Genomic DNA, 1153433 nt, shown 5'->3' on the forward strand with positions numbered 1-1153433 from the left:
CAGCTAGGCTCTGGTCGGGATACTTCGCACTTCTCACCGCCTCGTCTGGGTTGATCGCAGCCTCAGTCGCCCCCGCTTGACCGGAGGGAGCTTACAGGAAATCCTGCTGGTACGCGTTTATGGTCCGTCCAGCTGTGGCAGGAGACCGGGCCTGCAACGCACCGCCGGCGCGTGAGATGAGAAAGTGTCCCTATTCGGGCGCCATTATGTGGTAAATAAAATAAATATTACCTGACTGAATTTCGTACGGAGTCTTAAAATAAAGTAAAATAGCTCAAAATAACAAGAGGCAGAATCCGTGGTATAAGAGGTTTTCTAATGGGCTTTATTCCATTCAAAATGGCCGACTCGAGTGGCGGCCTTCAGGTTCCGTCACCACGAGGGTTCAGGAAGTGAAGTACAATAACTTATTAACAGACATACATTTTTATAATAAGTGCATTACAATGAAACGAATGTAGAAGGCGTAACATTTGATAAGAAAAATGACGTAACAGTGACATAATCGAAACTAGGCGTAATAAGGAATAAAAGAAACATGATTGGTTAGAATTATCAGACATAGGTGGATCTATAAGATAATACTTGGCATAGATGCGCGCGCAGCAGCATGACGTGTAATTGACGTGTAACTAGGGGGTGAAGGGGACTTGACATTTAGCTCTACATGTGGAGACGAGAAGTCTGGGGTCAAGTCATCCTAATCCCAAATCATATCTAACATCCTATGTTTAAAGAACTATGTTATCCACAAGGAAGAGACTCTCGGACAGAATCTATTCTATACTGACTATGTGCGTGTACAAGCGTCTAAGTGTCTATATGAGATGCGAGGGGCAGAAAACTTTCCATAGCAACAGGGCTATGAATCACTTGCATGAAGACAGAGAAGCCTGGCCTTTTGCTTGGTAACTGGAGGAATGTTTACTTAAACTACTAGGCAAGAATGCATCGGCTGAAGAGCAAAATAGATAATTCGAAGGTGAAATACAACTTCTTGGCAGACAGGCGAAAACTGGCCGAGGCAGGCACCGTTAGCTGCACAGAGAGTAGGACAAAGTTCATGGATACAGATGCGAGCTCAAGCTGAAGCTGTCAGAGACAGAGAGCAGGGAAAGGCTTTGAGGACAGAATCGGGCCTACTCGCCTGAACTGTAAAAATGGAGTAACTTGGCCATATAAAGTCGGTGGCCTTTTATACTTAGGAATCGAATATCCAGCCCATTGATGGCGGATCTGACAGAGAACATGTTGACGGTAGACACACATATGTTTGCGTCTTAGAAACTGGAACTGGAGGGAACATACATGTACTTGTAACATGCATATAGAACCGTTGGGGTCCAAGATAGGGGACATAACTGACCAGGAAAATCCACATTTCCACATTCGTACCAAAGGTTTTGCGATCAGGGAGAAATTACTTATCCACTGACGACAATACCCAACCATTCCAAGAAACATTCTCACTTCTCTTTGTGTCATTGGAGCTCTCATTCCTTTTATGATTCTGATTCTGTCTATTGTTATTTTTCTCAGTCCCTTTTCGATATTATGGCCTAAGTAATGTACTTCTTTTTGACAAAATTGCAACTTCGATGGTGACACTTTAAGTCCTCCATCTCCAAATGATTCAGCAATGCTATGGTGTCCATCACACAAGCTTCACGGGTTTTTGACACCACAAGCAGGTCGTCGATATATTGAACTAATACTGCGTTTTCAGGCATCTCTAGACTTTCTAAGGACTTTTTCAATATCTGATTAAATATCGAGGGGCTCTCTGTATACCCCTGTGGGATTCGGCACCAAGCCAAAATACGCTCGCCAAAACGAAACGCAAATATTTGCTGGCTGTCGTGGTGCAATGGAATGGAAAAGAAAGCATGGCATAAGTCAATCACAGTATACCATTCTGCATCATGGGGAATCTGATACAAAATCACAGATGGATTTGGTACTATGGGACAACATGACACAACGATTTTGTTTGTTTTTCTCAAATCTTGCACTATCCTGAACTTCCCATTAGGCTTTTTTAGTCCCATAATCGGGGAATTACATGGACTACTCATTATTTCTCTCAAAATGCCTTGTTTTATCATTTTCTCAATTATAGGAGTAACTCCTTCAGTTATCTCAGGTGTCAATTTATATTGAGGGACATTTGGATAGCTTATTCCTTCCTTCACTGTTATTTTTACTGGGTCCACATTTCTCATTAGTCTTACATCTTCTCCCGTGAAATCCCAGACTTCTGCTTTTACAGTCTGTTTCAATTCTTTTGGTAATTCAACAGGGTTAAATATAGCATAGGCTTCAGTAACCTCAGTTTCCCTGTTTGCCATAGTAATTTTATACAGCACATCTTCAGCAGGGGTCTCAAATGCTATTCAATCAGGGGTACAGAAAATAGTGCAATTCATTTTGCACAGCAAATCCCTACCTAACAAATTCACAGGACTTGTATCGCACACAACAAAGCGGTGCATTTCAGAGAATTTCCCTATACTAACTTTCACTGGTTCTGTAAGATAAGTTTTAATCTGTCTGTTGGATACACCAACTACTTGGATTGTTTCATCCGAGAGAGGAAGATTCTTAACATCAGCTGACCTAACAGTTGATTGAGTAGCACCAGTATCGAATAGGAAAGTAATATTTTCACTATTTATTTTTCCATCCACAAATGGGCCTGTCTGGTCTATTTCTAGAGTTGCGCCAAGTACGCACTCCTCTTCTTCCCCTCGGCACTGTCAATAACCTTCTTCTTACTCTCATCGCGTTGTAGCCAATACTGCGAAACATCGCTAGCGCGCGGTAGCTTAATTACCTGTTCTTCGTTGTAGAATCCTGTATCATTACTGTATTTCTGTGAATTTTTGCTTTGTGGAAAAGGCGGTTTTGGCACCTGATTCTGTTGGGTAACAACCTGCTGCTGTCGCTGCGGTTGACCACTCACCTCACTCTGCACCTGTGGATTCAATGATGCATTTTCATTATTAGCACTTGGGGGAAACTTACACTCGGATTTCCAATGCCCTACTCTTCCGCAATTATGACATGGGAATTTCTTTTTAGCTTCTTGTATATTAAGATTTCCCTTACCTTTTCCAGGAATTCATTTTGGTTTAGGTCCTGTATTATTTGCTTGTTCCATTAACTGAGCTTCCTGTGTTTCTGACACTTTTACATGTGCCCACATAGCTTTCTCTTTTAATTTACGCTGTTTGGCTTCAATCTCATCACTAAAATATTTTGCATGTCTCAATACTTCATCTATTTTCTTGTTTTGACAATCTACAGTATGTTGCTTGATCATTTCACTAATTTCTGGACGTAAACCATATACAAATCTATATACAAAATGACTAAAATCCTTTTCACTCAAATTTTCATCACCTCTGAATTGTTTAAAAGCCAGTATTAATCTCTCGTAATAGGCATGTACTGACTCCTTACTTTCCTGATGAGTTCTGTCAATTTTCACCCAATCAGTTTCTTTGGGAGCCACTTTATTTTTCAGAAAGGCAATAACCTGTTCATACTTCTTCATAACCTCTGGATCAGGGGCTCCTGTCTTTGGATCGCTAGGGTATTCTTGTGTAGGCCAATTTCTCATAAATTTGCACTCTGTCCATAAGTCTGCTGGTACTATTATGTCAAATAGACTGTTTAGATCAATCCATAATACTTTAGATAATTTAACAAATCTGTCCACTTGCCTATACCACTCGACAGGCTTTTCGCGTAGTCGAGGGAAATCATAGGTAAATGACAAAATATCTTCCCTATTCCATGGAACAAGTACATATCCTCGTCCTGGAATTTCTCTCAAGGGACATTCTGTTACTACCTTTTATTTTTCTCTTACGGAAAACGCTGCAAAAGTTTTATCTGAGGCATCATCTCGTTTTCGGCACCACCTGCTTCTCCATTTATCCACATCTCCCCATTTTCTTAACAAGATAATTATTTCCTTAATCTGACTTATTCGTCCTGTGGTATTCAAATTTTCAATATCTTTTTCAGTAAAATCTATTTGATATGGTTTCTGTAGAGCCTTTACCTTTTCAATATCTATACCCATTTCATTTGCTACTTCTTCTAATCTTTCATGCAGATTTTTTGCTCTCCAAGTTATACTTTTACACAAAAATAGTAACTCTTCGTCCTGATAAGTTTTTAACTTTTCTGTGGAGATAGTTCCTACTATTAATTCTTCCAAAACCATTCGTAGCTTGGCCATATCTATTGATTGAGATTCTTTGTCTTTTCTCTGCAAACTTCTCGACCATTTGTTCACTTCTTCTGAAGTAGGACCCACTGGTTTCTCTACATTACTTAGTTCTAAGTCTTTTTGAATCTCTTATACTGATTCCATTGTCATTGTGTGTCTTTCTGCTATATTTGGACTTAATATCAGGTTTTTTGAAACATTTTGTTCGATCGTACCCATTGTTTGTCTCCATGGATTTTCATCTATGCTTTTCTTTGGCCTCTCAGTCTGTTTATTACTGTTATAAGGAACCGTTAAACAATGTTCACTATCTTTCTTTTTATCAAAAATAGGCATCACAGGGCCTATAGTCACTGGAACAGTTGCAGCTTCTAAATTTTTAGTCAATTCTCTTATCTTTTCAGTTAATTCTAAAGTTGTTTTCGCTAATTCTGCTGAATTTTCACCACTCATTTTATCATTTGACTTCCTCTCTATTTCTCTGACGGAATTATTTTTCCCTAATTCTTGGGGTACTGGTTCAGTGTTAATGATTCGCAAAGCCTCTCTCATTGGGGCACTTGGTGTTAACATTTCAGATTCTGGTTGATACGGGGGTGGATTTTTATAAAACATTTCATCAAGAACATCATCCTCCGATTCATGACCTCCATACCCTCCTGATTCTATATTATGTCTCTTTTCCATACATTTTCTACCTCCAACTTCTTCAGCATTTCTTACAGGAAATAAGCCTTCAGTCATACTTGCATTCCGCCACCTTCTCATTCTGTTATCACGATTTTCATGCCCATATCTACCAAACATGTATTTATATCTTCCGCAATTCCTCTGTCTTTCTATGTCATGCATCTTATCTTTCCATTCTGTCAGTGCTTCAAAATGTGTTGGTGTAGGCCTTGGCTCGAAGTTCATCATTTTCTCTCTCGAATTTCTCAAAACCGCTAAATTAAATGAACCATGCTATGGAAATGCCAAAACTCCGTCATTCTTCGTGTATTTTACCCAATTGTCCAACCAAATACAAGTATGATATCCGTATTTCTCAACCATGAATGATGCAGGAGTTTTCGGTGGGGGAAGTAACTGTCCTTTCCTAGTCACAATCGGTTTGTCTTTCTTAAATAATCTCTTTATTTTCCCAAACCAGGATTTCTTCTCGTTCTCTGGTGGATCATAATACATCATTTTGTCTTCCGTGTATCGCTAGACTTCTCCTATGACTATTCTGTTGTTTTAACCAATCGTAGCGCAACTCCACACTAACGCACCAATCTGGAGCGTCTACGTCACTTCTGCAATTCTCCACTCCTAGCGCGGCACACACACCAACGCACCAATCAGGAGCGTCTACGTTGTTCTACAGCTGGCCAATCCCAACGTGGTCTTTCTGACGTCAGCTGTCGCTGCCCTTACTCCTGCTTCTGCTGACCCCTCCTTTACAAAATTTCTCGGTAAGCTCTTTTCGCTTTTTCTAACTTACAAATCTGTTAGTAACGACATAAAAACGCTACCATTGTCTGTTCCGCTAACAAAGAATAGTTAACAACCTTTCTCACAAGAATTCCGTCTTCCCCGAGAGCAGCGCTTACCTCTGCCCTACTACGGAATCGTTACTAATGGTGATTTAGAACCAGCTACAACACATTTTAGGATTTGATCTTTCTCCCTGAATAAATGACAAAACGCATTTACTTGTTAATCAATATTCGTTTATCTATTTATCGCAAAATTTTAGTATACATCTAATAAGTATCAGATCTTATGTAAATCACAGAACACCATATTTACCTAATCTGGCTATCGGTCGTCCTCTAAGTCATCAGATTAGCTGTCAATCAGTCGAAATTCAAAAGTTCTTAATGCAGCCCGCTACAGTCCCAAAGAACGGGGCAAGGACCAGAGACGTGCAAGCATCTATCAGTGCCCATACATTTTGTAAAGTTCGCAGTTCATCAAGAAATTGGGCAGCATTCAGGCTGTCAAAGATTCAGGAATACAGCAGTCACGTCGCGTAGTGTCACCGTCGTCTTCGTCAGCATAAGGGAAGGAAAAATAGGAAAGGGTGTTTTTTTCTCTATTCTACCGTCGTTTTTATAATAAAAGTATAGTCAAGATGTATCTTTTTACAAGTTTTAGGCTTCTCTAATTGGACAGTTGGGATCATCCAGAGAGGTTATGTCATTTGTTCAGTATAAACCGGATTCTTTGCAAAAGTCCTTTGTGTGGTCTCTTGGCAGTCTTCCCACTGTGACCTTGCTTGGGAACACAGAGGCAAGGGTCACGACGAGGCCACAGGAACAAACGGTTGCGCAGTCGCACTTCGTTCGAAACCTCGTGGAATGGTGGCCATCACGTCGTGTCACGTTGGTGGCCATTTTATATTTAGGCCCAAAGGACAACTTAAGCGAAACAAACACAAAAAAGTTATTAATACATAGAAATAATGAATAAAATGTTAATCCCTTACTAATCCCTCTATGTGCTTGTAATTATCTAGCGTATAGCGACATTTAAAGCGTTCATATTCACCCATTTGATGTCATCTGGAGCAACATTACGAAAACATCACAAAAAGCCACATATATCATGCAATATTCTATTCAATACATATACTACGGTTAGTGTGCGTACATAATTTATTCATAAAAATTATTTAGCCATGCAAAATGCAAATCCCACGTATATTTCGTATATTTACGCTAAGTTAACACAGCAGTTAGAGTGCACTCTGACAATTGAATATCTATGCACACACCTTCAAATTAATACATGTATGAAATATTAAGTGGAATAAATCATGGTTACATAAAATTGTGTGTAAAATTTGTGTAATTATAAGAACTATATTTCTAAAAAATCTTCAACATTAATATACACTCATTAAATGATTCTGTTAAAGGTTTTCATGAAGCATTTCAGAAATACATCGGCAATACCCCTCCTAGTTTATTAAAAGTTAAAACACACAGAATAAAAGAAGTATTAATCTATATATATCAATGTAAAAGGTAACAAGTAAAGGAGGAGTCCAATTAAGCTGCTCCAATGTCAATGGGGAAAATACTCCTCCCAATAATTTTTTTAGACTCTCCTTCTAAAATTTTGGCACGCATGGTCTATTGGCATGGTTGCAATAGACCGCATTCAAACAGGAGAGGCCGAATTTTGAAACCAAACATAGCTTTATTTTGGTTGTCTCCTGCCTGAATAAAATTGCTTCTTCGTCAATAGAAGTCACTGGTAGATATATATTCCTGAGTGTTTTTTAAAATCCTCCCATTTTTCACTTCTTAAATGTTGGCATATATACTCTAGCTTGACAGTGCAAACTGTCTGTCCCCTGACCTTTTAACCTACACCAACATTATTCTACAATAATATGCTTCCACACAAAACATACTATTGACCTGCAATGCTTCACATTTACCATACAACTTTCCTTAAAGCTAGCCCCATTGACATTGTCAGTGCTTGTTGAGGAATTGTCACTTCCTAAGCGCAATAAAAGAAGGCGAGCTTTTGGAAGAGCGCATGCGCGGAAGTGGCGCACCCCCCTCGCGCAGCTTCGTAGCCCTCATCATCTAGGATGCGCAGATCCTGCCACGTCCCAACTGCCAGCCTTCCCTTTCCTCGCCAGTCCGTAGCCGTAAATGAAAGAGACTCGGACCAATGGTGGCACAGGCACGTCCCGCCTCCCTGACGCTAACTCTTTCTCGGTGACCAGCGAGAGGCGTGGTGGTTTGATAGTATGGGCGGGCCGTGATGACGTCACGGGTGTCAGGGATACTAAGTAGCTTTCAACGTGAGATCTACTGGAGAAGGCAAGAGCAGGAAGAGAAGGGATAACCGCAGCCACTGATTTGCCCGGTTATAGAAAGCCACATCAGCCAGCCACCTCTTTCGTGTCCAACAGAAACGCAGCCATGTGTGGTAAGTTAAAGAGAGATCTCTCGGTGAAGAGCATTGTGACAGAGGAGGTGGGAAAGTACTAATGAACCGCCGAATTCTTTAATGGCAAGGAAGGACGTGGCCCCGGCTGGTGCTTCTTTGCAGGCGCAAAGGATGAGGTGTAGTTCAGATTAACCTGGTAGTGGTAGGGGATGTATGACTTGTACATCGGAGGGTGGCAGGAGCCCTGGTAGCTTCACGGAGTGGCACGGATTGTGATGGTGGGTTCACAGTGGCCGTGTACAGCATTGGTACGTGGACGTTGTGGAGTTTCATTGAAGAACTTAGTTTTCGTGTGCGGTTATAACGAGTAACACTGCAAATCTTTACTGGGCTTTCGGACGTACACCAGGCTTATTACTGAAAGTTGTGGGGGTGTGATCACTGCCACGAGTGATCTAGTATGCTATGGTGTTGATTAATAGTGAACACTTCCGTTCTCTAGAGAGGTGTTGTAGTGAAGTAAATGAGGATCAGGTCCTACGTGGTCCTGTGATATTTAAAGACCCCTGAGATGGCACAGGGAAATGTGTCTGGTATCATGTGAGGCAAAGGCGGACTTACCCTCTGGGGGTCAGTTACGGTGCATATCTTGATGGCTAATATGGGGGCATGTATAAGGGGGACTCGTTTTGTTGTAATTAAGAGACACACATCTGATGCGGAGGTGTAAATTACATTACGATTGAGAAATATCGCTACATCTGAACGAGGAAAACCTACAGTCTAACTTTAAGATGGTCTAAGTTAACCAGATGTCTTCAGAGTAATCTTTCTTGGGTGCCACCTTGGGGATGCCATCCTGCTAAATACGAAGAAACTGGAGCAAGTGATTCTGAGGTTGAATAAGGGTTTTTTGAATAAAATAATTTAAAGTATCTGACTTTTCTTCAGAATTTGATAATTTAACAGAGGCAGATACTTGCGTCCCTTTTACTTTGGTGAGAAGTTGTTTCTATTTTAGTTGTAAGTTAAATAAAAAAATGAGTCGCAAATCAAGTGTATGTTGGTCATTCCTCTCCTGATCTCTGGCATTTGTAAAAGTGTGTGGTCAGCGCTTGCTGTTAGTGGTATGGAGTAGGGTTCCCATGTACACATGCTGATTTAAAAATGGTAATAAAAGACAGATGCTGATTGAACAAAGAGAGAACAGGGGTATTGCATTGCTGGAGGTATACTTTCCTCTTACTCTGACTGCCAGGATGATAGTTAATGTGGAGACTGTCTCCTATGTTGGTATTTGGGCAGTTGCTCCTATTGATTGCCAGTGCCCATCGTTAGAATTAATTGATGATTGTGATTAGGAAACATTCTTGAAGCTCATGCTTAAGGTTTGGAAATGGGTTGTAGGATCCACAACCAGTGATGATTCTGTCAATTGAAGGTCATTATGCCTGACATGGCCACCATCTTGGTGCAAGACCTTGCTGGTGGAAATAAATGCTGACTGCAAATATTTTTGAGGGATGGACACTGCGTGTTGCAGTTCATGAGGGAGTGATGTTACTGTATAGAAAGTAACTTGGAATAGAAGGGACACCCATCCCAGGAGGGAAGAAGGATTTTGCTAATGTTGAAAGAAGGTCCACTGTAAATAATAATTCTTCAAAAGTGGAGTAATGTTATGGGTGGGCTTCTTGTTCGAAAAGGAAACTGTATTAATCAGCTTTAAGGGAGTAACTGTGCTATTCCATGTAATAAACTAGACCTATAAATTGCAAAGTCCTTCTCTAAGGTTGATACGGTGGGTGGCCCTAAAAAGGTGGCGGAGTTCAGCCGGGTACTACTGAGATGGAGGATATCATGGCACATTGAGTTCCGTTCAGGTGGAGGCAGGGCATAGTTCATCTTGTCACACACTAAGGGTCCTTGCCAGAACTAGCAAACATGTGACAGACATTTCTAGAGGAAATAAAACAATTTGTAAAACAACATTTTGAATTTCTGCTTGGTGATGTCTTATTTACCTGTATAATTCCAGTGTTTAGTTTTAAATACCAGAATTTGACAAAAGTGAGCAGAACTGATAAGAAATAATCATAAGATCTGACAGTTGCCTATTTATTGACCATGGTTCACTAAACTGTATTTGTTAATTTGTGTTCCTGCTGGTGTCTCTTAAGAAGCCAGGACCTCTGAGGTGTTTTTTTTTAATGCTCTAATTTCAATTTTAATGCAACCATCAAGAGCATATGACCTCAGGTTCAATTGTTGCATACACAGTTGCCTAGATAAAGAGCAATTAAATGACCACAATCTGCATAATACAGTATTCAATACACAGTTCCAATACATGCAGCAGCTATGCTTCACAAGGCATGGCACCATCAGTCCTGCAATTCATTCTGCTGAAGAGGGGAGCATAAGCATAGACCGAGCTAAAGAAGAGTGCTTGCTAGTCTACCAATCCCAGCCTGCTCCGCAGCTGCTTCCTCCCATATGACTCTCTCAGTCTAAGGTCTAGAGCTGCCATCAAGATATCAGCTGCAAGTCACACCTCATCCCCAAATGTGCTCTACCCTCTGGGCTCTCCTCCACTGCATTCACACTTCTAGCCAAGTACGCCTGGTAGGGCTGACAGATATCACAGGGCCTACTTCTAACAGCATTGAATGCATCAGAAATGGTGTTGTAATACGTCCTATCCAAGCACCATTACTTTACCGGAGGAAGTGACCCCTTCGCCCTGTGCAGGACTATTCTTCACTTGGCCAGGAGGAGCCCTGTCACCACCAATCGCCTACGGACCTTGGGGAGCTCCTTTTCATAGCCTAACAGTGCCAGGAGAGGAGTAGCCTCTATCTTTTCCCCTGTTATCTTGGAAAGTTCACAGAAGCTTGCATCTCAATAGGACCGAACACCAGGAGAGTACTACCACGCCACATGTGCAAACTCTGCCTCCACCGTGGTACATTGACATCCCTGAGCATCCCACAAGCCGTAACGTAAAGATGGGCCGGAGTATAGTATACTCTGTTGAGGTATTTGAAGCACATCAAATAATGTCTGCTGTTCTGGGAGATAGTCTTAAAGATCGAGCAGCAATATTAACGTTACCTTTCTTTAATGACCACTCCGAAATCTTCCTTCCAAGCCAACTTTGTTTTACTGACATCAGTTTGTGGCACGCTCCACGAGTACGTGTAGAGTTTCGTGACAAGGTATTGTGAAGTGTCATTTTGAATCACAAATGCCAACGTAGGCAACCCAGGGGGTCCCTTAATTCCTCGCCCTGCAGCTCCCACATATTGTGGTGGACCCTGAAATACTGAAACATGTCTAGCGCAGTGTAACTGCCATCTGGCACTATCGCCTGTTCCCAAATACGCAGTGACCCATTCTCATAGCAGTCCCCTATGCACCGCAGCTGCAGGCCATGCAATGCCTCCACCGCTATCCGCTACTGCCCCATGGGAAACCACGTACAATAATCCAATGGTGGCAGCAGGAAGTACATTAGGGGCCCTTTTATGAGATTTGCGAGCCGTCTCCAGGAATATGCTGTAATATTTAACGTCTATAATCCCGCACCGGCTTGTCTAGCAATTACTAGGAAAGCAGCTGGGGAGAGGCAGTGTCCCTTTCCAGCCACAAATGCGCTCGGGCAGTCGGACATGCTGCCAGTAGTAAGCATACATGCATTGCGCAGCTATGTAGTATGCTTCGAGATCTGGGGTGTTCAGGCTTCCTTTCTTGTAAGGGAGTGTTACTGTGTCCCAGCTGATCCTCCGCTATTTGCCTGCCCAAGCTAGCCATGTTAAAAACTTCTGCCGTCTACGTAAAAAGACTCACTGGAGCAATATAGGCATAATATTCATGAAAAGAAAGCAGACACGCAGCAACACCTCCAACTTTATAGTGGGTAGGCGCCCACTCAGCTCCAACAGGAGTTTTATCCAGCCTTTGATAGCATCTGAGAGCCTATGAACTCCCTTGCCATAGTTATTCTGCAGCACCACTGAGAGGTCAGTGTGAACCTGTATGCCCAGGTACGTCACTGAGTCTGTAGTCCACTGCAAGGGGTAGTCTACCTGCACTAGTGAGGTAGCGGTCGTCAGAGGGAAAATTAGGGATTTTCCCCAGTTAATTCGCAGGCCTAAATGTCTGCCGAAAAGTACGATCTCCCGAAGTTGCACTCTGGATTACACACCTATAACTGCATATCATCTGCATATGCAGAGATGATCAGCTTTTAATGAAGGAAACCAATCCACAGGCATGAGTGGTATTCACACAACATGCAAGCCAAAGGCTCAGATACCAGGGCTTACAGCAAAGTGATAGGGGGCAGCCCTGTCGGGTGGCACTTGTGATGTTAATGGCATCAGTAATGATACCATTAACCATGAGCCGCTCCGTTGGCCTCATATACAAAACCTGGAGAAGCTGTAGGAAAACATCTCCCACCCCTATCCACTACAGTACTGCCATCATAGGGTCCCATTCCACGGAATCAAACACTTTCTGAGCGTCTAAAAATACCACAGCTGCAGGCAACTCTGGGTCAATTCTAGGATCTGAGTTTTACAATGTTTGCCAGGCTCATCAACATTCGTGTTCGTGCAAAAATCATGTTACTTCCTTATGGCTTGGTTGCTGGGTGAGAACAAACCAAGTGTAGTAAAAAGCACCTGGCTGGTAGTGTTGATTGTGCATGCCCTGGAAATTCTGGTGCTATTTATTGCACCAAGAAAGTCCAACTCCTGAGGTTCACGCTGGTGCAGTAAACTCCACATAACTTGAATTTTGGCCCCAGGGCAAATATGGGTTGGTGCGGGGGTTTTAAAACTCTGGTCCACCCTTAATACCACTGTGGGCTGTTTAAGCAGCACCTTCTTAAATGGTACACATGATTCATTGTGAAGTAGTTCAGTAAGAAGTATTTAAAATAATCTGCTGTGACTCCAGACAGGCATGCGTCTGGTGGGTGCGTTTACCTCTTCTTTGCTCAGAATTTATGTTGTAAAAGGCTGCAACATGGTTTTTTGTGGCTTTTAGGTCTACGTTGAGGAAGCTATTGCAGGCATTAAATTGACATGGGCATTTATCACAGTTTGGTATGTGGTCGTGTACTTGGGGCATGTGGAGACTTATCAAGATCAGTGGGTTCCAGGTTCCCCAAAACCCGTCTCTTACTACAGTGTAATGTTTGTAAAAGTTGAGTAAAGGAGCCATAAAGTCAAATATAGTGTTTTTATTTTGCCCTAAAATGGCCCATCCGTATCAAATAGGTCCAATTATTATTATTTGATATCCTAATTGTTTTCAGTTGTGTGATTCTTACACAGACCCCCTTCCAATATCGCGTAGGGCATGGAGTGCAACTTGTGTAACATTTGTTTCCTTAAATTTTTTCAAGTTAGGTTAAAAACAGACTGGGCACCAACCTAAACATCGTACTGTGCGCAGTTGGTGACAGCTAGCTGTGATAGCTTTGTGGTTTAATATTAACCTTCATTGTAAGCACTTACAATTTGAGCATAGTATCGTCTGACTGTCCATGCACTGTGCCCCTACATTATTCTACTTGATTATCTGGGCATTGTGCACTTACTAAAACAGTGAGATTACATGCATTTCGGAGCTGATGACGAGGGAGACTGGGTTTCACTTCTGCCGTTACAGTTGGACTATTCTGAATTACATTTTTTTTTCCCTCTTGCAAATGTTTAAACGGCGGGTAACGGAATTTCAGCTTCCATCTTTTCCTGAAAAGTATACACGTAGCCAATGTGAGCATCCATTTAGCTCTTACATCCTGGCATCTCCGTGAGAAAGGGAGCATTGTAGTTCGATTTTGAATTCTTGGTTCATATCAATTAGGTTTTGTGTGAAGAATCCGGAGTGGGTTGAGCCTGGAGTGTATAAGCTCGGGAACAAATCATGTCTTTTAACTAATTCCTAGACTGCGGTATTTATGCAGTCTGCCTCTGAACAGGAGTACTTGCCGGCAAACCTGTTTTTTTGTAAGTAGATGTTGCAGGATGCTTGTCCTATAATCTATACGGCCATTAAGAAAGGAATGCAGCTTTTCTGCACATGACAGAATGCATCTTGGCAAAGAGTGATTTTTTTTTTTCCCCCCACTGTGGGTTTGCTGATTTTTGTGCTCCTAAGAACTTTATATTTGATTTGTGCATTTCCTGATGTGGATTACTGCCCCCAAAGCGGTGGCCTTTTTGGATAATGCAGATTTAAATTGACTGACTAAAGTCTGCTTTACAAGACACCACATTGGGCAGTTGAACACAGAATTAATCCATTTAGGGATGAAATTGTCGAAAGACCATCCCTCCCTTAGCTAAGCACTAATCCACCCAGCCAGTGTTGATAAATAAGAGTGGCCCCGTCAGGAAATCCTCTTCATGTTGCACACAACAGTGACATGAACTTTTCTGCATCCTTAAAGCCAATATACTTCCAAGGAAATCTTTATTTGTTTGCAGATCACGTACATGTGTATTTCTGACTATAGGCTGTGGCCAGAACCGGTTGTGGTGTAAATTGCTATCAGGTAGACACTTCTATAGTACCAGCACTGTGGGTGTGCTAGATTCCCCTAACAGCAAGCAACAACTGTTGGAATGGGTGCACTGTGCTAAGCAGGGGTGATATTGTTTTCTTAGGTGAGAGTAAGGCAGTTAATTTCTACATGTCACCAAAAGAGATATTTCACATTCAAATGGTAGCATTTAACAGGAAAAAGCCAGGAAAGGCAACATAGAAAAACGTCCTCGTTTATCCGTTTAGAGCCTGCTTACTTATATTCTTGGTAAGACAAGTGGGACTGGTCAAATCAATAAGGTATTGTATTTTTTCATTTGTAAAGGTATGTTCTCCTGCATAATCTCTGTAAAAATAACAGACACAACATTATCTATTTATACTGGATAAACTGCTCTCAAATCCATATGAAAACAAATTTATTCAGAATTGTAAGTCGTATATGTGAATAAAAGTGCTTTGCCCCATTTATAATACATAGTTCCTATTTGTAAAGCTTAAGGTTTCAAGACGCTGGGGGGTCGTCGGGGAGATTAAGTGAGCTATTGCCCAGAGTCACAAGATGCTGAGCTGCCGCCCGTGCCGAGTCTTGAATCCTGAGCCCCGTGCTCCGGATTCAGCCGCTCTGGCTGCTGTGGCACACCTTTCCCACCATTTCAAATTCACCTCTAAATTCGAACACGTTTCAGATAAAGTTGCCATTTCCCTGATCCTTTGCCTTCTCTGGCGTAATCTCAGGAAGCCCCAGGTGTGGCTGGATGTGAAAGGTAGAAGGATTTGTTGGCAGTATGTGGATCTGAGAATATTTGCATTGATTTAAGCAGTCAACATGTTGCCCCTGTTGAAATAGGTAATGAAATGATATTCCAGAAATGGGTGATTGACGTTTATGGGCAGGGGTGTCAACAGGATGGAACATTATGAAAAAGTGTAGGGGGTCTATTTTTGGTGTGAGTAATGCAGATGAGCTTTACAGTAAACTAAATCAAGATATTAAACTGATTTGTTTGGTGATGTACAGGAAGGAAATCATCGACCCTGATCTATTTTGACCATAATAACGAGATGAGTACTGAATGTTGTGTTGACAGTGCTTGTATCAGACCATAACAGCTTAGAAAGTTCTTGTATTGACCACTTTAGGTATCTTGAGGTGTCCCGGTGGTCTTAAGATAAAAAGGTAGACATACAGTAGTTTGCAGTGTGGCGTGTGTTTGCAGTAGTGCGTACTAAGTGGGATCACCTTCTGAAAGCCAACAGAATGAGTGCGTTGGAGCTAAAGTTGCAATGTGAGTACCTGCTGCCCACATTGTAGTGCAATTGCCCCCAGTTTGTCTCTATTTCTTGATGTCCTCATGTCACCCGTCCTTGTACCTTGACAACAGCCCGCTGTCTTACTTTGTTTCTCGAGCTTCTCACTTTGTGCTCCTGTGTCCTATGGTTGTTGAGGTGGGTGAAAGAGCTAATCTGGGACTCCCCTAAAACCGAGCCATGGAAGCTTTTTATATGGTTTGATTTGTTCAACTAGTGATCTTCCGATATTTAAAGAATCCATAGTAGAACATGGGATAGCAATTTGAAATGAGGGTGGGCTGCAGTCTTTTCCAGCTTTAATGCAGAGCTGTACAGCTCACTAGGCACCATGATTCTGGGAGACACAGTGAGATAGTTGGATCTGGCTTGGTCTCTTTTTGAGAGCTGGTCAAGATGGCGGCACATGGCTGACACAGCTGCGGCCCCCAGTGCTAGAGAATTGGGATAACTACTCCTCTGCACACGAAGGGATATTCACAGGCACCACCACTACCACTGAAAATCATCTCCCAGCAACATCTCTACTAGTGCTTCCGTATGCAGTGATTGGAAAGCGGCGGCAGCAGCAGAAATTGTGCTTGCTCCTCCCTACGAGCTTGTGCACCTCGTATGGCCTAATTACCTGGCGACCGGTAGTTGTTGGTGGCAGAAGAGGAGATATCAGTGGCGCTCTTGGAGAGCCAACCCCCATATTTCTCCAGATGCACCTGGAGTTGGAGGAGAAGGCGGTGGAAGGGAGAGTGTTAGCTCAGTTGTAGAGGCACACTACTGGTATGCTGCCTCTCGGAGGAGGATATCATGGAGGAATCTGCCTGCGGTGTGCTCGGGAGCTTCGAGCAGAATCGGCTGGTGCGAGGGTGGGCAAAGTAATTACTGCAATGGCTCCCAAAAATGCTTTAAAGAAAGTCCAAACAACCCAATGGGACCAAGGAACGCAGGGCACTCAATATAGCCGATTAACAATTCATAAAGACTGATTCACTAAAAATAGATCTCCGAGATCAGGGAGGCTGCTGCTAGCTCAGATCATGACTTGCTGCCATTTCAGGCAAAAATGGATTTGTTAGTATTTAAATTTTCATTTGGGGGCGGGGGGGGGATGCTTGCTGTCAGTTGCGCTACCAACTATCCATCCCAATGGGATTTTTTGTGTGCGCCCACACCTTTTGGTCCATGGTTCTGCTTACGACAGTGATAGGTTTGGGTACCGTCGGGAGGGGGAGTTTTGGGGTGTCCTGAGCAGGGTGGGCAGGGATCTGGGGGAGGTAGATAGAAGAGGAGGAAAATATATAACATTGTATGAATTAACTATCATGCTGTGTTTAGGACAAAAATATATTTTTATCAATAGATCATATGCTTGGTAGTTGTAACCAGGATATGTACATTCTCTGTTGGAATGTCAGCAGCATGCACTCTACTGATAAGATACATCATGGAGGAACTATGTACTTTCAAGCCCCATCTTTTATGTATTCAGGAGACTCCTCTTACTATTCGGGAGGTACATAACTTGAACAGCCTAGGTTATTACACTCTTGCGGCAACTGGGTAGATTCTCCTCCGAGGGGGGTGGCACAACTATCTAAGGGAAAGGAATGGGTTTCTTACCGGGTCGAAGAGGGTAGTTAAGGTAGATGGCTGATGGCTTGTTTAGGGGCTGGGAGGTTTCAGGTAATGGTTTGTGTTATCTATGCCGCAAATATGGGTGACCCAGACATGTATAATCTCCTCTTGGTGGTCTGTGTGTCAGTCGACCATAGTTGTGTGTGGATTTGAATCTAACTTTTTACCCGTGGATAGACTCCTCTACTATGTGCATGCTATGGCAGTAGTGTATGAAGAAGTGCAGGGCGGCTCAAAGGAAAACCTTGCTAAACATGCTCTCGCTGATGTATGGCGTGCTCACTGGGTGAGTGTGCTTGGTATTACATTTCATACCTCATCACTCATCCTCTTGTAAAGATCTGGATCTTGCTAGTTACAGCATCTTATCATCCCTAGCAATTAAACTAAATCCTAGGATAGTTTTGGATCATAACTCCCTTTCAATATTTTTAAAACCAAGTGAATTGGGTAACACCAAAACATTGTGCTGGTGGAGCTTTGATCGTAAATTATTATTAGATGCAGAGTACATTAGTTATATGGTCTAAGGGACTTAATTTGTGCTAACACAGGGTCTTCTAATCCCATCATGGTCTGGGATGCCTTGAAAGCCTTTGTTAGAGGTTAGTCTACCACTTATATAATCTATAAAAGTAGGACCAAACGGACTGCCGAAACTAAGATGTGGGAGAAGTTTCTCCAACTAGAACTAGAGCATTTTCTTCTACTTAAGTCGTGTAACAATCCTAATATTGCACTTGGTAGATTCAGGCAATTAACTATGCTAAAGATGCTATTGAAAAAAAGATCTGGGATAGGGCTTGCTCAAAGTATTGGGTCAAATGTTTGTCGTATTTTGAGAATCGCGAGGAGATGGGTAGCCCAATGACTTCCAATTAAAGGACAAGAGTAATAAAAACCTAGTAACAAGCATAAGAGACGAGGGGTAATACTATTACTAGTTGTTCACCAATCCTCCTAGTTTCCCATCGGTTTTCTTCTAATTTATATAGGGATGATTGCAGGGCAACTCAGGGCTCGATCAATCGCTATATTCAGGCCAATGGGCTCAATCAAATTACAAATGCTCAGAGGGCTAATTTTAATGCTTCAATAACTAGGGAAGTGATTGGAACAGCTATCTACAGCTAGCAACAGGTAAAGCGGCTGGAACAGACGCTATTCCAACTAAATTTTATAAACTGTTCCAAAATATTATCGGCCCACTCTTCTTTGAGTTAGTCAACTCTTCGTCTTTTCTTGATTGTGTGCCACCCTTATGGGGTGATTCCTAATTTGCTATCTTTGCTTAATTTTTTCTTTTTCTTTTTAAAAGCACCTATTAAATAACAGCACTTACCACCCTATATCATTAACTAACTGCAATCCCAAAATCTACATGCATATATTGTCCAAACACCTAAGATACTACCTCTCATATCAGTCTTGCCTTATCTGCTCTCAGGTGGCTGCAGAATCTAAAAGCCAGCCAGGATGATCCTGTTAGATGCCAAAAAAGCATTCAGCAGCCTCTCCTGGCAATATCTTTGGGCAGTTCTGTCCGCAGTGGGATCTGGTGCCGAATTTATTATACGGAGGCAGATGTTATGCACCTCACTAAAGGGCAAGATATCTTGTTTGGGATTACTGTCTGATGCTGTCCAGATTAGCCTTGATACAAGATCGGAATGTGCCCTTTCCCCACTTCTGTTTGTCCTTCTTCCAGATTCATACATTCGGGCATTCAATTTTCTGTTCTAATTCCACCCCTGAGACTGCATAATTGGGAGGTTAAACTTCAGGAATATGCTGATGTTACAGCAACTTTAACATCATCGCCCAAGAAGGATCTTCCTGCCATTGAAGAGGCTGCTGTGGAATTTGGGCAAGTGTCCGTTTATAGGTTAAATGCAGACAAGACCGGAATTATCGCTAATAGGATCCCAGAAGGGAGCTATGCCCGTTTTGTCACATCAGCTATATATTTGGGCGTTCATGTTCCTGTTAGTTTGGATGCTATCATATCTATTAATTACGAAACTGTTTTGGGTTTCCCTTTCTAGACGGAGGAAATGGGATAGACAACACGTCTGTCTAATAGGTAGGAGAAATATCCTCAAAATGGGTATTCTCCCACAGTATCTCTATCTGTTCCGGTGTATTCCCTTGTCTCCATACAAGAGCTTTTTTAAAAAGGTTGAAAGCAGCTGGTAGCATTTTGTGTGGCAATGCAAAAAACCTTGAGGCTCTATAAGATGCCTTCAACTTCCTTGCAGCGATGGCGGGGTAGCACTACGTTCTCGCTAGTTTTATTTTTTGGCTGCATTTATTTAAAGACTGCAGTAGTGGAGACAGGACTCTGGGATCTGGCTGGCTTATATCCAGTATCAGATCTTCCCTTAGACGATTATCCCTGATAAGGGCCTAATTGACACAGGTTATTGTAAACACACTAAGTTCAAGACTCTTTCGGTGTATCACGTGGTTTGGTAGAGTATTCGATCCATCTACCATATTCCAGTGCTCCACCAGTTCATACCCCTCTGGAACAATCCCAATTCACCAATGTAATTTCATGGCAGTTATTCAATGTGCAGGCGCGACTATCGGATTACCAACTTGGGCTATCTTTATTATAAAGGGGTCATCTTGATATTCCAGGAGACAAGCAGTGAATATCGACTTTTCAAACTCGGTCCATTTTGCTTTTTGCAAGTGAGAAAATTTGTATCATATTTTTCCTCTAATGAAATTAGCTTAGGGTACAATGAGCTTTTAACTAAATTCATTAAGGCCCCCAAATGCAGTAACATTTGCATTTTCTACTCTGTAATGTCGAGCTTAAAGAAACAGACTAATACGTTTGAGAACCTTCCTGCTCGCAATTTGATGCTAACGTTTCCATCACGGACATAAAGCTCGCCCAAAGCATTTTAAATGGTTCTAGTCTAAAGATACATTCCTTCACAACACTTTATGATTTATACTTCACACCGATTAGGCTGTACGAGTGGGAATTGAGGGTTACATTAGATTGCTTTCGCTGTAGCCAGCCAGGATCTGACACTGCTCATATTTTCGCCTCATGTGAACAAATAGATACATATTAGAATTGGGAATTTGTAATGATGAGTCCACTCAATGGTAGAAGTAAAATGCGATCTAGGAACAGTATTACTGGGCCATGGGTCTAATGTTCCAAGGGGTCTTCTTCCTTGCTGTAACTGCAGCTAGACTGGCTATGGCCGGGCTTGTCTTTCGAAGGAGGCTCAGGAGAGTATGTTACTTTTGTGGCTGGACTTGGCGATTATTTGTTATCATCCCAGGCGAAATAGATAAAGGAAGATATGGCAGCCGGGTTGACAAGGCCTATCTGATCTCATTCCTGGTTACACACTGGATGTACGAAAGAGATATGATGGATCGGTTAAGTTAATATATTTATTGATTTTTTCCATATGGCTGATGTATTCTGTTTCTGAAAGTTACTGTGCACATGCATGTCAGCGAAAGAGTGGAAATTAACTCGGCCACGTGCATGTGTTGTACTTGCAGTATCAATATGCTATATTCTTTTTCCGATTAAAAAAAAAAAAAAAAGATGGTTCTGTGCACGTGAAGATTCTGTATACAGGAACTTGCATTTTTTTTTTTTTAATGATTATTTTTGTATTTTGTGGCTGACTGTTTCCTTCTGTAGTATCCTACTGTTGGGCTTCGGACAAATAGTGGCTATTTCTATTAATGTAAGATGTAAACAAAGAGTAAAGGAAGTGAAGGCGTGGAAGGCCAACAAAATATCAGACCTGTAAATGGAAAAATACAAAATAAACCTCACATGATCCATTATAAAGGCGATGTTGGCATTCCTGCCCCCCAAAAAGCATTCATTTTACTAATTGCAACAAGAGAAAGGTTGCAGCAGATTCCTCAAGTTCAGCAAATTCAGTGACCTCAGAAATGTTCATCCAGCCCATGTTCATGTGTGCGTGAGTAACTGTGGTGGAAATACTTTGCCGACCATCATTAAGCAAAGACAAACTGTGAATTAAGGTATCGATAGTTAAAACCATCCAGAGAAATGTGATTAACCAGGGTTCTACCACTTTGTGGAGTGCAGAGCAGCTCTAATCCGAATACGTTTTGTGAAGAACTGTGTCCGTTGATCGCTAATGTCAGTCTTATTTGTCGAAGTACAAACCGTGACATTCCTGCCAATGCTCTTTCGGAGTGGCCTCTGGATGCAAATAATACTAGTGCTTTCAAATTGGGACATGCTATGCTTTTAAGTTGGAGAAAAAAGTTGTTGTTATACTGAATATTTGTGTATCCACTGCTTATGTCTTAAATATTGGTGTGAACACCCAAGACAAGTCTTGGGGACTGTTTCTTCCTTGCTTTTCTAGCTTTTTTTGTATATTTACATTTGGTTGTACCATATGTTTTGTTCGTAGTCTTACAACGTAAGAAAATGGTATTACGGCACCACCTATCAAAATGCCACTTGACCCATATTTTGGTTAGGCGCCTGATACTAGCTTCAGGCTCCTGCTTCACGGTGTCCATGCACTGTCTGTATCCTCCTCTATTATAGAAGTGTGGCCATTCATCATTGCACATGTCAAATGCCAGGACCCTGTAAGAATGTTTCTCTTAGCTCTCTGTTTTTCTAGTGCTTCTTTAGGAAGGTGCTTCCCCCTGCTATGGGATGGAAAATAACCATTTCAGAATGTTTTCCTGCTCAGTTTCTCTAGACACCATTGTCTGTCATGAGCTCTTATGGGTATCATATCGTTTTTGAACTTCATAATATGTAAAGTTATGTCAGTAGGCCTGGATTTCTTGTATGGCAACATTCCTCTGAAGCCTTTTTTTTCTTGCTTTTTCTTTTGTTGCCACCATGATGGTGGTGGCAGTAGAACTACTTCCACTGAGGGACCCCAGCTCTTGAATTCTATATCCTGCCTTCATTCTTCTGGACACCAGAGCATAGCACCGGTTTTAAAATTTGTGATTTCGGTGGCGGCTGACATAACACAGGCTACTATGCCAGTGTATTACTATGTGGGCAAGTCATTTGCATGTCGATAAGTCAGTCACTTCAGACCGACTGGTTTCTGACATTCCACAAACTATTGCTCCCGCTGGTGAGTCAGCGAGGTAATATAACCTTCTTGCATCCTATCTCTCACTGATCCTTTCTCCATCATACTGCTAAGCACTGCCTCCAAAACACAGTACGAAAGCCACTGAGATTACTCATGCAGGACACCAAAACATTTCCCACATATGCTCACAGCAAGTGCAATACCCCTGTATTTATGCAATATTTATATAGCACAAACCTAGCTGAAAGAGAGCATAGTGCTGTACAAGGTCGCAGGTTAACAGTCAACGTGCCACAGGAGGTGTAGCTGGTTTGTGAACTGTTAACTTATCAAAATGTAGTATTCTTGAAAGTGGTGCGTTGTGGGCTCATGCTACAGGCTCCTGTTGTTGTTGTAGCTTGTATACTCTGTACCTTAGGAATAAAGTGCTTCTACTAGTGAAGTGCCTGGAGTGTTTACGTTATGCGTCTTGATTTATCCGACTTTGATACAGGGTTGGAGCAGTCCTGGTGGATACAGGGACATCATTCCAGATCGTAGGTCTGTGCCTGTATACTTGTTTCATCTTTTCTGAACTTTGTCTTCAGTGTGATGCAGTGTAAGACTTGCCTGTTTCATCACACCACCATAACTCTTATTTTCATAATTTATTTTGGTTGGGCCCAAAACTAAACGCTGAATTACAATTCATCCACCATCATGATTATCAAACTTTTGTCTGTGTGTGTCTGAGACTAACTGACTGACACACTGCAGCACAGCGTGCCACAGAAAGAGTCAGTAAACCCTTCAGCAGAAAGGTTATTTTCTGCTCAACTTTACCAGCCGCCAAAGTGCAGGTTCAGGAAAGTTCAGTTCAAGGGATTTGGCATTGAAGTGAAATCAAAGTTCAGTCCGACAGCATGCCATACAGGAAAATGAACAAGCATTGGCATAGCCAATAGGTCTCGTCTTTGGGACCTTATAAGTGTTTAGCCATGCAACAGTTGCATAACTAAACACTTATAAGGTCGCAAAAGCGAGACCTATTGGCTATGCAAAGCGGCTGCTAAAGTGAAAGTGATCGCGATGCGATCAAACATCAAAGCAGCCGTGAAAGTAATCGCGGTAAAAGCAGCGCGCGCGCCCGCGCACATGCACTGTAGGTCTAGGCTGGCCTGGTAGCACTTTTTGGAGCCCTCTCAATAAGTTTCGCCAGACCAGCGCATGCGCTGGGTCAGGCGAGACCTAAAAATGACATCCAGCCCCGACTCCTTCTCTAAGGGGCAATAATACTTCCAAAAGTTCACGGTTTACACCCAAAAAGTATCCTCTCCATCACCTCATATGATTTCCATTGGTTGCTCAAGATGGCCTGCTCATGATGTGATCAATACCTCACTAAAAAAATCCAGAAGCATTAAGTAATCCTTTGCAAAGTCATTAAGTTCCAAAGTTTCATCCTTTCCACGGAAGTAAGAAACTTCCTTTTACTCAGTCTATCCATTCCCAGGCGCTTTCTCCTGGGTTTGCAATCCTATTGATACATTTCTGTCAAGAATGTCGCGAAATCAAAAGTGAACCTATTGTATTTCAGTACAGAAAAAAAACTTCACGGAAAGTTCTCACAGCAGCTAAAGTGACTACTTTCAGCTTGATTTTGCCTTTTGAGCAAGAAAGAAAAGCATCTGAGGCCTATATGAAAATTTCATTGAAATACTACCACGTAATGATTTTTATAAATCGCACATTATTTGCATTACGACTTCTCTTAATTAATTCAATCGCTATTCTTGTTAAGCAGTTACATGTCAGTATTTGGCACTACTTAAAGACATTTTTACATTATCTTTTGCATATCCATCATTTTTCAAAGCAAACCTTAACGTGTCACTCTGAAATAAACGTTTTATCGTATAACGTCACAGAAAGCTGCCGTTGTTCATATTACCATTTATAATTGAAATTAGCATTTTCATCATTTCAGGAGCTTTATCCTGCAAACTCATTTCATTTTAACACATTTGTCACCACAATCTCTATATTAGCTAATGGTTCTTTCTTAACCCCTTGCGTGCGGAATGTAATTTTTTTTTCCCTGTATGATCCTCTCAGAAACGGTGTGCTGCCAATGAACTGCGATGCCTCAGCCTCACTCGTCATAAATTACCCTATATCATTTTGGGCCACGTGCAGTTAATAATTAACCCGGAAGCGGAACCTGTGGGAATATCAAACGGTTGCAATCTGCACAGGTGGGGCCGAGCCGTTGACGTATTGGAGCCACTCCTTGGGATCAGAGTTTCACTCAGTAAACACCTTGGTTCTAATGCATTTATGGCTGGATTACAGTAGTAGTACGCAAGTGTAAACTTCTCATTGTTAAGGAATGCATGGTGTTGCAACCTCACATTTCTTTAGTTCTTTATTTTAAAAATGTTTTTTTTTACTATGCTTCACCATCCTCATGTAGCACACTAACCATGCCAGTGAGACCTTCACTGACATTGGGAACCTTTATACACTGTCAGTGAGCAAGGTCTGTCTTGCTGACCACAACAGTCAATGCTTCGAGCAAGCGAGAGGGGCTGCTCATTTACTGTAGAAACAGGCACTTCTTGACCGCAAGAGATGCCGATCTGGCTATACAAAAAGTTAACTGGAGTCTCTGGAGAGCTAGAGAAAAATACACTCTCGTTCTTCAAGAGAGGCGACTTTTCATAGCAAGTAAATAACTTTTCACCCAGTTTAGAAATGTGGACGTAGTTCACCAAAGTGGGGCCTCTAAATGATCAAATAAACACAATTATTGTAGGAGAGGATCGTCTTGCAAACTCTACATTGACTTACAAGAGGTGGATCTGACTGTAAATGTGTATTACTTTTATGACCATAGATGGGTTGTCCACCAACAGCAAGAGAGGGTTTTTTTCTGTTTACTAATTCTCAACCAGTAGAATTTTAAAATTCGGCCTGGTGTTTGCTGGCTTGTAATATTCTCGTCTTTGCTATTGGGAGGCCACATAGATCGGAACATAGGTGTATTTTAAAAACCTGCTCTTTATATAAATCTTCAATAGCTATGGCCTGGAAAACTAGAACAATTTCATATATCTATTGGTATAAGTACCGTACCATTATAATATTCTTTGCTTTTTGATTTAAAACGACTAGATAAAAATACATTTTAGAAGCTTCTTTGCATATTTGAGATTGCGTGATCCATCTTCTTGGGGTTTATTGGGTGTCCTTTGGTTTCGGACAGTATTAACTCTGTGTCAAGACTGGGGTGGATACATCGCAACATTCAGAACGGATGTATCGGCTTTACGAATGCTTGTTAGAACCAAATCCCTAAATTTCTATTTTCTTTCTCTAGGCATCTTCGCTTACCTGAACTACTGTGTGCCCCGCACCAGACGTGAGATCTTGGAAACCCTAATTAAAGGCCTCCAGAGGCTTGAGTACCGAGGCTATGACTCTGCTGGTAAGTATTGCAAATATTTGTATTGCTTACTTCACATTCTTAGTGATGTTGTCCACTGCTGTGCTAGAACAGATTATGATTTCTCTGCTGAGGCCATTTTGCCTCTACTGTCTCCTATATTGAGCACTTTTTGGCCAGTAATCCGTTAGTACAAAAGACACTTTAAAAAAAAAAAAAAAGAGAGCGTAGCAAAAAACAATGAAACTGGAAAATGTACCGTTTTCTTGGGGCTGATACAGTAGAAGGAAGGGAACAATTTTTATTAAGGGTTTACGTTCAACTCTGATTATATGGGCTTTGTAATTTTGAGTGCTCAAGTCTAAGTGGGTACGGGAATGGCCCATTTAAATCATTTGTATTCACTCATGCGGTTCTTTAATTTAGGCCATTCGAATAACCTGTGGTTAGGTGCACTAGGTTACTCTTCTTATGTGCTTACACTAGCACTCCTTACCACATTAGATACACCTTAACCATCCTGAGAGCACAGATCTGTCCTGTTTAGATGAAATAATGTGCTATCAACTTTTGAACTGTCTTGAGATTGGACGTGTCAATGATTTGGGGGTACAGCAGGAACCTGAGTTCGTTAAAAATTCCCCATACCTTGACAGGGCCCATGGCGCGGATTTAGTGAAGTAGAGCGTGGATGCTTCCAGGCATTTCCGGGCGCCTTATGCCAGAAAATCTGCTTCAGCAGTTTCCTCCTGGGTGTATCTAACTTGGGGCAGCAGCACAGGGGTGCAACCGTGATTCATGCATGTACATGCACAGCCTGCAGTCGCCACCTCCTCCCTGGTGGACCCAAGCAAGTTTGAAATCTATTACTGGTAAGCCTAAAAGCTGCATGTACAGGATCGCTCAGTGAGTCTGTTTGTAGTTTGCAAAAGGTATGGTTGTTGCTTTCTCACCAGGTAGGAGTTATTTAGGGGGAGTAAAAAGGCAGAGTTATTTAATAAAGGTATGTCCTGGTCCCTTGATTACCCTCTAGTGCCTTTTTTTCTGGCTGTATAGGGTACAACCCCAGTCTTTAGAGCCTTTTCTTCAATTTGAAGGGACACAATGGCGTCCTGCAAGTACTGGTGCCATGTATTGCTCAGAGTCTCGAAGATCCCTTCCAAATGAGCCTTTAATGTATTACCAGGTGCCTTTAAGACCCTGATACAATATTTTAATGTGGTGGCTTTACAGTCTAAAGATTGTTTTACTAAACCAAATTCTAATCTTAGTCTTGCCCGTCAGATGTAGTGCGATTGTTAAAATATTCCCCTGTGTGCTGTGCAGTGGATGAGCTCCAAGACCGGGTCACAGGCCCCAAGGAAGGCTTGATGCCCGTACTGCAAAGCTGGTAGGAAGGTTACATTCATGACCCTGATTGTGGGAGCAGCTGAGGCACTACTTATTGTTTTGTTCAGTTGGTTGATGCCATACATGAGTGCTGCACCTTTCTTCTTCAATGTATTTACATGAGTGGTGTGTTTTGAGTTATCTGAGAACCAGACTCCCAGGTAGATAGATGCATTTCCTGCAGCTTTAATTGTCTTGTTGCCGAAGTGTCAAGTAAGATGTTTCTCATTTCTATAACCCCCAAAGATAAGAACCTATGTCTTGTCTTACCCTAAGATGGTTTTTCTCGTTATAGGCGTTTAAAGTATTCAGGGCCCGTTGTTTGCCTGCTTTAGTGTGATCCATTATCACAATATTGTCTGCATATTGGATGATGTGTAGTTTGGTAGGGCCAAGTTTGGGAGAAACTAGACAGCCGCGCTCCATGGCTTTCCCCAGGTCAGTTGTGTGTAGATTAAATCAGAGAGGAGCGAGGACGCATCCTTGCTTTAGGTCACAGTAGGTGTTAAATTTGGGGGTGACTGTCCAGGCTCCTGGTTTCACTCTGACCCAAGTTCCTGTGTACAATGAGATTATTGCCCTTAACAGTTTTGGGGAAACACCCCATATATCCAGTTTTCTACATAGGATAGCCCGGTTAACCCTGTCAGATGCTGCACTGTAGTTTATGAAGCGGCAGAAGAGTGATAACTGGTTTCTCAGTGCTACTCGATGACTCAAAAACTATAGCGCTGTGATGTTTACTGTTGAAGCAGCTGCCTGGAAACCTGTAGGAAAGAAAGGCAGCACTTCATGTTCTACTACCCAGGCCTCTAATTATTTGAGTAGGGTTCGGGCAAAGGCTTTTGCCTCTGGATCCAGGAGTGCTATTGGACAATAGTTTGAGGGTTTTATCTGGGCCTCTTTCTTGTACATGGAAACGAGAGAGACCCCCCCCTCCATGCATCTGGTAGGTCACCTTCTAAGAAGGCGTAATTAAAGAGAAAGGTCAGCAGCCTTAACCATGCTTCTTAGGCACATTTAAATAGGCGCTCTATTTTTTATTAGCCTGATCATTTTACAGATAGTCTGCAGAAGTGAATTCGAGGGTGGAGTCTTGGTTTGGGTTGCTGCCCCCAACGTAACTATATGGTTGGGAGCTAAATGCTGGTCTGTGTATAGCTCCTCCACATAACTTATACAGGCTCCCTCCAAGACACTATTTTCCCATGAGTATTTGGTGTTTTTAATTTGTTAACATATTCCCTGAAGTGAGCCTTCGAAGTTCAATGTCGCTGGCCTGTTGTGGTGCTAGGCATGATGCTCCCGTCCCCCTGTTAGAGATTGCGCAGCCACCTCCAATCATTGTTCTCCTTGCTAGTTCTGTCACAGCTTGCATTCCTCTGATTTTGTTAACCTGATTATTATTAGGGTGGTAGCAGTTTTAGTTACTCTTGAGGTCGTATCGTGGTAGCCTCTGGTCGGGCCCCTTAGTATACTCTTATTTGATCTAGATGACTCATTTTGTAATAACATGTATTGATATTTAGGTGGCTGAGGTTTTAGGAGCTCGATTTCCGCAATCTTCAAATATTTTAATTTCAGCCAGGACGGCTTCTCTGTGGTCCTCCCTCTTCCAGATTGTTAGGGTGTTTTCAGTGTTACTACTTAAGGGAAAGGATACAAACTTTACCCATGCTAAGCCTTCCGAAGTGAAGTCTTTCAGTGAAGGGATATGGTGGAATAACCGTAAGAGATTACCTCTGTTAAGTATGTCATTAGTGCCCTTAGGGCGATTGTGAGGAATCCAAGCCAGATCAGATCCCTCTTGGGAACCCTCATTGTTGGCTCAGCCCGGTACGGGTGGTGAGGACTCTGGGTCTCTCTGATATAGAGGCTCTGAGGGCCTGGTATTGGCTGGAACATGTTTTTGTTGCCTAAAGGGGACTCTGCAGTGGCTAGGTTCTATCAAGGGCCATTGCTCATTTGTCCATTTCGGTGTCTGCTGCTGCTGAAAAGACACTACAGTGGCTGGGTTCAGTGATGACCCCCTAATCTCTTGGCCATATTGGGGCTTACTTGTTAGGCCAAAATGCAAGAAATCTGACTGTATGGTCATGTCTGCTGTCCCTTTCCTAGGGACAAAAGAAGCTGTTGAGCCAACCCCTTTTGCCTCGAGATTGACTGTGTTTGGCTGTGGCCCCTTATTTCCATGTCATGTCAGATTGCTGTTTGACAGAGCTTTGACTGGTGTCCCCACAGTTTCCGCATCCTTATTCGTGGCAGCTGTGGTATTCTCTGCTCACTGTTTAGGATGTTAACAACAGACAGTTCTCATGTGAAGCAAAGTCGAGTAAGCATTTCTCAATTAATAACATGTGACTACAGTGTCGTGTGCAAAAGCAGCAAACGCGGCAAGATGGCTTTCTAACATTTAACGCGGTTATGCTAACTTAGCGTTGTACATAGATAGATAACGATCTTCACTACACCCCCCCCCCCATGATCGGACCACTAACCAGTAGGGGCGCACTTGCAAGAACGCAGAGTTCAAGTTTGATAGAACGGAACCAAGGGCATGAACTATAAGTCCATAGAAGGGAAGTGAAAAAAGTTCGAAAAAGAAGAAAAAAAAACAAAGTAAAAAGTCAAAACTGAGTAAAAAAAAAACAAGTAGATGTGGAATAAAAAAAATCATCGACGGACGTAGGACGAAGTGAAATTAAAAATTCAATCCATCAATGTATAGGCACAATAAGTTGCATCAGCTTCCAAGAGGAAATCATTGGAACGTTCCGCAAAATTATCTGCCATCCAGTTCAGAACGGGGAAGGAACATACATGCTCCTCAACCACCGGAGCCTCCAGCACCTGGCGAGGACAACTGGCGTGTACCTCAAGATAACTGTTCGCTAAGAAGTCAATCGCAGCCGTTCCGATGTCCCAATTCCCAAAAACTCCATGCGCTGCTGCACAGGCCATAATCCCGACACCAGAACAGTCCAACTCGTGAGCCACTAAGGGGCTCATAAGCCGATCATAATCCGGATCAGGAGACACCGAGTTTGACAGACACAAATCCAGAGCCCATTGGAACGGACAATCTAGGCAATGGCTAACGCGACACTCATTTTCATTTTAAACTTTTGGCATAGGCGTACCCGCCGACGCTACTTAATGGACCACAATTCTTTGGGGCAACACGCTGATAGGACTAGCAGAGTGCGGCCAATCGGATTTTTGTTTATATTCAGGCTCCCTTGAGCCGGTGGGGCTGACGAGCCCATGGCTACGCACCTGCGCGCCTTGAGTGGTACTTTACCTGAGAATATTTTTTGGCAGCCTACGCAGCAACCCCACACACATACCTACTCCCTGCTGACGAGAGGCAACTACCTCGAAACACGTGTCCAGGGATGGCTTACGCGACACTCATTTTCATTTTAAACTTTTGGCATAGGCGTACCCGCCGACGCTACTTAATGGACCACAATTCTTTGGGGCAACACGCTGATAGGACTAGCAGAGTGCGGCCAATCGGATTTTTATTTTTAATCTAGGCAATGAAAGACTGGCTGCACACAAGTAAAGTAGGCAAACCGGAAGGACAATCCATAGGCTACGCTCAAAGTCGCCAGTGGTAAAGCGCCATAGAATTCAAGCATCCGGTTACGAAGATGGAGCAGCCGGGACATGTTGTCGTGTGACGCAAGTTGTGCATCCATAGCGCATGGGCGCAGATCAACAACAGTATTCCAGCTATGAGGGCGAGAAGTAAAGGGAGACCTCCGAAGACACTGGAAAAAATAGAATGAAAAAAGGCCGGGATCACTCCAAAAAATAGTTTGAAAAGAGGTCACGAGGCCGGAGCCCACAATTTTAGAAAAATGAGCTATGCCACTTGTGGATGAGGCATTAAAGATAGTCTGTATTAAAGTCCCAAAATGAAACGGCAGATCAGTATCTTAAAGAGCTTGCACCTCAGTGCGCGTGTTTGCTACGTGAAGGACAAATGTTTCCCTGGACGAAGTCAACGCGACTTCTTTTTGAGACAATAGAGCCCTTATTCTGCTCATCTTGTTGAACTCTGCTTTCAAGGTTGGAATGGAAGGCCAGATGGATACATCCAGCAGGCCATGCGGGGGTGGGAACAGGACGTTTATTACAGCAAACTACTCTCTGTGATACAGTCACTATGTAGGGAATTCCCACTAACCTCCCACAGCAAGCTTAATTATTTAACTGCAAATAACTACCGTTAGCAAGCAGCGTAAAAGATGGAGTAATAACTGGTACAGGAATCCCTTTCAGGACGCAAGCTAAATTAGGGGCATGCACATTACATGCACCATGCAATTGAATGTGCCTACACACAACAGAGTGATCCAGAGTGGAAGTGCACTCTTCACCTTTCAAGTAAACCTCCTTGCCGTCCCTCACACATCTGTATGTGAAAGGGAGCGACCAGACTTCATGCAGGAAGGCAGTACCCAATTGTTCGTATCTGCTTAGAGCATAATGTTTCATGCACAAACTAAACTTAAACAGGGGAAACGGTAATGTGATCAACCCATGTACTAGCCGCACAGCAGAATTCAATTCGGCAACAGAGAAAGGCAAAGGTTCTAATTTTTCAATGTGTAGCAATGAATATGTAGCGTCTTTCATGGACTTGAATTGCTGTTTCACAGTTAAATTAAAAGGAAGGAACAAAGATGAAGTATTCATGTAATCCCAAGGGACTTTCCCTGCCTTTAAAGTTTGCAACGTCCATGCAAACTGCATAATAGAACGCAACTGATTTTGACCATGATACAATACAGACAAATCATCCTGCACAATGTCTACCACAGATGATACAATATTATCTAAGGTATAAATTCTAGAAGATAGGGTGTTAATACTATTCTCTATTACAGCCAACACTTTTTCCATATTGGCTTGATCAATAGCACGTAATCTGGATGCAGCCTCAATTTGTGATAACTTCCAAACTTCGTTATAAACAGCATACACCCATCGTTTGGGTCTGCCAACTGCAGGACCCTTAAGAAAATCATTCAAATCTATTTTGTCATTCAATCGTGCTAAATGGAGTTTAACAGACGCTAAAGTGGAATGTTGCAGCCAAGACTGGCATAACTTTCCTACTGAGTAGGTAGTTACAGTGTGAGAAGATTCAAAACGGGGGTCCACACGAACCTGTGTATACCCCTGCTTTAAATCCAGAAACCTATGTTGACAGGAGTCCGAACTCATTTGCCACACCAACCACCCTTCCGGATTCAATTCAGAAATATTGAAGGACGTGTTGGAAACCTGTGTCTGCAACATAGCAAGGGATAGATCCGTATGATTACCCCAATTGGGATAAGCACCCAGACCCGGCATGGAGGGAGAATTTAATTTTTTAGTCGTAGCCAATCCAAAACAGGTTGTCTGAAAAATAGAGGAATTTAAAAATAACATATGATTTCCGGATAAGACAGGCACGATGCAAAGCTTCTGTTCCCTGTACTTGCCATCGTTTGGAGCCCCAAACCGATTTAAGATCGACTGTAGCTTTCCACAGATCATACCCGCCAATTGCCAACTCATCCATAAAGGACTTGGAATACAATAATTTGGTGTGTGTCAGTCTAACTTTAGAAGCCGACTCAGGCGCAACTTTAAAATAAAAGGAGGCCGGATTGGACACACTAAAATCAGAAAAATAAGTGAACTTTTCCACTAACGTGGCAGGGCTGCCCATCCTAGGGGCGGGGCAGTGTTCCCATTGTGTATAATTTACAAAATTTCTAAACGTATTTGCTTTGTGTAGGAAATGCGTGCCATAATGATGATAACAAAATTGCTCATCATAATTAGCAGTGTCTAAATACAAATCCTCAGAAGCAGACTCAGGCGCAACTTTAAAATAAAAGGAGGCCGGATTGGACACACTAAAATCAGAAAAATAAGTCAACTTTTCCACTAACGTGGCAGGGCTGCCCATCCTAGGGGCGGGGCAGTGTTCCCATTGTGTATAATTTACAACATTTCTAAACGTATTTGCTTTGTGTAGGAAATGCGTGCCATAATGATGATAACAAAATTGCTCATCATAATTAGCAGTGTCTAAATACAAATCCTCAGCATCAAATGCAGCATAATATTTCAAATCAGAAAACAGTGCTTCTATGGCTTGAACATCCCAATCATCTGAGTGAATGTTCTGCTTAACGACATCACCCATAGAAACACAAAATACATTAGGCACATTAATCACTTCGGTTGGACCATGAATTTGAAATTTAAAGGCATCCCAAGCGATCCCATCACGTACAGGCCAGGCAGTAATGTTCACAAAAGTCTGGTCCCTCTTCATAATGTGTGATGAGGAGTGGGGGGCCAAAGTTCCATTAATTAGTCGAATCGTAGAACGTTTATTCAGGTAGTGTCCATTGATAAGTCTAAAAAACACTACCACAAAGCCAATGGACATAAACAAAAAAACACATATGAGCACCAGCCAAATGTAAGTCCAAGGGGGTATTAAAAAATGTCTTTTGAACCAAGCCACAAAAATCGAAACCTTGGACGGGGCAATGTAAGTCATTGAACGAGAATCAAAAGAGTCTTGTGAGAGGGCAACTGTGGTGGATTGTAAAACAAGCAAGGTAACATCCGCAGGATAAGCATACTCAACTTCTTCAAGCACACCACTAGGTGTTTGTGGCAACAAGGGACCAGTAACGGCATGCATCTCGATGGCAACATCAGGCACTGTGTCAGAAGCTCGGGCCGCAACAGAATTTCTCAGCATCGAAGGGCAGGAAACCGCCGGAGTCATACTAAGAAGAATCGGCCACTCGTTGTAGTTTGACATTGTCAATCGAAATGTACCTGTTATCCTTTTGACCAGGAAGTGGAGGTAAAATGACTGTTATAGTACCCTGCACTCCAAGCACTGGAACCGGTGCACGATAAGAGGGGCCAAACTCCTTCTTGTTCTCCACCTTCTCACGGACCAGATCACTAACACGAGGTAGCCTGCCGACTACCGGAATCTGAAGTTCAGCTTCAGACGAGGAGGGTACGTGTTCCTTCGCTAGACTGTTTCTGGCTTCTTGAAGAGTCTGCAATACAGCACAGTGTTCATCTACGTCAAAGGGTGCGGCCGACGCCGCCATGTCTAGACCATCAAGGTCTGGAACAAACATTCGAACACCAAAGAGCATCATGTATGGGGTCCGCCCACCCAGAGACCTTCTAGGGAGATTATTAAGTGCACGTTGCACGTCATACAAGTGGGCCAGCCAGTTCCGGCCAGTACCCAAAACTCTGGCTGTCAAAGATTGCTTTAAGTCACGGTTCATCCGCTCCACTACACTATTGCCCTCAGGCCGGTATGGAGACGAAAATTTGACTTGGACCCCCCAAATTTCTCATGGCCTCTTTGTACGCCTTCGAGGCGAACGCCGGGCCCTGATCAGAATGATAGGTACCACATGCAAAACTCCCAACAAAGACACGCAAATCTTTTATGACAGTGCGAGAATCAGCACTCCTTTGTGGCCATACCCACAGAAAACATGTGCACGCATCAACTGCAACCAAGATGTATTTGTACGCAGTATCGGAGGTAAAAGGACCGCAGTGATCTAAATAAACACAACCCAATGGTTTACTAGATATGTACAACTGAGTTTGCGGTGGGCGCGCCGCAGTTGAAGGTTTAATCTGCTGGCAAATGTCGCAATTAAGAACATAAGCTCTGGCCTGTTTGTACAAACCGCACCACCAGTAACGTTGTTGTAGCAGAGATACAGTAGCCGCAACGCCGGCATGCGCGGACGCCATGCCCTCGTGGGCCGCTAATATCAAAGAAGGTCTGCAGTCCGCGTTGGGAATCAATCTGTCACCAACGTCATTAATCCTCACTAATGGGACATTATCAGAACTTAAGCGATAATAGTAACGAGCAGGGAAACCTCTCGGTGGCTTTGTTCCCTGTTCTATAGCAGCAATAGCTGCCAAGATGTCATCATCGATCTTACTTTTGGATCTTGTAACTGCTGCTACTAAGTATGTTGCCACTGCTGTTTTTGCTGCCTCGTCAGCTAAGCTGTTGCCGACCGCATGGACACCAACGCGTTGGTGACCAAGAGTGTGAATTACATTCATGAGAGGCAGACGGTCTTTAAGATCTGCCACTCGAACCCAAAGCAGTTTATGCTTAATAGTGCTACCTTTGGAATCATGGTAGTCGTTCTGAGACCAAAAATGTAGATTGTCGTTGTAAGATTGAACACAATAAAATTAGTCACTCACTATAAGTGTAGTGACTCGGGGATCAGCAAACTCCAGCGCAAGCACCAGAGCACGAAGCTCCGCCAACTGAGCGGTACAGTCACCCAATGACTGCGTATGCACGACATCGGACTGGAATTCTCCATTTACGAAAGTACCGACTACAATGGCGCAAGCCGCTGAATAGGCGTGCTTTGATCCAGTTGCGGGTTGCGCAGACCCGTCAGTGTATATGACACAATGGTAATCCTCGAGCGGGCGCAAGGACAGAGGAGCTGGATGAACGAATTCATACTGCAAAAACTCCTGAGTCTGTAGTGCCGCGTCAAAGATAAAAGTGACGTCCGGCGAAGTCAAGGAAGTGGCCCATTGTATCCACCTTGGATGCAAAGCTTTAGAATTTGGTACACTCGCTTTTGTCACCGCCTCAAGGGCAGGATAGGGTGTCACCACCAACATGCGTTTTCCTTGCGACAGCGCTCATTCTTTCAGAATCGCCATCTGCACTGCTGTCAGAACCTTCTCGACAGCGGAAAAACACAGTTCAGCTGAAGTGTACAAGTGAGATTGGTAAGCAATGGGGACGGTGTCGCCCTCATTGAACGTTAAGTATGTGAAACCAACTGCGCCGGGCACTATTCTTATGACCAGGTTAGTGTGGTTATCACGTTTCAGTAAGTACTTAGAAGCAAGAAGATCAGCTTACAATAACTGCAAAATAGCTGAATGCTCAGGCAGCCAACAAGATTTGGAAAAAGTAGGTTGTACCAAGGCATAAAGCGGCTTGATACGCTGGGCATAATCCGGGATATAAGTTCGACCGAAATTCAGAAAACCCAGCAGGGATTGTAATTTCTTCAGTGAAATAGGAGCACGGAGGCATGCGCACTTCTCTAGAAAGTGCGGAGCCAATCCTCGACCTTCATTGTTGAGTTCGTACCCCAAGAACAACACTGTATATTCAGCAATGTGTGACTTCGCAAAATTGAATTTGTAACCGAAGTCTGCAAACAAAACAATAATGCGATCAACGCGACGGAGATGCGGGTCCAACTCGTCATCTGTGAGATAGATGTCATCTACATACGAGTATGCATCAGGGTCTATACCCTCCAAGAGGGAGACCACGCGAGCGGCAAAGACTCCTGTTCTTATAGCCCATTGGTAATCTCTTGAATTGTTTTTGTTTGCCACCAGAGGTGAACGCCGTCCACTTGCTACTAAGAGAGGACAGGTTATGGCTGTAAAAGCCATTGGAAATGTCAAGTGTGGTTTTAAACCTTTTTCTCACGAGACTATCGCCGAGAGCCGAACTGTGGGTGTTCTGTACTACACAGGTCCGGCAATGAGAGTTAAGGTGCCAGTAATCCAAAACTAGGCGGTACGACCCGTCAGGCTTCGTCACTGTAAACAAGGGATTATTCATAGGTGACACACATGTTTCGATTACTCCCTGATATTCCAATTGTTCAAGGATCGACGCGACGTGAGGTCTGGCTTCACGACGCATGGGGTATTGGGGTTGAGGTTGGGGCGTAGTCCGCAACGGACTCTCATGGCCGGGAGACTATTTATCCCAGCCAACTTGATTTCGATATAACGCAGGCGCTTGCACCTGAGCCCATTCCCCGGCGTACTTTTTAGCTAGGACCTTAGGTGCGCAAAGGACGGGAGGATTACTTCCTCCCCTCTAGGAGCATCTAAAACGAAAGCCGGGGGCCAATCTGCCTCCGCCAACAGAATATCATAGGTAGTGGTCAGATTATCCCCCAAAAAAACTTGAATTGTACGTTGTATGTCACCTTCAATTTGAATGACTATATTATACAGTCCATCAGGGGGAGACACCCGAGTGTCAGCAGTTTCAATATTCACAAATATATCAGTTGCTGTCCCCACCAGATATGGACGCAGTGCTTGTCGCACTACTGGAACTTCCGCCGCGCTGTTTAGCAGCGTTCGCGCCCATGTCAGGTTCTGAAGCTGCGTCCGTACCATCTGAGGCATACCTCGCTGTCAGTGCAGCAACTTTCTTCTTCTGAAACGGGGGTCTTTGACGTGCAGAGTCTTCTTGCTTGCCTTTGCCGTCAGTCTGTCGGGATTGCTCACGTGCTTGTGGGGCACCCCGACTTTTGCCACCGCCTCCTCCACCGGACTGCGAAGCCGATGTTTCCTGTGAAGAATGAGGAGAACGTTGGTCAGAAACCTGAAATCGATCAGGTGACTTAATAGTAGCACGATCACGCAGATCATAAGTGCGTTCACTACTTGACTGTACTGGAGAGGCAGGACGAGACCCCTGTGCCTGTTGCTGCTTCTCCTGTTTTTTCGCCCTCCAACTTTGTTTTGGAAAATTAGGGCGTTCGTCCTTACCAGACGAGTTTGCCTTCGTTTGCTGTATCAAATCAGGATTCTTCACAGTTGGTTTAACACCTAAGGCGCTACGACCAACTTGTCTATAGGCGTTCGCGATAATTTTCGCGAATTCCCTCGGCTTGTCGTCTTCGTTCACTGTCTCTAATTTATTAAGCACTTGGAATTGCATAGCATCTCCTTTTGAGGTTGCCCATAATCATGGTAGCAACCACATCGAACACACCGACAAGCCGCATTCCCAATTCAATAGCAGCCTCCGCACCATGATTCTCTTTAACACGTTTAATCACGGAGGGCATCGGCACTTACTACAAAAATTACAGCCATACCATCGTCCGGCACCCCATACTGCGCCAAATGACGTTTCAGGGGTGCCCGGCTATGAGCCGGAATATCGACCGCCATTAGGACACTAACAGTAAATCTACAGTATATCAGTAGCACTAGGGTTCAGATTAAATAACCTTTTTTAATGATCAAGCTTGAAAGAACCTATACAGTCAAAACACAGGTAGGTTAAACCGTCACGCCCGTTATCCGGAAACCAGAGTGAGGTTGTTGTGGACTAATAGAAGCACTACTAAGGCGTCTCAAATCAATAGACCAAACGTTAGGTGCGCCATGTTGCAGGGATTCTGCTTATGCGCAGAACTATGCGCAGGAACCCAGGCCCTCAGTGAATTGCGGTGTACCAAAAACTCACCTCACAACCCAGAACCCCTCATCCGGCCAGCATCAGTGTCCCATTCGTTATCCGAGGTTTAACTCGGCGGTCCCAATGTATAGACAACCCAGAACAAGCGACTTAGTATATTTCTCAGGAATGGTGGGAATCAGAAATACCTTTTCGTATTTATTCCCGTACCAGTCCACAACAGAGTAAACAGAGACACGGTAAAAGTTTATAAACCTCGTGTCCTAAGATGCAGCAGTTTGGCTAACATTAGCAGACAAACTATTAAAATCAAAACCATCAGCATAGTTGCAATTCCATAGAAAATGAAAGGAGTAATCATACTAAAATGACAGTGGCTCTAGGCCACCTTCCTTTCTCTAACACACTAATAGTATTATTAGACTAATAAAAGGTCTCTAGGCTTGAATGGGGAACCCCATACCGTAAAGATCAGCTCAGAGAGTTCACATCACAGGATCAGCTATGATCTGCTCCTAGGAACGCTCTTCTTCCGAATGTAATGAAAAACATGTAACACTGCAATATTAAAAGCACTCGACTTTCAGGTATTTGCAGCTGCGTGCGTGTTATGGCTAAACTAGTGGGCCGATCAACCTGAACTCAACAACATGCACCATCTAGCGACCCAGACTGTTTCTTTTACACTGTGTACAGACCAAGGTCGCTGCTCACTGTTTAGGCTGTTAACAACAGACAGTTCTCATGTGAAGCAAAGTCGAGTAAGTATTTCTCAATTAATAACATGTGACTACAGTGTTGTGTGCAAAAGCAGCAAACGCGGCAAGATGGCTTTCTAACATTTAACGCGGTTATGCTAACTTAGCGTTGTACATAGGTAGATAACGATCTTCACTACACCATCACTGGTGTACACCAGTCACCCAGTACACTAGAGGTTGGTAGGTTGTCAGGTGGCATCTCTAAGGTGCCCTGTGGGTGCATGTGTTAATAAATCAGTCACTTGAATCTGTGTGTGCTTATTAATACGAGATGTTTGATACCAAACATCTTTAGTTTCAGTGAAGCCATTGTGTAGCTGGGGAACTTGTAATCACCAGTGCCCAGTACATATACTCAAGATGGCTTCCCTGTTCACTGGCAATGCCCAATAATCAACATGGACATTACAGGGGCGTCCGCTCATGCAGGTATTTCCACACCAATTGGGGGAATAATTGTACAGTTTTAGAGAGAGAAATCTGACACTGGGGACCTGGATAGCAAGAAACCAGTGCACTTCTGTCAAAATTGCATTGAATACCAGGCAAAAAGTGGGGATGGCCATGTCAAAAAGGGGCACTTTCCTACAGATGTCTGTCAAGAACCTTTTCACCATTGGGAAGTTCCATAATACATATCTCTCGAGTGTAGTGCCACCTGTAGACTGTCTCTTCCTCTTGTGCATGTCTTGCATAATTGTTGACTCAGACCAAATATCTCCCAGTGATGGGTGTCTAGGATGATATTAAGGTATTTCCTATTGAAATTGGTAGAGATTTTTGGTCGATGCTGGCTGTGCATTTAGGACTGTGTATGTTTTAGAGACTATGCATTAGGTCAAGGAACGTGTCTGAAGGAATCATTAAATGGAAGCCATATTCCTCGTTCCCCTCATGACTTCCAGGTGTAAACCCAGTGTCTCGTCTGTACATAATGGAAGCTTTCTGTTTCTGGAAGTCCATATGCCTTAACCTCTACAAAAGACTTAATCATCCCTTTACTTAAGCAAACTTGCGCCTGAGAGAACAATTGATTCTACATCTTAAAACTATGTCCCTCCAACCCGGGCATGTTATCAGGATTGCCACTTAGTGGCCTAAGGAGATGTGAGTGATGTAATTTGTTAAACCTCTATGGATCGGTATTCCCTCGCTACAAGCATTGGTCTGGTGATTTGGGAGACATAGAATTCAACTGTTTTGGGTCATTGGCACCCAGTGGCCCTCCCCTGTTTGGCAGGTGGCTAGGCTTTGATTGATAAAAAGCCACACGTTATTTTGTTGCTGTATCTATAAGATGAAGTGTTTTTTTGGTTGTCACTAGCATTGTGCTCTTGTATAAAGCCTGCTTGGTCTTCGTATCTCAATTAGGCATTACATCATCTAGCTGATTGGCTAAGACTTTGCTGAAGATTTTTGTCTTGAATCCTAGTAATGATATTAAGTGGCATGTAGCGTAAAGTGTGGGGTATTTGCCTTTTTTTAAGGAGATCATTGATTCTGCCATGGAGCATGTTACTACCTTGGAGCAGTTTACTTTTGATTATGCACGAAACCCATTGAGTGGCAAAAGTCTAGGAGCAGAGACCACATCCAGGCTTGGAGAAATTGGCAGTCTTCATGCTTCCTGTCTCTGTCAACTTCCCCTCCTTTATTATTGGTTTGTTTAGCTGTTCTGCTCATGCTTGAGTCGAGGCAGTGACACTAAGCCTAAACAGTAGTATCTAGCCTGCGGGTTAGTGGCGTGTGGCTCATACACGTTTTAATAAAACGTTTGGAATGCCCAGAGTTTACTGTCATCCGATCCTTAGAGCTCTCCCTTCTTATCCCAGATCTCCGTGATTGGCAGGCATGTAGCATTCTTAGCTAGAAGTCTGCTGGCCTTATTGTCTCCATTACGGAAGAATGCCATCATTGTCTTTGACTTTCTCCATAGTACATTTATGTACCGGTACATTTGTCAGGTATCTGCAAATTCTCTTGTAGGGATTGGATTTATGTTTCTCTTCTAGTTCCTGGAGTTCTAGCTTTCACTTGGGAAGCAGTATGCTTGTCACCTTGAGGCAAGCAACTTCCCGCATCAGTAAGGCTGAGATCCCTGTTTTCATGTCATTCTGCACAACTCCCCTACTCGCGTTCCATATTTCGTTGAATATCATGTATTCTAGGATCTGATTCTTGACTGTGTCTACGACGGGTGGGTCTTTTGGGATGGAGTTGTTTATGTGCCAGGTCCGCCCTGTGTTTCATCCTCTCCAGGGCGTTCCAGGAGGATGATGCTGATAATAGGCTATTATCTGAAAGTTTCTCTGGTCCACCTACTTCAATAAATTCAATAGGCATTTATCTGTCAGCATATAGTTGATTCTCAAAACATCTGGTGGGCTGTAGAGAAATGGGAGTATTCAACATTCAGGAAATGGTGGTGCCAGGTCTTTAAGCCCTTCCTCCAGGATCTTTTATTTCCTCCTGTTTGAACATGCGGGCATCTGAAGCATGTTGATTACTAGGATGAAGGCTCCCACCTACAATTATGGTATTTGTGTAAAACGCCACAACCTATTGACTGTTTTGGTAACATCACATGACCCATGTTAGGGCAGGGAACAACAGGTGTTCCTCCCACATTCCATTATTTGCTATCCATTGTCCCTCTTTTAGTGGCTAATTTACCAAAAAGAGTTGCATGAGTGTGAGAAAATTCCCACCCCTGTTGTCTTAGTCAGGGATGCGGTGTAATATTGCTTGGCACATAGCTGGGTCTGCATTCTACTCTAGTCGGTACAGAGAACCTGTCTCTTGTAGGAAACTAATTTAATTCCTTAAGGCTGGCCAACTCCTGTTAGATTCCTAAGTGTTTCATTGTTCTATGTATGCTCCAGCATTACACATAGTGGCTGTCAAGCTCCCTTTCTCAAACTTTGTGTGGAGGTGTTTGAGTTATGATTGGTTGGTTGGTCCTGTCTCTTAATGTGATGGCAAAGAGGTGGGTATAGAGCCTCTACAGCCATGGGCATCTTCAACTCCTCTCCCCTTGCCTCCCACCTCCCCAATATCACTGTCTTCCCCAATGCAGTTCGAACTTGTAGTTTACTCCCATTAGGTCATCCGCAAAGAGCACCCCAAAGATCCAATCAAATCACTCTAACAGAAAGGCCTGTTATGGCCTTAAAGGTTTTGTCTAACCAAAAAAAAACTTAATCTGGGATAATTGGCCCTGCTGACCTTCTCTCAACCATCTCCTTACAAAGCTCTAGAGACCACCAGCCTCTATCGCATCAATTTAAGTCTCAATCTGTCACGGAAGACTCCTTTGTGTGTCACTATGCTTTTTCACTTGGTTAGATGCTCTTGTTGTTTGCTGCCTTAATTGCTGTTTACCCTATGTGGGAAGGGTATGCCCAGACGTGGGTCCTGTGCTCACTACGCCACTGGAGTCAAGCTATCCTGGCTGAAGAGGGGTGAAACTCCGAAACCGGTCCTAGGATGCTTGATTCCGGTCCCGGAAAGACATGGCTTGGCAGTTGAGCTGGACTGTTCCCATGAGGCACAGGGTCAAGACTGATTTGCATATGGCCATGTCTGAACTGGGGTGGCGTGGTGAGCAAAATAACGATGGATTAAACCCAGATCTGTGACTGGGGTGAATGTTCTGCCAATGTGCAATATTCCGTCCATCATCTTGTGTGTTTTGTTAATTGACTGGAGCATTGACATGTGAGTCAGCCTAGACTTTAAATAGATACTGGATCACTCGTTCTCTCTTCTTTACCAGGGCGGCCTTGTTTATATCTCCTGGAGACTTGGTGACATCTTTTTTTTTTATGTGGCTCCTGGCACCCGATTCCCCTAATGGATGGGTGTCCGCTTCTTCCTCATTGGTCATTCCCAGTGTGACTGGAGCTTTTTGCAGTGAGGAGAAGGAGCCCTTTTTGTATGTCCAAATGGAAGGACAGTCTAATAGACTGACCTCAGTCATAAGTAATGTCCTCAGAGTGTAGTAGAGCTTTGACTAGCTTGAAGGCTTTGTTTGGTTATTGAAGAGTGACCCTGGAAGAATGTAATCTAGGCTCCATTGTAGGAGATCACCTACTTGCCTTAGCCAGTATGACCTCTTTGCAAGAGAAGAAGTACACTCTCATTAGCACATCAGGGGGAAGGTTCTGGGTTAGAAGCCTGAGGGCAGCTCCATGTACTCTTGTCAGGATTGATTGGTTCTCCCTCAGATCTTTCCAGTATGGTGTTGACCAGGTCTAAATTATGTAGTCCTTTGCGTCTCCTCCAACTTCAAGTTGGACACTTCTAATGTAGATATTTTTATGGCTAGGGATATTCTCCAATAAGGTTGGGGGAACGTTTTTGATCAGTTGTCACAAAGTATTTTTTATGCCTTAAAATCACCCTCTCTAAGCCTTTGTGGCTTATTCCGAATGTTGTGGTTGAACATAAGTAATAAAGATACAAGATGATTTTGTTTGCCATGTGGTGCAGAAAATCCTGGTTCAGAAAGGCTAAGTATTATCCACATGGCCAAGATTACAACATTTTAGTGTTATGGGTCACTTGGTCACAGTGGCAACTATTTTCTTGCACCCTTTACTACCCTATACCCTATACTACGGGACCTTCCTGCATTTGTGCCTCCAGTCTTCATCAGAGAAATGAATGTAGTGATTTCAAGACTGACTTAACTTCTGTTTGACATCCTACATTCCTCCACATGAAATAACTAATTTGGAAAACTGCTTTTCTGATGGCTGTCATCCCATATAGGAGAGTATGTGAGAACCAAGCATTCTTGGTCGATTTTATTTGCAAAATATGTCTCATTGATAGTGTAACTCATATGACTAATCCTGATTCCTCCCTGGAAATAGCGTCCAAAGTTCACCGCCCTCATACTAGATCATCACCAATTTTCTTGAGAAACCAGTCCAATGACCTTTAAAGGGTATTTTGCTTGCTACAGATCCAGTTTCTTATTTGAAATGTTAAAAGGAGATTGAGTAACTCCACAGTAGCTCATGAGCTTTAAAATAGTCAAACACATTTGGCTGGCAAAAACCGCAGTAGTCCAAGACTATGAGATGGCATCAAATGAGTTATCCAGTTACAACACACTCTCAACAGAAAATGCAACCAGATTGGCATTTCGGGAGAGACTCCATTGACTAATATCTTTAAAGTATTAATATGGGAATCACTTGAAGTGCTTTGCCACCCTTACTATTTAGGATGCGAGTGTTCATTCTCCAAGGTTCGGCAGTTCTAAAAAATGTTTGAGTGATCGCGACCTCGTGTTCTACCTTAGTCCAGCTAGTTGCTTCTAAATGCATTTTTAAGTACATTTACCAACGATGCAACACTAAAGAAAATGAAATCTCACCTGTAAATTGAGTTCTTCTGCTTTGATATATTTGTACATACTTGCCTACTGTCCACTCAATACCTCTCAAAAGGTTTGTATGGATAAATGCATGTACATACTCTGGCCTGATTTGTTGTTCGGCGGATGGTTACTCCATAAACATGATGGACATCCTGTTCACCATATTAGACGTGCCATTGGATATAATGCATTTGTAATACGGCAGAGGGATATCTATCATGTTTGTGACAGAGTAACCAATCCACATAACTCTAGCTAAATTAGGTCTAAAGACTTTAAACTGAGATGTTGGGGACTAAGGGTCAAGCAGCTGATTCAGGAAGGCAGTGGCGTAAAAATAAGAATCCATTGGTTTTAGAAAAAAACACATTTTTTAATTTTTGAAAACTATATATGAACATCTACATCTTAAATAGTTTGTTTCAAGAATATCCAGTCTCATATCCAAATATGTTATTGTAATGCCACCAGTCTTGGAAAACTAGATTTACTGGAAAGTCATTTAATTTTACTCAACCGTGGTTGCTCTTGTAGACTTTGTCTGGGGAAGTACCGTAAACCTCTGGTTGGCACCTCACTTTTTTTTAGTAGAACTGATCGTTCTCTTGCCAAGGATTTGGGTTTGTAGACCTGGAATCCAGTGTGCTTATTTGGGGTTTGACCTTGGGCAGGTTTAGGTGAATGTTTGAACCCAGACCTCTTTTTTTTTATTTTATTTTTTTATATACCGTATTTATCTACTGATCACAAATGATTATGATTTTGGTACTGCAAAATGCTGCCCTCCGCATCGCATGCATCCTAAAGTAACGGCACATAAAACTACCAGTATACAAGTAATTACTGTGTAACTTACGCATTATCAGATGTTTTACTAAAAAGTAGACTCCAGGTTTAAAACTGATTTAGAAATGCTAATTTTGAGTGATCCTTTTCACATCAGGTGTTGGAGTGGATGGCGGAAATGAAAAGGATTGGGAGGAAAACTCCAGGAAGATCCATCTAATCAAGAAGAAAGGGAAAGTGAAGGCTCTGGATGAGGAAATCCACAGTGAGTGTTCACGGTTACTCTAATAATTTAATCTGTCTCTGACTGTACCATGCCTTGAGGAGGCAGTGTTTTTGGGGATGAGTGGATTCCTGCTGTGTGGTGCTAGTGACATAATGAATACCCATTGCACCTATTCCTTGAAAGTTTGATACACAACAGGAAAATAATGTGGCCAACATTTACATTGGGTACTCGTTTTTTCTGCTTCATGGCAAACCTAGCAAATTGGCTGAACTCTGCACAAGACTACAAAGGCTTACAAGTCTATGCAGATCACATTTAATCCCCAGTGGAGTATGCAGTAGAGAAAGTGTTAAATCCCTTTTTTCATATAAAATTCAAGCTCAGTGACATGCATCAGTTATTTTGCAGCCTTTGCCCTGATTCTTTTTGCTTTTGTTTTGGCCACCTCTCCTTCATTGCCTGCTGTGTAGGTTCTCATGCATTAGGACAGACACTTGGTCCTATAGTCAGTTTCTTTTTAGAATGGATCTGTATTGATGGGTTTAACAAGTACATAATGTGGTTGAACATTCACAAGGTTCCAGAGATTTGCTTCACATCGTCATCAGACTTTGGTGACATAGCTACAGCCCACTGACAGATGTTGGAAATCTACCACAGAAATCCTATGTTTACAATGGTCAAAGAAATGTTCCTATGTGCACTGCTCTGTGTTCTCCTTGATTTCTATTTTAAACCATCTTAATATGCAGCCCAGGTACACTCTGTTCATGCGTGCCTGGTAAAATCTAGAAACACGTCCTCTGAACATTCAGGTTGGTGCCACAGATACACTGCTTTCTTACAGCAGACCATTGATTCAAATTAAACTCCTGAGTCCATATAGTGTAGTGCTAAATAATGATTTATTCATTCTATCTTTCTGTCCGACTTGGTTATCCACCACAACTTTGCATTAAAATGTGAATGCATTATGGTGCCCTGGGGAGAAACTGGATTAAATAAGTATCCTACAAAGTGAATGCTAAAAATACGGCTATAAAAAAGTTAATTGTAGCTTAAAGCTTTATTAATAACTGTGTACCAGTCTGTATTTTGAATTTTAAACTACAGATCCTGAATTTTGGCTTCCTGAATGCTCCCTGTTATATTTAGCCCTTGCTCTTAAAATGTAAGCACAGTATTCTTATTCAGTATTCTTAATTTACCTGTCCAAAATAACATTTAAAACCTTGATAAAACTGAGGCCAAGAGAGAAACTAACTTGATTAGTTCATGCTCCAAGTTCGGTACTGGTTTTGCGCTAGCCACATGAAAATGACCACCAGAATTTCCACGTGTTTGCTGAGTGAGACAGTCCCAAAAAATTGATACCTAAGATGCGGGGGCTGAAAGTATCCAAAACCCAAAGGCTTTCCAATGAAGATATCAAGGTGAAAACAAATGCAGAAAAATTGAGTGTTCACAGCACCAATTTCAGCTTCTGATTATTCCCTCTCAGACATGTGTTTAAACCGGCTTTTTAAATCACCATCCTTTCACCCAGGAGCTGACTATTCTTAAAAGAGTTTTGCTGTTTCTTTCTTCAGCCTGTTCTAGAGACCAGAATCGAATGGTTCTGTTGTGGGCAGAAGTTCCTGTTGTGCATCTGAGTCCTTTGTCAGAGAGAGCTGGAATGAAAAGGTTTGCCAGTGTGATTGAGGTCCTTTCCCTGGGTCCCACATTTTGTGTGTTTTTAAAATCTCCTTTTTCATAGGACTCAGACACTTGATTTGGTTGGAGAGCTAACTTTCTGTTTATTTCCTTATTCGATTAGAAAAATTCTAAACCATAAAAGTGTGAATACATAACTGTTAAAAATACAACATAAGATACAATTCTGGGCTAAAAATTACGTCACAGCTAAAAGTGCATGATAGTTTTATTTGAAAAAAAAAATAATGAAAATTCAGAAAATGCTTTCACAGATCTTCTACTCGGTTATTTCCTTAATTTAACACTAGTTGCTAGAAAGCTGGCCACAGATATACAGACATGAACATCAGGTAACAATTGCAGATGCATCAAAGCGGGGTGTAACTGCTTGAAATTCAACCTTTGAAACGGGGACACTAAAAATTGTAGTCTAGGTTTCTAATGACTGCTGAACACAAAGTGCAATGCGTCTTGAGGAGAAAAGCCATCACAGTCACAAAGGCCAGGTTGACAATTGAGATCTGCTGGATTAGCCACCCGCAGAAGACCGTGCATCGTATGGAATCTAAAACGGGTCAGTAAAAACCGGGGATGCACATTTGGGACCACCTTAAGGTATGGTTCCATATTGAAATTAGTCTTTGGTATAACATAAGCTCTGACTGTTTTGGCAAGCTCTTTCTGCTTCCTTGATGTACAACCCCACCTGAAATAATTGGAGCGAATTCACAGAAGACCAACCTTCTCAATCTTCTCTGGATTCTTAAAAAGCTCACCTCTCTTTAAATCTGATAGGCAGTTACTCATAAACCTCAACCACAGTATTGAGTACCATCGATCGAGGGGGGAAAAGCAGTCTTTCAGGATCAGCTGATTCAACTTGAGCTCTGGTCTAGTCCAGATAGTAAACCACTTAATATGGGGATGTTAACCAATAACCTTACTCAAACAAGGGAGACCAAGTTCTTGGTGGACAATGTCTGAAGGTGTGGCCCCAACAATTTTCTACAAACGCTGTCTTTGATAGTCTGTACATGCCAACTGAGACCCACTTGGCCTGATACTATTTGAGCATTGTTTCCGGGGTCTTCTTGCTCAATCTGGAAGAAAATCCACTAATCGCCCCCATTATCTTCATCATGGAAAATTTCTTGTTCAACACTAGGTGATACCAAGAACATGCAAGAACATGCACGTTCAAAGATGGCCCCTAAGTATGGTAAGGAATGAAAACATTCACCAATACATGTTCATTGTCAGAGAACTTTCTAGTTTTCATAAGCGTGGGCCCCATAGTTCTCACATAAGATTTAGCATAATTGGCAGACATATCTAAACCTTCCATTAAAAAAAACAAATGAGTCGATCGTGGAAGCCGCAAGGTGGTGCAAAACAAAAGGACTGCATCATCAAGTAACATAAGTATAAAACGTGAACCCTTCCTTGGTCAATCAGAGTATGTCAATAGTAGAGAGCATTCCAGCCTATTAATGTAAAGCATGAAGAGTGGGGCGAGGATTCAACCCTGCCGCGCTCCACGCTTTACATTAAAAAGCTCAGTGGAGGTACCATCTCTACTATATCGGACCATTGGTGACATATCAGGGTGTAGGTCCCTTAAGAAATACACAATGTTGCGATCCACCTCCATGGATAACCTAGTAGACCAAAGCTTGTCCCATTTCACGCTATCAAAGGCAGATGTGAGGTCCATGAAATGCTAAGGCTTGGCCTAAAGTCGAATTACAAATCCGAGAGAATACTGTTCTCTTTAGCTCCGATCGAAATCTGATTCAGAATAACCCTCCCTGCTGCCTAATGTGTCTATTAATGAAATGGGGTGATAACAATGAGGGACTTCTCTTTCACCCTTTATGAAGACAGGAACAGTAACCGAAGTTGACTGACTTAGTTGGACCCTTCACAACCACTGTGTTAATACTATGGGTCAAAATAGGAGTCCAAAAATCAGGATTACTTTGGAACATGTCGGCAGGGAATGAAAAATCTTCTAGCAATCGTAACAGAAAGCTTCAAATCTATTAATGATAGAACTCCGCAACCGTGACCTCAAATATGCAATGCTATACCTGGCAAAGTTGAGAATTGAGGCGGAAGGTAAGACGTGGTTCTTTACCATGCCGGGAGAGGCCTCGGATTGGCTGGAAGGCTGGCAACCAGCGAAAGACGCAAAGCGACCGGGAATTAGGCCTGGATTCCACTCACCGACACCGCCAGGGGAAGACAGACTGGGAACGGCGGAGGGATCACAGCAGAACCCAACCTGATTCTGAGACGTCACACCCTGACACAGCCGTGGGCTCCGATCGCCGACATGGCGGGCATTCGAAGACTGGGCCGAAATACTGTACATTATAGGCTTTTCGCACTGAACTATGGGATATTCGGTGAGCGAGCTGAGGATGCTCTGTGCCACCCCCCCCCCGCCCCCCCACCCCCCTACGCAAGTATACAGTTATGGGGATTAAGCACTCTGCTGAGTTGGGGTGGCGGGTAGTTTTAAGTCTGCGATGCAGGGAGGCAGAGAGGGGGTGGGGGGGGTAAAGTTCATTAGAAGTTCAGTTTCAGGTTTGATCAGCATACACAGTATAGATGACAGATAAGGCATGGCTGTGATGGTAAATATACATGCTGCACAGCACCGCACTGACATAGATGACAGATAAGTCACAAGTATCTGCCCCCACTGACGTCCTTGGGCTCAAGACGACGACTCCTCGGACACCTGACCCCCCTCCCCCCTTTAAAGTGTTGTCCTGGAATGTAAATGGCTTGGAGGACAAAATAAAGCGCGGGCTGGTGCTGCAATATTTAAAGCGCAAAGGGCCGGCTGTGGCGCTTCTCCAAGAGTCCCACTTGACAGGGTCGGCTTGTAGAGCCCTAGACAGATGGGGCTTCAAAATGGTGGTACATTCCGACTTTACGTCAGGGTCACGGGGAGTGGGTATACTAATCAATAAACGCTTCCCACTGATAGTTACTGACTCTCGAAAAGACGAACAGGGGCGATTTGCTGCAATGACCTGCCAGTGGGAGTGACAGACCTACAACCTGGTATCCGTATATATCCCCCTGGCTCTACATCAGACGGCATTTCAGGACTTGGGGAAATTCCTCTTGTCACTTCCGCATTGTGAGTTAATAATGGGAGGTGATTTCAACGCGACGATGGATGCGTCGTTAAATAGATTGCCCCTAGAGATCCCAGTACTACTGATCCTAAGTTACACAAATTCATTGAGGCCTTGGGCCTAATCGATGTATGGAGAACTTTACACCCGACAGAGCAGCAATATACATTCCACTCTGGGGCACACAACAGCCTCTCCAGACTAGACTATATCTTTACATTGGCGACAGGGCTCATGGGGGTGACAGAGGTAAGACACTTGCCCAGGGGTATATCGGACCATTCTCCGGTGCTTGTTGCCTACGCTGCCTGCACACTGAAGAAACATAGGTTATTCCCACTCTATCCAGGATATTTAAAAAACCGTAAAATCAGTAAAGCCCTCCTGCCGACAACTAAGAATTATTTTGCAGAAAACGAACACACCGTGACATCCCCGACGACGTTGTGGGAAGCATATAAAACAGTCCTCAGGGGGCAGGCCATTTCGATAGTGACGAACTATAAACGGTCCCAGAAGAAGGAAATCGAGGGTCTTGAGCGGCAGGTTTCCCTGGCGGAAGCAGATTAGGTGTTACATACAGATGGAAATACGACGCATAGGGTACACATGGCGCAACAAGAATACAAGTCATATATGTGGGAGATGGCGAAAAATAGGCACCTCAAAACACAACATACTATTTATGAACTAGGCGACAAGGCGGGTAGGCTATTGGCTTGGCTGGAACAGAGGGAGCGGGCTACTAGATGGGTGGCGCAAATCCAATTAGAAGATGGCAACTTAACTGCGGAGCCCCAGCAGATTGCAGGGGCCCTTGCGGAGCACTATAGAAAGATATATACCCAAGAGGCCACGGCCACGGCCACAGTCGAGGACAAGCTAGAATTTCTCAAAGACCTAAAAATGCCCGTACTGGCCCCATCTGCAGTTGAGGCCCTCGAGAAAGACTTGGAGCCTGAAGAGTTAACGTTCGCGATAACCGCACTCCAAACCGGGAAGGCACTGGGACCGAACGGGATCCCGGTGGAATTCTATAAAAAAGCAGCAACGCAGCTTGTGCCTCACTTCTGCATATTTACAACGATACCCTAGAGAAGGGTATCCTCCCCAGAGATCCGAGCTTGGCCACAATAGTGGCTATTCACAAACCAATAAACCGCCACACGAATGCACTTCCTACAGACCGATTTCCTTGATTAATGCCGAAGCCAAGATCTTGGCTAAAGTATTGGCGACGAGACTTCAGGTGCACCTAGCTACAGTGGTACACCAGGATCAGTCTGGGTTTGTGCCTAATCGCAATACCACCCTTAATCTGCAACTGCTCCACAGGGTCATCGCACGCCAGTCCACTATAGAGGAGGATGCCATTGTTCTGTCTCTTGATGCCAGAATGGCGTTTGACTTGGTAGAATGGCCCTTCCTGTTTGCAGTTTTGCGGCACCTGGAATTTGGGCCCAAGATCTGTGCCTGGATCCATCTATTGTACACACGACCGCTGGCGCGGGTGGCAGTAAATGGCCATATATCAACAGACTTCCCATTGGGGAAGGGAAGAAGACAGGGCTGCCCCCTCTCGCCACTTCTGTTCGCGCTGGTTCTGGAACCATTGGCGGCCTGGATACAGCAGGACCCGGTGATCCGTGGCCTGAAATGGGCAATGGGATGGGAGGATCGCATCTCCCTATATGCGGATGACATATTACTGTACCTGGCATCCCCAGCGTGCTCAATTAATAGTCTCCTAGACATCTGTACGTCGTGTGGGTGGGTTTCTGGTTACACTATTAACTGGGCAAAGTCACACCTCTATGTGCTGCGGGGCTCCCCACCGCGGCTCCCGAGAGGATGTATAATACAGATAGCGGAAAAGGGATTCAAATACCTAGGGATGTACATAACACTCGACAGATCGGAATTCATTGCTGAAAATCTTACACAGCCCCTAATACGGTTCCGCAGAGATGTCAAGTACTGGCGTTCCTTACCGCTGACGCTACTGGGAAGGGCAAAAATAACAATTGATGGACAGAATGCAGAACAATGTCATACATTCACCCCAGTACAGAGATCTGGGCCTAAATCCATCGTTTTTTTGCTCACCATGCCATTCCAGTTTGAACCCAGCCATATGCAAAACAGTCTTGACCCTGTGCCCCATGGGAACAGTCCAGCCCGAACTGCCAAGCCAGGTCCTCCCTGGACTGGAAACAAGCATCCTAGGACCGGTTTCGGGCTTTCAGCCCTCATCAGCCAGGATAGCCTGATTCCAGTGGCATGGAGAGCAAGGGACTCACGTCTGAGCATACCCTTCCCACTCGGGGTGACAAATGCAAAAATAACAATTGATGGACAGAATGCAGAACAATGTCATACATTCACCCCAGTACAGAGATCTGGGCCTAAATCCATCGTTTTTTTGCTCACCATGCCATTCCAGTTTGAACCCAGCCATATGCAAATCAGTCTTGACCCTGTGCCCCATGGGAACAGTCCAGCCCGAACTGCCAAGCCAGGTCCTCCCTGGACTGGAAACTAGCATCCTAGGACCGGTTTCGGGCTTTCAGCCCTCATCAGCCAGGATAGCCTGATTCCAGTGGCATGGAGAGCAAGGGACTCGCGTCTGAGCATACCCTTCCCACTCTGGGTGACAACTGCAAAAATAACAATTGATGGACAGAATGCAGAACAATGTCATACATTCACCCCAGTACAGAGATCTGGGCCTAAATCCATCGTTTTTTTGCTCACCATGCCATTTCAGTTTGAACCCAGCCATATGCAAATCAGTTCGGGCTGGACTGTTCCCATGAGGCACAGGGTCAAGACTGATTTGGATATGGCCATGTCTGAACTGGGGTGGCGTAGTGGGCAAAAGAACGATGGATTTAACCCAGATCTCTTGACTGGGGGAGAATGTCTGCATTGTCAGCATTCCGTCCATCATTTGTTTGTTGTAACGCTACTGGGAAGGGCGGCTCTTTTTAAAATGATGGCGCTCCCCAGGTTCCTATATGCACTGCAGAACACACCCTTCCCGGTGTCCCCAGCGTAGTTCACGGCAATAAACACAGAAGTGACCAGTCTGCTGTGGGATGGGAAAGCGCCGAGAATAGCGCTCCATAAATTAACTCGAAGCTGGTACGATGGGGGTATTGCTCTCCCCAATATCAAGACGTACTACTGGGCCTTGCATCTCACGGTGGTGAACCAGTGGCTGCATGTTCCCGGCGACGACCCGGCCTATCGCATGGATAGACACTTGCTAGACACTGTTGGAATTATGGGTGCACTTTACAACAAGGTTAGAAGGCATAATCTTACGGGCCCAACGGCCCATACGGTAAAAATCTGGTTTGAGGTTCAACGTGCGTTAGGATGGGAAGAAAAGATTACACAGGCGACGCCACTATGGGACACAAAACTACTTGGTATGCTACTTAACACTAACGGGTTTCGCCATTGGGACTTGATAGGGATCTCGTGAGTCGGGGATCTGTGGAAGAAAAAAGAAGTAGTCACGTTCGCTCACTTGCAGGCTGAATATGGGCTAGCGACTACTGAAAAATATCGATACCTACAGATTAGACACGCTCTCATGGCCGCAATCCCACCAGGCACACAGCTAGCGGAAGCGTCACCGCTAGAGGATAGACTTCTCACAGAGTATCTAAACAAAAAAGCCATATCTCAAACATATCGTAAAATAATCAATAACCAGCCGGACCCCCTAAAAGCCCTCAAGTCCAAGTGGGTATCGGAGATAGGAGAACTAGACGACACAGACTGGCAGGACGCGCTCTCATCCCCGAAGACCGTAGCGATATCATCAAAACTACAGTTGATACAAATCAAAATCCTACACCGTACTTATTACACCCGAACACTCTTACATAAATTACATCGGACAGACTCCCCGCTCTGTCTCAGACAATGTGAAGAAGAGGGGACTCTCTTCCACACCCTCTGGCTATGTCCCGCAATTGTCCGTTACTGGAAGGCAGTCATGCGCACCCTCTCGCAGGTTACCAAAGTAACGATTCTCCCAGAACCAAGGAGATGCCTCCTTAATGTGTGGGAGCCTACGGACCTGAACCGCACAGCGCAAACTTGGGTAACAATGGGTATGATGTTGGCGAAGTGGAATATAGCTCAGCAATGTAGATCCCGACAGACTCCTACCCTTCCCCAGTGGATTGAAGCTATGGATAAGGCAATGATTGTTGAAAAGACAGTCTACATTCATAGAGGGTGCCCCCAAAAATGGTCTCTGATATGGGGAGGGTGGAATGAATACCGCGGGAATGTGTGCGAATCAGAATCAGATATAAGCGATCAAGGGGACCATTGGAGAGGAATGTATGATATTATACGATTTGATTATAGGTACTGGAACGCATGGCGGGGCTCAATATTAAAACATTGTCATCGAAATGGTACAACATATGTCAAATGACCATATACTTGTCAATGGCTTGGCTCTCATGATGTGTAATGCATATAATGTTTTGATTATGTCAGAAAATGTCAATAAAAATATTTAAAAAAATAATAATCTATTAATGACTCATATGCGAGGATTATGTGTCCCTCCTTCACTTTTTTCCAATACAGCAGCTATGTAAAATATAGCTGAACTACCCTTCCCATGAGACATTCGGAAAGACAAAAACAAATAAACAGCCAACCGAAACAGTGCATGTCCTATAGTAGTCCTTTCTTTATTCTTGGGCTCCCTCTTTCTTCTTGTGACTCTGATCTCCATTCCACTGGTTATTCTTGTTTTGGATGCTTCAGTCCCTAGGGAAAAGGACAACAGTAACTCAGAACTGTCCCAATAATTGTGTGCCAATCAACATATCATTAAGCACATCAGTTTTGACCATGGCAAACTTTATAGGAGCTAATTATAAAACCGGATATCAGTTACTAATTACTAAAACACAATAAGGATCCGTAGTTATACATTATTTACTTACTCCTAATCTCATTGTCCTTGTGTAAAAGGCATGGGACTTGACTCTCAGGCCTTAGGGAGGGATCATCCTTGCCTCAGAGTCCTTCACAGAATTGAAACTTTCTGTTACAATGTTTAGGAAAATTCTCCTTCTATGTCAAGACCGAAGGCTACTGTTTTGCAAGTTCAAAACTTATTGACCCCCAGTGTTGCCTAGTCAGTGATGGGTTTGAAATAAAAATGCTTAAATGTGGAATGATGAGAAGACAATCTGCCGCATTAAGTATGTCTTCCTGCCGCGCCCCCAGTGCAAAGACTTTTGAGGTCATGCACCTCTAACACAGATGTATCTGTACCGGCCTCCTGCATGACCCATCTCACACTTGTGCGGGAAGATGCCACATGAAAAGGTTTGCGGATTGAAATTAGGAGTTGTCGCTCACCTGGTGGATGGGGCGGGAGGGACAGAACTCAGAGGTCATATCCTCATAAGCCTTAATACATTTCACCATGCACAGTTTGGGATGCTCATCAAAAATGTGATGGGAGATCAACTTTGAGTGACATTTATTTCTTCTAGAGACATGGAATGAAACCCCATCTGGGTTGAAACCCCTATCTGCAACGTCAAGTGCTCTGACATCTGACACTTGTCTGCAGGATATAAGGCATAGTAGAATTGCCAACTCACCAGACAATTCTTTCCTAGAGAGGTATCTGTTACTCTTCCATGATAAAAAGAGGTTCAGGACATCATTTACGTTTCAAAGACCTGAATACCGATGTTCAGGAGGAAGAGACAAGCGTATCCTCGCCTCTGGTCGGGACCTAGAATCCCATCTGGGCCTGGGGCCTTGTTACTAGAAAGGGCCACAATGGAATTTTGTACTTCCTTTTGGCCCACAGATAAAGGGGATACACCTGTTAGAGATGAAGTTTCAGCAGGGCCAATCTCATGACATATGTTATATATTAAAAATGATTGATCCAGGCCTCTCAGGGATGTGGCGAGAGACTAAGGCGTTATCTGAATTATTGAGGGTTGAGCGATTGACGATATTCCAGAATTTAAAACTATTCTGTTATTTTAGTGCTAGAAACAAATCCTGCCATTCCTCCCCCCTTGATCTCTTCCCCTCCCCTGAGGATCTGGGCTTCATACTCTTTTCTACAGCTAATTATCATGTTTCTGTCCCTTTGACTCTTCAATGCCTTATGTAGGGCTCTGTGTGCCTTGGAACAATTTTTATCAAATCGCCTGCGTATGATAGGGGGACCACACGGGTATGGGTCTGAGCATAGGTTATAAAAAGACAATTGGGTACTAGATATTGTCCATAGTAAAAAAATGATTCAGTTCTTCAGCCAACATTCCAGGAAAGGTTTGCAGACATGTTTTCACAAACAGACTGGCACACCAAGTACATTTCCTCCTTCAAAAGTGCTCTCGATTGTATGACCAAACTCAAGGAGAACAGCTACTTCCTGGTCGGGAAAATAAGTCCAAGCCTGGAAAATCTTCCCATTTTAACTGCAAAATACACCAAAAATGGGGGTGAAAGGGGAAATTCATCACATTTTCAGCAAGAAAACTGAATGGTGTCCATAGGCTTAAAAGGTGCATACTTTGATATTCTGATAGCAGAGATCGCAGGAGGTTCATGAGGTTTCTTCCAGGGAGCTCTCAGTACAAGGGTCTTCCTTTCAGTCTCACAGATATTCACCACATTCATGGCAGCGAGAGCTGTTGCCCTGAGATGGAAGAACATATTAAATTAGCTGCATCTTGACAACCAATTAGTCAAAGACAGATTGACAGTAAAACTTTGACAAAGCCTTCAGGAAACCCTGGACCTACTTTTGTACTTTGACTTGCAGATTAACTCTTCCAACTCCATACTGGAATCTGTTCAAACTATGCAATATCTGAGGGTCGTACTGGACACAAACCTGGGGAAAGTGCTCCTTTGTAGTACAAACGGTCTTACTTGCGAATAAAGAATTGGATAAATGACTTCCTTCTCCAGAGTACTGTCAATGGGAACAGGCATTCTGGTACTGGTCTCTGGAACCAAACATCGTTCTGATGTTGGTGCACTGTGAAGTTGTCCAGGAATTAAATTGGCCTGATCTCAGCAGCTACCCCATAGAGTATGACTGTATGCTAACTGGCAACATTCTGTCCGATATATCCCAAGCTTGGGCAACTCAACATGCATCGACTTGTTCTCCACCTAAAAACGGTGAAATATTGCTACTACACATCCATATTGCCATATCCTCCGTCCATAGAGAATAACCTATTGGTAGACTGAGTAGGAATGATTACCTTGGCTTTTCCTCCCACCACCTGCTTCCCGAGGTCATTGATAAGCCGAAACAATCCAAGATTAATAACAAATTGCTCTGTAGTGGATGACACAGTTGTGGTCTCCAAACTTGCTTCATCATCTGATATTACAACCTCACAGGAGGCTCTGTACAGGCCAGACCTCTCCAAGGTGTCGGGCAGGATTATCCACCCCTCCCTGCCATCCAAGCTTGTCTGTCTAGTCCCTGAGCACCTGCAGTACTGGCACCTGAATCTCTAGATGACTAGGAGTCACCAAAAAGAGAGTACTTCCACTCTTCTATCTTATATCTTCAAGTGGAAGAGGTTATCCATTTGGCGCCTTCAAAAACGAGTGAACTTTGGAACATGCCAAGACGAGATGGTGTTGCCAAATGTATTTTTATCTATAAAAATACATTTGGCTGCCATCTATGCTTTAAGGAAAAGGCAGTCTTTGTTATATTCTTTTTCACTATCCCAGTTATAAAACATTCTAGAAAGTCTCTCAAAAAGCTTTTTCTGCATTTAGAAGGCAATCTCAGTATGAGCTAAATAATGTCTTCAAACTAATAGAGCATCTTAATAGAACCTCTTTTTTAAAGAAAGATCTGTTCATATATTACAGGTGAAAGGAGCTCTGGGGTATTGCTTAGATGAGACAAAAGCAATTGAAAATCATAAAAGACGTTGACATTTAAAACATAATTATCCAGTTCATTTTCGTAAGAAGTTACATAGTTATACATTAAAATAATGGTCACAAGGAGAATAGATCCACAATGATAAAGTGCTTAGATATATGATAAATAGATATTTTAAAATGAATAAAAACTTCTGATGGTTGTACCGCAAAAATATATAACAGTAGATTCAGCTTGTTAGTAAAATTGACCAGGTCGGTACACTTAAAACAAATTAAAATGACCTCATCTTTTTAGCTCGTATAGTCCACATCCAACTTAGAAACTTGGCAACTGCAATCACTATAGGTTCATCAGTTTCTGTTTTTAAGATCCTGAATGCTTCGTTGCCAGAGCAAATGCCCAAAGACAAACAAATAGGTTTTAGCCACTTGTGTCTAGGAAGTTTATAAACGGGGCAAATGAATAAAATATGTACTAGAGATTCGTTCTGAGTTGGACAAAAGAGGCATTTGCTGTGTATCGTGGCACGCCATTTACTAACAAATGAATTGATTGGGAGTGAACCCACTCTTAGCTGGTGATAAAGTTTCCTATCATTAAAAACAGTAATAAAATCCCAGTACCCTTCATACTCTATATCATGTTTAAGCTCTAAGAACTTCCCTGTTAGTGACGGCCTTGTTAAGGAGGAAAAGCGCTTCATTTTGACCATACTCCAATACATCGCCTTGAATTCCTTCTTTGAGGGAAGGGGCATTATCAACGGGGTTTTCCCACAGTCCTCTCATCCCCATCTCGCTCAATATGACTTTAACCTGTCTCAGCCAGGGGATTTTACGCATACGGTCTGCCTCCCTGACTTCAAGAAGGACCTGAGCATATGGGGACAATTCTGGTGTAACCCAGAGCCTTCTCCAGTAAGTCGCTGGTCTATATCGTGCCGTATCCTCAATAAGATGACAACCCATATCTAAATAGAGGGGCAGCAAAGGAGTTGATTGTGGAAGACCAGTCATGCCCCTCAGGAATTTATTTTGGGCTATCGCCAAAGGGGCTAGATTGTCAAATCCCCATAATTCTGCCCCGTATAAAACTGAGGCACTAATTTTGGAGTTGTACATTTTTAGGACTGGAGCTACAGGCTTAGTATGGGAAAGACGCTGTTCCTTTAAAAGGGCACCAGACAATTGGGTGTGTTTGAGGACCAATTGGTCAATGTGCGGTTTCCAATTGAGTTTTCTACCTAGAGTAATGCTCAAATATGTAAAAACATGAGTCTGCTCTAAAGTGACTTCATTCATGGCTACTCTACCATTTATGATCTTATGTTTATGTAAAATCATAAATTTGGTTTTCTCCACATTAACTATAAGGTCGTGGTCCTGACAAAACTCCTCAAATCTAACAATGGCCACCTGGATACCTTTTTGAGTCTTAGAAATTATCAGGGTGTGGTTTACAGAGATACTGCTTCCACAAAGTGGAATATAGGTTGATGGATAGTATTTTACATTGTCATGTGCTATCGTAAGGCGAATATTCCCTTGGCTGGTAAGGCTCATTGTAACAGAAAGAAAGCAGCCATTGCTGCTCTGAGGAACATCTCCATTCCAGACATTTACATAGCAGCTCTGTAGAATTTGATTAATACTTTTAGTAATCACAATTGTATTAGTTAGTTCTGACTGATGAACAGGTACTTTAGTGGTTCAGGCCTCCCTTCTTAAATTAGTTGCTTCATTTTAATACTCCCTTCCCTTCAACGCTTTTGAATCCCACTTCCGAGACAGTTTTTTTTTTACCTTTGTTACTGTGTTCTATGTTATACTGTTTATGGGAATCCGAGAGATTCCCATGACAGGGTAGGGGAAGTGTTACTTAGCAGTAATCCTGGTTTTCTGTCAAATGCGTTTTCTCTAAATCCATAAACCACACACTCTGCTTGCCCATATTCGAAAAGTATAGTCAGATCGTTGGGGGTTTCGAGACCCTTTCAAAACTGACTGCCTTGTTAGTCCTGTAGTTGTTGATGGGAATGTTGACAGATTCTGATGTTTAACTTCAGTTTCTTTCTAGTCCCTTTTGAAGATGTACCGGATGACTGACTAACTTAACTCTTTAGAACTATTTTAAAAAAAACTAAAAAAAAAACTTCTAGCTTCTAACAAAAATGTTGGCTCTTATAGGCCCATTTATTTTATGCATGCATTTGTTTTTATTTGAAATATATAAAAAGTGTTTCAGTGATCCTTAATGTGCATGGGAGAAGGTATGATTAGAAAGAATACCTGTGACAGAGAACTAGTGATACAAGTAAGTACAGTTTCCTTCTCTCTGCTCTGCCTCTCACTCTTGATATGAGCAACTTTGTACCAGGAGTTCTGTGTATTTTCTCGCTGTAGGGAGTGTCCACAGTGCCAAGATTATTGCTCTTTGGTTCATTTATTTTTCTTCCATTTCAGCCCAACTCAGGGAGGCTTTGGAAATCATTTTAGTTCTCTGCAAACAATGTTGTTTTATTTATTGATGTTTTGATAGTTATTGATGTTTTTATTTATTTATAGAGCAAAAAGATTTGGATATGGATATTGAGTTTGATGTGCACTTGGGAATTGCACACACACGCTGGGCCACCCATGGTGAACCAAATCCAGTCAATTGCCACCCTCAACGCTCTGATAAGAACAATGGTAAGGGGTGCCTTAAGATATAGGGAAAGAGAGAGGTGAGTGATAGGAAGCTCCTGTATAAGAGTAGGTAGGTGTATGAGATCTCTTTGCGTAGAACATAGCATTTGAGTTGGTATTGTTACACATTTATTTATGGACCTATTTTGCATGTTAGAGATGGCTTACATATTTCTGTTTGATATCTGCTGAAGAATGAATCCTATATGGTTTGAAGAATGAACTGGTATGGGCCAGTGTTTTAGACTTGTATGTTTTCACATTATTCCCTCTCATTTTCAAGATTGTGTAGTGGATCAAGATACTCCAGTTTGCAGCAATTGCCCTATCTACAGCCTGGACGTACTATTTGTGGTTTTCATTACCTTACTAGATGACTTTACATATCAATACTATTATTAGTTTTTGAAGGACTACATACTCTGTTAAACAAAATCTATTCCCTGCCCTCCCTCTATCTTAGACCCCTAAATATCCCCCACCACCCAGATATCTTCTCTCTTTCAGGAGGAGATGTAAACCCTTTGAGTCATCTTTCAGGGGTACTGTAGTACAGTCTGCAGCACTCTCTGAGTGCATCAGCATGTCATTGATCTGGTGTCCTGTGAGCAGGAGTGCTGTAAAACACCATTTTATGTCTCAACTTTTGCCTTCCACATCTTTTGCTGGCTGTTCCATTTTGTTCGCCATAGTTTTGTGGTACTTTACCAATCTAATCAATCAGGGTAAGGTGATAATGTGCCCCTCTTGGTCACAACCACTTGCTTTGCCTCTAAGAGCAGCTACCTGCTCAACCTTGGGACCTCCTCAGCCAACCTCTATATACAGTATAATTACATTGACTATATAGTACCATTAAATTGACTTACCTCTCGCTAACCCCATCACACTTGTATGTAGGAGGCACACAACAATCCCTCAGTCTTCCTGCATGGGTGATATTGCTCCATTCATTTCCTGTGCCTCTGGAAGCTTCACATTTTGGGATTTTTTGTTTCGGGTCAGATACAAAATGTTGTTATGTCAGTGGATTAGATGAGTTTCTCAAAAGGGGTTAGGTCCCTGGTAGCTAACACTTGTACTCTCTATGTATAACCCAATGTTTAGTTGTGTGTAATGGTAGTATTCCTACCCCCCTAACTTCTTAATTTGCTGGAAGGGTTTTATGTGGCCCTTGTTAAAGATTTTGCCTGGCTTCAATCACCTGCCGTCGTCCCATACAAAAATGTTTTTCTATCTAGCCCAAGTCGGAGCTAGCAAAGAGGGATTTAAAAGGGAGAGCGAGGGGTTGAGGGTTAGCTGGTGAGGTCCTTTTAGAATGTTCATGCTTCCCTGACCTTCGGAGTCTTCCCCAAGTACTTTGGAACCTGAGGCGAATACCCATCTGTCCTGTGTTCTTAGCCAGTGAAGTTACCAGAGTTAGTGCCCTTGGAGCAGGTGGCCCAAAAAGCACCTCTGATTACTTTGTCAACCAATCCTGTATATACTTGCTACAAGAGGGTTTCAAACAGATCTGCCCAAGAGTCATTAACTCATTTTCTACGACCAGTTCCTTTTTCGGGTTGTCTTGGGCAGTCCTGCCTTTCTTATTGTGCTTGTTCATAAGTGTGTGGTTAAACAATTCACAAAAAGATTTCTTTACACTCCAGATCAGTTGTCAAGGGCTTCACGGAGGATCGGTAAAGGCTATTCCCACTGTTTCTTCATTGCATTTCTGCTTGAAGCATACCTTCGTTTTTATGAGCTCTACAGAGGACGTGTAATGTAGTGGTCAAGCTGTTGACTATGGATCCAGAGGACCAATGTTCTAATGTTCACTTGCTGGCTTCACCTGTTTTGTGCCATTCTTAGCAATTGCTGTCCACATTGCACTTCATTCCCTTTATCTGCCCACTTAAAACAACTATTAGGTGCTATATCAACAATCCTTGTATTCCTATTTAACTATTTGTTTATCAAACCTTTTTGTATTGTGGGGAAAAACTTTGACAGCTGATCTGTTGCTTTACAATGAGGATGCAGCCGAGGAGATGTGTTGCTGTAGATGACGTAATGGGTCATATGGAAACAAATTTGAGCACTGTAGAGGTTGATGACAATTCTCTCAAACTTGCATCTTGCTTTCCGAAGCATAAACTGTATGAATTGTATTTTCATGAGGAAAGCATGTGTGGAAACAAATGTCACCACTAATATCTGATATGCACCTTTTATAATTGGCGACTAAAGAAAACTGTTCTTAATGACATTATGCGGCTTTCATTCAGTTTAGAAGTTACTTACTGCCTCTAATACTTCTTGAGCATTTAACAGTTACCTTGTTTCTAAACGTTTATTCCTTCCAGTGAGTAAAACAGATCTGTTTATTTTCTAGAATTTATTGTTATTCACAATGGGATCATCACAAACTACAAGGATTTAAAGAAATTTCTGGTAAGCCACACACTATTGGCATCTAATCTTAACATTACATTTTAACTTTACTTTGTTGTAAATGTCTTTTGGGTTACTAACTTTGCTGTTTGCCCTGAAAGTTTAATTCAGCAGAAGATATGTCCATGTTCATGAGTTATACAGAGTGAAGTAAGAAACATTGCTGTAGACTATTGTAACCAGACCTCAGTAAGATAAGGTAATAGACTGTAAAACATCCTGAATGAGATGATCCGAGCTAGCCTAGGGATTATTATACTGTGACTGTAATGTGCCAAACCTTGGTCATCCTAATCTGTGTCTGTGTCTAACAGTCTGCATAGTTCCAGTCTAATTTGCAAGACTTGCAGCATTTCATGGTAATAAAACCCTAGGATAAATCAGAGGACACTCCAGACTTCTAAATGAGTATGTGGTGGATGGAGGAATAGAAGATTGTTGGAGAAATCTCTTCAATTCAACAATACTGCCATTCTTTCAGAGCACATGCCATCTTGTATGCTGCCTAAGACAAAAGAGCAATGAGAGAGTAGGAGCATTAGAAAGTTATATTGAAAGTAGTAACATTTGGGAAACTTGTTTTGCTCCATTTCAGGTAGCTTGTGCAATTAACTTTTTGTTTCTGATTGATAAATCGAACTGCAGATTCCTCACTTTAACAATACCACTAGCCTTCAAACTGTAGAGGAAATCTGCCAGGTCCAGTTATCCGACACAGTGATAGGTAGTGCCATGAGGCTCTTCATTTACTTCGTACCACCCCAGAAGTGATAACGTGGAGCTGGATGGAAACGTTTACCCTGCATGCTGACATCCGTGCCTTTCTAACTTTCAGAGCCCTTTGACCTGGATCTGGAGCCCTGCTCTCAACTTTGTTGAATTTCTGACAACTTTCAGAATGTTACAGGGACTTTGTCTTGCCTGCAAACAAGAATCCAATTGTGCCAGGAATTCAGGTAGCACAAGTTGGTCAAGGACACACATGAAGTCTTTGGGTAGTCACAGCACAATTAACGGAAGAAGGGCAATCTGGACTTGACCCCATCCTGCTACTGTAAATTAGACGAGAAGATGCAGCACCACCAATCTAAAGGTGTTACCCCACAGACGTCTTCAGAATCCAATCTAGTCCTGACATTACCTGAATTCCGCAGCATGTTGTTTTCCCCCCCCGCACCAAATTGTAGCCTTCAAAAAAGCCGTACTGCAGCTTTTTGAGACACTTCTGGCTACTCTGGCCTGCCTTTGGGACCTACTGAATGGCGCTAGATCAAATTCATCAGCAGACTCGCCCTCCGTGCTAGCTGACCCGGAGGGAATCGTGCCTGTTTGGTGCCAGTTCGTTTTCCCTCTCTAGTCCCAAGCTCCATACCAGTCCATTCCGTGCTGTCGCCGATGCGGACTCTGCTGGCACGGCCTGGATCCTATCCTCACTCAAGTATCTGACCATGAGTTGACTGCTCGCACCAGACTTATGTTGCGCTAGAAGATAATTAAGGCATAACAGACTCTTATAATTGACCTCTGCCTCAATATCCGTACTATCAGAGACTGGAGGACTTATTTGGATCCCACTCTCCTGCTTTTCATGGAATGCAAAATATTCCTCACTGACACCGACCATGACGAGGAGATAGACCACTTACTGCCCCCTCAGTAGACTGATGATGGGCTCTACCTGGACATACAAAATGCCAGTGGGCTGGATACATCTCCTGTGATTGAACTAGACTAACAGCCTTGGTTACCAGAGGAAGAAAATGCCTTTATTGCACTAGTTGTTCGAAGGGCCACAGAAGTGCTTGATTCACAGTTGCCCACTGTTGAAAACAAGGCAAGCTTGTTAACTGATATCATTCAGCCAGGCCCAACTTCTTTTGAGCCACTATTTCCTTTGAGCACGGCTCTTACAGACACCGATATGGCCACTTGGTGCAAGCTGTGCTCGGGCCCTCTGGTCCGTCTACCAGCTATCAGGTGACATAGTCTGGCCCCCGTTTATCATGATTCTTCTTACGAAGCTCCCTACCCCTTAAAGTTGGTGGTACAAGTGTCAATTAATAAATTCACCCCAGTGCCCTTCTGACCATCCTCCAGATAGTTGAAATATATTGATGTGTTTGAAAATACATTGTTCTTTGAGGTCAATGAAGGCTATAGAGGCCCAGAAGGCACACTGCAATCTTTATGGGATATGACCAGTGAAATCTTGTTGACTGTCCTGGAATACCTCAGGGCCTCGCTGGCTCAAACAATACATGATTGCTGGGTTGTGGTAAAGTATGACTGTGTGCTGTTTTGGACACCATGGACTGTTTGGGTGGGCAGAGTCGTTTGCACCAGTGATGTACGCCTTGATATGGTCAACCAGATTTTAAGGGGATGTCCAGTTTAGGATTTGTTCCAGGGGACTAGCTTAGAGGCACAGCCTGCCTTCCTAAGTTTTTGCAAATGGGTTCCCATTCCACGTTAATGGTCGGTAACTTTTCAATGGTTTGTAATCGGAATTATGGTTCCTGACCATTGATACATTGTTTACTGATTCTGTATGGGAGGAACACGCACATCACGCCCCTTCCTAATATCAAATTGGTATCCATTGCCAATCATATTTTAGGAATCAGTAGAACTTCACTGACACCTAAAATGACATTTTTAAATAGCACAAAAATAACATTTACTGTGATTGCAAACTACTGATTTGGTGTTTGCGATGGTTAAAATGGTTGATTAATCTGGATGGCATAGGTCTAACTACCAGAAGTGCTGGTCATATTGAATGGAGAACTGTTTCATGTGACTGACTGTTCTCTCTAGTTCTAACAGTCTTTAAGGGACTCTGCTTGTTGAGGAATCTTCATATTTCTCAGTAGGCTTATCACCCATTAGACAGTTTGTCCCGGTCATTTGTCTCCTGATAGAAAAAATGATTGAATAAAGCAACAAGCCTCTCCATTCCATAAAAGCCGTTCAGCTAAAGCATGTGTAAACCCTCGGTATTTCGGTGCAAATTTAAATGAAACATTAGGGTCCTGCATATGGACGGTGATGTAGGTGGCACTGGATTGAACTTGGCCTGTGCATGCAAATTAAAGATAGACCTGTGCATTGGAAGTGTCTGCTCTCTAGAAAACTTGTACTAGGCTAACAAAGAGGTAAAACCTTACTCAGTGGCATGTGTATTTTAAGGACAACTTGATATGTGGCTTTCTAGGTGGAAAATGTATATATGTTAGAATTCGTTTTTATGGTACTGAAATTTGAGCTTTCATCTGCTTTTTCTCTTCTTGTGATATATATATAATATATATATATATATATAAACAAATATAACCTTCCTTTTTAAACCGTTTTACTTTTCTTCTCTTTTTCTACCCTAGGAAAGCCATGGGTATGAATTTGAGTCCGAAACCGACACTGAAACAATTGCGAAGCTGGCCAAGTACATGTATGACAACCGGGAAAATGACGAGATCAGTTTTACCACTGTTGTAGAGCGAGTTATCCAGCAACTGGTAATGCATTTTTTGTTGTTGTTATTTGTTTAAGCTTGTACTATGTATTTTTTTCTTTTTAGTAAGAGGGGCTCGATTTATCATTTTGCAGAAAGCCTTGTGTTGATCACAGATTAAATACAAGGTGTACCTTCTAATACACTAAGGTTACATCTGTCCTTGTGACCATTCTGGATTACCTTCATTGCCCTATGGAAATTGGCATGGTTGCAGCCCTGATACTTTCCACCTTACAAAGTTCAATCAATCAATCGGGGGGTTTATGAAGTGCGCTACTCACCCGTGAGGGTCTCAAGGCGCTGGGTGGGTGGCAGCTCCGAATCAGTCAAAGAGCCAGGTCTTGAGGTCCTTCCTGAACATGTGCAGGGTTGGGGAGCGTCTGATGTTCACAGGGAGCTCGTTCCAGGTCTTTGCTGCGATGTAGGAATAGGCTCTCCGGCCTGCTCTGTTCCTGCGGATGCGCAGGACCTCTGCCAGGGCGAGGTCAGCAGAGTGGAGGTTCCTCCTGAGTATGTGGAAGAAGACTCTCTTGTTGAGGTGTTTGGGTCCGATGTTGTTGAGGGATTTATAGGTGTGGGTGAGGAGCTTGTAGGTGACCCTCTTCTCGACGGGGAGCCAGTGGAGGTCTCGTAGGTGTTGGGTCATGTGTTCGTGGTGTGCTGTTCTGAGGACGAGTCTGGCTGCAGCGTTCTGGATGGTTTGGAGTTTGTGTAGAAGGATTCTATTAATTCCGGCGTATAGAGCGTTGCGGTAGTCTAGTGGACATTGTGGAGTATTCCATTCTTCTTTCATGACTGCAAATGGTAGGAATCCAGTGCATGACTCCTGGGATGATTTCCCCATTTCTTTCTGCCGGGTGTAGGTTGTGCCCCTTATTATATTATCCCTGATCTGACCTGATCCCTGACCTGATCCCTGACCTGATCCCTGACCTGATCCCTGACCTGATCACAACTCAAGGATTTTGTCTTAGTCTGACTTAGTGCAATTTTCTTGTGCCCACTTCCCTTGTGTTGCTTTATTCACACCTTGGAGTTTTTATTTTATATGCTTTCAGAATACATCCAGAATATGCTCTGGGTGAGTGATGACCTGGGTACAGTGGCAAAATATTTCTGCAATTGCATGTTAGTAGTTGTTACTGGATTCAACAGTGGTTTAAAATAAAACTCAGATAAAAACAGATGAGCATTCTCAGAGGCCTTCGTTCGATCTGGACCTTTGAGTTATGTTTTGGCCTCAGTCTGGCTGACTGCCGTCCCCTGTGTCGCCTCTACGTAAAGTGGGTTTCTCTTAGTATTGTTCTCTTGCCCCACAGGGCAGCCAGGTGCCGGCTCTGTTTTTTCACCCTTAAGTTCTGGAAGAGCCTGGCCCCTTCTCACATTTGACACCTGCATAGTAATGTAAAATACGGAAAACCGCGTTTACAACGCTGCCATTACATCGCGTTCCTTTTACAATGCGGTCGTTACAACAACCACATTGTTAGAACGCAATGCCTTTACATCGCAAGTCATTAGGTCGACTTGCTGTAGGGGGCGCTCTAACCTAAGGAATAGTATAATTTACTTTTCCAACACCTTCCCTACTGTTGCACAGGCTGGAGTTGGAATAGTAAATTATACTATTCCCAAGTCCAGCGCGCCCCCTACTGCAAGTTGATCGAATGACTTGCGATGAAAAGGTATCGCGTTCTAGCAATGCGGTCGTTGTAACGACCGCATTGTAATAGAACGCGATGTAATAGCATGCGATGTAACATGCTATATTAGTAAAATGCAGTGTTTTGATCCCATATGGATTGCAGGAATATTTTTATTGAATGTGTCTAGATAGTCAATCCAGAGGCTATATTTCGCCCTGAAGGCAACTGTTTGACTTACTTTGGGCTTGCACCATGGTGTCTAGTATGTCCCTTCAGGGCCTTTTGTATTACATTTTCAGTGTTCTGTTGTTTGACAGCTGTTCATTTAGCCAAGTTTTTTGAAGTATTGTGCTCTTTATTATAAGTGATCGTCATCCCTTGGTCTTTTTACAGTTCCCAGAACCAGACTACTGTTCGAGGATACTTCTTCTTCTACTTTACTGCAAAATAGGAAGTTCATACTTTGTCACTGAGGCCATGATTTTTCATTTAATAGTGATTTGAAATTATTGCTGTTCTTTTACTTCATCTCGCCTTGTTGTACAGTGAGCAAATTCTGCTGTCCCATGGTTTTGTAGTTTGAGCGTGCGCAGTGCCTTCTAGATATGTCGCAGGGATTCTGCTGGTAAAGCAGAACTGTGCCGTGGGATGACAGAACATCAGAATGTAGGAACTGAGTCTCTCTAAAACATCAATACCTGTCGGCCCAAATACTGGCTAGCTTACAGTGCCTCACCTGAACTCATTGTCTTCCCAGAGTGACAGGTGATTTTTGGCAACCTAGAACATGACCCTCTAATCTGCAACAGAACCATAGAAACAGACCATCTACTTTTGTTTCTCACTCACGCATGCCCCTAGCAAACAAAAGAAAGACCCGAAGAAAGTTTACAATATATTTATTGAAACCATCATAGTCTATTGTGAAGCAAACATGCTGCAATAAGTAGGCAAATGCAATTAAGCAATGTAATCAGCATTACTAGCAGAGTGTATACAATAAACAACCCCACCATGGCAAATGATGCTTATCTGTTTAGGCCGTTCCTTCACTATGTGAGCACAGGGATATATTGGTAACTTCTGGGACTGGCGACGGACTCCATACCTGGTATGTGTAGTTAGGCAGTCCTCATCATAGATATAAACTCAGTTTATGCACGGCTGCAGCCTTTGTTCCAGGACCCGTCTCTCTGCCGGAATTCTCCTCTCTGAGACACAGTTTTATATGATAAGAATCACTGTGTTGAAATGCCGCAGCTGTGCTACCGTATTATGTCTAGAACATTAGCAGCTGTTGCTGAACGAGAAGAAAACAGTACACAATGTTATGTATTCTAGACGACCTTGTATGAAATGTGCAGACTGAATCCCATGAAGAGTCCCTGAATAGCTAAACATGTACAGCGTATTTCTAAAATAATGTCACAAAAACAAGTGTTGTGTGGCTATACAAGAAAAGGCACCCTAACATCTAATAAACAAAACTAAGGGAGAACCAAAGTGGGCCCAGAAGGGAAATCACTACATGTCTGGTCCAATCTACTAGTTGTAGAACAAAACTGGCTTATGCGTTCGTTTTGGAACTATCACTCCTGGAGGGAGGGACAGGTTAACATCCAGTTGAAGTAGAAGACTAAATTCATGACATGGCTATTTCAGCCATTTTGTATAGTAGAGTTCCAGCAAGGAGCCCGAACTAATTGAACTAATCATCAGTGATATCTTCTTCTCACCCTGCAGTCCATATATTCAAGCATTTCTATTCAACATCTCCACGCATGGTACCTGCAGCCATTCATTTGTGCTAATATTTTATTTCTGTCCATGCGTTCTGCCTCCTGCTCATTTAAAAAAAACAAAAAAAATGTTTTAATAATGTAATAACCTTTCAGAGATAGTATATGTGGGATCAGCATGCAGAAGGAAGCAGGCAGTACAGCTTCAGATCAATAGTGCTATGCTTCTGCAGCAACAGCAATTGAACACAATCATGACATTACAATGCCGTCAAGCTAGAAATAACAGTACTAAAAGGATGCTATGCGTACAAATGGTCTTTTGTACTGTACTGTACCCCCGCTCCAAGAGCAAAACACTAAAAAAAAAAAGGTATATCTGTTAGTCTCATTTACTTGAGGGACTTTAAAGAACAGGTCATCCATTTTTTTATGAAATAGGCCGCTCATTTGATAGAATGCTGTTTTCCTATGATTTCCAGTCTTTCATAGTATCTGTCTTCTGTGGATTAGCAATGAGGATACCATATACTACTTTCAATATGAGTGCATTAAATCATCTGTGCAGTCTAACAGTGCATTATCAGATACTCTTGGAGAATGCACAGTAGTGTTTGGCATGCCTTCTTTCCAAAAGTGCCGTACACTAACTGGTGAGGGAGAGAGAAGGTGAGAGGTATAAGGGAAGAGGGAGTGTGGTAGGCTCTCCCCCATCTGCTGCCTCTATTGACACTTTAGTTACTTACATCCCCAACTGAACTATTTATTTATATCATTTATGCAGCATGACTGTCACCAAAACTAGTATCCTGGCGCTAATGAGTAAAGCAGTGCCGCAAACCATATTATTTATTCTCAAAACATGGAAGCCCTTATTAGGGGAACAGCCAGATCTTCAAGGTTTTCGGGAAATGCATCAATTCCTTAATCGAGCATAATGATGGTGGGAGGTTATTCCTGGTTTGAGCAGCTTTAACTGAAAAGGTTGACCACCTTGTTTTACCTTCCGGACCTTGCTAACACCGAATACGTGTGCTGTACTTGAGCGCAAGTATCGTCCAGGAATACTACTGTAAGCCACTGCATGGCACTTTATGCCACGCCACTCTACACTGCTCTACTCTGCCACTCCACACCATTGTATGTCACTCTACCTATGCCACTCAGACCATTCAGAACTGGGCAGTCAGACTCCTCCTCAACCCTTCACACAAACAGCCAATTACACCACACCTCAGGGATATGCACAGGCGTTCAATACACAAATGTGCTCAATTCAGGCACTCCTCACACACACATTGAAGGTACTCCACAACTTAGGCCCCACCTACCTGAACAGTAGTATCTCCTTCCACCGGCCATCCCAGACGGATACAAGATCCAGAGGAAAGACCGCCCCAACGACCCAGGAGGGGGTCTCTCCATCGCCCACAAGAGCACCCTCTGCCTCACCACCTCCAGCGAAGCCTTTCCCTCCGCTGAACACCAGCACATCCAGACCACTCCCAAAGCCACACTCCCAGGAACCCTAGTCTCCCGAACACCCTTCGCCACCACATCACTGACTTCATCGCACCCCACGACATAGCCTCAACAAACTACATACTCATTGGAGACCTGAACTTCCACCTTGACAACCCCAGCGACCCCAACTCCACTATCCTTCATGACAACCTCGCCAGCTTCGGACTTAAACAACTCGTCAACACACCGACCCACAGAGCAGGACACACCCTCGACCCCATCTTCGCGGCAGGAAACAGCATCCAATTCAGCCACACAACGCAGCCGCCATGAACCGACCACCACTGCGTACACTTCGCCATCAACAAACCCAAGGCACCCAAACCAGCCCCACGCCCACCACGAAGGAACTGGAGCAAGGTTACCGACGAGCAACTTAATTCCACCTTCACCCGAGACAACCACACGTGGGCACCCGACGCAAACGACGCAGCCAGAGAACTCCACACATGGCTCTCCGACTGTGCCTACTAGCTCGCCCCGACAGACAACGCCCCAGGATAGCTGCCTCCAAGAAGCCAGACCCACCTGCAGACGCCTGGAGAAGAACTGGAGAAACACCAAGAAAACCAAAAACCACACCACTTACAAGGACGCCATGACGGACTACCACAACCAGATCAGAGCCACCAAGAGGAACTTCATCTACAAAAAAGTCTTGGCCAACTTCACCAACTCCAAGGAACTTTTCAGTCTCATTCAAGAATTCACCAACCCACGCAGCGAAGCCACAGACATCACCCCATCCCAGGACCTCTGTGACAAGCTTGGAACCTATTTCCACCTCAAGATCAAAAATCTCTACGACAACGTCATCGACCATCCACCAGGTGCCACAGATGGCCACCCGCCCCCTAGAAACACCAGCCAGCCCACCATCTCCAACTGGAGACCGATCACGGCCGAAGACACCACCTCGACCATGAAAAGCATCCACTCGGGGGTGGGGGGGGGGCCCACCGACCCCTGCCCCCCTCACATCTAACACAGAGCCGCGGCTGCCATCTCACCCGAACTACAATGCACCATCAACACCACCTTCAAAACAGGCACCTTTCCAGACGACTGGAAGCGAGCAGAAGTTAGACAACTGCTCAAGCAGCCAACAGCTGACCCCACCGACCTCAGGAACTCTATCAGCCCATCACACTCCTCCCCTAAGCAGCCAAAGTTGCAGAGAAAACAGTCAACAGGAAACTGACACGATTCATTGAAGAGAACGCCACCCTCGACCCGTTCCAATCCAGATTCCGAAGCAACCACAGCACAGAGATCGCCCTATTCGCCACCACAGGTGACATCCGCACCCTCCTGGACCAAGGCCGCTCCGCAGCCCTCATACTACTCGACCTATCAGCGGCCTTCGACACCGTCTCCCAACGCACACTAGTCGCCAGACTACACGACGCAGGCATACAAGGAATAGCCCTGGCCCAGATCCGATCATTCCTCACCGGAAGAAGCCAAAGGCTCAGACTCCCACCCTTCCTCTCCGACCCCACGAAAATCACCTGCGGAGTCCCACAGGATTCATCCCTGAGCCCACCCTCTTCAACATCTACATGGCCCCCCTCACAGACAACACTGCCTCAGCATCGTATCCCACGCAGACGACACCCAGCTCATCCTCTCCCTCACTAAAGACCCCACCACTGCCAAACTCAACTTCCAGAAAGGAATGCAAGACGTCGCAGTCTGGATGACCAACAGCTGCCTGAAGCTTAGCGCCGAGAAGACAGAAGTCCTCGTCCTGGGTACCACCCCTTCTGCATTGGACAGCATCGTGTGGCCGACCGCCCTCGGAATCCCACCTACCCCCTCGGACCACGCCAAGAACATCGGCATGGTACTCGACCCATTACTCACCATGAACCGACAGGTCAACGCCGTCACCTCCAGCTGCTTCAACGCCCTCTGCATCCTCTGCAAGACCTTAAAGTGGATCCCCCCTCTGAGTCAAGGAAGACAGTCACCCACGCACTCATCACCAGCAGACTGGACTATGGAAACGCACTCTACGCCGCCATCAAGTCCCTACTCCACAAACACCAGAACACCGCTGCCAGACTCGTCCTCTGCATTCCGAAGTCTCCACTGGCTCCCCGTGGAGAAAAGAGTCACTTTCAAAATCCTCACTCATGCCTACACAACAATGGACCCAAATACCTCAACGACAGACTCAACTTCCATGTACCCAAAAGAAACCTCCGATCTTCCAACCTCGCACTGGCCGAAACCCCGCGCATCCACAGAGCCAGAGCAGGCGGAAGGTCCTTCTCTTACATTGCAGCCAAGACCTGGAACGAGCTACCGGCAGACATCAGATGCACCCCCTCCCTGAACACCTTCAGACCTGGCTCTTCGGCTAAACAGATCTGCGCCTTGAGACCCTCACGGGTGAGTAGCTCGCTTACAATTTCCTGATTGATTAATTGAAACAGATCAGGAGGACGAGCGTTTTCTTATATCGCTCCTAAAGTGTGGAACAACCTCCCCCTCCGCCTCTCGAATTCTGCAAGAAGCTGAAGACCTGACTTTTCAATTAACCAACCTAGCATAGGTAGGGCTGGGCACACACACCTGCTCAGCATGAGGATACCCTTGCTGCGATAGTACTCTTTACCAATACACATAACAAAGTGGAGGAGGAAAGTAAGAAAAAGAGATGGTTGGAGAGATCATCCTCTCATGTCCCTGCCAAGAAAAAGCCTTCTTCTGATAAGGACTCTAGCAAAGAGAGAACCAGAGAAAGGGTGTCAACAAGAACCTTGAAAAACCATTCTCAACGACAATCCAGATCGCTGTCAAAGGTATCGGTGTTGATGTCAAGAAGATAGGCTCCCACTTGCTATCCACTGAATGTGGGTTCAGCGTCTACTACAGAATGTAATGAACATTTTAATAAACACCTGCGTTGGAAGGATCACTGTAGACGACTACCCACCACTTGACATAGCAAACATGCTGGTGATATCGCCGTCTTAACCCAGTAAACCTAGGTCATTGTCGGTGTTGATATGGCTCCCATCTGAGATGTTGAAGCCAGATTCTTGCCTGACGTCAATCCTTTCGCCATCAAAGAAGAGTCCCCATAGGCTTTACTCAGTCTCTGTTGATGTTGAAAATAATATGTTTTGAACATATAGGAACATTTTAAATAACTCACCAGATTTACTACTCCAATTGCGGGAAGCGTGATAATCCGATGTGGGACTGCTAGAGGATGACGATTGGGCAGAGGCTGTGCAGAGTCCGAGAGAGGTGGCAATCCGGGCACGATTTAGAGTAGTCCAGCTGCTCCTACTGCATAGGTCCTATTACACCAGTACACTTATGTTTAAATTGGGGCGCATAACAAATGAGGAATTCCAGAGAGGGTGTACTATGACTGGTACGTTTTCCATATTGTGTGGGATTGCCCACTTATACAGATATTCTGGAAGAAGGTAGCTCACACTATTTCGGGGGTGTTGGAGCAAGAAATCCCCTTGGACGCTAGGAGGCATATATTTCTGGGAAACAGACATGGACTAAATACCAGAGAATCTGGCTGCAAGTTGCTGCAATGGTTGCTAAAAGGAACATTGCAGGGGCATTGGGGGCAACTGAAATGCCAAAAGCTTCTCAGTAGAAAAGAGACATGGATTGGTGCTGTGCGGCAGAAAAGACAATCTATGAAAGTCTGGGATGCCCCAAGAAATGGGAGAAAGTTTGGCAGCAATGGGAGGACCACAGTGGATTCGGGGGGGGGGCATGAATGTTTAGGGGGGGGGGGGCGGTCGCGGGGACTAACTGAATTCCACAGATGGACGCCAGGGGTACCATTATTATTGCACGGTGTCTCTAAATAGTAGTATGTGTATGCTGTTGTAAACGCTTGTACTTAATTTTATGATTATGGGACTACTGATGGATGCTGACAACTGTTTAATAAAAAGATTTTTGAAAAAAAAAAATATATATATATATTTGTCACAGTCCCATACGATGTCCATACCCATGATGGGCTCCCCATCCTTTTCGATTATACCCTTGGCCATTCTATCGCCAAGGTGGATCTTTGCCTTATTTTTCAACTTCATCCCTTACTTCAACTCCGCTTCAGGTTCCCTTGCAACCCTTAAAACTGTCTCCTCGCTAAATGGTGTTGAGACCAACTTCCATGACTGCACTACGAAAAAGAAAACCCTCTCTGACATCTTCTCATAGATAACCTGTCTGTTCCCATCATACTCCTGGGAAAACAAGAATGAATTGTATCTCCTTCAAGATACAGGTCCCCTTTTGCAGACTCTTATGAAACTAATGCTTCATACACCCCAACTTCATGAGCTGCACCTCTAGCTTACATCCCCTAATGATGCCATCACTGTTCGTAAGAATATAGTTACGGGATCATCTAAACTAAATGTCTCTCTGCACCACCAGCAGTTTATTAAAAAAAAAAACCAATATAACAAAGAGCAACTCCAAAGCCTCTTCTTGCTTTGGTCACTTGATATTGCAGAGGGAAAATTCTTAACTCCTGCTAAAATCAAAGCTCCCCCACAGCATTTACGGAATAAAATATAAGGCACCACCACAAGATCCTGACTTCTTAAAGACAGAACCTAAATTGAGAAAAAAAATGCTAATATTAGACTTGCAACATGTCTACTCCATTTAAGAGACCAAGAATGGATGTGTGCAATAGAGCTACAAGATGCATACTTCCACATCCCAGTACCAAAGCCCCACAGAAAATTCCTATGTTTTGTAGAAGGAAATAGCCCTTATCAATCCCTAATCCTACCATTCAGTCTTTAGTCTGCTCTGTGCACATTCGCAAAGTGCATGTACGTGATAGCATCCCACCTAAAATGTTTAGGAATTTTCACTGATCCTTACCAAGATGACTGGCTGCTGAAGGCTCACAGTCTAGGGAAAAGTAAAACAGATTTCCTGACAACATTTCACCTGCAAACTAGTCTAGGTCTTCAAATCAACCGTCAAAAATAAATCTGAACACCAGTGCAAACACTATATTGCATGTGATCATCTTTAAGCGTCATAAAAGAGAGGGTGTCATCTATCTGGGACACATGCTGCAATCTGAAGGCAACATATAATCCAACTAGGCGTCAACAAAATCTCCCTTTTAGGTTAAAGGCCTCCTGTGTATATACATAGGTCGAATGCAAAGTTGCACATTAGAGCTCTGTAACAACGTTTAGAGGACTAATGTTATCAGAAGAGGGGTTGGGAAGACAACTTGATCTTGAGAACTGCTGCAAGACAATCGCTAGCATGGTTGTGCAGGGGGCACAACTTTCTGAAGGGTGTACTTTTTAAAAAAACGCTTACGTTTCAGAGCCTACTGATGGATGCTTCTGCGACAGGATGAGTAGCTTATTTATAGGACTTGACAGTATATTAGCAATCGATATGGATGGAAAACTTGGACTATATAAACTTAGAGGGGCCCATCTAGCTGTCAAAGCTTTATTCCCATCCTTGGAAAAAACAGCAACTATACAGATTCAAACAGGCAACCCCACAACACCATGCATTATCTCAACAGGCAAGGTTGCACCAGTTCGAGACTGCTTTCCATAAAAGCACAGACGGCCTGGCACAGGAACTTGGCCATGGGGCTCCATCTAAGAACAGTACACCTTCCAGGGAGAATGAATCTTCAAGTGGACTTTCTCATTCAGTATTACAAACAGCCTTATGAAAGGGTCCTAGACAAGGAAGTCTTAGGTTACCTCTTCGAAGAGTGGAGAACACCTTCTGTAAACCTCTTTGCAATTGCAGAAACCAAAAAATGCAGAGACTGTGTCTAGGCTGCCTGAACTTGAGTTATATTCAGATAGAGAGGCAACTACAGTCCATTAGTGAATGTTGTAAGTACAAAAAACAAGTAAAACAGATGGTCGCAAATCCTGGTTGTTGAGTTCATTTCTTAGCTTTATTATTTTTCTAGTTTTTTCAAAATAAAGTAGCCAACGCGTTTCACCTTAATGCTTTATCAGGGCATTCAGTATTACACACTCCTCAAGGGCAAAATATCTCTACTTCGTGTAGTCAGACTGTGGTTGCCTCTCTATCTGTAAATAATTCATGTGTATGGTTTGGTCAATAAGCAGCTGATCATTGCGGTGGGCAACTTGTATTCGTAGTATACTATATGTGATGATCTCGGGTGGTGCGGCTTTCTAATCCCTGGCTGCTTCCTTGTTTTGTTTAGTGCCTGAACTTGAGTCTCTGGGGGATAATGGACTTTGTACAAGTTGGACAGGCCTTTTTATTTACGCCTGTCCACCGATTCCATCAGGAATTTTGAAGTTTAGAACATATCCTTAAAAAATGATACTAATATCGAAATATTGGCCAAGGCAGTGGTGGGACCCTGACCTGTTCCAAATGTCCATAGAACCACAGCTGGACCTGCTGACCAGAATTCAGGGGCAAGTTCAACACCCATTCGAACATCATTTAGTTTGGCTGCATGGATCCTGAAGTCGGACAGTATGGACATCTAAATGTCCCACTGGCCTGTATGAAGATATTGAAAGAAGCAAAACATCCTTCCACAAGTCTGTTTTTCCTCAAAATTGAAAAGATTCTGTATATTGTGTCATACTAAAGGATATAATCCATCACTTGTTAGGTGGAAATTATTTGGCCATACTTACTTTATTTAGCTCATGCACATGGTCAATTTATAGCAAGAAAAGTGCACCGGGCAATCATTACAACCTATAGAAAGTCTCTTAATCTTCAATCATTTTTTTAAATGTTCGGCAAACACGTCAACAAGGCACTACAGCCTGCAAAAACAGATACGGGCACGGCATGATCCTTACGCTTGTTTCAACAATGTCATACCTATCCCTTTTGAGGGGCTACAGGAAGGAGCTAGTACCCTTATAGAGTAGGATATAGATGCCAGCCACAACAACCTCAACAACAGTCCCATTGTCAACCGTTCCCTTACACTACAGACCACCACTTTCAGCTTTTTTTCAAAGATGCCCTCCTCCTCGAAGAGGCACTAGTCACTGGACAAATCAAGATACATCTAGGAGACTGTGACTTTTTTGCAGCTGCCATACCATGCTGGACAGCACCTGAAGGCAGAAAGGCCTCAATTTACAAGTCCGTGGCAAATTATAACAATGGATTAGTGGTTTCTAGACTTCAAACACCTGTGGCCTACATTGAAGTTCATACAAAAACCTCCTTCATTGTTACCATCCAAAGAAACACTTCAACACCTACAACTGTTGCAAGCAGAGACCTCAACAATGTTAAATAAAACTGCCTTCGAATTAGTCCCAGAATCACTAATAAATGTGGGCTTTTTCTTTCTTTTTTTAAATCGTTTTATTAACAATTAGAATCAACATTGCATGGCAAATCACAGTACAATCGCATAATTCTGCACGATATATTTTGGGCAAGCGAAAGTGCACGTTTTACAGCAATCAGTAACGTGTCCTATCTAAATTGTTTCATCGTGGGCTGGTTGTAGCGGTGGGGCGCAGATGCACCCTCTGTGTGCGTTCCAGTCAGACCATATGTGGGACCACTTTTTGGGGCAACCCCTAGCTACGTATACATATTTTTCTCGGTGCATACACCAATCCATATCCTTTTTCCATGCGGACACCGCTGGTGCTAGCACTGCCCCCCATTTATGTGCTATATTCCTTTTAGCTACCATGAACCCCACTGTGGCCCATGTGATATGTGAGTTGTTGAGATCTGTGGGTTCCCGCATGTTGAGGAGACATCTCTTGGCCTCCAGTGGAAGTGCGTTCGGCAATACCTCACACATCACCTCGTGAATCTTTTCCCAATACCTCTGTATATAAATGCATTCCCACAGTATGTGGAGGAATGTGCCCCTACTCCCGCATCCTGTCCTGCGCCGATCATCCATTGCTCTCCCCATCCGTACCAGGCCAGGTCCCGTGATGTGTAGATTCAGTGTAGTATTTTAAGTTGCACCAGCCTTAGCCTGGCAGCGATAGCAACCTCACGTGGGGAGGCTAGTTCTCTTGTCCAGTCCTCGTCATCTAGGATTATTCCGTCTCTTTCCCACTTTTCCCGCAGCTTCAAGAGTGGATCTCCAGTGTGATTTACAAACTTTTTGTAGGTGAGTGATATGGCTTTCATTGGTAAGTATCCATCAAGGAGTCTGTCCTCAAGGGGTAAAGAGTATGGGAGGCCATCTCCATTCCGCAAACAGGATTGCAACGCATGACGGATCTGTAAATATCTAAAATATTCTGTGGGGGCAAGATCGTATTCCTGCTGCAGGGCTGGGAATGATTTGATCTGACCCTTTGTCCATAGATCGCCTATTTTTGATATACCTATTAGGTCCCATTTGTCAAACCCTTTAGATGTCCATAGGCATCCCAGCTGGTCCGAGTCCCACAAAGGGATGGCCAGAGTCAACTTACGATCCCATCCCAAACTTTTGTTGGCTCCCGGCCAGACCAGCACCGGGTGTTTAGTTGGTCCAGTAAGGCGGTCCTTTCCTGTGCTTGAATGTAGCGCACGTTGGTAGTTCCCTCCTGGTAGTACCCAGTGATCCATCGCGTAGCCCGGATCATCCATCCGTCTGTAGGTGCCATGGTTGATGGCTGCCAGATGGGCTGCCCAATAATATTTTCTCAGATCTGGGAGGGCAATGCCCCGATCGTACCATGTGAGGTTTAATTGATTCAGATCTGGGAGGGCAATGCCCCCATCGTACCATGTGAGGTTTAATTTAGGGAGCGCTATCCGTGGCTTCCCGTTCCAGAGTAGGCGGCGTTGCAAACTCTCTATTTCTTTAAAATAGCTTGTAGGTACCATGTCTAGTGAATAGGGCATAAAGGAACCGGGGAAAGGACATCATTTTGAATAGCGATGCTCTTCCCAGCATCGAGAGTGGGAGCATCATCCACCTCTCCGAGACCCTCTTGAGTCTCTGTAGAGGAGGGAGCAAGTTTTTTTCGAATCTGGCTGCGGGATCAAGGGTAATGTATATACCCAGGTATCTGAAACCCTGTATGGAGAACTGTATAGGACAGTTCCTGGGCAGGCCCGCAAGGTGTCCCTTGAGGACGTACAGCACTGATTTGGCCCAGTTGATAGAATAGCCTTAATATCGTCCAAATATGGTGAGGATATCAAGCACTGCCGTAAGAGAGGCCTTTGGGGACGTTAAAAACAATAAAATATCATCCGCATAAAGGGAGATGCGGTCCTCTCGCGTTTCGGCCACGAATCACCAGGTCTCTACGCACCCAGGACGCCAGGGGTTCCAGGGCCAGAGCAAAAAAGAGGGGTAGAGCGGACATCCCTGTCTGGTCCCTCTATGGAGTCCAAACACTTCATACTTTTTGTTATTTACTACTATCTGGGCTAGAGGTTTCGTGGTGAGGAGTCTTACCCACTGGATGAAGTGGGGCCCAAAACCCATTTTCTCTAGGACAGCAAATAAGTATGTCCATTCCAGCATATCAAATGCCATGGTTGCGTCTAATGACACTAATACCGCCTCTTCCTGTATGGTTGCTGCCCTTCCAATCACCCTGTGTACCCTGCGGAGGTTTAACGCTGTATTACGCTGGGGTACAAAGCCAAATTGGTCAGGGTGTATTAAGTTACTTATGACTTTGATTGGCCTATTGGACAGGAGTTTGGCTAAAATGTTGGGTTCGGCATTAAGTAGGGAGATTGGTCTGTAGGAGGAACAGGTTGTTAGGGGTTTGCCTTCTTTGTGGATCATTACTAAAGTAGCTATCCTCTGGTCACAAGGCAGCTCCCCGAGTTCTTTACTCTCTGTAAACATTTTACACAGGTGGGGGGCAAGGATGTCCGTCCCGAGTTTGTATAGGTCGATCGGGAGACCGTTGGGCCCTGAGGCTTTCCCCGACCGAAGCCCCTGAATTGCCTGGGTCATCTCATCTGACGTGAATGCCCCTTCCAAATATTCAAATTCTGATGCTGAAAGTTTAGGTAAGGTGATGTCTCGTTGGAGATCTAGAGAATCTTGCTGTGTGCATCGGGTCTGTGAGGAATAGACCTGTTCGAAGTGGGCAGCGAATGTGTTAGCAATGTCTTGGGGGTCTGTAATCGTATGGCCAACCTCGTCAGTGAGTTCTGGTTCGAGCCTGCTAGCTAGCTTTTGCCTGTCTAGCCAAGCGATCAACTTCCTGGCCTTATCCCCTTGAACACATATACTTCCTAGAGTGTCCCTTCCCAGCGCTTTGGCTCTATCTGTCACCAGGGCCTTGTAGCTGTCTTTTTTGAGGTGGAGGGCGTGTAGGGAGTCTGGGTTAGATCCTTCTGCCAGTTCTTCCTCCAGTCGGAGGATCTCTGACTCTAGTGCTTCCACCTCCTTGACCTTTTCCTTCCTCACCCCCGCTATCGGGGAAAGGGCCTGGCCCCTGACCACTGTCTTAAATGCTTCCCATAGTGTCCGATGAGAGCTCACCGAGCCCGTATTTTCTAAAAAATATAGTTTGATTGCAGAATGTAGTGCCCCCGTACCACAGGGTTCCGAAGGTGCCATGGGTTGATGGAACAAACCCTCCCCACCCTCTGATCACCAACCACGATGTGTGCCCAAAGGGGGGAATGATCGGATATGCCTCTAGCCATGTGTCTGATCTCTCGTATATGTGCCAGATGATCTAAGGGGGCCAGCAAGTGATCGATACGTGACTGGCTGGCATGGGTGCCCGAATAGTAGGTAAATTGGGTGGTGGTCGGGTGAAACGAGTGCCATAGATCCTGTAATCCCATAGCCCCCAGAAAGTCCGGTAGCCAACTGTTGGGCGCATGGAGTACTCTTGGGGGACTCCTATCTTTGGTGCCATCAACTACTGCATTCAAATCCCCTCCCACCAGCAGAAGTCCCTCTGGTACTGTTAACAATATGGTGCCCAGGTCCTTAAAGGCAAGTTCCTGAAGGCCCGGCGGGACATAGACCGACATTAGAGTCAGTACCTTCCCCTCCCATTGCCCTGTGATGCCCACATATCTCCCCCCTGTGTCTACCCAGGTGGACTTGGCCGTCAGGGGAAAGGAGTTCCTGAGCAGTGTCCCCACCCCCCTCGATCCCGAGGTAAAGCCGGAGTTTGCCACAAGGCTGTATCCCCACCTGTTGAGAGCTTTACATGTGTTCGCCACCAAGTGTGTCTCTTGTAGCGGCACCACGTCGGGGGCATGTCTCTTGATGTGTTCTAGTACCACGGTTCTCTTTACTTTGTCCCCCAATCCATTTACGTTCCAGCTCAACATCTTAAACTCTTTATCCCATTGAGTACACATGTGTATTTACGTGTTATCATAGCTCCTCCGTTGTCGGATTGTGATGCCTTGACGATTCCCTAAAACCCCAAAACTATAACTAAACCCCTCCCCCCCCCCCCCCCCCCCCTCCCGCTCCCCTGCACTACGGGCTCCGAACTGCCCATGATCACAACTATGCAGATTGCCTATACTTGAACTAAGTGAAGAAACTAGGGGGATATACTCTCCTCCCCCCCCCCCCACCCCCCCTCTCCCTTGATGCCATGGAAATGTTCATCCTAAGTCGGTTGATCTAGAAATTATGATCAGTGTCTCACACTCCACCCAGTTCAGCACCGCGAGTCCAGCACCCCCTGGGATGCCACCCATACCCTCACACACTAATCAACAGGGGGCTAAGGCCCCGGTACCTCCTAAGCACCCCCTGGGATGCCACCCATACCCTCACACACTAATCAACAGGGGGCTAAGGCCCCGGTACCTCCTAGTCTCTCTGGGAGCTGCGTGCCGTTGAGTCTTTCAGGCCATCAAGCCATTCGGAAGCATCTTCAGGAGCATCAAAGAATCTGGTCCGTCCCCTGGCCTCCACCCGGAGGCGGGCCGGAAACAACATGGCATATTTAAGGCCCCTGTCTCTCAGTCGTTTTTTAACCCCCTAAAAGGATCTGCGCTGCCTCTGTACCACCTGCGTGAAGTCCGGGAAGAAGCTGATTTCCGAGTTCTCTAGTCGGATGGGTGGTGCAACCCTGGCCGTCTGCAATATCAGGTCTCTGTCTCGATAGTTTAAGAGTCTAGCCAGTATAGGACGAGGAGGGGATCCGGAGTCGGACGTCCCCCGGGGATCCGGTGGGCCCTTTCAACGACAAAGATATTAGATAGACCTTTTGGTTGAAGATGGTTGGTGATTAGGTTTTCCACAAATAGGTCTGTCGCTTGTCCTTCCGCTTTTTCCGGTACGCCAAGGATGCGTACGTTATTGCACCTACTGCGGCCTTCGTAGTCATCCAGTTTTCCTTCAGCAATTTTCCGAAATGCCTGCAGTTCCCGCACTTCAATTTGTAGCTGGTTGGTATCTTCCACAAGGCTTGCCGCTGTTTCCTCCAATTGTTTAACTTTCTCCCTGTTCGTGGCTAGGTCTGCCCTGATTAACATGACCCCGAGGAGATCGCATCAATTCTCTGCTCCAGAGATGTGCGGATCCCACCGATTGCATCAAGTACATCTTTTAGGGGGTGTTCGCAGCAGGTTCCGTCTCTGTCGCTACTTTGGGAGGGGGCTGTTCGGCCGGACCTGTTTTCGGGCAGGTGTATCTGTCCAATTTGTTATTCTGGACCGGCTTTGGTCCCCTTGTGTTCGACATCTCGACCGACTTGAAGCTGGCCGCTGTGGTGCCACACTTGGGGTTGTCTTCCGGTGCCAGGAGTGTGTTTACGGCGTCGCATACACTGGCGAGTTTTATCTATCCGGATCCTCTATCCCTCCAAGTCCCAAAGGTGCTGGTGCGGCAAGTCGCTGTGGGTGTGGTGTGACTCGGGGGAGGCGGGGGGGGACATCTGTCAGGCTCAACTAGGCAACATTATTCGACTTTGGGGCAAGCCAAAATTATTCCTCTTTCCAACAAATCAGAATAAAAAACAAAGTTATTATGCCAGCAGGCATATCCTACCAGAGTTATGGGGAAAATGTGTTTTTGATAGCTTGAATGCATGTATATGGTGTTTTCATAGTGCAAACCTAGTCAAAAGCCTGCAGAGCACTTTGCATAGTCAAAGGCAAGCCTAAAGTCAGAGAGTAACGGGAGAGGAAGCAGAGTTGTGAACATTTAATGCATTGTGTTATTTAAAGAGGTGAGCCTTCAAATCTTTCCTAAATTGGACCAGCATTGGGGTGGCACGATAAATGTGACAATGCTGTTCCATATCCTGGGTGCATAGATGGAAAAGGCCAGTTTCTTGTTTTTCCCTTTTTACACCTCTTAATTTAAGCTGGGGTGCTGGTTTTCATCGCTTTGTAAATGATGCAGATCGTTCAGAAGGTGGTGCGGACTGGCTGGCCTGGGTAGGACGTGCTGCGGTGTAGAATGCCCCTAAGGGGTGCCAGTGTGTAGTTTTGGAGGCCATGAAGTAGGGCATTACCCTCAACCATATCCAGCTTTCTAGAGACCGTATCTTCCAGAAAGCCATAAACAAGATGAAGAATGAATCATGGCGACCAATACTAACAGCCCCATGGTGGCCAAGACAGTTTTGTGGTTTGCAGAGCTTCTTCTCCTATTAGAGCAGCTGCACATACCATTGCCACCTCTACCAAACCTGCTTTCTCACAACAAGGTCCAAGTACTGAGCCCGAATACGGCATCTCTAAGTTTATCAGCATGGCTACTGAATACAAAGTTTTACCATTTACAATTCCAGATTATTGTAGACACATTTTGGCACAAGCAACAGTGTCAACAAATAAATACCATGAAGCGAAGTGGAAACTTCTTTGTATGTGCTGTACTCCACAGTATCGGCATATATTTTCATCTACTTCACATCATATTATTCTGTATCTTCTACAATTATCCTGCTCAGGTCAGAGTCATACTTCTGCTAACGTACACCTAGCTGCGCTCTCACATTGCGGAGGACCCCAAAATCAGCCTACTTTTTGGTCTGACAGAATTATTCAAGAAATCCTAAATGGAATATTTCAAGTTAAACTTAATTTATTTCTTAGGCGTGACGTATAAGAATGGATAAAATTGTGAATAAACCCGATGAATTTTGACAAACATTATCGAGTACGTGGATATTTGACTCACAAACGTGTATCGGGCTGTGCAACCCTTTCGTGACACGCAAATGGCGTGTCACTATTTTGTGATTAGTTCATTAGGCACACTTGGAACGGAGCGTAAAAAGGTGTATGCACGCCAAACTGGCAAAAATATGAAGACTCAACTTTTGGGACTTTTAAAGGGTGTGCTTCAGGTTTATTGCATATGTAACTTTATAAACCGTTCCAACTCTGTTAGCACCCCATCTACAAACCAATTGGCGTTTTGAAGAGCAATAATGTCATATCAAAGACTCTCTGAACTTTCATTAGTGGAAAAATATGGGTTCAGCTACACTCTTCATGGATGTTTTTTGAATAATTTTGTTACTGGTCTTTTATGCACATTGTGTCTTGTTTTAATTTTTGTCATCACATAACAAGGGAACTATGGGGCATTGAGTATCTGTTACGCTGCAAATGAGGGTGGGGCATCATCGCTGTTGAAACTCTTGAGGGGTGGGGTATAGGAGCTATGTGATATTAGTTGAGTATAGGTGAGGAAGGCGGCGCTCAATTTAAAAATGGTGACGCATAGAGATCGCGTTTAGTATGGCGCTTGAGTTCTGGGGCGAGTAGACTGCTCGGGAAGTTGCGAGTCACTGACAAACATCGGGGATTGTAATGTCTCATCACAGGAGTTTGGGGTCAGATCAGGAAGTCGTGAGTTGGGGGTTTAACGTCTGCTACATTGGGAGTTTAACCACAAGGGGTTTGAGAGAGTTAATTTGGTTTTTGTTACCATGAGGTTCATTTATATTTAAGTCAAGGGGGTTTGTGTGATTGTTCCGTAGGGAGAACGTGGATACGAGGGATTTTTGTTCAAATTATTTCCTTGTTTCAGAATGGAAGACTATGTATTATGTCATGGGTAAACAAGAGGGAGAAAATGAGTTCATTATTATAATAAAAAAATTACTCTGTATGTCGACTCTTTGGGCCAGATGCATATTTTTAAATCCTTGTAGATACCCCTGAAGAAGGTCGTTGACCGACCAAAATGCATTGGGTGAAGTAATGAAGTTTGTTCTACGTGCCTGTGAATAAGCCCGGATGGGCAATTCTTGTGCAAATTAAGATGCGTGAAAAGATGAAACTTTATTTATTACTTTGGCGTGACAGATAAGGATGATAACTGTAGTAAATGAAGTGACGAGACCAGTGGAAGTTCAACTGTCACTTTATTCAAGTCGTCTGCTCTCTGACATGAGCAGGTTGTCAACATTCTAAGGAGAGCTTCGGGAGATACCAAGGTAAGAGGGATGGAGGGGGTGGACGGAAGGTACCAAGGAGGGGAGGAAAAGGGGAAGATACAACACATCTCCTTACCCAACATAAACGATGAACATGGAGGGAGCAATTACCTAGCTACTCTATCTCCACTCCAAACTTGACCATCCTCCAATTCCACCACATTCTTCCCCCTCCCTTTGACATTCTGAGAAGGGAAAAATTTACTCTGTCCCACTTTAACCCTAGTGGGTTTCTTTATCATTACAGCATCATTGGCCAAAGGTTCCAACTCCTTCACCCCATGTTTCTTATCGTACCAGCCTTTGTAGCGGGATTGATGTTGCTGCACCTTAATCTGACTTTCAGACCTGTCATAGACAACCTTCTTACCCCCTTCTAGCCAGAGAGGGTTTAACTTGGTGCCTGGTTCTCTCCCTCTTAACATTACAAAGGGAGAGATTCCTGTTACAAGGTTGGGTGCAGTGTGGTAGGCCCACAAACAGTCTTTAAGCGAATCATTTACGTTGAATCCGTTAGACGTTGCCAGTTGTATATGTTCCTTAATCATACGGTTCATCCTTTCTACTAAGCCATTGGCCTTAGGGCAGTAGAGGGCCGTTTTCTCATGCTTGATGTTGTGTTCCTTTAGGAAGGTCACCATTTCATCTGATGTAAACTGCACCCCATTGTCAGTTACTAAAGTAGATGGAATACCTTCAAATGAGAATACAGATTCCAAAAATGCCACAAGGTTCTTGGTAGTGGTGGAAGGGGTGAACTTGACATTGACCCAGTGGGAGGTGTAGTCCACCAACACAAACATGAACCTCCTCAGTGGACCTAGTGCATCCATGGGGCCAATAATGTCCATGGCCAACTTGGTCCATGGAACAACAGGTACCTCCACCGGCGAAAGGGGAACCTTACGTAAGGACTTGGATTTATCACTCTTAGCACAGCTAAAACAGTCTTTTACCTTTAACTCCACCCTAGAGTCCATCTTTGGGAACCAAAAGTTGTTCCTTACTTTGCTTTTGGTGATACTTCTTCCCAAATGGCCTTCATGGGCAAGGTCTACTATTCTGTCTCTCAAAGTCTCGGGTGGCACAACCTTAGCATTGCGGTAGATTCTGTCCTCCTGAATGGTAAGCTCATTCCTGACTTCCCAGAATTCCTTCAACTCTTCTGCCACATCCCCACATTTATCTGGCCACCCCTTTATGATTAAATTCTTTAGTGCCTCCATTATAGGATCTTTGCTCATTTCGTCATTCCATTCTTCTTTTGAAAAGGAAGGCAGATGAATTGCGAGAATGGGGGAATCCAAAAGGTCTTCCACGGTGTTTGTTTCTACCGGGGACCTGGATAAATAGTCTGCTAGGACATTGTCCTTCCCCGGCAAGTATTCAATTCTGAAACTGAATTTCTCCAGCCCCAAGACCCATTTTGCTATCCTGGGTGATTCACAGAGGGATTTCTTGGCTGAAAAGATGTGTGTTAGGGGTTTGTGGTCCGTGCGGACTGTAAATTTACTGCCCCACAAAAAAAACTTGAAATGGTTGATGGCCCAGTAGCAGGCCAACGCCTCCCTCTCAATTACGGAGTAGTTCCGTTCAGGAGGACTCAAAGTACGGGAGGCGAAGGTCTCCTCACCTTCCCCTTTTTGAGATAGGGTGGCTCCAAGCCCTTTGTTGGATGCATCCGTGCATAGGATGGTTCTCTTCCTATGGTCAAACGGTCCCAAAGCACGTGAACCCACAATCTCCTTTTTTAGAGCATTTACAGAGTGAGAATGTATCTCTTCCCATATGAATTCACTCTTTTTCTTTAATAGTTCTCGTAGGGGCTCGCATTTCTCTGAAAACTTTGGTATGAACTTGGCCATATACTCCACCAACCCTAAAAAGGATTTGAGCTCCTCCTTGTTAGAGGGAAGAGGAGCGTTTTCCACTGCTTGAACTAAGCTCATCTTGGGTTTTATCCCTTCAAAGGAAAGATTGTGTCCCAGATAGTCTACCTCCATGACTTTGATCCTGCATTTTTCCTTTTTAACCGATAACCCTGCATTAGATAACCTGGAACATACTTTTCTGAAAATGAGGTCATGCTCCTCTCCATCGGCACCATAGACTAGAACATCGTCTTGAAAACACATGCAGTTAGGAATGTCCTCCAATACCTTTTGCATCATTTTTTGGAAGACGGCAGCCGCTGATGCCAGGCCAAAAGGCATCCTTAGGAACATATAGGTGCCAAATGGTGTTGCAAATGCAGTAAGAGGTCTAGACTCAGGGTGAAGATCTACTTGGTAATATGCCATTGAAAGGTCTATGACTGAAAAGAACTTAGCCTTCCCCATGGTACTCAACATTTCATTGATGTTGGGAAGCGGGAACCGTTCGACCCAGATGTTTTCGTTGAGACTGCGTAAGTCGATGCAAAGGCGAATGCCCTGACCATTGGCCTTAGATGCTATCACAATTGGGGATACCCACTCTGAAGCGTCGATGGGTATAATGACTCCAAGTTGGCAGAGTTTATCAAGTTCTTCTTTGAGAGGCTGTCTTAACAGTAAGGGAACTTGGCGAGTCTTGTGTACTACAGGTTTCGCCCCCTGTCTGATCTTTATTTTATGCTGAAAATGTTTCAAAATTCCCAGCTCGTTGGAGAATAGGTGGGGGAATTCGTCACATAGGGGTGATTCCCCCGTGGCGCCATTGACTACGTTGACTTGTTCCTTACCATTAGGATCTAGGATTACCCCCAGTTCTCTCTGGTGACGCCACCCAAGGAGGTTGGAACCCGAGCTGACTAGGTAGATCTTGCCTACCGTGGATCTCCCTTTGAAATTTATTTCAGTCACCACCATGCCTACCAATGGAATGGGGTCTTTGGTGTACCCCTGGGGTGTGATGTCAGGTTTAGAGATTTGCATGCCTGAATCCCCTTTGATTTTCCTGTAATCTTCCATGTTTAATAAGGTGAATGGAGAGCATGAGTCTGCGAACATTTCAATGCATGTATCGTTGATTGTAATGCTGCATTTTGGGTATTCGAAGGGAATACTGCCACACGTACTTTTTACTTGGAAAGTAAATCTTGGCTGCTCAATGTTGGTATCATTGACGGCTTTAACTTGGGTGCTGTCACTGTCCCTACACACTCTGGCTAAATGTCCTCTTCTATTACATTTCTTACAGTGGGCATTGCGAGCTGTGCAAATGGGATTGTTGGCCAGATGATTGCTGCTCCCACATCTGTAACATTTGAGGTCCAAGTGATCTTTTTGAGACTTACTGTATGACTCACCCTTACTCCTGACTTTGGAGATATTCTTATTGGAAGGTTCTGCCTGAACTGCCGCAACCACTTCTTCTGATACCTTTATTTCTTTCATGCACTTTGCCGTATGTTCAATAGACTGGGCAATAGACACCGCTTCCTCCAACGACGGGTTTTTGGATAACAACTTCTCTTGGATTTTACTGTTGCTTGTGCACCTGACTAACTGGTCACGTATCAAGGAGTCATTGAGCTCCCCAAAATCACACCTTTGGGTAAGACCTCTCAAATTGGCAATGTAGTTTTTTACCGATTCGTTCTTCCCTTGTAATCTACTGAAAAACTTATGGCGTTCCAGAACTACATTTATTTTGTCCCCAAAATGATTACCTAATTTTAGCATGGTAACCTCATACACATCAAGGTCCTCTTCTTCCTCCAACTCCGGTTCTGGGAGAGTCTCATATACCTTGCGACCATGTACCCCCATGTTGTGAAGGAGAATATGCTGTTTCCGTAATGCAGAAAATCTCTCCCCCCCCATAGCTATCAAATATGACTCGAACAGCTTTGTCCATTCCTTCCAATGGATGTCAGGGTCGCCACATTCATTGAGAAATGAGGGTGGTTGGCTTATTCCCGGGGTACCCATTGTGAGGAGAGTATTAACGCAAAGGGGAGAACTGAGGGAGAAAATCAGGTAAGGTGCCTGGGAGGTTGGTAGTCCCCAAAAGTTCAATTCAGCTTACTAGGACCAGGGACCTCTATAACGTAGAAAGGCTGTAACCTTGAAATCCTGGGTATGCAAGCACTCCGCCCCAAGTACAGTTCCCACGAAGCGCAGTAATGTCCTACAAAGCTGGAGTACCTACAGGCAGACGCAAAGTACTGTAAGATTGACGCCGAGTACAACACCAATTGGCCCAAAAGGAAGGAGTCACAGTATGCCCTAATTGAGCAGGGGCTAACGTGAGGTAAAAGTCAACCAGGTGGCCAAAGTCCCTAATAGCTGCCTCTACTTGGCAGGATTTAACCCCAAAAACGAACTCGCTGGAACCACCACTTGACGTACCTCAGTGATCCAGTCGTTTGATGTTGCTGTTGATCGTGCCTTCCCCAGAAACAAGCTCAGCGCCTGCGGCTTGTTGGAAACTGACGAAAACAGCCAGGAGCGACAGGACCCAGCGGAACCAACTGCTTCCCGCCCTCTTGTGGGCGTGAGGAGGCGCGTCACTTTCACCCCCCCCCCCCCCGTCAGCTGAGGGAGCGCAGGAGACTTCACGGCGCTGACGCGGAGGAATCTCCAAGAAACCTGACGAAATGGCAAGGGGCGGCAGGACCCAGCAGAGCGCTTCTGCTTCCCGCCTACTTGTGGGCGTGATGAGGCGCGTCGACCACCAGTTCCTCGTCAGCTGAGGGAGCGCTGGAATCCACCAAAACAGCTGCGTGATGAGGCCAAAAGGGTGCCCCACAGGAGGCTTGTGCCGCTGGAGTGCCGGGATCGCCTTCTGCCAGCACGAGGAACTTCACTTACATCACAAACCTCGCTGAGGATGACGTCCAACAACCGGCACTCGCGCCGAGCCCCCGGAACACCAGCGATGCGCCTCCGATGATCGTTAGAGACGAGGACACGCTGAGGGAAGCCCTTCACAGGCGCCAACAGCTGCAGCTGTCGTGGTACGAAGAGTACCTCCACAGAGAAGAGTCGTCAAGCAGCCACAGACCTCGCTGGAAAGTCCTGACAGCCAGGTCAACTTTGCGCAGAGCCCCCGGAACACCAGCGGTGCACCTCAGATTGCGGTAGAGGCGATGAGGCTCGCGTCACTGACGAGGGAACCCTTCACAGGCACCAACCGACTACAGTCATTAGGTACGAAGAGGCTTCTCACACAGATAGTCGGAACAGCCACAGCAACTCGCCCGAGCCGCTGACACAGCACGCCAGTCTGTCTTCCTTGACTCTTAGGATATGCGGAGTCCAGGAGGTCACACGCAGTTTGAGAGCGTAAACGTAAAAAGGGGAAATGACTTGTCCTGCCCCCCTCGCAGGATCGTCGCCAGTGTAGTAAATGAAGTGACGAGACCAGTGGAAGTTCAACTGTCACTTTATTCAAGTCATCTGCTCTCTGACATGAGCAGGTTGTCAACATTCTAAGGAGAGCTTCGGGAGATACCAAGGTAAGAGGGATGGAGGGGGTGGACGGAAGGTACCAAGGAGGGGAGGAAAAGGGGAAGATACAACAATAACCTTGTGAATAAACCGGATGAATTTTGACAAACATTATCGAGTACGTGGATATTTGACTCACAAACGTGTATCAGTCTGTGTAACCCTTTTGTGACACGCAAAGGGCGTGTCACTATTTCGTGATTCGGCACCTTGAGATGCCTGCCATGGAGTGCAGGGATGAACCGCACCTCCCATTTCACTATGGGAGCATGCATTACTGCCAGTTTACGGCCGTAATGCATGGTCCCTTAGTGAAATATAGGAATGCGACTTAACAGTGTTCGGTCGCATCCTAATGAGGCGGTTGGGACCGCCGACCAGGTATCAGTTGGTCCCAGTTCCGAGTCAGTGCTGGGCGGAAGGCATTCCTCCCGACATCGAAATCAGTCCCTAAGTGTTAGGCGAACTGCAGCATTTTGGTCTGAGTAGGTACTGCGGAAGAGCAGAGTAAAGAGCATTGGCATAGTCCAGTCTGGCCATGACCAAAGCCAAAACTACAAATTTTCTGGCCGGGATGGAAAGGAAGTGTAAACATTTTTTTGCAGTACTTAAAAGGACAAAGCACATTCCCACCACCATGCTTATTTGTTTATGGAAGGTCCGCTGATTGTCGACCTTGACTCCCAGATTTTTAACAACCTTGTCTTGCAAATTGGGAAGTGAGGCACCTTCTGGCCAATTAATTTGCCAATTCAGGTTAACATTTTGTCCAAAGCTGAGTACCCCGTCTTATCTGCATTGCACTGGACCGAATATGGACATATCATTTGAATTTAGCTAATCTATGTGTTGAATCATGGGTAGGGTCTGAATAGTAAATCATTAAATTCTTTATTCTTATTCCTATTTCTGTACCAATCTTGATTCACAAACCAGAAATCAAAATACGAAAATGGCAACAGCTTGACGGAGAGGCAATGCTCCTCAGACTCCAACAAACCCACCCTAGGGTCTGTGAAGAAATGGACATCACAGAAGCTGATTTTTCTGCCTGGCTAAGAAACGCCAGTGACTTACATGTGCCACTGACTAAACAGATCGTAATTCTTTCTCTTATTGATGATCTGAGATGGGAATGATGATTCTTTAATGGTATGATATCAGCCTTATTCCAATCGATCTGCCTGCGCAGTCAACTCTGTTGACCATAAAATACTAGTTGACCATGTAGAAGAGGTTGACCTTCAAGGCCTTGCTCTGGGCTGGATAAAATAATTCCTGATGAACTGCAGCCAGACAGTTCACATGGGACATTTCTTCATTAAGGCCTTTGCCATAGAGTGTTGTGTTCACCCATGTCCCCTCATCTCTTTAATGTCTGTTAGACTGTTGATTAAAAAGTCAGCCTTGAGAGGATGCAGGCTTTATAATTAGTCTCCCAATGACTAATTCGATTAGATAGATTATTGGCTTCCCAGTTACAATTTCAAAATATAATGCTATTTATCAGACCATGGATGAATGCTAACCACCTGAAGCGTAACACAGAAAAAAACGGGATTGTAGTTTAAAAAAAATTAAGTAAATATTAGGACTGAAAAATATTGGCTAAAAGAAATGGGACAGATCCTGAAGTCAAAACCTTTAGCTAGAGGCCTAGGAGTGATAAGTGATAGTAATGTACTTATGAACCCTCAAGTGGCTGCAGTTGCATCTAAAGTCACATCTTTGCTAAAGCTACTTAGTAAAATGACACGCTTTTTGCATGAAGCAATAAAAGCAATTGTCTTGGCAGTGATTATATCTGGATTGGAAAATGCCAAATCAGTCTGTCTTGGGCTACCTACTAGCACAATTCAAAGACTTCAGGTCATTCAGATGAAGCTGCCCATCTGATATACTAACTTCTCAAGACAGAAACATGCATCACCACTATTAAAGCATCTTAACTGGTTTCCTATTAAGCAGCATATCCAACTAAAGAGTTGCTGGACTACCTTTAGAGATCTAAATAGACTAACTCCCCAATTTATCTCCAGTAAGGTAGAAAAATATACAGCATCACCTACTCGGTGATTGACCAGTTCTGGTCTGCTTGACATCCCGAAATTCAAGAAGACTAGATCTGGAGGCCGCGGCTTCTCGGCTCAAGCTTTTCTGTCTGGAATTCTTTGCCAGTAGAGCTATGCCAAGAACCCAATTTCAGAATTTGTCGCAAAAAATCAAAACATGACTATTTAAGCAGGTATATTAATCTTCATCAATAAATTGTTCACTACTCTGTGTCTGTCATGTTAATGGCAGAGCTCTAAGAAACCTCTGGGTGAACATGCACTCTAAAAGTGTAATTGAGATCGCACAGCAAATCCCAGCTTAACAAGAGGGATGATTCAAGCATATGGATCTATGAAAGATACAAATTCTCGAGAATATGAATGACCTCTGTGCCACATTTCGGTGGAGGAGCATGTCTTCTGCTGGGATTGTCCTGGAACGCTGTGCACTCTGAGTTGCAGCCCTGCTGACTTTAACCTTCATCCTGCAAAGGCCGATAGCCTACGCTACACCAGATCGGCTTCCAGATACATCATATACAGAGATCTGGCAGAGGGTTCACCCTCTAAGCTCTCGCTAGAGTAGGTAGAATTCAGAAGGAGTACAAGTATAAATATAACTATAGAATCATGTAATCACACAATGTTATAATGGTTGAACTGTTAATCTTTTTCACCATTCTTGTGATGCTGGTTACAACGCTATGTTTGATCTACTAATAATGGCAGTTCACACTTTTTACACAAGAATACAATTGTTTCAATAAATGTTTAAAAAGTCAATTTGTATCTTTCTGGTATCTCCCTTTGGCATGCCTGAGTAACAACAAAAGGGTAGATCTGTTTCCACGATTTCCTTGGGGAATTAGTGGTCATGTTCTGAGCTTGGAGATACCATCTGGTACCCTGGTATGTTTATGGGTTCAGATGGGGTACTGTGAGCTAGCTATGAATTAGGCCAACATATTCGGATGGTGTGTGTGGACTGGATTCTGATGATTTTGTTGTCTGGATACACAGTACCACTTAATTCGTTGGAACCGTATGACACTGCAGTTACTGGTAAGTAACCTTTTTTTCTACATGTGTCTGCCATGTGGAGTGGTTTGTCGGCGGTCTTTCCTCACATAGATGTCAATCTTTGTTTTTAAAGGATTCAGTATGCTGCAATTCGTATCCTTTGCAGAAGAAAGTATTACTCCCTAGTAATGTAGAGCAAGACTTTAATGTGATACTCAATACTTAACTTTTTTTTAAGGTTTCTTAGGGGACAGAATAAACGTTTTAAACCAGGAATAGTTTGGTGTCAAATATGTTATGTGATATTCACCTTAGTTAATTTTGTTCTTTTTATATTTCCCACTCAGGAAGGAGCATTTGCCCTTGTGTTCAAGAGCGTTCATTTTCCTGGCCAGGCAGTTGGCACCAGGTATTAAAATTCTTGTTACCAATGTAATAGGTTGGCCCCGTTCGGGCTGAGGGTTGCAGGTGTTCCTTCATTGCTTTGGTCAAATACAACTTCTGGCAAAGCAAAAAACTTTAACTTCAGACACAATGATTTGTATTTTTGTCTATTCATTGCATGCATTTCCACCAGTTTAGGACTATTGTTGACAGAGGGGCCCAGCTAACTTTGCGCCATAATAGTATATGGGTATCAATGTGTATACTATGATTGTAAAATTTAATATTGAGACTATAATAACCTATACTGATTACCCTAGACATTTTGTCATTGATGAATACTAATGTGATTGGGCATCCATTAGAACAATTTGAAGTTCCAGAGGATGGCTGTTATGGAAGCATTACCAAGCCTTGGATCATGGACACACTTATTGCACCATGAAATATTGTGTATAATTTCCTGAACGGACTTGTTTTCCTGCTTCTTTCAGATGTGAGAAACCAATTGCAGCTGACCGTCAGCCCTTAGGATATTCAATGCCTAAAACTGCAGTTCGTGATTAGCTGTTTGGGCTGCCACTAAGATGTTTTATTAACATTTTTTTTACACAGTCTCACTTTGAAATATTTAATAATCCTTCAGACATATCATATCAGGGGCAACATTGAGGTCACAGGTTCCGGTGCCAATAAGCTTCATGAGCAGGTTTTGCACCTTCTGCTGAATGTAACCCGCATGTCAGAGAATAGTCTCTCTGGAGTCAACCAAGCTTTAGTTTTTCAGAGGGTGATGAAACCACTGCAATTCTTTTAAATATAACCTGTTATGAGTCCTTTTAATTTATGGTGTGGATTTTAAATCTTGATATACAGTAATTTCTTATTTTAAAAGTGCGCTTGCTGTGTTGTTGTAAAATGTTTAGTTAGTTTACCTTTCTTGTGTGCACTTCCATTTTGGGGGTGGATTGTCAAGACTTCAAAATGATGGTTGCTTGTTGACTTAGATTTTCTAATCTCTTGTCTAAGCAAAATTTGTGGATATCCCTTAATCTTCGCCAAAATGCTGAATCTCAAAGTCTCGAAGACATGTAGCTATCCTGCTGGTCACTGAAGGATAGACTTGGCTGTGCTTTAACTGAAATAAGACTCTCGGCACTTTATAAAACCCCTAATCAATCAAAATATTAATATTGTCTTAAAATGATAAAGCTCAAGATTGCATGGGGGAAAAGGGTCTTTATTGAGCTTCGGTTCGTGTGTCAAAAGGTGTTTGCAGTTCAGGAGGTAACTTCCTTATTTTCCAGCACCCTCGATGAAATGACATCAGTAGGATATCAGAAGGAGCTCTTTGTGGAGGCAGAGGTTTAATCATAGGTAGAAATTTACATTCATGAATTAACCTGCATGCATATGCAAAGAAGGTGCTGATGTGAAACAATATTTGAGCTGTGTCCTGCAATAAAAGACCCTTGCATTAACCAAACCCGTTATTTTCTTATGGGCTTGAACTTCTGCATATACTATTTATGAATTTCTAAATTGGACATTGGGTCTTATTACAGGAGAGGCAGCCCCCTACTCATGGGAGTTCGAAGTGTCCACAAATTGTCCACTGACCACATTCCTATTCTTTACAGAACAGGTAAACTTTGCACATTAAAGTATGAAAAAGGTTGCCTAATTTGCAGATCAAAGTGCTGTTGGGTTTGTGCATTGCTGAATTGTGTTTTGTGTGCAGGGTCATCTGCAAGAAGTGTGATATAGTATATTTAGTGTGACTGAGAACATTAAGCAGATGGATGTGAGCTGAGGCCGTTTAATAATTTAGTGTAACCCTTTCTCGCCTGTTTGCACTTTAGAACATTTTGTTTTTATCTAGACCACAGACTTCCGTTTAATTGACCTGTAAGCAATCTGCATTGTTTTAGGACTGTCTTTGTTACGTTGCATCTCTTATGTGTTTGATGACCTATTTCAGTGTATGTTAACGATAATAGATGCACACTTGAGTCAGTAAATACTTGTCCAATGAGAAGCAATAAAAGGACCTGTGAAATGACTGAGGCATGCCACACAAATTTTATTGAGAAACCACTAGACCATCATTAATGCACATTTGGATATTGTGTTCTTTTGTCTCCTGCCTCTTCTTACCTGAGGGAAACTTTATATCCTGTGTTGGCTGATTGAAAGCTGAGTATCAAGTGTTAGTTCAGAGCCTGAAGCGTGGAAGGGAGGAAAGAGTGTCACGCCAGGCTTGTTTTTGTCTAAACTCTGGTGCCCCTTTTCTGCCCAGCACAGAAGAGAATAAACATACACTATGGGAAAGTTTAAGTGAGTGTGCTTATGCCATTAAGATACATGATCACATCAGTCATGTGTTTGTAGCAGTTGCTGTATTAATTCTTCAGGAAGCCTACCTTTTGGTTCAAAGGTGAGAAGGAAATAGGTCCTGAAGTTTACAAGTGCTAGTGTTATCAGCGGGGAGGGCTCCACCTCTGTTTCTGATGTTAAACTTCAGGCATCTCATGTAAGGCCCTATTATGAAGACTGAAACATGTTTTTCTGATCAAGAATCTCTTCTTGAAACTGGGCACTGTATTGTTCTGCTTAGGGTAGATGTATCCTTTGACTGATTTACCTGGGACCAGTCTGGAGTTTACTGACGCTCCCTCGAAGGGTCAGGTTCTGGCCAAGCCTTTTGCCCCTTTTTAAATTAGAAGTTCAGGCTCACTTCCCAATGCATTCATGAAGCCCCTAATTGATCCATTGTTCGAGTTGCTCCAAAAGTCTTACTCCTATACCGAGTTGAGATAAACAAAGAACCACCAGGCACTGTTCCTGAATTCGAGTATCATCTGGTTACTCTTTCTCTCCCCCATAGATCAGCCACCATCCTCCCCAGCCTCCTTGATGCTTGCAAGAGCAGAACAGAATAATGTTATCTGTCTGCTAGCATACAATCTTCCAAAAGCCTGTAGATCCTCGATTCTATTTTATGAATTGGTACCATCCTGTTGGTCATTATAAGGATGACTCTCAAAGGACCTTGTTACCATGACTCCTGAAAATGAAGGGTCTTGTCTCTGTTTCCACTACCAATCTAAAACCCTGATGAATAGGATAATAGTTTACAAGTCATGGCATTCGTCCACAGTTTCTGCAGCTCCCCATCATTTCTGTGTATTTCCTTGACGAGGTGGTAGCCCAGAGTGGGCAAAATTTCTCTTATATTTCTAGCAGTCTTTATATCCCCTGTAAAACCAGCGGTACGAAGTCTTTTTGATTTTTGAGAAACAGACTTGTTCCTTTCGTTGGGGGCTTCTCCTGTGGTAAATCTATTGGTGGGCCTAACAAAACCTTAAACCTGGTGTGATTCCATCATTATATCTGTAGTCGAGGAGGCAAGAGTTGCTTTATGTGAAGTTGGATGACCTTGTGTCAACAAGATCTACTATTCTATCATTGTAAAGGCTGTTTTAGTCTGTAAAAGAGAGCATTGAATCACCACTATTAATCAAGTGACCCAGCCTGGGCTTTTGTTGGGATTGTGGTTCTGGTCTTCAACTCGGAGCACTCCACAGAGTGTTACCAAAGGTCTGGATAAGAAAATGTCAAGCAGCTAAAATAGACCGAGAAACCACTAAAGTTTACATCTCTTCAGCTGATTTTTTTTTTTTTTCTTTTTCGCAATCCTATGGACTGCAGCTGCACACTTGTGCTGATGGTGTCCAATCTTGTCCCACTAGAGTTAATGCAGTAATATATATCAGTTAAAGGGAAAATTCTTAAATTGAACAAGCTTTTTTCACTCGTAAGTAAAGGAAACCCAGTGTTTGTGTCAGATTTTCAAACTACTAACAAACGTTTTATTTTTTATTTTGGCCCATGACATAGCTATTAATGAAAGGGAGCTTTTTCGAGGGAATCACTGAAGCAGATTGCATTTCAGATATTAAAGAGTCATATAATTTGGGCACATTATCACCAGAAAATCTAATAGTTTCCTTTCTTTTATTTCTGAATCTCGCACCTCTATTTACCCATTTGTGCTGTTCTTGGACAGCAACATAAACTGCAATGAAAGAAATCATGTGGCCTTATTCTTAGTATGTTAATTGATTGCGAGGATAATTATGCTGTTGGTAAAAGAGGCACTGAGTAGAAGTAATCTTGCTGAGTTATTCTAAAATCTGACCTAGTGGGCACAACTGATCATCTTAATGAATCTCTCTTGCAGCAAACTGAATATAAAATCTTAAAAGGGTGGATGTGTCTGGCCTAGTTAGATCTTTCCTCTGTCTGTATGGGTCCAACATGCTGTCTTTACCCAAGGTCCTTGCAGCTTCTCAGAGAAAAGAGTGGGTGCAGAGGAATGATTGTCTATGTTCAGTGGATCTGCAGCATTCTTACTCCTTTAGTGTCCTGCATGTTCAACGAAATACCTCCACATCACGGTGGGAAACAACAGTACCAATGAAGGATGCTGATCTTTGGCCCTAACGCCACAAGTTTCACTGAAACTGCTTTCTTTGCCTAAACAAGGTCCACTTCTATTCTTACCTGGATGACCTTCAGCTCCCTCACTGAAGCCATGTATAGGCTGAATATGGATGATTCTTAAATGCTGGATGCTATTTAATCTGGGTCAGTAAACTACACCCAGAAGCAGTCCATGTTGTTAGGCCTGTTCTGGATTGGCATAGGCCTACTAATCACTCCAAACATGAACCACTTCTTGTAAAACAATGTCTTCTGACTGCCTGTTCCAGTGGCCTGAACGCACGCATCGAACTTTGAAGTGGTTCCTTGTGTCAACCTCAACAGGCATTCCTTGCAGCTACATCTGATCGAGTATTGACATCAGTTGCTAGCTAGTCAGTTCAAGGTTGGCTTATCTCTGGTGCCAAACTTGAGATGTGGGACCCTTAGTGCTAGCCTTCTCTTATGGTACCTTTTCCATAACTCTGAGTCCATTGTAAAAGAATTTAAAAGTTCAGGCAGTGGGTGTGAGGGGGCGGCTGCATACTGGGATCCCTTCATCATTATCATATGTAAGATTTGTGTCGCCCAACATCCGCTTCCTGGAGTTAAATTCAGACTTCTTTGTAGTGGTCAGGTCCAGAGTGTTGATTCACATATAACTGTTACATTTAAAAGCAACTTAGTTTCGGAAATCCCACCAGCTCGAAGAACAAATGTGGAAACTAACCGTCTTTAAGTGCCAGCTGCTGTTGATCTGCCACATTGCAACAGCCTGGGCAAGAGTTGCCACTCTCCTGGGAAGTCCACTGAGCGATCTGTGACTCACTTGTCAAGGCGTGGATGCACTAAGTCATCATTGTTTTCGTGATGCACCAAGGCTGTTGGTTCAAAAGGTTCAACTCCTTAATGGGCAGTTGGTCCAAGTCTGTGGGGTTGGCCTGATTTTCATTTGCAGAGGAAAGTTCCTGTGTGCCATTCCTTCTAACTGTAGATTCAAGGAATCCTTTAGGAAATTGGGGACAGACATGGATGCACGTTTTGATTTCGGTAGTTTCACAAAGTCTAATTCTCACATCTCCAACCACTTTTTCTGATGACCCTTATCTGCTTCCTCTTGGGCTATAGGGGTGGTATGGAAGCAGTCCTGCAATCCTCTGAACCATTGTTGATCTTGAGCACCAGGTGCTAGCCTTTGTCCTTCTCGACCTCTCTTGAGAGAGTTTGGCCTTCTGGCAACTGTGTAGAGTCATCCACCAGAACACAAGAAAGGTGCAAGTGACCAATGTTTGCTATTGGGCATTACCAAAGATTATCAACCTGTTCCCTTTCTAGAGTTCCCTTTCTACAGGGAAATATCATCCTTTCATCTTGCTAAATCGGTTATCCAGGTGTGGCCTACAGGAATAGGTTAGAGACATAGGTTGCAAACAAGGTCAGGAAATGTTGTCTGTTGAACCTAATGCATTTGTCTCCTGTCAAGTGCACTGTGGTCTCCTGGAATGGGAAGCTGCTTCATGGTCTGATTGATGCACAAGCCCTTTGAGTCGACTGCCTCAAGCGACTTGATACTTCTTCTGGAAGACTTCTTATTTGTGTCCATGTCTTGTTCCAGTGTGACAGTATGGCCTAAGGATTGATCTCTTTGAATTTGGCATAAGGAATTTAATTCTCGCTACAACTCCGAAAACGCCGTGCAATTTTGAGGTTCAATGTGTATTGTAGATTTAGATGGATGTAATGCGGACTCTGGATTCTACACAACTCTTGGAGTACAGTGGTGTCCATAATGCTAACTGACCCGCGGCTGAAGTCTCCACTGCCAATCTGCATCTCCTGCTGCTGTACTCTGGTGGAGCGTACTTTGATAGCAGAAGGAAAGTCTCTCCTGAGCTGAGTTAATGCAGCTGAAGTGGATTTCTCCAGACATGTGCCTATCTAGGGGGTATGTAGGTTTGCTACATCAGCTACCCCACACTCCATGTACAGTTTGGCCCTGAGCGTCTGCATAACCGCTTTGATTAGGCCTATGCTTCCTCATGCTGTCTTCTCTTCAATCTTTAGTCTGTATGATTCAGAATCTATCCACCTGTTGAGAATGGGAAAGAGCCCCAGAGTAAGTGTAGGATAAAGTTACCTTTATGGTGAGTCTGTTTATCGTGGTCCATAGGCTTTCCCTTATCAAACATGCATGCATCAACCATCGACAAAAAACATTAATATAATTAAACAGGATTGTTGGGATCACAACTGTCAAGGGAACACATCTGCTTGCTGTAGGAAAGTGTGTTTGCCTGCATATGACTTACTACTACATTTGTCATGCCAGGTTCTCACAGGTCTGTTGATTAGCCATAGAAGCAGTTCACAGTACCAGCAATAGGTAAAGCCACAGGTTTTGGAGCATGTAAGTTCACAGATTATTAGAAATGCAGTCATCACAAACGTAACACTAGCCTTCCTCTTACAATCACTAGGTTTTTTTTACCTCATTTACTGTCACTTTGCCTTTTCTGTCCGTACTGGTATTCCAGGAGTTGACATATCGATAAATGCCCTCAAATGGAGTCCTACCCTTATCAGCCAAACTTCAGAGGTTTACTGTAGTGTCCCTTGTGTGATTGGGAAGCACATTAAAGTGTCTCTTTCCATCTGCAGGTCAGCCGTTGCAGTACAAATACTCACTGCCCTGTCACGGTCTGTCTGCTGCCTCACCCTGTTACTCCATGTGTAGGGAATATCCGTTAACAAACATAGGGCCTCTTGCACCACTAGGAGAGGGGCATCTGTGAACAATTTCCCTTTCACACAAGGACTGGTTCTTGACTTCTTTAAAAACCTTCCACAGAAAAGTATTACCTCTAAGATAGCACACATTTAGGTAAACAGTGGTTTAACTGCTTGAACTTTTAAGATGTGTGTAGTTTGTCTGTGTAATCAATGTGCCCTGAAACAGTGAATATCGTTTTTTCTCATGTTTGGTTCATGCTTATTATAAACCACTGCAAACCGCTGTTAGTGTGTGGTGGGGCCAGATGCAGCTTCTCAAAACTGTTCAACAAAAACATAATGCTTATGTTTTCTCATCTGTCTGTTTACTATGTGATCCCCATCCATTTTGAGAAATCTAGGAAGATTGCCTTCGGTTTTCAAGTAATTTCTGGTATCCGGCCAAGCAATAAGGATTTTCAACTCGGTCTTCAAATCTGAACAAGAAATAAACATGTATTAATGTTTTCACCTTTATCCTGGTGGGCCAGGATCATTCTCTCTTGAGTAGGTGGTATATATCTAAATAATGAAAAGAAAGTCAACCCTACGCTCTACAGTAGACTCTTCCTACTCGGAGTTTGGGTCAGGGCCACATTGGGACTCTGATGATGCAATGACTCTCAACTTGTAGAAGTGTAAGTGTTTGTTCATCAGTCTTCTAGAGCGGAACGTTTTTTGTGTTGCTGAAAAATTCCTGAGAGCCCTCTTAGAGATGACAGTCCATATTTATGCTCAAAACACAATTGCCATGTTTGGCGAACAATAACCCTGAAAGCCAGCAGGTCGTCTTTATGGGTGGAGTGTGAACTAAGCAATCCTTTCTAAACAGGTCTTTTGACTTTGTACTAATTTCAAGCTTGTTGATCCTTATTGTTACAGCCTCGTCATACCAAGCTTGATTCCCTAGTCTAATGGAGCACATACAGAACAATGTTCATTATCACAACAAGCCAACTGTATTCTTTAACACTGACCAACTTAAAGGCCTTACTGGTCATCGTGACCTACCTTTTGCCAGTACATACTAGTCTCATGCAAGCATTGTCAAACAAGAATTCTACCAGGACCCAACATAAAAGCAAGTGGCTAGCATTTTGTTAATGGGCATTAGGAAATCAAAAGATGCATTGAATTTCATAGTTAATGCTGTCTTTTATATAATGTCCCATTATTGCTCTTTCTTCTTCTCAAATTGTTGGTAATGTCTACATGTCAGGCCAGCCTGGTAAAAGTATCTAAAATATGCAGTCATTTTAAATTCATACCTAGAAGATCTCCAAAGGCATCCCTTTTGTCCATTTGTCTTGTCATACCTGTGTATCAGTAGTCATTTCAGGCCAGTTTATTTTTATGCCCATCAGATGGACGCAGGTAAGGCCTTTTCCTCACCCTCCAAACATTTTGGGCCTTACTTTGTTTTTTGCTGATTGCACGTCCTAAAATGGGAAGCTTTTCGGGTTGCCATTATTATTTAATTATTAAATAAATGAAACAACTAATTTGGTCTGCCGAGGAAGACCAGCTTCAAGAAATGAGTGCAGCAGTTTATTCTCAGTAACAGGTCCTTGAAAGATCTGTCCTATGTGGGACAGTTTTCTTCCAGTTATTTCGTCTTTATTCAGTACAGAAATTCAGTGGACGTTGCTCAGGATGAGACTTCTGTTAATGTCCGAGTTGGAACTGTTTCTACAGGAGATCATCAAGCTTTTGGCAGCACCATAAAATAAAAGGGATTTGCAATGGAGTATGGTAGCTATTTGAACATCACCTATCCTTAATGCTTTGAGGGTCGCTTCCTCGTTTTGTGACCACCAACCTCTCTTTTATAATGTTAACTGTCATGGGACATGTGCTTGTGAGTATCTCTTGGTGGGCAAGCATTTTGTAGAACTTTGGGTACTGCAATATCAGATGACTTATTGAAACCTTGAAACCTCGTGCCTTGAAACACCTACTGACCATACTCTGAACCCTGTGGTGATGAGCCCCATTCCGAATACTGTCCCTCTGAGGTTGTCTGACTCCCTCATAGTAACTTGCGTAGCTATGTTTGCTTAGTCCAGCGTGACTGCAACAGGTACCTCAAAGACATTTAAGCCTCACCTGCACTTTAAAATTGCCTCTCGTTCTCGGTACATGATTCTGGACTATACCCTGCTTTGAATGTTTTCTGTATCACAAAAAGTACAAGATGAGTGAAAGATACTTACCTCATCCAATACCATAAGTTGATCGTTTACCGCTACAGTGAACTGCCATTATTGAATATTTGGTCCCTTCCTGGATACCTAAAAAGTTGTTTTAATTTTTTTTTTAAAGCAATCCTCAGACTATTTCTCCAGATTTTTCATTCACTGCCTTATTCCCCTTTTCCTCCTCCCTAGCTTTCTCCCTTGCCACTGATATATTTCACCTGTGAAGCTCAAAATGTATTACCACTTTGTGCACACTAATCTCTAATTCCATTGCCAGCAATAATTTCCCAATCACTGAGGAGGAGATTGTTCCAGACCATTTGGACTCTGGTATGAATGTATAAAAAATAAAAATAAATCTGTTCTGTGTAGTCCGTTTTCATACTTTTGTCAGTGTGTTCGCCAAAATAGTGTATTCTAAGGCTGAGACTTTCTTGATTCTGCGAGGAATCCCCTAACACAGTTTTCTGTAATAGAAGTGGTCCTTGCGAAGATGTATGACCAACATCTCCACCTTTCTCATTGTGGAGAAACTCAGCAGCCATAAGTTATCAAAGTGCAGCTCTATAACTCCGTTAACTCAATTTTTTCCAATGTATGGCCCTGCTGTGATTCATAAAGTGAAGACAACATAGAAATATTGGCTAAATGTCAACTTCAGAAAGTAACTGAAAGTTTTCCTCCTGTGGCTTCCGATTACTAAAGTAGTTTATGGCACACTGTGCATGCACAGGCGTGCCTTGCTCCAGTATCGTCTATTTATTCAATCTAATCTTCTGAGGGCAAAACTTTATTTGCTTCAGTGACTGAAGTCTCTGGAAAGGCATAAGAAGGGTAGAGATGGCCAAGTTTTTCATCTTTTAAATTTTGGCGTGCAGAAATGTAATTACTGGGCATTTTAGACTAATGTGATCTAAAAAATTAAGCAGTCCTTTTACAGTCCTTCCTCAAGGAAGCACAGGCTTTGGCCAACTTGGCAGTTTCCCAGGCACTATCAAAAGACCATCATGTCTCTCTTCTAGGACCACAGCTCATTTAATTCCACTAATCGATGAACATCTATTTCCCATCTGGGATAGCGGAAGAACACGGTCCTACAATAACAAAAAGTGGCCCAGGACCAAGGGGTTCCGAAAATATTAGACCATCTCTATTTGAACTTTTCTCCAATCTCCATCCTGCGCTTCCCATCTAAAATTCCAGAAATCTTCTGCCAAGCTTCTGTAGGAGATACAAAAGTGTATAAATCAAGAGCTCCTTTTTTAACAATGCTAGGCCTTGGCTATAATTCTCTATTGAGATAGGAGTTTTGTAGAAGCAAATAGAGACCTCTATTTCAATGGTCGGTACAATCAAAAGGGTTCAATACCTGTTCCTCCACTGATCCAAACACCGGCGGTAGGCAACGTGCTTACCATCTTCCATTACGGTAAAGTATAACAGTAGACCAGGAGTGAACAACCTAAGATGACATGCTAGATTTTCAGGATATCTGCATGATGTCGATTTACAGATGATGAGCAGAATCACCATTGAGGGTATTTGACCTTCCAACTAACATGCATCAGTGTTTGCAGTGAGACATGGTAGAGCATGCTCACTGCATAGACAACCTCCCCTATGTGATAATGGCTGAGTAGTGTACTTTTATTTAACAGTTTTAAGGAACAGTTTCTGGCCCTGGCATGTGGTGGTGACAGTTGACAGTGGCTGATAATAAGAGACAGTGTGTGTACGAAGTACTGGTGTTGTCATAAAGGTAAAAAACACACCTCGAGCTTTGTTTGTGTATTACTATGTTGCTAATGCCATTTTGTCTTGCATTTTATTTCGTTTGTTTTTTCCATGTCCCTTTCAGCTTCCATGTCCCTTTCAGCTGCACCGGTCAGGGGCCATTCTATCGATGATAGTCTGGAACAAGGTGCTTATTTCAGACCTGCCTGTATATTGCAACTTCTTTACATACTGCTTCTAATGACTAGTCTTTCTCTTGGCGGGAAACTCATCTTGTCTGCTGGCCATCTGGTATTGCTTTCCACTTCTTCCCTGCTGCTCCAAACAGATTATGTTTGTTGTTTGTGTCTTTGTTTTGACAAATGTTGATTGGGTTGACCTCGGGTGGCTAATTACCAGAACTTTTCAGGGGTGCATGTTTCAGGTTGATGCTCTGTGCTGGTGTTGTGGTAGTTATGTCAATCGGACTGCGAGCGGCATGGCGCAGCATAGGTAATATATGATCTAGACGGTGCTTGTATACCCCGTACTTAAATTCAATGTACGCACACAAGTATGCATTTATAATTGTTATGGAAGTACAGAAGTACATGTACGTAAATACTGTCTTAAGCATCAATGCTTCATAGATCTCTTGTTGTTATTCACATCGTACTTGGGCCAATTTCTTGCATTGTAATTGAATGGACTCTAAATGGGATGTGTCATGACAAGAGAAATATGTGCAGTTTTCTGCATATTGCATGGGTTTTTGTAGGTCACCCGGTGTTCAATTTTGCTGCCTAGGCCATTGTCCAGATCCACCAGGTTTATGAAAGGCCTTGAGCATAGAAGGATGACAACAGTGACAAACAGTTTAGGGATGCGGTGCTCCCACCATCAGTTATTGAATGGCTATGCTGCGTCAAAAAAAGGGGGAAGGGGGGGGGGGGGGTGGGGGACCTGGAGCTAATTAATGGTCCAGTACCTATGCTCCAAAAAATCAATGAGGTAATCACTATGGAGGTACTGTTCCGAGGTGGATGTGTTCAAAGATCGACCGGTGTCCACCCAAAGGTTAAGAGAGAAAAGAGAAGTGAGGTCTAGGATAAGGTACTAAGGGTGGGGGGGAGACATAAGGTGTCTCTTGTTGCCCTCACACACCCCGAGGGATGTCATGCTTCATCATCGGGCGTATGCTCCTCGTCGTGCCGGCGGTTCTCGAAAAGATCTCCGCTAAAGAGACCCCGAAGGGTCTCTTTAGCGGAGATCTTTTCGAGAACTGCCGATGGGTGCATGCGGGTATGTGGAGGGGAAGTACCAGGATCAGTGATAAGGGTTGTGTGTGCAAAGTGATATAAAAATACCTAAGGGTTACCAAAGGCTGGGGGTGTTTTAATAAAGAGGTACCCTTGGTACAGTAAAAAACCCGTAGGTTAATAGTTGCCTATCAAGACATAATGTGTCTAAGGTAGCTTACAAAATGGTCGACATGTTTCACGCCTTATGTGGTCAAAGCGATCCTTGGCGTTTCATCAGGACCGGAGAAGGTGAGTGATGTGAAAAAGGTGCACAGACTAAGTGTAGTGAGTGGGGTATTAATCACCCTCTCCCAGGGCAAAGGAGGAGGTAGTATCTCTTACACAAGTACTGTGTGGTTGGAGAGTGAGTTATGCCCGCTGGCGTCTGGATCGGGCAGGTTTCCAGTGCCATCACCTGAGTAACCCCCCTAGATGGTGTGGGCCTCCTACGCCGCATAGCTCATGGAGTAATCCCAACTCCCTTCTTAGGTCTAATGCAAAGGGGGCATAACTCACTCTCCAACCGCACCTTTTTCACATCACTCACCTTCTCCGGTCCTGATGAAACGCCAAGGATCGCTTTGACCACATAAGGCGTGAAACAGGTCGACCGTTTTGTAAGCTACCTTAGACACATTACGTCTTGATAGGTAACTATTAACCTACGGGTTTTTTACTGTACCAAGGGTACCTCTTTATTAAAACACCCCCAGCCTTTGGTAACCCTTAGGTATTTTTTTTTTTTTTTTTTTTGAAAAACCTTTATTAACATTTCAAGCAATAACAAGTATGGGCCTACAACCCCCCGGGGCCGGCCGCTAAGCAATCAGAGCAATAAGGATCAAATGTGAACACAGGCGGCACCTCGGAGAGCAGAATGTCCATGCTAATATAGTCCGGCCAGTGAGCAGCGCAGGTAGGACACCAGGAGAAAAAGGTTTTTCATTTTATAATGGAACAAGACAGTAGGATCAGGTGCCAAACAATTTCCCAACAGCGATAAGAGGCAGGCAGAATAATAGACGTAAGCAATAAACAGCAATCTATTGGATCAATGGCGCAGACACAGGAGATTCAGGATGGGGAAGAATATCATAAACAGTTGCGCCTGCAAGCCCCCGCCCTAACGCCCAAGAACACCCCGGAAACTGTGGCACACATGAAAAGGCAACGATTCACAACAAAGGAGGTGTACCACGCTGATCCCAGAAAAGAAAAAACAAGAAGAAGCGAAGAAGAAAAAGGAGGCCATGGAAAAAAAGATGAGAGACTAAAGAATCCCCTCCCCCAACCCCCCACCCTGCAACTCTGCAAATGAGTACGGCCCCCCCCCCCCCAGCAGTGTGCCTGTCGCCCTGGAACTAGACCCGAAATATAGAAGAAACAGGGAAAAAGGAGTAAGAAAAGAACCCCACCAGATGGGGGGGTAGAGAAAGTATAATAAACTGGAGGAGGGCCGTCAAAACATACCCCCGGCTTCTCCCTCCCGCACGGTGAGGTCTCCCCACAGCAAACAATAAGCAGCACAAAATCGACCATATCAAAAAAGAGTGGGGAGCATTATGCACCTAATACGCTAATAGCTATGTCATGAGAGTACGCAACCCCTGAGTCAGCCCGTCTACTAGATGACCACCCCCGAAGGATCAGCCTTATCCTTGACCACTCTTTGCAATTCTGCCCATGCCTACCCCTCGACCCAGCGCCATGTCCGATGTTCCAAGGTGAAGGAGTATCCAAAAACGACCGGGAAGCGACGCACACAAGTGGGGTGGAAGTCTCTGAATACCAACACAGTCCGCATCATGGAGGGACGTCTTTCCCAGTGCTGCCCCAGGATCTGCACTGCACACAAGGTCCAGGAAGGCGGAATCAGCCAAAGCAGACAACTGTTGCTGAAACTGTCCCTGGGTCGCCGGAGGCCGTGCACGGGACGAGGCCACCACCTTCCACTCAGGTCCAATACCTCCGGAACAGATCAAACCCTCAGCTAGCCGATCACACGGTAGCATACTGTCCGGAGTGTCCAGCTGTGCACTAATCGCAGGGGTGGCCGCGACATTGTCCTCCTGTGTGCAGTGTGGGAAGTCCCTGTGTACCTGTGGACAGGCAGGCCGCCACTGTCCCAACGCTGATGCCACACCATCGAGCTTACTCCCCAAGACCCCGACGCCCCGAGCCAAGGAGAAATGAAGGGCACCAAGGGCCTCTAGGAGGTCGCCGTACCCCAGCACAGCTCTCTGCGATCGCTCCGCCACACTCCCAAGAGTCACACACTCCCAATCCTGCAGCGACCCAGTGGACAGGATGGTAGGCTGCATCGCAACAAGATGGCCGCCGGGGAGGCCCGACCCGTATTGGGGCCGGGACCCAGGGACAAGCGCCTCGAGGTCCACGTCGCTGGAGACAGGGTTCCGGGGGCAGGCAAAAATGTATCCGTTGCGTGGTCACGGGCAACAGTCGTCCCCACCACGGACCAGCTCCCGCGAAAATCCGGGAGCAGCCCGCAAGGATCAGGGCGAGCCACGGGCGGCGTCCGGGCAGCTCACAGTCAAAGGCAGGGGCAAGCACCGGAGAATCTGAGAATTGCACCCCCGGGCATGCCCTCAGTCCGCTACGCTTAGCGGTGGGAGCGACCACGGCGAAATGCAGGCCGAGGTTAGCACCGCTCCGGTGGACCGACTCCACCCAGTCACCACAGGCCGCTGTTGTTGAACTGCCACCCGGCCAAGGCGTCCACTCGAGGTCCCGGCTCCAGGGCTGCACGGGCCGCAAAGTTCAAATACACATTTCTCTGGCGGTACCGCAGCCAGAAACCTCGGAGTCACACGTTCGGTTGCCACTCTCATTCACAAACACGATCGCATAGCGCAGACTGAGGATCTCGTGCAGGATATCCGTGCGGGATGCGGAGGTTCACGGAGCCGGGAGTCTACGCTGCCGTCCCGGTCGCCATCTTGGCTCCTCCCCCCACCCTTAGGTATTTTTATCTCACTTTGCACACACAACCCTTATCTCTGATCCTGGTACTTCCCCTCCACATACCCGCATGCACCCATTGGCAGTTCTCGAAAAGATCTCCGCTAAAGAGACCCTTCGGGAGACCCGTAGGGCATTGCACCGCCGGCACGACGAGGAGCATACGCCCGATGATGAAGCATGACATCCCTCGGGGTGTGTGAGGGCAACAAGAGACACCTTATGTCTCCCCCCACCCTTAGTACCTTATCCTAGACCTCACTTATCTTTTCTCTCTTAACCTTTGAGTGGACACCGGTAGATCTTTGACCACATCCACCTCGGAACAGTACCTCCATAGTGATTACCTCATTGAATGGCTATGACCTCTTATTAGGGCTGCCTGTTTCCTTATGCGTTCCTGTTTTGGTAATATTTACGTCAGCAGATTCAGTGAGTTTGGCTCTCTGTGATGACCTCGTCTTTCCCTGTCTGCCTCCTGACTTCCTATATTTTAGGAAAGTGGTCACTAGAGGAAAGGGGTATTGCGACAACTATGCCCGTTGTCTTGAGATACCTTTATGCAGAAGGATGACCTGCACTCTTACTAAATTGTTTGCCGATAGGCAATTACCTATGTCGCACCCAACAAACATAGGCTGGATTGCTCAGCAGTTTGGCACAGAAAGCGACTCCTCTCATCACTTGTTCCCTAGTTGAAATCACGCCCAGGGTCATGTGACTGCTATTTCGTGGCATATTTAGAGGCTTCTATGTTGATGACTTCAGTTTGCAGATCAAGTATTTATTTAATATGACTGTCCCCTTAAGAAAGTTAGACTTTTCCAGAAAGTGATCAGTGCCTTTGGTTTCCCAGTGCACTGAACATCTTTTCTAGGACCCTAATCTGCACATTTGCACACATCTCATTTGCAATTTAAAAATCAGACTGGTGCCAGATCTGTCTTGGGTCTAAAGTTTGCAGTGACCTGACCTTGGTGTATGCAGGCCTATGCTTTTCCTTCTGTTGTCACACACTTTGTTTGCCCATATAGGAAATTTCCATTGTGGTGGAAAGCAATACCAGCGCATAACAAAATAAACAGAATTGCGTCCATTTAAAAATTACTCGGAAAGAGAGGTCTGAAGAAATGTGCATGCATTTTACTAAATTGAACCTCCAGCATCCCTCCTGCCACTTTACTCTACCTTCTCATCAGTTGTTTCTTTCTCGTTCTCATTTCATTCATTTTCTATTACATTGTTTCCCAATGATTGGTGAGTAAAACGAATTGCAAACAGTCTGAAGATTCGTAAACTTTGCTTTATCTCCTGTATTTCCAACATAAAGAAATTCACTTCAAAACATATCCATTTTAAACAAAAGAGATGGCGTTTGTCTTAATTTCCAGCTTCTTTTAAAGGGTCGGTCACTTGAGGCCTCTGTACTTTGATTGGAAGCAAATTCCCAAATTAAATCTAAAGTTGTATCTTCCCCGTCTTCAGTTGCTGTAGGTCATTGTGCCTACACGTACAATTCTACGGTTCAGTCTCTGAAATATGAGTTACTTGGGTCCTCAGGGCATTTTAGGACACATCCATCTAGAGATTGCACTAATGCCATTTAATAATTTAAAGTCGATGCCTGTAGCTGGGCAAGCACAGTCTTGAGAAAACAAAAAAAGGCAAGAGGCCCACCATTTTAAAAGCCAGTCCTTTTCAGGCATGCATGGGGCAGTTGTCTTGAGGGTAAATGGGAGTCGAAGCAGGTGGTCCGTAGTCTAACCCCCCCCCCCCCCCCTCTTCTAGCTCCCACCCCCCATGTCTGTACACCATATTCACAGGCAGGTTTACATTAATAAACAGTAGATTATCTCCACCCGTGTGTGGAATCCTGGTACAGGGACACATTATATAGAAAAAATGTTATCATTTCTTTCACAGAAAATATGTTGTAAGAAACTTTCATAACAAATTAGATTTCGGGGAAAAAAATTCTCTTGGCAAGTAAAAAAAAAGAAAAAAAAAAAAAGTCAAAATGGTGCCATCAGCATTACTATTAAAAAGGAGATGAAAGCTGTCCCAGTTACTTGAAATTCTAGAAACTGCATTGTCCCATAATGCTCCATAGAGTTATGTAGTCAGTCTAGTTGTATCCTTCATACTGCTTTGACCTATAAACATGTTAATCCATTTTCAGACATTATTTAATGATTTAAAATGTATTATAGAAAGTAACTCGTGGGCGCAGACAAGATCTTTTAGTTTTTTCCTCACACTTTTTTTGTTGAAGGCAAGATTTTTCTCCTTGTGTTTAGTACTATGGCGAACTTCTTCCTCCTATCCTCTAACCACTGTGCCAGATCTTTCTATCACAGTAATGGCATTTGTAGAAAAGTATTTCTGGGAGGACAAAGGAAGGGTTTGTCTTCTGCATTTCCCAGTTAATTGAGGTTGTGATAATTGTTAAAAGCTGCAGTGGCTGACCGAGAAAGAGTTTAACTGTTCGCTAATTGAGCCTTCCAGGAAAACTTCTACAGGGTTCCAGCTTAGCTCAAGTACACCGCTATGGTTCCCTCTTCCTCAGAACTTGAGTAAATGTATGTGTCTTGTAAAGCGCACTGCAGCCCTGAGGCGTCCTGGCGCTGTAGACCGCTGGGGAACCCTTCCTGGCTATCCCTGTGAGATGGTCCCTCCTGGGTATCTCCAAGGTGAAACCAGGCATCCCCAGCGAATGTGGGGGGCCGTTGTGAAGATGAGGCAAGCTAATGCCCAGAGTTGCCGAGTGTGATCCCTGGTTAGCGTAGGCACCGAGGCGAGAATTATTGAGTCCGCTGGCCCTGGTCCACGACCCTGCCGCGTCGGGAATTGAACCCTGGTCCCGGGCCGTCCTCTGCTTCCGGGTCTGCTGCCTCTAACCAGTGAGCCACACCAGTCTTTGACACCTGCAAAGGTCACTCTTACAAGTGATTACATTGCTATCATTACCGTGAATACTACAGGATGCTAGGCACCATAGGCTGTCAAGATCTCCTTCATTGTTTGGATGCATGCACCCATGCTTAACTACAGGACGGTTGATAGTCTAGCCTTTTGGGTACTTCTGTGTCTAGAAAACCACAATCCAAAAGGTTTCAAGCAGTGGAAGAAAAGGAAAGCTCTGTTGATTACCATCACCAAATGATTTATCCTCCTGAGTTGCCTCAGGCTCCTGTGTGCTATGAAGAAGAAATTGTGCAGTCTCTTCCATGAAGTTCCTTGAAGGTAACTTTTGCCTTTTCTTCCACCATCAATGCTGGCCTTGCTCCGCCACTAAACTGGCCGAGTCTTGGAGGTAAATACCGATCAAAACATCTGTATTATCTCACGTGCCCTCAACATTCAAGGTGTAGGTCAAGAAGGAACCACCACTACCTGGATCAGAAGAAAGCGTTTGGGTGGGGACATCGTTTGCCACACACACCCAAGGCGTTCCACACCATAATCTCACTCATATATGATGATGTAACATTCCATGAAGAAATAAAAAGGTGACAAGCAATCTCAACATTATTACTGTTGTTCTGCAGGGCTAAACCTGAGCCATGTACAACTCTGCAATCTAAGGCTCAAGATAGACACCTGGTCTCTTTAGTCGCAGATTTTCTTAAACATATAGTGGAGCATTTTTTTTTTTTTGGTGCATCAATTTCTAATTGTGCCTGTTTAAGCAAAACAAGATTTCATGAGAAGAAGTTCAGATCACCGGACCAGGAGCCGTTTTAATGAGAGAGAATCCTCCACCTGATTCACTCCACTGCTCATCCCGACAAGGAAAGTCATCACCTTGATGCTAAGAGAAAAGAGACCCATCAAACATCTTCCACTACTCTTCAAGTTGCCAGCTATTCTGCCCTTTGAATAGATATTACTGAGCCTTATTGGGACAGGTTTCAGTCCTTCTTCATGATGGAAAGAAGAGTTTATTTTCTGGAGGTAGTTAAACAAACTGGCAGAGCAGAGCGGGAGGCCTGGCTACTCCTAGTTTGTACCATGGCGTGGTGATAAGGAGAGCTTTGTGGCTCTATCCTAAATGTGCACCAGAAATTGGATCTTCTGCTCATATAATTGTTAGTATTTGTTTCCGAGGCTGACCTCAAAAAATTAAAACTAATGGAAATGGTTAAATCGATTTGAATTTGTGATAAAGAAAGTTTTCAAAATCAAACCCTCAGTTTTATAGGCGAGACCAGCACTAAAGTTTTCAGACTGACTTTAGGGAAAGGCAACACGTGCATCATGTGCCCCCGCAAACTACAAACCTCTACTAAGCCGTGAAACTGAACTAATGTTGAAAGCCCTTCCCACTGCCTTCTACTGGTCCCTCAGTCTGTCTCCACCCCTGATCACCCAATGGCTAGAAGCATATGGTCTAATTATCTGCTGTGGCAGAGTATATCAAGAGACACTAACAATTCTGTGACATGTATAAAACCAGAGTTATGTTCAGCTCTTCCCAACGTCCCACCTATGGCCTCTAGGTGTCTGCCACTGCACTGAATTGCCGAGGAGAAGGCAACAGGAATGGTTCCACTGTGATAAGGAAACAGACATCTTTTCTTGTTGCTTTCTACCCACGAGTCCAACAAGGGGACAGGATGGTTGCCATATATCTTCTGGACTTTTTCTTTTATATTCCGGTGATAACCAAGCTCAGACAATTTTTCTGCTGCAAAGTGGAGACTGGACACTTCCATTCATGGTACTTTCATTTGGCTTGAATTTCGTTCTCAGGCCATTCTTCGGGTGTTTAGCAATAGTGCCAGCTTTTAAAAGACACCAAGGGGTTTCTTCTGTCGCTATATAGGCAGTTTGTAGATCAAGGTTTCCTTTCACCACAAAGTACTTCAGGATCTGCAATCAACTGCTGAGGTCCTTTACAATTTGTGTCTAAATGCAAGGATCTTGTATGATTCCTTCACAGGACATGCTATCGCTTGTCCTGAAACGTTGCAAGCTCTCGACAAGGCTCAAGCCAAAAGTTTAGTTTCTTTTCTGATGAGCTCCTTTGCTTCATCCATTTTCATAGTGTCTGGACGACCAGTGATGCCAGAACTTGTGACAATAAGATAACAGAATAACCCTGACCCAAACAGCAAATAAACTTTTCTCTTGCAGTGCAAAAGGTACAGGTTGCGAGGACTAACTTTCCAAAAGTCTCTTCCAATTTAGTCCATCATACTGATTCTTTAGGACATGGGTGGGGAGTCCACATCGGCTACATGACAGATCAAGGGTAGTGGACACCAAGAGAGCAGTCTTGCTACATGAACAAATGTGAACTCTGACCAGGCCACCTCTCGCTCAAATTGTTCCTACCTATCATTACATCAAGCTAGGGAAAATAAGATCAAGAGCCTGGTTCAGGAAGATGCAGTCGATCTAGAAGTGTTCTCTACCCCGGAACATTAGCATCACAACCTTTGGTCTGCATTTCTGTAAATGTCCCTTTGTCAGTGGTAGTTTCATATCATCAAAGTTCTTCTTAGGCATCTTTTTCACAGTGGCGTTGATCTAAGATCTCCTGGAGGAGGTGATAGGTTATCACTCTCAGTTGGTTTTCATTGCTCCCTTTGGAAACTGAATATAGTTTTGTCAAAACATACATGGGTTCAATGGAGGCCTTATACAAACATATGGCACATGTCCTGGAAAGCACCGTATCTAGAAGGTTGAGGGCGATCCAGGCACTTTTTATTATTGACCACATAGAGATTTCCCCCAGGATAAAGTTGTTCTGAGAATGCATCCGTCTTTAGTGCCAAAAGTTAGTTCTGAATTCTCGATTAATCAGTTGATCGTTTTAAAATATCTATTAGATCTGCATATGTACGTGTATGTGAGTATGTATAACCACAAAAGTTGTGCATCAAGCATAGTGGCTCTTACCTTCGGAACTATGAGTTAGGTCAGATGCAGCAGTGAGTCCGGTATTTTGATTACGTTGGATTGCTCGTTTCTATTAGTCTTTTTCTCTTTCTTTGGTCTTTTCCGCCAAATTGCTTTTCCTTGGCGATCTATTTATCTATACTGTTTATTAATATAAAAAATTACAGGGAAGGGAAAGCCACCTGGACATATTTTTCGAATTCATGAACATTCCACCCTTCACTTGGTGGAACCATGGATGCACCAGATTCTGTAGTCTGCCCATGTGTACTCCATTACATAACTTCCTAACTATACTTGAGAGCGTGATAAGACAGTTTAGCTTCTAGATTTATTTAAAGGCACCTGTTTCATTGCCTTCTTCTTGTTTAAAGTTTTCACATGGCACCAATTCTGCTTTGCTTTTATCTCGATGTGAGAAATTACAAAAAATGTTTTGATCTGCACGATATTTTTTTTGTTTGTTTTACCAAATTCTAATTGGGCATGTTAAAAGGAAGACTGACCTGTTGCTTCTTATAGGCATGTTTGGTTTACAAAAACGATTTTAGATCTGAACATTTCACTTTTTCAAATGTATCCTTGAATCTTGTACTTCGTAGAGAGTTTTTATTTTACATGGATGCAAATAAAATGCACATGATGGTAAACCAGATCTACAAGTAAATAACCTTTGCCCTATCACCTGAATACAATATCTAAACATAATAACTAAACCCACTATCCCACTAAGTTACTTTGACACTTTAATGGCCACCCCAACATCAATACTAATTCCAAAGAGGTGCATGCATCTTCCCAGATTACGAGCGAATAATTGTATCAAACATCCTGGATCATTTCTAATGTAAATTTTATTATAGAGTGCTGCACATGAACATGCTAATAATTAAGTGTCTCCCGTCAGTGTCATTCCAATCACCACTGTTAACCACAGCCAGTTCTATCGAATATTGTCTCTGAGATAAAAAGATGTACCTTTGATCAGACTGTCCATTGAAGTAAGAAGCTGGTATTAGACCTTAGTTCTTTTGAGTCCGCACCTGAAAGCTTTAACCACTAGGAAGCTCCACACCTCATATTGAAATTGGGACTGCAAAACGTGTGCGTCACTGCATTTCGAAAAAGGCAGGATGGAGAAGGACCATTAACATTGACTTTATGTTGGCATTGTAGATAAAGCATAGTTTTACTTTCCGTGCATTATGAATCATAACGGGGACTCCTGATGATCGCGGCCCATGTCAAGTTCTAAAGTAACCGTTGGGATGGGGAGGAGGTTGAACATTGTTTCCCATGTTTTGTACCCACCTGTTATGCAGTATGTTTTTAGGTGTGCTGAGGTTGTGTAGAAGCTGATGTAGACTGCTTGTAATCTCATTTATTTGGCAATACATTCTTTAAATTGGTTTCTTAGCATTGGAGCAGAATTTATGATTAATAGTTGAATCCTGCTTAGACTTCAATGCCTTAAATATTCTCAAGAAAATAAACACTCCTTGAGTGTCTGCTTGTTCCCCGAGGACTTCAATATGTGATGGGAATCTATGCCCTTGCCCTCGACAATCTGCACCAAAAGGGGTAATTTCTATGTTGCTATCGTAAAGTAGTTCAGTAAAATGATCAGTATGGAAGATAAATCAGTATTCTCAGTATATCTGCTTAGATAAGGAAAAGAAATAGCAAGATCTCATTTACACATTTTTTTTCTTCAGTGAGGAGGAAGTTCTTTTCCAACCTTAATGTTTAACACATTGCTATATTTTTATACAATTTAGAAAGTGAAACCCATTTTTGAGATAAGACTACATGTTATAACTAAATTGCCTTACTTATAACATCTAAATTAATCTTCATTAAAATCAATTCCACAATAGCACTTCTCTTTCAGAGAACGGCAGGACGGTTTAATCTTTTACATTTGTGATTGGTCACAGCACATCTCCTTGTTCTACTTTTATGAACCTAAGAGATTGCAGCCCTGGGAAAGGAGGGAATGGTTTGCAAAGGTGGGTGGAAGAGAAGTGATTTGTATACCTCTCACTCTCATCTGCCTCTGAGGCAGCCTCAGCACATCTGCACCCTCTGCCTGCTTCTAGCTACATGTGCTAACTTTACCATCACCCTCGCACACAGGGAAAGACAAGAAGGGTTCCTGCATCCTTCCCCGCGTAGACAGCACAACCTGCCTCTTCCCTGTGGAGGAGAGGGCCGTTGAGTACTACTTTGCCTCCGATGCCAGGTAAGCTTTGGAACCGGTTAAGCTCCAAACTTGTATTCAGTGCACATAAGTATTCTGTATTGCTTTGTATGAATTCTCCCATGACAATCGAATGGGGTGACCCAGTGAACCTCAAGACCTGGAAATCGTTTAGTATGGCAACAAAATAGTCCTGTCGGTAACAGAGTAAATTTGGAAATACCAGTATTTCTTAAGGTAAATCAGAAGCATTACTCAACATAGGAAGAACAGAAAAAAGAAAACACAAGCAGGGAAGAAATGACTGCTAACAGCATTCGTTATGGCAAAAGTACATGAAGCTGTCTATGTACATTTTACTGAAGGTGCTTCCAAATGGGCAAGACATGACAAAAGTGCTTGTGCAGAATAACATGCGAAAAGTAAGGTGACTAGAAACATAAAACCCTATTAAAAAGTCGAAAACCACTATGCTAAAGCCGCCTGCAAGCTCTTTGAGCTATGACCAAATCCATAATCCTCATCCAGTAGGGCAACTACAGGGTTTTCTTAGAAGTCCAATGGGGGCATTAGGCCTTAGTGCAGACCATTAGAAAGTGTAGACGTTTGGACCCAAATAATCGCGGTAGTTTAGAACCATCAGAGAGATTCTTCTTTGGGACGTGGGTAAGGGGCAACCTGTGTAACTTTAGCTTGGGAGCGGTTAAAAAGGGGCCAAACCTGGTGTGATTTCTAAAAAATGGTGCCTAATTCATGCAAAAACTCACCTTGAGGTGTAAGAAAAAGCTTTCCATGGAAGAATTCTCATGGAGTTAATTGGACGGCAAGCCTGCTTGTCGCAACTAAGTTCTAGATATAAAATAACTAAATCGGTAACAGGATGAAGGAGTGGATACCAAATTCACACTCACCTAGGAGCACACAGTGTCACTTGCTAGAAACGATGTGGGGGCCCTTCCAAACCGTTTTACAGGTGTGGGCTGGAAATGTAAAATAATCACAATAATTATTCAGAACAAAAGGAAAATTAAGTCATTTGTCCCAAAAGTAAATTAAAAGAAGTTTAAAGACACCTTGAAGTGGGCAGGGAAACGCATACGTATTTAATGTAAAAGATGTGGTACACCCTTCTGAGTGCGTTGGCAGAAATGTGCTGCAAAAGAATTAAATCAACATGAGCAAAAAAGACCTTTCAACTGCCTTTTAATTACTTTTGGTACAAATGATTTAATTTTCCTTTTGTCTTGAATAGTTATTAGAACATTGGAATGTTGGGAGCTCCATTGAAGACAATGGAGTTCTCCCTCCTTCTACGGGCCGGTAAAGGCCCGCAGAGCAACATTCCAATGTTTACAAAGGCCTCTCAGATCTCGAGGGGATTTAAATCCCCTCGAGCTTCTAGAGGCCTTTGTTTTATTTGTTAGAACATTCTGCCACTAGAGGGCAGAATGTTCTAATAGCCTTATATCCCTTAGTAGCAGGGCTATGCTGGCTATTAAAGTCCCGCTACCTTGTTAAAGTCCCTCGCCTTCGGCTCGGGCCTTTAACACGGTAGCGGGCTTTTAATATAGCCTTATAGCCCGCCGTAGCGGGCTATACCGGCTGTTAAAGGCCCGAGCCGAAGGCGAGGGACTTTAACAAAGCAAAGGGACTTTAAAAGCCGGTATAGCCCTGCTACGAAGGGCTATAAGGCTATTAGAACATTCTGCCACTAGAGGGAAGAATGTTCTAACAAAACAAAGCCTTTAGGGAGCGCGAGGGGATTGAAATCCCCTCGGGCTCCCTGAAGCCTTTGTTCACAGCCAGAGCTGTGAACAAAGACACTTTGGAATGTTGGTGCCCCGGGCTTATACCAGCCATTATAAGCCCGAGCACTCCATTGTTTTCAATGGAGCTCCCAACATTCCAATGTTCTAATAGCCGGTATAGCCCATTATGATTTTATTTCACATTTCCAGCTCACTCCTGTAAAATTGTTTGGAAGGGCCCCCACATCGTTTCTAGCAAGTGGAGCTTGGGTGCTCCTTGGTGAATGTGAATTTGATAGCCAAACCTTCTTCATCCATTTTATATCTGGTTAGCCTGCTACTTATTTAATATCTAGAACTTGGTTGTGACGAGCAGGCTTTCCTTGCAATTAACTCCATTAGAATTCTTTGCTGAAAAGTTTTTTTTCCATTCAACTCAAGGTGAGTTTTTCAATGAACTAGGCACAATTTTTTTAGAAATCGCACCAGGTTTGACCCCTTTTTAACCATCCCCTGCTATCGTTATACAGGTTGCCTCTTCCCCCTCTTTGATGGTTCTAAATAACCATCATTCTTTGGGTCGAAACGTCGGTGCTCACTAATTGTCTGTACTTAGGCCTAATTCCCCCCCCCCCCCACATTGGACTTCTAAGAAATCTACTAGTTGCCCTTCTGGCTGAAGATTGTGGATTCAGTCATGCCTGATTTACAGCTTGAAGGCTGCTTTAGCACTGCGATTTTTTGCCTTTTTATTGTGTTTTATGTATCTAGTCACCTTACGTTTCACGTCACTCTGGACGAGCACTTTCGTCACATCTTGCACATTTGGAACAACCTTCAGTAAAATGAACATAGACAGCTTCATTTACTTTTGCCATAATACATGCTGTTAACAGTAATCTCTTCCTTGGTTTGGTTTTGTTTTTTTCAATTTTTCTTCTTGTGTTGAGTAATGCTTCGGATTTAACTTTAATACTGGCATTTCCAAGTTTACTATTTTACCTACAGGCCTATTTTGTTGATTGTATTAATTCCCTGCAGGTTAGCCCTGGATAGGTTCCTTATGACCCAGCACAAGTGCACAAACCTATTTTTTCCTTCCTTAGGCCGAGCATTTGCTGTTCCACGCCACTGCTTACAGTAAAGGAAACCTAGTAATTTTGTATTCGGGCTGTTCGAATCAGGCAAGACCTGTATGTAGGAGGTGCCATAATTATTAATAGTGAACTGCATGTTTGAAATACTTTGCTTATTGTTTGGGTGTGAAGGAAAGGGGAGTAGACCGATGGTATGTTTATTGTGCCCACCTCCCATTCTTGTAATGAAAGGTATTTTTGTTATTGAATGTATTTCACTGGAACACAGACAGCATAGGGCTACAACAAACATAACGAGGAAACCCTGTTTGAAGCTTACATTCCCCAAATCCCTTTTTAACCCTGAGGATATCTAATTAATTCTAGTTTTCTCATTTATATGATGCTTTGAGCTTGGCTTATCCTTTGAATGGGGTGTTTGCATTTTGCTGTAGCCTATGCTTATGCTTTAATCTAAGAACCGGTCCATCTCTGGCTCTGCTCTCTTGGTAGGTATCTTGGGTGGTGAATTGGCAATATTAATAGTCTTAACTTTGTGGTCCATGCTCACGCAGCTCCTTTTTCTTTGCAGTGCAGTTATCGAGCACACAAATAGAGTGATCTTCCTAGAAGATGATGATGTTGCTGCTGCTGTGGATGGACGACTTTCCATCCACCGCGTCAAACGCAATGTTGGTGACCATCCAGCACGGGCCATCCAGACTTTGCAAATGGAGCTGCAGCAAATCATGAAAGGTATACAATCATCTTCCAATGGGAACTCCATTGCAATGAGATCATCCTTGGGAACAATTGAGGATACATTTCTTTTATCTGTCTATTTCACCTGTTAAAATTGTATAGCATAAGCATTTATCCATTAGCACTGTCCCCACCATGTCCAGTGTGTTCTCTCGCTCTCTCTCTCTCTTCCTCTTCTCTCTCTTCCTCTCCTCTCTCTTCCTCTCCTCTCTCTTCCTCTACTCTCTCATTCTCTCCTCTCTCATTCTCTCCCTCTCTCTTTCGCTCTTTCTTTTCTCTGCAGAAGATTCACTTCTCATGTAAAATGCCCATGTCTGGGTCTCAAAATTTAAAAGCAGTAGGCATCAGCTGTAGTGTTATCTTTCTTGCGAAATGTTCTCTTTGTTGATGAGTTGGTCATATTGGCCTACTGCTCACATGCAGATTTTAACCTTTGTGCAATTCACATCGTATTTTTAATTAAAATAAAATAATTGTGAACATGTTAAATGCTCGTTACATTTACAGTGTACATTTCTTCTTCGTCTTTTCTGAAGCTCCACTATTATTATTTTTGGCTCTTTGATGTATCGCTGTGTTGTCTCTGTGACTTCCAGTGACTTTGGACCTTCATTTTGTATGGATAATACCTATTGGTCAGGAGTGGTAAGTTTTCACCTTCATGTTATGCAGGAAGGGTAAATAGTGCATTTTGCAGTTTAGCCAAAAATCTGTAAAAGGCACTGGGTGGTGCGTAATTTGTGACTTCTAGGCCTTAGCTGTCCCTGTTGGTGTAGTTCATTGACTATTCTGCTGTATCGCTTCAACAATGATTCCTTTATCAAGATAACCTCCTGTACTTTTTTGTGGAAGTGTACATTTCCTTCATTCTTGAATTAAGTGATATTTTCATGTGTTTTTCTTACAGGCAATTTCAGCTCGTTTATGCAGAAGGAAATCTTTGAGCAGCCAGAGTCTGTTGTGAACACAATGCGAGGCCGTGTTAACTTTGAAGATAACACTGGTAAGTACATCCGTTTTGATGAGAAAATTACACTTTCCTATTCTGTTGAAAATGAACATGTTTTGCCGACAGACCTAGGCAAAACAAAACCGTTTTTTATTTTTGTAAATCAGCCTTATTGTTTTGATGCACTTGCCTGTTAAGTTTTCACCATAATACTTTTACCCGGCTAACGCACTTTTTTAAATGTTTTTTACCATTTATGTTTTTACGAAAGGTAATAGTGTTTGAAAAGGCTAAAAGAAATAACGAAAGAACAGCTTCCGAGAGAAAAAGCTTGACTGTCAAACTAGTCTTTGTGAGAGCAATGCAGTGCAGTAGACATTTTTAAAAAATCTGCTGCTTGTAGTAGGTGTGCAAATGGATTGTATGAATGGGTACTTGAAAAGTGCAAATCTGGCTGTAACGTAGTGGAAGGGTGTGCCTGCACTATGTATTCTTCATTGGGTCACTTTCAATGCCTCCAGAGTAAGGACCATCTCCAAACCCCTTCCTGTCCTCGCCCCTAAAAAATCTAAGCTGACCCTGTCATGGCCTCAGTGCAAAAGAAGTTAAGGAGAGCAAGGGGATTGATGCTTTGGTCGGTAAGAGGTCCAGTTTTAGCTACCCCCTCAAGGCTAAAGTCCCTATGCTGTGCAAGGGAGCGTCCCATGATCCCTGTTGAAAACCACCAGACCGCCATTTTCTTGGCCCAGTGATTAGGAACTTTGGAGCAGGCGTTGGGACCACCAGCCATCCCATCTGAAGAACCTTCAGTCTGAAAGTAGGTCAGCATTGTCCTTACAATACTAGTGTGTCCCCTTTTCAAACCCTTTCACAAAGTAAACCTTCTTCACCTATTTTAGAAGGTGGCTTTTGTAGTTGATATCTCTTCTGAGTTGGTGAGATACAGGCCTTCTGTTTTCATAAACCCTCTTCAGTTGCCCCGAAAAATAAGCTTGCCTTGAGAATGCGTCATTCCTGTCACCCCATGGTGATCCCCGATAACCACGTAGACCCGTGTTTATTTCTTCAGTCTTTTTTCCAAATCCATCAGATATTTTCTTCCACTCTCGACGTGAGCATAGCCCTCTTAAGAAGTTTGAGAAATATGGCAAAGCAACCAGCTGGGAATCATTTAATACCTGTGCATTATATCCTGGTCCCTGGTTCCAGGACAGATGTAATTTGCCCGAGCTTCTCATTGGCAGTATCTCTTTTTTCTTTCTCCATTTTGCCATGCTCTTAGTTTTCCCCACTTTTATGTGTTTGGTACAGGCTTTGCCATTGAAGAACCGTTGATGGAGAAGAAATTTTAACTTGCCCATCATGGGTATTTTTACTGAATTCACAAGAAAATTGTCTGCCTCCTTTTATAACAAATGACAGTGCCAACGACCCATGCTAAATACTATGTATGCTTAAGAATAAATAGTTTTTCAAGTTGGCACTTCATTACCTAGGGGATATAAGGTCAGCATGTGTTTCCTCTGTGGGAATTTGCTGCCTAGCTACCCTCTTTTTTTCCTTTCAGGAAAGTAGCTTAATGTTTTTAGAGGTTATGGGATCTCCTCACATATTGGAAGGTGTTCATTTAAAACCGGTGTCTGCCACAGTTTTGGTCCAACCCGTGTCTTAAATATTCGAAGAGCTCGATCAGCAGTACTTTCCCACCTTTGACAGAGGTAAATGTTTGTTACTACGGAGCATGACACAACACAAAGCAAAATAACACAATAAAACTGTAAAATGACACAACAAAACTGTCAAAAAGTTAAACCGCAACAGAACAATCGCAGTACAAAACACAATAGCTTAAAAACACACCACCACAGCAAAATTCAAGCTAACTCAGCAAATCTGCTTTAATAATACGGTGTTAAAATAAAAAGTTAAACCGCAACAGAACAATCACAGTACAAAACACAATAGCTTAAAAACACACCACCACAGCAAAATTCAAGCTAACTCAGCAAATCTGCTTTAATAATACGGTGTTAAAATAAAAAGTTAAACCGCAACAGAACAATCACAGTACAAAACACAATAGCTTAAAAACACACCACCACAGCAAAATTCAAGCTAACTCAGCAAATCTGCTTTAATAATACGGTGTTAAAATAAAAAGTTAAACCGCAACAGAACAATCACAGTACAAAACACAATAGCTTAAAAACACACCACCACAGCAAAATTCAAGCTAACTCAGCAAATCTGCTTTAATAATACGGTGTTAAAATAAAAAGTTAAACCGCAACAGAACAATCACAGTACAAAACACAATAGCTTAAAAACACACCACCACAGCAAAATTCAAGCTAACTCAGCAAATCTGCTTTAATAATACGGTGTTAAAATGAGTTTACACCAAGCACTGACATGCTTACCATGAAGAAATGTAATGGTGCTAGTCAGAAATGTATGCGAGGTGTAATTTGACTACAAAGCGAGAAAACGAAGATTAAGTGAGGCATTTAAACTAGTCCGTAAAGTGACAGGGGCACCACACATATGTAGAGATATTAATTCTTTATGAATTTGTAATGAAAAATGCAATGATGAACAACAGGTAATAATAACGGTGGCACGGAGAAAGACTGTCTGAAAAGTTTCCCGTACCACCGGTAACACAGTTCTTTTTCAATTTATGTAGAAAGGATCCAGGGTGCCGCAGGGACAAACCCTTTCGGGACCGGTAAAAATCAAAATATTGGCTCTCCATACGACACACAATATTTGTGTGTCGTAGTGGTTTAAATTGGTTTAAATTGCTGAAAGGAGACGAAAGCATTCCTTAACATTTTTTGGCACGCCACTTGTAGTTCATTCACTACTTCTAAAAGCTTAATTTCCTTGTATGACCGCTGGAGGGCAGAGTTACTCCAAATATAATGTAGTTCTCAATGACTGCTCGTACTTTACTAAGAGAAGCTCGTACCTTTTTGTGTTGAACGTTAGTCTTACAATTCCTATTACAGAAATTGCAAGTGTTTTTCCTGGACCTATGATTCGAACCAGGACATGGTATACCTTTTCTTGAAAACATTCTGTTTTCGTAGATAAGGTATTTCTTCATCATTAAGACATGTTCCCTGAATACTTTTTCGTGAGCCTGACTTTTAGTCATGCTGACTTATATTTCTGCCACTAAATTTGACAGAAGAGTCTCTTACTGGCCCGTTCATTGGTATGAAGAATCGGAGAATTCCAGGAAAGTTTCAGTGAATTGGAAACCAAACGTATGACGTCCACTCTGAAGCAAACAACACTGTGATACTCCAACATCAAGAAGTTGAGGACAGACTAAAGGGGAGTCTACCAAACTCCCAGACCTGCCCCTTCCAGTCAAATTGCTAAAACCTGCTCTCAGGACCGAAGACTGGCACCCTCGAGTACACATCCTTGTGGTCCAAGGTTGCGAGCCAGCCTCTCTAGTGCAGCACATGGCTGTGTTCAGGGCCGGACTGGGAACGAAAACCGGCCCTGGCAAAGTGCTCGGCCGCCCCCGCCCCCTCCCCCCCCCCCCCCTCCCTCTTTGCCAGGGCCGGTTTTCGGCCGATTTTGTTACAGGGCCGATTTTGCAAAAACGGCCCTGTAACAAAAACGGCCCCCAGGGGTCCAAAACCAGCCCCCACCCGTGCGGCGCACCGGGGGATGGCCCGGTGCCCGCTACGGCCAGTCCGGCCCTGGCTGTGTTAAAGGATCACTGTCCTCCATCCTAAAGTGGCAATAAAACAGTTACCTATATGAACATCCAAGATTTGTGATTGGTTGCAGACCTTGAACCTCCAGTTGTGAACCAAACAAATGATATTCGCAGGTATTGACTAGATCAGGATAGTTTGCACAATAGCCTCATATTTTGCTGGCCTACCCACTTCCTTTATAGCAAAGGTTCCTTTCCAACCCCAAAAAACGGGACCGAAGGCAGCCAGGGTGCTTCCTGGATAAACTGCTCTGCCCCAAGAACAAATTCCTATATATTTTTTTCCATTGCCTAGGTCACCTTTTTCTTCACACGTTTGTGCCTTTGTTTCTCTTCTATTGTTTATCTGGTGTGTCTCTATCTTGAAAAAGCTAAAGGCCAACTCGTGCATGGGTAGGTCTCCGTTTTCTCCTGCTCCTGTGGTAGACTTACTTGTGAGGACTTGATGAACACAACTTTTGGGGATTCTACTGCCATTTTGCAGAGAATCGGCCAGGGACCAGGGTTCAATTCCCGACGCGGCAGGGTCGTGGACCAGGGTCAAAACGGACTCGATAATTCTCGCCTCGGTACCTACTCTAACCAGGAACACACTCGGTAACTCTGGGCATTAAGCTTGCCTCATCTCTACAACGGCCCCCCACAGACGCCAGGGATGCCTGGTTTCACCTTGGAGATACCCAGAAAGGGACCATCTCACAGGGATAGCCAGGACGGGTTCCCCAGCGGTCTACAGCGCCGGGACGCCCCGTTGCTGGGGCAGCTGTGCGCTTTACAAGTCTACAACATTTACACATTTACATTTACATTTACATTTACATTTTGATAACCAGGGTCACCTAATAGATCTTGGTTATCTAGTGATAATATGGTATCCCACGCGTACAGTACATATGGGGCTTGTAGCCATTACTTATACATAAGAGATACTATGTTTTCTGATCTTCCAGATCCCTACTCTGGGATAGGGTACTTTTACCCTTCCACACTGGCTTTGTCAGGGGTTTGTATCACTTTACCTAAGAGTCTGAACGAATGCCATGTCAGAAACTGATGCGCAGCCCCTCTTGGTTCTTTTGTGAGCCCTCTAGAAAATAATCCATCACAAAAACTTGGAGACCTAGAGCACATGAAGGTCCAGCATACATACTCCACTGATAATTCTCAAAAGAAAAAGGTATGCTGTTCCTAAAGAGGACAGAGGGGAGTAGGTCAGAGGAAAGGAGCCACTACAAGGGGAGTAGTTCCTTTTTAGGTCTCGTGCGTTGCAGGGCAGAGCCCTGCTCTGCCTCCGCAAGAGATTTAGTAGGAGATGATTCTCAGAAGAGGGCTTTAAGCCCAGCCTCTCATTCCCATTGGCCGGCGTCACCGTTTATGTTAAATGGTGGCCTGCCATTGGGAATGAGGTGTTTTGGTTGCCTCCCTTTGGCTTGCGATCTGGACTCTGTGTCCTGCTTCACGGCTGTCGTGAAGCACTTTCTTATCTTTATGGGGCCATGTGTTTAAACACATGGCCCCATAAAGACAAGAGATCCCCATGCTCCGGCGCGATCCTCTTTCGCTTTCAGGACCGCGCTTGTTATAAACATAAGTTGAGTTTAAATGGGTGTTGTCTGTAGAGGTTACATGCCATCATTCTGCAGCCTCGCAGCGCTTTAAGGGTTTGTAACCCTCTACAGATAAATAAGTTGTGGAGTGCAGAAATAGTGAGATGTAGCGATATGAATGTCTGAATAGCACAAGACACTGGCTGGCGTGGCTGTAGCTCCTGAATCCTGGATGTGGTGAACGACGGAGCCAGGCCTGCTGGCGCTGCCAACTGTTACCAGGAGCTCACGGGGGACTTCTTATTGGCTGTGAAAAGTGTACGCCGTGCCTTGAAGGCCTGCAACGAGGCACAGAAATGACTGCCGGGCGCACTATCTGTCCTTCAAGGCACTGCACCACATGAAACCCCGCCTGGTCCCTGCCTTTACTGTGCCTGACCTGCCCCGCTGCTTGGTGCGAGGCAAGGCTCTTCGACATTTCTTTCACTTTTGTGTAAGATTTGCAGTTTACAAATGTAAATTAAGAGAATGGCTACTCAGCCTTTCTTCCTTCAGAGGTTGAAAAGCTGAGCACTCTTAAACTGGCCAATATTGTCGTGCTAATAAGTGCTCTGTAAATCGAGTTAACAATTTGATTGCTAAACATGTGTGTCCTCGCACTGGCATTAATTGGAGATTAGTGGTGACTGCCGTCACTGGGCGTGGCCGCCCCTGGTCCTACTAGCCCCTTCGAACCCCCCAGCGTCAAGGATGGGGGAAGCTGGGGGTGAGTACTTCAGATGGACTGTGTGTGAGGTGTGCGCACCCTTCGCCCTCGGGGCAGTCCACTGAGGTCACTGCAGGCTGCTCATTGGACCCGCTCCTGCCTCCCTTTGGTGTTTGTGGGGTGCAGTGTATTCATGCAGCCTGTGTCACATGCCCCCGAGACACCTGCTGAAGCCCCTTTCCTCGATGTGCCAGCGGTCTCTGGCCGTGCCCTAGGCGCAGGCTGACCCGTGCCGCCGGCATGTCGGGCCCTTAAGAAAGGACGAGAGGTGGGGCTTTCTGCAGGCTGAGGCTAACTACTAGTGACACCCCCCAGCCACCCCGCCACCACTTCCTCCACCACCCTCCGTGGCGATTAGTGTCACCCGTGTCCGCTTGTCAGCAGCTCAGTGCAGGCCTTGAGCATAGACTTGCATGAGAGCCTACTGCAATAATGTTCATGGGCCCCTGCAGGGCTGACTCCGCGCTTAATCCTTCTGAAGTTTGCGTCAAGCTGGGTAATCCCAACAGTTATTTACGCCCTCCGAGCTGCTTTCAGTTGTAAAGCGCACTTTATAAATTGTCATTGTTATTATGAACGGCGATGCACACTGTTCCCGCGTACACCGTTTCAGTACGGCTCTGAGGTCGTGTAGCAGCCGTGCGCACAAAGTCCGAATGAGCGCCTTCGAGACGTGTTATGCAATATTATTCTTTTGTGCTGCCGCGGCTCTCGCCAGGACCTGCCGGAAGCGGCGTTCAGAGTAGTTTCCTTTTATGCCTCCGTGTCTGGCTGAAGAGCTGGCGCAGCGCTTCGAGGCACCTGCCCCAAGGTGAGGAGCCTTCAGCGCACAGAGGACGGAGCCACGCCGAGACAGTCAAGGCCACTGCGTCCGCACTGCCTGTCCCGCAGGGGAGAAGGCTGGACTCCCAATCACTCCCTCCCCACTATGAGGATGGCCCACCGTCTCCTGCCTTTAGCATCATGGGAGACCGGGGAGCAGGCGCCGTACTGACCCCGCGAGGTGAGTGAACCTCTCTATTGTCACAGCCCCCTAGCACCAGCCCTTCAGTGTGCCTTCTCCCTGACTAGCCATCACTTCACTCCCAGAGCAGTGTGCCAGCTCGCCCACGCGCTACAGACTCCAGTGGGAGGGCACCCCGCCAGATGTAGTGCCTACTGCTGCAGGTTACTTGTGCTGAAAGCCCTCATAAACATCTTGCTTAGTGTTTGGCAGTAGTACACAATGGGGAGATGGCACAAAAAAAACGATGTCTGTATTAATAGGCTTTAAAGGGAATTATTTGTATCTGTTTTTGTGATTTGGGCACAGAGAGCGGTATTGGTTCTGCTTCGCTGCCTGGACAGGATAACATTTTGCCGAGAGGGGGGGGGGGGGGGGGGGGTAGTAGTGTTGCCTAAAAGGTGCTATTTTGGTTCATGCAGTTATTCTGGCTTTACACTCTTGACACTTCCTAAATCAATAAATGTCCTGTTGCTCCCATACTGACCTAGAATCTGTTTCTCATACAGTCTTTACCTTCGGCTTAACCAAGGCAGTCCAATAGGCTTTATCAATGATTGCTTTAGCTCTGGTTCGCCAACCTTATCTTTGTCACTGACCTGCATCCAGTCTGAGCCCTAAATCAATAAAGTGCTTTCGAGTTGACTCCTCGACAAATACCACAAAATTGGGGATGCGGCCTACATTACAACCCTTCCCTGGCTCCATAACATTCATAATAATGGAAGTGCCGGACACATTGGAGAAAATAAAACTTGATGCCAACGACCTTGTCTCCTAAAGTTGGATTAAGCATACCGCTTTCAGCCTGTCCATTTGAGCACTGATAGCGCCTATATATACCAATTTGTAACCAAATGCTGTAGAAGTGCTTTCTCCATGGGGAAAAAATATTTACCAGCACAGAAAAGAAGCATTTGCAATGCAATAGGGCTCGCATTTGTGTGAGTTTGAACTATTGGCTTTGTAAATGACAATGCCTTTTATTTATGTGTTTTGAAACCCTGCAAGCGGTGCATAAACACACACTTTGTACTTGTAGTCCTTGCTAACGAGAAGCAAGGGTGGCAGTAAAAGAGTCGTAGTTACTGCCAGCTTTCCTACTCGTAAGCAACAACTAAGTACAAAGTGTGTGTTTAGGCACCTTTTGCAGGTTTTTAAAACCGATAAATAAAAGGCATTGTCATTTACAATGCCAATACTTCAAACTCTTGCAAATGCGAGACCTATTGCATTGCAAATGCTTGTTGGAGATTGGGCCATCACACACCCTTACGGGTGTCCAGCTTAATCATCGGGTTTCCTCCTCATTGGACCAGCGCTGCAATGCCTGACGGACACCCTCAAGGGTATTCTTTTTTGGAGATCTTTTTCCAAAGCTGTGATGTGAAGTGCAAGTTAAGGGCCCTCTGTGTAGATTGAGGATTGTGCACAAGAGGGTGCCCGTCAGGCATGCAGCACCGACATCCCAGATCTCCTAATTGAGATACCCTCTCAAAGCAACCTCACCTTGCTCGACATCCAAGGCATGCGTGACCCCATACTTTTGGATTTTGAGCAAGGTCCCACCTATGCCTTCTGCGCTGTCGTCCACTTGCTGCCGTTTAGGACCTTGTCTGACAGTTCTGCATGGTTCCTCATCTCCAGCACTATCCTCCTCTTCCTCATCTCGAGCACCATCCTTGTCTTCCCCCCTCTCCAGCATTGTAATGCTTTTCAGAAATGTCATGCGGCCAGAGTGGCGCTGTTAAAAACTGTCTGCCTTCAGCTTAAGACCAGTCTTATACTGAATTGGCCTTCCCTGGTGACACTGGGAGTCTTGACCTTCATGCCTACAAGAAAGACTGAGCACCTCCAGTTAGATCCTCCACTCTCTAATGAGAGTGGGAGATATTAGTTGCATCTCAGTCCCTTAGGTCTGCTTCCTGACAGACCCTTGCTAAACCAAATCTAACATTAGGAATTAATCACGTCCACAGCTCCACCCCTAGGTGCTCTTCAAATCCGGTAGCTCTGTGAGCAGAGCTTTTTCTCCAGTTTTTTTTGGGGGGGATAACTGAGAACCTTCAACGACTCTGATGAAGAGTATTAGAACACTTCAAGTGCCCATTCAGAGCATTGCTATTAGAGAAATCATCCTTTCTCTTTTCGTTCTCTTTGTCCTTGTGAGGTGAAAATGAACAGCCAGTGATTATCTCCAGCTGCCTGCAGTCTGCCTCCTCTGTTATTTCATGTTTAAATAGCACTCGGTTTGTTGATCTGAGCCCATTGTTGGATGCAATTTCCCTGCTTTATAAGAAAGTATGTCTTGGTAGGAATGATGCAACGTTATGATCTGTGGGTTCGAAAAGTATTTGAAGGACTTCTGAGAGGCAACTGCATCCCATAGTCCACTTTTCCAGTAACTTCACCACTGCTTTGTAATGGGGGTCGCGGTCCATCAGTGTTGAGGTCCATCGGGGGTCGAGGTTCGTCAGGGGCGAGGCTTCGGTCAATAAAAGTCTAGAGAATAAAATGTACAAAAAATAAAGTAAACCAGGTTTACTTCCTTGCCTGAGCTTGCGGGGGTTTTGGACATCAGGCTCGCTTTCAAGTTCTACTCTGCAACATGCTACCCATCTGAAACAAGTGCAGCAGATGTTGCACCGAGCAAATTATCTGTGGGAAGCCTACAGTACCAACCTCTGCTGCAGCCCATGCTGCACCCGTTTTGTGTGTGTTTTTCAATACTGTTTTGACACTTGGAAAATACCAACATCTTGGCGAGGGAGCATTTAAAAAAAAGGCTCTAGATCAAATTCAATTAACTATCGACAAATCGCCCTTCTAGACGCCACTGGAAAGATTTCTGCAGTATGTGTATTGGATCACCTAAAAGATTGGGCATTCTCAAATGATGTGAGTCCTACGACACAGGCTGGCTTTCACCCAAAACATTCAGTCACAGACAATATTGCTATCCTCCAGACTGTCCTTGATAAGTACGTAGTGCTAAAATCTCAGATAGTTTATTGTGCTTTTATTGATTTCTCAACTGCTTTTGATAGCGTGGATAGGCCAAGGTTATGGAAAAAGCTAGCAAGTTTAGGGAGTCCCCATGACCTCCTTACAATAATAATTTCTTTGCATACAGCAACATGGTGTAGAGTTCAGATGGGGGAGAAAGGGGCCTAACTAGTCCAATTTCTACGATGAATGGTCTGAAACAAGGATGCCTCCTTGCCCCTTGCTATTCTCCATTTACATAAGCGATCTACCCGGGTATTTTTCTCAAACCAATAATTTTCCTCCAAAACGAGCGCAGAAAGATATCCATAGTCTACTGTATGCAGATAACATTGTTATATTCGATCGTACCCCAATTGGCCTACAAAGAAATTTAATCGAACTGAATAGATACGCAAAAGAACATTTCTTGTTCCCTAACATCTCTAAAACTAAAATTTTACTTTTTAGAGGAAGAAGGAAATTCAGCCTTTCACCTGGACACTGGGAGGTAAATCGATTGAGATAGTGAAAGAATACGCTTATTTAGGTCGCATATTTTCGTATAACCTTCAAAACACTTCCCACCTGCAGCATCTTGGGCAAAAAGCAGACGCCTATGCTGGGACATTGCATAGATTTTATTGCTCAACTGGGAATAGACACTTTAAATCCCTGCTGAAGGTCTACAGTATGTAAATTCCACCCATTTTATCTTATGTTTTGGAATATATACAGATCAAAACTAGGCATCCAATGAAAATGAAAGCAGGGATTATCCTACGGAAATTGTAAAAAGTCACCCAGTCAGACCCCGTACAGGCCTTGCGTCTCAAGCTCTCTCTAACGAGTACATACGCTCGAGCCGTTTCCAATATTATACGGTGGGCTTTTAATCTCTTACACGCTGCTCCTGGCACCCTAAGACACATATTAAAATTAGAGAATTTTAGAGAAGTATCGGCACTGCATACTTTTAATAGGAACCTTAAAGAAGCCCTTGAGGCATCACAATGCCCTGTAGCACTTTTGCAGGCCTGGTCTCCAGAGCATCTGAAGCTCTTTCCAAAACATATGACGCAGAGAATAAGCTGTGTATTAGATAAGGAGCACTGTACCCAATTTAAGTATTGCGAAAAAATTGCTGAAAATATAGTATATAAAACTCGTGAGCACTATATACAGTTTCAGCTAGAACATAGAGTAAGGCACTGTATTCTTCTTCTGCGGCTAGGAATTCTCCCTTTACCAGTTTATTCCTCCAGATGGAACTCCCTTAAACATACCTCAGGTATTTGTGACTTGAGTAACGGCAGAGTACAAGACCTTTTCCACGTATTTTTAACCTGTCCAAATCCGTCTTTGGTAGAGGCTCGGCAACGTTTTATAAAATCTAACCGTTTTAGATATGTCATCTTAACCCAAGATTTAATTACAGTATGTAAGTCTTCCCCAATTTAATTTGTCTGCTATAACTTGTTTATTTTATTAAAGAGTTTTTTTTAAGTTGTTTTAAAAGGGCATACATTTAACAGTTAAACTCATGTATTTTATTCGCCAACCTTAATTTACTATGCCTATAATGAGTTTTAAAGCACTTTTACAAGTATAAATACAAATCTTAATACAACTGTTTTATATTTTGGAATTTGTATTAGTTGAGTTCTGAATCAAATAAATAAAAAGTTGAAATTGTGTGTTAGAGAGAAGCATGCAGTGCTGCTGCTACCAGTGTGGTTCCTGTTCTGTGTCTCAGAGAACATTGCATTGATTCTGTCCATTCTGTACCTGTTTAGTAACATCATATTTTGCCTCTGCCAAAACTGTCAGCTTGAAAATGCTTGGATCAATTTTGTTTTCTAGAATCCTTGTTTCCCATCTTGACTGAAGTGTTTTGAATGAAAATATTGTAAGTTGTTGTTTAATTTTGTGCCGTGTTTTGTTATTGCTTGTATAGTAAATTTAGGTGGCTTGAAAGATCACATGAAAGAGATTCAGAGGTGCCGTCGTTTGATTCTCATCGCCTGTGGGACAAGTTATCATGCCGGTGTCGCTGTGAGTGACCTCTTCAGAATATCTTTGTTTTTTAAATTTTCTTTTCAAAATTTGCACCGTTTTATGTCAGAAAATAGTATTTATACGCTAGTGTTCAGTTGCGCTGAAGTGGTGAATTTGATGCGAAATTTCCCAAACTAATTGGTAGCCCTTTTGTTCTGCATTTTAAACTGGTGAGTTTATTTTTTCACCAGAAGGACCGAGTTCTCATGGTCTGGAGAGCGCTTACTCTCCAGTGAATGTGTGGGTTTGAGTGTTCTTGCCCGTTCCTGGTTTTACATTAAGACATGCAATTGCTGCCCTGGGAAAAATCTGGCTCACTCTGATCCCTCCGATTGTAGCAGATGTATGGTTACCCAGGCAACCTGTGCAATGTTTATACACTGACACACCTCCCAAAAGTATGATCTGCTTGATGGGGTTATAAACCATACTTAATTCACTTTGCATGTGTGGTTAGCCTGTATCCACTGGCTTGAATTTCTTTGAAATTGTATGTATGTTTTTAATTAAGATCTATTCTTCTTTGGTTCCAGTAAAGAGTAATCATCACTTGAAGTTTCACTGGGATTGACTTTCGACAGCGAAAGTAATCTTTTAGATCTTGTGTGAAAAGTAGAAGGTGGGCACTACAATTACGACTTAGCTTGCTTACTGCATCTGCCCGTTAGAATGAAAGCCTGGGAGGAAAGGCTTTTAGTGGCTTTTTGGTGCGTTAAATTTGAAATAGACGTTTTCTATCATACAGTTCATTTTTCGGTTTCTATTATTTTTTCTCCTGCTATAATTAAAGGACCAACTAAAACTGATTCTTTATTAGCAGTGCACTTCTACTTTTTAAAGGAGCAACTGAACATTGAGGTTTTAACCACAATGTACTTTGTTTAAAACATTTGCTTTTATTTTGCTGGTTTGGTTGGATGTTCCTGGGCATAGCACCAGCCATAGTTCAGACCCTATGCCTAAAGCCTCCTGCCAAAGACCGTGCACTGCTGGTCTGGTGGGATGAGGTGAAGGGCAGATACTGCCAGTGCTTTAAATGGGCCGGTACTAACCGGTACTGAGTACTGCCACTTCGTACTTTTAGCAAGCTGAGTACCGACCCTTCTCCACAATAAAGGAGAGTACCGGTACTTATGGTCAGATTATGGGTTGGGCACTGGACTGATGCCCGAGGGCCAGCTACGTGCTGTTATTTTTGCAGCATGTTTGGCCATTTGCCGTCTGTTGGTATTATTTAGCTGTGACATTGGCAAGCTGTCCCATGGGGACTGAACGGCCTATTGGAGGCATGCCCTAGGGTTAAGAGGGCCTCTGCTCAGTTCCTACCCAAATGGAAGCCCTCCTTATCCTCACCACCCCTCTGCCAGACATCGAAGCTGGGTCGTCTTGTTAATGTTTGGGTCATTGGCGAGGGCGTGTGCCGGAGTGGCCGTGGAGGAACCCAGGTAAACAGGGTCATTTTCACCCCTTGGCCTCCCACTGAGGTTTGACTGTCTTTCTCCTGACTCACTTACCCCTGCGAATACACCCCTACCCTGCCCACCTGCTGCAACATTGAGTCCGTGATGGGTGGGGATGAGGTGGTGAAGATGGCCTAAGCGGCCTCCCTGGTGCCTAGGTGAGGTGGGAGGAGGTCAACTGACCTTCCTATCGGAGGCCAGTATTGTTGTTACCCTGACCTCTACCCTGCTGGACTCTGCACGTGCTCGGGTCCCTGCAGTGTTCACTGCAAGCTCCCCGGTCGTGGGGCCTACTGTCGAGGGGAGAGGAGGGAGAATGGGGGTGAGTGAAGGTGAAGAGTGAGGGGGAAGGAGCAGTGAGTTTAAAGTAGGAAAAGATAGCGAGGCAGAAGGGGTAAACCAGATCGAGACAAGGAAGAAATCCAGACGGCTATGGAAAGCGGAAGAGAGGCTCAGAGTCGCAGATTAGAAATAGAAAGAGTGATGGTAGAGAGAGTGATAGGATACAGTTGGGGTAAAGAGACAGGGACAGAATTAGAGATGTGAAGCCAGATAGAGAGTGTATGTTTGTCTGAGAGCGAGAAACTAAATCTGAGAGGAACAGAATCAGCAGGTATTGGAAAAGAAATACGTGGAATGCTTTTCTGTGTGCACTCTTGAATATATAAGGATTGTGCCAAATGCAAGCAAGTAGGAACATTAGCATTATGATCTTACGAAGCTGCAAATATTACAAAACAAGGAAACGGGAACGTTTGGTGTTTGGCCTTCATTTTGTGTAACAAGTTAACACATTTTGTTTATATTGATACATTTCTCACATGTATTGTTCTGTCCTGCAACCAACAGAGGCTTTCCCGTCCTGGACATTGATTGTTAGCCTGAAAGTCCTAAAAGTACTGTTCATGGCTTGGCTCATTCAGGGTTTTAGCTGTTAATCTGCACATGTGGAAAGTTTGAGACCACAATCCAGGGCAATGCAAGGGCAAAATGAATATTCAATAGAAGTGTTTTGTATTATCATGTCTCAGAAAACATCCCTTCTTTCAAAGCTGGGACTCTCTGTGATTGTGAAAAATTAATTTTTTGCTTCAACAAACTCTTTGATCTTTCTGGGAGCAAAGATAGACACCTATGTCCTGTAAGTACATCCAGCATAAGAAAGAGTCTCAAAATTCAGCAAGTGGCGTTTCACATTCAGAATCAAAAGAAGATAACATTCAGAGGATTACATCGCAAAATAATACAATTCAAGATACAGAACCTCCATCGCCCCATTGTCCCATTGTAACTTGGGTGTGGAGAGTCCTACCCTGCATGTTCTCCCAGCCCCTCAACCAGGAGTTGATCTATTTCTCGAAAGATTCCCTGGGAGATTTCATATGTGGTGGCTTGTAGCACGTATAGGCAGTGGGGCAGCACCATCATTTTGTTCAGCACTATTTTCCCCATCAGGGAAATCTTCAGTGTGTTCCAAAACCTTTAAAGGGGTGGAAGTGGTTAATGACTAGGCCTGGGTGGTAAATTCCGTTCCGTTCGCGGAATTTGCGGAATTTGGGTAATTTCGCGTTCCGCGGAGAACGCGGAATTGCCCAAAAATCTGCGTTCCGCGACTTCGCGAAATTTTTTGCTTGTTCGCGTTCTCAATATGCGTGTTCGCGAGATGTTTCACCCCGAGCACGCAAACAGCGATCGCGAACAGGAAAAAAGTATCGCGAACAAGCAATTCCGCGTGTTCGCGGAATTTCTGCGTGTTCGCGGAGATTTTTTACCGTTTCGCGGAGATTTGCGTAACGCGATTACGCGAATTCCGCCCACCCCTATTAATGACCGTTCCCAGGTTAAGCATGGCAGCGTTGCATCCCGTGTGCAATATGCATCCCAAGGGATCGAATGCTGTCTGCTCTCCAGGGTAGTCTCCGGGAACAAATCTGCGGCCAGTCCTTCCAACAGGGCCCAGTGGGAACATAGCAGGCTTTGACTTGTTTATGTGCAACCCCAAGAGCTCCCGAGCTCCCTTATGACATTCAGAAGGATCTGAAATGGAGTGGCCATCTGCTGCAATTTGATCATCGCGTCATCATATAATTACACAGCATGGACCATCTGGCCCACCTAAATCCTCCCAACTGTTCTGTACCTGGCACAGTCTGCACATCACCGGCTCCATTGCCAGGGCAAAAAAACTGGGAAGACAATGGGCATCCTTGCCGAGTACCCCTCTTCAGTAGGAACTCATCAGACACAACTCTGTGTGTGTGTGTGTGTGTGTGTGTCAGGGTTTGTGTGTGTCTGTGTGTCAGGGTTTGTGTGTGTGTGTGTGTGTGTGTGTGTGTGTGTGTATGTGTGTGTCAGGGTTTGTGTGTGTGTGTGTCAGGGTTTGTGTGTCAGGGTTTGTGTGTGTGTGTGTGTGTATGTGTCAGGGTGTGTGTCAGTGTGTGTGTGTGTCAGTCAGTGTGTCAGTCAGCGTCCGCTTTATCCAGGCTACGAACTTCGGTCCCAGCTCTACTCCCACTAATAGTTGCTGTATATGCTCCCAGCACACCAAATCAAATGTGTGCTCTGTGTCCGCGAAGGCGTATTGATCTTGTTCAAGCAGGGAGCGTTAAGAATGCGCATCAATCTTCCCGAATTACAGTGCGTGTTCCTGTGTGGAATGAACCCCGATTGGTACGGGTGGACCATTTTCAGGATATATCGAAGAAGGTGAGTACTTTTAAATCTACATTTAACATAGATGGGGGTGATAGAACACTGTGTCCAGCAGGTCCTGCCCCAATTTTGGCACCAGTACGATAAAGGCCTCCCCCATAGAGTCAGGAAGCACCCCTGCTCGAAGGCCTCCAGATAGACCAGCAATAGCTTATTAGCCAGAGAATCGGGAGATGTCTCGTATAGTTCTGCAGGTAAACCATCCCCCCGGGGGGGTGGGGGGTGCTAGCTGTCTTAAGAGAGTCTATAGCCATGAGCATATTGTGTTTCATTGGTTGGCTCTCTAGGTCCAGCCATTTCTCCCCCCTCTAAGCGTGGCAGCGCATCCAAGTAGGCTGTGAGCAAAGGTCCTGGTGCACCGTGAGAAATATTCCTCAGAGATGCTGCGTGAATGTCTCGTTTATGATCTACTGTGTTGTGTTCCTCTCAGTCCGACGAGTCCCTAATAGCCAGTATGGGTTGCATCTACCTCGTCTGTTTAATCATCTTGGCCAGCATACATCCCGCTCTTTCTCTCGCCATAGGTAAGCTGCACCTGTAGGGGAGTCACACATACTTCTCAGGCCCACTTCTTGAGAAATAGACTTATCTCCTTACTTTGCCCCATGCCCTCCGCACCTCCTGATCATGTGGGAATGCTAATTCCAAAGCTGCCAATTTATCTTCCTATGTCATCAGCCCTTGCGGTTGTCGGATACTTGTGGAAGCAGCCATACCCACCCATCTGAGCACCACCTTCATCGCTCCCCATTCAACTGCCCTACTCCATCCGCCACAGCGGCACTGTGGATAGGTGCCTGGTCAAAGTGTAGGTCAGCAGCAGGGTCAAACGATCGGACAGATACCTAGCCTAGTATGCCGTATAAGTCACTCTCAGGGTCATGTTCGCCTGTACCATGAAACAATCTACTCTACTCTACATGTCAGCTGCTGGTGAATAACAAGAATGTGTGTGTCCGTGCTGTACCCTTCAATTATCCACCAATCCCACCAACATCTGTTTAAGGGCTTCAATCATGTTTGGCTTTAAGTCCTGTCATTGGGGGGATTTGACTTATTCTCCGTCTAGGACAAAGTTGGAGTCACCAGCCAGTACGATCTCAGTGGGCATGTCCCACTGTGTTACTGTTACACACTTTAGCAGCTCTGACACCCTCTCAGCGAGCGATGTCTTGCACGGTGTGCAGGATGCAGTAGGACTTTTAGCTCTACAGCAGGAGCAGCTGGAACTCATGTCTAAGCGGCCATCTTGGCATGCCATGCCCCTACATCCACATGCATGGTGGTACAAGTCTCTACTGTCTTGCGAAGCATAACCTCTGCGGTTCTGGGCCATATAACAAAGTGTGGAACATTCTGCAGCACATGTTCTGGGACTTCAAAATGTTTGTGCAGATACTCAACAAGACTCATGAATGGGAACTAGAAGACAGCTGGACGTCCTCTTTAGCTGATGGGGATCACTGACTTGGGACATGTTTGTGACACATCAGAATTGCAAGTGCCACCTTTTGTGAACTGATGGTCTGGCCCAGGATCGAGAGGGGAAGCGCTGACACTCAGCTGGCTTGGAAAGTTTCATTTTGCCTTTTTGCCATTTCCTCTTCTTTAAAATGTGCTTTGCAAAATGGAGAAAGAATCATGCTCATTCATTCTGATTGTACCAGCATGGTCTAGAGAGTACTGGTTTCCAGAGGTGTGGGATATCTCAGTTCAAACTCCAATACAGTTCAATTTGTACCATCTTCTGCACAGAACAGAGCGACAAGATAATTCTTCATGACCCACAATCCCTGTACTTAATAGCTTGGCTCCTCAGGACTTGGAATTTGGTGCACTAGACATTTGTGGGAATTGCAATAAAGTATTACAGGAGGCAAGAGCACTGCTCATGCTTAAATCATGCAGCATGAAATGTCAAAGATTGATTCTGTGGTTTCTGACTGAACTAAAGACACTTTAAAGATGTCCCCCACATCATTTTATTTTTTACTTGTTATACATAGCACAACAAGGAGTGAGTTATTCCTCTATCCGGATTCATCTAGCTGCAAACTCTAGGTATTTAACAACACCAGATCAATTCTTCTTAGTCTCTGAAAGAATAATTAGAGAGTTTATTATGTGACTCTTTCTGATATTTCCCCCAATGTCTAAAATTTCACCAACTTAAGAGCTAAACCCAGTGTTGGCCGCACTTATGAAGTATTCATTTGAACCTGTTTGTAAATCTTCTGACCAACACTTGTGCTGAAAGGCTGATTTTTTCCTAGCTGTAACATCTGCCAGATATGTTGGGAGAATTAAAGGTATTGTCTGTTCAAGAACCATACATCTGTTTCCTTAAGGATCGGATGATTCTTAAAACAAACTCTTACTTTATTCTGAATGTGCCTTTACTGTTACTAATCTAAAATTATACATGAAATTCATGGACTTTCACCAAAACTGATCAATTGTTTGTCTGCTTTGGGCATCTAAAGAGAAGCAAATCTATATGTAAACAAAGGTTTGCGATGTGGATTGTTTCATGTATAATTCTTGACCATGAACTCCTGGGCAGATCTATGAATGGACGAGTTTGCACACTAGGCAAGAGGAATGATATCCAGAGCAGCTCTATTGTATGCATAAGTCTGAAATACTTTTGAAATGCAGCAAATTGGAGATTTACCCATGTATTCTTTCAGCATTATTGTATCGATATTAGTGCCTTCCACTATTTCTATGTTCATATATATAATTGTATTGCAGTCTGAATGGAATCCTATCACTCTCTAAATGATTCAATACAGGAGAAGAAAATGGGAACTGTTAGACCTGGCATCTTTGGCATGGTTTCCCTCTAGCAGTTTGCCTTTAGACCTCATGTTTTGCTAACTTTTTTTGTGGCCCTAGGATTCTGCACACTTTACTATTGCTAACCAGTGCTAAAGTGCTTGTGCTTTCTGCTCAAAGATGTAAACATTGACTTGTACCCAATTGGCATATTTAATTTAATTAAACGTTCCTAGTAAAGTGCACTACGTGTGCCCAGAGCCTGTAAATCAAATGCTACTGGTGGACCTGCAGCACTGGTTGTGCCACCCACCTAAGTAGCACCTTAAACATGTCTCAGACCTGACATTGCAGATGTGCAGGCCCAAATCTTCCTTTTTAATACATGTAAGTGACCCCTAAGGTAGTCCCTGAACAGCCCTGGCAGGGTGTAGTGTATTTCAAAATTTGGGCATGTACTTTTAGGTTTTACATGTCCTGGTAGTAAAAAACTCTTACATTCGTTTTGCACTACTGTAAGGCCTATCCCTCCCATAGGATAACATTGAAGTTGCCTTATTACATTTTGTAAGTGTAATTTCCAAATGGGAGGAGATAACTGGTTCATGTTTTTTTTTTCTGGAAACCCAATTTAACCTAATCCTAACTCATAGTTAAATCTGATTTTAAATTACTATTCTGATAATGCCACTTTTAGAAAGTTGGCATTTTCGTGCCTTAGCCATTTGTTGCCTGCAGCCCGTCTCTGGTCACATGACTGGGTGTAGTTGGTGGTTGAACTGTATGTATTTCTTCAAGATAGCCACACACAACGGGAGCTTAGGTGCAGCAGGATGGGCCATCAGTGGCAGGATGGGAGAAGGGAGCTGGGCCTAGTCTCACTTACACCTGAACAGGCTGTGTCCTGTCTCCACACAAAGTGCGCAAACCTCCTGTAGTTGGTCTGGAGCCAGGACCAGGATGACAGGACATCTGGCGTGCCTCTAGAAGGTTCTCCCCACTTCAAAGGCACAACAGTGTATAAAAGAAAGACTCTGATACCACCACTTTAATACACTTCTGGACCTGTGGATACTCTGCCAGGAAGAAGGACTGCTGTCCTGCTACAAGTACTCTGCTGGGCTGCTTTTCTAAAGGAACTTCTGCCCTGCTATGCTGACCTGCTGCCCTCTCACCTCGGGATGAAGAACTGAACCTGTAACTCCATCTTTAACTCAGGACCTCAGAGTGAATCCAAGGGCTAATCTGTTGGCTGAGTCTCAGGGACATGAAAGACACGCCAACAACTCTTGGACCCATCTTCAGCGAGTTCCTGACCCCCAAGTGGTCCCTCTCAGGTCCTGGACCCTTGGTGTGGTACTTGAGCTCTTGAAATCAAACTTTTGGGTTATTCGCGACCGTGAACGGGTCTGTTCACTCCAGAACCGCGCCGCTCGCTCTAAAAGTCAGTGCGAGCTGCTGCCAGCCTTTCTCTGCGCACAGCGCATCTACAACCCATTGGGGACTGCCAACCTCACGCCATGCCAACTCCTGCCTGTTCCTGGTGATCCTCTCCAACGCAGATGGGAATCTTGGCTCAAAAATTGAGAAGGTAAAACTTCAGAGGGACTAATCTGGGAGCGTTTCTGACCCGCGATCCAACCCGGTGGCCTGTACTTTTGATGTTGACCCCGTCCAGCTCGATCAGATAGCTGTGGTTGGTACTTTTTGCTTTTAGGCGGTATATTGAAGTTTCTTTTAAAAATTCATAACTCTGGTTCTACTGATTGGATTTTTGTAATCTGGGCCTTGTTTAATTTATTAAATTCTGCTATGTTTCTAATCTGTTGTGTGATCTTTTTGTGTGGTGTTTTCACTGTTCTACTGTTTGAAGTGTTGCACAAATACTTTACACATTGGTTCTAAATTAAGAGTGACTGCTCTGTGCCAAGTTAACAGGGGGTGGGCACAGTTTAATTTGAGGTTTGATTGTGCCTTACCCTGACTAGGAATGTGGTTGCTGCTTGACCAGGGCTTACACCCCAGTCAACCAGTAACCCCATTTCTAACAGTTACTCACCTGTAACTGCAGTTCTTCAGCATTCATATCCTTCATAGATTCACAAGTCCAATCCTCCTTGTGAGAGGGATGGGCGAAAGAAAAACCGAGGAGGCCGAATTCGGGAATCAATGGTGATAGGATTTATTACATAAAAGAAAAACACAGGTATAGGTATTCCGTCTGTTGATTAACTGGATATCCTTGGAGACTTCCTTTCCTCTGTGGGGTTGTTCGCAGGGTTGCTTCTTACTGGCGGACAGGCTTGTAGTGGATACACACCCCAGCAGCCTCTGGAAAGACAAAGACAGAGGGGCGTTAAGTTATCTGGCTTCTTTTCTCTATGAAATGAGAACCCTTCACCGCAGTAGGATACACCCGTTGTGTCCGTTCTGAAGACCGACTAGTAACAGCCAGATCGTGCCAAGAGCACAGGGAGGCAGAGAATAATATGTAAGCGGCAAAGGTAAAAAGAAAATAAAACAAAAAAAAGGACTAACGAAGATTCAGAACGCTCGAGCAGAGTAATTTTAAGAAGGTTATTTGGGCTTGGTGGGAGTTCCCCACGAAGGTTGAGACATGCTCAAAGATAAGAAAGGAAACGCAGAATGGTGCTTGGTATTCATAGACACATAGGAGCTTTAACAGTGGACTGCAAAGAAAAAAAAAATGTTGTGCGTGCAAATACTATGTACAGTGCCCCTGTTACCCTGCCATCCGATAACCCGCCCTGTTCTTCCTTCCCCCCTCCCCTTCCCGTGTCACGTACAGTGGGAGCAGCAACCCTCTGGAGTTGCGGCGGCTTGTCAGCGTCTACTGGGGTGTCCACCACTCTTCGGACCAGAGCTCTGCTTCTTCCTCCTTCTCGTGAAAAGCGCCGGGGCTGGTATCCTCGCTCGTCTCTTCTGGTGGTCCTCTGTTGTCCTCGCTACTCTTGTTCTCCGTCTGTCTCTTCTCCTCGCTGTTCCGTTTTCCTCCTCCTTCTGGTTCAGGCGCGCAGAGTTGTTCTTCCGGGGTGCTTTCGTACTCCACTAGTCCCGCCTTCCTGTTGTCCCATTGGTTCCCGCATCCGTCCGACGGGACTCCTCCCTGTGAGCAAGAGGCAGTGGAAGGGATTAACTCTTTCTCTCCCTGCCTTTGAAAGACGGGTTGGTGTGGTGTCGGGTGCAATGGTAGGAGGGGAAGCGGGTCTACGGAGGTCGCTGCCTCACATTCCTCCTCCTTTTTTTGTACTAAGGCTCAATGTCTCTCATGTCAGTCTCCTGAGCTCAGATAAATCTGGCAGGAGACTGTGGGGAGATGGATGCCAGCCTTTAGGTCTTCAATTGAGACTGATAGGTTAAACGAAGTCTGAGGTTTTTGGTGCTGATGCACTGGTTTATAACATTGTGTACCTAGTATTCCCAGGCTTACGATCGAGAAGCATGTGAATCAATGGATGATATCAAAGTTTAAGAATACAATTAGAGGTAAGTGTTTTCCGATCACAATGTTATACCTGAATTGGTGGTTACATTTTGTAGGAAACCAATGGAAGTTGCCAAAGACCCTGAATTTATACAAATTGCGTGAGTGCAGTATCAATATGTTTTGATGTTTAATTGAGAAGGACAATGCTATGGTACCACTGTAGGTCCTCCTGGGCAAGATCATGTTACATTTTCAGGATATCTACTGACTGTAAATTAGTTCCATTAAGATTCATGGTATGTACATTTATCTTATGTGGCAATCCTGAAAAGTAAATCTAAATATTGCTACTACATTTGCATCTTTTTACTTGTTTTTATTTTAAAAATGTATTTCTCCATACTAAATGTGTTTTGGGATCCCACACATGGGCAGAGATATTCAGTGTTTATGAATTGAATTGAGATAATCTTCATGGTGTTATAGGTGTATAACCTTTCCCAATGTACACCTCCATATGTATAAAGTAATATTAAAAGACTCTGTCCTGTACGGCTCTACAATATTCCTGTTATCCAGGAGTATTATATATTTTTCATCCACATTTCTTAGATTTATATTTATGTTGCCACAGTAGTCTGTGTAACCTTGAGGAAAATTTCGATTCATAGAACATTTACTCCCCCTTTTGGTGAGTAAATTGTATATAGTGCACTATCCCACAAGCATAGTTATGTTACAAACATGCTGCTCATTTGCTCCTTTTTTAATCTCACTGCCAAGTTTAATTAATACTCTATAAACCACTGTCTTTTTGTTGTACTAGACCCGTCAAGTTCTGGAGGAGTTGACTGAGCTGCCTGTTATGGTTGAGCTGGCTAGTGACTTCCTGGACAGAAACACCCCTGTTTTCCGAGATGATGTCTGCTTTTATATAAGTCAGTCAGGTTCGTGACAGATTGCGTATAGTTTTTACAAAAATGCTTGTAAGCTGGAGGGTCTGGGTTCAAGCTTGGTCTAAAGGGGGTTAATGATGTCACTTTTTACATGGCACAGTGAATATGAATTACATATTATTGAAAATTCTCTGGATGGAAGTTTTGTGTCAGTTTCCCTTCACGTCTTTGCCTAATGTTGGTAGCTGTGAGTTCTGCTAGATTGAGCCTCTGCTCTTGCGCCTGTGATTTATTGTTAATGGGACTCTTTTCAGGTGAGACAGCGGACACTCTGCTAGCCCTGCGATACTGCAAAGAAAGGGGAGCCTTAACAGTTGGGATAACCAATACTGTTGGCAGCTCCATATCCAGAGAGACCGACTGCGGTGTACATATCAATGCTGGACCAGAGATTGGAGTTGCTAGCACAAAGGTAGGTGTTTCAAAGTGTGGGGTTCTGTCCTAATGCACAGGAGGTGCCTTAACACATGATTAGATGTTCTCATTGGGGGAATACAGCACCAGTGATACTGAATGCTGCATAGTTTGGCAGAGCAATGTAACCGATACCAGTTGACTACGTGGCTGTGATTAATTAGCATCTGGCAGCAAGTAGATCATCAATACAAATCCTCTCCGAGCACACAAAGTAATAGATAGTCAATAACAGTTTCAGAGTCTCAAATATTCTAGTCCACTTTTCATCTTTAGATATCCGTTCAGGGACATCATTCAGTCCATATTCGATTTTCATCAATACAGCTTTATCTGCAGTATGGCTTTAGTTCATCAACCGTGCAGCTTGATATTGTCTATTAGTAAACAATGCAGTTTTCTACAGTGTTGTGATCCAAGGTTATCCTTCTATGGCATCCAATAAAGTCCGTATGGACAAGAAATACAATTCTGAGACCCCACAGTAATGGACCCATGAAGTCAGTCCACTCGTAATGTCGGTCCAAATTAATACTTGCAGGGAAAGTGAGTGGAGATCAAATGCAGTGTGGTGTGTCTTGAGAGTAATCTGTGGAGTGCAGAATTTTATTTCTTGTTAATACGCACTTTATTGGATGCCACAGAAGGATAACTTTGGATTACAAAATTACCGTTTTTGGTCTCAGCCGTGAAGAAGTCGAAGTGTGAGAAAAACATACGACGAAACACGTGTTGGCTGTAGGAAACTGCATTGTTTACTAATCGACAATATCAAGCTGCACTGTTGATGAACTAAAGGTATACTGCAGATGAAGCTGTATTGATGAAAATCGAATATGGATTGAATTATGTCCCGGAACGGATGTCTAAAGATTAAAAGTGGACTAGAATATTTGAGACTCTGAAACTGTTATTGACTATTTATTACTTTGTGTGCTCGGAGAGGATTTGTATTGATTTCCTACTCTCTTCTTTGAAGGGATTATTGAGGTGAAATTTGCAGCCGAACCCTCCTCACCTTGTAGCACCATCATTACTACAGCATAATTACCGCCTGATACTGTTTGCTGAGCACCCTTTGTTTGTTTCTATGCCTGGGACCAATTGTTTGTTTTTTAGCAAGTAGATCATGATCAAAACTTCTATGGCTGCGTTATGGATGCAGAGAATTCAGCTATGGTCACAAACCCCAATGGAAGCAATCATAATTTGTGAACATTGTCTCAAATGGATAGTCTAGGGTAAATATTTTAGCAATTTTCATGCTTATTACAAAGCCACGTCCTTTACTTTAGTCTCCAGTATTATCTGGTCTTCCTTCAAAATATTATATTTCTATGTAAAAGGACTTTACCAGTTTTGAAGGTGAATCATTTCATTCAACACTGAGAGAAAGTGCCATGATCTTGCACTTTTAGACACTTATTTCTGTGACGTCTTACAGTCCCGAACTTCAGGTCACTCTAACTCACCTTTGCTTCTCTAAACCCTCAAACTGATTGTCTGTTTCCAGGCAACCCAATTTCTGGTTGTCTACCTTTCCCTCTAACAAGTGGGACATTTGCAAATTTTACACTGACTGTAGAGCCATGTATCTGGACATCTATTCTCAAAACACTGATGACTAGATTTTCCGTGATCTGCTTGAGACTAATTCTATTTCCAGAGCATATTCAAGAATATCTCAAAGAGTCAGGTGCTTTCTTTCATTGTTTGGTTGTATCAGCAGAGACTCCAGTGGAAGAAGTTCCTGTGCTTGACCTGTATTTGCAGATGAACAAGCATTTGCATAGGCATTGGGTCTCATCCTTTGGACATGCTGGTTTTGCTTATGATGTTTGGGAGTGGGATGTGGAATGTGTGAGAGAAAGTAAATGAGGGAGAGAGAACCACAGAGTGCTGGGGGTGTTTTTATGGTATGGGTAAGCACATGATGGAGAGAGCGACAAATATCATGGGGTGGTTCCAAGGGGGAAACGCATGAGGAAGAGAGCAAAATGGAGCATGGGACCTGGGTTGCACATGAGGGAGAGAAGAAAAGGGAGCACGGGCGGGTGTTTTAGGGACAGCAGCAGACTGAGGGATGAGGGAGTTTATAGGGCGAAGCATGTGGGAGAAAGGGACCTGTAGAGTGGGGTGTTGTCTGGAGAAAGCAGCACAAGAGGTTGAGCAGCATAGGGGATGGAGTCTTTGGCAGGGAGGGAGAAGCATATAAGGAAGAAAGCAACACAGAGCAGGGGACAGGGAGAGGCACATGAAGTTGAAAGCAACAATCAGTACGAAGAGTCAATCAATCAATCCATCTGAATGTCTTTCAAAGCAGGCGGAGCTTGTGGAAGCAAGGCCGTGGTTCAAATATTCTGGTCCTGCGTCGTGGAGGGCCTTGTAGGCATGTGTGAGGAGTTTGAAGGTGATTCTCTTGTTGATAGGGAGTCAGTGGAGTTGTCTGAGGTGTTGTCATGTGGCTGCGGCGGGGGATTTCGAGGACTAGTCTGGCTGCGGTGTTTTGGACGTTCTGTAGTTCCCTGAGCTTTTCTTTGGTGACGCCGGCGTAGAGTATGTTGCCGTAGTCGAGTTTCCTGATGATGAGTGCGTGTTTGACCATCTTTCTGGATTCTGTGGGGATCCATCTGACTGTCTTTCGAAGCAGGCGGAGTGTGTGGAAGCAGGATGTGGATACTGCGTTGATTTGGCAGTTCATTGAGAGCAAGGAGTCCAGTGTGATGCCAAGGTTGCGTGCGTTGTTCGTCGGGGTGGGAGGGGTTCCTAATGCGGTGGGCCACCAGGAGTCATCCGTGGCTGAGGGGGTGGGTTCCAGGATGAGTACTTCGGTTTTATTCAAGTTGAACTTGAGGCAGCTGTCTTGCATCCTGGTAGCAACTGCCTTCATTCCGTCGTGAAAGTTGATTCTGGCGGCTGTGGGTTCGTTGGTGAGGGAGTTGATCAGCTGGGTGTCGTTGGCGTAGGAGACTTTGTTGAGTCCATGGCTTCGGACGATGGCTGTGAGGGGAGCCAAGTAGATGTTGAAGCGGGTGGGGCTCAGGCAGGAGCTCTGGGGCACTCCGCAGCTGATCTGAGAGTGGGGTTTGCAGGGGTGGAAAAGCGCAAGAGGGATAGAGCAACATGGAGCATAGTGGTATTTTGGGGTGTAGAAGCACACAAACAAGAGAGCAACACTGGGACTGGTGGTGAGGGGGGGAGTACATGAGGGAGAGAGCAACAGGGGGTGGATGTTTGTAGTGGGGAAGCACACAAGGATGATCAACACTGATCACGTGTGGAGAAGCCTATCTGGTAGAGGTCAACATGGAGTATGGGGGCAGGGGTGTTTTTGATGACGCACACAATGGCAAGAGCAAAACCGAGCACAGTGGTTTTGCAGGGGAAAATGCGCACAGGAAAGATCAATGATTTGCAGGATAAAAAGCGCACGAGGGAGAGAGCAACATAGGTAGCTGGAGGTATGGTGCGGAAGAAATATGAGGGAGAGAGCTGGAAAACACATGCATTCTCATTGAGTGCTTTTAAAAACAAAACAAAAAACCTAGCATTGGCAAAGCCTATAGGTTCTGCCTACACGTGAGCTAATTTCCAATGTTTTTTAGCCATGTTGTACAGTGACGTAGAGTGGCATGCAGTGGAGTGGATTTGTATGGGAGGCAGTGGTGCATAGTGGATTGGCATAGAGTTGAGTGGAGTGTAATTCTGTATTCTATTGGCTTTGTTTGTAATTCGTATCAGAGTGTATTTAATTGATTGACCACCAACATACCAGACTTCTAGAAGTGCAGCAATTCCTAGAAGGTGGTGAACATGAAGAGGGATGACATTGAATTGAACCTTTTACTGAGAATGCATCTGAAGCAATGCTTTTCATCTGGCCTAGGGGACGTGAGGTTCTCTTCTTCTTCTGGAAGTTCTTCTTTCTTTGAAGTTGCTTACATGTAAGGGTACTCAAAGCAAACTCCCTTGAAATTTGCCTTTTCACTATCATTTAAGCAGTTTTTCAGATCTCTTTGGAGGGAATAAAATGCCTTGCAACCTCTTTTTTCCGTACGTTGTCATTTTATTTGTTTTTATTAAAGAAATCATCAGACATATCCCCAAACTTGTTTCTCTCCTCATGTTCCTCTTTAATATGCATCATTAGCAAATCTTGCTTTCCAAAGCACTTCAAATAAGTAGCCAACCTGTCCCAATTCAGTGAACAAGTGACGTTTTGGATTGCCCTTCTATCTGGTATCAAAAGTGTGTATTTGCTCTTGGCATTAACCAATAATTTTATGTTAGTTTTCAGCTACAAACTTTTCGTGGAGGCGGGATAGCACAATTGATGAGGTCTTCAGCAATGGTTTCACTTTAAGAGACTACAGGTTTTTTTCCAAGATTATCTGGAATTAATATTGATAACCAGATATGGATAGTGCTTGATGACTTTCAAGTTGGCACCGGTCACTAACCCCCCTAAAGCTTTCTTTCCTGTACCTGTGACTGAAATACATGCCTATCTGCACGGGCAATTGAGGGCAGTGTGCTTCTGGCTGCAGGTGCACATTTTACCCAACTAAATGAAATGCACTATTTACTTTGGCGGGTGCCTCATGCTGGGCGCAATGAGTGAGTCTCAACTTGCACACCCAGTCCACAAGGTACTTTCCTGGCGGAACGTGTGGGGACTGGCTGTTTGTTTTTGTGCTTGTCTCGTAAAAGGGTACCTCTAGTCTCTTTTGTTAGTGAGGAATCTTTCACAGAAGTACTTCAAGAGCAGGAGCCAGTTAATTCGCCCATTTAAAGTTATTGGCAATTTTATGAAGCACAGTAGGCTATTGGTATGGCCTCGAAGCTCTACAGCTGTCCCGGAGTTCTTCACAATATGCAAGATAGAAGTTGAGTTGTTCGGTGAATCACTTAGTTTATGGGTATTGATTGGTTGGCAGTGCCTTATGAATGTGAAGTATGTCTGTATGTGGGTTTATGTATGTGCTTTTTCAGAAAGGATTGCCAGAGAGCTATTAGCAATTGCTTATTCTTCTCTTAGGCCAATAACCTGCTATTTGCACTGCTGTTCAAGTTAGTCTGTGCATAGTGTTGCTGGCTATCTGGAGTCTTTGGGTTATATTGGCGTTTTGTGCAGAGCTCTGTCTAATGTGTTGCTTTGGATTTTTTAGTGTGGTGTATTTCGGTGGCAAACGGTTGAGCAAATATATGTGAGCTGTGTTGGATGTATGTGGGATGTTCTGTCCATGTGCTGTCGAATGTGTTCGTCATTTCATTAGATCGCTGTTCTGATTTGTAAATCCTTATCCCGGTCTTTTACATATGGAATGCACATTTGGTTTTCTGTGTATTAAGATTTGTGTCACAGAAGCAATTGTAGCTCACTCTAGAGCAGTCCAGTTGTGCAATTATTTTTTCATGGTCTTTCCCTTGGGGTTGCTCAGATTCCTCTCTCACATAGTCTCACCACAGGTACAGAGTGAAGCAATCACTCATTGGCTACCATTTCATTAGGCATCAGCAGTCAATGTTTTTAAGGATGCTATTTTTTTCCATCATTTGCTCATCCCTGAATGAGTATGTCAACATTCGGTCCTGATTGAAGCGTCTTGAAAGATGGTGATATTTTGACAGCACTATGAATACTGCCCCATGCATGTATGTTTTAAGAAAATGCTGGATCGTTTGGTTCTTCCCCTTTAATATTGTTAGGAGGCATCATTAGAATCTCTAAAGCTCTTAAATCCTGGTATTCGTTAGCCTTGTTTTTAAAGGCTGATTGGCCTTTTCACTCTACACAGTAGCTCTACTGATCGTCAGTATGTTGAGATAAAAGCCAAGGAAAAGCTATTTTCTATCAAAGTTCCCGGCAGTGCTGCTGGTGATCATAATTTCTAGTGAAACCAAAGGAGATCTGAAAAGTCTACAAAGATTGAGGGAGGTACGGACGGACGGACGGATGGTTGAAGGAGGGAGGGAGGGAGAGGGAGGGAGGGAGAGAGAGGGAGAGAGACAGGGGGAGAGAGAGGGGGAGAGAGAGGGGGAGAGAGAGAGAGAGAGAGGGAGAGAGAGGGAGATACACATATATATATATATATATATATATATATATATATTGTGTGTGTGTGTGTGTATATGTATATATATATATATATATATATATATATATATATATAGTGTGTGTATGTATATATATAGTGTGTGTATGTATATATATATGTGTGTTAAGGAGTCCAGAGAAATATCTCTACCTCACATCATCCTTGAGGAGAGAGGGGGGAGAGAGAGAGAGGGGGAGGGAGAGGGGGAGAGAGGGGGAGATATATATATATATATATATATAGTGTGTGTGTGTGTGTGTATATATATATATATATATATGTATGTGTTAAGGAGTCCAGAGAAATAACTCTACCTCACATCATCCTTCGATACCATAGATCATAAACAAATATTCACTCTGCTTGATCAACATTACGAAATCAAAGGATCTGATCTAAAGTGGGTTGAATCCTTTCTCTCTAACCGCTCGTATGTATGAAAGATTGATGGCAATATATCTAAGCTTACTCCCTTTATTTGTGGTGTCCTACAAGGTTCCATCCTGACACACACACTTCACTCTTTACATGGGACCCTTGTTCGACATTTTCAGGATACCACGGTCATCATCCTTCAATACGTGAATGACACCAAAATTGCCCACAAAACCACCTCAGTTCTAGACATCCTCACTCTTCATTGTCTTCTTCTCAATATTCCGTCCTGGTGTCTGAAAACTTCCAAACCCTAAATTCTAAATAAATAAAATCATGCTGTTGTGCCCCAAGTTCATAAAGTGGTACAAAAGGGGGTGGTGATGGACGGAGCATCAGAACCAATCAAACACTCACACCCAGTCAACAGATCTGGGTTTGATCCATCACCGTTCTTTAGCCCACTCTGCCACCCCAGTTCAGACATGGCCATATGCAAATCAGTCTGACCCTGTGCCTCATGGGAACAGTCCAGCCCGAACTGCCAAGCCATGCCTTCCCTGGACCGGAAACAAGCTTCCTAGGACCAATTCTGGCATTACCTTTGGTTTTTGCCAAGTTCATAAAGTGTTTTCACCTAGATCTGGTAAGCAGTGTGAGCAGTCCTTACTTCTCTCATCACGGTCTCCCACTGTTTCTTCCCTTGTGATCACACTGGACTCATCCTTGTCCATTATCCCACACATCAACAAATCTTTAATGCATCTAGTTTCTACCTCTGTGCCCTGAAGAAGTTGAAGCCATTTATATCGCCATGCCTTCTAAAAACAGTGGCCCATTTATTTGTTTCTTTCAAGATTGGACTTTGGCAACACTGTATATGCATGCATCTCTCAAACAGTTCTGGTACAGTTGAAAACTGCCCTGCACGATGTGACTAGGCTTGTATCATCAACTAATGAATTGGTTCATATTACTCCAATCATCGCTGAGCTACACTGTCTTACTATTGAGATAAGCATTTACCCTGCAAAAGCTATTAATGTCAAAGCCCTACCTATCCAGACTGCTGAAAAAGTGAGGTAATTCCAGAACTTTGAGAAGCAAAAAAAACATTCTGTAGTCTCTTTTTAAAAACTACTAATGCGCAACATCAGTCCTTCTCAGTAGCAGCCTCTTGTTTTTGGAACCCTCTGCTGGCAGAATTAAGAATGAAACCCATGTTGATGACTTTCTGAAAGCACCTAAAAACATCTATTTAGAATGTATGTCTCTGTGCCTTACTGTTTTGTTGATTTTCTTCAATCGAGAATGCTTACCACTTTCTCGCCTCCTTCTGTCCTTTCAATTCCTTCCTCCCCCTTCCCATATCACTCTTACTATTCCTTCCTTCTTCCTCTCTTCTATCTCACCTACACTGCAACTTCCTCATTCCCCCTCGCTGCTTCAGCGCACTTCTTCTCTCTCAATTTTCACTCGCTCACTTCTTTTGTCCCCTATCCCACTTTTTCTCCACTTCATCTCTCTCTTCTCTGTTCTTTCCATAACTCTAATTTTCTCCATGTCTCCACCTCTCTCCCTCCACTCTTGTTCTAACCACATCCCCTGCACTCTAGTTCACACCTTTTCCCCCTCAATTGTCATCCCTCTCCACCAGTCTCTGCCTATTATTCTCCTATCCACTCACTCCCATTTTGTACTTCTCTCTAGATCTAAATACTTCTTGCTGTGCTTCTCAAGCACCTAAACCACTTGTCTTCTGATTGTACCGGTCTCATTTAGCTTTATTGAACTTTTGAAATCCTACTTGCTGCTTACGATCTTGCTCCTCACCTTCCTCTCCCTAGTTGGCTCCCCCTTAATTAATTCTCTTTGCTTCAGTTAATCTTCATACCCTCTTCTTTTCTCTCTTCAATCCATTCTCCATACTATCCCCTACTCTTGTATCTGCCTCACCTCTCTGCTGTTCCCTCTTTCCTTCTCTGCTTTCTTCCCCTTCCAACCTCCCTTCCCTCCCTATCTTACTTTCACTTCACCTTCCTTGCCCTCTCACTCTTCAACCTGCTCAGCTGCCTCTATTCTATTTCCCTTCCCTCTCTTATTCTTTTCTGTCTACCTCCCACTTTCTCCCCTTTCTTCCTCTCTAGTTACCTCCCTTTCTCTTGCTGTCTAGCCCTCACTTCCCACTCCTTCTTCTTGTCTGTCTCACTCTTTCTCCACCCTCCTTCTAATCCCATTCTGCACTTCCCTTTAGTCCTCATGCCCTCTCCCCTCTTCTCCTTCACCTCATTATGATGTACTTAGTACCAGTTCTTGAATTGTTTCATTGACCTTCTGGTTTGTGTTTTCTTTTTGACCTCTATGGTTCAATGTAAACCCCTATCATACCTCTTGGTGCTTCGCGCTATATAAAACTGTTAAATAAAATAAAAGCAAACTGGTGATAAAGTGTAAGGAGGCAGAAATCTGAAGAAAGCAGGGGTGAATGAAAAGAGACCATAGAACAAGCCATTAAAAATTGGGTATTTAAAAGTGGATCCCCAAGAGAATTTGCAAGAATGGCCAAAGAGATAAGAGTCTTAGGGATGGAGCAAACCTGCAAATAAAGGGAAAGGAGGCTGGAATTAAATGGCCGACAGCAAAACAGCAAGTAACAGTATTAGGGAAAGAGAAACCTGAGAAGAAGGACCACCTAGGAAGATAACAAGATGGGAGCCAAAGACCATTCATTCTCTCAGATTCTCTATTGCTCAGTGGATGAGTGATCGGGTTCTCATTAGCGGATTTATTTGAAAAGTGTTCTCTGTTCCTTCCCTCTTTAATTAAATATAAATACACGCTTGGAAGCAATTTAATTTACACTCAATCCTACAGTTTTGTTCTTTTTGTCTTAAATGGTGTTCGTCTCAGTTTTGCCATGCTTACATTTCTATGTGAACTGGGGGACACGTCAAAACTAGCTTTATGAATTAAACAGGCAACACGAACAACTTTTTGTCGATGACCGTGATTCTCTGAACGACACCAACAGTAGAGCATCAATGGAGTAATTACAGAGGAGTAATAATTCCTTCCTTGTTCTTGCGTGAAAGAGCCATAACCAAGGGACTCTTTGGCTCCTGCTGCTGCCTGAATGTTCATGGGCTGCTCTTGAGTAGAACAGACATGCTTCAGCTTTATTTGCGTTTACCCAGTGAGGGAGGAGGGAGAGGGATGAGGTCAGGAAGCTCCTGGCCTTCCTCCATAACCACTCAGAGATTTTTACAGTTCATCTGGGAATTGGATCATGGAAAGTTTGAAAAAAAGATTCTTGGAAAAAGTGTGACCAAGCTCTTTTTTTCTTACTGGTTCCCTTCAATTTGCCAACTCTGCATATTTCTCCAAGAATACAATATTTTTACATTCTTGTCCTTTTGTTACCTCTTTGTCTCTGTCTCATATATGACATTTCCTCTGCTCCTTTAAAACCTGTGTCTGCAGCTTGATCTTTTCTTTGATAACGTTCCATCACTGAAGTAAGCCATGTTTTAATTAAGAAATAAAGTGCAGAAACCAAATGTTTGTGTCTGGGGAGATGGATTGCTGCTTTTGATTCTGTCTTCTGACTTGCTTCTGGTAGAGGCAGAAGTGGGCTCCTCGCTCACCCCTTTATGATGCCTTTTGTAATAGGAGATACACTGATTATGCAAAGTGAACTACTTCACTGTTTGATCTCCCACAGTCTCTTATGTTGTGTTGAGTAGTTCAGCCCACCACCATATGTCTGTGAAATATTACAGTGTTGGAGAAGAACTGTTACCGGTGCATGTTTTTTTTTCTTGTTTTCTTTTTTCTGATGGATACATCTGTCAGTGGATTCCTCACCTTGTGAATATCCCCTGCGCCAGCATTCCACGGAATTTTTTCTTCCCCAGCACTCCACGTCGACGTGGGCGACGTCATAATACATCAGCTCCGCTCGCGACTCCGTATGACGTCACCGGAGCCATAAGAGGCCCACGTCGGCGTGATGACGTCAGTTCCCTTTTTTTCGCGCCGTCGACGCGCAACGGTTTTTTCCAGTACTCCTGCTACTTTGTAGTGTTAAGGTGTTTCTGTTACAAAATTAGGTGATGTCTTCGACGAGGAAGTCGGGCTTTAAGCCCTGTAGGGAATGTGGCGGACATATGTCCATGACGGATCCACATGAGGACTGTTTGTGGTGTCTTTCTTCGGACCACGATGTCGAGGACTGCGAATGTTGTAGGAGGATGAATCCTAAAGCTTTAAAGGAAAGAAAGGCCAAATTGTTTATGGCGAAGATCGGTAAGGAGAAGAGAGGGAGAAAGAAAGAGAAGTCGAGGCCGAGGTCATCGACTTCGAGGTCGTCGAAGTCAAGAAGACATCATAAGAAGAGGAAACACTCTTCACGACGTCGGTCCTCGAAGAACAGGAAGTCTAGTTCGGCTTCACCTCGGCGTCATCTGAGTAAGAACATTTCACCTTCTCCTTCTCCCTCTAAGAATCCGGGAGGTTCTCCGTCGCCGAAGCGGGCTCCGGCGCATTCACCGGCGCAGTCCCCGCCATCTCCGGCGTCGTCTCCGGATCCGGTGCCTGTTTCGGATCAGGAACGAGAGGAGGAACAGACTCCGGCGCTGGAAGAATCTATGGCTCCGGTGGAGGACACTACGGCGCCGCAGCCAAGTACTCCGCAGAGGGATACAGGGTCAGTGCCTTATCCTCAGTTTCCTGCTCCAGGTACTGATTCTTCTCAGTTCTTGAATGCCATGTATGGTATTTTCAATAGGGCGGCCTTCCCATCCGGAGCACCAACTGGTCCCGTGGGTCCTATGGCGTTTTCATTGGGGGTGCCGCAGCATTATGCTCAGGCCCCCTTCATGCCCTTTCTGCTGATGGCGCCTTCGTGGCAGTTTCCGGCGCCGTCTGGGGATCTGACACGACTTCGGATGGACCATCAGACTTCAGAGCCTTCTTCAACGCCGCTGCCAACTCCATCGGCGCCGCGTCCAGCGCCGCCGACTCCATCTATGGTGCCGCCGACTCCAACACCTCTGGCTCCACTGACGCCGCGTACGACGTCGACGACGCCGGCTCCTCGGATTCGATCGAGAAGGGAGGCCCAGAGAGTATTAGAAGAAGGAAGGTATAGAGCAGAGGTAGAGGAAGGTGAGGTGGACACATCCTCTGATGATTTTGAGGGCATACAAGAGGCTAGTGGTCTGGACACTACCCCAGAATGGGAGCACACATCAGCAAGATCCTCTCCGCCTCAAGAATTGGCTCCATACCATACTGTGATCAAAAAGGCTGCAGAGCTGTTAGATTTACAATTGCCCACGGCAGAGTATAAATCGAACTTGTTGACGGAGGTTCTGCACTCTCCTACGTCCACTTCGGAGCCTTTACTGCCCTTTAATGAGGCCATCTTGGAGCCTGTTTTGGATGTATGGAGGAAACCGCTTTCTTCTCCGGCGGTTTCCAGACAGGTGGCAAGAAGGTATAGGGTGGCGCCTGGGGATCCGGATTTTCTATCGATACACCCGTCTCCAGAGAGCCTAGTTGTGCAGGCATCCTGCTCGAAGCATGCTTTGGGTGCTTTCCCTCAGTCTCCCGCAGATAGGGAGTCTAAGAAGGTGGACCAGGCTGCTAAAAAGACCTTCTCTTCAGGGAGTATGGCATTAAAGTCATCTAATGCCCCGTGCTTGCTGGGGCGTTACATACATGCATTGATGGACTCAATGAAGGCTTTGGCCCCTAAGCTGCCTGAGGGCGATAAGGCGTCCTTCTTGGAGGTGGTTACGGACACTCAGGCCGCTGCCAGACAGGTGATCCAGTCAGGATTGGATACGGCGGATTCGGTGGCGAGGATTATGGGTTCCTCCATAGCTGCAAGAAGGCAGGCATGGCTCCGTTCGTCGGGATTCTCCGCGGATGTTCAAGCCACATTAGTGGATTTGCCATTTGATGGGCAGAAGTTGTTTGGTGAGAAGGCAGACTCTGCACTGCAGAGATTTAAAGACAGCAGATTAACAGCAAAGTCTCTGGGTCTGCAGGCTCCTGCAAAGGGTTCTAGTTTTAGAAAATTTAGGGGCTTTGGAAGATCGTCTTTTCGCTCCTACCGACAGCCTCAGCAACAACAACAACAGCAGCAGCAGCAACAGCAGAATCCCCTCTATAAGTCCTATAGAGGGAGGCAAAGGGGTCGAAGAGGTTCTGGACGCAACCCCTCTTCTTCCTCCTCCTCCTCTGCTCCCAATGAGGCTTCAGGGAAGCAGCCCTAGATCCCCCATCCCGGATCATGTAAGACCTGTGGGGGGTCGGGTGTCCTACTTTCTACGGGGTTGGAAATCTGTTACGACAGACCTTTGGGTTTTGAACCTCGTAGAGACTGGGTACGCCCTTCCCTTTCGGAAGTTTCCTCCCCCTTACCCTCCTTGCCAAGGTTACTGCTCAGAGGACCATCTGCTTCTCCTGCAGAAGGAGGTTCTAGCTTTGCTCCAAAAGTTTGCAATAGAGGTGGTTCCGGAGCACGAAAGGGGTCAGGGATGCTACTCCCGTTATTTTCTGATTCCCAAGAAGGACGGCCGATTTCGTCCGATATTGGACCTCAGAATCTTGAACTTTTACCTGAAACAGGAGAAATTCAAGATGCTGACCCTTGCGCACGTTCTTCAAGCGTTGCAGCAAGGAGACTGGATGGTGTCGCTCGACTTGCAGGACGCATACTTCCATGTACCAATCCTGAAGTCACACAGGAAGTATCTCCATTTTACGGTTGGGTCGCAACACTTCCAATTTGCGGTCCTCCCGTTTGGTCTTACTACCGTACCTCGAGTCTTCACAAAGGTGATGGCAGTGGTGGCTGCTCATCTCAGGAGGTCGGGGATTCCAGTTTTCCCCTACCTGGACGACTGGCTTATGAAGGCAGGGTCCCCAGAGATGGTGCAGCGTCATCTGCAGGTAACATCTCAGCTGTTATTCGACTTGGGTTTTTCAATCAATGTGCCCAAATCTCACCTGGTGCCCTCTCAACGCAACCTGTTTATAGGGGCAGTACTGGACACCACTGTGTGTCGAGCATTCCCTCCTCCTCAAAGGATTCTCGACATTCAGGAGATTGTCCCTTTATTCCACAATGGAGCGGTTGTTCCAGTTCTGAAGGTCCTTCGCCTGCTCGGTCTGTTCGCTTCCTGCATTCTGTTGGTCAACCATGCACGCTGGCACATGAGGGGGCTCCAGTGGTGCCTCCGCAAGCAGTGGTATCAGCACAATGGGGATCTCAGGGAGTCGATCAAGGTCTCCAGAGAAGCTGCAGCGGATCTATCTTGGTGGAGCGTGGAGGGCAATCTGTCTCAAGGAAAGCCCTTCCATCTGACTCCGTCGGTGGCCACAGTGATAACGGATGCATCCACCTTAGGGTGGAGTGCTCATCTGGGGGATCTGGAGATCAAGGGTCTTTGGTCTCCAGAGGAAAGGTTGCTTCACATCAACCTTCTGGAGTTACGGGCGATACGTTTGGCGCTCAAGGCCTTCCTCCCTTCCCTTCGCGGTCGGTCGATTCAAGTCCTGACGGACAACACTACCGCGATGGGGGATGTCAACAAGCAGGGAGGAGTGGGTCTATGGTCCTGGGCTTAGGACCATCAGATTTGTCTGATGGCAAATCATCTGGCCGGGGTTCTAAATGTACGTGCGGACAGTCTCAGTCGGCAGTTCTCCACCGATCACGAGTGGAGGCTCCATCCGGAGGTGGTTTGTCATGTCTATCGGACGTGGGGGACTCCTCGGGTGGACCTGTTTGCAACCCGCGAGAAGGCGCACTGCCCGTCATTCTGCAGTCTCTGGTTTCCGATGCAGGGGGCATTGGGGGACGCGTTTCAGTTGAATTGGGGCTCACAACTCCTTTACGCGTTTCCTCCCATACCCTTGATTCCTCGGGTTCTGAGGAAGATTCGCCAAGACCGGGCCCAAGTCATATTGATCGCCCCGGATTGGCCAAGAAGGGTGTGGTATACAGATCTTCTCCACCTCTCCTTGTGCCCTCCGCTCCGTCTCCCTCTGAGGGCAGACCTCCTCTCGCAGTCGGAGGGGCAGGTTCTACACCCCCACCTCCAGAGCTTACACCTTCATGCCTGGAGATTGAACGGGGCAACCTGAGTTCGTTCTCTCTCCCGCCTGATGTGGTGGACGTTATTTTATCGGCCAGGCGACACTCCACCAAGTCCATTTACTCCTACAGGTGGTCTAAATTTGTAAAATGGTGTGGAGAGAGGTCCATTGACCCTTTAAAGGCCCATCTTTCTAATGTACTCCAGTTTGCTCTTTCCTTGGCTCAGCAGGGCTGTGCTGTGGCTACGGTCAAGGGCTATCTTTCGGCCTTATCGGCTTTGCTTTGCCTTCCGGATCAACCGTCACTGTTTAAATCTCCGGTTGTTCTGAGGTTTATCAAGGGCCTTACAAACATGTTTCCTCCCACTCCTTTTGTAATGCCACAGTGGGACCTTAATCTTGTTTTAACCTTTCTGATGGGGTCCCCATTTGAGCCTCTACATAGCTGTCCTTTGAGGCTGTTGTCCTTTAAGGTGGTCTTTCTGGTAGCCATAACCTCGGCAAGGAGGGTGAGTGAGCTCCAAGCTCTTTGTTCTAAACCCCCTTTTCTTACATTACATGCTGAAAGGATGGTTCTCAGGACCAGGGCTGGTTTCCTGCCAAAAGTTGTTACTCCGTTCCATTTGGGGCAGTCTATTACTCTCCCTGTTTTTTATCCTCCTCCACATCCTTCCAAAGAGGAGGAAAGACTCCATCGCCTGGACCCGAAGAGGGCTGTGAGTTTTTATCTGGACAGGACTAAAGACTTTCGTCTAGATGATCAACTCTTCGTTGGCTATGTTGATCATTCGAAGGGTAGAACGGTGCACAAGCACACGCTATTGAGATGGATCAGCCTTGCCATCAAGATCTGCTACGCCCTGGCTGGTAAGACTCCTCCTGAGGGCATTAGAGCTCATTCGACTAGAGCAAAATCATCTACATCTGCTTTGGCCCGGGGTGTTCCCGTGGCAGATATTTGTAAAGCCGCGACTTGGGCCTCCCTCCATACTTTCGCAAAGCATTATTGCTTGGACTCTGAGATGAGGAGGGAGGGCCACTTTGCGCGCTCTGTCTTGCAAGACTTTCTGGTATAGGAAGATGGACACCCTCCTCCGGGAGTGGGGACTGCTGTGGGAATCTATTCACAAGGTGAGGAATCCACTGGCAGATGTATCCATCAGAAGAACAGGTTACTTACCTTCGGTAGCGCTTTTTCTGGTGGATACAGTATCTGCCTGTGGATTCCTCACTGGCCCACCCGCCTCCCCGTTGTCCACCTTTGTATACCATGAAATAGGTCTTGTTTGAAATGCTTGTACATTTGTTGGAAATGCTTGTTTATTTAGCATCCTTTTCCTTTGTATACTGTGTATATGTGTTGGTATACTGTATACTTTGAGTTTGTCGTTGGTTCACCTGTTCGCCTCGAAGGCACGGAAAAAATGGGTGGAACTGACGTCATCACGCCGACGTGGGCCTCTTATGGCCCCGGTGACGTCATACGGAGTCGCAAGCGGAGCCGATGTATTATGATGTTGCCCACGTCGACGTGGAGTGCTGGGGAAGAAAAAATTCCGTGGAATGCTGGCGCAGGGGATATTCACAAGGTGAGGAATCCACAGGCAGATACTGTATTCACCAGAAAAAGCGCTACCGAAGGTAAGTAACTTGTTCTTCACAACTCCAAGTAGCAATTGAACTGCTGATCTGAAATACATGGCGAGGTGATTTCTTCTAAGATAAATAAAAGATGGAACAAATATGATCACTACATCCCCGTGAACCATAGATGAGCCCTACAAAGGAAGACCTAGGTTTATTGCTTGAGTCTGGAAACTATGCAACTTCCCTCCATTGGTAATGAGTTCAGAGACAAATCTTCAAATGAACATTAGTCTGAACCTACCTATCCACTATATGTGGACCATCCGAAGGCAAAGAAATATGTAAGCCCTGGAACTGTGGTGCTCCCTTCTCTCTCTCTCTCACGGCATTCATTCTTGAAACACCTTTTAAATCACCCTCTGTCCTGTTTAAATATTCATATGACTAACGAAAAGGTCCCATTCTATCTGCTTGAAATGGAGTCAGAGTGTTACTCCAGCTTCCATCAGTATGCAGTAAACCAGTAACTGCCCTGTGTTTTATTCTCTATCCGTTGCTTTTCTTAAAAAGAACCCAATGTGGGAGTCAAGTGGCCCTTCTCATCCACCTATGCTCCATATCCAATTTGTCATTGAAAATTTCGGAGAATTCCTCGCAAATATGGTTCCATGTAATAGACTGGCTAACTATCAAAACTTGCTCTGGATTGTTTGGATCCAATTTTATTCCCAACTCCTTCTGATGCTGCCTACCCAGCAAATTGGACCCCTCTTGAACAACGTACACCTTTCCCACCGTGGAGCGGTTCTTGAAGGTCATGAGAGACTTGAACATGCCTTTGAGGGTAATAGGATCTCTATTGTATCCACTGGAACAGTATCCGGAACCTGTAGGTCTCCCTCCCTTACCACTTTCATTTTGTTAAATTCAGAAAAATTATTGAAAGTATAAGGAGAGCATGAATCTGCAAACACTTTAACAGGGTTGCCATCTAAGTTAATATCACATTCCGGATAATTAACTGACTGAACTACGCTAGGATCCAATACTTGTAATAGAATTTTCTTGACTAATTGTGTGACCTCTTCATGTTGTTTGTTGTCTTGGCGCTTGTCTTTATTGTTAGGATCTCTACACACTCTACCAAAATAGCCTTTTCTATTGCACTTCCTGCATGTAGCAGTTCTGGCCTGACAAAATGGAGAGATGTCAAGATGGTTTTTACTGCCACAGCGAAAACATTTAAACTTATTGTTTTCCCCATCAAACTTGGACTTCGATACACTCTTACTTCTTTTTTTAACACGTCAACAGTTTTTTCCTCTTATTTATGAAACTAGATCTGCAGAGGAAGAAGCTCTGATTTCTATTAGGCATTCAGCTGTGTGTTCTATATGGACTTAGCAATTTCCACAGCTTCATGCAAATCAGGTTGTTTCTTAAATAACTTCTCCTGAATTCTGATGTTATTCTTACAGCGTATAATCTTATCTCTAATGAGTGAGTCTTTCAATTCCGCAAAATCACATACACTGCTCAACCCTCGGAGTGCGGCAACGTAGTTCAACAGACTTTCCTGCTTACCCTGCATGTGGAAGAAAAACTTATGACGTTCGAACACAAAGTTAATCTTATCACCAGACTGCTTCTCCAATTTGAGAAATGTAATTCTGTATACATCCAGCTCATCAACCACATCATCTTCTGCAAATACTGGATCAGGAAGAGAGTCATAAACTTTCCTCCCATGAGCACCTAAATTATGGAGGAGATTATGCTGTTTTCTAACTGGACTAAACTCACCCCCACCCCATTGGCTATTAAGTAAAACTTGAAAACGTTTGCCCACTCCTTCCACAGAATACTAGGTTCCCCAACCTTGTTTAAAAACGGGACTGGTTGAGACTTTCCAGCTGCCACTTTAAGAGCACAGCTGATAATAACAGGAGCCAAAAGATGGAAAAGAAATAAAAGAATCCCCGCAGGAGATGACCAGATAAGTGCAGAAGGAGAAGATAAATGTAGCGTTAAAAAATACCAACAAAATGCTTAATTACTATAGGATAAATACAGAGATGCATAAGTAGAACCCACCAGATTGAAAATACGAAGCAATCCATGCAAACGGGGTGTACAGGATACTGCATACAAAAGCTGTGTGAGTCTCCCTGAGAAAGAAGAGATCTGCTACGCTTGAGTCACTGAGAAGGGAGAACTTGAGGTGTGCGCCTCACCAAGGAGGAAGAAGGCAGCCACACACAACAAGTAATTCATTACAAATGAATCAAACACCTACACTTTCTTAACCACTGCCCATGAGAGTGACTAGAATGCAACCGGCAACATAAAACAGCTGTGCCTGTCAGCGTGAAGGGGACAACAATCTAGATATTCCTGAAGAATGTGGAAGACACGTCTAACTGAAATGCCCAACAGGCAACTCCAACAGCTGTGCCAATCAGCGTGAAGGGAACAGTAAACGGAAGGAGTCACCTGAAGAGCGTAGCTGACTTGGTGTACGACCCGTACAAAGGTGGACACCGTAGACTGCACGACAACCACCAAGCTGTGCCTGTTACCGCAACATAGAACCTGCGGGCCTCCAATCTGTCACGTGAGGAGATCCGAAGGAGACTAGGAGGGTTTTTGCAACCGCTGGGCTGTGCCTGTCCACGTAAAGCGAGATGCAGCAGGCGCCAAATCAGCTGTGTGCGCCCGTGTGAGGGAAGCTGAGAGTAACAAAGCTACCCTTTCGATCAGCTAGGCAGCAGCGTCAGACATCTCTACAAGCGGGCAACAAGAGTTTTTACCAAGCCCCCAACAAAACCGCTCCAGTCAGAGTGGAAGAGCAGGAATGCCTTCCAGTCTTGGATGGCAAGGGAAGGCTGTCGCCCGTAAAGACTGCTTCAGTACCCAGCAGGAGGGAGAGACAGTGAAGCAGCCGGTTAACCGTCTGGGAGGAGGCAGAGCATACGAACAAGTAACTCTCCAGCAGCAGAGTGTAGAACCCGGAGAAAAGGGCTCCCACAGAACTTCCGGACAGCTGTCCATCCAGGTAAGAAGAAGCAAAAGTTCACTTGACTTTCAAAATGTAATAAAAGCACAGTACCCTAGAGGGAAAGCTTCCTTACAATCCCGGAACCGTTCATACAAACAGCCAAAAAGTGGAGAACAGAATAGGGGAGGAGACGGAAAATGCCCCCTTTCACAAGCCAAATCGTCGCCAGTGTTACGAAGATGTACTGACGGTAGAGATACAAAAAGGCTACACTCGGGTATCCAAAAGATAGGCTTTAGTCGTCTCCACTGCTCCACATCACAAATGGCCTGTTTGCCTCAAAGGAATCAGCTCAACATTCTAAGTCAAGCTCCAGACCTAACTGCCGGAACATTCTAAGTCACAGAGGGGAGGAGGGGAGCGGGAAGGTACCAAGTGGGTAAAGAACCAGATTACAATACATGTCTCATCTTTAATATTTTTATGCAACAGTTGAAACAACGTTCTCATACCATCTTCCCCCTTATCCATTCAATTCCCTCATCCATACCCAATACCCTAGCTACACTCTTTACAGTTTGTTTTTTGTTTGGATTTTTTTGTAGCTCGGGGGGCAGTGGAGAGAGGAGCTAAATGTGTGATCATTGGCTATAGGGTACCAGTGGCGATATATTAGCACACTGTCAGAGCGCTACTCTAACCCCTAAATATGGTTGAAGTTGATTACAAGAGTTTGTTTGGCACAGATGTTGAGCTCTCCTTTCACTCCTAGTTGTTCTCTGATAAGAATCTGCTGAGTGGGAAAGTTAAATACTCCTTTTAATGTATAGTGTGATCAGTGCTGAGAGTGTGGGTCTGCTGTTGGGGATTGCAAGCTTTTGTCTCACTCACAGATTTGATCAATGTTGAGGCTGAAGAATAACTGTGGATTGAACCCATCGCTAGTCCCACCAAGTGGTCGATCTCTGGAGGACATGGAGCCCTTCCCACTATGAATATTAGATGTATTTGTACATCTTGACATTTTTTGATTTCTCTTGGGGTTAATGCTTTCATGCCTTCCCAACGGTGTAGTGTTTAACAAAAACAAATAAAAGATCATCTTTGTCAAACTAGAAATAATTGCCTTCAGTAGAATTATGTTTTATTTTAGTTGATAACTTGTCTATTTTGCAACTGTCTATTTAAACATCCTGTGCCAATGTGTTTTCTTGCACTCATTACTACTTGTTCTTGCTGTTTACTACATATTTCTCTGTATCTCTAGGCCTACACAAGCCAACTGGTGTCCCTAGTGATGTTCGCCCTCATGGTTTGTGATGACAGAATATCTATGCAGGAACGACGCCGACAGATCTTGCAGGGCCTGAAGGCGCTTCCAGGTATAATAGCTTGATTCCTCCTAAAAAATGGATTTTCGTCCAATGGTAATTATCCAGCATTGGTTCTTTCCTACGAAGAGCTACGTGATGCCCTGATGCGAGGGAACTATTCAAAACATGTAAATTTATACCCCATTACTGAGTATTTAATCATGGAGGTAAATATTTGGGTTTTTTTCTGCTTCTTTCCCCGTTTTGGTCACGTGTTTTCTGTTTTTAATATAAACAACTGGAATGATTGCCTCCGATCTTCTTTTGGGGCATTGACCAGGGAAGTGCGAGTACCTCTACCACTGAGAGTATGGTTATCACTGTTAATTTTGTTGTGCACTTTCATGCCTCAGCCATCAATGGGTAGTGCAGTTTTTTTCAGCTTTGCTTTGCATGATGAGTTTGAGTTTGACCTGTACTGTCTCCAGACAGCAGAAGTGCTGTGCCCCCTCTGGTTTCAGAACTCGGTTGCTGTATTACCCCTGACCCCGTTACCCATTCAAGCTAGATCATGTCCCACATTTTACTGCTAGATTAAGTGCTGGAGTTAAAATGTACTTTGTCATGTTTTACAAAATGTGATTTTCTCATGATATTTATTTTGAAATCACTTTTGCACGTGTCTTTCTAATAGACTTGATCAAGGAAGTACTTAGTCTTGATGACGATATTCAGAAGCTGGCCACTGAGCTTCACCATCAGAAGTCCATTTTGATCATGGGTCGTGGCTATCACTACGCTACTTGCCTTGAGGGAGCTTTGGTGAGTTTGTATTTGAAAATCAAAATCGAAAACAAAAACTGCATTTCTAAAAGGTGAAGTGCAAGCATTTCCTGTCTTCTTAATCTAATATTGAGAAAATATTAGAGCTAATGTACATAAAATTCATTTTAAATATTTTATAATCGAGTATAATGTTTTCCAGCCAGCAATCAGATCATTAATCTAAATTAATTGTTTTGTGTTAGTCAAATGTGAAAATATAATACGTTCCAAACAAATACCTCAGCAGTGGCATGCGTCACTTATTTCAGACCGTGAAATCAAGGCTTTAGCTGCACTGAGCGCAAATAAATGTACATTACATATCCTCACATGTGGGATCAAACAGGTACCACAGCATTGCATATGCAAGAAATAAATGACACTAAACTCTTTCCCAGGTCAAGACCCATGCATCTCCATTGTGGCCTCACCTGTTAACTGCTTTATGAAATCTCTATAAAAAATGATCATTTCAAAATGGGTGTCCTCTTAAAACATCAGTATTAGAATATAAACAGTTCATATCATGTTATAATGCCCAGCCTCTTATTTATTTTTATATTGTACCTTTTTGTTGTGGATGGGGCTAGACTCCAAGTGGTGTAAGAGTTTTATATAGCACAGAGCAGAGCATATAGAGCAAGAAAAAGAGGTATTTATTCTATAAAGTACAAGGTAGATGGATAAAACCGACAATGCAAGACTAAATCCAATAAATAAATAAAATAAAAAATAAAAAAGTTTGAAACCTTTATTTCAGCTCGAGGCCATAAAAGCGCACAAGTAGACAATGATTAAACATTAATAATCAGAGTTTTAATAGATACATATGATAAAAACGAACGCACCTAAAACAACCTTAAAACTGTTGTATGTACTGAGAAACAGGACTCCAAAAAACGTTAAGAATACACATTTTGTTGCATTTGCACACATTAACACAGTGGCACTAAATATTTAGCCATTAGAAACGCTGCATTTAGCCCTGGTTTTCCACTTAGCCAGCAGGTAACGGGAGAGTGCAAAAACCAATGGTTTACTAAGGTCAGTTTTGATATCCTTAGGGCAAACTTATGCTCTCTAATCATGACGAAGTGGTAAAATCCATCACTGCCTACTAGTTGCGTAGGCTGGGCAGAAAAATACGTGTTCTAAAATTTCCTTACAAATTCCACAGGCTGGGCACGGCTATTCATCCGCCGTAGAGGATTTGACCCATATGGTGGTAAATGAACAGAGGTGCAAGATCCCATAATGGAACAAGAACAAGCACCTCGCTTGAGGAGGTTCAATCTCATCCATGAAATCTTCTCTAATGAATGTGTATTTAACCAAGAGAAAGGCATCAGTCAAAAAAGCCGTGACTAGCTTTGGAGTATATTATGGACTTACGGTGCTGCCGATATGCTAGTTTGATGTTGCACCTTGAATTGACCTAGCCCCACTCGGGGTACTCCAAGGTGTGATTGTAGCCCAGTCTCTGCTACGGTGGCTTTAATTAACTTGATCCAGGGTATGTTACTAGAGCCCACCAGCCTGAGTATTTCTTCTAAACCATCTTGATATGGACGGAACTCCAGGGTAGCCCAGATCCTCCTCCAAAAGAGGATGAGACAAAGGCTAATTTGTATCTGAAAGGGTTGTCAACCCAAGACGCAAGAGGCAGCAAAGGCGTGCTTTAAGGATACCCACTAATGGTTGCATATATTGTTTTTTCACCCATTCTAGCGAAGAAACGTCCGGTGGCCCCACAGTTCCACACCATATGTGGCTGTCAGCAGGGCTTGATGGTAGTAAACTTATAGTGCCTACTGTGCCAGTTGGGACATAGAATTATGGGCCAATTTAGTAATACTTGCTGTAGTCTTAGTCTGCACTGCATAATGTGTGCCTGCCACCCTGCCTGCTCTGTCAGTGTAATACCCAGATAAGTAAATGTCTGCACTCTCTTAGGGCTTTCCCTGCCAATGGCGCATGTGCCCTTGATTAACGACCTAGGTTCAATACCATAAATTTGGTTTTGGCTAGACTTATTTAGAGACCCCAAGCTTTGCAAAAAATCTCAAAGTGGTCCAGTAATATTTGAAGGCCCATGGGCGACTTGGAAAAGAGGAGTGTGTCATCAGCAAACATGAGGGCAGGGATGCTCCCGTTTACCAATTTAGGAGCATCATTATCACCCTGTTCTAAATGCTTTATGAGGCCGTTGATGTAGAGTGAGAATAACGTGGGGGCCCCTGCCTAATCCCTTTACTGACAGAAAAGGGCTCTGTTAGCTCGCCCGCCTGCCCACACCTAACCTGTGCGTAGTTATTGTTGTGCAGTCTCACTATAATATATTGTAAATAGTTGGGCACCCCCAACTCCTGCAGGACCCGCCATAAATTTGGCCTTGGGCATAAATCAAAGGCGGAGCAGAGGCCCACGACACGATGTACAGGTGACCTCCCCCCAGAGTAACAACTTTCCAGATTAGCATCAGGAGTCGGAACACCTGGTCAATCATACTTGTGACCTCCCTAAATCCCGCCTGCAGGGGGGACAAGATGTTATTGTCTGTCATCCAATCCTGTAGTCTGCCAAGTATAATTCTGCTCAATAGCTTTTGAGAGCCATCGTGCAGATTAATATGTATGTAGTTTATAGGGAGTTCACAGGGGGCTCTTTTTATATGGGGACTATTTCAGCCCCCGCCTTGGTCAGGGTCAAAGGCCCCTTTTCAAAAAAGCTGTAAACAGCGGTGAAAAGTAGGCTACCCAAATGACAACCTCCCGCTGGAATAAGTCCCCAGGATTTTATCTAATACTGGTGCTTTATTACGAACAATGCCCATGATGGCTGCACAAATTTCCACTACAGATATTTCAGAAAAATTATAATCATACCTAATTGCGTGAATTGTGACCAAAGTCCCTCCAGTACCATCTTCTGCCTCGCCTAGGCTACCAGATGTCTGCCTTAAGGTTCCTGGGCTAATTGATTTACCCAGTTTGGTTGCTGTTACATACAACTGTACATGCAAATCAGCGAAATGTGCCACCCAGTCACTGGCTGTGATGTTAATTGCTATAATACAGTGCCCTTCCCTAGTGCCAGAGGGCATTAAGTTCCAAAAGGCGGATTATCTTTTTGCTTGGCCGTGGCTAAGAGGCTCTCCAACCTTCCCCTTTCCCACACAAATGAAAAAGGTAAAGGATGTGAATCAAACAAGGTTAAGGCCAAGATTGGGAAGGTCTTCCAGTTAGAGAAAAACGTGATCCCTTCTCTTCCCTCCCATTTTGGGATGTTATATAATGGGAGGGAAGAGAATGGATCAAATCCAGCAGGAGTGAAAAATAAGTAGTAAGATAGACGATGACCTATTTTTATACCAATCCGTAATGTTGAGATAGACCGGGAAAGTAACAGGGCCTTTGAGGAAAATTTGTTGAAAAAGTAGTGTTCTGATTGATGTGGTAATGGAGTTCCACTGCCTGGGAGCACATTCTTAAAAGGTTTGTTTGGGGTTCTTTTTGTCTGATAGTAAGGGACTTCAAGTAGGGGGGTGCCGCGAAAGAATCGTTGACTTCCAGAAATGATTAGTTTTTCTGAGAGCTATATCGGGGACTATGCAAGAAATGATTTGTTGATGATGAATGCCAATTTCAGAATATTTCTTCCTTCAAGTGAGTAGCCAGTTTAGTGAAATCAGGATGGGGTGATGTAATCGTACTTCTTTGTGCCTTGCACTTATATGGCAGCATTATGAAAAGCTGCAATTTGAGGATCCAGGTTGAGTTTTTGCATGTCTTTTAGTGGTGGTGACGACCGTCTAATCTTGATATAACTAGGGATTGAATCACATGATTGAACTCCTCAGGAGGATGGAAGTGTTCCATGCAAGAGTTTGATTTGAAGTTGAGCTTCTTTAGCTAAGCAATATATGTTGGATTAGAGTTACAGATTTGTGTACATAAGAAAGCCTAGAGATTTTACTCCATTAACAATGGGTGGTGGCTCATTGTAAGAACTGCTAGGCAGTCAAAGGGGTGGAGCAGCTTTGAAATATCGGCCACCATAGCTTGGATTTTCAACAGCACATGAATAAATCAAGCAAAAGGGACTTCTCTGCTCTTCAAATCATTTCTGGAATGTACAACGGCAACTTGGAAGTTCAATTCTACTTCTACAGCCTGTTTAAAGACTGATGTATCTTGGATGTTGACGTTTAAATACTTTGATCATTTCTGCCTGAGGTTTCCTAGGTGCTCTGCTAAGAGGAACATTTTTTTAGGTGTTTTGTGTGGGTGGACTGTCCATGGAAAAATACACCTTACTGCCACAATGGCGGAGACTTCTAGTAAGGCCAGAAAGACCCCATTGTTAAATGATTGTGATCTATCGATCTTCCCAGCATATGTACAGTTCTAAGCCTAGTTAAGCCACATGATTTTCTAGAAGACTATAGTTTTATGATTTTAAAATGTAGAGCTAATTTTTCTGTTGCTTATTCTCTCATTCTACAGAAAATAAAGGAAATCACATATATGCACTCCGAGGGAATCCTAGCTGGTGAGCTGAAGCACGGCCCACTGGCTCTGGTGGATAAACTCATGCCTGTTATCATGATTATCATGAGAGACCACACCTACAACAAGTGCCAAAATGCCTTTCAACAAGTTATAGCTCGCCAGGTAAGCGTGTGGATGGTTTGTGGGAGAGAATAAAACCTTCATCAGTGGCAGAAGCCTTCAATCAATCAGCAGATGGTCCAAGACCATCCCAGTCTCTGTCGTAGTGCATTCAACTTGGGAATAATAACAGTTCATTGTAGACTTCTTTTTAGGTCTCGCGCCTAGCGTTGCAGTGCGTAGCATTGCTCGCGCAGCAAGAGACCTCTTGTAGGGGTTTGTAAACGGCCCTAGGAACCGCACACGCTTGTGCGTGTGCTTTTCCTTTTGGCCCACGCTATTGACCTTTGCGTGCGTCTTTTTTATCAAAGACAGCACGCAATTGGCCAAAGGCGGGTGCATTGCTCTGCCCATGGCCTATTGGCGCTCACCGCCGCCATGTGGTTTCAATTATCGTGCCCAGACATGGGCGCGATAATTGAAACCATATGGCTTGCTGTGGCGCACGCGCGCACCACTCGCGGGCTTGTCATAGTCAGTTCCTGCTCTCCTGGTAGGATTTAAATCAAGATGTCTGCATGCTTTCGTTTATTCGCTAAACTCTGAACTGAATTTAAGTCTCAAGGATGCACCGCAGAGTGTGCTGGAGTGACGCTACGTGATTTTTGGTACTATTGCTAAACAAAATAAATGGCAGGTGTCTTGCTTTTTAAGACCCGAATTTTTTTTTTAAAAGTGTCGCAGAACACCAGGTCGACAACTGAATTGTCACTGGAATGTTGCCCCTGGTGACTCATGCTGGAATGTTCTGCCCCCAGCGCGTGCTGGGCCTGGCGCGTGCAGATGGCTGCGGGGGACCTTTCTGCCAAGGTCTCCGAGCACTGACTCACCGACGGCATTAGTGGGCTGCGTCCTTTGTAGCGAGATTACTTGTTAAAAGAGAACCACAGAAACATTGAATACTCTGTCGTAAGAGCTAATGAACTGGAGAAACCAACAGCGAATGCGTTTCACAGTCTTATAACACGCACCGTGTAAACCCATTCAGCTGTAGATAAACCCCAGGTTCTTTCCTCGTGGGAATACGTCACAGGAATGAGATGTCCTTTTTCAGTTTTAACGCATGCACACATAATTAGCCTTCGTTCTGTGGACGTAAAGTGTAGATTCTAAGCCAGTATTTGGTACCTGTGTAGTATCAGTGCTTAATTTGAGCCAGTGGTTTCCGGTGTTGTCACTGGCACCGAATTGTCAACATCGCACGTAAGACAGTTCACCAAAAGGTCACGCTGCTTTATCTAACACGACACGACCCGGCCCACTTAATGCCCTAAGCAGGGGGTAGTATTCAAGGCAGCGTCTAGCCGAGAAAAAACAATCAGATTTGTTTCAGGGGGTGTAGAATGCAGATCTGTACAATTGGCTACAAGGTGCAGAGGGAGTGATGTAGCGCGGGGGCCAAAGGCCTCCACCCCCTTACCTGCGGCCGTCGCAGGGCAGCAATCGCAGGAACTTTTTGAACCCCCTGAGCTAGAAAATAATTTTTTCGATACTTCCAGTGGCCCTGATTATAGCGTGGTTCCGAGTTGCAGCAATGTTTATTATATAGAAGGGTTGGGGGGGCATTATTACAGTGGCTGTAGCAGTGATGGCAGCTGTGTATTGGTGGGTGTAGGATTCGGCATGTGTGCAGGCTGGGCATAGTATCTCAAGGAGACGTGTTGTCATATGTGTAGCACGACGAATACCATGCAGAGACAAGTCGGCAGCGGTGTGTTTTGCAGTGCACAATGGGAGAAGTGAATATCCGGGTTCTCCCACCCCCTCCGTACTCTGTTGTGCTTATTAAAAGACAGACGGCAGTGAGATGAGGAATGAAGTTGACTTCCTGAAACATAGTGGATAATATGCTGAATTCCAATTTAAACCAGCTCTCCTGCAGTTCTTGGCTCTGCTTTATCCCCCCCCCCCCCCCCCCCCGCCCATCTTTGGATTCCAAATGCTTGTTTAAACAGCTAGGGACTATTTTTAACTTCGGTGGTAGACTGCTTCGCGCTCGCCCCCATTTAAGGAATCGGAGTTTCACACCCTGGCCTTCATACCGGGGTTTTCAGAGGACCCAGGGGCAGGTGAAAGGTTCGGGGTGATGTTCAGTGAATACTGGGACCTGCATCAGTTCAAATAATGCTCAATCCAAGGCCGAGCTGGTCCCATGTTCAGGGCGCCAACCTTCAGAGGAGAGCACCGAGCAGCCTCATTAAGGGCATGCAGTCAGCAGTCTCAATCTGGCTCCAGGGATTCAGCTTATTTTTTTTAAATCAGTTTTTTTTTATGTCCATTATAGCGCCTCCGTTTAACCCTCATCTAACTTCCTTCTTTCTGTCCCAGCTACCTGGAACCCTCTGCCCAGCTACCCCAACCTGCTCCTCACCAACAACTTGAAATTACGTTGAAACAGATGAGCTGTGTGTTATTTAGGGAGTCTGGGGTAGTGGTGGAGATGTAGAGCGCAACAAGCATTTGCAATGCAATAGGTCTCGCATGTACACGTGTTTCAGCTATTGGCATTGTAAATGGCAATGACTATTATTTATGTGTTGGTTTTTAAAACATTAATAAAGGGCATTGTCATTTACAATGCCAATAGGTTAAACTCTCGATCTTAGTAAGTTCTTGTTACTTGCAACATGTTTATAAGAGTGTCACAGCGCAATGATATGGCGTCTATGACTTCAGCAAAGCATTACTGAAAGTATGAGCTATTGCCGTTCCATTAATATTAGCAACGCCAATAGCTAAAACTTTCACTAATGCGAGACCTATTGCATTGCAAATGCTTGTTCTGGCTCTTGATGGCTCTTTTCCTTTTGATGACCCTTTTTTATGTGGTTTAATCCCTCCCTTCAGAGCTTCTAGCGAGGTGTAATACAGGTCATTTAACCCCTTGGCTGATCTAGTGAGAGGTGTGTGTGTGTGTGTGTCTGTCTGTCTGTCTGTCTGTCTGTCTGTCTGTCTGTCTGTCTGTCTGTCTCCTTGTGCTGTGGGAGCTGTTAAAGAGTTTGCAAGGGCCTGATACCTTGTGTGCACTGGCAAACACCAGAAAGAGGCGATACAGTTCTCACGTCAGGCTGCCATGCCATATCAAACACATATCGAATGGACAACGTAAAGATTCCCTAATCTCTTCAAGGTGCATCCAATGATTGAGCCTGTGGTTGGAGTTACAGGAGTGAGTAAGGCAACTAACCCGAACTTCTCCATATCAATGCCAACCAGGGGCCGTATTATGGAAAGTGATCCAAGGACGAAACTGTCATGTGAGCCCGCTTTGCGTGCCCCCGGTGCACTTTGGTATTACAGAAATGGCCACAGACACTTGTGCAGCCCTTTCTGTAATCCAGAGAGGGCTGGCGCACATAGTGTCAGCGCTGTCACCAGAGGGTGTTCCCTCAATTGCATGGGGGCCTGACCCCATGCAAATGAGTGAATCCCTTGCGTCATATTATAGGTGTGAGCGTAGAGGCAAAGAAGCTGTCAGGAGGCGCACTGTCAGAGTTCCCCCTGATAGCAGCCCTCTGCAGGGGGGAAAGAGGGTCCTATAGACCCCCAGACAACAGTTTGCAGGCGGGTGCAGTCACCCACCTGCAAAGAGATCTCTAATCCCCCTTAAAGGTGCAGGCGGGTTGCTGCCTGCACAGTGAAACACCGAGCGGCTGCTTCAAAACCATTTTGTACTTCACTTGAATGCACTGCCCACGACTTCGTGGCTGCCCTAGGGACAACAAGTTCAAAATAATACGACGCACTCTCCTTGTTTGCGCTGGGCGCATCTTTTTAAAGGTGCGCCCAGCTCAGCAAAAAGAGCACGCCATATTCTGTCATCTCATTTTTGTTTTCTGTTGGGGTGGGAAGGAGGTGGGAAAAATGCAAGAGGAGTACCCAACCATCTGAAAGAGACACGTTAGTGATAGATTCCTTACCTTAGAATATCCCCAGGCGTCCGATCCCGGAAAGTTTTCATCAGCAGTACCCCAGCGTGTCGGAAGGTGGCGTCTTGCAGCTCCGCGTCCGTCGCTGGCGTTGTAAGCGCTGAGGTGATGTCCCGGAGACTACATAGCCGCCACACATGCGCACTGATGTCAGTTCTTGCTTTTTCCGCGCCAGCAAGCTCGGATCCGGTTAGAGTACATACCCTAGTCACTTTTTGACTAAACGTTTGAGACTTTTTGTCTTCTATTTTTAAGTCTTTGACTCCTGGTGCCACCTAGGGATGCCTGGATTTAAATCCTGCGGGGCCTGTCGCCATACAATGGCGGTGGCTGACCCCCATGGCGTCTCTCTACTGTCTGGAGCGCGACCATGACTCTCGGTCATGGTCCGACTGTCTGGTCATGGCTCCGAAGGCCTTGCAGGAGCGTTCCCGTAAGCTACTGGAGGCCCGGTAGTCGTCCCCAGTACCGTCAGAGGTCCAGGGGTCGCTCGAGGAATCGCTCGCGGAGCCATCGTCCTCGCTCCCTGGGGTCGAAGTCTTCCCACTTGGATTCGGGTAAGAGACGTCATAAGAAGTTGAAAAAGCGATTCTGCTCTCTGATGTCCCCTCGTCGGTCTCTGGACGAGGGGGCCGGGAGTACCACCCCCGTGGCTCCTTTGGAGCCTGTGAGTCCCGCGGCCTACCCACCTTATCCGGGTCCGTCTGCGACTCCTGCCTAGGTCAAGATTTTCTTGCAGCCATGGACCGCCTCTTCAGGCCTCGGGCTCCCTCCGGCGTGCCTTCGGGCCCCGCGGTTCCAGTTGAGGGCCCTTCCTTGCCACTGGCTCCGGTCGCGGTTGGTTCAGTTCCACCCACCGCCCTTGCCCGAGTTCCCGGACAATTTTGCTCCTGGTTGGGACCCTAATTGGGACACAGAGCTGGACCGGCGTCGACTGTTGCCGGTCCCTGTGTCGTTCGACCATTTGTATTCCCCTGCCCCCCCCCATCCCCCACCACCACCACCACCACCACCACCATCACCACCACCACCACCGCAGCCTGTGGAGGAAGGGAACCATTTTGTGCTTCTCTTTGGCCAAGGGGGCCATCGACCGTGTTCCTGGGCCAGAAGTAGGACGTGGTTGTTATTCCGACTACTTTCTGGTCCCCAAGAAACAGAAAGGGGGCCTGTGTCCCATCTTGGACCTCAGGAACGTAAACTGCTTCCTCCGGAAGGAGAAGTTCAAGATGTTGACTCTAGCTCAGGTCTTGACTGCCCTCGACCCTGGAGACTGGTTGGTAGCGTTGGACTTGTAGGACGCTTATTTTCACATCCCCGTCCTTCCGGCCCACCGGCGTTACCTGTGGTTCACGGTGGGCCAAGTGCACTTTTAGTTTGCCGTGCTTCCCTTCGGCCTTACCAGTGCCCCTCTCGTGTTCACAAAGGTGATAGCGGTGTTCGCAGCTCATATGCACAGATCAGGGGTTTCAGTCTTCCCCTATCTCGACGACTGGTTGTTGACGGCGGGCTCGCCCCAGGCAGCGGTCTCCCACCTCCAGATTACGGCCGAACTCCTGCATTTGCTGGGGTTCTCCATCGACGTGCCGAAGTTGCACATGAGTCCCTCTCAGAAGCTCCCCTTCATTGGAGCAGTTCTGGATTTGACGCAGTTTCGGGTTTATGCTCCCGAGCAGCGAGTCCGGGATATTAAGGCATGATTCCGATCTTTTAGCCTCTATTCCGGGTTTCAGTCAGGATGACCCTCCGGCACCTGGGCCTCATGGCCTCCTGCATTCTCCTAGTGCAACATACCAGATGGCATATGCGGGCTCTGCAGTGGAACCTGAAGTTCCAGTGGGCGCAGCATCAGGGCAACCTGTCCGATCATGTCCAGATCTCGGAGGTCACTGCACACTACTTGCAGTGGTGGCTCACGAATCACGATTGGGCAGATCCCTCTTTCTTCCCCAACCGGAGCACACAGTGGTGACGGATGCGTCCCGCCTAGGATGGGGCTGCTGCATGGGAGAGGCAGAGCTCAGGGGCCCCTGGTCTCCGGCGGAGTCCCGGCTCCATATCAACCTTTTGGAGCTTCGGGCGATCCGACTTGCACTGAAAGCATTCCTTCCCTCTGTCCGGGGAAGTGTAGTGCAGGTGTTCACCACTGCCATGTGGTATTGCAAAAAACAGGGCGGGGTGGGGTCGGGGACCCTATGTCAGGAGGCTCTCCACCTCTGGGCATTACCTGGGTGGTTCAACACCTGGCAGGTTCTCTGAACGCCAGAGTGGACGAACTCCGCCGCCAGTGCATGATGGATCACGAATGGCGTCTTCACTCGGAGGCGGCGCAAGGTCTCTTTCTGCAGTGGGGAGAGCCTTGGTTAGATCTATTCGCCACAGAAGAGAACCCGCAATTTTATCAACTTTGGAATTTCTCTGCGGCGCTTTTCGGCACGAGTGGAGCTGCGGTCTGTTGTACGCCTTTTCGCCTATACCACTTCTGCCCAGAGTGCTGAAGAAGATTCGGTGCGACCGGGCCCAAATCATCCTTGTGGCTCCGGATTGGGCACGAAGATACTGGTATCCTGAGCTACTAAGCATGGCGATTGCTCCTCCGATCCGGCTGCCTCTTAGGGACAATCTTCTGTCACAGCAACAGGGGATGGTCCTCCACCCGACCCTGCCCAGCTCCACCTCCATGCGTGGAGATTGAGCGGCGACAGTTGACAGCTTTCGACCTTCCTTCCGAAGTCTGACATTATTCTGGCAGCCAGGCGTCCATCCACTAAGACGGTATACGCCTGCAGGCGGAACAAATTTGTGGCATGGTGCACAGCAAAGGCTGTGGATCCCCTTGCTGCCCCTCTTTCCGAGGTCCTTCTGTTCCTTCTCTCTTTGCCCCAGCAGGGCTCTGTTATGAGCACTATCAAAGGTTATCTCTCGGCCATTTCCGCCTTTCTACGGCTTCCAGATCAGCCTTCTCTTTTTAAGTCCCCAATTGTTAATCGCTTCCTGAAAGGCATTACACACACGTTTCCTCCCGTGCCCTTCATAATGCCCCAATGGGACTTTAAATCTTGTCTTGACTTATCTGATGTGTGCTCCCTTTGAGCCACTGCATAACTGTCCTTTACGTCTTCTTACTCTAAAGACGGCTTTCCTGGTAGCTATCACCTCTGTCAGTAGAGTGAGTGAGCTCCAGGCTCTTTCTTCTAAACCTCCTTTTCTCTCTGTTCATCCTGACAAAGTGGTTTTAAGGACTCGTCCTTCTTTCTTGCCAAAGCTTGTCATGCCCTTACACATCGGGCACACCATCACTTTGCCCACCTTCTTTCCGCATCCTTCAAAAGAAGGAGAGGCTCCATCGTCTGGACCCAAAACGTGCTCTCTCGTTCTATCTGAAGTGCACACAACAGTTCCGGGTGGATGACCAACTTTTTGTTGGCTACGTGGGTGCCAAAAATGGTCGGGCCGTGCACAAACGGACCATCTCTCGGTGGGTTGTTCTCTGCATCAAAGCTTGTTACTCGTTGGCTAAGAAGGAACCTCCTGTGGGGCTGTGTGCCCATTCTACCAGGGCAACGGCAGCCACTAGTGCTTTGGGACGCGGTGTTCCCTTGCAGGACATCTGTCAGGCAGCTACGTGGGCCTCGCTGCACCCTTTTACCAAGGACTACTACCTAGACAGCCAAGTCCGGAGGGACGGCTTATTTGGCTGTTCGGTTCTCTGGGACTTTCTGGTGTGATTTTGGTTCGTAGACCCTCCTCCGGGGTAGGTATTGCTGGGGTATCTTTTCTAAGGTAAGGAATCTATCACTAACGTGTCTCTTTCAGATGCACAAGTTACTACTTGTGTAACGATATATCTGTAAGAGAAATTGTTAGTGATAGATTCCTTACCGCCCCACCCATCCTCCCCGTTCTGCGAACTGATTTCTAGGGTTAAGGTCATCCTTTTCAGGGCCCTAGTTTCATGGCACCAGTGGTCATTTTCTTGCATGGCTCTGCGTTCCTGGCGCAGAAAGTCGTGTACAGAACTGCCATCAGCGCGCATGGGTGGCGCCTAAGTAGTCTCCATGACGTCATCTCGGCGCTTATGACGCCAGCGACGGACGCGGAGCCGCACAACGCCACCTTCCGACGCACTGGGGAACTGCTGATGAAATCTTTCCGGATCCAGTCTGACGCCTGGGGATATTCTAAGGTAAGGAATCTATCACTAACTAATGTCTCTTACAGATATATCGTGACACAAGTAGTAACTTGTACAACAGAAGAAAAGACCCAGTAGATTGAGATTTGAAGGGGGGAGACTAGCGTCGTTCTTGGTTCCTTACAGTCTCTTCTTCCTGGTTCATTTCAAACACTTTCTTTGTCTCAAAATGCTGATGAACCTGCTTTTTAGTCCTCTACATGGTATCTGGCACCTAAGCGTATTAACAAATAGTAGACAATGTCCGTTTCCTCTGTCCTGATCTGTTCCCTCGAGGGCAAGACTTTTCGCAAGCCCATTGTGTGAGAATGATTTTGTGCTTCGCTTCAACGGTTACTAATTCCTGCTGCTGCAGGAAATGGAAATAATCCCTTACAAGTGGATGTCGAAAGCACTACAGATCAGCTAGTCCCTTGTCTTCAGACCATCATTTACTCTCCCCAAAAAGCGCTACTAAACCCTCTCCATTTGTTTTGTGATCTGTCCATGGTAGAGGAAATTTCCATTTCTCGTTCCATTTGAAGGGGACCAGTGGATATGTATAACTTTCCCATACCTACCCTGAGGTATTGTTCTTTCCCTGTGTTAAGGACATTTATGGAAGCTAGAAAGAGATTTATCTCCTTAAGTGTACCATTAACCAAGACCAATTTGCCCTAATGATCTTAGTGGATGTCTGGCACTTTGTAGTCCAAGCTTTTGGACAAGAGTATACCATCAGAGCTACTTTCTGCTTTGCTATATATCTTGAAAATGTTTATACCTCGCTCTGCCGTGATCCACCAATCGAAGATAGCTTGCTTGTTGAAGGCAGATGTCTGTGGGGATGCATGCCAGTTCTTTTAGGGCAATCGTTTGTTTGACAGGGTTGTTAAGATTAGTGTACAGAGAGGCCCTATCCTTTTTCTCTCCACATAATTGCTTTTGCTCCTCTTCCAGTTCCTGGATTTCCCATCACTTGTTTTATAGATCTTCTTCTTTATGAAAATGGTTTTTAACGAGGACACCCATCAGTATATCAAATTTTGTGACTTCAGCAAGAATGTTACTGGTTGAAATTACCTTTTTGTAGAGTGAACTGTGGCATATCCTGAACGATCTCTGGGGTGATTCCATTAAAAGATATATCTTTGCCATCATCCATTTACTTTCCCTCAAAGGGGTGACCATGAGCCAGAATATCAGGATGCGTAGACCCCTTGTTAAAATATTTTTTGCTTCAAAAAAGGATGGAGGGAAACAGAGTCTGGCACAGACCTCAAAACAATATTTTACACGATTAAACCCTCCAATCCTGTAGAAGAATTAAGCAAAAACAGACTATTTTGAGGTCTTTCAGTTCACTTCTAAGAATGATACTCTCTAGTCAGATGGTGAAAGAATAATAAGACTTTTATTCTTTGTTAATGAATGTACCGCAAAAAGCTTGAAATCAAGTGCCATCCTCAAATTACAGACCCGCGAATACTTGATGTATGTGTCTATTATATACATTTCATGTTCAAGATTGATTGATTCATTCATTTTCTGACAAGTGTCACCGATTACTGCATTGTGAAGTATATCTTTTGGCCCAGATGAAGCAACATGTTGTGAAACACATGTTGGCCTATGATTCATGCACAAAGGATGAAAAGTCTTATTATTCTTTCACCATCTGACTACAGAGTACCGTTCTTGGAATTGGAAGACCTCAAAATACAATCTGTTTTTCACTTGTAATAATAGTTTGCCACTCAATGAGCTGTCCAACTCAAATTGGAGTATAATCTGCTGCTTACAAGGCAACCCTGAAGAGGCTCTGTACATGTTTCCTGACTACTTTTCCTTCTCCATCTCTCAATTCTATTGTACCTTGATATTGTTTTGCTCTTCCGGCTCTATTTGGGCCCTAAACTCCTCCTGATCTATGGTTGTTTCCCCCATTGGTTTTTCAGTTTGAGGTCAGTGACTTTTTTTAATTCATCTCCTTCAAGCTATGCTTAATCTCCACACCTATTGAAATTCAGCTCTGCATTGGGTTCAGAAAGAATTGTTGCATGAAGCTCTTGGTCAATGCATACTTCTCTGTTGCTACCAATTTCCCTTGACTCAGGTTCTCCTCCTCATTTTGCCTCTTTGTTTAGGTTCTCCATTCTTCCCTTGGCACCATCTTGGTCCAACATGTCCCTCATTTTGGACTCTTTTCTCTCCAGCACCTGCCATCGCGTCCACTCCCATTCAAGCTTTGGGATTATAGCTGATTTGGCTTTGGTTCTCAATAAGGCATTACTCAGTTTAGGGAGGAGCTTGTATGCAACCATTTTCTGCTGGTTCCTATTGATCTGGTTCTGGGGTGTACAAAGCCCTTCCGGGTATTGTTCTCACTCTCATGTGGCTCAGGCACTCCAAGATATCTGTCCCACATGGTTGTGGCTCCTAGGTGGAGTCCCTTACCATGGTATCTTATCAGGTGTATGTATTGTCGATGTTCCCACTCAAGGGATCTGTTCCGCCCTCCACCCAGATCGCTGTTCTCTCCCTGGGCCTCAGGGAGACCCCCTAAATCACCTGCCTGTGCTTTACTACCTTCACTTGTGTGATTAATGTCATTGAGACTGTAGGGACAAGGAAGCCCATAGGCTCTTCTTAGGTAAGTACATTTCTTATGAGTCTGTTGTCCTTGTACCTTTCATGGTCTAGTGCAGTCCCATCACCACTTGCTCTTTCTGTCTCTGAGCCTCCCTCCTCTCCCCCCCCGGGCATGAGTCCCCAAAACTGTTCTCCACCCCTGCTCTCTGGTACTTCATACAGGAGTCGACCACTGAGCGCCCTCCATCTGACCTCACCATCCATTTGGCTGACAGGGCCACTTCTGGGAACCACCTGTCCTGCTATGTGTCCACAGCATAGAATTGTTTTTGCCATGAGTGCTTCTTCGCTGCTCACTGCAATGGCCCACTACTGTGCCACCATCCTTCCTCGCAGTCCAGATTGTCATCCCTCAGATGTCTCGCTAAACAGCACATCTCTCACCTCTGAGCCATGTGCAAGGTTTTCCAGGCAGTCCAGGTTGTGCACAGCCAGCGAGATCACGAACCCTGTGGCAGGGTGGACACCAGTCTTGTACACACTGTGTGTGCAAGGACTCTGTCATCAGTGTTCTGCATCTTGATCCCACCATCCATTAAAACTTTTTTAATTCTGTTTTTGCATTCATCATTAACTGAATGTATTTTTCTTTTTAACAAGCTAATTATAATTTGATAGTAAACTAAACATGAAACTAAAGTGTCAACACATCGCTGATTCAGCCTTTTGTAATTCCTTTATACAGAAATCCGTAATGCAGGGTAATACACAGAAGCTTCAAATATCTGGAAAGAAAACTACTGCTTCTTTCTGAAACCCAGCTGTCCAGTCCAAAATGCTTAATTGTGTAGTGTAGACTACAGTCTTTTTTTCTGTTGGTTCTCTTCTTTGTCAACGTTTTTATTTCTAATTTGACATTGTATGATATCCAGATTTTTTTCCTGAAAAACTCCTGCCATGATTTGTTAACCTTTTTTTGTCTGTCTACATGTTATTCCTGTCCTGAAGAAAATATATGTGAAAAGGGCCCTCGCACCACATGCATTCGTTGTTTCTTCACTCGTACAGTGAAGGGCTGTTGGTGGTGCTGAAGAACATCCACAAGTACCTTGGTAGATTGTAATGGAGACAAACAACAATTTATATATACAGTGAATTGAAGGATGCATCAGGGTCACAGCCTTCATTGTTTCCATGGAGATGTACTCCTTCCAGTGTGCAGCGCTATAACCCATCTCAAGTTGAAAAGAATTTCGCCACGTGCAAGAACTTTGTGTGTAAATCTAGAGAAATCCTCCTAAAACAAAGAGAACAAGGCGAACTGTCATACTCGTATGCACATTAATTGTTCTCTTCCTTGTGTAAGTTCCAATATCGTTATTCAAAATAGTGGTAACTGTTAGTTTATCACAACTTCCATGTTGTCTTTGCTTACAATGTATATTTGTTTCAAATTCTGTGTCACCTTTGAAGTAGTGGACCTGTGTATTCCACCACCATCAAATGGACATTTTCTTTATGTATGAATAAGCCATATTTATTCCTGTTTCTCAATGCCTATAAATAATACAGTTTTGTTACTACTCATACATTTACTTTCTAAACCTATGCTCAAATAAGCTGAAGAGGGAATGTGATTCAGGCCATTTCATCCCCAAACTGTTGCTGTTTAGTCTTACTTTGTTTCTAAATGAAGCAATGAAATGACAAATCCATTACAGGTTTACCTGTTCTGATTTGACAACATCTAAATAGTAGATTGCAGTCATTGTGCACAAACTTACATGAAATGGCCCATTCCTGGAAGCTACTGCTTTTGCTCTCTTAAGAAATATCTTGATTAATTCGATCAACAAACCAGCCTTCTTCAGGTCCTTACATATTTGTAGTTGGCAGTATTATTTAAATTCAGAGTCCTTGGCAGATAACCTAATTGGATCTTTTTTTTAAAAACATTTTTTTCCAAGACTTAGTCTTACAGAGATAAATACAAAAAATGTGCATGTGAGAATCCTCTAGACCATTTTATATGTTAAAACATTTTCATTGAAGAAAATCACATTTCTTCAGACTGAATAAATAGATCGACAAAAACAGACCATAAGAGAAAAGTGCAAAATGCAGTTATATAGTGCATTAAATACAGTACTTCTTATCTCTATGAAGACCTTCAACTTAAAAAAAGGCAGCAGAAGCATTTGATAATATTAGTTAACAAATTCAGTGTTATTAAACATTTATAAGGTAAAAAGAACCACGATCTCTACAACAGCAACTACAGAGAGGAAATATTTATAACATGCATGGTGCCACGTTTAAACCTGTTTCAGTCGATGGACCGTTGTTTTTTTTAGGCAATGTAATTAACTAATGCTACTTCAATGTCAATCTGTTTCATTAACAATAAAGTTGCTACGGCCTCTGCCCTTTAAAGGAACAATACTTTACCAAGATATCACTCACCACTTTTTTCTCTCTACTAAAGACTCCACAAACAAGTAGAAAATGGATAATATAATTTACATCAAGATCACGTTGGCAGTGGCCAAAATTTGAGGCCAATTTTGCCATAAACCATTTGATTCTCTAAGAAGAATCTATCCCGGTGCTAATTCTTAAAATAAGCCCCCTTATGAATTTATTAAAAGTCTTGCATAGATAAGGGAAAATACCATCAACGCCAATCAATTTATAAGGGTCGCTTACTGAATTTTTAGTTGATCGATAGCTCCTGTCTTTGATCTTACTGATTTCAGGAACCTTTACATTAAACATTATATTAAGTTTGGACACTGACATAGAATCCTTCAAATCCAGAATGTTAAACTCAAACTCTGAATGAGTCATTAAGTTCTTTACCTCTCTAGTTAAATTATTGGATTTGTTTCCTGAAGCCATCCAGAAAACAAGTGATAGCTTATCTGAATTTGAAGAACAGTTTAATAAATGTAAAAGTGCAGGGATTGAGACTTGGCCGTTAAATTCCAAGCTGATAAATCTAATTCCAACGCTAATGGTCAGATCATAGCACGAGGGTTGTGGAAGGGAACTGCAAACAGCAAATCTCTTTAAACTGAACTTTCTAAACCCTCCCAGTGTACCCTAGGGTCCAATGATATAATTCCACACCATAAAGACCCTACGGGTCCTTTTTTAGAAAAAACAAGTTTTCTTAAGAATTCAGTGGAATATCTTGGTGCACCGAATATTGCTCCAGCTCTGAAGCTGATCCCACATACACTTCTTGGTGTGTTCAGTACTGCTCATCCATGGCCGCCACCTCTCCTCAGTTAACTCATCTTCTTCACAGCTTAGGTGGCATAATCCTGGTCTGTTTATGCAATCCTTGTATGTTCTTTGCCATCAAATTGTTTTCAGCCGCTACGTATTAAACCTGAAAATGTATTCAGTGCTACATTTAATTTCATTGAGGATCCTATGAAGAAAATGTTACGATCTCTTTCATGGGAACTGTAATTGAGGTCCTTCACATCTATGGGCCCGATAACTATTTCGGACAGATTGAGTCCGTCTGTCATCGTTTGAGAACTGGGACCGAACGACGACCTGTCGTCGGTTCTAGCCCAGCAAGTAGGATGCTATCGAACACTGTTCAGTCGCAATCCTATTCTTTACAATGGAATCATGCATTTCAAACGAAATGCCTGCTCTCATTGTAAAGAGTAGAGTTGCAGTTCATCCCTGCACCCTGTGGCAGGCACCTCAAGGGGCCTGCCACCGGGTGCAGGGATCAACATGAGGGCACCATAGTTGCCCCCTTGGCTGCCATCCTGAGGCCTTGCACCCATACTGGCCCTGCTTGGGGCCCCCAAAGTCGGATTCCCACAGCCTTTCTGTGCCGGAAAGGCCGGCACAGAAAGGCTGTGGGAATCTGCCATCGTAATCCCTCGGGCTGAAAGAGCCGCCTGAGGTATTGATGGAGGCTTTCTGAATGGCAGCCGGGCTCTCCGAGCCTGCCGGAGGCCATTCGGAAAACCGGTTCAGATTCCTTTCCTACCGACCCCATCAAAATGGGTCGGTCGGAAAGGAATCCGAATGGGACATTTCGATGCGGTCGGAGCCGTTTCCGACCCCATCGAAATCGGCCCCTATATCTTTTTTCCCCATGAAAATTTACTGAGGTCTTTACTCCTACAGCTGAGTGTTGCTCGGTAATGGAGCAGCTGTATTTCTTAAAGAGTCGTGTTCATTTCAGGATTTTGTAGCTTATGTTCATTTTTCTTTAAAATTTGTTCATTTGCTAACTAAAAAAAAAAAGCTCAGTTGTCTGTCTGTCACCTGACATTGTTCCACTCTCCCGGAAGAGACACTAGTATGTACTGACGCGGTATATTATCATCTAACTGCTGCCCTGTGAACAATAGCCAGGTTCTCCGCGTTTATCTTCATCTTTTATCAAATAATACCTGCATGCTGTTGCTGGCCCAGGCGATCAGAAATGGTGGTCTTCGGGGTCAGATGTATCTTGTTGTTTGACAAATCCTGGACAATGTCCACTTTGACTTGGATGTGATGGCCGGTGGCAGCCTGCCCGTTGGCAGTCAAAAAAAGCCATGATTCTCTGCTTCTAGAAAGGCTTGCTCTACTGGGTCAGCCATTGACCACAGTCGATTCTGGCTTGCTCTGCTGGGCCAGCCATAGAGCACAGTCAATACTTTCCTCAATGTTGAAGTAATTTAGCAATTTCCAATACCGTGCAAACTATCAAGACAACATGTTTCCATCTATTAGCTTTGTCTAAGATTCGTATAATTCTTAGCCTAGAACCCCTGAAGTTTTGGAGTCAGGCCATTATTCTATTCAGAACACTGTATTGCATGAAAATTTGAAAAACCTTTCTGAAATTCTTTGGATTGTTTGGTGTTCTTTCCACTTCTCTTTCCTTTGGAGGCCACAATTGAATAGCTTTCTCTTTGTTTACCTTGACAGGGCCGGCCCATTGTGATCTGTGACAAGGACGACACTGAGACCATCAAGAATTCAAAGAGAACGATAAAAGTCCCTCACACCGTTGACTGCCTGCAGGGTATCCTAAACGTCATCCCTTTGCAGCTCCTTGCTTTTCACTTGGCAGTGTTACGAGGCTATGACGTGAGTATTCTGTCTGCTCATATTAATGCTGGACAATCCATAACCATGATTTACAAAGTACTAAGTCCACCTCCTCTGCTGTCGAGTCGAACTAAGATTTAGGCTTCTGACCTAAAGCTCTGCTAAATGAAATCAGTCACTTTGCATCCTCTCTGAGTCATAGCCGTATGCGTTTGTATGCGACTTTCACATTTTATTTGAAAGCAAGTAATTTGATGTGTTATATAGAATTTGAGAACAGCCAACACGTGTTTCACCCCCTCATGCTGACATGCCTGGGGCTTTCTCAAGGCTTTGGGACAACAAAAGTAAATCTCTTCACGTCTTCATTCAAGTTGTGGTTTCAATTCTGTATACATCTGTAGATGCGGGTTAAATCCCTCTCCACGCCAATTATGCTGGAGAAGGATTTAACCAGCATATACAGTTGTATAAAGAATTGCAACCACAACTTGCCTGAAGACGTGATGAGATGTTAAACTATTGTTCAGTACCTCCAAGAAAGCCAATTAAAGAATCCAAGTCGTAGTTTAGTCATCATATCTTTGTGAATAGATTAGTGAATCCCTAATGCTGTGTTTAAGTGCTTTGTAATGCAGTACAATATAAAGCTTAGGAGAGAAACAAAATGATGTGACCTGTCACTAGATTTTACATTTTTTATTTCTAAAACTCGTTATTTTTCTTCTCAGGTGGATTTTCCCCGGAACCTCGCCAAGTCCGTCACTGTTGAGTAAAGCTCACTTCCAAACAGGGAATTACAAGAAAACTGGAAATGTGGGGGTTGACAAACCAAAACAGTTTTTTACCTTATTTTGATTTTGTATAGTGCTGCCAGATAATCTTTTTTTATTTTATTTTTGTATTGTGTGTTCGTTCCTGAGCGCCGTTGCACTTGGTTCTCCTGTTCTTGGTTCAGCCGAGCCCATTGGTGGGATTATGAAGTACGTTTGGCACATAAGGACATTTTAGCTGCTTCACTCTTCTCCTCTGTTATTAGGAACACTTGTCAAGAGCATCTTAGTCATTCGACATCTTCTCTTGCTCTCTACTTCTCTAAACAGGTCTCTGTAGCTGCCTTGTACTGCCCAGCAAGTCCTGCTGACTGGCAGATAGCTAGGCTGTTGCTCGCACATCTGTCTGGAGCAGGAAGGTTTGCAGGTTATGTCTAGATTTGGCTTTCCAGACTTATAACTAGGAGGCATGCTAGAAGAAGGAATAATATAGAATAGTTTTTGCAGGGCCTAAGCTAGAACTTTGGTGGAGGGAGAAAGTGGTACGAACCTGGAATGTGATTTTATTTTATATGTGAATCGTTAAATTATGCAAAATACAAACTTAAAGTAGGGTTTTGACCATAACAGTAAATTTAATTGGGCCAATTCAGTTTGGCTGATTCAGGTACTAAGCACCATTTCTTCACCTTCCTTTATTTACTACCGTGGTCAAGACACTTCCCATCGAGTAGGGGAACACTGACCTTTGTCTTCTTAATGGCACCTGTTCTTATTAATATCTGAAACACAGAAGCCATTACAAAGGCAAACAATCTACCACCTTCGATATTGGTATACATTCTTGATGCTGAGCTTCGCTTACATTGGAGGGCTCTGATGTGAGCTAAAATAGTCATTAAATGTATTTAAAGTGGGACTATCCTGCCCTAAAAAAACATTTTTGGAAGCAGTAAAGTTTACTGCCCTGATTCTCTGATTCATTTTGAAGCTGGACCCTTTAAATTGTTTTTAGAGTTTTGAAAAGCCAGGAAATTGCAAATGACTTTACCTTGTATCACACTGCTTAACTTCGGGGTGCATTCTCAGTATCGTGCAATAAGGTCTCTGGGACCTGCCTTACATTTTTGCGCTTGATGCACCTCAGAGTGGCAGCAGCAGCTGAAGCAGTAAGAACTTGCACAGTCCCAAATGAAGGAATGTTCACGGTTGTGAACAGATGATCTCATCCCAGTGAAGTGTAGTACTTCACCGTTGTGTTGCACTAGCATTACTGACTTTTGAGGCGGGCGGGTTTGTTATCAACATGCTTTTAAGATTTCCTTATTCAAAGGACATTTCTTGTAGCCATCTCCATAGCTTCTCTTCTGTCTCGCAGTAGTTGTATAGTTTTGTATGACTGCTTGTGATCAACAATTGAAACTACACACCTTCCACACATTTCCTGACCCTACAATCTGGAATACAATAATCTCTCATGTTCATATAATTATTCCTGATCACAGTTCTGAGCAGCAGTGGCCCACCCTCCACATCTGTCACTACTCACTCACAGTTTGCGACAAAGTAGGGTTGAGGCTGCAGGGTGTTTGGTTGTTCTCTGGCTGCAGATGTGTGCTTGAAGTTAAAAACGTTTTTTAAAAAAGTATTCTTTTCTGGGACCTAATTGCAAACTCTCTCAAAGATGTTGGCCAGAGAACAGCTCCAGAAGACCTGCAATTGACTTGAAAGTAATGGGTTCAAGGCTGTATTAGGTCTGGTACTGCTTTGCAGTATGAACTAAATCTCTCCTCAAACTGTATTAGAAGCTCTTGGCTTAGCGTAGAAACCCTAAGCAAATCTTCAGCACTCAAGCTTAAAACTGGTTTGGTACGTTTGAAGATGAAGGAGGTGTGGCAAGAAGCCGAAAAGAGGCAGGGCCTGTAGCCGGTTTTAAAAACATGAACCATTGAAAATATGAGCCTCACATTTCCTTGTGCCAAGTTTCCCGTTTGTGTCACTGTATCGCAGCATAGAAAAACAGTGCAATTCTATATCTTATTTTCAGTTGCGCAGAGAAAAAACATTATTGTAATGATACTCCATGGAATGAAAAAGAATTTCCATGCATATTGCCCAGTAAGCCTGTTTTTGGTGAGCTGAACCTACAGTTTGATGCCCAAGGTTGCAGAAGCCATAGTAACCTACCAAATGGCTTTACAGGGCTGGGCAAGTAAATCTAAGTCCAATCTAGTGGATTTGATTTACGCATGTTGAGGATGGACTTTTCCCATATAGGGACATTTTAAAACTAGGCCTGGGCAGCAAATTCCGTTCCGCTCACGGAATTTGCGGAATTTGCGTAATTTCGCGTTCCGCGGAGAACGCGAAATTGCTCAAAAGTCTGCTTTCCGCGATTTCGCGAAATTTTTGCTTGCTCGCGTTCTCAAAATGCATGTTCGCGAGATATTTCTCCTCGAGCACGCAAACAGCAATTGCGAACAGGGAAAAAGCATCGCGAACAAGCAATTCCGCGTGTTCGCGGAATTTCTGCGTGTTCGCGGAGATTTTTTACCGTTTCGCGGAGATTTGCGTAACGCAATTCCGCAAATTCCGCCCACCCCTATTTAAAACCTTAAGGACTCTAAGATAATAGTCCACACTGCAGGGTCTGCGGAGAAAAGCGCTAACTCAAACTGAAAGTAAAATGTTGGGGTTCTAATTTTAATAATGCCAATTTTATATAAAGTGAACGGTCTCAGAAGCTTTGTTCTTGTATGCCGTCCCCAGGCTCGCTTGTACAGTTCAAAGCTTTCTCGATGTCGAGACAGAGGTGTGAACGTCGGAGAGACTCCACAGGAATAAGACTGAAGGACACTGTTCCCATGAAAAAATATCAGTGCAAACATAGTCTCTCTCTTTGGAGTCAGGCACACTTCACTTGTGGTTTGTGTTTATTTGCTACATGCAAATAGCATTTTTAGACCACATGGACCATATGGGAGAATATTTATAATAATTTAAAGGAAAATTGCCTCCTTGAAATTAGTTAAATGTTTTGACTGTGCATGAAAGCTTTCAAATGGCTTTTCAAGTAACCTCAGTTATGCTTTTATTTTTTTAAAGAGATGTGGAACATGAATCCTCCTTTGGCCCAGTTAAGACATTTGTCCATAAGGCAATGATGTCCAGTGCAAAAAAGCTGCTGGGGTGACTGCCACCAGAGGGACATGTTTGGTGCACTTTAAATATTTTGGTGTCTGCACGTAGAAATGCTGGGTTGACCTCGTGTTTTAGAAAAGCTCCCGTAGATGTGTCCGCTTTTGGTCTAGGCTCACAGCTACACTAGATGGTCAAGAGCACTTGGGACACAATAGCTAATTTTTATAGCAGACAGTGCAATTGTAGTTCTAATGTTGCGTCTTAAATTTCCTAGAAGAAGTTATTTAACTGCTCACTAGACCTACACATGTTTTGTAATCGAGGGCAGGGAATAGTTGTGTGGAATGGTCCACCATCCAGTTGGCACGTCTCAATTTTATCTAATATTTATGCATAAAATAAGTGATCATGACTTCATTGGTGAGCCTTCATTTTCTCCAAACTGTGGCTTCAATCCAATGAATATAAATGTAAGGGAAAGTGAGATCTACTTTCTGTTGTTTGTGCAAGCATGGGCAACTCCATTATGATGGACATCTGATCTACTCTAGGTCTTGGCATTTTCCATCTAGGTATTTGCCATTATTAAACACCACAGCAATTTCTAGTTCAAACAATTGCCTTTGCATTCCAAAAATGATATTCCTTTCCAAAGTGTTTTTTTGAAAATGTTTTGCAGCCACTATTGACGTAAATATGTGTTACATTAGGATTGGATTTTTATAGTTTCCACTAGAAGCCCTTTCGGATTTCCTGCAACTGTGCAATTGGACTAATTGGGTACATGATTCTGACTGTTGTGTGGAAATGCCTATTCAGGCACTAATTGTGCACCTCAAGCTCTTCTCCCAGACTAATTTTTGTCAGGTAAAATCTGGTGCAAATGATGCAGACGAACTGAATGAAGTCAGAGTTTGGGCACCTCGGAGCGTAGGAAAATGCATGCAGTTATTCCCCTTTCTGAATTCTGCAACTCTAAATGGTACTCTTAACATACCCTGTGCTAATGGTATCTACTAGGTGCACAATTTGCATTTCAGAATGAGGCCTTAATTGTTTTATTTTACTGTATTTTCTTCAGACCAAATTTCCAAGCAGTATGATTAGAGGTAGGGTGTAGTTTTGTGATTTTGGATAAGCTCCAAATAGTTATTTATTGCCATACACAAGAACCTTGTTCTGTTAGGAGTCAATCTATTTTGTTCACCTTGAAACATTGTCATTAGCCTCTATGGGGCACCTGCTGTGCATGTTCCCACCTAGCAATTTTACCTTGGTAAGTGAGAGCTAGAGTATCTAACACGTCAGTCACTAGGTGCTTTCTCCCTAGGAGATAGAGATGGATTTCAATTTTGCTACATCTAGAGGTAGACTCCTAAGGACAGGACAATATAATATATTTGCTGCACTTCAGTGGTGTCCTTGTGCCATTTTTTGATCTTTCACCCCTGTAGGTAGTGTACTTTGAAGGAGTTCAATGATTTATGTGTCACTGGTCTTGTCTGAATGAGGAGGTTACCTGTTCAGAATTAATTGAAATCTTTGCAGTCAGTAATTCCATCATTGCTTATACCTCGTAGCTGGATCCATGCACACATAAATAAATATATTTCCAGAAGTATTAGGAGAAAAGAAGAATATATGTGATTAAAATAATGTTATTATACTTTTTAAAATGTTAATATTTTATTAGATGTTGAGAACATAATCCTGTAAGGTTGGAAAGGTGGCCAAATCGTGCTGTGCCTGAAGCACATAGAAATAGCTAGGATATATTCCAGCCCTATTCCAGTTCTGGGATAAGGCACGAAGGCTGACATTGTATTGATCCCCATGAATGTTCTGTCCAAAGAGTTAAATTGCTTTTAATCCAAAATGAATGTTCTTTTTACCACGCTGTGAAAGGTTTGGCGATTTGGTGAAATGGGGATGACGTCTGTATGAACAGAGCCGTCTGTTATTGGGGGTATAGTTTTACATGCTCTCTCTCTTTTCTGTTCATTAGAAGAAGGTTAAAGAGACAAAATAGTTATTGACATCACCTAACACTAAATATTTGCACAGACATTAAGCGTTTCCTCCAGTCTACTCTGTTGAATGTCGAAGTTTTCCCTGGCGCTTCCTTTTGAGGTTCGACGTTGCCAGTATCTGCTGTTAATAAGCGGGGAAATAAGACTGTGAAGAAAAAGGGAAGGACAAAATATATCTTGCCCTTTTAGACTTTACCCTTTTCCCTACGTTTATTCAACTTTTGCATTGTTATGTTGTCCTTTGTGCTGGTTTTTAGGGGGCCATCAAAGTTTTTTATCTGTTGTCTTTCTATATATATATGTTTGTACATCTTTCTGATTTACTTCTTTTTGCCCGTTTTTACTTTGCATCCTATTGTAATAAAAATGAAGTACATTGGGTGATGATGGGTCACTTTATTTCCAGTAGAATGTTACATTACAATGAACTGTTCTCAACTTATTAATATTTTACTGAAGCTGAAGTGGATGACATTTTTGGTACAAACCCTTGAATTTGTTTAAACGAATTACTTGATGCTACGAATTTCGACAAGCATCCTCACGTGCCATTAACTTTCAGATGAGATGAAATTTAAATTTATTCCGATTCTTGGGTATTTTATTTCTCTGATTCCTTCACTTCCTTCCTTACTAGCTTAACCACAGCAAATCAACTTAAGTTCTTCTGGCCTCTTACATCGCTAATTTAGAGAATATCCAACTACTGCCACTACACATGCATTTCCACTCGTGTTGAGCTCCTGGCTTTCTCTGTAATCAAATGTTTCTCGTGCTTTTTGTCACCATTATTCTACTGTGGCACATGCACAGTTTATGGGGTTTATTATCCTGCACAATCACTGGCCAAGATGTTTCCACTGAAGCTCGTAGCCATGGACCAGTGTATTGATTCTGAGGTACACCTATATTCCGGAGGGCTGGTTCGGCTGCTCATGCCTATAAGTCATCATGTTGCTTCTTTAACACTTGAATGATGTCCACATGTGAATGGGGTAGGTAAAGCATTGTGTGCCATCACGTTGGATCTGCACTTGATGCCCACATGTCGAGGAATGGTTGTGATGGATTTGAACAGGTTAGAGTCTTGGATCTGCACAGGTGAGGTGTTTGTCCTGCAGCACATGAATCATCTGAAGGAAGCAGGAGAATGGATCTGCAGCTTGTGGCCTCACCCCAGGAGGGAAGTTCTACTGGATACGCGCAGAGTACAATCTCAGTTCTGTGTCCCATTCACAGGATAGAGATGGCTGTGTACAGGGCCTTTGAATCTGGAGCACGTCCCGAGGCCAAGGAATTCTATTAAATATGCTGAACAGGTTTTTGGTTCTGTAACGCCTTACAGGTGAAGGGGTTTGCTTCTCTGTCTGTGAAGCATTTGCACAGGAGTCAGAGTGGGTAACTTTGCAGCTCTTGTCCAAAGGTCAGCAGGTCAGTTCTGTTGAATGTGCATCGATCAGAAGTTTGATTCCACAACACCTACATGTGTGAAGAGGTTCATCCTACGCCGCTTGCATTTACAGGAAGTATGTCCACTGCGTAAGGTGTTTGACCTGTAGCTTAAGCTTATGTCCACATAAAAGGTTCCTTCCGCCAAATACGCGAAGACCACGGTCTTGGTTTCGCAGCAGTTCTACATTTGAAGAGCTGCCTAGTGAATCATGGGCACGTGAAATCTGCTGTTCATGTTCCCAAACAAGGTCTCTCTTTCCCCCCCACTGCTCCTCCCCCCCACACACTCATGGTAGTATATGTTGCTCTCGTCCTCAGAGCATGTTTAGGTCGAGCATTCAAGACCTCTTGTATATACTTTAGTATAAACTTATGTGTGTATGTACTTTGTGGGCTCTGGAGATCAGCCCTAGGACGTGTATGCTTCCACTTAGGGACTTTCTTATTCTGTTCAACTGCCTCTATTTAACTGTCTTGATCGAAAACGACCAGTAGTGACAAGTAAAATACCTGAATTGCTTTCTGCTTGTTCAACTGCTTCTATGTAACTGTTTTGATAGAAAAAGACTAGTAGAGGTCAGCAAAATACCAGAATTGCTTTCTGCCGAGAGACTTACATTTTTTTTCTGGCAACTGCCTCTATTTAACTTTCTTGGTAGAAAACGACCAGCAGAGGTCAGTAAAATACCAGAATCATTTTAGCATTCTCTAGATTCCAGTCCATAGAAATTATCTGCCACAAGCACCTGTAGACAATAATATTTTTTGCAAATCTTGTATTTTCAATGATATGACCACCGAAGGCCCTGATTTGATATTAAAACAGAACTTTGGACTATACCATTTAATGCGGACAGGCAATATTTCCCTCCATGTGTTCCCATACCTGGCGCCTCACGCAGTTTGGTGCTTACTTTCCCTCCATGTTAAAGAACCGTAGATGTTTCAGCACCCAGGCTAATGTGATGCATTGCTAAATACATATAAGGTCCCAAAGGCGAGACTGATTGCATTGCAAATGCTTGTTTTTTCTTGCACACTCTGACACCTTTATTCTAAATGAGTCATATCCCCGATATCTGGAAAGTATCCTTGGGAATTTATACAAATTTAGAAAATGCTCAACCTTCCATTCATACTCACCTTGTAGATTGAAACCAATGCCCCACACAGTGCCCCCAGACATGAGTATCTGATGGCAGGAACTGTTCTTTAGCACACTAGGGAGGCCTTCACCCTCAAACTTAAATGTATTCGATCTCGCCCAAGGCTTGAGAGCAGGTAGTCCGTCCATTCCATCTAGAACATTCAGACGCAAGTTTATACCTGAACTTACGGGCTGACAGTGGTACAGACACATTGCAAAGGGCTAGATTTTCTTCTTCCACAATTCTGTGTTGCAGTTTTTGAAGCAATTAACAGTCTGTGAACCTCCTGCTTAGGAAACTAAAGTTTAAAACAACAGTTTCCAAGCACGCAGGAAAAAACATATCTGGGATGACCAACCCTGACTTTTTTTTTTTAAAAGGCTCTTGCTACTCTGAAGAGTTTAGTGGTATAGATGTTGCTTATCAGGTTTAAGCAGAAAATAATTCCCACAACTTCACCCGATATAGAAATAAAGCTACTTGAACCTTTAGGATGTAAAGTTTTCATGATTGGAAGTCCGACTCTGATACTTTATAACTCCGACTTTCTGTCTTGGCAAGGAAATGCATGCTTTCACGGAGATGGCCGCCTCTGTTGCTTCATGATTGACTGTGGTCTGCATCACGAATAACAAGTACAGACTCCATGGAAAAAAAATTAAACGCAGTAGATTCTGTGGCTCATTTCATTGGTTCAGGAGTAGTCGTCTGCTTTCATGCCTTTATATGCTCCACTGGTTTTCCAGGGATGTCCAGGACTACATTATACGACATACCATTTGATGGTTAAACTCTATTCAGTGAGAAAATAGACAGCTCTCTTCAGAGACTCAAACAGTAATAGAAAATAGGAGAGCCACTGGCACCGTTCTGGGGTCAGCCTCTCCTTCAACAGAATGTTACTTGCAGGTCAAACATTTTCCAAGGTATAGCCATTGATTAGTGTAAGATAGTAGGCATATCCTCCTGCTCAACAGTACCTTTGCCTCTTAAATGGTAAGAGAGAAGAAAATATCAGAAATAACTTTCTTCTCTCGTGCTGATCTTTCTATGATTTACTCTCTTAAATTACTTCCAGTTATTAGAATGGGGAATCGTTGGTAAACACTTTAAAACTGAACTTGTAATGCACTACCAGTGAGTAAAATTTCACATTGTGCAATGGATCCACCTCATTGTGCGACCCAGACTCTGGCCTATGAGATAGGCGAGGCTTAAATGTCACTCACCATATGCTTCCATAGCTCTCATTTTCTACTACAGGGTAAATGAAAATCAATATCGAGCTCTGCCCTACTTAAATGCAGGTATTCCTTCTTTTGTCTTCTGTTTCTGGGAGACCGAGTCCGGCAGAATCGAAATCTCACCATTGGTGGAAATGCCTCCAAAACTGAATGACAACCTCTGTTTTAAGCCCGTGTTGCATGTGTGGCAAAGGCATTTTCCATTGATGACCCACAAGTGCATTGTACTGGAGCATGCCCCTCAAAGCTGTGACTTTTGCAAATCTTAGGCTAAACACTTGAGACCGAGTGAAGCTTAGACAACAGACAAGGTGGCCTCGGCAATGAGCACTGCTGTTGAATTGCACCCTACTATATTTTTGGGAGACCTTCAGGAAAATGCAATAAACATGCCAGAGGAAAAGGTGTTTGGCGAGACAGCTGATTCGTCCCAAGAGTACTTCAAGCAAAGCTACCATTAGAATACTGGAGCTGACATCCATAGCAAGCCTGTTCCAGTGCAGTGCTGAAAATTTCATGGATTTTTTAGGGAAAGTATACGAGATCAAAATAGTCTTCACCAATCCACCCCAGTTAAGTTGTACCAATACAGAGCCGGTTCAGAGGCTGCTCTACTCCCACACTCACAGAACAAACATTGTTCTGATTAAACACTTGACTTGCCAGTAACAGAATCGCATGCTGCATTTTTTTCCACAGTGGAGAGACCAATTGGTTTACACATTTCCAATTGCAGAAACACTGCTGCTCCTTCCCTAACCCTTTCCACTCACAAAAAAATTATGATGATTGAAGTTCAGATACTTCTAGAGAAATGAGGCATAGAGAGATTTCCGCCTTTTTCCTGATTTCCATGAAAGATGGAGGATTGAGATAAGTTTTACATCTCGTACCCCTTGTTGGACCTACGTCCTAGGGGTAGCTTGGCTCAAGTTAACAGGCATTCACCTCAACATGGTATCTCGTGCTTGCATCCTACCCAGCTCGCAATCTAGCGCAACACCACTCAAAAAGGACACTACACCGATTAGTGTTAAAGATTACCAGTAGTCTTTATCCTCTCTTTTTAGCTGTGGTTATACATGTTCATATCTCTGAATGAAACATTTCATTACATTTGGTTTGACAATCTAGCTTCACATTCGTTACCCCAATGTAGCAATTTCCTACACCCCTCCCCTGTGATTCCAACCCAACTCTATGCCTCTGGAGTACCACTTTAATTCCCCATCTACGCGCTCTCCAAGACATTACATCCCTCTATACATCAGTTGGTTACACAGTCTATGCAATGTTCTTCTGACACGGGCTCCTTTAACTATGCTTCCTGGTCCTTATTACTGACACCAATTCTGCAACTACTACAGTTAGGGATAAGTAAGAGGTACACTCTATTCCTGGTCTTCAGCGGGTGCTCTCTAGGCTGTATAAAAGCAACTTACTTTATCACCAATTACTAATGCATTTCATTGTAGCCATTGTCACAACCCTGGCAACTAGAGGTTAACAGCTATTTCAAACATTTCATTTCATTACAACAATACATAGGCTTTAATCTCATAGATGTCTGTGTTTGTCTACTCTGGGTCTTGGCTTCTGAGAGACTAAAAGGGTATAATCAGGACGTTTACTGAGCTCAGCTGTGTGCTTCCCTGGACTCTCTTCCCCCCCCCCTTTTCTCTATGGCCCAGCTTACGGTACAGTCCCGGTGTCCTCTGCTCCAGGAGTCCCACTGGAACTGACTTCCCCTCACTTTGTGATAGACGGGCCTCTTCGTCAACGAGGTGTTCTCTCCCACAGGGAGGGCGAGAATCTGGGAACTCCCACCGATCCCCACCCCCGAGGAATAACTTTATGGGAGATCCCCTTCCGGGAAGATAATCCTCGATCGGGCGCTCCCCCCGGATCTGTGCCTCCCTCCGCTACGGCCTCTTGACAGCCAGCCGCTGTGGACTCAAGTCGGGGATCTGGATGTTACGCGCTCACCGCCTCTAGACACAGTGCGGGGGCGCAGTCTTCCTCACTCCCGGCAACGAAGGGCGGCGCTTCGGCCCCTTCCCATGTGATCTGAGGACGGCGGCCTCCGGGCCGGACACGTCCCCCCCCTTCCTTCCTGAAGCGACTCCTCAGAGGATTAGCAGCGTCGCTGGCTCCCAGCCCCTCACCTTTCCAGCTCTCGGGGCACTGCGAGTCTACTTCAGAGGACCACCGGCCACCCGCCGATCACGGAGTGGCGGCGGGGTCCATTTCAGGTAGGGACTCGTCGAGGGAATATAACGGGGGGTGGGGGGGTTTTGGGGCTGCACTTGACGCTGCCAGGAACTCTCCGGTACAGTTGACACAGTATGACACAGCCCTCTTCGCTACGGGGCGCGGTCATCTTCTCCTCAATTAGGGATAAGGGGTAATCGCCATGGCCAGTCTAATTCTTCCTCTCCTGCCAACAAGGTACGCGGGATGAGTTGGTCCCAGACAGCAATCCTGGACCCCCTTCACGGGTTCTGGCCACTTGTGAAAATCCCAGTATAACGCTGTTCCACCAGCTCACTGACTGCGTTCAGGGACCGGTCACAAGGTTAGGGGTGATGTCACTAGGTTTAGGAATCTGTGCAGACCCTTGGACCTGTCCGTTCCCTTCCAAGTACAACCACCTCCTCACACAGGCGCCTTACTCCTGATCACCACGCAGTGCCCTTCTGTCCTAAAATGGCCGCCCGCCTGTCACCTCTATTTATCACCTGGGGCCTGACTGGCCAGAGGGGCCAGAAGGTTCCGGAACCTCCCATGGCAGTCATGGACCAGGCGCTGAGGTGACAGTTGGAACCACCATTTTGTGAATCTAACCTCCCTTATCTAGTTTCCTCAGTGGAGCACCTTGCGCCTCTCCCTCAGGTAGTGAGGATGAGGCGCCCAGAACCTCTACATCAGCACCCAAAAAGTTTGGTGGACAGAAAAAATGAGAAGGGGAAGGGACAAAAAAATAATAAAATGAGGAGGGAACTGCCAAAGGGCTGACGGGTCGAACACGCGTCCCCCCCCCCCAGCTGAAAGTGGGGAGAGCTACCCAACCCCTTGGGAGTCCTCTTCACTAAGGCGGAAATACCTGGATAGACCGTCAGCATTGGCGTGGTCCACTCCTGGGCGATGTTCCACCCTAAAGTCCATTCCCTGTAGGGAGATGGACCACCTCAATAGCTTGGGATTCTCGCCCCTCATTTGCATCAGCCACCTGAGGGGCCGGTGGTCGGTCTGAACCAGGAAGTGCGAGCCAAACAGGTATGGCCGCAGCTTCTTCAGAGCCCACACCACCGCAAAAGCCTCCCTCTCAATTGCACTCCACCTCTGTTCCCGGGGGAGTAGTCTCCTAGACAGGAAAACCACCGGTTGGTCTAGACCCTCGTCATTAAGTTGCGACAGCACTGCCCCGATACCATGCTCCGATGCATCTGTTTGGACGATGAACTCCTTGGCGAAGTCAGGGGCCCTGAGAACAGGTGCCGCATACATTGCCTTTTTCAAGGTGTCAAAGGCTTGTTGACACCCCTCGGTCCAGACTACCCGTCGAGGGTGCTTTTTAGAAGTGAGCTCAGTCAAGGGGGCCACGATAGTACCGTATTCCTTGACGAAGCGTCGGTAGTAGCCAGTGAGGCCCAAGAAGGCTCAGACCTCTGTCTGAGTCTTGGGGATTCCCAGGCCATGATGGTTTCGATCTTGGCCTGGAGGGGTTGCACCTTGCCCCGACCCACCAAGTGACCGAGATACACTACCGACCCCTGCCCGATCTGGCACTTACTGGCCTTGATCGTCAGACCCGCCTGCTGCAAAGCCTGAAGAACAACCTGAAGGTGGCACAGATGGTCCTCCCAGCTGCGGCTGAAGACAGCAATGTCATCCAGATATGCAACCGAAAAGGCTTCCATCCCAGAGAGGACCTGGTTCACCAACCTCTGGAACGTGGCAGGGGCGTTCTTGAGCCCAAAGGGCATCACACAGAACTGGTAGTGACCCTCAGGTGTGGAGAAGACTGACCTTTCCTTGGCTCCATCTGTCAGGGAAATCTGCCAGTACCCGGATGTAAGGTCAAAGGTACTGAGATATTGGGCAGCTCCCAACCGGTCAATGAGCTCATCCGCCCTGGGGATGGGATGAGCATCTGTCTTTGTCACAGAATTCAGTCCCCTGTAATCCACACAAAACCGGAGTTCTGGGGTAGTGCCCGGCGGGGCAGCCTTGGGTACCAGTACCACCGGACTGGACCAGGGACTGTTTGAAGGTTCAATCACTCCCAGGTCTAGCATCTTGGTGACTTCTCCATGGATGCTAGCCTTCACCTTATCTGACAACCGGTAAGACTTGGACTTTACAGGTGGGCTGTCCCCTGTGTCCACGTCATGGGTACACAGATGAGTCCTTCCCGGGATAAGGGAGAACAAGGAAGCAAACTGCTCCAAAACTCGGCGGCAGTCTCTCCGCTGTTCGGGTGTTAGGGATGGTGAAAGGATCACTCCCTCCACCGACCCATCCTTCTCTTGGGACGCAAAAAGATCAGGAAGAGGTTCACTTTCCTCTTCCTCTGACCCATCGGTTACCATCATTAAAGTGACCTCGGGTCTCTCTTGGTGAGGCTTGAGGCGGTTGACATGGAGCACCCGATGGGGCTGCCTGGGGGTCTTAAGATCTACCACGTAGGTGACTTTGCCCTTCTTCTCAACCACCTCAAAGGGGCCTGACCAGCGATCCTGGAGGGCGCTAAGCTCTCCAGGTTCCATCACCCACACCTTCTGGCCAGGCTCCAGCTCCACTGGGTGAGCGTTTCGGTCATACTACTCCTTCATGACCGTCTGGCTGGCTTCTAGGTTTTCAGAAGCTTGCTTCCACAACCTAGCCATTTGGCTACGAAAGGCCAGCATGTAGCTCACCACATCCGGGGGAAGTTTTCTGGGAGGCTTTTCCCATCCATCCTTCACCAGGCTCAGAGGTCCGCGCACAGGGTGTCCGTACAACAGCTCAAAGGGGCTGAAGCCCACCCCCTTCTGCGGTACCTCCCTGTACGAAAACAGCAAACAAGGTAGGAGGACGTCCCATTTCCTCCGCAGGCTCTCGGGCAGACTCCTGATCATGCCCTTTAAGGTTTTGTTAAACCTTTCCACCAGACCATTGGTCTGGGGGTGATAAGGGGTGGAGAACCGGTAAGTGACTCCACACTCCTTCCACATAGCCCGCATATATGCCGACATAAAGTTGGTACCTCTGTCCGACACAACTTCCTTGGGGAATCCCATCCGGGTAAAAATTCCCATAAGAGCCCGGGCCACTGCAGGTGCAGTAATGGTCCTCAGAGGAATAGCCTCTGGGTACCGAGTGGCATGATCCACCAGAACCAGGATAAACCTGTGACCGGCAGACGTTGGTGGATCCAATGGCCCAACAATGTCGATGCCCACCCTTTCAAAGGGGGTGCCAATGACAGGCAGTGGTTCCAGGGGAGCCTTCAGCTTCACCCCTGTTTTCCCACTAGCTTGGCAGGTTACACACGTCCTACAAAAAGTATCGGACGTAATCCTCATCTGAGGCCAGTAGAAATGAGGGACAAGTCGAGCGAAGGTCTTGTCTTGTCCCAAGTGTCCTGCCAAGGCTATTTCATGAGCCAATCCTAATAGGAAGGCTCGGTAACGCTGGGGAACCACCAAGGCCCGGGATGAACCATGCACCGGAGCCTTGGGTTCGCTATAAAGGAGTCCCTCTTCCCAGTATATGTGGAAGTTCCCCGAATCGTTACCCGCTGCCTGGGCTTCGGCCTGCCGCCGTAAACCCTCCAGGGTAGGGCACTCCTTTTGGGCCCGACAAAACTCTTCCCTAGTAGGTCCTCCCTCCACCTGCCAGTTTGCAGGGGTAGGTAAGCCCTCCAGGGAAGTTACATCCCCCTCCGTAGACTCCGGGACCACACCAGTCGCCCCATCCACCTTCGGAGGTTCCGATGCCGGGGCAGGCTTCCCCCGTCCCCGTTTACCCTTTCCGGCAGCTGGTTGGGCCTTTGTCCCAGGCTCCAACCTCTGTGAATCCCCTCTTCGGGCAGTCACGGACCGGGTGTTGGCACACGTCCACTCAGGGGTCCCCAACATTTCCATGTGGGCCCTGAACTCGACCTCCTTCCACGCCGAGTGTTCAAGGTCATTTCCCAACAGGCAGTCGACCGGCATGGCATGGCAGGGCTTATCGCAACTCGTAGAGGACCCGCAACCCCTCCCCACTCAAAGGGAATCTGGGTCACCGGATAGTGACCCTCTCGGTTGTCAGCCATCACAACTGGGTGGACTACATTGGGAACCACCTGCTCTGGGGACACCAGCTGACTCCTGACCATAGTCATGCTGGCTCCTGTGTCCCTCAGGGCCTCCACCCTCTGGACATTGATGGTGACCCATTGCCTGTACTTAGTAGTATTCGAGGGCACTTGGGTCTTAGGAACCATCTCACAATCTCCTAAGGACACTAAGGTTAACCCTGCCCACTCACCTCCCTTATCTAGGGGCAACTCCTCCCCGAGCACTACACTCGCCACCCCCGGGGTCTTGCCTCCTATGGGAGGGTGTGGTCTCTTGGGACACTTGGCATCCCCCTTATAGTGCCCAACCTCACCACACTCATAACATCGGACAACCCTAGGCTGCTGACCACGGTCAGGATAAGGGGGTTTGTGGGGGCCAACCTTAGGAGGGAATCCTACTCCCTTCCCTGGTGAACTCTTTTGGAGGCCTTTGGAGAACTCCTTCTTTTTGTCTCCCCCCTCTTTCTTCTGGGGGGCGCCCTGTCCAGCCCCTTGGAAATTCCCTCCAGTCCCTTTTGAGGATACCCGGGTACTCGCCCAGATATCCACCTCCTCTGCAAGCTTCCTAGGATTAGTTAGCTTGCTGTCCACCAGGTGCTGACGCAGCTCCGGAAAACTTTTCTCGAAGAGGTGCTCCTTTAAAATCAGATTATACAATCCCTCATAGTCCTTTACCTCACTGCCCTGCACCCAGCCCTCTAAGGCCTTCTTGGCATAGTCCAAGAAGTCTACCCAATTCTGGGTGGTCAACTTTTGACTGCCCCGAAACCTCTGCCTGAATTTTTCAGGGGTCAACCCAAATTTCCTAACTAGGGCGACCTTCATGATGGGGTAATTGGTCTGATCGTTCTGTTCCAACGCTAACAAGACATCCCTCCCCACCGGAGGCATATACCTATATAGGTCACCCCCCCACTGAGCTTCGGGGACCCATGGGCTCTTAAGGAGACCTCATAGGCAGCCAGCCATTTAACGATGTCATCCCCGACACCATAGCTGGCGACTACATCTTTTGGCAGGAAAGGCCTGGACTCCCTGGGGATTTCTCTAGGTACGCTGCCACCAATGGGACTGCTGGAGGTTCCCAACTGTAGGGCTTTGAGTTCCAATTCCTTTAAATGGAGCTCATGGAGGAACCTCCTCTCCTCCCTCTCTTTCTCCAAACGGGCCAGTTCCATTTTAAACTGCCTCTCCTCCCTCCTGTCAACTAAGTCAGCTGATGACAGGCTTCCCCCCGAGGCGCTACTACCTGCCCTTGAAGGGGCACTAGGTCCTGCATCCCTATGTCCACTCTCAGGGGGGAAAATTAATTCTGGTTCCTCTGTGGTGTCCAGTTCTGGTTCCTCCTCCCGTTTCCCGCTAGGGTGGGCCATGACCCAGGCTCTCAAGCTAGTTTGGAGTTCTATTTTCTTTGCCCCTTGCTTGAAAAACACCTCCCTCTCCTGGCAGAATTCTTTTAGTTGAGTTACTGTATATTCTTCCAGCCTACCCAACTCAAACTCCATCCTACCAGGTGGGACCCAATCCCGCAGAACAGGAGCTTACAAAAGGAAACCTCTCCTTCAAGAGGAAATACACCACCAGACAGAATAATTTTTAAAACAAAATTCCAATTAGGGAGGCTCTCAATCAAGTGTAGGTTGTGGTGCACGCCAAACTGCTAATGAGCGGATGCAAGCACAGATTCAGGATCCCACCGCTGAGCACCAACTTGTTGGACCTACGTCCTAGGGGTAGCTTGGCTCAAGTTAACAGGCATTCACCTCAACATGGTATCTCGTGCTTGCATCCTACCCAGCTCGCAATCTAGCGCAACACCACTCAAAAAGGACACTACACCGATTAGTGTAAAAGATTACCAGTAGTCTTTATCCTCTCTTTTTAGCTGTGGTTATACATGTTCATATCTCTGAAACATTTCATTACATTTGGTTTGACAATCTAGCTTCACATTCGTTACCCCAATGTAGCATTTTCCTACACCCCTCCCCTGTGATTCCAACCCAACTCTATGCCTCTGGAGTACCACTTTAATTCCCCATCTACGCGCTCTCCAAGACATTACATCCCTCTATACATCAGTTGGTTACACAGTCTATGCAATGTTCTTCTGACACGGGCTCCTTTAACTATGCTTCCTGGTCCTTATTGCTGACACCAATTCTGCAACTACTACAGTTAGGGATAAGTGAGAGGTACACTCTATTCCTGGTCTTCAGCGGGTGCTCTCTAGGCTGTATAAAAGCAACTTACTTTATCACCAATTACTAATGCATTTCATTGTAGCCATTGTCACAACCCTGGCAACTAGAGGTTAACAGCTATTTCAAACATTACATTTCATTACAACAATACATAGGCTTTAATCTCATAGATGTCTGTGTTTGTCTACTCTAGGTCTTGGCTTCTGAGAGACTAAAAGGGTATAATCAGGACGTTCACTGAGCTCAGCTGTGTGCTTCCCTGGACTCTCTTCCCCCCCCTTTTCTCCAAGGCCCAGCTTACGGTACAGTCCCGGTGTCCTCTGCTCCAGGAGTCCCGCCGGAACTGGAACTGACTTCCCCTCACTTTGTGAGAGACGGGCCTCTTCGTCAACGAGGTGTTCTCTCCCACAGGGAGGGCGAGAATCTGGGAACTCCCACCGATCCCCACCCCGAGGAATAACTTTATGGGAGATCCCCTTCCGGGAAGATAATCCTCGATCGGGCGCTCCCCCCGGATCTGTGCCTCCCTCCGCTACGGCCTCTTGACAGCCAGCCGCTGTGGACTCAAGTCGGGGACCTGGATGTTACGCGCTCACCGCCTCTAGACACAGTGCGGGAGCGCAGTCTTCCTCACTCCCGGCAACGAAGGGCGGCGCTTCGGCCCCTTCCCATGTGATCTGAGGACGGCGGCCTCCGGGCCGGACACGCCCCCCCCTTCCTTCCTGAAGCGACTCTCCTCAGAGGATTAGCAGCGTCGCTGGCTCCCAGCCCCTCACCTTTCCAGCTCTCGGGGCACCGCGAGTCTACTTCAGAGGACCACCGGCCACCCGCCGATCACGGAGTGGCGGCGGGGTCCATTTCAGGTAGGGACTCGTCCAGGGAATATAACGAGGGGTGGGGGGTTTTTGGGGCTGCACTTGACGCTGCCAGGAACTCTCCGGTACAGTTGACACAGTATGACACAGCCCTCTTAGCTACGGGGCGCGGTCATCTTCTCCTCAATTAGGGATAAGGGGTAATCGCCATGGCCAGTCTAATTCTTCCTCTCCTGCCAAGAAGGTACACGGGATGAGTTTGTCCCAGACAGCAATCCTGGACCCCCTTCACGAGTTCTGGCCACTTGTGAAAATCCCAGTATAACGCTGTTCCACCAGCTCACTGACTGCGTTCAGGGACCGGTCACAAGGTTAGGGGTGATGTCACTAGGTTTAGGAACCTGTGCAGACCCTTGGACCTGTCCGTTCCCTTCCAAGTACAACCACCTCCTCACACAGGCGCCTTACTCCCGATCACCACGCAGTGCCCTTCTGTCCTAAAATGGCCGCCCACCTGTCACCTCTATTTATCACCTGGGGCCTGACTGGCCAGAGGGGCCCAGAAGGTTCCGGAACCTCCCATGGCAGTCATGGCCCAGGCGCTGAGGTGACAGTTGGAACCACCATTTTGTGAATCTAACCTCCCTTATCTAGTTTCCTCAGTGGAGCACCTTGCGCCTCTCCCTCAGGTAGTGAGGATGAGGCGCCCAGAACCTCTACATCAGCACCCAAAAAGTTTGGTGGACAGAAAAAATGAGAAGGGGAAGGGACAAAAAAATAATAAAATGAGGAGGGAACTGCCAAAGGGCTGACAGGTCTAACACCCCTAAACAGGTTTTTGGGGGGAAAAATGGTCTCCCCAACCACGTTTTCCATCAAAAGGATTTGTTTCTAACTCTGGATACCTGATACATACTTCTACATCCGGATCCTTCAGAAGCACAGATTACCTTAGTTTCCTGGTAGTGTCGTCACATATTCAGGTTGACTACAGCCCATGAGTGTTCATGAAAGTCATGTTATTGTGGTATCTTACCTTCTCTGGTCAGGTTTGCATGTTTTTTCATAGCTGGATTACTGACTCATCAAATGGAGCTTGCTAAAGGTGATATTCCATGACCTACACCGCACCTGCAGGCTTCTGCTTCTCCTGGGGTTCTTAACACATTTTCAGAATTCAAACTTGGCTAATTCAATGCGGCCGCTTTTTATTGTGCCATTTTATACTCCACACTTGGGAAGATGGTTTCTCGAGAACCAAGGATTCTGGTCATTTGTCATATGATTTTGATATTTACTACAGTGGCTTCTATCCAGGTCCTCAACCTTGCAATTGCTAGGTCTCGTGAATCTGTCTGTCAATTTACTTGCATCAGAATTGATGGAAAAACCTAAACTAAGAAGGGTAATTTGGGTTTATCTGCCAGAGGGAAGGGTGATTCTTTGGCTCTGGCCAGTGGAGTCCCACTGGCAGGAACTTGATCCTTTTTGCACACTTTTACAAAATATTATTGCTGAGATTTGTAGTCAAAAAGTGAGGGGTACATCACAAGAGTAGATCTCAGATGTTTTCCTTCAAATGGCTCCGAATGGTTGTCATAAGTGCCACACCATCCTCCCAACTTTAACTCTACATCCCTGGATCATGAGAAGGTATCCTTATTGGCTCAGGAGCTTCCTCTGGGCATGATGGAGTTTTACTGGTTATTAGATACGAGTATGACACTGATTTAGTCTTTTACTTAAATAAAGTGAGTAGGTTGACATCTCACCTGACATGCTCTATTCATGCCGATATTCCAGACCCTTGGATGACTTTTGCTTTATCCACCATTTTAAGAAAAACAGCTGAGGCTTTAGATATTAAGGTGCAAACCTCAGAACTGGAGTCTTACAAAGTGTGGAAAATGTGGTGGCTTTTGCTGCATAATACTAAACTACTGAACAGAGCCCATATTAGCAATCCAGAAGATACCCTTTTCCTCCATTGCTGGATAAACTATCCATAATCAATATCCTATCAATATCCATAATCAAATACCACACCTAGAGATCAAGACTTTTTGAAATCCCACCCAATACCCGAGATGTAATGGGCCATGCCTTTTCAGCCAAAGCGGAGACCAATGCCTCTTGCCTGCCCACTAGGACTTCTGAAATTTGGTCTGCCTCGGGCCATAATGTCTATGCCAGTTTTTCTTTTTAGTATAAAACAATGCCTAAAGCTTGTTGGTCTGGTATTATCACTTCTTTTGTGAAATAGCAAAAGAAACCCCTACTGTCTTGCCAGATGAAATGTAGTGTAAAAGATTTACAATTCCCTCCGGATGGGCAGTTTTGAGGTTTTCAAGCACCTACTTCAGAAGGGGGTGAAGCACTTTTGACAGTCATGAAAACTGAGGTAGTTCTGTGCCTGCATGACTGGAGGCACTTGTTGACATTGTCCTTTGACAAGTGAGTTAAAAGTTCTTTTGCTATAGCTGGAAACCTACAGAGTTGCAACTTGGAGCAGCATTCAAGTTAGAACTGACAACACCAGATCATTCCTTTGGAATCCATTCTGCATAATACATTATCCCTTTAAAAAAATAAAAACAGAAAACACCAAACATTGACAAACATGCAATTTGCCGAGTACAGGTGCACACACCAGTACACGAACAGATGAAATTCCACAATTGATTGGAGGCACTTGTTGACATTGTCCTCTGACAAGTGAGTCAAAAGTTCTTTTACTATAGCTGGAAACCTACAGAGTTGCAACTTGGAACAGCATTCAAGTTAGAACTGACAACACCAGATCATTCCTTTGGAATCCATTCTGCATAATACATTATCCCTTTTAATAAATAAAAACAGAAAACACCAAACATTGACAAACATGCAATTTGCCCAGTACAGGTGCACACACCAGTATACAAGCAGATGAAATTCCACAACATAATAGAATTGATAATAAGTTCTATTCTGAAAGGTGAAGGTAATCTCCACTGCACCATCTCACTTCCACTCCATCTTTGTTCTGGCCTTCCTTGCTCACACTTGTGCAGCACCACACTTTCTATCTTCCACCATGGATCGAAAACACATACAGTCATGTCGCACAACGTCATTGACCTTTGTTGGTCAATACTTTGGCATCACTTTAGGGACCAACCCTAGCATCTTAAACCACACATTATTGTCCCACATCAGTTACTCTGTCCTTCACCCACTTCTTATGGAGCTACTCATTTTACACTTTTACAATGATGCTCTTCCTTAAAATTCAATGGATGCTCCTGACAATACATCTTCCCTTTCATCAAGCCGTATATCTTTCCAGCAAACATTCAAATAAGACCAGTAGAAGAGGCACACTTGCATCCTTGCCTACACTCATGCTTATCCCACTCCTTAATGTACTAAGCCATTTCTGCCACGTTTAAGTGCATCATGATTGTGTTAGTGAATACTGAATGTGGTTCATTCAACGGTGGTAGGTGGGCACTGAGATAGAGGCAGTAAAGCAGGATAGAAGTTCTCTGCTGGACATCCTCATAAGACTTCATAGCAACAATACAGCACAGGTTAGATGGGGCCTGGGTGGTGATCTGACTGATCTCATCCCAGTACAGTATCGCGTAAGGCAGGGGCGTGTACTCGCTCCCACTCTTTTTTCACTATACATCAATGTTGTGGTTTCCTTTCTAGGCAAGAGTATAAACTACTCCCCCAGTCTAGCAGGTTGCTCCACCCCAGCCCTCTTATTTGAAGACAACACACTTCTGCTTTCCTTTACTCCATCTGGGCTTCAAAATCTTCTGTTTTAAGGAGTTTTGTCTCACCTGTGGTCTGGAGGTAAACACCTCTAGAACAAATATCATTGTGTTTAACCAAATTACATCTTACAGCGGGAGCTTTCAGCTGAATGCAGAATCCCTCCAGGTAGTAGGTAAATTTGACTACCTGGGGATTAGCATTGATAAGAGTCCTCACTGGTTATAGGAAACATGATCACATCACTCCAGACCTAAATCAACTCAATTGGCTGACCATTGAATCAAGGATTCGGTTCAAGATGGCCTGCCTGACGCACAAAGCTATTCACTACAACACCCCAATCTACCTGGCTAAAAAACTTGAACTATCTGGTTTGAATAGGGCCCTAAGAAGCTCTAACTTACTCCTGTTAAAACCTCCCAAATTCAAAATGAAAATAACCTACAATAGTGCTTACTCTGGTCTTGCACCAAGAATATGGAACGCTCTTCCTTGCGAGATCAGATCTAACCCCTCTACATCATCATTCAAAAAACAAGTCAAATGGGTACTCATGAATAGCCATCTACGACAATAGAATGTAACCACCATAACTAACTTTTATCTCATGCTGATATTTTTCTATATATCATTCAGTGCAACAAATTTTTGTGAATCTTCATGCGCCATAATTCTGATGGATACATCTGCCAGTGGATTCCTCGCCGTGCCCTCAGATCTGCTCTCAAAGAGAGGCTCAGAGGATTATAGAGGAGGAGCAATATAGGGAGGAAGCGGAGGAAGGTGAATTTGGTGACTCTACTGACGAATTTGAGGGCATTCAGGAGGCAAGCGGATTAGATACTACTCTTGAATGGGAACACTCTTCTGCCAGATCTTCTCCTCCACAAGAGTTGGCTCCTTACCATTTAGTCATCAGGAAGGCTGCGGAGTTGTTGGATTTACAGATGCCTTCTGCAGAATATAAGCCAAACCTTTTGACTGAAGTCCTTCATTCACCTTCTTCCATTGTTGGGCCTTTGTTGCCCTTTAATGAGGCTATTTTAGAGCCTGTTATGGACGTTTGGCGCTAGCCACTATCTTCACCTGCGGTTTCCAGAACTGTGGTAAGGAGGTATAGAGTGGCTCCGGGGGATCCGAGCTTCCTTTCTTCGCACCCTTCACCAGAGAGTCTTGTAGTGCAAGCTTCCTGTTCGAAGCAATCTTCAGGTGCTTTTCCACAAGCACCAGCTGACCGGGACTCTAAAAAGATCGAACAGTCCGCTAAAAAGGTCTTTTCATCTGGAAGTATGGCGCTTAAGTCAACAAATGCCACTTGCTTATTGGGACGTTACATTCATTCTTTAATGGACTCGGTGAAGCAGTTAGCCCCTAAACTGCCGGATGAGGAGAAGGTCTCTTTTATGGAGGATGTTGCAGACGCTCAAGCTGCCGCTAGGCAAGTTATTCAGTCGGGCCTAGATACGGCCGATTCCGTGGCTAGGATTATGGGATCTTCTATAGCCACTAGAAGGCAGGCTTGGCTTCGTTCTTCTGGCTTCTCTGCTGATGTTCAGGCCACCCTAGTCGATTTACCCTTTGATGGGGAAAAGCTTTTTGGGCAAAAAGCTGATTCCGCCCTGCAAAGATTTAAAGATAGCAGGGCTACTGCGAAAACTTTAGGTTTGCAGACGCAAGCAAAAGGCTTTGGCTTCAGGAAGTATAGAGGATTTGGGAGGCCATCCTTTTGTTCCTTCCGTCAACCTCAGCAGCAGCAGCAACAACAGCAGCAAAATCCTCTCTATAGATCATATAGAGGAAGACAAAGGGGCCGGCGAGCTTCTGGTCGCAATCCCTCCTCCTCTTCAGCCTCCCCTGCTCCCAATGAAGCTTCAGGGAAGCAGCCCTAGATTCCCCATCCTAGATCATGTGAGGCCTGTTGGGGGTCGGGTGTCCCACTTTCTGCGAGGTTGGAAATCCGTTGCGACGGACCTTTGGGTTTTAAACCTTTTGGAGAATGGGTACGTCCTTCCCTTTCGGGAGTTTCCTCCCCCTTACCCTCCTTGCCAAGGTTTTTGCTCAGAGGACCATCTACTTCTTCTGCAGAAGGAGGTTCTTGCATTGCTACAAAAAGGAGCGATAGAGGTGGTTCCGGAGCAGGAAAGAGGCCAGGGATGGTGGTTCCGGAGCAGGAAAGGGGTCAGGGATGCTACTCCAGGTATTTCCTGATTCCCAAAAAGGACGGCAGATTACGTCCAATCTTGGACCTCAGAGTTTTAAATTTTTACCTGAAACAGGAGAAATTCAAAATGCTAACCCTTGCACAGGTTCTTCAAGTGTTGCAGCAAGAAGACTGGATGGTGTCGATCGACTTGCAGGATGCGTATATCCACTTCCCAATCCTGAAGTCGCACAGAAAGTATCTCCGTTTTGCGGTTGGGTCACAACACTACCAGTTTGCGGTTCTCCAGTTTGGTCTTACTACTGCACCTCGAGTCTTCACCAAGGTGATGGCAGTGGTGGCTGCTCATCTCAGGAGGTCTGGGATTCCGGTCTTCCCCCTACTGTGGTAAATATTTAAATTACCTGTACTATTTTTTATGCGGTAAAGTCTAGTAAGAATAACTCAGTCAAAATAAGAGGCAGAATCCGTGGCATTAGAGGTTCTGAAAAGGGCTTTATTCCTTACAAAGGAATTATAGTTCGAACTAGGCAATCTTATTCCATCACCACGAAGGTTCAGGAAGGGATAGGCAATACATTATTGACAAGTAACAATATATATATGAAAAGCATTGCATTAAGACAGATGCAGGAGGCGTAACAGCTGATAATACAGATAAGAATACACATACGTAATGAAAATAGGCGTAAATACAGGCGTATACTAGAAACGTCATTTAAAATGATGTCACAAGTGGGTGGATCCATAAGAGAATCCTGCAGTGTCAGCAGAAATATTTGGCAGAGATGCGCGCGCAGCCGCATGACGTGTGATTGACGTGTAATTGACGTGCAACTAGAGGGTGAAGGGGAATTGACATTTAGCTCTACATATGGAGACAGAAGTCTGGGGGGTCAGGTCAACCTAATCCCAAATCGTATCTAATATCTTTGTTTAAGGAACTGTTTTATCCAAAAGGAAAGGTCTCTCGGACGGAATCTATTCTATACTGACTGTTAGTGCATGTACAAGCGTCTATGTGTCTACATGAGATGCGAGGGGGCAGGAATCTTCCATGGTAACAGGGGCTATGAATTACTTGCATAAAGACAGCGAGGCCGGGCCCTTTGCTCGGTAGCTGGAAGGATGTTTACCTAAACTACTAGACAGGAATGCATTGGATGAGGAGCGGAGCAGATAACTTGAAGGCTGAATACAGTTTTTGGCAGGCAACAGGCCGCGTCAGGCACCGTTAGCCGCGCAGAGAGTAAGACAAAGTTCATGGACACGGATGCGGGTCCAAGCTGGAGCATTTCAGAGGCAGAAGCAGGAAAAGGCTTGATGGCAGAATTCAGGGCCTACTTGCCTGAACTGTAAAACTAGAAAAGTGAACCATATAAAGTCGGTGGCCAATCATACTTAGGAATGGAATATTCGACCCATTCATGGCGGAACTGAAAGAGGGCATGTTGACGTTGGACGCACATGTATTTGCGTCTTCATAGCTGGAACTGGAGGACATACATGTACTTGTAGCATGTACATGGAGCCGTTGGGGTCTAAGATAGGGGACATAACTGGTCATAAAATTCATATTTCCTCACTACCAGAGATGGTGCAACGTCATCTGCAGGTAACATCTCCACTGTTATTCGACTTTGGTTTTTCGATCAATGTGCCCAAATCTCACCTGGTGCCCTCTCAACGCAACCTGTTCATAGGGGCGGTACTGGACACTACTGTGTGTCGACCATTTCCTCCTCCACAAAGAATTCTCGACATTCAGGAGATGATCCCTTTATTCCACAATGGAGCGGTTGTTCCAGTTCTGAAGGTCCTTCGCCTGCTCGGTCAACCATGCACGCTGGCACATGAGGGCACTCCAGTGGTGTCTCCACAGGCAGTGGTATCAGCACAACGGAGATCTCAGGGAGTCGATCAGGATCTCCAGAGAAGCTGCAGCGGATCTGTCTTGGTGGAACGTGGAGGGCAACCTGTCTCAAGGAAAGCCCTTTCATCTTCCTCCAATGGTGGCAACAGTAATATCGGATGCCTCCACCCTGGAGTGGGGTGCTCATCTGGGGGATCTGGAGATCAAAGGTCTTTGGTCTCCAGAGGAAAGATTGTCTCATATCAATCTTCTAGAATTGCGGGCGATACGTTTGGCGCTCAAGGCCTTCCTCCCTTCCCTTCGTGGTCAGTCGGTACAAGTCCTGACGGACAAATCTACCGCGATGTGGTATGTCAACAAGCAGGGAGGAGTAGGGTCGTACCGTCTCTGCAGAGAGGCGTTGCGGCTTTGGTCCTGGGCTCAGGACCATCGGATATGCTTGATGGTGAATCATCTGGCCGGGGTGCTGAACGTACGTGAACGTATGTGCGGACAGTCTCAGTCGACAGTTTTCCGCCGACCACAAGTGGAGGCTTCATCCAGAGGTAGTACAGCCCGTCTTCCGGACGTGGGGGACTCCTCGAGTGGACCTTTTTGCCACTCTCGAACGCGCATTGCCCGTCATTCTGCAGTCTCCAGTTTCCGATGCAGGGGGTGTTGGGGGACGCGTTTCAGTTGAGGCTCACAACTCCTTTATGCATTTCCTCCCATACCCTTGATTCCTCGGGTTCTGAGGAAGATTCGCCAAGACCGGGCCCAGGTTTTATTGATCGGCCCGGATTGGCCAAGAAGGGTGTGGTGCACAGATCTACTTCACCATTCATCGCACCCTCCGCTCCGTCTCCCTCTCAGGGCAGATCTCCTCTCGCAGTCGGAGGGGCAGGTTCTACACCCCCACCTCCAGAGCCTGCACCTTCATGTCTGGAGATTGAACGGGGCAACCTGAGTTCTTTCTCTCTCCCGCCTGATGTGGTGGATGTTATTTTATCGGCCAGGCGACACTCCACCAAGTCTATTTACTCCTACAGGTGGTCTAAGTTTGTAAAAGGGTGTGGGGAGAGATCCATTGACCCTTTAAAAGCCCATCTTTCCAATGTGCTTCAGTTTGCTCTTTCCTTGGCCCAGCAGGGTTGTGCTGTGGCAATGGTTAAGGGCTATTTATCAGCCTTATCGGCTTTTCTGTGTCTTCCAGATCAGCCGTCGTTATTTAAGTCTCCTATTGTTTTAAGATTTATTAAAGGTCTTACTAACAGGTTTCCGCCTACTTCCTTTGTAATGCCACAGTGGGACCTTAATCTTGTCTTAACTTTTTTGATGGGGTCCCCTTTTGAGCCCCTTCATAGCTGTCCTTTGAGGCTGTTGCACTTTAAAACAGTCTTTCTTGTAGCCATAACCTCGGCAAGGAGGGTGAGTGAGCTTCAAGCTCTTAGATTAGACCTCCCGTTTTTATCCTTACATGCTGAAAGGATGGTCCTCAGGACTAGGGCTGCTTTCCTACCTAAGGTAGTTACTCCCTTTCATTTGGGGCAGTCCATTACTCTCTCTGCATTTTATCCTCCCCCTCACCCTTCCAAGGAGGACGGAAGACTTCACCGATTGGACCCTAAAAGAGCTGTGAGCTTTTATTTGTACAGAACGAAGGATTTTCGTTTGGATGATCAGCTCTTCGAGGGCTATATTGTGGGCTGTGCACAAGCGCACTCTGTCCAGGTGGATCATCCTAGCCATCAAGATCTGCTACGCCCTTGCTGGTAAGGTTTGTCCTGAGGGTATTGGGGCTCATTCAACTAGAGCTAAGTCTTCTACCTCTGCTTTGGCCAGGGGTGTTCCTGTTGCAGACATTTGTAAAGCCGCGACTTGGGTCTCCCTCTATACTTTAGCAAAGCATTATTGCTTGGACTTTGAGATGAGGAGGGAGGGCCACTTTGCGTGCTCTGTCATGCAGGACTTTTTGGTATATGAAGGTGGGCACCCTCCTCCGGGAGTGGGACTGCTGTGGGAATCTATTCACAAGGTGAGTAATCCACTGGCAGATGTATCCATCAGAAGAACAAGTTACTTACCTTCGGTAACGCTTTTTCTGGTGGATACAGTATCTGCCTGTGCATTCCTCACTGGCCCACCCACCTCCCTGTTGTCCACCTTTGTATACCTTAAATGATGCCTTGCTTGACATGTTGTTTTACATTGTATCTTCTTTTATCTGGTACACTTATAGGAAATGCTTTTGTTCTTTAGCTTTCCTTTTTGTATCTGTACTATGTATATTTGTTCGAATGTTGTATACTGTGTATACTTTGAACCTGTTGTCGGTCCACCTGTTCGCCTCGGAGGCACGGAAAAAATGGGTGGAACTGACATCATCACGCCGACGTGGCTCTCTTATGGCTCCTGTGGCGTCATACGGAGTCGCGAGTGGAGCCGAGGTATTATGACGTCGGCGTGGAGAGCTGGGGAAAAAATTCCATGGAATGCTGGCGCAGGAGATATTCACAAGGTGAGGAATCCACAGGCAGATTCTGTATCCACCAGAAAAAGCGTTACCGAAGGTAAGTAACTTGTTCGTTTGATTGCTCCTCTACTTGTTCCACATGGTGGGTTGATGCTCCTGTTCTATATTTATGCTTGCTAAGTTACTTTGTGCAGTTGTATTTTTGCTTTTTCGCTTCTCCTGCTTTGTACAGCTTCTGATACCCTCTCTGGTCATGTTCACTCTTTATAAAACTTTTCAAATAAAAAAAATAGAAGCAGGGCATGGATAGCTCAGATGGAAAAGAGTGAGGCGATTCTCTTACACTCTGCCATCACTGAGAAGTACAGGGCAACCACCACCAAGTCTGCATCCCTGGCAATAGAGGTACATAGGGCAAGGGCACAGGCTGCTGCTTTAAATGTTGCTGAAGTTTGGGGCTCTAACAATATTAAAGGCCTGATCACTAAGGAAAACAACATTTTGAGATTTCTATTTAGCCTTTCGCAGAGCACACCCGCCCTCCCACTTTTTTTATGACATGGGATTAAAAAGGGTAGGAGAGCTAGCAGTGCTAAAACCGCTTCTCTACTGGGTGAGGCTGTGGTCGACCCCTGAGCTTTTCCATTGTAGGCTAGCTTTGGAGAACATCATGTGCAATAGAAGTGCTCTCCTGCCCTGGCTAAAGCATGTCAAATTCCATCTACTGGACCTGGGTTTGAGTGACGTTTGGAGTAATGCATCATCAATGGGGGAAGATACAAAGAGTAGAGATAAAGCGGCTTTGTGGGATAAGGGAATTATAACCACCACCAAAAAGCAAGCTCTGGGGGTTTGGTAGAAGGTTTCTTGGCCTATACATTTGTCCATACCAAGGAAGCATACATGGACCAGATTCAACCACCAATGGCACGCACATTATATATTTAAGTTCAGATTGAGAACACTTCATGTAAATAAGTTCACACATAAATGGAAGTGTCTCAAAACTACTTGCCCAAACTGTGATACTTTTAAATGCGCTATTGAGGATGTTGAACATGTCCTTTTTTTTTTGTCTTGCCTATGTCAGACCCAGGCAGAGATGGATCAAGCTGCTGGGCGCTCTCTGGAGTGTGAGGGACACGATCCAGGCAGTGGCATTTGGTGTTAGTCGATACCTCTATACAGTGTGGCTACACAGAAAAAAACAGGGGATGTTGTTTTAATTGGATTGTTACTTGCTTTTATTATTGATTAGTCCTCTTACACATGTCCGACGATGCCCCTGGGTCGACGTGTTTTGGTTACTATAGCTCTGTACCTTTTAATAGGAATGTGCTAGCTGATGTATATATTTTTTTTAGACAATGCCCCTTTCTATGGTCCATTACCTGTTCAGTAGTGAAGGACTAAGTTTGGGAAAGCTTCGCATTTATCTGTTTTAATTGATCTTTCTGTCTGTAAAAATGGTTTTCTGATCTTAACTATTTTAATAAACCACACCAAATCTTATTTGGCAAATGCCATTAATTGTTTACCTATAATGTTTTTGCATGCTTGTATTGTTTAAAGAACCGAAATAAAGATGAGCTGACTGACCGAAGTTAAGGAAGGAAGATGCTGATCCAGGACATCAGTGAACTATGTGATTGGCAGTTAGGGGACCCGAATATCAGTGCACTTAACTGCGATTTATAAAATATGACCATGGATAATTTGAAGCTCATGAAACCAGGTAATTTGGAGCTTGGACCACAGGTCAAAATGGACAGGACTACTTTTAAAACCGTATGTTTTTGCATCCAACTTTTTGGGTCTTGCTGTGTTTTCACTGAGATTCCAATTTTTCCTTTTCGGTTACGTGGTTTCTTGCAGTTCGCCTTTGTCAAGTGGATGGCCATGTTTGGACACTTTCCGTACACAGAAGCTCCACTCCCACAGGAAAAGATTGTTGTCTTTGCATAGACATCTGCAAGAAATTACACAACAGCAAACATACCCTTTTCTGCTCGATCAAATTCATTGGGATTAATGCAAAATCCTGCCCTACTCCACATTTCTAGACCCATGTCCACCCAATCAATGTGAATGACCTTGTGCACACTCCTGCAACCGTCTGTCTTTTTGCTTACTTTGGGATCATTTAGAGAGGTGGCTGCACCATCTCCATAATTCCCTCGACCATCTGGCTTATTCCATACCATAGAAAATGAGTTGGCACAAACGTGGCTGCATTGTAAGTGCCGTGTATTCGACAGAGCGGGGGTTTTCTATATCTCAATCTTTGGATGTAATCATTAAAGAACCCTCGCTACTGGTCGTATGGACCTGTTGTTTATCGACAAGAAGGGGTATAAAAAAAAAAGGGAAATAATCTACATTAAACACATATTAATTAAATCATTCGGACTTTTAGTAAGTCAATAATGAGAACTTGTGAGTTAAAGGCTTTTATTTTAAATTCATTTAGTGTTTTATTGTTTGTTCAATAAGAATTAATCTTTTAAGTATCCACATTGAAAGTTAATATAATCCAATATTCGATATTTCAATATAAGAAAGAATACAATCTTGGTTAAAATGACAGGTAATAATACAACAAGTGTGTTCCATAAAGGAAGTTCCCTCATCTATATTAAATTGGAATAAGGCAGAATAAGGTGTCAGTTCAGATACTCAAAGAGTTCTCAGAGAACCAATGCATAAGCATAAAGCCTTTGCATATCAAGCTGTAAAGTATTCTCAGCTATAAATCAGCAGACATTGATGAAATAGGCTAAACAAACTCCCATGTAGAGAGGTATAAAGAAACTTAGAAGATGAGTCCCCAGCAAGTGTGAGAAAAGCTCAAAGGAAAAGCCCTACCTTTCTCTAGGAACACGCACTAATATATACACACAATATTCTAGGCAGCAACATGTTTCCCTTTGTCTCCTGCATCCTCCAATAGGATTTCAGTAAACGCCTGGGAATAGGGGAACTCCCCCTCTTCTCACGTCTGTACAGTGGTCTATAGATTTTAGTCCTTCAAAAGATACACCATACACTTTCTTCTCATGAGTCATCCTTCCTTTAGCCTGCTTTGCTTCCGGGTGAGAAACTCACTATCAGTTGTCTAATTCAAAACAAATGCATATTCACTGACTAACAGACTACTTCTGAAAAATTGCAACATCTTCAGCAAAGGAGAAAACAATGTGTGGAGAACAAGAACTCAATGTAGAAAACAGACTATTCAATGGTAATGTGAAACTTCCTATAATATGGCATCATAAGTAAGGCAAAGTTAAATCAGCACTTATTCACTTCACTTTTAGACTTATAACATCTAAGTATGATTGCCTACTACATAAATTGTAATTAGTATATGTGCTATTTAAAGCAATTTTTTTAATGAAAAAGCGTTTTTGTTTGCTAATGAAATTCGCTCCTGCATTTGTATAATGGGAGCGGGGCGGCACTAGTGCCATTGTTTGTGTACCAAAAAATACCGAGCATCGCTTGGCCACTTTCCCATGTCATGTCCTGCGTTAGTGAGTGCACAAAGCCAGCGTAAGCTGCAGTCCAAGATGGCGGACGTAGTCTGTCTTGGCCCCGCTGCCACCGAAAGATTACTACGAGTAAAGTAGGCAAGCTAGCCCAAATTTACCGAGGCCCGGCATAGCGCTGAATACAGCAAACCCATAGCTCCACCCCGCCTCAACTTGGGGGAAGAATTAATATCAGGAGACTGTGTCATGTGGAAGGACCGGGCGGTGACGATATCGAAGCTGGGTGAGGGGCCGACACTGACAAGCCCCGAGAAACGGCAGCCCAGTGCAGGGCAGTGCCTGTCAGCACAGCATTGGCCCCCAGCGGCAAAACGTTCCTGGCGGGGGGAACCCGTAGACCGGTGTGAGCTGCGGGAGAGACACTGAAACAGCGGGACAGAGAGCTGCGCGTGTCACCAACGCGGGGTGAAGCAATAAAAGGACAGTCATCGGCCGGCCCATGCACCGGGAGGGAACGGAGGAGTGCCGCCCCCTTCTCCGCACTAAGCAAATATTCATTGGGACACTGTCACTCAGCCTGCCTGATCCCTAAATGGCGACTGGCGTAGCCTAATTGAGAGACACGCGAGTTCCAGAAGCGGGGGCAGGGGCACAGCAACAGCAACGGGAGCAAGCAGCCCTCATCAAACTTATCCCAGGAGTCCAGCAGGACACCCTCCCCAGCGCCCATCAGAGACTCACCAGGGATCAACTACACTGACTGCCTGACCCTAAAATGGTAGCCAGAGATTTCTTAATAATCTGCCTTAACCACCAGAGCTACAGAGGCGGAGGGGACCAGCCGAATGGAACACCAGGGGCAGAATCTCTTGCCTGACCCCAAGATGGCCGCCACAGTGGTCCTTTACCACGATGAGTTAAAACGCTCACATTGGTGAGATGACCCACAGGCTTACTCCGAATGAAACACCAGGGGCACCATTTGTTTGCTGACTGTTGCACTATACCCGCCATTCAAGGCATTCGGTCCCGAGATGCTGCCTGTACCTGCCTGATTCTAAAATGGTGGCCGCAATTTCTCCATCCGTACCTCGCCTGCACTCACCCCGAGTTGGAGGATGGGACAGACTGCGCCTCCCAGTAACACCGGGACTGGTGCCTTCTATGGAACTATGACGATGCCCCACGGGCTGAAACTTTAACTGTTTGTACTTACCGCGGAGCCCGAGTACACTTGGCCGCTGCCCGGTGGAGCTGTCCTGTGCAGTTATGAATGAATGAATGAATTAATGCAGTTTTTATATAGCGCATAGTTACCCTAGGGCATCCCAGTGCTTGTCCAGAGCAAACGACCAGAAAAAAACGGCTCAGACGTCAGGAACGTCAAGCAGGAAAAAGAAAGGTTTTCAGAAGTTTCCGAAACCGACACAAACTCGTTTCAGACCGCAGACCCATTGGAAGTGCGTTCCACAAGTAGGCAATATTAACCGAGAATCTACGTCCGCCAGCCCGCGCCCTTTTCACTCTGGGAACTTGGAGCAGATAATTCTGGTTGGAACGGAGATCTCTATTGGCCTTATAAGGCATGGCTAAATTCCTCAAAATGGGGGATCCCTTCCCCTGCAGAATTTTATGCGCTAGGCATAGAGCCTTAAATTTGACCCTTTCCCGCACCGGCAACCAGTGCAAGGCCTTCAATGCGGGTTTCGCTGACTGCATCCTAGGAGTGTTCATAAGCAGCCTTGCCGCCGCATTTTGAACCTGCTGGAGTTTGTTGAAAGTCGCTTCAGGGGCGCCTAGATAGATAATATTACTAAAGTCTAATCTAGATACAATCAGCCCCTGAATGAGCAGCTTCCTAGATGGCCATGGAAGCAGGGGGATGACTTTACGCGCAGAACGAAGAAGGCCAAAACAGACTCCCGCCGTTTTCTTTGCCTGTGTCCTAAATGAGAGATCTTGCTCCACCCAAATCCCTAAGCTCTTGATTTCCTTCCTGGGACTCGGAAGAGCTCCCATACAGCTAGGCCAGCTAGTCAGAGGAAGCGAAGGGGTTTTATTCCCTAGCAATATTAATTCAGTTTTTTAACCATTCAGCTTTAAAGCCGAGTCACACATACAAGTATGGATTTCGGACATGCAGGAATGCAGAGAGTCTGGGTTGTCGTTAAGATGGGAGAGAGCGACCACCAGCTGCGTGTCGTCGGCATAGCTGATGATTTTAAAACCAAAAGGGGCCACCACATCCTCCAGGGGGGCCATATATACATTAAACAATGTAGGGCTAAGAGAAGAGCCCTGTGGCACACCACACTGGAGGGGGATAGACGCCGAGCGTTCACTACCTTCCCAGACTTGGAACGTCCGGTCACGAAGAAAAGATGTCAGCCACTTCAGAGCGACACCCGAAACCCCTATAGCTGACAGTCGTTGGATCAACACCTGATGGTTCACAGTGTCGAAGGCCGCACTAAGGTCCAGGAGGATCACTGCCACTGATCCTCCTGCAGCCAGAATGCTCCTTGCTTCCTTGACGACTGCCAGAAGAGCGGTATCGGTGCCCTGGCCAGGACGAAAACCAGTTTGGGAATCACGCAGCAGACCATTGGTTTCCAAAAAGTGCGACAACTGACGATTTACTAATCTTTCAGCGATTTTACTGAGTCCAGGAAGCAGGGAAATGGGCCTGAAATTTGCCAAATCAGCTGGATCTAAATTTGGCTTTTTTAAAAGCGCCTTTACCACTGCCTTCTTCCAGCTGGGTGGCACCAGACCCTGGGCAAGGGAAGCATTGATAAGATGCGCAATCGGGGCCGCAATAGTAGTTGCAACCTGTTTGAGCAATCTCATCGGGACAGGATCCCTAGGCGATCCGCACTTCATGGAGCCCATTTCCTTAAGGACTTCGTCCCCTGAGACTACCCCGAAGGAGTCCAGATGGACAGGAGCTCCAAAAGCCTGGCTGCCAGTGGCTAATCTCTGGCAAGCCTGGGGGAGGGCGCTTAAGATATTTTCAATTTTCTTATGAAAATAGTTAGCCAGCTCCTTGCATTTCTCACCCGGGCTATCATGAGTAATCAGGGGCTTTACCACTTTAAAGGTCTCTCTGGATGAATTAGCAGCACTTTTTATTCCTTCATCAAAAAATTGGGCCTTAGCATGGCGGAGAGCAGATTTATACAGCCTGATCGCTAAGCGATACTCCTTACGTCTGTCTTCCCTCCCTTCTTTTCTCCACACCCTCTCCCTCCTCTTGCATCCCCTCCTAAGGGATCTCAACTCGGGTGTATACCAAGGGGCCGAGCCCAATCTCTTCTCCCTCTTATACATTCTCTTTTTAGGGAGAATAACGTCGAGAGAGCTGGTCAACCACTGATTAAAATTGGTATCTGTGATTACCGGGTCAGAAACAAGAGGAGGACGCATACCTTCGAGAGTACCCGTCCAGTCATCCACCGACAACCTGGACCAAGCTCTCTCCAAGGTGTAAACCCTAGGGAGGGGGGTGGCCAATGAGTCCACTTGCCACATTACTGAAACCAAAAAATGGTCAGACCATGGAAGCGAATGCGAGGACAAAGCTCTAAGAGGAGAAATGTTGGAAAAAATGGGGTCCAACAGATGACCCCTATTATGCGTGGCTTCCGCGTTGATTAGACTCAGGTCAAAAGTTTTTAAATCGCACTGTAGATCAACCGCCACAGGGTCTGCTGGGTCATTAAAATAGAGATTAAAATCCCCTAAAGCCATAAAATTGGCCGAGGAGGATGCTAATATCGTGATTGTTTCCATCAGCGAGCCAACAAAATTACCAACATAGCCTGGTGGGCGATAAACCAGTAGGCCTGACACCGACACCGTACTAGAAATCCGTAGGGAAAACTGACAGCTCTCGCAGTCTAGTACCCCCCCAGCCTGAGCCCTACATACAAAAGTGTCTCTGTATATAATAGCTATGCCGGCCCCCCGCCCCACAGGCCTATCCAGATGGTATATTAAAAAGCCTGGGGGTAGGGCCTGAACTACATCCACCACAGAACCAGATGTCATCCAAGTTTCCGTCAAAAACAGAATGTCTAAGTCATGATCTTGTAAAAGAAAATAAATTTCTAATGAGTGGCTCGGGAGTGATCTACAGTTCAATAAGGCCATAGCCAAAACATTCTTACCCTTCACTGGGTGAATCATCTGACATGACTTACATCCAGCGAATAGCTTGGGACCTTTGTGAATGTACTTGCATGTAGTATCTTTAAAAGGGCGTAATAGTAACATATCCTCACGAGAATATATAAGTGCATTATCTAGAGGATTGGACAGAGAGACTGGCCCTAGGCCCATCTGGGCCCGGACGGGCACAGACGGGATGGACTCTGGCGTGACTCTGGCGTGACTCCGGCGGGGACCCGGCGCGACCGCTGCGCGCGTCCGCTGTGCGTAAGCATGACCTCCTTAAAAAGAGGTCAAGCGTCCTTGTGACTAGAAACAAGCTAGTGCCACCCGAGACTGTGACTCACCCAATATGGCCGCCACAAGTGCCGAGTAGCCGGGGACAGGACCCGCAAAGCGCGGTGATTCCACAATTATAGTGCGGGTAGGTGGACAAGAATAAAAAGAGGAGAAAAAGCAAACTCCACAAATAAAACAAATAGACAAACCGGGAAATTAAAAAACGGCAGAAAGGCAGCAATATACGCAGCGCATTCTGATCGCTATGACCGCTCTTAAAGGTCGATTGCAACCGGACAAGACTGACCCTCTAATTCTAATTTTCCCTCCTTAAAAAGAGGTCAAGCGTCCTTGTGACGCTAGAACTAGAAACAAGCTAGTGCCGCCCGAGACTGTGACTCACCCAATATGGCCGCCACAAGTGCCGAGTAGCCGGGGACAGGACCCGCTAAGCGCGGTGATTCCACAATTATAGTGCGGGTAGGTGGACAAGAATAAAAACAGGGGAAAAAGCAAACTCAACAAATAAAACAAATAGACAAACCGGGAAATTAAAAAACGCCTAAAACGGCAGAAAGGCAGCAATATACGCAGCGCACTCTGATCGCTATGACCGCTCTTAAAGGTCGATTGCAACCGGACAAGACTGACCCTCTAATTTTCCCTCCTTAAAAAGAGGTCAAGCGTCCTTGTGACGCTAGAACTAAAAACAAGCTAGTGCCGCCCGAGACTGTGACTCACCCAATAGGGCCGCCACAAGTGCCGAGTAGCCGGGGACAGGACCCGCAAAGCGCGGTTATTCCACAATTATAGTGCGGGTAGGTGGACAAGAATAAAAACAGGGGAAAAAGCAAACTCAACAAATAAAACAAATAGACAAACCGGGAAATTAAAAAAACGCCTAAAACGGCAGAAAGGCAGCAATATACGCAGCGCACTCTGATCGCTATGACCGCTCTTAAAGGTCGATTGCAACCGGACAAGACTGACCCTCTAATTTTCCCTCCTTAAAAAGAGGTCAAGCGTCCTTGTGACGCTAGAACTAGAAACAAGCTAGTGCCGCCCGAGACTGTGACTCACCCAATATGGCCGCCACAAGTGCCGAGTAGCCGGGGACAGGACCCGCAAAGCGCGGTTATAGCAGAGTCTGGCTCTGGGCCACCCCCTTGGCCATCACCTACCCAGCCGGACATCGGACATTGTTTGTCACGGTTCTTCGTGGTTTTATCTGTCTCTCTCCTCGACTGCTTTGTTCCCCCTGGAGTACTTTCCCCCTTCAGATCTACCTGACTCTGCCTGCTTTCCTCTCGCCTGTTTACCTTTCCCCCACTACCTTCCATTCCTCATATGACGTGTGTCTTGGATATGCTACGCGCTAATTATCTTCTATTATTGTGTAAGCTCACGTTTTTTTCCTCCTAAGCATATACTGGTAACTGCAACTGATGTAACTATGTAACAATGTTCTGCAACAATGTCCTTTCTCATGTAAAGCGCTTTGATACCTCCGGTTCTAGCCAGTGCTATATAAAACTTTTCAAATAAATTAAATAAACTCCAATACTGGAGGAAGGACGCCATTGTAAGGGATGTATATTGAGTGTATATGTTGGGTCCATACGGAGCCTCTTTTTTTTTTACTGGTTTCAGTAGTGTTTTAAGTCTAGGGCAATCTTCATTTCACCGTTACTTGGTTCTAGAAGGATGTCGAATGGCAGGTGTGGATAGGAATTGAACCACATTGATGGCCTTCTGGACTGAAATTAAGTTTCACAAAAGCATAAGCACAAAAGAAAGTATTGTCATAGACACCCAAAGCTTCCCCTTGACCATCTTCTCCTCAACCTCATTCTCTCCTTTCTCCCCCAGATGGTGATTCAAGATGGGTCCATTACGTTATTTCCAAGAGAGATAAGCTCTGAGCCTGCAAGACCATGGGGGATACATTTACTACTGCAACCCCACCCTTAAGAAAATGGTTGTGCAGCAGTCATACCAATCCTCTTCATCTCTGGGCACCTTTGGCCCAAGTCAGTGATGGAAACTATTACGTGAGAAGAAAGAGCACTATCAGAATTCTTCTGTGTCAACTTAAGATGTACTCTATCCTAGGGATTCAAGAGAGGTTCTGCTCTACAGTTGACATGGCAGTAGCAGTGGAAGATGCTTTTCCACTTATGTGTCATTGAACTTTTCATTAAGGGCCAGAGCCTACACTTTGTATATGATCTCATTCTATTCTGGTGCGCCCAAAGATGCAGGGAAGCAGGGGATTTACAACAGATGAGAATTGCACTGTCCTACCATTAAAAATGGAGCACCGTATCCAGCCCTCAAGTAGATTCAATGGAAGAAGGTGATGTCCAGCTGTAATTTTCGACTAGAATATAAAAAGGCCTTGTTAAGACAGTACTTAGGATGAGTGCTTTAGTGTATTTGAAAGCAATCAATGGGGCCAAAATTTGAGAAAACAAGATCACACTTCATCACCAAGCTCCATGTCGTTCTGAGAATTTTCCTTTTGGGATGAAAGACCATAGAGCGAGTCAAGAAGTGAATTACTGCACTCTAGTTGTAGCGGCCTATATATTTGGTATCGAGCACGTTGATTGACAGTCATTCTGCGTTCCTTGTTGTGGAGGATCATAGAAACGGTCTGACTGGCTGAAGAGTGTAACCCCAGTTTAGGAAGTACTTATGTTGGTGAAGGAAGTAAAGCACTCAACAATGCATCTGAGAATTTGTGTAAGAGCATGTATAGAGTAGAGCGAAAGTACTACAGATGGTCTAGTTGGAAATCGAGGTCAGAATTTGAACAAAGGAAAAGTAAATGCAGATGTTTGCAGCATCTACTGTATACTAGGAATGTCAATGAGCAAAGGTAATTTATTAATTGTACGAAGCAGGTATATGGCAAAGTACTGCATGAGAATGAGAAACCTGGGGTGAACGTAGGCTCAGTTTTTTTGTGAAGAAAACATGGTGGAAAGCCTGCACAGAATTGTGCTGATGGACACTAGGGAAGAGAAAACCCCCCAGATGGAGTGGTGGAAGTGCGTTACAGTCTGGGCTGATGGTATTTCTATCTACATCAGTGTTTATAATGATGGATGATACATTTGGGGGAGTGACTGAAACTCATTGAGGTCAATATAAATCAGGGTATTAAGGTACATTGATGCACCAGAGAATGAGTAATAAGGATCATAAGCGTATTACAGAGAAGAGAGAATCAATTCTAAGGTAGGTCAAGCCGTATATTAAATTAAATCCCAATGGTAAGGAGCGGATATTGAAGACTGGGGTAGTTGGAAAAGTATTTATAGGCAGCTAGGGTGCCTCAATTATGTGTGCCACAGGATCATCTCAACAGGAAAGCTTTATCAGCTTTTCTGAGTGTATAAGTTCAAGAATGTGCCTGTGGATCTAAGGAATGCTCTTGCTACAAAGGTAAAACTTAATATACCAAGGGTCTTATGAACCAGTGAAGGCCACAGACCGATTCACTGTGATCATAGTGGTTAGGTTTTAGATGTTTGGAAAGATTATGGTGACGAATAGGTTTGTCCTTGTGGATGGCAGGTGTCTTTTTTTACTTTAGACATATCCATGGCCCACCTTGATGGTGAATCGCATCCTTTCTCGTACTGCCTTCATTAAGTTTTGATTTGTTTTGTAAAGTGCGCAGCTGTCCTAGAATCAGGGCGCCCCAGCACTATGACTCCATCCACAAGATGGCCCAAAAGGGTTGGGTGCTGGAATAACCAAACTTTAAATCTTTTTTTTAAATCAACCAAGTACTTTTTCAAATGCACAGAGCTAAGCTGTTCTAGAGTTTGTGGGTGGGATATCTGAAAAAGTAGCCCCCTTATCTAGCAAGCTTAATTCTATGAATAGCTTCAAGATGGAGGTTGCTTGAGCAGAGGGTGCAGACCAGAGTGTAGAGCAAACAAATGTGGTTAATGTGCTGAGGTCCTGTTAACATAAGGTATGTTATATGAAGAAGACCACTTTAAATTTAGACTTGGCTTTTCTGTAGTCCGAGGTGTTGCCCATTGCTTATGGGTGGGTTCCAGGGGATTCATTGGCGTGAGCGGGCGGGGGGCTCCCGTTGGGGTCCTCAAGCCACCTTCGCCACAACAGATACTTCAGCTGTTTTGAGGTATTGGGGTGGGGGGTGGAGGGTTGTTGGGTGATTTATATTCTTTATTTGCATTGGACTACAGTTACTTGCATTGTATATGATGATTGTTCCATGTATCGAAACTTGGGCTGTTCTTGTCACCTAATTGCACTGCATTGCCATTGCTTTGAGCCGCCGCTCGCTCACGGGCTGTCTCCTGTCCCGCCTGTTGTTGTTCTGGGCTTCATAGATGACAGGCCTCACACATAGGGTACAGGTCTCTGCGGGAGATTTTCGGATTGTGAGCTGGAATGTTAGGGGTGCGCTGGATAAGGTAAAGAGTGGGGGCCATTCTCCAGCAGGCCAAACGCTATTGGGCCGATGTCCCGACGCTGCAGGAGACCCATTTATTGGGAACAAAGGCCAACTGCTTCCTTAGGTATGGTTATGTGCAGGTGTTCCACTCTGGATTTACAAAGGGTACCCAGGGGGTCGCTATCCTTATCCACCGGAGGGTCCCACATTCCAAGATATGGACGGATACACAAGGGAGATACATCTTTATTAGGGGCACTATCTATGAGGAGCAGGTGGTGTTGGGTAGTATCTATGCCCCCCCCGCCGCTGACATGGGCTTTGGTTGAGCTCCTTACGACCCTGTGAGCAAAAGACACACAATTGATGGACGGAATGCTGAACAAATCAAAACATTCACCCACAGTCAAGAGATCTGGATTAAATCCATCATTCTTTTGCTCACCATGCCACCCCAGTTTAGTCTGAACTGAGGTGGCGAAGTGAGCTAAAGAATGATGATGGATTCAACCCAGATCTGTGAATGGGGGTGAGTGTCTGAAAAGTTTCAGCGCTCCGTCCATCATCTCCTTGTGTTTGCTTTGTTCGCCCTAAGTTGGCAGGGTATGCCCAGACCCCCTTGCTCACTTTGCCACTGGATTCAAGCTAGCCTCGCTGATGAAGGGTGTTACCCAGAAACCGGTCCCAGGATGCTTGTTTCCGGTTCAGGGAAGACCTAGCTTGGCAGTTCTGGCTGGACTGTTCCTATGAGGCACAGGGTCAAGACTGATTTGCATATAGCTGGGCCTGAACTGAGGTGGCGAAGTGAGCTAAAGAATGATGATGGATTCAACCCATATCTGTGACTGGGGGCGAGTGTCTGAAAAGTTTCAGGGCTCCGTCCATCATCTCCTTGTGTTTGCCTTACAACCGTGTGGGCAGACGTATCGGATGGCCTGGCAGTCGTGGGAGGGACTGGAATGATGTGATGGATTTAACCAAGGATAGATGGAGACGGGGCAGCCCGCCCACAGTTGATCAAACTACTAAGCTCCGCTCCTTGGTGTCCGGTTTAGGTTGGGTGGACTCCTGGCGTAGACTGCATGGGGAGGAGTGAGATTATACATATCTCTCGGCGGTACATGATTCATTTTCCAGATTGGATTACCTCTTCATGCCATCTGGCGCAGTGGGTAGGGTGACAGTCTTCCAAGGGGTCTATCAGATCACTCTCCAGTCGGGTTCACGTTGCAGCTGGGCCCCACGAAGCCACCCTTTAGATGACGCATATCCCCCTGGCATTCACAATACGAGCAGTAAAGCGCCCATATAGGACTGGCTATTGATCAGTATTTGGAGTCCAATGTGGGGTCAGCGGCAGCAGCAGAGTCCATATGGAAGGCTATGAAACCGACCATACGCGGCGTAGATATCTCATATTGCGCTGCTGCACGTAGGGCCAGGAAGGAGTCGCTGCTGAGATCTGAGGCTCATATTGTGAATCTTGAGAAGGATAGTAGGGAAGAGGGTGGTGCTCTGGTGCGTCGACAGTTGCTGGTAGCGAGACAAACTCACGGAGATTTATTGATGGATGAGGCTCAACTGGCATGGTTGGCGTCCCGTAGTAGGATCTACCAGTGGGGGGACAAATCTAATAAACTGCTTCACCGCTTGTGTCCGGGTGCACTGTGCCCCCTGGTGCTTCCCAGTATACTGGGACCTGACGGGAGAATCCTTGGAGACCCTTTCACGTTTTGCTTAGTATTATGCGGAGCTCTACACACCGAAGAAATTCTTGCCGGACACGGCGGTGTGCCGCTTCTTGGGGAACCTCCCTCCCCGGGCCCTTTCGGATGAGGCCCAGAAGGAATTAGACCTTCCACTTACGGAAGATGAGTTGGGTTCAGTCCTAGGCGACTTAAACTCCCGCAAAGCCCCGGGCCCTAATGGATACCCGTGTGAATTCTTTAAGAAATATTCGACGACGCATGGACACCATATTCTCCGAGTAGTCGAGGAAGCGTGGGAACGCGGTTGCCTCCCGTGGGAATGAAGGCATGCTGAAGTGGTAGTATTTCACAAGCCAGGACGATGCCCAAACCAACACGCTTCCTATCGCCCTATCTCATTATTGAATATTGAGGCCAAAATCCTGTACCATATTACTTCCTTGGTCCACCCTGATCAGGCTGGCTTTATGCCTCAGAGGGCAACGTGGCATAACATTCGCCAAGCACATATTGCCATTGCCACTATTCGAGGGTTGGATGTGCCGGCTGCACTCATGTTGGCAGATACGGCATTTGACTCCCTTAGCTGGACATATCTGTTTGCCCTGCTGGACTGCCTGAATATGGGTCCACACTTCCGGTCTTCTTTGAAATTGCTATATACGGACCTTAAGGCCTCGGTCCGCATTGCCGGATCTTCCTCCTTCACTTTCCCCATTGGTCGGGGCACCTGGCATGGCTGCCCCTTGTCGCCATTCCTGTTCGCTGTAGCAATGGAGCCCTTGGCGGCGTGGGTACGGATGGACGCACAAGTGGCTGGTTTTGAGTTGGATCAGGGATTGTCAGACCGCATCGCATTATATGCTAATGACTTCCTATTTTTCTTGACAGATGTGAACAGGACAGGGCCAAGGTTGCTCCGTATCATGCAAATCTTTGGGGAATCATCTGGCTTATTTATGAATCCCAGTAAATCCACTTTGGGGGCGCTGGGGCCATGGGTGGAGCTGGGAACTTGAGCCTCGACAATACAGGTGACTACGGTGGGAGTGAAATACCTGGGGGTCTTCCGGTCACACGTGCCAGGGGTTTCCTGGGACCATAATATGATGCCCGTCTAGACGTGGGTCTGCGAAGAGCTGAAGGCCTAGTCCCATATGCCTCTTTCCATCTCGGGTCGTTCGCCCATTTTTAAAATGGTGTCGCTACCGCGGCTGCTCTACCAGCTGCAAAACTATCCCTTTTCCGTCCGTCCCCCTCATGGTTTTGCCAAGTCAACTCAGTACTGGGGCGCTTTCTGTGGGCGGGGAAAGCACCCAGAGTGGCATTGCGGACATGTTTTCAATCAACATATAGTGGAGGGCTGGCCACCTCGGATGTTCAATCCTTCTATATGGCATCGCATCTCTTGATCTTAAATGATTGGTTGTACGGGGACAGGTCTGACCCAGCATACGCGGTAGAGAGGAGATGCATGGGATCTAATACTTTGCATGCAATTCTATACTCTGCTCCGGTGCGCAACTCTTTCCCTCCGGCTACCAAGGTAGTCTTTCAAGTTTGGAAGCTGGCTCTTCGAAAGATGGGGTGGTGAGGCAGACTGACAAAGGAGACTCCACTTTGGTCCAACGGGAGACTGCCTCAACTAGCTGCACTGGCAGGCTTCCGGGGGTGGGACAATATAGGGATCTCTGCCCTAGGGGATGTGATGCGGGGCACAGTACTGAAATCATTTCAGGATCTCCAACGCAAATATCAAATGCCAAAGACCCAATTTTATAAATACCTTCAATTCAGACATGCCCTACTCCCCATTGTCATGAGGTTGGAGTCCGTACCTGATTTTAGCCCCATCGAAGCTGAACTATTTATGGGAGATTTAAAAGATCATAAAATCTCCAAAATGTATCAATCCCTTGTGACAAACTGCCCTACAACGTTAGATAGACTCTGGGGGGAGTGGGAGGAGGACCTTTGCCCTCTGGAGAACTACGACTGGACTGAGCCGCTGGCCTCCCCTCGGGAGGCAGCGATCGCAATGCGACTCCGGCTAATCCAATTTAACTATTTACATCGTGTATATTATACCAGAGTCAGATTGTGGAGGGCGGGCCTAGTGGCATCCCTGATGTGCTTGAGATGTGGTCAGGAGGAGGGTATTCTATTCCATGCGGTTTGGCAGTGTACAGTGCTTGCGAGGTTCTGGCGGGGAGTACTAGCCTGTTTGGTGGAGGTCTTGGGGTGTGAGCTTCCCTTCTCGCCTAAATTAGTGTTACATGTCATGGAGGATGTGGGGGGAAATATCTATTAGCGTCATTTAATGCTCTTCGGATTTACACTTGCCAAGCGTGACATTGCACGTAAGTGGATGGTGGAGGCCCCACCTTCTCTATCAGCATGGAAGAATGGCCTTGATTTTAACATGGATCTAGAGACGGCGATCTTTAAAGCACGGGGGTGTCCGCAGAAGAATTCTAAGATTTGGAAGAGATGGGCAGACTATAGAGGCCTTTCTCTGGAGCCTTCTTCTGGGGCGGATTCCACTGTACAGGGAGACATGGGCAGGATTGTGGTACAGGGGACCAATGTATGAGTGGAAAATGCGGTGGATTTGGCAGGATTTGCAATGCAGCTTGAGATGCGGTATATAGCAATGCAGGAAGGGGTGTTTTTATTAGTTCTGTATCATTATTTCCTTTTTGAAAATATTTGTATTAAATGTCAATGCATAATGCTTATATTTATAATGTAGCAGTTGGTTTCTGGGTTACAGAGCCCTGCATTGTATGTGCCATTTGACGCAATAAAATCTGCTTTCTAAAAAAGAAAATTTGACTTGGTGATTAGGAGTCAATGCAAGGTTTTTAACATTGCAGGGATAGAGTTGTGTCTGTGGAGATGCTCTGTAGTATTCTGGGCAACTAATAGGAGTCTGAGTATGGTATGTGAAATGCCTAAATAAAGTACATTCTCATAGTCCAAATGTGAGATGATGATCGCCTGGACAATGTTTTCTGAGTGGAAGGAGGTAGGATAAGAACTTTCCTCGGTCACTAAACAATGCCAAAGCAACAGGCATCAAGGTTTTTAATCTGGTAGTCCATGGAGAGATTATTATCCAACCAGATAACAAGATTTGTCGCAATGTGCTTAGAGGTAGGCGGCGGGCCAAGGTTTGGCTTATTATTAATGACCAGAGCTTTAGGTTCTTCACCATTAAGTTTTAGGCACGTAAGGCCATTCATATTGCCACAGCTAACGGGCAGTTTTGGAGTTGAGAGGGATTGGCAGGGAATTCAAAGGTAAGAGAATCCTAGGCTGGGTGTGGTCAGCATATGTAAGAAATGAGGAGAAAAAGGAATGAGTGATTCCTGCCAACGGGCAGAGATGCTTGTTAAAAGCGCAGGGGTTCAGGGACGAGCCATGTGGCACTCCACATGGCAGTGGGTGAGTGGAGGATAAAAAGAGTTGGAAGAAACTTTGAAAGATCAACCCTGCAATAAAGAAAGCAACCATTTTAGTGCGTTTTTGCTGACACCTATATCCCACAATTTGTTGAGTAGGGTATGGTGAGACGCAGTATTGAAGGCCGCTGCAAGTTCCAAAAAGGTAAGGGCAGCAGGGTCACCCTGATCTAATTGTAGGTGCAAATCCTCTGTGACTGTGCTGTACAAAAAAATGACTCTGAGGGTCTGGCAGGCTGTGAGTTTCTACATCATGTGATAGGTGTTTGTTTATGTACTTCACCACGATTTTAGTTGAAAGCGGGAGGAGGGAAGTGGGTCAATAGGTCCCTAATAGTTTAAAACCTCCAGAGTGTTTCAGGGTCATGAGGAACTGAAAGGTCTCAATGAAAATGTTGAGCATGAGGTAAAAGACCAGGGCCCCAAAGCCTAGGCCATGGAAAGGGGCAGGGTCCCTTAGAGAGTCAGATTTGATTGACCTGTAGAGGCTAGCTAGGTGATCACCTTGAATGGGGTAAATTCTACTAAACCGGGACCTAAGGGATTGAGGGGTTCAAAGGAGCCTTCTGGCTTTGTGATGGGACTTAATGGCCACATTTTGCTTCATTTTACTCTCAGGGTCATAGTACTTTCTCCAAGTACGTTCCAGTGATTTACATTTTCTTTGTAGAGATTTCAGATGGCTGTTGAACCAAGGTGAGGAAGGTTAGGACACTGCTTGGAACGTGAAGGCAGAGGGATGGCCAGATGGAGGACTTTAGAGATTCAATGATTGACTGTTTATTTAGCCTATGTGGCGTCAGACGCAGGAGTATGGAGGGAATTGCAAAGGAAAGCACAGAATGCAGAAATGGAAAGTTTTGACCATTCACTTGAGGAAATGACATTAACCTCTAAGGACAAAAGTTGGGTATCTTAAGGAAAGACCTACTGTTATAGTGTAATGGTCTGAACAGATAAGTGTCAAAGGTGGCTCGCCAATGACACTGTGAAGGTTTGAAAAGAGAGGGTCCAAGATATGACTGGCTTTATGGGTGGAAGATTTAACCATCTGGGAAAACTGAATAGCTGCCAGATTGTCAAGAAGAGTCATTGTGTCTTTGCAATTGGAGTTGTCTAGGTGGAAGTATAGGTACCATTTGTGAACTTTAGAATATGTGGTGGAATGGCCTCCATAAGATTTGAGGTACATCAGGGTCTGGCCCACGGGAGGGGGGAGGCAGTAAATAAGCGCCTCTGAGAATAAGAAGGTAGGAAATCATTTCAAGGAAAAGATCAGGCATTCCCTTGACGGAATAAGCAATTCAGAAATATCACAGTTAAAACTAGAATTAAAGATGATGTCCAGGCCACCGCCACATTTGGTAATTCAGTTAATCTAAGAATTGAATAGTTTTCTGGAACTGCAAGTACAATATCTGGCATAGAGTGCTCACTTAACCATGTTTCAGTAAAAAAAGGATTTTTGGTTCATAAGTGGGGGGAAAACGAGTACTTTATTTTTGTTATTACCTAGAGATCTGCAATTAGTGGTATAAAAAAGAAAATTATCTTTGTGAATTTTTAAAGGTGGGATACTCTCCTTGCCTCAGGAGCAGGTGACTTTCCTCAATGAGAAGCTGTAGTGATGACAACTAATAGCATTCATAAGGAGATTGAGCGTCTGGTACCATGCTGTAGGGCAAAGTGGATAGAGTGACTGGAGTTCTGTGAAAGAATACCATCATCTTTGGGTAGAAGAAAGGGGGGGGGGGTTGGCTGTCTTTGTGTGTTGCACCATTGGAAATTTGAAGGTTAAGGCTGTAGCATCTACCCCATGGTACCAAATCCTATATCTACAATTTACTAGTGTATTAAAAGTGGTTTGATACATTTCTATTTTAACTTTTTTCTTCATTGACACAAACTAGGGAAGTCACTCCTAGACTTTGGAATAATATCTCTCTTATGTGGGCAGGAGATTTAAATATCACCAAATGCATCCATAGTAGGGATTTTATTTGTGGGATTACAAATGTACAAGAGGCCGCTATCAGTTACTTTATACACTCAATTTACGGAGACGTTTTAAACACGCTAATTTTAACATATAATTTGACTTTTTCATTGGATCTTTAAATTCAGGGCAATCCAAATCCTCCTACATTCACAGGAAGGGGTAAGTGAAGCACAATACACTTTGTGCTCTTGACAACTGATCTTGCACAAAATCTCATGCACTATGAGGTGTATCCTCTTCCCCACAGTGATCGTAATCCCATCCTCTTATCCCTTGCAATTAACCTACGCCCAGAGATATCCGACACAATTAAGATGCCTGTTAGCTATACTGCAAACAAAGGGGTTCGAATTAACTGGGATAATGTTGAACCAAATACGTTTTTTAGCAATTTGTTTATGGAAGCAACTAGTGACTTCACTTGCTGCCTTTGGCTGGATAGGGCTTTAGAGAATGTTTTGGATAGTTTTCTTAAAACTTGTAGTGCTGTGGCTAGTAATTTATGCACCAGTAATCCAGCGAAAGAGCGTCCCACTAAGTCACGGTTTAGCCCTGAATGTATAGGTGGGCTTAAGGCATTAAAAAAGGCTACAAATAAGACTCCACATAATCTAGAGGATATTAGAGCAGCTAGAAATAATTACAAGTATGCTCTCGACAAAAGAAGGCAGGAAATTAGAAGTAAGGCTTGGGAGGATTTAGGAAAAGCAGACCAACACAGAGATAGCAGTCTTTTTTGGGAAATAGTAAACCGACCTTTCTTTGCAGACAGCTGAGCTACTGGCATTGAGTGCCATATTCCTGAACACGATTAACCATTTTACTCTCATTTTTAACCGTGAGTAGTTTGAACGAGATTATGGCTCTATGCCAGATTCTCCTGTAGTAAACGAGGACTGGCTAGTAGACTTCATGGACTTAGCACCCATTACTAAAGCCATCCTGTGTGCAGCCAGTGGCAAGGTCCCAGCCCCCGACACGGTCCCAATAGACGTATTTAAACACAATGCAGACTTTTGGGCCCATCTTTTAACTAATGTTTTAAGGGCTGCAGTTAGTGGTAATTTTTAAAAGTCCCAAATTACGAAAAGAGTGACTCGAATTGGCCAACATGCTACCGCCCAATTTCATTAATCGATTCTACAGCAAAAGTTCTTGGGTGTGTCATCCTGGGTAAATTGGAGGCTTGGGCACAGACAACCTCTTTCTTTTCGCCAGTCCAATATGGTTTTATACCCGGGACTACAGAGCAGGCTCTTAATTTAAACCTTATCTGGGAGAAGCATGTCAAGGCCAAGGGAGGCACCCTTCACATGGCATTTATGAACCTCTCCTGTGCCTTCGACCTGGTAGACAGGATGATATTGTCGGATCTAATGGATCAGATGGGCATCGACCTCTCCTTGTTGGATCTTATAAGACGTCTGCACTGGAACGCAACCACAAAAGTGCAGTACTCACTGTTGTGCTGTTCCTATAAATTTATAAAGTATCTGCGCGTTTAGACAACATAAACTGTGGGATTGGTGTCCAGACTGATTCCAGACACCCTCACCAGATATGTTTGCCTGTATACCAACTAGCTTACAGTGCCACTATGAACCCCTCTTACCAAGAAGAGAATAGGTTCTGGCAACTATCGAACATGACAACCCTGACCCCTCAGGGATCGTTGAAACAGTACAGTACTTTTTGCTCAGTCACTCGTGCTCACTTTGTTTCAGAGAGATACACAGAATAAACAATGGGGACGTTTTCCATAAGCATTTATTGAACCAGCGTCATTCTAGTGTAAAATACATGTGCTGTAACAAACGTAAGACTGAAACAAACGTATACTGTTATACATAGACAACATTCCAGTCATATGGAATGGGGCTGAAGGCACAGCCAATGATTTATTACAATGGCTGAATGGGCAGAATGAGTTCCTGTAATTTACACACAACATTTTCAGAACGGACATGGTCTTCCTGGATCTGAAAATTTACTCACATGAAGGGGGCCTAAAAACCACTATACATTACAAAGCCACAGCCAAAAACTGTCTAATCAGCTTTAATAGTTTCCACCCTGGGCACCTGAGAGAAGACTTACCTTTCAGACAATTTTTAAGACTGAGAAGCAACTGTTCGGAACACAACATTACAAGTCACAAACCACAGATCTGGCTTCCAAATTAGGAGCGCGCAAATATCCACTCAACATCGTGACAAAAGCGATGAAGAGGGCTAAGAATAATGACAGGGAAGCCCTTTTAGAACCCCCTACACTGAAAGAAAAGGAGGTACGGCCAATTTGTGTTACCACTTACAACTGCGCATCCAATGCAGTGAACAAAATTATCAACAAACATTGGCGGATTCTAGATGGAAGTGGTACACCGTTACCTAAACCAATGTTCTCCACAGGAGAAGTCGTAACCTCCGAGACATGCTGGGACATACACGTCCACGCGCCCCGAGGGACAGGTTGACTGGCCAAAGTTTCATTACACCTATCTGTGGACACCACCCAAGTGGTAACTGCAGCGTGTGTCACCTGAAAAACTATCATCTTTAACAACAACACAACATGGGAGTTGGGAAGATTTACCAGCTGTAACACTGAACGGTGATCTATATGATCACCTGCCCTTGCAACCTACATTATATAGGTATGATGTCAAGAAAAATCAAGACCAGAATCAGTGCGCATCGGAGCAATCTCAGATGCCAGAGAGCAACTACCAAAATGGCCACACAACTACTGATCTACGGTGGACAGTAATTGAGCAAGTGAGAAACGAATCCCAATTGTTCAAAAAAAGAACGTTAGGTCTATAGATTGAAGTCACATGAAGAGCGGTTGAACTAGAATATCCCACAGGCCAATTTGTATGATCTCCGAGTGATTGAATCCATCTTTTGCGTTATTGTGACATTCTTGATAGTTCTGGATCAGCCGTCCTGCTTTACCATAGAGCCCTTGGGAACAACCCAACCTCTACCCCCATGTTAAGTAGACATCTTGATCCCATCCCAGAGAGACACCGACAACATTGTGTGCTGATATCGCAGAGTGAAACTACTCCCACTGCCCAGCGCGTGGACCATTGCCCAATATTAGCAGTATTGTGAGAATATTCAGATTTCTCTTCTCATACAATGAAGGCACCGTGTGAATAGCTCTTTTCCCTACAGTTTTCTCCTTATCATCACATATGATACAGTGTGCCTTTGTGAACCTAGGCACACTTACAAAGTGCTTTTCCCGCTTGGTCTTTTATTTTAATTACATTTTTATTCAAATTATTTTCTCTGAGTAATGACCACCCTTAGCATGCGCTGTAATGATTCAATAGCTATAACCCGCATCTTGGACGCACCTCTAACAACAGGAAGTGAGTATCACTCTCTCCGAGTAGTCCAGCGGCCTTATCAACAACGACTAAGAGGACACCCCCGGGCTGAATGGGCTTACCTCTATAATCAGGAAATGAGTATTACTCTTTCAGAGTAGGATTGCGGATCTACCGGAAAGCACCACGAGGACGCCAACGGCATCATGCCAGGCACGTATATGAAGCCACCAGCCACGCCCCTCTGGCATCCTCTGGCGGCATGGGTGAACGGGTCGCTTCCCAGTGAGGGGGTAGCCTTGATGAAGTAAGTGGTAATAATCTTACCTGTTTCTCCTGAACCACCCGTGACGGTGGAGGAATCCCCCCTGTTACATTGAACTTCTCAGAGGAAACTCTGTTCCTTTACCAACAGGGTCTGAGTACAGGCATCCCTCTTCAGTGTTGGACTCATGAGGCCTAATAGGGTCCTTTGCATGTATGTAACAACATTTTCTCAATGAACCCACTAGGGCAGTGTGCGTATACAGTGTGCTATGTTCGTTGTTCCGTGTACTATGTGTCATTTCTCATACATTATATTTCACAGTGTGCTTATGTCTTTTGAGAAATACATCACTACTCGCAATTCAACGTATGAAGAACAATCGTTGATAAGGCCCATGGGCCGTGCATATTTTTAATGACTCTTTTCTCCCCCAACCTCTGAAGAATTTATGAAAAATTAGAACAGACCAACTTGATGCTGTATACTTTATTTTCACTATTTTGTTTCTTTATTTTCTTTATTTGTTATTACTTCGATATCATTCGACTTGAGAAGTGAGAGCAATCCCCTTAGGTCCTGAAGAAAAGCCTTGGGGTAGGGCTTGAAACTAGTTGACCAGTGTAACGGTGGGTTATATACCCTTAGAATTTCCCAATATCCCCATATCTTAATCATATCCGCTAGGGGAGTGAATAAACAAATCTTTTCCCACTAGTTAGATAAAATACTCCAATACTAATCCAAACAGCATAGGTGTACGGGAACATCAAACAATTAGTGCTCCTGTGTCTTCGCTGGTGGTAGCACGCCCCTTTCCACAGCAGGTTAGGGATGAACCCTATGATGAAGCATGCCACCAAGAGGTAACCCTGGTGGGTGAGGGTTACGTAAAAAGGAAAACTCCTTTCCTTTCTGCAATGAATTTGATGACCTTTCTTTCTGTTCTTCTCTTCCTGGAGGGACTCCTTTTGGTTGTTTACTGTTCTATGCACCAAAAAAGTAAATAGATGGTAGAATTCGACCATAGTGCTAAAACAATGAATATATGTAGGCATATAAATACATGACCGTAATAATGCATACTCCTACAATGTTAACCCTACCTAGATGTACCTAGCATGTATGTAGGTGTATAGCCAAGAATCCCCCTAGGATAAAGCCAACCCCATTACCTGATGTGAGAGAACAAATTACCCCGTCTTGGTCTCGAGATGGACACCCTACGAGGGGTGTCAGACCATTGTGTGTTGGAGTTTCTGCGTGCAGGAACCACAGCGTCTTGTGTCGGCATGGAAGTCTTTCTCCTCTGCCTGCCCCGGCAAAGATATTGTGCTTACATACCCAAAAGTTACCCTCCGGCATTATACCTTGCTGTGTCATGTCAGCAGAGGATGATGATAGGGATGACCCTTATACATAGTTATTATGCAAGAGATGGTAATCTTGCTGTGATTCTGAGAATCCTCATGCATAATAAATGAGTCTAGTTTTCGGAGAAAACCACACAACATTCATGCAGCACCTAACTAGGTAAAAGGTCAGCACAAAACCCGTTATATAGTACAATGACAGGGTAAATGTAGGTGAAAGGCTAGTTGACTACCCAGGCCTATATTGGGGTACGTTGCGAATCATAACACCCAATCCTCTTCCGACCGGATGATATACTAAAAAGGAAAATTTCCTCTTACTCATAAAAATTTTGTTAAAAGAATTTCTGAATAAAAGTGTCTACAATTTTATAAAAATAAGTCCTTTATATATGTTAAAAAGCTCTATAAGTCCTTTAAAATATGTTCACATATAGTTTGAGAACTGAGTACGTCTGAAAGCCATGGTGCTCAGTAAGAGCAAGAAAGAAAATTGTTTTTAAAATTCCAATTTCGGTTGTTTTGGAAAAGAGGCCGAATTGTTCCCAGCACACAGAGAGCCAAATGTTTATGTATCCTGTGTGGGAAATGCAACATCACTGCTGCTTGCCATCACAGACGATGGCCCCTGTAACACCTCACAGATCAGGTCAATCAAGCAAAGGGGTAAGGGGTAAGAGAGGCGAAGGGTGAGGATACCTCCTCCCAAGCTCAAACTCTACTCACAATAAGTATATCCAAACCCCAAAATGGCTCCTAAAGCCTAATTAACTCCTTTGATGACAAAAAATCACAACAGTGGAAAGGAAAGATTTCCTTTTGTTATTTAACCCTCACACACCCTATTGGTGTCATGTTTCATCATCCGGTTCACCCAGACACCTAAAAGTCTGGGTGGGCTCAACCGTGTTTCAGGGAGCTCTTAGGAGATATAGGCCAGGGGAACTTGAAGAATAAAAATCCTACTACACCTCCAGGTATCCCTTTATTAGTGGGGATGTAGTGGATGTTAAAAGAGATATAAAACGGGTCTTTATAGGAGGTTATGGTCCTAAGACCCTAAAAGACTGCCAACATGTTTCAGCCCAAAAAGGTCGGCCAAAAGTGGTCCCGGGCTTTCATCAGGGCAAAAAGTAATATCCTCCCTGGTATCGATCAAAGTAAACTACGCTGACCTATGTATTAGTTTTGAAGGTGCAGAAAGCTGTAACCTTCGTGGTATATAGTGATAGTAAAAAACCATCACAATGGGGAGAATACTTATCTCCGTTCTTCTGTCACGAAAAATTCCACCTGTAGGGAGAAAAGAGGAGAAAACAAGGAAAAGGCCAACATTGTATTTCAATCGTAGTCTTAAAGTCCAACTCCTCATCATGCTTGGGTGCACTCATCCGGTTCATGCATGGTCTATGTTCCTGTGACCACACTGTCACGATTGCCGAGCCGGTTGTTCTGGACTACAACAATGGCCGCCAGCGGGAGACACGCATGCGTGAGGACGGGCCAGACCGGATTAAACTCAGCCGTCCTCAAGCAATTGCGCTTCGCGTTCAAGCTCCCGAACCTGTTTCCGCTTACCCGATTTCTCTTCCGGGTCGCAGCGTCAGTTTCTCTTTGTCGGGTTCCAGCGTGGAGGACGCGCGTCTTCCTTCACGCTTCGTCGGATTTCAGCTTTGAGGACGCATGTGGGACCTTCCATCTCCTGCGCTTCCCTGTTAAAAAGCCTCCCGATTCCCGCAGAAAAGAAAAGGAGCACAGTTGGTTGCTGTGGTTACGGTAACAGCGCTACCCACTGCCCTTTATGTTTCTAGTTTTTGTACCTCTCATTTCCTTAGTTCGGTGCTTGGAGCATTGTGGGCATCCGCTCCATCTTGTTGTTTGGAACCATTAGAGAGGGCACAAGTAGCTGATATAAGGTTGCTTTTTGTTCATTACTGGATCCTGTTGTCACGTATGGAAATAGATTACAACAAGCTATATATGAGATATAGGTGGGCATAACTATATATATTGTGTACTACAGTGAGCTCTTATCTGTTGAAGTTCCCCCATATTGTTAACGAAGCATTGTTTATTTCAGCATCAGATTCACGATTTACACTATATCGTTTTTCCTGTTTTACCTATAAAAGAAGAAGGGAGAAATAAGGTAGAAGAAAGAAAAGACACAAGAAAGACATACATGAAGAGGGTTGTTCTATCACCTGATGTTTATACTGTTGTTCTTCTGTCTGCAGCCTTTCCTTTTAATTTGACGAGACCTGTGGGTGTTCAGTGGCGACGAGGGATCTCTTCCCCTTCTTTCCTTGTTTTGTTTCCCTTCTTCCCCTGGTTACCATTGTGGCCTAGACTTAGTCAGGCGCAATAGGTGATAGGGAGAAGTAGTGGACCTAGCTTTAAATTCCATGACGTTCCTGTGGAAACTCAGGTGAGATTCTTACACACACCCTGTACAGTTGTGTTATAACTATTAATTCAAAACTGCCCAGAAATGGCAGTGCGCGCATTAGCATAGCGTACCATTTGTACAATGAAAGCGGAAAAATTAAATGAAGTCAGTTTGCCACACATACTAAACATGTCAAATCACTCATGTCATGTTTGAAAAACATCCAGACCAGATGCCACACATTTGTCAACATAAAATTATTCGTGATTGAGAGAATAATATTCATGACTGAGAGAATAAAGACTCGTGTTAATTGTGCCTCATAATATTTCATACATGTTCAATCAGTAGTCATTAGTCGCGTAAAAGTATCAAGTTCATGCACTTCCGTTCAGTAGTACTAAGTAAAACATTATATGTAATTCACGCCATATTCTCTGCCAATACGTTTTATATCACCCTTATCCTGTTAGAGGGGAAAATGCGAGTCACAGGGGCCCGAGAGGGGGGTAGCCTTGTAGTCAAACGCTATTAAGATCAGAAAAGAGAACCAGCATTTTCAATGCAATAGGTCTCGCATTTGCAAGAGTTTGAGCTATTGGCATTGTAAATGACAATGCCTTTTATTTATGTGTTTGTTTTTCAAAACAGATAAATAAAAGGTATTGTCATTTACATGCTAATAGCTTAAACGCTCGCAACTGCGAGACCCCCCTCCCCCTCAATTTCAATATCCTCCCACTGCATGGCGGAATACACTCGTTTGGCATCTGCCAACATTCTAGGTTACTAACTACATATCAGCTTGCAGTATTGCAAAGATTGCTTTCAATATCACAGCTGTGTAAAGATCATGAAAGCAATCTTGATCATGCAAACGTATTTTTTACAGCAACATTGTGTCCTTACAATGGTCATTCAAAGAAAACTGCGGCAAATCTCAATTCCTTTAGCTCACAATCCATCCAAATATTCGTAGTCTACTCCTCCAGCACAGGGCTGCCCCCACTGAGACATCTCTTCTCTAGGATTGTCCCATGGTTTGAGGAAAGGTTTGGAGGGAAATATAACAAGTTACTCCGTTACTGTGGTGCCGTGACTTGCACAGTTTAAGTTCACCTCTTCAGACAGCTAAACAGGGAACTGTTCTTTAACGAGAGGCTGTAACTTTAAATTAAAGGATACCTTCTGCATGGGCGTCTATTAAGTGTGTATTGTCCCACATCCAGCCATGCATCTCCACGGCTTTCTCCTTGTGTACTCGCACTCTTACTCCAAGTATGTTTCCAGCGAGGAGCATGTGCTAATGAAGATGGACTAATGACATCTGAGTCACCATAATGGTACATTTTAAAGACTTTCGCCAGCGCACTGATCTCCCGCCCGCCTTCCCAACCGGTTGGGGGAGATGTCCAAGCATAAACAACTGAATGTAGGAGACTGCTTATGCGTAACCAGGAAACAAACATAAACAAGCATTTGTAGTACATGGACACCAGGAGAAAGGACGTGAGAGCAAAGCAAATGAGCAGCCTGAGAAGATTTATGGCCCAGAGGGAGATAAGGTATGCGCGGCATGTGGATGTTGTGAGGGCTTGCAGGGAGGTGCCCCAGAAGAGAGACTCTGGATGCCAGGCTCTGCAAGTTTGGTACTCAGCCACGGGAAACAAAAGAGATGAAGGGAGGGTGCCTGAGAAAGACGGAGATAAACCCCCGTAAAAGAAAAAAGCAATGTTTTCCAGCGCTCTACATGGTGGCTCCGTCATCTTGTTTTATTGCAAACATTAATTGTAGTTGCTTTTATAGCTCTGGAGTCTTGCTGATCTGGTCACTGAGTTGTTGGGCGTGGGGCGCCGTCTTGTGTGTAGGTGGGCTGGACTTCTTGCTGATTTCAACGGATTGGAGACAGCGGTGCCAGACTCATGTTTTGTTTCACTATAGTGCTCGGCTGCATTCTCTGTTGCAAACAACTTCTTTTAAGGAGTTTGGCGAATGCGACACGTTCCAACGATTTGGAAAACCAACGGCACCTTTGGACACCGACCAGTCGGCAAAAACACTGGGAACAATGCGCTGCTTCAAGCCGGGGGCTGAAAATCCCCAGACTGCGCACTGCCTCCTCCGCCCAATGGTTGTTACAACCACAATGCATTTCGGTCCCTGGGAGGGCTGATGGCATACAAAATCGGGGAACAGCTTCAATTGACAAAGATGAAAACCGGCATGTTGAAAGCTATGCACTCAGCAGAAATCCCCGTTAATCCAACTAAAGCACGTCGCGCGCTCAGCCCCGTACTGGTGTGGCTACATCAGCAAGGGTCATGAGGTCCGGAAAAACAGCGAAAAAAGATCTCGTTGGAGCATCCGATTGAGGCCCTGGCGTGCTGCAGATGGCTGGCTGTGAAAATCCGCACCGCAGCTCCTTTTCTCCGCTGTAGACGCAGACATTTCCCTTTCATCCCTTCCTCTTCCAACGCTGATACCTGCAAGGCGAGAAAGGAAACAAGCGGCCGGGCGGCCAAGTAGCTTTTGGAAGTGGAACAAGGCGAGGAGGGAGAGGAAGGGGGGCCACGCCCACAACCACGACCGGCACTTACATTTGTCGGCAGGGTCTGACACGTCCCTCAGTGATAAAAAAACAGATGGCACACTGCACGCAATTAAGTGCGAGGAAGTGGATAAAAACTGTAGGTAGGCGCCGCTGCTTCAGGACTACACAGAAGTTACCATAGGATCAACAGCCAACAGAAATCAAGAAAACAACAGCAATGCCAGACTTAAACCAATCACAAGGGGCAGGAGAAATTACACAGAGTTGAAGCCAATATACAGATTACTTTAAGTTTCGCTGAGACAGCGCATGCACCGCATGCGCTGCCAAGGCGAGACCTAAAAAGGGCTTCTGCGTTAATATTGTAATTAGAGGTTGTATTCCGTAGTGCCTCTCTCGTTGTCTCAGAGTAAACCCACTTACCGGTGCGCGAGAGACATTTTTGTCATCTGGAGACAATGACAGTATCAAGAACTTCATGACATGGATTAACAACATCAATCCATTTCTAAAATTCACCAGCACCTGTAACAACATGAGTGTATCATTCCCGGACATTAACATCTTAGCCAGAGATGGGAAACTAGAAAGCTCACTATACAAAATACCCACCGACCGCAATGGTCTCCTGCACTTTAATAGCGCACATCCTCGTTCCTTAAGGGAAAACCTCCCTGTTGGACAATTCTTGAGGATACGGAGGAACTGTTCAAGTTCACAGGACAAAACCAAAGGGGATGATGGACGGAGTGTTGAACATTGCAAGCACTCACCCGCAGTCAACTGATCTGGGTTAAATCCATCATCATTCTTTAGCTCACTCCGCCACCCAGTTCAGACATGGCCATATGCAAATCAGTCTGACCCTGTGCCTCATGGGAACAGTCCAGCTCGAACTGCCAAGCCATGTCTTCCCTGGACTGGAAACAAGCATCCTGGGACCAGTTTCTGGCTAATCAGCCGTCATCAGCCAGGCTAGCTTGAATCCAGTGGCAAAGTGAGCAAAGGACCCACGTCTTGGCATACCCTGCCAACTTAGGGTGAACAAAGCAAAACCAAAAGGGATGATGGACGGAGTGTTGAACATTGCAAGCACTCATCCCCAGTCAACTGATCTGGGTTTAATCCATCATCATTCTTTAGCTCACTCCGCCACCCCAGTTCAGACATGGCCATATGCAAATCAGTCTGACCCTGTGCCTCATGGGAACAGTCCAGCCCGAACTGCCAAGCCATATCTTCCCTGGACTGGAAACAAGCACCCCGAAACCAGTCCTAGGATGCTTGTTTCCAGTCCAGGGAGGACCTGGCTTGGCAGTTCGGGCTGGACTGTTCCCATGAGGCACAGGGTCAAGACTGATTTGCATATGGCTGGGTTCAAACTGGAATGGCATGGTGAGCAAAAAAACGATGGATTTAGCCCAGTTCTCTGTACTGGGGTGAATGTATGACATTGTTCTGCATTCTGTCCATCAACTGTTGTTTTTGCATTGGTCACCCCGAGTGGGACGGGTATGCCCAGACGTGGGTCCGTGCTCTCACTGCCACTGGAACCAAGCTATCTTGGCTGAAGTGGGGTGAAACCCCAAAACCGGTCCTAGGATGCTTGTTTCCAGTCCAGGGAGGACCTGGCTTGGCAGTTCGGGCTGAACTGTTCCCATGAGGCACAGTGTCAATACTGATTTGCATATGGCTGGGTTCAAACTGGAATGGCATGGTGAGCAAAAAAACAATGGATTTAGGCCCTGATCTCTGTACTGGGGTGAATGTATGACATTGTTCTGCATTCTGTCCATCAACTGTTTTTGCAAGTTTACAGGACTACAATAAAGAGGCCAAATTACTCACATCGAAACTGGAAGAGAAGGCCTACCTCAGAAAGGTGATCGAACAATTTAAAAAAAGTTCATGTAACACACCCCGGGAAGTTCTACTACAAACTAATACAAGAGAAGACAGTACATCACTCATTTGTGTCACTACACACAATTCATCCTCCAATAACATTAAAACAATTGTACAGAACAACTGGCGGATTTTAACATCTAACACATTGAAATTTGAGAAACCCATATTCTCTTTCAGGAAAAACAAAAGCATAGGAAACATGCTGGTCCATACAGACAACTGGGAACCAACGTTGGACACTCAGATGACTCTTTGGAATCAACCACCAGTCCAGGGCCACTTCCCCTGTGGGAACTGTACGGTATGCCCTTTTACCAAACACACTAAAAGCATTGACTTGGGCTTGCGATCAGAGTGGGAACAGCGTAATCACACCAATTGTAATTCAGCGAATATGGTTTACTTGATTGTGTGCCCGTGCAAACTGAAATATATCGGAATGACATCACGAAAAGTAAAGCTCCGAATTGGGGAACACAGAAGCATGATCAGAAGAGCAATCACCGCTTCTAGACTGAGGGCACATTTTCTGGAACTTAAACACAGCGACAAAGACCTGGAATGGACAGTGATTGAAAAAGTCAAAGATGGTCCCAACATCACCAGAAGACTTCCTGAACGAGAACTAAGCTGGGTATATAGATTGGGGACTGACCACCAGGGACTCAATGATTCTATCCCTTGGAACACCCTAAACAGGAGATAAAATTTTACAAAAATTACACGTAGTAAGAACTGCTCTTAGAGACCACATGTTAGACGATCCAATCTGAGTGTATCGTAATATTGAACATCGAATGCGAATACCGATAACTGGGGTATCAGACATGTGATTCAAGAAAATTTAGGAACGTTCCTAGTCTTTTGGTTCTCCATGATGCGATTCACTAACCCTCCATAGTTGTCTAAGCATCACTGACAAAGTCCCTTGGGGCCTCGCTGCCTAACTTCACAAGTTATTACTTTCCATGATGGGAATCATAGTCATTCCTAAATCTCTATTTTGCACTGAATACTATCCAGTGTGTCAAACAATAAACTTCAAAATCTGGATATGAGATTTATACAACTCAATTGTGAATGTATAGTTTCATGTCTACTATAGCTATTGCCATTGATGCATTTAAAATATGCATAGAATTAATCATTGTATCTACGGACATGTGTCCTAACCCGGTATTAAGACCAACCGGCCACAGTAAGATAAAGACCATTTAGCGTGGTATTTTACACAGAACCAAACAGCACCATTGCCCTAATCTTTCTACTCCTCATATGGTTGTTTTAAGTTGGGGAGAGTAGTTGGCCAAAGGGCTAGGGCGCTCGACCTCGGACCTGGGGAACTGGGTTAGAGTCTCGGTAATGACGCTGAACATCCTGTGATTGTGGGCTAATCACTTAATCTCCTCGTGCCTAACAAAATAAAAAATGAATGTGTGTCCTCATGAAACGCAACGTAACTGGTGCTATGTAAAGCGCTCTGATACCTGATTGGATTTGGGTCAAGTTCACGCTATATAAAACTCTGCAAACAAAAAAAAGTAAATTTTGTAAAATCTTGAGTGACAAGTAATGTAGGCTATACTGAATAAGTCTGGTCCCACTCTATGTGGGGAATCCACTAAAGCTACAATGGTGCTGTAAATATACTACACTTCCCATCAAGCAATGCTGGAAGTCTCACTCGTGCACCGGTAGTGACGCGGCCTAATACTGGCACACCCACTCACCCCACCCCCATACTGGCGGGTATGCGGATTTTTCAGCCGCATATAGAGGCCCCAATTAACAACACGGTGCGAGCGCCGGGGATCGGAGGTACCAAATATGTTTACCGACAGGCAGGACCTTTGAAGTAGTAAGTGGGTTTACTCTGACACAATGAGAGAGGCATTACGGAATACAACCTCTAATAACAATATTAACGCGGAAGCCCTTTTTTTTCTTTTCTGATCTTAATAGCGTTTGACTACAAGGCTACCTCCCTCTTGGGACTCCGTGGCACGCATTTTCCCCTCTAACAGGGTAAGGGTGATATAAAGTGTATTGGCAGAGAATATGGCGTGAATTACATATACTGTTTTGCTTAGTACAACTGAACGGGAGTGCATGAACTTGATACTTTTACGCGACTAATGACTACGGATTGAACATGTATGAAAGATTATGAGGCACAATTAACACGAGGCTTTATTCTCTCAGTCATGAATATTATTCTCTCAATCACAAATAATTTTATGTTGACAAATGTGTGGCATCTGGTCTGGAAGTTTTTCAAACATGACACAAGTGATTTGACATGTTTAGTATGTGTGGCAAACTGGCACAGGCTTTTCATTTCATTTTTCGACTTTCATTGTACAAATGGTACGCTGTGCTAATGTGCACACTGCCGTTTCTGGGCAGTTTTGGATTAATAGTTTCAATACAACTTTACAGGGTGTGGTCACAGGAACACAGACCATGCATGAACAGGATGAGTGCACCCACGCATGATGAGGAGTTGCACTTTAAGACTAGGATTGAAATACAATTTTGTTTTTCCTTTTCCTTGTTTTCTCCTTTTTTCTCCCTACAGGCGGAATTTTTTGTGACAGAAGAAGGGAGATAAGTATTCTCCCCATTGTGATTGTTTTTTACTATCACTATATACCACGAAGGTTGCAGCTTTCTGCACCTTCAAAACGAATACATAGGTCAGCGTAGTTTAGTTTGATCAATACCAGGGAGGATACTACTTTCTGCCCTGACGAAAGCCCGGGACCATTTTTGGCCAATCTTTTGGGCTGAAACATGTTGGGAGTCTTTTATGGTCTTAGGACCATAACCTCCTATAAAGACCCATTTTATATCTCTTTTAACATCCACAACATCCCCACTAATAATGGGATACCTGGAGGTGCAGTAGGATTTTTATTCTTTAAGTCCCCCTGACCTATAGCTCCCTGAAACACGGTTGAGCCCACCCAGACTTTTAGGTATCTGGGTGAACCCGATGATGAAGCATGAGAGCAATAGGGTGTGTGAGGGTTAAATAACAAAAGGTAATCTTTCCTTTCCACTGTTGTGATTTTTTTTGTCACCAAAGGAGTTAATTAGGCCTTAGGAGCCATTTCGGGGTTTGGATACACTTATTGTGAGTAGAGGATCCTCTTCAGTTCCCACAGCCGACACTGAGGGAGCATTCGAAACATCTTAAGCCAGTGTGCCTGCAGTAGAGCCGGTGTCCAACCCAACAGGAGCTGAACCATCCCGTGGTCGCTCTAAGAATGCCGACATCAACATGGGAATACGCTGAGGATCCAGCAACCAATGGAAGTGTTAGGCAGAGTTCCAACACACATTCTTGTCCTCAGAACAAGCAGCAGAAAACAGGCAAAACACTGTCAATCCAGACTGGTGGAAATGATAGGAACCAAGACTCGCTTAGCTCCCGAAGCGAGGTGTGCTCAGATGGAGTATCATACGATCACGGCAACGTCACTCCAAGAGCACTTTTTCCATCTCTTTGGTGATTGGGACGTCCATTGCGTAGCAGAAAAATTTAAATCAGGTTTCCCATTACCAGTAGGAGGATTAGCGGAAGCCGTCCAAAAATGTGTCCAAATATGGATTTTATGAAAGCTGGAATCACTCCAAAGACTGTCTGAACGATGCTTAACAGTCCAGAAACTATGGTCCTAAATAGATGTACTATACCCTTCGTTTCAGACATGTTAAAGATACGCTGTACCATTTCTCTGAAATGGAAAGGACAGTTAGTTCGTACCAGTGCCTATATCTCAGATGAGGACCTTACAACCTGAAGATCAAAAGTCTCTCTTGCTGATGTTATGGGCACATTATGTAAAAGCGTGGCTTTCAGTCTGCTCAGAGAATCAAACTGTATAACGGAAACATTAAACGAAGGCCATAACGGAGCCTCACTGACTGTGTAGGTCGGTGGAAACAATACTTGCATACAACAAGTTACCCTGGAACTTACTATGACTAGATATGCGATGCCTAGAGGCATCCCACAACAACCTTGATCATTCAGCATTAAGTAAGTTCCATTCGAAAGCAGCCTGACACTGGATTGACCACGGCAGCTGGGGATCCCTTTAAGTGACAAAATAAGTTTGCAACTGAACCATTACAGGCCCAGTGGAGCATAGTATCCTGGCAAATTAGAGACCCACTTAATGAAGTCTCGCAGTCTGTACCGCTGAGAAACACTTCAGTGTCCCCATTCCTGTATCTAAATCTATACTGTAATTCCCAAGATTCATGGATGAAATCTTTACCCATTGCTTCATATCTGCCCACCTGGTTGTATTCTAGGCAATATTGAAATTAGAAAGTTGTTACCGGCATAGTTATATGGCCATGAATTAACCATTCTGTGGACGTTGACTCTGCCAATGTGAAAAGTAATTGGTCTAATTTTTCAATGTGCAGCATTCTATATTTTGCATCTCTTTGTGTCATTGTTGTCTGCCTTTCTGTTAATTTATATGCAGAGAACAAAGAGACTGTTGATATAACGCCAGGGCACGTAACCAGAGCGCAATGATTGTAGCGTCCAGCTTAATCTATGAGTGTATCGTAACTGCGATTGCCCATGTTGTAGGATGGACCGATCCAGTACCATTATATCTATAGCAGAAGACACAATGTTGGCCAGTGAATAAATCCTGGATGTTAGTGTGGGCATTCAATTGTCAAAGCCTTTTCTAGGTTAACCCTATCAATCTCATGCAATCTCTCTGCGGCTTCCTGTTGAAAGATTTTCCAAACTTCGTTTTAAACAGCGTATAAGAAGTGTCTTTCAATAAGTCAAAACCATGTACAGACAGTTGGAAAATAAAGGATGCAGAGTATATCTGTTTCGTGTCAGTAAGGATATGTTTCTTTGCAGATGTAAGTGCGAGCTTATAATAATATGAGCCTGGATCTGATCTGTTAAACCCAGAAAAATAAGCAAACTTCTGTGCAAACATTTGTGAACTACCTTTCGGTGGTGTTCCCATTGTTGGTATGTGAAAACATTACGTGCTTTATGCAAAAAATGATGAACAGAATGTTGGTAACAATACATGGTGTCAAATTCAGATGTATCATCATACCGTTCATTTTTTGAGAATGCAGCAGATTGTTCTAAATCAGGCAGCACTGTTTACAGTTTCAAAATCCCAATCGTCAGAGAATGTACTGGAGGTGATGATATAATTCAAAGAAATGTTAAATACATGCGGTATTTTAAAAAATTCAGTGGGAGCAAATGCATCATATGAAACCTTATCCCAAACATTTCCTTTAGAAAATGGAAACTACTGTAATGTTCACAAAGGACAGGTCTCTTTGTTCATGATGAGATGATGTATGGTGTTTCAGGACCAAGTTCACATGTGATACTGCGGAGCGTTCTGGGAGATACTGTCCATTTAGTAATAAGAAAAAGACTGTCACTAAACCTATCCAGAGGACTAGAAACAGTAGGCCAAGTGCTATCCAGAGCTGTAGCCAGGATGAAACAAGTTAAGTCTTTTTTAGCCAAAGGTAGATATCCTGATGTTGTTTTTTAGGGAAAACTGGAACTGGCGGTGACTCAGGTTCACTTGGATCCAGAGAGAAGGTGTCAAAATTGATGAAATAGCCAGATGCAATTTGATCTATCTCTGGTAGCTCAGCGGGGTTTGTTGAACTGGCAGAGGACTAATTTTGAGGCATATTCAGAAAAGAATTTGCTATTAGGCCGAATTGAGATCTTTGTTTAATTTCTGCTTTGTTGCTGTTCAATTTCAACAGGTACAAGTTCCATTTCATTCTTGGTAACTCCATCACTTCGTGTAGAAGACCCTTCAAATGTTATTAGTCTTTCTGTCTAAACCTCCTGTATGGTAGCGAGAGGAGATCCGAGGCTACCCCGGAGCCCACCGGCCTGATATTCAATATATGCCACATAGTGTGGTTTGATCAAATCAATGGAGACAAATCTCTTTTCTTTTTTTCCGGCAAGAAGCGGATGAAGTACTGTTTTTGCTCCTTCGACAGCCCGGACAGGTACAGGCCCAAATTCCTTCTTATCCACAATCTTTTCTCTGACCAGATCCCTAATTTTCGGGACCCAGGCAGGTGTTGCCGTTACTGATTTTACTTCCACATATGCAGTACGTTTTACTTGGACGTTGCTTTGTAGTGCCCGGAATTCATTGAGTACCTGTAAAACAGCCAAACGTTTATCGATGTCAAATGATTTTTCATCCGCCACTGTGCTGCCACAATCGAGGTCAGGTATCCACATTCTCGTCCCAAATAGGACCTCATATGGACTGTGGCCTCCTAGAGAACTTCTTGGCTTGTTATAAAGTGCCCTCTGGACCCCATATAGGTGACTGACCCAACTACCACCCGAGCCTAATACCCTTGCTGTTAAGGATTGCTTTAAGTCCCAGTTTTCCCTCTTCACAGTTGCATTTCCCTCTGGATGATACAGAGATGAATACCGCAATGTAGCACACAAACTTCCCATTGCTTCCTTGTATGCCCGAGAGCTAAACGCTGGATCACGGTCAGAATGAAATGTGCAAATTGTGTATGTTCCTATAAAGACTCGCATATCCTTTATATCAGTTTGGGCGTCAGCCGAGCGCTGAGGCCAAACCCACAGAAATCTAGAGCATAAATCCACTGCCATCAAGATATACTTGTAAGCCCCATCAGATTGTAAAGGACTGCAGTGGTCCAAATAGACACAAGTGAGAGGTCTGACTGATATCGGTAGTGAATTTTGCGGTGGACGTTCTTTGGTTAAACCCTTCATATATTGACAGATGTCGCACTTACGGACAAATGCTTTTGTCTGTTTTGTTAAAACTGGCCACTAATAGCTTTGTTGCAGTAATCCCTGTGTGTGCTGAACCCAGACCCTCGTGTAGAGCTAGAATTAAATCTAATCTGCGATCCATGTTTGGTATACCCCCACTCCTGGAATTTGAGCATACGGAATATTTTGCGCATCTAACTTGTAGGAGTACTTGAGTGGAAACCTTTTGGGCAAGGCTGTGCTGTTTTTGTGACAGCAACCATGATCTGTCAGTCTATTCTCGTTTTTGAACAAGTGATTGCAACTACGGCAGCAGTTCTCACTGTCGCCTTGGCCGCTTCATCTGTCAATAAATTCCCTTCAACGTGCACGCCAACACGTTGATGACTCAGCGTATGAATCACCGGAGCCCACGGCAAGCCTTTTTTCAGCTCTGCCACTTGTTCCCAAAGCAACCTATGCTTTATTGTACAACCTTTTGAGTCTTTAAGACCACTCTGACCCCAGTAGTGAAATATTCATATTATGACTGGACACAATAAAATGAATCGCACACAATAAGTGTGGGGAGTTCTCGATCCATATTTTTTAGTGCCAGTACTAGGACTTCTAGTTCTGGCAGCTGAGCAGTACAACCTCCTAGAGACTGCATCTGCGTATTGCTATGACAGAACTTACTGTCCCGCATACGGCCCTTAGCAATCACACATGCTGCACTGTATTGTGGTTTACTTCCTACTGCAGGCTGAGCAGATCCGTCAGTGTAAATAATGTATTTATACTGATCTAGAGGCATTATTTCATTTGGGAGAGGAAATTCTTGTTCGTACTGCAGAAATGCTTCTGTTTTTGATGTAGAATCAAATTTGTAGTCTGCATCTGTTGCAGTGAGAGAAAAGCCCATTGTATCTATCATGGATGCAGTGCTTTTGCATTTGGAACGCTAGCTTTTGTAACAGCCTCTAAGGCCGGTACTGGAGTCATGACAATATTTCATTTCCCTTGTGCCAGTGCATTTTCTCTCACTACAGCAGTCTGTACTGCTGTTAGAATCTTTTCCGTGGATGCAAAGCGCATCTCAGCGTTTGTGTACAGATGAGATTTGTATGCAATGGGTACAATTTCGCCTTCATTGAAGATTAGGTAGGTGTACCCAGATTGACCCGCGACTACATGGATCACCAAATTCATAGTGTTCACACGTGAGTGTAGGTGTTTGGAAGCTATCATGTCAGCTTGTAAGGAGCATAGGATTTCTGTGTGTTCCTGTGTCCAATGGTGAACTGAAAAATCAGGTGTGATTAATTCGTAGAAAGGTTTTACTTTTTTTGCATATTCTAAAATGTATGTTCTGCCAAAATTTAGGAATTCTAAAATGGATTGTAATTTTTTCAGAGTTTTTGGATGTTGGAGCAGTGCACACTTTACTAAGAATTTAGCTGCCAGGCTTTTCCCTTCACTTGAAAGCTCATATCCGAAAAATAAAAGGTCAGCATATAACCCGTTATGTAGTACAATGGCAGGGTAAATGTATGTGAAAGGTTAGGTGACTACCCAGACCTATATTGGGGTACATTGCGAATCATAAAAACACAATTGGGGGACTGCACAAAACCAATAAGGGTCACTAGAGGAGTTAGGCAGGGATGTATTTTAACCCCCTTTCTGTTTTTATTTCACATCAACTCCCTAGATGTTTCTCTAAAGCTATGTTGTAAAGATGTTCCACTAATTGGTACTCATGCAGTCCCAATACTTTTATATACAGACCCACATACTTTTATATGCAGACGATGCAGTTCTTTTAGCATTCAAGGCAAAAGGCCTTCAGAATCTTTTAAACGGTTTTAAGAATTTTATGATAAGATTAAATCTTAAGGTGAATCACCAAAAATAATGTGTAATGACCTATGGGCCCAAATGTACTAAGTCTAACCCTTTTAACATTGGGGGAAGCATATAGGAAAGTTTTCTTTTTTATTATCTAGGCAGTCTGCTTGATGCTAGTGGGTCTTGGATGAGGTTAATTAATAAGAGAACTTAAAAGATGGGGGCATCTTGGGAAATGATATTTGCCAAAAGGGTATGCTGCAAACCAATTAGGGAGATGACCCAGCTCTATAAGAGCAAGTGCTTATCTATTGGTGTTTATGGTGCAGGAGTGTAGGGTTTGCTTCTCCAGGGAAATTGCAGATAGTAGAAAATATATTTATCTGTAGAATTCTAGTGGGTCAACAAACCACCCCAAGTTTTATTTCACACCTCAAACTAAGGATTGGCTTTTTGGAGGTTTTGATTGGGATAGCGCCTTTATTATTGTGGTTGAGGATATGGAACACACCCAACGCCGGCTTTTCGAGGGAAGTGCTGAAGGATTGTTTAAATCTTGATAACATGGCCACCTGTCCGTGGTTGGTTGTGTCAAAAATAGCTTTTACAATTTAGGTCTAAATACTCTTTTTGATTCTCCTGAAGCAATAGGCCCCAAATAAAGGAGAGGGTCTGAATAATATTTGCTTCACATAGGGAGTAAGGTTGAATAGAACGGTGCCTTAACATGGGTACTATTATAAACTATATGCAATTATCTAATGCTTCAGGTCTGGATTCTTATTTAACCTGGCTTATCAACCCTCAGGACAGATTTTATTTGACAAGGCTAAGACTAAATATTTTCCATCACCTAGTTTTCTTTGGTCACCTTTTTCTCTTGTTGCCCATGTGATGCTGTCTCTTCAAAATCAACTGCGCATTTTATGTTATTTGCTATTTGTGTCGCTTTTTACATCCTATTTTATTGCACTTTACTTCCTACAAAGATGGTCTGAGATATTTGCAATCTGTAGCTACTCCCGAAATCTGCTTTTCTGTACTCAGTTACATTACTGCTGCTATAAAGTTAAGAAAACAGTATGAGTCTTAATTGTACAATTGTACTGTCCCAAATTGTATTTTCTAGGATTTGATAAGCATTACCTATTTCACTGATGTTTTTATTCTTACTGTTAATGTGAAGATTGTATGTATTTTGTAGTTTTATGGCGTTTAATTACGCAGAAAAAAAGTTCTTATTGATTGATTGACTGACTGGAAGACTGTGAAAGAATACTGTAGGAGGTGGCTGAATGAAGGATGGGGCAGACAGGCTTGCTTTTGGATCACCATTGACACACCTGCTACCTGGATATGATGTGACTCTGTTGTGATAGAGACTTCTAGCTGCGGATTCTGTGCCTTTTGAATACTCCCTAGACCTCAGACTGGATGCTGAAGCTTTTCAGTAGTACCACTGCATGCTAGATGGTGGTGCCTTGTGGCTCCGCATAGATGCCGTTCCGCTCCAGAAATTACGTGAGGGGACTTTATAGGCCACAGTCCCATGCACTGTCATTTCCTTTGCTTCCACATTACAAGACTCGGATCTAGAGCTCCCTTTGAAATATTTCCCCTCAAAATGTGTCCAGTTTGCAAGGGTTTTCTGTCTACTGAAGTTAACAGAAGACTGTGCGGAAACTTTGTGAGCCCGGGAGATTGCCTGGATGCAAGAGAATATGCACTAGCTGAAAGAGACCATGATTAGTGAACCTTGAAGAACACAAGATTGAAACAATCATTTTTTGGTTACCGACTCTGGGACCCTTTTGGCCCAGACCAACACTAAAAAGCGGAAAGCTGTGATGTCCTACTCGAATAACTCAATACTGCCCTGATGAATACCTTCACCCAAATTTAACCTCGGTCTCCTGTTGAAGGTTGAAACGCGTTGGCTATTGCGCTTTGGAGGCCAAGAGCACCCATACACGTGAATGATTGCACAGAACAGTGCAAAGTCTGGACTTGAGTAAACCAGCTTAGACCTCGAGGCTTGACTAGAACTCTGACTCCTTTAGGACCTGGAAAGTCTCTTGAAAGCGAGGACTAAGTCAGATTTGGTCCCCTTTGATGTATAAGTATCTTGTAGGAGAAAGATTTTCTGTTCTTCACTTTCTTTTGTTATTTACTGTAATTTGTCAATCGTGTATGTTGTGGAATGTCACATTTAATAGTTTGATCTATGTTATGCACTAAGTTTTTTGTAACAAGAAGATTTGTCATGTCTGTATTCTGTAAATACTGTCTTATGTGTCTACAATGTCTTTGGAAATGTTAATAAGGAGCATGTTGAAAACACTAATAAGGAGAAAATTCGATGAATAGAAAAAATAGAAACCCAAAAAAGTAATTTAAGCCCAGAGTTCATAAATATGACTTCTGAAGGCACAAAAAAGGGATGGTTAATCTATGGTGGGGGAGGTATTTCTTGTTTGATCAGTTTTGTATGTGATTCCAACCTCTCGTCTCCTTATTTAGAATCACTCCCATTTTTTGCTCTCCAGTTTGCAAGGGATGTCACCCCCCCAAACTAAGCTCTGAAGAGACAATCGCAAACATGTGTCTATGACAGATTCCCCACCAGGTATGCTTGTGGAGCCTTGGCTCGGGCCACAACTCCAAGGCCTGCACAGATGAACCCCAAGACCGTAATGGAACATGAGGTGAAGCTCAATGAAAGCAAGCATAAGAATACTCCTTGTCTGGGTCGCTCCAAGTTGTGTTCTGCATCCAAAGTTTGTTTCCTGTCTAGCTCTTGTTCCCGGAGTCGTTGGAGCCTCTCAAAAGGTTGGTCTTTATTGTGCTTGCAGTCATTAGGCAAATCCAAAAAGACACACAAGAAATTGTCACAGGACTCCCCTTCCTAGTTCCACTCGCATTTGCCTGAACAGCCGTGGAGGCGGCACCACTCCTCTTGATCTCGCTCCTGTAGTCAGCCGACTTCGGAGCGGATCCTGCAACTTGTTCTGGCACAACCCAAGTTTCCGGTTCTAAATGCCACGCTGCTTCAGATCAAAGAGTTCTGCACAGCCATACCCCTGCTTTTTGGAATCCTACCAACATCCTCTGCTGTGCCTCCAGGCCAGCAGCGGTCCGCTCCTGCCAAAGTGGGCAGGTGGGCCGGGTCGGAGGAGGGATGTTGGGAGGGTTCGGGGACAAAACAAGAAATCAAAAAAACTTTCCTTAACGCTGCTGCTGTCTCTTATCATATTGCGCTCTTCCTGCTTCTGGCCCTATGCACAGTCACCCAGCCTGCCCTTCGGCTTATCCTGAAGTTGCTCTCGCATGAGAGCTGTTTCAGGATTGGCCTGAGCGTCGGCAACTTATGCTCTCAGCAGACTGGGAGCCTGTGCCTGCTCTCTCCAGCCCGAGCAACACAGCTGGGGCTGGAGAGAGCTTCACTGCACAGGAGGGGTTTGGCTGGCTGGAGACGGCCAGCCAAACACCTCATACACAGTGAAGGGAGTGCCCACCACTCCCCGACCAGCACTGTCATCCCCTGGACCCACCCCAAAGACTCGTCAGAGTCCTGGGGTGGGTCCAGCGGATTAAAATAAAATGATAAGAAAACAGGTTTAAAACTCGTTTTATTTGCTGGTGGTGGCGGAGGGGTGGCGCTCTTCCGCTCTAATGGAGTGGCTGCCACTGCTCCAGGCCTCTACTGGAGTACTACCATTGGGTTTGCCCTCTGCGCCAGTTGCACTCTCTGAGCCCATATTACCTCCAGCCTCACTCTTGACCCCGCTTTGAGCCCCATCAATTATGCAGGCCTGACTCCATTGAAGCCGGAGGAACCAATCGTTTTCTCTGACATCAGGTCATCGTCGACCCCCCTACCTTGGCTGATTCCACCTAAGGTGCCTCTTGTTCCATTGGATAAGCCAGCGTCTCAAGATAGGCAAGCCACTTTGCATTCTCTCTTTGGGTCTGATTCTGATGACTATGACCAGAGTGATAAGTTCACTCAGCTCTGTAATGATGACGATCAGTATGAGGACTTGCCAGAGGCTAGTGGCCTCAAACCCTCTCCGGTAATGTCCAGTCCTCTCTGACGGACATGCCCTCTTATAGGACGTGCCTTTTATAGGGACAAGACTGATTCCACTCCCAAGCAATCTAAAGAAAGCAGGGCTGCACCTTGATCTCTTGGCATCCCCGCCCACCTTGCCAACCCCACCAGTACCAATGCTACGTTTGTGGATTTGGACAAGGCTTCCCTTACTGCCAGCCTGTTCAACCCTCTCAAGGGAACCAGCAGTTTCCCAGCCGCGGTGCCCACTCAGCCAAGGTCAGCATGCAGCCCCCCTCACCCCCTCCACCATCTGCACAGCCCCTACCGGACAAACCTCTTTAGCATACCCATATCGGAGCTCAGCCACCCTGTGGGAGGCAGGAACTATTGATTCTTTGAGTTGACACATGATCACTTTGTACTGATGAGTCCAGCAGATAGTTTGCAGGGGATATGGTCTACCATTCTTTTCTCCCCTGCCACTCCTTCCACCGTCCCATCAGCAATTGCTAAAGGGCCATCACTCCAGTGTGAGGCAGGAAGTGCAGGCCCTTTTGGCCAAAGGGGCTGTTGAGTGGGTGTTGGCTCCAAAAGTAGGGCTTGGTTGTTATTCCCCTACTTTCTTGTGCCCAAGATGGATGTGGGCCTTCAGCCTATTATAGAGCCTATTCTATGCTTCTCAATGCCTTCCTCCGGACTTATAAATTCAACATGCTCACCCTTGCCAAGGTCTTGTCTCCCCCTTGACCCTGTACATTGGATGGTGCTGTTGGACCTGTGGGTCGCCTATTTTCATGTTCCTGTCCTGCTGGCATATCAGAGATACCTGCTGTTCGTGATGAAACAGGAGCATTTCCACTCTGCTGTGCTCCCCTTTGGTCTCACCATTAGCCCTCGGATATTCACAAAAGTGATGGTGGTGGTGGCAGCTCATTTTTGTAGATCGTGGGTGTCAGTCTTCCCCCTACCTCGAAAAACTGGCTGTTGAAGGTGGGCTCGCCCCAGGCAGTTGACTACGTTGAACCTTCCATCATCTTTGGAGTTCACAAACAACATGCCGAAGTCACACCTGACTCTTCAAACGCTCCCCTTAATCGGAGCAATTCTGGACACAATTTGATTTTGTTTCAGTCCCTTGGGCAAGAGAGTCCCGGACATTCAAGCTATGATCCAGACCTTTCAGCCTTGGTCCTGGATTTCAGTGAAGCTGACTCTGAGGCTGCTGGGGCGGATGGCCTCCTGCATTCTTCTGGTGAAGCACGCCATGTGGCATATGCAGGCTCTGTATTGAGATCTGGAGTCCTAGTGGGCCCAACATCAAGGGGACCTCTTCAACATCCAGATTTCAGCGGACACTGCAAAAGATTTGCAGCGCTGGTTGATGGACCGTTATTGGGTCAGCAGCAGACCCTTCTCCACCCAGAGCGAACAGTGGAGACCGCTGCATCACTTTTGGGTTGCAGCAGCCATCTGGGAGAGGAGGGGTGGTGAGCAAAGGCATCTGTTCTCTGGTGGAGTCCCAGATCCACATCAACCCTTTAGAGCTGAGGGCTAGACACTTAGCTTTGAAAGCCTTCCTGAAGTCCATCAAGTGGAGGCTGGTACAGGTGCTCTCATGTCTGCTTTTATGTAGGGGGTAGGATCATTATCACCGTAGGCATCCCATTCCTTAATTTTTTTATCAGACCAGGAACACCACAAATAAAGAGATACCTAAGTGTTCAGAGGTATTTTTAGTCTAAGACCCTGCAGGAGAATTTCTAAAGTACTCCCTGGAATATGGTTGAGCTCATCCTAGTTTTTAGGGACCAGGAGTAGACCAGACAATGTAGCATGACACCAGTAGGGTGTGTGAGGGTTTAACAAACAAATAAGAAATTGTGTGAACTTATGAGGGTCAAGCCTTATAACTTGTACAGTAGGATACCTTTTGATGGGACATGTTTAGACAGGAGGGTATATCCTAACTTTTCCTCTCATCCTCTTCTTAGCATTGGCTTGCCCTGCTGGTCCCTTCTTGCTACCATTTGTTGTGGAAGATGGTTGCTAGTCTTAGGATAATGCTTCATTTCCCAACATGTGCAATGCTATTTGAGATTTTATGAGAATCGGAGCCCATTTCACTTGCTTCGTCCTTTTTAGGTCGAGACTAGCTGCAGCGCGCATGCGCTGCTCGCTCTGTGACGCATGCTATATTAGGGTATGCACTAGAAGCTCCGTCCACACTCAGCCCATATTTGTCATTGGCTTTGTGTCATTGGCCTTCTTAAATGCTGTCTTCTGATTGGTAAATAGGCTTGTTAGTCCCTCCTTGGTACCGATGTGTCTCCATTTGTTACCGCCCATAAGGACTGGACCTTTCACTCCTCATGTTACATGGTCTGCTGTATCTTGGCTGTGAGCACTATTTATTTTGTTTTATGTTTTTTTCTTATTTGCAATGCAGTCCACTCTCACTTTAGTGGCCGCGCTTCTTTACTTAATTTGCATAAAGCGCGGTCCGCTTTCACTTTAGCGGCCGCGCTTGTTTATTGAATTAATTAGCAGCGCGGTCTGATCACTTTAGCGGCTGCGCTTGTATGTTTAATTAGTTTGCAGCGCTTCCGCTTTCACTTTAACAGCTGCGCTTGTTTATTTCATTTGCAGCCCCCCACGTGTGCGCTTGTGCCTCCCTCTGCCCCTAAATTAAGTTCACTCGGTGTCCTGAACAGCAACACTGCACATTGTCCGTCTCAGCAGCTGAACCGACCAAGAGACTCAAACCCGGTTTCCCTTCTCCAAACTCGGCAGCTCTGGCCGTGGTGTCCTCAGTGAAGGCTTCTTTGTACAGTTTTCAACTTTAGTATTTGTGGCCGGTCAGGAATTTTGCGAACTTCCCAAAATATTTTCTAGGTTTTCTATAAGGCCTAACAATAGCAGTTTGCAAGCGCACGTGCCAGAGAACTCTCTTTCCCGTAAATCCCTCTTTGCTTAATTGATGAATTTTTTTCCACAAAGCTCAGAACCAAAATATAAATTAGAGTTAGCTGGAGACACAGCCTTCTCTTTTGGTGGACCCCAACTGTGGCAGTGGATCTCGTTCGCCTGTGGGGCCTCAAGATCTTATGCATTTAAATGACAGAGCAAAGGCACGTCTTTTCAATCACGGTTTTAATTGATTCCGCATTCCCACCTCTCATTGCTTTTTCCCTGACAATTGCTAGCTGAACTATTTCTTATACAGCACTTGCAAACAGATTACAGACCATATAAAACGTCTGTATAAAGCAATACTCGCTTAAATGTGGCGCAGTGAAATGCGAGAGAGGGCGAGAAACAAAGCCATCAGCCAAGGACACCAAAAACAAGCATTGACATAGCCAACAGGTCTCGCTTTTGAGACCTTATAAGTATTTAGCTAAGCAGCACAATATCCTTGGTACAACAACATCAACCACTACATGGCGAAACACACATAAGGTCCCAAAGGCGAGACCTATTGGCTATGCCAATGCTTGTGTATATAGCCTCACCTTGCATGGCGTTACCCAGCCTGCTGCAGCTACTGGAGGATTTTGGAGACTATTCTGTTCTGGACCTTAATTGGCACAAACCCTTGATCTTCCTATCGGCGCGCATGGCCGCCCTGCTGCTGGAGAGTCTCCCTGATCTCGGGCTATGCTGGGAACAGGCGCATTTTAAATACTTGCGCATGCAGGTGGCGCTTGAAGATAGCCAATTGATTCGCCTTAACATGGACAGGGTTGTGGATGCGCTGCAGCATTCGGTAAATATTTGGAATTAATTGCAACTTTAATTAATGGGCAGACTGGCGGTGTTCAAAATGGTGGTGCTGCAGCGCTGTCTGTGTGCACTGCAAAATTCACTGTGCCCGGTTCCCAGAAGTATCTTCAAGCAACTCAACTCTATTCTTGTGACGTTGCTGTGGACGGAACGTCGTAGCAGTGTGGCCTTGGGTGAACTGACCCGTCGTTAGGGGGAAGGGGGAGAGGGAGATTCTGGAAGCACCTAGACTGGACTTGTACCATTATGCTGCGCACTTACAGCATGCATCCCATTGGCCAAAAGATGAGGACAATTGGGAGAAACGACTGCGGGCGGGACGAGTTTAAGCAGATAAACTCCCGGTGGCACTATTGCAGGGTAGGGGTGTCTCGGATGCTATGCCTATGTAGTCTGTCATACTGCGAGTATGTGGCAGCAATATGTGAAGACAGTCCTGCAACGTTGCCCATTTCATAGGGAGCTTCCTATATGGATGCTCACTCCAGTGCGGGAAATGAGCTCACATATGTCATAGTGCCAATATCGGCAACAGTTGTCACAAAACGCATAAGTACATAAATAAACCACACAACACTGTATTGTAAGTGGAGAAATATTGCTGCAGGTTTATTAGCATAACCAATATGCAAACATGGTGGGTTATCTTACGGGCGATCCCAGGGCAGGCCAGCCCCTATGCCGCCTGCCCGTCTGATAAGCCTAAAGTCACCATGGCAACGCCAAATGGTGTATACCAAATATTGGGAGGGGCCACCCCTCCCATCCGTGGACCCCCAGTCCACTAGCTTCACACGCCCCCCCGTGAGGGGTGGGTGGAGCACACATGGCAGCCCCCGGTTGCTCAGACCCACAACCGCCTGTCGGCTAACGGGGCGCCGTTGTTCTTCCAGGGGACAACGCTAAAACATCCCTGGGTATCCTGGCTTTGCACTCCGCGGTGCTGCTGCATGATGTACCCCTTGGTATGTGCAGACCCTGGATCGCCCTGTAACTCCTCCTGCAACACAAAGTAACATGTTAGAAAAACCTGACCCCCCCTTTGTACCTTCGGACGCTGGGTAAGCGGAGGGGTGGGCAAGGCGAACGAGAGGGACAAGAGGGCGAGGAAGGGGCGGAGACAGTATAAATACCCCTGTCCCCTTCCCGCCCCCGCCGGAAGTAGCCATCTGCTGGGGTCTCCCCTGCCGGACCCAGGGACTAGACCTCTCACCCCTGTGCCTTCCTGTGGCACTAAGGCGGCCGCCCTTTTAGGGGTGGAGCTGCTGCGCAACCCCCCCCGGGCAGCCTTACATAGTGCCAATATCGGCAACAGTTGTCACAAAACACATAAGTACATAAATAAACCACACGACACTGTATTGTAAGTGGAGAAATATTGCTGCAGGTTTATTAGCATAACCAATATGCAAACATGGTGGGTTATCTTACGGGCGATCTCAGGGCAGGCCAGCCCCTATGCCGCCTGCCCGTCTGATAAGCCTAAAGTCACCATGGCAACGCCGAATGGTGTATACCAAATATTGGGAGGGGCCACCCCTCCCATCCGTGGACCCCCAGTCCACTAGCTTCACACGCCCCCCCATGAGGGGTGGGCGGAGCATACATGGCAGCCCCCGGTTGCTCAGACCCACAACCGCCTGTCGGCTAACGGGGCGCCGTCGTTCTTCCAGGGGACAACGCTAAAACATCCCTGTGTATCCTGGCTTCGCACCCCGCGGTGCTGCTGCATGATGTACCCCTTGGTATGTGCAGACCCTGGATAGCCCTGTAACTCCTCCACAGCCTAGGGAGTGGCCACCGTCACTACCAGGGCCCCCCACCAAGGTAGGCCTTTTTACTTACAACCTGCTGATTGCCGGGTTTCTCCCAGGTCCAGCCAAAACAGGTCTTAACCATTACAGGGCCGGAGGCCAGCATGCCCCATCAGGACAGGTGCCCCCCGCCTTTCTAAATTCCCAGTGGAATTTTGACTGAATTGACCTTAAACCTAAAATTTAGGCGATGGTCCAATGTTGCCCTTGCTTGGCTGAAGAACAATACCTATGACAAGCCACTCCTGCCAGGAAGTGCCAATGCGGGTGGAGTTAACAGTTGACAAGCCCGCTCTACTTCCTCTTTCCTCAGTTATCTGAGTCTCGTACTAGTCGGAGTATGACCATCACCTTCCGACAGTCACCACCCTATGTGAAGCCTTGCCCTCCCAAACCTCTGCCAGCATACCAGGGAGCAGACAGGCCAGCGTGACCCAGGGGGGGAGACCAAAGCATAAATACCTCTCTATGTTGAGTACTGGGAAAGCCAATAGTTCTCCTGCTACTTTGTAGGCCAGATCTGTCTCCCAGGAGTTTCCCCCCAATCATATGGACCAAATCGCCCCCGTTGGAAGGCCACTTCCACAACCTGCATAGCTGCCAGCCAGTGCTGGAGGGCGGGAGAAGTTCCCCGGTACTGATACTCACACCAATGGTACCTGTTTCGTCTAACTCAGTGATGGGCTACTAAGTGAGCAACCAGGCTCCGCCCTTGTATCCAGAGGTCAGACCCAAGCCCCTCCAAGTTCTGCTGCTTCACCTGCCTGTTAACACGAATCCCAGGGCAGACCACCGGCCTATAACATATGCTTGGCCATGCCTGAGCTAAAACACCTCTGAACAGCCTGACAACAGGCTAACCACCAGCATTGCATTCTGAATGTTCATGACACTGCCAAGAAACATGCGCATAACTAAAGCAACTGGCACCATGCCATAAAAGTAGAAATTCAGCCTTCTATGAATGCAAAATGTGCTCTTGTGGCGATCCGTATTAGTGCTCCCTCCAAACCAGAAGCCCTACCCAGGCAACCCGCACCCTCTAGGCACTGGCACACTCCCGCCCCAGCTGCCCTAGAGTTCCTGGTCGTGTGTAGCCACAACCTACGTTTTAACACTGACGTTATATCGGGGTATGATGACACACATCTAACTCTACTGCTGAGTGCCCGTTGCACCATCGCAAGATGCCTTTGCCTACTCAGGGTCTGGCTGCAAAGTAGGATGACATTGGCAGCCCAGTCCCGGGCGAAAATAGCAGCTTTCCAGTTTCTGGTGCTATAGACGGTACCCGTAGCCTGATGGAACAGAATGCAATTCCCCTTGCTCCTGTTGAGCATGAACCCACAAACAAATGCTCACCAATGTTCAATACCTTCCTGCTACCAATCATTTCCTAGCAGAATGTTGACAAATCTATGTTCTGCAATGGCACTACTTAGCAGCCTGCTCCATTCTGCCAGTGCCGAAAGACCTTTGTCATGCTGCCTGGCCTAATCAAGCTTGCCCTGCTCTAGAAGCGCCCGCTTCAGCCCTGGTGCAAACAATTTGCCATTAACCCCAAACTGGCCCTGATGCGAGACAAACCATGCCAAGGCACCCAGGTGAGTGTAATAACTCATAGCAGGTCTAACAGCGTCAACAGCCATCCTCAGCTTACAATAGGACTGATGAAGTAAGGGTATCCAGTGAGCATAGAGAGGACAGCTTCCCAACTGACCAACCGTGGTGGGAACCACTCTTGTATATTCTAGTACAAATGGTCCCAGTTCACCTGTCACTGCCTGATGTACGTGACCTAGGTACCTGGTCCCCTTGCATGGCGGCATGCCATTGAGACCAACATCCAGTCCCCGATAAGTACCACTATCTGCCTACGCTACAATCTTTCCTGGCGTTCCTACATGGCCAGATATACCATGCGATGATAGCTCTCCTCCGTCATTTGACCCGACCACACCTAGAAGAACAAACACCGCAAGAGGAAGCGGCCTGGGACCTGCCCCAATACTTTACGAAATCCCCTTACCGCATGACGTGGGAGCTCGCCACCAACCTCTGTCCAAGCCTGCCAACCCCACAAGTATTTGGACCCCTATTGCTCCAAGAATTGGAAAGGGGGGGAGGAGGGGCAGTCCTGTCTGGAGATGTGTGTAATGAAGGACATGTGTCCTAGAGTACCTATTGTTTGGGTGCAAATATCAGTACCACGAGTACCTGATGTGTTTAATACTAATAACAGTACTAACCACTCAATCAGCACAGGGCTAGTGCCCCCCCGTCTTACAACCGTGTGTGACAAGCAGGGAGATTGAAGGAAAGCTAACCCCAGTCAGACCCAGAAAGACCCACCACTTGGCTGTGCCCAAAACCACAATCCCGCATCAAACAGACCCGAAGGAAAGACTACAAGAGCCTAACGCGCTACACCCGCGGATGACCCAGGAAATAACCAATCGTATAACAATCAAGTAAATAACAACAGACATCCTTTCGGCATCTGAAGGCCTAGCCAATTCAGAAGTAACCTGGGACCCCAATGCCAGGCAACAGTGCAGGCCTCGGCACCTGTGGTGTGTGTGATCAATGCCCACTTCCGTGTGAGCCAGGGCCCGCGATGCATACTTTCTTCATGATCGCTGAAGCACACGTAAACCACCCTAGCTGTTCCTTGCCGCTAGGTCATCCTACCCTAAGGAGCCCCAATGAACGACCAGGTAACATTAACACTCACACAACACTAGGCGTAACTCTGCTTAGCCTAGGTGCTGGATACAAAGTGACACCTCCCCCCGCTCCTGACCATAGTGGTGAAGCGTCCTAGGAGTGCACGGCTAATATAAAAGACCCCGACAGAACCGAGGGATCCCTGCGCAGCTACAAGGGTTTCCCAGAGTAAAAAACTGGACTGCAGGGCTACCCAGCATGCTCAGGCACTGGCTATGGCCACAACACGCCGCGCATTTACTAGGTGTTCCAAGTCCACTCGGTCTAATTTGCCAATGAAACAAAGCATTGCAACTAAGCCCCCCCAAAACCAGGCCCAGTCCCCCGCTGCGGCAGGAATACTATTAATCAACCTCCCATCTCTCTTCCTGTGTCCCTGCACACAAGAACGTACGTCGTCAAGCCACCTGCTGGCTCAGTGACTCTGGCATGTTTAAGGGCCTCTTTTGGTATGGGTTCACCTAAAATTGCACTCTTATCCTCGTCTAGTGACCATACAAGACTTGTTCATCTGTCCAGTTTCCCTCTAATTAAACCCTGTGCCCTATGGACCCCGCCAGTCCTAATATTTCCTTTGTCACAGGAAGATGGTTGGCAAGGCAAATAAGCAACCAATAAGGCTTCCTAGAGGGAAATTGAAAATTGCTACAGTACTGGGTCATGAGACTGTGAAAGATCTAAACTGCAAATGCTAGAGGTTAATCTGTCTCCCACTCCCCCCTCACTACTTTGTCGAAAGGTCGCTCCAGTGCCCGCCTGCTGCATGTGGGCCACTGCTGACACCCTCAGAGTAAGCCCTCCTTTAGCACTTCCCCATAACTGCCAACCAGGCTGTTTGCATCCAGGGAAAACCTTGCAACCACGTTAGATCCCTTAGGCAATAGACGTTACACCTATATGCAGACGACCCTGCGTTCTGGATGGCACAGAGTTCCTGTGTGTGCTACATCTCACTTAACGTGCGTGTCTGTCAATTTATGCTCCCAGCAAGGACCACCAGGCCCGCAGTGAGACCCAAATACTATCGAACTGCATTGTACGGAGTATAGCAGGAGTGTAGACTACATTGCTTGTACATGACCGGACAGTTCGTCCCCAATTCGGCATGCCACGATGTACCTTAGAATATTAATCCTGCACCAATTACAAATGTGCCGCCTGCATGTATATAGTACTTCACAAGCCCTGGAAGAGGCAAACAATGCTTGAGACGCTCAGCAGCCTCACTAACATCTTATGACAGTGATATGCTAACCAATACTGGGCAGCTGATAGTTAAATGACCAGCAAAATTGACTATCTTCATAAGCTTGTGCCTCGCAACCATGTGTTTGAGGCAACCTCCTGCAAGCTTCCCCGCACCAGACAATCATTCAAAGAGCGTCCCAGCCAGTTCAGCGATAGGTACTCGCACATTTCCAAATCTTGTTAAAAGCACTATGCCAGTGTGGTCGCAAAAAACAACCCATTTGTCCCTGAGGAGGACCGAGTCTATTTCCTGGCGCGCCAACAAATCCTGCTTCGGACTGAGTCCCAGCACGCAAACCCCAAGTTAGTGGGCCGGGCAGACTCAGTGCTCCGCAATTGGTTTCCTGTCTAGGGGAAAGGCCTGACATGAAGACTCAGAACTATCCTGATAGTTCAGCCCCCTCCATTGCCTCCAATGAATCCCCCATTGCTATATATGACAGTAGCATAGTTTTAGTGCCCCTGTGCTTGGCATCCAGACTGTGCCTGACATTTCGAAGCCAGCCAAATCAAATCTAAACACTGACATGTGCTTCATAAAAGGACTGAAAACTCACAATCTCTATCGCTAGGTTGCACAGATGCCAGCACTGCACTCCTGAGAGACAGTGAAAACTGTACCCTCTCTACGCTATCTGCGCGTCCAGGGAAGTGCCCTGCTGCGTCTCCTCAACCTGGGACGGCGTCGAGAAGAGAGCTGGGGTACCCTCGCTATCCATCCCTCAGCTGGGTCCTAACCTGAAAGAGAAAACGAACGTGAGCTGCAGCCTGCAAACGTGAACCGGCCCCACGCAGCCCAGGTGTCCACTACGCGCCGTCTTAACCAGCCATTTCGTGCTCTCTCTAGATAACGTGCGCGGGACTGTCTGATCCGGACTTGGAGATCTCCAAATTTCTGGATAAAATAAAGAACAACATAATGTTAGGTCCCGCGCCCCACGGCGAGCATGCTCCTGTGCTAACAGGCCGTGGGCTTGCTCTCCGTGTCCCTCCCAGTCCCCCTGTGCCACTTACACCCTTGTCCAGTAGCGAGCGGGTCCCGCACCTGGCACGATCTATGAGATAGAATGGAGAGGGAATATCATTTTTTTTTTTTTTTTTTAAGAAACTCCATGATTCTTTAGCCTGCAAAGCATTCCCCCGTACACCCGCAACGCGGTGACAGATTCAAAATGGGGGGGGCCCCCTAAAAGTTGTAGGGGGCCGCCCCACCACGCCCCTCGTGGGAGCGGCTGTGGCCCAACAGTACCTGAGTGCGTGACTCCAGGGCGCAGGGACCCTGGAGCCATACCCTGCTGCCCTGTGGGGGGGGGGGAAGGGGGGAGGAGGGGAGGAGGAGGAGGAGGAGGAGGAGGAGGAGGAGGAGGAGGAGGAGGACCAGGAGGAGGACCAGGAGGAGGACCAGGACCAGGACCAGGACCAGGACCAGGACCAGGACCAGGACCAGGACCAGGACCAGGACCAGGACCAGGACCAGGACCAGGACCAGGACCAGCGCGAGGCCCGCCGCATCCTAGAGCGAGCCCCCCCCTCCCCCTCCAGACCGGGTAAAGCTAGATGACTTGTACCATTATGCTGCGCACTTACAGCATGCATCCCATTGGCCAGAAGATGATTGGGAGAAACGACTGCGGGCGGGACGAGTTTAAGCAGATAAACTCCCGGTGGCACTATTGCAGGGTAGGGGTGTCTCGGATGCTATGCCTATGTAGTCTGTCATACTGCGAGTATGTGGCAGCAATATGTGAAGACAGTCCTGCAACGTTGCCCATTTCATAGGGAGCTTCCTATATGGATGCTCACTCCAGTGTGGGAAATGAGCTCACACATGTCATTTCAGGCATGGAGGGAAGGGGGCTGCGGAGTGTTAGCTGATCTCTACCCAAGTGAAACGTTGATTACATATGAGCATATGTGGGGACTTCGCATTATTGGGTCGGGGGCATTGCCGACGTTACATTGGGAAGGAGACAGTGGCAGTGTCCCCGACCCGCTTTGCGACCTGACCTGGGCAGTAAGAGCCTGACAGCGTTTTTGTTTTAAAGTGCATTTTTATTTTTCTGTTGTGAAATTGTGTCACATTTTTATCGAGTGCTTTTGTAAAATTCAATACCCCCCTGCATCACACGCCATTACTGACTTGCCTTCTCTGGCGGAGCCGCCTCCCTGCTACTCATCGTGGGGGCCTCCAGGCACTTCCGGTCGGCCTGCACGAAGAGCGGTTAGCGCTCTAGTGCTTGACTTCCTCTGAGCTATTTAGGCTAAAGGAGACAGTGGCTCGCTGCGGGAAGGAGACAGTGGCAGTGTCCCCGACCCGCTTTGCGACCTGACCTGGGCAGTAAGAGCTTGACAGCGTTTTTGTTTTAAAGTGCATTTTTATTTTTCTGTTGTGAAATTGTGTCACATTTTTATCGAGTGCTTTTGTAAAATTCAATACCCCCTGCATCACACGCCATTACTGACTTGCCTTCTCTGGCGGAGCCGCCTCCCTGCTACTCATCGTGGGGCCTCCAGGCACTTCCGGTCGGCCTGCACGAAGAGCGGTTAGCGCTCTAGTGCTTGACTTCCTCTGGGCTATTTAGCCCTCGCAGTACCACGAGCGCGCAGCGATCGCGCGCAGCCCCGCCGAAGACCCGCCAAAGAGCTGCCCGTCTGCGCCCGTCCGCGCTAAGGCAGCGCCAGGCGCCAGATATATTGTTCCCCCTCTTACATTTTTCACGGTAAGATGTGCTACTCTAAGACCGAGTTGTTGAGTTGCCAGCATCCCACTTGCTCTTGTACCAGGCGGAACCCAGCCCATATTCTAAATCCCCTGCTACACCCCTCTAAACTCTCCTCTAATAGCAAATCGAAACCTAAACCGTCCCAGGCCCTCAGGCTAGGACACCTAAATGTTAGATCTATGCAAAAACACCATTCCATGATCTCTTAATAGATCACTCCCTTGATGCCCTGTTCACGACCGAGACGTGGCTCCAGGATGACATAGACTCGGTTTGCAATTTAGCTACTCCTACAGGATATACCACTCACACGGTGAACAGGAGCTCAAGAGGGGGCGGGCTAGCGCTTATAGTCAAATCTCACCTTGCCTGCCAACTAACTAAAGTGGACATTAAGGGCAGCGAAAGCGCTCGCTTTTCTATCAAAGCCAACTCACAGTTCTGCGCAACTGGCCTCTTGATCTATAGACCCCCTGGCGCTGACGCCCCCTTCATTAACTCTCTCCTACAGTATTTGGGCACTAACATCACTAAAACGGCTAATTTCACGATCATAGGGGACCTCAATTTACATCTAGACAGAGACACCGAGCCTAAAGTTGCCACCTTTCTTGCGGATCTTGCTGCTTTTCAGCTTAATCAACTCGTAAGTGGTCCCACCCACAGAGCGGGACACCTCCTTGATCCCATCTTTACTAATATTACGAGTGGATCCGCATACCCGCCTATTCCTATGACTTGGACGGATCATCATCTGGTAATATTGTCAATTTCCTGCAATTCTAGCCCTGTTCTGGTGCCCACTCCGCTAGTTCAAAAACGTCCATGGAGAAAACTCTGCTTAGAAGATCTGCATAAACTCCTGGTGCTAAATCCCCCTCCCTCAAGTGAGGACCTTGACGTAAGGTATGACCAGTTTTGCCTCTGGATCACCCAGGCACTAGACACCCTGATCCCTGCCAGATGGATCAAGGCCGTACCCATACGGCTAGTCCCTGGTACAATTCTGAACTAGCCATTTTGAAAAAGGAATGCAAAAAGGCGGAGAGGGGTTGGAGGAAAAATTACGATGCCAATCTCAAACAGAATTATGCCCTACTCCAGAAAACCGATCACCGAAAGGTGTGCAGAACAAGAGCGGCATATTATGCCGATGAAATCAACAGTAGCTCCAACACCTCTAAATCTGTTTTTAAAATTCTGAAAGACCTTACTGCGAAAAAAATTGCTATCACTGCCACTACCTCCCCTGACCTTTGTAACAATATGGCTAATTTTTTCACCAATAAGATTAGGAAAATCTATGATACTTTCCCTAACTGTCCGCAGCTTTCGGTTACTTTGGATCCTACCAGACCTTCTCTTTCCTCTCTTCCTACTCTTGAGCGAGAGAGTTTTCAAAAAATTTGTAGAAAAATTAAATCTGGCTCCCCGGCGGATCCCTTAAAACCGGAGACTTTCTGTGAAGCTCATGAACTTATTACAGAACATATACGAGACACTATTAACCTGTCTCTCTCTACCGCCAGTATTCCTTCCAAATGGAAGCAGGCATGGGTATCACCCATCTTAAAAAAACCCACTTTAGACCCCACGCTTCCTGAAAATTTTAGGCCCATCTCCCTGCTTCCCTGGCCAGCCAAAATCATCGAGGCACACGTCAACAACATTCTGACCAACTTCCTCCTAACCAACAACATTCTGGATGACTCCCAACACGGGTTTAGAGCTGGTCACAGCACCGAGACAGCCCTGCTCAGTGTTACAGAGGACCTCCGTACCATCCTTGACAGCGGCGGAACGGCAGCACTGGTCCTGTTGGACCTCAGTGCTGCCTTCGATACGGTGTCGCACGAGGTCCTTCTGACGAGACTGGAGGAAATTGGTATTACAGGGACAGCTTTAGGATGGTTTAGAGACTTTCTTTCCAACAGGTCTTTCAGAGTCTCCACCCCCCCTTACATCTCGAAGGAGCATAACATCGGACAGGGAGTGCCGCAGGGTTCTTCCCTGAGCCCTACCCTGTTCAATGTCTATGTCCGCCCTCTTGCAGAGGTGGCTAGAAGGAGCGGACTAGCATTGGTATCCTACGCTGACGATACCCAGCTGGCGGTGGCTCTTAATGACAACAGTGGTCTGGAGGCTCATCGCTTTAAACAGACACTCACTGACATCACCAACTGGATGACGGCGAATTTTCTCCAACTTAACGCAGGGAAAACAGAGATACTGCTCCTGGGGAAAAATACCGCGTCCTGGGGAGATAGCTGGTGGCCTGATGTCTTGGGCCAACCCCCTAAGCCTAAGGAATGCGTTAAAAATCTGGGAGTCTGGGTGGACTCGGCACTGAGGTTCACGCACCATACTAAAAAGGTGGCGGCCACCTGCTTCGGCATTTTACGTAACCTCAGACCCATTTTGAGGTTCTTCGACTGCCGCACCCGCCAGTTAATTGTTCAGGCGACCATCCTTTCAAGACTGGATTATGCCAGTTCTCTTTTATTAGGGGCGAACCTTGCCGATACCTCCAGACTACAGAGAGTCCAGAATGCGGCTTCCAGGGCGCTGGTAGGTCTCCCTCGCCACTCCTCGGCGACCGGAGCCTTGAAAAAATTACACTGGCTCCCGGTGGGTAAAAGGATCCAGTTCAAGGCACTGTGTTTAGCCTTCAAAATCCTTAAAACCGCCTCTCCCCCAATGTTGTGCCCCCTCTTGTCGGAGTATACTCCTAGGAGGTCGCTTCGCTCAGAGGGACAACATCTCGCGATCATCCCTCGCACCAGACTGGCCAGAGTAGGCGGCCGATCCTTTAGCTTCTTAGCTGCCAAGTTATGGAATAGTCTTCCGGAATCTATCCGTGGCATGCAGGACCTTTTGGCCTTCAGAAAGGCTATCAAAACTCACCTTTTTCAATAATTGCTTCCATTTCTTTGCGCCTCTTTCTCTCTGCATTTGGTCTTTTCGCAGCGCCGGGACGCCCCTTGGCTGGGGCAGCCGTGCGCTATATAAATTACCATAACATTAACATTAACATTGGCCTTATGGAAACTGCCAAAGCAACCTGGCCCACATACCCCAATTTACCGTGGACAACTCACACTCTAGATAATTTGCTCACCTGTGGGTCTGGGCGCAGGATGATTTCCCTCTTTTACAAAGTGATGAGGATGGACTCAACAGGTGCACATACTAGGGCGAAAGCGGCCTGTGAAGCAGACCTAGCCAAGCCCCCGAGTGTCAAGTCGTGCTCAACTATAAGTGCGTTTACCCACACAGTGCACTGTAATGCGCATTTTAAATTGGTACAATTACAATCTCTTGCACCACACCTACATCACACAGGTAAAATTACACCGCATTCGCCGGGCCCGCGCCAATACATGTCCTATATGTGATGAGGTAGGGGCGGATTTTCTACACTTAGCATGGAGATGCCCTGGGGTGGGGCGGTTCTGGGCTCAGGTGGTGGGGATGGCAAGGGAGAGCACTGGCTTTCATATCGAGGAAGTACCATTACAATGCGTGTTGGGCCACATCAAGAAGCCCAAGAAGTGCAAAATGGCACACAAGCTGTTCAAATTCCTGTTGGTGCTAGCTAGGCACAGGGTGGCTATCTCTTGGATGGGACTGAGCGTCCTGGACATATAGACATGGCACAGGGACGTATGCGAATGGACAGAGGCAGAAGAAGTGCACATGAAACTAGGCCATAGGGATGACAAACTACAGGAGGACCTCGGTGAATGGCAAGAACTGTGCAATGCTGTTCTGACCTCAGATTTAGATGTCAATGATCTGTATGAATCGGGCACTAGCAGGGGTAGGCCCGAAGGGGAGGGGGAGTGAAAAGTGAAGCACGATAAGTGAGAGGCATGCACTTACCCTTGCTTTGCATTGTATCTTTACTTACTGTTCCATCGCTATTGTCATTATAATTGTAAGAGAAAGAGCCATTCGGCGTAGACTAGCACATGCCCTCACCATCTGTACTCCTATGACTGCTGCGATTTTTGTTCAAATTAAAAAATAAGGTGCTAAAATGGTCCCTGATCTGTATGTGACATGATGTAAAAATACTATATCCTAACAGTCAAGTACATTTCATAATATGAAGTACCTTATCTTTCTACGGAGGCCTTATACCAATAGGGGCATTCACATTTCTTTCAAACATAGCTGTTTTCTCATTACACGGTTCATGTGTGCCATCATAGTGGAATATATGACAAAAAAAGATATTCACTCAGGACAACATACGACATGAGTGTAAAACCAAAATAAATAAATAAAAATGATACATGACAGGACAACTCTCACAAAACATAACCAATTAATTATTATGACGATCAGACGTACCCCCTTTCTGCTGCTCATGTGACTCCAGATGAACATACAGGGTCGGACAGGTTGTGTCCAGGAACTTTTTCTGCATGATCCTGGTGTTCCACACACAGGGATGGATAGATGGCCCCAGTATATCCCATCCCTTCAGCCCAGCCCACTGCCACATCCTCTCAATGCGTGTGGCTTTATGGGCCTGAACACCAACTGCACTGCACCACGTGACAATGTCCTGCCATATTTAGTTTCTCGCAGCTGGTCTCCCATACAGCTGAGGATACTTTAGAGAAAAACTGAGGGTTCTCATCATAATCCTTGGTGATTTTGGGAGAACATGTCAACAAATGTAGTGGGAAGGAGGAGGACTGCTTTGTAGTCAATGAATGGCTTAGGAATGGCATACTTCACGTTCCTGTATGTCATTTCTTGTTGGTCGCCATTCACAGAACTCCATTTGGACAGAGTTCTCCTCTTACGAAGCGGAGCAGAGAACTCTGGAATGTAGATTGAATGCATTGTTCTAATGTTAAATGAAAAGAGAAGCATTGAAAACCCATGAAAAATGAATCACATGTTGTCAATCCTCTTATAAGTACATGAATCTGTAATGGAAGAGGCATATATGTAATCCAAATGTAGCTATTTTTAAAAAACATATACGATACTTGGGGGATGGTAGAATGTGACAAAAAATGTTATTGGATGTGAATAATAAATACCGTCCTAACCCGTAATCCTAAGAAAACATCAGTGTGGGTGTCATGTGCTAATGTATGCATATTACATTGAAAAGTGCAAGTTTGGTTGTGACATCATGCTGTAGCAGTAGGAGGGCCACGGGATAGTATCAAGAGCCAACACTCACTACAGACTCAACACTGTCCAACCACTGTGATGCAGCAACCAAACTAGCTGCTCAAGAGAAAATGCATTGGCAAAGCCGATCGGTATCTCCTTTGAGACTGAAAGGCTTTGTCAATGGCTTTTAGACATGCTGCACAGCATCGAGAAAGAAAAGAAAGAAAGCCTATGGTGCTGCTGCTTTGCTTTGGCGATATGAGTAAGATTGTAAATACATAGAAAATAATGTGTAAAAGTGTTTTGAAGCACAAGTGGTGGTGGGGAAGAGTGGAAATAACAGAAAGTGGGGGAGCAAAACAGAGGGCACATGGGGGAGCAATGCGGGGGGTGGAGAGAAGAAGCCACAGATGACAGAGAAGGAGCGTTCAGGTGAGGAAAGCAACCTGGAGGGATCGGTGACAACATGGAGGGTTTTTATGGAGAAGAGAAGCAACAAGGAGTGGGCAAGGGACACGCATGCAGGCAAGAAAGAAGCAGGGAGGGCACAAGCTATCGCAACATGCAAGGGGCAAGGAGAACCACAGGAGCAACAGTGAGCAACAGAGTGCAGGGAGAGAGAAGCATACAATGGAGGCAGCCACTCGCGTGGAGTGCTTAACCAAAAATTACAAGCATTGGCCACGAAAGTCATCGCGATCACGATCGCTGTGAAAGCGAAAGTGATCACGATGACGCGCTAAAACACGCAATGGATGCACGCGCAAGCGCGCATGCTTGTTGCGCGTTCTAGCAAGCTGGCTAAAAAACTGGGGGGAAAAATGCTACCGCCGGCCACAGCTTGCGCGTGCCCGTGCACATGCACTGCAAGCTGTAGCCGACGGTAGCATTTTATGAAGCCCTCACTTAATAAAGTCTCTCCGAGTAGCGCATGCGCGCTGACTCAGCGAGACCTAAAAAAAATCTTTTGCAATGCAATAGGTCTCGCATTTACGTGAGTTTAAGCTATTGGCATTGTAAATGACAATGCCTTTTATTTATGTTTGAAAAACTAAAACAAAAATAAAAGGCATTGTTATTTGCAATGTCAATAGCTCAAAATCGCATAAATGCGAGACCTAATGCTTTGCAAATGCTTGTTTGATAAAGAGTGCGAGGGCGATGCTAGTGGATGAAGAGAGTGAAAGGTGTGCAAATGAAAGCCAAAAGCATGTAGGATTATTGCAAAGCTGTCATTGCATTGGGTGTGAAAAACATGGGATCAGCTGAGGGTGAAGTAATTTGCAGTTTGGCGAATGGACAGTCAGTATATATTTACAGAGTTTGTGTTGGTGCTGCCTGGAGGCAATGTGAACGTAAACACAATTAGATTGGAAGAACCTCTTGCGCATGGCAAGTGCTGATGATAGTGAACACCTCCACACGGTGAGATTCACACGCACAAAGATCACACTTAAATGTAATCAATCCTGGATTAAAATTTGGGGCTCCCACCCTTGTTCAGCTCTGTTTTCTCTAGCTTGGATCACACCATACAAATACTAATACATGCAGACAGAAAAGAGAGAGCCAAGGTAAGCACAATACAGAAACTCACTTCTTGAAAGAGTGTATGTTCATATCCTTGTTGTGTGAATTTTATCTTTGCTCTTACCCTATGCCTGCCCTCTCTTTGTTTCATGTTAACCCTGGTGTAAATGTCCCCTGCTTCCAGCTTCATGATAGATCTGAAAGCAGTGGGCAGTTGCCAGTGTCCTGCTGCCTCCACAGATGTTTGAGTGTGGTTTGTGTTACAGTAGTTCGTGGTTTCACTTGACAGCCAAGTAGCCTTTTCTCCATCGCTGAGAAAAGCTATAAAATGTATCATCGGGGGGCTTGTGCGTCACTGAAGAGACACATATTACAAAATACGTGCTGGGAGGCTATGTGTTATTTTTATGGGTATCATTTTAGTGAATTGAAGATATGGGCCACCTTCAGGCACTGTCGGTGCAGTGGTGCTGGAAAAATGTTATGAGAGGGGGGCGCTTGCTATTGGCGACACTACACAAATATAAGGATTAGCAATACATCTGTCACCTAGCAAGCAAGTAAAGTCAGTGCTTAATTTGTGCCAGTTTTTGAGAGTCCACCACATGATGGTGCTGTGTGTAAACATTTTTTAGCAGTGTTTGTCATTGGAGTGTTCAACTACTTAATAGATATTTAGAAATATGATAAAATTCACACGTTGGAAATGCTGTCACAGGCATTCAGGAACTGTGGTTGGAACCAGCTGCAGTGCACTCCAGTGAGAAAATATGAGCCCTGGCCCTTTAAACACTGCAGTGTGATATCTAAGACTTCCCATGTGAGTTTAGGTAGTAAAATGCTCTGAACAATTGGGTCAAATAGTTTAGATTATAGAACATTTGTCCAAACCCTGCTTAAAATGGTAAAACTTCTCCTTGTGTGAGGTATTAACAAAATGGTGTGAAAATTAACAGTGTAAAACTAAAAAGGGGAGGATGAAAAATGCACAAATGCGTGCTGCTGGAAAGAAACGTGTGTTTCCAGAGCTTTAGTAGTAGGCCACAAATGTTAATGAATAATGCAGAAAAATAGCCAAAGAATAATAATAATAATAGAAGACATAATGTTTTCTTTTTACTAACTGTTCGAAAATATCATAACGTGTTGCAAAGAAACATTAATAATAGATTTTTGTAAATTGACAAAGATAATCACATGTGTATTTGTTTTTCCTAGAGCACATTTCACTGTTCTGAAGAAAAGGCCTCAGGAGTCTTTTTAGGTTTAATTTGCTTTTTAAAATGTAGGCTGTAAAAAATAATTCTTTTGACCTTCTTGAGTTCCTGATGATGGCCAAGGCTGTGTGGAGGAAGTAATAAACATTTTGAAATGGAATTTCCTTGCCGAGCGGAGTATGTGAACACTTGTGCTATGAGTTTGATACATTAGCAAGATGGAGAAATGCACAAGCCGCGGAAGAGATATCTGGGTTTCCTCTGCTGAAGGTCGATGACGGATGTTTTCTAAAGACAAAGGGACTGTTGAAAAGTTAGGCACACCGAAAGTGGAGTGACCAGACACCCTCTGGTTATGGCCAATAGGGTTAAAGGATTTTTCACTTGATGACACATGGGGGGGTTGGATCCTTAGTGAATTAGTGTATAACTATTAGTACTGAAATGTTTGTATGGAGAGAGGCTTGCAAGATTTACTTTGCGAGAGGAGAGAGCCGTGTTGCTGTTTCCTAACTTAATTGACTGGCTGTTGTTCTGCCGAACCTGACTCTTTGACTTTGCTCCTCATTATCTTTGAGGGTGCCCCAGCTATTCTCTCGGCTGGAGAGTAGCTTTTCAGAGTTCTAGCATTTTGTGCTATAGGTCTGTATGATATTCTGAATTTGCATTAATCTTATATTGCAAATGTCTTTATTCTTTTGTCTCTTAACCTATCCACTCTCTCAACACAAGGATATTTGAGATGTGTTTTATGAATTACTACTTTTTTAATTTCACTTGTATGGTGATCTATGAATCTGAAAGAAACACGCTAGTTAGATTCCTCACCTTGGAATATCCCCAGGCGTCCGGTTGGATCCAGAAAGATTTTTCGTCAGCAATAGTCTTGCGCGTCGCTAGGCGTCGTCTGCGGCTCCGCGTCCGTCGTTGGTGTCGTGAACGCTGGGATGACGTCGTCGGAGTACTTAGACGCCGCCCTCGCGCGCTGACGTCAGTTCCTCTTTTTCTGCGCCAGTAAGCGCCGATCCGGGAAGAGCATACCCTTTTAGTCACTTTTTGACTAAATATTTTTGAACTCTTTTGGTTCCATTCTTGTCGACCTCGACTCTGGTGCCGATAGGGATGCCGGGCTTCAAAGCTTGTGACTCCTGTCACCGACTGATGTCGGTCACGGACCACCACCGCCGGTGCCTCTATTGCCTTGGGGCCGACCACGATGCCGAGTCGTGCCTCGACTGCCGGGCCTTGACTTCGAAAGCTAGGCCGGTCCCGCAAGCTGCTCGAGTTCCGGCAGTCAGCTCCGCGCTGCTCTAGGTCCCGGTCGAGAAGGAGGTCGAGGGACCGGTCGCAGAGCCACAGCCATCTCCGCTCGTCGGGGTCCAAGTCTTCTCGATCCGGTAAGTCGAAGCACAGCAAGAAGTCGAAGAGCCGACATCGCTCTTCTGGCTCCCCTCGCCGGTCGCGCGACTCGGCTGAGGGTTCGGGTGGCACCACCCGCGCGGCTCCGCCGGAGCCGCAGGAGTCCCGTCCGACCCCATACCCTCCGGTCCCTGGGTCTGACGCAACTCCGGCGGAGGTCAGGGACTTCCTCGTGGCCATGAGGAACCTGGCTCCGCCGTCGACGCCTGCCGGCACGCCCTCGAGCCCCACAGGCTCAACTGGGAGGCCTAGCGAGCCGGCGGCTCCGGCCCCGGCGCCGTCGTCGACTCCAGTTTCGACGCCGCAGGTCCCTGAGGGATCCAGGCCTGGATCCCAGTCGGCGCTAGTCGACCTCACGACCCCTCCGCCGGTGCCGACTCCTCCGGTGCCGCCTTTGGACGACGCCGTTCCCTGGTTTAGTCCCGGTCTGGGCCCGGCGTCGGATGGGTGTCAATTTCATCTTCCGCCCATCTCCGATCATTCCACCTGTATACCAGGAATCGGATGACGGTGACGACTGGGAGGGGTCTGAGGACCCTCTGGCCCGGCAGGGCCAGTTATCTCAGGACTGGGCAGACGAACTGGGGGATGCCAGTGGTCTTGACACCTCCCCTGACTCTGGCTTCATCTCTCCTCCGACCGTGGAAGGCGCTACATTTTCTGTGGTGCTGCGCAAGGCAGCCAAAGCCCTTGGGCTGGAGTTACCTGCTGTGGCCGTGAGGACTAATCTCCTCACTGAAGTGCTCCAACCATCAGCAAGCTCCTCGGAGCCTCTGTTCCAGTTTAATGAAGCACTGATTGACGTTCTGAAGGGCACCTGGTCCAAGCCCTCCACAGTTCCTCCTGTTGACCGGAACGTGGCCCGGCGCCACCACCCTGCACCGGGCGACCCCAGTTTTCTGTCCATGCACCCCACGCCCGAGAGCCTGGTTATCCAGGCCTCTACCTCCCAGACCTCCTTCCCATCTGCCCCCCGGATCGGGAATCCAAAAGGTTAGAACAGTTTGGGAAGAAACTGTTCTCCTCTCTTAGTTTGGGGTTGCGGTCTATCAACACCACGTGCCTTTTGGACCGTTACTCCCACTCCCTGTGGGATACGGTGGAGGCCCGGACATGGCTCGCCCAGGCTCTTGCCGAGGGGCGGGATGTAGCACGGCATGCAATCCGATGTGGACTGGACACAACAGACTCGCTGGGCAGGGCAATGTCGACCACGGTGGCGCTTCGTCGCCACGCCTGGCTGAGGTCCACGAGTTTTTCCGGGGATGTCCAGAGCACCCTCATGGACATGCCCAACGATGGCAGTCACCTTTTTGGCGACAAAGCGGATAGTGCGCTGGAGCGCTTTAAGGACTCTAGGGCTACAGCCAAGATCTTGGGCCTCTCGGCCCCGTGCCAGCAAACTTCCGCGTTCGCCCCTTTCGTGGCCAAGGAAGGGGCGCCCCCTCACGTGCACCTAGCCACCAGCCGCAGAACCAACCTCCACGCGGTCACGGACGTGGATTCCGCCGAGGCGGTACAGGGGGACAACGTGCAGGTCCGTCCACATCTACTCCAGCAGCATCCGCCTCAAAGCCCTCCTAGTCCGAGCTTTCAGGCCCATTCCATGCCAGTGGGAGGCAGAGTTCGCCATCACCTGCTCCACTGGCGTACCATCACATCAGACAGGTGGGTGCTGCAAATCGTCTGAAGGGGCTACTCCCTCCCCTTCGAGGTGACCCCTCCAGCTATGCCACCGCAGTGCCACCGAATTTTGGGGGATCACTTGCAACTTCTGCAGGAGGAAGTTACGGCCCTCTTGGCCAAGGGGGCCATCGAGCGCGTTCCTGGTCCGGAAGTAGGACGTGGTTGTTATTCCCACTGCTTTCTGGTTCCCAAGAAGGGCAAAGGGGGCCTACGCCCTATCTTGGACCTCAGGAGCATCAACGCCTTCCTCCGCAAGGAGAAGTTCAAGATGCTCACCGTGGCTCAGGTTGTGGCTGCCCTAGACCCTGGAGACTGGATGGTAGTGTTGGACTTGCAGGACGCTTATTTCCACATCCCCGTCCTGCCGGCCCACCGGCGTTACCTGCGGTTCACGGTGGGCCATGAGCATTTTCAGTTTACCGTGCTCCCCTTCGGCCTCACTAGTGCCCCTTGGGTGTTCACGAAAGTGATGGCGGTGGTCGCAGCTCATCTGTGCAGATTGGGGGTTCCAGTCTTCCCCTATCTCGACGACTGGTTGTTGAAAGCAGGCTCGCCCCAGGCAGTCGTCTCCCACCTCCAGACTACGGCCGACCTCTTGCATTTGCAGGGGTTCTCCATCAATGTGCCGAAGTCGCATCTGAGTCCCTCCCAGAAGCTCCTTTTCATTGGAGCGGTTCTGGACTCAGCGCAGTTCCGGACCTATCCTCCGGAGCAGCGTTTCCGGGTTATTCGGGCCCTGATTCCCATATTCCGGCCTCTGTTCCGGGGCTCGGTCAGGTTGGTGCTGCGGCTTCTGGGTCTGATGGCCTCCTGCATCCTGTTGGTGCATCACGCCAGATGGCGCATGCAGGCTCTGCAGTGGGACCTGAAGTTTCAGTGGGCCCAGCATCGGGGCAACCTGTCCGACCATGTCCTGATCTCGGAGGGCACTGCAAGACAGTTGCAGTGGTGGCTCACGGACCGCGATTGGGTCAGTGGCAGATCCCTCTCCCTACCCCAACCGGAGCATGTAGTAGTGACGGATGCGTCCCTCCTGGGATGGGGGGCCCACATGGGAGAGGCGGAGATCAGAGGCCTCTGGTCTACGGCGGAGTCCCGGCTCCATATCAACCTTCTGGAGCTGAGTGCGATCCGACTTGCACTGTCCGGGGAAGTGTAGTGCAGGTGTTCACGGACATCACCACCGCCTTGTGGTATTGCAACAAACAGGGCGGGGTGGGGTCGTGGACCCTTTGTCAGGAGGCTCTGCGCCTCTGGACATCGCTGGAACATCAGGGCATCACCCTGGTGGTTCAACATCTGGCGGGTTCTCTGAACGCCAGAGCAGACGAACTCAGCCGCCGGTGCATGATGGATCACGAATGGTGTCTAAACTCAGACGTTGCGCAAGGCCTCTTTCGATAGTGGGGAGAGCCTTGGTTAGATCTATTCGCCACCGAAGAAAACGCGCAATGTCAGCAGTTCTGCGCGTTGGAGTTTCCAAGGGGGCACTCGCTCGGAGACGCTTTTCGTCGTGAGTGGAGTTGCGGTCTGTTGTACGCCTTTCCGCCTATACCACTTCTGCCCAGAGTGCTGAAGAAGATCAGGCGCGACAGGGCCCAAGTCATCGTGGTGGCTCCGGATTGGCACAAAGATACTGGTATCCCGAGCTACTCAGTCTTTCGATCGATCCCCCGATACAACTGCCTCTTCAGGAGGACCTTCTGTCGCAGCAGCAGGGGACGGTCCTCCACCCGAACCTGTCCAGCCTCCACCTCCATGCGTAGAGATTGAGCGGCGGCAGTTGATGCCATTTGACTTGCCTCCTGAAGTCTGTAATGTTATTCTGGCAGCCAGGCGTCCCTCCACAAAATCGGTATACGCCTGCAGGTGGAACAAATTTGTGGCATGGTGCACAGCAAAGGCTGTGGATCCCCTTTCCACCCCTCTTTCTGAGGTTCTCCTCTTTTTTCTTTCCTTGGCCCAGCAGGGCTCTGCTCTGGGCACCCTTAAAGGATATCTTTCAGCTATCTCTGCTTTCTTACGGCTTCCTGATCAGCCTTCTCTTTTCAAATCCCCTGTTGTTTCTCGCTTCTTTAAGGGCATTACTCACATGTTTCCTCCTGACCCTTTCGTAAGGCCTCAGTGGGATTTGAATCTGGTATTGACGTTTCTGATGTGCACTCCCTTTGAGCCACTTCATAATTGTCCCCTTCGTCTGTTGATGCTTAAGACTGCTTTCCCGGTTGCCATCACCTCTGCTAGAAGGGTGAGTGAGCTCCAGGATCTCTCTTCTAAGCCTCCTTTCCTTTCTGTCCATCCGGACAAAGTTGTTTTCAGGACTCGTCCTTCCTTTCTCCCTAAGGTGGTGACTGCCTTTCACATCGGACAGTCTGTTACGCTGCCCACCTTCTTTCCGCCTCCGCATCCCTCGAAAGAGGAAGAGAGGCTCCACCGTCTGGACCTAAAACGGGTGCTGTCCTTCTATCTGGACGGCATCAAACAGTTCCGGGTGGACAACCAACTCTTTGTTGGCTACGTGGGCGCTAAGAAGGGGCGGGCGGTGCACAAGCGAACCATCTCTCGGTGGGTCGTTTTGTGTATCAAGGCCTGTTACTCCTTAGCTAAAAAGGAACCTCCTGTAGGGCTGAGGGCCCATTCCACTCGGGCCACAGCGGCGACCACTTGCAGGACATTTGTCAGGCAGCAACGTGGGCCTCGCTGCACTCGTTTGCCAAACACTATTGCCTGTCCGGAGAGACGGCTTCTTTGGCCGTTCTGTTCTCCAGGACTTTCTGGTGTGATCTTGGTTCGCAGGCCCACTACTGGGGTTGGTATTGCTAGGGTATCTATTCTAAGATGAGGAATCTAACTAACGTGTTGCTTTCAGATGAACAAGTTACTTACCTTCGATAACGATATATCTGTAAGAAACATTAGTTAGTTAGATTCCTCACCGCCTCACCCATCCTCCCCGTTCTGCAAACCGATAGGGTTGAGGTCATCCCTTTCAGGGCCCTAGAATTTTTTGGCACCAGTGTCGGTCTCTTGCATGGCTCTGCGTTCCTGCCGCGGAAAGCTATGTACAAGAACTGACGTGAGCGCGTGAGGGCGGCGTCTAAGTACTCAGACAACGTCATCCCGGCGATCACCACGCCAACGACGGATGCGGAGCCTCAGACGATGCCTAGCGACGCGCAAGGATATTGCTGACGAAAAATCTTTCCGGATCCAGCCTGACGCCTAGGGATATTCTAAGGTGAGGAATCTAACTAACTAATGTTTCTTACAGCTATATCGTTACCGAAGGTAAGTAACTTGTTCTTCAAGCTGTATTGTACTTGATGAGTATTCACATTCATTTAGATAAAAGCATATTGATAAGTAATCAGAGTCTGTCTTCATTAATGTCAAATGGTTATATTGAATGATTATTTCTTTGTATAGGTCCTCATTTTAGAATACTGTCACTCTTTCGCCAATCCCTAACAACTAAAAGATTCATCAGTGAGGAGCGATCAATATAGAATTGGTGATATTGGTTTAAACTCATGCAGCGTGAAAGGGACTGGTAGATATTAAATTGGGTCCAGATGGTAAATTGACAAAAGCCCCTTCCGCTGCACCAGTTTTTGGTAGCAGACTTGATGGTTTTATTGATTAAATTGGTGATCGTTTAGAATTAGTAATTTTGGTTATTAATATGTTGTATTATTGTTATATGTTGTGGTCCATCATTGACCTTAAGAGAGACGGGTCCGAAGTGGCCTAAGATCCCAGGAGGATAATATTAGCCTTCTGTGTAGGGCTTAGTGTGGCATACTCTAAGTTGCATTGCGTTGTCTGCTGATGCAGTATTAAGCAAAAGCTGGGTTGTTAATATTTCATAGGGAGCTTTGAAGTTAGTGTAGTGGAGATTTATTTGGGTACCTTTAAAAAGCGCAGCTGACGAAGTGCCGCAAATTTTCACTTGATTGAGGGTGGAGTAACCCTGGTCGATATTCTACTAGTAGCAAAATAATTCTTCGAGTGATTGAATCTATCTCTTTCTTTTAGTGGAGAAGACAAGCAGGTTTGTTGTATGTTGTTTCTAATTTTGTTTCCCTTTGAGAAAAGTCTGTAATTTACTGCCAATTGTTTTTGTAAAGGGAGGGTAAGTCGTAGGAGTTATACTGACGTCACAGCGAGCCGCACTGGCATTGGTTAGCAAGTGTGAATCGTCACGAAAGAGTGCTGTGCTGTTATTGGTTGGTTGGTGTGAGTCACGCTGGTATTGGTCAGTGTGAACAAATAGTCTTTGTGGAACTTCGGAAGAGTTTTCTTTAGTTTGCTTGGTTTCTAGCGTAATAAACAACATAAAATGAAATTATTGAAAATGATAAAGACCTTGTTTACAAAGAATGAGCCTATACTTATTAGAGAGGAAATTCCTGTTCTGCCTGATGGTATGCCTGCATCTTTTATGTCTTTGGAACGAGGATATCACACGTGTAGATGGCTGTAGAATTGGGTGAGATATACAGAAGGTGATGGGAATTTGGCTTTTCCAGAGTATGGTACCTTTAATGTAAGGATTTTAGAAAATTTGAGATATCAAATTAATCGGTTGAGACCAAATCCTAGACCTATGCAGTACGAAGCGCTAGAGGAATGAGAACATGAGGCATGTAAGAGAGATAGAGACAGGTCTCAGAATAAATACAGAAATACTGTGGGTAGATATTCAGAGGTAAAATGGGTTGCTCAGATGAAAAGGTGAAGAAGAGACGTGATTGCAACAGGTGAAGGTTTATACCCGGTTATTGTAGCAGGGGATAAGGAAGGAGGAAAGTGTAAAGAGAAAAAGAAAAATGTTGAGTGTTCAGCTCCTGATCCAAATGAGATTAATGATCAGTTGTTGGATGAATTATTACTGAATAGACCTCTTCTATATCAGGAAAATCAAGAAAGAACTACCCCCGGGTTATGGCCTGCTGCTGAAGGAAATGGCCACCGCCTTGTAGAGCTCCGGACCACCGGGGGGTAAAACAACATAAATCCGGCTCATTAATCCGCGCCTTGCCCACTGAAAATAGCCTGCAGGTGAGTCGGAACTCTGCCCGCACCTGAAAAACAACTTGCCCAGATTTGGACACCTTCCCCGCTACCTGTAGACGCACAAAACCCCTTTCGACCTAACACCACGTCGAGACTAGAGGCTGGCGTAGGTGTGACATCCGACGTGTGCGGGCGCGGGCCTGGCGGCGCTCACTGACCAAGTGCGCTCTGGGCTCCTGCGCGCACATACACATTCACCTTCCGGGACCTCCTGGATAGCCACTGCAACCTCGACTGTGCACCAAGACCCTTGGGGAGCTAAGAGCGAGGGAATCCCGTCGGCCAGCTGTATCCCAAGGTGGTGAAGACCGGCTATGCACCTCGCCTCCCGTCAGGTATCATCCACTCCGTGGGCGCCATTTTTACGCTGCAACAGCCGCTACCGAGACCATCACGCTCCGCTCGGGCGTAGAGCAGACTCCTTCTCGGTGCGGCCATGTGATGAACCGTCTAGGCGCCCGGCAGGGGCTATGAATGCTGGCTCCGATCAGGGTGCTGCCTCTGGGAAATTTCCGCGCTGCGAATGGCTCTAGACTGGGGATTCTTGCGGAGCCCTTTAACTGTGGTGCTGCTGAATAATGGGTACAAGGGACCCGCGCTACAACTGAACAGGGAGCCGGACTGGTAAATCTGCCCTGAAACCTGGGAGACATCGCTCTCTCTATCTGCGGTCTGTACCTGGCCGGACCCGGACCTCTGGTGTGCATAAATCGAGGCTCAACCCAAGATTGCTGTGCTCTGTGCTTGCCCTGGCTCCTGCCTTATGCTCCGGTCCCACTCCTGAAACTACAGTAAGGCACACCAGATAGCAGGAAACCAGAAGGCTGCGTGCACCATGGGGTAACACGGTCAGGAGGCGTCGATTACTGCTTCTGGACAGTTAGTGCCCGTGGGGAGCGGACGTGGGGGTGAGGCACGATGGTGGGGCCGGGGCCAACGAGTGACCCAACAGAACAAATTGGAGAAATACGCCTATTCTAAGTCGGACAAAGAAGTGAACGACCGAACCGAGACTGGAACGTCCTCTGTCAAAGAGACTACCCCGGAGAAAGAAATCACACTACAGGACATCATGTCCACCTTAAATAAGCTCCATGCATCTCTAGAGTCCCGTATAGATACTGTGACCACTGAACTCACACTTATCCGTGCTGACTTTCGGAACTTGAGTTCCCGTGTAACAGAGGTCGAATCTATATCAGCCACCGTGAATGCAGACACAGCCTCACTGAAAAGACAAGTGCAACGTTTGAAACTCGACAACAGGGCCATGGCAGTGAAGCTAGATGATCACGAAGGCCGCTCCCGTCGCAACAATGTACGCCTGGTGGGGTTGCCGGAAGACGCAGGAGGCCCTGCCCTGGATCTCTTCGTGGAGGATATCGTAAAGACTCTCCTGCAGCCTAGAGGTCTTTCAATTACTTCTCGGTCGAACGAGCCCAGCGAGTCCCCGGGGGTAAGCCCCGGCCCGGGGCGCCTCCGCGGCCTATACTCGCACGTATTTTTAATTTTCGCGACCGAGACCTTATCCTTCAGACGGCTAAAGCTGTCCCGCCACTCTGATTTCAACAGAGTACGATTTCCTTTTTTCCAGACTACACTGCAGCAGTAGCCAAACAACGGCGGAATTTCCTGGTGGTGAAGCAAGCACTCAGAAACCATGAGCTCAAATATTCTATGCTATTCCCAGCCAAAATGAGGGTGGAAGCAGATGGAAAGGCATGGTTATTTACCACTCCAGAGGAGGCACAAGACTGGCTGGAGGGATGGCGTCCGGTCCAACATCAGGGAAGACCCGGTCGGAACAATGCTCGAGATCACTCAATACAGCGATCCATGAATCAGACAGTGGACTTGTCGGAAACAGAAACCCAGCCAGAGGAGGACTGAACTACTTCTGTGGAACACCTACTTTGGGGCAGGCTCTACACGTTCCACTGTTCGGTAAAGCCAATTCGACGTCAACTACAACAATAGCCACAGAGGCACGACGTCGGGACACAGCCACTAGGAGCAGAGAACCATTAACCACTTTGCCGATCCGATGAAACAGGACACTATAGATGGGCAAGTGACTATTGATCCTTTTATAAGATTTTATGTGCGCTAGAGACCTACATCATCTAAAAACTTTACTTTCATACTAGTTATAAGGGCAATTTATCCCATGTTTGAACCCCCGAGGGACACACGGAGGGCTGTATCCCCCCCCCCCACATAGGAATTGGGTAATGGGTATTAGGCACTCTACAAGGTTGGGGTGGCGGGAAATTCAACAACAGTCTTGCAGGGAGGAAGGGAGAGGGGAGGGAGTTGGGATGTTCCGGGACAGGTCATATTTTTTTATTGTTTTTGTTCTTCTTTGTTCTTTGGCACACGATCTGACCATGCATAACATTCATGCAATGTTTTACTGAAATCTAATTGAAACCACGCAAGCGACACAAGGGCCTCATGTCGCTGTCACATGAACCCATAATCCCTATGACATCCTCCAAACAGCATCTACCAATCATCTCCTGGAATGTCAATGGTCGTCAGGATAAACTAAAGAGGGGGCTAGTTCTACAATATCTGAAACGTAAGGTGCCAGCGATTACCCTTCTGCAGGAGACCCTCCTAACGGGGGCAGTCTGCAAGGCCCTGGACAGATGGGGTTTTAGACTGGCTGTCCATTTTCAATTCACATCTGGCTCGAGGGGGGTGGGAAGAAACCATACCGGATCGTAGTCAAGCACATGTACACCAACGGCCAGGGCCACTTTGCGGCGATCTCGTGTCAATGGGAAGGACAAATAATAAACGTGGTCTCTGTATACATTCCGCCTGCGCTTTACTCCTCAGCTTTCACAGCGCTCCGCGACTTCCTCCTACGCCTCCCACACAGCTCTTTTATAATAGGTGGCGATTTCAACACCACTTTGAATGACACTCTAGATCGTACACCCCCTCGACAGCAACACCATTCACACTCAGCAATGACTGATTTCCTGGACGCGATAGGTATGGTGGACATTTGGCGCTCCCATTTTCCATTGATGGAACAATACACTTACTACTCGGGGGCGCACAATAGCCTCTCTAGAATTGACTACATATTGGCACCTGCAGCCGAACTAGGGAACTTCCAAACAGTAACACACTTGCCAAGAGCCATCTCTGATCACTCCCTGATTAATACTCTTTACACTTGGCACTCCACAGCACAGAATCGTATATTCTCCATATATCCCAGATATTTGAAGTCTCTAGAGATAAGGAAGGGGCTAACTGACACTACCGAATATTACTTCACCGAAAACGCACCCTCCGTCTCCTCCCCAACCATCCTCTGGGAGGCATACAAAACGGTACTTTGCGGGCAAGCTTCCTCACTAATCACCCACCATAAGAGGAAGAAAGTCAAAACTATAGAGACACTGGAAAGGGAGGTGGAAGACCTAGAGAGATCCCACAGTCAGGACCCATCTGACGCAAACACCCACCTATTGCAGCTTAAGAAACAGGAATATGGGAACTTTCTTTGGGAGGCAGCGATAACGCGACTCTTCAGGACCCAACATACCATTTATGAAAATGGGGGCAAGGCCGGCAAGCTCCTGGCCTGGCTCGATAAAAAAGAAAAGGAGGACAGGTGGGTACCAGAACTTCAGCTCCCCATGGGTGGTTCAACCCGAGACCCTCAGTGCATAGTGGACCTGCTAGCGGACCACTTCGAACAGATCTATGCCACCACGATAACGCTCACGCAAACAGACGCGGAGGAGTTCCTCTGAGATATTAAGCTTCCTCAACTGGAGGAAATAGAGGCTCAAACCTTAGAGGTAGACCTTTCAGCGGAAGAAATTGTGCTGGCAATCGGCAAATTACAGTCTTGTAAGGCGTTAGGACCCAACGGTATTCCCATCGAGTGGTATAAGCGTAACACAACAACACTCACACTGTATATGGCAGCAATGTATAAGGACAGTTTGGAAAAAGGGGAATTGCCCCATGACCAAAGGACAACGACGATAGTGGCCATTCATGAACCCGGAAAACCAGCGGAAGACTGTTCCTCCTACAGACCAATATCGCTGATCAATGCCGAGGCCAAGATATTAGCAAAGGCCCTGGCCAACAGACTTACACCGCACCTAGCAAAATTGATACACCTGGATCAATCCAGGTTTATGCCTGGGAGAAACACGGCATTAAATCTCCGGCACCTTCATAATGTGCTTGGCCGTAGTCATACTATCCAAGAAGAGGCTATTGTGCTGTCCCTAGATGCCCGCATGGCCTTCGACACAGTCAGGTGGCTGTTCCTTTTCGCTGTTCTCCAGAAACTAGGATTCGGACCGAAATTTGGCTCCTGGGACCGCTTACTTTACACTGCTCCGGTGGCCCAGGTGTAGCCAATGGGCGTAGATCGAGGGATATTTCACTACACCGTGGCACAAGACAAGGCTGCCCGCTGTCGTCCCTCCACTTCGCCTTAGTTCTGGAACCTCTGTTGGCCTGGGTGCGTCAAGACTCGGTCATCCGAGGACTTAAATGGACTGAGGACCAGGAGGACCGCATTTCATTATATGCAGACGATATCCTCTTATATATGGCCTCCCTGAGACGCTCATTGTCCTGTCTTTTAGATATTTGTAGCTCCTATGGCTGATATTCCAGGTATACGATTAATTGGGCAAAGTCAGTGTTATAAAGGGACCTCCCCCACTCCTCCCGGTCAGTTGCGCAGTAACAGTGGTGGAAGGCACCTTAAAATACCTGGGGATCCACATCACCTGAGACCCGGAACTATTCATGGCTCTAAATCTCCAAGCTCCTTTGAAACGACTACAAAAAGATACTAAACTCTGGCAATCACTGCCTTTATCGCTCCTAGGGAAAGCAGCCCTTTTTAAAATGATGGCGCTCCCCCAGTTCCTCTACGCCCTTCCAAGTCCCACAAACATACTTCCGGGCCATCGAGGCGGAAGTGACTAAGCTCTAATGGGACAATAAACCAGCCCGAATAGCTATGGTAAAATTATATCACTCCTGGTATGATGGGGGCATCGCACTCCCTAACATACAGTATTACTATTGGGCGGCCCAGCTAATAGTGGTGAACCAACAGCTTCACGTCCCCTACACGGACCCTGCCTATGCCCTTGATAGGCTGCAGCTAGGACTGGCGGGCTACATAGAGCACTTTATAACAAGACCCGTCCAATGCTCGGCCCGACGAACCATACACTCCAGATTTGGAAAACAGTGCACAAAAGGTTGGGGTGGCATGACACTCTCACACGAGCGACACCTCTAGGGTTACAGACAGGCTGGGAAGACTGGAAAAAAGTAAGGGCTTTACATCTGGGACCTTATCGGGATATTGAAGGTGGGCGACCTCTGGGTTAAGGGAAAAATGATCACTTTTCAACAACACCAGACGCAAGACAAACTGGCATCAACTGAACACTTTCGCTACCAACAGATTAAAAACGCTCTTGAAGCGGCACTCCCCCCAGACACCACCCTGCCTGAAACGTCCCCACTAGAGGACAGATTACTAACGGACTATTTGGACAAAAGAGCAATCTACTTTACATATAAAAAGATTGTTAATAACATGTCAGATCCGATGGAGAAGCTTAAAGTCAAGTGGCAGGCAGACCTGGGCGATCTGGAGGACACAGATTGGCAGGAGGTGCTTGCATCCCCTAGAGAGGTAGCAATCTCTTCCAAGCTGCGTTTAAGACAACTTAAAATTCTTCATAGAATTTACTACACTAGAACTACCTTCTGTAAAATTGTTAAAATCGACAACCCGCCATGTTTGAGACACTGTGGGGAGTTCGGCACATTCTTCCATACTATCTACATTTCTTGTAGACACTGGTGCTACCCGTTCCACTCTGAGAACTGTGTAAATCCCAAACCTACCCCTTTCGGGAGATATTATCCAAGTTGTGGGCATTTCAAATAAATTGATCAAAACCCCAGTGACCAAACCAATGAAAGTACACATTGGAGATTTTGAAGACTTGCATCGTTTTGTGGTGTGTGATACAAGTCAAGTTAACCTGTTCGGTAGAGATTTGCTGTGCAAAATGAATTGCACCATCTATTGTACACCAGATGATATAGCATTTCATATGCAGGATGAAGATGCTGTCTTTAACATGATGATGGCGAGGCAAGGGACAGAAGTGAATGATTTATATTTTTTATTTACAGCAAAGGATTTGCCTGTTGAACTGAGACACAGTGATGGCTGATGTGTGGGATTTTTCAGAGAAAGACATTGGATTGATGAAAGGAATTGATCCTATTGAGATTTCAGTCAAACAAGGGGCAGAATTTCCAAAAACGCCCCAATACAAAATGAGTCCTTAGACTATTGCAAGAGTAACACCTGTTATTAAATTAATGATTGAACAAGGTATTTTGGGAGATATGCTAGGGAGTCCATGTAATTCACCTATTAAGGGGATTTGTTGCCCAACAGTGCCAAACCCTGCAGTGATTCTTTACCAGATTCCTTGTGATGCGGAATGGTTTACTGTGATAGATTTATGGCAAGGATTTTTCTTGATACCCTTACATCCGGATAGCCAATATTTATTTGCGTTCCGGTTCGGAGACCGTGTTTTGGCATGGTGCCGAGTTCCTCAAGGGTATACAGAGAGTCCCTCAATATTCAATCAGATTTTGAAGAAGTGCTTAGAGTCATTGGTAATGCCAGAAAATTCAGTTTTGGTGCAATACATTGACGATTTACTAGTTGCATCAAAGACAAAGGAAGCATGTGTGATAGATACAATTGCTCTACTGGACCATTTGGCAGTAGGTGGGTATAAAGTGTCACCTGCAAAGTTGCAATTCTGTCTAAAGAAGTTTTATATTTAGGCCATAAAATTGAAAAAGGAGTCAGGAAAGTATCACAAGATCGAATAACTGTGATCTTGCAAATGAATCCACCCAGATCGCAGAAAGAAGTTTGAATATTCTTGGGTATGGTTTGATACTGCAGACAATGGCTCAGTGGCTTTTCACTAACCACCAAGCCATTACTTAGATTGACACATAAAGAGGTGAGCGATCCAATTGAACTGGATAAAGAATGCATGAAGGCATTTGTAGAGTTGCTAGACAGCCTTTGTCGAGCAACTGCATTATGAATGCCAGATTACAGCAAGGATTTTGCATTGTTTTTCTGTGAGAGAGACGGTTGTGCACTTTCAGTTCTAATGCAAACGCATGAAACAGCACGTCGTCCAGTAGCATATTTTTCTGCAACACTAGATTCAGTGGCTGCAGCGTTACCAGGATGTTTGAAAGCAGTTGCTGCTACTTGTGTGAGTTTGGAACAGGGTGAATCGATTGTGATGGGACATCCATTGAGAATGTATGTGCCACATTCTGTTGAGATCTTGTTTACACGAACAAGAACACAGCATCTTACATGTAGTCGATTGACAAGATATGAGAGAGTGATTCTGGGAGCAGAGAATGTGACTGTGACAAGATGCACAAATTTGACTCCAGCTACTTTGTTACCAAGTTCAAGTTGTGAGGAATTGGTGGATGAAGCGGATGATTGCCTGGGTGTGCCTGAACTGTGTACGAAGCCAAGACCTGATATAAAAGACACAGCATTGGCTGAATCAGATTGCATAATGTTTGTGGATGGATCTTGTCTGAGAGATGATAAAGGTACTTTGCATGCTTCATATGCAGTCAGTACAGTGGCCATGGTTCTTGAAGCCTCATGCTTGAAAGGGGTAAGTTCTGCATGAATTTCTGAGCTGGTCGCATTGACCAGAGCATGTATAATTGGGAAAAATCTGAGAATAACCGTATTCACTGATAGTCGATATGGTTTTGAAGTTGTCCACGATTTTGGACAATTGTGGTTGCAAGATGGATTTTTTACATCATCTGATTCACCAATTCGGAATAGTAATCATGTAAAAGAATTACTAGTTGCACTACAATTGCCCAAGGAGTTTGGAATTGTGAAGTGTTCAGCGCATAAATATGGAAATGACTATGTAACAAAAGGAAATCGTTACGCAGAGCAAGTTGCACTATTTGTGCTCAAAATTCATTTTCAATTAACAAATATATGCAGAAATCTGATAGAAATTTTCATCTGTTTTCTTCTGTAGAACATGGGAAGAAATTAGGCAATTGCAGGAAGAAGCTAGTGAGGAAGAGAAAGAAATTTAGATCAAGACAGGATGTTCACGAAGGGCTGAAAATGAAGTGTGGGTTTACACTGATGGATGACCAATAGTGCCAGACAGCCTGTTGTCACAAATGGCAAGAATGTACCATGGATTAACACATGTAGGGAGAGATGCCATGATTAGGGTATTTATGCAAATATGGTATAATGCTAAGTTCAGGGTCATTGCAGAAAGTCTTTGCCAGAGGTGCATCACTTGCCAGCAGCAAAAAGCACGTAGGAAAGCTGTTGTCAGTTGAGGAGGAACTGGAAAAGCAGCAGGTCCATTTACTAGACTGCAAGGAGACTTTATAGAACTGCCTCCATGTAATAGATTGAAATATGTATTGGTAGTGGTCTGTTTGTTCTCTCGTTGGGCGGAAGCTTTTCCGACGAGACGAAATGATAGCCTAGCTGTTGCTAAATTGCTACTGAGAGAAATAATACCACAATTTGGATTTCCTTTAGAAACTGATAGTGTTACACACTTTAATAATGAAATAATTTGGACGATGTGTAGCATTGCAAATTGAGCAAAAATTACATTGTGCCTATCGATCAGAAGCTTCAAGTGTGGCTGAGCTAATCAATGGTACAATTAAGTCAAGACTTTCAAAAGTGTGTGCATCCACAGCACTTAAATGACCAGATGCTGTACCTTCAGTTCTGATCAGTCTGAGAAGTATCCCTGATAAAAACACTGGACTATGGCCCCACAAAGTGATTATGGGCAGAGCAATGAGACAGCCAATAGTTCCAGCAAATCAACGGATGAATATAACTGATGAGCTAGTGCTCAATTTTTGCAAAGGATTGGCTGATGTGGTGCGTTCTGTGTTTCACCAGGTTGGAGAAGTTACAACCACAACACAGCAAGAACAAGCGCATGACCTAAGCTCAGGGGAGTGGGTCGTGGTGAAGAAACATGTAAGGAAGTTGTGTTTGGAACAACGTTGGCATGGGCCATACCAAGTTATATTGGTGACAACGACAGCTGTGAAGTGTGGTGGCTTACCGAATTGGATACACACAAGCCACACAAGAAGAGTCCCAAGTTCATTTGAAACAGAAGTAAATGAAAGTGATCAAGATCAGACTGAAAATTAAAGAGGGTCTGACCAGAGTCGCATAAAGTGGGCACCAGCTACTGGGTCTCGTGAGACTGTTGTCAATGCTGATGCAGAAGAGAGTTTGATTTAAGAGCAAGTGCAAACAAGAAAAGGAGGAAACAAAAGAATTTTGGGATCGAGTCTTGAATCTGGTGACTCTGTGCAAGTGAAAAAAGCAAGAAAAGGAGACATGGGCAAGGGGAGTGAAAAGACTGAAATGCACTCTGAATGAAAAAGTTCCAGACACAATATTAGAAGTATCGAGCCAAACAGAACAAAGTGATTCAGAGGAAGATTCAGTTTGGAGAACAAAAAGAGCAAGAGTTCCGAATAAGAAGTACACAGCACCTGAATGGACATATGTGGTGACTGAAGAAGTTAAAGCTACAGATCATTGTGAAGAAAAGACAGATACAGAGTCAAGCCACCAAAACGATTACAAGCTACCCTAAATTAATTTTGTTGAAATTAAGGGTGCAGAAGATTGAAAAGGCTGTTGTTCTGTAAAGTGCAGAAAATAAGGCTGGAGCTGGAAGTCAGTTAAAGGCTGTTGAAAAAAATATATAGGGGAAGGCAAGAAGGCTTTAAGAAGTGCTTAGATACACTACACATTTTTACATAATTTTTGTTGTTGTTTTTTTTAGTTTTTGATTTTCCTAGAAAATGGCAAGGGCAAAATTTCTAGAGAAAATCGAAGTTTAAAACGTAATGTATTAATGCTTGCTTTATAAGTGTCTTACTAATAATGTTTGTTTGGTTAATATTAGTTGTTGTGCCTTATTTTATGTATTCTACTAAGAATAATATTACTAATAATTTGGTGAGTGAAAAGGTAGATGTGGAAAATCTTAAAGAAGATCTAAAGACAAACATTGAGAAATTAACAAGTGATAAAATATTTCACCAGGATAACTCGATTAATGATTTCTTGTTAAATGTTATTACTAAATTATTGTATGAGTATGTAGATACTATGGATGCAAGAGATTGTTACGTGTGCATGCAATTACCTTTGTCCGTGTTTGAGGGGCTGACTTAGCATCACCTACCTTTAATTTATGGAGTTTCGTGTAGTGCACTAACAGTTTGTTCAATGAAAAAGGAAGCTTGCAGTATTTTTATTCAAATTATGATTTAGTATTTTCTGAAGTGCCTATTAGAAAGAATATAAGTATGTTGAGTAGTGCGAAAAATGCAGATTATTTTGGGGAATTTTTCCATATGACTAAAACGATAGATACAGTGAATGCACATTAAAATAATTTGACCTGTAGTTTGCGTCAGGAGGAGATTGATTTTATAAATCTGGTGGAAGATAGGAGACAGAGTTTTAAGAGAAAAGCTGCTAAGCAAAAGTCCCATATATCTCCTTGGGCTTTTAGAGAAGGAGATTACAAAAAGGGTGAGATATATGCTTCAATGACTCTGCATTGATATCATAGGGGAAAGCTTTCCTTACTTAAACAGAAAACAGAATACAATAATTATTTCATTGGTTCTAGTGAATGTGACCATACTTTCCTAATGACAGCGGGTTGGGGAATAAGAGGTGGTACAGATCCTGTTTCCCTGGGATATATTATGGGTATGGTAATATGCCTATTATAGTTTGCCTGCACATTGATGGGTGTTGCTATTTGGGAATTGCCTTTCCAAAGGTGTAACATTTGGATAAAAGTAATGGAACCAATGAAAAGAAGCGTGGACTAACTCGAAATAAAAGGGGAATTAGTGCCGCAGAGTTTGTGGGTGTTATTTTTGGATCATTAATACCTTCAGTTGAAGTAATATTGAATTCACATAAAATTTGAAAATTATCCACAGTGGTTGATCATTTATCAACAGACACTGCTGGAGGGTTCTTAATGATTGATACAGAAATGGTGGCTATAAGGTCTATGGTTTTACAAAATTGACTTTCTCTTGATGTATTATTGACAAAAGAGGGCAGAGTCTGTAGCATGTTGAAAGTTCAACAGTGTTGCACATATATCCCTGACGAAAGTAAGAACCTAGAGGGATATATAACAAATATTACACATTTACGAGAAGATTTAACCTAACTGAAGGTTGATCGTGCATGGGAGAAACTCGGTAAGGGTTTCTCTTCAGTGGGTAACTGGTTTTCTGCTTTTAGTAATTGCTTGCTAGGAAAAATACTAACGCCAATAGTTGCTGTTGCTACAGGGATATTAATACTGGTATTAATATATGTGTTGTAAGTGTAAGAAACAACAAACAGTAGAGACTAAGAGAAGTGCGAGAAAGACAGTAGAAATAGATTTGGAAGACAGAAGAGGAAATTACTATGAAATAGTAAAAGACATTAATGGGGGTATGTTTAAACAAAAGAAAACTACTGCTTTCTAGGTAGCATGACATGATGAAAATCAGATTTTTGGGTTTGTTTTATGATGGGTCTACAATAAGGAGCTAAAGGGGCAGAGAACAGGTCATCCCCCACTCAATATACTGTATACAAAAAGACCTGTTCACAATGTGAACACTTGTTTAATATATCCGTTTTAATTATCATAAATTTTAGACACTGTTTTAGCTTGCGATTATTTCGTCTAAGCTGTTAAACGGTATAGTTCACTTCAGAAAGAAAGAAAGAGAAATTTTGCATACGAGGTAAGTTAAACTGACTATCAGTGTGTCTTAAGCTTATGTCTCCAACACCCAATGTGGTGAAAAAAAGAGTGAGGAGGAGTGTTGGTGCCTCACGGTAGCGCCACCAGAGAGGGTTAAGCAGGATGGTACTCGCCTGCTACCTCAAAATCTCATCATCAGCTACCAACACTCCAAAAGCATGAAAATTGTGTGAAGAAAACAATAGTTAGCTGTACAGGTGCTAAGGTGTGTAATTGAAGATGAAAAAGAAATAAAGAACTGTGCTCTACTGTGTGCACCGTATCGAACCCCATAAAGATATACACTGATATCGTAAAAAGAGCTAATTCACACTGGCTTGCATATTTTATTCTAAGCTGCGTGATGGCTCATATGTTTAAAATGCCGACATGTTTCATTGCCACTGGACAAAACTCACGGCAATTTCTTCAGGGCGTGGGGTTTGTTCGTTTCACCCTGCACCTCAATTTATCAATTAAAAACAGTTCTGTAGGAGACAAAAGAAAACACACACAGACATAACAACACAGATCAAACTTGGCTGGTAACCTGTTAACTTAGGACAAATGTCCTATGTATTGTGTTACAGAACACGCATTAACATATTTACCGGGATCTTGCCCACCATGGGCATACCTTTACCCTTTAGTCCTTGCGGCTATATGTACGCGTTCAAGGCTCTACGTATTCCACATCACTCGTAAATCTGTAATATATAATGTACAGTGAGGATAGCATGATTGACAGTATTTGGTGTCTCAATCATTATTAGTGCGGAAGTATCTCCCTCCTGTTTCAAGTGGTTCCCCCCATCTCGGGATTTGAATAACAAATGTCTCGTGTTTGGCATCCTATTAAAAAAATGTTGAAAATGTTCAAAAATGTTCCCTTTAATATGGCAGACCCTTTATGAAGTTGTAACCTGGCCCATTAAACTTCCAAGACTCCCGCTCTAACCTTGGTGTCCCAAACTGCCTGCTCTTTGGCCTGAATCAAAACTAATTCCCCGATTGAGAACCGTCTATCGAGACTCACCGTGATAGTGTTCGTAACTGGCGTTGACTCAGCCCAGCAACAACACGGGCATTCAATTGCGCAGTTTAAAAACGTCATTGCGTGTACCACGTGACTAGCCTACGTGGGACCCATTCAAACACAAGGCTTGATGTGCTGTAAAAAGGGGTTGCCATCTTGGAATGGGAAATGCCGTATTATGCCTATCCCCATCGATCTACGCAGACATACTCCTGCATGTATTTATTAACCAGTGTATAATGATAATCACTGTATATACCCCCACCTATTGACGGCCTTCCAAGACACCAAAATGGTGTATTTCATGGGGCGCTCCTACACGTGTGTGTCTCTATGTAGTTTTTCATTTGAGGTATTACGTGATTGGATGTCACGGATACCATTCAGAAGGCTTGGTGTAGTATGAAGGAAGTTGCCATCTTAAAATGGGGAATATCGTGTTATGTCTGTTCCCATTGTTTTGCAAAAACGTACTACTGCTAGTATCGGCTACTTCCCAGTGAGGGGTACTGAGGAATGTGTGTACATCAACCAATTTACCACCTTAAAAGCACCCGAGGTAACGTATTTTCCTAAGATGTTCCTACAAGTATATGTCCTTATGTAGTTTTCCATTGGGAACTATCCGAGTCATAAGTATGGTTAATCCACCCTGTTTGGTAACCCTCGTGTGTAAACGGCTAATACATTGCTCATGGCTTGGCACTGAAGACTGGTGACTCTCAATGATATGGAGGAAGGGGTCCATGAATCATACGTTCACCTTGCTCCATTCAATAAGGTCATTTAGTCCATTTTGGTCCACACCCTCTTGATAAATCCACCGTGCTTCCCTGCTACTCAGTCTGGATTCAATATTAAACTGGTCGCCTGTAACTCTTTCTAGCACTGTCCAGCGCACTTCTTGAGCAGTATGTTTTTTTGTTTGAAAATGTTGTACCAGTTTGGTACTCAATTTACCTGCACGGAGTGTGCTTAGATGTTCTTGTATTCTTGTTTTTACCTTCCTGGTGGTAAGGCCGATATAGTGAAGGTCGCAGGGGCATGTTAGTCTATAAATAACATGCGAGGTGTTACAGTTGCTGAATTTGTTTAAAAACCAGATCTTGTTGTTTGCAAGAGTAACATTTTTAGTGGGCGATGTAAATGCGCACACAGAGCAATTTCCACAAGGGTAATGCCCCGGGGGGATGTTTGTCTCACGTGGAGTTATTTTAGGTCTGGTGTGGACCAGCCGGTCCCGGATGTTCGCAGATCTTTTGAATGCAAAACGGGGTGGAGGCATTTGAATATTGGTAGTGCTAAGCAGATGCCAATGCCTACGGATAATCTGCCTGATTTTGGTGGAAAGTGGTCCAAAGGTGGTGACCACTGGAATACATTCACCTTTTTCCCTAGAGGTCTTTTCCAACAGGGCTGCACGGGGCGTGTTGTATGCTCGTTTTTTTGCCTGTCTTATGACCTTCCTGGGATATGCTCGATCTTGTAGCTTGGTAGCCAATACATTGGATTGTGCAGAATATTCCTGTATGGTAGAGCAGTTTCGACGATATCTTAAAAACTGTCCTACGGGCAGGTTGTCACGGAGGGCCCTAGGATGGTAGGATCTGTAATGTAAGAGGGAGTTTTTGTCTGTTGACTTATGATGAACCCTGGTCACCAACCTCTCATTCTCTGCTTGAATGTCGAGATCCAGATATACTGCACTAGTTTTACTCATTTCCCACGTGAACTTTAAGCAGTCGTCAAGGCTGTTAAGCCAGACAAGAAAGTCCTTCAGTGCCTCCTCCGTCCCTTCCCATATACAAAGTACATCATCTATGTATCTCTTCCAGAGGACAATGTTCCTCTGGAAGAGATTGGTGTCTGAATGGATATGGTACGCCTCGAACTGGCCCACATAGATGCAGGCCAGACTGGGGGCAAATGTAGCCCCCATCGAAGTCCCCGACACCTGGAGATATATTTGGTCCTTACATGCGAAGAAGTTTTGGGTCAGTGCGATCTCTATGCACTGAAGGACGAAGGTTTGGGGGCAGTCATAAAACCATTCAGAATCCCTCAGGGCACGCGCTGCTGCCACCAGCGTGGCCTCCTGAGGGATACTGGTGTACAACGATTCTATGTCGATGGTTACAAGATATTGTTTTGCTGGATTATATGTGATATTCTCTAAGATTCTCAACACGTCCGTGGTGTCCTGGACGTATGAGGGTTGGGTGATGACACATTCCCTTAGGAAAAAGTCCGCAAACTGGGATAGCGGTTCTAATAGCGATTGGATGCCGGAGACGATAGGTCGTCCCGGAGGAGGCTGTTGTTTCTTATGGATTTTGGGTACAATATAAAACGCCGGCATTCTCGGTTTCGTGTTGATCAGGAATTCGGCTTCCCTATATGTGACCCATTTCTTTTCTTTGGCCTCGGTTACCAGTTGGATAATGGTCGCCTGCAGGTCATTGGTGGGGTCCCTCGCTAGAGGTTTATAATTGCAGCGATTCCCCAACAATCTAGCCACCTCTGTGTCGTAGTCGAGTGTATCCATCACCACCACTGCCCCGCCTTTATCGGCTGGCTTAATGGTGATTGTTTGATTGTTTTGTAGGCTTTTCAATGCCTGCCAATCTCTAGAAGTCATATTGCTATGGTCCACAGTCTGCATGCTTTGTTCAATCTGACCAATATCCTGTAGGATCTTCTGTTCAAACACCACAGTTTCTGGACCTGTTGTGTTTCCAGGGGGACAAAATTGAGAAGGGCGCCGCAAATTAGTACAAAAATTGGATGTAGTGTTCTTTTCCTTCCCGGCAAAAAACTTTTTAAGTTTAATCTTCCTCATTAGTCCATACAGTTCTGCCCGGAGTTGAAACCCATCATGCCGGGGGGTGGGGACATATCCCAACCCTTTGTTGAGTACAGCAGTTTCCGCGTCTGTAAGAGGATATTGAGAAAGATTGACCACTATGTTGTTATCATTGGCAGTTATAGGGGTGTTCTGCCTCTGCTGCGAGTGATCCTCGGGGAGAAGGACTGCCAAGTTGAGTTCAGGTTCTGACGAGCCCGACCCCGTCCTCGGCCTCTGTAATTGTTCACCCTTTGGTCTGTTGTGTTGTGTGTTTGTTGACCTAAAAAACCCTGAACATTGCTCCCAGGTCCTCGTTAGTTCTATCCTGGGGATTGAATCTGACCCTAGGGTTAGAGGTAGACGTTTGGGCACCGCTCTCATCGTCTTCGCTGCTTGTGTTATCAAACGTCCAGTTGTTAGGTGTCCTCCTGCCCTGTTGACGACCTCCCCGCCCGCTATGTGGGACCATGGGTTGTGGTGGTGGTTGCTGGTAATACTGGTCTTCAACATACGGAAAAGCCCATTCATGGCTGAATCTCTCTAGATTACGCTTTAGGCCCTTTATCTTTTGGTTGACCATGTATGCCTGATATTCTCCAAGGTCATTTTGAATTCTAGCCAGTTGTTCTTTCGTATCAGTGATGGTGGTGTCCGCTTTCAAGGTTTCCTCTATATCCAAGATTTCTTTAAGGAGTTCATCACTGAGTCGCTTGGCTGTATTAATTATTAGAACAAGCCAATCCCGGGTGCACTTATTCGCTATGTAGCTCCAGTCCACCCGGAATCTTTTGTCCTCTAAAAAGATCTTTGGCTCAATGCGCACTAGGAGACTAGCTGGAGCTGCTCCTGCTCTAAGATATTCCGTCATGAGCGCTCCATGGAGTGCAATTCTTATTTGTCTTTTCCTAGTGTTAGACAGTTTTTCCCATTCATCCCTAGCTGAAGTTGTCCCATTCAGAGGTGCATTGGGCAGGAGGGAGGGGCCTGATAGTATAGACGCAATATGTTCGTCTGTAAAAGCTAGACAAAACTTGTCCATCTCTCACCGTGATGGATCGTATTGATGACGTATATACTGGTGAAGAGAAAAGGAGAAAGGAGAAGTGTGTTCTATTATGCAGGTAGAATCTGCCAACAGGCAACCAACCAAGTGAAGGTATTCTGTGTTGTGCCTCGTGTGCAAAATGAAAAATCTAAAATAAGCTCTCACGGCTAAGCTGCCGTTCTCAAGACCAGTCTACAATAAGGAGCTAAAGGGGCAGAGAACAGGTCATCCCCCACTCAATATACTGTATACAAAAAGACCTGTTCACAATGTGAACACTTGTTTAATATATCCGTTTTAATTATCATAAATTTTAGACACTGTTTTAGCTTGCGATTATTTCGTCTAAGCTGTTAAACGGTATAGTTCACTTCAGAAAGAAAGAAAGAGAAATTTTGCATACGAGGTAAGTTAAACTGACTATCAGTGTGTCTTAAGCTTATGTCTCCAACACCCAATGTGGTGAAAAAAAGAGTGAGGAGGAGTGTTGGTGCCTCACGGTAGCGCCACCAGAGAGGGTTAAGCAGGATGGTACTCGCCTGCTACCTCAAAATCTCATCATCAGCTACCAACACTCCAAAAGCATGAAAATTGTGTGAAGAAAACAATAGTTAGCTGTACAGGTGCTAAGGTGTGTTGTTATGTCTGTGTGTGTTTTCTTTTGTCTCCTACAGAACTGTTTTTAATTGATAAATTGAGGTGCAGGGTGAAACGAACAAACCCCACGCCCTGAAGAAATTGCCGTGAGTTTTGTCCAGTGGCAATGAAACATGTCGGCATTTTAAACATATGAGCCATCACGCAGCTTAGAATAAAATATGCAAGCCAGTGTGAATTAGCTCTTTTTACGATATCAGTGTATATCTTTATGGGGTTCGATACGGTGCACACAGTAGAGCACAGTTCTTTATTTCTTTTTCATCTTCAATTACACACCTTAGCACCTGTACAGCTAACTATTGTTTTCTTCACACAATTTTCATGCTTTTGGAGTGTTGGTAGCTGATGATGAGATTTTGAGGTAGCAGGCGAGTACCATCCTGCTTAACCCTCTCTGGTGGCGCTACCGTGAGGCACCAACACTCCTCCTCACTCTTTTTTTCACCACATTGGGTGTTGGAGACATAAGCTTAAGACACACTGATAGTCAGTTTAACTTACCTCGTATGCAAAATTTCTCTTTCTTTCTTTCTGAAGTGAACTATACCGTTTAACAGCTTAGACGAAATAATCGCAAGCTAAAACAGTGTCTAAAATTTATGATAATTAAAACGGATATATTAAACAAGTGTTCACATTGTGAACAGGTCTTTTTGTATACAGCTTGTTTTATGATGGCCCAAGTCGCCATCAAAGGGGGGTTTATTGGAACAGGGTTTTGCAAAATAAAAACCTGCTCGGATCAAACACTTCTCATTGTGTGAATTATTAACAAAATGGTGTGAAAATTAACAGTGCAAAACTAAAAAAGGGAGGATGATATATGCACAAATGTGTGCTGCTGGAAAGAAACTAGCATTTCCAGAGCTTTTGTAGTAGACCGCAAATGTAAATGAATAATGCAGAAACAATAGCCAAAGAAAATAATAATAACAGAAGACATAATATTTTCTTTTTATTAATTGTTTGAAAATATACATAACGTGTTGCAAAGTAACATTGATAATGGAGTTTTGTAAAGTGACGATAATCACATGTATTTGTTTTTCCTAGAGCACATTTCACTGTTCTGCAGAAAAGGCCTCAAGAGTCTTTTTAGGTTTAATTTGCTTATTAAAACATAGGCTGTAGAAAATACATTTTGTCCTTCGTCAGGTCCTGATGATGGCCAAGACTGTGTGGAGGAAGTAATGAACATTTTGAAATGGAATTTCCTTGCCGAGCGAAGTATGTTGACACTTGTGCTATGAGCTTGATACATTAGCAAGATGGAGAGATGTACAAGCCTCGGAAGAGATAGCTGGGTTTCCTCTGCTGAAGGTTAATGATGGAAGTTTTCTAAAGACAAAGGAACTGTTGAAAAGTTAGGCACACTGAAAGTGGAGTGACCAGATACCCCCTGGTTTTGACCAATTGGGTTAAAGGATTTTTCGTGTGATGACACATGGGGTGTTGGATCCTTAGTAAAATAGGGTATAACTATTATTACTGAAATGCTTGTAGTGAGAGAGGCTTGCAAGATTTACTTTGCGAGAGGGGGGAGCTGTGTTGCTGTTTCCTAACTTTATTGGCTGGCTGTTGTTCTTCTGATCCTGACTTTTTGACTTTGCTCCTCATTATCTTTGTGGGTGCCCCAGCTATTCTTTCGGCCGGAGAGTAGCTTTTCCGACTTCTAGCATTTTGTGCTAAAGGTTAGTATGATATTCTGATTTTGCATTAATCTTATTTTGCAAATGTCTTTATTCTTTTGTCTCTTTACCTATCCACTCTCTTAAGACATGGATATATATATTTTTTTTTTAAAAGAAATTTTATTGTTTTCACAACAAATACAACTAACAGATATAGAATCAGACCGTATATATAGTACATTAGAAAAATCACCATGCACAGTCGTAATTATTTCAGATAGGCCCAGGTCGGATACCTGGCAAGCACCAGCGTCGCCTACCCTCCCCTCCACCCCTCCAGCCTCCCTAGCCATCCGAGTCAGAGGATTCCCCATCAGAAAGAGGCGGTGGATCACATATGTTACCCCTATACTTGTTCCATGCTCCCCACACTCTGACCCATTTTCGAGGACAACCCCGCCTGACAAAAACGGAGCGCTCAGCAAACATAGCCCTATCCATCTCGCTCTTCCATGTTGATAGCAACGGCGTCTCCACCGCTCCCCATTTTTGGGCTATGTTCCGTTTGGCCGTCATGTTCCCAAGCGTCACCCAGCCCTGCGCCTGACGATTGAGATCCGTGGGCTCCCACACATTCAAGAGACAACGCCTGGGCTCTGGCAGCAGCGACACCCCGCACACCTGTGACATCGTGCGCAGCACTTGCTTCCAGAATAGCTGGAGAACAAGACAGTCCCAGATCAGGTGATAGAAGGTTCCCTCCTCCCCGCAACCCCGCAGGCAGAAGGGATGCGGCGCTCTACCCAGTTTATGTAGCAAGCACCTGGTGAAATATGAGCAATGCAAAATACGAAGCTGCACCAGCCGCAGCCTCGAGGGTATACCCGCCTCACGTGGCGAGGCCAGCGCCTCCCGCCAGTCTGGGTCATCAAAATCGCCGACCTCGCCGGCCCACCTCTCCCGCAATAGCCCCATAGAGTCCGGCAAATTGTTGATCAATTTACGGTACGTGAAGGACGTGGCCCTCTTAGGCATGTATTCGGTCAACAACCTGTCCTCCAGTGGGGATGCCTCCGGAACCTGCACACCTGGGGTTAACTGTGTCGTCAGGGCATGTTTCATCTGTAGATAGCGGAACCATTCTGAGGGAGCTAGCTCATATTGTTGTTGTAAGCGAGCGAATTGGACCACCTCCCCTTTATGTACCACGTCGCCTATCACCGAGATCCCGATGGCGTCCCAAGCGTCGAAGCCCTTGCTGTCCCTCAGACGCCCCAGTCGTTTTGTATCCCAGAGAGGCGTAAGCTGCGTCAGGACTCCCCGCCAACCCAGCCTGGCCTGCGCCGCATGCCAGATAGACACAGTCTGTCGCAGAGGGCCGATCAGCTTCGGGGCCAACCGGGCATCATATAGTGGAGTTAGCAGACCCCTCTCACCCAGTATATCCCTATCTGCCTTAAACGCGGGATCCGACTGGGGCGCATGGAGCCACTGGTTGATCACCTTAAGCTGCGCCGCCCAATAATAGAGCTGGATATCTGGGAGCGCAATGCCCCCGTCGTACCACCCACAGACTAGTTTTGCTTGTGCAATGCGCGCTGGTTTGTAGCCCCAGAGGAGGTTGGAGACCTGCGCCGCTACCGCGCGGAAGTAGGTCGGGGGCACCGGGTATGGAGTATTTTCCAGCACATAAAGAAACCGCGGCAGGGCCATCATTTTAAAGAGCGCCGCTCTCCCCACCAGGGTCAAGGGCAACGTTCCCCAGTGCTGCACATCCTGCCTGAGGCGGTCCAATTGAGGGCTTAAGTTGAGCCTGTAAAATTCCTGTTGCTCCCGTGTAATGTGCACCCCTAGGTATTTAAACGACCCCTCCGCCACCTGTATCTGGCAGCCCTCCGACAGCCGAGGGGGGGGGCCCCGCAGCACCAGGAGGACCGACTTCGACCAGTTTATCGTATAGCCGGATGCCCGGCCGAACACCTCGCAGATGTTAAGCAACGTTAGGATAGAGCGCCTAGGGGAAGCTAAGTAGAGCAGTATGTCATCCGCGTAGAGGGAGACGCGGTCTTCCCAGCTCGGCGACCAGCGGAGGCCCCGCATCATAGGCTCCAACCGTATCCAAGTCGCGAGAGGCTCGAGCACAAGGGCGAAAAGCAGCGGCGAGAGCGGGCAGCCCTGACGCGTACCCCGCCCCAGGGGGAAATCCTCCGACATATGCCCATTGGCCGCGACATGGGCCAGCGGCTTAGTGTAGAGGAGTCGGATCCAGGCACAAAATTTCGGCCCAAACCCCAGATGTGACAAGACCGCGAAGAGAAAGGGCCACTCCACCATATCGAATGCCATGCGGGCATCAAGGGATAGAATGACAGCTGGTTCCTGCAGTCGGTCCACTCGGGCCAGCACACAGTATAAGCGTCTTAGATTGTGTGAGGTACTTCTCCCAGGCATAAAGCCCACCTGGTCCGGGTGCACTATGTCAGTCAAATGAGGCGTGAGTCGGAGGGCCAACAGTTTCGCCAGGATCTTGGCCTCTGCATTGAGCAGCGATATGGGGCGATAGGAGGCACATTGATCCGCCGGCTTACCCGGCTTCGGTATTACCACGATGGTGGCCGTTTGTTGATCTGCGGGGAGCTCCCCCGCCTCCAGGCTGTGTTTGTACATATTCAGCAAGTGTGGGGCCAACATCTCAGGCAGTCGTTGATATAGCTCAACCGGGACGCCGTTGGGACCCAGTGCTTTACCGGGTTGCAACGCGGCAATGGCCATCTGTAGCTCCTCGACCGTGAGTTCGGCCTCCAGGGACTCTCCAGCCTCAGGGGAGAGCGTGGGCATCCGTAGGTCCTTGATATACGTCAGCGCTACCTCCACCGACATGGAGGAATTGGAGGAATATATGTCACGAAAATGCCCCGCTAGGGTGTGCACTATGTCTCGCGGGTCTGACGTTTTCGACCCCTCGGCAGTGACAAGCTGCGCGATCCATCGGGCTCCGCTGTCGCGCCTGTCCAACCACGCTAGTAGTCTGCCGGTTTTATCGCCTACATTGTAGACTGTGTGCCGGGAGGCCTCAAGTCGTTGTCTAACACGGTCTGTCTGGTGCTCCCTGTGCTTCACCTGAGCCAAGCGCAGGTCATGTGAGGTTTCGCGGGAGGGGGTTTCGGCCTGGCGAGCCTCCGCAGTCCGGAGCGCAAGCTCCAGCGACTGCAGCTCTGCTGTCTGCATGCGCTTATATCCTGTGATGGCAGCCATTGCCTGGCCCCGCAGCACCGTCTTGTACGCCTCCCAAAGAATCGTAGGGGAGTCGACCGAAGCGGCGTTTTCGTGAAAGTAGAGTTTAGACGCCCGTGCGATGGTTTTACCAATCTTCGGGAGTCGCAGGTAGCTGGGGCGTATCGGGTATACGCGGCGGCGCATTAGGTGAGGACTATTGTAACGCAAGAGGATCGGGGAATGATCAGAGATGCCCCTGGGTCTAATGTCAATACTGGCAATGTTGTGAAGGCAACCGGGGGAGCCCAGAAAGTGATCAATACGGGTGAGACTGTCGTGCACCCCGGAGTGGAACGTGTACGAGCGCGTCTCTGGGTGGTACCATCGCCAAAGATCTGTGAACCCTAGCGCCGCCGTGAAGCCCGCAAGTCGCGTGGCGCCACTGCCACGCGCTCGAGGCGGAGATCGGTCAACGTGATCATTCATCACTGCATTAAAGTCACCCCCAAGTAATACCTCCCCCTCTGGTAGGGTGAGGAGAAATTCACTCAGCGCCGGGAGCGCCGCGGCATGTAACCCGGGAGGGATATAGACCGACACTACGTTGTAGAGATGTCCTTCCCATTGTATGTGGGCAGCGGCGAAACGCCCGGCCCCGTCCGTATGTGCACCAAGCACGATTAAGCGGGACTGTTTGCGCACCAAGATGCCAACCCCCCGGGACCCAGAGGTGAACTCGGAGTGCACCACCATCTTATATACCCATCGGTCCAGCGCTTTAGTAGCAGTGCCTGTGAGATGGGTTTCCTGAAGTAAGACCAGTGCCGGGGCACATCGTTTGATACTATGCAGGACCAGGCCTCGCTTGATTTTATCTCCTAAACCCCGAACATTCCAGGTAAGTAATGAGAGGGGCTGCACCGGGGTCCTGTCAGTGTCAGGGGCTACCTCACTAAACAAGTCCGACTTCACGGTGGGTGGGTGAAGCGACAGAGCAGGAGTCAGATAGTGCAGAAGGCGACCCGGGTCGTGTGTTGAACATGTGCGTGGTGTAAGTCTGAAGGCCGTGTCCTATATAACCAGAACAAAAGAACAAAACTAAAGAACGTACCCCATCCCCCCGCCCCCCTCCCTGCCTCCCTGCCACACGGACTCAGAACTGCCCGCCACCCCAACTCAGCAGAGTGCTCGATCCCATGAACCCCAAACAGTACTTGCGCTTTAAGGAGCGTGGAGTCCGAGGGAGACCAGGACGTCCCCTATCCCCAGGTCCCATCGTTCATGTCCCAAAACAGCTAATGTGTGGACCATACAGCAGCAGCGGTCCCCGGAGGACAGCCCCGAACCACATTTCGGGAATGATATAAGCCAGCACGTCAACCGGTGGGCTCCTCCTCGACCTCTTCAAGGCGCCGATCTTGTCCATTAGGATCGTCCGCACTCCCGGGACGCCGTGTCCCCCGGTTAGAGCGCCGTGCACCACCAGCCTGGCGCCACCCCTCCAACCAGTCATGAGCCTCCTCTGGTGTGTCAAAGAAGAGAGTCTTGCCCTCCGCCGCCACACGAAGACGTGCCGGGAAGAGCATTGCATATGGAAGTTCTCTGGCCCTCAGTTTCTTCTTGACTTCCACGAAACTCCGCCGCTGCGCCGCCACCGCAGCCGTATAGTCAGGGAAGAAGGACACCGTGGAGTTCTGTAGTTTGATAGGTGGTGCCACCCGTGCCGCCTGCAGAATGGCGTCCCTGTCTCGCAAATTAAACAGGCGGGCCAGGACGGGCCTCGGAGGCGCTCCCACCTTCGGACGCCCTCCCGGTACCCTATGTGCTCGCTCCACCGAGAAAAACGCTGAGAGGCCCCGGGGTTGTAACTTGGATTTGATCAGTTCTTCGACATATAGGTCCATGGCTGGGTGCCCCTTACTTTCGGGAATCCCAATAATGCGCACATTATTGCGGCGAGAGCGCCCTTCCTGGTCATCCAACCGGGCCGCCATACGTTTGTTCTCTGACTCCAACTGCGACACCCTCTGCAGAAGGCCTCTCGAGTCCTTCACCAGAGTCTCCGTTACCTGCTCCACCTCCGCAACCCTGGCGGACATTTTCTGGAAGTCCGCGCGGAGCAGGGACACGTCCGTAGAAATCATCCCCACCGTCGATTGTACCTGTGTTAAGGCCGTCATAATGTCCTCCAGTGTCACCTTCGGTGCGTCGGTGGTCACCGCCATCTTCTCCTCGCGGCCGCCGCGGTCGGACACCGCGGGGTCTTTGGCATAGGCGAATTTATCGAGCTTGCCTTGATGGTGCCCCTTGGTTCCCTTCCCGCTCATGGCGCGGATAGATGATGCCTCTCAAAGGACACTCCTGCAGATCAGCGGGGAGTCGATACACCAGGGCTCTTCAGGCCGGGCACGAACCCCTCAGGCAGCCGAGGGAGCGTGCTTCGTCTCAGGTCGTCCCCCAAGGGGTGTTGCGGATCAGCAGGGCCGGCTGCACGCCTCAGCGGGGCCCGGCACAGGGCAGGGTCACAGTCCACGGTTCGCCCCACCGGTCCCCACTAGCAGCGCAGGCTCGAGGAAGCCCCCTCGGCGTCCGGTAGCAGCCCTCCAAGTGCGGCCTAGACCCCCCGGGAGAAGTAGCGGAGCTCGCGCCTCAGCCCCGGCGCCCCGGGCAGGTTCTTCGTTGCGGGCCGATCGAAGTCAGCAGACCCGATTACGCCTCCCTCACTGGAGCACTCGCCTTATCTCTGCCCGGCTGCCTCCGGTAACGCCGCCGTCAGTAGTTGCTGGCAGGTGCCCAGCCTCCGCCTCCGCCTCCGGGTCAGGCCGGTCCGGTCACGCCGCGCCCGGGGTCACCCCGCCACTCGAGGCCCCGGTCGCACACGCCGAGCCGGGCCGCAAAGTTGCGGATCCTGCCGATTCCGTTCCAGACGTCTGAGGGACCCGGGAGTCGGATCCGGTAGCGCCGCTGTATGTCCGCCTTCGTTTCTGTTCCTGTGGGATCGGATCAGTGCTCGGATGAATGACGGATGAGCGGGGAGTCGATCTCTTCCCCGGAGCCCAACTAGGCTGCGGCCATCTCGCTTGGCTGCAAGCCACGCCCCCCCAAGACATGGATATTTGAGATGTGTTTTATGAATTACTATTTTGTCATTTCACTTGTATGGTGATCTATAAATTACGCTGTATTGTACTTGATAAGCATTTACATTTATTTAGATAAAAGCATATTGATAAGTAATTTTAGAATAGGTTCAATCTTTCGCCAATCCCTCAACAACTAAATGATTCATCGGTGAGGAGAGAAGATCAATATAGAATTGGTAATATTGGTTTAAACTTATGAAGCGTGAAAGGGAATCATAGATTTCAAATTGGGTACAGATGGTAAATGGGCAAAAACCCCTTCAGCTGCATCAGGTGCTAAACATAGTTTTGAAAGCAATGCATTAACGCAGCCGATACAGCAACATTTTAATTCTCCCAAAAATGCCCTGGATCTTTAAAACTATGCATATGATGGGGGCGTGGTTTCGAGCGTCAAGATGGTGGTCGCGTTCTGAGTGCTCTGGACCCCTCCGTCATCCACTCACATCACAATAAACCTCCAGGAGCAAAATTGTCATCAGCAACTCCTGAGCTGCACAATAGCCGCCCGAGCAGAAAGCTACATCTGAAAACCGGTCTGCACATAGCAGAGACACCCGCTGCAGCGGGCCTTGGCGGTGAGAAAACAAGATGGCGGTGGTGTAGCTGCGGCCTGCAAAGACCATTGGCTGTGGATGGCTGGACGGGGAAGACACAAGCTGAGGCTCTGGCTACTCCCCACTGGGGACCAGGCGACACGGGCTGGTGTAGCTGCGATTGGAAGGGGCTGCGTAGACGAAGAAGACGGATGCACAGCCGATCTGCGTGCTACTGGGAGTGTGGCCTCCATCAGAAAGGGGGGTGAATCACTCCCAGGGACTCCCCCTGCAGCCTCCACTGACCAAGAGAAGTGAGGTGGCTACCGATGAGCTTGCCTGTCGTTGTCTCAATGGAGGAGACCACCACAAGGAGGTCACCAAGCAGGCGAGTGGCCTGGTGGCAGTGAAGGCCGCTGATGCTACTCAGAATGAAGATCGAGTCCCTCCTAACCCTCTTTCCCTTCCTGACCACCGGGGCAAAGAAAGGCAGTGTCGGGCATCAGCCTTGCGGGACCTAAAGAGGGGGTGGCGCTGACCGCCCTTGAAGTCTCCCGGGTGGCTCGTGCCTGAGCGGGGGACAAGGATAAGATCCGGCGGGAACCTTCCCTAGGAGAGCCCTGACTGAGTGTGTACTGCCAATAGGGTCTGCCAGTCTGGCTGCAAAGAGACACTGTCGCAGACTCATGACACAGCAGGATCACTTTTCTTCTCCCCTCGGCGGCGCAGGCCTCACTGAGGTGGATCCCACTGGAGCTGACAACAAGATGGATGCGCCTTAACCGAAGCCCGCCGAGCCCAGCAACGTGTCCTGTGGAACATAGAAAGAAGTTAGTGATGCTGCGACCCGAGGGTGCAAAACGTAGGAGAGAGCACCCATTCCTTCGAAACCGGCATCTTTCCCAAAGACTGGAAATGCACAGAAGTCAGACCCCTACTCAAAAAGCCCTCAGCAGATCCCACGGACCTCAAGAACTACCGACCCATCTCCCCCCTCCCCTTTGCGGCCAAAGTCACAGAGAAGACTGTCAACATTCAACTAACGAAATTCATCGAAGAAAACTCCATCCTCGACCCCTCCCAATCCGGATTCTGCAGCAATCACAGCACTGAGACTGCTCTACTCGCCGCCACAGACAACATCCGTACCCTCCTCGACCAAGGACACACCACAGCCCTGATCCTACTCGACCTCTCAGCAGCCTTCAACAGCGTCTCCCACCACACACTCAGCCCAAGACTCCACAACGCTGGCATACAGGGAACCGCTCTCAACTGGCTCCGCTCCTTCCTCGCCGGCAGAACCCAAAGAATCAGACGTACCCCCTTCTGATCCAAACCCATGGAAATCAACTGCCAAGTACTCTAAGGATCGTCGCTTAGCCCCACGCTCGTCAACATCTACATGGCCGCCCTCGCTGCCATCGTCAGACAGCATGGACTCAGCATAGTATCCTACGCCGATGACACCCAGCTCATCCTCTCCCTCACCAAGGACCCCATCACCACCTGACTCAACTTCCAGAAAGACATTGCATCCTGGATGAGAAGCAGCTGCCTGAAGCTGAACTCAGAGAAGACAGAGACCCTCATCCTCGGACCCTCCCCCTCTGCATGGGACAACTCTTGATGGCCCACCGCTCTCGGCAACTCCCCCAACCCCAAGAACCATGCCCGAAACCTGGGCATCGTACTCGACTCCTCACTCTCCATGACCCGACAGGTCAACATCGTCACCTCCACCTGCTTGAACACCCTCTGCATCCTCCACAAGACCTTCAAAAGGATCCCCCCCGAATCAAAGAAGACCGTCATCCACGCACTCAAAACCAGCAGACTGGACTACGGAAACGCTCTCTACGCCAGGATCAACAAGTCCCTGCTCCGCAAACTCTAGACCATACAGAACACCGCAGCCAGACTCGTCCTCTGCATCCCTCGACATGACCACATCACCCTGCACCTGCATAACCTCCACTGGCTCCCGTCGAGAAAAGAGTAACTTTCAAGATACTCACCCACGCCTACAAATGCCTCCCCAACACAGGACCCCAATACCTCAACAAAAGTATCTCCTTCCACGTACCCAAGAGAAACCTCCTGTCCGCCGACCTTGCCCTCGCTGAACCCCGTGTATCCGCAGAGCAAGAACAGGTGGAAAAACATTCTCCTACATCGGTGCCAAGACCTTGAACAAGCTGCCGATCAACATCAGACACGCCCCAACTCTACACATCTTCAGGAAGACCCTCAAGACCAGGCCCTTTGACTGACCGGAGCTGCTCCCACCCCGAAGCCTTGAGACCCTCACGGGTGAGTAGCATGCTTTAAATCTCCCTGATTGATTGATTGATTCATTCGGCCTGTGCATCGGCAGGACAGCGGGGACAATGTAAGACACAGGGGATCCATCACATGCAGACACCACTGCTCCCAAAGGGGAAGCATAACACCTGGCGGGACCAGCTGGAGGTGCCCTGGGGGACGGTGGCAACGTCTAGAGTCTGCCAGGTGGTCCTATGAGCCCGCACCTCCCATAAAGACAGGGGCCCTTCCTGCTCCCCCCCTCCAGAGCATTGGGAAGGAGGCTTTCAACCTGCACCTCAGCAGGACGCAGAAGGGGGCGATGAGGACTGCTCTCCAGGGGCCTCCACATGGTCCATAGAGTTCAGCAGCACCCTGCCTCTGACGGCTGCCTGACAGTCAGCCGGCGGCCGGCCGGACAGTCAGCAGGCGGCCGGCCAAACAGCGGGTGAACTCTGGGATGTGGAGGGACCAACGGATAAAGGATCTCAAGGTGACTATATAGTGTCCCTCCCCTGCAGCACCGTAAACAGGATCCCTACTATCTGCATCGGGATCGTTCACCCCACACATAAAGGCGACAGCCCTGACTGTAGTGATGAAGGCACGTAAGCCATAACAGACAGAAGAGAGACCGGAGACTCTAAGACCGTAGACATATCTTTAATGTTAGCTGCAGCCCCTGAGAGCCCCCTTTGGTCTGGCAAATCGCCTGAGTGCCCTGGAGATTGACTTGAAATGCAGGGCTTGGCACCCTCGAGCAGGCGAGTATATCCCAGTGGAGCCTTGCCCAGGGCTGCCCTTACCCTGACTGTGAGGGCACGAAAACCGCCCGCGGGCTAACGGCGAACTGAGGCCTCGGATTTCCCCAGAGGGATCATCGCTTATCAAGAGACAAAGGAATAAGCCGACCGAGAGACCAAAGTTTTCCAGGGCGCCTCTGACAGCTGGCGGAAAAGGCCCTCTGGGTCTTCCTCCACTGGTGTGATTCCTGGGTCCTACCTGTGGGGCCTGGAGGCCCAAATGAGGAAGCAGCGACGACCATAGGAGAAAGTGGATATAGGCTGGGAAATCCAATTAGAATGACAGAAAAGTCCTAGGTAACTCGATCCCCTGACACTGACTAAGACACTTCCGCTACAACCCTCCCAATATGGGTAAGAACAAAGCGGTGAAACCACCCCCATCCCATACCTGCATGGAACAGTACATTAGAAGCGGGACTAGCCTCGGTGATACTGCGCCAACCAAGGCCCCCCTCCAGGAGGGGGACCTTGCCACGATCCTTCAGGCCATAAAGTCATTGCAAGACTCTGTGGAAACTAAAATAGGGGAAGTGCGTGTAGATGTGGCACTCATAAGACAGGATCTCCACAACGCCACTGCCCGTATCACAGAGGTGGAGTCACGGCTCTCCACAGTGGAAGATGATGCAATACAGCTGAAGGAACAGTTCACGAAACTGCTGAGACGCACAAGACTGATCTCCATAGACGTGCAGAAGTTGCCAGAAACCGTTTACGTTGAAACAATCTTCGCCTAGTGGGCATACCTGAAGGGACGGAGCCAGTGAAGGTAGCCACCTTCACTGAAAACTGGATCAAATCCTGGATGCCGACGGACTCACTCTTGGCAGGGTTTATTGTGGAACGCGCCCACCTGGCGCTTACACCCAGACCAACACCCGGTGCCCCACACAGACCGATCATAGCCAAAATAGATGCCATCCTGCAAGAAGCCTACCTTCATCCCACCCTTTCCTGTCAAGGCAACACAGTAATGATTTTCCCAGACTACACCAGAGAAGTACAGGCGCAAAGGAGATCATATTACGCTGTCAAGCAGAAACTGCGGGCCCTCACCCTCCAATATAGATTCCTCTTTCCAGGTCGCCTTATACTGATCTTCCAGAACAAGACTAATTTCTTTGAATCCCCTGAGGTAGCATGGACCTGGGTGACCGAGGAGATCCCGCTTCACCCACAAGCGGATGTCTCTCTCTCCGCTCCTCTTCTAAGACCACTTAAGGCTGCAGGCACTGGATCATACCAGAGGTGCACCCACTTCCGCAGAGGGTGTGCCGCCATCAGGATCGTCTCAACCTCACCCTCCTGCGTCCCCCAGAGGTCGAGTGGCTCGCCTACACCCCGGGGTCACCAGATCTCCCGGGCGACTAGGAAGGGGTGAGCAGGACAACGGGAAAGACACCCCCACATCTTCAACAGTGAGATCTGAAGACACGGACCTCTCGTGCAGCCCTAAAATCTAACTGACCTATACTGACAACAACGCTCTGCTCCAGAGACATACAGATCCTGTCGTCTGGAGGGGTCCACCACGCAGCTACCACATTAAGCTTTGCAGTTTAATCTTGTGTTGAACTTCTGTTATTCGGGTGGCAGATGCTTTCTTAAAAGAAGTATAGGGTGGCGGGTAGGTTGGGAGGGGAGTGTTGGGATCGTTGTCCCTATTTTTGTTTTAGGTTTTCTCCTAAGTTGCAGCATTCAGCACAATACTCCAGATACACACAAGCACCGCTCTCAAGGCAGGAGACCGCGTCCCCAAATATTTCCTTCCCTAGACGCTCAAGCCCAATAGATATCCCGCAAAGCCAGTCACATGCGGCCCCACCTAATCGACATTACCGCACCCCATTATGAGCGGGAACCCCTATGGATTCTGTCCTGGAATGTCAACGGGCTCCTCAACAATGTGAAGCGCACAGCAGTACTAAAGTATTTGCAGAGATTCACCCCGGACATCCTTTTACTGTAAAAGACGCACCTCACCACTGCCCCTTTCTAGCACGCCAAGGGTTTGACAGAGTTTTGCACTCAAGGTTCGTGCAGGGCTGCGGGGGGGGTGACGGTTCTCCTGTGGCGCTCCCTTACCTTTACTGCAGTCCGTGAAATCAGAGATGCTCAAGGCCGCTACATGGCTCTTACTGGGACCTACGTTGTGGGCGGCAGACAAAGCGCAATCAGAGGCTACGCCAAGGAGTATCTTAAACATAAGCCCTTGGCACAGGAGAGCCATCTCTCCCACTTGGAGGCTCAGGCCCTTCGCCTCGAACAGAATAAAGCCACAATGAATGGGGAGGCTGAGCACCGACAGCTGGAACTGGTACAGGAAGAAGTACGACACTTATTGCTCGAATCGGCGAAACTGATATGGAGGTCCTTCACAGCCCATGTCTATGGCTGGGGTGATAAAAATGGCAAATTACTCCATTGATTGGCCTTGTGGTCCCTGGCGAGCTGGATAGTTCCAGAGATCCTGGACAACCATGGGAACACCCATCATGTACCTGCTGATTCGCACAGGTCTTCACTGAGTACCACACTTCGCTCTACTCTGCGGATCAAGCTAGTATGCCAGCCTCCACCTCCCACCTCCTAGATAGCATCCCCCTCCCTAGATTGTCAGATCCAGAGATAAACCACCTGGACTAACCCATCACAAGAGAGGAGATTGAGGCAGCCATTTCTTCAGTCGCATCCAGGAAGACACCCGGTCCAGATGGATTCCCTGTGGAGTACTATGCGGCGTTCAGGGAAACTCTGATACCCTATCTTCATGCCCTATATGTGGAAGTAGTGGAGAAAGGCGCCTTTCCCCCAGAAATTGACATGGCAATGGTGGTGGTCATACCCAAAACACAGCTCACATCGGGCTCCTGCTCAGACTACCATCCAATCTCTCTCATTAATACCAAAGTCAAAGTCTATGCGAAAATCCTCGCCATGCTCCTTAAACCGGTTCTCAATGGGCTTATCTATTCAGACCAATGCGGCTTCAGCTGCTCTGTAGCACGAGACACTGCCTGCGGTGCCTGCATCTAGCACTGGCTCACCGCCACCTCCTTACCCCATATCTAGCTCTCCTGCTGATCGACTTCGAAAAGGCATTCAACACGGTTGATTGGCTGTATCTGGAGAATGTGCTAATGATCGTGGGAATTGGGCCGTATTTCTGAAAATTGGTGCGCATATTAGACTTCAACCCCTCCGCTAGGGTCTTTATAAACAGGGCTCTCGCTGACGTCTTCCCTATCAGGAGGAACGAGAGAGGGATGCCCACTGTCTCCCCTCCTCTTTACTCTAGCAATAGAGCCGCTTGCCTGCCTTATCTGTGTGGAAGTGCGGATCCAGGGGTGGCAATGGCAGAAAAGCCATGAAGCCCGAATCGCCCTATACGCTGATGATCTACTCTTCTTTGCCGGCCCGGCACTTTCAGGCCCACAATGCCTCCAAATCCTTCGCTTATTTCAAGCAGCATCAGGCCTACGCCTGAACCCCACCAAATCAACTCTGTTGCTTCTTCATGTGTCTCGTGAATGTGTAGATTGGCAAACAAACACCCCTATTTAAATGCCTCACCTTTAAATATCTCAGCATCTGGGTTGCGCAACACCCAGAGCTTACCTGGTCACTCAATATTAGTTCCCTCACTGAAAAAAACAAAAGAAGACCTCCACAGATGGTGCTCCCTTCCCCTCAACTCCTTGGGTAAGATCGCCTTGTTTAAGATGATGGTGCTCCCCCGGTTCCTGTACATAATCCAGAACCCACCACTCCATCTCCCCCATTGATGGTTCTGGGAATTAGATAGTATGGCCACGACATTTCTCTGGCGTAACATGAGGCCTAGTATGGCCCTCGGCCATTGTCAAAGGGCCCCTTATGACGGGGCCATGGGGGTGACTAACCTTTTCCTACATATTCTTGCCACCCGCCTCCTAGTGATACATGACTGGTTCACAAGAGGAAAGTCCGACCCGGCCTACCAGTTAGAGCTGGAGAACCTCGGTTCTCCTGGATCCTGGCGATGCTCTACAGAGCCCAGTCCCCAACACACTCCCTACAGTGACCGGGGCAGCCTTACTCGCCTGGCGATCTGCGCTGCGATACACCCAATGAGAGGCTAAACTTACATTATAGACGCCCCTGTGTCATGGCACCTGGCTCGGGGAGGATGGGTCGCTGGAGGGCTTTCGGAGATGAGACCTGATTGGGATCACGCACCTTGGGGACGTGTGGAAGGGGGAACACCTACGCTCCTTCCATGATCTGCAGAACGCCTACTCACTCCAATCCACCCAATTCTATAAATACCTACAGCTCTGACACGCCCTAACCCCCCACGCGCTTTCAGGCACCACATTTCCAGAATTCAGCCCACTAGAGGCCGAAATCCTTATAAGGACCCTAGGGTAGGGAAGAATATCTCAGATCTATCGTTCACTAGTTAACAACTCCCCAACCACCTTAGACTCCCTCGGACACCGGTGGGAACTATTGCCCGCCCTCTCAAAGAAGAAGGCCGGAGAGATGCACTGGTAGCTCCCCCCGGGCAATTACCATCTCGACAAGTCTCTGGCTGGTCCAGATGTTTTACCTCCAATGAGGATACCTCATCCCGTCTGCCGGAATCGAGCAGGTTTTCTTCCTGCCCCTACTTGCTCGAGATGCGCAACAGAGCCTGCAGACTTCTACCATATGGTCTGGTTGTGCACCTCACCCCATGTAAGTCAGCAATAGCATCTGAGTTGAGCACCACACTAGGCTGGGAGGTCCCACTTAGTCCCCTAGCCTTACTCCTGGGAGTCATGGAGGAATTAGATGGCTCCAGAATGGACAAAATCTTTTTAGGGACGGCCAGCATGGTGGCCAAAAGTGACATCGCTGCTGCTTGTAAAGACTCTGCCCCCCGACCATCTCTAAATGGCGCAGGGGTGTGGACTGGTGCGCCACACAGGAAAAAAACAGTATATGAGGCAAGAGGCTGTCCTGCCAAAAATGGTCGCATTCGGGGTAAATGGCTGTATCTGGTGCTGTAAAGCACATTAGTCGAGTGAAACTAAGTCTCAGGGTTAGAGATTAATGTAACAAACTAAGTTAGCATGGGGCAAGTCTAACGGGAAACTGTGAATGTATTATATGTTGAGATGTAAGGAAATATCGTGCTGTTGTTCTCTAAAAACCAACAAAATCTGATTATCAAAAACAAAACCATGCATATGCTAATTATCACATTCTGTGCCTTTTCCAAGCCCTAGATACACAATAGCATAGAACTTATCAGCTGAAAATGTGGAAACAGGAAACCTTGTTCAACAACAGATGTACTGCATATCGACAATAATAAACACCATATGAATCCTGCGCCCAAATGAATGCTGCATATTCTTTATGTTGTTATACCCATTATTCTTACAAGGATTTTATTTTTTTTATTTTTATTTTTTATTTATTGAAGTTCCACATGTACATTATACATATCCGAAGAAGACATACAATACAATTAGCTTTTTCAGCAACAGAGGTCCGAGAGAAAACAAAGAAAAAAAAATAAAAAAATTACTCAGAGAGATAATCTGATAACGGTTGCCAAATAGCCATGCCCAATTTCTTTTTACGCGACTTTTTCAACAAATACATGCTAATTTCTAAATTATAGATATTAAATAATTTAGCTCGCCATAAATCAAAGCTCGGTGCCTCTGGTTGAAGCCAGGCAGTGGCAATAGAGAGTCGCGTTATAGCCGCAATAATGAACAAAAAGTAACGAGATTTACAAAAAGGCTGACTAATAGATAAAGCGCCATCAATTCCTAATAAAATCATACTTGAAGAAACTATGATTGATTTCCCTAGAATATGAGACAAAAAACTTTCAATTTGATTAAAAAAAGAGCGTAAGGAAGGGCAGGAAAAGAAGATATGGACTATATCAGCATTACAAGCTTGACACTGAAAGCATTCCCCAGACTTTGAAAATTGCGAAGAGTTACCCCATTTCATAATAACCGCAGGTGTGTAATATAAGTTAAATAAAGTTTTAAAGTGCTGAGATTTTAATGAAGCAGAATAAAAAATCTTATGAGCCAGATCGATGGAATCTTCGATGTGAATAGAGGGCGAAAAAAGCCAAGTCCTCCACTTCTCATTAGTTTTATCGAGGTCATCTGACCTAGAATCCACTAATATCTGATAGATAGAACCTATTCGTAGTTGCACTCTCACAGCATCAATAATACGGATAGGAACAAGATGAGAAGTATATTTCTGAAGAAAATCCCGAATCTGTAGAAATTTAAAAAATTGAGTGTTGGCTAGATCATATTTGTTTTTAAGTTCATCAAAAGAACAATAGTCGCCGTCTAAGGAAACAAAAGCCCCTAATCGAGTGATCCCTTTAGAATGCCATTGGCGCGCTACAGAGTAAAAAAAAATTGGAGGTAAAAGATGAGGTGCAACAAGAGGAGTATAAACTGTGTACTTAGAAATATGGAACATCTTTATAAGACTTTTCCAAACTGAAAAAGCAGAAGCAATAATTGTAAAGCGAGTACGTTTATAATAGCTACCATCGACCTCAGTTAGCAAGCAATTCTTAGCACAATAGCCTAGAGCCATCTGATATATAGTAGGGGCTTCTGAGGGATTACCAGCTTCTTCACCTATTATAAGAATACGCATCTTCAAAAGTAAGCATGAGATTTGGTATAGCCCGAAGTCTGGGATAGCCCAACCACCACGAGCAAGAGGTAACGTCATCAGGCGGGAGGCTCTACGGATCTTGCCAGGAGCCCACAAATATTTTTCACAAAGTGACTGAAGCTGCAGAATCTGTGGCTTTTGGACTAACAAAGGAACAGCGCGAACAAAATAAAGTACTCTTGGTAAGATAACCATTTTTAGCAAATTAGATCGGCCTACAAGAGTAAGGTGGAGACTCTGCCAAGAATCCAGAGTGGACTTAGTTTTATCCAAAATATCATTCCAATTAGATGAGATCATATCATTTAAATTGGATCTAATCTTGATACCAAGGTACACCACTTCCTCCACTACCCTGGGATCGCTTGCTGTAGCCGGATTTGTACAAAGACATTGAGTTTTGGTAGCGTTTAATTTATAGCCTGAATATCTACCAAAGGAATTAGCAAGCTGTTCAATGACCGGCAGGGTAGTGTCGAGGTTAGAGGTGACCACAGTAATATCATCCGCATAAGCGAAAACAATATAGGGCTGATTCTGAACAATAAAAGGGGGAATCTGCATGTTTAATTCCAACATCTTCACAAAAGGATTGATATAAAAAGCAAAAAGAAGGGGAGAACAGGGACAGCCCTGACGGGTCCCCCTACAGATCTGGACCACCTCCGATTTAATTCCCATTGCGCAAATCTTCGCAGTAGGAGCCTGATAAAAAACCCGAAGTGCACGGATAAAACCATTCCCAAACCCCATGCGCGCCATTATCTCCCAAAGAAAGTTCCATGAAACCCGGTCAAAAGCCTTCTCGGCGTCGAGCAGGACGAGGCCCAGAGATCTGGACTCCACCTGCGCAACGTCGAGAAGAGCAACAACCCGGCTAACATGGTCAACCGTACCGCGACCAGGAACAAACCCATGTTGCTGTGATGAAACTAGACCTGCAACAAATGGGGCCATACGATTAGCAAGGAGTTTAGCATACAGCTTGCCATCACAATTAACCAAGGAGATGGGGCGGTAGGATCCGGGCTGATCAGGGGCCTTACCCTTTTTAGGGAATATGACAATATGCGCATCATCCCAGGATTGAGGTGGGGATCCCTGCCTAGCCTCCTCAAAGGTCTTCAACATATCCTCTCGGAGTTCGTGAAAGAATACCTTATAAACCTCCATAGGGAGAGTGTCTGGGCCAGCAGCCTTACCTGAAGGCATTTTAAATACTGCCAGACCGATTTCCTCAGAGGTAAAAGGCATGTCCATTTCCTCTGCTGCAGACTGGTCTAATTGTTCCCAAGTTAATGCAGGAAGCCCAAGATCCATAGGGAGATCCCCAACATTCGGTTGACTATATAATTCAGAGTAAAACAGGTGAAACACCTTCATAATAGACTGAGGATCATAAACCAATGAACCCTGAGCGTCATGCATAGCTTTAATCTTTGAGATCTGACTCTTGGCGCGTATTCTTTGAGCCAAGAATCTGCCTGAGGATTCACCGAACTCATAAAGCTGTCTCCGATAGAGATGATGTTTGAGAGCTATCTCCTGGGCCCATATGAGATTAATATTGGTTTTGCACTGGGCAAGCTTAATTAGAGTTTCTTTGGTATCTACTGCTGCGCGAAGCTGGGCAGCAAGGTCCAGTTCAGCATTCCGAAGAAGAGAAAGAAGCTCTGACATTTTGTGTTTGAGTGATTTTTGAGCAAATAATCCATAGCTGAGGACTTCACCACGGAAACAGGCCTTAAAAGTATCCCACACACAGGCTGGAGAAGCAGAGCCACGATTGGACAAAAAGAAATTGTGAATCCACTTTTTCATATGATCTACGAAAAGAGGATCATATAACAATTTTCTATCAAACGAAAAAGTCTTAATACCTCTAGAGATAGCAATATTATAAACGGAAATAACTAAAGGAGCATGGTCGGACATTAATCTAGGATAAATCTGAGTTTGAGTGTTATGAGCCCAGATCCTGGACACAAAAAAGTAATCTAAACAAAATAATTTGCTATGAGGTGAAGAAAAAAAAAGTATACCCAGGATCCTGTGGGTATATTATATTCCAAACATCTGCCAGCCCGTGGTCATTTATTAAGTTATATAGGGCTCGGAAAACTTTAGGTTTACAACCCGTATAATCAAACAAAGGGGAACAAGCCCAGTCACCAGGTAGGTGAATGTTCAAGTCACCACACAAAATTAATGGGGTAGGCCACAGAGCAAGTTCCCCATTTAGATAATTAAAAATATCAGGTTCATCTGCATTGGAACCATAAACCGTACAGAGAGTAAATTTAGTCTCCCCCACTAAACATTCGAGGATAGCCCACCGACCATGGTTATCCACCAAAGATCGCCCTGGAAGGACTAAAGAGGGTCTAGCTAAAATAGCCACCCCTCGCGTCGTATCAGCTTGTTTAGAGAAAGCAAGAATAGTATATCCCAAGTCCGCTAATCTCTGGCTATGGGACAAGGAAATATGAGTCTCCTGCAAGCAGATGATATCTGGATTAATAATTTTAAATTCCGCCTGAATCTTCTTGCGCTTATCATAATTATTAAGGCCACTAACATTGTATGTGACTATTCTTATCCCCTTATTAGCCATAGGCTAGAATATAATGAGTTATCTCTGAGTACAGACCTTTCCATAAGAAGAAGCTGAAACAAGGCAATAAAGAAAGCTGAAAATCTAAAAAAAAGTACAGTGGAACAATTTTTATTAAAGACCCCCCCCGCCTACCCCCACCCCACACAACCTTCCCTCGAACACCCACACCCCGCACCCTCCCTTACCGGAGGCAATGAGACCTAAGCCTCTGTGATGGGAAGCTGGAAACGCTCCCTGTGGTGCCCCCCCTAACCCGCCCACATCTTAGCAAAAAAGAAAGAAATGAAAAAGAAAGAAGCTTACTGAAAGGACCTATTTATATACCTAGCTGATGCAGCTCCTAACTCAGGGGCCAGACTTAAGAGAGTGTAAATACTCTTTAGCCTGAATTTCAGAAAGAAAAAACTTACTCTGGCCCTGATACACAATTTTGAGCTTTGCAGGGTTAAGAAGGAATGCTTGACACCCCTTAGCTTGGAAGAGAGGGATCAGTTGACGGAGCTGCCACCTCCGAACAACTGTCTCATGACAAAAATCAGGCCTAACAAAGAAATTAAACCCCTTGGCAGATCTCTTCTGGTTAGGTCTAGCGAGGTCGTAAACAGCTTCCCGTGCCAGAAAATTATTTATAGAGATTAAAATAGCACGGGAGTGAGGAGTCTCTAGTCCAGGACAGCTTGTGGTTTACTGTGGAAAGGAAAGCGATGGGCTCTCTGAATCTTGACCGCCCAATCCCAGTGAGTGAGTTCAGGAAAAGCTTCACCAAACTGTTGAATAACAAATTGTCTCGTATCGGCCCCTTCCACACCTTCCGGAATGCCCAAGACCCGTAGGTTATTCCGTCTTAGGCGGTTTTCCAACTCAGTTAACTTCCAAGAGACATCCTCTTTTTGACTCTTTAAATCATTGACCACTCCTTTCTGAGTAGCCACTTCGTCCTCAAGAACCGAAATACGAGATTCTGTCTCCCCTACTCTAGCGCTGATCTCGGAGCATGACTTATTTATGCGCCTGATTGAGTTTTGAAGCTTGCGGCAGGCCCCCTCTATTCTTGCATTCTCAAGTCTGGACTCAGCCCTGTGGGAAAGCATTGTATCATAGATTATTTCAAGAGTAATCGACTTATCAAGATCAGCAGCGCTAGCCATGGCTGAGGGCTCTTCACAACCGACATGGCCAACTGTAGGTGGATGCGTAGTTGAAAACGAGTAGTCCCAGGCCAGATTCTCCAGCGGAGGGTCAGAGATGGTATCAGTTAACGTGGAAGTTTCGGACAGGACCTGTGTGCAGGAAGGCTTAGCTTTCCGAACTGTGCCTTCAAGTGGAGGCATGTCCCTATAGCCATCCGTCAAACAGTCATCGATCTCTCCCTGGCTGATAGATCCAGCATCAAACTCTGCCCAGTCTCCGCCAGTAACATCATCGTCCTCTGAAGTAGATGACCCATCGGAGACAGAAAAGAATTTGTCCAGCACATCGTTGTCGTGGGTAAGCTCAGCCCCTCCTATAGCCTTAATCTTGACCACTGAGTCCCTCCCACTGGCAAGCAGAGGCTCAATCTCGTGAGTATCACATATAACAGTCTTACCGGTAGGAGGAGAATTAACAGGAATAGTAGGGACTATAAGTCCCATAATGCACCCTGCCGGTTGGCTATCGATCTTATGTTCAGAAGCTGTGGTGTCCCGGGGATTTTGGACTCCCCCACACTCTTGGCCCAAGGAGTCACTCGGCTGAGAGCTGAGGGGGGGGCTCATTACTAACGCCTTTTAATATATTTTGTTTCTGGGAGCGTTTAGTGAACAAGGGGGCAGTAGCCTTGACAGGAGCAGGTACAGTAGCAGAGGCAGGAGGCGTCTTACTGGCAAAAGTCTTTACTGAGTCCTGCTGCCCATTTACGGTAGGAGGATTCTGGATCTTCAACAAACCACCGGAGTTTCCTGGAGTTACCGTGCCGGTAACAGGCTGTATGCCGCGGGGGACTGTTGCATCTAGCAGAGGACTTGTTGATTGATTTAGGTGGCATCTCTTCACGAGCCCTCTTGGAGCCGCCAAACGCCGCAATAGCAGGAGCGGTAGAAGAATTGTGCTCAAAAAAGCGAAAAACGCTGAAAGCTCTGAAAAATCGGCTGCCTCTGTGCAGAGCCCGCCAGGAAGCTGTGGTAAATATTTCGTTACCGGTACTATTTTTTATGCGGTAAAATCTATCAAGAATAACTCAGTAAATATAAGAGGCAGAATCCGTGGTATTAGAGGTTTTTAAAAGGCTTTATTCCTATAAAAAGGGAGACAATTCGAATTGTGGGCCTTCTATTCCATCACCACGAAAGTTCAGGAAGGAAGGAACATATATTATTGACAGATAGGCAGTTTTATAGAAAATACATTACAATGAAACAAATGCAAGAGGCGTAACAGCTGATAAGAGGTGCATACGTAGCTAATAGAGGGCGTAATTTAATAAACGTCATCATACATGATGTCATAGGTGGGTGGATCCATAAGAGAATCCTGCAATGTCAGCAGAAATAGTTGGCAGAGATGCGCGCGCAGCTGCATGACGTGTGATTGACGTGCAACTAGAGGGTGAAGGAGACTTGACATTTAGCTCTACATGTGGAGACAGAAGTCTGGGGTTATGTCAACCTAATTCCAAATCATATCTAATATCCTATGTTTAAAGAACTGTGTTATCCAAAAGGAAAGGTCTCTTAGGATAGAATCTTATTCTATACTGACTATACTGACTATACTGACTGTTAGTGCGTGTACAAGCGTCTAAGTGTCTACACTAGATGCGAGGGAGTAGGAATATTCCATGGTAACGGGGCTATGAATTACTGGCATGAGGACAGCGAGGCCTGGCCCTTTGCACGGTAGCTGGAGGAATGTTTACCTAAACTGCTAGACAGGAATGCATCGGATGAGGAGCGAAGGAGATAATCTCGAAGGTGAAATACAGTTTTTGGCAGGCAATATGGTGGATCAGGCACCGTTAGCCGCGCAGGGAGTAGGACAAAGTTCATGGTCACAGATGCGAGCTCAGACTGGAGCTTTCAGAGGCAGAAGGCAGGAAAAGGCTTGATGACAGAATTCGGGCCTACTCGCCTGAATCTGTAAAATGTGGAAAGTGAACCACATAAAGTCGGTGGCCTTTCATACTTAGGAATGGAATATCTGACCCATTCATGGCGGATCTGAAAGAGGACATGTTGACGGTGGACACACATATATTTGCGTCTTCAAAACTGGAATAGGAGGGAACATACATGTACTTATAGCATGCACATGGAGCCGTTGGGGTCTACGATAGGGGACATAACTGATCACAAAATTCATATTTCCTCATTCCCTCCTTGTCCCCTTCGGACCCTTAGGAGATATCGATCTTCATCAATCCATCGATCTGTTCATATAGCATCATTTGTTCTTCTTTCTTCTTCCGGGATCTCGAGCGAATACTTGGATGTGGGATACACGAGGTGGCACACAGACCACAAATCGCTGGCCCACATTGTAGACATAAGCAGCAACTGAATAGTATGAGAAAGCCAATACCTAGGAAGGATAGGATTCTCCATCCCCAGGCTGACAACACGCCCCAGAACCAACCGGACCAAGTCCAGGTGCCTGGACTCTGGTGTATCTGGCTTACAATCTTATGAAGGCGAGTTATGGCTTTATATACTGATGGCGAATTTTCTGGGATGAAAATGCAGCAACTTGATCCGATGACCCTACAAGCTCCGCCCCTATCGGCCAGGATGACGTCAAGGACAAGACGATTTTGAAGCACAACAATCCGCATAGCAGACTGCTCTTCTGTTAAATTGCCTAAGGCGGAAATAGTTTTGTTCACTACTGCTTCAAGGGTTCTGGTTAATCTACGTATCAGTTTACTATTAGTGACTGTACCTATATAGGGAAAGAAACCTTTATTGAAATCTGTGTATTTCTCCCATGCTGTTTCAGTGTAATCGACAATTGGGAGATCTCTCTGCTGTCTATTGTGTACTAAATGGGTATTTCTATGATAATCAGGAGGAGCTAGGAAAACAGGTGGTAGAAGGAATGCTATGTAACAGGTACCATCCCAATCTAAAGGTAGACGTATATATGCGGTCTGGCCACATATAAAGTAGGAATGACGAGAAGCTCTGAATGTAGACTTGCCTTGATCACTGAATTTTATTACAGTGGTGCATTTACTATGGCCCATGTGTATGGAGCCATTCTTTCTGATACATAATTCCCCTTTTACTGGGAATACTGACATGGCGGGCAAGATTGGTGTAGCTTCAGATTCAACGTTCAGGATCATAAGGTTAAGCGTAAAATTACCTAATCCATATACTTCATTTTCTAGATCAGTTCCTGTTCTTTTGGGAAGTCCCTCCTTGTTAGGGTAGCAGACTTTAAGCAAAACTAGGTTCAAGTTTCCCCATACCCAGTTGTCTTGATAAACTGCGGAATTTGAATCTAGGGTATTAATCAAACTAAACCATGCTCCACAGGAGCCATTGTGTGTAAACGGATAGGGAAAGAGGGGCAAAACTCCCTTATAGTTCTGATAGGGAGGGAGTCGGCCACTTATCCAACAATTTGTGGCATTGCTGGTTTGATGGGAATGATGTAACATACTAATGAAAGTGTTGTTGCGCAGCGCAAATCTATAAGACAATTCATGTGGAGGTAATTCACTAAAAGAATGTTCTGCAGTTATATTGTAAGCATGCTTAGGAATAGGGTAATACATGTGCAATAGGATGCTGACAATGATGATCAAAAGACTTAGAAAAAACAAAATTAATAATGTTACTGTACAATGACTACGAAATGATTTACAATACGCTTGCTTCTTGAGCAGCATTTGATTATTTCTTTCTCTATTCCGGTCCAGAGGATACATGTCAGAAACAAATTCAACCGATTCACCTTGGAGAGGACTTAAACAATCAAATTGTCTGACTTACTGGACCTCAATTTTAGTTTATATAGTTCTGAGTTTGATTGCTCAACCAAAGGGAGCTTTGAGTCTGTCTTTGAGGAAATACAGGGTTTAGTCTCTATATTGGATGGTAGTCCATACAATTTCTTGATATGACTCGAGTGCAACCATCCTTTTCTTCCTTCGATTTTCACGGCTGTCCTTGTGGTGAGTAAAACTAACTTCGGTGACTTCCACCTAGGATCCAGTTGGGTCTTCCGGTCAAAGTTCCTGACCAGCACCAGATCCCCAGGAACCACGTCATGGGGCTTCACCTCAGTATTATCGGGAAAAGCTGCGGATACCTGTGAACGACAAGATTGTAGTGCAGACATCAAGGAAGCCAGGTAATCTGTCAGCATATTACAGTCAACGTCAGTGATTTTACGAGGTATAGGCGTCCCCCACATATTTGGTGGTCTACCGAAGATCACCTCATATGGGGATAGCCCTGTTCGAGAATGTGCTACCATTCTCATGTAAAAGAGCGCAACTGGTAAGGCTACTATCCAATCGACTCCTTTTTCTCTACATATTTTGGACAATCTAATTTTCAGAGTTTGATTATGGCGTTCTACGAGACCTGCTGCCTCGGGATGTCGGACACAGTGAAATTTCCATTGATAACCTAATAGAAGGGAAACGTGTTTCATTAGTTCGGATGAGAACGGCTGGCCGTTATCTGAATAGACAACACGTGGTAAACCGTACCGTGGGAAGAATTCTCGAACTAACTGTTTGGCAGTAGTCGGGGCAGTGTAATCTGAAACCGGGTATGCTTCTGTCCAACGGGAAAGACCACAGACAACTACGAGAACATATTTGAATCCTCGACATCGTTCCATCTGGATATAATCCATCTGGAGGACTTCAAAAGCATGATTAGGAGGTTGAAATCCACCCTGCTCTACGGGGATGCTTTTACCTGGATTAAACTGACAACATATCATACAGGTACGAACTTTTTGTTTAGCTGCGGCTCGTAAATGTTTGTTGAACCAAATGTGTTGAATGCTGTCTAGCATAGCTTTTTCTCCTAGGTGCGCTGGACTATGTACAGTGTTAATGATGACTTGGACCATTGAGTCGGGAAGAAACCATATAGATTTTTCCTTCGTCATCCATCCTTGATCTGTTTGGATCCCTCCTAATTCAGTCCATTTCTTTATTTCTTCTGGTGTAGCGTGTGTCTGTATGTCAATTACATCAAGGGCGGGATCCTTAACTGTCATGCAATGTATTGGTGTCGGAACTATTGTCTTTGTCATGTCAGTTGTGAGAGTCTGATTCTGAGCAGTCTGTTTAGCTGTTCTGTCAGCTAGGTCATTACCCTGAGAAATGATATCGGTAACTTTTGTATGGGCTTTGCATTTCATAATCGATATTGCAGTAGGTAGATGAATCGCGTCTAATAGGGCTTGAATGAGGAGTCCGTGTTGGATGTGGGCACCGTGAGAAGTTAAATAACCTCTCTCTCGCCACAGTACGCCGAAGTCATGGACGACTCCGAATGCATAACGTGAATCTGTGTATATGTTGACTTTTTTATTTGTGGCTTGAATACAGGCTTGTGTCAGAGCGGTGAGCTCTGCTGCTTGGGCTGACAAAGTGTTAATACAATTTGTTTCAATGACTTCAGTGTCTGTTGTGACTGCGTAAGCGGCCACTAACTCTCCTGTACTTGTTCTCATACATGACCCATCTACATACAATGTCAAGTCTGGATCTGTCAAAGGGATGTCTGTCAAGTCTTGTCTGGGTTTCGTCGTGATAGTAATGACTTCGACACAATCATGTGCCAATGGATCTGTTCCGCCCACTGGTAACAGTGTGGCAGGATTTAACGTATTACAACGTCTGATTTCTATATGTGGCTGAAACAGTGTTAATTCGTAACCAGTGAGTCTTGCTATCGTCAAGTGTTGTGTTTGTGTGCGGTTCAAGAGAACCTCTACTGCGTGTGGTACTTGTACTGTCAGTTGGTGTCCTAACACTATGGCATCGCTTTGTCTGATTGCTAAAGCTGTTGCTGCCACCGATTTCAGGCACGCAGGAAGAGCCTGAGCTACTGGATCTAATGTACTAGAGAAATAAGCACATGGTTTGTGTGATCCTGCTTGTTCCTGAGTGAGTACCGACAAAGCAGTACCTTCGCGTTCTGTCACAAAGAGTGTAAACTGTTTACTGTAACATGGTGTTGCTAGGACAGGTGCTTGGCATAAAGCTTTCTTTAAGCTTTCAAAGGCGTGTGTATGTTCTTGAGTCCAAGGGAGGACAGTCGATGTGGCTGCCTCCTGTGTTGTCAACTGGATGAGTGGTTTTGCTAGAAATGCATATTGAGGGATCCACTGCCTACAGTATGAAGTGAGGCCTATAAAAGCCCGTACCTCTTTTTGTGTCTTGGGTGGTGGCATGTTAGCGATTAACTGGATGCGGTCGGATGTAAGCTGCCTTCCCTCCTTGGACAGCGAGTGCCCAAGGTAAACAACTCGCTGGACACAGAATTGCAGCTTAGAAGGGGACACCTTGTGCCCCTTGTCGGCCAGAAATTTTAAAACCGTCAGTGACGCTTTTTCACATTCAAGTTCGCTTCGGGCGGTGATCAGCAGATCATCGACATATTGAAGCAAGGCAGTGTTAACTGGCATATGGATACTGTCAAGTTCTCGTTTCAGTGCTTGGCTATAGATGCTGGGGCTTTCTGTAAATCCTTGAGGTGCGCGTGTGAATTTAAAACTTCGTCCATTTAAACTAAAACCGAATAAATATTGACTTTCCGGATCAATTGGGACACTAAAGAAAGCATTCTTGAGATCAATTACAGTGAAGAACGTTGCTTCTGAGTCAATAGCTGTGAGTAATGAAGAGATATCTGGGACCACGGGGTATTGTGGCACAATACATTTATTTAATTCGCGCAGATCAATAACTAATCGATATACTGGTGGAGCTTTTGGATCCGTTCTTTTAAGAATCGGAATTATCGGAGAATTACATACATTGGAGTCGGTTTCGACAACCACTCCTTGTGCAATGAGCTCGTCAATGATTTGCAGTAAAGCCACTACAGCATCTGGTGGTAACTTGTATTGTCGCATTCGTGGTAGTACTATTCCTGTTTTCAGTGTAACTCGATATGGTGTAATATTCATGCAACCAACATCAGTGGGGCCTTGTGCCCATAAATGTGTAGGTAAATTCTGCAGTCGGTGATCCATGTCTCTGGATACGTAGTGACCTTTAAAGTCACGTAAAAATAGTCGTACTCCTTCCGGAGAACAACATATTATGGCTCCTAGAGCTTTCAATGTTTTTATACCTAACAAGTTTTCCGGACATGATTTAGTAAGCAACAAATCTGTTGTACGTGTTAATGGACCTACTGTGAGTGCAAGAGGTTGTGTTACGTCATTAATTATAGGTTTTCCTGAAAATCCAAGGGAAATATTCTGTGAGCCTGAGAGGGTGCCCCTGGAACTTCACTACGTCTTATAGTTGTTCTGCTTGCCCCTGTATCAAGTAAAAACTTTCTGTCTTCCCCTAATAGTTCACTATGTACATAAGGTCCCTCTTGGTCTACAGGAACCTCAATAAGGGGTAAGCTAACTTCCCTCTCTAGGCTATCTCATGAGTATCGCTGATAATCGGGATAATCTGTTTGTGCATACTGATACATTTGTTGTGTTGTTGCTTGAGTTGCAGCAGTAGGCTGCGCTTGTGGTGGTACTACAATTTGTTGTGGAGCTGCCTGTTGCGGAGCTAATTGTTGCGGAGCTGACCTAGGTTGTGCCTGCTGAGGCGTCTGTTGTTTATTCTGATCCTGTCTAGGTGGACGTGGTCTCTCATGTGTTCTACCTGTGGCTATATTATGTTTCAGGACTGGACAATCGTGTATATAATGACCTTGTTGTTTGCAATAGTTGCATGTCCCTTTTGCAGGGCCTGTGGAATCACCCTTTTGATGACTATCAGCTGGAACTGACTGTGCAACAGGCATTTTCATTTTCGTATCTTTCATACGTCTTTGTTCGTGTTCTTGTTCTTCTCTAATTCTATTGTGATGATATTGTAACATCTGTAGCATCTGTGATGGGGTATTACCTTGCCAGGTACTTTCGAATTTCAATACTCTATTCTTAACTTGTATCAGAGAATTTTCAACTAATTTTGTCACAAACAGATGTGGGTATGACTCACTACTGGCTTTTATACCACTATTTATACTAAAACATTTTTCAAATCGGGAATAGAAATCACTTGTATCTTCGTCTGGCTTTCTTTTTCCATAATTCTTCTTCTACTCTCATGATGCAATCTGCATCCCAGGTCCCCGCTGCGGGCCATCTCTGACTCTCTGGTAATTCTTTGGTGTAATCTACCCATAAATCAAGAAATAATACGGCATCTAGGCCATGCTTATGATACATGAAGTATCCTGGAGTATCCCTCGGTGGGATGGGAACGGCTTCTTCAAGTACACCTTTTCTAGTTTTGATCTGTCTTAGTTTCGAAAAGAACGGCATTTTTAGATCTAGTTTCTAGAACACACTTTATACGAGAAAACACAATAATGAACAGTCATTCATACCACAATATATATAGAACGTATTAAAACATTTAACGCTTAACAGTTTTAACGAACAATGATAACTAATAGAAAACTAGTTATTGACATTATACTGACACTGGATAATACTTATTTATATGCAAGACATACTATATTACTATATATACTGCTAAACAGTACAGATACACTGCTAAAACAGTGCAGACCGGATTTGTGTACCCAAACCCGTCTTGACCGGCACAGACTATGTGCACGTTAAATGCCTCCCCGGTAATGGTACTCACCGGGTAGCTCGGAACGGAAGGCCTCGGAACGGAACTGAAACTGGACCGGACTGGACTCGACTCGACTGGACTCGGAACTTCGGAACTCGGTGGGACTCTGTATACCTCGGATCTTGCTCTCTCAGCTAGGCTCTGGTCAGGATACTTCGCACTTCTCACCGCCTCGTCTGGGTGTTGATCGCAGCCTCAGTCGTCCCCGCTTGGCCGGAGGGAGATACAGGAAATCCTGCGGGTACGCGTTTTTGTCCGTTCAGCTGTGGCAGGAGACCGGGCCTGCAACGCACCGCCGGCGCGTGAGATGAGAAAGTGTCCCTGTTCGGGCGCCAATTTATGTGGTAAATATTTCGTTACCGGTACTATTTTTTATGCGGTAAAATCTATCAAGAATAACTCAGTAAATATAAGAGGCAGAATCCGTGGTATTAGAGGTTTTTAAAAGGCTTTATTCCTATAAAAAGGGAGACAATTCGAATTGTGGGCCTTCTATTCCATCACCACGAAAGTTCAGGAAGGAAGGAACATATATTATTGACAGATAGGCAGTTTTATAGAAAATACATTACAATGAAACAAATGCAAGAGGCGTAACAGCTGATAAGAGGTGCATACGTAGCTAATAGAGGGCGTAATTTAATAAACGTCATCATACATGATGTCATAGGTGGGTGGATCCATAAGAGAATCCTGCAATGTCAGCAGAAATAGTTGGCAGAGATGCGCGCGCAGCTGCATGACGTGTGATTGACGTGCAACTAGAGGGTGAAGGAGACTTGACATTTAGCTCTACATGTGGAGACAGAAGTCTGGGGTTATGTCAACCTAATTCCAAATCATATCTAATATCCTATGTTTAAAGAACTGTGTTATCCAAAAGGAAAGGTCTCTTAGGATAGAATCTTATTCTATACTGACTATACTGACTATACTGACTGTTAGTGCGTGTACAAGCGTCTAAGTGTCTACACTAGATGCGAGGGAGTAGGAATATTCCATGGTAACGGGGCTATGAATTACTGGCATGAGGACAGCGAGGCCTGGCCCTTTGCACGGTAGCTGGAGGAATGTTTACCTAAACTGCTAGACAGGAATGCATCGGATGAGGAGCGAAGGAGATAATCTCGAAGGTGAAATACAGTTTTTGGCAGGCAATATGGTGGATCAGGCACCGTTAGCCGCGCAGGGAGTAGGACAAAGTTCATGGTCACAGATGCGAGCTCAGACTGGAGCTTTCAGAGGCAGAAGGCAGGAAAAGGCTTGATGACAGAATTCGGGCCTACTCGCCTGAATCTGTAAAATGTGGAAAGTGAACCACATAAAGTCGGTGGCCTTTCATACTTAGGAATGGAATATCTGACCCATTCATGGCGGATCTGAAAGAGGACATGTTGACGGTGGACACACATATATTTGCGTCTTCAAAACTGGAATAGGAGGGAACATACATGTACTTATAGCATGCACATGGAGCCGTTGGGGTCTACGATAGGGGACATAACTGATCACAAAATTCATATTTCCTCAAAGCAGCTGCCAGCCAGATCATTATCGGGAAGCCGCAGAGATCACCATTTTTAAGCGTGGGTACACAGGCACACAAGCCTCTCGCACCGGGGTTTTCAAAATTGCCATCCTTTCGGTGGCGGCATCAGCGGGGGAGCACCAGCGGGAGGGAGAGTTTAGTCCAGCTTACTCGGCCGGTGAACGGCCGCCATCTTGCCCGGCCCAAATCCTTACAAGGATTTTGAATGATTTTTAAAAGTGTTTTGGTCTATTTTCTGTTTTAATCCTCATGAACCTCAAGGATTTATCTCAAAGTCTACCCACTGTGCCAGAATAAAGAAAGAACGAAAGGAAGAACGGAAGGAAGAAAGAAAGAAAGAAAGAAAGAAAGAAAGAAAGAAAGAAAGAAAGAAAGAAAGAAAGAAAGAAAGAAAGAAAGAAAGAAAGCTAGTTGTCTGAAGCTCTGGAGAGAGTGGAAGCTGGGCAAGCAAGCACAATGTTCAACCAGAGGAGAACAGGCCAAAATTCTAGCAACATGGCCCGTTCTTGTATATCAAGGGCGATAATAATGTCTTTCAAATTAAAACTTAAAATATAAAATTCAACAATAAGTTACTTGAAATGTATTTTAGAGCTGTATAAAGTAATCCTAAAAACGTATTCCAGCAAACAGGTCCACACTGGAGGGGGAACAGGCACAGAGGATTTTAAGCAAAATAGTATTCCTTCCAGCTACAGCCCATGACAGAATTCCAAAACACAGCAAAGGACCAGTATTTTTACAAGAGTAGTGTGCAAATAAAGTTGACATGGTAGTGTTCTTTTCACCAGTAATATATTTAATCCACTTAGTTCCACGAAATGCATTTTGTAGTTTAAAGAACTCTGATGATCAAATCTAATGAAAAAATGTGGTCTTAAAGCTATACAGCTACTTGCTGTATTCAAGGAATCCAGCCGACTATTGACGTCAGCTTTTGGCCTGATCAAGTTGCACTGTGGCTCCCTTCCAACTGTGGCTTCATCCGGATCAGAGCTGCAGAGAAGCTTTCACTGGAGGCAGCAATGAAGGTTTGCGCATGGCTGCTGTGCTGTTTACATATTTAGAGAGAGGTGGTCATTATTATGTGTAATGGAATCGATGGGGTGCTGCAGCACCTGTCGCACCCTTACTTCCAGCGCCCTTGCTTCGGTGTTTAGGCTGTGAGGGCTTTAGGAAACTTTGATCTTGGATATGGCGTCCAGGGGTGTAACACAGGCCCCCGCAACCATTGCGGAGCAGGGAGGACGCAAACCTCCAGGGGTACCCCTGTTCAGCCAAATGCCAATGAATATCTGTAAGATATGGGAGAACCGGGGGCCCCTAGTCGTATTCTGCAGAGGTCCCCGTCATTTTGCATTACACCACTAATGGGGCCTTTTGATAGCCCCATTTTGAAAAGAGCACCTTCAATGCCAAGCTGTGGGGTGGCTCAAGCTGCAAGATCAATGGGGAACGCTCTGAGGGGAAAATGTTGCCTTTTGCCTCTCTCTGTCAACCTCTATGGGTGTTATCAACAGGGATGGAGCCCATTCCTGCCTATGCTGCTAAGAGTTTTATTTTGTTTGTTATCTCGCTCTATAGGAAGTGGAGATTTACTCTCTTGTTAGCTTGCTCTATAGGAAGTGGAGCTTGCTCTATTATTAGCTCACACAATAGGAAGCGGATTTGTTAGCTCGTTCTGTAGGGAGTGAAGCTTAACTCTCCTTAGCTCGCTCTATAGGAAGTGGAGCTTACTCGATTGTTAGCTCGCTCTATGAGAGGTGGAGCTTACTCTATTATTAGCTCACACAATAGGAAGCGGATTTGTTAGCTCGCTCTATAGGAAGTGTAACTTACTTGATTGTTAGCTTGCTCTATAGGAAGTGGAGCTTACTCTATTGTTAGTTCGCTTTATAGGAAGCAGAGCTTACTCTATTGTTAGCCCTCTCTATAGAAAGTGGAACTTACTCTATTATTAGATCACGCAATAGGAAACTGATTTGTTAGCTCGTTCTATAGGGAGCAGAGCTTACTCTCTTGTTAGCTCGCTCTATAGGAAGTGGAATTTACTTGATTATTAGCTCACGCAATAGGAAGCGGATTTGTTAGCACGTTCTGTAGGAAGTGGAGCTTAACTCTTGTTAGCTCGCTCTATAGGAAGTGAAGCTTACTCTATTGTTAGCTCGCTCTATAGGAAGTGGAGCTTACTCTATTGTTAGCTCGCTTTATAGTAAGTGGAGCTTTACTCTATTGTTAGCTCGCTCTGTAGGAAGTGGAACTTACTCTGTTGTTAGCTCGCTCCATAGGAAGTGGAGCTTTACTCTATTGTTAGCTCGCTCTGTAGGAAGTGGAGCTTACTCTAGTGTTAGCTCGCTCTATAGGAAGTGGAGCTTTACTCTATTGTTAGCTCGCTCTGTAGGAAGTGGAACTTACTCTATTGTTAGCTCGCTCTATAGGAAGTGGAGCTTTGCTCTGCTGTTAGCTCACTCTATAGGAAGTGAAGCCTACTCTATTCTTAGCTTGCGCCACAGTAGGTGGAGCTTTACTCTGTTGTTAGCTCGCGCTACAGGATGTGAAGCTTACTCTATTGTTAGCTTGCACAATGGGAAGTGGAGCTTTACTCTGTTGTTAGCTCGCTCTATAGGAAGTGGAGCTTTACTCTTTTGTTAGATTGCTCCACAGGAAGTGGAGCTTTACTCTGTTTGTAGCTCGCTCTATAGGAAGTTGAGCTTTACTCTACTGTTAGCTCAGGCTACAGGAAGTGGAGCTTCACTCTGTTGGTAGTTCGTTCTATAGGAAGTGGAGCTTTACTCTGTTGTTAGCTGGCTCTATAGGAAGTGGAGCTTTACTCTATTGTTAGCTCGCTCTATAGGAAGTGGAGCTTTGCTCTGCTGTTAGCTCAGGCTACAGGAAGTGGAGCTTCACTCTGTTGGTAGTTCGTTCTATAGGAAGTGGAGCTTTACTCTGTTGTTAGCTGGCTCTATAGGAAGTGGAGCTTTACTCTACTGTTAGCTCGCTCTATAGGAAGTGGAGCTTTACTCTATTGTTAGCTTGCTTCACAGGAAGTGCAGCTTCACTCTGTTGTTAGCTCACGCCACAGGATTTGCAGTTTTACTGTAGCTGGGATTGCTATTTTCTAACTATAAAATGGTGAGGACAAAGGTGTCTATTTTGATCCGATAAAATGTCTGAATGTTCTGCTTCGGGATTGTATAACTCCAGCAAAGTTCCTTTTTTTGGGGCATCCTTATCAGTATCCGAAGCTTCTTTGGCTACTGTGTTGAAATAGCACATTGGGAAACCTGGAGGCTTGAAATCCGTGGCAAGAATGGAGTCAAATCTTAAATGGGATAAAGGGCGCCAGAAATAATGTGATCATATCACCGGAAGTATTACCAGAGTTCGGGTACTGACATTCTGTGTGGGTGCCAAGACCGTGGCGGGCACTGATGCCAGTGGTTTTTAATTTGGGGCAGTGCTGATACACAATGTGGGCTAGCATGAGGCTGTATCTTGTACCTGCCGTCACTGATAAGGGAGGCAGTAGCACTCGGGGTTTTTATTAGGTGCCAAATTTAGGATTGGAACAGATCAAGCACCATGTGGTGTTAATAAAGACTCGAATGCAGGGTCTGTGAATCTGTAAGTGGATTACAAGTTTGCTGGAAGATGCATTTGACATTCAATAGTTTCTCTAAGTGCCAGAAGCGCCATGTTAGAATGGCTTTGGCGATTACCCGGTGATGGGGAACAATAGAGATGTGGACTTTACAGAAGGGTGTGGATTTTCCCAATGAAGCAACTGGGGGTCTCTTTGATGAACTGTCGGAGAAGATGGAGTCAGATGGAGCCCTGAAGCCCCTCAAGTGTTCCAAGCAGCAAAGTTGGCTTTGTAAAAAGATACGAGGAGATAAGATTCAAAGGTTTAGCCAGTGATGGAAACATTGAAGGAGGCCAATGATGTGATAAACAATAGTTTCAGAAGCTTGCAGGGTTATGTGTGAGGTGTAGGCTTTGTAGGATATCCTCTCATAAGAATGGTGGCCAGTGATGGATAAGTATCTGGACAGAACTGAGGGGTTGTGAGGACTGTCTACAGAAGCACAAGCGTCTAAAGGTAAAAAAAAAACTCAAATGATGCTGTGGGATAGCCAATGTCCTGGGGGACAATGGATTTTGGACACTTTGGGACTTAACTTTGTGGGAGGAAAACTTCTGAAATGTGTCTGGGGCCTGTGAAGCCTAATCCGTGACTGTGTTAGAAAATTAAATAATATTAAAATTAGTACATTCAAATCAATAAAGTATATACAAATAAAGAAGCAAACTTGAACATGTTAAAACTTCTTCTATGTTTGATTTTGTAGTAAATATTTCAATATTTGAGCATTTGTTTGCTGTATACTTGTTATTGTGTATTGTTTTGAAGTTTAAAATCATAGAATATGCTTAGCCCAGGGGTCCACAGCTTTCAATAATGACCCAGTGGGGCTCCTCGAATTCCAGGAATTATTCAGTGGGGCTCCACAGAAGCCAAAAGCTCAAGACAGCTGTATAAGACCAGTTTTTCCTCATGTTCAGACATATGTTTAATTGTTGGTGTTATGTGTATGGAGGATATATTTAGCAGAGGGACACCTGTACACACGTCTGATGGACAACTGTGTACAAGTGACCTCTGAAGAAATGGTATTGTGCATTGGTATTATACACTTTTGACGTACAGATGTGGTGGTAGTTTGAAGAAGGGTGATGGTAGAGAGATGTGCCTCCTTTTTTCTTAGCGACGTTCTTATAACTTGCCTTCCAATCCGTGCCTATTCGAGTGGGGCCGAGCAATGATCCTGTCCGAATGCCAAATCATAGACACTGAATTGACACCAGCCCAATCCAGGCCTTTGTCATGCTATGAAATTACAAAAGCGCAACCAATGGTTATGCAGCCAGATCCCATTCCGATATGTTTGCACCAAAGTCGGTACTAGGGGAGGATTCACAATAATTTAGCCTATGATTCAGATCCTGTGCAAGATGCACCCTTTGTACCTTAAGTTCACAATAATATCTTGGGGAGTTATACAATTTAACATATAATAAATTCACTATCCATAACACTACATAAAAATCCATTTATTCTTTGCCCAGTCCATCTATACTGGGCGCTGGGACACATTTTTTACCTGGTATGGTGCCCGAACCCTTGACCCCTTACAAGCCAACCTTTCTGATGTTCTTTTGCTTGTTCTATTAGACCTACAAGGCTTTGCGGTGGCCACAGTGAAAGGTCATTTGTTGGTCCTTTTGGACTTTCGATGTTTCCTGATGATCCAACTTTGCTTAAGTTACTGTTTGTGAAATGTTTTATAAAAGGTTTGTCTCAAATGTTTTCCCACAAACTATTTGTGAGTACCGACAAAGCAGTACCTTCGCGTTCTGTCACAAAGAGTGTAAACTGTTTACTGTAACATGGTGTTGCTAGGACAGGTGCTTGGCATAAAGCTTTCTTTAAGCTTTCAAAGGCGTGTGTATGTTCTTGAGTCCAAGGGAGGACAGTCGATGTGGCTGCCTCCTGTGTTGTCAACTGGATGAGTGGTTTTGCTAGAAATGCATATTGAGGGATCCACTGCCTACAGTATGAAGTGAGGCCTATAAAAGCCCGTACCTCTTTTTGTGTCTTGGGTGGTGGCATGTTAGCGATTAACTGGATGCGGTCGGATGTAAGCTGCCTTCCCTCCTTGGACAGCGAGTGCCCAAGGTAAACAACTCGCTGGACACAGAATTGCAGCTTAGAAGGGGACACCTTGTGCCCCTTGTCGGCCAGAAATTTTAAAACCGTCAGTGACGCTTTTTCACATTCAAGTTCGCTTTGGGCGGTGATCAGCAGATCATCGACATATTGAAGCAAGGCAGTGTTAACTGGCATATGGATACTGTCAAGTTCTCGTTTCAGTGCTTGGCTATAGATGCTGGGGCTTTCTGTAAATCCTTGAGGTGCGCGTGTGAATTTAAAACTTCGTCCATTTAAACTAAAACCGAATAAATATTGACTTTCCGGATCAATTGGGACACTAAAGAAAGCATTCTTGAGATCAATTACAGTGAAGAACGTTGCTTCTGAGTCAATAGCTGTGAGTAATGAAGAGATATCTGGGACCACGGGGTATTGTGGCACAATACATTTATTTAATTCGCGCAGATCAATAACTAATCGATATACTGGTGGAGCTTTTGGATCCGTTCTTTTAAGAATCGGAATTATCGGAGAATTACATACATTGGAGTCGGTTTCGACAACCACTCCTTGTGCAATGAGCTCGTCAATGATTTGCAGTAAAGCCACTACAGCATCTGGTGGTAACTTGTATTGTCGCATTCGTGGTAGTACTATTCCTGTTTTCAGTGTAACTCGATATGGTGTAATATTCATGCAACCAACATCAGTGGGGCCTTGTGCCCATAAATGTGTAGGTAAATTCTACAGTCGGTGATCCATGTCTCTGGATACGTAGTGACCTTTAAAGTCACGTAAAAATAGTCGTACTCCTTCCGGAGAACAACATATTATGGCTCCTAGAGCTTTCAATGTTTTTATACCTAACAAGTTTTCCGGACATGATTTAGTAAGCAACAAATCTGTTGTACGTGTTAATGGACCTACTGTGAGTGCAAGAGGTTGTGTTACGTCATTAATTATAGGTTTTCCTGAAAATCCAAGGGAAATATTCTGTGAGCCTGAGAGGGTGCCCCTGGAACTTCACTACGTCTTATAGTTGTTCTGCTTGCCCCTGTATCAAGTAAAAACTTTCTGTCTTCCCCTAATAGTTCACTATGTACATAAGGTCCCTCTTGGTCTACAGGAACCTCAATAAGGGGTAAGCTAACTTCCCTCTCTAGGCTATCTCATGAGTATCGCTGATAATCGGGATAATCTGTTTGTGCATACTGATACATTTGTTGTGTTGTTGCTTGAGTTGCAGCAGTAGGCTGCGCTTGTGGTGGTACTACAATTTGTTGTGGAGCTGCCTGTTGCGGAGCTAATTGTTGCGGAGCTGACCTAGGTTGTGCCTGCTGAGGCGTCTGTTGTTTATTCTGATCCTGTCTAGGTGGACGTGGTCTCTCATGTGTTCTACCTGTGGCTATATTATGTTTCAGGACTGGACAATCGTGTATATAATGACCTTGTTGTTTGCAATAGTTGCATGTCCCTTTTGCAGGGCCTGTGGAATCACCCTTTTGATGACTATCAGCTGGAACTGACTGTGCAACAAGCATTTTCATTTTCGTATCTTTCATACGTCTTTGTTCGTGTTCTTGTTCTTCTCTAATTCTATTGTGATGATATTGTAACATCTGTAGCATCTGTGATGGGGTATTACCTTGCCAGGTACTTTCGAATTTCAATACTCTATTCTTAACTTGTATCAGAGAATTTTCAACTAATTTTGTCACAAACAGATGTGGGTATGACTCACTACTGGCTTTTATACCACTATTTATACTAAAACATTTTTCAAATCGGGAATAGAAATCACTTGTATCTTCGTCTGGCTTTCTTTTTCCATAATTCTTCTTCTACTCTCATGATGCAATCTGCATCCCAGGTCCCCGCTGCGGGCCATCTCTGACTCTCTGGTAATTCTTTGGTGTAATCTACCCATAAATCAAGAAATAATACGGCATCTAGGCCATGCTTATGATACATGAAGTATCCTGGAGTATCCCTCGGTGGGATGGGAACGGCTTCTTCAAGTACACCTTTTCTAGTTTTGATCTGTCTTAGTTTCGAAAAGAACGGCATTTTTAGATCTAGTTTCTAGAACACACTTTATACGAGAAAACACAATAATGAACAGTCATTCATACCACAATATATATAGAACGTATTAAAACATTTAACGCTTAACAGTTTTAACGAACAATGATAACTAATGGAAAACTAGTTATTGACATTATACTGACACTGGATAATACTTATTTATATGCAAGACATACTATATTACTATATATACTGCTAAACAGTACAGATACACTGCTAAAACAGTGCAGACCGGATTTGTGTACCCAAACCCGTCTTGACCGGCACAGACTATGTGCACGTTAAATGCCTCCCCGGTAATGGTACTCACCGGGTAGCTCGGAACGGAAGGCCTCGGAACGGAACTGAAACTGGACCGGACTGGACTCGACTCGACTGGACTCGGAACTTCGGAACTCGGTGGGACTCTGTATACCTCGGATCTTGCTCTCTCAGCTAGGCTCTGGTCAGGATACTTCGCACTTCTCACCGCCTCGTCTGGGTGTTGATCGCAGCCTCAGTCGTCCCCGCTTGGCCGGAGGGAGATACAGGAAATCCTGCGGGTACGCGTTTTTGTCCGTTCAGCTGTGGCAGGAGACCGGGCCTGCAACGCACCGCCGGCGCGTGAGATGAGAAAGTGTCTCTGTTCGGGCGCCAATTTATGTGGTAAATATTTCGTTACCGGTACTATTTTTTATGCGGTAAAATCTATCAAGAATAACTCAGTAAATATAAGAGGCAGAATCCGTGGTATTAGAGGTTTTTAAAAGGCTTTATTCCTATAAAAAGGGAGACAATTCGAATTGTGGGCCTTCTATTCCATCACCACGAAAGTTCAGGAAGGAAGGAACATATATTATTGACAGATAGGCAGTTTTATAGAAAATACATTACAATGAAACAAATGCAAGAGGCGTAACAGCTGATAAGAGGTGCATACGTAGCTAATAGAGGGCGTAATTTAATAAACGTCATCATACATGATGTCATAGGTGGGTGGATCCATAAGAGAATCCTGCAATGTCAGCAGAAATAGTTGGCAGAGATGCGCGCGCAGCTGCATGACGTGTGATTGACGTGCAACTAGAGGGTGAAGGAGACTTGACATTTAGCTCTACATGTGGAGACAGAAGTCTGGGGTTATGTCAACCTAATTCCAAATCATATCTAATATCCTATGTTTAAAGAACTGTGTTATCCAAAAGGAAAGGTCTCTTAGGATAGAATCTTATTCTATACTGACTATACTGACTATACTGACTGTTAGTGCGTGTACAAGCGTCTAAGTGTCTACACTAGATGCGAGGGAGTAGGAATATTCCATGGTAACGGGGCTATGAATTACTGGCATGAGGACAGCGAGGCCTGGCCCTTTGCACGGTAGCTGGAGGAATGTTTACCTAAACTGCTAGACAGGAATGCATCGGATGAGGAGCGAAGGAGATAATCTCGAAGGTGAAATACAGTTTTTGGCAGGCAATATGGTGGATCAGGCACCGTTAGCCGCGCAGGGAGTAGGACAAAGTTCATGGTCACAGATGCGAGCTCAGACTGGAGCTTTCAGAGGCAGAAGGCAGGAAAAGGCTTGATGACAGAATTCGGGCCTACTCGCCTGAATCTGTAAAATGTGGAAAGTGAACCACATAAAGTCGGTGGCCTTTCATACTTAGGAATGGAATATCTGACCCATTCATGGCGGATCTGAAAGAGGACATGTTGACGGTGGACACACATATATTTGCGTCTTCAAAACTGGAATAGGAGGGAACATACATGTACTTATAGCATGCACATGGAGCCGTTGGGGTCTACGATAGGGGACATAACTGATCACAAAATTCATATTTCCTCAAAGCAGCTGCCAGCCAGATCATTATCGGGAAGCCGCAGAGATCACCATTTTTAAGCGTGGGTACACAGGCACACAAGCCTCTCGCACCGGGGTTTTCAAAATTGCCATCCTTTCGGTGGCGGCATCAGCGGGGGAGCACCAGCGGGAGGGAGAGTTTAGTCCAGCTTACTCGGCCGGTGAACGGCCGCCATCTTGCCCGGCCCAAATCCTTACAAGGATTTTGAATGATTTTTAAAAGTGTTTTGGTCTATTTTCTGTTTTAATCCTCATGAACCTCAAGGATTTATCTCAAAGTCTACCCACTGTGCCAGAATAAAGAAAGAACGAAAGGAAGAACGGAAGGAAGAAAGAAAGAAAGAAAGAAAGAAAGAAAGAGGCGTAACAGCTGATAAGAGGTGCATACGTAGCTAATAGAGGGCGTAATTTAATAAACGTCATCATACATGATGTCATAGGTGGGTGGATCCATAAGAGAATCCTGCAATGTCAGCAGAAATAGTTGGCAGAGATGCGCGCGCAGCTGCATGACGTGTGATTGACGTGCAACTAGAGGGTGAAGGAGACTTGACATTTAGCTCTACATGTGGAGACAGAAGTCTGGGGTTATGTCAACCTAATTCCAAATCATATCTAATATCCTATGTTTAAAGAACTGTGTTATCCAAAAGGAAAGGTCTCTTAGGATAGAATCTTATTCTATACTGACTATACTGACTATACTGACTGTTAGTGCGTGTACAAGCGTCTAAGTGTCTACACTAGATGCGAGGGAGTAGGAATATTCCATGGTAACGGGGCTATGAATTACTGGCATGAGGACAGCGAGGCCTGGCCCTTTGCACGGTAGCTGGAGGAATGTTTACCTAAACTGCTAGACAGGAATGCATCGGATGAGGAGCGAAGGAGATAATCTCGAAGGTGAAATACAGTTTTTGGCAGGCAATATGGTGGATCAGGCACCGTTAGCCGCGCAGGGAGTAGGACAAAGTTCATGGTCACAGATGCGAGCTCAGACTGGAGCTTTCAGAGGCAGAAGGCAGGAAAAGGCTTGATGACAGAATTCGGGCCTACTCGCCTGAATCTGTAAAATGTGGAAAGTGAACCACATAAAGTCGGTGGCCTTTCATACTTAGGAATGGAATATCTGACCCATTCATGGCGGATCTGAAAGAGGACATGTTGACGGTGGACACACATATATTTGCGTCTTCAAAACTGGAATAGGAGGGAACATACATGTACTTATAGCATGCACATGGAGCCGTTGGGGTCTACGATAGGGGACATAACTGATCACAAAATTCATATTTCCTCAAAGCAGCTGCCAGCCAGATCATTATCGGGAAGCCGCAGAGATCACCATTTTTAAGCGTGGGTACACAGGCACACAAGCCTCTCGCACCGGGGTTTTCAAAATTGCCATCCTTTCGGTGGCGGCATCAGCGGGGGAGCACCAGCGGGAGGGAGAGTTTAGTCCAGCTTACTCGGCCGGTGAACGGCCGCCATCTTGCCCGGCCCAAATCCTTACAAGGATTTTGAATGATTTTTAAAAGTGTTTTGGTCTATTTTCTGTTTTAATCCTCATGAACCTCAAGGATTTATCTCAAAGTCTACCCACTGTGCCAGAATAAAGAAAGAACGAAAGGAAGAACGGAAGGAAGAAAGAAAGAAAGAAAGAAAGAAAGAAAGAAAGAAAGAAAGAAAGAAAGAAAGAAAGAAAGAAAGAAAGAAAGAAAGAAAGAAAGCTAGTTGTCTGAAGCTCTGGAGAGAGTGGAAGCTGGGCAAGCAAGCACAATGTTCAACCAGAGGAGAACAGGCCAAAATTCTAGCAACATGGCCCGTTCTTGTATATCAAGGGCGATAATAATGTCTTTCAAATTAAAACTTAAAATATAAAATTCAACAATAAGTTACTTGAAATGTATTTTAGAGCTGTATAAAGTAATCCTAAAAACGTATTCCAGCAAACAGGTCCACACTGGAGGGGGAACAGGCACAGAGGATTTTAAGCAAAATAGTATTCCTTCCAGCTACAGCCCATGACAGAATTCCAAAACACAGCAAAGGACCAGTATTTTTACAAGAGTAGTGTGCAAATAAAGTTGACATGGTAGTGTTCTTTTCACCAGTAATATATTTAATCCACTTAGTTCCACGAAATGCATTTTGTAGTTTAAAGAACTCTGATGATCAAATCTAATGAAAAAATGTGGTCTTAAAGCTATACAGCTACTTGCTGTATTCAAGGAATCCAGCCGACTATTGACGTCAGCTTTTGGCCTGATCAAGTTGCACTGTGGCTCCCTTCCAACTGTGGCTTCATCCGGATCAGAGCTGCAGAGAAGCTTTCACTGGAGGCAGCAATGAAGGTTTGCGCATGGCTGCTGTGCTGTTTACATATTTAGAGAGAGGTGGTCATTATTATGTGTAATGGAATCGATGGGGTGCTGCAGCACCTGTCGCACCCTTACTTCCAGCGCCCTTGCTTCGGTGTTTAGGCTGTGAGGGCTTTAGGAAACTTTGATCTTGGATATGGCGTCCAGGGGTGTAACACAGGCCCCCGCAACCATTGCGGAGCAGGGAGGACGCAAACCTCCAGGGGTACCCCTGTTCAGCCAAATGCCAATGAATATCTGTAAGATATGGGAGAACCGGGGGCCCCTAGTCGTATTCTGCAGAGGTCCCCGTCATTTTGCATTACACCACTAATGGGGCCTTTTGATAGCCCCATTTTGAAAAGAGCACCTTCAATGCCAAGCTGTGGGGTGGCTCAAGCTGCAAGATCAATGGGGAACGCTCTGAGGGGAAAATGTTGCCTTTTGCCTCTCTCTGTCAACCTCTATGGGTGTTATCAACAGGGATGGAGCCCATTCCTGCCTATGCTGCTAAGAGTTTTATTTTGTTTGTTATCTCGCTCTATAGGAAGTGGAGATTTACTCTCTTGTTAGCTTGCTCTATAGGAAGTGGAGCTTGCTCTATTATTAGCTCACACAATAGGAAGCGGATTTGTTAGCTCGTTCTGTAGGGAGTGAAGCTTAACTCTCCTTAGCTCGCTCTATAGGAAGTGGAGCTTACTCGATTGTTAGCTCGCTCTATGAGAGGTGGAGCTTACTCTATTATTAGCTCACACAATAGGAAGCGGATTTGTTAGCTCGCTCTATAGGAAGTGTAACTTACTTGATTGTTAGCTTGCTCTATAGGAAGTGGAGCTTACTCTATTGTTAGTTCGCTTTATAGGAAGCAGAGCTTACTCTATTGTTAGCCCTCTCTATAGGAAGTGGAACTTACTCTATTATTAGATCACGCAATAGGAAACTGATTTGTTAGCTCGTTCTATAGGGAGCAGAGCTTACTCTCTTGTTAGCTCGCTCTATAGGAAGTGGAATTTACTTGATTATTAGCTCACGCAATAGGAAGCGGATTTGTTAGCACGTTCTGTAGGAAGTGGAGCTTAACTCTTGTTAGCTCGCTCTATAGGAAGTGAAGCTTACTCTATTGTTAGCTCGCTCTATAGGAAGTGGAGCTTACTCTATTGTTAGCTCGCTTTATAGTAAGTGGAGCTTTACTCTATTGTTAGCTCGCTCTGTAGGAAGTGGAACTTACTCTGTTGTTAGCTCGCTCCATAGGAAGTGGAGCTTTACTCTATTGTTAGCTCGCTCTGTAGGAAGTGGAGCTTACTCTAGTGTTAGCTCGCTCTATAGGAAGTGGAGCTTTACTCTATTGTTAGCTCGCTCTGTAGGAAGTGGAACTTACTCTATTGTTAGCTCGCTCTATAGGAAGTGGAGCTTTGCTCTGCTGTTAGCTCACTCTATAGGAAGTGAAGCCTACTCTATTCTTAGCTTGCGCCACAGTAGGTGGAGCTTTACTCTGTTGTTAGCTCGCGCTACAGGATGTGAAGCTTACTCTATTGTTAGCTTGCACAATGGGAAGTGGAGCTTTACTCTGTTGTTAGCTCGCTCTATAGGAAGTGGAGCTTTACTCTTTTGTTAGATTGCTCCACAGGAAGTGGAGCTTTACTCTGTTTGTAGCTCGCTCTATAGGAAGTTGAGCTTTACTCTACTGTTAGCTCAGGCTACAGGAAGTGGAGCTTCACTCTGTTGGTAGTTCGTTCTATAGGAAGTGGAGCTTTACTCTGTTGTTAGCTGGCTCTATAGGAAGTGGAGCTTTACTCTATTGTTAGCTCGCTCTATAGGAAGTGGAGCTTTGCTCTGCTGTTAGCTCAGGCTACAGGAAGTGGAGCTTCACTCTGTTGGTAGTTCGTTCTATAGGAAGTGGAGCTTTACTCTGTTGTTAGCTGGCTCTATAGGAAGTGGAGCTTTACTCTACTGTTAGCTCGCTCTATAGGAAGTGGAGCTTTACTCTATTGTTAGCTTGCTTCACAGGAAGTGCAGCTTCACTCTGTTGTTAGCTCACGCCACAGGATTTGCAGTTTTACTGTAGCTGGGATTGCTATTTTCTAACTATAAAATGGTGAGGACAAAGGTGTCTATTTTGATCCGATAAAATGTCTGAATGTTCTGCTTCGGGATTGTATAACTCCAGCAAAGTTCCTTTTTTTGGGGCATCCTTATCAGTATCCGAAGCTTCTTTGGCTACTGTGTTGAAATAGCACATTGGGAAACCTGGAGGCTTGAAATCCGTGGCAAGAATGGAGTCAAATCTTAAATGGGATAAAGGGCGCCAGAAATAATGTGATCATATCACCGGAAGTATTACCAGAGTTCGGGTACTGACATTCTGTGTGGGTGCCAAGACCGTGGCGGGCACTGATGCCAGTGGTTTTTAATTTGGGGCAGTGCTGATACACAATGTGGGCTAGCATGAGGCTGTATCTTGTACCTGCCGTCACTGATAAGGGAGGCAGTAGCACTCGGGGTTTTTATTAGGTGCCAAATTTAGGATTGGAACAGATCAAGCACCATGTGGTGTTAATAAAGACTCGAATGCAGGGTCTGTGAATCTGTAAGTGGATTACAAGTTTGCTGGAAGATGCATTTGACATTCAATAGTTTCTCTAAGTGCCAGAAGCGCCATGTTAGAATGGCTTTGGCGATTACCCGGTGATGGGGAACAATAGAGATGTGGACTTTACAGAAGGGTGTGGATTTTCCCAATGAAGCAACTGGGGGTCTCTTTGATGAACTGTCGGAGAAGATGGAGTCAGATGGAGCCCTGAAGCCCCTCAAGTGTTCCAAGCAGCAAAGTTGGCTTTGTAAAAAGATACGAGGAGATAAGATTCAAAGGTTTAGCCAGTGATGGAAACATTGAAGGAGGCCAATGATGTGATAAACAATAGTTTCAGAAGCTTGCAGGGTTATGTGTGAGGTGTAGGCTTTGTAGGATATCCTCTCATAAGAATGGTGGCCAGTGATGGATAAGTATCTGGACAGAACTGAGGGGTTGTGAGGACTGTCTACAGAAGCACAAGCGTCTAAAGGTAAAAAAAAAACTCAAATGATGCTGTGGGATAGCCAATGTCCTGGGGGACAATGGATTTTGGACACTTTGGGACTTAACTTTGTGGGAGGAAAACTTCTGAAATGTGTCTGGGGCCTGTGAAGCCTAATCCGTGACTGTGTTAGAAAATTAAATAATATTAAAATTAGTACATTCAAATCAATAAAGTATATACAAATAAAGAAGCAAACTTGAACATGTTAAAACTTCTTCTATGTTTGATTTTGTAGTAAATATTTCAATATTTGAGCATTTGTTTGCTGTATACTTGTTATTGTGTATTGTTTTGAAGTTTAAAATCATAGAATATGCTTAGCCCAGGGGTCCACAGCTTTCAATAATGACCCAGTGGGGCTCCTCGAATTCCAGGAATTATTCAGTGGGGCTCCACAGAAGCCAAAAGCTCAAGACAGCTGTATAAGACCAGTTTTTCCTCATGTTCAGACATATGTTTAATTGTTGGTGTTATGTGTATGGAGGATATATTTAGCAGAGGGACACCTGTACACACGTCTGATGGACAACTGTGTACAAGTGACCTCTGAAGAAATGGTATTGTGCATTGGTATTATACACTTTTGACGTACAGATGTGGTGGTAGTTTGAAGAAGGGTGATGGTAGAGAGATGTGCCTCCTTTTTTCTTAGCGACGTTCTTATAACTTGCCTTCCAATCCGTGCCTATTCGAGTGGGGCCGAGCAATGATCCTGTCCGAATGCCAAATCATAGACACTGAATTGACACCAGCCCAATCCAGGCCTTTGTCATGCTATGAAATTACAAAAGCGCAACCAATGGTTATGCAGCCAGATCCCATTCCGATATGTTTGCACCACAGTCGGTACTAGGGGAGGATTCACAATAATTTAGCCTATGATTCAGATCCTGTGCAAGATGCACCCTTTGTACCTTAAGTTCACAATAATATCTTGGGGAGTTATACAATTTAACATATAATAAATTCACTATCCATAACACTACATAAAAATCCATTTATTCTTTGCCCAGTCCATCTATACTGGGCGCTGGGACACATTTTTTACCTGGTATGGTGCCCGAACCCTTGACCCCTTACAAGCCAACCTTTCTGATGTTCTTTTGCTTGTTCTATTAGACCTACAAGGCTTTGCGGTGGCCACAGTGAAAGGTCATTTGTTGGTCCTTTTGGACTTTCGATGTTTCCTGATGATCCAACTTTGCTTAAGTTACTGTTTGTGAAATGTTTTATAAAAGGTTTGTCTCAAATGTTTTCCCACAAACTATTTGTGAGTACCGACAAAGCAGTACCTTCGCGTTCTGTCACAAAGAGTGTAAACTGTTTACTGTAACATGGTGTTGCTAGGACAGGTGCTTGGCATAAAGCTTTCTTTAAGCTTTCAAAGGCGTGTGTATGTTCTTGAGTCCAAGGGAGGACAGTCGATGTGGCTGCCTCCTGTGTTGTCAACTGGATGAGTGGTTTTGCTAGAAATGCATATTGAGGGATCCACTGCCTACAGTATGAAGTGAGGCCTATAAAAGCCCGTACCTCTTTTTGTGTCTTGGGTGGTGGCATGTTAGCGATTAACTGGATGCGGTCGGATGTAAGCTGCCTTCCCTCCTTGGACAGCGAGTGCCCAAGGTAAACAACTCGCTGGACACAGAATTGCAGCTTAGAAGGGGACACCTTGTGCCCCTTGTCGGCCAGAAATTTTAAAACCGTCAGTGACGCTTTTTCACATTCAAGTTCGCTTCGGGCGGTGATCAGCAGATCATCGACATATTGAAGCAAGGCAGTGTTAACTGGCATATGGATACTGTCAAGTTCTCGTTTCAGTGCTTGGCTATAGATGCTGGGGCTTTCTGTAAATCCTTGAGGTGCGCGTGTGAATTTAAAACTTCGTCCATTTAAACTAAAACCGAATAAATATTGACTTTCCGGATCAATTGGGACACTAAAGAAAGCATTCTTGAGATCAATTACAGTGAAGAACGTTGCTTCTGAGTCAATAGCTGTGAGTAATGAAGAGATATCTGGGACCACGGGGTATTGTGGCACAATACATTTATTTAATTCGCGCAGATCAATAACTAATCGATATACTGGTGGAGCTTTTGGATCCGTTCTTTTAAGAATCGGAATTATCGGAGAATTACATACATTGGAGTCGGTTTCGACAACCACTCCTTGTGCAATGAGCTCGTCAATGATTTGCAGTAAAGCCACTACAGCATCTGGTGGTAACTTGTATTGTCGCATTCGTGGTAGTACTATTCCTGTTTTCAGTGTAACTCGATATGGTGTAATATTCATGCAACCAACATCAGTGGGGCCTTGTGCCCATAAATGTGTAGGTAAATTCTACAGTCGGTGATCCATGTCTCTGGATACGTAGTGACCTTTAAAGTCACGTAAAAATAGTCGTACTCCTTCCGGAGAACAACATATTATGGCTCCTAGAGCTTTCAATGTTTTTATACCTAACAAGTTTTCCGGACATGATTTAGTAAGCAACAAATCTGTTGTACGTGTTAATGGACCTACTGTGAGTGCAAGAGGTTGTGTTACGTCATTAATTATAGGTTTTCCTGAAAATCCAAGGGAAATATTCTGTGAGCCTGAGAGGGTGCCCCTGGAACTTCACTACGTCTTATAGTTGTTCTGCTTGCCCCTGTATCAAGTAAAAACTTTCTGTCTTCCCCTAATAGTTCACTATGTACATAAGGTCCCTCTTGGTCTACAGGAACCTCAATAAGGGGTAAGCTAACTTCCCTCTCTAGGCTATCTCATGAGTATCGCTGATAATCGGGATAATCTGTTTGTGCATACTGATACATTTGTTGTGTTGTTGCTTGAGTTGCAGCAGTAGGCTGCGCTTGTGGTGGTACTACAATTTGTTGTGGAGCTGCCTGTTGCGGAGCTAATTGTTGCGGAGCTGACCTAGGTTGTGCCTGCTGAGGCGTCTGTTGTTTATTCTGATCCTGTCTAGGTGGACGTGGTCTCTCATGTGTTCTACCTGTGGCTATATTATGTTTCAGGACTGGACAATCGTGTATATAATGACCTTGTTGTTTGCAATAGTTGCATGTCCCTTTTGCAGGGCCTGTGGAATCACCCTTTTGATGACTATCAGCTGGAACTGACTGTGCAACAAGCATTTTCATTTTCGTATCTTTCATACGTCTTTGTTCGTGTTCTTGTTCTTCTCTAATTCTATTGTGATGATATTGTAACATCTGTAGCATCTGTGATGGGGTATTACCTTGCCAGGTACTTTCGAATTTCAATACTCTATTCTTAACTTGTATCAGAGAATTTTCAACTAATTTTGTCACAAACAGATGTGGGTATGACTCACTACTGGCTTTTATACCACTATTTATACTAAAACATTTTTCAAATCGGGAATAGAAATCACTTGTATCTTCGTCTGGCTTTCTTTTTCCATAATTCTTCTTCTACTCTCATGATGCAATCTGCATCCCAGGTCCCCGCTGCGGGCCATCTCTGACTCTCTGGTAATTCTTTGGTGTAATCTACCCATAAATCAAGAAATAATACGGCATCTAGGCCATGCTTATGATACATGAAGTATCCTGGAGTATCCCTCGGTGGGATGGGAACGGCTTCTTCAAGTACACCTTTTCTAGTTTTGATCTGTCTTAGTTTCGAAAAGAACGGCATTTTTAGATCTAGTTTCTAGAACACACTTTATACGAGAAAACACAATAATGAACAGTCATTCATACCACAATATATATAGAACGTATTAAAACATTTAACGCTTAACAGTTTTAACGAACAATGATAACTAATAGAAAACTAGTTATTGACATTATACTGACACTGGATAATACTTATTTATATGCAAGACATACTATATTACTATATATACTGCTAAACAGTACAGATACACTGCTAAAACAGTGCAGACCGGATTTGTGTACCCAAACCCGTCTTGACCGGCACAGACTATGTGCACGTTAAATGCCTCCCCGGTAATGGTACTCACCGGGTAGCTCGGAACGGAAGGCCTCGGAACGGAACTGAAACTGGACCGGACTGGACTCGACTCGACTGGACTCGGAACTTCGGAACTCGGTGGGACTCTGTATACCTCGGATCTTGCTCTCTCAGCTAGGCTCTGGTCAGGATACTTCGCACTTCTCACCGCCTCGTCTGGGTGTTGATCGCAGCCTCAGTCGTCCCCGCTTGGCCGGAGGGAGATACAGGAAATCCTGCGGGTACGCGTTTTTGTCCGTTCAGCTGTGGCAGGAGACCGGGCCTGCAACGCACCGCCGGCGCGTGAGATGAGAAAGTGTCCCTGTTCGGGCGCCAATTTATGTGGTAAATATTTCGTTACCGGTACTATTTTTTATGCGGTAAAATCTATCAAGAATAACTCAGTAAATATAAGAGGCAGAATCCGTGGTATTAGAGGTTTTTAAAAGGCTTTATTCCTATAAAAAGGGAGACAATTCGAATTGTGGGCCTTCTATTCCATCACCACGAAAGTTCAGGAAGGAAGGAACATATATTATTGACAGATAGGCAGTTTTATAGAAAATACATTACAATGAAACAAATGCAAGAGGCGTAACAGCTGATAAGAGGTGCATACGTAGCTAATAGAGGGCGTAATTTAATAAACGTCATCATACATGATGTCATAGGTGGGTGGATCCATAAGAGAATCCTGCAATGTCAGCAGAAATAGTTGGCAGAGATGCGCGCGCAGCTGCATGACGTGTGATTGACGTGCAACTAGAGGGTGAAGGAGACTTGACATTTAGCTCTACATGTGGAGACAGAAGTCTGGGGTTATGTCAACCTAATTCCAAATCATATCTAATATCCTATGTTTAAAGAACTGTGTTATCCAAAAGGAAAGGTCTCTTAGGATAGAATCTTATTCTATACTGACTATACTGACTATACTGACTGTTAGTGCGTGTACAAGCGTCTAAGTGTCTACACTAGATGCGAGGGAGTAGGAATATTCCATGGTAACGGGGCTATGAATTACTGGCATGAGGACAGCGAGGCCTGGCCCTTTGCACGGTAGCTGGAGGAATGTTTACCTAAACTGCTAGACAGGAATGCATCGGATGAGGAGCGAAGGAGATAATCTCGAAGGTGAAATACAGTTTTTGGCAGGCAATATGGTGGATCAGGCACCGTTAGCCGCGCAGGGAGTAGGACAAAGTTCATGGTCACAGATGCGAGCTCAGACTGGAGCTTTCAGAGGCAGAAGGCAGGAAAAGGCTTGATGACAGAATTCGGGCCTACTCGCCTGAATCTGTAAAATGTGGAAAGTGAACCACATAAAGTCGGTGGCCTTTCATACTTAGGAATGGAATATCTGACCCATTCATGGCGGATCTGAAAGAGGACATGTTGACGGTGGACACACATATATTTGCGTCTTCAAAACTGGAATAGGAGGGAACATACATGTACTTATAGCATGCACATGGAGCCGTTGGGGTCTACGATAGGGGACATAACTGATCACAAAATTCATATTTCCTCAAAGCAGCTGCCAGCCAGATCATTATCGGGAAGCCGCAGAGATCACCATTTTTAAGCGTGGGTACACAGGCACACAAGCCTCTCGCACCGGGGTTTTCAAAATTGCCATCCTTTCGGTGGCGGCATCAGCGGGGGAGCACCAGCGGGAGGGAGAGTTTAGTCCAGCTTACTCGGCCGGTGAACGGCCGCCATCTTGCCCGGCCCAAATCCTTACAAGGATTTTGAATGATTTTTAAAAGTGTTTTGGTCTATTTTCTGTTTTAATCCTCATGAACCTCAAGGATTTATCTCAAAGTCTACCCACTGTGCCAGAATAAAGAAAGAACGAAAGGAAGAACGGAAGGAAGAAAGAAAGAAAGAAAGAAAGAAAGAAAGAAAGAAAGAAAGAAAGAAAGAAAGAAAGAAAGAAAGAAAGAAAGAAAGAAAGAAAGAAAGAAAGAAAGAAAGAAAGAAAGCTAGTTGTCTGAAGCTCTGGAGAGAGTGGAAGCTGGGCAAGCAAGCACAATGTTCAACCAGAGGAGAACAGGCCAAAATTCTAGCAACATGGCCCGTTCTTGTATATCAAGGGCGATAATAATGTCTTTCAAATTAAAACTTAAAATATAAAATTCAACAATAAGTTACTTGAAATGTATTTTAGAGCTGTATAAAGTAATCCTAAAAACGTATTCCAGCAAACAGGTCCACACTGGAGGGGGAACAGGCACAGAGGATTTTAAGCAAAATAGTATTCCTTCCAGCTACAGCCCATGACAGAATTCCAAAACACAGCAAAGGACCAGTATTTTTACAAGAGTAGTGTGCAAATAAAGTTGACATGGTAGTGTTCTTTTCACCAGTAATATATTTAATCCACTTAGTTCCACGAAATGCATTTTGTAGTTTAAAGAACTCTGATGATCAAATCTAATGAAAAAATGTGGTCTTAAAGCTATACAGCTACTTGCTGTATTCAAGGAATCCAGCCGACTATTGACGTCAGCTTTTGGCCTGATCAAGTTGCACTGTGGCTCCCTTCCAACTGTGGCTTCATCCGGATCAGAGCTGCAGAGAAGCTTTCACTGGAGGCAGCAATGAAGGTTTGCGCATGGCTGCTGTGCTGTTTACATATTTAGAGAGAGGTGGTCATTATTATGTGTAATGGAATCGATGGGGTGCTGCAGCACCTGTCGCACCCTTACTTCCAGCGCCCTTGCTTCGGTGTTTCGGCTGTGAGGGCTTTAGGAAACTTTGATCTTGGATATGGCGTCCAGGGGTGTAACACAGGCCCCCGCAACCATTGCGGAGCAGGGAGGACGCAAACCTCCAGGGGTACCCCTGTTCAGCCAAATGCCAATGAATATCTGTAAGATATGGGAGAACCGGGGGCCCCTAGTCGTATTCTGCAGAGGTCCCCGTCATTTTGCATTACACCACTAATGGGGCCTTTTGATAGCCCCATTTTGAAAAGAGCCCCTTCAATGCCAAGCTGTGGGGTGGCTCAAGCTGCAAGATCAATGGGGAACGCTCTGAGGGGAAAATGTTGCCTTTTGCCTCTCTCTGTCAACCTCTATGGGTGTTATCAACAGGGATGGAGCCCATTCCTGCCTATGCTGCTAAGAGTTTTATTTTGTTTGTTATCTCGCTCTATAGGAAGTGGAGATTTACTCTCTTGTTAGCTTGCTCTATAGGAAGTGGAGCTTGCTCTATTATTAGCTCACACAATAGGAAGCGGATTTGTTAGCTCGTTCTGTAGGGAGTGAAGCTTAACTCTCCTTAGCTCGCTCTATAGGAAGTGGAGCTTACTCGATTGTTAGCTCGCTCTATGAGAGGTGGAGCTTACTCTATTATTAGCTCACACAATAGGAAGCGGATTTGTTAGCTCGCTCTATAGGAAGTGTAACTTACTTGATTGTTAGCTTGCTCTATAGGAAGTGGAGCTTACTCTATTGTTAGTTCGCTTTATAGGAAGCAGAGCTTACTCTATTGTTAGCCCTCTCTATAGGAAGTGGAACTTACTCTATTATTAGATCACGCAATAGGAAACTGATTTGTTAGCTCGTTCTATAGGGAGCAGAGCTTACTCTCTTGTTAGCTCGCTCTATAGGAAGTGGAATTTACTTGATTATTAGCTCACGCAATAGGAAGCGGATTTGTTAGCACGTTCTGTAGGAAGTGGAGCTTAACTCTTGTTAGCTCGCTCTATAGGAAGTGAAGCTTACTCTATTGTTAGCTCGCTCTATAGGAAGTGGAGCTTACTCTATTGTTAGCTCGCTTTATAGTAAGTGGAGCTTTACTCTATTGTTAGCTCGCTCTGTAGGAAGTGGAACTTACTCTGTTGTTAGCTCGCTCCATAGGAAGTGGAGCTTTACTCTATTGTTAGCTCGCTCTGTAGGAAGTGGAGCTTACTCTAGTGTTAGCTCGCTCTATAGGAAGTGGAGCTTTACTCTATTGTTAGCTCGCTCTGTAGGAAGTGGAACTTACTCTATTGTTAGCTCGCTCTATAGGAAGTGGAGCTTTGCTCTGCTGTTAGCTCACTCTATAGGAAGTGAAGCCTACTCTATTCTTAGCTTGCGCCACAGTAGGTGGAGCTTTACTCTGTTGTTAGCTCGCGCTACAGGATGTGAAGCTTACTCTATTGTTAGCTTGCACAATGGGAAGTGGAGCTTTACTCTGTTGTTAGCTCGCTCTATAGGAAGTGGAGCTTTACTCTTTTGTTAGATTGCTCCACAGGAAGTGGAGCTTTACTCTGTTTGTAGCTCGCTCTATAGGAAGTTGAGCTTTACTCTACTGTTAGCTCAGGCTACAGGAAGTGGAGCTTCACTCTGTTGGTAGTTCGTTCTATAGGAAGTGGAGCTTTACTCTGTTGTTAGCTGGCTCTATAGGAAGTGGAGCTTTACTCTATTGTTAGCTCGCTCTATAGGAAGTGGAGCTTTGCTCTGCTGTTAGCTCAGGCTACAGGAAGTGGAGCTTCACTCTGTTGGTAGTTCGTTCTATAGGAAGTGGAGCTTTACTCTGTTGTTAGCTGGCTCTATAGGAAGTGGAGCTTTACTCTACTGTTAGCTCGCTCTATAGGAAGTGGAGCTTTACTCTATTGTTAGCTTGCTTCACAGGAAGTGCAGCTTCACTCTGTTGTTAGCTCACGCCACAGGATTTGCAGTTTTACTGTAGCTGGGATTGCTATTTTCTAACTATAAAATGGTGAGGACAAAGGTGTCTATTTTGATCCGATAAAATGTCTGAATGTTCTGCTTCGGGATTGTATAACTCCAGCAAAGTTCCTTTTTTTGGGGCATCCTTATCAGTATCCGAAGCTTCTTTGGCTACTGTGTTGAAATAGCACATTGGGAAACCTGGAGGCTTGAAATCCGTGGCAAGAATGGAGTCAAATCTTAAATGGGATAAAGGGCGCCAGAAATAATGTGATCATATCACCGGAAGTATTACCAGAGTTCGGGTACTGACATTCTGTGTGGGTGCCAAGACCGTGGCGGGCACTGATGCCAGTGGTTTTTAATTTGGGGCAGTGCTGATACACAATGTGGGCTAGCATGAGGCTGTATCTTGTACCTGCCGTCACTGATAAGGGAGGCAGTAGCACTCGGGGTTTTTATTAGGTGCCAAATTTAGGATTGGAACAGATCAAGCACCATGTGGTGTTAATAAAGACTCGAATGCAGGGTCTGTGAATCTGTAAGTGGATTACAAGTTTGCTGGAAGATGCATTTGACATTCAATAGTTTCTCTAAGTGCCAGAAGCGCCATGTTAGAATGGCTTTGGCGATTACCCGGTGATGGGGAACAATAGAGATGTGGACTTTACAGAAGGGTGTGGATTTTCCCAATGAAGCAACTGGGGGTCTCTTTGATGAACTGTCGGAGAAGATGGAGTCAGATGGAGCCCTGAAGCCCCTCAAGTGTTCCAAGCAGCAAAGTTGGCTTTGTAAAAAGATACGAGGAGATAAGATTCAAAGGTTTAGCCAGTGATGGAAACATTGAAGGAGGCCAATGATGTGATAAACAATAGTTTCAGAAGCTTGCAGGGTTATGTGTGAGGTGTAGGCTTTGTAGGATATCCTCTCATAAGAATGGTGGCCAGTGATGGATAAGTATCTGGACAGAACTGAGGGGTTGTGAGGACTGTCTACAGAAGCACAAGCGTCTAAAGGTAAAAAAAAAACTCAAATGATGCTGTGGGATAGCCAATGTCCTGGGGGACAATGGATTTTGGACACTTTGGGACTTAACTTTGTGGGAGGAAAACTTCTGAAATGTGTCTGGGGCCTGTGAAGCCTAATCCGTGACTGTGTTAGAAAATTAAATAATATTAAAATTAGTACATTCAAATCAATAAAGTATATACAAATAAAGAAGCAAACTTGAACATGTTAAAACTTCTTCTATGTTTGATTTTGTAGTAAATATTTCAATATTTGAGCATTTGTGTGCTGTATACTTGTTATTGTGTATTGTTTTGAAGTTTAAAATCATAGAATATGCTTAGCCCAGGGGTCCACAGCTTTCAATAATGACCCAGTGGGGCTCCTCGAATTCCAGGAATTATTCAGTGGGGCTCCACAGAAGCCAAAAGCTCAAGACAGCTGTATAAGACCAGTTTTTCCTCATGTTCAGACATATGTTTAATTGTTGGTGTTATGTGTATGGAGGATATATTTAGCAGAGGGACACCTGTACACACGTCTGATGGACAACTGTGTACAAGTGACCTCTGAAGAAATGGTATTGTGCATTGGTATTATACACTTTTGACGTACAGATGTGGTGGTAGTTTGAAGAAGGGTGATGGTAGAGAGATGTGCCTCCTTTTTTCTTAGCGACGTTCTTATAACTTGCCTTCCAATCCGTGCCTATTCGAGTGGGGCCGAGCAATGATCCTGTCCGAATGCCAAATCATAGACACTGAATTGACACCAGCCCAATCCAGGCCTTTGTCATGCTATGAAATTACAAAAGCGCAACCAATGGTTATGCAGCCAGATCCCATTCCGATATGTTTGCACCAAAGTCGGTACTAGGGGAGGATTCACAATAATTTAGCCTATGATTCAGATCCTGTGCAAGATGCACCCTTTGTACCTTAAGTTCACAATAATATCTTGGGGAGTTATACAATTTAACATATAATAAATTCACTATCCATAACACTACATAAAAATCCATTTATTCTTTGCCCAGTCCATCTATACTGGGCGCTGGGACACATTTTTTACCTGGTATGGTGCCCGAACCCTTGACCCCTTACAAGCCAACCTTTCTGATGTTCTTTTGCTTGTTCTATTAGACCTACAAGGCTTTGCGGTGGCCACAGTGAAAGGTCATTTGTTGGTCCTTTTGGACTTTCGATGTTTCCTGATGATCCAACTTTGCTTAAGTTACTGTTTGTGAAATGTTTTATAAAAGGTTTGTCTCAAATGTTTTCCCACAAACTATTTGTTTTGCCCCACTGGGATCAGAACTTGGTCTTGACATTTCGCATGTGTAAACCCATTAAGCCTATGCACAATTGATCCTTGAGGCTTTTATAGCCCGCCGTAGCGGGCTATACCAACCATTAAAGGCCTGCTCGCCTTTAACAAGGAAGCGGTCCTTAAATGAGGGAGTGGGCCTTTAATAGCCGGTATAGCCCAGCTACTGTGGGCTATAAAGCTATCAGAACATTCCAACCATTGAGGGCAAAATGTTTTTATTGAAAAACATAAAGGCCTCTCAGAGCACTGGTGGGTTGAAATCTCCCTCGGGCTCTAATGCCTTTGTTTCACAGCTCTTGCTGTGAATGTTCTACATTCGGGAGGACCGGGAGCAACACCATAGGCTGAACGCGGGATTCTTTTCCTGAGACAAATGAACAGGAGTTTCCCTCCCCACCCCCCATGTGGCAAGTAGTTGTTTCAACTAGGGCTTGACGTTCGGAAGCCATTTAGGAAGCTGAGTGCGGCCCTCGCCACACCCGCGCAGTGGTACTTTCTTGCTACCTGTTGGTAAGAACGGAGCCCCCAGTTCAAACTTAGGTCCTGATGAATGCCCTGGACCCGCTCGGGACTACAAGGCAGAAACATGTCGACCTTTCACGAGACGGTTAGGGGACACTAAATACCCCACCCACCGTCCTTTTGTTTTTAGTATCATATAGTTATTGGCCACATTAAAACTCCCTTTCTGGTAACTATAATGATTTTTAACTTCGCGTTCCATCTCACGGGCCCCCACTCTTTAGTTTAGAAGTGCATCCCTGTCTCCCGGTGTATGCCCGCCCTCCATCAAACAAAGGTTTTGGAGGCCGAGGACTGGCCGATGATGAAGCATGACACCAGGTGGTGTGTGAGACCAGTCCATCACTTTTTGTGAGATGTCCTAACTAACAACACTTCTATAACTGTAGTAGGGTCACACTTCACTAGGAGCAGCTTTCTGTGGTAAACAATGTTCTACAGCTAACATTTTGTGCAGGGCCACGGCTGTTAGCTGTTGACTCCCCTCCCGCATCTAGTAATGCCCCATGTTAGATGACCAGCACAGTGTCTCAGGCAATTTCGTCTATGATTCTGAGGATGTAGAAGTAGAAACGTACAAGAAACTGATGTCTGTGCGCCTCAGTTATGCTCAGATGTGTCACCATTCCATCACTTCTAGGGTGGTATGAAGTCACCCCGGAGCCACACAGCACCACCTACTGGCACACAGGATCGTTGAGGATATCTTTGGATGCAGTCTGGCGCCCGGGAATATTCTAAAGGGGGCGAATCTGTAAATTGATTGAGTATCCGCTAGAAACAATGTTACTAAAGGTGAAGATGTTTTTCTTTAGGCTCATTCCACACATCACGGTCCCCAAACAATGCAGCGGAGACCGAGGCTTGTGGAAATTTACTCATTCCATGCGTATTTGCCTTATACACAAATAATGAAGCTGTTGTCTATACAAGCTCCCTCATTCCACGTATCCTTGACCACCTATATTTAAGGTGGTTCTTTAGAAACCAACTCATCCAATTGCTTCCACTCATTTATGTGGAATCTGACGTCCCCAGAGCAATATTCATTTTACACGTCATGGCCCAGTTTACGTTGAAAGAGACCCTTAAGATCACAGCCTTCCACCATTCACAAGTCCTGAAACAACAAAATGCGAGCACAACATAAAAGCATTGTAACTCTTTATTAACGACAACAGCCAGCCATGATCATTTTTTAATACAAAAGACATATGCGATGGAAAACATCTAAAGAAAGAAAATGTCCTTTTTATCTAAAAACTATAGAAAAGGGCTCAGTAACAAACCAACCTGCTTCGCCAATCATCAGGATAGGTCATATAACATCAATTGTTTTACTAAATCACAGCACTCGAAATATAACTTTGGTATTCTAAAACAGAATTTCTTGTGTTGAATATTTAGGGTTTTCTGCCAAATACGAGCAATGTAGTAACACTTTTTATACTTCAAAGCCGATTGTTAAGTACTATGGATATTTTGTGGCCCACAGTGGAAATAGGGGTCAAAACGCGATAAGATTCAAGAGCTGGTCACTGAATGACTAAATAGCAGTTGTCCACAGACAACTAAGAATGAACCATCCTGCTGAGACTCAGGCATTCTTGCCTGGTTGACCATATTAAAAAAGGACCATAGTCAAATTTGGCATAACATATCATTAGCAACTGTTGCAGAGCTCTGGGATTTTTAGAAGCAATATCCAGAGTGTTCCCATGGTATAAAACTTACCGATGGGCCTGATTCGCAAAGGTAAACTTACAGTTTTGTGTAAATTTCCGATTTGTTTTCATTCACAAAGGAATTTTACGAGTTGTATCTTTATGACTGTGGAGCCTCCTTACTCATGGCAGAGACTCTGCACATAAAAAGATGGGCAATTGTAAAGATACTGCTCATAAAATGTCTTTGTGAATAGCAAAAAGTCCTACATTTACACAAAAGTGTAAGATTATCTTTGAAAATTAGGCCCAATATCTTTAGATGTTCTTTAAAGTCGTGAGTCCTTGGTTTGTTTGTACGATTCATACTGGATAGCAGGACTTTATAGGACAATTGGTTAGTACAAATTTCTTTGCGGTTTTGCAACCTCATATCTGAGTTTTTACTTCCAGCAAGTATGGGATGGCCAGCTGTCAAAAATCCAGACTCCATTACACGGTCATCCGGTGAGGAGCCAATATCACATAATTGCAGGGAAAACTGGCTGGAAACCACTGTAAATAGTGGATTTCCAGCTCGTTTTCTGAGGCTTTGAACTGTCGACATCCATTAAGGGGTGTGAAAACTCCACAGGACATCGGCAACAGCCTCTGCAAGCCTTTTTTGTTTTTTTGGAGGAGAGGGCTGGAGGGCAAAGGTGCCTCTTTGGTACTTCTCTGCGTGGTGCCCCTTTCCCTCCAAGTCCTGCACCCTCCTCACACAGTGAGATTTTTGTACAAGTTGGCAGGTCTAAAAATCAGTTACATATTTTAAAATGATCTCCCATAGTCCCTTTGAAGCGGCCTGGGGCTGTATATGTGTAAGCTTATATGAAATTTACTTTTAAATTGTGGCCAGGAAGTTTTTTTTATTATTGTTAACCCTTTCTCCATTGAATCGAAATAGGTGGTTCACTAAAGTATGTAGCAAACAACTCATTTTTTAGAATTCTGAAATGAAAACCTGAAGGGCAGCCCAAGCTCTGCCATAAAATTGGAAAGACACAGACTGCAGAACTGACAATCTGTTTTTTCCTGTGTGTTTCAGAGAAACATTTTAACTTTTGGATGCAAAAAGCTGCTGGTTTGAACCCTACACTAGAATGTACTAACATAGAAGTGGAAAAATTGACAGCCAGGATCTATTGGTTTGTGACATATGGAGTATTCAATTGTTAGGGTTTTTTCTTGAAATGTTTTGACTGTTGTGGTTCTAGGCAGTGGCTTATAGTACAAAAATTAATCCCACCGCATTCACACATAGGTTGCTGAAGTTGGGCTTATTTGGCAATAAAGGCCACATTCTGAACTTTTTTTTCATACAAGGGACGAATTTGTAATACATGTTATTAGAATTTATGGTTTATGTATCTGGGGATCTGATCAGATCCATCAGCAATAAAACAGATAAAGCACCATGTTGTCAACATTTGGTATTTCAGCGTTATCATGTAATCAGTTCAGAATCACATTCCAGATAGGGCTTATTCCTGATGCATAGTTGAAAGGATCTTCAGTTACTCAAAGAACAACCTTTTGTAATGTCAGCATCTGCTCATAAAATGCAGCTGCTGAGCAGGGTCACAAGTCAATTCCCAAAGATGCTTCCAGTGGCATAATTGGCCGTGTAGGTGCCTGGCAAATCCTTCACATCTGTTGGGATGTAGATCTTCCACTCTGAAATGGGAATTCTAGATGCCAGAATCCAAACAAGTTTAGGAAAAACTTGAATGGCTTGAAGAGTGCAACATGTGGTTTGTCATTTGCACTTTAGATAATCCTTGATTTCTTTTTTTTTTATTAAAGAGTTTGGCTCAAGGTTGTTCTTAGCAACTTATCTTGAAGATCATACTGTATGTTGACAAGTTGTTTGCCTTCATGCTCTGGAAAACAACACAGGTTGAGTTAATCACAAATAATGTGCCTAATGTGCTACAAGATTTGCCAGTGTCTGTTGATGTTCTGACTGTTTTGAATAAATAATGAATCAGAGCACAGCACTTACAAAAGGTCTTTCCTAGGAGCAAGACTTAGACAGTCTTACGCTGTTTGTTAGATTATTTGTGATTCATAAATAGGGTAGGCCTTAATACGCATCAGCTGACTCAATCTGCCCCTGCTTTGTTAACCTGTCAGAGGCTTTACCTGGTAGGGCAATATCCTACTGTCCATATATAATGCACTAAATTAAATTCACATCATCAAAAACCTGCCAACTAAGAAAGCAGTGAACCTCAGGTTGCAATGAGAAGGATTGTATTTCAGTTACAATGCAGAATTTATTTTTTTCATGGGATTACCCTTTACACAATAAAGCAAAATACAAACTGGTACCCAAACTTACGTGAACAAACATGGTTTGAGCAGGCCATACAGGGCAACTACTGTGTCGAAACAGCCTATTGCTGGGATCTGTGTGCAGTCTGCAGGCAACATGATTGGTTCTGCACTGGTCCGTTCTTTAATCCTCTTGAGGTCTATAACAGGAGTTCTTTTAAAGTGGGGTGCTAATGACAGCTCTTATTTACAACGTTTTGAAGCTGTAAGGCTGTGGCAGGAAGCACTCTATAAAAATTGTTATGATGTGAAATCTGGTTGTACTTTAAATGTAGAGCAAAGCCACCGAATCCAAGGATGACCACAAATGAGTGAAAATGACCACAGAGAAACATGCCAGCTGAAAAAAAGCCCTCTTCAACAAATGCCGTGTAAATGGGTTACTCGTCTCAAACGTCAACATTTCTATCCGTAACACTGCATAAAAGCAATAATACACTCTTGAGAAATAATATAAAAAAACAAGCACAGCTTGGTATAATAATACACCCCGAAGTCTAGCGGGCTTTAGAATCATTTACAACCTCTGGAAACTCCTCCCATCCACTCTGGACAGGAGAGATGTCCATAATCCTGTCATTGTAAGCATGTGACCTAAAAATATTTACAACAAGGAAACTGTGGGCTGGGAATGGGGTTTTATGGAATGAGAACATGTAAAGCATGTGGGCTTCCGCGCACTTTCCCCCAATCTGTGTGCAAACGATGTCATGTTTAAGGGACACAAATCTTGCAAAACAAGTTGACATTTATGCAGAGATTCCTTTGCTTCAGTCTGAATTCCCTCACAAACCTGCTCAAAATGTCCATGTTTTTCACTTAAAGGTTTCACCTTTGAACCATTCAGTGACTGTAAAAAATCCAGCAAGCGTTACATTTTTTATGTTTTGGACAATAATCCATTGGTGATCCTCTTATCAAAATGGCAAATGCAGTTATGAATGTTGCTAAGCTTGCAATCTCCAAGCATGTCCAGCATTCCTGGAGAGTGCTGCTACAATTAATGACTTCTAGATGTTTTAAGACGTGCAGTTGCATTGTTATTAAGCCTGGGCAAAGCACTACGCTACGCTCGCGTAGTTTGCGAAGTTTGCGCTACTTGGCACTATGCGAATTGCACGTAGCACAGTGCAAACATGCGTAGCATAGAGTTGCGTAGTGCAGCGGTCATTTTTTGCTTCCTCGCAGGCCTCAACATCAAGTTGGCGACCGCGAGCAAGCAAAATGACATCCCGGCGAGACTTTTTCCTTGTTCGCGATCAGCAACATTAAGTTGCCGATCGCGAGCGTGGAAAATAAACATCCCGGCGAGATTCTCAATGCGGGGAGATCAGATTTCTCATTGCGAGTGGTCGCGTATGCTCGCGACCGCGTATGCTCGCGACCGCTTGCGATGAGAAACTACCAGTCCGCCTTGAGAAAGCTGCCGCTCGAGTAAAAATCTACTCGAGCAGCAGAAAACTACACCTCGCACTGTGCAAGATGCCGTTTTCAATGATTGCACAGTGCCGGATGCTTGTCCGCACTGTGCAATCATTGAAAACGGCATCTTGCACAGTGCGAACAGGGTATTACGCAGTTCGTGAAGTGCTACGCATAGCTCGCGTAGTGCGAAGTGCACTTTGCGTAGCTTCGCGTAGTGCTATTTCGCGAACTACGCCCAGGGTTAAATTTGTTATGGGAAACATTTTTAATTCGTTCAGACCGGAAAAGCAAATTAAAGGAGTTACTGGCACCTCACAGGCGAATAAGCTTTGCAACACCTTTGTAACCTATTTTAAAACCGAGCAAGAATGTAGAAATAGTTCTGTGCAAGAAGCACTGAGTTTTTCCTGCTTTGTTAGGTTGCCTTTCATAGCCCCAAAGCAGTGGCGTAGCTAGACCTACTGCCACCCGGGGTGGACCCTAAGTTTGCCACCCGGTGCAGGTAAGAGCGGGGTGGCGGCCAACGGACAACTTGTTCCATGGGGGAATGGTGGTAGTCTACACACACAACGTGCTCACCTCCGCCGCCCCCAAAAACAGTAGCACCCCCTCAGCACTACACTGCCCCAAAGTGTCTCTTATAATGTCACCTTGCAGCCACTTTTGATAACTGGGTGATGAAAATGTAATCGTTTTGCATCTGCTCTACAAGACACTGGTAACTTGGGGCCTGATTGCGAGGGGCCATGTCAGATGCCCTAATTATCGAACATGAAAAAATCCAGCACTGAGGTGTTTGGAATTTGAGTTGAAAATTGTTGTCTCTTCCAAATAACATGCAGCTGTGTATGCTTACCACGCCAAAACCTAAAGGCTCTGGTGATTAGCAAGCATTTTTCATATTTTACATTCCAGCACATTCCACCTGTGGGAATGTAACTAAGGGTGCACACTTTATTTCACCAGGTAACGACAAGGTGCAAACAACTTTGCACCATTTATAATTCGATCCCTGTGATCTTTGTGCACACATGCTTTTATGGGTCTGTTGTAATCAGGAACTAGATCAAATGGAGGCAAAGTATTTAGAACACATTTGTAATTGTAGAAATGTTTTAGAAGAAGTATTTTAGTTTTAGTAACAGTGTCCTCATGCTCCAACTTGCTTTAATGTATGCTAGAGTGGATCTGGTTAAGATAGAATGCTGAATACCTGAGGAAGAGTTCTAAAAAGTGACTTGTCAACCTGTCACTGGGTTGTGTGGGAAACTTCAAACATTGAAGTTTGAAGATAAAGACAAAAGCTACTTTCCACAGAGCTGTCAAAGCATTTATGGTTTTACATTTAATAAATAAAATAGTGGTTATGAGTTATTAATGGAGGGGAACTGCTTAACAATCTTTATTTTAGGTTTATATAGCACGAACTCGACCCGAAGGCATCAGAGTGCTATACATGAGCACCAGTTGCATTACAGACAAACACATTCCTTTTATTCGGCACAGGGAGATTAAGGGATTTGCCCAGAATCACAGGATGCTGAGCGTCCCTGTCGAGACTAGAATCCAGTTCCCCAGCTTCGAGGTCGACCGCTTTAGTCGTTAGGCCACATTCTCTTCTTATCCTTCTTCACATCCTCCTGTCTTATTCTTCCAATGTCTGTTCCCCTACTGTTATGTTGATCTATCATATAAATCCCCCTAAGAAACCATAGTTATTGTTGTCTTGCCACAATTATAAGGGCTTAAAGAGGGCAGTGATCAAGGCGACCAAACTCTGATGGCCTTGTGTAGGCCACCTTAGGCTAGATGATTGCCAGGACGAGGCCTTTGATACCCTGTGTGGCGGTCCTCCTTGGTTCCTTGAGAACTCTGCCCACCTGAAGGTCAGAGCATCTTGAGAAGTAAATGGGTGCGGAACAATTGTTCCCAAACTCCAACTGCCCCAGTTTCCTCGCCAGCTTGTGGGCCCTTCAGGATAAAGTCAATCAAAGAGAGGCACCTGGTTGAGGTCTTAGTGCAGTGAGTAGACTGTCAGGGGAGGACGTGTCAGTTGTTGCCTTGGCTTTGATGGGATCGGGCCATCATTTCTAACCCCTTGACAGGCTTTAAATACACACCCCGACAGACAGACACACACATGCATGAACATACACACCCATGCACACACATACTGCACCCTGATTTTCTTTGTTCCTCTCACTCTCGGACGCACCACCAAGACAACCGCAACTCACTGGCGTAACGAAACTTGAGGGGGCCTCCCTGCAAGGTACGTGGAGGGGCCCCCTATGGGCTCAATCTGGAGCTCTGCAGCCAGAGTGCTGTGCTGAGGGGCCCCCTGGAGCTTGGGCCCCCCCCCGCCGCAGGGGCTGCAGGGGCCTGTGTTACTCCCCTTCCGCAACTTCTTAGTATCTACCGGGCCCTGATTCCTCTGGCGGACTCTGCTCTCTACCTCTGCTCTAATTTGAGTCTTCCACACACTGTCTCTCTCTGGCTCTCTTTCCTCATTTGCTGCTACCAGACCTGTCTGGCCTCTTCTCTTCCCACCTATCTGTCCGGCTGACCACATGCCTGACGGTTGCTACACAATACATATTATGGCTAGGCCAGGCAACGTATTATGAGCATTTGGGGAAGCTTTTTCTAATAACAAGGCTCTTCCATCATTCCTCCCCTGCCCCATGTCTTTCCTCTCCCCACCCAGGGCTTTGAAGGGGCTTCAGGGTTGCATTAAGCACTTTACAAGCAACCAACAAAATCGAACATGTGTGCTCCATCAGTACCGGCCCCAGTCACCACACTAAGCAAACATCATCATAATATTTAAAGGATTCCCTCCACAGGCACACGCTCTTGCCTATGAAAGGATAGTCCCAATGTTCTTGTAAATATTTATTGTTTAAACATTGTTTCTGTTTGAAGTACTCCTATGGGGATGAAAGCATAGTTTCTGAATCTGTAACTATTGTGCTTTTCTGTAACTTTTATTTGGGATGGTGGTGTGGGTCACTGGAACGAGGACAGCAAATTGTGTGATTCTCTGCAAATCACTTTATCTTCTTGCACCTCTGTTCCCTTATCTGATATAAGCTAGGGAGTGCTATTAAGCACTGTATTAAACTGGACATTTACACCAGAAGAGTAATCAACATCACCTCATGGCTCTCCAAGAACACACACCAGTTTAATACTATGAGTCACTTCTGGAAATTTAAGAAGGAACCGCCATGTTTTCACTTGGACCTGAGACTTAAGTATATCACTGGATCTTTGCGTCCCATTACATTTGGTAAACATTACACCAGCCCTGTATGCATCTTTGGCTAGATTAGCAAAGATTTTGTGCACTTACGGGGCCAAAAAGTATTACTTCATCTATAGAATGAATATATGAGAGAAATAAGTGAATGTGGCAAAGACAATGATGACTGAATGTATTTTTCGGTTGTAAGATAGTGTCACATGCATTCCAATGGAAGAGCTTCCTGGTTGGTGTAATGATACACAAATAGCCAGGGGCATGGGGGAAGAGAGCAGTACTGCTCTGGGTGGATTCAAAGCCTATTTTAAAGAATTGATAACAGTAGGTCATGAAGGCAGGTTCACTGTCAAGCCAGGCCGAAGAAAAGGATGCACTTTTATTCCATATGTCACATTTCCGTGAGCAGGAATTTAGTCCTGGTGGATATTCTGTATGAGTAACTGTAACAGGTTTTCCTGGATAAGTAGGACAAGCATAGATTTCCAAATTACTCCTTGATTTTCGTGGATAACTGAAAATGTTGATATTTAATCTAACTACAGGAGGAATCCTAACAGAGTAACTTTGTGACTTTTCTTTCCTAGGCTTGGTGACTTGGCCTGCAAGTGTTCATTGTGTCCTATCAATAAACTGTTTTTTTTATGATCAAGGGGATTCTCTCCATATTTTGGACAGCTGCACAAATTCCTCTTTGCTTTTTATAAAATATTATGCACAACAGCTTGGCGAGTGCGGACATGTATAATTCGTTGTCCTGGTCTCGCTCATAGTAATTATTATCCGTGATCGTTTTCCCTAAAATTTTCGAATACTGATTCATTAATTGCAGTTTAAAGCTACCTTTTCAGAATGTTAAGCAAGCTGTGACATGGCTGGTTTATCCAGCCCTGGAAATCTTTTTAACATTTTAGTATTGCTTGTTGCACTGGTGATGAGTGCATCTTAATCAGATCCGACATAGGCAATAGTCACTGTTTGCTACTGTGACCAAATCTGCCATGTTGCAAACCAGACTTGAAGGCTCAGACAAAATGGATTTTTAGCTTTTTTTTAAAAAAAATGTAAAAGGAACAGAAGATGGTTTTTAAGGAATTTCCCAATTCAAAAGAGAAGAAATCTCTGCAAATATGCACATTTGTTTTGTAAGGTGTCTGTTCACTTGTAAGGTGCTTTTGAAGAATATGGATTGTTTTGTAAAGGCTATGGTGCTGAGTGCAGAGTCGGTCACATATCTGACATTTGACTGACTCTATCCATCCTCCTTCAGCTTTTCAGAAATACCCGCTCATCGTGAAATCCTAAATTCCTTACACACCAGAGGTCCACTTTGCATATCGTCAATAACATAACTAACCTCGTAGAGAATATTTCTATCCATTGTTGTGTAACAAATCCCAGTCAACATGGTGGTCCTTGTTGTGACAGTGCTGGAGATTGCTCAGCAGCAAGTCACAGTAAAGTATTATTTTGAACTGCCAGCAGTCCAAGCAGAGTGACTGTCAGAAGCCCGCCTCAGCAGAGGCCTGTACAGCGGAAGAAGAGGTGACCTCAGATTATCTGACCAATGTGGATGTGATTGTGCAGATGAACCTGCAGAGGCTCTCCTGGACTGTCCTAAGTTCATCTGATCTTCACCGTTGCTGTGAGTGAACTGCTTGAGCAGATGCATGGATACTTAATGGCCAAGTTGGCCAGTTGGGTTGTTGCGTTCTGGCAGTAGCCATCTTACTTCCGCTTTAGCAGTTCACCACCATGGTAAGGAATTTCTTTCTGGTTGAACAATCTAAACTGCTGGACAAAATTTATAGGGATCTGTAGAACCGGGGAAAAGGCTTCTCTCACAGCGGAGATCCAATACAGATTTTTTACACCTTCAGCAATTGTTAAAGAGTTATTTCTAGACATGTTCTCATTCCACTCTGACCCAGGGACATTATTTGAAACCTTAGAGCAGGAACTAACCACCCAGCAAGAAACAACACAAAGTAAAAAACTTAAAATGAGTGTGCTGCGATAATGTGGTTAATTGGGTGGGTTCCCTTGGCCTTCTTACAATGTTAATATAAAGACGTGGGTGGTACTTCAAGGGAGGGGTGTTTTGGAAATCTTTGATTGGCACCACCCAAGTTTCATGAAATGCAGCCAGTGCATTTCCTATAGAGGGTATGAAATGTGGTTGTCATGGTCAGGACAAGCACATTTCACATTCTTTTCTTCCATATTTTATATTTTTAGGCTACAACTGAGGAAACAAGTGATGCTTTTAGAGAGCTAATGAACCAATATCACAAAAACACTTTCATATGTAGTAAATGCGAAAAAAGAAATTACACGTCAGGATTGAAGTATACATAAAAAAGATACAACGCCCCAAAAAAGTGTGACATCGTATAACAAGGCACCAGTCATCGAAAGGTGAAGTGTTGCCTTGCTGACAATAGAACTTACCACTACCCTACATCCCATGAACCAATTTGCAAGGCAGCTGCCTGATATTTCCACACCATGAGACAAGTGGCACAAGTTAACATTACTTCTTAGCTAGGTCTCCATCACCAAAATCACAAGCGTGATCCAGTAATCGTTGCACAGTGTTCTCTTTCGAAAGAAGTATAAGTCCACTTGAAGTTTTGTCCAGGTCTTTTGCAAATTCAGCTCCTTCCCGACACTTTTTTGTCCTTATCATCATTTTCAGCTCGTCTAAACTTGATCCTCCATTTGAAAGTTCCTTCTACCCCTTGTAGGCAACATACCCATCCAACATCACAGGCAACCTCTGGACACAGCCCCGCATGTGCAGGGAGAGGACCTGGTGCTAACCCTACCCTCCATTCCACACTTTCTTAAAAAACTTTCTTTAAAAGAGACATGTTTACCCCAGCTGCATGCTCTTATATTCTCACCAGTGGTAAGCTAAAAGTGGATACACCTTTTCTGTGATGGAGAGTCTGGAAAATCCCTGAATGCTCATCGTGCCAAGAAACGAGTTGGCAAACCTGCGTGGACTTGGATAGCCAGATGTGAATGTTCATCCTCCATTGAATTACAGAGGTCAGACGTTCGGTAACTGTAGGTCTGTCTTCTGTACCATAGAGTTCTGGTCTTCTGTACCATACGATTTTTAAACATCAGGTCCACTTGATCTAACTTCAAGTCTTACTTTGTGTCAGCGATTAGTATATTGTAATGGAGTAAATTTGAAAGTCTGGTGTATTCCTTGTAAAATGAGAACATTAGCTGCACAGTTGTGAGGAGCTCTTTTGTTGAGGGGATCTGGGGTTGGCGCCCAGGAGAGGAGGAAGGGTGTAAGTTAGTTATTCTGTTGTAGCCATTTCTGAATGCTAAAAGCCTGCTTCTGCTCCAAAAGGCCTAGTACAGTACTGCTGAGAAAGAATCCTGTCCCACCTGGAGGACTAGTGAGTGTGGGTCTACCATACCCTTATATGGAGGGGCGGGGTGGAGGTCTGGAAGGAGGAGGGGCCCTGTTGGGTGGTGGGGCCAAAGGAGGAGGAGGCAGTGTTGGTGGTGGAGAGGGAGTAGGTGGTGGCGGTGGGCTGGGCGGTGGCGGCGGACTGGGTGGGGAAGCAGGGGTAAACATGGGATTTTGTGGCGGTGTGTAGATCGGCCTTGGAGGTAGGGAGGAGCGAGAGTAGCCATTGTTCAGCGGATACCTTGGCGGAGCCTCGTTACTCACTCTTGTAAAATTAATGCAGCGGCCCTGAAAGAAAAAACAGGTATGCATTTAGTGATGCATTAGAATAAAATGGTGCATTTCTCTTTTCTTTTTTGTCAGATTTTTACAACACATGAGTATGTAAAGTATTATTTTAACTGTAATACACAGTTGGAGCTGCACCACATACAGACAGAGATATTAACTGTGACAATGTCAAAGTAAAACTATGTGATATGACACTTCCTTATGAATTTCAGTGTCTATGCAGTCTATAGGTTGTCATTTTCTGCTTTATTTGTGTTCAATTCTTAAAAAAGACCATGAGCCATCGCGTTTCGTCCCTAAAACATAGGACTTTTTCAGGGCAGCTAAATTGTCAACGCCTATGTCAATCGAAAAAGGTATGCACCAAAGTTTAGTGTGCAATTACAAATTTAATGCCAAGATATGGCTTCTGCACAGGACTGTTACAAATGGCAGTCCAAATCATGAAGAATAATTACAATCGGATTCCCAAATGGCGATGAAATTAAATAAGATATATAAGCATTGTTATCAGATTGAAGCAAATGGCAGTGGTATGCAATGCAGTCAGAGATGCAACCCTTAGTGGAGATTATCCACCCATCCGTATCTACTACAATGTCAGTGCGTCCCGTTGCGATAACTCTCCGGTCAAAAGAATTTATTTTATCTGTACTAAAATTATGAGCACTATGCCAACGAGAATATGCATCAGAATTTGTTTTTAGAAAGTTAGAATTTTTTATCAAATGAGTTACAGATTAGAGCATAAGTGAAGCACCTCAATAATGTTATCATGAATGTTGTGTGTGGGATGTGTTTATGCATTATTGAAAGCCACGTTGCAGTTTTATGCCCATCCCAACTTCAACGTGAATGATTTTTTGTTTCTCTCTGATATAACCCGTAACTATTTAGTCATTATAGTCTGTGCTTAGCTGATTTATAGGAAATGGACACTAGTTCACCAGGTGAGTATGTGCCTCTGGAAGGCTGGTAGTGCTGGAACAGACTCCACTGCATGTCATGCAAAGTCTGACATGTGCATCACTGTCAATTATGCCCAGACTTTGAGGGGTATATGTCAGGGGTCTAGCTCCCATTGGTGCGGCAGGTGCAGTGGCACCAGGGCCCAGAGCCCTGAGGGCCCTATTGAGCCCCGATAATTGCTGTAATTTACTACCTCACCTGCAATCAAAGGGACCCTTTTCCTTGCTTGCACCAGGGACTGCGGAATCCTTGCTTTGCTACCTGTCTGTGTGCCACAAAGCTCACCATTTCCCATTAGACCGACCCACTTCAATCAATTACCAATAGAAAGTATTGCAAGGCATGCCTCCTCGAGCTCAGCCGGTGCTGCCAGCACTCCTGCTGCTCCGAAAACACACAAAGAGTTTTATTCTATCCCACATCGCGGAATGTCGACACCAGCTTTTTCTGGTCTATCCTTCATCCAGTGCCATGGAATATGTTTTTACCTTTTAAAAGAAAGAAGGCGGGGTCATTCCAGGACTTCACACGCCCACTGTGCTCTTGTAAACGCCATTTAGTACGTTTCAAATTCAATTGTGCATGCCTTTAAAATGAAACAGACCCAACCACAAGCCAGGTAGTGCCTGCAACAGCTCACAGAGAAGCTGTCATTTGTGTGTACCCTGCAACCAAGCAAGTATGTGAAGAAACATCTGTAACTTATTAAGTCTCTCCAAGCACAGATGTAAACATGAGCTTTACCTGATTTGGTCCTTTTGTGAGATATACTGAGTGCCAATTCTTTAGTGGGCATATGTTATAGTAACCCATGTGGCCTAAAGACGAACTGCTGCACTCATAGGCCACTGCCATACACCAACTGACCATTAGGTGTCACCGTTGAACTCTCCCCTGTTCTGTTCCTTAAATCCACAGGCCCAGTAATCATTTACTGACAAAGTAAAGCGCATTGGCAATGCCAGTGGGGCTAGTTTTAATGTGCTGCACCCTGTAATATCACAGGCACATTGCCGCCCCTGCACTCACATGGTCTGAGTCTTTCACTTCTGGTGCATTGGACCTAGGAGCAAGAGCCATACAAGAGCATCTGTTTGGTTTTATGCAATGAGGAATGAAATATACGAGAGGGCACGTACATAGCTGCCACGGTTTCAGATTGCTATGTGTGACATTTTCATAAATTCAGTGTAATTATGAGTGACATTCAACGACTATGAGTGACACTTTCTCGCGAGCAAAAATCAAGCAATGAAGATGAGGGAAACATAAATATCAGATATTACACCTATTTGAGCAACAAGAAACTCTAGGAACTTACACCGCTGCACCAGTGCTGCTGAGAAATTCCATATGTAACTGTCTCTTTGTGAGACTATGATTGCACAGAAGCAGTGCACCTACCTGCCCCCACCCACTCCTCTAGTGGTCTCAAAGGATAGAATATAAAAAAATTGGCAGTGGTCAGAAAATACAGACAATTACAGCTTGTATGATAGCGGCTATAGCTAGTGGAGCTCTATATGCTCTGCAGACCAATGGTTTGTCACATTTCCAGAATTTCCTGAATGTACTGAAAAGTGCCCAGACGCATTTTAGCTTGCAGCACAGCTCTATAAAAAGTTTGCAAATACAATAAATACAGTCAACAAAAGTGTATCATAATCATTTTGGGAATTATTAATTCCAAATAAAACATAAATGTGAGGCAGGGCAATACAAGAAGGGCAAAGTTCAGCAACTGGTGGCGCTGTGGTTTGTGTTTATGCAGCTTACGCCCACATTCACTTCCAAGTGACAGCCCTTAGAGAGAACAGAATATGCCCACAGCAACTCGAAGAAGTGAAGGACTTAAAACTAACAATAATAGCATAGAAACAGACAGACAATAAGTAACACACACAATTGTGCTATCAGGAAACTGCAGGGAATATACATGGGCAACCTCAGGGCACTTCAGCTTCAGTGCTCCCAGGCCCCACGCAGCTCTAGCATGCTCATCAGGCGGTTATGCCCATTTCCACGCAGCACTTCACGATTCCCCCTCAGCCCTACAGGCCTGTATGCTCCCCCATCATGTCTGTGATTGCAGTCCTGGGGGCTTTGCAAGCAGGTAGGGGGCAACCAGGCTCTAGTAGTGTTTGCGTACGCACCCCGGGAGAGCAGGCATGCCCCAGCCCCAGAAACCGTATCAGGCCATAGTGGTCCCCGGGTAGCACATGCTAGCAGCTTTAGTTAGTGCGAGGCCTATGGCAGTGAGGGAAACGCTCTCTATGCCGGAATCAACAAAAAAGTCCTCCGCAAACTCCAGACCGTCCAAAACGCCGCAGCCAGACATATCCTCGACATTGCAAGGCATGACCTCATCACCCAACACCTCCACGACCTCCACTGGCTACCCGTGAAAAGACCGGATCCCAGTACCTCAACAACCAAATCATCTTCATGCCCCCAAGAGAAACCTAAACTCAGCTGACCTCACCCTAGCCACTGTCTCCCGTTTCGACAGGACCAGAGCAGGTGGCAGGTCCTTCTCCTACCTCGCAGCCAAGACCTGGACCGAACTCTCCCTTCACCTCCGGCAAAACCCGACACTGCACCAATTCAGAAAGAACCTCAAGACCTGGCAATTCGAACTATCCTAACAGAGCTGCTCACACCCGCCCCCCTCCCCCCCCAGTGCCCTGAGACCCTCACGGGTGAGTAGTGCACTCCACAGAGCCTGACTGATTGATTGATCAGTTGCAATAGGTGATGCACTCATTTTGGGGAATCTATCTCTGATTCCCCTGTTCAAAGCTCTGTTGCTTATGATTGCACCACATTAGGCCACAAGGCCTTGATTGCCAGATCTGTGCCATGTTGTTTTTTTCTGTTCCACTTCTTACAAGGGAGGACCTTTTGTCACAGGGGAAGGAGGGTAAGGTTGCTCAAATCCAACCTGAGAACACTCAAGCTCAGAGCTTGCAACTTGAGAGGTCAGCTGTTTTGTTCTGATGGTTTCTTCGAATCTCAGATTCTGATGGATACTTCTAACCACAGATTCCTCACCTTGTGAGCATCGCCCTAGGCATCAGACTGAATCCGGAAACTCAAAGGCACTACCCCTGCGCACTGGTAGGTGGTGTAGTGAGGCTCCGCACTGACTTTATCCCGCTACAGGAGAAAGGAGTGGGGACACATATAAGTGCCAACCAGGTGCGCTGACGTCATTTCCTTTCTTTCGGCATCTTCAGACATGTGTCAGGAGCTCCACTCCGTTCATCTCTGACAAGGTCTTTCACCAAATTCTTTCTTTTATCTTTGTGCAAGAGAACTATGTCACATGACAAAACGACCTTATAGGGTCAGTTGCAATGACAGACCTCCACTAGGTATGCCCGTGGTGTCTGGGGTCAGAACACAACTCCAGGGCCAGCAACGACTATGCCCAGATGAATCTTGAAGGTCACACAGGACCGCAAGACAAAACTCTACATCACCAAGCATCAGAAATCTCTGTGCTGTGACCGGTCATAGTAGAAACGAAGGTCCTGTTACAGCAACAGATCCTTGTTACAGTCAAAGACTTTGGGTAAATCCAATGGCGTAGCTAGGGAGGGCAGTGGGGGAGGTCCACCCCAGGCAGCACTTTTTTGTGGGTGGCGGGTGAGGTTAACAATTTCGGCACGTGCAAGGTAAGTGGTTTTCTTTTTTAAATTTTATTTTCCCTTAATGTCGTCTGTTGACTCCTCCCAACCCCACTCTTACCTGCACTGGGTGGCAAACTCAGGGACTGCCCTGGGAGGCAAAAGTTCTAGCTTTGCCACTGGGTACGTCAAAGAAGTCCAAGCAGGAATCGACCCCTTCTCACCATTCTCGAACTCTAGAGGGCGTGAGGGCATCAACATGCCACTTGGTCTCGCTCCCGAACTGCTCAAGAGCGGAATACTAATCTGGTTGTGATGCACCCCAAATTTCTGAGACCGTCAACGATGTCGTAGCAGATCAAGGCCTTAAAAGAGGCCATGCTGCACATATTTGGCACACTTCTGGCTCCCTTTGGTGAGCCTTTGGGCACTGGGGATTGACAGAAGCCTCCAACTGTGGTTGCATCAGCAGGTTTGCCCTCAGCACCATCTGTGTTTCTTGAACCCATTTCTGGTTCTGCACCGGCTTTGCTGCCGACTTCGGTTCTTGCACCACTCCATGCACCAGTTGCTTTAATCTTGACGCAGGTATTGACACCTCTGATGCTGGAGGAGTATTCACTATTCATGTTGGTCTCTTCTCAACCTCAGCTGAGGCTGCATTCTGATTCCACTCGAGCGCATCCAATAAGCAACCCTTATGACTCTGACACATCACCTTTACCAACCAACAGATTTAACACAAGCTCTTTGCAGTGGCGTAGGGGGTGCGGTGGGTGCGGGCCGCCCCGGGTGTCATTACTGAGGGGGGTGACAAAATGGCAAAAATATGTGTTTTAAACACATATTTTAGCTATTTTGTCAAGCCGAAATATGTGTTTTAAACACTGGCTCTTTGTTTCGGATTCAGACAATAAAGATTACTATGATGAAGGTGAATTTATCCCACAGTATAATGAGGAGAATTGGTATAAGAACTATAGGATGCCAGTGGTTTAGACACCTCCCCATACACTGAATTTGTCTCACCCTGTGGTCCTACCACAAAGGAAAGTGTTTCTTTTTCTGTTAAGCAACGGTGGGCTACCTGCAGCTCCCAGCCATGAAAGTAAAGACCAACGTCTTCCCGAAGGATCTCCAGCCTGGTCAGGCACCTACCAAAGCCCTTACAGAAACCCTCTTGGGCACTTGGGAAAACCATGTTCTGAGCCCTTAGTCAATAGGCAGTTAGGTCATTGCTGTTTGCAAAGTGAATATATTTTGCCCATTGGGCAACGTTTGTGGCCTGGTGTCAGGACTGTTGAGTTGATCTGCTTCAGGCTAAGTTTTCTGATGTACTTCTATTAGTTCTTTTTTTGGCCCAGCAGCATTTTGATGTGGGCACTGTCAAAGGTTACTTGTTGGCCCTTTTGGTCTTCCCGCATTTGCCCGATCAGAGCTCTTTGTTCAATAGCTTCTATGCTGATCGGACTAGAACTGGGCTGATGGCCAACTCTTTATTAGATTTGCTGGTACCAAGAAGGGAGGGGCAGTTAAACATGGACCCTTTCAAGGTGGATTGTTCTCTGAGTTTAGATGTGCTATGCCTATGCCGAAAAGGAGGCTCCTGTAGGCCTTGATGCTCATACCACCAGAGCCAAAGCTACCACTACAGCCCTAGACAGAGGTGTTCTGGTGCTGGCGGTCTGCCAGGCTGCTACATGGGCGTCTGTTCACACCTTCACCAAGCACTACCGTAACAACCCTTATGTCTGTAGGTAGGGCCCTCTAGGTCCTGCAGGATTTCCTGGTGTAAAGCCCTCTCCTCAGACCTACCGCCTTTGAGAGTTTACTGCTTTGGTTTCCATTCAAAACGTGAGGAATCTGCAGCTAGAAGTATCCATCAGAAGAACAAGTTACTTACCTTTGGTAATGCTCTTCCTGGCAGACATGCAATCTAATCACAGATTCCTTACTAACTTCCCATTCTGTGGAGCAGATTTCTGATAGGTCAAAAGGTCCCAATTTAGATTTAGCACACTGTCTAACTACCAAATTGTCAGTCCTCTGCTTCATAGCTCATGAATGGTGCCTATATGAGGGACTGCCCGTGGCAGTTAGTAGACAGTGGGAAATGGCGATGACATGGGGGGGTGGGGTTTGAAAATATTTAACCAAAAAAACGCACTTACCTTTTCTCTGCTGGTCATATCGTTCCTCCGCTTCTCTGCTCTTCCTGACTCCAGTCCGGAAGAAGGTGCAGAAGCTCCCTGGCACACAGGCTCCCCTGAGCAAATCACAACGCTGAAATGCAGTATTGTGATTGGTCTGAGTGACATGGATCGGTGCTCAGATCAAGACAGGGAGCCTGTGCATATTCCCTACCAGGTTGTCCATTACAGCCTGGTAGGGAATATCCAAAGTGCGCGTGACTGCTGGGCCAGCCAAAACGGCCAGCCAAGTAGTCATGCGCACTTAGTGTTCATAGTACACTCCTCCTCTCCTGAGCCCCCAGCCCCGCCCCACCCTGCCCTAACCCAGCCCACAGAAACCAAAAAAAACCCCAATAATAACTTTGTTATTATCGTTTTATTTTACCCCTTTTCACTGCTCTCAAAGCAGTGGGGCAATGCTCCTCCGCCTTAGCGGAGGAGCTGTCACTGGATGCCGCACTGACACTTCCAGAGGTGGGCTAAAGATGCTGCAAAGTCCAACAAGGGTATCTAACGGCATGCGACAACTTGTTGCAGGAAAGGTTTCTGGTTCCAGTCTGGCGTCTGGGAGAGGTGAAAAGGTGAAGAACCTGCGGTTATCTAGAGGATCCACCGTACAGTGTTACTGAAGGTGAAAAAAAAACGTGTCCAGGTAAGCAGCAAAATGAATTGATGATTAATTTCATCTTTCTTAATTACTTCAGTGAAACATGTACGGAGTCTTGTGTTAAGAGTAAACTTGACCAGAGGAAACTCAAGTGAAAGTCAAGAGCTTTAAAGTCCAACAGGGATGTGGCCAGCTAGGCTCTGTGTGCACGTGTCTCAGGGCCGGCCTTAGCGCTGGTGGCGCCCTGTGCGACAATGTTTGTTGGCGCCCCCCCCCCAATGACCACCTCTGCCACGGATTCCATCACTAGCACCCTTCAACAGTGCCTCTCAAGTCTCCATAACCACTGTCTCTCAGATTCTTTTACTTCTTTAGCGCCACTCATACCAGTGTAAGGTGTCAGAGCACTTTACACCACACACACATTGCACAGAGACTATCATATGTGTGTAAATCGGTGTATAGAAAATGTGACATCAGACAGTACTATAAGGTGTAGTGTAGGAGTGGCATGTCATCGATACTGGTAGGCAATATAATCTAAGTTGTTATTCAGGAAAATACAAATTCAGAATATAAAACTTAACATCATTGTTAGGGGTTCTCTTTCATAATAAGAATTGTTTTCTACCCAAATGAACCCTTTTCACAAGATTAGGATGATAAAAAGACTGGGCAAAAAAAACATATAGCTCTAACATATATATACCTTACAGTTTACATGCAGTTCTAGGATGGCAGTTAATAGCTCAATGTTCTATATTGGCATTTTGACTTGTAACAGACAAGTAACAAAAGGAGCTCCCTTACAGAAGCAGTAGCCCACTGACCTATTTACATTATAAGCACTTCCTTATCTGCAGCAGGCACTTTAACCTACTGCGCTACCTTTAGATGAGTCAAAACTTTTACTTGACAAATCTCCAGTCCCTTTCCAGGAAGACTATTAATCACCGGACTTCTCTTTACATTTCAATTGCTGTCTGAAAATTGCTGGATGCCATGAACGCGGCAGCAGGTGCTTTTAAAATGGTAGTACCCTTTTAAAAAAATGACGCCCCCACCCCAAGTCATCGCCCGGTGCGGTCGCACCGATCGCACCGCCCTATAGCCGGTCCTGACGTGTCTAACTGTTCCTAGCCCATATTGAAGATTAAGAGTGGGCCTGTTTGAAAATGTAGGTCAGTTATCCTGGTACACCAGGATGTACATGCTTACACGCAATCCGGCTCATGTCCAAACTGAATGAAAACTGAGCAACCTCACCAAAGACAGACTGGCTCATCGGGAAACAAAGACAGCCCAACAGAGCACGGCCGCTCTTAAACGTGAATGGCTTTTTAGATGCACTAACCTCTCAGGAAATCTAGTGACTCCTTTATATGTGGGTTCACGCCTGACACCAGGCCATACATGATCGCATACAGTGGTGCACGTTTATACTGAACACATCTCACCAGGAGTGGACTGTGCATAGAATACTTCATCACAAGCGGAAACAGACGAAGGTCTGCAATGGTGAGTCTGGAGCCTAATGAAATGCCCCTAGACTGCCAAAAATGCTGAGACCAATGTGTGCTAGATTAATGCCCATAACATAATCTATATAACATAAGTACACGTTGGAATATACATTGAGCGCTGCAGACTCATGCAAACTTCCGGTAGAGGAATGTATCAGTTTCCCGGCCATTATACATTTAGGTTGAGACAAAACGTACAGGAAATGATTTTACAGCAACACAACACAAATATGGAAATTTATATTTCTCTTCACCTTCTTGCCAAGAATACAGTGAGTCATGTTTCTTTTTTTTTTTTATTTGCATCATCTCTGGAATTGTACTGGACTGTCCATTCATGTTGCTGTGCTGAGGCCCAGGCATTTAATCCTATTAATTGACTCTCGATATGTTCGTTTGTCTGGGAAGGGTGTGGTAGTGGGAGGACAGTTCAGATCTAGCAGCCATTTAATCTGCTGGCTCAGTCCTGAGTGTGTCCAGCACACAGATCCTTGACTCAGAGGGAAAGAGCATTGAGACACGAGGCTCCCCCATGCCTCACTTTTGTAATGCCAAGAGCAATTGTTTCCCACTAAGCAGGCAATGTTGTTTTAAACTATGTTTTGCAAACATATGCGATGGACATTACAAGTGTAAGAATAATACAAAGTAAAAATGCTGTCCTCTAAATGTGGTGCACATATGTTTGCAAATAAAAGTAAGTGAAAAATGTCCCTTCACAAAAATAAATGCAAAGAAAACCTAACATGAAAGCAGAGATTGGGCAACCAGTGCTGGAGTGGACCACTTTCTTGTCGGATGTGCACACATGAAAGCACAAAAGGCTGTCCCTCACTACTGGAGAGAGCCAATGGCTGAAGTAGGCTGAACCATTGCCCCATGCTGTGGGGATCGGAAGCAAAAATGTAATCCATTTAAAGTTGAACAAAGAGAGAGTGTGTGTTCAGTTTATCCTTAAAAGGGAGGAGGGGCTTAACTTTGCTTTTGAGAGAGCATAAAAGCTAAAAAAATGTGCGCTCCTACATAAGAAGTTTATAAAAATCTTTTTGGAAGTTAATAGGTCAGTGGGCTGCGCAGGAAGGTAAAAATATTTTCTGCTGCGAGAAATTAATATAAATAACTTCAACAAAGTGGCAGCATCTTGTTTTTATTTTAAAGTTTTTATGAAGTGAAATATTCTGCTCTGCCAGCTGACCATCGGGGATCTGAGCGATGATTCCTTGTTTTCTTTTGATGTAGTGACATTAATCAATTTTGGGGCCAGAATAAAACGTTTCTCCTTGATTGCCTTTTTGGGGGTTCGGGGAGGGAAAACAAAACATTTTGGGAGTTCACAAGATCTATTTTCCTCACAGAAGGGTATGCCTAGCACAGCTCAGTCTCTATTAAGGCGATTAACCAACGTCCCCTGATCAGTGGGCTATGGCACCTGCTGCATTGTTTTATGCACGTTTGAAATCACGGTTTCTTATCTTGGACTTTTTACCTTAGTGCTCAAAAATGTAAAATGAATGCCATTGATTTTGATATTAGTTACGCCTGCAGTTTATAGCGTTATATTCATAGAACAATGGGGCATATCATCAAGGGGCGACGATAATATTATTGCCGCTTTAGAGCCCGTTTTCGGGTAAAAAGCGGCGATAATATTATCGCATTATCATCAAGGGCACGCTAGCGCGTGATTCCTTGACGTATCGCCCTTTTTTCACATGCCTCGCATCGATAATGAGATGCAAAGGAGGCGTGGCTGTGAAAACAACATGGGATAATATCGCGAAGGCAGCTTCGCGATATTATCAAGGAGGGTTACCAATACATAAAAAAAGTATGCCTTAACGCAGGTTTTTAACGTCTGTTAAATACCTGACTATGGCATACCTAACATGGGGGGTGGATTGTGTGGCTAAGACCACAGGCCCCATCATCTAAGATATCGCCGTTTTCCACCATGGAAAACGGCGATATCCCCATTATCTCTGGAATTTTTATCGCCTCGGCGATGCGCGTTGTTGGTAACAGATGTTAAATTCCTGCATTAAGGCACACTTAATGTGATTTTAAATATCGCTAACCCTCCTTGCCAATATGATGAATCTGGTTTAGCCATATTTTCCCAAGGGACGCCTCCTTTGCATCTCATTAGCGATGCAATGGGAGGCGTGCTGACAAGGGGTGCTATTTCCAGTAAACTGTCGCTAACAGCTGTTAGCTACAGCTTGCTGGTAGGGCGATAAAAATATCGCCGCTTTAACGGCAAAAAGTGCCGCTAAAGCGGCGATATTGCCCTTGATGATATGCCCCCTAGTTATTAGAATATCCCACCCTGGTCGCTGGTGAAGCGTAGCCAGATATGTGCGAAGAGAAGTCAGGCTCGACAGGGTAGTATTTTTGTCTAATGGTAAGTACAACCAGCGCTTGAATTATAAATATGAAAGTATAGGTACTCAGTTTTCCAAAGTCTCTCTTCGCTACTGAGAAGTACATGAACTCTCCTATTAAAAGTATTGGACCCCTGCTGAGAAATGTAGGTTCTCTCCCATTCATTGATAGGAGTGCCGGTCCTGAGTACCTGTGAGTACCTGCCCATTTGAAGCACGGAGTACAACAACCACGTCCCAACAAAGCCAGAAGGTTCATGATTAACACAGTGATAAACAGTGAAAGGAGGGGCTTATCTACAAGCCCCTTGCGCCGCCGGTGTGTCACTTTTTCCCATTTTAAAATTCGCCCACACTCCCTACGACTAATAAGGATTCATGAGTAGCCCCGATCCGATCACTTTCGATTTCAAATTAGGGAAACTGTGAACGAGAATCGGGAATAACTTTAAAAAAAATGTATACAAAATAGCCAGTATCTTATCACAAATTCAAATTTTCCCTCTAAAATGAACATTTTCAAAGGAGAGCTATCAATCCACGTGATAATCTAAATTAACAGTAAAAACCATAATAAAATCCAGCCAGCTGACGCTGCTTAAAATAATGTACTCAAATGACCCTGGCTGTGGCATAAAACATTACAGCAGGAGTTGTTTTTTCTCATTCTTTTCTTTCAAGTTCAGTGGCTGAGTCACCCCTTGTTTAATCTCTGCTCCTGGACGGCAAAGCCTTTTTCTTGAATCTAATCCACTCCTTCAGTTGTTTGGATTATGTGGTAGGGTTTTTGATCCAGGCTATAAACAGGGAAATTTGTTAACAACGCAAAACCAAAAAATAGCATTCAAAGGAGAAAAAGGCAAAGCTCGTTGACCACACAGTTATGGTTGGAAATGGACGCGACTCGCCAGGCAGTGAGGACGCGGGGGAGGAAGTGACGTTGACTGCGCAAAGAACAGAAGCGCAATTATTTTTCATATGACTGGGAGAGTCGAAAGCAAAGTGTAAATGGTTTGTCATACGCACAAGCAGTGCTGCGTGCATGGAGAAAATGGTGCAACAACACAGGCAGTTTGTAAAAACAGGAATTGGCATGCTAACAGAAGTACAAGTTGAGTAAAAGTGATACAGCAGGTGAGCCTGAAGTAACTGATGCCAGCCACATAGGCCCAGCTGTATGTGTCACCTTTGGCCACTCAATAGGATTTTGGAAGAGCGTGCCAGTTGATTGACAGGAACATCTACAGACCGCGTGAAAGGGACTCAACAGCTCCAGACGTTTATAAGAGCTTAGAGGATGTTACTTGTCAACTGAATAGGATGTTCTGATCATACAGTAGAAATGACACAAATCAATCAGAATCATAGGATCAAGTAGGAAGCGACAAGCCAACTGAACAGGAAGTGCAGCAGAAAGAGAGGCTGCAGCAGAACACGGACCAGGGCTGGATCCTATGCCGCCCAGAAATGGTTAGGAGACTGGCCTTGGATACAGCTCCTGCTCGAGGGTCATGGCAGAGAGTCCTTCACATACTGCTCGGCTCACGAACCTACTTGAGGTGTTTTTTACATTTGATTCTTCCGGAGGAGAGAACCTGACCCACTATGGTAGGGGAGATGGTTGGAAGACAGGCCTTGACTTCTCACTGTGGCACAGGTGCCTGGTAAGGAGGAATTGGTTGATGATTGAAGCATCTATATTGATTATGCTGATGTGCCTTGTGTAGAGTATTTGATGCCTGATTGTGCTAGACATTCCTAGAGGATAGACATAGAGGAGAGGACATGTCTCCCAATCCCACTATGGAACAGAGGCATTGCTTCCTAACCTCTGTTGGAGTTTTCCAGAATGTAGATCTTGAACTCTAATTCTACTGAATCTGAATGCAAGGAGTACACTGGGTTCTAAGACTGTGGCTTGTAGAGAAATATTGACTTTTGACCCCAGATAAGGTCCCTGCAAAAGATGCAGTGACACCCAATTCCACATAATATCCCTGGAAAATATGCATTACATCCTGATGGAAGTTTTAGAAAATGTGGCATTGACCCCTGTAGCCAGATGGCAGTTTCAGGAAGAGAGACCTTAATGAACGATCCTAAGAAAGATTCCAGAAAGGTAAACCTCAACCTCAGAGTCTGTTGCGGCATTGATGCCTCAGCTTCTGTCCTGATTCTATTGCAAACCTTTGCAAGAAAAAGGACATTTACTCCTGGCCTCTCTGGTAATGCTTGAGAGGCTTCAGCTTCTGATCTTGCTGGAGATACTGAAGATGGCTGGAAAAAGGATCTAATTCCTCAGACTTTATGGACAGCCTGGTGTAGATGCCTTGACTTCTGTTGGGGGTGCACTCAAGAAATGCAACATTTGATTCTTCTGTAGATACACAGAACAGAACAAATGAATCCTAATGCCACCAGAGGGGCCTTAAAGAGAGGACCTGCCTATAGATGGAAGTGCTTGTACAACCGGCTTGGCTCATCCTGCTGGAGTTCCCGGATCAGAGGACTTTACCTCTAATTATGCTGCAGAAATTTGCAAAAGATTCCTTAACTTCTAATACTTATGGAGTGCCTGGACAAGAGACCTTGATTTCCCACCAACATAGAGATGCCTCAGTCAGAAGCCTTCATTCCTGATTCATTCGGGAGTAAAGGAAGGCCTTGACTCCTGATGGAGTGTCCGAAGAAGATGGCTCAACTCCTGGTAAATTGGAAATGGCTTGATGAGAGTTTTCGATTTCAAATGGAGGTATCTGGAAGAGAGGCATCGACTTGTAATGCAACGGAAATGGCTGTAGGAAAGGTCTTGGCTCATAACCCTTCTAAAAGTGTTTGAAGAAACAAAACTTGGCTGCTGATCTGCTTGAACGTGGTTCGTAAAAGGCCTGGACCCCTGATCATGAGATGTTATTGAAGATGAAGGCTTGACTCCTTTATTTTGGCGCTTGTTGGAAGAGAGGCACGACGAAAGATGGAAATATCTTGAGAGGAAACCCCGACTTGTTTATGAGCCTGAGGTGGTTGTAGGACACCTTTGAAGCTAGATTCTAATAGAAGTGTCCATCAGATAGGCCTTTGCTCCCCATCGCTCCCACTCCCCTTGGAGATGCCTAGGGGACAGTGCTAGACTCTTGGTCTTGTTAATGCTGCATTCATGAGAAGCTCTGACTCCTGATTCTGCTGCAGAAGGAAGTAGGTGAAGACTTCAGGATGAATAAGCTCAGTACTCCTATAACTGTATATTTGAAAAATAATTGGACTAAGAGAAACATCTAGGATAAGCAAAGTTCCATACTTTTATGTATGATTTGGGCTGCTTTCGAATTTTCAGCCAGGCTGAGGGCTGGGGCATAAGGATTACATAACACAGTATTTATTTAACTATGTTCAATTGATTTTGCTCTTTGTACTTAAATATGTCTGGTTGCAACAAGCATTTTTGGCCCATGCAAACTCCTTTTGTGGCCTAAAGTCCTGCAACAGAAATACCTATTAGTAAAGAGCAGAGGCCCAGCTGGTAGTGTAGCAAAGTTTACTGGAGCCATGTGTTCATAGGCAGTATGGGAAGCCACATCATAAGATAGTTTAGGTGTCAAATATTTTGATAATTTACATATAAGCAGCCAATATTGTTCTTTCATTTCCATTTTCTCCCATCAATGGACCCACAAAAGAATCTTACAAGCACTTCCTCAGGACTGAAGTATAGTGTGTGTATGTGCGTATGTATATTCATTCAGAAAGTCTTTATTTATGATTATTCATCTTAAAAGACATGCTATACAAATCAATTTGGAATACAACAATCAAGATTAATAACATCATAGTTACAATATAATAACACAATTCATTAAAATATAAAATGGCCGTAAAATCAGCTTATAAGTAAAAATGGAAGGAAGCTATGTTGAGCTACGATCCTCCGCTCCTTTCCCTGATAGCCCAAGACCAACTAAGGAATTTGGCTACTCCAATAATGATTAAGTCTTTGTCACCAATTTTTAACAACCTTTTAGCAATCAGGGCAGAGGCTGTGCCCAGTGAGCAACACAAAGGTTTAAGCCATGTGTTTCTAGGTAATTGATAAGCTGGGCAAACATAGAGGAGATGGCTTATGTTTTCAGTATGTTCAGGGCAGAACGGACACCTGTCTCCCAAGCCTGTTTTCCATTTTCTGGTAAAATCCCTTAAAGGGAGCGTTTCCACCCTGAACTGGTGAAACAGCCTACGATCTCTGGGCTTGGTAATCAAGTCCCAATAAGCTTCAAGAGAAGGTTCGTCTTTAAAGTCCAAAAAGGCTCTGGTCAAAGGAGAGTCCAGTAGTGTGGTATGCCTTCTTGATTTGACCAAACACCAGAAAGCCACTCTTAAATCTGTTTTTGTTGGAATAACAGTAGATTCCGGAGAAAACCAGAGGTCTCTCATGCCCATGTCAATAAGGAGGTTTTTGATGGTTTTTAGCCATGAAATCTTATTATAATAGTCCAACCCCCTTACTTCAAGAAGGGCCTTGGAAAAGTGGACTAATTCCTGGTTAGACCACAACCTTCTCCAGAAATACAACATTTTTAGCTTAACAACATCCTCAATGGGATTACAGCCAAGATCAAACAGTAGGGGAATTCGTGGGGTCGATTGTGGGAGGCCTACTAGTGATCTAAAAAATTTATTCTGGGCCAGTATTAGGTCGGACAAATTACAATTCCCCCAGATTTCTGCACCGTAAAGAACGGCTGGAGCTATTTTCGTTGAGTACAACTTGATTACTGGGGCTATAGGTTTGCTGAGAGATAACCTGTGTTCTCTTAATAGAGCTCCCGCCAGCTGTGAATGTTTCAAGGCCAAGAGCTTCATCTGGGGGGCCCAGCTCATTTTTTCGCCAATGGTAATGCCCAAGTATGTAAAGACCTTGGCCTGTTCTAGTGGCTTCCCCCCTATAGAGACTTTTGCCGAAACATCACCTGCCCCATGAAGGACCATAAATTTTGTTTTGTCCACATTAATCTCTAACTCATGTTCGCTGCAAAAAGCCTCAAAACGAGATGACGCCCGTTGTAATCCCTGACGAGTTTTGGATAATATCAGGGTGTCATCAGCGAACATGAGTAGAGGTACCCTTTGTCCATTCAATTTTGGTGCGTCAGTGGGGTGGTCCTCAAAGTAGTGTACTACCCCATTAATAAACAACGAAAACAGTGTAGGGGCCAGGACACACCCCTGCCGGACTCCCTTCTCGACCTTAATTCTTTTAGTGACTTCGCCTGGTTTCCCCCACCGGACCTGGGCATAGTTGGAACTGTGGAGCTTAACCACAAAGTCAACTAACTCCCTGGGCATCCCTAGCCTTAGTAAAACTTCCCATAATTTTAGTCTTGGGACAAGATTGAATGCGGATTTTAAGTCCACAAAAGCTGCAAAAATGAGGCCCTTACCCAACAGGACCTCCTTCCAGTAGATTAAAACAAATTTAAAAACCTGATCCAGTGTCCCCATGCGTGCCCGGAACCCAACTTGGAGAATAGATAAAATCTTATTATCATCAATCCAGCTATGTATTCTACCTAAAATGACACGAGCAATAATTTTTTGCAGTGCGTCAATAAGGCTAATTGGCCTGTAATTCCCTGGTGCAGCGCGGTCTCCTTTTTTAAAGATCGGTATTATTTCGGCGCCCGACCAGGATTCGGGGAAGGGAGTTCCCCCAGCCAGGGAATTCATTAGGTTAGTAATATAGGGGACCCAGAGATCGTTATCCTGTCTAAACAGGTCTGCTGGAATGCAGTCTGGACCGGGGGCTTTGCCACTTGGTATGTTTTTCAGAACCGCTTCAATCTCCTTGGTGCTAAATCTTAATGGGACCTCTATATTTATTTGTAGGATAGCGGGACTAGGGGTTCGTACTGGGCCCTGTTGATATTGTGCCTTGAAATGGGCAACCCAGCTATCTGGTTCCACATTGTTGTTTGGGACTAGAGGCCTTCGTCCATCTCCCCGCCTTATTAAGTCCCAAAAATGGGACATGTTCCTGCCTTTACAGGCTTCCAGCAGGTCCTTCCAGTGACCCTCATCCCACTCTTTTTTTTGCTCGTTTTAAGGTGGATTTATACTTTATCCGTGCCTGCTTAATCAGTGCATAGGACCTAGATTTGATTGCAGACAAGAGGGCTTTATGGGTGGACCTACAGTGAACGTTGTACCATGTAATGGGCTCGTGTTTCTTATTACTCCCCATGGGTTTTGTGTTAATAAAGTAGGTCTTAAGCCTATTTATAAGGTCCGAGTGGATCTTTGGCAATTTGTCATTAAGGGACTCTTGTGTGTTACAGGTGTTTATTTCACCCAATGCACTTGTTATCAAAGCCCTAACTCCTAGCACCTTGGACTCGTCCAGTGCCACCTTGTCCCATTTGACCCGCCTAAAGTCATTACCAATTATTAATGGGGCACCACTTTTTGTTGGATTTTCACTAATCTGTTGTGCGTATCCCTGGATATCCATTGTCAGAATCAGTGGATTATGATCGCTTTCAGGCCTAGCTTGTATAACCATGTCAGACACGATGTGCCAGATTTCCAAGTTGACTAGAATGTGGTCAATTCTGCTTTTCGTTCGACCATTATTAAAGGTCGGTGCTCCCTGGGCATCAGATTTTGTTCTGCCATTCACTGCCCTGAGACCCCGTTCCAGACACATCCCCTTGAGCTGTAGCGCTGCCTCTGTCCATTTGTTTATAGGTTGGGAGGTTAGCAGGGGGACGCCCCAAAGGGCATCCTCCTCCTCGCTCAGCCTACCATCATCACCATCCAGGGGTTCAAAACTTGTATTGAAATCCCCCAGGATGATCAGATTGTTTTTGATGGAGCCTTCCGCAAGAAGGGATTCCAGTACTGTAATGGTCTGGGAGCTCTTACCACCCGCTTGTCCCCTGGCATATACATTAACTAAGGATAGTGTTGGCCCATTCTGGAGTTTAAGTTTAATTGCCAGGATGTCCGGGTTGTCAATAGGAATTTCTTCGATAGAAACCCCATGGGTTTGCCTGACCCAAAACGTCAGGCCCCCTACCGGTCTACCCCTAGGCCCCTTTCTCGCGGGTCTTGAGAAATTCAAGTATCCAACAATATATATATTCTCTACGGCCCATGTTTCCTGGAAAGCCCATATATCCACTTCATTAACTAGGGTTACCCAGTCAGCTATGGCAACCTTGGATTCCAGGCCGGCAATATTCCAAGAGGCAATGGCCATGGAATCTCTTGGGACCAGGTTAGTCGAATTCCCGGCAGCATTTGGATGCACAACAGGGTGTCTATCAGGGCTTATTTGCGATAAATGGATTGCCCTAGATTGATCATCAGGCTTTGAGCGTAGAGGTTGGTTGCTTATTAGAGCCTCTACGGTGGTGATAATTACACCTTCCATATGAACTCCTGAGCCACCCGTTCTTTGTCAATCTATATCTTCGAGGGAAGACAGTGCTTCGAAGCGATTTTTGGATTCAAATCGTTGCTCAGGGCCTGAAGTGGCTCCCCTAAGGGTTCGGTCATTTATTTGTTGTCTTCCTATGTCCTGTTTATAGAAGTACCCTAATGGCAATACACGGATTGATGACCAATCGCTTGATGCATATCCAGCGGAATCAAGGATATCATAAACCAGTTCAGGTGACCTAAAGCTTAGAACCACACAGTCCCCAGCGATAGATTTTTCAGAGTGACCAACCCAATCTATCCTTCTAAGCATTTTAAAGTCCCTGTATAGCCTATTGCCTATATTTGTCATTTTGTTCAAATAGTGCAGGGCTTTGTTCTTAAGAGATGTCCAGTGCTCTTGTGAATTATGTGGTAATATGGGCACGTTTGCCAAGGTAATAGTATATGGGGTTGCTTGAGGTGGCAGGTGAAGAAAGGGGCACTTAGGATGGTCACCTGTCTTGTTATTGGTAGCCTGTCCTCGAGACTTCATAAGAGTCGAAGTTCCGTTGTTCGATGATGCTACCATGATGGGTATGGCTGGCGGTATATTCGCCCTTACTACCCCCTCTTGTTCTCCCACACCCCCCACTCGGTCTAGAGAAGGAGTGGCCCTAATCTGATTGTCACGATTTTCCTTGGCCAGTGGCAAGGATGAAGGCGCCCCTGCAGCTGCCTCGGTGCAAGATTTAAACGTAGCCGCTTCTGCTGCACAAGCGCAGGCCTCCTCTATTTTATCTAACCTTTGGACTACCATGTCAAGGCGTTTGCATAGTGGCTCCAGAATGGTAGCTAGCTTTTCTTCTAAAATGGAGGTAAAATCCCTTGTGGTCAATAAAGGATTTTCCACTGCTGGGTCGCTAGCTATCACTTCATTAAAAGAAATATTTGAATCACCTAGGGCAGGGGTGTTGGCCAGATCGTTTGTAGCGGATGTGGCAGAGGCTTTTGTTTTAGATCTAGTGATTTTAGGTGTGTAGCAACCCTTCTTAGCCTTTTTGTATTGATCCTTGACAATTTTCCCTGAAACTTTCGTTCCCCTTGTCTTGGCCCTTACAGAGCTGCTCTGGTTACTCTGGGTGGTAGTGGCGGAGGGTGATACAGACAAGGTTGGAGCAGCGCTATTAGCGGGAGTCAGGGACTGGTCAAGGGAGTCATTTGTTGAACTTAACGGGCTGGGGGCGTAAAGTGGGGTATTGGAAGTGGCCCCCCCTCCCAACAGCCTAGGATCCAATGATAATCTTCTCTCAGTGGCCTCAATTTCATGTATCAACACTGATTCAGCACGTACTAAGAAAGCGTCCAGAGTGCCCACTACCTTGTCTCCAGATCTCCATTTTGGCATGATGGCGTCAATAGAGTTGTTGTCTTGGAAACTCTGGAAAACTCAAAATCGTATCACCGGGCCAGTGTCTGAAGACAAGTCTTAACAAGGGTTAACAAGGGGTGGCCCAGCCCGGCCTCCTCCGGCCCCGGACGGCCACAGACGGTCCCGCCCTTGTCCCGGGCTTCTCCCGGCGCCACCCGTGCGCGTCCCGCGAGGCGGGAGTCAGAGCCGATTCTTATGCGCCTCCTGGCGCGAAAGACGGCGTCGGCGGCGACTTCCTGCCGCTAGCGGCTCTGGGTGTTGAAGTCCAAGGACCGCTCCGCGGCCGCTGTAGGTGTAAGAGCTGCGGCGGGAGACCGGTCAACCAGGGAGCCGAGCACTTGCCAGGGAAAAGGTCAGCTTGACACCACCACGGCCCAGGGATAAGTAAGTAAACTGCCCGCTCAGCCGGAGTCAGAGCCGATTCTTATGCGCCTCCAGGCGCGAAAGACGGCGTCGGCGGCGACTTCCTGCCGCTAGGGGCTCTGGGTGTTGAAGTCCAAGGACCGCTCCGCGGCCGCTGTAGGTGTAAGAGCGGCGGCGGGAGACCGGTCAACCAGGGAGCCAAGCACTTGCCAGGGAAAAGGTCAGCTTGACACCACCACGGCCCAGGGATAAGTAAGTAAACTGCCCGCTCAGCCGGAGTCAGAGCCGATTCTTATGCGCCTCCTGGCGCGAAAGACGGCGTCGGCGGCGACTTCCTGCCGCTAGGGGCTCTGGGTGTTGAAGTCCAAGGACCGCTCCGCGGCCGCTGTAGGTGTAAGAGCGGCGGCGGGAGACCGGTCAACCAGGGAGCCGAGCACTTGCCAGGGAAAAGGTCAGCTTGACACCACCACGGCCCAGGGATAAGTAAGTAAACTGCCCGCTCAGCCGGAGTCAGAGCCGATTCTTATGCGCCTCCTGGCGCGAAAGACGGCGTCGGCGGCGACTTCCTGCCGCTAGGGGCTCTGGGTGTTGAAGTCCAAGGACCGCTCCGCGGCCGCTGTAGGTGTAAGAGCGGCGGCGGGAGAGCGGTCAACCAGGGAGCCGAGCACTTGCCAGGGAAAAGGTCAGCTTGACACCACCACGACCCAGGGATAAGTAAGTAAACTGCCCGCTCAGCCGGAGTCAGAGCCGATTCTTATGCGCCTCCTGGCGCGAAAGACGGCGTCGGCGGCGACTTCCTGCCGCTAGGGGCTCTGGGTGTTGAAGTATGTATATATATAAGTGCATCCACCTGGGCTCCTTCAAGTAAAGTTTCGTGGTGATACGTCAAGCGGGGATGAGGAAAAAGAGGCGGTCCCAAAAGCGCTATTTCTTAGGTTAATTTCCATAGCAAAACTTGCAATCCGAGACAGAAAAAATGGCTAACTGGAATTGCTGCAAATTTTCCAAAATGTAAGAACGTTACTTAGAAAGAATGCTTTTGATGATTTAGTGTAAATCTATTTTGCCATTCTCGCGAAAGTAGTGTTTAAAGGTGGCCTCAGTTGGCATGAAGTGGTTCAAAAGTTCAGTATATGCACTAATTGGCCAATTTAAAGGGAAGTAGTGAATCCTGACTGGTTGTCATGAACAATATGTTGTGGCAGCCATTACACAACTTAGGGACATGGTCCCTGCATCCAGGAAATTAATATGAACTGGTGATGATATGAAAAGGTGAAAGTATCCTTAGGTACAAAATTCTAGTTGTAATTTTAGGGCCTTTTTACTTGGGGTGTAGGAATATTGGATGAAGTAAACTAATATACTACCACAGTAGTCTCTTCTGCTGAGTATTAAGGATGTGATGACGGTTTTAGCTGGCTCTTTACTAAAATACTGTGGTGGCTGTTGACATGAAAGATTCAGTTTGATTTAACTGCTGAAAGTGTAATGTTTACCTGTTGAGAGCAGATGATGTCACATAACTGTGAGGTGTAGCCTAGGAGTTTGTGTGGCATGCAATGTTTTAGTAGCATTAGTACACTCAGGGTGTATTAGTCAACACTGGTGAAGCATGGGCACCCAGGGAGGGAAAGATCCACCGACAGTACTCACGGTTGCCCTCTCATCTCAACATACTTCTGGGAATCAGTCACCTCTTCCCAAGGTGCCCCTTTCTCAAAATGTACTGCTCAGTCTCCCTTCGCCACAAAATAAAGTGGACTCATCTTTTCTACTGCAGTGGCAAGACATCTTTTATTCCTTCCCTCCACCTCCTCCAGTTCTTAATTTGAGCCAGTAGTTGTCGGTGGGGGTCACTGGAACTTATTTTTGGGTACCAGCACTTATTTTTACCTCTTTACCTCTGTAGACATTTCCCAGGTGCAAGGGGGGGGGGGGGGGACACAAGTGAGGGAAATAAGGAGGAAGACAAAGAAGGAAAATCCATCACAAAAGGTGAAGGCAGGAACCTACAAGAGTGAGATAAAGGGAGGGGGTATTTGTAGTTGATTAAAGGGGAGTGTGGTGGATTCAAGAATAAGCAGCTGTGGTATTAAGGGCATCTACATTCAACAGTGGTGGGTGTGGGCTTTGGAGTAGAGCTTTGGGCACCCGCACTCATCGGAGCAGCGTAATTTGGACTCCACCCTTACACGTCACAAAATTGCAAACTATACACCTGCACTTGACATTATACTCGCTGTGTTCCTTAATTTTCTTAATGTGTGTGAAGCATTTAAACGCGTTACTAAAATATATCACAGTAGAGACTTTATATGGGAATGCACTAATATTCAGTTAAAACGTGAAGACATGTAATCCTCATTTATATTTACACTTGCTTTTCAAGTTATATTGCATTTATTTTAAAGGGGACATTTTCAAATGCAAACATGTACTCCTTTCTCATGTCTTACGTTTATTCCTAGAGCTACATGTGTATGTAAAATCATGTATTTGAAGTGCACATTAAATGTTTAACTAAAGTTAGCCTGACTACAGGCCTCAGTTAAAATGCAATTTGCTTTGCCAGGAGGTTTTCTCCTTCCCTTGCAGGATTATTATCATGGTATTTGTTAGCTGGAGAAAGGCTTATTGTCTGTATTAGACGACAGATAGAGAGGCCTGAAGGGAAACTTGGCAGTAAACCTGGAGAAACAATGGTCGAAAGATGCTTTCTGTTCATCATGTACAGGATGTCAAGTTGTTCAAGGTTGAGAAACAAAACTACAGTTCGATACGGTATGAACCTGAACTGATGTTGCAGAGGCACTCAAGCAGACCGGATTGGTCCCTGGTGGTGTGAGAGAGATAACAATTTTCTGATTCTCTTGTTACTTTTAAAGTGGTGTTCTCAGTTGTAGGCAGAGCAGAGCAGATTCCCTTTAGACTTTGAGAGGTACAGACATCTTTGCTTGCCCTATTCTTGAAAGTGTGAAGCTGTATGCTAAACCCAATTTCTTTTTACTGTAGGCTTCTACTGAAGTCTGACCATTCTGACACCTTCCTCCTTTTGTCACAAGTTCCCGATTTTGGAACCCTTAATAGATGACTTTATATTTGGTTTCTGTTGGGTAGAGGATCTTTCTTCCAAAGTTTATTTATGGTACACCTGTTTATTTTAATCTATTCTTATACAATTATTAAGATTTTGATAGATCATTCTGTTGTGCCTGAGCCTGCTGAGATATTTCAGCATACCTTTTGTTTAGCTGCATTTACTGAATGTATTTCTTGAGTGCATATATACTGGATTGATTGGTAATCCAAAATAAAACTCTTTAACCATATTCAGTGATTCCTGGTCCTTATTGTGGAGTCAGACAGGCTTCACAAATTAGAACTGTATTGAGAACTCCTGTTCAATGCTTCATGGCAACTGATAAAGGTCTGTATAACCAATGGTGGAAAATCTCTGACGGCTTGATTAATTGCGTTTCGGGGTCCAGTGCTCTTCCAAACTCATACTTTTAGAAAGTCTGCACTCAGCCCCCCCACCCACGGCCCCATGAGGTCTCTAAATCCATGTTAAACACTGCAATAATCACTTTTCTGAAATTGTTATTACAATTCTCCCTGGAGAGGAATCGAAACCCACGCACAAAGCAGTCCTAATGAGTACCATGTGTCGCAGCCTGTTCATTTTTCTTTCTTATTTTAGAATTAAACATTGCCCCCACCCTCTCCCTTCGCAGAGACACCATCTCGAAGTAGAATTTATCTGATAACTCTGTCTCCCCTCAAATGTTTTTGGAGCTGATGATAAGTTTTTGGTATCTGGGTGAGAGTTCGCGAAAACTAACTCCATTCACTGGAGGGGTAGGAGCACCGGGTTGCAGCAGGGCAGTCTATCTGCAACAGCTGGCCTAAAAGTAGAGGGGATTTTTATATTTTAAGAGATGATGCCGAGGTCATTACCTGAAGTTGTTTGATTTGGAGCAGTTGGGTCAAAATACAAGTTGTATATTTTCTGAGTAATCAGTGTTTTCTTTCTCACTCTCTCCAGTAAGCTGTACCAGAAGGCTAATGAGCCCTTTACAAAGATCTGCCTTCACTCATTTTAATCTCAGAAAAAAAAACTCTTTCTTTCATCTTTCTGAAGTTGATAAAATGAGTGCCAATGTGTTTGGGATGAGCAGGGCCTGGTACTTAAGATACTATGGAATTGGAATGTATAGGGTAGCAAGGGTCAGATAAAACAGTATCCTCTTTCAGTAATTGTGCACCAGAAGTCTCTGATACTACAGGTGTTGATAATTTCAGGATGTGCAATGATCTACCTGTTGTAAGTAGGACCGTGACTGCTACCTTGGAAATGGCATTATCACTCAAATCATTATCACTGCACCCAATGCCCGCACAAATTCCTCAGTTCCAGACTCACCTCTTTAAAGAACACTACATAACAATGCGTGAACATCTATAACCCTGCTTCTTCTCTATTACTCACTGACTTTATGATTGTCTTTCACCCTGCACAGCACTCTGCAGCCTTTTGGTTAGGTTCAGTCAATAGATATAGGATATACAACATACATTCATTTGGGCAATGTCTGAACCTAGGAAATTATCCAGTTGTTAATTGATGAAGTGTTTGAAGGTGGAGGTACAGCAAGAATAATATATTCCCACAAGATTTTTCATTTCTTGTTCCACCAAAAACAGAATCTAGAATTACAGGTAAGAGTTGTTTTGTTATTTTGAAGTAGCCATGATGTGCTACCGTCAGCGAGGCAGAGCCCCCCTGAAATGAAATGAAAAAGAATTTCTAAAGCGCATGGCTGCCCTTGAGCGTCCCAGCGCTACGTGTACACACAGACAGACCTCCTCTGAGCCGCATCCAGAGATGTTAGTCATTCTGGGGGAAAAGGAACGTTTTAAGGGATTTTCGGAATCTGGTCAAGCTAGGTTCTTTCCTCATTGATGTTGGGAGGGAGTTCCATAGCTGACCCGTGTTTATTGAAAAGCGGCGTCCTCCGGTCCTTGTTCTTTTTGCTCTCGGGATAGCTACCAGGTTTTCCTCGCCAGAGCGGAGCGTTCGTGCTGATTTGTAAGGGCGGATCAAATCTCTGAGGATCGGAGGGCCTGTGCCTTGGAGGACTCTGAACACTGTACAGAGCGCTTTGAATTTCACTCTCGCTCTTATGGGCAGCCAATGGAGCGCTTTCAAGGCCGGTTTTGCTGACGTTCTTCTGGGTGTGTTCGTCAGCAGTCTTGCAGCTGCATTCTGTGCCCTCTGGAGCACGTTCAAGGTGTATTCCGGTGCAGCCAGGAAGAGGGCGTTGTTATAATCCAGTCTTGACAGAATAAGGCCCTGTACCAACAATTTCCTAGAGTCTAATGGGAGTAAGGGCATAACTTTCCGTATTGAGCGGAGCAGCCCATAGCAACACCCTGCAGTTTTTTTCGCCTGAGTGTGCATCGACAGCTCCGGTTCAAGCCAGACGCCGAGACTTTTTATGGATCCCTTCGGGGTCGGAGGATCTCCTAAACAAGTCGGCCACATACATTTGGGGAGGGAGGTGCAGAGATTTCCCAGCAACATCACCTCGGTTTTGGAGGCATTAAGCTTGAGTCTTGAGTCGGCCATCCATGCCATGATGTTGGTAAGGCAGGCGGCAAACTTCTCACCCTGGCTTTCTGCGAGCGAGAGCGAAACAATCAATTGGGTGTCATCCGCGTACGTTGCGAGTTTCACTCCAAAGGGTGCGACCTCCCCCTCCGTGTCAAATGCCGCGCTCAGATCCAGGAGGACCAGGGCTGCTGATCCTCCTGAATCTAAGATGCACCTGCCCTCTTCTACCATGGTGATCAGCGCCGAGTCAGTGCCTTGACCGGGCCGAAAGCCAGTCTGGGTGTGCCGTAACAACTCTCTACCCTTCCTGAGCAGGTGTTCATTCTTGTAAGAGACTGAAGAAGGTGGGAGGAGATGAGAGAGGTCATAAGGTCAGCAAAGAGAGATAGGTGTATCCAGCCAATGGAGGGTGGGGACTGGTAAGGGGGTGAACTTTGAGGAAGATGAGGAATGCCTTATACACAGCATTAATGGAGATTGGTGGCCCTTTAGGAAGTTGAGGTTCCATCATTGTTACATCAGGAGTGGACGGAATAAGTGCAAGAAACGCAGAAGGAAAACAGAGATGAATAATTGAAAGAGGGTGGCGAGACTGAAAAGACCAAACAGAGCCAGATTCTCCTCATTCGCTTGGGACATGATCTTGCCATTGTTAAAGAGTGAATTGAGCAGTAGCCTCTGAAGCGACCTTATAGAATGTTGGGCATTACGGCGCTATAAATATAAAGGCCCTTGTGCAGTGTGTTGCCCAAAGGTCAATATTGAAAGTGAAGAGAATTAGGTCGGTTTTGCGTGACCCCTTCAGACCCACTGATATTGGCAGGCAAATAGTGTTTCTGGGAATTCTCTCAGGATATTGTGTTTGAAGTTTCTAGTGGCATATTTTAATACATTTGGGCAATGTGATTTTGAAGGCATTTGGTCTCATTTATTAAGGTGTTTTGAGAGTGAAGAGAGATCCGACAGGGACATTTTAAAATACTTACAATTATATATTTGCAGGTTGCCAAGTAGGCAATGTTTCTATAATTTGACTTTTGTGAATCTTCAATTCTTAATCTTTGAGCTTATTCCAAAAATGATCTCAAGATGAGGTCAGTAAGCTATTTTCTTGTTCATAATAACGCAAGGGAATGAGAAATGAACTTTTCTTTTATTCTCATTGCATATATGATAAAGGTGTAACAATAACATCATAAGACAATACCAGGTTTTTCAACTTCAGTGAACGGTTAACAGTTGACTCCAGGCATGTTAAAAAAAGAGGGAAACTTTGTTTAGCTGGACAAGGGTGGATCTTTTGTCATTTACCCTTAGACCTAATTCCCAATCCAATGTCAAGGTGGGTGGAAAGGGTACTCCTCTTGATCCTAACAAAAACCAGTTTAAGCAATAAAATGTATTATTGTATCGCTATACAATATAGGGGAATGAGTGTAACAGACTTATGTCTGGGTCTTTTTTGTGTATCTCTACAGCTGAGATGGAAAGGTGTGAAAATCTTTCTTAGAGGGACTGTTTTGTAGGTGGAATCTGATTCTGTGCTCATTTGAGGGAACAACAGTAATCTTTCTTCTGTGCAGACTATGTTTCAAAAGTTGGTCAGAGTACTCTTATTCAGAAGCAGAACAGAGAAGTAACATGGCGGAGCCTTAAAATTGCTGTATTGTTTGACAACTCGCCATGAGAGGGCAGTAGACGAAATTCTCCATGAGATTAAAATAATGGATTTTAAAATGTCTTTCCAAAAGAAGGCTATCCCTGCTCAAACTTCTGGGACAGAGGAGTGGCGTGGGCCTATAAGGCCAAATTTTAAGCAGATTAATCTATGGCCACGCTGGAGTAATTCAGTTAACATGGCAATTCCAGTGCGGATGGAGGGGAGGCACTTGCTTCGGCAAGATGGTCACCTGGCTGCCAAGCAAGTGGAGGCAGAAGCGGAGATCATCTGTCACAAACAACATCACACCCCACAGTAGGTTCAGCATTGGGGCCATCGACAAAGATGTCCCATGAGCATCGGCAGGTTTTCCAATAGAGGTCAGGGCTAAGTTCCCCAGTCTCTGATCGTCATCGATCACCTGTGCACCATTCTCTTAGCTAGCTGTTCCTGAATGCGCTCCTCACATCAGGCATTTACAGCAAGGAGCTGCCTTCTTGGCGTCCATCTTGATCTCCATGTTGGACACCTCACTCCACATTACCTGGTAAATTATCCAGCGTGGATAACACTTTAACGTGCCAAGTGTGGTAGCCGACTGCACATTTTAGCTATCAATTCTAGCATCTATGGCAGTGTTTTACTTACCTGTTTCAAGAATCCATGGAGTGCAGCTGAATGAACTGTACTTCATTCGTAATAAAGTTGATAAGCAGAGCAAATATGAGGCTAGCGCCATTTAATTTCCTGTTCCTTCTTTTTAAGAATGAGGAACGGCTCTTTCTCATACTCAAACATTTGAGTACCCTGCCACCTATTTGTGGGACCAGAAAATGCTTAAAAAATTCATAGATCTATGTAACAGTGTCATTCATGCACGAGTAAGTGCAACATACACAGCACTTGCCAGTTCCCTTTTTTTTCCGCAGGAACCGTCTTCACTCATCCTCAGCGATTTCCTAATGCTGAGCCGCTGCCAATATGCGCTTGGAATTTTGATCTTTGTTGTTTTTCTCTTCCTTTCATCTTACTTCATTTCTGGTTGCTTTTGCTGCAATACTGACATTAAGCCAAGCACGTCAAGCCATTAACTGCCTGAAGCAGCTGACCTGCAAAACCTCTGTGTTTCTTGCATGGGGAACACTCATTCTGTTTATGTCACCTCTGTGTGAGCTACCAGTGGTAGGAAGTCCCTCTGAAACCGCTTGAGTTACCTGCTTGCTACGGGTACATCAGTTCTGCAGGCAGTCAGGCATTTTTTCTTTAGGCAAAAGAACCAGAAGGGGCGAACAAAGTTTCCACCACTGGGAGATGGTCATAAGAGCTTTTTCTCCCGGTGATGTAGATAGGTACTCTACCCAGTGATCCTCCTGTGTAGAGGTTGGGCCCTCACAGGCCAAGAAATATTACTAAATCATCTTTTCTCCAGTGTAAGGCAGATATTAACTCCACCCTGCACTGCAGCTAGAAGGCTCTTCTCATCAGAGGTCAATTAGATGTTTGAAAGTTTGGTTAAGCAGACAACACACAGAGGCAGATCCCTCGGAGTACAAATTCCAAAACTGTGGAACATCCTTGAGCTGTCCTTGAGATCTGAACCAAATGACAGAGCTTCAGGAAACTCCCAAACCACGAGGGCTATGATCAAGAACATCAGCTATGGGCACCCACCTATACCTGATGGGACACATTGGCCCTTTCCAACATCTTTTCTCCTCTGTCAGGTCACTGCTTCATTGTTCATCATGCTCTCTAAAATAACCACATTATGGAGTATCATGCCACCTCCTTTCTCCCTTTCACAGGGATTGACAGAATTCTAGAGGTGAAAACATCTTCACACTTAGAACCCCAAGTAGGAGCCTTCTCATACTCAGGTACCAGCTAGCAGTTGGGGAGGGGGGCATCTGAACACATAGCAACATTTTTATTTCTGCCTCAACCGGGGTACAGAAGAATCAATGTGTTCTCATTTGACCTGCAGGTATGTTGGGTGTGATCTGATCTCAGGAGTGCCTGGGACATAGATGACCACTGATGCGTGCATCTGCTTAGTCATGAAGAATGGCTGTGGTCAACACTTCACACACAAAAACCCTATATCATTCTCTTTATAAGGGCTGAGGAAATGAAAGAGACCACACCATTTTAATACACACAATCATAAAAAGCAAACATACCACAACTCAGGCTCTCCAGTTATGAAAAACAGACATCCTCCAGTTCATTCAATAACAGGATGACTTAAAGGAAGGACCCTACAGAAGGATTTTTCCGAAAAAGTTTCGGGATGGCCTCACACACTGCCTCGTTGTCATGCTTCATCATTGGCCATCCTGCGCTCGCCTGAGAATACTCTAGTGGCGGGCAGCCCTCGCCGTGATCAGAGAGACTGTTCATGGATGTATCAGAGCGATGGGGGATCCTAAGAATTAGGAACCCCGTACACCTCCCTTTTTAAAATCCAATATTTATTAATAGATGGTGTAGGGGTGATTAAAAACAAACATGGGACACTTGAGGCACTTTTAGGATGCCTGTGTCCTATTCATGTTGACATGTTTCACCCCAACAAGGGCCTACACAAGGGTCTGGGGCTTTCTTCAGGACTAGGATAAGGTTTTCCCTTTTTGGATTCCCAAGAATAGTGTCAGCACTCACTCGGTGTACACTCAAACATACTGTACCAGTTCCTAATTTCTGGTCAAAGTATATGATATGGTCCCCAATTTTAGGACAAGAATTCTTCATGGAGGAATGGGACGAGTGGAGCCTTGTGGGTCAAACATTCGTCAAAGGTTTTGCCCTGCTGGAGGCACCTCTTCTGGTGTCACCTTCCTCCCGCGAGAATAGGTGCCTCTAGCAGGGTGAAGCGCAGATGCCAGGGCGGCTGACTTTGGAGAGCAGGGCTCACGGTTCAATCTCCAGCGCCAGAGGCAGATCAGTTCAGCAATATGTGACTTTGGGCAATTGATCACTTAATCTCCCCGATGGCCCCCAGCGCCTTGAGACCCTTACGGGTGATTAGTTTGCGCTTTACAAATACTGGGTAATGATCCAATATGAATGAAAAGTCTATTTAGCCTATATCTTCCATCAGGATTTCAGATGCCTTGTGTGCCACAGTGTACAGAATGCAGTCAAGAGCCAAACAAGTTGACAAAACTGTCGTCTTACCTTGTCTCCGGGCTGGGGGCGCATCACAGAAACGCGGTCGTAACCCTTCCGCAGCAGCACCCACAGGGCGTCCAGCTTCCCCTGCAATTGAAGGAGAATGAGACAGGGATTGAGAGAATGGTTGTGAGTGTGAGTACATATTCTCAATGCCCTTAGCTTCAGTGAACATAGGTATTATATTTTCTTCCCATTCACAGGTTCTGTGAATATTGAACCTCAGAATATCGTGGTACAAGAATATCGAGGACAGAATATCGAGTGACGAAGTATCCAAAGTTAAGTGCATAATGGGAAGTATAAATACACCATTTCTAACTCCACATCTATGTTTCTTGAAGATATATGTACCGCATAAGTACATTTATGTGGAGTTAGGTATAGAAAATATAGAGTAATAATTATGTGCACTGCCCGTCAACCAATCTTTAAAAAAGTTATGTGATTTTTTTCAGCTTTGTATGAAAAATGGCAGAAAATAAGTAAAGGAGTGTGGGGGTAGAGAGCACATTCGACAGAAGCAAATGGAGAGTAAGGAAATAATGAAACAGACATAGAGTGGGTTAAAGAATGGAGATTTTTATAGTGCATGATATAAATCAAAATACCTCCAGCAAATGCACTGAAAGGTGTAACTGCCAAGAACATTATTGGATGCATTATTCTCTTTGTGCATCATTGTAAGGGGCAAGTGACCGCTTATATGATCCAATAATCAATAATGTGTTACATACCAAAAGTACTTTCACCTACGCTGATTGCTACTCACTTTATTGGATTTTTTGCTGTCTCTTCATGAGTGCTCATCACCAGTTTGCACTGCCTGCATCCTATTTCTTTTATTTCACTCGAGCTATGCATCTTTTTCCTGTGTTGAGTGGCCTATGATTTCCCAGCATTCACAATTTATTTTTCCTCAGTCCTGCATTCAGTTCGGTTTATTTTCCCACCTACATCTCTTTTGTTTTCCTCAGTTTCTTATCTTTGTATTGTATTGTATTGTAATTGTGTTTATGTTGCACTTCATGCATCTGGAAATTGGTTTGTTGTCAGGTAACCTGTTAATCCGTTGTAGATCAGTAGAGTGGGTGGCCTGTGCGGCACCTGGTGCAGTGTTGTGTGTGATGAGCAGAGCTTTGCTTGTATGGTATTATATGTAACTGTGCCTCGATCTCACGTGGAGTGGAAACGAGCCCGCTAGGACACCTCAGCAGGGAAGGCATTGATGTGTTGGAAGGGTGAGGGAATGCAGCATGACCGTTGTGAGGAGTGCTTTAGTGTGGTGGGGAGTGTTTTGGTGTTGTGGGTATACCATGTTGCTGTTATCGTGTGCCTGTTTTTTGCATGGCGTGGATGAAGGAGCGTGAGAGACAGCTCTGCATGTACTCTTGCCTACCATCCTTGAGTGAGATTTGGAACCACTGTGGGGTTATTTCTTTGGTGTTCATGTCCTACTTTGTGACTAAATTTTTTTCTGTCACAGTGCAATCAGCTTAGCCTTGCTTTGCCTCTCTTTTGTCCTCTTTCCTTGTCATCTTCAGAAATCTCTCTCACTCTGTGCCCACCTTTCTCCCAGAGACAGCATTCCTAACCAGTACAACAGGCACCCCAGCTCTACTGAGGGCATGGGCCTGGGTCTGACAGGCAGCATGCAGGCCAGCAGGAGAATCAGTCCTCCAGTTCCTCTTCCGCTGCTACAGCAGCCACCAATCCACTTTAGTTTGCTCTTAGTATAGTCCAACCGGTGGGAGGCAGGATTCAACCTTTCTTCCCAGGGTGGTGATCCATCACATCAGACAGAGCGGATTTCCCAAGCGCACCTGTCCTTTCCGTCACAAGAGGTGTGGTTGTTCCTTTTCAAAAGTGCCATTGAGAGTATTCTGGACTCAGCCCTATGGTGCAAGGGTGCCTGTGAGGGCGCTAGGCAGCTAAATTTAGTACCAGCGGTAGGGAGAACACAGGGGTGCGCCGTATTCTTGTAAATACGGCGCATCCCTGCGGTTTGAAAATGTCGGAGAGTAGTGCTGCTAAATTTGGCGCAGCTCCCCGCTCCACATGTTCTTGTGAAAATGCTGCAGTGTGTTTAAGCTTCCCGAAAGACAATAAACCCTAAAGCATGGTTCTTTTGATGATAAACTGCGGCTAAAAGGTGATATCTACTCAGGGGCTGCGTTGCAATTCAATAAACCTTTCTCAAATCCCAGTGTCTACACTTAACCACCTTTATGTAACTTTAGGCAAAACTCTTTACTTCACTGCGCTTCATATTCCTTGCCTGTCAAACTTGAGAGCTCTTGAAGTAATGAAGTTCAGGAAATCTGTTTTAGAAAAAGTCACTTGTTTGCCATTTGATAAATGATAATGTTGCTTCACATGAAATAATATGCTATACATAAAATGCACATGACAAATTAGTCTATTTGTTCTCTCGTGGAAACAATGTCAGGCGGTGGGGAGGATTATTGAAGTTGTGTTAATCTTTACAAACAATTTTATGTTCATTCAATATAGTGATGCAACCTAATGTACTGAAGTGAGACAGTAAGGAGACCTTCTTTGGATTTTAAAGTCTTATCATATGTTCATATGACATTTGTTGTGTGACATGCCAAATCTTTCACTAGCTTTGCTAGTCTCCTACGGCATGGCTGTTGTTGGATTTACAGGCTCACAGACATTCAAACCCAGAAAGATGATCCATTTCAAGATGGCGTTGTAGACTGTTAGTTTTGCGCCAGCTGATTGAAACACAACAGAAACCATGGTGACGTTTTTTTAGCTATGTGATTGATTATAATGTGATTACAAAAATTGACTTGTGCATGCAAATTAAAAGCCTATCCAAAGGAATCCAGCTGCCGTAGGCTTGATGAGTACCGGCTTTGGAGTGACTGACCATCTGGACACACTCAGTCCCTGGCATGCCGAACTGTGACGAAACTAATGTTGTGAAATGGGTTGGAGGAGGGGCCATGGGGCAAGGATACGACCTTCCAATCGGCTGCAAGAGTTCCTAATTGGTTTTCTAATGGGTACAATGTCTTTTCAAAAGAACAAAATATTCTAGCTGGTCGGGTTGCTGAGTTCGGAATGCACACGTCTTGTAATAGTACACACGATTTGGTAGAAGTCCAGTTTGTGCAAACTTAGGCCAATGGATAATTTCCGGTCTAGGCATATGACCTCATCATCACTTGCCGAAGCACTATCCTGTCAGGAGTGGGAGACACAGCTATGCGCAACAATTGTCCTTGTTTTTGAGGACCTCAATGACTTGTTAGGTCATTGTGCGTTATTGTGACGTCACTGATTTTGAATGTAAGGCCGTTGTACTCTTCTGTGGAATCATTTTGTTTATTAGGTCGAGCGTGAGCCAGCGCGCAAGCCCTGCTATGCTAAGAGCTGTGGTAGTTCAGTACGGAGAGAAGCTTCGCCCACTCCCCCACCCTTATTTTTCATTGGCTTGTGTGTTTGTCCATTGTAAATGCTGTCTTTTGATTAATTATGAGGCTTGTTAGTCCCTCCTTAGTACAGCCATGTCGTCGTTTATATCCTCCCATAGCTACTGGCCCCTTTACTTGGTTGTTACACAGGGCATGCTTGTTTTCATTTTCTACCGAGGCTCCAGCCGACAAGTTTCATACATGTTTGCCATAAATCAGCGACGGGACACCTCTGTTTGAGGTAGCTTTTGTGCTTTACAAGTGTCCGTATTATTATTAAATCACCTCATCTGCCTGTGGCACCCCCCACCTCCTCCCGCACACATCGCTACTGCTCTGACACAAGAAATCCGAATGTATGTGCCCCTTTGCATTGAGAATCACGTACTTAAAATACAATGTGAAAGGTTGTTGGAAATATTTGCATGCCCTGTTTTAACGTCAAGCAATGTCGGCACAGAAGGGCCTTCCTTTTGAAGTCTGCATTTTAAAATTGTAGATTGTTTCAACGGAAAGAAGAGTGGTATAGTGGTCTAAGCAGCAGGCTTATTTTTCCAGTCTCTCCAAAGTCATGGGTTCGAGTCCCACTGCTGTCAGTTATTTGTATACTACTGCAATGACCTATCGTATTTTGATGATGTTTAGGACATTTTTATTTTAAAAATGTTAGGATCTGGTCTCTTCATCACTAAACATTTTTATTTTAAAAATATTAGGATCTGGTCTCTTCATCAAGAAAGTACATTACAAAAACATTACTACTATTGTTAACAGTAGCTGGTTTTGGCGTGCAGAGTTAAAGATATTAGACTAACAGGATGCTTCCAGTCACCTCCCAAGATCAGCTAATTTTTAAGTAGCTCATGTTGACACACCCAAGTGTCAAAAACATAATTTATAGATTCGGCCATCAAATGGGTAAAGTCCGTGGTGGCGGCGGCACAGGAGAAATTAAATTTTGAGCAATGTGTGATTCTGTGATTTAACGGGGTTTAGAATCATGCCTAAAGCAGCCGCGGGGGGCCCGGGGACGTGAGCAATTACGAGTTGCAGGCAGCTAAAATTAAATTAGTAACGTTCTTTAATCAACATGATTTCAATATTTACTTATACACACTCTAACCTCAGTGGCCGGTAAGAGTCTGCATCTGAGGCTCAGTGACTGAAAACCACGGCCGCGACATGGAGTCTCCAGCAGCCTGGATCAGTCACATGGCATCATGATGAGATGAAAGCAGTGGCGGACACCAAAACTAAATTACAAACTTCCACCTGATTGCACCGCGCACTCAGCTGACTTATATTCGGTCTCAGGCAGCAAATTGACATTGTTGCGTATGCCACCGCGGACCTGGAGCCAGTGAGAGCACAGCTGAGCCAGCCTGGTTGGCGCGACCAGAACCACTGCATGGCTACAGACATTTAATAAATAAATAAAAAATAATCCAACACCTGAGCATAATAGTGCACTTGCACTGCGCAGTGTAGTGCAGGTGTCACACACTGGGGCATATTAACAAGGGCCGGCGATAAATATCGCAAAGCGCGCTTAGCGCTTGCAAATTTATCGCCGGCTATCTCTGGAATTTATCGCCCGGTTTGCACGTTATTAACAACGCGCATCGCCGAGGCGATAAAAATTCCAGAGATAGTTGGGATATCGCCGTTTTCCATGGTGGAAAACGGCGATATCGTAGATGATAGGGCCTGTGGTCTTAGCCACAAAATCCACCCCCCATGTTAAGTATGCCTTAGTCAGGAATTTAACAGACGTTAAATTCCTGCGTTAAGGCATACTTAACGCGATTTTAAAAATCGCTACCCTCCCTTGTTAAATATCGCGAAGGCAGTTTTGCGATATTTTCCAAAGGGAGTCTTGTCAGGCACGCCTCCTTTGCATCTCATTAGCGATGCGATCGGAGGCGTGCTGCAAACGGGCGCTAAGTCAGAAAGACACGCGATAGCGTGTCTTTGCTGATAAGGCGATGAAATTATCGCCGCTTTTCGCCCGAAAACGGACGCAAAAGCGGTGATAATTTCATATCGCCGCCTTGTTAATATGCCCAACTGTGTGTTCAGGCTGCAAGAGCAGCGCACGGTCACAAGTCAAATTCCCTGACTTGACACAGTGACCCTGATTTACTGGCGTGTCTCTCTGATGGCTTCTGTACTGTTACCTAGCATTTGTACAGATGTTTCTATGCTCATCAATTCTATACTATTTCATGAAGAGCAAGTGAGATAAAACAGCAGCTCACGCAGGCGGCCATGTATGAAAAGAAATGGCAGGAAGGAATAGCCGACCTGAGGGCGAAAGTCCATTTTACTCAACCATTGAAAGGACGTCTCGCAAGAGTATCAGATAAATTCGTACCATGGGTCTGAGAACTATTGAGACCAACATGGCAATATGGGGTCACATTTATATTCAATCTTAGAATACACTGGCTTGGCTGAAAGTCATTCACATGCATCTGTGCTGTCATGCCAATCACAGTGCTGCTTTCTCTGACCTTAAAAATCCAATCACACTTCATACTGCGTCAGTCAACCTGACAGGCCCATTACGCCTTGATAAGTTACTGATGATGTCAATTGCTGTGCACCAGCAGTTTGGATTCAGCAATGCTTCCCGACATTTGCGCCGTCCAGGAACCTGTGATTAATGGCAATATTTTAGACATGGATCAGAGAAAAGGCAAAATGAGGAGTGCGACAACAACCTGGGGACCTGGGCTACAAGCTTTCAAATAGATACTAAGCGATAAACTCAGGCAGTTGTCACAAAGCTCGTGAATGTTATCATTGACAACTAGAAAAGAACTGAATGATGGATTGTCAATTAAAAAAAGGCAGGAGGGACCAGTGGCATTGGCATCTGAATCTTTATCATATGAAGAGTGATTGTAAATAGCAGGTAAAATAAAGTCTTGCTCGCTTCGCCTGTTAGAAGCTGTAGAAAAGTAATAACTTTTTTCAAGAGTACTGCATTTCTTTCAAAGGTTTTTTTATGCAAAAAGTGCATAGTTTCCCCAAATGCCCTCATTCGCATGAGGAAGGTAGATATAGTTCAGGATTAGTTATGCAGTGATCAGTCCTCTGCCCTGATTTCCAGGCTAGTTCTTTAGAGTTGAGATACAGTAAACTTCGTCCCTAGGCTTATTCCTGATTTCAAGATCAGAGCTAAGAAAAAAAGTTTGCACAGGAATAATAATTGTGAGTTGTGTGATACTTATCACCCCCTTTCAGTTTTCCCCTCATAGGCCCTGGTTGAACGTTTTGAGGATTTGAAGGGGGGGGTGTATTTACCACTCCTGGTAAATACCAATAACAAGGGTTAAGGTATTTACCATATGTGGTTCAGGCCTCCTATTCCTGGTTGTCAATTTGAACAAGCATTTGCAATGCAATAGGTCTCGGTATTTGCGAGCGTTTAAGACATTGGCATTGTAAATGACTATGCCTATGCCTTTTATTTATGTTTTAAAAATCAACACATACATAAAAGGTATTATCATTCACAATGCCAATAGTTCAAACTCTCGTAAATGCAAGACCTATTGCATTGCAAATGCTTGTTTTCTTACATAATTGACCCTATGGAGATGCTCATCGAATCCTTCTGTGATGTACTAGCATTACGTGTGCCAGCATATATATCAGATTCACCTCTGCCTTTCAGAATACCTAGCATGGATAGCAAAAATATGGTGCCAGGACAAGCTCTCTGCAGCCTTCCAGATTAAAATGTCAATATTACGACTTCACATACAGATGCGTCAAATGTACAATTTCTAAAGTGGGAAAGTGGCGTGCGCGAGCCTGAGGATATTGGCCAAAACATGGTTTATTCCTTTTTGGAAGGTTCCATTTTACACATATGTTGTAGGTTTGCTGTGTCTGCTCTGGGGTATACTTAAAGGAATGCGCATTGGTATGTGTGGGCCCATCTTAAGTGTTTGCAATCCAATGTTTGGAACGCAGTGGAACTCTAGATTCACCCTGCTGCCCTCTGTTGACAAATGAATGCAACTGCAACAGAGAAAAAAGGGCCCAAACTGCCATTAGTATGCCACTTTAGTGCTTTTCCAAAAGAGTGACCTTCCCAAACTCTTTCCATTCCCATTGTATACCAAAGTCTGATTCAGTTTGTGGAGCTGTGCGGTTAGGGGTGTTAGTGAGAATGTGACAATGTTGGGTGTTGGAAGTCTCTCAAAGAGGACCAGCACCGGCCTAAGAGGGACATGCCAAGCAGTACGCAGAAGGCTTATGGCCACAGCCTGGAACTGTGAGGTTCCCAGGTTCAGGATCTTACAGTTTGAGGACCTCTAGAATAAATTCCACCTTATTTGTAGAGAGTCACCCGTTGTGTCTAGGTACGCTTTGACTGAAGAACCGGCACATTTCCTGGTGTAATGCCCAAGAAGAATGTTTTCCAGTAGCGGAGTTTGGTTGGGTGGGGAGCTGGAAAAACAGGAGTATGGTGAGTTTTACTCATGCCAATAGACCTGATTCAGGAGGGAGATTCATGATTTTTAACGCCAAAAATGACTTTATTTTAGGTGTACCCTGCCTAAATGTTCCTGTTTTTCAATTTTAGTCAATGGGGAAAATAAATCCCCCCAATTTTATTTTCACTATCTCCCTCTTCCCTGTTTCGAAATATTGCTATGTATGTCACTGCTCTCTCCTAAGTGGTGGTCACTAGGATGGCTTCCACACGTCTCTATTTGGTACACGGCTAGCACAGCTCACTTTTGCCCCACTGTCATGAAGGACCTTAGGATCCCGCTACCATAGTACATTCGACAGCTGAAGCGTGTCGAGGAGTTAATGCTTACATTTAGGTGGATATGCAATGTACACTGTGCCAATCGTGTCTGAACCTATCCATGCTGCACAGTAATAAATCCTGTAGCAGAATAACTACATTATATTTCATTCTCTTTTTCTTTGCTGTGTATCCATTGAGTATGAAAGAAACCAGAGGTGATGTCTAGGAGGTCTGAGGCACTGATGACAAGACTGCTACAAATTTGGTAAACCTAGGAAATTGTAAGATGGCGATGACTAACATTCTGTGGTTGGCATTACTTGCAGTGCTTAATTTCAGCTGGTAGTTTCTGGTACTCGACACCGGCACTTAATTTTCAACACTGGCACTTATGCCTCTGCCACCCGGTGGCACTGTTTGTTTAATTTAGAAATCTGTACAAGGACAGTTGTTTATTTATTCAATATACATTAAAAAGGGTTAACACCTGCAGCCCAAGCTATTCTTTTACCTTTGGGGGCCTGGAATAGTCTGAAGTGTTACACTTGTAGGAGTGTGACGGTTAGTAGTTGTATTGGTAATGTGATTGGCAGCTCTGACTGGGGCAATGGGTGGTGCAGGCTGCAGTGGCCTGCTAACGTGGGCCCTTGCACTTATTTTGTTACAAATTAAGCACTGATTACATGGTAGTGGGGCATCTTTGGGTGGGCCGAGCTGTTATTGATGTACGCATCCTTGAAGATATGTTTTTGATTTATCTACAATGGCTGTTTTTAGTTCAAATACATTCCTCTTTGATTAAAGTGGGAGTGTGATGAAGTTGCAGTCTTCTACCCAATCGGTGCATCTGGAAACAAAGGCAAGGGTTCACAACAAGGGCAAACAACAGTTATCTGAATAACATGATGGTGCTGAGCACGAGTGGTTTAGGACAGCTACTCAGAAGGGTTAGTTTTGAAAAAAAAATACATGACTGGATGCTGCTCCTAACCCTATCTGATAATAAAATGAAGGTTGGCAGGCATTGTTGTGTGACATCATTTTGAGCAACATTCAAAAAAAGCTAAGACTCATTAGTTAAGTGTAAGGGTCACATCGTGATGGATGATTTACACATCACAAGCTTCAAAAGCAATCTGAAACAGGCCTTCATCACCAGTTAACACTCTCACTTTGAGTGTTCCGATTGGTCAGAACATGGCCTGCTTGTTCTAGCAAACATGTGTGTTAGGTTCACCATACAGTGATTCTCTATAACACAGTTAGATGGCCCTCCCCAAAGGAAATATTATTAACAATCTTACGGGTGATTATGTTTGAATAAAGTAAAGCTGCATTCCCTGAAAAGGTTGCAACAAGACGAAAAACATGTTGACAATGGACCTAGGGGCATATGTATCAACCGAATTTTTAATCGCAAACGCTGCGATTCGCAAAAAACAGCGTTTGCGATTAAAAATTCGCAAAACGGGATGTATGAGGCAAATCCTCATCGCAAATTTAAGGAATCGCTAATATAGTGATTTCTTAAGTTTGCGTAAGCATTTAAGAAATCGACAATAGCGATTTCTTAAATGATATGTACCACGCACCAAAGCATTGCGACTAATCCTTAAGAAATCGCAAATTACCACCAACTTAGCAATTAGCAATTTGCTAATCGCAATTAAGGAATTTTAAGAAATCGCTAAAGTTTTGCGATTTTTTAAATACATCCCGTTTTGCAATTCTCAAATAGCGATTCTTTAAAAATCGCTATTTGAGAATCGCAAATGGAGATGTTGATACATATGCCGCCAGGTCATCTTTCATGGGTTTAAAGGCTATATGGAACCTTGTTGCACTTTCAAGAGCTGGAATACACAAATTCGAATCTACCACGAAAACACCATTTACAGCTTACTGTAACCAACTTCATATTGTTATGGTGTTTGTGCTATCTTACAATTCTATTGTGCAATAAAAGTATAATAACATGAGCTTCTGAGCCTTGCCCAGTGGGTGGACATAGATTCTGTGAGCCCATTGACGTCCATTGTTTTACCTTGTTTTTATTAATTATTATATCGATTTGAGCTGACAGAGTGCACTCTTCGTGCTGTCATTCATCTCGTCTATGTTCATTAAGTATAAAATATAACCATAGAGGAGGGCCTGCGACGCAATTTGAGGAGTGACTCGCGTTTGCATGTGCAGATGTAGTGAATGGCAATCAATGCCAGGTAAGAGCACCAGGGGCCAATTATGAAAGTGCTCCCTTTACTTAATAGGGCCCATGGAGTCGATGCGGCATTGGCGAGACGTATGACGTATAATCCTGCCCCACCAACACTCGAAACTGCTTCTGGGACTTGCAGTGGTAAAGGGCGGATTTGGCAAGCATTTAAATTCCTTTAAAGAGTATTTTAACTACTACGTCGGACTCCTTCAGGCATTGTTCTCATGGCTGGGACTCTGATTTTGTTCTAGTGGTGCAGGGGACAACAGTTACACAGAGTTCTACAGTGTTGTGAGTGCTGCCTAGAAATGACAACACCGTTGGCTTTTTCTGACGTCACTGCAGAGATGTGGGCCCTGAGCCCACATGCTACTAAAAGGAGTGACGCAGGGCAGGCACATTGAGTATGCTGGTTAACTGGCAACGAGCACGCGGACCCTTTTATTAGCATGACATGACGCCTGTGTTGGGATGGGTGTGGGGTGTGCGTGTGTCCAGCCCCCGAGGGAATTTAAACTAAGTGCCTGCTGAGACACTAGAACGTGTGCAGCAGGACACTACAGTCACTACTTCAGCAATACCCTCACTTCCTATTTCCGCACTGCAGAAACTCTCTGGTTTTGACAGTAGTCTTGTCTGTTTTTAATTTCAGCTTTTCCTGCGCGTGGCACAAACATTCTGCAGTAAGGGTAACTTCCTCCTCATCTTGAACGCGCCAGGCAGCTGCGATGGCGTCGATCCGGTGCCATTTCTCGTAACCCGGATTGAATTTCCAGGATGCTCACGCGCCTGCCTGGCCTGGACACCAATGGAAAGTTAATGTCTGCAATTTCCTAAGAGCCTCGAGCACTAGCAGTGACTGCTCCTCCATGCATCTCCACGGAAAGATGGAGCCGGAGCCCTGAGGACACATTTTCAAGTCTTAATCAGCTCAGCAGTCGTACAATTGCCTTAATATGGAGCCGGAAACGGTTAGCTCGAGGCCCATATTTGCATATGAAATATCTATCACCCTTAAGAAAGAAGCTTGACTAATGAACCCCTGGCTCTAAACTCCACCGCACTAGGTGGCTGTCCCATGAATTTTAGAACTATTTAGGATCAACTGGCAGTTTTGCTTCTAGTTAGATTTCTTTTTGTTGGAATAAGAGTTTTAAGTGGACCAGGTCCTGCCGGTGCACAGCACCGGCAGTTCTTAAAAGCAGATGCTGAGACGGATCCCTATCGGGCTCTCTGCAATGACAGAAACAGAAAAATACCAGTCGGGCGGCACACTATGCTAAGCACAGATTTTTAGTTTATTTGTTTTTAAGCCACTCCCTTAATTACATCGGCCACGCCTCTTTGCATTGCATGTTAGCACCCTTTTTCACTACGCTTCCCTTTGCATCTCTAATGAGATCAGTGGTCGAAGTGGGGGAAAAAAAGTAGGGGAACTGTGGGCGGGGAATCAGGGGGGCGAGAATAATCCAGGATTGGTTCAGTGGGCGGTGTCAGAGGTGTGGCTAGAAAGAGAAAAACATCCTAATTTTCAGCATGTTTGGCATTTCACTGACCAGTTACAACTTATAAGTGTTTTTTAATGCTACCAATAGAAACACGTTTATTTGAGGTTTAATACAAGTTATTGACATTAAAATACATTTACAACGTGGGATACGTTTTCAATCACAGAATGTCCCAAATACACATATAAGTGGAATCATAAGCCATGTGTGTCCAAGCCATGTAGTTTCTTTCATCAGCACTTTTCCTCCCTTTTTCTAACCATTTCTGAACATAAAATGTGGCTTTAGATTCTCTGACAGAAGGCCCTACGAGTTTTGGAGCACTGTTGATTACATCATTCTGTGCTCCCCCCCCCATGCAAAATTATATTCCTACATTTTTACGTGATTCACGCAACATGTCATGAAGCCAGCATTAGATGCCTCTTAGTTTCCGGTTATTGTATCTAAACATAGCGCACTCAAAAACCCAGACCTGGTGGTTTTACAGATGCTTTTAGTAGTATCAGACGAATGAAATACAACTTTTTTATTAGTAGTATGTGTAATTACTACTCGAGTTAGTTAGCAATGAGAATTGCAAATGCATCAATTCTGAAATTATGAGACTCAAACAGTGCTAGAGTCAGAAATAGGTAGTGGTCCTTGGATTATCTCAATCAGTTATTTTCTCCCCTCCAGACTACTATCCTCTGCAGTCTTCGTTCTTTATCTCTCCACGAGCACTGTAGATGTCTGGAAATACCACCCAACAGAGACTGCATGAGAGAACCTCAAACATGGATGGCAAAATATCCTAGTTTGCAAATGTTTTCCACATAATTTAGCTCTCCCGTGTTTGCCACATAATGCACCATCTGCTGCATAATCTGACGGTTTTAACTAAAAGAAAATTGTAGCTCAAATTGAATAACAACGTGACTTGTGTTGCTGTGAAGTGGAGGGTCCTTTACAAAGGTTGACTCATCACGTTCTCAGTGCTGCACTTGTTTGTTAAACTGCTTTGCAGAGACTGTTAGTATGTGTAAAAATGTCAAAATAATAAAGTATCAGAAAATGTACAACATTATGCTGCAGCCTTTTTTGCTGCAGGATTTAGTCAACACTGCAACATAATTTTGTCTTCCATTGCTGCATAATTGCAGTGGCATCAAAGCAGGCAGCACATGCTAAAAGTGCCTGTGCATAAAGCAGAGAGACCGTGAAGTTTGCAAACTTAGGGGAATATTCATGGGAATGGTGGCGTAGGGCAGCGCAGCAAGTTACTTTGCTGCGCTGCCCTGCATCACAGGGAAAGGGAAGGAATGCACCGTATTTATCCAATATGGTGCATTCCTTTACTTTTCCCCTGTGCTGATGCCATTTTGGCAGCCTAGCACCAACGTAGACACACTTGCACCATGGTGCAAGGATGCCTCTGTTGCATGCACCTTCCTGTACAAAAACAATCCTAAGAGGCTATTTACTCTTTCTATGTGTGCTGAAAAAAGGAGAAATAACGATATTTCTCCTCGTTATGCCTCCTCTCAGGAGGTGCAAGATTTTGACGCAGTCCCAAGTTTAGAAGTCCTTGTAAATCTGTGAATACATCAGAAACCGTGGGAGTTGTGTGGAAACTTTTTATTGTTGCAGGAAAACTACTGGGTTTACAAGGAACTCTGCAGTGTATTATGGGTTCGTGTGCATGGGCAGTGCCACTTTTCCTCGTCTTTGCGGTTTTTGCTGCCCCTGGCCTCTTGGTCTTTGTTTGGGGTTTGGTGTGTTCGTGGCAGCCTTAACAGCGTTTCCAGGGAGCCCTACCTGAGCAGAACCGGGGGAACGTGACTCCTCCCTGCCGCCGCCGCATCCGTCAATCCTTCTAGCGGCCGCAGTGTGCAAGGGGGATCAAAACTACACTCCCCAAGCTCCTTCGCGGCGGAAGCCCGCCAACGCTACCACCGCCAACGCCTGGGGGCGTATATCTTCACGGACTTCCCCGGCAGAGCGGGTGTTCGTGTGCATGGGCAGTGCCACTTTTCCTCGTCTTTGCGGTTTTTGCTGCCCCTGGCCTCTTGGTCTTTGTTTGGGGTTTGGTGTGTTCGTGGCAGCCTTAACAGCGTTTCCAGGGAGCCCTACCTGAGCAGAACCGGGGGAACGTGACTCCTCCCTGCCGCCGCCGCATCCGTCAATCCTTCTAGCGGCCGCAGTGTGCAAGGGGGATCAAAACTACACTCCCCAAGCTCCTTCGCGGCGGAAGCCCGCCAACGCTACCACCGCCAACGCCTGGGGGCGTATATCTTCACGGACTTCCCCCGCGACGCGGGACGCGCGCGGGCGACGCCGGGCTAAGCCCGGGCAAAGGGCGGGCCGTCTGAGGCCGTCCGAGGACAACAGAGGACGGGACGGGCCACTTCTCTTCTGATTGTGGTTGAGTGAGTGTTTCATTGATTTCTAGACCGCTAGGCACCATTGTTGACTGAACTGAACTACCTACAGCTGACACTGGTTCATCACGAACTACTATTATACTCTGTTATAGCTTTGTGGTAGCATGTCGAAATCAAAAAAGTCCGTAAATGCAAACACTATGGACAATTACTTGGTGCAGATTGTTAGTAAAATCAATAATGACAGGAGGGTTTCACTGGGGTTAAACTGTTCTCCAAATTCTTCTTTACCGACCCCCCTGTCTGATTCGCTGCTGGCTTCTCCTTCATTGGTTAATAGTAGCACTCCAATTGAAACAGAGGTCCTAGATAGCGATATTCTTGAGTTAAGCGGCCACCCAACTGTTAATTCTCAACCTACCCCTGATGTAGACTTGCATACAGACACTGAATTAGTTGATCCTGATTCCCCCGTTCCTCCCCCTAGAACTAGGGAAATCAGAGCCTGTAGGAAAACCCAGGTTAGAAGCAATGGATCCCACCCAGGGAAAAAAAAGGCAACCTCCGCACCAAAAAGTACGAGAAAGGCAGAGGCACCAGAGTCACAAGTTGCAAAAAATTCTGAGAATGAATTATCGAGGAAAATAGCAAATATGATTGACACTAAAATTGAGAGTATCATTACTCCTCTGGTAGCCAGGATTGATAAATTAACGGCAGAGGTAGCCAGATTGAGTGCTTTACTAAATAGACCTGCAGAAGAAGCGACCAGAGTTATGTCCCCGGTACCAAGTCGTTTCACCTCGATTGCACTGCCTGCTAGAGGGGAGGGAAGGGCTGCGCAAAAAGAGATAGTGAATCCCCCACCTCTGCAATCTAGAACTGATGAGAATCCCCAGAAGGCATTTAAACCAGCTCTCCCCATTGACCGGTTTGTCTCGCGCCTAGCGAATGATCAATTCCAATGTACTGTTGAGGCCCTTCCCACCACATTGGTTCTTGCCAATGTTCCTATTTTGTCACCTGACAAAATAGAAACCACTTCTTCTCTTATTAGTAAATCTTTGCATTGGTTGATAAAAAATATGAGGATGTCCCCCTGGGGAGCGCGACAACTAGCTGGGGAAATTATCATGGCAAGAAGAGTCTCATGGCTAGGCCATGATCCTAAAAAGTACGCTGGGGACTGTGTGGTTCTCAACTTTTCTAACCCAGCTGTTCTCCCCAATGTCCTGCACAACATATTTCCCCCTCAACGGAGACATGGCGCTATCATTCCTCTAACACTAAAATTTTTTTATTGTGGGAGGAATTGGGAAGCTAATCGAGTGACAGTGAGGAAAAGGTGGACCCCAATGCCTAGTATAGGGGGTGGGAGTGACCCTGCCAGGATGTGGAACATCAGTATAGAAAATAGGTTTGGGGTCTTGTCAGATTTGAATGATTGCGATTGACTTGTTGGGAAGGTTAGACTTGAGGATAATGTATTGATATCGTACGATAGTTTATCTACTCCTATAGCCTCAGCCAGTTGCCAAGACAATATTGCAATAAGTAACCCCAGTACTACCCAGCCAAATGCATTGGAACTTTATAGATCAACATCACCCAACCATTTAGGATCTGGAGATATAGCATCAAAGGCATCAATAAATGAATTATTAGGTATCCCATGTAGTAATGTTGAACACGTGAATAGGATTGATAGTGAGTCCCAAAGTCCATCAACATTAAATGAGCTTCCTTGCCCTTTCGAACCTGAGTCACGCCTGTCCTTTTTATCCTGGAACCTTGCAGGAATTGGCAACAAGCTACATTGTACTGAATGGCACACTTTTGTCGACCAGTTCGACATAATTTTATTCCAAGAGTCGTGGTCCATGGACCCGGTTTATTGTCTGGGTTTCCTTAATTTCTACATACCTGCTACCAAAAAAACTAAAGGTCGTCCCTCAGGTGGCCTGATAATTTGGATCCGCCAATCCTTATGTTGCAAGATTAACCAACATAGCCTCCAATCTAATGACATTTTGTCATTAAATATCACCTGGCCTAACGACCAGGGAATGGTTATATCAAATATTTATGCTAGAGGGATGGTCGGAGGCACCTTATCCGACGTGACATCCGCCCTAGACCATCACCTTTCTGCATTACCATCGGAGAAGCTCATTGTAGTGGGTGGCGACTTTAATACGACGTTCGAGCCCCTTGGCCCTGAGGACCAGTTTCTCGCTGAAGAGGAGGACAGTAGGTGGGGTGTTCCCCAGCTGGATCTCCCCCCAGTCAAGAGATGGACCGCCGCGGCCATTCAACTTAAAGCACTCTGTTTAGAGAGAGGGCTCAGAGCTGCCAATGGACGTACCCGGTCAGACCGCCAGGGCGCTAGTACATTTGACAATGGCAGATCCACTAGTCGCATAGATTATTTTCTGGTGGATATAAGGATTTGGCCTAGACTGAATGATATGACTATAATCACACGAGAAGATAGTGATCATAACACCCTGTGCTTGGAATTACAAACCCCCAATGGGCCCACAGAACCTAAACCTGATGGGGCAAAAATTAGCTTGGACATTGTTGTATCAAACAACATGAGGCATGTCAAATGGGGTAGATTCATAGAAAAGCCTGAGAAATTAGAAGATCTCAAAAAAGTGGTAATTGATGAAGTGGCTAAATTGAACGCCCAACCGACTGGTAATAACTTTCCTTTATCTATGGATGAGGTCCATACTACCTTTTTCTTAAATCTCCAAAAGTTTTTCACGAAACCCCCTGAGGGTGAGAAAGCTAATAAGGGCAAACAACCTGTGGCGGGATGGTTCAATAAATCTTGTAGAGCAGCTCGCCAGAGTTTAAGCTTGGCCCTTAGATCAAGAAACATCGAAGATGTGAGATCTGCCAGAAAGCTATATAAACATGTACAGCTAGTGGCAAAGAAGGAATGGGACGAGGATCACTGGCAGGATTTGAAATCTGCTTGCCTAGCCAAGGATCAAAAGCAGTTTTGGGCAATAGTGAAGTGGGATAGAGGTGGGGTTGCGCCACCACCCCAAAATAACGTGGCAAAAAACCAGTGGGTTGACTTCTTCAAACCACAATATGCCTCAGTCTCGCCTGAAGGAGAGCACCCACTCCCCCCGGCTATTTATTTTCACACGCAGGTGTTCACGATCAAGGATGTTAATCTAGCACTAGACTGTATAACCAGGGGCCGCGCTCCCGGGATGGATGGGATACCTGCGGACGTATTTTTAACTGATAGATCATCCTGGTGTCAGTACTTTCAATGGCTAGCAAATTCTATAGCTACCCAGCAACTATAGACCTATCAGTCTTATTGATTCTGCCCAGAAACTGATAGGTCGATTAGTACAAAACAAATTACAAACCTGGATTGAAGAAAACAATATCTTGTCCCCATTCCAGGCTGGGTTTAGACCATGTACTAGTTCGGTTGACCAGGTATTTTATTTTTTAGCACTTTATTGGAGGAATGTGAAGCTAACTAATGGGACCCTTTATGCGGTTTTCATAGACTTAAAATCTGCATTTGATTTAGTGCCCCGCACCAAACTTTGGAGGGTTCTCGACGAAGCAGGGATAGCACCGGAACTACTAACGTTACTTGTCCGCTTGCATGAGAACAATTATGCACGAATTAGGTGGGGAACTCAGGGGGAGGTGACCGACACATTCCCTGTAGAGCGTGGTGTTCGGCAGGGATGTGTCTTGGCACCCACGTTGTTCTCCCTGTTTATAAACGGCATTGTAGAATATCTGAGCCGTTCACCCACAGACGCTCCTGTATTGGCTGGGTCTCGCGTGCCTGTTCTCATGTTCGCGGACGACACGCTGATAGTTTCACGGACACCTAGTGGCCTGCAGAAGGCGCTAAATGCATTTGGTGACTTTTGTCGAGAACGTGGACTTGAAATAAATACCTCCAAAACTAAGTTCATGTGTTTAAATCAGCGGCAAAACTTTAGAGGTGTTATTAAATTCAACGGCACCCCGCTGGAGCAAGTGGAGGCATTTACATATCTAGGGATATCCCTCCAGAACAATATGAAATGGACAAACCATATTGATATGGCCGTCCTAAAATTTCATCAGTTAGCGGGAGCAATTGTTTCCAAATATAAATTATCCTTGACTAAACCCATTACTCCAGCCTTGGAAATTTATAACATGAAAGTTATTAGTGCTGTATTATATGGATCGGAATTATGGGGCTTTGGCAACCTGAATCAACTAAGATTAGCTGAAAACAAGTTTTTACGTTGTCTAACAGGAGTTCCCCGAAGTACCCCAATGATTCCATTAGCATATGATCTTGGCAGGAAAAGAGTTGAGGATCTGGCACGATTGCGCCCACTCCTTTATTGGCGACGGATCATGGTCACACCGGAACTTGCGCATTATGCCACCGCCCTAAAAGATATCATTAGGGCTGATCATTTCCACTCTATTACATGGCTCAAAGAAATCAGAGATTTGTTAATAAAGTTAGACATGGGGCATCTATGGAATGATGTAAATGGTTTAAATCTTCCATCTAAGTCTGCATTTAAAAAAATGTACTGGGACATGACTTTAGCATCTGCTTTTAGCTCTGGCCAGAATTCCAATCTAACAGGTCGTTATTTTGACATTAAATGTATTCCATCTTGTGAGGCATTTTGGGATCTCATAGAGAGGCCCATTGATAGAAAACTGTATTTTCAGTTTAGAATTGGGTCTCTCCCTGTAAAAGCATTCACCCACAAATGGTCACCTAATCAGGACAATAAATGTCCTCACTGTCGAGATTTGATTGAGGATGCTGGCCATCTATTGTTTGTCTGTCCATTGTATGTCATTCCACGTCATAGGTGGATAAAACCAGTATGTTTAAATTTGGGAATACGCAGATATAAGGAGGCCCTAAGGATACTTGAATCTGACTGTACCCCTTGCTTGGTTATTGCTGTAGCAAAATTTTTGGGGTGGGCATGGATAATACGTCTTCGTACCCTAAAAATGTTAGAAGCTGGACAATGAGTATCTGACACTAAGGTTATTGATCTATTTTTAAAAAGAAGGTTTTATTTTTTTAATAGATAAATTGATGTTATTAAATTCATCGGAACTATTCGCCAGCATTACGGTTTAATGTAATTTTAAAAATTTGCACATTGTATTTTAAAAATAGTATTTATATTGTTAGGATGTTAAAATGCTTTTATGACATGCTGTCGAATAAAGCTTTGAAATTTAGTATTATGTGTTTTTAAGAGTGAGTCATTCTGCTGCACAGTTCTGCAGGTTTTGTTACTGGGAGCTGATTTTGCAGCATTGCTGCAAAACCAGTCCCCGGTTACAAAACCAGTCTCCCACCCAACACCCACCGCAACACCTTTGCGCACAGTAAGGCAACGCAGCACTTTGCGCAGCGTTGCATTACTTCATACATGCAAAGTGGCTTTGCGTGGCTTTTAAAATATGACTTGGAGCTTTGCGTTGTGCATGCCAATCCCTGGTGAGTTGCATTAGTACTGCTGGAACAAAGCCAATGGAGGCACCAATGAGTGAGGTGGACTAGCCTCAAGGTCCTATGACCTCAGTGACAAATTCACTGCTGCTAACTAAACCGACCCCCTACCCTTCCGGGTGCCCTGGGAAACGTCTGATGCCCGGTCCGGCCAGTCCGGTTCAGTTACTGTAAAGCCTTTTTCAATGCACTATTGTAGATATGTATGCTTATTTGATATAAACGTCACGTATCACTGTTAGTGTGAGACACAGATTCTTTCTGAATATCCTTTGAATTGGGTTCCTGCATGAAAGATACACATGAACAGTTTGGTACAAAGTTTCCTGCACGACTTATCTCCAAAAGAAGGCCTCTGGGTAGACCTCTGAGGTAAGCAAATTAATATTATTCCTAAGGACCCTCACACAGGACCACTTACCTTTTTGACCTGCCTGTATATTTCCTGTCTATGCTTTACTATGCAAAATCTTGTTGGCAGAGAAGCCATAATACTATCCCAATTTCCACCAGTCATCTCTCATATACAAAGGGACCAATTGTTCACCAAACTAACCTGCAGTTCAGCTATTGATTCCGATTCTGGTTAAGGCTTGACATTTTTGTAGCAAAAACTGAGAAGTATCGTCAATGGTTAATTTATCTTTATGCATTAAATAATATTTTCTAAATTTTTGTGTTTTTCACAGAAACTAACTATTTTTTAGAGGTCCCTATAAAATATAGGTTTAATCATCAATGAATTAATGACAGCCACAAACTACCGATCCAGCTTTCCCATTAATTAATTAGAACTTCGGAACATTAAATACATTTCTGCCATCTGTATGGTGCAGCTTCTTTGCAGCAGGCATATTACCCCTGTGCATTACATTAGATGAGTCAAACCTCAAAACTGCCAACAAATAAATCTCTAATCTTTCTCCAGCAAGAAGATAAACAATCAAGATAAAAGTCTTAACACTTTAATAGTTGCAGAATAACTACTGGGTTTACAAGGAACTCTGCAGTGAGTTATGTGTTTTTAAGAGATAGTCTTTTTGCTGCACAGTTCTGCTGGTTAGGTGGAGCCTAGAACCAGAGTGCATGCACTGCTCTGCGAGGCTTATTGTAGAGGAGTACAGAGTAGAAGCTCCGGAGTACAAGCTCCACCCACTCTCTGCCCATATTTGCCATTGTCTTGTGTCATTGTCCGTCTTAAGTGCTGGCTTCAGATTTGTCAATAGGCTTGTTAGTCCCTCCTTAGTACCGCCTCCTCTTCATTTGTCACCTCCCGTGGCGACTGTCCCCTTTACTTTAAGTATTACACGGAAGGTGTTATTTTAGACTGTGAGCACTATTTTCGCGAATGAGGTTCTACTGCATGCATTCTTTCTCCTGCCCTGCCCCGCCCCACCTTCCCTCCCATTGTCCGTCCTTTTCACCCCCGTCCCGTTGTCCGTACCTTTCACTCTCCCCTTCCTCTCATTGTCCATGCATTTTACTATCCCCCGCCCTCCCTCCTGTTGTCTGTGCCTTTCACTCCCCCACCCCCTACCATTGTCTGTGCCTTTCACTCCCCCCGCCCTCCCTCCCGTGGTCTGTGTCTTTCACTCCCCCAGCCCTACCTCTCATTGTCCGTGCCTTTCAGTCCCCCACCCACCCCCTCCCATTGTCTGTGCCTTTCAATCCCACCCGCCCCCCATTGGCCGTGATGCCTCCCCCCTCCTGTTGTCCGTAATGCCTCCCCCCTAACTCATCCCCCTCCCGTTCTCCGTGATGCCTCCCATTTGTAATGCAATAGGTCTCGCGTAAATGCAAGACCTATTGCATTACAAATGCTTGCATTAAAGAGTTTGCGCCCTGTTTGCACATGGCAATGACCTGCTCACAGCGGCAGACACACAACCAGAGGGCTTTAGAGCGCGTTACATGGTCACCAGTTACTTTATTTAAGGGCATATTTCTTTGTAACAAAAACACGTGAGCATAAAATGGTTTCAAAGTCGTTTGATTTTTGTTTATGAACTTAAAAAATAACTCTTATTATGGAGTGTATACTGTCGTAAACTTCAATGACTTACACCCTTTTTGAGAAATTGTGTGTAGCTGTGCAAGCACGACTTCATATTTAACTTCGAGTACATTAGAACAGCTTTGTACAAATTCAGTTCGATAAGAATTCTTTTTTTTTTTCACAGACCGCGGCGATTTCAATGTACAAAACAACCATTTGAGTCTTGGCGTCACTTTCACATATGGTGATCTGGGGCAGTTTACAGTGCTTAGGGTCTATTAACTTTGTCGACTTAAGAATTCTTCATTGCACAAAATAACATCTTTGAGATTAAAGCGCCAAGCAGCCTGGCTGCTACATTCTTGCAACAGAGTTTTGTTTCCGTCTTCTCACCTTGAGGTGGTAACTCTGTGATGTATTAAAACACGAAAGCACTGTGTGATCTTGTGTAAACATGAAAGAAATTAAAATTGTAAATGCTTTTTAAAAGCAGTACATTTATTTGTACTTTTTCAGTATCTGTTTTTTGTTTTCGGATCCTAGTATGTTTGTGGTCTGCACACATTCTTGGGAGGGCTTTCAACAAGCATTTGCAATGCAATGGATCTCGCATTTACGAGACTTTGAGCTACTGGCATTGTAAATGACAAACCTTTTATCTATGTGTTGGTTTTGAAAAGAGATAAATAAAAGGCATTGTCGTTTACAATGCCAATAGCTTAAAATTTTGCAAATGCGAGACCTATGGCATTGTAAATGCTTGTTTTGTTACTGGGGGCCGATTTTGCAGCACTGCCGCAAAACTGGTCCCCAGTTACAAAACCATCCTCTCCGCCGATGTCCAGAATGGCCAGTCTAACCTTGGTGCCAGGGCCTATTTGTTTTCATAGTCTGACCCGGGATGGGGTCTGAAAGGGGCTCTGGTGCTCGGGAGTCCCAGAACTTGTGCCGCTTAAATGCAATATTAGTTTTTATAAAAGGTCAGATACAGACTAGCCATTCACACATTAAATAAAATAACATAAGACACATTAAATAAAATAACATAAGAAAAACAGCTGATTAAGACATTAAACGTTTGTAAAAAAAAAAAATGCATCAAGGTATTCTATAAAATGTCCCAACTTACTTGATGTTTATATACAAGCAAGCGTGGAGTTGAGGCAGTCCAGGCTCCTCTTCCAGGCCCCAGTGAGGAGAAAAGAGCAGATTTGTAAAGAAGGGGCTGGGGACCTCTGGGGCAGGCACGTTGAACAATTTCCAGGAGAGGCTGGTGGGGCTGGGTCAGCTGGGGGCCTCTTCCACAGCAGCAGCCTTCCTCCTATTTTCGAGTTCTGGCTGGTTGGAGAGCAGATTCGCAGCCAGCCAGGGATTCCTCACTGAATCCCTCTAACTTCTTTTCAGTAAGGTGTCCGTCAATCTGGGTGAGCCCGAAAATAAAGGGCACACGAGGCCAAGGGCGGGGCACCAAACCTTCTTGATGCGACCATTGTATCGGTCACAGTGGGGGCAGGCAGGTAGCATCGGCAGTAAATGAGCTGGAAATCACTGTAATTAGAGCCATCAGAGGTAGCAGTTTTCCCACTGAAGGCCCTTCCAGTGTTATTTTACAGGCCCCTGTCCCCAGATACAGAGGGGGGGAGGGGGGAGGTCGTGGGCACTGCAGAGGCCTTCTTCGTTATGCACCACACAGGGGACATGGCTAAATGATTAGGCTTTCATTTTAGTATGGACCATTCCTGCAGTCCTGGGACGCTTTCTTAATAAAAAGAAGTAGGGGAACGGACTGTAATAAATTTAAAAAGTAGGGGCACGCCGTGCCCTTCCGATCCCCCCACTTCGACCACTGAATGAGATGCAAAGTGGGCGTTCCAGAGCAAAATAATAGGAGAAATGTCGCTAAGCAACATTTCTCCTATTGTCAAGCTTCACGCTAACCCTGTTAGAGACAAAAAAAGCAGTGCTAAGCACGGTTAACGCTGCTTTTTTACGTCTGCTAATTTTCAGATTTAGCCATGTAATCCAATGGGAGGTGGATTACATGGCTAAATCCACCATGGGCTATCAACAAGGATATCCCTATCCTTGTAGTTTTATCGCTGCATTACCAGCAATAACCTCCCAAAATGCCGCTATCGCTGGATTTTTTATCGCCTAGGCGGTTAGCGTTGTTAATAACGCGATAACCAGGCGATATTATCCAGCGATAGCGGGCGTTAAAAAAATTAACGCTAAGCGCCCTTAGCGTTAATTTTCCCTGTTCCTGGTTAATATGCCCCCAGATTAGTAGAGCGCAGTGGCCTCAGGCAATAGTTTTAATGCGACCCTCAGTTCGGCCAGCCAATCAAAAGCAAGCTTCAATCATCAGTGACTTCCCCCCAAAACTACAGACTCCAGGAGGCAGTAGACTGTCCTGGATTTGTCTTTCAGGAGTCTCTCTTCTTATTAAAGGGGTTTGCTGAAAACCTTTATAGTCTCAACCTGCGTGTAAATACTCTACCGTACAAATCTATGATCTTACCAACTCCTTATTAACAATAAAAATAGCAACCCGATTTTAATTATAGTTTTTTTTTGTTATTCCCATGAAGTAAAATGTGTGCCGATGTGTCCTATTAGGACTTTCTGTACATTTCTCCCTTGGGGTAAATCTTCTCAGCACATAGGAACGTGATTTTTTTTTTAATACAAAATCACATTCCTTGCAAATCAAATAATTTGCAAGAGTGAAACTTTCTTAAGCGCCTAAACAGTTTTCTCCTGCAGTTTGCCATAAGAATATAGGTGAAGTTCGAAAACTATTAATGGTCCTATATTATATATCTGTGACCTTGAATGTTGTCTAAATCTGGTTATATATGAGAGGAAGTGTAGCACTTTTTCACTAACTTCCAGCTGCATGCTTCCCAATAATATTTTCAGCCCAGAATGGTTCCGAATCATAACTTATGTTGAAAAATGGTGGGGAGAGATAAGACTGCGATGGAGAAGTGTGTGGTTAATAAATCTCAAGATTAATGATCATTAATCTTCTTATGGTAGAACTCTTGCCTTTCCTATCCAAGTTGGATGAGTCACGGCTTCTTCAGAAGCTCTCCAATGAGACATGAAGTTTGCAAACAACTTCCCTAGAAATGGGATGCCAGCCATCTACTGGAAGAACGTCCATTACTCTGACAAATAGGAAAGAGAAATTGGAAGCCAGGAAAGCTTACACGTGTTGCACTTGAGGTTTGCGTATTCTGTACGATCCAAGATTCCAGGGGAGCTTTGCTATTACTTTATCAACAAGACACCTCTAGAGTTTTCACCTTCCATAGTGGCTGGGGCACCCTGTTTGTAGGTTTTGTGTTAAAACCATTTGTGGGCCGTGCAACAGCTCTTTGTTGGCTAACAATGTTGTAACCCCAGCCTGGTGCCAGAGTGTGGTTACTCAGGCAGTTCTTGGCTATAATAATATATTCATCAAGCCTCGATAGCAAGGTGCAATCAAATAGTCTCTTTCTTTCAGAAAAAAGTGGCTGATATCTATGATCTCTTTCAAAATAATCCTCAGCCGGCTCTAGTTGAGTCCTGCTTGGTTAGTGTTCCAGCCTCCTCCCCTAGTCTTACACACTTTCCCGGCCTCGATGAATAAGCCACTCTCAAGCTGCTCAAATCCATCAAATCAGGCTCTCCTCTGGATTCTGCACCCCCACATGCTATTCTCAAGGTGACAGAGGTGGTCCTCCCCTCCCTAATGAATATCCTCAATAAATCACTTCAATCTGGGCTGGTTCCCCAGGCCTGGAAACATGTTATAATTAAAAACATCCTAAAAAATACACGCCTGGACCCTGACACTTTGAGCAATCTGCGTCCCATCTCCCTTCTCCCTCTTCTGGGTAAACTTGTGGAAAAAATGTCAACCAATCTTTGGTCAAATTCCTGGAAGAGAACAAACTTCTCCATCCTACGCAGATGGGCTTCCGTGCCCTCCATAGTACCGAAGCAGCACTTCTGGCGGTCACAGAGGAACTTAAATGCTTACTTGACGGCGGAGGGTCAGTCGCTATTATACTACTTGACCTTAGCGCGGCGTTCGACACCGTCAATCACGCCCTGCTAAAAAACAGACTGAGGGAAACTGGTATCCAGGGCAAAACCTGGGAGTGGCTATGCTCTTTTCTAGATGACCGGTCATCCAAGTCATTGATCAGGACTGCCACTTAAATCTGGAGTGCCACAGGGCTCTTCCTTAAGCCCTACCCTATTTAATATTTATGTCATGCAGCTTGCCAACATAATACAGGAATTTGACATCCTAGGCATTTCGTATGCAGACGACACTCAGTTGATCGTCGTGCTGCCCCAGGATTACCATCAAGGAGACTCTTTATTGGGGCCATGCCTGGAAAAACTGGCCAACAGGATGTCAGATAGTTTTTTAAAACTGAACGGTGATAAGACCAAATTTATGATCCTGGGCAATAGGGCCATCCCAAGACCCCTAAACAATTGGCATCCATCTTTGGGTGTGCCTCCAGTTCCCAAACTGGTCATAAAACATTTAGGTATGTGGCTCGACAACACACTTTCAACGTGCAAACAGGCAAATAAATTGTCGGGCATCTGCTTTGGACTCCTGAGGACGCTCAGAAAGATGTTAGAACTGATTCCGGAGCAACTCAGGAAAACCGTTGTGCAGTCCTTGATAGTCTCCCGTCTGGACTATGGGAATGTAACGTCCTGGCTTTCTCGGGGTTGGGACAAACAGACAACGGACCAGAGAAAGGGAGGTTAAGGAGGATTTAATAAACAGATAAACAACTACAGACAACAAAGAATACCGGTACTGGAATCACCAGTTAAAGTACGATACCCATTCACAGCTCTTCTAACCGTCCTCCGCATGCACACCGGTCCCGGTATGCTCCAACGGAGGGCACAGTGCTAAGCAGTGGCCGACAATGCCACTCGACCGCTGTGAAGGGTAGTTCCAAGGTTGTGGAATATACGGGGGGCACGTGGGAGTCACCCGGCCGGGCTCTCTACCACCTGGGAACAGCCGCTCTACCAGTTTCCCCCAGAGTACTGCCACAACACAAAGACGCTGGGAACACCTCCTAGTGTGCGTCTCTTGTATCCGGGTTTAAGTGATGATACCCAAGGTGGTGCAGAGAATGGATGGGAGCAGCCGCTCTACCTATCCCAGTTCTCCTACGAGTGTCGATGGCTAAGACGCAGAAACACATACTGGATAGCGTCTTAGCTCTAAGCGTGTGTTCACCCAAGTAACGAGGGTTGGGAGCTTCGGCTCGCACCAACCTCGATTTCTCCAAATTGTCAGGCCGTTGGGAGCTTCGGCTCTACCAACGGTACTTGTGCCCAATGACGTTGAATACGGCTCTCAGAACGGGACAGGACACGGGCAGGAAGCACACGCCAGCACCTCTCCTCCGCTCCTTAGAATGTTCCTTCCGCCGCTCCACTCTCCAACGGGTCCGTGTACCTCAACCAGGTACTCCGGCAAAGATCAGAATATCCGACGCCGAGTCCCAGTGATCTTCTCCTTAAGTAGTACTCTCGGCGTTGTATAACATGAAAACTAGGCGTTACCCTTGGTGTTATGTAACCAGAACTCTTGAGTTGCATAACATGCAAACTAGGCGTTACCCTTGGTGTTATGTAACCAGAACTCTTGAGTTCCATGAGGCAATTGTTGCCGGAGGGCATTCTGGGAGTTGTAGTCCGCTCTCCTCCAAGCGCACCAGGTTCACGGAAGTGGCATCGTGGGAGGGAATCCATGTGCGGGAAGGGATTCCTGACAGTACATCCCCCTCCCATCAGCGCCCCCCATCAGGACCAGCACAGGAAGGATATCGACGATGGAACAACGATACCAGACGAGGAGCGTGAACCCCCGCCGCAGGTTCCCATGACTGCTCCTCGGGTCCGTACCCCTTCCATGCCACCAGATACCATAGTTTGCCCCTGCGCCACTTGGAATCCAAGATACCAGCCACCTCGTACTCCACCTCCGAATCCACAGTCACCGACACCGGCGTACGAGGCCTCACCGCATTCGCGGGTTTCAAGAGGGAAACGTGGAACACGGGATGGATCCGCAGGGACTGGGGCAGGCACACTTTCACGTTCACCGGGCTGATGCATCGAAGGATCCTATATGGGCCCATGAAGCGGGGATGGAACACGCTACTTTTCTTGAATCTCATGTGCCGTGTAGAGACCCAGACGTAATCTCCAGGTTTGTAGACCGGTCCAGGCCTTCTCCTCCTATCAGAAAAGGCTTTATACCCCTCCAGGGCAACTCGAGAACTCATCAAGGCCTCCTTGATGCGGGCCACCCTCTTGGCTGTTGTCGGCAATCTGTCTTCCCTGACCGGGTGCAGAAACGGCAAGAACCGGGGATGATGGCCGTAGTTACTATAAAAAGGGGAGGCCTTGGTGGAACAATGTGTGGCGTTGTTGTACGCGATTTCCGCGATCCAAAGTAGGTCCACCCACTCATCCTTCCCTTGCTCTACAAAACAACGTAGATATTGTTTGAGCGACTGGTTCAGGCGCTCCGTCTGGCCGTCCGTCTGCGGGTGATAACTCGTGGACATGGCAGACTTGACGTGTAACGCCGAACACCAAGTTTTCCAGAAGTGCGACGTGAACTGAGACCCCCTGTCCGACACGATCACGTTGGGTAGGCCATGTAGTCTCACTACATTCTTCAATAACAACGACGCCAGCTTTCCTGCCGAAGGTACCTGTTTGCAAGCGAGGAAGTGCCCCATCTTCGTGAGATAGTCCACCACCACCAGTATGGCCGTCTTTCCTTGATCCTTTGGTAGCCCGACAATGAAGTCCAAGGATATGTTTTCCCAGGGTTTGGTCGGTGTAGGAAGGGGTTGGAGGAGTCCTTGTGCTCTTCTGTGGTCCGATTTCATGGATGCGCAAACGGTACATGATGAACACCAATTCCGGACGTCTGTTCTCATGGCAGGCCACCAGAACTGCCGTCCTAGGCTCGCTACTGTCTTTTCGACACCCAGATGGCCGGAACAGGGAGACACGTGGCACCAGGTGAAGGCCTGTTTTCGAAGCCTAGGCGTGGGTAACAACATACATCGTCCTTTCACCGGAATCCCGTCCATCATCTGCCACTCCTTGTGACTGTGAAGCCACCTCCGCCACATGAAGGTATGGGTCCCCTTCTGGACCCCCCTGAGGAACGTCTGTGGTTGAATCACCCCTATCACAACTCCTGGAGGGATGATGGAAAGTTCGGCAACCGGCTGCGGATCCCTGGCATTCGATTGCCTCGAAAGCGCGTCCGCTTTCCTGTTCTCCGTACCGGGTCGGTATGTGATGTGGAAATTGAAACCGGAGAAAAAGATCATCCACCTCATTTGACGGGGAGATAAATGCCGGGCCGCCGTCAGAAACTGGAGGTTTCTGTGGTCCGTATACACTGTAACCACGTGTCTGGCCCCCATTAACAAATGCCTCCACTCAGCAAATGCGTCCTTTATTGCGAGTAGTTCCTTCTCCGCAATATGGTAATTGCGTTCCGCGTCGTTCAATTTACGAGACATGTACGCCACAGGATGGAGCAAACCCGACACCTCATTCCTCTGAGATAGAATGGCACCCAGCGCCACATCAGAGGCGTCCGCTTCTACCACATAGGGTAATTCCGGATTCGAGTGAGCTAGCACCGGGGCGGTGCTGAAGGCCTTCTTGAGGGCCACAAATGCTTTTTGTGCTTCCGGTCCCCACACGAACTCCTGAGACTTCCTTAGTAGTTGCGTGATCGGGGCAACCAAGCCAGAAAACCCCTCAATAAAACGCCTATAAAAGTTGGCGAAGCCTATGAAGCTCTGGACTTCCTTTACTCCTCGGGGCACCGGCCACTCCTCCACCGCTCTGATCTTGCGTTCCGCCATCTCCTGTCCGTTGGGGCTCAGCATCACCCTAAGGAATTCCACTGATGTGACGTGGAAGTCACATTTGCTGAGTTTGCAGTATAGCATGTTTTCCCTCAGTTTTTTGAGAACCGCGGATACGTGCTGTACGTGTTCTTCCTCTGAGTTGGAGTAGATGAGTATGTCGTCTATATAAACGACCACGTAGATATCCAATACCTCCCGGAACACCTCATTGAGGAAGTATTGGAAGGCGGCAGGGGCGTTGCATAGTCCGAACGGCATGACGAGGTACTCAAAGAGCCCGAACCTGGTCTTAAAGGCGGTTTTCCATTCGTCGCCGTCCCTCATGCGCACTAGATGGTATGCCCCCTTGAGATCAAGCTTTGTGTATATTTGGACCTTTTTTACCTGTTCCAGGAGAACGCTTATGAGAGGCAAGGGGTACCGGTTTTTTATGGTTATCGCGTTCAAGGCCCTAAAGTCCACGCAGGCCCTCAATTCGCCATTTGCTTTCGGGATGAAAAAGAGAGGCGATGCGGCAGGGGATTTCGACGGCCTGATGAACCCCAGCCCTAGTAACTTATCCAAATATCCCCGTAGATGTACATTTTCGGGTTCTGTGAGAGCATACAGTTTGCCGCTTGGAACGCTAGCCCCTGGAACCAGGTCGATTTGGCAGTCGAACGGTCTATGTGGAGGGAGCACCTCCGCTCGGATTTCATCGAAGACGTCCCCGAAACTGTGATACACTCTGGGCAGCTTTACGGCCTTTTCTGCTGCCGTGGCGATCGTGTGCCCTTCGCCTACCTCACCTACGTGGGGGTCCTGCCGCATGCCGCACCATTGTTCACAAAACGGGGAAGTCATCTCAATGTGATGCGTAGGCCAATCCACCGTTGGGTTATGTTTTTGGAGCCAGGGTAGACCCAATATGACCCCGTACTGCGGGGCTCTGATTATGCTAAAATCGATACGTTTGTTATGCAGTTTTCCGAACCTCACCGGTACTTCTCCTGTGTGCTGTCCGATAGGTCCGGTCACCAGACTTCTCCCATCCACTGCATACACCTCCTCTGGTATCTGTTTGGGAAGGAGAGTGAGACCCAGTCTCCGTGCTTCATTGTAGTCCATGAACATGCCCGTGGCTCCTGAATCAACCATGGCTACCACAGGTATCCACTGGTCCTGCACTCCTACGTGTAAGGTAATAAACAAATGTCTTCGCCCTTTTTGATTCGGGCTCAACATGGAAGGGATGTGGGTGTGACTCCAAGATGCCCCTTCCCTAGACCCGGAGTCCCTCAGTTTTCCGCCGGTGCGTCCACCACTGCTGTCACCGTTTTGTTCGCTCGGTATCGTGAGGTCTTTGGCTTGGCTGGACACTCGCGTACATAGTGCCCCTTTTTTCCGCAGTAAAGGCAAAGGCCTTGCTTGCGGCGTGATTCTTTTTCAGTGGCTGTAAGGCTCGCCCTTATAGCTCCTATGTCCATGGGTTCTGTCCTGGTGGAGGAGTTGGTCTCAGGGCCACCCATCGAAACATACGATGGCAGCGCTTTCCCTTTCCTCTTGTGATCGCCCTTTCTTTCGTTCAATCTATGGTCCAGCCGTAGCACCAGGTTGATCAAGCCCTCACATGTCTTGGGTTGGGGGTCAATTTGTGCTACCACATCTTTGAGCTCTTCGCTCAAGCCCTGGTGAAACAGCGCGGTTTGTTTGGCTATGGGCCACTTGGTTTCGGCCACTAACCGTCGAAAAGCATTAAGGTACTGCACCAGATCATTGTTGCCTTGCCTCAGCTCCAACATCTCTCGATCGGCAGTATACGAGTCCGCCCTTCGATCAAACACCTTCAAGAATTCCTCGCGGAAGGCTCCCCAATCACATAGGATAGGGTCGTCCCTGCTCACCAGTGGGACTGCCCATTGCGCCGCGTTCCCAGCAAGATACGAGATCAGAAAGGCCACTCTGGCTTGGCTGGTCGGAAAGGCCTTTGGTTTGCAGGAAAGATGCAGTGCTACTTGAGTGAGGAATACCTGCACTGTGTTGGGGTCTCCGCTGTACCTCTCTGGTGTCGCCAAAGGAATGGCTACGGGCATCTCTACCACAACCGCAGGAGCCGTGGCCGTGTGAGAGGCACCCGCCTGTAGCGGATCGTTCTGCAGAGCGTCCAGTCTAGCCTTAACGTCTGCTGTTTCCTTTCTGGAAGCGGTGAGCTCGATTTGCATCGCGGCTAAGACGGCCAACACATCCTCAATCGTGGCCATGTCGTTCGCCCAACCAGGAGATAGTTATGGAAGAGGTCGGATATTATGTAACGTCCTGGCTTTCTCGGGGTTGGGACAAACAGACAACGGACCAGAGAAAGGGAGGTTAAGGAGGATTTAATAAACAGATAAACAACTACAGACAACAAAGAATACCGGTACTGGAATCACCAGTTAAAGTACGATACCCATTCACAGCTCTTCTAACCGTCCTCCGCATGCACACCGGTCCCGGTATGCTCCAACGGAGGGCACAGTGCTAAGCAGTGGCCGACAATGCCACTCGACCGCTGTGAAGGGTAGTTCCAAGGTTGTGGAATATACGGGGGCACGTGGGAGTCACCCGGCCGGGCTCTCTACCACCTGGGAACAGCCGCTCTACCAGTTTCCCCCAGAGTACTGCCACAACACAAAGACGCTGGGAACACCTCCTAGTGTGCGTCTCTTGTATCCGGGTTTAAGTGATGATACCCAAGGTGGTGCAGAGAATGGATGGGAGCAGCCGCTCTACCTATCCCAGTTCTCCTACGAGTGTCGATGGCTAAGACGCAGAAACACCTCCTGGATAGCGTCTTAGCTCTAAGCGTGTGTTCACCCAAGTAACGAGGGTTGGGAGCTTCGGCTCGCACCAACCTCGATTTCTCCAAATTGTCAGGCCGTTGGGAGCTTCGGCTCTACCAACGGTACTTGTGCCCAATGACGTTGAATACGGCTCTCAGAACGGGACAGGACACGGGCAGGAAGCACACGCCAGCACCTCTCCTCCGCTCCTTAGAATGTTCCTTCCGCCGCTCCACTCTCCAACGGGTCCGTGTACCTCAACCAGGTACTCCGGCAAAGATCAGAATATCCGACGCCGAGTCCCAGTGATCTTCTCCTTATGTAGTACTCTCGGCGTTGTATAACATGAAAACTAGGCGTTACCCTTGGTGTTATGTAACCAGAACTCTTGAGTTGCATAACATGCAAACTAGGCGTTACCCTTGGTGTTATGCAACCAGAACTCTTGAGTTGCATAACATGAAAACTAGGCGTTACCCTTGGTGTTCTGTAACCAGAACTCTTGAGTTCCATGAGGCAATTGTTGCCGGAGGGCATTCTGGGAGTTGTAGTCCGCTCTCCTCCAAGCGCACCAGGTTCACGGAAGTGGCATCGTGGGAGGGAATCCATGTGCGGGAGGGGATTCCTGACAGGGAACTCCCTATATCTGGGCTCGCCCAAGTATGTGATCAAGAGACTCCAGACGGTGCAGAATGCAGCCGCCAGGCTCCTGCTTAAACTCCATAGACAAGCGCCAGTTAAAAAACCCTTAAACTACTCCACTGGCTTCCCATAGCGTCAAGAATAAAATTTAAAGTCCTCTGTATCGCTCACAGAGCTATAAATAACAAAGGCCCACCGAAACTTAGAGCCTTGATCTCGTGCTATACCCCCTCGAGATCTTTAAGAATCTCCCACGCTCACCTCCTCACCACCAGCAGAGCTAAAAAATCCAGATGGGGAGGTAGCTCTTTCTCCCACTTGGTCCCAAAACTGTGGAATGCTCTTTCATTGGACCTCAGAGTGCAGAAAAATTAACTAATATTTAGGAAAAAGTTGAAGACCTGGCTATTTCCACCTAGCCACTAATAGGCCATTCTCTCACTACAGTTTTTATCGTCAGTGCCGGGAAGCCTAAGGGTAGCCAGGTGCTAAATAAATCACCTAAATAAATAAATAAAATAAATAAATGTATGTATTGTTATTTATGTAGTGGAAACATAACCGTATAGCAACAGAGCACTGTGCTTCAGTTGGGGACTTACACATTAGCAGTTCACATTAGTATCACATTATTGGCACAGGGAATTAATTGATTTGTCCAGATTCACATCATTTCCAGTAAAGTAATGGAGGTGAGATTAGAATCCCGTCCCAAAGCCATAGTTTAGCCATTAGACCACATGTGAAAGGATGGCCTTTGGAAAATCCTTGTCAAACTTACCATTGTGTTGGACACACCAAAATTGTAGTTTTTCAACTACAAGACAATATAGTGCAAAAATACACATGAAGGAAATTTGTTAAAAATCTCAGGCCAATCCCTTGAATTACTCATATGTACAAGGAAGTGGTGGTTGTAGGCAATGGAATGTTCAGTGGCAAAACAATCTGATTTAAAGTGAATAGAATTCTGCTCAGTTCGTACAAGGACCTCTTGGAAACTATCTATCCAAACTGGGGCATTATATTTGGCTGTTGGACGACTTCAATGATTACCCGTCAATAAACTGTGTTTGATCAACTTTGCTCAATGGAACATAGCTGCATTGCACATGTATGCTGAACCCAACCCTGTACTATGTCTCATGCCCACATTGATTAATGATTAATAAACAGTGGGGGAAATCACATACATAAAATGAGCCGGAGGTAACACATTAATTATGTCACAGATTCCTCATACAATGCAAGCCCTAACTCTTACAAATGAGACAAGAGGATAATAAAAAGTGATTCACAGTATTTGTCTATTTAGAAATAAGGATTTCTACTCTACCTGGACATATCAAATAGAGCTACGAGTCGGCGCTAACTTACATTGAATATTTTGTTATCCAGATAGAAAAGAGAGAGTAAGTGGTTTCAGCAGGAAACACTCAACTGCTGGTTGACCAAGTTTGGAGGGGCACCCTAGATTGGTCATCTCTCCTATTGTATATGTTGGGGAGAACAGCTTTGACTAGAATGATTATCCCTCTCAAAATTCTCTATGTCCTACATAACTGTCTATTTCTGCTCCCTAAACTACATCTGAAAAATTAAATTTCCCCTATGAGACCTTTCCCTTGGGAGAACAGACATCCATGAGTATCAGTGACCAAATGCTGCAAAGCAATCTACAAGGGATGGCTGGATATGATTGGCCCTTTGTCGTATTATAGAGCAGCCCCCCTGTGAGTAGCAAATGATTGGGTATTCAGTCCAACGACAGACCTGGCATACTCGATGGAACCATGGGCGGTGGGGGATCACTCTCCTATTCTTTACTTATATAGAGACAGTCTGCTCAATAGTATACTCCCTGCAGCTAAAGTAGTCCTGGAGACACGGTAGGCCTCCCTTACATAGAATAGCTGTTCACATAAAATAAGGGAGGAAACACCAGGCTGGATGACTACACTTCTCCCTCGGGTTAACTCCCTGGAGGGATTCAGAGGTTGGAACTGCTTAGGCATCTCTAAATTGGGTGATGCTGTTTTTTCAGGCACCATGAAGTCCTTTGCAAAGTTGAGGTAGGTATTTGGGCTCATGCAATGCCAGTTTTTCCAATATCCTGCAATATCCACATCAGACCCAGCTGAACTGAGTGATAATCCAGAGTTCAGTCTACTGGAAGCAAAACAAAAATCTCACGACCCCACAAAAGGTAAAATATCCTGTGTGTGCAAACACCTCATAAGTAGCACTTTAGACACTTTCAATAAGGAGAGGCCTGGAAGTGCAACATGGACCCCCTACAAGATGGAAAAAGGGCCTTTGCGCTGATGGCTCCTAGGAAGGTGGTAATGTCAAGTAGATTTTGCCTCATACAATTTAAATACACACAAAGAATATACTTAACCACTGAAAAGCTCAGATGCATGCAACAAAGTCCAAAGCCTGAGGGGTGTTGAGATGTGTTGCCCTTGCGCAATGTAAGAGGGTGCTAGGGAGACGCAACTACTATGTCAAATTTATCAAGCCACCCAAGCCCACTTTGCGTGGCCCTGCATGGCTTGATAAATCTAGAGCAACACATTGCAAATCACTACATTGCGTTACTCTGCCCCAGGGAGGCATTCCATAGGTGGAATAGGTGGAGCGTGGGTGTTCCCAAGCATCTACCCACGATGCATTCGCAGATTTACCATTACAGGTAAACCTGGGAAATTGTCAAAATGCTACGCCTTCTAAAGTGAGGCGCAACAAGGAGAAATATCTTTATTTCTCCTTTTTTTTCCACTTTCTATGTATGCTGCATTTTGCAGCACACATAGAAAGAGGAAAATGCCTCAGAGGATTGTTTTTGTGCAGGAAGGTGTCCCTTCCTACACATAAACAATCCTGCCTGCTTTGCAGGCACCCATGCACTGTGGCACAAGGGTGCCTACGTTGGCGGTAGGCAGCACATTGTTTAAGTAGAAAACAGATTTGGACTCTTACCACATTCTTGAACTTCTGCTTTACAATTATGTCCACAGAAACATCAGAAGAACTGTGAAAAATGGCTTAAGTATAGGGAGAGTGAAGAGCATTCCTGATAAATCAATCCAAACCTCAATAAGGTTTGAGGGCAGACCAACATCTGTGAACCAAAATGATGTGCCACATGTGGTGACAAGGTGTGAGAGGTCTGAGGAGACTACAGCTGGGAGGGCACGCAAATAATCCACTCTTAAACAATTGTAATAATAATGTGCATGGTGATGTTAGTTTGAAGGCTAATGTTTTGGTTTCACCCTATTGATGTAAAGACTTAAATGAAGATACCAATAAAGGGATTTACAAAGATTAAAATATAAGGAGCGATGTTACGCTTCACATGGTAGAGTACAAGTTTTGTTACCAAAAAAGTGCATATTGTGTCAGAATGTTACCATCCAGCCACTAGGTGGCGATCACGAAGGTCCTCTGGGGCCCTTCCTTTATCCCTGAATAGGATTATGTACACTTCTACACCATGCATTTCTAGATCCACTTTATATTCCGAGCTAGGCTTCTCACTACCATCTTGATGCATCATGGTCCTTGTAGTCATTACTGTCTACAGACCCTGCCCTGATTACATCCTGGTGGTGGCTCTCCGATCACTAGCTTAGTTCCTGGATGCAACAGTTATTCTGGCCATTATATATCTGCACCCTGGACCCTTTTATCTCTTGGCTCCAATCCATAGTCCGTGCCCAGTTTTTTTGTTTCCTGTCTTGTGCCTCCTGGTTTTGCAGGTCTTTCCAAGTTGCATTTTTCCTGATCTGCTCTGTTATATGAACACTCTTTGCCCTGTGTTCTGTGTTTGTCTGCATCTTTCCGTCTTGCCTTGTTAGAGTGTTCATCTTTCCCGGTCTTGTTTTCAGTATTTCAGTTCTGTGTATTTCAGTCCTGGTCCTGGTCCTGGTCCTGGTCCTGATCCTGATTCTAGTCCTGCTATTGAATGAGCCCAGTTTCTGTTTTGTTGTACCTCGTTCTGTTCCCTCTGAGCTTTTCTTCTGTGTTATGCTACAGCGTTGATTATCATTGTTACCAAGGGTGCCAGTGTTTCCGAGGCCTTGTGCCTCTGACACAGAGATCCTCTCAGTGCTCTTTTTCCATAAGAGCTGTTTGATGTCTCCTAGAACTCTGTGAGACTAATCTGCTCCTCAGCACTTAATTTGTGCCCGGTTTTGCAGTGCTTAGCACTTTATTTATGGCAGTCTACCACATGATGGCGCTGTCTGTATATTTTTTAACACAACTTGTGAACAAAAAATTCAAAATGCTCATAAAAGTAAATGTGAGCGGTCCAGGTCATATTAACACTGCTATGTGACTTGCCATTGTTAACATGTCACGCTGTTGTTGTGTGATGGGTATTATTTGGCAGTGCTGGCAAGGAAAGTGGATAGTGCAAACCCCAGAGGCCTCGTGAGAAATACTGTGGGTCCTGGGACTTAAATGTTAACAAATTAGGCACTGCTGCTCCTTGTTTTCTGGTACGAACTTTCTCACCTCACAGAGAGATCACTTCTGAGCAGTAGACAAACTATCATGTGTGATTGTTTGTCTGTTGTTTTCCTGCTTTACCTTCATGCTGTTTTTGTGCTATCTTCATAGCTTTCCATGCACACTTCCAGCTCCCTATTCACTGCCTGTTCAAACCTGCTTCAGTCCTCAGCTTCTGGCCTGCTTCCTTTCCAACCTTCAGGTACTCTCCTGATTATATTACGTCACTTCTCAGGGAATACCTATCCCTACAGAAAACACAACAGCAGTCATCCAGTTGTGTCTCATTCTCATTCAGCTGGTCTCCTGATATATTGTTCCTTATATACACCTATAGATTTATCCACCAGAAAAACACAACTCTATAAATTTAGCCTCAAAACTAATCACATTAATTATCATGACTGCTTTTGAAGAAGATTATTTTGAGGTATTACAGGCAGAACAAATGAAATCATAGAGGCTTGTTTACTAGCCCCTTGCAACACTTTTAGCATAAAGAATGTACCAGGTTGCGCTCTAGTTACAAAGTGATGCATCTAGGCAGATGCGTCGCCTTGCGCCCTGCGCCACATTATACCTGCGTCAGGTATAATGTGTGCAGCGTGGGCGTTCCCATGCCATAAAGCCTTGTACAATCTACAAGATTTCAATGTGCCACTTCTAGGACGCATTGCGTAAAAACCTTACGCCTGCTTGGAGCAGACGTAAGGAGTGATGCAGTGGAATAAGAATAGGCCTCCCCATGCATTGCTGTGGTTTACATCAGGTTTATGACGCAGCCCCAGCAATGCGTGGGTTTTGTGCCGACAGATACGTCAGAATTTCTGATGCATCTGTCAATCCTTGCGCCATGGTGCGCCGTATTGTAAATACGACGCATCCATGGTGGTGCAAAGATTTCTCGCAGGCGCAAGGAAACTAGCGCATTGCTGCTTTAACACAGCAATGCATCACTTTCTTGTAAATAAGCCCAATACTGCCTAGGTTCTGTAGCAAAACAACCCAAATTAAATACATTGATTCATAATTTTTGAAAATAAACATTACATTTGTTTGAGGCTTGTATGCACTATCATTGGAGAGGGCCACTTCCTGGGTGATTTTCTGTATTATAATTCTGTTTTTGACCCTTGATCTTACTTTTACCAGAATGTGCTATTTCATTCAGACAGATGTCCCATGTTTTGAATCACAGTTCGTAGCTGGGTCATACCTTTATCTAAATATACCACTATTTTGAACATTTACTAATGCTTTGCATACCTTTATTGGACTGTACCACTTCCTGGGGTAGGATTTCTGCATGTGGTTGTTGTTCAGTGTCCGGGGCGAGGGGAACTCAAATTCCTGCTCAGGCATTTTGACGCGCGCGTTCTTGGCCTTTTCAAGTTTGGCGCCTTCCTCAGTGGAGCCTTTCTCTCCCCAACGAACCTAAAATATATATTACACACTTATGTATTGGTGTCAGCTGATGATATTCTGTGCAAGTTCAAGGAGGGAACATTGGACACCAAGGGCTGTAAAATTGTCTAATCTGAGTGACATTCCTGTCTTAGGTTAGGCGAAGAATACATTTCGCCTCCAAGGACCATTAATTCTTCTACATAGAGATGCTGCTTCCATGAGCAGTAAATTTGGAGGTTACCAACATTTCAACATTTGATACACATCATTGGAGGAGCTAGTGACATCTTCAGGCTTTTATTTTGCCCTTGGAAATTGACATTATTTGTGTGATTTTTATATACCAGCAGGACTACATGCATCTATATGCAGAGGGACTACTTGGACAATTGAAGACTGGAGCTACATATAGAAGCATAGAGCAGCATAACAGTATAGGGACAGAATGTTATTACAGTAGAGGTACAGAGTAGGACATTGAGCAGCAGCAAAAAGATTGCTACAAAGCAAGGCCTTATTTATAGAAAAGACCAGGATCACATACTGTACATGGGGACAGACGACACTAAAAGAAGCCAGTTTCCAGGATCCAACTGACTGAGCCAGGATGCAATATGGCATTCACGAGAAGCCAATTGGTACTATTTAGAATGTCAAGGCTGGTTCCTGCTGGATGCACACATAGCGATTTGGCTATTATTACCTCCATTCTTTTAATGCCTCCGACTCCTCGGCCGCCATAGTACGACGCGTCGACTGTTGGCCATTTCTTCTTCGGCAAGCCATCATCATCTTCCTCCTGTGTGAGATAAGTAAAGTCTTAAAGCAGAGACTCAGAATAACTTCTCTTTCAAAACTGTGTCAAACTAATAACAAATTAAATAGTTATTACATTTCTGTAGTACTCCTGAAAGAAGGAGTCTTTCTCAAAGGTATTTAACATTTCGACACATAAGCAAACCTCATCTCCCACCAAAGTTCCTTCTGGATGAATGTTTGATGTTGAAAACCAAAAGAGTCTCTAGGAGAGAGGAAGGTGGGGGTAGTGCTAATCGTGCACAGTAAATTTGCAGTTTGGCTATTGCCCTCTTTAAAATATCCTTCTTTTCAAATTGTGCCTTGCAAGCTGTTGTATCCTAAATTTACCTGGACTGTTGCACTTCTTTTTATGTATCATTATTGGTTTTTACTTATCGTTACATTTGCGGTACATATCTGCATACAACTTTCTTCCTTTGTTGCCTTTTTTGGTACAGTACACTTCTTCAATATCCTTATTACCAAACTTGTTCTTACATTACAAAAACATCTTGTAATTGTATAGCATTTCTTAATTTTGGCCTATAACAATGTCCACAGTTTAAAGCAGGAGTGATTCTCCGTCTTTTGTATAGCATGTGATACCCATGTTGCAACATTTGCAACCCATTTACAACCAAAAACCAAATAGAACGTAAAACATGATTAAACATATTAACAACACCATTCGAGGTTGTTGACTCTCTTTTATCATACTTCACTCTGTTTTGTAATACAGTTAATATTCAAGACATCTAGCTGTATTTTTAAGCCAGTGTCGCTTATTGTGGGCGTATTCCTGGTAATCTATTTAGTTAATGGAGGGGGTGGTATCAACATTTTTGGGGGGTTCCTGTTGTTTTGATATAACATATTCATTTGCGGCAATAGAATCTCTACATTGTGCTTGCTTATTATGAGTTATCCCCCAATCTTATGTTTGTGGTGGTCTAGTCTGCTATCAGGATGTCGTGGTGGAATTGTTTATCAGTTTGGTCTCTATGGCAGTAAGGCATGCTCTCCAGTCTGGCATATTTTTAACATTTGTGCTTTCCAGAGTGATGTCTTTAATTCTCTCCACTTCGGCTATTAGGGCAGTGCGCAGGTCATTAAGCCATAGGGAGATCGAGGGCGGCTGGCATGCCTTCCAGCTCATGGCCAATCATCGTTTGGCTACTGTTGGACTTGGCCCTTTTTGGCTAAAGTTCCCTAAACTTTTTGCTTTCCCCCTAGACCTTTTTTTTGACATGGTGTTGTCAACTTAGATGCTTTGGGCACTTTGCCACTGCTGATCAGTGTCAAAGTGCAAGTGCTCCCTGTGTAAAGTGTAATGGTAATTGGTTGTCCATGATTGGTATGTTTGCCTTACTAGTAAAACCCTAGTAAAGTGTGCCAGGGCTGGTAATGCAAATGCTCCTAGTGGGCCTGCAGCACTAATTGTGTCATCCACATAAGTAGCCTTAAAGAGAGAACTCAGGCTTGCGACTGCAGTGCCTGTGCGCAGTTTGTTAAACTGCCATGTTGTCCTGACAAGTGCACCCACTTGCCAGGCCTTACCCTTCCCTTTCTATGCACATCAGACACCCCTATGGTAGGTCCAAGGTACCCCCTGGGCAGGGTGCAGTGTATGTGAAAGGTAGGATATGTACTGAGGTGTGTACCATGTCCTGGCAGTAAAATACTCTCCATTTCGTTTTTCACTGTTGAAAGGCCATCTTGCCCATAGGACAGAATGAGGAGGCTGTGTAATATGTTTCCAGCCTATCTTCCCAAAGGCTTAAGATGGAGAGGTGAAGTTTAGTGTGCCTGAACTCACAATTCAATAACACATCTTTTTGTGAAGATGGTTTTTGCATTGTGTGTTTAGAAACCACTCTTTTAGAAGTGGCTGGGTTTTTGTGCTCTACCATTTCTGTGTGTCTCTGCCTGGTTCTAGATTGACTGTCTGGATCTGAAAGTGATAGGATCTGGGAAATGTCTTGACCCAGGGGAGGAGATGAGACAGCAACAGTCTGACCTGCATCTGGTGTAGGGGGGAGGAGTAGTCCCTGGAGGTGAAGAGGCCTGAGTTGCTGCCATAAAACAATGGCTCCATCTCCTGCTGAGTGATTAAGGATACAGACCCCCACTATCAAAGGAAGAATGTGTCACTGGCAGGGAGACAATGGTTTGGACAGGGGTCAGTGCCCCCCTGAACTCAAAGATTTCAAAGACTTTGAGTGGTATAACTATGAGAGCTGAAACCCCTGGATTTTGGATTGATCAAGACTGAAAAGGAATGAAACTACTTCGTGGTCAAGAGGAACCTCTGCCAAGGAAGAAACAGCTGAAGAGACTGAAGGAAAGGACTGACCCTTGCTGTGTGTTCTGGGGTTGGCCTGCAGTTTGCTGATTTAACCAAGGAGAGGCAAAGGGACTTTGCTGTGTGTTGTGTCCCCCTGCTTGAAAAGATTTTGCTGTGTGCTGTGTCCTGAAGTAACTTGTTCCCAAGGGCCCAAGGAGAGCTGGCTCCCTGTTGTGAAAACTCAGGAACACAAAGGTTTCCAGGTGTGTCTCAGCAACGCTGTGTGCATGTGCTTTTTGCAGCCTGAGCCCTTGGTGAGGCTTGTCCTGTGATCGTGTGCACCCGGCGTCCAAGTAAGTCTCCGCGACGCTGTGTGCGTGTGCTTCTTGTAGCCTGAGACCTTCGTGAGGATTGCCCTGTGATCGTGCACACCTAGAGTCCAAGTGAGTCACAGCGACGCTGTGTGCTTTGTGCAGCCTGAGACCGTCGCAAGGATTACCCTGTTATCGTGCACACCCGGAGTCCAAGTGAGTCCCAGCGACACTGTGTGCGTGTGCTTTATGAAGCCTGAGACCTTCGTGAGGATTGCCCAGTGATCGTGTGCACCTGGAACTCAAGTGAGTCTCAGCGACGCTGTGTGCGTGTGCTTCTTGCAGCCTGAGACCTTCGTGAGGATTGCCCTGTGATCATGCACACCCGAAGCTCAAGGGAGTGTCAGCGACGATGTGTGCGTGTGCCCTGTTGCTGCCTGAGATCTTAGTTATCGCCACTGCCCAGAATCCACAAAGTCACATCGGAGGCCCAAGTCGCGAGAACAGGAGAGGAGAGCGAGGTAACACACCCCAGGTAACGCGTGTCGCCGCCTGGGGCGGGCTGCGGGCTCAGAGAGAGACGCTCTTGGCCTCTCCCATTCTTGCAGCGCGAGCCTCTGCTTCAGCTCGTACCGGGGCCGGAGTGCGGAGCTGCACTTTGGTTTACACCATACCCGTGTTGGGGGCATATGTTGGCGGAAGCTGACTGCGAGTCAGTACGAGTGGCAGAGAGACCGTCTAAAGCACCGTGAACGATGCTGGAGTGTATTACGCATTGCATTATTTTTGCATTATGAACTGCCTGATTGTTGCATTACGCATTGCACTATTTTGCATAACGAACTACCTGATTGTTGCATTACATTGCATTATTTCTGCATTACAAACTGCCTGATTGTTGCATTATGCATTGCATTACTTTGCATAATGAACTGCCTGATTGTTGCGTTATGCATTGCATTATTTTGGCATTACAAACTACTTGATTGTTGCATAACGAATTGCATTATTTTTACATTGCGAAGTGCCTGATTCTTGCATTACAAACTGCATAGCATTGCATTAGGACTGCATTGGATCATCTAGAATTGCTCATTAATATCCCCAGAACCTACAAGGGCTAGCTGGCCTATTAACCGGCCAGGAGGAATATTACAAATATGCATATTTGGGATTTATATTGTGTGGTATCATTGTATATCTTTTTATATAAACATATACTTGTTTTTATGAAACTCGTGTGGAGTCCATTTGTGGTGTCATCATTGGGTTACTGAGAGCATGGTTGCAAATACTTTACACACTTGCCTTGAAGATAAGCCTGGCTGCTCGTGCCAAGCTATCGAGGGGGTGAGCAGGGGCTTTCTGAGTAAGTATCCTTCCTTTCCCTGATCTGGAAGCAAGGGTCCTTATTTGGCCTAAGGTACCTGCCTTAGCCAACTAGAGACCCCCAGTTCTAACATTGGTGGTCAGCGGTTTGGGATTTGAACGTGTATTTGCAAAGTCACTCACAGTAATTGGTGTACATCACTAGTAGTGCAGACCACAACGTAACCACATATTGTCTTTTGATATTTGGTTCTATTTTTGAGCGACCTTTAAGCCACACATCATGTTTCAGAGGAGTCAAGTAGCCAGCGAGGCTGCAGAATTAGAGTTCGACATTGAGGCATTGCTTACCTACAAAGTTGATCAAATGAGGCAATTCTGCAGAGCTTTGGGATGTCCCATGAAAGTAGCGCCAAGAAGGAGGAGCTGCAAATGTCCTTGGGGGCCTGGTGGGAAGCCAAAGGGGCTCAGGAGACAGGTGATGTTGAGGTGGATGAGGATAACCCAGGGAATGGATTTGGTCCACAGGATTCGCCAGTGGAAGGACCAGCCTCTGGGGCTGGTAGTTACCATTCAGGGAGGAGTTTTTCACCAGAGTAGCTGGAGGAAAACCAAAGGGTCAGAGATCATGAGTTGGAGGTTTTAAAACTTAAAACTCTTGCGGAAGAGGAGAAGCTGCTCATTGAAAGTGGAAAGCGAGCAGAGGAGAGGAGAGCAGGAACGCTCTCGCCTTGGAAGAGGATAAGATTCTCTTAGCTCATGAGTTAAGCATGAGGGAACTGGACATTAAGGCTAAACAGGTGGAGTACAGTTCGAATGGTGGCAGTGCACAGCCAGTGCCAAGTGTGGATGAGTTCAAGCGTGCACTGGATGATTGGGTGTTGGTTAGCATGGCAAATGATTTGAAGGGGTTGCTCAATTTGGCCCCCAGGGAGCCTAGGCTCAGTAATTGTTTTCCAGGATTGCACCAACCCGTGTTATGGTGCGAGCTCTTTGATTCCCGGGAGCTGGCACAAGAGCCCGACTGCTGGTCATGGGTCTAAGGGTCTGAGGAGGCATTAGAGAGGAAAAAGAAGCGAAGTAGAGTAGTTAGGTCTCAGAGTAGTGGGGGGGGCATGTGGGCTAGCGCCCTGTCTCAAAGGAGAGGGAGGGAGTGTGAGCAGCGTCCCCAGGGGTTCACCACCCCACCCCAGAGACTGAAGGGTTCTTTAGAAGATCAACAGGTGGGAGGCCTAGTCCCTACTTGCTGGCTGTGTGAGGAAAAACACCTAGCGTCAGGAGGGAGTGGGGCGTCTATAACCAGAGCTCCCACGGTCCTGACGTTTGTGTGTGCCATTCCTACATGGCAGGCACAGAAATCTAAATGGAAGGTTAAGAGAGGAAAGTGTTCCTCAGTGGAAAAACCCATGGGGCAGTGCCCAGCCAGTAGGGCTAGGTCCCGTAGAAGTGACCAGGGTAAACCCACCTCTCACCTGGAGGGCAGGATAACTGGAGACAGTATCCTGACCGATGGGTCTTCCAAGGGTACCGCTCTAGGTGGGAGTTGACAAGGGACCAGCACCCCTGGAGGGCCCCCGACTGCCAGGAAGTACCCATGGAGCAGCACAGTTGGCCCAGGAGTAGTGACCAAGAGAACCCCCTGGGGTCAGGAAAGCATAGAACAAGGAGGAGGGTGTCCCTGCAGTAGCGGGCCTGCATCCGTGTTCTATCGCCCCAAGCAGGGAAGGGCATCAAGGTAGTTCATTGGTCTACCCTGGCTTTAGGCTGGGAGGGGGTTGTGTTGGACTTGGCCCTTTTTGACTAAAGTTCCCTAAACTTTTTGCTTCCCCCCTAGACCTTTTTTCTTACATGGTGTTGCCAACTTAGATGCTTTGGGCACTTTGCCATTGCTGATCAGTGTCAAAGTGCAAGTGCTCCTTGTGTAAAGTGTAATGGTAATTGGTTGTCCATGATTGGTATGCTTGCCTTACTAGCAAAGTCCCTAGAAAAGTGCACTATGTGTGCCAGGGCTGGTAATGCAAATGCTACTAGCAGGCCTGCAGCACTAATTGTGCCACCCACACTAGTAGCCTTAAAGAGAGAACTCAGGCCTGCCACTGCAGTGCCTGCACACAGTTTGTTAAACTGCCATGTTGTCCTGACAAGTGCATCCACTTGCCAGGCCTTACCCTTCCCTTTCTATGCACGTCAGACACCTCTATGGTAGGTCCAAGTAACCCCTGGGCAGGGTGCAGTGTATGTGAAAGGTAGGACATGTACTGAGGTGTGTACCATGTCCTGGCAGTGAAATACTCTCCATTTCGTTTTTCACTGTTGAAAGGCCATCTTGCCCATAGGACAGAATGAGGATGCTGTGTAATATGTTTCTAGCCTATCTTCCCAAAGGCTTAAGATGGAGAGGTGAAGTTTAGTGTGCCTGAACTCACAATTCAATAACACATCTTTTTGTGAAGGCGGTTTTTGCATTGTGTGTTTGGAAACCACTCTTTTAGAAGTGGCTGGGTTTTTGTGCTCTGCCATTTCTGTGTGTCTCTGCCTGGTTGTGGATTGACTGCCTGGATCTGAAAGTGATAAGATCTGGGGAATGTCTTGACCCAGGGGAGGAGGTGAGACAGCAACAGGCTGGCCTGCATCTGGAGTGTAGGGGGGAGGAGTAGCCCCTGGAGGTAAAGAGGCCTGGGATGCTGCCATAAAACAATGGCTCCATCTCATGCTGAGTTATTAAGGATCCAGGCCCCCACTATCAAAGGAAGAAGTTGTCACTGGCAGGGAGACACCCAGAACTGGTTTGGACAGGGGTCAGTGCCCCCTGAACACAAAGACGTCAAAGACTTTGAGTGGTATAACTATGAGAGCTGAAACCCCTGGATTTTGGAATTGCATTGTACAAGGCTGAAAAGGATTGAAACTACTTTGTGGTCAAGAGGAACCTCTGCCAAGGAAGAAACAGCTAAAGAGACTGAAGGAAAGGACTGACCCTTGCTGTGTGTTCTGTGGCTGGCTTGTAGTTTGCTGATTTAACCAAGGAGAGGCTAAGGGACTTTTCTGTGTGCCGTGTCCCCCTGCTTGGAAAGACTTTGCTGTGTGCTGTGTCCTGAAGTAACTTGTCCCCAAGGGCCCAAGGAGAGCTGGCTCCCTGTTGTGAAAACTCAGGAACACAAAAGTTTCCAGGTGTGTCTCAGCGACGCTGTGTGCATGTGCTTTTTGCAGCCTGAGACCCTCGTAAGAATTGCCCTGTGATCGTGGGCACCTGGAGTCCAAGCGAGTCTCAGCGACGCTGTGTGTGTGTGCTTCGTGCAGCCTCAGCCCTTAGTGAGGATTGTCCTGTGATTGTGTGCACCTGAAGTCCAAGTGAGTCTCAGCGACGCTGTGTGCGTGTGCTTCTTACAGCCTGAGACCTTCGTTATTGCCACTGCCCGGAATCCACAAAGTCGCATCGGAGGCCCAAATCACGACAACAGGAGAGGAGAGCGAGGTCACACACCCCAGGTAACGTGTGTCGCAGCCTGGGGGGGGGGGGGCGGAGTCGGGGAGAGACGCTCTCGGCCTCTCCCATTCTTGCAGCGCGAGCCTCTGCTTCAGCTCGTATCGCGGCCCGTACTTCCCGAAGAGTGGTAGTACTGGGGCCGGAGTGCAGAGCTGCACTTTGGTTTACACCATACCTGTGTTGGGGGCATATGTTGGCAGAAACTGACCGCAAGTCAGTACGAGTAGCAGAGAGACCGTCTAAAGCACCGTGAACTCTTCTGGAGTGTATGATGCTTTGCATTATTTCTGCATTACGCATTGCATTATTTTGCATAACGACCTACCTGATTGTTGCATTACGCATTGCATTATTTCTGCATTACGAACTGCCTGATTGTTGCATTACGCATTGCATTATTTCTGCATTACGAACTGCCTGATTGTTGCATTACGCATTGCACTATTTTGCATAATGAACTACCTGATTGTTGCATTATGCATTGCATTAGTTTGCAAAACGAACTGCCTGATTGTTGCGTTACGCATTGCATTATTTTGGCATTACGAACTGCTTGATTGTTGCATAACGAACTGCATTATTTTTCCATTGCGAAGTGCTTGATTCTTGCATTACGAACTGCATAGCATCGCATTAGGACATCTAGAATTGCTTATTATTATCGCCAGAACCTACAAGGGCTGGCTGGCCTAATAACCGTCCAGGAGGAATATTACACATACGCATATGCTGGATTTATAACGTGTGGTCTCATCGTATATCTTTTTATATTAACATATACTTGTTTTTATGAAACTCGTGTGGAGTCCATTTGTGGTGTCATCATTGGGTTACTCAGAGCGTGGTTGCAAATACTTTACACACTTGCCTTGAAGATAAGCCTGGCTGCTTGTGCCAAGCTACCTTGGGGTTGAGCAGAGGCTATCTGAGAAGGTGTCCTTCCTTTCCCTGACGTGGAAGCAAGGGTCCATATTTGGCCTAAGGTACCTACCTCAGCCAACTAGAGAACCCCAGTTCTAACAGCTACTACCAATGCTAAATCTATAAATTTGTTCAAAGCTTTACGTTTGGATATTCATTTGGTAATCCTTATTATAAAATGTAGCCTGGTCGCTTGTAACATCATGTTGGTGGCTTCTGTTAAAATGGCGCTATGTCTGTCCAGTATGCATTTATATGTGTTAAATACATTGGTCGAAGTGCGCAGGATCGGCAGGGCACGGCGTGCCCCTACTTCTTTAATTTTTATAAAATCAATTCCCCTAATTTTTCATTTTTTAAATGAGTCCACGGATGGCAGAAATAACCAAGGCCTATATATAAGGCTAGGCATTCCTAGCCGTTTGGGGACTGGAGGGTGGCCAGAGACAACAAGTACAGTGTCCACATCTCCTGCTCTGCCGCTGGCAACTGCCCTCCCCCTCTTTCGTCCTCTTATTCCCTCTCTTTGTGTTTCACTCTTCTCACTTGCTGAGAACAGTAACTTCCAGGAAACGGATGTTACCCTCTCTTTCCTCTGCTTTCGTTTATTTCTTCCTCTGTGAAATGGATCAAAAAATCAGAAAAATAACTTTTGCCACAAATGCCATCTTTTTCTGACATTTTTCTATTCCAAAGTCCAGCCTCAGGATGGTTAGAAATAAAAGGTTCAAAATAAAAAAAATAAAAATAATGAAAGAAAGCAAGACAGAGTGGTCGCAAAGTGGGGAGATTGATTTTGTTCACACCCAAACACATTAGCGCCACTTTACAGAGTGTGCCAGCGAAGCGATACTTATGTTTCTCGTCTTTCTTTGAACAACATTGTTTTTCCCGGGTGGATGAAGTGCACCATCCCTGGAGGGACCGCAATACCCGGTTGATGGGCGGATTGGAAAACAAAACGTGTACTGCGGCTCTCTGTTCACGGACGTGGTCATTTTAAACTATACTGCTTACGTTTTGTAAGGATGTAAGCAATGGACATTGAAATGGGTCCCTTCCTGGCCCTGTAGTCATGTCCTTAACTTTTGAGGCAAAAGCACTCACTGATATCTGAATAATGAGTGCAAAACCATTAAGGTAACTATCTTGTTTGTTGTCCTGCTTACATTTCACATACATTACACATACATTACTTAATCTTGCATTCGCTATGAGTGTTTGCTTTTTCCAGGATGTTATTGCTTTATTTTTTTTCAGGCAGCATATTACTCTTGCCTAGTGCATAATGTGAATCGAGCCGCATCCAATTGTTTACAGCGGGGCACAATTGGGTTGTAGCTGAGCTGAAGGCAATGCAAGTTTCTCTCAGTGGGGCAGTAACGTGTTCAGTGGGGGAGAGTATGTGGCACTATGGCCAGAGCTGCCGAATTTGGAACTAGGGAACTAGGTTCAGCCTTCATGACCAGTCCTCCAGACCACTCTCTTGAGGGAGAACATTTCCATGCTAGACCTTAGAAGGGCCCACAAGACTGTACAAGCCCTGTTGTCTTAGCAACAGCAGGTGGACCCTAGCTGTAGCAAGTGTGGGCTAACCATGAAAGCCTACCCACCACAATCCATACTGAAGTTTACCTTCAGTCTTGCAGGCAGGCCTATGAAGCAGCACACCCTAGCCTAGAGCAACAGGTCACAGGACCCTTGAGGCCAGTCCGCCTCACCATTTGTTCCCTGCATTGGCCTTGCTTCAGCAGTAGTAGCTGCAACTCAACAGGGATCAGCAATGCACGATTTGCATGCACACAAAAGTAAGTTCGCAAACTTTACAGTCTCTGCTTCATGCAGGAGCACTTTTAACATGGGCTGCCTACTGGAATTATGCATGCAGCACCAGAGGACAAAATTATGCCTAAGTGTTGACTAAATTATGCAGCAAAAGAAAGGCTGTAGCATAATGCAGTATACTTTCTGATACTTTATTATTTTGACATTTTTACACATAATAACAGTCTCTGCAAAGAGTTTGCCTTATTAGTACCAGTGTAACATACAAATGCAGCATTGAGAAAGGTGACTAATGTTTGCAAAGGGCCATGGACTTCATAGCAACACAAGTCACATTTTTTAGTAACTTTTGATCCATTTGAGAAACAAACAATGTATTAGTTAAAATAGTCAGATTATGGAGCAGATGATTTATTATATGGCAAGTATGGCAGAGCCATAATTATGTGGAAAACTTTTGCAAACTTGGATATTTTGCCATTCATGTTTGAACTGCTCTTGTGGAAAAATGGAGGAGAAGTTCTAATGACAGAAACTCCATGGCTTGGAGACATATTTGGGACATTCTGTGATTGGAAACGTATCCCACTTTGTGAATGTATTTTAATGTCAATAACTCATATTAAACCTTAAATAAACATGTGTGTCCTTTAGTAGAATTAAATAACGGAATAAGCTGTAACTGGTCAGTGAAATGCCAAATCCAAAAAATTGGAATGTTGTGCTCTTTCTGGCAACGCCTGTGACTCCACCCACTGACCCAATTATCATGTTATTCCCGCCCTTTGATTCTCCACCCACAATTCCCCTACCTTTATTTCCCCACTTCGACCACTGGTCAAGACCATACCGTATGTGTAAAAGAGACCTCAGGGATGTCACATCTAGGGCAAATATCCGCTGTGCCTGGGAACATTTGCGCTATCCTCTGCGGATTTAAGTATGTGTGGTGCAGGTAGTTAAATTGTGTGTACTTTAGTCTTGCATTGATTGAAATGGTTTTCGAGATCCCTAAACATTGATCCCATTGTTTATCAGTCAATGTGACTTCTAATTGGTGTGTCCCAGTAATTCCTTAATTTCGTCAATGGTGAAGTCTTCTCTTGCCATAATGAAGTGTACATCATAGTTATGGCATGGTGTGCTGCACTGTGAGTTAAAGGTGGTGTGCCGCACTGTGAGTTAAGGGCTTTTGGAGCAAGTTGAGGTAGCTGGTTTTTCCTGTGTCTGTCCCCAGTTTTTACGCACTCGCTTCATCAGTGAGGCATTTAAGAGAAATGTGTCCACTGGTGCACCATAATCTTTCATCAGCTTTTCGAATGTGCCTACATTTTTGTGTAGGAACATGTTGCTCCATATGTTGAAGCCTGCGGCGTCCCAAACAGCCAGTTCAGATCTAAGTCTCTGTGGCGCGTTTCATTCATTTGTCTCAAATGGTAATGCTGGTGCATAGGGGGTAAATAATTTTCTCTTGTGTAGGTAATATTGCCAGTTAAGGCGTGCCGTGATCATCAATAGATTATTTTGATTCCGAGTTATCTAATTTTTTTCCCACATTAACCACTCTAAGACCAGAATTGTGCGAGGTGGGGCAGGGCAATTTCCCAGTTCTGAGAGATTTTGTTCAGCTAGCCATTTCATTGGCTATTGCAGTGGGGCTGCTGCACAGTAGTATTCGGAGTTCGCACTTCCAAGGCCCCCTTCTGTTCGTGGTGCATACAACTTTTTGAGCAAGACCCGCTTTTTATTGCTCCCCCAGATCAGGGTCGACTGGATTGACCTTATCTCTCTATATATTTTCGGTGGTACTTGCAGAGGAATCGCAGCAAAAAAGTACAACAGTCTGGGCAATAATAGCATCTTATAAACAGTGATACAGCCCTTTGGGGAGAGTGGTAACCCATCCAGAAGGGTAAAGAGGTTCTTGCGCTACTGAACGCCTTGCATAGGTTCCCCTCTAGGAGGTCCTTGGCATGGTATATTTGTACCCCCAGGTATTCAAATGTATTGGAAGACTAGGGGAGAGGAGTGGATGGGAGTGCCCCTCTTTGGACTGGTGTTAGGTATGTCATTGGTAAAAATTGCGATTTGTCCCACTTGTCGTTTAGACCCGATGCTCGCCCGAATAGTGTTGGTAATCTCATCAGTTCCGGGAGGATCATAACCTGACTATTGCACATGTTAAGGTCATTTAAGTTCAAGAATGCCTTTACCAACTTTGTTTACGTTGTCTAAAGTTTTAACCACTTTTTTTGATCACGGGGGCTTTAATATTTGAGCTGATCAAGTTAAGATGTCCGATACTCATCCTCGTGCCACCTAGAACCTTTGGGTTGATAAATGTATCAAAACTGACTCTCATATCATGGACCTTACTGCCTATGATGAGCCGAAAGCAGGCATACTGTAGGAGCAGGCTCAGAAGAGAGGCACACCGGTGCTTTAAATGGGCCGGTACTGTCCAGTACGGAGTACATTCACTTTTTTATTTTGAGAGGGACAGTACCAGCACTTCTCGGGAGAAATGTAATACTATTAACTGGAGAGTACCGGCACTTTTCAGTAACAAGCAGGTACTCTAGTACAGAGTACCTGCACTTCTATTTTTACATTTCAAGCACTGACACACACTTTCGTTTCTGTTTTGAAGGGTTTTAAACATGGCTATTTAACAACATACCGTGTTTTGCACCCCCCACAATTTACAATCCTTTCCCTTTTAAACTGACCATTAAAAAGCCCCCTCATGCGCTGCTTGTCACGTGATGATTAACATGATATGCATGCATCATGATTAGGGCTCCCGGTTTTCCGTTTAAACGGATTTTTACATATAAATACAGACGGAAAACAAGTTTTCCTTTATCTGTATTTATATATAAAAACGTGAAAATACTAGTACCTGCTCCTGCAGACCAGCCTCCAGTAACACAAAACTCTATTGTTGATGCCCCAGCTCCTCCGCCCCGCCCCTCGAGTGAGGTCTAAATTCACATCAATAGAATCACCCCCCCAACCATCTGGTGTCTCCCCCTCCTTAGACGGTTAAGAGGTGTCAGCCCAGGCTGAGACAGCTTCCCGGCGCACACACAGCCACACCCGAGTGCTTCACAGGTCTTTAAAAGACCATTTTCTTTTTAATGAGGCTTTGTTGTTCTTTCGCCCCTCCTTAGAGCCCCTGCCTCTTCACTCTGCCGATTGCCCGACCACCGCTAGACCATTCACTGACATGTTCAGCCTGCTGTGAACAGTAGGAAACCGTCGCATATTTCTCCTCAGAATTGGATAATAATTTAAGGAATATGAGAGCAACTTGTGTCATTTCAGATGATGCCCAATACCAATATTTTATGAGACAGTACAATTACTGGCATGTATCAGCAATGGAACATTATTAGTGTTAAAAAAAATAAAATGATTCATGATTGTCGGAAATCTAAAGTCCCCCCCCCACCCACCCCCCCCCCCTATTTCCTACCAACCAAGCTACGGCGCTGTTGATAATTTCAAGTACCAAGTTAACCGGACCCTTGTGGGGTATTTTCTGGACTTATAAAAAAATGCTATTTCCAGTCGCAAAAACCGGGATATAGTGGGGTACACCATATTTTATTTGGGATATTAGGAAGTATCAAAAAATTGTTGCACTAATTACTTCTGAACCAAGATCTGGAAAGCTCTCCACGTTCCTTAGAACATTCAGTTGCCATGGTCTCTGGCGCTAAAGCAGGCAAACAAGAAGCATTGACATAGCCAATAGGTCTCGCCTGTGGGACCTTATAAGTGTTTAGCCATGCAACAGTTGCATAACTAAATACTTATAAGATCCCAAAAGCGAGACCTATTGGCTATGCCAAAAGCGGCCGTGTGGCCGCGAAAGTGAAAGTGATCGCGATCACACATCAAAGCGGCCGTGTGGCCGCGAAAGTGAAACTAATCGCGGTAAAGTGCGGTGCGCGCGCCCACGCACATGCACTGTAGCTCTAGGCTGGCCTGGTAGCACTTTTTGGAACCCTCTCAATAAGTCTCGCCAGACCAGCGCATGCACTGGGTCAGGCGAGACCTAAAAATCTGTTTCTAGAGTACCATGCAGGCTTCCATGATATGCAGATCGTTCCAGGAACATTCCGAATAACACAGAACATACAGGGCTTGGTGAACTCACCAGCTGCCAATGTCTCCACAGGGTTAGACGTCACCCAAAATCCAGCATATGGCGAGGTGCTGCTCGGGAACGACTGTTGCATTCTTACCCATTCTAGGGGCTCAGCCTGCAGGTGGGTGCTGAACAACATTCAGGAAGTACCATTCCACTGTGCAACGTGCAGTCCAGGCAGGACTGTGCTAAACAGATGTCTAGGACTTCAGCCCCAGCACTGTAAATATGTATTAAAATCATAAGCCAGGATGACTCAATGTTTCATACTTTTATGGATGGAATGTTAATAAAAACAAGAACTAATTGCACGTGGGTAACAAGAATCACTATAAATAATCTTTACGAGTGTAGTCCGTATTTTTGGTGATCTCATGCTCGAGGAGAGTAAGGTGCGACACTCTGGCCTCCTTTTGTTGGTGTTTGCTGCTAATTCCAAACAGGAGAGAGAACAAGATCCCTCCTCTGTGTGGAGGAACTTGCTGAGCCATTCCGTCTTAAGTGCTGCCACAAGCTCCAGCCAACTCTGCCTTTTAGTTTGTTTTAAAAAAGTGCTTCCGACCTGCTGTTGGATTGCAGTCAGCCAGCACAGATTCTCTCTGAAGTTAAACAGATGAAATCGAAATTATGTTCCTACAGACCAATGGATTTATTAAATATGAAATATGATGACCCCCACTAACTTTGGGGTACATTTCAACATTGTCTGTTTCCCAAGTGCAGGATTTGATTGCCTTTGCAATCTTGAGGGAAACATGACGTGAAGTACACCCTCCTACCTACCCCGACTCACCGCGAATGATTGATCCACAGTCCATGCGACACTTTCATCAGACCCATCATAAGTAAGGAACCTGGGTATTATCTTCAATGTGGAGCTCTTGTTCAAGAGTCATTACAGTGAATAAGGGAACTAATTTGCAGCTCCCGCTTCCCCGAAAAATTGTCCAACGATTCCTGGCCAACTACCGGTGAACATCACGAAAGCCTTGGTCATGACATGCATTGAGTATTACAATGTTGATACGCCTCCCTAAGAAACTCATTGACAAACTGCAAAGGTTGCAGAACCGAGCAACCCGAATGTGTCTCAGCCTAGGGAAACACAACAACTCTCACCATGCATTTGAGTCACCTGGATGGCCCTCTGTGAGTGCTGGCATCAAAGTCAAGGTCAAGCCCACTAGGGGAAAGGCCCAAAGTACTCATGAAAGCAGGCCTCCACATTACGAACATACCAGGTGCCTACGCTCAGCTTCAGATTTGATTTGATTTAGCAATTTATAAAGCGCAAACAAATGCCCGAAGACGTCAAGGCGCTAATGCGGTTGGTCTACTGAGGAAGGAAAAGAATTTCATGGTCCCAGCCCTAAAAAGGCATTACAAGGAAATGAGACGGGTCTTCTGCATACCTAACCCACTAAAGAAACTTCAAATGTTTGAACATGGATGTATGTTCTTGTGAATTTTGGCACTTTTTTTGGCATACCCAGTGCCCCATCCTGAGAGTGGAATCAAACAGCATTCGGTTCAGGGGACACCTGAAAACTGATCCTTTCAAACTTGCCTACAGTTCAACTCCTCACAGAAAATGGGTAGCGACTGAAGAGCACGCGACTAGGATCACACCCCACTGGTCAGATAGCATCATCTCATCCACTGTTTGAAGAAGACTTTCCTGACAGGAATATCAGTGTTGTTAGGAAACTGGGGATATTCAGATCTTTTTCCAAATAACTACATAAATACATATATAGCCTCTGATGGAGTGTCATAGGGAAAATGGCTCAGAGGGCGGCCCATGGATGCGCTCAATATTAATGGCGGTGAAGAAACTCAACCCTCATCTTATCAAGGCCAGCAAGTAAAATTAGAAACATTTATGTAATTTTTTAATGAAAAGGGTGCCTTTTCAGACCTACAGTTAAATTCATTTTATAAGGAAGTTTAAGATCTCGGAAGGGGTGACACTTCTCTGGCGTGTGATAGCCCAGCTGATTCCAAGACAACCTAAAAATAAACTGTGATCCAATTTTATTCAGGGAGCAGATTTTGTGAAACTGATCTGTGGTGTTGGTGGTGATGGGTGGCTTTAAAAAATGTTGAGAACAGGTGAGGGGTTGGAGAGTCATGGCGGATTGTTTGGCTCGATTGTAGACTTTGGAAATTTCAGACTGCATCCTTGGTTCCTATGTACCTTTTTTCGTTTTAAAACGTGTAGGTGGTACCAGAATTCTTCTTTTCCACTCCCTCTCTGTTACTCTGTTGTTGTTGTCTGTCTCTCCCCTTCTTCATTCTCTCTTTCTCCCTTGCAACTACCCCTTCCTCTTTCTGAGTCTCTTCTGCCGCCTCTCTCCCTCCCTTTATGTCCCTCTCTTTCTTTCCGCTCTTCACTAACTTCGCTATCCTCATCAGATGCCCTTCTCCATTTGTCTGTCTTCTTTTACTCTCTTTTCCTCTTTCTTTTTCCCGCTCGCTTTTCATTTGCTCTCTCTCTTCTTCTCCCCTCTTTATTTCTTACTTCCCCATCACCATCCTTACGTGCTTCTTTTCTCTTCCTCTCTCTTTCTCGCTCCCTCATCTCCCTCGGCTCTAGATTTCGTTCCCTCTCCCGTTCAGTGCCTGGATCCCTCACAACAGGAAATGCCATGGTTTGGGAGCCTTCCCCGCAGCCCAGCCGGCAGCGGTCCTCCCGCTCGGCGCCCTCTGTGCCAGAACTGCGAGCCATCCGAGGGAGTCTGAAAAACAAGCGCGTGGACCATCCTCTGCGTGTTTACACCTTTTATGAGTGAGCGGAAGTTGTGCAATGTCTACAAATGGAAAAGAATGAAATAACAAGCCGGCCTCAGAAGCTTTTCAAGGTTTTTAACAGAAGCCAAACAAGGTCATTCATTTTGTAGGAGCCGCCGGAAGGAGGCAGGCCCTCAAACGTTTTCACCACCTGAATAACATCCCAACACATGGATGCACTGACAATAACAGAAATTGTGTCTATTTACTGCACAAACCACCACCAAATCCCCCAAATCTTCATCAGACTGTGTGCCTCTCAGTTCTATGGCCGCACTACAAAACTCCCTTTCTCGGGGTCAAGCTCACCTTCTCTGGTGGCTCTCGGCACACTAGCGACCATGACCCCCACCATCAGACCGGAGGCAAAGAAGAATAAAAGAAGGAAAAAACAAGGCAACAGGCATTTTCCATCAATGCACTTGAGATCTGGGACAGTGTTCCCATGTCCATCAGTACTGCCCCATGCACTCTCTGTCTGGGACAGCGCTTGTCCCTCAATACTGCCCCAACCCGGCTTCAATTCAGGATGCAGCCAAAGATGCATCTCTTCAAAGCCCACCACCTCATCAAGCAGTAACAGTCCACTGTTACTGCTTCCTCTCCAATCACTTGGTGGGTGTATCCTTGCCTTTGACCCTGTACAGCGCTCCACTGCCGTGTTGGTACAGAGCCCTATACAAATGCCACATATATACATACACATCTCATTTCCAACTCACTTCTTTGTTTCAGACATTACATCATGTGTCTGCATGTTGTAGACAGGCACACCACTGCATACTTATAGAGAAAAAATACTCTCCCTCCAGGTGTGCCTAAGAAGGGTCTCCCATGCCTAGTACACCCCTGTTTCATCTGTCTTTTCTCCGGGGCCTGTTTCTCGCAATACAATACCCTGTTTACCTTTTAGGTCCTACTTGTCATTTCATTTCCTGCTGCTGGCAGTGTGTCTCTTCTGTGGATTGTGTTCCTGTTTTTGCTGGCTTCCTGGCCCCTGTGAGGCCAGTGGCCTGTATTGTTCTGGCATTGGGTTTGCTATCATCTCATGTTTGAGTCTTTTTGGTGCTGGTTCCAGTGTTTGACCTGCCCTTCCTCGACCCATGCTGGGCTTGGGTTTGAGAAAGTGGTTGATGTTGACATCTGGTTCCATCGATGCATGTAGATTCCACACCCCAAGCTTGCAGGGCTTGTTATGGGCTGTCTCCTGTGGGCTTCCTGCTGGGTTTGGGGCAGGAGTCTACCTGCTTGATGTGAGGTTCTGGAGACCACTTCACTGGAGGAGAGCTGAGCTCCTCCATTTTCATCTTGCAGGGCAGTCTCTTATTTGTCTTCCCACTATGCTCCCTGCTGAGCTTGCAACTTGTAAGATGCTACCCTGTTTCCCATGAATGCTCTACTTCCAATTGAGGCTTATAGAGGGTTGACTAAGAGGGCTGTTGGACACTGTACTGCACCTTTGATCAGGGGCGTCATGAGCCCCCCCACCCTTTATCAGCTAAAGCAGGGGTGGAGTTTTTGATGGGCCTCTTCTGTCTGCAGACAAAGGCTTATAAATAATGTGAAAGGGTGGGTGGTTGTTTGGTTGAGTGAAAGGACTGATGGATAGGTGTGTTGGTGAAAGGGTGGATGAGTCAATCAATCAATCAAACATTTATAGAGCACGGCAAATCACCTGTGAGGGTCTTGAAGCAATGGATGAGTGAAAGGGTAGATGGCTGAATCAAAGGGTGTATGAATGAATGACTGAGTGAAAAGATAGATGTAAGTATAGATGGATGAACAGATGGGTGAAAGGATGGATGGATAAAAGTGTGGATGGATGGAGGAATAAATGAAGGTGGATAGATGGATAAAAGGGTGCATAAGTGGAAAGATGAGTGAAAGGGTGGATGAGTGGATGGAAGAATGGATGGATTAATGAATGAATACGAGAAGAGATTGATGTACGAATGGATGAGTGAAAGAAGGAATGGATGAATGAAAGGAAGGGTGGATGGATGATGAATAAAAGTGTGGATGGATGGATATGTGAAAGAAGGGATGGATAAATGGGTGAATGGATGGATGACTGAAGGTAGATGGATGACTAGAAAGGATGGGTGGATTAGTGAAAGCATGGGTGGGTGGGGTGAGAGGGTGAACAGAATGAAAGAGTGGATAGGTGGATGAGCAAAAGGATGGATGGATGAGTGAAAGGATAGATGCTGTTCATGAACCCCCCAACTTTAAAAGTTACGACGGGTTGGAGTTCTTGATGGGCCTCTTCTGTCTGCAACTTGGCAGACAAAGGGGAATTAGTGAGTGAAAGGATGGATGTTTGTGTGAGTGAAAAGATGGATGGGCTGATAGATGGATGAATGACTTAAAGGATAAATGCAAGGCTGGATCAGTGAAAAAATGGATGGATGAGTGGAAGGGTGGATGCATGAAAGGATGGATGAATGCATGAAAGGGAGGGTGGGTGGATGAGTGAGAGGGTGGATGGTAGATGAGAGAAAGGATGAATGGATGGATGAGTGAAAGGATGGATTGCTGAGTCAAAGGGCGGGTGGATGAATTGATGGAAGGGATGAGTGAAAGGGAGGGTGGATAGATGGATGGAGAGAAAGGTTGGATGAATGGCTGGATGAGCGGAAAAATGGATGGATGAGTGAAAAGGAGGGTGGGTGGATGAATTGATGGATGAATAAAAGGGTGGATGGATGAGGGATGAGTGAAAGCATGGATGGATAAGTGAGTAGATGGATGGATGGATGGAGGGATGGCTGAGTGAAAGAATACAACGATGGATGTTTGAGTGGTTGAAAGGAAGAGTGAAAGGACAGATGACTGGATGGCTGAGTGAAAGGATGGATCAACCAATCAAACATTTATAGAGCATGGAAAATCACTGTGAGGGTCTCGATGTGATAGATGAGTGACAGGGTGGATGGATGAATGAAAGGGTGGATGAATGAATGAATGAATGAATGAGTGAAACGGTAGACGTAAGGATGGATAAGTGAAAGAATGAATGGATGAGTGAAAGGATGAATGGATGAGTGAAAGGGAGGGTGGATGGATGGATAAAAGTGTAGATTGAAGGATAAGTGAAAGAATGGATGGATTATTGAAGGTGGGTGGATGGATGGGTGAAAAGGTGAATCAGTAGAAGTATGAGTGAATGGGTGGATGAGTGAATAGATGGATGGGACGATTAATGAATGAATAAAGGTAAAGAAGGATGTAAGGCTGGATGAGTGAAAGAAGGAATGGATGACTGAAAGGAAGGGTTGATGGATGATAAATAAAAGTGTGGATGGATGGATATGTGAAAGAAGGGATGGGTGAATGAAAGAGGGTGGATGGATGGATAAAAGGGTGAATGGATGGATGACTGAAGATGGATGGATGATGAGAAAGGATGAGTGGATTAGTGAAATCATGGATGGGTGGAGTGAGAGGGTGAACCAATTGACAGAATGAAAGAGTGGATAGATGGATGAGCAAAAGGATGGATGAGCGAAAGGGTGGATGCTGGGACGTCATGAACTCCACAACTTTAGATGCTTCAGCGGGGTGGAGTTCTTGATGGGCCTCTTCTGACTGTAACTTGGCAGACAAAGGGAGTTAGAGAGTGAAATGATGGATGGACATGTGAGTGAAAGGATAGATGGCTGGGGGGCTGATGGATGGATGAATGACTTAAATGATGAATGTAAGGATGGATCAGTAAAAAATGGACTCTAAATGAACTAAATGGTGGGACGGGGCAACACTTAGACAATATTTAAAACTAGGTAGAATACCCAGGCTGGACCAAGAATCAATAAAGAGAAGACCTGATATGAAACCTCAAGAAATTGATTCATATTGTTATTAACACATCGTTGTACATATCATGGGTGTGCTCGGGTTCTGTTGCATTGTCTGTGATCTCTAGGGATTACTAATTGGGAAGGGTGGATGACCCTTCTTCCTTTGAGCACCCTTTATACTCGAACAGATTACATACTGGAATTTGGTGAGCGCCAGTACCAACCAGGGACCTATCATCCATTATTCATTGAGACCTTTGCTGTACAAACCTGGTGTGGCGGCTCCTCCAGTTTGACATTATGGATAGGGAAAAAGCAGCGGAAGACTTATTTGAGAGTCTAGCTAGAGGAGAAACGGCGGGGCATTCTTTGTTAATTGGTGATCCTCCACGTACCAATGAAGGTTTAAGAGATAAATTCAATAAATTAGAAAAACTCAAGAAGGCAGAGAACTCTAAATGGTGGGACGGGGCAACACTTAGACAATATTTAAAACTAGGTAGAATTCCCAGGCTGGACCAAGAATCAATAAAGAGAAGACCTGATATGAAACCTCAAGAAATTGATTCATATTGTTATTAACACATCGTTGTACATATCATGGGTGTGCTTGGGTTCTGTTGCATTGTCTGTGATCTCTAGGGATTACTAATTGGGAAGGGTGGATGACCCTTCTTCCTTTGAGCACCCTTAATACTCGAACAGATTACATACTGGAATTTGGTGAGCGCCAGTACCAACCAGGGACCTATCATCCATTATTCATTGAGACCTTTGCTGTACAAACCTGGTGTGGCGGCTCCCCCAGTTTGACATTATGGATAGGGAAAAAGCAGCGGAAGACTTATTTGAGAGTCTAGCTAGAGGAGAAACGGTGGGGCATTCTTTGTTAATTGGTGATCCTCCACGTACCAATGAAGGTTTAAGAGATAAATTCAACAAATTAGAAAAACTCAAGAAGGCAGAGAACTCTAAATGGTGGGACGGGGCAACACTTAGACAATATTTAAAACTAGGTAGAATACCCAGGCTGGACCAAGAATCAATAAAGAGAAGACCTGATATGAAACCTCAAGAAATTGATTCATATTGTTATTAACACATCATTGTACATATCATGGGTGTGCTCGGGTTCTGTTGCAAAAATGGACACCTATAATATGGACACCTATAATGGACACCTATAATTTTTGACCAAAAGTACTGTCTTTCAAATTGTCTTCTGTTCAACATAGACCATATTCACCACATCTACATTATGTCAGTTACTAAAGAATTGCCTAGAAAAAAGTGAGCCCATCCTTCCAAACATGGCAGCTGTATGTGTGCACCTAAGGCCAGCTCTGTTTGTAGTTGTACCTGTATGTTTGAAACAATTTATTTAATGATGAAGAAGGTTTATTATCTGAATCAACAAATAAACAACTAATATTTTGTTGTTTTATACTGTATAGCCACTATATAAATATGGGTTTGCTGAGAAAGGATTCTCCCTTAGAAGGTTTTGTGTTACTCCCTGCTGAGCTTGTTAAGAGCTGTGTGGTATTACGCTGGTGTCCGGTCTGCCCATCACTGGTTCCCTGCTTGACTTTGGGCTAGTGAGAGAGCATTTTTATTAATTAGGAAATAATGTTTATTCACATGTGTTTTAGCTAGAATACCTAGGCCGCATATTTAATTTACTATATTGACATCCATTTTTAATCTGATGAAGGAACAGTGGCTTTAAAAGTCACACAAACAAGTTTCCCACATGCATGTTTTTTTCTAGTCTGTGTTTTTTCTTTTCCTAAAATATTCAAATTGGGATTCGTTTCATGGTCTTGTTTTTTTGTATTGGTTCTAAATGCGTGCCTTAGGAGGACAGTGTGTCAACATATTCTCACATGTTGGAAAATTAAGGCTGTTGCTGCCAAGCCCCAATGGCATTTTCATTTATTTTTTTAAATGGCTTATTGTTTAGTTAACTTCAAGAGTGCAATGTCATTCCCCTTGTTTGTAGGGTGAAGTAGGAGTAACTTACTTTATGTGGCACAATTTCTACAATGTTGATTGGTTTATGTCACGTATCTTTGTTAGTACAGCCCTATGATACAATTTCATACCATACTGAATACATTGTTTTTCACTTCTCTGAAACTATAAAATGTGTTCTTTCTGGGATATGTGCCAGACTTTTCCTAGACTCTTCTTTGGCTTGCCAGTGACCTTTAGCTCGCTTTCACAAAAGCACACTCCACAACAGATTTATGCTTGGGGAGCTTTCCTGGCATTCATACAGAGCAGTCCTCATGTTGGACTGTTATCTACCTTTATGTGTAGACGTTCTCTGCCTTTTTACAGAGCAGTCTTCCATCTATTCACTGTGATTTGGCATTTTGGAAAGGGGTTTGTATCCTTCTCCATCCTGCAGTCCTAACTGCCCTACTTCTTTTGTTTGGTCTGGGGTTGTTGGTTGGCTGACACATAAGCACTGTTATGTGCCTAGGAGTGGATTGGGCCTATAATGAGGGTGCTGCTTCTCTGACGTTGTACCTACTTTGATCCTAAGCTTCTGTTGCTGGAGGTGCTCTTTCTCATTGTTGCGTTGTTTACTTTCAGGTTAGCCTTCCCGCCCACCTTTTTTTACTAGGGTGGTGTTTGGGGTTGGGCTGCTACCTGCACATACTACTGTAACTTGGTTTTCCACAGGGGCTAAGTGCTTGTGTCCTGGTATGGGAAGAGCACAAATAGGTCTTTTAATAGGGTTTGACTAACTCCCTGTTGGGCTTAGTGATTGTAGGTTGCTTCCCTGTTCTTTACCTTGTTTTTTCAACTTGGGTTTGGCTCCTCCTGCTTTGCTGATAGGAGGGATGGCTCTGCCTGTTTTGGTTAGGCTGTTGGCCCACCTCTTTTAATGGGATAGTTTTTTGGGGGCACTCGGTCTTGTCCCCTCAATCCCCCTTTTTAGGCTCTTTGACCCTGGTTGAGTTTTTACTCCAGGCTGTCACCTTCTGGTATTTTGTTTGGGTTACATTGTGGCTTTATAATTTTCTGTGGGTGTGCTCCTCCCACTCCCTGTTTGACATGGGGCATGTGGTTGCTGGCCATGTGTTCGCTGGTGCATCTATCTGCCCCTACACCATGCTTTGTGGTGATTTCTGCTTTTTGTGGTAGTTTGAGTGGTATGATCTGCTGGTTTGTCCTCTGACTGTTCCAGTGCAGTCATGTTTCATTAGTTGGTTTAACCTATCCCATCTTTTTGGTGTGCTGGTGGAGGACTGTTCCATGCATTGGCATTTCACCTTGTTCAGTGGAGGGATATCAAAGGTGCTCCCCAATCTCTCTGGTGGACTGACAGGCTCTGTTTTCCCCTAAGCATGTTTACGTTTTAGGGTGTTCCCAAGTCTCCAGGTGGGACGGAGGCATTTTTGCATGACTCTGCCTTACTGGATGCAGTCTGGTTACTGGTTTCCCTCCTTGCCCTCAATGGGTCTGAGTTGCAATAAAGTACACTCTTTCTTTGGACTGGATGCTTGTATGCTTCCTTCTTTGGACTGAATGCTTGTATCATTTGTTACATACATGTCCATCTTTAGACTTTTGCCCTTACTCCATGCTGGAGTTGGGTTTGGGGTTTCTCTTACTTTGGCACCCTGGCTGATTTTCATTTCTTGGCTAGTCTTTCCTGGAAGAGGCTTCACGCTCTGTTGGCCTTGTCTGCTGTCACTTTGTTGTATCCCTCACTTGGGAGCCCCTGGTGTCATCTCTGGGGTCATTGGTCCAGGCTACCTGTTGGGCTTTGGAGCTTTGTAAATGATCTCCCCTGGGCATGTTTCTTCTGGTTGGGGTGCCCTTTCTTGTTGAGCCTGTTAGTGCCCTCTCTCCATTTTGGTGTAGGTTTGGTGGAGGACTCTACTTCTGCTGTTAGGTTTACAGTTTTTTTCTGCCCTGAGCATGCTTTTCCTACTGTTGCATACTTTCTGCTGTGGGTTAGGGTCCTTTTCCCAGTTGTATGTGATCTCATTGAAAAAAATAATTCATGGAATACAATTTCTGAGACAGAAGCCATTTCACCTAAACTGTTTAATAGAAATTGTATAGATGAATGGCATTCACCATTTGATAGGAACCAATTCATAGAATTGTTTTTTACATTTGCCATTTACATGCTTTTCAAAGTGTAAATGCCTTTTATCTTGAAAATAGATTCTCTTTTGTAGGTATTTCTACAAGCTAATCCATACATTCTTTCCATTCACCTCCTTCCCTGTTCATGTCCTGTCACTGGTTGTTTATTTTTAAAATTACTGTTATGAGATTACCCCAGATCTCTCCTTCCGATTTCCACTGTTTTCCCCCATAAGTTCTCTTTCCCTCTCTCCTCCTCCTCTGATCCCTCCTTCTTGTTTATTTTTTGGGTGGCACCCCAAATCTGCTTTAGCATTTAAAAAAAATAAATGGCATTTCTCCTTCTTTTTTTTGTTGGGTTGTTTCTTGCGTACAATATTTTTTTCCTTTTCCTAACTTTCCACCCTCTACTTTGATCTGCATATGTCTTTTATCCGCCATAGTATTAAAACTATGGGTCTTATTTAGAGCTTGGCCGAAGGGATGCTCTGTCACAAATGTCAAACCCACCATATTACAAATGTCTTATAACCTATGGCTCTTGTAAAATTGCAGACAGGGTATCTACCACGTGGAGGGAATACCCATGTAGACCTGCTTCTTACAGGTCAAATTCAACATGGTATTTTCTTTTTTGTGCAGAATGTACCCAGTTCTGAGCATCCAGTAAATAGTTGTAGAGAGCTAGTGTGGGACAGTGGAGGGTGTTGTGGATGTGTAGGGGAAAGGGCAGCCTCTGGTGTCAGGGGGAATGTTACATGCTACCTTTGGGCTCTAGGATGGTGGGACTTGGGTGCCAAGGCTAGACAGCTGCTGCAGCTTGATTCCCTTGTGATTTTACAGACTGGATTTTCCAGCTAGTAGAAAAAAGGCCCTGTGTTTCCACACCTGAGAGATCTGGGTGTGATGGAACACTGTGCAATTTGTAATCAGGCACCCAACTCTTAATTGCGCCCAGAGATTAATACTGGACATGGGATAGGTCATAGGCCATGCCTATCAATGTATGCTAGAGGCTGTAGCAATTACAACTATTTCCCCATCACTCAGATCCACACCCTAGGATAATATAAGTCGATTACATTCTATGTATGTGATAAACTTCAAGAGTATTATCTCTGAGAGCATCTTAGTGAGCTTTCATCGTGGAAGTACCTACCACTGATCGCTACAAGTGTCCGACAATCGTATCCATCAAAAATTAACTAGCAATTAGATCAAGCTGCAAACACAACTCCTACACATGGGAAATCACTCTAGCTGGTTACAGCTAATAAATATGAAAGCAATCCAGGAAAAAGGTATGACCTTAGTGTCTTTTCTCAGGAATATGAGAGACTAGCTACGATCTAGTAAATTTTCCATTGCGTTGCCCATAGTATAGGATTTCTCAGGATCAACCCGGGTTACAATTTTTTTAAGGGCATTAAGATATCAACTTGTAAGGAATCTGTTAGAGCTCTTTTATGAATTTCTGAGAAGGACATACTACACAGATTATCTTATTTCAGAAAAGGGACATTTTACATCAAGAAGCAAAAGTTGGGTAGCTTGAGGGTCCTATTAGATTAGATTTGTTTTTAAACTGTAAATAGTTTTTCTAGTCAGCCTTGAAACACGTAATTCTACAGGCAAACTTGAAACTCTATGGTGCAAGAATAATTTAGTGTGTACATATAGAGTTATAGATGGGTAACAGTGAACTCACCAAAGGATTTTAACAGACATCGAACAGACAATAAGAGTGAATCATGAGCTGTCTGTGATGTCACTCAGGACACCGAGGTAAAATACACCCCTGTTATTTACTTTTTACCCATCTTTATTTTTGTGTCATATATGCACCCCTAAATCTTCGCCCCTGCTTTCAGCTTCTATTCTGGTGCAGAGGAGTTATGGGGAAGTCATACATAATATTGCCACACCTTCAAAAACTTGAATAAACATATCTGACCTCTTAGAAAATGTTGTAAATGTTTAGAACACACTACATTTTAACATTTAAAATACCAGGCTTCTGCCACCCTCCCCAGCAGCCCCCTCTTTGCCTTCCCCCCTTCTCCTTGCCGAAAGCTCTCTGCTCTCACAAAAGCTGCGAAACGGTACCTTGGTAATGGAGAGACCCGTGCTGACAGGGGGATGTGGCAGTTGCCACTGGTACAGCTGCCATTTTGCAACCTCACTCAGTCATTGGACTGAGCCCTTCCCCTTGTGACATCATAACTATATCATAGCCGTTAATAACTGGATTTTGGTCTAGGTATTCAGGCTAATGGCTTCCAGTGTAAGCTATGAATACCAATGTAAAATCTGATATAGCTACAATACATTATATTATATAGACCCTACAATACTACAGTGAACTGATGTACACGTTAGCAAAGTGTTAGAACCATCTGTCAACTATTTTCACTGTAAACGGCTGTGGCCCCTGTTGTTGGAGCGTCAGCGGCTGTCCCTGTTGTAGCTGAAACACTGTTGATACGCCCACTACCCAGTGGTCTCTTGGCGTTGATTTATTGGGGCAAATGTACCATGAAAATGGCGTGATGTAAAAATGTAGATGAGTGTAATTAGACTGAGAAATATCTCATTCATTTTAATAAATGTTGCCAGTTACTAGTGGTCAACACGGGAAATAGCGTTTACAGCGCTGTCTCCACAATGCAATGCCATTACAACACGGTAGTTACAACAACCTCGTTGTTTGTACGCAATACCATTACATCTCAAGTCATTACAACGACTTGCTGTAGGGGGCGCACTGGTATTGGATTTAAAATCCAACACCTTCCCTGCTGTTGCGCAAACTGGAGTAGTAATAGTAAATAATACTATTCCTAAGGCCAGTGCGCCCCCTACTGCAAGTCATTGTAATCACTTGTGATGTAATGGTATTGCGTACTAACAATGCGGTCGGTGTGTAAAGACCGCGTTGTAATGGCATGCGATCAAATCGCACGCGTTGTAAGGAGCTATATTCGTCGACACTTTGATTGGGGACAATGAACCAGGCCTTTGGAGATTAGGTTTAGAGAAGTTGGACTTGACTCCTGCAGCAGCCACATCTGCCCTCCAGTATTTGGTCCAGACTGGATTTTGTCCTTATATTATAAAGGAAATAGTGTTGCGCAACGCTTATACTGTCTATCAGTCAGCTACTCTTAATGTAACTAGTGCCTGATGGAAAAATAAACACTTTAAGGAAGATTTTAACAAATGTTTGAATGTATACGTTGATTCTCTAGATTTTTCTACAAATAATATCTTGTTGAGGGATTGGTTGATCGAATATAACCAACAAACCACAGGAACCATGAATGTCTGGATGATTAAATCTGAAATATTGATTTATTTTGCGAGGAATACCACTTGCTTCTGTTGCAAAGCGCCATGGGGCTTTGTTTCCATAATGGCTGTGCCTCGATCATTCTTGTTAAGTCTGACTTGATGGTGCAGCTGTCCTGTCTACAAGACTTTTTTTTACCAGCTCTTTAAAAGATGCACAGAGTGGGTTTGGCTCCACACATAGCAGTATTACATTACTCTCTCACTTCAGGCTATTGGCTATTTGCTGCTATCATTCCACCTTCCAGGAAGTATGTACATTGGAATACTGAGGGACTATTTTTACATCTGAAAAGTGCACTCATCACAATGTTCGTCAGATTCAATTCCTTATTTCGTGTATATAAATAATACTGAGGCAGCAATTATTCTGTGCTACTTTTTCCCCATCATTCGGCAAAACCAATAGAACACGCTTTAATGCGATAAACGGCATTTCTGTGAGCAACGCATACAAACAGCATTTGCCAATGCCTCTGTTTACATGCTTTGGTACTTGAAACCCAAACATGTTGGTTTTGGCAATGGTTGCTTTCTCTGTTTTATTTTCTCTGTGTGTATTAAAAATGTATCCTTTCTAGAAGTAATACCCTTGACTGGGCATTTTTTATTTTTTTCACTACGCAATTGATGGTAGAGAAAATCTCCATTGCCTGCATTGCTTGGAATTCTGTGTTTTTCATGATGAGCAGCACTTTGCAAAAGAAAGATATGGATGTTTGAGTCGTTCATTTGTGATGTGCATGATAACAAATGTCCTCCTATTTGAAGGAGGCGATTAAATGGATGCCAAATACCTTTCGTGTGCCTGTATTTAATTTAAAGACAACTAACATTCCTAGCCTATCTATTCATCCACCAACCACTTTCCTGAACTCACACTAATGGTCACACCTGGCTCATATTCACTGAATCTATCCCCAAGAAAATGTAATAAATGTATGGAATGCTTCCTTAACAGCATGTGACTGATCCCAATAACCATCAATAAGCAGTGACAGTGGCGGCTCCTCCGCAAAGGCGGAGGACCGTCGCCCACTGCTTTGCAACAGTGAAATAAAGGAAAAATAAAATGATAAAACTTGATGTTATTATCATTTTATTTTTTTGAGGAGGTATTTTTTTTCCTTCTCTCCCCCCAGCCCTCTGCCCTGCCACACCCGATCTGTGCCAGCCACCACTGCAGACTCATAATTGCTAGTACAAACTGAATTAACCACTAACCTAGAGTTCCGGAGTAGTGTACTTTGCACCGTAAAGTGCTTCCATGCCTCACCAGGGACAGCAGGCACTATATCAATGCAATTACAAACAATATTGTATTTGGTGCCAATCTTCTCACCACCGCTCATGATCTAGGCCTTGACTGCCGCTCCACAGCTAACAATGGCGCATCAAGGAAGCTGCAGGATCCTTTCTCACCAAAGCAGTCCTAGTTTACAGACGAGACGTCTTGTATAGAGAAGACTCACTGTCACTTTTAAAACTCCTAGGTGTTCCCTACAACCAACAAGAAGTGGAGAATAAGCTGGACACCTGACATTACACTTTAAAAAATACTCAACCCCTTAATGTACTGAACAGATCCTGAACCAATTGAAGCACAGCACTGTTCTTCATTGATGTACATCAAATTTCAGCAGCTTGTATGTGACACTGTCCATATCCCCCATGCTACGCTATGCTTGGGGATTTATAGAGTGCATGCTGGCCGAAGGCATTCCAGCCCTGGTTGAGAAAAGAAGCTATCACACTGAGGTCAGAGAAATGAACCAAAAGTAAATTCTTAAAAAGCCAGGCCTTTAAGAGCTTTTCGGAAACACATATCGTTGTCCATAGATAGACTGGCCCTTGGATGGACCCTGTAAATCAACAGCATATCAACAGAAAGCTCAATACCACACCTATCAAAGTACTATGCAAACCCTATCCTATCGATGACAACGCACGGAACAAGCCCCAAATTCTTCCCCAGAAAACACCAACCATAATTCTAATGATACACTGCACTAATTCTAAATTAACTTTAACCAACTGGCATATCTTGAGATTCTTGGCTTGCTGACTAGGGCCTTTTGTGTGTAGAAATGAGTTCTGAGAGAAATTTCCAAGACACTGGAGTAATTTCCATAATTTCGCATTACAGTTGTTACATGAAATTCCTAAAATTAACTTTACTGTGCCACACAGTGGCGGCTCCCCCATTGGGGCGTGGGGGCGTTGCCTCACTGCTTTCCCGCAGTGCGGGAAGGCAGAAACATAAATGGTAATAACTACCATTTTATGTTTCTGCTTCTCGCGCTGCGAGAAAGCAGAAGTGCCTGGTTGGGTTGGGGGTGGGCGGTCCTGCTCGAGGGCAGGGGGGAGTGGCTTGCCCACTGTTGTGCATACTGACTGTTTGGTCGGCAGGGGGGTCGGCCCTGCCGACCAAACAGTCAGTGCTCACAACAGTGGGCAAGCCACTCCCCCCCTGCCCTCGAGCAGGACCGCCCACTCTCCCTTTTTAGGTCTCGCCTGATCCAGCGCATGCGCTGGTCTGGCCGAGACATTTAGTAGCTGGTTTTGAAAGTGCTACCAAAGCGGCCACCAGCTTCCTGTCACGTGCACAAGCACGCGCGCTGCTGTGCGCATCCCTAGCGTGCTTTAGCACGTCATCACAATCACTTTCGCTTTCAGAGTGACCGCGATGACTTTCGCTTTCACGGCCGCGCGGCATTACTTTTACTTCCGCGCGGCCAATGCTTGTTTTTTTTAGCAGTATGCCTTGACATGCTTCCACTTTAATAATGGGAGCCGTGCGCCTTTTTGTTCTGCATGTGTCACGTTAAGGGATGCGAGTTACAGCACTGCTTAAACTTCAATAATAGTGGCAACGCCTTTCTTTGATTCTGCACAGCTCGCGTCAGGAGATGCCGCTTATAGCAGCAGGACGACAGCTACACACTTCCTCCTTGGCATACGCTGCTTAGTGAGAGTGCCTGGATTAAAACAATCTATGTTTTATTTTTGGCAGCGCGCCATGCCGCACTTAATCTTTAATAACGGCGTCCACGCACCTTTCTTTGGTTCTGCACAGCTCTCGTCCGAAGATGTCCCTTATAGCAGCAGCCACAAACGTGGAGCCAGAACTCCCGATAAGCACCAGCCGGAAATCTTATCCACTTCCACCCAATAGCAACAACCGGTATCTGACGACAGCTACACGCTTCCTCCTTAGCGTGTACTGCTCAGTAAGAGTGCCTGCTTCATCTTTAACATGACGGCAGGGCTTTTGGTCTCATTTGTGCGGCGCGCCCAACTCAACCTTTATTTAAATGAAGTAGAATTTTTGGCAGCACGCAATGCTGCGCTTTAACTTTATTATCGCCACGCTCCTTGCTTTTGTTCTGTGTGGCTTGGTTCACTAGATGCCGCTTATAACACCGCTTTAACTTTAATAATACTGGCAGCGCACCTTTCTTTAGTTCTGTCTGGCTCGTGTCAGCAGCAGCCACAAATGTGGAGCCAGCACTCCCGCTGAGCACCATCTGGAAATCCTATCTGCTCCCACAAACACCAACAGTTGGCATCTCAGCAAAAACAGTATACAGTGGGAATACCAATCCCGTCTCCGCTCTCTCCACTACCCTACCCATCACTTTCTGTCACCCACCCCCACATCTCATTTATTAAAACAAAACAAAAATGTTAAAGGCCCAACAGCAGCAGATTGCTGCTGGACCACTCTGCTGTACAAACAAGCATTGGCATAGCCAATAGGTCTCCCCTTTGGGACCTTATAAGTGCTTAGCCATGCAACAGTTGATGTTGTTGCTCAAAGGATATTGTGCTGCATAACTAAATACTTATAAGGTCCCAAAAGCGAGACCTATTGGCTATGCCAATGCTTGTTCTCTTTGTAGGCTGCCTGATGCAGCAGCCTACATAGGGAAAATGTCCCAGCTGGGGCGCTCTCCGATGCGCCACACCAATCACAACGCTGCCATTGCAGCGTTGTGATTGGCGGAGGGGAGGGAGGGAGGCTGCCATGACGATGCAGGAATTGGAAAAGGGCAAGGCAGGACGGTGGGAGTTGGACCCATCCAGAACTTATGAATCCTGAAGCTGAGGTGGCAGCGGCACAAGACGGTAAGTTACGTTTTTTTTTAAATTAAATGAACCCCTGCCCCCTACCCCCACGCGCGATGACCCCATTTCCACACCCTCTCCCCCCCACCCGCCTGTCATGCCGGCTGCGCAAATTTAAAGAAACACAAGGCCAGACCGTCAGAATCTGGATGGAAAGCATATCTCCCTAATTGTTGCGGTCCTTTATTTGATTATATTCTGAGGATCACGAGACATGATCAGAAGTACAATTGTAATTGAATTCTGTGTAGAGATTCTCCATGCCCTTTCAAAGTCAGTGACTCACGCTTGGCGAGACTCGTTCGCGTGCCTGGGCCTCGGAGGTGTGCGCACAGCGCTCACCTTTCGCACACTTGTGAACTTTGCTTTCGTGCACTTTGAACCAGAACTCCTTTCACTTCCCGGCGCTGGCTCTGTAGTCAGCCAACTGCTACCTGTTTGTCTTAGACGCAGCTGTGGTGGGTGGGAGGACGGGGCACAGAAATGAAGAGACATCAGGTGAATAAATCCATTAATCGGATTTATGGTGGTTATTTGTGCGGCACTGGAATGCGTTTATGGCAGTGCTGGTATGCATGGGATGACGAAGACGGCGGGCGCGTGACATTTCACAAGACTGGCCTCAGTGTGTCAGGAGTGTGTTTTAAGGGACAAGTGTGTTTATGATTTCACACGCGCTGCTTGTGATGAGGTAAATAGGCTCAATCTGGGGCATTATCTCACGGGGATGGGTTGTGATAGGGGACATGTGCACTGGTACGTTTATGTGTGTGTGTATTCATGCCATTGTATAAACTGGGTGTCGTAGAGCAAGCGACGTAGTGTGAATGCACAAGTGCGTTTACGTATGTCTGAATTCGCCAGTATACTTATAGTGCCAGAAGTGTTTACAGGATAGTGCCTACCATCACTACAGTGCTTAGAAAGGGACATCTGTACACCAGTTTGTGCATGGCATCACTTATAGACTACCCCCCCCCCCCGCTAACCCACCCGCCAATTTTGCCGGCCGCAACTGCATAAAGGCCTCCGATGCCCCTTGGCCAAGTTCGCGCTGTATACAAACTGCAAAAAAGGCAGTTGACCTGCCTTTCAGGTTAGCACATTCTGTTGTCTTCCTCAAAAAGATCATTATATGGGGAGGGCTGCAAAGCGTTTGAAAATGATACCAATTTGTCACCCTTACGTTTAATTTCACTTTGCATAGATTTTCACTCGTTCATTTATTTAGCATGTTTGTTGTCAGTTTTTGTCTCAGTCAAGATTTGCTAACTAACATACATCGACACAAAAGTTGCCTGGATTTCCACCTCACCACTTTCAAATGTCACCAGCCGCCACTGGTGCCACATGGTCTAGTTATGCGCCATTTATGGCAACAACAATGCAAATGAAAGAACGTCCACAGCTTCTGTTTGTGCTCCTTGCGGTTTTGTACTATTTTTTAGCACCAAATGCATCCTCGCGTCCAAAATAGACACAAGGACGCATTTCATGCTAAATTATGCACCAAATGCCAGTTTTGCATTTTCTGTAAATATGAGTAATTTTACACAATTTTTCAGAAATCTCGCATAATCACACAAAGCAAAGTACGTACATTTCGCACACCTAGAAGAACTGTTCTGCCACTATTGGAAAACGTCAGCTTCAGAGAACGCGTGGCATGAAGGGGGTGGGGAGACAGAATCTGAGCATGCTCGCAGACAACGTGCATAAAGATGAAGGGTTAAACCAAGGGAGGAAAGCAGAGAACAGTGTGTAGAGGAACCACATTAAAGTCTTCTCTTTGAAAGAAGCAATGGACTGTCTGTCAGACCCTGAGGCAACATATAAGTGTGGTAATGTGTCCCATTTCAGTGGGCCATGGCCTGGCGATATCAGTTTGGGCTGCACCATTCAGGGCAGCACTAGACTGATCTGCATGTGGCCCACAGAGTAATATCCCCATCACTTCTTTGTTGTCTAAGGACATCTGAGGAAATTTGGACTGAAGTGGTGAAGGTTGGTCGTCAAGTATAAACATCTGTAAAGCAGCAGTGAGAGAAATGGTAAAACCTCTACTGCAGAGTTTTCACCTAATTTATTTTATTTGAAAGGTTTTATATAGCGCTGGCTAGAGCCGGAGGTATCAGAGCGCTTTACATGAGAAGAAGCAGTCAAGAAAAGCAATTGTTCAGGGTCAAAAAACAAAACAAGCAAGTACATATATGTTGGACTTGGCACTTTTTGCAGGGTCATCCCTAAACTTTTTGCCTTCCTCCTGCATTTTTTCTGACCTGTTGTTGGCTGTTTTATGACTCTGGGCACTTTACCACTGCTTACAGTGCTAAAGTGCATATGCTCTCCCTACTGTAAAATGTATATGTTGGTTGGATTCCATGATTGGCTTATTTGGTTTACTGTCAGACCCCAGTAAAGTGCACCAGGAGTGCCCAGGGCTTGTAAATACAAATGCTGCTGGTGGGCTTGCAGCACTGGTTGTGCCACCCACAGAAGCGGCCTGGTAAAATGTATCTAGGGTCTGCCATTGCAGAACCTGCGTGCAGTCTGGTACTGTCATGCTGACTGGGCAAGTGCACCCACTTGTCAGTCCCTAAACCTTCCCTTAACTTCATATTAGTCACCCCTATGGTAGGCCCAAGGGCAGTGTGCATTGTAAGCATAAGGTAGGACATGCCCTGATGTGTGTGGCATGTCCTAATAGTGAATTACAGCCATTTTCGTTTTTCACTATTGTAAGGCTACCTGTTCCCATAGGCCAGAATAGGCTGTCAGAATTGTTACATTCTATGATCCTAACAGACCCAGGGAACATGGTAGAAATTCGAGTTTAGTATTCCTGAACTCAGGATAATAAAATACATCTTTTAGTAAAGTTTATTTTAATATTCTGTGTTTGCAAATACCACTTTTAGAAAGTTGGTATTTGCTTGCCTAACCATTTCAGCCCGCCTCTGCTATGATGTGTATCTGCCTGTCTGGTTTGTGTGAGTGACAGGGCTGGGGAAACCCAGAGGGGCAGGGCTAGGTAGCCTAGTGGTGAATAGAGAGATTGACATCCAGATGGGTGGGAGGAGTGCACCTGGACTCTGAATAGGGCTGTGCTCTGCCACCACAATGCTGGCTCCACCTCCTGTGGAGCGGCTGATGTCTCTGCCCTGCACCCTGAATAGAAAGTCAGAGCCATGTCAACAGAGTGCTCAAGAACTGGTTTGGACTGGGCAAAGGCCCCTCTACCCCAGAGGAACAAAGGAATTAGGGGTATAAATATTGGGACCCTGCTCCCAAGAAATTAGATCCTGCTTGACAAGAAGAACCTCTGCCTGAGGAGGAGGAACCGGGAAAGCTGTAAGGAGGAGTACTGTCCCTGACCTGGGGGATTGGCCTGCAGTGGTTGCCTTGCTGCTGAAGGAGAGGAGAAAGACTGCAAAAGACTTTATTTCAACTTGTGCTTAAAAGATCTCCAAGGGCTTGTGCTGAGCTTGCCCCCTGAACGAAGTCCCAGGACCAGTGGACTTCACCCCCCAGCTCCCCAAAGTTCTTTGGAAGTGCCTGCTGCTGTTGTTGGGCTTTCTGAGGGACTGCGTGTCGCAAGGAGCTGGAAGCGCGACTCAAGAAGGAGAAGCGTGCCGCCGTCGGAGCTGTTGTCGTCGCATCTCGCAAAGGGTGTCGCCGCTGCAGCATCGCATCGAGCGGAAGCGTCTCGCATCATTCCGGAACGCCGAAGAAGCGTGTCGCCATCGCAGCCATCGTAGCTGATGCATGGCACCGCATCAAGAGAAGAGTCTCGCATCGAGGAAGAAGCGTGTTGCCATCGCAGCCATCGCAGTTGTCACATTGCACCGCATCAAGAAAAGCGCCTCGCATCCACGGAGAAGCGTGCCGCCGTCTGAGCTGCTGTTGTCGCATCGCGTAAAGGGGTGACGCCGCTGTAGCATCGCATCGAGCGGAAGCGTCTCGCAAACGTCGGAGAAGAGTGCCGCTGCCAAGGCCGCTGTCGTCGCATCGTGTAAAGGGTGACGCCGCTGCAGCCGACGCATCGAGTCGAGTCTTCTCGCAAACATCGGAGAAGCGTAACGCATCTGGAAGATCTTCACGTCTTTATTTCTTTGCACCAAAAACTTCATAGCATCAGCATCGTTGCAACACTTTTGTTGCCCTGCGTGTTGCATCTAAGGTACATTGACTTAAAGTGTCGCATTTAAGAACTTAAGAGAACTAAGCAAACTTCTACCATCTAAAGTAACAGTATTGTGTATTTTTGTCGTTTAATGGTCTTGTGGTAACTCTATATAAAGAATCCTTATTTTTAATATAAAACCTGTGTGGTGTTCATTTGTAGTTTTGTCACTGGGTTACTGTATGTGTTCACAAATGCTTAACCTATAACGCTCTGAGATAAGCCTTCTCTGCTCGCGCCAAGCTACCTAGAGGGTGAGCAGGGGTTATTTTAGGAGTGTAACTCCTTACCCTGAGGAAAGGTTCCCTGCTTGTCACAAGTACCTACCTGTGCCAACCAGAGAACCCGGATTCTAACAATATACAATTAAGTTAAAAGGGGGCAAAACGCACTTTACATGAGTAGAAGCAACCAAGGAAATCAATTGTTCAGGGTATTAAAAGCAAGCGAGTACCTATCCCATTAAGTTAAGGGGGCAAATTCTGGGTGGATGACAGGTTATATACAACTGAAAATAAGATGGTGGAACAAATCAGGGCAGAGAGGAGAGAATCGACAGGGAAGAACAAATTGTTGGGGTATCGGAGTAAGGGAAGGAGAAGGGGATGGTCGGGGTAGGGTGGTAAGGGAAGGAGAAGGGGATAAATTAGCTAGAGGAGACTCTGGCTAATTTACACCTGCCAAACAGTCCCAATACAGGCATGAAATCCACCAGACGACTCTCCTTGAAGGGAAGTTTCACTGTAACTTCCACCTGCCCACTCATCGCTGTTATCATTTCTATGCGTGAGCTAGTGCTCCAGGAGAGAATGCTTTGGCGCAAATCACACCTGCTGAGGCAATGACGTCACACCTGTGTTTCATATGTTCCCACCCTTTTCTGAAAGGGGGATCTTGTTTTTTACTCACATAGAACAAAACTGGTGGCTCTGATCGCTTAGCCATAAAAGACAAGGGGCCTCGTTTATGGGAAACTGTCGCATCGGCATTGATGCATCAGTTTCTCTGCGCCCTCCTTGTGACAGGATGGATGCGCCGTATTTAATGTGCGGCACTCCATGTCGCAAGGAAAGACATCTGTTGGCGCAGAAAACATGCATTGCTGGAGTAGCATTGTAAGAATGACGCAACTCCAGCAATGCATGGGATAGGCCTGTGCCTATGGCACTGCGTCACCCTTACACCTGCCATGCGGCAGGCATAAGGTTTTGATGCAATCTCATAGATTTCACTGTGCCACTTCTACGAGGCTTACTTGCGGGGGAACGCCCACCATGCATAATACATTATACCTGACGCAGGTATAACGTGGCGTGGGGCTTTACAAAGTGACGCATCTGCCTAGATGCGTCACTTTGTAAATAGGACGCAACGTGGCTCATATTTTACACCGCCGCCGAGTTACCAAAAGTGAAGCAATGGCGGCGCAAAAATGACTCAGGGGGTCATAAATAAGCCCCAAGGGTTCTACCCTGGCCTTCCTCTGTCCTCTCTGGACTTCCATGCGGGTGCACATCATGTTATCATCCCTGAGTGAACACATTTGGAAGTAAGTGTGGTTCAAATTATTCAGAAACAGATTCCCAAAACCCAGAACTAGAATCCATTATTATCGGAGTGCAGAACCCGAACTGCACTTTCAGGCCCCCCGCTAACCTGAATCATGGTGGCCTCGTGCCGGTAGCACCGGATGGCCGACTGAGGATTCAGAGTCCACAACTATACCTCTTTCTTCCACAGGGAGAATATGGCATGACCAAGATCACACCATGTGCAAGGCAGCTAAGCTGGGACCTTCTATCAGTACTCCAAACCGCCAGTGTTGTCTGCATGCAGCTGCTGCCTTGGATCTGAAGGATTCCTACCAGCAGGAGACAGTTTTCCTCTGCGCGCCTTTAAAATTTCCATTTACATATTTCTTCCACACCTCACCAAAGCAATAAAATCGTGCTTTCGTCTGTTTCTAATTACCCAAATGCATTTCAACAACCTCCTTCAGTTCCCCTTGGATTATTTTCATGCTCTGTGAAAATATCCTCCGCTTATTTTTGAATTTCATGCTTAGCAGAGAGAGACAGTCAGGGAGATCTCTACGCTCAGTGACAGAGAGGCACTCTATCAAACTATTTAGAGTTGCAGAGTTAGACGAGAACCCCAGGGTTATCCTATCCGCCTTCCTGTTGCTGTAGAGGACACACCTCTATCGTGATCTGTGACATCATGTCAAGCCCTTCAGCTGGACCCAGGAACCAAAAGCAGTCCTGGCAAAAATGGTCAAACACGCTCTTCTCCAGGTCTCTCCTCACGCTACCTTTCTGTTTCCACCCATAATCTCTACCCTTCCTCTCTTCTCGCTCTCCAATCGCTCTCTCTCTACCTGCCTTCTTCTCTCTCGTTCTTGAAGCCCCTCTCCCCCGCTGTGCCCATCGTCATTAGCCTCGGGGAGCAGTGGAAAGTGACAGAAGACCCCGAGGTGGACTTGGGCTTTCAAAGTCAGCCTCAAGTGGCTCCAGTCCACCAGGGAAATGACCGGTGGAATAAAAGGCCAATCCACCCTTTTCCTCCTATAGGATCTCGTGTCCCCTGCTGCTGTGGTGTAGAAACTATTGCTTCAACAATGCACACGAACCCAGTGGATCTTTGTATTAGAGCATTTGTACGGCACCTCACGCCCCTGGCCAGGTCCCGAAACCCTGTCGTGGTCGAGTAAGGGGCTACTTCATTTGTTGCATGATTGGTAGGGTATGGGACTTTAGAGTAGCCTTGTGTGGAGAGGCTTGTGGTGGTCTAGGGTGCTTCAACGTGTTCTGAGGATCACTTAAGCATGACGTGAAGGACCGAGGTGTGAAAGAGAGGCAATGCATTTTGTGTATACTTGCTGGACCTAATTCTCAAAGAGAAATATCCAATCTACACCCATAACAGTACTCTGACAACAAGATACAGATTTACGGCTTTGGAGAATTCAGACATTTTCCTAGAAATGTGCCTGTAAAGCTGGCCCAGCTGGGCCAGGTGCAGATGTCAAGGCAGGCTACTGGGAATGTCACGTGACCTGTTCCCCGGGCTCCCATTTATTTCATCAGTGCAGAATTTGGCATTCTGTACAGTTGTGCCCTGGAGAAATGGAGCCCGATGTGCAACTGCATATTTTTTTCCATGTATTTTCTTCTCCACATTGTGTGGGGTTTAGTACTGCAGATTTCTATCCACCCATGGTGGTAAAAGGTGCGTATGTAAAGCACTTTGGGGCTTATTTAAGAGCGGTTTGTGCCGCCTGAGCATCACTTTTGTTGACGCTCTGGTGGTGTAAGCCACTCAGTCATGTCTATAAGGTGATGCAGCAGATAACCTGCTGAATTCCTTAGTTCACACATAAAACTGATTTTGACACCTCTGAGAGAAAAACGACTATGTGCCCAATTTTGTAATCAATATGCGTTGGAGAATCTTGAGAAATAGATCATAAAGAGACGTTCTTACTGCATCGTAAAAGCATGCAGAAGAGTGTAGACCAGACGTATATGCTCGTTTGAATAACATAGGTTCATGTTTTACTAAAATTTCACTGATGTATTCTTATAACGTGAAACAGAAATGTGAATGTGATGACTCACATATTATTGAGAACTTATTAACTATCCCCTTTAAATAACAAAGAGTGTAAAGAATTAATGAAAAAAATGTAATTTAGATGATATTATATGTGTATTTTAGGAGTCACATTTCAAACTCCATGTTTTGCATGTGTGAAAATGTGCACCAAGTGGAAAAAGAGAAATTGTTGCTGCACGTTTATAATAATTCAAATTATTTTGAAACTTCTAGAGAATAATCTTCATACATGTACTGAGAATTACTAGAAGCAACATTTATATTTTATATTTTGAAATTATTTTATACGTTGGTACTTTGACAATTTAGACATGTGACATCGTTACATGTGCTAATTTTGATGAAACTAGAATGCTTTATGAGCGCAAAAGAGTTTAAAGAAATATAAAGGGATCCCGAGATTCTAGAATGAAAAATATATTTCCATTATTCTATATTCTGTACTTCATGAACCAAATTCAATTTAGGCCTGCTTTTCCTTTTCCTTGCTTGATTCTGTTCTCATGGAAAAGCTTCATAGGCTGACAATGTGGAATGAAACTATGGGGCATAATATCAAGACAGGCGATAAAATTATCGCCGCTTTAGCGGCAGAAAACTGCAGCTAAAACGGCGATAATGGGCTTGATAATATGCTCTATGGAATTCCAATTGAAGCTCAGGTTAGATGTCCTTCACATCTAACATGGGCTTCAATTGGAATTCCATAGAGCATATTATCAAGCCTATTAACGCCATTTTAGCGGCAGTTTTCTGCTGCTAAATCGGCGATAATTTTATCGCCTGTCTTGATAATATGCCCCTAAGTTTCAAAGAAAGACTTCCCATGCGCATACTAGGACTACTCGCAACCTTTTTGTTACTTTGGGAACATCTAGCATTGGAAGCTGTCCTCTTGAATTCACCCATGTGCCTTCAAGACTATTGTTCGCAACTTTACATTTTGAATGGTTCAACAAGCTTACGTGATGATCACCATCTGTTTGCCATAAAATGTGTCTTCTTTATGCAGTATGACAATTCCCCTATCCCCCTATACGAACTGACCATGGACTGAGTGGTCTGATCAGATGAAGTGAACCAGGATGTGGGACCCCGGAGCTTGTGGATTAATATACACTGTGAGATGAAGCAACAGTGTGTGCTTTTTGGAGACCCTTTCTTCTTTTTTGAAGATCTTGTGGACTGAGAGACTACTTTCGATCTTGCAGACTCTACTGGCTTTCCTTGGGCTGACGAATATGCTGTGTGCGCTATTCCGGGACTCCTTTCCCTCATTGGGAGAGAACTTTTGAGCCGATATGATTCCCATCCTTTCTTGAACTTTTCTTCTATAACTTTGCTAATTGATGGGCCTCAAGGGAAAAATGTTATTATTCTGTAGCTCGCCATCTAAATGATTGATATTGATATATTTACTCTTCTTATAATTACTGATAAAACTAAACTATCCTCAAACCCTGTTTCTGTTTCTCCAAGCCTCATCTTCAATTATTGATTGTGCACTCCAATTGAGTATTGATGAGGGACTGGGACCTAAAAGGAGAAATCTCTAAACAGCAGATTCTAGTATTACTATTCTGCATAGCTTCAACTAAGGTATTGGTTTGTATAATTTTAGTCCAACTGAATTTCTCCAGTAGATTTGGTCTAGTTGTGATAATTCTGTACTTTAATAGTGTTGTGTTGCAGGTGATATATATATATATATATATATATATATATATATATATATATATATATATATATCAAGTTTGTAGGTCAGCTATTGGATAACTAGATTGGATCCCCTATACCCAACCCCTCTCAGTACGTTTCAAGATCCATCGGAAGACCAAGTAAATGAAACTTGAGGTAGCACCGGATGGCCGAATGATGATTCAGAGTGCACAGCTATCCCTCTTTCTTCCACAGGGACAGTATGGCATGACCAAGATCACACCAGGTGCGGGGCATCTGAGCTGGGACCTTCTCTTGGTACTCCAAGCCCTCCAGTGTTGGCTGCATGCTGCTGCTGCCTTGGATTAGAAGGATGCTTACCAGAAGGAGACAGTTTTCCTCTACGTGCCTTTGACATTTCCATTTACATATTTCTTCCACACCTCACCAGAGCAATGCAATCGTGCTCTTGTCTGTTACTAATTACCCAAATGCATTCAACAACCTCAATCATTCCCTCTTGGATTTGTTCCATACTCTGTGGAAATATCCTTGGATCATTTTAGGTCTCGCCTGGCGTGGGCTGCGCACATGCGCAGTCTCGCTGGCGATATTGAATGATTTTGGGTATTTTCGGTATAGGGCATGAAGCCCCGCCCCTCTTTTCCATTGGCCGGCGTCACCGTTTATGCTAAACGGTGGCCATTACCTTTGGCTTTTTGAGCCGTCCATTTGGACGGGCTCGTCTGCCTTCTGTGCGTCGTGAAAGGATTCTTATCTTTATAGGGCCATGTGTTTAAACACGACGATGACGATGAAGAACTAACTTTGATTTTCTGACTTTCATTTGACGAGAAGAATTGACACAACTGGTTACAAGCCTTCATTGTAATAATGTACGAGGACCCCAGTGTACATCATGGCCAACATGTAAAAGGTGACTAATATTTTTTAGTTGTGTAGTTGTGCAAGTACAACAAAAATACAAGAGTTAGCCCTAAAATAGAACTCAGAGAAGCTACAGTAGACTTGTGGAAGACATATTGTTTGTGAAAATTAATTGAATGATTAGGGTCCCTGGACCACCCCTATTTAGTGGTTATAACATATCTCTCAGTAGACTCTCTACTAAAGGATTTCATTCTCCCTATATATTAATCCTTAACAATTACCTGTGACTTGCTCCTTTGCAGATGCACTGTTATGTCTTCTCATGGCTACCATATATTTATCTCTCTTTCATGTCACTCTCCAAAATACACGTCAAGTGCAATGCATTTCAATTGAACATGATTGCTGGACATGGTCAATGGCCTTCATTATAACTTCGGTAAGTTGACACCTGGTCTTGGGGAATGCCTGTAAACAGTGAGTGAAAGACAGTCTGTGTATACGCTGGGTGACAAAATAGTGGCAATGCTATGCTTTTTTATGTAATATATATTTCAGAGGCACTGGGCTGCTAGAACTTCTCCCTGCAGCCTATTCTGCTACTAGATTCATCTGGTGTTACTTCCAATCTGTTCAGCTCAAAAAGCAATCCAATCCCTCTCTCTCTTGCAGGGTTGTTGTCTGCCTATCCTCTCTACTTAATCACTTCCTTCAAATCGAATAGCTACCCACAATATTTCTAATCTGCGGTGGTGCTCTCTTTACAGATGTCGCTTCCTTTCTTTCTATTTTCTGGTATCCCAACTCCAGTTCCTCTTCATGATCCTGGAACACTAAGGGCATGATTACGACTGGATAATTGTTTTTCAACCCCTGAGTAAACCCCTGTTCGCACAGGGGTTGTAATTGTTGGTTTTATTTAACACATATGATAATTATTGGTTGCGTTAAATACCTCAAACTTTTCAACATTTCGGCAGCTCAAGCTTGCCGAAATATAACAGTGAAAAAACCTATATTATTTACCATATTGTGCAGATGTTTGGCATGTTAAACACCAAAGTCTGCATGTTTTTCCCCACAAACCTGATGAATAACATACCAAGAACATTGCTTTTTTTATTTTGTTTTATATAGCGCAAACTCGACCCGAAGGTATCAGAACGTTTTACATGAGCACCAGTTGTGTTACAGAAGGACTCATTCTTTTTTTTGTTAGGCACAGGGATAGTAAGTGATTTGCCCATAATCACAGGATGCTGAGCGTTCCTACCGAGATTCGAACCTGGTTCCCCAGCTTCGAAGTCGACCGCTTTGTTATTTATCATGTGGGATAAATAGCACCTATACTCGTATTCAGGACCCTAGGTTTCTAAAGCTTTGCTATATGTCTCTTACATTTACCTTATTGCCCCCCCAGTTGTATTTTAATCCTCTTCACTCAACATAAACTGCAGTTTGATGTAGCCAACTTTATTTTCTCAGTTCATCGCTATCACCTTCTATCCATGCTCACACACCTTGATCTATCTGCTGAGCTCAAAATTGTTGATAACTCTGCTTTTACTATTATCTGCTAATACCCAAGGCACCACTTGGTCATCCTTTTTTTTTTTTTAAACTGTTTTTATTAACATTTTCTTTGCGTCACATGGATAGTATTTCACATGGTGGACAGACAGAGATGGAATATTGTACAGACATTACTTCTAACGTTTTGCACAGTGGAGACTCATCTACCCAATCTTGTGTGTCCAAGTGATCTCTCAGAGTGTGATCCATATACATCATATATTACAGTGTGCTCATTCACTAGTCTCCGTCTCAGACTCGTCTAATGGAGGGGGCTCACATATGTTGCCCTGATAAGCGTTCCAACCTCCTCAGACCTTTGTCCATTTTTTGGGGCACCCTCGGTGGATATACATGGACGTTGTGAGAAGTTGGCCTGATATATGATGTCACTAATTCTAGTGTACACCTTGTATCAGTCCAAACAACCCTTATGGTGATTGGGTGTAAAGTCAACCTTATAGACCAGCTATCCTAGTGGTAGCATGGATAAGAGCAGTCTTAGGCTAAACTCTGTATGGCATGTGAAGCCAGCTGTTACACCATATGTAATCCCTTGAGTACCAAATGAAAGGACACCACAACAGATATATATAAAAATAGAATGTATTTATTCTAGTCAAACCCTCAGCACTCTTTATGAGATTCGAGGTAAGTACAACACAGTCTTATTTAAGCATACATTAAGTCACACAGGTAAGTAATACAGTTAGTCCCTAGGGGTCACGCAAACCATATACTAAGTAAGTGGTATAAGAACCACTGTCACGGACACAGGATAGGCCTAGGTCTAGGGAATCGCTGGGGCTACACTATACTACCAAAGGTTAGGAAGTGGGAGGCCCACGGGATTCAGGTGCAGAGTGGAAACACTCACGCGTAATGCGTAAAAGTCGATAGAAATAGTAGTTATTAGTTATTAGAAATTAACAGTTTTAGGACACTTCTGGAATAGCTAGGAGTTCGAGACTTGGAAACTAGACCCTAGGATAGTCGATACCCTTGTGAGCACCGGAGTACTCAAGTTACCTAGCCCACGGGCTGCAGGTGCATAGGTGTGAACTTGCGTCGGGTTTCGTAGTTGACTCCTATGGATGCCTGAAGGAAAGTTGCTGACAGGCAGTCAGTGAAGAGTGTCCGGTGGATCCCAAGGATGGAATCAAGAAGGAAGGATACCTGCAAGCAGAAAGGACAGAGTCTAGGTCACCAGCCAGGAGCCGGGAAGGAACCAGGAAGGAACCAGGCGATGTCGTGCAGATGCAGGTGAAGAGGTGAAGCTTGTCGCAGCAGCCACGGGTACCAGGAGACGTAGAGGACGACCAGGACCAGGAGGCGAGCTGTCCCACGAAGGCTCTTGCTGTCGGCGGCGTCGATGTCGAGTTAGGACCCAACAAGCTTTGGCAAGCGGAACCCACGCAGAATGGAGGACTTGCTTCTGGTGCAGACCCGGAAGGTCTGGGGTGCTTCTCTTTCACAGAGGAGCGAGTGCCAGTCTGGAGGAGCCGGACCAGCAAGATGAAATCAAAGGTTCGTCGTCGCAGAGGTCACTAGCCAACGGGCCAGCAACCGGACAACACGTTGAGCAACTCAGGTGCAGAAGGGCCCCACGCAGAACACGTGAAGTGTGGGGAGCTGATCTTCTTTGCAGATGGTGCTCGGGATGGGGGCTTCTCAATTCCCCAAGCACAGCCTCGAGGAAGCCTCAGAAGTCGCGCTAGTCAGTTACTAGCTGCTTTTCCCAAGTCGCCGGTCCCACATCCCGCGTTGCCTCCACGGGTCTCAGCTTTGCTGTAGAGGTGGATCTGGTTCAGAGGTGTTTGGTAGTCTTGGCGCTGGTCAGTCTCTGCAGTCGTCCCTCGTAGGATCAGTCGCAAAGCAAGCAGCGGTCGCTGGATGGTGCCTGGTTGCCCAGGGTGGTCACTCCTTGGCCACAAGGGAGATTCTTCAGTCTTCTTCCTGAGGTTGAATGTCGAAGGTCTAGAGTTTCTGTTCAAGTTGCAGATTCAGGATAATCTAATCCTGCAGGGCTCAGCTACCTTCTAATATACTGGGCTAGTGGGCTGGGCTACCTGCAAGGTCCCTCCTATGGTTGGGACTAGGAAGGGGAGTGGCTACACCCACTTTCCTTTGTCCAGTTTCGCGCCAGGGCTGGGGCTGGAGTGCCCCAGCGCCGGTTTGAACTGGACTATGCATGGAGCACCTTGTGTGCCCCAGGCATGTCTCATGCCTTTCAGCCCTCCCTGCCCCAATACACTAAAGTTTGTCTGGGGAGGTGCTAGCACCTCTCCAAGCAGGAAACCTATTGTCCAGGCCTCCCTGGCTGGGAGGACTCCCAGCTGCAGGAGGTCAGATTTGTGTCTGTGGCAGCAGCATCCATTTTGTGACGCTGAGGCTTTGGTCAGAGTTAAACAGCAAAGTAGGATTTTAACATGTCTCCCCCTCTAGAAGGGAGGAATAATATCCTCATCACCAGAAATGGTATGGGGGTATTATTCCAAAGTGTTAGACACCTTACACGACATGTTTTGATAAAGCCAAACCATAGTTACCATAACCGTTTAAGATTATAAGGTACTTTAAGAGTATATGGTAGGCTATATCATAGAACAGCTATAAGGACATGGCTTCGAAAGCTGCAGACAGGCTCAGCTCATGCTAGAGCACCATCTCACATGTTACCAAGCACTCTGCCTCCAGGATTGTTAAGGCCTGCCATAGGAGTGGCTCACAGGTACATATGTGTCTATTTTAAGGGTAGATATAGGTATACTATATCTAAGCAAGGGGTGATTACACAACCTTGCCACAGCTGAGTGATCAGCCGCCAGTTGTGTCTGATTGGAAGGCCAGGCCAGGGGTGGCATAATACATGCTGCAGCCCCTGGGAGGCCTAGGGTACACCTATGCCCTGGGTACCTAGGGTACACTGTACAGGGTCCAATAAGGTGACCCTTACCAATTGGGTATGGAGTCCATTTTAAAGAGAGAGCAGACAGCCTGAGACCCTGAATGGCAGGATCTCAGGCCAACTAAGTCGAAAAACCAGCTAGACACTAGGCAAAAAGTTGTGGGTAACCATAGTCAGATATCCACCTTCCTACACAACCCCCCCCCCCCCCCCCCCAAACGAAAGGAGATAAGGCTGTCCTTGACCAGGTAAGCCTCTATTGCCTAAGTGGCCATATAAGGAAGAACCAGCACTGGCATGGTGACCCCCTGTCTCATGGTCCACTAAGCAATCCCTCACCCTAAAGGTATCATAGGGTCTCCACCATAGGGAATCTCTACCTTTGGTGTATCTTTGCAAAGTAAAAGGCTGGTGTTGAGATGGAGTACTGAAGTGAGTGTCCTCAAAGTGAGGCCTCAGCTTCCTCCAATCATCCTCCACCATGGATGCCTGTCTTTCTTTAACTGAGTTGCACTGTGCTCTCAGGGTCAGCCTCTGGCTACCTAAAGCTGGAGGCTGGGTCCCTTTGGTGGGCTTACTGGAGGGACAGGTCAGGTTTGGGGCCCTAAGGTCCCATGTTTGCCTGTGCCCAACAGAATCCCTCTGGGGGAGGTCCCTAACTACCTGTAAAGGGGATCCCACAGGAATGTTTTTAAACATCATCTGGCTAGGGCTACTAGCCAGGCAATCCTCATTCTTTTGATGGGGGGGTTCTTGTGGACAGGGGCCCTCTTGGGGTCCACTGGCCTCCCTGACCTCTGCAGCCCTGGGCTGACTGAGGCAGGGTAGAGAGAAGCAGGCTACCTGCACCAGACTGGGTCCCACCTTGGAAGGGTCCACTGACATCAGAGGCTCTGCCAGGCTATGCCTGGCTACCTCTGGGGCAGTTCCTTCACAAGGGGTGAGGTCAGATCCCTGAGGAGGCTGACCTTTTCCTAATGTCTGGGGAGAGGGAGAGGGAGACTTTTCTTCCTCTCCACTACTCTCTGTTTGTGTGGAGTGACCCATAGTTTCAGGCTTCACTACACCTATGTCAGTCTGAGTATGGGCTGAGACCATTACAGCCTTGCCAACCTTTCCAGGGAGGCACTCAGTTTGGGTTTGAGCTGTGACTGTTACAGCTCTGCCAATCTCTACAGGGAAGTCTGTCTTTGCCTGGGCTGTGGCTACCACTGCCCTTCCAACCTTTTCAGGGAGGAAATCTACCTGGACAGGGGTTGTGGCTGGCACAACCCCACTACCCTTTTGTGAGAGGCCTACCATTTTAGAATGGGTGTCTTGTTCAACTCCAGCCCAAGCTGAGAGTTCCAAGTCATTCCCCAGTAAGCAGTCTACAGGCAAGGTTGGGGACACTGCCACTCTCTTAAGGCCAGTGACACCTCCCCAGCTGAGACATACCTCTGCCATGGGATGACTGTTCTGTTTGCCATCAATGTTAGTTACCTGGTATGAGAAACCAGACAAAAGCTGCTCAGAGGGAACTAGTCTGTGAGTCACCATAGTGATGCTAGCTCCAGTGTCTCTGTAGGCCTCAGCTTTTCTACCATTGATGTAGGGTTCCTGTCTGTACCTACCCAAAGTGTTGGGACAGGCAGTGAAGTTGGCAAACCCCATGCCACCATCACAGACAAGAGTAGCTGCTGCAGGGGACTTGGCTAAGCCAGGGTCCACCCGTGTTCCCCAAGAAAACCCAACCAAATTTTTGGGGGCACTCCCACCACCTGGGGGATTACTGCTGACAGTAATAGGTGGTGTTACAGGAGTAATTGGAGGAACAGTTTTGTTTTTAGCCTTTGGGCAACTGCTGTCAGTTTTCCAATGCCCAGGAGCTTTACATTCATGGCAGTAAGGCTTTTTAACTGTGGTAGAGGAGGGAGCTTGGGACCCACCACCCTGTGTGGAGTTTTGGGGCCCTGAGGAAGATTTCTCTTTTGTTTTATCCCCACCCTTCTCTTGAGGCTTGGTGGTATCTTTCTTTTGGTCACCACCCTGATTTTTAGGCCTAATCCTGGTCCTGAACCATTTATCTGCCCTCTTTCCCAATTCTTGGGGAGAGGTAAAATCTGAGTCTACCAGGTGTTGATAGAGAAGCTGGTTTTGACAATTACTAAGGATCTGCTCCTCATAATCAAGTTGTACAATCCTGTATAGTCCTGCACCTTGCTGCAAGTTAACCAACCTTCCAAAGCCTTAGTGGCACAATCCACAAAATCAGACCAGTCCTGTGTCTGTGTCTTCTGGGTGTCTCTGAACAACAACCTATATTGCTCAGTGGTTAAGCCAAACCCATCTATCAGAGCACTCTTCAGGACTTTGTAATTGTCAGCATCCTCATCACTAACTGTGAGGAGCTTGTCTCTACCTTTGTCAGAAAAGGAGAGCCACAAGATAGCTGCCCACTGACTCTGGGGGACCTGCTGTACTTTGCAGGCCCTCTCCAAAGCAGTCATCCACTTGTGGATGTCATCCCCATTCTGATATGGGGGACTATCTTGCTTAGGTTTCTATGGTCATAAGACCTATCCCTATCTCTAGGAATGTTGCTGCCACCAGTGGGTCCTAGCCCACTTAACTTTTGCTCTCTGGCCAGAACAAGCTTCTCCTTGGCAAGGGCAAGTTATTCCCTTTCAATCCTCAGATTGGCTTCCCTCATTCTGGCCTGATGCTCTTTTCTCTCTGGAGAAGTCATTCCCATGTGAGAAGAGGCATTGGAGCTATTAGAGACATGGGAGCGGATAGATTCCCTTGAAGGGGATCTTCCTCTCCTGCTTCTCTGGTTAAGTCTACTTGAGGGTCTGAATGGGGGGACCCCAGTCAGACTCCCATGTAGGCTTAAGTTAGCCTGGCTAAGTCTCCCAACTTGGACCTGGCTGTCTACCTCATCTTCTGAAGTCCCTTCTGACTCCTCTGTAGTGGGTAGACCCTCACCTGTACCTAGGGTATTAACCTGGGAGGCTCTCTGAGCATCATACTCTTCTAAGATCTCCACTAGTTGAATGAGGGTAGGGTTTGAACCCTGTTTTAACTTTCTGGAGGTACACAATTGTCTCATCTCCTGAAAAGTTAGGGTATCATATCTAGAGGGTATCTTTCTAGGATCTACCCCTCCTGAGAGAGAATCGACTTGATCTCCTCTCAGAGACATGATCTAGTGAGGGTGTGGTGTGTGCACCTACCTACACTAGTTGTATCTACTAAACCTCTCTAGTAGTTGTAGTCAGGGTGTGCTAGGCCCTTCAACCTACAACAACTAAGTCCAGTAGGACTTAAGTATTTATAATCTATGTTATATGTACCTAACAATATCTATGTGATCTTTCAATTTAGTATCTCAAGATTACAATGGTATTAACAACAGCAAGCTCAGATCCCAACCGCTGCTCACCAATGTGAGAAGTTGGCCTGATATATGATGTCACTAATTCTAGTGTACACCTTGTATCAGTCCAAACAACCCTTATGGTGATTGGTTGTAAAGTCAACCTTATAGACCAGCTATCCTAGTGGTAGCATGGACAAGAGCAGTCTTAGGCTAAACTCTGTATGGCATGTGAAGCCAGCTGTTACACCAAATGTAATCCCTTGAGTACCAAATGAAAGGACACCACAACAGATATATATAAAAATAGAATGTATTTATTCTAGTCAAACCCTCAGCACTCTTTATGAGATTCGAGGTAAGTACAACACAGTCTTATTCAAGCATAAATTAAGTCACACAGGTAAGTAATACAGTTAGGCCCTAGGGGTCACGCAAACCATATACTAAGTAAGTGGTATAAGAACCACTGTACGGACACAGGCTAGGCCTAGGCCTAGGGAATCGCTGGGGCTACACTATACTACCAAAGGTTAGGAAGTGGGAGGTCCACGGGATTCAGGTGCAGAGTGGAAACACTCACGCGTAATGCGTAAAAGTCGATAGAAATAGTAGTTATTAGAAATTAACAGTTTTAGGACACTTCTGGAATAGCTAGGAGTTCGAGACTTGGAAACTAGACCCTAGGATAGTCAATACCTTTGTGAGCACCGGAGTACTCAAGTTACCTAGCCCACGGGCTGCGGGTGCATAGGTGTGAACTTGCGTCAGGTTTCGTCGTTGACTCCTATGGATGCCTGAAGGAAAGTTGCTGACAGGCAGTCAGTGAAGAGTGTCCGGTGGATCCCAAGGATGGAATCAAGAAGGAAGGATACCTGCAAGCAGAAGGGACAGAGTCTAGGTCACCAGCCAGGAGCCGGGAAGGAACCAGGAAGGAACCAGGCGATGTCGTGCAGATGCAGGTGAAGAGGTGAAGCTTGTCGCAGCAGCCACGGGTACCAGGAGATGTCAAGGACGACCAGGACCAGGAGGCGAGCTGTCCCATGAAGGCTCTTGCTGTCGGCGGTGTCGATGTCGAGTTAGGACCCAACAAGCCTTGGCAAGTGGAACCCACGCAGACGGGAGGACTTGCTTCTGGTGCAGACCAGGAAGGTCTGGGGTGCTTCTCTTTCACAGAGGAGTGAGTGCCAGTCTGGAGGAACCGGACCAGCAAGATGAAATCAAAGGTTCGTCGTCGCAGAGGTCACTAGCCAACGGGCCAGCAACCGGACAACACGTCGAGCAACTCAGGTGCAGAAGGGCCCCACGCAGAACACGTGAAGTGTGGGGAGCTGATCTTCTTTGCAGATGGTGCTCGGGATGGGGGCTTCTCAATTCCCCAAGCACAGCCTCGAGGAAGCCTCAGAAGTTACGCTAGTCAGTTACTAGCTGCTTTTCCCAAGTCGCCGGTCCCACGTCCCTCGTCGCCTCCACGGGTCTCAGCTTTGCTGTAGAGGTGGATCTAATTCAGAGGTGTCTGGGAGTCTCGGCGCTGGTCAGTCTCTGCAGTCGTCCCTCGTAGGATCAGTCGCAAAGCAAGCAGCGGTCGCTGGATGGTGCCTGGTTGCCCAGGGTGGTCACTCCTTGGCCACAAGGGAGATTCTTCAGTCTTCTTCCTGAGGTCGAATGTCGAAGGTCCAGAGTTTCTGTTCAAGTTGCAGATTCAGGATAATCTAATCCTGCAGGGCTCAGCTACCTTCTAATATACTGGGCTAGTGGGCTGGGCTACCTGCAAGGTCCCTCCTATGGGTGGGACCAGGAAGGGGAGTGGCTACACCCCCTTTCCTTTGTCAAGTTTCGCGCCAGGGCTGGGGCTGGAGTGCCCCAGCGCCGGTTTGAACTGGACTATGCATGGAGCACCTTGTGTGCCCCAGGCATGTCTCATTCCTTTCAGCCCTCCCTGCCCCAATACACTAAAGTCTGTCTGGGGAGGTGCTAGCACCTCCCCAAGCAGGAAACCTATTGTCCAGGCCTCCCTGGCTGGGAGGGCTCCCAACTGCAGGAGGTCAGACTCGTGTTTGTGGCAGCAGCATCCATTTTGTGCCGCTGAGGCTTTGGTCAGAGTTAAACAGCAAAGTAGGATTTTAACATGTCTCTCCCTCTAGAACGGAGGAATAATATCCTCATCACCAGAAATGGTATGGGGGTATTATTCCAAAGTGTTAGACACCTTACACGACATGTTTTGATAAAGCCAAACCATAGTTACCATAACCGTTTAAGATTATAAGGTACTTTAAGAGTATATGGTAGGCTATATCATAGAACAGCTATAAGGACATGGCTCCGAAAGCTGCAGACAGGCTCAGCTCATGCTAGAGCACCATCTCACATGTTACCAAGCACTCTGCCTCCAGGATTGTTAAGGCCTGCCATAGGAGTGGCTCACAGGTACATATGTGTCTATTTTAAGGGTAGATACAGGTATACTATATCTAAGCAAGGGGTGATTACACGACCTTGCCCCAGCTGAGTGATCAGCCAGTTGTGTCTGATTGGAAGGCCAGGCCAGGGGTGGCATAATACATGCTGCAACCCCTGGGAGGCCTAGGGTACACCTATGCCCTGGGTACCTAGGGTACACTGTACAGGGTCCAATAAGGTGACCCTTACCAATTGGGTATGTACCTAGGGTACATGGAGTCCATTTTAAAGAGAGAGCAGACAGCCTGAGACCCTGAATGGCAGGATCTCAGGCCAACTAAGTCGAAAAACCAGCTAGACACTAGGCAAAAAGTTGGGGGTAACCATAGTCAGATATCCACCATCCTACAGACGTTTCCGCCATCATCGCCATGTCCATATCCATGCACCATTGACTAAGAATAGGACTAAGTCTGGATCCCCAACGTTGTGCAATGTTCCGTTTTGCTACTGTCATACCTAGAGTTACCCAATCTTGCGCAACCGCGTTTAAATCAGTGGGTTCCCAGATGTTGAGGAGATGGCACCTCGGGTCTGGAAGAATCGCGACGTTCATGATGACCTGAAAGAGCGTACGCATCACCGCCATCCAGTAGCGCGCTCTCTCCTGGCATAGCCACATAGTGTGGTAAAATGTACTTGTCTCTCCACATTGTCTGAGGCAAAGCGGAGTATCTATGTGGTGTAGCTTGTGTAATAGTGTCCTGGTATAGTACGTGCGGTGTAAGATTTTTAATTGCACCAATCTAAGTCTTGATGGTATTGCGGCCTCTCTAGGGGACGCAAGCGCCTCCCGCCAATCAACCTCATCTATGTCTCCCACTTCTAACTCCCACCTGGTCTTTAGTGCTGCCGTGGGGTCTGGATGGTTATTTACTATTTTGTGATAGGTCAGTGAGATTGCCTTTTTGTGGAGATGGTCTGTTAAAAGCCTATCCTCTAGCGGGGAGGATTCTTCGGGCAGCGTTTCTGGTGGTATCAAGGACTGAAGTGCATGCCTAATCTGCATTTTATGAACTAGTTCTGCCTGCGCTAATCCATAAGTGGCCTGTAATGGGCAAATGTGACCACCTCTCCCTTCTGCCACAGATCTCCGACTTTCGATATTCCTATTAAATCCCAGTTGCGCAGCATCCCCAGTCTCTTTGTATCCCATAAGGGCATTGCTTGTGTAACCACCCCTTCCCAGCCTAATGCCCTTTGCGCCTCAAACCATATGTGTATCGTGTGCACCGCTGGGCCTGTGAGGCTGTTTCGTCTTACCTTGTCGTATAGTGCCCCCATGATTCCTGACGGGGCTTGGAGGTGCCTATCCATCTGATACGCTGGATCGTCGTGGGGGACATGGAGCCATTGGTTAATAGCCACCAACTGGGAGGCCCAATAATACACTCTTATATCAGGAAGAGCAATTCCACCGTCGTACCAGCTTCTGGTGAGTTTGTGCCTAGCTATATGGGGAGTTTTCCCGTCCCATAGCAATGTCGTCACATCCGCATTTATCGCTTTGAAGTATGTAGAGGGGACAGGGAACGGCGTATTCTGCAGCGCATAGAGAAACTTGGGAAGTGCCATCATTTTGAAGAGGGTAGCCCTTCCCAGTAGTGTCAATGGTAGCGTGCGCCAATACTTGACGTCCCTTTTGAATCTCATCAAGGGCTGCGTCAAGTTTCTTGCGGTAAATTGTACATGGTCATGTGTCACAAATACCCCAAGGTATTTAAAGTCATTAGTCGCTATCTGAAGTACACAGCCACGTGGGAGCCGTGGGAGGGGGCCGTGCAGGACATAGAGAAGCGACTTTTCCCAAATGATGGTGTATCCTGACACTCGCCCATAGGCCGCACATATATCCAAAAGACAGTTGATGGAGCGCGCTGGGGACGTTAGGTACAGTAATATATCATTTGCATAGAGCGATATACGATCCTCCCAGTTAAGTGCCCACCGCAACCCACGTATTGTAATTGTAATTGTAATGAGATTTCTAGAGCGCATGGCTGCCCTTGAGCGTCCCAGCGCTAAAAGATGCACCAGAGAGATCAGCCAATTGCGGAGTAGATGGTTATGGGAACAGCCATGTCTTTAGTAACTTTCGGAAAGGCAGCAGATTGTGTTGGGCCCGAAGGTCAAGCGGGAGGGTGTTCCACAGCTTGGGCGTGTGATAGGAAAAGCGCCGGCCTCCGGAGCGAGCTTTCTTCATCCTGGGAATTTGGGTTAGATGGGCGTTCGAAGATCGGAGAGTTCTAGACGTGGTATGCGGGACAACAAGGTCCTTAAGGATTGACGGGGCTTTTCCCTGAAGGATTTTGTGGGTTAGGCACAAGGCCTTGAAATGCACCCTTTGCTCCACGGGCAACCAATGTAATGCTCTAATCGCTGATTTAGCAGAGCAGCGGATCTTAGTGTTGGTAAGAATCCGAGCAGCAGCGTTTTGCACAACCTGTAGCCTGGCTGTAACTTTCTTAGGTGCGCCGAGATATAGAGCATTACCGTAGTCCAGTCTGGACAAGATGAGACCCTGTAAGAGAAGTTTTCTTGACTGAAAAGGGAGCAGGGGAAGGATCTTGCGGGTGGTACGTAGGAGACCAAGGCAGATTCCAGCAGTTTTTCTTGCCTGGGTGTTTAGGGTAAGATTGTGATCGAGCCAGATCCCCAAGCTTTTAATTTCGGCTTTGGGGGTTGGGGCGGGCCCATGCATGGGGGCCACAGAGACTCCGGGCGGAAATGGGACTGGTTGCCCATCACCATTATCTCCGTTTTGTCGCCGTTGAGTTTTAGGTGGGATGAGTTCATCCAGCTGACTATGTCCCTCAGGCAGGAATAGAGATCGATGGTGGGATTATCCTGCCGGCTGAGGGAGACAACCAGCTGGGTGTCATCCGCGTAGGTCAGGAGTTTGATACCATACGGGATGACAATCCCTTCCAGTGGCGACATATACACGTTGAAGAGCGTCGGGCTCAATGAGGAGCCCTGAGGCACTACGCAACGTATAGGAGTCTCCCTGGAGATGAAGTCGCCCTCCGCCACCTGGAAAGAGCGGTTGTGAAGATAGGATTTTAGCCACGACAGGGCCGGCCCCAAGATACCAAGGTCACTAAGCCGCTGAGCCAAGATACTGTGGTTGACGGTGTCGAATGCCGCGCTGAGGTCAAGAAGGATCACTGCCACTGATCCTCCTGCGTCAATGATCTTCCTAGCCTCCTCGACAACCGCCACCATCGCTGTTTCCGTACTTTGGCCCGGGCGGAATCCTGTCTGTGACGGTTTTAGCAATTCGTTGATTTCCAGGTAGTTTGATAGTTGGCTGTTGATAAGCTTTTCAGCTATCTTGCTAATGCATGGGAGAAGGGAAATTGGCCTGAAGTTGGCAAGATTACTGGGGTCGAGATTGGGTTTTTTGATTAAGGCTTTGACTACCGCCTTCTTCCAGCTAGGCGGAACCAATCCGCTTTCTATAGAGGAATTTATCAGATTCACCATTGGTGCGAGAATGGTAGGAGCAACTTGTTTAAGGTGTCTGACTGGTGCTGGATCATGCGGGGACCCGCTTTTGAGGGATTGAAGGATGGGCCTTAGGGTTTGCTCACAGATGGGAGAGAACATATTAAGTTCTGTGTTTGGGTTCTGGGTCTGCCATGAGTGGGTAAGTGGGGGGTCATCAGGAGGAAGGGGGGGGGAGATGTTGGAGGATGTTTTGTATTTTTTGATCAAAAAACGTGGCTAACTCATTGCAGTGGTTGTCCGAGAAATTAAATGAGCAGGATGGTTCTGGGGTTTAAAACGTTTTTTCATAATTTGGAATGTTTCTCTGGACGAGCAGGATGCCTTACTAATTTTATCATTAAAGAAGGCTGTTTGAGCATTTTTGAGGGCTTTTTTGTAGTTGAGAATAGCCCGTTTATATTCACTTTTGCTGTTGGGATCGAAGTCTTTCCTCCATGCTCTTTCCGCTCTCTTGCAGTTTTTCTTTAGGAGGCGGACCTCGTGTGAAAACCACGGGGAGGTGGCTTTTTTCCTGGGTTTTAGATACGGTTTTTTGGGCAGAACGGTATCAAGGGAGTTTTCAATCCAGGACGTGAACTGCGCGTCCACAGAATGAGGGTTACTTTCAAGCTGTGGCCTGGTATGCTCTAGTGCATGTTTCCATTTATCAAGGTCAAGTTTCGGCCAGGAGCGAGAGAGTCTGCCCGGTGCTTGGTTGGGAGGAGAGGAGGTCTGGATCCACCAGCTGAAAGGGATAAGCCGGTGGTCGGTCCAGGGCACTAGTATAGGTGTTCCCACCCTGAGGTCAGAAAAATTGCAAAATATTGGATCAAGCAAGTGCCCGAGATTATGCGTGGGAAGATTGTTTTGTAAGTGAAGTTGGTGGGCTGCACGGTCTAGGATCAGATCAGTGGCAGTGTCATCATTGCTATTGTCAAAATGGACGTTGAGATCTCCTAGAATTAGGAAGTTGGGCCGGGTGCTAGCCAAGGCCACGGAGCATTCCAAGAGTGAATTATGGAACTGTCCCATGGCTCCTGGTGGACGGTAGATGAGAACTCCTGAAAGGGAGTTACAGGGGGAGATTTGGATAGTGAAGTGCGTGTTTTCACAATTCGTCATTGGGCTGTCGAGAAGTCTGCAAGAGAAGGATTCTTTAAAGATGACGGCTATTCCTCCTCCCCTGCCCTTCGGGCGGTTCAGATGTTGTATAAGGAAGCCTTGGGGCAGTGCCTGCACGATGTCGGCGTCTGAGTCTGGGGCAAGCCATGTTTCTGTGAGAAACAGGTTCTCTAGATGGTGCTCCTCAATGAGTAGATGTATTTCGTGGGCGTGTTTGGGCAGTGACCTGCAGTTAATCAGAGCCATATTTATGATCGTCTGAGGGTTATGCTCGTTTATAGAGGGGGTGAGTTTGAATGGACAGTGGGGACAATTAGTACGATGGGATTCGGCTCTAAGTGATTGAGAGCATAGGTGTAAGAGAAGCTGATTGAGATGTTGTAAGGATTCTCTGGAGTATGTAAGCCTCGACTGCTCGCTAATGCCTGGCTCCTGGCTCGGTCTCGCGCAGACGGACGCAGACGGGCTTACCTCTGGCGCACCTCCGGCGCGCCAACGACGCGCCCGCTGCGCTCGTCCGCTGCGCTGCTGAAAAAAGCACATGATTTATAATTGCGGATGAGAAAGATAGGGGGGCGTGGCCTCAATGAACGCCGGAATGGCGGCAGCGCTGAACTCCGCTGCACAGCCTGAGCAGGTGAGCCTAATGCCCAGAATCAAAGTGCCAGGAGGGGGGTTGTGGAGGATAATAACACAAGAAATACGTGACTCTCAAAGTTTTAAAAGTTCCAAAACACACACACTCCCGGCTTCCGCCTCAGGAGAACTCACATGCATCAACCGGCGCTTGTATTCAGTGCCTTATGTATGCTTGGCGGTGGGCGTGGCCTAGATAGGGGGCGTGGCCTCAAGAAGGGGCGTGGCCTCAATGGACGCCGGAATGGCGGCAGCGCTAAACTCCGCTGCACAGCCTGAGCAGGTGAGCATAATGCCCAGAATCAAAGTGCCAGGAGGGGGGTTGTGGAGGATAATAACACAAGAAATACGTGACTCTCACAGTTTTAAAAGTTCCAAAACACACACACTCCCGGCTTCCGCCTCAGGAGAACTCACATGCATCAACCGGCGCTTGTATTCAGCGCCTTATGTATGCTCGGTGGTGTGCGTGGCCTAGATAGGGGGCGTGGCCTCAAGAAGGGGGCGTGGCCTCAATGAACGCCGGAATGGCGGCAGCGCTGAACTCCGCTGCACAGCCTCACCAGGTGAGCCTAATGCCCAGAATCAAAGTGCCAGGAGGGGGGTTGTGGAGGATAATAACACAAGAAATACGTGACTCTCAAAGTTTTAAAAGTTCCAAAACACACACACTCCCGGCTTCCGCCTCAGGAGAACTCACATGCATCAACCGGCGCTTGTATTCAGCGCCTTATGTATGCTCGGCGGTGGGCGTGGCCTAGATAGGGGCGTGGCCTCAAGAAGGGGGCGTGGCCTCAATGAACGCCGGAATGGCGGCAGCGCTGAACTCCGCTGCACAGCCTGACCAGGTGAGCCTAATGCCCAGAATCAAAGTGCCAGGAGGGGGGTTGTGGAGGATAATAACACAAGAAATACGTGACTCTCAAAGTTTTAAAAGTTCCAAAACACACACACTCCCGGCTTCCGCCTCAGGAGAACTCACATGCAAGTATCACCGAGTCCTGCCTAATCCACGCTGCCAGTGGTTTGAGTACTATTGCGAATAGGAGTGGCGATAACGGACAGCCCTGTCTTGTCCCTCTACCTGGCGGGAACTCGGATGAGATATGGCCGTTCACTACTACCTGCACGAGAGGCCGGGTATATAGTAGTTGGATCCATGCACAAAATTTCGGTCCGAATCCCAGATACTCAAGAACTGCGAAAAGGAAGGGCCATTCCACTAAGTCGAATGCCATTCGTGCATCTAGTGACAGTATGGCTGCGTCCTCCGCTATATTCGCTCTACGCTCTACCACGCCATGCAGCCGTCTTAGATTAAGTGCTGTATTGCGGTTAGGCAGAAAGCCGGATTGATCTGGATGGATCATTGCTGACAAGTGTGGCTGCAATCTGGTTGCTAGCGTCTTGGCAAGTATTTTTGCCTCTGCGTTGAGGAGGGAGATCGGTCTGTAGGATGTGCACTCCTGCGCCAGTTTGCCAGGTTTATGTATCGCAACTATGGTGGCGAGGCGTTGGTCCTTAGGCAAGGTCCCTTTGTCTAAGCTCTCCACATACATGCCAATAGGTGCGGCACAAGCTGTGGAGCTGCTTGTTTATAGAATTTGACAGGAATCCCATTGGGTCCCATCGCCTTCCCTGTGTGTAACGCTCTAATTGCCTGTGTAAGTTCCTCCGGCGTGATATCCTCATCTAAAGCTGTTGCAGCATCTAGACCTAAGGTAGGCATGCGTATATCGTGGAGAAATGGGAGATTCTCTTTCGTAGTTGCAGTTGCAACCGGTGTGTATACTGTTTTGTAATGCGACGCCAGCACTTCAGTGATTTGCTGCGGCGCGGTTACCAAGCGTTCGTCATGCAGTTTAATCTCAGTCACCCAGTTATTCGCCCTTTCTTTCTTTTCTAACCAGGCCAGCAGTCTGCTCGCTTTATATCCCTGTTTATATCCCTGTTCGTAAACTGTGTGTTGTGTCTTGGTAAGCTTACTAGTGGCCTCTTCACGTGTTTATACTTTATACTCCTGTTGTGCCCGGTGTAATCTATATGTCGTCTCTTCCGTAGTGTCCGCCACATGTGCCGCCTCTGCAAGAGATACCTCCAGTTCTAGCTTATCTATGTGTTTTTGTCGCTCTCTCTTCTCTCCCACAATTAAGGAGATTGCGTGTCCGCGAAGTACTGTCTTGTATGCCTCCCACAAAATCGTTGGAGAGGGGACTGGGGTATTGATTTTCTTCAAAATAGCACTTTGTCGCCGTAATGAGCTCTTTGCTTATTTTGTGATTTTTAAGATACCCTGGGCGAATCGGAAACCATCTTTGGTTTTGTGGGGCTAACGTGAAGATGTAGTCAAGTCTGGATAGGCTGTTGTGTACTCCAGAATGAAATGTATATTGCCGTTCCTCCGGGTACCTGGTCCTCCATACCTCCAACAATCCAAGCGCGTCCACAAAGTCTAGCAATCTGTGGGTGGTCCCATTTGGGTCTCTAGGGGGCTGTCGGTCTACGGAGGCATTCATGGTGGCATTGAAGTCTCCCCCCATAATCAGATCTCCGCAGGGAAGTGTGAGTAGGAATTTTCCTAGGTCTGACAAGACAGTCTGGTGTAGCGTCGGCGGTATATAAACTGACACGATGTTGTACTGCCTACCGTCCCATTGGCTCGTGATTGCCGCAAATCTCCCCTGATAGTCCTTGTGCGACCCGGTTACAATCAAAGGGAAACATCTGTTTATTAGGATCCCTACCCCTCTGGAACCGGAGGTGAAATCAGAGTGGACTATCATTCTAAAGCCCCACCGATCTAGGGCCTTGACAATCGTTCCCTGCAGATGCGACTCCTGGAGGAGTGCCACCACAGGATTTTTCCATCTGAGGTATTGTAGTACTAAACCACGTTTAATTTTATCCCCCAACCCATTAACATTCCACGAAATTACCGTCAGTGGAGGGCCATGTCTTTGGGAGGTCTGCGGGACCGTATCACCGTCTGTCATAATTATCATTCACGGTCAATCCATCCTGAACTGTTTGGAACTTGTCTCCTTTAATGTCACCTATTCTGATCCTTGCTGTAACACCATACATAACAATTTCAATCCTAACTAAAATAAACTCAATTAAATGACCCCAACCCTCCACCCCCCCTCCCTGCGTCCCTGCATAGCGGATTTAGAACTACCCGCCTCCTCAACTCAGCAGAGTGCTTTAGTCCCATAACTGTGTACTTGCGTAACGGGGGAGAGTCGCTCCGTGTCCCCCGCTCATCCCCATTTATGTCTTCGTGGTCTTAAGTGTATGATCTGCACCGTACTTCTTTCCAATCCGAGGTGCAATTTTCGTGCGGCACCTCATATGGTCTCTATAATGTTTGTCTTTCAGTCTGTAGGATCAGAGACCCCTCTGTCAACCGGACTACCTGTCTCTAGGCCGCCGTTGTCTTGGCAGGACGTGAAGTTGTACTCAAGCTTGGCAATATTGCCCAGGTGGTGCCTCGTTTCTCAGGGCAGGTCATCCAGGATGTCATTCTACGTCGCTTCCATTCCCTGCACCAGTGTTCGCTCCTGTCGAGATCTCTGTCTCCCTGGACTGAGCAGTTTGTGATGGTTGCTGTCTTTGTCTTGCCCCTTGCCTGTTGTGTCCCTTGGCTGGACGCCATCCTTCCAGCCAGTCTTGTGCCTCTTCCAGCGATGTGAAGAACCAGCTCTTACCCTCCGCTTCAACTCTTAGCTTTGCCGGGAAAAAGCATTGCATATTTGAGTTCTCTATTGCGAAGCTCCCTTTTGACATCCAGAAAATTCTGACTCTGCTTAGTGACTGCCGCTGTGTAGTCCGGGTATAATGTCACATCACTATTATCTATCCGCAGGGGGGATGCGACTCGGGCCGCCTGCCGGATCGCATCCCGGTCTCTGAAGTTGAATATTCGTGCCAGAATCGGTCGTGGGGAGGCTCCAGACTTAGGATGCCCACCCGGAACTCGGTGGCATCTTTCCACCGAGAAGAATTTGGAGAGTCCACAGGGTTGTAGCTGTGTTTGGACCAGTTCTTCGACTAAGAGATCCAGTGCCGGCCCCTTGACGCTTTCAGGAACTCCCACCAAGCGAATATTATTGCATCGCGAGCGCCCTTCTTGATCGTCCAGTTTCTCAGCCATCTGCTTGGTCGCAAGTTCTAGATGACGTACCTGCCGTTGCAGGGTCGCTGTGTCCGTCAATAGGGCCGGCTTGGTGGTTTCAGCCTCCGTCATTCTTGTGTTCATTTTGGAAACATCCACCCTGAGCAGCGTTATGTCGCAAGATATGGTGCCAATGGAGGTTTGCATCTGTTGAAGACTAGTCATCACGTCCTGCAAGGTGATCTCTTTCTGTTTCGCTGGCTGTTGGCTGTTAGAAGCACTTTACAAAAGCATACTTATCTATACGGTTACTCTGCACCAAGTGCTGTCCTCTGTTACTCATGACGCTCCCAGCACCAGGAGGGTGGCTCCTGTTCGAGTGGCGCAAGAGGGTCATGTCCCTAACTTCCTGACTGCGGTGGGCCAGTATCGGGGGTGACCTATCTTCTACTGCTCCTAATGGCTGGCATCCAAGTGCGGCACTGTGTCCTTATAATTGCATCACTTGGTCATCCTTAAAATGATAAGCCTTGTATCTCTCTGGCCTCTCTTTTTTTGGTTGTATGGGATGCTAAGCTATCCTCTCCCACCACATTACTAGTTGGTGCCTCCAAGGATCAGTACTGGGTTCAGTCCTTTTTTCTCTCTACCTCAGCTCCCTTGAAATCATTATTTCGCCTATCATTACCTACTGTATTTATGCTGATGAGACACAATTCTTTGTCTCCTTACCAAACTTTTCTCCCCTCTCCAATCATGTATTTCCGGGTGACTCACTGCCATTAGTACCTCGATGGCTCTAAGGTGGTACCTCTTGAACTCATCTGAATCTGAGGTCTTTAACTTTCAATCTGTCTGTATCTCCACACTTGACGTTAATCTACTTTCCTTCTGACATTCAAACCATTGCTAGAAATCTGGGCTGTCGATTCAGGTCCTGCACGGGAAAGAATTGATTTATTACTTTCAGGCCAGCTCAGTGTTACATACTAAACTTATAGACGAATCTTCTATTTTGATCCACACAGTTCTCTAGCACTTAGTAAATTGGATTACAGCAACAGTTTGCTAATAGGCCTCTTGCAGTATCCATTGACCCCGGTCGTTGATCAGGCAAGCGCAAGGTAAGTGTTTTTATTATTTTTTAATTTATTTTACCTATCCCGTCGTCTGTCGACTCCCCCACCAACCAGCCCCACCCTCGCGCCACCGCACCACCCCACCGCACTTACCTGTGTCGGCCGCGCCTTCGTAGTACGACATGTACCATTACTATCATTTAGTAGAACATTTCTGTTTGAAAACTCCTGCAGCTAAATAAATCAATGAAGATATAAATAGCAGGGAGATGGCACTGGTGCCTCTGATGATATATGGGACGAGACTCAAATCAAGGCTCAGCTACAGATCGTCAGACTGGTTTTATCTCTCCATGTCTATGACTACAAACCCCAAACCTTCCTCATCACAAAAGCTCAGATCCTACTCACATGAACATGTGTTCCAGATATGATGATTCTTGGCTGAAGTAGGCAGCAACTGTTTCTGTCTAGTCAAGCATTATACTCGGGTTCACAGAGAGGTAATCCCAAAATTATAATTCTGTCCTAAGTCATTCCTAAAAATAACAAAAGTTGAATTTATGTTTTGGCTCATATTGCGCTGGAAGAGCTTCTTCTCCACATTCGGGGCAGGCCGAGAATGTCTTGCCAGACCCCTTCTAGGATCTTCTGGTTTGTTCTGGGGTTTTCAATCACAGGGCGCCAGGCTTGTGAATCCCTTGTTGGCTGTGTCAGCTTTGTGGTTCAGACACTGCGGATCTTGTATGCATTGGCCTTGGCCTGTTGGCAGGCGTGCAAAAGGAAGGGAAACCCGGGGTTGCATGTGGCCTCGGAAGGAGCATGTCAGTCAAGTAGCTCAAACAGCGTTCTGCTTGCCAGCGAATGAGTTATTTCAAAGAAACTTGGTTGGGTTCAGGTTTTTGGTGGCTTATTACATATGTTTGATTTGTGAAGGATTGCTATGTTCTTTTAGTCAATTCTAGGTGCGTCTTGACGTGAACGGACGTGCACTTCAGCACCACGTGAGATTACCACCCTTTTGGATAAGTGCATAGGAACCTTCTGGCCTGCTGGAGTCCTAGGGCCCGATTCACAGAACTAACTTAAGACAAAATCCTAAACTTACTACCATTTTGGTATTCACAGAAGGCACTTACTCATTTTGGTATTCACAGAAGGCACTTACTCATTTCGGTATTCACAGAAGTTAGGAGTCCTAACTTTAGGACTCCTAAATGCCTTCTGTGAATACTGAAAGTCTTAAAATTAGGATTTTTCGCAGTTTAGTAGTAGTATAGTTAGGACTCCTAACTTTAGGACTCCTAAATGCCTTCTGTGAATACCGAAATTCTTAAAATTAGGATTTTTCTCAATTTAGTAGTCCTAAATTTAGATTTAGGACTACTAAATTGAGAAAAATCCTAATTTTAAGAATTTCGGTATTCACAGAAGGCATTTAGGAGTCCTAAAGTTAGGAGTCCTAACTATACTACTACTAAACTGAGAAAAATCTTAATTTTAAGACTTTCGGTATTCACAGAAGGCATTTAGGAGTCCTAAAGTTAGGACTCCTAACTTCTGTGAATACCGAAATGAGTAAGTGCCTTCTGTGAATACCAAAATTAGTAAGTGCCTTCTGTGAATACCAAAATGGTAGTAAGTTTAGGATTTTGTCTTAAGTTAGTTCTGTGAATCGGGCCCCTAGTTTTGACAATTGATCGATCAATAATTGCTCTAAGGGTTGGTCGCTTGTGTGGGCTCTTCCTCATCTTTCCATGTGTAGATTGGTAGGTAGAGTTCTTTGTGAGGAAGGCAAGGTGGAAGTTTGTCGTACTAAAAAGATAGATTGTTGTTTCCTGAGACTCATACGCCAAAAACTTTACAGCTGGAAGACTTGTTTTTAGGAGCTCCAGGCAGAATCTGGACTTGATACAGCATGGATAGCCATGCGCAAAAAGACTGCAACCCCATTGTGACTTCATAAGGTGGGCAGAGACTGAGGGCAATTTAGGAAAGCCCACAATTAATCTGGGCACGGTATACTGAAAACGATGGAGCCTAAACGACAGGTATGTATGGCAGCCAAGTTAGAAGGAGTTGTCCTAGGTGAGTTATGCTGAGATGGTGCCAGTTGTCACCAGTGGTGTTGTGTTGTCTTCTTCACTCGCCTGCTGATGGTTGCTTTCCGAAGGGAGAAGGGAGGGAACGACTGAGCCGGTGATGCATGGGTGCTCTCCAGGTGCCATGAGGGCAGGTTGGGGTTTCATCCAAGTATGTTATGCCCGGTGTCCCTGCTCTGGTTGTTGTGTTCCAGTACCCAGCAACCTTGCTGACAAGACTCTGCAAGAACATTTATTTTGATGGGTTTTTTATGCCCGTGCTACAAATATCAGCAGATGAACTCCTTGTACTTCTGTTGAAAAGTTTTAGTTTCTCTCCCCCCGCATATTAGCGGTACTCCAGTTTCCATGGCAACACGCCACACTCGTCCTTTTTTGGAGCATCTACTAAACTTTTTGCCTCGAAGCACTGCTTCACGGCATCATAAAGGCCTAGCCTTAAAAGACACCATTTAAGACGTAGATTCTTAAAACCCGGACACACACTAGCATGAGTGTCCTGGCACTCCAATCTCTGGTAGTGATGTGCCGTGCCTCAGCTGTGTTCCTTCTGCGCCCACCTTGTGCCCCATCACTACATCCTCATGTCTATTCGGCAAATTAACAATAGGATACGAGAAAAAAGCCAAGGAAGCTGGGCTCGAGCTGTTTGGTTAGCGGCCTGAAGGGCGATTAAGTAACAGAAAGAAAGTGAAGATGTAAAGAAAATGTAGATGTAATAGTAAAGGTCTTAGGCACTCAGGAGTGGCTCAGTTTGCAGTATCACTATAAAAACAAATCACTGACAGGAAGTAGATCAGACTGGAGCAGATAGAGGTCTCCTCCATGCTTAAAATGAACTAATTTTCGGAACCATTACAATATGAACTTAAAGTCTTGCATATCTGACCTGCTCAAGAAGACATCCATTTGAAAACTTCCCAGAAGGCTTATCAAGCGGCGATGTGTCCAAAAATGGCTACTTTCTGCATTGCTTTGAAAACAGCTGGTGACAGCTACAAGCTCAGCCAATGGAGGTTTGTAAATCATCAGCCATGCCTGCTCAGTGCTCTAGATAGAGCCCGCTGGAGATTGGAACTGATATATCACAGCTTGCTTGACATTCTGCAGAGACCATTCATGTCACAGAGCCAGCTATGTCCCTTTAAATAGCTCTTTGGTGGTATCCCAGAAATATCACTACTTGCATGGTGTGCCAGACAGAGTTGTAAGGTCGCCATTGCAATATGTCAGAACTTCCTAGGCACTCCGTACCCAGTTCTTCCTGCACATAAGTGTCATCCTCTGAATATTAACATCAGTGAATGAGTGATTAGGTCACTGTATTCAATTTAGCAAAGCCAGCTGAGCATTCATGAAAGAGGTCTTCAGCAGTATTTACTGCTGTTGTCACTATTTCTTATGTTTCTAGAAAAAAAACACTTTGGCCACAGTGTGGGCAATGCCTCTGTTTACACAGTATTCCTTGAAAATGCTTCGAAACACTAATCTAAGCTCTGATACCTGGCCCAACCACGTTATGCAGAAGCTGTGCTTAATTTGCAACAAAATAAGTGTCAGGTTCCTTGTTAGGAAGCCACTGCAGCTTGCACCACCCATTGCCTCTGCCAGCGCTGCCAATGACAGTCCCAACAAAATGACTAACCATCACGCACCTACAAGTGTGACAATTTAGACTATTACAGGCCACCAACACTATAACAATGGCTTAGGTGGCATGTATTAATCATTTTTATTGTATCTTGAATTACTAAACATCTGGCTTGTTGTTCATCTCTAAATTAGGCAAAGAGTGCCACCATGTGGCAAACTGTCATAAGTGCCGGTGTTGACAATTAAGTGCTGGCGCCAAGCACCGGAAACCACTGGTTCAAATTAAGCACTGTGCAGAAGTGAACAAGCTGTTTTGCCTTAAACGACAACACTGCCATAGGTGTCAGAAGTTGGGCGGGGGAAGTTCATAACCGAATCCCCCGAACCACAGACTCGGCATCCAGACAGGTTACACTGGACAGCGGACAGACCCTTCCCTCTGGGGAAATAAACCCATGCACGGATCGGCCACTTATCCTATCAGGTATTTTCCCCCTGGGCTGGAAATATTGAAGACCGGTTTTGAATGTTGAATCTTTGTTTCCAACTCCATGGGGTTCATGTAGCAGGGGGCAGAGCAGGGGCAAAAGTAGAGATAGTGCGGACATGTACGAGAGACAAAGAGTGAGTGCATGCACAAGAAAGAGAGAGAGAGTGTTGGACTGGAACAGAAAATAGGCCCAGGCACCAAATTAAAAGTGTACTCCAGAAGAGAATCGAATAGCTAAAAAAGCCCACACTTGCAAATCGGGGCAGGTTTAAACATGTAGCGAAACACTGAATTCAATTGTGCTTGCTGCAGGAACCGTTTGTGGTAATATCAGAGAAATGCACAGTAAAAACAACATAAAAGAGGCCCACAAACATCCAAAAACAGCCCACACACTGACCTTTTAGACCAGCCCATCAGTCACTTCCAGCGTGCCCTATAGGCTAGTCAGGAGCGGCGACTTCGCTAAGGTGGAGGAGCGTTGTCCCACTGCTTTTCACAGAAAAAAAGGAAAAATAAAATGATAATAACTTGATGTTATAATCACTTTATTTGTTCCTGATGTGGTGTCTTGGCGGGGCGGATCGGCTCTGCTCTCAGAGCAGGGGGAGGAGTGGTGGGCACTATGTTTGCACAGAAGAAGACAGGAAGAGGAAGGAGAGGACGGAGGATAGGTGGCAGCTGGCCAGCCGGCCGACTGGCTGGCAGGTATGTGTTTCTTTCTTTAACCCCTGCCCTCCTCCCCTTTCCTCTCCTCCCTGCCCCACTGCTGCTTCCCGGGAGCAGCCGACACTGAGGCCTGAACGACTCTAGAGAGAGAAAACAAATGAATGGAAAGACGAAGGAGTGGGGCTGGTTTAACATTTTTTGCCAAGGCTGCTTCTGGTTCTCAGTCCAGCCCTGTATAGTCCAAACCACATGAATCACCCACCAACATCAACGTAGTTCAGAAACAAAGTCTCGTAGTGTAGAACCCTCTCTGTACGAATCACAATTTTGCGCACACTGAAGATTCTTTCTTGAAGTGCATCACCCCTTTATAGGTGAATTTCTGCTTACAGAAGGGTTCTTAATATGGTTGCACTCACTAGAAGGGTTGCAGGAACTTTGCACAAGTGAGCATCTCGGTCTGCTAGAGAGATTCAGTTGGAATGCTCGAGGCGAAAAGTTCCAGGCCCGCCTCCACGAAGGAAGCCAGATTCCCATCTATGACCCGGAAGCAGCAGAGTATGATGGCACTGCGTCAAACGGAGACGGGTGATTGAGAGATCTGGTGCCTTGAGCATCAGGACTGACTAGCGGGCCTGCCCTCCTCTCTTGGCACTAAGCGGAATATTAGGGACCAGTGCTTAATTTGAGCTGGTGGTTTACAGTGCTGGCAGTGGCACTTAATTGTCTGCACCAGCATTTATGACAGGCTGCCACATGGTGGCAGTGTTTGTCTAATTTACAGATGAGAACAACACAGTTGTTTATTAATACAATATACATTAGAAATGACTAATACCTGCGTCCAAGCTATTACTATAGCTTTGGGTTTCTTGAATATTCTGAACTGTCACACTTCTAGGAAGGGGATGGTTTGTAGTTGTGTTGGTATACTGTCATTGGCGGAGATGTCACGGGCAATGGGTGGAGTAAGCTGCAGCGACCCACTGACAAGGGTCCTACCACTTATTTTTTTACAAATTAAGCACTGTTGGTGACAGGCTCGAACTGGGACAGAAAATAGGCCAAAAAAGGCACCAAAATAAATGTGCCCCCGTTTGTGATTTAGATAGCAAACAAAATGACCCACATTTGCTTTAAGGGCCGTTTTGAATTGTTAAAGGCACGTTATACCGGTGTTTTGCAAGGTATGCATGCATTTGTGCTTGCTGCAGGTGATATTTGTGGTAATATCAGGGAAATCAATAGTAAACACCATCCCGCCAGACCATAAAACAGGCCCGCAAACCTCCAGGAAAACCTGCGCACACATCGACCTATCAAACCAGCCCATTGGGCACTGCCTGATTGCCCTATAGGCCAGTCCAACCCTGATTGGGGCCATTCATTCCCCCATACTGCCCCAGACGAGTTCCAAGAACAATTTAATTTAGTTTTGAGAACTATCCAGCTCAGCACTTCTGCTCCAGGACGGCCTGCTGGAGCTCAGGTGAAAGGATCAACAGCCTCCAAGAGAGAAATCATGGTGTTACAGCTGCGCTGGCAGGTCCCTCCATGGCCCAAAGTGAGATCTGCACCATGAAGTCACTCAGTAGTTCTTAATGACGGAAATGCGATCATGGACTGATTCATTAAGGTGGTGGTCCTCTTTCTTCTACTGTTTACTCACTTCACAAGTCTGCCCGGTTTAAACTATTTTCCTGCGAACACACCAACAACTACCCTGCAAATATATGCCTACACTGCATGGTATCAATAACAGTGTAGACAGACCTAGCCAGATCTTAAGATTACTACAGCTAGGCCGCTGACTAAAAATAAGCAATGACAAAGTCATTTGGTATTTTTTTGCCAATACTTATTCGCGGGTAGTATTGGATTTGTCACTGCATATAGAATTGGGAATCAAATATTGATAAAGCTAATAGCAGGGGGTAGCCCTCTTGGATTGTTATTTTGTATACTGGCAAGATGGCCAACACATTTCATCTAGATAGTGAATGAGGAGTGACGGGCAGCATGTTATGGGTCCTTGGGGGAGCGAAGAGAGGCAGAGGTGGATGGGGAGAGAGAGCAGGGCCGGACTGGGAACCAAAAGCAGTTCTGGAAAAAGCTCATATCATAAGCAACTGGATTCTGCTGGTGCTGTTGAGGAAAAAACCTGAGACAAGTGAGCAAATAGTCATAATTGCTTGAAAAGTGGTCTGTGAATATGAGGAATCATTCTTTAATAGCACAGTTGCCTTTCTGATAACTATGCCATTCTCATTGCACGCTTATTCCTAGCTTAATAACTTCAGCCCTTGAGACATACACAAATTTCTTCCTCTTGTAAACGTATCTCTATCGAGTTGTCGACTCCTTTGTTCAAGGCAATCCTAAAAAATGCTCAATTGAATCTTCTTTAAATTTGATCAAGTGCAGGCTACAATGGTGTCAGTGTTCTCTATGAACTCAAATTGACTTTCAGAGATGTGTTTGTTAACTGTGACCAAATCAACAGCTTATTGTTTGAAGGAGAAGATGTATTGCCAATCCTTCTCTAGCTATACTTACAGCACATTGACAACACCAAGCCTGCTTCATTTCTTACAATTTCCCATTAACAAATGCAGCGTTTAAACCCCTATCTCTTACAGATCTAAACAACATACTCAACTCCCTCAAAGTCAGTTCTTATTCAGATGTCTTACCCTGGTCCGTAATCAAAGCTCTTTATGGGGATGCTCTCTCACTCCTACTCACCATTGTCAATGCCTCCTTCACTAAAGGCATCTTCCCAGAAGCCATCGAGATGCCACATTCTCTCACTCCTAAAGAAATCTACACTAGATCCTGTCACTTGCCATTGATTGGCAATATCAGTGAAAAAACAGTCTATGTTCAACTCCAAAATCATATCAATGATGGACATCTCCACCATGACTATCTTCAGATCATGCAGCAGCATGGAGACCACTACTTTACACACTGTAGACAATGCCCTCCTGGCCACAGATGAAGATGAACTCTGCCTCTTAGCTACCTCAGACATAGTCGATGGCCTCACCCTCATTCACACCCTGGAGTCTCGAATGGGGTTTACCAGCAATGTCCTTCACTAGTTCTTCTCTCACTTTTTCAGCTGACACCAGTTTGATCACATGGGCATCTCCATGTCCCAGGAGAGCCCTATCACTTGCAGGGTCCCTCCAGGGTTCCACAGAGTCTCCAACATCTTCAACCTGTACATGTTGCTGCTTGGTTGCTACTCACAGATAACAGCATAAAGATTCACAAGTATGCCGATGATGCACAACTCCCCATGAAATTCTCCTCTGTTTCAGACAACCAATGTCTCAGACACGGCCTGCTCATCATTCATACCTGGATGTCCAGTGCCTATCTGAAGCTCAACTCAACCAAGACAGAATTTATGTTATTTGCCAAAAACAACAAACATGAAACAGTACAAACCTGTCTCAATCTTGTTGGCTTTGAATGCAACTTTCACCGAATGACGAGTTAGTTGGATTCACCCTGGACGCCAAACTTACCTTCAAGGAACATAGCCAACAAGACGGCCTAGTACTGTCTCTCTCCTCTAAAGAAAGTGAAACAGTTTCTTAAGACAGGCACTTCCGAACTGCTCTTTAAACACTCTCACTGTCCCATTAGGATGGTGGTAATGCCCTGATCCATGTCCTTCTAAACTCCACACTGCACTCTGTATGCTACACACAGCAGCACACGTCCCCCAGGGTCTAAAGCACTATGATCACACCAACCCCAACCTGATGAAACTCCATTGGGCTCCCCTGTCGGCATGCACTTGATTAAAAAACCTCTGCATCTATTTCAAAGTACCCCGCCTGACTTGTAGACAGGCTCACCATTTTTGATGTTTTTTGGCACCATCAGACAGCAGACTAAGAGGTGCAAAAAAGAATAAAACAAGGCAGCAGGTCTTTTCCATCTATACACCCAGGATCCGGAACAACTTCTTTGTTTCCATCAGGACCGCCTCAATGTGGAGCCAATTTAGGAAACAGTTGAAGACTCACCTCTTTAAAGAACACCACATCACATCCATCAACCATCTATAACCGAGCTGCGTTTCTTATCACTTATTGACTTCATGCTTGTTTTTGACCACATACAGTGCTCCTCTGACTTTTGGATAGGTTTCTGATATAGAAATACTATGAACATACGTAAGATCTAGAATCCCCCTCCCCACCCAGATCCGGCTAGCTCCCTTTCTTATGTTCTTTAGAAAGTACTGAATACCCCCCACCACATTCAAGCAGCACTGCATTTTGTGGAACCTTCCTGATAATGAAACCCATCTAGTACCACCTCTAAGAAACAGGTATAGCTCAGGCAAAGGCAATTTGTATGCCGGGTATTAGCCTGACATGTGCCTGCCTCTGCCCCAGATCTACCAGACCACAGGTCTTACTCATTGCAAGTGGCACACAATACAAGGACAGATTGAGTACTCACTCACTGCACACTGAATGTCACACCTGATGGATAGAGTTAGAATCCGAACTCTAAACGCACCTGGTTTCAGAGCTGAGATGTGTACAGAGTAATCTGGCGGGGTCAGGGATGCAAAAGCTTCAGAAAGCAATGGCTTCAAAGGGGGAAACTCTCCACTGACCTCTTCATTTGCTGGGATGCGTCCTTTGGCGCAGTGCTGCACCACTATTTTTGACACTTCCCAAGCTGTATCAACTTTTTAAAGTTATTTGCTGGCAAGCAGTAGCGGCTGCTATTTGACGGGAGTGGTGGGCCAGGAGTGTGGAGGAAATGACAAAAAAAAACTTCCCTGGGCCGTCTCTCTTCACTCCTCTTCCTCTGTCTCGATGGCAGCAGGAAGCAGCGGGCTCCCAGGCTCCCCTAAGCCAATCACAAATCTGCAATGCAGCGTTGTGATTGGTCTGAGCACCGTGGTTCGGCGCTCAGACGGGAACTGGGAAGCTTTGCATGTGCCTCAACAGGCCGTGTAATGCAGCCTGGTGGGGAACATGCAAAGTGCACATGACTGTTTGGCCGGCCAAGCAGTAATGCGCACATAAGGAGTGCAAATCACTCCTGCCCCTACTCTGGCCAGTCCCGCCCGAGAGCCACTGACTTCAATAGGAAAAAGAAAATGATAATAACGATACGGTATTATCATTTTATTTTGTATTTTGAGCAGTGGGGCGACGCTCCTCCGCCTTAGCAGAGGAGCCGCCACTGCTTGAGCCAATATCCTCATTTCTATATAGACCTCCCTGACTTTTGACCAAGGTTTGCATATTTTTCTCTTAAGGATGTGTGTGGTTTGCTTGCAAATGAAGCCTGAAATTACTGCAAAATAAGGATATTTAAAGTTGTCATCATGCCTCGTTTCCCTTTCTTTTAGTAGGATGTGTTTGTAAAAACATTTTTTTCTACTATCTAATCAGATAAAACGCATTGCTCTGCATTACCAGTAAACATTTTGATTATTATCAGTCGTTAAAACTGCTTTCCTAACTCTCCCACGATGATATCTTCTCTGTAAACAAGTCATCGAACGCTTCCATGCCTGGTCACAGTCCGGGTCCTCGGTTCTGCATGTCACCGACACGCACATTTCCCAGGCGCTCTCACTGCCCCCTAGCGGCGAAATACCAATTGCCACGGCGCTACCTTCAGATGAAGATGAAGTGATATAGTTTGCGTAGTGTAACGAGAAAATATTGGTATGTATTTAATAGCTAAATAAGTTCCAAAAACCGTGTCTGGAGAAATCATCAGTGGCCCGTATGATCTGAAAACTGCATCAGCGTAGCCATTTCCTGTAAAGTTAACCCCGAAATGCATTTACAACTTATTTTGCTGGTAGATTATTAAATGTATACTAGCCATGTTTCCTATGCTCCATTTTTTTTACTGTGCCGCACGAAGTCACTTCTAATTAAAAATGAAAACAAGAGGGAAAGTCGCAGCTAATGCCGCAGGAATCTTACAAAACTAAGGAAGTGGTGGGGGGGACACTCTGTGGCAGATTTATGAGCCCCTTGCGCCACTTTTGCGTCACTTTTAACATGGGAAAAGTGACGCAAAAGTGGCGCAAGGGGCTCATAAATCTGCCCCTCTATCCGCAATCAGCTGGTGCATTACGTAACAGCCCAAGGATTGTTGGCAGTGAATATTTTCCCACTAAAATTTCTACTTGACATTTAAAGTCACACAAAGTGTTGTTCAGTATTGTAAAGTTTTGATAGGGTATTTATTTTCCAAAGCAAAACTGCTTTTGCGCTGGAAAGGTGTTTTTTTCTTCTTTTTTTAGAGCAATTAGCACTTTGCACTGAATTACACCAATATGCTCACACCTCGGTACTATGGTACAAAGGTGTGTGCATGGTTGTAAGCCATAGGCCTTCGAACTATTTTGTTCTGAGCCCACCCTCAGCAAAATGTTTTGAAGCCATGCCCCCCTCCAAAAGTTTATGGCAAAGGCTGGGGGAGTCGGAAGGGCATGCCCGATCACAGGGGGCGGGAATTATGAGACTTTTCCAGGTGTGCTTTTATGTAGCTCATAATCCATACTAAATATGATACAAAAACAACCAAATGCATCAAACAAAAACCGAATTGACTACAAATTCTATTTCCCATAATAGGGGTGCTGTGAGCCCATTGCGCTATTGGGCCCCAATGCAACTGCCCCTGCTGCACCAATGATACCTTCCACCCTGAGAAGCAGGCTATCCCTTCTTCTTCTTCTTCTTTCACTCTTTTCCCACCGTGCTGGACCATCACTACAATTTTGAAACAGGCTGGCTGTCCCTTTCTGAAAAAAAATGAACTCCCGCATGCGACCACCCCCCCCCCCCCCTCGCCCCTCCCCCTGCTGGGGGCAAAGGTGCTCGGCAGGGCCCGACTAGGAAGCCAAAGTAGCCCTAGCAATTTTGTCGGACGAGCCCGGGGAAAGGGGGGGCGGGGGTGGAGGGGGAGAGAGGGGAGGGCGTGCAAGTGTAAAGCACTGCTACTTTTGTTATTGGGGGCCACTATTGAGCACCGCTGCAAAACCGGCCCCCCCCCAGTTGCAAAACTGACCCCCACACTTTCAGGCGCCCGGGGTGCTCTCAACCTTAATGCTAGAAAGGATTATGCACCTTCATGCCTCCTTTTTAATGTAAGACATTCATAATTGTGATGCACTGGGCCTCTCAGACTCCTGAACCCCAGTGCCACTGCACCTGCTTCACTAGCAACGGTTACTGCTTTGTGAGGCTGTCACCTCTGCCCGTTGTTAACAACATGGGCTCCTATCTCATGCCATCCCTTTACTTCTCATTTTCCTGATGCCCACACCTAGGTGTTCCCTCTGCTTCAATTTTGCCCTGCCATGGCATGACGTCAATTCACGAAATGCCTGGGGTAGCGGAAATGACATCACACTCTATTTGAACTCTGCTTTCACTCACACACACGTGCTCAAACAGTCTCTCTCACAAAAACAGACTGTCACCCGCAAGCATGCATACAACATATATTTAAAAGGATGTTTTACTTACCTCAGCTGCCTGTGAGGGTCATATTCCAGTTAATTTTATACCATTCTTTTTTATGCTAATATTAAATAATACATTATTCACTATTAGCATAATAAAACATTGATAGGACACAAGAAGAGCGGTGCCCCTACTAGCATACAAAAGGACAAGCTGCTCCTGTGTTCCTGCTACTGATATTTCCACCTCTGAGGCCAGGGGTCGCAAAGGCTGTGCCCAAGGTCTCGAGGGGGAAGGCAGGGGTCACAGCTGCACCGCATAAATTACGTCTACGCGCCATGCACTGGCGCTGCAAGTATGCACTGGTCTAATGCAAGAAAGCAAATAGATCTGCAGAGCAGGCTGGCTACTCTGCCATTCCCCTGGGCTAACACTCCGAGGTCTGATGCTCAAAGCAGGCTTTCTGCTCACACACACACATGCATGCATGCATGCACACACACCCACACACACATCTAAAACCACACCTTTCCCACCCCGTTGCTTGGACCCTGTTCCATGTGCAGCAAGGGTGACCTGGCCCCTAATGCTAGCAAGGAAAATGGGCCCCACATTTCTTTATGTAGTAAGACGAGGGTGGGCTCCTGTGCCCTGAAGAGACCTCTTCTAGGCAACTTTCACCTACTGTAATAGAATCTGCTCTGACCTTTCTGGTACCCTCATTGTTATGTTCCAAACTCTCCAGAACCAAGCAACCAGAATGTGCCTTAACCCTCGAAAGAGGCATCAGATCAAAGCTAAATTTAAAGCACTCTTCTGACTCCCAGTTGACACCAGGATTAAATTCAAAGTTTTGTGTACCTCCAGAAAGCATACTGGAGCACAGGTACCGCGTAAGAGAGAACTATGGGTTCACACTTTTGGATTGCAATTCTGAATTCCATGAGTGGCCTACAATTGCTGGGAACTAATGAAAACCCAGAATTCATCAGGGCTTAATTCCTGTTAGTCTGATACGCCATTTAGATTTTTTTTTTACATTTTCTTTACAGCTATCCTAATTGGATAAGTATTTACAGTGTATATGTGGTGATTCTCAAAGGATGCTGAAACTCCTTTCCCAATTCTCCCATGAAGATTTTATCTCTGTAAATGAGTCAGTGGACGCTTCAGGGCCTGGCCACCCCGAGGGTCTGTGGTTCTCTTTGTAAAGGGGCATGAGATTTACCAGGTGCCCTTAGTGCCCCTAGTGGTGGATGAATAACAATGGTTACTGTGCCCACTTCACAATCTCACCCTTTGCATTAGGCAAGGCAGGCCCTGTGGTGACAGAAGGATCGCCCTCATGCACATTGGGTTTTTTGAGGAAGCCTGGGGAGGGCATGTAGGAGCATTATGTCTGCAGCCGTGTGTAGGCTGCGTTCAGCCTACGCATGTACATGAGACATTTTTCCTTCCCTCGCCTGGATTTAACAGCACCAAGAAGGTCAGGCCCCAGTTCAGAAGGGCCTTGGACTGCCCTCAGTGCAGCTGTAGAAGGAGGAGATGTCACCAGTGTGACTCAACATAGGCAGGGGCATAGCTTCAGGGGGGGCACGGGGATAGAAAAATAAATTAAAAAGTTACTTACCTTGCTGTCGTCCACCAACCTAGCTTCCACCCTCTTCAGTTCCTGCTTAAAGCAGGAAGCACACACAGCCTCCCCAAAGCCAATCACAATGCTGCAATGTAGCGTTGTGATTGGTCCGAACGCCATGCTTCGGTGCTCAGACAGGGACTATGAGCCTGTACATGTTCCTCACTAGGCTGTGTATTACAGTGCCCAAACCACTCCTCCCCTGCTGGCTGTGACAACAGACAAGCCCCGCCCCGCCCCGTAAACCTGCCTAACACCATAAAAATAAAATGATAATAATATAGTGTTATTATAATTTTATTTTTCCTTTTTCCACTGCTCAAACAGCAGTAGGTAAGCGCTCCTCTGCCTTAGCGGAGGAGCTGCCGCTGGGTGTTTGGGGTGTTACACCCCCTGGAAAATGGATTCTGTAGCAAATAGTTGGTTAGAGGTCGTTTCAATTGGGTATGGTGAGGAGTCTGAAAGATTTCATCCTGGATTTTTACATGCCAACACTGGAAAAAAAATATGCACACATCCAAGCTCTCTCTCGTCTCTGCCTTATACTTGGTTATTTTAAGAACTATTGTGCTTTAAGTAACCCTAACAATCCACACTCCTCTTTCTTTCCTCTGCCTCTTACGCCCCCCTAGCGTTCTGCTTCTCATAATATATTTTAACAAGATGTGCCAGCGTGATTGTTGGGAGGTATGAAGCTTAACTCCCCCCGACTCCCCCCCTCTAATCTTAATGACCAAGCTAAGCCCCTGAACATAGGCTGGGACCTCAGCGGTGTGTTAATGACAGTGACTAGTGGTGGACAGGACCAAGGAGAAGGTACCACTCTTGTTTAGGTCCAGGATCATGATGGGAGGAGCAGGATTGCCAGGATGCCTGCGTGTTCAGCAACGAGCATGACAGCAAGGCACAATGTTGCCACCAATAGAAGGGAAGATGGGATGGAGATGTGCAGGGCACCCCTCACCTCAGGAAGAATGGTGAAAGCCAACACAAGTGGCGGAAGAAGAGGACTTGAGATAAGATGAGAGGGTACGGAAGGCTGAATTTAGTGGCAGCCACTCTGCCTTTCAGTAACGCAAAGGGTGACAAACCTGTTACCGCGTTGGGTGAAGTACCTATTGTCAATCAACAATAAGGGACAGTGGGCTTTTGAAAAGGTCCAACGTACGTGCCCTGATATACTACAAGAAGTGAATACGAAGTTCCTCAGTGGGTCAAAGAACACAGTAAGAAAGTTTATGTGATGTCACATGAATAGGTTGTCCTCCAAGGAGGAGGGGAAATCCTCCTTTTGGAAATAGGGCCCTCACACACCCAGCAAGCTAGGTGTCATGCTTCATCATATGGGCCTGCTACTCGTCGGGTCGGCGCTGCAATACCCGACGGGCACCCATAAAGGGGCTTTTTACTGGAGATCTTTAGTTCCTTGCCGTTTAGGTGCCGTGGGTGTAAGGGGCCTAGTACGTGTAGATGTAATGGTGGATGTGCAAGATAAACAGGGGAGGGAATCCTCTAAATAAGTTTTAATCTGTGAGGATCCCAACCTGGTTAAAATAATGATAAGGAGAGGCAATTATCTTGCCTTTATGTGTCAAAAAAGCACTTTACTCCTAAATGGTGGACATGTTTCTCGCCTAGTAGTCAAGAATGATCTGTGGCGATTCCTCAGGACCAAATGAAAAGAAAAACTATCTACACCTAATGGTGAGGTGAAGAACTACCTACCACGTAGTGTACCTACGGGAATGGTACCCGCAGGTATAGAGACCAACCTGTGAAAGAAACAAATATATTTGAAAACATAATGCATTAGTTAGGCATTTGTGATCACACATAAATTCAATCCATAATTCTAGATCTATATGGTGATCTCAATCAATACATGGTAATACCAGTAGTTATCACTCATGAAAATTATAGATATGCAGTGCTATAAATGTGGTAATTGTAGCACACCTGTGACTCTCAATTAAAAACATCAGTGATGAATAGGCTGTGACAACGGTGGTGATCAGAGTTATCTAAACCTCACCTAATGTTTGTAAGATCGCGCCTCATCAGTTACAGCAGGATACTAGACACATGTAGTGTTGTGTCTACGAAATGAATAAGGGTAAAATAAGGGCAGTGATTAGCTGGTATGTATGAAAACTGCTTGTCGAATAATCTAGAAACCCAGTTAGTCAATGACAAGACAGTGGTGCTCGGTAGGGCAAGGCGGTAAGTAAGATAGAACACCCCTCCTCCTCGTATTATTAAAAGACCCCTGCTTCTCTTAGCCTGGAGTAATGGGAGGAAATCACATAGTCCTACAGACTACCGGGGTGCCCAGCATGGTCAAGCCCCGGAGCTGCAGAACAGGCGAGAATTCCCCAGGACCCAGGGGAGTAAGCAAAGTGGTTAATCTCAATCGCGGTAGGGACTGAGTAGTTCTTAACTCAACCTGAACAGCACTTGATACCGCTTACCTCTGCCATTTGCTGAAGACTGGGAGAGATTGTCAAAGCGTTTTCAATACTCACCTGCTCCAATTAGAAGCCCAGTGGTAGACCTATCCAGCACCGCTGCAACCGGGATGGTAATGTCCTTCGGTGTGGGCTTGCTCTTATACCAGCCACAGCTGCAGGCAGGGCCGGGGCTGGAAGCCAAATGGTTTCAGCTGTGGAAGAGTGTGCCATGCGATGTTTCTGTCAGGACAGCCGAAAAGCTAGTAAATGATGTCGGCCATCTTGGAGTATCTGGGATGCTCATTAAAGATATGTCGGAACGAAGAAACGATATGGTGTGACGTATGTCATGGTCAAGAATGGGACAAAAATGTCCTGAATTTATGAATGCTATGATATATATAGTCATTCATCATAGAAATCCGAGGCATGTGACTGGGTTTGTAATGTTAGTCTGTTATATTAATCTTTCCATAATTCAATCTGGTAGCTTAGGGTGCGTGTATATGTTTTGATTTAGGCCGAATCGATTTCTCTCAACCCATTGGTTTGAAAATAGCGTGTTGACATGTGTGCATGGAGGATGCAGTCATTAGTTGGAATAGATGCTGCCTCATCAATGACAAGATGGTCTGGCGGTATAGTAGCATGATAGTATGGAGCAGTTTTTACAAACGCGTGGAAATCTCATGTTTCCTTCAGTATAAAGATTTCTGTCATTGTGATCAACCCTGCTAGGGATCACTGTGTAAGGCTTGGCTTATTTCTCTGTTATTGGCAAGTGACCCCCAAGGGATTTTATCGTTCAGTCCCTGATGGTCTGAGTCCCAACGATGCACCCATCTTTGTTCCATCCTGAAGAGGGCGGAGTGTGTGATCTGAGGGTGACTTTCTAGGATCGCCCACCGTAAGCTTTCTGGAGGATGTTTACAATCTTTGAAGTGTATGTACAATTTTGTGGTGGTTTTTTGGCAACAAATGTTTCTCTTATGTTCTGTTATTCTTGTCTTTATAGTCCTCATCGTCATGCCTATGTATTTTTTATTGCATGGGCACATAATCAAATACACACATTGAGTTGTGTTACAATTAGTATGTTTGGTAATCTTCCATGTAAAGGAGTCAGAGAGAGTTAACTCCTTTGTGGGATTTGTTTGAGGGCATACCGCACATGAGCCACAGGCGTAATGGCCCTGGACCGGGGGAAGGTCCCATAGTGATATCTGTTCATTGGTACTTGCTGTTTTAGGTCTGGTGTGAATGAGCATATCTCTAATATTTCTGGTGCGTTTAAATGCAAAATGGGGTCTGGGGATCTCTAGGGATCCTGTGTTTAGAATCCTCCAATGTTTGTTGATAACCCTCTTTATTTTATTAGATTCTGGTGTGAAAGATGTGACACATGTTAATGTATCTGAGGATTCTTTTGGTTTGATCTCTAGCAAAGTCTCCCGGTGATTGTTCCTGGCTCTTTTCATTGATAGTGCTACTTGCTTTTCTGGGTACTGCCTTTCCAACAGATTCTTGGATAAGGACTCTGCCTCCTTCTTGTAGTCATTAATAGAGCTGCAATTTCGCCTGATGCGCAAAAATTGTCCAAAAGGTAGATTGTCTCTAAGGGCTCGTGAGTGGTGGCTACTGTATAGTAATAAACTATTCCTGTCAGTTGGTTTCTTGTATATGGTCGTACTTAACTGACCATGAGTCTGATGGTAAGATCCAAAAACAGAATGTTAGTGGATGAAATGGTATGAGTGAATTTCAGATATTTGTTCTTTGTATTAATCCACCAGCAAAAGTTATTGCATGTGGATAACTCACCACTCCAGAAGATGGGGATATCATCAATTAACCTCTTCCACAATCTCAGGTTATCCTTGAAGGGGTTGTTGGGATGTAAAATCACCTCTTCTTCAAATGCTGCCATGTACAGGCAAGCCACACTTGGGGCAAATGTACTCCCCATAGAAGTACCCTGAGGCTGGTGGAAGAGTTGCTTCTTGTACTCAAAGACATTTTCTGTTAATGCTAGTGTAGCACACTGCATTATGAATGTGACAGGAGTGGGTGATGTCCACTCGACCTCATTCAGGGATGTTTCAATGACTGTAAGTGTCTCACGTTGGGGAATGTTAGTGTACAGCTGTACCACATCTAGTGTCACCGGTAGGTTTATATCATCTTTGTTCCTCAGTTCCCCTATTATGCGTAGGATGTCAGTTGTATCCCGAATATATGAGGGAGTTGATTTTACCAGTGGCTGGAAAAAATAATCACAAAATTTCGAGAGTGGCTCCAAAATGGAGCCTATGCCCGATACTATGGGTCTACCTGGAACTGGTGTAGTGCCTTTATGAATTTTGGGCAAAGTGTAGAAATAAGGTGTTCTGGGGTCCTTGGTTGTGATAAAATCAGCCTCTTTCTTGCTTCTGCCTCAAATACTGCACTGGAAATTTCTGTTGCCAATCTAGTAGTGGGGTTGGTGGTAATCGGTGTATAGAATTTTCTGTTATTGAGTTGGCGTTGGCATTCAAGGTCATAATCTGTAGTTGACTGTATGACTGTCGCACCCCCTTTGTCTGCCTGTTTGATAGTAATGCTACTGTCCTCCGCTAGGTACTTGATAGCTTGTAGTTCATTTCTGGAAAGGTTGTGAAAGGGAACCTGTCTCGTCTCCTCTCTCAGGTCCTTTAGAACTGCCTGCTCAAAAGTGAGCACTTCCACAGGGACCATACTACTATTTGGAGTAAATGTAGAGGGGTTCCTCAGTCCCGAATATTGCTGGATAGGTTCTGGTTTGTCCTGAAAGAAGACTTTTAAGCGGGGTTTTCTGAAGAAATTTTGGATTTCACATTGTTTTCGGAATCTATCAGTCTTTGGGGTAGGAACATATCCCAATCCTTTTTCTAGTACAGTCATTTCAATATCGGTCAGAGGTCTATGAGCTGGATTCACCACTAAAGTCTCCTGCTCTGAGTTTTGCTCCTCGTCTCCACTGCATTGGGTGGTTGATCTTGTCATTGCACTTGTTTATGCCCGCCTTTTTTGCGCCCTCTTCCTCTGCCCCAACCTCTGTCTAAAAACGGAGGGATACCAGTAGGAAAGAATTGCGGTTGGCCTTGTGGATACATGGGGAAAGGCCAAAAGGGCTGTGGTGGACCTAGGTAGTTAGGAATGTGATAGTAGGGGAGCTGAGGGCGATTAGCCTTTCTCGAATTAGTGCCACCCCAACTCCTAGTGCTGGAGTCACTGCTCGAGGAGCCCCTCCTGTGGGCATTGTTACTTTCATCTGAGAAATAGCTGTCTTTAGCTGGCGTGTAGTCAGCCTTCAAATATGGGCACACCTTTTCCTTTTTGAATTTTTGAATATCTTTTTGTAATTTATTGACTTTCTGTTTCATCAGATAGTCTTTGTGCTCTGCGATCTCGTTGTTCAGTTCTGCTAATCTTGATTTGAATAGGGTCAACTGTATGGTAGTTTTAAGTGCACCCTCTGCAACTTGAATCCTTATCAGGAGGGCATCAGCTATCCTCTTGGCGGTATTTATTATCAGGACAAGCAAGTCCCTAGTGCACTTCCAAGCCACTAAGGACCACTCTTTTTTGAACACCGCATCCTCTAGGAAGAGTCTGGGGAAGTTATTGACGATGAGGCCATTCGGGCCAATGTTTGCCCGCAAATATTCTGTCATCATCGCCCCATGTAATGTTATCTTAAGCCAATCCCTTTTCATCGTCATTAAGGAAGTCCAGTCCTCAGACTGGCTGCCTGAGGCTAAGCTACTTTCTGCCCCTAGGGTCGAAGGGGTGGTTCTCATGATTTCTGCAGCTATGTCATCACTGAAGCTAAGTCCCTGGGTCTCCTCCATATTATTGCCGAGCTACGGGAGATAGCTATGTAGATGGGAGTTCACGGGGTTGGGCCAGTAGAGGCAATTGGCGTCTCTGGTCCTTTTAGAATTGTCCCACGGGGGTGCCCGTGCTTGCAATCAATCAACAATAAGGGACAGTGGGCTTTTGAAAAGGTCCAACGTACGTGCCCTGATATACTACAAGCGACGAAGTTCCTCAGTGGGTCAAAGAACACAGTAAGAAAGTTTATGTGATGTCACGTGGATAGGTTGTCCACCAAGGAGGAGAGAGAAATCCTCCTTTCGGAACGAGTTCCGAAAGGAGGATTTTCCCCTCCTCCTTGGAGGATTTCCCCCTCCTCCTTGGAGGACAACCTATCCATGTGTCATCACATAAACTTTCTTACTGTTTTCTTTGACCCACTGAGGAACTTCGTAATCACTTCTTGAAGTACCTATTGCTCATATTAAGTCCTCCAACTCTCTGCACCAATACAATCCCTTCACCAAAGACAACTGCAAATTGTCCTTAATCACCCAGTTGCACCTCTCCACCAAACCATTACTCCTGGGGTGGAATAGGGAGGTTGCCACATGCTTCACCTCCCACTTGCTCACAAATTTACCAAACACCTCCGAAGTTAATTGTGCACCATTATCTGTCACCAACTCAGTCGGAGCACCTTCCCACAAAAACAGAATATGCAAAAATGTCACTACTTCATATGCATTCATAGTCCTGACAAATGTTACCTTGGGCCATCTAGAATAATAATCTACTAAAATGATTGCATAGCTATGGCTCTCACTTAGCATGTTCATGTGTCTAATTATGCCCATGCCGAGTTTGACCCGTGGCCTCTCTGGCACTGGCACACTCTCAACCGCGCTAGGCACGTTCACTTGAGACTTGTCACTTAAAGCACACACTTCACACTCTCTAAACCAATGTTCCACTTCTCTGCCCAATCTCGGCCACCATAAGCATCCCTGATTTTCCTTTTCATTGCCCTCATTCATACGTGTTCTTCACGTGCCAGCTCCGGTATCTTCGCTTGCATTCTCTGAGTCACCTCCAACAAATTTTCCGCCTCATTATAGCATCAGACAAGCTAAACTCCTCGGACGCCTCCTTGTACACTTTCATCAACTCTACTCCTTGGCTACTCCTTGTCTAAGTGTGATATAAACTCCTGTAGCACCCCTTGCAGACCTTTAGAGCTTTACAGGGAGTGTGCTGTGCAGAGGAGGGGCATCAGGTAAGCTAAGTTGTTAGTGCGATGGTAGGGACATGCAGAGTAAATGGCTAAGCTGGAGGGTGATTCATTGTGAGCTCTGCTTGCTTCCAGTAGCACAGCCTTTGTCAACAACATTCAATGTTTCTGGAGTCGTTCTTCCCCAAAGCGAGAACTAAGTACTAGCCTAGGGCTGAACGATTTCCAAAATTGTGTCTGGAGAAATCATCAGTGAGCCTGTGGTCTGAAAATGGCATCAACTTGACCATTTCCTGTACACTTAGCCAACACGCGTGCAACTTTTGGGAGCATAATACTAAGCGCAAGCTAACGCTATTCCCAATTCTCCTGTCATAAACTGTGCAAGAGGAAGTTACTTTCAGTTTAAAATAAAAATTAGAAACAAGAGGAAAGGTCGCTCTCGCACCTAATGCTTCAAACATGTATGCAAAGTAAAATGCTTAAAAAGAAGAGTGCCTCAAAATTAAGGGCAGATAAGAGTTACCCATGCGTTGTTAGTGTCTATGTTATAAGATGGGTAACCCACAAATGGTATGGGGCAATTTCTGTTTAAGGTTTTGATTCCGATGCTGGTTTATAGTGCGTTCCACAAATGAGGCAAAGTTGGCAATACTTTACATGTTAAGAATTGGTGCAGATACTCGTGTGCTGTGAGTGACACGTGGTAAATTAAACAACAGCCATGTTGGTTAAAAGAGCGTTATGCCATCTCTGTGGAAATGAAGCTTGGCTATCAATTCACATGGCAACAATTGTGTGCCCAGTTACTTTATGCCTCTCACTCATCATGTATGGCGGCATGTTTATATCAGACGGTTTCTCTCCTTTGACCTTTACACATACCCTTTATTATCTGAGCCGTGTAACCTTCTATCGCTGGCTCACCCCAAATGACCACTATGTGTATGTACCTTGTGACTTATTCACCCTTGCCATATTACTTGGTTGCCATGTCTGTGCCATGAGAATTCCTCCCTGTGGCCATCCTTCATGAATGCTTTGTGTTTGTCACATGACTTCCTCCCTCTGGCCAATCTCCATGGCTGCCATGGATGTGTCATGTGACTTCGTCTCCCAGCCACAATCCTTGAATGCCATGTCTGCGTCGTGTAACTTCTTACCCTTGGCCAATAAGAGCTGCTATGTCTGTATCATGTGACCTCTTCCCCGCTTCATGACTGTCATGTGTATCACGTGACTTCCACCCCGTGGCCGATCTTCACATCATGTCTGTGTCATGTGAATTCGCCACGGCTGTGGTATGTGACTTGTCTATCCCCCTAATCTTTCTTCATGAATGACATGCCTCTGAATGTGACTTCATCCTTCTGTAGTCTTGATACCTGTCCATTAGAGGACCTGCAACTGCGGCACAACAGAAGGCACTGTATGGGAACCACCAGGTTCAAAGTGCGACAGAAGATACACCCAGGCAAGAAAATAAAAGGGGCCCTCATTACTGAATCAGACAGCTAAAGAAGTGGCCCACATTCTGCAAATAGGTCAGTTTTAAAATTGTAAAGACACGATGTATTGATATTTTGTCGGGGTGTGTGAAGGTTGCGTAATTTGCGTTCGCGTAATTCCGCGCGCGTTTAGCAAAATTGCGTAATTAACTGACATGCAAATCTGCCATTTTGCGTTATATTTTAGGGCGGAAGGCGTCAATTTTTGAAACAAGGATACATGGAAGCAAAAGCACCACAACAATTGCCACTTGCATTCTGTTGTTCCGTAGTCAGAGTAACTTTTGACCATGAATGGCGTGAAATTATGCTAATTAGCATGCGTAATGGTGTCATTTTTTGAATTTCAGGTAATACAAGAGTAATGTTAAATTCCGCAAATCACACGAATTTATGCAGCCCTATTTTTTTCAGGATATTGAAGTCTACTACATGCATGTGTGGTTGCTGCAGGCAACGTTTGCGGAAATATCAGTGAAATTAATTGTAAAAACCTACACACGATACCTTAAAAATGTCCCGCAAACAGCCAGGAAAACAGCCCGCACATTGACCAGCTGACCCCCCTTCTGGCGCTGCCAGATTGCCCTGTAGGTCAATTTGACCGTGGGTACTCCTGTTTTTAGTGTCCTGACTCGGCTTTCCTTGGCCTTGCTGTCACATGCCTTCACCCCCCACTCACTCCCTCCGTACAGTGCACAGACGGAAGTTCTCGTGACTATCGGTGCGCATTTTCACTGTCTGTGACTTGTAATTGGACGCAGCCCTCGCGATCGGGTCTCGTGCCAGCGCACCAGCCCTTGGCGCGTGGCATGGAGTGTAGGGTGGAAGTGCAGCTGTTTAATTGTCTGGCCATGGCCCAGGCGAGGTCCTGTCAGGCCGCAGCATTTTTAATTATCTGCATATCCTAATTATAGGCTCACTCTGACAAGGTAGAGCCCTGGACTGACCCTGAATTCATGACTGACTGGGAGCTGCGCCAGGTAGTGGTTTGGGCTATATATTTGTTTAATGTAATCCCCTTTCTTCTCAACATGTGCTTCACTGGCCCCAAAACATTCCTAAAAGTCTCACGCATTTCCCATACCGCTGACCTCAAACGCCTCTATTCGAAGACACTAGCCTTGTAAACGCCTACGTTTGCCTCAATCATTTCTTTTTGGGCGTATATAACCCGTGGATATAGTCAAAACCCCCATTACAGAGTCCTTCCGATGAATTCACTGACATCAGCGCAATCACACTTGTTGTCACGTCACTGGCGTCCTGCACTTCCATGGGGTACCCCTCTCTCACACACCATTGGCCTAGATAACTTTTGTAAAGAATTACAACTCTATCTCACTCCACTGGGCCTACACACCTGTACCTCACCTCACCAGGCGCTCAACACCCATTGGACTCAAAGGGCTTCAGGCCCCCCCCCCGTCGTGTGTGGCAGCCCGGGATGAGACACCTTCCCGGGCAAAAAAGCAGCCGCACCCGAGCACTTTACAGGTCTTTAAAAGACCATTTGCATGTTAATGAGGCCTCGCTGTTGTTTCACCTCTTCTACGAGCCCCTGCAGCTCCATTCTGCCTATTGCTCACCCCTTCTAAGAGCCCCTGCAGCTCCACTCTGCCTATTGCTTAAAGTTCAGCCCCCCCCCGAAATTTTTGCTCAGACCCCCCCCCCCCCCCCAAATGTGGCTCTAGTTGCGCCTCTGCACCTCACCTCACCTCATTGGCGTCACATCCACCAGAGTGCTCTCACTCATTACCAAGTCAGGGGCCTCAAACACCTCAATGCAGACTCTGCCAATTTACAAACCACTGACCCCAAGGATTTTAAAGAAGGCTCACTCATTCCACATGCCGCTGGCCTTGTAGAACTACCAGTACATTTCCGATATCAAAAGCCTCCTAGACATCCCTCGAGACCCACCATTCCATGAGTCTGTGCGTGTGTGATCACCTCTCACCAGATAATGCATTGCCCTAATATAAAGACATGCCAATGGCTCAATGACGTCAATAGCATCACATCCTTTGTCACACTGTTGACCTCGTGTACTTTCATACAATTTCTCGTGCATTTCATTGGAGCCTCACTCAATCTCTCATCACTGTCTCTACAGTTCAACGGCGCCTCCCCCAATCCCACAGCACTGGACTTGCAAACACATATAGATTTACAATCTTTCCTCTGGCGGTGTAGAAAATCTCTCTCGGTATGAGTTGGCCTCTGAGGGTCCACTAAGAAATGAGAAGTTACTGGGGGCATTGGCAGTATTACCAGTGGAGTTGGAAATTACTGGTCTGATACCCTCATTAACTCATCCTTTATACCAAGATTTTCACATAGCGATTTCTACTTTCATCAGCAGCCAATGGGGGTATGGCCTAGATGGCAATGGAGTAGGAGCATCTCTCCTCCATGCCCAGCTCCCGGTTCCATTCTCAACCTACCCCGCCACCTGAATCTACATAGCCAGGGGTGGGCAGCAGCAGTGGCTACTCTGCCGCAGAGAACAGACCCCATACGGCCCCTCAGAGAGCACAGCAAGCAGACAGCGGCCGATCCGAGTTGGCCTGGACTGGGAGCACCAAACCTGTGGGTCTCTGGCCACCTGGGTCGCAGCAAGTCAGCACTTGGGCTCTGTCCACCGCAGCTTCGGCACAGACTGACCCCCAACGAACGCCCCAAGACACAAAGAGAGGGCAGAGAAAAAGAGGTACCTCTCACTGGCCGGACCCAGACTGCGTGCAGCCAGCACTGTGCGCCCTCATCTGGGCCTCATGGAGGGGAGCGAGAGGCCTGTTCTTTAGGACTCGTACCCCCCAGAATGGCTCCCGGCCCTGCCCCCAACCAAACCCACAAAGCAATGCTTGACGACCAGAGCTGTGGGTTAAAAAGGCCATGTTTATTACAAATCATCACACAAACATAACAATATATAATTCATACAATTTAATACGATATGGATTTATCAAATTCAATCGTTAATTAATATTTATATTCAAGTTGCCCCTATCTTCATGCTCCATCCGCAAGTCGGGCAGAACTCAATTTATTTACACGAAGAACGTTGTCTATTGCTCCAGCACTAAGGGGCCTTCTGGCTCGCGTCCCCCAACCAACTGAGAACCACGCAAGGTGCAACCCACCTGCGTCCTTGAGGGGTGAGCCCCTGTCATCTGGTCTAGGTCCGCCACTTGAGGGGCCCACCCCTCCACCACCAGGCTGCCCATCGGGGCTCGTAGGGAATAACCAGGGGCGGAAGCCCCATGCCCTATTTTAAACTGGCGCCCTTGCCCCCAGCCGGTGTCCCATTCTCTCTGGGGTGAGCTTACCGTCTCTCCACCTCAGTGCTGGCCTAAAGGAGTATGCAGGAGGACTCCCCTTAACAATGTAAAGGCAATTTATGTGGCCTCTTTACTGCCACAAGGGGGACCAGGGCAGACCGCCCTTCGCCCTCCCCACCACGAGGCAACCCCTGGATCCTTCATTTCCTACCAATCCTCCGGCTCGGAGCCATGTCGGATTCAAATGCCTGGATTCCTTCTCCTGGATCCCAGGTATACCTGTGCCCACCTTTGCAGTGAACCCCACGATCCCCATTTTTCGGCTGCATCAACAAGCAGGCCCCCTACCCAGGGCAATGCTAGGCCATACCAGCCTTCCCAGCACTTGGCCGAAATTTAACAGGGCATCTAACCATATTTGTGGCTCTTAATTTTTCCCTGGCGTCATGAAACCATGCTATCTTGGAAAAAAACCTACCTAAGTATGGGCAAAATCAGGCCGATCTCCCTCGAGGCCCATTGGCCTAAGTAACGCAAGATCAACCAACTCAGGGGACTGTAGTCCCACACGGCGTCATTTGCTAGCTGCCAATGTGTGGGTTCGGAGTCACCCCCCGACTGCAACTCGCGCAGCTGCTAGCAAAAGAGCCATGCTGACCCAATGCGTGGGCAAGTGGCCCCATATCTACCTCGCTTTTGGCAAACATACCCACTCCCTCTTGTCTGGTGTACTATCTGGCTTGTTGCGCATAACGCGACACCACTCCTGATTAGAGTGACCAACTACCCCGATCGCCCAGCTGCAGGAAATAATCCAGCACGCAATATGCACTCGCTAAGCACAAGTCCGCACCTGTTAATCGAGGGCCTGCGTGTCCCCCTGGGCATCCACCAGCCACTACAGTTCCGTACCTAGTAAGCTCAGGTCATAACCTCCCCCAGGGAGTAAGCTTGTACCTCACAAACCCAGTGAGCAGGAACTGCAGACCCCCCCATTGACAAGTTTTCGTACTGATGATTTGAAATAGAACAGGAGGGTGAAACTAATAATGCTGATTTGGATTGGCCCAGTCCTATCTTTCTAAACAGCCTTCGTCATCCTCCCGGATGTGTCACCCAGCAGGTACCTGAGTGAAACCGAAAATAGTGATGCCTTATAAAGGAAGGTGTGCTGAAAAGCCCCCTTTTCCCCAAACGTCTTTTGTCCGAGTTTTATATAGCGCGAAGACCCGAAGGTATACGCGCGCTGCACGTGGGCCCCAATTGCGATATAGACAGACACAATAAATTTGCTATGCATGGTCACATGGACACTGTGCCGTTTTTTGGCGTCATTGTTCCAAGGGCAATCAATCTCGTATGACGAATGGGTCACCTGCGGGTCCTTCCAGTGCAATGCTACCTAAAGGGAAGATTCCCAGCACTTAAGTCAAGCCATCAATCCAGTCAAGACTGAGCCTGACGTAAGCTGAGTAAAGTGCAAAAAATTACCAGACCCAGAGGAGGTGTGGCTACTTACAAAAAAGGGGGGGGTTACAAGATGCCTACAAGGGTGGTGTTGAAAGGACACTTTAACCCCCTACCCCAAGTATCCTAAGGAAGGTACGCGGCCTACTGGACTTACTAAGGTGAACTCAGATGAATCCTGTTACCCGAACAAGCTATCCATAAGCACTATTTTTGCAAGCATGTTACCTGGCTGTACACAGCAGACAATGGGACACATGCTAGACCCCGTGAAACGGGCAATTGACTTATGACGGAAAAAAGGAGAGATTCCTCCAGTCCTGCGAACATACCTGTGTAAGGTATACAGCCCCACCCCTACCCCATGTACGCTCTCCCCTGGAGGGAGCAATGCAGCGGGTGGGGGGGGGCAAGGGACCCAGGGATGGAAAAAAGGTGGCAGAGCGCTGAGGAAAATAAAATATCATGAGGCCTATGTGTCCCCGTGTGTTCCCCCACACTCATGTGCACATACATGTCACCTACGTATTTCCCCTCCGTGGCCTGTCTATCATGATGCTCATGCTATAACGTGGCCTGCCATAATCCAGTCTCCCATGAGAGAAACGACAAATCTGCTCTGAGGCCTACACGTTTTGCATCATGTTTTCCTGCATTTCCATTATTGTGGCCCAGCCAGAGCCGAAAAAAAGGCTTCAGGCCTCAGAACGCTCTGAAAGCTGTAGCTGCGTATCCTTGGCCTTGCACACTTGGGCCTCAGCCAAAGGGGCCCTGTCCGAGACAGTATTGAGCACGGCCGAAACCACATTCCTGCCTGGAGAAGGAGGGATAAACATGACATCTGCAAAGGAGAAGCCTAGCCTTTCTGTCTCTTTTTCTGTGATTACAAAGCTCACGTCAGTGAAAAGCCCATAGCCCCCGTGCAAGACTTCAGCAGTAAACGAAGAAATAAATGCCACATTGGCCCTTGGTGATGGGCAACCTATGTCACGAATCAGTCCCTGCTCCAAACTTTAGATATCAGACAATACGAGATGTGCTGGTCACCCTGACACTGAAGGTCTCACTTCTAGACTATGGACTCCCCGGTTGCATAGCAACCCTTTACACGTCATGCTCGAGTTGAGCACAAGTAAGGCAAAGTTCCAGTAAAGTTCCAGCTGATCACGCAACCCCCTCTAGGCATCCACCCACCTATGACACTTACCTGTTATCATCAAGTGGACGCCCACCTTCACGCCTACTTACACGCCTACATGCTCTTATCTCATTCTCTCTTGCTCCGCCTGAAGCGCTCTTGCTTACGTATATTATTACAAACATATATATACTGTACTGTGTGAATAAAGTTTGAGAATACCTTTTTGAGAACCCTGGTCCTGATCCCTTGTGGTGATGGAACTATTCTCCCTATAACTCGAGTTATTTGAATAAAGCCCTTTTGAACCTGATACCACGGACTCAGCCTTTTGCTTCATGTATAATTGTATTGATATCTTGAAATTCTGAAACTCGTAATAATTTATTTACGACATAATGGCGCCCGAACAGGGACACATCTCCTTCCCCATGCGCCGGAGATGAAGGTCTAGTTTTGCCCCCTTCCACAGCCGTGACGGACTTCGAGTGTACACGACGCGGGTTTTCCCGCCAACTCCCTCAGGCCAACGAAGGAGACGGACTGCGACCAGGCATCCATACGAGGCGGTGAGGATTGCGGATCGTCCCGACCCAGAGCCCACCTGCGAGAGAGCTGTGTCCGAGGTTTCAGGAGATCCACCTAAGATACGCCATTCCCTGCGCAGCGTCGAGTTTCCGAGGCCTTCAAGTTCAAGTACAAGTTCTGCTTCCCGGTGAGTTTCTCATGGGGGTTGCAATCATGACGGGTTCATTTAACGAACACGGTAAAGACGTGTCTCACTTGTGAGACCGGTATGTTCAAGTGCATGCGTTCAAGAATTAATGTTTCCAGATTTAGAGGCCAAGTTTTCAGGTGCACCGATATAGCTGTATGAATGTTATCATCTTAAGTTAGGTTCAGTTAGGTTTGAAAGTGTCGGGTTTGTGTGTAAGTTTGCTACATTGTGATTTTTGGGGGTTTTTTTGTGTTCATTGTGATTTTTGTTTTCGGTTACATTCCAACATGCCGTTATTTTCGAAACTGCGTAAGATAGGTACCAGGAAAGGTGTACTAGAGGAACCAGTTAACATTCCACCTAGAGACACACCTGGACATTTCATGTACTGTAAGCATGGTTTAGATGCCGTGTTGTTTTTAGAACTTTGGGTGGATTACACGAAGGATTTAGAGACAAAGTATAAATGGCCCATTACGGGAACGTGGGATGCGGAATGCATCATGAAGGTAGAGGAAGAGATACGGAAGAGAAAATCTAGACCTGCTCAGAAGGATGCCATTGAGTTATGGCGCAAGGAATCTCATAGAAGAACAGAGAAAGAGTTCCACAAAGCAGAGAGAAGTAGACAGGAGTCCGAAAAAGCAAAGGAAGAAAAATTACAGGAAGAAGGGGAGCGGGTAAAAAGAGAGCAGGCTGAAAGAGAAAGAAATACTGCCGTTGCTGGTATTTATCCCGTCCTTTCAGAGGAACTAGCAAAAGTGGCCCCAGTAGAAAAATTAGTTAGAGTGCCACCGCCAGTACCCCGAAAAATAAAACAAACAGCATCCGACACGTTCATTAACAACTACCTAGAGGAACCCCCACCATCATACGTGGACGGAATTTTCCCTGCACCCCCAACACAAGAACAGCTCCAGGAGCTCGAGGACGGCGGGGAGGGAGGATCCGGGGCAACATCAGGAGGGGGACCGACAGTAAAAGTAGCAATCTCCGAATGTATATATGACCCAGATCCAGGAAAGGGCAGAATGCTCGTATTTTCATTACGGCTTAGACGAGCAGTCGCAGATTTGGAAAAATTGCCAGATATGGATAGACATCTAAAGAAAATGTACACGTTCATAAGAACAGGGGAAGGTCCTGAATGTATAGCAGAAGCCGTACAAAATAGAAAGGTAATTATTAAGAACTATATCCTTCGCTTCCTAATTAATTGTCTGATCAGAGAAAAAGACGAAGGTGATGGTGATGTAGACTGTTGTTATACTGGTTGGAGTGATCGCATAGATGCCGGTCAGCATGATAAATCAGGCCAAACAGACAACATGTTGACCAAAATCCGGAAGGCAATAATAGCATCACATGAAGGAAGCCCGCACGAACCAGCTGAGTTATCTTCTGATGACGAAGCAGGGGACACAGACAGAATACATTATGTGGGCCGGGCCCGGCGATTCGAAAGGCCCAAGGGCCTCAATCACCGTAAACAGTGAACTGCCATAAAATAAAGATATTCCCTTGAAAGTTTGTTCCAGATCACCGAAAAAGCGGTGAATAAATGGCTGGGTAACGATCAGCCCCTCACCCCGACCGAAAATGAATTAGCACGATCAGCTACCCTGTGGATATCCCAATATGATACATATAATAATGATATCGTAGCCCAAACGTTCCTGAGCCTCCCACCAAACGAACAGCGCATAGCTGGTGTTTACATGGTCCAACATTTGATCACGCTATATGAGAGTCAATATTCTGGTCCTGGTCTGTTGTATAAATTGCTGGACGACATAATACTAGACAGATGGATGAACATGGGTACTGAACTGATTAATGTCATTTTGGATCAGCGACACAAGTATATAGTATACGTGACTAGATCCCTGCTTCCCGCTCCACCACAGGTTAAGGAACAGTCGTACGACAAGCTGAACCCCCTACGAGAGGTTCATCCTGTAAAGGATGCAAACAATGAACTACAACGGGTGTATGTCTACACCCCCTTGTCAAAATTAGACATACTGGAAATGAAGAAAATGTTACCATCCCATGATAAAGACCCGGGGGGTTTTCACCGAGAACTAAAGGACATTCTTCGTCTAGGAGAATATACATATGCTGACATTCTAAAGTTATTAAAAGTACTATTGCCCGCTGGTATCTACGAGAAATTGAAAGGACAGGACTGGGAGGTAGGAGACAAAAGACTCAGTTGGGATATACTGGAAAGAGAGGAGGCAGGAAGGGGCCCGGGGGTTGGTCTGGGTCCTCGAGCTAAAGACCTACCTGAACTCCTTGTACAGGTTTTGCCCAGATTACTAATCACCAAGAAGGAAGACTGGGATGCTATTTCGGCCTGTAAACAGAAACCAGACGAAGACACTAGCGATTTTTACTCTAGGTTCGAGAAATGTTTCACTATCAATAGTGGTCTTAAGCCCGGCAGTGATTCATATCCCCATCTTTTCGTGAGCAAACTAGTAGAAAATTCCCGACCAGAAGTGAAGTATAGGGTACTAAAGGTTGAGAGTACTTGGCAAGCAAACAGCCCTTCACAAATGTTACAGATGTTACAATACCACCAGAACAGAATTAGAGAGGAACACGAACAGGATAAGAGACGCATGAGAGACACAAAGATGAAGATGCTGGTGGCCCAATCAACACCGGCAAACACAAACACGAACAAGAATAGCACGAAACAAAATACTGGGACCTGTAATTATTGCAAGAAGCCAGATCACTTCGTAAATGAATGTGCGGTCCTGAAACACAATATAGCGATAGATAAAACTAAGCCACGATCTTACTCTCCCAAAGAAAATAACACACATCAGACATCAGACACCTTTCCACCACCGCCGCCGCCTGTCCATGCACCTGCACCAGCCCACGCCACAGCACAAATCTATGAGCACGCTCAGACTAACTATCCAGAATACCAAGCATATTCGTGAAAAAGCCCAGAGAGGGAATTCGACTTGCCCCTTATTCCAGTTCCTGTGGACCAAGCGGGTCCCTATGTGCATGCACGTTTACTAGGACAGAATAAAAAGTTTTTGATTGACACCGGGGCAAGTAGAACTACCATCAGTCATTCTGAGGTTCCAGGGGCACCCCTCTCGGGCTCAAAAAGTGTATCCCTGGGTTTTTCAGGAAGGCCTATTATCAATGAGGTTTCAGAACCAGTCTCTTTAGGAGTCGGTCCACTAATACATACAACAGACTTACTGCTTACTAAATCATGTCCAGAAAACCTACTTGGCATAAAAACATTAAAGGAACTGGGAGCAGTTATCTGTTGCTCGCCAGAAGGAGTGCGACTGTATTTACGGGATTTCAAGGGACATTTTGTCATGAAAGACGTTGACATCAGGCTTCGAAATGTACCGCAGCACCTATGGGCACAAGGCCCGACTGACGTAGGTTTCATGAACATTACACCATACCAGGTCACCCTCAAGGAAGGAGTGGTGCTGCCGCGGATGCGACAATATAAAATTCCTCCTGAAGCTGAAGTAGGATTGCTGAAAATTATCGATGAAATCATTGCACAGGGGGTGGTGATAGAGACAGAGTCAAACATATGTAATTCACCTGTTCTTCCTATTCTTAAAAGAACTGATCCCAATGCACCACCTGTCTATAGATTAGTTGTGGACCTGCGAGAATTAAACAAATGTGTGGTGCCACAGTACCCTGTGGTCCCGGACATCTCTTCATTATTGACTGCCATTGATGCGAAGGCTACGTTCTTTACAGTTATTGATCTAAAGAACGCCTTTTTCAGTATCCCAATACATCCGGACAGCCAATATCTTTTCGGTTTCAGTTTAAAAGGCCGCAGCTTCAGATTCACAAGAGCACCACAGGGCTTTACGGAAAGCCCTAGCATCTACAGTCAGGCGCTCAAAAGACAACTAGACAGTATTCATATGCCTACCACTACAGCACTGATACAGTATGTAGATGACATTCTCATTACCGCACGATCGGAAACTGACTGTGAAAGTGCATCACTCACTGTTTTACATTTCCTGGCTGACAAGGGGCACAAAGTGTCCCCTTCGAAGTTACAATTCTGTGAACAGCAAGTGGCGTACCTTGGGCACTTGCTATCCAAGGAGGGTAGGCGACTTACACCAGAACGTATTCAATTGATTTCTGGTCTTTCACAGCCCAAGACACAAAAGGAGGTACGTGCATTCATTGGCCTCACTTCATATTGCAGGCAGTGGATTCCCCAGTATGCTCACATAGCCAAGCCCCTAATACAATTGACGACACAGGAGGTAGCTTCTACTAAAGTCCTCCCTTGGACACAAGAACACACTGTGGCATTTGAAGAATTAAAAAGAGCTTTATGTCAAGAACCAGTTTTAGCAATCCCTGATTACAACAAATCTTTTATGCTTTTTGTGACAGAGCGGGATGGAACAGCACTATCTGTCCTAACACAAGATCATGCAGGAAAACACAAGCCCTGCGCTTATTTTTCTAGTACATTGGACCCAGTAGCACAGGCTTTGCCTGCATGCCTAAAATCTGTTGCAGCAACAGCACTAGCAATAAGACAAAGTGACTCGATAGTGCTGGGCCACCCCCTGACAGTACAAGTACCACACGCAGTAGAGGTTCTCTTGAACCGAACACAAACACAACACCTGACTGTAGCGAGACTGACAGGTTATGAGCTGACGTTATTTCAACCACACATAGAGATCAGACGATGCAACATACTGAATCCTGCTACTCTTTTGCCCTCCAGTACAGAAAACGTTTCCCCACATGACTGTGTTGAAGTAATACATACCGTGACTAAACCAAGACAAGACTTGACAGATGTTGCACTCCCAGACCCTGACCTAACACTCTATGTTGACGGCTCATGCATGAGGACGGGGGAAGGGAGAATTAGTGGCAGCATATGCAGTGACCACTGCTACTGAAATCATAGAGACTAAAAGAATAGACATACTGTCAGCACAAGCAGCAGAGCTCATCGCTCTGACTCAAGCGTGCATAAGAGCTAAGCACCTGAAAGTAAATATTTACGCTGATTCACAATACGCATATGGGGTAGTTCATGACTTCGGCGTCCTATGGAGGGAAAGAGGGTTCTTGACTTCTCACGGGGCCAAGATACAGCATGGCCCCCTTATTCATGCCCTTCTGGAAGCAATACATTTACCAACAGCCATAGCTATCCTGAAATGCAAAGCACATACTAAAGCCACAGATACCATTTCTCAAGGCAATGATCTGGCAGACCGAACAGCTAAACAGACAGCTCAGACCCCACTAGACATGACGAAATCACAGGTACCATTAAGGTCCAAAGCCATGACAGTTAGGGATCCTTCCAAGGATGTACAAGACATACAGACACATGCTACTCTAGACGAATTAAAGAAATGGTCGGAACAAGGAGGGGTACTGACTGATCAGGGTTGGATGACTAAGGGCAAAGAAACATGGTTTCTTCCTGATTCAATGTTACAAGTGATCATAAATACCGCACATAGTCCTGCACACTTAGGAGAGAGAGCAATGCTAGACAGCTTACAGAACATATGGTTCAACAAGCACCTGCGTGCAGCAGCAAAACAAAAAGTCAGAACATGTATGATCTGTTGCCAATTCAATCCAGGTAAAGGCATTCCGATGGAACAAGGTGGTTTCCATCCACCTGACCATCCTTTCGAAGTCCTTCAAATGGACTATATCCAAATGGACAGATGTAGAGGTTACAAATATGTCCTAGTAGTAGTATGTTCCCTATCAAGATGGACAGAGGCCTATCCAGTCCCTGATTACACTGCTGTGACTACCGCCAGACAACTGGTGCGAGAGTTTTTCCCACGTTATGGATTACCGTGTGTCGTATATTCCGACAACGGTCAGCCTTTCTCTTCTGAACTCATGAAACAAGTGTCCCTTCTGTTAGGGTATACCTGGAAGTTCCATTGTGTACGACATCCTGAGGCAGCAGGCCTTGTAGAAAGACATAATCAGACCTTAAAAATAAAACTAGCAAAAATTTGCGCAGACAAAGGTGTGGATTGGATGGTAGCCCTGCCGGTTGCCCTCTTTTACATGCGAATGGTAGCCCATTCTAGAACAGGCTTATCTCCCTATGAAGTGGTCTTTGGTAGACCACCGAATATGTGGGGCACTCCAATGCCTAAAAAGATCACTGATGTTGATAGTAACATGCTGACAGATTACCTGGCTTCCTTGATGTCTGCACTACTCTCTTGTCGTTCGCAGGTTGCTGCCGCCTTCCCTGACAACACCCAGGTCAAGGAACATTCCCTCGCTCCTGGGGACTTTGTTCTTATAAGGAACTTTGACAGAACGAGCCCTCTTGAGCCAAGGTGGAAGACGCCTAAACTAATACTATTGACTACGAGGACCGCTGTTAAAGTCGAAGGACGAAAAGGATGGGTCCATATACATCATTGCAAACGCTACTTTGGGAATAACAATTCGTTTAAAAAAGACATCAGACTTTGAGCCCCCTTTATTAGAGGAGACTCCTCAGCAGACTTACAAAACCAAACTTAGATCTAACAAGTCAGAACCCGTTTGATCAATTAAGTCCACTAGGTGGTGAAGCGGTTGAACATGTATTCTGGCTCGCATACGATCTTGGATACCGGAGATGAGAAAAAGAGCAAGATGAAAACAAAATACTATAAAATATTACGTGGTAGATGTAGAGTGACTCTGATATTTTTATTTCTTCTGTGCATCACGATGATATGTATCAGCTTAATACTACATGCTATTTTTCCTCCTATTGCCTCACTCTTACACTCTACCAATGATACCATAAAACACACATTCAGTGATCTGCCATCCCATGAGCTATCGTATCGACTTGCCTTACGCAACAATACTTTTATCCAGATGCTGCACCATTCGCATCAGACTAGCAATGCTACAGACTGCTGGGTCTGTGGCCGACTTCCCCCGTATCAGAAGGTGAAGGGAGTGTTGCCTCTTTTCCCTTTTCCATTCTCCCATAATGGTTCTTGCGGAGCATGGTTTGCCTTAATGACATCCATCAATGGTGATGCCAAAGAATGTCAAGACAAGGAATGTAGGGGCGACTGGGTATGGGGTAACTTGAACAAAGTCATGAATAAAGCATGTTTCCCAGATGAAGAAGGTCTTCCCCAAAGGAAAGGTACCGATCTAGAAAATGAAGAGTATCTGCAAGGAAATGCGACCCTTGACTTTATAGTGTTGAATGTCAAGCCCATACACAATTTAGGTCCATCCTCAATCACAGTCCTGCCAGTAAAAGGGAACTTGTGTGTCAGAAAAGAAGGCTCTTTACAGTTGGGGCACAGAGAGTGTAACACTATACTAGTGTTCAAAGACAAAGGAAAGTCTTACTTCAGAGCATCACGACACACCTACTTTATTTGTGGCCAGACAGCCTATGTACAACTGCCCTTAGACTGGGGTGGGACGTGCTATATATCATTTCTCCTACCACCCGTTTTCTTGGCCCCATCGAACTATCATCAAAATCTTCAACTAGCACTTATCAGGCACAGACGAGGGCTCGATGCCTTTGGCATTGACCAGACTGAAACAGCTTGGGAACAATATACAGATTTCAACAAAGGATTCTTTTTCTTCATAGGTCCCGTCCAGAATAGTAAACTTATCCGCAGACTAACAAGGATTCTAGAAACAGTTGCTAATGAGACTGCATCAGCCCTGGGGAACTTGACCCAGGAACAGTCTGCTATGAGAATGGTCGTTCTTCAGAATCGTCTTGTTCTTGACGTCATCCTAGCAGATAGGGGCGGGGCCTGTAGGGTCATCGGTTCCAGCTGCTGCGTTTTCATACCTAATAACGCACCGTCTGTATACAAAGCAATAACAAGACTCCACAAGATTGCCCAAAGCATACACCAAGACCCAGGCACGTGGACTTGGTCCAGTTGGCTCTGGGAAATAATATCAGCATGGGGATGGAAAGTGTTGATGGTCTGTGGACTAATACTACTGATGATATTCAGTTGTTGCCTATGTCTGCAGTGTGGCCCGGCCATTTGCGGCCTGTGTGCTACTGCATGTGTCCCACATCCCCATTTACAAAGCATTGAAAATGGAAAAATAATGCTGCAAGAACAGATTGACTGTCTAATGAGAATAGATATGACGTAAGGGTCCACTAGGGGACAAGGAGGGAATGAGGAAAATAAAATATCATGAGGCCTATGTGTCCCCGTGTGTTCCCCCACACTCATGTGCACATACATGTCACCTACGTATTTCCCCTCCGTGGCCTGTCTATCATGATGCTCATGCTATAACGTGGCCTGCCATAATCCAGTCTCCCATGAGAGAAACGACAAATCTGCTCTGAGGCCTACACGTTTTGCATCATGTTTTCCTGCATTTCCATTATTGTGGCCCAGCCAGAGCCGAAAAAAAGGCTTCAGGCCTCAGAACGCTCTGAAAGCTGTAGCTGCGTATCCTTGGCCTTGCACACTTGGGCCTCAGCCAAAGGGGCCCTGTCCGAGACAGTATTGAGCACGGTTATCTGCTTACTCCTACCGAAACCACATTCCTGCCTGGAGAAGGAGGGATAAACATGACATCTGCAAAGGAGAAGCCTAGCCTTTCTGTCTCTTTTTCTGTGATTACAAAGCTCACGTCAGTGAAAAGCCCATAGCCCCCGTGCAAGACTTCAGCAGTAAACGAAGAAATAAATGCCACATTGGCCCTTGGTGATGGGCAACCTATGTCACGAATCAGTCCCTGCTCCAAACTTTAGATATCAGACAATACGAGATGTGCTGGTCACCCTGACACTGAAGGTCTCCCTTCTAGACTACGGACTCCCCGGTTGCATAGCAACCCTTTACACGTCATGCTCGAGTTGAGCACAAGTAAGGCAAAGTTCCAGTAAAGTTCCAGCTGATCACGCAACCCCCTCTAGGCATCCACCCACCTATGACACTTACCTGTTATCATCAAGTGGACGCCCACCTTCACGCCTGCTTACACGCCTACATGCTCTTATCTCATTCTCTCTTGCTCCGCCTGAAGCGCTCTTGCTTACGTATATTATTACAAACATATATATACTGTACTGTGTGAATAAAGTTTGAGAATACCTTTTTGAGAACCCTGGTCCTGATCCCTTGTGGTGATGGAACTATTCTCCCTTTAACAAGTTATTTGAATAAAGCCCTTTTGAACCTGATACCACGGACTCAGCCTTTTGCTTCATGTATAATTGTATTGATATCTTGAAATTCTGAAACTCGTAATAATTTATTTACGACAGCGCCTTAAGGCAGAAGCTACCCCTGCTACCCTCGACGGTCCACTGATGACCTATTGTCTCACAAGATGACCAGTTTGCTCCCATCATGCGCTCATTCCGTCCCCACCTCCACTAGGCAGGTACCAACCTGACCCCAATACCAGCGTCATTTCTCAATGTAGTCATGGCGCGATTTTTGGGCCCACACCCTTCATTACCCGTATTATAAGCCCCCTTGAAGCGTACATCTAGGACATTATCACCCCCTTCATCACTCCCGGTCTGTGTTCTAGTACACCCCCATAATCCTACCTGTCTTCTAACTTTCCCCACGCAAAGTTCACGAAGCACCTCCACTTCCGCACACACAAGCTCCTAGTGCCCTTTTCCCCTACTCGTGTGATAGATGCCCCATGCTGCTGGCGACGCCCCCTCTCCGAGGTCTAAGGACACAGGATGCAACCCAATCTCTTGATTAATCATGTGAGCCTCAGCGCACTACACCAGAGCTCTAATTGCGTTACCAGAGAACTCACGCCATGCTGTCATTAAGCGAGTCTGGCAGTACCCTCCTTGCACCCCATGTTTATCCGAGCTTTTTACCCAACCCAATTGCCTTACGGAGGGACGCCTAGAAGACGGACTTAAGTGACTTGTCGTCTAATCCCCGACTGTTGGGCGTCCCCGCCGACACTCAAACCCAAACGCTGGGTCCTCCACCATAGCCCATTTAACACTATCACTATGCAGCCAAGCCGCCACCCCCCCCTAAATGCACCGAGCCTAGAGCAGCCCACTGGGACAACCCATCAACGGTGTGCCCAATCCAACCTCAGCACAATGAACTTTGCCAAATCACCAAAATCAGCATCGATGAGCGATGTCGGCACCGAAGCCCCCCGCCTAAGCACCAATCGCGCCACAAATAAACCCACCCAATGCATAATTGAGTGATTATTACAAAGACGCTGATTCCCGAGCGTTCCCGCCGAAGCTCGAACCCGGCTATTCAGCTTTATGGACAAACGAACTACCCCTAATATTGCACGTCGGGACCACCGGCACCTGTATGTCCCCACCTCCGAATCACAGCCGTCGGTATCATCCATTGCTACATCCACCACAAGGATGCAAAGTCTGTATTTAACTTCATGTCTTCGCCGCAAAGGATCAAAGTAATTGCGCAAATAGCTCCTTGGACACCAAAATCGAGAGGAATGAAAGTTTCGTCATTACACGAATAACGAAGAAGGGGCACTTTTGCATTGCGGTTGCCACGGACCTGAATCCCTTATTCTATGGGTAGTTATTACATTCATCCTCCTTAAATTATGCAAACACTAATTAAGCAAGTCCATTTATAAAATTCACCCAATCACTGCCTTACACATCATCTCTTGATTGTTTCTACTAGCCTGGTTGCCTAAGTGTTTTGCCTCAGATAGTGTTCCCTATCGTTACCTGAAAATTCCATGTCAGGCAGAATGGAAAATTTACTTGTGCTTAGGAGCGGTCCCCTGACATTATAAACATGAGTTTGCGTCTATGTGCACAGCGTCGCCCATCTACATTATGCAACACCCATTACCTGGGAGTCCCGGAAGGTTAGTTTTGGAATAAAATAATTCATTGAATGCACTTGGTGACTTGCCATGGCGCAAAGCCCACCAACGGAACAGTCCAGTGAGTTTAAGACCGATGATCTGCAAGTAACGAGTTTCAACACCAGCAAGCTGACTCATCCTTTCATCATTCTCTGCGTACCGTTACCATGGGTACTAATGGCACCTGTTATGGACAGTGCGTATAAACGGTAGAATAAAGAATGCGCAACGAAATATATATAACTTGACAAAACTACGACCTAAATTTAATTCAAGGGATGATATTCAGACTCTTGTCGATACGCACCATTCAGGAAAAGAATACCGGAATGTGGCACAGAAAATGCAGTTTGATACAGAATTTAGAGGAGAGTTGCTTTTCAGAGCATGCAGCATCTACCAGGAGCTTAGACCCGAAAGAGTGAATCACATGCGCTGTAGCCACCACATCCGCCAGTACCCCAATGTAGAACCTTCGCTCGCCTGCGTGACTCACTGTCCCTCAACACAGAAAACCCGATACCACATTACGACATGGGCCCTGAAGGAAATGCAGCGCGGGCCGAATCGCTTCATTAACCAGCAGCCCCACTGTGACCCCTGGGCTCATCTTATGGAAAAGCGAAATTCCCGGACGAAAAAAAAAAACCATCACTCCCTCCGCCCGAGACAACAAGAAAACAGGGTGGGGGAATGCCTACCGCCCCCATACAATATCCGACACCACACGGTTCACCCACACCTACTAGGCCCGACCATAACCCTAATCACCAACCAGGCGTGTTGTGAAGTCGAGAAGGGATCGCAACCCTGGCCCCCGCGACAAACAATACCGCACAAACAGTAAAAATAGAGCTTGCATATTCACCAGAGAACCACGACGCCAGCCAACCCCCGAATCGCTTCATTAACCAGCAGCCCCACTGTGACCCCTGGGCTCATCTTATGGAAAAGCGAAATTCCCGGACGAAAAACCATCACTCCCTCCGCCTGGTTCACCCACACCTACTAGGCCCGACCATAACACTAATCACCAACGAGGCGCGTCGTGAAGTCGAGAAGGGATAGCAACCTTGGCCCCCGCGACAAACAATACCGCACAAACAGTAAAAACAGAGCTTGCATATTCACCAGAGAACCACGACGCCAACCGGGCCAGCCAACCCCCGCATGAGGCCTCCACCAAGCCCCTCACTCGAGCACGGCTCCCAATCCTCCAACGGCGCCGCGCAAAACACTCCTGACTCCTTCGAACCGAAGATTCAAGAAAACCCCTGCATACCGGGGGCGGCGCGGTAGGGGAGATTACAGGAGACCCCTGCATACCGGGGCCGGCGCAGTCAGAAAGAGAGGGCGAGGACAGGGGCAAGTTGCCCTAAATAGGCCCACGCCCTCTCACCCCTCGAGGCGCCGGCTCCGGACGGAAGTGACGTCACGTCGCCGCTGACCCGGAAGTACTTCTTGCTGCAATCCCGCTTTCTCCAAGGACGAGAACCACCAAAGGGGAGGGGCGTGACCGGGTGCCCGGGGGGCCGAGTCCTAAGTGCGCGCTTTATTATATTTCGCGCTTGGCAAACTGCACACAGGACGGCCCCTCTGTTGGAGGTGGGAGCCGGAGGACCGTGCACCAGTTCTCTGGTCTTCTTGACGGCCCGAGGGCTCACCCAGGGCCGATAGGTGGGCCCCAGCCCTGAATTGTGCTCACCCTTGATGGTCCCGCATTTTTGGGGCGCTGTTCGCCCCTTGGACGGTCGTCGGTCACATGGGTGGCCCTGGGTGGGCCCTTGCGGGGCGGAAATTACGACTTTGGACAAGCTGCCTGGGGGTGTGGATTCCCCAGGGAGTAAGGAGACGGCTGACAGCCCTCACCTAGTCATCAGCCACACAGCACTTCAAACCCCCTCTGCTTGGACCGCCGTGAAGCCACAACAGGGGTGATACCGGGTGAATCGGTGTCTAAACTATCACCTCAAATGGATCTGCTCAGACTGCACCCAGGGCCTCACAGGTACGACTGCAAGGTGGCTGTGCAGCGAGGGCGCGGTGATGGTCTGAGCCTAGCAGTGCCCCTGCAGACCCTTCTTCTGGATAGGATGGCGAAACTCAAGGCACGAAAGGACTCCTCCCTTAAAGATATGCTTACCAAGATCTGCTCCAAGAGAACCGACCTGCCTCACAAGCGTATCCCCGACAAAGGCGACAGCTGCTACCCCTACCCACATAGATCCTTGCCCTCACAAGCAGAGCCACAACCTACCAGGACCTTCATGGAGGACCTTGGATATCATACTCCTACAGGAGGAAGTCGTGAAGGACTGTGGGAACTGGGCCAAAGAGTCTCTAGCCTAGAAAACATCACAGATGTGACGGAGAAGGAGCAGGACTCTTATAGAAGGTAGCTGATCCATCTGAGAGATCAACACTTCATACTGCAATCCCACCTGGATGATTTGGAGAATAGATCACGCCGATCAAACATACGCATTCGCGGAGCACCACAGGGAGTCGAAAAGGTAGACAATGAATTGTATGAAAAGTGATTACTTCACCTCGTTCTTCCTGATCTGGCTCTCCCTGACATGAAACTAGACAGGACCCATAGGGTTAACAGAGCGGCAAATATGGGAAACGCTCCACCCAACATCCTGACTTGTCTACACTGCTATCGGCAGACGGAGGCGATCATGGAAGCATCGCGCCAAACAAGAACTATACAATTCGAGGGCACTACGATATGCTTATACCAGGATCTTTCCTTGGGCACTCTACTGCATCAAAGGCAGCTGAAACCAGTCACTTGCTTCCTACAAAGTAAAGCAATAAAGTACTTATGGGATTGTCGCTTTAAATTACGTTTCACCTGGAACAATGATCCCATGCCGTTTTTCCATAACAGAAGTGGCCGCAATTCTGGAACTACAGGTGCTGGCGCAGATCCACCTCCAGCGAGAATCCTCCTCCTCCGCAGATCAAGCAGCGAGGAGAGCCGGTCGATGACGAATGGGAAAGGGGCAAGGCAACTAAAAGCGAAGCCAACAGACATTAACATCTAGCGAGAGCTGCAGGCGATTCTGGAGAAACTCCACGCTGACAACCTGGTGCCCTAAGTCTGGGCCTCTGGCCAACCTGAGATTCAATGGGGGGAGATTGGGGGGGGGAGTGTTGCTTGATGTAAAAGCTACACACTGTGGAAGTCCGGGCTGGAGGGAACCGGACGGATTAAAGCAGGTATGATAGAGCATGGAGCTGATGGGCATTTTCTAGCCCTACATTTTAATTGGTATACTCAAGTTAGGGGAGTGGTAGTTTTATGAGTTTGCTTACTCAGTTCATGGAGAGATTTGGGAACCACACCGCAGAAACACAATATGCTATCTGCACCACAAGCCACCACATGATTAACACACAAGAGACACCCATATCCTTGCAATATATTCTGAGTGACCACATGGCAGAACACTCCACGCTCATAACTAAAGCTCCTTAGTCTAAATACCAGGGCCTTAACGTTCCAGCAAAATGTGGCTCAGTGCTGCGCTTACTCAGGGACTCCAGCTGTGACATCTGCCTGCTCAAGGAGACTCACCTACCCAGTAAGGACTGGGATTGCCTTCGGTCCCGCAAGTTCATGCGACAACTTTTGTTGCCAGGCCTAAACGAGAAGAGGGGAATCGCAGTACTAGTGGCCAACAAATTTCAAGGCAAAGTCCTATCTAAAACTGTAGTAATACTGGGTAAGATGCTGGCATTGAGAATAGTGCAGCAATCACACACATTTACAATCTCCAAAATATACAGCCCCCAACTAAAACCAGGAGCAATTCTTTTGGAATGCGATATCGTTGATCATGGCCACCCCAGATGCCGATATGCTCATAGTAGGGGGACTTCAATATGGCGATGGACACGAAGCTTGATTGCTAGGCGCACAGGCTGGGTCAGAAGTGAGCCCTTTCAGTGCACAAGCACACACGGCTAAAGGATCTGGGAGTAACACACAAATGACCCGTGCAGCACTCCACTAGTAGGGAATACACACTCCTCTCTGGGGCACATCAGACCTATGCCAGGCTAGATTATTTAGCTGGGCACTACACACCTACTATCACAAGTCCAATAAGTGGATATAGAGGTCACCGCACTGTCAGATCAAAGCCCAGTCCTACTTACGTACGCGACAGAGATGCCTCCCCATGTCAGGGACACTGGAGGTTGATAGATAATCTTCTGAAACGGTCTGATATTCTTACCTCCATTCACACTCGGACCATGGACTACTGGGAGGAAAATAAGGGATCGTCACCTATATCAAGGTGTTATTGGAAGGCAGTTTTAAGGGGGTTTAATTTATTGCTATCTCCGCCAAACTAAATGCAGATAGGAGTGCCAATCACGGGGAGCTGTAAGAAATGTTGAGTGAACAGGAGGGCCAAAATAAACACTCAGGGTCCCTGGAAAGTTTTACCTGAGTTGAAGCCTGCAAGAAAGCAACTTAAAGCCTTCATTGGGATGCCACGGAATATGCTTTATTGCACACCAAACACAGGTATTACACAGGGGGAGACAAAGCAAGCAAACCTCCTTTCCTGAAAGCTCTGAGAAAAATGGCAGCGCAAGACCATCAACAAAATTACCAGCAGCAGTGGTGGTAAAGCTTGTCCCCCTGAGGATATTGCAGGTGCCTTCCAATGCTATTACATTGCACTATATACTACATGATTCTCCTCTCGCCCCTCACTACAAGACAGTCTGAAATGTTAGAGAAGGAAATCACAGTAGAGGAGGGTGTAAATACATCTCCAAACTGCACATAGGGAAAGCCGCAGGCCCAGCTGAGTTCACAACCACCTTCTATAAGATGTTTATCCCGCAACTGGCTCCCCTCCTGACTAGAGTATATAACTCATTTACAGACACTACAACACTTCCTCCCTTGATGCAAATAGCCATCATCATTGTCATTTCTAAACCAGGGAAAGGCCCTACTGTCTGTGCCTCCTACCGCTACTTCTTAACGTGGATGCGATGATTTTCACAAGCATACTCGCTTGCAGGTTGGCCCCATATGTACAGGACTTAGCTGCCTCAGACCAGACGTGGTTTATCCTTGAGCAGGGCTATCATCACAACACAAAACACAAAATAGATGAGGCCTCTTGTACAGGGAACCCAACCTTTCTATAGTCCATAGATGCTGGAAAAGCATTTGATTGGAAACAATGGTCCTTCCTCCAAGTTGCCATTAACAAAACCGGGATAGGCTCCAGGTTCCAGAACTAAGCATTAAGTGGCTACACAATCCTCGAGGCGAGGGTTAGGGTGAATGGCACGGCATCGGGTCCTATTAAAATACAGAGGGGGATATGCCAGGAATGTCAGTTATCTACAATTCTGTTGGCATGGAGCTCTTGGGAGAGGTGATCCAGAGTAACCCGCGGATTGCCACGGTCACATTTGATAAAGCAGAAAATAAGATAGCTTAATATGCGGATGACATCTTGCTGATGCTCATGAATCCGCAGACCTATGACCATACCCATCTCCACTAGCTCAACACCTTTGGTTCTGCATCAGGGTTTAGGGTTAGCAATCAAAAATCTCAAATTTTAGGACTTTACATAGTGAGGGACATCCAGGCTTCTCTTCAGGAGCATTAACCTTTCTCCTGGGTGAAGAAATATATCTCATACCTTGGCATCACACTACACCCCACAGTGGAGTGTACAGTCGAACATAACTACAGGGAATTGCACAACACGACACGTAGAGACATGCAGAGCTGGAGGACGGGGTCTTTCGTACCTAGGCCATGTAGCTGCCATTAAGATGACTCTCCTACTGAGAATAGTGTATATTATGTAGGAACTCCCACTCCAACCACCACAGGCATACCTTCTCATATGCAAACCCTGACAGAAGGATTCATCAATGTGCTCCTGCGGAAGATGGAGGATTGGAAGTCCCCTGCCTCAAATACTAATATGTGTCCGCACAACTGTGTAACTTGCCAAAATGGCATTGTAGGGCACCAGAGAAATTCTGGTGCTTTATGGATCAATTAGCTGCAGGCATCTATGTGTGGAAGCTCCCTTGGCTCCCTAGGAAACAAAGATCCTGGGGAGCTGTGCCGCTTGGCTTAACCACCATATCCTCCCCAATGATTCCTATATTAGGCAACAAGAATTCCCACCAGGAAGAGACGGCAACGACTATCATACCTATCAACTAGCAAATTGACAACACGCGGGGGACCTCTTTGACCAGAAGAGCTACAATCGTTTGACCAGTTGGAAAAATACTATGGTATATCTGACACACCCAGCGGTCCAGAAACATGTAGCCTGTCCCCCAACTTCCCTCAAAAAGTGTCTCATCACCCTAGCTGATGATTAACACCTTATCTCTGATATTTATAAACTTATCTTGAAGGCGGTTCCCTTGCACTGCATAGCAGCACCAAAACGATGGGGACAGGATCTTTGCTGCACACTTTCAGATGGGGAATGGGGATAGATATTCCAGCGTACATGCACAACTGCAACCAGCATGACAGATGAAAAATCAATTACCAAAATTACATATTACTGGTAGTATACACCCTCCTGAGTCCACTCGTAGGCTCTGAACAGATTCTTCGACTGTTGGAGGGGCTGCAGTTCGCCGGGTGCCCTTGTGCATGTCTTGTGGCACTGTTCTAAATTGAAGCTCAATTGGGGAAGAGTACTGAGTCTCAAAATAATTTTCCACAGACATTCCCAATTCCAAGCTTATACTATTTTATGATTACCCACTACACTCACATTCCCACTGCATACAATCTGGGGGAGCATAATAGCCTTGGCTTTATGTACAGTTAAGCCATGCTGACACTGTGGGGTAGGGAGGTGACCACGTACTATGATATGTGGTTGCATTATCTATGGGCCCTGATGGGGATGGAAAGAATCTCAGCAACCCTTAAGGCGTGGGAAGTAACCTTCAACAAAACCTGTGGCCATATTATCAAGAAGCGGCAATAATGGGCTTGATATTATGCCCTTGTGAATTCCCAAAGAAGCCCAGGTTCACATCAGAACCTGGGCTTCTATGGGAATTCACAAGGGCATATTAGTGACTCTAAGGGCTAGATGGATGTCCTCTAGACTTAAGATCCAGGGACAGAAAAGGCTCCACCCACCTTGAACCCAGCTCTTGGACTCTGTCTGCTGTGAGTTATTACCCCCGAGTGGTGCCCCCCCAACCCATCCTGGACCATTTGCACTGAGCCTGAAGGTGCTCTGCCAGCCCAGCAGTGGTCCTGTGGGTAGAATCAACACATTATACTTAGGCCTTCAAAAACGGCACATGGTGAAACTTCAGCGAGCACAAAACACTGCGGCCAGAATGCTGCAAGACGTTACCAAATTCCAGTCCATCTCAGAAGGCTTGAAAGAACTTAATTGGCTTCCCATGAAGAAAAGAATAGATTTCAAAGCCCTATGTCTAGCATACAAAGCTGTTCATGGAAATGGACCAGCATTCTGGAAGCAACACATCACATGGTACCATCCATCAAGGCACCTACGGTCAGCACAAAGCAATCTCCTCAAGACACCAAAATTCAAGAAAGCGAGCTGGGGAGGAAGAAGCTTTGTTTTGGGTACTGTGAGACTGTGGAACCTTCTTCCGCTAAATATCAAAAGCTGCCCAACACTGCTCGGTTTCAGAAAACTACTAAAGACATGGCTCTTTTCAAACTAAAATATACCATCTCCGGCAATCCCCTCCGCAAAGCGCATAGACGCCCCTGAACTTTTGACCTTGTCCTGGTCCGTGCTATCAGATAACCAGAGTTGGCGCTTTCCTGCTTCTAAGCACCTTTTCTACTTAAATATTTAGAATTTAATATCTCTTGTTCTGCTGAATTGATTTTTGTCATCTTGGTCTCAAATAATTTCTTAAATTTTATTCTATTTTACAAAATTGGTGTGGGGTTTGTCTTGTATTCTCACTATATTACTGTTTGAAGTGCAACATACATACTTTATATATTGCCTCTAGGTTAAGCCTGACTGCTTTTGTGCCAAGCGAAGGGCTAAGCACAGCTTAATTTAGGGTTTGCTTGAGTTTCACCCTGTCAGAGATTGTGATTGCTGCTTGAGTAGGGTTTCACACACCCTCAACCAATAACTCAGTTTGTCACAATCCTGAAATACACATCCAATCAACTCGAAGATAAAAACCTGAAATTGACAGCTAAACAAAATGTGGTAAGATACAAGAGCAGCATGTGAAAGCATGGGAAAGGATTGTATATTGCCTAAAACACAATCCAAGCAAGTGTAAATTCATTCAAATGTACTCCTGTCCAAAGATTTGAACTCAGCTATAAACCTCAGCCAAACTCCAGCCTGAGGAAAAACAACACCAACCTGACATGTATAGACTTTTGGTACTTCCTGGCATCAAGATGCATGTCTTCAAGAGGCTATGACCAAACTAGAATACGTTCTGCCTGTTGGCCTGTGAGACCTCCTCTCTTTCTAGGGGTTATTGACAAAACAGCCTAGGCAGTTAAAGGAGCCTGGATTAACTTGCAGCTTTCCAGTAAACATCACACCTGAGAAAGAAGTGAGGCAACCAGCAAAGGCCAAGTGCAGATGGGATGACCGTGAAGCGGTGGCTCTGCCGGGCTAGAACATTCCCCCACATCAATATGAGCTTTTCTATTGGCGATCTATCTTGCTACCCCAGTGCCCCTTTAACCTTGGTCTGGAGTAGCATTGAAATAGCTTGTGTTGTGCTTCTGTCCCTAGGCACAGGTACTGTTGGAGCATCTCAGAGCTGCATTTGGGGTCACTTTGACCCTCCTGGATTAAGTAAAGTTCTAGCATAGAGCCACCTTCTGTTACCCTGATCAAGAGCTTGTTTACAGGACAGTGAGGTCCAGTTTTGACAGTTTGAGCTATCTGGATCAGAATTACAAATCACTGTTCGCGGTTATAGAGACATCTCACCTCTTTCAGCCAAATGAGGGACTCCATAGATACTGAGAACCAACGAGCCCATAGCACTATTCCCTACCTACTTTTCCAAACCTACAGCAGTCCAGTGGTTTGCCTAGGCTAAATGCTTTGGTATTATTTGAAATTGAGCATGTGTGGGTGGTTTTGACCTGAATGTGATGTTGTTTTAGTATGGGATAAGCTTGACTTTGCATGTTCCAACCCGTGCAAACATTTTATTGGATTTCACTTGAGAGATTAGAGTTGGAGGGATGCTCTTGATAACAATCTGAAAGCCAGAGTTTTAGTTGACTTTTTTTCAGGACAGTAAGAAAGGGGTTACATTTTGATGTGTTGAGTTTCGGGAGGTGGTTGACATACACATTTATGTTTGGCAGTCAGGCAGGAGGTTTGGACTATGTCTTAGTTTTAGACTGAATTACGTCCTGGGAGGAGGTCTGATCTGTAGGAGGAGGGAGGAAGTCTGATCTGCATTTGGACCTCCACGGGGGTTCAACTAAATGTAAGAGTATCAGAGAGATTTGACCCTTGTAGGATGCCATAAGGCAAGGGTAGTGGAATGACACTGATGTTTTGATTTGGATGAATTTGGATTGGTTTAAGAGAAAGGTGAAACTCCACTTCAAAGATCTTCCTTTCACATCTACATTCACGCTTCCAATCTTTTATGGAGATTGGTGTAGGACAAGGAATCTGGTTTGGTCATTGATCAGTGAGCATAAAAATCTTGCATCGTGTGGAGTGTTGCCATTTCCAGCCTTCAATGAGAGGAGAAAGCCCTATCGGGAAGTCCTTTTTCCCATTAATGTCTTGTAATAAGCCTGTAATTTAATGCATTCTTTTTCACTAATTGTGTTTAGTTTTTACAGACCCTTTGAGATTTGGGTGCTGTATGTTTTTGTGCGGGTAGTTGGGTTCTTATGTGTCAGTGATGTCTCTTTGGAAAAAGCAAGTCTTTGCTTTTCATTTGAGAGGTAGGAGATCATAGTGGTTGTATAGGAGGAATAAACATGACTTTGTGATGCTGTGTCCACTCCCAAAGAAGGATTTCCCTTGGGGTTTGCTTTTGTGATTGTTGGTTTTCTTCATGGCTGGCATAAGTGGTACTGGTCAGCTAACTGGGTGGGCTCTTTGAGTAGAAGGCCTTACAGTATATGCACTCCAACTTATTAATTTTCTAAATCCTACATTATGCCTTAGTGTAAGTGCACACATTGTTCTCCAAAAATCTATTTTAAATCACATAAAATCTGTAATATTAATAGTTCCCATTCCATACAAAATAGGTTTTAAACCAAAAACGTTCTTAAAATGCTCATACAAAAGGTTAAGGTAGACTTTGTTCATAAGGAAATAGGATCCCGATTCAAATTAGTGGAAGTTTGTCCCTTGAAAGTTCGTTACTTTGTTTCTACCTTTTTATTTACGTTTTGGAGTAGCCAGTTGGTAAATGGGATTAATGCTTGTTCTCCAAGATCTAACTCAGGGCCTCATTTATGAGGCCCCTTTTGCTACCGGAACGTCTCTTTTTGTGAAGTTCTGTGGCACAGGAGCCTGCTCCATATTTACAAGGCAGCACTAAGCCACTTTTTTGGCTTAAAGATGCCTCGTAAATATCGTTCCCTTTAACGCAATTTTCTGCATAAAAGCGGTGTGCAATGTTATTGCTGACAGAGTTCCCTGCAACTTCCATGGAGTTTTGACACTACCCCGGATTTATGAACAATCATTACTCTGAGGCAGCACCAACAACTTACGCCTCTCCCAGAGAGGCGTAAGAGAGGCATAACAAGGAGAAATATCTTCATTTCTCCTAGTTTTTAGGTCGTGCCTGGGCAGCGCATTTGCTGCTCTGCGAGCCATGCTGTATTGGAGTATGGAATAAAAGCCCTGCCCACTCTCTGCCCATCTTTGTCCTTTGTCCTTGGGAACAGTGCTACAGGCTTGTTGGTTCCCAGTACCTATGGAGTCCCTCATTTGGCTTGAAGAGGAGAGATGTCTCTATAACCACGAACAGTGATTTGTAATTCTGATCCAGATAGCTTTATTCGAGAGTCTGGTTCTCGATATGTTGGACATAGAATGACATTTCTGTTGTCCATATTTCAAAATACATCCTACCTTGTGAGTAGTTCATCTGGCAAGTGTTTTTCCTTTTTCCTTTTTGTTCTGGTGTCTTTGTTCCTGTTTATTCAATTATTAATTTGAGACAGCAAGTACCAAAAAACTAAATCTGGACTAGATGAGCTACTTAGGGGTTGTCGTGGGAAGTTTGGAGGGTTCTGGAGTTGTTGATATCAAAGTCTGGATTTTTTAGGAAAGGACAAGACTTCATGCACCTAGGAAACTTCTTGAACTTCTCCTCACCATTAAGGACTTGATAATGATGAGCACTTTTTAGCTGAAGTCGTTGTAGAGAGATTTTACTTGTATAGTGTTGCAGGTCTTCATTTCTTGTAGGACTCCAGGAAGTTCTGCCACAGGAGGGGTGTAGTTCACCAGTTGGGTTGAAAGGATTCCAGCTGGGTCTGGTCTGATTGTCTTTCCGGACTCTGACTGCGGATGGGGAAAGGGAAGACGGTGGCCTCTCTAAATCACCAGTCGCGTGCGCTGGCGGAAGAGAACACTACGCACCCTCCTTCACTTGCCGCATGCTAATCCACTTCCCTTTCGCTCTGTCGTTCGAGCCTCAGGCTGGCATTCCAGGCAAAGACCTTGAAACAATTATATTCGTTCCAGGACATGTGCCCAGGAACAAACTTGTTTTCCAGAACTGATGGGGGGGAATGGGAGGGGGGGGTGCAGTCGCACCGAGAAGTGTGTGTTTTCCCTGATACAGTCAGATTGCTTCATCTTGGAAACAGCTGTGAATGACTACTCACAAGGAGGGCTGGGCGACCATTCTGAGGGCAGGCTGCTCAGAAGGGGCTAGGGTGCACATATTTGACTTTACTGGCCCTCGTTTCAGGATTTATTCACCAAGAGGCGAACATTACTCAAACCACTACAGTATCTTCCCAGGGCAGAAGGAAGAGTCCATGCTGGAGGCAGACTGGTCCACAGGGGCACCAGGAGACCTCCCGTTATTCTGGATCCTCTGAGAGGCCGGTAGGGTTCAGCAAGAGTCAGTTGCATTTCACAGTTAGGACTGCCTGATCGACAGGAGTGAGGCTCAGAAAGTCACTTATTAGGCTCAGTTCTGTTTGGAGGGCAGGGATAAAGTCAGTTGCATGGTATTCTCACATAGGGGCATATTATCAAGAAACGGCGTTAAAATTATCGCTAAAGCGGCGATAATGGGCTTGATAATATGCCCTTGAGAATTCCCATAGAAGCCCATGTTCTGGTGTCAACATGGGCTTCTATTGGAATTCTCTGCGGCATATTATCAAGCCCATTATCGCCACTTTAGCGGCAGTTTTCTGACGCTAAAGCGGCGATAATGTTAACGCCGTGCTTGATAATATGCCCCATAGGAAGGAAAGTTGGGCCTGGGATTGACCTCTAGGAGCCACTGATATGTCCCAAATTCTCCCGCTTCACAGGTGAGGCTAGTATGATTAATCTCTTTCCCACTCATTAAGGTACTTATTTGTATTGTATGCTTTAATCAAAGTCCTTCTTACTGGACCAGTTATCTACTCATTGTTACAACTGATGGAGCAGGATCTTACCCTTTTCATTCCAAAACCTTTTCACCATCCATCAGTCTATATGTCTTTCTCCATCTTTATTCGGCCTCCACCGACCACTACCAATTCACAATACTAAGGGCAACATTTATTAAAGTTTAGCGTCGCCCTTGCGCCATGCAAGATACCGCAAGAGCGATGCAAAGCTAGAATGATATTCACCAAGACACACAAGGCAGCCTTGCATTCCCCATCGCATGTAGAAAGAGGAAAACGCCTGAGACGATGGTAAACATTCCTGTCTGCACTGCAGGCAGCCATGCACCATGGTGCAAGGGTGCCTGCATTGGTGCTAGGCAGAAGGCAGAGAGTAGGAGTGTACCATATCTTGGAACAGATGGTGCATTCCTGCCCTCTTCCTTTCACGCAGCACAGAGCAGCAAAGTGGCTTGCTGCATTGCATGAAATAATGATAAATATTCCCCTAAATATGTTATGCTCCAGAATATGACTGTTGCAGTTGCTATCATGCCTGATCCCGAATACTTATTTCTATAAAACATGGCTACTGCCTGACAAAGCCTTTTACCAATTTCAAGCATAGTCTTTAAGCATAGGATTAGCAAGTGCTTTACTATCTGACATAAATTTTGTATTCTAAATATTGATTACGAAAATATTAACCAATTCGATGTCGATGTTCTATTATTAGTTCCAAACGGTTGATGTTTAGGATACAATATGCATGTCATGCAATATACCAACAGTGATATTCTGGTACCACACCACTGTCAAAATTTGAAAGGCAGGTATACAGATGAGGATTACTATAATGACATCCAAGACAAAGTGGAATACGTTAAAACAGCTGCCACTTTTGTAGCTGGACATACAAAGCAATTGATATAAGTTTTAGGGGGGAAGGAATTTTAATTTTTGGTGTTGCAGAAGTGTGTGGTGTAAAGGGGCAGCCCTCTCCTATAAAAGGCAGTGAACTACCCAGGGGTTCCTAAATGATGCTTTGCACAGTATTTCAGAAATAGTTTTCAGAAACAGTATTTCATAATGGGCCACCGGAACTTAAAAGAGAGCTCCAGATAAGGCCGCCAAACCATAACACAAGACTCGAGATGAGGCGTTTAGATATAGACACGCTACTTCAGATATGACTTGTGGAACTGAACGGAATACTTCAAATATGGCCTCTAAAACTGGGCATCATGTTCAAGATGCAAGCTCTAGAACTGGACATTGCACTCCATGTGAGGCCTCTGTAAAGTATGCAGATTTGACTTGCCAAACCCCAGGGATGAAGATGTTATCACATGTGGAATTTATCGGGTATGATAAAATCCCCACAACTCATAATGCTATGTGCGGTAACAGGAGTTATTGTACATGACTTGAATTATACGGGACACTTGTAAACAGGCCCAGGCGCACAACGCACATTGGGCTCAAAGGGCTTCTCACCCCCCCCCCCCCTGTCGTGTGTGTCAGCCCGGCTGAGACAGCTTACCGGGCACACACACAGACACACTCGAGTACTTCACAGGTCTTTAAAAGATCATTTACTTACTAACGAGGCTTTGTTTCTGTTTTCACCCCTTCTTAGAGCCCCTGCATCTCCAGTCTGCATATTGCTGGAAGAATCAGCCCCCCCGAAATTTTTAGTAACCCCCCCCCCCCGAAATTTGGCTCTAGTTGCGCCTCTTAACAGGCCCCATGTAGGCTACATTTACCTGACGGGCGTTACCCACCCTCAGCGCCAGGATACCCTCCCAGGTGGGTGACAGTGCGCTCTACAAATCTGCATAACATAACATAACATAACAATGTATCTATCTATCAAGAAACATCCTGGCAGACGTGAAACTGCTTAATTTGAAACAAAAATAAGGTAGGTAACTTTTAGGTTTAAGGTAATGGTAACATAGTAAGCATTATTTTCTGAACTTCTAGTTTGGGAATGCTGGAATTCACATAGTACGAAACGTAAAGATTTTACATACCAAATAACTCTAAATGTACATATACTGTATACTTGTAAGCATGAGCCTATTACATATCACCTAGTTCTCTCCATGGGAAATAGCACATCACCACACGCTACATTTGTTAATGTAGCAAGCCACATAGTCGTACACTTGGGGATACCACAACACCTACCTATGCACTTGCGGATATCAGAAAATCACGTAGATCTGTATTTGTACATATTGCATATTATAGAGCCCTGTTCCTGTGAATACAACTTAGCTTTCAGTTCTACACTAGTGCATAGAACATATCACCAAGCCCTTTACTCGAGGATATCGATTATGATGCAACCCTACACATGTGGATTTCCTATTTCAAATTGCCCTTAAACCGTGGATACTTATATCACCAATTGCCAATATGTGGATATCATATATTATACAGCTGTGGACATAGTTTGATATAACAAAGTCCTAGCACTGTCCCCACATCCTCCTCTTGAAACATGGCCAATTCATCTAGAGAGACCTGCTGTCTCTTCAAAGCAAGCAGGCAAATTCAAAGCCCTTGGCATCGCTCATAGGGCCTTCTATCGCCAGACGTCCCACAAACTGTTCAAGTTGATGGTACACTACTTGCCAGCTAGACGACAAAGTGCAGCTTCCACCAGCAACCAGGCTCGCCACCTGCCCAGTGTGATACACATGCAAGGGCCTTTCATATTGAACTCTCTAGTACCACTTCATAACTCCTAATGCTGTGAAGAAGCTCCCTAACTCCAAATACAATATCTTCCATATATAAGAAATTGCACAATGTATTTGCATGAAATGCCTATTACAAAATGCATAACACGACTTGAAAACAGGATAAAAAACTGCAACCGTTATGCATGACTAATGGGTAGATTGAGAGTTTGGCAGACAGAGTTTACTCTGTTGAGATAGCAAAGGACATTCGCTCCACCATCCTGAAGAACCTCCGCCCACCAGAGCCATCGACATCCCTCTGTACATTGACAGGAACTGAAAACATGGTGGCTCCTATCACTGTAGGATATGTTTGACTGACAGTGCCGTCAGCCACGACAGATGTCCTTCAAAAATGTCAAACGTTTTTAGTTTTTAAAAAACAAACTTCCAAAGTGGGAGTTTGCTGTTGAAAAACAAAAAACTAATGACCTCCATACCCTCCGAACATTCTCCCATAGTTTGTGGGTCATTTGGATGTTTTTCTGCCTCTCACTGCCAGGTGTTTCCTGGCAGGGAAGAAGAGGGAAAAACGGCATTACACTGTCCACCCTAAAAATGATGGATGGTCTATGGCGCTTCCTCCACCCGAACTGTCCTTAATCCATTGGGCTGTTGGAGGAAGTATTCCATCAAGCGAGTTCTTAAGGTCCATCCCTATCTAAATGAGGTGGGCGGACAGAAGGTTCAGTGGTCAGAGAACTCTGTTGCATTTGCGACAGTGTACCCTGTCTGAGAAATTCTAATTTACGCCTTAATTCCCTAACATTGAACTCCAATGGCGTAGTAGGCTTCCCGTCCACAAAGTGCTTCAGTGCCTCGTCAGGGATAGTAAACGCTATTTAAATATTCATAACATGCCTTATCATACCTTGAAGCATAACTGGTGGCAATCCAGAAAGTACTGAAATCTCTCCTGTATCAAAATCATTTGGAATGCAGTTTAGCAAATTGCTTTGCCAGTCTTCAACCAATACAGAGAGCATCCATGCATGCTTGTTCTAAAAGAATCCCCTTGCCTCTCTCTGTATACCAACCTTCTAGCGCACTGAGTGGCTGTTGTTGTCATAAGTGCTACGCAAAAAAAACAAATAAAATGAATTCATGTTGCATACCACTTAGGACTGTGATATCTCTTCACACATGTGACAATCAACAACTGCATAGCCCTAAATCTGTACTAGTTGCATATCACAAAGTCAGGACTGTAAACTTGTGGTCATTATACAATAATATGTTTAGGGGCAGATTTACAAGCCCTTTGCGAGACATTTACGCCGCCGTTGTGTCACTTCTGTGACGCAGCGGCGGCGTAAACCATGCGCCATGTTGCGCCTTATTTACAACGTGACGCATCTAGGGAGATGCGTCACGTTGTAAAGCCCTGCGCTACATTAAACCTGCGTCAGGGTGGGCGTTCCGTCGGAAAAAGCCTCGGAAAAGTGACGCAGTGAAATCTACAAGATTTCACTGAGTCACTTTTCCGACGCTGCTGCGTCAAAACCCTGCGCCTGCTTGAAGCAGGCGTAAGGCATTACGCAGCATGTTAGGTATGGGCAGCCCCTGAGCATTGCTGGAGTTGCGTCGTGCTTGCAACACGACTCCAGCAATGCGCCGCCCTTATGCCATCAGATGCGTCACGCATCTGTTTATCCTTGCGCCACGATGCGCTGCATTGTAAATGCGGCGCATCTGTGGTGGCGCAAGGGTAAACTTGCGTGCCGCATCTTTCCTGGCGCATCCCTGCTGATTTGCAGGGATGCGCCAGGAAACATAAATCTGCCCCTTAGAGTGCAGTGTCCGTGCCATTAATTCACATTCTGCAGGTCATTACTCGTTAACTGTACAAAGATAACACAGAAACATAGCTTAACTATACAATTTGGGCCCTAGTCAGTGAGAGGATGTTGGAGGACCAGAGAGAGCAGCCTAGGAGTGGCCTGAGCTGCATGCTCTTACCTCACTCTCCTCCTCGGGGGGTGGCGGCGGTGGTTTGATCACCTAGAAAAATGAAACAATCATAAGTTTAATCTTCAAAACAGTCAATTCTTTTCACTGCTGAACAGAAAAGCATGGCAATTGAAAACATATTTTTTTCTTTACAGTGTTTGTATTGTATAAATGTATGCAGCCAGGGGCACACACCGCAAACGCTGAGTTATGTGTATTGTGTGTTGAGTTCAGTGATGCACAAACTGTAAACACTGCTCTACTTGCATATTGTATGTTGTATAGACAAAATATGTGAATACCACTAAAATGTTTAGTATAGTTAGACACTGTAGTGTTCCTTGTGTACGAGGACATGTCATTGGGGAGCGGGGTCAATTACCTGGGTAGTGCGGGGTCTATTACCTGGGTAGCGTCTATGATCACCCTGCCCTCCGTGCGCATTTGGTTTGGCCTGCGAGTGACGTGGTGGATCATTTAAAAAGATGGGCGTGGACCAGGCCCGGTTCTAGTGGGTGGGCCAGGCCCACCCAACTATGACCTATGGTCCTCCCAGTTGGCGGAAGAGGCCTTGGGACGACCAATCATTGTGAGGCTTTTCCACTTTGTTTACATTAATGATCAATCTGGGGTAGCAGTGTCACCTTTCCAAAAGAACATACCTGCTATTTGTTGTAGTTTTAAGCGTATGTATAGGCATGGACATGATACTAAATAGAACTATGAATAAAATCGTATGTATACATTTGTACCATGACTTTTCCAACTAGTTATACTATATTTATTAGTCAGGAATCTTTGCAGCTCTAGAATCCATTTAAAAGTGTTTTCCATTTATATTTGCTGTTTGGTACAGATAAGGGCTAAAAATTCTTGCTTTAGGTGGTTTTGCTAATTTTTGTACCTGCTGGGGCATTAAAATACCGGTGGTGGTGCCAGTAAAAAAACGGCCAGGTGGCAACCCTAGTCAGGTGTAATTAAGGAACCTCTAGAACACATTTTAAAGTGCATTGGTTTTATAAATGCTGTTCTAAGTATGCACTGTAAACTGGTCAAATACTGACTTTGGGTGATTTTCTCTATTTTTACACTGGCTGAGACATTAAAATATTCATGTCGGAAGAAAACGGCAATGTGGCAACCCTACCTCATGTCGGAGGCAAGCTGCTGTTAGGCGGTGTGTACGGGGGAGTGTGGGCGGGGTGTTACCTGCCAATGATGCGGCAGGTGCAGTGGGACTAAAGCCCAGAGCTGTGAGCGTCCTTTTGCACCTCAATTATCTAACATAACAGGTGTATTTGCAAAATTCATGTTCACCCAAGGGTATCTTGGCACTGAATAACAGATGTTTATTGTTACCCAACTCAATGGTAGTCATTTTATTGACTTCAGAAGGATGAAAGGCTGAGTGGACCTACTAGGATTTAAAGTGGTGACCATGAGATCGAACACAGGCCCCTACAGTGGACGCATTGGTCCACCAGACCCGGCTGTTTCTGTATGTGGATTCTGAAGGTGTTTATGTATTTTAGTGTGTGTATGATGCACACAGTAATATACTGTAGGATGTGGCGTACATTATATTATCCCCATAGTGGCAGTGCAAGCCTCATTGCATAAACAACCACAAGGGAACCATAACTGTCCGACCATTAGCTAAGAATAAATATGGAATTATCCTCTTCAGATGAACACATAATTTTTCATGTAAAACTATGAAATATGATTAATGATCTCCTTTCATATGGCGTCAGCACCCTAAAACAAGTGGTATCTGAAACAGACATTTTTCAACATTCTGTTATTGTATTAGTCATGTTTTATTATGGCTTTTATAACTTAAGCGATGTCAATTATTGTGATGTTATAAGGGTCAAGGTCATGTGACATCACTTCGTAGGAAGATTGAGGGCCAAAGGTCATATGATGTTACTTCTTGTGATGTCATTAAGGTCAAGGATGTGTGATGTCATTTCCGCTATACCTGGCATTTTGGTGAATCGATCTCCCCGTGTAACTGTAGGGCAGTAATATTCAAAGTACGGCCTGGGGGCCGCTTGCAACCCTCTAGACTTTTACGTGCTGCCCCCCCCTGTGAACGGCAGCATGAGCTGCTGTTTAGTTGCTGAACACTAATAATAGGGCATGTAGTCTACCTTCAGAATTGTTATAAATTGGGCCCGCTTTGGCCCTCCAAAATGCACCCTTGGCCCACCCACATAAAAATTCCTGTAACCCGGCCTGGCATGGACAGAGAGGCCAGTTCCGCGCCACTCATCGAAAGTACAAGGTGTGTTGGCCTCGTTATGTGCAGGGCAACTGTGGCCTGAGTAGTTAAAGGGGTCCTACTACCACGACTTTACATTGGCGATGAAGGTGGCTAAAGCATGCGCGGCCTTTCAGTTTGGTACGGCGCAGACTCTTCTACCCGACTGTGGTGGCCGCTCGTCTTCATATGAGCTGCCGTGCTCGTGCTGCAGGGAAAGCAAGAGGCTGAAGACGCTAGAAGAACCAGCTTGAACTATAGTTCCTGTCCAGTGAAGCCCCGTGTGTGGCAGACACCCAGCATCTCTTGCACTAGTGGTGGTCATGCTGCAGAAGGGGTGAGGCAGTGCAGCCCTGACATGGGTCCCTGCTACGAGATTGACACCCACCCAACTGAGTACCTACCGGACAGCATATACACCAGCTGGGAGCCCCGTCCAAAGTCCTGTGTAACCTCCACATAGGAGTTGTATTGTGTAGCTGCATAGGTGCCTACCTGCTCAGCTGGGTGTGCCTCGCCACTGGCCCTGAAGAAGAAGTATGCACCAGTCCCCGGCATCAGCAACCCAAGAGTGCTGGCTACCTGCAGCGCCAGAATACCGTTGCACCCTAGAGTGATGAGTGATAGAAGCATTAGTGCAAGATCGTTCACCACCCCACCATGGCAGGGGTACCTGCATTTGAGTCCATCCTCATCGAAGTAGCGCCATCTACGCAAGCGGCAAAATGGAAGGACTGGGTCAAGCGTATAGAGCTGTACTTTGAGGCTACTGAAGTGAAAGAGAAGAGGAAAAGAATGCTCTTGCCTAATCTAGGTGGAAAAGGAATTCACACGAGATACAAAACGCTCAAAGAGGCAATGCCCAAATCTTACAGCACTCTGGTCACAGCCCTCAACGCCCAATTTGAGCCCATGGCACCAGGACTAAAAACTGTTTATATTCCGACAAGCTTGCCAAGAGGCAGATTAATTCCTCAACAGCTTCTACAGTTGGCTGAGAGAACTAGCCAGAATCTGTGGGTTCAGTGATGAGCAAGAAGAAATACAGGTTCAGATCATCCAAGGGTGCTCATTGGCAAAGTTGAGAGAGAACATTCTCCAAGAGTCTGGAAAGTCCCAGCAAGACATCCTTACAATGGGTGGGTCAAAAGAGCTCTTGAAGGCAAGAGCCTCGCATTTGGAGATGGCACTTCACAGAACGGTCAAGATAGAACCGGTGAGTGCGTTCCAACTAAAGAAGTCACTCGAGAAACCTAAAAGAACTCCTGAAGCAATCAGAGCTTGTGGGTACTGCAGGGGGTGGGGGGGAGGCACACCCACCGGCCAACCGACTGCCCAGTAAGTGGAAAAGAATTTACTGTATGCAGAAAGTACAACCGCTTTACCAAAGTCTGTAGGTCATCAAAGAGAATGAAGACCAAAAACACAGTGAAGACCGTCATCGAAGGCTCAGAAGAAATAGAAGACATAGTCGATGAAACCATGGAGCAAACGTTACACTCCATGTTCGCAGTTGTGACACCACCGCCACTTGCAGACGAAGCTCTATGCCGTCTAAAAGTAAGAACTGATCCCGGGACAGCAGCTATAGACAAATGCACCTCCATCAGCATCATGTCGGCAGACCTATACAACTCCCTGCCCACTCCACCTCCACTGAGTCAGGCCCAGATCCATGTGTTTACGTAGGGACAGAGCAGACCTCTACCCACGCTAGGAAGTTTCAAAGTCCAGATCTCACATGGCACCGCTTGGGTAGACACCACCGTATATGTAGCTAAAGGAAGCCGGGGCATGCGCCTGAGCAGCAGCACGGCAGATGCCCAAGAACTGGTCAAATGAGCGTTTGGGAGATACACCGAAGAACTCGTCCACATCCTGGCTGAGTTCTTGAGCCTGTGTGAAGGGACAGACTGCATGAAGAACAAAGTAGTGAAGTTACACATTGAGAAGTCCATACAACCTGTGGCCAAGCACCATTGTAGGAGAGCGTTCCACCCATGGCCTAAGGTGGAAGCCAAACTAGACAAACTTGAGAAGGCAGGGATCATTAAGAGAGTCACTGGTCCTACCCTATGGGTGTCTCTAATTGTTGTGACCAAGAAACCAGAACAGTCTGAAGAAGTCCACAGCTGTGTAGACATGAGGCTACAAACTGTCACCATTCTCTGGAACGTTACCTCACTCCCACCATTGACGACTTCTTAAATAGTTGAGCAGTGCAAGTTGGTTCTCCATGTTTGACCTCCGACCAGGGACCATCAGCTAACTTGGCACCCCGAGTCGAGGCACATCGCAATTTTTCCTCCCCTACCGCCACCTAAACTTCGGCATCTCCAGTGCGGCAGAGGTTTTTCAGAACGCTATTCGAGAGATGCTAGCCAGGCTATCCAGCATTGTCAATGTCAGTGATGACATCCTTGTGTATGCCACCACAGTTCAAGAGCACCACAAACAGCTCTGAGTGTTTTTACAAAGAATCAGAGTGGCAGGGCTCACTTTGCACCAAGAAAAATGTGAAATTCTGAAACTATGGATTAGCTTCTTTGGATACACGTTCTCCACCGATGGTGTTACACCGGATCCCCCCAAAGTGAAAAGTATAAAAGAAGCCCCTGCACCATCCAATGTCTCGGCATTGAGAGGATTCCTGGGCATGGACAATTACTGTGGTCACTTCATACCAGATTTGACTAACCTGACACAGTACTTAAGGGAGCTCGTTAAAACCACAACTACGTACACATGAGGTGTTGATCAAGCCAAGGCTTTTTAGGAAAAAAAAGATACCCTGTCAGCAGATACCATGCTGGCTTACTTTCACCCTTTGAACCCACAGCCCATGCAGTGGACACCAGTTTGACGTGGGAAGGAGCAGTCCTCATGCAACAGCAACCCTGCAGAGAGTGGGCCCCAGTTACACAAGCCAGCAAATCCCTGACAGAACAATGGCACACCCAAATTGAAAAGGAGGCAGTGGCCATTCATTAGACATGCCAGTATGTTCACCTCTACGTCTATGGGCATCCTTTTGTTGTAACCACAGGCCCGCTATAAAGAGGCACATCCTCTAAGCCACTGCCCCACATAGAGAAATGGATACTCCAGCTCCAAGACTATGATTGCCAAGTGGAGTAGTAGTAGTAGTAGTAGTAATATCTATATTTAGTTTTGTTTTAAAAACCATAAAAGCACATGCATTCATATTTGACCTCCACAGTCAATTAAATACATCATTATGCATATAAATAATAAAGAACTGCTAATTACACAATTACATTAAAATAATTAAAATCGAAAAAAACAAAAAACGCGCGAGAGACACTGTCTCCATACCATTTCCCCGCGCAAAATGTGTCCATTAGAACATCTATTATAAAATCGATATAGTATATCGCAATTTACAGTTCTAGAATGGACTAATAAACTTTACTTCCCTCGGATATTTGGCAAAAGTGTGCCAGCTCATTATGTATCATGGGCGGGCAAATTCTTACATCTAACGCACCAGGCAAGTGTCTGGAAAATTCAGAAATCCGCCATGCAGTAGTATCATTCATACTGAGAATTCTGATAGTGGAGTACCGGTCAGGGTATACCTCTCCTGACACCCGAGAGTAGCGACACTGGCGGAAGTAGCGGAAGCAGAGGACACTGAAGAATACGTCAGCTATGTAGTGGAACGGTCCTTGCCTCTCCCTTTATCACTCGACAAGATCTGCACAGACTGAGAAGGATGACTGCTTCCAGCTAGCCCTAACCACCATACAGACCAGAAAATGGGTGGCACCCAAGGAACACAGGGCACACAGGACCCTGGCAGCCTCACCGAATGAGTAGTGGAGCTAGCGCACATAGGAAATGAAGAGGTAGTTAAACCGAAACATCATCTTAGGAGTAAAGTATGTTTCCCCTTAATGGAGGAAATGGTGAAAACCATGGTCCAGTCATGCCAGTGGTGCCAGGTATCAGTGAAACCAATACCCAACAGCCACTATAATTACAGAGGACAGCCCCCAGCAACCATGGACATGCACCAGCCTCGCTTTTGTCTCCTTCCGAGATGGGCACTGCACTACACTATGGTTCTGATAGATGACTACACCAAATATCCGGAAGTAGGGATTGTAGCCTTCCAAATAGCTGATGAGACTTCACTGAAACTGGAAAATGATTGTGACCCATGGGCTGCTGAAAGAACTACATACTGGCTATGGCCCACTGTTTCACAGTCATGATTTCGGGGCATACTTGCAAGCCTAGAACATCAGCCGGAGACTATTGGCGAATTAGAGCGATTCATGCTCATGCTAAACAAAGTCATCAGGATTGCTCATCCTATTCACCAACCCCTGGAATGGGCTATATATGCATTATTACGAGAGTATGGCCGGACTCCACATTCCACCACCAGGTGGACCTCCAGGCATGATCTTATGAATCCAGTGGTCACTGACACCATTCTTCACCACCCACAGTTGGCCCCGCTGCCCATTGTTGACGAGCGGGTAATACAGTGGCGGAGGAACACCAACCAAACGGCCACATAGCTCAGGTGGTCGACATTCAGGAAGGCGACCTTGTATTTGTCAAGGGTATGTAACCCGGCAGTAAGTCCCAACTACCTTTCAAGCAACACCTGTGAGTGGTAGTTAGACCACAGGGTGCCGTGGTTATGGCACGGCAGAATGGAGAAGAAATTGACAGAAAATCTCGTTTTTCAAGCTTGCCCACGGCCATAGCGAATGAGGGGGACAGTTGGGTAACAGAGGGCCGATAACCGTGAGGGGACAGTAACTTCAACACCACTGCCGCCGACCTCGGGCCTGCTCATCTTGCGGGGATCAACCAACCTCTGTCGCTGATTGTTCCCCGTGTAGAGCCACTGAGAGAGGTGACTCAGGCGAGCCGGAGCAATCGCACCAGATATCATTTAAGGAAGCATCCTGTACCATCAATTCGGCTAAAAGACTGCACACTCTCACCATACCAGCGCTTGAGTGATGATAGGTGGGATGTTTGTTATCGGTCTGTTAGGTATGTTGTTCTATCTTTGTTATGGTTGATAAGGAATGTGTTGGTCCTCATGTACGAAGAAACTTCATTGGGGATCAGGGTCAATAACCTGGGTAGTGCCTACAATCACCCTGCCCTCCGGGTGCATTTGGTTTGGCCCGAGAGTGAAGTGGAGGAGCAAATAAAAAGGTGGGCGTGGACGGGGGAGCGAGTTCCTCCTCACACGTCGAAACCACAAGGTGTGTCGGCCTTGCTATTCTCAGCGCGACTGCAACCTGAGTATTTGAAGGGGTCCCACCACCAGGACTCCACAGACTACACCCGTTGCTCTATTTGTTTTTCTGTTTTGTTTCATCAGACAAACTCACTGACAGCAATCAATGTTATGCTACACTCTAGGGGCTTCTGTTATGCAAACTTTTGCCTTCAGGGCTTCCTGTCATATGACATAGACGCTTTCCTGTGAGTCTATTCTCTCTTCTTATCTCCTCGGCGGGTCGGAATATTAATTCTAGCCAGATTTAATGAATCATTTTGTAATAGAAAGCTTTTGTTGTGTTACCGTAGAGCCTCCAAGGACATGATGTAAGAGCTAAAGCTTCTGCAGTATTTGACTAACAGATACAAAAATGTTGGCTGATATTTTATCTCTGGCTTTCAAGATCATTGCTGGTTACTCGAGAGCGATTTTCACAGAGCACAGATTGCCGCTGATGTCCCAAATCCTCTTCCACAGCCCTCATATCTGAAAGAAAACTACAGTGCAACCTATCTCACACATAATGGACTTAGGGGGCAATCTATCAAAGAGGTGACGGTGCCATCTAACATACTGAAGGGCAAAAAACAACTGACATTACCCCCAAAACATATAGGGGTGCTAGGCTTAAGGCGGGAGAGTGTTTACGGAAGGGGCGGGAGGTGTCCCACCTGAGGGGAAATAGCTTTAACCATGCAGCCTTTAGAATGCAGGGCCTGTAGCATGCAGTCTTTACCATGCAGATAAGTGCCACAAATGTACATATATCTGTACCTTTACCCACTCTGCTCTACATACAGGCATGTACTTTTTCTTTAAATTGCACACTTTTTATGTTATTCAAACAAAAAGCAATTTTTTAGGTTTGGGTATGGATATAGGTAAAGGGAGGCAAGGGTGACTTTAGATTCCAGGGATGGGTGGAGGTAAAGGGAGGTGAGGGGGACTTGAGGGTTTAGGCTTGGGTAGAGATAAAGGGGGTTGAAGATGACTTGAGGGTTCAGGGGTAGGTAGAGGTAAAGGTAAAGTGAGGGTGACTTGAGAGTTATTGGGTGGTTATCGATACAATGAGATGAGAGTGACTTGAGGGTTCAAGCATGGGTAGAGGTCAAGGGAGGTGAGGGTGACTTGAGGGTTCAGAGGTGAGTAGAGCTAAAGGGAGGTGAGGGTGACTTGACTTCTTAGGAGTGGGTTGCGGTACAGGGAGGTGAGGGTGACTTGAAGGATCAGGGGTGGGTAGAGGTAAAGGGAGGTGTGAGTGACTTAAGGGTTCATGTGTGGGTATAGGTAAAGGGCGATACAGTGGTTTTAGGAGTTAAGGGTGAAGAGAGATAAAGGTGAAACAAATATTTTGAAATCACCACATAATTGATGAATAAGACATTCTCTAAATTGTAAAAGAGGTAACCAACAAATAAGTAAATGTGACATAGCAACAAACATTCATTCAGGAAGACACATATTGTATGGCAACAGTCTTAACCCCTTCGGTGCTGAGGATGGCTTGGAGCTGTTCTCACCACCGGTGGGAGTGTGCTGAAGATGGCTCCAAGTCATCCTACTATTCACCCACAGGGGAAGAGCTGGTGCTTTCCTTGTGTGCCGCCCTGCAACATTCTACACAAGGGATGTGCTGCCTTCCCTGCCCTCTGCCCCGACGATCTGATGATGTTGGAGCACATGCCGCACCAGCGTCATCAGAGCAGGCCAGGAACTTGTTGGAAGCCATTTGGTTCTAGTGTGGTCCGGAAGAGGAGGTGCGTTTTCCTCTTTGGAGGGATTGGGGAGGGCAAAGAGGCACTGGGTGGGAAAGGAAAGAGTTTTTCCTTTACCCCATGGTCTCTTTGGAGTGCATTTCTGTTGCATAATCGCGGGTGCAGCAGCAGTGGCGCCGCAGGTATGCAGCCAAAAGCCCCAGGGATTTTATTTCTTTCCCTTCCCAGTCGCGGGCCCTTGGCCCACCCACACAAGTGAGATAGCATTTTTATCGAGAGGCGTGAGAGAATGCCGGGTGTTAGGAAATGTGTGCCTGCCGATTATCCCACGACTTTTTCAAACAGAAATGTAAGGAAAATTTTACTTTTTACCAAAATATAAGGGTTGCGGGGATTCTGGGTAAGAAAATGGGGGCTCCACCATGCATGCCACACCTCCCTGGACTTCCGCGGTTGTATAGTTTTCAGAAATGTCTAGGTTTGGTAGATTTCTCTAGATGGCCACCAAGCTCGGGACCGAACAGGTAGGTGCCCCCTTGCAAAACCAGGTTGAAATATAATTTCTATGTCTCCACAATGCATTTTGTGCCCTTCACTGTGGCTGGCACCTGGCCCAGCCAGACAAGTGACGCACTGTTTTTCCTGGGGTAACTCTTGGTGGTACGAAATTTGTGTCTCACTGCAGATTCTAGTTTTTTCCTCTCAGAAATGCAAGGAAAATGTGCTTTTTGGACAACGTGTGCGTTGCACTGGATTCAGAGTGATATCCCCTGGGTATCTAGTTGTCTAAAAAGTGCTGGTTTGGTAGGTTTCCCTAGGTGCCGGCTGAGCTGGGGCCCACAGCTACCCACATTGCAAAAACACATTGTTTTTCAGTGCAAAATGTGATATGTCTATGTTGCGTTTGGCTCACTTTCGTGCTGCGTGTACTTGGCATACCCACACAAGTGAGGCATAGTTTTTCTCGGGATACTTGGGGGAATGCTGGGGGGTAGGACATTTATGGCTGCCTGCAGATTCCAGGACTTTTCCTCACAGAAATGCAAGGCATTTTTTTAATGGCAAAATTTGGGCTTTGCATGGGATTCTGGCTAAAAAGACCTGGTGAGAGCTACACGAGTCACCCCATTCTGGACTCTCCCGGGTGTCTAGTTTTCAAAAGTGTGGTGGTTTGATAGTTTTTTCAGGTGCTGGCTGAGCTGGGTCCCAAAATCCACAGTTACCCACATTTCAAAAAACATTGTTTTTCAGTGGAAAAATGTAATGTGTCTAAGTTGTGTTTCGGTGCACTTTCGTGTTGCAGGCACTTGGCCTACCTACACAAGTGAGGCATCATTTTTCTTGAGAGATTTGGGGGAATGTTTGTGGCTGCCTGCAGATTCCTGGACTTTTCCTTACAGAAAGGCAAGGGTAAGCGCTTTACTAGTTATTTTTGGGCTGTTGGATACTAGAAATGTAAGTAACGAGGACCACGTGAAGTTGATCTTCTATGCGATTCTATTGGCCCGCAGGGAGATCTGCAAGCTGTGGGTATACCCGACTCCACCAAGTTGTCAAGAGTGGCTATCGTCATTAAGGAATGTTGCAAATCTAGATAGGTCAATCAAGGGCCGATCTAGGCATGCATTCTGGGCGCCTATTTTACTCTGATTGGATGCAAGTATTTCATTCTTAAACTACTCGTTCTTGGGTCCTATGATTAAGCTCTTCTCGGCCTCGGATGACAGCACCTTTTCCATCGTGGTAGGCTTCTTCCACTTGGTTCGGGTGTGTTTTGGATTTCGGATGGTGAGAGCTATCATTCCAGGGTGTCTTTCGGTGACTCCACTTCCGTTAATCTCATGTCAGCAAATGAGGTGATGGACATTTCGGCTCGCAAGAAAAGCGAAATGGTGCGATAGAGGCAAATGAGGACAAAAAAAAAAGGCAAGTAATGGTGGTAAAAAACTATTTTTAGAGTTTTTGCTTATTTTAGAAACAATAGATCGTCACAACTCACACGTGACAGCGCATATGCTATACCAGGCGAGACCTAAAAATTAATCACCGTCCTGTTTTTATGTCCTTGATTGTCCTTGACTAGTATTGGATCAGACATGAGTGGCCACATGTGCCACCGTCTCTTACTGTTTCTTATTTTAATGCTACAGTGACTAATAAACGATGGAGTTCATCACACACAGCACTAGTCTGGGCACTAAAAATTACTAAGATTCAGTGAATGAAAAGTCTTCGAAGACAAAAAGCAATAACAGTTCTGCCTGATGACCTCATCCTCCTCACGTGGCTGAAATGCTACTTGAGAAATATGCTGTATTTTCCAAACAGTTCCGCTGATAAGAACATACTGTTTCCCCTCAAATATGCAACCTGGTTGCACAAGAGTTATTAATGAGCGGGCTCATTTTATTCCGAGTACTTTTGAGCTGGTTTCTAAGAAACACAAACAGTTGTTGTTCCTTCGTCTGGTTTTAAATTGCAGGACATGAGTTGGTGGGTGGTGTTCAAGTCCTGGCTCAGCGCTAATAGTTTCCATTTATTTCTTTCTTTGCCATTGCCTCCAAAGATGTCACAAGACATTGGTATTTCATTGAGTACAGCACAACAAACAGACCCGGACAGGCCTTTCATTCCACTGGTTATTTCCCCGGTGGGCTGGAGCCCTTCAAGGTCGGTTTTGAAAGACAGGTCACCATTGGTGCCGCTGTCACTTTCCACAGTTTTTGGAGGTTAGTTGCAGGAGGCACGTGGAGGCTTAACGAGAGAGAGTTGGACAGAGTGGGGAATTAGAGAAAAGTGATCAGAGAGAGAGAGGAGAGAGGGTGAATGGATGGATGGAAAGAGAGCGATTGTGCGAGAAGACAAAGGGAACAGGGCTGGTTTGATCATGTTTGCCGGGCTACTTGTGGTCCCTCAGTCCAGCCCTGACAATAAGCCAGGAAGCAGAAAGGCAGCTCCCCACACCTTTGATAATGGCGTAGCAACATGAACTTTAAGAAGACAGATGCTAACTTAGGCCCTAACAAATAAGGTGAATTGCTAGCAGGGGTGTCATATATGAAGCTAGTTAGGCAAAAATTAAATGGGTGTCAAAAAGTATCAATCTGAAGATACAAAAGGTCAAATGACTAACCATATAACTCCACTGAGAAAAGGAAAAACAGGCGCACACAAGCAGAAGTTCAAAAGAATGACTTATATTGCTAAAAGTCAGAATTGTAGGGTACATTATAAAACTTGCCTCAGCATTGTCCGCTGTGAGGAAAAGGATGTACTGTAACAGCATGTCACTGACAGTATAGGGCAATCGGTGATCCTTAACCCAGGCTAACTGAAGGGTTTTGCATCATTGGACCTTTCCATAGATGTAGGGAACACCTCAGCCGCAGGTTTCGCTTTACAATTAGGCCTTGTTCCATCTGCAGTAATCGCCTCAGGTGTGGTTGAAGAACAGAAAAGAAATCCTCTTTTTGGATTAGGATGGGATATGATACTCAGCTGGACTGGTGTCTGGCTGGAAAGGCGTGCTGTGGGTTAAGTGTCACTGTACATTGAAATAACTGTCAGACCTACTTCATCTCATAGTGACGCCATATTTAACACATGAAAGGCAACCGCCTTGTGCACTTGCCACACACACTTCACTTCTGCCAACAGCCGGATTTCGGGCGTCCATTCTAGAGTGCGAAATATGTAACACTGGAGGGGGACCAGCCAAAGAAAACTGTTCCTGGAGAGTGAGAGGCATGTTTGGACTCTATCCCCATGAAGTCTAAGAAGCAGACGTCTCCTCAAGGCAACATGGCTCTTCTAGCTAAGACCTGTGGTTTCTCTGCTTCTCTCTATCGCAAGATTAAAGACAGGAGGGACTAGGTTATAATCGAGATCCTGACAAGTGGGCACCAACCAAAAGCCATCGCGGCTTGCAGAAAACACTAGTTTTCAAGGGTAGTCAGGGCCGGACTGGGAACCAAAACCGGCCCTGGCAAAGTGCTCGGCTGCCCTCCGTCCCCCGGTGGGTCGGGTGTGCTGCCGAGCTCTTTGCCAGGGCCGGTTTTCGGACGATTTTGTTACAGGGCCGATTTTACAGCTATGCTGCAAAAACGGCCCTGTAACAAAAACGGCCCCCTTGGGCCCAAAACCGGCCCCCACCCATGCCCCCCGACAAGGGGTTACCCGGTACCCGCTACGGCCAGTCTGGCCCTGAAGGTAGTCACTCAATTGTCAGAAACAGCTGAGGCATAGTGGCCAAAGGCTCGTCCGCAACATCCTTATTCATATTTTTTAGTACATTTTCAGCATCACAGGTTAGTGTTTGGTGTGAAACATGTTTGCTTTCCCAGTATTGTAATGTACCTGAAAACGACTGATCGGGAACATCCATCGTCCAATCAGGTGATTCTGATTAATCAAGCCACTTCGATCTACTGTAACATGTGATTGGGATTCTGGCCGTCTAGACAATGCTCTGTTTCTCTTCTGTGTTCAGCTATAACCTCTGCTCTTTTGCTCACTGTGGTAAAGCAGCTTAGTGAGTGTTAGAAATGGAGGTCTCTAGTTGGCAAGGTTTTGCACCTTTGTCCAAGAAGGGACCTTTCTTTCTAGTCAGGATAAGGGAGTTACACTCCTGAAATAACCCCGGCTTACCCTCTTGGTAGCTTGGCACGAGCAGTCAGGCTTATCTTAGAGGCAGTGTGTAAAGAATTTGTACATAACCAACAGTAATACAGTGAAGACACCACCAAAAAACACAACACCAGTTTAGAAAAATATCCAATATTTTGATTTACCCAAAACAAGGCCAAAAACGATAAATATCCACCATTCAGTTCTTAGAAATCTTCAATAATCAAAATAGACTTGAAATACAGTTCCATGAAGTCTATAGCTCTGTCTGGGGCTATCGAGACATCGTGTTCAACAAATACAAACAGTTCTGGCTGACCGTGGCAGCGCTGGCCAGCTATGGTGCCGGAAGACCGGCAAAACAGTACCTTTAGAAATGCAGGGCGTCAGCGACCTCTTGATGAGCCTTGAAATGCCGGCGTCCGCAGGCATCGGTTTCGGAGGTCGTCGGGCCTTGAAGTCACACGCGTTGCAGATCGAACTCCTCGTGGTTGAAGTCGGGAGCGCCGGTGTCAGCCTGGCGTCGGCCTGGCGTCGGGCCTGCAATGCAAAGTGCATCAGTCCGGTGTGCGGTGCCCTCAGGTCGTGATGCAGTCAGCGGCTCAGTGACAGTCGTTCAGTGGTGTCGGTGAGACCAGGGCTGCGGTGCGAAGTGATGCGATGCTCGTAGCGGTGCTGGCAGGTCAAGGTGCAAGCAGCGGCATCGTCGTTGCTCAAATGCTGTCGTCGGCTGACGAACTGGAGTTGATGGCGCCGGCGGGATGAGGATGGTGCGTCGTGTAACTTACAAGCTGTGCCCGTGAACCACGGTGCAAGCAGCGGTGTCGATATCAGCATGGAGCGACATTGTTGGTGATACCAGGGTGGCAGCATGAAGCGAGGCGGTGCAGAGTGTGGTGCCCACAGGTCACAGTGTAAGCAGCGGCTCGGTGGCGGTGTCAGGTGGTGCCGTCAGTTAGACCAGGTTTGCAGTGCAAAGTGAAGCTGTGCCCTCTGCCGTGCCTTCAGGACACAGAGTCGGCATCTGCATCATTGATGGCACCAGATTGCTTTTTCTTCTCTTGTAGCACAAAACACACAGGGGCAGATTTACAAGCCCCTTGCAACACTTTTGTGTCACTTTTCCCATGTTAAAAATGACGCAAAAGTGGCGCAAGGGTCTTGTAAATCTGCCCCACAATACCTATTGCTGGTAACAGATGAACGTGAAGTCTTTGCTGTTCCTGAGGTTTCTTGAAAGGGGGCCAGCTCTACCTCAAGCCCTTGGAGAACCTCACAAAAGGAAGTTGCAGAACGTTCAGTCCAGTCCTTTCACTGCCCCAGTCCTTTCACTGCCCAAGACAGAAGCAGCCACTGCAGGCCCACAGAGGAACACACATAGCAAAGTGGTAGTCTCCTTACAGCTTCTCCAGCTCTTCTTCATGGCAGTCTTCTTTGTCCCAAAAGAGTTCTAAAATTCTGGGGTCTGGGCCCCAATATTTATACATTCAAATTCCTTTGTCCTCTCGGGCAGAGAGTGTCTGTGGTTAGTCCAAACCAGTTTTGTCCTCTCTGGCCCAGCTTCCCAGCAGGAGGTGGAGACAGCATTGTCCAAGGCAGACAGGGCCTCTTCAGGTGCCAGAGAAATCTCCTCCCACCACTCTAAATGCAGACCGGGCCTATTCAGGTGCTAGTGAAAATTCCTCCCACTACTTTGAATGCAGGCCAGTTCTATTCAGCCCAGCCCTGACACTTTCAGGAAAGGCAGGTCACACATCATCATCCCCGCACACCTCCAGGTGAATGTCTGAGAGAATGCACCTCCCCAGGCCCTGTCACTCAAAAGCCAGACAGACCATACACAAACCAGCAGAGGCACATAGAATGGCTAAGCAAGAAAATATCTACTTTCTAAAAGTGGTATTTTCAAACACAAATACAAAAAAATCACTTTTTCATAAAAGAAGCATCTTTATTTTCTGAGTTCAGGTATATTAAACGTTACTTTCCTATCTTGTCCCAATGGCAAATTATATTTATAAGATATTATAAATAAACTCCCATTCTACCCTATGGGACAGATAGCCTTTCCATAGTGAAGAACTAAATGTACTGTAATTCACTACCAGGACATGTCACACACACCAGTACATATCCTACCTTTAACGTACACAGCACCCTGCCCACAGGGGTACCTTGGGCCTACCTTAGTGGTGACTTACATGTAAGAGAAGGTAAGATGCGGGCCTGGCAAGTGGCAGTTACAAACTATGCGCAGACTCCACAGTGGCAGGCCTGAGTTACCTTTACAGGGCTACTTCTGTGGGTGGCACAACCAGAAGCCCACTAGTAGCATTTGATTTACAGGCCCTCAGTGTACTTTAATAGAGACTTACCAGTGAATCAAATATGCCAATCATGGAAACACCAATCCATGACACAATTTACACAGAGAGCATATGCAATTAAGCAGTGATCAGCAATGGTAAAGGGTCCAGAATCCTAAACCCAACAACAGCAGGTCAGGAAAAAAAAAGAGGAAGAAGCAAAAGGTTTGGGAATAACCCTGCAAAAAGTGTCATTTCCAACAGTGAGTGGAACACTCAGCTAAAAAAAAACTATTCGTAACGTATAGTTCTCTGGTTTGAATCCCAGTGATAATGATTAATGTCGATAAGCAGGTAATAGTGACAAATGCAATCAATTCAGAAAAGGTCCTCCAAACCTGTATATAATGTCACAAAGGATTAAATCCTGCAGGATTGTGGTAGAGAATAGTGTGGAATAGAAGGGGTGAATGGGGATGATTGAGAGAGAAAAATATTTTTTAGTAATAACAGTAATTGGTAATTGTTCTACAATACATGGAATTTTTGATAAATGGTATATGTCAATATGTGGATTTTGGTAAAATATATGTGATAATATGTCATTGATGTAACTCAAGTTGTAAAAAGCAAGATGAGAAGAAAGTATGGTATGAATAAAAACAAACACTCCACAGTAGGACCTTTCACCTGCACCTACTGCCCCTGTCACTGAACACACACCAGCCCACCGACCAGCCCCACCCGAACACACCACAGACACCACCTGAACAAAAACACCAACTCACATGCGCCCTTCTCAACACATTTATTATGCAAGCATTCCGTTGAATTATGAGACCTCATCACCACTCTCGCACCCAACATCATCTTCCTCACTGAGACCTGGCTCAACGTCACATCCACCCCAGACATTGCCACAGTGAACTCTGACAGATATAAAATCACTCACCAGGACCGCACCAACAAACTGAGAGGAGGAACAGCCATCATCCACAAAGAGAGGATACAGTGTACCACCACCACTGATAACAACACCACCCCCATGGAATATCTCAACTTCCAGCTCCACACGGATGACAAGACAACCATCGGAGGCACCCTTGCATACAGACTCCCAGGCCCGCACTCCACCTGCTGCCACACCATTGCAGACTTAATTGTGCCCCTAGCCTTAGACTCCAAGGACTACATTTTCCTTGGCAACCTAAATTTCCACATCAGTGACCCCAACGACAAAAACACCACACACCTCCTCGACAGTATGAGCAGCCTCGGAGAGACCCAGATCGTCCACGACCCTACACACACCGCAGGACACACACTGGACCCAATATTCACCTCCAGCAGCCGAGTCAAATACAGCCATGTCACAGAACTCACATGGACAGATCACTTCATCGACAACTTGAGCATCTCCAGTGACTGCACTGCCACCCCCAAGATGACCAATGCCCCCACCAGAGGAAGAACAAAATCTCAGAGACCAGCTGGACATACGCCTGCAATACCTCCAACCCTGCTACCACCACCAATCTCGAACACTAATTGTGCAGACAGCATCATTCCCATCAAGATCAACACCCAGAGAAAACCCTCCAAAAAGGCCAGCTGGAAACCCAAGAACTCAGAACAGTGAAACAAGACAGCAAACAGTTGGAGAGGAGATGGTGCCCCATCAAGGACATTTCCACAGGGCAACCTTCAAGACCTCCCTCTATTACCGCCTGCTGAGGGCAACAAAGAAGACAGCCCTTGCCGCATGCATCGAAACCAGTGCCAACAACACCAAGGAACTTTTCAACATCCTTAAGACATCCTCCAACCTGGCTACCAGTGAAAATAACATCACACCCTCACAGGAGCTGTGTGACAATCTTACCAACTTCTTCCACCACAAGATCGCAACCATATACAGAAACTTCGAGCCTCAACCCACACCTACAGATTTCCTCGACAGATACACCACCACCGTAAACGACAAGAACCACACACTGACCACCTGCAACATTCTCTCCAATCAGGACACCACCTCCACCATGAAATCCATCTACTCGGGAAGCTCTCACAGACCCATGCCTGCACCACATCTTCAACCTTGGAAACCAAAGAATCAGCCAGGAACTAACCACCCTATTCAACACTTCTATCACCACTGCAACCTTTCCCGATGCCCAAAAACATGCAGAAGTCAGACTCCAACTCAAACCACCATCTGCGACCCCAGCAAACTCAAAAACTAATGGTCAATCTCCTTGTTCCAATTCCCAGAGAAGGTACTTGAAAAGATTATCAACAATCAACTCATGACACACCTGTAATAGAACCAGCTACTCAACGCCTTCATCACCAGCCGACTGGACTACGGCAATGCCCTCTACATAGGAATTGCTGCACACCTTGTACAGAGACTTCGGACCATACAAAACGCCATAGCCAGGCTCATACTCAGCCTTCCCTGACAAAGCCACATCACACCCCACCTCAGGAAATTCCACTGGCTCCCCATACAGAAGAGATGCCATTCAGGCTGCTGACCCACGCACACAAGGCTCTACATGACCAAGGACCCACTTGAACTTCCACCAACCATCGAGAAGACTACGCTTTGCCTCCCTTTCACTTGCCCAATATCCCCGTATCTACCGAAGCAGATCACAGCAAAGACCTGGAACAGCCTCCCCATGCACCTCTGGACTGTCACCTCCCTTCTAGAATTCCGAAAGGACCTCAAGACCTGGCTGTTCGAATAAGCCTCTGGGGCCTGCTAGCACTTGGATACCCTATTGGGTGATTAGCTGCGCTTTATAAATCCTGACTGATTGATTAATAATCAAACAATACGTGCTGGGGGATGGGGCTGTTTTGTAGCCCTTTTGAAGAGTGAGTGGTTTCTTGGTGTACACACCGTGGAATTATTAGGCCCTGTTACACTGCACATTAGAGCAAAAAGCACTTGAACTTAATTTTGTGGGCGCACTGTAAACGTTTTTGTCACCTCACTTAATCTTCCAATATAAATCAGCAAATTTAGTAGCATCCTATATTTAAGGTGACTCAAGAATGTGATGACCTAAAAAAATTGTTGGATTTACATTTTAACAGGTTTTTGAAACACAATGTAAACAAAATGTCACAGAGTAGGGACCACAATATATTTGGCCACTTCCAAAGTCAGAAGTAACACCACATGGTTTGTTAAAGTGAAACTGCGTACACAACACCAATGTAAAATGATATGAAGAATTGAAAAAAAAATGCAGGCAACAAACATGCATAAAATGCGTGATGCTGCAGGCACCACAATATTTTTGAAAATGCATGGGCCAAAATTCGAGTTCATTAATTAAGAGGCAATGGAGGAGAATGTAAAAACCAAATATGCAGCTAGTGAGCAGGTTAGAAATGTATGCACACAGGACAAAGCAGACAACCAAAAAAAATGACATTAGAAAATCGTGCAGGCAGGACCAGAATAAACAACCCAAAAAAGGACATTAGAAATGCGTGAAGACGGGACGAGACAAAGAAGATAAAATAAATTATGTTAGCAAGCACGCTCTAAATGCGCTGCGATAGCGATCTGAAAAATTAGGCTAATGTCCTCTTTTATATACTGTAGCGATTGTCTTTCTTAACCAAACTACAAAGTATTCACGTTTCTTCTGGCACTGCAGGTTCCTTGTCGCACCCTTTTTGCTTTGTAAAAAACAGTAAATTGTAAGCTATTAGAAATGGCAGACGTGCTTAATATAGGCTAAAGGCTTAAACGTACATGAGTAATCTTTAAAGTGACCAGCCAAAAATTGTACTCGTCCCACAACAGGAAATAAGTAAAACCACAAGTCTTGAAAAGTAGAAACGGTGACATCCTTTGAAGCTTTATTTACAAAACACAAAGCTATGCTAGTAACTGGGGGATTTTTGGGGGGGCTGTTCTTTACGTAGTGGCTATCACTGCTGAGGCACCTGACTCTACAGTGTGCACGCACTGTATTATTATACATTTCAATGTGCGTTGGGTGATGGGGTGGCACGCTAACATTTGTGATGCCTGGGTTCTCTGTTTTGGCAGCACTGTAAAACGTTTTGTCCCGTTAAAGTCACCTCACTTAATCTTCCATTAGAAATCTGCATCTTGAGTAGTATAAATGTTTCAATTTGTAGCACCCTATATTAAGGGTGCCTCAAAAGGAGCCAAGGTTGTTAAATAAATGCAAACAGGGCCGGACTGGGAACTGAAAGCAGCCCTGGCAAATTTTGGCAGAGCAGCCCCCATCCAGCGTGTAGCGATCGAGCGGAGCGAGCGAGCCCGACCACTACTAGGAGGGATTGGGGGGGTCCTTCCCACACGAACATTTTGGAAAAAGACAGACCAAAATGGTGCATTTTACAGCACATTTTTCATTACTAATTTAATTGTATTAACTTTTAAAGCACAGTAAATAAAAATGATGACCTTAGAGAGCACCAGGTTATCCAGTCATTATAATGGCTGGTATAACGGCCCCAACAGCGCTGGGATGCCTGGCTTCACCATGGGGGTGCCCAGGAGTGGACACTTCACACGGATAGCCAGGAAGGGTTCCTACAGCGGTATGAGTACAGCGCGGAGATACCCCCAGGGGTGATTCGGCGCTATATAAGCACATACACACACACACATAAGCTCGGAGCTCCAACATTCCAATGCTTCTTTGTTCTCAGCTCTGGCTGTGAACAAAGGCTTCAGGGAGCCTGAGGGGATTTCAATCCCCTCGCGCTCCCTGAAGGCTTTGTTTTATTTGTTAGAACATTCTGCCCTCTAGTGGCAGAATGTTCTAATAGCCTTAGAGCCCTTCGTAGCAGGGCTATACCGGCTATTAAAGTCCCGCTGCTTTGTTAAAGTCCCTCGCCTTCGGCTCGGGCCTTTAACGCTGCAACAGGCCTTTAATAGCCGGTATAGCCTGCTACGGCGGGCTATAAGGCTATAGTAAATAAAAATGATGACCTTAGAGAGCACCAGGTTATCCAGTCATTATGTCTACAATAAAGACAGGTCAGGTGCCTTAGTGCCTGCCTGGTCACTAAGGGTGGTGGTGGTAGACAGTGGGTGTGGCGCCGAAAGTAGGTGTATGCGGACCGCTGTCTGCGTGCACTGGCCGCAGGCACCCTGTCCCTGCGCATGCACAGTGCAGTAGCTGGGTGGACTGGTATAGTAACTTGGGTTGAATTTAGTAGTGCCTGTGTGTGAGGCACACGTGCTACTAAATTCAAACCAACTACTGCACCGCAGCACATCTGTCAGTCTGTGCGGGTAAAAAGCACCACTGCCATTTGTGAGTGAGAGGTCACCTCACCAATGGCAGTTGTGCTTTTTCTCTGCAGGGCAGACGCAGGAGTGCACACTGCACTGTGCATAGCTGCCAAAGTTTCAGATACCTATGTTTGACATTCTCATAAATTCAGGGTAATTATTCATTGACTATGAGTGACACTTTCTTGTGAGCAAAAATCAAGCAATGAACATGGAGGAAACATATACATTTCAGAAATTGTACCTATTTGGTCAACCAGACACTCTAAGATCTTAAACTGCTGCACTAGTTCTGTTGGGAAATTCCATCTGTAACTGGCTCTGTGTGAGACTGCGATTGCACCAAGCAACCCACCCACTGCTCTAGTGGTCTCAAAAGGATAGAATATATAAAAAATGGCAGCGGTCGGAAAATACAGATAATTACAGCTTGTATGATAGCGGCTGTAGTTAGTGGAGCGCTGTAAAGCTATGCAGACCAATGGTTTGTCAAATTTCCAGGATTTCATTTCTGTAATGGACTGAAAAGTGCCCAGATGCATTTTAGCTTCCAGCACAGCGCTATAAAAAGTTAACAAATAAATACAGTCAACAAAAGTGTATCATAATCACTATGGGAAATATTCATTCTAAATAAAACATTAATGTGAGGCAGGGCAATACAAGGAGTTCAGGCAAAAAGCAAACAGCAACTGATGGCACTGTAGTTTGTGTTTACGCGGCTTACGCCTGACCCCTTTCCCAGTGACAGACCCTTAGAGAGAACAGAATATGCCCACAGCACCTTGAAGAGGTGAAGGATTTAAAACTAATAATAAAAGCATAGACAGACAATAACGAATACACACAAATGGAGAAAGGTGCTGTCAGGAAACTGCAGGTACTTTATATACATGCCTTGCATGGGCACCCTCAGGACGCTTCAGCTTCAGTGCTCACAGGCCCCACGCAGCTCTAGCGTGCTCATTAGGCGGTTATGCCTATTTATTGGTGCATTTCCACGGAACACTTCGGGATTCCCCCTCAGCCCTACAGGCCTGTATGCTGTCCCAAGTTCTCTTGTTTTAATTGTCTCCCCTTGACTGCCCCTCCCTCTGATCCAGCCTCATCAGTGGAGCCACCCACTTTACGACACCTCCAGCTTCTTTCATAGTCACACCCTGTTCACATCGGTCACTTAATTCCTAGCTGCCAAGGTTTCAGATTGCTATGTGTGACATTTTTATAATTTCAGTGTAATTATGAGTGACATATCAACGACTATGAGTGTCACTTTCCCCCGAGCAAAATTAAACAATGAAAACAATGGAAATTACAACATTGAGTAACGAGAAACTCTAATAAGATCTTAAAACAGTGAGCTCAGGTACCTGCAGGTCTGTGGACTGATGCTGGGCTCTAACTGTTTCCCGGGCAATAAAATATAATGTGTACTGTTTTAAATAGTTTCTTGCTCATTTATTTAGCAAGAATTAATTTTCAAATTATATTACTCAATGACACTAATGCAGGTTAGAGTCAGGATTCTGAATTCAAAAGCAGAAAAGCTTATGAAATATAATACAGATCTTGCTTTAAATTATGTTAGGAAACAGCCACTGTACTTGGGACCTATTCAGGAAAAACACCAACCTTTCCCTCGTAAAGCTCGAGGTTAGCCCATCTCAGTATCCACGTCACAATATCAACTACTTGTGAAGCAATTGTCTTACCATCATGCAGGTATGTATTCATGTCAAGTGCCTACTGACGGTCCTGGGCACATTCAGAGGCTGCAGATTGGTTGCCACCACTGGGCTCCTATAACCCCCTTAACCAAATGTAAAAAATTCTGGCCCTCCATAATTGCAGGCCGCGTCACTTTGGTCTGCAAGTCTGGCGGCAGGCAGGCTTGGGCCGCGAGCCACCACGGGTGCCGTTGCAATTCGACTTTGCCGCCCAGCCCACCTCCAGGAGATAGTCATCCAGACCTGGCCGCTGTCCTGTCATTCTTGTAAGTTCCGGGCTGGGCGTCCAGTGACAGATTGTCTGTCCTGGCGTCACTGACTCTGCTGCGATAAAATACTGAATTCAGGGGGGGGGGGGAAGGGGGGGGGGGGAGTTATAATAACAACAGGTAGCACGCGGCCACATGGCGGCCTGGGCCGGTGCGAGCCCGCGGCCGGTGCCATGATTATATGCAGAGCCCCCTCCGCGCATGATTATATGCTGCAGCGCTGCACACAAACTAGCCAGCAGCCTTCTTACTTCTGGCTCTATCAGAACTCATTACCGGCCCCTCTCTCATTCAAAACAGCCTTTCAAGTGAAGATCCAGGGCCGCGCTATTCAGTGGATTATGGCTGCTGCATGAGATTCCCTTGTAAGATTAGAGTATTTTTGAATTCCTGGCTGTTGTATTTTGTAAAATGGGAGCATTTATTTATTCCTTGTTGCTGTAATTGTATTTGAGCTTCTTGGAGCTTAATTTTTGATCTCTCCTAGTGGTTCTCTCTTCTTGTATTACTTTTATGTCTACAAATTGCGATAAAAATATTATTAAAAAAGAAATAGACAGTTGTGCTTTTGTGTGGTTTAAAACCAGTGGAAATTGAAAACTGGGACATTTTATTATAATGTAACACAAATCTACACAATATTATATCTCTACAATAATGAAATATTTATTGGATTGTAAACCAAATTCGGAGGATATCCCTCTCACTAGGAACCATCCCGAAGTGTCTAGTGAATGGCCTATGTGTCTGACTTTAAGCAACATTTATTACCGTGCAAACCTATGAAACTTAGAATCGAACTTACGTCGTGCAGTGGCTGGGCACATTGACAAAAGGATACCCAAATTGAAAAGCAGTCATTCATACCAGAAGAAGCTTGCACAACAGCATGAGTGAGATATCCTCTAAGAAATGTACCTCAAACCCCCTCCTTCCTTCCCAGTAACAAAGACATGTTCCGCAATGTACATCTGCTGAACACATGCATGGCGGGATCTCTGATACCATAAGAAGTGTGTAACCTCTCAGCAAGACATAAATATGTCCAAGTGCAGATCATCATCAAGTCAGCTTTATTTGGTTTACCAAGAACCATCAAAGCGTACAGATAAAAAGCATGTATGTCATTAAAAAACGAAAGTACCAGGGCAGATTATCCAAGATTATATTGGTGTGAGCTATATAGCGACTTACCACTGTGCAGCAGAGCGGCCAGAACCACCAGAGGAGCGCCAGCATCAGCAGCAGGAAGAGGATTAGGAGGGAGATGGCCAGGATAGTCCCATCAGACTGTAAGAGAAAGCATAGATTAGTAATCCATCACAGAGAGCTCAGATACCAATAGGCAGTCCAATTTATTTGTACAGATTGTATGTATGCTAGGCCTAAAAATGAACTTAAATGTAAAATAAAACTCAAAGCCTACACATCTTTAAGTAAAAAACCTAGGAAAATGTGGAATTTGTATAAGAAAAAGCACATTCCCAACTCAAGATGAACTGCACTGAATCCTGTGGGGAATTCAACGTAGTTCTTCACAGGTGTTGATGAAAACAGCCAGGAGGATATGTAGCAAACATTATTTCCTAGCTCAAATCTGATATAGCCTGCGAAAATGTGCTATATATTCAGCCATCTAAAGAAACACTTTGTGATTTTGTGTTATGAATTTTTTCATAGTTTTGTCTGGCCCAATGTACCAATCGGAAAGTTGATGTACCAGAAATGATGCTCCAAGCCTATACTGTGCCACTCATCATGTCATTATATGATAGTAATCATGTTCTTACCAGCTAATATTTGTGAATGAAAAAATTTCCCTGTCTCTTAGCTCCAGTGAAAGTAATTATATCTAAGCAGGGCTTTTTTTGGTCAGTAATCATGACAATTCCTGTCCTGCTTTCAATGCTAAGGCAGCAAGTCACTCCATCCTCTGTCAAGCTCTGCAATAAAGAGTGACTGAGCGTAGCCCTGAAGTTCACATTTTTCACCCATTCAGCTTTCGATTCTCTTTAGTTATCAAATGGTTGTCGGAATTAAGCCCTTAGAATTTTTTATTTTTTTATTATCTAGTCTTGTACTTTTTTGCTAAATTAGAGAAGGCCGGGAGCTCCACACATGTTCGTGTCTGAGCAAAGTTATCCTGGATTTTGCAGTAACCACATTTTATTTCCATTTCGGGCCGTGCGACGCATCTGCACGCTGTACATGTTCCAAAACTCCCTCTTTTCATTTTCCAAGATGCTGCTCCAAAGTACAGTTGTGTAGTAGGAAATAAATGGTTACAGAGCAGAAGATGTGTTTATCTGATTGCTGAAGCCACAGATTTTCTTCAGAAACAGGCCTACATTTCCTGGCCATCAAATTTTACCATGCCATTGGAGGCACCACAAAACAACCACACAAATCCAGGAACCTACCACAAGAACATGAGAAGAAACAAGGCCTTGGGTTACCGCTCACAAAAGTCAAATGTCTAAACATGTTACATCACAGTGGATGGGTTTTAGGATGTTCTGCACCATTGCTGTGCATTGCTTTAGAATTAGAAAAACTCAGAGGTGTCAGATATAAAGAAGGGTGATCTCTTAAGAAATCCAAAAGAAAATGGTTTACTCCTTAAAGCACTGAATGAACGTATGGAGCTCACTGCTCCATTGGCTCAAGATTTAGGTATTTTCTAGGGTTTTTAAAGAATTCCATCAGGGTCGAGCTATTCCAAAGGGTTGCTAAAAACATAAGAATAAGATCTAGAAAAAAATGCATTAAATTATAACTCAAGGAATATTTACTGATATAAGCCGCTCACACCTGTTATTAAGACTAGATATGATCAAAACAAAATTCACCACAAGGTCATTACGGGGCATATTTACAAGGGGATTGCACCACTAGAACATCACTTTTTTCGACGTTTCGGTGGTGCAATGCCTTGAACCATATTTACAAAGTGGCCACTTTGTGTGGCTTAAAACTGCTTTGTAGATACGGTACCCTTTCACGTAGTTTTCTGCGTGAAGCGGGTGTGCATGGGTGTTGCTGTGGCTTTCCACTGCAACACCCATTGCTTTTTGATGCTGCCCCAGATTTACAAGGATCTGTTAATCTGAGTTAGCGCCAAAAACTAACGCCATGTAAAAGCAGGCATTAGATTGGTGCGACGAAGAGAAATACTTACATTTTTCCTCATTTTTGCTTTTTGTAAAGAGCAAAACGCCTTTAATGGTTGTTTATGTGCAGGAAGGTGTCTGTTCCTTCACATAAACAATCATTAAAAAAATGGCTATTTTCTACTTCTATGTGCGCTGCATTTTGCAGCACACATAGAAGTAACAAATAACCATTATTGATTGTTTATGTGTGCAGGAAGGGACACCTTCCTGCACATAAACAATCATTCCCTCCAACAACACAGGCACCCATGCACTATGGCACAAGGGTGTCTGTGCTGGTGCTAGGCAGATAATTTTAGCGCAAGGGAAAACACAGTGGTGTGCTGTATTGTTGTAGATACAGTGCATCACTGCGTTCCTGAAATGATACAGCGGGCTGCAAAATTTGTCGCAGCACCATGTACTTGTAGATATGCCCCTGAGTTTTCAATTTTCTTCCTATAGCAAAAGTATTAAGCCAGCTAGCTGAGACATAGGTAGGATCACAGTACAATAACCTTGACAGCTGCAATAATCCTGGAATTTTTAGTAAGCACGTCATAAAGGAGATACATTTGCTGGACTGCAAAATTAATTTTCATGTATAAAATCCAGGCCATGAAGGCGCTAGGGCCTATGGAGTCACTGGATAGCCACTTCACAGACTAAGTAACGAGTTAATAAAGTGAATGAAAAAAATCAATGAATTTGAACAGGTGTGCTTATAGAGGTGTCCTAAAACTAACATAAGAAGTAAAGGATTTTAATTGGGAATGGATTTAAATTTAATGAGAAGATCAAATGAATTACTAGGGAGAATTTACGAATAATATTGAAGGACATCCCAATAGGGAAAGCACCAGAGGGTGATGGGTTACCGTTAGAATGCCACATGCGACCCGAAACCTGCCACATTCTTGTAGGTATTCCAAGCCATAACAGAGAAAGAGGTGACAATCCCCTAATTTAACTGAGATTTGGCCATGATCATTCTGCAACATGTCAGGAATACCATAACTTGCAGCAATTAATGGCCTAGATCACTAATTGACATGGATATAAAACAAATACCTAATGAAACATGGTGAGTCCGCCCCATCTTTGCAGAATGCTCTTCTGATTGTGCCATCACAGGTTTAGAAAGAACAAAAAAAAGCCTTCAACTCCCTCCAATGCACTGTTCTATGTCTCATCCTAAACCGTTCTCAATATATCCTCTACCTCCACTCTCTGATTCATCCCAAACCTCATTCCACTACTATGATCTCCCTAAGATCCTTTCTTGACTCGTCCTTCCTTTATCCCTCCTTGAATCACCCCAAACCTCATTCTACTACAATGATCTCCCATATTACCTTTTCCACACTCTTCCCTCCTCTATCCCTCCTTGACTCAACTCAAACCTCACTCTCCTACTATGCTCTTCAAAATAACACTTCGTATACTCTTCCCTCCTGTATCCCTCCTTTGGCTCATCCCAAACTTCATTTTATTACTATGATCTCCCTAATCACCCTTTCTATGCTCTTACCTCCTCTATCCCTCTTTTAACTCATCTGAAATGTCACCTCACTAATATGAACTCCCAAAATAACATTCTCTAGACTCTTCCCTCCTCTATCCCTCCTTTAATCTTTTCAAATAAACTACCAGACTCATATGTCCACATCTCAAATTATCAATTTATATTTCCCTATACTAACCCATCACTAATCCTTTGGGTTCTGGAGTAGTGTACTACTCACCGAAAAACGCTTCAATGCCTCATCAGGGGTAGTAAGCGCTATTTAATTACAATTACAATTACTGTCCAATAGGCCAAGTCCAGTCATTTCAGCTGTGATTTAAGAATCACAATACGTTTTTATCTTAGGGAAGCCAGCAAGAACTAGAGGAAGCCCCGTTCAAAATCTGCCATACCAAGAATGGAATTAATGGAAACCAAATCTGCTCTGTGGTTAAACACTGAATACGTTTTTTACAGTGCGGACTGGATATAATTATTCAAAGTTATGCTCTGTTTTGGACCAAAGTACAAAGTAAATCACTGTTACTATATAAACAGCACTGGACAAGGAATTTTGGAGCGCCTTTCTTTTAAAAATTTACATTAGGCTTAGATGCACTACAAGGTTTGTCCATGATTATTTGTATTAGCCCTAGAACCTCACTATACTGACATAAAAGCAGGTAAGTGAATTACAGGTATAACGTGGGCTCATCAGCCGCGGTCCGTGCAGGTAACAGCGGTGAGGCGGTGGTGGCGGGTAGGGGGGGATTTCGAGGGACGATACCGAGGGAATATTAAATAAATAATTAATTTTCCCTCTGCATCATCCCTCAAAATCCCCCCACCGCTCACCACTGTTACCTTCATGGACCGCGGCTGGGACTCACTGGGACATAACATTTATGCTGTAGACATATGATTTAACAGACATCTTATTGAATCCACACACATTTATAAATCATCTGATAGACACGATCAAGGAGTTCATATATTTCTTGGAACGCTAAATAAATTAAGACACGTGAAGTGCTAGCTCTTACACAATTCACTTCCAAAAAAGGAGGTACAGGAATCTGAATTTATTAGGGATTATATTAAATATTGGTTAGGAGCATGGTGGCAAATAATAGTCACCTTCTGTGAGAGGAGGGCAAGTTGGATTTTGCTAAATGTAATAAATTAAATCTGTTACTTTGGAGAAGAACACAGAGTATCCAGATTGTGGTCACTCCTAAGCTTCATGATAGAGTTAGCATGCTGATACTTAATCATGTTCCATATTCGTGGATAAAATCACAGTGTGTTAAGTAAAAAGGAACTTTATTCTGATACTCTTCTAACAACTCAACTAATAACTTTTTATAGAGTGTAAACATCTCTCACTACTGTTTTTGTACAAACCAGCAGTCAGATCAATGCAATTCTGAGATATTGATATTTCTTCATACTTGATGCATGTTTCTGCATTTTAATCATCAAGTAAATGTTACATTTGATGTTCTTAAAAAATAATAAAAGTTTATATGAAGAATATAGAACTACACAGTAATGCACCCAGAGTATTACAACTAAAGTACTTGAAGTGTGCTCAACCTAGGGCATTGCTCTAGGGATAGTGTGGTGATAGTAGGCTGCAGCATAGTTTTTAACTCACACAGTGTAAGGTGGTGATGATAACAGAGCTGGAGATGAAGCTGAGGCCATCGTTCATGCTGACCTGGAGCGCCGCTTGCCTGGAACACAAGAAGACAACAAAGTCCTTAGTATGCAACAACACCAGTAAGGGTTCTTCTTGTGTGTAATGGTTCTATAGCACATAGGCACACTCTACGGCACCGCTATGGATCGGCTCAGTAAATGTACTAAATCCTGCACATGTTGACCCACAACAAAACCCTGACAGTAAGACACCTTTATATATTGTAGACTCTTGGAACCAATGAGAAAAGTCTATGACATCACTAGTGAGGGTCCTCCATATGTGAACCTGGGTCATGGGACAGCTGCTACCAGTCCCAGGGAGCATTTTTAATATATGGGCCACCTCCTGTACAATTTGATCCAATCATCTCTAACTCCAATGACCTGGGAGGGACTTGTACACCCTGAAAGCTTGCCTACTGTGTACTATGAAGCATCTTTGGGAGGGAAAGGGAAAGGGGAAACAAATTGCAACACAGAATACAACCCACAACAGGAAGTTAAATAAATCAGAGCTTCACCAAAATAATCAGCCCAATTATTGAACATGAACATCATTATACTTACATGCCAACTTCATTAAGCAGGGGCGCTGGGCAGAGTAGGTAGGTATCCTCTACCACCAAAGGCTTCGCTGCTAAGAGAACATAGGTTACATAGCATGAGACTGTGGATATGGTGTTGTTCATACTTAGCATGCAAGTTAGCATTAACTTGATAGAGTTAGCATAGGACAACTATGTGGGAATCGTACACTCCACTGTGATCCAAGGTACTTTTCTCCCTTCTTGACTTTAATTATGCTATTCAAACGTTATTCTGTATTTAAGACACCTATTGTAATTGTTCACTCATTGACTACAATCGACTCTGTAGCTATAAGGGTTATTGAGATTTTATTGGTTTCTTTCTCCATTGTTTAAAGTGAAACTTTATTCAAAGTTAAACTTTAATTGATTTTCACTTCATTGTATGCAGTGATGTAGTCAGCTTTTCATCTCATTGTAGGTAGTAAGACTTCAACGGACAGTACATTCATTGAAACTACTTTCCTTTAATTTCCTTTGTCTCTTCTGCCGATAGAGCAATTTAAATGCTCACTCATGTCTTTCTTGTTAGGTCTTGCTCTTAAACAGTGGGCTTAGAGCACGGCCATTGCTTACTATTGGTTGGCTTTACTGTCACTTTTCTTTGTTTGCTCCTTTAGTGGTTTACCTTACTCTCCTTGTGTTTATCTCTCACGTTGAGCATAGAATCTTAATCAGCGTATTGATTGACTGACTTGCATCCTTTCACTTTTCCATCATTACACCCACCCTGATTGACATGAACTGGCTGTCCCTCTTGAACCCACATATTTCTCAAGATCCACTGTGTCATCCAGCGGCGGTTACTCCGTCTGAGCGTAAGAGTGCCGCCCACCACATTGCTGCACGGAAAGCTGGAAAAATACAATAGTAATTAAAGGATTTCATTACCATTTAATTTTTCTAGCTTTCTGCCGAAATCTGAGAGGGCATAGCGGGGCCAGTGCATCAATGCTGATGATTGGCAACAATGACGAGTGTCCCTTTCAGTTTGAAGTGTGCATGTCAGTTAGGCCAGCTACCTTGCTATGGCCAAAATGACATGCGCAATTCAAACTCTCCAATCCAGCTGCCTTAGACACCTGGGTTGGAAAACAGGCACAGGACTCCAGTGCTCTTTGGAGTGCTGCAGCATCATGCTCCAGTCAATCCAGATGCTTCACTCATGCTGCTTAGCAACATGAGAGCAGAGTCTGGATTGGAAAAGGAGATGTGGGAGCTGTGTGATCTCGCGCTCGGAGGAGTCTGGAATTGGGGACTGGATGTGCTGCAGGCTAAGGTAAGTTTATTTTCTTGTTTATTTTTAAATGTTTGTTTATTTGTATGTATTTTTATTGTATTCTGTTTATGTCACTGCACCCTTTCTGCCAGTTATCAACCGCCACTGGCATCATCTAGTAGCCAGAATCCTGTACGCTCCAAACAACTGTAACAGGCAGATACACCAACCATCCATGAGCTCCAGTGAAAAATGAGAAATCGAAACATCACCAAACTTAAAATCGATACAACAGTGGAAAATAATAGAACACAAACTTGATCAGCTTTCCACCCAGTCTAGAACAATGCCCATTCTCACTTCCCACCCACCCATTAACTCTTGTTCTTCAGAAAGTAGCTAGGACCACATCTTTAGAAGAAGCATCTCAATCCTCACTGATTAAGGGTATTGTAACCCTTTAACCCCAAAGCTAAAGCCTGACAGCAAGGACAGCTCTGTGCTGGTCAGTAGTGAGTGTGTCTACATAATGCCCGCTATGAATATGTGCTATGAAGTATTCCACTTGTCTGTGTGATTAATTGTGTATGATTCTGGATTTGTGATTGCGCAATTCCGTTTCTGTATCAGTGACTGTTTATGTCTGTTGTTTTTATGTGTGATTGTCTTTGTATATGTGTGATTAATCATTCCGTTAGTTGTGGGTGTGTAATTGTATGTCTATATATGTGTGTGTTTACGAAGATGGATTGCTGTAAATACGCCATTAGATTGGCATTACAGCCACTTTTGGTGACTTTCCAAGCACTTGCATTGCAGACTGGTGCCTACTTTGGTTTTCTGAGGTGTATCAGTTTTAATGAGTTGTGATTTTTGGTGGGTGACACAGTGGCCCAGATTTACTAAGACTTTGCGCTGTTGCAAATTGATTCAAAGCAATGCATTGTTTTTTTGTTCACAAAGGAAAAATTGCTTTGGGCTTCTTTATGGCGCTTTGCATCAAGGGGGTGTTACACGGGCAGAGCTGGCAAATCAGTGAAAACACTCATAGGTTTTTGTCACAAAGCCCAACATACTAAGGTAGCCAGACTGGGCTTGCATCAAAAACTAATACCTACTCGAGTCAGACGAGAACAAGGGGAAATGTTTTAATTTTTCCAAAAACCAGTCTGCCTCAGTGTATCATCATTTAGTAAGGGCAGCGGCGTAGCGTGGGTTGCCAGCACCTGGGGCAAGGCAAGCATTGTGCCCCCTAACCTGTGGACCGTTAGCACTTCCTGGCGCAAAATTTTAAAAGAGAAAAAAATAGTAGTACGAATTTGTTTTCTTTTAAAATTTTGCACCCTCTATAAATATTGCACCCGTGGCACCCACCCATGTGCCCCCCTACGCTATGCCACTGAGTAAGGGTGTTCTTAATCCTCCCCCACCACCTAAGCCTACTGTTTTTCTGTAGTTGTGTGTGTTCGAGTTTGTAGCTCTTATTTGTAGACGTCCCAAATCGGTATCAATGTGTATGCCTTTGTCTTTTGCCTTGAGACCCTCACGGGTGAGTAGCGTGCTTTATAAATCCCTGATTGATTGATTGATTTGTTCTTAAGACTGTGCATACAGCATCTCAGTCAACATGCATTACTATATATGCACGTGTGTGACTCTGTGGGCATGCGTATGTAAATGGCGCTGACCGCGGCCCCCGCAGGGGGCCAATTGGCGGTCGGCGCCTTAGTGCCCCCGGGGCACCGGTCACCCCTCCCCACCCCCTCCCACAGGGGGGGCGGGGACGCAGACCGGAGCCCCCCTCCTCGGGCTGGCCGGAAGTGACGCGCAATGGGTGTCACTTCCTGGCCCTGGTGTGAGGGGGAGGCTATTTAGCCTTCCCCCACCTCCAGGCTGTGGCGGAGTTACAGGGCGATCTGGAAGCAGGCCGGTACAAAGGGTACCTCTGCGCGGCACCATAGGGGGTGCCTGAGCCAAAACCGAGGACCCTCAGGGGAGGTCCCGGAAGCCGTGTCAGCGCCCCGCTAGTCCTGCGGGCGGTTGTGGGCCTGAACAACCGGGGGCTTGCTAAGCGACGCTCCGCCCCGATAGGGGGGCGTGAGTAGAAGTTACCAACGGCACGTGATCGTAGAAAGAATCACATGGATGGCAGCATCAGCGGGCATCGCTCCCGCGCTGCCCGGCTCATCAGGCGGGCAGGCGACCCAGTTGGTTGCCTGCCCTTGGATCGCCCGTAAGATAACCCACCCATTACATATTCTGGAATTATGTAATAAACCTACAGCATTGTTACCCAACTCCAACTGTCTTGTGTGTGTCATTTGGGTAACCTACTATGGGGGAGGGGGGACAGCGGGGTGCCCCTGGGGGTACTATGCAATATTTTGCATGCCAAACTGTGCATGTTGTTGCATGTGTTTCGTTTCTATGTACACTTGGTGTTTCTATACACATATGTATGTTGCCTGTTTCTGACAGGGCTGGGCAGGCCTTTAATTTCACTGGACATGTCCACAGGTTCACTGGAGTCCTTGGGGGCCAATTTTGGAAGCCCAGGGCTGCTCCCGGTGACTGGCATCTCCATCATTTGCCCCAACTCCATGAAATGAATTGCAGCAGGCATGGAGGGAGGAGGTAGAGAGAGGGCGGAGGAAGGTAGAGAGAAAGGATCAGAAAGGGAGAGGAGAGAGAAGGGAGAGAAGAGGAAGAGGCACTGGGAGGATGGAAAGAACGAGAAAAGGCAGGAAGCGACGCCAGTTTGAGCTTTTATTGTCACGGTTGCTTTTGGTGTCCCAGTGCGGTACTGGTTTCTGAGCTGCTCTGTAGGGGGTTTGTGAGTGCAAGAGGCCAGCCAGTAAAATCCCTCGGCTCCCCGGCAGCCACTGGGGGAATAGCACGTTTCCGATAGGCCATCAGCATCCTCTGCCTGGCTTTCGGACTAATAAACTGTTTGCAATTTAGCAAAAACAAACGGAGCCGCAGACTGTTTCCAGGAACATCCCATTTTGCTTCTTGCAAAACCTTGACTCCTCGACGTCTCCACGGAGCTGGCGGAGTCGGCGTCGGCTCGCGGCCCCGGGCCTTCTCCGGGCTGCCTTGCTGCAGCATGTTTTCATCGTGCCACAGACATGACACATCCATTTGGTTACATAACTCTCATTTAATTAGTTTTTTTTACTTTTCGCAGTGTGGAAAACTTGGGGAGTTATTCTTCTGACGGCACACAATCTGCAATCCTGGGCTCTAGCTGGGAATAAAACTATACACAAAACAAGAATACACGTCAAGTCCACCCCTTTCTTTAACTTGCCCTGGTGTGGACATCTTGAAATCCTACTTAATTTAAAACAAATGCACCGCAGTTTCCATTTTAATACACATTTTCTGAAATACTAAACAACCTGCGACATAGCAATAGCAAACATATCTACCTACAAAATTGCTTTTCGTTCTTTGAATGATTGGTGTAGGATATTGTGCCGATAATTAACCCATCAGAATCTTCAAAAATTAAATTAGCCCAGCGCTAACGAAAAATGCAACAAGACAAGAAACATTTTAACTTCAACTGATCCTTTTCAATGTCACCCACTGGTATATTTCTGTAGGAGAAAGCTAAAAATGACCTTTGAATGATAAAAGGTGGGATTTGATCACCTGGAGTACTGCCAGCTGTTGAAATGGTAACCCTGCCTATAATGTCACAGTCTACTTAGTGGTCTCGAAAGAGGTCTTAAGCCTTCCCACAGCTTGCACAACATTCTAAAAAGAAAGCATGTACCATGGTGCCTACCACATCTTAGCCTGCATCACATTCTTGAAAGTGGTATCAGCCCCTGCACAATTCATGTTGTAGATTGCTCAGTATTTTAGAATAGGCTCTTAGATCAATGTGTGCTTTGTCATAGACATGAGTCCCTTGCTCAATGTGCCACTGGAACCAAGCCACACCGAACTAACGGGCCCCAATCAGGGCGATACCAGTCTTGGGTTGCTTGTGTTCCGGTTCAGGGAGGTCTTGGCCCGCCAGCTCGGGCTGGACTGTCCTGTTGGAGCAGAATCAAGACTGATTTGATTTTGGCTGTGTCCAAACTCAATTGGCATTGTGGGCAAAAGAGCGATGGTTGGAATGCTACCCCAAGCGATTGCCAGTGGTTACACAGATAGTACAGTAAAAGTAATGCCACCAGATGATTCTCCTCTGGTTTAACACTTTCTCCAGAAAAAGGTGGCTTCTCCATTACCATCCAACTCAAAACCAGGCTGGTGGTTGGTCTACTAGCAGGGGTAGAACAAGACGCCTCCTCTTCCCTGAATCATATTTGGAAGAATGAGGAGCTCAAAGCACTCACAAGGACAGCAATCCATTGAATTGCTATGGGCAATGGTCTTCTGCAAATGTTAGGGTTTGCTAAAGAAACAAATACTGACTACAGCAAGGCAATAAATAAAACAAAACACAACAGAATATAGTATTAGGTGGAGTACAGGATTCAAGGGATTTCAAGGGCTGGGTGGAAATGAGTGTGAGAGACACAAAAAACACAAGTGAAGAAAGGGAGAATTTTCAAGACAAAAAAGAAAACTGAAGTTAAGCTCAAAAGGGAGACCGAAATTGAGAGAGTGAGGTAGTAAGGATCTAGGAGGCAACAAAAGATTGAGAGAGAGCTTACACAAGAGGCAGAGGAGTGAGAGAAGGGAGAATTTATAGACAGAGAGGAAGAAAGGTAGGGGCATATTATCAAGGTCCGGCATTAAAATTATCGCCGCTTTATCGGCAGAAAACTGCAGCTAAAGCGGCCATAATGGGCTTGATAATATGCCGCAGAGAATTCCAATAGAAGCCCATGTAGACACCAGAACATGGGCTTCTATGGGAATTCTCTACGGCATATTATCAAGCCCATTATCGCCGCTTTAGCGGCAGTTTTCTGATGATAAAGCGCCGTTAATTTTAACGCCGGACCTTGATAATATGCCCCGTAGAGAGAGCGAACGAGAGATCAGTGTGAAGGAAATGTGAAAAAGGAATGCGGTACAGCTGCTGCACCGCCAAGCATATTACTAGTTTCCTCACTGCCACAGTTTTCATGGTGGTCCAACCACCATGCACAATGGGGCATTGAGGAAACTAAGGGGGTCCCACAGGGACCCCTGTTGCCTCTGCACCAGGGGATGCATGCAGGGTGGGGCACATTGTGTGCCCCCCTGTCTAAATGCAACCCTAGATGCCGCAGGGCATGGACTGTTTGCAGGAATGTGCAATGGTGTTCCCATTGCGGTGCTTTGCTACGCTCAAATATGACAGTACGGTGAAGCTCAAATTACTTCACCCATTGGCCTGTTCAAGTGGCATTCACATTTTGCTTCCACTTACTATTGCATATGGCAATGGGCAAGTGGTCAGCCCACATTAGCCATTGTCCCTCTCTACTGTGCATGTGCTCACATCTGCTTCAAGGTGAGGCACTCATAATCGAGGCCTTAGTGTGCATATTTTCTGTTGCCTCAAAAACTACATGTAACTGAAATGTTTTGTATCCTTCAATGCTTGTTTCTACTGTGCTGGCAATTGTTATTTCAATAACTGATAATTCAATCCCATCAGCTCTCACTGGTCTCAAGTTTTCACCAATTTTTTATCCACTTATCATTATTTTAAAGATCTCCCAAAAACAACACTTAGAACTGGTGTTAGTTTAAAATATTTCAAGTTTCTTTTTACACCTTATGGGGCTTATTTAAAAGCCCCTTGCGCCACTGGTACGTCACCTTTTCCCATAATAAAATTGTCTCACCGGCAGTGCAAGGGCTTGTAAATGAGACCCTATGAGTTTTAATGTAGTGAGGGAAGCAGCATATGTAAGCTGATACATTTATTTTAGGTTTTTGATCATTGGGACTCCCAGATAAAGCCAATAAAGGAACCATAGTGACTATTCATCTACATTATATGTATATACCTATTTCTATTTTGCTGTTTCTTATGCTCATGTGCTATTTTATATGCATCTTTATTGGCCATAAAATTACTGCATGTGTTTCTCCTCCCTCGTTGTCGTGCAATTGGTATATTGCCAGATAGTCAGTTCTCGTGAAGGCTGTGTTGAAGAACCAAAGTGGAGAATGACCCAGCTTGATTTTCAATAATATTTTCTGCCTCTCCACTCTCAGTGTAGAGGCCAAAATGACCCAAGAAAAAACTGTGGCAATACACCAAAGGGAAGCCGTTGTTTATGCGGCTAACTTAATGCTTTCTGAGCTAGCTCTAAGCAACCAGCGCTCCTCAACCCCAAAGAAGTTTAGTTGAGGAAGCTAGGATTCATGAAAAAACAGAACATTTTGTTGACTGCACAAAATTGTTTTGGTCAGCAGCCAGAGATTCTGACATCTGTTCTCTCTAATGCTCTCTGTGACTGTTAAGTGTATGCATAGCCACAATGTGGTGATGTCAGTTTTGGAGCTGATACAAATGTAGATTTGAGGCCATTCATGTTTAAATCACTAGGAGTTAGTGCCTGAAATTTCAATTAAATGTAAGTTAAGGCTCGATGGCTGGCTGGCGTGCAAGAATGGACTGATGACTTTTTCAAATTGTGTGCATAATTAAGATATTCATTGGAAATGTTTTTTTTAAAGTGACTTGGGACTAGAAACAAGATTCAAGAAAAAAAAGACACATGCTCTCATCTTCTCCAGATCAGCCCCCAGAATTTTAAACTCCCTTCTGCCTGAGACTGGGACTGGGACGAGCCCTTCAACAGTGATGTTCAACAAGCATTGGAAATGCAATAGTTCTCGCATTTGTTGGAGTTGCAGATATTGACAATGACAATGTTATTTACTAATGCAATAGGTCTAGAATTTGTTGGAGCTATTGGCATTGTAAATGGCAATGTTTTTTAGTCATGTGTTATGGAGTGTATTTATGTGGTCTGTTGTGGGATTATGCAGTTTGGATTGGGCTACTTAGTTGTGTAATTGTGTGGCGTGGAATTGTGTGGTGTAGAGTGGATTTGTGTACTGGAATTATGTGGCATGGTGTGCTTCGAATTATGTGGATAGTAATTATAGGGGACCAGCATTTTTGATTGGTACAGCAGAGAGCGAGTGGCGGTCGATGGGTTTGGCTAAAGCCCATATTGTAGATACATTAAGTCTTGCAGAACATAGCGCGAAGTAATAACCTTTTCAAAAGCAGGGTGTTGAAATTCCATCCCATGGGTAGTGATGGAGCATGGGAGCCGGGGCTTTAGCGAGACACGATACAGACAGAGGGGCCATCACCGGCTGTAACAGATGGAAGCTGAAAGCAGTATGATGGCCAACAAAAATGTTCACAAAGTGAAATCGCCTGGGTGTCAACCAAGCACCCAGGGGAGGGATTTTGGAAAGCTGTACACCAATAGGGGGCCAACATTTTTCATTGGCATAACAGAGAGCGAATGACGGTTGATGGGCTTGGTTAAAGCCTTATTGTAGATAGTCTCGCAGAGCAGCGCATGCACGCTGACTCTAGGCTCAACCTAAAAAGGAGGTCAAAGTGATTCTGATGAATAGATTACATCCATGCTGAACCTTCCCCTAGTATGAGCCAATAATTCATTTGGAAATCACCACACCTGACAAAAGATGACCACAGATCCTGTTTTCTGTGTGTTTCTTTTCCCCCTGCACACAGACCCTTTCCCCTCCCCAATGACCTCAATGAACATGGATACGATTCCTGGTTAAATCCACTCCTACCTGCTCCACAGTCGAGAGCCTGACATTGTATTTTACTGAATGACGTATGTTACCATATCTTTGGTGAGCATTCAGAGCTTTTGTCTTTGTACGGTTTTTGTTTGTCTTTGCTAGTTAAAGCGTTCTGATACCCCAGGGTCACATTTTAACACTCTTTTAAATACATAAAATGATCTACAATGAAGGCATACTAGCCGAGGTTGACAAAAACGTACAAGTTTCATGTGCGGACATAGTTTTGATGCAAACAAAACCTACTAATCCCTTAAATGTGACGGAAAAAATTAGGTGGACCATAGACATGGTAGAAGCTCTCTATACAAATAAGGGGAACATAACCTAATGTAACCTAACTAAATCTAACCTAACCTAACCCAACCTATCTTATCCTCTCCTATCCTATCCTATCCTAACCTAACCTAATCGAACTCCTCCAATGCACTGCGTATAACTTTACACATGGAGCACCCATATCTAACACACCAAACCACTACTTATGACACACATATCTTTAGCAGAATTGAGGTGATTATTTTCGTCCTTATTATTTTTGGGCCAGATGTGTATCTACATGTCCCCAGCATGCATCTTCAATTGCAGTACTTACCTCAGGCAAGGGTTACCCATACATGTTGAAGAGATGGATGACAGCGATCTGTGGGCTTGGTCGTTGAGTTAAAACTGCTTAATTCTTATCTTTTGGCTTCGACCTGGCAAGATAGTTCAGAACAACCACAATTGTGTGCATGAGATGCCAGTACATGTTACAGGCAACCAAATTAAATTCCATGGCCCACTGTATTATATGCTGCAGATAGGCCAAGAAGGACCTGAGCTTCCGGAGTGTTTGTGGTGAGGGACGAAAAGAGCCCCTCCTTAATATTGGCAAGCAAGAATTCAGTGGTCTTTGCTGGTATAAAACTAGACTGACCGTTGTTGAAAATGTCATTTTATTTCAGGTTTTTTGGGGTTTGATGAGCTACCCCATCATCATGATTTAGTTCAGAATCAGTAAATCTGAAATTGGGTGACAGTTGGTTAGGACCTTAGGATCTGCAGATGGTTTTGTTCAGTGATGGGTGATTATCACATATGTTTCAGGCTTTTTTGGACTGCTTTGAGAAATGAGGGAGAGAATTATCAGATCTATCAGTTTCAATGCTAGGGCATTAATATGTTGCTAAATCTCTGTTTTTGCACAAAAATCAAGAGGGATGTTTGATGCATTTGTCTTCTGTGGCCGTAAAATGACTCCACTGAGGCAAACGAATGCAGAATTTTGACATCTATCAACCTTTCTTGGACAAATGATGACTGCACTTCGACCTATCAGGAAAGGACTTAGAGCTTTGCTTAGGCATTGTATGGCATATATGACCATATTTATGTACATCATTGTTTTGTAAAGCTCCGGATTAGGACAAATATCCTCTATAGCACACTGAAGACAGTAAGACCTCTTAGTTCTTCAAGGGTATTCTAAGAATGGATGAGGCAACATATGTAGGGAGAGGGGATCGAGTCACAAAAAAGACGTTTCAGATTCTATCTTCAGTGGGGTCAAACCATGTACATGGGGCCGTTCCACTTCTTGGACGTTTGGCAATAACAGGGTGTTGAGAATGCAACTTTAAATAGGTTTGTTCTCAAGGTTTTTTTTAAGTTGGCACACTAGGTTAAGCCTTCAGTTTTAAACACAGCGGTTTCCAGAGCTGGCTTCCCCCCATCCAGATTAACTTCACACTATGGATCTGTCGATTACATTTAGCTTGAACAGTCAGATTTCCATTACTGGATCTCCGTTTGCACTCCTTCAAAATATAGTTCAGGTTCAAGAGAGCCAGATCTAAGTAAGATTTTCAGCGTGTCCCCTTAGTTACGTTTATGGTCAACTTAGACTTCCATAGTCTGTGATTACCTTGAAATCTGTCAGGAAGTCCACCTTACGGAGTCGATGTTGACTTCCCCTCTAAATGTCCTCTTCAATAGGTCTTTCTTGCAGGGGCACCAAGTCTCTTGTCTGACGACTGTTCAAACAGCAGCCAGTGACTGAAATAACAGTTCATGCAGTCCAAAACTTTAGGACTCTCTTATAGAGGTGGCTAAATAAATATGCAAAATATAATAAAATTAGACTGATATCATCTAAAACATGATTGTATTGATAGTAAGGATTCGAATAGGGAACATTTTGGTCTGGTGGAGGAAAACTTTCCTTTCTACGAGTCAGTGATCAGTAACAACTTCCAATTCAATCCTCACAAAATGTTCATGGCTAAATCAGCCTTCTGATACTACACTTGATTTTGTATTATTCAAGTCTATTCCAGGGAGACTTGCTTTGAAACTCTTCTACAATCACCAGATCGCTATATGCAAAGCTCTGAGTCTGCCCCTTAGCTGTATTACTTAATTGAGGAAACAATCCTGGAAAACCAAGCGTGGCTGGCTCCGGGGTGAGCTCCTCACCTGCAATGAGTAGAGACACCCTGTGGCATATTATCAAGACAGGCGATAAAATTATCGCTGCTTTAGCCGCTAAAACGGCGATAATGGGCTTGATAATATGCTCTATGGAATTCCAATTGAAGCTTAGGTTAGATGTCCTTCACATCTAACATGGGCTTCAATTGGAATTCCATAGAGCACATTATCAAGCCCATTATCGCCGTTTTAGCGGCAGTTTTCTGCCGCTAAAGCAGCGATAATTTTATCGCCTGTCTTGATAATATGCCCCTCTGTTAGGGAGCAGAGGGGCATCAAAGGTACCCCTAGCACTATAACAATCCTGTGAACATGCTACTTTGGTTCTTTGTAAATCTCATCTTCCGGCTATGCCCACTCCCCACTTCCACGTTCTAAGTTAAGTAGCCAATAATGACTTCTGTTTGCCTTGTTGATGACAGGCCCCGGCCTATTTTTCTCTTGGAGGAAATACATTTCACACCTCACCATGGAGACTAATTAATGAGGAGGGACAGCCTAACAGAACATGGAATTACTTTCCAGGCTCTCAGTGAGAGACAAACAAGAGTTTATACACTCACCATTGTAGTATAGTTTACAAAAATCTATACACTCTGTTTAATTGGATTTTGTCATAAATATGACAATGGTGCTCAGATGATCTTTGTAGCTATTTTCATTCATGACTGATCCAAAAATTACTTTTATTCACAAATAGGTTTTCTGTCATGGAAAAAACGACCTCAGCACATGCAGTGAAAACACATTTTTGTGCCTCTTTACTGCAGGGACATATCAATATAAACAATAATCCTGTACCAACTTTGGGAATTATACACCCCTGCTATGCAGGTTTCAAGGTACTACATACAGGTGATTTAGCTAATGTCTAAAACAGGCTTTTGTACCTGCTAAAAGAGCTTCCATTGACATGTACCTGATGCAGCGTTCTCACTGCAGTTCAGAACAAGGAAGGCAGACCCGAAGCCATGCGTTTTACATTTTTCATGTGGTTAAGGTAAGTCTACACTGCAGCCCACTTCTTTCCCACGCCTACAAAGCCCTGCACAACCAAGGACCAGCGTACATTGACCACTGCCTGTGCTTCCACAAACCCTCCAGACTCCTGTGATCCGCCTCCCTCTCCCTCGCTCACATTCCCCGCATCCGCCAAGGCAACAGTGGAAGATGCTCCTTCTCCTACCTCACAGCGAAGTCCTGGAACAGCCTCCCCCTCCATCTCCGGACCTCACCCTCGCTCCCAGAATTCAGAAGGGGACTCAAGACCTGGCTATTCAACTGATGCCACCCGATTTACCCGACTCCCAGCGCCTGGATACCCTCGGGCTGATTAGCTGCGCTTTACAAATCCTGCTTGAATGATCAATAACTAACTCTTATGCCACTGTTGCTGTTTCTGCCGCATTGTACTACAGGCTTTAACAAAAGTTTAGACAAGTCAATTGAGGGTACAGCCGTGACGTGTGTCAAGGGTTTTACATGTCTTCAGTGTTGCATGCAATACAGCCCTTGTTGCATGTAATGTGTGCTCACTTAACATTGCATTTTGCGATCCAATGATGTGCATGTAATGTACAAGTGAAAGGCTGGGAAGCAGAGAGAAGGCCAACTTAGTCAATTTTAACTTTTGCAGTTAAAAAATGTGTGCTTGAGTTGCAATGTCTCCTCAAACTCATGCTAACAAGACTGAGAAGGACACGTTTTAGTCTCCGGCGCACACATTGTTTGTAAGTGCAGCAACTGAAGAAATAGATGACATTGTGTGTCCTCACCTGCAGGAAGTAGGAAAGAGATTTGAAGCAATCTTCAGCATAGAATTTGAAGAGGAGGTATTGTATCCTTTATAATGATAATGATACCAAAAATGAGATGAGCCTTCCCCATTGCATGTCATGCCGAGAAACGGTATATAAGTTAAAGGTTGAAGGGGCGGGGTTAGACACATGGATTTATGATGGAGTCTGAAGGCACTTTAAGGTATAGAGGGATGCGTTGCATAACTTTACACATTAGTATATTAACAAGTAACTAAAGCTTGATCATCCAAAATTCAGACATCTCACTAATGCCAGGAATTTTGTAGAGTATTTGGGGGTGCCAATATCACACATTTATCCAGGGAACTCTGGTGCAATATTTTCAGTCAATGTACAGCCCATATGCTAGGACTATTCCACTCAAATATCATATCTTGGCATTCCTGAAGTTCCTTCCTCCATCGGAGGTTCTTCATCTAAGTCATCATTAGTGATGTATGTTTCATCTACATAAAAGGCCACACTCAAATCCTCCTGCATCAATTCAGTGAAAGGGTATGAAAAAAAAATAATCTTTAATGCACTTGAGGCTTCTCGTGGTCCATACTGTGTTGCCGTAAATGTGAATGATGCAGGGCCGGACCGGCCATAGCAGGCACCGGGCGTTTCGCCGGTAGGCTGCTAGGGTGGGGGCCGATTATGAGCCCCCGGGGGGCCGTTTTTGTTACCGGGGGTCGGCAATATCAGCCCCGTAACAAAATCAGCTGCACTCCCCCTCTCTGGAGGGGGGGGGGATTGGGGGGCTGAGCAGTTTGCCAGGGCCGGTTTCTGTTCCCAGTCCGGCCCTGGAATGATGTTAGTATGATTCAAGGACTATACTATGGGTGAAGAACCCATTTGCTATGTCAATAGTGGTCTTGCATTTATTGCATGTTTGTTGCGTCATTAATCTAGTACCAATGTGTATTCTGTACAGTGTATGTTTTACAATGAGTGTTTAAACTGTGATAGTCCAGTACTAATCTCCAGGATTTATTTGGTTTTAAACATGTATCATTAGGTCTTCTTGGTAGAATGACATGGGTTGTTCATCCTCTGAGATTGCATATTATCAAATATACATTTCTGATCCTGCTTTCACTTCAGTTATATAGGATACTGCGTCTCAACCTGAGGTTCATCTCTAAAGGGTATCACAAGAAAATGCTTTCTTGAGTCAACTCTCTTGGGGGAGAGGAGTTGGCCTAACGGCTAGGGCGGCCAAACTCAAATCTGGGGAACTGGGTTCAAGTCTTGGCAATGACGCTGAACATCCTGTGATTCTGGGCAAATCACTTAATCTCCCCGTGCTTAACAAAAATGAATGTGTGTCCTCATGTAACATAACTGGTGATATGTAAAGCGCTCTGATACCTGATTCGGGTCAAGTTCGCACTATATAAAACTCTGCAAAAAAATGAATTAAAAAAAAACTGGCATGATTTTTAGATAGTGCTGGAGCCATTTGTGCTGCCCACTTAGTGACATAGCGGCCCTTCAGTAGCCGGGGCACTTGCAAAGAGAAGACTACCATTAAAGCCTCTTTGGTGGGAGTGTTGTATATAACGTGTGGGGTGGCTAATCCTCTTTGACCAGTATAACTTCATAGGAATCTGTCAATTGAGTCCAGAAATCCATGAAGATTGCCCACTTAAATTCCCCTAAAATTTGAATCCAGTTTTTGTGAATTAAGTACTGCTTATTTAAATGCCCATCTGTGGCCTTGTTATGTATTTTCATTGTTTGTGCAAACAATGAAATTGCGCCCTATTACAGTGAATGTGCTGCCCCCAGGGCACCTGCGAACTCACGCTGCCCTGGGGAAGCGCATTCATATGAAAACACAGAGCGGCTGTTTGCCACCGCTTCGTGTTTTCACAGTGCAGGAAGCACCCATGTGCACTTGTATAGGGGATTAGAGATCCACTTGCAGGCAGGTGCAGTCAGTGAGGATGTCTACCCCCTTTCCCCCTACAGAAGGCTGCTCTCAGGGGGCACAACCACAGTGGGCCACCTTTAAGTTGGCAGTGCATGAGTGCAACCCCTGAGAGCTTCTTTGCCTCTGCGCCCCCGTCAGTAATGCGGCGTGGGCACAGAGGCAAAGGAATGCCCTCATTTGCATAGGGCATGCCCCCAGGCAAATGAGGGAATGCCCCCTGAAGTTAGTGCTGAGTGCACAAGCATATGCTCCCTCTTCTGTAATACCAAAGTGCCCCAAGGGGAGGAGAAGGCGCAAACGCCCGTTGCGCGCCCAGGGCACTTACTGTAATAAGGCCCCCTGTGACTCTAAGTGAACATTGTCATTAGTCTACTCCATGATCAAGAGTGGTTTGAGGTTCATGTGGTCTCTAAGACAGCTAGTGCTCGCTCGACACTATTCAGGAAGACCCTCTGTTTGTGAGGCATCCTGCCTTCTAGCCGCAACCACTTTCTTCTTCCTCTTCCATCCCCTCTCCCCTACTGTCCTACTGTCCATGGTCCATTGGAAGAATGGACATCCCTTGGGCTCTGAACTTTTAAATCCACAATCCTATAAACAATGAGAATAATGTTCATCAAATAGCCCTAATTTATTTTATGTCTTTCAAGTTATGCCCTCGCTTTTCTTCATCTTTACAATAACATTAGAATTACTTTTTCCTAAATCTACATTGTGTTTTGACACTGCCTTCCAAACACAACCCCTCCAAGCCAGATTGCTGTGCAACTGCTACTTCTCCTTCTGGCTCATTTAGATCTCAGGTTTTGATTTGAAATGGGTCTTATGTGACTTAGTACCTACCCTGTGTGCCTCTTCCCATAGAGACATAAACTTGAGAGATAATTATCAGTAACTACACTTCTTTCTGGTCTTGTGGAGTCCCTACATATCTTTGGCATATCGTCAGCAAAGCTGCATTGTTTTTAATATAACCTGGCAATATTTCAGTTGCAATATTTGTTTTGTCTCAATTTTATACTCAGATCTACTGCAGTTGAGGCAATATACAACACTGTATTTGTGCTAGAACTTGTGTCGGGTGGGGTTCCATGTATACCACCTGTGAATGACAGATTCTGTGACAGTTTTGTCTCAATCTAAGCACTCTCTTCCACTCAAACGTAACTCAGCGAGGGCAGAATGAGAAACATCAGCCAGTTCTCCTTTTCTCTTTAAAGACTGGATTTTCCTATTGTGGCTTTAGAGAGCTCCTGTGTGTGACCTGAACAAATTGTGGGTAACACAGCTGGCGGTTACCATGTTTACCTGCCACAGTATATTTACTGAGGACTGCTTAGCAGTTTTACAATGCTCAGAGTGAAATTTATGCCACTAATCGAGTGTCATTGAATCAAAAAAACCTGGGAGATCATACAAAAGGCAAATTTCCTCAAATCTAAATCTGGCACAATAAAAAAAACAAATGCATACATTGAGCTATAGACAAGAATACATTGTAATCTGAGATATTAATCACATAGGAATAAACAAAAGCTGGAGACGTTAGCCGAAAGAGAATAATTCATAGGCCCACGTTAAAGTAGACAGCCAAATTTAAGACATGAATCACATGTAAAAGCAAACCCAAATTGCATATATTGAGCCACAGGGAGGATTACACCATAATTTCGGGAATTAATCACATGGAAAGTAATTCACATTTGAGAAATACATCCCAAGAGGAAATGAACAAAACCTTTGACAGCCTCAAAAGTAGAATACACTAATCTCTGTGAATTGATTCCCAGGAACAGAAAGAACCAGAATGTGTCAAACACTTGCTAAGAGAGGAAACAGAATACATTACACTAACCTGAAAATCGGAATTGTGAAAAAGAAATTAAAAGAAAAAGAAATTGCAATGCAATTTACTCAATGTAAAACCAACGGAACCCAAATCTGTGAGATTTAATCCCAGGAGTAGAAGAGATAAAAATATCACATGGTAACAGCCAGATATGATTGAACATTGGCCAAAGTACATTCAACATTCACAGTGGTCAACATAACATTGAAGCACACTAAGCAAAATAAATGTTCCTTACTCATGAACTATTTTCTATTTTTTATAAACTATTACAGATTATTTTGAGGGGGCTACAGTTTGTGTTTCAAGTGCCTTGAGGCGGTGGTCTCTTGTGAAGCGAGGCCGTTTTGAAATGTTGAACTTCACCAGTCGTACAATATTTTCATGAAGAACACGACAACAGAAATCTGCAATTAATCTGGGATGCCAAAGTTTAATTTATGTTCCATGCTGATCATCAGAGGTTCCCTTTCTATTTTAATAAAATGGCGTACCTCTGAACATACATTTTAAAAAGGGGTTTTGCATTCACAGGAAAATGCTATTTGCTGGATATCAGCTTCTCTATGAGAAGTTACTTTGATCTCCAAAACATGTTTTGCCATCATCTACATATATTAAAAATATATGTTTTCATGCATGAAGTGGACAGTTGTGTCTGAAGGATTTCAGGAAACATCACCCACCATTCAGACACATCTTCCAGTGTGTTACATTGATTCAACTGGCCTTTTCAAATTTGTTTTTCTTCATGGATAATACTTAATTGAAAAGATTTCCCATGATAAATATTGCTCAGCCAATTTTGTAAGGGCAAGTTCAAAAAATGACGCAATCTATGTTTCCAAAAGGAATATCAACAGCAGATATGTTACAGGTTTTGAGCTTTTTACAGTTTAAAAACGGAAGGTAAGTCATAATCCAAGTACTTGGACACATTTTACATCTGGATTAAATACTTACTTTGTTAATGTAAAATTATGTCTTTACATCTAGGAATAAATGTTTCACAAAGCCTGCTTCACAATGCAGTGTTACTGGTGCTAACTTCCTACTGAATCTGCCCGTTTACGAAATGCAAGACTGAACAATAGAAAACATAGTTAATTGTGTGGAGTTGTGAATTGTTATCATCAATCTTTTTTCTTTTCTTTTAGGGATTGCACTGTTTACCCACCCAACATCAGCTCACCCTCAAAATGGCTTCTAGCAGACACACATTTTGTGCGTCTTTATTTAAGAAGCTATAAAAAGGCGTCCTTTATCAATAATCTACTTTAGTAATCTTAAGAGTAATGATTTATTTAACAGTTGTTCTAATTGCAAAGCGACAACTTATTGATGTGTTTTATAACAAAGCAATCCCCCAGTGCAGAATACAGCATCATCCAATTCTGCATAAATTATGAAAGAAGCACTGCTGGGTAATTTAATGTGTCAATCAGTATTAGAACAAACCAGTTGGCCTGTAGTTAATTCCATCCGCCCACTTTGATTTCCTAATGTCTTTCCTTTCGTTGGACCACATTTTTAGATCTCGGCTAGACAGTGCATATGCTGTCTCTTCAAGACATGTGGTTTACAATCAGTGGGCTTACAGCTCACCCATAGCCTGCCATTGGTAAGCTTCAGCTTTGCTCTCATTTGCTTTGCTTCCATTCATCATGACATGCATACGTCATGTCCTCTTCTTGTGTTTGTCCCTCCCCTGGAGCAAGGACCAAGACCTTGTGACCATCCACTGCTCCCATTTTTTAGGTCTCGCCTGGCGTAGGCTGTGCGCATGCGCAGTCTCGCTAGCGAGATTTAATGTTAAGCCACGGCCCTCTTTTCCATTGGCTGGCGTCACCGTTTATGGTAAACGGTGGCCAGCCATTGGAACAGAGGTGTGCATGACGTATTTGCTCTGCGTTTTGAGCTATCCCACTTGGACGGGCTCGCCTGAATTACATTGGTCGCAAAAGGTTTGTTATCTTTATGGGGCCATGTGTTTCAAACACATGGCCCCATAAAGAGAAGAAACCTTTTAGCAGGCGAGGCCGGCAGAAAAAGCAGAGCAAATAAATCATGGCGAGCGCTTGTAATACCGGGGCTTCTCGTTTAATGTTAGATGGTAGGTAATCTGCTTTATTCATTTGTAAGGAGAAAATGCATTTAACTCGTAAATGAATATGTATTTAAACAATCCGTTAAAGTTCATGTAATAGATAGGTGGAGCAAAAAAAAAAAAAAATGAGTACAGAGTTCTAAAAACAAGAACAGACAGGGAGAAACAAACAAGCGTCTTGGCGCAGTCTGGTAAAAAGTAAGCAGAAATAGACGAGAGAGGGGCATATTTGGCTGGATTTCAAGAAGAGAGGAATGAAGGAAAAGTGAGCACAAAGAACACAGAAGCTCCATAGAGTATCTTTTTATTGATTGGCTCCGAGCTGACGAATGGTGGTAGCGTCACCGTTGTGACATCACCAGAGATGAGGTGGCCGTGGCGATGCCTGCTAGACTAGGAAAGAAAACCCACGTCTCCGAACTCAGGCTGCTGCCTTTATTTTGAAAGACAACACTAGCAGGAAGTGTATTCTCATTGTGGCTTCGACACATTGTTCTTTGCTGTCATCTTCCACGTGCATATGTGCCCATGCCCACCTCTTCTACTTCGAATATGCACCTCTTTGGGCAATAGAAGCTTTCTTGTTCCCGGGGTTGGAGAAGCCCTGAATTTCTTTCTGTCTTTCACTCTCTCTATCTCTCTCTCTCCCTGTCTCTCTCTCATCTGTCTGGCAGTCCTGAAAACAGCCATTGACTGCAGCTGAGAGATCCGCAGGCTCAACAGAACCCTGCCAGCACCTCGCCCACAGCAGTTTTGCACGTTGCTCTTGGAGGGCTTCTCTCCCTCATTTATGAGTATGAGGCTCTCGGCTCCTAAGCAAAGCCTGGCACAGTGAGAGGTAAGTTAGCGACGAGCTTGTAAAACTGTTGCCAGGCTCAAAGTGTGTGGGATCCATGCCAAGGTCCTTCGGTTGCAGTCGTAGAGCTTATTTGGATTGTGTCACGACTGCTCCTGCGACTACAGTGTTATTACTGCATTATACTGCAGGACTAAGCGACCTGTAGGGTTCGCTGCCTGTGCTCCTTCTCCTGGTTTGTTTCGCTTCCTTTTTTGCGCAGACATTCTTCGTCTTCTATTTCACTGTGCTTCCCTCTTTCTATCCTTTCCTCGCAAAGGTTCTCTCACTGACTGATGTTAGACCTACATCATGAGTGAGTAGGATGAAAAATAGGAGAACAGGGAAACAAGAGGTGGGGTAGAGAGCAAGTAAGGGAGGGGATGAGGAAAATGCAGAGAATAAATATGATTGAGGTTATATGGCGAGAGGAGGCTAAGGAAGAGGGGCCAGATGGATCTGATTCGACGGAAGGGTGGTCGCAGACTGTAGATAGGGCTCTGAGGAGAAGGCAAAAGAGGTGAAATGACAGTGAACCCAGACAGTGTTGGAGGGATGGAAGAAGAGGATGTCTAGAGGAGGAAAAAAACACTCAAGAGACCAGAGAGGAAGGAATGATTTTCAGATGGGAGACTGTAACAGACAGAAAGAAGTGGACAAAGAGAGGTCAGCGTAGGTTGCAACAAATAGGGCTGAGATGGATTGGTAGTATATTGAAGGAAGGTGCAATGAGAAGATACCAGTGGAAGAGGTAGAAGGAGGGTTGATAAAGGAGGGGTAAAACGGAATGAGTTTGCTTTATAGAAAATAAAGACAGAAGTCAAATCAAATTAGATTGCTCGATAAATCAAATTAGATTGCTGGATAAGACTAAAGGAAATCATGGGATGGAGATTGGAACTGCAGAGGGTGGGCATACGCAGGTAGCAAGAGGCTATAGAAGGAGTGGGAATGGTGATCAGCAGTATCTGGGTAGTAGGAAGGAAGTTCAGAGAAAGATGGGCTTTGAATGTTTGAGAAAAAAAGTGGAAATGAAATTGGCTGCTGCAAAACTATTGATATTCACAATTTTAATGAGCATACTTTTGGGGTTGGCACTAGACCTGTTTTTTATTCCCTGTCAGTGCTTTGGCTCTGACCTTGTTTCCTACATTTTGTTGAGCAAACAGTGGTTGTCTTTCTGCCCTCTTCACTTTGTCTCCTTTGTAGCCTTTTTCCTACATTTTGTTGAGCAAACAGTGGTTGTCTTCCTGCCCTCTTCACTTTTTCTCCTTTGTAGCCTTTTTCCTACATTTTGTTGAGCAAACAGTGGTTGTCTTTCTGGACGTCAGATATAAAGCTGTCCTTGATTAAAGATGACTGCCTCAGATTAGTCTCATTTGTTCCACGCATGACTGCTCTTTCAATTGTTCACGAGAAACAGAAAACCTATATTTATTATTTTTTAGTTATCCTTGTGTTCTCAAACTATGTCCTCAAATAAGAGTAATTCAAAGTAATTTAGTAGTTTCTCTTTGCACTAATCAGAATCGTATTTTCCTGTGATGTGCAGTAAAGGTAAAGATACTTTTGACACCTGCTGTGGGAACATGTGCCTGCTAAAACGCTTCTGTATTGTTCTTTTGAAATTATGTACGATGATTCATTTTTTTTATCCTTATTTTACTGCAGGCATATGGACGCCACATTTAGGTGGTGGCAGGCTTTCCTTTTTTTCTTCTCGTTTTCATTTTTATGGCCTATGTTTGCTATTAAACATGAATGTAAATGACAATGCCTTTCATTTATGTTTTAAAAACCAACACGTAAATAAAAGGCATTGCCATTTACAATGTCAATACCTCAAATTCTCACAACTGCGAGACCTATTGCATTGCAAATGCTTGTTGGAGCTGTAGTTAGGTTTTGCTTAGGCAGGGCATGCGCTGTCTCTTAAGACATGCTGTATCTACTGTATGGGCTTTCAGTACGCCCATCCGTTTTCATTCGCTCCTTCATGTGCCTTTCGAAATTCCTTTTTTTTTTGGGTGAATAGTTTACCTTTGTCCCTTCTTTTGCTGTTTTGGTCACACCCTGGAGACTGGCCCTGTTACATGGATCATTTCACTATCGACCAAATATGTTAGGTTTGATGCACTAGTTTTTCTTTTGCCTCGGCTTGTTTGGCTTTCCGAACACGCTCTGCCGAGGTCTGCAAATAATATCCTTATCTTGTTATCCACTGCCTTTGGTTTCACAAGCGCTATTACAGCCGGAGGCGATGTTGTTTTTCATCCTATAACATTTCAGGTTTCATTAGCTCAAATGTCCAAACCTTAAACAATATACTTACTCAATGGAAGTGTACATTAAGAAGATGGCCAACAGTAGGATGGACCTTTATTACATTGTGCTTTTGACAGCATGTTATTTGCATATGATTAGAGATGTAAACATGCTGTAAATGCTACGTTTTATGAAAATAGAAGCAGCTTAAAGTTGCAGGCTTTCATCCTATGATGCTTTCTCTTAGGTTTCAATAGTTGGTGAAATAAAAACAATATCAAGGGATGCCTCCTTGTGCTCTCCAAATGCGGCATGTAATGTGAGGTTACTTAACAATGTATCCTACAAGTAGACAGTGCCACACCACCTCAGCACCACCGCAGCACCACCTCAGCATCAGTGCAGCACCGTTTCAGCACCATTCACTGTCACTCAGCGCCACTTCAAGAGCATTACTGTAGCCCCACCTGATCATCACTCAGCAGCACCTCAGCACCACCATAAAACCAGCACAGCACCACATCAGCATCACTCAGCCCGGTGCCACTTCAGCACCAGCGCACCACTTCAGCACCAGCACTTCACATCCTCTGCACCAGTGCAGCACCACCTCATTACCAGCACAGCACTACCTCAGCATCAGTGCAGCACTACCACTTCAGCATCAGCGTAGCACCAGTACAGCATCACTCAGCCCTACCACAGCATTGCTCAGCAAAACCTCAGCACCAGCACAGCATCTCCTTAGCATCACTCAACACCACCACAGCACTACCTCAGCATCAGCACAGCACTACATCCATATTAATGCACCACCACCAACGCAGCACCAACTCAGCACCCGTGCAGACCCACCACAGCATAAGCGCAGCACCACCTCAGCACCACCTCAGCACCAGTGCAGTACCACCTCAGCACCACTTCAGAATGAGTGCAGCACTATCTCAGCACCACTACAGCATCACCTCACAACCAGTGCAGCACCAACTCAGCATCACTCAGCACCACCTAAGCACCAACCCAGCATCACCTGATCACCACCAAAGCATAGCTGAGCACCACCTCAGCCTCACTCAGCACCACTTCACTACCACTCAGCACCACCTGAGCACCACCTCCGCACAAACACACCACCACATCAGTATCAATCAACACCACCTCAGCACCTGTGCAGCTCCACCTCAGCACCAGAACAGCAGCAGCTCAACACCACTTCTGCATCAGCACAGCACCAACTGAGCACCACATAGCACCACCTCAGCATAAGCACAACACCACCTGCTCATCAGTGCACCACCACCAGTGCATTAACTCAGCATTAGCACATCACCACCTCAAAACCATTGCAGCACCACCTCAAAACCAGTGCAGCACAGCACCACCTCAGCATCAGTAAAGCACCACCCCAGCACCACACAACACCACCTCAGCCACAGCACCATATCAGCACAGCTCCACCTCCTCATCAGTGTACCACCACCAGTGCAGCACCAACTCAGCATCAGTGCAGCACCACCTCAACACCAGCACAGCACCAACTCAGCACCAGCACAACACATCCTCAACATTAGCTCAGCACCATCTCAGCATCAGCACAGCACTACCTTTGCATCAGTGCACCACCACCAGCGCAGCCCCGCCTCAGGACCAGTGTACCCCCACCTCAGCAGCATATGAGTACCAGCACAGCACTACTTCAGCATCAGCATCAGCACAGAATCACCTCAGCATCAGTGTAGCATCACCTCAGCACAGCACCAACTCAGCATCACACAGCATCACCTGTACACTAGCTCAGTACCACCTGAGCACCAGCACAGTATCATCACCTCAGCATCACTCAGCACCACTGCATCATCCCTATTCACCACCACGGCATCACTAAGCAACACCTCAGCATGACTCAACACCACCTCAGCACAGCACCATCTGAGCATCACGACAGCACTCCTCAGCATCAGCACAGCACAATCTCAGCACCAGTGCAGTACCACCTCAGCACCACTTCAGAATGAGTGCAGCACTATCTCAGCACCACTACAGCATCACCTCACAACCAGTGCAGCACCAACTCAGCATCACTCAGCACCACCTAAGCACCAGCACAGCATCACCTGATCACCACCAAAGCATAGCTGAGCACCACCTCAGCCTCACTCAGCACCACTTCACTACCACTCAGCACCACCTGAGCACCACCTCCGCACAAACACACCACCACCTCAGCACCACTTCAGTATCAATCAACACCACCTCAGCACCTGTGCAGCTCCACCTCAGCACCAGAAGAGCAGCAGCTCAAGACCACCTCTGCATCAGCACAGCACCAACTGAGCACCACATAGCACCACCTCAGCATCAGCACAACACCATCTGCTCATCAGTGCACCACCACCAGTGCATTAACTCAGCATTATCACATCACCACCTCAAAACCATTGCAGCACCACCTCAAAACCAGTGCAGCACAGCACCACCTCAGCATCAGCAAAGCACCACCTCAGCATGAGCAAAGCACCACCCCAGCACCACACAGCACCACCTCAGCATCAGCACTGCACCATATCAACACAGCTCCACCTCCTCATCAGTGCACCACCACCAGTGCAGCACCAACTCAGCATCGGTGCAGCACCACCTCAACACCAGCACAGCACCAACTCAGCACCAGCACAACACATCCTCAACATTAGCTCAGCACCATTTCAGCATCAGCACAGCACTACCTCTGCATCAGTGCACCACCACCAGCGCAGCCCCACCTCAGGACCAGTGTACCCCCACCTCAGCAGCAAATGTGTACCAGCACAGCACTACTTCAGCATCAGCACAGAATCACCTCAGCATCAGTGTAGCATCACCTCAGTACAGCACCAACTCAGCATCACACAGCATCACCTGTACACTAGCTTAGTACCACCTGAGCACCAGCACAGCATCATCACCTCAGCATCACTGAGCACCACTGCATCATCTCTATTCACCACCACGGCATCACTAAGCAACACCTCAGCATCACTCAACACCACCTCAGCACAGCACCATCTGAGCATCACCACAGCACACATCAGCATCAGCACAGCACAATCTCAGCATCAGCACAGCCCCACCTCATCAGTGCACCAAAACCAGCACAGCACCACCTCAATATCAGCACAGCACCATCTCAGCATCAGCACAGCACAACCTCAGCAGCAGTGCAGCGCCACCTCAGCATCTGCACAGCATCACCTCAGCACAGCACTAACTCAGCATCACGCAACACCCCCTGAGCACCAGCTCAGCACCAGTGCAGCACCACCACCTCAGCATGACTCAGCATCACAACAGCATCACTCAGCATTACCAAAGTATCACTAAGCACCACAACAGCATCACTCAGCAACATTTCAGCATCACTCAGCACCACCTCAGCATCACCACAGTACCACCTGAGCAGCTCCACAGCACCACCTCGGCATGAGCACAGCACCATCTCAACATCAGCACAGCACCACCTCATCAGTGCACCACCACCAGTGCAGCACCAACTCAGCACCAACGTAGCACCACCTCAACATCAGCACAGCACCATCTTATCATCAGCACAGCACCACCTTCGCATCAGTGGACCGCCACCAGTGCAGCCCGACCTCAGCACCAGTGCAGCCCCACCTCAGCAGCAACTCAGCATCAATGCAGCACCACTTCAACATCAGCGCAGCACCATCTCAGCATCAATGCATTATCACCTCAGCACAGCACCAACTCAGCATCACTTGGCACCACCTGAGCGCCAGATTAGCACTACCTGAGCACCAGTGCAGAACTATCACCTCAGCATGGCTCATTACCACCTCAGCATCACTCAGCACCAGCACAGATTCACACAACACCCCCTCAGCACCAGTGCAGCATCACCTCAGCATCACTCAACACCACCACAGCACCACTTTGGCATCAGCACAGCAACACCACCGCATAAGTGCACCACCAACAGTGCAGCACTAACTCAGCACCAACACAGCCCCACCAAAGCATCAGTGCAGCACCACCTCAGCACCAGCACAGCACCACCTCAGCAGCAACTCAATACCAATACAGCACCACTACAGCATTAGCACAGCACCACCTCAGCACCAGTGCAGCATTGCATCAGGGCAGCACCAAATCAGCATCACTCAGCACCACCTGAGCACCAGCAGAGAATCACCTGAACACCACCTAAGCATCACTCAGCACCACGTCAGTATCAGTCAGCACCACCTACCCACCACCTCTGCAGAAGCACACCACCACCCCAGCAACAAGTCAAGTATCACTCAACACCACTTCAACACGAGTGCAACACAACATCAGCACCAGCAGAGCATCAGCGCACCACCACCTCGGCATCAGCACAGCACCACCTCAGCACTTGCACAGCACCATCTCAGCATCAGCACAGAACCACTTCCTCATTTTACAGTCTCTGCAAGCATGGTGTTACATTTAACAAGCAGTGATAAAGCAAATATGTTTCAGCATTTAAATTTCGCGCTATTGGTTTTGCCACTCCATGTTGGCACTGGCATTCCCACCAAGCTTGAAAAAGGTTTTCTATTAAGGGAAACCCATTCCAAAATGGCTGCCGATGCCCACGCATGTGTCGTGATGGATGCATGCATACCGTGATGTTTGTGTAATGAGCTGTTTAGGGTGACCCCCAGGAGCTTTGACAAGCATTAAAGACTTGTATCCCAGATGTCTATGTACCAAGACCAGCAATGGCCTAATTTAGCTTCATAACTCGGCTGTTCCAATTTTTTTTTTATAAGAAGGTTCTGACCAGCATGTTAAAAAATCAAAAGAGAAGCAAATTGAGAAAACAGCTTACTAAGAGTAACAGTCTCGTTAATCTTGAAGCTGCACAGGACACGGTCCACATTGCGCGCATGGCGGAATCCATTCCCTTTCACAACCACTTGGAAGGAAACTAGAAACAAAAAAAAAGAGAGAGAGCAAAGTCAGACATCTTGTCACAGAAGCTCGCATGCCCAACTCAAAGCAGCCTGTGAAGGGCGTGGCTGGCTGCTTATTTCACTGAAATATTCTCTAATATGAGGAGTCACACTAAGGGCCATGTTTCCAGAAAAGACACGTAACGCAGCGCAGCAGCAAAAGAGGCTGTGTTGCATTGTGGGACAGGAAGGGAGCAGAAGAATGCCATAGCTACAGAGTAATGGTTCTCCCCCTTCCTAGCACCAGGCTGATTTCAGCTGCCATGCGCCAGGCACTTACCTTAGTGCCATAGTGCTAGTGTGTGTGCCTGTGTCTAGCATAGGTTTTGTACAGGAAGGGTACTATACCAAGACAAATTTAAACATGTTTCCCACTTTGTTTGTGCGCTGAACAGTGTAGCGCGCATGCAAAGTGGGAAAAGAAAGGAGAAATAAAAGCATTTCTCCATTTATTGCCTCCTTTGAAGTGACTTTAACTTTTGATGCTAAACCCTGTTTTCAATTTTTTGTAGATGAGGTTTTGCATCAAAAGGAATGGGTGGTTGCATGGGAACGCCTATGTGCCACCCATGTCGCTAAGTAACGCAAAGCAGTGCTTCACGCTGCTTTGCATTACTTTTAGGGTACTTTCCGGCACAAAACCAGTTTTGCGCTGAAATTAAATTAGAAAAAAAACAATTTGTGATGGTTAGAGTCACTTTTGTAGGCTAACCCAGTGCAAAATGTTTGTAAATCTATCCGGAAGAGTGTATAAGATGTGCGCAATTTGCTTTCCAATTATTCCAAGAATTTGCTGCAGAATTATATGAAATTACTCATAATTATGAAAAATCCAAATTTATAATTTAGCGCTATATTTTTTTGTCCTTGTACCATTTTTTGCCACAAGGATGCATATAAACAAAAGCACAGTAAACATAAGCGGTTTGGTACGTTTTCTGTTGTTCCTGTTCCTTTCCTGTACATTTTTTCAGTGAATGCAATGTAAAATTACATGAAGTAGCATAATAATGTAATTTATGGAATTTCACGTAACAAAAGTAAAGTCAAATCCAAAAAATGACAAAATTTACGTTGACCCAGGCCTAGTCCTAGTCAACACTCACATTTAGGTATAAACATGTCAGAATATGTAGCTACAGAAGGTTGTTAGAGGTTTCAGACATTTCTTACTACAGATGTGTGAACGCTAAACCCACACTTACCATGCAGCGGCTATCACAGTACATAGCATCATGGGTGCTTATGGGCATACATGATGCTCCCTTTTGACCAAGGCTTGTACATTGGCTACCCTTAAAGGCCCCATTAGACAGACCTACGAGTCCACCCTACGGAATTTATTAAGACACCTACAAAGGAGTAGTGTGTGTGATGTGAATGCAAAATTAAAATCTTGACAATGAAGCAATCATATTAGCCTTGTGTATTAAATACATTTAAGTGTTTAAGTGTTCCCTCCCCCAGTTCTCCAGACAGGGATGCTAACACTATCTGTCCAATGTTGCCACCTCTTTAACCGGCTGATTAAAGCATTCAACAGCTGAAGGTGACCAATAAACCTTTGTTACGTTTTCTGGAGTTGCGTTGCACTTTGTGGACCTCAAAGTTAACAACCCTTGATCTGTCTGAGCTAAAAGCAATTTATTTTAGTTAAATTCTGCGAACTATGCAACAGATGAAGTATTGTGTGGTGAATAAGAGAATTCAAATTTACTCTGAAAGTACTGTGGCTCCACATTTGCATTTGTATATTCCCAGTGTCCCTGTCAGTAGGGAATTTATCCTGGATGCTTGGGACTAGTGGCTGCCATGAGCTGCTGCCCTGTTTATTTATTTATTTTTGAGTTCTATATAGCGCTAGCTAGACCCGAAGGTATCAGAGCGCTTTTCAAGTTATGTGCATGAATTTACTCGTATTGCATGTGAGGATCCGTGTGGGTCATGAACAGTCAATAAAAGTGTATACAACAATACAGCGATTAAAGAATGAAAAGTCCATGATGATGCAGTATGTAGGTAAACGTTGTTGGTGCCAAGTTAGATACTAAGTAAGTCAGGCGATCACAATGAAGGATCTTATCGTGCTCCTGGGTGGATCTTACAGGACATTTTATCCCAGGTCCGTGCAACTAATTTATGCTGCAACTGTTGATCGACCCTCAAGTGTGGACACTGTAGCACATTCATCGGCGCTACCTGCAACCAATGCATGCTGGGACCTGCTCTTCTCTCGCTCTTGCATAGATTATATACAGCATTGGTTGCCTGTAACTAGTGAAGTCCATACCATACTGCACCGCCCCCCTCAATGGACACGATAGGGCATCTATCCTAGTTGCCTGTAGGCAGTGAATTCCTGGGGCATTCTTGCCCCAGCCTCTACGCCTGTTGCTCCTGTATGGAACTTATAGAGCACACAAGATGGCTACTTTTAACCACTGTCTCTCTGCCATTCTGGTGCTAGTAACCAATGTATACACATCTGGATGACATTAGTAGTTCCTCAACTGTAAAAGGTTGACTACTATGTGCAGGTTTTGGGCATTTGACCAAAGACCACTTGATATGTGACTTTATAAATTGTTTTCGTCCCATCTTGTCACATCTCTCTCCTTGCAGGCATGCATGCCAGACCTTGATCTCTGGCCCCATGCAGCCAGGGGCTGCCTGTGGATTCTCCTTCTATGGACTACGGGTGGACCCTAAAGGGCTTTGAATGAGGCTGCCTCACTCCTCAGTGTGGTGGAAGGTTACTCTTAGTTGCTGTCAAACCACCTCCTTAGATGATTTGTATGGGCAATCTATGTGGATATGTTAGACTTGGCATCTTTTGGCCTGAATTTTTGCTTTCTGACCTCCCAGTTTTTACTCTGTTTGTGCTGGCTTAGTGTTTCTGCGCACTTTTCTCACTGCTGATCAGTGGTAAAGTGCAAGGGCCCGATTCACAGAACTAACTTAAGACAAAATCCTAAACTTACTACCATTTTGGTATTCACAGAAGGCACTTACTCATTTTGGTATTCACAGAAGGCACTTACTCATTTCGGTATTCACAGAAGTTAGGAGTCCTAACTTTAGGACTCCTAAATGCCTTCTGTGAATACCGAAAGTCTTAAAATTAGGATTTTTCGCAGTTTAGTAGTAGTATAGTTAGGACTCCTAACTTTAGGACTCCTAAATGCCTTCTGTGAATACCGAAATTCTTAAAATTAGGATTTTTCTCAATTTAGTAGTCCTAAGTTTAGGACTCCTAACTTTAGGACTCCTAAATGCCTTCTGTGACTACCGAAAGTCTTAAAATTAGGATTTTTCTCAGTTTAGTAGTAGTATAGTTAGGACTCCTAACTTTAGGACTCCTAAATGCCTTCTGTGAATACAGAAATTCTTAAAATTAGGATTTTTCTCAATTTAGTAGTCCTAAGTCTAAACTTAGGACTACTAAATTGAGAAAAATCCTAATTTTAAGAATTTCGGTATTCACAGAAGGCATTTAGGAGTCCTAAAGTTAGGAGTCCTAACTATACTACTACTAAACTGTGAAAAATCCTAATTTTAAGACTTTCGGTATTCACAGAAGGCATTTAGGAGTCCTAAAGTTAGGACTCCTAACTTCTGTGAATACCGAAATGAGTAAGTGCCTTCTGTGAATACCAAAATGAGTAAGTGCCTTCTGTGAATACCAAAATGGTAGTAAGTTTAGGATTTTGTCTTAAGTTAGTTCTGTGAATCGGGCCCCAAGTGCTCCTGTGGTAAAATGTGTTATGGATTGGTGTTTCCAAGATTGGCCTATTTGATTTATTTGACAGTCCCTAGTAAAGTGCACTGCATGTGCCAGGGCCTGTGGATCAAATGCTGTTGGTGGGCTGCAGCACTGGATTGTGCCACCCACACAAACAGGCCGTAAATGTGACTCTGGCCAGCCATTGCAGAGCCTGTGCGCAGTCTGGTACTGCCATATCGACTTGGCAAGTGCACCCACTTGCCAGGCCCTAACCTTCCCTTTTCCTACATGCCAGCCACCCCTAAGGTAGGCCCAAGGTACCCCTGTGGGCAGGGTGAAGTGTATGTGAAAAGTGGGACATGCTCTGGTGTGTGTGGAATGTCCTGATAGTGAATTACTGCCAATTTCGTTTTTCACTATTGCAAGGCTACCTGTTCCCCATAGGACAGAATGGGAAGTTTGTTTATAACATCTTATAAACATAACTGGCCCTGGGAACTAGATAGGAAAAGAAAGTTTAGTATGCCTGAACTCAGAATCTAAAGATGCATCTTTTAGTGAAGGTGATATTTACATTCTGAGTTTGAAAATAGCACTTTTAGAAAGTAGGTATTTTCTTGCTCAGTCATCCCTTGTGCCTCAGCTGGAATATGGATTGCCAGTCTGGGTTTTCGATGACAGAAGGCTGGGGAGCAGGAGTGGTTCCAGAGAGTCTAGGTGGGTCAGGAAAGGGCTGCATAGACCTGGGCTGCAATTGGGGAAGGGGGAAGAGCTTTCCTTACACCTCACAGGGCCTTGTCGGCCTCTGACAATGCCATCTCCACCTCCTGCCAGGAAGTCACACCAGAGAAGGTAGAACTGGTTCTGGCTGGGCACAGACACTCTCTGCCTTCGAGATCAAAGGATTTTGGGATATAAATATTGAGGCCCAGACCCCTGAACTTTAGAACTCTTTTGGACCAAGAAGACTGCCAAGAAGACGAGCCGGAGAAGCTGTGAAGAGGAACTACCACTTTGCTGTGTGCTTTGCTGTGTTGGCCTGCAGTGGCTGCTTCTGTTTTGGGCAGTGAAAGAACTGGACTGAACTTTCTGTAATCTTCTTTTGTGAGTTTCTCCAAGGGCTTGAGGCAGAGCTTGCCCCCTGTTCAAGAAGTCTCAAGAACAACAAAGACTTCAAGCTCTTCTGCCCTCAGCACTGGGAGCTGTGTGTTTTGTGCTGCAACAGAAGAAAAGCAACCTGACGACATCTAGGACGCCTCTGCCGACTCCGTGTCCTGAAGGCACTACAGTGGGCACCGCCGCAATGCCGCACTGCGACCCTGGTCTCACCGACGATGCCTGCTGACGCCGCCACCGAGCCACTGCTCGCAATGCGACCTGTGGGCACCGCACTCCACACCTCCTCGCTTCACGCCGATGCCCTGGTATACCCAATGACACCGCTTCATGCCAAAATCTACTCCACTGCTTGCACCGTGGTTCAAGGGCATTGCTCGTAAACTTACACGACGCACCACCCTCCTCCCACATCGCAGCCTTGGCCTACCGACGCCGACGCCATTGACTCGAGTTCGTCAGCCAACAACAACGCTTTAGCAACGATGACGCCGCTGCTTGCACCGTGACCTGCCGGCACCGCATTCATCTCGCACCGCGACCCTGGTCTCACCGACGACGCCATCTGGTGCTGCCACTGAGCCGCTGCTTGCACCGCAACCTGAGGGCACTGAACGTCGCACCTCTGCACTTCGCACCGCAGCACCCGATGCCTGCTGATGCCAGCGCTCCTGACTCCAACAGAGAGGAGATCGATTTGCAATGCGTGTGACTTCGAGGGCCCCAACGACTCCTGCTCTGACCTCTAGAACCAACGTGTGCAGACGCCGTGCATTCGGAAGCTCCACGAGAGGTCGCCGACACCCTGCATTTCTATAAGGTACTGTTTGCGGGTCTTTCCGACACCGTAGCTAGCCCGCAACACCACGGTCAGCCAGAACTGCTTGGATTTGTTTGCTCACAACGCTGTGATAGCCCCGCACAGAGCTATCAACATCAAGGAACTGTTTTTCAAGCATATTTCGATAACCGAAGATTTTTAAGTACTGTATTATGGATCTTTATCCTATTTGGTCTTGTCTTAAGTATAGAAAAATATTGGATATTTTTCTAAACAGGTGTGGTGTCCTTTTGTAGTCCTTACACTTTGTTACTGATGGTTAGGTGCAAATGCTTTACATACTGCCTCTAAGATAAGTCTGACTGCTCGTGCCAAGCTACCAAGGGGGTGAGCAGGGGTTATTTTAGGAGTGTAACTCCCTTATCCTGACTAGAGTGGTGGTTTCTGCCTGACTTTGGCACATGCCCTAGCCGACAAAAATTCACATTTCTAACATTGGTTGTCAGCGGTGAGGATAGGACTTGTGCTTGCGCTTGACTTACAGTGATTGGTGTGCACTACTACCATATCGCAGACCATTACATACCACATACTTTTGTTTTTGGCCTATTTTTGACCGTGCCAGCTTGAACTTTCTCTTTTATCATGCCTGAATCAAGAGCATCATCTGTTGCATCCATGGAAATTGCCTTTGAGGAGGATAGGTTGGAATCCTGCAACGTGAAGGAGTTGAAAGCAATTTGCAAAAACCTAAAAGTCCAAGTCAGAGGCCTCACTAGGAACGAGGAGCTACAAAAGGCACTGAGGGCCTGGGTAGCAGCCAGACATGCCAGCGAGCAATCCGGTATTCTTAGTGGGGAGGTGGAGGAGCCTATTCCTAGGGTGGATGTGCTTTTGAGAGGGGGATCCCTCCAGGCCAGGTAGCAGTGGTTTGTCCCCAGGGGAGCTGGAGGACAGACGGGAAGCTAGGAGGCATGAGATAGAGCTTGAGAGGCTCAAGATGGAGTCACAGAGGATGGTATTAGACCATGAGCGTGGGCTCAAGGAGCTGGAATTGAAAAGCAAATCCAGCACGGATGGTGGCAGCAACTCTGCAGTGCATGTCGATAGGATTGTGCACATTCCCAAGAATGTAGGGAAAGAGTACCAGAAGGGGGATGACACACAAAGGTGGTTTCAAGGGTACGAGGCTGCCATTCATATGAATGGGGTCCCTGAAAGGAACTGGAGGGCAGGGTTGTGGCCTCTTTTTCCGGAAGGCTAGGGATACCCTGATAGCTTTGGGTAAGGGGCAGAACTTCACCTATACTGACATGAAGGACACTCTCCTCACCAGGTATGGACTCACTCCTAAGAAGTACAATGATCAGTTTAGGTCCAGTAAAAAGTCTGACGCCAACACTTGGTTGGAATGTGTAGATTCGTTCTGCAGGTCATTGGATGGCTGGGTTGGGGCAGTAATGTGACGGATTATCAGGAGCTCTACAATTTGATTGCACAGGAGCACTTGTCTAGTCTATGTTTTGCAGATCTGCGCCAGCACCTATTCGAAAGTAAGCTGACTGACCCCAGGAAGCTTGCTATGGAGGCGGACCGCTGGGTGACTACCCGGGTCCACAAGAAAGCGTTTGGGGGAGACTCAGCCAAAGGTGGGCAATATCCCCAGCAGAAAAGTGGGGGGGACAAGGGTAAAGCACAAGAGTTCTCTAAAGGGCCACAAACTAACACCCAGGGTAAAGGTTCCCATCCCCCCGGAGATAAGAATTAAGGGGTCACTTCAGGAAAGCCTGCTGAGACCGGCCCCCGCAAGTGTTTTTAATGTGACCAGGTGGGCCACATGAAGGGGGACCCCAGGTGCCCTAAGGGGGCACAGCCACCCACCGGTGTGCAGTCCAAGGTATTGGCTAGTGTAGCGCTTGGGGAGGAAGAGTACCCACAGGAGGGTGGGGATCCCGCAGAAATATCCCTTGTCTCACTAGGGGACAGTGAGATGATCCCAGGAAACCAGGTGCCCCCTAACACAAAGAAATACAGCACCTGGGTGACCATCAATGGGAAAAGGGTAGAGGCTCTCAGAGATACTGGAGCCAGTGTGACCTCAGTCCGGTGTCACCTGACCTCTGAGATGCAGATAGTCCCAGGGGCATTCCACCAAGTAATTGCTGTAGACAATTCAGAGCGCCAGTGTTTGGTGGCGCAGGTTTCCTTCGAGTGGGCGGGGGGTCTCAGGTCCCTTGAGGGTGGTTATGAGCCCTTCCATGCCTGTAGATTGTCTGCTAGGTAATGACCTGGAGCAGTCCTTATGGAGGGATGTTGAGCTCAGGTCTCACTTGGAAATGCTTGGGTTGCCAGAGTAGGCATGCCTGTCTACTCGGTCAATGGTGGCCAGAGAGGGTGATCAAGAGGACTTGGAGCCTAAAACAGTGGCCCAAGTCCCTGCCAAGAGAAAGGGCAAGGGGCGCGGGAAACTGGCCCCTGTCATTCCCACGGACTGGGAGGAGGTTGACCTTGAGGGGGATGCCCCGGTGCCTACAGGGGAGCAGGTAGCTGAACTGGGGGACATCTCTGAGCTGACCCATTGGCAGCAAGAAGGGGGTCCCACCAGGGAGGAATTCTGCAAGGAGCAGAAGGAGTGCCCTTCTCTGGAGGGTCTACGGTGCCAGGCTGCAGGCCAGGCAGCTGGTGATCAGTCCAGATCACATTGGATCTACTGGGAGAATGATCTGCTATACAGCGAGCCTAAGGTTGCTGAGCCTGGGTCAGCCCGTGTGCTGGTGGTACCCCAGCACTTCAGGAACTTCCTACTGAGTCTGGCTCATGACGTGCCTTTGGCAGGACATTTGGGGCAGGACACGACCTTTGACAGGCTTGCCACCCACTTCTTCTGGCCCCAAATGTGAAGGCAGTCAGATGGACATTGCAGGTCTTGCCAAACTTCCCAGGCAAGTGGTAAGAGTGGGAGAAAGGTCAAAGCTCCTCTCCAACCTTTTGCAGTTGTTGGAACGCCCTTTGAAAGGGTAGGGATGGACATTGTGGGGCCACTGGATCCCAAGACAGCCATGGGTAACAGGTACATCCTGGTCTTGGTGGACCATGCCACCCGGTACCCGGAGGCAATCCCTCTCAGGACAACGATGGTGCCAGTGGTGGGCCGGGCGTTAATGGGGATCTTTTACCGGGTAGGGTTCCCAAGAGAGGTGGTTTCTGACAGGGGGACCAATTTCATATCCAAGTATATGACATCCCTGTGGAAGGAGTGTGGTGTAACCTACAAGTTCACCACCCCCAAGGTAACGGTCTGGCGGAGAGATTCAACCAGATCTTGAAAGGCGTGATTAAGGGTCTAACAGAACCCATGAGGCGTCAGTGGCACGTCCTCTTGCAGTGCCTTCTCTTTGCATACAGGGAGGTACCACAGAAGTCTCTTGGGTTCAGTCCCTTTGAACTTCTGTATGGTCACCCTGTGAGAGCACCTCTGAGTTTGGCGAAGGAAGGCTGGGAGGCAGCTCCCAGGAAAACTCCCCAGGATGTGTTTAGTTACATGCTGGCCTTCCAAACCCAAGTTGCCCGCTTCAGGAAGCTCGCTCAGGTGAACCTAGAAGCAAGCCAGGAAGAAATGAGGAAGTGGTATGACCAGAATGCCACTCTGGTCGAATTTCAACCTGGACAAAAAGTGTGGGTCATGGCCCCAGTGGAAACTTGTGCCTTGCAGGACAAGTGCACTGGGCCATTTGAGGTGGTGGAGCGTAAAAGTGATGTCACCTACCTGGTAGATTTGCAGACACCAAGGAACCCTTTGAGGGTCCTCCACGTGAACCGCCTCAAGCCCCACTTTGAGAGGTCCGAAGTGAGCATGCTCCTGGCGGCAGATGATGGGGTGGAAGAGGAGAGTGAACCTCTCCCTGACCTCCTGTCTACCAAGGAGCGCGATGGATCAGTGGAAGGTGTGATCCTCTACCCTGCACTGACTCCAAAGCAGCAGAGCAACTGTCATCAGTTGTTGGGACAGTTTGCCCCTCTATTTTCTCTGACCCCAGGTGTTACTCACTGGTGTACCCATGACGTGGACACCGGTGACAGCCCTCTTGTGAAGCACAAGATTTACAGGTTGTCTGACCGGGTCAAGGCCAGCATTAAAGTGGAGGTCTCTAAGATGTTGGCGTTAGGGGTGATTGAGCCTTCCAACAGTCCTTGGGCCAGCCCAGTGGTCTTGGTCCCAAAGGCTGCTGCACCCTGTGCCACTCCAGAACTGAGGTTTTGTGTGGACTACTGTGGGCTCAATGCCGTCACCAGGACTGATGCACACCCCATCCCCAGAGCTGATGAGCTCATTGATCGGTTGGGAGCTTTCAAGTTCCTCAGCACGTTTGATTTAACGTCTGGGTACTGGCAGATTGCCTTAACAGATGGGGCCAAGGAGAGGTCAGCATTTTCCACCCCAGAAGGACATTACCAGTTCCGGGTGATGCCCTTTGGGTTGAAGAATGCCCCTGCCACCTTTCAGAGGTTGGTCAACCAGGTGTTGGCTGGGCTGGAGGATTTCAGTGCCGCCTACCTGGATGACATTGCAGTGTTCAGTTCCAGCTGGGAAGAACACTTGCAGCATCTCGGTGAAGTGTTGAAGGCGCTGCAGAGGGCAGGCCTCACGATCAAGGACAGTAAGTGCCAGATCGGGCCGGATTCAGGGTGTACTTGGGACACCAGATAGGAGGCAGCCAGGTGGCGCCCCTACAACCCAAAATTGGCACCATTCTGGCTTGGGAGTCCCCCAAGACCCAGACAGATGTGAGGGCATTCTTAGGACTCACCGGGTACTACAGATGGTTTGTTAAGGGGTATGGCACCATTGTTGCCCCCTTAAAAGAGCTGACTTCCGGGAAGCAGCCCAAGAAGGTGATCTGGACTAAGTCCTGCCAGAAGGCTTTTGATGCCCTGAAGACCGCTAAGTGCACGACACCTGTGCTCAAGGCACCCGACTTTTCCAAGGAATTCGTCGTGCAGACGGACGCTTCAGAGCATGGTGTGGGAGCGGTGCTCTCAAAACTGAACAAAGAGAAACTAGACCAGCCTGTGGTCTTCCTTAGCAGGAGACTGCTGCCCCGGGAAAAGAGGTGGAGTGCAATAGAAAGGGAAGCTTTTGCTGTGGTCTGGGCACTGAAGAAGCTGAGGCCCTACCTGTTTGGGACTCACTTCCGGGTTCAGACAGACCACAGGCCCCTCAGATGGTTGATGTAAATGAGGGGTGAGAATCCAAAACTGCTGAGGTGGTCCATCTCCCTACAGGGAATGGACTTTACGGTGGAACACTGCCCCAGAACAGAACACACCAATGCAGATGGTCTGTCCAGGTTCTTCCGCCTTAGTGAAGAGAACTCCCAGGAGGTTGGGTAGTTCTCCCTACTTTCAGCTGGAGGGGACATGTGTTAGACTTGGCATCTTATGGCGTTTTTCCCCTGAGTTTTTGCTTTCTGACCTCCGGGTTTTGACTCTGTTTGTGGTGGCTTAGTGTTTCTGCACAGTTTTCTCACTGCTGATCAGTGGTAAAGTGCAAGTGCTCATGTGGTAAAATGTGCCAAGGATTGGTGTTTCCATGATTGGCCTATTTGATTTATGTGTCAGTCCGTAGTAAAGTGCACTGTGTGTGCCAGGGCCTGTGGATCAAATGATGTTGGTGGGCTGCAGCACTGGATTTTGCCACCCACACAAACAGCCTGTAAATGTGACTCTGGCCTGCCATTGTAGAGCCTGTGCCCAGTCTGGTACTGCCATGTTGACTTGGCAAGTGCACCCACTTGCCAGGCCCTAACATTCCCTTATCTTACATGTCAGCCACCCCTAAGGTAGGCTCAAGGTACCCCTGTGGGCAGGGTACAGTGTATGTGAAAGGTAGGACATGCCCTGGTGTGTGTGGCATGTCATGATCGTGAATTACTGCCAATTTAGCTTTTCACTATTGCAAGGCTACCTGTTCCCCATAGGACAGAATGAGAAGTTTGTTTATAACATCTTATAAACATAAATGGCCCTGGAAACTAGGTAGGAAAATAAAGTTTAGTATGCCTGAACTCAGAATCTAAAGATGCATCTTTTAGTGAAGGTGATTTTCACATTCTGTGTTTGAAAATACCACTTTTAGAAAGTAGGTATTTTCTTGCTCAGTCATCCCGTGTGCCTCTGCTGGAATGTGGATTGCCTGTCTGGGTTTTGGATGACAGAAGGCTGGGGAGCAGGAGTGGCTCCAGATAGTCTAGGTGGGTCAGGAAAGGGCTGAATAGACTTGGGCTGCAATTGGGGAAGGAGGAGGAGATTTCCATGCACCACAAAGGGCCTGGTCGGCCTCTGAAAATGCAGTCTCCACCTCCTGCCAGGAAGTCACACCAGAGAAGGCAGAACTGGTTCTGGCTGGGCACAGACACTCTCTGCCTAAGATTTCAAAGGATTTGGGGATATAAATATTGAGGTCCAGACTCCTGAACTTTAGAACTCTTTTGGACCAAGAAGACTGCCAAGAAGAAGAGCCGGAGAAGCTGTGAGGAGGAACTACCACTTTGCTGTGTGCTTTGCTGTGTTGGCCTGCAGTGGCTGCTTCTGTCTTGGGCAGTGAAAGGACTGGACTGAACTCTCTGCAATCTACTTTTGTGAGTTTCTCCATGGGCTTGAGGAAGAGCTTGGCCCCTGTTCAAGAAGTCACAGGAACAACAAAGACTTCAAGCTCTTCTGCCCTCAGCACTGGGGGCTGTGTGTTTTGTGCAGAAGAAAAGCAACCTGACAACGTCTACGACGCCACTGCCAACTCCGTGTCCTGAAGGCACTGTAGAGGGCACCGCCGCAACACCGCACCGCAACCCTGGTCTCACCGACGACGCCTGCTGACGCTGCCACCGAGCTGCTGTCCACACCGTGACCTGTGGGCACCGCACTCTGCACCGCCTCGCTTCACGATGGCTCCCTGGGATGCCTGACGACACTGCTCCATGCCGAAATCTACGCCACTGCTTGCACTGTGGTTTGAGGGCACCGCTCGTAAAGTTAAACGACGCTCTGCCCTCTTCCAACACCGCAGCCTTGGCCTACCGATACCGGTGCCATCGACTCCAGTTCGTCAGCCAACAACAGCGCTTTAGCAACGATGACGCCGCTGCTTGCACCGTGACCTGCCAGCATCGCGACGAGCACCGCATTTATCTCGCACTGTGACCCTGGTCTCACCTACGACGCCATCTGACGCCACCACCAAGCCCCTGCTCGCACCACGACCTGAGGGCACTGCACGCCGCACCACTGTACTTCTCACCGCAGCACCCGATGCCTGCCGACGCCAGCGCTCCTGACTCCAACAGAGAGGAGATCGATCTGCAATGCATGTGACTTCGAGGTCCCCGACGACTCCTGCGCTGACCTCTGGAACTGATGTCTGCGGACGCCATGCTTTCGGAAGCTCCATGAGAGGTCACTGACAACCTTCATTTCTAAAAGGTACTGTTTGCGGGTCTTTCTGACACCGTAGCTGGCCCGTGACACCGCGGTCAGCCAGAACTGCTTGGATTTGTTTGCTCACAGCGCCGTGATAGCCCCGGACGGAGCTATCGACATCAAGGAACTGTTTTTCAAGCATATTTTGATAACCGAAGATTTTTAAGTACTGTATTGTGGCTTTTTATCCTATTTGCTCTTGTCTTAACTATATATAAAAATATTGGATATTTTTCTAAACTAGTGTGGTGTCCTTTTGTAGTGCTTACACTGTATTACTGTTGGTTAGGTGCAAATGCTTTACACACTGCCTCTAAGATAAGTCTGACTGCTCGTGCCAAGCTACCAAGGGGGTGAGCAGGGGTTATTTTAGAAGTGTAACTCCCTTATCCTGACTAGAGTGGTGGTTTCTGCCCGACTTTGGCACATGCCCTAGCCGACCAAAAATCCCATTTCTAACAGGGTACATGCCCTTGGTCTTTCTTATCTATGGGCGGGCTCTATAGGAAGTCCACGAACCCCTTAAATCATTTGTGATGTTTGCCTCATCTAATATATGCCACTGACTGCCCTTTATCTCTCCGGCGTCCACCCTACAGGGTTTTAGGCTGCCTGCCTGACATCAGTGCTTGTGGTGGGCTGGTGACTGATTGCTCCTGGACGGACTATATAGGGCATTTCTATGAATTTCTGTATTGTGTTGTATTGCAATTGCATTTATATATCGCTTACTACCCCTGATGAGGCATTGAAGTGCTTTCATACAAGCAGCCCTGGTCCTCTCGCCCTTGGATGTACACTCTATGGGGCTTAATTACAATCCCCTTGCGCCACCGGCACATCACTTTTTCCCATATTAAAGTGGCGCAAGGAGCTTGTAAATAAGCCCCTATCAGTATAGGTATGTGTAGTTTCTCTTTTGCTCCATGACATAAAAGGACACTTAGTGCTGATGGTTCTTTCCCGCACAGGCCTGTTAGTTGCAGCTTGTTTGTCCTAGATGCAGTTTTCATATCTCTGAGTCACAGGGAGATTATTTAATTTTGCCACGTTTGCTTGTATGCAGTTCATGCCATGACCTGTGCAGACTCTATTGAGATGTGCTGAATCATATACGTTTACATTACTGTACAATTCCACCTTTGTATCTCTTACTCGTCTTCAGCCCATTTTGCGCATAGGCGCTCCAACAATACATAGGATCAGAGTACCACAACACCAGATCGTTTCAACTCAGAACATACAGCAACTCAACATTGTTCAATCCATGCGCTCCCTAGATGGTGTAGTATGCACCATCCACTAACGCACTTTTGTGCCTCGTCAGGAATGAGAATCGCCATATAAATGCACTTACTATAAAAAATAGTCCAACTATTGTATTTAAAGGCGGAGGCATTCCTGGCAGACCCAAGAGGACTTGGAGCTTCACTGTGTCCTTCCACTCACCCACTGCAGTGGACTTGTCAATGTTAAAGACTATCACATGCAAACAGATGCCACTGAGTGGTTGGTGGTAGTGGTACCCCAGGAGCGTTTCTGTGATTAAACAATGCCAGCCTCTCATTAAAGCCTGTGCTGAGAACCAGGAGGACGTGGACGCACGCACTCTTTTCTTCTGACGATTGATAGCGGTTCAGGTGGCCCAACGGAGGTGCTCCACTAGGCCACCTCCTATACCAAGACTGCCCTAATTGGGTGTGGTCTTTGTAGGCAATTTGCTGGTATGTTATTCAGACTGCCCACGTTGCTCATACTACGTGTTTATGACCCCAAACTCCCCACACGGTGTGGTTATAAACCCAAAGTTTCTTGCACTATGTAATCTTGGGCCCCAAGCAACCACCACGTCCTCATGTGGTTTTCTGCTGCATTGTGTCACTCAAAGCCTTTCTTTTGCATGTTGATACTTTTCATGTAGCCTTTTCACCCCATGGTTGTGGGCTGAGCGAAGTATCATTGCGCCTTTGGAGAGGGTGAGCACCCACCCACTGCAAGTTTACCAGCATTTGCCCCGTGCGGGAAGGTTGCAGAGCGGCTATCTCGAAGACACTTCCCCAGCACCTCATAAAGAGAGTGGAGACAGCTCCCTGGCTCGCCGGGCTGCTCTCAGTTTTCAAGCTAAACCTGGAAAGTGCGCTAGATCCGTGCATGGAGAATGGCTGTTAAACATGGCGTTAGGCCACTAGATGCCTGGAGCAGCGCCATGCGGCTTGGAGGGGACGGAAGCCAACAGTGAGGAAGACTGCTCTCTGGTAGAAGCAGTGCCAGGAGAGAAGTGCCTTCGAAAGCGCCTGCTTTCTCCATGCATTCTATTGAACGAGGTTTTCCATTCTGCAGGGAGGGCGGGTTCCACTTCTCTCTCTCGGAGTGTTAGTGGGACTACCACTGCGCGCTCTGTGCTGTTTTCACCCCTCCTGCAGAGCACGTGTGTGTGTGAGGAACATGAATGGACAGTATAGGGAGCTTGGGGCTTATAACCACATAATACAAGGAGCCTTGCCCATCAAGACACACTGGGAGGAGCCTAGGGCCCATAAATACAGAGAGGGAGTAGCTTGTGGACCATGGATATTCAATGCAAGGAGCTGAGGGCCCATGACTACACTGTGTGAAAAGTTTGGGGACTATACAAACAGACTGGTAGGAGATTTGAGGACATAACCAGAGTTTGAGCATCTTATGACCCATAGTTGTGCAGAATGAGAAGCTTAGAGCCAATGGCTAAACAAAGCAAGAAGCTTGGAGCAATAACTACACCGTATGAGCCACTTTTGGCCAATGAGCACAGAAAGTGAGGTGCTTAGGGAATCATTCAAAGCGTGATATCCACAACCACACGGTGTGAGGAGCTTGGGGCCAAAAACTGCACAGTGTGAGGTGTTTGTTGCCCCAGACTATATAGGATAAGGCGCTTAGTCCTATAACCTCACATTCTGAGACGTTTGGAACACATTCCCACACTACGTAAGGATGCTCGAGCCAATAGCTACACATGTTAAGGAGTTTGGGGCCTATGCCTATGAAGTGAAATACTCTTGGGGCCCATAACAGCACAGCGAGAGGAGTCTAGGGCACATACATAGTACAAGGAGGTTGTTTTACACACAACGGCAGATTTATAAAGAAGTTTGAAGCAGGGCCAGACTGGCCATAGAGGGCACCGGGCATTTTCCCGGTGGGCTGCCAGGGTAGGGGTTTTAGACTCCTGGGTGGTAGTTTTTGTAACCTGAGGCCAGTTTTGCAGTATAGCTGCACTCTCGTCTCCCAGCAACAAACGCGGCACAAAGCTTTCTGCTAACAGCCCTCCCCATCGGGGCTGGACGAGCTCTTTGCCAGGGCCCGTTTCAATTCCCAGTCCGGCCCTAGTTTGAAGCACAGCACCTTGTACGAGGAGCTTGGGATACATTGACTCACAAACCATAAAAGGAAACTTCTTCTATGACAGTGTACCTGCAGTAAGTAAGTAGTAAGAGAGCTCTACAGGCTGAGCACAAGCTGCACAGATTTATCTGTAACCTGAAAGGCCATGTTGTAAATCCCTACTTGGTCGTTCAGCTTTTTTGTATCTAAAGTTAATGCAAATAGATACCATTTGGTAATATTCCTATTATTGAAATAGCAAAATGCAATTAATTTTAAAGTGTGAGCTACATACACGGCTAATATTAAAATTCACAAATATATACCATTTCAATTTCTTGGAGATAGTCTAGTAAACCTCTCTAGTTGTGCCATCTGTTATCACGTAATGCACATGATGCACTGAGGGGCAGATGTATGATGGGTTTCAGCGTCTACAAACCCTCTGAAACAGCATATCAGAATGTTTGCGAGCGCTAAAATCCTGTTTTCTTATGTAATAAATACATATAGCATTTCGGAATTCTTTTGAATAAATCGTTAAATGTGTTAAGAAATAGATACCGAATCGGTGTTCAGAAGAGGCATGTTTTTGGCGTCCCTTCCAAATACTAATTTAGTACTCTAAGTATCAAAGTTTTGCAACCGCAATTCCTGTAGCAACTCCCAGAAAAGTTTCTGACTCCTGAGTTGGGGTACCAACCCATTCGCAAAAGGGAAGGGGTCCCCTTGTCAATGTAAAAGAAATGTTCGTTTGGGAGTAGGCAGTGGTCTAAGGGACCACTAACAACTCTCAGACAAAATTTTCAAAAAAACTACCTTTTTTATAGTGGCCCATGCTCTTTAAGGAAATCGGATTGCATTAAAAAAATATATACATTTACTTTATTTAAAGGTGAACACAGAGGTGGTGGTCTGCTGACCCTCGCAGGCCACCCTCTCTATGAAGGCTACCAGAGTGCTCTGCACTATGTCTGAAAGGTGTTAACCCTGTCACACTTGTGTCCAAAATGTTCCTGATGTTTGAAGGCCCCAGAAGGCGAGAGAATATATGTAAGTTGAAGTACTGTTTTTTATGTACTCCTATGTGTGGACTTTGTATGGACTCCCTTGTTGCAAACAAATGTTGTCATCGTTGTGATGGTGTATGAAAATGCAAATTTCCTTTATTGTGCGCATCTAATAAAAAAGGATAAATAACGTTTTTTTTTAAAAAGGCTACCAAAGTGAGTCACTATTTTTGAAACCCATTTATTCGTATATAGGTGACTTCGAAGAATAGTGCAGTGAGTGCAAAACGTTGGTTCTCAAACATGGTCGCACTGTTTGCGATTGTATATTTAGGGGCAGATTTATGTTAGACTTGCGCCACTTTTACGCCGCCGTTGCATCACTTTTGTGACGCAGCAGCGGCGTAAACCCTGCGCCACGTTGAGCCCTATTTACATCGTGACGCATCTATTGAGATGCGTCACAGTGTACAGCCCTGCGCCACATTAAACCTGCGCCAGGTTTAATGTATACAGGGTGGGCGTTCCATCGGGAAAAAACCTCGGAAAAGTGACGCAGTGAAATCTACAAGATTTCACTCAGTCACTTTTCTGACGCTGCTGCGTCTAAACCTTGCGCCTGCTTGAAGCAGGCGTAAGGCATGACGCAGCATGTTAGGTATGGGCAGCCCCTAAACATTGCTGGAGTTGCATCGTGCTTGTGACACGACTCCAGCAATGCGCCGCCCTTACGTCATCAGATGCGTCACGCATCTGTTTATCCTTGCGCCACGATGCGCTGCATGGTAAATGCGGTGCATCTGTGGTGGCGCAAGGGTAAACTTGCGTGACGCATCTTTCCTGGCGCATCCCTGCTGATTTGCAGGGATGCGCCAGGAAACATAAATCTGCCCCTTAGTACATATGGCCTCGAATTCCGTCATCTTCCACTGTGAGGGAATGAAGTCTGAGGAGAGCCATTTAAAAAAAAAATCAGAAGACAACTTCCTTAAACTCTTTTTTCTAGCCTCAAGGTACTCAATGTATGGCGGTCTAACACCAAGGAGCTCTGCGCCTGTAAAGAGCACCGATGGCCTGTTCTCAGGAGTGCACATTTATCGAGATATTTCCGAAACCTTTTAACCACTCTGAGTCTGAACAGTTTGTGAAGGTATTTACTTCGGAACATCTGTATTTGAACTGTGATAGGCAACAATGTGTGTTGCATATATCCTTGTATAACGCTAAAATCAGATTTGAAGAAGATATACTTCTATGAAAATAGAGCCCTTCTCTTCCACAATGCCACTGTGCATAGAAAATCTCTGCAAAATGAAAACTTGCAAACTTGGGCAAATGATTCTGTGTACATTTTTCAGCATGGGAAGGTGATACAAATGTGCAAACTGGGTTAATATCTTGATTGACTTGACTGTACTATTTTGCCATGAAATGGAACTGATTGTGCAGATAGAATAAAAAACTTTGCACGTGCAAAGGTGAAAAGGCATCTTCGCAAACTTAAATTATGGAAATCTGTACCTTCGCAAAGCTTTGCAGACACAACCCAACTTTATATGGCATGGAACTACTAAATGCCCATGAAATGAACAGTTGGGGCATAAAAAATGCCATCGTGATAGTTCTGAATGCTGAAAAATGCTAGGATTTAAGATGGTGTCTGGATGGGTTATTTATGTAGGTGCGGTGGTTGCTGAAGAGAGAGCATGCTGCCTCGCGCAGGTGAAGGCCTCGTCACAGAAGGCTTTTGTTAGGCGCGAGAGGGCTGTTCTCGGATGTTTGTGGCTGCAGGCATGCACCGGCCCGTCTCGTGCACGGACACGTGCGGCCTCATACCTCCTTCCCTGAGGCTGCAGCTGCAGCTTGAAAATAAAAAATAATTTCACTGGACACATGCCAAGTTAACGAACGTGGGACGTGGATGACAAAAGTAGGCCTGGTCCCCGCAGGGAAGAATGCATCAATTAGTGGCAGTACTGCACAGCTATCTTAACCATTCACGGTATATGTTAAAAATTCAAACATGCCATTTGCCACATATCTGCTCGTAAGTAAAGCTGCATCACTCCCTCATCATTGCTGTTAAGGCAGTGTACTATGGATGAAATACAAAAAAACTGTAACAAAACATGCTTTTTGTGTTTTATGCTTGTTTGGCCGGCACCTCGCTGCAGGGTGACCCTAGATTTTTGCCTTTGATGAACTCGTTTTGTTGGCTTTTAGGACTCCGTGCACGTTTTAACTGTTAATCAGTGATATAGCTCTAGTGCTCTCCCTACTAAACATGGTACATTTAATGTATTTCTAAGTCCCTGGTAAATGATATTACATGTCCTACATGTACCCAGGGCCTGTAAATTAAATCAAGTGCCACTAGTGGGCTGCAACACTCATTGTGCCACCCAGTAAAGTAATCACATGCCCAGGTCTGCTACTGTAGCCTGTAGTGCAGTTTTAAATTGTCATTTCAATATGGCAAAATAAACCTTTTGGCAGGCCTAACCTTTCCTTTTCAAGATTCATAAGTCACCCTTAAGGTAGGCCTTAACCACTGCTAGTGCACTTGGCATTTAAAAAGGACATGTGTATTTAGGTCTTACATGTCCCGACAGTGAAGACTCCTACAGTTGTATTTCGCTGTTGTAAGGCTATCTCTCTCATAGATGAACACTAGTTACCTTATTACACTTAAGTGATAACTTCAGTTTGAGAACACATAGAGTAATTACTCGGAGCCACATCCCAATCAATCGTTATTTTGCAAACAATGCCACCTCAGTTTGGACCCACTGAAATGCAAATCACCATTGCCCTGCTCTAGTGGGAACTGTTCAGACCAAACTACTCGCCCAGGTCCTCCCTGAACCAGAAAACAAGCATCCCATGACTGTTTTTGCACTAGTTAGCGCTCATCAGCCAGGTATAGCTTGGTTCCAGTGACACGGTGTGACCAGGACCCATGTCTGGGCATACTGTCCCACTTACGGCTACACACTAAAGTACACAAAAAAGTGATGGATGGGATACTTGCATTAGTATCACCCACTGGTAGGCACTTAGGCCGCATACCTGTCCAGTGGCAAAGTGTGCACAGGACTCATGCCTGGGCATGCCTGTCCCAGTTAGTTCCCTGTGCAATAGTCATTGGCCAAGATTAATACAATCATTCAATCCATCACTTTGTTTTTTGATGTCCTAAGTATAACAGGGTGCCCCTAACTGGTGTCCTGTGCTAATTGTGCCACTGACACCAAGCTCCACCTGGCTGATGAGGTAGAACCTGGCCTGGAGGTTTGAGCTAGTCTGGGTCAAGGCTGATTTGCATATGGCTGGGTCCAAAACGAGGTGGCATGGTGGGCAAAAAATGATTGTTTGGGATGCGGCCAGAACGATTGCCAGTGGTTGAGATCAATTCAGGCATTCTATCACTTTGTTATTGACTCTTAGAAAGTTGGTGTTTTTCTCCCACAACCATATGCGCCTTTCTGCCAGTGTTCAGGCTCACATGACTTTGAATGGCTCTCTTGTGGTGTTTTGTGTATTCCTTCCAGACATAGGGACAATGGGCCTTAGCCGTGGGGGAAGGCGTTTCTCCTCTGATCAGGATGTCCTGGGTGTTTGTACTCAGCTTTCCTGAGCTTCAAAGGCTAGCCACAGAGCTTGCCCACCCCAATCCTTTTGTCTAAGGGTTGCCTGTCTTTTGTTACACTGGACAGTTTGGAGCCAAACCAAGGAAAAGGTGAAGGTTACACAAAGGGGGCATCCCTGACCCACAGGCAGGCACTGATGATAAAAGTGGCACCTTCAGAACCTCTCATCAGAACACTTCTGGACCTTTGGAAGATTCAGGACTACCCTGCTCTCTGACAAAGCAAGATCAGACCTACTGGCTTTGATCTCAGGCTCCCGAAAAGTGGCTCCAAGGGGTCAGTTGGCTAGCTTTCCGTTTAAGCTACAGGGACAAGGCAAGCTTCCAGAGGCCTCCCTGCAACTGACTCACTGACCAGCACCAACTGGACCTGCCTGAGCCTTGCTGCTGGCTTCTGCTGGAGGGAGCCCGGTGTCTCTCCCGGTCCTGGAGCCTTGGCTGGCATCAGAGTGTACTTCGTCGACCCTAAAACTACCACTCCTGAGTTCCAGTGAGATCCAGAAGTTTTTGGGATCTTCGTTGCTGCAAACTTATTCCTCATGTCACCTGATGACGATATGCGATGACTGCCGAGAACCTGCTCTTCGCATGCACTCCGAGAACCAACTTCAACAGCGAGAGTCTTTTTTGACTGCCAACAGAAAAGTTCCAGAGACGACTGACTCTTCACACTGGCTTGCTCCTCAAGCCAATGGTCTTCTTGCATTGTCCGCCAACGCGAAACTCTGCAACAGCTTCCCACGGGGAATTGGTCTCAGAAAAGGTAAAATCTTCAGCAAGATAAAACTGTTCCCTGCATCTCATCCGTTATCTTTGACTTTAACCTGGTCCCCCACGACCACGACAATTTGTGCTTATGCTTTTTGGTGCTATTTATACTAGAAACTTTAAAAATATATAATTTTGGTTCCACTTATTGACATTTTGTTGTTTCAGTGTCATTGCATTTATTGAAACTTACTCTATTGTTCTAAATTGGTTTGGCATTTTTCTTGTGTTGTGTTTTCACTGTATTACTGTTTAGAGCTGCATACAATACTTCACACATTGCCTCTAAGTTAAGCCTGACTGCTTTTGTGCCAAACTACCTGAGGTTTCAGTACAGATTATGTAGTGACTTTTGAAGTTCACCCTGACAAGGATTTTGTTTATTTTTCGAGCGGGGATTCCACCCCTCTCAACTAATAACCCAATTTCTTACAATGCTGACGAATGCTGTTGGTTAGAATGCTGATGGCTGGAATGTTCTGGAAATGAGCCTTGATGGTTCAGAAGGCAGCTTCTCTGCACTAGACTCTAGTGTGTTCACCGGAGAGGGTACAAGTCAGTTGCTCTACATAACAAGCATTTATAATGCAATGGTCTCGGCATTGGTAAAGTTAGAGCTATTGGCATTGCTCATAGTATTATTTTTGTTTATGTTTTTGTTTTTAAACATTTCAAGAAACGGCATTGTCATGAGCAATGCCAATAGCTCTAACTTTACCAATGCCGAGACCATTGCATTGTAACTGCTTGTTACCATGTGGGAGCGCTTGTATATCCGTGTCACTACTTCCTGGCGCTCGTTGCAGGACCAAACGTTCGTCGTTACATTTGTGGCAGTTTCTGTCCACTAGTTTGATTTTATGCTAAAAATAAGCCTTTTGGCCGCGCTGAAGTGTCATGGCATATTCCTTGATCGGATTGGCTGTGGATACAATTAGGAACGTTAAACACTATTTTTTGTGGAATTATATGGATATCGTACTTAATCGATATGACTGGCTGCAATAAAAAGCTGGCAAGAGTTAAACGGGGACAAAACCATTAGTGAGGGTGACCGTATGGAGAAGGCTGTGGTATCCGCGCCTCTGCGTTGGTCGGTCACAGCGGAGTCACAGCCGTTCTACTTCGTTTATGACTGTTGGTGACTACATGACACCATGTCACCAGACACAACTTTTCCAGTGCTGGATTTTGATTTATTATCTCCGTGTATTAAGGGAGTTATAGTCTTTGGCAGGGCACAAGTCCTAAAAAAGAAGTGGGGGGACGCTCGAGTTAGGTTGTGTCAACGGAAGAGACGTCACAACAGGAATTGTCACGAAATTTGCTGGTCTCCGACTGAAATGCGTGAATACATACAAGATACAAGTAGAAGTATAATACTTCAATAAGTGGCAGTCACTCAAAACACAAGAACACACTATACACAGGACCCATTCCTCGGATTACACGGTTATTACAGACTCCGGCCGTAGGCAGTACGGGCATCTGTCGGGGTCCCTAGAAGTGACATGCTCGGCGTGTTGATAGCGCAGCTCCTTGAAGCCTTGGCGCCTCGGCTTGGCTCTGAGAAAGGCTGGCAAGGGGAGGGCGCGAGGTGGAAGGGGAGATTATTCTGAGCCTCGGGTGCATTTGAAAGGCATTCATTCGCACGTAGGTGCAGACTCGGATACCGGCTACATCTTTTGGGCAGGGGGGACGGCGTCCACCCGGTAACAACCCAGTAAAATAAGTGGGGGGACGCCGTCCACCCGCGTGGTACCCCGACTCGAGCCCTGGTCTTTGGTCATTTTAATTAAGACAATTGGACCAACACGCCTGTCAATGATATGTAACAGAAAGGTCCAGTGATGGAAGAGCCGTGTGCCCCAGTGACATGGCGCCACCTCGTCATCCTACTCGTGACTGTATCTGCGAGTCACTTCTTTGTCGTATGATGGTCCGAACAATTCCGTTTTCAATTGTTTCTGGAAGACTAGGCGGTGTATTCTGCCCTGCGATATTTTCCATGTCCATCCATGACTAGCTGTTCCAGTCCACGATATTGCTTTGTGTTTATTATAAAACGGGGACTACATGTCCCAGAATGCAAAGGGGAAAAAACGTAGGCTGGAGCACCTATTCCTGCATGGGCCAGGGAAACATGCAGCTATGTGTGCCATGCCCTTCTAGCTACAGGCGCGGTGATCAGGGGCCCTGGCCAAGCGCAGGGCTTACTCTAAGCCGATGATTGCAGATGGGACGACCGGCACGTATTTTTACCTCCTCAGACTTCTACCCACAGTAAGAGAGAGCACAAGCGGAGGAAAGAAGACAGAATGGAAAGATTAAAAACAGTTCAGAGAAACAACGCAGGGATGAGTGAACCTGCTTGAGCTAGAAAGGGGCAGGGAGTGGCTGATCGTGGACTAACGAGTCAATGAGCGGGAATAACGACTACGTAGCCTTGGTGACAATTGCACCACTGACATCCGATAGCCCCGTCGCGGGACTCCTGTGAGAAACCTTCGGCCCACGGCACTTATTCGTTTGCAAATTAAGCACTGTACGCATTGTCTTTCTGCTAGCTTATATTTTTGCATAATTCGACGATCTTTAAGGCGTTAGGGGCAGGGCCTGCATTGGTGATTTTGAGACTGGGAAAAAAGTTTCGAATCTCGGCGTCGGCGCAGTAACTTCGGGTCGAGATAAAAGTAAACAAAGGGCACGAACCCTGAATGCTTTCCTTGTGACACGGGTGTACTCACACTCGGCAGAAGGAGTCGGTGTTCGCTATTTGCATCGAGGTCGCAGCCGGGAACATTCAGGGTCGGAACATTCAGGGTTCGAAGTATTGTGGAACAAGGCTAAAGTAAACAATAAGCTCCGGAGAGGACAGGGTGAGGAGACCAGGGCAGCAGCCGGACGCAGGGGGAGCGGACGATCACACCACTGCCTTTCTCCAAGGCAGAGCAGAAATGCCTCGGAGAAACGCAGCGTCCTTTTCGGATTCGGGGGCGTGTTTTGCTGTTGTCTCCTCCCTGAGACTTTTCGCAAAAAACACGCCCCCCGATCCGAAAAGGACGGGGCATGATTGGAGTGACGGGACCTCTTCTCCAATGGCTGGCCAGCATTTACGAGGTCAGCCAATGGAGAACAGGGCAGAAGAGGGGCGGGTTCAAGCCCCTCTTCTCCCAAGTCATTATCTCTCGCGAGCGAGACTGCGCAAGCGCAGCCATCGCTAGCCGAGACCTAAAAACCTATCCTCTGTCTCCTCTTCTGAGACTAAGGCAGTGGAGTAGCAAGAGTTTCATGGGCCCTAACACAAGCAAGGAGAATGGGCTATTTTCTCCCACGGTTGGATAGTAAAAGACAGATGGGGTGCAGTGAACCCAGTGGACTCCTGGGTCTCTGTGCCATTGCACCTGCAGCACAACTGACAGCTATGCCCCTGGAATCATTACCTCATTATAGCCCTGGTTTAGGAATAGGGCACATTACAACGCACACATTTACAACGCATGCCATTACAACGCCTTGTTTTACAATGCAAACCATTACAACGCATAATCCGTTACAACGCAAATTACTATTCTAAATCCGCCGGGGCGTTACTTTGGTGAATGCGTTGTAACGGATTTTGCATTGTAAAAATTGCATTGTAATTGCACACGTTGTAACAAGTGTGTTGTAAACAATTTCTCCCCTGGTATAGTAATGTAGCAATACCACATGGATATCACCAGTACTACAGGGTTCAGTGTTCCCACATTGTTCCGAGTTACAACGATCATAATGGTGCACCATAAAATAATAGCACGTTTTTGGGCCTGGGTTTAATTTGTGCAATTTCCTATGTAGAAGTTGCCCTAAATGCCCCCAACAATTACACAAAATTACGTGAAATGCCATTTTGTACTATTGATTTGTGTGAAATAGGTCCACTTGTGTATTTTGGACTTAAGGATGCATTGTGCTCTTACTTTTTAAGAGGATAGGACATTTTTGCTTACATTTTCCACTTCCTGCTCCTTTTCGAGAGCACTGATCTGCAGACCACCCAATCCTAAGGGCTACATTACCTCAGAGCTTCTATACTTTCTCACCCCAACTATTTTTCATTCCTAATCTTTTATTTTATTGGTTGATTTGAATCTTCATTTTCATTCTCCTAACAACAGAGATTTGGGGGCGTTTCTAGATGATAGAAATACAGTCATTGGCAGATATCATTGCTTACATTGTACACTTTACACACTTCATCGTGCAGATATAGGAATAAACATGTAAATAAAACGTAAATGGCATTGAGGGGAACACACTTAAAACTCTAGGTAGTACTGAACAGTTAACTTAATTGAGAATAGTTTATTGACCACCCACCGACAATTGCTTAATTTGTAAAGCAGATATAAATTGGAGGGCGATACTGAAATTCTAATTATTAAAAAGGATACATCTTCTGACTGTTCGTGTTTACTGAAACTATACAAGGGGAAGGTGTTTGCCGTCATACGTCAATAAATTCATTTTAGAGGATTAATGAAGGGGTATTTTCAAACGTACCTCCTGCACATATACTCGAGGGCTCCGCAGCTAGAATCTCTATGCAGGACATTTTCAAAATCTATAAGAAATAATTAAGAGAAGTGACAAAAAATAAAACTACGGCTTGAGGGAATAAATTGACTTTATAGATAATATAATATTGGGCAAAATCATTGACTGCAAAATATAGCCCATTTGATAAAACCTACCTATAAAACAAGTCTACTCAGCCCAAACCCTCTAGCAATCTCTTGCATCAATATACACTGCAACCTAAATTAAAATAGTAATTTTCACAGCTCTACTTGTAGCAAGGTCATAAAGACCCACACATTAGTGCAAAAAATTGGTGCAAACATCTTTCAAGTTTGTTTATGCACCAGCGCTTATTGAGATCTGAGAGCAAACTGAACTTACGCGTATTTTGCACCTTTTCGCCACCATCGTTTTGCCGCTGGTGGCAATGACCCCGGACTGAGAAAAAAAAAAAGTATGTACTAATTTATGCTCAAGGGGTCCAAGCAGTGTCTTTGTTTGTTACTCTGCATGTTCTTACTCCAAGGCCCTCATCACTCGTGGGTTGGCAAATTACGACCCCTATACAACCACCTCTTACAAATGTTTGCAACGTTTATTGCACCAAGTAATTACAAATCACAGCCCTCTTTTAAATTTCTGTGGGCCAAACCTGACAGAATTTAAAGAGGTGAAAATGTCTGGTAAATACCGGGGCATTTCGATGTTGGTGTGGTAAGCACGAAAATCTGCATGTTATTCCCCATTGTGAGAGCATACTTCTAGTAGGTTATACTTTTTGCACCTTATAAATTCCAAACACACCTGTGTTAATGTTTATGTTGTGCGATAGTTATTGCACCGTACATCAATCCACTTGTAATAAGGGTCCAAGCTGTAAATACCTGGTAGCAATATCTTGTGTCTGCAAAGGGGTGCCATTGCACCTGCTATTCACACCACAGTCTGAATAACTGAATAAGTGAGAAGTGTTTTTGGGTGGCAACACCATCACTTAACCAATCACTCTATTGTGTTCTTGCCCCAGATAAACTCGGCTTATCTAGAAAAGAACTTTAACTCAGCATTACAATGAGTTGGGGGTGATTTTGGCTGAGATTATGATGACCCTTACATAGGTAGATATTATTGTATGTTTGTATATGGTTTTCCTATAGGGTGAACCTAGCTAATAGGCAGCAGAATGCTGTACAGGGTCAAAGTCAAGCCTAAAGTTAATGAGTGATAGGAGAGGTAGCTGTTTATGGACTGCTAATGCATCTTTACAAAGGCCCGTCTTCAACTCCCTCCTAGATTGGAGCAGCATTGGGGTTGTCTTGGTGAGTATGGGATGTTGGGTACATAGATGGAAAATGCCTACTGTCTTGTTTTTGCTTTTCTATGCTTATTAGTTGGGTGTCTGATTGTGTCTTAGCTGTGGGTGTGATAGTGTGCTTTTTGCAAGGTAAGAGAAGATGATGGTTGCAATGGCTTTGTAAATGATTTCAAAAACACAAGGCAAATCCAAGAGTTATTGGGGCCCAATGGTACTACTTAGTTAGAGGAACAGTGTTCCCTAAGCAGTAAATGTGAAAGCAATATTAATGGAAACATAATAATTCCCCCAAATTGTTCCTGTGACAATAAGCAATTTTTTTTTTATTATTAGAATAAAAGACAAATTAGAGAATATACCCCCTACTGGGTAGTTCCAAAACAAGTGTTAAAAACAAACAAAACAATAAACATACAGGCAAAGAGCAAGGTGTCACCAGTATGGAAAATGAGGGTCCCTTATTTCAAGAACAAAGCACTTCTGCACCCAGAAGAAAAGTTTATACAAGGTGTAGCAAGTCAGAGTGTGGGTCGACGGGGTTTTGATCCCTTAGCAATGTGGGATCATCACCAGGAAAACTACTAATTTGCCTGAGCCATAACTGACTAGTGCAACCAAATTCAACACCTTGCAATAGAATAATCAATGAGTAAATTGATTAACAGCGCGACTGAGTCATAAAGATGTATTTGAAGTCACAATTAGATTTTGGAGTTTGGAAGACTGATGCGTGCAGATTCCAAATGGTTTGAATTTCTGATACATGGTCCCCGTGCCTTGGCGGATGATTGCGTGGGAGGGAGAGGGAGCGAAATAGGTCCTGGTCCCAATACAGCACTTTTCCAAATTATTTTACAGGCTTGATTTAGCGGTCAGTAATATTGGGTCCAGTAGTCCACCACTTGGAAAATCCTGGTGTGGGAACACAAGGCCATTGCAAATATTGCGAACCTAAGTCCATCCTGGAATTTCACTCCACACTTTTTATAATTGGGGCATCAGCCTCTCCTTGGCTGTGATACTGCCGCTTCTTTAAGGCCATTATTTGGAGAAGATCGGAAATTGAAAAAATTGTGATAAATTAATGGTAAGTTGATATCTGTCCATTTACCATAAGTTTTCTATTAAGAGTAAGGTGATACTCCCACATTAAAAACAGTAAAACTTTTTCATGGGAAACCAATGGCGGTTCACACGAGCAAAAAGCTCTTGCTAGAGTTGCACCTATACATGTGGAAAAAAATGTGCATATCCTATTTCTGCTTGTTATTTCCTATTTAATGCAAAATCTGTGATAACATCACAATTAATGCCTCTGGAGACACTATTACCAAATATTTAAATTACTGCAAGAAGCCAAACTTGTCTACATGAGAACCTAAATGTCTTAGGGGCATTTCATGAGTACAGAGGGCACGGCACGGTATGGTAGTACCGAATGTGGTATTACTATCACACCGTTATTTCTGCACTTATACCGGGATATAACAGGATACCATATCTGAAATGGTCAATAACTTGTGGGAATTGATGTTTCGCTGATTCCTGTATGTTAGTCCCCATTTTTGGGCTGTTTTCTTCAAGAGTCCAGGTGAAACATCCCTGACCCGCAGTATACCAGCAGGACTTGTAATCTCGATTCCACCGGTAACTCCAGCTACCAGCATTGTGGGGACTAGTGATTTATTTATTTATTGCAGTTTTATATAGCGCAAACTCAACCCGAAGGTATTGGAGCGCTTTACATGAGCACCAGTTACATTACACAAGGACACATTCATTTTTGGTAGGCACAGGGAGATTAAGGGCCTCATGTAGGTAGCTAAATACCGGTCGGTAACGGCCGAAATTCGGTAAATATCCCATTACCGACCGGTATTTAGCTATTTGAGATGTAGGAGGCATAATTTCAGGATTCGGTAAATTACCGAATCGGTAAAATACCGATTCGGTAAATACCGAATCCTGAAATCATATGTAGGGAGCACTCTAAAGAGTGAAAATTAGTATTAAGAATTTGTTATTTACCACCAAATACAGGTTGGTGATAAATAACGAATACCTTGCAAAAAGTAATATTTTGCAGATTTAAGAGTGCCATGTGGCAGACATACATGCCCTTAGGGCATGTATGTGCGCCACATGTGCACACATGCAAGATTCAGGGGTACAACAGGGTGTCAATGTGACACCCTGCCACCCTTGAATATGCTCCCCCCATTACCGAATCGGTATTTACCGAATCGGTAATGAGGCATACCTTCCCATTGATTCCTATGGGCCTCCCGGCCCATAGGAATCAATGGGAAGGTATGCCTCATTACCGAATCGGTAAATACCGATTCATAATTACCGAATTTTTCCGATTCGGTAAAATTTACTGAATTATTACCTACATCACATTTACCGATTCATAAATACCGAATCGGTAAAATTCGGTATTTATGACTCGGTAAATGTGATGCTACCTACATATGGCCCTATGTGATTTGCCCAGAATCACAGGATGTTGAGCCGGTGCTGAGACTTGAACCTGGTCCCCCAGGTCCAAAGTCGGCAGGTCTGGCCGTTAGGCCACAACCACTCTAGCAGGGCTCGAGTCGGGGTACCACGCGGGTGGACGGCGTCCCCCCACTTATTTTACCAGGTTTTAACGGGTGGATGCCGTCCCCCCTGCCCAAAAGCTGGACTTCACTCTTTGGCCTCTCTGGAGCGAGATCAGAGCTTATTCAGAACGTCTGTCTACCTGCATTCACTGCGGGGGGATTAAACGCAGCCTCCGCGAGGTAGGGTGCAGACCACCTTTCATCTAAAGGCATAGGAATACCCATGAGATTCCTGTTGTGACGTCACTTCCGGTGACAGCGTCCCCCCACTTCTTGTCACTTCCGGTGACAGCGTCCCCCCACTTCTTTTTTTAGGACTTGTGCCCTGCACTCTAGGAAGGGGCACCTAGTGTGTAGAAAGAGGCCTTGGGCACTATCTGGCAGAATTGCCACTGCCTGCCAGCCCTAGGGCCCACAGTTTGATCACTGCTTGTGCCTTTAGCCAGGATCCACCGTGCTTCTCAGAAGACCCTGGCTGGGAATCCATGTCTTACATAGTTCAGTCTCAGGGGAGTCTACCATACTGTAATTCTTATACTTGAATTTACAGTCACCTAAATGTTGGTCTCGTAGAGAAGCTGCCTGCGGCCAACATTAAATCCTCCACAGTAAATCTGCGAGGCGGCGTCCTCAGCCAAAAAACATGATCCAATCCTGCAACAATGTTCCTCTTCAGCCTAGCCTCCACCGCGGCTTAGAGAAAACCGCCCCAAATCGCCCAAAGGTTACACTTAATTCGCGTTGATAAATAACTTGTCCATCACAGTGCACGGAGCAGGACTGGGCCTTGGTTAGCTCATTCGTCATTTCCGGATATCTGATGTCAAAGAGTGGCAGGGAATCATGGGATCTGCCGGCGTGCGGTGTGTGCGAAGTAGAGAGGCTCTGAAAATCTTGCTGGCAGTAAAGGTTTGGAAACCAAAGGTCGAGCTCTCTATGTTAGTATGCACCACAGCACCCAAATCTGGAAACGGAAAGAGAGAAGCGAGAGAGAGAAGGGTGGGACAAAAGACAGAGATAGAGTGAGAGGAGAAATGGACAGAAAACGGGAGGAGGAAGGTAGAGAGTAATGGAGGGGACGAGATAACGATAAGAAGAGAGTTCGAGGGGAGTGCAAAAGAAAGCAAGAGGGAAGAGTAGGAGACGGACAGGGATGTCAAAGAAACAAAGGAGCAAGAGGTTTGAGGGAATAGGAGAGTGCCAGAGGAGACAGAGAGAAAAGGGGAGGCAGCAAGAAAGAAAGAGAAAGAAGGCAGGAAAGGAAATTGAAGACAAACAAATGAGAATACTGTAGAGAGTGAATAGAGAGACACAGATAGCCAAAACATTAGTGTTGCTTGAAATCGCATTGTGCTGCACTAAAATTTCAGTTACATAAGCAGTGGATGAAACCAGGGATTACAATGTAATGTACCATACGTGCCACTACTAACTGGAAATTACTAACATCACACAACATAGCAGTATTTAGCACATGCACAGATATCACACAAACATAGTACTGAAGGACAAACAGACCCTACCTAAAAACAGAGGAAATCAATAGCCAACAATCAGAGGCATTTAAAGGGCAAACAGACCCTACCTTCTCACCAAGGAACAACAATGGATGTAGTAGTGTGCCAACTGATCCAGGCAGAAAGTACAGGAATTGGCAATATGTACCCAGGAGAAGGCAGTTGTTGAACTTTGCTCTTTCTGTAGGGTCATCCCCAGACTTTTCTGCCATCATCTTCCTGTATTCTAAACCTGTTTTGTTGACTTCTAGGACTCTGCACACTTTACCACTGCTAGAATTGGCTTACACACAATTGGCATATGTAATTTACTTGTAAACCCTTGGTAAAGTGGCACTACACGTGCTCAGGGCAGGTAAATTAAATGCTACTAGTGGGCCTGCAGCACTTATTGTGCCTTCCACTTACGTAGTCCTTTAAACATACCTTAAGCATACCATTGAAGCCGAGGTGTGCAGTTTTAAAACAGCCATTTTGACTTGGCAAAGTAAACCTTTTTCCAGGACCAAACCTTCCTTTTTAATACATTTAGGTCACCCCAAGGGTAGCCCAAACATAGCCCAGAGGGCAGGGTGCAGTGTATTGAAAAAATTAGACATGTAATTTTAATTTTTACATGTCCTGGTGCTAAAAAACTCTTAAATTCGTTTTTCACTACTGCAAGGCCTACCTCTCCCAGAGGATAACATTGGGTTACATTCTTACATTTTAATAAATGATAATTTTCATTTGGGAGCAGGTAGGCAGGTCAGTTTGGAGTCTGAAGAATTGTAAATAAAAGACCTCTTCAATAGTGAAGTTGGATTTTTAGCCACAGTTCTGAAAATGACACCTTTAGAAAGTTGGCATTTTGTTATCCTAACCATTTGTGGCCTGGAGCCTGCTCCTGGGTCACATGACTAGGTGTAGCTGGCAGTTGGTCTTTGTGTATTGCTCCCAGACAGTGAGACAAAGGGAAGATAGAGGTTGGCTTGATGGGTCACTCTGAGTTACCAAGGGGGAGGAGCTGTCACCTACCACTCCTGCACATCACAAAGGCTCTTCCTGAGCACTCTCACAAAAGGTTTGACTCTGGTCTTTTGGGACCCCAGACACGCTGGGGCCAGGACAGGGAGGAGGTGCAAACCTCTAGTAACTTCCTTTACTTTAATGTGAGCACCAGGTATAAATAGTCCACCCTTAGACCCAACTCCTCAGTACACTTCTGGACTCTGCCAGAAAGAACTACTGCTGTTCTGCTGAAAGGACTGCACTCTTCTAGACTGTTGCCCCCGAAGGACCGTTGACCCACTGTGTTGTCCTGCTGCCCTCTTGCCTGGGTGAGAACGACAGGATCTGCAACTCTAAACCCAAGACCCCAGAGGACTCCAAGGGCTAGTTGGCTGCCCTCCTGATTAGAAGCCTCAGGGACAGAACAGGCCTCTAATACCCTTGTATCCAGCACCTGAACTCTGCCATCTGCGAGTCCTGCACTCCTAAGTGGTTTCCTCAGTCCTGGACCATTGGAACTGGGCCTGAAGGTGCACTGCCAGCTCATCTGTGGATTCAGCAGACCCAATGCATCTCCTCCAAGGCACATCTCCAGCAGAATGGTGCTTTGCCTCCTTTCCTCGACACATCAACTTGGGCACACATGCATCGCCTCTGCTGCATGGGCTTCCTCGATGGAAGAACTTCGAAACACCTATCGCCGCTCATCTGAACTGCTGCTTCTGAACATCACATCACACTTCGCAGCTCCCCAGAACCACCACAGTGTGACACATCTTCTTGACTGGACGCAGCATCGCCTCTGCTGCGCAACACATCCTCGACACGGGACTGTGCAAGTCTTTGCAACCAGGATTAAAGTACTGTGTTCAGCTGACCTCAATGGGCTCCTGTAGCCAGCCTGCACTCCATTGCAGTCGTCCTGAACTTGCGACTTTGTCTCGGTCCGCTGTAACCAGATAATCATAGTTGGTGTTTTGTGCTTTTTGGCTCTATTCTCACTGAGATCTTTCAAAATTGCATATCTCCGGTCCTACTGATTGGCTTTTTGTTGTTTTGGTCTTGCATTATTAATGGATAAGTACTTTATTTTATTTAAATTGGTGTGGGGGTTTTCTTATGTTATATGTTCACTTAATTACTGTTTGAAGTGCTTCATAAATTCTTTACACATTGCCTCTAAATTAAGCCCGACTGCTCTGTGCCAAGCTACCAGAGGAAAGTAGCAGAGACTAATTTGGGATTTACTTGTGACTTCACCCTGACATGGATTGTGGTCGCTGCTTGAGTAGGATTTCAGCACCCTCAACCAGTAACCCAAATTCTTACAGCAGGGTATTGAGGATTACACTGTTTGTGTTACCGAAAGGCATGACATAGAAATTAAGCAGTTCAATTTCCTTAGACCTAATTGAGCAAATATCCCATCCACCTGAGCCAACGACAGGTAGGTTTCATGCCATGCCAGCACATTAGAAAGTACTTGTAGTAGTTAGCCTGCTTTCTTCCAGAGCACATGTTCAGCAGTATCTTTGGTCTCATAAACTGGATTATGTGCATTTCTGCCAATGGCTTTGGAGGTAATTTTGACCATCACACAGTCTTTCAATAGATGAATTCACACCAATGAAAAATGTCCAATAAATTGACACAAAAGTATTTTCATGTGATCTGTAGTGCAACACATTTAATATGCATAATACACAAATTACAGTTCATGTTGACAACCACCGTGTGTTTTACGAAACACTCCTCTTTGTCAAGGTTACAGGGATAGCATGTTAGTTTCCAGGTGGAGTATAGGTTTGGTAGTTGAAATGAGAGTTGTATCACTCATTAGTTGTTATCCTTTATTGTAGAAAAATTTAATGTACCTATAGATGTGCAATGTTCATCACAAAAATGGTTTGGGAGGATGGTATTCTCAGTAAATGATGAGTTAAGTACCCGTACTGCCCTAATTTCGCTACCATTGGTAGGAGTGGCACAAGTAGTTGGGCACATTGTGATGCAGCTCGAGGGATTACAGCGAAAACTTACTGTAGGAAAATGACAATTTTTACCAGATCACCCCAACTTTTTGCTAGATTTTATTGTTGGTTTTTGGACTATGCACACTGGTGCACTGCTCTCTGTGGCCAGTGTTGTGTTCTGACCCTCAAAACATGTTTGTTATACTTCTAATTTGCACATTTAACATACCTATATGTCCCTAGGATATGGCACAAAGTGTACCCAGGGCCTGTGAATGACATTTCAGTAGTTGACTAAAGCACATATTCTGCCACCACTAGAGTAAAAGTGCAAAACCTGACTGCGGGCCTACTGCTGTAGACTGTCTGTGCAGTTTTAAAAATGCACCTCTGACCTGCCATAATTACCTTTTTTGTCAGGCCTAAATCCTTCTTTTAAATATTAATGTCACCCCTAAGCAAGCCCCAATGGCCAATAAGGCAGGGCACATGGTATTTAAAAGTAGAACATGTCAAAGTTAATGTTAAACATCTTTACAGTGACAAGGCTCTAAAAGCTATGTTCATGGTAGCAGGGTTAGCTGTTCAATCTGAAAGTATTGAGATACATTACTAAAGTTAATAAAGTTATCTTCGCTCAGGACCCAGCTAAAAAGGTCATTTCTGAACTTTCAAAAATATTTTTACTAACCCAATTAATTGGTCAAAACGGATTAAATATTTTACAAAATGTACTTTAAACAAGTTACCTTTTCCCTGCCTAATGCCTCTAGAAGTCCATTTACATGAGTTTTCCATTGTCACCCACAAGCTGAATAGCTCCTTGATGAGTGTGAATCTGTTCTTAGAGCTGTGACAAAAGCCTTCGGAGTGGGAAGTTGTTCTATTCCTCTGACAGGATGAGCATCTGGGCATTGCCTAGTAAATTAATTATCTTCAAAGAGGCCTACCATGTTACATGCAGATGTAGTTAAAACATGTGCCTACCTCCCTCTTTTGTCCTTTTAACCAGCCAGACACCAATCCCAGTGGGAGAGGAGCTGCCCCCAGAACCGGTTTTGAGTGACCACAGACGAGGAGTTGCTCATTTCCCTGGCCACATCTCTAGGGTGGACAAACGAGCTCTTCGCAATGGAAGAAAGGTTCTGCCATATTGGTTTTAGTTAGAGATGGGCACTGTGGGATTGTTTGGTCTGGGCACATAGGAACTGCTGCAAACGTGGGTAGGGTTACCACTGGAAACATTTTCCCTATTGGTTAGGGAGGTACCAACCACAGGCTAGTGCCAGGTATAAATGTGGCAAACCTGGGACCCTCTTCAGATCACTGCTGCAGCTATGGAAGTCAGAAGAAGGACTTTACCTACTGTTGAGAGCTGTGAGGAGAACCATAGAGGCAGGACCTGCTTTCACAAGTACTCAAGAGAAATAGGTCAATAATAGCCAAAGATCAGTTGGCTGATGTTCTCTTAATCTACAGGGACAAAAAAGTAGTGAGAAGCCCCGTTTACTGGAGGAGTTCAGATGACCATTTTCAACTGGACCTTTCCTGGACCCTACTGGTGGCTTCTGTTGGAGTGAACCTCACCCAAAGGTCCTATCCCTGAGGTCCTGGAACTCTTGGCTGGTGTCAGAGACTATTCTTCCTACCCAAACCTAAAAGGCTGGGACTTTGAATCTTTTTGCTGACTTTTTGCATGGAAAACCATTGAAGATCGGGACCAACCCGCGGGCAGATCCGCCGAGGGTGCATCACCTGTGGGTCTGTATTCGCCACAGCTCGATCTACATTTTTATTCACACCAGCAAACCCGATTCAGCAGGCCCGATGCTAACTGGCATCCAACTACATCAATCCCCCTTTAGCTACATCCTGCAGCCTTGTCCCGCTGAGGAAATCCAACTTCCTGAAAAGAGTCCAAGTTTGAGGTACAAATTTTCACGGGGCCTGACAGCTCAGATTTCAATTGATGTCAATGGGTTCCTGGTTGTGAACTCTAGACTTTTTTTTTTGGCTCAGATCTTTTACTGTTTCTTCACCGAGACATCGTCCTTTGTTAGCCCATCGCCAACGAGCCTGTCTTCGGATCCAATCTACAGCCTTGCCCCGCTGAGCGCTCTATATTCTTGAAACTTTTCTGAGTCCAAATGTAACTCTTTGACTGAGACACACATAGTCCTCATATCCAACCTGTGCTCCATTCCGATGCACTACAAACCTTACCAGTGTGCCCCTCTAGGGTGGACATCTGCCCGCGGTTGGAGCTTTGCACTTTTAGACTCTATTATTTGAAATGTTAGAATCTCATATCTCTCATTCCCCTTAGTGGATTTTTGTTGTTTTGGTGTCATTTTGTGCATTAAAATATTCTCTTTTTTTTAAAATGGAGTGGGATTTTTATTATTTTGTGTTTTCAACTGTTTTGGGACTTCTAAATGGTTTATACATTTTCTTAAGTTAACCCTGTCTGCTCTGTGCGATGAAACCTTTACTGGAGCTAACAAGAAAAGTGCAATTTTTACTTATGGAGGACTACCTGTCCACCCCAACTAATCATCCACTTTCTCATACCTGTAAATTGTGAAAATTATGAAACAAGTTAACTATTACACCTGTTATTTTATATAATTTTCAAAATGTAGTAATACGTCTTAACAAACGCCATGAGCAACGGGAAAAGAGTGTTAAGGCATCCTTATGGTCAAGGGAACGCCAGTGCAGGGGCAAATGGTGTTCATGGGCAAAAGGGGTGTTGCCCTGCCACCCTCGGGGAAAGAGACAAGAACAGGTAAAATAAACACAGAGCAAGTGAAAAGAAATTACTGCTCTGAGGCGGTGTGCTTAATCTCCTGGGTGAACTCTGGTGAACTTTGCAGATGTCCTACCGTGCAAGCTCCAGCAGGGCGAGGTTTTCTTTGACCTGCAGGCACAAGCTACAGCAGTGACATCACATGAGAGGGAGTGCTAAAATTAGAATGCCATGGATCCAGTTGCTTTTGGGGCGCATGAACAGTGGCCCTGGGAGGAGTTACAAAACTCCATGCACTTCAATAACTGGGGGTGGAGCAGGCCGACGAGGACAAGGAGGGAGTGGGTAGCAACAATTTGTTTATTATCACAGAGGGGCAGGCTGTAGGAGGGGTGCAGGGGGCTTCTCTCCTAGCCGTAACAAGTGTTTAGTACTGCATTTGGTTTCACTTTGAAATAAACATTATGGACCTGAGCACACAGAGTGCTCCTTATCTCAATGCCCTAGAGGCCCAAGGGAGGAAGGAACCAGATTCGGACAACAACTGCCCTAGTGGACTAAGAGGTAAGTGTGCAGTTAAGACTCTGCAATCAAGGGCATAACACCCCCACACCCACCTCTCTCCCTCCCTGCTTTAGCAGCTACAGAGAGAGTGGGGTTCTTGGTGGGCCTCTTCTGTCTGCAGCTTGGCAGACAAAGGCTCAGATGAACTTAGGCGGGAGGGTGAGTGAGTGAAAGGAAGGATGAGTTGGCGGATGGATGGATGGATGGATGGATGGATGAAATGGTGGATGGGTAGATGCCTGGATGAATGAGTGAAAGGATCGATGGAAGAATGGAAGAATGAAAGGGAGAAAGGGTGTATGAGTGAAAGGGGGGGTGCGTGGATGGATGGATGGATGGATACGTAAAAGGGTGAATGCCTGGATGAGTGAAAGGATGGATTGATGGATGATGAGAGAAAGGATTGATGATGGAAGAATGAGTGAAAAAATGGATGGTTGAGTGGAAGTGTAAAACTATGGTTGAGTGGATGATTGAATGGAGTGAAAACATGGATGGATGAGCAAAAGGATGGATGAATGAAAGGATGCATGTAAAGATGGATGAGTTAAACAATGGAAAGATCAGCAAAAGGCAGGGTGGATGGATTTCTGGATGAAAGGATGGATGGATGAGTGAAAGGGTGAATTGATGGATGGATGAATAGATGGATGAGTGAGTGAGTGAAAGGATGAATGGCTGAGTGAAAGGTTAAAGTTAGGAATGTATGAGTGGATTGATGGGTGGGTGAATAGATGGATGGATGGAAGGAGGGATGGATGGATGGATGGAACGAAGGGTGGATGGAGGGGTGTAAAGATGGAAGGCTCAGTGAATGGATGGATTGATGGATGAACCAAAGGGAGTATGATGGATGGGTGGAGTGAAAGGATGGAGAGATGGAGAATAAGGGTGCATGATTAAGCGAAAGGATGGATGGATGATTGAAAGGATGGATGAATGGATGGATGACAGGGGGTGGATTAGTGAAACAATGGATGATTGAGTGGATGGATTGGTTTGATGGATGGGTATCCCTGGACCAGTGGCGGCTCTCCTTTATGGACTCCTCAGCTACACCACACCCTCCTTGTATTGTGGTCCATTTTTGTTGTATCAAAAGAGAATAATTATTCACTCTTGGCACAATAAAGACAAAATGCAGACCTGCGTCAGGTCCAGCAACAAACTGAGGAAGCTAGTGACATTGTTTGATTGCTGACACAGGTGCATGGAGGTACTTGTGCCATTCCAGCACTGTGACCATATCTGTGTGACTATGTCTGTGAGTTAAAGTGAGAGAGAGTCAGAGAAGGAGTAAATCAGAGTGAGTGAGAATGAGAGACAGTAAGGATGAGTATGTGTGAGAAGAATGTGAGTGTAAATGAGTGTTACTGCGTGTGAGGCACAGTAAGACAGTAATTCAGAATGAGTGAAAATGAGTGGGACTGAGTGAAAGCGAGTGGGTCAGAGTAGAATGAGTGAGACTGTGTGAATTAGTGAGACTGAGTGAGTCAAAGTGAGACAGTAAACTTAGGGGGTTATTTACAAGAGGCCTGCGCCACCTGTGCGGCACTTTTTTAGACGCTGCGCTGGCGCAGGCCTCTCAATCATATCTATGAGGCGACACAAAGCCACCCTCTGTGGCTTTGCATGGCCTCATAGATATGGAGTAAGACAAGGTGGTGCAAAGCTCTGCATGCCTTATTCTGTGTCAAGGAGGCGTTCCATGGTCATTGTGGTGGGTGTTACCATGAAACACTCATGGATTTTGACGCTGCCCCAGATTTACAAAATCGTGCAAAACTGGGGTAGCAACAAAAACGTACACCCTTCCCAGAGCTGGTGTAACGAGGAGAACATTTTTCATTTCACCTAGTTTTTATCTCATTCCATGTGTGCTCTATTTTGTAACACTCATAGAATGAGGACAATGCCTCCATGGATTGTTTTTGTGCAGGAAGGTGTCCCTACTGTATCTACAAGATACAATGCATTCCTGTCCTTTCAGCCAGCTCCAACACAGGCACCCTTGTTCTGAGTTGGTGGCAGGATTGTTTAGGTGCAGGAAGGTGTCCCTTTGAAAGAGTGCTCCTTATCTCAATGCCATAGAGGCCCAAGGGAAGGAATGAGAGACAGTAAGGATGAGTATGTGCGAGAAGAATACGAGTGAGGATTTCTGGCTTTAAGGTGGCATTGAAAATGAGAAAAAAATATATTTAAAGTATTTTCATTTTCAAAGTGTTTACTATTAAATAATAATGTATTGTTAATATCCTTTTATTTTTCTACCTGCACAAAAGCAATCCTGCCACCAACGCAGAACAAGGGTGCCTGTGTTGGAGCTGGCTGAAAGGACAGGAATGCATTGTATCTGGAGATACGGTGTATTCTACCCTTTCAATTTAGCGTAGGGCAGTGCAACAAAAATACTTGTGGCGCTGCCCCATGCCAAATCTTTGTAAAAGAGGCCCTTAGTTCAAGAAAGTGTGAGAGAACCCATCAAGAAGAAGCTCATTGGAATTTGAACGAAGGATTACGGCTCACCACTTTTAAAGGTCACCAGCCGTCACTTCATCAATGGGATAGAAAAACAGAAATAAAGGCTACACTAATTAGGAATCAAAGAGCAGATCAGGCCTGCTGGTCACACCTGTACTCACATGATTTTACTACACTTGGGTGTATGTCAGAATATCACCAAGAAAAATATTTTCTGACACAAACATTGTTGGCTTTTGTTTACTAGCATATCACTCCATGTGTAAACTTTCTTTTATTAACTTCAATGGAGCAATATTTTTAAACACAATATTTGCCATACAATATTTTTGTCACACATTACTTAGGCAACGATATTCTAGTACCATACCGTCCCTTGACACACCGGCCTAGCTTTACCCAGATTAGCGCAACACATGGGTGCACAGGAATCTGCAGCTTTGCATTGTGCAACCGGCAAAAAGTAGTGCAGTTCTATACTTTCAAGAGATGTTGTGCTGATGTCATCAGCAGTGCACTAGCAATAAATTGCAATTTTAGCGCAACATTAAATTTGATTTAGCTTTTCACTTTGGCAAATTAGCTCTGCTTTGTGTGAGATTTGGATTCATTTTTTTTTTTTTTTTTTAAATTTTTTATTAGCATCATGAGTAACATCAGCTACATATATAAACAATGTCAGTTAACTCATATAAGATAAAGCATCAATCAAAAACAGTACTGAAAAGCAATATTTCCGTTAAATTGTTAAGACATAATTACTCCCCAAATTTCCTGTATCTTTCGTTTTTGCCTCAGTCCCTTAGTCATCGCTAAAGTGTTTTCCATATCGTAAATGTCTTTAACCAGAAGCCACCATTCCATGACCGTGGGGGGATGGCTTTGTATCCAGGCCCTGGCAATAGTTAATCTAGCACATGTGAAAAGTATATTCATCAAATCACGAGATCTATTTTTTACCCCAACAACTCCGATCAAAATATCCAATGGCGTAAGTATAATGGGCCTAGCCAATTTAGTCGAGATAACACCAACTACATCCTTCCAGAAAATGGATAGCTCGGGGCATGAAAAAAACATGTGAACAATGTTTGCCCCCTTAAGTGCACATTTAGGACATTTTGTACGGTCATTCGGATCGTTCAGATCATTATTAAAAGCCCATTTTAGTATCCTGTCTGGTGAGTAATACAATTGAAACACAGTTTTAAACAGCTGTAACTTCAGACTAGATGATTGAACTGCATTATTTAGGCTATTTAATGAGGAAGTTATTAAGTCTGATGTTACATTCACACCCAACTTTGTGCTCCACTTTTCTGCCACCTTACTAATATCATCCTTATTTAAGATAGAGAAAGTCTTATAACCACACCTGATCAGTGCCTTGTCAGAATCCCTATACATACAGCTCCAGATTTCGGATTCAGATATACTATCAAGGCCTATTCTATGGGTAATATAATCCTTGATCTGATTATATTTAAACCACGCCCTTTCTGGTACTTTATTCATCATCTTTAACTTTTCAAAATCAAAAAATCCAGTATGGTCATACAAATCTCCCAAATTATTTATGCCATTATCCGAGAGCATAGAAATAGCTAGATCGTGAAAAACACCTGGCAACCCTGGGTTATACCAGAGTGGTGTTTTGGTGTGAAATAGGGAGATGTTATTCCTAACAAGAATAGATCGCCAGATGCTCACTGTGTCCCGAATCGTCTTGAACCGTACTCGTTTAAAGTAGTTGGGGTCATTAAGTCTGTACAGAAACATAGTAGCGTCATCCCCTAATGTAAATTTGTGAAAATAAAGACATTTGTCAGAAATAAGTAGGCTACGAAAACGAGTTAAAAAAGCAGCCCAATAATATAATTTAAAGTCTGGTAGCCCGAGTCCACCTTGGTCATAGGGGAGTTTGAGCAAAGATATCGCCCGCCGTGCTTTCTTATACCCCCATATGAAGCTGCTGATGATGCCCTCCAGTCTGCTAAAGTAAGTGTTACATACTCTTAAGGGTATGGACCGAAAAAGATAAAGAAATCTGGGTAAGATCTTCATTTTAATTAAGTTAATTCGCCCCAAAATCCCCATTGGAAGTTTGTGCCATTTCTTAAGAAGAAGAGAAGTTTCTTTTAATAAAGGTTCGTAATTGAGTGCAATTATTGAATCAATACTAGAAGATATTTTTACCCCGAGATATGTTGCCACATTACATATTCCATCTATTGGTGTTAGTGAAGTAAAATTTGTAATTATTTGTGTTTTGCTGATATTTAACCTATACCCTGATGCCATACCATATTTATCTGCTTCAATACCTATACCTGATATAGCTTCAGGGACATTTGTAGAGAAAACCGCTACATCATCTGCGTAAGCAGTTATTTTTAATGCATTAAGGCCATTTTTGAACGGTACAATCATCTCTTGTTTGTGCAATGCAATCAAAAAGGGTTCTATTGCTAAAGCAAATAGCAGAGGAGACAGAGGGCACCCTTGTCGAGTGCCGCGTTCAATTGGAAAGATAGGTGAGCACAGTCCTGAATAGCATACTTTACCCCTTGGTTGATCATATAGGGATTTAACCCATTTTAAGTACTGACCTTTTATGCCGAATGCAACCAAGGCTGCCCAGAGGAAGTCCCACCCCACGCGATCGAAAGCTTTCTCCGCATCTAAAAGGATCATTCCGAGTGGGGTGGGATACGTCCTAGCAACATCAAATGCCGAAATAGCAGTATTAATGTGTGCGGTAGTATCCCGTTTGGGGATAAACCCGTGTTGAAATGGTGAAACCATCTGTGGCATTAGTGACGCCAGCCTTGTTGCTAGTATCTTTGCAAAAATCTTTGCATCGGCATTGATTAATGATATAGGTCTATAAGACCCTCTCTCTTGTGGGGGTTTCCCCTTCTTAAGAAAAAATATAATTTGAGTGCGATTCCAGGACTTTGGAGCTTGTTCACCTTTACCAATAGCTTTGATAACCATAATCATAAGAGGAATTAATTCTTCCATGCATTTTTTATAAAGTTCTATGGGGATTGAATCTTCGCCTGCAGCTTTTCCCAGTGCTAGGGAATTGATAGCTGCCTGTATTTCATCAGCTGTTATATCTGCCTCCAAGTGATCGGCTTGCTCATCCTTTATATTCTGTACAGCATTTTCTGTCAGATATACTTTTATATTATCTCCTATTGGAATTGTTTCAGGCGTATATAACTCTTGATAGTATGTGGCAAACTGATATAAAATTGATTTAGAATCTTGATATAATTGTCCATCGTCACCTTTTATTTCCTTGATCAACGCTTGGGCTCGATCCTCCGCCACTTTATATGCCAAAATTTTTCCTATCCTCTCCCCACTTTCATATTGATTTAGCCTATATTTAGCTAATTTAGAAATGCTTTTCTCCCTAAAAATATTTTTCAAAACTAATCTTGATTCCATCAATTTTGCATTTAAATCTTCGATTTCTTTAGCCCTTGTAGTGGCGGAATTAACTAGCATCTTAGATAGCCTCTCTTCGATATTAGATATATCATCTAGTAATTTTTTATTATGAACCCTATTGATTTTATTTTGCTGCCAAACGAACTGTTGTGTAAACCCACGGATACTGGCCTTACAAGCATCCCATACCATCAGAGGAGATGTAGTGGACCCATTGATATCGATAAAATCTTTTATATGTCCTTTCAGCAAACTCACAAACTTAGCATCAGAAAAAAGATACCGGGGAAAAGAGAAGGGTCTAGGTGGATGTCTGTCCGTTTCAATTTCTATTATGAATGAAATCGGGTTATGATCCGATGTCACCCTAGGGCATATTGACATTTTACTAGTTGACAGTATAGAGTTAGAGGCAAAAACCATATCGATACGCGAGCAGAGCTTATGGGCGGATGAATAGTAAGTATACCCTGCTAAGTGTGGGTGAAGATATCTCCAGGCATCCTTGATTGCATGTATATTAGCCAAATCTAAGATGGCAGCCCTCGTCTTACGCATCCTTTGCAACGCACCCTTTCTGGTTGTGTCCATATTATAATCCATAACACAATTAAAATCACCCAACACTATACGTTCCCCTTCCCAAGTAAGTAATTCCATATTGACCTGATCAATTATTCTCGGTTCATCCTGATTTGAAGCATAAACCCCACAAATTATATATTGGAGGCCTTCCAAAGTCACTTGTACCATGGCCCACCTGCCCGCTTTATCCGTCATTTTTTTGTTGACTTCTATTTTAAGCTGTTTATGCTTCAGTATGGCCACCCCTCGAATTGAAGCATTGAAGTCTGTACAGACCAAAAGATCATAGCCTAACTGATTCAATAACTGTCTATCCTTATATGCAATATGAGTCTCAGTTATAACTACCATCTGTGGGTTATGCATCCTAAGTTCCTCATATACTAGTCTCCTCTTATTCCGATTGTTAAGCCCAGCCACATTCCAAACTAGAAGTTTTAGTTGATACATTTAATTGATATTGTTATTATAAATTCTGACAGAGCTTCTACCCAAAAAAAAAACCATAGCATTCTTGCAAACCATATAAGCTTCTCTTAGCCAAAAGAACATAGATATATTTGTACTCATGATGCATTTTTTTATTTTTTCCCCTCCCCCGTTTCCCACCCAGTAGCTCCCCTCTGGTCCCCCCATTTCGGTTGACTGCCGTTCCCTTGGCAGTCGGTGAGCGGATAAAACACTGTTAGGGTCCAGGCTTTCAACACTAATCATATGAAAACAACAGCAACACAAAAAGAAAGAGGAAGAAACCTGTGCTACCCAATGTGCTACCCAATGTTCATAGGAGCAATCGCTCAGTTACCATATAAACTTTTAAAACTAACCAAGATATAACTGAAAAATCAACTAAAAGCGTATGCACTGAGCATTAGCATTAGCCTTAGACACTATCATAGTTGTTAGCTTAATCATTTCCCCTGTCGCCAGGAGGCAATAGCATTTTCAACCTCATTTACTTCCCCAAAGAAATAAGGTCGGCCGTTTTTAATCACTTTCAGCTTAGCAGGTTCCTGCAAATAAGCTTGATATCCAAGTTCTTTAATTGGATCAATGAATTGCTTCAGTTTCCATCGTCTTTCTAACGTGAGTTTGCTTAAATCAGATCTCACAAAAAAGATAGTAGAGTCAATGGTGACTGGAGTGTTAGGCCGTGCTTTTAGAGAAATAGCTTGTCGAAGCAGATAGTTGCCTATATAAATCAAAACCGGCCGTGGAAATTTACCACTCTTATCTTTTTGAAATAGGGGTAAGCGATGAGCCCGTTGTATCTGAGAGTCCCAGTCCCAATCTGAAAGGTCGGGAAATGCCTTTTGAAATAGTTGGGTAACATATGCTCTTGGGTCCGCCCCCTCCGCTCCTTCAGCAATACCAAAAACACGGAGATTTTTGTCACACATTACTTAGGCAACGATATTCTAGTACCATACCGTCCCTTGACACACCGGCCTAGCTTTACCCAGATTAGCGCAACACATGGGTGCACAGGAATCTGCAGCTTTGCATTGTGCAACCGGCAAAAAGTAGTGCAGTTCTATACTTTCAAGAGATGTTGTGCTGATGTCATCAGCAGTGCACTAGCAATAAATTGCAATTTTAGCGCAACATTAAATTTGATTTAGCTTTTCACTTTGGCAAATTAGCTCTGCTTTGTGTGAGATTTGGATTCAAAACACAGCCTCCCATAGAATTTTCTATGTTCAATTGCCCAAGTGTTAATAATATAACTTGTCATTTTGTGAAAATTACAGTTATGATGCTTGGGGGAATCATAGGATTTTCCATTTGCCCATTGTTTGCATGGGGTTTCACTTTGCAAAAGGATTCTGCAGAAATCCAGGTGGATCTGTTTCACGCGACATTAGCTGATCTGCCTTTGCGTGGAATTCTTTAGGTTTTTGCACTATTTCTATCCTGATACGCTCACTTTGCTTGATTTATTGGGGGATTGCCACTACATGACTCAATTCCATTTAGCGCGGCACTCACATCACCTTTTGGCCCAAAAATCATTTGCCACGTGAAAGTTGAATGGTGACATCATTTTCTCCTGCTTAGTATCTGATGAGCACCTGCAATGAGCAGAGTAAGCCTTGACACTCTGGGCCTCGTTTGCAAAAATACGACGCAGCGCTGCAAGCCATTTTGCTGTGCCAAGCTGTGCCATTTTAAAAGCACAGGGATGTATCGTATTGCCAACAATACGGCGCTTCTGTGTGCTTTCCCATGCGCTGGCGCAGAATTGGCTGCCACGTTCCAGCGCTGGCACCCTGGTGCCATGTTGCAAGGGTGCCTGTGCTGTGGGGGTGATTGATTTTGTGCAGAAAGGGACAACTTTCTGCACACAAACAATCATGGATGACATTTTTCACCTTCTATGCGTGCTGCCTTCTAAAAACGAGGAGAAATAAAAGTAGTTTTCCTTGTTGTGCCACTCCTACCCCATCCCCTGGGGAGGCATGGGATTCTGACGTATTGCCAACTTTACAAAACTTTATAAATCTGGGAATCATGGATGTTGTGTGGGAACACCCACAGCAACACCCATGGAACGCCCCTTTCACACAGAGGAATGCGTTTCAGGGGTCCATATTCATGCAGGGTGGCTTTACATGGCCTTGTAAATATGGGCAGGCCCACTGTGCTGCATGTGCATTAAAATAAAGCGTGCAATGGCCTCGTAAATGAGGCCCCCTGACTCTACCCTGTCTCCAGCTTGACACTTGTTTTCATTGGACAGTAGGTGTCGCCGCCTCTGCCTGGATTCAGCTGCTCTTCAAGAACTTCGGCACATTTCAGGAATTCAGACAGGCTATGTGGGCTGTGACATAAATACAATTTTAAAAAGGAGTACGGAGGAAAAGACGAAATAAGCGGAGCCGAAAGTCGGGACTTAATCAATATCTATGCATTTTCTATGTGTAACTGAATTCCCCTTGGGAGGCAACAGTGACGTAGGCTCTCTGCTCCCCAAGAGGTTCTGGTTTCTTGCTCATTGTGTGGAAAAAAATAACTTAATCTGCCCCAGCTGAGCTGATCAAAGGCATCTGTCCTCAAAACTTTGCCTCAAAGGTCCGGAGTTCGATCATAATGAACTGGCGTCAATGACAAACTCTGCTCCTGTGCTGTTTGTCATTGATAAGTGTAACTTTCACACATGTTCTTATCTTGTCGTCAGTGGGAAGACAGCGTCAACCCCACGAGCAGCGCCTGCAGAAGTGGCGCGCTCAAAAGTGCAAGGACGTCGAGAAAGCTAGGGGTGAGAACAAAAGTAGGTGGTCATATTCTGTTATTTAAAAAAATAAAAATAAATGCAAGTGGTCGGCCAGGCGGCAATTGAGCCCCGGTGTGGCTGAATCTCAAATCATGTGCTTACAGCAAAGTTATCCTGTGGGGCCTTGCAGTATGTCTTAAAGGGTCTGCCTTGAGCTGCCCTCCAGCGCTTACACTCAAAATAGCGAATCCAGGCGCTTCCAATAAGCTGCCCGATTCAAAGAAGTCCGAAAAAGATGAGTAGTCAACATTTATCTGTAGAGCAGTAAATCCTCTGGAACTTCTAAGACATCTGGAAGTCCTTTCCAGGCTTTCAGGGCCCAAGCGAGAAAGGCTCTCACACCCAGTCTGGCTGTGTTTTCTGATTTTCTGGGCCGTCTTATCTGAGAACTTCAAAGCCATTAAACAGACTGTCGAAGTCCATGTGCAAGAGGAATGATGGAGTGGGGAGGAACGTTCAGCATCGAATGGGGTGGATGTGGGTCACCGGTGAGGCCACATTCCGTGTACTGCAGCCAATATTGAAAAACCTTTTTTGGGGCTTTGGAGCCAGTTCTGGAGTTCAGATGTGACGCGTGTTAATTAGGCCGGAGCCCGCATCTGGACTACTGTGTCCGTTACTGGGTGCCACATCTGGAGTACAGTGTTTAGTTATGGTGATTACCCCTGGAGTACTGTGTTCTGAGCGGGGGGGGGGGGGATATTTGGAGCATTTCCTCAACATTTGGAGTGTTGTGTACAGTTCAGGAGGCCACATCCATACCACTGTGTCCCTATGTAGAATACTGTGCCTGTTCCTCAAAGCCACATCTGGAGTTATGTGCCTGTTCCTGGATGCCTTCTCTGGAAGACCATGTTCAGTTATGGAGGCCACACCTGGAGTGCTGTGTTCTGTGAAGGGGACTATATCTGGATCACTGCATCAACATCTGGAGCACTGTGTCTTATCCAGGAAGCCACTACTGGAGTAACTGTGACCGTTCTTGGAAACCACCTCGAGAGTATTGTGTGCATGAATGGAAGCCGTACCTAGAGTACCGAACACTGGGAATGGGATCGTATGTGGATAACTGTGTCCACATCTGGAGTACTGTGTCCATTCCTGGAGGCCACATCCTGAGTACAGTGTTTAATTATGGAGACTGCACCTGGATTACTGTATTGTCAGCAGGAACCATGTCTGTAGCACTATGTCTACATCTGGATTACTGTGTACAGTCCAGAAAGCCACATCTAGGTCACCGTGTCCACATGTGGAGCACCATACCTGTTCCTGAAGGCCACATTTGGAGAACTGTGTTTAGTTATGGAGGGGACACCAGGAGTGCTGTGTTCTGTGAAGGGGACTATATCTAGAACACTGTCTCCAATTTCTCAGTACTGTGTCTAACCTGGAGGCTAATTCTGGAGTAATGTGTCCAGTCTAGGAGGCTGATTCTAGAGTACTGAGGCCGTTCTGTTCTTGAATGCTGCCTCTTGAATACTGTGTTCATGGATAGAAGACACAACTGGAGTACTGTCTTCTGGGTAGGAGATCATTTTGGAGCACTATGTCCATTTCTCGAATGCTGTGTCCGTTCCCGGAGGCCAAATCCTGGGTATGCATTCAGTTATGGAGATAGCGCCTGCAGTACTATGTTCTGTGCAAGGGGCCGTATCTGAAACACTATGTCCACATCTGGAGTACTGTGTCTAAACCAGGAGGCCACATCCAGAGTACCGTGATTAGTTATGGAGACTGCACCTGGAGTACTGTGTTGTCAGCAGGGGACCATGTCTTGAGCACTATGTCCACATCTGAATTTCTGTGTACAGACCAGGAAGCCACATCTAGACCACTGTGTCCACATGTGGAGTACCATGTCTGTTCCTGGAGGCCACATCTGGAGTAATGTGTGTGTTCCCGGACGCCACCTCTGGAGAACTGTGTCCGTTCCTGAAGATCACATCCCGAGTACCGCATTCAGTTATGGAGACAGCACCTGAAGTACTATGTTCTGTGCAAGGGACCATATCTGGAACACTATATCCACATCTGGAGTACTATGTCTAGTCCAGGAGGAGGCTACTGGAGTACTCTGTCCTTTCTTGGACACCATTTATGGAGTACTGTGTTCATGTATGCAACCGCACCTGGAGCACTGTATTCTGGGCAGGAAATCATATCTGGAGCACTAGGTCCACATCTGGATTACCTTGTCCAGTCCCAGTGGCTTTATCTGAAGTATTAAGCTCAATCATAAACAGAGAATCTTCAGAAATATTTAGGTAGATTGAAGATGGCCGAGACGCAACTGACCTAAGGGGTGTGTGTTTTGGAACTCAAAGTCCAGCGAGGAGGGGCTCAAGAATGTCAATCAGAGCACAGTGGAGGAGGGAGGCAGAAGGAGGATAGCAGAGACGTCGGATGTGACAGTGACGTCCTGAAAGAGTGGATGCAGAGGAATAGGAGTGGGACTCGATAATATTTTTCATGGAAAATCGAAGAGATGCATGGACCAGCATCCCATCCAAAATGTAGGGGAAAACATTTTTAATTAAAGCAAGGGAGGGTGGAACAGATGCGAGGCGACACAGGTGGTACTGGGAGTGCAAGGAAACAAGCATTGACAAAGACAAGCTTGTGCAGTGGTGCTAAAAAAACACAATTGGAAGGAAAATGGCAGAAAACAAAAAGTAAAAGAAAAAAAAGCAGATCACCCACTGAATGTGTTGGTCATGTGCTTGAAATACAACTTTTAAATTAAAACAAATTTAAACCATCACATATACTTCTAATACAACAGTTGGGATGCTTCCTAGCAGGCAGCAGGTTTACATTAAACAAGGAGAAAAGCGCTTTTTTGTTTAAATGCACATAACAGGAAAATGTGTTTCTTATTGGGGCAAAGAAAAGTTACTATTGACATTGAAGTACTGTAACCTTAAGATATAATTTAAACACTCAATGAAGACCCCAAAAAATGGGTAAACAATGGAATTAAAAAACACTGGCAAAGTATTGGCCCACTCGTCCAGGCAGGCACTAAAGTGGACTTCCTTTTAAGCAGATTTGCATATGGGCCCAGGAAAATGCTGTCAATGACTGGGCAGTAGAGCCTATGGCTGAAGTGGGCTGATCTATTGCCCGAGGTTGCCGTTGGCAGAAGCAAATGGTGAATGACGGTTGGAGAGACCAATGGATGAGGGGGGCTGACCCTACCCCTTTCTATGTCTGTTTAGATCTATATTTTTTGTATAACGTAGTGCTCGTGTTTCTTTAGGCCAGAACAAACAAGGAAGGTGTTATGCAACGAGAACAGGAAGGCAAATGAACAAAAGGGAGGAGTCTGGTGGTTTTCATTCTTTGTAAAAAAAAATTATTTCAAATTAACTTGAAATTTCTATTTCTCTGTCCTCCACGCTCTCCCAGAAGATTATCTTTGCAAGCCGCTCAGTTTCTGTGTTTCCTATAAAGTGCATTTATTTGAGTAATAATGGACAGAATCAAAAGGGAAGCTGTGGCCACGGACGCAGAACAGCCTTCTTTGAATTAACCCCAAACCTACATCTAAAACTGATCTGCATCCATATAAAAAGCTTCCTCAGCTACTGACGCTACAGAAGTGGAGGTTACATCAGTGTCATCATAAGACGTTTGGGGGCCCAGAAAGACATAATTAGGTGGTCCCTGCATGTAGGTAGGCAGAGAGGAGAAGAGGTTTTGAAAGAGACTAGAATAGACAAAGGCCAAATAGATGGATCATTCAATTTCTTGGGGAGGGGTGAAGGGGGGTGGAGGCTTGGAAGGTGGAGACCCTGAGCAATTGCCCACTTTACCCAATCCTTAAAATGTCTCCGGGTTACCTCCCAGCAGTGATCCTTCCTGCTAATTGGCACTTTCCCAGCACTGACACCGCTACTTACCGTATTAACCACATACCCTGCTGTCGATATTGAGAGAGGGCAGTTGTTTTCTGTACATATAGGATCACCGGACATCCACTTTACTACAAACCATGGTGGGGATTCTTCTGAAGAGGAACATTCATAAAGGGCATCTTCTTTGGAAACTTGACTTATCTTGCCTAATGTCGCCCTATAGAGGATGCAGTGTGGAGGTTCATATTCAAGACCATGGTAGGGGAAGGGGAAAACAACAACAGTATGGTGGGCGGTCTGCCAAATCAACAGAAGTCATTGTCTCCATCTTCCCACCAGAAGACCGTCTGCAAGACAGGGGAGATCTCTCTGACTTGATGTGTCCATTGAGGCCGTTATGTTTTGCCAAGTGGGTGCCTTGTTGACACACCTCACCTGCAAAGTTCTACAAATATTGAAGTGCCAGTTTATTCTGAAAAACTAAATATCAATGACTGCAATGCACAAAGAGGTTTCTCCCTGAGCATGGGGGCCTCGCAAGGTGGACATCTAGTGAGAGGAAATCTAGTGAAACTCACCTTGCCATAAGAATGCAGAAGCTCTGTGGTTATGACCTGACAACCCTGTGATGGACAGCTGTCAAGACAGAGGTTCCTACATTTGGAGCCACTGAACTTCCCTCAATCAAAAACAGTGACTCTGAATAGGGCTGCGGAAACTCAGGTTTGGCAGGGTGGAGCACAGCCGATTTACAGTGGTTCTCCCATGCCTCTAAATTCTAAATGACCCCTTAGGCCACAACTAAAGGCCACCGTCAGAGGCCACTGCCTTTATCTAATGATACTCCTGCATGTGCAGTTGCACCAGTATTCACTGAGTGCAGCTAAAGCAATAAAGTGTGAACCTAGAAAAGTATGCTGGGCATGTTACTTGATAAATGAAAGTCCTATTCACTTGACACATCACAATATTCAATATCTCAGTTGCTTAAAGTATCACTTGTATCATTTCCATAATGTAGTGGTCACCAACTCCTGTGTTGAAATTCACACCAGTATCTTGTAGGTGACCACAAAAAACTTCAATATTTCCATTTGCCCATCTCCTCTCTGGAAAGCTTGGTTGTCAGAGACACAACTTTCTGACTGGGTACCTAGCAGATAATCAGAAGTATTTAGTCATAGAGATCCACTGTAATTGATTGCCGGTATCCAATTAGAATTGATGACCAATGAGAAGTCTTGACTGGTTTGCTCTATTAAACCGTTCTGATTGACTGCCCTCAACCAAGCAGAACGGTTCTCTATGGTTAGACCATCTAATTGTATTGTATTGCATTTGGGATTTGTAACGTGCACAGCTACTCAAGAGTGACCCGGCGTGAGTCTGGAAGTAGGAAAGAGGCGACGGCTAGAGGAACAGGAATGTCTTGAGCCTTTTCCTGAAAAACTTGGAATCCTGAATGCTGCAAAGATCCAGTGGGAGAAGGTTCCAGGCCGAAGATGCCCTGAATGCAAGAGAGCTCCCACCCATTCTCTTAAGGTGAAATCTAGGGACATAGGTGAGAAGCTGCGTCGCAGAGCGCATGTGCCTGGTAGGAGTATAGAACCTGAAGCGCTTTCTCAAGTAAGCAGGACGGTGTCCATAGAGAGCTGAATGTGCCAGAACCAGGGATTTAAATTTAATCCTCTCCAGTATGGGCAACCAATGAAGATCCGGCAAGTGTTGTCTCACACTTGTCTATATGGGAACATTAAGGAGAGTTCTGACCGCAGCATTCTGAACCACCTGCAGTTTGTTCAGACAGTAGCCAGGCAAACCTACATACAAGGCATTGGCGTAATCCAGTGTGAACGGATAACTGTTACCCTAGCTGACCTAGGGCATTCATTCAGAATAGCCATATGCAGCATGCTTCTACCTGGACCTTTGTACAGTCAAGAGAGTTATGTGCAATGTGAACACAATTAGTTTTCTTTGGTTCAGGCATAGAAGACATCCTTTTTCCTACTTGGCTGTACAGCGCATTTTGGGGGTTCCAAAACAAACTCTGACCTGCAGGAGGATTAAAAAGGCAAATCTTGCTCTGCCCAAATTTTAGTGGACAATTTTTCCCAACCACTTTGAAGAGTATGTTACAAACAGTGTAGACTATTATTTTTTAATACTAGTAGAAAATAAAATCTTCTGTCTCTTGTGTTAAGTGAAACTGGTGTTGTGTGGAGATTGAGGCAGTGAAACTGGCACTATGGATGTTGAGGTTCTACGTCACTCCCCCCCCCCTTGCACACCTCAAGGACTTGAATTGCTTCATTTGTGCTTGCCTTGTAAAGACAGCCAAGATTTCAGCACACAAACCCTGAAATTCTACCAGGACATAGGGGAGACACCCATGATCCCTCTGATTAATAGTTCAGGGCATTGACTGCTACCAGCGCTCTCCTTATTGCAACACTTTGAGAGTATTACTCATTTAAAAGAAGGCTATGTGATAATGCTGTAGGTATCATGTTTCATCTGAATATGTAATCGAAAAGCTTTATAGAAATAAATAACAGTGTCCTAGGTTTCTTTCCAAAATAACGTCTGGAAAATAATACAATGGCTTCAATATTGGCAGATGGAACTTGTTTTCAAAGATTGAAAATATGCATTTGTTATTGCATAACCCACCCCACCCTTCTCTAAAGAAACTCTACTCACCAGTAACAATCCATTTCCCTATTTTTTTTAGCTTGCATTTTTGGAATGTTTTAGGGCTCGTGATTTATTGCAGAGACCCTCGGCTGGGTGCTCTGACACCTCCAAGCTCCTTGACAAGCATCTGGGAGAGATTAGAGCTTCTAAGGTATGGCAGGGGAGCAGGCTGCTCCAGCCAGGGTTCCCTCCCTCAATCCCAACAGAGCCCCGGGATTTGGAGAAAGACAGACTTATATGGACACATAGGCCCTGATTACAGTTGGTCAGTTTATTCTGACCCATGCGTAAACCCATGTTTAGGCACGGGTCACAATTACGAGTTTGTGGATAGTTAACACATCTGATAATTATGGGATGCATTAAATACCTCAACTATTGTTACATTTCGGCAGGTCAAAAGTGCCGAAATTTAATGGGAGAAAACATACAGCATGTACCACATCATGCAGATTTTGCTTTGTTAAACACCAAAATATGCATGTTATTCCCCACCAACTCTTATAAGGTGTTGTTCATAAATGATGTACCCTATGGTATCTTTATTTATCAGCTGCGATAAACAGCACCTACAATCGTAATCAAGGCCAGTGATAATTTAGTGAAACATAGCCCAGCCACCTCTGCTTCAACAGGAGTAAGTCCTGATTGAGAATGCCAGGAGTATATCTAAACTGACAGCCACCAAAAGAACAACGAACAATACAGAAATACTTTTGTTTATGAACATTGAAGACAATTGAGAATATTTTTAGTTTTAAAAAAAGTTAAGGTTTTGCTTATAGTAAGGGTACGTATTGGGATGAGGATTATATTTCGGGATATTATTGAGGTATTTGTAAGGGTTAGGTTTATGATAAGGATTACTTTTAGGGTTTTTCTAGAGTAACGGGTTTATATTCTGATAGGTGCACTTGTATCACAAATTCCCACAGTAAGAATGCTCCTGGAGTGCTTTCAGAGTCAGGGAGCCCTTTACAGTTCTGGGATTCTCATTGAGAGGAGTCAAACAGGCCTGTTGATCTTGTATTTTGTTGTGCTTCCTATTGTTTACTACTCAGTTATATTGGATAGTGGGCAGTAGGGTTGAGCGATTTTTCAAATTCTGTGGTAATTGTATGAAGATTGTGGCGCAAATCTGTGAACTTTTGCTGATACACTTTCACCTATAAAGGATGCATAAAAGGCATGAGGGAGCCAAAGAGCTTCCATAAATCAGAAACTGCCTGGTTTGTGCATAGTTTTGACAGTTCATGGGTTGCGGGGTTCTCCGAAGACCACGTTTTCACACACAAACCTACTGAAACACCTAGAATCCACCTGTTTCTCTGGTTCATCTTCAGAGCAAATTTGGTGGTTTTTATTGTGCAATTTTGCTCTACAGGAGGATTTCAAAGAGGGGCACATTTGAGCTGATACATGATTTGTGCAATTGTACACCCTCACTTAGTTGCCATCAAGGCCTAAATATTGTGGGGTGATAGAATAGATTGGATAATAACCAGCAAGATTCGTTTATGGATCTGTATCGAGCCCTAAGTGCATGGATGCATTTGTGAAAGGACTTTTCCATTTCTTTATCTCCTCTAGGGAATAGAGTTTTTTGTTGCGCGACTTTAAGGTGAGTGTTCTGTATCGAGACACCATTCCCCATTTTGTGGCAGTGATGCTGTTCCATGTATATCGATGAGGATAAATGTGAATGGAGGTCCCGCTTGAAGTGACACTTGCTGAGCCAACTAGGGGGCATAGTTACAATCCCCTATCGCCACCATAACATCACTTTTCTCGACCTTGTTGTGGTGACAGGGTCTTCTCCTTGTTCACAAGGTGGCGTTAAGCCACTAAAGGTGGCTTAACGCCACCTCGTGAATAAGGCACGCTTTTACGCTATACTTAGTGTGAAAGTGGCAGGCAATGGGTGTTGTGGTGGGCGTTCCACCACAACACCTATTGATTTTGAGTCTGCCCCATATTTACAAGGGTGGCGTAAATATGGGGCGGTGCCAAAATTAAGACCAGGGAAAACCTGGTCTTACCCTGCCGCAAGAAAGAGACATTTTTAATTTCTCCTCATTTTTTGCTGTTTCCATGTGTGCTGCGTTGTGCAGCACACATAGAAACAGTGAAACGCCATTGATTGTTTATGTACAGGAAGGTGATTGAATGTGTTATGCTGTGTTCCATTTACTATTGAGTCAGCCTGGGGGCCTGTTATCATATTGGTACAGGGACTGCAGAGCACAGTCCATCCATCAAGGCATGTTACCTTACAAAGAAAGGAGGTCCGGAGCAATGACAGGCCAATCCTCACGCGAGTGCTACCATACAGACATAGCGAATGCAGAACACGGACATCGTGTCTACCAAGGCATGATACCACAGAGCTATGGTGACTACAGGATCTAGATAGCTTGTCCTTCCTGGCCTTGTTACCATTGAGAGGCATGTTATATAATGTCATCAGCATTTGCATTGTGTCTTTAACCATTATTAGAACATTGGAATGTGGAGCACTCCATTGTAGACAATGGAGTGCTCCATGCTTCTACGGGCCGGTAAAGGCCCGCAGAGCAACATTCCAATGTTTTACAAAAACCTCTCGAAGCTCGAGGGGATTTAAATCCCCTCGAGCTTCGAGAAGCCTTTGTTTAATTTATTAGAACATTCTGCCCTCTAGTGGCAGAATGTTCTAATAGCCTTATAGCCCTTCGTAGCAGGGCTATACCGCTATTAAAGTCCCGCTGCTTTTGTTAAAGTCCCTCGCCTTCGGCTCGGGCCTTTAACGCTGCAGCGGGCCTTTAATAGCCGGTATAGCCCGCTATGGCGGGCTATAAGGCTATAGTATGGGATGGGCAGGTTCTTATTTGGTTGGTATGCAATTGTTGAAAGAAAGAAAGGGAGTCAGATAGGCAAAGAGAGGGTATGCTAGTGAGAGAAGAAATTGGACCTGTCAGGTGATTAAAACTGCAGGTTCTGTGTTGGATGGATACTAGGCCTAGGGGAATCCCGGGAAGTAAGAGGAAGATGACTCCACCTCCTCTGGCAGTGTCTGCCCTCAAACTACGACCAGCTGCATTTCCCTGATTGGTATATTTACCTCAGGGGCTCACAAGCTCAAGAGGGTAAGGTGGGTGTTAGAAATGGAGCTAATATACACCCACACTGCCAATCACTAACCCAGGTGCTCGGTGGCAGAAAGGGGGGGGGCGAGATGTCAGGAATCAAGGAGAAGCGCTCCCAGGATGCTGAATGGAACCTCACTGGCTCTCACCTACCTTTCGGTTGCTTGTTAAATAAAAGAGACATATAAGGGCTAAGATTATTGAAAGGGCGCACATTGGGTAAAATGTATGGTTTGGATTAGCGGTAGGTTTTGCCTATCACACTGTGGTTATTCCTCGATGTCTCAAAGAGGCCTTTGGACTTTTGTTATGGATACCCATCGCCTGCTCTTGGCCATATGTGCCACCTTGTCCTCCAGTTTCTCCTAAGCCCTTAACACTAATGTTATCTCAAGATCCCATGCCCTAGAACAAGCATCAACAATGGTAATGTTGAATGGTGGACATTTTAACAGTTCCTTTATAGGCAGTAAGTAGGTGATGTGAGTCATCACTGCTAAGGGCTACCAACATCAAAAGAAAACTACTGGGCCCCACAGGAACTTGCTCATATGGGATGCTCCTTCCAATAGTACTTTGGTACTCTGCCCTTTCGGCACACCTTAAGCTTCCCAGCTAAGGATCATTGGTACCAGACTGACACATAGGTGGACCCGATTGGGATGTTATGTAAAACCATTCCTTCTCACATTATACATTGTGCGCCACTGTTTGCCATTCATTACTCAGAACTGGTATTGGACGCTTCTGGGGAAGTCCACCAATCAGAGATGATTGAAGAGCCTCTGCCCCAGATGGGTGGGGTAGAATTACTTTACTCTAGTGAGTAAGCCATGAGGCCACAACAGGGTGAGGACTGTATGGTTGGGTACATTTTATGTGTATGAGTGGATGTCTCTGACTCCCTGAAGAGGTGTAGTTACATCCTTTATAATTTTGGGGCATATCAGCAACAACCGGCGATAATTATCGGTAAGCGCACGTAGCGCTAGGATAATTATTGCCGGCTAACGTGGATTTTTATCGCTGAGATAGCGTGCTATTTGCAACGCTTATCTCAAAGCGATAAAAATCCTAGCACTAACTGCCTAACATGAGATTATCGCTGAAAACCCAGCGATAATCTCACGAAATGTGGCGTTAGCTTGTTGATAGGGCCTCACAAACGTAGCCATGATATCCACCTTCCATAGGATATCATGGCTAAGTCAGTCCTGAAGCAGGCGTAAGGAAAGTAGCGATAACAGGGGTTATTCCTACTTTTCTTGCCGCTAGGCTTCATAGCGTGGGGCTTGATGACAGGAGAAATGTTGCTTAGCGACATTTCTCCTGTCATGTCAGGTCAGGAACGCCCAGTTTGCATCTCATTAGAAATTCAATGCTGGGCGTTAGGAATTCGTGCGCTAATGCAAGGTTTCACGCGTTAGCCGAAAACAGCCGCAAAAGCGGCGATAATTTTCTATTGCCGCGTTGTAGATATGCCCCACAGTTCTTTTACAATACAGCGTTAAATTGCTGATGATGGCCCACAGCCATCTCCTTTGTTTCATTTGGAAGATATATCAAGGCAGTTGTATGGTCCCATGAATCAGATAGGAGGTTCTTGCAGATGTACTGAATATTTTATGTCCTTATGCTATGAATTACATATGTTCCCTGTACTATACAAGCTCCTATGCCGTTAGTGCTTAAGCCAAATCAGACGCATACAGACTAGGGTGTGAAGTGCCCTTAGGTGCTCAAGGAGTGTGGTCATCCAGAATTACCAATACTGTGATGTATGATAATTAATGAGTGTGGGGTTATCCTGAGTAATCTTGAATAACTGCAGAAGCAGTGTTTGCTCCTGATTTCCACACATGTTCCCTTATTGCGGACACTTTCTCCCATGTACACATCACACCAAGTTTGGAGTTCAGGATTCCCACTCTACTCATAAACTTTGATTGTTGCAAAACTCCTGCTTGCACCATAATCAATATTTCTGAATTTCTAGTAAAGAGATATATAGTAGGGACAATCAGTTAAATTTCTGAGACATTTCTTCACCGATTTATTGAACTGTTGTGTGGTTACACTTCCCTCAGTGTCTATGGTGGCACCTACATGGGAAAATATCCCGGAGGCTGAGTGTGTCCACTGATTTGGGAGTACATTAGAAAACGCAAGCATTTTTTTAATGTGAGCAGATTGTTATCCTAAGATCGTTTACAAGATGCGGGTGATATGCCGATTTCTACTCTGTAGTTTGATGACGCTCTACAGTGATGTCTCTTTAAATTCTTAACGAGTAGCAAAAGACTAGAAGCAGTTATGATGCAAGTAGGTGTGGGCACACAAACACAAGCGCTCATGCATGCATACACACATCAGAACATACCTAACTATGGGCCTGATTACGATGGCGGTGAACCCGCCACTGGCAGGCTACTGGTGGCGGGTTCACCGCCATCGTAAGGCCTTTTTCCACCGGCAAGGTCAGGATGGCGGTCGGTGTGCCTGGCGGATGGAAAGCTCGTCCGCCACGGGTCCGACAGAGGCGATCATTACGATTGCCTGTCGGACCCACCCTGCACCCATAAAATGGTCTGTCTATGGCAGTTCAGCCGCCATTGAAAGGCTGGCATGGATTGACTTTGGGGACCCGTTGCAGGACACCCTGCGCAAGGGCACTTCTGTTTTGCACTTGGGGTGCACCTATGGTGCCCTCCTACATTTTGCTGCACCATGTGGCAGGTGGTGCCTGCCACATAGTGCAGGGAAAAGCAAAACCTGCATTTTCAACATTGCGGCGGGTGCTGCAACGAGCAGCACCCGCGGCAATGTTGAAACTGACTTTAGCGGCCGCCGTGGTGGAAGCCGCATTGTAATTGGAGGTGCGGGACCGCCGCCATAAAGGCAGCCGGACCCAATCCCCGGGACGATGATGGACAGACTTAAGACCTTTCCGCATCGTAATCAAGCCCTATATGAGGACCAGTCATTGACCGTAATGGAACATGAATTTAGTATTTTAACCCCATGTGCGCCTTGGTTCTAGGATAGGTTATACAGCAGTCCCAGGCAAATAAAAGGTCGATCAGGTTTTTTGATGCACTTTTTCGAAGGTATGTAAACACGCTATGCCTTTGCACACTGGATCTCACAAAGATGGTGTTTGGCTTTGTCTGTGCTATCCAACTGTGTGAGGTCCGGGCCGGTCCTCACAATGTTTGCTGAACGTGGCCAAACGCGTGCAAGCGCGTGCTCCGCGCACAGATACATGCGCATTCACACACACGCGCGCGTGCGCCTCTGTTTCCACTTATTTGATATTTCAGTGCTGATTGTTTCCTTGCAGGCGTGATCTCAGCTGCCTGGCATGCATTTTCGTACTGACCCTCGTGTCCTCGGCGGTACATGGCAGTAAAATTCAAAATCTACTGTTAAAGCCATAGAAAATTGGGCTGCATATCCTCTGTACCATCCCTTTCAAGCTCTAACCTTTTCTTTGACACCGCTCGAAGTTCAGTGTCAAGGCTGTAGGAGGAGTGGCAATTCGAACCCCACTTTAAGGTCAAAGGGCAGGAATGACTCCTCTCTTCGAGCGCTCCTAAACTACTGAAATCATGGCCGCATGGAACAGTTTTCATACTCACAGAGACGATGACCCCCTGCAGAGCTTCAAAGCCGTCGTTGACTGGAAACACATGGTCCTGCCCGTCAGCAATGCGCCCGAGCTGAAAAGCAAAAACAGAGGTTGGTGCCCAGATGTGTTCCTGCCTCCCAGGTCTTTTTCCTCCCTCCAATTATCGCTGGGATGAACAGCTGACCTATGACCGGATATGGAATGGGGACTTTTGGGGCAGCGGAAGTATGTGTTTCCAAAATCCTCATTATCATTTTTGCATTCTGTCCTTTACGTCTGGCTCTGTCCTTATGACACGTGCCTGGTGTGTTTGTGCTTTAATCTGAATCTACTTCTAAACGTTTGTTTATTACTTGCGGTGCCCCCTCTCCAGCCAGTATCTGTGTGAGGTCATTCCGGTGACGATATAAACTAGAGCCAAAGGCTCATGCAATGCTATCAAAAGCAGAAACAGACAACACTAATCAGTGTAAGATTAAAGTATACACATTTTGACGAAATAATGCCTCTTTGTGTTAAGTCCCAAAGTTGTAATAATTAAACAATGCTCCAGATCAGAAGAACACCAACATCCATACCATATAATATGTCACAAGCTGTGATATCTTTTATGTAAACTGACCCAAATGTTGGCAGAATTTTCGAGAAACAGATTTATATATTCTCTAAAGGACTATTATTCATGAAATGAGGTTTGGGTGTTTTACTGTATGACATGGAATTAGTAGATATGAGTTAAATCCATGACTTCTCTGAGTGATGACGGAGTACAAAAGAGGACTATTTTATCACTTTCCCGCAGTCACCATTGAAATTAGTAGTGCTTAGAAGCAGAGTTTTCCTAAGGCATGAGTATCTGCAAATGCTACAGTCTTCCTACCATTGGCTCATTTCTTTGTCCAATGAATCACTTAAAGATCAGTCATTATGACTCCAGAGCAGTGCTTAATTTGAGCCAGTGCTTTCCGGTGCTCAGCACCGGCACTTAATCATCAACACAGGTGCCTTTCATGAGTATCAGTTAAGGACACATTCATTTATGGGGAGATTAAGTGATTTGCCCAGAATCACAGGATGTTGAGCAGATGCCAAGACTTAAACGTGGTTCCCCAGCTCCCCATGTCTGCAGCTCTGGCCATTAGCCACATCCTCTCCCCACTTTCATGGTTAGTAGTTGGTTCTGTTTTAGGCGGTGCTCACAGGAGAAATGGGCTGGTGCAAGCTGCCTCCTGAAGAGAGCCCCGGCACTTATGTTTTTTTTTTACAAATTAACCACTAAAGTATTTGGGGCGCTAACAAACAGGATGTATTTTGCATCAGTGGTATGTTTCACTGAACTACCTCTCCAAAGGATAGGGCCTAGTGGGTAGAGAATGTTCAGCCTATTCTGATTATCTTGCTAGAGCCGGAGACAATAACCACCCAGTGAAATATTGATTGCGCATGTACAGGCTCGATTTTTGCACCTACTTCCATTGTACTCCTCTACAATGGGGAATAAAATGTCCTTATGTCAGTTTCTGCAGATATTATTCTCCTTTACCACTCGGTTTTGCTGGTGCACTTTCCTTCAGGTGGTGACTGTAAGAGAATGAATATGCAAAAACACATTCTGCGCACAAAACCACTAAGGTCTGGTGCAAAAATACGTTTGTGCCCAATTTTTCAGTTTGCCCGTGTCTCGTGGGCTACCCACCAGGGGCGAAACACAGGCCCCCGCAACCCCCGCGGTGTGGGGGGGCCCAAGCTCCAGGGGGCCCCCTCAGTACAGCACTCTGGCTGCAGGGCTCCTTATTGAGCCCGGAGGGGACCCCCCCAGGTGCCTTGCAGGGAGCCCCCCTTAAGGTTCGTTACGCCAGTGCTACCCACTGGGGGTCAATTAACAGAATTTATCCCAGGGGTGTAACGGAAATTTGCGTACACCTTTTTGCCACCTTAATGCATTTTGGTATTACAGAAGGGGCAGCTGACACCTGTGAATTATGCAGTAGTAAACTAGTGTAATTTTTGGGTCATCGGATTTTTCCAGGCTGTAATAAAGTTTGAAGACATGTCACAGGCCCAATATGATATTCTATTTCTCTTACATTACATACGCCTAGTTTACATTCAGGATTTTGCCCAATGCAGTTCATTTTGGCATTTCTTTTTTACAAGAAAATCATTTTACATTTTGTGCAATGCCCCTCTTGATTTAATTAGTGCTTCTCCCACCTCTTCTAATGACCATAGCAGTTTATTTGCATTCAATCTAAGCAGAAAAGCAGGGCGTGCCTGTATCTGTACCTGGGTCTCGTTGAAATCCTTCACCCCCACGCAGTAGACAGTTGCCCCAAGCTCGCGCGATCGGTTCGCCTGCAACAAAGAAGGAGTAAGACAAAACATGAATACTGACATAAGGAGATAGTCCAATTTTTGTATCACTGACTCCTTTGAAGATTTCTTAGGTGGGTGGTGGGGGATATTTTAACACATACTGGTTTCTTTTGGTGTGAGCTGTATTTACCTATCAGATGCTGATATAGTTGACCTCTGCTGGTGGCAGCTATGCTGCAGCCTCTGTGTCGTAAGAGATACCTAGATGCCCACAGGCCTACCAGCCTTCCAGAAGACACAGCTTTAGGTAGAGCTACTTTTCTGAAGCTGGTAGAACTTCAAGTGAACTGCATGGATTTGTGGACCTGTTGGGTAAGGCCCTGATATACAAGTATGGTTGTAAATATACACCCCCAGTTCTACGACCCCACATGTAGATTTATGACTTTCTGGAATTCACAGCATTTAGTAGGGATATGCCTGGAGGGGGGGTGCCCAAATCTCTAGGTATATTGCAGGGAAAGTCATGTGACATCCTGTATTGTTTGTTGTAGCGTTGCTATTTCCCAGGTGTGGAATGATGTGCAAAGTACAATTACTCGTATAAAGTAATTATACTTTGCCTGTGGAAAGACATATTTTTTTCCTATTGTTTGTTCTCTACCTGGACAATATATTAATCAATGAGGAAACCCCTCACTCCGATCCTTTCGAGGTCGGGGGTGTTTCCTTCGCTATCCTGTCTCGCAAAGAGATTTTCTCCAGCCCTTGACTGGAAGAAATCTCTATTTCCAGGAAGGGAAATGGGTGAGAGGAGTTTGTGAATGCCCATAAACTCAAGTATTTGTGACCATTCACAAATTCTCAACATGACCATGCCTTGAAAATGGACACTTTCCACCCCTTGCATGCAATGCACTTGTGCATAATACCACGCAATAATAGGGTAATATTGCTTGGCAGTAAAACTATTTACGACTCCAGAGTCACCCTTAGTCAATTCCCTACAGCAGTAAATCCAGCCATTTACAATTGTAAATCTGAGTTATGAGCCTCAATGCCTTTGTGAATTGGGCTCTATAGTGGCCAATTGACTACAAATCCAGATCGCTTTATAAATCTTCAACGCGTCCAGCTTTATTGCTAAAGAGCCCATTCGCCAGGTGTTGTGAAATAAAACACAGAACAACATCAGATACTTCTCCATTTCCACCACACTGCAGACCTGACCGAAAAATTCTCTTGTAATTATACTTAATGACACATAAGCACTAATTCCTTATGACCCATAATACCACCATTTTGGCTTTTTTTAAGTTTACTGGTCTAACAAAGATTGCTTGTTAAAATGTGAAAGTAAAAATAAATAACAAAATGTGCTTGAGAGGATAAATGAGAAATGAGTCGACTAGCACTTTCTTGGTTCAGACAGACTTTATGCGTGTCTGTGCTATTCTTCGGATGTAAGATACATCAAATGCAATGAGTGGTGCCAACACTGATGGACAGCCCAGTGAGCCAATGGTAGAAGCCAGCTGAACCATAAAAGGCCGAAAGGGACTCTGTGTGTGTGTGTATATATATATATATATATATATGTATTGCTAGCTTCGCCGTGAAGACCACTCAGTCCCAAAAAAGACGAATGCAGACCCGTTGATGGTGCGTTTTTGTGTTTATTCGAAAATGCCCGGCACCACCTCCATGACGCGTTTCGGGCAACTCAATGCCCTTGATCACATGACGCTCATGTGAAGTACTTTCACCAATTTAAACTGCTAGTGCAAACAAGTGACTAAGTTTCAAAACATTGTTGCATAGACATAAATGAAACATTAGTCGACTGATACAAGATCATTGCAATCGATCTAAAATATATATCCAATGATAGATAAATACATATGTAAAATAGCATCTTCATATATTTAAGAGCATTTGATAGTAAAATATTTATATAATAATAATAAATATTTAAAACGCACCAAGCAAAGCATACTTTTAAGAAATTCATAAAAAGATACTAATAATTGTGCTACCAAAGTAAAACATTGAATTTGAGACATGAAAAAAGGTAAAACCATCGATGTTCAGTCCGTAAAATCAGGTCATCAATCAAATATTGGTAGTCCCAATGCATGTGTGGACAGACCTTTATGTAAGTACTAAATTGAGTCATGTACCATCAAAGTGCTTGGAAATCTTGTTGCACAGTCAACTAAAAGCAATCCTGCCCAAGTGGGCCTTGACATACAGTCTATGACAAATCATCAATAAAGTGCAAAGTGCTAATAGTGCAAAGTAGTCACCTTTAGAAATCACGTCCGTATGTATATATCTATGTGTGTGTTAGGAAGGAGGTTACAGTGTGGGGACATGCTGAGAGCCAGTTGGCACTCACAAAGAACAGCTGAGAGGACATGACACCAGAAAGCAGCATTGGAAAGGAAGTCAAACAGTCAGGGCACTGTTAGGCATGAGCTCATGCTATCCAGGCCATGCTGGTAAACCTCACTCTGATATGGTAATCATACATGCCAACACACCTGATTCATCTGGAGGATTCAAAATTGTAATCCAAAAAGGACTTTATTTTAGCATTATCCATTCCCGAATATGGGCTGAGCATTCATCAGCTGCTGAGATTAATTCAAGCATTCCTTCCATCACCTTGATGCATGTTGTTTTTGGAGATGGAGAACCACACAGCTTCCTAATAAGCTCAGCATTTGTGTACAATCCATCAGATTCATACTCTGTGGATTAGTGTATTTTTTTGCCCATGCATTGCATTTATGACAGCAGGTAATCCACCATGAATGTGGATTTTCTATTGTTTTATGTTTAGGGGGTGTGTTGGCAATGAACGTGTTCCCAGGAGGAGATCAGAGGAGTGGCATATAAGAATATTTAAAACCCCCAACATTCCTTAAGTTTGTTGATATTTACAGATATTACAAATGAGATGAATTTCTTATCGGGTCCCGTGGAAGGACTTTCACTCCTTCATTTTTGAAAATGAAACGTGAACACATGCTACAGAATATCTGCAGGAGAATCTATAAGTGTAACAGGAGTTTGATTGGAAATCAATGGTTTTCATACATTTCACCATGTTTTTAAAGACTTTTGTGAATCCCAAAACCGCAAAATCATAAGAGAGATCGTTGAAACCCGATTAGCTTTTCAAGTGTTTTATTTTTAAGTGGTACATTGATTTTCCCTGCAGAATGGAATGCTATGGGACAAAAGCCGCTAAAAAAAACCCATTTCAAGAGAGAATTTTCCATGAACAAATTGACAAAATCATCACATTTTTTCCCCAAAAAGAAATTTGCCCTTTTCTTCTGCTATCAAATTTTCTGGGAAAAGCAGAAAAAAACGCATGTTTTATCTTGGGAATTCTCTTGGAAAAAAACTTAAATAAAAATTCTATCCACACCTAGTTCCACAGCAATGCAAAGAGCACCTTCCTGTCTTATTTAACTCGATCAAGGTCTATCATATTCTGTGCAACTTGGGGACTGTCCTCACCGTACCTCGCGCTCAGCATAGAAGAACAAGTCCTCATGCAGCTCTCCGTCAGTGAGGGCAATGATGACACTGGCCGTCCTGTAACCTGTTTAGGCAAGAGAATGACACTATGAAACAGCAACACACCACATGATTAGGAGAGCAGAGTACACAAAGCAGTGCACTGTGTTTGGGGTACAGGGTTTTAGAGGGTCTGGAATGGGTAACCTGGAAGGTACGTCCAGCGACAGCATGCATAAGATGACCATGTTACAGCAGAACATATATAGAACATCTCCTTTCCCTACAGGCCCTATACCTATATTTATCTTATATCACACCTTTTTAGGCACGGGTACAACAGCTTTTCTCTAGCATTAAAAGAGTCCGCTGCAGGTTTTTAATTTGTAAAAACATAAGTGCAGGAGCCAAAAGTGATTCTTAGGAGCCAGTCATTGGCGCTGTTGAGCCCAGGGTTGCCGAATACTAAGGCTGTCGTTTCTGATTTTACCTTATGCCTGTTTTTTCGACCACCCAACACCTCCTGTCGCTATGTTTCATTAGCGCAGGTTCTTTTTCATCCCTGCTTTTTACTTTAGTCACTTTCTTCTTTTCTTTCTATTACTCCTTTCTCCCTTTTCTGCCTCTCTCTCTCTTGCTCTGGGACAAAGTTTAATGATAAAACATAAATCTTGGCCACCAAAAATGAGTGCTGCTGCCCATCCCCCCCACCTGCATTCACAGGCACAAATTTGCCATTGCTTCGGGCTCTTCGCATCCTGATGTAACAATAGCAGACCTTCCAACTTATACTGTGCCATCATTTGTGACATAATATTGGCACACTTCACATGGTCTGCTGGTGAGGAGCTGATATCACACAATTAACTGGAAACCATTGCAGAAATAAGGGTTTCAGCTAATGTTTTGGACAGGGCTGGACTGGGACCGGACTGGGAACGCAAACCAGCCCTGGCAATTGAGTTGGACCAGCCGCTGGGGTGATGGGCGGGGGGGGTGGGGGAGGGGGGTCTGCGCATGTAAAACACTGCAGCTGTTTTTGTTACGAGGCGATATTGCTGCAAAACCAGCCCCCGGTAAAAACACGGCCTCCCCAGGGGTCCAAAACTGGTCCTCACCCTGGCGGCCCACCGGGGAAGGGCCCGGTGCCCTCTACGGCCAGTCCGGCACAGGTTTTGGAGGTTCTGCGGCGGCGATGCCCATTCCAGGGTGTGTAACCTCCCTAGGACAACGGCAGCAGCCTTAAAAGATTTTTTTTCGGTATGGAAGAGGGAAGCGTTGAGTTACAGTGCCTCAGGATGTACTTGCCCCAAAGCCCCCCCCAAACCCTACCCCTCCTGCAGGAGTGAGAATAAGGTCAAGCAAGATGTATGTTTTTTAACCTGTGAAAGCACTACAAGCAGTCATTTTGTGAATAAAGTACATAATGTGAACTACAGGGCAGTTTTACACAACGACATTGGGTTTAAGGTTTAACCCCTCTAAGCAGAAAGACCTTTTTTATTCAGTGAACTGAACCTTAACTCAACCTATGGCATCACAACGAAATAGCCATTACCAGGCTTATGTGGTTAGTGGAGTTTACAGGTTCACTCAAGCTGCCACTTATTAAAATGTTTGTATTAATTGCTTTCTATATTTTTATTAATGCAATGGACAGTATGAAGAATTAAAAAAAGAAACACTTTGTATGAAATGGTTGCTCCTTACCTTGGCTGTTTTCATAATAGATCTGCTCGCTTGCCTGGAAGTGAAAAGGACTCTTTATCACATTTTCAAAACTTTATTTTGCGTTTACTTTAGTCTTTAAGTCATGCATCTCCTTCTTAAGTTTAGCTACCCACCAACCCCAGACCACAATTTTCATAGGAGTTGTCTTACAAAGCTGATTTTTTTTGGTCAGTCTGCCACTTTCTGAGAAATCAACTTTCCTAATTTTTTCACTTGTAAACTATATACTGTACCCAGGCATCAGACTGCAAGTCCTCCAGTGTGAGATATTTTTGCTATTTGGCGTTCCTGCCCTCCTGCTATACCTGTGTCTATTGTTGCTTGTCTCCCATTCTTAGTAATGTTGTTTCATACAAATATTGTGTCCTAATTATCATTCACAAAAATATCGTCTCACTGGATGTAGACTTTCTAGTATTAACTTCAGTGGAGTGGAGTGGATTATTTAGGGCAAGATATTAATGCCATAGGATATTCTGGTACCATACCATGTCTATTGACTCTTGCCTGTGACAGAAACAGGTATCGTGAATAATGCTAGGGATCTTTGTGACTTGTGCATACTATATTTTGTAACTGTACCAAGGGCTGAAGCTTCCATGTGGTGATGTATGAGAATGGCTCTAGGGAGCCACCTGGTGATGAAACAGAATTACTACAAAAGGCCTGGAAAATAATGTCTTCTAAATGTACTGGTAGTGTTCTGACATTCAAAATGCTATTTTACCTAGAGGATTGATAATCTTTTTAGCATTCCTGGCTGCACCAGTTTCCGATAGTTATACTGACTTCTGCCAACACTTTCAAGACACATTTTGAAAAATAAGCAAAGAACATTCTGAATTCTGACAGTGTAGTGACAACTGGTAAGATAAAGTGTTGGAGTAGCAATGAATGCAACAGCTGGTATGCGAAGGGTTGAAACAGCCAATTGTCCCAAGATGGAAAGGGGCACATCAGCAAGAGACACACTTACCCGTTGGAAGCCTTCATGCATATACGTGTCACCTCCTGGCATCACTTTCTGCAACTCTTCAAGGCCTTCACGGATCTGCTCCCTAGAGGTGAGAAACAGCCGCATGACGCAGTAAATATCTGTGAAATAGCCAGACCAGCCTTTAGCTACTACTGGTGCATCTATTTGGCACTTGTAGCCAAGCACTTTAACAGGGAAAGTAAAAACAACTAAAAGTTATAGTTAACCTAGAATAACTTAGGCTCTATTAACAATCCTGGTGTAGGGAAGGGCAGCTACACTGGAGCCCGAAACCTTTAATGAGCTGGACTATCCTTAGGAATAGTCCACATTCCATACGTCTGAGCTCTGTTTCTGAGAACAACTAATGCAGCATATCAGAAACTCTGCCTCCTCTCAACAGTTTGCTAGGATTGCTCAGGTCACTTTGTGAAAGAGGTCTACGCTTGTGCAACAGATCTCTCTAAGCTGTCGCTCTTGGGTGTGTAGACTGCGTTGAGCTACATATGTCCAACAAGATAACCCAAGAGAATTAATACATGTGCCCAGGCTGTCTTAAAGATCCCCCTTCTCAAGTTGCACCTCCATGAGAGGTTATAGGCTTCTCCAAGATGAGCGGAAAGAAGCAATTTACCCTTAAATTAAATTTTATAAGCCTGTGCCTGATTCACAGGATCTGCTCTGCAATCGTTCGACATGCAACTATGTTGATATAGTCAATAAAGAAACTTGTGGTGCAGCAATCTGGCACTTGGTTGGGTACTCAAAGTAAATAACATTAGTCGAAGATGCATTAATTTCAGAGTGAGGGCCGCAACTTCTAATCCTACCCTTCCACCGGTTCTCCACTAACCCTCCAAACAGATGTGCTTTTCATAAATATGCTTAAAGCAAGGGTATTTTGAATGACTCTTTCAATTTTGCACAGCATTGCACTTATTTGTCATGACCAAATAGTGTTTGGCACATGCCAACCGTTGATAGATTGAGTTCATTTGTCACTATTCATGTTATTGTTATTTTTAAGGGGGTTTGGGGGGCAGCCAACCACAGGTCTGCCCCCGGGCAGATTGGGAGGGTGGCGCAGGAGAGAACATAACAGTCTCAGTAGCTACCTCATTTCTTGCCGTAGCTTAGGTGCATGAACTCTATGACAGTAATACAGTGTGCTCTATGAGATTCTCATAACATGCCTGATTTCAAAATGGCAGACACACAATAGACAATGTTCCTTTGAAGGACACTCACCTGTCCTCAGTCAGCCTCATGAGGATGGACCCCCGCGTCGAGAACACAATGAATGACATCCTGAGCTGTGGGCTGAAAGTACATGAGAAAATAAGGATTATGGATTGGAAGCTCAAACATTCAACTGCGGTGTCGCTCTGTGTCAAGTTGTCTGTCCTTTTACTCATGTTTCCCACTTTGGTCTGCATGGGAGGTAAAAGTAGAAGATTTCTAAATGGGCCATTGCCTTTTAAAGGCAGATAATGCAGGTAAGGAAGGGCTTCAGTACTGCCTCCTAATCTGGTGCCCATAGGGGCGCAGCTTCAGGGGGGTGTTTGGGATGTTACACCCCCCTTAAAATGTATTCTGTAGTAAACAGTTGGGTATCTACCTGGATTTATACATGCCCACACTGACAAAACACAGACACACACACACAATCTCTCTCTCAGTCTCCTATCTCTGCTTTAAACCGTTAACCGCGGCGTAAAATCCGCCGCGATGCGGGCGTTTCCGTGCGCGGGCGGGGTCACGTCGGCCATCGGACGTACGCAGCACACGCAGCACTATGGAGGTAGTGCTCACGATGGCCATTGGCCGACGAACACAGCAAACGGGTTAAAACTTGGGTAGTTCGAAAACATTTGTGTTTGAAGTGCCCCTAACAATCCACACTCCTCTCTCTTTACACTTCTTCGTAAGCTCCACTCATGTCCTGCTTCTCATAATGTATTTTAACAAGATATGCCAGCGTGATTGTTGGAAATTCTGAAGTTTACACCCCCAATCTTAGTGACCAAGCTACATTCCTGTCTCCTGTTTTCTCCACGACCATCATTTAAGGAATCCAGAGAAAGTAGCGTGTAGGTGGCCTGTTTTTCACTGGGGAGCAACGGTGTAGCAAAGGGCATGCATTGGCTGTGTCATGGCCTGTGCCAATGTGTGTGGCAAGAGAAATCACGGAACTTTGAAATCACACAACAATAGTAGCCATGAATGCTCATGGTTGATTGCCAGGCCGTGGTTATGACCATGTCTTTTCTCATTTTCTTAAATAAAAATTAGGAACCTCAGCATTTAGTTTAATATTAAAACAATTGCAACAAGAATTTATTTTAATCATATTTCAGCTTTATTTACCTAGCTCCACTTTTCGGAATAAAGGCAGATGCTTTTATTTTAAAGAGTTTTGTTGAGAATGCTAGATGCGAGAAACTAAAAATAATATTCACGAAACAATATAGTGCTATTCTTGAATAACATTGTATAGCCATTTGAAACAAGCTTTGGCATAGCCAGTGGGTCTCAGATTTGTAAAATTTAGTTCTCAAGCTATTTAATATGTCAATAAATATTTCCATTGCCATTTTAACAAGCATTTGCAATGCAATAGGTCTCCCAACTGCGAGTTTTGGAGCTATTGGTATTGTAAATGGTATTGTAAATGATAATGCCTTTAATTTATTCACAAACATCAGGCATCAGACATCCACAAGCATCAGACAACAGGCATAAGACATCCACAAGCATCAGGCATCAGACATCAGTCATGAGACATCAGGCATCAGACATCCACAAGCATCAGACATCAGTCATCAGGCATCAGACATCCACAAGCATCAGGCATCAGGAATCAGACATCAGACATCCACAAGCATCAGGCATCAGACATCAGGCATCAGACATCCACAAGCATCAAACATCAGGCATCAGACATCCACAAGCATCAGACATCAGGAATCAGACATCAGGCATAAGACATCAGGCCTCAGACATCAGGCATCAGACATCCACAAGTATCAGACATCTACAAGCATCAGACACTAGACATCAGGCATCAGACATCAGGTATCAGACATCATGCATCAGACATCATGCATCAGACATCAGGCTTCAGACATCCACAAACATCATGCACCAGGCATCAGGCATCAGACACCCACAAGCATCAGACATCAGGCATCAGACATCCACAAGCATCAGGCATCAGACATCAGGCATCAGACATCATGCATCAGGCATCATGCATGAGACATCCACAAGCATCAGACATCAGGCATCAAACATCCACAAGCATCAGACATCCACAAGCATCAGACATCATGCATCAGACATCAGGCAACACACATCCACAAGCATCAGGCATCAGACATCAAACATCGGACATCAGACATCAGGCATCAGACATCCACAAGCATCAAGCATCAGACATCAGACATCAGACATCCACAAGCATCAGACATCAGGAATCAGACATCAGGTATCAGACATCAGGTATCAGACATCAGGCATAAGACATCAGGCATCAGACATCAGGCACCAGACATCAGCCATCAGGCATAAGACATCATGCATCAGACATCATGCATCAGACATCCACAAGCATCAGACATCAGGCATCAGACATCCACAAGCATCAGACATCCACAAGCATCAGACATCAGGCATCAGACATCATGCATCAGACATCATGCATCAGGCAACATACATCCACAAGCATCAGGCATCAGACATCAAACATCAGGCATCAGATATCAGACATCAGGCATCAGACATCCACAAGCATCAGGCATCAGACATCCACAAGTGTCAGGCAGCAGACATCAGGCATCCACAAGCATCAGACATCCACAAGCATCAGGCATCAGGCATCCACACGCATCAGGCATCAGACATCCACAAGCATCAGACATCAGGCATCAGGCATCCACAAGCATCAGACATCAGGCATGAAACATCAGGCATCAGACATCCACAAGCATCAGGCAACAGACATCCACAAGCATCAGACATCAGGCATCAGACATCCACAAGCATCAGGCATCATACATCAGGCATTAGATATCCACAAGCATCAGGCATCAGACATCAGGCATCAGACATCCACAAGCATCAGGCATCAGTCATCAGGCATCAGACATTCACAAGCATCAGACATCAGGCATCAGGCATCCACAAGCATCAGACATCAGGCATAAAACATCAGGCATCAGACATCCACAAGCATCAGGCAACAGACATCCACAAGCATCAGGCATCAGACATCCACAAGCATCAAGCATCAGACATCAGGCATCAGACTTCCACAAGCATCAGACATCAGGAATCAGACATCAGGAATGAAACATCAGGCATCAGACATCAGGCATCAGACATAAGGCACCAGACATCCACAAGCATCAGACATCCACAAGCATCAGACATCCACAAGCATCAGACATCAGGCATCAGACATCAGGCATCAGACATCATGCATCAGACATCAGGCATCAGACATCTGGCATCAGAGATTCAAAAACATCAGACATCAGGCATCAGACATCCACAAGCATCAGACATCAGGCATCAGACATCCACAAGCATCAGACATCATGCATCAGACATCATGCATCAGACATCATGCATCAGACATCAGGTGTCAGACATCATGCATCAGACATCCACAAGCATCAGACATCAGGCATCAGACAGCCACACGCATCAGACATCCACAAGCATCAGACATCAGGAATCAAACGTCCACAAGCATCAGACATCCACAAGCATCCACCATCATGCATCAGACATCAGGCAACACACATCCACAAGCATCAGGCATCAGACATCAAACATCGGGCATCAGACATCCGGCATCAGACTTCCACAAGCATCAAGCATCAGACATCAGGCATCAGACATCCACAAGCATCAGACATCAGGTATCAGACATCATGCATCAGACATCAGGCAACACACATCCACGAGCATCAGGCATCAGACATCCACAAGCATCAAGCATCAGACATCAGGCATCAGACATCCACAAGCATCAGACATCAGGCATCAGACATCAGGCACCAGACATCCACAAGCATCAGACATTCACAAACATCAGACATCAGGCATCAGGCATCAGACATCCGGCATCAGACATTCACAAACATCAGGCATCAGACATCAGGCATCAGACATCCACAAGCATCAGACATCAGGCATCAGACATCCACAAGCATCAGACATCAGACATCAGGCATCATGCATCAGACATCATGCATCATACATCAGGTGTCAGACTTCATGCATCAGACATCCACAAGCATCAGACATCAGGTATCAGACAGCCACAAGCATCAGACATCCACAAGCATCAGACATCAGGAATCAAACATCCACAAGCATCAGACATCCACAAGCATCAGACATCATGCATCAGACATCAGGCAACACACATCCACAAGCATCAGGCATCAGACATCAAACATCGAGCATCAGACATCAGGCATCAGACATCCACAAGCATCAAGCATCAGACATCAGGCATCAGACATCCACAAGCATCAGACATCAGGAATCAGACATCAGGTATCAGACATCAGGCATCAGACATCAGGCATAAGACATCAGGCATCAGACATCAGGCATCAGACATCCAGAAGCATCAGGCATCAGACATCCACAAGCATCAGACATCAGGCATAAGACATCCAGAAGCATCAGGCATCAGACATCCGCAAGCATCAGGCATCAGACATCAGACAGTGTGCTCAGTTGTATTATGTCCGCTGGAATAATAGCAAAGTAAACAAAGCAAAGTACTAACTTGTACTACAAAAAGTATGTGCGCTGCTATTAATATAAAGCTTAGCGTGCAGCGCAGTTATGTGCTCATGGCAACCTAAAAACAAACAAAAATGTAAAAAGACCGTGCTCTGTTGGCATTAAATAATGTTAAATACGTACATCGTAAAGCCCTTCGCTCTGAAAATAAAGAAACCCATTTCGAACATGCAGGCTTTTGTAAGCACATGATAACGTGAATGTTTAAAATGACGAACAAGACAAGCCCGGCGGAGCGTGGCGCGCGTGCTTGGCGGGGGCGGGGGAGCGCATTCCAGGCGGGTGAGCGGATCCTTTGAAGTAGGATGCCAAACGGATTGCATGGCGGCACGATGCACGTGATTGTGCGCGTGCTCGCCATGCAATCCGCTTTTGGGAGCACTTTTTGGAGCCCCTTACTAGAGTCTCGCTTGGCGATCGCTTACGCGATAGCCAGGCGAGACCTAAAAAAGCAAAAATAAATATATTGGCTATGATGCGTAACTGGTCATAGGCAAGTGTCATGACGTGCCAGATGATATCATGGAATTTTTTTTTCCGCACAAAAAAAATAATTCCAAGATCCCTGTAGATGTGTTAGGAAAACATGAGCAAACATCGGTGGCACTCTTGCAGTGTTTTCTTTGGGACCAAAGTAATTCCAAGATGGCCACTAGAGCATCACAGTTCCTGTGAGGACATGTGCGGCCATCTTGCAAATTTGTTTTAGTTGGAAAAGCGTTAGAAGTTGGGCAGCAGTGTGTATATACACATAGTGAATTGAAGGAAGGATTGAGCCAAGAGGAGAAAGAGTTAAAAAAGCTATGCACTCCCCAAAGTAGTCTCCTCGCATCATCAGTGGAATGATGCAAGTCGTCCAATCAAGAAATAATGTAAAAAAATAATATTCCAGGGGTAGGCTAAATACAGAATTAGAATGGAAAGCCATTGAATATGGAACAGGAAACTGTCATTGAGAAAAAAGCTATCCAGTCAAGAGCAAGGGGATGACCCAAAGCCCGCTCTATGTTTATTGAATTGTAGACAATAAGCCTTTTACCACAGACACCTTAAGATGCCTGTAGATGAGACCTAAAAAACAAGCTTAGAACAGCCATACTCCATTCTACAAATTTGTGCTTTGAGCCAATACATAATGTTTGCCCTTCAAAGAAGCACCTACTAGCTTCGTAAATAAGGGGTTGAACTCAATATACACCAACGTATTGTTTAAAATGTCATAGAAGGAGACCACCAACTCTCCCTTCTGCAACTGACATGTGTGCTATATGACAGGAATATTAACAGGACGACCTCACAAATAAAAATAGCAGTTTCACCTATTGTAGATGCCATGCGGTGAACTTCCAAAAGATTCCCTACAGTTACATTAAATTTAGAACGCTGGAAGTCAGCATTCGTGGTTCCTTGAGTGGATAACTTGGGAGCTGACCTAGGTTTGAAATGTGGCCTCCTGAATTGATCAAATTGTGTGACCTGGGTAAATAAGATGCTGTTTTCTACATTTTAATGTACTTGTGGTAGACCATGGTAAAAGGAGTTCTCATTGACAGGTCCATACTCATGACTTATTTAACCTCTTGTAAAAACACCTTCTTATTGGCTCATCCTCAATTCTGAAAACAAGCTCTTCCCCGGGCAATTGTGCAATGCTGCGTAACAGCCTCCTCCACAAAACATTTTTAGGGTTCCTCATCACTGCTAAACCTTATGCATACCATCTTGAGCCCCTCCAAAAATAACCCTCCCTTCCACCATCACCACCCTCACACCATATCCAGTCTATTATTCTGTCAAATAGGCGCCGAGTACCGTTGTCCCCTCCTCCCTCTCTTTTGATGAAAAATAGACAGAAAGCAAATCATTGAAGTCGAATGACGTCATATGTATGGTGGACATGTCGGATTAAAAAACATTCTGGAAAAATATTGGTGCACAAGTCATGTCAGAGAGCCAATTTCCTTTTGATCCATTGGGGGACGTGGAAGAGTATAACAACTCCACAGAATTCTCTAGCAGGCAAACTGGTTTCTCACCTCCTCCTGCTGCTCTTGTCGCATTCACCCATCAGTGAGAAAGGGGAGGGTCCAACCCAGCTCCAAGTCAGCAGCCTGGTGGGCACTGCTGTGGTCTTTATTTGTCACGAAGACACCGATGGCTCGCGTTAGTGACAAATTGGGTCCATTTGAAAGAATGTTATGTTATGTTATGTTATGTTATGGGGAATTTGTAAAGCGCACGGCTACTCAAAAGAGTGTCCCGGCGCTAAGGAGGTATCCCTTGAGAAGAGAGATCCTGACAACTTCCGGCCCTGCCCGACATAAATTATTGATGGAACAGCCAGGTCTTAAGTTGGCGTCTAAAACTAAGGCGTTATGGTTCAAGTCTGAGGGACAGAGGCAGTGAATTCCATAATCTACCTTCAGCCACCTGAAAGGAACATCCCCCCTTCCTAGCTTGAAGAAATTTTGGCACCACTAACAGATGTTGGGCCGAAGATCTCAGTTTCCTAGCCGGACAGTAAGGTCTAATTCTCTTTCTGAGATACTGGGCCCCGCTATCATGAAAAGCCTTAAAGGCCAGCACCAGTGCCTTAAGGTCAATTCTATTTTTCACTGTTAACCAGTGTAAAGTTTTCAGATGAGTTGCCAAATGGGTCCTGGGCCCAAACATCAAGATAGCTCTAGCATGCGCATTTTGCACTATCTGAAGGTGACCTAATAAGAATTTCGGGAAAGCCCAAGTACAAAACATTGGCATAATCCAGCCTTGAGGTGATCAAGGCTTGCACTACCGTCTGCCTATGAGACAGAGGCAGTAATGAGAGAAAGTTCCTCATCATTTTTAGGAGCCTAAAACACATGCCAGTCACGGATTGAATCTGTGACTTCATAGAGAGATCTGAATCTAGTAGGACTCCAAGATTTTTCACAGTGGTGACAGGGCTAGGGGGGGAAGGTTGGTCCTGAGGCCACCAATTCCGCCATTCAATGCCAGGTGTATGTCCAAAAAAGCCAATCAAAAACATTGGTCAGGCATTGATAGATTTCACTTTCGTTAAATGGTTCGTCCTTTCCGTATGTAAACAGAAGTTTAGAATCATCGGCATAGGTTATAATCTTAGCCCCCAAATTTTTCCGCAAGTGGTGCCAGAGGAGCAATATAGATATTAAAAAGAGTAGGAATCAAAACTGAGCCCTGAGGCACTCTGACATTCAGCGAAGGGATGTCAGCTGAGAACGGTGGGGACCAGACAGACTGCTGACGGTCATTCAAGAAGGAGGAGAGCCAGCCAAGAACCGTACCCCCCAAGACCACATTCCCTAAGTCTCTGAAGGAGTCGATCATGGGGCACAGTGTCAAAAGCCGCTGAGAGGTCCACCAGTATTAAAACTGCTTTTCCTCCTCTGTCAAGGGTGACTTTAATACTTTCAGTAACTTCCAACAAAGCTGTTTCAGTGCTGTAGTTAGCTCTAAAACCCGATTGACTAGGATGGAGGGCATTAGTGGCCTCAATAAAATTCGTAATTACTGCATTCACATATTTCTCTAGCGCCTTGGCAAAGAAAGGAAGCAGTGATATGGGCCTATAGATGCTAACTACAGCTGGGTCAGCTGAGGGTTTATTCAGGAGAGGGAGGATTTTACCCTGTTTCCACCTTGCAGGATCTTTGCCATTAGTCAAAGAAAGATTCATAACTTGGTTAGCAGTGGGATTTAAGACCTCGGCGACGGAAGCTTCTATTTTTGCAGGGCAAGGGTCTGTAGGCGACCCAGATTTTAGCGCCTTCATAATGGTGAGTGAGGTATCCAGAGAGATAGGCGGAAACTCCAGGAGTGATCCTTCCCTAAAAAGGTCTTGTGTCAGGCATACTGGCCTGACTTGTACAAGCGGATACATCAAACGTGTCTTGGATGGATTTAATCTTGTCAAAAAAAAAATTTCAATCTGATTTGTCCATTAAAGAGTGGGGGCGAAAAGACTCTGGGTAACATTGGGGGAGGCAAAATCTTTCACAATCTTAACTAGTTCCTTACTGCAGTTTCTGGCAGAATCGATTTTTTGGGCCAGAAAGCTTTTTTTCTCATTGCGAACTTTAATATAATGTGCTTTAAGTGCCTGTTTGTAGTTGAGTTTACTCAGAGGGTCATTACTTTTCCTCCATAAGCGCTCAAGGCATTTACAAGCACTTTTGCTCTTCTTCAGTGCCTCGGAGAACCAAGGAGCCGAAGGATTACCCCGTGCAGCCCTATGCATCTTTGGAGGAGCAAGGTATAATGCCCAATTATGCAGCCAGCTTTCTAGAGCAAGTGTTGCATCCTCTAAAGGCCCTTCCACAGGGAGAGGATGATAGCTTAGTATTTCTGCCAGAGAGTCTGGTGCAATTAGTTTAAAAGATCTGACTTCTTTCATTTGTTGGATACCCGGAGGCTGGGTCTTGTTACGCTCTTTTTTCAGCCAGAAAGTGAGCAAAAATGGTCAGATGAACAATAGGTCGGGGGTTATCTAGGTCAATATTATGTGTGGAGAAAATCTAGTCCAAAATATGACCTTTATCATGAGTAGGAGTAGTCACATGCGGAGCCATACTAAAGATATTTAGGGATTCACATAGCTTCTTAACCTCAGGGTCTTCCTTTTGGTCAAAATGAAGATTGAAATTCCCAAGGACCAAGCATTAATTATATCTAGTAGCAATAGATGCTATAGCATGGCCGATTGACTCAAGGAAGCGTCCTGCCGGCCCTGGCGGTCTATATATGACCATCCCCGCAACTGACTGGTGGGCGGAGATAGACAGATGGAATCCTAGACCCTCAGCTCTTTCCAGATCAGTCACTGGAATAGCCGAACACAGAAGTGAATTTTTATTTATAATAGCTACCCCCGCCTCTATTTCCTATTCTATCTTTCCTGATTATCTTATAGTCAGGGGGTATAGCATTCGCGAGAGTGGGATTAGATCCTTCGTGTAGCCAAGTTTAGGTAATTAATAAAATATCCGGCTTGGCTTCCACAAGGAGATCGTAAAATTGAAATTCATGCTTCTTCATAGACCTAGCATTAATGAGAAAGGCTTTAAGTTTTTCCCAGAACGTGTTACTCAGGGGAGTTTGTGTCCTGGGTGTATGGTCATTTCCCTCAACAACCCATCCTTTGACGTCTGTAGGGGTTCCCTCCCAATTGCAATTATTTGAAAGAATAATGCGCCCATTCTTTTCCCTTATCGAGAGGCAGACTGGCCAGAGTTTGCTCATCCACTCCAAATTTTGCCTTCTGCCAACCTCCAATTCTTTACTGAACCACATTAACAAACTTTCCCTTGACCATGCCTAGGAAATCCTAGAGATCGATGCTGTTAACCACTGATGGGTGATAATTATTCACCTGCTGTTCCAAACAATAATACCTATACCGTTCAGTCTTTAAATAAAGTTGCTAAAAAATGAGTCCTCAGTTTTATTGGCAGTGGTCTGTGTCTACAGCCCTTTGTTTATCGACAGTGGGCTGTGTCTAGAGCCCTTTGTTTATCGACAGTAGGCTGTGTCTAGAGCCCTTTGTTTATCGACAGTGGGCTGTGTCTAGAGCCCTTTGTTTAGCGACAGTGGTCTGTGTCTACAGCCCTTTGTTTATCGACAGTAGGCTGTGTCTAGAGCCCTTTGTTTATCGACAGTGGGCTGTGTCTAGAGCCCTTTGTTTAGCGACAGTGGTCTGTGTCTACAGCCCTTTGTTTATCGACAGTGGTCTGTGTCTACAGCCCTTTGTCTATCGACAGTCGGCTTTGGCCTGCTGTCAGTGTCTGGAGTCCTTTCGTTTTTTAATGGCAGTAAGACTATTACCTGTTTCCAGAGTCGAGGATCCCTGGGTGACTACAGGTTGATGGTTTGGTACTAGAATATTGTGGTTTAGATGTTGACATCTAAAAATATAATGTCCGGAATTTCGACTTCTAGAATATTGTGAAAGTAAGTATAGAAGGGTAAGTTTGGGTTTACTATGCTTAACTCCATATTTATGTATTTTGATGGGATGCATATGTATTCAAGGTACATAGATGTGAAATAACGAATGATAAACCGAAGCTTACCAATGTAGATTTACCTTTGCAATAGACTGGTTGTCGATGCAGTGAGACTTAGCGTCCTGTCAACACCAGGTGACTTTTAATGAAGGGGGGTTTTGGAATGCTGCCAGTGTCAGGGACTCCTCAGTTTAATGACAATGGGGTTCCCGGTTCAGCCAGTTCCTGGGGCCTTTTATGGCTTTTCTGAAATTGGGATTTTAACTTGCTGGTGGGTTTGGGACCTCTTGAGGTTAGTGACTCTGCAGTTCTAGCTCACTGCCAGTGCGTGGGGCGCAACTTAATCAAAATAGTATTCCAGCCTGTGGTATGTGACAGCCAGGATGAAGACCGTAGCAGTGTATGGAGCCTCGTGTTCTTATGACAGCTGGACTTCGCCCTGTTGCCTTTCTCCATGACCCTCATTTTATTACCCGTGAAACGTAGACTTGTTACCAGTGACACGAGCATTAGATTTTAGCCATGATATTGTTCTAGTCTGCTCCTAGTTTCTGGTAACCTAGAGTTAATGACGGCGAGCTTTCGCTTGCTGCCACTGTCTGGGGCTCTCAAAGTTAAAGAGAGCGGGGTTCAGGTGCGCAGCAGCATCTGTCCCATCCCGCCCCCTTCCTCGCCCTCTATTAAAGACAACCAGGATGTAGCTGCAGCCAGTGTCTTTGGTGCACATGACAGTGACACTCTGGTGCCACCTGCTGCTGTCACCTACTGCCATCAGTCGTACTAGCCATATGGATCTGCCCCATTGCCTGTTCCTGTACCCTGTGTTTGATGGTAGTCAGCATCTGGCCTGGTGTCTGCGAAGGGGCCCTCCATGTTTCACATCAGATGGGGCTTTACTTGCCTCCGGTGTCTGTATCTCTATGGTTTAATGGATGCAGGGTGGTGGCCAGCCACTGGTGTCTGTTGAGCTCATTGTCAGTGAAAGTGTGTTTCTGGCCCTTTGCCAGCGGTATCCTGGCTTGCTGCCAGTTTCTTGGGCCCTCAGATTGTTTTAACCATTTTAATGAGAATTGTGCTCTGGTCTGCTTCCGGTGTCAGTGGGGCTCAGGCTTCACTGGGGATGTGGCTTGATTTGTAAAAAAAGAAGTGCCAGGGCTCTACCCAGGAGGCCACTGAAGCTTGCGCCACACATTGCCCCTGCTATGCTGCCAATGATAGTAACAACACAACTACTAATTGTCATACTCCTACAAGTGTGATAATTCTGACTATTTCAGGCCCCAATGCTGTAATACTTGGGATACAATAATTAACTGTTGTTGTGGCCGTCTCTCAATTAGCCTGATAGTGCCACCTTGTGGCAGACTGTCACAAGCCTGGGTGTTGACAATTAAGTGCCGTTGCCGAGCACCAGAAGCCACCGGCTCAAATTAAGCACTGACTGGGGACCATGAAGAGGTGGGTCCCCAGGCACCAGAGAGGCTTAAAAGGGGCAAGGCAGCCAACACACGAGCCAACTGGGTGTAATTAACTTTTCCAAAAACAGAAGGGGAACATAAATTAGGGTGTGCATTTGTCATAGAAGTGCCTATTGGTGCGTTTACCTACTATCTCCAATAAAAGAGATATTTTCCCACAGAGGACTTTGTGTTAGGAGTTTGGAGCTGGCATTGGGACCCATGAGTGATGATAGTTTTGATGGTATGCGGCCCCTGTCTCTTGTTATCCTTCCCCCCTGCTGTCTCCTGCCTTACTCCCCACCCCCCAACTATTACTTACTTTGCCCCTCATTTGCTGCTGCTTACTCCGTGGCCCCTCCCTTCTTCCCCCATCCTTGTTTGTTTGTAACGGTGATAGTTGAAAGGAACAGCTACAAACAAATTACTTCCCTAAAACAAACGATGTTTTGCAACCAGAACAATTTAAAGTATGCATCGGCCAAAAGAACAACATGTTTTAATAACATGTGGCACCAATCAGTAGTGTGAGGTCTCCAGGGGTTAGCTGAGGCTTTGCTATCTGGTGCAGGCGCTATGCTATGGAAGGCCTCGAGCATGGATCAACAGAGATCCTTTCCAGTCATTTGCTGCCTTGACTTAGCCTCTTCCATAAACTCTGATCCAGCGACCCCTGTACATCCCTAGGATGCCCTATTCGCTATTTACTGTTAAGAATCATATATGTAACACATGTTATCCCTTAGACACATCTTGAAACATTCAAGGCTCAAATATTCCCCCTTTCCAGCTCAGGTGCTCAGGAAATGTGCCTTACATGTTTATTTCGTTGTTTTATTGATTTTCTGAGAAGTATTTTAAATCGCATCCTGTCCCTGTGTTTTTAGTTTTGTGAGTTAACAAGTCCTTTGTGGCAGCGGTTCTTAAACTGGGGTCTGTGACATCTGTTCAAGTGGTTAGGGACTGTTTTGTAAATTAAATGATGTTAGCAGATTATTAAAGTATATACACATAAAAAAACAAAATGTGAAATTGTAAAATGCCCTGTAAATGTGAAGGAATTTGAAATTGGAGGCTAAAACTTAAGTTGGCATCCTTGACTTGATTTGTGGGAGCATGACAAATGCAGCAAACAAAATCTGGGATGGATGAGTGGCCACCATTAAAGCACAAATAGACGCTGACAAAAAGTGAACAGGCATTGGAAGCAAAAAAGACAAAATGGTGTTAAGGTCTAGCATTTCACGTTGTCTTTTAGAAATAAACCTACATTTTGAAAAATTCCAACTTCTCCATTAAAATGTAGATATTTCCATATTGTTTTTGTGCTTGCTCCTTTGTTGATCCTCTCTCGCCCTCTTTACTTTGGTCAAAGTATGATGATGAAAAGCAAGCCGATTTCCTCAAAAGGCATGCCGGTGCTCGCCTGCTTCAGCCACAGGCACAAATTAAGCACTTCCAAGTTCCAGTTGATGCCAGTGGAGTGTTTTTAAGGTTGGTGTTCTGTATTTGTTTTTTTTAGAGGTGTAGCTGTGCTCTGATCATCTTGCTCTGTACTCTTCTTCACTCCTGGATTGGGAATCTGAAGAGACCTGTGTAGATGACCTTACGTTGATCCAGCCTTGACAGCAGCATCAGTAGTCTCGCAAACTTACATTTAAAGAGGAGAGTTTGTGACTGCCATCTTGAGAGAACATAGATGAACACTCAACTATTGACTACTGTTTTGACATGGACTTTGAAGGCATGTCAGTGTGTATCAGAGTTCCAAAACCTATTTTCTGTTACCACGTGAGCCACACCTCCATTTTTGATCCCTTTGGATGAAAAAAACCCTTCATCTTTCAGGGCTAATAATAACCAGACATTCAGACAGGTTCTGACTCTCCAATCCTTCCCTCACTCTGTTATGGATCTGGATATCATCTGCATATAACTGGAAATTAAGGGATGTGCTGCAGGAGTTAATGCTAGCAGGCATATGGACACCTTCACTAGCAAGGGTGATGGAGAGGGCCACTGTGGCAACTCTCAATGTTCGAGCTTGCTGGTCCCCTTTTTAAATTGTGATCTTCAATTCATAAAAAAATAAATCAATTTGATTTAGGGCTTTTCCAATATACATTTAACAAAAGTGCTGTTCAGTTCACACATTTGTCTCTTTTTACAAGCGGCACTAAAAGTCCTGCAAACGTTGTTCCAGTTTTGTTAATGCAAACTCTTGATCTATTAATAATAATAATTTCACAATCACTAAAACACGTTATGGAACTTCAAGATGTGCTTGATCATTGCTAATGGAGGTTTGGCCTGATCTTGGGACTGGGATCCAATGGATGCAGCCTGGGGCATTAATCCTGGCTAATGAAGTCGAGCGGTCTCTTCTTTCCCTGCTTAATTTGTCAGTGGTCTTAGACACTTTGGATCAGTCCATCCAGATAGCAATAGCCATGGGCCTGGGTAGTCTATAAAATTATGACTCTGAGTCATTTTATTTTCCCTATGAACTCCCTTCCTTTGATATTAGGATTAAACATCGTTACACGACCACTCGGAGGAAACTGCTATATTTCACTATTTCTTTCCTACATGGTTTAAAGTCACTGTCATGGAATGATCCTTCTCCTTTTGTTCCACCCACATTCCTGCATTCACTGTATGCTCATCCTTCAAGTCTATTTACCCTGCAGAGCGTTTAGGGCAAGATAATTATTTTTTTAATATTGAACCTCATGAAGGAATAACTCAGTAAGATGGTGATAATGTATACATTTTTTTAAATTATACTGGTCCAGGGCCAGTGGAATGATAGAACGGGTGAATAGGATGATAAAGGAATGGATCAGACTTAATGGATGGACAAGTGCCGAACTCAGGTCATCTTTCTTTGAGATGATTTGGTTTTACCATACATCCCACAACAGTATGACTAGAGTGTCTCCTTTTGAGGTCGGAAATATAGAACTCTTGGAAATAATATGGCCCCGGTATGGTTGAGTGGGGGAAGTTCTGTGTTGGTAGAGAGAGACTGCCATGAAGGAAGTGCGCTACCACCAGGTAAGAAACTGGGGAGGATATAACACCTAACTAGAAGGAAAGACTCATCCAGCGGAAATAGTGAAGGTAGAATGAGGTTTGATGAATGTACGGACTTGCCAAGAGCAAGGTGGAGGAAACCTATGCCCACCTCAAAGCAACTACTATGAAAATCCTCAGAAATCCAGAGTCATGAGAGCTAGAGGATCCAGAAAGTCTGTATTGGCATAAGGATTTTGAAATGGGACGTGATCAGATGGTCAACTTTTGTAATACGACTTTTCTTTCTTCATTATGTATGGGAAGAGGATGGGTTATCTTTCACAATTTTTTTCCTACATGTTTTATGGTCTCTTTCATGGTTTGTCCCTGGCCATTTGCTGTATGTCCTTCCGTCCAGCCTTTTCCCCCCTTTAGAATGTTTAGGGCATGATCATTCTATTCAGTCAGAGATAGCAGATGAAAAAGCAGATTGAAAGTTGAGCAGTTATTTCAAGAGGGCACACAGCTTGCAAAAAAATCCTGAGCATTTTGCTTCTCTATTTTTAGGGCTGATATCTTGAATTTTACAGTGCGTCCTAGCAAGGCAGTTAGGGTCAATATGCTATGGGAGTGATAATGTAAGTCATGCCTCAGGAGTTTGCCAAAAGAGGCCATGCTTGGTTGATCATCAACAGTTACGCCAAATTATCAAGAACCTCGTATCTAGCCTGCACTTACCCACTTTATCTAAAAACGTAAACTATTGCAGTGCTGCCTCCATCTCTAGCAGAAAAGACAGCATGGAAATACATGGGCAATAGAGGGTGTCGTTTATGTGGGGCAACAGTCGAGAATCTCCTGCACTTAACCTGCATATGCCCCAAGCTGGCTTCGGAGAGGAGGCGCGTCCTCAAGCCCCTATTTCAAAGTAAAGGAATCCGTACATGTAGTCACGCCATGATATTCTGTCTAGGTCCAAACGACCCCATATCATCCTGTCGCTTCATGAAATCCTTAAACGAATTTGAACGAAAACTGCCCAAGCAAGTAAATCACTGCATCACTGCATCTCTGCCCTGTGATCTTATTGATAATCGGGGCTGGTCACATCCTCATTCGCGCCTAACCCACTGACTTTCCAGAAGGCTCTCTCAAACCTTTATGCTATCCTGGCCACGGACTTCTGGCACCAATGACAAAGTGGCTTGCTGGACTCTATCAAAAGTGACTTGAAGTTAACCTATTGAATTTGCTGTACTATCTATTGCCAATCAAGCTTACCTTTATATTCTTGTCACTTGCACTTTACCTTTCTCAGATAGGTCGCTAATGAAATAACAAGTTTGGCTATCACTGGTCTGCCCCTCACTACTAACAGCGGCTGCGCGCTTGCAGTTTAACTTATTGGTATCCCCATGGTTACCGTGAGCGAGTGATCCTCTTATACCTTCTTGTCGTTCTAGTCTCTAGAGGGGCAGCCAGTGAACTAACATGTTTTGCAATTACTGGACTGCATATCTGTTTGTGGGCTGGGAAGGTGAAGACGGACCACATAAGGGCCCATGATAAATGCCTACCGAGGGTGGGGTCTGTAGGCGTGGGAGAGTAAAACTCCAGGAAAATGCAGGTCAGCAATCAGCTGGCGTGCTTTGAATCACCCAACGCAAGAGTAAGGGCGGGGAGGAAAGAGAGGTCATAAGCAAGGGCATAGGGACCCTCTGCATGACTTAACTTCCCCACGCGAATGCCCACCCGCCCACACCGGAACTCGTGCGTCGCAGCCGCACTAGAATTGGGGAGAAAGGTCAGCGGAGGAAGCACGCAAATGCAAACAGAAAAGATCAGTAGCCCAGTAGAAAGAGGGGCTCAAACAGTGTACTTGGGATGCCTCACGGCAGGGGCACTGGGATCAGGCGATTGGTCACCAAGGGTCAAAGAGTGGCTCAAACAGTGTCCTTGGGATGCCTCATGGCAGGGGCACTGGGATCAGGCGATTAGTCACCAAGGGTCAAAGAGTGGCTCAAACAGTGCCTTTGGGATGCCTCATGGCAGGGGCACTGGGAGCAGGCAATTGGTCTATAAGGGTTAGGTTTGAGTGGACACGGCACTTTCAGTCTGGACTGGACCGGATGGCCACCCACACAGATCACGGTAGCAAGGGAAGCCTGGAAGCCGCAAACACTAGACACCTGCTAAAGGGCCATCGAGCATGGCGGGGACAAGTCTTGCTGTCAAAATTTTAGTAAGGACAAAGACCTTGTAAATACTGTCCATTTGTGCTCTGTATTACAATAACCCAGGAATTGGTTTTGATAAACCTGTTTGCACCACAAGGGGTTCCCAGTGTTTTCAATACAGTGGAAGGTGCTCAGGTCAGACGGGAGGGACAAAGACCAGTTGCACGCTTGGGAGGGGTTTACTAGTAGCTGCTGCACACAGGCACTTTAATTTATTGCTATTCTCACAGTTACCTCCAAAGGGGCTGTTAGTAAAATAGCATTCTTGGCATTCAGTCGTGTTAGACCTAGCATTTCTTGGCGTGATTACCCCTGAAGTATTGTCTCTACCTCGTTTATTTTTGATTCTGTAATGGATTTTGTTTGACTGGCTTAGATGCTTTGGGTACTTTGCCACTGCTGATCAGTGTCAAAGTGCATGTGCTGCCTGTTTAAAGTGTGATGGTAATTGGTTGTCCATGATTGGTATGTTTGCCTTACTAGTAAAGTCCCTAGTAAAGTGCACTATGTGTGCCAGGGCTGGTAATTCAACTGCTACTAGTGGGCCTGCAGCACTAATTGTGCCACCCACACAAGTAGCCTTAAAGAGGGAACTCAGGCCTGCCATTGCCGTGCCTGCGCGCAGTTTGTTAAACTGCCATGTTGTCCTGACAAGTGCACCCACTTGCCAGACCTTACCCTTCCCTTTCAATGACACCCCTATGGTAGGTCCAAGGTACCCCCTGGGCAGAGTGCAGTGCATGTGAAAGATAGGACACGTACTAAGCTGTGTATCATGTCCTGACAGTGAAATAATCTCCATTTCGTTTTTCGCTGTTGAAAGGCCATCTTGCCCATAGGACAGTTTGGGGAGGCTGTGTAATATGTTTCCAGCCTATATTCCCAAAGGCTTAAGATGGAGAGGTGAAGTTTAGTATGCCTGAACTCACAATGTAATAACACATCTTTTTATGAAGGTGGTTTTTGCATTGTGTGTTTAGAAGCCACTCTTTTAGAAGTGGCTGGGTTTTTGTGCTCTAACATTTCTGTGTGTCTCTGCCTGGTTGTGAATTGACTGTCTGGATTTGAAAGTGATAGGATCTGGGGAATGTCTTGACCCAGGGGAGAAGGTGAGACAGCAACAGGCTGACCTGCATCTGGAGTGTAGGGGGAGGAGTAGCACCTAGAGGTTAAGAGGCCTGGGTTGCTGCCATAAAACAATGGTCCCATATTCTGCTGAGTGATTGAGAATCCAGACCCCCAATAATCAAAGGAAAAAGGTGTCACAGGCAGGGAGGCACCCAGAACTGGTTTGAACAGGGGTCAGTGCCCCCCTGAACACAAAGACTTCAAAGACATTTAGGGGTATAACTATGAGAGCTGAAGCCCCTGAACTTTGGAGAAATGGATTGATGAAGACTGAAGCTACTTTGTGGTCAAGAGGAACCTTTGCCAAGGAAGAAGCAACTGAAGAGACTGAAGGAAAGGACTAACCCTTGCTGTGTGTTCTGGGGCTGGCCTGCAGTTTGCTGTTTTAACCAAGGAGAGGCTCAAGGGACTTTGCTGTGTGCTGTGTCCCCCTGCTTGAAAGGACTTTGCTGTGTGCTTTGTTCGGAAGTAACTTATCCCCTAGGGCCCGAGGTGAGCTGGTTCCCTGTTGCGGAAACTCAGGAACACAAAAGATTACAGGAGAGTCTCAGCGACGCTGTGTGCATGTGCTTTTGGCAGCCTGAGACCCTCGTAAGAAATGCCCTGTGATCGTGGGCACCTGGAGTCCAAGCGAGTCTCAGCGACGCTGTGTGTGTGTGCTTTTTGCAGCCTGAGCCCTTCGTGAGGATTGTCCTGTTATCGTGTGCACCGGAGTCCAAGTGAGTCTCAGCGATGCTGTGTGCGTATGCTTTGTGCAGCCTGAGACCTTCGTGAGGATTGCCTTGTTAACGTGCACACCCGGAGTCCAAGTGAGTCTCAGCGACGCTATGTGCGTGTGCTTTGTGCAGCCTGAGACCTTCGTGAGGATTGCCTTGTTATTGTGCACACACGGAGTCCAAGTGAGTCTCAGCGATGCTGTGTGCATGTGCTTTGTGCAGCCTGAGACCTTCATGAGGAATGCCTTGTTACCCTGCACCTGGATTTGAAGTGAGTCTCAGCGACGCTGTGTGCGTGTGCTTTGTGCAGCCTGAGACCTTCGTGAGGATTGCCTTGTTATTGTGCACCCAGAGTCCAAGTGAGTCTCAGCGACGTTGTGTGTGTGTGCTTTGTGCAGCCTGAGACCTTCGTGAGGATTGCCTTGTTATCGTGCACCCTGAGTTCAAGTGAGTCTCAGCAAAGCTGTGTGCGTGTGCTTCGTGCAGCATGAAACCTTCGTGAGGAGTGCCCGGTGATCGTGCACCCCCGAAGCTCAAGTGAGTCTCAGCGATGCTGTGTGCGTGTGTCCTGTTGCAGCCTGAGATCTTCGTAGCATCAGCGTTCCGGACCGGCAGCCCCGGAGTAGCTGAGCCGCCAGCCCCAGCCTGCCGTTGCCAGAGCGGGACCTGGAACCAACCTCGTCGAGGGAGGGCCCGAGTCCCACTGCCCGGAATTCACAAAGATTGCATCGGAGGCCCAAGTCGCTGGAAGAGGAGAGGAGAGCGAGGTTGCAGCCCCCAGGTAACGTGTGTCGACGCCTGGGGTGGGGTGCAGGCTTGGAGGGAGACGCTCTCAGCCTCTCCCATTCCTGCAGCGCGAGCCTCTGCTTCGGCTCGAATCGCGGCCCGTACTTGCCAAAGGAGTGGCAGTACCGGGGCCGGAGTGCAGAGCTACACTTTTTGTTTACACCATACCCGTGTGGGGGCAACTGTTGACAGAGGCTGACTGCGAGTCAGCACGAGTGGCGGAGAGACCACCTAAGGCACCGTGATCGATGCTGGAGTGTATTACGCATTGCATTGTTTCTGCATAACGAACTACCTGATTGTCGTATTACACATTGCATTATTACTGCATAACGAACTACCTGATTGTTGTATTACACATTGCATTGTTTCTGCATAACGAACTACCTGATTGTCGTATTACACATTGCATTATTTCTGCATAAAGAACTACCTGATTGTCGTATTACGCATTGCATTATTTCTGCATAACAAACGACCTGATTGTCATATTGCGCATTGCATTGTCTCTGCAGAACGAATTACCTGATTAGTGTATTACGCATTGCATTATTCCTGCATAATGAACTACCTGATTAGTGTATTATGCATTGCATTATTTCTGCATAATGAAGTACCTGATTGTTGCGTTACGCATTGCATTATTTTTAAATTGTAAAGTGCCTGATTCTTGCATTACGAACTGCATAGCATTGCAGTAGGACTGCAGTGGAATGTTTAGAATTGATCATTAATATTGCCAGAACTTACAAGGGGTGGCTGGCCTAACAACCGGCCAGGAGGAATATTACAAATATGCATATGTTGGATTTATATCATGTGGTCTTATGGTATATCTTTTTATATTAATTTATACTTGTTTTTATACAACTCGTGTGGAGTCCATTTGTGGTGTCATCATTGGGTTGTTGTGAGCGTGGTTGCAAATACTTTACACATTTGCCTTGAAGATAAGCCTGGCTGCTCTTGCCAAGCTACCAAGGGGGTGAGCAGGGGCTATCTGAGAAGGTGTCCTACCTTTCCCTGACATGGGAACGAGGGTCCCTATTTGGCCTAAGGTACCTACCTCAGTCAACCAGGGAACCCGGGTCTAATAAGTGGTTTGCTCCCATGACTATTAATAACTACTGCACGCATGTACTTTGATTTATTGCTGCTCCTATAGTAACTTTGAGTGAGCGTTTTTTTATACCTTTCTGCCACTTGTACTTTATCTGGTCCACGGGATAGCTCCCACAAAGATGAATAGTAGCTGTATGCTTTTATCTTAATTTATCAGTGCCCCTAGTCACTCTGAATGAGTGGTTTAAAAGGGTAACAGTATAACCCTGGTAGCATCCTTTAAGTGATAGAACTACCCTACTGATCCCCTGTAATACAGTGTTTGTTTTCTGACATTTTTTGATCAATGCTTCTTTCTATGCTTTTAATTAATCAAATGCAACTAAAGATTTTATGTCTCTGGCACACATTTAAACTGACTAGTGTCTTAAATAGTTCAAGAGCTAGAGCAGTGATATTTTACGACCTTAGTGGTTGTTGTCTCTAAATGGAAATGTAAATGAATGTGTTGCTTTTAGTTGGAAATGTAGCAGCATTTGATAACATTTCCAAAGTAAGCAACATAACAGCATAAAATAAAGCAAAATGCCAATATAACTTAAATTGCAAAAACAGAATGCCAGCCAACAACCCCAGTACCAAACAACAAAAATACAATGTAGTAATGTAGTAAGAAAACACAGCAGCACAAAAAACAACACATCACCACCACAACAAAATACAACTCAGGAAATATGCACAAAAAGTCCTGTCACACATTAGCAGATATCAAAATCTGCTTCATAATCTGGTAGTAAAATGTTTTTTGCATCAAACAATGCCTATCTTAACCTCAAGGACATGTAATAGCATCTATCAAAAATATTTTTGTGATCCACTCCTTACACTACTGTATTGTGTTGTGTTGTGATTGTGATTGCATGTATATAACGCTTACTATACCTGACAAAGAATTGAAGCACTTTGCAGCATGTAGCATGATACTCAGGGACCCACGTTTAGTGGTTAGCAATATACTGGTTATTGTTGCTATTGGGTTTAGTCGTGTGCTCTCACAGAAACCATTCAATATATTTACTCATGTTACTTTGTGGAACGTTAAATTAATAGGAGCTAGGTGTGAGCATATGTGGGCGCTATGTAGGTTTAGGCAAACGTTTGGTTGGATAAATAGATAGGCTTGTTGAGGGTAGGGATATGGTTTCAAAGGTGGAGAGGTTCTCATCTATGAAATTAGGGCTGGTTTTAAGACTACAGCGGGAGGAGGCTTTCTGAGATAGCATGAAACCTGAAGATGTAAGCCTGTTGAAAGAAATAACAAACTATCACACACGAGTCCCATGTAGTACTGTAGTGTGAGACTCTTCATGAAAAAAGATGCTTCAAGAGGCCCAAGTGTGGACACAGTGTAAACAAAACATTGAAGACCAGTTTGAAAATATAACTGGATACACAGAATAAAAAAGGCACACCATTTATTGGAAGAAGTAAGCGTATGTCGGCTTGTAGCATTTGGCAGAAAACAACCCCAGAGTAGCACCCATCTCCAACACATTATTTTAGTCTTGGGGATATTGTATAGCTTTCATGCAAGATAAAACCATTAGGTTCTGGGGAATGTGTCTGCTTTCGAGCTTGAACATGTTTTTATTGTCCCATTATTTAATGATATAGTACAAATCAATAGAGGGCAGAAGAAGAAGAGGTCCATTAAGCTTCCAAATTATACTGGTTATCAATCAACGAAGGGGGGAGAATGAATCACAACGGTCTCAATGCTACATTCGAAAGGATGATTTCTTTGAGGATCCTCAACCACCCCATCACAGTCTGCGGTGCATGTAAGCTTAGCTTAGTGTGATTTGGTGGCTAGAGTCATCATTGGGTCTGCCACTTGAGTGTCCCTTTCTCCAAGTGACTGCGTTACCTCCACCAGGAGGTAGACTGTCTAGATATTGACAGTGATGAGTGAGTTAAAATTATCTCCTGCCTTGTAGGTAAATCTTTATTTGGGAAAAAAAGAGAAAAGATAGGGACAAGACTAAAAACAAGGGTAGTATTGAGTGGACAAGTCACTGAACCACGACACCTAGTGATCGGGTCAGCATGTTTCGGCCTAAAACAGCCATGATGGGTCTATGGCCTTTGCAAGACAAACTATATTGGGGCCCTTATTTCTTAACATTTTCCAAAAGGAAAAAGAGGGGGGGTGGTGGATTTACTCACCCGTCTTCGCCTATGACCAGACTTTGCTCAAGACGGTAAGTGGTAAAAGGCTCCATCCATAAGCCCATACCTCAAGCTGGCACTTCTAATGCTTTGTGGTTGTGGAGGGATATTTATGTTTAATAGGTAAAGCATTGCTTGAAACCATCCACAGCAGCCTTCCCACATGCCTCTCCCCAACCAAATGCTAGATATCCAGACAGTCTCCCTCTTGGTGGAAGTAATGCAGTCACTTGGAGAACTGGACACTAAAGTGACAGACCCAATGAGGACGCTGGCCACCAAACCGCACTAAGTGGAGGTTACATACACCATAGACTGTGATTATATGGTTGAGGGTCTTCAAAGAAATAATCCTTGTCACTCTGGCATTGGTTCATTCTCCCCCCCCTTCATTGATTGATAAACACATAATTTAATGATCCTTGCCTTGTAATCTAACTTGGTTTCTAACTGTTGTATCATATCAGTGGTCCTGGATAACAAACAACAATTACCCGGTTTAAGATGCGTGGCCTTATGCTTTGGCGTCTGTCAGTGCTGGAGATATTGAGCATTAACTGACATGTACTGAAACTCACGTTTCATGCTTGACTAGTTAGGCCAGTCCCTGGTATTTCTTGGAATTCTGCAATTTGTAGTTCTAGTTTTATACTGCGATAAATTAGACTGCATGTCCCTGAATTCTAAGGAAAAAAACACAGGTCTCGCTGGCCTAACTAGCCATTCATGGAGCTGACAACTTTGGCAGCTATGCCCAAGGCTGTATGGTATTTTTGTTTCATTGCTGCTCTCTGTTATATATAAATGCTCTGGCAAGTAAGGAGCCAAGACTGCAAGTCTCAACAAGCCCCTTGACACAATGAGTGATACTCGGCATGACTTTCCGCTGACTCATCACAGTGCTTGCAGATGAACTGCAAAATGTGTAAAATGCAGTGCTTAATTTGTTAAAAAATAAATAAATAAATGAGTGTTGGTGTTCAAATCTCTGCTAAGAAGCCCTATCTATGCTGGTGCAATTGAACGTCAGCGTGCTTAATACCACGGCCGCATATTCTTAAATACACCTCATACATTTTTAGTCCCCCACCACACGCTCCCTGCCGGTTTATTTTATTCTTTCAGGTTCCTGCTTTCTATCTTGGTGATCATTTTTTCTGTCTTCCTGCGTCTTTCCATTTTTGTGTGTTTATCCTCTCTTGATTTCTAAAATGCTTGATGCTGAAAAATATAAGCCGGTCCCCAAAAATCAGTGCAGGTGACCCGCCTACTGGCAACCACCACCTGAAATTAAGCGCTGCTAAAATATCTGTGGCTAACTGCAGACTTACAGAGTTTTATTGACTCATTTTGCAAATGTGCCAACAGACCTTATACTATAACTGTGCCAAAGGCAAGCAGCCAACACCACAGAACAGGGTACCAGACACTGCTTTCGTGGGAACAACTAAAGCATATCTCAAGCCCTGAAAATAGTAAGAGTAGATTAAAGTAGAGAGTGATTTAGAATTTATGTGGTAGTGAAGAACAGAACCAGGTTTATGATCTCATAATTTACAAGTGATGTTAAGTGGATCTTTTATAGCATACAACTGCCATTGGTATGCTTCGCAGCACTTTGTGTTTGTTCATCTGTGCTTTTGCAGCTGCCTTGTTGACTGGGTCTACAATATATTGAAACCTGATGTATTGTGAGGCCATTGAGGTATCCCTTTCATGTGTTCATTTATCTCTAACTCAAAATTCATTAAATAAAAGTCAATTATATCAGTCAGTGCCTCCTCACACGTTGCTTACACTCAATTATTATGGACGTTATTGTAATTTTCCAATATTTGTGTATTGATCAACACTAGCTTTTAACCAGTCTATATTAATTACCAAATTTGACAGATGAGAGAACTGAGGTACATGAGGAGAAATGAGTTTCAGAAGAGGATAGTTATAGAGCTGCCTCCACAAAATGGCCGAAGCCCCATTTGCCTTCTCCTGTGCTCCTCTGTTGAATTTCAGTGCGGGGTAAGGTGCTTATTCTGGGTAGCAGTACTGCCACAGTCAACACCATTGGGAACAGTGATGTAGTGGATGGGATGCCCTTACAAGTTGTGGGGGCCAAATTCAGGGTGGCTGGCTCGCAGCCATTTCTGGTGGCACCCCCTTTGTCCAAGACGGCCATGTAGGACATGACTGACTTCCATGGAGAACCCTCAGCCTCTACATGGCTTGCTGGATGAAAATACCCAGCACGGCTGGTGCCTTTTAACTTTGAAATAAATTTACAGATCCATAACACCAATTCTACCTTTCGACCATGACAGGGTAGACCTGAAACTGCAAACATTTTCTTTCTGAAACAGGTGGGAGCTGACACATAGGGCAAAGCCCTCCCCTAAATTTAGGGAAGTGGTCAAGGTGTTTCCCCAACAGCTCAATTGCGGTCCCCCCACTTGGGCCTAAAATTCTTCATCATTTGGTCAACATCGCACAAATTTGAATAAGTGGGGAAGTTTCTTGGTTCAATCATTGGCAGTGTGTTTGCTTAGACTAAAACTCTTTCAGAAAAATGATCCACTTGTTTTTGAAGGTTTTAGATAGGGCAAATTCACATTTAAACTTAAGTGAGTTAGAATCTGTATCCATAAATATACTTTATTGACCTAGACATCAAAATCACAAGTTCTAGAAAACTAATTCATTGGGTAGGAGGACCCTCTGCTTCTCTTGGCCACATTCAGTTTCTCCTGGTCCACGGCCTTACACTACCTCTTCCATTGTCATTGGTGATGCGCTTCTATGCTGCCTCTGTTAACCCAATCAGCCGCCTTACATTATGCTTGACCACACTCTTGTCGCTTTTACAAAACAAGTGAAATAAATAAATACCTTATAAACTTGTGGGCCAGGTGCTCGACGAAATTGTATATTTCACTCCAGTGATGCTGAACGCTTCCAGATCTGTGAAAATGAGGTGAAGGGATAAAGAGCATTTATTGACCTATTCTTAATATCAGTCAAAACAAGCAGCTTTTGTATATGATCTGCTTCATTACTGTCAAGTATAATGTTTGAAGATTGCATATTTCAGACACAGTACAAAGGTATGCTCTTGAACGGGAAAAGACATACGAGATTTGGTTTGCCAGCTTGGAACAGTGCTGCAGGGAGGACCAAATTATGTGGCAGGATTGACTAAATTGTGTGGTAAGAATAGAAAAAATATACAGCATAGGTGATAACATTACTTCATTAGATTCTCATTTCTACACATGCTAGTACTGTATAAGATTTCACTGTATTAGTACCAGTTTAACACAAAAATACAGCAACAAGCAACTGAAAGTTGACCAGTTACCCTTTGCAACTGGCCTGTCGCCACGTTTTTAGCAGCTAATGATCCGTTTAGGCGGGATGAACGTTTTTGTTAAAATCTGCAAATTATGGAGCAAATGGTGGATGATGAGGTAAATATGGTAAATCCATAATTATGCGAAAATGCAGTGGCCCTGGTTTTGAGTTGAGGTATGAGGTTTTTGGCCTATATAAACGTTTTCTTGGTTTACTACAGAAACAGTATCATTCAAGCAGAAACATACATTATTTTGATGTTTCGCCATATATTTAGTGGGTACCTAAAACTCAAATAAAGTCCTAGAGAGCAAATGAACAACATCCTGCTAAGCAAATAACTGTGTCCCAGGAAACACAAACTCCAACTTTACTCCATTCACCACCTCTTCAATATGTAAACGATTTCTCCTTATGAAAATACTAGTTACGAAAAACAAATCTATTTGCTAGTTGCATTCTCTCATTGTTGTGTTTCTGAGAATGTGAATTAAGTAAGTTAAATCAATGAAGAGTGGATAGCAGAGGTAATGCTGTGGCCCAGACTCACTCCCTTGACTTTGACTCCTGACTGTCTCTCTGTAGCACTGACCAGGCTATTGATAATCAACATCTGTTCTCCTGGTGAAGAACTGGATACACCACTAAAGGGCAGCGAGACTGAAAAGTGAGAAATTAGGTTATTGGTTGAGGAGGGTTAAACCCTTCTCAAGCAACAACTACAATCCTCATCAGGGGAAATAACAAGAAGTCGCTAAATGAACCTGTGCTTAACAGCTTGGCACAAAAGCAGTCCGGCTTAACTCAGAGGAAATGTGTAAGATATTTATGCAGTACTCGAACAGCAACAAAGGGAAACACAACATAAGAAGAATCCCACACTAATTTAGAAAAATAGTGTAAAATGTAATTAACTATTTGAGAACAATAAAACAATCAGTAGAACCAGAGATATGCAATTTCAAAGATTTAGGGAAGTGTAGTGCCTTAAAAGCACAAAGCGTTAACTGAGGTTATCTGGTCACGATGGACTGGGACAAAGTCACAAGTTCAAGTCGACCTCGATGGAGCGCAGGCTGGGTACAGGGCCGAGTTTGCCCTGCTGGACAGTGTACCTGGTTGAACCAGGACTGAGATGCGAGGTCCTATATTGAGCTGTGTCGAGTTGCCTTGGTTCTGCTGGGGCCACTGATCAGGAGCTGTGAGGTTCTGCGATGGGAGGTCTTGCATCGTGCTCACTTCAGCAGAAGCCAGCAGCAGGGCACAGGCAAGTTCGGTTGAATCTGGGCAGCTGGGCAAATGCAGGGCAAGTCTCTGGAGAATGGTATGCCACTTTAACTTAGGACAGGAGGACAGTCAGCTAGCCCTTGTAGTCACTCTGGAGGTTCTAGGTTCAAGGAGCAGGTCCAGTCTTCCTTCCTCAGGAAGCATGGCTGCAGAGCAGTCCTTCTTGTAGCAGGACAGCAGAACAGTCCTTTCAGTAGCTTGGCAGCAGAGCAGTCCTTCTGATTTTTCCATAGGTCCAGAGTAATCTGATGAGTTGTTCTCAGGGCCCAATAATTTTACCACATACCATTTTTGAAGTCGGAGAAAACTTCTAGGCTTCACCCCACATTTGGTTCTGGAATTTCCTTCCTTTTCCAGCCCAGGTCCTAAGAGGTCTGGGATGACAGGGCTAGTGTAGTGTATAGGTCTTTGTGAGTGCAGGAGACAGCCTCTATTGAAGTGCACGTGTGGTAGGTGACAGCTGCACCCCCACCCAACCTGTCAGCAGGGTTCATCCTGCCATCCCCCAGCCCCTAGGTAACACCTTACGGGAGAAATACACAAGGGCCAACTGCTCGTGCTAACCAAATGGTTTGGACAAGAAAATGCCTACTTTCTAAAAGTAAAAGACACACAATTGATGGACGGAGTGCACAACAAATCAAAACATTCACCCCCAGTCAAGAGATGTGGGTTAAATCCATCATTCTTTTGTTCACCATGCCACCCCAGTTTAGACCTGGCCATATGCAAATCAGTCTTGACCCGGTGCCTCATGAGAACAGCCCAGCCCGAACTGCCAAGCCAGATCTTCCCTGGACCGGGAACAAGCATCCCATGACCGGTTTGGGGGTTTCACTCCTCATCAGACAGGATAGCTTGAATCCAGTGGCCTGGAGAACACCGGACCCACTTCTGGGCATACCCGTCCCACTCGGGTGACAAATGCAAAAAGAACAATTGATGGACAGAATGCAGAACAATGTCATACATTCACCCCAATACAGAGATCTGGGCCTAAATCCATCTTTTTTTTGCTTCCCATGCCATTCCAGTTTGAACCTCTGACCCATGATGTAGCCGGTTAAGCCTCAATGCCTGTACGTAGAGGATCTAAAGGTCGCAGATCTGATGCCCACACATGTCTAGTGTGCCGAACTCCCCCAGTCCATTTTTATTCCTTTGTATTCTGATATTTGTAATTTTTAATTTATGAAGGAACAGCAAGAAAAACTTCAAGTACCGAATACAAAGAAGGAAGAGGGACTGGGCAGGCCATATATTTTTATCTCACCTGACCTGGGACAACTTGAGATCTCTTGATGAAATCTAGCAGACAAAGATTTCTGAGAATGCCCTGCCAAATCCTTGTGAAAAGATTAACAGATACCCAGGTAATCAATACCTATCTTGAAAATGTTTTCTAACAAATGCAACCATAATGTCCTTGACCCTTACTGTTAGTGACAGCTGCTTCAACGTGTTTGCCCCAAATGATAAAACATTTCTATCCTTCTTGAACTTTAGTTTTGTATTTGGCTGTCTAAAATTGCAACCACGGTTTCAGTCCACCCTCCTTGTTGAGGTAGCACTTTGCAGTGATTCAGGTTCCTGCTTATTTATATTGATTGTAAAACATATATTATTAATGTCGCCGGTGCCTCATAGCGCTTTGCCGCAAATAAGATGACATTGACACAAACTGTGAAACTTGAATAACAGGACTACAAATTCTTGGACAGAAATTTAGATCATGATAGTAATGCATGTAATTGCGTTTATATAGCACTTTACTGATGTCTAGCATGCAAGCGTGTGGTAGTGCCCAAGATGACAGAGTGTGTCTGTGATATGCTTTTTACATGGGTACTCGCAAACATTTTCCCAGGGGCCAAAATGTTCGGTCTTTGGTGTGACCGAGACTGATGCCTGTAGGGCGGTGGTTGAGTGGGAGGGAGGGGCATAAAGTAAGTGTAGTGGAAGTGAAGCAGGTACTGCCTGAACTGAATTTCACAATGTGGATCAGAAAACCTGGAATGAATCCCAGGTTCCCCACTTAACCAAATTGTGTGATCCTGGGCAATTGTTTTATTTCAATTTCCCTCCTTTTTTCACATGCAAGAGGACCTCGAAATACAATACTTCAGGATGTGTGCTGTACAAAACCTTCTCCTATGTTTGGATTTAATCACTATTGGCATTGTTGTTAAAGTGGGGATGGGGGGAAGCTCAAACAGTTCTAAATTCATGTTTGAAAGCTATCATTAAAAAAAATACTTCTGAATGCACTGTTATAACCTGATGTATTAAGGGAAATTGTTCTGCGGGTTAATGAAATACACTTTTTGAATTTTAAAGAGACAACCATATTTTTACGTTTGCTGTCTTTAAAAAGTTGTTCCTAAAGTTAAGGGGTGCAGAACATCCTAGTTACTTCCATTTTAACTGCAATTACCCAATAAATAAATGTTTGCTGTTTATTTTTATTTTTTTAAATGTTAGTGCTGAGTTAAGTAAACAGCAGCCCAGTGCTGCTTTTGTCCAGGGGCCCGCATGTAAAGGTCAGGAGGACCGCATGCGGCCCCCGGGCCTTACTTTGAGTATCACTGGCTTATATGGTTAGGGCATGCCCTGAGTGAGGAGTCGAGAAGTACTCTTATCATCTATATGTCCCTGCGCCTACCCAAGAGCGTGAAGCAAAAATGAGTGAGGGACAGAACATAGTCGTGGTCATGCTGGCGGTCATGCCGGTGGTTATGCAGGCAAATGGGAATGTAGGCAAGAGGTCACGCTAGCGATCAGTTTTGCAAGCAACTTGGCAGAGTTTAGTAGTTTTTTTTTCATTCCCTACTGAAGCTTCTATTTCAGCGGCCTGCGTGTTGTTCTGCAGTATGTCAGCAAGATACAGCTGCTTTTGAAAAAAAGTCGTGCAATATTTGGCAGCAACTAATACTACCACCTACACAGAGCTCTCGGTTTAATATATACAGAAGGGGAAACTGGCGATTTTACAAAAGCTGTGACTGTTACATAGAAGGAAAACTGGTCCAATACATCGTCAAAAGACACTGTGCATCATATACATTCCCTTCATATCCTTGTAAGACACTGTAGTTTATACATTACCTTAACATCATTGCAATTCACTGTGTAGCATACACATTACCTTCACATCCTTAGAAGACATTGTGCACACATACAATGCCCTCACATCCTTAGAATGCACAGTGTAGGACTTGCATTGTCCTCACATCCTTAGAAGACCCTGTGTAGCATAAACATTACTATCACATATTTAGAAGACACAGCTGTCCCTCCCTTCTAGTTTACACATTTTAGATTTAGTTTAATTTTTTTTTTTTTTTAAGGTTTTTTAAAAAATAACAACCGAATTATGAATCTTAATCTATTGTGGATAATGTACTATATAAGCTGTATTAGACGATGATTTAATGACTTTTTAAGCCATTTTATTTATGTAAATAATGTGTATATTTGGAAATGCATTGCTTTTATGATATTTTTTATATCGAATAAAGCTTATACTACACTGTGTAGCATATACATTACCCTTAAAAGGCACTGTGTATCATATCTATTGGCTTCTCATCCTTAGAAGACACTGTGTTGCATATATATCTTGTCTTCACATCCTTAGAAGTTACTGTGTAGCATATACATTACCTTCACATCTTAGACCCTTACATCATTAGAAGGTACTGTGGAGCAAATACATTGTCCTCACATTTGTAGGAGGTACTGTGTAGCACAGACACTATTAAGCATATGCATTCCCCTCACATCATTAGAAGACACTATGTAGCGTATGCACTCCCTTCACATTCTTGGGAGACACTGTACGGCTGCCCTGGCGCCCGCAGGGTGCCCTAGAAGGGCGAGCATCTAGTGCCAGTAAGGTACCAGCCCACTGCCCTTCTTCTAAGTATGGGGACCCCTCGGGGAGGAGTCCCCCTACTCTGGCAGCCAGGGGCTGCGGCGCGCAGAGCGCGTCACTTCCGGGGCGCGAGGAACGTGGGGGGTATATAGGCCTCCCCCACCCTCTGTCCTTCCTCTTTTGCACCCTGGACACGCCGTCTGAACACGATGTCCAGTCACGCCGGGGGTCGTCGTGGTGCCGTCCTTGTCCGTCGTGGTTGTTAAGGTGAGTCAGGGTTGAGTGTGTCGACTCTGCCTCTTGCTCGGTATTTCCAGCGGGTGTGGCTTTAGGCTGTACCTTGTATTAGCCGTTGGTGGCGTGTCACGAGAGACCTCAAGGTTATGGTGTATCGGGGAACCACGCTGACGTAGCAGAAGACGAGCAGAGGCAGTGTCGGGGTTTCGACAGTAATTGGCTTTTGGTCCGCATCACCTGGGGACAGTTCAGTCCAGACGGGCGCGATTTCATGCCTCTGCTTATGTCCTGCTACGGTTTATGTAATTTTGATGTTTAGGGGACTGTAGATTGTTAGTTGTCCTTGAGGTTCCGCGCCACACCCTGGTGGTGCAGGTAGCGTCGTTATGAGAGAATACTGGCCGCCTGCGCACCTGGACTTCATGCTGTTTGTCATGCCTTTGGTCGGGCCTGGGAGCTTGTGGTGAGTCATTGTACCCCCCTGTCGCCAACCGGCCATGCTTGGGGGGGCTTTCATGGAGGGGAGAGGGCGAGGTTCCCTTCGTATGGACCCCCTCCTTCCGTCGGGGCATGTGTTGCGGTCGTGGGGGGCGCAAATGTAAGCTCCCGGCATAGTCACGACCCAGGTTTGGGGGGAATGTTGGCCCATACGCAGGTGAGGTTTAGGACGGAGTAGAGCTTGGCCTTGAGCATTCCCTGCGGCACATCAGAAAATGCCCCCAAACCCTTGGAAATACCTCAAGTGCGACTCCTCGGGAGCAGGTCAACGCAGAACAGATGCATGAGTGAAGTGAGGTGGATCCCGGGGGTCCTTTATTAGGCAGTGATGCCTCCTTCAGTGTGCCAGCTGCCAAGTGTGGGCTGACTCTCCTGCCAGATCACATTTGTGCGGGGTGGGTGACTATCTGTGGGGCTTAGCTCGGGGAGCGGTTTAAGTTTCAAAGTGGCTTTAGCTCCTCCAAGGCTCATGGAGATGCGCGTGCTGGTTCCAGTCCATCTCGCATTTGGTGGCCGGCCTCGTGGCCCTGTCGGCATTGTTGTGGTGTGGGGCAGGGTCACTGCTTTTTCTCAGAGTCCATGACAGGGTAACCCTCCCCAGAGGCAGGCGAAGCATTTGCTTCCTCTGTAGTCATGTGCAGTTGCCACAGGTTGTGCAACTGGGGTAGGGTCACGGCCGTGTCTTGGAGTCCACGTAGAGGTAATCCTGTCTCCACAGGTTGTGTGGCTGGGGCAGGGTCTGGGAGCCCACATGGGGTAATACTGTCTCCAGAGGTTGTGCGGTTTCGGAAGGATCACTGCGGTGTTTTAGGGTCCATGTGGAGGTAATCCTGTCTCCAGAGGTTGTGCGGCTGAGGCAGGGTCACTGCTGAGTCTTGGATCTGGGCGTTGTTGCATACGTTTGTGGGGTGTATATATAGTGGCTTCTCTTAGTAACAAAGGGCCTTCGGCGGTGCAGCGGTTGCCTGCTTTCTTGTGATGATGATTTTGTATTACGTTGCTCTCCCGGTTCACTCAAATCTCGGGGACTACTGAGCTTGGGGTCTTAAGCGGGGGATTATTCATGTTCCCGAATGCTACCGGATATCGGACAGATGTCAAGGTCCCCTTTTCATGGAGATGTGCGGGGATATGGGGGCGCAATCAGTTACAGAGTGATTCTAAACCAGCTTGGTTGAAACTCTGATCCCCAGACAGGCATGTCATCGAGAATCACTTATATAGTCGGTGCCGCCATGGCATTGCTTTCCTGGCTTGACTTAAAATTGCCTGGCGGCGAAAATGGCAGCCGCCTCCCACGGGATGTGCAATTGTGGGTGGTTGCATGCAGCGCTTGGGGGTAGGGGTCGAAGCATTTATACCGCAAGCGCTCACTTCCGGCACAGGCTCTTGCGGTTGTAATCGGCAGTGCCCGATCCAATAAATTAAACAATGTTTGCGCTCACAAGCAACGGGCTGGTTGGCGCTGGGGTTACAATGGAGTGATAACAACAACAAGGTTGCAGGTTCGATCCCCTGTCGGGTCGGTAATTGACGGTGGCACAGTCACATATTACCGTCATGACAGTGTTTTCCAAGGCGGTCTCAATGCTTTTGCAGCACTTGGTGTTAATGTCTTATGATAAATACTTTGAAATGTTTTCATAGAAAGCACGGAGCCCTCCGCATGTCAGCTATTTATGTATTTAGGCCGCGAGAGGGCAATGCTACTGTTTCCGAGCCATTATTACCGACAATGGAGCATCACATGTTCTACAGGGACGGCAAGTCCCTCTCAAGCACGGCTCCAACATCATTCGTGAAGGAACTGGGGGGACTTTGGCCGACGCTTAAAGTTAAAGAATTTATTAATGTTTGTACACCTGTCCCAACTGGTAGTCAAAGCAATTTAGTTGTTTGTTCGATGTATAAAGGGATAATGCTTGTTCTCGAATGTCTTGTAGGCTGATGACTATTTGGCTTGAATTTGGTTTTGTTTCACGCAGGAGGTAGCGTAAGTGGTTACAGTGTGGTGCTAAGAGAGTGGTAGTAACCATTTTAATAATTATCACAAGTTGTTTTGCAGAGGCATTAGTGGACCCACGAGGAAGGACAAACTGCCAGGAAGGCAGAGGTCACTCACCCCAAAGAAAGTACAGGCTGTGCCTCTACCAATAGTACAGGCCGTATTCCACGAACTGACCAATCACTGTGCCCCGCGCATGGTAGGGGTAATCGAGTCTGACTGGCGGTGTGATAAGATAAGGATTTTGAGCGCTAAGTCCCCGGGGTCGGCAGCAGCTTTGCCGCGTGCTCTCCCTGTATCAGGGGCGGTACGGTCAGGAGAAAGGCGGGATATCGGTCCTTCCTTGTTTTTGCATTCCCCGGACTTGGGCAACAGGGGTTTTGTGCTCTCCATCACGGTTGGCATTTCTTGGAAGTAAGTGTTGCGGGGGGCATGGTGTTCTTTCTCTTTTCACCAGTCTCATGTTTTCCATCGTGAATCATACTGTCATTTTGGGTTAAACCTGTGTTAGCATGTTTGTGGACTTGGTTTCACGCAACGACTGCAACAAGAGGTACGATAACGGGGGTGAGGTGGCCGGTAGTGTTTGCTTGGCCAGGCATTGGCTGGAGGTGTCATGCGACTTCTTCGTGGGCCTAGCTGGGCAGGCTACCCTGTGCCCGGGTTTAACAGACTAGGACACGCAGCAAAAGTTGTGGCAGGCAGGCGCCAAGAGATGGGTCTTCCGAAAAAACATCCATGCCTAGTTTAGTATCCAGGTTACGGAGTGGCTGCGTGACACTCTGGTGTTGGAAGTGGTCAGCTGGTTGGCAGGCCTTCTAGATCTGGGTTTCTAGCTCGGGCTTGTCCAAGTAAGGGTTCAAGTGCCAGAAGTCGGCCCTAGGAGACTATTTCACAGGCCTGGGGAGCGGCAGAACAAAAAGTGGCTTCTTTCAATCCCTTGGCCACAGATGCAGATCCTGGTAGGTCCACTCAGCATTATCCTTCTGAGGTCGTGAAAACGAGTACCATAGAGTTGAGTAACAAACAACATGTTATGCAGCACCAAGATACCATGGGGTGAACGTGTTCCCAATTAGTCAGAAGCGGAAATTGTGAAGAACTTTGATGAATACAGTGGGCTCACTCCGCAGTGTAGTAAGCGAGAGTTGAGCACTATTTCCATGGGGCTGTAAGGTGGCGCAGGCAACAAAGTTGACGCAGCAAAAACAACAAAGCTTTCATTAGCGCCGCAAGTGCAGTGGCATGGGGGCCCCAGGAGAGTAACTAGTCCACTGCACCCTTACTATGTACTGTGCAACCCAACTTGATGGGAGGGGGTAGTTTACTTGTGCATTATCGACCTTGAAGCCAAGCATGCATCGCGAGGCTTTGCTCACACTAAAGTGGGCCAAGATCACAGAAAGCATAGGATGAGAGTGCGGTGTCAGTCATATATAGCGATTTATTAGAATATGCCAGAAGTAGCGAATATGACAACAGACTTGATCAGTGATAATATCATGCTTCACCATTTGTCCCAATATAGACAATAGTTACGGACAGGCTCTCTTTTGCAAAGAATAGTTATTTTGTCTCATTCGAGTGCCCCACGCACCTCTTTCGGAGTATAACGAGGTCTGACTCTTTAAAAGGATGAGCTCTTCACCCCCACCGGGGCATGCGTTACCAGAGGAGTCTCCAGTGGTCATGGGGAATTCTGCGCAGTGCTTGAGGAATGTCAAGTACCATTAAGGGCATGTTACTATCAAAGTTGTCCCAAAGTTGGGGTCAAATTGGGCTGGAGCAGTAAGTTAAAGCACAAATAAGCTCAATGTATTAAAGAGCATTTGGCATCCCCAGTATTCAAGAAAGGGCAGGTATTGATACATATTGTTGCCCTCCTGTTCCCAATGTCTTGTCTGCTCCCTGGTATACTAAGCAGATGTTTGGGAGGGCATGAATTCACCTAGGGTGGTGACTGTCTCAATTTGATGGACAAATTAAAAATGTTTCACATTTACTAACGTGTTGAATTCTCAGCTGCCTGTTCAGAGTTTTATTCATATGCACAGTATTATTAATTTAAATAATTGCGGCATTGACTAGTGCGACCAGCGGACGTTCACGCACCAAGGCATTTGGTTAATTTACAAACATTATTCTTCCCTCATCCCTGACAATAATACCAAGGGGGGAGCAAGAGGTAAATCAGTTGATATGTGCACTCTTTGGGTGACCTGGGTTCCTATTATAAATGCACAATATTATAGTTTATTCAATAAAACACAGGAACAGGTGGTGTGCAAGGTCATTTATTCTTAGGTGCTCTTATTTGTGATAAGGGAGGAACAGTGCATACCATCGACGGTTCCGATGGCTTAGGGAGCGGCGAATGCTTGGTCCGCTCTCATTGGCAGGTGATTTATGCATGGGCTTAGCTTTGCATGCTACCCGCAGTGGTTTTACTGACTAGGGTGAGGAGTGGAGAGTGTTGCAAGCATGTGCTCAGAGATGGGTCCTTCGATACCATTATTAATCTTAAGCTCGGTCAGTGTACAAGCCAAGAAATGGTGGCATGCCCCCCGGGTGCTGGGGTTGGTTTGTTGGTTGGCAGCTTTTCAGATGTTAGTCGCAAGCTTGCACATGTTGTTGTTTGCACAGAGTTTGGGGCAGGTTAGCATCCCCATCTTGTTTCCGCGAGGTTGATGTGTCTTTCGGTCAGTGTGATCAAGTAGAGCCATTACCGATTGGCGTAGCTGAACATAGGAATGCCAGGCTGGAATCCAAGGGATTATAGAGCTAGTGTTCTGTGTTCTGAGCCTAGTATATGCAGGCGTGAGTAAGAATGGTAGCCGCCAGTTCAATCTTGCATCACTCTAAATTCAAGAGAATAGGCAATTCTATAAGTGTGAAATAGGGCCCATACAGTAATGATCCCATTTGCGTTGAGCTTGCGATTCATCGAAGGGAGACATTTAATGAATGTTCAACACGTTAAGGTGACAGTCCCACCAGTTCAGAATGGAAGCATTTTCAATATGCTACGCTGGGAAGCCAGAATTGTGGCTTCAGTTATCTTATACAACTAACACGCATTGTTAAAGCCAAGAGTACTGGCGTGTAGTAGGTACTGTGGTTTTGTAGCATATATCCGGAGGCAATGTCAGAAGCCGCAAAATAACAGTCTGCCTTTGCCACCGGTTAGCAGCCCAATGGTGGGAAAGTATAATTTTACACTTACTCAAGGAATTTCAACGCAAAGAGAGGCACTGCGAAATACTGAGACTGCATTGTGCAATTGGCTACTAGGGCCTTCATGGGGAACACCTGCGGGCACCATATAGAATCAGGTACCATGTACATCGGGTGGGCATTCCCCTGCAGCCAAGGGCCGGTATCAGGTAGCTTCAGTTAAGACATATTCACCCGCGCTTTAACCAGGGCAGCAGGCGGGTGGTGGTAGTTGTCAGCTAACTAGTGTGCTGTGGCGCGAATTAGTTTGGTAAACACTGCGTTAGTGCCAGTGGAGACAGGGTATTTTCGACCTTTTGGCGTCCCAAAACTCATGAAAGGGCAGGTATTTGCACACAACTTTACCCTCTGGTTCCACAGACTTGTCTGCCCCCCCTGGGTTATCATTTTGCAGGCTAGAACCAGACAATAGAAAGGGCATCTTTTGGGACTGGGGTCCCTAACACATTGATAGTCAAGCGCTGGGGTCGATGTACCATGAAAGGCATGGTCACTACTGGGGTTGTCCCCAAGTTCTGGGGTCAAACTGGGTGGGCGCATGAAGTCTTCAGTCCTGGGGTAGCATCCAGCAACCCTTCAATCCAAGTAAGGGCAGTTAGCGACAGATAAGTATCAGCAAGTGGGTAACATAGACTGGCTAGTCAGCGATATCGTGCCCCGGGGGCATGCGCGCTGTACAAATGCACAAAGCTGCAACCAGAAGGGTGCCAAGTGGCATAACCAGTAAAGAGGTTTAAGAGGTGTGTCTCTGGCGTTGCAGCTGGGTGGAGCCAGCCCCATTTAGAGGTACGCCTGGGGGAAAATGCTGTGCTCTTTTAGGTTTCCATGACCTAGGCGATGTGTGGCATCTCCCACATCAAATGTTAGACACTATATTACAGAAAGTGCACCTGTATCGAAGCAGACAGATTCTCTAAGTGGGTATGCCTAGAGCGTCACCAGAGGGAGCTGAGTGGTCAAAATTCCTATAAAGAACATGGGATGCAGGGCAAGTGCTGGGGTGCAGCCGTGCTCAATGTTCATACGCCTGTTATGGACATCCCTGTGCGCATTGATTTAGCAAGTAAAGGGACGGTGCCAAGGTTAAGTACAATCCTTCTCGCCCTAATAGCCCAGTTGGCTAGCGGGGGTAGGAACGAGTGAGCTGCTGTCCCAGAGATGGGAGACACATGTGTCCAGTCACACACGGTTCTAGAAGGGCGGCAGCCAGTGTGATCAGCAAATAGGTGGGGCATTGTGAGCCAGGGTGTCTAAAACTGTCCCGCCCTGAGTGGGACGGGGCTGAGTCATGTGACGCAGTGTAACTTTGCGGCGTGAGGTGTATAGTGCTTGGCACAACTTCACAGGCATAAAGGGCGTTTTTGTTTCTTCAGACACTAGCTGACCCAAGCTAACATTCAGGGCTATTGGGATATAGATGGGGTATCGATAACCAGTAGGGATGTTCCCTTTCATCTAGATTTGCAGGAGGCTCTAGACAGGAGAGTTAGTGGGCAAGACTATAGCTATTTTGGTGGGGGCTCTGGCGGCGACGGTAGCCGCCTCCAGAGCTGTGGCGGAGTTACAGGGTGATCTGGAAGCAAATGGGTACCGAAGGGTACCTCTGCGCGGCACCATAGGGGTTGCCAGAGCCCAGGAGCCTCATGGGAGGTTCCTGGAAAACCGTGTTGGCGCCCCGTTAGTCCCCCGGTTGTGGGCCTGAACAACCGGAGGCTTGCCTTGCTATGCTCCACCCTGAAAGGGCGTGAGTAATAAGGGACCGTGATCCGGGAAGAGGATCACCGAAGGGGCAGCACAGATGGGGTTCGCCCCGGAGCTGCTTGGCTCATCAGGCGGGCAGGCGACCCAGATGTTTGCCTGCCCTTGGATCGCCCGTAAGATCACCCACCATATTACATAACGGTATATGTAATAAACCTGCAGCAGATTTTACCCAAACAAAATTTGTGTGGTGTGTTTTATTTATGCGTAGAACATGCATGCTATTGTGGGGGGTGGGGAGTGTTGCCTCCTGCTGGTGCTGTGTAGCATACACATTGACCTCACATCCTTAGAAGACAAAGTGCAGCATATCCGTAGTCTTCTGGTGGGCAGTGGATTGGATAGTCAGCAAATTTAGCTGTGGCTAGGGCTACTGGAATTATTCAGCAATGGAAGACGCATTAGAGCGTAAGCTTGGCTACATTATGCGGCAAGGAAATGCAAATTATGCAGCATGCTCCGACACATTCTATGACAGTATCATTTAGCTATTTTGTGCTTTTAACAATCATCAATACTGTCTGGGCCATAGTTTTGATTAGTACCAGATTAACAGCTGAATACATATGTGACTCAATGGTGACTGGTTCACTGTTGCAAAGTTTCTGCTACGGTCGAGCACCTGTGGTGTATTTTATAGCAACCTTTGATTTGTTTCCACTAGAAGCATTCTAAAATTCTACAATCATATATTATATGGTCAGTTATGTTACAATTCCAGTGAATCCATAATTTGCATGAAACGCTTTCTCCATACAATTGTATTATGCTAGGGCCATGGCAATGACCTAGAAGATAAAAGAGAGACTTTACACTTGAGTTCTGAAGCAATACAACCTTGTTGCAAACAATGCAAATGTCTCATCTGTCAATTTACAAATGTCAGGTGTTGAACCACCGGCTGGACCCTCAGTGCATGTTTTCATACCGAACTATATGGGTTGATTGCCAATTACACTTTGTGACAGCTATGGAAAGCATTCACCATCTTGGAAATAACAAGTGTCTAAAATTTGCTTTAGTGAAAGGTCCATTAGAGTTGAAATTGTGCTTCCTTTGAGGTGCACTGACCAGACCTGCGAGGCCACGTCTTATACCCCTGGAACATTCTTATTTCCATGCTGACTTTTGCTATTATTTTTACATTTGTTTTAGACACAGTTCTATCTGTCATTTTGGAGTACTCTCTTCATCCATTGATTTTTTGGATTGTCATTCAATTTTTGCTTCTGTCCACCACAGCATACATCATGGGAAAATGGGTTAATCCAATCCATCCATTGGGAGTTATGCACTGTAAGTACCGGCATTTTGCCTGATCACATTTGCACATCCAGCTGAAATGGAATGCACTTCAGTGCCAGGACTAGTGAGCATGTGCTATTGAGCTACATCTTCATTTTTTAAAATTTGTTTTGGATATTTTCTGATTTTTTTTAACATATTTTACATCTTTATATAAAAATAAAGAAAGTAAAAAGCGTAAATTTGTTAAGGCCAGACATTTTGGCTTTGCCATGTTTGTTTTAAAAATGTGGTAAGAGCTTAAGTTGGAATGAAATGAAGCCCTTGAGGCACAGAGCAAACTTTGCCGGAAGAAACAACTCTGGGAATAGCTAATCTAAAAGACGAGCACATCTCATGTCGGCGAAACTTTTCTGGAGAAATTGTGCTCATGTATAGATGGCAAGGGGGCTTTCTCTACCCGCAGTGTACATGAATCATGGACCTATGAAATGCATCTGAGTAAACAGTGATGCAAGAGCTTAGCTCAGTGCCAATAGTTTGTCTGTAATGCATGGAGCATACTCTAGCTCTGAATATTTGTGTTGTAGAGGGGCGGGACCTTTGTTTCTGACTCCAGCGAGAGTTTATACCTCCTGGCAGGGGGTCTTATTCCTGTCTTGGCGACAGCAGCTGCGGACTGACAGCCAGGGCACAGAAAAGGCTGGAGCAACCAGATGGGAAACCTCGAAGGTAGCAACCTGGGTAAATGCCAAATCGACTCTATATTAAGATCATGTCAGGAGTGATCAGGCACGTTGTTTGATACCAAACATGACATATTTCGATGGTACCATAATGGAGCGGGCAACCTCGGGGGGGGGGGGGGGTTGCCAGCCGATGTTATCCTATGGACTGCTGATGACTTATAGAAACCCTTAAAGGAAATAGGCTACTATAGGGACATATAGGCTTGCACTTATATGTTCACATCTTTAATATAATGCACCCTGCCTCCTGGGCTCAGGAGGCCTTCCTTAGGGGTGGCCAGCATATATTAAAAATAGGGTTTTGACCACGCCACACATGGTGAGGGCAAATTCGAGTTTGAGCTGTTTATTTGGGTCACGCAGGGTGGCAAAAAGAGTGAGTCTGGCCCTGGACCTTTACCTCCCATGCCCTGGGTACCACTTACCAGGGGCTTATAAGGGAGTTAAAGTCCTTGTCAATTGGGGTTGCCAGTTCACATGAATAATTTTGGGGAGAGAGCAGTGCCACTGGGACCTGGTTCAGTGCACTTTCAGAGTAAAAAAACCAGCATCTAGAGGTCCATACGGGGGCAAAAAGTGGAGATACAAATGCAAAAAACCTATTTTCTTACATCAGGCGATATGGTGAATAGTCCTAAATATTTCAGAATAAGGCAGCTAGCACATGTCTATGTGTAAAAAGCATCAGCGCATTTTTTCATCTTTATTTATGTGTTTTGCCTGCAACAAAGGCCATATAAAACAGCAGCAGAATTTAGTACACAAGGCAAAATCATCTACTTTAGCTGCAGTAACATTTCATAGTACCACACTACTCGTCTGCAACATTATTGAGTACATGTCAAGCCTCTTCATCAGTTTCACCACTATGAGACAAAATGTTCATTGCCTGGTTCCCCCATCCATCTTTCTAATATTTCAGACCAATCATGCAGATCCTTTACCACCTTTCTGTCTGTGCAGACCATTCTCATCTGTATTGTTTCCAGTCTTGAAAACCCTTCTCCCATTCTTTCCACCCAGGGGCCTCTGGGCGTGTTCCACAGATTGCAATATAGAACTTCGCCAATCCCAATAACAGAAAAGCGAATTTATGCCTCAGTCCTGCCCACAGTGGATGAGGTAATAACCAATGCTGGATATTTAATTCCAGCCCAAGCCTAACTATGTGTCGAAGCCAATTAACTATACCCTGCCTGCCAATATGCAAGTAGATTGGCACAGTTTCATGACATATGAAGTAAATCAGCCACCTCCACCCCACTGCTGGGACATATTAGTGACCGTGCTGGGAATATTCTGTATAGTCATGAGGGAGCCAAGTATAATTGCTGCACTCTATGCAAATGTACTAACTTGAACCTGGCATTGCTAGATATTGATTGGAGCAGGCTACAAGCTGATTCTCACTCCGTGGCCGTGAGTTGTGTCCCTACATCAGTACCCCATGCTTAAAGGGCCCTTTAATTCTATAATATTTCAGTGCACCATATGAAAAGCATCACCACATTATCACTGCCTTAGACTCACTCAGTTGGCTCCCACTTCATGAACACAAAATGTTTAATAGTTGAGGCAAAACGCTTTTTGTGGAAAAGACTCCTTGCACCTGCAAAACATGTCCACTCATTATATGTCCACAAGAAACCAAAAATCCAAACACGTCTTCTTGAAAGGTGTCGTAGGATTCTATGAATCCAGGGTTGTATATGATACTCCATCCTTTCCTGTGCTGCGGAGTAAAGCGGGCTCCCCCATCCTTGATGGCCCTCCTCATCCCCTCTGATCATTAGTATGCGTGAAGTTTCATGTCTTAAGAAACAATCAAAAGCTCTGGGAAGACTAAGTTGATTTCCCAAGCTGAAAGTAAAAGGTAAAAAGTTTAGACATATTGTTAGAGCAAGATTTAGGGTTATGATTAGTTCGAAGATTAATAGTTGGATTAATTTTAGGACTTCAATCAGAGGACGGTTTATAGTTTGAGATAAAGTTACAGTTAATATTAGGTTTAGCTCTACAGCTAGAGCTATATCAAAATCTATAGCACTGAACCTGTTTGTATATGTAACCTTGTACTTATGTACATGTGTTAGTATGTATTTGGGGCGAGAAAGCAAAAGACACACAATTGATGGACGGAATGCAGAACAAATCAAAACATTCACCCCCAGTCAAGAGATCTGGGTTAAATCCATCATTCTTTTGCTCACCATGCCACCCCAGTTTAGACCTGGCCATATGCAAATCAGTCTTCACCCTGAGCCTCATGGGAACAGTCCAGCCCGACCTGCCAAGCCAGGTCGTCCCTGGACCGGAAACAAACATCCTAGGACCGGTTTCGGGGCTTCACCCCTCGTCCGCCAGGATAGCTTGATTCCAGTCGCACAGTGAGCCCAGGACCCACGTCTGGGCATACCTGGCGCACTTAGGGCAAGAAAGCAAAAGACACACAATTGATGGATGGAATGCAGAACAAATCAAAACATTCACCCCCAGTCAAGAGATCTGGATTAAATCCATCATTCTTTTGCTCACCATGCCACCCCAGTATAGACCTGGCCATATGCAAATCAGTCTTCACCCTGTGCCTCATGGGAACAGTCCAGCCCAAACTACCAAGCCAGGTCCTCCCTGGACCGGAAACAAGCATCCTAGGATCGGTTTCAGGATTTCACCCCTCTTCAGCTAGGATAGCTTGATTCCAGTGGCACAGTGAGCCCAGGACCCACGTCTGGGCATACCTGGTGCACTTAGGGCGAGAAAGCAAAAGACACACAATTGATGGACGGAATGCAGAACAAATCAAAACATTCACCTCCAGTCAAGAGATCTGGGTTAAATCCATCATTCTTTTGCTCACCATGCCACCCCAGTATAGACCTGGCCATATGCAAATCAGTCTTCACCCTGTGTCTCATGGGAACAGTCCAGCCCAAACTACCAAGCCAGGTCCTCCCTGGACCGGAAACAAGCGTCCTAGGACTGGTTTCAGGGTTTCACCCCTCTTCAGCCAGGATAGCTTGATTCCAGTGGTACAGTGAGCACAGGACCCACATCTGGGCATACCTGGTGCACGTAGGGCGAGAAAGCAAAAGACACACAATTGATGGACAGAATGCAGAACAAATCAAAACATTCACCCCCAGTCAAGAGATCTGGGTTAAATCCATCATTCTTTTGCTCACCATGCCACCCCAGTTTAGACCTGGCCATATGCAAATCAGTCTTCACCCTGTGCTTCATGGGAACAGTCCACCCCGAACTGCCAAGCCAGGTCCTCCCTGGAACGGAAACAAGCATCCTGGGATGCTTTTTGCATTAGTATGTATTTAGGGCATTCGTGTAGTGTGAAACCAGCTAGAGAACAATACATGTTCCTACTGTGCATGTATTGCTGTATCCTATAAGGCTAACAATCAATAGTGACACGCCATTTGACATTTGTGATAACTTTAGTTGAACGAAAATTAACTTTCATAAGATTATTACCCTCACAGAATGGACCTTTGTGGTATTGAAATCTAATATGATATACCTTCTTTACACTTGATTTTCTTGTTCCAATCAAACAATTTCAAGATCCTACACAACCTGCTAGTATTGAGCTGACAGACAGTATTCACAACTTTTTATTTGATGTCAGGCAGAAGGGCAGAGTTTCTACTTCAAGTCTGAAAATGTCTTATTGAGGTTTAATTCTCTGCCATTGTAATGCTCACAAACGTTTCCAGGAATATATCAAAGGTCACTGAACCATCCTGTGTATTTATAGGTCAGACCTTACACAAGCAGTTCACGTGCCACTGTCCCTCCAGATTGCCAAATATCTGATCTGGGAGAACCTGATATATATGGGTTGAGGGTAAAACTCTTCCAAGACTATTGAGGAGTAGAAAACAAACAAAGGGCCTGATTTAGATTGTGGCGTACCGGTTACTCGATCACAACAGTGACGGATATACCAGCCACTGAAATATAAATCCCATGATAACCTACGGGATATATATTTCGGTGGATGAGATATCCGTCATCGTTGTGAAGGAGTAACCCATCTGCCAAGATGAAAATCAGGCCCAAAGTCTCCTGACCATTTTTAGGCCGAGCCTAAGGGCAGCACGCATGCGCTGCGCACTCTGCGAGGCATGCTGTATTAGGGTATGCACTGGAAGCCCCTCCCACTCTCCACCCATATTTGTCATTGGCTTGTGTCATTGTCCTTCATAAATGCTGGCTTCTGATTCGAAAGTAGGCTTGTTAGTCCCTCCTTTGTATCACCTTGTCTGCATTTGTTACCGCTCATACCGACTAGACCTTTTACTTGGCTTGTTACACAGTCGGCGTTATATGTGGGTGAGCACTATTTTGTTTATTGACCATGCGGAAAAACAATGGCGGCTGCTTTTATGTTTGTATTTGTAGCGCACCCACCTCTTTTCGTATACAGTGCAATGCCACTCTGACTTTTAAAGTAGCTGCACTCTACCACCACAGAACTCACTTCACAATTGCCAAGCTTTTTTTTATTATTACTACATTTTAGGAGAACGCAGCGTCCGCTTCATGGACACCACGCGTTCTTTCACCTTTTTTTTTTTCTTTTTAAATATGCATGCTGAGCGCGGCGCCCGATTTAGGGACACTGCACTCAGTTTAATTATTTTGGTAACTATAATGTTGAGTGCGGCGTCCGCTTCATGGGCATCACGCTCTTTTTCTTTTTTTTTTACTTGACTGGAGAGCGCAGCGCCCACTTCAGGGACACCGCGCACTGTTTCTTTTTCTTTTTCTTTTAATTTTGTTGGTGAGTGTGGCACCCACTTCACGGACACCGCTCTCTACAATATAATAGGTCTTGCTTTTGCTAAAATTTGACCTATCAGTATTGTAAATGACAACGCCTTTTATATTATAAAAGGCATTGCCATTTACAATGCCAATAGGTCAAAATCTCGCTATTGCGAGACCTATTGCATTGTAAATGCTTGTCGTGAAGCGGTCTGTGGACACCTTCCCACTTCAGGACTGGATGGGGACTTTTGAATGCATTCACAGAAGACAGGCATTGAACAGTGTCTTCACAATCAGGTTTGCACAGTGGAATTATCTACTATGTAGTAACTGTTACCATCACCTGCTAAGTACACAACCCAATATATACACTACCTGTGTACTGGCATCGATAGTCTGTACAACATTTCTGATTGAAATGTTTATGCTGCTTATAAATTAATTAAAAACATTGACGAAATTGCATTGGCTTGTCATAAATCATTGGTCCGATTAGAACTAGCACTGTAAAGGTGAAAGAATATGTCTGTCCATCAAGCATTCCTAAATGAGTTGGTCTTTAAACTGTTAAAATCCTGACTTGAAAGGGAATAAACATTAGATAAAATGGCTGCATTATTGTGCAAACTTTCCACAAGGCAATCTGACAAATCAGAATTTTATCATGCTAAGCATTTTTCTGTCTTCAGAACTTCTGGCTATAGTAGAAAAATACTCAAAAGTATATTTCTGACAATGCTTCCAAGGTTCTATTTGCCAATAACAGAGAGAGGTTTTGGAACCTTGGAGGTAGCCTTTGTTAGTTTCAGTCTCATCTAAACAAAGTGCTGGCTGAGCACCAGTGTTGATACTCAGTGTCCTCGTGGCTTGTGTCTCTCACTCAGAGTCTGTTCGTCTGCCAGAAGGACTCTTGCCAAGACTCCGGCTGCAGTGTTTCATGGAAACAAAACTAAACCCCAAAAAAGCTACAGGAAATAATATCCCTTCTCCAGGCTGCTGACTAAGTGCATGCAATTTCATCAGCTCTGCTGCCCTGGTATGCTAATTTGACCACATTATTCCAGTGAGGCGGCTTCTTCTTTGCTGGAGGAGGACAACAACATTCCTGCTGGCTAATCATGTCTGTTGTACAAAAGACAAGGACTCTTGTCCCTGGTGATCTACACACTTCACCCTGCCAATTAACTGAGATTCAGGCTAGGGAAGAAAAGGCCAGTTTTACTTCTCAAAATCCCAAACATAATACCACAAAACATGCGGAGTAAAAATACTTTAAACAACTAATAACCAATGAAGCTTGGATGAAAAGAGAGATTCTTGGGAATCACGATGGAGGCGGCTCCAGGAGGGAGCCTTTTTTCCAGTGTTTCTAGCCTTCGAGGTTTAAAAATCCCACCATTGAATCATCTAGTGTTTATTAAAGACCCCGGGTCTTTTCAATTAAGGATGCGGAGGAGGCACTCAGAAGCAGTCCTGCCAGCAAAGCTCCAGGTCCTGATGGTTTTCCCATGGACCCCTTTAAATATACTATGGGCGCTGCTTGTAATAAAACATTTAAATGCGGCAATCAGAGTTTCCAATTCATGGCCGTAATCAATCATTCAAAAAGGTGGTAGAGGAGGTTAAAATTATTATCTTCCCATCTCTTAGTTGTAGACAGGATCCTATTGACCTGATCCAAGTTCTGAGCTCACAAACAAATAATTTTAGTGGAATGTTAGTTTGATTGTAACAGGGCCAGAGAAATGAGGACCGGTGTCTCAACCTTTATCATCTGACATTTACACACACGGGGGCCCAGAGAGGATGCATAAAGCGCATGGACCTAACCAAGGTTGGCAGCAGGGTACACTGGAGTAAGCTCTGGATAATAGTAGAAGCAGTGGGTGTAGATCCCGATATCACAAATTTATTACATCAAATTAAGTGAATTGTTCTGAACAAGGATGAGATATGGCGAAGAGTAGGGTGCACATAGGGGTATGTGGACGCTGTTCACCCTGGCACCCTTTCTCCTCAATGTGTTTACATATCAATCAAAGAGAGTTTAGAGAGAGGGTGTCCATATCTCCCCGACTGAACAGGAAGAGCGTCACTATTTTACGGTATGCTGATGATGATGCTTTCTAGTTCGGGACGTGAAACTGCTTCAAGTTTTTGATTAAAAGCTATCTGACATTTGTGAATGATCTGGATCTAGATTTAAAAAAAATCAAAAATCCTGTGTTATAGTTAGGGGCCCAAGAAACACCAACTCAAGTCAATTGCCGACATCTATCAAAAACCTGACTGATTAGTACGTAAAGGTCTTTTCCTATCTTGGAATGACATGTGATTCGTTGCTAAAGTGGACAAAATTGTACTAAACAGAGGTTTATGCAGATGTTGGAGCAGATTTCAGTTTCGCCTCAAGAGTAGCTCGTAAACTTTTAGCATAAATGCTGACTGTCTGTAACTCCACATGTGTCTCATCACTAGCTTATGGGCAGACAGATGTGAACAGACTTCAAGGAGAAGAAAATAGATTTTTGAAAGGACTACTTAGCCGGCCCCATTCCACTCCTTTATTCTCAATTTATAAGGAATTAGGAATGGCGTATGTAGGCCATGAAATAAACAAGCATTGACATAGCCAATAGGTCTCGCTTTTGGGACCTTATAAGTATTTAGTTATGCAGCACAATATCCTTGGTGCAACAACATCAACTGTTGCATGGCTAAACACTTATAAGGTCCCCTATTGGCTATGCCAATGCTTGATTTATCATGCAACTCCTGTACATGGGAAGTAGCCATAATTATCATTATTAGGAGATCAGAACAATTAATTAATTTATTCATTGGATATGCGATCTGACACCGAAGGTAAATTCTTTGTGGTATGGGGGGGGCTTTGCGGCAAATGATTGTCTACTGGACATGCAAGAGCCCCTAATATAGACTCGCCATTGATTACGATGTGGGTGAGACTTAAATTTAGTTGTGGGTCCTTTACTCAGCAGATCAGTTTTGCCACCAGTAGGAAATATAGGACAGATCAAACCACTAATATGCTGGAAGAACACAGCTCATCAAAAGTGAAGCATGGAGAGGAGAATGTATTTTAATTTTATTGCCAAGTAGACAATAACTTTTTGAGAACAGGCCACTGGTTCCTCGGACCCGATATCACACTGTGCGAATATAGTGAACTATATCCCAGCATACGCAATCTGACCATTACCCAGTGGTACTGGGGCTTAAAATCCCGGTTACACTGCCGTAGTAGGTGGGGGTTGAGATTTCCTTCACTTGTGTTGCATGATAAAGTATTTTATAACAAAGTGTGGGAGGTGATTGTTGAGTTTTTCAAGAACGTGGGATGTTTACTTCAATAAGCTACATTATGGAAGGACTTTAAAGTAAATATTCTTGGTATGTCAATTGACAAACATTAAAAAACATTAAAAAATGCTAAGATATTCACCAACAGCTTCAGACGAGAGAATCAGAATGAGCTCTTCTTGAGAGAAGGCATGCAGAACACCTCTAAGGAGGTATAATGGATTGTATTATTAAACTCCGGTTGACGAGTATAAAGAATGGGCAGACAGGTAAAATACCTCAGCAAATATGCACTAGCTCGCAGCTATGGCAAGGGGGAATCAGGCTAGCAGAACCATAGCAGAGCTACATAGGAATGCAGTTAAGAGACACCCCTCCATATGGTGACTGCTCGTTACAGGGGCGACGGGTAGAAATAAAAAGAAATTTTGCAAGAATTTACCATGTATTATCCAAATCTTTACACAGCCAAATGCAATATAGAGCTGGAGGAAACTGGTGCCTACTTGGAGGAGGTTGTCCTTGTGTGGGTGACAGGATGGAATTGGAGAAGCTCTAGTTGCCCCAAAAGAGGTCAAGAAAATAATCAGCACCATGGAATCAGATGGGCTTTTAGTCAAATTCTACAAATCATATAAAAAGATATCCTCGAACCTCCTCTCCTGAATGTTTATATCTAAACAAAGCTGGATGGGCTGCCCGCTTCCTCTGGAGAGGCAATAATTACAGTCCTTTCTAAGCCTGGCAAAGATGGGACAAAATGCAGGCCATATCAGCCTCTTTCTTTATTAAACCTGGACTATAGCATTCTAGCAAAAATTGTTGCAGTTATGTTACACCTTCTATGAACAAGCTTGTATTGCCAGAACATTTGAGATTCATACCGGGTGGAACCGCATCCCATAAACTCCATATCTTACTTGCAATGATGCCGCAGAAAACCCAAGTGAGAATTGACCCCCATTAATCAGGGAGATTATCTATTTTGGGCTGTACTGTGGCCTGGTTATTAATTGAGAGAAGACAGAGTTGTTACCCCTTACATAGGTAACAGCCAGGCCGGATGAGGAGTTACTTCCCAGCATGACAGAGAGAACTGAATTGCAAACTGAGTGTAGGATAAAAATTACAGCTGCTGACAGCAGGACATAAAACTCCCATAAAAACAATGTTGCTGACATTGTTTCTCTAGCTCTTCAATAGCCCCATGACCCTGAACAACTGCTTTTTCACTAACCTGCAGACAACACTGTCCCTATTGATATGGGTAAGATGGGAGGTTCTTACAAGTCCACTGGTGAAAGGAGGATTCACAGTGCCAGACCACCAAAGAAACTATCTTGCAGCGGTATGGTACATTTCGACAGCGCATCTACCTCAGTTATTGTACAGTACCAGAGCTGGTTGTTAGTCAAGCAACCTAGACCGTCAAATGGAAACCATTTTACAAGACAAACGCAGTAGGCATGGTGGAACTTGCCAATAGGGCAGGCTTCTAAATATGGTACTCCGTGGTCCTGCTCTTGGCCCATTCTCCATTGTCTCCCCAATGCTCGAACCAGAGGTAATGACCATACTTCTTAAGAAGGATATTACACAAATTTGGCATTTGTTTCCTGGGGGCCTCTAGACTCCTGAAAACTACAAAGCAGGGATGTATACTAATCAGGAAATTTATATACTTCCGACTCAGGCAGGCTTTTCCAAAATTTCCTCTGGCGTCCTCAAATACACCTCTCTTACACACCTCATTAACACTGAGGTCCACCAGTAGATGGGTCTCTAAACATCAAACTATGCTCTGATGAAATTGAAACCGGTGATCTCCCACTAAAGACGATGGAGGGAAACAGATTTGGGACATCCCATAGATGACGATCACTGGGAATGTTGTTTGCACATACGGGAGCCTGATTTCGCTCAACTAGTCACAAGTTGCTTCTCTGTAATGTTCTCAACCATCTGTCTTACTACCCTGCACTAATGCACAAATTTAATGCGTCACAAAGTGAGAAATGCCACCGATGACCAATGCCCTGAAACTTTCCCCTGGCCTAGCAGTGTCTGGTTGTTGCAGCCTATTGGATGGAGGTGAACAATTTACTTAAGGATATTACTGGTAGCAAACTAAGTTTGAATCTTATGTTGGTTCCTTTTGGTCTATGTTGCCGGTCCCCAGCGCAGGTTTATACACATACAGTGATAATGTAATTATTGACAAAACAAAGAGTTGCCATGGGCTGACTCAAGGGACAACCACACACTACTAAGGCCTGGTTAAGAGATGGTGGGGCACATTATCAAGGGCATTATCTCCGCTTTTTTGGCTTTAAAAGCCAAAAAAGCAGAGAAAATGTTTTCGCCCTATGAGCAAGGCAGTACTAACATGCATTAGCGCATGTTAGCAGCCTTGTTACCGACGCCTCGCTTTGTGTCTCTAAAGAGATGCAAAGTGGGTGTCACTGGGCAGTACAACCTTGCAAATATCGCTAATGTGCACATCGCAATATTTACAAGGCTGCCCCAGCATTTAAGCAGATGTTAGTTTTTGGAGTAAACCGCTGTTTTCGCCAAAATCTAACGTCTGCTAAAAGGCAGACTTACCTATCCCTAACATTGGGGTGGGTTATGCTGATACGACCACAGGGTCGTATCAGCAAGGTTTTCTCTGTTTTGCAGGGAACATCGCTGGAAAACCAGCGATGTTCCCTGCAAAACGGCGATTTCCCAGCTATCACTGGAATTTTTATCGCCCTGGAGAAACGCGTTGTTAATAACGCGCTACCAGGGCGATAAATTCCAGCGATGGACAGAGATAAATAAAAAAGCACTAAGCGCGCTTTGCGTTATTTATCGCCGGCCCTAGATAATATGCCCCGGTGTTTGCTGTAACGAATCAGCAGATTGTTTTGCGATGCTACAACCAGTATGCAACAGGTCAAAGGATATATGGGGCCCTCTCTGGAAAGAAGAGGTAAGACAGACCCATAAAGGTGATGCGAGCAAGACTGGGGCTCAGAAAGAAGACAGGCCGGCCACTGAAAATAACTTGGAAGAGCAAGAGATGAGGGCAATGACAGGTGATGTCAATATAAACTTGCAATTTGAGGATGGGGCAATGGGGCTTTAATTTGATATGGTAAAAATGATATAGCTGTTATTCCCATGACTCATTGATACGGGTGGAAGCAGTGCTTTGCTTTGAAAGCTCTTGAATCGCGATGTGATGTGGACAATGATACGATTAAAATGCAATGAACTGCTTGATCGCCTTTGTTTATTAACTGTTTTGAAATAGAAAAGGGAAATAAAGGATTTTAAAAAAAATATTGTCTTGGCGCTTCTTTCACCTTATGTTACTGGATATTTGGAGTATCACTCCACCTCCCTTGGATTGCTTGCACTGCAGTGCATGAGGTACTATGTCACATCTCAAAGGTTCATAGAATCATCCATCACACATTAAATTCTTTACCTCAAAGTTACTCTCTACAATTGGTGTGCTTTTTCACTGCAGCTGACAGCCCCAGTAAATCACATGCAGCAATGGTACAAACTCCCTTTGCATAAACAAACACATATGCATAAACAAAGCACAGGCAATAGCAGCGAAGGCTCACCACACACACAGCACAAACAGCACAGGGAGCTTCCATCACACTTCTGTAATATTGTAAAAGTCAAGGGAATTGTGGCAGCCAGCAACCGTAGGTGGGTCACAGTCTGTGCATCAAGCTAAACATCGTAGAGGGCAGTCCATGGTGCTTTCACAGCACCTAAACGTGTGTGGACCTTTGAGAAGGCTTGTGTGGCCACAGACACTTGCCAATTCTGATGCACCTGGAGTTTTTACTTCAGCATGGTCTGTGCCTGCTTTGCTATTCATCTGCACAGAGCTCGTCAGGGTTGGTGCTATATAATAGTCATTGTAAGCAAGTGGTTAGCGGTGCCACCACAAATAGCGGAAAGATTGTGTTACTCATTTTGCCACCAGAGGTAGCAAAATAAGTTCTGGATGGTAGTGGAAAGTGGATGACCGAACGATAAAAACTTGTCTTTCTCTCTAAGGTGACCCAGCATTGGCAACGTAAAACTTTAAAGCGCATGCATGAAAAAAACATTTTTGCAAACCTGTGTTTGAGTAGGTTAGCATGGTAGAGCTAGATATCCTGGCTGTGCCAATGCTGGTAAATCAACTTCAAATCTACACCTCATGCACAGACGTCGCAGTAGAACATGGTTAAAAGAAAAACTGCTAAAGAGATGTAGAGCCGCAAGGTTGCGGGACAAACCAGGTATAGCATGCACAATCTGATGACGGAAGAACCCAGAATTTGCTTTATTGTCAGTAACAGGACTGCACATAGTGATTTACATGCTGCAGTCGTGTCCTAAATTCCGTCATGTGAAAGTCTGAGGTCATTTCTTAAGGGTGAGAAGAGCTTAGGTGTAAGACACAACAGAGTGAAAATATCCATGGCCCATCTTCCACAGACCCACATTTAGTAGACGCCATTACTCCCTCTTCCATCACCATTCAAATTCTAACCCTTGCTTACCCGTAAACCGTTTACATTTCGTGCAGTTAGGAGAGAAAAAGGATTCCGTGGGAGGCAACACAGGGAGGATTTGGAGGGCAAAATGCCGCCGGGCCCAATTACTGACCTCAAGGGCAGACATTGCACTCGATGGCAGAGAGACTGCAGGGGTTTGCACAAGAGGACACGCAGAGAGCTTGTCAGAGCACATCACCAAACAGCAAGACAAGCATTGGCCGCGCGGATGTGAAAGTGACGCGGCCGCGTGGCCGTGAAAGTGATCGCGCTAGAAGCAGCAGCTGTTTTTAAGCACACTCGTGCTTGTGGCATCATCCGCCTTGCGGGAGCGAGCAACAGCCAATTAGCATGCGCACCGCTGCTCGCTCCCGCAAGGTGGATGCCGCCACAAGCACGAGTATGTGCTTCCAAAAAACAGCAGAGCGACGGCCACGTGGCCCCCCTCCCAAAGAAAAAAAAAATAATTAATTAATTAATAAATAAAGGCCAGCCCCGGGGGATGGGGTCTCCGGGGCCAATAGAGGCCTTAGGAGGGGGGCCACGCAGCCCCCCTCCATAATAAAAAAAAATGTGGCCATGCCCCGGGGGATGGGGTCCCGGGGGCCGGAATTGGCCACGGGAGGGGGGCCCACGCGGCCCCTTTCCCGTAGCATTATTTTTTTTTAAAATGGGGGTCAGGCCCTGGGGTATGAGGTCCCCAGGGCCTAAAAATAGAAAAGGAAGGGGGCCACAAAGCCCCCCTTCTTTAAAAAAAAAAATAATAAAAAAAGACTGGCATCGTGCGGAGGCCCCGCCCCCTCCCTGCAGCACTCTGCAAATGCACAGAGTTGCGTTGCAGAGAGGTGTAAAAAGGGGTGTGGCCTCTGAACACCTCTCTGCAACGCAGCTCCCTGGCGCATACTAGGGGTACATGGTGGGCTAGTTGGCCCCCAGGGACCCTCAGGATTGAAGAGGAATTAATTCCCCAAATTAAAACACGCCACAGGGCGTGTTTGCACATGTGACCTCAGGCCCCGCCCCCTTCCATCACCACTGTGCAAATGCGCCCCCTGGCAAGTTGTAAGTTGGGGAATTAATTTCCCTTGAATACTGAGGGTCCCTGCGGGGCAACTAGCCTACCAGGTACCTCCAATATGCACCAGGGAGCTGCTTTGCAGAGAGGTGTTCAGAGGCCACGCCCCTTTTTACACCTCTCTGCAACACAGCTCTGTGGCGCTTACTGGAGGTGCCTGGTGAGCTAGTTGGATCCCAGGGACCGTCAGGATTCAAGGGGACTTTATCCCCCAACTCAAAACGCGCCATGGGGTGTGTTTTTGCTCAGAAGTGAAGGGAAGGAGCGGGGCTTGAGGTGACGTGTGCAAACACACCCTGTAGTGCGTTTTAAGTTGGGGAATTAATTCCTTTTCAATACTGAGGGTCCCTGGGGGCCAACTAGCCCACCAGGTACGTCCAATAAGTGCCACAGAGTTGCATTGCAGAGAGGTGTAAAATGAGGCATGGCCTTGGACCACCTCTCTGCAACGCAGCTCTGTGGTGCTTACTGGAGGTACGTGGTTGGCCCCCAGGGGCCCTCAGGATTCAAGGGGACTTATTCCCCCAACTTAAAACTTGCCACAGGGCAATTTTGCACAGTGGAAAAGGGAGGGGGCGTGGCCAGAGGTGACATCTGCAAACATGCCCTGTGGCACATTTTAAGTTGGGGAACTAAGTCCCCTTCAATGCTGAGGGCCCCTGGGGGCCAACTAGGCCACCAAGTACCTCCAGTAAGCACCGCAGGGCTTCGTTGCAGAGAGGTGGTCCAGGCCATGCCCCTTTTTACACCTCTGTGCAACGCAGCTCTGTGGCGCTTACTGGAGGTACGTGGTGGGCTAGTTGGACCCCAGGGACCCTCAGGATTCAAGGGGACTTAATCTCCCAATTTGTAAAACGTCCACAGGGCGTGTTTGCACACATGTCACCTCAGGCCCCCCCTCCCTTCACCACTGTGGAAATGCGCCCCGTGGTGCATTTTAAGAGGTAGTTTTAATCCCCCTGCCCTATTATGTACTAGGGACTTACAGAGGAGGTCATGCTAATCACAGGGGTACCCCAAAGCATAGTGCTCCCTAGTGTATGTAGGTATTTTCACTGTATTCTAAGTGTCTTTAAGCATAGCACTGGCTCTAGGCCTGGTTAGTCAGAATCAGTTACCACCAGTACCCGTCTGAAAAAGTTGTGGGCACAGGATGATTTTACAACAAGGCCTCTTTCTGCTCCTCTGTCGGTTCTTTCTGCACGTCTTCCTTCTTCCTGCACTTTTCTTTGTGTTTGTGGACTTCTGCTGCTTCTTTCGGGATTTCTTTTGCTTCTTTCTGTGCTTTTTTTCTTCTATCTTCACATGTCCTACCTCTGTAGGCATAGTTAGAAAGTAGCATTTAAAAAACCTTTGAAATTCACTGAAAAAAACATAGGTTTCAGGCACGTTATAGTTAGAAATTAGCATTTAAAAACCTTTGAAGTTCACCGAAAAAACCATAGGTTTCAGGCACGTTATAGTTAGAAATTAGCATTTAAAAAACCTTAGAAATTCACTGAAAAAACCATAAGTTTTAGGGAAAGTTATAGTTAGTTGGACATTGCACTCATACAAAACCCGTGAAATTCCCCCGTTATAGTTAGTTCAGCTAACTATAACTCGCGCCCCCGCAATGCACTGCTGATTACGTCACATATTACATCACTCATGACATGGTCAGTGACATCACTGATGACATCACTGATGACATCTCAAATGACATCACTGATGACATCACTGATGACATCATCCATGTGATAAATTGATGCATCTCCTCACACCCTAATATAACCTTTGATACACTGTGAGAAGTTGGCCTGGTATATGATGTTCACTAGTTAAAGTGACCACCTTGTACCATGCCAAGCAACCCTTATGGTGTGGTTGTAAGTCAACCTTTTCGGACTAGCTGCCCTAGTGGTAGCGTAGGCTAAGCAGTCTTTGAGGCTAAACTCGTGAAGCGTGTTAAGCAAGCTGTTTTACCAAATGTAACCCCCTTTTATACCAATGAAAGGACACCACACAGATATATATTCAAAATATATATGTATTTATTTCTCAAAGTAACCCCTAGTCTCTTTATGAGCACAGGAGCACAAATCGTCAAACAAGATTACAGTAGAATACACAGAAGTTGCACTTTATATGGATAGGCCCTGGTGGCCGCTCAAACCATATACTAAAATAGTGGTATAAGTACCACGAACAGAAAAGGGAAAAGGCCTAGGGCCTCTAGAATCGCTGGGCCTACAAGGAGCTAACTTCAGTTAGTGACCAGGAGGTCCACGGGTTGCGTGTGCAGAGCAAATAGTCACACGCGAGCTCCCATGGGTTTTCAATGGGTGCGTAAAAAGTACAAAGTTACTGCAAAGAGGATCTTCCGGATGGACTAGGAACTTAAGATTGGAAACACAGACACTAGAGGTGATTCTCTACACTTGGGCACCGGAGTGCCAGCTTTACCTCACCCACAGGAAGCGGGTGCATAGGCGTCGAAGTGCGTCGGGTTTCTTCTATCTGTTCAATGGAGCCTGTGGACAAAGATGCTGCAGGTGGCCGGTCCGGAAGAGATGCAGTGGATCCAAGGGTGGATCGGAGATGTTGAAGACCTGTAAGCAGAGGGGACAGTGTTCACAGTCACTAGCCAGTGACCAGCGTGGCACCAGGTGGGTACCAGGCGATGCCGGGTGCAAACAGGAAGAAAGGTGTAGCTTGTCTCTGCAGCCACGTGGTCCCTGAAGGTCGACGACGTCCAGGAGTCGAGTCACGAGCTGTCCCATGCAGGCTCTCGCTGTCGGCGGTGTCGGCGACTTGATCGAAGCAAACAAGCCTTGGCAAAAGCAATTGTTGTGGAAAACGAAATAAGCTAATGGTTCTGACCAGCAAGGTCAGAGGGATTGCTCCTTTGGAGGGGAGCAAGGGCCAGTCTGGAGCAACCAGACCAGTGGTGTATTTTGTGAAGTTCGTTGCCAAGATGGCCACTAGCCAGCGGGCCAGCAACCGGTTAGGCGCGTCGAGTGGCAAAATGCAGAAGGGCCCCACGCAGATCGTGGAGATGCTGGAGGGCTCACCTTTGGTGCAGATGCTGCTCGGGTGTTGGGCTTCTCAGATCCCAAAGCACAACTTGGAGGGAGCCTCGGCTGTTGCGCTTGCAGCTTGTCATGGTCTTTTCAAGATGGCTGGCTCCACGTGTCTCGGTGCCTCCACGGGTCTCCTCTTCTCAGGGACTGTGGATCGGGCAGTGAGAGGTCTGGAGGTCCAGGTCTTGTCAGTCTCTGGGCTCGGGCTCCGGCGGGAGGCGGCGGCAAAGCAGACGTTGATTCGCTGGATGGTGCTTGCGTTAGCAAGGTGGTCACTCCCTGACCACAGGGGAGATTGGCTTCAGTCCTCTGTGCGGCAGAGCGTCGAAGTTCCCGTCTTCTTCTTAGTTTCAAGTTGATTCCAGGATGTCTGAAGTCTTAGGACACAGCTCCTACCTTTAAGCGGATTCTAGGGGCCGGACTACCTGCTAGGTCCCTCCCTAAGGGTGGGACCAGGAAGGGGGGTGGTTACACCCCCAATCCTTTGTCCAGCTCGCCCCAGGCCCGGGACTGGTGTGCCCCAGGACCGGATTGAACTGGCATATGCACCGAGGCTCCTTGTGAGCCTCAGGCATGTCTGGTTTCTTCCAAGCCCTACCTGACCAATACACAAAATCCTGTCTGGGGTGGTGCATGCACCTCCCCTGGCAGGAAACCCTTTGTCCACACCTCCCAAGCTGGAAGGACTCCCAGCAGCAGGAGGGCAGACTTGTGTCTGTGGTGGCAGCATCCATTTTGTGGAGCTGAGGCTATGTCGTATTTTACCCGGGTTTCAGGTACTGTACATGTCGTGTCCCCCTAGAAGGGTGGAATGCTAACCCCGTCGCCAGAATTGGCGAGGGGTTAGTATTCCAATTCGTATGACACCTTACTCGACATGTTTTGATAAAGCCAAACCAAAGTTAGCATTTAACCGCGAGGTTCATAATGCACTTAAGAGTATATGGTATGACGATATCTGGAAACAGTAGAAGGAAGTTGTTCCGACCACTGCAGACAGGCTCAGCTCATGCCAGAGCACCATCTCACATGGAACCAAGCACTCTGCCTTCAGGATTGTTAAGGCCTGCCATAGGAGTGACTTATAGGTTACCAGGTGTCCCATTTAAGGTTAGGTATAGGTATACTACACCTAAGTAAGAGGTGGTTACACCAACTTACCCCAGCTGAGTGATCAGCCAGTTGTGTCAAATTTGTTAGGCCAAGCCTGGGGTGGCATAATACATGCTTCAGCCCCTGGCAGGCCTTAGATACACCAATGCCCTGGGTACCTAGTGTACACTGGTACAGGGGCTGACAGGGTGATCCAACCAATTGGGTATGTACCTAGGGTACATGGAGTCCATTTTACAGAGAGAGTAGATGGGCTGAGGTCCTGAATGGCAGGATCTCAAGCCAGATAAGTCGAAAAACCAGCTAGACACTAGGCAAAAATTTGGGGGTAACCATAGTCAGATATCCACATTCCTACACACACCCACTCTAAATTATAGGCGGCCATTCTCAAAACCATTGACACCTACATACCCACTCGCTGATTCTTAGGTCTACACACACATCCACTCACTCATCCGTACAGTCACTCATACTTATGGTCACTCAGTACAGGACTATTATATGCACTCATACACCTATATAGACACTCACACACCGCCACTCATCCAGAGAGGTACTCACACATCTAGTCAGTTATGCAAATAAATAATCACACACCCATTTACTCACCTATATAGTTATACACACACCTGTTCACTTACACATACAAATATTAGAACATTCTTATGCTCTTATACAATCACTGATGCAACCACACACTCATCCATACAGCCACTCTCACAATCACACACTCTCACTTATAGCCATTTAAATACTCTAACACTCATATATACTGCCTTTTAAATATGTAGTTACTCACACATGTACCAATGAGATATACATTCACTCACTAACACACCCATACACACACTCACCCACCCATGCAGTCTATCACAGATGCACTCTTGAAACCATGTACCCAGTGAATCACCCACTCACACATCTATGCACAGAGTCACACACACCCCACCCACACAAACACTCAGCCACCCATACAGATACTCAGACAACTAATCAATAACTCATATAGACGCTCATGTAGCTATTCACAAACCCATGCAGCCGCTTACACACCAACAGACAGATGGATACAGACATTCACACAGTTTACACACCAACCCATGCATCCAGTAAGATACGTTTAATCACTCACTTATAGACTCAGTTACGCACCCACTAAATTAAATCCTCCATTCAGATACTTATACACCCACTCATTCTTCAATATGCCTTTCCCTATATATATTAAACACAGTTAAACTTTACAGAAACACATAGTCACTGGATGATGTCATCAGTGATGTCATTTGAGATGTCATCAGTGATGTCATCAGTGATTTCACTGACCATGTCATGAGTGATGTAATATGTGACGTCATCAGCAGTGCATTGCGGGGGCGCGAGTTATAGTTAGCTGAACTAACTATAACGGGGAAATTTCACGGGTTTTGTACGAGTGCCATGTCCAACTAACTATACTTTCCCTAAAACCTATGGTGTTTTCAGTGAATTTCTAAGGTTTTTTAAATGCTAATTTCTAACTATAATGTACCTGAAACCTATGTTTTTTCAGTTAATAAATATATATACATATACCTAATAGGACATTTAGTCCTATTTCTATGTCCGTGGCCTTCCCGGCTTTTCGTTCTGGAAATCTGGTTACCCTACCATAGAGAGGTGGCTGTAGAAGAATGAGGAAATGGGAGATGGGAAAGTGGGAAAAGAAAAGAGAGAAAAGGAGGGAAAAGGCAAAGAGAGGGAGAGAACGATATATAATAGAAATACAGGTGCCTGTGTGCCTGCATATGGAGTGGAATACCTCAGCTCTGTCATCATGTTTGGGGGGGTGAATTGGAATGGAAGTGTAGTGGGACCTTACTAGGGGGTCGGGTGCAAACCCTTTGCTTATGGGGCAAAAGATTTACACCCCCTCCCTGCAGGGATAAAATATATAAAGGATTTATATGCTGAATTGGGCCCTCAGAATTTTCAGTAACCTGCAGACAACAGTGAAAGGTAATAGGTTGTGCCCTGAAGAAAGCTTTTCAAGATGCCAGTTTGTATGTACAGGTATTTATGGAGCGCAAACCTAGCCAGGAAGCAGTGGAGCGGTGAACAAGAGCGGGAGCCCTGAACTACGATTCCGGATCGTTTATAGTGAAGTGGGATGCTAGTGGTTGGTGAATCTATCCTGCTGAGAGTAGTAGTATAGTGTCCTCTGAAGAGGTCAGTATTCAGCTCTTTTCTGAAAAGGCACCCGGTCAATGACAAGCAAGAGTTGAGTAAGATGTCTGTAATGTCTTATTATTTTCCTGAACACCACCATATATAATAGTTTCTCAAAAGTTTATGCCATTGTAACAATGTATCTACCCAGGTGGATTTCCATCATTAATGAGGGCAACATTTACACTACCCTTCCTTTAGATATGAAAATATTATTGAATTCTTTCATGTGTTATGTCGTACCGGGCAATACTCCCACAGCAAAGTCTGGCCTTTATGATTTCACCTCAAAATGGGGAATAACTGTTCAGAGTGGATATAATGAATGTTTTACCCGGCATTTTCTAGTTATAATGGTAAAAAACAAAATACAGCTCTTTTTGCCTGATTTGAATAGGTGGATGGTGTCTGCAGGACTGCCAGCAGCGACAGGGGCTGGATGCGGGCAAGGATTTAGGAGCTTACTTGTGCCTCGTCAGAGGGGAGCATTATATGCTCACCGTGTACGGCTGAAGCTGGCACCCGCCACCAATAGTGCTGCCCACAGCCCGTACTCTGCTGCAAGTCTCAAAGGCTTGAGGGGATATTCTCAAGAACGTGTGAAAACTAACGCAAAAGTAGCTTAACGCAACTCTTCACATCGCAGTCCATCGCGGGAAAATAACACAGTGGTAACGTGGTATTCCCAAGCCGGCAGTACTATGCGATAGGCCCACTATAACACGTCAAATGTCTGCGATACAGTCAACGCGATGCCGCAAAACTGCGAAAAAGTTTGACAAGGCCAATTGCGATACAAAAACCAGCGAAAAACAGGCACAGGTCTGCAAATCCCACGCGTCATACGGGAAAATGCACTATAAAAGCAACCGAAAAAAAGGGAGAAAAAAAGAAACTGCGTAGCACCATGGATGCACCCGGAACGAGTGCAGAGGCCAACGCGAACCCCACAAGCACCACAGACCACCAGCAAGGAACCTCGTGGTCAGGGAAGGCCAAGGAGAAGAGGAAGAGGCAGACGGGGTGCAGTCCACAGGAAAACCAGATCGGCGGCACGGAGGTGACAGAACACCACCATCCACTGAATTACAATATGACAAACATGAATGCAGTCGGAGTGTCGAGGAGGCCTATGAAGGAGGACAAGAGGCGCTGGCACGATGTGTAAAGCCAAACTAAGTACAAACCGGCTGCCAACAGGAAGGCTGCAATGGCGTCAGGAGGTGGGAGTCCTGCGTCACAGGAGAAGCTGGAGGAAATGGAGGTCACAGTCATCAGGGTGGAGACAGTGCAAGGAGTCGGGAGTCCGGACACAGCTCGATAGGAGCTGACACAACATCAACAGGGTAACGACCAGGGACTGGGGGGACGGGGGGAGATGGGCACAATGGCACAGATGCACGACAATGTGTAGCACACTGCACAACCACAATGACCCTGGATCATGTCCCTGTTCCCCGTGGCACACCGCAGCACACACACATAGCAACAACAGCACATCCCACGACAATGTGGAACAAAGTGCAACACCGACACTGCAGAACAGAGGACACAACTGGGTCCGCCCATGTGCAGAAACAGGCCAATCACATCTAACTTAGCAGGAAACTGTGAGATGGAAATGTACATGTACAACCTCACCTACGTCATGTAGCCCAAATGTCCACTTCCCCGCATCAAACATACTGCACCTCCTAAACAGCCACAATGAACATCGTCATACAAACTGCTTGTATACCAGAAGAATGCGCCAGCACACATGTCAACACAATGTCAACATGCATTTCCCCGTCACATTGCAGAGGGACAAACAACACCTCCAGCAGAGCAGACCAGAAAACTCATCAGTGATGTCGGAGAGGACCACCACACCTTCGACACCGATGCCCTACAACAGCCCATGGACATCTTAGGCAACCCACCCCCAGGAGCAGTGCAGCCAAGCCACATAGAGGAGGCACCAACCCCTGCACAGACCACACAGCAGGGAGCACCCGCCTCCACGTCTGGCTCTCAACACTCCACTGCGGCACACATTGCATTCCAACGCCAGGTGTCAGAATGCCAAAAGGAGGTGGCCGCACAGGTGCAGGCGGGGTCAGAGCACATGGAAGCCGAACTAGATCACACGTGTGTGTTCAAGTCCCACCAGGGATCACATACACCCCACAAAGGAGACCCACACTTCGACAGAGAAACATACATACTTCCTGCAATGAACTATGCCCAGAGTCCAGGAATCATCATAAACACCCCCACGCAGGACCTCCGTACGACGACCCAGTCCACTACTCCCACACATTGAGCGGGTGATGACAAAGCTGCATGTCCAAGGCCTTACCCGCTGCCAGAGGTAACATGGTTGCGCCCGATGTACACAGCACAATGTAATGTTGTAGGCCCAGGGACCCTCATGCATACATCATGACCACACGGACACACTGAGATAGTTAGTGGAACTGGCTACGGGTACGTGAGCCCGAATCCTTTATTGGCAGGGACACATGTACAGTGATGCCTGTGCTGGATTGGTGTGGGGTGAGTGTAAGCCAGCCCGCACAGAGTGGCTGGTGCTGGCAACAACTTGTAAGTCAACACTATGGAAACGGAAACAGAAAACACCAGCATTACAGACACATGGCATTGATGACCCAAGGCCACCGTCTCAGAGGCCATCCAATACCTCAGCAGACAGGGTGAGTTAGTGGCCCCGGATGCACTGCGGGCGGCATAGGCACACCCGCAAGGAACGGTGACTTGTGGTGCACTGAGATAGGGGCACATGAAGTGCTGAGCGTTTCCTCGTCGATGTCCAAGGTGGATGTGGCAGAGGCTTGCAGGGGACAGTGGAAGGTGTCCTCCAGGGAATGATGCAGAGGGCAGAAGCAGCAAATTGAGAAGTGGAATGCTACAGCCTCATTTTTGCCACAAAGTCCGTACCACCGACATGATGATGAAGACAACCCCCAGTCCATAGACTCAGTCACCACCAAAGTTCATACAGGAAGTGTCCATGGATGTCGGGGAACAGACTTAGTGGCACGGGAGCTGAAAGGGGATGCAGTCTGCGATGAGGCCAGTGCAATGATTTACAATCTACCATGAATAAATCAGGACTGAGTTCCCAATGTGTGACCTACTGGACCATAGTGTAGGCCGGAGGCAGCTGGCCGCATGGGCCCACAGCCACATGTCGTTGGGATGCTATGCACAGAGTTGATGCCACCTGATCGAAGGGTGTACAGTGAAGTAAGGCTGCCATGTATGTATGGCCTCGGACATCATGTAATCAAGACACAGTTCCATATTTGTGACCAACTTCACCGCAGTGTCAGCCCGAGGCAGCGATCAGCAGGGGCACACAGGCACATGTTGTTGGCCCGCGATGCACAGAGTTTGTGACACCCGAGCAGTTGTCGGAAGTGTTCGATCATCTCCGTAATGATGATCATTGTCTCCTCTGGACTGAGCGGTACAAAAGGGGGTGGTGATGGACGGAGCATCAGAACCAATCAAACACTCACACCCAGTCAACAGATCTGGGTTTGATCCATCACCATTCTTTAGCCCACTCTGCCACCCCAGTTCAGACATGGCCATATGCAAATCAGTCTGACCCTGTGCCTCATGGGAACAGCCCAGCCCGAACTGCCAAGCCATGCCTTCCCTGGACCGGAAACAAGCTTCCTAGGACCGGTTTCTGGCATTTCAGCCGTCTTCAGCCAGGCTAGCTTGAATCCAGTCCTCTGGACTGAACCGCGTCTTCCTCTTACACCTCTCCCTGCGTGCAATGATATGAACTCTGGCATACATGGATCAAGACTCAGCTCCAAGTGTGTGACCTACTCGGACTCAGTGTTGGCCGAAGGCGGTAGTCAGCAAGGGACCACAGACAACTGTAGCCTGAATGCCATGCACAGAGTGGTGGCCCCACATAGAAGGGAGAACACAGAAATGGCTCAGCCATGATGTGGGTACTCTGCCATTGCATAATCAAGACTCAGTTCCAAATGTGTGACCTACTTGACCGTAGTGTAGGCTGGAGACAGCAGTAGGGTACGTCAATGAGGAAGGAGTAAAGCAGGCTTGTGCCGCGGAGGCCATGATGGTCTGAAGAGCCTGCCAAGGTCGCGGGCCTCTGGCTTGGAGCTTACGCTGGCACGTGGTGGGCCCTGCCTGGAAACACGCCAGTGTTGGCAGGTGAGCAGTGTGGCCTGGCTGCGCAGGGGCAGACCTGACGGGTTCGGGGTCCGGCGGCCCAGGGTACAGCAGGCACACAGGATCGCAGGCAACTCTGCTTATGATGAAGGCGTTGGCCTCATGGCGGTGTGAGAGGCGCCACCCTGGCAGAGACATTGGGCATTCCGGTAGAGAACCACGTCCAGGGCTACGTACTTTTTATTCACACCCCTACGCTGCCCTGTCGTACGCTGGGCCAGCCCACTCCACTCACGCTTACAGGGGGGAACGTAACAGGCTACATTTCCGTGAACTCCCCCACTGGCTGGGGTGACATGGTTGCGTCCACTGTCCAATACACTCCATACACCAGCGGTGTATGTCACCGTGGATATGGGTGTGTTCTGCATACTGCGGTCTGTCCATCACATCTCCGCCACACTTGGCATTGTGTACTTACCCATTTATGGTTCACTTGCCTCCTTCACACATGCCTGGTTCCCACCTCTCCCCACATTCTGCTATTGTGTGGCTGAGGTGCCATGACGTTGATGGCTCATGTTCACGGCTAGCCCAGGTTACCTTAGTAAGTTGTGCTGTCATGTCTGGTGGGTGTCCATGTTGTTTTGGATGTTGTATCTGAGTTTGTGACGTGTGCATTGCCAGAGTTGTGATTTGCATGGTTGTGGAGTTGAGGTGTTGGGTGTTCATTTGGTACTTGCCAAGGGGCTGTGCATTTCCATTGGTGCCATCCTGGAAGCGCTGGTTGATGATGGATTGTCGGACGATGAAGGAATAATGCACACTGCCTGTGTAGTTGGCGACGAAGTTGGTGGAGATTCCACGGTGTTAGAATGTTGCCTGCACATTGATGGAATGCGTGTGCTTTCTGATGCGGTAATTGTGTGCAGTGTCGACAGGGGGCACAAGTAGTGTGCTGTTGATTGCCCCCAACACGTGCGTGCATCCAGCTATGGCATATGGTCCTTGCTTGGTCTCCAGCTGTTCCTGCGCATTTTGGTGGACGTATAGGTACTGGGGTACCAAGATGATGATGGCATCCACAAGGGTAGCATAAATATGGGGCAGCGCCAAAATTAAGACCAGGGAAAACCTGGTCTTACCCTGGCACAACGAGTAGAACTGTTTAATTTCTCCTTGTTTTTGCTGTTTCGATGAGTGCTGCGTTGTGCATCACACATGGAAACAGAAAAACACCATTGATTGTTTATGTGCAGGAAGGTGCACTTTCCTGCACATAAACAATCATTTAAAAAAATGACGTTTTGCAACTTTTTGTAACTTCTATGCATTAAGCTGCACACATAGAAGTTATAAAACACCATTTAAAGATTGTTTCTGTCCAGGAAAGGACACCTTCCTGCACATAAACAATCTTCCCCTGCAACGCGGACACGCTTGCACTATGGTGCAAGGGTGCCTGCGTTGGCGCTAGGCAGCTAAATTTAGGGCCAGAGCAGGGGGAAAACAGATTTTCAGTGTTGACCTCAATGGTGTTGCTGCATTATGTGTATTTTCTCTAGTGGCATGTTAATGTTTAGAAGTTTTGCACTCCTCAGCCTGACAGTTTGCATAGTGTTCTCTGTATTTTTTCCGTGGGTGGAAAGGTACCTTTCGGCTATTTTGGCGGTTTATGTGGTTCTTTCCATGCTCCCCCAGTTTAGCCTTCAGATAAACTAGCCTAAAAGAATGGTGGTAATGAATCCATCATTCCTAGATGCTGCTAACTGGTACTGTTGAATAGGGGAAACATGAACAGTTACAACTCACTAAAACCCTTATTAACTTTTCATTTGTAAATGTAATAGTTCTCTTCCACGTGTTCTATGTAATTAGCGAAAATGTTATCACATCATAGTAAATGTTACAGGAATATGTATATAAAGTCAATGCATGTCTAATACAGCGTTGTATTAAACCTCTCCAGTCAAGGAGGCTTTGATTCATTATTTTGACATGCATAGGTTAATCTCAAAATAAGCATTGGAGTGGAAAATAATATTCACAGGCTATACCAACTTTCCTGTAATGATTGAAGCACATGAATTAAATTATTTTGCTGGGGAATTGCAGCCACTTGCTTTTGATGGCCAATAACACTTGGGCAGTGCAGTCTGGTATCTGTAAATGTATTCAGGTACCTGGACATAGCCCAAGTGGACCAGTCATCAGAAGTACCATGACATTTTTCAGAATGTAGACGTGGAAAAGGCATTTGGTGGTATAAAGTGGGAACTTGGCAATCATGTTTTCAAAAATTGGGATAGTGCGTAGCATTTACAAGATGGATTGACTAATGCATGTCCGAAACGATCTTTTCGCCGTATGGACACTTACATTATGTTTTGCATAATAATTCAGAACAAAATGGCTAGGTGCAAGTGAGAACGATGTGAATCATGTGCTCCTTATTTGTTAAAAGACTGATAAAAAAAACGAAAACAAAAAACGAAAAACGAAGAAGAAAAACAAATAAAAATAGATTTCTATAACTGTAGAAGTCCCTGAAAAAGTGAAGGCGGTTCAGTGAGGACAGCAGGCTTCCCAGTCCTGGCAAAGAGCACTTAAGCTTTCTTTCTTGTCTTGGATGAGACTGAAAATGAATTTACTTTATATGATTAATTGCGATTACTTTTTGTGTAGAGCATGGGCTTTTGCTCCTTGACAGGAAATTGACTATGCTCTCCCAATATCTTCAAGGGTCTGCTGGTTTATTAGCTGAAAATTCGATTGCCCTTGTTTAATGGTTTAATACATTTAATTGAACATGTCGGATCATTCTGCCCTCTCTTTACACCAGTTTATAGCTGTTTACATATGTGATTCTTTCACACTCTTTGATTGGCTGTGTCACAACTTTGACAGCCTTGTCCCAAACTCGTTCACAGGGCTGAAAAGATGCCACCAAAGTGAACATATAACATAGGGACCCATTCCAATTTTAGAGCAAGAGTCTGGAAGAAGATCACATCAAGACTAACTAGAGTACTTAGGGCACAAGTTGGAACAATTAAAAGTGGGTTGAACGATGGAAGAAAATCTGATGGTTTGTGGGGTGACTGAGTGGCGTTCATTGATTGAAAACGAGATCTGATGATCGCCTACTTCACCTGACTACGTGTGGAATGAGACACTAACATTTGCAGCCGGTGTGTACAGTCACCACTGCCAGTTGAATGACTGACATTAAGGAGGACATTAGTGGGGTTCTAATGCTGACAATCTCAAGAACTTGGAGAAAATGAATCTGAACAAATTGTTGGAAGCATTTTAAGTGGTGGACCATGAAATGCAAACTTTAATAACCGACAACAAGGTGGGTTCCTAACTTGAGAATTTGGAGCCCTGGGATTGTTATGCACTAGATGGAAAAATGAATTTCTCGAAGGTCACAATTAGACTGATATGCTGTTTTTTAATCAGACAGGCTCTCCAATTTACAGCTATTTTGAATTTGCAAAAAAATAAGATATAGATGTGTAGTTGAATTTTCCTGTAGAGAAATGCCAAAATTGAATTTCTGGTGATGGCATCACCAGCGTCCGCATTATACACAGATAACTTACATTTATCCACTTTCTCTGTAGAAGTAAATTTGAGAGTCAAATATTAAAGTTAGAGTTAATGTTGCAGTGCACCACTTTCTATTAGCATCACCTTGCTGTTACGAGAGAGGACCAGCCATTTGAATATCAGTCTGAGGTGTGGTGCAGCGGCCAGGGTGCCTGATTCCAGATCACGGGGTTCACGGTTCGATCCCTGGCGGCAGGTTAGCCCAGTGCCATGCGACTCTGGACAATATCTCGTTTAATCTTCCTGACGGCTCCCAGTGCCGGGACACCTCTGCGGAGGTAGCTGTGCGCTTTACAAATGGTGGTATATTATTTCATCCCCAGTCCAAAAAGAGCAGTCCAGCAAGAAGATTGAGATGATATCCTCCTTACGCGGAACAGCTAGCAAATGTAGATGCTTGTATTTATTTATTAACTGTTCAATTAATTAAAATCATTAAAGTAAAAAACAATCAGCATATAAAAACTAAAACAATGATGCTAAAAGCTGCTGTTTATCTTACATGAAATTAAGCGCCTCACCCCAGTGCCAATATGATCTTCCCTCCCTGGAGTTTGTAGTCAGTGCCGTGTGGCCTTGCACACTTTCATGAAGTCCCCTTTGAGCCACGATAGGTAGACAGCTATACAGAATAATGGACAACGGCTCTTACATTCCGATTGGCCCTCGCTGGTGTTGGCGCTGTCTTAGGCTAGGGATGTTTAAGGCCGCTGAGCTTACTTCCGCCAGATTTGCAGTGTCCTTCACCAGAGTTTTGTTGCTTTCATTAGCAGCTTTCAGGGCAATCTTGATTTGATGGATGAATTTTGCCAGTCTTGCTAGTGTTGTTGTGTCAGTGGCGGATAGACACAAAGCTGACGCTTCACTGCAGGACTCTATTCCACTAGTAATGCAGATTGGACGCAGGAGTCGCCGGCGGTCTTTATTAAGGTTCGGGCAGCAGCATAGGAGATGCAGTCAGGATTCCCTCATATAGGGGCATAGTCTGCAATTTGTAGATTCCCCCTTACGGGCCCATGCGGGATTAAAGTCGTCCATTCCTAATAGAGTTAATCTCATGTAAAGGATTTTGCTACGGGTCAGTGGAGTGAGAGCATCACTTAGGTAGGGTTGTGCTTTGCCTGCTTTGTAGAAGTTGTTCAGAGGATGTAAGTGGCGCTTGAACGAAGAGATTAAATGTCCAGATCAAAGGAGGTTTCGTATACTTGCTGGTTTATGGATCTTTTTCAAGCATTCAGGGGGATGTCCAGCCGTGGTATGCTTTCTTCCTTGATCTTCAAAGTTTTAAGTGCTTTTCCTAGGCTGATATGCCAGGCCATGCCTGACCCCTCAAAGATTATTCTCAGGTGGTATTTCAGGGAGTGGACCGGGGCCCTGAGTATCCTTAGGTATAACTTAATTATCTCCCCCTGGCATGTCAGGTCTGGCCGTGCTAGGCCTAGCTCCAGTCTTAGCCTTGCGTTCCTGGCTGACCTTAAGATATATAGCACAGATTTATATGCCTTTACTTGGGCTGAGTTGAGGGAAGCATCCAGTTGCCCCGGGAAGGCCAGGTGGCCGTAAGTAATAACTTGTAATAGTTTTGCTTTCAGTACTGTTAGTATTGGACCGGCAGACGGGCTGATCAAGTGGTGGCTTAATTGTTTTAGTAGGTATATGACCTTGCTGGCCTTGGAGCTCAGTGGTTTCAGGTGGGCCTTCTCCTTGGCCCGCCCCATCAGCCAAACTCCTAAATAATTATATGAATCCACCGTGTTGATTTGCATATTTCCCATTAGCCATTGTGTGTTCTTCTTCCGATGATAAGTCCCATAAATGACCACCTTGGTTTTTTCTTGGTTGACAGTCAAGGAAGGTTCACGGTTCGATCCCTGGTCGCAGGTTAGCCCAGTGCCATGCGACTCTGGGCAATAGCTCGCTTAATCTTCCTGACGGCCCCAGCGCCGGGACACCTCTCCAGAGGTAGCTGTGCGCTTTACAAATGGTGGTATATTATTTCATCCCAGTCCAAAAAGAGCAGTCTAGCAAGAAGATTGAGACGATATCCTCCTTACGTGGAACAGCTAGCAAATGTAGATGCATTTGTCATTTTTGGAATATGTAGAGCTTGTAATCCCGCCAATGAATGATATATTGTTTATATGATGAAATTAAGTGCTTTCAGTTTAGAAGTAACAAAAAGCAAACCTCATTAACTTTGCTACGATAAAGTAATACATCTGTCGCAGGGTCTTACATCTGATTCTGAGCAACTGCTTGGTCTGTCAGTTGATAAATAAAATGGAGACATTCTGAATAACTGTGCGGGGAAACCATTTTGCTTCTGAGCCCAACCAGTGAAATGTTGGTGGAGACCATCAAACTGACAGCGAGAGCTCCAAGAACATCAATTGGTTATCACTGGAGGTCACTTTGAGGCTATTTGTGGAAACTGTAGCATCCCTGTGCTCTGAGACTCTCTGCTTTCAGATGATCCATCCTTTGAGTCTGTATTACCCATTGGAATGGGTGGTCTAAGGTAGCCTAAATTGTAATTCGATATTTTATTTTCTTCTGATTATAATAAATGAACTCATCGCGTGGCAGTTTGGTGGCATCATCATAGACTGTAACGGCTGAGAGGAAGGATAGGGGCTGGCTCACTCTGTCACCTACGAGCTGGTTTGGCACTAGATCCAGGAGAAATGTAATTTATGCTGGCACAATATTGTGCAGTGGCAGCTCTTCTGCCAAGGCGGAGGAGCGTCCCTAGAAAAAGTTGTTGCTAAGCCAGCTCTCCACATTTCTGGAAGATATTCATGCCTTGGATGAGTGGCGATTTGGATTTTTCTCAAGCAGAGGCAGGGAAAGAGAGTGTCTTAATAGCTATGGAAGAACGTCAACTTATTCTTGATGAGGACAAATTCCATTGTATTAAGCACATTTTGTGTCTCAGCCTTTGATACTGTTGCTCATTCGGCCTTGATCGCCTGTATTTGGGAAGTTGCCATCCTTGGTAGCATCTTCTCTGTGTCAAACACTCCAGGAAGAACTCGAGTAGTGAAGCTGTTCTCCTTCAAAATAATGGGCAATGTGGTTGCTTTAGGAGGCTTAGCTTTAATCCTGTACAGCTTTCTGTTATGGGGATAATTAGCTCATTATTCACATTACCCATATGGTGATGACCTCAATATCTAGTCTCCATGATTGACAATATGTAACACAGAAGTGGATGGCTTTCAATTTTCTAAAACTTAACGGCAACGAAACAGAACTTCTATTAGTTGAGAAAAATAAGGAATGCCTGGTTTACTCCTTATGGCCTACTTACTACATCTCCTACACTGATCCGTCTATACTGATCTATCCGATACTGCTGTATCGATTAATCAATAAACCAATGGAGTCAGCTGCTCTTGTTATCCTTTTCTTCATATTCTTGTCCTACCTTACTTACCAACAGATGTACATGCCTCTATATTATCATTGTACATCACCGCACAGTTGGATTATTGCAACAGCCTCTTCAGAAACTGTCTGGTGACACCTTTGGAAAGCTGTGGCTTGCCTAGAATAGGTCATTGAAGGTTATTTCCGTCTTCAGAAGTGTGACCATGTCTCCCTGCTTGAACATCAGGTACACTGGCTACAACTGAGCAGGGAATATTCTTTCAGTGCATAAGCCTAATTTCCAATTTCCTATCAGCCAGAGGCAAACAGTCCACCCCAGCTTTTTCATAAGTACCAACTACTCAAGTAACCACGAGAACTTGTCCACGTGGAGGCTCTTTTAAGTTCCTTGGAGCTAATTTTTGGATCCAACTCTCCATGAAGCATAGACACATTGAAAATGTTCTTACTTTTAGGAAGGCTTTTGTTGTAGCACACATGATTTCTTGCTGAACCTCTCTTCGCTGTCAGGTTTCTGTATCCTTTAGCTGCAAGAAACCTTTACTAAATGGCAGTGTGTTGTACCAAAATCTACATCACATCAAATCAGATCAAACTGAAATGTGTCCATGTGGCTAGAAAGAAGCCCTGTTATGCTTTGTTTTGAGCTTCCTGCTCTACTTGGCATTAAGAAAAACTGCCACTTTACGCTATTGGAACACAGAACGTTAGACGTGGGAACCCCTTCATGGTGTAGTTTGCAGGGGGGGCTCAAGTTTTGTTATGCCACTGTTCAATGCAAGAACATTATTTTTAGAAGCTGCAGTAGCTCAGAAAGTGTAGAAATATGCAGAAAGATTCTAGCTTTTCTATAACCATTTAAGGAGTGCAAAACATAAACATGTTCTCTCTGCTTGGCATTTTAAGCTAGAAAAATAGAGAAGAAAGAATTGCAATGTTCCCTCTACGTTGCTTTAAAGAGCTGCTTCAGTTATGCTGGGTGACCTGACTGCCTTTCACTGCAGCTGCTGGCTCTGGCAGCAGGCATGTGACATCGAAACTCGACTGTAATACGATATAATAGTGGAGTTCTGACATTCTTTCTTTGTAATCAGCTCCAGGGTGTGTCACAAAGCTAGAATATTAAGAAATTATAGACTGGTGTTTATAGAGGATTACAGAATCCTATGTATTATAATACCATATAATATAATGCCTGAATAAGTCCTTTGATGAAACATTACATACGCTTTCTATAAAAAAAAAGCAGGCAATTAATATATTGAGACGTCTTTCCTCACTCTGGTATCTGAAACGCGCTCTACACCTCAAACCCAGGTGAACTACCAGGACCCAGGCTTTGACGGTCAGGCATCTGGATCTGCTTGAGATAAACGTCAGATACCACCAGCCTTCACTGAAGACAGGATGCCCACCGCCCTTCTGTCGAGAACTGCCTCAGACTAGAAACCCTTTCCCTTAGAGATCTTAGTCTTGGATTAAAGAAGCCGACTCCCTGGTAGCTTCTCTGACAGCGCTGAACCTGTCTCCCCTTTCTCCAGTCCGCTCGTACCTTCCAGTTGTCTGAGTGGAATTGATGAACATAAACACTCCCACTGCCTCAATATTTTGACCAATCAGCTCCATCCTCTTAAGACACCTCTTACATAACATATGCCAGATGATCACCTATATGTGATCAGCACAGACAGGACGCCAAACATAAATAGATGATACCTGATGTCTATTTCCATGAGAAATGTCACTGATGCAGTATAAGTGCAGTGTGATCTCGGTTCTGATCCTGGCTTGTGTGTTTGATCAAACATGTGATTGCGTGCAACTAGTTTGATTTTCCATACTATTATGTGAATCAATATGTGGAAAGTAATGTACTATACACGGGGATTCACGTGGAAAGACTTTGTTCACATGTAAATAAAACAAGCACTGGCAACACCAATAGATGGCCGCGCGCTAGAACTTTGTCGCGCTAGCTGCTACAGGTTGTGCTGCTTTTACTTACAGATTTAACATTTTTTTTTTAACATTTGCTCAGTCTATTTAAATTTACCTTTGTGTGCCTCACTCACTCGGAACTCCAGCTACTTCCGCTCCTACCCCGGTCCACCACGGGCTTGCCCGATTGTTGTGGAGGGTAGGGCGGCCAATCACTACGCTGGGAGGGTGAAGCCAGGGATTAGCGCGTCAACCACTTAAGGAGATGTATTTCCGGACGCGCAGCGGACGCGCGCAGCGGGCGTGCCTAAGGCAAGCCCGTCTGCGCCTGTCCGTGCCTGTGCCGCGACCTGCGCCGGGCGTTCCGCCGGTGGCCCTCCAACCTGGCGAACTTGCTGGTCGAGGTCTCAACTATTAGCGTTGAGACCGCTGCACGGCTGTGGTAACATCAAATGCAACCCTGCACAGCTGCCTATTAAGCACTTTGCATGTAAGGACTGTTCCTTCTCTCTCGCCTCGGTATGACTGACTGACTGATTGTATTTATAGAGCGCACTTATGCCGAGGCGTCTTGGCGCTAGGTAGCCGCATCTGGGAAAGCACCGATGTTAGCTTTGTAAGAAGAGCCTGGTTTTTATGGCCTTTCTAAAGATGGAGCAAGAGGGCTGGAGGCGGAGGGAGACAGGGAGGGCGTTCCATAGTTTGGCTGCCAGGAATGAAAAGCGTTTACCACCCCATCTTGCCCTCTTAATATTGGGAGGAAGGACCAGCCCGACGTCAGACGACCGTAGACAACGCGCTGGAATATAGCAAGGGAAGAGAGATTGAACACCTTCGGCCCCGCCTCCATAGAGGGCTTTGTGTGCAAGGCAGAGGGCCTTGAAATCAACCCGGCATCTTCCCGGAAGCCAGTGAAGAGCTTTGATGCTCACGGAGGTGGGATGGTGTTTCGGAAGGCCACATAGAACTCGGGCAGCAGCGTTTTGAAGAGATTGGAGTTTGGTCAGCTGTTTTACCCCCGAGCCCAAATAGAGTGCGTTACAATAATCTATTCTAGATAGAATGAGAGCACCCACTACAGTTTTCCTGAGGGAAAGCGGCATAAATGGGAGAATTTTATAAAGGATTTTAAGTGTGAAGAAGCAAGCGGAAACCACTTGGTTGATTTGGGGGGCACGGGTGAGCCCACCATCGAGGAGAAATCCAAGATTTCTAGCCTTGGTCACTGGCGAGGGGCATATACCAGCCTCCGGGGGCCACCAATGCTGGTTCCATATGGAGGGTTTATTTCCAAACTCGAGGACCTCGTTTTTTTTAGGTTTTAGCTTTAAAAAATTAACCCTCATCCATGACATAACGGAGGAGAGACACTCGTGAAATCGCTCAGATGGCAAATTGTCATTTTGGGTAATTGACACCAGTATTTGTGTGTCGTCAGCATAGGAGACGAGCACTAGGCCATGACTCTTGATCAGTCTGGCTAGTGGGGTTACATAGATGTTGAAAAGAGTGGGCGAAAGTGCCGAACCCTGTGGGACTCCGCCCGGGAGAGTGAACCGTTCCGATTTCATACCTTACCAGAGGATTAGCTGTTCCCTAGAGTCGAGGAAGGAAGTGAGAAGGGATAGGGCCTTGCCACTGACTCCCATGGATTGCAGCCTAGTTAGTAATACTGTATGATTTACAGTATCAAAGGCTGCCGTGAGGTCTAGTAGTATTAGGGCAGCTCTACCTTCATCATCCAACACCATTCGAATTCCTTCGGTTGCCATGATCAAGGCAGATTCGGTAAAGTGTTGGGATCTAAACCCATGCTAAGTGGGATCTAGCAGGTTGTTTCCCTCCAGGTAGGATGTTAGATCCTGATTAATGGCCTTTTCCAATATTTTGGAGGTTATAGGTAGACATGAGATGGGACGGTAGTTTTTCGCCTCCAAAGGATCAAGAGAGAGTTTTTTCAATATAGGCCTAATACAGGCTAGTTTCCATCCTACTGGAAAAATCCCTGTTTCAATCACTAGATTGAGCAGCGGGGTCAATGCTCTGCCGACCTCTTCCGCTGCTAGATGTAGAATAAGGGTCAAGTGGGGATCCTGATTTGGTTAGAGAGAGTGATTCAACCACTTGCTTCACCTCCAGATTTGAAAAGTTAGTTAAGCTGCCATGGTGGGACTGTCTGTTCCACGCATCCAGGGGTGTAGTAGTATTGACCTGGGGTAGATTCAAAAGTTCATCATAGACCAGATTAACCTTGGACTGGAAAAAGACCGCTAGATTATCGATAAAAACCTGGTTGGGGAGGAAGACAGAGTTCCTAGGCCGACTAGACAGTGCAGTGCAGTGTATCAGACATCCCGCGAGTATGTAGCATAGAGAAGCCACACCAAGCACCACCTAGAGAAATAAAAGCCTGCCTCCCAACTGCCGGTCTCTCCCAAGACACGCGGGCGACATTTGGCTATCTCTAACATCTCAGTCTTGGGACTTGATGTTCTTGACTGAGACCTGGCTTAAAGATACTTCCAAACCTGATATCACCCTAGCAATCCCCCCGGACTACCACTTTGCTGGGATTAGTCGGCCAGGTACAAAAGTGGGTGGAGGGATCACCATAATGTTGCGAAAACAATGGAATATTACTTCTAGGAAATTAGCAAATACCGGCCCTATCGAAGCTATGTATTTTAGTATTTCAGACTCAACGCATCTGATTCTTGCAGGAGCCCTGATTTACAACCCTCCGGGCACACAACCCTCGTATCTCTCGGAGCTATTAGTGACCCTAGCAGACCTATCATTTAAACACCCCCACTTTACCATTCTAGGCGATTTTAACCTGCATGTTGATGACATGTCTTGCCCAAGAGCGAGGTCTTTAGTAGAAACTCTGGAGGGTATAAATCTAGACCAGAGAATTCACGGTCCAACGCATAAGGCGGGTCATACCCTGGACCTTATATTTACGAATCTACCGGTCCTTACTACCCTGCAGCCGCTTCCCCTGATCTGCTCCGACCACTTCTTAATCCCGTTTAACCTGACCTCCATCCCCCTGCTGGCCACTGACAGTAGGAAGGAGGGCTTGGGGATAAAGTGGTATAAAGTCACCTGTGACACAATCGAGCCCAAATTGGCTAACCTGAAATGGCAATCTTCGGATGACCTAAACGCCGATGTAGAGAAGTTTAATATGTACCTCTCCACAGTTATTGACACTATTGCCCCCTCACAACCCATCTCTTCGGCTCGTTCAAAACCCTCGGCCCCCTGGTTCTCCCCGATGTTACGTGAAGAAAAAAGTAAATGTAAGAAGCTCGAACGTCGATGGCGACTAACTTATGACCCTTCTGCTAAGGTCATTTACAGAGCTGCTGTAAAAAATATCCACTCACTCAAAAAGGCCACTATGAAAGAATATTTTGCCAACAAAATTATTACTGCGGAAAATTCGGCCAAAACACTATACCAAATCGTGAAGAACTTTACTAAACCGACAGCCCTTACTTGCCGTACAAAACCTAGTCCAGAACTCTGCGATGGCCTCTCTGACTTTTTTCACAATAAAATTATTGATATATTCTCTTCCTTTAATCCCACGGAGAGGGCAGGTGAGGGCACACCACCTCAGGATCCTTTCCCCTCCATCGAAATATTGTTCCATGCCTTTAACCCCTTCTGTGCCCATGACGAGATGGTCTCGTCATGGAGCACAGTGGGGCTGTGCCCATGACGAGACCATCTCGTCATGACACCCACCCACGGGGAAAGCGATGGCGCTCCCCCCGTGAGGGGTCGATCTTTTTTTTTTTTACTGGGAAGGCAGGGGAAGACCTCCCTCTGCCTCCCCCCGCCCCCCCGCGTCATCAATGACGTCAGCGCGCGAGCCGCGCTGACGTCATTCGAGGTTTCCCGTTTGCTCTCCGTGGCGCAGGAAGCAATTGCTTCCTGCGCCACGGAGAGTAAAGGTGAGTTTTGGGGCTGGGGAGGGTTTTTTTTTGCATCGGTGGGTTTGGGTTAGGGTGGGGGCACTTTGGTATGCCCAGGCATGCCACGAGGCTCGGCTTCGTTCCTGTGTGCCTGTTGTCGCTTCCCTGTGAAATGGATCCAAATTTGAAAAACGCTCGTCTCTCTAGTTGCTTCCCTGTGAAATGGATCCAAAAATGCAGAGAAATGCCCTTCTTTGTAATTTTTTAATTCCAAAGTGCAGCAGCATGATTTTTGCATCGGTGGGTTTGGGTTAGGGTGGGGGCACTTTGGTATGCCCAGGCATGCCACGAGGCTCGGCTTCGTTCCTGTGTGCCTGTTGTTTTTTCCCTGTGAAATGGATCCTAATTTGAAAAACGCTCGTCTTTCTAGTTGCTTCCCTGTGAAATGGATCCAAAAATGCCGAGAAATGCCCTTCTTTGTAATTTTTCAAATCCAAAGTGCAGCAGCATGATTTTTGCATTGGTGGGTTTGGGTTAGGGTGGGGGCTCTTTGGTATGCCTAGGCATGCCACGCGGCTCTGCTTCGTTCCTGTGTGCCTGTTGTTACTTCTGTGAAATGGATTCAAATTTGAAAAACGCTCGTCTTTCTAGTTGCTTCCCTGTGAAATGGATCCAAAAATGCCAAGAAATGCCCTTCTTCTTTTCAAATCCAAAGTGCAGCAGCATGTAGAGAAATAGAATTTCTTATATGAGAATAATAGCAGGACAGAGGGGTTGCAAAGTGGCCAGATTGATTTTTTTTTACATCCAAATACACCAGCATCACTTTACAGAGTTTGCCAGTGAAGTGCTACTTTCTTTTTCTCGTCTTTCTTTGAAGAGCATTGTTGTTTCCAGGTTGGGAGAGTGTACCATTCCTGGAGGTACTGCAATACCTGGTTGATGGGTGGATTGGAAAACACAATGTGTACCATGGCTCTGTGTTTATGGATGTGGTCTTTTTATACCATACTGCTTACGTTTTGTAAGGATGTAAGCATGGACAGTGAAACGGTTACCTTCAGGGCCTTCTAGTCATGTCCATAACTTCTCAGGGGAAACCACTCGCTGATTTCTGAATAGTTAGTGAGAGATCGTTTAGGTAACCATGTTGTTTCTGCTTACATTTCACATGCTTTGCATTCCCTACGAGTGGTTGTTTTTTTTTTTTTTTTTTTAGGCAGCATATTACTCTTATCAAGTGCATAATTTGAATTGAGCCACATCCAAGTGTTTATAGCGGGCACAATTAGGTTACAGCTGAGGGCAGTGCGATTTTCAGTGGGCAAGTATGGTGTTCAGTGGGGATGTGGCACTATGGCCAGAGCTGTGGAATTTGGAACTGGGGAACCGGGTTCCGTATTCATGACCAGTCCACCACACCACTGTACTGAGGGAGCACATTCCCATGCTAGACCGTAGAAGGCCCCACTAGACCTTAGAAGGCTTGATGTCTTAGCACAAGCAGGTGTACCCTAGTGGTGTCAATTGTGGGTTTACCTTGAAGGCCTGTCCGCCACTCACTACGATTTGGGCCCTTGCCTGCCGCGGGTACTTGGGCCTCCCACACAAGTGAGGCACCATTTGTCCCAGGAGACCTGGGGGAACGCTGGGTGGTGGTAAATTTGTGTGAGCCCGGTGATGCCACAACTTTCCCACACCACAATGTGTGAAAAAAGTGATTTTTTCAGCTAAAATTGAGGTTTGCAGGGGATTCTGGGTAAGGAAACGTTGGAGGATCCACGCAAGCCATACCTCCCTGGAAGCCGCCGGGTGTCTAGTTTTCAGAAATGCGTGGGTTTGGTAGGTTTCCCTAGATGGCCGCCAAGCACCGGGCCAAAAATCCAAGTACCCCCCTTGCAAAACCAGGTGGTTTTGCGATAGGCCATTTTGATGTCGCCTCACTACGATTTCGGCCCTTGCCTGCCGCGGGTACTTGGGCCTCCCACACAAGTGAGGCACCATTTTTACCGGGAGACCTGGGGGAACGCTGGGTGGTGGTAAATTTGTGTGAGCCCGGTGATGCCACAACTTTCCCACACCAAAATGTGTGAAAAAAGTGATTTTTTCAGCTAAAATTGAGGTTTGCAGGGGATTCTGGGTAAGGAAACGTTGGAGGATCCACGCAAGCCATACCCCCCTGGAAGCCGCCGGGTGTCTAGTTTTCAGAAATGCATGGGTTTGGTAGGTTTCCCTAGATGGCCGCCGAGCACCGGGCCAAAAACCCAAGTGACCCCCCTTGCAAAACCAGGTGGTTTTGCGATAGGCCATTTTGATGTTGCCTCACTACGTTTTGGGCCCTTGCCTGCCGCGGGTACTTGTGCCTCCCACACAAGTGAGGCACCATTTTTACCGGGAGACCTGGGGGAACGCTGGGTGGTGGTAAATTTGTGTGAGCCCGGTGATGCCACAACTTTCCCACACCAAAATTTGTGAAAAAAGTGATTTTTTCAACTAAACTTGAGGTTTGCAGGGGATTCTGGGCAAGGAAACGTTGGGGGATCCACGCAAGCCATACCTCCCTGGAAGCCGCCCGGTGTCTAGTTTTCAGAAATGTATGGGTTTGGTAGGTTTCCCTAGATGGCCGCCGTGCACCGGGCCAAAAACCCAAGTGTCCCCCCTTGCAAAACCAGGTGGTTTTGAGATAGGCCATTTTGATGTCGCCTCACTACGTTTTGAGCCGTTTCCTGTCGCGGGCATTAGGCCGACCCACACAAGTGAGGTACCGTTTTTCTCATAAGACTTTGGGGAACGTGGGGTGGGTGATAATTAGTGGATCCACGCAGATTCCGGAACTTTCCACGACACAAATGTGGGGAAAATGTGTTTTTTTTGACAATTGTTTAGGTTTGCAAGGGATTCTGGGTGACAGACCCTGGTGGGAGGCAGTCAAGTCACCCCATCCTAGATTCCCCTTGGTGTCTAGTTTTCGAAAATGTATAGGTTTGCTAGGTTTCCCAAGGTGCCCGCAGAGCTAGGGTTCAAAAACTACAGCTAGTCATTTTGCCAAAAAAGGGTCATTTTTCACTGCGAAATTGAGGTGTGACCACGTTGCGTTTTGCGCCGTTTCCTGTCGCGGGCACTAGGCTGACCCACACAAGTAAGGTACCGTTTTTCTCGTAAGACTTTGGGGAACACGGGGTGGGTAGAAATTTGTGGATCCACGCAGATTCCGGAACTTTCCACGACACAAATGTGGGGAAAATGTGGTTTTTTTGACAATTTTTTAGGTTTGCAAGGGATTCTGGGTAACAGACCCTGGTGAGAGGCAGTCAAGTCACCCCATCCTGGATTCCCCTGGGTGTCTAGTTTTCAAAAATGTATAGGTTTGCTAGGTTTTCCAAGGTGCCCGCAGAGCTAGGGTTCAAAAACTACAGCTAGACATTTTGCCAAAAAAGCTTCATTTTTCACTGCGAAATTGAGGTGTGACCACATTGCGTTTTGCGCTGTTTCCTATCACGGGCACTAGGCCGAACCACACAAGTGAGGTACCGTTTTTCTCGTAAGACTTTGGGGAATGTGGGGTGGGTGGAAATTTGTGGATCCACGCAGATTCCTGAACTTTCCACGACAGAAATGTGGGGAAAATGTGGTTTTTTTGACAATTTTTTAGGTTTGCAGGGGATTCTGGGTAACAGACCCTGGTGAGAGGCAGTCAAGTCACCCCATCGTGGATTCCCCTGGGTGTCTAGTTTTCAAAAATGTATTGGTTTGCTAGGTTTCCCAAGGTGCCCGCAGAGCTAGGGTTCAAAAACTACAGCTAGTCATTTTGCCAAAAAAGGGTCATTTTTCACTGCGAAATTGAGGTGTGACCACGTTGCGTTTTGCGCCGTTTCCTGTCGCGGGCACTAGGCCGACCCACACAAGTGAGGTACCGTTTTTCTCGTAAGACTTTGGGGAACGCGGGGTGGGTGGAAATTTGTGGATCCATGCAGATTCCGGAACTTTCCACGACAGAAATGTGGGGAAAATGTGTTTTTTTTGACAATTGTTTAGTTTTGCAAGGGATTCTGGGTAACAGACCCTGGTGGGAGGTAGTCAAGTCACCCCATCCTGGATTCCCCTGGGTGTCTAGTTTTCAAAAATGTATAGGTTTGCTAGGTTTCCTAAGGTGCCCGCAGAGCTAGGGTTCAAAAACTAGAGCTAGGCACTTTGCAAAAAAAGGGTAAATTTTCACTGCGATATTGAGTTGTGAGCACGTTGCGTTTTGCGCCGTTTCCTCTCGTGGGCACTATGCCTACCCACACAAGTGAGGTACCATTTTTATCGGGAGACTTAGGGTAATTCAGATTTGTAAAGGAACTGTTATTATCTATTGACTTTCGATGCATTTCTGCCTTCCAAATGAAAGATATTGTGTAAAAAAGAAGTCATTCTAAAAAATGACTGATAATTCTCATGCTAGTATGAGTATTCCCAATTTCAGAAATGTGCAAATATCTACTGTTTCTAAACTCTATATTTTGTTCCCATTTCAGAAATACATAGGTGTCTTTCATACTGACTTTTCCATGTACACTTTTTTCCGGAATAATTACTATATACCCGGTACATAATAAAAAACCATTGCAAGTTACTGCTCAGTTTTTGGCTCTGGGTTCGTCGGGTTCTTGGTGAACCTACAAGTCCTATATTTCCCCACAACCAGTAATGTCCAGCGGATGCAACGGTATATTGCTTTCAAAGAGTTGTCATAATTAGAAGAAGTTACAGGTAAAAACGTTGACACAAAAGGCTGTTTTTTTCAACTAATTTTCAATTTATCCTATATTTAACTGTTTGTTTCTATAACAAAACCTTGATGGATCTACACAAATGACCCCTTGCTGAATTCAGAATTTTGTCTTCTTTTCGAAAATGTATAGCTTTCCAGGATCCATTATTGCTTTGGTACCTATTTCTGCCATTAACTGGAAGGAGGTCAAAAGCACAAAAAATAGCAAAAATAGGCCATGTCCCAGAAAAATGCCAAAACTGTGTAAACAATGTTGGGTTTCTGTCAAAAGTCTGGTATCCCCGAAAATCTGGGAAAATGGTGATTTCAACCCCACAAACCCTTTTTTGATAACATTTGCAGGGAAAAACCAGATGCTTTCATTTGCAGCCCGTTTTTCCAATTTTTCCGAAAAAAAACAAAATTTTGCTGTATTTTGGCTCATTTCTATGACCCCTCTAGGAGAATCCACAAACCCTGAGTACCTTTAGAATCCCCATGATGTTGGAAGAAAAGGACGCAAATTTGGCGTGGATACCTAATGTGGTCAAAAAGTTACAGGGGCCTAAGCGCGCACTACCCTAAATAGCCAAAAAAAGGCTTGGCACAGGAGGGGGAAAAGGCCTGGCAGCGAAGGGGTTAAAGCAATCCCACAAGACACTGCTTTACTAAAAATACAGCGGTGCAAATCAGGTTCACCTCTCGACCCGGTTCCCGCTCAGGTGTTTACGACCCTAGCTCCAGCTATTATCCAACCGTTAATTTCAATTTGGAATTCATCTCTCTCCTCTGGCCAGTTCCCTATAATATGGAACCAGGCCATGTTGATTCCTTTCTTAAAAAAAGCAGAAGCTGATTCGTCAGTATATTCTAACTATCGACCCATATCACTTCTACCCAAACCAGCCAAAATACTAGAAAAAGTTGTGCAGGAACAGCTGGCCGACTATTTAGAGACCCGAAATCTCCTTCACGACTCACAATCCGGTTTTAGATCTGGTTATAATACTGAGACAGCACTATTAGAGGTCACTGAGACAATTAGGGAAAGCGTGAACAGAGGCGAGGTAGCCATGTTGGTACTCCTCGATCTGTCCGCAGCATTCGACACCGTATCGCACTCTATACTGTTGGACAGACTCTATAATATAGAGATACGAGACACTCCTCTGGCCTGGATTAAATCATTTTTAACGGATAGAATGCAACAGGTGTGGTGTCATTCTTATATGTCCAAAGGCAAAAAAACCCTCAGCTGCGGAATCCCTCAAGGGTCGGCTCTCAGCCCCCTCTTTTTCAATGTTTACCTGTCAGCATTGGCAAAGGTGGTGGAGGCCTCTGGAGTCAGAGTGGTCTCTTATGCTGATGATACACAGCTTATTTTTTCTTTCAGAGACCACTCTGACACTGGACTCTCTAATTTTAAAACCTTTCTCTCTAACATTGTATCATGGATGACCTCTAATACTCTGAAGCTAAACACCGACAAAACCGAGGTGCTTTTTTTTAACCAAAAATCTCCTTTACTACCATCCTTATGGTGGCCGTCTGAATTAAACCCTCCCCCGTCACCTGTTAAAACTGCTCATAATTTGGGCTTTCAAATTGATAACGAGTTGTTGGGTAAGACCCAAATTCATAAAGTCACTTCTGCCTGCTTTGGCAAATTGCGCATGATAAAAACGATGTCCCCCTATTTGCCCACGGATTCTTTGAAGACTATCGTGCATGCTCTTTTTACTTCCCACCTGGACTATTGTAATAGCCTATACGTGGGTGCACCAGCATATCTCCTATACCGACTGCAGTTGGTTCAAAACGCGGCGGCCAGGTTGATCTGTAATGTCACTTACCGCCATTCGATCTCCCCTCACCTAAAGAACCTTCACTGGCTTCCGATTTCCTCCCGCATTCAGTTTAAAGCCCTGTTCCTGACGTTCAGGGCCTTGAATGGTAAGGGGCCAGGGTATCTCAGATATAGGCTGAAACTAGTCCACTCATCTCGAGCTCTCAGATCCAATCACCTCTGTCTTCTGCTCCCCCCAGGTTCTACAGATCTAGGAAAGGTGGCAGAGCTTTTGCAGTGATTACTGCAAGGCTCTGGAATGCCCTCCCACTTAACATCCGATTGATCGATTCAGAATCTCAGTTCAGATGTAAACTGAAGACATGGCTGTTTGCCAGCTATTAGCATTCATGTTCTCTGCTGCTGCTGTCCTCAGCGCCGGGACACCCCCGTTGGGGGTAGCCGCACGCTTAACAAATTTCATAATAATAATAATAGATCTCTGCTTGGGCGAAAACAGTCACTCCCAATTAAATACAGATTCAGCTTCCAGGCTCTGTGCATTTGTTGCAATGGTCCTGGTGACATCAATCTACAGTTTATACTCCGTATTCCCCCTCAAACTCTGCACTCCTTGCTCTCTGCTTGAGATCCCTAGATTTAAAAAAATGCACAGGAAGAGGAAGGACTTTCTTTTACCACGCCCCTAATGCCTGGAATTTACCTCTGATTAGCATTCAAAAAGAATCTTCTCACATATGTTTCAGAAATAAAGTCAATACATGTCTATTCATTCTGAAAGTGCTGCTCAGCCTTGCGGATTCATAAGCACCGGGGCACACTTTTTGGCTCCAGTCACAGTTTATACATTTTTTATTCATTCATTCAGTCAGTCAGAACACTGTGAAACCAAAATTCTCCTGGATGGAACAAACGCAAAAATAGGAAGTAAGTGATCAAATCAGGAGTTCACAATTAAGACAGACAACAAAACGATCCACTCATGAGCAAGTGGCTGACCCAATCATGAGCAAGTGGCTGACCTATGTTAGGCAATTAGATCAGGCCAACAGACAGCTGAAGATGTCTGCAGCATGAGCCTAGATAATACACGAGCTATAGTAAGCTAACCCACTTTGTCACATCTGAAGAGATGCTGGGCTGGCTCAGAAAATCAGGGTTTTAGAAGAAACGTTGGTTATTTGGGAAATAATTTAGGGCAAAGAAGGGAAGAAAGCAAGCGCTGCCCACATAAAAAGTTGTCTTGTAAGGTTGATATCCACTTATAAAACGGAATTTGCCGCCTAAGCACTACGGCAGCCCAATGGCATTTCCTTATGAATTAAACCACAGGAGGGAAGAAGTTTTTGGAAAGCGATCAGTCACACACTTTGCATACCAGACTAACGTAGGTGACCAACTTTCACGTGCACAGTGACATTTCAGGCCTGCAAGTGTTGTTCTCCTCAACCAGCGAGCAGCTTTGCATGTGTATTTTTTCTGTTACTTATCTGCCTTTGCTTCCATTTATTCTGCAGACTAGTGGCACTGCACTCGGGCTGCGGCTCTTAGAGGAAGCATGTGACATCACTTCCTGGTCTGGAGCACCAAACCACATCAGAGGAGTTCTTGCGTCTTTTTACACAGCACACAGCTGTGTTGTGTTTTTGGTCTCCTGTGGCACCTTGGCTCCCACAGCTGGGCTCATGGCAGACCACTCTCTTGTCCGTACTGGCCCAGTTTTCAGAAAGGATGAGAAGTTTTACATTTCCAAACATGCTTATTTCAACATCTACTTGGCTATCATAAACCTTGATCTCTCTTTCTCACGTTCACACAGGCTCTTTTTCTTTCTATATTTTTTCTGATGTGGAACCTCATATTCCTGCATCTTAGCACTGTACAAGCAGAAATACTACGTAAGGATGAATGTTAGGTCGGTGCTACTGGATTTAGAATCTGTAATCTGCAGAATACAAAAAGATCTCTATAGTAAGCTCTCAACACACTTTGAACTACCTCAATGTGCACACTTCTAAAGATTTGAAAATAGTGCCTTTATATATATATATATATATATATATATATATATATATATATATATATATATATATATATATATATATATATATATATATATATATATATATATATATATATATATATATATATATATATATATATATATACATACACACACACACACCAGCGAGAGATGGTCTGCATTGAGGGTACCCTCGTGACTGTGTGTTGAGAGGTGTAGCTACGGATCAGTAGTCCAAAGATGGGACAAACAAAAGTGGTCCAATCGGCGGCCCACAACTGATCAACACATCAGCTGACAGATCCCTCTAAGAAGGTCTTGTGAAAACAGCTAAAAGTATCTATTCTAGGTCAGGCCACCCTTGCTATTTTGAAGCTCATTACCATCTTGCCAACCCCATCTAGAATCGTCGTGTACATAGTTGTCCATAAGCTTTAATTCTGACCTCCAGCATTCTCCTACACCCAGTGTAATCAGGATTCATGCCCTCACATCGAACAAAAATGCTATTATTACACGTTTGGAACAAACTTTAGTCCTTCCCTGACAAAAGTAATCTCTGCCTCCTTGTTATTTTAGACTCAATGATGGCCTTCGATGTTGTAGAAGATTGTGAGAAACTGAATAATTTGAGGTGGTCAACTATCCAACTCAAAGAATAATCACAACCCATGTCAAGGTGAACCCTCAAAGTCCCAAAATTAACATGTGCTCAACCGTCAGGTAATTAAGGCACAGAGCAGACAAACTCAACTAAGGGCAATGTGCAAAGTATTTTGGCAGTACCAAAACAGAAATAAAGTCGAAATGCAAAGCAAACAAAAACATCCCAAGCAAAATTAGAAAAATAGCATGAAATTTAGTTACACAATGGCACCAAAATGACAAAAATTCAATAAGGGGAATCGAATATATACATTTTTATGAGTTTTAAGCAGGAGTAGTGCCAAGAAGCTTAAAGCGCCAATGATAGTCAATTTTTGCCATACACAAGAACCTAGGGACAATTTTACACTGACTCCAATGAGCATAGGACGGATACACCAACCGGGTTCATCTTGGTCAAAGATTTTACTTACTGACTTTAGTCCTTTTAGTCTCAATCCACCACAGGACTACACTAGAGACTCACAGGGTGTCAGGCAGAGGCCAATTGCAGGGTCCAGGTCCAGTTGTTTCTGACCAGTTGGGCCGGTTACAGGAAAGGCCTCTTGTAGCTTGGGGTATCCCTGCAGCTTGAACAAAAGATCAGCATATGACCCTTGGAGCCCACTTCTTTGTTGTGGGTACAAGAGAGTATAAGTCCAGCTGCCCTTCTGGCCTCTTTTCAGGATGCAGATAGCAGGTTCAGTCCTCTTCTGATCCTCCTTAGTCCTAGGAGTGTTTTGAAGTGGGTGCCTGAAGGTGGCACATTTATGTCTGTTATGAGCTATTATGTGGGAATGACTCCTGGGCACTCCCCAACCATTGCAGTAAAAGTTACTGGACAAAATGTCTCAGGCTTGAAGTGTGTGTGTGGAGTGTACTATATTAAACCTAGTGTTCTCCTACATCTAGCACTAAAATTCAGTTTGGGGCAGCCACTGTACCCACAATAAACCCAGAGGCAGAAGCCTGGTAGAACAAAAGTTGGGTTATCCACCAAACAATGTTAGTCACTGTAAGAGATGTTAATATTAAATGTCTACATGTTCTATTTTTAAATATTATGCACCCTGCCTTGTAGACATAGAGGTAACATTAATATTTAAAGAGGAGGCTTGACCTGTTCAAAGGGTTTGTTTTGACAAGTCCAATTGCAGATTGCAGTGTTTAAATTGCCACAATCAGGCTACAATTGTAGGCCTGAATTCAAGTTTTACACAATCAGTGTAGATGATAGATCAATAGGTGCTGTAGCCCACTACTGACATTTAACTTCAGGTCTTCCATATATATGTTGTACCATAACTAGGGACTTTTATGTAGGTTATTTATGTCAATTAGGAGTATACCAATTTCATTGTGTTCAAAGGAGAAGAACTGGCACTTTGCAACTGGTTAGCAAGGGTAAAATGTACAGAATGTTACACCTAGCAAAAGCAGTCCAGGCAAAAATCAGGGGGTGCACCACATAAAAGATAGTCAGCCTACAATCATGTTATTGTGTTAACATGTTTAGCAGAGAGTCAAATAATGGAAGTTCAATCTTAGTAGTGATTCCAGACTAGCTGTCACACATTTGTCCCAGTTATCAACTATTTTGTTGAGTAACTATGAAGGTAACTTACTGAAGTTAGCTCTAAACCTTTGGTGTTGATCAAGACTCAGACTGGGGCTGTTGTCTGGAGCATCAAACCAAATGCACTCCACCCTTGTAGAGAGTGGCTACTGTCCTCTCACTGGGGTTGAGAAATGCTGGCAGTGGTGGCAGCAATAGAGTACAGGTGTACGACTAGGCCTTTTTACTGTTACCTACATTCTGTAAAGGAGCATTAGGGCCCCTCCTGCTAAATGGATTCTGCTAGACCCTTTTATTTGGGTCTTTCACTAGTGCCCTGTGAGGTATGGATGGCACATGTATGTTTGGTCTGTGACTATGTGGCAGAGTGAGTATGGGGTGTGTAGACTGTGTGGGGAAACATCCATTACAACACAGTCATTACAACGACTTACCTTTACAACGCAACTCTTACAACACAACTGCCTTTACATTGCATGCCATTACAATGCATGCCATTACAATGCATGTCACTACAACACATGCAATTACAACGTATACCATTACAACACATGCCATTACAACGCACTATAAGGTAAGTAATGGTGATTTTTTTAGTATTAGGGTGAGTATGGGTTTTGGGGTACATGGGAATAGTAATTCTTACCTCTACACTATCCAACACTTACGCTACTGTTGCACTCACTGGAGTGAGAATAGTAATTTTTACCCATACACTATCCAACACTTACCCTACTGTTGCCATAAAAGTATTATGCGTTGTAATGGTATGCATTGTAATGGTATGCGTTGTAATGGAATGCCTTGCAATGGTAGTTTTTAAAAATGTGTTGTAATGGCACGCATTGTAAAATCATGCAATGTAATGGTAGTTGCGATGTAAAGACTGCGTTGTAAAAACATGCGTTGTAATTGCATGCGTTGTAACTTCATACATTCACTGTGTGTAGCTGCAAGGACACAGGAATCCCTTTTTGACCTCCTTTGTAAGAGAGGTTCTCAAATGAAGGATCAGTAAAGCCTATCAAACAAGAATGTGAATTGTATCTGAGATCCTGTAGAATTAGACCAGAGCCCTGTGAAAGGAAAGTGGAAGATGGAATCCCTTTCAAACGTAAAGGCAGTCTCTGTCCCCTTGTTTCTCCTGTGTTCCCTAGAGATGTGTGCAGGTGTTCTCTATGTATTATCCAGGTCAGGACTCACTTGCTCATTCTCCTGTCTGACAAATGTGCAAAACAAAGATGTGATCTGACAAAGTCCTGACCAAAACAGGGATGGTCCCAAATGAATTTAGCCAGGACCAAGATGAACAGAAAATGTTTCCCAATGACACTACTGCCTAGAGCTACGAGGCAGGGATGTTCCCTCTCCCTACTACTTTTTGCCTCATGGATGAAGCACGTCATCAAGAACATTACTTCTAACACCAGCTTTAGTGGGATGACACTAGCTCAGTATGAATTTAAATTGGCACGGTGTGGCAAAGAGATACTTTGCTTTTTTTTAACTGAACCCAAAGAATTAATAATAGCTCTTCCCAATGTATTAATACTCTTCTCAGAAGTAGAGGGGCTATAAAATAAATACCACCCGGTCCCAGAGACTGAGAATGTGTGACCTATTAGATGAATGCTAGGCTCCCTTGACAGACCATGGTTTAACTTTGGTCTGCTGGCCCCTCAAATATCTGAGCCTATACTTGCCCCGAAAGCTGTCTGAGGAGTTCCACTGCAACATCCCCGCTTTCTTCAAACTCTTTACAAAGATCAGCACAGATGGGGAAAGCTAGATATTACATGGATGGGAAAAATAACTAGTGTGCAAGACATTACCCTTCAGGTTCCCTAAAGCTATGCTGACACAGATTTAAAATAGGTTGTAGGCATTTGTATGAGACATCAGGGCTTCTTGGATGGCAAAAGTACTCTGTTCCAAGACACAGTGGATGGGGGTTTGGGGTTCCCTAATATGAAATATTATACATATGTGGCTCAACTACGCCCAACATTAGTGTGAAACCATTACCCATACGCAAAGCTATAGGTGCAACTGGAACATGATTACTCTTTTTCCACAGTCCGCTAACGCCTAATGCTTTGAGAGAAAAAACCAAGATACATGCAAGTAGAATTGAAAATCTGTCACAGGGAAAGATGAAAAGGTATCTCAGGCTTCTATCACTATATCAACAATTTGAGACTTTCACAAAAAATGCAATTACATGTTCAACTGGGAAAACATCTCAACATCTAGTTTGCTAGTAAGATTTGAATAAGCTCTGGGATCAAACTAAAGAACACCTATAAAATCATGACAAGGTGGTATCTATCAAGGACCCAGCTGAAAGTGACGTTTGAGGGGTCACACACGTTGGAAGGACTGAGGAAAAAATTGAACCCTAGTTCACATGCAGTCATTGTGCACAAACGTACAGCCCTATGTGAAAGAAATCCTAACCCGCATTAGAGTCATCAGACGGATAACCCGATCACAACACTCCACAATCATGTTTTTGGGAGCTTCAGAACTTGACTGCATCTTTCTAGTCACATCCCTCATGGGAAAAATAATGATCTATTCCCACTTTGCTGCACTGCTAGCTATTGCATGTTTGGAAGCTCCACCTGGTCCCCCTGATGCATCTCTGGCAGGGACACATTTCTAACAGAAAAATTATCTACATTAATTAACGATAGAGTGGATCTCTTTGAGAGGGACTGGCTGTTGTTTAAAACCCATGTGAAAAATATTATGAGCTTGAGGGTGACCCAGCTACTATGTCTGATGTGCTACGCCACTCAGCCTTATGTAAACTGTCCTCATCTCTCGAGACCGCGACAGATGATGACCCCCTCCCCTAAACAGTATACTGTGGACAAGATATCCAAGACATGACCTGTTTTACTTCTATTATCTATGATAGAGTTGGAGCTCACATTGCTCCCAGTGACCACCGTGGTCCTTACTATGACTCTCGCCTTTCCCAGTGTTACATAAGAGAAATAAGTACTGTATGCCTTGATTGATCCTGCTACTGTGAAATACATATTTTAATAAAGTTGTTACTTTATTCTGCTAGCTACTCAGCAATAAAGTGAGATATAGATAGTGAGAAGAGAAACCCATTCCTCGAAAACCACATGTAACCCACCACAAGAGTGGGCTCTGGGATCCAAATATTTGTCTGCTAGCCCAGTATAAATATACCATGTCTTTATCCTCAGATCCTATTCCAGGGATTTCTCACTGGTCAGTGCCAGGTGGTCCACAACAGTGGCCTGGAGAGATTCCTGAGTTCAAATGCTGGTGTCTTTGGTAGCAAGCCTCCTTCTCAGGGCAGGATTGCACCTGAAACAATCCTGTTAGAAGTGCTTGGGAGAAGGTGTGAGGACAGGAGCTGTCACTGACGACAGAGATCTTTGGAGGCTACCCTACCTCGAGGAGCTGGCTCGGAGAGGTACCCTAGAGCCCAGCTCCATAAAGAAGAGAAGGAACTGTGAAGGATGGACTGAACAACACCAACGGAGCACTGCGAGCAACTTTGGGGACCAAATGGCCTCACCAGAGCTGTGGTGAGCTGACTGCTGTCCCATCCCTCCACTGCACTGCTAGCTGAGTGTCCTGTAGGTATGAGCCCTGCCTCGGGGTATAGAGCCCGAATGGAGATGCCTCCTTATGACAGGATGAATTATAACCCCTGCCTCTCATTGTACCAGATTCTGCAGCACAGGAAAAAAGTAATTAAATGGGACAGAACTCCTATTGTGGACATGGTCTGATCAATACTTCTTTTACCTGAGAGTGCATTCACCACCATAACCCAAGATTCTAGGGGCTTTGTGACAACTCCAGCCTCCTCTAAGACTTCTGAACTAAACCAAACATAAATAGCAGAAATATAGGGGGTGGCTCTTGATCTTTTGCGTGGCAGGTTGTAAGGCCTGCACGACCTTCCCAGAGAGCACATGGGAGATTCCCCAAACCATAGCTGTAAGGATTGAGAGGATTGTGGTTGCCATTTAGCCACGAAGTCTGTGCTCACTTCCAACTCCGAGTGGAAGCCCTGGCACACCAGCTCCCAGGCAAACCCAGCGAGTGCACCTGGTAATGAAGGGCGAGACAGTGAAATGAGATTCAAATACTTGCCTAGACTTGTGACTTTTTACAGATAGAAGGCACCAGCGAGGGATATTTCCAAAAGGGTGAATAACCAAGGCGGATGGCGTCTCTTTCTCCACGCTACGCTAACTCCTGTGGCGCACACCCAGATGTCAACCTGTGAGCCTTGACCTCCTAATGTCAAAGACTATCTAGAACCATGTTTGCAGAGATCCTAATGTGACACATCCCCCTTTCCCTTGATGCCACGTATGCACAAACCCGAGTTCATGCCCTGGCTACTTGATGCAGGTTTCAAGAGAAGAAAGTGATTTACCCCCACAAAGTGGTGAAAGCTAAATTAAAAAATAGTCCCCTTATATCAGCAGTAAAAGCACGCAGGCCAATCATTTAGAAACATGATGAAGAAGAACTGCTCCAGAGGTGGGACAAGCATAAGAATGTGGAGGAAAGCCATAGAATAAGGAGTATGGAAATCAGATAGACAAGAAAGCTTCGGGTAGCAGTTGCGCTCTATAAATGTCAATAACATTAACATTAACTAGCCAACCCTGAGCCATGGGCTGACCCAAAGTTGACTCCTTCCTTCCTTGTAATTCACAAGGTAAGGTTTCAACGATTTCCAAAAATGGTGTCCACTGAAGAGTTCTTAGGTACCGTTATCAGCCGGTAATCTTCTGCGGAGTCAACACCCTCTGAATCAAATCCATGGTACACTGGTCCTAAGAAATGCTACTTGTCCCACTGATGTACCTGTCGAAATGTGTCACTATTTTAGCATTGGAAACCCTGACCTTGATATGGACATGGGCTGCGTCACAAATGGCGGTCTTTTTGTTTCTATCAGGCCTTCTTCTCTGCCTTTGAAGCTGGTTGCAAAGATTTACAGAAGTAATTCAGTCTCATAAATATCAGTAAAATACAACCCGACCCTTTGCACTGTGTGGTATTAAATCGCTTGGATTTCATCAAATCCACTTCACTCCATGCAACCTTTCCAGCCCAAATCACCAAATCTTTATCTTCATATAACTAACTCATGTCACAGATGTATGGAGGACCAGGCTCTTTCTAGCAAGATTATTAATCATTGTACCATTTTATACTTTCTTTAAATTAATTGCAATAACTATGTTATGTGTGTCATACGGTATCTTTCAGTGGGTAGGTCCCATGTGAAACAGGGGCATTTATAATATATATGTGCCCTGTCAAAAAACAGGCAAGCTTTAATATGGCTTATTTTAAATACCACAAGAAAGTTCAAAAGGTCAGATGTACAACGGTTTTAGCAGTTGCAAACCCCGTGATTCTGTCCTTTTGAGGTTTTGTAATCTGTAAAGACCTTTTTCTAATATAGCAAATCCATTTAGCAATTCAGGAAAAGATTTTCAGACTTGCTGAATGGTTTTAGAAATGAATATCGATTCACAGTTTGGATGGGGCATGTTTTGGGGAGTATCTTCCAAACTGCATGTTGGTAACCTATGTATCAAAGATTTGTGACTATAATTCTGGCTGCAACTCATTGACCAGGTACCAAGTTGGGATGGTAACTGACTCCCGAAGGGAAGGCATCCCTTTTGACCCCTTTGGGAATCATGGCAGAAGTTTTAGGGGGAGTAGGCAGTGGCTCAGGGGACCACTGCCTGCTCGCACTGAAGTTTTTCAAAATGGAAAACCTTTTTTAAAGTAACCCCTTTTCGTTTAAGAATCACTGCCTGCTATAAAAAATAAATTCAGTTTTGAAATATTTTCACAGAGATGGTGATCTGATGTTCATTGTAGAACACCATCCACGTAAAGTTAGCCAGTGGAAGGCAGTTGTAGTTTGCGACCTACGTAATAAATACTTGTCAGGTTGTTCTGTTGCCCCCTCTGATTCCTTATTTGTGAACTGACCTACTAGTACATAGGTTGGTTTGCAAAATAAATTATTGGTAGTAAAAAAGGGTGCGTAATATGCAAACAATACAATAGTACATCTGGCACTAAATTGCCACCAAAGATAAATATGTCCCATCTTCTTGGCTAACATACTCACCCAGCTTCCCTTCCCTTTCTTCACCGCTCTTTTAATCCCTTTAGCGGCAACTTGCAGGTCTGGTGTTAATAACTACTCATATGGCAAAGAGGACATTAGAGATTTTCTCCTTCAATGTATGCTCCCACTGAAAATTTAGTTCAGAAATAAGGTTATTAATTTCTATTAAATGTTCTATCCCCTCTTTTTTCTCTGACATCATGCTTCGCATGGGCACATTTAAATTGGATTAAAACTTATGTTTTACTACTCATCCATAACATATTTAGTTGCTGCCCATGTCCATTTATATTTCATGGTTACACAAGGCCCAAGTTTGCCTAAAAGAAATCTGTTTTGTCTAATATTGGAGGTCATATCCTGCAGGCATGCCTACACTTCTACTCATATCATATTCCCCTTTCTTTATTTTATCTGGTTTATATTTTTTTAAAGATTGCCTTAAGGGCTTACTAGTACTAGCATTACATACCTTCTATCTGTCTCACCTAGCACCATTCCTACCTTCTCAGGGAGTTATAAACACCTCATCATCACATCGCTCACATACCCAATGTCATCCCTCACAAACATGCATAAGAAACACACAGAGAACACATTGCACCTCTTATTCATCATCATGCCTTCACGATTGTCCACTGAACTAACTTTGCCAACGCCATAACTTCACACAAACAAATCAACTTTGAAGCCCTTATATCAACAAGATAGAACACCCTGCACATCACATATACAAAAAAGACCAAGAAGACCTTAAATTTGTCCACAAATAAAACTGGATCTGTATCCTTCAGGGAGAGATCCTTACTTAGGTCATTGGTACTCCCTGCCTTCAACATTCCACTACATACAACACAAGCAGTCATTTACCACCCCTTCTACAGACATCTAGGAGCAAGGAAGGCCATCAACATAGAAATTATAGATCTTATCCCTTCCTTCTCCATCAACGCCTTGAACAACATCTTTTAAGAAAACTTCAATGTTTTAGAGAATGACACCACCAAAAACAGTAAGGATTCACTGCCCAACTAGACCTCCTGAATACTACAGGCATCAAGTAATAAATCTCTGCTCTGAACCACATACATGCAACACCATCTATCTCATCTTCTAAAACACATCAAACGTCCCTTGCCATCCACTAGTACCTGTATATTGGAGAGACAACTCTACCATCCTGCTCAACCTTCCTCACACCAACCATCTCAGTGCAGCCAATCAAAGCTATTTAAAGTACAGCTCAGCACCGTCAAGAACTACTCTACTGATTCCACCAGCACACCTGACCTCCCTGGCCACTATATCAGAGCACAAAGTCAACATAAAACACCAATACTTAGAAACCAATGTGCCTATTCAAAGTTCACAACCATAGTCCAGTTAAAATATGCTCATGAAAGTAAAGCCCTCGGTCTCTTGATTCTTTGACAAACTTTCCTAAAGCAAGCATGCAAAACATTAGTGGCACAAACCATCTGCTCCAGTTTAGCCCATTCACAGTAAACTCATTGTTGCAACAAAAACAAAACCACCAAAATAATTCTCCGCTATTGGTATAGTCCTGAATAGAAGAAGCACTGCTGTCTTCAAAGCCATTAAACATAGCATTACCTGCACATTTGAACCTCTGATAGGACATTACAAGAGAAACACCATCAAGAATCTTCAAAGATAAAATAGCCACGCTTAGGAATATATGAATGGCACCTCCATCAAATGTCATTCCACCAATCCTTCCATGTAATGCACCCAAACAGTTACACTGAAAGCACATTACCCTCAATGAACTTAAAACTCTCCTTGACCCACTCAAATCCGTATTATATAATGATGGCATCATGCCTTCCTCAAGTATAAAGTCTTTCTCTAGTTAGGTCCTTCAGCCCTCTTGAATACAGTCAATGCCTCTGTAATGCAAGTTAAATGTGGAGGGGAAAGAGGATTGATCGGTCCAGCACACTTCCTCCCTAATGTAGTAATCTCAATAAACGACGTGTGCAGTTCTGAAGTAATGGTTCAGGCTATCTATTGTGATAGGTAGAACATATAGAGGTCAACCTCAGCAACTGTACTATGGAGTAAAAGCCATCACCCACCAATTAGTGGCATGCTTCATGATTAAGCTATGCCCCACGCCGGGTTGCTGCTACAATGCCCGACGAGCCCCACAAGGGAACTCTTTGCCGTAGATCTTCTCAAATTCAGCCTTAATATCCAAAATGTCAGACTTTATGTGTGTGCAGGGTAGATTCACCAGTAGGGTGAGTAATGGAATAGATAAAATTAACTAAAGGACCCCCGTAAACACACTTTTAATTATAGGGGGCCTTTGTTAATGTTTAAAACAGTGGAGACTTGAGATCAAACCTTGATCAACATGCTTCTTGACTGTTATTGACCCTAAATGGATCAGTAGCAATTCATCAGGACCATCAGTCTAGTGCCTAATCTACATGATGGCCTCAACCTCACTAAGGAAATATTGCTAGTCCCTTTTGGATGGACCCACGCCTTGAGTCTCACTGCAAAGAAACTAAGTGCATTAATAGCCTTAAGTTACTCCAATTTAAGAAACCCGAATCACGCAGTACAAGACCCGAAACTCTATTTGAGTCACGTTCCTTTTGGTGCTCATGGAGAAGGACCCTTAGTAAGGAGTACTTGTGGAAGGTCCGTGCCTTGTGCCTACCTGTCTCCGCACTCTTACTGTACTCCACATCATCAAAGGGTGGTTTGTTTCCTACCTGACAAACAAATATCACCCTTCCAGATGAATGGCTCATTATCAGATTATGATCCTGCGACCTGAGAGGTGCCTCAAAGCTCCATGCTTTGACAGGTCACTGAAAATGACTACATGGAATCTCTGTGCATTCTATTAGCCTCTGAAACCATAAATATCAACTTTTTTTCGAAAATACACTACCTGATATTCTTCAACAAGTGCCCGCCTCAAACAAAAGCTCCTTAAAACAGAGTTAATATTCATCATTTACGACAACAGGAAAGCTTGGATTGGCTATCCATTATGATCCTTCGTTTTGGCAGACATTCCAAAATACTTGGCTTTTACAAGTATACAAGCCACTCCTTCAAGACCAACATTGCCAAGAACACACAGGTATCATGGCACAAATTGTTACTTCTTTTGTAATCAAGTCTTATCTCCAGTAGGGGCCGGTGTTTGCTACGAGTGGTGGGGCGGACGGGCAAGGGGGTGTTGCGAAGGGAGGGGGGCAAAATAAAAAATAATATACATTTTTTTTATAAACGTATCTTCAGCCGTCTGCGTCCCGCTTCACGCTCCTCTGCTCTTCTTCTTCAGGCACAGGCTTCCAGCCTGCCCTGCGGCCAAGCATGAAACTCCTCTCGCATGAAAGCAGCTTCAGGATTGGCCCCATCCTGAAGCTGCTCTCAATTCGCATGAGAGCAGCTTCAGGATTCGCCTGAGCGCTCTCAATTAGCGCTCCAGGACAGACTGGCAGTCTGTGCCTGCTTTCTCCAACCCCAGCAATGCAGCTGGTGTTGGAGAGAGTTTCACTGAGCATGAGGGATTGGCTGCCTGAGACAGCCGGCCAAACCATCATATGCAGTGAAGGGAATGCACCACAACTCCCCTCTGTGCTGCCACCCTCCCAGGCCCCGTCCCCAAAACTCGTCAGGAAAGGAGAAATAAAACAAATATCGTTTATTTTTTCCTTTCCCTTCATTTTTGGGGGGACGATGCTCCTCCGCCAAAGCGAATGAGCCGCCGCTGCTTATCTCCCAGAAACTGACTTCAGAATGTCCCTTCATGCACTGGTCTTATCATACCTGGATAGCAGCAACACTTGGGTGTATTCAAGGGAACAATTTAACAATGCTGACTCATTAGGGAACTGAGGAAGAACAACCACATCTAACACTCACTTAAAGAACCTCAATGTCTCCTCAAGCTCACAGGCATCATGTGTAAGGTCTGTTGTGCTTTCTTCACACATTAACATTCAATCTTTTTTTTAAACCATTTGTATTGTTTTTTTACTTTCAGTCGTTTCATTTCTATCAGTATGCAGATTTATTGATTGTCAATACCAAAGCATAATCAACAGATATTACATATTTACTAGCAACCAAAAATGTTAATATTGGTCATTATAATATATAAACACTCCCATCTAAAACAACTAAACAGTACGAGGGGAGCCTGCAAATGAAACAATGTTTTTGGAGGTGGTTCCCGGTAAGAATAAGAGACATGGATACTCGTGAATGGCTAGCTATGAAAGGTTCTTACTGGTCAATACAGGAGGGAGAAAAACACAGAATCACAAGCATGGGGGTTGAGGAGGGACAACAAAGTTTGTCATGGGTGGACATTGATTTAAGAGGTCAGTGGATCAAAGAGAGGCGGTCATCATTAGAGAAGAGAACGATATGCTCTTGTACAAGTGGGTCCCGTAGGTCCACACTTTGGGTATGATGGAGGCCATGCTTCTCCACTCTGTGCCAGGAGTGCTTACAGCCAGCGCCCAATGCTACAAATCAGTAAGCCAGGACCATATCATGGGAGGGGCCAAGGACTTCCAGTGTTTGCCAATAGCCCTCCTAGCTAGCAGGAGGTCTATGTCCAGAAATCAAGTAGTCAATTTAGCCTTTTTCAGCCAGGAACACATTTCCCAGAAGAGCAGCACCAGGGTGGGGGTCTGGGACTGACCTTTCAGTAACCTTAGCTAGTGTGTTCAAAACCCCAGACCAAAGTGGTTGAAGTCTTGGGTAGCTGTAAAGCATATGCATCAGGTGTGCGGGTGTAGTGTGGCATCTGAAGCTTTCTAGGCATAATGACGGGAACTATTTCTGAAGCTTCAATGGCATAAGGTAGGGCTTGTGGACTACTTAGGCTGGTATGAGTTTGAACTGGGCATTCCTTGTGGTCTAGGAGGGGGTAGTTCCGCACAGCTTGCCACTTCTTAGCATTAAAATCTAGGTGTAGTACTGGATGCCAGACATGTCTGAGGGGCAATAGTGTCACATCAGCATGTTGCCCGATCACTCTATATGGCCAGGTAATCAACCTCTTCCCTTACCAATGTTTGCAATGTAGCATTTATGGGAGATTCCATGAATGGTGCCTATCAGGCCAATTGCAATACGTGGTAGATCTGTCAGTATGTAAGAAATTCACCGGCCAGTAAGCCAAATTGCTCTGTCAAGGTTTGGAAGTCTGTCAGGGCTCCTTACTTAAACAGATCACCCACTGTGGTCAGCCCCGCACGCTCCCAGAGAATTAATTATTTGCAGAGGAAATACCATCTCATGGGGGCCGCTTAACAGTGGGAATGTAGATGCAAAATCAGGTGAGGCTGGCATACCACAGGGTGTTACACAGACAGGCGAGTGCCAGCAGCAACGAGTGATACAGGGACCCACCATAAGGGGGAAAAAGGGCGTTATTCGGCACACCAGATTTGATTTGGGTTAGTGTGAAGCCCATCTCAGCAAGGTGGTGTCCAGCAAACTAGTATGTGGGCCATTGCAACTGGGCAGCATAACAGCAGTAACATTCAACATGACATCCTCCCTGGCAGAAAATATCCGGATCTGGGATGGCTTGTGCAACACACACAATCTAGACACTGTTAGGCAAGAGACAAGCAAGTGTAAGAAGGAGAGGACAGCAGTATGACTAATACCATTCCCCCTCCAATACAGAAAGTCACTGAAGATGCACTGCAGCAAAAAACACATCATTCACAAGAAGTAACATCATGTGCCCTTCCAACAACAGACAGTGATCAAATTACTACCCTTTGAATAGTACCCTTGATGAAGATATACTGACTTAGACCAGTATGAACATTTGGATGTGACTACGCTAGCCCCTGCTCGAGGCCTCTTTCCCAACAACAATGGTGGCAGGTGAGTCTAGGCAGGGAAGGCGGTGACTCCTTGGAGACAGGAGGTTCTTGCCTATTGAAGGTGCAGACAATATATCTGGGTGCCTGCATACTACAACTTTTGCCTTTGTTTTGGAAGAGGAACCAGAAATAGGACTCCCTAGCCTGCTTATTTGTAACTCAAACCTGAGATTTGTTCAAGGGCATCCTTAGTCTTTCTTAAGCTAGAACCATCAAGGTTGTGACTGCGCTGTCCAAAATTCCTCAAAACCTATAACTTAAGGCAAACCCAAACAGAATAAAGCATGCTGACCTCATGAACACTACCTAGCAAAACATGATCAGAACAGACTATGCTGTGCTCCACAGCGCTGGATCACTGGATGCCAGGAAACTGGCAGTCGCAGTCATGACGTAGAGCATGTCAATGAAATTTTGTACTCAAACATCAGTAATATTCTCCTGTGTTTTATAGCATAACCAAAGTTCTCTGATTAAGTTAAAATGCTAAACAAGGGGATAACATTCTACCACTCACTGCAACTTACTAGATACTAAAGTAATGTGCAATTCAATGTCCTAATGCACACAAAATTGGCCAGCAAGGCTTGTTTTTTGGTTGCATTATGTAAGAGAAGATGTTGAGTGGTGTACCCCAAAGTGGACTACCAACAGTTGCACGCAGGTAGCAAAAGAGCTGAGCACTGGGGAGCATCTGATGAATGGAGCGTACGAGGCATGGTGATAAATGTTCCAAGTAAGGGAGCCTCCTCAAGAGCTTGAAGGTTTCATGGACAATGCAAACCTTTCAAAGAAGAATTCAATACCTCTATGTAATGAATATCAAAGGAATTCGGATAACTGCAAACAGAGCTTATATAAAGCAAAACTTGGAAAGAACTCCTAAAAAGAAAAGCAAATCTGGCTGGCAGGTACAGTGCACAGGGAATGGTGTATGAGCTTGTTCTGTGATACTTGTGCCAAGAAATGAGTACACATTAAGAAATATGAAAGAATGATAAAGTAATCTTTTAATGATATTATAAATTATCAAAGAGCCACATGCAACACTAGATATATAATATGTCCGTGTTTTTCTTCAGAAAAGATAACTAAGAAAAATCTACAGCCGGGTATAAAGGACATTTAATCCCCCTCCTCTCCAGAACCTGCAGGGTTACCTCCTGCTAATGTGCTATTGAAACCTGTCTGGAGACTGTCGGCCCGTAGGTCATGAAAAAGCTCTCTCCAAAGCCTTAAATCATCCTCTAATTTCTCATCTCTGCGACACCTCTTCATGTGCACCTCCTCTGCTAGTGTTCATTTACGCACATCCCGTATCCATGCCAGGATCTCTGGCGCCCTCACCCCATCCAAACAATTGCAATCCTGCGCCGTGCTAGCACCAATAGTAGTTGCTGGAGGCTATACACCATCTTGCTTTGCTTTTTAGGTTTTCGTATCAACCCCAGCAGGCAATGGATTGGTGTCAATTGCACTCGTCTATTCACACTGCGTCTTATCCGCTCCACTACGTCCGACCAGAAGCTACTGACCTCGTGGCATTCCCAAGCCAAATGCTGGAAATTAGCCCCTTCCTTATGGCACCTAGGGCACGAGTTGGACCTATTGGGGTCATACGATGTATTCTCTCTGGGGTCATGTATGTGTGAAGCATATAATTATAGTGGATTAACCGGAAACGAGCGTTACAGGAGATCGTGTACGTGAGAGTGCCCACCACCCTCCAGTCCTTATCCTCAAGTGGCACCTCCAGGTCTGCGTTCCAAGCAGCAAAGGCCCCAGGGAGGGATCACTGGCATCTGCCCTCATGGCCCTATACAGTAGCGATATGGTGTGCCCACCTGCCCCGCACGTGAGTAGGATATCTAATGTCTGTGTGAGCTGTGGGATCGCTGGATGCGTTGGCCATATTTCTTTAAATATATTGGCTAGAGCAGCGTATTGTAGGTATTGTCACTGCCCCAGTCCAAAGTCGCCACAGGCCTGCTCAAATGTGATTTAGCTCTCGCCCAGGTACAGATCCACTAGCACGTCACAGTCCCCCTCCTGCCACGCCCCATATGACATATTGGACATCACCCACCTGACCGGCACGATATCCCACACCGACAACTCATGATGGAATGGGGCGTGCCTCAAGATTCGCTCCATGAATGTTTGCCAAATGTGTGCGGTCTGTCTGACCACATATGGCACCGCGTCAGAGGTGCCCGCGGTTTCCAAGAATAGGGACGGCAGGTCAGTAACCAGTACTCTGTCCTGGAGTAGCCTTTTCCACCAATTGTCCTCCTCGGCAAACCACCTCACTGCGTACTGTAGTTGAGCGGCATAGTAGTAGAGCTGCAGTCTGGGTGCCTCGAGTCCACCCCCTCATACGTGCAATTCAGTGTGGCGAGTGCCATTCTGCTGCGACGACCTGCCCAGTACAAGTCTATCAGTATAGAATCCAGTTCTCGAAATATTCGCCAGTGTATGGGACATTGGGCATTCTGTATCATGTACAGGCAGCATGATAATGACAAAGCAGTGAACCTTTCTGACTACCTATTGACGAATTATGAGATCCGGGTCCCTAATAAGGGACTCGGGTTTGTGCCAACACCCACGCATGACAGTTTTAAATTCAGGAGTGAGTTTTATGAACTGATGAGGAGGATTAAGTTGAGGAAGTTTTTCACGGAGAAAGAGCTTGGTCCCCCTTCGCTCTATTCTACGAATTTACATTGTCCTTCCCAATTTTGCCCCCGAGCAGTTCAGTAGGGCCCGAAGTACAGGTCTTTGAGCAAAAAGTATTGCAGGACATTGTTGACCTGGAACAAGCTGAGAATCAATAAGTTTTCAGTAATACGATTGGAAAGCAGTAAAGTCCCTACAGAATAACGAATAAGTAATGAACACGAGTGATTACAAGGCAGAAATATTGAGGTTACTAGGAGTACGCCAGAATTATAAACCTATGGCACGAGACCCAACAGGGGATCTTCAAGATCTGATTATAAAACTGGTGACGGATGCAAACGAAAAAAAGTGGATTACATACAAAGAGGCAGAGTTTTTAGTAAATCTTAAACCCAGAACACCGTCGTTTTATTTTCTGCCAAAAATCCACAAAGCACAGTGGCCTACACCAGGACGCCCAATAGTTTCGGGCATCCAATCTGTGTTGGAGCCGTTGACGCAGTTTGCAGACTTTTTTCTGAGGGAATGTGTCATCTCCCAACCCTCGTATATTCAAGATACTACTGATGTTTTAAACATCTTAGATACATTGCAGTATGACCCCAACCATCAATTTTTGGTCACGATTGATATCGAATCGTTGTACACAAGCATACCCCAGGATGCCACGCTGGTGACAGCAGCACGGGCACTTGGGGAATGTGAGTGGTTTTATGACACCCCACAAACCTTTGTTTTACAATGTGTGGAGGTAGCCCTTACAAAAAACTTTTTTGCTTATAAAAACCAGCGGTACCTTCAAGTGTCCGGTACTTCACTGGGGGCAACTTTTGCCCCCAGTCTGGCCTGCATTTATGCAGGCCAGTTTGAAGCCAACTACATCAATCATCCATCTAACCCCTTCCAGAATAACATCTCCATCTGGAAGAGGTTTATAGATGATGTGCCTTGCATCTTGACAGGGACAGAAAATAGCTTTGGAAGTTTTCTAGAGTGGCTGCATGGGCTAGACGAATGTCTTAAATTCACATGGAACATCAGAAGGGGTACAGCCACCTACTTGGATTTGGATATATGTGCAGTGGAGAATAAGCTTCAGAGGAACGTCCATCAAAAACCAACAGATAAAACTTCTCTATTGCACTATAGATCATTTCATCCACAAGCACTTCGGGATAATTTAACTATGGGTCAGTTCCTGCGTTACCGCAGGAACTGTACATCAACCCAGAAATTTGCTGAACAATCTGCAGAATTGGTGGTAAAGTTAGAGAATCGTGCTTATCCTAAGAAGGTGGTTAAAAGAGCCAGGAAAAGGGCGCTCAGTACACCTAGAGTGGCCCTACTTGAGAAGAATGTGAAGGAGAAAGGGGACTGTCTGCCGGTGGTCACTACGTTTGACCCTTTGTCAACCAAGATTTGTCAAATAATCAGAAGGCATTGGTCTCTGTTCAGTACCAGCAGTTTTAAGATGCCTCAGCCGAGGTTTGCATTCAGAAGATCTATGAACTTGCGTGACCAATTGGTGCACACCCACCCGATTCAAAATGCCAAGAATTCAGGGCTTCCCTGTGGACATTACCCTTGTGGTGTGTGCAATTGGCTAGTGGTAGAATGTGGTATTTGAATAAACTCACCAATTGTAACACTCCAAATGTCATTTACAGATTGACATGCCCTTGCGGGATGCATTATATTGGATTGCAATCGCGCAAGATTAAGATAAGAATCCAAGAACATCTGAGCACGCTGAAGGTGGGGAAGTTGACCACACGATTACCGTGTCATTTCCAGGAGCAAAAACACAATTACAAAGATATCAGATGGATTGTACTGGAAAGAGTGATGGGGGACACATATAACATTGATAGCAGATTGGCCACTAAGGAGGCACGTTGGATATATCAAGAAGGGGTGGACCTACGGGGCTTAAATGATGTCATGGAGTGGAACAAAGTGGGGACCCACTCCTAGTTTGTCCTATGAACAGGATAATCAGGGGTGTTTTCCGAGTAATAGCACAGGAATATACTACACTGTGAGGCTCAATATTGGTGCGTATATACCTGTCGGTTTAACCATTTTTATAAAAGAAGCTTGTTTGAGGGGCAATAGTAGGGTCAACCTTACAGTGATGGTTTTGACCCAATGTAAATATTGGGACATTTCAAGAAAGTAGAATGTACCCCTTGAATACTGGAATAGCCCTATTGAGATTTTCAGTATATTGTAACTGGGTCGATAAATTGTATGGGAGGAGGATGTGGCCAACTGTGGAGAAGTTATGTTTAACACTAATGGAAATAATGAGGGTGTTTCCTACACTTAGAACATGCCAGTCTGAGGTGGCTTGTGAATCAGTAGAGAGCAAACTCCCAGAGAGATATACACATTGAAATCTATCGACCAGGAGCTGTTCAAACTCAGTTCAGGATTATGTACGAGTACCGATATGATTCCCCTTTCAAAGATGGCACCCATGGTAACGGCCACATGACCGGGAATACACAAGAAGAGGGTGGGCGTGTTATAACATTCGCACCCGAGTTACGTGTTTAAATAGATACACAGAAAGAACAGCTGGTGTGCGTGGAGTCCGTGGCCAGACGCAGGAAACGTACCAGTAAGCGGGCGGATAGACTTGCCGAATGGAGGTTAGTTAAAGGAAGAAAGGTGTCTGTTAATGGAAGCGGTGACGAGTAGCGTGTCAGTTTACGGTGGCCGTTGCATTGAATTGGCTTGTGCAGACAGGGTCAGCGCTTATACATACTCAGGATCTCTCCCTGTTTAAAATAACGCAGTAAGAGGCCAGCGATTTACATACGTAGCTTCTCTCCCTGTTTTAAAACACACAGTAAGAGGCCAGAGTTGAGGGTGGTAGGGGTTGAAATCCCGTATCCCTTTGAAATTAGGGGAGAGTCACTATGAACATACAACCAACGCTAAGAATAGTTTTTTCCAACAGGTTGACATAAAGTAACCGTGGTAATACATTTGGGTGGAGTGGACGTGAACACATCCCCAAGGAAAGGGGGTTGCCGGTATGCATGGTGGGGGAAACTACCTGGTAAATATTCCATATGTGTGAGCAGGAATTTTTATTAAACACGCCTTGTGTGTATTGGTTTTAAAATCATGTACTGTGCTAACCTAGTGTTGTGTGCAGTGTTGTTGTCTGTGTCATATTTCCCCAGGTATATTATTGAATTGACAGTGTGGCGAGGACTGACCCCTAGCCCTGAAGAAATTGCCGTAAGTCTAAATGGTAATGAAACATGTTGGCCTTCCATAAAAACTGATGGTTTGCGACAGTATGCCTTGGTTTTTAAATTGAGCAGACGCACGGCACTGATTAAAATTGATGGTTTTGCCAGTGGTCGTTTAGCTCGTTTTTAGCTTGGAGAAGTGAAAGTCAGTGGGAATTTTGCTCCTACAGAAGGGAGTCAGAATAGGGTTGCACGCGGAAATTGTTCCAAGTGCATTTTCACACATCTAAATAATTTTTGCATTTTACACTATTCTTTTGTGGTTTTGGGAGTTGCCAATTATGAGAATCGGAGCACACTGGTGAGAACCTACCAGCAGCTCCCATGGTGGTGTTTCCGTGAGGCACTTCCAAACCTTTGCACATTTTCTTTTTCTGAAATTTGCATGCTTCGGGTTACGCACTGGGGAATGACACTGACAACTTTTAAATAAATGGACAGGAGCACCTAGGATTGAACAGCATTGTGGAAGCTGTTGTTAAGCATTAGAGCCAAGATATGGCATGGGGTATGCTCACAAGGATTGTCCCATATTTGATCAGGTTCTTTTTTTGATTGAATATTGTGAGGGGAGGGTGACCTGATCTGTATCCCTCTGCAGCTCCTTTGTGTGTATAGCGTGGCAACACCACCATTTTAGCTATCACCAACCTGCCCATTAAGGAGAGCGGAAGAGTGTTCCAAAAACCCACAGACCCCTTTAGCTCATCTATCGTCTTATAAGCGTTAAACTATAATATCTGAGAGTCCTCACCCGCCACCTGTATGCCCAGGTACCTGAAGTGCTCCGTCTCCCATTGTAGGCCCAGCCAAAACAATAAGATTATTAATAAGAAGTTAATTTTATTTAGTCTATGCAAGCAATAACTCTTGGCCCTAGAGGTTAACTAGAGAGAAAATGAATGAACGATTTCTAGTTACAAGAAACTGGATATTATTGAATAAACTGATTAAGCCAGTTAAAAAGTGACTCAGTAGGGTCAGATGAGAAATCTTTGTTGAAAGATCATTTGAGTGATGCGTACAGGAAAGCCTAAAAGTTTAGTTCATAATTTTATATTTTTCTCAATGAAAATGATTTTCAGAATCTTAGTCTAACAAGTCTTCTAAAGATCTCAAAGAAGATTTACCAAAATATTATCATTACTCACCTTAAACACAAGCGCAGACTCCATTCCCATTCCTGCGTATTGTCTGGAAGAAATGCTGTTATTTCATGGTGCCTTATTAATATTCATAATATCACAGATACTGATGCCTAACATGAAAATTCTCTCACAGCTTCTATTTTTCTTCAGATCATCACATTCATCAGTCTACCTACCCCATCATTTACGATTAGGACTCCTGTTTCTACTTCTAATTGTCTGGATTATAGTCTTTTCAGATAAGATGTTTATATTTTTTAAATGGAAAGTCTATTTAACAACTGATACCTGAGCACGTGCTCTACAGCCTAGCGTACTCAAGTAAACAAACAACATTTCCACGAGGAGGCACACATTAAGAGGGAATGTGTGCAAACACACTGAAAACAAATTACGAAATGAAGACAATGTCAGTTGCAGAGATCTTGCACTTCCACCACTGAAATAAACTGAGTGCAATCCCTCTCCTCCTGATCTGTATTGTAACTTTGGTTAAGAGGCATGCTGTCTACTTAATGTTGTTTCACAATAAAGGAGAGATTTTGAAAGCATTCCCTTAAAAAAGCACCACATATCAGAACAAACGGGCCTGGAATCACAATCTTCTTTTTACAAACATTGAGATCTTCCAGTGCTCCGATTAAGTCCTTCAGAGTCTGAAGTCGCGTGATATTTTGAATGGCTGACATGAACTTTAATTTGGTTACTGCCCAAGGCTGATTAATATATTCTCTGTCTGAAACCGGTTTTGCTAAAAATGCAGCTGTGTGAAAGCGTTTCTAAAGACAGCCCTCTCCTGTTACCAGTGTGCACTGCACAAACCTACCTTCACCTGTGTATAGGGCTGTGCTGGTAAACCTGGAATGGGCATATCAACCTCTGGAGCGTGGGGGCACTGTGAGTGGGGGGCATGGGGGTATTGAATTCGAGGGGGTAAGCAACAGCGCCGAGCACATAGCGTGAGAGGAGGATGAGGTGCGGGCTAGGTTCATCAGTAAGGTTGGTTTTATTGGTTTTCCCTGAGCGGAGGGGAGTAGCTATTGTTTTCACAATACATACATGAGTGGGCATCGCAGAAGATCAGTCTGTACGGCAGATAGGTTTACGGTGGCTTTAGTGGGTACGTGACGTCGCACTCTGCACTGAGGCAAGGTGACACAGGTGGACGCCACATCTATCACGCAGTGTCTCTACCGTCTGCTGCCACCCTCGGAGCCCTCCGCACCTCTCTCCATAGTGGCGCAAAACGAATAGACGCGCCCCCTCGCAGGATGTTAAGCATTTGCAATGCAACAGGTCTGCATTTACGCAAGTTTGAGCTATTGTCATTGTAAATTACAATAATTTTTATTTATGTTTTGTTTTTGAAACATAAATAAAAGGCATTGTTATTTACAATGCCAATAGCTTAAACTCTAGCAAGACCTATTGCACTTCAAGTGCTTGTTTTCAATGTCATGGTAAGCCTGAATTTAGCACAGCGATTCCCACAAACAAAAATAGAAGACATAAAAAAGCAAACACAGGAGGGGAAACAGGGAAAGAGGGACATTTCTTTCCATGGTGCTGTGCTCCTGGCTTGACGTCAGGACAGGGACAGAGTTCGGAACACCATGCCACCTGATGTTATTTTTTCTGCTTCTACAAAGCAAGGGTCCAATATTCATATTTTTCCAGCTGGGATTTTACTCCTGCATACAGTGAAGGGGGCAATATGTGCGTGCAGATTGCCTCTTGTGTTTACCAGTTCCAGAATGAGTCTTGATGACTGGGATTTTTCGGTCGTTAGCGTAGATACAGTTTTTTACCCGTCTGGGCAATTGGTAAGAAGTCACAGTGAAGGAGAGGGTTTTACTGGAAGTGGAAAAATAGAATAAAGGTGGCTCGCTGAAGGAACATTATCTTGTAGAGGCACAGCAACCATTCTGCAAGATTTCCAGTTGTTAGACCTGGCTTTTCCAGTGGGTTTATCCCCAGACTTTTTGCTTTTGGGCCTCCTATTTTTGACCCTGTTTTTGTTGGTTTTATGACTCCGGGCATTTTACCACTGCTGATCAGTGCTAAAGTGCATATGCTTACCCTGTAAATTGTGTTTATGGATTGGCGTTTCCATGATTGGCTTATTTGATTTACCACTAAGTAGATGATTTTGATGTGGTCGTAAATGGCTCCGGCCGTCGGTCGGAGCTGTTCCGACCGCATCGAAATCCGCTGTTCTGATTCCTTTCCGATCAACCCATTTTGATGGGGTCAGTCAGAAAGGAATCAGAGCTAGATTTACGAATGGCTTGCAATGGGCTCAAAGAGCCCGGCTGTCATTCGGAAATCCTCCATCAATCCCACGAGCGGCTTTTTCCGGCCTAAGGATTACGATGGAGGATTCCCACAGACTTGCTGTGCTGGCCTTTCCGGCACAGAAAGGCTGTGGGAATCTGACTTTGGGGGGCCCCACCTTGGCCCCCATGGGTGCAAGACCTCCGGATGGTGGCCTAGGGGGCACCTATGGTGCCCCCCTAATGATTCCTGCACCTGGTGGCAGGCACCTTGAAGTACTTGCCATGGAGTGCAGGGATGAACTGCACCTCTGCTCTTTACATGCATGTTCTCATTGTAAAGAATAGGAATGCGACGAACAGTGTTCGGTCGCATCCTACTTGCTGGGCTGGGACCGATGACAGGAGGTAGTTCGGTTCCAGTTCCCAAACGATGTCGGACGGACTCCAGTCCGTCTGACATCGTAATCGGGCCCCAAGTCTCTAGTACAGTGCACTGTGTGTACCCAGGGCCTGTAAATCAAATGCTGCTAGTGGGCCTGCAGCACTGATTGTGCCACCTACACAAGCAGCCTTTCAAAGGCTTCTTAGACCTGCCACTGCAGTGTCTACACACAGTTTTTACTGCCATGTCAACCTGGCAAGTGCACTCACTTGCCAGGCCCTAACCTTTCCTTTTATTACATGTGAGACATCCCTAAGTTAGGCCCAAGGTACCCCTGTGGGCTGAGTGCAGTGTTTGTGAAAGGTAGGACATGTACTGGTGTGTGTGACATGTCCTGATAGTGAAACGAAGTGTATTTTGTTTTTCACTATTGAAAGGCTATCTGTCCCAGAGGATAGAATGGGGAATACTTTGTAACATCTTACAAGTATAACCTCCCATTGAGACAAGAAAGAGAAATAGAGTTTAGTATGCCTGAACTCAGAATATAAACATTCTACTTTTAGTAAAGATGATTTTTATATTGGGTGTTTGAAAATGCCACTTTTAGAAAGTGGGTATTTTTTTGCTTAGCCATCCTGTGTGCCTATGCTGGTTTGTGGATAGACTGTCTGGCTTTGGAGTGACAGGGTGTAGGGATATGCATTCACTGTAGACAGCCACTTGGGGGGTGAGGTGTGTCCTGCCTTTCCTGGATGAGTCAGGGCTGGGCTTAATAGACCTGGGCTGTATATAGAGTAGCAGGAGGACATTTCCTTGCACCTGAAAGTGCATGGTCTGCCTTACACAATGCTGTCTCCACCTCCTGCCGGGAAGCTGGGCCAGGGAGGACAGAACTGGTTTGAACTGAGCACAGAGCGTCTCTGCCAAAAGAGAACAAAGGAAAATGCTGTATAAATATTGGGGCCCAGACCCCAACACTTTAGATTACTTCTGGACTCAAGAGGAACTTCAGCCAAGGAGAAGTGTTGGGAATGCTGAAGGAGAAGTACTGCCCCTTTGCTGTGTGCTGTCTGGGCTTGGCCTGAAGTGGCTGTTTCTGCCAAGGAGAGGACAGATACATTGCTGTGTGCTGTGTCTCCTGCTTGCAGAAGATCTCCAAGGGCTTGAAGTAGAGCTTGTCTCCTGTTCTGAAGTCTCAGAGACACAAAGACTTCACCACCAGCTCCCCTGGATTTCCTTGCTGGGAGTTCTGACCTACCAAGAGGTGCCTGTTTCTGTGTTGGGCCTCTGGAGGTTGTTCCTGCTGCTGGTAGCTGGGAAAATAAAAGCAACTACAGAAGTGTGAGGCATCTGCACCTGTTTCTGATGCAGCACTGCTGTGCAGGAAGAATTTCCATGTATCGCCATCGTGCCACTGAAAAAAACGATTCATCGTGGGACCTAGGCTGAAGAGATCAATGCAGCACTGTTGCAGCCACCGCCTAATCGAGAGTGACACATCCCCGAATCTCCACGCATTGCACCGGGGCACCCAGTCTACAGCAACGCCGAGGCCGCAGTAAGAAACCAACGCATCACCTCCACGCACAGTAAGGAACTGATGCATCATCTCTTCTTCAGTAGGGAACCGACGCATCACCTCCCCTGCATGGTAGTAAGGAGCCAATGCATCACCTTCCCTGTATGTAAGGAACCGACGCATCACCTTCCCTGCGGAGGTTTTTGGTTATGATTTTGACGCATCCAAGGTACTTTGGGCCTCATGTAGGTAAATAAATTTTACCGGTTCTTAAATACCGAGCCGTACCGAATCGGTAAATTAGAATCGGTAAGTTATATGTAGGTAAAAATTCGGTAACAGTTACCGATTCGGTAACATTCGGTAATCACGAATCGGAATTCACCGAATCGGTAAATACCGAGGTGGTATTTACCGAATCGGAAAATACCGAGGTGGTATTTACCGAATCGGAAAATACCGAGGTGGTATTTACCGAATCGGAAAATACCGAATCGGTATGTACGGATTCGGTAAATAAAACCACATGACTTGACGAAACAGCTAATCCTGTGCAACGACAGCCCACCCAACCAGGAAGTGCCCACACCCAGGCAGGTGTACATAATTAGCCGAAGTGGCCACACCCAGGCAGGTGTACATAATTAGCCGACCCTGGAGAGGCTTGGAGTGCAGAGGAGAGGCAGGGAGCCGTTGCATGTGCGAGCGGGTAAACGAACAGCATGTCCAGCCAGAGAACACAGAAAGACGGAGGGGAAAGGAGGAGGAAGCTGAAATTTAGCCCCAAGGAACTCCAGGTGCTGGTGGAGGAGGTGGTGAAGCAGCACCAGAAGCTGTTTGGAAGGCAATCCCTGCAAGTGCCTGAGGCGGAAAAGCGCAACATATAGCTGGCCATCCAGGCGCAGGTCAATGCTGTGGGAGTGACCCACAGGGACATTGAGGTCCTCAAAAAGCGCTGGTATGACCTGAGGATTGTAACCAAGAGGAAGATGGGCGACATCCAGAAGGAGGCCAGCCAGACCGGAGGTGGAACCAACAGGGCACCTGCCCTCACCGAACTGGAGGAGCTGGTGGCGGCCACAATCCAGCAGGAGAGCGTCGTGGGTCTTGGGGACGCCGACAGCTCTGCCAGAGCCGCAACACACCAAGGTAAGACGAAAGCACAGCAATGTAGCCCCCCCTACCCCTATCCCACATCCCCCATTGTGAAACGAGAATCACACTGCAGTCCACACGTGTCAGTGCAGACAGGCAATGCATTCCGGGAGATGTAGTCAGGGCAACACTAACCATGACGTAAATGTTACAGGGCAACAAGGCATGTCACGCACTCGAGGCACAAGGAGACAGAGGACATATTGGAATGTGAAATGTTTTATTGTGACGCTTGCAATGCAGCCCTTCGGGGACACTGAGCCAATGTTGTATTTCTGTCCACAGATGTGACATCATGCAGGACAGGGCATGCTGCAGGAGAGACGGCACACCGGCCACAAGTATCACCTCTAGCCAGCACAAGTACAGACCAGGGAGCAGGCCCACTGGCAGCCGCACCACCAACACAGCCAGCCTCGCCGCACCCAGAGCCAGCATCACCTCACCGAGAGCCAGCATCACCTCACCGAGAGCCAGCATCACCACAACCAGAGCCAGCATCGCCACTCATGTTCGAATCACCGGCCACATCTCCGCTTGCAGGTGTGAGAATGAGGAGGCGTCCAGCAGCCAGGCTACGAGCCTTAGACACCTCGTCAGACGACAGCATGGGCCCAGAAGACCGCACCGGGCCCCAGGAAGGGAGCCATGCCACTGTGCCCCACACCTCACAGGCAGCACAGACGGGAGCAAGAGGGCGCCGCAGGTCGCGTGTCCAGAGTCCACCAGCACCCACTGACGGCCATGGTGTCTTCTTGGGTCTCGAGGGCCAAATGTTGAAGCAACAGCGCCTGCAATCAAAGGCAGTCATGTCAGTCCAGAGGCACATGCGGGTGATGAGGACAACATTAGTCAACATGGACAGTAACATTAGCGGCATGGCTGCGGGCATTCGGGACATGTCCCAGTCAATCCAGCAGTTGTGCAGCAAATTAGATGCTGACATCGAAGCACGGCGCCGGGAACGCCAGAGAAGGGACACTACCAGCAGGGCACTCAACCGTCTGGCAACTGCGACTTCTCTACTGTGCCGGCGCTCTGTGACGATGCAGGAGGGCCTAACACAGTGCTGCAGCGACCTGTCTCGGGGGATGGTGCAGGTGACAAGTGCACTAGGGGTGCTATTGACTAGTCAGGCGTCGACAACTGCTGCAGGGGATGCTGCGGAGAGCATCGACACCAGCAGCAGCATCACACCCCCCGTCCCAGAAGCACGCAGGAGCAGCAGGCGGCTTGGGGTTGGCTCTAGTGAGGATGCACAGGCCGTGCAATCCACCACTGCAGCGCGTATGCGCAAACATTGATGTAGCCCTGCTAAGCCACTTCTCATTGGGTGACGTAACCCTGGACATACTCCTTGTATAGATGGTATATTGCCTGATTGGCCTGTTCATGTGTTCATGGCGTGGTGCCACATTAAAACTACGTCAGTACTTCTCACAACTCGCTGTGTCCCCTCACTTACTCAGAAATAGTTGCATGTGATCTCTGCCCGTCTCTCTCTCCCATCGATTGCAGTTGGCACTCTAGCTGCGTTGCCCTCTGGCTGGCCTGACTCATCCTCGTTGTCCTCAAAATATGTTAGTTCCACATCTGTACCTTTTTTCGTGGCAAGGTTGTGCAGCATTGCACAAGTGGCAATAATCTTGCAGCAGGTGATGGGTTTGTACTGGCGTGCGCCTCCGCTCTTGTGCAGGCAGCGGAACCTGCTCTTCAGTAGTCCAAACGTGCGCTCCACCACATTGCGTGTTGTTTTATGTGCCACGTTGTATCGTCTCTCACTCTGGGTTGCTGGGTGTAGGTAGGGAGTGAGGATGAATGACCGGCATGCATATGCACTGTCGCCTGGATGAGTAAAAGGGAACCATCAGTAACATGCCTCTATACACTATGATTTGCAGGTTTCAAGGGGCGTCACTGTTACTTACCTAGCAGGTATCCCTCTCCGAATTCTCCGGCACTCAGTCGTGTGTAGATCCCACTATTCTGGAAGATGTAAGAGTCGTGGGTGCTCCCAGGAAACTTTGCAACAATATCTGTGATGATGTTCCCTGCATCACAGATCACCTGCACATTGATGGAGTGGGTGGACTTCCTGTTCCTGTAGATGTGCTCTGTATCAGCTGGTGGACAGATTGGGATGTGTGTACCATCAATACAGCCGATGACATGGGGGAACTGTGCCATGTGATAAAAGTCTGTTTTTGTTTTCTGCAGTGCAGCCTGTGTGTTTGGGAAGCTTATGTAGTGGTGCATTCTCTGCATCATGGCATCCAGGAACTTCCTGAAGAAACGTGACAGGCAACTCTGGGATACCCCACCCACCGCAGCTATCACCACCTGATAACTGCCGGATGCCAACAGATGTAGGCTGCAGAGCACCTGCACATGTGGGGGTATGGCGTGCGCCCTTCTTTTTGGCTGGTCCAGGAGTGGGTGAAGGTCCCTGATTAAGTCCATGATGGTTTCGGGGTGTAGCCTGTACCTCTCATGTATCTCTGCATCAGTCAGCTGGAATAGTGTGATGCGCTGTCTGTAGATTTGTTCCTCCCGTCGCCACACCCTCAGTCCTGCTGCCTGTAGACGTAGGCGCCTTGCAATGACGTACATGGCGGCCATGTTGTCCACGCTGTTGCATTTTGGGTTTGCATATATGCATTGTTGATGGTTACCACCTGCTTTCAATCCGTGTTAATTACCGACTCTTATTTACCGATTTTCCTGGATTTCTTAATTACCGAGTGCTCCTACATGTCATTTTAAATTTTACCACTTCATATTTACCACTTCATGTTTACCGAATCGTTAATTATGTATTCGGTAAATCTGATTCGGTATTTTGGATTTCGGTAAATATGAATCGGTATTTACCGCCTCATATTTACCGAAAAGTGGTTTTTGGACTCCTACATCTCACTTGTCTGAATACCGGTCGGTAACGGCATATTTACCGAAAATCGGCCGTTACCGACCGGTATTTGGCTACCTACATGAGGCCCTTTGTGTGGAAAGTGTCGCATCTATAGTTTGCTATCGACAGAACTGATTTTACTTTTTAAAAGTCATACCTTGATTATTGTATGTTGGATATTTGTCATTTTGGTCTTGTTTGGTTTAGATAAAGATGACTTATTTTTCTAAACTGATGTGGTGTCCATTTGTAGTGTTTTCACTGTATTACTGTATGTGTACACAAATGCTTTACACACTGCCTCTGAGATAAGCCTCTCTGCTCGTGCCAAACCACCAAGGTGGTGAGCAGGGGTTGTCTAAGGGGGTTACTCCCTTAGCCTGACTTGAAGCAAGGGTCCCTACTTGGACAAAGGTGCAAACCATTGCTAACGAGTGACCCCCATTTCTAACACCAGTGAATTATCTGGAGATGATAATCATAATGAGGCCCTGGTGAAATTTAAATTTGGCCAGCTTAATTTGTGTAATTTGTGTAATTTTGCATTATGCTATTGGAGAAGGTAGGAGTGCATCATAATCATGCGGAGTCAGCACTTGAATATATTCTGTGTGAATAATGTTACTAAGGAAAATGGTGTATTGCATTTTAAAGTACTCCACGAGAATATTTGTGTGCAATAGAATGTGACTAATAAAGGTCTATGTAACATTTACATATTATTGTGACAGGAGAAGTTAATGTCTAAAATGTGTCTCATTGTGAGTTTAATAAAATATGTGTGTTTGTCGGCTAATGTTTAAACATTTATATGTGCAACATGAATTACTTCCATGCAGGTGCATTTGGAATTTCATCTTCGTATTTACAAGTTATTCATGTATTAAGAAGCTGCATTTATTATGTGCATAGATATGTGCATGTATTATGTAACCCTGTGCACTGCTAAGTTGACATTAGAGTGGGTCTCGAGAAACCGTTCAGTTCAAGCTCACATTTAAAGTCTAACATGTAATTTATAGTTAACCTTCAACCTAGAATGTATTTGCTTGTATTTTTGTTTCCTCTGCAGGTGTGGACAAAGTCTTATTAGTTTGCATGTAAGGGTTTTGTTTTCATTCGATGGCAAGGTGTGAGAAGACTAAGTTTGCCAAGGAGAAACACAGTATCGAGCAAGGAGGCGAGTTTTCATGGAGGAGGAGAATGAACAAGGATGAATGAAGTTGCAACTTATTGATGTGGGAAAGGTGGGTCAAGTATTCAGTTGTGCTGTAATCATGGAAAAGTTCTAGTGAAAGTCACATGGGATCGTCTACCTTGAATACAATTGACATTTTATGCTGTAACTTAGTGAGGGACGAGAGAGACATTATAGGACTTCCCTGGTGGCAGATCTTTGTGTCTGTTTGTGTGGCTTTATGCTACGTAACCCATGGTTGGAGTGCCTTCTACTGAAGACTCTGGCAGCTGGCACCTTTCTAATTTTACTCTAACTAAATGCTTGTTAGTTTAGGTTTGCCCTTTTAAGGTAGTATAGGGAGGGATAGCTTACCTTGGAGAATCATTTGATGCAGATGTTTGTGGCATAATTTTGCAGAGAGTGCTCGGTAATAATGCCACAGCACATAGGCCAGTGAAATTACAAAAAACTATGGAGAGTTGTAGGTATGAATTTTTTAGGGTCCTTTTGATCTTTAGCTGGCTATCATGAAATAAATTATCCTTCAAATCAACAATTTCTCAAAACAGATTTAGTATTCTTTTACAGTGTCACTAATGAGTCTGTTGGTGTTTTTTTAGGGTGATTTTGTTAAGGTGACATTGGCGCTGTATTTAAATACCGTAAAGTGTTTTCACTTGTCTTTATGCTGCATACTATAGTTTTGGGGACAGTTGTATTATGCACAAGAAAGCAGCTTTGTATAATTGGCAAGCTAAGGGATTTGTGGAAAATGCCAATGAGCCTTTTTGTGAAGGAATTCAACAAGAGTTGGCAGTGGAGCTGTCGACGTATCAATGCATTTTGCATTACCCTACAGAGCACATCCTTTTGAGCTGTAAACTTTCTAACTAGGTTGGTTGGTGGTGTTAAATAAAAAGAGGGGACATGTAATACTGTGAACAAAGTAATAAATAGGGTTGGGGTCACGTAAGAACATTAAGGTAAGGTCGAAGATTGGGTCAACATTGTCTTGTTATGTTTGGTGGTGAAAGGTGAGAGTTTGGGGGTCATTTAAATTATAAAAGGCTGTCCCTCAGGCTGCCAGACCAGTGGAGGCAGTGGCCTTGATTTGTAGGCTCCATGTTTCTCTTAGTTGGTATGTATGCTCCTTCGTTCTCATGATTGGTGTGCAGGCTCCTTGGTTCTCATGGTTGGTGTGTGGACTCCTTGGTTCTCATGGTTGGTGTGTGGACTCCTTGGTTCTCATGGTTGGTGTGTGGACTCCTTGGTTCCCATGGTTGGTGTGTGGGCTTCTTTGTTTTCGACAATAACCACTTCCAGTGACATTGGATCTGTGTCTTTCTAATTGTTTTACAAACTAATACACAAGCCAAAAACAGTATTTGTCATTAAAACCATTCCAATGACATACTCTGGAATTTGGCTGTCAGGCTCCATTGTTCTCATATTTTTATGACCAGTTCTTCTCGTTTTTGTGACAGGTACTTTGTTGGATCTATTCTCATAGTCTTAATACAACTTATTATATGAAAATAAATACCGGCAGGGAGATACTAACAATCAATGTGCTTTTTGAGTTTTCTTGAGATACTTTTTAAAATCCAACAGTGTCTCAATTGTATTACCTTCCAGGAAGCTGAGTGCCTGATTTGAAACTGATCCCTGGTCCCACAAGTGTTGTGGGCGGGCAGTATTATGCAGTTGTTGGTGACTGTCATTCAACTCATCGCCTCACTCTACCAGTGGAAATAAACCTGGCCTCCTAAGTAAGAATCAGCAAGAGCTGCAGCCCATGGAGTGACTTGCAGGGCAGTGGCTTCTTCATACTGATCCAGCACATATGGAGATAGCAGCATGTGTCCCATAAATCTCCAAGTTGTTCCCTTTTTCCCATGCTCTGTTAATTGGTGAGACATACCTTTTTGATACCGCTAGACCACCAGGTACTCGACAGGGACGGGACGCTGACGCTGTTGGTTCCCCTCGCCGCCACTTACAAACGCTGGCCGCAGTGGGGGGGAACTACAGCTCCCGGCAGCCTTTGCACCGGCCAGGACCTCCTTCCGGCTTGTTCCGCGCCCGGAGGCGCTACAAATACAGAGGCTCCCTCGGTGGAGCGGGGGACATACCTTTTTGATACCGCTAGACCACCAGGTACTCGACAGGGACGGGACGCTGACGCTGTTGGTTCCCCTCGCCGCCACTTACAAACGCTGGCCGCAGTGGGGGGGAACTACAGCTCCCGGCAGCCTTTGCACCGGCCAGGACCTCCTTCCGGCTTGTTCCGCGCCCGGAGGCGCTACAAATACAGAGGCTCCCTCGGTGGAGCGGGGGACATACCTTTTTGATACCGCTAGACCACCAGGTACTCGACAGGGACGGGACGCTGACGCTGTTGGTTCCCCTCGCCGCCACTTACAAACGCTGGCCGCAGTGGGGGGGAACTACAGCTCCCGGCAGCCTTTGCACCGGCCAGGACCTCCTTCCGGCTTGTTCCGCGCCCGGAGGTGCTACAAATACAGAGGCTCCCTCGGTGGAGCGGGGGACATACCTTTTTGATACCGCTAGACCACCAGGTACTCGACAGGGACGGGACGCTGACGCTGTTGGTTCCCCTCGCCGCCACTTACAAACGCTGGCCGCAGTGGGGGGGAACTACAGCTCCCGGCAGCCTTTGCACCGGCCAGGACCTCCTTCCGGCTTGTTCCGCGCCCGGAGGCGCTACAAATACAGAGGCTCCCTCGGTGGAGCGGGGGACATACCTTTTTGATACCGCTAGACCACCAGGTACTCGACAGGGACGGGACGCTGACGCTGTTGGTTCCCCTCGCCGCCACTTACAAACGCTGGCCGCAGTGGGGGGGAACTACAGCTCCCGGCAGCCTTTGCACCGGCCAGGACCTCCTTCCGGCTTGTTCCGCGCCCGGAGGCGCTACAAATACAGAGGCTCCCTCGGTGGAGCGGGGGACATACCTTTTTGATACCGCTAGACCACCAGGTACTCGACAGGGACGGGACGCTGACACTGTTGGTTCCCCTCGCCGCCACTTACAAACGCTGGCCGCAGTGGGGGGGAACTACAGCTCCCGGCAGCCTTTGCACCGGCCAGGACCTCCTTCCGGCTTGTTCCGCGCCCGGAGGCGCTACAAATACAGAGGCTCCCTCGGTGGAGCGGGGGACATACCTTTTTGATACCGCTAGACCACCAGGTACTCGACAGGGACGGGACGCTGACGCTGTTGGTTCCCCTCGCCGCCACTTACAAACGCTGGCCGCAGTGGGGGGGAACTACAGCTCCCGGCAGCCTTTGCACCGGCCAGGACCTCCTTCCAGCTTGTTCCGCGCCCGGAGGCGCTACAAATACAGAGGCTCCCTCGGTGGAGCGGGGGACATACCTTTTTGATACCGCTAGACCACCAGGTACTCGACAGGGACGGGACGCTGACGCTGTTGGTTCCCCTCGCCGCCACTTACAAACGCTGGCCGCAGTGGGGGGGAACTACAGCTCCCAGCAGCCTTTGCACCGGCCAGGACCTCCTTCCGGCTTGTTCCGCGCCCGGAGGCGCTACAAATACAGAGGCTCCCTCGGTGGAGCGGGGGACATACCTTTTTGATACCGCTAGACCACCAGGTACTCGACAGGGACGGGACGCTGACGCTGTTGGTTCCCCTCGCCGCCACTTACAAACGCTGGCCGCAGTGGGGGGGAACTACAGCTCCCGGCAGCCTTTGCACCGGCCAGGACCTCCTTCCGGCTTGTTCCGCGCCCGGAGGCGCTACAAATACAGAGGCTCCCTCGGTGGAGCGGGGGACATACCTTTTTGATACCGCTAGACCACCAGGTACTCGACAGGGACGGGATGCTGACGCTGTTGGTTCCCCTCGCCGCCACTTACAAACGCTGGCCGCAGTGGGGGGGAACTACAGCTCCCGGCAGCCTTTGCACCGGCCAGGACCTCCTTCCGGCTTGTTCCGCGCCCGGAGGCGCTACAAATACAGAGGCTCCCTCCGCGTCGCGGGACGCGCGCGGGCGACGCCGGGCTGAGCCCGGGCAGAGGGTGGGCCGTCTGTGGCCGTCCGGGGCCAGACGAGGCCGGGCTGGGCCACCTCTCTAAGGCAAGTGAACACTTGAAGCTTGGATATACCCTGTTGCATATCAATTGCTGCATCTCAGTTACTCTTGTAATTCTGTGACTTGCACCAATTAGAAGGTTGGCTCACGAGTACGTTAGAAGGCCCTGTCCTCCAATATTGGACAAACACTAAATTGTGACTGATTGGTTGCTGGTTTGCCTCGTGCTCTTACCACCCCTTGCTGTCTGAAGCTCCTGACCCGCTTTGAACCACTTGCAGCAAACCGAACTAGATAGAGCTCCCAGTAACCATTTTGATTCAAGAAACATATTTTATAAGCAAAACAAGAGGGTAGCCGTTGTTCCACTTTTGTTTGTGTAACCAAATTTACATTTATAATTTATTGTGTTGCATATGCGCTGTTTGTAAAATCTTTTAGTAGTGTATCCCTAAGATCAGGGTAACTAGGGCGATTACAGATAGTTTGTAATTGGGTTTCTGAATCAAACTGTGCCCCATACTGTTAATCCATGGTAAAAAATAATTCCACTATGGACAACTACCTTGTGAAAGTAGTAAGTCAAATTAACAAAGACAGAAGTAAATCACTGGGCCGTGAAAATACTACTACTACTGACTTAGGTTTTCTGAGTAATGCTGCTAACACTAATACAAATATCGCGGCACCTAATGCCTTAGCCGCTGAATGTTTGCTAACAGAGTTTATGGCGCTACCTGAGTCCCCTGTAGTTTCAGAATGTCCTCTACTTACGTCTGCAGACTCTAACGCCACACCTTTGAATCCGTCGGACGAATCTAGAATTGATCATCTAGCATGCTCCCCAAAAAAAAGGGCTGTAAGGGAATGTAGAAAAACGATACCAAAGCGGGGTGGGGCACAGCACAAATTGAATTGTGAAGCTACTCCCAAAAATTCCTACTGCCAAAAGGGAACTATGACCAAAAATTGCGGCACTGATATATATATGAGCGCAAATAGTATGTCCTGTATTATTAAGGCTTTTGAGGATAAATTAGAGGCTGTGGTTAAACCACTAGTTGAGAAAATAGACATACTATCTGCAGAAGTGCTTAGACTAGGCGGCTCTCTTTCTACAATAATTGATATTCAGAACAAATCACAAGGTGGGATAATGGAGCAAGAGGGAAGAAATGCACAAGCCCCGACTAAGGAGAATACCCTCCCACCTAATCCCATACCAAATAACCAGATGGTGGATAAAACTAATACACCAAATGTAGAACCACTTTCTACAGGTTGGACAATGGTTCAAGCTAAGAAAACTCGCTCTACTAATTTACCCCCACAATGCGAACCATATGTTATAGTACTTACAAATGTGCCACCCTTAGATACTATGCAGTCTAATGTACAAAATGAATCACACGATTCCCTTAAACGAAAAACAGTTTCCTGGCTAAACCACAATTGTGGGTTCCCCGTCAATTATTCGGATCAGATACTATCAACTAGACGGGTCCCCTGGATTGGGAGTGCCAGGAAAACTTGCAAAGGTGATTGCATAATCGTTAATTTTAAACACCCCCAACACGTGGCGACTGTACTACTTAGAGCAGCATCATTGGTATTGAGAGAGAATAGTGTGGGTGTACATCCTTTAGGTTATTTCTACCAGCATCTAGCTAGGAATAAACAGACTAATACTCCAAGTATATCCCAAAACAATACTCAATGCTTACCATTTCAGATCAACACAAACAATAGGTATTTGGCATTAAGCACCCTGGATCTGAATGACTGACTAACGTCAGCCAATGTGACAGATGTGGAGACTAAGATAGCAACACAAGGTGTAGACAGGATTCTGACTATAGTGGAACCTAATGATGAAACTGATCAAATAAGGTTGGAGACCCCCGCAATTCGACATGACACCCAGATACCTTATCCTAGGACAACTACGGAGACCTATATAAATTCAAGGTCAACTATTGCTATCTCGGGCGAGAATGGACAATGTGGTGTCAAGCATATTGTGAATGGGGGGTTAACTACTGCAAAGCCGCCATCACATGAAAATATTGGTTCACACATTACTGCGGATGGTGCAGTTGAACTCCCATCTGTTAGATTAACAGCATGGAATATAGCAGGGGTAACTAGGAACATGCAGGACGAAGTTTGGTGCTCCTACATTGAGAATTTTGATATCATTCTCCTGCAGGAGACCTGGGCTATAGATACACCTCATAGACTGGGTTATAGAACATTCAGTCGTGGCGCAGTGCCGTCAGCGAGAGGAAGAGCATCTGGGGGCTTGGTGATCTGGATAAGGGTTACTGTGGAGGTAGACATCACACTACTGTCGATTGATTCCCCTGATCTAATGGGATTAAAAATAGTAACTAGGGGAAAAGAAATTATATATTTACTAAATGTATATAATAGACCGCATCCTCCTAGTAAAGAATCACAGGTGATAGACCTCCTTGATTCTTTTTTAAATACTTTAAGTCCAAGCAAGCAGGTAATTGTTGGAGGAGATTTTAACTGTCAATATGAGCCAGTATTGGGCTTGGATACTTTATTCGAAGAACAGGACATAGCTAATAATGTCCTCCCCTTAGAGTCCAATAATATGGTTAAAAATTCAAGAGCAGCTATGCAGATTTTACAAACCTCAGTAAATCACGATTTAAGGGCGTGTAATGGCCGCTTTCAGTCCGATAGACCAGCGACTCCAACTTTTGGTAGGGGAAACTATAGGTCCCACATAGATTTTTTAATGGTCTCCATGAGTCTATGGTATCTAATAATAGATTTCAAAATAGACCATAGAACAGAGAGTGACCATTTCCCCCTCCAACTGTGGTTACATCCAGAACCTTTCACACCTAACATAAACATGGTAGCCATGCTAAATAGCCCCGTAGGAGAACATCAGGTTTCAAATAATAGGCGTGTTATTAAGTGGCCCTATATTCTGGCCAAGGATGAAACGATGACAAACATATATAATTCCTTTGCCGATATATTGGAGGAAAGCCAAATGCCTGATCTAGGTACTCAGGATGTTCTAGATTTACACTACAAAGTAGTAGATGCACTGACTCCCCATTTAAGTAAAATCTATAAAAAGGATTCGAGCCAGAAAGATAACCATCTAGCGACAACAAACCAATGGTATAATAAAGATTGTCATAAAGCTAAGACTGACCTGATCCAGGCTGTAAAATTAAAGGACTTCCAGGGAATCCAAGATAGTAGATTAGCATATAAAAAGACATTGGCCCAAGCAAAAAAAGCCTGGGACGATGCTTTCTGGGATGACCTTATAAATGCAGCCCACCAGAAAGATCAGGCCACATTCTGGAATCTAATCTCCAAGGGAAACAAAAAAGGCAGATCATCCAGGGATATAGACCTTGATGAAAAAACCTGGTGCGATCACTTTTCTAAATTATATCGTAACACCAATGAGGAGTCGGCTATGGAGTACCAAGAGATTAATAGATTATCTGATAATAATACCCTTCTATATTTTAGCTTAGAAGAAACTGTTGAGCAATTACAGGCTATTAAAATGGGCAAAGCACCAGGCCCCGATAGAATTCCCGGTGACTTGCTAAAGCATGATGTAGGAATTTGGGGACCCTACATTAATTTCTTATGTAATTCTATAGCGGCTGGGACACCAATTCCTGAATCTTGGAAAGGGGCTGAAATCGTTACAATTTTTAAGAAAGGGGATCGTTATGATCCAGCCAACTACCGCCCCATAAGTTTAATAGATCTTTTACAAAAAACTTTTGCCAGACATATTTTAAACAGACTTTTAATGTGGATAAAAGGGGCACAGATTTTATCTAAATACCAAGCAGGATTTAGGTTAAAAACCAGCACGGTGGATCAAGTATTTAGATTCATGTGTATTTGCTGGAAATATATTAATATAAGAAAGGGAAGTTTGTATGTAGCATTCATTGATCTAAGGGCTGCGTTTGACCTTGTACCCCGTAAATTACTATGGTCCACCCTTAAAGATATGGCAGTTCCCAGTGAGTTACTTAAGGAAATAATTAGACTCCACACAGGAAATTATGCTAGAGTTAGATGGGGCAAGGGAGGAGAAATTTCAAAGGATATCCCTGTGGGTCGGGGCGTCCGCCAAGGGTGTGTGCTGGCGCCCACACTCTTCTCTCTATATGTCAACAATATACCTAACTGTCTAAAAGATTGTAAACATGACTCCCCGAAATTAGGAGATGAGGTGATCACCGCATTGCTTTTTGCTGATGACACAATCCTCATCTCGCAAACTCCGCAAGGCTTACAAAACCTAGTAAACACTTTTAACAACTATTGTGTGGAGAAGGGGTTAGAAATAAACTCATCTAAAACAAAATATATGTCCATAAATCCTCAGAAATCCTTTAGAAAGAATCTGGCCTTAAATAATCAGAAATTGGAATATGTGGAGAGTTTTAATTACCTGGGCATCATGCTGGATAGTATGCCTCATTGGAAAGGGCAATTGGAAAAAAGTAAATTAACTTTGAAACAAAATCTAATGCCTATCCTAAAGGTGCACGGCAGTAGTCAATCTAAAGCAATTACGCCGGCACTAGAATTATTTAAAGCAAAGGCCCAATCGGCAGCACTATACGGCGCTGAGGTCTGGGGTTACTCCTGCAATAACACTTTTAGGAAGGAAGAGAATATCTTCATACGCAGGCTACTCAAAATACCATTAAGAACACCGATAACTCCAGTGTTCATGGATATTAACCTTAAAAGGACTGACCATCAAGCCACATTAAGGCCACTACTCTATTGGATTAGACTATGGACAACCCCTGAGTTGAGTGACTACAAGAATGGACTGTTAGAAATAATTAGGATTGATGAATATAAAAATATTCCCTGGTTAAAACATATTTCCAATTGATTTAGAAAGCTTGGGTTCTCCCATTTTTGGGAAAACCCCCAGAACATGTTACCAATCTCAAAAAAACTTTTGAAATCTGCTTTTTGGGTATACGTAAAGAATGAAGTATCCTCTAGCTCCACACTAGGTATATTGACGCAGAAATTCTTGTCCATTAAGGATACTCCTGTATTCGAACAATTTATGGATGAGATAAGACCACCATTAGCTAAAACACTGTATTTAAAATTCAGATATGGGGTCCTGCAGATTTCTGCAAATACTAGTAGTTGGAGGGGCAATGAAGATGATAGAGGATTGTGTACCCTTTGCTCACAAGAAGCAAAAGAAAATGATGCTCAGGTACTGTTTTTCTGCCCAGTTTATAAAAAGCCAAGGGATCGATGGATTAAACCCTTGTGTAAAAACATGGGGTTTAGATTTTTCAAAGAGGCAGAACGTACACTCAAGTCAAATACTTCACAACCAATAGTGTTCAGCTTAAGTAGATTCCTATTCAATGTATATCTTATAAGGAACCAGAAAGGATGTAAGCTATAATACTCAAAGGCTGGTTATATAACCTTCTTGCTTGGTTAGACACTATGAATTTTATTTCTTTCCCCTTGCCTAAATATATTATAATAACTTTTTAAATATTATCTGGCTTTTAACTAATTTATATTGTTTTTAGCATAGCTGTGATAGAATTTATTGTGATTGATCTCCACACTTATTGCCTGGAATCTGGACTGTGTATTGTACATGTTTTTAATATCTATGTATGTTGCTTTTATGACAAATAAGTCGAAATAAAGCTGGAATTGAATTGAATTGAATTGGTGAGAACAGGAAGCTGGATGGGAGCAGAGCGCAACCCCAATGGCCTAGTTTCATTGAATGAAGTACCTATTAGTCTTACATTCTTCTGTTATTTTCTAGCCTATGCCTCACACTATTCTTGGTCTATCTTTGTCTAACAAGCTGCTCCTCTAATTAGTATTCAGTAAAGAGTCTTGTACTCTGAAGATACTTAATTGCCTCGTTTAGTATGCTTCAAGCACTCTATGTAGTCCTATTTGTTTTATATTTGTGGTTTTGTTTATCTGTTTTACTTGTTTTAATTTCACTGACCCTTGCAGCTGGGCCCCTGACTTTTGTACTTATTATAAATAAAGGAAACTAAACTAAAATTAAACATAACATTAAATGAATACTTTTCTCATGAGAGGTTGCCTTCTGAAAACAGCTCACATTACATTATTGATGTTAGTAACCAAAACAAGTAACAAATGCACAAAACGGCACCTCAAAAGTGCAGATTTTTTAACCACCCTAATGGCTGAGGCTTGACTGCTGCCCTCCACCCTCCATGCTAAGCCTTTATTTTTATGTTTACGGCATTTCACACTTACGCTTTAATAACTTTTTGCCACATAAAGTACACAGGCCAAATTTGTGTCCTTATTTTCTCCACAAGACATGGCTTTCAAATGTACCCAGGGTTTGTGGATTCCCCAGGAGAAAACTGAGCAAAATAGGCAAAATATAATAAAAAGGTATTGTTTCTGATGAAAAAATATATTTTTTTAAAGTGCTATGCTCGAAAAGGGCATTTTTTGTTTCTAAAAGTATCATCAAAAAGTGGCTTGCTGTGCTAAGATCACCCTGTTCCCAGCTTATGAAGTTACTTCCATCGCAGACTTCTGCCGTAGGGATAAATAGTGTTTGTTGGTTGTCAAAAACATGCAGTGCTCAGAGCCAACAACTGAGCTTTAGCATAGAATGATTTTTTATTGTGTAACAACCATGCATCAATTCATATAGTAACAGCTAATGAAGAAAAAATGGGCACACAGGAAACCTGTATATTTTTTAAATGTGTCCAAGAAAGATAGAGTTTATGAATAGTGGTTTGTTCCACAAATCTTAATTGAGGTGATCCATCATATCCTGTGACCCAGAGGGTATTTTGCAAAATATGTTTTTTTCTTGCACAGTGGCTTAAATTTGGAAGTTTAAATGAGGAGAAATGTAATTGATAATAACCAATGTTCTGCTACTCTATGTTCACGCACTTCTGATAAAGTGGCGCCCCACTTGTGTGCCTGGGCCAACTGCCCACTCCAGGATTGACCCCAAAACACAACATGGAGACACCAAGATTTTGCCTTGAAAATTGACCCATTTGATGATGTGGGTAGTTGAAATATTTGTACCTGGGCTTATCCATCAACAATGATTAATTTGGAAGTGAATAAGTGCTTGGGCCCAATGTTTTGCTTGGAAACGAGCAGCAGTCGTTTTCCAATGTTGAGATTGTTCATACCCAAAGCTGTGTTGAATTAATTTCACCTCAAGCTTTTTTCATCCAACACCCACTCCCAGCCTCTTTCTTTCACTCTTTCAGGTTCTTTTTCATCACAGCTTTTTTCCCCTGTCCTTTCCTGCCCTGTTTTCCTATCTTTCTCCTTCTTTCCACCTTTTGTGTTTTTCTAACTCTTGATCTGGGTCAAAGTTTGATGAGGCAAAGTTATTGTTGATCCCCAAAAATGAGTGTCAGTGGGCCCCAACTGCAACCAACTGCTCAAAGTAAGCACTGGCTGCCTCCCAGGGAAACCTACTAAAACCATGCATTTCTAAAAACTATATAATATACCAAAAGGGAGGTATATTGTGCAAAAATTCCAGGTATTCCCTTACTAGTGGACAGGGGCTTGCTTTAGCAATCCCAAAGTGCTCTTCTAAGGGGTAGTGTGGTCGAGCAGACTTAGGCTTATCAGAGAGGAGTGTTAGACACCTGTTGCACACACACCATCAATAAATGATACTCATGACTCAATAAAAAGAGCCACACCAATTTATAAAAATAGCACTTGTCTTTATATAACTTTAGGCACCAAGATCATCAAAATCAGGTAAGTACTTTTTAAAAGGTTTGAGGAAGACAGGTTTTTGATACTTTAAATCGTAATTGAAGCACTTCACGGTAATGTTAACCAAAGGATGAAAAACATGTATTGCATTCGGGCACTCAACAGCAGCTCACAGGAACTGTGTTCTGGACTTAAGGTAAGTACGGGGCAAGGTCCAAGGCAGCACCAACAGTTCACTTCGGGCAGCACTGGGGTGGCTGGGTGCAGCAGTGACTTACAACATACGGGTGCCCCATTCAAGTCTATGGAGATCGGTATGTCAGAAAAGGGGCTGCAGGTTTGCACTAGGGGACCAGTTGGGCAGAATCAACATAGGGGCTCAGCTCTTGCAATGCTCTGGGATGTGGGGACGTCTTTGGCCCTCTTCTCCAGGGGTGACGAGTGCAGAGGTGTCTTTAGGCGTTGGATTTTTGTCACTGGGAGCACTCACTGTAGAGGGGGCCTGCAAGCAGGGGCTGCAGGCTGCATCGGGAAGTCCACAGTGGGCAAGTACATGGTAGGCTTTGTCTCTGGGGACCAGGTTGAAGCATTGGCCCACTTCAGCTCGAGCTAAGAAGCATGGTGCAGTGGTGTTTTGCGGCATCGTGTTTTTGCAGTTTAGAGAACTCATAGTCTTCTTTGGGGTGCCTGCAAGATGAAGGGAAGCGGCTCTGCTGCTTCTCAGGAGTTCTTGAGTCTTATTGAAGGTAGGCAGTCCTCCCAGGCTTTGGAAGCACAACAGCAAACAGGCGGGGCAGGCTCGTGCCAAGTCAGTAGCTCTTCTTTAGTCTTCTGCTTTCACAGCTCTTCAGTGTCCTTCTTCTTTGTAGGTCATCAGAATCTGATTTCCTGGTGCCAAGGCTCTCCTAAATACTGAATATAGGGGTGTTATAGGAGTATAGGGTAGTAGCCAATGGGCTACTTACCCCTGGGGTCACTGCTCCCCCTATAAGACCACTTCCTGGGGTAAGTGAGCATACCCCTGACCCAGAGATACTAGAAATGTAATCACCAAGATATTCACTTCTTTAAAGTCACTTCCACCTCCGGTAGCCCAGTTTAGGGGTGGTGCTCGCCTGAAGGTGGACATGCCTGTCTTGTCTGACTAATTTTCTGCCTGCCCAGGTGCCAAAGTGCTCTGGACAAAAGAGAGTTGGTTTCCTTTCCTGTGAGAGAAGCCAGATTCACATACCAAAGGTGGTGGGCCTCATTGAAGCTCCCCGGCCTTGGAATGCTAAACCGCAGGTCATCCTGTGGGCGGGGGTGCCAAGCACTCTCTGCATGAGCCGGCTTGGTTTATAGCCCCTGGAGAGCAAAGGCCTTCACCCTTGAGCAGGCACACGAAAACCAGTCAGTCAGCACACCAGTAGCTGGTAGGTTTTCTGGGGCACCTCTAAGGTGCCCTCTGGGTGCACCTCTAAGGTGCTTTCTGGGTGCATGTATTGCTAAATTCGATACTGGCATCAGAGTGGATTTATTAATATGAGATGTCTAATACCAAGCATCCCTAATAAATTGTACTGGCAATAATGAAAGTGACCAGTACAGGGTCATATCTGCTCATTCAGTTATGCCCTAACATGTAGTATAGTGCACCCTGCCTTAGGGCGGAATGCCAGCTGTAGGGGTGAATTACTTAAACTGCTTGTAGTGTCGGCAGGTGGGGCACACAGGCTGTGTGCCATGTTGGGTTTTCACTTTAGTCTGCACCAAGACACACGTCATGCAGTGGCAGTTTGCATGAACTTGATGAGGTGTCCCTTAGGGGGGCACAATTCATGTTGCAGCCCTTGGAGACCCTCTTTAGTACCTCAGGACCTAGATACTGGGGGTACCGTTTACTAGGGACTTACAGAGGGCACTAAAGGTATTGCCAATTGGGGAAAACAATTTCACAGTTTTGGGAAAGAGATTTGGCACTGGGAACCTTGTTAGAAGGAACCCCATGCACTTCCAGTCAAAATTTCATTTTATACCGGGCAAAAAGGGAGGGGTGACCATACCTAAAAGTACACTTTCCTACAGGGTCAAAGAGACAAGTTCAGGCCGACTGCGATGGAGTGCTCGCTGAACAAGAGTATCTTCAATCCGGGCTGCGAAGAGTTGCAGAGTCCTGCATTGAGGATGCATTATGTAGTTGAGGCGATGAGAGGTCTAGGTCAGAAATGCCTCGTGCAGCATTTTTTCCGAGGAGTTGTGAGGCCACGGTGTGAGGTCCTGCATTGACGTCAAGGATGCCATCAACGAAGAGGGCTTGCAAAGTCAGGGCCTGTGTCGTGGATGCATTGTGCACCAGCAGTTCTGATGAAACTGCAGGCTGGGATGCAAGGTCCTTACACCGGGTAACTCCACGCAACGGAGGTGATGCGTCGGTTCTGCTCTGTGTTGCGTTGGAAAAGCAAGCACACCTGACCTTTTGTTAGGGAAAGTATTTGGTAATAGGCTGCTTTATTGTATGCTGCCTTCAGCTGTCATAGAAAGAAAATCACCGACTGAGGCAATATCTTGGGCTAGGAAACTAGGGTGGAGAGATCCTCTTCTAAATAAAATGCATCAGAAGAGTTAAGCTGTATCCTCAAAGAAGAACGGTATCAAAGGGAATCAAAAGATGACACGTGTTGTTACTGGTGCGCCTCAATGGTGTAGGCAACATAATGTTGCATAATATTTACTTTTGACACACAACTATTACTTTTGTTTCATTTTTAAGGAAGCCTAAGTGCACACACAGATTTATGTTGTGAACAAAAAAGCTCAAAAGCCAACAATGTTATCATTTCTGCAAAGGGAAATACATTAATACACATGGGTGATTAATGATTATCACTGTATCTTTATGTGAAAGTAATAGCTGTAAACTGCTCTACTTTCCTAAACAAAGCAGAAATTAAATTGTTATGCCAGCAATATAAGTACTTCAGAAAACACACACTGGGTCGTAATTACAATCTACAGGTGTCAACTGCTATCTAACAACAGGAATGCTTGATGTCTTCATTACCCAAACTTAATGTGAAATTATGAAATGAAATTATGTAGATTTATAAAGCGCACAAATACCAAAGGCGTCAAGGCACTAAAGAGGGGAGAGCTCCAAAGAGAAAACTTGGGAAAGACCTACTATTCCTAGAATAATTACTGCCCAGGAATTAAACAATGGAAATCCAGGTGTAAATTAAACTATTCATAAAATGCCATGTCCTTGATTCATTGACGATCCAAGCAATGGTAAACCATGAAAAACACATGAGAGCCAAAACATTATTTCTCTCTATTCTACTTCTTTTTGTACTTTTTCTGAAGAATTGATTAAATGAGGTCATTACATAGGAAAGCTGCCAATAACCAAACCTAAAAATAAATGGTGCATGTAATATTGTATAAGTTTCCCTATGCAAACTTAGTCAACTTTCTTTCTGAAACTTTGCAACATTCTTGAACATTTTAATTTGCAGGGGCATATCTTGTGAGGATGAGTTCTGCTGAGTAGAAATCCCAGAAACAAACAACTCAGTGGGACTTTTACCTTCAAAACAATGTGTGGGAAAATTCTCCAGATTTGTTTTTGAGAGACGTTGTTTCCCCTGCAGAGACATTTTAGAGCAATTTGAGAATCAGGCCATTTCTTGTATTTTGGTGCCACCTACTTGTACTGCCGTGAGGCAGCAGCCTTAATGTGCCTTGTGGAGGGCCATACCTGAACAGCTCTTAAACCTTCCATCCACATCGGTGTGTTGGCACAGAACATTTCTGCAGTATTCATATTATTCTCAAGGTAACAAAATAGGTGTTATTACCTAATTCAATAGTAAGAATTTAGTGGAAGGATGGAAAGCTGAGTAGATATAGCAAAATGCTAACATGGGATCCTTAGGTTGTATGTAGGTCTCTTCAGCAGATGCATTAGCCTACTGAGGTACTTTACCAGCTCTAGCGTTCAGTCCTTCAATCATGGTTTTACTGTGCCTGAAGATTTCCACATTTTGCTCGCGAGTCGATATAGCAATATGTTAACATGGGATCCTTAGGTTGTATGTAGGTCTCTTCAGCAGATGCATTAGCCTACTGAGGTACTTTACCAGCTCTAGCGTTCAGTCCTTCCATCATGGTTTTACTGTGCCTGAAGATTTCCACATTTTGCTCGCGAGTAGATATAGCAATATGTTAACATGGGATCCTTCGGTTGTACGTAGGTCTCTTCAGAAGTTGCATTAGCCTACTGAGCTACTTTACCAGCTCTAGCGTTCAGTCCTTCCATCATGGTTTTACTGTGCCTGAAGATTTCCACATTTTGCTCGCTCTTCAGTACCATCACTGATCATTGCCTCAGCAGCCTATTGATTGGGCAGCAAAACCAGATGTGACAACTGAAAAACACATCTGCAAGGCAGTTGTCTTGGGCTGGATTTCACAATTGTTTTGGGGCTTGTTATAATGTACTATACTATACAACTGCTAAATATTTTCCTGCCCACGAGAAGCTGTGTTTTGGAACTCTTCGTTTCCTGTTTTCCCCACTGCTATCTTTTGCTAAACAACTCCGGGCGAAGACTGCATTTCTGTCCTTGTGAAGAGTACACTTTCGTAACTAGCGAGCCTAAAAACTGTCTGTCGCAGCTCAAGTTGCCGTAAGATGCATATACACATTTTTTATCCTTTTTTAAGTGTGGATTTTTAGCACCTCGGAGGGGTGACGTGTGAGAGTATTGCAATTTCAGGCTTCCAGTCCTTATCTGTTTGTTGTGTGAAATGGCTTATGAGCAAAATAATTGTAAAGCGCTGAATGCCCCAAAGAAGTGCTTCAGGGCACTAGCTCTTAAGGCATATGCTAAATGTTACAGGCAAATGGACATTGATAGCACATAACAGACACCAGACCCATTTTTCCCACCTTTAAGCTGCCTCCTGCATAACTTCGGCACCAGTGTTTTTTTCTTTCACATTATAACTATTCACCCTCTGTGGGTACGCACCTCCCTCTGCTCCTGCAAGCTTGAGCCCAGCCCCAGAGTCTTTGTCAATATGTACGTGTGCCACCCACCACACTAACTTCGCAGAGTGAATGCGAGTAAGCACAAGTCTCAGGCATGCGCAGTTTGTGACTGACTATTACACTAAGGAGAACTAGAGTGCTAACCTTTAATGAGCCATTTCGGGTGGGTGCTGCCAGTAAACTCCGCCACGCGGCATAGGCAGATTTTAGTGCCAAACTCCATGCTCCAAGCAGAGAGCAGACTAGCAAAAACTCTGTGAACTCTCCGGGCAGAGAGGAGTTGACCACCCACCCGTAATTTAAAGACCTGCCTCTTCATCAGACCTTATGTAGACATATAAAAGTAGAATATGATCCATGTGCATACATGATTCATGTGAACCTTTTTTTGTGACAGGTGTAAGAAATTGGGTTATTGGTTGTAGGGGATGGAAGCCCCACAGAGGTAACAAGCACAATCCTTGTCAGGGTGAACCACAAAAGTCATTAAATAAATCTGTGCTTAACCCTCTGATAGCTTGTCACGGAGGCAGTCAGGCTTAACTTAGAGACAATGTGTAAAGTCTTTATGCAGCAAACAACCAGTAATAAAGTGAAAACACAACACAAGAAAAATCCCAAGCCAATTAAGAAATATAGAGCAAATTGTAATAAATAAAAGGATACCAGAGCAACAAACATCCAATAAGTAAAACCGGAGTTATTCAGTTTTAAAGTTTTTAGTGAAAATAGTGCAGAAAAGCACAAAGTCCCACTGATGCTCATCTAGTTGTGCTAGACTGGGAGAAAGTCACAAGTTCAGGCCGACTGCGATGGAGTGCGGGTTGGATACAGAGACTAGGTTAGTCATGCTGGAAAATTACCTTCTAAGTTCGGTGTGAAGAGTTCCATTTGTGATGGAGGAGGCCACGAGGAGGCAGCTGAGTGTCATGGATGGTCTTCGCTGTGGGGTGAAAAGCAGGTCGGGCGTTGTGGACGGTTGTCATTGTAGTGTAGGCCTAGCATTGTCGGTCACCGTGGACAGTCATTGTTGGCATGAAGAGCAAGTTTCACTGGAGCTTCACATTGGCGGTCGTCACGGGCGGCAGAGTCTTGGCATGAGCGGGCCCATTCGCAGTCATGAGGAGCTCAAACTTCAGGATTTTCGCCTTTGTTTCAGGAGGAGAACACTCTGATGCCAGCCAATGGTCCAGGACCTGGAGTGGTAGCTCTTAGGAATCAGGACTCACTCCAGCATAGGCCAGCAGCAGGGCTTAGGCAGGTCCACTCACAGGTCCTGGCAAGTCCATTTGCAGCAGGTCAGCTGGCCAGTTCCAGAGAGGCCTCTGAAGCTTGCTGTGTCCCTGCAGCCCATACAGTAGGTCAACCAACTTACCCTTGGAGTCACTCTGGTTAGCGTTGGATGAAGGCAAACATGTTCAATATTCCTTCTAAGGCAGCAAGGCACTTCTTAGCCAGCAGGACAATCCTTCTGTAACTTCTACAGGTCCAAGAGAGATCCGATGAGTGGCTCTGGATAGTTATATATGGTCCCAGTCTTTGTGGAGGGGGATTGTCTTTTCAACACTCACATCTGGTTCGAAAAATTCTTCCCTTTACCCTGGCAAGAATCTAAACAGTCTGGAGGGTGAAAAAAGACAGGACAGGCCTGGTCTCAGGTCCCTTTGTATGTGCAAGAGGCAATATCCTTTGAAGTGTAAGTGCGGCTGGGTGCAGCCACTCCCAGTCATCCTGACAGGATGGCCCACTCTGTCCACAACTAGACCTCCTTTGTGTTACTGTCTGGAAGCAATACACAAACTCCAACAGCAGGGGGTCACTCACAGTCATGTAATGCAGGAAACTGGCAGATGGCACAGAAGGATGGGACAAGAAAAGGCCAACTTTCTAAAAGTGGCATATTTGTCAGAATTCTAACCTAAAATCTGACTTTACCATTACAAGAGTTTTAAATAACAATTCATTTAAGTATGAACATCACATTTCTATCTGCACTCAATCTAAAGTTATCACTTATTAAATGCAATAAAGTAACTCAGTGTTAGCCAATTGGAGAGAAAGGCCTTACAACAGCTAAAAACCACTTTAGGAGTTTTACATTATCAGAACATATATGAGCTTATAGCTCCTACCTTAGAGTTGTCATAAATATAAAAAAGAAAGGTTTAGCCATGACAAAAGGTTTATTTTGCCAGTTCAAATTACAGTTTCAAACAGCACTACATGCTGCAGTGGCAGGCCTGAGACATGTTGTAACCTTAGTGGGTGACACAATGAGTGCTGCAGCCACTAGAAGCATTTACTTTACAGGCCCTGGGTACATGTAGTACCATATAAGAGGGATTTACAAGTATATTTAATGCACCAGTCAGGTGTAGGCCAATTGTACCATGATTTAGTGAGAGAGGACAAGCACTTTATCACTGGTTAGCAGGGACAAAGTGCACAGAGTCCTAATGTCAACAAAATGAGTTCAGTAACAGGATGCAAAAATGTGGGGGTGACCCAACAGGCAGTAACAAAGTCAATAGAATTGACCTTTCTATACTGATAATGTCTTATCAAGCATCACTAAAATACACTAAACATGTACAGCATGGGCAGCAGCAGTGCAAGCTTCCTTCCCTCAAAACAAGTCACCATATGTTGTGGTCATGCAGGGTTTTCAGTGCTAGAAGAAAAGCTGAAAAAAAAGAGAAGAGAAGAGAAGCCAACACCAACAGATTTAAAAGGAAAATTGTGAAAACAATCCAGGGTGAATGACAGTAAGTATTATTAAAATAAATACAAAAAACACTATTTTGTTGGTGTCACTGGTTGGTGTGCTTAAGGTTGGTGACATAGCTGGACAGCCAATTCACAAAAATCATCAATCTGCTCTAGTAGGGTTCCTTTTTTTCGTACTTGAGATGGAGTATCCTCCCCCATGTTTAAACTTTTTCATCAGTCTACTCTAGTAGGGTTCCTTCTTTAGGTCGAGCCTGGGCAGCGCATGCGCTGCTATGGGAGGCATGCTATTTGAGTATGTACTTGAAGCTCCGCCCACTCTCCAGCCATATTTTTCATTGGCTTGTGTCATTGTCCTTTGTAAACGCTGGCTTGTGATCCGTTAATAGGCTTGTTGGTTCCTCCTTCGTACCGCCTTATCTACATTTGTAACCTCCCATGAGGACAGGCCCTTTTACTTCTGTTGTAACATGTTATGTCTTATTTAGTGTGTAAGCACTATTTTCTTTAATGAGTTTCACCTACTGCAGGCACGACATGCTTTCCTGCAACATTTAGCGCGCCATGCACACTTTCACTTTCCAAGCAGCCAGGGAAAATGGCAGCAGCTTCTTTGAAATTAAATAGGTCTCGCATTTACAAGAGTTTGAGTTATTGGCATTGTAAATGACAATGCCTTTTATTTATGTGTTACTAATCGAAACAGCAATAAAAGGCAATGTCGTTTACAATGCCAATAGCTTAAACTCTCGCAAATGTGAGATCTATTGCATTGCAAAAGCTTATTTCTTACTTGCGATGGAGTATCCTCCCTCATGTTTAAACTTTTTTACGAGTGTAAAATCACATTTTGTGAATGTTAAAAGGGATTTCAGAGTTGTAAAAATTGCATTTGCACTGTTAAGCTAAACTTACACATGAATATAGTTTTTGAAGTGAGCCATTATTCTCTGTTCTGTGAAGAATCAACAGCTGGAAGCAGAAGGCACCTTAGTGGCTCTTCCTTTTCTCTGCACTGATGCCAGCTAGGGAGCTCTGTTTTCTTGCTCAGGAAAGGCATCCCATGTCTTGTCCTAACCTGCACATCAGTGTAAGCATCCAGGTACGCTCTGGGCAGGTAGATTATCCTGTGTGAAACTTTGCCTTAAGCGCATTCTTTAGTCATACATACAGCTGCTATTAATTAACGCTCACTTTAGTGCCAATGATCTGGTTGCTAGATTGAAACCATATTACAGTGATTCATTGTGGGCGATGGACCATCCAGATTTCTTTTAAAACATTATTGATGTATAATAAACGAGCTTGTCAATGTGGTGGTGCATGTGTACATAACATGTGTTTGTGTATTTGTTGATGTTGGATTTTGTGTATAATCAAGTATGTGCTTGTCTATGCGGTGAGATATGTTTAATTCTCCCTGTTGGTACATGTGCAAGTTTTTAGGTTGCTGTCTGTTTGTCTTAATGTATGGTCCATTACCTAGTAGTGTAGGTAGGGATGTATGTCAAGCTGCATATGTATGTGTCAGCTGTTTGTGCTGGTGCATATAGGCACTTGTATGTGATGTAGGGCATGTAGGTGGAGAAAGGCGTAGCACTGCCGGGAACACAGGGCAATAAGGAACTACAGATGACAGTGTAGGTGGTGTACAAAATGGTGGTGCTCTGTAATGTAGCTTGTATATGGTGTAACATAGGGTGGAGGTGGTGGCATAGACTATAGAAGAAGAGAAGAAATGGTGTATAGAGTACATGCAGTCATCTAGGGTGTAAACTGTGTTGCTATTTTAAGGTGATGTGTGGAATGGGCTGTGGTACATGATGCACTAGATGTAGAGTGCAGGTGTTAGATGTATAGATTCTAGGTGAAGTAGGGTGTCAGCTATGGAGTGTAATATAAATGATAGAGTGTTGTGTAGGAGTATAATATATGTCACTTGTAGGTGGTGGTATGGGGAGAAATTAATGTAGGTAATAAATCATTGTAAAAAGAACTTAGTGATGCAGGTTGGGGTGAAGTGTGTTTTGTAGGTAGTAGTTGATTATGAAAAATTGAAGGAGTGAAGTATTATGTAGGTGGTGTTGATTGCTGTAGCATAGGGGGAATGGGTTGCTGTAGAAATTGGAAGAGGGTGCATATATCTGTATATAATGGGGATGGGTGTACAGAGCAGGGGGTAGTCTAAAGTGTAGGTGGCTGTGCTTAAGATATGGTGGAGAATAGTTTGTGATTTATAGTATAGGGTGTAGGTGATGATGATTGCATGAGTGGGGGTTGTAGATGAAGAATATAGGTGGCTTGTGGTTTTTGGGGTCAATGGTAGTGTTCAGTGTGTTTGCTGTAAAGTTGTGTACGGCCTAGGTAGGGGTGTAGTGTGCAATATGTAGATGGAGATAAAGGGAGTACATGTGAAAATTGTTGAGAATTTAGGAAGAGCACAGTGTAGTTGATTGGGAACGATGTCGGTTCTAAGTGGTAGTGTAGGATATAGGTAGTGTATTGTGGCATAACATCGATGGTGTAGGTTGTGATGTAGTGTATATATAGTATATAGAAAGAGGTATAGGGTACTTGTGGTGGTATAATGTGTAGTTAAGGGTGAAGTTGGTTGTCTAGAGTGTTAATACTGTAGGATATAGTTAAATGTGTAGGGAGTGTTGGAGAAGGTGGAGTAGGGGTATGTACTACAGAATGTAGGTGGTGTAGGAATGCAAAGATAATGTGGTATGGAATTGTGGTGGCTGTGTATGTGGTAAATATTGTATAAGGGGCACATGATATAAGGTGTAGTTTGTGTTTTAAAGATGGTGTTTGTAGTGTAGGGTGTTGGTGATTGTGTAGTATGAGGTGTAACATTTTGAGGATGTGTATAGCTTGAGTGCAGGGGTAGTTGATGGTGCAGTGAGTAGGCCATTTGGTAGGAGGTAGGTATTGTATGTGCTGGGAATTAAAGTAAAATGAAAGACTTGCCACTTGGAGGAATGAGACCACACTCCTCAGCCAGTATCTGGCAGGCATGCTTGTTGACTTTGTTACTTCTTAACAGCACAGCTATCCCAAAGCTTACCTACATACTGTCACTTTATTTATGTACATGTTCAGTAGATGCACAAATCTAGACCTATTGGGTTTGTAAATACGTGCTTGTTTTGCTCCTGTTTTTAGCCTTCATCTCTCCTTCTGGATGCCATTTCATGCACTTAGCAACTGCTAGCAGTAGAATTTACTTTCTTTACTTCTGAGCCCCCCCCCCTTCCTCCACATGTGTTATTGATAAACACTAATCTTTGGCCTAGAGGCAGAACTCTGCTGGAATCTGCTTTGCATTAGATTTATGCCTCCGTCAAATATCCCCTCTCTCTGCTGCACTGTACGTATTCCCCAGAGGCAGCTAAATGACCCTCCCATATGTCCCCATCTCCCTCCTTTACTGTAATTACCCCTGCTGGAATTGTGCCTCCTCCATTCTCCTTTCATTGATATTCTACATATTTGCGGCTCTGGTCATAAACGTGACCGATGACGAATATGGACCATCCTGGTAACTTTCCTAATGGCTGCAATGAATCGGGTGTTATCCTTCCGGAAATGTGGCCCCAATACAGAAATACAGGTCTCCAGATGTTGCCTCCAGAATTGGACACAACAGTTTAGACAAAGCCTGTTGGAAGCAAACTCCCAAACTTTTACACTCACTGTATAACCCGTGCTCACCCTTGGGTAGCTTGACACTGAGCACTCAAGCTTACCACAGAGGCAATGTGTAAAACATTGGCACAGCACTCACGATAAATATCCTGCGCGGTACAAAGAGACTTAACACAAGACGTATGTAAAAATCGTTTGCATTCAACACACATGCATAAGCAATGCAACATAAACATCATGTAGTTTGGGGTATAAATCACACTTGGAAGTATTTCTAGCAGTACTAGGCCCACTTGTGTTGTGATGATATCAAGAATAGGCATGCTGGGGACAATTCCTAATCTACCCTCCCCACACAGTACACAGCGCCCTTATGCGATACAACACGCAACACAAACCAGGCCCACCCCAACAATCCTTATGATTCAATCCCACACAGTTATAGGGGGCAACCTAGGTCACTATGAAATCAGAACATGTGCATTCAGGGGATTTGACAACTTTTTTGCCTCACCGCGGGCCGGGCTCACGCAGGTAAAACCAGTGTCAATTGTAAAGTGTTTTGGATATGAAATCAACGTAGAAAACCACACCACTGGCCAATGTTTTGAAACACCGGTGGTACACACACAGTCACTTCCCCACTCACTGAGCACCGCTATGCCATGTCACTGATTCCAACCAGTCCGTACGGAACGTTCGTGCACTAATACACACTCAGCATAATAATCTGGTGCGCTGATACACAGCGGGTCAATTGATAACCCTCTGCAGTCCCTGCGGCCCCAACCCTCCCTCCACCAGCCAGTCCACCCTGACTGTCCTATGACCCCAGATGGAAGATCCCCAAGTTCCACTTAGTCTGGGTTCTCAGGAACAGGTGAAGAAAGTAACCAGTTTAATTAAGAGTTAGACATAAACAACAGGGGTCACCACTCAGGAAGTCACCCACAGGTCTTGAAACACAAAGGAGTCACACAAACTCTTGACCTGCTTCCGAACTGTCTCAGAAGCATATTTCCAGCCCAGTCAATCTTTGTCACTTCTACCTGGTTCCACAATGTCTTTAGGAAAGGCCAGGTGAGGAGAGGCCAGTTGCTCTGCCGAGATGAGGGTCAGGAAGGGAGCAATGGCGTATGGGGAATAATGCAGATCCTTTTGGATTCAGAAGTCACCCCATCAGGTACACGTTGATCAGGGTCATATCCAAGCAGTTTGAGCACAAGGTCTAGTGCGCGTTGGTATGAGTCACATTAGACACTTCATTTCACACACATGAAGAGTTGCGAATTCCATACCTCCCTGGAAATGAGGCTCAATGACCGGTGCACGCTGATTTAGGTTACATCAGACCAGTCTGGTCACACACCCAGGCGCAAGTTCAGCAGAGCCACATGAGGTAGAATAAGGCCCTACTATGGGTACACCCCCCCCCCCCACAAAGCCTGCACCCTGTGAATCAGACACCGCATGCAAATGCAGATCTTAATCTTTAATGGGACCATGATCCGGCCCGAGAGGCTAAGTGTCACATCCTCCCCTGCCAATCTGTTCCATCTGGCCCTTAAATGGCAGAGATCTGTTGTTCCAGGGAATGTCCATGGTTTTTAGCTGCCTTTGGGGAATGTACAGATGTGCATCCCTGGCCTCCAGTATTGGCTGGAGCCAGGTACCAAGGCACATAGAGATTTTTAGAACATAGAATTGCCCATATTCTATAAGTGGCATTTCTAAACGAATTGTGCCTAAACCACCTTTACCATTTGAAAGGGTTTGGCACTGCAAATCCATTGATAGGAAACATCACGTGGCTGCTCCACAACAATTCACAGTTGCAGCCTGAAGTAATGTGAAATACTTTCAGATGCTAGCCTATGGGAAGAGCCAGTCTCATATGTAGTGAAAACACACTTGGCCATTCCACACTACCTGAGCGCACGTGCACTAATGCGCACACAGGCTTGAGATAGCAGGCCGGACATATAGACCCTGGCACCATTGATACCAGGGCACTCACAGAAGCCTGCAATGGCAGACTGGCTATGGGTTTAACTATTCTGGGTGCAAGTGCGTACCCACAGGCCTGCTAGATACAAAGTCACGAGCACCAGATATGTGCAAGTGCGCATACCCAGGGCTGTAAGAGCAGGCTGGACACATAGTTCCGGGCACCATAGGTGCAAGTGTGCACACACAAGCCTGCAAAGGAAGGTGGGACACATAGTCCCTGGCGCCATCCGTGCGAGTGCACACAACCAAGCCCGGCAGGGTCAGGAGGGACACGTAGCCCCGAGCACCAGTGGTGCTGGTGCGCACACACAAGCCTGCAATTGCAGGCTGGACACAGGTTTAGGACACCATGCCAGGCAGGAAGGCCCGTGCTTTCACACTGCATTTACAGCAAAGAAGTGCCCAGATCTCAGAGGACACTAAAGAAAATCAGGGAGACCCATGCAGAAAAAGCAAAGAGTTAATGGAAATTCTGCCTGATAAGTATCAGGTCCAACTAAACCGCTGCAACTTGACCAAATTCTCCAGATGATCCCTCATGAATTGAAAACTACCCTAGATGAGATCTTGATTTGAAATAATTTATTTATTTGGTTGTTTTGTATTGGCAAAAATGTGTAACTCGTTGTGAAAGCTTTGCTGTCCTAAATGGAAAGATCGATTCAGCAAGTTTGATGAGGAAAGTTTGCATTCACATTGATGGAGGAGAAATCTCAAAGAACTAAGAAAGTCTCCACTGCTAAAAAGGGGTTGGTCTGTAGAAATAAGTGATAGCCTCTAATTAGTCTGATTATGATCTAAATTACTCTTTAATGAGCTTGGTTTTAAGTGTTTTTAGAATGATTCTATGGTGGCTTCTGAGGGCCATATCTATTAAAGGGTAGCCTTGCTCTTGCACCACGCACTGGGGTCCATGCATGATGCAACCCTTAAATGCTCTTTTTAAAACCATGCATGGCCACCCTACATGGCCCTGAGTGGCTTGATAAATCCAAAGTAATGCAACACTGTGCAAATCACTGTGTGGCATTACTTTACCCCAGAGAGGCGTTCCAGGGGTGGTGCGATTGTGCTTCCACGCAAAACCCATGGAAGTTGATGCATTCCTAGATTTACCATAAGTGGTAGACCTGAAAAATGTACCAAAACTGCTATGCATCCACAGAGAAGACATAACGAGGAGAAATATGTCTATTTTTCCTTGTTATTTCCTCTTGCTATGTGTACTGCATTTTGCAGCACACATAGAAAGAGGAAAATGCCACAGGGGATTATTTTTGTGCAGGAAGATGCCCCTTTCTGCAATAAACAATCCTGCTTACAACGCAGGCACCCTTGCAGCATGCACATTGTGCGCTAGCACTGGGAAAAGGCAGGAATATGCTGTATTGTGTTAAATACAGAGAATTCCTGCCCTTTCCCTGTCACTCTGAGCAGCAAAGTGACTGTGTGACATATTTGTAAGTATGCTGCAGAGGGTCCAATCAGTTTCAGCATTGTCTCTGTGTGCTCTTTTGGCTTTTTCACCTTGTTTTTTTGTTTTGCATTTATGAGGACAGCACCCAATTTGCATTGCTAGATCTGAGCAGCTGAAGTGGACACAGTACTTCAGACGTGGTAGCAGGACCTGGAAAAAAGATGCCAGATAAACCTTCTGTAGCCGGTAACTAAGCTGCAGAAGGCATTCAGAACTCAACACAGTACTGCAGATGAGTCATCCAGAATGATACTCAATTATCTATGGATGTTTGCCAGGATTGGACTCAAACTCCAGAAGAAACCTCAACAATGTCTTTATACATGAGCCATAATTTATGTCAGTAACAGTAGGGGTGAGAGCACAGTCATGAGGGTACTACGCCTCAATGTGAGGGGGAATAAGCATTCATATTTTCCAGGAAGCTGCATGAGCAAGTTCATACAATCCTCCTGTCTCACTCATCATCCACCAAAAGTATCCACCAACAACTCATTGTGTAGGATGAGGTGTAGAATTTTGAGGATATGCAGAGCTTGACAAATTCACTGAAAATTGCCAAAAACCCATTCACACCACTAAAAACACACCCTCACAAGATGAATCAAAACCATCTGGAAAATCAGCCCCATACTACCAAAAATACCTGATGCCATACCTATGCTAATGACAGAAAATGTGCCAAGGCAAACAGTGAGGCCGAGCTGATGCACCAGTACTCTGCCATGTGTTTTACTCACTAGATCAAGAGTGGTACAGGCAGCGCAGTCCCTGAGGACTGCACTTCTTTTGTGCCGTGTGCTTTAGTCCACAGATCTGGAGGAATAGCGGCAGCATAAGACTCTGCTCACTGGAAAGAACAAGCATTGGCAAAGCCAATAGGTCTCACCAATGGGAGACATATTGACTTTCTCAGTCAAGTGGGGGCGCCAAACGGGGGTAGTGAATAAACAGAGATCAGGTGGGTGGGAGGGGGAAGAAAACACAGCTTAGGGTCCCCGAACAAAAAAGCAAAAAACTTACATCCACAGGCAGGCAAAAACTTCCAGCAATTCAGGGACAATTCATTTTTGATTTTCAGAAACAAGCTACCACTTTGGGACTTTGCTTTTGAAGAACAAAAAAATTGCTGAGTGGCCCATAAAAAATGTCAGCTGCTCAACAAGTTTCCAGTGCCTTCAATAGAGTTGCCTCAACAGTGGCTCTTCTCTGCTGAACCCCTGCCTGGTGAAGATCCTTAAACATGGCAGTTGGCCTTCCACAAGGAAATGCAGTGAAGTAAATCCTGTTGCTGGCCTGGAGGTCCAGTTGACTGGTCGCAAACCTCCAAACAAGGCTGTAAGTGCTTTATGTCTTAGATAGGGGGTGACTGTCACTTATTCACCTGCATACAATGCTCCCTATGATCCTTAGTTCGCAGATCTGGTGGAGCAGTGGCAGCACAAGGGTCTGTGTGCAGAGATGCAAAAGTCACTTATGCCTCAAATAGGGAAACACAACAATAGAACAATGGTCTGCACTCTAAAATGATAGTGACATGCTTTGTGGAAAAGTAGTGACATTACACACTCCATGCACTGCGAAGACAATGTACTGCAGGCTTTAGATCAGGATGAGCGGTGGCAGCACGAGCATTCCCAAAATATGCTGCCAAAATGCCTTGTCCCTTGAATACTGAGAGGCGGTGACAGCACAAGTGCCTGCACGCTGCCTACCCCATGTTTTTGTCCTTTTTTCCCCCAGAGTTTTATATAGCGCAAACGTGACCCGAAGGTATCAGGGCACTTTACATGAGCACCAGTTGTGTCACATAAGGACACATTCATTTTCTGTTAGGCATGGGGAGATCAAGTAATTTGCCCAGAATCACAGGAAGTTGAGCGTTGTTGCTGAGACTTGAACCCGGTTCCCCAGATGTGAGGTTGACCGTCCTAGCTGTTAGGCCACATCCTCTCCATTTACACCTGCAGTGGCAGTCACAAGTGAATCTGCACATTTTTAATAAAAATATGCAAGTCTTCAGTGCAAATTATTCAAGGTTCTGGTGACAGCTGGTATGTTGGCAAAGAAGTCACTGTAGAGACTAGGATACACCCCCCTTTGACCAGTAGTGGATTGGTCCTGTCAGATCTGTGGCTGTGAATGAACAAATGAAACCCCGAAACCGGTCCTAGGATGCTTTCAATTGTGTGTCTTTTGCTTTCTCGCCCTAAGTGCGCCAGGTATGCTCAGACGTGAGTCCTGGGCTCACTGTGCCACTGGAATCAAGCTATCCTGGCTGAAGTGGGGTGAAACCCTGAAACCGGTCCTAGGATGCTTGTTTCCGGTCCAGGGAAGACCTGGCTTTGCAGTTCGGGCTGGACTGTTCCCATGAGGCACAGGGTCAAGACTGATTTGCATATGGCCAGGTCTAAACTGGGGTGGCGTGGTGAGCAAAAGAATGATGGATTTAACCCAGATCTCTTGACTGGGGGTGAATGTTTTGATTTGTTCTGCATTCCGTCCATCAATTGTGTGTCTTTTGCTTTCTCCCCGTGAATGAACAAATGGCCTGGAGCACTATCAGTCACTTATCTATAAGGCCAGAGCCATTGAAAGGCCAGTAACATTAGGGCAAAGTCAATCATACAATTAGGGATCCTCTAACAACCTGGTAAGTCAGTGACACATTAGGCTCGGATATGAAAGGCCAATGGTTGAGTCAGAGTCAGTCAGGCTCCTTCAGGCCTCTTCAGTTTCCTCTTAGGGTCTTCCCTATGAGTTACATGGCACTGGCGGGGCCCTAACTCCACATCTGTAATTACAGCCTGAAGCAACTGTATCAACTGTTTTTTCCAGCCAGTAATCGAATTAGTGAAAAGCAGGTGTGAAAACACTGGGCCATTCTTGATTGGGCAAAGTGCATTTCCATACGGGAATTCCCTCTGCCCGACTCATAATTAAAGGGGTCACTGGTCAGTCAGCAAATTAGCAGGGAGAGCCGAGCCAGAGCCGCTCTAACAGCTGTAACACGAGCCGATCTGTCGACATATTTAGCACGTAAATTGTATAACAAATGCCAAGTGAAAATATGACGAGGAGTCTTCAAAATTCAAAAGTGTGTTTCTTCAGCTTGTCGAAACATTTCACTTTAGAGCATTAGACTGTATCACTGCACTGAGTGGCATTTTCAGTAAAAGTGATAGGTTCACAAAGATGCATGCCATTTTATACGGCACACATCCTGAACTGATGTATTTCAAAGTGTTTTCAAATGTCAGAATAAAGGAAAAAGAGGAATCACGAATTAAGGATCACACAACATGGTTAAGGAGAGAAGCCGGGATTGATCCCAGGTTTCCTGGTTGTGCAATTCAACCACTAGAAACGTATCTCATGCTTCCGTTTTACATCAGAAGTTAATGCTTTGTCTTTAATCTTTGAGGAGCTACATCAGTACACTGTGCAAAATAATACATCATGTTGAAACATAAAGGGTTTTAGAAAATGGTGAGTTAAGTAACAAGTGGTTGGACACCAAAGATTACATGATGGCTTGGCTCGTTTTTGACTTGATGTTCCAAGAGAACCTCAAATTGAGTCAGAGCCAGGCATCTGGCTTGAGCCTGGCTTCGGCTTTTAGTGGCTCGACCTCCTTTACTTGTAATGACGCGCTAGTTGTCTTGATGAACCCCACTAGGCATGCACTGCTGTTCTAGGGCTGATTGACTTCTTTCAATGGGCCATCCTGGCTTCCACTGCTGGTTCAGGGAGCCGTGAGTTGCCTTACTAGCTCTTACGAGACCAACACTCAAGATGCAGCTGCCTGAAGGATTCTCCTAGGGTTTTCCAGTCTGTCTCAGTAGTATTTCTTGAATGCCCCCCTTGGTTTCCTTTAACCCCTTATTTCTTCTGTGCGACCCTGCCCCAGCCACACCACCACAAGGCTAAAGACAAAAGGTATTGTATGTACTGTTTTTGCCCTCCCATTTCCCCAAATCTCACATGAACATGCCGTGCATACGACTAACAAAGCCCTCTTCTTAGTTGTTGTCTCCAACACTTGAGAGATTGTCTTCTCTGGGGCAAGGACCTTATGTGCCTGGCGGGTGTGCTGCTGTGTCAGGGCATTGCTACCCAATTTGCCCCCTGCAGCTCATGGACAGGCCTCTTGCTTGGTCAGGTAGCACACTGCAATGTCATCTATCACTGGTTATTGCCAAAGTCTGAAGTTTTCTGTGGCATTTCGGGACAAATAGACGATGTTTCGAGAAAAATTTGGTGTTTTTCACTCTTCTTGTGGGAAACTTCCAAGAAATCCTCTAATTTTCACATTTACTCTCAGCTTATGTTACTCTTCCCCAGGTGTCCTGACCAAAACTCAGAAAAACCCTGCTAACTACTTCCATTTGTGACTCACACACTAACAAAGGACCATGATTTCATCACTGAACAACAAACCAAATGAATGAGTCTGTGATCACAGAACGTCTTTGAGAGATGTGTCTTTATCCAACAAAGTCAAGTTTGAAAATTGTGAAACCTTCTGAGCTGTTTGCTCAAACTTTGAAACTAAAATGTCGATGTTCATCTGTACAAATACCCAAAGTCCACACCTTTTTAGGTGCCTTGATTCAGGGGTGAAATGCCTCCTTAAAGGGCAGCAGGAGGCTTTTTTCTGTAAATGCTAGGGGGCAGCATACCTTGTTATTGTGCACTTTAAAGGTGATGCTTTTATTCACCCCAACATGGGGCCTTATATAGAGTTTGACGGACAGGATTCCCCATCCAATGTGGAGGTTGTACATTATAGCCTATGGCACTTATCATATGGCAAACAGGATATCTACCACGATTTGACAGAATGTCCCGCCCGCCAAACTCTAAATATAGCCTGTGCACATTGTTTTTATCATTCTCCATTGAGCTTTATGAATGGTAAAGCATGCCAGCTGCACTGCACTGATGGTTCCTTAACTAACTGATACGCTCCTTTTATTGTTGAAGGTTCCTGGGTGTCTATGCCCCATTTAAAGTCATTCGCCTTTTGACTCAAATGTATTTGACTTCTCTCAAACACGCATGTGAAAACCAGATGGGCTTTTCTTGTGAACCAGACCGAAAAGAAAGGAATTCATGCCTGGAAATAACTTGTTTATAGCAACTTAGGGTTTCTGCAAAGAGGAGGGTGTTGTGGCAAGCAAATATATATGGAACCCTGCAGCACTGCAGCAGGCATCCAGTTTGCATCAATGCCCTTTTTCTGTGGTCCTGATGAAGCTGCCTTAAGATATTGTAATGACTGAAACACGTCAACCGTATCTATGGGCAGTGACAACATGTGATATACCCCACGTTTTAACATGTGCATACTCACAACTCGATGAAGGTGATGAAGTAGAGTTTACACATCCACTTTTCTGTTTTTTACGTGCTGAGGACACACATACCTACAGTGGTCGTTTTTCACCACAATAGATGAGGGAGAGGATTATAGGACATATAAGTTATTTTATCTAAAACTTGAAGCTATCAAAAGCATTAAACTGTTTCCAGGAGGGTTATTTCAACTGCCCGCTCTCTAGCTGTCATAGTATCGGTTGCACATGAGAGGAGGTGGCGTTATGGACAAAACCGCTGACTTTAGAACTGGGGGACCAGGTTCGAGTCTCTGCGTTGGCTGAGCATCCTCTGATCCTGGACAAAAAACGTAATCTCCCTGTGCCTAAAAAATGAATGTGTCCATGTGTAAGAAAACTGGTGCGCATGTTAGGAGTTCAAATGCCTTTGGCGCGAGCTTGCGCTACATAAAACTGCAAGTTCCTATCAATCATAATAACATACTAATGATGAGCAGCCCGGGAAGCAGTTAAACTCTCAGGGCCCGATTTAAAGTTTGCTAGACATGGTGTTCCATCACAGTTGCGATGGATATACAGTTTGACACAAACTTGACGGATATACCCAGGGCCGGCTTTAGGGCAGCGCCACCGGTACAGCCGCACCTGCCGCTAACTTTGGTAGGGGCGCTGTGTTTAAAAAAACGTATGGGTTTAAAATCATGTGAACTTCCTTGTGAGCCCAGCAGTTTTCAAACAAAAATAAAAATGTCAAGGTAACTCTGGTGTCGTACTTTAATATTCGGGACCGCGTAGGGGACAGGGCCCTACCCCTGTCTATCTTGGTATTAGCGAACCGCAAATGGTAAATGCGGCATGTACGAGTGCTTTATATATCGTTCTAGCTATGAATGCACTGTGTACACGTTATTCTGCTTCACTACGCGGGTTCCATTTTGGAAGCAGTGGCCATCTTGTCATTGCCCTCACATAGGCTATAATGGAGTAAATACGGGCCTCACAGTACATGGGCTTTCCCTCTGACTTCTCTGTGACCTGGGCAGCTGGCTCTGCTGCCCCAGGCCAAACCGGTCTCACGAGCTCCCCTTCCTCCGTCCACCTGTGATTAGCATCAGGGCTTGACCCGTCATAAAACCCTTTCATTCTACACAATCCCCCGGCTAATCTCTTCCACACCTGCTTGTTCCTGCTTTATGACTTGTTTCCCAAAACAGGAGATGCTCATGTTTATTGGGGGGTCTATTGACATACGATGTGGGATCTGAACCTTACTGTGTAAATCATTGTGGGCTGGCCGAACTGGAATGTGGGATGGTCATCATGACTCTGCTTTTTCGTTTGTAATGTATACTTATAATGGCCATATCGTAAACCAAGGAATGTGTGCCTGGAGCATGATATTTTGTATTTAAGATGAAGTCCGTTCCTATGATTTTCAGCAGTCTCCTGAGAACATACACGCTGTTGTACTTCTAGGATACCTGTCATTGGTCTGCAGCCAATAAACGATTCTTTGACTTCACCCAGAAGACTCTGTGTTTCTGTAGGTCCGGAACAGGGTGAACCCAGAAGTCATAGGGTGTGTGCCCCTGCACCGCTGGGTCTAAAATACCCAGTACTTCAGTTTGGCGCCCAACTCGGGACGATTTCAGCGGTACCAGTCCAAGCCAGAGGTTCGTGAGGAGCTTCGTGTGGAAATTCCGGAGGAAGGCCGCCACTTCATCGACCCCTGCATGTCGACGTGGTCCGAAAGTCTTTTCTGCGAGGTTCTCCGCGTCCCGACGGCTACGAAGGACTGCTGCCCTGATTAATCGACCTGTTTTGGACCCTTGACGAGTTTTGAGAGAGCGAAACAATCGAGAGAGTCTTCTGGTGACGCCATCGATCAGCAATATTCAGTTAAGTATAAGTGGAGCGTCTCCTATTTGTTTTTGGTATCCTTCGGGATCGTTTGATTTGGTAATTTGGTACTTTGGAGTTTGCAAACGCCAAAACCAGAGGACTCGTGTATTCACGAGAATATCGTATTCGATAATCCTTTGACGTTTGGATCTAGACTAGTGAGCAAAGATGCCTGGTTCTGGACTATTTGGTAGATTATTCTGTTTGGGTTGTGGAAAAGATTTCCAGCTAGAGGAATCATGTCCGGTTCCTCCGGTTGGAACTCCAACTTATGAGCTCTATGTAAAACATGGCGTAGGCCCCATTGCATATAACGAAGTGTGGATCCACTACACCAGGAAAGATGGTGTTTTAAAATGGCCCCAAAATGGTAGTTTCGATACCGATATTTTAGATAATTTGGAAATTAAATTGTTTAAGAAGAAAGCCCGGCCGGCGATGTTTGACTCTTTCCGCTTATGGCGAAAGGAAGCCAAACAAAAGGAAATTAAGTTAGCGAAAAAGAATAAGAGAGAGAAAGGTATGACAGTAATGCAAGCAGCTGTACAATTTAAAGACAATAAAGAGGAGCAGATGAGTGAGCAATTGCACAGGCAGCGTAAGTTAGGGATTGACAAATGTTACCCAGCTTTACCACATTCTAAGCAGAATGAGTTAGAAGAAAAGGAGAAAGATCCCCTGATGTCACATTTGTTGAGTTCGCCACCCCCGTATGCTCAAACTGCCACGGCGCCTCCCCAGCTTGTAAATATGCCACCTCCAGTGAATATACTGCAAGCCTTGCCGCTACCGCCAGCTGCTTTGCAGCCGGTTCCTATCCCTGTAGCGCAGCCCTCTCAAGGACCGCCAGTTGTGCTTCCAACTGCCCCCGCACTTCCTGCGACTTTGCCTAATTCAGCAACTACCTCCCCTCACACTCTTCCTTCCACCACTCCAGTACCCGTCTCTACATCCTCTTTTCTTCCCTCTGTTTTTCCCCCTGTTCTCGCCTCAGCTTCTCCTTCAGCGCGACAGCGCTTAGCTAATGTGGTTACTACATTAATGTCTCCTCTCTTTGAGACATCTGGTGCGACTCCTGGTTTACAGCGTAAGCAGTTGCGCAGCCAATTGCCTAACCCCGATGAGAAAAAGGTAATAGATAACATGGCGCGTAGATGGATCGTTTTTCCTTCTCTGTATGATGTGGAATCAGTTGTCAACGTTTTCCATCAATGGGATGCCCCGAAACAGAGATATGTGTTTGAGAAAATGTGCGAAATTCTCTGTGAAGAATTGGAGGATAGTGGTAAAAATCCGAACCCGCAGGAGTTGTGTAGAGTGAGGTTCGATTTTGGAACTGGTATAATTGTGGACCGTGGAGTAGATAAAGCAGTTGCGGTTGTATTGTCCTTCAGGAATGATGATTGCCAACAATCGTTGTTTGAACAAGATGTCCTTGTGGGGAAAAAGGCAAAAGCGCGACAATACCCTATGAGAGAAGTTCCCCCGGTATGGAAGGAAGCGGTTGCAGCTGCCGGTGGTAACCCCGCTGTGGCAGCGCATTTCCAGCGTGTTTGGGTGCATGTTCCATGGAAGCGCTCTGAGGTGTTAGCGCTTAAGCAGTCCTTGCCTGATCCCCGTAAAAACCCAGCAGGTTATTATAAAGAGTTGTCACAGACGGCAGGGTCATGCATTATGAATCTGGCCGACATAGACATGTTGTTTGGTAATGTTGTTCCACAGCCTCTATGGGGATCAATTCGTAATGTAGATCACAATGCAGAACTAGGGGATACATGGGCTAACATTGTTGCTGCTGATGCTAGACAAACTGGTGGTGCGAAACCAGAACCTTTAGTAGCTGAATTGCCTGGTAGGATCATCACGTATATGAAGACAATAATGCCTGCGATGCGCGTAAATTGGGACAAGTTATCTGCATGCAAGCAGAAGAAAGATGAGACAGTGTCAGACTTCTTTACTAGGTTTGAAGAGACGTTTATTGACCACAGTGGGCAGGATATGAGTACTGAGGGTGGCCAACGGTTGTTTGTGGATAAGTTTGTGCAGAATTTACTTCCTGACTTGTGTAAAAAGTTAAAAGATTCAGAAAGTTCTTGGGCTGTTTCTTCTTCAGCGCAAATACTGGCTACTGCACAGTATTATGAAAATAGAGATAAAGACGAGAAAGATAGAACAGAGAAGAAAACGAAGGAACTGAAGACAAAGGTCCTTTTACAGCAGGCCTATCCGCCACGTGGAGGTCAGAATAATTATAGGCAACCCCAAGGTGTCTATCACCAACCCCAACAGTTTCAGAACAACCAGCAAATGAATGGGTATTACCAACCACGTGTCCCTGTAGGTCCCAACCAATGTTCATACTGTAAAGAGGAAGGTCATTTTAAATACAGTTGCCCTAAATTAATGCAGCGGAACGGTAATATGTATGGCGCAAGAGGTAGGGGTGGTCAGCAAGCTCCTAGAGGCAGAGGGCGTGGAAATGCTCCCCAGAATGCGCGTCCTCTGCCGCCTCAAAATACCATCAATAGCTTTGATCAGCAAGCTAACGCGATTAGTAATACGGCCCAGTATTATAATAATGATTATTATGCAGAGGACGGTGATGCAGAGAATAATGATTACTAGGACAGCCGTAGACAGAGAGAGGGAGTTGTTTCAGTGCCAGTGGATCAGAGTGGACCGTATGTTGAGGTGACTACAGCAAATGTAACGGAGCCTTTTCTGCTAGACACTGGTGCTGCAAAGAGTTCAATCATGCATTCAAAACTCCCTGGAGCACCTTTGTCTGGCGATATAAATGTTTCAGTAGGTTTTTCTGGCGCCCCAGTTAGGAACCCGATTTCTAGTCCCATGTCACTTTCTGTTGGACCTTGCGAGCTGAAAGCACCCCTGATTTTGACAACAGGTTGTGGTGAGAATTTGCTGGGATTAGATTTGTTGAAAAGATTGCACGCTACACTGTATTGTTCTCCTTCAGGAGTACAACTTACATTAGGCAAGAAAGTGATTTCCCCAATGTACTTGTCTAAAAACACAATGCCACCTGAATTGTCATCCCTTCCGGATGCCCTTTGGGCTACTGGTCCCAATGATGTGGGCCTCTTGGAGATACCGCCATATGTGGTGACTTTAAAGGCTAATGTCAGACTGCCACGTATTCCCCAGTACAAGATCTCTAATGAAGGGCAGAAAGCATTGTTAGACATTGTCAGCGACTTGATTAATAAGGGTGTGATAGAAGAGACAAGAGGCAACGTTTGCAATAGCCCGATTTTACCTGTCTTAAAACGAACGGACCCTTCACAGCCACCTGTTTACAGGTTTGTGATTGATCTTAGAGAGGTTAATAAGATTGTTGTGCCACAGTTTCCGGTTGTTCCCGATATAACTGCCTTGTTAACAATGATTCCAGCCTCTGCTGCATGGTTTTCAGTGATCGATTTAAAGAATGCTTTCTTTAGTATCCCAATTGCAGAAGAGAGCAGGGACATTTTTGGTTTTAGTCTGGGAGGCCGAAGCTTCCGCTTCGAACGCGCTCCCCAGGGCTACTGTGAGAGTCCATCCATATACAGTCAGGCTTTGAAAGCGCAGCTTGATGCACTTGTTTTACCTAGTGGCGCTATCCTGATTCAGTACGTGAATGATTTACTGATCGCCGCGGATACTGAAAAGATTTGTAAAGAAGCCACATTGTCACTGTTGCGCCATTTATCCGCTTTCCATCACAAAGTGTCTCTCTCTAAGCTGCAATATTGTCGACAAGAAGTGACCTACTTAGGTCATCTCTTATCGAAGGAGGGAAGGAAACTGACCCCAGAAAGAATTCAAGCCATTGCACAGTTGAGTGTGCCAAAAACACAGAGAGAAGTGCGTGCTTTCTTGGGCATCACTTCATACTGTAGGCATTGGATCCCTAGTTTTTCTTTATTGGCAAAACCTTTGTTAGCCTTAACATGCAAAGACACACCGAATCCTATTCCATGGTCTGAAGAGTGCCAGAAAAGTTTTGTGGAATTGCGTAATGCATTATGTTCAGCACCTGTGTTGGGTACTCCTGACTACAGCAAACCTTTTACATTGTATGTTCACGAGAAAGATGGATGTGCGTTGTCAGTGTTAACACAGCCTTTTGGTGACAGACCGCGCCCATGCGCATATTTTTCATCTACCTTGGACCCTGTAGCGAGGGCATTGCCAAGCTGTCTGAGAGCGACAGCTGCTGCAGCGATGTCTATTCGACAATCTGCTGGTTTGGTAATGGACAACACATTGATTGTTATGGTTCCACACGCTGTAGACACATTATTAAATAGGACCAAGACACAACACTTGACTAGTGCGCGGCTATCAGGTTATGAACTTACACTGTTAGCTAACCACATACACATAAAGAGATGCAATACGCTGAATCCAGCTACATTGTTGCCAATTCCAGCAGACTCAGATGAGATTGAGCAACATGACTGTCTGTTCAGGACAGAAGAAGAGACGAAAGGGAGAGTAGATCTAAAAGATACTCCCCTGACTGAATGTGATGGCACTTTATGGGTAGATGGGTCATGTTTCAAGCTCCCTAATGGTGACACGACTGCTGCATATGCTATCACGACTTTGCACACGGTCGTGGAAACTGCACGAGTGCCACATAATTCGGCCCAAGCAGCAGAATTAATCGCCCTCACGAGAGTATGTGTGTTGTCCGAAGGAATGAGAGTGAATATATACACAGATAGCCAGTACGCCTTTGGCGTGGCTCATAATTTTGGGCGTTTGTGGAAAGAGCGTGGGTTCCTGACGTCGCATGGAGCTAAAATTCAGAATGGCAAGTTGGTGAATGATCTCCTTGAGTCACTGACCCTACCGTTGCAAGTTGCGATCATGAAATGCAGTGCGCACAGGAAAGTCACAGATGATGTTGGACGTGGGAATGCGTTTGCTGATGAGACCGCGAAAGAAACAGCACAGAATGTGAAGACTAGAATGTATGTTGCAGGTCCCGCAAGATGGGTTAATGATGTGGGAATGTGTGAGAACACAATAGAGAGTGTGAAGTCGCTTCAAGCTGAAGCCACAGAGGAAGAGTTAAGCAAGTGGAGAGAAAGTATGGGTAAGTTGGATGAGAATGGTTGTTGGATTGATCTGACAGAACATAGGCGATGGTTGTTGCCTGACGCATATGTGCTTCCAGTGGTTACTATGGCACATGGAATGGCACATATCAGTACGAAAGGTATATATACGTAAGTTGTTGGCTCCAGTATGGCAGAATGCTGGGATTCCCAAGTGTGCAGAGAATGTGGTCAAGAATTGCATAGTATGCTTGAAGTACAACCCTGGTAGGGGAACCCCAACTCCGGCTGGTCACTTTGCACCCCCATCATGTCCATTTGAAGTTTTGCAGCTGGACTTTATTCACATGGAAAGATGCAACAACCTGAAATATGTACTGGTGGTTGTTTGTGCTTTCTCAAAATGGATAGAGGCTTATCCTCTGAAAGATAACACTGCCCTATCCACAGCCAAAGCCCTTGTGAAGGAGTTTTTCCCTAGGTTTGGGATGCCAAGAATGGTGTGGTGTGATAACGGAAGTGAGTTTGTGGGTAAAGTGATGAAGAATGTATGTGAAGGGCTAGGGATAAAGCAGAAGTTCCACGCTGCAAATCACCCCCAATCAGCTGGATTAGTAGAACGCTACAATGGAGCCTTAAAGCTCAAGCTGGCCAAAATCCAGGCGAGCACCGGTCTTAAATGGCCTGACGCTCTGCCTCTAGCACTCCTGTCCACCAGAATGACCATACACTCACGAGTGGGACTTAGCCCTTATGAGGTCGTCTTTGGCCGCCCGGCTAATGTATGGGGCGTGCCAAGACCGGCGAAATTTAGTGAGATAGAACATCCAGTACTGCTCGATTACCTGTATGATTTGACTGTTAAACTGCGTGTTTTGCACCAACAGGTACATGATACTCTTCCCCAAGCCTCTGAACCTCCTGGACACCCTATCAACCCTGGTATGTGGGTGCTAGTCCGAAATTTCCAGCGCAAGAGCAACGACGAGCCTCGCTGGATCGGCCCTCATCTTGTTCTTCTTTCGACAAGATCAGCAGTGCGAGTGAAAGGGAAGAAGTACTGGATTCATGGTACCCACTGCAAAGTAGTCCCCTTGCCTCTGCCATATGACCAGTGGGTCAAGGAAGGTATCGCCGATTCAGAGACAGACATTGTACCTCGCTTTGTACCATTCAGTGACGCACGCTTAAAAGGCACAGTTTCAGACCAAGAGAGTGACAATATTCTGCAGGAAGCTGTGCCACCATCAAGTCGATTGGACACCACTGAGCCTGAACTTTTGTTTCAAGACCAAACAGCACCTGGCCGTCTCCGCTATAATTTGAGACCAAGGCCCATGGACAAATAAAGATTTCCTCACTATTTCCCTTTTGACATTTTTTGCTCTCCCATCTGAAGGACTTTCTTGATTTTTGTTTTTCGAACCACCATCCGGGTCCTGCCGCAGGGTCGCGGTGCCAAGACTTTGGGGTACAGGCCGAAGACGCTAGGTCAACGGTTCTGGTTAGTCTAGGGCGTTTCCCTGGACTGACAGGCGTACTCCTTAGCAGAAGAAACTCATCCACCGCGAGCGGCCCGAGTAGAGGATGGAGTTTTTTAAGATGGAGAGACCAATTGAGGAAATGAACTTTAACGCAAGAATGTGTAAAATTATGAAAAGTAAATGTTTTGTCTTTTTGTGCTTTTTTACACTGTGTAGCATAACAATGTTTATTGTAGGATTTGTGTTTTTCTCCGCTCAAAAGCCCATTGCACCCACTGAACAGCCTATACCTCTTTCTACTGCCTCCTCTCACTCTTTTCACCCTTTGCCTGAGCACGAACAGACCAGACGATCAGAGTTCGTAAATAACTCGTTTATCCAGCTCTTGCACCAGCACCAACTGGTAATGAATACGACCAATTGCTGGGTATGTGGATTAATGCCACATACCATTAACAAGGGTATTCCCTACCTGGTGCTGCCGTATAGTTACAATGGATCGTCATGGGCATTCCAAACCATGTTTCTCTATGCTCTAGATACATATTCCCCTCGCCAACCGCGTTCCATCAGACCTATCACCAATAATAAGGCTTTGATGAAAGGAGTTTCCGATATGAGTAGAGATATCGATGCCTACTCATCCATTCCCAAAGAAGAGTTGAGACCTTATGTAGGATGGAACGCGACGGGGTATAGTATTAGTCTGGGTGAAAGACAGCAAAAAATCTCATCTCCAATCTGGGTCGTACCCCACATGGGTCGGTTCTGCTTACAGGGTAATGGTCAGAATCCTAGAGCTCAACTGGGAAGGAGTGACTGTACTGAAACGTACACTTTCCCGTCACAGTTTTCCCCTGCGTTTTTGGCTGCTAAAGGCACATATTTCATCTGTCATGACCGAGCATATACATGGCAGTCCCCTGATTTCTCGGGCACATGTTATATTGCGAACTTGCTACCGCCGACATTTACTGCTGCCTCTGACTATCACAAGACCAGAGTTGTGAGAGGTGTGATTAATAAGGAGGATACTGCCGGTCAGGAAGCAGGAGACTTCTTCTTGGGTTTCCTGCCGTTTTGGGGACCTATGGTCAATAGTAGGAACCTGAGACAACTGACTCGTGTGGTTGAATCCACTGTCAATGTAACGGCTGGTGCCCTTAGTAATCTGACAGCTGAGCTCCAAGCGGATCGCCTTATGACTCTGCAAAACCGCATGGTTCTAGACGTTATTCTTGCAGACCGCGGTGGGGTATGCAAGGTCATCCAATCCAGTTGCTGCATTTTCATACCAGATAATGCTCCAACAGTGTATCAAGCCATCTCCAAACTCCATAAAATATCTGAAGCCATACACGTGGATAAGGGAGATTGGTCACTGGTGGGGTGGTTCTGGGAATTGATATCTGCCTGGGGTTGGAAAGTTCTGATGGTCATTGGAATGATCTTAGCTATCCTTTTCCTGTTCTGTCTATGTATACAGTGTGCTCCCGCGATATGTGGTCTCTGTGCTACCTTATGTGTAAGGAAACCTGTATCAAGGGACGAGCTAAGTAATAGGATGATGCTACAGCAACATCTCCATGACTTCGTGAACATTGACCTAGACTCGGATTAAGATGAGTATAGTGATTGCCTATGTAAGGGCAAAAGGAGGGTCTGTCGTACTTTAATATTCGGGACCGCGTAGGGGACAGGGCCCTACCCCTGTCTATCTTGGTATTAGCGAACCGCAAATGGTAAATGCGGCATGTACGAGTGCTTTATATATCGTTCTAGCTATGAATGCACTATGTACACGTTATTCTGCTTCACTACGCGGGTTCCATTTTGGAAGCAGTGGCCATCTTGTCATTGCCCTCACATAGGCTATAATGGAGTAAATACGGGCCTCACAGTACATGGGCTTTCCTTCTGACTTCTCTGTGACCTGGGCAGCTGGCTCTGCTGCCCCAGGCCAAACCGGTCTCACGAGCTCCCCTTCCTCCGTCCACCTGTGATTAGCATCAGGGCTTGACCCGTCATAAAACCCTTTCATTCTACACAATCCCCCGGCTAATCTCTTCCACACCTGCTTGTTCCTGCTTTATGACTTGTTTCCCAAAACAGGAGATGCTCATGTTTATTGGGGGGTCTATTGACATACGATGTGGGATCTGAACCTTACTGTGTAAATCATTGTGGGCTGGCCGAACTGGAATGTGGGATGGTCATCATGACTCTGCTTTTTCGTTTGTAATGTATACTTATAATGGCCATATCGTAAACCAAGGAATGTGTGCCTGGAGCATGATATTTTGTATTTAAGATGACGTCCGTTCCTATGATTTTCAGCAGTCTCCGGACAACATACACGCTGTTGTACTTCTAGGATACCTGTCATTGGTCTGCAGCCAATAAACGATTCTTTGACTTCACCCAGAAGACTCTGTGTTTCTGTAGGTCCGGAACAGGGTGAACCCAGAAGTCATAGGGTGTGTGCCCCTGCACCGCTGGGTCTAAAATACCCAGTACTTCACTGGTGATTAATGTTACTGCCGGTGAAAGATTGGAATTTTGTCTAGTGGCAGTTTTTACTCATCATAAAGTAGCGCAAAGGGATAATTTGCCTGCTGCAAAGAGTGTGTACCACACAGATTACAAAACTGAGTGTGAGTGAACTTTGAGTAGCACTTAATAAAAATGAAATGTATGCCAGAGAGGTGCTATGGAGAGGTGAGGGGCACTGTTGGAGAGTGGTAGTGATGGAATTCGTGTAGAAGGAGGTCATCAGGGGGGTGCCAAAAAAGGCTGTCACACCAAGCACAACCTGCACTAAAGCCGGCCCTGGATATACCGTCCGTATTACAGATGACATAAGATATAATGCACTTGTAATAAGGCAACAGGGATATTGGTCACATTTGTGACGCAGTATTCTGATCTCTAAAGGCTAAATTAGGCCCGGACTGTGCTCCCATTGTTGCTTTCATTAGCAGTTGCCCTAATAAATTAATCTCTGCCTACACTAATAGAAGTATTTATTAAAGAGACCAATCCTATGCTTAGTGGACTTAAAACACCAGCTGCAGCATGCAAAATGCAGAGATTGCTCATAATTAAAAAGATATATATGCACTTATATTTTTCCCAATGGCAAATGCATTGCCATAGGCACTTTCTGCAGTGGCGGCTTCTCCACTAAGGGGGAGGAGCGTCGCCTAACTGCGCAAAAAGTAAAAGTAAAATGACAATAACATATCGTTATTAGCATTTTTTTTTTCGATTGCATGCACACTCAGTGCCTTGTTTATTGTGGGGCGGGGCTGGGCTGGCCAGAGCAGGGGAGGAGTGGTTTCCACTCCCTAAGTGTGCATGAACTATTTGGCTGGCCCTCTTTGGGCCGGCCAAACCGTTCATGCACACTTTGCATGTCCCACCACCAGGCTGTAATGCACAGCCTGGTGGGGAACATGCACAGGCTTCCCGTTTCCGTCTGAGCGCTGAACCATGGCGCTCAGACCAATCACAACGCTGCATCCTATGGGGAGGCATAGGATTTTGGCGCATTCCCAGCTTTACCAAACATTGAAAATCTGGGAATGTGTTAGGTTCCATGGATGTTGTGTGGGAGCACCTACAGCAACACCCACGGAACCCCCTTTTCACACAGAGAAATGCATAAAAGGGGCCTATATTTACAAGGCCATGAAAGTCATGCTGGGTGACTTTACATGGCCTTGTAAATATGAGCAAGCCCATTGCGCTGCGTGAAAAATAGTGATGCACCAATGGCGCGAATGGCTTGTAAATGACGCCGCTACTGTTTAAGCACCTCTGGTGCGCCCTGGTAGATGTCATGTGGCCTCTCGCTAATGTAGTTCCCCTGGGGCACTGCCAGAGCTCTGTAAACCCTGCATCTGCCACTGCACATCCAGCCTCTCATTGCTGCAGTATGCCAGGAACACTGCTAAAACTCTATGTCTGACAAACTCTGGGTCTGGCAGAGATCCAGCTCTCTCTCGCTGGCTCAGGGCAGTGCTAAATATCTGTGGCTTTCAAACCCTGCATCTTCTACTACCACTGGTCTCTCAGGGCAGCAAGGCAACCGGTGTATTGCTGAAGCTCAATGTATATCAGTCCCTGCGCATGGAAGAGCTCCACATCCTCTCACTGCACCAGTGCACCAGAGTAACTGCTAAAGCTCGGCATCCATCAAAACATGCACCTGCAGAGCGCAAGGAGCCTCTCACTTCTGCACTGTACTAGAGTCCTCCTAGAGCTCTGTCCTGTACAGTGATGGGTGTAGCAGAGTTCATGGAACCTAGCACTGCTCCATGGTACTGCTAAAGCTCTATACCTATAAACTCCACGTCTGACCGAGCTCATGGAGCCTCTCACTGCTCCAGGGCATTGGGGCACTGCTAGAGCTCTGCATCTATAAACTCCGCATCTGACAGAGCTCATGGAGCCTCTCACTGCTCCAGAGCACTGGGCACTGCCAGAGCTCTGCATCTATAAACTCCACGTCTGACAGAGTTCATGCAGCCACTCACTGCTCCAGAGCACTGGCACTGCCAGAGCTCTGTATCTATAAACTCCATGTTTGACAGAACTCATGGAGCCACTCACTGTTCCAGGGCACTGGGGTACTGCCAGAGCTCTGTATCGATAAACTCCATGTCTGACAGAGCTCATGGAGCCACTCATTGCTCCAAGGCACTGGGACACTGACGGAGCTCTGTATCTATAAACTCCACATCTGACAGAGCTCATGGAGCCTTTCACTGTTCCAGAGCACTGGGCACTGCCAGAACACTGTATCTATAAACTCCACGTCTGACAGAGCTCATGGAGCCACTCACTGCTCCAGAGCATTTGCACTGCCAGAGCTCTGTATCTATAAACTCCATGTCTGACAGAGCTCATGGAGCCACTCACTGCTCCAGGGCACTGGGGCACTGCCAGAGGTCTATACCTATAAACTCCACATCAGACAGAGCTCATGGAGCCACTCACTGCTCCAAGGCACTGGGGCACTGCCGGAGCTCTGTATCTATAAACTCCACACCTGACAGAGCTCATGGAGCCTCTCACTGCTCCAGAGCTCTGGGCACTGCCAGAGCACTGTATCTATAAATCCCACGTCTGACAGAGCTCATGCAGCCACTCACTGCTCCAGGGCACTGGGGCACTGCCAGAGGTCTATACCTATAAACTCCACATCAAACAGAGCTCATGGAGCCTCTCACTGCTCTAGGTCACTGTGGCAGTGTCAGAACTCTGTATCTATAAACTCCACATCTGACAGAGCGCATGGAACCTCTCACTGCTCTAGGTCACTGGGGCAGTGTCAGAATTCTGTATCTATACACTCCATGTCTGACAGAGCTCATGCAGCCACTCACTGCTCCAGGCAACTGGGGCACTGCCAGAGCTCTGTATCTATAAACTCCACTGATAGAGCTCACTGAGCCCCTCACTGCTGCAGTGCACCAGGAACGCAGATAAAGCTCTTTAAATCTTTTTAATTGCTTCATTGCAGCCTTTGTCTGGCAGACCTCATTCTGCCTCTCACTGCTGCAGTACACAAGGAGCACTGCTAGGGCTCTGCATCTATCAGACGCTGTGCCTGGCAGTGCTCACCCAGTCTCTCGTTACTGCAGCACACCGGGAGCTCGACAGTTCAAGCTCTGTAGCCATCAGTCTCTGCATCTGTTAGAGAACATTAGTGTCTCCCTTCTGCAGTACACAAGGAGCACTGCTAGGGCTCTGCATCTATCAGACGCTGTGCCTGGCAGTGCTCACCCAGTCTCGCGTTACTGCAGCGCACCGGGAGCTCGACAGTTCAAGCTCTGTAGCCATCAGTCTCTGCATCTGTTAGAGAACATTAGTGTCTCCCTTCTGCAGTACACAAGGAGCACTGCTAGCAGGGGCGGCTCTAGGCTCATGGTGGCCCTGTGCAGGGAGCGCAGGTAGGGGGCCCCGGAAGAGGGGGTCCGGGCGGGGCAGAGCTCAGGAAGGTGTTTTAATAAAACATCCAGAAAAGGCGTTAGATGACCAGTAACATGGTAACAGAAAAACGACGTTTACTTTTTGAGTGCTCATCACTTGGATACTTTGTTTTAGAATCTGGGTCTCTGGAGGGACCCCTTTCAACAAGAAAAACACGTTGCGCGTCCGTAAGAGAGTTCGGCCACAAAGTAGGATCCCTCCAATCACATAAATCATATTCAGAACACGGGTCTGTAACATGGTCTTGCTCTTTGGCTTCCTTTTCAATACCAGCATCATCCGTCTGTAAACTCTGAACCTCCTTCAGAATGCCAGATGTTGATGGACCGAAGAATGATGTTTCAGTTTCTCTGTCTGAGGGTCTTTTGTAATAATCCTCATCCTGAGTTGGTAATTGCTGCATGTTTGTATCAATTTCAGAGTCACCTTGTTCATTTTCATTGGTCTGCTCATGAGTATCATCCTGCTCATGGATATCATCATTTTTTTGTTCTTCTTTATGGTCGTCAGCGCCTGTTTTACCTAGTGCATCAGCAGTACTCTGGCCAGAGGATTCTCCATCTTTAGGTTTCCCTTGGGTGATAAAGTTCAGGATTGCTCCTTCCTGTGACACTACGAAAGCCTGCTGAGCCACCTTTCTCTTTCGTTTCGAATAACCAGATTTGTGTACTCGAATTCTCTTCATTTTGCTTGCAATGCAGCGGGCGAGGCTAGCAGTGGGTAGGGAAAAAATGAAGACAATCAGCAGTGGCGGCTGCTGAAAGATTTTGATGTGTCATTTTTATTTTCTTGCAAAAACAACAGTTGATGGACAGAATGCAGAACAATGTCATACATTCACCCCAGTACAGAGATCTGGGCCTAAATCCATCGTTTTTTTGCTCACCACACCACCCCAGTTCAGACATGGTCATATGCAAATCAGCCTTGACCCTGTGCCTCATGGGAACAGTCCAGCCCGAACTGCCAAGCCATGTCTTCCCTGGACTACACAATGAAGGACCAGCATACCTTAATGAACGAGTGAATTTCCACCAACCTACCAGGAAAATATGTTCCAGAACCATCTCCCTAGCAGCCACCCAATGCAGCCGCTGATAAAACAGTGGAGGCCGCTACTTCTCCCACCTGGCAGTGAAGACCTGAACACCCTCCCCCTGCACCTCAGAGCCTCACCATCGCTCCAGCAGTTCAGGAAGGACCACAAGACCTCGCTGTTCAACCAACAAGCAGCATGATCCAGCAGCATGAATCCCACACCGCCTCGAGACCCTTATGTGTGAAGCAGCTGAGCTTTACAAACCCTGACTGATTGATAGTAATTACCCTTCCCACTACATGTATGACACATTATGAGGACTAGCCACATATGGAAGCTTTATTTGAAGAGTGTTATAAAACTATAGGGTAGATCATGTGACTTGGCTTACAATGTCTGTTCTCAGTCCACTGAGAACAGTAGAGCCTGGAGAATAGTGCATGATCTATTTGGGAAGTGACCTTAGCAGGAAGAGAGTAAGCTACCTTGAAATCATGGCACACAGAGACCTGTCTCAGTACGTCACTAACTGATCCTGAAGACAGCCTACAGGTAACCAAAGACTCGTCCACTTACCACATTGTCAAAAGACAAAATACAATATATTTAATTAAGGTTTCTTGTATAGTGCCATATTCCAGCAACCAGTTCTGCTCGCTTTCAGAGCACCTATTAAACAAGGATTAATTACAGTGAGTCCTAAGGCTATGAAAAGGCACTAGAGGTTCACTGAAGCAAAATCAATGTGCAAGGAACATCCAGTCAGGAGACAACTTTCAAGCAGACGTACGAATCACTAGCACAGCGTACCAACGACCCCATGGGCCGTGGCATAAGCAAGGAAAATGGCCCCTTTGGCTGCTGCTCAGGAAGTAAAATATAGCAATTATCAGGGTTCAATGGGCCCCTGAGGGTTTTGGGTCTCAGTACCACTGTACTTGCTGAACCAATGGTAACTATGCCCCTAGTATGGACAGAGAAGGCTGCTTCACCAATTGCAAACTGAGGACTAGTTAAACTAGTTTTCTCTGCTAGTCACATGACAAGCACTGGAATGTAATTAAAGAAAAGATCAAGAAGCCAGTCTCCTACCAAGGTCTCTGCAAAAGGGCATTAGATTGAGTTAACATGGGTAGGCACTGCCATCTTATTCCAGGCGTCCATCCATAGGTGCTTGCATTTCATGTCTGCCTCAACACCATATAAACAGACATAACCAAATGCCAAGTACATTCGAACACTCAATGTTTTAAAAGATTTGTGCAGGCAGATCCACTCATTAGATCACAAGTATCAGCTTCATACTCTGTTTTCATGATTGTTGATAAGTAATTGTAATCATTTTAATGAATCCTTAACATTACGTCTAACACCTCGTACCCTGCTCTCCTCTTCCCCCCAATACGACCGTGCCTCCCAAGTTACACCTCCAAAAGTCACCATGCCTCCCCTCAGCCACAAGTAAACACCACCCCTGCACTCCTGACTCACTCTTCCCTCAACATACAGCGCCGATCTGTACCACTCCCTACCCCTGGCGCACGGTGACCACCTCTCCGACCCGCGCCCTCTCAGAGATGAATCGTGAGAGAGAGGCTCTCTCTCACGATTCATCATGCCCTCCCTTCCCATGACCACCAGAATACCTCCAGCTCGCCACCTCACATGGCTTACCTCCACCCAGACCCAAAGCACACACCATCTACAATAACATCCTCACCCAACCTTCCCCATGCCCCCGGCTCCTCACCCCCACGGGCTGGGATACATTCCTACGCCTGATCTGCCCTCCTCCCCAGGGCTCCCCACACCCTCGTCCAATGGCTCACCTTCCCTCGGGTTCACTCTGCAGTGGCACACGCTGACCTCCTCACTCCCCCTCCCCATGCCCTGACCGTCGGCTGCTCACCTCGCAGCTGGCACCAAAGGTTGCACACTGCCATGCTATCCTCTGCAAGGCGGCCTTTCTTGCCCAGGGTCTCTAGGCGCGCCGGTGCATGGCCTCGGCCGGTCTCGGTGCTGCTCGCTGCACGCCGGGCACGGGTGCTGCCACCTCTCCTGCCGCCAGTGATGCGTGGTGCTTCTGTAACCCCTTCGCTGCAGGACTCGCGGGCACTGCGCATGCGCGCGCATGCGAGCCTCCGGAGGTGCCAGATCTGGACTATTAAAACAAGCTCGATTCTCCTGGAAAAAAAGTTCTAAACAAGCACAGGACCTACCAGAAGAGCCCGAAACAAGGCCGACCCCACACAAAGACGAGACTGGGTTAGAAAGGAAAAGAGTATAAGAACAACCATTCAGCGTGCATCACATTGGATTTAGCACGCCTCAGTTGTTCATGCGCCAAATCCCTGCCAGGGGCCACCACGAATATGTATTGTATCTGATTCCTCGTGGTGGCCCCTGGGGTTTGGTGGCCCTGTGCAGGTGCACAGCTTGCACATGCCTAAGGCCGCCCCTGCTGCTAGGGCTCTGCATCTATCAGACGCTGGGCCTGGCAGTGCTCACCCAGTCTCGCGTTACTGCAGCGCACCAGGAGCTCGACAGTTCAAGCTCTGTAGCCATCAGTCTCTGCATCTGTTAGAGAACATTAGTGTCTCCCTTCTGCAGTACACAAGGGGCACTGGTAAAGGGTTAGACCTACCAAAGCAAGCACCTGACACAGCGTTCAGCCTCTCACCGCGTCAGTGCAGCAGGGGCACTGCTAAAGCTCTCAATCTATAAAAACCCTTTGTGTGGTAGCGATCATTTAACATCTCCCCACTGCAGTGCTCCGGGAGCACTGTTAAAGCACTGCATCTATCATAACCTATCCTATTCAGTCTCTCACTAATTTATTACACCAGGGACACGGCACCTCCAGCACCGACTCCCCCCCCCCCCCTTCTGCCCCTCATCTCCCCCCTCCCCCCCCCCCCCCTTTGCTCCAGGGCACCAGTCCACTGTTAAAGCGCTGTATCCATCACATCGTCTTGCATAAGTCAAACAGGGGCACTTCTAAAGTTATGTCTATCGACTCTTCACGTCTGGGAGAGGTCATTCTGCCTCTCGCTGCAGCAGTGCACCAGAGCCACTGCTTAAGCCCTGCAACCACGAACACTGAAGTATAACAGAGCTCATGCACTCTATTACTGCTTCAGTGCATGACGGGCGCTGCTAAAGCTCAACGCCTAAAAAACCCGGCGCCTGTAGAGCCAGAGACACTGCTAATGCTCCGTATCCAGGCAACCTATGGCATGAAGCGTTCGCGTCTCGTACACTGGTGCCATGTGCCCACTTAACCCTGTGGCAGACTGGGTTCCTGTAGCTCACTCCGCCACAGACTACAGAGCTCTGTGCCCTGAAACTTTCAGGAAAGGTTTCTCCAGCTTGCCTCTCTGCTGCAGTACACCAGAGGCGCGTGCCTATAAAAGCTTTTGTCTGGTAGAACTAATTCACATTCAGCCTCTTCGGTGCTGCAGCGCGCTTCTAGAACGCTATATACAGCAAAGCAATGCAGTGCAGTATTCCAACGTCATCCGGCTGCTCCAGACCACCCAGTATAGACACTGCTAGTTCGCCGTTCTCTCCTAACCCTGTGCCAGGTACAGCGCCTAGAGCCTCACACGGCTCGAGGCTCTAGGCGCTCTGTTATTGTGTCACCCGTGCCACTGGCTGCTGCAGAAAAGGCCTTGCCAGTGCGCTGTATATTTGATAAACCCTGCACCAGTTACAGCTCCCAACGCTTCACACTGCTCCAGTGAAGAGGAGGCACTGCCAACCATCTGTGCCCACGTAGGACTGCGTCAGGCCCAGCTCCCAGAGCCTACACTTCTCTAGTAAAAGAAATAGTCATTGCCGCGCGCTGTGCCAGTGTGGCCCTGTGCCAGTGAGAGCTCATGCTGCCTCACACTGCTATTCTAAAGAAAAGGCATAGACAGTGCACGGTGCATGCATAACCCTGAACCGATCATAGCTCCCACAGCTTGTTGTCACTGCTCCAGTGGAGAAGAACGACGCTATGGCTCCATGCCAGTGTAGCTCTGTCCCAATCACAGCGCCCACCGCTTTACAACGCTGCAGTGAAGAAAACACCGCTAAGGATCTGTGTCAATGTCACCTTGTGCCAGTCATAGCTCCTGCAGCCCCAAACTGCTCCAATGAATACAAAACCCCGCTAAGAATCTGTGTCAGTGTGCCAGGCAGAGTTCCTACAGCTTCTCACCGCTCCGGTGAAGAGCACCAATAATGCTCTGTGCCAGTGTAATCCTGTGCCAGTTATAGCTCCCACAGCCTCACAGTGCTCCAACAAATAGGCACTGCACCCTATCTGTACCAGCATAAGAAAGTGCTGGGGGAGGGGGGGGGAGGTCTAACAGCTTCCCACTGCTGCAGTGAAGAAGAGCACCGCGAAGGCTCTGCCAGTGTAGCCCTGTGCCAGTCACAGCTCCCACAGCCTCACACTACTCCAGTGAACGAAAACACCGCTAAGGCTTTGTGCCAGCCTCACACTGCTCCAGCAAAGAGTCACTGCTCCTAATTAGATTGTGCCGGGCAGATTTCCCATAGCTTCTCACTGCCCCAGTGAAGAAGAGCACAGCTAAGGATCTGTGCCAGTGTAGCCCGGTGCCAGGCACAGCAAGAACAACTTTACACTGCTCCAGCCAATAGGCACTGCGTGACTGCCCCCTATCTGTACCGGCATAAGAGAGTGCGGGGGGGGGGGGGAGGGGGGGGGGGCAGGGGTTCTTACAGAGTCACACTTCCCCAGAGAAGAAGAGCACCGCCAAGGCTCTGCCAGTGTAGCCCCGTGTCAGCCCCAGCAATCACAGCCTCCCACTGCTCAAACGATTAGGCACTGCCCCCTATCTGTACCACATGAGAGTGTGCCTGGCAGAGTTCCTGCAGCTTCACAGTGCCCCAGTGAAGAAGAGCACCGTTATGGCTCTGCCAGGGTAACACTGTGCCAGTCGCAGCACCACAGCCTTACACTGCCCCAGTGACGAAGAGCACCGCCAAGGCTCTGCCAGTGTAGCCCTGTGTCAGTCGCAGGGTCACAGCCTCCCACTGCCCCAGTGAAGAAGGGCACCGTTATGGCACTGCCAGGGTAACACTGTGCCAGCCGCAGCACCACAGCCTCACACTGCCCCAGTGAAGAATAGGCACTGCCAGCGATCTGGACCAGCGCAAGCCTGTGTCAGGTGTAACTTTTCAGACCCACGGTCTTCCGGTGCAGAAGGGGCTCTGCCAAGGACGTGTGCCCGCGCCACCCTCTGCCAGCCAGAGTTCCGGCAGGGTGCAGCTTTGCACTGTCCCAGTGCGCGACGAGTACCTCTAATGCCCTGTCCCAGGCAACTGCTCCTTTGCACAATAACATAAATCCAATATTTCCATCTTTGCTCTCTTAATCGTTTCCTGATATCTGATTGATACTGTTCTTTGTACAGCGCTTGAAAGCCACCTGGAGTATTGTTCTTGGCGCTATGAAAGGCAAGTATAAGAAAGCTGAAGCCACTTACTTGTCCAAAATAAAGTACAGATCGAAGCCTCCGTAGCAGGATGGCCCCCCTTTGCCCTCCTTTGCGTCTTGACCTTGACACGCCAGCGTCAGGAATGCGGCCAGGAGCAGACATGGCATGCCAGCACGCATGGCAATGCCGCGAACCCCCGCGGCCATCGTACCTGGCGACCAGCGACACGATGGGCAGCAATTCCGAAACAAAGAGAAGGGAGAATTGAGAACACACTCCCCGAAAAAGAGAACCTTTAAAATTCCAGTGCAACCATCTCCAAAACGTCTTTCTAAAATTCAAAGCGTAACTTTTCCGTAAATTCAACTTTTCCTGGAACTTTCCCACCACAGCTCTGCGCTCCTGCCCAGGCGGACCCGTCGAATCCCGGCTCGGCGCGTTTGCACGACTTCAGCAGCCCTTGGCAATGACTCCCCGTCTGAGGCAAGTTCGGATTTCACCAGAAGGCGCACAGCGTGTTAATATTGCGCTTTGCTGTCCTTTGTTTGGTTTAAAGGGCCCTGACATCTGCTGCACGCTCCCCCCGGCACAGCGTCAAGGCTGTGTTTTGCTAACAGGGCAAAGCATTTCCTGACAAGCCTCGCGTGGGTCCAAGATCTGAAGGGATGCATGTTCCCCCCGTCCTAATGTTGTCCCTCCATCCTATGGGGCGGACATAAACTCAAAGAGCGCCACCTCCTGGCTATGCCACAGCCTCCGACAAAGACTTGTTTGTGTGCCGAGGATCAGTGGCGCAAGACAAAATGATGGGCCACCGTGAAGAATGCGATTGTAATGGTAAATTGAATTGATATAGCGTATTCTACCCCGATGAGGCGTTCAAGCGCTTTGCACCGAGTACATGCTGCTCCTGAACCCAACATTAGAGTGAAATAGATAGTAGGTTGGTAAAATGTGCTTACTTTTTTCCTCGTGGATTATTTGAGGGAAATTTGTTACGTTTGTGCTCTCGAGTACTTATAAGTTTAGTAGTGTTTTGAGCGGAGATAGAACATTGGGAGTGGATTAGAAGCCGAAGTAGTAAGTCATTATTGGACATGTGTGCCAGTTAGTTGGGTGAATTGGCCAAGAAGGAAGGGGGGGGGGGTTAAAAAAGATGTCTGGGAGTGCATAGTAGTCAGAAACGTTTGGGATGAGTCCAGTGCTCTTAATTTGTTAAAAAGTAAGTGTCAGGGCCCTTCTTGGGAGCCCACTGCAGCGTGAACTATCCACTGCCCCGGCCAATACTGCCAATAGCAGGACCAATGGAACTACTAACCATCGATCTCCTACAAGGGTGACAATTCAGATTATTGCAGGCCACCCAATGCTAGAAGAATGGCTTGGGATAGTCTGAATTGGCATTTAATGTAGATTGAATTGTTAAACATTATTGTTGTGCTCATATCCAAATCAGCCAGACAGTGCCACGCTGTGGTGGACTGTTACTAGTGCTGGTGTTAAGAATTAAGTGCCAGTGCTGAGCACCGGAAACCACTGGCTCAAATTACCCACTGGAAACCACTGGCTCAAATTACCCACTGAATAAGTCAAAAAGAGAAAGACTGGAACAAAGGTTGAAGGCAAACTCTTTTTTTGTATAAGTCAAAAAGAGAAAGACTGGAACAGAGGTTGAAGGCAAACTCTTTTTCTGTAAATTTACGACACATAACAGAAATTAACATATACATGTACAGAGACATGCACACACATCTAAATATGCAGTGATATGCATGCATACATAGTCATATTTATACGTGACAGTGCAGTTTTAGTAGACAATATAAACCCCTCTATATATACAGACCTATATGTACATAGAAGTAGCAATATTTACATGGGCTGACATACACATGTATATTGTGGCTAAATATGTACAAATCTTGTTTTTCCTCTCACCGTATTAATATATATATATCTGCTTATAAGTGAAGCATAATTAAAAGTCGATGAACAAGTGTATAACAACAACCTCAGCCCATATTTTTACAAGCATATTTTGTCAGATCTAAGTGTACATGCTATCTATCTATCTATCTATCTATCTATCTATCTATCTATCTATCTATCTATCTATCTATCTATCTATCTATCTATCTATCTATCTATCTATCTATCTATCTATCTATCTATCTATCTATCTATCTATCTATCTATCTATCTATCTATCTATCTATCTATCTATCTATCTATCTATCTATCTATCTATCTATCTATCTATCTATCTATCTCCGTCATCTGTTTGCCAGTCTGTCAGTCCAAAACAAGCACGCATGAAGAGAGAGAGAGACACACACACACACACACACACTCGCACGCACGCACACACACACACACACACACACACACACACACACACACACCCAGAGGCTTTGATGTCTTGTACATCCTGGTTCTATACACTCTTGTGTTGTGAGTATTTTAGTAGGGAAGAGCCAGCTCTTGCCTAATCTTCTGAAGCTTAGATGGCTGTTAATAGATCTTATGTTTGTTGGTAACAAATTCCATAGTTGGGCTGCTTGAGCAGAGAAAGATGTTCCACCCATGTCTATTTTCATGTGTGCTGGCATTTTGAGTCGCGGTACCATTTTAGAGCATAGGTTCCTTTGTTGTATGTAATTAGTGATTTTTATCCTGATGAAATTAGGTCTTTGCTTCATGGATGAAACAGAGCAGCTTGAAGGTGGATCTTTTGGCAATCGGCAGCCAGAGTAGGGTCATCAGGCAGATGGGATGTGTGCTTCCAGCTTTACATATAGGAGTAGTCTAGCAGCAGAGTTCTGAATTCTCTGTAATCTCATAGTTGATAAAGGCAAGTTTTTGACAGGACAAGAGAGATTGTTGCTTGGACCTTGTGGGGGAATCTTAGGTGTGGGTGATGGAGCAGGGTTTTTACTTTAAACCCAAATATATCCTTCATTTTCGTATTTTATTATTAAAAGTACTACTGATTAATTAATAATTACTAAAGATTTGTTGAGTCTGGACTAATCAACCTTATTAACAGAAGAATTACATGTGGGAATGCTATTGCATGGCTAAAATAATAAGTGAACTAAGTTGGTGAGCAAATTGACGAAATAAATGTTGCTTATGTGATGTTATTGTGTTTTGCGCTTATAATTAATATGCATTAATGGCTTTTGATGTTGCAAATGGCTAGATAAATACATACACATAAGGGTATTAGCAGGGGAATAACACTGTATAATCATTTCCGTGCAGTAATTTTGTTTTGTGTTTCATTTTACTTAAGTTGTCCAATGTGGCCTGTTAAAACATGGCTACCACCCGCAGCCTGCATTCGAGTAGATGGAAAATTTGCAAGAAGGCTTCGCGCTGACTGCGACCTTGCCCTCCTGGTGAACTGAAAATCCATGATCATGACGACAAATCCGGGAGAGATGCCAAATGCCCCTGAACGTGAAGACTGTTGCCAAATCCAAATACCGACTTGTTGAACTTATAGTGGTCCCACGAATAAGAAACATTTTACCCTAAAGAGACATCCGTAGAAGTAACGGATTAGTTATGGACTCCTTATTTCTATTCATTATTTGAGACGATCAATGTGTGTGAAAAACTACCGATGTATCCCAATGTACCAAGACGACATGATTTCCGCCATCCGACTGTTTTTTTAAGATATGATTGCAACATTTGGTATGTAAAATTGGTATAAATATTAGTAGACTAGAGAGGTCTAGCGCCACTTCTTCCCGAACTGATGATCAGAGATCCCGATGCTGACGGAGAGGACGGTGACTCTACATGACGGCTAGAAACTTTGATTATTTTGCTGAGGACCGGTTCTGACTTAGAAAATGACTTTTAGACAGAATAGGTAAATATGAAAGAAATGATCTTGCATTTAATTGGCTTTTCTTATAATTTTAGATAAACAATATTCTGTTTGAATTTCTGTGTCGGGTGGTTATTTTCCTATCATGTTTATTGAATTTATTTGCTTGTTCTAAAATGTTTCACCAGATCTATAGCAACTAGTTGATGCCATTGACCTCAGGGTACATGCAGATTGGTTAGGTATCGAAAGTGTTTCCCCTTATACAGGGCACGGATAGAGTGGTAGGATGAATGTTGGTGTAATGGGCCCCACCAGCGTGTGATGTGTGTGTGCATGTGTGACTGTGAAATCACTCCGTCCGTGGAAGTAGAGGGGATTCGGAAGCTCCGATCTGCACCAGTTTCTTGGTAGCAGAATGATGGTTAACTATTGTCTTGATCTGGTGAATTTTGCGTGTATATAAGCTTATTGATTATTGATTGGTATTGATATATGTACTAACACTGTATGTCGAAGTCGTATTGAGTTTATGTAGTGTGTACGGCTTCTGGGACGTAGGAAGTCGGTGACAGTTCCGTGGTAGGGCAGAGGGAAGCGCTGCTCTCGGAAAAGGCGGGATTGTTGGCCCTGTATGTAGACAGGGGAAAACGTGTGACAATTGAAGTTGCGCGTCGCATTGTCTGGGTTCAATGAGGTAGCATCGCCGTGTGTTGCCATTAGAAACGTATTTTTTGTGTGAGAGAAGTGTATATGATAGCGAAGGTTATCTGTGAAATTCTGGTCTTAGGTATCAGGGATCCTTATGGCATTCTGTTAACGCTTATCACTAGGAAGGTAATAGGTATTCTCTGAGCTAGTTAGAAGGACAAGGCAGAGGTAAGCGCTGATTTGTTAACGTGTGATATAATTCTGTAGCAGGACAGACTGTTCGCTGTTCTCGGGAAAGACAGAATTCTGTGTGAATGTACTACATTTTCTGGTGTGAAAGCGCGTGAATGAGAAGGCATTCTGGTATAATTGTGAAACTCTTAGGAGCATTCCGGAGAAAACAGTTAATTGGTGCATGTTAGAAGGGTAGAGTAGAGGGATGTGCTACTTTATCAACGGAAGTAAAGATTCCGTAGTAGGGCAGAGGTAAGCGCTGCTCTCGGTAAAGGCGGAATTCTCGTGGGAAAGGTCTTTTGCTGTTCTGTGGCTAGCGAAGCAGACAATGGAGATGTTTGTATGTTGTAACTAACAGACTCGTAGAAGTTGAAACAAAGTCTACCGAGTAGTTTTGTAAAGGAGGGGTAGATGAGAGAGACAGGAGACAGGAGCAGGAGCTGCTGCAGCGACTGCTGACGTCAGGGAGACCGCGCTGTGATTGGACAGTGGGTTAGAATGGTGGAAGCAAGGTGATTGGTGTGCTAGTGTACGCCGCGCAAGGATTGGGAGACATACAGGGTGACGTAGACGCTCCAGGATTGGTGCGTTGGTGTGAGTCGCGCTGGGATTCGTGGACTGAGTCAGTGACATAGACGCTCCAGGATTGGTGCGTTAGTGTGAGTCGCGCTGCAATTGGATAGGAGATCGTACAGTTGTAGAAAGGACAAAAGGGTTGCGGAAAATAAGAAAATGTATTACCACGCTGAGGAAAAGAAAAAGAAATCCTTGTTTAGTAAGGTTAAGAACTGGTTTGACAAGGATAAGGATATTGTGACTAGGGAAGGACAGTTACTGCCCCCGATAAGAACCCCCGCATCCTTCATGGTTGCGAAGTATGGGTATCATACCTGTATTTGGTTAGACAACTGGGTGAAGTATACCAAAGAGGATGGAGTTTTAGCTTTTCCGGAACATGGCTCATTTAATCTGGCCATACTGAGAAACTTACGGGAGCGGATGATGTGTCGCAATTTGAGGCATTGACTGAATGGAAAGATGAAATGCATGAGCGAGAAAAGCAGAGGGGTGGAGGAAATTACCGGTATATGTACTGGTATATGTTTGGGCGAAAGTATGATCGCGAAACCCATCATGACCGGATGAGAAGATGGCGTGATGCCAGTATGACCGAGGGAATATATCCTGTAAGAACAGCAGAGGAGACAGAAGGGAGAAAGTGTACAGAGAAAGAACATAATGTAGAAACAAGGAGGTATGGGGCGAATGAGTCTGATGACGATGTCTTAGAGGACATGCTCTACAAAAGACCACCCCCGTATAGACGAGAACCAGAGGTAGGAACAGCAGTTACGCCAATGAGAGACACCCTGCGGATTATAAAGACAGAGGTTACCACCCCTGAGTTGAAAAGCAGTTGTTCTCTTGCGGAAAGAGAGAGAGAGAGAGAAAGAGAGAGAGAAAGGGAGAATGAAGTTGAGGATGAAAAGACCAGAGAACTAGCAAGGACTACCTTTGAATTGACAGAGAAAATCAGAGAACTGACTAAAAATCTTGAGGCTGTTACAGTGCCTGTGACAATAGGTCCGGTTATACCGATTTTCCACAAGCAGAGGACTGGTGAAAGTGGTTTGACAGTCCCATATGTGGGCAATGGATTGATTGTTCCTCCAGAGCAGGCAGAAATGAGAACAGGAGAAAATCAGTGGAGAACGGGAGAAAATCAGTGGAGACATACCATATGTGGAGGAGAGTTGAATGTGCAGACTAACTCAGGTTTGAACTCTGGATGTGTGGAAGGGAACAGAGGATCGATCTTAGAACCACAAAGAGTGACAGAACCAGGGGGTGCAGAAAAATCCATGGGAATAACTGCTGAAGATTTGAATGATTGGCTGAAGGCTTTGCGGAGGAAAGAAAAAGAATCCCAGGGAATTGATGTAGCTAGACTACGTATGGAAATGGAGGAGCTGATTGTAGGAACAATCCCTACAGAAACGCTGAAAAATTATCAGGAAGGGGAGATTCTATTTCTGTGTAAGAGTATCACATGGAGAGGAAAGAACATACATGACAGGTTGAAAGGAATAGCCAGTGAAATGGGGATCGATATGGACAAGGTAAAAGCTTTACAAAAGCCTTACCGAGTGGATTTTACAGATAAGGACATTGAGAATCTGAACAATGCAGGCCGAACAGGGCAGATTAAGGAGATGATTGCTTTGCTGAGAAAATGGGGAGATGTGGAGAGATGGAAAGACAGATGGTATAAAAAGCGAGAGGATGCAGCAGACAGAACTTACTCAACATTCCCTATGAAAGAAAAAGAGAAAGCAGTGACAGCTTACCCCATGAGGGATATTCCAGGAGGAGGGTACGTACATGTCCCATGGACCAGACAGGATATTTTGTCATTTACAAATGATTTGCCTCGACTAAGGGAGAAGCCCGTCGAGTGGTATAGACAGGTCGACAGATTTGTGAAGTTGTCAAAGGTGCTGTAGATCAACCTGAATAGTCTGTTTGATATAATTGTACCAGCAGACCTGTGGGCAGAATGTAAGATAGTCATAGACTGGCCCACTAAAGAGTACCCGAGAGATCCAAAGACAGGAGCTCCAGATCCGGAGGTCATGAAAAAGTATGAGCAGGTTATGGCCTTCTTGAAAAATAAGGTACCCCCCCAAGGAAACAGACTGGGTTAAAATAGATTGAACACATCAAGAAGTGAAAGAATCAGTCCATGCTTATTATGAAAGACTAATACTGGCTTTCAAACAGTTCAGTGGAGATGAACATCTGGGTGACAAGGATCTGAGCCATTTTGTATATAGATTTGTGTATGGCTTGCGACCTGAAATCAGTGAAATGATAAGGCAGCATACCGTAGACTGGCAGAGCAAAAAGATGATGAGATCCTGAGACATGCAAAATATTTCAAGTGATGAGATTGAGGCGAAGCAAAGGAAACTGAAAAAAAGGCAATGTGGGCACAGGTGAAAGTTGCAGAAAGACAGGAAGCTCAGTTGGTTGAACAAGCAAATAACCCAGGAAATAAACCCAGGTTTGGCCCAGGAAAAGGGAAAGGAAATATTGAGGAAGCCAAGAAGAAATTTCCATGCCACAACTGTGGAAAATTAGGGCACTGGAAATCCGAGTGTAAGAATCCACCGTCTACTAATGATGACAATTCATCATTGAATTCACAGGTGCAGAGTGAGGGGTGTGGTCAGCATCAGCAACAGCAGAAGGCTGTTAAGCAGCAGAATCAGGTGCCAAAACCACCCTTGCCACAGAGAAGAGGATCCCAGAAGTACAGTCAAGATTCGGGGTTCTACGATGAAGAGCAGGTAAACAAGCCAAAACGCGCAAGCGCTGTGTCACAATATTGGCTGAAAAATGAGGGAAGTGATTCTGAGGGAGACTTCTGACGGTGCCGAAGAGAGGAGGAGGAGTGCGTACTTGGCGCAACTCTAGAGATAGACCAAGCAGGATCTTTTGTAGATGGAAAAATCAATGGTGAAAGTGTTACTTTTCTAGTTGACACAGGAGCCACGAGATCAACTGTCAGGTCAGCTGATATAAAGAATCTTCCTCTCTCGGATGAAGCAATCCAAGTAGTGGGTGTGTCTAACACACAGATTAAAACTCTTCTTACTGAACCAGTAAAGGTTAGAATAGGGAAAATCTCAGACATGCACCGATTTGTGGTGTGTGACACTAGCCCTGTGAACTTGCTAGGCAGGGACCTGCTGTGCAAGATTTTTGAAACACCAGATGAGGATGTCCTATACAGAATGACCCTAGATAACAGGGAAAGTGAAGCTTTGGGAAGATATGCTGTGTTTAATCCAGATGCATTACCCCAAGAATTGAAACAGACAGTGAAAGCAGCAGTTTGGGATTTTACTGGAGAAGATGTGGGCCTGATGAGAAATGTAGATCCAGTAAAAATTACTGTAAAAGAAGGAGTGGTTTACCCAAACATTCCACAATACAGACTGACACCTGAAATAATTGAAGGAATAACACCCATAATTGAGAAAATGATTCAGCAGGGGGTGTTAAGGGAATTCAAACCTGGAAAGAGAACAGTGGTGAGCCTAGGAACAATAGGCAGGGAGGGAGGACCCTTCACAAGAATGCAGATAGACTTCATTGAAATGCCCCAAGTCAATAGATTAAGGTATGTCCTGGTGGTGGTCTGTTTGTTCTCCAGGTGGGTGGAGGCCTATCCAACAAGAAGAAATGATGGGATAACAGTGGCCAAGCTACTGTTAAGAGAATTCATCCCTAGGTATGGGTTCCCAGTGACCATTGAATCAGACAGAGGAGGACATTTTTATAAGGAAATCATGGGTTTGATCTGTGAAGCATTGAGTGTACAGCAGAAGCTACATTGTGCTTACCGACCAGAGGCTTCTGGTGTGGTTGAACAAATGAATGGTACCATCAAAAACAGAATTGGCAAAATGTGCCTAGCCACAGGAATGAAATGGCCCGATGTCTTGCCACTAGTCCTGATGACAATTAGGTCTACTCCAGACAGAACAACAGGTTTGAGTCCACATGAAATTATCATGGGACGTGCTATGAGACATGCATTTGTACCAGTCAACAAGCTAATGACTATAACTGATGACATGATTTTGGATTACTGTAAAGGCCTGGCTGACGCAGTTCATTCTGTGTTTCACCAGGTTGGAGAAGACGCCACCACACTTGAAAAGAAACAAGCCCATGATCTGAGCCCAGGGGACTGGGTAAGGATAAAAATCCACAGAAGAAGGAATTGCCTGGTTCCTAGGTGGGGAAGGCCAAGACAAGTCATCCTGACCACAACGACTGCTGTGAAGTGTGCTGGAGTGAAAAATTGAATACATTCAAGTCACACACTGAGAGTTCCAAACCCAAGAGACGGCACTGGAAAAGAATACTTTGAAGAATCATATTCCAGTGATGATGCAGACAGTGAGACAGTAAGAAGGAAAAAGAATCCTGAAAGGGGGGCAAGTGAGTCAATAGAAATTTTCATCCCACCAGAAGAAGTTCTGAAAAGTTCATTGCAAACTTCTGAGACGAGTCCAGATTCTGAAGAAGTGCCTGAAATTCCAACTAACAGTGACCAACACAAAAAGAAAGAAAGAAAAGAAAAGAACATTCCAACAGAAGAGATACCAGAATCAAATGAGGAAATTGGACAAGTTCCACCTGAGATAATTCTTGAAGAAGAAGGGACAGGAAAAGACAGAGCGGGACAGATTGCGGAAAAACCCCGAGGAGGTGTAGGGAACATCGACAACAAGCTAGGTGAAGGGACAAGTAGACAGCAAGAAGATTGCGTGTCGGAGACCCGAGGAGGGACAGAAGTAGGGAAATCTCAATTGGTGGAAAAAGAGACTGTTGAAGAAAAAGAAGTTGTTAGAGAAGAGAAAACTGTTGATGAACAAGAGGCAACTGAGACAGAATCTGATGAAAGTGAAAGTGAGATATATGGATGACGAGTTCTGAGAAAGAGAACTTGGATTGGAGAAAGAAACAATAAAGAAGGAAGACAAAAGAGAAATGCTAAAGGAGATCTTTGGCCCAACAAGATAAAGAGACTGAGGTATCGACTGACACAAGTTAACTCTTTAAAAGCTGAACAAGTGAACGAAGTGTCAAGTCAAAATCCAACGAACGAAGAAGAAGCAAAGATATCTGAGAGAACTAAAAGAATCAGAAAACCAAACCAGAGGTATAAGTCACCAGAATGGACGTATGTGGCACTGCCTGAACAAGGAGAAGAGGCAGACAGTCAAGAAAGTCCAGAGGAGGCTTTACTGAAAGTGGTTGATGAAGAAGAAGCTGTGGGAATCCTGAGAGTTATCTTGTCCGACATTGGAGAAGAAACGGATGTTCAGGACCTAATACAGTTTGATGATGATGAAGAAACAGTGAAAAGTGATGAAAATCCAAATTGAATAAATCAGAAGAAATCATTTGGAGAAGAAAAGAAAAGAAGTAATATTAAAACTAGTAGATTGTAATAATCTGTTGGGTACTTGCTGCCCTAAAAGTTCGGTAGTGGAGTAGAAGAGGCTAAGTCTAAAGACACGGTCAAATTAACAAGATGGCTAACACTAACAATAAACAAAGTAGATGTACCTTTCTGAAAAGATGGTGCAAGATGTGCTGCTGCTGTACAGGATTATTAATGCTGCCTTGGAGCGTGCTTGCTCTACTGATTTCTTTTAGAGTAACTATAGACACTTTAGAAGGACATACTGAGAACAGGACTAATATAGGGAAGAGTTCACAGACTGAGAACAGGACTAATATAGGGAAGAGTTCACAGAAGATAGTTCCAACTAGAACTAGCAATGTACATATACATAAGGATAGGTCAATTAATGATTTTTCTAGCAATGTGTTTTCAAAATTGTTGTATGAATACGTAAAGACAATGGATGTAAGGGATTGCTACGTTTGTATGCAATTACCTGCCTCTGTTTCGGAAGGAGTGACTTATCATCATCTTCCGGCTACGTATGGAATTTCATGTAGTGTATTGATTAGTATATTTTATCAGTTAGGGAAATTAGATTATAATATGTCTAATGTAGATAATATTCCTGGGCAACTGCCTATGAATAAAGAACTGAATCCTGCATAAGAAGCTAACACTTTAGGTGAGATTTTTATAGAAACTAGAGAATTAACATTAGAATATGTGTTTAGAAACAATTTAACTTGCAGTTTGAAAGAAGAGGAGAAAACTTTCCTAGACATGGTTGAGAGAAGAAGGTTGAACATGCACAAGAAAGCAGAAGGGCATAAAATGAGTGAAACAGTGTGGGATATTGAGAAAGAAAAAGAATTGAAAAATGGAGCCAGTCCAACAATGGCTATAGATGCACCACAGAAAGGCCAACTATGCATTACCAGGAAGAAATCCCAGTATGATTATTATTTCATAGGGACTAGTGAGTGCCATGATACATACTTTATTGCAACTGGATGGGGATTTAGAGGAGGAGAAGATCCAGTTTTCCCGGGAGTGTATTATATTTGTGGGAACAAGGCTTATTACAGGTTGCCTGACCATTGGTTTGGCACATGTTATGTTGGCCTGGTCTTTCCAAAGATTTTTCATATGGATAGAGTAGAAAATGCTGAACAAACTAATCCATTAACACGCTATAGAAGAGAAACATGGACAGAAATTGTAGGAGATATTTTTGGAGCTTTGATACCAGCAGTGGGAATTTCTTTAAATGCCTTTGGCATTCGGAAGCTGTCAACCGTGGTGGATCGCTTGTCAACAAGCACCGCTGGAGGCTTTCTTTTGGTAAATACTGAAATGGTTGCTTTACGCGCTATGGCGATGCAAAATCGACTTGCCCTTGACATTCTTTTGGCAAAAGAGGGTGGAGTCTGTGGAATGCTGAAAGTTCAACATTGTTGCACTTACATTCCTGACGAAAGCAAAGATCTAAAAGTTTATATCAAAAATATTACTGATTTGCATGAAGAATTAGTACCACTGGAAGCTGAAAGTATCTGGACTAAAATGGCTAATAAGATGATTGCTATTAAGAATTTTGTAGCTAAAATAGGTAGTACCATTTTTGGTAAGATATTATTTCCAGCATCTGGTGGTAACTTGTATTGTCGCATTCGTGGTAGTACTATTCCTGTTTTCAGTGTGACTCGATATGGTGTAATGTTCATGCAACCAACATCAGTGGGGCCTTGTGCCCATAAATGTGTAGGTAAATTCTGCAGTCGGTGATCCATGTCTCTGGACACGTAGTGACCTTTAAAGTCACGTAAAAATAGTCGTACTCCTTCCGGAGAACAACATATTATGGCTCCTAGAGCTTTCAATGTTTTTATGCCTAACAAGTTTTCTGGACATGATTTAGTAAGCAATAAATCTGTAGTACATGTCAATGGACCGACCGTAAGTGGAAGAGGTTGTGTTACGTCATTTATTATAGGTTTTCCTGAGAATCCAAGGGAAATATTCTGTGAGCCTGAGAGGGGTGCCCCTGGAACTTCACTTCGTCTTATAGTTGTTCTGCTTGCCCCTGTATCAAGTAAAAACTTTCTGTCTTCCCCTAATAGTTCACTATGTACATAAGGTCCCTCTTGGTCTACAGGAACCTCTATAAGGGGTAAGCCAACTTCCCTCTCTAGGTTATTTCATGAGTATCGCTGATAATCGGGATAATCTGTTTGTGCATACTGATACATCTGTTGTGTTGTTGCTTGTGTTGCAGCAATAGGCTGCGCTTGTGGTGGTGCTACGATCTGTTGTGGAGCCGCCTGTTGCGGAGCTAGTTGTTGCGGAGCTAACCTAGGTTGTGCCTGCTGAGGGATTTGTTGTTGATTCTGATCCTGTCTAGGTGGACGTGGTCTTTCCTGCGTTCTACCTGTGGCAATATTATGTTTCAGGACTGGACAATCGTGTATATAATGACCTTGTTGTTTACAATAGCTGCATGTCCCTTTCGCAGGACCTGCGGAATCACCCCTTTGATGACCCTCGGCTGGAACTGACTGTGCAACAAGCATTTTCATTTTTGTATCTTTCATACGTCTTTGTTCGTGTTCTTGTTCTTCTCTAATTCTATTGTGGTGATATTGTAACATCTGTAACATCTGTGATGGGGTATTACCTTGCCAGGTACTTTCGAACTTCAATACTCTATTCTTGACTTGCAGCAGAGAATTCTCAACTAATTTTGTCACAAACAGATGTGGATATGACTCACTACTGGCTTTTATGCCACTATTTATACTAAAACATTTTTCAAATCGGGAATAGAAATCACTAGTGTCTTCATCTGGCTTTTGTTTACAGGCTGAGATTGCACCCCAGTCTTCCTTTTTCGTAGTTAATAAACGTGGCAGTACCTGTATTAGTAATCCTGCTAGTGCTGTAGTCTTTTCCCCAAGCCCTGCTCCTGCAGCTCGGGCCCTTTCTTCATTTTCTAATGCTGTCCAATCTATCTTTTGGTCTCCCACCTCCCATTCCTTTTCTTTGAGTTTCTCATAAACACCGGCGGGTAATAGGACTTTTAATATTTTCATAATGTCGGGGTAGGTATACTCTCCCATGAGTAACATGTCTTTTATCTCACGGTGGAAACCTGCTGGATCCTTGTCATGGCTGGGTACTACTTTCTTCATTTCTAATAATTCCAATTTAGTTATAGGCGTGTACACAAATACGCGTGTAAAATTATCACCGTCACCTCTTATTGGGTGCACTTCGCGTAACGGGTTCTGTCTATCTATGTGATACATTCTTCTTCCCATTATGGGAACTGGAACGTGTTCTGGGCATACGAAATTTAAATATTGGTTTCGGGATTCTAGAATTTCCTTAATCAAATCAGTACCTGACCCTCTCCATATGTTCGTGAGTAGTTCTGTCAATATGTCAGGTAAGGGTCCTGGATCGGAGTGTTGGCTTTTATATAATATAAGGAGGTGTTGAATCATGTATATACTAGCTAAGCGCTGTTCGTATGGGTCAAGATTCAGAAACGTGTGTGCAAGTACATCATCATTGTATTCGCCGGGACTGTCAGCCCATTGTACTGCTGACCTGGCTAATTCTTGTTCGTCCATGGAATCGAGCATGTGGTACCCCCTTCGATCTCGGAGTAATTTATCAGCGGTTTGGAATAGGTGTTCAGGGGATTTTGTATTTAACATAGGGTTTGGAAAATGTCTATTATATTCTGGACGTATTGGACGTATCGGGTCGTTAAAACCTCTGGTATTATTATGGGGTCTTCCTCTACCTACATAAGCTATCGTTTCTAATTGCTCTAATTCTTGCTCCTCCTCTTCTTCTGATTCTACTCTGTCTGTTTCTCATCTTTCTTTATGTATTCGTTCTACTTCCTTGCGGATCTTTCGACACATGGCGATTATACACGCCTGTCTATCATGTTTCTCTTCTGATATGTTCTGACCCCATTTGGCAAGTCTTTGCATGGTATCGTGATCTGCCCCAGGCCTGTCTTGATTCCTAATTACACAATTTATGAAAAAACGTAGTAGTTGTCTTTGGACATCCACCTTCTGGTATTCCATAGCTTCGTTAATACTTTCTGGACCTCGCCCTGTTTGGACAAAGCGATATATTTCGTCTAGGTGTTCACCCATTCCTGGTATCGTCATTAAATATAATGTAGCTCGTCTTATACGTAGTGATGATATGAGCAATTTATCCTGTCTACCTGGTACTGGGTCGTATCTACAATCCACAAGCTGTTCTTTAAACATGTCGGATGTCGCTAGTTGGGGTGTACGTTGGAGTGCTAAATCTCTAAGGGTCTGTTTATTTCGCGGCGGTGTGGCAAACATGTCTGTCGTACCTCCTGTAGCACCATCTGAGGTGCTAGGCACGAAAGGATTCGTTGGGCGTAGGATAGAGATTGTAGATGCGGGAAAAACTGTAGAAACGGACGGGCCTGTTGGAACTTGTGTAGGAGTTTGTAGTTGCGGGGATGCAGACGAATGCTCTTGATGTTGAACACCATCGGCAAGCAGTGTGGGTGGTATGGCATTAGCATACTCGGGAGCTGCGTCATCTAAATAGGAGGAAAGGAAAACGTCCTTTGCTGTTTTGGGATGTGTTTTGGGATGTGCTTTTATCGGGAGCAATGGAGGAGTTAAGTCTTTTGGTATTTCCGGGGTAGCCTTAGGTAACCCTTCGGCCAGAAGAGGATACATACCATTCATAAGAGTGTTTCTTTGTCTATCTACTTGTTCTGATTTTACTCTGGTACCTTCCTCAAGTAATAGATTTTCTCGGGTTTTATTTGAATTCTCTCTACCTTTCTCTTCCTGTCTGAGTACTTTTTCTGTACGTCTATATGATTCTTTACGCCATAATTCAATTGCATCTTTCTGTGACTGTCTGGCTTTCTTTTTCCATAATTCTTCTTCTACTCTCATGATGCAATCTGCATCCCAGGTCCCCGCTGCGGGCCATCTCTGACTCTCTGGTAATTCTTTGGTGTAGTCCACCCATAAATCAAGAAATAATACGGCATCTAGGCCATGCTTATGATACATAAAGTACCCTGGAGTGTCCCTAGGTGGGATGGGAACAGCTTCTTCGAGTACACCTTTTCTAGTTTTGATCTGTCTTAGTTTCGAAAAGAGCGGCATTTTTATTTTTAGATCTTATTACTAGAACACACTTTATACAAGAAAACACAATAATGAACAGTCATTCACACCACAATATATAGAACGTATTTAAAACATTTAACACTTAACAGTTTTACGAACAATGATAACTAATAGAAAACTAGTTACTGACATAATACTGACACTAGATAGTACTTATTTATATGCAAGACATACTATATATACTGCTAAACAGTACAGATACACTGCTAAAACAGTGCAGACCGGATTTGTGTACCCAAACCCGTCTTGACCGGCACAGACTATGTGCACGTTAAATGCCTCCCCGGTAATGGTACTCACCGGGTAGCTCGGAACGGAAGGCCTCGGAACGGAACTGAAACTGGACCGGACTGGACTCGACTCGACTGGACTCGGAACTTCGGAACCTGGTGGGCCTCTGTATACCTCGGATCTTGCTCTCTCAGCTAGGCTCTGGTCGGGATACTTCGCACTTCTCACCGCCTCGTCTGGGTGTTGATCGCAGCCTCAGTCGTCCCCGCTTGGCCGGAGGGAGATACAGGAAATCCTGCAGGTACGCGTTTTTGTCCGTTCAGCTGTGGCAGGAGACCGGGCCTGCAACGCACCGCCGGCGCGTGAGATGAGAAAGTGTCCCTATTCGGGCGCCAATTTATGTGGTAAATATTTCATTACCGGTACTATTTTTTATGCGGTAAAGTCTATTAAGAATAACTCAGTAAATATAAGAGGCAGAATCCGTGGTATTAGAGGTTTTAAAAGGCTTTATTCCTATACAAAGGAATACAATTCGAATTGTAGGCTTTCTATTCCATCACCACGAAAGTTCAGGAAGGAAGGGCATACATTATTGACAGATAGGCAGTTTTATAGAAAATACATTACAGTGAAACAGATGCAAGAGGCGTAACAGCTGATAGTACAGATAAAAGGTGCATACGTAACTAATAGAGGCGGATGTATGGGCGTGATTTAATAAACGTCATCATACATGATGTCACAAGTGGGTGGATCCATAAAAGAATCCTGCAATGTCAGCAGAAATATTTGGCAGAGATGCGCGCGCAGCCGCATGATGTGTGATTGACGTGCAACTAGAGGGTGAAGGGGACTTGACATTTAGCTCTACATGTGGAGACAGAAGTCTGGGGGTCGTGTCAACCTAATCCCAAATCATATCTAATATCCTATGTTTAAAGAACTGTGTTATCCAAAAGGAGAGGTCTCTAGGATAGAATCTATTCTATACTGACTGTTAGTGCGTGTACAAGCGTCTAAGTGTCTACACTAGATGCGAGGGGGTAGGAATATTCCATGGTAACGGGGCTATGAATTACTTGCATGAGGACAGCGAGGCCTGGCCCTTTGCACGGTAGCTGGAGGAATGTTTACCTAAACTACTAGACAGGAATGCATCGGATGAGGAGCGGAGTAGATAATCTTGAAGGTGAAATACAGTTTTTGGCAGGCGACAGGCTGGATCAGGCACCGTTAGCCGCGCAGGGAGTAGGACAAAGTTCATGGATACAGATGCAGGCTCAGACTGGAGCTTTCAGAGGCAGAAGGCAGGAAAAGGCTTGATGACAGAATTCGGGCCTACTCGCCTGAATCTGTAAAATGTGGAAAGTGAACCACATAAAGTCGGTGGCCTTTCATACTTAGGAATGGAATATCTGACCCATTCATGGTGGATCTGAAAGAGGACATGTTGACGGTGGACGCACATATATTTGCGTCTTCAAAACTGGAGCAGGAGGGAACATACATGTACTTATAGCATGCACATGGAGCCGTTGGGGTCTACGATAGGGGACATAACTGATCACAAAATTCATATTTCCTCACATGTGTAATTGTTGCATTATTGATTCTTAGATTAGGGTGTATGTGTTGTAGGTACAGAAGAAATAAAAAGAAAACAACACAAGAAAATGTTAAAAAGAGACAAAAGAAACCAGAAAGAGATCCACAAGAAATAGAATTAGAAGAGCTAAGGGAAAGCATGTATATAGAAACCAAGAAATAAGATGAGATGGAAGCAAGGGTTTGAAAAATGAACAGGAAGATATTTTGAATTTCTTCAAAAGGGGAAATTAAATTGATCTTTGGGGTTTTGATTTTTGTGGTGATAAGATATCACCGAAGGGGGGATTGATGGAGCAGGGTTTTTACTTTAAACCCAAATATATCCTTCATTTTCGTATGTTATTATTAAAAGTACTACTGATTAATTAATAATTACTAAAGATTTGTTGAGTCTGGACTAATCAACCTTATTAACAGAAGAATTACATGTGGGAATGCTATTGCATGGCTAAAATAATAAGTGAACTAAGTTGGTGAGCAAATTGACGAAATAAATGTTGCTTATGTGATGTTATTGTGTTTTGCGCTTATAATTAATATGCATTAATGGCTTTTGATGTTGCAAATGGCTAGATAAATACATACACATAAGGGTATTAGCAGGGGAATAACACTGTCTAATCATTTCCGTGCAGTAATTTTGTTTTGTGTTTCATTTCATGGGAAGATGTGCTGCAGTGCTTTTCATTGTAAGAACACTTGATTTAGCTACCTTATCCTCATGGGCATTAATTGACAGCTTTGCATCTGTGGTAATTCAAAGGTTTCTTACCTCCTTAGATCATTTTGGTGGTAGTCCTAAATTGTCAGCCCAGGCACAGAGAGAGTCATACATTTCCCAGTTGCCACAGGTGAATATTTCACTTTTGGACGCATTCAATTTCAGGTGGCTCCATGTCATCCATTGGCCAGTGGCCGGGAGGCAACTGAAGATTTTTGATTTTTCCAAATTGTTAGTGAAAATTCTTTGAAGGAGTGTGGAGGCTGTGTTAGCCTTTTTCCTGGAGTGGTTTGTTGCAAATGGGCTGGAGTTGTTGGTTAAGTAAGAATCCAACAGGTTCGCTTTAGTTGTGTAATGATTTGCCTGTTTGTCACAAAAACCTAAGAAAAAGGAGTGGGACATTCTGTGCATTTTGGCTTGTGGAGTTCTGGGAGTATTTCATAAAAGTCTTTATTGGTACATTTTGCATTGTGGATTCTGGTGGAATAGTATAGTTTTTAGCTCTTTTGATTGTTGATTTGTATATAATGTTATGTGTGTGCAGGCGTATTTTGTCTTGAGAGTTGTTTGTTTTGAGTTAGCTGCATTGAAGATTAGCAATTTGTGATTTGATTTTTAAAAAAATTCTACATTCATCCGAGGGGTCTGTTTTCTTGTGTTATGTGTAAATGTTTTCAGTGGAATTAAACATATAAAAGCTTTAAGGAGCCATCTGTAGATTGTTTGCACAAAAGTTTGTGATCAGATCCGTGTTGGAAGTAAGCATGTTTTCTAGTTCACTCAAAATTCAGATTTTTCCAAGATCGATGTGTGTGGGAAAGACAAGTTTAGCTGGGATACGTTGTGGTGCCTTGTATTGAAAGGCAACAAGGTGGTGGTCTGACCAAGTGACCAGAGTAATCTTTGGGATGTGACTAGTTGCGGGTTGCCAACAATTACATCTAACGTGTGCCCTGGGATGTGTGTGGGATTGAGAATGAGCTGTTGTAAGTTGTGTGTGTCTAGGCCAGCAAGGATGGTGCCTTATTAGCTTTGTCAAACCATATGTTCAGATCAGCAAGGATTGCATTGTTTTAACCCCTTGCCTGCTCATGACGGAACCACTCCGTCATGAGCCACGGGCGCGTGTGCTCATGACGGAGTGGTTCCGTCATGCTGCGGCCATTGGCGGCCGCTCCGCCCACGCGGCACTGATTCCCTGCCTGTGCGGGCGAACAATGCAAGTGGGTGGAGTCGTGACGGAACCACTCCGTCATGAGCACAGCTCGCCCGTGACTCATGACGGAGTAGTTCCGTCACGAGCATGGCGTCGCCGCGCTGACCCCAAACCCCCCCAGCGCCACGGCGGAATTCGGGCCACGGCGAAGGGGTTAAATATATTGTAAGAAGGTTTGTGATTGTAGCTAGAAATGTGTCTGGGAATGTTCCGTTGCTATTGGTGGTCTGTAAAGCTACATGAAAAAGTTGGGGTGGGGTTACATCTGACTAGGAGGGCCTTACAGCCTTGTAAAGAAAAATTCTCAGTTATGGTGAGAGTTTTTTGTTTAATTAAACATGATGGCTAAACTGCCTCCTCTTTTGCCTGCGTAATTTTGTGTCACAGTTTGACAGCCTGATTGAACTGTTTCATGCAATTCTGGTGACCTATCTTTTACCAGCCATGATTCAGTTATGAAAAGTAAGTCAGGTTCTGTGTCTGTAAATACGCTGAATATGTGATACTTGTTTTTTTAAATGGAATGAGCATTTATTTTTTGCCAGCCCAAATAATGTTTTTTGGAGGTGGTGTGAGTTTGTGCTGCAAGAGACTGAGTATTGTGCTTTGAAGTTCTAGATGGTGTGCTGTTGGTTGTGTTGTTAACTGTTGAAGGACAGAGACAGTGTTGTTTTTGATTATTGTTATGTTTCTCCAAAAGGCTTAAAATACATTTATTCCGGTGTGCATGTGTGGGTGATGGTGAGACTGGTTAAAATTGAGAGGATGGGCTGTGGAGTTCTGTATGGAAGGTAGACTTGTTGTGCGATAAACATGGGGATGCTAGGTCAGAAAGCGTGTCATGGAGTGGCTTACTTCTGAGTATGTTAAAGGTGGAAAGTGTATGGGTGAGGGGTGGTGCTGGTGCAGCATGAAAGTAATATTTTCTGGCAGTGAATTCAACAATGGGTGATGGACGTGTGAGTGTTGTGTGTTTGTGGACTGAGCGATTGATGTACTTGTTTTTACAAAAGTGTGAGGTAGAGATGGGTTAAACTGTGTATTATGTATGTTGGTATTCAGAGCAGAGCAGATATGTGCAATTATTTTTGGCATGGGTGGGTATTTTGAATAAGTTAGATTTTCTTCAAATAAACTTTGTATGTGTGTTAGGTCTTGTTTTGGTGGGGTAGTATTATGAGATATTTTAATAGTGGATTTAGGTGTAGGATTTGAATGTGAAGGACTGGTGAGTTGTGCATGTTGAAGGAGAAGTGTGGGTGGGATTGGGTTTGAAAGTAGAGTCTGGCCTGCAGCCCTACCTGGCCCGAACAGGCCCAAACAGGCCCTTGTCCTCTCCACCGTTAGCCTCAATAATAAGTCTGAGACACCCCTGGAGGGAGGTCTCATAAGGGCAGGTAGGGAAGTCCCTTCACTGTCTCTCAGCTTCTTAGGCTCACCTGCAGGCCCAGCTAAGTGGTTTCCTAGCAACCACCAAATGAGCGCACCTGGAGGAGGGTTGTGTTCTGCTTTCTAATCAACAAGATGTGTCGGGGAGTGCAGGTAGTAAGAGATAAAAGGAGAGAGATGAGGGAGGCAGAACAAATCTTGTTCTAGCAGCAATTAAGTTTGTTTAATGGTGGGCAGAACTGCACAACATTCTCAAACTTTTATAATTAACAAAAGCAAACTTTGTCAACACAAAGCTGGTATATAGGTCTGAAAATGCACTTCTATTATAGTCTAAAGCATAAGCAGCTACTGGACTGATAAGCAGTACTCATGTAGTAAGCAGGGCAGGGGCCTGGGAGTGGAGAAGCAAGGGGTCAAAGAGAACAGGGTTGGAACTAACAGAGAGAAACAGATGCTGTTAATAAAGGGAAAGTAGAGCTAATCAAGTGGAGTAGAGCCACTAAATGGAGTAAATGGTGGAGGGTGGGGTGAGGGGCAGTTTCAGATCACACAGGGGAAGAGTGCAGAGGGTGAGAAAAAAAACCAGGGTGCAGAGCTTAGGATAAAGAGAGTGAAAAAGAGGCTGTAAAGATGAAAAGCAGAGGAAGGAAAGTGGAGCAGAGCTGCTAAATGGAGTAAATGGTGGGAGATGAGGGCAGGGGCGTAACACAGGCTACTGTGTGAGGCGTGGGAGACTCTGGGGCCCCTCTTCACATTCTGCGGGGATGGTGGTGTCATCATTTTGTATAACATCACTGGGCGAGGAGCCTCTGAGACTTGCAAATCGAACAGAAATTCATAGGCCTTGTGTTGAATGGGGGCATATAAAAGATGACCCGCCCCCATACCTCCAGCACTGCAGTAGCTGTAGAATCCCTTTGTTATGCCCCCAGCTGGGATCTATGGGATTTATGAACAGCAATAATCCATGTGTATGCAAGATGCCTTAAACCTCTTTAATCTACAAACATACACATATATTTTTATTATGTTTTATTATATTTTGTTTCCTTTTATGGAAAGTTATGGTTTGCATGGTATAGCTTTTGATATAGAATCACATGTGATGTGTAGTAGAATGGTAGAATGAGTTCTGTTGTATTATTTGATGGTGTGTCATTGTATTCTATAATAATCTAATATATTGCAGTGTGATATGTTAGACTCTTTCATATCATGTTTTGGTATGTTATGCTAAGCACATTCCACCTTATTTTTACATTGTCTGTTCATGTTGTGTTACATGACATTATGTTCGAGTTCAATTCAATAAACAGGCAAAGGGGCATCTTGAGACATGTGTTTCCATTCAGGTGGCTACCAAATCCTGAGGGGGGTAATGAATTCTCCTGAGAGGGTGGGTGAAACTACAAATACCCTTGAAGAGGCCATTAAGGCCTCCCTTAGTAACCAGGGTTTCCCCCGCGTGTGCAGATTCCATGCACTCTTCTTGTCACTGAATGGGCATTCCCGGGCTTTCTTGTAGAGGACAACATAGATTCTCATAAAGGAGGGTGGTACACACCTATACAAATGAGGTAACTCCCACTTTATATTTTGCAGGTGCTAACATTGTACACGTGCAGTAGATACAGAAGGGGCTTCAATTAGTTCTGTAGCCATTTCTGTAATAATAATAAGAAATGCACTTTGGTAATGCAGCCATTTAGAACAACATATGAACATTGAAGTGTGCTTCTTCTAAGAGGGTGTGCATGGTGGGGGATGGGAAGAGACCAATAAGGGTGGGACAGTACAATATTTGTTGTAAATTACAGCTCAGTTTATATATTGGTGGTAAGCATACTTCATCGCAACAAGAGAGTATCCTTACCACCAATATAATGGTCTGTCAGTCAATTTAGTTTGGCAACAGAGGAGACTACTCCATCTCTGTGTGGCCAAACATCTTTGATGGCCCGAGGGAGTATTGCCGCAAGAGTAATGGCTCTATGTCTGTCTGTCCAATTTAAACGGCGGACATACAGCCATGTTTTACTGCCCGTCACTGCCAGGATAATCCTGGTGGTAAGGGGAAGTAAAAAACTAAAACGGCCTCCCTCGAAATGGTAGGCAGCTCCCATGGTGAGGAGGGAATTTTTGTTTCCTATTTTCAAAAAGAAAATCCTGCTTCAGGATTTTTTTTTTTTAAAGAATTTAAGTTTGACGGATGGCTCTGTCATGTTGAAGCAGCCGAGCGTCAAACTTAAAAAAGCATTGACAGGAACCGCTGTAACGGTGGTTCCTTCCAATGCTTCAGAAATGACTACTGGCTTAATGGTCATTTTTACATTTGTCGGTTGGGAAGTCCATCAAGGTGACATAGTAATTTGCAGCATCGCCCTGACGGACTTACCTCCACCTGCCAAATTATAAATTACCCCTTTGTCTTATAAAAATCTTAATCACAATGTGTAAGGATATGAATCAGTAGGTGGAGAAGAGCACTGTATGAACCCACACAAAGCTAATAACTCAGTGCCTTCCTGAGAAAAAAATAGGCTGCAATGTGGAATTTTGTGCTTACCCTTGGTAGTGTATGACTAAACATACAGGGCTATCTCATGCAAAGTACTGAAGTAGAACCAGAACAATAATAAAGGTGGAAACTGTATAGTAGAACTTCCAATTACTTTTTAGTAAAAACAGGAACATTTCATTAAAGAAAAAAAGAGAAAAACAACAAAATTGGATCAAGAAAAAGTATTTCTGCAGAAAATGTTGAAAAGCACCCATAGGAACCAACTGAAAGGTAAAAGTAAACGTAATTGTATGTGTATTACAAAAGTGGTTATTGGAGACCACTCATGCACTAATAAATGCAGAAAGATTACACGCAAACTGACGTGTCTCACATAAGTTGAGAGGGCAGAGTCACATACCTTGCAGGCTGATACATTCAAGAGCTATAGCCACAATACAGTCCAAACCTTTTACACAATGCTAACTATCTTTTTTCAGGTCATTCCTAAAATTCTCTAGCTGCTAGGGGCATCTACCAGAATACCAGGGCACTGGCAGCTATATCTGCAAGGGGCATAATTCATTTGTCATCGTAGGTACGATGGTTGGGTTCCACCCGCATATGATATAGAGTTTAGCTCCTACTAAGGTGGCTTCAAGCCTTTGTTTCCTGTGATTGGTCATGTCCAGTTTCGCTGTAGTATTATGTAGGATTGCCAACTCTGAGAATGCACAGAGCTAAAACTATACTTGGCTAAAATCTGGTACACTTTGACTAATAAAAACATTTTTATTCTCTTTATGGGTAGCAGTGTGAGAGCTTTGGGTACTTGGATATAGATTTGGGTTTGCACACTTGAAATGGATGATGGGAGAAAAAACTTCATCATCCAATCGAAAGCAGTGATATTTTAAAATTTAGGTTTACAGATAGTTCCTTAATCAGGGTTTGAATATACATTATTATTTACTTATGTTATGCTTTCAGGTGTTGTTACTTATTGTTTATATATTGTAGGGTCATAATCATTTCATTTGTTGTGAATGTTATAGTTTGTATGGCTGTTGTGTGAGTTATGGATTATGGCACTAACCACAACTTGCTAACTATATTTGTACTTTATGTTTTGAGAGTTAATTTGTAAGATGTTTTAAAATTACGTTAATGTGTTATTACCAAAGATAACCATAACTTCACTTTAACTTCTTCAGTGAATTTTTTGATCGTATATCACATGAAACCCCGTTCTCTGTGCCCAATGCACCATAGACATCCAACCCCCGTGCATGCTTCTTTTAATGGATTTGCAGACCCTGTCATGGGTTTGTGGCTTCTCGCAAACTCTTTTACCCTTGTTGGACATCCGTAGGGGTTTGAATACTCTGTGTCAGATCTCAGGTGAAATCTTCAGTGATGTCATTGGAGATGTCATGAGTGATGTCACTGACCAGGTCATGAGTGATGTAATATGTGAGGTCATAAGCAGTACGTCATATACAATAAGTTATTGTTAGCTCAGGTAATTATAAATGCTGAATTTCTATGGCTTGTGCAAGTGAAATCTGAACCTAACTATAACGTCCCTGTAACCTTTGTTTTTTTGGTGAATTTCTAAGGTTTTTTAAATTCTATATCCTAGCTATAACTTCCTTGTAACCTTTGTTTTTTTCTGTGAAATTCTATAGTTTGCATGGTATTTCCTATCTATAACATCCCTTTATCGTTTGGCTTTTTTAGTGATTTTCTATGTTTTTAAAATTTTATTTCCTAACTTTAAAGTCCCTGTAACCTTTGTTTTTTTGAGTGAATTTCTAGGTTTTTTAAACTTTATTCCCTATACTGTAACCTATAACCTTTGAAAGTGGGTGTTTAAGTGGCTGTGTAAGTTGGTGAGTGGTTGTGTGAGTGGCTGTATGGATATGTGAGTTGGTGTGTGAGTGTCTAAGTGGGTCTGTGAGTGGGTGTGTGAGGGTCTGATTGGGTCTGTGAGTGGGTCTGTGAGTGTCTGAGTGGGTCAGTTTAGCAGTGATATACTGCCCAGAGGGGGGCCAGAGGACCCATTGTATTTCATGACCCTGCACCACTACACCTGCTACACTATTTGTAACTATCCCCATGCTCCAAAGCAGTCTTCACTCAGCATCAGGTTAACGCAGCACTGTTCGGGCGCAGTCTATGTTATTGCAAATGCTTAAGGGTTACTAATATTGCATTCCAGACGGGTGTCCTCTCCAACCACCCCCACTCCTAGTCATCTATGGTTGCCTTTGGGAACACCTACATACCATGGAGATTTTGTGACCCAGGCAAGAAATGTCTATGCCTTTTGATTTGCGTTCATTGATGGGTGCTTTAAGGTTAAGGGTTTAGTAAGTAAACATTGTCAACGTTGTTGACAAATGATTGGCAATGTTTCGCCTATGGACCAGTGTTGTAACGCACAATGTTGAGATTCCCAGTAGAATTTGTCAAGGGCCCCCGAGACTCCACAATGGCGCACATATTCTTACTTCGGGGCCTGGGTGGGGTACCCATAGGGATATGGGCCGGCTTTATGCCCCTTCAATTGACAGAGAGTGTGGATACTCGGCCCTTCAACAGATAATCACAAGCTTTCCTCTTGCTTTGATCAATGTTATGCATGAACAGAAACTTTGTTAAAAATAGTTCATTTTAGGAAAAATTGTAAAGTGCATGTGTCATGTTAGCAAAATAGCATGATTGAGTTATAGTGCAACAAAACTGGTAAACGGTGAGAGCGTGATATTTAAAGGCAAGTTATTGCCATCAATTTTGTAATGCTTGGTTACAAGCTGACAGACAAGCATGCGGTAAGTCTCTGAAACAGCACACATGTAGTAGGCCTAATCATGTTTTTTCGGTTAAATGCTAAATTAGAACAAGTGAACAAATTGTCTTCACAACAGTACCTTGGAAAAAGCTGTGTTGTTTCAGATACACCAAAACACTAGAAATCCAGCCCCACCAGAAACACAAACAGTGTGACAATGTGCAATTATTTACACCTTTGGCTTTGCTGCAGCAGTCCGTCATTGTGAAACGCTCTCACGGTGGTGCCGCTGCAGATGGTCATTTGAAGCAAAAACAATGTGTTGGATGGAGTGCTTGAATTAATCCCAGCAACTGGCAATCACTCGGGACCGCATCCCAATCCATTTTTTGGGGCCCACCATGCCACTCCAGTTTGGACTCAGCCATAGGCAAATCAGTCTCAACCCTGCTCCCCATGAGAACAGTCCAGCCCGAACTGCTTGGCCAAGTCCTCCATGGACCAGAAACAAGTACGCTGGTACTAGTTGTTTCAGCATCACTTTTACTGGATGACGGATTTACTGCTTAATGAGACGGGAGCAGATGAGCCTATTCCTGCCGGCCCTGGTGGCACGACTTATCTAACAAGAGTCGCGGCTCGCAATTCTCATGGGTGGGTGGGTCGGGGGGGTCATCGTGCGGGTGTTACCATGGGGGGGGGGTTTAAAATATAAATAAAACCAAAACGTACCTTATCCCGTTCCCGTGCCGCCTCTGCTCCTGGGCCGGTCCCACATTTTCCGGCTCCCGAACAGGAACAGGCATGCTCACTTCCCTCATGTAAGCCAATCACAACGCTTCAATGGCAGCGTTGTGATTGGTGCGGAGTCCTGGACAGCGCCCAGCCGGGCACCTGCAGGGAGGCAAGTTTCTCTATGTAGGCTGCATGCAGCCTACATAGAGAAAATGTAGAGTGCGCATGACTGCTTGGTCGGCCCCAGGGCCTCCACGACCCGCCCACCTGCCCACCCTCCCCCAACAAGGCATATCCTCCCACCCGCCTCCTACTAGGCATACCCCTGCTTTCTTTTTTCTGCCAGCGCAAGAAGCAGAAAATAAAATTGTATTTAAAATACCATTTTATTTTCAGCTTCTCGCATTGCGAGAAAGCAGTGGGGCCGCGCTCCTCCGCCCTAATGGAGGAGCCGCCCCGGTCTAACAAACAGTGAGCTGTGTAACAAACTTGTGAATTGCCTATAAAACCAGCCCCTCGCTGCTGTTGGTGTGACACAAAAGACCACGCTGTGTACCAACACTGCAACAAGTACTGACAACCTGGTCCCGCTCTGTAGGGATGTTTCTATCACTCTTTAACCGTACAGGACGTTAGTGCTTCCTTGTGCATGTCCATGCCTGTGTGTTTCCAAAATCCACCCCGGTGCTCCCTACACAGTCTCTTCTCTGCTGATTGTTGGTACATGGGCAAGTCAGGACTGGCAAAAGTGCTGAGCAGGCGGGGCTGAAGGAAACAAAGGCACCAGGCTTTTGTTTCACGAGGCAATGCGCCCTCCAGCACTTTTATAAACAAGGCCCACCACACCGTCACATATATATGTTTACTGGAGAGAGCTGGTGAATCCGTCAGGCTTTGAAGAGAAAAAACAGCCCGAAACGCTGGGAAAAAGATAATTCCAGTAAGGCTTGGAGCACCAGTCGCCTGATAATTTGTTGAAACACCAGAATCACATTTAGGTGGCATCTGCTTGTGCAAGTTATGACACGTCTAGCACTAGAAAGCACTATTACGGTTTCAATGCACTTTTTTTTATTAATATTGCTGCATTTACACTTTTTTTAAAGGATATATTTTTATAATAAACTTGCAAGTTCCCAGCAGGATGCAAGAGAAGTTAGCTTTTGTACACATCAAGGTGGACGGAAATGTCCTGAATGCTATTTAAAAGTTTCAATATAAAGTTGTGGGGTTTGCTGCCTTAATGAATAACATCAGTGAGAATAAGCGACTTGATTTCTAAGCTGTAGGAGCTTCATGGGAGTTCTTTTGGTAATACACGGCATTTCTACCCACCACATGCCTGCGTCATTGTTTTAAACAGTGTACAACTCTGCAACCTAAAACAGAGATGGACTGGTCTATGGATGAGATGGTAGGGTGGTGGCATCTCTAAGAGTATCTGTTCTTCTGAAAGAGGGGCGGGGCCTTGGCAGAGTTGGATACATGTTCCATGTGACCTGGTTCCACATTCCATCCTTGTAATGATGATAACATAAATAGAAATGGGTACCATGTATAAAAATGAAGGGTTGTTCTGTGGGTTATTGCATATGAGAGTAGAAAGTTAGCAAATCCTGGCTAAAATGTCATCTTATGCATTTGTTGACTAAAAAATAGCATTAATGTGAGAAAAATGTTCTCTGTGGCGACTTAAAGAGCAGCCTAAGAAAAGCATGTGTGCCTGGGCAAAGTCAGAAGGTGAGACACGAACATAAATCCAAAGCTTATCTTTCTTTTTTTAATGGAAGAAAATGAGCACCACAGAGGTGATCACATTTAAAGCATGTCTTTTAGTGACAAGTGGATGCCTCTCAAAGGTGTTGTGTGGCTGGCTGATGAGCAGAGCCAGTCACATGTCAGACTGCCTTGCATCATACCTGTCAGCTTTTCAAAGCTGCCCCCCCCACACACACTACCTTCATAGACCAGTGCACCAGATGGAGCAGTGCTAGTGCAGGCACAGGGTCCCTGTGTTCTGTGCAAGCACAGCCCCCCTACACCAGCGACTCACACATGGCAGGCAGGGAGTCTAAGACCTAGCTGTGCATGATTCTCAGCACCATGCCTGAGTCCGCGTCATGCCCCTCTGGGCTGCTTTTGCACAACTTCTGTTCCTCCTCTGCCAAGACTTCCGTCTCCAGACTATCTTCAGGCATCCGTGTGTCCCCCGGGTCACTGCCACCCTCCTGGACCTCTGTCCTGGGACAGTTCTCACTGCCCCTCACCTCCAGTGTGGCCACACTGGCCAGCAGCCTTTGCAGCTCATGCTTCTTGTTCTTCCACACCTGCTGGCTGCTCTCCAGGTCGTTTCAGAGGGCTTCAACACTCATGTATAGAGCCTGGTGCTTAGCTCCTTGACAACCCTGCTCCCTCTCTCTGAGGAAATTGCTGCCACAGGACCCTGGCTCAAGGGCGCACCCTCTGGCTGTCCGCAGAGGTGCCCTCGGCTATCTAGCTCAGAGCTCCCCCTTTCTGCTCTCCATCAACCTGTGGTTCAGCTCCTCCTGGATCACAATGACGATCTGCTCCACGAGCTGTTGCTTGCATGCCAGCTCCTTATGCAGCCTCCACATATTGCACATTGGCCTGGTCCCGGGGAGGTGGGCGATCGTGGGCCCATATCAGCTCTGGGGAGGGGGGGCCGCATGTACCCCCTCTCCATAATATTTATTTAAATATGCCCCTGGGACCAGGCCCACCTGAAGGCTGAAATAAAAACAAGTGCCGGAGACCACACTTTTGTTGCAAATTCATGGACCCACCCATGATTTCGTGGCAAAATCGAAAAAATACTGTTTTAACCCCCGGCAGGGCCCCCGTGGGACCTCACCACCAGAATAGGGGGGCAGGGTATACCTACTCTGCCCTTTTCTCTTTATTTTTGACTTTGTTTTTGACTCTGCAGAGTCCATCTCCCAAAATGACTGCCAACAATTCCTGGTTGAAGTGTTGGCAGCCAATCAGACTGAGCACGGGGACCGTTGGATCCGTGGTTGTTGGAGGGAGGACCACCGGGGAGTCAGGGGGCCCACTCCGGGGTACCTTCCTACCGCAAAGTTATAGCCGAGCGCCGCTGAGAAGCCTCCTAGGAGAGGTCTTTCTCCTATGGTCGTACTAGGCCCAGTAACACCACCACACAGGACTCCGTATCAGTTGCTTATCTAGGTACTTTATCAATAGTGGCACATTCGAAATATTTACAGTCTCAATGTCTTTGTAGGGACAGGGTAGCGGGACAGTCTTAGTACCAGCCTGGTACGGGGAAGCTTTGCGCCAGACCTTGCGTTAGGCCGAAGGTGGCTCCGGGGATCGGAGCGGCAGGTGCTGGTCTTAAAGCAGCTCGGACGTGGAGAGCCGCGACGGTGTCTGCAGGGCTCGGGTGGTAGTTCCGCTTGGGTCGAGCCGCGACACAGTCAGCAGGGCTCCGGTGGTAGGTCCGCTTCGGTCGAGCCGCGATGAGGTCAGCTGGGCTCTGATGGCAAGTTCAACAAGGTCGGGCCGCGACAGCGTCAGCAGGGCCCCAAAGGTTCGTGAAGGTCTTTAAGCACGGTGGAGCCGCGACGTAGTCAGCAGGGCTCAGAGCGTGGTTCCAGGATGAGTCTTTCTCCGTAGGGTCAGCCGCGATCTGATCAGCAGGGCTCTTGACTCCGGGATACAACTGCTGTCCTGTTGCAGGGTCGCCCCAGATATAGGTCTGGAGCCCTTTGATGTCCGGACCCTTGCGCCCGGGGGGGGCGGAGAGGCCGGGTCGGGAGCGGCCAGACGCTCAGCAGGAGAGGCGCCAGGCCCAGGAGAGCTGTGGGGCGATCGCACCTCGGTGTGGGAGGACGGTTGGGGGTCCCATCGATACTGCCCTCCGCCGGGAGTAGGGAAGTGTTCACGTGGTACCCCCTGGCCAGTTGTTGGTGCCTTGATGTCGGGGCTTGCTGGGGCCGAGGCTGGGTTGAGCGGGGTCACGTAGGCTGGTGCGCAGAGTCACGTACAATCCAAAATGGAGGAGCCCCGAGGTGCAGGGGACCTCGTGCGGCTTGGCGAGGGGGAACAGGACCACGCCACGAGGCCGGCTCCAACAAGCGTCCCCCCCAGCTGAAGGCAGGGAGAGTCACCCATCTCCTTGGGGGTTCTCCTCGCCGAGGCGGAAGAATCTGGATAGGCCATCGGCGTTGGCGTGGTCGTTGCCGGGACGGTGCTCTACGGTGAAGTCCATCCCGTGCAGCGAGATGGACCATCGCAACAATTTGGGGTTCTCGCCCCGCATCTGCATTAGCCACCGCAGGGGCCGGTGGTCAGTCTGGACTCGGAAGTGGGTGCCGAAAAGGTAGGGCCAGAGCTTTTTGAGAGCCCATACCACGGCGAAGGCCTCCCGCTCGATGGTGCCCCACCTCTGTTCTCGGGGCAGCAGTCGGCGGCTGATGAAGGCCACAGGTCTGTCGAGGCCCTCGGTGTCCATCTGGGAGAGGACCGCCCCAACCCCGTACTCCGAGGCATCTGTCTGAACCACGAATTCCTTGCCGTAGTCAGGGGCCTGTAGTACAGGTGCAGCGCACATCGCCGCCTTGAGGGTTTCAAAAGCGGTCTGACAGCGGGGTGTCCAGTGCACCGTCTTGGGCTGCTTTTTGGAAGTGAGCTCCGTGAGGGGGCCCACAATACTGCCATAGTCTTTGATAAATCGCCGGTAGTAGCCTGTGAGGCCTAAGAAGGCCCGGACAGCTGTTTGGGTGGCGGGGGGCTCCCACGCCTGGATGGCATCGACCTTCAACTGGAGGGGCGCCACCTGGCCACTCCCCACCTGATGGCCCAGATAGGTCACTGATCCTTGACCGATCTGGCACTTGCTGGCCTTAATCGTGAGCCCGGCCCTTTGGAGAGCGGCCAGGACTTCTCTGAGGTGTCCTAGGTGCGCGGCCCAGTGGTTGCTGAAGACTGCAATGTCGTCTAAGTAGGCCGCGCTGAAGGCTTCTAGTCCGGCCAGGACCTTGTTCACCAGTCTCTGGAAGGTCGCTGGCGCGTTCTTCATAGCGAAGGGCATCACCCGAAAGTGGTAGTGCCCATCGGGGGTGGAGAAGGCGGATCGTTCCTGGGCGCCGGGGGTGAGCCTGATCTGCCAGTACCCAGCGGTGAGATCAAAAGTGCTTAGGTAGCGGGCGGCCCCTAAGCGGTCGATCAGCTCGTCTGCCCGTGGCAGGGGGTGGGCATCGGTCTTGGTGACTGCGTTTAGGCCCCTGTAGTCCACACAAAATCTGAGTTCCGGGGGGGTGCCGGGGACGGCGGCCTTCGGCACCAAGACCACAGGGCTGGCCCACGGGCTGTTGGATGGCTCGATGACTCCAAGGGCGAGCATCTTGGAGACCTCCGTTTGTATGCAGGCTCGGACCCGGTCGGGCACTCTGTAGGCGCGGTGCCGCACAGGGGGGCTGTCCCCGGTATCCACGTCGTGGACGCACCAGGGGGTCACCCCGGGCATGAGAGAGAAGAGGGCAGCGAAGGGTTGCAGCAGCTGCCGGCAGTCATGGCGCTGTTCTGGGGTCAGGGTGGTGGAGAGTTTGACGCCCTCCATGGAGCCGTCTTGGAAAAAACAAAAGCAGACATTCAATAGCCAGCACCACATACAAAACTTATAACTGCAAAATAGATTATAACAACACACAAAACACATTCCTATCTAAAAGAATCTATAATAGCATGTATAACTCCCTCAATATCTCTATAACTCTTTCTGTGGAATCTGTGACTGCATTCATCACTGTATCAGTAAGTCTCTCATTCACTGTTTTATGTATTTCAGTGGATCCATGAGATGGTGCATCAGTCTATCAATGGTTCTGTAGAAAACTGTGTGACTGTCTCAGTGCATCAATGACTGGGTGCATCAGTGTCTCAATGGATATGTGATTTAGTTGAATGAGTCAATCAGTTGATCTGTGACTAGGTGCATGGGTGCCTTCGTGCATTTGAAAGTAAGTATATGGCTGTCTCATTGAATCTGTGAGTGGATGCATAAGTGTCTAAGTGCATGTCTCAGTGGGTGAATAAGTGTGTGCATGAGTGTTTGAGTGTGTCTGTGACTGAGTGCATAAGTCTCTCAGTGGGTCTATGACTGTCAGCGTGGTGTCTAAGTGGTTCTGTGAATGGATCCTCGTGTCTCTGAGTGTAACTGTGAGTGGGTGTGTGAGTCTCTGAGTGTTTGAGTGACTGGGTGTATAAGTCTCTGAGTGGGTCTGTGAGTGGGTGTGTGAGTGACTGTATGGGTGTGTGAATGTCAGAGTGGTTCTCTGAGTGGATGTATGAGTGAGTGAATCGGAGTGGGTGCATGAGTGTCTCAATGGGTCTGTGAGTGAGAGCTTAAGTCTCTGAGTGGGTAAGTGAAAAGGTACATACATGTGTGTCTGAGAGGGTCTTTGACTGGGAGGGCGAGTGTCTTGGTGGGTCTGTGAGTGGCTGCGTAAGTCTTTGAGTGGGTGAGTGAGTGGGTGCATATACATCTGAGTGAGTCTATGAGTGGGTCAGTGAGTCTCTGAGTGTATGAGTGAGTGACTGAGTGCATACCTCTCAGACAGGATCTGTGACAGAGTGTGTGAGTGACTGTATGTTTATGTGAGTGGATGGATGAGTGTAACTATCAGTGGGTGTATGAGTGTCTCAGTGGGTCTGTCAGTGGGTGTTTGAGTGTCTCAGTGGGTCTGTGAGTATATACATGTGTGTGTGAGTGGGTCTGTAAGTGGGTGCATGAGTCTGCAAGTGGGTCTGTACATGGGTGCGTGACTTTCTGAGTGAGTCTGTAAGCGGATGCATGATTATCTCAGTGGGACTGTGAGTGGGTACATGACTGCCCAGGTGGGTCTGTGAGTGGGTGTAAAGAGTCTCTAAGTGGATATGACACTGTGCGCATGAGTCTATGAGTGGGTCTCTAAGTAGGTGTGTGACTACCTGAGTGGGTCTATACATGGGTGTGTCACTCTCCGTATGAGTCTGTAAGTGGGTGCATGAGTACCTGAATGGGTTTGTGATTGGGCGCATGAGTATGTGAGTGGGTATGTGACTGGATGTATAAGTATGTGAGTAGGTATGTGAATGTGTGTATAAGTGTCTGAGTGAGTTTGAGAGTGCATACATGAGTCTGTGACAGTGAGTGTGTACAAATATATATTTTTTTGTATTTTCACCAATGTTCGCAAAGACATCCCGATATTCACAATGGTATACAGGGGCCGCACTGGCGGTTGCGGCGTCATCGCGAATAGCGCTTGATCAAAAAAGTCTATTTGGGACACATAACTTGTGTCACTAACAGCCCCATTCATAAACATGAGGTCAGAGTACCTCCACCCTGAACCCTTGTCTTAGTTTTCACGGAACTTTTCAGCCCCGGGAACCGTTCACGATTAATAACATGGCAGCTGCAGCTTTCTATTCAAGTTGAGTCCAGCCAAATTAGAACTTCTCCACTGGTGTGCGCTTCCACGATTTACCTCTACCATGTCTCTATATAACCGCAATCACCGTGAAGCCGCCACAAAATATCCTCGGTCAGAGATATCACTATATTGTTTGGTTTTAAATTCACAAAAAGTACTGGACGGATATGCACCAAAAAACTAAAAGCACAATCTGCGTAACAGCATCTATCTTTCTGCTAAATTTGGTGTAATTCTGTCTAGCGGTTTGGGCTCTAGGTTCGACAATGCATTTGTATGGGAATTAACATTACAAACGCACCCTTATTTCGCATCCCTATTTCTCAGGCTCCAGTCCACGGATCAACCCCAAACTTTCCATGACACACCGAACCTACTTTGACACTTTTTGGAAAATGTCATGCAGATTGGTCAAATGACGCCAAAGTTATAGACAAGTCAAAAAATGCTTTCTGTAAGGAAACTAGGTCCTAACTAAACTAGCTACTGGCGACTGCCAGTAGGTAATATATGTGTATATATAATATATATCAATTCTCTGAAAAAACCAAAGGTAACACCGATGTTATAGTTAGGCTCAGATTTCACAGTTACCTGAGCTAAGTATAACTTACACCCTCCCAATGCAGTGCTTATGACCTCACATATTACATCAATCATGAAATGATCAGTGACATCACTGATGACATCTCAAATGACATCACTGATGACATCATCCACAGAACCACTCAAATACCCACTTACACATCCATACAACCTCTAGTATTCCCTGAATTCTGACCCTGACTATAATGTCCCTTAAGCCTTTGGATTTTCAGTTATTTCTAAGGTTTTTCAAATTCTATTTCTTAACTATAATGTCCCTGTAACCTTAGGTTTTTTAAGTGAATGTGTACAAACATATTTTTTTTGTAATTTCACCAATAAACGCGAAGACAACATCGTAATAGTCACAATGTCCCCGCGATGGTACACGGGGGCCGCACTGGCGGTTGCGGCGTCATCGCGAATATCGCATGATCAAAAAAATCTATTTGGGACACATAACTTGTGTCACTAACAGCTCCATTTCACAAACATGGGGTCAGAGTACCTCCACCCTGACCCCTTGTATTAGCTTTCACAGAAATTTTCCACCTCAGAAACCATTCCCAATTAATAAAATGGCAGCTGCAGCTTTTCTGTTCAAGTTGCTTACAGCCAATCAGAGCTTCTCCGCTGGTGCGCACTTCCACGATTTACCTCGAACACGTCTCATTTTAATCTCGATCACCGTGAAACCGCCACAAGATATCTATGTCCAGAGATATCACTATATTGTTTGGTTTTAATTTCACAAAAACTACTGGTCGGATGTGCACCAAAAAACTAAAAGAACAATCTGCATAACAGCATCTAACTTTCTGCCAAATTTGGTGCAATTCCGTCCAGTGGTTCTGGCTGTAGGTTCGACAATGCACACCTATGGGAATTAACATTACAAACGCACCCTTATTTTGCACCCCTATTTCTCAGGCTCCAGTGTACGGATCACCCCCGAACTTTTCATGACACACAGAACCTAAATTGATACTTTTTGGAAAATTTCATGCGGGTTGCTCAAATGATGCCAAAGTTATAGGCAAGTAAAAAAATGATTTCTGTATGGAAACTAGGTCCCAACTATAACTAGCTACTGGCGACTGTCAGTAGGTAATATATGTGTATATATAATATGTATATCATTTCTCTGAAAAAACCAAAGGTTACACCTAAGTTATAGTTAGGCTCAGATTTCACTCTTACAAAACCAGTGAAATTTGGCAGTTATAGTTACCTGAGCTATAAATATATACACCCTCGCAATGCACTGCTTATGACCTCACATATTGCATCAATCATGAAATGGCCAGTGACATCACTGATGACATCTCAAATGACATCACTGATGACATCATCCACAGACCCACACATACACCCACTCACACAGCCATACAACCTCTCATATGCCCTGAATTCTGAGCCTAACCAAAACGTCCCGGTATCCTTTGGATTTTCAGTGTATTGCTAAGGTTTTTCAAATTCTATTTCTTAACTATAATGTCCCTGTAACCTTAGGTTTTTTAAGTGAATTTCTATGTTTTTGTAACTAATATTTGCATTTGCAGAGTGGTAAAGAAAAGGGGCATGGCCTCCGAAGACCTCTCAGCAATACCGCTGTGTGGGACTTACTGGAGGTAACAGGAGAGCTTGTTGGCCCCCAAGGACCCTCTGGACCCAAGAGGACTTCATCCCCCAACCAGCAGTGCACCAGAGCGTTCATTTGAAGAGTGGTGGAGAATGGGGGCGTGGCCTCTGAAGTCTTTTCAGTAATCACGCTGTATGGGACTTACTGGAGGTAAAAGGAGGGCTTTTTGGCCCCCAAGGACCCCCTGGACCCAAGGGGACCTCCTCTCTCAACCAGCAGTGTGCCAGGAGGTGCATTTGCAGAGGGGTGGAGAAAGGCGACAGGGCATTGACGCCCTGCCGGGCCTGCCTTTAAAAATAATTATTTGTACTGGAAGGGGGGCTTTATGCCCCCCTTACCTGGGCCAAATTCAGCCCAGGGGACCCATCCTCCAGGGCCAGGCCTTTCCTGAATGGGGGAGGGGGTCTTGCGGCCCCTTCCATCCCCGGGGCCCACCTTTTAAAAAAAATGTTTTAAAGCAAAAGGGGGGGGGGGGAGGGGGTGGACAAGTGGCTGGAATACATCCCCCAGGGCATGGTCTCATTTAAAAAAATAAATAAATAAGGGGAAGAGCCACACAGCCCCCCTCCAGGGCCTATTTCAGCCCTGGAATCCCATCCCTCAAATCCTGGCCTCTATAGTGGGTGCCCTGGTTCCACCCAGGGCACCCACTCACCCTTAATGGGGACCGAGAGGGGAGATTGAAGGCCCTCACGGCCTCTCCCTGCAGGAGCCTGCACTGCTTTTACAGAGAGGGCGCTGCTAACATGAAGCTCCCTCACTGTAAAAGCAATTTTACAGAGCTTCTAGAAACCAAGAGCATTTTTTATGCTCTCGCTTGCTAGAAGCGGAGCAAAGTTTGCTATGGCTTGGTGGGAGAGGTAAAGCTCCTTCTAAGCCATAGCAAACAGCTATGCCCCAGGGATGGGCACCACAGGACATATCAGGAGCGGGCCCTCGGGGGGGGGGTGACAGTCCCCAGGGCCATCAATGGCTCCAGGAGGGGAGCTGTGCGGCCACCCTCCAGTTTTGGAAACTGCCCGGGGAGCTGGTGGTTCCCAGGGCTGTGGGAGGCCGTGAGGCCCCCCACTTTAATTTTTAACATTTGCCTCATGGAGGTTGTGCTCCCCGGGGCTGTGAGGGTGCCCCATGGATCCCCCTGCCTTATTTCATTTTAGCCCCCGCATTAATACATGTGCCCTTGGGAGGTGGCAGTCTGCAGCGCATGGGGGTTGCCAGCAGGCAACCCCTGCATACGTTATTAAGAAAGCCCTGGGGAGGTGGTTGTCTCCGGGCTGCAGAGGGGCTGCATCACCCCCGCATTTACGTCATATTTAGCCCCGGGGAGGTAGCGGTCCCATGTGCTGTAGAGAGACTAAGTGGGCCCCCTCGCATTAATATAACATTTGCTCTGGGGAGGTGGCAGTCCCCAAAGTACTGGGGTTGTCATTAGGCAACCCCTGCAGACATTATTAAGAATGCCCTCGGAAGATGGCTGTCCCCGGGGCTTTTGGGCTCCTAGGAGGAGGGCCTCATGCCCCCCCTCCTAAATTTATTGGACATGCTCCCCGGATCTGGCCTACCCGGGGGACGATTAGAAACGAAGTGCCGGAGGCCGCATTTTCTGCAGGATTCACAGATCTAGTGGGACTCCCGCCAAAAATGTTTTAAAAAAATGTTTTTTGGCCCTGAGAGATCCCTATGGGGCCTCCACAAGAGGCCCAGCTGGTCAGGGTTTCTCTAGCCTGCTCCCTTTTCTTTTTTTATGTTTTTTTCTGTGACTCCTGTTCAACCGTATCAAAAGATGGTTCCCAACACTTACTGATTTGAAGTGTTGGTAGCCACTCAGATCTCAATACAAGATCGGGAGGGGTCGCAAATCCTCCTCATCCCTATATATACACCTGGAAATTTCTTTAAATAACTCCACAACTACTGAATGGTTTTAAAACCATTTACCAAAAAGGCCGCTTTCTGGACTAACAGCTACCTTTCTGCCAAATTTGGTGTCATTCCGTTGAGCAGTTTCGGGCTGTAGCCATGTCTAAAGTACCTATGTAAATTAACATGGGAGAAAACGAGTTTTGAAACCCTCCCTTTTTCTGGGTCTTCCCCCAAAATTTTCAGGACCGCAGCTGCCAAATTACTTTTGAAAATTTTGCAGAGATTTGTCAAACAATGCCAAAATTATTCACAAATGAAAAAACGCTCTTCCTAGGGAAACTACATCCTAACTATAACTACCTACTGGCGACCATCAGTAGGTAATATATAGGTATATATTATGTGAGTCTTGTTAAGTAAACAGATATATATTTCATCCCCAGCAATAGGACTCATAACATAGATGTGCTGGATGCTAAGTACTTGTATCCCTCCGTGCTGACTGCAAAGATGTAGTGGTGGCATGCTGGATCTGCAGAGGCAACTGATTTGTTTCACAGTTAGCCTTCTGCAACTGATCTGCTTCAGTGAAAAGCTGTAGGGTTTTACACTCTCACCACACCATAGTTTGAGAAAACCTGTGGGTTTGAAGGCAGGAGCGCTAGGGGCAAGGAGATGCGTGCAGGGATCAACTGATGGAAGGGGGTGAGAAGTAGGGTATATTGTCCTTAAAGGCAATTTGCAGTTTTTTTGTGATTGAGATTTCAAATTTCTTGTGTACTGTTATGAAGTGCCCAAAAGAAAGAGATTGTAGTGTGGGATTGTTGTTTCTTTGCACCCTGCAGGCAGCCATTAGTCAGAGAGGGATACTCCGAGCTCCTAAGTCACTATCATCCAAGGGTCTTGGGTAGTATGTTTATGACATGTTGATCACCTCTACAGTGTGTGACATGCCCAGCTGCAACATGGCTGCACCTGTTCGCCAGTGCACTCACAGACAGGAATCAGTATATTTGCACCATGGAGGGGCGTAGCTTTACGTCCAGATTACATCCTACTATTACTTTGCAGTAGATAACTGTTGTCTCTTATATTACACCTTAAAGGATTCCTTTCCAAAATGCACTGTCTTTGGTGGGAGGATTAGGAGAATATGAGAGCGTTATTCTATTGTCAACATGCTTGATTTCACTGATATATAATCATCCAAATGTCAACTTAGATTAGTTTTTTGCTGAAAAAAACTCTTTGGAAGTTTAAGAACTTCAAAAACAGGACAGCTCAACTAGGACTTTGTTGCAGGAGTAAACAGTTCTTCCTGCTTGGAGGGCCAGTGGGAGGCTGGTACCACATAATAGAAATCTCCTGCCAGCCCCAACACCACCTGCACATCCTTGGCACCTTTCCTGTTCCTGCTCATCATACGTTATTAAAGCCCTCCCTCAGTACACCATCCCTATAGCTCCAGCTTCCCCACCCAGGAAACAGACTCTGCTCCTCCCTCTGTTACAGTTGTGGTATGGGGCATTAGTTATGCAGGATCACATGAAACCTTCACGTCTGCAAAGGTGGGAGAAGTCGGAATCCTCCGCCACCTTTGTTGAGGAGAATTTTCTGAGTTTGCCCATCCTGTTGGGCACCGTTTTTTTTACCTTTTCCATTCACCAATAGTTACCACAAATACATATTGAACGTAGAGCACTTGTCTTCAGTTCAGTACATTTTGTCTCCTTGGTGCAATAAATGTTTGTTATTTTCCATGCACTTTCAGGAAGGTATTTTTGTTTGTAATCTGATTGGTTTAGTTTAATGCATAGCACGTTAACCTAGATCTATATGTGCTGATTCCATTTTGCAGATCCTTGCCATGAGCTACTACCTACTTACCCTGTTCTCTGTTCGATGTACATGTGTCTACCGTGGTGTAGTCAGTGTGTCATGGACCCAAGTGTAAGGAAGGAAATGGACCCTCTTGCTGCTGTTTGAATTGTACAAATCAACAATAACCAGGATATGGAGGGTCCCTCAAGCCTCTTAGTGCAGGTGTCAGTAGACCTGCTGCACCCATGGAAGCTAATCCATTGTGTGTCTACCATAGAGCAATGGTTCTTAAGCTTTTTAACTTCTGTTGACCCCCAATGAAGCACTAGAATCTGGGGTCCCTGGTCTAAGCAATTTTACAAATTGAAACTCAAAACAAAAGACAAAAATACAGAAGCACGTATACATGAAACAAACTGATGCACAATTGACATCATATTTTATTTAACTCACAAGAAAAAAAAAATACGAATTTTAACTTTAATTAGAAGGTTGGAGCTCTTCGATATTTAGTTTAATTTTGAAAAGGTGAAATGATATGCTACTCTCTATAATATTGCCTTTTCTTTTTTGCTCTTATTGCATACTCTTTTTTTGTCTACGCATACCAGTGCTTTTATTGAGGCCACCAATTCTCCATAGTTTATTCTGTTTATGTATTTGCCCTGCTTCCACGAATCAAGCTAAAGATACCATCTTAATTTTTACAGAGCATTTAAAAATGTTAAATTTTCACTTTTGATTTTTATGTATATATATACTTTATTAAACTGCTAAAATTGTCAAATTTTTAAAACAGTCCTGGACCCTCTGAAAAGTGTTGGGTGTCTCAGGGGTCCATATAACCCACATTAATTAAAGTAATGGAATGAAAATTTTCCTAGCTATCGTAACGGAAAGTTTCAATTCTATTAAGGACTCGGAGGCGAGGATTATGCCTTCTTTCTCCACTTTAATCATACACATTGGGGCAGATTTATGTTGCACTTGCGCCACTTTTGCGCCGCCGTTGCGTCACTTTTGTGACGCAGCAGCGGCGCAAATCCTGCGCCATGGTGCGGGGTATTTACAACGTGACGCATCTGGGAGATGCGTCACGTTGTAAAGCCCTGCGCCACATGTAGGCGTTCCAGGGCAGGTGGGGGCGTTCCGGCGCAGGAACGCCTCCTAAAAGTGGCTGAGTGAAATCTACAAGATTTCACTCAGTCACTTTTAGGCCCATGCTGCGTCAAAACCCTGCGCCTGCTTGAAGCAGGCGTAAGGATTGACGCAGCATTGTACAGATAGGGCCCCCCAGAACATTGCTGGAGCTGCGTCGCGCTTGCGACGCAACTCCAGCAATGCGCCACTTTTACGGCACAGATGCGTCACGCATCTGTGCCGTTTTTGCCCCATGGTGCGCCGCATTATAAATGCGGCGCACCCATGGTGGCGCAGCTGTGGCGCATAATAATTGGCGCATCCCTGCTGATATGCAGGGATGCGCCAGTTGACATAAATCTGCCCCATTGTGTCAACAACCAATCAACAGAGAGAAAAATGTCCAATCAGAGCCTCTCCAGTTACTGATAGTCCCTTGTTAGTGTCCAGATCTCCTCTTTCGAAGCGCGAAGACATCCCAGCACTCAACTTCAGGAGTCCTGTTTGTGGGTATCCGAACCTGCAACAAACAAGGCAGTATTACCAAGGGGAAGACACCACCCTAGGTAGCAAACCAGTAAAGAAAACCAATGTAAAGGTAGTTAGCACATAACATCAAGCACTACTTCCTTCGGCGTAAACATGAAGGAAAGAAGTTACTTACTGTCATACGGGGAGGGGTTTCCTCTAAGAACTCCGGGCGGGATAATCCTCGCCTCCGAGTCCTTAATAGAATTGAAACTTTCCGTTACGATAGCTAGGAAAATTTTCATTCTATGGCAGGACTGGAGGCGAGGATTATGCTTGTTTAAAGCTTGCCCACAACCAGATGAGCCATATTGAGAATTGGCTTGAAGTAAAACTTCTTGAAGGTGGAATCCGAGGACCAATCTGCCGCATTGAGGATATCCTCCAAGCGGGCACCCAGACCAAACGCCTTCGAGGCCATAGCCCCTCTCGCGGAATGCGCCCCAAAATGCTGGAGGCTAATACCCGCCTCTTGCATCACCCAACGCACCCAACGGGCGATCGTTGGAGAGGAAACAGCCTTAAAGGGTTTCCGGAGCGCGAGGAGCAGCTGACGCTCCCCCGGAGGACGATACTCCTCCGTCATCTCCTCGTAGGCCTTGAGGCAACGGACCACACAGAGCTTTGGAGAATCCGCGAAGGCCGGGTAAGAGACAACTCTTGTATTGCCCTTTGTCCGGCGGGAAAGGGTAAACGTCCCCCATCCGGAGTGAAGATGCGACCCGAGATATCGAGTGCGCGCACATCCGACACTCTACGACAAGAGATCAAGCAGAGCAGCATTGCCAGCTTCGCCGACAACTCCTTACGGGATAGAAACCTATTTGGTTGCCAAGACAGGAAGAGATTTAACACCTGATTAACATCCCATAGGGCCGAATACCGTGGTTCTGGAGGTAGGGAAAGTCGAATGCCCCGAAGGAGCCTGCAGACCAAAGGGTGTTCACCCACCGCCGACCCACCAACCGGGCGTGGCCCGAGGAAATGGCTGACCTGAAAGTGTTAATGGACCTATATGCCAAGCCATTAGAAGCCAGATGCGCCAGAAAGTTTACAACGTGGACCACATCCGTGACCACGGGATCGAAACCCCGTCGCAAACACCAACGGGACCATCTGCCCCACGCAGATTTGTATAGTTTAATGGTGCTATCCGCCCAGGCTTTAGAAAGGTGCTCCTCAGCTGATCGCGAAAGGCCCGGGGCTTGCCATCTACCCCGGAAATCCTCCATGCCATGAGCCACAGCGAGTTCGCAGACACTAGAGGATGAGGATCGCCGTACGGACCCGTGAGGAGATCCGGAAACCGGGGGAGTAGGATTGGAAAATCCCAGGAAAGTTCCAGAAGAACTGGAAACCACACTTGAGACCTCCACAGAGGCGTGATGAGTACTAAGTCTGCCTTCTGCCTGCGGACCTGAGCCGTTGTCCGGGTAATCATAGCGAACGGAGGGAACGCATAGCTCCGATCCACGCTCCAGTCTTGGAGAAACGCATCCGTGGCTGCCGCCCGAGGGTCGGGCTTCCAGCTGAAAAATCTCGGCAGCTGGTGGTCCAGGCGAGATGCAAATAGATCCACCGTGAACGGACCCCAAAGCCGGCTGAGGGAGGCAAACACCAATTGATCCAACTTCCAGAGGCTGAAATCGCGGAAGTAGCGTGATTGATAATCGGCCTCCACGTTGTCTCGTCCCGGAAGATACTCCGCTGTGACCGATACCTGACTGTCTAGGCAATACTGCCAGAAGCTCGCCGCCAGATCGGAGAGGGCTTTCGACTTGGTGCCTCCGAGGTGGTTGATATAACGGACAGCCGACACGTTGTCCATTTTCAGAAGTGCACAAGACTGCACTGAGTCTCTGGTCCAACATTTGACTGCAAACGAGCCGGCCAGAAGCTCGAGACAGTTGATATGTAATTTTTGTTTGTCGCGAGACCACAAGCCTCCCGTGGAAAGATCCCCGCAGCGGGCGCCCCAACCAAGCCTGCTGGCGTCTGATTCGATGATCAAATCTGGAACGGAACCGAAGATTGCTCTGCCGTTCCATGCCTCCATGTGTGTTAACCACCACCGGATTTCGCCCCGAGCTTCGTCGGATAGACGGATCTTGTGGGAGTACGAATACCCTTTCCGCAGGAAGTACGCCTTGAGGCACTGTAGGGCCCTGTAATGGAGCAGACCCGTGAAAATCGCCTGGATAGACGCAGATAGAAGACCTACAACCCGGGCCAACTGGCGCAGTGAGACGCGCTGTTGAGATAAAACGCGACGCAACTCGTGGCGAATCTTCGTAAGTTTCCTGGACGGCAGGCTAGAGTAGAGGCCCTGGAGTCGATGACGAACCCCAAAAAGGTAACGGACTGAGCCGGCTGAAGAAGGGACTTCTTTCCATTGATCACAAACCCGAGGTCCTGGAGCAAGGACACCGTCATCTGTAGCTGGTCGGCTAAAAGGTTGGGGCAGGAAGCCATCAGGAGGAGATCGTCTAAGTAGACGATCAGCCTGACCCCACGAACTCTCAGGAATTCCACCACTGGTTTGAGCACCTTTGTGAAGCACCAGGGTGCGGAAGATAGCCCGAAAGGGAGGGAAGTGAATTCGTAAATGCGATGGCGCCACTCGAATTGAAGGAAACGGCGGTGAGGCCGAAAGATAGGAATCACCAGATAAGCGTCCTTCAAGTCCAAACGTACCATCCAGTCGTGAGGACGAAGAACATCCCGCAAGAGGTGAATACCCTCCATTTTGAAATGGCGGTAAACCAACCACTCGTTGAACTCGCTGAGGTTTATGACCGGACGCTTGCCCCCATCGGACTTGTCCACTAAAAAGAGATTGCTGAGGAAACCCCTTGGGTGGCGTGTCGCGAGAGATATAGCGCCCTTGCGAAGCAAGGAATCGACCTCCTCGTCCACCAGGAAAGCGTCGTGAATTGAAAATTGCATAGGGTGCGGGGGAGTCTTTTGAACAGGATTGCCGCAAAATTCTATGTGAAACCCCCTTATCGTCTGAAGAACCCATGCATCGCGCGTGAGGGATGATCATGCCCCGTAACAGCTTGCCAGACGTCCCCCTATGCTTTGTGGAGAAAAAAGGGTAACACTCACCAGAGTTTGCGTTAGACGCTCCTCCCCTGTGACCTCTGCCTTTGCCACGGCGTCCTCTTGTGGGGTAGAAATTTCCAAATTTTGACTGGTCTTGATATTGACCGGAGCCTCTCTGGTTGGCTTGATGATTTTGTCGACCGGTCGAGCGGCCCCTTCCTCGACCGGCCCCTCGAAAAACCCGAGGGAGCACTTTTTTAATGGTGGACTGCGCCCTGTCCAATGACGTAAAGGTGTTTACAAACTTACCCAGTTCCTTGATGAAGGGCTCACCAAAAAGGCCCCCTTGGGCAATCGCCCCTGCTTCGGAATCCGCTAGGTCACCCAGTTTTGGGTCAATTTTGATTAGAAGAGATCTCCGCCGCTCGGTGGAGAGGGCACAGTTGGCGTTGCCTAGGAAGACCACTACCCGCTGAGCCCAGCCTGAAAGCGTTTCGGGAGATATCATCGAACCTGAAGCCTTCGCCTCTCCAGCCATATCAAGAATTTTTGTGGCAGGCCCCAGGGCGTCCAAGAGCTTATCTTGGCACGCCCGCCGCAACCTATCTATGCCCTTTTTGGGGTCTCGAATAAATTTCTGTAGGAACGTCAGCATTCTCGGGTCAATATCCGGGGTCAGGGCCACTTTGCCCTCAAGAGAAGGACGAGGACACTCCGCTCGGAGACAGTTGCGGGCCTCCTTTTCGAGCGGGCGCCGGATATGCTCTGCGACGTAAGTCGCCACTTTGTCCGCTGGAACCCAGTCTGAGGAGCGAGGATGGACAATATTATTGGGGTCCAACATGTCGGAAGGTGTAGGAGGTGGTTGTAGGTCAGAAGGCGCCAAAGGGACCTGTGAGGGTCGGGTCGGAAGCCAAGGTCTAGACGGGCTGGCATCCGGATCCCCTGAAGGACCTGGAAGTGCAGGGGAGGGAGAGAGGTTAAGATCTAGCGAGTCGCCAGTACCTCCCATAGGATGGCTATCAATAAAGGCCTGTTTGAGACGCTCAAAAGCGTCCACATCCACACCTGGGGCACAGGGGCGTTTAGGAGGGGGAGGACCCGAAAGGTCTTGGTCATGGGATGGTAGAGAACTTTTGCGTTCAAGGCGTAAAAATGCCTGCTCTATTTTTTGTGTCAGCCTGTCCTCCAAAGGAGAGATGGCCTGGTCCACTGCCCTATAAATAGAGGTATCCACTGCTTCATAGAAAGCATCGCCCCATGGCATATCCGCCAGAGGATCCTCCTCTTCATCCTGATAATCACCGTAAAAATCCATAACAGGTGGAAGGGCAAGAAGACTTTTGCGCTGCACTCGCAAGCAAGTTGTTACAACTGGGTGACAGTTGAGATGTTTACACGTGGTCAAACCACAATTTCATGCAGGGTGACTAGCCCTGAGGGGACATAAAAAGGCTGGCAGACACCAATTTCAAATTTATGCAGGTAACTGGGCTGGATAGTGTCCCCCAAAGCAAGCCTAACGGCAAAAATACAACCTCCAGAGAGGCGTCAGCACACTCGTGCAAATACAAGACTCGAATCCCTTTAGCACCTGGATACAAGCGTCAGGTATGCAAATTAGGCCCGTGAGCGAAGAAACAAGCTCGCGGGCCGGTACAGACCGAAGAACTCGGTGTCTCTCTCAGCCCAGGCTCCGGTGGCAGTCGAACGCGCGCGCGTCTCTGGAAACTGATCAAAACCAGAGACGCGTTGCGTTCAAACACCGCCTCTCGCGCCCCCAGGCGGCGGGAGGACCAGAGCGCGCCAGCACCACCGCGTAGGAGCGAGAGACGACTCTCGGTCCCGCGGTGAAGAAGAATTCCAATTGTACCGACAAAAACCACCTCAACTCTACAAACGGGGGAAAAAAGAAACGAAAGCAAACGCTGCAACCAGCAAAGTAATCGAAAAATTACCACAGCGAACGTGTCAGACTGACGATAGGATCCGCTATAATTTAAAATAACAAACCTTGTCACCAGACAATAGATTTAAGCAATAGGCCCTGATAGGGCACAATATAGCATCAAAGCAGTCATAAAAGCACATAACAAAGCCCCCCAAACAGTAGAAACCCTGAGGGGACTTAACTGGCTGCGCAGCAGCGAAGAAAGAGGAGATCTGGACACTAACAAGGGACTATCAGTAACTGGAGAGGCTCTGATTGGACATTTTTCTCTCTGTTGATTGGTTGTTGACACAATGTGTATGATTAAAGTGGAGAAAGAAGGCATAATCCTCGCCTCCAGTCCTGCCATAGAATTCCGCTGAGTTACAAAAAAAACTCAGCAAGATTCCACCATGTTCTGCTAATGGACTGAAATAGGCACGTCGCACTGCTCGCATTTTGATTTAGAGGCGTGAGCGCGAACTGCACTTCACCGGGCACCAGAGGGACCAGCTACTCGAGTTGATTTTGCTGCAGCTCAAATAGATTTTCTACTCGAGCGCAGCCATCTGACTGAGGACAGTCGCAACTGCCCAAGTTGGATGTCCCCCGAGCGCCCGAAAATCACGCTTGGGGACACCAATTGTTGCTTGCGCTTCCCAACTTACCTTTTTCGCAGAATTTGGCTGGAACTCCTCATTGCAAGAGTAATGCGGGGTCTCCAAAATTCCACCAATTCTGCCGGCGGAACAGTATTTCACCCACCCATAATCCAAATGCTGTGGCGGCTGCTTGTTACATCAGCATATATTCTGCTGAGTCACACAGTAGACTGGAGAACACAGTTCCTTCCCTGCTGATATCCAAATGCCTTCCCATGCTGCATAAACCTGCTTTACCTCCTTCACAGGTATCATGTTGTGCTTCCGATTGAAATCAGACAGGTTCCTGTCGTCCTGCAGCACCTGACAATTCCCATTAGGCTGCTCTCATAATTTTCATTACACACATTGTGGAGGGACTGGAACACTAACTACGTTTGCCAGAAATAACCTCATGGACTCAAATGGATCTGTGTTCTCAAAGTTGGAATATGCTGTGAATGTAGGCTATGGCCCACCTTGGCCAACAATTAGAAATCTTTCATTCTTTGGTGCTCATAAGATAAAAACAATCTGACCGTGTCTCCATTGAAAAAAATGCTTCATTTTGCAATACACCTGATCTCAAACTATTCCCTTGCCTATTGAAGTGACCTAAAAAGTTTGCCTCAGTTAGCTGCCAGATGAACCAATAATTACAATGTACTTCCGTTTCAGGAGCTAGACTCCCAGACAGTGCTGTATTTGACAATATTTAAACAACTGCACATGTGCTATTGTCCCATGTGCAAATTTCCCACCCCGTGCTGTTTGCCCACAGGTATTTGGCAGATGAAACCCGCAAGATTCTTGTTGGCAAGTACCGCAAAATTCTGATTTGGGCACTCTGCATTTCACATGAGTGTTCCGATTTGCTCATAGTATATCCACTTCCTGTTAGTACATATTCGAATTTCGCAATAATTGTCAGGTTTTTTTCTGCCACAAACGTGCGCAGAAGGGCAAATACTGCATGTGCAATTCACACATGGACAAATACGACCTGAATTGCATGTTTGCACCGGAAACAGAAATAGCACTTATCTTGTAATCAAGGCCCAAATTCGGCCCCTGAACCTGACCCACATTATCCCAAAATACATGTCCCATCCCCACCCCCTACCCACCCCCACCCACCCTCAAAAGTATTCTTGGCCCTCAGTCACATGTATGAGTGGGTTGATGCATGCCGGAAGATGGGGTATATACATTCCATTGCATCTCAGGTGTTAATAGGGGGTGTGAAACTTCACGGCCTGGAATGGTAGGTAAGCATGGACCCGTTTGCATGATTGGCTGTTTCCTCAAGGGCTAGGCCTGACGTCCGTTTCATAATGGGGCTCTTTCTAATAATTGTACAAAAAAAGAACATCGCCTTTTAGCCCATGGGGATGGGACATTATAAAAAACAAATGTTGTGTGGCCATCGAGCGTGAAACGCCTTTGGCATTGCAAAACAGGTGTTCAGTTGTGCCAGTGAACTGAGCCCTGAAAGAAAAAGTGGAGAGGTCTCCGTGGCAATTTAAGCACCACAATGGCTTTGTTCTAAGAAAAAGGGCAGATGGAATCCGTGAAAAGAGCAAATTCAGGTCTCGTCTTTGATCACTGGGCTGTGCAAGTTCATTTGGGGAAGATTAGTCAGATCAGGTTTGAAATGAAAGAAGCATCAGGGAGGAGAAATGAAATCAGTCTTTCTTCTTGAAGGGTTTGACCACGATGGCTTGGCCAAATAAAGAGAATAGATTTTTACTGAGAAAAAAGCAAATCATTTCTTCATCTACTCACACTACAATTCTTTGACGAGGGTTTCCAAAGATTTTTTCCTTCTGTGAATTATAATCTAAGTGATATTAACAAGGTGTTTCACACCCATTTTTATTTCTGTGGCATACTTTTATTTCTTTAAAAAGAGGAACGTGTAAACTCTTTTGTAAATGTCTGAACATGTTTTTTTCAAAAAGTGGTACGAGTAATTCTCAGTAAACTCCTGCAGTTCGAAAATGCTGCTTCAAAGGGCATATAACATGTAATCCTTTTATGAACGTGAAACAAACGAGGGTGTCGCCTGTACTTTGAGCACATAACAGGTATGGTTGTTTTTGACCCATAGAGCTTGGCATCAATGCTTCATTTGGGAAATAATAAGTTCTGGGGTCCAGAGACTTGATCAGAAGTCCCCGCCGGTGCTATAAAAGGTCGGGTGTCCATACCAAAGCTGAATAGTCTTGATTCCATCTCATGCCTCTTTACTCCACCACAAGACAGGTATCCCTCATTTTATCTCACTCGTGCAGGCTCTTTTTCATCCCTGCTTTTTCCCTTTCTTAGTATTTTCCATCGTTTTCTTCCTCCTTTTTTCCCATTGGAATGTTTTTCTCTAGACCAAAATTTGTTGAGGAAAAGTAAGTGCCGTCCCAAAAATGAGTGCCTGTGGGCCCCACCAGCAACCACCGGCTCAAATTAAACACTGCCATTACGTGTATCCAAACATGTATTGATACATGCACTTTACCCACATACACACTTATTCATGTATTTATTGTTGCGTAGTATTTTCCTCTTGGAATGCCTTATTAAATTCCAAGAGCTGTGAAAGCCCCTGATCGCTTGGCTGTCAGAATGACAAGTTTACCATAAATATAGGACAGTTGGATTTTTCCCTGATAAATATTGACAGGTGTTGCAGGTCAAATCTGCTGAAATACACCGGGTCAAAAAATAAACACTGGGGAATGCAGACTTTACAGGGGAAAGCACCGAAATCTGCATTTTTCTCATCATTGTAATGAGGAAACTCGTAATTGGCACTGTTAATCATGCCTCACAAATAAGGATCCCCGGGCTATATTTATTTATGGGGTGTGATACAGGTATCATAATCAATGCCTAGGCAGGGATTCTATTATCCTTGCAACACATTCAATGATCCATGCATCTTACCCAATTTTTGGTAATTTTTATTGATTTATTCATAAACCCTTGACTCTGGGCGCTGCAACAAACACTGCCACAGCGCCGACCCATGCTCCACGGTAGGACCTTTCACCTGCTTCCACTGCCACTTCACCTGCCACTGCACACACACCAGCCCACCAACCAGCCCCACCCCGAACACACCACAGACACCACCTGAACAAAATAAAACAACTTGCATGCACCCTTCTCCACACAAACTCACCATGCAAGCATTCCACTAAATTAAGGGACCTCATCGCCACCCGCGTACCCAACATCGTCTTCCTCACTGACACCTGGCTCAAACCCACATCCACACCAGACACTACCACAGCGATCCCCGACGGATATAAAATCAATCATCAGGACCGCACCAACAAACTGGGAGGAGGAACAGCTATCATACACAGCGACCATACAGTGTACCACCACCACTGACAATACCACCATGGAACAGCCCAACTTCAAGCTCTACACAGACGACAAGACAACCATCAGAGGCACCCTCGAATGCTGACCCCACGGACATGCTTTAGCTTCTGCAACACCATTGCAGACTTCATTGAGTCCCCGGTCTTAGACTCCACGGACTACATCTTCCTCAGCAACCAACATTTCCACATCGGTGACCCCAATGACAAAGGCACCACATACTTCTTCGACAGTATGAGCAGCCTTCGAGTGACCCACATAGTCCATGACCCTACACACACACACACACCTCAGAACACACGCTCAACTCCAGCAACGACATCAAATACAGCCATGTCACAGAATTCACATGGACAGATCACTTCATTGCCCACTTCAGCGTCTCAACCACCCTCACGGCACCCCCAAGATGACCAACGCCTCCCCCGGAGGTGGAACTAAATCTCAGAGACCAGCTGGGCGAACGCCCTCAACACCTCCAACACTGCTACCAACCTCGAACAGGAAGTGAAAAACTCCAATGCCTGGATCACCAATTGCACAGACAGCATTGTCTCCGTCAAGAGCAACATCCAGAGAAAATCCTCCAAAAAGGCTAGTTGGTACACAAACCCAAGAACTCAGAACAGGTAAATGAGGCAGCAAATAGTTGGAGAGGAGATGGCGCACCAGCAAGGACACCTCCAATAGGGCAGCCTTCTAGACCTTCGTCAACTTCTACCACTGCTGGCAAGGGCAACAAAGAAGACAGCCTTTGCTGCACACATCGCAACCAGTGCCAACAACACCAGGGAACTTTTCAACATTGTTAAGGAATTCTCCAACCCAGCTGCCAGCAACAACATCACACCCTTACTGGAGCTGTGTGACAACCTCACCCACTTCTTCCACAACAAGATTGCAACCATATACAGAAACTTCAAACTCCAGCCCACACCTACAGACTTCCTAGACGGATACGCCACCACCTTAACTGACACGAACCACACACTGACCACCTGGAAAATCCTGCCCATCCAGGAAACCACCTCCACCATGAAATTCCATCCACTTGGGAGCTCCCATAGACCCATGCCTGCAAAACACTTCAACCTCAGAAGCCAAGGGATTGACCAGGAACTCACCACCCTACTGACCACCTCTATCAACACCGCAACATTTCCCCGACGCATGGAAACATGCTGAAGTCAGGCCACTACTCAAAAAACCATCAACCGACCCCAGCGAATTAAAAAACTATCAGCCAATCTCTCTGCTCCCATTCCCAGAGAAGATACTGAAAAAATCATCAACAATCAACTCATGACATACTTGGAGCAGAACCAGCTACTTCAATCTTCCCAATCAGGCTTCAGCAGCAATCACAGCACCGAAACAGCCTTGATTACAGCCAACAACGAGATCCAAACCCTCCTCGACTGAGGAGAAACACGAGCTTTGATCCTCCTTATTTTTATTTTTTTTATTTTTATTTAATAATTTATAAAGCGCACGGTTACCCTAGGGTGTCCTGGCGTTGTTACCAATCACTTAAGAGGCTACAATTACCAGCGAGCAGAGAGAAGCGCAGTCAGTTAGAGGGTAAATAGTAGGGGTGGGCGGAATTTGCGTAATTGCGTTACGCAAATCTCCGCGAAACGGTAAAAAATCTCCGCGAACACGCAGACATTCCGCGAACACGCGGAATTGCATGTTCGCGATGCTTTTTTCCTGTTCACAATTGCTGTTTGCGTGCTCGGGGAGAAATATCTCGCGAACACGCATTTTGAGAACGCGAACAAGCAAAAATTTCGCGAAATCGCGGAAAGCAGACTTTTGAGCAATTTCGCGTTCTCCGCGGAACGCGAAATTACGCAAATTCCGCAAATTCCGCGAGCGGAACGGAATTTACCGCCCAGGCCTAGTAAATAGCCATGTTTTCAGTGCCCTTCTAAAGGACAGCAGATCTGACAGGTTTCTGAGTTGAGCTGGAAGGGCATTCCAAGCTTTTGCTGCCCCAACTACAAATCTTCTGCCTCCCCAAGACAGTTTTTTTACCTTGGGGATAGAGTCCAGTTTAGCTCCCCGAGACCGGAGGTCTCTAGAGGGTATATACCATTTTAGGTGTTCTTGCAAGTAGACCGGTCCGGTCGCGTGGAGAGCCTTAAATGCAGTGCATAATGTTTTAAAAAGAATCCTTTTCCTGACTGGAAGCCAGTGCAGTTTCTGAATTTCCTTCGATATGGGTGCAAATTTAGGGATCCCGGACAATAATCTGGCTGCTGCATTTTGTAGCCTCTGCAATTTCTTTAGAAAACGCTCCTGGATGTTAAAATAGAGACTATTGCAATAGTCTAATTTAGACATCACCAAGGCAGAGACCACTGTTTTCTGGCTATCTGTAGGCAAGAAGGGTAAGATTTTTCTGAGTGTCCGCAGAACGAAGGATGTCGATGAAGAGACTGAATTGATTTGGGCCCCCATATTCAGCTTGTCATCAATTATTACTCCCAGGTTTTTTACTTTAGGAGCTGGGGCTGGGAAATTTCCCATACTGACCGGCCACCATTTGTAGTTCCAAAAGGTTGGAGAATTTCCAAACACCATGACCTCAGTTTTGTCAGAATTCAGCTTCAGGCAGTTTTCCGCCATCCAAAGACTCACTGCCATCATGCAATTATGGAATCTAATAGCCAGGCTGTCCTCCTGGCCTTGCTGCACGGATACCACAATTTGTGTATCATCAGCATAGGATGTTAAATGAAAACCCAGGGTCTTAATGATGGGGGCCAATGATGACACATAGATATTAAACAAGGTAGGGCTCAAGGATGAGCCCTGCGGAACTCCGCAGGGTAGGACTGCTGGAGCAGAGTTTTCTTTTAGAAAATTCATGGGCTTTTGAAGCTCTGGCATGTCTATGCGTTTTATTAATTTATTAATAATTAACAACTAATTATTTGTCTTGTGCAAGTGTGTTTTTTATTAATCAACCCGTTTGTCCTAACATAAGAGAAGGTTACATGAGGGTTAGCTTATTTGTGCTGTTTCTGTTTAATAATAACGTGCAAGTTTTCATGTTTAAGACGTTGCTGTGTGCCATTTATTTTGAGCACAAAACGCTGTCTGAATTAATGCTTTTTTATGTTGCAAAGCTAGATAAATACATACACATAAGGGTATTAGTGGGGTTAACACTGTTTAATCATTATGCTGTAGTAACGTTTATTTTGTCTCTTTAATTAAGATGTTCTATTGTGGCCTATGAAGGCCTTAACCGAGCTGACTGTATTTCGAAGCCTGGCTGTGGCATATTCTGTGATGTGGCAAGGGAGACCCCTGCTGGAAAAAGGTCGAAGACAACTGACCGTGGTCCTTGTTGTGAAACTTTCCATGAGGACATCAGCAGTTTGGAGGATCTCCAAAGGAAATGGAACGTCCTTGGCAAACAAAAGAGCTTCAGAAATGAACAATGTACCGTGGCTCGGCTGCCGAGGGAAGTTGAACAAGTTGGATACTTTAATAGTTTCTGTTTCTTGGTTCCTGTTCCGTAGTTCACGTCTTGTGACTTTTCCTGAGCGAAGATTTTCAGATGTTGCAATGTTACATCCCTTCCTTCTCGCTCTGCTCAGTGATACAGTTTATCCTGCAAATTTTATGTGTGTTTCCATTGTAATTTTGACTATAAGATTTGTTAGCTTAGGGAGGGTTTTGCCACTTGCCATTTTACCTTTGCTGCGTGAACTTGCGTTGCTGAGGATCGATGCTGAGGGACACTGTCTTGAGAGACTTTACGGAGAGACTGGTCCTGACCCGTTCTGACACTTAGTTAAGAATAGGTAACTATGAGAACTGATTTATTCTGATTGATTTTACTTTGACTAATTTAGATAAAGCAATATAACTTTTAAACATGGTGTTGAATATTCTTCTTTCTTGTCAATTATTGTGTGCATTTTTGATCATTATTGTATAGATTGTATAGAGTATGTTTAAGGACAATCACTATAATTAGGTCCTATCGTCCTCGATATAGATGCAGGGTGTTTAGGTGTTTTCTTCCCACAGGTTTATTGCCGGTAGAGTATTTGAGCGTGTGTTAGTGAAATGGGCCCTAGCGTATGATGAATGTATGTGCGTGCAACTGTGCAATTACTCTATCTGTGGTAGTGGGCATATTTTGGATACCCTGATCTCTATCAATTTCTCTGGTAGCAGAGGATGGTTATAGATGGTTGTCTTGATCTGATAAGATAAGATTGCTTGTACATTAGCTTATTGATTATTGATTTATTTTTGGTGATGTTGGTATATGTACTAATACTATATGTTGGAGTCGTCTTGTTGAGTTATATGTAGTGCTTCTGGAATTTGGAAGCTGGTAGCAGTTCCGTAGTAGGGCAGAGGAAGGTATATGCTGCTCTCGGGAAAGACGGGATTGTAAGGAATTACGTGTGACAATTGAAGTTGCGCGTTCACATTGTCTGGGTTCGGAATCAGTGACATTATTGTATGTTACTATTAGAATATATTTCTGGTATATAAGGAGTGTGTATCGTAGTGAAGGTTATCTGTGAAACTCTGGTCTTAAGTCCCAGGGATCCGTAAGGATTGCCGTTAAAGCTTATTGCGGGAGGAGTAATAGGTATTCTCTGAACTTGTTTGAAGAACTGGGCAAAGTTGCTTAGTTAATGTATGTCCTACTACAGAAACAGATTGTACGCTGTTCTCGGGAAGCAGGATTCTGTGTGCATGTACTATATTTTTCTTGTATGAATGTGCGTGAATGCATATACATTTATTGATTGTAAGACTCTTTGGACAAGTCCTAGAGGAAACAGTTATGAGATGTATGAAAGTTTGTTGACTCTTGAGAAATAGACTCTCTTTTACTATTCTGTGGTTAGCGAGGCAGACAATGGAGATGTTTTTATGTTGTAACTAATAGATTTTGTAGAAATCTTGACACGAAGTCTACTGAAGAGATTTTGTAAAGGAGGGGTAGACGAGTGACAGAGACAGGAGACAGAGACTGCAGCAGCTGCTGACGTCATAGAAAGTCCGCGCTCTGATTGGATAGTGGATCAGAATAGTGCTCGCGCTAGGATTGGTGTGTTGGTGTGAGCCGCGCAAGGATTGGTAGAGCTGTTTAGTGACGTAGACGCTCCAGGATTGGTGCGTTAGTGTGAGTCGCGCTGCTATTGGTTGAAAAGCTCGCATTCTCAACCTCGTATTGTATATTTATAATACGGAAAGAGTAGAGTGTTTTGGTAAGCGCTAAAATGTATTACCAAGAAGAGAAAAAGAAAAAGACATTCTTTGGAAAAGTTAAAAGGTGGTTTAGCAAGGATAAAGAGGTTAAAACGAGAGAGGGTGAGTTGCTACCTCCAGCGAAAACACCTGCATCCTTCATGGCTGCGAAATATGGATTACATACTTGTATATGGTTGCAGAATTGGGTTAGGTATACTAAAGAAGATGGTGTTCTAGCATTTCCGGAACATGGTTCATTTAATCTGGCCGTGTTGAGAAATTTACGGGAAAAGATGGCACATCTGGACCCGAAGCCGAGACCTACACAGTTCGAGGCTTTAGTGGAATGGGAAGAGGAAGTTCATGAGCGAGAAAAGCAAAGATCTGGAGGTTATTACAGGCATATGTTTGGGAGGAGACATGATCGTGAAACACATCGTGATCGAATGAAGAGATGGCGAGATGCTAATATGTCAGAGGGATTATTTCCAATGAGAACAGTTGAAGTTTCTGCTCCTTCTGTAGAAAGGGTTCCTGAGTCAGATATGAGAAGATATGGGGAGTATGAGGATGAGATCTTGAATGACATGATTTACAAGAGACCACCTCCATATAGACCAGAACCAGACGAGAGTACACCAGTTGTTTCTCCGATAAGAGATACAGTCTGTATCATTGAGAAAGAAAAAGTGACACCTGAATCAAGAGGTAGTAATTCTTTTAGGGAGAGAGAGAATCAAGGTAGTGAGGAAAATGCCAGACAATTAGCAAAGACGACAACAGAACTGACTGAGAAAATTAGGGAGTTAACGAAGAATCTGGAAGCTGTTACGGTGCCTGTAACTATAGGTCCGGTTATTCCAATGTTTGACAGACAGAGGACAGGTGAAAATGGACTGGTAGTTCCATATGTTGCGAATGATTTGACAAATTCAGTTGGTCCTTCAGGAGATTCAGATAAAAGAACAGGGAGAAGTGACCTGAGACAAACCAGACATGACACATGTAGTGAACTATTGGATGCTAGTGAACCTAGTTGTTCAGGGATGCCAATTTTAGAGCCGCAGAAAAGAGTGGTTCCAGTGAGAAAAACTGCTGAAATAACAGTTGATGATTTGAATGATTGGATGAAAGTTCTTCAGAAAAAGGATAAAGATCCACGAGTTATTGATGTGGCTAAGTTGCGTATAGAATTAGAAGAGCTTGTGACAGGAACAGTTCCAACAGAAATCCTGAAGAGTCATCATGATGGTGAGCTGATGTTTATGTGCAAGAGTATCACCTGGAGAGCAAGAAATACACATGATAGACTAAGAGCGATAGCAAATGAGCAGGGAATTGACATTGATAAAGTAAAGGCTTTACAGAAAACCTACAGGATGGATTTCACAGAGAAAGACATAGAAAATTTGAATGCTTCTGGCAGAACAGGACAGATTAAAGAAATGATAGCATTATTGCGAAGATGGGGCGATGTAGAAAAGTGGAAGGATAGGTGGTATAAGAAAAGAGATGAATCTGAAGATAGAACAACTTATTCAGCATTTCCAGTGAGAGAAAAGGAAAAACCAGTGGAGCATTATCCCATGAGAGAAATACCTGGAGGAGGATATGTACATGTTCCATGGACCAGACAGGATATTTTATCATTTACGAATGATTTCCCTCGATTGAGAGAAAAGCCCGTCGAATGGTATAGGCAGGTAGACAGGTTTGTGAAATTGTCAAAAGTTCTGTGGGTTGACCTGAATAGTCTGTTCGATATAATTGTTCCAGCAGACTTGTGGACTGAGTGTAAAATAGTTGTGAGTTGGCCTACTGAGGAGTATCCAAGAGATCCAAGAACAGGGGCACCAGATCCAGAAGTAATGAGGAAGTATGATCAGGTGATGGTATACCTGAAGAGTAAAGTTCCTCCAAAAGAGACAGACTGGGTTAAGATAGATCGAACACAACAGGAAGCAAAAGAATCAGTTCATGCTTTTTACGAAAGGCTGATACTGGCTTTTAAACAATTCAGTGGAGATGAACACCTGGGTGACAAGGATTTGAGTCATTTTGTATACAGATTTGTATATGGTCTAAGACCTGAAATTAGTGAGAGAATTCGTGAACACACAGTGGATTGGCAGAGTAAAAAGGTAGATGAGATTCTGAGACATGCAAAATACTTCAGTGATGAAATTGAAGCAAAACAAAGAAAGCTGAAAGAGAAAGCAATGTGGGCACAAGTGAAAGTTTCAGAAAGACAGGAAGCACAGTTGTTGGAACAGGCAAATAATCCAGGAAATAATGCGGGGAATAGACCTACGTATGCAGGAAAAGGAAAGGGAAGTCTTGAGGAAGCAAAGAAGAAGTTCCCGTGTCACAACTGTGGCCAACTGGGACATTGGAGATCTGAATGTCCTAATCCACCATTAAATGAGGGTAAATCCTTAAATCAACAGGTGCAGAATGAAGGGAATAACCAGCAGCAACAACAGCAGAAAGCTGTGAGACAGCAGAGTCAAGAGCCAAAACCGCCCTTGCCGCAGAATAGAGGGGTACAAAAGTATAATCAGGACTCGGGATTCTTCAATGATGAGCAGGTAAACAAACCAAGACGTTCTAACCAGGTACAACAGTACTTGTTAAAGAGTGAAGGGAGTGAGTCTGAGGGTGATTATTGACGGTGCCGAAGAGAGGAGGAAGAGTGCATACTTGGTGCAACTCTAGAAATAGACCAGGCAGGACCATTTGTGGATGGGAAAATAAATGAGGAGAGTGTTACTTTTTTGGTAGACACAGGTGCGACAAGATCAACTGTCAGGTCAACAGATGTTAGAAATCTTCCTCTCTCGGATGAAGCAATCCAAGTAGTTGGTGTAGCCAATACGCAAATCAGAACACGTCTTACTGAACCAGTAAGAGTACAGATAGGGAAATTTTCAGACATGCACAGATTTATTGTCTGTGACACGAGTCCAGTGAACCTGTTAGGTAGGGACCTATTGTGTAAGATGAACTGCACAATTTTCTGTACACCGGATGGAATAGCTTTTGAGACACCAGATGATGATGTTTTCTACCGAATGACTCTAGAAAATAGAGAAAGTGAGTTAATTGGTGCATTTCCAGTATTTAATCCGGAGGATTTGCCTCAAGAGCTGAGAGACACAGTGAAAAGAGTAGTTTGGGATTTTACTGGAGAGGATGTGGGATTGATGAATAATGTAGATCCAGTGAAAATTGCAGTGAAAGAGGGGATCACATATCCTAACATTCCTCAGTACAAAATGACACCAGAAATAATTGAAGGGATAACTCCTATAATTGAGAAAATGATTCAGCAAGGAGTTCTGAGAGAACTACTGAGTAGCCCGTGTAATTCACCGATAATGGGGCTGAAGAAGCCTAATGGCAAATTTAGGATCGTGCAAGATCTGAGAAAAATTAATCAAATTGTGGTGGCATGTTGTCCCATTGTGCCAAATCCATCAGTGATTCTGTATCAAATTCCACATGATGCTGAGTGGTATACAGTAATTGATTTGTGTCATGCGTTCTTTTCAATTCCATTGCATCATGACAGCCAGCCGATTTTCGCATTTAGGTTTGGCCAGCGTATTTTAGCATGGTGTCGTATCCCACAAGGGTATACGGAGAGTCCTTCGATATTCAATCAGCTATTGAAAAAATCGTTGGAAAGTTTAATCATGCCTGAGAACTCTGTACTAGTTCAATATATTGATGACCTACTTGTGGCATCAAAGACACGTGAAGCTTGTGAAGTAGATACCATAGCTTTACTGAATCATCTGGGAGATGGAGGGTTAAAGGTATCTCCAGCCAAATTGCAATTTTGCAAGAAAGAAGTGCATTATCTTGGACACAATATTGAAAAAGGTCTGAGAAAAGTGACTACTGACAGGATCAGAATAATCAGAGAAATGAAAGCTCCAAAAACCCAGAGAGAAGTGAGAATGTTCCTGGGTATGGTGGGATATTGTCGTCAGTGGATAATTAATTTTTCGCTGATAGCAAAGCCACTGATTAAATTGACAAAAAGTGAGATGTCAGACCCATTGGAACTGGATGCAGAACAATTGGCAGCATTCGAAGAGCTCAAAAGTAAAATGTGTGAGGCTCCAGCTTTGGGTATGCCTGACTACGAAAAGGAATTCGAACTGTACTGCAGTGAGAGAAATGGGTGTGCACTTTCAGTGTTAATCCAGAAACATGGACAGTTGAGAAGGCCTATTGCGTACTTCTCATCGACACTTGACCCGGTAGCTGTGGGTTTACCAGGTTGTCTAAAATCTGTGGCTGCAACATGCAGAAGCCTGGAACAGAGTGAGGGAATCATAATGGGGTATCCTGTAAGGGTATTCGTACCTCACAATGTGGCGATTCTTTTGACGAGAAGCAGAACTCAGTACATGTCACATAGTCGGCTGACTAAGTACGAAAAGGTGATTCTGGGAGCATCAAATGTGACTCTTGAGAGATGTGTGAATGTGAATCCAGCGACACTTTTGCCGGATATTGAAAATGTGGGTATTAAAATGGAAGATGATCATGATTGTTTGGATGTGCTTGAGTACTGTACAAAACCGAGACCAGACATAAGGGATCTTCCCTTACCTGAGAATGACCATGTGTTGTTTGTGGATGGATCATGCCTGAGAAATGTTAATGGTGTGCTATGTGCAGCATATGCGGTGTGCAAAGTTTCAGAGGTCATGGAAGCATCACCATTGAAAGGAGTGAAATTTGCGCAAGTTGCTGAATTGGTGGCATTGACAAAAGCTTGTGAGATTGGGAAAGATTTGAGGACGACTGTGTTGACTGATAGTCAGTATGGATTTGGAGTGGTGCATGACTTTGGCCAACTTTGGCTACAAAGAGGTTTCTTGACATCGGGTGGAACTCCGATAAAGAATGCTGAATTGATTGGAAAATTGCTTGAGGCGATACAGCTGCCTAAGGAGTTAGCAGTTGTAAAATGTGCTGCCCATGGTCCAGGGGATGATTTTATCACTGTTGGTAACAGGTACGCCAATGATATTGCACAATATTGTGCCAAAACAAATCAGTCGATTAACAAGGAAAGAGAAGGAGAAATGTCTTTCCTTTCTGTGATGTTTACTAATGTCCTAGAAACATGGGATGAAGTGAAGCAGTTACAAGATGAGGCAGGAGAAGAAGAGAAACAAGATTGGATTAAGGCAGGATGTGCTCCAAGAGAAACAGACCATGTTTGGGTCTACAGAGATGGCAGACCAGTGATGCCAAACTCAATCTTGTCGTCAATGGCAAGGATGTATCATGGCCAGGGACATTTGGGGAGAGACGCAATGGTCCGGTCGTTCAAACAGACCTGGTACAATGCAAAGTTCAGGACAATTGCAGAAAGCATCTGTCAAAGGTGTTTAATTTGTCAGCAATTTAACACTGGGAAAAAGACAGTGGTGAGTCTAGGGACAATTGGCAGAGAAGGAGGTCCTTTTACAAGAATGCAAATTGATTTCATTGAAATGCCCCAAGTGAACAGACTGAGGTATGTTCTAGTGGTAGTCTGTTTGTTTTCAAGGTGGGTGGAAGCTTACCCGACTAGAAGAAATGATGGATTAACAGTGGCAAAATTACTGTTGAGGGAGTTGATTCCTAGGTACGGGTTTCCAGTTACAGTTGAGTCTGATAGAGGTAGACACTTTCAAAATGAGCTCATAAGTTTAATTTGTGAAGCATTGAAAATACAGCAGAAGCTACATTGTGCATACCGACCAGAGGCTTCTGGTGTGGTTGAGCAGATTAATGGCACAATCAAGAATAGGATTGGAAAGATGTGCTTAGCCACTGGCATGAAATGGCCAGATGTTTTACCTCTAGTTCTGATGACTATGAGATCTACTCCAGATAGAACTACAGGTTTGAGTCCGCATGAGATAATTATGGGACGTGCAATGCGCCATGCATACGTGCCTGTAAATAAATTGGTGACAATAACTGATGACATGATTTTGGATTACTGTAAAGGCCTGGCTGACGCAGTTCATTCTGTGTTTCACCAGGTTGGAGAAGAAGCTACCACACTTGAGAAGAAGCAAGCCCATGATCTAAGTCCAGGAGACTGGGTAAGAATTAAGGTGCACAGAAGAAGAAATTGCTTGATTCCAAGGTGGGGAAGGCCGAGACAAGTTATTCTGACTACGACAACTGCAGTAAAGTGTGCTAGAGTGAAGCACTGGGTACATGCAAGTCATACTCTGAGAGTTCCAAACCCGAAAGAAGGGACTGGTAAAGAGTATTTTGAAGAATCAGATTCTAGTGATGGTGAAGATACTGAAGATACGGAATCAGTGAGAAAAGAAGCAGAGAGAGCTTCACGAGAATCACTGCGAGTATCAGAGAGAAGATCGGATTCTGTAAAAGAGCCTGAAGTTTCAAGTGACAGTGGAGGAAAAAGAAAAGAAAAGAAAAATCACACAGAGATTACTCCTGAATCAGAAGAGGAGGAGTTCGAAGAACCACTTGAGATTATACTTGAAGAAGCAGGGTCAGGAAAAGATAGAAAGGGACAGATTGCGGAAGACCCCCGAGGAGGTGTAGGGAACATTCATGACGAGCTAGGTGAAGGGACAAGTAGACAGCAAGAAGATTGCGTGTCGGAGACCCGAGGAGGGACAGAAGTAGGGAAGTCTCAAATAGTGGTGAAAGAATCTGTGGAAGAAAAGAAAACTGCTAAGAAACGAAAGCAGAAAGCACTTGAAACAGAATCGGATGATGAAAATGAACACACAGAGGGTCGAGTTCTGAGAAAGAGAACTTGGATTGGAGGAAGGAATGATAAAGAATTAAGGCCGAAAAGGGTTGTGAGAGGAGATCGTTGGCCTAACAACCGAGTTAAGAGGCTGAGATATAGAATAATAAGAGCAAATTCATCAAAAGCTGAACAAGTGAATGAAATTTCAAGTCAAAGTTCAAAGGCTGAAGGAAAAGAATCAAAAGAATCGAAAGAACCAGAAGAAGTCAAAAGAGTGAGAAAACCTAACCAAAAGTATAGGTCGCCGGAATGGATGTATGTGACACTGCCTGAAGGTGAAGAGGTGGAAAGTCAAGGAAATCCAGAGGAGACCGTACGAGAAGTGGTTGAAAAGGATACTGGTGAAATCCTGAAAGTACTCTTGACTGACATTGGAGAAGAGTCAGATACTGAGGATTTGGATTTGAGTGTTGGAAATCTAATACAATTTGATGTTGAAGAAAGTGAAGTAAAGGATGACAAGTATCCGAACTGAGTGAAAGAAGGATCCACTTGGATCAAGTGAACGAAGAAATCATTTGGATAAACTGAAAGCTGAAGAATTGCTGAAGAATTGAAGAAGTTTAAACAGTAGCGGAGTAGTAGGGGCTAAACTAAAATGGCTAACATAGAGGATAATCAAAATAGATGTGCCTTCTTTAAAAGGTGGTGTAGGATGTGCTGCTGCTGTACTGGATTATTAATGCTTCTATGGGGTATTTTAGTTTTGTTAGTGACGTTTAAGGTTGAATTTGGGATGAATACAGAAAATGTGACAAACATACAGAAGAGTTCACAAAAAGTAGTTCCAATTAGAAGTAGTAGTTACATACACAAAGATAGGTCAATTAATATTTTTTCTAGTAACGTGTTTTCTAAATTGTTATAATTGTTGCACTTACATTCCTGAAGAAAGTAAAGACCTGAAGGTCTATATCAGAAATATTACTGATTTGCATGAGGATTTAGTACCACTTGAAGCTGGGAGTTTGTGGACTAAAATAGCTAATAAGATGATAGCTGTTAAGGATTTTATTGCAAACATAGGTAGTACTATTATAGGTAGAATATTGTTTCCCTTGTCTTGTATAATTGTGGCTTTATTAATAATAAGATTGGTGTGTGTGTGTTGTAAAAACAGGGGAGGGAGAAAGAAATTGAATAAGGAAAAGAAAAACAAAAGGTTGAAGAGAGAACCGCAAGAGATTGAACTAGAAGAATTGAGGGAGAGTGTTTACTTAGAGACAAAAAGGGATGATGAAAGAGTGACTGGTGTTTAATGTTGTGTAAGGGGAAAAGACATTTCTGATTTCTCCTAAAATGGGATTACATTTTCACTTTTTTTTTTTTTGGGTTTATATGGTGATAAAATCACCAAAGGGGGGATTGCTGGAGCAGAGTTTTCTTTTAGAAAATTCATGGGCTTTTGAAGCTCTGGCATGTCTATGCGTTTTATTAATTTATTAATAATTAACAACTAATTATTTGTCTTCTGCAAGTGTGTTTTTTATTAATCAACCCGTTTGTCCTAACATAAGAGAAGGTTACATGAGGGTTAGCTTATTTGTGCTGTTTCTGTTTAATAATAACGTGCAAGTTTTCATGTTTAAGACGTTGCTGTGTGCCATTTATTTTGAGCACAAAACGCTGTCTGAATTAATGCTTTTTTATGTTGCAAAGCTAGATAAATACATACACATAAGGGTATTAGTGGGGTTAACACTGTTTAATCATTATGCTGTAGTAACGTTTATTTTGTCTCTTTAATTAAGATGGTCTATTGTGGCCTATGAAGGCCTTAACCGAGCTGACTGTATTTCGAAGCCTGGCTGTGGCATATTCTGTGATGTGGCAAGGGAGACCCCTGCTGGAAAAAGGTCGAAGACAACTGACCGTGGTCCTTGTTGTGAAACTTTCCATGAGGACATCAGCAGTTTGGAGGATCTCCAAAGGAAATGGAACGTCCTTGGCAAACAAAAGAGCTTCAGAAATGAACAATGTACCGTGGCTCGGCTGCCGAGGGAAGTTGAACAAGTTGGATACTTTAATAGTTTCTGTTTCTTGGTTCCTGTTCCGTAGTTCACGTCTTGTGACTTTTCCTGAGCGAAGATTTTCAGATGTTGCAATGTTACATCCCTTCCTTCTCGCTCTGCTCAGTGATACAGTTTATCCTGCAAATTTTAAGTGTGTTTCCATTGTAATTTTGACTATAAGATTTGTTAGCTTAGGGAGGGTTTTGCCACTTGCCATTTTACCTTTGCTGCGTGAACTTGCGTTGCTGAGGATCGATGCTGAGGGACACTGTCTTGAGAGACTTTACGGAGAGACTGGTCCTGACCCGTTCTGACACTTAGTTAAGAATAGGTAACTATGAGAACTGATTTATTCTGATTGATTTTACTTTGACTAATTTAGATAAAGCAATATAACTTTTAAACATGGTGTTGAATATTCTTCTTTCTTGTCAATTATTGTGTGCATTTTTGATCATTATTGTATAGATTGTATAGAGTATGTTTAAGGACAATCACTATAATTAGGTCCTATCGTCCTCGATATAGATGCAGGGTGTTTAGGTGTTTTCTTCCCACAGGTTTATTGCCGGTAGAGTATTTGAGCGTGTGTTAGTGAAATGGGCCCTAGCGTATGATGAATGTATGTGCGTGCAACTGTGCAATTACTCTATCTGTGGTAGTGGGCATATTTTGGATACCCTGATCTCTATCAGGACAAATGGGTTGGAGCAAAACTCGCCCATGGAGACTACCTGTGATCTGTCCGTGAGGAAGGATTTAATGAGGCTCCAGGCCTTGCCTTGAATCCCGCAAGCCCAGAGCCGGTCCAGCAAACGCTGATGGTGGACCATATCGAAGGCCGCAGAGAGATCCAATAATATCAGGGCTGCCCTTCCTCCAGAATCAACCGCTCTTCTAATCTCATCTGTGGTTTTCAGAAGTGCCGATTCTGTACTGTGGCCACTTCTGAAACCATATTGTGTGTCATCTAGTGTTTGAGATTTAAGAAGAAAGGCGGCAAGTTGAGTATTAAGGGCTTTTTCCACCATCCTGGCTGGTAGTGGCAGCCTAGATATGGGGCGAAAATTTGCGGGATCAAGGGCATCTAAGTTAGGTTTTTTTAGCAGGGGTAAAATAGAGGCCTTTTTCCAGGGCCTGGGAAAAACTCCTGACTCGGTCATTGTATTAAAAACTAATGTCAGGGCTTTACTTAGAGGTTCAGCAATTGTCTTTGCGATGGACACCGGACAAGGGTCATATGGTCATCCGGATCTTGCTGTGTCAAGTAAGGTGCGAACAAGTTCCAGAGGGAGAGGCTCAAAAATTCTCAAGGACTACTTTGGGGCCAAGAAGAACCTTCCGCCCCCCCTCGTCGCTACCCTCATCAGGGGAACTATTCAGGGCCGAAAAAATCACCTCCACTTTGTTCAAAAAGAAGGATGCGATCCCTTCACAGAGTTCGGCACTAGGTTGCAATTGGACCGGACGAGGGTGTGACAAATCTAAAACTGTTTTAAAAAGGGTTTTTGCTGAATCTTTCGCCAGCTCGATTTTATTATTAAAAAACTTTTGTTTAGTCACGAATAGCAAGTGTTTGTAGTTTGCTAGCCCTTTCCTATATGCCTCTCTGTCGGCTTCCTCATATTTTTTCCTCCAGACTCGCTCTAATCGTTTACAGGTAAGTTTACCTTGTTTCAGTTCTTCTGAGAACCATGGCGCTGATGGAGTGAGTCTCTTAGGTCTAATGAACCTAACTGGAGCCAGTTTATTACAGGCAGCATTAACCCAACTTGTATAGGCTATTGCTCCTTCCTCTGCTTTTAGATCTGCAGAAGTCAGGGTAGCCGAGAGGAGATCTTGAAGCTCCCTTGTGTTCAATCTGTTCCAGGGACGGACCTCAATCTGCTTCTTTCCCTTAGACACACCGAAAGTGTGTCCCAGACTGGTCAGGTCAAACAGAATGGCCGAATGATCTGTCCAGATCAAAGGCCTAACTTCTGAGACCTGTAGCCCCGGGTGGTTAGAAAAGACCCCGTCCAGCGTGTGGCCCGCCAAATGAGTGGGAGCAAAAACTCGTTGTGTGAGTTCAACGCTATTCATGATATCTAAAAGAATGGCAGTCTCAGGGTTTGTGGGCATTTCCAGATAATAGTTAAAGTCTCCCAAGATTGTATAGGAACACTGACCAATACAGTCCTCCAATAGGTGACCAATAGCTGCCTCAAAAATCTGCTTATTCCTTGGGGGTCTATAAAGTAATATGCCTTTAAAAGTATGGTGGCTTGATAAGTAGAACTTAAAGGCCAGTGCTTCACACCCTTCATTAGCTATCGGGTGAAAGTTTGCCTTAAAAGAGCTGGGGTAAATTATAGCCAGACCACCCCCTTTTTTTCCTCCGCCCCTGTTTAGTACGTAGCATACAAAACCTGGCGGTGTTGCTTTCAACAGATCAGGGCCTGAAGCTTCATCAGCCCAACATTCTGTTATGAATGTTACTTGGATATTATCGTCCTCAATAAGCTGAGCACATTCTGTGCTATGCTTAATCAGGGACCTAGCGTTTAGCAGTACACATTTGCATGCCTGGGCTTGTGTATTTAGATGACCGTATTTCAAAGCTTTATCCTTGTAGGGTGCTAAGCATAGCAGAGAAGGTAATCTAGATTTACAGGTGATACAGGTTCCTGATTGTGGAGGCAACTCTGCATTAAAAGCCCACTCTCTACACATAGGATTTCTCCCTCTACCTCTTATATTCAATAAGTCTCTCGATGAATAGACAATCCGGGCCCTTTTGCCCGCAACAGAAGATACAGGGGATATGGCACTGGGCACGGGCCAGGCGCGGACGGGCGCAGACGGGCTTGCCTTTGGCGCGCCCGCTGCGCGCGTCCGCTGCGCGTTCGCGCCATCGGTCTAAATATAGCGTGTGGGAGCCAGACGCTAGGCTGCTCCCCCACGCTACACCCAAGATGGCGGTCGCGCCGAGAACTGGCTGTTAGCAAGTAGCCCTCGTGTTTTTAAAAGCTGTATGTGTTAAAACCCACTAAAACAATCCTTCAGCCCACCAGCAACCTAATCACCCCGTTTTGTAGTGGCCCCAAGAATAAAAATAAAACTGATATAAAAAGCACAAAAATTATTTCACATCTAAAATCAATTTAAAATGTAGCGATAAAATCTCACAGGCAAAATAGTGCTCGCTCTTCTCCTCTAACTCCCGGCTCAAGCCTCAGGAGTGGTCTCTGCAGTCTTCAACACTGTATCCCACCGCACACTAATTGAAAGACTCCACCACATCAGCATCCAAGGGTACATGCTCAGATGGGTCACCTCCTTCCTCAGCGGAAGAACCCAGAGTATTCACCTCCCACCTTTCACCTCTAAACCCAAGGAGATCACCTTTTTTGTCCCCCAGGACTCATCCCTCGCTCTTCAACGCATATATGACCCCGCATTGTCAGATCCCACGGTTTCAACATAATTTCTGTGAGAAATTGGCCTGGCATATGCTGGTCACTAGATATATTGGCCACCTTGCACCAGTCCATTTCGACTCTTATGGTAGATAGGTTTAAGACAACCTTTTAAAGAAAGCTATCCTAGTGGTAGCTGTGGAGAGCAGCCTTCAGGCTAAGTCTCAGAGGAATGTAAAGCAGCTTGTTTTACCTTATAATCTCTTGAATTACCAAATGAAAGAGCACCACAAAGGTATATATATCAAATATATATGTATTTATTACTAGACACACTTTACTCATCTCTTTATGAGATTAGAAGCCAGGTACACATTCAAATGTCAACGTTTCACAATCAATTAAGCAAAAATATGGCTGGAGCCCTAGGGGCGTACCAGACCATATACTACAAAAATGGTATAACAAAGTCGACTTGCAAAATGACAAGGCCTAGGGCCTGGGGAATCGCTGGGGCTTCACTACTGCAGTGTTAGCAGGTAAGTAACAAGCCCACGGGAGACGCGTGCAGTGTGTGAACACAGCCGTGGGTTCCCTATTGATTACAATGGAGCAAGTCGCGGTTTGATTTTTAAAGTTCTAGGATACTTCGAGGAAGTCCAAAAGCAAGCCACTTGCAAGGTAAGTACTTCGAGGGCCAACACACACTAGGGCACCGGAGTGCACGAGTTGCCTCACCCAGGGAAGCAGGGTGCATAGGTGTCTTTTGGTGTCGGGTCGTGTCGCTGTTTTCTATGGAGACCAAAGAAGACTTGCTGCTTGCGTCGACTGAAGAAGTGTCCGGTGGAATCCGAAGGTGGATTCAAGATGCAGAAGACCTGAAAATTGAAGGGACAGTGTTCAAGGTCACTTGCCAGTGACCGGTGGCCATGAAGATGGATGACCATAGATGTCGCGTGATTTCAGGTCATCAATGGTGTTTTGACTCTTCGCTCACGAGGTCCAGGAAGGATTGATGATGACCAGCAGCTGGATTTGGAGTGTCCCACGATGTTTGCAGCTGATGGCGGTGTCAGCAACCGGATTGGAGCCAACAAGCCTTGGCAACTGTAAGTCTTGTGTAGACTGAAGAAAGTCGATGATGCAGACCAGCAAGGTCTGAGGGACTCACCCTATGAGGGTGAGTGAGGGCAGACCTGGAGCAACCAGAGGAGCCCTTGTAGTTGATAAGAAAGTCTTCGTGGGACCCACTAGCTAATAGGCAATTGCTCGGAAAGACACCTCTTCAGGAAATGCTTCACAGGAGCCCACGGTCACTCGGGATGGGGTAAGCCTCTGATTTTCACTGCAAAACCTGCTGGAGGCTTGGGCCACAAATGGTCCAAGGCACAAGTTCGTTGAACGTTGCGAAGGGATTGCACTCGACAATATTGCACAGTCCCCGGGTATTGCTGTTCCTCATCACTCGTGGGGTCCACTTGCCACAGCTTTGCTGGGGACTCAAAATGGTTGTCAAGAAGTCAGGAAATCTACTTCTGGGGCAGCGAGAAAGTTTGCAACCATTGATTAAGGTTTTTGGTGCCTGCCAAGCAGGGGAGTCACTCCTTGACTCCAAGGGAGATTCTTCTGTATTCCAAAGGTAGTGGAACGTTGAAGGGCCAGGATTCTTCTTTGTAGAGCGTCGTCCAGGGTTATCTGCTTTGCAATGGCAATGCTTGCTATCTCATAGTGAAGATAAGGGAGGGACTAGCTTTATGACCACTCCTCTAGGAGGGTCAGGGTAGGGGGTGGTTACACCCACTTCCCTTCATCCAGTTTCGCGCCAGAGCAGGGACAGGTAGCCCCTGAACCGGTTTGAGCTGGCATATGCACAGAGGAGCCTACTGCTCACCCAGTGCAGGACTTCAAAGCACTCTAGGAGTGCACCCACCCAGCTCCAATACACTAAATCCTGTCTGGAAGGTGGTGACACCTCCCTGTGACAGGATGCCTATTGTTGAGCTTCCTCCACTGCGAGTTTCAGTCAGCAGCAGGAGGGCAGCCCAGTGTCTGTGCTGGTGGCATCCATTTTGTGATGCCAGGGCTCTTTCAGATTTCTGTCGTTTAAGTTTAGTGGGTACATGTCGTCCCCTCTAGAAGTGTGGGATCATACTCCCACACCAGTTACTGGTGTGGGGGTATGATTCCAAGTTCTTTGATGACACCAAACACAACATGTTTTGATGCAGTCATTCCAAAGTTAGCATTTACCTCAAGGTTATAATGCACTTAAGAGTATATGGTTTAACCGCATCCACAAACAGCCACAGAGAATAGACTCTGTCAGCTGGAGAGGGGTCCTGCTCATGCAGAGGCACCCCCTCACATAGTAAACCAAGCACCCTGCCCTCAGGATTGATAGGGCCTGCTATAGGGGTGGCTGATAGGTTTATATGTGTGTGTATGGTGAGATATAAGAACCTATACCTCAGTGAGGAGTGCTAACACTACCTCACACAGGCTGCAGTAGCAGGACTGTGGTGTCCGATTGAGAATGCTTCCCAGGGGTGGCATAATACATGCTGCAGCCCCTGGTAGGCCTGTGAAGTACCAATGCCCTAGGTACCTAAGGTACCATATACTAGGGGCTCATAAGGTACCACAGTATCCAATCACTAGTGCATCTAATATGCACACCAAGTAGAGAGAACAGAGAACCGGGGCCCTGATTAGCAGGGACCCAGCCAGACTATAGCCAGAAGCCAGTGTATACATCAGAAAAAAAGTGGGGGCAACATAAGTGCAGATCCTACTCTCCTACAATTTCCTACCCAGACCACACCCAACTCATCCTCTCACTGACCGACCACCCCGCCACCACAAGAACCAACTTCCACAGATGCATGACAAACGTCGCCGACTGGATGAAGAATAACTGCCTGCAGCTGAACATAGGCAAGATGGAAGTACTGATCTTTGGCAACAGCAGCAACACATAGAATGACTTCTGGTGGCCATCAGAACTAGGACCCGCAACCACTCCTTCCAACCCTGCCAGAAACTTCATAATCATCATTGACATCAAGCTCACCATGAAATCACAGATCAATTCCATCTTCTCCATCTGCTTCCTCACTCTGCGCATGCTACGTAAGTTCTTCAAGTGGCTACCCCTACACGTGTGACGCACTGTGACACAAGCCCTCATCACCAGCTGACTGGACTACGGCAATGCCCCCTATGTAGGAATCGCTGCAAAACCTTTACAGAGACTTCAGGCAATGCAGAACTCTGCAGCCAGCCACATATTCAGCCTTCCCCGATTAACCCACATCTCACCCCACCTCATAAAACTCCACTGGCTCCCCGTACAGAAGAGATGCCAATTCAAGCTGCTGTCACACACACACACAAGGCTCTACACAACCAAGGACCCGCCAACATTAACCACTGCCTGAACTTCCACCAACCATTGAGAAGACTACACTCCACCTCCCTTTCACTTGCCCATACTTCCTGCATCTACCGAAGCAGAAGTGGACGGCGCTTCATCTCCCACATCGCAGCAAAGTTCTGGAACAGCCTTCCCACGCACCTTTCGACCATCACCTCTCTTCCAGAACTCCGAATGGCTCTCAAGACCTGGCTGTTTGAAAAAGCCTTCTGGCCTGCAAGGCTTGTATACCCTATAGGGTGATTAGCCGCGCTTTATAATTCCTGATTGATTGATTGATTGATGTATTGGACTAGGATGAGTCTAGGTATGGGTTCCATTTTGGGGGGGGGGGTAAATTTGACAGGTCATGTTCACAAAAATAAAAAGAATACATCAGCTCAGCGAGATCAAACTGATTTATTAAACTTTGATTGCATTTATTGCTGGATGTAAACATTGCAGGGGAGTAAGCATGTCTTTTTCAGCCAGCCTTGTTATGAACACCCCTTCTTCATCGTGTTATTATGCGCAGTGGTACCCATCAGAACATTGAATCTTCTGACTTGCATACTTGAATAGTGCAGACATCTTGTACAGGCTGTTGTGACTGCAGGGCAGCTTGGCAGAAATCTTGACACGTCGCACTTAGAAGAGATGTATCCCTCCGCACAGCCCTATCTCCAGGAACAGGAACTTGGCTCCAGCGCATCCGCCTGCACCGATGCCCTGTCTTTGGCTGGCTGTAATTAAAAAAACAAGGGTGAGCGATTGCCAAAAACCGAATATATTCTCAATACAATCACTGAGAAATTGTAGGGACGGGGGATACCCCTGTGCCCAAATACATACAGGATTCCACTGCAAGACTCATTTTCAGTATTGTTGCTACCAAAAGTGTAGGAGGTGCAGTGGGACTGCACCCAAGTTATGGCTGTCTTTCATGACCTAACCAGAGGGGAAGCAGCTCATTTCCCTTTCTTGGTTTAAAGGTTAGGGCACCATTGGTATGCTACTGGTAACTTTGTAGTGTCTTCACCAATTAGCCAGAGTACAATTAACATTTACACTGACTGTTCACGGGAAAGCGATATTTAGCACTTGCCATGAACGTGAAATGTGTTTTTGCTTACCCAACCAATGATTAAGGCATTGCTATTGGAGCAAAAATGTCAGACACCAATGTGCACAGTGGAACATGGCCTCTGGTCTTCACAGTGCACATTTCCTATTATCTGCCAGCAGCCAGCAGCCAGCAGTTTAAGTTGGGCTCTAGCTGTTCCCTTAGATCCTATACCAGAGGAAACGTTCTGATAACTTAGTGGTAATCTTCATTACTCTGAGTCCTAGTCATTCTCGAGCCATTTCCCCTTGAGCACGTCAGGACTGGGATGAGGAAGATGGATGAGGAGGCAATGTTTCTGGGGTTGGTCTCTATGCAGCATCAAATTTAGTTCATTATTGCAGCATTATTAGTATAGGTACCATATACCATTGATGGTGGTTGGAAGGTGAGGGCGAGTTGGGCAATGATGCACTTTCCATTTACCTGGTTGAGTTCAAAGTTTTCCTTTCATTTTACCAGTTTGTAGCAATGCTGGGACCAAGTTAGGAAAGTTCTCTTTTCTTCCAGACCCTGGGGCAGATTTACAAGCCCCTATGCGCCGCCGTTGCATCACGTTGTGTGACGCACCGGCGGCGCAGCCTGCTGAGTGATATTTACAAGCACAGGTAAAGTCACTCTGCGTGACTTAACCTGTGTTTGTAAATATCGCCCCTGTTCACGCAACACTTTGCATGTTAGGGGCGTGCCATGGGTGTTGCTGTGGGTGATCCCACGCAACACCCATGTCCACTGATGCATTTCCAGATTTACGAGAAATCGTGAATCTGGAAATGCGTCAGAATGCTATGTGGCGTAGCGAGGTGCAATGAGGAGAAATGTTTTCATTTCTCCTCGTTTTTTTCCTCGTTCAATGCGTGCTGCATTCCACAGCACGCATTGGAAGAGGAAACCACCTCAATTGTATGTTTTTAGGCAGGAAGGTGCCCCTTCCTGCACAAAAACAATCTCACCACGACACACAGGCATCTGGAAATTATGCAGTAGATTATGAATTATATAGCACATGTGACAAATCTACAATTGTACGGAAAATGCCGCTACTGCATAACCGCATAACTACAGTTGCCCTGCCTATTCTCCTGCAACTCTCTGACACTGTGAACAGCAGCTTTTGTTTTCAAAGGAATGACCTTGGATGTGAGAAAGTCTGAGCTGTTTTTTCACGGAATTAAAACGTGTCTTACTAGTTTTTGCAGGTCTTTTCTGTAGGTGCACTAACTCGCTGAGATATTTTTCTGTTCTCCTGAACATAATTGAATATGGAAGCTGTCTTGTTGCCAAGACGGGCCTTGGTGGTTCTGGCTTGAGGCCTACATCAAGACACTCTTAAGTCTTAAAGAAAAATATACGGGTTGGCCTATTTATTGTTTTTGATGCTTCCCAAAGGCTCTTTAAAGCAATTTCAACAAGACCCACCCTTGCTCTCCTTGCACTGCCTCAAAACTCCTTTGTAAGCACATTTTCCTCAGATCTTATATTTTTGTCTTGACTTGTGTTTCCTTCTCCTGGCAAGCGGGCACCAGCTGTATGCTGGTGCCAGCTCACGCTGCCCCAAGGTTCATGTTGCCTATGCTTTTTGGCTGGCAAGATGTTTTGGTGGGTTGACAACAGTGCTTAATTAGAAAATACCATAAAGTGCAGTAGCCCAAAAGTTTTCCTAGGAACCACAACTACTGCTTCTGAAGACTGTGTTTGCCAACCACCAAACGTTATAGTGTTGATTCCATCTCATGCCTCTTTCTTCCACCACTTTATACATCTTGGGGCAGATTTATGAGCCCCTTGCGCCACTTTTGCGTCACTTTTAACATGGGAAAAGTGACGCAAAAGTGGCGCAAGGGGCTCATAAATCTGCCCCCTTGTCTCTTTATTTGACTCATGCCAACCACCTGCGACCACCTGCACGAGATAACCACTGATTAACAGCCTTCCGTAAAGCTTTTTGCAAATGGTAGGTTTCAGCAGGACTCAGTTCTAGAAAGACGAGCTCAGCATTTCACCTTCCTGAGGCCCTTGGCATGGGAAGCATTGAGCTGGCTAAAAAGAACACCCATTTCTTATTATTTAAGTGGAAAGAAACGATCCAGTCTGTGGTGGGTGCCATAACATGTTCAGCCTTATTAATATTATACCATTCACTTCTCTCCCACGACTAATGTTGCAGCTCAGCTTGAGAGTGCCCAGAGCCCCAGTCCCTTCTCCCATGGCATCATCACCCCATGGACCCTCTCCTTTTACACCCCAAGTTTCAATTTCCTTGCATCCTCACCCGATGCCTTTCAACCATACTTAGGTAACAGGACAGTGGTTTCCAAGGAGACATTGTCCTTGTCATCTATGGTCTACTTACGTTCATACTCAACAGCCCAGTAGGTTGGGACGCCCCAGCAGAGGCCGCGGACAGCGCCGGTGAACTGTGCCATGTTGGTGACCTGGTCATCGGTGATCTGGTAGTGCTTTCGCAGAGCCTCGAGGTCCTTCTTCTTGTCCTGTTGGATGAGAGGGACACAGAAATAGGTCAATGAGAAAATGATGCCAGCTGATATATGATTGAGACCAGACAAGATATTATAGACCGCCACGTGTAATATATATTGATGACAAGTGAGATACTGTTGGCAGCAGATAAGATAGTATTTCTGAGGATCAGATATTGACAGCCAATGGCTATCATCGATAGCAGGTACGATATTATTGATGTCATATAAGATACTGATAACTGAGGCGTTATTTTTTATAACAAATAGGATATTGTTGGCAGAGACAGTTTAGAAGACCTAATTGTTGGCAGATAAAATATAGAGCGAAAATAAGATGTGATTGTCAGCAGGTAACATAACGATGGCAGATAAGATTGTTTGCAAATAATATGTTAATGAAATTATGGGATATTGATGATATTGGTGCACCAGATAAGACAATTTTTGAGCATGGCATGGAGACCCAATGCGGGTTTACTTCCCAGCTGATAGCGCCTTACTCAGAAACATTAGAATGCATCTGATTGACCTACATGGGCAGTATTTCAAATATTTAAAAAAACATTGTGGTCTTAAGGAATGCTGCGTTACACCTCCAGCCTCTTCAGATATAGTGGAATCAATTAATCTTTCCCCCCAGTTATGAGACAAGGAGATTGATATAGTGAGGAAAGTAGATGTGTTTGTAAATAGTTACTGCACCTCAAATGTGCTCTAAATGAGGCTATACAAATTGTTGCAAAATAACGATATGTATGGTATTAACCTTAATCATGACAAGTCTAAAACTAATGATTGTTTGTGAAAAAAATCTTGACAGTGGAAGGGTAAGTGTGGAAACTAAAGAGGTACAAGTATATTCTTCTTTGGAGGATGGTATCATTCCTTAATTATATTAGAAAATCTATGATGATAAATTTCTTTATCATACTTTTTTTTAATACTATGTTGATGAATAGGTAGAATGTACTTTATAATGGCGTCGTGTTCTTAGTGTATATAATTCATTTTTCCCGCTGCTCAGCTGTGCGATTTCATTGACTCTAGAAGCTTGAGGTCTGTGTGTGGTTTAAAGCATTCAGCTCCACAAGCTGCTGTAAGAATGAATTAGATTCAACACAAATTTGAGTATCTTAGAAACAATGCTCTTTTTCACTCTTTGCTTTAAAGAGGACTCATCCATTCCCATTTTTGGTCATGTTTTTAGGGAAATTATGGAAAATTAATATTTGATTACAGTGGCTGCCGGCAGGGATCGGGAGCAGGGGGGTGGGGTTGTGGTGGTGTGAGTGTGTTGAAAATAAGGAAAACAATGCACCTAATTGCTGGGTCTCTCCTCTGCCATCCCTCCGTCGTCTCTCCAGACGGAACAGGGAAGCAGGAAGCACCCGGCTCCCCATAGCCAATCACAGCCTGCAACGCAGCATTGTGATTGGTTTGAGCGCCGTGGTTTGGTGCTCAGACGTGGAGTGGGGATCTGGACATGTCCTCCACCCAGGCTGGATTGCAGCCTGGGTGGAGAATATGCAAAGTGCACATGACTGTTTGGCTGGTCGAAACATAGGGAGTGCAACAGACTCCTCCCCTTTCCTGCTCTGAAAGCAGAGCAGCCCTGCCCACCCGCAATGCTGCTGCAGCAGGGAAACATAATATGATAATAATATTAAGTTATTATAATTTTATGTTTCCTTTATTTCAGTTACTGCAAAGCAGCGGGACGATGCCTCTCCACCTTAGGGGAGGAGCCGCCCTGTCTGATTAGTTAATGTTGTATAACTTCTATAGATTATCTGTGGAGAAGTATGATATGAGCTAAATACTTCAGAAACCATTGTGTGCAAGATCACACATTAGAGCAAATTTGCTGAATAATCAGATGACACATACCACACCCCAAACTTACCTTCCTGCTGTGAATAAATTCTTCAAATCGGCCAAGTGATGGGAAGGAGCTAAGGTGCATACGGGCAACTACGCAGATGCCTTTGTAGGGCATGTGGTAAGCGATGATGTTCTGTAAAATGAAGAAAGAAAGCAGTGGTGAGCTCCCGCTGTCTTTTTGATGTGGTATCAGAATCTTGTTGTCAGAATAATGTCTGATATAAATATTGTGTCCTAAATATTGTTCACAAAAATATAGCCCATTTGGCGTTAATAATAGAAAATTTACACTCAATGGGTAAACGATTTTTAGACGTGATATTCACAACAAACTATATTTCTGATTATAATATTCTGTCATAAATCATCTTTTGCATTTGAGAGGTTCTGCTTGCCCTGTTACCCAATGCTCTGTTAATTTAACTGCTTAAGTGTATTGTATAGTGACAATTACTTCAAGACCCCTACCCAATGTTCACAAAATCCACTGTGGTGAAGGTGGACAGGTCTTGTGCTGGGTTTGCTAGTGCTAAAACTTTGAGGGTTATTAGTGAAGACTGTCATAAGAGAGTGTAAGGGGGTGTACCTTTCATCCAAGTAACCATGGCGGCAGTCTCTTAACATTGTATTACTTCGTCACTATGGTCAGTGATGACAAACTCAATATATGTTGATGGGAACAGATGCTCATATAGGCTTTAATCTTACCTGGCTGTAATCCAGGACGACGTTGCTCGTGTGACGTCCAGAGTAAACGTTTAAATTAACCACATTGACTTCTCTGTTGACGTTGACCGTCTGGTAGACACTGCCTCCATCATTCCCTTGGTTTATGATCTGGATTCCCTGGAGAGAGAAGACACAAGACACTATGGTAAACACTAACAAAGTGTGGGGTAAACACAAAGCTGAGCCATTTAACATTTGGACCTCTGTGAACTTCATTTAGAGTTTAGATTATGTTACTTTGCATGGCATCAATGTCCAGTGCCAATTACTTGATTGGTACATTGCATCAATGTCCAGTGCCAATTACTTGAATGAATGCTTCAATCATCTCCCTGTTCTTCATTTTGTTTCGCGGTGTAGCACGTTTGTCGTGCACACTTGCATTTATGGGATTGAAGCAGAATTATGGGCAACCGACCACATGCTTACAGATTGGGTGGGGTAACTAAAGCGATATGCAATGCATTTGATTAGAAAAAGTGCAAATTTGCAAATATGGGAATTCAACAATACTACTAGAAGGTCTGTGTTCCCAAGTTTACTTTGTGCGATTAAAATGATTTTTGCGAACCAGGACTGGGAATTTACGATTACATTTTTTTCTTTGAGCAGCTAAATTCAATTTACGTGCACAAAACAATTTTTGAATCAGCATACTGTGATCTACGAGAGCATTGCACACAGAAACGGTGCGAGAATTTCCAGCGTGAAAGGAAAAATGTCATGTTGCCCAGGGTAGATCTCCATAAATCGATACACAGGCAGTTTTCATCTCCATAAATCGATACACAGGCAGTTTTGTAAGCCTTTGTAGTAAATTTACAACCAGGCTGTAGTAAGGCACCGAAATGCCTTACTAGATTATGCAGCAGTGCCGTCCTTTGGTATATTACGTAGCAGCTTCCGTGCTTTCGTTAATAAACACCATTCATAGATTGAAAATGACATTTTAGGAGGAGAGTTTTTCCTTAACAGCAAATTTTCTCCAATGATGGCCACTTTGAAATCATCACAAAGCGCTGAAGCAACTAGAAAGCTCGTGAGAGCTACATTCATTTTCACATATGTTTGTTCGAGAATGTTAATTCAATGAATGACATTGCTTTAGATGGACAAATAATTTTGTACATATTTTTATTTGAAAATGGAATAAAAACAACAATGCCCTCTGTAGTGTTCCGAAAGTGAATCTGATAAGGGATGTAAAGCAACGAAGGAATACTTATTTATTTTTCTAGACAAATTAATGAACAAACGAGCGAATGAATGAATGAATGAACAAACTCGTGTATTTAAATAGCTCATCTCTACAAAATCAGGCGTCTTTGTTCCGGGCACAATGACGAGGGCGCATTATTACTGAAACGTAGTGATGAGAAATCGAACAAGCCCACTCCAGACCAGTACACTCTGGAGTCCAGTGACTTTTGTCAACAATGAACAATTAATATTACTCTCGTTATATTTTATTGAAGTTGTGGGTAGACGAATATCAAGGGCTATTTCTTTATTCTACAAAAAACATGTAGCACATTTTTATAATAACTATTTAAGGGGGCTTTTCACTCTTGGTATTTGTTTAAGGTGTTGTGAAGAAGGCGTCGTGTTTACATGGCTGCGAGAGCCCGGTGAACCTACAAGCAGGCCGGAGGTGCTGCTGGAAGTGTGTGTGGGCCCACTCTGGGATGAGTGACATCGCTTGCAGGTGTTTGATTGGCTTATCATCTGCAGGGGTGTGGCTGCCTGTGACGGAAGAGTGAATGTTCCAGAAGATTCCATGGTACTGAAGGGGCAAACCGTGGGTGCGGGGCTTTGACCTGCAGTCCTCTGGGAGATAGGAATTGTGGGTGAAGTGAGTGAGACTTTTGTGGAGTCCTGTGTGGGGTGGGCGGTTCTAGGGTTGGAACAGGGCCCTCGTGGACCAAGGGGGCTCAGTGCCTTAAATGGGCCGGTACCGTCCAGTATGGAGTACCAGCACTTTTTAGGTCTCGGCTAGCGATGGCTGCGCTTGCGCAGTCTCGCTCGTGAGACATAATGACTTGGGTGAAGAGGGGCTTGAACCCGCCCCTCTTCTTCCCTGTTCTCCATTGGCTGGCCTAGTAAATGCTGGCCAGCCATTGGAGAAGAGGTCCCGTCACTCTGATCCTGCCCCGTCCTTTTCGGATCGGGGGGCGTGTTTTTTGCGAGAAGTCTCAGGGAGGAGACAACAGCAAAACACGCCCCCCAATCCGAAAAGGACACTCCCTTTCTCCGAGGCATTTTCTGCTGTGCCTCGGAGAAAGGCGGTGGTGCCCCGGCGTTGCTCCCGCGCACACACGCTATCGCTTTTACTTTCGGAGCTTTTCCAGTCTCCCCTTTGAATCTAATGACCTATAAAATGTCCCCTTCTGCCTTTCCCGTTCTACCGTCCCCCGAACCCCCCCCCCATCGCCGTCCAATCTAATTCTGCCCCCTCCGTTGCTCCCTTCCTGGCCCTCTTCACTGTTTCTCTCCCTGCCTTCGCAGCGCTAGAGTCTGTCGTCCATCTCTATGCCGCTCACTGTGTCTTTCTGTGGTCCTTAGCTACCGGCCACCCGCAGCTTCTGGCACGCTCGTGCGCCGAGCTCTGGAGTCACACCGACTACCAGCCGCGCCTACTTCCTGGAGAAAAAAGCGTTGAAAGCGGCCATCTTTGAAGGACAGGGTTGGAAGGAAATGGAAAGTTAATGGCATTGTCAGGTAGAGCAAACGGGAAAAAATGCATTTCGTTTTGATTTCAGCATGATTCCTGCAATATCTTCTTTAATAAGTTTCAACAAATAATGTTTCAAAGTATTTACAAATAAAATGCATTTGGAACAAATACCTATTACTCAAAAGTTTTTTGAGCGAATCTAGTATTATTTTCAACATTCTGTAAATTAGGTAATACGGGTGCCGGATGCTCCTTTTATACTGAAATCCAGGTTTAGCAAGTTCAAAACGGCCGCCTGATGTGCCCTTTTCTGGGGCAGGAGGCGTGTCCTTGAGCATCTGCCGCGTATGCTATTGGCCAATAGGATGCCGGAAGTGGTGCGAGACCCGCCCTCGAGGCTTCCCCTTACGCTTGTCTTTGGGCAGGTAAACAAAAGAAGGAAGAAAAGCGCAGGAAGCGGTGAGTGCGGGGCTTCTAGGCGCCGTGAGTAGAGTAAGCACTACACAGTGCACTGTGGCATAATCTCTATGCAAAAGGCATGTTTTATAGGGAGGTACAAAATGACATTAACCGAAGACGTTGGCACATTTAAATGAGCCAAGTACATTGGATTATTATATAAATTGAAGCAGTCGTAGAATTGTGTAATAGCATGTGGACTGGTGCCACGCATGTGGCGCATATTTATGAGTAATTCAACGGACAGCCTGTGCAGAGTAACCAGTATCGATAAAACATGGGCATTGTTTTTAGCCCCATAGAGGAAGCGTGCTGCTGAATGTAGGACTGATTTTAGAGGAATGAGATGAATCTTGAGAAGATCAGTCAGGGGAGAGTTACTGTAGTCGGTTCTCGTTAGCACCAGTGATTGACCAAGAAACGTAAAACCCTGCTGAGGAATGTAGCTGCAAATTCCCCAGAGTAGATACAATAGATAGCTTACATTTCTGGCAATGGTGTTGGTTTGTGCTTGTAAATTGAGCCTTAATCTAATATGACTCCCTAGGATTTTGCACTGTTGATAATAGTTTGTTTACTTTTAAGGCGGAGTTCAATGAAGAAATAAGACGGAATTCAGTTTTGGAAGTTTTGGGTTCAGTTTTAAACGATGGGAAGCCATCCGGTCTTGAACTGTGCTTAGGGCTTTGGCAAGGTGTGGGATGCCCGTTGGAGAGGAGACTTTTAAGAAGTATTTCATTTGTAAATCATTATGTGCTGCGGCCAATGCTTTTTAGGTCTCGGCTAGCGATGGCTCCTGAGAAAATTACTGTATTGAGAAGTCCACATGCCCCCTCATCTAACAGACGAGCAAAACGCGCACACACAGGAAGGTCACTTCCGCCGGAATCACCCGCTTCCTCGCTGAAGGACTGAAAGCGACACAAGGTTCCAACGTTCCGTATTTAACATTTGCTTCCGGGTGTGAATGAAACAGCAATCCGAGCCGGTGGGCGCTCACATATGGCCCTCTCACTGCAAAATTCGAGGAGGAGTCTTAAAATATCACATTACAAAGGCCCAGGCCCTCCTGGTGGAGGGGTGGGGGGGTGACGAGGGCTGACACCTCTGCACTGCCAGTCGTGTACCTCATGCCTCTGTGCCTGACATTTCTTCACACGTCTCATGCCACCCTGGCCCCACTGCTGCAGTTGCTGGTAGAGGTGCACTGAGGGCCCAGTTATTTACCCTGTGTGCTCACTGGAGTTTTTAGCCTCTTTGTTCACCTGTGAACTACACAAACCAAGAGCGGGAAATAACAGACCGAGCCCCCTGTGAGCAGCTACACAAACAATGCAGCAAATGCGTGAAGGGGCCACAGAAGGCTCTCTGGGACCAGGAGGGCGCCGATCTACCAGAAGAGCGCCCCCTGCTGGCCAGACACGCCTCCATTAACCACCAAAAACAGTGCCCCCTGCTGACCAGATACGCCTCTAGAATAGCGCCCTCCATAGCGCCCCACTAACCTCCCAGAACAACCCCCCTGCTGGCCAGACACGTCTCCACTAACCACACAAAACAGCACCCCCTGCTGACCAGGCACACCACCCCTAACCTCCCAGAACAGCGCACCCTACTAACCAGGCACACCACCACTACCCTCCCAGAACAGCGCCCCCTACTAATCAGGCACACCACCGCTAACCTCCCAGAACAGCACCCCCTACTAATCAGGCACACCACCGCTAACCTCCCAGAACACATTAGTGCACAATGTGACACGCAGTGCAAGATAATATTGAAACTTCCTCAAATGGCTTAAAAACAAATCACTGTCTCTGTAGAGGTCTAGCTGCTGCTTTTCCTTTCCAGACAACTCTCCGCCGCCTACACGCCCTCGGGCATTAGTTAGCACTACAAAAATATAAAATCCAATCAAAACATTGCTGGTGTCACGTGTGAACAGACAGCATCCTTACTCCAATGGGGCAGTCTCCAATCCTGCCACCCTGTGGACAAAACAGAAACAAACTGAGAAATCCCCTGCGCCATTCTGCTGCCAGACTGTATCCTAGCTGAGCCGACTCAGCCTTTCATCTTCCTCAAGGTCGATGCATGAGCATCAATCCAGCTGAGTTTGGGATGTGCTCCTTATAAACTGATATAGGGGAGGGATGGCTCAACCTGGGGGCAAGGAGAAGGTCACACGTTCGAATGCGAGCAAAGGAAAGTGCGTCATTTCCGGCAGAAGGGTAACATTGATGGTGGTTTGAAGCTACCAGGTCAATCCATACTCAATTTCCTCGTCTAATCTTAACACCAAAGGCACCAATGAGTCTCGTCTATACTCCACCATTCTCCCATTAAAGATCCACTGGTCTCCTTATATTCCTGGGTGCATAAGCATTTTTTAAGCGGATTGATGGGCAGGACAAGCGAAGCATTGGTGGTAGGTGGGCGGTGGAACGCTAAAGCAGTACCTCAGAGGACGCAAAGCAACACAAGGCCAGGTGGGAAAGCAATGCAGAGACGCAGGCTGGTGAGCGCAGGAGGAAAGAGCAGGCAGAAGCCGGACAACAGAAACTGAAGGGGAAGAGACGAACATGAAGGAGACAGTAAGAAAGCACATCACACAGAACAAGCATTTACAATGCAACGGTCTCGGCATTGTTAAAGTTAGAGCTATTGGCATTGCTCATGACAATGCCGTTTCTTTAAATGTTTTAAAAACAAAAAACATAAGCAAAAATAATGTCATGAGCAATGCCAATAGCTCTAACTTTACCAATGCCGAGACCATTGCATTGTAAATGCTTGTTTAAATTTATTTTGAGAGGGAGAGTACCGGCACTTCTCAAGAGAAATGTATTACTTTTAATTGGAGACTACCGGCACTTCTCGGAAACAGGCAGGTACTCTGCCACAGAGTACCTGCACTTCTATTTTTACATTTAAAGCACTTACTAGGCTTGTCCTGGCTGAGCACCAGTGTACAGATCCCCTAAAGTCATCCTGGCCCCAGTCTCTTTCTGCAGCGTGCGATGGCCCTGGAGACCAAAGGGAGACAATTGGATCCCGAATTCCACAGTACTCTGCAGGGTACTCAGTGGGAAAATCAGGAGAGCTCACCATTTTAATGCTACCAGCCCCTAGGGCACATAAAGGCTCCTCCTCCATATGCAACACACTGGCCCTTCTTCAGACGACGCAAGGCAAGAGGTAACACCACTACTGCCAGGAAGGGAACATCCAGCCTGCTTCCTTTCTGAGACACAAAAGTGATTGTTCTCTCGCATCACCTCACGTGAGTCTGTAACTTGCCCTGTGTGCTTACCACATGGACCCTAGCGGCGGGTGATCGACATGCCCTAGGAAACCCTGCGGAAGCACCGAAGTGCCCTGATGCCAATTGGGTCGGCATAAGACATTGAGCTGGTGGAGTGCCTGGTGCTGCAGCTAGCTGTGCAGGTGTGAGAGACTTCCTCAGCAGCTCAGTGCACACTCTACAAGGGTCCCAAGCTGTCCTATTCACCAGCTGGAGATTGGGTTCAGAAGAATATGGATTGCAGAAACAGTAGACCTGCAATAGAGCCCGCTTTAGCGCTGGCAGTGCCATTTGCCACAATCCTTTTTGGTGTTTCTCCACCCCATGACCTCCTCCTCGGATTCCGTCGCTACCATCATGCATGCCCCTCATCTCTCCATAGCCCCTCTCTCACATACATTTCATTTGTTTTAAAGCACTCCTAAAGGCTGGAATCTACTAATCTACTCAGCTATAATATACAGATCTGTGATCTGCATGGTACTGTAATTTGTAGCAGGCGTATTAACCCTCTGTGCTACTTTATGGGAGTCAAAACTGCCATCAAACAAAACTCACATCTCTCTCTGTAGCAGGAACATTAATCACAAGAGTTATCTGGACTTGTTTATTGCTGCCTGAAAGCTGGACACAAAAGGAATTCTGAGGCAGGTGCTTTTAAATCAAAAGTTATTGCTAAACAAAGCGCCCACCTGAGGTCAGTGGCCCTCTTTAGGCAGGTCAGCGCCCAGTGCGGCCGCACCGCTGGCCCCACCCTAAAGCTGGCTCTGACCTGCAACCAAAGACATTTTATCCTTGAATTCATATCCTGCCCCAAAGAATACCCTCGAACCCACGTACGTGTGGTTCATTCATTTGTGTGCTGTGGAATTTTCCAAAACTCTACGACCTTCCTCTGAACCCAGGTCTGTGATCTGTGAGGTCTGACTTGATTTGAAATAAATTACACCGAGCCTATAGACAGGCACTGAAAGACAGGCAGCTTGGGTGAGGAGAGAGTTGAAGAGGGGAGAGACATGGGGCGGGGAGAAGAGAGCTCGAGAGAAAGAGGGAGCAAGGGGCCTATAGGATGCATATTTCGCTTCATGTAAAGGCTTAGCCATAAACATAAACACACAAAAGAAAAGAGGGCTGTCAGGCGGCGGAGGTCGGTACAGTACAGATGGGCCGGTCCTGGCATTCTATTCATCTGCAGGTCTTACCTCATCAGCAAGCGCTGTGGCCAAGAAGGCTCCCAGAAGCACCCCGACCAGGATCTGTGAGGAAGAGGAAGAGATTTAATGTCATTGTCTCATCGACCAATACCACAACATCCATGATGGCCAAAATATATCTTTTGACCTTTGTAGGGCATCGACCTAACGTCATGGTCTCTTCCCAAGCCCTATCGGCCTCTCAGAGGCACCACCCCGAAATACGACTGACTCGGACAAGGCCAAACCAGCCCATCAGAGCACCACAGGCACACAGAAGTGACTCTCCTTCAGCCCTACCACCTTGTCTGGCATGTGACTGAGTCCGCCAGAAACCTGCCAGCATTTCAGTGGCACCAGCTGACATATGACTACCTCTGCCCCAGCCATATCAGCCTTTCAGAGTCATCTGCCCCAGCCCTACCAATATGTCCATCAGACGGAAATTAAGTAAAACATATATACATGAAAGCCATTAGACATGCAGTGAAGGCTGGGTTGTATGTTACCCAGCGCTGTGGAGGCGCCTGTGGTTGGAAAAGAAAGCTACTTCTGCTTGCAGAAGACAGGAGGGAGTCCCAGATGAAAACACTGCAGAATGTCCAAATGTCTCACTAGATTGCTCCTCATTTTGAGTCGCTCACTAATTCCGAAAAGGCACAAGAAGGTTTTTGTACCCAATTTCACATCGGAACTTATGCGAAGTTATTGCACATTTAACACTTTCCCGGTGCAGATATTCTCAAGAAAATCCTGGAGAATTTTGCTCAAGAAAAGCTAATGAGAAAAAATAAAAATCTGTGGTAACACAGGAAGATACCGCACATTACCTTTCAGAATGAGGAGGCAAAACAACACGAGGAAAATTCAGTATTGGTATTTCCCAAGCATTATTTCGGCACCCAAAGCTGAGGCACTCAGAATAAAGGCCTTTGTCTCTTAAAAGTTCAAAAGTGGCCTTTATTCTCACCGCAGTGCGTCAACAAAATAATGCCTGTTAGTGTTTTGATATCCAATCATTATAGAAGATCCTGTAATAAAAGCCAGCAAAGAACCAGAGAGAAGATTCTATCAGTCTTAAAGAAGTAAAGCAAAACGACAAGGCATGGCCCGGATTCCCTATAGCGCCTGTAACATTGGTGAGACAGAACATGTAACCAGTTTTACAGTGAATTATGCATTTAAAGCACTATGTGATGTAGCGATATGGCAATACAGATTTTTGGCAGGCCACCTTTTTTTCAAGGATGCTTCTGAAACAGATTTAACACTGAACCATATGGAGAAGAAGGCATGCTTACCCCCGCTTTCATCCTGTTGACTGTGTAACACCCCTAGGACTCAATAACGATGAGAAGCAATGTCAGCAGAGCTTGGGCTGCCTGATGGTCATGCACTGCTTTTATACACCTCTGCGTGATTAAGCTCCCCACTCCTGCAAGATAAAAATATTTGCATATCTAACAAATGTGTGTGCAGAGCCCAGGTATCAACCAGATTTATTTACCAAATAGGAGGGGTTTGGCTTCTTACTCAGTACCGCCCTACACTCTTTCCACTTGACAACCGTACATGGAAAGGCATGCAAGGATACAGCCATTAGTTTTGGTCTCTGTGTATAGAGACTGTTGTAATGCTGCATTAACAATGCCTTGAACTGAAAAAGTTTGCCTCTCTGCTCAACAATATGAGTTAGCTAATTCGGAGCATTTTAGATACACCGAGATCCATCACGCACTACATTCCCACTTCCCGAAGGGCACATCCCCCCCAGACCCCTCTCCATTAGAGGATAGATTGTTAGATGGTCACCTACCCGAGAAAGTCATCTCATTAACATATAAGAAATTGATCAATAATACAGCAGACCCCGTCGGACCGTTGCGTGAGAAGTGGGTGAGGGATGGCATCGAGTTAGATGATGAAGACTGGCAGGAAGCAGTATCCTCCCCAAGAGTAGTGGCGATCTCGGCTAGACTCAGGCTGATACAACTCAAAATCCTCCATAGAATTTATGTCACGGGACCTTGTCTGGTACGGATGGGTAGGGCTGAAACGTGTGATTGTCGGCGACAATGCGGTCAGGAAGGCACATTCCTATCATCATATGGGAGTGCGCTATATACAGTCATATTGGTGCAAAATTTAGATTTTTCACAGCCTGGTGGGCAGAAAATCTGGATTTTATTAAAGACACGGAGGCCAGGATTATGCAAATCTCCTTTATTGCGCAGCTCACAGCAGCAACAATGAAGAGATCTAGAACTTCGTAAAACATTCCATCATAGTATAAAGTCCATGTGCACGCAGTCATCTCCCTTCTTTGTGCAGCGAACAAGATAACTTCAAAAATATTCTTCTCAAACAACATTTTTCTAATAAGATTCTTTCAAATAACTTCCTTAGAGAAGACATCAGATCTCCGAAATCAATTAATCTGAAAGAAAATAACAGAGTCATATTACAAGGGAGGGTTTAAATGTGGAGGGATAATCCTGGCCTCCGTGTCTTTAATAAAATCCAGATTTTCTGCCCACCAGGCTGTGAAAAATCTAAATTTTATGGCATGACACGGAGGCCAACATTATGCAAGTTCAAAGTGTATTTAACACATTATCAATAGCATTTGTTACAGGTTTAAAATAACAACTTTTAAAAATCCGTTCATTTGACCAGTCTGCGGCCCTAAGGATATCTTGAAGGCCGCCACCCAAAACAAAAGCTTTTGAAGCTGAAGCACCTCTAAGAGAATGAGCACCAAAAACAGAAATATCAATCCCGGCTTCCTTCATAACATCCTTAACCCATCTAGCCAAGGTGGGGGAAGAAACCGCTCTATGAGGAGGTCTATGAGAAATTAATAATTGGTCAACAGAATTTCTTATTCCTAAAGTTCTCTTTTCGTATTCTAACAAACACTTGACAACACATAAGCTTTCATTCTCAGGAAAAAAGGGATAGAAGACCGAACTTGACATAGTTTTAGTTCTTTTCTTAAGGAAGAAACAAACTCCCTCAGGTTGAAAAGCCCTACTAGAGATGTCTAAGGCTTTGACGTCCGATGTTCTTCTGAAGGAAACAAGACATAATAAAACAGTGAGTTTATAGGAGAGTCTCTTTAGAGAGAGGGAAGAATTCTCACCCCAATTTACGACTAATCTGAGAACGTCCCTAACGTCCCATAAAGCAGAATACTTGGGTATGGGTGGATTTATGACACGCATACTGCGCATGATTTTTTTGGTTAATAGGTTCTGACCTACCGAGATACCATCTACTAGACAATGCCCTGCTGCAATTGCTGATCTATAGACGTTAACGGTACGATAAGCTAGACCTGAAGCGAAAATTTCAGATAAGAAATTAATAACTTGAATTAGATCGACTGAAATGGGATCGTAATTCCGTCGAACGCACCAACAAACCCATTTACGCCAAGCCAGTCTATAAGCTTTCCTTGTCCCAGGTGCCCAAGACTCTGATATGAGTCTGAAAGCGTTCTCCGAAATTCCTGGGAGGCGCCATTGTCTCCTGAAATCCTCCAAGCCATCAAAGACAGGAGGCCTTGAATCACAAGGGGGTGGCGTTCTCCGCGAGGACCTGAGATTATCGTCTCGAACGTAGGGATGAGAATTGGAAAGTCTATGGACATTTCCATTAGAATTGGGAACCAAGCTTGGGACCTCCAAAGTGGGGTTACTACTACCACTGGATCCTTGTTTCTCCGGACTTGAATGAGAAAGCGAGGGAGCATGGCAAAAGGAGGGAAAGCATAAGGGTTCAGACCAAGCCAGTTCTGAAAGAAGGCATCTACCGCCAACGCCTGAGGGTCCGGTCTCCAACTGAAGATACTCGGTAGTTGAGTGTTGAGTCTGTCTGCAAACAGATCTATTCCAAAGGGACCCCATAAAGCTTGAATGGACAGGAAAACATGTCTGTTCAGTTTCCAATTGCTGGAATCTTTGAAATTCCTGGAAAACCAGTCTGCGACCCCATTGTTCAGGCCTGGAATGTGTTCTGCAACCACTGAGATACCTTTGTTGAGGCAATAGGCCCAAAAATTCTTGGCCAGGTCCGAAAGACCTTTGGAGTGAGGTCCCCCCATTTTGTTCACGTATCTCACGGCAGAGACATTGTCCATGCGAAGCATGACTGAACACTTCATCATGTCTTTCGTGAAGCTCCGGATTGCAAAGGATCCTGCCAGTAGTTCTAGGCAGTTGATATGAAGCTGTTTCTCTAGAGGAGACCAAAGGCCCCCTGTTGACGAGTTGCCGCATGTGGCACCCCAACCTAGAAGGCTCGCATCGGAATCTATTATCAAGTCCGGTTCCTCCCCAAAGATGGCTCTGCCATTCCACGCTTCTGCATTCCTCAACCACCAAAGTATCTCTTTCCTGGAGTCTGGGTCCAGGTACACGATCTGAGAGTAAGAAGGATTCCTTCTCAGGGCTTTTGCTTTGAGTCTCTGAAGTGCCCGGTAATATAATGGGCCTGGATATATGGCTTGGATAGTCGAGGAGAGGAGGCCTAGTATTCTGGCTAAGGATTTTAAGGGAAAGGATTGAATCCTTAGAATTTTCCTTAACTCTTTCCTGAGTTTTCTTAGTTTTTCCCCGGGGAGTTTTAACTCTGCCTGAACTGTATCTACTGTAAAACCAAGGAACTGAGTGACTTGGGTTGGAGTTGTTGAGGATTTCTGTGTGTTTATCACGAACCCCAAGTGTTCTAAAAGATTTATCGTCAGAATTGTATGTTGAGAGGCAACTTCTTTGGACTGAGCCATTAATAAAATGTCGTCCAGATATAGAATTAGTCTTATTCCTTGATTCCTTAGCCAAGCCGCTACTGGGCGGAGTATCTTGGTAAAGCACCAAGGGGCTGATGATAGACCGAAGGGAAGGCTTGAAAACTGCCATAGCTTCCCTTCCCATAGGAATTGAAGGAATTTTTGGTGTGCGGGCCAAATGGGAATGGTGAGGTAAGCGTCCTTTAGGTCTAGACGAGTGAGCCAATCTCCCTTCCTTAGGATGTCCCTGAGGAGGTATATCCCCTCCATTTTGAAGTGGCGATAGACCACCCATTGATTTAGTTCTTTTAGATTTATTACAGGTCTCATTTTCTTGTCTTTCTTTTCTACTAGGAAGACATTGCTGATGAAGCCAATCTCTTTCCCTTCTCGTATTGCCCCTTTTGTAAAAAGGTCTTTCACCTCTTGAGAGACTAGAGCAGAGTCCTTCTTTGAAAAAAGAATTTCCCTGGGGAATCTTTTCTGAATGGGTGAGTCTATGAATTCTATTTTGTAGCCCTTGACAGTATCCAATACCCAAAGGTCTTGAGTCACCATATTCCAGTTCCCATAAAATAGGGCTAGTCTCCCTCCCACCTTTATAGGGGTATCTAAATGGTCTTTGGTTAGGCTTACCTGCTGTGAAACCTCTTTGTCTTCTTTCACCCCTGAAGCCTCTTGAGCGGAACCTCTGTCTCTGTGGGTAGAATTGGGACTGAGTCGCGAAGCCGGAATGGGGAAATCTTCCTCCCCGTCCCATGAAGGATCTTGAAGAAAAGTTTCCTCGGCCGGGGAATCGACCCCGCATTCTCCCGGCCCTGTTAAAAACTCTACTATTAAAGACTTTTTTGATGTCCTTCTGGGACTTTTGGATGGAGTTAAATACTCCTACGTATTTGGCCATTTCTTTTATAAATTCTTCCCCAAAGAGAAGCCCTTGGGAGGACGCTCCTCCTTCTTTATTAGCAAGCTCAACGAGCTTTGGGTCAATCTTAAGGAGTACACTCTTACGTCTCTCATTAGAGATTGCAGTGTTAGCATTGCCTAACAGGCAGATTGCCCTTTGTGCCCATTGGCGCAGTTCTTTAGGGTCTATGGGATTGTTATTAACATAGGCTGATTCGGCCAACTCGAATATCTTGGTCAGGGGACCGGTGATGTCTAAAAGTCTATCCTGGCAAGATCTAAGTCCCTTGTCAAGACCTTTCCTGGGGTCTCTTCCTGTTTTGGCAATGAATGCCACCACCTTGGTGTCAAGGTCAGGGGTCATAGCTACCTTGTCGGGGAGGGAGGGCCGAGGGCATTCAGATCTAAGACGAGATCTTACCTCTTTAGGGATCTCCTTACGGAGCCAAAAGGAGAGATATTCCCCTATGTGTTGTGAGGGGACCCATTCGGGGGAGAGGGGGTGCTTAATAAGAAGAGGGTCAAACATGCACTCCCCAAAGGGGTCGAGGATTCCCATAGAAGACCCTGAGGCCTTAGATGCCTCACCTTGTGAATTCACAATCTCGCCTTCCTCCTCAGAGTCAAAGTCTGAGGAGTAGGAAAGGTCAATCTCATCCACCTCTTCGTCACTATCAATGAGGATGGGGTACTTAGGGCCTTTATTCTGCCCGTCAGATGTGCCCAAGGCACTGTCATTATCACCGCCAGTGCGTGAAGTCTGAATATTTAAGCATCTTGCTTTTTTGTTACCCTTAAGAGGGATGTCGGTGGATGTCCTTTTCCTTTGTGACGACATATTAGTTAAGTTCTCAATTTTTTTGTTAATGGTGTCGTCCAGTGACCCCATAACCTTGTCAAAGGCCTTGTTAATTAGTCCCTCTATCTTCTCCTCCATTGAGCTTGTTGAGGGATCCGACGACATGGTAGTGAGTACAGGTCTAAAAGTGAGTGAAGCCAGTTAACTGTGAAATCGGTTTTAAAATCTGGGGAATGTAAAATGGCTGTTTGGGCTTTCAAAATGGAAGTTTGTACCTACTAAGGGTCTTTCTTTTAAAGGGATGTGCATTTCTAAGCAAATGTAGGTAGTTTATTAAGGGTCTTTCCTTTAATGTTCAAGTATTCTGGGTAATAGTCCCTCTTCAGTTTCAATAGTCCCTCTTTTGTTTCAAACACCCTTTTTTTTTTTTTTTTTTTATTGACTATTTCTTTATTAATTGGAGTATTGCCAGAGCAGAGAAAGGTTGGTAATTAAAATTGTTCCTTTATGTGAATGCGCGAAAGGAGTCTCCGTGAGCTCAGACGGAGTGTTTTGATGACCTCGATCTCCGTGGCAACGCTGTTCGGACTCCCAGAGCTTCGTAGTCTCCGTGATCTTACACGGAGAACTCTGTTAGGCTCTGTCTCCGTGGCAACCCTGCGCGGTCTCCCGAGCCTCGGGTGGGGTCACAGGGTTGCCAGGGAGATGAAGTAAACAATGGCGCGTTGACACGGGATCGGCGTTTGAAAGACGCCGATCCCGTGTAAGAGGATCCCTCCCCGGCTTTAATAAGCCGAGGAAAGAGAGAGAAAGGGGAGCGGGTGGAGGGAAGTACGTCTCCTAACGGGGGAGAATCAAGAGGGAAGCAGAATAGGGAATTAACCCATAACCGAACGAGGTACAGTGAAGAGCGCTTGAAATGTTTGCAGCGCTTGAAATGTTTATAAAATCAAACCGGGAAGACCCGGATGAAGGAAAGTGGAGGGAGGGGTTGAATCCCACAGCATAGCGAATCGAGCTAGGAATATAAAGAAGCTACTATCGCATCTTATAAAAATAATAGATGATGAGACAAATATACACACTGGGTTGGGAAAGGGAGGGGCACATTCGTGCAGTCAATAATAGGGCACATCAGACAGCCACATCAGACAGCCACATATACAGGCAGACACAGAATAAGCATAGATGATAGTTAAGTATAGGTACTTATCTTGTGAGCAGCAGCAACAAAGAAGGGAGATGACTGCGTGCACATGGACTTTATACTATGATGGAATGTTTTACGAAGTTCTAGATCTCTTCATTGTTGCTGCTGTGAGCTGCGCAATAAAGGAGATTTGCATAATGTTGGCCTCCGTGTCATGCCATAAAATCCACGACACTCTAAACGAAACACTCACAATCAGCCTCTGCCCGGAAACACGTAGATGCCTATTGAACATAAGGGACCCCACTGACCTAAACAATCATCACACCAATGGGTTACATGCTGGCTAAAAGGAACATTGCACGATTGTGGGGAGCGTCCCACCCACCTACAGTAGAGGCCTGGAAAGAAGACCTAGACTGGTGTATGTATAGAGAAAAGACTGTTTATATAGCCCGGGGCTGCCCCAAAAAGTGGTCCAAAATATGGGACCCGTGGAACTCCTACCGATGAAATATTTGTGACCCGCCTCACAGCATTGATTCGGAAGATCCCCCCACCCCATAATCTGTTCCCATAGTACTCTAATGAAAACTTGTCCATTATTGCGCTCTCTGATTGAACTGTATTTGATTCCTCTGTGTTATATGAAACAAGTCAATGAATGTGTAATAAAAAGAATTATAAAAAAAAAACAAAGCCTTGAACTGGATCCATTGATACTTTGCAATCCGTGCCTGGTCCTTGAGGGGCTTTGGCTCTCAAGCTGTCAAAGTGAAAAGGTCTTATTATGATACGCTGGACGACCTCAAACTCTATATTAAAATGCGCTGTTTCGAATTGGCGAACATTTAGTGAGGAAATTGCAATTTTTCTAAATTTAAAGTTGATGAAATTAAGTCAGATCCTGATGAGGGTTAGCTCAGAACTGTGAGTTAAGAGTGTGCCATCACTTTGTCATTGGTAGCATCTTCTTGGGCCGCAAGTGGCAGTGTCAGTAATCTATGGATTCTCTTCCACTTCCTCCCTTTCCCTAGCTGGTACTCATACTGGTAACCAGTGCAAGAAGAACCCCGTGAGAGCTGGCAGCCCAGAAAAGGAGAGATCAGTATTGAAAGAGGAGTGAACGTTCGAGTGATGAGCAAGAGAGATCATGAAAGGGACAGAGAGGAAAGGGGCAGGCACCAAAGGGATGGGTGAGATGTAGTGGTAGGAGATGAAGACGGATAGAAAGAAATGGAATGATATAGCACGACATTGAGTGCCAATTAACTATTGTGTGCATACCTCAATAGAGTTAATTATTTGGACATCATCAAAGGACGCCTGTTTTAACAAATTATGTTAATTAAATACAATAGCTTAACAAAGAATCTGGTGACAAAATAGTAGCCAACTTATAGTCAAGTTTCAAGTTTCAAAAGACTTTATTCGGATTATAAAAATCCATAAACGCAAAAGATACAATTAACATTGCAGATATACAGTATGCAAGTATTTACAAAATAAAAAACAACAGTTCAATCATGCTTTAAGACATAGTTAAACGGGCACGAACCGCAGTTTTTAAAAAGGAACCCACACGGAAAACAAGTTCAAAATCATCCAAGGTTAATATCATTGAAAGTGCAAGATCCAGGCTAATCGGTTTTAATTTTTTAAAATAAGGAGTTAAAAACCATTTAATATATTTAATATAGGATTTACAAAAAAATAAGAAATGTAAAATTGTTTGGTCACTCCGGCAATCACATGGGCACGGCTCGACAATTTGATCGTTATAATTCCATAGCGGGAAACTCAGAGCATATTTGATAGTGCCAGCCCTAAGGCGAAATAAAAGGCCTCGCTCCCAGTGGCTCATTGGGAGAGTTAGGTAGCTGGGCATAGGATAAGTTAAAGGATTACGGGCTAGGTATCTAGTGACACTGGATTTCACGGACTCTCTCACAGCCCTTTCATCACTAAACAGTGTATAGGGAGCTTGTTTAAGTACAGACTTGGGTGGGAGCTGAATGGTGGTAGGATCAGAAAAAATATTTTGGAAGTTCACACTACCAAGAACGCTCTGCACCCCGGACAGCCAAGGGATGGACATGCCTCTATCACAACATAAACAATCCTCTATAATGTCCCTAGTCAGTTTAGCAGCAGGGTTTTTCCAAATGGCCAGCCAAAAAAGAGCAGGGCGAGCACGAATAAAATCCTCAATGAAGTGCAACCCCAATTCTTTATGACAAATGTAATGGGGAGAGGAGATAGGGGCACAAAGGAGCTTCCTGCAAAATCTATTTTCTTCTGCAAGGATGTGCGGACATCTGGCTGTTCCCCAAACCTCAGCTCCATATGTTGCAACCGGAACGCATTGGGCCTTATATATTTTTAAGGTGGCAGCCAATGCGCCCGCATCATCTGCATATAGCAGAGCGGGAAGGTAATTGCCCTTTTTTTTGGGAACATCACAGGTTAGAGAAACCAGGGACTTGTGTAGCCCATAATTACAAATAATAAATAAAAGAGGGGCTAAAACACAGCCCTGTCTAACCCCTCTATGCACTCTTACCAAATCAGTCACCTCACCCCCTTGGCTAATCCTAATACGGGCCTTCAGATCTCTATGCAAGTAGGCGAAAAAATGAACCAAAGATTCATCCAGGCCATATTGCAATAGGGCCCTCCAAAGCATCGACCTATTAACGAGGTCGAAGGCAGTGGATAGGTCCATAAAGGCGAGGTAAATTGGGGATTTGCGTGCTACGGTATATTTGCCCAAAATAAGGTTGAGGTTAAGACATTGCTCTGCCGTACCAACCTTGTTTCGAAAACCCAGCTGGCAACTCTCTAAAATGTGATTATCCTCGGCCCAGGTCAAGATTTTATTATATAGCACTCTGCCTAGTATTTTTAGGGTATTGTCAATGAGGGAGATAGGCCTATAACAGGATGGTTGGGACTGGTCTCCCTTCTTAAAGATTGGCACTATTGTGCTCGATGACCAGGTTGGTGGTGGAGAGGTGAGTGTTAGATTGTTAAAAACGTTCAACAAGAGGGGGCCCCACAAGTCAGGATAAGATTTGATAATGTCAATAGGGAGGCCATCCGGGCCTGGGGCCTTATTCCCCGCACACTGAGTGATTGCTTCTTCCACCTCCAATAATGATATTTCTACCCACGGGGGGGTGGTTAAATACAGGAATAGCTGTTACTGAGTGCGGGGCGGCGTAAATCTTAGAGAAATGATCCGTCCAGGCTGCACCAGAAATGGTGCAGTCCATTGGGGTCAGAAGCTGGCCTGAGCAACGCAAGTCTTTGACCGCGGCCCAAAAGATGTCCCCTCTTCCGCGGTCAGCAGTTCGTGCTAACACCACCCAACGCTCTTCTAGGATCTCCTCCTTCCTTCTCGTAATAGCCAATTTGTAACGAATCCTAGCATTTTTCACATCGGTCGGGTTCCTCGGGCAGAAAGATAAAACACGCCGCAAGTCGCGGTTGGCTAGAGAACACTCGTGATCAAACCATCTCGGGCCATCCGAGACTATGTGCCGCGGGGTCATGAGTTGGGCTCGACAGGCTGAGCATATTTTAGCAAAATCCTCAACTGCCTCGGGATTCGGATTAAGGTCAGACAAACATGAAAGGAAAAGGGGTAAGTTATCTCTAACCAGTGTCTGAAAAGTCTCCTTAATATTAATGCCTCTCCATTTTAGTCTAAGATTGTTTGAACATATGGAGAGGTTCCTTGCTCCGCATTCCTTATTATATACCGGGCGGTGGATTGATTTTAGGCAAAGCTTAATGGGGTTATGATCCCCTTGGGGCATGGGAATTACTATGGCCTCACTAATACGGTCAGCCAACCCAGGAGAAATAAAAATATAATCAATAATTGAAAAACAATCTCTTCCTCTGAATGTAGGTACTAGGAGAATTGTTAACAGACAATTGACCATTATGTCCATTACATTCTCCAAATTGTGTGCATTCAAAAAAGAGATCAATTCCACTCCCCTTTGACACCCAGAACCAGAGCCACTTTCCTCCATGGGTGGACAAGCCGCATTAAGTTTTGCATTAAAATCTCCTCCCAACACAAGCCCGCTGGTATCATCAAAGTCGTGCCTAGATTCCAAAGTAGTGATAAAGTTAAAAAGGTTTATAAAATTTATGTTTGGCGATGAACTAAAATCATTATTATAAAAGTTAACCAAGAAAAAGCTTATTTTCTGGGTAAATAATATAGCCTGGAAATTCTGATTGTGCGTTGGTATAACCCTGGTAATGCCTCCAACGGTGATGTTGACCCAGATAGATAAACCTCCAGAGGGGCGACCCATTCTAGATTTGGTTGCCAGAGTGTTATAGCAATGGAACCCGTTAGCGTGCAGTTCCGTAGTAGCCCATGTCTCCTGTAACATAATTATGTCATGACTTTGAATTAAGCTGAGCCACCCAGGGTCGCATAATCTCTGCTGGAGGCCTGCTACGTTCCAACCTAAAACATTTAAGGTGCCTGCTTTTGACACAACTCTCCCTGGGTGACTGTCTAGGCTATTTTGAGAAGCAAGTACTAGTGATGGAGAAAGAGCAGGAGTAGCCTCAATCTGTAACAGGGTAAAGGGTTCAACACTCACTCTTGGTTGTCAGTCGGGAACATCTAAATCTGACAAGGCTGAAAAGCGGTTACCCAAAGGGAGGGTATTGGACCTGGGCGCATATGCATTGATAGTAGGTTTGTAAAAATAACCAAGGGTGAACATACATATATTCGACTGCCCGGCAATAACTCACAGGTTTGCATTAGGGACCGGACGGTGTGGGGACTACAAAAATTGATAACAATACAATCACCTGTAATGTTCTTAGCAGATTCACCCACCCATCCCACTCTTCGCACCATTAGGATTTCGTGCAGTCTGGCCGGGTCGAACCCTTTGTGTTTCCTCAGCCAATCCACACATTTGTTTTGAAGATCCACCCATGACTCCTTCCTAGAACCTGACAAGCAGGGAACTCCTGACAAAACTATCACATAAGGATAGGAGGCAGGAGAAAGATTCAGAACCTCAGATTTAGGAAAAGTCTTAGGCGGCATTGGATCTGTGGTGGATTGTCTTACTTCAGGGTCCGATGTTCGGGGGGGGATAATCGCAGAGTGCTGTTGCTGTGAGCTACTAGATGGACGCTGGGTCCTATTATTAGCTTCAGCCGTCCTGAGACCTAGGTTTGCAAAATCCCCCTGCGTGTGAGTAGTTGTGATTAGGGGATTACGGTTATCAACCGGGAGATCAGGAACTGGCTCCCGGGTTAACAATTGCTCCATACGTGCAAATCTTTCCTGTAAAAAAGAAGAAGGTTTATCAAATAAAGCCTTGGAATGGCTAACTATTGCTCTCAAGCCCGACTCCAGGGCAGCCATAATGTCATCTTTACTTGAAGGGCAAGTTATGTCATCAGTTTGAGTACCAACGGACGCGGTAGAAGAAGTGGCTGAAATTTGTGGAGGACCAACACTAAGAGCTCCAGAACAATTGTTACATTTGGATGTAAGGTTGGGGCCCCTTTTGCGTTTAGCGGGTAGTTCCTTAGATTTGGGCTCTATAGAAATGTTAGCATTGCGGGACCGAGTCCGAGCTTTTTCTCTGCTTAGAATGGTAACAGAGGGGGAATCCGGGATTACTAATAAGGAGGATTGAGGGATAGGTGCCTCAAGCATAGGAGAAAGGGTAGGTGATACAGAGAGCCGGGGATGTAACATGTCTCCCTGGGTTAGAGCTTCCAACGAAGAGCGTCTTTGAGCCGTTAGTAAGTCTAGGGACAACCGCCGCTCAGTTAGCTCGATCTCATGCGTGAGTAGACTCTCTGCCCTGATCATGAATGCATCCAGTGTCCCCACCGTACCCTTACGTCGATTCATGCTTATGTGATGCTAAACACACCCTAATGCGACAAACAACAGTAATTTACTATGGCAGCCGCCCATATGCGTGTAACAGTCACCTGTGGGTATGAGTTGTGTTGAACTGCAAGACCATAGGGGGTGGCCCAGCCCGGCCTCCTCCGTCCTCGGACAGCCACAGACGGCCCGCCCTTTGCCTGGGCTTAGCCCGGCGCCGCCCGCGCACGTCCTGCGACGCGGAGGGAGCCTCTCTCTTTTCTACGCCTCCGGGCGCGAGAATGGCACGTGTTAGCCGCTAAGCAGCCTGGGAGCTGTAGTCTCCCCCTGCAGTGACCGCGCGATGGAATGGAGCGGCCGCAGAGGAGACACACAGCGTCAGGACCCCAGGAGCGGCAGGAAAGCTGGTGAGTACAGGATCAAATAACCGGTCCCAGGTCCGTGCAAGGCAGCTCTGTAAGGACACCCGCTCCACCGAGGGAGCCTCTCTCTTTTCTACGCCTCCGGGCACGAGAATGGCACGTGTTAGCCGCTAAGCAGCCTGGGAGCTGTAGTCTCCCCCTGCAGTGACCGCGCGATGGAATGGAGCGGCCGCAGAGGAGACACACAGCATCAGGACCCCAGGAGCGGCAGGAAAGTTGGTGAGTACAGGATCAAATAACCGGTCCCAGGTCCATGCAAGGCAGCTCTGTAAGGACATCCGCTCCCCCGAGGGAGCCTCTCTCTTTTCTACGCCTCCGGGCGCGAGAATGGCACGTGTTAGCTGCTAAGCAGCCTGGGAGCTGTAGTCTCCCCCTGCAGTGACCGCGTGATGGAATGGAGCGGTCGCAGAGGAGACACACAGCGTCAGGACCCCAGGAGCGGCAGGAAAGCTGGTGAGTACAGGATCAAATAACCGGTCCCAGGTCCGTGCAAGGCAGCTCTGTAAGGACACAGCAACATATATTAACCTCCACACTCCCTTTTCTTCCTCTCCCTTAACCAAATTCTGCAATGAAACTGAAAGCACAAAAAAGTTAAAAGGTCACCCGAAGAGCACTGGCCAACGATGTATTCCCATGCTATGTACATAGATAAATGCTTTGGAGAATGTCAATATACCCGACTCGGGCGGGAGTAAAAATGTTGCTTTGCTTTGACTGTCTCTCGCCTGAAAATACCTCTTCCTCAGTAGAAGTCAATGGAAGAAATACATTCTCCCGTTTCTTTTTTTAATCTCCCACTTTCCTCTTCTAAAATGTTGGCACGTATGAGAGTGTGGCAGCCTGGCGCTGGGAGGCCTGCCTCTAGATTTACAGTTCTGGGAAGTGTAATTTAGAAGACGTCTCCCATGTTGCTCCCACGCCGAGCGCGCGAACCGAAAGCAGTTTCGCGAACCGAGAGCAGTTTAGTTATAGTCAGATTTGAAGTATGCACAGTACAAACGGTCAATACAAATTAACAATACACATGATTTGGTAATCAAAGACCATAAATTGATATTTACAAGAATATACGTTATGTTATGCTACGTTAGTAGTGTTTTATAAAGCGCTTGTTCACCGGATTGGTTTCTTGGCGCTGGATCTAGGAAATGGCAGAGAGATGGATAGTTCAATTGTATGCCTGTCAATGCAACCAAGTTTTAAGCAGTTTTCTGAATTTAAGTAGGTCAGTAGTGGACCTGATTTCTAGAGGGATAGAATTCCATAGCTTAGGGGCCAGGGTAGCAAACCTGGCTCCTCCTTGTTGCTTTAATTTGAAAATGGGGATTGATAGTAGCTGAAGGTGAACTGTTCGAAGGTTTCGTGAGGGGGTGTATCTAGAAATGAGACTGTCTATGAATCCAGGACCCTGACCATGCAGTGACTTGAATACCAAGCAACAAATCTCAAAAGCACAGCCTTGGGGCATAGGAAGCCAGTGCAATTCCCTCAAAAGGGGGGAAGTATGATGCCACCTAGGTTGCCGGTATATCAGTCTAGCCGCCTGGTTTTGGACTATCTGCAGCCGTTTCATAAGACCAGCTGGTAATCCAAGGTAGATTGCATTAGAGTAGTCAAGCCGCGATAGAACCATGGCCATTACAACCTGTACCAGCGCGGGTTGAGTCAGCAATCTGCTTATCTTTCAGATTTTTTGCAACTGGTAAGTACAAGACGATATAACAGAGCCCACTTGCCTTTTTAGGGACAGGTCGTCTGATATCATAACTCCAAGGCTCTTGGCAGAAGAGGAGGGGGTGGGAGATGGGCTCAATTCTCCTGGCCAGTAGTGAGAGCCCCAGAATTTCTGGCTGCTGCCTGTCAAGATTAATTCAGTCTTTACTGGGTTCAGTTTTAGATGATTTCTGTCCATCCAGTGACTAATAAACCGCATGGTTGACTGAAAGTCCGAGACTGAGAGGAGTGAATTATCTACGGTAAAGAGTAGCGGCAGGTCATCAGCATAGTTGAAAGTAATCATTTTTCTTTCTTTCAGTGACCTGATCAATGGTAGGAGATAAAGGTTGAATAAAAGTGGAGAGAGCGAGGATCCTTGTGGCACCCCGCACATGGTACTTTGCTTAGGCGCCATAAACTGAGCCAGGCAAACAGCCTGGGAGCGATCCTCTAGAAAGGAGCAAATCCAGCTCAAAGCTGGCCCCTGGATGCCCGCATCCTTGACACGGTCCACCAAGATATCATGCTCGACCGTGTCAAAAGCCACAGACAAGTCCAGCAGCACCAGGGCCTGAGGAGTCCTCTTATCAGCCTTCTGCCGTAGGGCGTCCATTGCTGCAGTAATGACTGTCTCCGTGGAGTGGCCGGGACAGAAACCCGCTTGGTGAGGATCAAGAAAGTTAGTTTGTTCCAGAAAACTGGACAAGCACTTTGCCACATGAGCCTCCAACAACTTAGCTAGATATGGGAGCAGAGAAATAGGTCGATAGTTGGACCGAGTTAGGGGATCGGCTCCCGGTTTCTTCAGGAGAGAGATCACAGTAGCTTCTTTAAAAGATTTAGGTACATAACCCTGATATAGGGAGTCATTTAGCAGGGCAAGGGCAGGGCCTGGAAGGGCAGTAAGAACCTCCTTTAAGACATGTGGAGGGCAGTGGTCAGTGGGAGAACCAGAGCTGACTTTAAGCAAAAGGCTATGAAAGGTCTTAGAATCGATGGAGGAGAAAGTATCCAAGGAACATGAGTTTTTATATGTGGAGTGGGAAACTTCTTGGGCTATATGAGTACAAATGCTAGCCTTGATACGGGAGATTTTCTCAATAAAAAAGTTGTTCAGTTTATCACATAAATTTTGTGAGGGGGTGGGCTTACTTAATACTGTCTGGATTAGACAGTTCCTCTACGATGTTAAATATTTCTTTAGATTGGTTGGTGGAGGTAAGAATTCTAGATGAGAAGTGAGCAGCTTTTGCATTTAGAATGCATTTTTTATATTCTCTCATAGTCGTTTGATAGGATACTTTATCTTTTGATGAGTAGCTCACCCTCCCCTTCCTCTCCATTTACAGATATACATATATACATAGGGCCTGACTAAGACTATGGTGGTCCGATGGACCGTCGTAGCCACGGTGGCAGTGCGGGGACCATAGCACTGACCGCCCTATTACAAGTTGGGTGGTTGGACTGCCAAAGGACCCCTGCTACCGCCAGGTATCTGTGACCCCTGGCAGTCCTGCAGCGATCTGAGGCCTGCAATATGCTGATCGAGCCGCTGAGGCACCGCCAAGTATATTATGAGTTTCCTCACTGCCACAGTTTTCATGGCGGTGAGCCTGCCATGAAAACTGTGGTGGTGAGAAAACTAAGGGGGCCCTAAGGGGCCCTTGTTCCACAGGGCCATGGGGATTCATGCAGGGGGACACATAGTGTGCCCCCCTGTCTGCATACATGCCCAGTTCCTGCACGGTATGAACTTAACAGTCTATGCCGTGCATGAACTTGCTTTTGCGTTCCTATTGCGGTGCCTTTCTAAGGCTCACTGCCTGGGCCCGCCAAACCACCACCCACCACACCAGGAGAAAACTCCTAATCTGGTGAACGGTGTCAGTACGGCTTTGGCAGTGTGGCAGCGGGGCGCTGGCATGGCGGCCTATTGCCACACCACCAAATTCATAAACAGGCCCATAATTTTTTTAACAATCTGAAGTCAATGTTCTGTTAATGTTTTGACTCATTGATCAAAAATTCAGCGAGGTCATCATCTGGACAAAAGTGTATGTAATAAATAGTTCCCACCATTCACCAAAGATGTAGTGGGGCAATCATGCACAAAGATAGTTCCAGCAGATTGTCGACAGCCTCAAGCGACCAGTGCCATTTGGATGTTATTGAACAACTTATATATGTTTGCCACATTAGCAAGAGCCTCCTTTACGCTCATCAGTCCTTGCATTGGCCTCTTCCATCTCTAACCTTCTCCCCACTTCCTTCCCTCATCCTTAGTGGCCTCCCAACAACTCCGCTGAATGGGGGCAAGTAGCAGCTATATATTGTTTCTGATATTAACCCTTCCCAGTTCTTGGATGTTGGATGTTGACAGATCTTCTCCTTCAGATGGTAAAAAACACTTGGATAGTTTCGTATTTATGAAAGGATGGTCTTTACTGAAACATTATTATTATTTTTTTAACTTTACTCACCGTTTCTATTTCTATACTACCCACTTCAACACCTGACCTCTTCACCACCTGCATGATTGTTTCCTTTTTTTGCCACCAGATTGTTTATTAAACTGCTGTTAACTTAGTTTGATTAAAAGCAGGGGGCCTTGGAACGTTGCTCATCGTATGATCTATTTTGTGACTTGCTGAAGTACTTACCTTGTTCGAATAAATGAGCTACCGCTCTCACATACATTTCCGTATAGAATGTTGTTACTATTGGATCATGTTACAGAAATGAGAGAGAGGGTGCAGCGAAAGGGAGAACAGGGGTACAAATAATCTTTTAGGGAAAATAAAAAATGCAGTCAGATGAAGTGTCTTTCCTCTTAGCGAGAGGCCAGGGGCCGACGGCCATGGAGGCTAAACTCCCCCACCAGCCTCCAAAGTCTGTTTGGATCAAACATGGCAGTGGTGAGAGAGGCACTGATGGAAAGGAGGTGGCTTCGGTGAGCTAGGTGAAAAACACGAATTGGTGCTTATTGTGATGTGTTCTGACTCGTGAGTGTTGAAAAGAAAGGTTAATGGGGGAAAGGGAGGGCGTGGCAGTGGTGGGCAGTGTGTAGAGCCGTCAGTGATGGGCAGGGGACAGTTGGCACTTGTGTGCAGGGTGAGGGGCAGCTGCTGGCTGGCAGCATCAGAAGAGAAATTATATGACACTGGTGGGCGCTTTTAAATGGTGGCATTAGTGGGCAGTGTGAGAAACTGGCACCAAAGTGCAGTGCACGAGGCCACATTGGTGAGCAGTAGAGACTCAGCACTGCTGGGCAGTGTGAGGACGGAGTTAGCAGTCGATATTGGTGGTAGTGTAAGGTGCTGGCCCTGGTGGGGTGTGAAAAAAGTTTAAGGAACAGAAACGGGTGGAAAATGTGAACATATGGCATTCGTGGGCAGCAGAAAGAGCCGGCACTACAGGGAGTATGCACACCTGGCACTAGCTGTCAGTCAGTGTGGCAAGCTTGTGCTGGTTGGTCGTGTAAGGGCAGGCTTTGATCACCAGTATGTGGTGGCACAGTCTTCAGTGGGCAGTGTGGTTGTCCACGCCCCTTCCTATTACTTCCTGCCTCATGGCCCATTTTCTTATCAATACTAAAGGCATAACTTTCACCCAGTGACGCTTTGTGTCAACACGTAATCAGATGAACGTGGCTCGCGATCTGTGGGAGGGGCCCGCACCGATGGAAGGTAAATATCAGGGTATGTGCTGGGGTGTACACTTGTTCTAACAGTCATTTGTACCGTGGAATGTGTCACAATTATGAGTCATTCCAGGATAACTAAAGTTGACAGGGTGCGATGCCAGCAGTGGTTAGCAAAGGGATAGGGGGGCATATTAACAAGGAACAGGGAAAATTACCGCTAAGGGCGCTCAACGTTAATTTTTTTAATGCCCGCTATCGCTGGATAATATCACCTGGTTATCGCGCTATTAAAAACGCTAACCACCTAGGCGATAAAAAATCCAGCAATAGCGGCATTTTGGGAGGTTATCGCTGGCAATGCAGCACTAAAACTACAAGGATAGGGATATCCTTGTTGATAGCCCATGGTGGATTTAGCCATGTAATCCACCTCCTATTGGATTACATGGCTAAGTATGAAAATTAGCAGACGTAAAAAAGCAGCGTTAACCGTGGTTAGCGCTGCTTTTTTTGTCCCTAACAGGGTTAGCGTGAAGCTTGATAATAGGAGAAATGTCGCTTAGCGACATTTCTCCTATTATTTTGCTCTGGAACGCCCACTTTGCATCTCATTAGAGATGCAAAGGGAAGCGTAATGAAAAGGGTGCGATTTTGCATGTTTGCACCCTGTTGTTGATAGGGCGATATTTTTATCTCCGCTTCTTTGGCTTTTAAAGCCAAAAAAGCGGAGATAAAGCCCTTGTTAATATGCCCCAGGCTTCCTAAAAAAAGTGATTGATAGAGTTGAACTGCAATCGCCTCTAGGCACTATTGAGACCTTAAATAATGTATTTCCCATGTACACGAGGCTCTACAGACTGAATCGTTTCTTGGTGTTCAATGATAGGTGTCATTATTGTTCAATTTATAGGAAGAAAATGTATTATCAAAAGATAAATAAAAAGCAAAGTCATCAGCCTCAGATTTATTACCTGCCACTCACGGTTAAACACTGTTTTCTGCTGTGAGTCCTTAACTCACTGAGCTGTCTTACTTTCTGCCAGGTTGCTGATGGGGGAATGAAAGCATCAGAGCCTGTGATCATGGGCTGTAGTGTCATCTCCTATGCTGCACTCCACTGAGTGCTCAAATCTGTTCATGGGACGGGGTCTGTTTAGAGACCCGCTTATTCAGTCCCTGACATCTCTGCTGAAAATGGTAACTGAACTACACAATTACTTTATGAGAGTTTTTAGTAAAGTAACTGCCTCATTGTTGACCATTGTTAGAAATGGAGACTCCGGTTGGCCGGGGTGTCTGGCCGGTCAAAGCGTGGACCACCACCACTTCTAGGCAGGGCAAGTCTCAAAATACACTAGATTACTCTCTGGTAGCTTGGTGCAGAGCAGATAGGCTTAACTCTGAGAGGCAAGGTGTAAAGTAATTGTGTAACACACTCACACACTTAACCCCATGAAACGCCATAAAAAGGCTACACACGGTGGTAGAAAAATAAAAAAGGCTCTTTATATAAGCATCAAATGAATGCACAGGTGACCAGAATGCGCTCCGTAAGTTTGGGAGTATCCGTGTTGCAGAAATCACTGGCCAATTTTGAATAACAAGCTCAGAGCTCCTTTAGGAGCATTACAGTAAGGTTTGGGTCATGTCAAATATTCCTCGGCAGCCACCGCCTGGGAACCTTAATATGGTGTTGTGTCGTCATTGGCAGCTCTTGGCGGTGGGTGATGGGAGTCCTGCTGCCCAGCCCAGCCGGGGATCGTAGCACCGAAGAAGAAGTGGTCGCCCACCTTGCCAAAGAGAAAGTCAAGAAGTGCCTGCCGCAGAGAAGCCAAGTACATTGATCTGTTCTCGCGGGTGAGAGGGGGCACGCACTTAGTCCGCCGACTTCAGTGTGGTGTGTTGGGAGCAGACAGCGAGTTCCATGAAGCACCAGCTTCTTCCAGGTGTAGTCGGTGACCGTCTTCCAGTGCGGGCCAGAAGCAGAAGTCCCTCAGGTGCCTGTTCCTCAGTGGCACCGATTAGGTTGCCCATAATGAGACTGGGGACAAGAGAATGAGGCCAGATAGTCCGGTGGCCTTGCAGAGGGATAGGGGAACAAGCCGACAAGTCCTGGGGAACACATAAGAGTTTCCTTAGTTGTTTCTTTTGCAGGGCAAAAGTCAGCAGGTAGCAGGGCAACCCAGCAGAGCAGGACAGCAGTTCCTGCAAACAGTCAGTCACAGCAGAGTGGCAATCCTACTAGAGCAACAGCCTTTTCTCCAGCAGAGCTTCTTGCACGTCCAGTAGTGTACCAAAGATGTGTGGCCAGGGCCCAATTTTTCTACCCTGGTGCCCAGCTACTAGAAGGGGGCAGACGTTTCTGGTGATGTCTTTGAAGTTTTGGGGGTTCCCTGTCTCACCTGACCTGGCTCCTGGCTGTCTGCACTGACAAAGCACTGTTGTTAAGCCTATTGTGGGTTGGCAGGACCCAGCCTATTCAGATGTAAGTGTGAATCACCACTTACTCCTCTCAGTCCAAGAAGGTCATCAGTATGCAGATGAAGGCAGCCTTTCCTGTGTTTGTGGGAGTCTATAGGTGTGAGGCTGCTACCCTGGGCCAGATGTGGATGGGGCAAGCTACAGGTACACAGAGCTAAGTGACAGGCAGAGAAATGTCCACTTTCTAAAAGTAGCATTTCTGAAACAGTAATGCCAGAACCCAATACACCACTAGGGAGGGTTCCTCACTACCATTCCGACCATACCAAACATCACATATCCACTACTTCCCATTCAGAAGTTACCACTTAAAGGGATATAAGGGAATTCTCAATGGTGGCCTAGGGAGGGGTAGGTCTCACTGCGATGGCAGAGGCCTGCAGCAGGTATGCCAATGTAATCACGTTTTTAGGAGAGAGCACCCGCACCTTAGCACTGATCAGCAGTGGTAACGTGCCCAGAGTCCTAAGTCCAACAAAAATGTACAGTCAAAGGGGGAAGAAAAAGGGCAAAAAGGTAGGGGGAGACAATCCTAAGGCTGACAGGTCCAACAATCATGGACTGAAATTACCTTCACACTTAACACTTCGCTATTGATATTGATGGCGGCGGCTTGAATCAAGTTGATCAATGACTGAATAACCCATTGCTAAACCTGATCCGTCCACCAAGGGTTACTATTCACCTGCCCCAAGCTTTTTCTAACTCAGGGTACAGTATAGCACACATATCTCTCTCATTTGTAGTATGAACATAGCATGATTTCTACTCCTTTCTCATTGACACTGTGCAATAGGCTTCTGCTAGACTCTGCTAAGCACATTCATTCTATGTTTGTATGGATATTTTTAATAGAGGCAGTTGATTTGACTGTCACTTTCTCGCAAACGCTCTGACCCTGAGTCACTGGCGTAACAAAACTTGAGGGGGGCCCCCTGCAAGGTACGTGAAGGGGCCCCCTCCGGACTCAATTGGGAGCTCTCTTGCCAGAGTACTGTGCTGAGGGGCCCCCCTGGAGCCTGCCCCCCCCACTCTACAGGGGCTGCAGGGGCCTGTGTTACGCCACTGCCCTGAGTCCTGAGCGCCTCTTCCTCTTGGACGCTCAATGATTCTACTAGGGCCTCTTTTAATGGTGCATAAGACTATTATTGGCTTAATAGTTTGATATCTTCAACCAATCAATATGAAACCAATGCCGCTGCTATTTGGAAGTCTTGCTCCTAAGCCCTCCTGTAGGAAATCCACCTTTTCTGCATGGTCTCCCCGATTTTTTTGCCTTTTGCTGGACTTTATATGTTTGCTACCATTAGAACTCTATGCACTTTACCCCTGCTAACCAGCGAAAAAAGTGCTTGTGCATCCTCTTTCAACATGATACATTTGGGATACTTAACTTACCTATAAGCCCTTAGCATAAGGTATAGAGTGTACCCAGGGCCTATAAGTTAAATATCACTAGTGTAATGTAGCACCCATTGTGCCATTCACTACAGTGACAGTGTGAACTTGCCTACAGGCCTATGCTCTGTAGCCTGGCAGTGCAGTTGTAAACATGCAAACTCACCTGTCATAGTAACCCTTTTTGATAGACCTAAACCTATGTTTTAAATATTTAGCTATCACTCTAACTAGGCCTTACTGCCCATAAGGCAGGGTGCATTATATTTTAAGTAGGACATGTAAAAATGTATTGTTGCACATGTCCTTGAAGTGAAAATGCCCCAAAAAGCTATTGTTACTGTAGCCAGACTGGCTGTTCCATAGGAAAGTACAGGGATGGAATATTACATACTAATACTGTGTCTCAGGAATGGGACTTGCAAGGAAAATCATTAAATAGCTATGTTTAATAGTTATTAAAAATTAAATTCAATATTAAGGAAAAATAACTTTTAGAAGGTTAGAAACAAAATAAAGGCAGCGGACCCCAGCTCACCGCACCTATCCTGTGTCCCTGAACACTTTCTAATATGTAAATTCAAGCATATGTGTGCACACAGTATCAGCACCTGCTGCCAAGATGCAGCCCTAGAGCAAGGACATACATTACAAATTGAAACAAAGTAAAGGTGCACCACACATAATAACAATATAAACACATTGCAAAATGGAATTCCAAAGTGTACATAATTCATCTTTTTTATTCCTTTAAGAAAATAGGTCACCAAATTTACAGCAGAGACAGCTATCGTGTTTGTTCCATGGCAGTGGACTTCTTCAGGGCAAACATGTTTGAAAAGATAATATCATCAGGTGATTTTGATACATGCAAATTGGTCATAATCCAAGACATATGTCGGTACGGGTTTTAGCCAATCTTCGACCCCCAATAAAACAGATGATGTGAGATATGATAACGTACACAAGCATTAAAGTGAGGTCATCTAGTAAGATCTCTGTACATCCAACATAGAGTCTGTAGTTAAATGTCAATATAAGAGTTCCATCCACCCCGCTGTGGCACTTAAATTAGCGCCGTAGACCGCAAATGAACAAATGCCCAGTACTCCCTGTGTACCAGAGCCAGTGACAAAGTTACCTTTTCTCTGTCTGAAGGTGTTAGAGACTAATCTGCATTGTGTCCTCCCACTTCTGCCAGCCAGTAATGAACATTTTAATAGGTATGAATTGCTGTGAAATGCCTCCCAGGAGCAACCAATAGGCTGACCTCAATGGATAGAGATGACTAGGGGTGGGCGGAATTTGCGAAATTCACTTTCGCAAACTATTGCGAAAATGTTAAAAATCTCCGCAAACACGCGGAAATATCGCGAAGACGCAGAAGTTTTTTCCCCGCCCGTTTGCGGTATTTTCTGCTTGATCGCAGCTCGCCAACTTACCCATGCGGTTGCTCATGGGCGCGAGATCTCAATCATCTCATACTCTCGCGGTGCATGATCGCGAGAAGAAAGAAGTGATCGCGCGATGAAGGACGCGATCGCGTGACAAATGACGTTAATGCGGGTGCGAACTATTGCGAGACAGCGCAAATGGCTACCAACAATCCAACATCTCGTGGAGAACGCGACCGGATCGGGAAAACTTGTCGGCGAACGCGGGGATTCAGGTAGGGCGATAGCGCGCACGCGAGAATGTATTTTTTTACAGCGCGAGCAAGAAAAAAAATTCCGGTAAGATGCGGATTGCGGAAATTTCGACATTTTCGCGCTCTCCGCGGAACGCGAAAATGTCAAATTATCGCAATTTCCGCGAGCAGAACGGAATTTTAGCCCAGGCCTAGAGATGACCCGCTGGACCTGACAGAATATGTAGGGTGGGACTGTGAGGATTCTATTTGACATAGTGTCAAATCCTGCTTGAATATTACATTCTGCTTGACAGGTTGGCTCAGGTTTTTCAAATGACTCTTAGGGAGCACTTCAAAGTGGTTTTCCATATCACAGGCAAATGTTAGCTGACACTTGGCCAGGGCTCTTCTTTTGTGCCACCAGCCAGGAAGTCTCCAATCACAGTGGGCCTCTTTTTTAACTGTACAGTGTCACAGCCTGTCTGTCCGCCCTCTAGATTTACTTAGAACACTCTGGGTGCACATCATGGGAGGGAAACAGGTTGCTAAACAATTCTTGTGTACCTACTGTTTGGTTGCTGAAAACTTAGCTTTTGTTCTAGCAGATTTGTGTCTCAGAGGTTGTTGTAGGTACAGGACCTGCCTCAGACTGTTTTTTTAGTGTTAGATTTGGGAGAACACTGGGATAACCTCAGTATACTCCCTACGTATCCAGTCATGAAAGCCCAAGTTTATTGTGGCCAAAGACATTTGCTATCTTGAATATGTCCAAGGTGGATAGGATTAGCCCAATCAACCTTTACCCAATTTGTTAGACTGTGCTTGGAGGTCATTCCCACAACTAGCTCATGCCAGGCATAAATGTGGCATCTCCAAGTAACCACTTCAGAACACTCCTGGAACTATAAAAAATCAGAAGAGGACTGAAAGCAGTGTCTGAGATCTAAAAAGAGTGTTAAAGGAACAGACTTGGTCCCCCTCTTACACCAGGACAAAGAAGGGGGACGCTAAGATTCATAAGGCTGGCCTCTTCTTCAAACGGCAGGGATGGAACAAGCTACAAGAGGCCTTTACAGCACCTTCCCAGCTGACCAGTGGTAACTGAACTTGGACTGGGGGACTTTAGAAGTGTATTCCTGTGGTGGATCGGGACTTAAATGACTAAAATCAGAAGGTTGGTGTATCTGACCCACGCTCCATCACAGTTATGTCAAATTGTGCGTAGGTCTTGTTCTACAGTGAGCATATTATTGGCATTTAGTGCGTCTTGGCACGATTGGTACTTAAACTTAAAAAAATCATATCTCTGGCTAACCTTAACTGGATTATTGTCAATGTGTTTATTGCATTTTTCTATTACATTTTGAGATTTTTATTGTTTTGCATTTCAACATTATTACTGTTTAATTGCTGCATAAATACTTAAAATTGCCTCTAAGTTTAAAATGTCTACCCTATGCCACAGCTATCAGAGAGATGAGCTCTGGTTAATTTAGTGACTTTAGTGATTCACCCTTACAAAGATTGGGATTATTACCTGAGGTGGGTATCTACCCACGTCAACTAATTCCCCAGTTTATTACACCCACTAAATATCATAACATTTGCAGCGTTGGTCAGGCTTGTTCAAAGAAGGTACCGGGTACTTTGATGTGGTACCCTTATGTGGCACAATGGCTATGACTGCACCTGAATATATGTAATCTAGTTCATATCTTGGCTATGGATCAATATCATGCGATTTTAGGCAAATTACTCACACACCATGCTGTGCTCCCCCCACATAAATGTGAATTTGATTTGCTCTGTTTTGGTATTTTGCAAGTGCTGAGCCTTGAGCTCACCACTGTCCCTTCAACATAGTGGCCACTCACTTTCCACCCATTACTGTCACTCCACTATGCAATTTAATGACTACTGCGAGTGGTAGAAGGGCAAAACCGGTAGCCAAAAAGACCGTGGTAAATGCTTCCATAGTATCCTTTTTGAGTGTTCAAAAGGAGGAAACACTTAAGTAAGAATCTATGTTTTATTTGGGGCTAAAGGACAGGCCCAAGAGAAACCCACATAGGTACAATTATTGAAAACACACATGAAGAAAGGCAGGCCAAGCCATACCCAATATAAACCATTGACCAATATGATGCTGTCAACAAAATTGTATTGGCATATAAGTAAGATGCTACAGAGATGGTGCAGTTCTCGCAGGTGATAAAGTATAAAAACATCAATAAAAACAGGCAGGGAATATTTGTGTAATTGAAAGCTTTGAATCACATATTTCTTGTATGTTTTGTCAGTCTGATAGGAAATACTTTGTTGTTTCGCCCACTAGAAAGGTAACATAATTTAATAAAACCATTAATGGTATCTCTGTGGATGTCTGTATCACCACTAAATCCTTTTATAGAACATTTGTCATTGAGTTCTTCATTAAGCCTACATTCTTTCTCAATTGTTTGCTTCGTTTGAACACACCAAAGAACCAGGGGGCATATTATCAAGCACGGCGTTAAAATTATCGCCGCGTTAGCGGCAGAAAACTGCCACTAAAGCGGCGATAATGGGCTTGATAATATGCCGCAGAGAATTCCAATAGAAGCCCATGTTGACACCAGAACATGGACTTCTATGGGAATTCTCAAGGGCATATTATCAAGCCCATTGTCGCAGTTTTCTGCTGCTAAAGCGGCGATAATTTTAACGCCTTTTCTTGATAATATGCCCCCTAATTTTTAGAAATGTCAAATTTATTGACTAATAGCATGGAATGGTTTGCGTTTTAATTCACATGGATACTGACTTGTTATCAGGGATTCTTGGGTGTGCTGTGCTGGATGTCTGCTGCAGGGACCCTGTTTGTTGCAGTTGTTTTGATAAGAGGTGATACAACAAAACACTGACAAATCAACAAACACATTTTTTGTTTTCTCAAAAGACTACTATGAAAACAATGAATTGTAAAAGGATGCATGCAAACACTGCATCTCTATGCACAAAACAAATGAGGGGAGCTCAAAACTGTATTTTATTTCCTTAGTAACTTTCCTAAACATTAATAAAACCAGACTAATCTTAATGCAATCTCTCTCTGTAAATTTCCCTTTTCTTTGGATCACACTATAGCTCTTTTCCACCTGAGTTGCCATATTCTTTCGCAGAAGGAGGACATTCACAGAGGCAGAGCTGATAACAGCCCAGCAAAAAGAATTAGTAAAATGAAGGATGGTTCCGCAGCCCAAAGCATTGCTAATTATGTATGCCAGATGACATGCTAGGCAGTGGCTGAGTGTGAGGACCTCTTATTTATCTGTATTCACCTATTTACACTCATAAGGGCTATTGCTCTTTTGCTGAATTCTAACTGTAAACTTGAAGAAATAGTTTTATAAGCTGGGCCACTGGAAGTTTGCTGCAATGTATGTCCAGAACATTAGACAGCTTTAACTGCCTTTTGTGGAAATATGCCAATTATACAGCCTTATCAGGGTCAGCTTCCTTATTTGGGCGTAAGGGTGTTGACCCTCTGCCCAATGTGATCCAACACATATTTCAATTTTAAAGTGACTTTCTGATTACATGCCATTCTGCCTGAAGAGTGAAGCTTCATTAACCAGCAGTGACCACCGTGAAGCAATCTTAAAGTGAAGTACGCATCTCAGGTTGGACTGGTGGCTTGCGTTGACCAGCCCGACATGTGCACTTTAGGGCTCAATTACCTGTGCAATTTTAGGAATCCATGAGGAACACAGCCACAGACACCAGTCTCCTAAGAATCACTGAGTTTTCCTGCTCCAGCCAATCCAAGCGCTGCTCTCATGCTGTTTACTAACATAAAATTAATTTAATATTTCCCAATACTAATTCCCCACTAATCCTGCTTGGGTTCTGGTCTAGCGTGCTACCTGCAGAAAAGCTCTTCGATGCCTCATCAGGGGCAGCAAGCACTATATAAATGCAAACCCTTTCCTTTTTTATACCTCATATATCCTTTTTCAATCCAAATGCCAAACAAAATCACATGTCCACCGCTCAAATTAATTTAATGTCTCCCTATATTAATTCACCATTAATCCATTTGGGTTGCGGAGTAGCGTGCTGCTTGTCGAAAAAGTGCTTCGACGCCTCATCAGGGGTAGTAAGCGCTATATAAATGTAATTGCAATTACAATAAACAGCAAGGGAGCAGCGTCTAGAGTGGCACACTCAGGAGTCAGGTGGTAGGCCTCTAGCCCCATGGTGGGACTGCACAGAAGAGTCACCGCGGTTTTGGAGGTTCACAGGACATGCACAATCAATTTATAGCTTTATTGCAAAGCCATGTAATTATTAGCCATGTGTTTCCCCTTACATTGGATGCAATGTTCTCTTCCCCTTCACACGCAGCATCAGTGATAACATGGCATACGACAGAAAGAGCAGTAGTGTCTTGCAATCATCCTGGCACATCATTCCACAGGCCTACTGGGTAAGGTGAAAATACTTTTCTGCAAGTTGTTGATTAAGAATTAAGCCGCTCAAGGGACAGAAGCTTTAAGATTAAATTATCATATCCTGTTCTGCTTTTCAGTCAATAGCTGATGCTGATGCGATTGCTAATCAAAAATCAATGTACTCCTGTGCGTGCCTGATTCTGTGTGTGGTGTGTGTCTGTGTGTGTCCAGGCATGCGTGTGCTTGTGTCTGTCCATGTGAAGGAGCCAGGTTCCACGTTCTAGACTTACTCTGGAACCCCTGGTCGATGGCTCTTTGCTACCTGCTTAAAAGTGTGGAGGGGAGAGAAAATCGTTCGCCAATTCTATTTTGCAGTTCCAATGAACCATCAATCCAAAGAATCACAGACTCCCAATTCAAACTTTAGTTAGTTTATTACAAAGCCAAGAACAATTGAACATACAAACACCTCAAAATGAGGGTGTAGAAATAGATTGGAACTAATACAAAGCCAAGTCTACGGGTAAAGTTGAGACGATGTAACAAACACAGAATAACCAATTCCAGAATAAAGATGCAGAATATAACTACGCCCACATCGAGGGTCTTCTTCACTGGAGGTTCGTAGGTAAAAGCATTAGTCTGGTCCTACATTACTACTTAGCATTTCCACAGCAAGTTCAGAAAAGGTGTCAGCATGTGAAGTCTTCCTACGAAGTACACTCATGTTGAATGGGTCAAATAGCATAAAGCTACAGAGCTTGTTCTAAGATGCTCTCTCCTCACAAGGCACGGCAGAAGTTCCCGGACTCTGTCCCTAACCACAACACAAAAATCGTAGGACCGACCCATCATCACATCACCCCATTATCCCATCCAGCTGGACACCTCCTTGTAGGTAACTTTCCATGCAGCAAGAGTGCACCCAGACACTTGCTCCATGACCTCAATTCCCAGGTCTTCACCAGTGAGTAATAACACCGTCGTACATTCTCAGTATCACTTGCTCAAATGTATCCTCTCTTCCCTTGGCTTAGCTCCTGAAGTACTGGGTATTTTTAAGCCCAGCGGTGCAGGGGAACACACCCTATGACTTCGGGGTTCTTCCTGTTTCAGACCTACAGAAACACAGAGTCTTCTGGGTGAAGTCAAAGATCAGTTTATTGGCTGCAGACCAATTACAGGTATCCTAGAAGTACAACAACGTGTATGTTCTCAGGAGACTGCTGAAAATCACAGAAACGGGCTTCTTCTTAAATACAGAATAACCTGCTTCAGGCATACATTCCTTAGTTTACGATATGGCCATTACATGTATACATTACAAACGAAAAGGCAGAGTCATGATGACCATCCCACATTCCAGTTAAGCCAGCCCGCAATTATTTACACAGCAAGGCTCAGATCCCACATCAGATATCGATAGGCCCCAATAAACATGAGCATCTCCTGTTTGGAAAACAAGCCATAAAGCAGGAACAGTCAGGTGAGAAAGAGATTAGCTGGAGGCTCCTGTAGGATGAAAAGACTTTATGGTGTGTCAAACCCTGATGCTAATCACAGGTGGCCAGAGGACGGGGAACTCGTGGGACCAGTTTGACCTGGGGCAGCGGAGCCAAGCTGCCCAGGTCACAGAAAAGTCAAAGAAAGGCACATGTGCTCTAAAAGGCCCGTATTCGCTTCATGCTATGTAGCCTATGTGAGGGCAACCATAAGATGGCCACCGCTCTAAAATGGAACCCACGTAGTGATGTATAATAGCATATACACAGTGCATTCATAGCTAAAACGTTACACAAAGCACTTGTACATACCGCATTAACCATTCGCGGTTCACTAATACCGGGATAGACAGGGGTAGGGCCCTGCCTCCTACGCGGTCCCAAATTGCAAAGTACGACAGACCCTCCTTTTGCCCTTACATAGGCAATAACTATACTCATTTCAATCCGAGTCTAGGTCAATATTCATGAAGTCATGGAGATGTTGCTGTAGCATCATCCTATTACTTATCTCGTCCCTCGATACAGGTTTCCTTACACATAATGTAGCACAGAGGCCACATATCGCAGGAGCACACTGTATGCACAGACAGAACAGGAAAAGGAAGGCTAAGATCATTCCAATGACCATCAGAACTTTCCAACCCCAGGCAGATATCAGTTCCCAGAACCACCCCACCAGTGACCAATCTCCTTTGTCCACGTGTATGGACTCAGATATTTTATGTAGTTTGGAGATGGCTTGATAAACTGTTGGAGCATTGTCTGGTATGAAAATGCAACAACTGGATTGGATAACCTTACATACCCCACTGCGGTCTGCAAGTATGACGTCTAGAACCATGCGGTTCTGCAAAGTCATGAGGCGATCCGCTTGGAGCTCAGCTGTCAAATTACCAAGGGCACCAGCCGTAACATTAACAGTGGATTCAACCACACGAGTCAGTTGTCTCAGGTTCCTACTATTAACCATAGGTCCCCAAAACGGCAGGAAACCCAAAAAGAAATCTCCCGCTTCCTGACCGGCAGTATCCTCCTTACTAATCACGCCTCTCACAACTCTGGTCTTGTGATAGTCGGAGGCGGCAGTAAATGTTGGCGGTAGCAGATTTGCAATATAACATGTGCCCGAGAAATCGGGGGGCAACCATGTATATGCTCGGTCATTGCAGATAAAATATGTACCCTTGGCAGCCAGAAACGCAGGGGAAAACTGTGACGGAAAAGTGTACGTTTCAGTACAGTCACTTCTCCCCAGTTGAGCTCTAGGATTCTGACCATTACCTTGCAAACAGAACCGACCTATGTGGGGTACGACCCAGATTGGGGATGAGATTTTCCGTTGTCTTTCATCTAGACTAATACTATACCCCGCCGCGTTCCACCCTACATATGCTCTCAGCTCTTCTTTGGGAATGGATGAGTATGCATCGATATCTCTGCTCATATCGGCAACTCCTTTCATTAAAGCTTTATTATTGGTGCTAGGTCTGATGGAACGCGGTTGTCGCGGGGAGTACGCATCTAGTGCATAGAGAAACATGGTCTGGAATGCCCATGACGATCCATTGTAACTATACGGCAGCACCAGATAGGGAATACCCTTATTAATGGTATGTGGCATTAAACCACACACCCAACAATTGGTTGTATTCATGACTAGTTGGTGCTGGTGCAGGAGCTGAATAAACGAGTTATTCACAAACTCTGATCGTCTAACTTGTTCATGTTCAGGCAGAGGGTGAAAAGAGTGTGAGGAGATAGTAGGAGGAGGTATAGGCTGTACAGTGGGGGCAATGGGCTCTTGAGAGGAGAAGAATACAAATCCTACAGTAAACACTACCATACTACATAATACGAATAGGCATAAAAATACAAAACGTTTGCTCCTCATTATTTTACATATTCTTGCTTTAAAGTCAAGTCAAAAAGCTTTATTTCGATAAAAGAATTATCATAAAAGCATGTACATACAAACATATAAAAACAAACAGACAATTCATCAAGGGAGCAATATTTACAAGAAGTCACAATATTAATGAAAATACTCTCCACCTTGGTAGCTTCATGACTAGTTATATAAATTCATAAAAATGTTAAAATCGTTCAAAAAGGTTAAAAAAAGGGGATAAAAGTGATATAAACAGGAATAATCTACTGGAGCTAGTCAATTTACTTCTGATGATCCAAGACCAGCCCAAAAATTTGGCCACTGCACAAACTAACATCAGTCTTGTGTCAGATTGTAGAATGCGCAAAGCAACACGGTAGTTTGTAGTGCCCAGGAGGCGACAGGCAGGGCCTAGCCATTTCCTTCTTGGATTACTGTACGCTGGGCATTCAAACATAATATGGGCAATGCTTTCGACCTTCTCCACACAAATCGGACAAGTATTGGGTGTCTGGTGGGGAGGCTTCCATTTGCTAGTGAACTCTCGGGTTGGAAGAATCTCTAGTCTGAACTGGAGATACAAAGATCTATCCCTTGGTTTTTGTACAAACTCGAGATAAGGTTCAAAGCAGATGGACTGCTTGTGGATGTAGAAAGCTTCAGTCAGCCTGCCAACATTAGGATTACTAAGGTCCTCATTATCAATCCTGGCCCAATATGCTCTTTTAAGGTCCACCTTACTCACGGGGACACCATGTTCCCAGGCATCATTTAGATCTAGTTGCTTTAGGGATTTTTTGATGTTGCGAAGCCAGCTTATTTTATGGGAGCCTGGAGTGTTCATAATTTCTCTCAGGCCCTCAGAATATTTTTCTAGCTCCGGAGTGCGCCAGAGGCGAGCCCAGAATAACAAAGGACGCAACCTAGCAATATCTTTGATGGAACGCCTACCCAGATCGCTAAAGAGCGGTTTCAGAGGGGTTCCCCTAGGCATTGAGAGTAGATCTCTCATAAATTTGTTCTCGGACAAGGTGATATCTTCAAGGTTGTCAAAACCCCATAGTTCGGCACCGTATAGGGCTGTACCAACTGCTTTGGCCTGATAGATCTCTAATGCGGGAGCGATTGGCTTACTCCTAGAGGATCGATGTTCTTTGGCAATCACTCCCGCGGCTCGTTTGAAATTTAGTAGCATCTTGGTAATATGGGGTCTCCAGCTCAAGGTGTCGGAAACTCTAATTCCTAGATAGTCAAATAATTTGACATATTCTAGGGGCGTTCCGTCAGACATAATAGATACGCTGGGTGATTTATGTGATTTGAAGGAGAGGAGCTTGGTTTTTGATGTGTTAATAGCTAAACCTCTCAATGAACAGAACAAATGAAACCTATCCAAGAGCTTCTGTAGGCCCTTTGGTGTCTTCGATATCAAGAGGGTGTCGTCCGCAAAAAGAAGGGTGGGAACTTTTTCACCCGCCAGGGCGGGGGCGTCAGCTGGAACGTCTTGTAAGAATTTCACCACTCCATTCACAAACAGGGAGAAGAGGGTGGGCGCCAATACACAGCCCTGGCGGACGCCTCTTTTAACTGGGATCTTATCAGTTTTCTGTGCCTGAGTTCCCCACCGAACCCTTGCAAAGTTACCCTCATGTAGACGGACCAAAAGGTCGAGAAGAGGGGACGGCAAACCCATTTCCTGGAGGACAGACCAAAGACGGGCACGGGGGACCAGGTCAAAAGCAGATCTCAGATCTATGAAGGCCAAATGGAGGCTGCCCCTACCTATCGAAACAACCTTCCAGTGTAGCAGGAGCAGCCTGAAGACCTGGTCGATCGTGCTCGTCCTTGGTCTGAACCCAGCCTGAAAGTGTGAGAGAACACTATGCTCAGTAGCCCATGATAATATACGTTCCAGCAGAACCCTGCCAACGACTTTCTGACCAACGTCGATAAGACTTATTGGTCGGTAGTTGGCAGGATCCTCCCTGGAGCCCTTCGTATATATTGGAACTACTTCCGCTCCTTTCCATGATTCAGGGATGGGTGAGCCCCTAAGGATGGCATTAAGTAAGATGGTAAAATAAACAGCCCACGATTTAGGATCGGAGCGGAACAAATCACCAGGCAGGCCGTCAGGACCTGGAGCTTTAGCTGGAACTAATCTATTGATGGCGGTCACAACTTCTGCCTCTGTGAACAGGTCATAATTGGTCAGGATAGGATCTGTTGGAGCAATTTGAGAGAATGTACTCAAGGTTTCATTATCTGTGCCCGAATAGAGGCTCGAAAAGTGAGCAAACCATTCATGGTTTGTGATGTGGTTGGAAATTACATCAGGGTCAGAGCCTATTGAGTGTCTGCACAGGTTTCAAAAAGTGACTCCGTCCCTGGCTAAGCTAGCAGTTTTTAAAGCCTGCCAGTGAGATTCCTCCCAAGCAGACTTTGCTTTGATGACAGCCTTCCTGTAGGCAGACCTAGCATGTTTAATAAGAGAGCAATCCTTAATTTTAATAGCGGATATAAGCTCATTCTTACTTGACCTGCACTCAGAGTTAAACCAAGAGCCAGGTGACTTATATTTATTGGTTCTAATCGTAGAAGAGGATATAAAAAGTGCTCCAATCAGCTCGGTGGTGGCAACATGAATAGATGTGGCCCTTGAACACTGGTCAGATTCCTCATAAGCTTCCCTGAGTTCGGCGGTTTTAGATGACAGTATGTCTTTTATGGAATGAATTTTTTGTTCATCTAAGGCGATTTTAGGCCATTTCAGGTACCTTTTGCAATTTGATGGAATAATATCTTTGGTGGACAATAGGGGACAGGGATCGGAAATTGCTTGGTCTGGTGGCCACAGATTATTTAGCGTTAAGCAAAGTGGATTGTGGTCGCTGTCAATGGTTGAAGCTATGACCAAGTCCACCGCATGGCGCCACAGCCTGCGATCGATTAGAATATAATCGATTCGGGATGGACTAGAAACTCTATTAAAAGTGTAGGCTGCATGGAGGTCGGAGGGAAGTCGACCATTGGCGGCTCTCAGGCCAAATTCCAAAGCCAAAGCATTTAACTGGATTATCACCGGTGTCCATCTCTTCCCTGGGGGAATAGATAAAGTGGGTATCCCCCATCTGGCGTCTTCCTCATCAACCTCTAAGATGTCTTCAGAGGCAAGGGGCTCGTAGGTGCAGTTCAAGTCCCCTGCGACCAGAATGAGTGAGCTAGGTGGACAAGAGGAAAGCTGTTCTTCCAGTGTAGTGACAATTGGTGATTTAGATCCTCCTTGGGTGCCTCTAACATATATGTTGAAAAGCTCAATGCAGAGCCCCCCTTTCAGACCACTCAAAGTTATATGCATCATGTCCGGTGATGAGCTTTGTACTTCGCGGACAATACAGGGAAGAGCGATATTTATCCATATAATGAGGCCTCCAGAGGGGCGGCCACGGCCGATGGATCGGGCAGGAACACAATAACAAGTATAGCCAGGTTTATATAGAGGTGTTAGGCTCCAAGTCTCTTGGAATATGCAGATGTCAAAGGTGGAAATGAAAGTGTTCCAATCCGGCAAAGTGAGTTTAGCTTTCAGGCCGGCAATATTCCAAGAGATGATTTTATAGTTCAGTGGTGGAGCTAAGGGTGGAGAAGAGTCAAGGTCCGGAGTGGATGAAGTTGGAATTAGGAGTTGTGTCCCACCTTTCCCCTGGGCCCCACTCACAATAGGAGGAAGTCCTATTTGGGTAGACATCCTGCAATTGGCAGCCGAGATTGCTTGAGGTACTCCACCAGAAGTTGATAGAGTATTTATTGCCGGGGTAAGTCAGTCGTTTAGTTCCAAATTAGATACACCCTCAGAGCCATGGTTTAACAATCCACCCCACCTCCTCGTGTGATCTTGGCTTGCTGTGAGGAAGCGTCTAAATTGAATAGCAGACGAATCTTGCTTTAAAGTTCATTTCCTCAGTGAGTCTCTCCATCTTACAAAACTCCATCCTCTAATCGTGCCGCTCGCGGCGGGTGAATATCTTCTGCTAAGGAGTATGCCTGTCAGTCCAGGGAACGCCCTAGACCAACCAGAACCGTCGACCTAACGTCTTCGGCCTGTACCCCAAAGTCTTGGCACCGCGACCCTGCGGCTGAACCCGGATGGTGTTTCGAAAAACAAAAATCAAGTAAGTCCTTCAGATGGGAGAGCTCTGGTTATCAAAAAATTAAAAGGTAAAAGAAAAAGAATATTTATTTGTCCATCGGCCTTGGTCTCAGATTGTAATGAAAATGGCCAGGTACTGTTTGATCTTGGAACAAGAGTTCAGGCTCTGTAGTGTCCAATCGAATTGACGGTGGCACAGCTTCTTGCAAAATATCGTCACTTTCCTGCGCTGAAGTCGTGCCTTTTACGCGTGCATCACTGGACGGCACAAAACGAGGTACAGTGTCTGTTTCAGAGTCTGCGATACCCTCCTGGACCCACTGGTCATACGGCAGAGGCAAAGGGATCCTCTTCACGTGGGCGCCGTGGATCCAGTTCCTTTTCCCCTTTACTCGAACAGCTGATCTTGTAGACAGTAGCACGAGATGAGGGCCAATCCAGCGGGGCTCATCGTTGGTTTTCCGCTGGAAGTTTTTGATGAGCACCCACGTGCCAGGGTCAATGGGGTGTCCTGGAGCCTCAGAGGCCGGGGGGAGAGTATCGTGCACCTGTTGGTGTAAAACACGCAGTTTAACCGTCAAATCATACAAGTAATCAAGCAGTACTGGATGTTCGATTTCACTGAATTTCGTCGGTCTTGGCACACCCCATACATTGGCCGGGCGGCCAAAAACAACCTCATAAGGACTAAGTCCCACTCGTGAGTGCACGGTCATTCTAGTGGACAGGAGTACTAGAGGCAGAGCGTCAGGCCATTTAAGACCTGAGCTCGCTTGTATTTTGGCCAGTTTGAGTTTTAGAGCGCCATTGTAGCGCTCCACTAATCCAGCTGATTGGGGGTGATTTGCAGCGTGAAATTTCTGCCTTATACCTAGTCCCTCACACACATTCTTCATCACTTGGCCCACAAACTCACTCCAATTATCACTCCACACCATTCTTGGCATTCCAAACCTAGGGAAAAATTCCTTCACAAGGGCTTTGGCTGTGGATAGAGCAGTGTTATCTTTTAGAGGATAGGCCTCTATCCATTTTGAGAAAGCGCAAACAACCACCAATACATATTTCAGGTTGTTGCACCTTTCCATGTGGATAAAATCTAGCTGCAAAACTTCAAATGGATATGATGGAGGCGCAAAATGACCAGCTGGAGTTGGGGTTCCCCTACAAGGGTTGTACTTCAAGCATACCATACAATTCTTGACCCAATTCTCTGCACACTTAGGAATTCCAGCATTCTGCCATACTGGAGCCAACAACTTACAGATTCCTTTCGTACTGATGTGTGCCATTCCATGTGCCATAGTAACCACCGGAAGCACATATGCATCCGGTAACAACCATCGCCCATGTTCTGACAAATCAATCCAACAACCATTCTCATCCAACTTACCCATACTTTCTCTCCACTTGCTTAACTCTTTCTCTGTGGCTTCAGCTTGAAGGGACTTTACACTCTCTATTGTGTTTTCACACATTCCAACATCACCAACCCATCTGGCAGGGCCTGTATCATACATTCGAGTCTTCGCATCTTTTGCTGTTTCTTTCGCGACTTCATCAGCAAACGCATTACCACGACCAACATCATCAGTGATTTTCTTGTGCGCACTGCATTTCATAATCGCAACTTGCAACGGTAGGGTCAGCGACTCAAGGAGATCATTCACCAACTTGCCATTCTGAATCTTAGCTCCATGCGAAGTCAGGAACCCACGTTCCTTCCACAATCGCCCAAAACTATGAGCCACGCCAAAGGCGTACTGGCTGTCCGTATATATATTCACTTTCATTCCTTCAGACAACACGCATGCTCTCGTAAGGGCAATCAATTCTGCTGCTTGAGCCGAATTTTGTGGCAGACGTGCAGTTTCAACAATCGTGTGCAAAGTCGTGATAGCATATGCAGCAGTCGTATCACCATTTGGAAGCTTAAAACACGAACCATCCACCCATAAGGTACCATCACACTCAGTCAGGGGAGTATCTTTGAGATCTACTCTCCCTTTCGTCTCTTCTTCTGTTCTGAACAGACAATCATGTTGCTCAATCTCATCTAGATCTGCTGGAATTGGTAATAGTGTAGCTGGATTCAACGTGTTGCATCTCTTTATGTGTATATGATTTGCTAAGAGTGTCAGCTCATAACCAGATAATCGCGCACTAGTTAAGTGTTGTGTCTTGGTCCTGTTTAACAATGTGTCCACAGCATGTGGAACCATAACAATCAATGTATTATCCATTACTAGTCCAGCAGACTGTCGAATAGACATAGCTGCGTCGGCTGTGGCTCTCAGACAACTTGGCAATGCCCTCGCTACAGGGTCCAAGGTTGATGAAAATTATGCGCATGGACGCGGTCTGTCGCCAAAAGGCTGTGTTAACACTGATAATGCGCAACCATCTTTCTCATGAAAATACAATGTAAAAGGCTTGCTGTAGTCAGGGGTACCCAACACAGGAGCTGAACACAATGCATTACGCAATTCCAAAAAACTCTTCTGACACTCTTCAGACCATGGGATAGGATTCGGTGTATCTTTGCATGTTAATGCTAACAAAGGTTTTGCCAACAAGGAAAAATTAGGAATCCAATGCCTACAGTATGAAGTAATGCCCAAGAAAGCACGCACTTCTCTCTGCGTTCTTGGCACACTCAACTGTGCAATGGCTTGAATTCTTTCTGGGGTCAGTTTCCTTCCCTCCTTCGATAAGAGATGACCTAAATAGGTCACTTCTTGTCGACAATATTGCAGCTTTGAGAGAGACACTTTGTGATGGAAGGCAGACAAATGACGCAACAATGACAAGGTAGCGTTTTTGCAAATCTTTGCGGTATCCGCAGCGATTAGTAAATCGTCGACGTACTGAATGAGGATAGCGCCACTAGGTAAAACAAGTGCATCAAGCTGCGCTTTTAAAGCCTGACTGTATATTGATGGACTTTCACAGTAGCCCTGGGGAGCGCGTTTAAAGCGGAAGCTTCGGCCTCCTAAACTAAAGCCAAAAATGTCTCTGCTCTCCTCTGCAATTGGGATGCTAAAGAAAGCATTCTTTAGATCGATCACTGAGAACCATGCAGCGGAGGCTGGAATCATGGTCAACAAGGCAGTTATATCAGGGACAACTGGAAACTGTGGTACAACAATCTTATTAACCTCTCTAAGATCAATCACGAATCTGTAAACAGGTGGCTGTGAAGGGTCAGTTCGTTTTAAGACAGGTAAAACAGGACTATTGCAAACGTTGCCTCTTGTCTCTTCAATTACACCCTTTTTAATCAAATCGCTGACAATTTCTAACAACGCTTTCTGACCTTCATTGGAGATCTTATACTGGGGAATACGTGGCAATCTGACATTGGCCTTTAAAGTTACCACATATGGCGGTATTTCCAAGAGACCCACATCATTGGGCCCAGTAGCCCAAAGGACATCCGGAAGGGATGACAATTCAGGTGGCATTGCATTTTTAGACAAATACATTGGGGAAATCACTTTCTTGCCGAATGTAAGTTGTACTCCTGAGGGAGAACAATATAGCGTTGCATGCAATCTTTTTAGCGAATCTAAGCCTAGCAAATTTTCACCATAACCTGTTGTTAGAATGAGGGGTGCTTTTAGCTCACAAGGTCCAACAGAAAGTGACATAGGACTAGAAATCGGGTTCTTAACTGGGGCGCCAGAAAAACCTACTGAGACATTCATTTCGCCAGACAAAGGCGCGCCAGGGAGTTTTGAATGCACGATTGAACTCTTTGCAGCACCAGTATCCAGCAGAAAGGGCTCCGTTACATTTGCTGTAGTTACTTTAACATAAGGTCCGCTCTGATCCACTGGCACTGAAACAACTCCCTCTCTCTGTCTACGGCTGTCCTAGTAATCATCATCTTCTACATTGTCATCTTCTGCATAATAATCATTATTGTAATACTGAGCTGTATTACCAGTCGCGTTGGCTTGCTGATCAAAGCTATTTATGGTATTTTGAGGCGGAAGAACATTTCCACACCCTCTGTCTCTAGGAGCTTGCTGACCACCTCTACTTCTTGCGCCATACGCATTACTGTTACGCTGCATTAATTTAGGGCAACTATATTTAAAATGACCTTCCTCTTTGCAATATGAACATTGGTTGGGACCTACAGGGATTCGTGGTTGATAATACCCATTCATTTGCTTATTATTCTGAAACTGTTGGGGCTGCTGATAGATACCTTGTGTTTGCCTATAATTACTCTGTCCTCCACGTGGCGGATAGGCCTGCTGCAAGAGGACCTTTGTCTTTAGTTCTTTCGTTTTCTTATCTGTTCTATCCTTCTCATCTTTGTCTCTATTCTCATAATACTGTGCAGTAGCCAGTATTTGCGCTGAAGAGGAAACAGCCCAAGAATTTTCTGAGTCTTTTAATTTCTTACACAACTCGGGAAGTAGGTTCTGTACAAATTTATCAACAAATAACCGTTGGCCACCTTCAGTGCTCATGTCTTGACCACTGTGGTCGATAAACGTTTCTTCAAACCTGGTGAAGAAATCGGACACTGTCTCATCTTTCTTCTGCTTACATGCAGATAGTTTGTCCCAATTTACGCGCATCGCAGGCATTATAGTTTCCATGTAGGTAATAATTCTACCAGGGAGCTCTGCTACCAAAGGCTCAGGTTTTGCACCACCAACTTGTCTAGCGTCTGCAGCAACGATATTAGCCCATGTGTCACCCAATTCTACAGCGTGATCTACATTACGAATGGATCCCCATAAAGGCTGTGGAACCACATTCCCAAACAGCATATCTATGTCGGCCAAATTCATGACACACGACTCTGCAGTTTGGGATAACTCCTTATAATATCCTGCAGGGTTCTTACGGGGATCAGGCAATGTCTGTTTAAGCGCTATTACTTCAGATCGTTTCCAAGGGACATGCACCCAAACACGCTGAAAATGTGCTGGGACAGCTGGATTAGCATTCGGATCAGCAGGTCTCCAAACTGGGGGAACCTCACGCATCGGATATTGGCGCGCTTTTACCTCCTTCCCCACAGGGAAATCCTGGTCAAACAATGATTGCTGACAATCGCCATTTCTGAGGGACAGTAAAGTCGCAACTGCTTTATCTACCTTGGAGCCCACAATTACACCTGTTTCGAAATCAAATCGCACTCGACACAATTCCTGTGGGTTTGGGTTTGCACCCTTATCCTCCAATTCCTCACAGAGGAATTCACACATTTTATCGAACACATACCTCTGTTTCGGGGCATCCCATTGATGAAACACGTCAACAACTGATTCCACATCATAGAGTGATGAAAAAATAATCCACCTACGCGCCATATGATCTAATGTCTTTTTCTCTTCAGGATCAGGCAGCTGACTGCGCAATTGCTTACGCTGTAAATCAGGAGTCGCACTAGATGACCCAAAGAGAGGCGACATTAAACTAGTAACTACATTAGCTAGTCGTTGTCGTGCTGAAGGAGAAGTTGAGGCGAAAACAGGCGGATAGACAGAGGGAAGAAAAACGGATTCAGATACAGGTACCTGGGTAGTGTAAGAAGGAGCGCCAGGGGAAGCCGCTGGCGTGCTAGGCAAAGTCGCAGGAAGCGCGGGGGTAACAGGTAACAAAACTGGCGGCCCTTGAGAGGGCTGCACTGCAGGGATAGGAGCCAGCTGAGGAGGAGCTGGCGGCTGCGGGAAGGCTTGCGGCATATTTACTGGAGGCTGCACATTTACAAGCTGTGGAGGTGCGGTGGCATTTTGCGCATATGGGGGTGGCGAACTTAACAAATGGGACATTAGGGAATCTTTTTCTTTCTCTTTTGTCTCATCTTGCACAAGGGGTGACAAAACAGGGTAACATTTATCAATCCCTAGTTTGCGCTGTCTGTGCAATTGCTCATTCATTTGTTCCTCCTCATTATCTTTAAATCGCACAGCTGCTTGCATCACTGACATACCTCTCTCTCTCTTATTCCTTTTCGCTAGCTTCATTTCCTTCTGTTTGGCTTCCTTTCGCCATAGGCGGAAAGAATCAAACATCGCCGGCCGGGCTTTCTTTTTAAACAATTTAACTTCCAAATTATCTAAGATATCTGTATCGAAACTACCATTTTGGGGCCATTTTAAAACACCGTCCTTTCTGGTGTATCGGATCCATATTTCATTATATGCAATGGGGCCCACGCCATGTTTTACATAAAGCTCATAAGTTGGAGTTCCAATTGGAGGAACCGGACATGAATCCTCTAACTGGAAATCCCTTCCACAACCCAAACAAAACAATCTACAAAATACACTAGAACCAGGCATCTTCGCTCACTAGTCTAGTTTCAAACGTCAAAGGATTATCGAATACGATAGTCTCGTGAATACACGAGTCCTCTGGCTTTGGGACTTGCAAGCACCAAATCAAAATGATCCCGAAGGATACCAAATTCAAACTAGGAGACGCTCCACTTATACTTAACTGAATATTGATGATCGATGGCGTCACCAGAAGACTCTCTCGATTGTTTTGCTCTACCAAAAAATCATCAAGGGTCCAAAACAGGGCGATTAATCAGGGCAGCAGTCCTTCGTAGCCGTCGGGACGCGGAGAACCTCGCAGAAAAGACTTTCGGACCACGTCGACATGCAGGGGTCGATGAAGTGGCGGCCTTCCTCCAGAATTTCCACACGAAGCTCCTCACAAACCTCTGGCTTGGACCGGTACCGCTGAAATCGCCCCACATTGGGCGCCAACTGAAGTACTGGGTATTTTTAAGCCCAGCGGTGCAGGGGAACACACCCTATGACTTTGGGGTTCTTCCTGTTTCAGACCTACAGAAACACAGAGTCTTCTGGGTGAAGTCAAAGATCAGTTTATTGGCTGCAGACCAATTACAGGTATCCTAGAAGTACAACAACGTGTATGTTCTCAGGAGACTGCTGAAAATCACAGAAACGGGCTTCTTCTTAAATACAGAATATCCTGCTTCAGGCATACATTCCTTAGTTTACGATATGGCCATTACATGTATATAATACAAACGAAAAGGCAGAGTCATGATGACCATCCCACATTCCAGTTAAGCCAGCCCGCAATTATTTACACAGCAAGGCTCAGATCCCACATCAGATATCGATAGGCCCCAATAAACATGAGCATCTCCTGTTTGGAAAACAAGCCATAAAGCAGGAACAGTCAGGTGAGAAAGAGATTAGCTGGAGGCTCCTGTAGGATGAAAAGACTTTATGGTGTGTCAAACCCTGATGCTAATCACAGGTGGCCAGAGGACGGGGAACTCGTGGGACCAGTTTGACCTGGGGCAGCGGAGCCAAGCTGCCCAGGTCACAGAAAAGCCAAAGAAAGGCACATGTGCTCTAAAAGGCACGTATTCGCTTCATGCTATGTAGCCTATGTGAGGGCAACCATAAGATGGCCACCGCTCTAAAATGGAACCCACGTAGTGATGTATAATAGCATATACACAGTGCATTCATAGCTAAAACGTTACACAAAGCACTTGTACATACCGTATTAACCATTCGCGGTTCACTAATACCGGGATAGACAGGGGTAGGCCCTGCCTCCTACGCGGTCCCAAATTGCAAAGTACGACACTCCTAAAACAAAAGCGTTACTCTAACTTAACAAGGATGGATTCCTCCACCTGCAACAGGAACATGAGAAAAAACAGATTGTGCATACACATTAATTTTACTAGCAAACTCATCTAGAGAGCAGCAGGGAGAAATACACATGGGGCCTACAGAATTTGACTAACATAAGGAACAGCATAAAATTACATTAAGCACACATATGCGTGATCATTGTTAGCACATTTAACTCAAGGCATTACTAGGCAAACAAATTATCTCTCATTAGTCACATGCAAAACTCAGCACATTAAGACTTTTCATCAAATAGCACATGATTACACTGTTGATTCCTTCACGTTATATGAAAATGTCTATCACTTCACTTATGCATTATTATATTACACAAACTAATAACCAAAATGTTAACATGACAAAGGAATATATGTGTGGGTGCAAACAACTCGTGATTATAATGCACCCCTACAAATGAAAGAGTACAATTGCGCTCTATCATGTGCTTGTGTGTCTGTGTTTTTGTGTGTGCTCTGTCATTGGTGTTAAATTTCCTGTTGCTTTCTTTTTCAGTTTGTATGTCTCGAGTGACATCCACTTACTCATCTTTTTTTTCAAAATGTCAGTTGGGTTCCCTTGCTTTGCTGCCCACTACTTAAAACTCATTCACAACCGTGACATTACCAGTTTGAAATGCCACCAGCTGCCACTGAGCCATACGTGGCTCATTCTGTGGCAGTGGTGGATTGTTACTGTGCGTGTTGGCGTTCCATATAACTAGTTTTCCATTGCACAATGTGGGCCCGATTCACAGAACTAATCTGAGACAAAATCCTAAACTTACTACTTTTGGTATTCACAGAAGGCATTTAGCAGTAGTAAAGTTAGGATTGTGTCTTAAGTCTGTCTTAAGTCTGTCTTAAGTCAAACTTAAGACAAAATCCTAACTTTACTACTACTAAATATCTTCTGTGAATACCAAAAGTAGTAAGTTTAGGATTTTATCTCAGATTCGTTCTGTGAATCGGCCCCTGAGTGTCTGTTACACTGACACTGCTTCTGAGTAAGGGTGAGGGAGCACTCACCATGTCATGAAGGCACCAGGACCTTTTAAAGGGTTTGACAGACTGAAGGTCTCATAATCCTGAGTGCTGTAACAACATCATCTTGGCAAGACCTGGGCTCCCTTAGTGAAGAGACTTCGGTGTTTGAACTAAGGAACCATCAACAATTATGTCAGCTCTGGACACTTTCATGGACTTCATGCAGCCGTAGTAGCTACCCCTGATTTGCCCCCTGCAATACTTTGTACTGCCCTTGCGACACCTGGACTCGGACAGCACCAGGAGCAGAGTCAGGGCATTTTTGCATGAAACTAAAAGCAGCTTTGGGATTCCAACAATAGAGGCTCCACCCTGCTGTTGCTTGGGGGACAGGCCACTGTTAAAACTCACAACTGTTTCAATTTGTACCATCAGCTCAGGGTTTGCAAAAAGTGTTGTCTCTCAACATACCCCTCAAGGTCTCCCAGGCCCAAGGCTCCACCAGACTCCAGCAGGCAAGAACATACTTCATCTGCTTCATCTGGGCTGGACTGGAGGGCATTCAGAAGAGGATGCTGGGACTCCTGGCAGTAGTCTGTGACAGTGATCTTGTCCTTTGAACTCCAGCTTTAATTGTTGTGTGACATTTTCAGGGCCTTTCTATTGCTAGTAAAACTAAGCAGCGATGTATTAGTAAGTATTTAGAATTGAGCCCCTTACCCTTGCTCCACTCTTTTTTGCACATTGAGACATCATCTTGCTTTTTGCAACTTGTAATTTTTCTTTTTACATTTAGACATCCTGAGCTTGCTCACATTATGGACATCATGACATTATTTTTTACTCACTATGCACTCACGTAATACAAATAAATGCACTAATGAGTTTTGGGTCTCAAGCCTAAATATGTACACAGTAGCAAAACAGCATAACAAGGGCCACTGAAATAATGTCTGAAGCCGTAGTGTTTTCCACATAATTAAGTATTTACTGCACTTGCCACAGAATTCATCAACTGCTGCTTAATTTGAAGATTTTAACAAAAACATATTGTTTCGAACTTATTAGTATCAAAAGTCACATAACATGGTGACAAGCATGCTGCCGCACAGTGCCAGGTCCTCTGCAAAGTTTAGCTGACCACCTTTGTGTAGGCAAATGCTATATTTAGGCGTTAAACTGACACTAACGAGGTGAACCATTTCCTAAACAGCGTTAACATGTTTTGACATCTGTTAGTGTGTTAAAGTGTCTAACAATGACAGAATAGTGTGTTGTATTATGTTGCATAATTTGCCTTTCTTGATGCATTCGTCCACTCTGCCACATAATCTGGTTCTTCCCTGCCGCATAATACCAGCGGCCCTGAGCATAACCCAACACAGCTGCTCCAGGCTCAAACACGCTCAAATAGGATTGAAGCTGCTTTGGCTAACATGAGTATAACTGCATATGCCATTGACTTAGGCAATCAGCTATGGCTTTCTGGCAAAAGTGCTGTCTACAGATTTATCTAAGTGATGCCTCTGCTTGGGAGGATCTGTATATTTAAGCTATTATCATGTGAATGGCAGCTTTGTTAGCAGGTAGGAAAATATCAGAATACTAGAGCCACACAATGTTTTAAAATGCATTCCTTGCAGTTGCTACCATAGTTAATAAGTGACTGTGTTTGGGAGGTGAGGGCTGGCTGCAGTGATCAAAACTCACTCATTTATGTTATGTGATTTTGTCTCGTGATGGCACGGGGTGAGATGGCGCAATCACAACACAGAATGAGATAGTGTGAAAAAGGCTGCTTTAATGAGATAGATCTGTATGAACAGTAAACAGAATACTGGGCACACCTTACAGACTTTAAACGACCCACCCAAATTAATGCAACATCATTCTTAACAACCCAACAAGGCTTAAACTATTCACACAGAAACGCCCTTCCCAAAAATCCTTTAAACTGCTCTCAGTGCCATTAACAAAAACTACTGCCAATCTGCCTATCCCATAGTCACATTGGGCCTCATTTATGAGGCCTCTTGCACCAACGGAGCATCACTTTTTTTGACGCTCCGATGGCGCAGTGTGCTGGCCCATATTACAAGGCCATGCAAAACCACTCTGCGTGGCTTTTCATGACCTTTTACTTATGGCCCCTATTTACGCAGTTCTCTGAGTGAAAGGGGCATTCCATGGGTATTACTGTGGGTGTTTCGAAGCAACACTCATGGAACCTAATGTATTCCTAGATTTGCAAGCTTTCGTAAACCTGGGAATGTGTCAGATTCCTATGCCTCCCCAGGGAAGGCATAAGAGAGGTGCAATATCTTTATTTCGCCTTGTTTTTCCTGTTTCTATGTGTGCTGCATTCTTTGTTTTTGTGCAGGGATGTGTCCCTTCCTGAACAAAAATATTCACCCCTACAATGCAGATACCCTTGCACCATGGCGCAAGGGTGCCAGAGTTGGCGCATGGCAGCCCATTGTGTGCCAACACAGGAGAAAAGGACAGGAATGCACAGTATCTTGTAGATATTTTGTATTCTTGCCCTCTTCTTTTGACGCACGTCAGTCCAGCAGGAAGGCTTGCTGTACTGCAGGATGTCCAAAAATTATAAGTGAGATACGTAGTGAATAGCTGTCACTTGCGTGTAAACCTTTAGCTTCCCTACAGCTCCCAACTTGAGCAAACAAGCTAGTTCTCCCTTTCGACTTGGCTTGCACATGCAGGGACCAAGCTGTTCCTCCAGCTTGTAAGCTTCTCCTTCTTGTAACCAGCAATCAGGAAAAACCCTGCCCTGTAGCAGGCCCGACTGGAGAGCCAAAAATGCTCAATCCATACCGGCACCCTTCCTCTCCTCCCACAAAGCAATATTCCTTTTTCCATCTATCCATTTTCTCTCCTCTCCGCTCCCTCTGATCGGTTTCTCTCTACCCACTCCGTCCCTTTCTCTCTCTCTTGAAGCCACCCTTTGCCTGGTGCAGTTAGCATCGGGGGAGCTGGGGAGGGTGACAGAGGCACCAGGTGCAGCCATGGGCTTTGAAAACCGTCCTCCAGCCCACCAGGGAAATCCCTGATGGAGAAGGAGGCCTGTCTAGCATTGACATGAAGCTTTTCTCACCATCCTCACCTACTGTGTCAATCAATTTCACAAGGTAATATATGTAACTGGAGTGTTAGGACCCTAACAAAAACACCACAGAAACTCCAACGTTTAGAACAGGTATGCAGGTGTATCACTCCAAGATGGTTGCATCAGTAACACCGTTCAAGTCACTAATGCTGAACAAACATCACAGCTTCTTTTAAACCTCTTTCCCCGTTCCATCCCCCGCTGCGGCTCCATTGAACATCGACAACCCCTAACGCCCCGGTGGTACAGTGAAAACTCGTTATAGCATTTCTTGATCATGACACAAGTGTGGCATCATACAAATGTCACGCTCGTGAATAAAACTCCATCCAAAGCATTGTTAACACACACCACCATACCAGCATTACTTAAACAGGACAGGAGTGCAGCATGGCAAATATTGTGTTTGTGCACCATCTCCAATACCTAACACATCTTCCCCCTTTCAAAAGAAGACATATATTGTTATTTCTATTCTACTAAACATGTATTGTTATTTGTACTCTTCTGTAAAGCCTAACCACCCCAAGTCCTGGAACTCAGTGGGATGTTGCGTATCCTACAACCTCTCTTGATCCGAACGCCCACTCGTGCAGGAAGATGCGCAGGTAGGATCAACACACACAAGGGTGGCAGGCGCATCGTTCCAGACTATGCCTCATCTACTGACATTCTCACCCACATCCAGAAACACATTGCTCCTGTCATCCCTATTGCCATAACTGAGAGCTCTTCCCTTATACAAAGAAACCTGATTCAAATTTCACACACTCCCTCCTTCTACACGCACTGCATTCCTGAGCACTTCACTGACAGGTATGGGATCTGACCAACATGGTAAACCCTTGCTCACCATCCTCCCTTTTTGGAGGCGAACGAAATTCCCAATGCAGTCACTTTGCTTTGATTGAGGTTGCTGCAGCTTATCTGTGCGCTTTTTACCAAATGGTGCGCTTTTATTGTGGATTAAATGTTGGAATATATGTGATTGGACTAGAATTTACCACCGAGCGCATTATAAATGACGCTGATGCGCACATCCACACGTAATGTATGACAACAGTGACTACTTTTGTTATTTTTCTATAATACTGATTGGGAAATAACATTTGTATTTGTATACTATAACAATTGTCTTTGTGGTCCAGGGGCAAAATATCATGGACTATACCAACCCCTTCATTTCTTGCTGTACCTGGTGAACCACCAATAGATTGGTAAACATGGGATGCAGTGTTTTTGGCATATGCTGAAGTTCTGGGTGGAGAGGATTGTGGGCCAAAGAGGAAACTAACCTTGGTAAAGCATTGTTTAGGTGATTGTGGGTTAAAGGAGTTTAAGAACGTACTCTTGTTAATTAATCCTGGCGATATTGATGTGTATCAATATGCTTTCAAGCAAATGTGTGTTAGGTATGAAAAGAAAAAAAAACGTTGTCATGGAAAGGTTTTAAATTCTATTCTAGAAAACAAGGAGTGGACGAGTCCAGAGAACAACATGTATCAGCTTTGAGATCCTTAGCTTTAACTTGTGAGTTTAAACATATATCTCATGAACACGTTCTTACGGACCAGATTTTAATGAGTACAAATAACAGAAAAATCCAAGAAAGATTATTGACAATTTCTGACATGTGGCTCAACAAAATTCTATTGCCACCAGATGTGTCACCTGATGGGTATACAGGTCATAAATTGATTTGTTGGGTTATTTCTGGGCAGATCTCGGGTTCTCTGGATGCTACACCGACAGTCACTTTCGGGTTGGCCCCACCACAGAATCAGATTAGTGCTTGGATTACGCCCGCGTAATAATTCAAAAGGAATCACAGATGCCACAGAATTAGGAGATATTGATTATGAACAAGGGGAAACCCTTAGGTTGGGAAGGACCTAGGGTACTTTCTATTTAGAACAACAAAAGGTCCTTCAAAAAACGATACAATGAACAATAAATATAGACCAGAATTGGCTCTATATTAGTACAAATGTCCAGCCGGACATGTAATTTAATAATAAATATAATAAATGAATGCACAGCCAACAAATTAGAGTGGGCCACAGTCCTGTGAACCTTCTACAAACAAGACAATTACGGACAGACACAGTTATGCAAAAGAAAACATTTTTTCAGGCTAACCAAACAAGCTTATCGCCAATAAAGAATGGAAGGGCAAGCTTTGAAGAAAGTTAACAGTCATGCACAATTCTTAACTCATGTGTTTAACATGCATGCTGTTCAACATGTCGACGACGTTTCGATCTATTTCAAGAATACATAGATCATCATCAGGACTAAATTAAATGACAAGCCTGAGAGCGCACTACCTGTAAAAAATGGAGGAAGTGAAAGGAAAAGTAAGAAGGAGAAAACATTAATGTCTCAGCAATTATAGATAATTTTTTTTAAAAGAACGAAAAGAGAATGTACCACACAGCAAGCTTAATAATGGCAATCTAGATGTTGCGTGCCACTTTTGAAGTGAGATTACATTATAGATTACCAACCCCGGTAAGAACCAAGGGAATGACAGCGAACAGTCAATTTACCTAGCATGACCATTGTAAGGGCCAGACAGAGTGAGGAAAAGATACTATATTTCTTAAAAGGCAGTGAGGTGAAGAGATGCTCGCAGGTGCCATAACGTGTTATAGAGACACGGGACTGTCGATTGATTGTGTGCTAAAGGTGCCTAGCTCAATTAACAGAGTGGAATGAAGGTGAGTGATAATTAAGGGTGATGATTAACCCAATGCATTGACGAATACTAACCTCGCTGAGCGAGGAGCTGACCGCGAATTACCGTGGAACCAACCGGAACCGAGTGAGAGGGTTCCTTAAAAAGGAAAGAATGTGTTTAGGTGGGGAGTGGGTTGCCGGGGAGGCGGTTACGGGTGGAATAACGAAGGACTCACCAGAGAATAAGGGAAAACCCAATTGCAGTTAAGGTCAGAGATGGGGAGCGGCGCCGAAGGTAATTTCAGGCGTCCGTGTTGAGGCTTCGATCAGTGCAGGGAAAAAAAACAATTAATTGGAGAAGACGGCACCGATGGGGATTTCAAGGCGTCCGTGTATAAGGCAGCTTGTCAATCCAAGAGACTTGCCTAGAGAATAGTAAAAGGAGGGGGGAATAATTTGAAAAGAATAACGGGCATGTAAGTTTAAGAGGGAAGGGCTGGAGCAGGTTGGCGCAAGGACTTACCTACGTGATAGTGACTAGCGCGATCGCTGGTACGGAGAAGCCCGCGGGAGCCCAGATAAGCCAGCAGTGTTTGGGCACGTGATGTGACTCAGATATGACGCGTTCATACGTGCAGTGCGGTGACTGGTTAGTACGCGGTGGGGTTGTGTGGCGGCCATGTTGGGTCGGTAGGGGTAAATCAAAAGGAGGTTTGTGACAACAGAATTAAAGCATAGTATGAAGATACTTATACAGAATATGTAGTAGGGGCTAGATGAAAGGCATACAATGTCAGTAACAATAAATTAGTACCTGGACAGGTATTAAAGTCAAGGACAATTGTTACAATTTTCAAATTAAAGTCATCCAATCCTCGTTTCTGTTAAGACCCTTGCGAATTGTGTCCAAACGAATTATGAACTTCAACTCTTCTTTGTTGAGGATTTGTGCCAAGTCAGCGCCTAGGCCTGGGCGTAGTTCGCGAAGTAGCACTTCGCGAAGCTACGCAAAGTGAAGTTCGCACTACGCGAGCTACGCGTAGCACTTCGCGAACTGCGTAGTACCTTGTTCGCACTGTGCCAGATGTCGTTTTCAATGATTGCACAGTGCGGACAAGCAACCGGCACTGTGCAATCATTGAAAATGGCATCTTGCACAGTGCGAGGTGAAGTTTTCTGCTGCTCGAGTAGATTTTTACTCGAGCTTCAGCTTTCTCAACGCGAACTGGTAGTTTCTCATCGCGAGCGGTCGCGAGCATACGCGACCACTCGCAATGAGAAACCTGACCTCCTCGCATTGGGAATCTCGCCGGGAGGTTTATTTTCCATGCTCGCGATCGCCAACTTGAAGTTGCTGATCGCGAACAAGGAAAAAGTTTCGCCAGGATGTCATTTTGCTTGCTCGCGGTCGCCAACTTGACGTTGAGGACCGCGAGCAAGCAAAAAATGACCGCAGCACTACGCAACACTACGCTACGCGTGTTCGCACTGTGCTACGTGCAGTTCGCGTAGTGCGAGGTAGCGCGAACTTCGCAAACTACGCGAGCGTAGCGTAGTTCTACGCCCAGGCTTACTCTTGATGGTAACTTAATAGTTCTTAACACTGTCCACTTGATCTCATTGTCCTTATGGCCGACAAGGTTAAAATGTTCGACCAGTGGCGCATTCAAGACGTTACAGCGGATCCTGCTTCGGTGCTGTCCAATTCTCGTTTTGATTTTCTGAGTCGTTTGGCCAATGTAATTCTTATTGCAGGGGCATTGAATCAGATAAATTACATTGCATGTGTTACAATTGGAAAAACCGTTAGAATTGACAACAACGTTGTCAAAGGAAAAAGTTTTACCTTCCATTGTACATTCGCACATATTACAGTTGCCACATTTCGCGTGACCAATCAAAGGTGTCAAACCCCAATGCTCATTGAGTGTGAGTGGGGGTGCTGTTTTAGGGATAGCCGCTCTCACTAGATGGTCTTTCAAGTTGCGATTCTTACGAAAAGCAAACAATGGTCGTTCCAGATTAAGTGTACCAACATTTACTGTGGACCAGTGTTTAAGAATAGACTTGCGAATGGAGTTGGAGATTACAGAAAAGGTGGTTACGCATACTATTCTTTTCATGTCTTTTTTAGGTTTGAGTGACAACAAGACTTCTCTTGGACAGTACCATGCGCGTTTCAAGGAATTACGAACAAGTCGCTTTGGGTAGCCACGGGTTTTCAATTTTTCTGAGAAAACGGATGCCTCTAAGAAATAATCGTCCTTGGAAAAACAATTGCGTATTGCTAGGCACCTTTAGCACACAATCAATCGACAGTCCCGTGTCTCTATAACACGTTATGGCACCTGCGAGCGTCTCTTCACCTCACTCGCTTTTAAGAAATATAGTATCTTTTCCTCACTCTGTCTGGCCCTTACAATGGTCATGCTAGGTAAATTTACTGTTCGCTGTCACTCCCTTGGTTCTTACCGGGGTTGGTAATCTCTAATGTAATCTCACTTCAAAAGTGGCACGCAACATCTAGATTTGCATTATTAAGCTTGCTGTGTGGTACATTCTCTTTTCGTTCTTTTTAAAAAAATTATCTATAATTGCTGAGACATTAATGTTTTCTCCTTCTTACTTTTCCTTTCACTTCCTCCATTTTTTACCGGTAGTGCGCTCTCAGGCTTGTCATTTAATTTAGTCCTGATGATGATCTATGTATTCTTTAAATAGATCGAAACGTCGTCGACATGTTGAACAGCATGCATGTTAAACACATGAGTTAAGAATTGTGCATGACTGTTAACTTTCTTCAAAGCTTGCCCTTCCATTCTTTATCGGCGATAAGCTTGTTTGGTTAGCCTGAAAAAAGTTTTTCTTTTGAATAACTGTGTCTGTCCGTAATTGTCTTGTAGAAGGTTCACAGGACTGTGGCCCACTCTAATTTGTTGGCTGTGCATTCATTTATTATATTTATTATTAAATTACATGTCCGGCTGGACATTTGTACTAATATAGAGCCGATTCTGGTCTATATTTATTGTTCATTGTATCGTTTTTTGAAGGACCTTTTGTTGTTCTAAACAGAATTAGGAGATGTTCTGTAAGCAAGTAACATAGACTACAACGCCTTCCTCCAGTCAAGACCTCCCCTAATAGACAGCTGAATAGCTATCTTTTCTACTCTATTGAACATTTCTACTTGACCTTTTGATTCAGGATGGAAAACAGAAATCTTTCTATTCCCAATACTACACATCTCAAGATAATTCTGGGTGTAGCTGCTAATAAACCGAGGCCCAACGTCTGTTACCACTTTACAGGGAATTCCTTCTCTAGAAAACAACTCATCAACAAATTCTTTAACACTGCCTGAAGTAACTTCCCTCACCATTTCTATTTTGGGCCACTTAGAAAAATAATCAACAGTGACTATTCCAAAGGCTTCTTGTCTGGGCAAAACGGAAAAAGGCTCAATTATATCCACTGCTAATTTTCTCCAAGGCCCTTCTGGAAATTCAACTGGTCTGGAATCTGCAATAAGCGCTCTAGCAGATATGTCACAAGTGGCACATTCACCATATACACACACATGGCGTTCTACCATCCTATCTATACCAGGCCACCAAAAGTTCTCCCTAACCTTCCTGCTAGTACATGAAATACCCATATGTCCTTCATAGGCACTATGAGGGCGAACAGTGGTATGAATTTCTCACCTCTTACCAAAATTCAATTTTCAATAGCTAACTCTTGCCACACCTTCAAAAACCCTATTACGTACTTAGGAACTTTCTCTTCGTCAGGCCTACCCTCTTTGATGCACTTGATCACGTGACTCAAATTACCATCATTACCCATCTCTTCACTCCACCTGGTTTCTTGAATCACGGGATGTTCCAACTCAATCAAGTTGATATCATGCAGTGTGAAAGCCACTTCACATTCATCTTTGTCTTCGCCTACGGGACCCTCCACTGGTAAGAGTAACCTCAACATTCAGTCAGTGTGTATATTATTTTTCCCTGGCACATACTCTATTCTGTACTGGGATGATTGCAATCTAGATGTTTATCTGGCCAGCCTTGCCGGCATACCGCGACAGCTCCCAGGTGGCATTATTTGTATTAATGGTTTGTGGTCCATTTTTTTTAGTGAATCTAGTGCCCCTCAGGAAAGTTCTGAAGTTTTCAGAACCCCAAATGCATGCTAGTATCTCCCTTTCTATTACAGAATAATGTTCCTCTGCTTCACGGAATGCTCCTGAGGCGTATGATACAATCTATTCTTTCCCATTCTCCCTTTGCATGAGTACTCCTCCCAGTCCGCAACCATTTGCATCTGCTACCACTATGCATTCCTTTCCAACCACAAATGTCTTAAGACAGGGCACATCAACTACTAACTGTTTCAATTTGGTGAAAGCTTTGGCCATAATATCATTCCACTCAAACGTTGCAGATAAAGCAGGCAAAACATTTTACAAATAATTGCTATCATGCTTTTCTGCATTCTGGCCAAAGACTAAGATGTTGTCCTGTAAAGCAGTTACGCCTGCTATGCCATTTAACGTTTCCTTCATAAGTCTCTGGAACACAGATGCAGACCTAGCCATCCCAAAAGCCATGCAGCAATTTCTAAACAGTACTTCTTGTGTGATGAATGCTGTCAGGTTTTTGGATTCCTCTTCGAGCCTGACTTCGTGGTAAGCAATGCTGGCATGGTGTTGTATGTCAACAATGCTTTTGTTGGAGTTGGGATTCATGAGTGTGACATTTGTATGATGCAGCTCTTGTTTCATTATTAAGTATCACTATAATGAGTTTTTACTGTATCATTGAGGGGTTTGGGGTTGTTGGTGTTCGATGGAGCTGCAGCGGGGTATGGAACTGGGAAAGGGGTTAAATAGAAACTGTGATATTTAAATGGCATTCACGACTTGGATAGTGTTACTGATGCAACCATCTTTGGAGTAATAAACCTGTATACTTTTTCTTAACATTGAAGATTCCCTGAGCGCTGGTGCACTTTCTGCCCCCTGGGGGGCAGATTGGGGGCTATTGCCCCTATCTGCCTTCTACGGGGGTAGAAAGACTGTGGAAATTTGGAGGGTGAGGGCTTTGGCATGCCCATTTTAGGAAGCCTCACCCCTAAATTTGCTAAAAAAAAAAAAACATGGTGCCTAGTGTCCCTACCTGCCCTCTAGGGGGCAGAAAGACTAAATATGACCTGAAAAATTTGAATGGAGCAAGGGCCCTTGCCCAAGCGGCCGTTCCCCCCGCTCTGGTGTCCAGTTGGTAGATCCCTACTTGGGGATAGCTCTCCTGCGGCGCTCCCCGAGCAGGGATCCACTATGGAGGGGTACCATTAGAAAGGGGAGATGCCTCCCTTTCCAACAATACCTCCCCTGTATGCCCACGTGCTCAGGGGCTGAGATAGCCCCCAGAGCACATAGGCAGTGAAACTGAATGAGCCTATAGGCTCATTTCAGTTTCGGTTTCAGAGAAATGACGTCAGCGCGACGAGTGCGCTGCTCGTCATTTCCCTGAAATAGCCTCGGGAGCTGGGTAAGCCCTCCCCCAGCTCCTGTGGCTGTTTAGGGCTGAAAGAAATCCCTCTGGTGCCCGCACCAGAGGAATTTCAAGTGCCATATGTGCGGAAGGCTGGGAGCCGTTTGCCGTACACGAGCACTGTGGCTTTGATGGCTCCCGGCCATCCGACGCACACAAGGCGTTAAGTCACATGCCATCTGTCAATTGCACTAATGTATTCTTCTGGAAGTGTACCTACACATATAAGCACCCTATTCGCGTGTGTGACTCTAGTGCAGTTGGTAAAAGCTGCCCCATCTTATCTCCTTTTAAGTCACCACTCTACCGGGACTCTCTCAACACTAAGTCACAACTGCTTCCCAAATAGCCTCTGCATTCTCCTTTTTGCCAGTGCTACCATTCAATCAGTATGAAAGAAGAGGGGAGGGTTAAGTGGGACAGAAAATCCATCAGACTGACATATACAATATTACCTTCAGGGTAAACATATCTTCTATAGCCCTATAACATTTTTCAGTTTATGTGGAACACCTGTCTGCTCACTTCTATGGTTCACCAATCCTGAAAGAATGTGACCATATTGACAACCTGACTAGCACAACTTGAGAATTCTTACATGAAACTTGTTAGAGGTTAACAAGCTGTTTTTGTATTCATTAACGGAATGGCTAACTTCTTACATTCAGGGCCGAACTGGCCGTATCGGGCTGGAAGGGTGGAGGCCGATTTTGCAGCAGTGGGGCCGTTTTTTCGTTACTGAGGGCTGGTTTTGCAGCGGTGCTGCTATATCGGACCCCAGTAACAAAAGCAGTAGGGTGGCTGGTCCGTCAGCATTGCCAGGGCTGCTTTGGGTTACCAGTCCGGCCCTGCTCACATTCCACTACTTTCAACATTCCCTCCTTTTCTGCCTAACATCTTAGACTCGCAGAATCCCCAAAAAATAATCAGGCCATGCAAATTCCGAATAGCTCAGAGCCATTTTCCAAATATCATCTAATTCACCCCTAAATCCCCTTTTAAAATCTCTTCTGCCATAGCCTTCTTTTCTGCAATATGTATTGGAAGGTGGATTTGTGGAGTGCTTCTTGTCACCCGTTAGGGTAACCAGGCGCTGCAATACTGCCTCCCTTTCTCAGGCTCATCCTTCAAAAATCCTATGCTTCCTGCGGACACTGAACGCTATTGATATCTTCAAATCCAACACGCCCTCCAGACCCATCTCACTAGGAAGTCCTCCCTCCCCGATGCCTCTCCCTTGGAGGATAGAATACTTGACGGCTACCTGCCCGAAAAAGCCATCTCCTTGAACTATAAAAAACAAATTAATAATATGGAAGACCCACTCCAGTATCTCAAGGAGACATGGATAGCAGACGGCCTTGAGCTACACGACGAAGACTGGCAAGAGGCGGTCTCCTCCCCGAGGGAGGTGGCGATCCAAGCCAGATTGCGACTAGTGCAACTCAAGACTCTCCACAGGATATACATAATGGGTCCAGACTTGGTCCGTATGGGTAGGGCTGACAGTGCGGAGTGGAGATGTAGATGTGGGAAAGACGGCACTTTCATCCATATTATATGGGAGAGTGAGCAAATACAAACCTACTGGCATGCCATACACCGCACACTCAGCGAGGTGCTCACAATAGACTTGCACCCAGAGGCACGCAGGTGCCTCCTGAACATTTGGGAACCGACAGACCTCACCTCCTACACTAAGAAATGGGCAACACTAGCAGTAATGATCACAAAGAGGAACATCGCACGACACTGGGGAGCCCTCCAACCACCCAAAATAGAAATATGGAGGGAAGATCTAGACTGGTGCATGTTCAAGGAGAAGTCAGTCTGTATAGTCAGAGGGTGTCGCAAGAAAAGGAACAGGGTCTGGGGGCCTTGGAACTCGTACAGGGGAGACATCTGCACCCCACTGGCACTCTTGAATGAAGATGAGAATCTTACACCCCCCTAATTGTTACATATTGCGCACTGTGACCTGAATCTCTGTAACCCAGTATTAAAATACTTGGAATGTACGCTGTCTCCTAAACATGTTTCAATATGGTATGCCATGTTGATAATATTTAATAAAAAGAAATATAAAAAAAAAAATCCTATGCTTCTGAGTCTTTGAAGTGGGCGATAAGACAGGGAAGCTCCTCGCATGGATTAGTAGACGGGAAGTCCAGGACAGGTGGATGAGAGAAGTGATAGATCTCCAAGGAACCAACCAATCCACCGATGATGGAGTATCAGTAGCGTTAGCGGAGTATTATAGAGACCTATACCGGGCCCGGATGTCAAAATCACATGATGAGATTAGGGATTACTTTACGGCAATCTCCAACCCCAGTGCTAGGAGAAGAGGATGCTCGGGGCCTAGAAGACGACCTGTTCTTGAAAGAAATCCAAGACGCGGTGGCCAGACTTCACCCTGGAAAGACCCCTGGCACTAACGGACTGCCGGCAGAATTCTACAGGCGTTACACTAACACCCTGAGTCCCCACCCACTTAGGCTTTTCATGGACTCTCACAAAGAAGGTATCCTGTCACCAGACCTCAAGATGGCCACTATTGTCGTTATACATAAAGAGGGTAAACACCGCAATCAATGTGGTTCATATAGACCCATATCGCTACTTAACTCGGAAGTCAAGATTTTAGCCACCTATTTGGCGACCCGACTCCTTGGAGTTGTCACAGTCCTGGTTCATGAAGAGCAGTCGGGATTCATGCGAGGCCGCTCCACCCATCTCAATCTTCAGCGGACCAATAATTGGCTTATGAAGGTGAGAAACCAGACAAGCCCTCAGGCGTTCTTATCATTGGACGCCGAAAAGGCATTCAACGCCGTAAATTGGCTGTTCTTGACAGCTGCACTGTCTAAATTTGGGTATGGACCAGAATTCCGTAGCTGGGTGCCACTGCTCTATAACCAGCCAATGGCCAAGGTTCACGTTAATGGTACAGGATCGGCACCCTTTCCAATCGAGAGAGGGACACGACAGGGATGTCCCCTCTCACCCCTACTCTTTGCGCTAACCCTTGAGTACTTGGCCTGCACAATCCGGTCCCATCCCTCTATCTGAGGATTTCGGTGTATACCCACAGACACTGAAGAGGAAAAGATTTCCTTATACGTCGATGACATTTTACTGCACGTTACTAATCCCGCCTCGAATATACCGGCCCTATTTGAAACAATAACTGAATACGGCTACCACTCGGGTTACAAAATCAATTGGAATAAGTTGACGTTCTACCGCCCGAGTGGCCTCTGCTCGGATAATTACGAGTAGTCCAGCACGGCTTTAAATACCTGGGTATATTTGTTACTCCACATCCAGAGATGTGCAGGAAAGAAAACCTAGGGACAATCCTAAATAACTTCAAATTGTACATTGAAAGGTGGAGGGACCACCCCCTCACCCTGCTTGGACAGGCAGCCATTTTTAAAATAATTACCCTGCCCCAACTGTTTTATGTCCTTCAAACCTCATACCATCCACTTCCCACAGGTACCTTTATGGAAATAGCTAGCAAAATTTGAACATTAGTATGGCAGGGGGACTCCCCAGAATAGCGCTTAAGACACTACAACATAACCCATATAATGTAGGGATCGCACTCCCAGATATAGAGGCTTATTATTGGGCATCTCACTTGATACCCATAAATGAATGGGTACACAAAAATAGGGACCACCCCACATATTGCTTCGAGAGTGAGGACAAGCTGCTGCATTCACACCTACATTACCTTTATGGGGGGAGAGGAGCTCCCGCCTGCTACCTGCGACCTGAGTGACTCTGACGGCATGGGCAAGGGCGACCAAGAATACGGGTTGGCCAGGTCGGGTCATGAGTAGCATACCGCTTTGGGAGGGGGGCATGGTCTAAGGAGCTTAAAAATCTCAGAGGGTTTGGGACCTTCTAGGGATTTCCACAATTGGAGACATCATTGAGAAGGAGAGCTCAAAATGTGGGCAAAGCTCAAATAGATATATGATATGACCAACTCCCAATTCCTCAAATACGCACAACTCCGCCATGCCTGGCAGAAGGAGGGTATTCAACGTGAGCATCCTCCGGAATACACTCCTCTAGAAGGCAGGCTCCTGCAAGAAGTATTAACACAGAAGGAGGTCTCCTTCACCTATAAAACTATTCACAACAATATCCCAGACGGGCTGGGGGGGCCCGAGCATGCTGGGAGAGAGAGGTGGGGTCCATGGAGGATATAGATTGGGAAGCAGCGTTAATGCACCCCAGGGAAGTAGCCATTAAGGTGAGGCTACGTCTTATTCAACTTAAGATACCACACCGCACATATTATGACCGAGGCAGGCTACATAGAATGGGGAGGACAGACTCTCTATTCTGTTTGACTTGTACCACGGCTAAAGGCGACTTCTTTCATAGGGGTGACGTAACCTGTGGAGCCACGTTTTGCGATACTGGGGATGCCAAGTAAAGTGGACGTCACCAGAACACAGTTAATTTTCACCTCCCTGGGGCTTGTAGTTGCCAAAAGAGACATAGCAAGGAGATGGGGGGTGGCCGATAGACCCACCATACTGGAATGGATGAGGGGGATGGATTTATATATGGCTGCCGAGCACACCACGTACTGCAGCAGGGGGTGACCCAAAAAATTCCAAAGAATTTGGGACCCATGGAGAAGACATTTTGGTTTGGACATTGGGGATGATACACAACAGTCCGGAATGCTTACAACACAGGGAACCCCCATAGTGGGGTCAAAGGGTGGACTGTTTTAGACAATATACCAGTGGCTATACAATACTGCTCTCAGGTCCTAGTCACGACCGCACACCGGAAAGGTGGAGATACGGGTGGCGGCTATAATCTCATAAGACTCAGAGGGGAGGTGGGGAAGTGGTTATGTTAACCAAGAAAATGTTTCTTCTTATAGGCCATCGATCACTGTAGATGTCCTGTGTAAAACTGTACTGCGCTCATTGTTATGTTGGAAAATAAAAAAATAATTTTAAAAAAAATGCTACCACCACAGTGCAAAAAACATTCAAATGTCCCAAAAGAACTTTTCAAGAAAATGTTTAGACTCAAACTAATAACTTTAATTTTGCCTTCAGGGGCCTGTGCTTCTACCATTTCCAAATTCGATTCTACACCCAAAATGTTATTGCAGTTGCTGGTGCCGCCATCTCCTCAAATGTTAGCTGTACCCTAACTTCACCGCCAAACCTGAAACCTCTAATGCACCTCCCTGAACACTATACCCTCCTTTGAAAAACAGAAGTCATTCAATTAATTATAGAACTCCTCCGATCCTCTATCAGGAGAAACAAAGAAACTGAACCTTTGAAACCACAGCTAAGACATTGAGCAACCCATTGGCCATGTATTGTGGATAAAGATGTAACGTCTCTGTAATTAGAAATCCTGATGGTGCATCGGGAGAAGGGAAGACGCCATTGTGATGTCTGTCTCTGCCATCGCCAACCCTACTCACTCTCCGGACTGCATTGTCCACACTCCTGCAATGAACCCTGCTGCCCTCGTCGCCATTAAAATAGATCACAGGCCACCCTTTGCCATTGAAGAGATAGATTCTCCTCCTGTGCACAGCATTTGCTTTAAAGTATTACAACTAGGTGTAGCAGACAAAGTTTCAGCGAGATTGGTGAGAATTACTTCTCCTTTCCAAGAGTAACAAGCATTGGCAAAGCCAATACGTCTCAGCAATGCAAGTTATTGGTGTTGTCAATGTCAATGTATTTTAGCCATGTGGTATAGCAGGCCAGCCAAACTGACATGTGCACTTACAGCAGTGCCCACCACTCCTCCCCATGCTGCTGTCCATCAGGATGGCCCGGCCCCACTCTACCCTTGAAACGACTCAGCCAGGAAAAATAAAACAATAATAACCTGTGTTATTATCATTTTATTTTTCAAGTTTGCACTGTTGCGAGAGCAGTGGGGCAACGCGAGGAGAAGAAATGGTCGGTTGTCTAACAGGCCAAGTCTTCATGCTGCCCATTTGTCAAGTTATAGCGGAGGGTCAGTGCTCCCAGGGCCCTGACACTAGGAAGATAAAAGGGCCTCCTAAGCCCTAGTTAGGTAGTACCAGACAGCTATAACTGGAGATCAGTGGGCCGCTCATATCTCTGGACCGCAGTGCCACTGCACCTGCTGCACCATTGGTCGCTATGACTGCAAAAGATGGCAGCGAATGTGGAACAGCTCTACCTACTCAACTGACCATCATAAAGCACTCTGGTAACAGAACTTCAGTTTTATAGGAGAAAATGTCATACAATTCAGTGGCTTCATTTTTTGCAGTCAAAATATGTTCCATGCACAAAATCGGGTACGAATGAGGACAAAAAAATGAAGTTAATTTTGGCTGTAAAATGGATGCCTGTCAGTTATAGAACATTTTTGAGATGCCAGATCCAGGGGTGTAACATGGACTGTGGGCTCCAATCCTTTATGGGGCACCCAACCCTTCAGAGGGCCACCATTCAGCCCAGGGCCAATGAATTTCTTCCCTCATCAAATTCTGCAAAGGGAACCCATCATTTTGTGTTACACCCCTGGCCACATTTAAATGCTGTGACACTGTGCATGCCAGGCTTAGATGGGCTAGTCAAATAGATCAGTGTGTGGGTAGCATTTATGACCAGGTGGGTCAGTTTTTAGGTCTCAGCTCTAGATGACGCACATGCGCTGTCTCGAACCGAGACATGCTGTATTCTTGTTGTGGGCTTCACCACTGACACTCTGTTTTTCCTTCTCTCCATTTGTGAAGGGCATGCATACGTCCTTTTCTGGTGTTTAGCCCTCCCGAGCGCACCACCAACTACCTTTCAACATGCGTGGTGGTAAAATTCACCCACTCCAGGGGGCGCAGGAAGCATGTGTGTGCAAGTGCGGGCCATAACATAAATCGCCATTTCATCAACTACATTGAGACAGTCCGTCATTTCATTTATCTTTTTAGTATCACTTTAGTGTTTTTGTTATATTATTGAAGCACTTTTTACATTGTTTTAGCTCTGGCATGTTTGGGACTAAAAGTTCCATTTCACTAAGTGGTGAAGCATTACAGCGTGGACGTCATTACGTCATACACTATGCTCATTGAGACTAGATTGTAAAAATAACTAAAGTTGATGTAAGCTGAATGCTGGTTTATATGTGCATCCTATACCCTGTAACTACTTTCAAGAATATGTACTCTGCACGATTGTTACACCACGGTAAAGTTTTTAATATTGCTTATTGTTCCACGTAAGCTGGGACTACAACTCCCATTACACCTACCCAGTGCTGAAATGGAAAAATAGAAGTGCTGGTGCTCTGTATCAGAGTACCTGATTGTTTCTGAGCAGTGCCGATACTCTCCAAATAAGAGTATTACGTTTCTCTTGAGAAGTGCAGGTACTTTCCCTCTCAAATTAAACAAGCATTGGCATAGCCAATAGGTCTCGCCTTTGGACCTTATAAGTGTTTAGCCATGCAACACTTGATGTTGTTGCACCAAGGATATTGTGCTGGATAACTAAACATTTATTAGGTCCCAAAGACGAGACCTATTGGCTATGCCAATGCTTGTTTTGTCTGGTATTACCTCCTTCGTGAGCCTCGAACGCTGCCATTCTAGGCTTATGTTGGACACACAGCTTGTACAGCTGTTCGTAGTGCGCATATGATGTGTCTGATAATCTTGCACTGCTGTAACTTGTGAATCACCACAATACGTGTGTGAAGGGAACGCTGCATACTTACTTGTGTCCATGGCATGTGTGTGATATGTGCGTGAGCCCAGCGTGTACTGCTGTAACATGCGATGTACCATTTGTGTGGTCTGTGTACGAGAGGCTGCAATACTTGTGTCGGTGGTGTGTGCGTGACTCGTTTTCACTGGCAACTAGTGATGTGTTAGACTTTGTGTGAGAAAAGTTGAATTGCTACTGTCCGTGTGGTATGTAGGATGTCTGTAGGGGTGAAGTGTGCACTTCTGTAACACGCGGAGTTGCTATATATGCTGTGTGTGAAGGGAGCTCGCATTGGTAATGTGAGCGAGAGAGAGGGCGAAGCCTGCGACTGACAGGAAAGCCATCCATTCATGAGCAAAAGTTGACTCTGTGTGGTATTGTATACAATGCAGTCTTCAAAGGGCAGCTGGATATTTTTGTAGCGAGATCCCAAAAAGGAGTAGTCCAGCATTCCAGTGCAAAACAGTCAGTGGATGAAACGGGCTGATCCATTGCCGTATCGTGAGGTGGGTAGAAGCAAAATGTGAATGATTCTTGAACAGACTAATGGATGATAGATTTGCTGCTGTTTGAGATACTAAAGGTACAATACAGGCTCTGCCTGATAATAAAGTGTGCTGTTTATCATGTAGGCTTTAAAATGAAAGGTAGTACTTTAGGACTGCACAGGGCAGTAGAAGGAGACGGTGTTAGTGTGGATTGTTTCTTTATCTAGGTCTTTTGTTCTGGGACACTTTGCTGTAATATTTGCTAGAGCGTGGTGATATAGATTGTGATATGTACGTAAATAAAAATCTATGTCTGCCTAGGGTCTCCTGGCTCGTATCCTCAGTGGCGTAGCCAGTGTGTCCTGGGCCCTAGCGCAATGACTGATATAGGCCCCCTGACCGCTCATTGAACTGTGAAATACAGCAATAATCATGGTTAGTGAGTCCCTCTGTGTCTGGTCCTGGTGTCACTGCACCTGCTTCACCAATGGAAGCCACGCCACTGTGTGTTGTCTTCCGATTTCTTTGCTTCCTGCATAGACTCTACTTTGTCTCAAGCTCTCTATGATCAGTTACCTTGCTATCATTAGATTTATAGTAAACTGCACCTTATCGCAACTGTTAACAAAGTAGTAACCTTGTGGAAAAGTAGCAAGCACAGTGTCCAGCACAACATGCATTGGCAAAGCCAATAGGTTTTGTCTATGCGAGATCTATTGGCTTTGTCAATGCTTGTATTACTATTGTTTAAGTATTTAGTGAACAGTGCATTGAAATAAACTGCATTTTGAGATTTATTAATAATATAATTCGTAATGCACATGGCTACTCCAGAACGTAGTGTTCCAGCGGTAGGGAGCAGACACAATAAGCACGAGATAACCCAGTTTAAGGGGGGTTGTACTCTAAATAAAATAACCAGGTTTAAAAGATTTTTTTTTTATTCTAGTACAGGGGGATGAGTAAATTAACAGCGAGCAGGAAAGGAGGTGTTGGTTTAAAATTGGGAGATGAGGTTGTTAAAAACAATGGTGATGGTTTAACACAACTAATGCACGTCGAAGGCAGAGCTGCCGACCTTGGAACTGGGGGACTGGGTTGGAGTCTTGGTGCCGGCTCAACATCGAGTGATCCTGGACAAATCACTTAATTCCCCCTTCACCGTGTGCAATAGGGATAACAAAAAATGAAAGTGCCTGTGCTCATGTAAAGCACTCAAATATCCAATATTTTTGGGAACATGAGTGAGGAGATTCACTTATAAGAGACTTCTTCCCCATTCACTGAAGTGTTGAAAATAAACATTTAATGGAGGCAGCTCCTCGCTTGTCTCCAGACAGAGCCAGGAGGCTTTACACAGACCCTGAGCTCAAGCTCCCCTTCAATGACCTCTCCTTGCACTGCCACATTATAACAAAAAGATCAAAAACAACAAAAAACTACTTTTTCCCATTTTCTGTAAAACATGCACATTCTCAGCTCAAGCACCAGCGCCCAGGTCTCTCCAGTCAGTACTGGAAACCTCCCCGTTTCCGATCACTGTTGCTTAAGAAAATGTTAAATACAGTTAATGCAATATTAATCGCCTTTGGTGATATAAAATGTGATATTTGCAGGCGGCTATCTAGCTTTTGTAGACAGTGAGCCAATGCAAATAGCCACAGCCCGTCAGTGAGGAGGACGAGCCCGGTATTTTCAGCTTTTGAGAGGATTTTGGGGAGCTGAGGCCGGTGCAGTCAGGGTAAGACTTTATTCCCTCAGCAGTCCAGCGCCGGGCAGCAGGTGGGCCTAAGAACCTGTCCAGGGCTAGTTAAGAGAGAACCCCAGGACTAATAGTGATTTATGGGGAAGGGGCACACTGGCAGAGAAGGGCACACTCTGGGCAGGAGGTGGAGGGACGACTTTAGAAAAGAAGTTCGATGCATATCCTTCCCGAACTTTCGAGACAATGGGAACAGCAGTCGTTTGGTTAATTTTCGGACTTGTTCTAGTTGCCCTGAATGGAAGTTATTCGACTGCAATTTGAGGGAGCCGGTGGCCTCAAGTCGTACCATATAAGTAGGATCGGGGAATATTTCGAGTTGAAGGCGAGAGAGGAAAGAAGACGGCCTGCAGGTGTCCTCGTATGGAGTGCTCCATATCAAATTAAAAAATGTCAGCCGCGCAGCTGCAAAAGTGACGTGGCCGGACGAGAAGGGCGGGGGAGAAAAGAGGGGGGAGTGAGGAGGTAGTGCAAGCAGAGCAAGGCTTAATGAGATAAGCATGGCAGATGGCGGCTGTGCGCGTTCACGCGCACATGCACGCAACCGTTAGGCTAGGAAAAGCTTGTGGGTAGGACTTTGAAAAGCCCCTTACTAAAAGTTGAGCAAATGTGCATGCGCTGCTGTAGGCTCGACCTAAAAAGTGCTGGTACTCAATAACGAACAGTATCGGCCCATTTAAAGCACTGCTGCTACCGGTATAGTGTCATGGCCGGTGATATCATTACATCACGCGGCTACTAATTTGGATTGGTTCATGCTGATAGTGGCGTTTTTTATCCCCGGTGCGTGGAGAGGCTAATGAGCACTGGCACAAACTCAAGCAGGTACGATAAGGTTCAGCTAGGGTGAAGGGTAATTCCATGTTTTATCAACTAACATATTTTTAGAACTAGGCTGTACTGTCAGTAGATAGTAACTATAGTGAAGGAAAGCAAAAACTTCCATGATGACTATATACGGCAATTATACATACCAACATATGCAGATTAGCGGTCTATGAGAGGGAAATGCGCTTTTATTATCGACAATATATTGAGGAAGTTGTCAAAGTGACCAGTGTTGCTAGAAAAGTTAAGATGCCACTGCTATTCAACAATGCTAAAAGCACTGACAACGCCAATAGCTCTCTGATTGCAGCGACCTATTGGCTTTGCCAATGCTTGTTACTGTTGACTTCCCTGATATTGCCACAAATATTGCCTGCAGCAAACTCAAAGGCATGTAGTCTCCCATACCTTGCCAAATGCCCATTCAACGTTTCTTTGCAAATTCAAAACTGTACTAATTTGCAAATGTGGGCCACTTTATATTTACATCACTAAAGGGGCCACTTTATTTTGGCGCCCTTATTTTTTGTCCCAGTTCGACCCTTGTGCATGCTATTGAAGTCTTCTACTTCCTGCCGCTTAACTTTAGTTTTTTTTTTTTTTCTAAACTTCAAAAGGTCTTAATTGGAACACTGTTTGCTAGTTTCTGTTCTCCTCAGCAATCTTGAGCTGAGCCCTATATTTCCCGACTCAGTTGGACTGGCCGGTTCCTGCACCCACCAACCCCGCCTGCCTTTCGGAGGCAGCGGCTTCCCAGAGATTCTCCTGATTAAGTACCTGAAAATCTGGCCTGCCTACTATTTATCTGATAGTATGAGAGTTTGTTGTGTGGATCCAGGTGTGTAAATACCCCATGCATCATTCTAGAGATCTTACCCACTCACTTATTTGATCATTGATTTCTTCATTCATCTATTTGTTTTTTTATGGAATGAGACGAGATAATTCGTTCATCCTTTTCTAAAATTGTCAGATCGTGGTCGCACAAATGTCACCAGAATATTAGACGGGCAAAGCACGAGGCATTTATTGTTGCATGTAAACATTAGACGAATAGTAACAAATTGCAAGTTCGTTTGATCATTGGGAAAAGCGTCCCTTTCCTCTAAATGTTAATTAATTATAGATTGCATATTCTTAACAGGCACGCCCCCTCGAGATATTCCATCTTCAACGTCAATAGTGCAGATATCTTGTAATGTTGTGCGTGACCGGAAGACTGCCAGGACTGGAATCCCAACGCCTCACACATTTAGAATAAATGTATCCCTCCGCACAACCCGATCTCCAAGAAGAGGAACCTGGCTCCAGCACATCCGCCTGCGCCGATCTCCAGTGTTTGGGGAGCTGCAATTTAAAGAACAAGGTCAGCTATTAAAAAAAAAAAAGAAAAAAAATAGAATTTCGTAGAAAATTCAGGAACAGTAGAACCCCCACCATTTCTAATTTCATAAATTGCAAAAGAGTTGGTGTAGATAAGCACAATTATTTGCACCAGCTCTTGCACACTTCTTACAGACTGATCAGTGGAAGACTAGCTTTTTGCAAATTCAGTGCAAATTCGTCAGTCAGTGCAAATTTTGATTTTGGATCTAGTGATTGGGGTAAATGGCAATGAATATTGCCTTACACTGGGGCAATCTGTGTATTAAGCTCAGGGCCCTTCCAGTCTGCCTGTTTTCAGACCTGTACTCGAAAGGAGAAGTTATTTGGTTTTTAGGTTTAAACAACCCACTTCACTAATTAAATCCTTCCGAAGTAGTGCCATTTGCTGTATCGGCTATGCCTGCCCTATTGTTAATAAATGGATTATTGGTTCATCTCACTGCAGCATCACAGTTACATTATCATAGGAGCAATAGTAGTAGGTGAATCCAGGGCACAAGTCCTAAAAAAAGAAGTGGGGGGGACGCTGACGTCACGACAGGAAGTGACGTCACGAAAGGTGGCTTGCACCATCAGACTCATTGCCTCCCCTCGCTCACCCCTTAGATGCGATTGCATCAGAGAAGCCAACGCGTGAGCAGCGTTCTGAATGAGCTCCAATCTCGCCCCAGAGAGGCCAAAGAGTGAATGTGTGGCTCCATTTGCTCCAGTTATCGAGCTCCCGGTAAAATAAGTGGGGGGACGCCGTCCTCCCGCGTGGTACCCTGACTCGATCCCTGGGTGAATCATACCAAAGGGAGTTTAAGCCCTTTGCTTGCCCCTGCATTGTTCCAGTGATTTGTTTTCTTGTTCTGCTAGTTTGCAGCAGTGCCAGACTCTAGTTCAGAAATGCGTTATTTCGTCTTGCAAGCACCACTCTGTCGCAGAGGTTTATTTTTAGGTTTGGCTCAACAGTGCAACTGTCAGCAAGACATTTTGTTACCACTGTTTGTAAATATATATAAAATGGGCTCCACCCAGAGGAGTCTGACTTTCTCACATCATGCTATTGGCTATTTAGTGTATTACTCCGCCTTCCAGGAAGAAACACATAAAGGACTATTTTACATCTGAAAAGTACACTGAATCATGACACTATTTATCACATTCGTTTGTTTATCTCCTGTATGTATCTATTTGTGACTTCTCTTTTCCCAGCATTGGCAAAGGGCATGCCTTATAGTGATCAACTGCATTTGTGCAAGCAACACAGAACCCGGGCCGGGTAGGCAAAGCCGGACCCGATAGGGGCCCGGGCAAAACGCCATCCGGGGGCGGCGCCCCTCCCCCGGCCAACCCCCGCAGGGATTTAAATAAGGGCTAGGCCGACGGGTGCCAGGATTGGCCCCGAAGGCGTGAGCGAGCCCCCCCCCAATCAGGGGTCGCGCTCGTGGGCCAGGGGGGGGAATATAAGGGGGGTCACCAGGATAGGTCTCCACAATTCCCCCCCGGGCCAAGGGCGAGCAAAGAAGAATCGGCGCGGGATCACCTGGAAGAACCTGCGGCGGCAGCGGTGAACGGATTTTGGCGCCTAAAAAATCCGAGGACTCGGACGGCGGAGGACCCAGCGAAGGAGCAGCCCACGCTTTGCAGAGGTCGGGACACGAGCCTCTCTCAGCCTCCGACCAGGAATCCTCAGCAGCGGAAAGGCGGAGGGACGCGGCCGCCCCCGGCGCAGGCAGCGGGAAAAGGCAGCCAGCACTGAAGGACCCCCGGGGACGGCAGAAACAGGACGAACACCAACCTCGAGCTGCCCGGCTGCACCGCAGCAACTCAGGCAGCCTCTCTCCAGCACGCCTCTCTCCAGAACACCAACCGCGAGCTGCCCGGCTTCACCGCAGCAACTCAGGCAGCCTCTCTCCAGCACGCCTCTCTCCAGCACGCTTCCGCCTTCGTCAGTAACACCAGCGGAGGGGAGGGAGTTGGAGAGGGGCGCGCCCCCTTAAAGGGACAGTACACGTCCTAAAAGCAAGTTACCTCGGCAATAAAGGAGAAACCGGGAAAGAGGATGGCAAGCAGGAAAGGGGCGACAGGACGGAAGAGGCAGCCCCCCGCCCGGTTCAGGGAACTGCAGGAGCAGCCGGCCACGAGGACAGCAGACACAAGGAAGCGCAAGGAGGACGATCTGGACGAGGATCTATTGGACATGCTGGAACAGGCAAGGGCACTGGTGGCGCTGAAGGGCAGGAGCTGGATGGAGCAGCAGATCAAAGAAGCCCCCCCTGGGAAAGGGAGACGACGGAGCCAGGTGCCCACGCCGCCACCAAAGAGAGCAAAGACAGGGGGGTCTGCAGCCAACACGGCGCCCCCCCACAAGAACAAAACACGGGCAAACAAAGAGGGAACCCCGTCGCAAGCATCCAGGAGGAAGACCCAACCACCAGCGGTGCAGGTGTGCAGCTCGGACTCGGACAAGAGCAGCGAGGGCGAGGGGTTTGTGGCCAACACGGCGGCCCCGCCAGAAGGACCCACGCAGAGCACCCTGGGTAAGCATGGACTACCACGCAGCGCTCGGGGGCAGCCAGGGGGGCTGGGGCCACAAAACAGAAAGGGACCACAAGCGGAGTCAGGTACTACTCACAGCGCGACAGGAAGGGGGCCGTGGCAGACACCATCGCCTGTGAAGTGGAACTCTACACTGACGCAGCAGGGGGGTACGGCTTCGGGGCCCTGCTGGGGACGGCGTGGTCGGCAGGGGCATGGCCGGAGGCATGGCACACAGCAGGGTTAACCTCAAACATATCTCTACTAGAACTGTTTCCCATTGTAGTAGCCTTCCACATCTGGGCCCCCCAACTAGCGAATAGACAGATCACTTTGTGGTCAGACAACCACGCAGTGGTGCAGGCGATCAATACAGGAGCAGCGCGTTGCCCAGCAGTAGCGGCCTTGCTGAGGAAGTTAGTGGGCTGCCAGTTGAGAGGGAACATTGCACTAAGGGCCAGGCACATTCCGGGCGTGGAAAACTTAGTGGCGGATGCTATTTCTCGTTTCCAGTGGGACAGATTCAGGAAGCTAGCCCCGGGCGCGGACATGAAGATGACCCCGATGCCGGAGGAAGCGTGGGCATGGGTGGAAGCGGTTTGAGATGGTTGCTGGAGAATGCACTGGCCCCAAAGACCAACAGCCGGTACCGGAAATGCTGGGAAACGTTCAGGGCTAAAGCTGGCCTGCAGAGGGGGCAATTGGCCTCAAAAAGGGACATCCTGGATTTCATCGAGTGGGCTTTCAAGGAAGGGAAATCAAAATCTTGGGCACAAGCACATTTAAGTGCGGTAGCTTACTACACGAAATTGGCAGGGCAGGCCGATCAAACAGGGGGATTTGAATGCCGCATGGCCATGAAAGGGTGGGGTAGGTTGCAGCAGGCACCGGAGGATGCAAGGCGCCCCATCCATTTCAGATTACTTCAGGCAATGCTGGGGGCCCTGGACGGGATATGCTCCTCGAGGCATGAAGTCAAGCTGTTCCGGGCAGCGTTTGCAGTAGCTTTCTTCGGGGCATATAGGGTCAGCGAGGTGGTAGCCCCCTCAGTGGTGGAGGCAGGAGCAGCATGCATACAGAGAGAAGGGGTGGTCATGCAGGAGGAGCACATGGACATACTGCTAAGGAGGTCCGAGACGGACCAGACAGGCAAGGGAGTATGGACCAGATTGCGCTGCACGGACAATGAAGACCATTGCCCGGTATGTTTGCTAAAGAGGCACCTAGAGAGCGTGCAGGGGAAGACGGGGCCGCTATTTCAACACAGAGATGGATCGTTCCTCAGCCGCTTTCAGTTTATAGCGGTAATGAGGAAGGCATTGGAAGCGTTGGGCCTCCCCGCACGGGAATATGGGTCGCACTCCTTCAGGATCGGGGCGGCAACGACGGCGGCAGGGCTGGGCATGGGGGGGGCGCTATTAAGGGGATAGGGCGGTGGGCATCCGGCGCGTACAAGCGGTACATTCGCCCAGCATTATTATAAGTCCTCCCCCCCCCCCCCCTCCCCTCTCTTCTAGGCTCGGATGCTGCACGCAAGAAGGTGTGGATCGTGGGGCACTCGTACGTTACGCGGGCACAGCGGTGGGCAGCGGCTAGACGGGACTTTGGCGGTATCTGGCTGCGGGACACCGACATAGAATGGTGGGGGCGCCCCGGGATGAGATGGGGAGAGCTGCTGTCCATGGCGCAGGATGCGCGACAGCGGGGCAGCAAGCCAGATGCAGTGGTGGTCCACTTGGGCGGGAATGACTTGGCAGCAATGGGGCGAAAGGCACTCCTGGAAGACATGCTGAAGGGCCTCACAGCATTAGCAAGATTGACACGCCCCGCGGACATAATTTTTTCGGAAATCATCGTGCGGAGCACCTGGCGGGGGGCAATTGACCTGGGGGCGGTGGAAAAGTCTAGGAAAAAACTTAATATCACCATGGCAAAAGTATGTAAGGCGAATGGTTGGGGTTTCGTGCGGCATGGGTTCATAAACTTAAGATCCCCGGGGTATCACAGCGGAGACGGAGTTCACCTCACAGGGGTGGGTATGGATATGTTCCTGCTGAACATCGTGGGGGTTCTGGAGCAGAGGGGTTTCCTATGACAGTCGGGGGTAGGAGTCGGCGAGGGGGGAGCTCCCTCTGATCGAAAAACCATAGGGAGCGTGGCGGAGCTAGGCAGACTAAATTAACAAAAGAAAGGGGAGAACCCAGTAGAAGATAGATGAGAGGCTCTCGCAATGCCTTGGGGATGCCGCACGGCAGGGGCACTGAGGGAGCCAAAAGGGCGGCACGCCGCCAACAAGGATTAGAGACAATACTCTCCCCATGACCCTTGGGATGCCTCACGGCAGGGGCTCAGAGGGAGACAAAAACAAAGGACCCAGTCACAAGAAGTTAAAGTAGATACACAAGAAAGGCCCTTGGGATGCCAGCCGGCAGGGGCCTCTGGGAGAAGGGAGGGCCCCTGTAAGGTCACAGGGCGAGCGGGACGGCACTTGCGGCCCGGACAGGTCCAAACGGAGACCCGCCCAATCGGTAGCAAGCTGAAGCCTAAACCCGGAAGCAGGAAAGGCAGAAAGGGTTCCCTCCCCTCCCAGTTGATTGATAGAACTGGGGCAAGATTAACCATGCAGTATGTACATGACCATGAACAATGCGTTACGATTGTATAAAGTTTTTTGTGATATGAATAAACTGCGACCTTTTCAGGCACCCAACAGAAGTGTCAGTGGTGATTTGAGGTAGCAGAGCATAACAGGAGGGTAAGAGGGGGGAAAGCAGGGAGGGGAGATCCGACGCCTGGATGGGGTTATGCATACAGCATTTGTGAATGTCTGTTTTTACATGCTTTTTCGCATTAAAGTCTGACCTACTGGCTTTGCCAATGTTCTTAAGATTTAAGAGCAAGATGATATCGCCTCAATCAAGGAGTACTACTTTATACTCTGTCCCGGAACCCAGTGTGAGACCCTGCTTGCAATACACGGTGACAGAAATTGGACTACATCCCTAAAAGCATCAAAGCCCAGTGGATCCCAGTGTTTGCCTTGGGATTTGTGGGTGCTATAGGCAAATCACAATGCATCATAGTACACTGCCTGTCTGCATTATGCAGGGACATAGGAGATTTTGTAGAATAGCATCACCTTCACAGATGCAAAATGCCTGGTTAAGAATGATAATAACTAGGGCTTCTGGATGTATGCGATCAATTTTTTTACTATTTGATAGAAGTTTGTCAAATTTGCTTTCTGCTGATGTTAAAAATACCTATCAATATTTATTTTGTGTTCTGTGAAAAATAAGCTGAATTGTGTATATGTCAACATTTATTTAAGTGGTAAATTTACAATCACACTTAGATGTATGCTTGGTTTCATCATTTTCAGGAGACGCATGTGCTATATTATGCTTGCTAGAAAACATCAGTAATCTGCCATTGTAGCCGTGGAAAGAAGTCTAAGGCAGCCAATTTAAAAACAAAAACAAAAAGATTCTGATGATTTCAAAACGTAATCCAATTACAGACCCATCACTCTACTACCCGGTCCTACAAAAAATCTTGAATCAACTCTCAACTATCTGCCTTCCTCGAAAGCAATAACCACCCTGACCCGCATCAGTCTGATTTCAGAATGGATTCCGTTTTAGCACTGACTCAGAGGTAATCATATTTCCTATTGAAATCAGAATGTTCCTAGATGCTGGAAGCTCAGCCATCTTAATCATCCTTTATTTATTTACCACTTTCGACACTATCTTCAACCCCACACTGGCTACCTGTCTACCTGGGGCTGAGGTAAGAGACTGTGCTCTCAAGTAGCTTACGTCTTTTTCAGCTGACCACTCTCAGGAAGTCTTGCTTGCTTCTTTTCAATCCCAATTCAAAGGCATCAAATAAGGTGTCCCCCAAGGCTCTGCACTCCACTCTTTTTTATCTTTATGTTACCCCATTAGTGTCCTTGATCCACTCTTGTGGTTTCTCCTACTCCTTTTATGGTGGTGGTGCCTAGCTTGTTCTTATGCTGGTCAGTGATCTTGCACAAGCAAGGTTTATACCTGTGAAACTCCAAGTATGGCCCGGGGGCCACTTTCGGCTCTCCTGATATTTACATGTGGCCCCTTGGTCAACATAAGCACAGGGCCCCTGTTTTCTCAACTCAGCACTAACATTAAGAAATAAGTTAAATAAATAGGCAAGGCTTTATTTAAAGGTTAATTGAAGTTAAAGAAATGATGTGAGTAGTGTATCCTGCACCACTTAACTTGAGAAACACCTTTGCTTTTAAAGACATTTAATAGCTAAATTATAAAGGTATGACAGGGTCTCTTCAAAATTCAAAAAGTGTATTTCCTGAACATGCACAACCATTTCCCCTTAGTACGTCACATTATATAAGTGTATTGAGAAGTATGTTTTTTGAAGCAATAGTTTTCAAACATGAATTTACAAACATTCAAATCTCACTACGCCCAACCCTCCCACCTCCCGGACAACAACGTCAGTAGTGAACAAGATGCAAGTCAGTTGTTAAGTGCACTCTTTGGGCTGGTTTCCTATAATACATGGACATTATAGTTTATTAAATTAAACACAGGAGAAGGTTTTGTACAAGGGACATGCTGAAGTCATGTATTTTGATGTCCTTTAATATGTGGTACTGGGGAAAAAGAAGGAAAACTGAAATAAAACAATTGCCTAGGATCACACAATTTGTTGAAGTGGGGAAGCCGGGATTAATCCCAGGTTTTCTGGTTTCACATTGTGCAATTCAGCCACTAGATGCCTATGTTTTGTTTCCCCTACACCCACCTTACCAGCACCGCCTCTGTAATACCCTGCTCCTGAGCACCACCCTGCTGGCATCAATGCGGCCCTCAGTCACATGACAGACAAAGGTTTTAGGCCCCTTGGGAAGGGCTCCTGAGTATCCATGATATAAACAATGTTTGACCTTAAGATTTGATTTAAAGGCTTTCCACTGCCTTTGGGACTCTAATTGGTGTCCTATAGAGTTCGCCCTTCTGCCTCACTTCTGTATCAGCTAAAACGCGTGGAATCATCTTTGATACCAGCTTATGTTGAAAGTTCTAAAAAAAATCTTCCTATAAGACTGTTTGAGCACAGGGGAATCACTGTTCAAGCCACCATTTTGGCTATACTGGATTATTATAATTCTGTTTTCCTTGGTCTGCCCAAAAACGCAGATTCACCTGCTGCAACTGATTCAAAGTGCAGCAGCCCTACTGCTCCAGGAGACCCGGAAGTACTACCAATATCCTGTCACCTGCGACACCTTCCCTGGCTTCCATTTGAGAAAAGATGTGTGTTTAAAGGTCCGCGCTCTTGCCGTCGGTCTGTACATTCTTGTGGCCCTACTACAAGACATTGTTTAGAGCTAATCGGCCCGGGCAAGCAAAAAGTGGCCCCCATTTGTATATTGCCTTTCCGTAAAACACTGCTTCGGCGAAGTTTTATTAAAAATAAGGGGGAGTGTCTCTGACAGAGGCATGTTTTTGTAACTTTATGTAGGTAAAAAATAAATGCATGGATTAGTTCACACTGGTGAAACACACCTGAAACAAGTGAGGCCACTTTTGCTCAGGCCCCCTTTCCCCGCTTAATATGCATACATTAATGGGCCAGCCCAGCGAGAGAAAGGGAGTGACAACTCTGCCTCTTGATAAAAGGAAAGTATTGGATGCCCATCTGCCTCCAGAAAGGCCACTCAGGCACCCACTGGGCTGCTGGCGGCATCCGAACAACACAGACATTGCCCTAATCGGCCCCAGGCCGCCCAAAAAAGCAGCCCACAGCTGGAACTCGGATAACGGCCCCTCGCCCTTTGCCCGAGAGCCCTCCTTACCAATCCGACCATGGCTATAACCCCTCTCGCAGACTAAACTCAACGTCTGCACACCGACTCGCCATTCTGCGTATCAGGAAAGCCAGGTTAGGTGGCCAATCTTTTGGCCACCTAAAAGCAACTGCCTCGAACACATTAACTACCAAGCTTTACGCCACACTGTCTCACATTTGTAGTTTAGGAACCAACTGAAAACCGATGTATTCACTTTATAACATTCCTACTTATGGTCTATAGCCCAAGAACACCCAAATTCGGATCGGAGCACTGTATAAAAGCTAGATCAAGTCAAATTGTAGAGGGAATTATGGTGTTCACATATGCAACTATTAATCAGTGGCGGCTGGCAGGGAACAGGGTTGGTAGAACCGGGGGATGGGGGTGCGTGTAGAATTAAATATTAATTTCGTTTTAAGAACACTTAGCTTTTCATGGCGGCTGTCTCTCCTCTGCTTTGGTCCCTTCTCACGGCTGCCTTCTCCTCAGCTTCGGTCCCGGAAGCACACAGGCTCCCCTAAGCCAATCACAACACTGTAATGCAGCATTGTCATTTGTCTGAGCCCTGTGGTTCGGCGCTCAGATGGGGACAGGGAGCCTGTGCATGTTCCTCACCAGGCTGTGTATTACAGCATAGTGGGGGAAACATGCAAAGTGCGCAAGACCGTTTGGCCAGCCGAAGACTGCAGCCTAACCGCCGTGCACACTTAGGGCCTCATTTATGAAAAGTGACGCATCACTGCGTGAAAACAGTGATGCGTCACTTTTCACTGCGCCCTCCCTGCGACTCCAATGATGCGTCATATTTACTGTATGACGCATCATGTCGCAAGGAGTCACAGATACGTCAGTATTTCTGACGTATCTGTAGGCGCAAAAGTGACGCATTGCTGGAGTGTGTCACGAAAGTGACGCAACTCCAGCAATGTGTCCTTTCACATGGGGCTTGCAGTCTTACGCCTGCTGTGAGGCAGGCGCAAGATATTGACGCATTTGCACCCTAGAAGTGTCGCAGTGAAATCTCGTAGATTTCACTGCGTTACTTCTACGATGCATACTTACGTGGGAACGCCCACCCTGCATACATTATACCTGACGCAGGTATAATGTAGCGCAGGGGTTTACAAAGTGACGCTTCTAGGTAAATGCATCACTTTGTAAATATGGCGCATCGTGGCGCATGTTTTACGCCACTGGTGCGTCACAAAAAGTGACGCACCGGTGGCGCAAAAGTGACGCAGGGGCTCATAAATGAGCCCCTTAGTGTCCCCACCACTCCTCCCCCTCTGACCCAAGTCCCGCCCCACCCTAACCCAGCCTCGTAGTGGAAAAAAAATGATAATAACGAGGTTATTATCAATATATATTTTTTCTGCTCTGAGAGCAGCGGGGTGACGCTCCTCCACCTTAGTTTGGGAGCCACCCTTGCTATTTATTGCAATGACATCTTTTTTTAACCTTCCTTGTCAATCTGCACAGATATTGATCCAACCGTAATGAGTGAAAGGCTGACGAGTCCCTCAGAAGAAGAGCTGCTGAGTATTTTTTCCGTTTTTAAAAATAGAGACAAATAAGTCCGTTGTTTCCGCTTGTATCTGTGTGTAAAAATAAGAAAAAACACACCTATCTCCACCAACGCTGTCACACTTAATTTATTGTCCTCAGAGGGACAAAGGCTGAGCTGCGTTTCAAAGGAATTGGAACCCGTGACCTGATAGTCGAAAGCACATCTCTGCGGTGGGTGTTTTAACTCGCTGAGTTACCTGCCTGTGTCTGAACAAAACTAAAAATAGAAGCCGTGTAGCTGCCCAGAATAGGCTTGACGGTTCTGGCGCGATGCCCACGTTAAAAGACACGCTGATCTTCCAAAAGAAAAATAAACAAGTTGTCCTAATTATTTTTTTCTGATGCTCCACGGAGGGACTTCAAAGGGCTTCAAGCAAAACTAGCCTTGGTTCGCTTTAAAGTCCCACAAAGCACCTTCGTAAGCATTTTTCAAAGAGCTGATATTTTTGTTATATTTGATTTATTTCCTTATCCTGCAAACCCGTTATAGTGCCAGGGAATGCTGCCTCCATGCTCTGTGGTCTTGCAGCCTGCTTAGCTCGTGCCATGATGGTTAGTATGGCATCTCAGCGGTTTGACAGCCTGCTGTAGAAATATATTTCTAAAATGAGTTTGCGCGTGTCAGACCTGGAAGCACCAACTCAGCTCTCCGCCCTTTTCAGGTGAATAACGAGTGGTATTCAGTTGGCTAATAGCATCTGTTTTTAATAGAATTGAAGTGCCAACAGAATATTCACTTTGTAGTAGGCGCTCTATGGTCAAAATGATCAGTATCCCGAATGTCTGTTGTTGCTTCCTGCTAGCCTTCCAGCTCAGCCAAAGTGCTCCAAAACTCCCAGTACCAACCCCCATCAACACCTCTCGGGCATGCCACTCTAGCCCCAATCCACTACCTTCTTGAATCATCTCAACACCCATACCTTTAGCCAGGTTTAAGTTTTGAACAAACTTACCATGACTAGTCACAAGGGCACACAGTATTAATCCACTATTTACCTCTAATCTTGGGTTCCAGAGTAGAGTGCTACGTGCCGCAAAGCACTTCAAAGCATTGTCTGGGGTAGTAAGCGCTATATGAATACAAATCAACATCTGCAAAGCTATGTTTGCAAGTGGTACTTTTTACTTGCAGTCTACTTTCTACTTACGCTGGTACTCAACAGCCCAGTAGGTGGGGATGCCCCAGCAGAGGCCCTGGATGGCACCGCCGAACTGCGCCAGGTTGTTGACTTGGTTGTTGGTGATCTGGTAGTGCTTTCTCAGAGCCTTTAGGTCCTTCTTCAGGTCCTGTTGGGCAGAAGGGACAAAAAATGGGTCAATGCGAAACTGGTGGTAGATGAGATGTGATTGACAGCAGATAAGGAATTAATAGTAATGACAAATATGATAATATTGACAGCAAATACAATATTGCGTATGTGTCGTATAAAAATGAGGGTTAAGAATTGATGGCAGACAAAGTTATAATGATGGGAGATGATGTTGTGAGGGAAGATAAGATGTTGGTGGCAGATGGGATATTATTGATGGCATACAAAATATTGATATACAAGATGTTACCAGTGGAGAAGGTTTTATAAAAACCTAGATAATATATGGACAACAAATAGGAAATGTTGAGGAGTGTGATCAAATAGTCACCAGAGAACAAGTCTGTCTAGAAACCATTAAACCCTTCAAAGCCTAGAGAAAAGACCTGCCCCTCCTGTCAGATTCAAGAAACATGCTGAACTTACTCTTCTGCTGTGAATAAATTCTTCAAATCGACCAAGTCCTGGGAAGGAGCTGAGCTGCATATGGGCAACTATGCAGATACCTTTGTAGGGCATGTGGTAAGCGATGATGTTCTGTAAGAGAGCGAGGCAACAGCGATGAATACTCACTCCCCTTCAAGTTTTGAGCAGTTCTGGCAGCCCCACCTTCCAACACACTGCCCACGCCTCATCATTTTAACATATACCATTGTTCAATGCAATTGATCCTGTCTCCATGATTACAGAAGTGTGGAATATGGTCAAACAATGATGTTGTGACTACAAGAGCTGCCACAAGTAGCAGTAGGAGTGGCCTAAGAGTCACCAAGCAGCCTGCATTGAGACTTATTGTTCATGACAGCACTCCCAACACCCTCTTAGATACAGATGAATTGGGTGCCATTGTCAGGTATGGCGAATTAATGGTATGTCTCCAGGAAGAGAAGGGCATGCAGGCTCTACACTTACCTGGTTGTAGTCCAGGACCACGTTGCTTGTGCTGCGTCCAGAGTAGATGTTAAAAACTGCCACGTTGACCTGCCTGTTGATGTTCACCGTCTGGTAGACATTGCCTCCATCATTCCCTTGGTTTATAACCTGGATTGACTTCAGGGGGAAGACACAAGAAACTACTGTGAATCAACGGGTGGTGGTGAAAAGCTGATCTATTTAAAGCTTGGCGCAGTCGGAAGTTATTGCGGACTTTTCCCACTTTCACTTTACTGTGTAAATGCAAAGATTTTAGATGGCGGTTTCAGTGCTAGCCTCATCTCTAGCTCCTTCATCAGGGCATCATTTTTTCTACTCCTGCACTTAAGTGTTTGAAGCATTTTATGGGCAGCAGAATGCTTTGCCTTTGATTGGAATGACTAAACTAGTAAAAAGCAAATATTCAACGCCATAGTTCAGTGGTGTCCTAGGTAAAATGATCAACTTGTGTTTGCTTCATTTTTCAGAGGAATGCGAATAACTATTACAATAGATAATACTTAAGCATAAAACACTGCAGAAATGGATCATCGACAGAATCTCAGAAACAGAACTATCGTGTGGACAGAATGTCATGTCAAAAACATCGAGGACCAAAATTTTGAGAAGGTAAGTGCAAATAGGTAAGTATAGATTCACTATTCTTAACTCCACATCAATGTGCCTTGAAGGTATGTCTATCGTTAAGGTACATATATGTGGAGTTATATATAGCAAAGCTTTGCTTACCTATCGAAGCTTACCCTCAAGATATTTTTGTTCTTGATATTCTTGAAACAATATTTGTCCACTAGATTATTTTTCTCCAATATTTTGTCTAAACATCACAGAAATACTAGGTTTCTAAACTATTGGCATTCAAGTTACAGTGATATCCTCGAATCCCTTGATATATAAAAAGATAAGCGAACAATCTTTGCATCTTAGTCCATTCGACTCACATGTTGATGGCTCGATAACCTTGTGATGTCGCTTTTTAACTCACTAGGCTTTCATGGCTGAGGTGTCAGCTGTAGATCCTCGTAAAACCTCCTGCTTTAAGTCCAGTCTACCATGCCCAGATCTCAAGATGACCTTATAGCCTAGTGCGACTCAACCCCTGGTAACCCTAGGGCCAGATGAGGTCGAAGTCTAAGTCTATCTTGGTTACATCTCTGCTCCTCGTGATGCTAATCGTTTTATGTAAGTGAAAAAAGTACCATCTCCAAGACAGCAGACAGATGGACAGGCAGATAGATGGATGGGTGGATGGATGGATGGGTGGATGAATGAATGGGGAAATGGAGGAAAAGGCAAGATAGATTGATGGATGGATGAATGGTAGATATTGGTGAATGAATCAAATGAATGCATTTAGATTTAGAGGGGATGAGTCGGATGAAAGGCAATGCAGAGGAGAGAGAAGCTAAGAGAGCAATACCTGTTAAGTTTTGGTAGAGCGTCTGAACATTGTAGGACATGCTGCTGAAGCATTTATGCATTCAATAAAATTAAAATAAATTACATTAGTTGAACTGAGCAGAAAGAGAGTGAGAAAAAGGAGGGTGATGATAGTGAAACCGAGTGGGGGATGGAAATAAATTGAGGAGGAAAGATGAAAGAAGTGTTCCACATGAGACATAACTCGCTGTACAGCATTCATAAACACACAAAGAGAGGTTAGAGAAGGCCGGATGAATCCGGATACAGGACAGAGGGTTCGAGCCTAGTGTACTTTTCATCTGCAGCCCTTACATCATCAGCAAGCGCTGGTGCCAAGAAGACTCCTAGAAGCACCCCGACCAGGACCTGCGAAAAAAGGAAGATAATTAATTTGGGTTTGACACAGCGCACTGGAATACCTACTCCCTCCTCCATACTGGCATCACGCATGCAGTGCTATGACGTCACTTCCTGCGGGCCTTGCCCTAGGAGCAGTGGCGTGTGATGAACACTTCCTTGCCCTACAGATGTTTCAAGTGTACCCGCCTTGATAAACAGAGTAGGGGTGCGGCAGGTGCTGCAGCACCCGCACGTGACCAGGAGAACATTCCGAAGAAGAATAAGCATTAAAAAGACCTTTTAAATAGCTAGTTTCTTGCTATGTTGTCTGTGTTTTTAAAGGTAGTCAAATGTCAAATATAATTTACCATAGCAAAGAGGCAACTCATGACCCACCCCTCCTTATTTTATTATCATGGAGATCACGTTATATGTGTCCTCATTAAAAATAAAGTCGCTTTGAACTGCGTGCTCTGGTCTTCACGCGGAGGATTGTCCCGCTGACGGAGTTATTCTGATTATCCCGGATTGTGTTGATTGTAACACTGGCAACTCCGCTCGCCATCCTCCACCTATCAAAGACAGTACCTATCGAAAGGGCATGAGAACATACCTTTGCTCGCCACACCACTACTCAGCAATTCCTCACCCATCAGGGAAGTGTTGATTCAAAGACACACTACAAGGCCCAACATCCACAGAATAGCGGCCTCCACTACTCACCAATGGGCCCCGGCTGGGTCCCATTGTGAGTATTTCTCTCTTTCTTTCACCACGTGTGGCACACACCTTTTGCACGGCTGCGCAATCGAACTCCGAGATGTCCCTACATCTCTAGATCCTGATGAGACCCCACAACTAATAGAGGGTCGAAACGTCGTCGACACAAAAAGAAAGCGAACCATTACATAGCGCATATCATTGTATAGGGCTGCTGTTCACATTGCATATACTTGATAATGGTCGACTTGTTTTGAAATTTGGAAACATTAAGAAAACTGTCACAATTTTCACTATTGTCCTAGGTTCCTGTGTTCACTTGGGACACTACGCACATATGTTTTTTGATTTTTCCTATGTACATATTCCTTTTTATATTTGAAATATAAAGATACAACTGTCAAATACTGGAACATCTGTATATGTGGTTTCTTCCTCCTCTGACCTCAACCCAGCCCCTCATATTGCGATTTCGCTCACTATTATCAATATTGATTTTATTAGCCCACTGTTGTCCTTTGTAAATACTTACCCTGGTTCCTTAGTGAGTAGCGTCCCCCTGTTCTGTTTCCCGCATTGAACTTAAGTGGCACTATTGCAGAGAGGAGCCATAGGCATAAAAACAAATCATTCTCTAGGTGTTTTCTAATATTTACACATTTTCAAATAGAAGGTAGGGTGGGCTTCTCGAAACATGAAGGAAGCAAAGATATTCTGTCGAGCCAATGAAAAAAGGTGGATTAATTTTATTTTTTTGTGTGTAATGCATCTATGACTTAAACTGCTCTGGTGTACTACTGTACATTTTCCAGTTAAAAACTGCCTAATTTGAGCCGGTGGTTGTAGGTGGTGGCAGGCACGTATTTTTCTGAATCAGGGGAAATGAGGAAGACCGAAAGAAAAATACTTTTCACCGCCACAAAGGGAGAAAACAGGGCCCTGCAAAAGTGAAATAAACAAGCAGGGAGTGGCATGAGGTGGATTTAAGACTATCAGCTTTGGTACTAGGCACGCTGACTATAAGTGCAGCGGCCCCGCCTTGTGAGCAGAGCTCCGGACACCGGCGCTCTTTCTTTTACAAATTAAGCACTGGTTAAAAATGATGCATTTGAAGACTCAACAGTGATTGAACTCTGTGACAGGGAAGGCAGGTCTCCTGGCAAAAACTGAAGCCCGAAGCACTATGTAAACATCATAGTAGGTTGCAATACAATACCATTCCAATGATATACACTCCCAGATTGTGTTGTATTTAATTTTGTGATGTTATTCTTCGCATTTGTCTAACTGTTTTGTGACAGCAGACACCACGGGCAGGCACCCCTACTCTAAAACATTACCCAGCAACACTGTCTATGGCATCCTTTCAGAACCACGTTCTGGAGCATAGGACTGACTCTTTCTTCCCTGCCCTACCAGAATGTCTGGCATGTTATTGACCCTGCTACAGAAGTCTCTGAAAATCATGGGCACAACTGTGACTTGTGACTCACGTTGTGCTGCCACACTAGCCTTGCAAAGGTCCCTTCTTGTCATGGGTCCGACCCTACCCCAGACCCGCCAATATGTCCACCTGTCCGACAGGAGGCTAACGAAGATAGCAAAGTTATTCAGCTGAGGGCTGCCTGTTATGTTTCACATTGTCGTTGAGGGTTCCACTGTTGTTAAAACAGAGAGTCCCTTGCTTGCAGGGACCGGCGCTAAGCGTTGTCGCTTTTGCAAAAATCTCACCAGGTTGTGTGTTCACATTTCCAAAAAGTAGCCCTTAACCCGCTCTATCATTTTTATCAAAACCCGTCTTTTAGAGTTTTTACGCCCCAGCAGTTGTAAATTGTAAAACAAGCTATGATAATACAGAAGCCAGAATCTATCAAAACCTAAAGTGGGTTTTACTACGTCATGTTGGTCTATGTATGCACCCTACTAATATAGGTACTGTCTTGTCTTATAACCTCATTCACCTTCCACAAACCTTCAGTTTTATGGCACCACCTGTACACCCAGCCAGTAGGTGCTTTATGCACCATTTAGTTTACTGTGAACAGCGTTCTTGAAGGATTACTGTTGCTCTTCAATAAATAATACATTCATAAATATTTACAAGGCGTGGCTCGGTTTCCTGCGCTGGGCATATTTAACGGGAAACTTACAAACATTAGCAATCAAGCCATTAATTCTGCATACATATGTGTATATGGAAAACAAGTCTTACACACACTGGTGATTTTGAGATGTTGAGTAACTATAGGAGAACCCGGCTGCTCTTTGACATCAGACCCATCAGACAGATTATTCCCTTCCAGCATCTTCAACCCGCCAGGCCAGGTCAGACCTTTCCCCAAACATACTTATAAAAATAATTTAATACTTTAAAGAAGAGGCTGGCATACTTACAGTGGTTTTCATCATATTTGGTGCGTGGCGCCCCTTCGGACACAATACAGATGAGGAGTGATGGCAGAAATGCTTGTGTTGCTTGGTGGTAATTCCCTGTTTATATACCCCAGTGCACGACCAAGACCCCTGACCCACCACAAGATAAAATATTTACTTATCTTGTGAAGCTGTGTGCAGAGAACTGATAACACCCACATTTATTTGCAAAATAGGATAGGTTTGAATGTTTCTCCACTACTGTTCCACCCTCCTATTCCGATTTTAAGGGTTGACAGCTGTACAGGAAAGAACAGAGAGGCGTGCGTATTGGATTAATGGGAAGGTCCACACTTGAAGAATGGCAAGCTGCAGAACAGAAGATGGAATTCATGTTTGAAAGCCCATTCATTCTTTTGTAGGGGAGCCGTGGAATGTGCACACAGTTGTGAATCATGATAAACCAGAGGAGACGTTGTATATTGCTGATTACTAATTTTAACAGGGATAAACTTACAAGATTGTAAATAAGGGAGCTGTAGACATTTTTCTGACATGCACCCTGTGATCAAAATTGCTTTTAGGCCCTATTGTGAATTTCAAGTTTGTTGTAAACTAGAGAGTTGTAGAATTTTTTTTATAACACCCACACACTCTGGCCTAAATTGCCTTTAGGCCCTATTGTGAATTTCAAGTTTGTGAGCAAACAATATTGTCCATATACTTAATTCACGCTACAAAATAAATCACTTTTTGGTACTCAAATTATAGCAACTCAGTGAAAGTCATTTTACTCCAGAAGTAGGAAAGTTTGATACTGATTCCTGCTGTAAGCACCTAACCAACTAAGCTATCTTACTATCTGCCATATGGATAGGGGAAGGAGCAATCCTCAGCCTTAGTCTTCTGCAGTATCGGAAACCTCTCACTGCCCAACATCAGTCTGCATTCCTCAGTCCTGCAAAGAGAGAGATAAAGAAAGGGGGCCTCAGACTCCCTACTTATTTGATCCATGACCTCTCTGTTTGAGAATGCACACAGGAATTCTCCAGGTAATTTTCAGTGAAGGGGTCCTTTACTACCGAGGACTGGACTTAGGTGGCCACATCACATATCTTCCTCTCATCTTAAAACTAAAGGGTTAATTGGAGGTTGAGCGACATTTGCCCCAAACCGTCAACTGTCTCGTCCACTATCCTATTAATTTCCTGCATCACATAATGGCGGGAGAGGAGACCACTGAATTTCTAATGGTGGAGACTCAGCTGGCCCTCACGACAGGCAAGCTATTCCAGAACAGCTGGCCCAATGACATCTGCAGGTGCCGTATTTCAGGATGGGATTCCGGCGTTGGGTGTTTTGTATCTGTTTTCACCATGGCAAGAATAAACTATCAATGCCACCCCGTGCCCCCTACATGCATCGGGAGAACTTATTTTACATTTTAAAAAACAACTCCCTGCTTTGGAGTTTGCTTTTGGAAACAAAAATACGCAGACGATGCCCACAATACTGGAATGAAATGTCTGGCTGGTTGACATGCTGCCATTTCACTCAATGTATTTTGGCATGACAGGAACAAAAAACCCAAACTTGATAGGTGTGCTGCAGTGAGGCGGCTGAGGCAGGGTCTCCAACACTTAATGATCTGGATGCCGGGCAAATAAACCTTGAATGACCCACATTGCACCTACCTAATGAATGGGTACTGAACCCAATGCCACCACTGAGATAACCACCCTGAGTTACCACACACTCGCCCAAGCTTTCTTCAACCTAGGGCAGGGTAAAGTTGGCCCAGAAGCAGATGCTTCTTTTAAAAACCAAACAGTTCATGTCCAAGGTCAGCTGGTGGATCCCAGGTCCAGTTGTCATGTAGGGGCCTCATAAGTCTTACAGGGACAGGAGAAGGATTTATATTCTGGGATAATTGATTTAGATGGGAAAAGTGAACCCTGAAGTGCCTTCCATGGGGTGACATGAACATCTTGTTGATAAGGATTTGGTGCATGCATATCTACGAATAGGAAGTATAAGCCTAAGGATGGCAGATTTCTCATAACCACCAATAATAGCTCTATCGCAGTGGTTATTAACCTCTTGACTTCTGTGGACCCCCACTTAATTATCACTGGAATTCTGGGATCTTCATTGAATCATTATGGAAAACTGTGGACCACTACTGAGTCATTTTGCAATCCGGGTCCAACGAATTTCAGAGATTTGTATCGCAAAGCAACTGCAAAATTGCAGAAAGTCATTCATCAAACAATCACACAAATTATGAAATATTTTAATTAATTCACAAACAAATACAAAAAAAATAAACATTACATTTTAATGGGAAGGTTGGAGCTTTTCTAAATTCAATTTAGGCCACTCATCGTCCATACTGTATTTTGTTTGATGCTCTTGCACTGCTCCCACGAATCAATCTGAGGATGCTAACTTAATTTTTAGCTTCCAATTTCAAATTCCTTCTCATTTACATAGCGTTTTAACATTTTCAACATTACATTCTGCCCCTTTCTATACACTTTATTAATATAATTTATTTTTCTAAGCTGTCGCGGATCTCCTTAGTATGTGATGCGGCCCGTCAGGGGTCCTAGGACCACAGATTAAGAAACTGCTCTACAGTGTACCGAATGAGAATCAGCGACGTCAACAGACCCCTTAGGCTTTCTCACACTCTTTGAGCAGATAGACGAAAGAAATGATGGGATGAGATGAGGTTGAAAGAAAGAAGTTATGTTATTTAGTTTTATAGAGGGCTTGTTTACCAGAGGGTGTCTTGGAGCTGCCTTATTAGATAGCAATATAAGATTGTTTATTTCCTAGTCGTTCTAAAAAATATAAATGAGTTGTTGATTAAAAAAACGTGTTTTAAGGCCTTTCTTAAACTTCAGGAGATTATTAATTTCTTTCAATTTGAGTGGAAGGGAATTGCACAACTTAGATGTGCCAGCCACAAAGCTCTTGCTTCCTCAATAAGATTTCCTAATTCTGGGAACTACAACATTTTTTGCACCTATGGAACATAGGGGTCTAGTGGGAATTTACCAAGAAAAGTTTTGAATTAGATAATCTGGTCCCATATTGTGCAGCGCCTTGAAGGTGATACATAGGCCTTAAAGGCAATTTTCTTTTGTATTGGTAACCAGTGTAATTTCTTAAGTGCAAAAATTACTGATTGATGTTTGGGAAGTCCAAACACCAAATGTGCTGCTGCATTTTGCAGTGTTTGCAATTTAGTTAGCAGCTTTTGCTGTATTTAAATGTACAGTGCATTGCAATAGTCTAATTTGGACAGGTCGAATCACTGTCTTTTAAAGATTGTTAGTTATAAATGGGAGAATTGTTTTAAGCTGTAAAAGACAGTGGAGGTAATTAGATTGACCTGGCAGTTAAAAGTCAGTCGATTGTCAAAATGTAAACCTAAATTCCTTACTTTGTCGGCTGGCTTTGGCAAGGCACCCATATTTTGGTGCCACCAGCTAGAGCACCAATATTATGTGATGTTTCCAAAAAGGAGCATCTTAGTTTTTCCTGAGTTAAGTTTCAAATAATTATCATTCATCCAATCTCCAATGCTTTTCATGCAATTATGGAAGTTGGTAAGTGCGTGATCTGGGTTCCCTGAGACTGAGATCACAATTTGGGTATCATCGGCATAGGATATAACTGAGAACGCAAAAGACTTTATAAGTTTGGCCAGTGGTGTATTATATAAGTTAAAAAGAGTGGGGCTTAAAGCACCCTGTGGAACACCATATGGAGAAGGAATGAGATACAAAATCATCAATTGCTACTTATTACTCTCCTTCAGACAAACAGGATGATAAAAGGGCAAGGTCTGTACCTCTGATCCCCAAGGAATAAAGACCGCCAATCAAAATATTATGATTGACCCTGTCAAAATCTGCAGAGAGATCTAACACAATTAGAGCAGCACTTTCTCCTCGACTGATATGGGCTCTTATATTATCTGACACAACAATTAATGTAGTCTCTGTGTTATGTTGGAGCCTAAAGCCAAATTGGGTAGCATCTAAAAAATCATTGGCATCAAAAAAGGCTGTCAACTGTTGGATCATAGCCTTGTCTATGTTCTTTGCTGGAAATGGCACCCAAATATGGACCGGTACTTACTTAGATCAGATGGCGGGAGATTCATTCTTTTATTAGAGGTAGGATAAAAGCTCTCTTCCAAACTTTTGGGAAATGACCTGTAAGGAACATATTGTTAATGATATTTTTCAACTGACCAGAAATTATTTCAGATATTTTTTGAAGAATGTTAGTGGGGCATTAGTCCTTGAGAGAGTCAGATTTCATTGATTTTGTCAATTTGAGTACGTGCTGAGTTGTTAAAAGTTCTGAATTAGTAGTAGGTGATTTCGCCTCAGATGATCTAGATGTCACTAAAAATTTTGCTGAGAAGCTTGAAAGAACTCCCTCAACTTTGGTTTGGAAGAAAGAGGCAACTGTATTACAAAATATCTGGCTGGCATTGGTGCTGTATTCTCTGAAATGTTACATAGTGTTTTCACTGTTTTCTCTTTAATAGAATATTTGGCGGACTCAATTTTTTGAATAAGGAAAAAAAAATGTCTTTGAAAATTATAATCTTATAGTCCTTTAGGGATTTATTGTGTAAGTATTTATCTGCAATATTGTAGTGCCGTCTCAATTTCCTTTCTCGTTTGCAGCGCAATTTGTTTTGTGTTCTAAACCAGTCAAAGTACTAGAGTTCAGAAAGTAACAATCTATGGTTTGTTGGTTTTATCACAGGAACAAGTTGATTGGCCACATTGTCTAACCAAGAATGGCAGTTGGCAACCGTTTGATCAAAATTTCCAAAACAAACAGGTACTTTTTTAGTGAGGATAGATTCTAGACTTGAGGCGCCTAGTTTGTGCCATGTTTTCAGTGGTAATGTGGAAGGAAGCTCCTTTTCCATAGGTGAGATGTTTAACATCACTGTTGGGTGACTGGACCGTGAGAGTGATATGACCTTATGAAATTCTAGCAGGGGATTGACAGTCAAAATCCCATCAAGGGTGTGTCCTGCTACATGGGTCGGGTAGCCAATAATCTGAGTTAATCCTAAACTAGCCTTTGTTTCTAATAGTAATTCAGTATTTATGTCTGAGCAGTTCTCAAGGTGGACATTCAAATCATTAAGTATGATGTAGTTAGTGGTGTCAAATCTGGATTCTAGACCAAGACTGAATTGTTGGGCAAATAGAGATCTGGAACTCGGCGGTCGATAGATAAGGAGGCCATTGAAGGTGGTTTTGGCATTAAGTCTTACTTAGAAAGCAAAAGCTTCATAGTTGGCAAAATGAGGAAAGGCATAAAAGGTAGTATTGAGGTAGTATTGAGACAATAGCAAGACCTCCACCTCTTTTGTTCATACAATCTACTCTGTAGATGGAGTAGCTTTTGATAGAGCGGCTACGAGATCAGGGCCTGCCGATGGGTTCGCCCATGTTTCTGTTATAAAAGCTAGATCTACTCTGTTAGAGTCGATGAAATTATTAAATTCTACCTTATTTTTTATCAGGGATCTTACATTTATTAATGTACATTCTATGGGCTTGGTATGTGTTACATTCTTTATAATCCTTAAATCCAATAGGGAGATATCTTTGATTTTCAAATTATTAAGTGTGAAATTAGACGAGGGACATATAGTTTTGCCAAGGTCTACCTGTGGGTGGAGAGTAGCAAACGAGATATTCTTGCAGACAGTTTGAAAACAGGAGAAGTTCATCCCTTTCAAATGTCAGCTTACTGCTGGTTTCTGGGTTAAAACGGGCGGGGGGCTGGTGCTAGTTGTGGTCTGGCCATAGACGGGCGTAGACAGACTTGCCTTAAGTGTGCCTACGGTGCACCAGCGGCACAGACGCACTGCGTCACTAAATTTGTAGTCTGGCATTGGGTGAAGAGGGCGTGTCTTGGTGCGTGGTGGCATGGTGCTATAAGGGCAATCTGAAAACAGTGCAGGTGCGATTAAAATCTTAACGGGGTTTCAGCAACCCCCTGTGGACTACTGCAGGCTCCCCTGCTATTGGACTCTACTGGTAAGGCAATATAAACTAAAATAAATAGGATTAAAGCAGGTTATCATAAAAGAAACAGAACGGAGTGGGCTCAGAGAAGCCTTTCAATATAACACTGCTAAGAGCTTTGGGAGCCGGGCAAATCCAAAACCGCCCTATAGAGCCTACAAGGAAAGAAAACAATCTTTAGCATGCTACCTTTAGAGCAAGGTGGCATGGATGCGCTGAGCCAATGAAGTTGTAGTCTAGCATCTGAGGAGAAGGCATGTCTGAGGGCATGTTGACATGGGGCTATGAGCGTGACCCAAAAACAGTGCATGTGAGATTCAAATCTTAACGGGGGTCCAGCAGCCCCTTGTGGACTACCGCAAGCGCCCCCTGCAGGTAGCCACTGCTGGTATAGCGATATAAAGTGAAATAAGAAGAGTCAAAGTAAGTAACCATAGAACATACAGAACACTTCGGGAGCCATGCAACTCCAAAACTGCACTCTAGAGTAAAAGGAAAGAAAACAATCTTCAGCATTTAGCTTGCTACCTTCACCTCCAAAAAAACCTGTTCATGATCAACATGAGAACAAAAATGTCTGGGCTCTCAACAGTTTTGCCCCTTTGACCTGTATTTATGCTCTGATGAGGGAAGAGCTCAGGTGATGCTTAGTTTCTTCGAATGCTCCTATGAGAATAATCACATTTGTGGATGTCTTTCTGTACTTTAGTCTGACTCTTAGCAGTTGCAGCTTTCCATAATTAGTTCTTCAGATCACATACTGAGAAATGTATGTTATCTACTGTTAATGACCACTCCAACAGCCCCCTTGCTTCGTTGATTATGGCCACTACCTTGACCCGGCATTACTTTAACGGGACAGACTGACTGTTCTAACTCATGTTTTACCAGTTTGCGCACATGGTCCTAGTCTACTCATAGCAAGTTGCAGTAAAGGTCGTGGGCAATGGTATTGTGACTTCGATGTAGCATTCCTTCTTCCTAAGTAAAGGCCAATAAAGCCATCTTATGCTTACACCTGTATTTTTTATTTATTTATCAGAACATACTTCATTCATCTGGAAGGTGAGTTTCAGAAGTAATGTTGTGCAGAAGGCCATGAAACAGCAAGATCCTTTCTTTATGGGTTTGATCCTCACATGAGGTCTTCCTGGGTGATCATAGATCCATGCCAGTCTGCCGCACTCAAAGTAACATTTGTGCTAAGCTACCAGTGTTTACATTTTAGTAAGTATATCTTTGGTCCACTACCATCAGCCTGTCATTTTCGTCATGCACCACTGCTTGTAGGAATATATTCTGTTTTCAGTTACCATTTATTATTTTTACTAGATGCCGACACTTTACAAAGTTGGCCACTTTTATTCCACAGCAAGCATTGTGTCATGGATGGCCAGGGCTATATCAACAATGGTCACACTATCTCGAGGCTGGCTACCATTATGCCAGAAACACCTTTATTTATGGGAAAGTTAGAATGATGTAAAAAATGCCCACAATTTGTCAAGGACAGCCACCATTAAGCTAGGGACATTATTGTACCAGACAGAATCATGCTAAGAATGCGCATAATATGTCAAGGGTGGGGACAACAATGGCAGGGTCATCATTGCGCCAAAAGTAGCCACAATTATGCTAGTAATGCCCACAATATATCAAGAATGGACCATCTCTCCCCCGAAAATGCAAAACTTCCTACAAACTAAGCTGGTACAGCAAAGTGTGGTCGTGGTGTTTAATTAAAAATAAAGCTGATGGAACATGTGATGTGCCCGTTTCTTACAAATGGAACAGCTAAAACACATGCTACACTCGTGCAAGTTTCATTCACACACACAACCACAAGTAAAGCACAGTAAGTTTTCCTCACAAATAGAGCAGCTGCAGCTTTAACAAACAGCAAGGCTTTCCCACACAATGAACAAGTACTACACATTCAGTGCGGCCTGAAATGACAAAATGTTTTGCTTCATAAACACAATACACCTGTTTTCTGACCTTGTGGGAAAGGATTCGGATTTGTAGAAGAAGTCTGACAGTTAGACAAAGAAATAACCTTTGGTATTCTTAACTTACTCACCTCTGTGGTCTGATAGCCATGCTTTTTTCACCCCTCCTTTATTTGGACACACCACCTCCTTGATGTCAGCAAAAGGAGTTGGTCAAAATACCTTTCTCTGTAGGAATATTTTCATTACTCTTTACACCCTTGAGAGCAAGCACACATGTTTGCAATCTGAATATCATTTTGAAATACCCAGATTTTCTTCCAGGTGATGCTGTTCTCTCATTTAGCTCATAGGTTATAGGTGTGGAGAAGTGAATCAGACTGAACGTGGGAGACTAGACTATTAATATGAATGTATACAATATATACACACACACACACACACACACATATATATCTATATATATATCTATATATATATATATATATATATATATATATTACCTACTGGCGGTCGCCAGTAGGTAGTTATAGTTAGGACCACGTTTCCATAGGAAAACCTCAACATTCTATTTTGAATAACTTTGGCGCCGGTCGACGAATCCTCGCGAATTTCTCAAAATAGGTGGGGCGCTACGCTCCGCTCCTACCCTGAAAGTCTCGGGGGGATCCGTCAAGCGGGGGCTGAGATAAAAGGGGGGTCCCAAAACGCGTTTTTCCCATGCATTTTTCCATAGGACCTTTAGAACGACCTACAGCCCGAACGGCTGAACAGAATTACTAGAAATTTGGCAGAGAGGTAGTCCCTAGGTCAAGGAAGTGCCTTTTGTAGGTTTGGTGTAAATCTGTTCAGTAGATTCTGAGAAAATAGCCTTTAAATCAATATATATATCTGAGCCAGCTTACGGTACGCTTACCGTACGCTTACGGTAAGCGTACGGTGGCGTGCGCGAGCGCGATTCTGATTGGCTCTTAGATCTTAGTAAACATTCGAATCGGCCGAAACCAGGAAGCGGCGGCCGCCATTTTGTGTATTTCACTCTGAAAAAAAAGAGTGAAAACAAAGAAAGGGGGCAATGAGGAGAGTTACAGACCCCCTAACAATTGTAAGGGGGTCAAAGAAGGACAGAAAAGTACAAAAAAAACATTTATTGATTTTAAAAAAAATCACGGGGTACGCGTACGGTAAGCTCACGGTAAGCGTACGGTAAAAAAAATAAAAATAAATAAATGAAAATCAGATTTAAGAGTTTAGAAATTAGGGAGCTCTAAAAAGAGCTGTTGTGTTTATGGAGTCATTTTTTTAGTGGTACTTACAAGTAAGTACCGATGCAGAGTCTAAGGTTCAAGAGGAAGACTCTGTTCCCTTCATCATTGAAGTGCACACCATCTCCTCTATAAATGTCTTGCATGTCGTAACGCAAGTTGTTGTGGTAAATGGCACCCATACCATAGTCACGGAGGAAAGCAGAAACAGATTTGTTGACGTGCTTTCTTGCTTTGTCAATCTGTGGACAGAAATGATTGGACCAGTTCCATTTTTGCCTTTGGCATATGTTGGAAAACACAAAGGCAGTTTTAGGGAAAAGTGTAAACAGTTGTGCAAAGGTGTCCTTCATAAGCATTTCCAGACCTACCCCAGTCAAAGTGCCTAGGTCATTGCCACCACAGTGCACTATTATGAGGTCAGGGTGTTGGATTTGCATGAAGGATTTCACCAATGGCATCAATTGGTGCCACTTTAACCCTCTCTGACCAATCCATTTAATGTCTACATTTGGCAAAGCAAGGTCTCTCACCATATCTGTTTTCTCTGCAAACTTTTCACTCCAGAAGACATAGCTGTGCCCTACAATCCACACTGTGAACATCTTCAAAGGAGAACTGGATGCACTCAGGAGGTGTCTTTCAGTAGAATGGCAATATGAAAATAAAGACAGTTTGGAAATGGAGGCATACATATTTTTTACAAAACAAAAAGAACTGATTGGCTGTTTCATACCATTCTAGAAAAAAAACTAGGCTGTATGTGAAAATTAATAGAAGCATGTTTTGTATTGGTACAAAAAAATGTGTAACCAAAGAACAGTACTATGGATTTGCAGTTAGGATTGAAAAGTCAAGCACTCTTGCTCTGTGGAATTGAAACATTGTGTGTCGAACTTCTGACCTAACTGCACACAGCAGTGTTCCATGAGCTGTTGCTATGGTAGCAGGCAGAAGTCAAGTTGGGGGAAGGGTACTAGGCAGAAGTCAAGTTGGGGGCAGGGTACTTTTGGAAAAGGGTTGGTTTTCAACCAATAGAAATGTGTCATTACATTTGAAAAAAAGGGGGAAGCACTGAGATTTGAAACTTACATGTATATGTGTGGAAAAATAGAGGGAAAGTTTGCCATTATCTGGTTCTGCTGAGAGGAGAGAGGTGTACAGAACAGAGATCCTGGCTCTGATAATCTGCTGTTTGAGTGACACATTTCTTTCACAACTAACTAAATTTAAAGGTGAGTTTACAGTTTGAGAGGGGATGTATGTGGTAACTTAAGAAATGAATAATAGAAATGGGAATTGTTTTTGTTGTAGTTACACATGGTGGATTCATAATGTGTCAGTCTGTAAAAGAGATTTTCACTTGGCCCGAAAAAAAAAGAGCAGTAAGTGTGCTTTCAAATTGGCAAAGAAATTTCGTTTTGGGACTAATGTGAAAACATGACTCTGTGTCCATAGAAGAATTATAGGCAGAAATTTATTGCGTCTTGCTCTGGTGATTTCACAGTTGCAGTAGATGGAAAAGAGGAGCGAATTTTTGGGGGAAGAAGCAGAGGGTTAGCACACACCCATGTGCTTGCCATGTATAGTCATGCACAGTAATTAGAAGCGAGTGGGGTTTTCAGGTTTAAGTCTGTAATGCAAATACATTCAGCATCACTAAGGCTGGTTGCCCCTGCTGGAGTGTAGGCAGTCACAGAGAATACACACGGTGGTGGTCTGAAAAAAAAACAGCTTGGACATGTGCATTTAAATAAATTTAAAAAAAAGGTTTCAGAATGTGTCAGTCTGTAAAAGTGATTTCAAAGTGTAAAAAGAGATTTTCACTTGGCCCAAAAAAAAAAGAGCAGTAAGTGTGCTTTCAAATTGGCAAAGAAATTTCGTTTTGGCACTTATGTGAAAACATGACTCTGTGTGCATAGAAGAATTATAGGCAGAAATTTATTGCGTCTTGCTCTGGTGATTTCACAGTTGCAGTAGATGGAAAAGAGGAGCGAATTTTTGGGGGAAGAAGCAGAGGCTTAGCACACACCCATGTGCTTGCCATGTATAGTCATGCACAGTAATTAGAAGCGAGTGGGGTTTTCAGGTTTAAGTCTGTAATGCAAATACATTCAGCATCACTAAGGCTGGTTGCCCCTGCTGGAGTGTAGGCAGTCACAGAGAATACACACGGTGGTGGTCTGAAAAAAAAACAGCTTGGACATGTGCATTTAAATAAATTTAAAAAAAAGGTTTCAGAATGTGTCAGTCTGTAAAAGTGATTTCAAAGTGTAAAAAGAGATTTTCACTTGGCCCAAAAAAAAAAGAGCAGTAAGTGTGCTTTCAAATTGGCAAAGAAATTTCGTTTTGGCACTTATGTGAAAACATGACTCTGTGTGCATAGAAGAATTATAGGCAGAAATTTATTGCGTCTTGCTCTGGTGATTTCACAGTTGCAGTAGATGGAAAAGAGGAGCGAATTTTTGGGGGAAGAAGCAGAGGCTTAGCACACACCCATGTGCTTGCCATGTATAGTCATGCACAGTAATTAGAAGCGAGTGGGGTTTTCAGGTTTAAGTCTGTAATGCAAATACATTCAGCATCACTAAGGCTGGTTGCCCCTGCTGGAGTGTAGGCAGTCACAGAGAATACACACGGTGGTGGTCTGAAAAAAAAACAGCTTGGACATGTGCATTTAAATAAATTTAAAAAAAAGGTTTCAGAATGTGTCAGTCTGTAAAAGTGATTTCAAAGTGTAAAAAGAGATTTTCACTTGGCCCAAAAAAAAAAGAGCAGTAAGTGTGCTTTCAAATTGGCAAAGAAATTTCGTTTTGGCACTTATGTGAAAACATGACTCTGTGTGCATAGAAGAATTATAGGCAGAAATTTATTGCGTCTTGCTCTGGTGATTTCACAGTTGCAGTAGATGGAAAAGAGGAGCGAATTTTTGGGGGAAGAAGCAGAGGCTTAGCACACACCCATGTGCTTGCCATGTATAGTCATGCACAGTAATTAGAAGCGAGTGGGGTTTTCAGGTTTAAGTCTGTAATGCAAATACATTCAGCATCACTAAGGCTGGTTGCCCCTGCTGGAGTGTAGGCAGTCACAGAGAATACACACGGTGGTGGTCTGAAAAAAAAACAGCTTGGACATGTGCATTTAAATAAATTTAAAAAAAAGGTTTCAGAATGTGTCAGTCTGTAAAAGTGATTTCAAAGTGTAAAAAGAGATTTTCACTTGGCCCAAAAAAAAAAGAGCAGTAAGTGTGCTTTCAAATTGGCAAAGAAATTTCGTTTTGGCACTAATGTGAAAACATGACTCTGTGTGCATAGAAGAATTATAGGCAGAAATTTATTGCGTCTTGCTCTGGTGATTTCACAGTTGCAGTAGATGGAAAAGAGGAGCGATTTTTTGGGGGAAGAAGCAGAGGCTTAGCACACACCCATGTGCTTGCCATGTATAGTCATGCACAGTAATTAGAAGCGAGTGGGGTTTTCAGGTTTAAGTCTGTAATGCAAATACATTCAGCATCACTAAGGCTGGTTGCCCCTGCTGGAGTGTAGGCAGTCACAGAGAATACACACGGTGGTGGTCTGAAAAAAAAACAGCTTGGACATGTGCATTTAAATAAATTTAAAAAAAAAGTTTCAGAATGTGTCAGTCTGTAAAAGTGATTTCAAAGTGTAAAAAGAGATTTTCACTTGGCCCAAAAAAAAAAGAGCAGTAAGTGTGCTTTCAAATTGGCAAAGAAATTTCGTTTTGGCAATAAAGTGAAAACATGACTCTGTGTGCATAGAAGAATTATAGGCAGAAATTTATTGCGTCTTGCTCTGGTGATTTCACAGTTGCAGTAGATGGAAAAGAGGAGCGAATTTTTGGGGGAAGAAGCAGAGGCTTAGCACACACCCATGTGCTTGCCATGTATAGTCATGCACAGTAATTAGAAGCGAGTGGGGTTTTCAGGTTTAAGTCTGTAATGCAAATACATTCAGCATCACTAAGGCTGGTTGCCCCTGCTGGAGTGTAGGCAGTCACAGAGAATACACACGGTGGTGGTCTGAAAAAAAAACAGCTTGGACATGTGCATTTAAATAAATTTAAAAAAAGGTTTCAGAATGTGTCAGTCTGTAAAAGTGATTTCAAAGTGTAAAAAGAGATTTTCACTTGGCCCGAAAAAAAAAGAGCAGTAAGTGTGCTTTCAAATTGGCAAAGAAATTTCGTTTTGGCACTAATGTGAAAACATGACTCTGTGTGCATAGAAGAATTATAGGCAGAAATTTATTGCGTCTTGCTCTGGTGATTTCACAGTTGCAGTAGATGGAAAAGAGGAGCGAATTTTTGGGGGAAGAAGCAGAGGCTTAGCACACACCCATGTGCTTGCCATGTATAGTCATGCACAGTAATTAGAAGCGAGTGGGGTTTTCAGGTTTAAGTCTGTAATGCAAATACATTCAGCATCACTAAGGCTGGTTGCCCCTGCTGGAGTGTAGGCAGTCACAGAGAATACACACGGTGGTGGTCTGAAAAAAAAACAGCTTGGACATGTGCATTTAAATAAATTTAAAAAAAAGGTTTCAGAATGTGTCAGTCTGTAAAAGTGATTTCAAAGTGTAAAAAGAGATTTTCACTTGGCCCAAAAAAAAAAGAGCAGTAAGTGTGCTTTCAAATTGGCAAAGAAATTTCGTTTTGGCACTAATGTGAAAACATGACTCTGTGTGCATAGAAGAATTATAGGCAGAAATTTATTGCGTCTTGCTCTGGTGATTTCACAGTTGCAGTAGATGGAAAAGAGGAGCGAATTTTTGGGGGAAGAAGCAGAGGCTTAGCACACACCCATGTGCTTGCCATGTATAGTCATGCACAGTAATTAGAAGCGAGTGGGGTTTTCAGGTTTAAGTCTGTAATGCAAATACATTCAGCATCACTAAGGCTGGTTGCCCCTGCTGGAGTGTAGGCAGTCACAGAGAATACACACGGTGGTGGTCTGAAAAAAAAACAGCTTGGACATGTGCATTTAAATAAATTTAAAAAAAAGGTTTCAGAATGTGTCAGTCTGTAAAAGTGATTTCAAAGTGTAAAAAGAGATTTTCACTTGGCCCGAAAAAAAAAGAGCAGTAAGTGTGCTTTCAAATTGGCAAAGAAATTTCGTTTTGGCACTAATGTGAAAACATGACTCTGTGTGCATAGAAGAATTATAGGCAGAAATTTATTGCGTCTTGCTCTGGTGATTTCACAGTTGCAGTAGATGGAAAAGAGGAGCGAATTTTTGGGGGAAGAAGCAGAGGCTTAGCACACACCCATGTGCTTGCCATGTATAGTCATGCACAGTAATTAGAAGCGAGTGGGGTTTTCAGGTTTAAGTCTGTAATGCAAATACATTCAGCATCACTAAGGCTGGTTGCCCCTGCTGGAGTGTAGGCAGTCACAGAGAATACACACGGTGGTGGTCTGAAAAAAAAACAGCTTGGACATGTGCATTTAAATAAATTTAAAAAAAAGGTTTCAGAATGTGTCAGTCTGTAAAAGTGATTTCAAAGTGTAAAAAGAGATTTTCACTTGGCCCGAAAAAAAAAGAGCAGTAAGTGTGCTTTCAAATTGGCAAAGAAATTTCGTTTTGGCACTAATGTGAAAACATGACTCTGTGTGCATAGAAGAATTATAGGCAGAAATTTATTGCGTCTTGCTCTGGTGATTTCACAGTTGCAGTAGATGGAAAAGAGGAGCGAATTTTTGGGGGAAGAAGCAGAGGCTTAGCACACACCCATGTGCTTGCCATGTATAGTCATGCACAGTAATTAGAAGCGAGTGGGGTTTTCAGGTTTAAGTCTGTAATGCAAATACATTCAGCATCACTAAGGCTGGTTGCCCCTGCTGGAGTGTAGGCAGTCACAGAGAATACACACGGTGGTGGTCTGAAAAAAAAACAGCTTGGACATGTGCATTTAAATAAATTTAACAAAAAGGTTTCAGAATGTGTCAGTCTGTAAAAGTGATTTCAAAGTGTAAAAAGAGATTTTCACTTGGCCCAAAAAAAAAAGAGCAGTAAGTGTGCTTTCAAATTGGCAAAGAAATTTCGTTTTGGCAATAAAGTGAAAACATGACTCTGTGTGCATAGAAGAATTATAGGCAGAAATTTATTGCGTCTTGCTCTGGTGATTTCACAGTTGCAGTAGATGGAAAAGAGGAGCGAATTTTTGGGGGAAGAAGCAGAGGCTTAGCACACACCCATGTGCTTGCCATGTATAGTCATGCACAGTAATTAGAAGCGAGTGGGGTTTTCAGGTTTAAGTCTGTAATGCAAATACATTCAGCATCACTAAGGCTGGTTGCCCCTGCTGGAGTGTAGGCAGTCACAGAGAATACACACGGTGGTGGTCTGAAAAAAAAACAGCTTGGACATGTGCATTTAAATAAATTTAAAAAAAAGGTTTCAGAATGTGTCAGTCTGTAAAAGTGATTTCAAAGTGTAAAAAGAGATTTTCACTTGGCCCGAAAAAAAAAGAGCAGTAAGTGTGCTTTCAAATTGGCAAAGAAATTTCGTTTTGGCACTAATGTGAAAACATGACTCTGTGTGCATAGAAGAATTATAGGCAGAAATTTATTGCGTCTTGCTCTGGTGATTTCACAGTTGCAGTAGATGGAAAAGAGGAGCGAATTTTTGGGGGAAGAAGCAGAGGCTTAGCACACACCCATGTGCTTGCCATGTATAGTCATGCACAGTAATTAGAAGCGAGTGGGGTTTTCAGGTTTAAGTCTGTAATGCAAATATATTCAGCATCACTAAGGCTGGTGGCCCCTGCTGGAGTGTAGGCAGTCACAGAGAATACACACGGTGGTGATCTGAAAAAAAAAAAAAGCTTGGACATGTGCATTTAAATAAATTTTAAAAAAAGAGCAGTTTGTGTGCATTCAAAATGGCAAAGAAATTTCGTTTTGTGACTATTGTGAAAAGAAATGTAGTAATATATTTAAATACAATAAAGGATTTTTTTTTTAGTTTTTTTCAGGTATTGCTGAAGAACAGTGAACAAAATTTAAGATGCCTACAAAATCTCGAGTTCAAAAAACGCTAAAAAAAAAACTATATTTGAGGACAACTGGAGGACCAAAGTTAGTAGAAGATGCTGATGTTGGGAAAAAGAAAAAATCTTCTGGTAAGCAAAAAAAACAATTCCTAAACAAAATATTGAAAACAAACAAAAATGTACAAAATGTCTGTTCTCGGAAAAATGTAACAAAACCTACAGAACAGCAAAAAATTGAGGATTTAGTTAATGCAAATATACCTTCTGCAATTGAAAAGTTTAACATAAACAGAAAAACAGCATTTAAAGAGATACGTAGAAAAATGTTTCAGAGAAGAGTTATGTCCAATTTGATAAAGGATATAAAGAAATATAAGCAAAAGGCTAAATATTATAAGAGAAAAAAAGAAATTGAAGCCATTGCAGCAAAAGCATTAGAATTAAAAAGGAAACTATTCATATTAATTTTGAATAGGATGCGTACATTAGATAAAATGGTTAATGTACTGAAATCACAAAGCAAAAGCAAAAGAGTAGTGAACAGAACAAACTTTTGTAAAGTGTTTTTAGGAAAGTGGATGCATAGTTCAAGTAGTGAACCTTTTTTTAATGAAGAAAGCTATTTTCAAAGTAATAGTTTGCTGCATGCAGTTGACACCAGAGGTCGTTCATACGAAGTAAAAAATGGTTGCATAATGGAGAAGGAGATAATGGTTCCAAGAGATGAGGTACAAGTGATGGCAGATGAGGCAATGGGGAGACGTCCTAAAGCCCCAGTGTACACTTGGAATTGTAGTAGTATTTGCACTGTGCGTCAGGAATCTATTGACAGATTTCGAGAGTTTCTAAGAGAATATAGTAAAAAAAGTGTAAAACAAAAGATTAAGGTGCTTCAAAGTCTGGATCCATGCAGAGTGAGAGAGAATACTGGTTTGCAGGGTCATTCTCTTGCTTGTCTATCTAGAAAAGTGTGCAATAGTGTTTTCCATCATTTTAGGATGCTGGCTGTTCATCATACTGAAATGAGAAAGTTTGTGAGACGGTTGTATTTTGCCAAAAGTCCAGCAATAAAGTTAAATGAATTGAATAGGGCTCTGTTCCGAGGAACGGTATCAGATGTAGAGAAGGTTGTTGATGAAATTCAGTTTTGTTACTTTGGTCCTGAACAAAACAGTGCAGAGAAGGACACAATAAATGAGGCAGAAGTGGAAGAGAATGTAGAACCCTCTGTAAGTAACACATTTAATGATCACATAACAAAATTTGCAATAGTCTCTAATGAAAGACCAAATGTTACTTGTATTTGTTGCCGCAGAACTCATTATAGAAAACAAACTAGGAATGTTGATCTCTACAGAAAGAGTGAAAATGAAGATAATTATAAGTGGATGGATTTTGCCACATATATATTTCTTGAAAATTGTTTTGAATTGGGTGAAGATCAGCGTATTTGCAAATACTGCTACAACAAGTTAGAGGAAAATAGAATGCCGACCAGAGCTGTACATAATAATTTAGAATTGGATGCTATTCCTGCTGAACTTTCTGAATTAAATACATATGAGTCTATACTCATTCAATGTGTTCATCCGTTCCAGACCATAGTACGTATGGAGCCCAAAACTGGTAAATTACCTCCTTCAGATTTACTGAGAGGTTTAAAAGGTAGAGTGGTGTATTTGCCCTTGGATTTGAAAAAAAATATGGAAACTATTGATGCAGATACTTTGGAAACTGAACCATTAATTATTCTGGTTAATGGTGTCCCTACAAAGAATAAGAAGATTTGGCAGGAGCTGGTAGATGTGCGGAAAGTACAAAGAGCAAATTTGTATTTGAAAAAAAATAACAAATGGTATGAATCAATTTATATAGAAGAAGAAGAAGAAGAAGAAGATTTACAAGGAGACACAGAAACACCAACTGGACAAATTGAAAAAGTGGACAAGTCAAAGGAAGAAGAAATTTATGAACATTTTAGCATACATCCTCTCCATTCGAAAGAAGTTATGGGAGACAATATTGATCTCTTTCAGATGAAGAAAGCAAAAGGAAATCCCGTGAGTGTATGGGAGGAGAGCTTGGAAGCTCGATGTTTTCCCCAGCTGTTTCCTAAAGGAAAAGGAGGACGATACGATGAACGTCCGGAACAGATTCCAGCTTCTGAGTATCGGACTACAAGACTATATGCTGAAGATCCCAGATTTCGACAAAGTATCCCTTATTTGTTCCATCTTTTATTTGAAAGCGACTTGTCTGCACTGTCTTATGCAGTAAATCACATTTTAAAAAGTGGAGTACATTTACAAAATGTGTCTGCTAAGGATTTTATGGAGAAAGTGCAGCACCGAGATGATCATTTGGAAACACAACTGATCAATCTGATGGCTTGTCAGCGTGGGACAAATGAATATTGGTACCGACGCCATGGTGAACTAAAATGCATGTTACGCAACTTAGGAACACCAACATGGTTCCTTACCCTAAGCTGCGCCGAGTACGCTTGGGATGATTTACTGGATTTTCTACGAGAGGCCAATTCAAACATTGAAAACATCGAATACAAGACAGCAGGAGAACTGTGCTCATTGGATCCGGTTAATGTTTGCAGATATTTCAATCATAGATTTGAGGCTATGATGTCCTTCATCTGCAATAAAAAAAATCCACCCCTTGGAGAAGTAGTGGATTTCTTTTGGAGAAAAGAGTACCAGGCAAGAGGTGCTCCTCATATTCATATGCTGCTGTGGATCAAGGATGCCCCAAAGTTTGGAACAGATACTGATGAAGCAGTGTTATCTTACATTGAAGAATATGCAACATGTGCTATACCTAAAAACACAGAAGAGAACAAGTTAAAGGAGCAAGTTCTACGTTTCCAAAGTCATCGGTGTGGAAAATACTGTCGACGGAAATACAAGAGCAAAGAAAAATACTACACTAAATGTCGATTTGGATTTCCTAGACCTGTTCTTACAAATGGAAGAGTCAACAGTTTTATGTCAGCTGTGAGACATACTATCACAAGAAAATCACCTAAGAATACCTACAACCTTAAAAGAAAAGAAGAATCAAAAAATATAAATGACTACAACCCAGTCATTTTATCCATGTGGAACGCTAACATGGATATACAGTATGTTGCTGACAATTCCATTGCTGTTGCTCGATATGTAACGTCTTACATTACGAAATCAGAAAAAACAGAATTGAAGGAAATGTGGGAAGAGATTTCTCACGAGAAGACTGTCAGTAAGAAGCTGTACAGTTTTAGTTTGAAGATGTTATCGCATCGAGAAATTGGATCCTACGAATGTTCAGATAGGTTATCTTCTGCAAGTCTCTACTCGAAGTCAAGAAGAATAATTTGGGCAAGTTTAGGCCTTGCAGCAATGAGAAATCGGGTACTGAAATCTGTTGGAGAAATTGAATATTTGGCTGAGAATGACCCAGAAAGTACAGACATATTGAAAACAAACATGTTGGACACATATTATCCCAAGAGAAGTCATCATCTGGAGAACATGTGTCTCTATGAAGTGCTGCAGAACTACATTTATTCACGGAAAGCTGCAGAAGACATCAACAGTGGAAAATATAAAGTTGTTGGTGAAGAAGGATGTTTGGTGAAGCAAACCAAAGGAAGTTTGATAAATCACCGGAAGCTGAGTTGCGACACTACCGACAAGAAAGAATTTTACTACTTGGCTCTTTTACAGTTGTTTAAACCATGGCGTACAGAGGATGAACTACTGGGAGAATTCCAGAGCTATGAAGATTCTTTTAATGCTTGCAAAGACAGCATACAATGCAGTACATTCTCAACTTATCTGCAAATGTTAAATGAAGAAATTGAACAGGAAACTACAATTGCAGCAGAAATAGCTAGAGACAGTTCTCAGGACAGCCAAAGTTCAGGAACATACAGTCAAGATCCCCTAGGACAACCAATCGTTGAAAATGAAGCATCAATAGCCATGAATGAAGTGGAAACGGCTATGAATCAAGCTCAAGAAGAATTTATAGACTTAGAAAATTTGGAAAGACAACTGAATCAAGAGCAGCAACAAATTTATGAAGAGATCAAAAACAAAATTGATCACGGATTTCTACATATCAAAAAAGAGTGCTCATGCACATCATTTCATCCAATCAGGATGTATGTAAGCGGACAAGCTGGCACTGGAAAAAGTTTCCTAATTAAAGTCATCAGAAGCTACCTAAAGCAAAAAACGGATTCTACTTTGTCTTGTGTGGTTACTGCTCCAACTGGGTTAGCAGCATATAACATAAAAGGAATCACCTTACATCGTTTGCTAATGTTACCAGTGGAGCATGAGAACAAAATACAATTCAACAAGCTAACTGGAGAAGCATCCTTAGAAGTGTCAAGAGTATTGAAGAAGATGCAAGTTCTCATTATTGATGAGGTGAGCATGGTATCAAACTTAATGCTTGCCTTTGTGCATTTAAGAATGCAGCAAATTTTGAAGACAGACTATGACGTGTTATTTGGTGGAAAACACGTCATAGTTTTTGGGGATCTTTTGCAACTTACTCCAGTTAAAGGACAACCAGTGTTTAATACTGTGACACATGAAGACACGAAGAAGTCATTGGGAAGCATTGGAAATACAAATATTTGGTCCTTCTTTGAGTACAAGGAACTTACAACTAATATGAGGCAAGCAAACGATGAAGAATATGGAAGTATTCTGAAAGATATCAGAATTGGACTACTCACAGAAGTTGGCAAAAAAGCATTACAGAGTCGGCTGCTACATAACTTATTTCCAAAGGAAGAAATAGTTGCAGAGAAAATATACAAGAATATTGCAGAAAACAAAAGTGTCATCTGCTTAATGCCAACTCTACGTGAATGCTCAATATTTAATGAGGAGCTTTTGAAATTGGAAAATGAAGACATCATGAAATTGGAAGCAGTGGACAAAATTGAGGATGGAAGAATTACTGTCACAGTAACAGGCAAACTGAAAAATAAATTGGACTCACTAGAGAAGAATATCTCCAAAACAGCAGGATTAGAAAAAAATCTATATGTTTGCATGAACTGTAGAGTGTTTTTAAGGAGAAATTTGGATGTTGAAAAAGGCTTAGTGAATGGAGCGATGGGAAGAGTTGTGGGTTTTATTAATTATCAGAAAAAAGATGGAATTGAATGTTTAAAAATAAAATTTGATCAGATAGAGGAAGTTAAAGACATTTGTCGTTGTTCAGTTCGTTTCATGCTTGTGAAAGACTTATATGTACGTAGGAAGCAGTTTCCGTTTTCACTAGCATATGCTGTAACTATCCACAAGTCTCAAGGATTGACTGTAGATTGTGCATTTGTGAACATTGGTTCAACTGTGTTCAAAGAAGGTATGGCATATGTAGCTTTGTCACGAGTCAAAACATTATCAGGTTTATTCATGATTGACTTTGATGATTCAAAAGTTAGTGCTGATACAAACTGTGTAAAGGAGTATAATAGATTAAGAAGAACCTATGCTCCTCATTTAGGTCAGTATCCTGTGTTGGAGAAACGTGTAGTTTCTCGTAAAAGGAGAAATGAGAATATCTGTAATGAAGATGTAGAGAAGAGGAAAAAAAAGAGGAGTGATGTAATTGCAAGCAAAAAGAATAAGGAAAATGAAGAACAGGTTGTAGGATGTCATTTTGAAAATAGCTCTGGTGTCAACTGCTACGCTAATGTAGTGCTGAATGTTGTATTTTATCTGGAAAGTTTGCAAGAGCAGATAATAGTAAATCAGGGAAAAAGATTCTGTTCAGAGCTCAGTCTCCTTTTTCAAAAGCTGAGTAAAGATAAAACTCAAATAGAAAGTGCTACTGACATTAGAAAACTTTTAGATGTATGTTCAGGACGAACACAGTTTTCTCAAAATGTACAGCAAGACGCACAGGAATTCTTGTTGTTTTTTCTTCAGGTAGTGGAAGAAGAAGGAGTTCCCATTGACATTTTTTTTGGTCTCTCTTATAAATGGGAACATAGTTGTGAAAATTGTTATAATATATGTGGCTCTATTGTTGATAATGAAAGGTTTATTTATTTGACATTGCCAGAGAGTAAAACAGTCACTTTTGCAAAATTAGTTAAAGATGCTAATCATAGCATGAAATGTGGTGAGTGTAATTCTGACATGTTTTCAACATTAATTTTAAGGGAATACGGACAGTATGTAATTTTAATGATGCAACGATGTAGAGCTGATGGTTCAAAATTGGATACTTTAATAAAGAAGTTTACAGGACAGCAATTATCAATTTCAGGAAAAACTTTTGTAACTGTTGCAATAATTTTCCATGATGGACCTACTGTTACTTCTGGACATTACACAGTTTATCTTAAATGTGAAAAAGGCTGGACACTGTGTAATGATTCCCAATTGATTTTCAAACAACGTTTGCCTTTTGATTTAGCAAATTCCTATCTAATCTTTCTGAAACCTAAATTTTAGAGAGACTTGGCAAGATGTGGACAAAATATTTTTACCATTTTACTGGATTACCATTGCAATTTTGTAGAAAAAATATTTTTTTAAATTATCATTTGGCCTAAAGGAAAGATAACCAATTGTAATGTGGACTTTTTAAATTTTTAATGCAATTTTGAAAAACCAATAATTTAGAGATAATCGGTAACTTCTGCACATTTTAAATTTTGGAATGCTATTGGACTGCCATTGGAAATTTTTACAAAAATGATTTAAAAAATTACTATTTGGCCATGTGGAAAAGTAAGCAATTCTATTGTGGACTAAATAAATTATTCAAAAAATTTTTGTGAACCAAAATGTTACAGAGAATCGGTGAGATCTGGACAGATTAAACTTTAGAATTTTAATGGTTTTCCCTTGGAAATTTATTCCAGGGAAAAAAAAAAAATACAATTTGGCCTAAAGGAAATAAAATCAGATGTATTTTGGAGTTATTTGAGATATAATATTGTGATTATACTCCTGAAACAAAAATATCAGACGGTATTTTAAAGAAAAAAGTATTGTTTTTAGATGATATTTTTTTAGAATAATATGCATTTCTGTAATGATAAGTTTAAGTGAGAAGAGATTCTGGGCTTTTTTAATACAATCTTTGAGATTGTTATTTTTTTTTGCCCGCTGTAAAATGATGAATGCAATTGCTTTCACAATTTATAGTGAAATGCAATATATTCTGAAAACAGCAAAAATAAGGCAAAAATATTTTTTGGTAAAAAATGTAAATATGTGTACTGTATTATAAAATGGTTTAAAGATATTAATACTTTTTTCTTTTTTTTCAGATCGATATAGAAAATTTTCGTAAACTACAACCATTTTAAAAACTATTTTTTAAAAAAACAAATGAATAAATATTTTTTTCAGTGAGTATGGTAAGTCAATAGTAATAATTGTAGTCTTTCAAGGACCTTGTAATGTGAAAAATGATTTTTAGTGTTTTTTTTAAAAAATAAAAAAAAAGGTACGCTTACCGTACGCGTACGGTAAAAAAAAAAAAAAAGTTTTTTAAAAAAAATGTAAAAAAAAGATGAAAGATAAGGTTGGCTCTTAAAAGAACCGTTGTGTTCATGCAGGGACAGAGGAAAGGAACCATGGGAAAATCATTCAAAGCTACAAATGTGCTGATCTATTTTGTTATTCACTAGGGAAACACTGGTCTCCCTATAACAAATTAGAGCTTTACAAAATGTGCAATGAATATCAACCTTCCGAAATCGAGGGTTCATTTCCAGAGGGCCAGCAAAAGGAGATTCTCCCCCCACAGATGAAGGGCTCACCTGAGCTGCAGAAGAAGGAGTAAGCTCTGCAGGTGATGGTCCAGGCTGAGCTGCTGTGGATGTACTGGCTCGTCTTTCTGAAGAGTTACCTCCAAAAAGTTGAGCATGTGTCCTTTTGTGTACATCCTTGAGGTGCCTCATCATGGTGTGATTCCCAAAGGAATACTTCCTGTCAGGATTACCTCTAGAAAGTACACGCTGACACAGCTTGCAAGTAACTAAGGGTGCATTCACCTTTTGCTGGCCTTCTGGAAAAGTAAAATAATCCCAAACATAAGAAGGTTTTACTTTCCTCGCTCTCTGCCTCAAGACAGTGCTGCTGGTGCTAGCCTCACTCTCAGAAGAGCTCTGCTGTTCTGCCATCGTATCCCAAAGACAAACCAGCTCCTTCTCCCAAGGGATCACAAGCAGAAATGAGGGGAATGGGTGTGGTGTAGGAGAGTTCTAGAACTGAAAGTAGTTTCAACCAATCAAAAGTTGTGTTTCAAGATCACATGACCTACCGTACGCTTACGGTACGCTTACGGCAAAAAGTACGCGTGCGCGTAAAAAAGACACGCGCTTGCGCGCATGCGCATAACAGTCATTTCCCTGCACTTCCGCGTAACGTGCGCGTGTTGCGTAAGCGCGCACGCGTCCCACGCGCAGTACGCGCGCTACGCAAAGTACGCAACTATACGCAAGCAGCGTAGATAGATTACGGACGGTGCGTAAACCGTACGCTTACCGTGAGCTTACGGTACGCGTACTATAAAAAAAAAAAAAAAAAAAATCTGGAAATAAATGTCACTTGTTTATTTTAAAAAATTTATATAAAATAAATATTTAATGATTTTAAAAAATTAAGCATAGTCTTTATAAAAGGTAAAAAATTAAATTAAAAATATGTTTGAAAAAAATGAAGAAAAAAAACAAAAAATAGCATTTAAAAAACCTTGCAAATTCACTGAAAAAAACATGGGTTTCACACACGTTATAGTTAGGAATTAGCATTTAAAAAACCTTAGAAATTCACTGAAAAAACCATAGGTTTCACACACGTTATAGTTAGGAATTAGCATTTAAAAAACCTTAGAAATTCAGTGAAAAAACCATAGGTTTCACACACGTTATAGTTAGGAATTAGCATTTAAAAAACCTTAGAAATTCAGTGAAAAAACCATAGGTTTCACACATGTTATAGTTAGCTGGACATTTTACTCGTAAAAAACCAATGAAATTGCCCCGTTATAGTTAGTTCAGCTAACTATAACTCGCGCGCCCGCAATGCACTGCTGATGACGTCACATATTACATCACTCATGACATGGTCAGTGACATCACTCATGACATCACTGATGACATCTCAAATGACATCACTGATGACCTCACTGATGACATCATCCAGTGAATGTGTGTTATTCTGAAAATTACATATGTTTTATATATGTATATCTCAAGGTCGATGGAAGAATAAATGGGTATATAAGTGTCTAAATGGATGATTTGTTTTTGAAAAATTGATTGTGTAACTGACTGATTAAGTGTATCTCTCACTTTGTGTATAAGTGGCTGCATGGGTTGGTGAGTAGCTACATGGGTGTCTATATAGGTTATTAGTTGTTTTTTTGAGTATCAGTCTGAGTGTCTGTATGGTACGGTGGGGGGTATTACGTAGTGCATAGATGCATGAATGAGTGACTCACTGTTTGTATGTGTTGAAGACAGCATGTGTGCAGGACTGTATGGGTGGATGAGTGTGTGTATGGGTGTGTTAGTGAGTGAATGACTGTCTCAATAGTGTCTTCAGGAGTAACTACATATGTTTTAAACTAGTATATGTGAGTATTGGTGTATATATGTGAGTATATATGAGAGGGAGAGATTGAAAGAGTTCCTGTATGAATAAGTATGTGTTTCTATAAGTGATTGTTTAAAAGACTAAGTATGTGTTAGTTTCCGTAGAAGTAAGTATGGTGGTGTGTGTATTACTGTATATGCAAGTAAATGTATGTTTTATTCTTTATTAGCATGAGTGACTATGTGTGTGAGTAACTCTATGGATGAGTGGCATTGTGTAACAGGATGTATAGATGTATGAGTACATATGATGAGTGAGTACATGTATGAGTGACTGTATAGGACTGTTGGTGAATGAGTGGATGAGTATGTGGATCTTAGAATTACTGAAGAGGTTGTTGTAACTGGTATTGGTATGTCCATTGTTTTGAAATTTTTAGTCTCTATTTTTGAATGTGTGTATCAAAGCTTATATTAAGGTGAGAGGAGGTCTGCCACTCTATCACAAGGATGATGTCATCAGTGATGTCATCAGTGATGTCATTTGAGATGTCATCAGTGATGTCATGAGTGATGTCACTGACCATGTCATGAGTGATGTAATATGTGACGTCATCAGCAGTGCATTGCGGGCGCGCGAGTTATAGTTAGCTGAACTAACTATAACGGGGCAATTTCATTGGTTTTTTACGAGTAAAATGTCCAGCTAACTATAACATGTGTGAAACCTATGGTTTTTTCACTGAATTTCTAAGGTTTTTTAAATGCTAATTCCTAACTATAACGTGTGTGAAACCTATGGTTTTTTCACTGAATTTCTAAGGTTTTTTAAATGCTAATTCCTAACTATAACGTGTGTGAAACCTATGGTTTTTTCAGTGAATTTCTAAGGTTTTTTAAATGCTAATTCCTAACTATAACGTGTGTGAAACCCATGTTTTTTTCAGTGAATTTGCAAGGTTTTTTAAATGCTATTTTTTGTTTTTTTTCTTCATTTTTTTCAAACATATTTTTAATTTAATTTTTTACCTTTTATAAAGACTATGCTTAATTTTTTAAAATCATTAAATATTTATTTTATATAAATTTTTTAAAATAAACAAGTGACATTTATTTCCAGATTTTTTTTTTTTTTTTTTTTTTTTTATAGTACGCGTACCGTAAGCTCACGGTAAGCGTACGGTTTACGCACCGTCCGTAATCTATCTACGCTGCTTGCGTATAGTTGCGTACTTTGCGTAGCGCGCGTACTGCGCGTGGGACGCGTGCGCGCTTACGCAACACGCGCACGTTACGCGGAAGTGCCGGGAAATGACTGTTATGCGCATGCGCGCAAGCGCGTGTCTTTTTTACGCGCACGCGTACTTTTTGCCGTAAGCGTACCGTAAGCGTACCGTAAGCGTACGGTAGGTCATGTGATCTTGAAACACAACTTTTGATTGGTTGAAACTACTTTCAGTTCTAGAACTCTCCTACACCACACCCATTCCCCTCATTTCTGCTTGTGATCCCTTGGGAGAAGGAGCTGGTTTGTCTTTGGGATACGATGGCAGAACAGCAGAGCTCTTCTGAGAGTGAGGCTAGCACCAGCAGCACTGTCTTGAGGCAGAGAGCGAGGAAAGTAAAACCTTCTTATGTTTGGGATTATTTTACTTTTCCAGAAGGCCAGCAAAAGGTGAATGCACCCTTAGTTACTTGCAAGCTGTGTCAGCGTGTACTTTCTAGAGGTAATCCTGACAGGAAGTATTCCTTTGGGAATCACACCATGATGAGGCACCTCAAGGATGTACACAAAAGGACACATGCTCAACTTTTTGGAGGTAACTCTTCAGAAAGACGAGCCAGTACATCCACAGCAGCTCAGCCTGGACCATCACCTGCAGAGCTTACTCCTTCTTCTGCAGCTCAGGTGAGCCCTTCATCTGTGGGGGGAGAATCTCCTTTTGCTGGCCCTCTGGAAATGAACCCTCGATTTCGGAAGGTTGATATTCATTGCACATTTTGTAAAGCTCTAATTTGTTATAGGGAGACCAGTGTTTCCCTAGTGAATAACAAAATAGATCAGCACATTTGTAGCTTTGAATGATTTTCCCATGGTTCCTTTCCTCTGTCCCTGCATGAACACAACGGTTCTTTTAAGAGCCAACCTTATCTTTCATCTTTTTTTTACATTTTTTTTAAAAAACTTTTTTTTTTTTTTTTACCGTACGCGTACGGTAAGCGTACCTTTTTTTTATATTTTTTAAAAAAAACACTAAAAATCATTTTTCACATTACAAGGTCCTTGAAAGACTACAATTATTACTATTGACTTACCATACTCACTGAAAAAAATATTTATTCATTTGTTTTTTTAAAAAATAGTTTTTAAAATGGTTGTAGTTTACGAAAATTTTCTATATCGATCTGAAAAAAAAGAAAAAAGTATTAATATCTTTAAACCATTTTATAATACAGTACACATATTTACATTTTTTACCAAAAAATATTTTTGCCTTATTTTTGCTGTTTTCAGAATATATTGCATTTCACTATAAATTGTGAAAGCAATTGCATTCATCATTTTACAGCGGGCAAAAAAAAATAACAATCTCAAAGATTGTATTAAAAAAGCCCAGAATCTCTTCTCACTTAAACTTATCATTACAGAAATGCATATTATTCTAAAAAAATATCATCTAAAAACAATACTTTTTTCTTTAAAATACCGTCTGATATTTTTGTTTCAGGAGTATAATCACAATATTATATCTCAAATAACTCCAAAATACATCTGATTTTATTTCCTTTAGGCCAAATTGTATTTTTTTTTTTCCCTGGAATAAATTTCCAAGGGAAAACCATTAAAATTCTAAAGTTTAATCTGTCCAGATCTCACCGATTCTCTGTAACATTTTGGTTCACAAACATTTTTTGAATAATTTATTTAGTCCACAATAGAATTGCTTACTTTTCCACATGGCCAAATAGTAATTTTTTAAATCATTTTTGTAAAAATTTCCAATGGCAGTCCAATAGCATTCCAAAATTTAAAATGTGCAGAAGTTACCGATTATCTCTAAATTATTGGTTTTTCAAAATTGCATTAAAAATTTAAAAAGTCCACATTACAATTGGTTATCTTTCCTTTAGGCCAAATGATAATTTTAAAAAATATTTTTTCTACAAAATTGCAATGGTAATCCAGTAAAATGGTAAAAATATTTTGTCCACATCTTGCCAAGTCTCTCTAAAATTTAGGTTTCAGAAAGATTAGATAGGAATTTGCTAAATCAAAAGGCAAACGTTGTTTGAAAATCAATTGGGAATCATTACACAGTGTCCAGCCTTTTTCACATTTAAGATAAACTGTGTAATGTCCAGAAGTAACAGTAGGTCCATCATGGAAAATTATTGCAACAGTTACAAAAGTTTTTCCTGAAATTGATAATTGCTGTCCTGTAAACTTCTTTATTAAAGTATCCAATTTTGAACCATCAGCTCTACATCGTTGCATCATTAAAATTACATACTGTCCGTATTCCCTTAAAATTAATGTTGAAAACATGTCAGAATTACACTCACCACATTTCATGCTATGATTAGCATCTTTAACTAATTTTGCAAAAGTGACTGTTTTACTCCCTGGCAATGTCAAATAAATAAACCTTTCATTATCAACAATAGAGCCACATATATTATAACAATTTTCACAACTATGTTCCCATTTATAAGAGAGACCAAAAAAAATGTCAATGGGAACTCCTTCTTCTTCCACTACCTGAAGAAAAAACAACAAGAATTCCTGTGCGTCTTGCTGTACATTTTGAGAAAACTGTGTTCGTCCTGAACATACATCTAAAAGTTTTCTAATGTCAGTAGCACTTTCTATTTGAGTTTTATCTTTACTCAGCTTTTGAAAAAGGAGACTGAGCTCTGAACAGAATCTTTTTCCCTGATTTACTATTATCTGCTCTTGCAAACTTTCCAGATAAAATACAACATTCAGCACTACATTAGCGTAGCAGTTGACACCAGAGCTATTTTCAAAATGACATCCTACAACCTGTTCTTCATTTTCCTTATTCTTTTTGCTTGCAATTACATCACTCCTCTTTTTTTTCCTCTTCTCTACATCTTCATTACAGATATTCTCATTTCTCCTTTTACGAGAAACTACACGTTTCTCCAACACAGGATACTGACCGAAATGAGGAGCATAGGTTCTTCTTAATCTATTATACTCCTTTACACAGTTTGTATCAGCACTAACTTTTGAATCATCAAAGTCAATCATGAATAAACCTGATAATGTTTTGACTTGTGACAAAGCTACATATGCCATACCTTCTTTGAACACAGTTGAACCAATGTTCACAAATGCACAATCTACAGTCAATCCTTGAGACTTGTGGATAGTTACAGCATATGCTAGTGAAAACGGAAACTGCTTCCTACGTACATATAAGTCTTTCACAAGCATGAAACGAACTGAACAACGACAAATGTCTTTAACTTCCTCTATCTGATCAAATTTTATTTTTAAACATTCAATTCCATCTTTTTTCTGATAATTAATAAAACCCACAACTCTTCCCATCGCTCCATTCACTAAGCCTTTTTCAACATCCAAATTTCTCCTTAAAAACACTCTACAGTTCATGCAAACATATAGATTTTTTTCTAATCCTGCTGTTTTGGAGATATTCTTCTCTAGTGAGTCCAATTTATTTTTCAGTTTGCCTGTTACTGTGACAGTAATTCTTCCATCCTCAATTTTGTCCACTGCTTCCAATTTCATGATGTCTTCATTTTCCAATTTCAAAAGCTCCTCATTAAATATTGAGCATTCACGTAGAGTTGGCATTAAGCAGATGACACTTTTGTTTTCTGCAATATTCTTGTATATTTTCTCTGCAACTATTTCTTCCTTTGGAAATAAGTTATGTAGCAGCCGACTCTGTAATGCTTTTTTGCCAACTTCTGTGAGTAGTCCAATTCTGATATCTTTCAGAATACTTCCATATTCTTCATCGTTTGCTTGCCTCATATTAGTTGTAAGTTCCTTGTACTCAAAGAAGGACCAAATATTTGTATTTCCAATGCTTCCCAATGACTTCTTCGTGTCTTCATGTGTCACAGTATTAAACACTGGTTGTCCTTTAACTGGAGTAAGTTGCAAAAGATCCCCAAAAACTATGACGTGTTTTCCACCAAATAACACGTCATAGTCTGTCTTCAAAATTTGCTGCATTCTTAAATGCACAAAGGCAAGCATTAAGTTTGATACCATGCTCACCTCATCAATAATGAGAACTTGCATCTTCTTCAATACTCTTGACACTTCTAAGGATGCTTCTCCAGTTAGCTTGTTGAATTGTATTTTGTTCTCATGCTCCACTGGTAACATTAGCAAACGATGTAAGGTGATTCCTTTTATGTTATATGCTGCTAACCCAGTTGGAGCAGTAACCACACAAGACAAAGTAGAATCCGTTTTTTGCTTTAGGTAGCTTCTGATGACTTTAATTAGGAAACTTTTTCCAGTGCCAGCTTGTCCGCTTACATACATCCTGATTGGATGAAATGATGTGCATGAGCACTCTTTTTTGATATGTAGAAATCCGTGATCAATTTTGTTTTTGATCTCTTCATAAATTTGTTGCTGCTCTTGATTCAGTTGTCTTTCCAAATTTTCTAAGTCTATAAATTCTTCTTGAGCTTGATTCATAGCCGTTTCCACTTCATTCATGGCTATTGATGCTTCATTTTCAACGATTGGTTGTCCTAGGGGATCTTGACTGTATGTTCCTGAACTTTGGCTGTCCTGAGAACTGTCTCTAGCTATTTCTGCTGCAATTGTAGTTTCCTGTTCAATTTCTTCATTTAACATTTGCAGATAAGTTGAGAATGTACTGCATTGTATGCTGTCTTTGCAAGCATTAAAAGAATCTTCATAGCTCTGGAATTCTCCCAGTAGTTCATCCTCTGTACGCCATGGTTTAAACAACTGTAAAAGAGCCAAGTAGTAAAATTCTTTCTTGTCGGTAGTGTCGCAACTCAGCTTCCGGTGATTTATCAAACTTCCTTTGGTTTGCTTCACCAAACATCCTTCTTCACCAACAACTTTATATTTTCCACTGTTGATGTCTTCTGCAGCTTTCCGTGAATAAATGTAGTTCTGCAGCACTTCATAGAGACACATGTTCTCCAGATGATGACTTCTCTTGGGATAATATGTGTCCAACATGTTTGTTTTCAATATGTCTGTACTTTCTGGGTCATTCTCAGCCAAATATTCAATTTCTCCAACAGATTTCAGTACCCGATTTCTCATTGCTGCAAGGCCTAAACTTGCCCAAATTATTCTTCTTGACTTCGAGTAGAGACTTGCAGAAGATAACCTATCTGAACATTCGTAGGATCCAATTTCTCGATGCGATAACATCTTCAAACTAAAACTGTACAGCTTCTTACTGACAGTCTTCTCGTGAGAAATCTCTTCCCACATTTCCTTCAATTCTGTTTTTTCTGATTTCGTAATGTAAGACGTTACATATCGAGCAACAGCAATGGAATTGTCAGCAACATACTGTATATCCATGTTAGCGTTCCACATGGATAAAATGACTGGGTTGTAGTCATTTATATTTTTTGATTCTTCTTTTCTTTTAAGGTTGTAGGTATTCTTAGGTGATTTTCTTGTGATAGTATGTCTCACAGCTGACATAAAACTGTTGACTCTTCCATTTGTAAGAACAGGTCTAGGAAATCCAAATCGACATTTAGTGTAGTATTTTTCTTTGCTCTTGTATTTCCGTCGACAGTATTTTCCACACCGATGACTTTGGAAACGTAGAACTTGCTCCTTTAACTTGTTCTCTTCTGTGTTTTTAGGTATAGCACATGTTGCATATTCTTCAATGTAAGATAACACTGCTTCATCAGTATCTGTTCCAAACTTTGGGGCATCCTTGATCCACAGCAGCATATGAATATGAGGAGCACCTCTTGCCTGGTACTCTTTTCTCCAAAAGAAATCCACTACTTCTCCAAGGGGTGGATTTTTTTTATTGCAGATGAAGGACATCATAGCCTCAAATCTATGATTGAAATATCTGCAAACATTAACCGGATCCAATGAGCACAGTTCTCCTGCTGTCTTGTATTCGATGTTTTCAATGTTTGAATTGGCCTCTCGTAGAAAATCCAGTAAATCATCCCAAGCGTACTCGGCGCAGCTTAGGGTAAGGAACCATGTTGGTGTTCCTAAGTTGCGTAACATGCATTTTAGTTCACCATGGCGTCGGTACCAATATTCATTTGTCCCACGCTGACAAGCCATCAGATTGATCAGTTGTGTTTCCAAATGATCATCTCGGTGCTGCACTTTCTCCATAAAATCCTTAGCAGACACATTTTGTAAATGTACTCCACTTTTTAAAATGTGATTTACTGCATAAGACAGTGCAGACAAGTCGCTTTCAAATAAAAGATGGAACAAATAAGGGATACTTTGTCGAAATCTGGGATCTTCAGCATATAGTCTTGTAGTCCGATACTCAGAAGCTGGAATCTGTTCCGGACGTTCATCGTATCGTCCTCCTTTTCCTTTAGGAAACAGCTGGGGAAAACATCGAGCTTCCAAGCTCTCCTCCCATACACTCACGGGATTTCCTTTTGCTTTCTTCATCTGAAAGAGATCAATATTGTCTCCCATAACTTCTTTCGAATGGAGAGGATGTATGCTAAAATGTTCATAAATTTCTTCTTCCTTTGACTTGTCCACTTTTTCAATTTGTCCAGTTGGTGTTTCTGTGTCTCCTTGTAAATCTTCTTCTTCTTCTTCTTCTTCTATATAAATTGATTCATACCATTTGTTATTTTTTTTCAAATACAAATTTGCTCTTTGTACTTTCCGCACATCTACCAGCTCCTGCCAAATCTTCTTATTCTTTGTAGGGACACCATTAACCAGAATAATTAATGGTTCAGTTTCCAAAGTATCTGCATCAATAGTTTCCATATTTTTTTTCAAATCCAAGGGCAAATACACCACTCTACCTTTTAAACCTCTCAGTAAATCTGAAGGAGGTAATTTACCAGTTTTGGGCTCCATACGTACTATGGTCTGGAACGGATGAACACATTGAATGAGTATAGACTCATATGTATTTAATTCAGAAAGTTCAGCAGGAATAGCATCCAATTCTAAATTATTATGTACAGCTCTGGTCGGCATTCTATTTTCCTCTAACTTGTTGTAGCAGTATTTGCAAATACGCTGATCTTCACCCAATTCAAAACAATTTTCAAGAAATATATATGTGGCAAAATCCATCCACTTATAATTATCTTCATTTTCACTCTTTCTGTAGAGATCAACATTCCTAGTTTGTTTTCTATAATGAGTTCTGCGGCAACAAATACAAGTAACATTTGGTCTTTCATTAGAGACTATTGCAAATTTTGTTATGTGATCATTAAATGTGTTACTTACAGAGGGTTCTACATTCTCTTCCACTTCTGCCTCATTTATTGTGTCCTTCTCTGCACTGTTTTGTTCAGGACCAAAGTAACAAAACTGAATTTCATCAACAACCTTCTCTACATCTGATACCGTTCCTCGGAACAGAGCCCTATTCAATTCATTTAACTTTATTGCTGGACTTTTGGCAAAATACAACCGTCTCACAAACTTTCTCATTTCAGTATGATGAACAGCCAGCATCCTAAAATGATGGAAAACACTATTGCACACTTTTCTAGATAGACAAGCAAGAGAATGACCCTGCAAACCAGTATTCTCTCTCACTCTGCATGGATCCAGACTTTGAAGCACCTTAATCTTTTGTTTTACACTTTTTTTACTATATTCTCTTAGAAACTCTCGAAATCTGTCAATAGATTCCTGACGCACAGTGCAAATACTACTACAATTCCAAGTGTACACTGGGGCTTTAGGACGTCTCCCCATTGCCTCATCTGCCATCACTTGTACCTCATCTCTTGGAACCATTATCTCCTTCTCCATTATGCAACCATTTTTTACTTCGTATGAACGACCTCTGGTGTCAACTGCATGCAGCAAACTATTACTTTGAAAATAGCTTTCTTCATTAAAAAAAGGTTCACTACTTGAACTATGCATCCACTTTCCTAAAAACACTTTACAAAAGTTTGTTCTGTTCACTACTCTTTTGCTTTTGCTTTGTGATTTCAGTACATTAACCATTTTATCTAATGTACGCATCCTATTCAAAATTAATATGAATAGTTTCCTTATTAATTCTAATGCTTTTGCTGCAATGGCTTCAATTTCTTTTTTTCTCTTATAATATTTAGCCTTTTGCTTATATTTCTTTATATCCTTTATCAAATTGGACATAACTCTTCTCTGAAACATTTTTCTACGTATCTCTTTAAATGCTGTTTTTCTGTTTATGTTAAACTTTTCAATTGCAGAAGGTATATTTGCATTAACTAAATCCTCAATTTTTTGCTGTTCTGTAGGTTTTGTTACATTTTTCCGAGAACAGACATTTTGTACATTTTTGTTTGTTTTCAATATTTTGTTTAGGAATTGTTTTTTTTGCTTACCAGAAGATTTTTTCTTTTTCCCAACATCAGCATCTTCTACTAACTTTGGTCCTCCAGTTGTCCTCAAATATAGTTTTTTTTTTAGCGTTTTTTGAACTCGAGATTTTGTAGGCATCTTAAATTTTGTTCACTGTTCTTCAGCAATACCTGAAAAAAACTAAAAAAAAAATCCTTTATTGTATTTAAATATATTACTACATTTCTTTTCACAATAGTCACAAAACGAAATTTCTTTGCCATTTTGAATGCACACAAACTGCTCTTTTTTTAAAATTTATTTAAATGCACATGTCCAAGCTTTTTTTTTTTTTCAGATCACCACCGTGTGTATTCTCTGTGACTGCCTACACTCCAGCAGGGGCCACCAGCCTTAGTGATGCTGAATATATTTGCATTACAGACTTAAACCTGAAAACCCCACTCGCTTCTAATTACTGTGCATGACTATACATGGCAAGCACATGGGTGTGTGCTAAGCCTCTGCTTCTTCCCCCAAAAATTCGCTCCTCTTTTCCATCTACTGCAACTGTGAAATCACCAGAGCAAGACGCAATAAATTTCTGCCTATAATTCTTCTATGCACACAGAGTCATGTTTTCACATTAGTGCCAAAACGAAATTTCTTTGCCAATTTGAAAGCACACTTACTGCTCTTTTTTTTTCGGGCCAAGTGAAAATCTCTTTTTACACTTTGAAATCACTTTTACAGACTGACACATTCTGAAACCTTTTTTTTAAATTTATTTAAATGCACATGTCCAAGCTGTTTTTTTTTCAGACCACCACCGTGTGTATTCTCTGTGACTGCCTACACTCCAGCAGGGGCAACCAGCCTTAGTGATGCTGAATGTATTTGCATTACAGACTTAAACCTGAAAACCCCACTCGCTTCTAATTACTGTGCATGACTATACATGGCAAGCACATGGGTGTGTGCTAAGCCTCTGCTTCTTCCCCCAAAAATTCGCTCCTCTTTTCCATCTACTGCAACTGTGAAATCACCAGAGCAAGACGCAATAAATTTCTGCCTATAATTCTTCTATGCACACAGAGTCATGTTTTCACTTTATTGCCAAAACGAAATTTCTTTGCCAATTTGAAAGCACACTTACTGCTCTTTTTTTTTTGGGCCAAGTGAAAATCTCTTTTTACACTTTGAAATCACTTTTACAGACTGACACATTCTGAAACCTTTTTGTTAAATTTATTTAAATGCACATGTCCAAGCTGTTTTTTTTTCAGACCACCACCGTGTGTATTCTCTGTGACTGCCTACACTCCAGCAGGGGCAACCAGCCTTAGTGATGCTGAATGTATTTGCATTACAGACTTAAACCTGAAAACCCCACTCGCTTCTAATTACTGTGCATGACTATACATGGCAAGCACATGGGTGTGTGCTAAGCCTCTGCTTCTTCCCCCAAAAATTCGCTCCTCTTTTCCATCTACTGCAACTGTGAAATCACCAGAGCAAGACGCAATAAATTTCTGCCTATAATTCTTCTATGCACACAGAGTCATGTTTTCACATTAGTGCCAAAACGAAATTTCTTTGCCAATTTGAAAGCACACTTACTGCTCTTTTTTTTTCGGGCCAAGTGAAAATCTCTTTTTACACTTTGAAATCACTTTTACAGACTGACACATTCTGAAACCTTTTTTTTTAATTTATTTAAATGCACATGTCCAAGCTGTTTTTTTTTCAGACCACCACCGTGTGTATTCTCTGTGACTGCCTACACTCCAGCAGGGGCAACCAGCCTTAGTGATGCTGAATGTATTTGCATTACAGACTTAAACCTGAAAACCCCACTCGCTTCTAATTACTGTGCATGACTATACATGGCAAGCACATGGGTGTGTGCTAAGCCTCTGCTTCTTCCCCCAAAAATTCGCTCCTCTTTTCCATCTACTGCAACTGTGAAATCACCAGAGCAAGACGCAATAAATTTCTGCCTATAATTCTTCTATGCACACAGAGTCATGTTTTCACATTAGTGCCAAAACGAAATTTCTTTGCCAATTTGAAAGCACACTTACTGCTCTTTTTTTTTTGGGCCAAGTGAAAATCTCTTTTTACACTTTGAAATCACTTTTACAGACTGACACATTCTGAAACCTTTTTTTTAAATTTATTTAAATGCACATGTCCAAGCTGTTTTTTTTTCAGACCACCACCGTGTGTATTCTCTGTGACTGCCTACACTCCAGCAGGGGCAACCAGCCTTAGTGATGCTGAATGTATTTGCATTACAGACTTAAACCTGAAAACCCCACTCTCTTCTAATTACTGTGCATGACTATACATGGCAAGCACATGGGTGTGTGCTAAGCCTCTGCTTCTTCCCCCAAAAATTCGCTCCTCTTTTCCATCTACTGCAACTGTGAAATCACCAGAGCAAGACGCAATAAATTTCTGCCTATAATTCTTCTATGCACACAGAGTCATGTTTTCACATTAGTGCCAAAACGAAATTTCTTTGCCAATTTGAAAGCACACTTACTGCTCTTTTTTTTTCGGGCCAAGTGAAAATCTCTTTTTACACTTTGAAATCACTTTTACAGACTGACACATTCTGAAACCTTTTTTTAAATTTATTTAAATGCACATGTCCAAGCTGTTTTTTTTTCAGACCACCACCGTGTGTATTCTCTGTGACTGCCTACACTCCAGCAGGGGCAACCAGCCTTAGTGATGCTGAATGTATTTGCATTACAGACTTAAACCTGAAAACCCCACTCGCTTCTAATTACTGTGCATGACTATACATGGCAAGCACATGGGTGTGTGCTAAGCCTCTGCTTCTTCCCCCAAAAATTCGCTCCTCTTTTCCATCTACTGCAACTGTGAAATCACCAGAGCAAGACGCAATAAATTTCTGCCTATAATTCTTCTATGCACACAGAGTCATGTTTTCACTTTATTGCCAAAACGAAATTTCTTTGCCAATTTGAAAGCACACTTACTGCTCTTTTTTTTTTGGGCCAAGTGAAAATCTCTTTTTACACTTTGAAATCACTTTTACAGACTGACACATTCTGAAACTTTTTTTTTAAATTTATTTAAATGCACATGTCCAAGCTGTTTTTTTTTCAGACCACCACCGTGTGTATTCTCTGTGACTGCCTACACTCCAGCAGGGGCAACCAGCCTTAGTGATGCTGAATGTATTTGCATTACAGACTTAAACCTGAAAACCCCACTCGCTTCTAATTACTGTGCATGACTATACATGGCAAGCACATGGGTGTGTGCTAAGCCTCTGCTTCTTCCCCCAAAAAATCGCTCCTCTTTTCCATCTACTGCAACTGTGAAATCACCAGAGCAAGACGCAATAAATTTCTGCCTATAACAGAGTCATGTTTTCACATTAGTGCCAAAACGAAATTTCTTTGCCAATTTGAAAGCACACTTACTGCTCTTTTTTTTTTGGGCCAAGTGAAAATCTCTTTTTACACTTTGAAATCACTTTTACAGACTGACACATTCTGAAACCTTTTTTTTAAATTTATTTAAATGCACATGTCCAAGCTGTTTTTTTTTCAGACCACCACCGTGTGTATTCTCTGTGACTGCCTACACTCCAGCAGGGGCAACCAGCCTTAGTGATGCTGAATGTATTTGCATTACAGACTTAAACCTGAAAACCCCACTCGCTTCTAATTACTGTGCATGACTATACATGGCAAGCACATGGGTGTGTGCTAAGCCTCTGCTTCTTCCCCCAAAAATTCGCTCCTCTTTTCCATCTACTGCAACTGTGAAATCACCAGAGCAAGACGCAATAAATTTCTGCCTATAATTCTTCTATGCACACAGAGTCATGTTTTCACATAAGTGCCAAAACGAAATTTCTTTGCCAATTTGAAAGCACACTTACTGCTCTTTTTTTTTTGGGCCAAGTGAAAATCTCTTTTTACACTTTGAAATCACTTTTACAGACTGACACATTCTGAAACCTTTTTTTTAAATTTATTTAAATGCACATGTCCAAGCTGTTTTTTTTTCAGACCACCACCGTGTGTATTCTCTGTGACTGCCTACACTCCAGCAGGGGCAACCAGCCTTAGTGATGCTGAATGTATTTGCATTACAGACTTAAACCTGAAAACCCCACTCGCTTCTAATTACTGTGCATGACTATACATGGCAAGCACATGGGTGTGTGCTAAGCCTCTGCTTCTTCCCCCAAAAATTCGCTCCTCTTTTCCATCTACTGCAACTGTGAAATCACCAGAGCAAGACGCAATAAATTTCTGCCTATAATTCTTCTATGCACACAGAGTCATGTTTTCACATAAGTGCCAAAACGAAATTTCTTTGCCAATTTGAAAGCACACTTACTGCTCTTTTTTTTTTGGGCCAAGTGAAAATCTCTTTTTACACTTTGAAATCACTTTTACAGACTGACACATTCTGAAACCTTTTTTTTAAATTTATTTAAATGCACATGTCCAAGCTGTTTTTTTTTCAGACCACCACCGTGTGTATTCTCTGTGACTGCCTACACTCCAGCAGGGGCAACCAGCCTTAGTGATGCTGAATGTATTTGCATTACAGACTTAAACCTGAAAACCCCACTCGCTTCTAATTACTGTGCATGACTATACATGGCAAGCACATGGGTGTGTGCTAAGCCTCTGCTTCTTCCCCCAAAAATTCGCTCCTCTTTTCCATCTACTGCAACTGTGAAATCACCAGAGCAAGACGCAATAAATTTCTGCCTATAATTCTTCTATGCACACAGAGTCATGTTTTCACATTAGTGCCAAAACGAAATTTCTTTGCCAATTTGAAAGCACACTTACTGCTCTTTTTTTTTTGGGCCAAGTGAAAATCTCTTTTTACACTTTGAAATCACTTTTACAGACTGACACATTCTGAAACCTTTTTTTTAAATTTATTTAAATGCACATGTCCAAGCTGTTTTTTTTTCAGACCACCACCGTGTGTATTCTCTGTGACTGCCTACACTCCAGCAGGGGCAACCAGCCTTAGTGATGCTGAATGTATTTGCATTACAGACTTAAACCTGAAAACCCCACTCGCTTCTAATTACTGTGCATGACTATACATGGCAAGCACATGGGTGTGTGCTAACCCTCTGCTTCTTCCCCCAAAAATTCGCTCCTCTTTTCCATCTACTGCAACTGTGAAATCACCAGAGCAAGACGCAATAAATTTCTGCCTATAATTCTTCTATGGACACAGAGTCATGTTTTCACATTAGTCCCAAAACGAAATTTCTTTGCCAATTTGAAAGCACACTTACTGCTCTTTTTTTTTCGGGCCAAGTGAAAATCTCTTTTACAGACTGACACATTATGAATCCACCATGTGTAACTACAACAAAAACAATTCCCATTTCTATTATTCATTTCTTAAGTTACCACATACATCCCCTCTCAAACTGTAAACTCACCTTTAAATTTAGTTAGTTGTGAAAGAAATGTGTCACTCAAACAGCAGATTATCAGAGCCAGGATCTCTGTTCTGTACACCTCTCTCCTCTCAGCAGAACCAGATAATGGCAAACTTTCCCTCTATTTTTCCACACATATACATGTAAGTTTCAAATCTCAGTGCTTCCCCCTTTTTTTCAAATGTAATGACACATTTCTATTGGTTGAAAACCAACCCTTTTCCAAAAGTACCCTGCCCCCAACTTGACTTCTGCCTAGTACCCTTCCCCCAACTTGACTTCTGCCTGCTACCATAGCAACAGCTCATGGAACACTGCTGTGTGCAGTTAGGTCAGAAGTTCGACACACAATGTTTCAATTCCACAGAGCAAGAGTGCTTGACTTTTCAATCCTAACTGCAAATCCATAGTACTGTTCTTTGGTTACACATTTTTTTGTACCAATACAAAACATGCTTCTATTAATTTTCACATACAGCCTAGTTTTTTTTCTAGAATGGTATGAAACAGCCAATCAGTTCTTTTTGTTTTGTAAAAAATATGTATGCCTCCATTTCCAAACTGTCTTTATTTTCATATTGCCATTCTACTGAAAGACACCTCCTGAGTGCATCCAGTTCTCCTTTGAAGATGTTCACAGTGTGGATTGTAGGGCACAGCTATGTCTTCTGGAGTGAAAAGTTTGCAGAGAAAACAGATATGGTGAGAGACCTTGCTTTGCCAAATGTAGACATTAAATGGATTGGTCAGAGAGGGTTAAAGTGGCACCAATTGATGCCATTGGTGAAATCCTTCATGCAAATCCAACACCCTGACCTCATAATAGTGCACTGTGGTGGCAATGACCTAGGCACTTTGACTGGGGTAGGTCTGGAAATGCTTATGAAGGACACCTTTGCACAACTGTTTACACTTTTCCCTAAAACTGCCTTTGTGTTTTCCAACATATGCCAAAGGCAAAAATGGAACTGGTCCAATCATTTCTGTCCACAGATTGACAAAGCAAGAAAGCACGTCAACAAATCTGTTTCTGCTTTCCTCCGTGACTATGGTATGGGTGCCATTTACCACAACAACTTGCGTTACGACATGCAAGACATTTATAGAGGAGATGGTGTGCACTTCAATGATGAAGGGAACAGAGTCTTCCTCTTGAACCTTAGACTCTGCATCGGTACTTACTTGTAAGTACCACTAAAAAAATGACTCCATAAACACAACAGCTCTTTTTAGAGCTCCCTAATTTCTAAACTCTTAAATCTGATTTTCATTTATTTATTTTTATTTTTTTTACCGTACGCTTACCGTGAGCTTACCGTACGCGTACCCCGTGATTTTTTTTAAAATCAATAAATGTTTTTTTTGTACTTTTCTGTCCTTCTTTGACCCCCTTACAATTGTTAGGGGGTCTGTAACTCTCCTCATTGCCCCCTTTCTTTGTTTTCACTCTTTTTTTTCAGAGTGAAATACACAAAATGGCGGCCGCCGCTTCCTGGTTTCGGCCGATTCGAATGTTTACTAAGATCTAAGAGCCAATCAGAATCGCGCTCGCGCACGCCACCGTACGCTTACCGTAAGCGTACGGTAAGCGTACCGTAAGCTGGCTCAGATATATATATTGATTTAAAGGCTATTTTCTCAGAATCTACTGAACAGATTTACACCAAACCTACAAAAGGCACTTCCTTGACCCAGGGACTACCTCTCTGCCAAATTTCTAGTAATTCTGTTCAGCCGTTCGGGCTGTAGGTCGTTCTAAAGGTCCTATGGAAAAATGCATGGGAAAAACGCGTTTTGGGACCCCCCTTTTATCTCAGCCCCCGCTTGACGGATCCCCCCGAGACTTTCAGGGTAGGAGCGGAGCGTAGCGCCCCACCTATTTTGAGAAATTCGCGAGGATTCGTCGACCGGCGCCAAAGTTATTCAAAATAGAATGTTGAGGTTTTCCTATGGAAACGTGGTCCTAACTATAACTACCTACTGGCGACCGCCAGTAGGTAATATATATATATATATATATATATATATATAGATATATATATAGATATATATGTGTGTGTGTGTGTGTGTGTGTGTATATATTGTATACATTCATATTAATAGTCTAGTCTCCCACGTTCAGTCTGATTCACTTCTCCACACCTATAACCTATGAGCTAAATGAGAGAACAGCATCACCTGGAAGAAAATCTGGGTATTTCAAAATGATGATTTACGTAAATGGGTCGCGACACTGCTCGTCATGCTGCAAATAACCCCAAAGGATTCTGGATAGTGTAGTGGCTACGGTGAGTACGCCTACGCCACGAGTATATAGAAATATAATGCCATCCCTGGACACGTGTTTCGAGGTAATTGCCTCTCGTCAGCAGGGAGCAGGTAGGTATGCGGGGTGCCGATGACTGCCATATATATAGGTAAAATACCTTCCAAGGCGCGCAGGTGCAGACACCGGGCTCGTCAGCCAAAGTCGCTCGAATGAGCTATTAGTGATTTACGTAAATGGGTCGCGACACTGCTCGTCATGCTGCAAATAACCCCAAAGGATTCTGGATAGTGTAGTGGCTACGGTGAGTACGCCTACGCCACGAGTATATAGAAATATAATGCCATCCCTGGACACGTGTTTCGAGGTAATTGCCTCTCGTCAGCAGGGAGCAGGTAGGTATGCGGGGTGCCGATGACTGCCATATATATAGGTAAAATACCTTCCAAGGCGCGCAGGTGCAGACACCGGGCTCGTCAGCCAAAGTCGCTCGAATGAGCTATTAGTGATTTACGTAAATGGGTCGCGACACTGCTCGTCATGCTGCAAATAACCCCAAAGGATTCTGGATAGTGTAGTGGCTACGGTGAGTACGCCTACGCCACGAGTATATAGAAATATAATGCCATCCCTGGACACGTGTTTCGAGGTAATTGCCTCTCGTCAGCAGGGAGCAGGTAGGTATGCGGGGTGCCGATGACTGCCATATATATAGGTAAAATACCTTCCAAGGCGCGCAGGTGCAGACACCGGGCTCGTCAGCCAAAGTCGCTCGAATGAGCTATTAGTGATTTACGTAAATGGGTCGCGACACTGCTCGTCATGCTGCAAATAACCCCAAAGGATTCTGGATAGTGTAGTGGCTACGGTGAGTACGCCTACGCCACGAGTATATAGAAATATAATGCCATCCCTGGACACGAGAGGCAATTACCTCGAAACACGTGTCCAGGGATGGCATTATATTTCTATATACTCGTGGCGTAGGCGTACTCACCGTAGCCACTACACTATCCAGAATCCTTTGGGGTTATTTGCAGCATGACGAGCAGTGTCGCGACCCATTTACGTAAATTACTAATAGCTCATTCGAGCGACTTTGGCTGACGAGCCCGGTGTCTGCACCTGCGCGCCTTGGAAGGTATTTTACCTATATATATGGCAGTCATCGGCACCCCGCATACCTACCTGCTCCCTGCTGACGAGAGGCAATTACCTCGAAACACGTGTCCAGGGATGGCATTATATTTCTATATACTCGTGGCGTAGGCGTACTCACCGTAGCCACTACACTATCCAGAATCCTTTGGGGTTATTTGCAGCATGACGAGCAGTGTCGCGACCCATTTACGTAAATTACTAATAGCTCATTCGAGCGACTTTGGCTGACGAGCCCGGTGTCTGCACCTGCGCGCCTTGGAAGGTATTTTACCTATATATATGGCAGTCATCGGCACCCCGCATACCTACCTGCTCCCTGCTGACGAGAGGCAATTACCTCGAAACACGTGTCCAGGGATGGCATTATATTTCTATATACTCGTGGCGTAGGCGTACTCACCGTAGCCACTACACTATCCAGAATCCTTTGGGGTTATTTGCAGCATGACGAGCAGTGTCGCGACCCATTTACGTAAATTACTAATAGCTCATTCGAGCGACTTTGGCTGACGAGCCCGGTGTCTGCACCTGCGCGCCTTGGAAGGTATTTTACCTATATATATGGCAGTCATCGGCACCCCGCATACCTACCTGCTCCCTGCTGACGAGAGGCAATTACCTCGAAACACGTGTCCAGGGATGGCATTATATTTCTATATACTCGTGGCGTAGGCGTACTCACCGTAGCCACTACACTATCCAGAATCCTTTGGGGTTATTTGCAGCATGACGAGCAGTGTCGCGACCCATTTACGTAAATTACTAATAGCTCATTCGAGCGACTTTGGCTGACGAGCCCGGTGTCTGCACCTGCGCGCCTTGGAAGGTATTTTACCTATATATATGGCAGTCATCGGCACCCCGCATACCTACCTGCTCCCTGCTGACGAGAGGCAATTACCTCGAAACACGTGTCCAGGGATGGCATTATATTTCTATATACTCGTGGCGTAGGCGTACTCACCGTAGCCACTACACTATCCAGAATCCTTTGGGGTTATTTGCAGCATGACGAGCAGTGTCGCGACCCATTTACGTAAATTACTAATAGCTCATTCGAGCGACTTTGGCTGACGAGCCCGGTGTCTGCACCTGCGCGCCTTGGAAGGTATTTTACCTATATATATGGCAGTCATCGGCACCCCGCATACCTACCTGCTCCCTGCTGACGAGAGGCAATTACCTCGAAACACGTGTCCAGGGATGGCATTATATTTCTATATACTCGTGGCGTAGGCGTACTCACCGTAGCCACTACACTATCCAGAATCCTTTGGGGTTATTTGCAGCATGACGAGCAGTGTCGCGACCCATTTACGTAAATTACTAATAGCTCATTCGAGCGACTTTGGCTGACGAGCCCGGTGTCTGCACCTGCGCGCCTTGGAAGGTATTTTACCTATATATATGGCAGTCATCGGCACCCCGCATACCTACCTGCTCCCTGCTGACGAGAGGCAATTACCTCGAAACACGTGTCCAGGGATGGCATTATATTTCTATATACTCGTGGCGTAGGCGTACTCACCGTAGCCACTACACTATCCAGAATCCTTTGGGGTTATTTGCAGCATGACGAGCAGTGTCGCGACCCATTTACGTAAATTACTAATAGCTCATTCGAGCGACTTTGGCTGACGAGCCCGGTGTCTGCACCTGCGCGCCTTGGAAGGTATTTTACCTATATATATGGCAGTCATCGGCACCCCGCATACCTACCTGCTCCCTGCTGACGAGAGGCAATTACCTCGAAACACGTGTCCAGGGATGGCATTATATTTCTATATACTCGTGGCGTAGGCGTACTCACCGTAGCCACTACACTATCCAGAATCCTTTGGGGTTATTTGCAGCATGACGAGCAGTGTCGCGACCCATTTACGTAAATTACTAATAGCTCATTCGAGCGACTTTGGCTGACGAGCCCGGTGTCTGCACCTGCGCGCCTTGGAAGGTATTTTACCTATATATATGGCAGTCATCGGCACCCCGCATACCTACCTGCTCCCTGCTGACGAGAGGCAATTACCTCGAAACACGTGTCCAGGGATGGCATTATATTTCTATATACTCGTGGCGTAGGCGTACTCACCGTAGCCACTACACTATCCAGAATCCTTTGGGGTTATTTGCAGCATGACGAGCAGTGTCGCGACCCATTTACGTAAATTATTTCAAAATGATATTCAGATTGCAAACATGTGTGCTTGCTCTCAAGGGTGTAAAGAGTAATGAAAATATTCCTACAGAGAAAGGTATTTTGACCAACTCCTATATACAACATATACACAGCAAGCATTGTGTCATGGATGGCCAGGGCTATATCAACAATGGTCACACTATCTCGAGGCTGGCTACCATTATGCCAGAAACACCTTTATTTATGGGAAAGTTAGAATGATGTAAAAAATGCCCACAATTTGTCAAGGACAGCCACCATTAAGCTAGGGACATTATTGTACCAGACAGAATCATGCTAAGAATGCGCATAATATGTCAAGGGTGGGGACAACAATGGCAGGGTCATCATTGCGCCAAAAGTAGCCACAATTATGCTAGTAATGCCCACAATATATCAAGAATGGACCATCTCTCCCCCGAAAATGCAAAACTTCCTACAAACTAAGCTGGTACAGCAAAGTGTGGTCGTGGTGTTTAATTAAAAATAAAGCTGATGGAACATGTGATGTGCCCGTTTCTTACAAATGGAACAGCTAAAACACATGCTACACTCGTGCAAGTTTCATTCACACACACAACCACAAGTAAAGCACAGTAAGTTTTCCTCACAAATAGAGCAGCTGCAGCTTTAACAAACAGCAAGGCTTTCCCACACAATGAACAAGTACTACACATTCAGTGCGGCCTGAAATGACAAAATGTTTTGCTTCATAAACACAATACACCTGTTTTCTGACCTTGTGGGAAAGGATTCGGATTTGTAGAAGAAGTCTGACAGTTAGACAAAGAAATAACCTTTGGTATTCTTAACTTACTCACCTCTGTGGTCTGATAGCCATGCTTTTTTCACCCCTCCTTTATTTGGACACACCACCTCCTTGATGTCAGCAAAAGGAGTTGGTCAAAATACCTTTCTCTGTAGGAATATTTTCATTACTCTTTACACCCTTGAGAGCAAGCACACATGTTTGCAATCTGAATATCATTTTGAAATACCCAGATTTTCTTCCAGGTGATGCTGTTCTCTCATTTAGCTCATAGGTTATAGGTGTGGAGAAGTGAATCAGACTGAACGTGGGAGACTAGACTATTAATATGAATGTATACAATATATACACACACACACACACACACACACATATATATCTATATATATATCTATATATATATATATATATATATATATATATTACCTACTGGCGGTCGCCAGTAGGTAGTTATAGTTAGGACCACGTTTCCATAGGAAAACCTCAACATTCTATTTTGAATAACTTTGGCGCCGGTCGACGAATCCTCGCGAATTTCTCAAAATAGGTGGGGCGCTACGCTCCGCTCCTACCCTGAAAGTCTCGGGGGGATCCGTCAAGCGGGGGCTGAGATAAAAGGGGGGTCCCAAAACGCGTTTTTCCCATGCATTTTTCCATAGGACCTTTAGAACGACCTACAGCCCGAACGGCTGAACAGAATTACTAGAAATCTGGCAGAGAGGTAGTCCCTAGGTCAAGGAAGTGCCTTTTGTAGGTTTGGTGTAAATCTGTTCAGTAGATTCTGAGAAAATAGCCTTTAAATCAATATATATATCTGAGCCAGCTTACGGTACGCTTACCGTACGCTTACGGTAAGCGTACGGTGGCGTGCGCGAGCGCGATTCTGATTGGCTCTTAGATCTTAGTAAACATTCGAATCGGCCGAAACCAGGAAGCGGCGGCCGCCATTTTGTGTATTTCACTCTGAAAAAAAAGAGTGAAAACAAAGAAAGGGGGCAATGAGGAGAGTTACAGACCCCCTAACAATTGTAAGGGGGTCAAAGAAGGACAGAAAAGTACAAAAAAAACATTTATTGATTTTAAAAAAAATCACGGGGTACGCGTACGGTAAGCTCACGGTAAGCGTACGGTAAAAAAAATAAAAATAAATAAATGAAAATCAGATTTAAGAGTTTAGAAATTAGGGAGCTCTAAAAAGAGCTGTTGTGTTTATGGAGTCATTTTTTTAGTGGTACTTACAAGTAAGTACCGATGCAGAGTCTAAGGTTCAAGAGGAAGACTCTGTTCCCTTCATCATTGAAGTGCACACCATCTCCTCTATAAATGTCTTGCATGTCGTAACGCAAGTTGTTGTGGTAAATGGCACCCATACCATAGTCACGGAGGAAAGCAGAAACAGATTTGTTGACGTGCTTTCTTGCTTTGTCAATCTGTGGACAGAAATGATTGGACCAGTTCCATTTTTGCCTTTGGCATATGTTGGAAAACACAAAGGCAGTTTTAGGGAAAAGTGTAAACAGTTGTGCAAAGGTGTCCTTCATAAGCATTTCCAGACCTACCCCAGTCAAAGTGCCTAGGTCATTGCCACCACAGTGCACTATTATGAGGTCAGGGTGTTGGATTTGCATGAAGGATTTCACCAATGGCATCAATTGGTGCCACTTTAACCCTCTCTGACCAATCCATTTAATGTCTACATTTGGCAAAGCAAGGTCTCTCACCATATCTGTTTTCTCTGCAAACTTTTCACTCCAGAAGACATAGCTGTGCCCTACAATCCACACTGTGAACATCTTCAAAGGAGAACTGGATGCACTCAGGAGGTGTCTTTCAGTAGAATGGCAATATGAAAATAAAGACAGTTTGGAAATGGAGGCATACATATTTTTTACAAAACAAAAAGAACTGATTGGCTGTTTCATACCATTCTAGAAAAAAAACTAGGCTGTATGTGAAAATTAATAGAAGCATGTTTTGTATTGGTACAAAAAAATGTGTAACCAAAGAACAGTACTATGGATTTGCAGTTAGGATTGAAAAGTCAAGCACTCTTGCTCTGTGGAATTGAAACATTGTGTGTCGAACTTCTGACCTAACTGCACACAGCAGTGTTCCATGAGCTGTTGCTATGGTAGCAGGCAGAAGTCAAGTTGGGGGAAGGGTACTAGGCAGAAGTCAAGTTGGGGGCAGGGTACTTTTGGAAAAGGGTTGGTTTTCAACCAATAGAAATGTGTCATTACATTTGAAAAAAAGGGGGAAGCACTGAGATTTGAAACTTACATGTATATGTGTGGAAAAATAGAGGGAAAGTTTGCCATTATCTGGTTCTGCTGAGAGGAGAGAGGTGTACAGAACAGAGATCCTGGCTCTGATAATCTGCTGTTTGAGTGACACATTTCTTTCACAACTAACTAAATTTAAAGGTGAGTTTACAGTTTGAGAGGGGATGTATGTGGTAACTTAAGAAATGAATAATAGAAATGGGAATTGTTTTTGTTGTAGTTACACATGGTGGATTCATAATGTGTCAGTCTGTAAAAGAGATTTTCACTTGGCCCGAAAAAAAAAGAGCAGTAAGTGTGCTTTCAAATTGGCAAAGAAATTTCGTTTTGGGACTAATGTGAAAACATGACTCTGTGTCCATAGAAGAATTATAGGCAGAAATTTATTGCGTCTTGCTCTGGTGATTTCACAGTTGCAGTAGATGGAAAAGAGGAGCGAATTTTTGGGGGAAGAAGCAGAGGGTTAGCACACACCCATGTGCTTGCCATGTATAGTCATGCACAGTAATTAGAAGCGAGTGGGGTTTTCAGGTTTAAGTCTGTAATGCAAATACATTCAGCATCACTAAGGCTGGTTGCCCCTGCTGGAGTGTAGGCAGTCACAGAGAATACACACGGTGGTGGTCTGAAAAAAAAACAGCTTGGACATGTGCATTTAAATAAATTTAAAAAAAAGGTTTCAGAATGTGTCAGTCTGTAAAAGTGATTTCAAAGTGTAAAAAGAGATTTTCACTTGGCCCAAAAAAAAAAGAGCAGTAAGTGTGCTTTCAAATTGGCAAAGAAATTTCGTTTTGGCACTAATGTGAAAACATGACTCTGTGTGCATAGAAGAATTATAGGCAGAAATTTATTGCGTCTTGCTCTGGTGATTTCACAGTTGCAGTAGATGGAAAAGAGGAGCGATTTTTTGGGGGAAGAAGCAGAGGCTTAGCACACACCCATGTGCTTGCCATGTATAGTCATGCACAGTAATTAGAAGCGAGTGGGGTTTTCAGGTTTAAGTCTGTAATGCAAATACATTCAGCATCACTAAGGCTGGTTGCCCCTGCTGGAGTGTAGGCAGTCACAGAGAATACACACGGTGGTGGTCTGAAAAAAAAACAGCTTGGACATGTGCATTTAAATCAATTTAAAAAAAAAGTTTCAGAATGTGTCAGTCTGTAAAAGTGATTTCAAAGTGTAAAAAGAGATTTTCACTTGGCCCAAAAAAAAAAGAGCAGTAAGTGTGCTTTCAAATTGGCAAAGAAATTTCGTTTTGGCAATAAAGTGAAAACATGACTCTGTGTGCATAGAAGAATTATAGGCAGAAATTTATTGCGTCTTGCTCTGGTGATTTCACAGTTGCAGTAGATGGAAAAGAGGAGCGAATTTTTGGGGGAAGAAGCAGAGGCTTAGCACACACCCATGTGCTTGCCATGTATAGTCATGCACAGTAATTAGAAGCGAGTGGGGTTTTCAGGTTTAAGTCTGTAATGCAAATACATTCAGCATCACTAAGGCTGGTTGCCCCTGCTGGAGTGTAGGCAGTCACAGAGAATACACACGGTGGTGGTCTGAAAAAAAAACAGCTTGGACATGTGCATTTAAATAAATTTAAAAAAAAGGTTTCAGAATGTGTCAGTCTGTAAAAGTGATTTCAAAGTGTAAAAAGAGATTTTCACTTGGCCCAAAAAAAAAAGAGCAGTAAGTGTGCTTTCAAATTGGCAAAGAAATTTCGTTTTGGCACTAATGTGAAAACATGACTCTGTGTGCATAGAAGAATTATAGGCAGAAATTTATTGCGTCTTGCTCTGGTGATTTCACAGTTGCAGTAGATGGAAAAGAGGAGCGAATTTTTGGGGGAAGAAGCAGAGGCTTAGCACACACCCATGTGCTTGCCATGTATAGTCATGCACAGTAATTAGAAGCGAGTGGGGTTTTCAGGTTTAAGTCTGTAATGCAAATACATTCAGCATCACTAAGGCTGGTTGCCCCTGCTGGAGTGTAGGCAGTCACAGAGAATACACACGGTGGTGGTCTGAAAAAAAAACAGCTTGGACATGTGCATTTAAATAAATTTAAAAAAAAGGTTTCAGAATGTGTCAGTCTGTAAAAGTGATTTCAAAGTGTAAAAAGAGATTTTCACTTGGCCCAAAAAAAAAAGAGCAGTAAGTGTGCTTTCAAATTGGCAAAGAAATTTCGTTTTGGCACTAATGTGAAAACATGACTCTGTGTGCATAGAAGAATTATAGGCAGAAATTTATTGCGTCTTGCTCTGGTGATTTCACAGTTGCAGTAGATGGAAAAGAGGAGCGAATTTTTGGGGGAAGAAGCAGAGGCTTAGCACACACCCATGTGCTTGCCATGTATAGTCATGCACAGTAATTAGAAGCGAGTGGGGTTTTCAGGTTTAAGTCTGTAATGCAAATACATTCAGCATCACTAAGGCTGGTTGCCCCTGCTGGAGTGTAGGCAGTCACAGAGAATACACACGGTGGTGGTCTGAAAAAAAAACAGCTTGGACATGTGCATTTAAATAAATTTAAAAAAAAGGTTTCAGAATGTGTCAGTCTGTAAAAGTGATTTCAAAGTGTAAAAAGAGATTTTCACTTGGCCCAAAAAAAAAAGAGCAGTAAGTGTGCTTTCAAATTGGCAAAGAAATTTCGTTTTGGCACTAATGTGAAAACATGACTCTGTGTGCATAGAAGAATTATAGGCAGAAATTTATTGCGTCTTGCTCTGGTGATTTCACAGTTGCAGTAGATGGAAAAGAGGAGCGAATTTTTGGGGGAAGAAGCAGAGGCTAAGCACACACCCATGTGCTTGCCATGTATAGTCATGCACAGTAATTAGAAGCGAGTGGGGTTTTCAGGTTTAAGTCTGTAATGCAAATACATTCAGCATCACTAAGGCTGGTTGCCCCTGCTGGAGTGTAGGCAGTCACAGAGAATACACACGGTGGTGGTCTGAAAAAAAAACAGCTTGGACATGTGCATTTAAATAAATTTAAAAAAAAGGTTTCAGAATGTGTCAGTCTGTAAAAGTGATTTCAAAGTGTAAAAAGAGATTTTCACTTGGCCCGAAAAAAAAAGAGCAGTAAGTGTGCTTTCAAATTGGCAAAGAAATTTCGTTTTGGCAATAAAGTGAAAACATGACTCTGTGTGCATAGAAGAATTATAGGCAGAAATTTATTGCGTCTTGCTCTGGTGATTTCACAGTTGCAGTAGATGGAAAAGAGGAGCGAATTTTTGGGGGAAGAAGCAGAGGCTTAGCACACACCCATGTGCTTGCCATGTATAGTCATGCACAGTAATTAGAAGCGAGTGGGGTTTTCAGGTTTAAGTCTGTAATGCAAATACATTCAGCATCACTAAGGCTGGTTGCCCCTGCTGGAGTGTAGGCAGTCACAGAGAATACACACGGTGGTGGTCTGAAAAAAAAACAGCTTGGACATGTGCATTTAAATAAATTTAAAAAAAAGGTTTCAGAATGTGTCAGTCTGTAAAAGTGATTTCAAAGTGTAAAAAGAGATTTTCACTTGGCCCGAAAAAAAAAGAGCAGTAAGTGTGCTTTCAAATTGGCAAAGAAATTTCGTTTTGGCACTAATGTGAAAACATGACTCTGTGTGCATAGAAGAATTATAGGCAGAAATTTATTGCGTCTTGCTCTGGTGATTTCACAGTTGCAGTAGATGGAAAAGAGGAGCGAATTTTTGGGGGAAGAAGCAGAGGCTTAGCACACACCCATGTGCTTGCCATGTATAGTCATGCACAGTAATTAGAAGCGAGTGGGGTTTTCAGGTTTAAGTCTGTAATGCAAATATATTCAGCATCACTAAGGCTGGTGGCCCCTGCTGGAGTGTAGGCAGTCACAGAGAATACACACGGTGGTGATCTGAAAAAAAAAAAAAGCTTGGACATGTGCATTTAAATAAATTTTAAAAAAAGAGCAGTTTGTGTGCATTCAAAATGGCAAAGAAATTTCGTTTTGTGACTATTGTGAAAAGAAATGTAGTAATATATTTAAATACAATAAAGGATTTTTTTTTTAGTTTTTTTCAGGTATTGCTGAAGAACAGTGAACAAAATTTAAGATGCCTACAAAATCTCGAGTTCAAAAAACGCTAAAAAAAAAACTATATTTGAGGACAACTGGAGGACCAAAGTTAGTAGAAGATGCTGATGTTGGGAAAAAGAAAAAATCTTCTGGTAAGCAAAAAAAACAATTCCTAAACAAAATATTGAAAACAAACAAAAATGTACAAAATGTCTGTTCTCGGAAAAATGTAACAAAACCTACAGAACAGCAAAAAATTGAGGATTTAGTTAATGCAAATATACCTTCTGCAATTGAAAAGTTTAACATAAACAGAAAAACAGCATTTAAAGAGATACGTAGAAAAATGTTTCAGAGAAGAGTTATGTCCAATTTGATAAAGGATATAAAGAAATATAAGCAAAAGGCTAAATATTATAAGAGAAAAAAAGAAATTGAAGCCATTGCAGCAAAAGCATTAGAATTAAAAAGGAAACTATTCATATTAATTTTGAATAGGATGCGTACATTAGATAAAATGGTTAATGTACTGAAATCACAAAGCAAAAGCAAAAGAGTAGTGAACAGAACAAACTTTTGTAAAGTGTTTTTAGGAAAGTGGATGCATAGTTCAAGTAGTGAACCTTTTTTTAATGAAGAAAGCTATTTTCAAAGTAATAGTTTGCTGCATGCAGTTGACACCAGAGGTCGTTCATACGAAGTAAAAAATGGTTGCATAATGGAGAAGGAGATAATGGTTCCAAGAGATGAGGTACAAGTGATGGCAGATGAGGCAATGGGGAGACGTCCTAAAGCCCCAGTGTACACTTGGAATTGTAGTAGTATTTGCACTGTGCGTCAGGAATCTATTGACAGATTTCGAGAGTTTCTAAGAGAATATAGTAAAAAAAGTGTAAAACAAAAGATTAAGGTGCTTCAAAGTCTGGATCCATGCAGAGTGAGAGAGAATACTGGTTTGCAGGGTCATTCTCTTGCTTGTCTATCTAGAAAAGTGTGCAATAGTGTTTTCCATCATTTTAGGATGCTGGCTGTTCATCATACTGAAATGAGAAAGTTTGTGAGACGGTTGTATTTTGCCAAAAGTCCAGCAATAAAGTTAAATGAATTGAATAGGGCTCTGTTCCGAGGAACGGTATCAGATGTAGAGAAGGTTGTTGATGAAATTCAGTTTTGTTACTTTGGTCCTGAACAAAACAGTGCAGAGAAGGACACAATAAATGAGGCAGAAGTGGAAGAGAATGTAGAACCCTCTGTAAGTAACACATTTAATGATCACATAACAAAATTTGCAATAGTCTCTAATGAAAGACCAAATGTTACTTGTATTTGTTGCCGCAGAACTCATTATAGAAAACAAACTAGGAATGTTGATCTCTACAGAAAGAGTGAAAATGAAGATAATTATAAGTGGATGGATTTTGCCACATATATATTTCTTGAAAATTGTTTTGAATTGGGTGAAGATCAGCGTATTTGCAAATACTGCTACAACAAGTTAGAGGAAAATAGAATGCCGACCAGAGCTGTACATAATAATTTAGAATTGGATGCTATTCCTGCTGAACTTTCTGAATTAAATACATATGAGTCTATACTCATTCAATGTGTTCATCCGTTCCAGACCATAGTACGTATGGAGCCCAAAACTGGTAAATTACCTCCTTCAGATTTACTGAGAGGTTTAAAAGGTAGAGTGGTGTATTTGCCCTTGGATTTGAAAAAAAATATGGAAACTATTGATGCAGATACTTTGGAAACTGAACCATTAATTATTCTGGTTAATGGTGTCCCTACAAAGAATAAGAAGATTTGGCAGGAGCTGGTAGATGTGCGGAAAGTACAAAGAGCAAATTTGTATTTGAAAAAAAATAACAAATGGTATGAATCAATTTATATAGAAGAAGAAGAAGAAGAAGAAGATTTACAAGGAGACACAGAAACACCAACTGGACAAATTGAAAAAGTGGACAAGTCAAAGGAAGAAGAAATTTATGAACATTTTAGCATACATCCTCTCCATTCGAAAGAAGTTATGGGAGACAATATTGATCTCTTTCAGATGAAGAAAGCAAAAGGAAATCCCGTGAGTGTATGGGAGGAGAGCTTGGAAGCTCGATGTTTTCCCCAGCTGTTTCCTAAAGGAAAAGGAGGACGATACGATGAACGTCCGGAACAGATTCCAGCTTCTGAGTATCGGACTACAAGACTATATGCTGAAGATCCCAGATTTCGACAAAGTATCCCTTATTTGTTCCATCTTTTATTTGAAAGCGACTTGTCTGCACTGTCTTATGCAGTAAATCACATTTTAAAAAGTGGAGTACATTTACAAAATGTGTCTGCTAAGGATTTTATGGAGAAAGTGCAGCACCGAGATGATCATTTGGAAACACAACTGATCAATCTGATGGCTTGTCAGCGTGGGACAAATGAATATTGGTACCGACGCCATGGTGAACTAAAATGCATGTTACGCAACTTAGGAACACCAACATGGTTCCTTACCCTAAGCTGCGCCGAGTACGCTTGGGATGATTTACTGGATTTTCTACGAGAGGCCAATTCAAACATTGAAAACATCGAATACAAGACAGCAGGAGAACTGTGCTCATTGGATCCGGTTAATGTTTGCAGATATTTCAATCATAGATTTGAGGCTATGATGTCCTTCATCTGCAATAAAAAAAATCCACCCCTTGGAGAAGTAGTGGATTTCTTTTGGAGAAAAGAGTACCAGGCAAGAGGTGCTCCTCATATTCATATGCTGCTGTGGATCAAGGATGCCCCAAAGTTTGGAACAGATACTGATGAAGCAGTGTTATCTTACATTGAAGAATATGCAACATGTGCTATACCTAAAAACACAGAAGAGAACAAGTTAAAGGAGCAAGTTCTACGTTTCCAAAGTCATCGGTGTGGAAAATACTGTCGACGGAAATACAAGAGCAAAGAAAAATACTACACTAAATGTCGATTTGGATTTCCTAGACCTGTTCTTACAAATGGAAGAGTCAACAGTTTTATGTCAGCTGTGAGACATACTATCACAAGAAAATCACCTAAGAATACCTACAACCTTAAAAGAAAAGAAGAATCAAAAAATATAAATGACTACAACCCAGTCATTTTATCCATGTGGAACGCTAACATGGATATACAGTATGTTGCTGACAATTCCATTGCTGTTGCTCGATATGTAACGTCTTACATTACGAAATCAGAAAAAACAGAATTGAAGGAAATGTGGGAAGAGATTTCTCACGAGAAGACTGTCAGTAAGAAGCTGTACAGTTTTAGTTTGAAGATGTTATCGCATCGAGAAATTGGATGCTACGAATGTTCAGATAGGTTATCTTCTGCAAGTCTCTACTCGAAGTCAAGAAGAATAATTTGGGCAAGTTTAGGCCTTGCAGCAATGAGAAATCGGGTACTGAAATCTGTTGGAGAAATTGAATATTTGGCTGAGAATGACCCAGAAAGTACAGACATATTGAAAACAAACATGTTGGACACATATTATCCCAAGAGAAGTCATCATCTGGAGAACATGTGTCTCTATGAAGTGCTGCAGAACTACATTTATTCACGGAAAGCTGCAGAAGACATCAACAGTGGAAAATATAAAGTTGTTGGTGAAGAAGGATGTTTGGTGAAGCAAACCAAAGGAAGTTTGATAAATCACCGGAAGCTGAGTTGCGACACTACCGACAAGAAAGAATTTTACTACTTGGCTCTTTTACAGTTGTTTAAACCATGGCGTACAGAGGATGAACTACTGGGAGAATTCCAGAGCTATGAAGATTCTTTTAATGCTTGCAAAGACAGCATACAATGCAGTACATTCTCAACTTATCTGCAAATGTTAAATGAAGAAATTGAACAGGAAACTACAATTGCAGCAGAAATAGCTAGAGACAGTTCTCAGGACAGCCAAAGTTCAGGAACATACAGTCAAGATCCCCTAGGACAACCAATCGTTGAAAATGAAGCATCAATAGCCATGAATGAAGTGGAAACGGCTATGAATCAAGCTCAAGAAGAATTTATAGACTTAGAAAATTTGGAAAGACAACTGAATCAAGAGCAGCAACAAATTTATGAAGAGATCAAAAACAAAATTGATCACGGATTTCTACATATCAAAAAAGAGTGCTCATGCACATCATTTCATCCAATCAGGATGTATGTAAGCGGACAAGCTGGCACTGGAAAAAGTTTCCTAATTAAAGTCATCAGAAGCTACCTAAAGCAAAAAACGGATTCTACTTTGTCTTGTGTGGTTACTGCTCCAACTGGGTTAGCAGCATATAACATAAAAGGAATCACCTTACATCGTTTGCTAATGTTACCAGTGGAGCATGAGAACAAAATACAATTCAACAAGCTAACTGGAGAAGCATCCTTAGAAGTGTCAAGAGTATTGAAGAAGATGCAAGTTCTCATTATTGATGAGGTGAGCATGGTATCAAACTTAATGCTTGCCTTTGTGCATTTAAGAATGCAGCAAATTTTGAAGACAGACTATGACGTGTTATTTGGTGGAAAACACGTCATAGTTTTTGGGGATCTTTTGCAACTTACTCCAGTTAAAGGACAACCAGTGTTTAATACTGTGACACATGAAGACACGAAGAAGTCATTGGGAAGCATTGGAAATACAAATATTTGGTCCTTCTTTGAGTACAAGGAACTTACAACTAATATGAGGCAAGCAAACGATGAAGAATATGGAAGTATTCTGAAAGATATCAGAATTGGACTACTCACAGAAGTTGGCAAAAAAGCATTACAGAGTCGGCTGCTACATAACTTATTTCCAAAGGAAGAAATAGTTGCAGAGAAAATATACAAGAATATTGCAGAAAACAAAAGTGTCATCTGCTTAATGCCAACTCTACGTGAATGCTCAATATTTAATGAGGAGCTTTTGAAATTGGAAAATGAAGACATCATGAAATTGGAAGCAGTGGACAAAATTGAGGATGGAAGAATTACTGTCACAGTAACAGGCAAACTGAAAAATAAATTGGACTCACTAGAGAAGAATATCTCCAAAACAGCAGGATTAGAAAAAAATCTATATGTTTGCATGAACTGTAGAGTGTTTTTAAGGAGAAATTTGGATGTTGAAAAAGGCTTAGTGAATGGAGCGATGGGAAGAGTTGTGGGTTTTATTAATTATCAGAAAAAAGATGGAATTGAATGTTTAAAAATAAAATTTGATCAGATAGAGGAAGTTAAAGACATTTGTCGTTGTTCAGTTCGTTTCATGCTTGTGAAAGACTTATATGTACGTAGGAAGCAGTTTCCGTTTTCACTAGCATATGCTGTAACTATCCACAAGTCTCAAGGATTGACTGTAGATTGTGCATTTGTGAACATTGGTTCAACTGTGTTCAAAGAAGGTATGGCATATGTAGCTTTGTCACGAGTCAAAACATTATCAGGTTTATTCATGATTGACTTTGATGATTCAAAAGTTAGTGCTGATACAAACTGTGTAAAGGAGTATAATAGATTAAGAAGAACCTATGCTCCTCATTTAGGTCAGTATCCTGTGTTGGAGAAACGTGTAGTTTCTCGTAAAAGGAGAAATGAGAATATCTGTAATGAAGATGTAGAGAAGAGGAAAAAAAAGAGGAGTGATGTAATTGCAAGCAAAAAGAATAAGGAAAATGAAGAACAGGTTGTAGGATGTCATTTTGAAAATAGCTCTGGTGTCAACTGCTACGCTAATGTAGTGCTGAATGTTGTATTTTATCTGGAAAGTTTGCAAGAGCAGATAATAGTAAATCAGGGAAAAAGATTCTGTTCAGAGCTCAGTCTCCTTTTTCAAAAGCTGAGTAAAGATAAAACTCAAATAGAAAGTGCTACTGACATTAGAAAACTTTTAGATGTATGTTCAGGACGAACACAGTTTTCTCAAAATGTACAGCAAGACGCACAGGAATTCTTGTTGTTTTTTCTTCAGGTAGTGGAAGAAGAAGGAGTTCCCATTGACATTTTTTTTGGTCTCTCTTATAAATGGGAACATAGTTGTGAAAATTGTTATAATATATGTGGCTCTATTGTTGATAATGAAAGGTTTATTTATTTGACATTGCCAGAGAGTAAAACAGTCACTTTTGCAAAATTAGTTAAAGATGCTAATCATAGCATGAAATGTGGTGAGTGTAATTCTGACATGTTTTCAACATTAATTTTAAGGGAATACGGACAGTATGTAATTTTAATGATGCAACGATGTAGAGCTGATGGTTCAAAATTGGATACTTTAATAAAGAAGTTTACAGGACAGCAATTATCAATTTCAGGAAAAACTTTTGTAACTGTTGCAATAATTTTCCATGATGGACCTACTGTTACTTCTGGACATTACACAGTTTATCTTAAATGTGAAAAAGGCTGGACACTGTGTAATGATTCCCAATTGATTTTCAAACAACGTTTGCCTTTTGATTTAGCAAATTCCTATCTAATCTTTCTGAAACCTAAATTTTAGAGAGACTTGGCAAGATGTGGACAAAATATTTTTACCATTTTACTGGATTACCATTGCAATTTTGTAGAAAAAATATTTTTTTAAATTATCATTTGGCCTAAAGGAAAGATAACCAATTGTAATGTGGACTTTTTAAATTTTTAATGCAATTTTGAAAAACCAATAATTTAGAGATAATCGGTAACTTCTGCACATTTTAAATTTTGGAATGCTATTGGACTGCCATTGGAAATTTTTACAAAAATGATTTAAAAAATTACTATTTGGCCATGTGGAAAAGTAAGCAATTCTATTGTGGACTAAATAAATTATTCAAAAAATTTTTGTGAACCAAAATGTTACAGAGAATCGGTGAGATCTGGACAGATTAAACTTTAGAATTTTAATGGTTTTCCCTTGGAAATTTATTCCAGGGAAAAAAAAAAAATACAATTTGGCCTAAAGGAAATAAAATCAGATGTATTTTGGAGTTATTTGAGATATAATATTGTGATTATACTCCTGAAACAAAAATATCAGACGGTATTTTAAAGAAAAAAGTATTGTTTTTAGATGATATTTTTTTAGAATAATATGCATTTCTGTAATGATAAGTTTAAGTGAGAAGAGATTCTGGGCTTTTTTAATACAATCTTTGAGATTGTTATTTTTTTTTGCCCGCTGTAAAATGATGAATGCAATTGCTTTCACAATTTATAGTGAAATGCAATATATTCTGAAAACAGCAAAAATAAGGCAAAAATATTTTTTGGTAAAAAATGTAAATATGTGTACTGTATTATAAAATGGTTTAAAGATATTAATACTTTTTTCTTTTTTTTCAGATCGATATAGAAAATTTTCGTAAACTACAACCATTTTAAAAACTATTTTTTAAAAAAACAAATGAATAAATATTTTTTTCAGTGAGTATGGTAAGTCAATAGTAATAATTGTAGTCTTTCAAGGACCTTGTAATGTGAAAAATGATTTTTAGTGTTTTTTTTAAAAAATAAAAAAAAAGGTACGCTTACCGTACGCGTACGGTAAAAAAAAAAAAAAAGTTTTTTAAAAAAAATGTAAAAAAAAGATGAAAGATAAGGTTGGCTCTTAAAAGAACCGTTGTGTTCATGCAGGGACAGAGGAAAGGAACCATGGGAAAATCATTCAAAGCTACAAATGTGCTGATCTATTTTGTTATTCACTAGGGAAACACTGGTCTCCCTATAACAAATTAGAGCTTTACAAAATGTGCAATGAATATCAACCTTCCGAAATCGAGGGTTCATTTCCAGAGGGCCAGCAAAAGGAGATTCTCCCCCCACAGATGAAGGGCTCACCTGAGCTGCAGAAGAAGGAGTAAGCTCTGCAGGTGATGGTCCAGGCTGAGCTGCTGTGGATGTACTGGCTCGTCTTTCTGAAGAGTTACCTCCAAAAAGTTGAGCATGTGTCCTTTTGTGTACATCCTTGAGGTGCCTCATCATGGTGTGATTCCCAAAGGAATACTTCCTGTCAGGATTACCTCTAGAAAGTACACGCTGACACAGCTTGCAAGTAACTAAGGGTGCATTCACCTTTTGCTGGCCTTCTGGAAAAGTAAAATAATCCCAAACATAAGAAGGTTTTACTTTCCTCGCTCTCTGCCTCAAGACAGTGCTGCTGGTGCTAGCCTCACTCTCAGAAGAGCTCTGCTGTTCTGCCATCGTATCCCAAAGACAAACCAGCTCCTTCTCCCAAGGGATCACAAGCAGAAATGAGGGGAATGGGTGTGGTGTAGGAGAGTTCTAGAACTGAAAGTAGTTTCAACCAATCAAAAGTTGTGTTTCAAGATCACATGACCTACCGTACGCTTACGGTACGCTTACGGCAAAAAGTACGCGTGCGCGTAAAAAAGACACGCGCTTGCGCGCATGCGCATAACAGTCATTTCCCTGCACTTCCGCGTAACGTGCGCGTGTTGCGTAAGCGCGCACGCGTCCCACGCGCAGTACGCGCGCTACGCAAAGTACGCAACTATACGCAAGCAGCGTAGATAGATTACGGACGGTGCGTAAACCGTACGCTTACCGTGAGCTTACGGTACGCGTACTATAAAAAAAAAAAAAAAAAAAATCTGGAAATAAATGTCACTTGTTTATTTTAAAAAATTTATATAAAATAAATATTTAATGATTTTAAAAAATTAAGCATAGTCTTTATAAAAGGTAAAAAATTAAATTAAAAATATGTTTGAAAAAAATGAAGAAAAAAAACAAAAAATAGCATTTAAAAAACCTTGCAAATTCACTGAAAAAAACATGGGTTTCACACACGTTATAGTTAGGAATTAGCATTTAAAAAACCTTAGAAATTCACTGAAAAAACCATAGGTTTCACACACGTTATAGTTAGGAATTAGCATTTAAAAAACCTTAGAAATTCAGTGAAAAAACCATAGGTTTCACACACGTTATAGTTAGGAATTAGCATTTAAAAAACCTTAGAAATTCAGTGAAAAAACCATAGGTTTCACACATGTTATAGTTAGCTGGACATTTTACTCGTAAAAAACCAATGAAATTGCCCCGTTATAGTTAGTTCAGCTAACTATAACTCGCGCGCCCGCAATGCACTGCTGATGACGTCACATATTACATCACTCATGACATGGTCAGTGACATCACTCATGACATCACTGATGACATCTCAAATGACATCACTGATGACCTCACTGATGACATCATCCAGTGAATGTGTGTTATTCTGAAAATTACATATGTTTTATATATGTATATCTCAAGGTCGATGGAAGAATAAATGGGTATATAAGTGTCTAAATGGATGATTTGTTTTTGAAAAATTGATTGTGTAACTGACTGATTAAGTGTATCTCTCACTTTGTGTATAAGTGGCTGCATGGGTTGGTGAGTAGCTACATGGGTGTCTATATAGGTTATTAGTTGTTTTTTTGAGTATCAGTCTGAGTGTCTGTATGGTACGGTGGGGGGTATTACGTAGTGCATAGATGCATGAATGAGTGACTCACTGTTTGTATGTGTTGAAGACAGCATGTGTGCAGGACTGTATGGGTGGATGAGTGTGTGTATGGGTGTGTTAGTGAGTGAATGACTGTCTCAATAGTGTCTTCAGGAGTAACTACATATGTTTTAAACTAGTATATGTGAGTATTGGTGTATATATGTGAGTATATATGAGAGGGAGAGAATGAAAGAGTTCCTGTATGAATAAGTATGTGTTTCTATAAGTGATTGTTTAAAAGACTAAGTATGTGTTAGTTTCCGTAGAAGTAAGTATGGTGGTGTGTGTATTACTGTATATGCAAGTAAATGTATGTTTTATTCTTTATTAGCATGAGTGACTATGTGTGTGAGTAACTCTATGGATGAGTGGCATTGTGTAACAGGATGTATAGATGTATGAGTACATATGATGAGTGAGTACATGTATGAGTGACTGTATAGGACTGTTGGTGAATGAGTGGATGAGTATGTGGATCTTAGAATTACTGAAGAGGTTGTTGTAACTGGTATTGGTATGTCCATTGTTTTGAAATTTTTAGTCTCTATTTTTGAATGTGTGTATCAAAGCTTATATTAAGGTGAGAGGAGGTCTGCCACTCTATCACAAGGATGATGTCATCAGTGATGTCATCAGTGATGTCATTTGAGATGTCATCAGTGATGTCATGAGTGATGTCACTGACCATGTCATGAGTGATGTAATATGTGACGTCATCAGCAGTGCATTGCGGGCGCGCGAGTTATAGTTAGCTGAACTAACTATAACGGGGCAATTTCATTGGTTTTTTACGAGTAAAATGTCCAGCTAACTATAACATGTGTGAAACCTATGGTTTTTTCACTGAATTTCTAAGGTTTTTTAAATGCTAATTCCTAACTATAACGTGTGTGAAACCTATGGTTTTTTCACTGAATTTCTAAGGTTTTTTAAATGCTAATTCCTAACTATAACGTGTGTGAAACCTATGGTTTTTTCAGTGAATTTCTAAGGTTTTTTAAATGCTAATTCCTAACTATAACGTGTGTGAAACCCATGTTTTTTTCAGTGAATTTGCAAGGTTTTTTAAATGCTATTTTTTGTTTTTTTTCTTCATTTTTTTCAAACATATTTTTAATTTAATTTTTTACCTTTTATAAAGACTATGCTTAATTTTTTAAAATCATTAAATATTTATTTTATATAAATTTTTTAAAATAAACAAGTGACATTTATTTCCAGATTTTTTTTTTTTTTTTTTTTATAGTACGCGTACCGTAAGCTCACGGTAAGCGTACGGTTTACGCACCGTCCGTAATCTATCTACGCTGCTTGCGTATAGTTGCGTACTTTGCGTAGCGCGCGTACTGCGCGTGGGACGCGTGCGCGCTTACGCAACACGCGCACGTTACGCGGAAGTGCCGGGAAATGACTGTTATGCGCATGCGCGTGTCTTTTTTACGCGCACGCGTACTTTTTGCCGTAAGCGTACCGTAAGCGTACCGTAAGCGTACGGTAGGTCATGTGATCTTGAAACACAACTTTTGATTGGTTGAAACTACTTTCAGTTCTAGAACTCTCCTACACCACACCCATTCCCCTCATTTCTGCTTGTGATCCCTTGGGAGAAGGAGCTGGTTTGTCTTTGGGATACGATGGCAGAACAGCAGAGCTCTTCTGAGAGTGAGGCTAGCACCAGCAGCACTGTCTTGAGGCAGAGAGCGAGGAAAGTAAAACCTTCTTATGTTTGGGATTATTTTACTTTTCCAGAAGGCCAGCAAAAGGTGAATGCACCCTTAGTTACTTGCAAGCTGTGTCAGCGTGTACTTTCTAGAGGTAATCCTGACAGGAAGTATTCCTTTGGGAATCACACCATGATGAGGCACCTCAAGGATGTACACAAAAGGACACATGCTCAACTTTTTGGAGGTAACTCTTCAGAAAGACGAGCCAGTACATCCACAGCAGCTCAGCCTGGACCATCACCTGCAGAGCTTACTCCTTCTTCTGCAGCTCAGGTGAGCCCTTCATCTGTGGGGGGAGAATCTCCTTTTGCTGGCCCTCTGGAAATGAACCCTCGATTTCGGAAGGTTGATATTCATTGCACATTTTGTAAAGCTCTAATTTGTTATAGGGAGACCAGTGTTTCCCTAGTGAATAACAAAATAGATCAGCACATTTGTAGCTTTGAATGATTTTCCCATGGTTCCTTTCCTCTGTCCCTGCATGAACACAACGGTTCTTTTAAGAGCCAACCTTATCTTTCATCTTTTTTTTACATTTTTTTTAAAAAACTTTTTTTTTTTTTTTTACCGTACGCGTACGGTAAGCGTACCTTTTTTTTTATTTTTTAAAAAAAACACTAAAAATCATTTTTCACATTACAAGGTCCTTGAAAGACTACAATTATTACTATTGACTTACCATACTCACTGAAAAAAATATTTATTCATTTGTTTTTTTAAAAAATAGTTTTTAAAATGGTTGTAGTTTACGAAAATTTTCTATATCGATCTGAAAAAAAAGAAAAAAGTATTAATATCTTTAAACCATTTTATAATACAGTACACATATTTACATTTTTTACCAAAAAATATTTTTGCCTTATTTTTGCTGTTTTCAGAATATATTGCATTTCACTATAAATTGTGAAAGCAATTGCATTCATCATTTTACAGCGGGCAAAAAAAAATAACAATCTCAAAGATTGTATTAAAAAAGCCCAGAATCTCTTCTCACTTAAACTTATCATTACAGAAATGCATATTATTCTAAAAAAATATCATCTAAAAACAATACTTTTTTCTTTAAAATACCGTCTGATATTTTTGTTTCAGGAGTATAATCACAATATTATATCTCAAATAACTCCAAAATACATCTGATTTTATTTCCTTTAGGCCAAATTGTATTTTTTTTTTTTTCCCTGGAATAAATTTCCAAGGGAAAACCATTAAAATTCTAAAGTTTAATCTGTCCAGATCTCACCGATTCTCTGTAACATTTTGGTTCACAAAAATTTTTTGAATAATTTATTTAGTCCACAATAGAATTGCTTACTTTTCCACATGGCCAAATAGTAATTTTTTAAATCATTTTTGTAAAAATTTCCAATGGCAGTCCAATAGCATTCCAAAATTTAAAATGTGCAGAAGTTACCGATTATCTCTAAATTATTGGTTTTTCAAAATTGCATTAAAAATTTAAAAAGTCCACATTACAATTGGTTATCTTTCCTTTAGGCCAAATGATAATTTAAAAAAATATTTTTTCTACAAAATTGCAATGGTAATCCAGTAAAATGGTAAAAATATTTTGTCCACATCTTGCCAAGTCTCTCTAAAATTTAGGTTTCAGAAAGATTAGATAGGAATTTGCTAAATCAAAAGGCAAACGTTGTTTGAAAATCAATTGGGAATCATTACACAGTGTCCAGCCTTTTTCACATTTAAGATAAACTGTGTAATGTCCAGAAGTAACAGTAGGTCCATCATGGAAAATTATTGCAACAGTTACAAAAGTTTTTCCTGAAATTGATAATTGCTGTCCTGTAAACTTCTTTATTAAAGTATCCAATTTTGAACCATCAGCTCTACATCGTTGCATCATTAAAATTACATACTGTCCGTATTCCCTTAAAATTAATGTTGAAAACATGTCAGAATTACACTCACCACATTTCATGCTATGATTAGCATCTTTAACTAATTTTGCAAAAGTGACTGTTTTACTCTCTGGCAATGTCAAATAAATAAACCTTTCATTATCAACAATAGAGCCACATATATTATAACAATTTTCACAACTATGTTCCCATTTATAAGAGAGACCAAAAAAAATGTCAATGGGAACTCCTTCTTCTTCCACTACCTGAAGAAAAAACAACAAGAATTCCTGTGCGTCTTGCTGTACATTTTGAGAAAACTGTGTTCGTCCTGAACATACATCTAAAAGTTTTCTAATGTCAGTAGCACTTTCTATTTGAGTTTTATCTTTACTCAGCTTTTGAAAAAGGAGACTGAGCTCTGAACAGAATCTTTTTCCCTGATTTACTATTATCTGCTCTTGCAAACTTTCCAGATAAAATACAACATTCAGCACTACATTAGCGTAGCAGTTGACACCAGAGCTATTTTCAAAATGACATCCTACAACCTGTTCTTCATTTTCCTTATTCTTTTTGCTTGCAATTACATCACTCCTCTTTTTTTTCCTCTTCTCTACATCTTCATTACAGATATTCTCATTTCTCCTTTTACGAGAAACTACACGTTTCTCCAACACAGGATACTGACCTAAATGAGGAGCATAGGTTCTTCTTAATCTATTATACTCCTTTACACAGTTTGTATCAGCACTAACTTTTGAATCATCAAAGTCAATCATGAATAAACCTGATAATGTTTTGACTCGTGACAAAGCTACATATGCCATACCTTCTTTGAACACAGTTGAACCAATGTTCACAAATGCACAATCTACAGTCAATCCTTGAGACTTGTGGATAGTTACAGCATATGCTAGTGAAAACGGAAACTGCTTCCTACGTACATATAAGTCTTTCACAAGCATGAAACGAACTGAACAACGACAAATGTCTTTAACTTCCTCTATCTGATCAAATTTTATTTTTAAACATTCAATTCCATCTTTTTTCTGATAATTAATAAAACCCACAACTCTTCCCATCGCTCCATTCACTAAGCCTTTTTCAACATCCAAATTTCTCCTTAAAAACACTCTACAGTTCATGCAAACATATAGATTTTTTTCTAATCCTGCTGTTTTGGAGATATTCTTCTCTAGTGAGTCCAATTTATTTTTCAGTTTGCCTGTTACTGTGACAGTAATTCTTCCATCCTCAATTTTGTCCACTGCTTCCAATTTCATGATGTCTTCATTTTCCAATTTCAAAAGCTCCTCATTAAATATTGAGCATTCACGTAGAGTTGGCATTAAGCAGATGACACTTTTGTTTTCTGCAATATTCTTGTATATTTTCTCTGCAACTATTTCTTCCTTTGGAAATAAGTTATGTAGCAGCCGACTCTGTAATGCTTTTTTGCCAACTTCTGTGAGTAGTCCAATTCTGATATCTTTCAGAATACTTCCATATTCTTCATCGTTTGCTTGCCTCATATTAGTTGTAAGTTCCTTGTACTCAAAGAAGGACCAAATATTTGTATTTCCAATGCTTCCCAATGACTTCTTCGTGTCTTCATGTGTCACAGTATTAAACACTGGTTGTCCTTTAACTGGAGTAAGTTGCAAAAGATCCCCAAAAACTATGACGTGTTTTCCACCAAATAACACGTCATAGTCTGTCTTCAAAATTTGCTGCATTCTTAAATGCACAAAGGCAAGCATTAAGTTTGATACCATGCTCACCTCATCAATAATGAGAACTTGCATCTTCTTCAATACTCTTGACACTTCTAAGGATGCTTCTCCAGTTAGCTTGTTGAATTGTATTTTGTTCTCATGCTCCACTGGTAACATTAGCAAACGATGTAAGGTGATTCCTTTTATGTTATATGCTGCTAACCCAGTTGGAGCAGTAACCACACAAGACAAAGTAGAATCCGTTTTTTGCTTTAGGTAGCTTCTGATGACTTTAATTAGGAAACTTTTTCCAGTGCCAGCTTGTCCGCTTACATACATCCTGATTGGATGAAATGATGTGCATGAGCACTCTTTTTTGATATGTAGAAATCCGTGATCAATTTTGTTTTTGATCTCTTCATAAATTTGTTGCTGCTCTTGATTCAGTTGTCTTTCCAAATTTTCTAAGTCTATAAATTCTTCTTGAGCTTGATTCATAGCCGTTTCCACTTCATTCATGGCTATTGATGCTTCATTTTCAACGATTGGTTGTCCTAGGGGATCTTGACTGTATGTTCCTGAACTTTGGCTGTCCTGAGAACTGTCTCTAGCTATTTCTGCTGCAATTGTAGTTTCCTGTTCAATTTCTTCATTTAACATTTGCAGATAAGTTGAGAATGTACTGCATTGTATGCTGTCTTTGCAAGCATTAAAAGAATCTTCATAGCTCTGGAATTCTCCCAGTAGTTCATCCTCTGTACGCCATGGTTTAAACAACTGTAAAAGAGCCAAGTAGTAAAATTCTTTCTTGTCGGTAGTGTCGCAACTCAGCTTCCGGTGATTTATCAAACTTCCTTTGGTTTGCTTCACCAAACATCCTTCTTCACCAACAACTTTATATTTTCCACTGTTGATGTCTTCTGCAGCTTTCCGTGAATAAATGTAGTTCTGCAGCACTTCATAGAGACACATGTTCTCCAGATGATGACTTCTCTTGGGATAATATGTGTCCAACATGTTTGTTTTCAATATGTCTGTACTTTCTGGGTCATTCTCAGCCAAATATTCAATTTCTCCAACAGATTTCAGTACCCGATTTCTCATTGCTGCAAGGCCTAAACTTGCCCAAATTATTCTTCTTGACTTCGAGTAGAGACTTGCAGAAGATAACCTATCTGAACATTCGTAGGATCCAATTTCTCGATGCGATAACATCTTCAAACTAAAACTGTACAGCTTCTTACTGACAGTCTTCTCGTGAGAAATCTCTTCCCACATTTCCTTCAATTCTGTTTTTTCTGATTTCGTAATGTAAGACGTTACATATCGAGCAACAGCAATGGAATTGTCAGCAACATACTGTATATCCATGTTAGCGTTCCACATGGATAAAATGACTGGGTTGTAGTCATTTATATTTTTTGATTCTTCTTTTCTTTTAAGGTTGTAGGTATTCTTAGGTGATTTTCTTGTGATAGTATGTCTCACAGCTGACATAAAACTGTTGACTCTTCCATTTGTAAGAACAGGTCTAGGAAATCCAAATCGACATTTAGTGTAGTATTTTTCTTTGCTCTTGTATTTCCGTCGACAGTATTTTCCACACCGATGACTTTGGAAACGTAGAACTTGCTCCTTTAACTTGTTCTCTTCTGTGTTTTTAGGTATAGCACATGTTGCATATTCTTCAATGTAAGATAACACTGCTTCATCAGTATCTGTTCCAAACTTTGGGGCATCCTTGATCCACAGCAGCATATGAATATGAGGAGCACCTCTTGCCTGGTACTCTTTTCTCCAAAAGAAATCCACTACTTCTCCAAGGGGTGGATTTTTTTTATTGCAGATGAAGGACATCATAGCCTCAAATCTATGATTGAAATATCTGCAAACATTAACCGGATCCAATGAGCACAGTTCTCCTGCTGTCTTGTATTCGATGTTTTCAATGTTTGAATTGGCCTCTCGTAGAAAATCCAGTAAATCATCCCAAGCGTACTCGGCGCAGCTTAGGGTAAGGAACCATGTTGGTGTTCCTAAGTTGCGTAACATGCATTTTAGTTCACCATGGCGTCGGTACCAATATTCATTTGTCCCACGCTGACAAGCCATCAGATTGATCAGTTGTGTTTCCAAATGATCATCTCGGTGCTGCACTTTCTCCATAAAATCCTTAGCAGACACATTTTGTAAATGTACTCCACTTTTTAAAATGTGATTTACTGCATAAGACAGTGCAGACAAGTCGCTTTCAAATAAAAGATGGAACAAATAAGGGATACTTTGTCGAAATCTGGGATCTTCAGCATATAGTCTTGTAGTCCGATACTCAGAAGCTGGAATCTGTTCCGGACGTTCATCGTATCGTCCTCCTTTTCCTTTAGGAAACAGCTGGGGAAAACATCGAGCTTCCAAGCTCTCCTCCCATACACTCACGGGATTTCCTTTTGCTTTCTTCATCTGAAAGAGATCAATATTGTCTCCCATAACTTCTTTCGAATGGAGAGGATGTATGCTAAAATGTTCATAAATTTCTTCTTCCTTTGACTTGTCCACTTTTTCAATTTGTCCAGTTGGTGTTTCTGTGTCTCCTTGTAAATCTTCTTCTTCTTCTTCTATATAAATTGATTCATACCATTTGTTATTTTTTTTCAAATACAAATTTGCTCTTTGTACTTTCCGCACATCTACCAGCTCCTGCCAAATCTTCTTATTCTTTGTAGGGACACCATTAACCAGAATAATTAATGGTTCAGTTTCCAAAGTATCTGCATCAATAGTTTCCATATTTTTTTTCAAATCCAAGGGCAAATACACCACTCTACCTTTTAAACCTCTCAGTAAATCTGAAGGAGGTAATTTACCAGTTTTGGGCTCCATACGTACTATGGTCTGGAACGGATGAACACATTGAATGAGTATAGACTCATATGTATTTAATTCAGAAAGTTCAGCAGGAATAGCATCCAATTCTAAATTATTATGTACAGCTCTGGTCGGCATTCTATTTTCCTCTAACTTGTTGTAGCAGTATTTGCAAATACGCTGATCTTCACCCAATTCAAAACAATTTTCAAGAAATATATATGTGGCAAAATCCATCCACTTATAATTATCTTCATTTTCACTCTTTCTGTAGAGATCAACATTCCTAGTTTGTTTTCTATAATGAGTTCTGCGGCAACAAATACAAGTAACATTTGGTCTTTCATTAGAGACTATTGCAAATTTTGTTATGTGATCATTAAATGTGTTACTTACAGAGGGTTCTACATTCTCTTCCACTTCTGCCTCATTTATTGTGTCCTTCTCTGCACTGTTTTGTTCAGGACCAAAGTAACAAAACTGAATTTCATCAACAACCTTCTCTACATCTGATACCGTTCCTCGGAACAGAGCCCTATTCAATTCATTTAACTTTATTGCTGGACTTTTGGCAAAATACAACCGTCTCACAAACTTTCTCATTTCAGTATGATGAACAGCCAGCATCCTAAAATGATGGAAAACACTATTGCACACTTTTCTAGATAGACAAGCAAGAGAATGACCCTGCAAACCAGTATTCTCTCTCACTCTGCATGGATCCAGACTTTGAAGCACCTTAATCTTTTGTTTTACACTTTTTTTACTATATTCTCTTAGAAACTCTCGAAATCTGTCAATAGATTCCTGACGCACAGTGCAAATACTACTACAATTCCAAGTGTACACTGGGGCTTTAGGACGTCTCCCCATTGCCTCATCTGCCATCACTTGTACCTCATCTCTTGGAACCATTATCTCCTTCTCCATTATGCAACCATTTTTTACTTCGTATGAACGACCTCTGGTGTCAACTGCATGCAGCAAACTATTACTTTGAAAATAGCTTTCTTCATTAAAAAAAGGTTCACTACTTGAACTATGCATCCACTTTCCTAAAAACACTTTACAAAAGTTTGTTCTGTTCACTACTCTTTTGCTTTTGCTTTGTGATTTCAGTACATTAACCATTTTATCTAATGTACGCATCCTATTCAAAATTAATATGAATAGTTTCCTTTTTAATTCTAATGCTTTTGCTGCAATGGCTTCAATTTCTTTTTTTCTCTTATAATATTTAGCCTTTTGCTTATATTTCTTTATATCCTTTATCAAATTGGACATAACTCTTCTCTGAAACATTTTTCTACGTATCTCTTTAAATGCTGTTTTTCTGTTTATGTTAAACTTTTCAATTGCAGAAGGTATATTTGCATTAACTAAATCCTCAATTTTTTGCTGTTCTGTAGGTTTTGTTACATTTTTCCGAGAACAGACATTTTGTACATTTTTGTTTGTTTTCAATATTTTGTTTAGGAATTGTTTTTTTTGCTTACCAGAAGATTTTTTCTTTTTCCCAACATCAGCATCTTCTACTAACTTTGGTCCTCCAGTTGTCCTCAAATATAGTTTTTTTTTTAGCGTTTTTTGAACTCGAGATTTTGTAGGCATCTTAAATTTTGTTCACTGTTCTTCAGCAATACCTGAAAAAAACTAAAAAAAAAATCCTTTATTGTATTTAAATATATTACTACATTTCTTTTCACAATAGTCACAAAACGAAATTTCTTTGCCATTTTGAATGCACACAAACTGCTCTTTTTTTAAAATTTATTTAAATGCACATGTCCAAGCTTTTTTTTTTTTTCAGATCACCACCGTGTGTATTCTCTGTGACTGCCTACACTCCAGCAGGGGCCACCAGCCTTAGTGATGCTGAATATATTTGCATTACAGACTTAAACCTGAAAACCCCACTCGCTTCTAATTACTGTGCATGACTATACATGGCAAGCACATGGGTGTGTGCTAAGCCTCTGCTTCTTCCCCCAAAAATTCGCTCCTCTTTTCCATCTACTGCAACTGTGAAATCACCAGAGCAAGACGCAATAAATTTCTGCCTATAATTCTTCTATGCACACAGAGTCATGTTTTCACATTAGTGCCAAAACGAAATTTCTTTGCCAATTTGAAAGCACACTTACTGCTCTTTTTTTTTCGGGCCAAGTGAAAATCTCTTTTTACACTTTGAAATCACTTTTACAGACTGACACATTCTGAAACCTTTTTTTTAAATTTATTTAAATGCACATGTCCAAGCTGTTTTTTTTTCAGACCACCACCGTGTGTATTCTCTGTGACTGCCTACACTCCAGCAGGGGCAACCAGCCTTAGTGATGCTGAATGTATTTGCATTACAGACTTAAACCTGAAAACCCCACTCGCTTCTAATTGCTGTGCATGACTATACATGGCAAGCACATGGGTGTGTGCTAAGCCTCTGCTTCTTCCCCCAAAAATTCGCTCCTCTTTTCCATCTACTGCAACTGTGAAATCACCAGAGCAAGACGCAATAAATTTCTGCCTATAATTCTTCTATGCACACAGAGTCATGTTTTCACTTTATTGCCAAAACGAAATTTCTTTGCCAATTTGAAAGCACACTTACTGCTCTTTTTTTTTTGGGCCAAGTGAAAATCTCTTTTTACACTTTGAAATCACTTTTACAGACTGACACATTCTGAAACCTTTTTGTTAAATTTATTTAAATGCACATGTCCAAGCTGTTTTTTTTTCAGACCACCACCGTGTGTATTCTCTGTGACTGCCTACACTCCAGCAGGGGCAACCAGCCTTAGTGATGCTGAATGTATTTGCATTACAGACTTAAACCTGAAAACCCCACTCGCTTCTAATTACTGTGCATGACTATACATGGCAAGCACATGGGTGTGTGCTAAGCCTCTGCTTCTTCCCCCAAAAATTCGCTCCTCTTTTCCATCTACTGCAACTGTGAAATCACCAGAGCAAGACGCAATAAATTTCTGCCTATAATTCTTCTATGCACACAGAGTCATGTTTTCACATTAGTGCCAAAACGAAATTTCTTTGCCAATTTGAAAGCACACTTACTGCTCTTTTTTTTTCGGGCCAAGTGAAAATCTCTTTTTACACTTTGAAATCACTTTTACAGACTGACACATTCTGAAACCTTTTTTTTAAATTTATTTAAATGCACATGTCCAAGCTGTTTTTTTTTCAGACCACCACCGTGTGTATTCTCTGTGACTGCCTACACTCCAGCAGGGGCAACCAGCCTTAGTGATGCTGAATGTATTTGCATTACAGACTTAAACCTGAAAACCCCACTCGCTTCTAATTACTGTGCATGACTATACATGGCAAGCACATGGGTGTGTGCTAAGCCTCTGCTTCTTCCCCCAAAAATTCGCTCCTCTTTTCCATCTACTGCAACTGTGAAATCACCAGAGCAAGACGCAATAAATTTCTGCCTATAATTCTTCTATGCACACAGAGTCATGTTTTCACATTAGTGCCAAAACGAAATTTCTTTGCCAATTTGAAAGCACACTTACTGCTCTTTTTTTTTCGGGCCAAGTGAAAATCTCTTTTTACACTTTGAAATCACTTTTACAGACTGACACATTCTGAAACCTTTTTTTTAAATTTATTTAAATGCACATGTCCAAGCTGTTTTTTTTTCAGACCACCACCGTGTGTATTCTCTGTGACTGCCTACACTCCAGCAGGGGCAACCAGCCTTAGTGATGCTGAATGTATTTGCATTACAGACTTAAACCTGAAAACCCCACTCGCTTCTAATTACTGTGCATGACTATACATGGCAAGCACATGGGTGTGTGCTAAGCCTCTGCTTCTTCCCCCAAAAATTCGCTCCTCTTTTCCATCTACTGCAACTGTGAAATCACCAGAGCAAGACGCAATAAATTTCTGCCTATAATTCTTCTATGCACACAGAGTCATGTTTTCACATTAGTGCCAAAACGAAATTTCTTTGCCAATTTGAAAGCACACTTACTGCTCTTTTTTTTTTGGGCCAAGTGAAAATCTCTTTTTACACTTTGAAATCACTTTTACAGACTGACACATTCTGAAACCTTTTTTTTAAATTTATTTAAATGCACATGTCCAAGCTGTTTTTTTTTCAGACCACCACCGTGTGTATTCTCTGTGACTGCCTACACTCCAGCAGGGGCAACCAGCCTTAGTGATGCTGAATGTATTTGCATTACAGACTTAAACCTGAAAACCCCACTCGCTTCTAATTACTGTGCATGACTATACATGGCAAGCACATGGGTGTGTGCTAAGCCTCTGCTTCTTCCCCCAAAAATTCGCTCCTCTTTTCCATCTACTGCAACTGTGAAATCACCAGAGCAAGACGCAATAAATTTCTGCCTATAATTCTTCTATGCACACAGAGTCATGTTTTCACATTAGTGCCAAAACGAAATTTCTTTGCCAATTTGAAAGCACACTTACTGCTCTTTTTTTTTCGGGCCAAGTGAAAATCTCTTTTTACACTTTGAAATCACTTTTACAGACTGACACATTCTGAAACCTTTTTTTAAATTTATTTAAATGCACATGTCCAAGCTGTTTTTTTTTCAGACCACCACCGTGTGTATTCTCTGTGACTGCCTACACTCCAGCAGGGGCAACCAGCCTTAGTGATGCTGAATGTATTTGCATTACAGACTTAAACCTGAAAACCCCACTCGCTTCTAATTACTGTGCATGACTATACATGGCAAGCACATGGGTGTGTGCTAAGCCTCTGCTTCTTCCCCCAAAAATTCGCTCCTCTTTTCCATCTACTGCAACTGTGAAATCACCAGAGCAAGACGCAATAAATTTCTGCCTATAATTCTTCTATGCACACAGAGTCATGTTTTCACTTTATTGCCAAAACGAAATTTCTTTGCCAATTTGAAAGCACACTTACTGCTCTTTTTTTTTTGGGCCAAGTGAAAATCTCTTTTTACACTTTGAAATCACTTTTACAGACTGACACATTCTGAAACTTTTTTTTTAAATTTATTTAAATGCACATGTCCAAGCTGGTTTTTTTTCAGACCACCACCGTGTGTATTCTCTGTGACTGCCTACACTCCAGCAGGGGCAACCAGCCTTAGTGATGCTGAATGTATTTGCATTACAGACTTAAACCTGAAAACCCCACTCGCTTCTAATTACTGTGCATGACTATACATGGCAAGCACATGGGTGTGTGCTAAGCCTCTGCTTCTTCCCCCAAAAAATCGCTCCTCTTTTCCATCTACTGCAACTGTGAAATCACCAGAGCAAGACGCAATAAATTTCTGCCTATAATTCTTCTATGCACACAGAGTCATGTTTTCACATTAGTGCCAAAACGAAATTTCTTTGCCAATTTGAAAGCACACTTACTGCTCTTTTTTTTTTGGGCCAAGTGAAAATCTCTTTTTACACTTTGAAATCACTTTTACAGACTGACACATTCTGAAACCTTTTTTTTAAATTTATTTAAATGCACATGTCCAAGCTGTTTTTTTTTCAGACCACCACCGTGTGTATTCTCTGTGACTGCCTACACTCCAGCAGGGGCAACCAGCCTTAGTGATGCTGAATGTATTTGCATTACAGACTTAAACCTGAAAACCCCACTCGCTTCTAATTACTGTGCATGACTATACATGGCAAGCACATGGGTGTGTGCTAAGCCTCTGCTTCTTCCCCCAAAAATTCGCTCCTCTTTTCCATCTACTGCAACTGTGAAATCACCAGAGCAAGACGCAATAAATTTCTGCCTATAATTCTTCTATGCACACAGAGTCATGTTTTCACATAAGTGCCAAAACGAAATTTCTTTGCCAATTTGAAAGCACACTTACTGCTCTTTTTTTTTTGGGCCAAGTGAAAATCTCTTTTTACACTTTGAAATCACTTTTACAGACTGACACATTCTGAAACCTTTTTTTTAAATTTATTTAAATGCACATGTCCAAGCTGTTTTTTTTTCAGACCACCACCGTGTGTATTCTCTGTGACTGCCTACACTCCAGCAGGGGCAACCAGCCTTAGTGATGCTGAATGTATTTGCATTACAGACTTAAACCTGAAAACCCCACTCGCTTCTAATTACTGTGCATGACTATACATGGCAAGCACATGGGTGTGTGCTAAGCCTCTGCTTCTTCCCCCAAAAATTCGCTCCTCTTTTCCATCTACTGCAACTGTGAAATCACCAGAGCAAGACGCAATAAATTTCTGCCTATAATTCTTCTATGCACACAGAGTCATGTTTTCACATAAGTGCCAAAACGAAATTTCTTTGCCAATTTGAAAGCACACTTACTGCTCTTTTTTTTTTGGGCCAAGTGAAAATCTCTTTTTACACTTTGAAATCACTTTTACAGACTGACACATTCTGAAACCTTTTTTTTAAATTTATTTAAATGCACATGTCCAAGCTGTTTTTTTTTCAGACCACCACCGTGTGTATTCTCTGTGACTGCCTACACTCCAGCAGGGGCAACCAGCCTTAGTGATGCTGAATGTATTTGCATTACAGACTTAAACCTGAAAACCCCACTCGCTTCTAATTACTGTGCATGACTATACATGGCAAGCACATGGGTGTGTGCTAAGCCTCTGCTTCTTCCCCCAAAAATTCGCTCCTCTTTTCCATCTACTGCAACTGTGAAATCACCAGAGCAAGACGCAATACATTTCTGCCTATAATTCTTCTATGCACACAGAGTCATGTTTTCACATAAGTGCCAAAACGAAATTTCTTTGCCAATTTGAAAGCACACTTACTGCTCTTTTTTTTTCGGGCCAAGTGAAAATCTCTTTTACAGACTGACACATTATGAATCCACCATGTGTAACTACAACAAAAACAATTCCCATTTCTATTATTCATTTCTTAAGTTACCACATACATCCCCTCTCAAACTGTAAACTCACCTTTAAATTTAGTTAGTTGTGAAAGAAATGTGTCACTCAAACAGCAGATTATCAGAGCCAGGATCTCTGTTCTGTACACCTCTCTCCTCTCAGCAGAACCAGATAATGGCAAACTTTCCCTCTATTTTTCCACACATATACATGTAAGTTTCAAATCTCAGTGCTTCCCCCTTTTTTTCAAATGTAATGACACATTTCTATTGGTTGAAAACCAACCCTTTTCCAAAAGTACCCTGCCCCCAACTTGACTTCTGCCTAGTACCCTTCCCCCAACTTGACTTCTGCCTGCTACCATAGCAACAGCTCATGGAACACTGCTGTGTGCAGTTAGGTCAGAAGTTCGACACACAATGTTTCAATTCCACAGAGCAAGAGTGCTTGACTTTTCAATCCTAACTGCAAATCCATAGTACTGTTCTTTGGTTACACATTTTTTTGTACCAATACAAAACATGCTTCTATTAATTTTCACATACAGCCTAGTTTTTTTTCTAGAATGGTATGAAACAGCCAATCAGTTCTTTTTGTTTTGTAAAAAATATGTATGCCTCCATTTCCAAACTGTCTTTATTTTCATATTGCCATTCTACTGAAAGACACCTCCTGAGTGCATCCAGTTCTCCTTTGAAGATGTTCACAGTGTGGATTGTAGGGCACAGCTATGTCTTCTGGAGTGAAAAGTTTGCAGAGAAAACAGATATGGTGAGAGACCTTGCTTTGCCAAATGTAGACATTAAATGGATTGGTCAGAGAGGGTTAAAGTGGCACCAATTGATGCCATTGGTGAAATCCTTCATGCAAATCCAACACCCTGACCTCATAATAGTGCACTGTGGTGGCAATGACCTAGGCACTTTGACTGGGGTAGGTCTGGAAATGCTTATGAAGGACACCTTTGCACAACTGTTTACACTTTTCCCTAAAACTGCCTTTGTGTTTTCCAACATATGCCAAAGGCAAAAATGGAACTGGTCCAATCATTTCTGTCCACAGATTGACAAAGCAAGAAAGCACGTCAACAAATCTGTTTCTGCTTTCCTCCGTGACTATGGTATGGGTGCCATTTACCACAACAACTTGCGTTACGACATGCAAGACATTTATAGAGGAGATGGTGTGCACTTCAATGATGAAGGGAACAGAGTCTTCCTCTTGAACCTTAGACTCTGCATCGGTACTTACTTGTAAGTACCACTAAAAAAATGACTCCATAAACACAACAGCTCTTTTTAGAGCTCCCTAATTTCTAAACTCTTAAATCTGATTTTCATTTATTTATTTTTATTTTTTTTACCGTACGCTTACCGTGAGCTTACCGTACGCGTACCCCGTGATTTTTTTTAAAATCAATAAATGTTTTTTTTGTACTTTTCTGTCCTTCTTTGACCCCCTTACAATTGTTAGGGGGTCTGTAACTCTCCTCATTGCCCCCTTTCTTTGTTTTCACTCTTTTTTTTCAGAGTGAAATACACAAAATGGCGGCCGCCGCTTCCTGGTTTCGGCCGATTCGAATGTTTACTAAGATCTAAGAGCCAATCAGAATCGCGCTCGCGCACGCCACCGTACGCTTACCGTAAGCGTACGGTAAGCGTACCGTAAGCTGGCTCAGATATATATATTGATTTAAAGGCTATTTTCTCAGAATCTACTGAACAGATTTACACCAAACCTACAAAAGGCACTTCCTTGACCTAGGGACTACCTCTCTGCCAAATTTCTAGTAATTCTGTTCAGCCGTTCGGGCTGTAGGTCGTTCTAAAGGTCCTATGGAAAAATGCATGGGAAAAACGCGTTTTGGGACCCCCCTTTTATCTCAGCCCCCGCTTGACGGATCCCCCCGAGACTTTCAGGGTAGGAGCGGAGCGTAGCGCCCCACCTATTTTGAGAAATTCGCGAGGATTCGTCGACCGGCGCCAAAGTTATTCAAAATAGAATGTTGAGGTTTTCCTATGGAAACGTGGTCCTAACTATAACTACCTACTGGCGACCGCCAGTAGGTAATATATATATATATATATATATATATATATATATATATATATATATATATATTACCTACTGGCGGTCGCCAGTAGGTAGTTATAGTTAGGACCCCTTTTCCATAGGAAAACCGCAACATTCTATTTGGAATAACTTTGGCGCCGGTCGACGAATCCTCGCGAAATTTTCAAAACTAATGGGGCGCTATGCTCCGCTCCTACCCTGAAAGTCTCGGGGGGATTCGTCAAGCGGGGGCTGAGAAAAAAGGGGGGTCCCAAAACGCGTTTTTCCCATGCATTTTTCCATAGGACCTTTAGACACAGCTACAGCCCGAACGGCTGAACAGAGTTACTTGAAATTTGGCAGACAGGTAGTCTACAGGTCAAGAAAGTGCCTTTTGTAGGTTTGGTGTAAATCTTTTCAGTAGATCCTGAGAAAATTGCATTTAAATCAATATATATATCTGAGCCAGCTTACGGTGCGCTTACGGGAAGTGGGCGCGCGGTGCGCGAAGCGCACCGCATGCTCACTGTGCACGCACGGTGCGCGAAGCGCACCGTGCGCGCACGGAATGAACTGCGTTAAGTGGGCGCGCACGCCACGAATGGCGTAAAGTAACTTAGCATTTAAAAAACCGTACAAATTCACTGAAAAAACCATAGGTTTCACACACGTTATAGTTAGGAAATAGCATTTAAAAAACCTTGCAAATTCACTGAAAAAACCATAGGTTTCACACATGTTATAGTTAGCTGGACATTTTACTGATAAAAAACCAATGAAATTCCCCCGTTATAGTTAGTGCAGGCAACTATAACTCACGCGACCGCAATCCTCTGCTGATGACATATGTGTCTTTATGAAAAAAAAATATTTGTAATATATGTATAGCTAAAATTTAATGGAAGAAGACATGGGCAAATAATTGTCTAAATACAGTATTAGCATCAGCAGAGGATTGCGGTCGCGTGAGTTATAGTTGCCTGCACTAACTATAACGGGGGAATTTCATTGGTTTTTTATCAGTAAAATGTCCAGCTAACTATAACATGTGTGAAACCTATGGTTTTTTCAGTGAATTTGCAAGGTTTTTTAAATGCTATTTCCTAACTATAACGTGTGTGAAACCTATGGTTTTTTCAGTGAATATATATATATATGCCACCATGCCGAAGCGTCTGCTTTTTTTAATAAAGAAAGAAATCATGCACCAACCTGGAGTACGTGTCCCTGTCTTTGCCTCGAGTGTGGAGCAAGTTGTGGGAGCTCTGGTGTACTTCATATCAACATATATATAAGCACCAGATCACAGGCTGTAAAGAAGCTTTATGATATTGACGTTGCCAAGGTCAACATATATATATGTGTATATCAGACTGAATATATATATATCTATATATCTATATCTATATATATATTCACTGAAAAAACCATAGGTTTCACACATGTTATAGTTAGCTGGACATTTCAGTCGTAAAAAACCATTGACATTCCCCCGTTATAGTTAGTTCAGCTAACTATAACTCGCGCGACCGCAATCCACTGCTGATGACGTCACATATTACATCACTGTATTCACTAAGATACTGTTAATAAGTCAGTTATACAATTAATTTTACAAAAAAACCCATCCATTTAGACACTTATTTACCCATTTATTCTTCCATTAACCTTTAGATATACATATATAAAAAATATTTATTTTTCAGAAAGACACATATTCACTGGATGATGTCATCAGTGATGTTATTTGAGATGGCATCAGTGATGTCATGAGTGATGGGACTGACCATGTCATGAGTGATGTAATATGTGACGTCATCAGCAGTGGATTGCGGTCGCGCGAGTTATAGTTAGCTGAACTAACTATAATGGGGGAGTTTCAATGGTTTTTTACGAGTGAAATGTCCAGCTAACTATAACATGTGTGAAACCTATGGTTTTTTCAGTGAATTTGCAAGGTTTTTTAAATGCTAATTCCTAACTATAACGTGTGTGAAACCTATGGTTTTTTAAGTGAATTTGCAAGGTTTTTCAAAAATGCTAATTTCTAACTATAACGTGTGTGAAACCTATGTTTTTTTAGTGAATTTGTAAGGTTTTTTAAATGCTAATTTATGTATGTATTATTATATTTTTTATATATTTATTTTACAATAAACTACCTATGTATATAGTTATAGATTGACTGTATCCTGTAAGATGGAATGGCTCAGCTCTTTTTTTTTTAATTAGGACAAACTTTAACAGCATAGTTAATATCTTCTATAAACTTATAAACAGTTTAAAATGTTTTTTTGTTTTTTTTTAAGGGTTTTTCACCAATCAGAATTACGCTCGCGCACGGTGCGCTCATATAGATATTTATGTACTTTTAACTGCAATTTTCTCAGGAACTACTGAACAGATTGACACCATATATGCAAAAGGCACATGCCTAACCTGAGGACTACCTCTTTGCCAAATTTCAAGTAATTCTGTTCAGCCGTTCGGGCTGTACCTTCAACTAAAGGTCCTATGGGAAAATGCATGGGGAAAACGCGTTTTGGGACCCCCCTTTTTTCTCAGCCCCCGCTTGACGAATCACCCCGAGACTTTCAGGGTAGGAGCTGAGCGGAGCGCCCCATTATTTTTTGAAAATTTCACGAAGATAAGTCAACCGGCGCCAAAGTTATTCAAAATAGAATTTTCAGATTTCCTATGGGAACTCGGTCCTAACTATAACTATCTACTGGCGACCGCCAGTAGCTAATATATATATATATATATACATATATATATATGGGCTGATATTTCACTTGTACAAAACCAGAGCAATTCAACAGTTATTGCATCTCTACAATGTACTGTTTATGATCTCACATATTACCTCACTCATGACATGGTCAGTGCAATCACTGATGACATCACTGATGACATCTCAAATGACATCACTGATGACATCATCCGGTGACTGTGAGTGTTTCTAAAAAGTTTTTGAATGTTAAATATATGCACACCAAGGTGTATTGATGAATCAGTGGGAGTTTGAGTGCCTATATGGACAATTTAGTGTGTGCGTGACTGACTGTATAAGTAGTATCGACAACTCCTCCTGGTAACCAAACCTGAATAACAAGTCTGCTTTAGGCTGCTCTTCGAGGACTACTGTGTCAGATTTACTTCCCCCAAAAGGGCTTCTGAGAGAGTTCCCTGAAGCTCTTCTATAACGGGTAGCCTTACTGGAAAATGAAGAGATATCATATCAGGCCAGAGTCTCTGATAGGCAGGTTGATGTTATGCGATGTTGCTCACTGACTGGATTCTATGAAGAACAGATCAGGCACTAGCCGCACTTTGTGATGGCTTTGCCAGATTATGCTTTGGCCATTGTCCATTGGCCATCGTTCGCACCTTGACCAGCCTTCACTCGGCCCTATTCCCGCTCACCCACCAGAACCTTTACTCGGAGAACTTCCCCATAACAGCTGAGACCTAGCCTTTTTGACTGATGCCTGGTGGAGCTACCTCGTGAGCTAAAGGGAAGATGGGCTACAGATTCCCTCCTTGACCATCACCTACCCAGTCGGTCTTTGAGCAACCCTCCTGCGTCTCTCCTGACCTTATCTCCCTCCTCCCCCTACCCCTACCCGTCTCCGCTCTACTCTTCTCCTCTTTCCAGCTACTGACCTTTGCCCTCACCTGTCCTGGCCCTTAGTCCCCACCCTGTTTATCTGTGAACTTTCCCTCGTCAATTGAGACCTAGCAATTTTGACTGATGCCCGATGGAGCTACCTGGTTTAGCTAAAGGGGAGACGGGCTGGGGATTCTCTCCTTGGACGTCACCTACCCAGTCGGTCTTTAGACAGACTCCTTTCGTCTCTTCTTTAGTCTCTCCTTTCGTCTCTTCCCCCATCCTCCCTCTATTTATGTCTCTCCTTCTCTCCTCTCTCAATGTATTGTTTATTTTTTGACATAATGTGTAATTGTTATAATTTTCTGTTACATTGTGGAACCTAATGTAAAGCGCTCTGATACCTTCGGGTCTAGCCAGCGCTATATAAAACTCTTTAAATAAATAAATAAATAAAGAGGTGATTATACAGTCTGAGCGAATGTATTGGTGAGTAACTAATCTGTGTGACTGTCTGTATCAGTCTATCAGTTGGTGTGTAAGTGGCTGCATGGGTTTGTGAGTAGGAACATGAGTTCCTGTATTGGTAATAGATTGGTTGTCTGAGTACCTGTATGGGTGTATGAGTGTCTGTGTGGGTGGGTGAGGGTGGGTGTGACTCCCTGCATGGATGAGTGAGTGGGTGAATCACTGGCTGTATGGGTTCATGAGTGCATCTGAGAGGGGCTGTGCGGGTGAGTGAGTGTGCGTATGGCTGTGTTGGTGAATGAATGGATGTGTCAGTGGCATATGGGTGAGTAACTGCATATGTGAAATGTGGTATACGTGAGCGTTGGAGCATATAGGTGGTAGTATGCGTGAGTGAGTGATTGTGAGAGTGGCTGTATGTGAGAGTGTGCATGTGTCAGTGACTGTATAGGTGAGTAAGCATGTGTTAGTATCTGCATGAATAAGTGAGTTGGTGTGTGTATAACTGTATAGGTGAGTAAGTGGCTGTGTGATTGACTCTGTGGGTGAGTGAGTAGGTGTGCGAGTAGCTCTATGAGTGTCTGACAGTGTGTGAGTGGCTGTATGGGTGTATGAGTGGATATGTCAGTGCCCGTATTAGTGAGTGGGTGTATGAGTGGCTGTATGGGCGAGTAAGCGGATGTGTGTGTAGACCTATTAATCAGTCAGTGGTTATGTAATTACTGGCATGGGTGTGTCAATGGTTTAAAGAATGATAGCGTGAAAGTTGAAGTGGGTGTATGAAAGGTTACATGGGGCATGAGTGGCTGCGTCAGAGGTTCTGTGGATGATGACATCACTGATGTCATCAGTGATGTCATTTGAGATGTCATCAGTGATGTTATCAGTGATATCACTGACCATGTCATGAGTGATGTAATATGTGCAGTCATAAGCAGTGCATTTTGGGGACGCAAGTTATAGTTAGCTCAACTAACTATAACTGCTGAATTTCTGTGGTTTTGTACAAGTGAAATACCAGCCTAACTACGTCCCTGTAACCTTTGATTTTTTCAGTAAATATCTAAAATCTATTTAACCCTATTTCCTAACTATAACAACCCTGTAACCTTTGGTTTTTTCAGTGAATTTCTAAGGTTTTTTAAATGCTAATTCCTAACTACAACTTACCTGTAACCTTTGTATTTTTTTCAGTGAATTTCCATGTTTTTTTAAGTAGCAATGGTCTTTGTAGAATGGGGGCGGGGCCTTTGGCCAGCTCTCAGAAATCCCACCGAGTAGGACTTATAGACAGTACCAGGAGGGCTTCTTAGTCCCCAAGGTTCTTTACCATCCAAGACAACTTTATTCCCCAACCAGTTGTATGCCAGGAGACGTGTTTGCAGAGTGGTGCAAAAATGGTGTGTGGCCTCCAAAGACCTCTTAACTAAAGGACTGTGTGGCACTTGCTATAGGTAGCAAGAGGGATACATGCCCCCCAAATACCCTCAATAGCCAAGGAGACTTCATCCCCCAACTAGTACTATGCTAGGAGGCCTGTTTGCAGAGTGATGGAGAAAGGACATCCTTGATGATTGCACAGGACCTGTAGGATTCTAAGAGTGTCATTGCCAAGGACAGACTGAGAATTTCAGGTTTCAGTGAAGCTATTTAGTAAGATACTAATTTAACTTTCCCCTTTGAATTGATTTCTTGAAATAACTAAATCGAAAATGCATTTTCGTCTTCACAGCAACACCAGAGGTTGCAATGACATCAGTAGTCATGAATAAAAGGACAAAGTGAAAAACAGATATATAGACATATTTTACACAAAGTTTGAGTCTAGCTCTTTAGTAATATATTGGCTTAACTTTATTTTAACAACACCATTATAAAAATGAACAGTTTAAAAAAAGAACTCAACATCTGAACTTACAAATAAAACATAACTACCAAACATCCATCAAACTACCCATTGTTACCCAAACTCATGGGGAACTGAAAACTGTTGCCAAACTAGTGCAATGCACATTATGAAAACATCACATGACCGTGAAAGTAAGGAATATCATTGGATAATATACTGTTGAGTAAAATGAATAGGAAGTATACAGCCACTCCGCCTTCTTGAATCTTCTATTCCAGAAGGTTATCGTGAGCAGGTGGTAGATTGTGGCAGTAGACTTTTTTTGGACTTGTATGGGACAACGTTCATGTAATATCATCTTAAAACGTATCATAGAAAACGTCGCCAACTGCCAATCAAGCAGCTGGAGGACCATCTACATCAGTGGCAGCAGCAACAATTCTCAGCCACAAAGTCCCTTTAGAGGTACTGACTACTACAACAGATATGGCTCCAGAGTTTTCGAGAATGGCCACGTATTGCATGGACTGTAGTGTTGTTATAACAGCTGGTGAGTAGTGCGTTACAGCTATTTACAATGCTGCCAAAAATCATACATGGTAATTTTTGTCCCCTTTTATATTTTTTGCACATTTCATGAGAGGAGCTCATAGTGAGCAGCAAGAAGGCAACACAAAACTGAAGGACCCATGACTTCAATAACAGCACAACAACACCGAAGCAGAGAGCCCATTAAAAAGTCCAATCTCAACTCCAAAATTTGGCTCCACAGTTTTCCCCGATGGCATTATAATGCATGGATTGTGGAGTTGTAGAGATAAAATAATGGCCCTTCACAATGCTGCAAAGAATAATAAATGTTGATGTTTTTAAAATTTTGGCCCTTTATAGTTTTTCTACATTAGCAGGCATTTTATTATCTAATAGCTATGTGTTATTCATTTTATTATCATCTAATTTATAGTAACTCTACTTACATATAACTTGCTATAAAGACAAGTCAAACTTTCCGTCTGTAAATAAATACAGAGGAAACTTTTGCAAGTTATCATGATTTAATTTTTCACTCTTTAAATATAAGCCAACAGTCTGTGTTTAAATCTTCTAGTAAGTGCATCAACAACATATACAAAGATAATCTATTTTTTTAGACAACACTGTGTTACATTTTTTAATCTCTTCTTTAAAATTATCAACTGTAATATATGTGCCTTGATCTGCAACTCCTCCTCTTAACAACTCTTCATTTTCCCTAGAATCCGGCTCAGTACCAAAGAAACAAAACTGCACATCACCACAAACCTTTTCTAGGTCTGCCACTCTACCATGCAAAAGTGCTCTATTCATTGCTCCTAAACATAAAGCAGGAGTTTTCACATAATACATCCTTCTATCTAAAGTTCACATTGTTGAGTGATATAACTTATTTTGTTTTTTAAAGTATTCTTTGGAAATATAAGTAGGAATTTTCTTACTATACCAATAGATTGCTGTGTAATACTAGAAACACTACTAAAATTCCATTTGTATACAGTACCATGACTATGCCTTCCTTGCACCGCTTCTGTAATAACGTCTTCTACATTTCTAGGTACCATCACCTCTATTGCTATAGGACTATCATTCTTCATTTCATAACACGTCCTCTTTAATCAATAGTATGAACTAATTTGTTATCCTGGAGATAGCTTTCTCCATTAAAGAAAGGCTCTGTACAAATAATATGTATCATTTCTCCACTAAAAACTGTACAACAGTTACTTCTATTCACTAATCTTTTCTTCTTTTCTTCTGGTTTTGTCTCCTCATGCATAACGCTAGTTTGTCAAGAGCCTTCATTCTATTTCAAATCAAAATGAAAAGCTTCCTTCTTCAAAGCAAAGGCCTTATCAACTACTCTCTCAACTCGTTCTTTCTGTTTCACTGTATCTCTCCTTCTTCTATACTTACACTAAATGTACAGGGCTGTAAAATGCAATCATTATAACATTTGTGCAGAACCTATATAGCCATCTAAACACCCTCTTACAACCCAAGCAGTCATTGAAATATTGTGGCACACACGTGCGCTGATGAAACACTCAAGCTCTACTCATGCACTCATGTAATTACACAGAGAGTACCATTGTAGTAAACATATCACCCATAATGTCTAAAGATTACATATTCCTCAGTAAAACTTGTAAATACATGGGTTTGTAGTTGAACACATTAATACTCCCTGGATGATTGAATGAGTGCATAGGTAGTGCCTAGGTGATTCCCTGAGGATACAAGTAGTACCTAGACAATTCCCTGACTATGTCATAACTCCATGGGTCATTCCATATCTGCATACATACTGCCAGCGTGTTTGCATGAGTATACCACTAGTATCTGGGTGTTTGGATGAGTGCATGAGTAGAGCCTGAATTATTCAACAAGTGCGTGACTAATGCTTCAATAATTCAATACATGTATAGATACTGGTAGGATAATTGAATGAGTGCAACTCTAGTGCCTGGATGATTGCAAGAGCGCATACATAGTATATAGGTGATTTATGTAGTGCATGGATAGTGCATACATGATTGTTTAAGCCCATGCATGGCACCTAGCCTATTGGATGAGTGGATGAATAGTGTTTCTGCGATTGATTGCTGCCCATTTCTTTTTGGTTTACTGAACAGGTAGTCAAGTGAGATAAGGCAACCCCCTAAAAATGTATCTCTTTTCAGGTCAGGGAACAGGGGGGAAAAAAAGAAAACTACAATACACAGTATCCCTCTAGACCTATATTGCTTTACGTCAAATTGTTGTGGGCTCACATAGAAGAAGCACAAAACACCCTTATGTATACATTATTATTATATCTTTTTTATTTAATTTCTTTTTTTCATCATTTTTACGTACCAGTGAAATTCATCTCTTATTTTTAAAACATACAAACATTTCTTTTTATGTACAAAACTGTCCAAACTGTGCAAAAATACATAATAGTCTTTACATATATATATTAACTTTGGAAAGACAACAATAGTGCAAAATAGACGAAAGCATTTTTATGTCTATTACCACCAACATACAATTATTGGCATTAGTTCAGAAAATCCCCAAACCATTTACACCTCTACATACTTCACATTCATATCACTATCATACATAACATACATACTACCCACCCCAGAGCTAAACAGCATGCACAGATAGAAACTAACAGGGGTGAACCGCTCAACCCTCTGATGCTGTGCTGAACGCTGAGGTGTGTCATACAAACTGGTCGCTGGGGGTCACGTAACTAGTTAGCATGGAGGAGTCTCGTTCGTTATCGGAATTAACCAGACAAATCGCTCCACCAACTAAGAACGGCCATGACTGAACAGGTAGTGCCTGGATGCTTGCATAATTCTATGGGTAGTGCCTGAAGAATCAAATAAGTGCATCCGTAGTGCCTGCTAATTACATGAATGCATGACTAGTGTCTGAGGGACTGCATGATTCCATTGTTAAAACTTGGATAACAGTAGGTATACTTCTGGGGTGATTGTGTTCGAACAAGACTATTGGCTCAGTAATTAAATGACTGCATAGGTACTGGATGGGTGATAGGTTTACTACAATGGTACTCTCTACGTAATGACATGAGTACATGAGTAAAGCTTGAGTGTTTCATCAGTGCACGCCCCTGCCTCAGTATTTCAATGACTGCATGGGTTGTAAGTGGGTGTTTAGATGGCTGCAGAAGTTCTGCGCAAATGTTATAATGATTTCTTGTAAATTGCATAAGTCAATAGTTAGTACCTAGGTGATTAGATGAATGTATAGGTGGTGCCTGCATAGTTCAATGACTGCATAATTTCTGCCTGCCTGATTGCAAGAGTACATGTGCAGTGTCTGGGTAATTGAGTAAGTTCATGGATAGTGAATCACTGTTTTGATGACTCCCAGAGTAGTGGCTGGGTGATTTCATGAATGCCTGAATACTGCCTGACTGACTGAGAATGTACTTTCATTGCTGTTAGATACATGACAGTTGTCACTATATCTCTGACTCATTGGTTATCTCCTTCTGCCAGTATTGAACTACCTGTTTTACTGTATACATGCTTTTCTTCTGAGCTATGTGTGAGTGAAATCTAGGTATCACACTTGATATATATTTGCATACATGGCTCTCTAGAAACATACATTGCTTTGTTACTGAGCGTGCACATGCATCAGTAAGTTTCTAAAACGGAAAACGCCATTTTTAATTTTTTCAAAGCACAAAACCATTTGTGAATGGCATACCTACATCATTTCTCAAATACTTTTTCTGCTTCTAAAACATATATTCAACATATCTCAAACAAAAGTTACACTAAAAATGAAGCTAGTACAAGAACTCTTGAGGCATTCTGCACTATTAATCCTTCTCAATTATAAACAAACCATGTTTAAAGAAAAACACTACCCTCACCATATACATGAAATTTTCATCAGCCTTACTGAACATATATCACCATGTAAACATATATGTGATTTCATAATAGATGTACACCTTCAAGCTATCTTTCCGAAAATATATAGCGCTCGGCATCTTTAAGTAAACTCAAAAGTCCCACCGTATATATAGATATGTGCAAGCACAAAAACTAAATCTCACCAACTAAGCATACGCAAAGCAGTGATATAAGTTAAAAACCACATTGAAAAATGCTTCCCAATACATACGTAACAAGTATTACTTCTTTCTAATTTATATACAGGCAGACAACATGTTCTCATCTTTTATTTCTCACCACACTATTCTTCTTTAATAATGTTACTAAAAGTACTACAACTCCCAGAATGCAAATCACTGATGTATCTATTCTACACTTGATGTTTAGGCATTTAAAACATTCTTAGTTCCTCATTGCAACTTTCCCTAAGACTATTCTGTTATTATTCAATAAAATACACAATGTAATAAAGAGGCACTAATTCAATTTTTTTTTTACTTCCCAAAACATTCACCACGAACCTTTTAAACACATACCCTCTAATAGATACAGTTTATCTCATATATTTTTTCTCATCACTGTGATACTCCTTTTAATCAAACTCCCATATACATTTTCATTTCTAATATACATTTTCAAAAAAAATAATTACAAAGTTATATACATACCAGTGAATTTAGTTTGTAGATTATATTGTTATTTAGCTCTTTCGGGATAGTTTTGACACTGTTAAGATTTGTAAACACTAAGCACATGAATGGTACACCACTCTCATACAAAGCAACTCTAAAATGGCAACCTCTTCAACTTTTCACTCTCTCATCATAAAAAAGACAGCAAATCTTGTCTTTCATTTTAGACTACTGCATCCCCACAAGCCAGAAACCTGCTTAATACTGGGGGAATCTGCCGCAACCTACCTGAGCTCCTTGGCGCTTTCAATTCCTTTGCGCCCGTAGCGTTTCCTTCCTTCCCGCCGTCGCTTGTCACAGCGACCGCTGTGTGGAACCACATCTCCCAGGATCCCCTGGGCCCGGATCAGGAAACACGCCGTCAGCGCGCCCGGAGGCGCTACATAACGGACCCTGACCCCCGCGTCGCGGGTAGCGCGCGGGTAGCGCCAGGAGAAGCCCGAGACAAGGGCGGGACCGTCTGTGGCCGTCCGAGGCCGACTAAGGCCTGGCTGGGCCACGGACCTTGTATTTCCCGGTCTTGCATGTAAGCAACTCTATTGTTAATTTTCTGTCCTGCAAGTCTTCAGAGTTGTCAATCCTGATGTCTAAGTCCAGGTCATCCAAATTACCCGGCACAAGTGAAAATAGGACCATGGATAATTATTTCGTTAATGTTGTTAAGAAGATTAACAAAGACAGGAGACTCTCCTTGGGTAGGCTGAGCCCTGAAGCATCATCATCAAGCCTAATAGCTCCTACCACTAAAACACCCTTTCCTGAAAGTTGTAGCGTAAATACCAACACTGCAGACGTTAATATTGATGTACCTCATGATTTGGTAAACGCTGAAAGTATGGATGAATACGTCTCTCCAATTGACCCAATTTCCCCACAGAGTCTAGTATCCTGTATAAAGATCACTCCAACTCCAACTCCCTCTCCCATGCAGAGAAGAGTACGGGCTTGTAGGAAGGCTCCAGTGAAGAGGGTGGTAATTCGAAAGCCAAAAAAGCAAGGTCTAGTACAATCATGCAGGGGGGTTACATCAGAGTTACCAAAAGATGCCCTAGAGTCAACCACCAATGCCGAGGGGGGTATTCTTCTCCCAGCTTCTATAGGTCACTTGGCCTCTATCTTAGAGTCCAAATTGGAGGCACTAATTAGCCCCTTGCTGGCGAAGTTAGATCTAGTCTCTTTAGAGGTAAACAGATTGAAAGGCCTTCTGGATTCTTATTTAACTCGACCTCCTTCCCTGATAACCTCCCAATCTGTTCTACCGGACTCCGCGGGACATAGCTTACCTGATAGCGTCCCGGACCCCATTTTACATCCGACTGTAAATAACAGCGAGGGAGGTCCTGGGGGTCCTGGGGGTCAGGGGGGTAGTAGTCAGTTATGTCGGTCCATAAATGCTTTGTCTACCACGTTACCAGAACATCTACCAGTGGTTACACTATCTACCGTAGCAACTTCTTCAAGAAAGTCACATATAGTACAAACAGGTTCTCAGAACTCTCAGAAGTATCTAGCGGAGGGAGAAGTTTTGGGGCCTACCAAATATAAGAGAAATAATATTGTCAACCTCCCACCACAGTGTGTTCCTTACACAGTGGTATTGATTAATGTCCCTGAGGTTGACTCCTGTATGTCCAATTCCAGGCAGGAATCCCATGATTCTTTAAAAAACAAATCACTTGCCTGGCTTAACAAAAACTGTGGCTTCCCACTGGCCTCTTATAATGACATATTATCCACTCGCAGAGTTGGTTGGATTGGGGATGGGAGGAAAACTACAAGAGGGGACTGTATCATAGTTAACTTCAAATACCCACAACATGTGGCTACCGTCCTCTTAAGAGCTGCCTCCTTATCCAACCAAGACAATGCAGTTTCTGTTAGACCTCTTGTTTTTTTTTATAGTCATTTGATCATCAAACAACAGCGACAGCCCCAACAGCCCGAGTACTATGACTTTGGCACAACTAGGGGAGGGGTCAGCTGTCTCTCTAACATGCCATCAAGAGTCCCGATGCATCTAAACGGTGGGGACTCTTATGGTTATCAGCCAGTTAGCAGTCAGTGGGACCATATTTTTCCTCTTTCCAACCGTTATTCTGCCTTATCCTCATTGGAGGAAAATGATTGACTCTCTGATGCAACCAGGAAGCCTCCCGAGTCATCAGCCCCTTTCCTCAAAATTGCCACCTGGAATATTGCCGGCTTAAAGAACAAAATGGGGAATACGGATTGGCTATCGTCACTAAAAGGCTACGATATCATCGCGCTACAAGAGACATGGGACTTGATGAACAGCTTCTCTCTGGATGGGTATAGTAGCTTTTTTATTCCAGCTACTAGTAGCGTGGCTGGACGCCCCAAGGGGGGCCTGTTAACTTTATTTAAACTAGACATCAAAGGGTCACTTAGTCAACACTTATCTGGCTCTGAAAACTGTCTGATTGTAGAACTTGCATCGCAAGAAAAGGTTAACATTCTTTTTATTAACTTTTATAACTCTAATGCCAATGATTGTACCAGTCTTAATTTAGAAGTACTGGATAAATTCCTGTCAACCTATAGTACTAACGTACACACTTATGAATTAATATTATTAGGGGATTTTAATATACATCCATGCCCTTTATCATGCACTGGTCAGGATGTCGATGTCCCCCCGTTCTCCTCCCTAGTGCATTTAGAGCATACTAGGCGTGGTGATTTGCTTGAAACCTTTTTGGCTAGTTGGAATTTATATGAATCAGCTTGTGGGGTTGGAAATACTAGAACCCCCTCATTTAAAGGAAATGACAAGGGCACCATTATAGATTATATTTTTTTGACTCCTTGTTTGTTAGGTAATGTTATTAAATATTACACAGAGGTATCAGTTTTTAGTGACCACAATCCTGTACTTTTAGAATTAATGCTTGCCAATGTATTCTCTCTTAAATCAGCGAAAGTTAGAGGGGGAGCAGATCTTGTGGTAAAAGATCAAAATCGCAGGCAGAAATGGGCAAAAATAGTTCCTGAAACCTTTTTAAAGGAGGTGCTGCATAGGACCGAGGACGAAGTTGCAATATGTTTATCAAATAGAACTGAATGCAACGAGGTTATAGCAGCCTTTGATAACATTTGCATAGAAATTGACCGTAGTCTCCAGAAAAAACCTAGTTCGATGGTGTCTGTGGGAAAAAGATGGTTTGATAAGAAATGTTCCAACGCCCATGGGGATCTACTAAAAGCATTAAAGGCCACACCCAAAATTAGGGAGGATATAGCGAGTGCTAGGTCCACATATAAAAAAACAATTTTAGAGAGAAAGAGGGCTCTAAAAGATAACGCTTTAGCACAGCTATCGGACCCAGCAACACTAAAAAACAGCGCCCTTTTCTGGAAAACTATAAATCAGCCACTCTTTTTAGAGGACTCACATATCCCTCTTGAGGCCAATATTCCTGAGGAGGGCTGGATTAAACACTTTAGTGAGATTTACACAGATCCCATTAGAACTGATATTGACGTTGCTCCTCCACTAGTGGATGAAGGGATCCTATGCCCTGCTAAGCAAAATGTAATCTTAGTGCCGGAAGAAGTGGAACAGGCAATTGAACTGTCTCCGAAAAATAAAGCCCCAGGCCCTGACGGGGTTCCAGGGGACGTCTTTAAATATGCACCTAAGTTCTGGTCCAAAATCCTATGTAACGTTTTTAACGTTCTTACCACCGAAAAGATTCCGGACTCATGGAAAAAATCTATTATCATACGGGTTTTTAAAAGGGTAACAGGGAAGATCCATCCTGTTACAGACCGATATCTTTAATCGATTCATCGGTGAAGATATTGGGTAGGGTTATCCTATCGAGGTTGAACGATTGGATCACTGAGAAGGGGATATTATCCAATATCCAGTATGGTTTTAGACCCAAAAGGAGTACTATTGATCAAAGTCTTAATTTACACTTACTGGCCGAAAAATACACGAAGGCCAGAGAGGGGTTCTTATACCTGGGGTTTATGGACCTCTCATCAGCCTTTGATCTTGTTAATCGCTCGAAATTGTGGAATATCTTGCTTAACATAGGCTTGGATAGGGCACTTGTTTATCTTCTAGCTGACCTCCACTCTAACCTTATAGCTGCGGTTAGAGTCACCTCGGAAGGGCGTTGCACCAGCCACTTTAAGTCACAACGAGGGGTGAGGCAGGGCTGTATTTTGGCTCCCCTACTCTTTACCATCTACATAAACGCCTTGGAACCCTTCCTTAAAGCGGCAACTCTCGATGTCCCACGTATAGGAGAACTTGGCATTCCAGTTCTCTTATACGCGGATGACGCTGTTTTGCTTTCTCGCACTGGTGTGGGCCTCCAAAGGTTATTGAATGCATTTGAAGCGTTTATAAGTACTCTGGATCTCAAGATCAATGTCAAAAAATCTCAAATCATGATCATGGGTAGGGGTATGAAAAATAGGTCAATAAAAACTTTTACATGTGGGAAACAAGAGCTCTGTAGAGTAGCCACCTTCCCATATCTCGGGATTATGTTCGATGAGAAAGGTTCTTGGGGGCCCAACATAAAAAATAGAAACATTGCTCTTGCTAGATCCTCTTCTGCCATTCAGAGTTTTATAAAAAAACTAGGAGCGAGACCAATAGTCACTCTGTTAAAAATTTATAAAGCCAAAAGTTTAGCTGTAGCTACATATGGCAGTGCTATTTGGGGCAATTGCGTGACGGAAAGTATTCAGATCACTGAAAATAAATTTTTAAGATCTGTCCTTTCCGTTCCCCAGTCAACTCCTACTTATATTGTACATTCTGAACTTGGCTTGGGTCATATTACTGACCAGATTAAAATGGCCCCTGTTCTGGCTTGGTTGAGGATCTGGCTGAATCAAGAAATTCCCCTCAATCATATTATTATAAAAGATTGCATGCAGCTAGAAAGAGTTTGTAAAATACCGTGGCTAGTCTACATTAAAAATAGCCTCTTCAAGATAGGGAGAGCAGATCTCTACTCATCCCCGTCTACAATAACTGTAAAAGATCTAGCCCAGATTAAAGGCCTGATGGGAAATATGTTACGAACTGACAGGGAAAAAATAGAACTTGAGAAACCTATGGTAAGGGCGGGTATTATTCTAAGCACTCACGCTGGCCCTGAACCATATTTATCCATCGTCAACCTGCCTTATCATCGCTTTCTCCTAACCCGTTTTCGGTTGAACCTGATCCATTTAACTTTGGGTCATTTTCCGACTTGGTTTTCTCCCGAAAACGCCCTGCCATGTAATTGTGACAATTTCTCGACCCAGAACACTTTGCATTTTTTGATGTTCTGTGACCACTTCACGGCTTTAAGAAGGAAATACTTGCTCCCGATCCTCAAAGAGGCTGGGTTTATACAGGTCAAGCCCGCTCTTTTATTTTTACAGTTATTACAGACCCCGAGGATAACCTTTCACGTTGCTAATTTTTTAGTGGGGGCAATTAGAGTTAAGAAAAGGTTGTTGATTGATATCACCTCGAACTTGGGTCCTTAAAAAAGTTGAACTGTATTTTGCTCATGGTTAGTGGTCATTCGATGGAAGATTCTTATATTGATCCTATGTAAATGTTTGGAATAGCTCTTTTTATCTTAACTGACCTCTTTTTAACGTATATTTAGTATTGCATTTTATAGCATGTATCTATTTTAGCATTATTTATGTGTATATAATGATTGATTGCATATGAGATATGCTTTTATCCTGTATTAATTGTATTTTCTGTCTGAGTGTATTTATTTTATTTCCCTTGTCTTTTTATGATATTGATTTATCGAAATAAAGTACTATGACTGACTGACTGGCATCCCCACTTGTAAATGGTTAGCATCTGTTAACCCTTTCCCTCTCTTTCAAAACAAAGTTCAGGTTTGTGCGTTTTTGCAAGGTTTTCAAGATCATGGCAGAGGAATCGTGAAAAAAAGGGAGTTCAAACCTACATCCAGCTTCATTTTTCTGAAATGTAAATACTACACAACAGTTTATTACATGGAAAGCTTTTGGAGAAAGCCAGGGTTTGCTGAGGCAATTGTGCCTTGCACGCAGTGGTTAACAATTACAGATGGCACAAGCACGAAGGAACTGTGAGTAATTGCAGCCGTTTTGAGAGGAGTGGTTATGACGTGAACTTTTTACTTTTTGCCACAAATAGAATTGAATCCTGTGAAGGCATGAAAAAGCATTGAATTACCAAGTGTGCTAAAGGTCATATAAACAAGCTATCAGTGACTTTGAAAGGACGTGGTTCACATTTTGCAAAACAAAGCATTATGGGCAATGTGGTCCTGTGAACTAGATAAATTTAAAACAGTGATTTACGAACAAGGATACAAGTACTATTAAGTATGAATTTATGAAATAGAACATCAAAGTATTTGAAACCAACACTGTTTTCACTTTTGAGTATGAGGAAAACATTGTTAAACGGGTCTTTTGCTTGCAACATCGTAGGTACTTGACCTTACCTCTTGTCCTTCTACACTGTTGTTGTAAGAACATTTAAATATTGAATGAGTAACCACCCCCTCATGAGCAGATGATTAAGACTCACTTAGAGTTGAAACGCGTACTGCTGTTGCGGTGCCAATAAAAAGAACTTGAAATTGAGCACTGTTGGTGGGCCTGTTTCGTGTCACAAAAGGTGATGGATGCGTTGTCGTTTGGATATTAAGGGAGTGACGTTCCCTACAGGCCCCGACCCAACAGGATGGGCATTTCCTTTCGTCACATATCGTTTGGAATTGATTATGTGAGATGCCCTCCGGCTAAATCCGATTGATGGACGGAGTGTTTCAAGGCAGGGCTACGCAGCCCACCTGGCATGATGGAAAGCTTTTGGAGAAAGCCAGGGTTTGCTGAGGCAATTGTGCCTTGCACGCAGTGGTTAACAATTACAGATGGCACAAGCACGAAGGAACTGTGAGTAATTGCAGCCGTTTTGAGAGGAGTGGTTATGACGTGAACTTTTTACTTTTTGCCACAAATGGAATTGAATCCTGTGAAGGCATGAAAAAGCATTGAATTACCAAGTGTACTAAAGGTCATATAAACGAGCTATCAGTGACTTTGAAAAGACATGGTTTACATTTTGCAAAACAAAGCATTATGGGCAATGAGGTCCTGTGAACTTGATACATTTCAAACAGTGATTTACGAACAAGGATGTAAGTACTATTAAGTATGAATTTATGAATTAGAACATCAAAGTATTTGAAACCAACACTGTTTTCACTTTTGAGTATGAGGAAAACATTGTTAAACGGGACTTTAGTTTGCAACATCGTAGGTACTTGACCTTACCTCTTGTCCTTCTACACTGTTGTTGTAAGAACATTTAAATATTGAATGAGTAACCACCCCCTCATGAGCAGATGATTAAGACTCGCTTAGAGTTGAAACGCGTACTGCTGTTGCGGTGCCAATAAAAAGAACTTGAAATTGAGCACTGTTGGTGGGCCTGTTTCGTGTCACAAAAGGTGATGGATGCGTTGTTGTTTGGATATTAAGGGAGTGACGTTCCCTACAGGCCTCGACCCGACAGGATGGGCATTTCCTTTCGTCACATATCGTTTGGAATGTGTATATATTTATACACCACCATTTTAGGTGCTTTAACTTTGGAAAACTAACTCATTTAGCTCTAGCCTTCTCCTGACTACTATTGCTCCTTTACTTCAAATTGCTTAGAGTATGGATTGCGGTCCACAGCTATAGCTATTGGGTGAAAGCGGCTGTAAAAAATAGAGGTATTGACAGGGACTTGGGTTTGCAAAATGTTAAAATGTGCAGATTACTTGGTTTGGCCAGAGAGGGTTAAAGTTTCATCAGTTGCTGGCTTTGGATAAATCCATTGTGGATTCCCAAACTCCCTACCTCATAAGTGTGCTCTGTGGTGGCAATGACCTAGGCACATTGACCTAGGCATATAGGGCTAGAAATCCTAATGAAAGCAACCTTTGCAGAACTGATGTCGCTTTTCCCTCACACTGTCTTGGTGTACTCTAATATATAGTCAAATCAATTCTGTCCACGGATTGACAAAGCCAGGAAACATTAATAAAACTGTTTCTGCATTCCTCAGAGACCATCCCATGGGCTGTATCTATAACAGCAATCTGCGTTTTGACATGCATGGAATTTATAGAAATGATGGAGAACACTTTACAGATGAAGGCAACAGGGTGTTTCTAAGTAGCATGAAACTCTGCATCCTGTCTTATGTGTAGCAGCCATATACAGACAATTAACGCAACAGCTCTTGTCAGACCACCTTAGTACCTGAAATCTTGTAAAGTTTTTTCTAAGTGTTTTGCTTTCCTTTAGTTTTTGGGGCTGTCCATGGACATGCCACGAAAACAGAAAACAAAAGACATTCAATGGCCACCAACGGGGAACAACCTTTACAATGCAACTTTTACAACGCACTACCATTGCAACAAAACTGTTACAACGCGAGTGCATTGACAACGCAGGACATTACAACGCAAGTCTTTACATCGACTTGCTCTAGATGGCGTGCTAACATTAAAAATAGTGTAGTTTACTATCCCAACACCTTCCCTACTGTTACGTGGACTGGAGTTGGAATAGTAAATGACACTTTTTTAATGTTAGCACGCCATCTAGTGCAAGTCGATGTAAAGACTTGCATTGTAATGTCCTGCGTTGTCAATGCACTCGCGTTGTAAAACTTTTGTTGTAACAGCATGCGTTGTAACAGCATGCGTTGTAACGTCATACATCCGCCACCAACACATCCAAAAATAACATTAAAAAAAAATCAATTCTGACCATTGCCCTACACATATTACTATATACAAACTTCTTTCAGAGCATGTTTAAACTCATTATTTTGTATTACGTTTCTTTAAAAACCATCTTTGATGCCTATCTCCCTTTTTTGCGGTTATTCGGGATGTCGCGATGACGACTTTACCCGCAACTATCACTCCATAAAGTGAAAACACATATATGCACACATGTTACAGTATTTTACACACGAGGGGTTTATAACGGTACACTTCAAACTCATGTTTTTCTAGACAGCCATCTCTAAATCCTATTTTTGATTTTCATGGTGAGGCTGGAGAGCACGATGACATCGGTAATCACGATCCCCCCAGACACGTAACAAAAGCAGAAAGCAAAAGCAGGAATTCAATAGCCACAACCACATAAAAAATTATAACTTTATAATTATTTCTAATCATCACAGAATATAACTATAAAAATCTATTTTGGACAAATAACTTGTGTCATTAACACCTCCATTTCTCAACCATGGGGTCAGAAAATCTCCACCCTGACCCCTTATGTGGGCTTTCACAAAGTTTTTCAGCCCCGGAAACCGATTCCGATAGATAAAATGGTGGCCGCAACTTTCTATTCAGGTTGTGTCCTGCCAATCAGAGCATTCCCGTTGGCTTGTGCATCCTCACTTCATCACAGATTTACACCAAATAAACAAAAGGCACTTCCTTAAACCAACATCAACCTCCCTGCAAAATTAGGTATAAGTCCGTTCAGGGTGTCGAACTGTAGGTGTGGCTAAATGTTCCTATGGTAACTAACATTACAAACACAACCTTATTTCGTGCCCCAAATTCTCAGTCCCCACTGCATGGATCACTCCCAAACTTTCCATAATGATAAGACCCACAGTGTTACTTTTTGGGCAAAATTTCTTGTCGATTGGTCAAACAATGCCAAAGTTATAGTCAAGTCAAAAATGATTTTCCTATGGAAACTAAGGGGCTCATTACAATGGCGGAGGCATTGCCACCGCCGGCCTGGTGGTGGCGGTCCCTCCGCCATCTGCATGCCCATTTACCCCCGCAAGATCAGGATGGCAGGGGGAATCGTTCCACAAGCGTGGCGGGCGCAATGCCCGCCCTCCAAGCTTCCGCCACAGGCAATCGTAATGATTCCCTGGCGGAGCGGATAAGGCCGTGGATATGAGGGCGGTGCCTTGAAGGCACCGCCAACCCGATCACAATGCTGGCGTCAGCTAGCCTTTCCATGGCCGTTCTACCGCCACGGAAAGGCTGGCGGAGGCTGGCTTCGGGGGGCTCGTTACGGCTGGGGGGGGCAGTTGTGCGGGGTGCCTGCCACATTGTGCAGGGAAATGCACAACATAGCCATTTGACATTGAGGTGGGGCTGGAGCCAGCAGCACCCACCGCAATGTTAAATTGCCAGATGCAACCGCTGCGGTGGCGGCTGCATCATGATTAGGGGTGCGAGACTGCCGCATGACAGGCGGGCGGTCCAGTTACCGCTGGGATGGTGGGCAGACTCAAGACCCCTAGGTCCTAACTATAAGTGAGACTAGGCAATATATATAAACTAAAGAAACCGAGTGCCCAGATTTTACCTTGGAGTGCTGGATGTTTATTTCTAAAAAGGAATGCACCTATAGTTGGATATATATATATTATTTTCTGGCATATCCTGAGCGTGCGTAATATTTGGAATTTGTGTGTGATATGCATATATATATATATATATATGTGTATATATATATATATATATATATATATATATATATATATATATATATATATATATATATATATATATATATATATATATTACCTACTGGCGGTCGCCAGTAGGTAGTTATAGTTAGGACCACGTTTCCCTAGGAAATCCGCAACATTCTATTTTGAATAACTTTGGCGCCGGTCGACGAATCTTCGCGAATTTTTCAAAATAGGTGGGGCGCTCTGCTCCGCTCCTACCCTGAAAGTCTCGGGGGGATTCGTCAAGCGGGGGCTGAGATAAAAGGGGGGTCCCAAAACGTGTTTTTCCCATGCATTTTTCCATTGGACCTTTAGACACAGCTACAGCCCGAACGGCTGAACAGAATTACTTGAAATTTGGCAGAGAGGTAGCCATAAGGTCAAGGAAGTGCCTTTTGCAGGTCTGGTGTAAATCTGTTCAGTATTTCCGGAGAAAATAGCATTTAAATGCATATATATATCTATATGCGCGCAGGGTGCGCGCACCATGCGAGCACCGTGCGAGCACCCTAACGTGCGCGAGCGTAATTCTGATTGGTGGTTACATGTTAGTCAACGTTCGAATCAGTCGAAATCAGGAAGTGTCGGCCGCCATTTTGTTTGTTTTCAGTGCGAGAGTGAAAAAGGAAGGTGGCGAACGTGAAAAGGGGGCAGGGTAGAGAGTTCCTGACCCCCAGCCTTTGTCAGGGGGTCCCTGAAGGACCCCGAAGGCAAAAAAAATTTTTTTTTTTTTTAAATCGCGGGGGTGCGCGCACAGTGCGCGCACCCTGAAAAACACACAAAAAAAATTTTTTTTTTACAAAAAAAAAAAAATTATTCGCAGGGTGAAAACCCCCCAAAAAAATAAAAATAATTTTTAATACGTAGTTTATTGTAAAATAAATATATAAAAAAAATAATACATAAATAAATTAGCATTTAAAAAACCGTACAAATTCACTGAAAAAACCATAGGTTTCACACACGTTATAGTTAGGAATTAGCATTTAAAAAACCTTGCAAATTCACTGAAAAAACCATAGGTTTCACACATGTTATAGTTAGCTGGACATTTTACTGATAAAAAACCAATGAAATTCCCCCGTTATAGTTACTGTAGGCAACTATAACTCACGCGACCGTAATCCTCTGCTGATGCTAATACTGTATTTAGACACTTATTTGCCCATGTCTTCTTCCATTAAATTTTAGCTATACATATATTACAAATATTTTTTTTTCATAAAGACACATATGTCATCAGCAGAGGATTACGGTCGCGTGAGTTATAGTTGCCTACAGTAACTATAACGGGGGAATTTCATTGGTTTTTTATCAGTAAAATGTCCAGCTAACTATAACATGTGTGAAACCTATGGTTTTTTCAGTGAATATATATATATATATATGCATATCACACACAAATTCCAAATATTACGCACGCTCAGGATATGCCAGAAAATAATTTAATCTATGCAGGTTATGCGTTTCGACAGACTCGCTGTCTTGATCACAGACTTTGTGTGTGATTGACGACGCCACCTGCCTCAGGCCAAGGTATCCAGCAGGAGCACTCTTGTGATATTATTGTCACCAGTAGGTAGTTATACTTATTAACTCCTTTCTATTCAAAGAGTGATTTTTCTTTGGCCAATATCTTTGGCGCCGTTTGACAAATCTTCGCTAAATTTTCAAAACTAATGGGGCGCTCCGATCAGCTCCTGTCTTGAACGTTTCGGGGTGATTCTTCAAGCGAGGGATGAGAAAAAGGGGGTCCCATAACATATTTTCCCCATGTTCATTTCCATAGGAAAAATTGGAACAGGCTACAGCCTGAAGTGCTGAACGGAATTACACCAAATTTGGCAATATGGTAGGTCTAGGTTCAGAAAGCAACCTTTTTTTTAAATGGTGTAAATGCATTCAGTAGTTCCTGAGAAATTAAAAAACTGAAAAATATCTATATCTGAGCACCGAGGAGGAGTCGCGACTCCTCATTAACACAAGCTGATTTCTGATTGGCTGCCAACACTCCAAACCAGGACGTGTTGGCAGCCATCTTGTGACTCGGTAAGTGAGTCATAAGAAAAGAGTAAAAAAAAAGGTGAAAAACAAGAAAAGGGGGCAGGTTAGAAACACCCTGACCCCCTAGGCTTGTTGAGGGGGCCCCCAGGGCCAAAATAAGCATTAAACAAAAAAAAAGAAATCGTCAGAATTCGTGCTGGGGTCACGAATCCTGCTGAGAGAAAAAAAAAAAATTAAGCACGGGCTCCACGCTTCGTTATTTGGAAGCCCCTGGGTGGGCCAGGTCCCGGGGGCAATGCCAAAATATATTTGAGGGGGCCCGTGGGGGCCCCTGCAGCCCCGGGGACCGCCACCTCCCTGGGGCTTCATTCAATGTGTCCGGGGTGCACACAGCCCCCCCGCAGCCACCTCCTTGGGGATTCCAATAAAATGTCTGGGGGGCTCCTGGCCCCCCACGCTGCCCCGGGGACCGCCAGCTCCCCGGGGCTTAATTTAATTTAAAAACAGTGTGGGGAGGGCTACTGCCCCCCTGCACTGCCCCGGGGACCACCACCTCCCCGGGACACTGTTTATTTAAATTTGGGGGTCCGTTTTGGACCCCCGGCGCCGGGGACCACCACCTCCCTGGGGCTTTAAAAATGCAGGGGGGGGTGCTCAGCTCCCCTCCTGGAGCCCTTGATGGCCCTGCGGACCGCCACCCCCCAGGGCCGGCTCCTGCAATGTCCTGGGGTGCCCACCCTCGGGACAATGTTGTTTGCTATGGCAGGGCGGGAGCCGCAGTCATAGCAAACTCTGCTTTGCTTCATGGAAGCAAGAGCAGGAAACCTGCTCCCGCTTCCATGAAGCGAAGCAGAATTGCTTTTGGGAAAGGGGAGCTGCATGTCAGCAGCTCTCCTTGTCCAAAAGCAATGCCGGCTCCTGCACGAGGCAGGAAGCTGGCTGGGACTGTGAGGGCATTGGGGCGCCCTCCAGGGTCCCCATCACTGAGGCCAGGCCCCCTCCATTAAAAATTAAAAACAAAGTTTTTTTGGACATGCCCTGGGGGATGGTGTAAATGAAATATATGGCTCTCACCACTGGGGAGACAACTCAAATGAGCACTCCTTGATGCGATATGCTTATCGCTAAACCAAGTAAATACATGTGGTAATCACTTTAGGAAAATCTTTAATCGTCCATTGTATTTTGGGTTAATCCATAATCCGTAGTAACATATCCTTGTAATTCAATTCTTCATTACAAAAAACATATGTAGTTGAGTAATATTTCCTTCCACAGGAATTCTGTGTCAAAAACCCCGATGCATTTCGGGTACAACCCTTCTTCAGGGGGAAATCCCTAAAAAGAAAAGTAAGGTGCTAAGTACACCTCGAGTAGAATGCGTATCTATGATTAAGAAGTGTTAAAAAATTGTGGCATGCTAAAGAATCCACCACCAGAAAAAACGCTGTGTTCTCCTTATAATTGTTATCCGTTAACTGTGCGAAAAATGGTAAAAATTGCACTTAATAAATTCAGCGAAAAGTGAACTGAATCGCGGGTCTTCTAAAAATTACCAAAATGTGGTTAATCGGGAGTGAATAATGATACAAACAATGAATAATCGAGCCGCAAAAATAAAGAGAATAATGGATATCGGGTGTGTTAAGTTCTTGGTAGAAAGTAAAAATTTGAACGTCCGATGCTTAAAAAGATTTACCTAAATGCGGTAAATCGGATGTGAATGGTGATGTAAACAATGAAGCCGTGAAATCAAGAGAATAACGAGTATGGGGTGTGTTAAGTTCTGACTAGAAAGTAAAAATGTGGACATCCGATGCTTTAAAAAGTTAAACGGGGAGAAAACGTGCAAGAAAAAACTGAAGGTTAATACCTGTGAAGAATGCTCACACGAGCATCCGCTAGTCAACTCTCTCGTCTCGGAAATGCTGTTGTCGGCGTCTTGAGACCCGGTGGTGATTAGTATAGTGAACCCGGAAGTTAACGCGCGGTGAATCATGGAAAGTGACGGTGAATAAGAAAAAATATCGAGTATCTGAATGCGAAAAAAGACTCTGATGGGGAGTATTAGAGAATTAAAAAATTGAAATATGAAAGAATGTAAAGAGAACTGTGGTGTGCTAACAGAACTTAATCGAAACGCTCATAATGTAGTGCATATTTAACATAAAAAGAAGGAATCAAACGAGGCTGAGAATAGTTGATTAAGGCTACCAAGTGTGGCTGTATATCTGGCTCAGCCTCAAAAAACATCTAACGCACCCCAATGACACAGCCCCATGGCATGTAAAAAATACAAATCCCAGGTCAACCCACACAACACACCTGACATGAATACTCCACTTTGACCCACCCACATAGCTGAGTATAAAACCAGTCCCTTCCCTGCCCAGAATCCCTTGCACAAATCCAGAACTGAAGGGCCCAACCCCACAGCACAAAGGAGAGGCAAATCAGCACACATCACACCATCACAACCATGCACACACCACACACATCACCACCACCTTCACACCTGCACCTTTCACCCATTTGCACATCACACAACATGTCACAGAAGAACATGCCCAAATTCACTGACAATGAGTTGTCAGTGATGGTAGATGAGATAATCAGAGTAGAACCACATTTGTTTGGAAGCATGGTCCAACAGACACCAGTAGCCACAAAAAATCAAATGTGGGCAAGGATATTCAACAAAGTCAATGCAGTAGGGACCACCCCACCCACCCTTAAGGACATCAAGAGGAGGTGGCATGACCTCAAGATCAGGGTGAAAGAGCGAGCCAACAAGAACCATGAGCTCGCTCAGAGGACTGGCAGTGGCCCTCCCATTCCACCACTGACATTCACCGAATGGGAGGAGAAGATGCTTGCCACACTGCATCCAGAGAGTCTCACAGGAATACCCGGGGGAGTAGAGGCTGGTAAGTACCAACAAATGTCTTACATTACACTGCTATCTACTGTCTTGCACAACTACAAAGCTACACTTCTTAAACACAAATGCACTTACGTACAACACACTCTTCCCAACACATGTCTCACAGATCTAACATTTCCTTTCTCTGAATCACCCCAAACGTAGCTAGCAATATTGCCATTGGGGCATGTGGACAGGCAGTCAGCACTACAACTCCCGACAGGCACCCTTGTCCCACAGCTGAGCAGGTGGGTACAGTCCTCCCACTCATAACCATGTGGCAGCCATTTCATTGCACTCCTCAAACTAACAGGTAGGTAGCCTGCTCATGTCCTCCCGTCTCACCCCTGAGCAGGATGGAACACTCCCACCATCCAAGAGCCATGTGTAACCTATTTCCTTCCTCTGCTCCACTTCACAGGGAGGTAGCCTTCTGAATGGGGAGGGATGTGTGTGGGAATGAAGCCATTACCACAACTCCCACCAGGCCCCCGTGTACCACAGCTGAGCAGGATGGAGCACTCCCCCCACCCAGAACCCTGTGGCAGCCATTGCATTGCTCTCATCAAACTAACAGGTAGGTAGCCATCTAAACAGGGAGGGGTGTTTGTGGGTGGGAAGCCTGCACTACAACTCCCACCAGGCCCCCTTGTCCCACAGCTGAGCAGGAAGGAGCACTACCCACACCCAGAAGCATGTGGCAGCCATTGCATTGCTCGCCTCCACCTACCAGGTAGTTAGCCATCTTAACGGGGAGGGGTGTTTGTGGGTGGGAAGCCTGCACTACAACTCCCCCCAGGTCCTCCTGTCCCAGAGATGAGCAGGATGGAGCACTCCCCACACCCAGAACCATGTGGCAACCATTTCCCTCCAATGTGTCACCAAACAGGTAGGTAGTCAGTGCATGCACCCTGCCATCCTTCTCAAAATGCATGGAGCCATATGACCACACCAGCACTCACATGTCATCCAACTTGGCATAGATCCAAAAGCCACATCCAGTGTGCAGACAGCTAAGCGCACTTAACTGTAACAGAAATTAAACTTTGACTCACCAAGTCACGTGTGAAAGAAATTCAGGGCCCAATCATGCACAGCACAGAATGCAATGTGGAAGTGCCATGGTGTCAGAGCAGGAAGGCCCACATGAACACAAAACATGCATGGTCAAAGTAAAGTACATGATATGAAAAAGGTATGTATAACATTACAATGGCTAGTTCTTGCTCAGCTGAAATTTATTCCATGAAGTGTAAACAAAAAAGATGCATCACATAAAGTTGATGTGCCGCAAGTTGTAAGATGATGACATGTCCTTGTAATCACACAACTGTACGTGGCACATGGTTTCAATTCACATTTCACACCATGGACAAGTAATGTATGTACCTCAACATCATGTCATGATGCTCAGTATCTTGCAGCCATACCAAGTAATTGCAATGTAAAGTGTTTGGTGTATCAAACGTAACATCCAAAAGTCTAAAACCAAGCTTGTGGAGTGCACGTCAATGACCATTTGACCTCTGTTCAACAGGAGATCCACAAGCAACAGCAGCTGAAAACCCCACCAACCTGCGGAGCCTGTCTCCCCCCACTCTCGGATACAGACTCCATACGTTTCTCGTATGAGAAGCAGCAACCTGGCCCATCCGGACTTCCAGGACGCACCACGTCTCAGGCCCTCATTGTTCCCACCACCACCACAGCAACAACAACAGGACTGATCCCTGCTACAACAACCTGTGCGGCCTCA

The 1153433-nt window shown here is 44.7% G+C and overlaps 4 protein-coding genes across 6 annotated transcripts; 1 reads left to right on the forward strand and 3 right to left on the reverse strand.

Annotated features, from left to right (window-relative positions):
* The first annotated feature begins 8002 nt into the window (after positions 1-8002).
* LOC146784382 (glutamine--fructose-6-phosphate aminotransferase [isomerizing] 1) lies at positions 8003-196616 on the forward strand. Of its 2 annotated transcripts, XM_085636301.1 has the most exons (20): positions 8003-8173; positions 26084-26191; positions 45934-46041; positions 61353-61478; positions 63850-63908; positions 67289-67423; positions 96559-96620; positions 98161-98240; positions 107906-107968; positions 120084-120189; positions 123564-123727; positions 124641-124736; positions 136680-136777; positions 148005-148125; positions 148389-148546; positions 168983-169097; positions 169723-169850; positions 174359-174526; positions 190169-190330; positions 191023-196616. In XM_085636301.1, the coding sequence occupies exons 1-20, from the start codon at positions 8167-8169 to the stop codon at positions 191065-191067; spliced, it is 2109 nt and encodes a 702-aa protein (XP_085492427.1). In that variant the 5' UTR covers positions 8003-8166; the 3' UTR covers positions 191068-196616. The 2 variants fall into 2 exon arrangements, with proteins under 2 accessions (XP_085492427.1, XP_085492428.1); XM_085636302.1 differs by lacking the exon at positions 107906-107968.
* Positions 196617-380569: 183953 nt separating this feature from the next.
* On the reverse strand, positions 380570-873662 carry ANTXR1 (ANTXR cell adhesion molecule 1). 2 transcript variants are annotated; one of them, XM_085636306.1, is made up of 18 exons: positions 873086-873662; positions 728101-728172; positions 701987-702058; positions 700739-700820; positions 699742-699775; positions 698037-698116; positions 694471-694539; positions 692195-692275; positions 657341-657401; positions 630788-630886; positions 603670-603739; positions 603056-603134; positions 597934-598029; positions 573269-573310; positions 451820-451915; positions 450976-451143; positions 411965-412045; positions 380570-380998 (listed from the first exon to the last, which is right to left on the reverse strand). In XM_085636306.1, exons 1-18 carry the CDS (start codon positions 873241-873243, stop codon positions 380720-380722), a joined length of 1719 nt encoding a protein of 572 aa, XP_085492432.1. In that variant the 5' UTR covers positions 873244-873662; the 3' UTR covers positions 380570-380719. The 2 variants fall into 2 exon arrangements, with proteins under 2 accessions (XP_085492432.1, XP_085492433.1); XM_085636307.1 differs by having other exon boundaries at positions 603670-603736; positions 873086-873386.
* Positions 873663-945461: 71799 nt separating this feature from the next.
* Positions 945462-960309, reverse strand: LOC146784384 (gastrokine-1-like). Its single transcript, XM_085636310.1, has 6 exons — positions 960208-960309; positions 958916-958969; positions 951256-951393; positions 950570-950680; positions 948537-948675; positions 945462-945803 (listed from the first exon to the last, which is right to left on the reverse strand). Exons 1-6 carry the CDS (start codon positions 960217-960219, stop codon positions 945709-945711), a joined length of 549 nt encoding a protein of 182 aa, XP_085492436.1. The 5' UTR covers positions 960220-960309; the 3' UTR covers positions 945462-945708.
* Positions 960310-1027545: 67236 nt separating this feature from the next.
* Positions 1027546-1045098, reverse strand: LOC146784385 (gastrokine-1-like). The gene is made up of 6 exons (XM_085634532.1): positions 1044994-1045098; positions 1041853-1041906; positions 1040098-1040235; positions 1039612-1039722; positions 1039024-1039162; positions 1027546-1027890 (listed from the first exon to the last, which is right to left on the reverse strand). Exons 1-6 carry the CDS (start codon positions 1045006-1045008, stop codon positions 1027796-1027798), a joined length of 552 nt encoding a protein of 183 aa, XP_085490658.1. The 5' UTR covers positions 1045009-1045098; the 3' UTR covers positions 1027546-1027795.
* Positions 1045099-1153433: the final 108335 nt, after the last annotated feature.

Source organism: Triturus cristatus, chromosome 11 (genome assembly GCF_964204655.1).
Source record: "Triturus cristatus chromosome 11, aTriCri1.1, whole genome shotgun sequence".
NCBI classification, from domain to species: domain Eukaryota; kingdom Metazoa; phylum Chordata; class Amphibia; order Caudata; family Salamandridae; genus Triturus; species Triturus cristatus.

What these genes read in the sequence shown, in the direction of transcription:
- LOC146784382 (XM_085636301.1), top strand. An exon ending in AGGATTTAAAGAAATTTCTG is followed by an intron (nt 63,909 to 67,288) that starts GTAAGCCACACA and finishes TTTCTACCCTAG; the next exon opens with GAAAGCCATGGGTATGAATT. An exon ending in GCTGCAGCAAATCATGAAAG is followed by an intron (nt 123,728 to 124,640) that starts GTATACAATCAT and finishes TTTTTCTTACAG; the next exon opens with GCAATTTCAGCTCGTTTATG.
- ANTXR1 (XM_085636306.1), bottom strand. Translation starts at nt 873,243, where the DNA reads ATGGCCGCGGGGGTTCGCGGCATTGCCATGCGTGCTGGCATGCCATGT. An exon ending in ATGAGGCTGACTGAGGACAG is followed by an intron (nt 700,821 to 701,986) that starts GTGAGTGTCCTT and finishes TCTCACCTCTAG; the next exon opens with GGAGCAGATCCGTGAAGGCC. An exon ending in TAACGAGACTGTTACTCTTA is followed by an intron (nt 603,740 to 630,787) that starts GTAAGCTGTTTT and finishes ATGTTCTCTTAG; the next exon opens with CAGCGAAGCCTTTGGTGGTA.
- LOC146784384 (XM_085636310.1), bottom strand. An exon ending in CCACAGCGCTTGCTGATGAG is followed by an intron (nt 951,394 to 958,915) that starts GTAAGACCTGCA and finishes TTCTCTCTCCAG; the next exon opens with GGAATCCAGATCATAAACCA. An exon ending in AATTTATTCACAGCAGGAAG is followed by an intron (nt 948,676 to 950,569) that starts GTAAGTTTGGGG and finishes CTCATCCAACAG; the next exon opens with GACAAGAAGAAGGACCTCGA.
- LOC146784385 (XM_085634532.1), bottom strand. An exon ending in TGGTCCTGGACTACAACCAG is followed by an intron (nt 1,039,723 to 1,040,097) that starts GTAAGTGTAGAG and finishes GCTCTCTTACAG; the next exon opens with AACATCATCGCTTACCACAT. An exon ending in CTGGGCTGTTGAGTACCAGC is followed by an intron (nt 1,027,891 to 1,039,023) that starts GTAAGTAGAAAG and finishes TTTAAATTGCAG; the next exon opens with CTCCCCAAACACTGGAGATC.